The 1,153,433-nt window shown below is 41.6% G+C and overlaps 6 protein-coding genes, 7 long non-coding RNA genes, 7 pseudogenes and 9 gene segments (V, D, J or C); 6 read left to right on the forward strand and 23 right to left on the reverse strand.

The window, feature by feature from the left end:
* Positions 1-1,915: 1,915 nt before the first annotated feature.
* On the reverse strand, positions 1,916-37,336 carry ABHD4 (abhydrolase domain containing 4, N-acyl phospholipase B). Of its 9 annotated transcripts, none has more exons than XM_005666276.4 (7): positions 25,030-25,117; positions 21,728-21,816; positions 19,793-20,165; positions 19,485-19,639; positions 17,289-17,400; positions 12,328-12,514; positions 1,916-2,549 (listed from the first exon to the last, which is right to left on the reverse strand). In XM_005666276.4, exons 1-7 carry the CDS (start codon positions 25,089-25,091, stop codon positions 2,535-2,537), a joined length of 993 nt encoding a protein of 330 aa, XP_005666333.1. In that variant the 5' UTR covers positions 25,092-25,117; the 3' UTR covers positions 1,916-2,534. The 9 variants fall into 9 exon arrangements, with proteins under 9 accessions (XP_005666333.1, XP_005666334.1, XP_084825381.1 ...); XM_005666277.4 differs by lacking the exon at positions 1,916-2,549 and adding an exon at positions 7,588-8,695; XM_084969255.1 differs by lacking the exon at positions 1,916-2,549 and adding an exon at positions 7,588-8,695 and having other exon boundaries at positions 24,919-25,059.
* Positions 37,337-37,497: 161 nt separating this feature from the next.
* Positions 37,498-62,861, forward strand: DAD1 (defender against cell death 1). Its single transcript, NM_213944.1, has 3 exons — positions 37,498-37,766; positions 51,218-51,392; positions 62,626-62,861. The coding sequence occupies exons 1-2, from the start codon at positions 37,556-37,558 to the stop codon at positions 51,346-51,348; spliced, it is 342 nt and encodes a 113-aa protein (NP_999109.1). The 5' UTR covers positions 37,498-37,555; the 3' UTR covers positions 51,349-51,392; positions 62,626-62,861.
* Positions 42,473-43,276, forward strand: LOC106504476 (large ribosomal subunit protein eL32 pseudogene; annotated as a pseudogene).
* Positions 62,862-76,674: 13,813 nt separating the features above from the next.
* Positions 76,675-641,783, reverse strand: LOC102166266 (uncharacterized). The gene is given in 7 exon segments (NM_001315811.1): positions 76,675-76,781; positions 77,666-77,710; positions 79,656-79,925; positions 98,345-98,394; positions 120,983-120,988; positions 641,263-641,539; positions 641,732-641,783. Coding segments are annotated over 7 exon segments (807 nt in total).
* On the reverse strand, positions 159,818-820,257 carry LOC102160313 (T cell receptor delta constant). 23 transcript variants are annotated; one of them, XR_014810865.1, is made up of 7 exons: positions 777,374-777,497; positions 776,862-777,163; positions 176,062-176,130; positions 163,327-163,605; positions 162,693-162,758; positions 161,921-162,034; positions 159,818-160,761 (listed from the first exon to the last, which is right to left on the reverse strand). XR_014810865.1 is itself a non-coding variant. In XM_084969265.1 (7 exons), exons 1-6 carry the CDS (start codon positions 820,180-820,182, stop codon positions 161,922-161,924), a joined length of 870 nt encoding a protein of 289 aa, XP_084825391.1. In that variant the 5' UTR covers positions 820,183-820,257; the 3' UTR covers positions 159,818-160,761; position 161,921. The 23 variants fall into 23 exon arrangements, 15 of the variants coding, with proteins under 15 accessions (XP_084825391.1, XP_084825389.1, XP_084825390.1 ...); XR_014810867.1 differs by having other exon boundaries at positions 176,062-176,106; positions 776,841-777,163; XR_014810868.1 differs by lacking the exons at positions 776,862-777,163; positions 777,374-777,497 and adding exons at positions 634,773-635,083; positions 635,290-635,399 and having other exon boundaries at positions 176,062-176,106.
* Positions 189,767-265,899, forward strand: LOC146401705 (uncharacterized). The gene is made up of 3 exons (XR_014810877.1): positions 189,767-189,821; positions 211,259-211,349; positions 263,573-265,899. It is a non-coding gene; the product is annotated as an uncharacterized LOC146401705 (long non-coding RNA).
* On the forward strand, positions 242,529-247,112 carry LOC146401706 (uncharacterized). 2 transcript variants are annotated; one of them, XR_014810882.1, is made up of 3 exons: positions 242,529-242,659; positions 245,671-245,773; positions 246,113-247,112. It is a non-coding gene; the product is annotated as an uncharacterized LOC146401706 (long non-coding RNA). The 2 variants fall into 2 exon arrangements; XR_014810884.1 differs by having other exon boundaries at positions 246,237-247,112.
* On the forward strand, positions 298,447-306,152 carry LOC100626750 (ras-related protein Rap-1b-like protein pseudogene; annotated as a pseudogene).
* On the reverse strand, positions 411,137-411,882 carry LOC102164633 (T cell receptor alpha variable 38-1-like). The segment is given in 2 exon segments: positions 411,137-411,532; positions 411,771-411,882. Coding segments are annotated over 2 exon segments (357 nt in total).
* Positions 511,294-512,027, reverse strand: LOC110255269 (T cell receptor delta variable 1 pseudogene; annotated as a pseudogene). The gene is made up of 2 exons (XR_014811456.1): positions 511,911-512,027; positions 511,294-511,700 (listed from the first exon to the last, which is right to left on the reverse strand). The product of XR_014811456.1 is annotated as a T cell receptor delta variable 1 pseudogene (transcript).
* On the reverse strand, positions 553,568-555,349 carry LOC110255268 (T cell receptor delta variable 1-like). The segment is given in 2 exon segments: positions 553,568-555,029; positions 555,240-555,349. Coding segments are annotated over 2 exon segments (510 nt in total).
* LOC102162875 (T cell receptor delta variable 1 pseudogene) lies at positions 611,944-612,721 on the reverse strand (annotated as a pseudogene). Its single transcript, XR_014811457.1, has 2 exons — positions 612,612-612,721; positions 611,944-612,401 (listed from the first exon to the last, which is right to left on the reverse strand). The product of XR_014811457.1 is annotated as a T cell receptor delta variable 1 pseudogene (transcript).
* Positions 662,452-667,493, reverse strand: LOC102163917 (T cell receptor delta variable 1-like). The segment is given in 4 exon segments: positions 662,452-663,050; positions 663,261-666,290; positions 666,746-666,863; positions 667,335-667,493. Coding segments are annotated over 2 exon segments (501 nt in total).
* On the reverse strand, positions 687,122-690,297 carry LOC102165899 (uncharacterized). The gene is made up of 3 exons (XR_014810878.1): positions 690,165-690,297; positions 687,539-689,961; positions 687,122-687,420 (listed from the first exon to the last, which is right to left on the reverse strand). It is a non-coding gene; the product is annotated as an uncharacterized LOC102165899 (long non-coding RNA).
* Positions 696,725-713,298, reverse strand: LOC146401707 (T cell receptor alpha variable 18-like). The segment is given in 6 exon segments: positions 696,725-698,564; positions 706,999-707,799; positions 708,740-709,618; positions 709,748-709,963; positions 712,640-712,982; positions 713,118-713,298. Coding segments are annotated over 3 exon segments (471 nt in total).
* LOC110261595 (T cell receptor alpha variable 18) lies at positions 717,439-719,645 on the reverse strand. The gene is made up of 3 exons (XM_084969271.1): positions 719,465-719,645; positions 718,987-719,332; positions 717,439-717,597 (listed from the first exon to the last, which is right to left on the reverse strand). Exons 1-3 carry the CDS (start codon positions 719,637-719,639, stop codon positions 717,585-717,587), a joined length of 534 nt encoding a protein of 177 aa, XP_084825397.1. The 5' UTR covers positions 719,640-719,645; the 3' UTR covers positions 717,439-717,584.
* On the reverse strand, positions 729,875-742,440 carry LOC110261601 (uncharacterized). The gene is made up of 5 exons (XR_014810880.1): positions 741,829-742,440; positions 737,786-737,921; positions 731,576-735,725; positions 730,984-731,101; positions 729,875-730,546 (listed from the first exon to the last, which is right to left on the reverse strand). It is a non-coding gene; the product is annotated as an uncharacterized LOC110261601 (long non-coding RNA).
* Positions 754,737-755,364, reverse strand: LOC102157503 (T cell receptor alpha variable 8-4-like). The segment is given in 2 exon segments: positions 754,737-755,101; positions 755,230-755,364. Coding segments are annotated over 2 exon segments (411 nt in total).
* Positions 799,589-800,429, reverse strand: LOC102165261 (T cell receptor delta variable 1-like). The segment is given in 2 exon segments: positions 799,589-800,112; positions 800,323-800,429. Coding segments are annotated over 2 exon segments (558 nt in total).
* Positions 820,258-877,484: 57,227 nt separating the features above from the next.
* Positions 877,485-878,262, reverse strand: LOC146401708 (T cell receptor delta variable 1 pseudogene; annotated as a pseudogene). The gene is made up of 2 exons (XR_014811458.1): positions 878,153-878,262; positions 877,485-877,942 (listed from the first exon to the last, which is right to left on the reverse strand). The product of XR_014811458.1 is annotated as a T cell receptor delta variable 1 pseudogene (transcript).
* An 11,072-nt stretch (positions 878,263-889,334) lies between these two features.
* On the forward strand, positions 889,335-943,770 carry LOC146401709 (uncharacterized). Of its 5 annotated transcripts, XR_014810873.1 has the most exons (12): positions 889,335-889,789; positions 903,380-903,498; positions 905,064-905,206; positions 915,964-916,178; positions 925,976-926,081; positions 936,378-936,439; positions 937,955-938,169; positions 938,454-938,685; positions 938,793-938,979; positions 939,552-939,702; positions 940,644-940,786; positions 942,983-943,770. It is a non-coding gene; the product is annotated as an uncharacterized LOC146401709 (long non-coding RNA). The 5 variants fall into 5 exon arrangements; XR_014810876.1 differs by lacking the exons at positions 936,378-936,439; positions 937,955-938,169; positions 938,454-938,685; ... (2 more) ...; positions 940,644-940,786; positions 942,983-943,770 and having other exon boundaries at positions 925,973-926,081; XR_014810875.1 differs by lacking the exons at positions 925,976-926,081; positions 936,378-936,439; positions 937,955-938,169; ... (3 more) ...; positions 940,644-940,786; positions 942,983-943,770 and adding an exon at positions 917,586-921,256.
* LOC102166986 (T cell receptor delta variable 1 pseudogene) lies at positions 909,026-909,814 on the reverse strand (annotated as a pseudogene). The gene is made up of 2 exons (XR_014811459.1): positions 909,694-909,814; positions 909,026-909,483 (listed from the first exon to the last, which is right to left on the reverse strand). The product of XR_014811459.1 is annotated as a T cell receptor delta variable 1 pseudogene (transcript).
* LOC100625105 (uncharacterized) lies at positions 923,128-924,996 on the reverse strand. Its single transcript, XR_014810881.1, has 2 exons — positions 924,870-924,996; positions 923,128-924,446 (listed from the first exon to the last, which is right to left on the reverse strand). It is a non-coding gene; the product is annotated as an uncharacterized LOC100625105 (long non-coding RNA).
* A 16,121-nt stretch (positions 943,771-959,891) lies between the features above and the next one.
* On the reverse strand, positions 959,892-960,814 carry LOC102162077 (T cell receptor delta variable 1-like). The segment is given in 2 exon segments: positions 959,892-960,480; positions 960,691-960,814. Coding segments are annotated over 2 exon segments (501 nt in total).
* Positions 960,815-1,005,713: 44,899 nt separating this feature from the next.
* Positions 1,005,714-1,011,402, reverse strand: LOC102163475 (uncharacterized). Its single transcript, XM_084969270.1, has 4 exons — positions 1,011,228-1,011,402; positions 1,010,750-1,011,095; positions 1,006,858-1,007,736; positions 1,005,714-1,005,920 (listed from the first exon to the last, which is right to left on the reverse strand). The coding sequence occupies exons 1-3, from the start codon at positions 1,011,400-1,011,402 to the stop codon at positions 1,007,520-1,007,522; spliced, it is 738 nt and encodes a 245-aa protein (XP_084825396.1). The 3' UTR covers positions 1,005,714-1,005,920; positions 1,006,858-1,007,519.
* A 10,558-nt stretch (positions 1,011,403-1,021,960) lies between these two features.
* On the reverse strand, positions 1,021,961-1,023,800 carry LOC100626606 (uncharacterized). The gene is made up of 3 exons (XR_014810879.1): positions 1,023,642-1,023,800; positions 1,023,049-1,023,166; positions 1,021,961-1,022,613 (listed from the first exon to the last, which is right to left on the reverse strand). It is a non-coding gene; the product is annotated as an uncharacterized LOC100626606 (long non-coding RNA).
* A 25,966-nt stretch (positions 1,023,801-1,049,766) lies between these two features.
* LOC102159777 (T cell receptor alpha variable 8-4 pseudogene) lies at positions 1,049,767-1,050,361 on the reverse strand (annotated as a pseudogene). The gene is made up of 2 exons (XR_014811460.1): positions 1,050,260-1,050,361; positions 1,049,767-1,050,131 (listed from the first exon to the last, which is right to left on the reverse strand). The product of XR_014811460.1 is annotated as a T cell receptor alpha variable 8-4 pseudogene (transcript).
* A 26,374-nt stretch (positions 1,050,362-1,076,735) lies between these two features.
* Positions 1,076,736-1,087,528, reverse strand: LOC110261597 (T cell receptor alpha variable 14/delta variable 4-like). The segment is given in 4 exon segments: positions 1,076,736-1,079,157; positions 1,084,755-1,084,815; positions 1,086,914-1,087,225; positions 1,087,374-1,087,528. Coding segments are annotated over 4 exon segments (612 nt in total).
* A 23,861-nt stretch (positions 1,087,529-1,111,389) lies between these two features.
* Positions 1,111,390-1,112,210, reverse strand: LOC102158447 (T cell receptor alpha variable 8-3-like). The segment is given in 2 exon segments: positions 1,111,390-1,111,835; positions 1,111,962-1,112,210. Coding segments are annotated over 2 exon segments (384 nt in total).
* Between the last annotated feature and the right edge of the window lie 41,223 nt (positions 1,112,211-1,153,433).

Here is a 1,153,433-nt window from a genome sequence, read left to right on the forward strand (position 1 = left end):
TTTCTGTGGCTCTGGCTGTGGCCAGCAGCTGCAGCTCCAGTTCGACGCCTAGTCTGGGAACTTCATATGCCTCGGGTGCAGCCCTAAAAAACAAACAAACAAATTAGAATCATTCACCCGGTGTCTGGACTTACTGAAGTTCAGGATCTTCATGCCTCTGCATTGAAGGAATTCGGCGAGAGACAAAGTGATAGGCAAGAAATAGATATATTAAGAGAGGACCCTGGTGAGAGATGCAAGCTGGCAGATAAGGAGGCTCTGTCCTGAGGATTAGGTGGGTTATAGTTTTATCATCCAAGGGGAGTGGTGGGTCGGAAAAGACCACCTCTTTCTTTTTCTTGGAGTGGTAGCTCCTCCTTGGTATCTGTTAAGAGAGTATTTGACCCTATAAGGTCAAACTAGGATGGACATGGTTCTTATTCAAATCAGCAAAAGGAAGCCCTCAAACTCCTGCCCCTGGTCTGAACTTGAATGCAGGCCTCGCCCCATTCCCCACCCAATGATGCAAAGCATAGCTCTCACCTCCACTAGTCAAGCAAGCCTGCCTTGTTCTGATGACCCTCTTGAGCAATTATTAACTTACAGTGATCTCCCAAAGTCCCGTAGGTTTCCTTCTCTATCCATTGTCCCTTATTGGGATTTCTACAACTACCGGTGCCTACTCCAACCCTATCACTACGGGGCGGCCAAAACAGAAAAGAGAGAGCGAGAGCGCGCCCAAGTGTCATGGATCAGATTATGGAGAGAAGGAAGCTAGGCTGCTCTTCTTCCCTGGAGGGCACTGAGGGCCTCAGATCCTTGTCCCCTCTGGCAGAAATGTTTCCCTGAAAACATCTGGAAATCCATGACCCCTCCATTGACCTTCTTTCCTAGCCCCGGGAACTCTTTTAAACCACTGACTGGACTTAAGAGCAGCAAAAAAATTCCTCCAAATTTCCAAGTTCCTATTGGGAATCTTTGGCCAAGCTCTTCTGTTTTCAGCCTGTAGAAGTCACCTCCTTCTAGGCCTCCTCATCTTTTTTATGCTTGGTATGCTTGTCCCCTACCCTTTTTCTCCTAGGAACCTGTATCAGTGTGATGAAACAAATTATTTTATTTTATTTTATTTTATTTTATTTTATTTGACTTTTTGCCATTTCTAGGGCCGCACCTATGGCATATGGAGGTTCCCAGGCTAGGGGTCCAATCGGAGCTGTTGCCGCTGGCCTACACCAGAGACACAGCAACTCGGGATCCAAGCCGTGTCTGCAAGCTACACCACAGCTTCACGGCAACGCTGGATCCTTAACCCAATGAGCAAGGCCAGGGATCAAACCAGCAACCTCATGCTTCCTAGTCGGATTCGTTAACCACTGAGCCACGACGGGAACTCCGAAACAAATTATTTTAAAGGCAGGACAAGAAAACTTTAACCATCGTCATTTTTTTCTGCCATTTGAACCCCTGCTCCCCCATCTTTAGTGTGCATTGTGCATCTGCATTCTACATTAATTAGATCCTCTTAGAAGACACAGCAATGTCTACTCACCAAAAAAAGCCATTTCTGCAAGGTAACTCCTTAAGAGATAACATTCCTTAATCCTCTAGTGGGTCTTTGTTGGACTGTGTAAACTGTCAGTATGTTACTTTGATGTATAAGCATTTGATGGGTAACCTTTTATCTCAAAAACTTGCATTAAATATTCTTCAACCTCTACGGGCAGAAGAGGCCTCAGAGCTTTCCAAAAGACTCTCTCCCTGGTTATAATCCTTAGGTTGGCTCGAATAAAATTTTCCATTTATTTCTGAGATTGACTATTGATGAAGTTTTTTCATCATCAAGTGTTTTCACACTAGACATGCTCAGTATATATTTTCTAATTGAAAATTAGGTTCAGTGTAGCAATAGTCCTTTTAATTTTTTTTCTATCTCTCATTCTATTTTTCCATTTTTTAAGTTTTATTGAAGTATAGTTGATTTACAATGTGGTGCCATTTTCTGCTGTACAGCAAAGTACAATAGTCCTTTTTTAAAATGCAAATCATAGCTTGACTTATTTACATTTAAATAAGTTCAGCCCCTCAGATAGGAGGTTTGAAAAGAAATGGGGGAGGAAAAAGCCTGATGGCCCCAGCTTGCCCTCTGGCCTTGGTGGGAAGGTGAGGGGTGGGCGTGGTCAGAGAATGGTAATGGATTAAGATGTGGGGATGAGGACAAACAAAGACAGTTTTCCTGCTTGAAAATCACCTTAGCCGATCTGTACCTACTCCTACCTTTATGCTCATTCCATTTGCAAGGCCAAATGAGAAGTAGCTTTTCCCCTTTCCCAGAAGACAGAAAAGTAAAGATGGCCTGCCATCTGGTCCTAGAGAGCCTGTGGTTTGGGGTAGCATGTCCAAGCGGGTCCCAGCAGACATCTCTAGTCTGTGATGTGACTTCCTTCTCCTAATGTATCTGTATCCTCCCACAGGGGTGCTCCTGGCTGCAGCAGGTAGTACCTGAGGCATTCCCAGGCCTCCAAAAATGTTTGACACTGTTGTAGAATTCCCAGAAATCACCTCAGAGGACACTGTAGGAAGATAGAGAGCAGTTTTATTACGCTGGTGGTCCACAGGGAATCGCTTCCCAGTCATGGACCCTGAACAGAAAGGGGGAGATACATTTATAGTGCTTGCTTACCTGTCTAACATGCTACATTAACCTTTAGTTACATGCAGGATACAGAAAGATGTATAGCTGTACAGAAGGTCTTATATTGTTACTTTAATGACTAACCTCAAGTACAATCTAGCTATTTTGAATAACTTGAGAACAACGGGGCCGGGAGTTTCTCGAGTCTTAATGACTTTGCTTTTCTCAGAGCCCTCACATGGGTCACCTCAAGTTCACCATGATGGACGGGGGCAGCAAGATGGCTTCACTCTTGCCAGGCTCCCCATTCCCTTTTCCACAGCCCTACAACACTTGGCAGCTGTGGGGGAAATGTAATTGAAAACAAAATCTGCCAAACCCAAAAAAACCTCTCCACAAAGACAGAAGAGAGAAAACATATTTACTATTGAAGATGCTCTAAACCAGAATATGTAGAGCGACACAGGTGTGAAGTAAAATTCATATGTTATGGCAAGACAAGAAAAGTTCAAACATAAGTTCCCTGGGGGCCTATCAGTTAAGGACTTGGCGTTGTCACTGCTGTGGCTCAAGTTTGATCCCTAGCCCAGGGAACTTCTACATGCTGTGGTCATGGCCAAAAAACAACCCCAAGATCCTCCCCCACCTCAAAATTCTTCTCTGCCCTTTGGCCTCCTCTCTCTCCCCGACTGTGCACTGTATTTCTGCATTACTCATTGACCAAATCTCCCCATTAGCAGAAATTCCTGCTCAACCATAAAGAGCACTGTTCTTCTAGCATCAACAGGATGCTCCTTAAAAGATAACCATCCTTCTTGATCTTGAAAGGGGTCACATGACCCACCATGCTAACATTTAGATCTGAATTAGGTATACTGTCAATAATACATCATTTAATGTACAGCCTCTTTAAATGTAATGCACTGTCTCAAAAATCTTTTATAACTGTGCCTTGACTTCCATTGGGTGGAATAGTTCTCAGAGCTATCTGAGATGCTCTTCCCAAGTTATAATCCTCAAATTTGGTTCTAATAAAATTTTATATTTCTTAGATCAACTGATTAATTTTTTTGTTGACACAGGCAATCCTCTAAAGAGACTGCAAAGATGGAAGAAATCTCACCCTTTTATAAGACCATATACAATGGGTGGCATACATTTTGTCAAGATAAATAACTAATCCTTGAATAAGAGGACTTGACTATATATACCATTTGTCATGTGTAGTTCATCCTAACTTCACTTGGTATTGGAGGTCACCATCTGTTAGCTAACTGGCTTTATCTCATATCTTTGGGACAGAAGGTAGTTTGGGAGGGAGGCATGCATCAAACTGGGTTTCTGCCCTCATGAAGAAGTTGAGAGAGAGGGGTGTTCTCTTCCTTGATTCCACTTCAAAGAGATGGTTCCCAGGTCCTTAAGAAGGACAAACCGGGAGGGTCACAAAGCTGGCCAGAGGCCGATTTAGATTTTTTTTTTCTTTTTTGGCCACACTCTCAGCACTTGGAAATTCCTGGGCCAAGGACTGAACCCGTGCCACAGCACTCACCTGAGCTGCTGCACTGGCAAAGCTGGATCCTTCACGTGCTGAGCCACTAAATCTGTGGCTCCGTTTTAAATTTGAACTCTTGATTTAGATTTTTAAATCTAATGGTTATATATATTTAAGATTTATATACATTTATATACATATCATGAGCCTTAAGATTTATATACTTTTCAAGGAGCAGACACAGAACTTCCAAGTTTTCTAAAGTAAATGTCTAAGAAAAAGGAGAAGGGAGGGGATTCTCCCTTATTTTCCACAGAGAGAGTTAAGCTCTTGCTTTATTTGCATTTGTCCTGATATAGTCCTCTGGGAACCCACTCCTGCAATGCCTTTTGCTTCCACAAGTTTGTCGACTACAGGTAAATGTTTGCACTGGACCATTTATGAAGCAAGGTGAGCACACCTTGACTCCTGTCTGAGGGAGCTTACCCTGACGCTGACAGAAACTACCAGCCAATTCTACTCTGCAGCAGCAAACACTGTTTGTAGTTTTTTTTAAGGGTCACACCCTCGGCATATGGAAATTCCTGGGCCAGGGAATGTATCCCAGCCGCAGCTGTGACCTATACCACAGCTGTGGCAACACCAGATCCTTTAACTTTCTGTGCTGGGCCAGGGGTCGAACCTGAGCCTCAGCAGTCAGATTCTTAACCCACTGCACCATAGCAGGAACTCCAAACATTGTTAATTAAACAGTTTATACTTATAGAACATACACATTTTTATTCATCTACATGTAACTTTCGTTTTACAAAAATGGGATGGATGGACTTATGTGAATAGTCTGCAACTTAATATTTTAAAATATCTTTCTATTTAATACCTATAAAAATTTTTTTTAGGACCACACCCATGGCATATGAAGGTTTCCAGGCTAGGGGTCGAATCTGAGCTACATTTGCTGGCCTACACTACAGCCACAGCAACACAGGATCTGAGCCACATCTGCAACCTACACCACAGCTCATGGCGATGCAGGATCCTTAACCCACTGATTGAGGCCAGGGATTGAACCTGTGTCCTCATGGATGCTAGTCAGATTGGTTAACCACTGAGCCACGACAGGAACGCCTATAAAACTTTTTAGATGTCGCTTTTATAACCAGTGGGCACTGAGATTTCTAGCATTTTGTTAATGTTACTAAAACTTATTGGCATATATTCAAATTAGTACTCATGGCTTATAGTGTTTGTCCATTTTAGATTTCAGCAGATTATTTTGGTAGATTCTGTTAAATTGTCTATAAAAAAGTAGTAACTGGTGTTGCCACAACCTGCAGCATAGGTCACAGATATGGCTTGGATTCAGTGTTGCTGTGGCTCTGGCGTAGGCTGGCAGCTGCAGCTCCAATTCATCCTCTAGGCTGGTAACTTCCATGTGCCACAGGTGAGGCTGTAAAAAAAGAAAACAAACAAATAAAAAAGCATATTAATATACATTCAGTCCTCCAAGGGTTCTGCATCCACGATTGAAAGTATTTGGAAAAAAAATTACAGAAATTTCCAAAAAGCAAAACTTGAATTTGCTGTGTGGAGGCAACTATTTATATAGGATTTGCATTGTACTAGGTCTTACAAGTAATCTAGAGAGGATTTAAAGTATAAAGGAGGGTGTGTAGGCTATATACAAATATGACACCATTTCATACAGGGAACTTGAGCATCCTCAGATCTGGGTATCTGTGGGGGGTCCAGTATCCCCCACAGATACTGAGGGGTGATTGTATTTTTTAGATTCTATATTTATTGATATAGACAGAATACACATATACATACACATATATTCAAAATATTTAACATGGTTATTTCTGGGTAGTGTAGTTTTGGATGATTTTTAAAAGTCCCTTTTCTTCTTATTTTTCTATAACAAAAACATTTGTTCACGAAAAATTAAGGAAAATATGCTCAGAATTGAACTTCTGCTCAGATCAGCATTCAGTGGAACCACTGTGTTTACCTAGGAATGCAAGGAATGGGACCTAACACTGTGTTCGTTTTATTTTGGCAGCTTCATCCTTTGCTGCTTCAAATAGCTTCCTGTCTTCTAAAACCTTTATATTGGTTTAACACTGTCACATGAACTGCCCTTGCTTTACTTGTTTGGTTCTTTTTTTTTTTTTTTTTTTGTCTTTTTAGGGCCGTACCTGCAACATGTGGAGGTTCCCAGGCTAGGGGTCCAATCGGAGCTACAGCTGCTGGCCTATACCACAGCTGCTGGCCTATACTGCAGCCACAGCAATGTGGGATCCGAGTGGCATTTGGGACCTACGCCACAGCTCACCGCATTGCCAGATCTTTAAGCCACTGAGCAAGGCCAGGGATCCACCCCACATCCTCATGCATACTAGTCGGATTCATAACCTGCTGAGCCATGACTTGAACTTACTGTTTCATTTTTTAATGTAAGAGATTTGACATTTGTCCCTGTCCCTAGTTTGATTGTTTCAGAAGACAACTAGTGCAGCTATTTTCTGATTGGTAAAGGAGCTTTTCTTCCTCAGCATTTTGGAGAAAAAAAAAAAACAAAAAACTGTTGGATCTTCACATTGGAGAACTCGTTGTCCCTTTTGAGCCCCTTAGGTAAGTTTTCTTTGGAACATTTTGAAATCTGCCTTCCTGAAATCTGTAAAAGTCTATCTGACCATCTTTCTTCAACATCCAGAAAGAGACAACAAAACAGAAACAGACTCGTAGAGAACTGTTTCCAGAAGAGACAGAAGGGAATTAAGAGGTACAAATTTCCAGTTATAAAATAAATAAGTTGTGGAGTTCCTGTTGTGGTGCAACATAAACAAATCTGACTAGTATCCATGAGGATTCGGGTTTGATCCCTGGCATCCCTCAGTGGGTTAAGGACCTGGCATTGTTGTGAACTGTGGTGTAGGTTGCAAACAAGGCTTCATTCCCCAGTTGCTGTGGCTGTGGCGTGGGCCAGGGGCTACGGCTTTGATTTGACCCCTAGCCTGGGAACTTCCATATGCCACGGGTGTGGCCCTAAAAAATTTTTTTAAATAAAAATTAAATTAAATTAAATTAAAATGTCCTGAAGATGGAACATACAGCAAAGGGACTATAGTCAATAACACTGGAATAAGTGTGTATGGTGACAGATGATTACTAGGCTTGTCATGGTGGTCATTACATAATGTATAAAAATGTCATTACTTTGTACACCTGAAAGTGATAAATATTGTGTGTCAATTATAATTCAGTTTTTTTAAAAAAAACTTTCTAGTAAGTGAAACTGTCAGTAGGGCAAGAATTTCCTAGATGCTCTGCTTCCAGCAGAGGGAGACCTGGACTTGATGCCCGGATGCTGGGACCTCTGGCACCACCATCTCCTGCCTTGGGACAGTTTCACAATCTGAACTTACAAAGCATCACCTGTGTCCTCCTTTTATCTTAACACCTATTCTGTAACTCCTACCAGAGCTTTCTTTTTTTTTTCTTTTTGCTTTTTTGCTTTTTACAGCCATACCCTCAGCATATGGAGGTTCCCAGGCTAAGGGTTGAATCAGAGCTGCAGCTGACAGCCTATGTCACAGCCACAGCAATGCAGGATTGGAGCTGCATCTGCGACCTACACCACAGACCAGGGCAACGCTGGATCCTTAACCCACTGAGCGAGGCCAGAGATGGAAGTCTCATGGTTCCTGGTTGGATTCATTTCCGCTGTGCCATGACGGGAACTCCCAGATTTTAGGATTTTATTAAAATTAACTACAGAGAAAAATCCCTGAAATTGATGTGTTTGGCAGAAAGGAAATGACATTCCCTCCTACCCCAAACAGTCTTAGAATGTCAACATCTCCTTGTAAAAGAACACAGTTTAACCTTGATAGGGTTAACAAAGGACAATTTCAGAATTAAAAAACATTTGAAAAATGCTATTTCATTGCAAGCCAGAAATCCTTTGGGATGGATCAGCTCCAGCCTAGAGATCTGTGTAGGAAACCACCGCTGTGATACATGGTTTAGCATGTATCACATATATTACATTAACCGGACACTTTTCCTTTTCCGGGAAGTATATGACGCCCATTTTTTTACTTAGTTACTTTATAATTTATCAGAGGTCCATAAACTTTTTGAGCTAAGTCACTCCGATACTACATCCATTGTCAGGTATCAGCCTCGTGCCCTTTCTTTTCCAAAGTCAGACTCTTCGCTCTGAGGAGATGAAAATATCACCCATCACCCCATGTTCTCCAGAGTCTTCTTTGTCCCATGTTTCTTCTGGTTATGTAACTTGTTCCCACGTGTATGAACTGAAATATGGGACTGCCTAATCATAACAGATTCTCCATTAGGCTTCAGAACACACTGGAGGAAGGAGCCCCATTAGCAAGGCCAGGTCTGTAGTGGCTCCTCCCACCCCTTTACAGAGTCAGCAACCAAGAGAATGGGGTCTTGTCTTCCTGGGTTGGGGGAGGGCTCTGTGCATCTGTTGACATCAATGACTCCTCCTTAGTATTCTGTCTAGGAATTCATTATTCTTGCAAGTGTCAAGCTGAGATTGTCTTTCTTCTTCAACCCTAGGGAAGAGTGATGTTTGGTAGGATAAAGACAAAGTCTTTTCTAGTGTAATGATGCTGAACTTATGCTATGAAAAATGGTCAACATGAACAAGTGAAGAAATGGTTTGTTTTGAGCTATTTCACCGGGATGGGGTTGGAATTGAACCTCAAAATCTTAAGTGTTGGAGTTCCCACTGTGGCTCAGTGGTAAAGAACCCGACTAGTATCCATGAGAACACGGGTTCAATCCCGGGCCCTGCTCAGTAGGTTAACGATCCGGCATTGCTGTGGCTCAGATGCTTCGTTGCTGTGGCTGTGGTGTAGGCCGACAGCTACAGCTCTGATTCAACCCCTAGCCTGGGAACTTCCACGTGCAGCAGGTACGGCCCTAAAAAGAAAAAAAAGAATCTCAAGTGTCTCACTTGCTTCTGCCAGACAGCCCAGGATGCTGGGGGAGGGGAGAAGAGGGCAAGCAAAGAAAAAGGACACTCCAGAGCCCATCTAAGGAGGACTCAGTGTGAACTGACAGGTCACATGAGAAAAGTAATGTCTTGTACCACTGTACCGTTCACTGGACTCTGTCATCAACCAATAGAGTTATTTTCTATCTGGTCACAACCTGTAACTGCAGCTGTGGGCTCACAGTGTGACATGCCAGAATGGAGAGAGGTATGAAGATTTCATCACCCTTTGGCAATGACATCAGAGTGCATTTTTAGCACACATCTTTTGGTGTCTATCCCCAAGGAGGAAGTTATATTTAGCACATTTCCTGCTAGCCGCTGAACCGTGTAAGACCTTCTGGGTCTTGAGTTAGTCACAGCCCTTTATGTCTATCTGTGGAATCTCTCCTTGAAAACTGCTAGGTCTTTGAGGAGCCTGAGTTTACAGTGTGAACTGTTACCATAAATCCTTAGAACTCAGCAGGAAAGATGCTGATTGGGTGGTATGTTCACAGTGATTTCTTAGTCCCAGCCCTGGGATTGTTAGGAATACCCAAATCAGATGGTGTGTATGTGTGTGTGTGTGTGTGTGTGTGTGTGCGCGCGCGCGCGCACATGCGCGCGCAGATACCATGGTTAGACTTCACCCAGATATACTGAATGGACTGGGTCTAAGGTTAGATGCTGCACTAAACGGGAGGGGGAGTGGCCTGTGAGCGGGTACCTCTCAGGGCCCCCTCCTGTGACTTGGGTGTCATGGGAGCTGTTGTGAATTCAGCACCATCTTCAGCACTCTTGTCTGAGCAATATTAAATGTCACCACCACTGGCACTTTTGACTCATTTCTTTATTAATATAGAAAAGGAGCCCAAGGCAGCTGGACCAGTAGTACAAAGCACCAGGAGTTAATACTATTCTGGTGAAAGGGTTGGCTTTACAAAAGGGAAGGAGAAGGCAGGAGCTGCCCTGGTTCTGAGGCCAGGCCCAGCCTACTGCCCAGAACCTCAGAGCAGCACCTGGATCCAGCCCCTGGGAAAGAGTGACAGGTAGGTCGAGGGTGGGATGAGCTGGAGACCAGGGGGACAGGTGGCAGGGATGGAGGGCCAGGCAGTGAGGACCATCCTGTGGCTGAGGAGGACAGGAAACTGCTGGCTGGAGGCTCCCCACTGGACCCTGGGCAGAGGCTCTCGTGGGCCTCAGTTCCAGGGGCAGGTAGAAAAACCCAGCGAATATTAGAGAGGATGGGATCCAGACATGCCCAGACGTGAAGGGCCTTTCCCTTCTCTCCACCAGGGGCCACCTTTCTCAGTACTAGGGGTGGGGCTTCAGGGCCCAAGGCACAGAGGGTGGCCCAGAGGCCTCCCAGTGGGAGGAAGAGGGGGCAGGGAAGGAAGCACTTGAGTGTCCCCAGCTTAGGCAGCCAGGCCTGAGGCACAGGGCAGGAATACAGCATCCCTGTACAATGAGGCTGGAATGTGGGGCAGGGTTGGGCCTAGCCTTGGCCAGGACTGGGACCAGCCCCTTGGCAATGGTGCTTGCCTCAAACCTTAGCTAACAGGCTCTCCTGGAACAGAGCTGTCTCACCATGGACCAGCCATGCCCTGCCCTGCCCTGCTCTGTGCCTCTGTGGTTACCGAGGGCTTTGGATATGACCTCTTAGGTCATGGGAGGGAAGTCTGCAGGTCAAGGCTCTGGATGGAGCTGGCATGGGATGGGGGTCACGGGGTGATGGAGGTGGAAGATGTTCCAGCATGAAGCTTCTCCTCCTGCACACCGTAGAACTGGGGAAGGCCGCTGAGACGCAGGAGCAGCGCCCCCCTCCCTTTGGCGGGGGAGGAAGCGGGGGCAGTGGCTTGGGATGATCCCTTCATGACCACCACCTGGGTAACACTTGGCTTGGAGAGAATGGGGTGGCACTCTGCAACCCTTTATGTTCTTCCCAGAGTGGGGAGCTCAAGGCCTCTTGTGGCTTTTGCCTCCAGCCCTGTGCCTGGGGTCAGGAGTGCTTTTCTTCTGTGGCCCTGCCCTGGGGACAGCCCAAGACTCTGCCTGGCTGGCACGTGTTAGTGGGTGAGGAAAGGACAGAGGGGTGAGTAAGGAGACAGGGAGGGGAGAGCGACTCGCTGGCTTTCTCCTCGGCCTGTAGGGAGAGCAGCTCAATCAACCGAGTCGCAGATCTCCTCCACCACCGCGTTGAAGATGTGAGGCTGGTCTGCGTACACATGGTGCGAGGCACCCTCGATCTCCTGCGGGGAGAGGACCCCGCGGGGGCAGGATGGTCCTTTACTCCAGGCACTGGAAAGCTGTCACACCATTTCCTTCCCCCTTGAATTTGCTTCCTGTCGCCCTCCAGCACCTTTTTTTTAAAAACCGTTTTCTTTTTTCAGCCACACATGCAGCATATGGAAGTTCCCAGGCTAGGGGTTGAACCTGCGCTGCTGCTGGCATATGCCACAGCTACATAGGATCTGAGCGGCATCTGCGACCCATGCTGTAGCTTGTGTCAATGCTGGATCCATAACCCACTGAGTGAGGCCAGGGATCGCACCTGCATGCTCACAGAGACAACACTGGGTCCTTAACCAGCTGAGCCACAATGGGAACTCCTGAGCACTTATTTTATCTGAGACAACAGACCACCTTTCTCCCTGATCTTGGCACTTCCCTGTGGAGCCAGTGAATCCTGATATTTCATCCTACTTCCCCTCCGGCCCCTGACTGTATCTTTCCTTCCACACCCGTCCTGCCGCAGACCTGCTCAGGTCATCCACAAGCCTGGAAGACCAGGGTCCATGGGCACCAGCCTAATTAAGCACATTGATGAGCAAAGGAGGGTACAAGGGGTAAGAAAAAGGGAGGGGCAGGAGTGTGGCAGGAAGGCCTTATGCAGCCTTTAGTGCTCCCATCTCTGGTTTTAGGTGGCACTTGTAGGGGGTAGAGGGACAGCCAGATGTCTGTGCCTGACAGACAAGATTTACCTGTCTTTTAGCTGAATGGGCTATAAAGAAATAAGGACCCCTCCTGCAGTTATGATATTACAGAGAGCCAGCCCTTTCAAACCCACTGCTGTATCTCAACCTTCCCCTGGCCCGACTCCCCCATCACCTTTCACTACCCCAACTCTCAGTCATGCTGAGTCAGTCAACACGTGCTGACCCAGTGCAGAGTATTGCCACCTCAGACTTGATCCTCGGATGGCCAACTTACCAGGTCTCGGACATAGGAATCTGGCCGCTGCAGCTTCACCTTTTTTCCCGTGCTAGTGTCTATCCAGGTGTTGGCCCCATAGATCATGGTGATGGGCACATCTTTTCGAATCAAGTGAATTCGCTCTAACATGGGGCGCCGGGCCCAGCCGAAGGACTCCATCATGGCTTTGAATGCTGTCTCCCCACTGAAGAAACAAAAAAGGGTGAAGCAATGAACAGAGTAAATGTTGAAGCATAAAATGTCACCTTATGGGGGGAAGAGTTGCCGTTGTGGTGCAGCAGAAGCAAGTCTGACTAATATCCATGAAGACTTGGGTGTGAACCCTGACCCCGCTCAGTGGGTTAAGGATCTGGTGTTGTGGTGAGCTGTGGTGTAGGTCACAGACGTAGCCTCAGATCCAGCGTTGCTGTGGCTGTGGTGTAGGCTGGCAGCTGCAGCTCTGATTCGACACCTAGTCTGGGAACCTCCAGACTTCTAGTCTGGTATGGCCCCAAAAAGAAAAAAAAAAAAATGTTGCCCTGTCCATCTCTTCAGAAGCCGGGGCAGTATCTCCATCATCTTTGTGTTCCTCTCAGAGCCCAACACGGGGCTCATTAAATATTGGAAAGATTAGGAGACAGGACTGAATCTCCAGAGGCTCCTGTCACAGAAGGTTTAGGAGTCACACACTTGTAAAAACCCCATGGCACCAAGAACTGTCCAAGAGCGTAAGAGGCTACTATACTATACTCAACAAGTATTTCTGTGTCATCCCTGACCTGTGGTGACATATGAACAAGACAGTGCCTGCCCTCTTGGAGCTCACATTTTCCACATTAAATAATGAACTATATGATTAGCCATTTAACTTCAAATTTCCCACCAAGTTCTAGGAGAACACAGGCGAGGCACTTGGCCTGCTGGGGCTGGAGGAGGCCGTCAAGGGGCTCACTTGAGGTGGACTCTGAAGAGCAAACAATGCAGGCGCACAAAGGGCTCGCTGAGGAGACTGGAGTGAAATGTTTTTTCTTTTTCTTTTTTGTCTTTTAGGGCCACACCCGTGGCATATGGAGCTTCCCAGGCCAGGGGTTGAATCAGAGCTGTAGCTGCCTGCCTATGCCACAGCCACAGCAATTCTGGATCTGAGTGGCATCTGTGATCTAGACCATAGCTCATGGCAACACTGGATCCTTAACCCACTGAGCGAGGCCAGGGATCAAATCTGCATCCTCATGGATGATAATCAGATTCATTTCTGCTGAGCCACTAAGGGAACTCTGAAAGGTCAGTCTTGTAGGATCCTCAGGGAGGGGAGGGGAGCAGCAGTTTGTGAGTTTGTGAGAAGCAATAATGGCTGATCTAATCTATTTTGTTCCCTGGCCATTTCCTTAGGGAAAGCTAACTGAGGCCATACCCTGAGGGGTCTGCAAGACTGAGGTGGAAGCTGTTGTCCAGGCTGCTCTGTGGTTTTTGCAGGGAGCAGGAGAAGCTGGGGAGATTGCCGCCTAGCAGGCTCAGCCTGTTCAAGCCATTATATCCCTAGTGTCCTCTGCACCCCTGAGATGAAGAGGAGCCCAAGTTTGCACAGGTCACCAGAAAGACAATTCTTCCTTTTTTTTTTTTCTTTTTTGGCCATGCCCATGGTATGTGGAAGTTCTTGGGCTGGGAATCAAACCTGCACTACAGCAGTGACCCAAGCCATAGCAGTGACAACACCTGATCCCTAACCTGCTGAGCCACCAGGGAACTCCAGAATTCTTCCTTAAGACATTGTAGCACAGTAGAAAAATCATGGACTCTGGTGTCAGAGAGACATGAATTCAAATCCTGGTTACACTTTCCTAGCAAGTCGGGAAACCAGAACACACCTTAATTTTCTCATCTACAGACTGGAGAATTATACCCACATTATTATGAAAAATGAAAATATGTACAAAGCCCCTAAGTTTAGGTACCCCGCCCCCCAAATATTTTTCTTTGGCTGAATTATATATTTTCCAAGGGAATAATAAGAGTGACCGTGAGCTCTCATCAGGGTGAATACCTTGGATACACCCAGGGGCATATCAACTTGAGTGGTGGTGTTTGGAGGGAGGGGACCGGTTATCACTGATGTCATTTCTGCTTCCTCCAGGACCCACAGGAGTAGCGTGAACTTATATTCTTTTTTGTTCGTCTTTTTAGGGCCATACCCACGGCATATGGAAGTTCCCAGGCTAGGGGTCCAATTGGAGCTGTAGCTACTGGCCTAAGCCAGAGTCACAGCACATGGGATCCAAGCCGCATCTGAGACCTACACCATAGCTCAAAGCAATGCCAGATCCTTAACCATTGAGCGAGGCCAGGGATGGAACCCTTATCCTCATGGATACTAGTTGGGCTCATTATTTGCTCAGCCACTAAGGGAATTCCTCATGACTGTATATTCTGTGGCTTAGACTGGGAGGTCATTCATTATACAGAACTAGGTCTGGGACCGGGGAATGCTTAGAGGAAAGGGCTAGGGTTGGGTCTGCGGGGCCTCAGAGGGTGTGCGACTGGCACTGAGCCCAGTGGGGGCTGAGAGGGGTCGAGAGCAGGAAGCAGGGGCTACCTGATTTGACTGTTGAGCTGAGTTTCATACTGCTGCTAAAGCAGAGCCCTTCAATCAGCTGAACTCCTGAGGAATGTTGGATGGACAGTTCCCACGCTGCCTGAAAGCTGTCTGGTTTTTTTCTCCCCCACCCCTCATTTTTTTGGCCACAGCATGAGGAGTTCCTGGGCCAGAAATACGCTGCAGCTGTGGCAATGCCAGATCCTTAACCCATAGTGCCAGGCCGGGGATCAAACCAGTGTCCCAGTGCTCCAGAGACACTGCCAATCCCATTGGGCCACAATGGGAATTCCAGCTGTCTGGCCTTGAGGCTAATGCTCAGACAGCACTGCTGGAATGCAAAACCCCAGCTGCTATACAGCTTTGTGCTGAACAGGTCTGAAATGAGGCAGGGCAGTGCTCTGCTCCTGATGATGCCTCCCAGAAGCTTGGGGTAAGGCCCCCACAGAGGTGGTGCCTCATGGTATCAGCCACTTACATGGCACTGCCCAAGGGAACCATTACCTCCCTGACTGTGCTCTGGATGCCAGTTATCAAGACTTGTGGGGCAGATCAGCAGGCTTGTGGGGCCTACTGCCTGAGTTGTCATAGATAAAAACTTCTTGACATTCTAGTGACACCCTCCCAAATCTCCAAAAGATAGAGGAGGCATTCCTGTCCAATGGTATTTCAAGATGCACAAAATTAAATTTTAAAGTGTGTACTCTTCCCATCAGCAATTCTATGTTTAAGAATGTAATCTTGGAGTTCCTGTTGTGGCTCAGTGGTTAACGAATCCAACTAGGAACCATGAGGTTATGGGTTCCATCCCTGGCCTCGCTTAGTGGGTTAAGGATCCGGCATTGCCTTGAGCTGCGGTGTAGGTGGCAGATGCGGCTCAGCTCCCATGTTGCTGTGGCTGTGGTGGAGGCCAGCAGCTACAGCTCCGATTAGACCCCTAGCCTGAGAACCTCCATATGCCACAAGCCCTAAAAAGACAAAAAACAAAAACAAAAAAAGAATGTAGTCTAGAGGGAGTTTTTGTTGTGGCACAGCAGAAATGAATCCGACTAGTATCCATGAGGATGTGGGTTTGATCCCTGGCCTTGCTCAGTGGGTTAAGGATCCAGCGATGCCATGAGCTGTGGTGCAGGTCGAAGACGCAGCTTGGATCCCACATTGCTGTGGCTGTAGTGAAGGCCAGGAGCTATAGCTCCAATTCGATCCCTAGCCTTGGAACATTTCCATATGTTGAAGGTGCAGTCCTAAAAACCAAAAGAAAAAAAAAAAAAAGAAAGCAGTCTAGGAGTTCCCGTCGTGGCGCAGTGGTTAACGAATCCGACTAGGAACCATGAGGTTGCGGGTTCAACCCCTGCCCTTGCTCAGTGCGTTAAGGATCCAGCGTTGCCGTGAGCTGTGGTATAGGTTGCAGACCCGGCTTGGATCCCGCGTTGCTGTGGTTCTGGCGTAGGCCGGTGGCTACAGCTGTAGGCCGGTGGCTACAGCTCCGATTCGATCCCTAGCCTGGGAACCTCCATATGCCACGGGAGCGGCCCAAAGAAATAGCAAAAAGACAAAAAAAAAAAAAAAAAAAAAAAAAGAATGCAGTCTAGAGATACAGTCACATGTGTGCCAAGGAAGATATTGAAGAAGGGTCTCTGAAGCAACGTCACATGATAGCTCATACAGAAAACAAGAACATTTGGGAATAAGTGGTCTGAGACAGAAGACTTTCTTCCTTCCTCCCTCCCTCTCTTCCTTCCTTCCTACCTTTCCTCCTTCCCTCCCTCTTTCTTTCTCCCCTTTTTTCTCCCTTTCTCTCTCTCTCTTCCTAAAAATACCATGTTCAGGAGTTCCCATTGTGGTTCAGCAGAAATGAACCTGACCAGTATCCATGAAGATGCAGGTTTGATCCCTGGCTTCGCTCAGTGGGTTAAAGATCCGGCATTGCCATGAGCTGTGGTGTAGGTCACAGATGTGGCTCAGATCTGGTGGTGTTGCTGTGGCTGTGGCGTCTGGGAACTTCCATATGCCGAAGGTGCTGCCCTTTAAAAAACAAAAAACAAAACAGCAACAAAAAACCATGTTCATATCACTTTTTCAGTTGAAAAAAAAATCTTTGCAAATGTTTCCAGACACTTGCCTGTCAGGCTAAGAGCAAGGGTCTTTGTCTAGAAATGGGTGGCATGTTTAATTCATCTATTATCTTCTTCATCTCGTTGTGCCTATTCCTGGGGAAGTCTCTTGAAATAATCAAGCCTCCTAATGCCTATGTGGCCCCAGCTGGATGAGAGAGAGGAAATACATACAGCACAGAATGATGGTGGGACCGTTCTGGAGTCTGCCAGCAACTAGAGTTTTAGCTCCAAACCCATGGACACCGAGCTGGCTCCAGGAGCTGCCTCACCTGGGATTCTGTGCATTGCAGTGGTAGATATACTCCGATATAGTATCATCTTCAAAGAAGTCTGCAAACTTGCGCTTGAAGTCCGGTCGGAATCGCTGGACCAGGCCGGGCCCTGGGAGGGGACAGAACCGGGAGGGACCGGGCTGGTGGGGAGGAAAGACTCCCACCCTGTGCACGTGTGAACAACTTTAACCAAACATTATTTCTCCTGAGGTTTGTTTGCTTTGTATACTTAACATCATAGTGGCAGAAAGAGTCTGGGGAAGTTCCAGGTGGCTACAAATGAGAGTCAGTTGGTTACCAAAGAATTGAGACCGTCTAATGTCACTGAGGGACCAGATTATTTTCAGGTCAGTGAAGTCCCAAGTTCTCTTTCTCCAAGGATCACGAGCCTCATAAGAGTCCATGGTTGAGATGCTTTGCTTTTATGTCTGGGCTATGTTCTCTTTCTCCCTGAGACCCTTCGTGGCCTTTTCTTCTTCTGAAATCACCTCCCTCAAACCTCTCATTCAGGCCTGTAATGGAATACGAGTGAAGAGGTAAACCTAACACTGGCATCTCAGACTCTGTGCACAGTTTTAGAGCAATCTGTTCCCTTCATTGTTCTTTCTACAGTATACGTACAAGCGGTAAGGCACTTGAAATAGACTATAAAAATTGGGCCTACTGGTCAACTCCTGACCTGTTCCTCTCTCTGGACTGGTGTGCTCTCTCTTTGTGAGAAGCAAGGGGTAAGAGGGAGGCACAGCCAGGATGCCCTGGGCCCTGGCCCTCCTCCATGGCTGCCAGCCAACAGTCCCCGCCATACTAGCTCTGACGTTCACTCATTTCTGGACTTTCTAGAGTGGTAAGGGCAGGGCCTCTCCTTTGAAAAGGATTACAGAAGGCCTGCTGGAGTCCACAGTGCTGGGAACCCTAAGAAGGTTAGCCCTCTGTCCTTTGGTCTCTTGTCTTCAGGTCTACTGCTTTCCTTCCTTTCTTCCCAAACTCCTACCTTCTGCTCAAATGCTCCTTTTTCTCTTTTATCCAGAGCCATTCTGTTTCTCTTGAAGGCATAGAGACAACTCTTATTCATCCATTGGCAATTAATTCATAAAATTGGCTATCACTATATATACATAAGCCATCAGTACACGACAGAGGGTCACAGATCTTTTCCGTAGCAGAAATATGCTTTTCACTTTCTCAGACTAAAAAGCTTCCCTGAAAGGAAGGGTGCTGGCAGTGTGAGGTCAGAAGGCCGGGGCTCTGTTGGAGGCTCTGGCTCTGACTCTGACCTTTCCTGGCTGCAGGTGCTGGGTGAGCTGCAGAGATGGGATCCAGTGGTGGTTACCAGGCTGAAACCAATAGGCTGCCATAAACTCACACATGGAGCATAAAAACCCAGCAAAGGGAGAGCCACCTCACGGTCCCTTTCTCCCTCTCTCTCTCTCCCCGGGTCTAGCCAAGGCACAGAGCAGAAGTTCTGCTACATCTATCCCTTGCACAGGAAAGCTTTTTCCATGCAGATAAAGGAAAAAAAATGAACCTTCTGAAACTGCAAAGACATCTGGTCCAGAGTAACAGTTTTAAGTAACAGTGCTAGGCCTATTCCCATTTTGCATGAATAAGTAGGGATGGTAAGAGTCCAGATGAGTGGGGCTTCTAGAACGGGACAGTTTAGAGGAGATAGTTTTGTTAGGGGACCATTGACCCAAACTGCCCCACCTTGGCCAAGGGCAATAGCCACTTGCAAGAGCTGTTTCACAGCACGAGGCCCAGATAAGGAACATGGTGCTGCCCTGATGACTAATGGGGAGAATTTGGGAGGGGCCGATAGGAGGGAGGATACAGCCAACCTTCCAGGATCCTTGGCGTTGGACTCCATCTTGGCTGAGAGGTGCAGGTGCCACCAAGAAGGACCCTGAGCCAGACCAAGCACAGGCTGAGCAAGACGATTGGCTGGAGACAACCAGGAAACTGAGCCCATTCCCATAAAACCTGAGACAGTGAGCCACACAGAAGAGCCATTCTCCTGGGTCCCCTTACCCTGCTGCTCTCTGCCCAGGTGCCCCTTCCCAATAAAGTCTCTTGCTTTGTCAGCACGTGTGTCTCCTTGGACAATTCCTTTCCAAGTGTTAGAGAAGAGCCCATTCTCGAGCCCTGGAAGGGGGTCCCTTCTTCCTGCAACAGTTTCTCCATCTGCAGGGTACTCACCCCAGGGCCCAGCTACTCGAAGAACAGCCAGTGGATTGGAACGCCCTAGGACAGAGGCCACAGCCTTGACCCAAGTTGGGGGTGCACGGATCTCGCTGGGGTCAGTTGGTCGGAGGGGAAAGCCCCACGGGTCCACCAGAATGAGGTGTTTAACTCTGAAGGAGGAAAAAGGACCAGACAAGTTGTCTTTGCTGTAAGGTTCCATAGCCCTCAAATCGCCCAGGAAGAGGAGAACTATTAGAAACAAAACCTGGAAGTTCCCAGTAAGGCACAAGTTTGGGTTGTGAAGGAGGTGGGTGGCTCCTTACCTGTCAGGGTACTTGATTGAGTAGGAGGTGGCCAGGAATCCTCCCAGGCTGTGCCCCAGGAGGATCATACTGGGGATCCCCATGGTCTCCCGCCATGTCTCTATTGAAGTCACAAACTCGTCCTCGGCTCCCTCTGGGTCCCTCGGGAATGTTGGCCTCGAGCTTCGCCCGAAGCCCAGCAGATCGAAGGTGTGCAGCGTGCGGCGGGCACTCAGTGAATCCATGTTGAGGATCCAGAGGCCCACACCGCCCCCGAAGCCGTGCACCATCACCAGCGGGGTGCGGTCCCTGAGCTCGGGGCTCACTGTCACCGTCCAGATCTTGTTCTGGTTTGGGAGGGACACATATCGGGCCAGGAACTTGTTCTGCAGGCCTGGAGAGAGGGGGTCCAGGGCAGAGTGATAAGACTGAGTACTGACAGTATCATTCTTCTGCCTGGACTCTCTTCTCTTTGGCTCTCTCTCAGCCCCAAGCCCTTCCTGACCTCCCTTTTCTTGCCTCTTATAACTCAGACCATATAGCCTAAGAGTTCAACTCCAAGTACAATTTGTAGACAGTCTCGTCTGTAGGTGTTGAGAAGGGCCATCTTGGAGTTCCCGTCGTGGCTCAGCAGAAATGAATCTGACTAGCATCCATGAGAACGCAGATTCCATCCCTGGCCTCACTAAGTGGGTTAAGGCTGAGGCATTGCTGTGGCTGTGGTGTAGGCCAGTAGCTACAGCTCTGATCTGACCCCTAGCCTGTGAATCTCCATATGCCACAGGTCTAGCCCTAAAAAGACAGAAAAAAGAGGGGCCGGAGCTCCTGTTGTGGCTCAACGGAAATGAATCTGACTAGGAATCATGAGGTTGCGGGTTTGATCCCTGGCCTCGCTCACATCTGGTGTAGCTATGAGCTGTGGTGTAGCTTGCAGATGTGGCTTGGATCTGGCATTGCTATGGCTGTGGCTTAGGCTGGCAGCTGTAGCTCTGATTTGACCCCTAGCCTGGGAACCTCCATATGCCGCAAATGTGGCCCTAAAAAGCAAAAAAAAAAAAAAAAAAAAAAAAAAAAAAAGAAAAACAAAAAAAAAACGACAAAAAAAAAAAAGAGGGGCCATCTTATTCCCTGAGGCTGTTTGCCTGGCTCCCTTTGTGCCCAGGGAGGCAGGGACCCCACTTTCCTCACAGAGCTCCAGAATCCATCACTCGTGTACTTGTAGGTATTTGGAGCTGACTGATGGGCAGAAGTGTCCTCATGGGGGTGAGGTGGGGGGATTGAGACAGGTGGAAGGGGTAATGGACTGAACCACAGGCTCATGCCTCTTAGGGACAGACTGAGGTGGGCAGGGCTTGCTCTGCTGGGGTCAAGGCAGTCACATGAGTGTGGGACAGGGAAGACCGTCTGAGAAGTACTGGGAGATGGGGCTCAAGGGACTTGTGTGAGTCAGTGGCTGCTGATACTCCTGGGATGCCCGGCCCCAGAGCTGGTCTATCAGAATCCCCAACTCCTCTGTTAACTGACTAAGTGAGGGGGCTAATGGGGTCGAACACAAGGAATATTAAGAGAATAGAAGACTGTTGGTTCCTCGTAGGAAGGTGGTAAGTCTAAGAAGTGCTTGCCTTCTTGATGAGAGAGGGAGAAACAGAAAAGGAGAAGAATAGGAGAAGGAAGATGCAAAAGAGAGGACGTGCATGTGTGTATGTGTTGTGTGATAATAGTTGGTACAGGGTTTGCGGTGAAGTTGTGGGATGTGGCAGAAACGAGCATGGGGGATGTCAAAGAGTCAAGACCATGGAATATGTGCCCTCTGGGCAAATCTCTTCCCTGCAATCATTGACATCCTTTCCTCCCACCCCGGGCACGATTCATCAAGAATGAGTGTGCCAGGTTTTGGGAAGATCCTGTATCCTGGGCCTCCAGAGGGAGGTGGGAGAAGCTGTCGCTTCTACTTACACTGGAGGATCCTGGCTTCCACATTCTTCAGCTGAGACATAGAAGTGGGGCGCCAAGTGGGCAGCCAGCTGCTCAGCCAGCCTTGAGGCCTGGGACAAGGAGACACAGAGACACTCACTGTCCGCAATGGAAACACTGATGCTCTCAGCCTTGCTGGCTGTTACAAAAGAGTTATCAGGATGCAGGGTGTTCCCCAGGCTCAGAAGACCTGCCACTAAGGCAGTCAGCAATCCCCTGGCTGCCTGATAGGCTGTTACTCTTCTCTGGTAAATGATTATTAACAATAACATGCGCTTTGTTTCTATAGCTACTCAGAACACCGTGCACCACATTTTACAGTTTACAAAGCCCTTTCACATTTTTTTAATCTCATTTGAACTTTATAACTCCCCTTTGTTACTAGTTATTATAATGTTCAAGGAGGTGGGCAGGGGAGCCAACTTTTAACTAATGTTTCTGTTATCCTTTGCCACCCCTAGGACTGTATGTTCCTCTAGAGCAGGACAAATTCCCAAGCCACCTGTCCTTCTGGCAGGGCACCAGGGCTTGTGTATGCCCTCTTTCAAGCCCCTGGTGTACAGAGCACTGTGTCAGTGCCCAGTTGGGGTCTCAAGCAATCAATCAGTACAGCATTGAACAATGTGATGGGACTTGACAGGGAGCAGGAGGAGGGAAACCTGGGTTCAAGTTCAGCTGTGATTCCCTAACAGGATACAGGTTGCCTTTGGCCTTGTTTCCAGATTATAAGTAGAAAGCTGACCCATGTCCTCACCTCCAATGGCATGCAGTAAAACAGATAAGATAACCTATGTTGCTTTCTACTTTACTCCCAAGGGACTTTAAGTCATTGTAGGGTAAAGGTTGGGAGTGTCAGTTTTAGAATAATTTTTTTTTTAAAAAAGTGGATCTGGAGAGTTCCCTTCGTGGCTCCAAGGAAACGAATCTGACTAGTAACCATGAGGACGCAGTTTCGATACCTGGCCTCTCTCAGTGGGTTAAGGATCTGGCATTGCCGAGTGAGCTGTGGTGTAGGTTGCAGATGAGGCTTGGAACCCACGTTGCTGTGGTTGTGGTGTAGGCTGGCAGCTGTGGCTCTGATTCGACCCCTAGCCTGGGAACCTCCATATGCTGCAAGTGCAGCCCTAAAAAGACCAAAAAAAAAAAAAAAGTGGATCTTTCGTCACACTAATATCATTTATAAGCAGAATGGCTTTGGCCTGTTAAATAACCTTTGAGCATCTAGAAAGGTAAGGGGACCTCATAAGCTGCCCAGGACGAAACAGACGCTCAGTGAATGAACTTTTATTTTTCTTTTTCCTCTTTTTTTTTTTTTTTTTTTGCTTTTTTAGGGCTGAACCCTCAGCATATGGAAGTTCCCTGGCTATGGGTGGAACTGGAGCTATAGCTGCTGGCCCACATCACAGCAATGTGGGATCCAAGCCACATCTTCGACCTACACCACAGCTCACAGCAATGCCAAATCCCTACTGAGCAAGGCCAGGGATCGAACCCACATCCTCATGGTTACTAGTTGGGTTTATTACTGCCGAGCTACAACAGGAACTCCAGTTTCCTCATCTTTAAAAAGGAGGTAATAATAGTATCTATCTCATAGGGTTTTATAAAGCTCAAATGAATTAATGCACAGAATAACGCCTAGCACAAGATAAACTCCCAACAAATGTTCTTTTCCTCCAGCTAAATCAGAAGCCGTCTATATTTCCAGTGTTTTTGTAAGTAGCAAATATCAATGACTGAGGTTTGAAATATTGAGGTTGCAGCTGAAACTGGTCCGTCAATGGTTGTACCCAGATGAGCGCTGTCAGTCTCAATCATTCAGATCCTGCAGAGACACAGAACTCTTTGAATAACCCACTGGAATTCCTTGTAGGCTTGAAGCATAGGCACCGAGACCACAGAATGTTGCCAGTCTTAAGAGACAAACTCTCCATCCCACAGAGACTGTGGCAGGTCAGAGCATGTCATCTGGACCCCACATTGCCTTGTAACTGCTCAAAGCAGTACTCAGGAGATGCTGTCCCAAGGAATACACTTCAGGGAGAGGTCTACCTCTCTTCTTCAAAAATGCTACAGGTAAAGCACTAGAAATAGTGCCTAGCACACCATCTGCTCAATATCACTGGGGAGATGAGGGCTGCGGTGGGGAATTGAGGCAAGGATCAGAGCAGTCACTTAGCCATGAACTTGGTCTGGCTGGGGTGGTCTCTTCCCTCTAGAGTGCTTTTACCCTGAATATGGGTGAGGCAGAAGAGCTTCTACGCTGAGTGAGAAGCCTGTTCTGGACCTCTATGAACTTGAGGCCTCCTAACTTCTTTGGGCTGGATTCTTCATTTGTAAAATGGAGCTGAACTACCTGCATTTCCCTAAGTCACCGCAGCTGCTGCAAATTTCCTCTTGGAAGCATCATTTTAGAAAGGACCACTCTTCTGGGCAGTTCCTTCAAGCCCAGGAAGCTATTATTGTCATAAAGTTAGTTTTGCAAGCAGCTCTGAAAAGGGGGAACAGTAGGATCCAGGAAAGGCCCAGTTTCAACCACGGCTTGGCTGGAAGCTGAGTCATTCTCCAAACAACTTTTCCTTGCTCCCATCAGACTGTGAATTACTAGTCACACCACCTACAGGTGGCATCCCAAACTTGATGTCCTTGAGACAGTGGTCACACATTCCAAAAGCTCTAATTCTGAAACCGCAGCAGGAAGGATATTGTTATGAGGATTTAAAACTATCTACTAAGGATTATCAGTGGCTAAGTGTCTCGTTGGGCGAGAGCTGAAACTTGACTTGAAAGCCCACTACCCAGACCAGTCACAGCGCGGTGGAGCGCTCTCTCTCTGCTTCCCACGCCTTCTCCGTGCCGGGCTAAGCGAGGCTCTTCCCACACTCCCAACTCCCGACCGGGAGCAAATCCAGACGAGCAGACCTGGCTGCTACCCCCCGCACCCGCGTCCAACACGCTTGTTTCGGAGGAGTGGAGACATCACCACTAAATCTAATCTCAGGGTGCAGCGACTAGTGGGGAGCGAGGAATAATCGCGAAGACCAAAGTGGAAAGTCAAAACCGCTGGGCTGCAGGCAAGCTTATTTTCCATTGCTCCCCTGGCTCTGCCACCGCCTCTTCTGGGCAAAAGCAAAGCAAGCAAACGCAACGCCCGGCCCTCCCCTGAAGCCGACCTGAAAACGGAAAGGCGGGAAGGTGTCTAAAACTGTTCCTCAGCCACAAACAGTCCCAGGATCATGGCCCAGAGAGAGAGAGAAATAAAGAAAGAGACAGGATTAACTCACTGCTGCTCCAGATCATCAGCCATAGTAAACAAGCCCTGCCGGGTCGAGCCGAACCAGCCCATCCCTCCACCTGACGCCAGCACCAGCTGACCCAGAAAAGGGTCGGATAACAAAGTGGGGCGTGGCCAGCGCCCTGAGCAGGGAGGCGGGGCCCCAGGACTGGCTGGACAGCCGGGCACTAGACACGTGAGGTGTCTCTGAGACCCTCACAAAATAAGACAGTTATCCTGGTCGCATATTTGGGGGCAGTGAGAGTAGTACCGAAACTACCGAGTCCTTCACAGGAAAGCCATCCTCTGATAATTAAAGTGACAGAACTATCCCTGTAATCTTCCGCATACTTTTTGGGCTTCCCTATTTTAGTCGTCCCAGCCCCTCTAGTATTCCCCTTATTATTTTTTTCTTTTTTCCTTTTTAGGGGCCTCACCTGTGGCATATGAAGTTCCCAGCCTAGAGGTTGAATTGGAGCTGCAACTGCCCGCCTGTTACAGCAAGTCTGGATCCCTGACCCACTCACCGTGGCAGGGAATCAAACCTGCATCCTCATGATTACTAGTTGGATTCATTTCCTCTGAGCCACAACAGGAACTCTCTGTTTTGTTTTAGCCTTCCTGCTGGACTCAGGAGATTCTGAGATTTCTTCTTTCCTTACAGTGTGAAACTGATTTGATTATAAGGGCTTGAGGTTTAAGAGAATCGGCATTTAAAGAGTTTATGGGTCTAGAAATTTGCAAGGTGAGGGGTAAAGTAGTACAAATAACAGACGACCTGTCTCTTATTCATTCTTACAACAATGAATGGTCCTAGGGGTTTCCTGGTGGCCCAGTGGGTTAAGGATCTGGCAGTGTCCTACTGTGGCTCAGGTTGCTGCTGTGACACAGGTTCAATCTCCGGCCCGGAAACTTCTGCATGCCGTGGACCCAGTCAAAAAAAAAGCAGAGTGGTCCTAAACTTCAGGATGCATAGCAATCATCTAGAGAGCTTCTTAAAAATTCAGCTTTCCAAATCTCGGCCTCTGAGATTTTAAATAATTTGGTTTGGCTTGATGCTAAAAGCTGCATTTTTAGGAAGCACTTCAGATGGTAGAGTTCAATGAGACTCCTTGGAAATTAAAAGCATAATTTCTGGGTTCAGAAATCTGGGTGAAGTTCAATTTATCTTTGCCACTTATCCACTGCATGCTCGTGGGTAAGTTATTAGTGTCTCTTAATTTTATTCCTCTGTCTTGTGTCTTATAGTAAGGATTGACAAAGATAATTCAGTTATACATTTAGTACTTTTGTTTATGCTAAAAATTATTACTGGAGTTCCCACTGTGGCACAGTGGGTTAATGGTCCAGCTTGTCTCTCTAGAGGTATCAGTTTGATTGCCAGCCTGGCACAGAGGGTTTAGGATCCGGTGTTGCTACAGCTGTGGTGTTGGTTGAGGCTTCAGCTTAGATTTGATCCCTAGTCCAGGAACTTCCATACGTCTAAGGGGCAGTTGGAAAAAAAAAAGTTACTATTGTATACCTATTCAAAGCCAAGCATTATGTAAGGCACTAAGAATGCCATTATCAAAAGGAAAGAAACAGGCTGATCTAGTGGTAACACAGGCTTTCTATCTGCTGCCACCCTAGTCTGTTTGTCCCTTTGCAGAGCTGGCAACTTTGTGTTCAGAGCTCAGCTCATCCTCCTCTCTTGTGAGGCCTTTCCTGACCACAGGGTCTAAAAGGGACCCCCACCCACCCAGCCACTCTATCACATTTATTTTCTTCTTAATATGTATCACCATCTTAAATCATTGTGCATATCTATGGACTCATTTATTACGTTTTCTGCCACTAGAGCTGAAATTTCCCAGAGGACCTTGTTTGTTTTGTTCTCAACTTTTGCTGCCAGCCTCCAGGACAGAGTGTGGCAGCGTACACAATCAGACTTACTGGATAAAGAAATGAATGAAATGTCTAGTGAGGAAGTATATGTGTGAACAGTTACTCATAAAACAATGTGCTAAGTGTTATGGAAAGGGAATGTTGCCTGCCATTCCAGTGAACAAAGAATAGGAACTGCCATCAAGCCGCCACTGCAGCCACTGGTTCCCCCACTCCCCTACCCCACCATGGTGTGTGCCCTGAGGGGAATTTAGGATGGAGAAAAACAGGAAACATTCTGTGCTCTGGATACTGGCCCTAGAAAGTTAAGATGCATATCTAAGGAATAATTTCAATGAGCCCCAGACTTTTGCATCTTCACATACATAGAAAAACACTGAGGTCATTAGAGATGTCTGTTTTTTGTAATTAGTAGTGATTAAAAAAAATTTTTTTTTGATTGTGCCTGCAGCATGTGGACGTTGCCAGGCCAGGAATAAAATCTGAGACACAGCTCTAACCAGAGCCACAAGCAGTGATAACACTGGATGCTTAACCTGCTGAGCCACTAGGAAACTTCAGCAGTAATCTTTTGATGTTTGACTACGTGTTTTCTTGATTTTTTTTTTTTAGGCAAAAACTCCTATATATCCTGGCTCCTCCCTTACTCTAAGGAGCAGTTCGTCAGACCTTTCTAAGAGGCTATAGTCCTCAGTGAGTCCCCAAATAAAACTTAACTCTCGACTTTCAGGTTGTGCATTTTCCCCTGACCTACAGTGTCAGGGGTTTTGGAAGCTGTACCATACAGGAAATCCCAGGCTATGTTACTGTAAGATAAAGCAACAAAGTCTCCCACTTTTCTGAAAACCTGTAGGATGCAGAACTTTTTGAGACAAGGATGACCTGCTGGAATGGGTATTAGATCTTGCTAGACCTCATCTCCTGAGGCAGTGCAGAGAAGCACTGTATTTTTTTTTTTTTTTTCCTAAACCAGCTCTATAGGACAGGGTGGTTAGAAGAAGGAAAGCCGAACATATGAAAAATGCCTTTTATAACCAAAGTTAATAGATCCCTAAGGTGTCCCTGCTGCTGATGTAGACTTGCCTGCTGCACAGCAAAACTAATTTACTGACACTAGGCTGTGGCGAAGGAAGTTATAGTGGTTATTGCAGGGCGCAGACAGGAATACAGGTGGCTTGTGCTTGAAAGACCCAAACTCCCTGATGGCATTCAGGAAGGGCTTTTATTTTTTACTTTTATTTGCTTTTTAGGGCCGCACTCACGGCATATGGAAGCTCCCAGGCTAGGGGTTGGTTGAATTGGGGCTACAGCTGCCGGCCTACACCACAGCCACAGCAACACAGGATCCAAGTGGTGATTTCGACCTACACCACAGCTCATGGCAATGCCGGATCCTTAACCCTCTGAGTGAGGCCAGGGATCAAACACGCATCCTCATGGATCCTGGTTGGATTTGTTTCTGTGGAGCCACAATAGGAACTCTCAGGGAAGGGCTTTTAAAGGCTACATTTGAGGTGACAGTGGCCAGGGGCATGCCTTTCTTCTGATTGGTTGGTGGTGAGGTAACAGGGTGATGTTTCAGGGATCTTAATCATCAACCTTCTAGGGTCTTTGTGCTTCTGCTCAGCAGGTAGCCACCATCTTCCACCTGAGTGGCAGGTGTTAATTTCTGTAGAGCCACTCAAAGATATGCATCAGATCATCATGTATATCCATTGAGGGGGAACCAGGGCTGTTTTATCACTGAAGTATTGTTTCTTGCTGGCTTCTCCTTTGTTTCTGTGTTCCCTCATCTCCCTAATTAGTAACTGATTGAGTCTGCTCTATGGAAGTCAGGGAAGGCCTTGAAGACCAAAGCCTTTTTCTACCAACAAGAAAGTGCAGACACACAGGGGCTTTTGTACCAGGGAGGTTTCTTGCAGGGTCCTGCTTGGTTTCATCCCCAGAGCTGGGCTATCTCAGAATTAGGCTGAATCTGTTAGAATTACAGCGTGGAGAAGAGTCTCAGAGTCTGCTCGAGGCAGATCTCTGGGGAGAAATGTTAGGTACTTGTTTCTCCTTATCTTCAAGATAAGGTACACTATGTGCAACTATGAAAGAATACATCTTTCTTCTACCTCCAACATCTTGATTGTATGTTTGATTAAAGTATTAATATGGTCTTTTTTTTTTTTTTTTTTTGTCTTTTTAGGGACAGACCCTTGGCATATGGAGGTTCCCAGGCTAGGGGTCTAATTGGAGCTACAGCTGCTGGCCTACACCACAGCCACAGCAACGCCAGATCTGAGCCGTGTCTGCAAATTATGCCATAGGTCATGGCAACGCCAGATCCTTAACCCACTGAGTGAGGCCAGGGATTGAACCTGCAACCTCATCGTTCCTAGTCAGATTCGTTTCCGCTGCACCACGACGGAAACTCCTTAATATGGTCTTTGTGGATGGAAGCTAATTTTAACAAACTTCTGTGCCTATAAATCACATGAAATATGCCACAAGTAGGTGGAACTGATAACCTGATAGCTCAGGCCTGACAGGGATAGATCATTCTATCTAGTGGGTTGTCGTCTTTCGAATGATCTTTGAATAAAGTCCTTTGATTAAACAAAGGAACTGAGTGCAATTGCTCTAAAGTTGCTCTCTCCAAGATGATAGCCACTAGCCACATGTGGCTACTTAGACTTGAATTAAAAATTCTATTGGACAATGTTGCTCAAGCGGTGAAGATTTCCGCCCCAGGTTACACAGAGTGACTTTGGAAAGAACAATATGGTAAACTCTCTCTTGGGTGCCAGGGAGGGAGCAAGACTGAGGGATTCTTTTTATGGGATTCCCAAAGTCTAGGAGGGAGGGAAATCAGACAAAGCAGCCTGCAGAGTTGTTCTATTCCATCAGGGGCTGCAAAGACAGTTAGGTTAGGCTAAAGTAATATGGGCTTGTGGAAGCTATTTGCTGCTGTACTAGGGCTTAGATCAAAAACTTGACGCTTTAGAAATTTGACTTTGTGCTGTTTGCAATTACATTCCTCTTAACATTTTCTTTTTTGAAAACAGTAACATATTTAATCTGTATATCAGCAAGCAAAGTAAAAGAAAAAACAAACATTTATTTTTCTGTATTCACATCAACAACACTGCTGACACCAAATGTGGATTTTTCCATACCAGGCATTTTCCCAATTCTTTTCTTTTTTCTTCCTTTTTTGGCTGCACCTGTGGCATATGGAAGTTCCCAGGCCAGGGACTGAATCTAAGCTAAAGCTTTGACCTATGCCACAGCTGTGGCAATGACAGATCGTTAACCCACTGTGCAGGGCTGGGGCACTGGCAACACCACAGAGACAAGCAGGATCATTAATCCACTGTGCCATGGCTGGAGCTCCATTTTCCCAGTTCTTGGTGTACACCAACGGGTGTCCTATAATTTAACTCAATTCTGACATGAACTGCCCTGAGTTAGTGCAGATCCCACAGGTTAAGGCTCAGTCCCATAAGACCTTCCCCTCCCCCTACCTTACATGCCAATCTCAAGTTCAGGTTGTCACTTGTGCTTCTGATGACCAGCTACAAAGTGGAGGTTTACGAGATCCCCTCCTCAGGTTTAAAATTTGCTGGAATTGTTCATAGAAGCCAGGAAAACAGTTTACTTACTAGTGTTAAAAAAGAAATAATAGGCCCCAAATGAAGTCACTTATGCTAAGACTAAGACTCAATTCCTAATTGGTCAGTGTGGAATTTTCTGGCCGGCAACCACAAGGTGCTTTCTGTCCCCCAAAGGAAGATGTGGTAATGTGTTACGAAGACCCTTTCTTTTCTTTTCTTTTTTTTTTTAGTGGTTTTTATTTTTGCATTATAGTTGGTTTATAGTGTTCTGTCACAAAGACCCTTTTTATCTCCCATAGGTAGGTTACTTAAAGCTGAAATCTTTTTTATGATTTTCTTGTCTTGCCTTTAAAAACATTTCCCTTTCTGTAGCCCTTTGGGGCTCCTCTCTGCTTGATAATTGGGATGCTGCCTGATTCACAAATTGTTTAATAAAGCCAATTAGATCTTTAAAATTTACTCTGTTGAACTGTTGTTCTTTAACACTAGATTACTGGTTTATTATAAAAGGATAAAATTTAGAACAGTCCTAGAGAAGAGATGCATGGGTGAGATACAGGGGAAGGGACAGAGAGCTTCCATGCCCTCTTCAGGTGCATCATTTTCCCAGCATCTGGATGTGATTAACAACTCCTAAGTTCTGTGAGCCCCTTCGGTTAGTTTTTTTTTTTTTTTTTTTTTTAAACATTGTGGCCTTATTATACAGGCATAACTGATCATATAATTGGCCACTGGTGACTAAATTCAATCTCCAGCCCCTCTCCCCTCCCTAGATCTGGAAATCTCCCCACCTTGAAATCAAATGATTAGTTCACTTGGCATACAGTTCCTATCCTTAGGAGCTTTCCAAAAGTCACTTCATTAACTCCAGCGTGGCTGAAAGGGGCTTGTTACCAATAACAAAAGATGCCTGGAGATATTTTATTTATTGCTCTGGAGATATTTCAGGAAATGGGAACAAAAACAAACATTATAACAAAAGATGATCCTATTGCTCTTACCACTTAGGAAATAACCAGGGTTTAAGGAGCTCTGTGCCAAGAACAGGAGATGAAGAACAAATATATATTTCTTTCTTTCTTTCTTTCTTTTTTTTTTTTTTTTTTGTCTTTTCTAGGGCCACACCTGCGGCACATGGAGGTTCCAAGGCTAGGGGTCTAATCAGAGCTGTAGCCCCCGGACTACACCAGAGTCACAGCAACACGGGATCTGAGCTGCATCTGCGACCCACACCACAGTCACGGCAACATCAGATCCTTAACCCACTGAGCAAGGCCAGGGATTGAACCCTCAACCTAATGGTTCCTAGTCTGATTCATTAACCACTGAGCCATGACAGGAACTCCAAGAACAAATATATATATTTCTTATTATATCACACTATCATACAAGGAAAGGGGATTATGGCCATGCCAGGGCCAAAGTTTTAAAGGTGGAGCTGTCTTATGCACTAAAAGAGAAGACAGATCTGAAGGAAGAGGTGAAAAATATAAGGGAAAAGAAACTCTTCTTTCCTATGCAGGAATTTTTTTTCTTTTCCTTTTCTTTTCCTTCTTTTTTTACAGCTGCACCTGTGGCATACAGAAGTTCCTGGGCTAGAGGTTGAATCAGAGCTTCAGCTGCTGGCCTGTGCCACAGCCACAGTGATGCTTATGGCAATGCTGGATCTTTAACCCACTGAGCAAGGCCAGGGATCAAACCAGCATCTTCACAGAGACTACCTCAGGTCCTTAACCTGTTGAGCCACAACACAAATTTCTTTAGAACAGTCGTTCTCTTTGGAGGTTTTGTGTTTCTTTTGATAAAGAATATCATTTCTGGAGTTCCCGTCGTGGCGCAGTGGTTAACGAATCCGACTAGGAACCATGAGGTTGCGGGTTCGGTCCCTGCCCTTGCTCAGTGGGTTAACGATCCGGCGTTGCCGTGAGCTGTGGTGTAGGTTGCAGACGCGCTCGGATCCCGCGTTGCTGTGGCTCTGGCGTAGGCCGGTGGCTACAGCTCCGATTAGACCCCTAGCCTGGAAACCTCCATATGCCGTGGGAGCGGCCCAAGAAATAGCAACAACAACAACAACAACAACAACAAAAAAAGACAAAAAAGACAAAAAAAAAAAAAAAAAGAATATCATTTCTAACTGTAAGGAGATAATACTGTAAAATCATGGGTTTTGCTTATAAAGGCACTTTCTTGCCCTTCCACTTTCCCATTGTTTTATAATGTTGAGGGCTGAAGGGTAGCAGAATACGCCACCCTGAAATATGCCACTTTAGCATAAGGATTCTCTTGAGCTGAAGGCAACTGAGAAGAAGATACAAGAAAAGCTCTCTGTCCTCCCCCTCTTTGCCTCAGCAGGACAGAAAGGTCCTCTTTACCCAGGGAGGAGAGAAGAACTCCAGATCCACATCAGCCCAGAGGGGACACCAGAGGAATCTACCAACAGACTTTACTAACTGGCCCTTATTTTTTCATTAATTTTTCATATGTTTATCTTCTCACAACATACTGCCTTGGAAACTCAAAGTTCTCCTCTGTATTATTACTATTAAAATGTATTGCTTTGATAAGATGTATTGTTTTTTTTTTTTTTTTTTTTTTTTTTTTTTTTTTTGTTGTTGTTGTTGTTGTTGCTATTTCTTGGGCCGCTCCCGCGGCATATGGAGGTTCCCAGGCTAGGGGTTGAATCGGAGCTGTAGCCACCGGCCTACGCCAGAGCCACAGCAACGCGGGATCCGAGCCGCGTCTGCAACCTACACCACAGCTCACGGCAACGCCGGATCGTTAACCCACTGAGCAAGGGCAGGGACCGAACCCGCAACCTCATGGTTCCTAGTCGGATTCGTTAACCACTGCGCCACGATGGGAACTCCCCAGATAAGATGTATTGTTAAAAACAAGACAACAGACCCAAAATGGAGTCGCTTATGTTAACTTAATTACAGTTTTGACTTTCCTAGAAATGCAATCTTAAACCAGTCAGTCAGGGATTGCCGGATCAGTATTTGTTAGGTAATCTGCCTGCTAGGCCCCTGCCATCCCAAGGGAAAATGACCTTGCCTTAACCAATCTGCTTTTTTGTCTAGTGTAATTTCCTTGTTCCTTTTCCCTTCTGCCTATAAAAGTTTATTTTGTATAGCTCCTCAGAGCACATTTCTATCTGTTGGTTGGATGTTGCCCAACTCATGAATTGTTGAATAAAGCCAATAAGGTCTTTACATTTTACTCGAATTTCACTTTTTAACATCATACAAGCCCAAGTTCTAACTAGCCTTTTGAGTTACTCATAACTAAGTGCGCCCCTGTGCCTCTGGGAATGCACATGTTAAGAAACTTCCGTTTGTTTTTCTCTTGTTAACCTAATTAACAGGGCCTATGTTAGTCTAATTTAAGGGCCAATGAACTTAGGAGTAGAGAAGGACAGTTTTTCTCTTCCAACAGCGTTTTATTAATAAGGCTTACTCTGACTTCAGCTTCAGCTGATAAACTGGATTTACTCTCTGAGAGCCATCTGAATTGCAGTCCCTCCAGCACATGCCCTAAATATTGAGGCTCTGTGGTTTGCCCAACTTCTAATTAATTATTCAGAGAAATGGGGGAAGCAGACATAGTTAATTGCCAGGATTAACATAGTTAATAGGAGCAAATATTTACTGAATATTTATTTACTGTTTATTGAGAACTATGTTAAGCATGATTTTTTTTTTTTTTTTTTTTTTTGCCTTTTTAGGGTCGCACTCATGCATATGGAGGCTCCCAGGCTACAGGTTGAATCAGAGCTACGGCCACTGGCCTACACAACAGTTACAGCAATGAGGGATCCTAGCCATGTCTGCAACCTACACCATAGCTCATGGCAACGACAGATCCTTAACCCACTGAGCAAGGCCAGGTATCCTGAGTTCTCATGGATACTAGTTGGGTTTGTTACCACTGAGCCAGGATGGGAACTCCTTAAGTGCTAAATGTTAACATCATCTCATTTAACTCTCCACAACCTGTCAATGAAGAATGTCACTCAAGCCATCAGCTCTAAAAGGTCTAGTCATTAGCCACTGCCGCTTCTGACCTTTGACACACCCTGAAAGGAGTTCAGGCTATAGATCAGGAGTGAGGCACTCTGTGCACTGGGAAAACAGGCAGAATAGGCCTGCAGATACATATTTTCAGGAGAAAATTTTATGAACCCAATTTCTTGCATCTTCCCATACTTAGGAAAGCACTAAAATTATTAAAATAAGCACTAAGATAGCTGTGCCTCGTGACTGACAGTAACTTTCTACCAAGATGTATGCTTGATTATAGGTGCCCCTTCTCCAAAATCACATACATGCTGACCTCCTCCCTGAGCAGTTCCTCACAGCTACCTGAGAGGCTATCTCGTGGGCTATAGCTCTCAGTAAGTCCCCAAATAAAACTGAAACTCACAGCTATCACGTTGTGCATTTTTACCACAGTTAACAACCCAGGACAAAGAAAAGGAAAATGAGGTTGTCAGACTAACTTGTCCTGTATTGGATAAATTATAAACAGCAGACAGAAGGTTCAAACCCAGGACTGACTCCAGAGCCTGCACACTTATCCACTATTCTGGACATGACTATTTACATATATTAATATTCTGATTTTAAATGTTGAAATCAACACTAGTATTAGCAATTTTTCCATTGACAGATCAGTCAAAAATGTGTCAATGATTATAGAATCATAAACTGAACACAGAAGACCTCTTCTTGCTCTTTTAAGCAGTCCAGAAAGCTTTAGTTCATTATATTGGTGTTTGACTTTGCAGGTCTCAGAAAAGGATGCATTCAGTAAGTGAATTTGGTGTTTTTCAGTTCTTTTTCTTTCCCCCTTTGGGAGTTCCTGTGAAGATGCTAATGATGCTAGTTGACATGGATCAAAGGCAGACAAAACAGAAGGGAGAGACTACTGGAAGAAGCCTAGCTAACAGAATAGAACCCCCCTGAGGAATGCACTCCTAAATAATTAAAAAGCATCAGCCTAGCCTTTAAAGTGTGAAGTTGAATACCAGTGAGAAAGCTACCCTCCTATTCACTGATGAGGCAGGGAGAAAAGTTCAACTTGTCAGAGAAAATGACACTTGCTTTATGATATAGAAATAGGAACCAGCCTGGTTATCCATTCCTCTTTTTTTCCCCCTCAGCAACATAAGAGGGTTTAGACTGAACTTAAGTTCAGATAACAGTACAAATCTCAATGGGTGTGACTAGGAATATATCTTTTCAGATGGATTGTAAATCTTTCTGAGGACATGGATTATATCTCTTTTTTCTAGAATTAAGCAAGGTTTTGCTCATGACTAAGAGCCAGCACACGATTTGGTTCCAGTTTACTTTTTTTTTTTTTTTAAGGGCCACACTCACGATATATGGAGATTCCTAGGCCAGGGGTTGAATTGGAGCTACAGCTGCTGGCCTACACCACAGCCATAGCAACGCCAGATCCGAGCCACATCTGCAACCTACACCACAGCTCATGGCAACGCCGGATCGTTAACCCACTGAATAAGGCCAGGGATCGAACCTACATCCTCATGGATGCTAGTCAGATTCGTTAACCACTGAGCCACCACGGGAACTCCTGGTTCCAGTGTGAACACAAACAACAAATGAAAACTAAGGAAGGTTTACTTGCTGTTTTAGGAATTTTGCTTGAGTGGCTAGGATAGTTTAAAGTTACTAATAAGTTGAAAAAGTACCTGGTTATATGCTACTTGCAGCTGAAAGTGCGATGAGCTAGGTCTGTTAGATCAGATTCACCTAAAATAAAAGGGCAGCAGGAGTTCTCTTGTGGCACAGTGGGTTAAGGATCTGGCATTGTCACTGCAGTGGCTTGGGTTGCTGCTGTGACCTGGTTTGATCCCTGGCCAGGGTAATTTCCACAAGCCTCTGGCATGGGAAAAAAACAAAACAAAACAAAAAACGCGGCAAAAGCCAGAAACTAAGGTGGACCTTATTTTTCAAAAAGGTTAAAACACTAAATACAAGTAACTAATTCCACTTGTTAAAATACAAAACCTTAAACCTTCATTTTCTTCTGCAAAATAAATCGGAAGGGGTAGAGTTTGAACCAGGCACCAGGCAATGCTCTTTCAGGCCTTTCAGCACTGACATTCTGGGATAGTTCAACAACAGGTTCAAGATGCTAGGTTGGGAGTAGCACGCTGCTAAACTTGATCGTATACTCTATGCAATTTAATCGACTTTCTCACCCCACGCCCACCCCCAGCTCTTTTAAGACTATCAGATTCACCGAAGAATACCTACAATTGACTAACTACAATTCAAAAAATGTGGAGGAGCCCAATAAATGTCTGCTGAATGAATACCTGAGGTTTGATTCTATCGCTCTTATTAATAAGCGTCCCCAAGTCTAGATCCTAAAGCCAGTTCAGGACCGGGTAAAGTCGAGCTCCCCCACTCCGCCCCACACCTCCCACCCCCAATAACCACGTCTAAACTGGTGCCCGCTCAGACACTGATCGGGTGGTTCCAACTTTGGGGCAACCTGACTTGCTCCAATGATCTGGGACGGATCGCAGTTAGCGCCCTTAACAGAATTAGGACCGAACAAGTACTGAACCCGGAGAGCGCCAGACATTGCCCTATAGCAGATCTAAATAGTATATGTTTGAGAACGTGAGTGAACCAAAGAGACTCCAAACCTCGGAGTAGCTTCGCTATTGGCTGTAAAGCCTCTCCCGGTCTTCCTCCCGCACTATCTTGTTGCTAGAGCAACTGTGGGCGTCACCAACCTGACGGCGGAAATGGAACAAAAAGAGTACACGTCTCCAGCACAGGGAAAGATCCGTTGCGCAGGCGCACTAGCTTTCTCTGGCTGTAGTTCTCATTTTGAGGATGTATTCTGCGTCTGCGCATTGGTTGTTTCGCGCCTTGGTCGGTCTATACGCCTGCGCAAATCGGGGAGGACGGAGCTGGGCTGTACCGCTGCGCATGCGCTAAGACTACATCCGGTGTGGTCGTCTGGTACTCTAGGAGCTTGGGGTACGCCGGCCGAAGTACCAAGTTTATAGTCATGTCGGCGTCGGTGTTGTCGGTAATCTCCCGGTTCTTAGAAGAGTACTTGAGCTCCACTCCTCAGCGTCTGAAATTGTTGGATGCATATCTCTTGTATATACTGCTGACCGGGGCGCTGCAATTCGGTTACTGTCTCCTCGTGGGGACCTTCCCCTTCAACTCTTTCCTCTCCGGCTTTATCTCTTGCGTGGGGAGCTTCATTCTAGCGGGTAATGATTCAGTAATAATCTCCATAATAATGTGTTTCTTTGGTGCGCTGCTTTTATTCCCACAGTGCTCGTCTCTTTGTATCAGAACACTGCCTTGTCAAGTTATGAGAGGAGCCTGCATTGCTCTCTCTTTGTGAATGGGGAAATGGAGGGTCAGACAGGTGGCGTGCCTGTTACTGGAGAATCACCAAGGAGCTGGAATTAAATATAGAAACCACTTTCATGCTGCTGTGCAACCTGGTGATCCTCTTCACTTTGTATATATAGTCCAGGGAAAACTTCTTCCCAATTTCCACCTAGCTTTAACACAACTTTGAAGTTGGTAGACTTTTTTTTTTTATTTTTAAACTTACTATAGTTGACTTACAATGTTTTATTAATTTCTGCTGTACAGTAAAGTGATCCAGTTATACATATGTATGTGTATATGTATATATATATATATATATTCTTTTTTACGTTATCCTCCATCGTGTTCCATCACTGATGATTAGATATAGTTCCCTATGCTATACAGCAGAATCTCATTGCTTATCCACTCTAGGGTTAGGTGCTATAGTTTGCATCTACTAACCCCATACTCCCAGCCCATCCCACTCCCTCCCCTTCTCCCTGTTCTCCATGTCCATGGGTTTGTTTCTTTTCTGTAGATAGATTCATTTGTGCCATTATTCCAGATATAAGCGATATATGGTATTTGTCTTTCTTTCCTTTTTTTTTTTTTTTTTTTTTTTTGCTTTTTAGGGCCACACCCACAGCATATGGAATTTCCTAGGCTGAGAGTCGAATTGGAGTTACAGCTGCTGGCCTACACCACAGCAACGCTAGATCCAAGCTGTGTCTGTGACCTACACCACAGCTTGTGGCAACACTGGGTCCTTAATCCACTGAGCAAGGCCAGGGATCAAAGGTGAGTCCTCATGGATGCTAGTTGGATTTGTTAATGTGAGCCATAATGGACACTCCATTTTTTTTTGTTTGTTTTCTCTTTCTGACTTACTTCACTTAGTATGAGAGTCTTTGGTTCCATGCATGTTGCTGCGAATGACATTTAATTTGTTCTTTTTTTTGGCTGAGTAGTATTCCACTGTATATATACACCATGTCTTTTTTTTTTTTTTAAGGCCACCCTCAAAGCTTTGGAGATTCCCAGGCTAGGGGTCCAATTGGGGCTACAGCTTCCGGCTTACATCACAGCCACAGCAACGTGGGATCTGAGCCGAAACTGTGACCTACACCACAGCTCACGGCAACGCGAGATCCTTAGCCCACTGAGTGAGGCCAGGGATTGAACCCGCAACCTCATGGTTCCTAGTGGGATTCATTTCTGCTGTGCCATAATGGGAACTCCAACGTCTTCTTAATCCATTCATATGTTGATGGACATTTAGGTTGTTTCCGTGTCTTAGCTGTTGTGAGTTAGTGCTGCAATGAACATAAGGGTGCATATATCTTTTTCTCTTTTTTTTTGGTTTTTAGGGCCACCCCTGTGGCACATGGAGGTTCCCAGGCTAGGGATCAAATTGGAGCTACAGCTGCAGGCCTACGCCACAGTCACAGCAACATCAGATGTGAGCCACGTCTTCGACCTACACCACAGCTCATGACAATACCAGATCCTTACCCCACTGAGCGAGGCCAGGGATCAAACCCGAAACCTCATGGTTCCTAGTCAGATTCATTTCTGTTGCACCACAATGGGAACTCTGCATGTGTCTTTTTCAATGAAAGTTTTGTCTGGATAGATGCCCAGGAGTGGGATTGCTGATCATATGGTAGTTCTATATTTTGTTTTCTGAGGTACCTCCATTTTGTTTTTCGTAGTGGTTGTACCAGTTTACATTCCTACCAACAGTGTAGGAGCGTTCTCTTTTCTCCACACTCTCCAGCATTTGTTATTTGTAGGCTTGTTCATAATAGCCATTTTGACGTGTGTGAGGTGGTACTTCATTGTAGCTTTGATTTGCATTTCTCTAATAATTAGTGATGTTGAGCATGTTTTCTTTGGCTGTTGGTCATCCATATGTCTTTGGAGAAATGTCTGTTCAGGTCTTCTGCCCATTTTTCAGTTGGATTCTTTGTTTTTTTGCTGTTGAGTTGTATGAGTTGTTTGTATATTTTGGAGATTTAAGCCCTTATTGGTTGCATCATTTGAAACTATTTTCTCCCATTCCCTAGGTTGTATTTTTTTTTTTTTTAATGGTTTCCTTTGCTGTGCAAGAATTGGTAAGTTTGATTAGGTCCCACCGGTTTATTTTTATTTCTATTGCTTTAGGAGACTGACCTAAGAAAATATTTGTAGTGTTGATGTCAGAGAATGTTTTGCCTGTGTTCTCTTCTAGAAATTTTATGGTGTCTTGTTTAGGTCTTTAAACCATTTCGAGACTATTTTTTTGCATGGTGTGAGGGTGTTTTCTCTTTTCATTGATTTACATGCAGCTGTCCAGTTTTGCCAGCATCACTTGCTGAAGAGACTGTCTTTTTCCCATTTTATATTCTTGTCTCCTTTGTCAAAGATTAATTGACTGTAGATTTTGGGGTTTATTTCTGGGCTCTCTGTTCTGTTTTATTGGTCTGTATGCTTTTGTACCAGTACCACACTGTCTTGATTACTGTAGCTTTGTAATATCGTCTGGAGTCTGGGAGAGTTATGCCTCCTGCTTGTTTTTTTTTCCCTCAGGATGCTTGTTTTTTTTTCCCTCAGGATTGCTTTGGCAATTCTGGGTCTTTTCTGGTTCCACATAAATTTTTGGATTATTTGTTCTAGTTCTGTGAAAAATGTCATGGTTAATTTGATGGTGATTGCATTGAATCTGTAACTTGCTTTGGGTATTATGGGCATTTTAATGATATTAATTCTTCCATCCCAGGAGTGTGGAATATCTTTCCATATCTTTGCGTCCTCTTTAATTTCCTTGATTAATGTTTTATAGCTCTCAGCATATAAGTCACCTCCTTGGTCAGGTTTATTCCTAGGTATTTAATTTTTTTGGATGTGATTTAAAGTCAGTAGACTTTTAAAATGGAAAACCCGGAGTTCCCGTCGTGGCGCTGGGGTTAACGAATCCGACTAGGAAACATGAGGTTGCGGGTTCGATCCCTGCCCTTGCTCAGTGGGTTAACGATCTGGCGTTGCCGTGAGCTGTGGTGTAGGTTGCAGATGCGGCTCGGATACCGCATTGCTGTGGCTCTGGCATAGGCTGGCAGCTACAGCTCCGATTAGACCCCTAGCCTGGGAATCTCCATATGCTGCGGGAGCGGCCCAAGAAATGGCAAAAAGACAAAAAAAAAAAAAAAAGGAAAACCCACCTCTAAGCATCTCTCTCACCTTAGCCTAATCACTCCTAACTTCCTGTAAAACTTGTCAGTGAATAGTGTAAGGAATATAAATATACATGCCTTGCTTGTTGAATCATTCTTAGTTGACTTTGGATTAAGCTGCCCTGCCTATTTCTTGTGGATGATGCTTTTTTTTTGTTGTTTTTTGTTTTGTCTTTTTGTATTTTCTAGGGCCACACCCACAGCATATGGAAGTTCCCAGGCTAGAGGTCGAATTGGTGCTGTAGCTGCTGGCCACAGCCATAGCAACTCAGGATTTGAGCCGTGTCTGCGACCTGCACCACAGCTCATGGCAACACCGGATCCTTAATCCACTGAGCAAGGTGAGGGATTGAAACCACAACCTCATGGTAGTCCAGGTAGTGTTAGCCAGTAGAGTTTATAGGTGGCTACCACATGAGCCTTTGTAATCACTGTATTGCCTGCTCCATGACTTGGAGAACATGCCGAAATTCGTGTGTGTGTATTTTTTTTTTTTTTTCTTCCCAACATGATCATCATCAGTCAAGTTGTATATTGTATTTTGAATGTAAGACAAGGTATTATATGGTAAAAGTTTTGAGGATACATCTGGTGTATTTCTTTTGTCTTAGTGAGTCTATACAGTGTGATTGGGGCACAAAGTACAACATTGGAGACTTCATTTCCAGTGGAGATTTTTTTGGGGGGTAGGGGGGGCTGTACCCATGGCATGCAAAAATTCCTGGTCCAGGGTTTGAACCCTTGCCATAGCAGTGACTTGAGCCACAGCAGTGGCAACACTCCAGATTCTTAACCATTAGGCCTCCAGGGAACTCCTAAGTGGAGATTTAAGTACAGCTTAAAGTTACAAATCTATAGAATGCTTTTTACACATTCAGATAGCTAGTTCAGGCTCATGCCTGCCTTCTCTGTTTCTTAGATCTTAAAGTAAGCTTAAGGAATGGTGCACTAGCCTGGTCTGGAGTTGCAGAGTTAGCCTGTATTGTCTTTCGATTTTGTTTTAGGTGACTAAGACCTTGTTCTTTTTTTTTTTTTTTTTTTTTTTTTTTTTGTCTTTTTGCCTTTTCCAGGGCCGCTTCCCGAGGCATATGGAGGTTCCCAGGCTAGGGGTCGAATCAGAGCTGTAGTTTCCAGCCTACACCAGAGCCACAGCAACACGGGATCCGAGCCTCATCTGCAACCTACACCAAGCTCATGGCAATGCCAGATCCTTAACCCACTGAGCAAGGGCAGGGATCGAACCCTCAACCTCATGGTTACTAGTTGGATTTGTTAACCATTGTGCCACGACGGGAACTCCAAGACCTAGTTCTTTATAGCAGTGTTCTGACTTTGAGGAGTTTATAGGTTCCCATCATCAGATACACTACTCTGTTTGCATCACATTCCCCATAAATACTGTACAAGTGTAAGGATTTTATTAGTCAGATTGGAGAAGGAATCTTGAAAATTTTGTCTTCCAGGTTGGAAAAGTAGGAATAGGGCAGGGCCTAAAAGCTAATTAAAAAAAAAAAAAAAAAAGCCTCCTTTATGCTTAAATCACCCTGGCTTCATAAGTTTCTAGGGTTAAGAATGACTTCTCAGCTCTTCCTTGGTGCTGCCTACAAAGGTGGCAGCCATTTCCTGCCTGGCATGGTGGCTGCTCTCAGACCCTTCGTGAAGCCCAAGATCATCAGAGGACCAAGAAGTTCATCTGACACCAGTCAGACCTATGTGTCAAAATTAAGTGGAACTGGCGGAAACCCACAGGCATTGACAACAGGGTGTGTAGAAGGTTTAAGGGCCACATCTTGATGCCCAACATTGGTTGTGGGAGCAAAAAGAAAACAAAGCACATGCTGCTCAGTGGCTTCCAGAAGTTTCTGGTACACAGGAGCTTGACGTGTGCTGAGATTGCTCACAACGTCTCTTCCGAGAACTGCAAAGCCGTTGTGGAGAGAGCGGCCCAGGTGGCCATCAGGGTTATCAATCCCAATGCCAGGCTGTGCAGTGAAGAAAATAAATAGACAGGAGTTCTCATTGTGGCTCAGCAGGTTAAGAACCCAACTAGTATCCATTAGTTAAAGATCCAGTGTTGCCACAACCTGTGGCAGATGTGGCTTAGACCTCGAGTTGAAATGAATAGTGGGCTCGTATGCACATTGCATCTGTGTTAATAAAACCATGAAACTTGTTCAGTTAAAAAAAAAGAATGACTTCTCTGGGCAACATGGAAGAGGGTGGTTTGCAGAAGAGTGAGTGTGGTCTTGAGTGGAAGATTTTGGCGTGGTAAAAGCCAGAAGATTATTTTGAGCAGATAATTTTTCCTTATGCCCAGTCATACTTTTTTCCTTTTATTTTTTTGCCTTTTTGGGCTGGACCTTCGGCATATGGAAGTCCCCAGACTAGGGGTCGAATCGGAGCTACAGCTGCCAGCCTTTTACGCCAAAGCCACAGTCACGTGGGATCCGAGCTGCTGCTTCAACCTACAGCACAGCTCACCGCAATGCTGGATCCTTAACCCAATGAGGGAGGCCAGGGATTGAACCCACATCCTCATGGATCCTAGTCAGGTTCGTTAACTGCTGAGCCACGAAGGGATCTCCCACTCAGTTGTATTTTTGAAGCTCTTGTGGCTAATTTGAATTGGCAGACTCCCTTCTCTCTCAATGAGAAGTTCATGCCTTGTCATTGAAGAGAATGCCTAGTGAAGGGACTTTTGATAGCGGAGTCCTGGATTTCCCTTATGGCCCAGTGGGTTAAGGATCCAGTGTTGTCACTGCTGTAGCTCTGGTTACAGCTGTGGTATGTGTTTGATCCCTGGCCCAGGAACTTCCACATGCCATGGGTATGGCAATAATAATAATAATAATAATAATAATAATAATAACAACAGTGGAGTCCTTATGGGGGGTTGTGATTTTCATTCCTATTAGATAACAGGTAGCTGGGTCAGAGAAGTGAAAGCTGCTTCAAGAAAAGAAGGGATTCATGACAATTCATAGTTGCTGTAGAAGGGTATTACTTACATTTCTTTTGACAGCTTTGATCTTACAAATCCACTGCTGCCATTTGTTAGCCCAGATCCTCACCTGGATACTGGTTTTAATGGGAAATTTGAAATTGGGAGTTTATCCTTTGTTCTGATTTTTGAGAAGAGAATGCTTGTCCCTATTTATGATGCTAAAGTTTCTAACTTCTCCATGTTGTGTTTCCTATTGGAAGAAAAGGGAGGAGACCAGTTTGGCTGAGGAAAGGAGTTGTAGGAGATTATGTTGAAGGATTAGGAGGTGTTGGAGGCTAGAGCTTTGAGTGCCAGGCTAAGGAATTTTATCCTGTAGGTAATAGGAATATATCTAGTGATTTTTATTTTTTTATTTTTTAAGATTTATTTATTTACTTCATCTTTTTAGGACCACACCCACAGCACATGGAGGTTCCCAGGCTAGGGGTCTAATCAGAGCTGTAGCTGCTGGCCTTCGCCACAGCCACAGCAATGCCAGATCTGAGCCGCTTCCGCGACCTACACCACAGTTCACAGCAACACCAGATCCTTAACCAGCTGAACAAGGCCAGAGATCGAACCTGCAACCTCATGGTTCCTAGTCGGATTCTTTTCCCCTGCGCCACAACGGGAACTCCATGTTTTTTAAGATTTGAGTAACAGAGAGAATGGCATTAAAAATGGTGTTAGTTTGTAGGATGAATTGGCGGGAAAAGTTCTTTAGTCTGATTCCCTTAATTTCTTTTTGGCAGTTCTCTTCCATTCCTTCTGCATGTGTTATTATAGCATTTGCTCTTTGGAAATTGATCAGCACATTTTAAACCAATATAGAATGCTACATTTTTTAAAAAGCCTGGTGTTATTTGGGCCTGATGAAAATGGTCTATTTTCTTCTGTTGTCTCATGACTGAGAGACTTACCCATGGTTTCAAGAAGGAGCCAGAGGTTGAAAATTGCCATTGGGAAATCTTTTGGGGGGGGCATCAACAGTTTACAGTATAGTAGGCTGTTAAAGGACTTCAGAGGTAGAATATTTTTCTCCTTCTAGACAGATTTAAAACACTCTCAGGAGTTCCTGTCATGGTGCAGTGGAAACAAATCCGACTAGGAAACATGAGGTTGTGGGTTCAATCCCTGGCCTCGCTCAGTGGGTTAAGATTCCAGTGTTGCCGTGAGCTGTGATGTAGGTTGCAGATGAGGCTCGAATCTGGCATTGCTGTGGCTGTGGCGTAGGCTGGCGGCTACAGCTCTGATTAGATCCCTAGTCTGGCAACCTCCATATGCCTTGGGTGTGGCCCTTAAATGACAAAAGACCAAAAAAAAAAAAAAAAAAAAAAAATCCTCAGCAGTTGACTGTTGATCTTGTGGTTAGATAACTAGAAAAGGACATCTGTCCCTTTTCCGGAGTAGCATCCCAGTGTTGGCAGCCCTTCTGGTTTCCTTTTTTACCTAGCTGAAATCCCTTTTTGCTCGTTTAAAGTGCTGTTTAGGAGGGAAAAGTGGAAAACATTAAGACTGTCCTTAAAATAAGTCTTTGATCTTGAAGTCAGTTTTTAAGTCATTTCATGACTTTGCTTTATTCTATTTTCTAGTCTATATGAAATAATTTTTTAAAAAAAGTTTTTGGAGTTCTTGCTGTAGTGCAGTAGGTTAATGATCTGTCTTGTCTCTTGTTGCCTGTTCTATCCCCAGCTGGTGCCTGGATCACAGATGTGGCCTGAATTTGATCCCTGGCCTGGGAACTTCCATATTCTGGGGATGTGGCTGAAAAAGGGGGGAAAAAAATGTTGTGTGAGTTCCCTGGTGGCTCAGCAGTTTAAGGGTCTGGTATTGTCACTGGTGTGTCTTGGGTTGCTGCTTTGGTGTGGGTTTGATCCCAGGCCTTGGGAACTTATGCATGCTGAGGGCATGGCCAAAAAAAAAAAAAAAAATTCCCCTTAGTTTACAAATCCAAAAAGTTTGAATTTGAAAGGTAAGGAGGACTGATTCTGAGTATTTTCTAGTGCCTTGGAGCTTCTGGGCTGTGTGTGGACTCGGGACCAGCATTTCTTTAGGAATTATCTGTTAGATTCTGGGACTGTAACTGTTATCCAAGAGATTGGAAGTTTGCCAGCCTTATGTCTGAGGATCTTGTTTCTAAATCTTTTTCATATTCATTGCTACCTCTTCATCCTCTGTCACTCAGACTCTCAATATCTCTTATCTAGACGACTGTAATTTTTCCTTTTTGATCTCCCACCTGATCTCCCTCCCTCCAGTCCACCTTCCACTGTGTTTGCAAGCTTGATTTGATTTGCAGATCTGATTGTGCCACTCCCCACATGAAATTTGTCTCTGGTTCCCAAAGAACAATTTAAAAAAATTTTCATCATGTAGAGGCTTTGGTCTGATCCTGGCCACATGTCTAGCTTCATCTCTTGCCTCTGCCTCCTCTGTACTTTATGTTCCAGCATTTTGAGCTACCTGTTATTCCCTGAACACATGTGAGAGGCAGACAAGTAAATTGGGATATGGTGCTGTGATGGAGTATTGGCGAGAACAGGAACGCAAATAGGCACTCAGCCCTGCCCAGTGGTCCTATATTACTTCCCTAATATGTTTTCTTTTCCAAAACATACTTCATAATTTCTCTCTTCACTCTTTTCTGTGTTTCTTTTTTTCTTTTTTTCTTTTTCCTTTTTTTGTCTTTTCTAGGGCCACACCTGTGCCATATGCAGGTTCCCAGGCTAGGGGTCTAATCGGAGCGGTAGCCGCTGGCCTGTGCCAGAGCCACAGTAACTTGGGATCTGAGCCACATCTGCGACCTACACCACAACTCACGGCAACGCTGGATCCTTAACCTGCTAAGCGAGGCCAGGGATCAAACCCACAACCCCGTGGTTCCTAGACGGATTCGTTAACCAATGAGCCACCATGGGAACTCCTTTTCTGTGTTTCTTATTCTTTTTTTTTTTTTTGTCTTTTTGCCTTTTCTAGGGCTGCTCCTGTGGCACATGGAGATTCCCAGGCTAGGGGTCTAACCAGAGCTATAGCCCGCCAGCCACAGCCAAAGCATCTCGAGATCCAAGCTGCATCTGGGACCTACACCACAGCTCATGGCAACGCCAGATCCTTAACCCACTGAGCAAGGCCAGGGATTGAACCTGCAACCTCCTGGTTCCTAGTCGGATTCGTTAACCACTGAGCCATGACAGGAACTCCTGTGTTTCTTATTGTTTATTCTCAGTTGATGATCCTCTTTATTATTTTTATTATTATTTTTTTTTGGCCATGCCTGCAGCATGTGAAAAATTCCCAGGCCAGGGATTGAACCCATGTCAGAGTAGTGACCTGAGGCACAGTAGTGACAGTGCTGGATCCTTAACCCGCTGAGCCACCCTTGCTTTATTTTTTTTCACTAAAATCCTTTCATCTTCCCACCAAGGATCGTAGCAGCCCACCTACACTTGTACCCCTACTCTTTGCCCTAGTCCCTGTGATGGTGGAGAGTGTGTTCCTCTCCTGTGAAATGCAGCTCCTTGGTTTGTGCAGAGGCTCTAGTCTTCCTTGCTCAGGGACTCAGCTTCTGCAGTCAACCCTCCGTCCTGCATCATTGATTTCTCTTTATTGGATCATTCCCATCATATATGCACGCTCTAATATCATCCAGTTAAAAAGAAATCATTTGGAGTTCCCTGGTGGCTCAATGGGTTAAGTATCTGGTGTTGTCACTGCTATGATGCAGCCAAAAAAAAAAAAAAAATTATTTGACCCCAGATACCTTTCCAGCTGCCATTCCCTTTCTTTCTTCTCCATCGTCACAGAATTCCTTGAAAGGATAGTTAAGTTGCTGTTTCTGCTTTCTCACTCTCCATTCATTCTTTAACTTACCCTTGGTGGTGGTCTGTCCCCCCCACTACAGTGAAACTACTTTTGTCATCTTGCCAGATCTAATGGTCATGCCCCTCTCCTTACCTGAATGCTCAGCAGCTTTGAGCACTTCATGTAGTTGGCTGCTTCTGTGTGAGTGGAGTACTTCTCAAAGCTTTAACAACACTACATTCTCTTGCTTGCTCCTTCTCACCTCACTGGTTTTTCCTTCTTGCTGTTTGTGGTAGGTACTTCTTTGTCTAAGGGCATTTGTCTAGCCCCCTTCTCTTTGTATTTCTTTCCCATTGGTGAATTAAAATAATGCCTGTATAACTGCAACTGCCACCTTTATATTTTCAGTTTCAACCTGTTCCTTGAATTGCAGATTAGTAAATCCAGTTGCCCACTTGACATTGTCACTTGATGTCTGACACACAACTCCAAATTGAACCTTCCTGCCCAGCCATCTGTCTGTTCACCAGTCAGTACATGGTGTTAACACTGGTGAAGTTGTTGAAGCCAAAAAACTTAGGAGGCTTTCTTGATCCCTTGATTTCTCTCACATCCATTACATCAGTAAGCCCTGTCTTCTCCAAAATAGAGCCTGTATCTCTTCCCTTCCGTCCATTTTTACTGTCGTTACCCAAACTCTTAGGCTCTTACATGTAAGATGCTTCTGCTTCTTTAACTCTGCAAACTATTCTCCACTTCTACAGTCCTTAAAAAATGTAAATCATATTTTACTCATCTGCTCAAAACTTTGAAATAGGAGTTCTCGCTGTGGCACAATGGGATTGGTGGGGTCTCTGCAGTGCTAGGATGCAGGTTTAATCCCTGGCCAGGCGCAGTGGGTTAAAGGATATGGTGCTCCTGCAGCTGTGGTGTAGGTTGCAGTTGGGCTCAAATCTGATCCTTGGCCTTGGGAACTTCATAGGCTGAGAGGTGGAAAAAAAAACAAGAAAACGAACAAAAAACTTTGAAATATTTTTCCATTGCACTTAGAGCTGCATTCAGACTCTTTACTGAAGCTTTCAAAGCCCCACAGGATTTGGTGCTTGTCATTCTCTTGCCTGTGATCACTACCGTCTGGTTGGTCTGACCTGTTACGTGTAGAACATGTCAAGATTTTTCTTGCTGCCTAGAATGCTCCACCCATAGATCTTTGGTTGGCGCCTATCTTTCAAATTTTGGTCTTAAATGTGGATTGGAATAATTTTTTGGCTTTTTTTCACTTAATATGTCTTGGATACTAACCTATAGAGAATTGATCCCATCCTTTCGAATAATTGCATTGGATTTTATTGTGTGTCTGTAGTGTAATTTTATTTAAATAATCCCCTTGATGTCATTTGGACTGTTTTCACTTTTTTTTCAAACATGCTGTTAGAATGTCTTTGTTCTGTAAGATAAATTAGAAAGGTAAGAATACTTTAAATATTAATAGATGCTGCCAGAATTGCTCTCTCAGATGAATGAACCAAGGGGTACTGGCTGCAGCAGGATTTTAATTGGCTGCCCTTGCTTCAGTCAGGTGTCCTTCATAGTTTGAAGGGTCCAGGTGCCTGAAAAGATCAGTGGTTTTTCCACAGTTTTTGCATGTTTGGGCATAATGAAAACTCTTTTGCTATGGCGATAGGTTCTAGAGAGGTAGTCTGGTAGTTTTCTGACCTTTGGGTTAGATTTCAGTTCATTGTCTTTTCTTGGTTAGTGATGGAATGGATGCTAGCCTGAAGCAGATTTAGTTAAGTCGTGTAATCGTTTGTCACAGGTGTAAAGATGTTTTGGAAAAGTGTATTCCTAGAGCTTTCTTTTCACGTCAAATGGTGACTGAGGCTACTGTATCAGGTTGCAATCTTGAAGGGCGTAGAATGTGACAATGGGGAGTTCTCTATCAAAGTTATAACTTATAGCTCTTGCCTTTCCTGAGACAAGCAGCTGCTAGAGCTTTGAGATCAGTGATTATCTACAACTGGAGTCCCTGCCGTGGCTCAGTGGGTTAAGAATCCAACTGTAGTGGCCGCTCAGTCACTTCAGAGATGTGGGTTTGATCCCTGGCTTGTGCAGCAGGTTGAAGTGTTGCCACAGCTGCAGCAAAGGATGATCAGATTCAGTCCCTGGCTGCGGAACTTCCATATGCTGTAGGTGCAGCCAAAAAGTGAAAGTGAAAAAAAAAAAAGATTATCTACAACCATGAGGTCCTTACGGATAAGCATCTCTGCTATCCAATGTTGTGCTCATTCTGTTGCAAATAATTCACAATTTTATAACATTTGGTCATTCAGCCTAGCTCCTTTGTTGCTCTCTCAAATACATCTTGATCTAGGTATAATTATAAACTTAAATCAGGAGGTAAGAGAGTTCTAAAGATTTTTTGGTTTTATATATATCTAAAACTAATACATGTGTGTGTATATATGGGGGTGTGTGTGTATGTATGTGTATATATATATATATTTTAGGGCTGCATCCATAGCATATGGAAATTCCTAGGCTAGGGGTTGAATTGGAGCTACAGCTGCTGGCCTATGCCACATCCACAGCAATATGGGATCCGAGCTGCATCTTCGATCTACACCACAGCTAATGGCAGTGCTGGATTCCTAACCCACTGAGTGAGATCAGGGATGGAACCTGAGTCCTCATGGATACTAATTAGGTTTGCAACCCACAGAACCATGATGGGAACTCCATATTTATATATATGTATTCCATATGTATATATATATATTATTATTTTTTTTCTAAGTAGGCCTTTGGTTTTTAGCCTGAGAAGTCATAGTGTTCCCTTTAACAAACAGTTAGCAACGTAAAATTTAAGTGTACAACTTAATGAGTTTTAAATTCACCCTTTTAGCCATCACTAGATCAAGATATATAGAGCATTAGCAGGAATTAGGGGCCTCTCCTCTCACCTCCCCAGTCATCTGTCCTTCTGTCGAAGATGATGCTATCCTGACTTGTATTTCCATAGATTGGTTTTGGCCAATTTTAAGCCTTATGTAAATGGAATCATATAGCATGTGTTTTTTGGCTTCTGGATTGTGAGGCTCAACATTGTATTTGTGGAATTTGTCCATGTTTTGAAGTTCCTTTTGACTGCTATATAGGTTTATCTTGTGTGCATGTGCCATAAAAATTTACCCATTTTACTTTTGGTAGATATTAAATTGTTTCTACTTGAGGGCCTTGATGGGTATCGTTTGCGCATATGCCTTTTGATGGACTTAGGTGTCATTTCATTAGTCATACTTGTTTCATACTTCTTGATAATCATTTTTATGTTTTTCTTCATGTGCAGTGTGTCTGAGAATACAGATCAACCCGCAGAACAAAGCAGATTTCCAAGGCATCTCCCCAGAGCGAGCCTTTGCTGATTTTCTCTTTGCCAGCACCATCCTGCACCTCGTTGTCATGAACTTTGTTGGCTGAATCATTCCCGTTTACTTAATTGAGGAGAAGGAGACTAGAAGAAGGTAAGTGACGATCTTAGTGCTTGCCCATAATGTTGATTTTAGGACTAGAAGTTGGAAGGGGCTGGTTTTGATCTGGTTGGCAGGGTTCCCTTATTGCTGATAAGACATTTGCAGAATTTTCCATATTGGCCTGCAAAGTATGCATTAATATCGTGGTTCATGAGTGCTGCTGCTCTTGGTCATTGCCTTCTCGTCTCACTGTTCTACAGATCATTAAGATAACAGAAAATGAGAGTTTGCTTGTAGCTGATACATTAATTTCCATACCAATAACTCCATGAAAATAACTCTGAGATCTTGGAAGAGATGTAAATTGTGGTTTTGCTTTTAGATTTGCTTTATAATTTTTTTTTCTGATTGTGGTCTCAGATGACTTCAAATGCTGGGCCATTGTCCCCACGGTACCCAGTATAGTGCTTACATCTGATAAACGTCCAGTGTATGCTGAATGAATGACCATAGCTGTTTGCTAATATATGTGCTAAATTAAAAACTAATGGAAAAATTGGATTAGCTTGGGGGAACACTTTAAAATATAGGATGAGATGCTTTTTGGTTCATTTTGCCTGTTTGTCTTTCTTAGCATTGGAGCTCTTTTTTCCTAAGTAAATACATATAGAATCTCAGTATATAAAAGAGCAGTGGCGCCAGAGTTGTTTTGACTGACAAAAGTTGAAAAACCCTCTTTGCTTGGGCTCTTCACGTGTGGTAGCCCTCCCCTCCATTCCTCCCTCCTAATAAGCAGAATCCCAAGTTCTGAGAATTACTTGACTATATTGATGCTTATTTTATATGTGAAAAAAACGGAGGACCAGGACAGTCCACTGGCGAAAGTGGTTGCCGGGTAGTGCCTCAGTCTAGTGCTGCTCTTGGCTTAGTGCTCTTCCAGTATCCTGTGTCACTTACTGATGAATGAATGTGCTTTGTCCTTTGCCTGTCCACTACAAAATTAAATGTTGCTATTACTAAGGTAGAGACACGAGAACCTTAGGAAATGTTAATTTTTTTAGGGGGAAGAATACCCCAGGACCAACCTTTTTCTGTCATTACTTAGAAAGGTATCATTTTCGTACATATCAGAAATCTAACACAAGAGTTAGAGCAACAGTGGGCAAAGTGAATGCAATAGCATTGACTCGACTGTTTCTGGCCTGAATCAATCAGTTACTTAATATATTATGTAAGTTTCTTTCATTATTGATATTGCTCCCCAAACAATTCTGTTATGTTCAGGTAAGGTTTCTTTTTCTTTCTTTCTTTCTTTTTCTTTTTTTGGCAGTGTAGGTTGACAGAGATGGTGTATATCAGTAAAAAAGTTGGAGAACCACTTCTTACTATCCTAATAGAGTTGGACTTTTTGGAGACCGGATCAGGACTTGAGTTGTTCCCCCATGTGCCAGTCAGTGCCTTGATACTGGGAACACAAGGAGAAGTAAAATATGGCTCCTACCTTTAAAAAGTGAACAGTCTAGAAGGGGATAAGCCATGTAAACATAGCAGTTAGAGCCACACTAAAGACCTGAACAAGGCTCTGTGAGGGTCCAGAGCAGGGGGCTGCCGTGTCATCTGGGAGCAGAGGCAGCAGACAGGGTGTCTGGCCATTGACAGCTCCTTGAGTACAGCTAGGAAACTCACCTACCAACAGTGACCTTCATTGACCTGCGAACATCATAAGTAACCCTTGGGCTTGGATAGTAACCTTGTTGGGAAGGTCCTAAGTCTTCTGATTGCCTTACTCTGAATTTCTGAAGTTAATTTTTTTTTTTTTTTTTTTTTTTGGATGAGTCGTGGTGTGTGCTTTAAGCAGGGAACAGAGCAAACAGTTCAAGGATATTCTCTAAGATCAGGGAGTTACCAGATCATGAAAAATTACTTCCTAGGGCTGATGTGATTGGAGGAGAGCTCTGCTGCAAAGAGCTTAGTATTTCAAAATTATGACAAAAACAGAGAGAAAGCAGGCTCAGCAGAAATTGCATGCTGCAGGCCATATTAACAACCTAGGGCTACCTGTTCAGCAGGGAATTATGGGCCCAAGGTACAGCACAGTCCTCCAGTCCCAGATGACGTGTTAAATCCTTCTACAGACAGTGTATTTGTAGAGAAATTCTGTGGGGGACTCCTCAGGGGGTTTTTCATAGAGATCCTTCATTTGACATATATTGTACTGTCCTGCTCTCAGTTTTCAAATATATAACTATTTGCCTTTTTTTCCTGTGCTTCTAACTCAGTTCTGTGTGCGATGCGCTAAAACACTTTTAAACTGATTTTCAAGTGGGCTTTCAATATTTATATCAACTCAGAAGACAGAACAAAACAAATTGGATATTCTCCGTATTTGCCAAGTATGTTGAGAATACATCTATAGTGTACTGCTCTTGTGTGAATTTGGGGGTGACATTTAAAACCCAGTAGCTACTCTGAAAAAGGCAAATAAAAAGAAAATGGCATTGAGTTAAAGAAATTTACTTAAGGAGAAGTAAGGAGGTTAGCGGATAGTGAGTGTTCACGTGGGCCAGGCTGTAAGTGCTCCTCATTCTGTTTTTATTTTCAAAACAGTCTCATGAGAATAGGCTTGCTAATTCCATTTATAGATTAGAAACGGAGTTTCAAAGAGGCTTGCTGGAAATCTTTTAAGTCTGATAATCCAGTCTGATGTCAAAAAAATTTTTTTAATGTCTGTTTTTGCTTAAAGTTTCTTATTTTAAAGTATTTGACGATTGCAGTTAAATGTGTTTAAAAAGTTTCCACAGGAGTTGTTGTTGTGGCTCAGTGGTAACAAACCTGACTAGTATCCATGAGGACGTGGGTTTACTCCCTGGCATTGTTCAGTGGGTTAAGGATCCAGCATTGCCGTGAACTGTGGTGTAGGTTGCAGACGTGGCTTGGATCTGGCATTACTATGGCTGTAGTGTAGGCTAGTGGCTACAGCTCTGATTCTACACCTAGCCTGGGAACCCTTGTATGCTACAGGTGTAGCCCTAACCCCCCCACCCCCAAAAGTTACCACAATTATTTTATCACTGTCCTTTCCTTTATTATTTACTTTCTTTGCTTGTATTATGACAATTTAAAAAATATAGAAGATATGGGGAATAATATAACAAACACCACCATATGTCTGTCACCATATATCTGTCGAATGAACAGATTTTTAAAAACAATTTATTGGACTATAGTTGACTTACAAAGTTGTGTTGATTTTAGGAGTACAGCAAAGTAAATCGGTTATACATATACACATATTCATTCCTTTTCAGATTCTTTTCCCATATAGGTTATTACCCAGTATTGAGTAAATTTCTCCATGGTATACAGTAGGTCCTTGTTACCCATCTATTTTAAATATAGAGGTGTGTGTATATCAGTCCCAATCCCCTAATTTATCCCCCCTGCCATTTCCCCTTTGGTAAACATAGGTTTGACTTCAAGATCTTTGAGTCTGTTTTGTAAGTTCTAGTGTATCATTTCTTTTAGATTCCACGTATTAGAGATGCATGCTATTTATCTTTCTCTGACTTAGTTCACTTAGTATGATAATCTCTAGGTCCATCCCCGTTGCTGCAAATGGTATTATTTAATGATTTTTAACGGCTGAGTAATATTCCTGTGTGTGTGTGTGTGTGTGTGTGTGTGTGTGTGTGTGTGTGTGTGTGTACGTACACACCACATCTTCTTTATCCAGTCCTCTGTTGATGGACATTTAGGTTGTTTCCATGTCTTGGCTATTGTAAACAGTGCTGCAGTGTACATTGGGGTGCATGTATCTTTTTGGATTTTGGTTTTCTCCAGATACATGCCCAGGAGTGGGATTGCTGGATCATATAATAGTTCTAAATTTCGTTTTTTAAGGTACCTGCATACTGTTCTCTATAATGGCAGCACCAGCATACATTCCAACCAACAGTGTAGGATGGTTCCCTTTTCTCCACACCCTCTCCAGCATTTATTGTTCGTAGACTTTATGATAATGACGATTCTGACCTGTGTCAGGTGATACCTCATTGTAGTTTTGATTTGCATTTCTCTAATAATTAGTGACATTGAGCTTCTTTTCATGTGCTTTTTGGCCAACTCTCTGCCTTCTGTGAAGAAATGTCTGTTTAGATCTGACCACTTTTTAATTGGGTGCTTTTTTTTTATATAAAGCTGTATGAGATGTATATTTTGGAGATTAACCCCTTGTCAGGGTTTGTAAAGACTTTTTTCCCATTCTGTGGGTTGTCTTTTTGTTTTGTTAATTGTTTCTTTTGCTGTGCAAAAGTTTTTAAGTTTAATTTGGTCCCATTTGTTTATTTTTGTTTTTTATTTTTAATACTCTAGGAGGTGGATCCAAAAAGATACTGCTGCAATTTATGTCAAAGGGTGTTCTGCCAATGTTTTCCTCTAGGAGTTTTACAGTATCTGGTCTAATAACATTTAGATCTCTAATCCATTTTGAGTTTATTTTTGTCCATGGTGTTAGTGTTCTAATTTCATTCTTTTACATGCAGCTGTCCAGTTATCCCAGCACCACTTATTGAAGAAACTGTCTTTTCTCTGTTGTATATTCTTGCTCCCTTTGTGGAATGAATAGATTTTGAACAGGTAAAACATTGTAGATTGAGCTGATGATCCTTTGAATCCCTCCAGTCCCCATTCCTTCCCTTTGCTCTAAGACTTGAATGAACTTCTTCTTTGTTCAGCTAGGACTAGTGCAAAACCTAGATCTGTTAACACAACCTTTTCCAAACTTCAGACTTCTGTGGCCTCCTGAAAACTTGTCCAAAGATGGCAGTGGACAACTTGTGGTTAAAGTTAGCTGTTCAGTTGGCAGCACTGGTATGGGTGGCTATCCTGGTGGTCAGGAATAGACTCATGGGAGTTCCCACTCTTGTGGGGCAGTGGGTTAATGATCCAGTGTTACCATAGCTGTGGTTTAGGTCGCAGCTGCAGCTCAGAGTCAGTCTGGCCAGGGAACTTCCATGTGCCATTAGTGAGGCCAGAAAAAAAAAAAAAAAAAAAAAAGAATTAGACTCATTTTTTAGATTATCTTAAAAATGAAAATGCAGAAGTGCAAAATGCTTCTAATGGGCTTCTGAGTTGAGAGAATTCATGTACACCTCAAATGATGATCAGTGTTTGGCATTTAGGTGTCAGTAAATCTATTTTTTTTTAATTTTTTAAAAATATTTAAATTTTTTGTCTTTTTGCAATTTTTTGGGCCGCTTCCGCAGCATGTGGAGGTTCCCAGGCTAGGGGTTGAATCGGAGCTATAGCCACCGGCCTATGCCAGAGCCACAGCAACGAGGGATCCGAGCCTCATCTGCGACCTACACCACAGCTCACGGCAACGCCGGATCCTTAGCCCACTGAGCAAGGCCAGGGATCGAACCCGCAACCTCATTGTTCCTAGTTGGATTTATTAACCACTGTGCCACGATGGGCACTCCCAGTAAATCTATTTTGAATGAATGTGTGATATAGAAGTTCAGTAGATTTGAATATTTAAGTATTTATTTACACACTATCTGTAAATGTTTCCTGGTTTGTTTTTCCATGTTTCCTTGTGAAATTCTTTTCAGAAAATCCGCCTATCTCATGTTCTGAAGGGAAATGAAGGAAAGGGGGACATTGGGTCACAGTTTGGGAAGGAAAGTTCCTGTGACTTGGGCCCTGCATCAGAGGGAAAAGTGAATGGGGCTTTGATGAAGGGACAGACCTGAGCTTGGAAGTGTGCTCAGCCTGGGGGAGAGTGCTGAAACCTTGTTAGTGCTGCTTTGTTTTTATGATGGACACTGTTCTCCCACAGGTCTTTTAAAAATTCAGTGTTTAACCCTGGCTGGAGCAAGGGGGCTATAGGGCTTGGCCGAACATCATTCTAACAAACAGTACTATTTACAAACAAGCAATTGCTCTTGGCTTTTCGAATTCATCAGTAAAGTACTACAGTAATCTAGAAAATTACCTCTGGAAAAGAATCTAAATGTTATTTCCTAGACTTTACTGCCACCTAGTGGCTTGTACATTTCATTGATGAGAGAAGGTACTACAAAGCCTAAGAGAAATTGAATTTGGAGGAAAAAGCCACCCCATACCTTTGTGATAAAACTTGTTTCTTTCCTGTCACAGGAGGGCAGCAGAGATCCAAGAGGGCCTATGTATTGGGTGGGAGGGGGTGACTTTACATTCTGGCCAAAAGGGGGCGATGTCGAGTTAGGCACAAAAAGATGTGTAACCTTAAAGTAGCCCCAGGGCTTTGTTATATAGGGAAGACCAAGTGCACAGAGACCCACATGTTTACCTTTTAATATTTCCTTTTCTTACCTTGTCAGTTCAAGGGCTTCCTTTTTGGTTTATTCTAGACCTGTTTTTGTTCTCAGCTTGATCTCAAACTGGCAATAATCTTTAATTTTTCATTGGTGCGGGTGTGTGTGTGTGTGTGTGTGTGGCTTATTTTTTATTTCATTTTCTCTGTGACATTTTACCTTCTATTGAATTAGGTCTAGTCACTAAATAAGTTATCAAAAAAAGGAACTATTCTAAATTTGTAGAAAAATATTTTGAGTTGGCAGAGTATAATCTTTTTTTCAATTCATTTTTACCTGATTAGAAGATGAGATTCTTTTCCTCTTATTTTTGAAACCTTGAACCTGGAGTTCCTGTCGTGGCTCAGTGGTAATAAACCCGACTAGTATCCACAAGGACTCTGGTTTGATCCCTGGTCTTACTCAGTGGGTTAAGGATCCTGTGTTGCTATGAGTTGTAGTGTAGGTTGCACATGCGGCTCAGATCCCACATTGCTGTGGCTGTGATGTAGGCTGGCAGCTAGAGCTCTGATTGGACTCCTAGCCTGGGAACTTTCATATGCCGAGGGTATGGTCCTAAAAAAACAAAACAAAACAAAAAAACACCTTGAACCTGTTTATTTTATTTATTACAAATAAAAAAGCTAATTGATAATTCTCTAATTGGTGACTGAACTCTATTTTGTATTTGGTCCATTTATTAAAAGCTACATAAAAAAGAATATTAAGTAGATTTGTGTTTATAAAGCTCATCCCCTGCCTTATTTTCTCTGTCCTTGCAGCCCAGATGGTTCCTCCTGGAAGTCATCCTGCCCCTGAATTGCTTAGGAGCCTCCTCTTGGGGCTCTTAGGGTCCCCTGGTGTATGCCTCTAACTCTGCACTTACCATATTGTTATGAAACCATTCGTTTTCCTGTCTCTCCCACTGGACTTCTAATTTCTCTGAGGATAGGGACTTTATTAGCATAGCGTTAAGGGTCACAGTGCATGTTTGCTGAAGGAATGTGTGAATGAATAAATTATTTTCAGCTTCAAGAAAGTGTAGAATAGAATAGCTTGTATTATTAGTTACATGGATGCTAAGACACATGGCAAGTGTTGTGGAAGAAAGGAGCCAAGGAAACAATTGTTATGAGGGGCTGTGGGGTGGGGAACGAGCAGGAGGCTAGAAGTCGGGAGACCTGTGTTGTTAACTAGTTTCATGGACAAATAAGCTTATCTCTGGGCCCCAGTTTCCCTGTCTGCACAAGGAGGGGATTGGCCTGGATGGTCCTCAGAGGCTCTCGCATGCTGTTAAAGCCTCTGATGAATAGTATTCATGATAATCCCATTGTGTTTGAGGAGAACCGTGCTGTTTGTGTGGATCCTCATTTGAGCTTTGCTTTTTTCCCCTCTTCTTGCTTTTTTCTTCAGTTATTTTTTATCCATATTACCAGGTTTTCATCGTCCATCACAGGAGATGGAGAGTTAAAGTGTGACCGTCTGTAACAAAACGTGCAATATTTGTATAAGGCCTTTTATAAAATGAGACATCATTTGTCAAATGTTTTACAGTTCTCCCATTACCAGGCTTGCAGGACACACATATACACAGCAGCCCATGTGATCCTCACGGCCTCCCCTGTGATGAAGGGAGACAAATAGTAGTATTCCTGGTTTACACCTGAGGTAATTAAACCTTGGTGAAATGTAAGTTGACTTCTCCAGAGCCTGAAACTAATGTGACCAAGTGGAAACTTAATAAAAGACATTTGACTCCAAACTTTTACATTCCTTCCTCTATTATGTTTAGAGACTTTGGGATGATGAATATATACATCTCGTTGGAAGGTTTCCATTAATAGTAGTAAAGTTGCTTCTCTTTTTTTTTTTTTTTTTTTTGTCTTTTTAGCTATTTCTTGGGCCGCTCCTGCGGCATATGGAGGTTCCAGGCTAGGGGTCGAATTGGAGCTGTAGCCACCGGCCTACGCCAGAGCCATAGCAACGCGGGATCCGAGCCGCGTCTGCAACCTACACCACAGCTCACGGCAACGCCGGATCATTAACCCACTGAGCAAGGGCAGGGACCGAACCCGCGACCTCATGGTTCCTAGTCGGATTCCTTAACCACTGCGCCACGACGGGAACTCCTGCTTCTCTTTTTTAAATGAGAAAAACTTAGGAGAGGTTGATAAGAAAGGCTGAAGACAGGTTATCCGAGATGTTTCTGCAAAAGTTGGTTATCTTTAATGTGGTCCGAAAGAAATGGAGGAGAGTGCAGATTGGGAGTCCTGGCTTATCTAGCGAGGGTGACCCTGGACCAGTGCTGTTCAGTAGAACTTGGTGTTGGGGAGATGGAATTTTGTGCCAGCCACTGCAGTGCTAGCTACATGTAGTTATTGAACATTTGAAATATGGCTAAGTGACGGAGGCACTGAATTTTAAATTTTATTCATTTAGCTAAGTTTAAATGGTTACCTGTGGCTAGTGGCTGTGGTGTTGAACAGCACAGCTCTGGACAGATCAGGTGAGTTTCTTCATCTATAAATGAGAGGGTTAGACTAGCTGATCTCTAAAGCTCCTTTTATTTTTAGAAGTAGATGATCTGTGCCTCCTGAAATTATAGTGATTCACATTGAGCTCTGAACCTAGCGTTTCTGCAGAATAGTTTTCGATTTACATTTTCTCCAATTTCAGTATTAATTGGGTGACTAGGATCAGGAATGAGATGGATCTGAAGGAGAATCAGTATTTGAGTGTAATCTGCTCAGTGCTGGTGTCTGAATAGAGATGGTGCTGGGGAAGCATACAGATTCCAGATAGAAATGACCCTGTCTGGCATCATCTTTTGTGTCTCTACAGAGAGTAATTATTTTTAATGGCTCTTTGTGTTGTGCCTTGCTTTCTCTTAAGATGATGAGAACAGGCTAGTCAAACGGTGCTGTCTTTCCCCCTTGGGTGAATGGACTGAAGAAGTCATGCTAACTCTTCTCAGTAGTTGTCTTCCACCTTCATGCTGCGATATCAGGGGAGGGAATTTTATTAGTCAGTTTCCTGAAACCTTCTCCCCTATTTAACAGTTGAAATCATTCTTCTGAGCTGGTGAATAGTCTACTTTTGTTGAGCTAATATTTCAAAGAGAGAAAAAAAAAAAAAAACAACTAAATGAAAAAAGGAGTTCCTGTCATGGCTCAGTGGTTAACGAATCCGACTAGGAACCATGAGGTTGGGGGTTCAATCCCTGGCCTTGCTCAGTGGGTTAAGGATCTGGTGTTGCTGTGAGCTGTGGAGTAGGTCTCAGACACGGCTCGGATCTGGCATTGCTGTGGCTCTGGTGTAGGCCGGTGGCTACAGCTCCAATTAGACCCCTAGCCTGGGACCCTCCATATGCTGCGGGTGTGGCCCCAAAAAGACAAGGGGGAAAAAAAAAGGGAATAGAAGTATATAAATAGGAATTTTGGGAAAGCCATTGTCAGAAGGATTTACTTTCGTGAGTCGTTTTTTGCCTTTTAGACAGGCCAGGCCCAGTGAGTTAGATTTAAATGTTTCAATACCATAGGATCTCAAAGCTTGACTTTTGTACTAAATGAGGGTTTCTTTGATAATTTGAAACATTAAGGCTCTTCACTGAAATGGCCCTGTGCTCTAATTCTCTTGTACTTTGGCTGTTAGAACTCATGTGTATTAGTTCACAGCCTGTTGTCAGTTTGCTTTAAGAAATTTGGTGATGGAGTTCCTGCTGTGGCACAGTGCGTTAAGGATCTGGCATTGCCACAGCTGGCAATGAAGGTCGAAGCTGTGACTTGGAACTTCCATATGCTGTGAATGCGGACCCCCCCCAAAAAAACTGATGGAGTGAATAGGTGAGTTTGAATAGGTCTCTTTGTTCTTATTTGACACTGTCATCGATCACTTTTGCTCCTTATTCTTGCTGTTTTTTTTACATATTTCTCATAATTCCACTGAGGTAGGAGTGTCCTGCAGTTATGTAGCATTTTTCAAAATATCGTTGTAGGTGAAATAAAAGCAATTTGGCGAGAAGTGTAAGATCTTTCCTTTAAGCTCTGATGCTACAATATCAAGGTCACCTGAATCAAAACACAGAATAAGGCTGTGCCTTTTGCGAGTCATGACACGTATAGAAGACTACGGTGTTTTTATGGCACACAGCAGGAAAATGGGCTGCTTTTGGCAGGAGACACTGGGGCCCCTAGGGAGCACAGCAGGCAGGCAGCCCTCCCATAGGGAGTGGGAAAGGAAGCTTGTGTCCTCAGGGCAGGGCTAGGACCCCACTTCACAACTCACAGACCAGTCTCATCTGACTTTGGCAGCAGCATGGCCACTTCTCTTAGAGTTGTTCTCTACCTCTTTGTTGCCTAAAATAATCTTACCTTTAAGTGAAAACAAAATTACTTTTTTTGTTTTGGTCTTTTGTTAAGTCTGAGGTTAGGAATTTTTCTTTCTTTTGAATTCTTCCTTCCATCCCCCCCCAAAAAAAACACCCCCAAAAAACAAAAACGAAAAAATTTCTGGAAGTTAGTGCTTTATAAGCTTTCTAAATCCAGAAAAACTCTTTAGGCTAAGTTGCAGCCCTCTAACCTCAAAAAAGGTTTTGGATCAGAGAGGTCAGAGTGGCTTAAGTGAAGTTGTACAGCTAATTAATTGTAGAGCTGGTGTGAGAACCTGCATCTGTAGTGCCGAGTCAGTTATGCCTTGGTGTGCTTGGAATTCAGATTTGAACTCTGAATTTTTATGTATAGCTCTGTAAAATGTTCAGTGAAAAATGTTTGTTTTATTCAGGTTGTTCTAGCCTGGCTTAAGTATGGTCCAGAATTTGGGAACCCCATAATTACCTTTGTCTTTGGGGGGCTAGAATTAAATGGAAGGATTTGAGGCCCTGTCTGTAGTATCACATGATATTTTTAGAAACCTCGAACAGCTCTTCTTACCTTTCTGCTTCTTTCTTTCAGGTTCACTCTGATTTCCCCTGGACAAGAGCTCTTAAGATGGCAGTTTGCTGGACACATGGATTTTCTTCAGATTTATGCTTACTACCACTCTGATTGTACAGAGCCCAGAAAAGTCCCGCGGCTTCTGACTCAGAATAACTTTGTAACTTCGTACTGGTCATTTATTAATACAGTCTTTGCCTGCCATTAAATGTAACCTTTTTGCCTTCCAGATTAAAGAATTCCATGCCACTCCTACCCCTGCCTCTGGCTCTGTTTTTTGTTTTTATTCTTTTTTGGGGTTAAAACCCTTTTTTTCCTTCAATCCTCTGGGCAGAGCTCTTTAGGAGTTGATAACTTGCAACTTTGAATCTACCTCCACGTTTTCAATAAGTGTATTTGCGGTTAATGACAAAGGCAGTGCTGACATCCCTGGGAAACGACAGCCCTTTGTCTTTTCCCTGGAGCTGGTAATCCTTTACTAATCCTTCAATCGTTGCAGGTGGTTCCGCTCTTGTGACACAATGCATTCCTGGAACTGCATCATTAAGCACTTTGTTAGAAATTTAACTCAGTGTGTGCTTCCCCATTTATATCTGTTTCAACATGATTTAGTGGTGAAAGTGAAATATGTATCTCTTAGACTGCATAGGAAGAGTGCAGAAAGTGGGGCTTGTGTGCATGCCTTCTTACAGGATACACTGCTGTCCAAACCAACTTCACAAGTGTTCTCTCATTTTGCTCTTACTGTTACCTTGGGGGCTCCGCTTCTCATTAGATAGGTGAAGAAGAGGAAGCTCCTCTTTGTAACTTGTTTAAGATCAGAGTCCATGATGTGCTTGGGTGGAACAATAGGTCTGCTGGCTGAAGTCTAGGCCTGGTTGATATGTGTCATGGTAGCACCCCTCCTTCTATCTTGGGTGCTATATATCAAAAATATGCTGTGTTGAGAAGTCCACTCTTTGAACTGAGCTGACTGCTGAGATGGTGAGTTGTGCTCTAGAGCTTTCCCAACTTGGCTGCACTTTAGAATTGCTTGGGGGTTTTAAAAATGAAACCTCAGTGCCCAGGGCACACCACAGATCAGTTGGGGGTAGCGTCTGTACCTTATAAAGGAGATTCTCATGTGCAGCCAAATCAGAGAAGCACTGCTCTGGATTCTTGCTCCTTAAATTACAGCCCATTGACCAGCAGTATTGACCACACTGGGAGCTTATTTGAAAAGGAGTCTCTCGAGCCCCACCCTAGGCCCTACTGAAGCAGAATCTTCAACACCGTCTACATGTGATTCCTGTGCATATTATAGTTTTAGAAGCACCCATCCAGAATGATGGTTCTCAGATTTTGGTGTATGTCACAACTACCTGGGAACTTAGTAAAAATGAGCTTGGCTTTCTGTGTTCATTAGCTCTCTGTGTAACTCTGATACACGCTGAAGTTTGAGACTCACTCTAGATCAGGAGTTGGCAAGCTTTTTCTTTTTTTTCTTTTTTCTTTTTTCTTTTTTTTTGCTTTTGAGGGCCGCACCTGCGGCATATGGAGGTTCCCAGGCTAGGGGTCTAATCCGAGCTGCAGCTGCTGGCCTACACCACAGTTACAGCAAGGCCAGATCCGAGCCACGTCTGCGACCTATACCACAACTCATGGCAATGCCGGATCCTTAACCCACTGAGTGAGTCCAGGGACTGAACCCGTGACCTCATGGTTCCTAGTCAGATTTGTTTCCCCTGTGCCATGATGGGAACTCCGGCAAGCTTTTTCTTAAATGAATGGCCTGGCAGTGTGGTCCAATAAAATTTTGTTTATAAAAATCACTGTCCTTGGACCATGGCTTGCCATTCCAAGGGATACTAGTTCACTAAAATTATGACTTAATTTAATATGCCTTAAAATTTTTATGTACAGATGTACTTCCTGATAAGGAGGCTTCTGAATTATTTTAGTCTGGATTGGTAAATAGGTATTTTAAATAAGAAAAGCATCTGAACTTTATTTTTTATTATTTATTTACTTATTTATTGTCTTTTGTCTTTTTTTTTTTTTTTTAGGGCCACACCTGCAGCATATGGAAGTTCCCAGGCTAGGGGTCAAATTGGAGCTGTAGCTGCCAGCCTACACCACAGCCACAGCAATGTGGGATCCTTAACCCACTGAACGATGGTAGGGATCGCACACATGTGCTCATGGTTGCTAATCAGGTTCATTAACTACTGAGCCATGGTGGGAACTTAGCACCTGAACTTTAAGATAAATTAGTTGAAAACTGGGAATAATAGTAATTTTATCAAGGAAGACATTACAGTTTTCAGAGGGTTGTTGTTTTTTTTTTGGCTGTGCTTGGTGCATGTGGAAATTCCTGAGCCAGGAATGGAACCCACACCACAGCAGTAACAACACCAGATCCTGAGCCATAGCAGTGACATCATTGGCTCCTTAACCCACTGAGCTACTATGGAACTCCTTCAGAGCTTTTAGTACACAGATTTTGTTTAATGTCTGCCAATGATCTTGAGATACATGAGGCAGATACTAAGCTCCCACTTATTGGGTTATTAGGTGATTTGTCCAAACCAGTGACCATCATTGGAAAACATTCATCTCTGGTATGTCTTCTCATCATTTGCTATAGGCAGTTTTTGGTATCTTCAGTTTAGATTTAGTTGAAAACTCATTACAACTCGTTTTTAGGCTTCTGTTCACTTGCTCAGTGGTTCTCTGTATGCAGAAGAGTTAGCTGCAAAACCATTCGAATTTGAAAAAATGCTTTACTCCACAGCCTGCTAATTGAGTTTCTGATTCTTAGGTCTTTTTTTTTTTTTTTTAGCTGAAATTAGTTAAACTCATGGTAGATGAGGGGGTACTGAACCAGGATGGGTAATCTTTTCATGTGACGCCTCTGATGGTCTCTGGATCTCTCCTTCTACCAGCTGGGGTGTGATGGTGCCTCCATGGGCCTTACACGTGGGTGCCTAGTGCTGCATGCTGAAAGAGTGGATTATGAGTACCATGGCACAGAGTAAGCTAAATCCTAGCCTAACTGTTGCCTCTAGCTCAGTGCCTTTATGGGGTGAGTTTATTTTTATTTTCTGTGCTCTTTTGTGGGGCCGGAAGCCATTTGCCACAAGCACTGTACATGGTCTGTTCCCTGCCATTCTTTGCAGTGACGGAAGCTCGGCCCTCAGCACCTCCTGCCCACACATTTCCTGCGCCCTATCGCATGGAAAGCATCTCTTGTGTTTTCTTCTTTTAGCAGCCAATACCTTTGGCCTCTTTGATCATATCCTTTTCATCTTAGGCTTCAAAACATTTTTGTTATGATAATTGAAAATGCTTGAGGAGGTCAGAGAGGCCTGCTCTCTGGTTTTAGAGGCTCAGCAAACCAGCGCTGGTGGTTGCCAGGGGCTGGGGAGCTTGCCTACGAACTCGGTGTGACCCTGTCCTCACATCTGGACTGGCAGCTCTGAACATTTAAAATTTGAGTGCTATGTAACTTTCTGATGATATTTAATTTAAAAAAATTGAATACAAAAAATAGATTTTTCCTGCATGAGAAAACACAGAACAGGATCTCAAATGAGGGAGTAAGAAAAAAGAAGGAGGACTTTGGAGGAGCTAAAAAAAAAGTATTTTATTTGCTTAGGTTGAATTAATAAGTGGGCTCAAGCTTATGCAAAACTTGTCAGTGGGATGAAAAAAAAGGTGTATTTTCGAAAAAGTACTTTGCCGGACCTGAAGGTGTGTTTATTCAAGGACCTGCTCTGCCACTTAACTGTTGACCTGTGGGCCTCTGGTCTCTAAAAGTTAGCCAATAGTTAGGCACCCAGGCACTGAGCTACGGAGGGCTCGATGTTAAGGAAGAGAAGACACAGGCCTGTGGTCCAGGAGTGAGGAGCTACTGCTGAGTGTCTACCCTGTGTCTGACTTGGTATCATGGGTCCTGTCATTTGCCCTGTCTTCACGTCTCCTGTCACCCCAGGAGGAGGGAGGTCATGGTCTCCTTTTCTAGATGAGGAAATGGAAACTCAGACCGCAGGTGTTAGGGTTCGAGTCTTATTTCTGTCTGATTCCAAAGCATTTGGGTTAGGCTTTGAATGAGAAAAATGGTAGAATAAACATGGGGATAATAATACTTCACACTGTTGTCCCAACAAAATGGACGTGAAAGTACCTTGTTAATGGAACTGCTCTACAAATATACTGGTACCCTCAGAGCTGTTGCCAGAAACTCGGAGAACTGTCTACATGTATTGCTTTTCTCCCTCAGCTGCATGGCCAGTTTTCTTGGCTCTCAGCTAAAGGACTGTGGTGAGCACTATCAGGTCTTCCTTTTTCCCCAGAGAGAGAGAGATCCTGAGGGATCCTGAGACACCCTGGGGTCTGCTATTCAGACCTGCTCTGCCTTTTTTTTTTTTTTTTTTTTTTTTTTTTTACGTTTTACTGAAGTACAGTTTTTTATTTTATTTATTTATTTATTGTCTTTTTAGGGCCTCACCCGTGGCAAGTGGAAGTTCCCAGGCTAGGGGTCAAATCAGAGCTGTAGCTGTAGGCCTATGCCACAGCCACAGCAATGTGGGATCCGAGCCATGTCTGCAACCTACACCACAGCTCATGGCAATGCCAGATCCTTAACCCACTGAGTGAGGCCAGGGATCAAACTTGCGTCCTCATGATTGCTAGTCAGATTCGTTTTCCACAGAGCCACAACAGCAACTCTCTGTGGCTGATTTATAATGTTGTGTTAATTTCTACTGTATGGCAAAGTGAGTCAGTTATACATATACACACATCCATTCTTTTCCAGATTGCTTTCCCCATATTGATTATCAGAATATTAGGCAGAGTTCCCTGTGCTACGCAGCAATTCTAATCATTCCATGTGTCACAGCGTGCATGTGCCAGTCCCAAGCCCCCAGGCCATCCCACCCACCACCTGTCCCCTTTGGTAGCCATAAATCTGTCTTAAAATCTTTGAATCTTTCTGTTCTGCAAATAAGTTCATTGGTGTCTTTTTTTTTTTTTTTTTTAAGATTTCACATATAAGTGATCTGATGTTTGCCTTTGACTAACTTCACTTAGTATGATAATCTCTAGGTCTATCTGTGTTACTCTGTCTTTAAATTCCAGGAATGAACAACTTTGTTTTTTAACGTTTTATTGTTGAAAATTTCACACACACACATGCATGTCAGTAGAGAAACGGGCGGATACTCAATATTCAGCTTCAACAATTATCAACGTTTTACCCCAATCTAGTTACATGGTATTAATAAGAGACATCTGGTGGGGAAGTGTCTTCCTACTGCTGCATTGTTGAGCTTAAAGTTTGAGTGCCTACTCTCCCAGGTCCTAGAGGAGCAGAGGTGATCAGACAAAGTCACCTCCCTTTCTGAGCCTTTTGTTTTAGTTGGGAAGAGAGCCAAATGAGCACATAAAAAGAATTGTGTTGTTACAAGTGGGGTCAAGGAAATAAACTATGAAGTGATCGCAAGTGGGGATGGGGAGGAGGCTTCTTTTGTTTGTTTGTTTTGCTTTTTAGGGCCACACGCAAAGCATATGGAGTTCCCAGGCTAGGGGTCAAATTGGAGCTACAGCTGCCGGCCCATACCACAGCCACAGCAATGTGGGATTCGAGCCATGTCTGTGACCTACACCACAGCTCACGGCAACGTTGGAGTCCCGACCCATTGAGCGAGGCCAGGGATTGAACCTGTGTCCTCATGGATACTAGCTGGATTCGTTTCCACTGCACCACAGCGGGAACTCCGAGGGAAGGAGGCTTCTAACACACCTTGGCAGGGAAAGACCTTTCAGGGACCAGAGTGTATCTAGACATTACTTCCGTAACTCACCGCCATGTGATTGAGTAGCAGGAGTTTGCTTGTGCAGAAAGTATTGCCTCAGGCGATGACTAACATCGACAACATTTACTAAGGGAGTGTCTCCTTAAGCGGACAGGGCTCTGTTTTGCCATTTTACTCTAATCTTAAAGGGCCATCAAGGAGGGACAGAGTCACAGAAGAGGGAAGGGACATCCAAACAGAATGTAAGAAAGCAGTCTTGGGGGCTGGGGGCATTCCTGAGACCCTCATCCGTTCCTGCTCCTTCCTTTATGGTGGCTGCATCTGGGGCCACCTGGGACTTGGGAGTCCACGAGGCTTGGGGGAAAGCCTGAGTTGCCCAGTCTAGTGCTGATGAGGGCCTAGTTCACTGTGATGGCAAGTAAGCCACTTCACCTGTTTCCCCATATGTGAAAGGGGGAGAGAACCTCTGCCTCCTGCTTAGCTTTCCTGTGATTGTGTTTGCTTTGGTTTTGTACAGACATGCCAAATTCTTCATAAAGATTCCAGATAGGGATGTCGCCCCACCCATGCCTCTTGGTAAATCACTGGAATAACTTGGGTTGGCAAGGAGAAGCAAGGACGCCCTAGAGTTAGCTAAAAATAGTGTCTTGCCGTCTCCACTGGAAAGAAGTCCTTGTGCGTGTTAACCCCGTTTCCTCCCATCCAGGCTGAAAGCTTGAAGTGGAGACCACTTACTGACCACTCTCTGAACCACATCTACTTCAATGCGCTTAGGTCCTGCCAAGCTTGTCTCACGTTTATATGCTCTTCCTTTAATAGTTTCTTTTTTTTTCCTTGGCTGAATTTTGTGTGGGTGGTTCAGGGAAAGGGTAGACAAGCGCCCTTTCTGCTTTTCAGTGGGATTTTTGAAAGAATTTGAAAATGAGAGGGCTCTCTTTCCTGGATCCTATTGCTTCTGGAATGGGAGCACGCCCGCATTTCTGAAGCAAACATGAATGGGCTGCCCTCTTCCCAAAAGTGGTGAGCCCCCTGGAACCATGTCGGGTGTTCTGACCTGAGAAGCTGGCTGTCCATGGAAGCTGCCCGCAGAGGGTGGTCTGCCTTCCTGCTTTCAGACCTTGTGTTCTGCCAAGGCTCAAAGGGGGCCATTTTGAAGGCAGAGAGCCCCCCAGAGGGTAGGAAGGGAGAAAGAAAGCGCAAGTTCAGGGATGTTGCAGTGAGAGGAGTCTGGGTGGCTTGGAGTTGACTTTTGTCCGATTACAGCCTTGCCAATGTCTCCTGGTTCTGTAATTTCCCCTCCATCAAGCTCTTTCAGAAGCTGGAAGCTGTGGAGGGGCAACAAAATGCACACGATGGTGTAACCAGAAGCCCCTGACGCCATAATGAAGGGAGAAGTGGCCATTCACTATGTGCAACAGTGATGCACTGGTGGGGCCGGGACCCCTAAGCTCACCTGGGTGCTGGCCTAGTGAGGCAGCGGCCCCACTTTATCTCAGCATGTGGTCCAGCCTGACCCAGCCCCGCTGACCCGCAGGATCTCTGGTTCATCTTTCTGGGCATTCCCTTATATTTGCATTTGAGATTACTGAGCTGAAACTACGTGTGTGTTAATGGGAGCAGTATTTTATTGAGATGTAATTTACATATGCTGAAATGCACAAACTTTAGGCATGCAGTTGGACTCGTTTTGACATGTGTATACACCTGTGTCCATCACCCAAATCAAGATGCAGAACGTTTCTACCACTTGGAAGGTTCCCTCTTGCCCTTTCCAGTCAGTCCTACCCCAGAGGCATCCACTGTTCCATTTCCATCACTGGTGATTAGTTTTGCCTGTTCTTGCCCTTCATCTGTGTGGAGTCATATAGTTGTACAGCGGCTGAGTCCCTGGAGCCTGGCCTGCGTCTGATGCTTGGCATGTATGCACTGTGAGAGGAGCCTTGGATCTTAAACTACCTGGTGAGAGAGCACTGACCGCCATGGGGAAACATGCTGTGGGTAGTGAGTTGCCCCCAGGGCGCAAGATTGGGGGCAGAGTGGATTCTGGCCACCAGCCCAGGCTCCTGGATTCTGAATCCAAATCTCTCACCAGGATCCCAGGGGGCTCATGCAGCCCCTCCCTGGGGACTCCCTTCCAGGGCTATGTATGGGGGAGCCCGGTGATCCTGGACAGGTAGTGCCCCCTGCTGTCTGCGGGGCAGACCCTGCACTCTCTCCTCCTTGGGATGTGACAGGATCACGTGGGCCAGAGACCAGTGCAGTAATAGTCTAATTAAAGGTAGGGGATCGGCTTCTGGAATGAGGTCTCTTTCCTTTTATTTTCCTCTGAAAAAGGTTTTTCCAAGCGACAGGGGCTTTCCTTTCTCAAAATAAACAGATTAAGTAAGAAGAGGCCTCTTTGGTGGAGCGCTGCTGCCCCCACGTGGGTGATTGGGGACACTACCATAGAGCAGGACTCCAAAGCCCGGCGTTGTTGGGGGTCTCAGGTTCCGGTCCTCTTTCTGGGGTTCCCCATCTCCTGGCCGCCTGAATTCTGGTGTCCTTGGTATCTGAGAGGCAGCTGTCCATCAGGGCTATTACCCAGGACTTCAACCTGGACCTGGGGTGTAGTTCTTCACTGGAGAACCAGCCCCAGCAGCTGTGGATGGACAGATATGGCCCCTGGGGAGGATGGGCTGGAGCTAAGCCTCGAGGACCTGGCCTGTATTAAGCAAGAGTTTAATCAAGGGCGATCAAGATTTGATCTTAGGGCTTGCTAGGGCGGCGGGTCTGGGATGGGGGTGCGTCTCTTCAGTGGGGTGTGCAGCACCTCCCCAGCCTGCTCGTGGGTCTCCAGGGCCCCACCAGCCCCTCCCAGCTCCTCCCAGCTCGACGCCTTCCTGTCGCACCTGCGGTCTGGGTGGTGTAACGGCCCAGCCCTCTGGCCCCGGCACGTGGCCTGAGGCGATGCTATCTCTAAGTCGGTATTTTTAACTTTTTTTTCCAGAGGATGTGGCTTCTGTGGGAGAGCTTCAAAGGGTGCCCCATTTGCCCCTCGCGGCCGCCATGACGTCATGGAAATGGGAGGGGCCGTCCCAAGCCCCCAAACACCTGCACGGAAGTGGGAGACTTTTTCCACTTCCTGTCCTACTTCTGGCTACTGACTCAATGTCTGACCTGCTTATTAATTTCAAAATATAGCACTCCCAGTAATACTCAGAGGAAACCTTACTCATGTGTGTCTGGGTGAACAGAGGCCTGAATCCCAGGTGGCCTTACCCAGAGGCAGACACTGGCCGTCGCCTTGGCTACACAGTGTACTTATTAAAGAGGAGCAGCACCCAGTCTCCACGTGGCTTGCTCCCTGCCCCCAGACCCACCCCTTCAGTCCCAAGCTGTCCTTCCTACACATTGCTCCCAGAGGTAGATTGGAGGAGTTTTAAGATGGGACACGTGGGAGTTCCCTTGTGGCCAGCTGGTCAAGGATCTGGTGTTTTCACTACAGTGGCTCTGGTCGCTGCTGTGGTATGGGTTTGATCCCTGGCTTGGAAACTTCCACATGCCCCTGGGCACGGCCAAGATACCAAAGATAGGACACTTGGAGAAAGTGAGATGAACGGTAATGGGACCTTCAGCCCTGGACCTTGGTATGTTCTCTCAGTACCCAGGACATTGACTCCTGAAGCCCTGTGTGTTTTCTCAGAGTAACCATCCTCCAGCTTTTGCTCTTCCTGATGGTTCTTGACCGTTTACTCTTAGCTCTTGGCTAAATCATAAAACTGTGCTCACTGGGCCACCATGCTTATTCATCCCCACTTTCCGTTCTGTAATGTTCTCTTACTTTCTCGCCACAGATATACAGCTTGGCTGCCTCCCCAGTGCCTGATGGCACTAATCACTTATTTGTTCACTTGCCAATTAAGTGTATGTGAAGCATCAGTTGTATGGCAGGCACTCTGCTAGGTGTCAAAGACACACAGATGGACAAGATACACGTCCCATCTCAAGGAGCGCACAGCTGATTTTCTTGCCGAGATGTTACTTGATAAGGTGATAACTGTTAAAGGATTTTACGTGTGACCCCAGGGGAGTTGGACTTTATGGACAAAGGAAGAAAATAAACAATCCTTTAAGACTCAGATGGCTCCTCTCCAGTGGTGGGTCATGGCAGAGGGCTTGCTCTGTTGGAAATGAATATTCCACTTAAGTGTGTCTGAAGCACATACTGGCTTGGCCTGTCCTTCTCTTAACTGGACTGTGGGTCCAGTAGTACTCAGAGGTCAGGTCTCTGCGTGATGTGTCAGAGAGTCCTTTAGAATCTTAGGCCTGAGGTCATAAAAGGCATTTGGTCCATTCTGCCTACAGGGTTGGCTGGTGCATAAGCCTTTTGGGGCAGTAGAGTGTCTATCCAGAGAAATGGGTTTTATAGCTGGCCTTGGTGATACATTCTACCTGGGAGTGGCATGGCTTTCTGTCCTTGAGGCTGGCCCCTACTCATGGGGACTGGGGTTCTTTAGGACTGGGCCTTCTCAAGGACTTGATGACCCTGTCTCCAGTTTTCCTCAGCAGCCTGAACAATGCCTGGTCCCTCACTCCACTGAGGGGGTCTGCCGCAGTGGCCCTCGGCCCAGTGCTGACCCTCCTAGTGGGCATAGGCTCCCTTCCTCAGGCCTCTTCACGAGTCCACTTTAATTCCCTCCCACACCCCCAGCGGGGCCTGGGCCAAACCTGAGAACAGAACGACCAAATATGAGTGGACTCTGCGCCACCCCTCAGCATAACCGCTTGCTCCTTCTCTGCCCTCTGACTGGGCTCTAAATTGGCTTTAACAGCCTCAGACTTGAGAGAAGCTTCTTGCTGGGACTGAGGAAGCCCTGGTTTGGATGGAAACTTCTCAGGGGCAGTGCTGACCCCGCTTTCCAGATAGCCTCCTACTTACCTGAGGCCGTGTCACTCTCTCAGCTTGGGCTGGACCTGGAAGAAGCAGGCCTTACTCCCTCCATGGGTCTGCATGGATCCCTAGACACTCCTGCCCCATCACCTCATAAGTCCTTGGGTGGCCTTAGGGGTCCAGGGACCCTGAAGCCCTGCCATCTGAGGGCCCTGGGCTGGCACAACTCCTCAGGCTTCCAGGGCCTCCTTTAATCCTGGCATCCTCCAAGGTTCTTGGAGGGGGTCTGTCTTTGGCCCCTTCACTGCCTCCCAGGGTCCTTGCTCCCGTCCTCCGTCCTAAGCCCCGTGTTCCCTTCAGCCTCAGCATCTTTGCAGCCAACTCTCAGGAGCAGACCTGGCTCACCAGCCATCCCCACATCCCTTGCCTGGACCTTTTGTATACAGACCAAAGTGAATCGCTACTTTAGGAGGGGAAAAAAAAAGGCAAACTAATTTGCCTGAAGTTTTTAACAGTTGATAAAGACTTGCTCTATTAACCCTCCCAGGGGCATTTTCATTTAATATGGGGAGAGAATGTTTTAATTAAAAGAAATTCCCGGTGGTGGAATCTCTGGCATGTGTTACACTGATGAGGAGGCAGTTTTGAGTTCCCCGCAGGTGGTACCTGCCCTCCTGTGTGTGAGAGTGATCTGCTGTGATGGCATTTCCTCTGAGACCTTTCCCTTTAGTGATTTTTAAAGGCACTGGTATTTGGGCTGCATGTGAGGCAGCTCGGGGACAAATGGGGTTTCTGTGACTACCCTTGGAGATGCACGTGGTTGGTTCTTACTTCTATAGAAGCCATAGAATCAAAAATGCATGGAGCTGGGGGCAGCCGCCTGTCCTGTGTAACATAGGTTTTATTTATTTATTTATTTTTTTATTCATTATTATTATTTTTAGGGCTGCACCTGCAGCGTATAGAAGTTCCCAGGCTTGGGGTCAAATTGAAGCGGCAGATGCCAGTCTATACTGCAGTTTGCAGCAACACTGGATCCTTAATCCACTGAGTGAGGCCAGGGATCAAACCCATGTCCTCATGCATACTAGTCAGGTTCTTAACCTGCTGAGCCACAATGGGAACTCTGGCACAGCTTTTATAGATGGTGACCCTGGAGCTCACAGAGAGGAGGGGGATGCCCGGATCACCTATTGAGCTGGTGGCTCCAGTCCTGTGAAAAGAAGCAGGCCTGAGTTGTAGTTGGAAGGATTTGCATGTTTCTGGCTGTGTGGTCAGAGACACAGGTGGGCTAGGACCCCTCCTCCCTCTCCTGGGTATTGGCAAGCACTGGGTTTCTATCTTGACAGTGGTAATTGTGAGGTGGATGGCTGAGTGGTTTCTTCCTGGGGGAGTGGGGTTCGGGGGGGGGGGGCTGTTCCTATCAATGTCTACGAGCCCAGGAAAGGTGCTCAGGCAGCAGAAGGCTCGGGAGAACTCCAGGGCCCCAGGGGACCCCATCTCTAGTCCTCCAGTTGAAAGCCTGAGCCATCTACTCTCCTTGGCCAAGTCCCAGGGCTTGAGGGGTCAGAGCGCATCCCTTCCTTCCTCATGGTCATATCCAGGCTGATAGGAGTAGAAAGGCTGGCTCGGGTCACAATCTCCTCCCTCTTCCCCCACTCCTGGGCACTCCAAGGGGGTAGGCATTGGGTTGGGACACAGGCAGTGGAGAGGTGGGTGGTCCCCAGCCAGGAATCTGCAGGGCAAGGCACAGTTTCATTGGGAAGCCAGTCTAAAAGGAAAGGCAAAGGAAGTGTTCCTTGGCAGGAGACAGTGGGTGGCCTTTTGGGGACACTTGCTGTGTGGTCCCTGTCTGCCAAATTTCAACGACCGGTCATTACCACCCATGTGCCCATGGGTGGCCCAATGGAAGAACAGAGACCTGAGCTTTTAAGTGGGTTTGCCCGGCCCCCAGGACAGCCTTCTAAGTGGAATTTTTTAGAGGTTATTCCGGGAAGAGGTTGACTTAAGCGCTTATTGAGTTAGGCTCCCCGAACGTCACTGTGGACAAACACCTTGGTGTCTTTCTGCCCAGCCAGTGATCCACAGGGAGCTGAAGACAACCCTGACCAAACCCAGTCAAACAGGAGCACAGGCTCTGTTCTTCCAAATCGCTTTTATTGACGCCATGGCAGCAGAATATACAATGTAGCTCAGATACACAGCAGAGCAGGGCCTGGACAATGAGATAATTTCTCCCACTACTTTGGAAAAAGGAATGATAGGTATTTCTTTATGAACACTATTTTAAAAAATATAAACTCTGCACAACATTCCTCAGGGGCTAAGGCCCAAGAGAACCCCCAGGGATCATCCAGTGGGACAGCAGAGGCACTGCTGGGAAGTGGGAAGTCTCCCACGGCCCCAGAGGGGCTACAACAGCCCCTGTCATCTTTGGCGGGAGTGCCAGGCAGTGTCAAGCAGCAGTGAGGGAGCAGAAGGGGTGGCAGCAGCATTGGGAAGCTCTTCAGCATCTTGCTCATAAATATCCCAATATCCAGTAGGATCCAGTCGGTGGTATCAGTGGAGGGGCCAGACCGGTGGAGGGAGCCTTCGCTCCAGTGGGGCAGAGAGTGCAGGCACCTTGTTGCTTGGAGACCGAGGGGAGGGGCCATGAGGAGGAGCAGGGGGTGAGGGAGCGAGGGAGCGAGGGATTGGGGGGCTCTCCTGCTCTTGGTGACCTGGAATGAGGAAGAACAGAAGTCAGGCTGCATACTGAGGGGCTCCAGGACAGTTAGGGACATGATGGGGAGGCCTCTGTTTGTAGGGTTCTAGGAGCACATGGACCTGCGGTTCTTTTGGATGGTGGTGGAACAGGATGCTTCTTGTCAGTGGGGCAGCCAGGGACACGGGTGGGGCGTGAGAAGGGTACGGAGACTGTAGCCAGGATTAGGGTGTAATGTGAGTATCATATCTTCTCACCATATTGGGGTCAGAGGACCTGAGGAAAGGAATTCAGGAGCTGCCAGGAAGGGGGTTCAATAGAGGGCTCGGATATGATTGAGTCTGGGTCCCAAGTCTCTTCATTCTTCCACCCTTTAGCTGTAAGGCCCTTGATGCTACTTGGCCTCAGTTTCTTCACTTTCAAAATGAGGATAACAACTGTTCCTCATGCTTTGTAGGGGAGACATGGCTCCACCAAGGTGACTGTTGTCACCATAGCAGTGTATTCTGTTTTAGTCAAGGGTCCCAGGCCATCGCTATTAACAAGAGGAACTCCAAACAGGAGAAAAGGGGGAGTCTGGTGGACCCAGAGTGAGGATCTAAAAGCAAGAGCCTGAGCGGAGGTTCACTATCAGAGCTTGGGGACCCACCCGAAGGCCCCCCACCTCCCACTGCCTGGCTGAGACACCGCTCACCTCAGCTGGACCACAGCCGCAGTGTCATGAGCAGGTTAAACCCAACCATTTTCAGGAGGATGATGCGGAACCCCATCACTGACAGGTTTTGGAGGTTGAGGTTCATATCTGCAAAACCAAGCAGCCACAGTGGTCATGGGCATGCACCCTCAGGTCTCCATGACTCCCGTGACACTGAAAGCAGGGTGGGGATAGGGTGGGCTTCAGCACCTGGATCTGAGCACCCGTGAACATCGCCTCAGCAACATATTTGTACATATTTCCTCCAGGTCCAACAGCATTTAATTTCCAAAGGGAAACCATAGCTGGCCTGCCCCTTTATTTTATCTCTGAGCCCCTCAGCGGATGGGGATGGTGGGGGCTCAGAACTTACACAGGCATGCCCCGGGTCTGGCCCCTTAGCAAGAATCTAATGGCTGAACCACAAGAGGGATGACTCAGTAACGAGGTCTCAAATGGAAATGAATATTGATTGGGTCCAGAGTAGGTGGTATGGAGGGGTGGGGATCTTTGAGCGAGGGTCACCACCTACATGAGTTCTGCTGCTCTTCTCAAAAGAAGGCAGTGCCCCTGGCTATGGCGGGAAAACGTCCTCAGGATGACTGGGTTAGCCTAGGGCTATAGGCAAGCCAGTCAGAGATTTCACAGCTGGGCCACCCAGAAGCTCCAGACAGTGGAGCCATTGAAAGGAATTCAGAGGCCGATGAGTGAGTCATTGGTCTAGCAAAACTAGACTCGTCCGCAAAGTACTTAGAGTGGGAAAGAAAATTAGAGATGGTGAGAGGAACCTGGGGATCCAAGAAAGCCCCCTGGGCAGCTCTGAGGCGGGGGCAGGGGGCTTGAATTGCTGTTCTTTTTCCTTAAACTTCATTCCTAGACCCACACATTCCTTCCCACTATCCACCTGCTCTATCTAGTCTGGATAATTGTGGGTTCATCATCGTCCCCCCCCACCCCAAACCTGTGTGAAGCCAGATAGACCCCTCTCTTACCCGTTTCAAAGCTTTTCTCTACCAACTTGGCATCACAGGAAATTCCTGAAAAGACAAACACATTTTTCTTAGAGTCTGGGGCGTGCCAACTGTCCCACCCCAGAGTTCCTAGGATTTTGGACTGATGAATGTCTCCAGCCTTTCCATGCTTCCTCATGGAGAGATCTGGAGGAAACATGTCACATATGGGCACCTGCTGGGATGAGCCACTGACCCCTGAAGGACCCTCACCCCGGCTTCTGGGCACCATTTCATTCACATAACAAACACTGGGTATGCTAAGGACATGTTACAGGACACAAGGCTGGAAGGAGCCACCACACCCTGCCCTTGGGCAGGTTGAAGTCTACAGTCCGATAGCGAGAGGACAGACACTGTGCCAAGTGCCGCAAGGGGTACAGATGCTTCCGTGTGTTTCACAAAGTTTTGATTCCTGCACCCCAAGTTTGTTTGTTTTCTCCATCTAAGTAAGTGGCACTATCATTGACTCAGCTGCTCAGAAATAAAATCTGGCCACCTTCCTTGATCTCCTCTTCCTTCTCCTCCCAACATGGTCCTACCGCTGAATCCCAAATAGCGTTTGGGCACTCAGCTCCCTTGCCACAACCCCATGCCGGCCTCCATCATTTCCCTGCTGCAGTGGCTTCTTTTTTTCTGCCTCCACTCTTGGCTCCTACAGTGTATTTTCCACTCAGCAGTCAGAGTGATTTTTTTTTTTTTTTTTTGGCTGCACCCACAACATGTGGAAGTTCCCTAGCCAGGGACCAAAGCCATGCCACAGCAGCGACCTGAGCCACAGAAGTGACAATGCCGGATTCTTAACCCGCTGAGCCACCAGGGAACTCCCAGTGATTTTATAGTAAATTGGATGTCATTCCCTGCATGTAGCCAATCAATAGCTTCTCATTGTACCTAGAACAGTATCTCCCTCTCGTGACAGGTGTGGCCCTGTGATCTGGCCCTTGCCTGCCTCTTCTGTCTCATTTCTTCCTGCCTATCTCCTTTCTTACTGTGCTCCTGGCTCAGGCCTCCATAGCGTCCTTTTTCTGTCCTTGTCAGGGACCTTCTTAGCCTGGAAATCTCAGCTCAAATAGTGTTTCCCCAGAAAGCCCTTCTCTGGCTTTCTCATCTGAGGGGGCTGTTTCGCCCACTCCAAATTAAAGCACATTTTACAGTTTGGAATTCTCTAGATTTCTTTCTTTTCCTTCTTTCTTTCTCTCTCTCTCTTTCTTTCTCTCTCTCTCTTCCTTCCTTCCTTTTTCTTTTCTCTTCTCTTTTCTTTTCATTCCTACAGCATATGGAAGTTCCTGGGCCAGGGGTCTAATCGGAACTGCAGCTGTGACCTACACCACAGCTTGCAGCAGGCAATGACAGATCCTTAACCCACTGAGCTAGGACAGAGATATCCTCACAGAGACAATGTTGGATCCTTAACCTGCTGAGCCACAATGGGAACTCCCATGGAGTTCTCTAGACTTCTGTTTGCTAATGGGTGGTCTCTCCCAACCAGAACGGGGCTTGCTTGGGCAGAGCCCTCATCCGATGTGTATACTCCTTCACAGCAGCACCCGGCATGTTGTAAATGCACAATCAGTGATTGCTGAGTGAATGAATGAGGTTAGAAGCTGGGAAAGACCTTTGGCAGGAAGGGAGAAATAAAGAGAGAGCTCTTGGAGAAGTGCATCAGAGCTGGGCCTGGAGGAGCAGTAAGAGGCTGAGCAGAGGCAGGGAGGTGGGGGCTCAGAGCGGGTGAGCCTCAGGGCAGTGCCCTCTCCCTCTACCTCGCCCCCTCTGCCGTTTGCCCAGGACGTTCTGTGGCCTGCTGGGATGGGGCTCCCTGGTATTCAGCAACAAGAGCAGAGGGGGTTTTGCTGACAATTGATGTGGCTGAGATCACCAATCAGAGCAGCTTTTAGATACCATGGACCCGAGCCCTGGGTCCAGTAGGCCTCTTGAACTCAGCTTAGACTGGCGCCAAGGCTGCACTCACCTGAGTTAGGATAGAATTCCTGCTGGAAGGTGCTTTGACATTCAAAATCGGTGCTTTTGCTCCAAGCCACGAGCCCGTTGCTCTTGGAACCCAAGGCCCCCATGTCTAGCACAGTTGTGTTTGAGTTGAACACAGTCCTGCTCAAGCTGAACACCGCGGGCTCCGAGTCTTTTGTTGTATTCATTTGAAAATCAGTGTATAGGCATACACTGATGTTGTTAGATTTGGGGCCTTTCAGCTGGTACACGGCGGGGTCAGGGTTCTTGATATCTGTCGACCAAAAAAAGGACCTGGGTTAGGAAAAGCTCGTCTCCCTCCTTGCCCCAACCCAGGCCCAAGTCCAGATGCCAGTGAAGGGCAAGAGTGTGGCTCTTGCAGAGCTGACAAATCACATGATCAGGCTTTTGATGGGAAAGAACATTCTGGAAACTAGCTGCTTGCAATGGATGGGACTCAGAGATAGGCACATGCCACAAGTCCTGGCCAAGAGGCCAGGCTGTCGGGGAACGCGCTCTCTGCCAGGCCCTGCCTGCCATTCAAGGAAACCAGAAATGCAGGGCTGCTTACGGATATTGCCCATTCTTCTTAAAAGGAACTTCTTCAAAACTTAGCAGGGCTAGTAAGCAACAACGTGGCTCTGGCAGAACAAAGCAAGCATAGAAAAGAGGCCCAGCAAAACAAACCATACGTCTTAGAATCTGAGGTGGTCTGCTGCACCCTGGGCATACGGACCTTTCAGGGCTAGGGATCGAACCCATGCCACAGCAGTGACAATGCTAGATCCTTAACCTGCTGAAGCACCAGGGAACTCCAAAAGTTTTAGACTCTAAATAAGAATACCTGAGTCCAGGCCCTGGCTCTATCAGATACAATGCCTTACACAACTCATACCAGCTCCTTAAGTGTCAGGAATTTTATCTTTAAAGTGGGGATGTTTACTTATCTGCTTTCCTATATTTTATGTGAAGAAAATTATGTTTAGTAAACTGTGAAGTACTGAAATAATTTTAGTCATTGTAGCTCTTGATACTACCAGGTTATTGCTTATTGCCATGGCAACGTGCTACCAAGTAACACACAGCCAGTTTCTACTCTTTCTTCATGGCCAGGAAGCAGGAGTGGCCGGAGGCTTTTCTTTAGTGCTAAGAATGACTCTTTAGTATTTTTTGTAGGATTTTTCATGCAATTCTCATTGTTTATTCTTTCAGACCTCCTGCATTTGGAGGAGGAAGCAGAGGTTTGCTGGGAGGATTAACACATTGGGGCCACCCAGAGTTTACAGCAGGGTTGGGACTAGAGCTTCCTGCCCCTGTGGTTCTCTGCTCCCACAGCTCCTCACCACGCATGCAAAATTTTTCAGACCAGCACTGCCTGATGCACCCCTTTCACTGAGCCAGCCAGGGTGGCCTTGGCATTGCAGATCTCTAGCTGGGCCCCAAACCAAGGGAATCAGCCCTTGGCATGGCCTTGGGAGGCTGAGTCAAGGCAGAGCTGCCTGAGGGGGGTGGGGGCTGTCCCTGGAGCAGCAGAGCAGGAGAGGGTTCACAGTCACGTGTGAGCCACATCCGAAGCTCTGGCTTCAAAGGATTCTGCCTGCTCCCACCACCAGTCTCCATCTATCTACCTGGGGCGCTGACATCACTGTGGGTTAAGGACCTACGGCCTAAATCCCATAAATTACTGGGAGGGGAGAGACTGGAAGCCATTAGCCGACATCATACCCTAGCAGGTTTGTTAGTCATCAGGGAGAATCATGGGTGGGATCAGGGTTAGGGACATGGAAGGTGTGCAGGTGCTGAGAGAATGTGGCCTCAAGAAGGCAGAGGCAATCAAACAAAAATTCTTATCATACTGTCCATAAAGAGTGCGTATTAAACCACTACTAGCTATGATTTTCATCATCGTTCTGACATTGACCTGTCGGTATATTTTTTTCACTCTAGTGACCAGTAAACATTTAAAACAAAACACAACAAACAAACAAAAAGAAGGCAGAGGCTAAGGTGTCACCAGACACAGGTTGGCCTTAAAGGAGAAAGGGGGTTGCTGTACAAGTCCAGTGCCCAACTTGGAGTCCTGGTTAAACTCTAACTCCAGCCCTAGAGGTGGGTGTCAGGTCGGAGGAGGTACAGACCACACTGTCCAGTGCAATAGTCTTTAGCTTCACATGGCTATTGAAATTAAGACTAACCCGGAGTTCCTGTCATGGCGCAGTGGAAGCGAATACGACTAGGAACCATGAGGTTGCAGGTTCAATCCCTGGCCTTGCTCAGTGGGTTAAGGATCCAGCGCTACCATGAGCAGTGGTATAGGTCGCAGATGTGGCTCAGATCTGGTGTCGCTGTGGCTGTGACGTAGGCTGGCAGCTGTAGCTCCGGTTCAACCCCTAGCCTGGGAACTTCCATATGCCATGGGTGTGGCCCAAAAAAAGAAAAAAGAAAAAAAAAAAAAAAAGACTAACCTAAATCATGTTAAATTAAAACTTCCTTTTAAGAGGGCAATAGCCATGTGTGGCTGGTGCCTCCAGTACTGGTCAGGGCAGATGGACGAACATTTCCATAGTCCTGGAGAGTCCCATCAGACAGCACTGGTCTGGAGGGAGCAGTGCTACGGACACAGGAAAGGCACCAGCGGCTGAGTGTGAGACTCAAAAGCCATCTTGAGGTCTGTGAGGGGTGACTACCGGGGCAGGCCAGTTGTTGCTCAACTTTGCTAGCGAGAGATTAAAAAGAAATAGCAGTAAGTGAAAGTCAGAAGAACTGAGGTGACTTTTAGTCCCTCTCAAGTCTCATTTTTTTTTTTTTTTTAACCGTTGGTGCCCTTTGGGCTTCTCTGTGTGTTTCTCCCATCCCGCTTCCCTATTCCTGATTGCCTCGCTTACCCTCTTGCTGCTCCCCTAACTTCAGTCTCTTCTTTGAGGTCATCTTTCAAATGACTTGTCTAAAACATGGAGCTTGTAGGGTCACTTTTGGTTCAAAATAATTCTGGGACTCCCTGTGGCCAATGGGATGATACTCACACTTCCTGGCATGATCTGGAGAGCTTGAATTTCCTTGCTCAAGTCCTTCATGTGCCCTTTATGAGTACAGCTGTACCATGCTCTTTACTCTGGCTCCCTGGAATGTAAGCTCTGTGACAGCAAAGGCCTGTCTCTAGATTACCGCTCTGTCCCAAGTACCCGGCACATACTAGGGACTCAAGAAATAATTGTTCGATAAACATGTGGCCTAGTGACCATCAGATTTGCAAGCTTTCCGCTAATTAGACTTTTTGGTCAAAAATCTAGGTACTTATCCTTAAACCTGATTTTTTTTTAAGCCCCCTTTTAATTTTATCCCCCTTGAGTCCTTTCTCTTGCATAAAACCGTCTCCCTCTAGGCCATCTTTTCCGCCGGGACCCTATTCCTCTGAAATGCTACTGTGTCCATTGACATCATCAGTTGGTTGATACCAAAATGGCTTTCAGGTTGCTAAATTTACAATAGTTTTTATACTACCTGAGGACTGGTCAGGCATCCAGCCGAGACCTCTTGATACTCAGTCTCCCATTTTATAGAGTATGACAGGCCACATAGAAGGCATCTAAAATTATTCACTAATTATTAAAGTCAAATTTTAATATGTTTGACGTAGAGAAACACAGATTTTCAAGATCGATAGTGTTGCTTTTTCCCTTCATAGAGGCCTCTGTAAGAAAATGAGTTATAACACCCACAGTTAGACTTACATAGTAATACTGACATCCCTGGGGAAGATTGGTGACACTGGCCCAGTCAGTGGCAAATGGTGCCACCCGGGATGACTCACCAGATATTATGGACACTTGGGTTCCCTTCCCGAATATGAGTTTACCGGTCGTTGCTCCAGTATTCACACAGCAGATGACAGCATTACAGAAACTTGCTGGACCTACCTCCTACTTCGGTGGGAGAAGCACTGCCTCTCACAGGGGACAGAGGATCACACTCGTTAGAGTTAGACCTTCTGCTCTTTGGGGTTGAGACTTTGTCTCTGGTGTGTTTAATCCTTTCTCTCCTGCCCCATCCTGCTGTAGAGCCCTGGGTGGGAGGTTGTGATTTCCATAAACCAGGAATTGAGTGGAGAAAAACCCCTTGCTCAGGGCAGCAGGATCTTGGATCCTCCCCAGGATGACTTGCTCATCACCTGTCTCATGATTCTTCGGGTTCCAGCCCAAAGATTCTGAGCATTGAGCACAGAATGAGTGGATTTTTTGGGTTGGGTGGAGGGAACCATTGGGATCCTACAGAAGAAAACAGTTGGGCTCAATGTTCACCCTTGCCCCATTCTACTTACTTGGCTGGACACTCAGTCTGGTCCCTGCTCCAAAATTTAGCTTGTTACCACTGCTGAATCCCCACCAAGGGTAAAGTCTTTGCAAGAACCTTCTTGCTGTTAACCTGCTGGAACCCACCCACCAGGCACCGAGGGCACCATCCTAGAAGGCACCCTGGATCTTTGTTTCATAGATTTTCTGTTCCCAAGGAAGATATTTTCCTTTCCTTTTATAATGATGAATCTTTGGTGTAACAAAGCCTTGATGATGATATAATAATTATATAAAATAATTATTATTATTTAGAAAAGATAGCATTTATTGATTGCTTGCTATATGCCAAGCATTGTCACATATTACTATGATACAGTTATTGGCATTTTGTGGTTGAAAAAGTGGAGGCTTTATTAGCTACAGAGGGTAGGGCCAGGCCTACCCCAAGATCTGCCAGCCTCCCAAACTGTGCTATGAACCCCACACTGTCCTGACTCCATGCCTTTTCGTTTCACATGATATACTCGCCATTCAGATAGGGGATCTGGGAGTAGTTCATGGCAATAACTAAAATGTCCATCGACAGATGAATGGACTAACAAGATGTGGTACGTATACACAGTGGAATACTACTCAGCCATTTAAAAGGACAAAATAATGCCATTTGCAGCAATATGGGATGGAACAAGAGAGTCTCATACTAAATGAAATAAGTCAGAAAGAGAAAGACAGATACCACCTGGTATCATTTATATGTGGAATCTAAAAAATGGCAGGAATGATCCTATCTATGGAACAGAGACAGATCTCGACCATGAAGAGCAGACTTGTGGTTGGTGGGGGGAGAGGGGAGGGAATGGGATGGACGGGAGTTTGGGGTTGGTAGATGCAAACGGTTTCATTGGGAATGGATGGGCTATGGAGTCCTACTGTATAGCACAGGGAGCTGTGTATGACTGGGTCACTTTGCTGTGCAACAAGTTAAAGAAAGGTAAATCAATTATACTTTAATAAAAAAATACATTAAAAAAACTACTAAACTCCAGAGAGGCAGGTTCTGGGACAAGGTATCCCAACACCATGCTCATTCGGCAGTCCAGGGAATTTAGCGACCTGCTGCCATAAAAGAGAATTTGTGTTTGCCATTAACTCATCTCTCTCCCCCAAGGGCACTTAGTTAATTTCCTGAATGTTCAGATTATCTGGGGCCGATATTATCAGCTTCGCTTGAAAGCACCGAATAGCTGCAACTCTTTTTATGTTTCTGTAAATTATTCTGCTCAGATTTTCATTTACCCAGTTGGCTCTTGGCATGTCTGTCTTTAATATGAGAAATGGGAACATCTGAAGTTACCAAGAGGGCTTAAAGAAATGGAAACGAGTGTTTCACATATCCCCACTCTTGCCATAAATTACTGCCAGTTTTCTCATAGACAAGTTGTCTGCTACCTTGCCCCCATCATTTGCACCATCATACTCACGTTGGTGTATGGCCAGCCTAGTCCCGGCTCCAAAGATGAGCTTATTGTAGCCACCAGACCATACGCACACACGGAGGGTGCTTTACAAGAACTGTAACCCCTGGCAGGGTCAGCTTCCTGGGGGTAGCAGTGTCTCTTTGCCTGTTTTTCAGGCTCCTCCAGAATCACCCTTTCTCTGGCCCAAGAGAAAAGCCTGGCACGCTGAGTCCAAATTGCTGAGCTTTCGGTGTAATAGCTCATAGCCAGCCTTGAGCTGGTCAGGTCTTCCTGGAGGGTGGATGGCCATTCTGGGTTCCACGCTGAGAGTGAAGGAAGAAAATTGGAAGAGGCTGGAGGAGAGCCAGGGATTATTTGGGAAATGAATCTTGAAGGAAAATTTACAGCACTGGCAACAGTCAGAAAACCTGGGGTAGGATTTAATCACGGAAGGGAAACCTATGAAAACTCTTATTTCAGAAAGCGGTTCTGTTACTCCTTGAGGGCAGAGAAAGAGAGAGACTCTATGTATTGCCATAGGAGTAGTCACATAAAATGCACAAGGAGGGCTGCTTAAGGTTGTGAGAAGCAGGAGTGAGTTACATACTGGGCCCAAAAATCTATTTCTCTGGAGGGTTCTAAGATTAGGGTTGACATTTATATGGGGATAAAATAAATCTCTAAAGTTGAGAGTAGTTTAGACAACTCCTTCTTAATGAGAATTTCACAGAACTCTAGTCCTAAATTTCTCTGCAAAAAAGATTCCAAGCCCAAAGAAGTTTGGAAAATGCTCTATACTGTATTTCAGTCCTGAAGACTGAAAATGCTCTTAGCATCTTTTTTTTTTTTTTTTTTTGGCTTTACTCATGGCATGCGGAACTTCCTGGGCCAGGGATCAGGCCTGCACCACAGCAATGACAATGCCAGATCATTAACCCACAGGAAAACTCCCCTAATTGTCTGTTTCTATGGATGTTAACCCACTGGGAGATCCTGCATGGCACAGACTCTGTGTTTTCCTTCCTTTTTTCCCCCTCTCCCTCCCTTCCTTCCTCAATCTAGTATAGTGCTTAGGATGTAACAGTTGCTTAGTAAATATTTGTTGAATGAAAGCCCTCTAAATATTTTAATTAATTTCAAATGAAGTTCTACTCTCTCTTTTATTAAGACTATTTCATTTATGTTTTAAGTTCTGAATGGGTCCATTTGCTAAACTTAGTATTGTTTTTCTTGCATTATTTAGGCTTTAAGGTCTTCTCATATTTCTTGATTAGATATGGAGTTTTGTGCGAGCATCTCCCATGCCCAGAGTCTTTGGGAAGTTTAACTGATCACCTCTCGTGAAAACTAGATGGTAACAAAAGTAATTTTTTTGGCGTAATCAGTCATGATTTCTTCTCTGATAAAGCTCTTTTGCCTCCAAGGAATCTAGAAACAGCAAGAGCCTGTCTCTGTAATGATGCAAAGGCCAGACCCCATTGGCAAGGACTACCTTTAGAAAATAAACCGCTATTGAGCTAGTGGCTGGGAATTCAAATTTCAAAACACTCAAACCTCATGAAGAAGCATGAGAAATTAGCTCAGGAAGTGCAGACTCAACATCTAGGAAAGCAGAGTAGGGATTTTCTGCATCTGTGGCTGGAGTCTAAGGTCAGGCACTTACTTGGATGCACTTGGAGTTTTGTTCCACTCCCCCAAGTGAGTCTTCTGCCGCTTGTGTCCACACCCTGGTACAATGCAATACAAATACCTGCCCTGCCAGCCAGGGAGCTCCCTACCTCCCACCCAGTTTATAGCCTTCACTCTTGGGAATGGAGCTTTTGAACAGCCTGTTCCATGTTTCATTGGGGTTTTTTTCGGCCATGCCCATGGCATGTGGAAGTTCCCAGGCCAGGGATTGAACCCTTGCCACACCTGTGATGCCACTGATCCTTAACCCACTGAGCCACCAGGGAACTCCAGTTCCATGCTTTTGATAATTAATTTCTCTCTGTGTTACTTTATGCTCAATAATCGGTCCCCCTGGGTTTCCGCTTCCCTCCTTGCCATACCTGTACTCTGCGATTCCAATTCAATGACTCTACTGATCTCTGGACCAGGGCTGCCATGGCCGTCATGGCAAGAAGGCTTAGGATGGGCAAACCAGGGACCAGACAGGTGGCTTTTGAGGTCCGGGGTCTTCTTTCACAGAGTACAAGAGGGATGGTGGTGGCAGTGTGGTGGTACGGTTAACAATAAGGCCCTGGAGCCAAATGGGTTAGAGTTAACCTCTAGCTCTGTTATTCCTAGCTGTGTGATCTTGGGCAAGTTACTTGCCCCAAGCCTCTGTTTCCTCATCTGCAAAATGGGCGTAATACCAATTATCTGGGGTTAGGATGGATATGAGTAATGAAAAAGAAATTATACAAAGGACAGAATATGGTCACTGGTACACATCAGGCATTCAGTAAATAGTAGCTAATAATCCAATGGTTCCCAGCAATGCTTTACACTGAGGGAAGGGTTGAGACCTTCTGCAGCCAGAGAAGACCGGTCCCTGCCCCACAGCCCTCTCCAGCACTCCAGGGTGCCTCGGCATTCTGTCTGGGATGCTCTCGTGTAGGACAGATATGAATCCAAGGGGACATGGTGAGAGAGTCTCAGGCACAGAGTTAGGGGGCGAGGTAGACCCTTCAGCTGCCAAGAGGACAGATCTGCTTCAGAAACCTAACCGAGAGAGAAACCTCTTTTCTCAAACCTCAGGGATTTGTCCTCTGCAAACACAATGCAAGACCTTGTCCAGCACAGCCTCGATCATTTCATTAGAGCTGACACTATGATAAGCTACCTCCAGACAACAAAGGACCCTTTAACGACGGAGCAGACCAATCCCAGACTCCCTCATTATTGCCATAACCTTCCATCATACATCCTCTGTCTACAAAACATCCCTTGACCATTTCTATAATACTCACGTGGATGAACAAGAAGCCTGGTTCCTCTTCCAAATATAGGTCTATAGTTTCCTCCTGATATACACAGTGAAGAAAGCCTTTGCTCAAACTGTCTCATGTGATCTCTCTCTACCTATTGACCCAGTGGCGTTGGGGCAACAAGCTAGGAAAAGACTAGCCGGCCCCCCCAAATTTGCAGGAATCCCTCACAACTGTCCTGGGGCCCTGGAGCCTCAGTGCCTAGAGGCAGTGATGGGAGCCAGCGGTTAGGGCCGGGAGAGCTCTTCACCTCCTTTACCAGGAGAAAACGCACGCTCCTGGGTAGCAACTCCTGCAGCAGCATCAGCAGCACCACGGCCACCACCCTGCTTGCCCAGAGCAACAGCAGAATCTGACTCTGTTACTCTTTTGTCAGATACAAGTGCTCCCAGGATGGAGGGCAAAGGAGATTTTGTATTATATTGTTAGTGGAGAGGCTGAGAGGAAGGGAGGGTGGAAGAAACAAGGGGCACACAAAGAATGGGGACAGGGACCTTCTAAGCATGTTAGGTGGGACATTGATGAAGGATATACCCTCTCGCCTCCCATGGACATAAGACGCCGTCCAGCATCTATAGGGGTAGGAACAGCAGTGGGGGGAGGGGGCCATATGGATGCAAGGGTCCAGGCTCACTTACTTGGTGTGACCACTACTTGGGTCCCCTTCCCAAATGTGAATCTGTTGTTCCCATAGTCACACTCTGAGTAAGTGCATTACAAAAAGGTTCTGGCTTTGCCCACGCCTCGTGGCAGACGCACACGCTTCCCAGTAGCTCTAAAAGCCAGGAACCTGGAAAGACTGATCCCAGCCTTTTCCCAGGGATGGCTAGGTGCTCTGAGGACTTGAAGGGGAGCCGCTCTAGTTGCTGTAGCAGCATCTTCCCGGATGCCCCATGCCTCCATTTCCCTCACCACAGTCATCAGCAAACAGCCTCTGGCTATTTCTCCTCTGGGGAAAACAGCCTTTACAAAACTTTGTGAAAACCCTGCCTCCTTCATAGGCTGAGTGGGTGTGTGTGTTTCTAAAGATACCCAGGCAGCAGTGGGCATTTTCCCACTTCGGCTGCTGTGCCTGAGAGGAAGGCTCCCACTGTTTTGATGGGGACATAGGCAGAGATGTATTTTTCACTTTTCCAGAAAGAGTAGGAGAAAGAGCATTTCCAGCAAGCCGTGCTGGGCCACATGCTAAAAACATGCCTGGGCGTGACTCAGAGTCACCGCATCCTCTGGGGGACCGAGTGAGACCCCCGGGTGACTCACGCCTGACTCATTCCTGTTTCTACTGTTTCTATCCTCACCTCAGTCAAGGCTGCTTTCTGTCAAGCAGCTGTTTTATCAAGAAAGTCAAACATCTCAGCAGCTAACAGTCTTAAATCCTTTTCCAGAAACACGTGGGTAGAATCCTGCTTGCTCTCTGCCTGGGGATGGGGACTGTCCATTGTCACTGCTGCCCTGTCTCTGGCCAGTAGGCTCCCATGTCCTGTGTGTGACCATGCACAGCACCCTGCTAGGCACGCTTACATATAAATTGTTACTAGACTTTTAATAGATGAATATTTTGTTTTTCTGATAAGACTGGAAGTTCTTGAGAAAAAGAACCACATCTTATGCTTCTTTTCTTTGTTTCTTTTGAAACCAACTATGGCCCCTGGCTTGTTGATGATACTCGGTAATCACTGAGTTGAACTGATGTTCACTGTGCATAATTATTGGGACAAGGAGGCTGGTTTGGGGAGAGGTTAAAAGCTAAGTGTACTTTGGTAAATATAAGCTGCAAAACTTAGTGCTTAGGTGGGGAAAAACCAAGAAAGCATTTCTCAGAGAGACAATCTGGAGATAGCATAAAACCCAAAATATCATGAGGTGCATACTGACCCTCAGCAGAGAAGGGAAAACTGAGTGAACAAGTAAGGTACTTGACTCCAGAGGAAACTCAACCATTTTTTTCCTGATATCTTGACACTGATTGTCCTTAAAGGGTAAAAGAGAATAATGCGGCAGAAAAAATATATATATATTTTTTGTCTTTTTTGCCTTTTCTAGGGCTGCTTCCACGGCATATGGAGGTTCCCAGGCTAGGGGTTGAATTGGAGCTGTAGCCGCTGGCCTACGCCAGAGCCACAGCAACGCGGGATCCGAGCCGCATCTGCAACCTACACCACAGTTCACGGCAACGCCGGATCGTTAACCCACTGAGCAAGGGCAGGGATCGAACCTTCAACCTCATGGTTCCTAGTCAGATTCATTAACCTCTGTGCCATGATGGGAACTCCAGAAAAATATATTCTAAGTTAGCAGCATTGTTATGATCTATAATAACACAATAGTAGTAGAGGTAATAATAATAATGGCAATACTAGTGATCAGTCATCATATTCTATTATAAACCAGAGCAAATGTTACATGTATAGATATGAATCCAGTATTGGAAGTGGGAGAAAATGACATATTTCTGGAGATCTGACTTACTTGGTATGATAAGAAGTTGGGTGCCAGTTCCAAACACTAATTTCTGGTAACCTGTGTTCACACATTGACAAAACGCTATACAAAATCGTACCCTATAGCTGGGCTAGCTCTATACAAAATAGTACCTTGTAGCTGGGCAATAGCTTGGGATTCCTAAGTAACTAACACACAAATTAGTTACTCAGCATGATCCTGTGTCTGTGTACTTGCGCCCAAGTGGGAAGAGGCATGAATTTTACTCTTTACCTTCAGTTTGAAGTCCATTGGACGATGACAAGAAATAAGTCAGAATCCAGTAGAAGAGCCTGCTTTGTTATACAGTGGATTATGCAAAAAATACCACGAATATTCAGGGTTGAAAAAGTCATTCATGTAGTTACAGAGTTCCAGTTCTAGACAAGACCTAGGGGAGCTATATCCATCCACACTAAGTATTCACTGTGTGTTTCTTGCATGAATAAGGCTCATGGATACATATAATGCAACATTATCATTGCCAGCCTTTCTTCTTAATTTAAATGGCAGACAGAACACTTGGGGGAAAAGAATCAGTAAATACAATACAATTGTAATATAAATCAGGTTATTTCAGGGAACTTACTTGCTTCAACAAATAGTCTTGTTCCTGCCCCAAAGACAACTTTAAAGCCTCCAGTATTTCCCACAGTGACTGCTGCTGTGACAAAATGGGCCATTTCCTTTTCCTTCCATTTTTACACCACAGCTGAGGAGCAGGCCCACAGAGCTTATGGGACGGTGCTCATAATAAGGAGCACTTTTTTATACTCTTCCAGTAAAACCCATTTGGTTTCTTTCCTGCTCATGAACAATCTCCTACCTCCTACCTCCTGGAAGGGTTAGTTCACCAAACAGCAATCATAGAATAAGGCCCAGGGACCAGGATCCCCAGGTTTTAGTCCCATCTCTAGTTCTCAGTGACTTTGTAATAATGGACAATTCAACTTACCTCTCTGGGTCTTAATTTCCTTATTGAAAATAAAAAAAGAGACCTGAATCTCCCTTTCAGAGCTAAAGTTCGATGACCCAGCCATGTCTCAAGTGCCCCACACTGCCTATTTCTATAACTCACTAATGAGTCAGGCACTTGTAAGCAGGTTACACTGGAGGCTGGTCTGCCTGGGGAGAATACAAGAAATAGTGAGGGAGAGTCAGAACAAGGAAGTGGCTGCTGCCAGCTCTTCTCTGTCCTCTCTCCACTGGGGTAAATGCTCCCAGCAGCCCCTGTACTACGTGTTTCCTCATTAAAAGGGGAGAAGAATCCTATACCTTTGGGGATTTCCCAAAGCTCCATCTCTAAGTCATGGCCATATCTGAGAATGCAAAGGATAAATCCTATGTATTTCCTTACTCACTCTGATTGGCATCCTCTCTCATTTCTCAGTAAGCCCTGGCACAGGGTCTGTGTCATAATGTAGTAGAAAGAGCAGGAAGGCAGACCCTGGTTTGAATCTAGACCCTTCCACTCACTAACCATGGGATCTTGGGCAATTACTCTTCTGAGCCCCAGTTTCCTTTCCTGGATACTGCTCCTTGCTTCCTAGAGTTGTTTGGAGATACTACATGTCATGTACCTAGCAGCATATCCACACATCATAGAAACTGAGAGGTAGTGGCTATTATTTCTATGTTAAGTTAAATTATTGATTAATAGGGTTTTATTTTTGGCATCATAGCATTTGTTTATGAAATAGCCATTAAGAGTCTGTACCCTTGAGTTGTATAAACTCTAGGGTGGTGTAGGAGTAAGTCCTAGAACCACAGATGTTGAGTGCTTCAACACTCTCATCTCAGCTTGGTGGAGTCTGGGGCACAGAGAGGGGCAATGACTTGTTCACTGTCACAGCCATTTGGGGCTTGGTCAGATTTAGAACTCTAGACTGAAACCAGAAGCCCTGGGCACACTTTTTGGCACTTCACTGACTTCTTGAATAATGTTTAGTACAAAGAGACATCACCTCTGGAAAGAACTGGATATGGCTTATTTGCGGCATAGGTGAAGTGGCTTTGAAGAGCCTCTCCCTGCACACACACCCCCCACTGCCCCCAGTGAGTCTCAGAATCAATGGCAGTGGAAATAGAAAGGTTCTTTTAGATCATGGCCATGCAATTTTCTGCTCTTCTAGATTTTTCCTCTTTCTGGCTCCTTTTAGCTCCATTCTTATGCTAAAGACTAATACTGGACAGCACTTCTGTCAGCCTCACATCTTGAGAGAAGTCTTAATGGTTTGCTAAATTCTACCCTAAAGAAAATATGCTCACAGAGTCTCTGAAATTTCACTAATTTATTTGGGTGCCACAATTCTTACTACTTCAGCACTAGATTATGGTTAATCATAAATAAGATACAAATGACAAATATGACATCTCCTTTTCTCCCATTCACCATCACCAGAATACATTTTGTAGTGCAACGTACTATGTACTGTCATAATAGATTTTCACACTTACTCGGTGCCACTCGTAGCCAGGTGCCTTTCCCAAAAGTGAATTTGTTGCCTCCTCTCCATGAGTCCCACAGTGTCTGATGCTTCACAATAAACCCCCTTCTGTCTCTTCACCCCCCTTTCCTGATTTACCCTGATAAGTTAAAAACACTTGGATTTAATATAGCTATTTGACTTATTCGTATGACAAAAAAGCTCTCCCCCACCCCAAATGGAATAAATTCATGGGCTGCTGGTGCCAGGAGGCCAGAGAGGTCATTCAGACCTTCTTCATCTTTTATAGATGAGAAAACAGAGCCTCAGAGGCAAGAGATCTGCTCCAAGTTACCCTGCTGGTTGGGAGCAGAGATCAAAACATAGATTGGTTTGATTCTTAATTTAGTATTTTTCCCACTCCACCACATACTGAATGTATTGTTGTTGTGTATTGTATTCACTTCTTCCTTTTGGCCTGGGAACTTGATTTCTCTGAGTGTCTGATTTCAATTAAACAAGCACTTATCAAACACTTACTTTGTAAAAGGACCATATTAGACACTTCATGGTCTATAACAAGAGTCTCTGCTCTTGAGGATCTTTCAGTTTTAATAGGCAGATGTTCTCAGTAATGAAAGATTTCTGTAGCTGTGGGTGTCACAGATTGTCCAAGATTCCACAGCTGAATTGGGACTGTAGGGGGAAGAGGAATGGGAAGGATGGCTGGGGAGAGACGAGAGGGTCTAATCTTTAAATGGAAGCCAGGCTGTTTCTGGAGAAACCAGGTTTGTCCCAGTTATCTAGGGTATTAGTCTCTATTCTATTCTGACCTAGGAAATTGGTTCTACTAATTCTACTAATCCAACTCTTTTGTTTTGGTTATTGTTGTTTTTCAAAGTCCTCTATGAAGGCTCAACCTTAATTCACAGGTCAACCGATAATACAAGGATGATGCATTCATAAGGGTAAAACACAGTAAATACATGCAAAAACCTTAAACCAGAGAACGAGGAAACAGGAGCAGGATGGGATGGGGGAGGGGGGCGGTCAACATTTACCTGGAGAGACCAGAAGCATAGTCCCCTTTCCAAAAGTAAGTTTGCTGTATCCTGAATTCACACTGTAGCAAACCCCCACACAAAAATGGCCTGCAGTGTTGGGCCTTTCAACCTCTGACCCACTAAGGGAAAGGGAAAGAAAACCAGTATTTATGGAGAACCTCTTACATGTCAAATGGATTAACAATCTCTATATATCTATCACCTTGTCTTATTTGGGCACTATCCGTGCCATAAATTCTGCTATTATTATCCTTGTTTTACAAATGAAGAACAGGTGATGTGAAACTAAGCAGGTTGAACCAGCGCTGCTACACATCTGTATCTACCCTGGATGCATGAAACTTTTTAGCGTAGGGCAGATAAATGTTAGGGGGAGCTATGAAAGAAGAATCCTTCTCCTTGTTCCTGCAAGAGTGAGACTGAAACTGTATTGGGGTTAATTCTCTTGCTAGAACCAGACATTAGAACTCTAGTAACAACGATCCCCTCAAACTCCAGCTCATTCTCCATTACATAGCCATTTCTCGCCACAGGAAAACATTTTCATCAATCTTTCTGTTGTTCCTCTGATACTTTACTTACCAGGCCTGACCAGTAGTCTTGTCCCTCTCCCGAAGATCCATTTATAGCCTCCATCGTTCCCACAGTGTTTCTTAGTCAGCCAAAAACATCTACCAGCCCATACATCCTGCCCATACCCAAGACTGAGAGGTACACCTCTTTCACCTATGAAGGGGACTACATCTTAACTTTCTTTTTACATTGCACATAGCATACAGGCCATTTAACTCAATTATGGGCATTTATTGTGCAACACTTAAAACGAAGCCTCTCTCCACTCACAGCTCTGGGTCTATCACCATCCAACTCATGATTTTCAACTCTATTTATTCAACAGATGTATCTAGTCTTTCTGTCGCCATTACTCTTGTCAATTTTTAGATTCCTGCCATAGTGTCTCTCCTTATTTCAAATTCAATGAATCTGAAACTTCATGGAATAGCATTCAGATCGTTATAGTGACAGCTTTCTGCTCCTACAGTCAACTTATCCTGCAGACCTAGTGGCTTGCTGGTAGCCTGGTTACTTATTCCAGACCTGTTATGCACCCAAAGCCAAGCATCCCTCTGATTAAAGGGCACGCATTCTGCTTCAGGTCTGGTAGAAAATCCCACGTGTCTTCTCTTTAGTTCTTATCCTTGGCAAGTTTACTATTTACAGTTGGTGTCATGGGTGATGTCTTGGCCTGCTTTTCTCTTAAGAAAGAACACAATGTGGATGGAACAAAACTATTAGAATGTTAAGGGACAGACGAGATCCTTCTATAGGATCCTTATTTAAATTAGAAAATAGCCAGAAAAGGCCTACTATATCCCAATATGTGCTCCAAATATTACCATCTGAGAGGAGACAACACAAGTCAGGGGAAATGCTTTGGGATTTAGACTTACTTGGGGTGACTTGAAGCATTGTTCCAGTTCCAAAGGTAACCTTGAAGTTACTCCCAGAATCTACACTGCCATGCAGGCCTTTACAGAATGGCTTCCCTTCCCTGCCATTTTCCTGTGGTTGACATTTAAGTCACTGTACTTCAGTAGAAGAGAGAATGGTTTTTACCAATGTCCATGACTACAGATCCACAGAAATACAGCTCTTTTACTAAGGACCTACATATTCTCTTCATGCTGAAAGAATTATAGCTGTCCTAGCCTTTTCTTTTTGTTCCAAAATCAAATAATAACAACATTTTATATAAGTATAACATTTCCTAATTTATAAAATACTTTCATATCCATTAATTTATTTTATCTTTTAAAAAACTCATGAAGTGAGCGTAAATATTTTCATTTTACAGTCAAAGAAACATGGCCTGGATGCACTGATCCAGCCAGGTTTAGAAGGATGAAGTGTTCAGCCAAATTTTGCCTTTTTCTTTGGAATCGACTCTCCGACGCGGCTGTGTCAGTCTGTTATTTTTGGTTTATCCACATGACTATTTTTCCTCCACAGTTAGATCTTTCTATCCTCTCTGCTCAGACTTTAACATTTCTTTCTACATCAGAAGGCACTTCAGTCTGCATAAACCATTCATTTCTCGGCACTTGGGCCCTACACATACTGGAATAAGTTCAATGAGCCTCAGTCGCCACATTAAGCCTCCTACTTTAGTGACACATTGTCTACTTTACTGGGTTTTACTGATAATCTTGTCCCTCTCCCAAAGATGAATGTGTGATAGATCACAGCGCCGTGCTGCCTGACAATAATTCCTGAGCTACCTTGATAATAGATGAATGCGAAGCGCATGTATGTGTCCTCCTTCCTGGGAACTCTGGCTGGGATTTCCCCCTTTTTTCTTACTGAAATAAAGACTAAGCCTCTGAATTAAGCCTCTGAAAGCCTCTTTTCAGGACACAATAGTATTGATGGAGGGCAGAGCCTGAGACGAGTTCAAGGGATAGTTTCTAGACAACTCTGACGCATTTCCTTCAAAAAGACTCGCAAAATTTCACCAAGTCGTCTTGTCTTATCAGCAAAGGCTATCAGCTCTGATTCCCGTTTTCACTTAAGCATCAACCCCTGTACACAAGCTCATCTTACCAGCATTTAGCAAATTGCTGTATCCCTGGAGGTCATCTTTCTTTCATCATTTTAGCATATTTAAAAAAATTTGTGAGCATGGAGTGGAACAGAGGATATGGTTGGGGTATTAGGGATGGGGGGGGCAGCATCTTTTTTTTTTCATTTAGATTTAATGGCTTTCGTTAATAAATTCCAATACCCCTTGAGTTCAAGAATAAAGAGACATTTAGTCTCCTGTGCAATATAAGTCTGCTGGATAAGTATAGGCTTTATGATCAATAATAACCAGGTACTTACGGGAACTCACAGATACGGTGGTTCCTTTCCCAAAGACCAGCCTATAACCTGTCTGGTAAACACAGTGAAATAAGGCCCTGCAAATACCTTGAGTACTTGCTCACTCACACCACCCTGTATGTAACCATAAGTAGTAGATTTTTTTTTCTATCCTTGACTCTGGCAAGGAATTCTGTGAGCTTTCGTTTTTGGCTTGCACTAATCAAGCTCTGTCCCTTCATGAGAAGGAGTATAGATGGTGGTGGGTCTCTCCACTCACTCAATAACTATGAACCTTCATGCTTCAGGCTGGTGCTAGTGCTGGAGATACAGCAGCAAGCCACCAGGACACTGTCCCTGTCCTCATGGTGCTTATGGTCTAGAGGGAGGCTCGCATAAACAAATACCTAGATGACACAATGTCAAGTAACAAGAGTGCAGGAATAAAATCAGGCTGGAAAATGGAATAGAAAACCTGGTGGTTGTGTTTGGTGGCTTATTAGAAGAATTGGGCAGGAAAGGTCTCTCTGAGGAGGTGACATATGAAGTGAGATCCAAACATGGAGGAATGAATTATCACCTCCATTTACACGTAAGCAAATTGAGGGCCTGAAGGATCAAAGCCTGACTCCAAGTCACACCATGTCAGTCATGGCCTTGGATGCTTGGATCACGAGACTTCTCTCTGTGGAAGCACTAGGTCTAGTTCTACCAGGTAAATTCCTGGTTAGAAAAGACAAAATGAGACAGAGGTTCTTCCAAAGTAACTTTGGAATGTTATCAGGGTCGTGGGAAACTGTGGCACTGGCCTCTGAGGGCATCCAGTTTGTAAGAGGAGGCCAACTGGAAGAGAAGGTGTTGGCATCTCAGAATGTTTCTCTCATGGCTTTTTCTGATGGAGCTGGCCACAGAGATGGGGGAAGTTCTTCCATTCTGCTTCCCTATTAAGTGAGCAAACAGTGCCGACTGTTACCTAGCAGAATGAACTCTTACAGTTAGGATGGGGAGGAGATGGGGAGGACTCTGCTCCCTGCTAAATCTGAATAAAGCCAAGGACATATGGAAGTCTACTTTGATTTACAAAAAAAGCCTGTTACATCTCTCAGTAACTAATTGAGCTCAAATTGTATGGCAGTACTTACTAAGATTCACCTTTAACGTGGTCCCCCTTCCAAAGACCAGCTTCTGGGCACTTGAAAACCCCACAGTGATCTATTTCATCACAAAAACCAAAGTGTGCTTCATTTTCAAGCACGGAATTCTCCTAGGTTCTCCTACTTGGTTGAAACCCAGTTCAATCCTCAGCACATATTTCGGTGAACTCGAGAAAAGTCTTCAACACATACATTCTTTAGAATGGCAGGAAACCTCCGAAACCACTCACTCTAAGCTCACAAACTCATATATTTCTCTCCCAAGTGATCTCCGGTTTTGATGATCTCCAGGGACAGTCTTAGTCAAAATTCTCATGTTCTATTTTCTCATAATTGAAGAGGTTTGTTTCCTAGTCCAAATTCAACCCTTTCTCTGCCATAGCCAAAGTCCATGAAGCTTGTTCATCCTCGGGTTTACTCTCAAATGGAATTCTTCATAAAATCTAACTCTCCAAAAATTATGAATCATCTAACTGCTCATACTTTTCAAAGAGATTTCACATACATTATCTCATTTGAGTTTTACAGAATCCTTTGAGCTAGACAGGGCAGGAATCATAATCTCCATGTCAGAGAGGAACTGAGAGCTTCCTATGGGCACGTGGTTGGTGAGTGGCTAGGCCAGATTCACATGGTCTTTTGGCCCCGGGTTGAATGCCCTAATGATTTATATGTACACGTTCATGTATTGATCATATCACCTGGCTGTCAAGTATCTCTCCCTTCTTTATTCTCTTCCCTAATGAAAAACACAATATCATCAACCACAAAAACAATATTCACCCCCCTTAAAAAAAAAAAAAACTCCCTAAACAAACCTCCAGCTCAACTTTTTCTTTAATGTCCTTTTTAATCCTCACATGCTATCTGTGTGCCAGGAGATAAGAGTTAACCAATATTTCAACTGCATTAATTGGGAAAAATGAGGGCTGGAGGAGATAAATCAGAATGATGGTTATAGAGGCTGCAGCCCCGGTTACAGACAGCAATATATTGAACCTTCGAACACATGGCTCCTGGCCCTGCTATTGTGACCATGCTCAAACACTTAAGCACTCTGAATAGAGAGAATCACCCCCTTTCCACCTTCCTCTGCCTTGTGGGACCATCAGATAAAAGATGTGAAGAAATAAGGAAAGTTCCTTAATTGTTTTCCTTTTCTTAAGAAGACAGACCCTAGAAAATATCAAGATAGCACTGTCCATTACCCACACTGAGTTCATGCACACCTACGTGCTTATGCATGAGAACAGTATATATATATGAAGGCAAGTTTGAGACAGAATAATGTGGAGCAACACAGCACATTCAATTTACAGGGGACGGCCAGGCTCCTGCTTCAGTGCTAGAAACAATTGTGGTGCAAGCACCGGTACTCACTCGGCTTGACTAACACCCTGGTTCCTCCTCCAAAGGTTAGCTTGTTCCCTGCACTGATGGTCACACAGTGAATTGAGGCCCAGCAAAAACCACAGGGACCAAGGAAATCACACTCCAGAGGTGCCTGGCAAAGGCCATTTCCCACAGCCATGGCCATGTGCAGGGTAATGCTGTCTTCTAGCGCTGTGTCCACTTTGTGGAACTGGAATACTGGTCAATGGGCACATATTCAGGTCTTCCATATCTTTACTCACTTCTCTGCTTTGGCTGTTTGGACCTGGATCTCTGAGTGAGGATAATAGCTGTCAGGTAAGACTTCATTCAGGGGCCCATCTAAACATTTGTAACCCATAAAGGAACCTGAGAATAGGAAGCCCTATAAACTCTGGGAACCTTCTGGGTCAGGCTGTTCATACATCCACAGATATACATACATACACGTACATACAACAGTGCTGATGAATTCATCCATACACAGGCATGCTCCGTATTAGCATCTCTGTATTCAATTTAGTGCCAAGGGAAGACCCCAAAGAGAAGAAGGATATTTTAGTTCTGGGTCCTCTTGAGCCAGCTGAGCTGCTGTGCCCTCCTTGGGCCAAGTTTCAGACCCAGACTCCCTCTAGCTCTTCTACAGCCCATTCATTGGTGAGGATTGTACTAAGGAAGGGAGGAGGAGGCTTCTCAGGGTAAGTTTACAGAATATGATGGAGAGGTCCTTCGTGATAAGAAAGTAGTTGATGGAGTCTGGCAGAGAATCACAGCACTCCAGCAAAATAACCCTTGCAACCCCTGTACCTCAATCTGGCCCACCCAGCCTGAGGGCCATATCCTTCCCCAAGCATTGGGTGTGGGCCAAAGCGGTTGTTTTGGGATGCATCACACTCTAGTGGGGTTGCCCTTCTCCTTTGCCTGTGGTGGGGACGAACACGGTCTCTTCTCAGATTCTCAGGTTCCTGAAAGGGACCCTGATCACCCTGCCCTTCCTTCTGTTCCCCCATCCCAGTCTACCTGGGACAGAGGGAGCAGCAATACACCTGTTCCCTTAGTTTCAGGACTAAGGGAACTCATTCACCTTCCTTTTCGATTTCTTCATAGTGATGTTTCCCTGGAGTAGAAAACAACCCACTCACCAGGCCGTACAGTGAGCTGAGTTCCTCTTCCAAAGTACAGCCTCCCTAGTCTTGAGCCTCTATCAACACAGTGCTGGCCCCCTTTACACGAACCTGGTCCTCATGTTCCCCATCACTCTCTCTGCAGTCCTGGGGGACAGGTTGAAAAATTCACCCCTATCCTCTTTAAGTGGCTTTAAGTCCTTTTTTTCTTGTGGAGCCTGAGCAGGACAGTTCGATCTGAGAGGTGATCTCTCACGGGACAAATGGTCTGTGCTAACAATAGTCTCCCTACCTGCAGAGGCCCCCTCCCATCAGAAAGCAATTACACGTCCTTTTGAGAGTGTTGAAATTGGAAGGAACTTTGCTTCCCTGGCCCTATTTCCCAGTATAAAAGGCCGCTCACTTACTTGGATTGTCATTGTGTTTCGATCATTTTCCAAAGCTGAACTTGTGAAAATTTTGATAGACTAGATCTGTCCTCTGCAAAAACACCCCGTTTCCCTCATTCGACCTCTGGTCCACCCTCCAGGCATTCTCTTTTTCTCTTTTTTCTTTTTTTTATCCCTTCCTGATATTGCCCTGAATTTTCCCATTTACCGCCCTGGGAAACCACATCCCACCATCTTCTAGGTATAAAAATCCCCAATAGGTTTTAGCTCATGAATAATTCGATGACATATTTCTTTGGCTCTCAAAATAATAAAAATAGAAGAAACAAGTCTGAGCACACCTTTTCATCCTCTAGGCTGGAGTCATGAGATCTTAGCACTTAAGAGTTGAAAGAGAGCCCAGAAATGATTCAGTCTAAAATGGCATAGAAAGCCCTTCTACAACATCAGACAGACAGCCCTCAAGGACCCAGAACAGAGATCTCCAAGGAAAAGAGTCCCACATTCACAAAGCAGCCTTTCTACTGCAGGCTGGTTCTACTTGTTCAAAAAGATTCTGCATGAGCCTGAGACACATCTCCTTTCATCCACTGCTTTTGCGTTTGCCTTCTGTACTAACCCCTTCCCTTGACTAAATGGCAGTTCTTCAAATATTTGAAAAGCACTATAGCTTATCCTAATACAGCCCAGAGACATCCTCTCTTACTTATTTTAGGGACCTGAGATAATTGCAGATAGCTAGCTTGGCTTTGAGCTGATGGTGAAGCCCATGTTCTCAACACATTTATCCTTGTGAAGGTGTCCCTGAGGAGGAGATCCACTGGGGTGGAGGAGGATGTGAGGGAGACCCGTGAGGTAGACAGGTTATGTCCTAATGCAAACTGGGAAAGCTTTCTGGAACTTCCTTACTGAACGGTGGGCTTCCCCGAGGGAACGGTGTGTCACTATGCCCCCCATCTTTGTTTTCAAATTATTCTGATTTTGTCCTTCTTACTCACTTGCTCTCACAGTTACTGTGGTTCCTGCTCCAAAGGTGAACTTGTAGTCATCAAAGCCACAGTGCTACATCTTTCTACACAAACCTGGCCAAGACCATGGCTAAGAGTGGGCGGGGAACGGGCAGGCTGCCTCGAGGCCTAGATCTGCCCTGCTGTGTATGAGCTGTTTGGTAACTATTTGAACCTCTTGCTTTGTTTCTCACTTTCACACAGTTTCCTCCTCTGTGAAAGTGGGGATGATAATATCTATCCCAGAGGATTGCTTGGAGGGTTAAATGAGTTAAAGCATGAGAGGCATTTACATAGCACTGTGCACATAGCAGGTGTTCAGAAAATGGTAGTTATTAGATTGTTATCAACACTAATTCTTTTCATCTTTAACAACTACATATAAACTTCATTTGTCCTATCTTCTCTCTGAAATCCTGGACATTCATCAGTCCTTTCAATTCTATTCAAATGCTCTTTTTTTGGTCAACTGCTAAAAGCAGCAGTAGTTAAAATTTGGGAATTTTCCTTCTAGAGGATACTCTCCTGAGAGTATGGTTGGCAGTTTCAGACTGTTTACTGAATCATAGGATTTGTTTACTACATTTAATGTCTGTTGAAGAGACAGATGAGCAGGGCATGATAAGTTGTTAGGAGTGGGGACCCCAACCCCCAAATGAAAGAACTCAAAATAAATACAGACGGCTAAGAGGAATTTAGGGCACTACGTTGGTGACTTTCTCTTTGTAGACAGTTGTCACTTACTTGGCTTTACACTGAGTTGGGTCCCAGATCCGAAGTAAAGTCTGTTGGTATTGTACACCGTGTTTCCTGCCATTACAAAAAGTCTCCTGGACTTCCTCAAAAGAGGGGGTGTTATCCAGAGATGACCCAGTTAGGCCAAGACTAGCCCAACCCCACCCGTTTTTTGTTTTTTTCTATTTTCCTAGAAAATTCAAGAACTAAGGTGAGGAATGAGCCAAGAAGGCACATTCATTATCAGAGACAGGCAAGATAAGGGCATCTGATTTTCTTCAGCGGTTTCATCGATTTCTTTAGTTTTCTGCTTGGGTTCATTCTTGTGTCTCCTGTGCTCCATTTGCACAATCTTCGAAACAAGGACACTGCAAATAAATGCTCTTTACCTTTCTCTTTTCCTAATTATGAAAATTCTCCTCCGGTGGACTGGTCTGTGAGGAAAATCCTCATTGTGCCTTTAGTTCCAGGGCTGTCTGGAAGCTTCTCTCCCTGAGTTGGAGCTGGTTGTGCTCAGCAGCCTGACCTGAGCTCCCTTATAAGGGCACCCTGAACCCCACCAGCGATCGAGTGAGCTGTACTCTGTAGGTATGATCGATCAAACCAGATCACCCCATCCCCTCTGTCAAAGTGCCTACATTATAGAACCCCCGCCCAGCCCCCACAATGAAACTGTATATTTTGGCTCCCTCCCTGCCTCTGCCTGCATATTCCCTTTAGCAAGGGGGAGGAAAAAAAGAGGCCGCAGTGTTGGCTGTCATTTGCAAGTCTAGATGAAACATTATTTATGGGCAAAATATTTTGCTGACACTTTCAAGAGAAAGGAAACCTCAGTGCCAACAGTTAGACGCCCACACAGTTTAGATTTAAACAAATCTCCACAAATGAAGACAGTTAGGAGAAATAAAATAGAGGTGACTTCTGTCTAAGGCAAGTAATTATAATACTTATGCAGTTTCGGAGGGCAAGGGGCTTACTTGTTCTTACTTGCAGAAATGATAAGCAGTGTGTTACAGGAACACTTTGCTGGAAGGGCACCAGAGAGCTATAGAACTAGAGCTTCATTTAAATATCTTAAATGGGCACCTTTGTGCATAGTGACTTATATAGAAATAAGCCAGGATAAGCTAGAAATGCAGCTGGCCAACTAGACTTGATTTAACATAGTTCCTGGTAAAACCACCTTGTAGCCTGGCGTCTGGTTCCAGTGAAAATATAAATGATGAGAAAGAGAGGTTCCCTTTACGGAATCTCTTCCTATTCTTCTAGGTTAGGATAGTTTCTTCTCTACTCATTTGCATCATCTCCTGTTCCAAACTTAACAAAAAGGCTTCTCTTTCTCTTTGGTCTTTGATAAATAATGCTCTTCTTACATTACCCTTTGAAGTACGTGTCATTGATATTTCTCCCCAGCTCCAACCCCAGACCCACTACAATTATAGATTAATAATCTTTGTGAGTAGTATTTAATAGTGGTAGCCTACCAGGTACAACAGTCAGTTGGGTCCCGGATCCAAAGATCACCTGCCAGCCTGTACCAGAAGAAGCACTGTGATGTGCCCCATAGCAAAAACCAGACCAACTAGGCCAGGTTGGCAGAGCAGAGTTGAGTTGGCAATTACTTTATACATTAGACCTGTCTCATTGCCAGCCTGGGTTTGATCTGGAAAATTAGAAATTTCCCTGATAATTTGATCATTCTAAAATTATTTTATTGATATTAAACTAGTGGCCAAATTAACGGGATAACTGACACTAACTCTCTACCTCATTTAGATCCTGTAGACTAGGTCTAAGGGGGACTCAAGGATTTGGGCAGTTTCCTGGTGGCGTAACCCAGTGATGCACAGAGTGAAGGAGAAATCTTCTCTGTCCTGGTTTTTATGAGCCTTCTTAGATGAAAAAATGTGAACACTAGTTTTCCACTTCAACAATTATCTTTTTTTTTTTTTTTGGCTTTTTAGGGCTGCACCCACAACATATGGAATTCCCAGGCTAGGGGTTGAATCAGAGCTGCAACTGCCAGCCTACACCACAGCCATATAAACTCCAGATCTGAGCCATGTGTTTGATCTACACCACAGCTCGTGGCAATGCCGGATCCTTAACCCACTGAGCGAGGCCAGGGATCGAACCCGCATCCTCGTGGATACTAGTTGGGTTGGTTATGGCTGAGCAACAATGGGAACTTCAACAGAGATCAATTTTAATATTTCCTAAGGTAGCGAGGATGGTACAAAAGCCCAAGAGGCATCGGAATATGGATGGTCATATCTGAGAGAATGAGGGGGTCCACCTCCAGAATGTAAGTTCCCTGAGGGCAGCATCACATTATTTCATCCCCGAAACAGTAAAAAAAGATAATTTTAAGGGTTTTCTCTGCTCCATGAGGCTATATTGTACAAATTTTTGGTCGCAAGTCTCAGAAACAGAAAGTGTCCCAACAGTACTTATGAATAAACTTTTTTTTTTTTTTCCCCTAAAGTGATTGTTAGGGAGAGGCTAGTCGCAATTATTCTAGTCACTGATCATTATTAACAAGATTCTGTCTTTGGATTGACATCATCTTAGCCCCAAAGAGTAGTGCCTTAGCAGCTTGTTAAGACATTAGAAGCCCTTGTTGCTGATCACTGTACAAATCCAGGACTATAGACCCTACAGCCAGTATCCCAAGTAAGGAGTCACACATCACACATCAGAGCCCCACCACATACATTCTGAGAGCAATTCCCAGAGACTCCCCTGCGTGGCCCATTTTGCACCAAGATGTCAGATCTTAGCCAGGGGGGCTTTTGTCCTCCTTCTATTTGATGCTCATTCACCCTCTCTAAACATTCTTCATATAGTGTATAATTGGGTCTAAATCAGCCCTTAATCCACAGACATTGCTTAATCCAGGGACGCACATTCATACTTACTGGGCTTCACAGATAACGTGGTTCCCTGTCCGAAGATAAGCTTTCCTCCTTGGTTATAATTCACACAGTGTCACACAGCCTGTCAAAAACACATCCAATCTTCCTGAACACATTTCTAATCCCCCGCCCCCCCAAATCCACAGCCGATCTCTTCCACACGGCAGCCTGAATCACGGCTCTACCTCTTACTGTAACTTTATTTCTCATAAGAGGAATCAGGTACTTACACAGGGGAGTGATAGAGAATAATGAGAATTTCTATTTACCCCAAAATGTTTCTATTTAACACCAAACGGATCTCTCCTGTTTACTTAATGGCTCAGGATATTGCTGTTCGGGGAAAAGGCTTCCTTTCAAATATGTTTCTCACAGTCTCAGTTAGAAACACTTGGCACTCATGTTAAAAGTAAGATCAGGTGAGGCTCCAGGGAATCAGGCTTACCTGGGGTGATCACCACTTGGGTCCCTGCCCCAAAATTCAATTTCCCCCAGTCGCCAGCGTCACACTGTGACAAACGCGTCTACAAAATGCCTTCCCCCGAGAAGACAGCGGCTGAATGAAGACGAACGGCTCATGGGGAAACAATCTTGCTACAAAATAAGGGAACTGCTTGATATGAGATATAAACTCTTTCCCTCCTTCTCTCTAATTTCTCTTATTTCAAGACACCAAGGATGAGGTGTGTTAAGAGCTCTACTTCCTGGGCCGCAGGGCTAGAAAGTGGTGCCATGGGGTGGCTGGGGTTGACAAATACTGGGCTCTGCAGTGATAAAACCCCACTGCCTAGGAGTTCACCCAACCCAGGCCTCAGCACCACAGGGCTGGGTTACAGAGGGTTACTACGGGCATCTTCTCATTTCAATAACCCCCTGTCTACTGGGAAAATCCTTCCTCTCTGAGTTCTTTTCCTGTTAGAAGATGCAAACCACTGAGAGGCCTCAGTTTTTAAGTGTGTAAAACAGGCACACCTCTACTCAGATCTGATGGTTTTACTTATTGGGAGTTTGAGGGTGTGGATGGACCCTGGAGCTGGGTTGTGGGGTGGGGGTCTTGGTGGGTTTCGTCCCCTCCAGCCCTCACCCCCAGCTCCTTTAAGGACAAGGAAGATGACCAGGCATTGAGCCTTGATCCACCCAGCCCCTTTAATGACCTTCTGGCTCAAGGAGGCCCCCCATGGGAAAGAGAGCAGGTCTTCCTCTTGGAGAGAATAATATTCATTGCACAATTCAAATTGGATGCCACTTACTTGGTTTGACAAGCAGCCTTGTCCCCTTCCCAAAGACTAAGGAGAAGCCTTGTCCTGCCTCACAGTGATTATCTCAGCATCAAAAACCTGCCAGCTCAGCTTTCCCCTGACAAAGCCCTCCTGAGAAGGGAAACCTTCACTACTTCCTCCAGTGTTATTCACACAGGCCTGTGATTTTCCTCCCTGAATAAGCATCCCTCCCACTCCTTATGGTCTGCCTCCATCCCATCTTGGCAGCTCCGAGGTCACCAGTGGCCCCAGGCCTCAAACACCAGCTTGTTCTGCTCCCAGCTCTCTGTACTTACAGGGCAGCACAGACACTCTGGTTCCCCCACCGAAGGTCAAACTCTGGGCATAGCTATTCCCACAGTGCCTCTGTGCTCTACAAAAACTCCCTAGAGCTCCCCGCAACTCACACCCCATCCCACATGTCTCAACAGCACCAGTGACCTGGGACCCAGATCCTGTGTTTTGGGCTTTAGGATGAAAAAACCAGTCCGGTGGTCCTGTCCAGTCCTGAGTACAGAGCGAGTTTGGGACATGGCAAGAAGGTTCCAAAACTCAATCAAGCAACCCCCGTGTCCTGAAGGAGGTGACTCTGCGTTAATGAGTCAGGGTTTTTTTGTTTTTTGTTTTTTTCCCCCCCAGAGCAGCTGGGGGACTGGGAAGAGAATTAGAGAGGTTCTTTCATTTCTCTCCTGCCTCCAGGCAGGGCTGCACTTCAATCAGCCCTGAGAGGAGGCTGTCTGTCTCCTTTCAAAAACCTTCCAGAGAAAGCGCTCTGGCAACTCCTCCTGACAGCTCATTTTCACTCTTCACAAACCTATTAGGAAGGTTTTACCACCACTCCCTTCCTCTAGCGGTATTGGCCTGTGGTCTGAGTGCCCGTGGGGCTGGAGAAGCAGTGCCTCCAGCTTGTGTTTAATGCGTCCTTTCCTAATCAGAGATATGTGGCATGGCTCCCACCTTTCCCTCAGTCCCCTGTCTTCAACATTAACTGCCCCAATTTGCCTCTCTAGAGGGCTGATCCTCCACCCTGGGCCTGAGAGCTTCACTTAGGGGCTCTTTTAAGGCACCATGTTTCTCCCGAGCTTGACAACCCAGAGGAGCAGAAACACACCCTGGGGACAAGCAGCTCTTCCCTGTGAAGCGTCCATCTTCTCTCTGTCCCTGTCCCTCCACCTGGGGAGCCTGTGTCTTGGGGGCACTTTGGGGGCAGTCACGCTGGGGTCAGCCTGGTGAGAGGGTGGCGCGAGGTTTCATCCACGCAGCCATCCCCTGGCTGTACCATGAGCCACATCCCTGCTCTAAGGGTTTCTTGTGTAGCCTCAGGAGCTCAGGCCATGCAGCTCTCTACAGAAATCTCTCCCAGCCTCTGACACTTGGATGATTTGGTATTTAAATTAGCCAGGATTCTTTCTCTTCCCACGTAGACACTTTCTGTTCCCAGGTGAAGACTTTCATAGAACAGGCTGACATTCTCCACCCTCCCCCCATGCCAGCTCTTCTCCTGATGCATGACAGAGCCTTGACAGAAGAGCCTGAGGGGCAAAACAAAAGCTCTACTGTGTGTTGGAGATGATGTTTATCATTATTATTAATAGCTAGGGTTTAATGAGCTCTTTCTGTGTTTTGGGCACTATGCTAAATACTCTAGCTCTTATTATTTTATCTATTCCTTTCAATAACACAATAAGGCAGGGAAAGTTTCATCCTTATTTTATGGATGGGAAAACCAGGGCTCAGAGAGGTTGAGTAATTTGTCCAAGGTCACACAGCTAGTGAAATAGTGGAGCTGGGACTTGAATTTAATTTTTTTCTGTCTCCAAATCTTACTCTATACTGCCTAACCTGTAAATCGCTTGGGTTCAGAATGTCCAGAGGGGACACGTGGCATCTCAGGGATGCTGTGGAAGTAGACTTAGTGCCTCTGTAGAAATTTTTTTCTCAAACTAGATGCCCAAAGTTCCAGTGGCTACTTTCAGAGATTCAGATCTCAGTGGGTAGTGGGTAGTCAAAGTTAGATGTACGAAGGTACTTTCTGGCAGCAAGGGTCGCTAAATTTCGGAATTGATTACAGAGAGAAGCTGAGTAATTTCCTGCACTAGACCATCAGACAGAGCCAAGCGTATCCCATGTGGCCAGGGAGCATGCTGGGAAGCATGAGGGGTCATGGGGCACTGGGTCCCCTCTGGAGGCCCTTCCTGACATTCTCATTGGTTCAGTTATTGTTTATATCTCTAATTCTTTGAAAATGTTGTATATGCTTCTGAAAGTCCCTCACCATGAGCCAGAGCAAGAGTGTGTGTGTGTGTATGTGTGTGTGTGTGCACACATACACACGCACACTTCTAATTTTAAAGCAGAGAAGGAAACCAACTCTCTTTGGCCTGGGGAAAGAGCATTAATAAAGAGCCCAAGCAGATGCACAGGATTAAAGTATTTTTCAAACTAACGATTTGATTGATTGCCCCTAAAGGCACAGCCAGAGAAGAACTCAACTTACTTGGCTTCACAGTGAGCGAGGTCCCGTCCCCAAAGGTTAATTTGTCTGTACGGGTGTTACACAGTGTTCAGTGCTATTGCAATAACCTTGACTCAGGCCTCTAGGAAGACAGGTGGAGGTGGAGGAGGCAAGGAGGAAAACAAAACTCGAAATGACTGCCCATGGCCAAAACAATCTCCTTGTAATTAGGTTAGAGCATGGGATGAATACTAATAACTAGCAACCTCCCAGCCTGATTCTATTTGCCATAATTTTCTTTGAAAGAATGGGCCTTGGCACAAGCAACTCCTGGGAAATTCACTCAAAGTGGCTACTGCTTGGTCTCCTGGGATCCCATCTTTTTGTTATTCCTGCAAGCCCTTTATCTATTTTCATCCAGTTCCTACCTTCTTTTCCTCTGCTTTCCCTGGACCTTCCTCCTCATGGAGGTTCACATATTTTCTCAGGGAGAGACTACATGGATCTTAAAAGCCAAGTACAATGCCCCAGGGAATATATGCATTAATAACCTTGTTTTCCAACTGGTATCACGAATCACTCAACACAAACCAAGCAAAGCAAACACCACCTGTGTTTTGACAGCTTCTGCATGATGGAAGGCAGGCATCTTGGGAAGAATAATTAGCCAGAAAGGAGAACTTACTTGGTGTGACCAAGAGTTTGGTGCCCTTCCCAAAAGTGAGTTGGGAACTCCCGACTCCAGAGTACCCACAGGGTTTCCTTTCTTTGCAAAAACCACACAGATGCTGAGAAAATCAAAGCATTCATAGTACAGGAGCAGTGTCGAGAGGAGCTCAGGCTGTAACAATAGCCAGAGGACAGGTCAAAGAGAAGGGCTATTACAGAGGCTTGCCCTGGGGTGGACCATCCCTGAGTCCTATAGTAGTCTGGCTGGATTTCATAGGTCACCTCATCCATCCTCCTGTCTTTAGCCAAGGTGTTCTCTGCCCAAAGACCTATGTATTCTTTAAGAGCTCCTGGGAAGGTAGCTTTCCTTTGCCAGCAGCTTTGCATTCAAGCAACTGTTCCTTATATCTAATGGAAATCTGCAAACTGCAGCCTGAGTTCTCTATGTCTTGAGCTTCCTTGCTTGAAGGTAGGAGATTTGGGGTCAACATGCTCCAAAGAGAAACTCATCACAACACCCCAAATCAGTCTCAGTGGTCACTTTTGGGGAGGAAACTGATATTGAAGGAAGGGGGAATATTGGTGTTATCTGTAATCCGAACTATTTTTTTATAGTGAGACGTTTTCAGGTATTACTTAGACAAATTAAAAGGAATAACAACATTAAATAGAAGTCCATAACGTATTTAAAAGCGGCTCTTGGATCTCAGACAAGCCTTCCTATGCTCCCCAGGCTGAGGGGTCTCAGGTTCTCTATCCTAGGGTTTTGGACTCCTGGGATCAGGGGAGACACCTGGGCCAGGATGGTTGGCCATTACAAGCTGGAGTCACTGAGGCTGGGGTGAGGTATTGTGCTTGCCTGTGATTGTTTGGCTGGCTTTTGAATTACGCCAGGGTAACCTGCTCATCTTCCTGCTCAGCACTAACCTCCCAGCTCTTACCAGAACTTTCTTGGGGGTTCAAAAAACATTTATCGGTATATTGAAAAATCATTTAAGGGAAGAAGCCATTGCTGACCAAAATTAGGGATGGCCAGAGACACTTACTTGGAATCACAGAAAGTCTTGTGCCATTTCCAAAGACAAGCTGCCTGCTTCCTGAGTTCCCACAGTGATTGCCTCCCTAACAGAAACTCAGAGTGCCTGGCCCCTGTGCTTTTCTGGAGGTTTCCTTTTGTTCATCTTTGGGTGAAATCACCCAGACATCTCCCCCACTTAACCACAGTTTTTGTTTTCCCTCATCATGCTTTTGCCTCCTTTGTGATCCTCTACAAAACGGGGTACAGTTAAGATGCCCCTGACTTGAATGGTCTATACTGCTATACCTGGAGCTGTGGCCCAAGAAAGCATTTGTGAACCGCCTGCAAAATTCCAGCTTATTGTTAGCCTGTGAAAAATATTCCAAAGGAAATCCCTGTCTCTGGCCTCATAATGAACCCTTTGCTGTGCTGGAAATAAAAAGGAGTGGCTGCTTTTCCAAAATGAAGAAAAGGATTTGGAAAATGGCAAGAGTGAGAAGGCTCAACACAAGATGTTGTTCTTGGCTGACATACCATCTTTGTTGCCTCTGGCATTAAAAGAACTCTTAAAAAAGTTACCTCCCGCCCATCCATGGAACAAGGGAAGTGCAGACGCATGGAGCACCAGAGCCAGGAATCTCAGCCGAGGCCAAACAGAGAAAGTGGGTCTTTTATGAAGAGTGGAAGGATGTTTGTCATAGGTAGTCTGGAATTATTTCCAAAACCACTTTGGTTGGAGCCAGAAATCATACTGGGTTTAATGTGTCCAAACAAACTCCACTGGGGACAAGCCTGGGGGGAGATTTGAAGATGAACTCTTGACAAAGTTTCCCAATTTTTTACTCTTCATAATATATAAACAAGGAGAAAGAAAACTGATTTTTTTTTTCCTCACCTATGGCATGCAGAAGTTCCCAGGCCAGGGATCAAACCCATGCCACAGCAGTGACAATTCTGGATCCCTTAACCTGCTGAGCCACCAGGGAACTCCAAGATAGGTGATATTTAAGCAGCAAAACACTGGCAGCAACTTTCCCTGCTCTAGAGGGGAAAGCATTCAGGACCTAGAAGCTACCCACATGCTTTAGAGCCTGAGAAAAATTTCCCACCCAACACCAAAACCACTTTAACTCAATGGAAATCAGTATCTAAAAATCACATGAACAACACTTACTGGGAAGAACATGAAGCTGAGTCCCTTTTCCAAAGACAATTTTGTTAGCAGACTGTTCGCACTGTGATTGGGGCCACAACAAAAACTCCTAGTGACTCTTCAGGAAAGCTGGATGGATATTTCACCTTCATGGGACATTTTCTCCTCTACTGTAATAAACAGGTCTCATTATCTCATCAGCCATCTTTCTCTGTGTCTCCTGGCTATTTTGCTTGAGTTTTATGCTGCTTCTTGTAAATGTGCAGAGAGGAAATTGGGTGACCTCATTTGACACTGAGGGCAAAGTGTAAGAGCAACAATTAACAAACTCCTCTGATATCTAACACCATTCTGTTATGGCAGGCAAAAAAATGGCCGGGTGGACAGCCACTGTGCTAGGAATCACTCTTGAGAGCCTAAAGAAAGATGGGGGCAGCAAGGGGCCACTCAGACACACATCTGAATTTCACGTGAGGGAGCATCACAGAGCCCTCATCTCACCCTCGGCGCCCTGTTCTGAAGTGGCCATCGCACAAACCCTGAAGATCCCTTACCTTAGGCCAAGCACACATTTGCTGCACTCATTACAGCCCTCCCCAAGCTCGGGTAGTGGCGGGGGCGGTCATCCAGTTTGGCCCAGAGGGAGTCTACTCTTTCAGGAAACACTCCCTTTCACAGTCCATGGATATGGTCTCTCACCACAAAGAAATGGACACTGGATGGCATTGCGGCTGGTGCTGATTGGATCCTTGTTTGACTCATAAAGAATCAAGCTCTGGAGTTCCTGTCATGGCTCAGTGGTTAATGAATCCAACTAGGAACCATGAGGTTGCTGGTTTAATCCCTGGCCTTGCCCAGTGGGCGAAGGATCCGGCATTGCCATGAGCTATGGTGCAGGTCGCAGACCCGGCTCGGATCCCGCGTTGCTGTGGCTCTGGTGTAGGCCAGTGGCTACAGCTCTGATTGGACCCCTAGCCTGGGAACCTCCATGTGCTGCGGGAGCGGCCCCAGAAAAGGCAAAAAGACAAAAAAAAAAAAAAAAAAAAGAACCAAGCCCCACTGTTTCCTACTGTCCGCCTGCTCCCCGCCTCCCCCCCCATGCAATGTCTTTATCACAGTCATTAACAATGATTAGCATGAGTTGGTCATATTTACTAGATCTAAAGCAAACTTACAAGTCCTCTAGTTTGTTTCCTTGCCTTTGAGTATTTCCCACAGCTAAGTCATTCAAAAATAGGCTATGCTTTTTTAAAGTTCCTTAGAATGGTTGGTCTATAGTCTCAGTTATCACCTATTGTAGGTTTTAATAACACAGTCAGTCAACCTGACAACACCTGCCTTGTAATAGTTTTTTGACTGACATTTGGATTGGCCCCTTTGTCCCCAAAATGCCTTGTGGGAAAAACTGACATCCCAGGTGTGCGCCCAGGAATGCCAGGCTCCTGAATTCCTTACTTCCTCAATGAGGGATATTTAAAGTTTTTATTCTCCATGGAGGGATTGATCACTAAACGAAAATTCTGTCATCATGCCTGCCATTTTCTTTCACTCTGAATTCCCTTTCAGGTGTTAATAAGCCATCTGGGATCATCAATTCATCTCAGTTTTTTTTCTCCCATTGCATTTGAATAGTAAAGCTATGTTTTGAGTGAAATTTGACATGTATGGGACTAGATGTGGACTTTTTCCAAATGGGACAATGTTTGGGTTTTATACTGGCTCTTTTAGAATAAATACATATGCAGGCATGAGCGACAAAGAAAGTATTTTATACATATGAGTAGCATTTACAATGAGATAGATTCTCATTTATCAGTAGAACAGAAGACAAGTTATGTGGGCAAAATCATAGTAAACACACAAATCATTGCAGAACGTAGTTTAAGGGATACTGTGGCTGTAAATAACTCATGACTCCAATATCTCTTTGGAGAAAGGGGAGCTGAGCTACCATATTAAAGGCAATTTGGGATGGTCTCACTCTGTATCTATTTATCATCATTGCTTTATTCTCAACAATCATGAATGTTTCATGCATTTGCAAAAGTCATTTTTCAAAAGGCACATTTGTCTACATATTAAATTAAATGTCTACTAACTTCACAGGATTTATGTGTTTGGTCAATATAAACAGAACATGGCCACTTACTGGGCTTTACCACCACCTGGGTTCCAATTCCAAAGAAGATTCTGGCATTGTTATCCCACAGCATTTCCTGCCTTTACTGAAACCCCTAGTAAAACCCCATCTCACACAAGGTACAGTGAGGAGGGCAGTTGGACTCTCCGTGATTTTTTTTTTCTGTGTCTCTGGAAAATGGCCTTTTATGATAAGAAGTAAAACACTGGTCTGCTACATAAAGCAAATCATTTTTATTTAAAAAGGCCAAACTTAGGAGCTTTTAAGACCCCTTTGCATTGTTAGGCTTAAATCTGCCAAAGTTGAATTAAATAATTTGTTAACAACTCTTGCTCTTGTATGTATGAGCTCAGCCCTAGACAGACAGTTCTGAAAGGATGATGCATTCCTACATCCAAAGGGATGTTTTCCAGGTTCAAGGCCATCTGAATACCTACCCAGACTCTACCCAAACTCCATGGTCCTATCCCCTACCCACTGGCCAAGGGATTTCCAAACTTTCTCACTGCATAATAGTGTCTATGTGGTAGCCTAAGAGAATATCTCACCAGGGAAGAGTAACAGTCCTATCTTTTCCTAAACAGTCCTGTCTTTTCCTAAGGAAGTGCCACCATGGACTCATATGATGTTTCAGACGGACAGGGTAGGGAGTTAGGATACACTGTCTCCTACACTTTAAGAAGGTCCAGTCTTGAAGTAAATGAAAGAAATGAACATTGTCTAAAAAAGATTGTATTCTAAGGGCACACAAGAGTGCCTTTATCACACAGCTGAGCACTGGATGGGTTTTAATATACATTTTAACATATACGGATTATGGAAGAAAAGAGAGGGGTGAGCATCCAAGACAGTGATACCAGGTCTTGGATAAAAACAGCGCATAAGGAGGGGGAGGGAGTGGGATGGACAGGGAGTTTTGGGTTGGTAGATGCAAACTATTACATTTAGCATGGATAAGCAATGAGGTCTTACTGTATAGCACAGGGAACTATATATAATCCCTTGGGTTAGAACATGATGGAAGACAGTATGAGAAAAAGAATATATATATATAATAAATATATATAATAATAAATATATAAATAAATATATATATATATGGGTCACTATGTCATACAGCAGAAATTGACACAACACTGTAAATCAACTATACTCTAATAAAAAAATTTAAAAAAATAGAGCATAAGCAACAACATTTTAAACTTGAAGGAAACTTGACCTCATCCCCAACATAACTGTGACTTATTGCTCAGATTTGAAGAGCAAGTTCAATGCTGATTTTCTCTTCTCTTAGCCGGGAAGCAGGTGGGTGACCAGAACAAACCCAAAGGATGTATTCTAGGGAAAACGAAAGGGAAAACAAACGTAGGACATACTGGGAGGGTGTTACAGGGATCACTGTTTTAAAACTGAGTTAACCCACCCTAAGCCTCACCTTTGGCCTCCCCCATCCTGGGGGCAGTGTGGTCTGCCCCCTTCAGCAGTCTCTCCAGCCATGGCTCTGAGATCTCATTTGGGGGGAAAAATAAGGTGCTTGGACCAGCCGACACATAGCGTATAAACTGGTTAGCAGAGGTTATATCTACAGAGGTAAAGTTAGGACTAGAGCTGATAAATGGCCTGGAAATCAGGGCCACAGAGCAGAAAGCTGTAGCATTTAAATGGGAAGAATTTTTCTACACTAGTTTTCTTTCCTAGGATTTATCTTTTTTTTTTTTTTTTTCTTCTTCTTTTTTTTCTTTTTAGGGACTCACTTGTGGCATATGGAAGTTCCCAGGCTAGGGGTCAAATCAGAGCTGCAGCTGCTGGCCTACACCAGAGCCACAGTCACACCTACACCACAGCTCATCATAGCACTGGATCCTTAACCCACTGAGTGAGGCCAGGGATTGAACCCGCATCCTCATGGATACTAGTTGGGTTTGTAACCTGCTGAGCCACAACAGGAACTCCTAAATATTTTAAAATTATAGTTGATTTACAATGTTCTGTCAATTTCTGCTGTACAGCATAGTGACCCAGTCATATATATATATATATATATATGTACATTCTTTTTCTCATATTATATTCTATCATGTTCTATCACGAGTGATTGGATATAGTTCCTTGTGTGATCTATACAGCAGGACCTCATTGCTTATCCATTCTAAATGTAGTCATTTGTGTCTACTAATCCCAAACTCCCAGTCCATCCCACGCTGGGATTTATTTTAACATTAGCCCATATCCCCTTCCCTGGCTTGGGATGCCATCCAGGAGAATGGGAGATGTGAGAGGCTGCCGTGTTGTGGTAGCCAAGGGATAACGGGGTTGTGGGGGGTGGTAAGTCTACTTTAATCCTCCTTTCCACCAAAGAGTAGCTGTCACTTCCCATTTGCCAGGGGCACAGAATTCCACTACTCACGTACTTGGCTTGACAGAAAGCAGAGTGCCAGGCCCAAAGACGAGCTTGTTTGCTGTACTCCCATAATTCACACAGCCCTTCAGAGGCTTACAATAACCCCCAGGAAGGGGCATGGCAGGGTTAGGGGCAGGTGGGCTTGGTCTTCCCAGACTAAGAACATCTCAGTCCCATGGCTGTGAAAACTGACTTTCCAGGTATCCCTTTAGGCCCATATTCCCCTGACAAACTCTGAGGCTGCCATTTAAGTTATATCCTTGTGGGGCTCGTGCTGAGGCCCCAAACCCGAGGTGACTCACCAGGAAGTGACCGGAAACTTTGCAGGTATCTGCTCCCCATGCAGGACAGCGGCCAGAGGCAAGGATGTTGGGAAAGATGTAAGCACTGCTTTTCACCCTCTGGTCTTTTTTTTTTTTTTTCGGGGCCCCACCTGTGGCATATAGAGGTTCCCAGGCTAGGGGTCAAATTGGAGCTGCAGCTGCCGGCCTACGCCACAGCCACAGCAATGCCCCATCTGAGCCACCTCTGTGACTTAACACCACAGCTTGTGGCAACGCTGGATCCTTAACACACTGAGTGAGGCCAGGGATTGAACCTGCATCCTTAGGGATACTGTGTTGGGTTCTTAACCCACTGAGCCACGATGGGAACTCCTCACCCCCGGGCCTTTGACTGGAGCCCTTTCCATTTTCTCTGAGTTTTCTCTTTTAATGGAATGAGGCTGGGTAAATTCTTGGGGGAAGAATTCCAACCATATCAGAGGGAATTAGATACTCCTTAACAACCCAGCTCTGCTTTCTTGGAGGGCTAGTTAAGCATTATTCATTCTGGAAGCAACTAGATCAAACAAGAGAGTTGGTGGCTGACATTGCTTCTCACTAGGAGTGAAAACCCCATTTGAGTCGAGTGCATTGTCTCCAGCAGGCTGGGTGGTTCTTAAAAATATAATTTGCACGCTATGCTTCGTATATTATTCCACCCATGTCTCCTCTCCCTTACAGTCACATCTCTGAGACTTACCTGGCTTTATAATTAGCTTGGTTCCAGAGCCCCAGATCAACTGATAGCTGCTATCCACACAGAGACAAAAACCTTAACAAAAACCTTCCCTGTCCTTCTGGGAAGCCTATTAGAGATAAATCTGAGATAAAAGGCCCAGAGCCAAGCACATAAAACAATGTAGGAATATTGACTATTGAAGATTATTTGCTCATTTAATTACATCTGATTCCCTTGCCCATGATAGATTCCAGGCGCAGATGATGAACTTGAATAACTCGACATCCAAAGTCAATCTAGGTCTCTCTGTGTAGAGGGGAAGCATAATTCATAAACAGTTTTCAAACTGGAGAATCTGAACTTACTGCACCTTCTCTGATGTTTTAAATAAAAATGCAAAAGGGAGAAACAGATCATTTGTTTGGAGTCATAATGCATCTGATTCCCTACTGTCTTATTTTCACTGCTGCTACGACACTAGTCAGGACCATGGTATTCATCCACCTATAGATTAAATCAATTCGGTTTACAGAGAGTTTTCTCAGCGAGAAATGGTGTCCTTAGGCACTGGGGAGCGGGCAGCTAGAGGCAGGGAAGGCCCTACAGAGCCCAAGGTACCCTGAAGATGTGCCAAAGTAAGTTGGTTATTTATTCAATACACCTTTGCAGAACCACTCCTTGGCTTCTAGTACTTACTTGGAAAGACTTGTAATCTGGTTCCAGACCCAAAGATGAGTTTGTCATAACTGGAAAACACAGTGATACGGAGGCCTACAAAAAGCCCCTGAGCCCAGTGGGGCACTCTGCCTTTGTGCTTTTCCCATCCTTGGCCCCAATAACTACCAAGAGCAAAGAAGATCTGAGGATACATTGAAAACATCCATTCACTCATCAGTCAGTTTTTGTTTTGGTTAAGTTTCATCCTTGGCAAATTCCTATGGCCTGTGCTTATTATGTTTTCAGTTCACGAAGGTGACAGCTCCAGATGCTTTACCATGAGAAAACAGAAAATCTCAAGCTCTAATCCCAGTTCTGATGGGGCGGAGGGGTCTGACAAATTATTTAACTTGTCTGTGCTTCGGCATGTCTGTCTGTGAAATTACGTGTGATGATGTGTGACTCTGTCTACCTAATAAGGTAGACAATGTTGTGAAGACAGAAGGGCTGTTGGTAGAGCAGCGGGTACAACACAGCGATGCATTTTGAATAATGTGGGGAAAATGAGCTTGTTCAAGCCAAGATATTATTAACATGACTAGGGCAGGATATGTTAGCTTAAGTGTACTGTCAAAATAACTACCAAAAAGCTTTCTTAGGAAAAACTGAAGGAGAATATATCTGTCTTGTGTGTTTTTTCCCCAAGAAAGTTAGAGGACACAGCCACTTAATCTGCCAGAAGAGATGGGTCTGGAAAAGGTCAGCCGAATTCTGCGGTCTGAGTGCCGAGGATTAAGAAGAAGTGACTGTCCTCCCACAGCAGTGTTCCCACGATGTGCTGATTTCCCCGTGCTGTTGGAAGCATTATTGAAATCAGCCAAAGTGATTTCTGAACTCAATCAAATTAATGCTCCAATCAGCAGGGTGGCTAGATCCAGAAATTGTATCCCATCAGTGACTAGCTGGGTCATGGGGGCGTTGGGGGAGAACGCTTCTCTAGGATAAACAGACTAGCCCACGGAAACAAGAAGAGACACACTTACGTGGTCTAACAGTCACTTGAGTGCCGGACCCGAAATGCAGTACACCCCCAGAGTTTGTCCACAATGGCTGACTCCACTACAAAAACCTGTCACCTCTTCAGAGCCACACACCCTGAGCCAAGGTGGAAGCTACAGTTTCCCAAGCAGGAGGGGGCTCAGACACATATCACAAAGGCCATGGTGGGCCTCAGTCTGTGGGCAGACCTTCCTGCAGAGGCCCTTCCTCATCCTGGGCACAGTCCCAGCGCTGGTGCAGGCTTTTGGCACCACTGGTGGCCACCTCCACCTCTGGGGGCTCGGCTGGGGCCCTGCTCTTGGAGAGGAACCCCTCAGGTGCCTGAGCCTTTCAGGGATCACACAAGGAGCTAAGAAACTCCTCAGGAACATAAGGCAGGTGGCCTCTTTAGGCTGTGGAAGGGTTGATCCTGAGGTGGGCATGGTGGTCAGGAGTCACAGGAGAGAGAAAGAAGTTAGGTAGAAGAGTGGGTGATGGAAGGAAGAGCCCTGGAGTGAAGCGTCTGGCAAGAGAAGTGAGAGCCTAGACCCATAGCAACAGCTGATGTCAAAATTCGCTGTGTCCTGCTCTGTGAACACACATGAGTTCCAGGGGACAGAAATGTTTCTGGGCCCTGTCAGTTGCCCTGACCTATTTAGTAGTATTTTACCTCCTGCAGCAACCTCTCACACGTAGCTGAGAAGGCCCACACTGCCCTGGAGTGGCCCCCCTTCCTGGCTTATTTCTGCCTTGCATCTGACCAAATGTTCCATGCACAGGGGAGCGGCAGGAACAGCAGCCACCAAAAGATACTCTGAATCTGTTTCTCTCTTTCTAATTAGGCTGTCAATCTGTTTAGCTAATAAGTTGTATGAAGTGTCTTAATCTCTTCTAAGGAAAGGAGTCATATAAATGCAAAATAGCAGCAGCCATAAGTCAAAATGGCTTTCTGGGTAGCTTTACTTTGTGTGCAGAGATGCTGTTGAAGAGAAGGAAAACTTGCTGTGTGTGGAGAACAGACAGACTGGGGGGGAAAAATCCCACACAACAGCATTTGTTTTTATTAGGCTGAGTCTCTGCAGCACAAAGTAAAATGAATCTGGCAATTATTTAGGTAACGTGACAGTCAATTCAGGCCATTTTTGAGCGCAAAAAAGGCTTCTCAAGGAAATGCCTAAATATTTGGATCAGCTCCTGACATTAATCAAGTTAACTGGACAATGGTGCTGTGTAGACACAAACTAATAACTGTGCCCTGAGATGGTTCTCCCGAAGGGGTTATGCTTTATAAACCTAACATTAAAACCAACCCAATATTTATACCCAATCTCTTCATTCTGGCATTGCAATGGACGTTCCCATCTTTTTTTTTTTTTTTCCTTTTCTTTTTACAACACGACTTACATTTAGAGCTGCAGAGAGAAGGGTGACCTTCTCCTTGGAGAGTCTTATCAGGTTAATACACAGGAACTCATTTAGAAATTCATTAGGTGTCTGGGAGGTGAGAGCTGGCCATTATAGATTAAGAGCTTTTTCTCAAGTGGCAAAGGACTTACGGGGAATGATGGTGAGTCTTGTTCCCGTTCCAAAGACAAGCCGGTTTGCCCCAGTAGTTGACACAGTGTTTCTGCCCAATACAAAAACACTTCACTCTGGGACTGTCTCCTCTTCTTCCTCTGAGAAGCTCACCAGGGGTGTGCCACACACATTTGGACTCCTACTTGGTGAGAGCCTTTTATACACCCTTCTATGGAAAATCTTGTTTTCCATGTTTCTTAACCAAAAAAAATCGAAATCACCAACAGTCTCCTGTCTCTCCACCCCTCTTCTTTTTTCAAAAACAAAACCTTGTCATTTCTAGGTTATTCATTTTCGCCTTGAAAGATGCTTCTTAGAGAATCCTAGTGGCTATGGGGTGGTTCCCACTGCAGCATGCTATTATGTAAAATCACCTTTACTTTTTGTGCACCTCTCACATTTGATGTTTTTATGTCTCCCAGAAAATTACATTCTGTCAGGCTTCATCAAGAAATTCCAGACCCAACTCACTTCAAGTTCTGCAACCCCCCTTTTTTGTCACTAGCTGAAACCAAATGGGTTAGAAAAGACCATTTAAGCCAGGCTTTACACACCTCCTCCTTCCTAGTGTAAAAGAAAAATAAAACCTAAAAGTAAGAGTCTTTGGTTAGAAATTTGGCAGAGAAGATCAACCAAAGAATGAACGTGGCAGGTTATTTTGGCTCACTTGAAAACATTCAGACCTACCTGGTTTTACCTGTAACACTGTCCCCTGCCCAAAGACCAGTTTTCCTGTGTTGCTAGAGCCACACTGTAACACTCCACCTTACAAAAACTTAAAAGGAGATGGCTGTTTTTGCTTCCTCCCCTCCAGCAACCTGATCTAGTAACAACAACTAATATTTGCTGCCTCTATGCAAGGCCCTTGATAGGTATTCACTCCTAATCTAGTAACAGTGCAGTGAGCTAGGTACTGTTATCATCCCCATTTAACAGACAAGAAAAATGAGGAATAAAGAGAAGTAAAAAGATTAGAAAACCTGCCTGCAGCCACACATCTAGTAAGCAGCAGAGTTAGGGTTTGCCAGGCAGTTTTCACATTCACCTATAGTGGGCTAGACCTTCCATTAGCCTGAAACAATTCTAAGTTCTCCTTTAAAGTGCGCATCCCAGTAGCACTGATGAAATAGTTAGCTCATCAATCCTAATAAATGTTCCCTGAGCTGGTTCCCTAGAAAAGTTTTCCATTTCATAAATTTAACATTAAAACTGGTTCAGTATTTATACCCAGTCCCTTCATTTTGGCACAGCAATTGACGTTTCCCATTTTTTCTTGCAACTCATGACTTACATGTAGAGTGGCAGAGGGAAGGCTGACCTTCTCCCTGCAGAGTCTTACCAGGTTAACCCACAGAAGCTCATTCAGAAATTCATTCACACCTATATCATAGGTGTCTTTCCTGAAGCCCCTGGGCTCCACTGCATTAACCAGCTCTCCCCCTTGCCCCCCAGCTCCAGCCTGGAGCTCCAGAACTTCCCTGGGAGCTGGCCCCTGCCAAAGCCACAGCAAACCCTGCAGGAGACCCAGTCTGGTTGTACCAAGCACAGTTCTAAGCAGGGCGAGTGGTCTCTAAGATGCTCCTGAGGAGTCTTGGAGAGAAGAGCTTTTCAGGAGAGGCCAGAATTAGGATGAAACCAATTCCTTCCCTGTTCCTTCTAATAAATCCACCATAAGGCTGTAAGCCAAAGAGAACTGAGAGAGGCATAAATTAGATGGTAAGTGTGAGTCATTCTGGAGAGTTAATGGTGGGGAGATGTTCCTTAGGGAGGTCACTGGGTGGCCCTAAGTCCCAGCACTTCCCAGCAGCGCTCGGGTTATCTTTGGCTGGAGGGGAGCAGGATCTTCCAACAGCGCATGGGGAGGCTGATACAGGATGGACTAAGGAGGCTGTGATACGTGATGCGTATTTTCACCTCGTCTAACCTGAATGGCTCTTTTCGGAAGGGGCCGCCTGTTTGCTCTATAAGAAGACTGCCTCACATTCCAACTGCCTTCCGACCATGCCCTTCTGGACCCCCCTCTCTAGGTATTTTGATTGAGGGGTAGGCAGGAGCTCAGCTTGGGTGGAGAGGAGAAAAACACTGCTCATGGCTGCACGTATTAAACATGAGGGCTAAAGAAGCCGGTTCCTGAGACACTTCAAACTGCATAGACAGGTTTGAGGGAGAGAGTTAATTTGAGTACTCACTTGGATTTACTGCCAGACTTGTCCCCAATCCCCAAATCAGCTTACGGCTGTTGCCAATATTACACAGTCATAGCAAGCTTTACAGAAACCGACCAGGCCAATGTGTACCAGGAAATCCCTTTCAATCCCCAAATCCAGCCAGCGTGCTCCTCCGGCTGGGACCCTGGCCAGAGAGGCATCAGGGAAGAGTGTTTATTATCGTGGTCAATGCACAGCATGGTTGGGCCAGAAAGGCTCTTCTGAGGTTAAATAGCTTATCCCCCAACCTCCAGACGGAGCTGTCCCCTCCCCAGGCCATCGAGGAGTGGCAGAATCCTGACAAAGCTACGGTTCTCCCACTCCAGTGCTCAGCCATTCCTGAGATCAATGCAGACTTTCTGACCCAAGTGGTTAAGACAAAAAGGGCAAAGAATCTATTATTCTCCAGCTCCTCTGTTCCTATGCCAGATGATTACATATGTGCCTGTTTTCACATGTACGCATGGCACGTATATACACCGTAGAATCATTAGGATTAATGATTAGAATTAACATTAAAAAAAAAAACTGAGTGGAGAAAACAACCCCCAAATGAAGCTCAGTGCTCTGGCTTCCTTTAGAAATCAGAGCATTCATTATGGATTCAGCAGAGATACTCACCAGGTTTGACCATTAACCTTGTTCCCCCTCCAAATGTAAACGCCTTGCCTGCGTTATTATTCACACAGTGATCTTCAGCTCAGCAAAAACCTCCTAGAAACCCAACTAAGTTTTCCCTAAAGATCTTCTGGAAGAAGCGATACCGTGAGCACAGAGAATATTAAGTAATTGCACAGTAATAACCTGGCACAGAATCCTAGCACCAGCTTGGATTTTCAGGACTGTTTCCACATTGAATGAATGGAGGATATTCTTTCTAAATGTTCTAAAGAAGGAGTTTTCCTGCACAAGCCCAGAGTACTGACTGCCAAAACCCTAGTTATCCTCTGGTGTTTTAGACAATAATGCTCCAGGGGTCCTGAAGATCACATACTTGATTTGGAAAAGTAGGAACAGTTTATGCCCATGGCACCAAAGACAAAGCAGTCAGAAAGACTGTCACCACGATGGAGGAGACTGAGGGCAGCTGCCACTGCCCACCTGGCAAGAGGGGTTGGCATGTTGGGCCACCCTTCAGGGTGCTGGAGCCAGACACCTCTGACCGAGGTCCAGGCTCTGGAACATCTAAATACCTTTTCTTATTCTGCAGAACTAGAGAGAGTTGCAGGCATAGGTCAGCTCTGGAGTTCACCCCAATTCCAGCTGCAAACCTGTTCATCCCCAGCTTAGATGGTCACCAGGATAAAGATTTTCATCCTTTCTTTGTCCTAGTGGAGAGTTTTCCATTCTCACTGGCCCTTTCCCAGGAGATAACACAACTCAAGGACTAACCTGAAATCATTCTGTTACAGGAAACTTCTTCCATCCTATCTAGGTGATCCTTTTGGACATCTCTTAATTTTGAGGTAGCTTGAAGGAAAGTCTGGAAGGAAATACCATGGGCACCACTGCCGAATATACAGCATGGTCTTCTCCCTCTTCCCCAACTCTGGCCAGCTGGAGGGCCAGGCGCTTAATGACCAACAATTGGGAATGGACCACTGCAGAGGCAAAACAAGGAACATGCAGGCAATATGGCAGCCCATAAACTTCCTACTTGGATTTAGTTGGTCTTGTTTCTCCACCAGAGAATATCTTTCCATGGACCCACCCCTCCTTCCCACATCTGTTATGGAAGCATTTCCTTCCTTCCTACTTTGCTATTTGCCTGCTGGATCTCTTACCTGAGCCTCCCTAATTTTTAAAAAGGAATATAGTTTCTCAAGTTCTCCCTGTAAAGTTAAATCTGGTGACATCTGTGCTGGGTCTTGAGGCTGAGTAACAATTTGTTTCACGTATTGCTAGTCTGTCTTCAGTGCTTCGTCCACGGTGTCTGATTTATGGACACAGGTACAGGTGTGGGCATGTGTAAGCAGGCAGGAGAAGTAGGTGTCCAGTTTGCCCAGAACAGAGCATTTGAGAAAGGGAATTTGGAGAACAGAAAGGGTGCAGATTCTAGAGAGGCTCAGAAGTGGACCTGATGGTTTCTCAAAACATGCATGTCTAGATGAAGTGTTGAGTTGGACAAAGAAGTATAGGTAAAGTGAGTGAAAAATGTGGAATGAGAGTAGCACAGTTTTAAAAAAATTCCTCTGTCCAGAGGAGTCTCTCAAAGTCTTTCTTTACCTAACAAATATTTTCTCGTAACTAGTCTAATTCTTATGAAACTGGTGGTAAGTTGATCCCAGTGAACCTCCAAGCTCTCCTTCACCCCTCCTGACCAGAGCAGAGGGGCCAAGAATGGCCACCTCAGACAGCTGTGATTTTTGCTTCCATGGTTTATAGCAAGTATTTCGCTTATTTTACCTGCCCTTGCCTGTCAGACACCAATAACATTTAAAATTGTCTTGGTTGCAATACTCACTTGGTAAAACCTGTAGCCTTGTGCCTGCTCCAAAGATGTATTTGAAGCTTCCTGAGTCACAGTGCTATGTGTCTCTACATAAACTTCCATAGGGTTACCATTTCTCGGGGTAGCTTTGCTGTCAATTAGGATATTGTAGGCACTTTTGCCATCAGAAGGTTTTGACCTCGTGTTTTTCTACATGGGCTTTACTTGGGATAATAGCTCAGTTCATACTGAAAGTCTCTGTGCTTTGATGAGGTCCGGGCTTGCAAAACTTCCTCTATCTCATGCTATGTTTATCTTAAGCGTGTTTATTAAGTAAAGAGGCTGTTTGAACAAACATGTCAGGATTTAAACATCTGAATGATGGCTGAATCTTTCGAAGTCCTCCTTTTTAGGACTCTCTCTGAGAAGCAGTTAGGGGCCACGCAAACACTCTAATGACATTATTTTATGGTCACACTCCATTTTGGGGAACCAAAACAATGCCAGTAATTAGTTTGAATCCCTCTTTTATTTATAAGTCATGGCTCTGAGGGCCTTTGGATTATTCATAAAAATGAAATCTACCTTCAAAAGATAAAGCTAACGAAAAGAATGTGCCAGGCCCTCGGAGGGCAGATTCAAAAGAAGAGGTGGGCAGTAGAGAGGCTGGGGCTGCGGTGGGAGGTGGGGCGGAAGTCTGTGCCTCTTCGGGCTGAGTGGTTTGACATTTAAATGTATAAACTCCATTCGTTAACAAATCAGCCCCGTTACCTTATTGCCACACCTGGTTCAGGCACTGGGGATGGTTGACAAAATCCTACTGAGAGTGAGATTTCTGTGGTGAATTTCTGCAAAGAGTGCGCCTGCGTGGAAAGCAGCCCAGTTTCTGCAATTCTAACAACAACAACAACAAGCCAAAACCCAAACCCCCACACGCTGAACTCTGCAAGTGTGGAGATAACCTGTAAATTCTCAATATTGCTGTCTCTAATCCATCTCTCTTCCCCTCTCCCTGACACCTTCACAACTCACACATTCAGCTGTATCACAGATAATCCAGTGGCGGCAGCGGCGGGGGCGGGGGGGGGGGGGAAGGGGTCTCTAAGGTACGGGGATTCCCTGCCGCTGCTGCAGGGTTGACTCAGCCAACCTGGGTGCAGGGGAGAAGTCCCTGTGGGGAACTGCTTTGTCCCTGCAGTGAAGAGGGGGCTTCCACTGCCATGGTCCTCTCTCCAGAGAAATTTGTATTGTTCCACTTTTCTCTCTTGTAGCTCCTGCTGCCCACCCCTCACCCAAGCCCTCGGTCCATGTGCCAGATTTTCCAGTTCTACCAGGGGACACGGCCCAAACCCAACTGGGTCTACAGCACTTAATCTGTTAGGGACACGCTTCCGCGGCAACACGCAGCTGCTTTGGTAGCCTCCCTTTCCACTAGTTTGTTTCTCTGTCGCAAAGCTTTTCTGCCTCTTATCTCTGCCTCTTTCCCAAAGCTTCCACGTGCTTTGTGGACCTTCAAGAAACACTGACTACAGTATTAATACAATCTATCAAACTGCCCACAGAACTGATAACCAGATCCAGCCCCCAGGGAAACGCGTCTTCTTATCTTGCTCACACATCCGACATAGTTAACAACTGCACACTAAACGAAGCAATTAAATTCAGTTGTGTTTCAACAGGTCCCTTTGGATTTCTTTCCAGAAAGGATAATGAGTTACCCGCAAGAACTCACCGGGTGTGACCAGCAGTGTGGTGCCTTTGCCAAAGCTGAGTGCATAGCCGGTGTCTGAGTACCACAGTGCATTTTTCCTAAACCAAAACCCCCCTCAGTAGCCACTCTGCCTCTGTTCCTCACGTGATCCCCCATTCAATCTAATGTCTAAACACCCATCACACAACTGTCACACAGAGGGTGGGTCATCCACGGCTGTCTTCCATGAGAATGTTGCTGAGAAGGTCACCCATTCACCACAGCGAGATGGGTGAGCACTCCTGAGAAGTGCCATCCTGGGAAGGGAGCCCTGTGACACCCTATGAAGCCCAGTGGCTTCCTACCTCCAGCAGAGGCAATTGAGGACAGCCAGGGGCCTGGTCCAGGAGCAGCTCTATGGGCTCATGGGTGAAGGGTGGGTGGACACCACAGAGAAAGGGGTTGGTGAATTTCTGCTCCTTCACTCTGGGTTGTGCTTTAGCTGCACTCACTGATTCGTCTCTGAGACCCCCAACACTTACTTGGTTTAACGGAGACCATAGTGCCTTTTCCAAAGGTCAGCTTTCCTTGGCTGCCTCCAAAATTCACACAGTCATACAGGGCCTTACAATAATCAGTGGGTGGGAAGGATGGAGGGGGACCCCAAACAAGTGAGACCGCTTTCCCCTCTAGTGGAAGTCTCAGCACTCTGCAGCCTCAGCTCCCAGCTCCTTGGCAGGGATAAGACATTCCTCTAAAAATAACAGTCGGCTGTGCAGACAGATCGGAGCTTGATCTAAAACCACTAGTTTTGCTTCCAGAACACTGGGTTCCAATGGCTGACTCATGCCTGAGACACCTGGGACCACTGCAAGGTTAGGCAGAGACATGCCATCTAGCAGAGGGGGTCAGAGAGGAGCTATTCTGGGGACTAGGGACCATGCCACTTTCATAGTTCCTACAAATAATAACAACAACAAAACCCAATAAAAAGCCCCAACCAAAGAGCTGACAGTACTCTTGGGAAGGAGAGGGTCTTAACAAGGAAAACCTGATCTTTGAGCTGTTAGATATTTTTCCTTGGTCTTCTTACAGAATATGGCCTTGCACATTATTGTTAGCTTTTCTATATACCCAGAGCCAATGAAGAAACTGGTGAACTCTCTACTTTTTCATGACTTAATTCCTAGGATTGCCAGAATTCACCAACAAACAGACTTCCAACCAGCTCGGGTACAAAGAAACTAGGTGGATCCACCCTCTTGGGAGAGGCAGTGTCTTAAGCCCTCAGAACTGCATGGAACAGCAGTGCTGCTCAGGCCAGCCTTTCAGATTGACCCGCTCCCCTCACTTACTTGCTTTCACTGTCAGTCTGGTCCCTGCTCCAAAGCGTAGGTCGTTGTTATTGCCACAGCCATACACCCTCTAACAAAAACCTCCTGGGGAAAGCTTGCAGGCAGGCTCCCTGTGTGGCAGGCAGAAGGGGGGGAGGCACCACCTAAGACCACCACACAACAGTCCCATCCTCCTTTCCTACAGAAATGGGGCCACTTTGTCAAGCTTCTAGCCTGCAAAAGTGGATGCTTCTCAGCTCACCGAGCACAGGTTCCCAAACTGTGTATAAACTCATGCCACAAACAAATCATGCCCCAACACACTGTTTGTCTTTGGGGACCACCTGAATACAAGGTACTGCCTGGTGACATGTTCCAGAACGTTGATAATTTGCATCTTCATTAGGGGTTCAAAGTCCTCAAATTACTCATCTATATAATTTCATGTTAATTATCATGTAGTTATTTTATAATCGGGAAATAATGAAACATGGCAGTACATTGGGGGAGAGGGTTGACATCTGATTATGTTTCCAGAAGACTGAGTGTTTGTTTTACTCCACCAAGGGTCTAACCCAATGATTCCTCTCAGAGTGTTGAGGACAACACTCTGAGTTGAGTGTGTAGGACATTGAGCAAGTTTCCTGCGAGTCACTTGCAAACAGTCATTAGAAGGTCACTCTAGCTTACCTCCTCCCATCATCAAGCACACCACCCCTGAAAAGTTATCAGGAGAAGCAGAGCTCTCTCCACTCTCCATTTGAGAATCCTTTTAGTTCTGTTGCCCAGAGTGACAAAATCCTGAGGATAAATTAATTCCCAAACCTGCTGCTCCAGAGGAAACACACAGAGTAAGGAAGACGGAAGACACTTGAAGTAGGGGAAGTTTGTTTTCACGCATGGAAAGGAAAGCTTCAGGGATAGAAATGAAAAATAACACACATGCGGATTCAAGGCAGGTGCCCTCCGTGAGATCACCTCTCCTTGGAAGGAAGGCAGGACCACATCCAGCTAGGGTGTCCCCTCAGGAGCACCCCTATTCCAAGGGAACAACACAGCTATTACCTCATGGTTCCTATTACCTACCAAAGGCGACCCGAAGTCTCGTTCCAGTCCCAAAGACAGGTTTCCTACCACTGCCCGTGGCTACACTGTGAGCTGTTTCTTTACAGAAACCTGCTACTGCTGTTTCCATCTGGTCTTCGCCCTCCCCTCCTTCCTCAGAGCTCTTCCGATGGATGGGCAGCCTGGGCGAGCCCTCAGGGATCCTTTCCCATCTCCCCAACTCTGCAGCGTTAAGCCCAATGAGGGCAGCAGGGTTCTGTCCATATACTCCCTGCCTGAGGCCCTCTCTGACCTCAGCCGATCGCGGGGTGCTGGCTAGCTGAGGAGGGCTGAGGACTCCTCAAGTTCAACTCCCCAGACACTGGGAATGGAGCTCTTTGTCCTTTCCCCTTTCTGGGTGTTAATGTTAATGGATCTCTCTTGTCAGACATGATGAGTGATGGGACTCAGAAATCAGATGATTAATAAATGTCTAACTCAAGGTCCCAAAGACAGGCAGAGACCGAGGGCATGAAGACAGAAAAGGGGAAGCAGTTAAACCTCTAGCCACATAGCCATTTCCACTGCACCCATGACAGTCATTTTCACTGCAAAGGTGTTGCTAACAAAATGGTCCCTCTATGTCCATGCCTCAGCCCTAAGTGGTATCCTTTATCAGCTGGAGCTCAGAATCCCCAATAATGGCCTTGTAGTCAAATACATGCACAAAACACGCAGGAGCCCTCCAAAGCACTGACTACCCCCTCCCACATCTACATGGCTCAGAACCTCCTATGTACTTAGGACAGTGCTGATATGGCAGTGGCACCAGAGGCTCCTCAGCAGGGTCTGGAAATGTCCCCATGGGGACTGCATTTAGACCCCCATCTCCCATGCAGAACCCTTGGGAGTTCCCATTGTGGCTCAGAGGTAACAGACCCAACTAGGATCCATGAGGATATGGCTTCGAGCCCTGGCTTCACTCAGTGGGTTAAGGACCCAGTGTTGCTGTGAGCAGATGCAGCTCAGATCCCTAGTTGCTGTGGCTATGGTATAGGCCGGCAGCTACAGCTCTGATTTGACCCCTAGCTTGGGAACCTCCATATGCCACAGGTGTGGCCCTTAAACAAACAAACAAAACAAGCAAGCAAACAGACAAACAAAAATACAGAAGCACTTACAGGGCTGGATGATGAGCTGGGTCCCTTTTCCTAAGGTGAGTTTAACATCTATACTCACACCCCTAGGCAACCCTTTACATAAATCTCTCTGCCAGAGACCCAGGCCTTGAACCTTTATCCACAGCTACTTGGAAGCTCACAAATACCTGGGACAGGTTATAGCCCTTGGCTAGAGCTGCTGGTCATTTCATTCCCTCCCTTGTTGCTGTTGTAAAAGCTCAAAACACACATAAGAGAGGCAAGGGGCCTGGAGATGAGGGCTGGGAATGCCAGCACGTGGCTACCAACTGCGTCTCTGTCCACTTCTTCACGAGAGCAGACAAAGTCACAAAAACCTCCCCTGCCACGTAGAAGAAGATGAGGAGGACAGAGGCTCTTAGTCACAACGGTTTAAAGGGGCTACGGCTTGTATAGTTGGCATCTAAAACAGGACCAGGCAAACATTAGACTGGAACAAATAAGAGGGAGAGACATAAATGTTTCACTCTCCTCTCAGACTTACGGGGCCTCACTGCTAAACGCGTCCCGCTCCCAAAAGTCAACTTGTCTCCGCTGCCACTCTTCTCACTGTTGTCAGCAGCTTTACAGAAACAGGGCAGACATCTGTCACAAGTGTCACCTCCCCACCTGTCTGCTTGGCTTTCTCCTGACACTGATCCCCAAATGCCCTACAAGCCAGGCAGCATGCATCTTCCCTCACCCCGCCCCAAGTCACAGGCTCAGGATACATCTCTCAGCTCAAAACTATGGGCTAAGTTTTCCCTTTTGCAAGGCTAGCCACCCAAACAGCAAGCACTGTGGTCCTCAGAGATGCTGACATTATATATATATATATATGTTCTATTTAAAAAATTTTATTTTTGGCCACACCCAAGGCATGTGGAAATTCCTAGGCCAGGGATTGAACTTGTGCCACAACTGCTGCAGCCTAAGCTGCTGCAGCAGCAACACTGGATCTTTAACCTGCCTCACCACAAGAGAATTCCCAAGTTCTATTTTAAAGCTGTGGGTCACCAGTTAATTGGTGTATTTAACTATCTCAAAAGCAATGCATGGAAATTCTTAAGCGAATCACATGAATAAGTGCTTGTGTTGCACCTGACATTTCATTTTTTCTTTCTTTAGAATCAAGTACTTCTAAACTAGAGTCTATTCAGGAGTGCTCTTGTGTGGTGCAATGTTAAAGGTCCAGCATTGTCACTGCAGCAGCTCGGGTTTGGTCCCTGGCCCAGGAAATTCCACATGCCATAGACATGACCAAAAAGAAAAAAAAAAAAAAAAAAAAAAAACACCCAAGATAAACTGTGTCTGTTCAATTTGTAATGCAGCAGTTTGGGATTAGAATGGGCCAGAGTGTGTTTTATACTCACAAGGCTTGACTGTTAAAGTGGTTCCTGGGCCAAAGATCACCTTGTTTCCATAATTCACACAGCATCAAACTCCTCTACAAAAACTGCTTGTGCATGTGTGTGTGGTGGGGGGCGCTGTTGGGTTTGAGTGTCTTGGTCCTGGAACAGAGGACTATTCCTCTTTGCATGTAAGACCTGTGGGTGTTTGGCCAAGAAAACACAGACCTTGGAATTACAGCAGAAGCTTCTCAATGTGAAAAGTTTGAGTGGGTATGGAGCTTGGCTTGTGTTTGCACTTTGCTTCTTGGACTAGGATAAATGCTACAACTCTTCTCTAAAAGGAACTCTCCCAAGGTTCAGTGTATCTTTGCTTTCAGGACTTTCCTAGCCCTCTAGCCAGAATTTTCTTTTATCTCATTAATCCTAATCAGACTCCCTTGTTGCAAACATTTCTACTCTGCTGTGATGTCTTCCAACTTCAAAACCCATAGCAACCACCAACCAGTAAAGTTTTCTGGAAGCACAGCTTGGAGATGAACTCTTTACAGCTGGCTTCCATGTATACTTTCCAAGTATTTGGGGCTCTGAAGTGGTTTGGAGCGACTCTGCCTGTCCTCTGCTAAGTAAAGCATTCTTTTATTGAGTTGCTCTTGGTGGCAGAGAAGAGAGTGGCATTTTCACAGGGTGTGTTATGTTTTCGCCTGGGGACAGTCCCTGAACACTTCTGGCTACTGTAGCATCTGTGGCAGGGAGCAGGCTGACCATCACCAGGTCCCCACAGCTCAGCTCTGTCACTGTCTTGCTTTGTAATTCTGCGGCACTCTTGGAGTTTCCTGTCCCTGGATACAGAGTGGGGAGAGTGCACTGTCCTACCTTCTCCAGAGAGAGGAGAAAAAGGCTTTGATGCCTAAAGGTGCTGGGAGGTGCTTTATAATATAATTTTCACTATAAGAGTCTGAGCCATCCAAGTCCTCAATATTCATGCCTTTAATTTTTAATGCAGGAAAAAAAAATATTCCTTTCGGTAACTGAGTGGTTAAGACAGTTGGGAAATCCAGACTTGGAAAGTTTCCATCTATCCAGTTCTTGCTCCTCCAGCATTTGTGAGGTTATCTTTTGTTACAAAGTGAACATGTTCAGATTTTTCACAGCTTTTAATTTTAGATGCCAGAAATTTATTTGGCTCATGCTTTTAGCATTACTCTTCTCTGGGTATATATATTCAGTATCTCTCTTTTACCCTTTCTCCCTATCTAATCTATCTATCTATCTATCTATCTATCTATCTATCTATCTATCTATCTATCTATCATCTATATCTATCAACTATGTATTCTCTATATTTCTATCATCTCAGACATAGTTGTTTTTGACAGTTAATTCTGTGCCCTGTCCAAACATTCACTAAATGCAGAAGTGCTGCTACACTGGTAAAACTCCCACTGGAGGAGAAGAAAAGAACCCCCAAGTTTGAACTTTGCCCTTGGCATCCGTGCTAAGCGTCCCATTGCTCAGGCCACCCAGAGCATCAGCTCTTAGCACCTTCCCAAATACCTTTGCCATCTGCAAAGAGAGACACACACTGGACTAATTTTGTAAAATTTTTCTCCCTGGCATTCTGCCTGCCTGCCCCCTCTGGGTCTTGTGGTTTGCTTGTCTTTTTGATAGCCTACATTTCAACCATTTCTTCCGAACACTTGCAGCACTCAAAGTTCAAATTATCATACAAGATAAAAGGGAAGATGCAGTTAGTCTGTCTGAATTCTCTTCACATGGCACATTAGCACATGATGGCAGCAGTGAAAACAGAATTGTGAATCATATTTTCCAGTTTTGAATTAAATATTCAAGACTGGAGTTCCCCCAGAAAATTCAGATATTTGGCAGACACCCATCTCTACCAGTTACGAAACAGGACAGATGGAGATTCTCCTAAGCCTGCAGGATGGAGTATGACCTCCAGAATCTTACACAGGTGACCTGGAAGTGAAAGAATGAGCCATTTCCAGATCAAAGGTGGAGTACTTACTGGGTGTGACGGTGAGTCTGGTTCCTGTCCCGAAGGTTAACATGTTACCTCCATAGTTAGACACACAGTGTTCTAAGTCCTTACAAAAACCATTGCTCCAAGTTCTCCAAACTCTACTGCACTCGCCCCTACACCCCGTTACTTGTGAACCCCTCTCCTCCCGATGCTTCACCATCAAAGCCGCCAGTGACCCGCTGGACCAACTGAGAGAAGCTGAGAAAAAAGGCTATAAAGTAGGATAGACTTGACATGTGAGATCTGTTTTGATTTTTCTGCTAAATGTTTCTTCAGATCGAGGACTCGAAAGCCTATTTCTCCAGGTGCTCTCAGGGAATCCCTTGGGTCTAAATGCAGAATGGGTCTGGACCACCCTGCCCTCTTTCTCATCCTTTGGTACCATGCCCAGGTTTCAGTTTTCCCTGAAGCCACCTCTTGTCCCTTCTCTAGCCTTCTGGTCCATTTTCTCAGTTGAGACTTGTCCCTCATTCTCTGCTCCTGGGGCCTGTGCCACAAGGGGCCAAGCTTCCCTGGTCAGGGCAGGCATGGGAGGCAAGCCTGGGGGTGGGGGGGCATGGCTGCAGAGAACACGGTTTGTCTCCTCCTCCCAGGGGTTTTCAGGCAGGGAAGTCGAGACCTGTCAGGGCATAAATCATTTTTGGGGTGGAGGAGAGCGGCTCTCTGCTTGTTTCAGATAAAATTATACCTAGAAGCAGAGAAATAGAGTAGCAGACATTTGAAGATTTCCTCCTGGAATTTAAAGGCTTTGCTCAACACCCCAGTGATGGAAAATTTTCTTTGACTTACTTGGAATGACTGTCAAATGTGTCCCTCTCCCAAAATAGAAGTTCTCGTTGCTACACTGTGATAGGAAGCTCAACAAAAACCAGCCAGAAGACAGAGCTGGTGCTTCCACCTGGGGTCCCACCTGAAGGACAGACAGACAGGCAGGCAGACTATCTTTCTCCCTGAGCAGGCGCAGGAGCAGGGGCATGAGTGGAATGGAGCTTCAGGGCTCAGAGCAGTTGTGATTACGAGTGGCTGGAGAGACAGAGTCCTGCTGAGAGGGGGTTTTGGGTAAGGCTAATGTGCACACTCGCTCTCTAATTAAAGGTGTGAGCCCATTTGTTTTATGCTGGGGGATGAAAAACATTCTTTTCCTTTTAGGATTTAATTTCCCTTCTGACGATCACATGATTCTGACGTGCATTTTCATGAGGTCTCTTTATTACATCTTTTAACTCTGGGAAGGATTTTCTTTCTTTGTGAAATTTCAGAAACAATTCCTTTTTGGGGGATTAACCCTGTCCAAGGCTCTGATCCCTCTGCTCCTTTCCAACCTGTCTCATTTCCCTAACACCCTGTTATACAGTGTCTCTTGTCCATCCCCCTTGCCCCATCTGGTCCTCTGTGAGCAGTAAGGATGTGGTAGGGAGGACACAGGTTGGTAATTTGATTTTGTAAGAGCTAACCCTACATTTGCCATCCTTTGACCTTCCTTTCTGATCACAGTATCTTGATCCCCTCAGCTTTGTATCTGCAACCACCACGCCACCTGTACTGCCATTTGAGCCCCATGCTGTGACAATTAGCCCCACCACCCTCCATGGGCAGACTTACTTGGAACGACTGTTAAACTTGTCCCCTGCCCAAACATCAGCTTGTTGTAGCTGTCACACAGCCACCCAGCCCTTTGCAATAACTAACAGGTGACTGAGTCACCTTAGACCCCAGTCTTTCCTGATGCCACTTCAAAAGGCATCTCAGGTCCCCATAGGGTGGAATCTGAGAGTGAGGAACCACAGTTAGGTCAGATTCTGTAGGGGATGGTAGGAAACTTGGTAGGCAGGCTTCTCCACTTTGGTGTTATTGCAGCTACTCACACGCTGAGGGTTTTAAAAGCATCAGTGAGTTCCCTTGTCTCCTTCTCCCTTCTCTGTTACCCCCTCATCCACATAACTTCCCCATCTGCATCTCATTTCCAGCTCCAAGTCCCAGTTTGGTGACACCAGTTTGATCCTCCTTCTCTGGGACAGCATATGTTTGCTGGCTTCTGTCACTAAAGGGCTGGAAATGCCAGCCTCTCAGAGGCTGAGATCTGGGCTCCTCACTCTTTAATACCTCTTATCACTGGCGAATATGTTGTCCTCATTTGTCTGGCTAATGAAGAGCTGACCTTTCTAAGTGGATGCTTTTTTTTTTTCCTGAAATCACAACTGCCAAAGAGCTAACAACGGAGGCAGAGCTCTGAAGGTGGTGTTGGCCTTTCAGATCCCTTTGGTGTATTTTGGTCAAAGGGTTTTCAGGCTCAAATGTCAACCTCTCGGCTTTGGCTCCCACAATACCGGCTTGGAGAAACTCAACAAAAGCGATGCAATATTAGTCCAACCTGCTCCCTGCTCAGTAGACCCAGGCTCTTCTTGGAGGCATCTTGCACATTCAAGACAATCATAACAAGCCAGCATTCAACCTCTCAGCAGCACCTTCTAGCTCCACACCCACCTGGGGTGAATTGATGTTGCCCCTCATGGAGGAGATGGAGAGAGCAATATCAGAAGACCCCCCCCACCCCCCTGGGGTAGGAACTGTGCTCTCTGCCTGATGAACTGCGCCTGTGCAAAGATGCAGGACTGGCCTCGCATCCCTTTGGCGTGGGAGGACTCCACCCTTGATGGAGAGCCTAGGAAAACAGAGTGCCTGCCATACAATCAGAGTCTTGCCACCTTTCTCTTTGACACCCTCCTCCCCCTCTCAGTCTTATCTCACTGCCGAGAAAGACATATTCCTACATTTCAGTATTTCAACAGTTTCCCCTTCCTGTCTCTCATTCCTTTCATTTATGTTTCTGAGCACCATGGGGCTCAAGCCTCCTTGATCCATTTCCATTCGACTCCATAAGCCATCCTTGCAAGAAGGGGCCAAAAGGCCTAAAATACAAAAATACCTGGGGGACATTGTGAAGCTGGGTCTTTCCAGCTTCCCGGCTTCACATTAGCCGAGTCCCTTTTCTAACTCTTAGTTTCTCAGAGCTGCCACGCTTCCCCCTGCAGCAGGGAGTTTTACAGCAACTGACAGAAGGAACTTTATGAATCTTAAAAAAATAAAAAACAGAGTTTCTCTCTCTTCCCGGTGGGGCGCAGCAGCAAACACACCAAAGCCAAATCTTTCTATCTGCTCTAATTATCAGCAAGGACACAAGTCACTACTATGAGGAGAAAGGTATTAAGCCTTGTATCTGAAACTCTTTGGAATTAATTGTAATCTCTTGCCTGGTGGTTTCAGCGATAGGGATGGACACAGCAGATCTGTATTTTTTCCTATCCCCTTTTTTTTTCTTTGCTCTCTTTTTGTAGTTTTGCATCTAGAGAAGCCATAGGAGACATGCAGGAAACATAGAGTGATTTGAAATAAGACCTCAGATTCCCATTCAGTTTTCATTTTCCCCCCTCTCTGCTTTCATTTGAAACCTATTCTAAACTGAATGCCACATACTTATTCAAAATCTGCTCTCAATTATCCCTCTCTGCTGTGGATGATACCAGTGGAAATAGCCTCAGCTGCACCAAGAAGAATTTAAGATTGATGTAAGGAAGAATTTTCTGATGGGGAAAGGTGCTAACGGTTAGAATGGGTTACTCAGGGGAGTCAGTTGGAAGGGGCGACAACCTCCCCACCAAAGTTGGGCATCATCAGAGAAGCCTCTGAGAGCAGCAAAGGTTCTTTTCTGTCTTTCCAGGGTCAAGGTTGGTTTGACTCAATAGCAGAGGAATAGACCCAGTGGTTCAAGATCCAAAAATGAATCTATGATTATTGAGATTAAAGAAGAGAAAGGACCCAGCAGGTCACTGATTAACTTCCAGCAAGACCTGGTTCCTAGGTGACACACACTTCTCTTAAAACTAACACCAGGGGTGACATTTCAGAGTTTCCATATGCTGCCATGTCCTGTTATACTTACTTGGATGGATAGTCAAGATGGTGCCTTGTCCAAATGTGAGCTTTCCATAGCCAGCACCACTGGTATTAGCACTGCAGTGGAGGCCTTTACAAGAACCCCGGGGGCACCCCTCGGGCTCACAGAAAACTTCCTCTTTGATTCTGGGGAGAAGAAACTTACTCAGAGGGGTCTGAATCTGTGAGACTGAGTTTCTTCCCACCGAAGGTCAGAGAACCATTCCCATGTCTGTTTCTGGGACGCTGGCCTCCTGCATCCCCCAAGGGCCTGTTTCCTGTGTCTCTCTGCTTCCTCTGATTTCCATCCTGGGGCTTACTGATTTCTCATGTTCAGCACTTCTCTTTCTAAAGGTCTCATTTCCATTTTACAGCATCATTTTCAGGACAATTTCTCTGATCAGTTTTCAAGACGTTTCTCCCCTCCCTTCGAGGTGTCACACGTTTCTGATGACAATGAATTGATTACAAGGAGACAGGAGGAGAGTGTTCAGCTTTCTGGAGGCTGACTAGAATTCGATGAGGTTCAGCCTCCAGCCCCAGGGAACACTATCTCCCCAGCTTCCCTTACTGTCCCTGCATAAGGAATGAAAGTGATGGGCACATTTGACTAAGACTTTCTTTACACGCATGGCTTTTCTGTCAGTCTTGAATCGAATTACTGACCACTATGAGTAGTATCTCACAGAAAGTGTATATCCAAGCCTTTTTATGGGGGCTGTTTGGGGTTTAGCAAAGAAAGACTTTAGTGTTGGGAAGTCCTTTGAGTGCAGGCAAAAGAGGACAACTGGTCAATCTCTAGTCTCCCCTAGCTGAGGTGTCCGGACCTCACAAAGCAGCCCAATGGCTATACTGGTAGAGTTAACTGAGGCCTCTGTTAGAGGAACATCCTGTTAGAGGAAGGATCTTGCATGTTTACTTGGAGTTGCTATAAATTCCACCCTTTGACCAAACACAGCTTCCACTGCAGACAGTCACAACCATAGGAAACCCAGGGGTCTCCTTTGCTGTGTCTGGTGTATACCACAGATGGTGTGAGGAGCCAAATTCAGTCTCATCATTTGGCACAGTTGTGATCAAACTCTATCCCCAAAGAAGAGGAAAAACAAATATTTAATTGCATTCAGTTTTTAAACTCTTCAACAGTTTTGACTGAATTGGTGCTACTCTCTCTAGTCATCTCTTCAAGCAACCACTTATTAACAAAGCATCAATATGAAACACAAAAAGGATGAGGGAAAAAAGGCTATTATTTAGCAAAGAAGACATGACCGTCTGCTTTAAGGACAGCAGTCAGGAATTCAAATGACACTTTCCACTTCTTCCTATTCCTTAGCATCACAGTTTACTGAGTGCTCCCGACCCTACTGTAACATCAGGACATAAGCAAAATCAGATGGCCCCCCCTTAGTTGAAGCCCTCAAACAGGCAGTGCCAAAATGTTGCTGTGGCAATAATCTCTGTGTTCTTCTGATTGAAGGAAAACAGGATTTAATCATAGACCACTTGGACTCCAGCCTTGCCTTGTAGCCCTTGCAGAAGAAAAGTCCATTGTATGGAAAATCTGGGCTCCAATTACTGTCTAGAGCTCTGGAAGGGTGCTCACCCTGCACAGATAATTTTTTTTTGCATGGTCAGACTGGCCTCTTCTACATTTTACTGTCTAGGGGTTACAGCTCTCAGTCTCCTAAGAGGCTCATCCAGTCCTGAGAGCAGCTCCTGGCTTCTCTAGCATTCTGGAAAACCCACCACAGAGCTCTCCCTAGTATGCTTCTAGCAAGACACCAAAGATAAAATCTCTTGTCTGGTCCCCAGTCTTGGCTGCCCACCTCTGAAAAGTGATGTTCTTGAGTCTCCCAAGAGGTTCACATGAATCCCCTTGGAGCTTTAATTAGCTAGGACCTCGGAGACTACTGAATGCCTGGGATTCCACAATATCACATTTTCTTCACTGTTGCTGTTGTTGCAGACACATGCTGGTTTTGCCCCAGCTGAGCAAGGCATTCCTGCATGTGACAACTTCATGGCTAACCACGCTGCATGCTCTTTAGGCAGGACCTAGCCCAGAACATTCCAAGCTGGCTGCTACCAGGGCTGCAATAACTCCTTCAACTGCTGCATGCACTGCATCACTTAGTCATTTACACCCCCTGAGCCAGTCTTTCAAGAGCTTGAACTGGGCTGTGTTTTGCAACATGCCTCTCCCAGGGCTGCCTCTTTTCCTAATCACAGAAAGCAGATTTGAATAAATGAAACTCAGCAGCCAGGGCACTTATATCAAAAGGAGATGGTGGGACCTTCAGCAGGTTTTTTCCCCCCATTTCCCCTTTACCCAAATTTTATACCAAGTCAGGCTTCCCAGCATTAGTTTACAGGCATCACTCTCAGAAGCCCACCAGAAACACAGGTTCTCAAGAAACGCCAACAGCAACCACAGTTCCTTACTATTATATATGGCATTAAAAACTTTCCCAAGTACTCACGCATGTTATTACCATTACAAAAGTGTAGGTGTATCTGTGAAGGAGAGAATGTACTGCTCTATTTTCATGACTCAGGGGACAAAGGCTTTTTTCCCCACTCTCCTTGGTTAAACTCGAGTGAAATGGTGGCTTAAGCAGTAAGTTTGGTAATGGAGGGAAAAGTGGGGTTAAATGTTCTGACTTAACCAGACAGTTCCACCCACAGAGACCTCAGGTACTGGACTAGAGATGGAGAATAGTTCCTTTAAGAGAGATAAAGGAAAGGTAACAGAAGAAAAAAAAATCTGTCTGTAGAATTTCCAGCATTTGTTAATGAAATCTCAGGGTCCCATTATTTCAGGAGATAAATTTAGGGGAGTTTTAGTATCTACATCAGGAAGATTTATATTTGGTCTGCTGAATTTGCATAGTCACAATATGCCAATTTCCTCTCTATCTTTTTGGCAAACATTTCCTGGCTTTAGCTGAATCCCTCAGGATCCTGTATTCAATTTTTCTCCCTGTACCAATAATCTCGTTCAAGATGGATGATAGGAATGTTTTTGGCTGAAGGTAATTTAGTCTTTGAACAACGGAGTTCTAATCTCTCTGATGGGGACCGTATCTTCCCAATGCAAGCGTTAGATTTAGAAACTAACCTGAGGTGTATTGGGGGGGTGGGGGTGGGGGAAGACAAGTCATTTAAATCAGGAGAAAGTAGTGTTTTGAATCCCTCCCATTCCCCACCAGTCCCTTCAAACTTACTTGGATTCACAATTAAGAGAGTTCCTTTTCCAAATGTCAGCTTATAGTTGCTACCTCCACTATTCTCACAGTCAGGGGAGGCTTTACAAAAACATGAACAGGAGCTGCTCTTTGCAGAAGGGCCCTGGGGGTCCATATGGTCTGGATCCCACAACCTTTGTACTAAACTATGGGTCATTGGGCAACAGGCTCAGATGGCAGCTGCTGTGGGCGGGAGCTGGGCTTCTGGGGGGCACTGGAGCCCTGATAAATATATACACTATTTGTTAAAATTTTTAAGATTGTTTTTCTGTCTAAGCTGCCACCTTAGTTTGTGTAAACCATCTCTTTTTCTCCTTCCCTCGTTGTCTACCTCTGGTTGGCGGTCACGGTTTCTATTTTATTGGACTCTAGGGCTGACATCAACTCACTAGATTCTGGTTTACTGGAAACTGACTATAGACAGAGAGGAGAGTGAGGGGGTTGTACAGGGATTTTTCAAAGGTAGGATTTTGAGGGCCTTCTGGTCTTTCTGGGTCTGCTTCCCTGTGATGGACCAGACAGAACAAGTTTATGCCCATCCAAGAGAGCCTGCAGGATGCGGTCTAGAAGGGAAAAGGCTGTTGGGAGCCCCATGTGGCTTCACCCGTTCTTACTCACTAGGGTTGATGGTCAGCCTGGTTCCTTGCCCGAATACCAGCTTCTGGCCAGCACTCCCCAGAGTTGCACCTTGACAAAGAGCTTTACACAAACGGCAGGCCACTTTCTCCCCCTTGAGGAGGAGTCTCACCTGCTCTCAGCACCCAAGACTGCTGGGGTCAGGCCCATTCAGACAGTGGCTCGAATCTCAATTCAGAGAGGTTAGGACATTGTCTCTTTTGGGGCTGCTTTCTTCCTCCTTGGTCAAGTACCCTTCAGCAGTTGCAGATATGTACCAGATTTTTACTTTATTTGTCAGTCAGATGTTTAATGTTTTTATTTTTTTACTTCATAGAATTTTAACTTTTCTTTCTTCTTCTTTTTTAATTATTATTATTATTTTTGTCTTTTGTCTTTTTAGGGCTACACCTGCAGCATATGTGTGTTCCCAGGCTAGGGGTCTAATTAGAGTTACAGCTGCCGGCCTACACCACAGCCACAGCAACACAGGATCTGAGCCGTGTCTGTGACCTACACCACAGCTCACGGCAACACCGGATCCTTAACCTACTGAGCCAGGCCAGGGAAAGAACCTGCAACCTCATGGTTCCTAGTCAGATTCTTTAACCACTGTGCCACAATGGGAACTTCTCTCTCTTTTTTTTTAAATACCCTTTAGCCTTTACAGAGCTCTCCCTAAAAACAGCCGAATTAAAAGAATCTTTTAAAGTCAGAATACGCAAGGTCTGCTGAGTGAAGCTAAGCTAGTTCCCCTCCTTGAAAGTTCTAGTTTGAATCTTAGGGCCTGCTCGTCTGGGACCTAATCTGTCAGCCAAGACAGAAAAGATTAGAAGTCAAGGCAGAAAATCCAGGGGAAATCCTGCCCTCCGAGCCCTTCTTTTTCCTGCACACCTATTTGGACTTATTTCTGGACTTAATCCCTTCCCCTCCCAACCAGGACATTGCTAGTCTTATTACCAACAGGGAGCCCTCCTCAGAATCAGTTCCAGCAGACACCTACCCACTCGCCCTTTAGTAAGTGAAAGCAGGCATGGTTTCTTTCTTCTGCTGGGGGAAATTGATTGAAAGACGATTTTCAATTTTGCAAAAGTGAAAAGGATTAGGGGAAAATCTGTTTGCTTCTGTTCTCCTCCTCTTCCTCCCCCTTCTTCTTCAATCTTTTTAAACTATTTATAGAAACAATCCCTTTAGGGTTAGAGGGATGTGGCAAGTTTCTAATCTCTTCATCTTTTTTCCTTGCTATCTATTTACTGCAGTCCTATATTTACAATCTAAATTTACATTTCATTTCCATTTGCTGAAGCGTCTAATGCACTTTTCTATTACTACCAGAACACCATGTGTAATGATAAACGCTATTGAAATGAACCAATTCCGAAGGAGTTTTTAGGGCTAGAGGGTGACATTTCTCTCTTCCCAAGACAGGTCTGGGGTGAACAAGTTATTATTACTCTTCCAGGCAAGCCCAAGATGGGGGCAGTGCAGCCAACCAAGCAACTAGGCTTGTGGGGTTGACGTGCTTATTTCTAAATAACCATCTACTGAGAATTCCTCCTTGGGATTAATTTGAATTTTCTTTTTAATCTAATCCCCAAATGTCAGCTTCCCATCTTTTTAGCTCTTAGAATCTCTCTGACAGGCAAAGCTTAAGGTAAATCTCATAGATGTTTTTTGAATCTCAACCAATATTTCATCTCTGTACACATCACAAATAAAGGAGCCAAAAGAAGGATGAATATAACACCTTTGGGAGAAAATTTATAACGGTTCTTGGGGAGAGATGAGAATTATAAATAAAAAAGGAATAGCATGTGCTTTTTCTGATTATCATTTCTAGTATCTGGAGGACCCTAAATATCCAACCCAGTCTGGAAGCATAGCAGGTGACCAGCCTGCTTTTTGAACTCTAATTAGCAACTCAGCACATAGGTCAGCATGGAAACACTTTTTAATCTCATGCTGTCTTAGGCACAAGGGACTTCAGGAAGGTCATCTGGAACTAACATAATACTCACTAGGACATCCTGATTCTAGCCTTTCTAATGTGGATACTAATTTGGCCATGAAAGTAGAAGTTTGACCTCAAGGTGTCCATTGGGTAGTTGGTATCTTTTATGAATTATAAGCAAAACTTAAACCCCAAACAGTTGTCTGGAATGAGCATTTGTTGTAGTAAAGAGAGATGCCCTCATGGAGCAAAATTTCTGCTACATTCAAGTCAATCAGATTTGTTTTAAGAGTGGTGGTCAGCCCTCAGAATCTCCCTCTGTGTGTTGCAAGGTGGAGAGAAAGGGTGTTATTACGCTGGGTGAGGGAATCCTTGCCTCACACTTTCAAGCTTAGTTGCCCCTTTTCATCAAGGGGCACAGAAGTGAGTGGGTATCAGAAGGGGGTTCTCTGATGCAGAGCTCAGCCAAGGCAAGGATTTAAAAAATCCCAATTAGAAATGTAGTGGTTAACAGCCTCCTGGGGCAGATTTTCACAAGTTCATGATCTTTCTGACTATTTTGAATATTTGCTTTCAGTCTTACCCTTTCGCTAAATAGCAGCTTGTTATCAATGTCAGCACCAGAAAAACCTCATGTGGCTTTATCCAACGGGTGTGGCTCCAAGAATTTGAGAGTGACTGGGAATTAAGCAGTTCTTTTCCTAGTTGCACCAACATGGAGGTCTTGGGGCGACAATTAGCTCACCGGAGGGCAGTCATTCAGTTCTGTACATCAATCAGCTGCATCTCCCTGTCTCCTTTTGGATCAGGCTGCATTGCACCCCTGCTTTGCTAGGTACCTTAGTCTAATCTATCCTTTCTTCCAAAATGACTTCTGCCCCACACACTAAAACTTTAGTTCAGATTCCATTTGTTAGACACACATCTCCAACAACTACAAAAACCAGCCTAACATTTCCAAGGGCTTAAAGATGTTGAAGAAACAGCATAAAGGGGCTCCATCAGAGGCTGCCCTCACGATCATCTTTACCAGAAAGACCCACGGCACCAAGTCCCCAGAGATGCCAATAATTGGCTAATTCAGGGATCTTTCACTGAATTTCTAAGAGCGGCGGTTTATGTTTAGAAACAAGTGATCTTCAAAACATACCTGGTCTAACACTCAGAGTTGTTCCTTTTCCAAATATCAGCTTATCATCAGCTGAGGTACCACACAATGACTCAAGACTCTACAAAAACTCAATTGCCCAAACTCCCCTTACTACCTACTTAGGTATTTACTGATTGTCCAAGAGCTCCCCCTCCAACTGATAAAACTAACTCTTTATAATGATGGTCTGGTAGTAGAGTTTATGAGCCACATGGGGGCCCTCCTTTTTCCTTGCATTATTGTCACTTCATTGGAAATGTGCCAACATTCCCCCACAACATGCCTGCTCTGGTAAGCCAGGAGAAGGAACTGCCAGCCCCATTTTACAGAGGAAGAGAATACAGGCTCAGAGAGTTAACTGATTTTTTTCTTAGTCCCATGGAAAGTTCCACTAGTTATAATACAAAATTAAGCTTTCCAACAGTCTGACTCATTAGTTTCATGCTCCATTAGCACTGTCGCTCTCACCTATTACCTATTGGTAAGTGAGAGTCAATAGCAGAGTCCCACCTGAGGTAGGTACACATCAGCAGCTGTTTAAATTAGAATCCATCAAGGGAGTTGCGGTGGTTTATAAAACAAAGTGGAAAATTTAGGAACTAAGGTTCCAGCAGAAATGTGGAAGCATGAGTTGTTCAAACTTACATGGGTTTACTGTCAGTTTCGTTCCTTTTCCAAAGAAGACACCTGCAGCTCCACCCTGAGTCACACCCCCACAGACTGCTTTACAAATACTGCCAGGACCCTTCCACAGGCACTGGGAGCTGGGCCTTCTGCTCTCCCAGAGGAAGCACAAAGGCAGAAACACCAAGTTGTATGATTACATAATTGTATGGTCATTCCCAAAAAGGGATGCAAACTATTTAATCCGTCTTTACCTTAGATTATCGCCGTGAATTAATTGATTAGTTTAGTTGGTTGGCAGTTGCAATTAATCTGAAATCGCTCGGGCTTGGGGTTTCAAACCCAAGGCAAGTTCCTCAACTTGCTGCACCTCAGTTGCCCTGTCTGTACAGTGGAGTGAATGATGCTGCGTGGTGACTTGGTTGTAAGGATGAGGATATGCAAGTGTGTTGCAGTGGTCCTGTTGCTTAACCCCTGGATGCTTAGCTGAGACAACACTTCTCTAGGGATTATTTTAGCAATTTTAGAGACCAAAGCATCAATGACTTTCCCCCCAAACATTACCCGTCCCCACCCCCATAAACATTTAGCTCTGGAATCTGAGTGCTAAGAATTAAATTTCAGGCCCTCTTTCTCACTGAGTCAGTTTGAACAAGTGACTCAACCTCTCTTCATGCTTCTATAAAAATAGAAAATATAAAAATTATAAAAGCTCTCTTCTACAAAATGAGGATAATAATAGCACTTAACCCACACAGTTGGCATTAGGATTGACTGTGATGATGGATAGGAAGCATGCAGCACATTACCTAACACATAGTAAGCAGTTCATAAGTCATCATTAAAACACATGGCCAATGTCATCATTAAAACACAAGTCCAATGTCATCATTAAAGCACAAGGCCAATGTCATCATTAAAACACATGACCAACACTCCTCTTTTCACAATGATCGAAAAGAATCTCAAAGTCCTTGTGCACTTCTCTTCCTCTAACTGGTCAACCGGCAGGGCAACAGAAAACTCACCTAGCAGTTTGATAGGGGGGTTAAGTGATTTTGTAAGAATTTAGCAAAAACTTTCTAGCTGCAAGGGTGCACCTTCATGGTTGGACCATTTGGGGGATGTGGGGAGGGTATCTTTGAGCCGGGCAGGACTTGAACATGAGTAGAGATGGGTCAAGAAGCCACCTTCCCATTAATTGCTGTAAAAAGGATCTCAAGTCACATTCAAGAGGAAGGTTCAGTGCCCCCTCCACTTACCAAGATGCACTGTGAGCTGAGTCCCCTTCCCAAATGTCATTTTAGAGCCATCATTTTGCTGAACACAGTGCTGAGGGGTTTGGCAAAAACCTGTGGGGTCAGTTTAGCGAACCCAGCTCTGCAGAGCTTCCCAAGAACTCACATTTCCTTCAACTTCCAAGCTTCTAAGACAGGATGAGTGATGGTGCCTTTCTTTGCAGTAGCCCAGAGCTTCAGGGCAGAGGGGTATGGCCAGAGATATGATTGCCACTTTAAGATACCAGAAGGCTCAGCAAGCTGAGTCTGCATACACATTCTGTGGTCCAATGTAATTGCATAGCCGACGCAATCCATCATAGATATAAAATCCCACTGGGAGAGAAATTAGCTCTGTAGAATTTATAGGTAGTGTTTGATGGTCATAGTCAATTGTCTGAAAAGTCTTTTGGCTTTTTCCATTCCTGCCTCAGTCTGCAGCTGGCTGCATGCCTCCCCTAATATCTAGTTCAGCTGTTGTTCTGACTTCAGCCAGCTTTTCCCCAAAAAACATACAATAATTTTATCTCTCTTTAGAACTCTGGGCTTCTGTTTTGAGCTAAGTCTTGGATGAAGAATATTTGGGGGTGCAAATGAAGCTGTTTAGTCAAGGACATGATGTTTTCTTTCTCTTGGGCCTGGATTGGTCAGCATGATGAGCTGTCTTGGCTTTGCCCTGGACCAGCCTTAGCTATGTGACCTTGAGCAAGTTCACAAACCTCTCTGAGTTTCACTGTCCTCATATGTGAATTTAAAAAGGTGAGCGAGGTGGTCTTTAAGGACTTTTTGAGCTGATAGTTTTTGATGTGATTCTCTAGATTTAATCTTTCCAAAAATTCCGTGCAAATGTCCCCCCACCCCATAACCCCACCCACCCTCAGGGTATCTGATCCTCCTCCCCATTTCTAAACAAAACAAATAAGCAGAGAAAAGTAGGTCTGTACTTTTCTCTGTTACCTAGGGATACAGTTTTCCAATCCTACCATCTGCCTTAACATTTGATCTTTTTAGAAGTCTGAAGTCAGAATTTGGGAACCAAATCCTCAGGGAGAAGTGTTCTTTCTTTGGACCTTCCAGATAATTCAAAAACCAAACCAAAGAAACCAACCCCTTTGGTTTAAAACTATAGTACTTACTAGGTTTTACTCTCACTTGAGTCCTGGCACCGAAGGTAAATTTCCTATCTCTGTCCTTCCCACAGGAGCTGACGCCTTTACGTAAACTCCAGGCTCTTGCTTACCCACAGGAAAGGTGGTTTGATCTTTAGAGTCTTTTCTCAATGGATAAGAGAATTCATCACCTAGCCAAGGGTTCCAGCTCTCTGATTGCTAGATATTAGGTACTGAGGGGGTCTTCTAATGATAACGCTACACTGAAATGGATACTTACTCAGGCTTACAGTTAACAGAGTCCCCTGCCCAAAGGTCAGTTTCTCAGTGTTCTTCACACAGTGCCTGGGCCCTTTACCAAAAGTCCCTCTTACTGCTGGGCTGTGACTTCCTCGTCTCAGCCCATCTCTAGTGTGATTAGGGGCACAAGAGGGTGCCAGCTTCCTGAGCAAGGTCATTGAGAGTTGTCCCTGTCTTACTAAGGCAGTCCAGGATCAGGCTTTGAGGAGAGCTGGACCGACCATGTCCGGGTGGGTCTAAAGTTCTCTGGGTTCCTGGGCAGCTGAGCCCCCGGTACCCTGAACACCTCTCAGGCCATTTCTTATGGCCCACCCTGTTGTGCAGATCTTTAAGAAATATAACTGCCTGGTGGTTCACCGCTGGTTCTGACCCACAGCAGGGAAGGAGACCCCCTTGGACATCAAGTATGTGAAGGGTGCTGGTCCCCCTCGTCATTATTGTAAGGACAAAAAGTACCACTTCTTCCTTTGTTGACTGCTGGAAGCCTAATTTCAGAAATGTACGATTCTTGAAAAGCTTTTCCCCCATAGACTTCATAGATCAGCTTAAGAAAACTTATAGCTGGGAAGAGAAACCTGCCCTACAAAATAAAGAATTACATGTCAAAGCCAATCGTAAAATAACATTTTCGGTTACCCTGTGTTTTAGATTTTCCATGCTGTTTGTACATTTCTTTCCCTGAAGCTAAGCTCCTCGCTCAGGGCCACAGTTCGCCCTGTCTGGGCCTCAAAGGTAAAGATGTTGCCCTTGCTCATCCATTGACAAACCCCTTCTCCCTCAGGGCAATGGTACCCATCTCCTCAGAAACTGGCCCAGATGATCCCTGGGAAAAACGGTGGGCGCTTAATAAATATTTGTTAACTTGAATTGTATTATACATTAATCTTTTGTTCCTACTCCTCCAAGAGCACTTGAATATCTCTCTGACAATTTTCAGATGAGGAAAAAATTAAATCTGCCAGTTATTACTTACTGAGTTTCAAGATTCCTCTAGTTTTGGCTCCAAATGTCAGTTTCCTATTAACCCCCTTCCCACAGGAGTGAACACCTTTACAAAAACCAGAAGCATCAGCGCAGATGAAAGGGATGTGGCGCCAACCTTGTTCTTCCTCTTTAGACGGAGACAGCCCTCTGCCCTCCTTCTCTGTGTCAGGGCAGAGATGGGAAGGGGCAGAACAGATTTCAGGGATGAAGATGATAAATAAGATATCAAAATGTTATCACACTATGCAGAGGCTTCTTCTTTTGGGGGAGCCAAATTGATGTTTTAATCCAAAGGCTGTTTCCACACAGGGAATGATATCTAATCACTCGTGATGGAACATGATGGAGGATAATGTGAGAAAAAGAACACACACACACACACACACACACACACACACACACACACGTGTGTGTGTATGAATGACTGGGTCACTTTGCTGTACAGCAGAAATTGACACAACATTGTAAATCAGCTATAATAAAAAATAAAAATCTTAAAAAAAAAAACCCCACAAAGGCTATTTCCAGCACTTTCTCTCTCCCAGATGCAGCAATAAGTGGATTCCAAGTTGGCATCTGGGCATGACCCTTCAGGCTCTGATGAGTCACACCTATTGAATCAAGAAATGATGCTACTCTCGTGAAGAAGCATGCTCTGATGTTTCCCTTTGCTGGACAATGAGGAGTTCAAGCAACATACATAGGGGAATATAAACCCATAACCCCCTCAGGTCACATCTGCAGCTTCATACATTAGTATTCTAGAATGCAAGACTTGGGGAGGGGGGAAACACTTAGCAGCTGCTGGCACTGAGTTTAAAGATGAAGAAGCCAAATCCCTGAGGGGTGGATTTGCTCAAGGCCATGTCAACAGGTAGAGGTCAAACTGGGGCTAGAACTCAGAACACCTGAGTCCCAGTCCTGCCTTTTTCCTCCCTGTGACTCAGGGGAAGAGGAATCTTTCCTGAGTAGCCGCCATCCCTAGTGGCCCTACTGGCCAGCCCAGATCTGATGATCTCTGTCAAACAGTGGGTAAGCCACACAAGGGAGATGTTGGATTTTGGCCCAGGGTTTATGATTTTAAAGAGATGCACAGCATCTTAAGTCATTTAAAAAATAAGTTTATTCTTAGGCTGCAGGCGACAGCAATTGATAGTGGGGGAAATGGCCCATGAGATCTCAGGGAAGTCAAGGGGAAGATAGAGATTTAGAAATCTGCCCTTTACCAAAAGGATAATCCAACAGAGAGCTGGCTCTGACGAGTCTTTCTCTGCAGGACTCACTACAGGGCTGACAAGTAAAGCTGGGGTGGCAACACAAAGCAGTGTGCTGTTACCTCCTGGGTCTGCTCCTGTGGTGGATGTTGCAGATACACATATCACTCTTTTCCTCTGGCCTCACAATCCTTTTTGTTTTCTTTTTTTCTATTTAGGGCCGCACCTGCAGCATGTGTAAGTTCCCAGGCTAGGGGTCTAAGTGGAGCTGTGGCTGCTGGCCTACACCATAACCACAGCAATGCCGAATCCAAGCTGCATCTGTGACCTACATACTTGCAGCAACACCAGATCCTTAATCCATTGAGTGAGGCCAGGGATAAAACCACATCCTCATGGCTACTAGTCAGATTCTTAACCTGCTGAGCCACAACAGGAACTCCTCACAATCCTTTTTTTAAAAAAATTGAAGTATAGCTGATTTACAGTACTGTATTAGTTTCAGGTATACAGCAAAGTGATTCAGTTATATATACATAAAATATATGTATGAATATAATACATATATGAATATATGGTAATTTAGTTATATATGTAAGTGGGAGATATATATATATATATATATATATATATATATATATATATATATATGTAATTCTTTTCCATTATGGGTTATTACAAGATATTGAATCTAGTTCTCTGTGCTATACAGTAAATTCTTGTTATCTATTTTATGTATAGTTTACAATCCTTCTTAAAAGTGTGCTCCAGATAGCTACTAGAAATTGCTAATCCTTGGTAATTTAGATATAACCTGTTTGTCTTCTGTGGCTGGGGAATAATTGGAAAGAAAAGCCCACAGGTGGCTGGAGAAATCTGGTTGGGAAGGGTCAGGCCAGGCCCACACAACCCCATCACAAAAGTTGTCACTAACCTGGTTGGACCAAGAGTTTTTTCCCATAGGCTGCTCCAGAGGTGGCAACAGTAACATCAGGGAGCTCTGTTCTTCCTCTCAGCTTTCCTTCAAACACCAGCCTTGGGCAACAAACCACAGTAGCATTCTTCTGGCTCTCTCGCTTTTGCCCAAAGAGCCTTTGGCAAGATCCTTCCTTTAAACAGAGGTCCTGGGGGTGGAAGATGTGTGCTGAATCTGGCATGATTCCTCTTGTCCATCAGCCCAGGTCTGCCCCTGGGGTTCTGGAATAGAATTTGGCACAGGAAGAAAGTGATGCAGAAACCCTTTCTCTAGGCCACTCACTCCCATTACCCCACATTCAGCTGTTTCTAAGCCTTTTCTTTTAATCATATTTCTATTCTTTCCTAAAAAAGAGATATGTTTGTCCACATCCATCCAAAGACATCTCCCTGTGTCCTTTACTGTTGCATCAGGCTTTCGGTTGACAGGGACATGCCCATCGCCCTGGCAGGCTGCTTTCTCGTGTCCTTGAAGACAGAGCTTTGAGTGCACTGAGTGAGGATGGGCCCTTGGGGCCATCAGAGAAGCAGCTGCCAGTGTCAGGGTTGGGAGGAGATCGGGGAACAGAAGCAGCAACTTTGACTTAAGTTGTGAACAAACAATATTTTCCTCCTCTGACCTATTTTCTGCCAACCTCCAGTCTGACCTATTTAGGGAGATGGGCTGATAAGAGCAGCAGAGGGCGCTGTGAGGTCAAAAACAAAGCTGCCCACCTCAAAGGAAACTTGGAGAAGAGTCCCTTTCTTTGAGTGATGCTAGTGATCAATATCCAAGCCGTGGGACAAGAGGGGCTTCTTTACCATATCTCTAGGACCCCGAGGGCCTCTGTTGAGTGGGGCCCTCAACACTTGGGGAACTCACTGCCTTGGGGGAACTGCCCAGATGCAGATGTCACTAGATCTAAGGGAGATGGGGTAGGGAAGTTCCAGGGCAATACATCTGTAATAAGTCATTAAATCTTGAGATCGCTCTTCCCCCGACCTTTAGGGGTCACTCTCTTGTACACTGCAGTCTGCCATCAACAAGTCTGTTGCAACTTTGGGAAGACATGGGACAGTGGGCTGTGCTCCCAACATTCCCAGGGGTTTGGGATGAGCCCAGCTGGCTCAGGTCTCGGGGCTGACATGCTCTTTGACATGCTTGCAGCAGTGACAGCAAATCAAAGATGAGAGTCACTTTTTTTTTTTTTTTTTGGTATAACATGTCTTTTGCCAGATTTCACAACTTTACTTTTTAGATTTATTCAGCATCTTAACTCTGAACTTCTTTGATGAGGATCAAGTTCTCAGGAACTTGAGTTATCAGTCTATTTAATAAAAATGACAAAAGCAGCAGCAGTATCTAACATTCCTAGATCACCTGCTGGGTGAAATGCATGTGTTTTTTCATTTAATTTTCCAACAGTTCTGTGAAAAAGTGATTATTATTATCACCTCCATTTTATAGATGGAGAAATTGAGGCTTGGAGGAATTAGGTCACATAGCAAGTAGATACTGGAGCTAATAGGAACCCAGGCGGTCTGGCTCCAGAACCCCACTCCTTGAACTCGATAATGCACTGCTGTTCTGAGAAGTGCCCTTCTGGAAGGGATGCCTTTCAAGGAACATTGGAAGGACACCATGGTGGGAGAATCACGACTATGCCACCCCAAGGAAGTCTTGGTGTGTGAACCTTCCCTGGGAAGCATTAGGGAGAGGGCCTGTCCCTCTGTGTGTAGGTCTCTGCACCTCTCTACTGTTCTCGGGCGTGGGCTGATGTAGCTGAGGTTGGGTTGTCAGAAGAGGGGTAGTAGTTTAATTTGAAAACAATTATTGCCTTGATCAGGAAGGGAACACTCATCTGTCATAAATAGCATTCCTAGTAACACCTTTGGAATGTGGACAGACACTCAGAGACTGAGTAGGGACTGTGAGAACCCATGAAAGACCTAGAAGCTCCGTGGGGGCCTTTCTCCAACAGAGGGGCTGGTGTTTTTGAGAGGGGATCCCTGCCTGCAGGGGGCAGTGCAGGCCTGGCAGCAGCTGCTCATAAGGAGCAGCACCTTGGCTGAAACTTCTTCCACATATGGGGGCCTGGGGATGATCACACTAGGGCTTCAGCCTTCCTGGGGTGTACTTGTGATAACTGTCATGACTAGGGTTGCCAAATAAAATGCAAAACACCCAGTGAACTTGGAATTTCAGATGAACAATGAATAGCTTTTTAGAATAAATATGTTCCAAATATGGCACGTCCCAATCACTAGTAAAAATTTTTTTGTTATTCCTTTGAAATGCAAACTTAACTGGGTGTTCTGTATTTTTATTTGCTGAATCTGGCAATCTTACTATTTATAATAGCCAAGACATGGAAGCAATCTAAATGTCCATGACAGATGAATGCATAAAGAGGTGGTACACACACACACACACACACACACACACACACACACACACACACACATATACACACAGAGGAATATTACTCAGCCATAAAAAAGAATGAAATAATGCCATTTTCAGTAACATGGATGGACCTAGATTAGAGATTATCATATTACATGAAGTAAGTCAGAAGGATAAAGACAAACACCATATGATATTGCTTATACATAGAATCTCAAAAATTGACAAAAATGGACTTATTTAGGAAAGAGAAACAGACTCACAGACATAGAAAACAAACTTCTGGTTACCAAAGGGGAAAGGGGGTGGGGGAAGGATAAATTAGGAATTTGGGATTAGCAGATGCAAATTACTACATATAAAATAGATAAACAATGAAGTCTTACAGTATAGCACAGGGAACTAAATCCAATATACTATAATAAACTGTAATGGAAAGGAATATGAAAAGGTAACTGGATCACTGTGCTGAACACCAGAAACTATACAACATTGTAAACCAACTATAACTCAAAAAAAAAAAAAAATCCCGAAAACTTGCAATCATATTTATGTCAATGGTAAGGTTTTAAAAATTGTTTTAATTTTTAATTGTTTTATTGTAGTTGATTTATAATGTTCTGTCAATTTCTGCTATACAGCAAAATGACCCAGTTATACATATATATAGACTCTTTTTCTCATATTAGCTTCCATCATGTTCCATCACAAGTGACTGGACACAGCAGGACCAATGGTGAGTTGTTAAGTGGAGAAAGTTGTATTCCCTTGTTCACAAATATTTACTGTTGGTCAATCATGTGGCAGACACAGTCCCAGGGGCTGGGACAGAGGAGTGAAAAGATAAACAAGGCCCTGCCTTCACAGAGCTTACATGATGGCATAGGTGTGTACATGGGCCAGAAGGGAAAGGTAAATAAATAATAAATGCATATAAACTCTTTAATTTCAAATAGTGATGTGAGAGAAAATAAGACAGAGGTGTAACTGAGGGTGACTCTGGGTACCCAGGTAAGTGATGAATTTCCTCTCCAGGGAAAGCTTCTTTGAGCTGAGCTTTGTGAAAAACTGGAACCAGGGGTTCAGGCAGCTAGAAGAGGGAGGCAGGTAGAGAAGGAAGGCCATGGCGGCTGAAGGGGAGGGAGAGGCAGGGAAGGACGTGTAGGGAGGCTGGCAGGAGGCAGCAGCCCACCATGTGCAGTGGATTACAGGCCCAGGAAGTGCGGTCCATCTGGCATCATCAGATTTACACCCAATAAAGACCTGGAGAAGAGACTGTCTAGGGGCAAGAGCAGAAGCAAGGGGACTGGTTAGGGGGTTATTGCTGTGGTCCTGACAAGAGATGGTGGTGTTGGCGGGAGGGGGTGGGAGTGGGGGTGGAGAGAAGTGGACAGACTGGGGCTACACCTTGTGGTGGAATGGACAGGACTCCCTGATGAACCAGAGCAGTGGGGGGACCAGGGAAGCAGAGAAACTTCCCTCTTGGGGGAGCAAGTCAGTCTCCTGTTTTTTAGGGTAGTGCCTCCCAGCTGTTGCTATGTCCTGGCTTCTACATAAAACAATATTTGTATGATACATGGCTAGGAGTGGCTGGCCTTAGGGGAGTTCCAGCCACCCCCAGCTCCAGTGGCTACTCTGAGCACACTGTCTCAGCAAGCCTGTGACCCGCTCCCGGCAGTTCACCCCCTGGGAAGCTCTGCTTCTGGGGGAGAGTTTTCCAGCTGGAGCCAAGTGTGTCCTGCGGAGGGCCCACGGAGAAATGGAAATCACGCTGTGGGTAGTGCAGTGGGGCTCTCAGGATCACAGACTCCCTCCAGCATCAGAAATAGAAGAGTTCGATATTTTGTAATAACTGTAAATGGAGCATGACGTTGAAAAACTGTATAAAAAATACAATTTAAAAATAAACATAACAACAACAGCAAAAGAAATAGAAGAGTTCTAGGATTCAGGGCTGATTTTAGAAATGACCTTGTCTAACCCTCTTTCCTCTCTCTTTCGATGAAAAAGTAAGGCCAGGTGAAGGTCCTCATTCATTTATTCTGCGTACTGAGTACTACACTGTGCCAGTGCTGTGTGACAGTGCTACTCAAAACTCAATTCTGGATGGGTCCCCAGTCTCTGACCATAGATGTGGAAGTGGAGGATAAGCCACTTTTAAAGCAATTTCATATCGAAGTGTGTGATTGCTGGGCTCGCAGTATCTTTTTCTTTTCTTTTTTTTTTTTTTTTTTTTTTTAAAGTGGTCCATTTTCATTGTGTTTTACAAAAGGATCAGTTCAAGGATTGGATCAAAGTAACAATAACAATGACGTTTCCGGGGTTAGAAGCACGTGCCTCAAAGAGTTACAGATAATTCAGACACGTGACCTTCAGGTCTCCTGTCCCCCCTCACTTCCCTCCCATCTCCTCCCCCTCAGAAGCCCTGAGATGGTCTCAGAGATTTAAGGAAACTGATTTTATTCTATATCCTCCACCTGAAAGGAAAAGAAAATGATTCTTGTGGGCTTTGGCCTTTTGTTTTTCTGTAAGTACATTTGTTCTCACGTCCCACTTGTTCTACCGCCCTGATTCCCTTTTTCTGACTTTCTTAAGGCTTGGTTTCTTTTTCATTCACTTGGCTTTGCAGTGATTTTCTGCCTTTATTTTTCATCTGTGTGTCCCTCCCCTGCCTCTGCCCATTGAGTTCCCTCAGGGTGGGCTTGTGCTGGACCCCGTGCCTGTGGAGTGCAGGACTTATACCTTCCTTATTTCCTGTTTCCTTATTTCTTCTCTTCACAGACAAGGGTGTGCTGTGTAACAAAGTGACCCAGACTTCCCTGGAAGAGGTGGTGGTGAGTGGCAGTAAGGTGACACTGCCCTGCACTTTTGAAACCTCACACTCAGATCCAGACCTCTACTGGTACCGAATACGTCCAGATCGTACCTTCCAGCTTGTCTTGTACAGGGATAATACTAGGTCCTACGATGCTGATTTTGCTCGGGGTAGATTTTCTGTGCAGCACAGTCTGGCCCACAAAACCTTTCACTTGGTGATCTCCTCAGTGACAACTAAAGACACTGCCACTTACTACTGTGCCTTGGACTCCCACGGTGATGCAGGTGCCCAGGAAGTCTGCATACAAACCCCCCAGCACAGCATGGTGGAGCTGCCTCCCAGGGCAGCTCATGTCCCTGGACATGGCATCCTTCTTCTCCATTATGTTGTGGTCCAGCCTAGCCTTAGAGGGGCCCTGATGTGCCTGCTGAATAAGAAAATACCTGGTCACATCCAGGGGAGCCCTTGGCTTCTGATGGAGCAGACATCTCCTCACATCTGACTGGGAGGGGATGGCCCTTGCTGCCCGAGTGCCCATGGTAGCGAAGGGAGAGTGCATGTCTGAGGGACCCCAGTGCCCAAGGTGTGTCTGATACAGAGCAGGGCTTGACAAGGATGGGGCAGATGAAGGGCCAATCTAAGGAGAGCTCAGCAGAAGTGTCTTTAATTTAGCCTCAATCATTTATCCTTTGTCGTGAATTGGTCTGTTTTCCTTTTAAGATTCAAACTGGACACAAAGTTACTTACTTAACAAAATTACCCCAATTTACCTTTTGTCTATGTCTTCTTGTGCAGCCTCTTTATTTCTCCTGGATGCTCCTTGGCACCTCCATTTCGCTTATTTTATTTGGAGAATATTTCTTTTCTTTTTTCTTTTTTTACATTCATATTACTTTTACTTTCTTTAAAACATTTTTCATTATAGTTTATTTACAAGGTTCTTTCAATTTCTGCTGTACAGCAAAGTGACCTGGTTTTATATACATATATATTCTTTTTCTCACATTATCCTTCATCATGTTCAAGAACATTTGCCTTTGACTGAAGAACATTGAGATATTGCCAGAAAGTTGTCTGTGAATCCCAGAATCTCAGCTTCAAAGTCCCTGAGTTTGGAACTTTGTAGCATCTCCAGGGGGAGAGAATCCCCTCCAGGAAAAACCAACCATGTGATGTCCAAGTAGATAGACTCTCAGCCCTGGGGCTCCATCCCTCCTTCCTCTACATCTACTGATGTCTCTGCCTCAAAACAAGGATTAGAGTTATTAGATACAACCTGAGAAATAGTAGAAAACTTGGAAATTACTTTATAGGAAAAACAGTGAAGCCCAGAGAAGTGAGGGACATTCTCAAGGTCACTGAGCTGGTTAATGATAGAGCCAGGGGTGGGGCTGCACTTTCTAGGCGCCCTCTTGTAGCTGTGCCCAAGGAGGCTGTGTCAGTAGATGGTTTGGGCAGCAGTTGATCTGGGCTTCAAAACAGGTGGGTGAAGAGCAGTCAATATAGAGAGGAATGGCAAGGACATGGATGAAGGAGCCAAAGACTCAGGCAGATGACTCAGCCTTTTGGGGCTTCTGCCCTGCCACCTACCAAGTGTGTGTAATAATTTCCTGGAGACTCCCTTGGGGTCACTGTGGGGCTTAAATGAGATGCTACATGTGAAACTCTGGACAACTATAATCCAGAGTAGGATGGTCTCCACACCTCAAGGCAGCCACAATCCTTTCTGGCTCCTGCTTTCAACCTTTCCTGGGGTTTTTTTTGGTGGAGGAAATTCACATCCTGTGAAATGCTACGATGCCTTTTGCTGATGATCAGTGTGTGCCAGGGTATGGCTCATTCATATGCCAGGTGCAGGACAATGCTGAAGTTCAGCCAGGCTGTACTTCAACCCTTCTTCCTTGACTGGCGATGTGCTGTGCTCTTCTAGAAGGAACTTGGGGCTGGCTTTTGTGATAACTTGGTTCTGCTCCTAGCAACATCCCTGCCTCACTGAATGACTTTGTTCAAAGTATATACCCTTTCTGGGGCATATTTTTTTCCATCTGAAAAGTGAGTATGTGGTCTTTTTGTTCTTAGCAACTTCTGGGAAACATTCTAAGGTGGCCCCAGGTAATAGATGTGAATATATTTTGGAAACAGGCATTCTTGATGCACAGGAAGTGAAGTTGTGTTGACTCTTTAAATGATTTTCCCTGGTTGGACCTGGTTTATCCATCTAGATTGTTTACTCATTGATTCAGAGTGCGGCTGACTGCCTCCTTTCTTAGGTTGGGATGTGAGGACGTGACGTGGGCGTCTGCAGATGGCAAAGGCGGGGGAGTTGTGGATGGGCATTGCTCTTTCACTTGTAACCTCCTGGGCCCCCTCTTGACACCCCACATAGGTGCTGAGGAAACCACAGGACTGGGTTGCTGGGGTTCTGCTACCTGGGAAAAAGCTGACCTTGCAGAGGTGGGAGGGGCAGAGTTCAGTGGCCACACGGGGAGCAGTACTGTTGTTGCTTTTGCAGCTGCAGCAACAGCAGGAAACCCGGTGCTGGGTCCCCGAAGCAGGAGCCTGCAGGCTGAGGGCTCAGGAAGCTGCGGTGTGACCTATGAGCTCGGTCTGTTTTTTGTTTGCCTACCAATGAATTCACAGCTTGCACTTTCCCCCTTCGGTGGTCTGAAATGAGTAAAGACAGAAGCAAGGCACCCACAATGCACTTTAATCAATGCAACAGAGACAGAGAAGAATGGCAGAAAACTATCAACACCCAAGATCCAAAACCCTCAAATGCCCTGTGCACAGATGGGCAGGCAAGGGGTGGTAAAGACACTTTTTATGGGGGAAATCACAGGGTCTCATTTCTGTCCCTTCCTCCAAAAATACTTGCACAGTCAGTTGCTTTAAAGCAATTCCCATGTATTACTCATTTTTGCACCCTCAGCATGGTGCCTAAAACCTGGAGTAATCCCTGTTTGTTAAATCAATTAATAGAGAGAAGCACATTTCCTCTGCATCTTACCCTGATCTCTGCTAAGAGCTCTGAGAGTATTTAAATGAGATTTTAGAAAGCTCATGCCTGCACAGAGTATTAGGGAAGTCAAATGTAGTTCTGTCTGTGAAGTACTAGGAAAAGCAGAAGATACCTTTGTGGAAGAAAACATTAGTTTGGGGCAAATCTTGTGCTGGGTTAGCAGAGCCTTTTATGTTTAGGTGAAAGGACATCTGCCCTTCTTTCTCCAGGATCTATTTCCCTCTTGGAGAATGGAGCTGGGAATGCAATAGCTTCTATTTCTGGAGGCAAAGATGTCAAAGGAACAAAACACCATTTTCAAAGTATATCAGCCTTAGGAAGGAAAAAAAAATGAATCCTATATACCTTCATATCTCTATATCCCTTTATAAAGCAGCACATAAAGCATTTGGGACCATAGGCCCTCATTGCCCAGAACTTCTGTCTTTCCACCAGGCTGAAGGATAAGCTGGGTTTGCTGCCTTTAAAGGAAAACAGGTTTGGGTAGCAGCCATTTAAACAAGGCTGGGATGGTTCAACTTGAATCACCAAGACGTTGAAAGCCTAAGAGGAAACAGCTCTGTACGCTTTTGGTTTCTTTCAGGGAGTGTAGGCTTCTCATGCCAGTCAGCCTGCAAATGAAGGAAAATGGTCAGAGCTGTTATAGCATCACAGACCATCAGTGTTGGAAGGAATCCTAGCAGTCCTGTAGTCTGGGTATGGCCAGTGCTTGCTGTGGCTGTACCAGTGCAGACATCACTAATCTATCCCAGCACACTTCCCCTTCTAGGCATGGTGATACTTCAGCTAATCACTATCAGTTTATCAATGTTGATGCAAATCATAAAACCCATCTGCTCTTCTTTAGTCTTTGTTTTACAGATGTGATAGCCCAGACCCAGAGAGGTAAAGCAACCTGGCTAAGGTAACACAGTGAGTTAGTGACAAAGTCAGGAATAAAACTTAGCTCTTCTGATTCCTAGGGTAGTGCTCTTTTTATGCAAACATTCAGCCTGTGTCCTTGGGACTGGTGGAAAACATTCACCCACTGGGGAATGACTGGGGGTGCTTGTAGGTTAGGTTGGATCAACCTATTCTTAGATCAGGGGCTAGACTGAGGGGTATTTGGAGGTATTGGAGAAGGAGCTTCATGGGCAAACCAAGGCCCTAGTTCAATTTCATGTCTAAGATGACAAAAAGAGAGAATGCAAGAAGCAGGCAAATAATTAACATTTCCACCTCTATTTCATGTGCATCCCAAGTGGCTAGTAGTGAGCTAGCTGCTCACTGAGAGTGGAAGTGTAGGTTCATCCCCAAGATAGGCTGGTCTGTACATCGAGTTCTATGATTAAGGATTGAGAGCTAGCATCCCCTTTGTCTGGGTAAAGACAGGTTCTGCTCCTCCTGAATATTCTTCAGGTGAAGCTTTACTGATGGCCTTTCAAAACGGGACCAAAGGCCCATGGTCCTTGGCCAAATAAACAAATTAATGAAACAAGAAAATGATTTCTCCTTATTTAGCTTCATTTTTTTTTTTAAAGCTCCTGGGTGGAAGTGGGCATTATTGGCTGGTATTACATTCTACTACACGAGTTTTGAGTCTGGCTTGAAATAAAATGCTAATAGGAGATGGGGTGTTATGCTGAGTATGTGAAAGGCCCACATATATTGCATCATAATGTATCTCAATGTGCTTTTCCTTTCCCAACACTTCTCATCATTCCTAAGCTCCTTTCTCCATGTGCAGCATGGTTTAGGTGGAGGTAGGAATAAGGAACAACTAGGTCTTACCTTAAAAGAAAAATAACTTGGCAGTCAAGAGAAAATTGACGGCAACGCTCTTGGCAAACAGCATTCGGAACCCAAGCACTGTGACAGACATCATATTCACCTTCCAGGCTTGAACTGTGGTGGAATGAGAGTGAACATGGTGGCTTCAGCAAGAGATTAAATTTCCTACCAGAAACTGGGCCCATAGCACCAACACCAGTCTTCCCTGGATCACCATCATTCTTCCTGGTCTGAAGTCCAACTTGGTGCCAGACAGCCTTCACAGACTTAATTAAGGCTGCTACTTACACCCAGGAGGCAAGCTTTGGAAAATCCCATTCTTGCAGCCAGGAAAACGCTGCAGGGAACCAACTGAGCTCAGATATGTCTTTTGTTTTCTTTCTTCCTTCCTCCCTCCCTCCCTCCTCTCTCTCTCTCTCTCTCTTTTTTTCTTTTTAGGGCTGTGCCCACGGCACATGGAAAATTCTCAGGCTGGGGTTTGAATTGGAGCCGTAGCTGCCAGCCTACACCACAGCCACAGCAATGTCAGATCTGAGCCGTGTCTGCAACTTACATCACAGCTCATGGCAACACTGGATCCTTAACCCACTGAGTGAGGCCAGGGATGGAACCCTCATCCTCATGGATCCTAGTTGGGTTCATTACCACTGAGCCATGATGGGAACTGCCAGCTTTTGTTTTCTTTAGAAATAGAATGATTTGGGGCCCACCTGCCCATTACAGAATTTGCTTTAACCTCAATTCTGAAGTTGGCCCTTTGGTTTCAACTAACCTTGGGGCTCATAGCAGATCTCCGAAGTTTGCTTAACATTTTCAGATTCCTTTGGTTTTGGAGTCTCTGGAATAAACAGCATTGGTTAGGGTTACAATGACAGCCGAGAGGCTCAAGGGATTTCAGGTTTTAAAACTAGAGATGACTTTAAGTCAGCTGAGAACCAGAGGAATGACTTGGTTAAAGTCTTACAACTATTTGCACAGCTAATAGGACTGTCATGTTCTGAGATTTTTTTCCTTATACCATGAGGTCAACATCCAGGTATGCCTCTAATTTGTAGGAAGAATGAGGATAATTAACCCCAAGGTAGGTTGGGCTGCCCTTTTTTCGCCTTCATACTAGATTAGGCCACACATGAATTTTCAGCCCAAGAGTCTTTAGTATGAAGGAGACAGTGGTTGGTGAAGAGGAGAGATGGGGATGAAGTAAGAGGTGCTTTATCTTAGATTCCAGTGCAGAGATGCAGAGAATTTAATTCCCAGTCAGTGATTGGTGATGGTTGAATCTAAGTCTTTTTTCCGGCATGACGCCATATGGACAGTGATCTGTCAAGAGTTGACATCTCCAACTTCTCTTTGCCCTGACTTTTCTTCCACACAATCCCAGCCCATTGAGGCCAGATATTACCTACCTGAAGAATTTTTCTTTGGTTCGAAGTCAGCAGAGTGCAAGGTTTTTTGGTCGTGTTGAACTGAACATGTGACTGCATCTGGATCTCCATACTGACCAAGCTTGACGGCACTGTACTTCCCAGTGGGAGAGACCACGATAGCAGGGTCATATTCTGTTATTTTCTTGGATGATTCCAGACTTATTTTTATATCTTTAGGGTAGAAATCCTTCACAAGACAAGCAACATTTGTTCCATTTTTCATGACAAAAACGGATGGTTTGGAATTAGGCTGACTTCCTGCAAACATAATCAGATGTGAAATGATTATCCACATGTGGGAGTTTTAAACAACTGTGTTTACCTCAAGTCCCCTGGGGCCAAACACTATAATCCAGACTTCTCTGCATCCTGTTAGTGACTAGAGCTTATGAGCACCTCCATGAAAGGATGGCCAAGGGAAGCAGAAATAAAAGGCAAGCAGTTGGATTTCTAGTTAGGAGCTGCTAAGAGATATGGCTGGGAGCAGAGAGAAAATAGAAAATACAAAGAATTTTCTGGGTATCTGAGTTTCAGTTATCTATGTTTTATTAATCAATCCTCTGGATAATAGAGGTTAGTCTGAATATCTGTCTGAACCTATTGGTTTATTTTTATTTTATTTTATTTTAATTATTTTTGGCTATGGCTGGGGCATGTGTACGTTCCCAGGCCAGGGATCAAACCCATGCCACAGCAGTGACCTAAGCCACTGCTGGATCACACTGCTGTGACAATGCTGGATCCTTAAGCCATTGAGCCACCAGGGGATACCCCAGCTGGACTGTTTTTTTTTTTTTTTTTTTTTTTTTTTTTTTGCTATTTCTTTGGGCCGCTCCCGCGGCATATGGAGGTTCCCAGGCCAGGGGTCCAGTTGGAGCTATAGCCACCGGCCTACGCCAGAGCCACAGCAACTCGGGATCCGAGCCGCGTCTGCAACCTACACCACAGCTCACGGCAACGCCGGATCATTAACCCACTGAGCAAGGGCAGGGATCGAACCCGCAACCTCATGGTTCCTAGTCAGATTCGTTAACCACTGTGCCACGACGGGAACTCCTGGACTGTTTTAAATGTTGAGCTCTTGAAGTGAGATCAGGGCAGAGTCTGAAAAGGGCTACATTAACTGGCTCCGACACTCTGAGGATGGTGGTGCTGGCATCACTTCAGGGTGTCATCCCCAGTTTTTGGCCTGGAAGGGATCTGCTGACATTAAGTGGTCCATTTCTTTGCCTTTAAGTGAATTCTTAGTGTTTTGTGAGGGACCACCCTACAGTCTATTTAGAGTCTTTAATCAGAGAATAACAACTATAATTTTCAGGAAGTCTTCACAAACGTAAAATCAGTTTAAGCCAATTTCTTCTTGTTTTATTCTAAGTGGAGCTGTGGAATGTTGGTCCCAAATATTTTGGGTCTCCTCCTGGCCTTCATGCCTCATCTTGGACAATTATCTATCTGCTACTCTGTATATGCATCTTTTTCTTTCCTTAAAACCAGAGGGGGTTAGGGGATTTTTTAAAGGACTCTCTTGGAATCTGGAAGGAGAAAACCTTCATTACGTTGTTTCCTGGCATAGCCAAAGCCACTGATAACAGACACCGATAACCCCAGCAGTAACGGCTTGGAAACCACATGCTTGGCTCAGTCACCTCCCTTCAGAATTGTGGCATTTCTTGCTCACTCCACTGACTTTGGTGAGATGGATTCTGAGTTGCTTTTCAAGGGAGCTATGAATTATAGAGAAAGGAAACCAGTCCATTAAAAGACAACTCTATCTCCTCTGATACTTAAGAGTATGACCCAATCCTAGGCTGATTTAGTTGAATAATCAAGGCTTGCTTGGGATTTAAAAATCTAAATGAACAGGCAGTTGCTAATGATAACTTTGGGCTGGAGAGACTCGGCTGGAATAATTTGAACAATGTAACATATCCAACAAGACAGAGGTCTGAAGAAGGTCATACATTCAGGATATGAGCTCTGAATCTGTGACAGCAATTCAGATAGAGCATAATGCATTGGTTTGATAAAATATTTTTCTCAGACTTTCTTTTTCAATTAATGCCTCATCTGTTCAAAATGATTGTTTGAAAGTACAGTGTTTAGTCCAATCTTTGCCACCATGGTGACCAAAGCAAAGGCTATCTGACTGAATTGAACCCTTAATAAAAAAAGAATATATTCAATAGAGTTGCCATATGTGACCTACTCTGTTTTATATTAGAACTAAACCAAAACCTGAAGTTAAATAAAATTTGTACTACATTATAGTCTAAAATTTAAAGATTGAACTGCTTATTTTCTGAGACTTTCCAGTCTTTCTTCTTGGTCCACAAATGTAATTACATTTCAGCATGTGTTGTGAAATGTTATTTGTTTGAACAATTGTTACTTTGTTTTCAGACTTCCTCTCTTTTTATGAATACACATATAATGCTAGAGTTATGCGCTGATAAACAATACAAAAAGAAGTGTATACCTTTTCTAAACAGTCTTCTCAATTTATAAATTTACAGATTATCTCTGTTCTAGATTCACAGAGAGCGTCTTACTGCTTCCCCAAGAATTACAACATCGATAACAAACATCACTCACAATTTCAAGGATCTCTGCCAATATGGGATTAAACTTGAACACTGAAATACAAGTTTCCTCGACCTAATTATTCTGACCAGGTTAACCACCTCTCCCCTTTACCTTCCGAATTGCAGCACATTTTTCAGGTGGCCATAAAGGACACACACTAGTCAGCTTCGCCAAAGGGATGTGCAAGGGATTAAGCAACTGCCTGGAGAATTTGGGCCTCTGCTCCTCCTGCACCTGATGCTCCAACTATTAATATAATTCTTCTAGATTTATTTTTGCTTTCTGGGCTGCTCTGGAGATTTCAGAAACAATTAAAAAAAAATAGTTAACAAAGCTCCTTCAGTTCCTCAGCCTAGTATCTCCACTGTGACCATCCCATATCTGAACTACTCTGTCTCCTAGTACTCTGTTCTCTTGTAACGTAGACTGGATGGCGGCCTAGTCCCAGGAGTCAGTTTATCCCTAGAAAGGTAGGAAAAATAACAACTCACGGGGCTCCACAAAGAGTTTGGTGCCAGCTCCAAAATACATCTGTCGGGTGTCCCAGGAGCACACTGTAATGCTGCCTTACAGGTAACCTGCCCAGGGCTCGCCCTGGGAGCCTGGGCTAGAACATCTGTGTCCTGCCTCCCCAGCCTGGGTCCCCGCCTGGAGACCCCATGGCTCAGAGAACTGCAAAGCTGCTCTTGATGAGATCAGAGGCCCAGAGTTTCAGTTCCCTTTGAAGCTAATGATAGTTTAACTGCTAGATAAGGATGTAAGCATATACTCTGCAGCCAAGAAGTACTGAGACAGGGGTCAGGGCTGAGACAGAGCAAGAGAAGAGGGTGACAGGTGACCATTAGCTTCCTTCCAGATGGAACACTGAACTCCCCATTTATGGGAGGGTGTTCCAAACAGAACATACAGCTTGGGAGTAAGGATAACTTGGGAGTAGGGATGGGGCACTGACTATTGGCATTTCTTGTAATAAATGTTAGGCGGAGGAGGGTTTAGACACAGGTCTCGTTCTCATATTCTGGTTCCTTTTTCTTGGGTCACAATACTGCTTTTTGATTAGAAGCTTAATTTCTCCCCCCTCACTCAGGCTGAGCCTCACAATAACAACAAATCTACTTTCTAATTCCCTGAGTCCAGGGAAAGGCTTTCTAAGGACCTGAGGGTTGAACAAGAAATTGGTAGCTGACAGGGGAGCCCGGTGTTACTGTATGTCATGGATACAGGTCTGAGAAGCTAGCACTTGCTTTGGAAGGCTTATTTTTATTTTATAATTTCTCTTAACTCTAGATCCAGATATAAGCCTCGGGAGGACAGAGTTGTCATGGGACTTAGAACTTGTTCACTGGGGGAAAGGAAGGTGGGGAGGAAATGGGATGGACAGGGAGTTTGGGGTTAGTAGATGCAAACTGTTATATTTAGAATGGATAAGCAATGGGGTCCTACTGTACAGCACAGGGAACTATGTTCAACCTCTTGGGTTAGAACATGATGAAAGATAGTATGAAAAAAAAAAGAATGTATGTATATGTGTGCCTGGGTCCTTTTGCTGTATGGCAGAGTTTTTTTTATTTTTTAAATGATTTTAATTTTTTCCATTATAGTTGGTTAACAGCTTTCTGTCAGTTTTCTACTGGCATAGCAGAATTTGAAGGAACATTGTAAATCAACTATACTTTAATTAAAAAAATTTTTAAATAAATAAATAAAAAATAAATTTAACCCCTCCCCCCAAAATACTTCCATATAGATTACTGTTTTATCACCAGAAATCAAGAGTCTAGGGCTAGAGCTAGGCCAAAGGAAAGGATGGTTGGATAGGGTCATTATTTGCTATCAAAACGTTAAGGATAGGGGGCTTGATTTGAAATTCTCAGTCTCTCTACCTGGGCTTCATAGCATCACATTACACTCGATCACTGAAGGAGAAGAAAAGCAGAGAAGCAATTGGGATATGACTGGAGAGCTCAGGTCAGCATCCTGACAGAGGGGCTAAGCATCAGTTTCAGTGCTTTCCTCATTCCCTATGACTCCCAAAGGCACAGCCTCAGAGATTTGATTCTAACACTGCAGATAACTCTGAATTTCAAGTGGAAATGATTTAAAGGCAAAATGAAACACAATACTTTTGGCTCAGATGCAATTTGCCCACCATCAATCAGACTGCAATCAGTTACAACATGATTCTGTTTCCCTCCCTTCTTTTTCATTGCTCTAGTCTCTCTCCCTTCAAAGATAAGAAACTCACCAAATCCCACTATTTCCCAGAAGCAAGAGGCAGGCAAGAACACCTATAAGTTTTTATTATCCTCTGAGAAGCAGAGACAGTGTTGACACAACCAGCCCCTTTCAGGACTGTCAGATAGCCTCCCCTGATTCATGTACCTTTTCCCACTTCTTCATTTCCTTGGAAACAAGCAAAATCAGAATCTAACTAATTGGTGTTGGCATTTTGGAAAGCTTCTGAAAAATGGTTGTTCTCTGGACTGGTCCCAGTGACTGGCTCTTGGCAGCTACCCAAACTGCCTGAATACAGCCCCTGGATTTCCAAACACAGGAACAGGTTGCCAACAGACACAGTCTCTAGGAGAGCACCATTACTGTGCTACTGTCTTAAAGGTGGGGGCTCTATTTCTACATTGGACATAGGCTCCTGAACTCTGTGCGGAGTCCTCAGATTCAGGGTTAACAAGGCAGATGATCGCGTAACTCTTCTCAGCAGACCCAGCCGAGGATGGGACCTTGGAAATCATTTAGTGTGAGCCATGCACCATGATTTAATGCAAATTCTCAGCAAAAAGATACAAGGGCAAATTGGATTTTGTCATCTGAGGGAGAGAAGGCTCTTCTAACTCCTTCTTTAGTACTATTTTTCTTCACTCTAACCCTCCCTCTTCCTACACTGTCATCATGACTCGTTCCTCATAAGCAGTGGAAAGACTCTCCTTATCTAGTACTTGCCTTTTCCCTGACCCCAGTCCCTGACCAGGGAGGGTGCCATAAACCTGGATAAGGACTTTATTTAAGCAACTGCAGAAGACATTAATACTGATCCTCTGTACAGAGTTTCCAAGCATACCCAGAATATTTTCTTAAGAGAAACCTAATGAATTTGTCCTCAAATTTTACCCTGGCTCTTGGCCACAACAAAACCAATGGATTTCCCATGTAGCACCTTCTAATTCCCCAAGAAGCTCCATTCATTCACAGCAATGACAGGGAATAGACACACTGAAGTAAGATGCATAACTTACTAGGTTCCACCCTGAGTTGAGTCCCATTTCCAAAGATGAAATGTGCCATCAGTGTATCACTTCAGACATCATGACAAAAAAACCTTACTGCCTCTTTGCCCGTCTGCTTGGAAGGGAATGGGTGGAGCAGAGCAAGTTAGCTGGAGACACAGAACTCTGCAAGGGTTTCTGAGGTCTAAGCATCAAATTTTGGCAGCTTCTTTGATGTGTGCTATCATTTGAGTGTTGACATTTAGGGGAGTCCCTAGGTTTTCTGCTGTTATTGCCTCAACCTGTCATCTCTTATGCCCAGATCTTGCTTCATTAACACATTTTCACAGAGAGAAAGGAATTACTTTGATTTTGCTGAGAATTGTCAAAATGGCTATTGTCAGCAGAAATGTAACTGTAAGATTCAAGTCAATTACAAAGGACTATGCCTCAGTTAGAGGTGGAAGGACATGATGGTTGGAGCAAGAGCCATTGATGCAGAAGACCTGGAGTCTATTAAAAGGATCCTATAATCATAGATGACTACCAGGTAGATAAGTAGTTTACTACTTAGAGCTTCCTAAACAAACATTACTGCAGTCAACTCCATGAGGTAATATTAGATCTATCTTACTGATGAAATCACTGGAGCTAAGCATGGTTAAGATAGTGGCTGGGCTGGGCTTCAGTCTCGGGTCTCCAGACCCCAGTTTCCCTCTACTGAACCAGAGTCATAGACGACAGGCCTGAAAGGAGCCTCAGCTATCCCTTCTCAAAGCCCCTGTGGTCACAAAAGGACTAAGTAACGGATGCATAGGAGAGTTTTTACTCCTTTTTCCTGTCTTTTTTCATTAAATCACAGAATTCCACTAGGTCCTAAGACATTCACACCACTGGACTGCCTTGCTTTTCCTGTTATTTTGTCCCTTATTATCTCGATGATAATCAGGATCATAGTGTGCTACAGCTAGAAGACATCTTGGAAATCATTGAACCAGCTAGCAGGAAACAAGTTCAGTGATGTTAAGTCACAGAGCTTGCCAGTCAAAGAGAAGCCTTAGAATTCTTGGCCTAACATGCTCGCCATTGCACCTCTCATTTATGACTACCTCACATTTACTAGATGTGCCATCGTACAGGTCAGGTCACAGCCTCCATCTGTAAACGGTGAATGCATGGGTATTAAGGAAGCTGGTCCTCTAAGGCTGCCTAGTCAGGTAGAGAGAAGGTCACAAAGACTCTCCAGGAAGGAGAGTGGACCAAGAAGACTACTGCAATACATACCCACCCCAGATTTTATCAGAAACTTCATCCCTGCTCCTCAGTCCATCCTGTGCTAAATTACCTGCTGGAGGGATTTTCAACAACCTGAAATGTGTTTCCCAAGCTGATGACTTGAGAAAATACTTAACAAAGATAACTGCCAAATGCAGTGGCCAAAAGAAGAAAAAAACCCGAGTCACTTACGTGGTTCAACGTTCAGATAGGTTCCTTGGCCGAATGTCAGTGGAAGATGCACAGCTGATAAACCTAGTGTAAAAACTGCCTTGCTTTTTCCTTACCACAACACTGGCCCCCCATACCAAGTCACGTGATAGCCATTGGAGGGAATTTTCTGTCTCATCTCCCTAACCTGTTTTCTCCTCAGTCTTGGGGGCTAATCTTCATGACAAAAGAAGGAGGTGATTCCTGTATCAGATAGAAAACTGGGGTTTCGCCATGTTATACTCTGAATGAGAGAGGCTGGAAAAGGGTTTCTTAGATCAGGGGCAAAGAAGGGTCTTAAGAGTGGTGATTCTTAACCCAGGTCTAGTGGGTTATATGCCCCACTCAGAACATTTTAGGGGAATTCCATTTGATATCGGGTCAGAGTTTTGCATCATTGACAAGCACTGTGCAGCAGCCAGACTTAGTATAAAATAGAATCAGAATCTTCAGAACATTTTAAGAACATATTCATGAATATCAAGTTCACTAACATATTCATGAATATCAAGTTCAATATCATGAATATATTTGTGAATATCATGAATATCAAGCCTTAGTGACATACACTTAGAAGTGACTGTCGAATTAGCCTCTGTCATATGTAAAGATCAATCTATGATTGAAGGTTGGAAGGTTACCTGAAAGGGTGTATGTATAAAGCATTCTGTAAACTAGGGAGCCTTGGTGTAATTATTAGAATTTTTTTTTCTTTTTTTTTAGGGTTAGGCTCCAAGGAAAAAGTTTTACTTGAAGCAGGAGGATGGCATTTCACTAAGCTCAGAGCTCCCTGGGGCAGAATTATAGGGAGAGGTGGCTGAGGGAGGAGAGAATCCTGTTTTTTTGGTGTTTGGGATGAAAGGGCCCACTTCTTAGAGCTGAGGGTGAAGGCAGGAACCCAAGTTTCTGTCCCCCTTGAGCTCTTCCCGAGGTCAGGTGTGACCTCCATTCCCCTCTCTAACCTTCCCCCTCAAATCCAAAGTCCTTGCAGTTGACTTACAAGCCACACTTGCCCCATTGCCCACCTGACCTCACTTGCAAGTTCTCTCCTGGTCCCTTGCTCTCCTCCAGCCCCTGAGACCTCCTTACTGTCCTTGACTCCCCTGGCAGCTCTTGTGTTCCCTCTGCCTGCAAGTGTCCTTCCTCCGGATACCTGCATGGCCCACCCTGTCACCCCCTCGGATCTCTGCTCAAATGTCACCTTTCCACTGAGGACTTCTGTGGCTCCTCTGTTAAAAATTGTACATAAGAGTTCCCATCGTGGCTCAGCAGTTAATGAACCCAACCAGTATCCACGAGGATGTAGGTTCGATCCCCAGGCTTGCCCAGTGGGTTAAGGATCCAGCGTTACCATGAGCTGTGGTGTAGGTCACAGACATGGCTGGGATCCCGAGTTGCTGTGGCTGTGGGGTAGGCCTGTAGCTACAACTCCAATTCAACCCTTGTCCTGGGAATTTCCATATGCTGCAGATGCAGCCCTAAAAAGACCGAAAAAAAAAAAAAATTCACACAGCCTTCTCTCCCTAGTACTCTTTATTCCCCTTCTTGGCTTTATTTTCCTTTAGAGGGCCTTGGTGCCACCTAAAATACTATATAGTTTATTTAATGAATTTATGGTCTGTCGTTTATACTATGCTGTAAGCTCCCATCAGGCATGGATTTCTGTCTGTTTTGTTCATGCTGATTCCCCAGCACCTAGATGAGTTCCTGCCATATAGTGTCAGTGACTTGTCACAGATTGCAAAATTGAGATTAGGCTTGGCTCTGTAGGTGTCTAGCTTGCTTACATTTCTATTTCCTTTTGCCTTACACCCCCGCTGACTTGTTCTCACATTCATTCATTCAACAAACATTTATTTAGTGCCTTCCATGTACTCATGGAAACAGGAAGGCACAACTCAGAGCCTTTACCCTCATGGAACAAGGGAGATAGCCGCTAAGTGTGTACTCAAAAGTTTCAGGGGGAGATGAGGGCTATACAAAATGAAGCAGGGTAAGGGGACTGCAGAAGACATGGGTGGTTGAGGAAGGCCTCGATAGATGTGACATTTGAGCAAAGACCTGGAGAAAGTGAGGGAGAAACTTGGTGAGTCCCTGGGAGAAAACTGTTCCAGGCAGAGGGAATGGCAGGTCGAGGCTCTGTGCTAAGAGATGCTCATCATGAGTGGAAGATCAACGGGAAAGCAATCTCTTTAGAAACACGTGGATGAGCCCAGGATTGTGGACTCCTGTTTCTTGGGGGAAAGAGTGATGCTCTGATCATCATCTGAACCTTTCTGAGTTTAGGGACCCTCAAGCCCCGGGGGTATAAGGAGGGATGGGCCTCACCTGAAGAATGCCTCTTTGGGTAATTGGTTTCAGTTTGGGGCAGGAGCCCTGCCTTGGTGAAGACATGTGGTGGAGAGTGTAGCTGGAAGGGAAACAGCGTAACTGTTGCTTCAGATTCCATAGGCAGCTTGGAAAGGAGCTTGTTGGATGCCTGAGTGGGAGGCTGGGCCAGGCAGGAAAAACCTCCATATGTGCCCCAACAGAACTGCAGTTCTGATAGAAGAACAAAATTCCTTTTTTTTTTTTTTTTTGGCTGCACTCACAGCATATGGAAGTTCCTGGGCCAGAGATTGAGTCTGAGCCACAACTGTAACCTATGTCATAGCTGTGGCAATGCCAGGTCCTTAACCCGCTGTGCCACAGCAGGAACTCTGAGCGGAATTCTTAAGTGCCCAGATTCTTAAATCAGACATGTGATGCAAAATTTGACTTTGTTAAGCTGTGTGATCTCAGGGATTCCTTCCTGACCTGTAAAAATGCAGGTAACATTATATAATTTTGCATGACCATGTGAGAACTGAGAATAATGACATTCATTAATAAAGGGCCAAGTCCAGTGGCCTGATACCTAGTAGGCACTCAAAAAGTGGTAATTGATATGATGATATATAACAACATATATGATTCTAAGTCCATCTAGTGGTGCACTGGCATGAAAATATTCCTGATGACTATGACTCTCTCTAAGCTCCTGTCAATTTCATGGTTCCTAGCATCCCCAGGTTTTCTCCATCCAGAGGGCTAAAAACTGATGTGAATCTGGGGCTGTGGGTTTGTGTAAACCTGTCTATTAGCTTGGTGCTACCCAGGATCCCTGCAAGTCAGAACTTGAAAGAAGCTCTGAGGAAAGAGAGCATCAAAAGAAGGCAGGTTTCTGAGAAGAAAAAGGCTCTGGGTTTGCAGTGATGCCTCTTTAACCAATATTTTTTGGATAAAAAAGAAGGCATGGCACAAAGATATTCTGGATCCTGCCCTCTCTGGATGCCCCTAAATCTCTTCATTTCAAAGGATGATGGAATGCACCAGTTCAATGTTTCCTAAACTTCAATTAATCACATCTCTTTGGGGGTTTCTTTTGGTCGCACCCATCAGTCATAGATTTACTTAATAATTTGCTTTAAATCCACCACTTTTAAACTTAAAATATAATGAAGAGGAAACTTTAAATCACGTGGGCTTGACAATCTAGTTGTACTATCCTAATGTCCCTTAAAAGATAGTGCATTTAAAATTAGGGAGTTCCCGTCGTGGCGCAGTGATTAACGAATCCGACGAGGAACCATGAGGTTGCGGGTTCGGTCCCTGCCCTTGCTCAGTGGGTTAATGATCTGGCGTTGCTGTGAGCTGTGGTGTAGGTTGCAGACGCGGCTCAGATCCTGCGTTGCTGTGGCTCTGGTGTAGGCCGGTGGCTGCAGCTCCGATTTGACCCCTAGCCTGGGAACCTCCATATGCCGCGGGAGCGGCCCAAGAAATAGCAAAAAAAAAAAAAAAAAAAAAAAAAAAAAAAGACAAGAAAAAGATAGTGCATTTAAAATTAAAAGAAAGTTGGTCTCTGTCCCATCTAAAGCCATGTGCTATGCATCCCCCAGGTAGGAAAATACTGGATCAAGTCAGTCAATAAACAGTAGAACTCAAGTCATTAGCAAGAACTTGGCGAACAAAGGGAGATGAGGGAACTCAGCAACTAACTTTGTCAGAAACATGGATAAACTGTTACTTTAGTGAGGAATTTTAAAGACCATGAGGTCTAAAGGCAAGGGCTTCAGTTAGCTGAATTTTCAAAATCTTACAATGATTTAAAAAAATAGGAATTTCTCTGCTCTGACCCTGCTTGGCAGCTCTGGATCTCCATGACTTTCTGGACGCAAAGCCCCAGCCTCATTTCTCCCTTTAGTGTCTGAGGTCTGGGGATGTCCAGCCTGCACTCTGCCTTTTCCCTTCCTCTGCCCTCAATTCTATGCCCCCTTCGTTACATACACCCAGGACTGTCCTGTCCTCAGTCATTCACTGAGAGGAGCCCACCCTAGCATTCTCTTCTACCCCACCTCATTAGTCTTCTTTTACCTTAGAAAACACAAGCCGAACACTAAGGCATCAGGCCGGAAAGTGCTGCTACTTTTCCAGCAGCCACCTCAGCAGATTTGGGACCCAGTTTCCAGACTTCCCTAGAGTCTTTGAAATGGGGTGTGTGTTTGTTTATTACATTTTCTAGCTTAATACTAATATCCACTATTGAACAGGAAGCTCTTGCCTTTTTTTTTTTTTTTTTAGCAAGACATAGTTGAATTCAGATGTCACTTAAGTGACTCAAAAAGATCCTTTCTGTGTTGAGTACAATACTTTGACAATGTTAGCTTCGATCCCTTTCTAACAGTTAATTCATGAGTGGCACCGCGTCCTCTTAGTGAGGAAGATGATACCACAAGTCCTTAGGGAGCTACTGGTGGCCATGTACTGCAGGGTTTAAAGGAAGCCTTGCACATTTACTTTCTTCTGCTTAGGATCTGGTTTCAATGGGAACTAGAATGTTCCAGCTTCCTCACTAGTCACCTAGCTTCCATTTACAGCTCAAACAACTAGAAACAGATTTCTAGAACTGGTTTCCCTTTTCTGAAGAGAAGTGGAGCAACGCCAGTGCCCACTTGCCCTGGCCTCACTCTCCGTGCCTGGGGGCTGACTCAGTTCGGAGCTCTCCCAAGAGCAAGTATTTGGCCTACGGAAGGTTGGAATGATTTCTATCTGGCGCTCCCTTGATAGAATCACCCAGAATCAGCTCAACCTTTTTCCTGGTCAGTACTGACTCTTCCAGGGCAGTTGAGTCAGTGACTCTGTGGTCTCTACAGCCTGACCCAAAGCCCCTGCATTGGGCAGAACCTTCTCAATTTCCCTGAGCTGTGCGGGGTCTTTCACAGCCCCCGAAGCCTATTGTTTTTACAGACAGCCCCCCTCCCCGTTCCTACGGAGGAGAAAAACAGTAGTTCATATCTTCCCCAAAGTCACAAGATTCATGCTATTACTACCCATTTCACACTCCCCGACATCTCTGCCTCCTTAGATGCAGGATTAACCTTAAAGAACAAATAAACGAGTTACTTACGTGGTTCCACAACCAGCTGAGTCCCTTTTCCAAAGATGAGTTTATCTGTATCATCACAGTGCTTGAGGGCTTTCCAAAAACCTCGGCAGCGGTCCCACCTTTCTTCCTCCAGTGAGCTTTAGAATGGGAGGGTCTTTAAAGCTCAGCTCTTAGAAAGATGGCACCTGATGCTTTAGTGAGAAACCATCATGATGATTTAGTGCCGATAAAGGTGGGTGTGCTTTCAGGAGCTTGTTGTCCAAGGAGTAGATAGGAGCCCACTCTCCTATGGCAAACATTTCATGAAGATCTCGAAAGTGTTGCTTTCTGTTATTTTAGAGTTTTCTCACTTCCTAGACCCACATGGAACTCTCAGTCTTGGAAAACTGGCCTTGCCCAGGGGCTGGGTCTTGGATCTGTGACTATTCCAGAGTCAAGGTATTCACACATGCCAGTGCTGCTTTAAGTCAGATAATGTGTGGCATATTGACAGGTGACAGGGCCAGAGGAAGCACAAGTCCTGTACAGGGATTGACAGTAGAGTCAGTGTTAGGAAGCGTAGCTACGGCTGGGGATGGCTGAAAACAAACCCTGTCTCTAAATTCATCTTCCCAAATGGCAAAGCCAAGTGCTCAGGCAAATCTCTCCACGGATTTGGATTCAGAAATTCCACATGACTCTCTTTTGCAATAAACCAAGATGAGGATAGTTTTCAAAAAACACCCTTTTGTATTCCTCAAATATGGCGGAAATGCCAGTTTTGCTTGAGGGAAAACAGCAGCCAAGTGAGAAGCTGGCAGCTGGGGGGTGGGGACGAGGGGGTGGTCACCTTTCCTGGTTCGGACAACTTTTTGGCATCCCTTCTGAGTCATTGAGCAAGGAGGGAAAGCTACTTGCTGTGGGAATCCCCTGGGGCATGGCAGCCGGGTTAAGGGTCTCCCAGGAAAATGTCACATTTGCCTCTGCAGTTTTTGTACAGGTCTCTGTGGGCTTTGTATCACTGTGCGATACCTCCCACGGTGCTACAGGGCTTTACAAAAACCTCCCTTTGATTTTGCCCAACGTGGCCTCTGAGAACTATGGGCCGGATGTTTTCTCCAAGTCAAAGCTCCAGCAAGATCAAAGGGATTTGGCTTTACGTTGGGGCAGACTTGCCCAGGTGCTTTTTCTGAGGCGCTTCTGAACTCCTGGGGTTTGTGACTAGAATGAGTCAGGTCATGACATCTACTCTTGCTGAGCGTTCTGGCGAGTTTACTCTCAGATGGCTTCCTCAGAGGAGTCTGTCAGGTCCTAACATCACAACTGGGTCCTACAAGTGTTAGGTAGGCAGAAGATGTCTGTGGTTAATGGCATTTCTCCTTTCACCAGCCAAGCCTCGGAATCAGCTCTGCCTGCCCCACTTCACACAGGGAAGGTGTTATAGAGTCGAAGGGGCTTTCACATAAACTTAGAATTTTATCCTCTCCACTGACTCCTTGGTTGCAAAATTCAGAGTCAGTAGCCCACATGCTGCTTTGTATGACTTGGAAAAGGCAACCTGCTGGGCAAATGCAGAGGCAGCTCCTAGGGTTCAAGCTTGGCAAACAGAGGGCACCTCAGTGAGCTATATGCAAGGTTTTCCCTTTCTTACCAGGGCCTTGGCTTGGCTGGCAGAGCTCACGCTGAATTTTAGCCCCACTTGACCCCTTGGCTGAGGGCCCTTGTGCCAGACTCAGCCTATGCACATAGACACAATGGCCCTGGCCAAATTCAGTCCATGCTTTTTATTCATATTCTTGTTGGACCTCCGATTTTTATCATCGTCATACTCTTTGAAAACTTTCATCTGCTGCTTTCAAGACACTGATTGTGGTTTGCCTTTGATCTCAGTGTCTATCACTGATAAGTAAAGTGATACACTAGGGTCATCGAAAGTGACCTCATTAAATGTTAACCATTAAGGGGGAGTGTGCATTTTGTTACTGTTGTTATCAAGAGGGAACAGGATTGAAATAGGTTGATCCTCACTCTTTCCCTTAAGATCTTATCCAAATCAATGGCTTAATTTAAGCATCACAATTTCCCTTATAACACTGTGACAACCCCTTCCCACCCTCCATACAACTGCATGCCTCCCCCACGGACTCCAAGCAACTTCATCTCCATACATGGGGCCTAACACTCTTTCGCTGATTAAAAACTCAGTAGGAAAAGAGGATAAGAAGAAATATTGTCTCAGAAAAACAGGAAAATGTGGGCTTCATGGAGGGAGGACAGATGGGCATAAAGCACTGCAACTTGGACGGTTGAGCATAGCTGGTCTAGGTGCTAGTTTTGGCAAGAGATGGATGGTTACCATGTTGAATAATAAATTTAGTTTCTGATGAACTCCTCTGAGGTTCAGGGACTCCCTCCCAGCACTGGTGCACAGATTCTCCCAAATGGCCATCAGAAACTGGTTTGATTTTAATTCAAATCTCAAGTATACCAAAATTTAAACTCTGCAACCTTGTGGGTCTGGGGCTATAAATGTGACAGTCCTGTGGCTGTGGCAGAAAGTTCTGGGAGGCTGAATCCTGAGGAGAGACAGCTGCTGTGTTTCCTAGCATTTGACTCCTCCCCGTGACAGGAGGATCTTCCAGAGACTTTGCCTGGTGACCTTGCAGGGCCTCCACTACAGGTGAGTGCACATCCCAGTGCATTGATTTTGGGGCATGGACATGCGTGGATCCATGGGTTGTGGGTGGAGTGGCCGTGTGCCACCCACAGGATGAAGCTCCAAGCAGCATCACATCATGGGTTTCTGCCAGTGCTTGAGCCTTTGCGCTCTGAGGGGAGAAGATTGTGCTCAGGGTGTCACTGCTGCTTCAGCCTGGGTCCCGGAGGGAAGACAGGTAGAGCGGCCTGAATGCAACCCACCACTTGAGGCCAAGTCCAGCTGGCCTGCAGCCCAAGGACCAAAAGCAATATGTGTTTGTTGTCATAAAGAAATGGAAAATAATAGATAATCATCATGGCAGAATTAGCTGATTAATATAAATGTTAAACCTTGGAAGGACTCCATCATCCTCAGGATAAGACCATTTGGAACACAGGCTTTTGCTTGCCTTCCCAGGCCTACTTCTATTACTTTTCCAGTTGTTCTGTTTTATTATTATTATTATTATTATTTTTTAATATTTACTTCCCCAATACATTTTTTTTTCTACTGTACAGCATGGTGACCCAGTTACACATACATGTACACATTCTATTTTCACACATTATCATCCTCCATCATAAGTGACCAGACATAGTTCCCAGTGCTACACAGCAGGGTCTCATTGCCAATCCATTCCAAAGGCAATAGTTTGTATCTATTAACCCCAAGCTCCCCAACCACCCCACTCCCTCCGCCTTCCCCTTGGTAACCACAAGTCTATTCCGCAAGTCCATGATTTTCTTTTCTGTGGAAAGGTTCATTTGTGTCTTATATTAGATTCCAGATATAAGTGATATCATATGGTATTTGTCTTTCTCTTTCTGACTTACTTCACTGGTATGAGAGTCTCTAGTTCCATCCATGTTGCCCTGTTATACTCAGCTCTCTTGAACTACTTGCTTCCTGAAAGCTTCATGTTATTTTGTACTGATTTGCTTTGTCTTGTGTTGCTTTTGCCTGAAATGTCCTTTCCTTCTTTAGTTCCCCAATTTGGTCCCTTACCTACCTTCTTAGATCCTATTGTTTCACTAGCTGTTGACTTTTCTGGGAAGTCCTAAATGACTCTCCAAGACTGGACTGGGTTAGGGACCAAATTGGGGAAACTTCTTCCCCAGAACTTTCTTGGCATCCAGTGCTTATCATTATCATTGCACCCAAAATCCTTTCCTCTTGTCTCCCTTAGGTAAAGATCTTAAGAGAGAGGACTTGTCTTGTTCATCTCTGTGTCCTCTGTGCAATCACAGTGCCTCATTGGGTGAATGATCTTGGAGTGTCTTCTAAAACTACTGTAAGGATGAGATGTCTCATATGGAAAGAGGATAGCTAGGAAAGGACAGAGCCATGACCAGAACCCATATCTTCCCAATTTCTAGTCCCTTGCTCTCTCTGGTCCTGGGCTGCCTTATGGAATACTCCCTTACATTTGTTTAGCACAACACAGCACCATTTAGTTGTAAACCAATTCATTTTTAACATTAGTCTGAGTTGAGCATCATTGGGAAGATAAATTTGTTGTGATTTTCTCCACGCCATGAAATACATTCCAAAGCCAAATAGAAATGAGTTTCATGTTGTCTACATATTTGGAGTATTCAGATCACATTCTTTCCACTAACAGGAATAATCAAGGGTGAACAGTGCCTCTAGAGAAGCATCCTAGGATGTCACAGCTGGGAAAGCCTTCAAGGAACATATATTCACTCCCCCATGTGTTCAGATGAAAGGGTCTAGAAAGATCCAGAGAGGTTTCCAAACTGGCCAAGGCACCTGACTTCAAAGAAACATAAAAAAAATCACATGTCCCAATTCCTAGCTCAGCGATATTTTTTTGGTACACTAAGCAAATATCCAGTCCTCTTTAGTTCTTTATTCTGTCATTTTTCATGTGAAATTGTCTGCGTTTCCTCTCAGACCTCCAGCAGATCTCCATCCCTGGAGTGACCTTAGAATGGCCTGACAGCCTGACCACTTATTTCTCTGTGTGGCTTTTCATTGTTGTATGAGATGCTCTTCTGTGGGAAAGGAGAGGAACAGGCACAAGGTGGGTGTTTCCTGAAGTTCACCTCTTCCCGGAAGGAGACTGCTTCATTCTGATTGCCAGTCAAGGGCATTTTCAGAAGGGACGATGTGAGGGTACTGAGTTTACCATAATATTGTCCAGTCCTGGGTGGGACCAGTCCTTCTGCCTGGAGACTCAGAGCACTTGGAGAAAATTGATGGGACGTCAGGTCAAGAAATGAAAGAGGGATTGGGCAAGGGCATCCTAGAGCTTTTGATTTTGTGGCTGTGGACTTCAAAGTAGCTTCATTTATCTCCACCTTCTACTCCTGATATTGACATCTATCTTTGAGGGTTGTAGACTAACTGCAGTGTGTTCAAAGGAGAATATCAGGCTGTTGAAAAGACTTCAAGTGATAGGGAGGAACAGCTGGAAAACTTTGGAGCATATCCAAAAGGAAGGGAGGTACAAAGGTGTTTGATCATAATCTTCAGATAACCATCAGGGTAGAGCCAGCTATTAGAAGGCAGCTAAATGCAATGTCTGCTTATACCTTCTATCTATTGCAATATATTCATTTGGTGAAATATCTGATCTTACACAGATATGTTGTACAAAAACTTAGGTTAGTTGCAATGTGAAATCTGAAACCACGTTAATGGACTTTTGATTTTTTTTTCCATTAAAATTCATTGGTCTTACTTGAATTTTGGATGGAACTTTCAGTTTTGTAACATTATCCATTGGTCTTTTGGGAAATAATTGGTTCACTGAGTTGGGCACTTCCTCTTGTAGACAGATTTCATTACAGAATCTCAAAAATATTAAAGTAGTTAATATGACCACCAATATCTTTAAATCAGACAGTATTTAAATACTGGAGAGCCATTCAGTTCATGACAGATACAGGTTTCCCAAATTCTAATTTTTGCCTGAAAACTTACATTTTCTATCATTAGCATCAATGTTTCATTGTTTTTCTTGATCTGACACTCTCCTCTTATTCATTTTTATGAAAAAGGCTGACAACTATCCAAGTCAGAATAATCATGGTGTATCTGTCAGTCATTCTTTCAAGCAAAATGATGTTTTTGGAAAAAGTAGCTAGTTCAGTTTTCAGCTCAAACAATTGCTCAAATATTTTCCCTTGAGATGATGTAATTATTTGGAATGCAGCAGAAATGCCATGTAGTTCTACTTTTGTCACACAGAATACTAAAAAAGGCATATACTTGAAAGTCGAGGCTTAATAAATTAATAGTTTTACTGCTTTTTCAATGTTATGAACTGAACTGTGTCCTCTGAAAATTCATATGTTGAGGTCCTTACCCCCGGTCCCAAAGTGTGTCTGTTTTTGGAGATAGGACCTTTAAAGATAAGTTAATATGGGACCATTTGGACTGTATTAGAGTGGAGCCTAAACCAGCCTGACTGGTGTCCTTATGAGAAGAGGAAATTTGGGCACACAAAGAGGAGAGCACATGGAATACACATGTATAGAGGAAAGTCCATATGAGGGAGTAGGTGGCCCTCTCTAAGCCAAGGAGGGAGGGCTCAGGAAACCAGCTCTATGGGCAACTTGATCCTGTATTTCTAGCCTCAGAACTGTGAAAAATAAATTTGTTGTTTAAGCCACCTAGTCTGTGGTATTTGGTTATGACAGCCCTAGCCAACTAATATAGTCAATAACATTTTTAGGTGAAACCAGTTTTCACCCTCCTGGAAATATAGAAATGAAGCCTATAATGGTCACTAATACAGAACTGAGGCCACTACCTTGACTCATGCTAAGGGGCCACCAGTTTTACCCACTAATGCTTTTGCACTATCAGGGCAAATGTTGACACAAAGAAAAAGGCACATAATGTGTTGATAATTTATGAAAATAGTTTGCCCTCATGGACTTCATGAAAATGTCTCCAGACCCCTAGAGACCATGGACCATACTCTGAGAACCACTGTCCTAATCTATGTGGTTTGTGCTGCCAAAGCTGCAAGGGCAGCAGTCAATCCAACCTTTCTCTACTGCCTCACCACTCTGCTTTGCTAGTGGTTTACGGATCAATTGTATCATATGCTTTGACTGACGAATGAGTAAGCCATTGTGAGCAGTGACTTTCCTATTGTGTCCAAATGATAAAACTGACCCAGTTACTTTGGTTAGAGTCTCTAGAATCAAGGACCATGGGTCTGTATGTCACCTGCCTGGGGTTTGTTCTTCTTGGTGGTACTCAGAGTCTCATGCTGGATCCATGATGGTGATGGTGCTTTGGGGAGAGGGGAGGGGCACCAAAAAGGCCCAGAGTCTGATTGCACTATATTCAGTTCCCCATACTGTATTACCGCAGCAAAATCTGCCTTTTCATTAAAAATAATGTTTACTTGTTAAGTGACAGGTGGTTAGAATACCTCAAGTTGCAGGCAAAACCATAAAGAGAAGGAATAGATTGGTATGGTTTTCATGGTTAATCGGTCAAGTAATTTATTAGCAACTGGACAGAAAATAAAAGGGCCAAGACTGTGAATTGAGATCCATAAGAAGCCTCAAGAATGGACAAACTAGTTAGACTCCCCTCAGTCAGGGGCCTCCGGCACACTTAGGCTTTTATTAGAAGCTTCTCTTACCTTCCCTATGTTGTTCACCCTGCTGAAGGAGAAGTGAGCTTGAAAATCCACTGATTGGAGTTCATTGGTGCTGTGTAGGGGTCGAATACTGCCCCACCCCCATGCAATCAAGCGGAAGACTTGATTTTGAGCTATTGTCATTATCTCCGATCTTGAAAGGCAGTGATTTTAAATGATACCACTTATGCCTATTTATTGAGTGAGAATAATCCAAAATGCACAAGATCATCATTTGTGTTTTTCTTATTAATTTTACCTATTTAGTTAGCAATAGAGTCCATTACTGTCTTAGAAATATGTCACATGAACATACAGTTTTAATTTGTTTAAACATCTACAGATTCAGGGCTTCTTTTTTGTCTCTTTTTTCAGGGCCACACCTGCGGCATATGGAAGTTCCCAGGCTATGGGTCCAATCGGAGCTATAGCCGCTGGCCTACGCCACAGCCACAGCAACTCAGGATCTAAGCACCATCTGTAGCCTACACCACAGCTCATGGCAATGCCAGATTCTTAACCCACTGAGTGAGGCCAGAGATTGAACCCGCATCCTCATGGATGCTAGTTGGGTTCATTAACTGCTGAGCCGTGATGGGAACTCCCAGATTCAGGGTTTCTTTGAGCAGAGCACTGTCCTTAAAGAAAGCATGCTAATTTTCAAGAAACATATTGTATTTCACTCTTTCTGTGCTTATACTTGCCATGGACTTCTTGGCCATTTAGAAATGAAAACTTAAAAACATTTTATTATAAAGCTTTTGAAACATTCAAAAAGAGGTGAATAGAATCAGTATCTTGAGACTCATCATCTAAATTAAATGATTGTTAATGTTTGCCAAATTGGCTGTTTATTTCAGTCGAGTATTTAAAAATAAATTACAAGCAGTATGACAACTTCTTTCCACAAACTTCAGCATGCATTTTTAAAAAAGAAAAATGTTTCTCTATGTAGCCATAATACCACTTCCCAACTAACAAAGTTAAAGATTCTCTAAAATCTTTTGCTATCCAGTCCATGGTCAAATTTCCTAATTCTTCCCAAATGTCTTTTATAGATGGTTTTGGGAAACAAGAATCCAGTCAAAGATGATGCGTTTAATTTGGTGGCTAAATCTTTGAAGTTTCTTTAATCTGTAGCAGTTCTCCTTCCACTGCTTTCCCTCCACTGTACCCGTGTTTTCTTTTCACCACATTGATTATGAAGGGACTGGACTTGTCCTGCAGAATGTTGCACCTTCTGGATTGTCCTAGTTGTTTCTTTGTGGAGTCTTTTAACCTGTTCTTCTAGCTCCCTTGTCTCCTGGCAGAACTAAAGGTTGGATCAGGCTTATTAATTGGTTTCTGTTTGTCAGCAACACTGTGTAGGGGAGGTTGTGTCCTGAGCATCCTGTCAGGTCAGACATGATGACTGATGAGGCCAAGATTGATCCCTAGGATAAGAGGGTGACAGAAAAAAACGATCTTTTTGTAAAAGTTTCATATTCCCATTGCAACCGGCAGATAATCTGAGACTCTGCAGGGAGCTCTCTTGTGGCACAGCAGGAAAAAGATCTGGTATTGTTACTGCAGTGGCCTGGGCTGCTGCTGTGGTGGGGATTTGATCCTTGACCCAGAAACTTCTACATGTGGTGGCAGGGCCAAAAAAAGAAAACCACCAAGATTCTGCATTGTTTTAACACTTTTTTTTTTCGGCATGAGTTTTTGCTTGAAGCCACGTGTTAGTTCCATTTCTTCTTCCTATAACTGTGACTGCCTCTAGTCTGCTCTACCAGAAAGAGATGTTATAAACTCATTGCTACATGCTGAAAAATTAATATCTAAACTATACAATAAAAATTAATATTTAAAAGTTTCCTATAACAACTAAGTAACCCAAGGAAGAAGTGTTCCATTTCTGCTCTAAAAATGAGAATGTCATTAAAAGTGTTTTCTCTGTGAATTGTCTATTACACTGGTAAATGGGCTTTTCCGATTTTATTTGGATTGAGTTGATGTATTCTGTCCTTTAAATCATAAGCCCCGTTTATTTTGGACAACCTGGGAGGAAGCCTGGGTAGAGTTTTCTTCCTCCACACATTACCTTTTCTATAATAGGCTTAGAAAGAGTAATAGGATGTGGTGTTCTAACTGGTGATTGTAATCCCAGGATAAAGGGATCAATCCCTGTGCTCTAGGATCAAATACATGCAGAAACAGGAGACAAGTGAAGGAGAGCCCAGGGCTGGTCAGCTCTCACATCTGTGGTACTAACATTGATTGACCCTCTCATTGAGCAGAAATTTCTCTTAGTTCCCAGGAAATATCTTTCAGAAACACATAGAGTACGTGGGTGGCATAAGTGGTGCCTTTGGTCTGGGATGAGGAGAGAGCTTAGTGGCATTAGGTCGGAGAGAAGATTCCTTGACTCTGAAATACATTTCCAGTCGGGGTAGGTCTTGTGACATCTTCAAGGACCAGGTCAAGGTTCATCTGCCAGAGCTCTTCCCTGCTGCTAACTCTACCCAACAGAAATTTCCCTGCCACCTTCTGTTTGCTGACTTTGTGATAAGTCAGGTTGCGCTCATGAAGGGTCTGTTCTCTTTGTTGCACTGCTGGGTCATTTGTCCAGTCCACTTCCTAATGACCTTCTTTCTATCTCTACTCTTTCGTTTGACAGTTTTCTCATCAGAACAAGGCACATGAACTGTTAGGATTTGAGGATTCAGAGTCAGATTTTCACCTTGTGGATCTGTTTTTAGTTATGGACTTAAGAAATGCATTATTAAAAAAAATTGGACTCTGTGTAAGCCTGTCTATTCCAGTCAGCCGAATTCCAGTTTACAACAGGCACTTTCCAAACCCTTGTTTTGCTTTGTGCTGGTCATTGAGGTTATGAAATAAGGAAGAATTATGTAAGTTAGACAGATGTGGACTCAACTTCTTGCCTCATCATATACTAGTGTGTGACCCAGTGCACAGGCGCACAGACATTGTTAGTTCCATGCCTTTACTTCTCCATGATGTTCTCTTTTACATGCCAAGAATATATAGGTGATAAATGTTGGTAAAATGTGATGAGATTATTTATTTTGATGAGTTTGGTTATATTCATTCACATTCTAAAACTGTTGCAGTAGCCAATATGGGGTAAATCATTAAAAAAACGTGTTGGAGTAGTAAGCTCATGCATTATTTCTCCATTTTACTTACAGGATGCCTCCCAATACTGAGACATGCATAGCACAGCATAACTGGGGTTTTTGAACAAATGCTTGGTACACTTCAACCTCTGTGTCTCGTATCACAATGAAATACCGTATTACAGTAACCTTCCTCTTCCTTTTATCTTTCCCTTGGCATTTTGCCCTCACCACCCTTTGCCATATAGAAAACCTCAGAAATCTTCTTTCTCTAATGCTGTGGTTGAATTCTCTAAAATTCAGATGCAAAAACTTTACAATTACATAAAACAGTAAGAACCTAAAAAATACATGTTCAAAGGACAAATGAAGAAAGTTCCTCATTGGCTAAGAAACTTTGAAAAATGTTTTACTCCTCTAGCAATAAAAAATGTAAAGACAGAATTAACAAAGCAGCTTTTATTTTTTTTTTGTCTAGCTTTTACTTTTATTTTTAATATATATGTGTACACACACATCTGTAAGGCATTTGTTCATGTGTATAGTCTGAAATGGATTTTATTTTATTTACTTATTTATTTATTTTATTGGAGTATAGTTGATTTACAATGCTGTGTTAGTTTCTGGTGTATAGCAAGTGATTCAATTACACTCTGTTTGTCTGTCTGTCTGTCTATCTATCTATCTATCCTTTTTAAGATTCAACAAAGTAATTTAAAAAAATAGATATTTAAAGAAATGTTTTGTTAGAAAAGGTGATGTTCCAGATGCTCTGCTCACAAGATGTTAGTAACAATATAAATTGTTATATTATTGTTGGAAGTCAATTTGTTACTATCAAGGGGTTGAAAATATTCATACTAGTTTGAGCAAATATTTCCACTTTGGGGAATTTACTGTGAGAAAATAGTATATATGTGCAAATGAAAATTGAAATTTATTATCCTCAGATGAAAGAATCCTCTAATATTTGATTCTTTGCAAATTTTATAAAAAGCATTATTACAGTGCTTTCATACAATTCTTTGATTTTGTGCAGTTAAGTACAACCTAGTAAAGACATATTTGCCAGGAATTTTTTTTTTTTTTTTTTGTCTTTTGTCTTTTTAGGGCTGTACCTGTGGCATATGGAGGTTCCCAGGCTAGGGTTGAATCGGAGCTGTAGCTGCTGGCCTACACCACAGCCACAGCAAGGCGGGATCCAAGCCATGTCTGCAACCCACACCACAGCTCATGACAATGCAGGATCCTTAACCCACTGAACAAGGCCAGGGATTGAACCTGCGTCCTCATGGATACTAGTCATGTTCGTTAACCACTGAGCCATGATGGGAACTCCATATCAGGGATGATCTTCATCAAAGCTGTTTCTAGAACACTTCTGGAAATTAGCTGATGAGATCAGTGAAATTTAACAAAAATGTAGTAGCTATTTTAAAATTATGCCTGCAATACTGTTTAAATAAATCTTCTAGAGTAAATGTTTTGTTGAATATTTGTTTTCATGAATATTCACTTACAGGCTCAATGGCAAAGTAATAGTTGTAATATTTTGTGAACTAGTATTGTGGTTTAGAAATGTTTTAGTAATAACTTCATATGTGGATTCCCAATGTGTTTGACACAAATAATGTAGGTGCATGTGAGTTTGACATGCTTGGAAAAATGTTGTAAGATAAAAAAGCATCTACTGCCAATAGATACATTGGCTTGAGATACTAGTAAAGAAATTGAAGAAAAATTTATAAAACATGAGAATGTAAAAAACATCATTTCAAAATTAATAATTTCTATAATATGTGATTTAAAATATGTATTTACAAGTGCATTAACAAACATCTTAAACTAGAATTTGATAATTTTTCTACAGCCTAATATATTCAAGTTGGCAAAACCCTTTATTTTATTTTATTTTATTTTAATTTTATTTTATTTTGTTTTTTGGCTATGTCCTGGCATGTGGAAGTTCCTGGAGCAGGGATTGAACCTGAGCCACAGTGGCAAACTTAGTTGCTCCAGTGACAATGCCAGATGCTTATTCCACTGCACTACAAGGGAATTCCAAGACCCTTCATTTTAAATCTTCTAATTGAGGGAAAGTGGGGACTCACTTCAAATCATATATTTATGTAAATATATGCATACATATAAATATGTATATGTTGCTTTGAATTTATATGTAGTTTTCTTCATATATACATGTCATAATTTTAAATAATCAAACTGTTACATATGGATATATTCCCTAAAGATATTTTACAATAGAAATGTAGAAGCTGCTCAAATTCTCCATTGTTCGAGAACTAATCAAATCACAACATGTTCTAGATACAGTATTAATGTAGGTCATTAAAAATACTGATCAGTAAAACTATCTAATAACATATGGAATTGGTTTTCTAATGTAAAAAAGGATGAGATGTGGTGACACACACAGAATATGTAAGAATCCATTTAAAGAAAAAGAAAACTGGGAAGAAATATATCCAAATAGTGACTGTAGTTATTTTTGGTGTCAGTTGATTTCTTTTCGACATGGAGTACGGTAATGAATTTTGGGAGCAAAGAGATCAGGCCCTTGAGTTCTGGCTGCCAACCATGCAGACAATCTTTCCAGTGTAGCTGTCCTGAACTCATACTCTGACAAGGATGTTTCTTTCTTGGCTGAACAATGTCAACCACGCAAAGCAGCTATTAAAATTAAATCACACACAATTTAATGTAATTTTTTTTAACTGGCTCCAATGCTGGCCTCTTCCTGAACCTGGAGACTTCCTGCCTGGAGACTCCAGACCCACCTTGTCTGATCCACATTGAGTGCCAAACAAAGAAGACGTTTTCAAATTTCACTTTGGGCAGTGTCCTTAAACTTTGAAAATTCTGCCATAGTTCCTTTAGTCTTTAACTTATGGCTGTTATGTCTATTAAAATATGGTGTTCCCTCCCTCTTACCTCAACCTCAGAATACATAAAGCCTTCATTGATTTCCATTGTTCACTATTAGTATGAACTGGCTTTGGGTCATTTCTTGATACCAGATTTTGATGCAAATAGAATAAAAGCATATAAAGGATGTGATGGGTACAGAATCCATGGAAAGGGTCCTGAAAAAATGAGAATAAGGAGCCATGGAGGACCTACTTACAGTTTGCAGAGAGTTGGCAGCTGGCAGCCTCTTTTAGCTGTTGCCAAGAAGTTGGATTATTCCAGCCCTAGCAAAGTACGTTTTTTATTTTTATTTTTGGATTGAAACCATAGGATTTAAAGATTCTGCACTCCATGAATTCTCATAATTTCTTTCAGAGATGAAGAAAATACTCATCTTAATGCTGCCCTTTTTGTTTTCTGGGAAGATAAGGTAAATATCAAACAAGTGATAAATCCTCTGCGTTCACAACCATAGTTTCCCTGGTACTAAAGTCTTTGTGTCTTTCCTTAGAGTTGGGTTTTGTGCTTTCTATTTTTCTTAGCTTTCCCAAGCAGGCAGTCCACAAAGGAGCCATTTTATTGGGGGAACAAAAGCAGTGGAAGAAATCTATAGACTTAGGGAAAGCCAAGGTACAATCTCTTAGAGATAGTTGCAGTACAAGGGATCCTTACAAGGCCTGGCACAAACTAGGAATAACATTCTGATGAGCAGCCTGGAGCCCCATTGTATGCTCATAACTTTGAAAACTTGTCCAGTGTGTGATCACCACAGGGATTCAGAGAACGGAATGGGCAAGGTCACTGATTTAGGAAGGCATTCTGTCCAAGTTTGGGATAGATTCTCAGGCTTTCCTAAAGTACACATAAAGTTGTAATACCTGTTTTCCAACAATTCCCTTAACTCTCATCCTCTTAAATGTAGTTTTAAGTCAGCCTTCTCCATCCCGAACAGGAAGCAGTAAATCCCTGAGGATGCTCAGGAGAAAGCCTCCCAGTCTCTCTCTTTGGGCAGGTGGTAGAGGATTGATGGGGTCAGAAGTATGGGAATTTCTGAGAGGCTTATTCTCAGGCCCTGCCCTGGTGGGTGCTTCCTGAGTAGTTGGCGGTTGTGCCCCACATCTGTTGTGGACTGGCCCAAAGCCAGCAGCTCTTGTTCTCTGAATAGGAAAGGAACTCAAGTGTGGGGTGTTAGGGGGTACAGGAACCACAGGATGTGGACCTTCTGGGTCTCTGTTGCCTCAGAAGGAAAACATATTCGTCAGATGAGGCGGGTGGTGAGAACCCTGAATCAGCAGTGGACATGAGCAGCTTCCCAGCATCCAGTTCCCATCTATCCCACCACTTTCCTCCTCTGTCTTAGAATATGGGCTTTTCCAGGTTTATTAGCCAACCTGCATAGTCAGCTCTGACTTCTCCGTTTAGCATGATAGCATTGACTTGCTGAACAAGGATATCCTCCTCCAGAGGTGGTGAAGATCAGTTGGCTTGGGACAAAGAAGCCAAAAAACAATGGCAGAACCATCCTAATCTCTTGTGGCAAATGTTCTATCAGAGAGAAAGCCACTGTAGGAAAAAAGTTTCTCTGTTGTTTTCTCCTGAAAATAGAGATTAATAAATTTGGGTACGAAATTGTCTTCCCTCCACACATTCATGCTGCACTGATAGTTGAGTTAATTAGTGTGGGTAGGATGGAGTCTCAGTTTTCATCATTGAAATCTCTGTATGCAGAACAATATATAGGAAGTGGAATATATTGGATTGTAAGCATAGGGTGGTTGGAGACCTGCTTTATACCTGGCCCTTGGAGTTTCTGCTTTGGAGAGAGGAGAAGATTTTACTCTGGAGTCAGATTCACTTACTTTACTTTTTTTTTTAAATTTTGAGTTAAAGTATAGTTGATTTACAATATTATGTCGATTTCTGCTATACAGCAAAGTGATCCAGTCATACACATATATAAATTCTTTTTCTCATATTATCTTCAATCAAGTTCTATCTCAAGTGATTGGATATAGTTCCCTGTGCTAGATCCATTCTAAATGTACTAGTTTGCATCTACTAACTCCAAACTCCCAGTCCATCCCACTCCCTCTCCCTCCCCTTGGCAACCACAAGTCTCTTCTCCATGTCCATAAGTTTGTTTCTGTTCTGTGGATAGGTTCATTTGTACCATATTTTAGATTCCACGTATAAGTGATATATGGTAGTTGTCTTTTTTTAAATGATTTTTATTTTTTCCATTATAGTTAGTTTATAGTGTTCTGTCAGTTTTCTACTGTACAGCAAAGTGACCCAGTCACACATACATGTATACATTCTTTTTCTCACATTACCCTCATCATGCTCTATCACAAGTGACTAGATACAATCCCAGTGCCCATTGCTTATCCATTCCAAATGCAATGGTATGCATCTACTAACCCCAGATTCCCAGTCCCTCCCCATCCCCCTTGGCAACCACAAGTCTGTTCTCCAAGTCCATGAGTTTCTTTTCCAAGAAAAAGTTTATTTGTGCTGTATATTAGATTCCAGATATGTGATATCGTATTGTATTTGTCTTTCTCTTTCTGACTTACTTCACTTAGTATGAGAGTTTCTAGTTCCATCCATGTTGCTGCAAATGACATTATTTTGTTCTTCTGTATGGTCGAGTAGTATTCCATTGTGTACCACATCTTCTTAATCTATTCATCTGTCAATAGACATTTAGGTTGTTTCCATGTCTTAGCTATTGTGAATAGTACTGCAATGAACATACAGGTGAATATATATTTTTCAATGAAAATTTTGTCCAGATATATGCCCAAGAATGGGATTGCTGAGTCATATGGTAATTCTATATTTAGTTTTCTGAGGTACCTGTTTTCCGTAGTGGTTGTACCAATTTACAGTCCCACCAACAGGGTAGGAGGGTCCCCTTTTCTCCAAACCCTCTCCAAAATGTGCTATTTGTAAACTTACTAATTTTTTTTTTTTTTTTTTTGCTTTTTAGGGCCACACCCATGGTGTATGGAGGTTCCCAGGCTAGGGGTCTAATTGGAGCTGCAGCTGTTGGCCTATGCCACAGCCACAGCCACAGCCACGCCAGATCTGAGCTGCATCTGTGGCCTACACCACAGCTCACGGCAACGCTGGATCATTAACCCACTGAGCGAGGCCAGGGATCAAACCCACAACCTCATAGTTCCTAGTTGGATTCGTTTTTCCTGTGCTGTGACGGGAACTCCTGTAGACTTACTAATGATGGCCATTCTGACAGGTATGAGGTGGTACCTTATAGCAGTTTTGATTTGCATTTCTCTGATAATCAGTGATGTTGAGCATTTTTTATGTGCCTGTTGGCCATTCATATATCTTCTTTGGAGAAATGTCTATTTCATTCTTCTGCCCTCCCCCCTTTTGCTGTTGCGACATATGAGTTGTTTGTATATTTTGGAGATTAAGCCTTTTTGGTTGCATCATTTGCAACTATTTCCTCCTATTCCATAGGTTGTCTTTTCATTCTTTTTTTTTTTTTTTTTTTTTTTTTGTCTTTTTGCTATTTCTTGGGCCGCTCCCGCGGCATATGGAGGTTCCCAGGCTAGGGGTCAAATCGGAGCTGTAGCCACCGGCCTACGCCAGAGCCACAGCAACGCGGGATCCGAGCCGCGTCTGCAACCTACACCACAGCTCACGGCAATGCCGGATCGTTAACCCACTGAGCAAGGGCAGGGATCGAACCCGCAACCTCATGATTCGTTAACCACTGCGCCACGACGGGAACTCCTCTTTTTTTTTTTTTTTTTTTTTTTGTAGTTTCCTGTCCTGTTCAAAAGTTTATAAGTTTGATTAGGTCCCATTGGCTTATTTCTGCTTTTATTTCTATTGCCTTGGGAGACTGATCTAAGAAAGTATTTTACAGTTGATGTCAGAGAATGTTTTGCCTGTGTTCTCTTCTAGTATGTTTTTTGTCTTATTCACTTACTTTATTTTGAGTCTGAAGACTAACAAAGACTGTTGACTTGGTCCTTATATTTGAGTAGACTTGATCTGACACAAATACAAGGTAAAATAAAGTGTGGTATCAGAGAACGCAAGTAGACCAGAGAGTCAGAGTTGTCTAAGGTGACAATGCTTCTTTCTTCCATAGAAGACATGTGACCTGGACAGTTCCTGTTACAGTTCATAGAACTCATGCATCCAAGCCTTGACCTGGAGCTTCATACATTTGTAGATCATGTAAACCTGAGATTCCCATTCTGAGCCTTTAGAGGAGTCATATGGAAATAACCCACATTTTTTCCAGTGGCAAATTATGGTGATGAAGTATTTGGACCTGGATTTAGGCAGAAACTTCCTAGACTTTCTGAGTCAGGCCCCATCAAGTGTCATAATATTATTGGAGTTTAGGCTCAGTCCTCAAATGCTATTCTGGGAACAGATCTCTGAGAAACTTGCCCACAAATGGCCCAGTCATGCATGGGTAGGGGGGTAGGACTGAGAAGCAAAGGCCCGGAATAGAAGGGACCTGATTTGAATCATTTCCTTGTTGAGATGTAAATGGTCTGAGAGGGGTTATTGTTTGAAGATTAAATCTCAGGGTGAGGGAGGCTAGAAGGATGAACTGAAAGGTAGAAATTTTATAGGACCATCAACACTGTGAGTAAATTTCAAAGAAGAAATTATGATTTTATAAGGCAGAGGGCCAAGGGTCAAGGGTAAAGACATTGAGGAATAAGCCCTGCAGAAGACACCCAATGAGTAATTGGATTGGAAACATGACATGGAGGGGATGTTTTATGGTTGCTGTATGTCCCAAGGTAGTAAGGTTGAACTCTTTGCTCCTGGTAGATAGCTGGGATAACAGAGAAATGGAAGAGGAAATCTCTCCATAGAGTATCTAAAGAAATATTTTTTTAAAGTATCTCCATAGGGTATCTGAAGAAATTAAAAAAAAATAGCTTGTACATTGACCTTGTGATGGAAATAAGAAAGTACAGGAGATCTCTTTCGGAGTAAGATTTGGAAAGGAAACACTAGAAAATACAAATAAAATAGAGCATTTACAGCAAAAGAAGAAATTCCATGCTTAGTGAATGGTTAGATTTAACACAGTTTGGAATATATAATTTTCCATCAGACTGTTTGTAACATTTTAGTTAACTTGGCTCTGGATGTCTTGTGTGAAGTAAAAGTGGCAGCTGATATTTTGTGGGAGTTCAATCAGTGACATATGGGAAAACTAGTCTCACAGTCATGGTAACCAGGCTAAAGAATTCACAGGGAAATTCCACTTTTGCCCCTGCAATTTCTGTAGAGCTCTCTAGGGTTTTGAAGCACTGTGCCTGTATCCCACCCACAGTGATACAGTGCTTTACAAAAACTTCCCCTTGGTTTCATCCTATCTGACCTTGGAGAACCCCCATCGCAGAATTTTTCTCCAAGTCAAGCTCCAGCAAAATCAGAGTCTGGTCCTTAGGTCAGGGCAGGCTTGCCCTGTGTTTCTCTCTTTGTTTCTTCTGCCCTGCTGCATAGATCTGCTCTGTCTTTATGACTAGAATGGACTTTGAGAAATTATGACATCTTCTTCTACCTGTGATTTCTGGCCAGTCTACTCTCAGATGAGTTCCCACAGAGGAATTTGTCAGACCTAAATGTCTTGACTGGGTTCTACAAGCTGTAGGCAGGCTGAAAATGTTTGTGGTCAAAGCAATTTCTTCTTGAATACAATCAATATCTTAAACTCATCTCCTATTTCTGTTAATCATTAATGCTCACTGTATTTGCTATTTATTTTGGTCAAGTATTTAAAAATAAATTGCACACATCATGACAATTCTTTGCTGAACACTTCAGCACGCATTTTTTTAAAAAACAAAAATCTTTTGAATATAACCATAACACCATTTCCCACTTAAAGTTAACAATTCCCTAAAACCATTTAATAGCCAGTCTATTTCAAATTTCTGAATTCTTTGCAAATGTCTTTTCCAGATACATGTTTAAAAATTTTTTTTAATTTATTTTTTTATATTTTTTTGAAATTTTAATTTTTTTATTTTTTTATTATATATATATTTTATAGTTTTTGTTTAATTTTCCCACTGTACAGCAAGGGGATCAGGTTATCCTTACATGTATACATTGCAATTACATTTTTCCCCCACTCTTTCTTCTGTTGCAACATGAGTATCTAGACAAAGTTCTCAATGCTACTCAGCAGGATCTCCTTGTAAATCTATTCTAAGTTGTGTCTGATAAGCCCAAGCTCCCGATCCCTCCCACTCCCTCCCCCTCCCATCAGGCAGCCACAAGTCTCTTCTCCAAGTCCATGATTTTCTTTTCTGAGGAGATGTTCATTTGTGCTGGATATTAGATTCCAGTTATAAGTGATATCCTATGGTACCTGTCTTTGTCTTTCTGGCTCATTTCACTCAGGATGAGATTCTCTAGTTCCATCCATGTTGCTGCAAATGGCATTATGTCATTCCTTTTTATGACTGAGTAGTATTCCATTGTGTATATATACCACCTCTTCCGAATCCAATCATCTGTCGATGGACATTTGGGTTGTTTCCATGTCCTGGCTATTGTGAATAGTGCTGCAATGAACATGCGGGTGCACGTGCCTCTTTTAAGTAGAGTTTTGTCCGGATAGATGCCCAAGAGTGGGATTGCGGGGTCATATGGAAGTTCTATGTATAGATTTCTAAGGTATCTCCAGACTGTTCTCCATAGTGGCTGTACCAGTTGACATTCCCACCAACAGTGCAGGAGGGTTCCCTTTTCTCCACAGCCCCTCCAGCACTTTTTTATTTGTGGATTTATTAATGATGCCCATTCTGACTGGTGTGAGGTGGTATCTCATGGTAGTTTTGATTTGCATTTCTCTTATAATCAGCGATGTTGAGCATTTTTTTTATGTGTTTGTTGGCCATCTGTATATCTTCCTTGGAGAACAGTCTATTCAGGTCTTTTGCCCATTTTTCCATTGATTGATTGGCTTTTTTGCTGTTGGGTTGTATAAGTTGTTTATATATTCTAGAGATTAAGCCCTTGTCCGTTGCATCATTTGAAACTATTTTCTCCCATTCTGAAAGTTGTCTTTTTGTTTTCTTTTGGGTTTCCTTTGCTGTGCCAAAGCTTTTCAGTTTGATGAGGTTCCATGGGTTTATTTTTGCTCTAATTTCTATTGCTTTGGGAGACTGCCCTGAGAAAATATTCATGATGTTGATGTCAGAGAGTGTTTTGCCTATGTTTTCTTCTAGGAGTTTGATGGTGTCCTGTCGTATATTTAAGTCTTTCAGCCATTTGGAGTTTATTTTTGTGCATGGTGTGAGGGTGTGTTCTAGTTTCATTGCTTTGCATGCAGCTGTCCAGGTTTCCCAGCAATGCTTGCTGAATAGACTTTCTTTTTCCCATTTTATGTTCTTGCCTCCCTTGTCAAAGATTAATTGACCATAGGTGTCAGGGTTTATTTCCGGATTCTCTATTCTGTTCCATTGGTCTGTCTGTCTGTTTTGGTACCAGTACCACACTGTTTTGATGACTGTGGCTTTGTAGTATTTCTTGAAGTCTGGGAGAGTTATGCCTCCTGCTTGGTTTTTGTTTCTCAGGATTGCTTTGGCGATTCTGGGTCTTTTGTGGTTCCATATAAATGTTTGGATTGTTTGTTCTAGTTCTGTGAACAATGTCATGGGTAATTTGATAGGGATTGCATTGAATCTGTAGATTGCTTTGGGTAGTATGGCCATTTTTACAATATTGATTTTCCCAATCCAGGAACATGGAATATCTTTCCATTTCTTTACATCTTCTTTGATTTCTTTGATTAAAGTTTTATAGTTCTCGGCATATAGGTCCTTTACCTCTTTGGTCAGGTGTATTCGAGGTATTTGATTTTGTGAGGTACAATTTTAAAAGGTATCGTATTTTTGTATTCCTTTTCTAATGTTTCATTGCTGGTATACAGAAATGCAACTGACTTCTGAATGTTAATCTTATATCCTGCTACTTTGCTGAATTTATGAATCAGTTCAAGTGGTTTTGGGGTTGAGTCCTTAGGGTTTTCTATGTATAGTATCATGTCATCTGCATACAGTGACATTTTTATCTCTTCTCTTCCTATATGGATGCCTTTTATTTCTTTTGTTTGTCTAATTGCTTTGGCTAGGACTTCCAAAACGATGTTGAAGAGCAGTGGTGAGAGTGGGCATCCCTGTCTTGTTCCAGATTTGAGTGAGAAGGCTTTCAGTTTTTCCCCATTGAGGATTATATTTGCTGTGGGTTTATCATAAATGGCTTTGATTATATTCAGGAATGTTCCCCCTATACCCACTTTGGCAAGGGTCTTGATCATGAATGGATGTTGGACTTTGTCAAATGCTTTTTCTGCGTCTACTGAGATGATCATGTGATTTTTGACTTTTTTTTTGTTAACGTGGTGTATGATGCTGATCGATTTGCGTATGTTGAACCATCCTTGTGAACCTGGGATGAACCCAACCTGGTCATGGTGTATAATTTTTTTGGTATGTTGTTGGATTCGGTTGGCTAAGATTTTGTTGAGAATTTTTGCATCTATATTCATCAATGATATTGGGCGATAGTTTTCTTTTTTGGTGGTATCTCTGTCTGGTTTTGGAATGAGGGTGATGGTGGCATCATAGAATGTCTTTGGGAGTATTCCTTCTTCTTCAACCTTTTGAAAGAGTTTTAGGAGGATGGGCACCAATTCCTCTTTATATGTTTGATAGAATTCACCTGTGAAGCCATCTGGTCCTGGACTTTTATTTGTAGGGAGTGATTTTATGACCTCTTCAATTTCATTTCTAGTGATGGGTCTGTTCAGTTGGTCTGTTTCTACTTGATTCAGTTTTGGCAGGCTGTAATATTCTAGAAAATTGTCCATTTCTTCCAGATTGTCAAACTTGTTGCCTAAAAATTTTTTTTAATTTTAAAAATTTATTTCTTTATTCAGGCTGTTCCTATGGCATGCAGAATTTCCTGGGTCAGGGACTGAACCAGTGCTATAGCCGTGACCCAAGCCCCAGCAGTGACAATGATGCATCCTTAACCCCTTGTACCACCAGGGAACTCCTACAGATGGTCTATAAAAACAAGAGTCCAATCAAAGACTATGCATTTAATTAGGTTGCTATATCTTTGAATTTTCTTTAATCTGTAATAGTTCTCCTTCTACTGCTTTCCCTCCACTCTACCTGTGTTTTCTTTTCATCACATTGGTTACTGAAGGGACTGGACTTGTTCTGTAGAATGTTGCGCCTTCTGGATTTGTCTAGTTGTTTCTTTGTGGAATCCTTTAACTTGTTCTTCTAGCTCCCTTGTCTCATGCTATAATTAAAGGTTGGATTAGGCTTATTTATTTGTTTAGTTTTGTCAGGAACATTGTAAGGGGGGCGTTGTGTCCTGAGCATCATGTCAGTTCAGACATAATGACTGATGAGGCCAAGATCGATCCCTAGGATAAGAAGGTGACAGGAAAATCTATCTCTTGTCAACTTTCATATTCCCATTGCAACCAGCACGTAATCTGAGCCTTTGCAATGTTTTTAATACTTTTCCCTTAGCTTGGAGTAATTTTTTCTGCATGATGTTTTGCCTGAAACCAGAAGCTAGTCACATTTCTTCGTCCTGTAACTGTGAATGTCTCCACTCCACTATAACAGAAAGGGATATTATAAACTCATTAGTCTATGCTGAAACATTAATATCTAAAAGACTCTGCTCTTTTAGGAATTAAATAACCTAAGGAAGACAGGTTTCAATTCTGTTCTAAAAATGAGAATGTCATTAAAAGTGTTTTATTTGTGAATCATTTATAGTCCCTGAAAATGGGCTCCTCTGATTTTATTTTGATTGAGTTGATGTATTCCATCCTTTAAGTCATAAGCCCAGTTTTTTTGGACAAGCTGGGAGGAAGCTAGGCAGAGTTTTTCCCCTCTATGCCCTGCTTTTTCTCTTATTGACTTACAAAGGGCAATTATACGTGATGTTCTAACTGGTGACTGTAATCCCTGGATGAGGGGACCAAACCCCATGCTCTAGGATCAAACACATGCAAGAACAGGAGAAAAGTGAAAAGGAGCCCAGGGCTTGTCAGCTTTCACATCTGTGGTATTAACATTGATTGACCCTCTCATTGAGCAGAAATTTTTCTTAGTTCCCAGGAAATAGCTTTCAGAAACATGTAGAGTGGAGTTCCCATTGTGGCACAGTGGAGATGAATCCACCTAGGATCCATGAGGATGCGGGTTCAATCCCTGGCCTTGCTCAGTGGGTTAAGGATCTGGTGTTTCCTGAGCTGTCATGTAAGTCCCAGACGAGGCTGGGATCCCCCATTGCTGTGGCTGTGGCCGGCAACTGTAGCTCCGATCCAACCCTTATCCTGTGCCACAGTTGCGTCCCTAACAAAGAAAAGCCAATAAAAAAAAAAAAAAAAAAAGGAAACACATAGAGTAAGTGGGTGGAGATAAGTGATGTCTTTGGTCTGGGATGAGGAGAGAGCTTAGTGGCATTAGGTCGGAGAGAAGATTCCTTGATTCTGAAATAATATTTCCAGTTAGAGTAGGTCTTGTGACATCTTCAAGAAGATTAAGATTAAGATTCATTTCCAAGAGCTCTTCCCAGCAAACTCTACCCAACAGAAATTTCCCTGCCACCTTCTGTTTACTTACTTTGTGATAAGTCAGGTTGCACTCATGAAGGGTCTGCTCTCTTCATTGCACTGCTGGGTCATCTGTCCAGTCTACTTTATATTGACCTTCTTTCTATCTGTACTCCTTCATTTGACAGTTTTCTCATCAGAACAGGGCACACTATCTTTAGGATTTGGGGATTTAATGTCAGATTTTCACCTTTTGTATCTGCTTCTAGTTATAGCCTTTATAATACCCCTCTGGCAATAAAAAATATAAATAAAGCATTAACAACCAACTTTTAAAAACAAATATTTAAGCAATTTTATTAGAAAAGATGATGTTCCTGATGGCAAGATGTTGGTAACAATATAATTGTTATATTTTTATTGGAAGTCAATTTATTACTATCAAGAGGGTGAAAATATTCATATTAGTTTGAGCAAATATCTCCACTTTGGGGAATTCTCTGTGAGAAAATATAATATATGTTTGAATATAAAGTGAGACATTATATTCAGAGAAGGGAGAATCCCTTTATATTTGATTCTTTGCAGTAACTACCAACAGCAATATTAAAATGCTTTCATGATTTTCCACAGTTAAGTACAGTTTAGTAAAGACACGTTCACTTCTAATGATCTTGATCAATGCTAGTTCATGGATATTTTTGGAAGTTAGCTGACGAGATTAGTGAAAAAGATGAGTATCATTTAACAAAAAGTTAGTAGCTATTTTTAGGAGTATTACTTTTTTGTTTTCTTTTGTTTTTGTTTGTTTTACAATGATTTTTATTTTTTCCATTATAGCTGGTTTAGTGTTCTGTCAATTTTCTACTGTATAGCAAGGTGACCCAATCACACATACATATATACATTCTTTTTTCTTACATTATCGTGCTCCATCATAAGTGACTAGATATAGTTCCCAGTGCCATACAGCAGGAGGGAGTATTACTTTGAAATTATGTGTTCAATATTGCTTAAACAAATCTTTTAAAGTATATATTTTATTGTTTAGGTCATGTAGATTCACTTACAGGATAAATGGCAAAGCAATAGTTATTATGTTTTAGTGATAATTTCATATATGGATTCCCAGTGTGCTTGACTCAAACAATGTAGACACAGGTGAGTTTTGACACACTTGGAAAAATGTTTCAAGATAAAAAAAGTCAACTATGTTGACTGGGTGAGAGTTATTTCTGAGTGGACTTGATCTGCCATAAACACATGGTAGAATGAGGGGTGGTATCAGAGAACACAAGTGGTTCAGAGAGTTGGAGTTGTCTAAGGTGACAGTGCTTCTTTCTTCCATAGAAGACACATGATCTGGACAGTTGCCTTTATAGTCCACAGAACTCATGTGTCCAAGCCTTGCCCTGGAGCTTTGTGCATTTATAGATCGCATAAACCTAAGACTCCTGTTCTGAGTCTTTAGAGTAATGATATGCAGATAGTCCACATTTTTTCCAATGGCAAATTGGAAAATGAAGTGGTTGGACCTGGATTTAGGTAAAAACTTCTGAGTCTTTCTAAGTTACGCCCCTTCAAGTGTCATAATATCAATGGAGATTAGGCTCAGTTCCCAAATGCTGCTCTGGGAACAGATCTCTGAGAAGAATGGCCACAAATGGCCCAGTGTGTTTCTAACTTTCCAGTCCTGCATGGGTTGGGGTAGGACTGAGAAGCAAAAAGCAGGAATAGGAAGGGACCTGTTTTGTATCATTTTCCTAATGAGGTGCAAACGATCTGGGATTGTTGGCAGGTATAAAGCTCAGGGTGTGGGGGACTGGGAGGATTTCAAAGAAGAGAGTGTGAATTTTTTTTTAACATATATACATTCTTTTTCTCACATTATCCTCCATCACACTCCATCATAAGTGACTAGATATAGTTCCCAGTGCTATACAGCAGGATCTCATTGCTTATACATTCTAGAAGCAATAGTTTGCATCTATTAACCCCAAATTCCCAGTCCATTCCACTCCCTTCCCCTCCTCTTGGTAACCACAAGTATATTCTCCAAGTTCATGAGTTTATTTTCTGTGGAAGGGTTTATTTGTGTTATATATTAGATTCCAGATATAAATGACATCATATAGTATTTGTCTCTTTCTGATTTCACTTAGTCTCTAGTTCCATCCATGTTGCTGCAAATGTCATTATTTTGTTCTTTTTTATGGCTGAGTAGTATTCCAACGTGTATATATACCACATCTTCTTTTTTTTTTATTACTTTTATTTATTTATTTATTTATTTTAATTTATTTTTTCCCACTGTACAGCAAGGGGATCAAGTTATCCTTACATGTATACATTCTTTCCCCCACCCTTTGTTCTGTTGCAATATGAGTATCTAGACATAGTTCTCAATGCTACTCAGCAGGATCTCCTTGTAAATCTATTCTAAGCTGTGTCTGATAAGCCCAAGCTCCCGATCCCTCCCACTTCCTCCCTCTCCCATCAGGCAGCCACAAGTCTATTTCCCAAGTCCATGATTTTCCTTTCTGTGGAGAGTGTGAATTTTTAAAGTGGAAGCCCAAGGATCAAGAGTTTAGAAAGACATTGAGAAATAAATGCCTAGAGTGCCCTCATCTCTGAGGGTTAAGGATCTGGTGCTGTCACTGCGGTGGCCTGGCAACTTCTGCATGCTCCCCCCGCCACCGCCCAATTAATGCCACAGATGACATTAATTGAATAATTGGCTATGGAATAATGACATGGAGGACGTGTTTTGTGGTCGCTGTACTTGCCAAGGTAGTCCAAGCTTGAGGTTTTTGCTCCTGATAGATGCTTTTGATAATAGAGAAATGGAAGAGAAAAATCTCTTTGTAGATTCTGCAGAAGAAATTAAATTAAATTCTACACTTTCTATAGAAGGAATTGAAATGTTTAACTTGTACACTGATCTTGTAATGGAAAAGGGAAAGCACAGGAAAGCCCTCTGGGAGTTAGCTTCAGAAGGAAACCCTAGAAAAACAAATAAGGGAGAACATTTACAGAAAAAGGAATTTCCATGCTTAGTGAATGGTCAGATTTTAAAGAATCGTCAGGAGTTCCCGTCATGGCTCAGTGGTTAACGAATCCGACTAGGAACCATGAGGTTTCGGGTTCAATCTTTGGCCTCGCTCAGTGGGCTAAGGATCTGGCCATGAGCTGTGGTATAAGACACAGACATGGCTCAGAACCTTCATTGCTGTGGCTGTGGCATAGGCCAGCAGCTACAGCTTCGATTCAAATCCTAGCCTGGGAACCTCCATGTGCCGTGGGTGCGGCCCTAGAAAAAAAAGAAAAAGAAAAATAAATAAAAGAATGGTCAGATTTAAAATGAAATCTTATGTATAGGTGAGAGTGTATTTCTGAACTCTATTGTTTTGACTAGAGAGTTATTTTGACCAGTCTAGGTCCTCTGCCTATCCACATGAATTTTAAAGTTAGTTTATAAATTTCTTAAAGTACTAGAATTTTTATTGGGATTGCGTAGAATCTTTAGAGCAATTTGGGGGACACTGACATCCTAATAATAATGAGTCTTTCAGCCTTTGAAAATGATATAGCTCTCCTTAAGCTTGTATCCTATTCAGCTTCTCTTAGCAAAGTTTTGTAGAGTTTAAGAAATTTTTTCATATCTTTTGCCACAGTTATCCATAATTATATCATATTTTCAATATTATTATAACTTGTATTTTTTAAAAAATTAGTTTGATCATTTTTGCTACTATATAGAATATAATTGAATTTTTAATATTGATTTTGTTTCCTACAATCTTGATGAACTCATTTTTTAGGTCTACTAATTTTTTGTAGCTTATTTTGGATTCCTTACATAGACACTGATGTCATCTGTGAGTAAAGACAGTTTTTACTTCTTCCACTTCAATTTGTATGCCTTCAAAAAATACCATATTAAATGGCTAGAACTTCCTGAGGTTAAAAAAATTTTTTAAATAAAAGAATGTACATATATATGTATATAAATGAATGACTGGTTCACTCTGCTGTACAGCAGAAATTGACAGAACAGTGTAAATTCACTGTAATTAAAAAAAAAAACCCAGTTTGGAACATATAATTTTCCATCACAGTATTTATCACAACATTTCAGTAAAACTGGTTATGTCTTGAGTGGAGTGAAAATGGCATCAATAAGGAGACACAGTGGAAAATTAAAAAATCTTGAAGTCATGGTAGCCAGGCTATGGGATTCACAGGGGAATTCCACTTTGCCTCTTCAGTTTCTGTAGAGGTCTCTGTGGGCTTTGCAGCACTGTGCGTACCAACCACCACAACGCTACAGAGCTTTACAAAAACCTCCCCTTGGTTTTTCATCCTACCTGGTCTCTGAGAACCCCCCGCAGGCTTTTTCTTCAAGTCAAGCTCCAGTAAGATCATCCTACCTGGTCTCTGAGAACCCCCCCGCAGGCTTTTTCTTCAAGTCAAGCTCCAGTAAGATCAGAGTTTTGGCCTTAGATCAGGGGAGGCTTGCCTTGTGCTTCTGTCTCAGGCTCTCCTGCCCTGATGCCTGGATGGACCCTTGAGTTTGCAACTAGAGCGGACTTTCAGAAATCATGACACCTTCTCCCATCTGTGCTTTCTGGCCAGTCTAATCTCAGATGGTTTCATACAACAGAGTTTGTCAGACCTGGATGTTGCTGCTGGGTCCTACAAGTGGTAGGTAGGCAGAACATGTTTGTGGTCAATGTCATTTCTCCTTTCACCAGCCAAGCCTCAGAATCAGCTCTGCCTGCCCCACTTCACAAAGGGAAGGTGTTATAGAGTCGAAGGGGCTTTCACATAAACTTAGAATTTTATCCTCTTTCCTGACTCCCTGGTTGCTAAATCAGGATCCATAGCACATATACTGCTTTGTGTGACTTGGAAGAAGTGACCTGCTGGGCAAATGCAGAGGCAGCTCCTAGGGTTCAAGCTTGGCAAACAGAGGGAAATTCTGTGATCTTTATGCAAGATTTTTCTTTTCTGCAGCTGATGTGTCTCTACACCAGGGCCTTGGCTTGGCTGGCAGAGCTTGAGCTGAATTTTATCTTCCCTTGTCCCCTTGGGCCAAGGTCTCTTGTGTGAGGCACAGCCTGACCTAGACACTGTGGCTCTAACCAAGTTTGGTCCACACCTTTTATATTTTTGTTGGACCTCTGATTTTTAACATCATCATATCATTTTTGAAAGCTTTCACCACGTCTCTCAAAAGACCTGGTCTCGATTTGTCTTTGATCTCAGTGAGATCACTGTGAAAATAAAGTGATACACTAGGGTCATCAAAAGTGACCTCATTAAATGTTAACCATTAAGGGGGAGTGTGCATTTTGTTACTGTTGTTATCAAGAGGGAACAGGATTGAAATATGTCAATCTTCACATTTCTCCTGGAGATCTTATCCAAATCTATGGCTTAATTTAAGTATCACCATTTCCCTTATAATCCTGTGACAACCCCTTCCCACCCTCCATACACCTGCATGCCTGCCCCACGGACTCCAAGCAACTTCATCTCCCTACACAGAGTCCAACACTATTTTGCTGATTAAAAAAACACACACACACACACACACACACTGGGAGAGAGAAGAAGTAATGTTATGGTCTCAGAAACAGACAGTGCAACAGGGAGTGGATTAGAGCAGAAAAGGAAAATGTAGGTCCATGGGGGGACATCAGATGAGAATAAAACATTGCAACTTGGATGGTTGAGCATGGTGGGTTTAGGTGCTAGATTTTGAAATGGCAAGAGGTGGAGGTTAGTGGACTGAATAATTAATTAAACTTCTGATGAATCCCTATGAGGGTCACTGACAACTCCCTAGTGCTGATGCACAGACTCCCCCAAGAAGCCACCAGAAACTGGTGAATAGAACAAGCTATAGGAAACAAAAAGTTGGAAATGCAAAAGCAGTTAAAACCTCAAGTATACCTAGACTTAAATTCTGCAACCTGGTAGGTCTGGGGGTGTGAATCTGACAATCCTGCGGTTGTGGCAGAAAGTTTTGGGGAGAAGGCTGAATCCTGAGGAGAGACAGCTGCTGTGTTTCCCAGTGCTTGACTCCTCCCCATGACAGGGGGATCTTCCAGGCACTTTGCTCCATGACCTTGCAGGGTCTCCACTACAGGTGAGTGCACATCCCAGTGCATTGATTTTGGTACATGGCCATGTGTTGATCCATGGGTTGTGGGTGGAGTGGCCACGTGCCAGCTGCAGGATGTTGTTGTCGTAAAGAAATGGAAATGATGGGGGTTGTTTGTAATAGATAACCATCATGGCAGAAATAGCTGATTAATACAGATGCTAAGATGTGAGGGAACCCCAACTATGAAGTTACATGCCTAAAATTTCAGTAGCTCCCCATTATCCTTGGATAAAATGATTTGGACTTCGGCTTTTGCTTTTGTAGACCAATGTCTTGGACTTTTCTTCTTGCCCCTTTAAACTCAGCTGCCTTGAACTGCTCCCTGAAATTTCCATATTCTTTCATATCTCAGCTTTGCCATGATTGCTTTTGCCTGAAATGCCCTTTCCTTCTGCAGTTCCCCAATTTGGTTTCTAACCCATCTCTTTAGATCCTATTGATTTTCTGATCTGAGCATAGCTGTTGATGTCCCTGGAAGTCCTAAATGACTGCTCAAAACTGGCCTGGGGAGTTCCCGTCGTGGCGCAGTGGTTAACGAATCCGACTAGGAACCATGAGGTTGTGGGTTCGGTCCCTGCCCTTGCTCAGTGGGTTAAGGATCCAGCGTTGCTGTGAGCTGTGGTGTAGGTTGCAGACGAGGCTTGGATCCCACGTTGCTGTGGCTCTGGCGTAGGCCGGAGGCTACAGCTCCGATTCGACCCCTAGCCTGGGAACCTCCATATGCCACGGGAGCGGTCCAAGAAATAGCTAAAAAGACAAAAAAAAAAAAAAAAAAGAAAGAAAGAAAGAAAAAAAACTGGCCTGGGCTTGATGCACCCCTTTCCTTGAATTTTCCTGACATCCAGTTTATCTCTTTCTCATTGCACTTGAAACTATTTCCTCTTGTCTTCCTTAGGTAAAGACCCTTGAGAGAAGGGATTTGTCTTGTTCATCTCTGTGTCCTTTGTGCTAGCCCAGTGCCTCACTGAATGAATGCATAGAAAGTGTCTTCTGAAGTTACCTTAAAGATGAGGAATGTCATATTGAGAGAGGATAAGCTGGGAAGGGACAGAACCATGGCCAGAACCCACATCTGCCCAATTCCTAGTCCCTTGCTCTCTCTGGCCCTGGGATGGCTTTTGGGAATACTTTCTTAGATTTGTTTAGTGGAGCAGAGCAACATTTGTTGTAAATAATTGGATTTTAAACATGAGCCTGAGTTAAGCAGCAATGGAAACATAAATATGATATGATTTGCTCCACACCATGAAGTGTATTCCATAATTAAATAGAAATGAGTTTCATATTGTCTACATATTTGGAGTATTCAGATCACATTCTTTCCACTAACAGGAATAATCAAGGGTGAACTGTGCCTCTAGAGAAGCATCCTAGGATGCCATAGCTGGGGAAACCTTCAAGGATCATATATTCACTTCCCCATTGTTCAGATGAAAGAGTCTAGGAAGCTCCAAAGAGGGTTCACAACTGGCCAAGACACCCAAATTCAAAGAAACATTCAAGAAATCGGGTGTCCCAATCCCTAGTCCAGTGATGTTTTTTGGTACACTAAGCAAATACTTGGGTTTTGGTCTTTTAATCTAACTTTCTCATGTGAAAGTGCCTGGGTATCCTCTCAGACCTCCAGCTGATCTCTGTCCCTTAGAATGGCCTTGGCAGCCTGACCACTTATTTCTCTGTGTGTCTTTTCATTGTTATATGAGATGCTCTTCTACAGGAAAGGAGAAGAACAGGCACAGAGTATGTGTTTCCCTATAGTTCACCTCTTTCTGGAAGGAGACTGGTTCATTCTCATTGTCAGGCAAGTACATTCTCAGAAGGGACGATGTGAGAGTACTGAGTTTACCATGATATTGTCCGGTCCTGGGTGGGACCAGTCCTTCTGCCTGGAGACTCAGAGCATTTGGAGAAAATTGATGGGACATCAGGTCAAGAAATGAAAGAGGGATTGGGCAAGGGCATCCTAGAGCTTTTGATTTTGTGGCTGTGGGCTTTGAAATAGCTATATTTATCTCCACCCCTTGCTCTTGATACTGACATGTATCTTTGAGGGTTGTAGACTAACTGCAATGTATTCAAAGGAGAATACTGGACTGTTGAAAAGACTTCAAACCACAGACATGCAGGAACAGCTTGAAAACTTTGGAGAATATGGACAAAAGTAGGGAGATACTGGAGGTATTTGATCATAGTCTTTGGATAACCCTCAGGGTAGCACTAGCTTATTAGAAGACAGTCGGATTCATGTTTCCTTATGCATTATATCTATTTCAGTATATTGGTTTTGTTGAACTAAATGAGCAAAACCTGGCCTTACACAGATAGGTAGTAGAAAAAGATAGCTTAGTTGCAATGTGAAATCAGGAAAGTGTTAATGGACTTATCTTCTTTTTCATTAAAGTCCATTGGACTAGCCTGCATTTTGCGTGGAATTTTCACCCTGCATGGTTTTATAGCATTATCTGTTGGTCTTTTGGGAAATAATTGGTTCACAGAGTTAGGCAACTTCTGCATGTTGTCACATTTCATTACACAGTATCAAAGATATAAAGTAGTTAATATGACCATCAATATTTTAAAAACAGAGCAATATTTAACTACTCTTTAGTACTGGAGAACCATCCAGCTCACCGTTGCAGATACAAGTTTCCCAAATTCTAATTTTTGCCTGAAAGTTTAGTTTGTTATCATTATCAACAGTGATTTATATTTTCTCTTGATGTGGCATGCTCAGTTTATTCATTTTCAAGAAAATGTTTGACAACCACACGTCTGAATAACCATTCTTTAAGCAAAATTGTGTTTCATGGAAAAAGTGGCTAGTTCAGGTTGCAACTCAAACAATTTTACTCACATGTTTTTCCCTGAGATAACATAATAATTTCTAAATTTTTTATTTAAAAATTTTTATCATAGCTGATTTATTTATTTATTTATTTTTGGTCTTTTTACTATTTCTTGGGCTGCTCCCGTGGCATATAGAGGTTCCCAGGCTAGGGGTCGAATCGGAGCTGTAGCCTCCGGCCTACGCCAGACCCACAGCAACGAGGGATCCGAGCCGCGTCTGAGACCTACACCACAGCTAACGGCAACACCGGACCCTTAACCCACTGAGCAAGGGCAGGGACCGAACCCGCAACCTCATGGTTCCTAGTCGGATTCATTAACCACTGCGCCACGACGGGAACTCCTATCATAGCTGATTTATAATGTTCTGTCAATTTCTGCTGTACAGCAAAGTGACTCAGTTATATGTATCTATACATTCTTTCTCTCGTATTATCTTCTATCACTTCCTATCACAAGTGATTGGATATAGTTCTCTGTGCTATACAGCGAGATGGCATTACTTATCTGTCCTAAATGTAATAGTTCTCATCTACTAACCCCAAACTCCCTGTCCATCCCATTCCCTCCCCCTCCCCTTGGCAACCACAAGTCTCTTCTCCATGTCCAAGGGTTTGTTTCTATTCTGTAGATAGGTTCATTTGTGCCATATTTTAGATTTCACATATAAGTGATATCATATGGTATTTGTCCTTCTCTTTCTTATTTCACTTAGTATGAGAATCTCTAGTATCATCCATATTGCTGCAAATGGCATTATTTTGTTCTTTCTTATGGCTGAGTGGTACTCCATTGTATCTATGTACCACATCTTCTTAATCCATTCATCTCTCAATGGACATTTAAGTTCTTTCCATGTCTTGGCTGTTCTGGATAGTGCTACAATGAACATAGTGGTGCATGTATCTTTTTGAATTGTAGTTTTAACTGCATATATGGCCAGAAATGGGATTGCTGGGTCACATAGTAGTTCTATATTTAGTTTTCTGAGGTACCTGCATAGTGTTTTCCATAGTGGTTGTACCAATTTACATTCCCACCAACAGTGTGGGAGGATTCCCTTTTGTCCACACCCTCTCTAGCATTTGTTATTTGTAGATTTATTAATGATGGCCATTCTGACTGGTGTGAGATGATACCTCACTCTAGTTTTGATTTGCATTTCTCTAATAATTAGTGATGTTGAGCATTTTTCCATGTGCCTGTTGGCCATTCATATGTCATCTTTGGAGAAATGTCTATTTAAGTCTCATGCCTACTTTTTGGTTGGATTGTGTGTTTTTTTTTTTTTTTTTTGCTGTTGAATTGTATGAGTTGTTTGTTCATTTTGGGGATTATACAATTGCATCACTTGTAACTATTTTCTCCCATTCTATAGTTTGTCTTTTGGCTTTTTTTTTATAGTCTCCTTTTCTATGCAAAAGCTTGTCAGTTTGATTAGGACCTGTTGGTTTATTTTTGTTTTTCTTCCCATTTACTCAGAAGATTGACCTAAAAAAACATTTGTACAGTTGATGTCAGAGAATATTTTGCCTATGTTCTCTTCTAAGAATTTTATGGTGTCTTGTTTATGTTTAAGTATTTAAGCCATTTTGACTCTATTTTTTGTGCCTGGTGTGAGGGTGTGTTCTAGTTTCTTTGATTTACATGCGACTGTCCAGTTTTCCCAGCACTCCTTGCTGAAGATACTGTCTTTTTCCCATTTTATATTCTTGCCTCCTTTGCAAAGATTAATTGACCATATGTGTCTGGGTTTATTTCATGGTTCTGTACTTTGTGCCATTGGTCCGTATGTCTATTTTCTGTAGCAGTACTACACTGCCTTGATTCCTGTAGCTTTGTAATATTGTCTGAAGTCTGGGAGAGTTATGCCTCCTGCGTGTTTTTTTTCCTTCAGAATTGCTTTGGAAATTCTGGGTCTTTTATGATTCCATGTAAAATTTTGGATTGTTTGTTGTAGTTCTGTGAAAAATGTCAATGATAATGTAGTAATTTGGTGTGCAGCAGAAATGCTGTGTACTTCCACTTTTGCCACACAGAATACTAAAAAGACATTTGCTCAAGTGAAGATTTAATACAATTAACAGTTTCACTGCTTTTTCAGTGTTATGGACTGAATCGTGTCCTTCCTAAATCCATATGTTAAAGTGTTAATGCCCCATATCTTAGGATAATTGTGTTTTGAGATACTGCTCTTGAATAGATAGTTTAGTTAAAATGGGTCATTTGATTTCCATTACAGGGGACCTTAATCTAGTCTGACTGGTGTCCTTATGAGAAGAGGAAATTTGGGCACACAAAGAGGAGAGAACATGGGATACAGACATACAGAGGTAAGTCCATATGAGGACATAAGAAGTAGGTAGCCATCACCAGGCCAAGGAGGGGGGCTCAGGAGAAACCAGCTCTGTGGGCAACTTGATCTTGAATTTCGAGTCTCAGAACTGTGATAAAAATGAATTTTTGTTGTTTAAACTACCTATTTTGCCATGACACCCCAGCCAACTAATGTAGTCAGTAACATTTTTAAGTGAAACTGTTTTTTTTTTCCCTGCAAATACATATCAATGAAGAATAGAAGGAGCCCTGATACAGAGTTGATGCCACTGACTTGTTTATGCCAAGGGATTATCAGTTTTACCCACCATTGCTTTTGCACCAACAGAGCAAATGTTGACACAAAGAAAAAGGCACATAATGTGTTGAAAATAATTTTATGAAAATAATTTGCCCTCATGGACTCCCCAAAAAAGTCTCAGAGGCTGTAGAATCCATAGATCATACTTTGAGAACCACTGTCCTCATCTATGTGGTTTGTGTTGCCAAAGCTGCAAGGGCAACCATCAGTCCAGCCTTTCTCTACTGCCTCACCACACGCTACTTGTTTGCTAGTGATTCGCAGATCAATTGTATCATATGCTTTGACAGATGGTTGAGTAAGTGGTCAGAAGCCATTGTGAACAGTGACTTTCCAATTGTGTAAATTGCTGAAACTGACCCAATTGCTTTGGTGATGTCTCTAGAGTCAAGGACCATGGATCTGTATGTCATCTGCCTGGGGATTTTTCCTCTACTCAGTGTCTTAGATGCTGGATCCATGATGATGATGTTTTGGTGACAGAGGAGGGCCTCTGGGAAGGCCCATAATCTGGTTGCATTATGTTTAGTCCCCACACTGTATTACTGTTGCAAAACTTCAGTCTTTCTATTAAAAATTATGTTTACTTGTTAAAATACAGGTAGTTGGGATGGTGACTTGAATTTTAGGCAAAACCATAAAGGGAAGGAATGGATTGACTTGGCTTTCATGGTTAATGGGTCAAGTAATTTATTAGCAACTGGACATAAAATAAAAGGGCCAGGATTGTGAATTGAGATCCATAAGAAGCCTCAAGAATGGACAAACTAGTTAGACTCCCCTCAGTCAGGGGCCTCCGGCACACTTAGGCTTTTATTAGAAGCTTCTCTTACCTTCCCTATGTTGTTCACCCTGCTGAAGGAGAAGTGAGCTTGAAAATCCACTGATTGGAGTTCATTGGTGCTGTGTAGGGGTCGAATACTGCCCCACCCCCATGCAATCAAGTGGAAGACTTGATTTTGAGCTATTGTCATTATCTCCGATCTTGAAAGGCAGTGATTTTAAATGATACCACTTATGCCTATTTATTGAGTGAGAATAATCCAAAATGCACAAGATCATCATTTGTGTTTTTCTTATTAATTTTACCTATTTAGTTAGCAATAGAGTCCATTACTGTCTTAGAAATATGTCACATGAACATACAGTTTTAATTTGTTTAAACACCTACAGATTCACAGTTTCTTTGAGCAGAACACTGTCCTTAAAGAAAGCATGCTAATTTTCAAGAAACATATTGTATTCTTATACTTGCAATAGATATCATGACCCCTTGGAAATGAAAACCAAAAAACATTTTATTATAAAGTTTTAGAAATATTAGAAAAGAGGGGAACAGAATCAATATCTTAAGACTCATCATCTAAATTAAATGATTGTTAATGTTTGCCAAATTGGCTGTTTATTTCAGTCGAGTATTTAAAAATAAATTACAAGCAGTATGACAACTTCTTTCCACAAACTTCAGCATGCATTTTTAAAAAAGAAAAATGTTTCTCTATGTAGCCATAATACCACTTCCCAACTAACAAAGTTAAAGATTCTCTAAAATCTTTTGCTATCCAGTCCATGGTCAAATTTCCTAATTCTTCCCAAATGTCTTTTATAGATGGTTTTGGGAAACAAGAATCCAGTCAAAAATGATGCGTTTAATTTGGTGGCTAAATCTTTGAAGTTTCTTTAATCTGTAGCAGTTCTCCTTCCACTGCTTTCCCTCCACTGTACCCGTGTTTTCTTTTCACCACATTGATTATGAAGGGACTGGACTTGTCCTGCAGAATGTTGCACCTTCTGGATTGTCCTAGTTGTTTCTTTGTGGAGTCTTTTAACCTGTTCTTCTAGCTCCCTTGTCTCCTGGCAGAACTAAAGGTTGGATCAGGCTTATTAATTGGTTTCTGTTTGTCAGCAACACTGTGTAGGGGAGGTTGTGTCCTGAGCATCCTGTCAGGTCGACATGATGACTGATGAGGCCAAGATTGATCCCTAGGATAAGAGTGACAGAAAAAACGATCTTTTTGTAAAAGTTTCATATTCCCATTGCAACCGGCAGATAATGAGACTCTGCAATGTTTTAATACTTTTCCCTTAGCTTGGAGTAATTTTTTCTGCATGATGTTTTGCTTGAAGCCAGAAGCTAGTCACATTTTTATCTTCCTGTAACTGTGAATGCCTTCATTCCACTGTAACAGAAAGAGATCCTATAAACTCATTAGTCTATGCTGAAACATTAATATCTAAAAGTTTTCTCCTTTAGAAATTAAAATATGTTCTGTTTCTGGAATATATGTTCCACTTCTGCTCTAAAAATGAGAATGTCATTAAAAGTGTTTTCTCTGTGAATTGTCTATTACACTGGTAAATGGGCTTTTCCGATTTTATTCGGATTGAGTTGATGTATTCTGTCCTTTAAATCATAAGCCCCGTTTATTTTGGACAACCTGGGAGGAAGCCTGGGTAGAGTTTTCTTCCTCCACACATTACCTTTTCTATAATAGGCTTAGAAAGAGTAATAGGATGTGGTGTTCTAACTGGTGATTGTAATCCCAGGATAAAGGGATCAATCCCTGTGCTCTAGGATCAAATACATGCAGAAACAGGAGACAAGTGAAGGAGAGCCCAGGGCTGGTCAGCTCTCACATCTGTGGTACTAACATTGATTGACCCTCTCATTGAGCAGAAATTTCTCTTAGTTCCCAGGAAATATCTTTCAGAAACACATAGAGTACGTGGGTGGCATAAGTGGTGCCTTTGGTCTGGGATGAGGAGAGAGCTTAGTGGCATTAGGTCGGAGAGAAGATTCCTTGACTCTGAAATACATTTCCAGTCGGGGTAGGTCTTGTGACATCTTCAAGGACCAGGTCAAGGTTCATCTGCCAGAGCTCTTCCCTGCTGCTAACTCTACCCAACAGAAATTTCCCTGCCACCTTCTGTTTGCTGACTTTGTGATAAGTCAGGTTGCGCTCATGAAGGGTCTGTTCTCTTTGTTGCACTGCTGGGTCATTTGTCCAGTCCACTTCCTAATGACCTTCTTTCTATCTCTACTCTTTCGTTTGACAGTTTTCTCATCAGAACAAGGCACATGAACTGTTAGGATTTGAGGATTCAGAGTCAGATTTTCACCTTGTGGATCTGTTTTTAGTTATGGACTTAAGAAATGCATTATTAAAAAAAATTGGACTCTGTGTAAGCCTGTCTATTCCAGTCAGCCGAATTCCAGTTTACAACAGGCACTTTCCAAACCCTTGTTTTGCTTTGTGCTGATCATTGAGGTTATGGAATAAGGAAGAATTATGTAAGTTAGACAGAAGTGGACTCAACTTCTTGCCTCATCATATACTAGTGTGTGACCCAGTGCACAGGCGCACAGACATTGTTAGTTCCATGCCTTTACTTCTCCATGATGTTCTCTTTTACATGCCAAGAATGTATAGGTGATAAATGTTGGTAAAATATGGTGAGATTATTCATTTTGATGAGTTTAGTGGTACTCGTTCACATTCTAAAACCAAAGCAGCGAGGACAGTGTGGAGTAAATCTGTAACAAAAGGAGGTGGAGGCAAGTGGGCAGAAACTCAAATATTATTTCCGTGTGACATTCAAAGGACACCTTCTGATGCTGAGACAGAGACAGTGGATCAGACTTGAGGTTTTTGAGCAAAGGTTTAATACACTTTAACCTTTTTGGCTTATAACACAGTGGAATACCACTGTACAGTAACCATCGTTTTCCTTTTATCTTTCCCTTGGCATTTTGCCCTCACTACCCTTTGCCATCTAGAACACTTCAGAAATCTCCTTTCTCCAATACTGTTATTGTGGTTGAAGTCCCTAAAATTCAGGTGTAAAAATTATTACAATTGCATAAATCAGTAGGTAAAACATGAAGAATCTAAAAGAAAAATGGTCAAAGGATAAATGAAGAAAGTTCCTCATTGGTTAAGAAACTTATAAAAATGTACCTCTTTAGCAACAACAACAACAACAAATGTAAAGAAGAAGGTATTAACAAAGTAACTTTTAAAAAAATTTTGTAATATATATTGTATGTATACACACACACACACACATATATAAGGTATTTGTATATGTGTATAGTCTGAGATGAATTTTATTTTATTTACTTATTTATTTTATTGGAGTATAGTTGATTTACAATATGTATTAGTTTCAGGAACACAGCAAGTGATTCAGTTACACTCTATCTATCTAATCTTTTTTAGATTCAACAAAGTAACTTTTAACAATAGACATTTAAGCAATGTTTTGTTAGAAAAGGTGATGTTCCAGATGTTCTGCTCTCAATATGTTGGTGACAATAAAAATTGTTATATTTTTCTTGGAAGTTAATTTGTTACTATCAAGGGGTTGAAAATATTCATACTAGTTTGAACAAATATTTCCACTTTAGAGAATTTGCTGTAAGAAAATGCTATGGATGTTTGAATGAAAATTGAAATTTGTTCTCATCACAGAGGAAATATTCCTCTTATATTTGAATCTTTGCAAATATTACAAAAAGCAAAATTACAATGCTTTCATGAAATTCTTTGATTTTGCATAGTTAAATACAACTTAGTGAGGACCATTTACCAGACATGATCTTAATCAAGTCAATACTTCTAAAACTCTGCCGATGAGATTAGTGAAAAAGATGAATATAATTTAACAAAAATTTAGTAGGTGTATTTGGGACTGTGCTTTAAAAATTATGTGTTCACTTCCATATGACCCCGCAATCCCACTCTTGGGCATCTATCCGAACAAAACTCTACTTAAAAGAGACACATGCACCCGCATGTTCATTGCAGCACTATTCACTATAGCCAGGACATGGAAACAACCCAAATGTCCATCGACAGAGGATTGGATTCGGAAGAGGTGGTATATATACACAATGGAATACTACTCAGCCATAAAAAAGAATGACATAATGCCATTTGCAGCAACATGGATGGAACTAGAGAATCTCATACTGAGTGAAATGAGCCAGAAAGACAAAGACAAATACCATATGATATCACTTATAACTGGAATCTAATATCCAGCACAAATGAACATCTCCTCAGAAAAGAAAATCATAGACTTGGAGAAGAGACTTGTAGCTACCTGGTGGGAGGGGGAGGGAGTGGGAGGGATCGGGAGCTTGGGCTTATCAGACACAACTTAGAATAGATTTACAAGGAGATCCTGCTGAATAGCATTAAGAACTTTGTCTAGATACTCATGTTGCAACAGAACAAAGGGTGGGGGAAAAATGTAATTGTAATGTATACATGTAAGGATAACCTGACCCCCTTGCTGTACAGTGGGAAAATAAAAAAAATTATTAAAAAAAATAAACTTAAAAAAAATTATGTGTTCAGGAGTTCCTGTCGTGGCCTAGCGGTTAACGAATCTGACTAGGAACCATGAGGTTGAGGGTTTGATCCCTGGCCTCGCTCAGTGGGTTAAGGATCCAGCATTGCCATGAGCTGTGGTGTAGGTCGCAGACACGGCTCGGATCCCGTTTTGCCATGGCTCTGGCATAGGCTGGTGGCTACAGCTCCAATTGGACCCCTAGCCTGGGAATCTCCATATGCCATGGGAGCGGCCCAAAAAATGGCGAAAAGACAAAAAGAAAAAAAAATTATGTGTTCCATATTGCTTAAACAAATCTTTTAAAGTAAATATTTTGTTGTTGAGGTCATGAATGTTCACTTACAGGCTAAATGACAAAGCAATAGTTGTAATATTCGTGAACTAGTATTGTGGTTTAGAAATGTTTTAGTGATAACTTCATATATGTGCTTGACACAAACAATGTAGATGCAGGTGAGTTGACATGCTTGGAAAAATGTTCCAAGATCAAAAAGCAGCTCTACTGATAATAGATAACACTGGTTTGTGATGCTGGCAAAGAAATTGAAATAGGTTTTATGATCTTATGAGAATGGAAAAAAAGCAGAATTTCAAAATTAACAAGCTATATATGATTTAAAATATGTATGTGTAATTTAATATATTAAACATTTTAAAGTAGAATTTGATAATTTTCTATAACCTAATATATTTATATATTCAAGTTGGCAAAACCCTTCATTTTAAATCTTTTAATTGACAAAAAGTGGAGACTTACTTCAGATCATATGTATACATACATATGCATATATACACACATATATGTTATGTATCTGTACTTTTTTATACCATATATAAAGTATCCCTCATAAATATGTATCATAATTCTGTGATCAATGTGTTACATATGGATATATTCATTAAAGCTATTTTTATAGAAGTAGAAATGTAGAAGCTACCCAAATTCTCCATTGTATGAGAACTGATTAAACCATAAATGTTCCCAAGTACAGTATTAATGCAGGTCATTAAAAATACTGATGAAGGAGTTCCCTTCGTGGCTCAGCAGTTAATGAACCTGACTAGGATCCATGAAGATGTGGGTTCCATCCCTGGCCTTGCTCAGTGGATTAAGGCTATGGTGTTGCTGTGAGCTGTCATGTAGGTCGCAGATGCAGCTCAGATCCTGAGTTCCTGTGGCTGTGACTGTGGCCGGCAGCTGTAGCTCTGATTTGACCCCTAGCCTAGGAAACTCCATATGCCTTGAGTATGGCCCTGAAATAGCAAAAAACAAAAAAACAAAAAAACAAAAACAAAAAAAAAACTGAGTAGTGAAAGTATCTAATAATATATGGGATTGATTTTCTAATGTAAAAAGTGATGAAATGTGTATATGGGGTGTGATGACATACACAGAGTATGTAATAATCTATATGTTGAAAAACAAAACTGGGAAGGAATATACCTAAATAGTGACTATATTTGCTTTTTGGTGTCAGTGGAGTTTTTTTCGACATAGAATACTGCATTGAATTTTGGGAAGAAAGAGCTCAGGTCCTTGAATTCCAGCTGCCAACCGTGCGGACAATCTTCCCAGTGTAGTCATCCACCTGGACCCACTCTCTGACAAGGATGTTTGTTTCATGGCTAAATAATGTCAACCATGCAAAACTATTCCTGTTATTTATTTATTTATTTACTTATTTTTTGTCTTTTGTCCTTTTAGGGCTGCACCCACGGCATATGGAGGTTCCTAGGCTAGGGGTCTAATCAGAGCTCTAGCTGCTGGCCTACACCAGAGCCACAGCAATGCCAGATCCGAGCCATGTCTGCCACCTACACCACAGCTCAAAGCAACGCCAGATCTTTAACCCACTGAGCGAGGCCAGGGATCGAACCCTCAACCTCATGGTTCCTTTCCGCTGCACCATGGATTCGTTTTCTGCTGTACCATGATGGGAACTCCTTCTGTTATTAAATTAAATCACACACATTTAATTTAATTTTTTTATTGGCCCCATTCCTGACCTCTTCCTGAACCTGGGAAGAGAGCTTTCCACCTGGAGGTTCCAGAGCCTCCATGTCTGATCCACACTGAGCTCCAGAGAGAGAATAAATTTCCATCTTTCATTTTGGGCAGTGTCCTCAAACTTTGAAAATTCTGTCATGGTTGGTTTAGTCTTTACCTAAAGGCTATTGTCTCTATTAAATACAACGTTCCTTCCCTTACAAGCCTAACCCTAAATTCTACATTGATTTCCATTGTTCATTATTATGAAACCAGTATGAACTGGTTTCAGGTTATTTTTCTTGATATCAGGTTTTGATGGGATAGAATATAAGCATATGGGGGATGTGATGGAGAAGAGAACCACAGAAAGAATGAGAACCAGGAAGATAAGAATGAGAAGCCAAGGAGGACCTACTTAGAGTTTGCAGAGAGTTGGCAGCTGGCAGCCTCCCTGAGCTATTGGCAAGACTTTGAATCATTCAAGCCAGAGTTAAGCTTCCTTCTATTCCTCCCCCTGCTGCTGTGGAAACTGCAGGACTTGAAGATACTATACTACATGAATTCTCCTTTTTTTTTTTTTTTTTTTTTTTTTTTGCAGATGCTGATAAAGTACATATCCAAATCCTGGCCTCTATGTTCTCTAGGGGGAGATCAGGAATATCAATTCACATGATAAATACTTTGAGTCCACAACAGTATTTTCCCTGGTACTAATATTTTTGTGTCTTTCCTTGTACTTTGTCCCTGTGCTTCCTATTTTTCTTAGCTTTGCTAAGTAGGCACTGAAAACAAGGGACCATTTTCTTGGAGCAAAAAATAGCAATACAGACTCAAGGAAAGCCAAGTTACAATCTCTTAGAGACAGTTGCAGTACAAGGATATCTTTGCAAGGCCTGGCACAAGCTAGCAATAACATTCTTCTCTTCCTTCCTTTCTTTCTTCTTTCTCTTTCTTTCTTTCTTTCTTTCTTTCTTTCTTTCTTTCTTTCTTTCTTTCTTTCTTTCTTTCCTTTCTCTCTCTTTCTTTCTTTCTTTCCCTCCTTCCTCCCTCCCTCCCCCCCTTCCTTTCTTTCTTTCTTCCTTCCTTCCTTCCTTCCTTTCTTTCTTTCTTTCTTTCTTTCTTTCTTTCTTTCTTTCTTTCTTTCTTTCTTTCTTTCTTTCCTTCCTTTCTACCTTCCTTCCTTCTTTCTTTCTTTTCATGAGTGTTCTTAGCAGCTTTATTTGCAATAGCCAAAAGCTAGAAATAATTCAAAGGTCCTTCAACAGGTAAGTGGATACACACACTATGATACTTTCATATCATTCAGTATGACTTAGCAATAAAAATGAACCAGTGATCCATTCGATCACTTGGATGGATCGCAAGGTAATTATGCTGAGTGAAAAAAAGAGACAATCTCAAAAGGTTTCATTCTTTATGACTCCATTTATATATAATTCCATTTATATTAGAATAAAATTATAGAGACAGAAAACAGACTGGTGCTTTCTGTGTTAGGAATGGGAGGTGGGTATATGCTTTACAGAGGCACTGGGGAGCCCTGTGGGGATGGAACACTTCTCCTTCTTGATGGTGGTGATCACACAAATCTACATGGGTAAAAAAATTGCATGGAAATCTACACACACGTGAGTATATATGAAACGGATGAAATCAGTATGAGCTCTGTAGATTGTGCTAATGTAATTTTCCTGGTTTTGGCACTGTACTGTAGTGACGAAAGATGGTATGATTGGGAGGAACTAGATGAAGGGTACAAAGTACCTCCTTGTTAGTTGTTTGTGTGTGTGTGTGCAATTTCAGGTGAATCTAAAATTAGTTTAAAATTATAAGTTAGAAAAGCAATTTATTCAATGTTTAGGAGTTTCACATTGATTATCCTAGTCTTTGTGTTCATTTTTTAAAATTTTAAAATTTTTTTCATGTTTTTAAAAAAATTTGTTATAGTTGATTTACAGTATTGTGTCCATTTCTGCTGTATTCCTATATGTATATACATACACATTCTTTTTCATATACTATCTTCCATCATGGTCTATCCCAAGAGACTGGATATAGTTCCCTGTGCTATACAGTAGGATCTCATTGCTTATCCATTCTTTTTTTTTTTTGTCTTTTGTCTTTTCTAGGGCCGCACTCAAGGCATATGGAGGTTCCCAGGCTAGGGATCTAATCAGAGCTGTAACTGCCGGCCTATGCCACAGACACTGCAATGCCAGATCTGAGCCACATGTGTGACCCATACCACAACTCACAGCAATGCCAGATCCCTAACCCACTGAGCGAGGCCAGGGATCGAACCCACAACCTCATGGTTCCTAGTCGGATTCATTAACCTCTGAGCCATGACGGGAACTCCGGTTCATCCATTCTAAATGTAATAAGTTTGCATCTACCAACCCCAAATTCCCCATCCATCCTACTTCCTCTCTCTTCCCCCTTGGCAACCATAGTTCTCTATATCCACGAGTCTGTTTCTGTTTTGTAGATAAGTTCATTTGTGCCATATTTTGGATTATACATATAAGTGATATTATATCATGCTTGTTTTTCTCTTTCTGATTGACTTCACTTAGTATGAGAATCTCTAGTTCTAGCCATGTTGCTGCAAATGGCATTATTTTTTCTTTTTTATGACTGAGTAGTATTCCACTGTGTGTAGGTACCACATCTTCTTAATCCATTCATTTGTTGATGCAGATTTAATTTGTTTCCATGTCTTGGCTATTGTGAGTTTGTGCTGCAATGAACATAGTTGGGCATGTATCTTTTTGAATGAAAGTTTTGTCCAGATATGTGCCCAGGAGTGGCCTTGATGGGTCATGTGGTAGTTCTATATTTAGTTTTTTGAGGAACTTCCATACTGTTTTCCATAGTGATCGTATCAATTTACATCCCCGCCAACTGTAAAGGAAGGTTCCCTTTTCTCCACATCCTCTCCAGCATTGCTATTTTTAAACTCGTTAGAGATGGCCATTCTGAGTGGTATAAGGTAGCACCCCATTGTAGTTTTGATTTGTGATTTGTGTTTCTCTAATAATTAGAGATGTTGAGAATTTTTTCATGTGCCTACTGGCCATCCATAGATCCTCCTTGGAGGAATGTACATTTATGTCTTCTGCTCATTTTCTCATCAGGTTGTTTGTTTTTTTGTGTTGAGTTGTATGAGTTTGTATATTTTGGAGATTAGGGCCTTGTTGGTTGTTTATGATAAAAACTCTCCAGAAAGTCAGCATAGAGGGAGCCTACCTCAACGTAATAAAAGCCATATATGACAAACTCAGAGCTAACATCATTCTCAATGGTGAAAAACTGAAAGCATCTTTGCTAAGATCAGGGACAAGGCAAGGATGTCCACTTTCACTGCTGTTATTCAACATAGTAACATAGTTTTGGAATTCCTTGGCATGGCAATCAGAGAGGAAGAAGAAATAAAAGGAATCCAAATTGGAAAAGAAGAAGTAAAACTGTCACTGTTGGCAGATGACATGATAGTATACCTAGTAAATCCTAAAGACACTTCCAGAAAATTGTTAGAGCTCATAAGTGAATTTGGTAAAATTGTAGGATACAAAATTAATACATAGAAATAGATTGCATGTCTATATACTAACAATGAGGGTCAGAAAGAGAAATTAAAATGGGAAATTGGGAGTTCCCATCATGGCACAGCGGAAATGAATCTGACTAGGAACCATGAGCTTGTGGGTTCCATCCCTGGCCTTGGTCAGTGGGTTAAGGATCTGGCATTTCCATGAGCTGTGGTGTGGGTCACAGATGCAGCTCAGATCCTGCATTGCTGTGGCATAGGGCAGCAGCTGTAGCTCTGATTAGACCTCCACATGCCACAGGTGCAACCTTAATAAGCAAAAAAAAAAAAAAAAGAAAGAAAGAAAGAAAGAAAGAAAAAAAAGGGAAATCGTCCCATTTACCACTGCAACAAAAAGAATAAAATACCTAGGAATAAACCTATCTAAAGAGACAAAAGACCTGTACTCTGAAAAGTATAAGATGCTGATGAAAGAAATCAAAGATGACACAAACAGAAGGAAAGATTCCATGCTCTTGGACTTGAAGAATCAATATTGTCAAAGTGACTATATTGCCCAAAGCAATCTATAAGTTCAATGCAATCCCTATCAAAGTACCAAGGACATGTTTCACAGAAACAAACAAAATATTTTTAACTTTTGTTTGGAAGACCCAGAATAGCCGAAGCCATCCTCAGAAAGAAAAATGGAGCTGGAGGAATCAGCCTCCCTGACCTCAGGCTATACTACAAAGCTACAGTTATCAAAACAATATGGTACTGGCACAAAAACTGAAATAGAGATCAATGGAACAGGATATAAATCTCAGAAATAAACCCAAGCACCTATAGTTAATGAATCTATGACAAAGTAGGCAAGAACATACAGAAGAGGAAAGATAGTTTGTTCCATAAGTGGTGGGAAACCTGGATGGCTACATGTAAAAGAATGATATTAGAACATTCTCTAACACTGGACACAAAACTAAACTCAAAATGGATTAAAGACATACATGTAAGGCCAGATACTATAAAACTCCTAGAGGAAAACATAGGCAGAACACTCTTTGACATAAATCACAGCAACATCTTATTTGATCCATCTCCTAGAATAATGACAACAAAAACAAAAATAAACCAATGGGACCTAATTAAACTCAAAAGCTTTTGCACAGCAGTGGGAACCCTTTTAAAAAATGAAAAGCAATAAAATTTTGATGAGCAGCCCCAAGCCCCATTGTCCTACATATGAAGGAAGGAAAGGTCCTGCTGCTCATGGCCTTGAAAGCCTGACCAGAGTATGGTCACTATGTGGATTCAGAGAGTGAGATGGGCAAGGTCAATGATTTAGGAAAGCATTCTGTCCAAGTTTGGGATAGATTTGCAGGCTTTCCTAAAGTACATGTAAAGTTGTAATACCAGCTTTCCAATAATTCCCTTAACTCTCAGCCTCTTAAGTGTAGTTTTAAGTCAGCCTTCTCCATTCCCAGCAGGAAGCAATAAATCCCTGAGGATGCTCAGAAGAAAGCCTCCCAGTCTCTCTCTTTGGGCAGGCAGTAGAGGATTGATGGGGTCAGAAGTATGGGAATTTCTGAGAGGCTTATTATCAGGCCCTGCCCTGGTGGGTACTTCCTAGGTAGCTGGTGGTTGTGCCCCACATCTGTTGTGAACTGGCCCAAAGCCAGCAGCTCTTGTTCTCTGAATAGGAAAGGAACTCAAGTGTGGGGTATCAGGGGGTACAGAAACCACAATATGTGGACATTCTGGGTCTCTGGTGCCTCATATGGAAGACATCTGTTGGATGAGGCAGATGGTGAGGAGCCTGAGTCAGCAGGGGCATGAGCAGTTTCCCAGCATCCAGGTCCCATGAGCAGTTTCCCAGCATCCCACCACTTTCCTCCTCTGTCTTAGAACATGGGCTTTTCCAGGTTTATTAGCCAATCTGCATAGTCAGCTGACTTCTTGAGTTAGTATAATGGCATCAACTTGCTGAACATGAGCTCCTCCTCCAGATGTGATAGAGACCAGATGGCTTGGGGGGTGGAGGCCAAAAAGCAATGGCAGAGCCAACCTAATCCCTCGTGGCAAATAGTCTATCCAGAGGGAGAGCCATTGTAGGATTAAAGTTTCTCTGTTGTATTCTCCTGAAAATGGAGATGAATAAATCTGGGTACACAATTGTCTTCCCTCCACACATTTATTCTGCCCTGATAGTTGAGTTAATTGGTGTATGTAGGATGGAGTCTCAGTTTTCATCATTGAAAACTGAAACAATGTACAGGAAATAGGAGAAATATATACAAAAGTAAAAATAGGGTGGCTAGAATCCTGCCTTATACCTGGCCTCTGGAGTCTCTGCTTTGGAGAGAAGGGAAAACTTTACCCTGGAATCAGATTCACTTACTTTACTTTGAGTCTGAAGGCTAAAAAAAGACTATGTTGACTGGTGCACATTATTTTTGAGTGGACTTGATTTGCCGTAAATATATGATAGAATGAGGTGTGGTATCAGAGAACACAAATAGACCAGAGAGTTGGAGTTGTCTAAGGTGACAATGCTTCTTTCTTCCATTGCAGGGTATGACCTGAACAGCTCCCATTATAGTCCATGGAAATTGTGCCTCCATGCTTTGTCATGGAGCTTCATACATCCATATATGGTGTAAACCTGAGACTCAGTTCTGAAATTTTAGAGGAGTGATATGTAGATAGCCTACATTTTTCCAGTGGCAGATTATACTGATGAAGTAACTGAACCTGGATTTAGGTAGAAACTTCCAAGTCTGAGTCAGGCACCTTAAAGAGGTATAGTATTATGGAGTATTATTATCAGAATCAGTTCACAAATGCTGCCCTGCAAGCAGATCTCAGAAAAATGCCTGTAAATGGCCCAATGTGGTCCTTACTTTACAATCCTGCATGGATGGGGGTAGGACTAGAAGCAAAAAGCAGGAATAGGAAGGGACCTGTTTTGTATCATTTTCCTGTCGAGATGCAAATGGTTTGGGAAAGGTCGCTGTTGGAAAGTGTAAATCTCAGGGTGAGGGAGCCTGGAAGAACTGAGAGGTGTAAAGTTTGTAGACCGTCAATACTGTCGAGTAGATTTCAAAGAACAGAGTGTGGATTTCTAAAGTGGAGGGTTAAGAATCAAGATTAGAGAAGGATATCGAAGAATAAATGCTGCAGAAGACACAGTGAATAATTGGCTATGAAACATAACACAGAGGGCAAATTTTATGGTTACTGTATGTCCCTATGTAGTCAATGCTTAAGCTTTTTGTTCCCCACAGGTGCCCATGATAACTGAGAAAGGCAAGAGAAAATCTCCCTGTAGAGATGGTTGAAGAAATTTAAAAATTTAACTTGTATATTGATCTTGAAATGGGAAAGCACAGGAGAGCCCTTTGGGAGTTAGCTTTAGAAAAGAAACCATAGAAAATACAAGAAAGCTAGAACACTTATAGGAAAAGTGGAAATTCCCTGCTTGGAGAATGGTCAAATTGAAATAGTTGGAACATATAATTTTCCCTCAGAATAATGGTAACAGCATTTCAGCAAACTTGTATCTGGATTCCTTGTGTGAAATAAAAATGGCAGCTGGTATTCTGTCGGAATTCAATTAGGGAATCACGGGAAAATTTGTCTCATAGTCACGGAAGCCAGGCTGAGGATTTCAGAGGGAAATTCCACTTTTGCCTCTTCAGTTTCTGTAGAGGTCTCTGTGGGCTTTGCAGCACTGTGGCTGTACCCCCACACAGTGCTATAGAGCTTTACAAAAACCTCCCCTTGGTTTCATCCTACCTGGCCTCTGAGAACCCCCCCGCAGGCTTTTTCTTCAAGTCAAGCTCCAGCAAGATCAGAGTTTTGGCCTTAGATCAGGGCAGGCTTGCCCTGTGCTTCTGTCTCAGGCTCTCCTGCCCTGCTGCCTGGATGGACCCTGGAGTTTGCAACTAGAGCGGACTTTCAGAATCATGACACCGTCTCCCATCTGTGCTTTCTGGCCAGTCTAATATCAGATGGTTTCATACAACAGAGTTTGTCAGACCTGGATGTTGCTGCTGGGTCCTACAAGTGGTAGGTAGGCAGAACATGTTTGTGGTCAATGTCATTTCTCCTTTCACCAGCCAAGCCTCAGAATCAGCTCTGCTTGCCCCACTTCACACGGGGAGAGTGTTATAGAGGTGATGGTGTGTGTGTTCACATAAACTTAGAATTTTATCCTCTTTCCTGACTCCCTGGTTTGCGAAATTCAGAGTCAGCCCATGTGCTGCTTTGTGTGACTTGGAAAAGGTGACCTGCTGGGTGAATGCAGAGGCAGCTCCTTGGGTTTGAGCCTGATAAACAGAGGGCACCTTTGTGATCTTTATGCAAGCTTTTCCTTTTCTGCAACTGATATGTCTCCTTACCAGATCCTTGCCTTGGCTGGCAGAGCTCGAGCTGAATTTTAGCCTCCCTTGTCTCCTCGGCTGAGGGTCCTTGTGCCAGACACAACCTGTGCACCTAGACACTGAGGCTCTGACCAAATTCAGTCCATGCCTTTGATTTTTGTTTTTTGGTTGTGCCCTTGGAATTCGGAAGTTCCCGGACCAGGGATTAAACCTGTGCCATGGCAGTGACGTTTCAGATCCTCAGCTCTCAGGCCACTAGGGAAATCGAATGCTTTTTAATTTACATCCTTGTTGGACCTCTGATTTTTCACAGCATCATATCATTTTTGAAAACTTTCACCAGGTCTCTCAAAACACTGGTCTTGGTTCCTCTTTGATCTCAATTGTATGTGAACTGTGAAAATAAAGTAATAAACTAGAATCATTAGAAGTGACCTCATTAAATGTTAACAATTAGGGGAGAATATGAATTTTGTTGCTATCAAGAAGGAGCAGGATTTGACCTCATTAAATGTTAACAATTAGAGGAGAATATGAATTTTGTTGCTATCAAGAAGGAGCAGGATTGAAATATGTCGATCTTCACATTTCCCCTGGAGATCTTATTCAAATCTGTGGCTTAATTTAAGTATCACAATTTCCCTTATAATCCTGTGACAACCCCTTCCCACCCTCCATACACCTACATGCCTGCCCCACGGACTCCAAGCAACTTCACCTCCATACACAGAATCTAACACTCTTTTGCTGATTAAAAAGCCAAAAAACATATAGGGAAAGAGAAGAAGCCATGTTATGGTCTCAGGAACAGAAAATGCGACAGGGGATGGCTTGATCAGGAAAATGTGGGCCTCATTGGGAGAAAAGATGGAAATAAAGCATTGCAACTTGTATGGTTGAGCACAGCTGGTCTTGGTGCTATTTTTTTTTTTTTTTTTTTTTTTTGTCTTTTGTCTTGTTAGGACCACACCCATGGCATATGGATGTTCCCAGGATAGGGGTTGAATCAGAGCTACAGCTGCCAGCCTATGCCACAGCAACACCAGAATTGAGCCGCATCTGCAACCTACACCACAGCTCATGGCAATGCCAGATCCTTAACCCACTGAGCAAATTCAGGGATGGAACCCACAACCTCATGGTTCCTAGACAGATTCGTTTCTGCTGCGCCACGATGGGATCTCCTAGGTGCTAGTTTTTGAAATGGCAAGATGTGGGTGTTTACTGTGTTGAATAATAAATTCAGCTTCTGATGAACCCTTGTGAGGCTTGCTGATGCCCTCCCCCCCCCCGCGCCCCCTGCCAGCACTGGGGCGCGGACTCCCCCCAAGCAGCCACCAGAAGCTGGTTTGAATAGAACTCTCACAGGAAACAAAAAGGTGGGAATGAAAAAGCAATTAAAATCTCTATACCTAAACTTAAACTCTGCAACCTTGTGGGTCTGGGGGTGTGAATCTGATAATCCTGCGGTTGTGGCAGAAAGTTCTGGGAGGCTGAATCCTGAGAAGACAGCTGCTGTGTTTCCCAGCTCTTGACTCCTCCCTGTGACAGGGGATCTTCCAGAGACTTTGCCTGGTGACCTGCAGGGCCTCCACTGCAGGTGAGTGCACATCCCAGTGCATTGATTTTGGGGCATGGACATGCGTGGATCCATGGGTTGTGGGTGGAGTGGCCGTGTGCCACCCACAGGATGGAGCTCCAAGCAGCATCACATCAAGGGTTTCTGCCAGTGTGCTTGAGCCTTTGCGCTCTGAGGGGAGAAGATTGTGCTCAGGGCGTCACTGCTGCTTCAGCCTGGGTCCCGGAGGGAAGACAGGTAGAGCGGCCTGAATGCAACCCACCACTTGAGGCCAAGTCCAGCTGGCCTGCAGCCCAAGGACCAAAAGCAATATATTTGTTGTCATAAAGAAATGGAAATGTTGGGGTTGTTTGTAATAGGTAACCATCATGGCAGAAATAGCTGATTAATCCAGATGCTAAGACATGAGGGAACCCCAACGAATTACATGCCTAAAATTTCAGTAGCTCCCCATTATCCTTGGATAAAATGATTTGGACATAGGTTTTTGCTTACTTCTCTAGACCAATGTCTTGGACTTTTCTTCCTGCCCCTTTCAAACTCAGCTGCCTTGAACTGCTTCCTGAAAGCTCCATGTTCTTTCATATCTCAGCTTTGCCCTGTGGTTGCTTTTGCCTGAAATGCCCTTTCCTTCTGCAGTTCCCCAATTTTTTTTCTAACCCATCTCTTTAGATCCTATTGCTTTTCTGATATGAGCATAGCTGTTGATGTCCCTAGAGTCCTAAGTGACTGCTCAAAACTGGGTAGATTTACCTGCACCTTTTCCCCCTGGATTATGGTGGCATCCAGTTTATCTCTTTCTCATTGCACTTGAAACTATTTTCTCTTGTCTTCCTTGGGTAAATATCCTTGAGAGAAGGGATTTGTCTTGTTTATCTCTGTGTCCTTTGTAACTGTTAACACATATATACACATCCATTCTCTTTCAGATTCTTTTGCCATATAGCTTATCACAGAGTATTGAGTAGAGTTCCCCATGCTATATAGCAGTTCTCTGTTGACCATCCATTCCATATATAATAGTGCACACATGCCAATCCCAAACCTGATTTATGGAATACTACCTTACATTTGTTTAGTGGAACAAAGCACCATTAGTTGTGAATAGTTTGTTAACATCATCCTGAGTTGAGCATCATTGGGAAGATAAATTTGTTGTGATTTGCTCCACACCACGAAATACATTCTAAAGGCAAAGAGAAATGAGTTTCACATTGTCTATGTATTGGAGTAGTCACATCACATTCTTTCCACTAACAGGATTAATCAAGGATGAACTGTGGTTCTAGAAAAGCATCTTATGATGTCACAGCTGGGAAAGCCTTCAAGGAACATATATTCACTCCGCCACGTATTCAGATGAAAGAGTCTAGAAAGAACCAGAGAAGTTTCACACTTGGCCAAGGCACTTGATTTCAAAGAAATATACAAGGACTCAAGTATCCCAATTCCTATTCCAGTGACATTTTTGGTCCACTTGACAAATACATAATCTTTGGTCTTTCATTCTGGGATTTATCATTTAAACATGTCTGGGTATCCTTTCAGTCCTCCAGCTTATCTCCTTCCCTGGAATGGCCTTAGAATAACCTGGCCAGCCTGGCATTTTTCTTTCTCCAAGTGGCTTTTCATTTTTGTATAAGATGATCTTCTATGGGAAAAGGGAGGGGCAGGTACAGTGTGCTTGTTTCCTGAAGTTCATCTCTTCCTGGAAGAAGGATGGGTCATTCTCATTGCCAGGCAAGTGCATTCTCAGAAGGGATGATGTGAAGGTACTGAATTTACCATTGTACTGTCCAGTCCTGGGTTGGACCAGGCCTCCTTCCTGGTGACTCAGAACACTTGGAGAAAATTTATGTGATATCAGGAGATGAAAGGAAGTAGAGATTGGACAGAGGTAGCCTCCATTTTGAAAGACTTGGGAGTGTGGGCTTTGAACTGGCTTTACATATATCAACCTCCTTTTGATATTGACATGAACTCTTTGAGGGTTATACGTAAACTGCAATGTATTAAAAGCAGAATATCAGGCTGTTGAAATGACTTCAAACCACATACAGGGAGGAAGAGATAGAAAACACTGGGGAAAATAGACCAAAGGAAAGGAATTGATGGAGATGTTTGAGTATATTCTTTAGATACCCATCTGGGAAGTAATGGCTTATTAGAAGACAGGTAAATTCTCATGTCTGTTCATGAATTCTATTGTAATACACTGCTTTGGTTGAATGTATGAGAAAAAACTGGCCTTATGCATATATGTAATTTGAAAAGGTAGGTTAGTTGCAATATGGAATCTTAAACCATGTTAATACACTTTTCATATTTTTCTACTAAAATTTACCAGTCTAACTTGCATTTTGTATGGAACTAACACCTGTACAAGATTTCACACTATTTTCTTTCTTTTTTATTTCTTTTTTTAAATTACTCAATGAATTTATTACATTTATAGTTGTACAATGATCATCACAATCCAGTTTTATAGGATTTCCATCCCACAACCCCAGTGCATTCCCCTACCCCCCAAACTGTCTCCTTTGGAAACCACTAAATTTTTTCGAAGTCTGTGAGTCAGTATAAGTTCTGCAAAGAAATTCATTGTGTCCTTTTTTCAGATTCCACATGTCAGTGATAGTATTTGATGTTGGTGTCTCATTGTATGGCTGACTTCACTTAGCATGATAATTTCTAGGTCCATCCATGTTGCTAAAAATGCTGGTATTTTGTTCCTTTTAATGGCTGAGTAATAGTCCATTGTGTATATGTACCACATCTTCTTGATCCACTCCTCTGTCAATGGACATTTGGGTTGGTTCCATGTCTTGGCTATTGAAAATAGTGCTGCAATGAACACTGGAGTACATGTGTCTTTGTGAGTCATGGTTTTCTCTGGATAGATGCCCAGGAGTGGGATTGCTGGATCAAAAGGTAGTTCTATGTTTAGTTTTCTGAGGAATCTCCATACTGCTTTCCACAGTGGTCGCACCAATTTACAATCCCACCAACAGTGTCATAGGGTTCCTTTTTCTCCACACCCTCTCCAGCACTTATTGTTTGTAGACTTTTGGATGATGGCCATTCTGACTGGTGGAAGGTGGTACCTCAGAGTGGTTTTGATTTGCATTTCTCTAATAATGAGTGATGTTGAACATCTTTTCATGTGTTTTTTAGCCATCTGTAGGTCTTCTTTGGAGAACTGTCTGTTTAGATCTTCTGCCCATTTTTTGTCTTTTGTCTTTTTGTTGTTGTTGTTGTTGTTGTTGTTGTTGTTGCTATTTCTTGGGCCGCTCCCATGGCATATGGAGGTTCCCAGGCTAGGGGTCGAATTGGAGCTGTAGCCACCGGCCTACTCCAGAGCCACAGCAACGCGGGATCCGAGCCGTGTCTGCAACCTACACCACAGCTCACGGCAACGCCGGATCGTTAACCCACTGAGCAAGGGCAGGGACCGAACCCGCAACCTCATGGTTCCTAGTCGGATTCGTTAACCACTGCGCCACGACGGGAACTCCCCAGATCTTCTGCCCATTTTTTGATGGGGTTGTTTGTGTTTTTGGTATTGAGCAGTAGGAGGTGTTTATAAATTTTGGAGATTAATCCCTTATCAGTTGCTTCATTTGCAAAGATTTTCTCCCATTCTGTGGGTTGTCTTTTCGTTTTGTTTAGGGTTTCCTTTGCTGTGCAGAAACTTTTGAGTTTCATTAAGTCCTATTTGTTTATTTTTGTTTTTACTGTCATTACTCTAAGAGGTGGATCTGAGAAATGTTGCTGTCATTTATGTCAGAGAGTGTTTGGCCTATATTTTCCTCTAAGAGTTTTATAGTGTCTGGTCTTATATCTAGGTCTTTAATTCATTTGGAGTTTATTTTTGTGTATGGTGTTAGGGAGTGTTCTAATTTCATTCTTTTCCATGTGGCTGTTCAGTTTCACCACTTATTGAACAGGCTGTCTTTTTCTCCATTGTATATTCTTGCCTCCTTTGTCATAGATTAGTTGGCTGTAGGTGCGTGGGTTTAATTCTGGGCTTTCTATCCTGTTCCACTGATCTATATTTCTGTCTTTGTGCCAGTACAACATAGGTTTGATGGTTGTTGCTTTGTAGTATAGTCTGAAGTCTGGGAGCCTGATTCCTCAATTTTTCTTTTTCAGGATGTCTTTGGCTATTCTGGGTCTTTTGTGCTTCCAAACAAACTTTAAAATATTTTGTTCGAGTTCTGTGAAAAATGTCCTTGGTAATTTGATAAGGATTTCATTGAATCTGTAGATTGCCTTGGATAGTGTAGTCATTTTGATAATATTAACTCTTCCAATCCACGAGCATGGTATGTCTTTCCATCTACTTGAGTCATCCTCGATTTCTTTCATCAGTGTCTTATAGTTTTCAGAGTACAGGTCTTTTGTACTCTGTAGGTAGGTTTACTCCTAGGTATTTTATTCTTTTGGATGTGCTGGTAAACGGGATTGCTTCCCTAATTTCTCTTTCCGACCTTTCATTGGTAGTATATAGAAATGCCATCAATTTATGTGTATTAATTTTGTATCCTGTGATGTTGCCAAATTCGTGGATGAGTTCTAACAGTTTTCTGGTAGTCTTTAGGATTCTCTAGGTATAGTATCATGTCATCTGCAAATAGTGATAGTTTTACTTCTTCCTTTCCGATTTGGATTCCTTTTATTCCTTTTACTTCTCTGATTGCTGTGGCTAGGACTTCCAAAACTATGTTGAAGAGTAGTGGCGAGAGCAGACATCCTTGTCTTTTTCCTGATCTCAGCGGGAATTCTTTCAGCTTTTCACCATTGAGAATGATGTTCGCCATGGGTTTGTCATATATGGCCTTTATTATGTTGAAGGAGGTTACCTCTATGCCCACTTTCTGAAGGTGTTTTTTCAGAAATGGGCGTTGGATTTTGTCAAAGGCTTTTTCCACATTTATCGAGAGGATCATATGGTTTTTATTCTTCAGTTTGTTAATGTGGTGTATCACACTGATGGATTTGCGGATATTGAAGAACCCTTGCATCCCTGGGATAAATCCCACTTGATCATGATGTACAATCCTTTTAGTGTATTGTTGGATTCAGTTTGCTAGTATTTTGCTGAGGATTTTTGCATCGATGTTCATCAGTGAAATTGGCCTGTAGTTTTCTTTTTTGTGGTATCTTTGTCTGGTTTTGATATCAGGGTGATGATGGCCTCATAGAATGAGTTTGGGAGTATCCCTTCCTCTGAAATTTTTTGAAATAGTTTCAGAAGGAGAGGTATTAACTCTTCTCTAGATGTTTGATAGAATTCACCTGTGAAGGCATCTGGTCCAGGTCTTTTGTTTGTTGGAAGTTTTTTCATCACAGTTTCAATTTCAGTACTTGTGATTGGTCCATTCATCTTTTCTATTTCATCTTGGTTTAGTCTTGGAAGATTGTACTTTTCTAAGAATTTGTCCATTTCTTCTAGGTTTTCCATTTTATTGGCATATAGTTGCATATAGTAGTCTCTTAGGATCCTTTGTATTTCTGTGACGTCTGTTGTTACTTTTCCTTTTTCATTTCTAATTTTATTGATTTGAGTCCTCTCTCTTTTTTTCTTGATAAGTCTAGCTAAGTGTTTATCAATTTTTTTGATCTTTTCAAAGAACCAGCTTTTCATTTCATTGGTCTTTTCTATGGTTTTCTTCGTTTCTATTTCGTTGATTTCTGCTCTGATCTTGATGATTTCTTTCCTTCTGCTAACTTTAGGTCTTGTCTGTTCTTCTCTCTCGAGCTGCTTTAGATGTAAAGTTAGCTTGTTTATTTGAGCTTTTTCTTGTTTCCTGAGGTGGGCTTGAATTGCTATAAAGTTTCCTCTTAGAACTGCTTTTGCTGCATCCCATAGGTTTTGGAGTGTTGTATCTTCGTCGTCATTTGCTTCTAGGTATTTTTTAATTTCCTCTTTGATTTCTTCAGTGATCCATTGGTTGTTTAGTAGCATGTTGTTGAGTCTCCACGTGTTTGATTTTTTTTTGCAGTTTTTTTCTTCTTGTTGATTTCCAGTTGTATAGCATTGTGGTCAGAAAAGATGCTTGATATGATTTCAATTTTCTTAAAGTTATCGAGGTTTTATTTGGAGCCCAGGATGTGATCAATTTTAGAGAATGTTCCATGTGCACTTGGGAAGAATGTGTATTCTCTTGCTTTGGGATGGAATGTCCTATAAATATCTATTAAGCCCATCTGGTCTAATGCTTCATTCAGGGCCTGTTTCCTTATTGATTTTCTGTCTGGATGATCTGTCCATTGTAGCAAGTGGGGTGTTAAAGTCCCCCACTATGATTGTGTGATTGTTGATTTGTCCTTTTAAGGTTTTTAGCAGTTGCCTTATATATTGTGGTGAACCTAGGTTGGATATTTAAAATTGTTTTATCTTCTCCTTGGATTGATCCTTTGGTCATTACGTAGTGACCTTCCTTGTCCCTTAAAATATTGTTCATTTTAAAGTCTATTTTGTCTGATATGAGTATTGCTACTCCAGCTTTCTTTTGATTCCTGTTTGCATGGAATATTTTCTTCCATCCTCTCATTTTCGATTTGTATGTGTCCCTAAAGTGAATTGTGTCTCTTGAAGACAGCACATGTATGGGTCTTCTTTTTGTATCCACTCAGCCAGTCTATGTCTTTTGGTTGGGGCGTTTAGTCTATTAACCTTTAAGGTAATTATTGATATGTATGTTCTTATTGCCATATTATTAGTTGCTTTGGATTTGTTTTTGTTGCTCTTATTTCTCCCCTTCTTCTCTTGTTCTCTCCTCTTGTGGTTTGATGACTATCTTTAGTGTTGTTTTCAAGTTGATTTTTCTTATTTGTTTGTGTATCAATTATAGATTTTTGGTTTGCAGTTATTTTGAAGTTTTGATATAAGAGTCTCTCTCGATACACATACACACACACACACACACACACACACACACACACACACACTGGTAGGTGGAGCACATTCCTATCCCTCTGGTGGGTAGGGCTTTGTCTCTGGGTGCCATTAGAGGTGGCTGTGTGCCTGGGGGTCTTTAGTCAGCCTGTTTACTGATGGGTGGGGCTGTGATCCCACCTGGATTATTGTTTGGTCTGGGGCTTCTCAGCACTGACGGGTGGGGCCAGATTTTCCCCAAATGGCCACCTCCAGAGAAAGGCATGCTGCTGAATATTCCTGAGAGCTTTGTTTCCATTGTCCTTCACCCACAGCAAGCCACATTCACCCCTGCTTTCCCACGAGGTTCTCCAAGAACTGCAGTCAGGTTCCACCCAGATTCCCATGGCTTTGCCCTGGAACCCAGTGCACTCGAAAGTCTGTGTGCATCTTCCAAGCATGGGATCTCCACTTCCCTCAGTCCCATGGAGCTCCTGCACACAAGCCCCACTGGCCTTCAATGCCAGATGCTCTGGAGGCTCTTTCTCCCAGTGCCAGATCCCCACATGTCCCATATGTAGGGCTCAGAACTCTCACTCCTGTAGGTGAGTCTCTGTGATACAGTTACTTTCCAGTCTGTGGAGCTTCCTGTCTGGGAGTATGGGGTTGCTTATATTGTGTAATTGCCCCTCCTACCTCTTGATGTGGCCTCCTCATTTTCTTCTGGTGTAGGATATCTTTTTGAAAGTTTACGGTTCATTTGGTTGAAGATTGCTCAGCATTTGGTTGTAAATTTTGTTGTTTTTAGGAGAGAAGTTGTGCTCCAGTCCTTCTATTCCACCAACTTAATCCCATCTGTTTCTTTCAGAAACACATAGTGTAATGGGTGTGGATAAGTGGTGTCTTTGCTCTGAGATGAGGAGAGAGCTTAGTGGCATTAGGTCAGAGAGAGGATTCCTTGGCTCTGAAATAATATTTCCAGTTGGGGTAGGCCTTGTGACATCTTCAAGGACCAGGTCAAGGTTCATCTGCAAGAGCTCTTCACAGCAAACTCTACCCAACAGAAATTTCCCTGCCACTATCTGTTTACTTACTTTGTGATAAGTCAGTTGTACTCATGAAGGGTCTGTACTCTTCATTGCATCACTGGGTCATTTGTCCAGTTCTACCTAATAGTGACCTCTGTTCCCTCATTTGACTGACCATTTTCTCATCAGAACAAGACATGTGGACTGTCAGGCTTTGGGGATTTAGTATCAGAATTTCACCTCATGGATCTGCTTGTAGTTATGGAATTTATAAATGCAATATTAAAAAATAGACTCTGTATGATGGAGTTCAGTTCAACTTGTTTTGTTTTGTCCTGGGCATTGAACTCTTTAAAGGAGTAATTATTTAAATTATACGGAAATGGGCTCAACATCTTGCCTTACCATACACTAGTGTGTGACCCAGTACACAGGCTCCCCATTGTCAGTTCTACCTACCTCTTCCATGACATTCTCTTTTATTTTGCCATGAGTATATTTAATAAGTGTTGTTCAAATATGGTGGGATTACTTATTACTGATTATTTGGTGATAGTCCTTCACATCAGAAGCTACTGCAATAGACAATATTGAGTAAATCCCTAGAAAAAGGAGTCAGGGGGCAAGTGAGCGGAAGCTCAAACATTCTTTCCCCATGACACTCAGAGGACCTCTTGATGCTGAGACAGACACAGTGGATCAGAGCTGGGGTTTTTGAGCAAAGACTTAATACACTTCAACCTCTGTGGTCCACGTAGCTGTCACAGTGAAACACAGCAGTACAATAACCTTCCTGTTTCTTTTTTCCTTCCTTGGCATTTTGCCATCAGCCGCTCTCTGTCATCTAGAAAGCCTCAGAAATCATTCACTGATGCTGTTAATTGTGGTTAAATGTAATAATAAAACTCGGAGGTAAAAAATGATTACAAGCACACAAATCAATAAGTGAAATATTAAGATCTTAAAAGATAAATGAGCAAAAGAGAAGTGAAAAAACTCACTCATTGATTGCCAAACTTAAAAAATGTTTTAACCCTCTAGCAATAAAAAATGTAAATAAAGAAATAATAAACTAGTTTTTGGATAGATGTTTAAGTAATGCTTTTTTAGAAAATGTGATGTTTCCAATACTGATAAGATGTTGGTAACAATATATATTGTTGTATTTTTAATGAAAGCCAATTAATATCAAGATGGTGAAAACATTCATAATAGTTTGAGCAAATAAAAAAGAACAAATGTGATTTTAATTTTTTTTTTTTTTTTTTTTTGTCTTTTTAGGACCACACCTGTGGCAGATGGAAGTTCCCAGGCTAGGATTCAAATCGGAGCTGCAGCTGACAACCTACACTACAGCTTATGGCAATGCCAGATTCTTAACCCACTGAATGGGGCCAGGGATGGAACCTGAATCCTCATGGATACTAGTTGGGTTCATTACTGCTGAGCCACAACGGGAACTTCTGAAATGTGGTTTTAAATATGCATGTGTAACAAAGTATTTAAAGAAGAACTTGACAATTTATCTAACCCACTGAGGTTTATATAATCAAGCTGGCTAAGAACCTTTATTTTGAATCATTTATTTGAGGTAAAGTGGGACTTACATATATATGAATGAAATTATACATAGGAGAATTTTGAATAATGAAAAGTTTTATACAGATATGTTCATCACAGCAGTCTTTATAATAGAAGAAATATAGAAGCTGCCCAAATTCTGGATCATAAGAGGGCTGATTATACCATAACTTATTCTGGATACAATATTAATGTAGCTTATTAAAAATACTGTTAAGAAAAAAATGTCTAGTAACACAAAGAATTGATTTTATAATGTTCAAAAAGATACAAATGTGTGTGGAGTATAATTGCGTATACAACATGTGTAATAATTTATACATTGAAAAATAAACTGGGAAAGGCTATACCAAAATAGCAGTTGTAATTTCTTTTTGATGACAGTCCTGATTGTCTTTCAACATGGATTCTATAATGAATTCTCAGGAAGTAAAGAGCTCTGGTCACTGAGTTCCAACTCCCAACCAATGTAGACACATTTTCTAGCACATTCACACACCTGGACTCACTCTCACAGGATGTTTGTTCACTGCTATCAACCATTACAAAGGTGTTCCAGAAATTCAAACGAAACCTCTTTTTCCATATCTATATCTAATCTATATCTGGAAATCTCTATCTCTATCTACCTAGTATCTCTATTTCCCTTTTGGTTCCAATTCTACCCTCTGTTGAATATGGGTTAATATTCTCTGTCTTGCTAATCATGGGAAGAGAGCTTCCTGCCTGGAGACTCCAGAACCTCCCTGTCTGATCCACACTGGGCTCCAGAGAGAGAGAAGAAACTTCCATCTTTCACTTTGGACAGTGTCCTCAAACTAAAAATTCTGCCATGGTTGCTTTAGTCTTTAGCTTATGGCTATTATCTCTATTAAAATATGGAGTGTTCCCTCCCTCTCATCCCAACCTCAGAAAACCCAAAGCCTCCATCTATTTCTGCCATCCACTAAATGAGTATGAGTTGGTTTCAGGTCATTTCTTGATATCAGGTTTTGATGGGAATAGAATAAAAGCATATGAGGGATGTGATGGGGAGGAGGGTCCATGGAAAAGGCCCAGGAAGATGAGAATGAGGAGCCACAGAGGACCTACTTACAGTTTGCAGAGAGTTGGCAGCTGGCAGCATTCCTTAGCCACTGCCAAGACTTTGGATTATTCCAACTATAGTGAAGCACATTTTTTTGGTGGAACCTGCAAGATTTAAAGATTCTGCACTCCCTGAATGCTCATACTTTCTTTCAGAGACACTAAGAAAAAACATACCCTAATAGTGACCTTTTTATTTTCTGGGAAGATAAGGTTAATACTATTCAAGAGATAAATAATCTGAGTCCACAGCAGTATTCTCCCTGGCACTAATGTCTTTGTATCTTTCCTTGTACTTTACTCCTATGTTTCCTATTTTTCTTAGCTTTACTAAGTGGGAAGTGCACAGAAGAGACCATTTTCATGGTCTCAAAGGCAGTAAGAGAAATCTACATACTTAGGGAAAACCAAGGTGCAATCTCCTGGAGACAGTTGCAGTACAAGAGCATCCTTACAGGGCCTGGCACAAACTAGCAATAACATTCTGATGAGCAGCCCCAAGCCCTGTTGTCCTGCTCTTGGAGGAAGGAAAGTCCCTGCTGCTCATGACTTTGAAAGCTTGTCCAGTGTGTGATCATCACATGGATTCAGAGAGTGGGATGGGCAAGGTCAGTGATTTGGAAGGCATTCTGTCCAAGTTTTGGATAGATTCTCAGGCTTTCCTAAAGTACACATAAAGTTGTAATACCTGCTTTCCAATAATTCCCTTAACTCTCAGCCTCTTAAATGTAGTTTTAACTCAGTTTTCTCCATTCCCAGCAGGAAGCAGTAAATCCCTGAAGATGCTCAGGAGAAAGTCTCCCAGTTTCTCTCTTTGGGCAGGTGGTAGATGATTGATGGGGTCGGAAGTATGGGAATTTCTGAGAGGTTAATTCTCATGCCCTGCCCTGGTAGCTGGTGGTTGTGCCATGCATCCGTTGTGAGCTGGCCCAAAGCCAGCAGCTCTTATTCTCTGAATAGGAAAGGAACTCAGGTGTGAGGTGTCTGGGGGTACAGGAACCACAGGATGTGGAAATTCTGGGTCTCTGGTGCCTCATATGGAAGACACATCTGTTGGGTGAGGCAGGTGGTGAGCAGCCCGAGTCAGCAGCGGACATGAGCAGTTTCCCAGCATCTAGGTCCCATCCATCCCACTACTTTCCACCTCTGTCATAGAGTATGGGCTTTTCCAGGTTTATTAGCCAATCTGCATAATCAGCTCTGACTTCTAGAGTCGGTGTAATGGCTTCAACTTGCTGAACATGAGCTCCTCCTCCAGATGTGATAGAGACCAGATGGCTTGGGGGGTGGAGGCCAAACAGCAATGGCAGAGCCATCCTAATCCCTCGTGGCAAATAGTCTATCCAGAGGGAGAGCCATTGTAGGATTAAAGTTTCTCTGTTGTATTCTCCTGAAAATGGAGATTAATAAATCCGGGTACACAATTGTCTTCCCTCCACACATTCATTCTGCACTGATAGTTGAGTTAATTAGTGTAAGAAGGATGGAGTCTCAATTTTATCACTGAATTTTCTGTATGCAGAAACTGTACAGGAAATAGGATAAATATATTGAATTGTAAGTACAGGCTGGTTGGAGAACTGCTTTATACCTGGCCCGAATCTCTGCTTTGGAGAGAGGGGAAGATTTTACTCTGGAGTCAAATTCACTTACTTTACTTTGAGTCTGAAGACTAACAAAGACGATGTTGACTGGGCATGAGTTATTTTTGGGTGGACCTGATCTGCCATAAATACATAGTAGAATGAAGGGTGGTATCAGAGAACACAAGTGGTTCAGAGAGTCGGAGTTGTCTAAGGTGACAGTGCTTCTTTCTTCCATAGAAGACTCATGATCTGGACAGCTGCCTTTATAATCCACAGAACTCGTGTGTCCAAGCCTTTACCAGAAACTTCATCCATCCATACATCGTGTAAACCTGAGATTCAGTTCTGAGCCTTTAGGGGAGTGAGATGTAAATAGCCCACCCTTCTCTGATGGCAAATTACACTGATGAAGTAGCTGGACCTGGATTTAGGTAGAAACTTCCGAGTCTTTCTGAGTCAGGCACTTCAAGAGTCATAATATCAATGGAGTTCAGGCTCAGTTCCCAAAAGATATCTTATCCTATTTTCTCCCATCAGAACATGCAGAATGCTGCTCTGGAAACAGGTCTCAGAAAAAAATGCCCACAAATTGCGCAAGGTGGTGCTAACTTTCCAACTTGTATGGTTAGGGGTAGGACTGAGAAGGTGAAGAGGGGACGGAATAGGAAGGAACTTATTTTGCCTCATTTCCCTGTTGAGATGCAAATGGTCTGGGAAATGTTATTGTCAGAAGGTGTAAACTCGGGGTGTGAGTGACTGGGAGGAGTTAAAAGAAGAAAGTATGAATTTATAAAATGGAAGGTCAAGGATCAAGATTAGAGAAAGATTTTGAGGACTAAATGCTGCAGAAGACAAGTGACAAGTGTCATTGGCTCTGGAACAATGACATCGAAGGCATGTTTTATGGTTGCTGTATGTCCCAAGGTAGTCCAGGCTTGACCTCTTTGCTCCTGGTAGGTGCCTGGAATAATAGAAAAGTGAGAAAGGGAATCTCTCCATAGAGGTGTATGAAGAAATTTTAAAAATTAACTTGTACATTGACCTTGTGATGGAAATGAGGAAGCACAGGAAGCTCTTTGGGACTTAGCTTCAGAAAGGAAACATTAGAAAATACAAATAAGATAGAACATTTTTAGAAAAAGAGGAATTTTCATGCTTCGTGAATGATCAGATTTAACATAGTTTGGAATGTGTAGTTTTCCATCAGGGTATTGGTAATAACTTCTCAGTGAACTTGGGTCTGAATGCCTTGAGTAGAGAAAAAATGGCAGCTGCTATTTTATGTGAGTTGGATCAGGGAGAACCCAGGGGCCAATCAGTCAATCTCCTCTGATTCTGTTGTGTAGCAAAACCTCTGGCTCAGAAACTCATTGAGCTGTCTTGGGTTTTTCAGGTGCTTTGTTTCCGAATGAAATTCAAGGCTGTTATACCTGAGGACATTGCCTTTTCCACCTTGTGTATATACATGTGGGACACTCTGTACTGAGGACATAGATGACTTATTTATGAGTATTACCTAAGACCTAATTAATATCAGTACCTCAAGTAGTTTATGAGATCTGATTCTGAGGCTATAATACAGGAATTTAGACTTCCTAGTCTTTTTCTTCTGCCCCAAAATATACCCAGATATTCCTTAGTCTGATTACTTGAGGGCCAAGTTACTTTCTTGCAGAAGCACTCTTAAGAGTTCTTTTAGAAAACCTAGGAAATTCTACTACCACAGAGAAGCCACAGTCTGAAGCCCAGGCAGCTAACTTGAACACAGATGGAAGAATGTTAACAGCCAAGAAATACGAGGTCTTTGGCTCCTTTCCCAGAGCTGCCAGGCTAAGACCTTGGCAGAGAATCAACAGGAAACTGAACTCTATTTGCATATCCTTTTATACTTTGGAGATTAAAAGCTTCAACCTTGAGTGATCACAGTTTTTGAAAATCCTGATGAGGCATTAAAGAGGAGGAGGAGTGTCCCAAGGGAGGTGAGCTGGAGGCAAAGCAAGGTGGGTATGAGGAGAGCCATGACTTTCAATCTCTCTCTTTTTTTTGTCTTTTTGCCATTTCTTGGGCCGCTCCTGCGGTATATGGAAGTTCCCAGGCTAGGAGTCCAATCGGAGCTGTAGCTGCCAGCCTGTGCCAGAGCCACAGCAACACAGGATCCGAGCGGTGTCTGCGACCTACACCATAGGTCACGGCAACGCTGGATCATTAACCCACTGAGCAAGGGCAGGGATCGAACCTGCAACCTCATGGTTCCTAGTCGGATTCGTTAACCACTGCACCACGACGGGAACTCCTCAATCTCCTTTGATTAATCATGGGTGTATTTTGGTTAGTTCTTTTTTCTGATTTTATCCTTATTGGGTCGCATGAAGGAATCAACCAAGTAGGAATCTGTGTTTTGCAGTCTTGAGAGTCTGTCAGATTTGATCTCCTTTGTCTTATGGCTATTTCCTTCTCTTTCCTGCTAGGCAGAGACCTATAGTTTGTTAGTGCTAAAGGAATTCAAGAGATCATCTAATATAAACTCTTTATTGTAGAGATGAGAACCTGAGGCTCAGGGAGGTTAAGTGATTTACCTAAAACCGCACAAAAGGAAGTAAGTGCTCTGACCCCTCGTCCCCTGCCCCCATTTTTCAGTGGGCTGCTATCTCCTCTTAGCAGATGGACATTTCCTCAAATCTCAGATAGTATCTTGCCAACATGGGGTTTGGTGCTGTTACCCTTCACTGTCTTCTCCCATCAGAACACATTTCTGGCAAGAGAGCAGCTCTGATTCCTTGGCCTTTATTCTCAATTCACATTTATAATGTCTTTATTTTTATTTATTTATTTATTTTTTAACTTTTCCTTTTTAGGGCTAAACCCGCAGCATATGGAGGTACCCAGGCTAGGGGTCTAATCAGAGCTACAACTGCCAGCCTGCGCCACAGTCACAGCAATGCCAGATCCAATCCACATCTGCAACCTACACCATAGCTCATGGCAACGCCGGATCCTTAACCCCCTGAGCAAGGCCAGGGATCGAACCTGCAATCTCATGGTTCCTAGTTGGATTCGCTGAGCCACGATGGAAACTCCCTTTTTTGCTTTTTTTAATGGAAGAAGCCAAAGTACTGGAATGAGGATATTTCTCTTTGGGATTCATTTAGGGGAACTTGGTACTCTTGGCCAAGTGCTATAGTGAACTAACGTTAGGTAGAAAGCATGGGCAGCATGAAGCTGGAAAAATGTAACCCTTTGAAGGTTAGTAAGTAAATTTTTTAACAGGTTCCTTTTTAAGGATGAAAAAATAACTGTATTCCCAATAACATACATTAAGTAAATGTATCCTAAGACTGGGGAATACCCTCAAAGCTGGATATGGATGAACTTTCTGAAAATTGAGATTCCTTTGTCCAGCTCTTTTTTTTTTTTTTTCTTTTTGCTATTTCTTTGGGCCGCTCCCATGGCATATGGAGGTTCCCAGGCTAGGGGTCCAATCAGAGCTGTAGCTGCCAGCCTACGCCAGAGCCATAGCAACGCGGGATCCGAGCCGCACCTGCAAACTACACCACAGCTCACGGCAATGCCAGATCCTTAACCCACTGAGCAAGGGCAGGGACCGAACCCACAACCTCATGGTTCCTAGTCAGATTTGTTAACCACTGCGCCATGATGGGAACTCCTCTTTGTCCAGCTCTTGACCTAGACATCTGAACCAGGTCTATTGGAAAAGTTTGGCATGAAAAATTCATTCTCTGGTACTTCTGTTAAAGCTGAGACTGGCCTGGGCCATACTCATCTGGTACAGACAGAGGCCAGTGAAGACACAGTATGTTGGAGTTCCCTTCATGGCTCAGCAGTTAATGAACCTGACTAAGGTACATGAGGACGAGGGTTTGATCCCTAGCCTCAATTAGTGGGTTAAGGATCTGGTGTTGCTGTGAGCTGTGGTGTAGGTCTCAGATGTGGCTCAGATCCTGCATTGCTGTGGCTGCAGTGTAGGAGGGCAGCCATGGTTCCAATTTGACCCCTGGCCTGGGAACCTCCATATGCTGCATGTGCGGCCCTAAAATGCAAAAAAAAAAAAAAAAAAAAAAAAAGAGGAAGAAGAAGAAAGAAAAGAAAAGACACAGTATGTTATAGGGGTTCTAGACCTTCATGATGACTTTCACTATAGTCAATGCCCAGAAAGAATTTAGAGAGGTTGTGTGGAAAGAACATTCCTGATGAGTTATTTTTGCAAAAAATGTGTTGGCAGCACATTTGGATTTCTTGGTTTGGAAAAATGTTAGTGGCCATGTCAGTGTTCCCTCCCATTCTAGACCCTTTATTCTTCTCTCTTCTGGGTAAAAACCACCCTCCTTCAGACCACTAAGAGTTGAGGGGATAGAGTATTAGCATCATTGAGCACATCTGGTGTGCTAGTCACCCAGGAGTGCCATGTGTTTTGTAGCAATTATTTCATTTAATCCTTGTAGTAACTCTATGAAATAGGTCGTCTTATCTCATTTTATCTATGAGATAATAGAGGTTAAGCAACCTTGTTCAAGGTCCCACAGAAAATGAGGAGTTGTGATTCTTCCTCACTTTTGTCTGATTCCAGAACCCATGCTCTTGTTACTAAAAGAACTCACATATAAAAATATATATGCATCTTATAGACTAAAATTTTTAGACCAAAATTTTTAAACTTGTTCTTTTCAAGATAGGTAAAATGGCTTTGCCAAAATGAGGGACCATTTTCAGATTAGTGTTTTCCAGTTCAACACATTTTAATATTTTTGTAAGTCATTAAGCACATCTACTTTTGTATGTCACTTCATCTGCACTATATTGCTGCTTATTTAAGAGAGGAAAATATACCTGCTTAAACTGTGCTATGAAAGTTTTTGCTAACAAAATAAGGATGATTTCATGGATCTGCAACAGTGGTGGGAAGGATTATAGAAGGTAGTTATCTGGAACTCAGAGAAAATCCCATTCTCACTGTATTTTCCCTTTGGCATGATTACATGTTTTTGCACCTCAGTGACTACACCTCTGGAAAAGAGGAAGAACTGATAAGACTGTCCTAGAAATCAAGGGCTAAGAAAAGCAACTGTGTTGGGTGGTCAGCCCCATCTGAGAGGCAGGTATGTGTTTAACTTTCTGACCACCTAGCCATCTTTCACCACAATCCCTCTGGCCAATAGGGCTTCCAGAAGGTCACTCAGGACTGATTCCTGAGGGTCCCTATCACATTTCTCCTTACCTTTTGCCCAACCACCTCTGGATGACGTAAGTTAGAAGGTGAAAACACTGGGAAAATTCAAACGAGTGAAGTAAGACATTGTATTTCATGTGAGAATAAGAGAGTAGTCCCAAGTCCCAAGTATGATCAAGATGGAGGTGTAGATCCGGGAGGGAGAAATCCAGCTGGAGAAAGGTCACTGATCATACATGCAGGTTCTCCTTTTGGTCTGCCAATCCAGGAGATTTCAACCACCTTCAGTTTCTCTATGGTTCATGGCGGTGAAACACGAGAATGCTCAGCTGAGTCATCTGGTTTCAGTCTGTTGGATCGTAAATACAACTAATTGTTGATGTTACTCCTAGTGATAACAAATCTCCCCTCCATGGAAGATGTGTGATGCTTAACCTTCTCTAAAGGACTGCATTTGGAAACATGTTCATACAGTCTTTCTGGAGCTCAGTGATACCAGTTCACCCAAGAAGACTCAGAAGTTAAACACAGAGGCATGGCAGGTGATTGTTAGGGAATATCCAGCCCTTCTCAACAGTGAGCTGACTCAGTGACTCCACCTCTGGAAAAGAGGAAGAACTGCTAAGAACTATAAGAGACAGACATCACACTACCTCAAAAAGGATGACATTACTGCTTTACTGTAGAGGAACCACACAACTTACATAGAAGGTCCGCCCAGGCAGCTTCCATATTCTGTAGACTGAGATGGAAAAGAGCCCACACACATACCATGGAGTCTGTCAGTATCACTGGGCACCCAATGGGAAATAGTTCTGCCCTCCTTGCTCTTTTATAGAATAGAGAACTACGACTCAGGAAGAACTCTGGGAAGGTATTGGACCAACTCTTTTGCCCACAAACATGATCCGAAAGCCAGAATTTAATAAGCTCCAGAGGAAGGAGATTCTTGGGTTGCGTGGCACAGTATCTTTGGAGGCAGGCTGCCTGGGCTTGTGTCCAAGGTCAGTCACTCACCAGCAGTATGGCCTTGCATAATACTTCAACCCCGCCTTGCTTCTGTGTTTTCATCTATAAAGTAAGGGCAATAATAACAATGGTTGTTGCAAAGATTAAACAAACTAAAACGTGTAAACTACTTTGAACAGCAACATGCACATAGGAAAAGAGCCCATGACTGTAGGTCATCAATTGTTATTGTTACTAGTGCTTCTTTACCTCTGTTGATTTTCGTTTCAAGAAGATTTTCATTTTTAAATTCTTTTTGCTGAAATTTCAGGATGTTTTCTCTTTTTATCAGCTCATAGGAAATGGGGATGATGGATCATAGCATCATAGAGGGTGAGAAAGGGAAGGGACCCCAGGCTGTATCAGTGCTGGCTTCCACGCCTTGTGATTGAGCACGGGGCGGGGGCGGGGGGGGGAATGATGGGCTCAGGTTCTCAAATGGCAAAAGTAGGTTTTGAATGCATGTTCCAGTTTAGTGGGTTTCCTTTCCATTGTATAATAACTCTTCACAGGCTGCAATTCAACACTGTTTAATTTCTCCAAGACATACTCAGGTTTTCAAGAACAAGCCTGGCCAGTGACCCTGTGGGAAGAGCTGACCAGTGTTGAGAATAATAACATTGTCATTATAATCTTACAGCACCTCATTAGTTTTCTTTTTCTTAACAGCACTTTCATATTGTTGACTTGCATTTATTTCGAAAAAGAAAGGAAGGGAAATTTTATCTCTGAACAGAAGGCAGGCTCTGGCTATTAATGTGTCCACTCCTCGGCAAACAGGATCAGAGAAACTGCTTCAGGGACAAGGGGCAGGGAGGAAAGAGCAGGGTCCCTAATGAGTGGGGTTTACTTAGGTCGAGATGAGACAGTGGGAGACTAGGCTTTCTTCTTTATACTGAATACCTGCTATGCGCTTGGTATGGAGCGAGCCTCCTACAGGAATACAAAAGGACCCAGGACAAGATTTGAGTTTTCAAGGAATTTCTTTAGAAAAAGATAGAAAGCAACGGTGGAACTGTAGTGGATCCTTTGGAGTCCTTCGAGGGCTCTGTGCTCCCACAGCATCCTACGACACGAGACTTCATATTCTTCCAGTGGCAAGTGTGTGCTATAAGGGGCTCAGCTTGGCTAGGAGATTTTCCAGCTGACCAGAGGGGAGAGTAGCATAGCAGGCATGTGGACTGAAAATACATGGGTAATAGGGCAACCAGGTGTCGGGGTGTGGTGGGAGGTGCTCATGACCCGGGGTTGGGAGCTCTATTCTCTTTGGGCTTTGCCCTCAGTTGGATGTGGGCTGGAGAGAAAGTCAATTTCGCCATTCCTCAGTTTCTCCATCTTCAATGGAAGAGGATGAACCCGGCAGTGATTGAAGTTTCTCACTGTTCCAACAGTCTGTGTGTTGAGGTGGCAGGTAGAGGTAGGGTTGTGAGGCTGAGAAAGAAATCCTTCACGTGAAAAATAACAACAGTGATGGTTTGGATGCTGAGAAATGGACAAGCTGTCAACTCAGAGGTTTTTTGTTTTTTTGTTTTTGTTTTTTTTTTTTTAATGGCTGCACCTGCAGCATATGGAAGGTCCCGGGCCAGGGATCAAACCCCAAACCCCAGCAATGCCAGATCCTTTAACCTGCTGTGCTGGGCCAGGGGTCAAGCCCCAGCCTCGGCAGCAGCCCAGGCCTCTGCAGTTGGATTCTTAACCCACTGCCCACACTGGGAACTCCTGGAGATTTTTTAAGTTGATTCTTATTACAGAGGAGTGTTATTGCCACCTCTCTGATTTCAACTTGCAGTGCCAGTAATATTGGATCCTTTGTGGTTCTTTGTGTCCTTATTTATACACATGATGCATGAAACCATTCTTCTCCTCTTAAGGCAGTTGAGGTAGTTAATCTCCCATCAATCACTCATGATTATAACATGTGCTCTGCAGATACTGTTGAAGTCTTTATGCATGAGGAGGACTTTGATGTGATAGAACTTCTGACAACTCAGACTCAGGCTGGTTTTTTTTTTTGTTTGTTTGTTTTTTTTGGTCTTGCCCCTGTGGATGGATGCTGACTTTCCTTCTCAAGAAATATTGCTGGAGTTCCAGTGGTGGCGCAGTGGTTGCGCAGTGGTTAACGAATCTGACTGGGAACCATGAGGTTGCAGGTTCAATCCCTGGCCTTGCTCAGTGGGTTAACGATCCGGCGTTGCCGTGAGCTGTGGTGTAGGTCGCAGACGCGGCTCGGATCCTGCGCTGCTGTGGCTCTGGCGTAGGCCAGCGGCTATAGCTGCGATTCGACCCCTAGCCTGGGAACTTCCATATGCCGCAGGAGCGGCCCAAGAAATGGCAAAAAGACAAAAAAAAAAAAAAAAAGAAAAAGAAATATTGCTCACTTCTGTCAGGTGACAAATGAAGATGGAAACCAACTCTGGGTCCTATCTTGGGCCCCATGATCCTAGCTCACAAGAGTCCTGGAGGGAGAATTGCTAAACCTCCCCTGCTTTCTCCACATCCTTCAGGTTATCTGGGGCTGGCGCCCTGGGGATGAGGGAAAAGAAAGCCACTGAGGTTAACACATTGTATTTCAGCTTCCCTGTCTATTGGGACAGCTTTGGGGAGGCGTGTTGGGCATGTGGAGATGAGGCTGCCGTTTCTCTCCTGGGGCTGCTGGGGTAGGGTAGAGTCATCCTTGGGGCCAGTGAGAGAAATGCTTCATCCAATTTGTATGCCCTCCTTTTACAGTTGGGAAGACACACTCATTGATCCGTAGAATGTGGTCACCGAAGGAGGCAGAAAAAGCAAAAGGCTCAATGTCCCCTGCCCCGTATTCCATCTGTTAGTAATCCAGTTCTGCCATTTTCCTTTTCATGTTCTAAATTTGGACCTTTTCGGGAGTACTTCCTCCCCATTCATGCTAATTCATGGAATTCCATCAGTTGGTTTTGAAAAGTGTAAGTCTGAACTATTGCCAAAACAGCTTGCAGCAAGAGAAGAAAACAACTATTGCCTATTTCTCCAAGCTACAGAAAGTCTGGTATTATTATATGTTATAAACTGGACATGAAAATATTATTTCTAACAGAAAAGTCTCAGACGCTGAATATACTCTTCCTGCTCATCTAAGGCCTTTGCTGAAACAGGACTTTCTCCTTGTAGCCTTTCTTGACCACCTGATTTAAAATTATTACCTCCCATAGTCCCCTGATAACATATTTTCTCTCTCTGCAAGTCTTCTCATGGCAATTATCACCATCTAACACATATTTTACTTATTTTAGTCTGTATTTATTTTCACTAAAATAAACTCATGAGCTTCCATATTCCCAGTATGTCTAGAAAAGTACCTGGCACACAGTAGCTACATAGTAAATTATTATTGAATAAATAAATGAAAGTTATATTCTTTGAAAGCAGCTTTAATCTCCCCAAATCTACACTTTGGATTGGTTTTCTTTCTTAATAATTTGTGACCCTTGTAAGATATTTATACTGACATTTCTTTTTCTGAAAGTTATAAATACTCACGGGGTTTTGTTCTTATGCCAGAAAAGGATAATTGAAGCTTCCTTATTCTCTCACATGCATGCAGGCAAAAGAAAATGTATGGCTATTAGATTTCTTCTATAAACACAGAGTTCGAGAGCCTGCCTTGTTTAAATGAATAGGAGCAATTGCACGGTGGCTTGGCTTCCTTTGTCGCATCACCAGGTCCTTTTCTGACTGAGCATGTGTGCTGGGTGGCGCACTGCTTCAGGCCGACTGCACCCTGAGCATGCAGAATATGCCTTCAGAGAGTCACTCCAGTGTTTGAGCTGTGGCACTGCCACTGTACACTGTTACCATTCACGGTGTGTGTGTGTGTGTGTGTGTGTGTGTGTGTGTGTGTGTGTGTGTGAATTACTAAAAACACAAGACCCTGAACTGATCTGCATCCCTGAAGAATTCCAAAAGTATTTGGTGGTGGTGGTGGTAGGGTGAGAGGGAGTTGGGAGTTGCCCTTTTGTTTAGGAAAATGTGTCATTGTGGCTTTTGGTCATGGGAGGTGGCATGCCCCAGCAAGTATGCTTGGAGGGAAAGTTGGCAAAATTTCTTTGGGAAATAAAGCAGGAATGGTCAGCCTTTTCCCTGACTAGCAGGCCTCAGGGCCCAGGACCTTCAGATTAAGAGGAGAGAAGAGGTGGTGAAATGAATGAGAAAGCCTGCCATCCTCTCTGCCCCACCTTCCCCGTTTTATCCCTGCCATGGGGGGGTGTTCAAGAAATGTAGGAGTTTTGCTGTCCACTTTCCAAGAGTAAGTTATTTGGTGTTCTAGTGTGCTCTATGATCAACCCTTCAGAAAATCTCCTAACACACCACCGTGTTTTGTAAGCAGATTAGATGAGGCTTGGAGAGATCATCTCCAAGCAAACTTAGCACCAGCCTGGTCCTCTGTTGCCTCTGCAGCATCCAGCACAGAGCAAAGTCCTCACGCATTACCCATTTCACACCCTCATTCATTCATACACTTGCTGAGTGCCCATTTTGTGCCAGATTTACTCTAAGGGCTGGAGTTAAGGCAGTGAACAAAGCAGATAAAAATCCCTGCCATCACGGAGCTTGTGTTCCAGTGGAGAGCCAAACAAGAAATAGAGAAGCAAGTAAAACATACACGCATCAGACAGTGATAAATGCTATGGAGAAAAATTGAGCAGAGAGGAGAGATGGTATTTGCCAGAGGAAGAATAAAGCGCTCTGACCAAAAAATATTAGAGATGTATAACCCCATCATTTCAATTTATCTTTGAGGACAAGATGTTGAACTGAGGAGTAGGAAAGAAGCCTCAATTCTGGAGTTTCTTCACCTTGTTGGTATGGAGAATTTATTAGCAGGCACTTCCTGTCTGAGGCGCTGCGGGAGGCTATGACCCTACCTAGAACAAGGAAACTTTGGTTTGAGCGCAGTTCTCTTCTCTGCATGGTGGCTCCCGCACCTCAATTCACTGCTGTGCTTTCTGGTGTCAGTTTGCTCATTTTGAATGCAGAGAACTGTGGATGACAGATCTTGAGCCCTTTTGCTGCCAACATATAAGCGATAATAAGTCAGTGAAAATGGAAGAGACCAACTCGGACACTCTGTCTCACAGTGCAGTTCTATCTGGACAGTAAAGTCAGCAATTCTTGGACCTGCCAGAGACCCAGAGCCTTTCTCCAGCTCTCATCTCATTAGCCCCAGACCCCTGTGGCTGCTCTTCCAGGCAGGCCTCTGGGAAGGCAAGGAGAAGGTGGTGGATGTATTAGGACCTCAGAGACCCTAAGGGAATCCATCAAGATGCTGCCTTTGACAAGCATTGGAAGGGTAGACCATGTGGCTCCATTTGCCATGTTGTGGCCTGAGAGACAAGCTGCCAACCTAGGGGTGAGCTCAGGAGTGTAAGGGGCAGGGGGCTGGGTGGCAGCTGTCCTCTTTCAGTCATGGGACTGAAGCATCTCCAGAAAACAGCCCAGAAGCTGAAATTGCAACTGGTGTTTCAAAGGAAGGGAGGGAAAAGTGGGAGGTGGAAGGAGTTGGATACACCCGTCCCCATCCCCTTCCTCCAGACTGACCAAGGAGTCAAAGGCAACTTCTGCATCACACAGATGACTGGACTTGATGCACTTGCTTGGTTCCAGCCATTCTTTTTTTTTTTTTTTTAAGGGCCACACCCATGGCATATGGAAGTTCCCAGTCTGGGGACTGAATCAGAGCTGTAGCTGCTGGCCACCGCCACAGCCATAGCCATAGTAATACAGGATCCAAACTGAGTCTGCAACATCCACCACAGCTCATGGCAGCTCAGGTTATTAACCCACTGAATGAGGCCAAGGATCAAACCCTTGTCCTCATGGATTCTAGTTGGGTTCTTAACCCACTGAGCCACAACGGGAACTCCCCAGCCATTCTTTAACTATTGCCATAGGTGATGTGTTTCTTTACTATATTCTGCAGCCCCCAGCCCAGTGCCAGGGCCATCAGCCTCTAACTCAGACCCAGCTCCTGGCTCTGCCTCTGTAACCCTAGGCAAGGTACCCAGTCTCTCTGAGGCCCAGCATCCCCATCTGTAAAACAGAGCTGATGATAATGACCTTGCAGTGCTGTCATAAGGATTGAGTCCACACCTGCAAAGTGGTTGCTTCTTGGCACTCGATAATTTAGTTCACTTTCTTCTCAATTATTCCACTTTATAGTTTGCTCTTTCTTATGATGAGTAACATTTATGGACTAGCTGCTACGTGCAAGGCAATTTACTTACTTTCTATCATTTGCTTTTTACAACACTGTAGAAAAATGGAACTCTTATTATCTCTCAAGACGTTACTCATTGTCCCAGTTTTAAAGATGAAGCAGTTCAGATGATTTTAAAGGCAGAGGGAAGCTTGTGTCAGGATCACAAACTCTCATGTTGGAAAACATTTGAGAAGTCATCTGGGACCACTGCTGCATTGTCCCAGTTTCTTGGCAGATGGTCATGGAACATGGGTTTGAACAGTTCTTGTGGCAAGGGCACAGCCCTGTTGTTCCTTATTTCTGCTCCCCACCCCTGCCCCCGCCCCTGCACACCCTCTGAATCACATACTGTGTCCTCTAGCTCGAGCTGAAATCTGTCTCCCTCCCTTAGTAGCAGTGGTACCTTGGGCAAATGTTCTAACTTTTCTGTGCCTAGTGTCCTCATTTATAAAATGGGGAGAATAATGGAAAATGCATCATTGGATTGTTGAGAGGGTTAGATCATATAACTTATGTCAAAGGCTCAGAATAGTGCTTGGCGTATAGTAAGCACTCAACAGATGTCAATCATGATGATGGCTAATGTACAGTCATATGAATTTGTCCAAGTATTTTTCCTCCTCCTTCTCATCAAAGGCATTCTTCCCATTCTCTGTCAAAAGGATCCACTGAGTCTCTTCCTAGAAATCATCTCGCAGGTCTTATAAGACCATGGTTCCAAAACTTTGACAACATCTACACAGCTACTTCCAAACGTTGTTCTTTTTCATACACACACACACACACATATATACATATATATACATATGTGTGTGTGCGTATATATATATATAAATGTAAGATCAGACAAAATCATGAGAGATAGGAAGATTGTGAGCATCCTTGGTGGAACAGTGAAGATCCCTGACTGGAACCCCCTGTGTGTGTCTGGCAAACACTTGTCAGCCTCTTTGTGTTTCTATGCCCCTATGGAGGGGAAGGGTCTTTTTTTTTTTTTTTAAAGGCCTTACTTGTGGCACATGGAAGTTCCTGGGCTAGGGGTCGAATTGGAGCTGCAGCTTGGCCTGTACCACCCTGTAGCTTGCGGCAACACTGGATCTTTAACCCTCTGAGTGAAACCAGGGGTCGAACTCGCATCCTCATGGATACTGTGTTGGGTTCTTAACCCTCTAAGACACAATGGGAACTCCAGAGAGCAGGAGTCAATATTTGACTTATTGATATAAGACTGTTGATATTTATCAAAAAATGCCCATATTTATAGCATACAACCCGATGAATTCAGATATACTTGTACATCCATGAAACCATCACCATAATCAAGCTACTGAACATACCCATCACCACTAAAATTCCAATGAGCTCTTCAATAAGAGGAATGGTAGATTTCCTAGATGCGGCCAGAAAGCAAGCCACAGGGTTCAACCTGAGAATAGGCTGACAATCATTCACCTAAATCTGGAGAAGTACATTGTTCAAGATAAAAGTGGAGTTTAAGTTGAGCTGTCCAAAGAAGGATAAAGAAATGTCATTGTGGGGAAAAAAAACTAGTCCATGTTTTGTTTCTAGCACATAGAGAAGAAGTAAAGAAGTAGAGATGGAAAGGAGGACAAAAGTCCAGAATGGTACAGGATGCTAGAGATTGAGTCTTGCCCTCCACGTTGGGAAGATGACAGGCAGCATGTACTATCGATGCTGAAGAAAAGGAAGCGTCTTTCTACTTTCCCAACCCCCTCCTCCAGAACAGCTCGAATCCCGGTGTATCCTGTTGGGGAGAAATGGGATATCATCCATATTCCTACTTTGGAAAGGACCTCTTTATGTCATATCCTAAGTACTTTGGGATGTATAGCCGAATCTTTTATGAAGCTCCAAGAAAACTGTTAAGAGTGTTCTGTAAGGAGTTCCTATTGTGGTGCAGCGAAAATGAGTCTGACGAGGAACCATGAGGTTATGGGTTCAATCCCTAGCCTCACTCACTGGGTTAAGGATCTGGCAACACCTCCGATTAGACTCCTAGCCTGGGAACCTCCATGTGCTGTGGGTGCGGCCCTAAAAAGACAGAAAAGACCAAAAAAAAAAAAAAAAAAAAAAAAGAGTGTGCTGTAAATGCTGCAGTTTCTGACTCTGGCTCTGCCTTTTCTCCCTCCTGCCCCATGCTGGGCCATACTTCACTAGCTGGGTTGCCCATCTGAGCACCATGGGAACACACAGGCAGGCCCTGAGTGATGGAGCCTGAAGGAAAGGCAGGAATGTCAGCCTTCTCAGACCCCAATTTCTTAAATTCCATGGTTTCTGAGCTGTTCGGAAGTGAACCCACAGCAGGGTGGTAGTGGCACAGTAGTAAGATCCTTCGTCTCTCTCTGATGCCTTAAGGATCTTCAGCACAGCCTGGTTGTTTGAATAATCAGTTTCACCCTGGAAGTTGTCCCAGAAACCAGGGCCGTACATGCCCCCTTCTCGGTATACGAAAGTCAGTGTGCTCCCCAGGGTCTTCCTGTACCAGAAGTTATAGTAGTTCCTGAAGGATCCTCCTTTCATGGAGCACCTGAAGGTGACAGATTCCCCCATGAATGCATTCACTTTTTGGTCTTGGGGCACCAACATGACAGCTGACATGACTCCTGAGGGAAAAGACATGAGAGAGGCTCAGTGAGAACTGGGAAAGGGGCCAGGCAGCCCCCCTTGTTGAGTCTTGCTTGGATGATGTCGAGACTCTACCTTACCTGCCCAGCAGAAGGCGAGGTGAATGAGGTAGCAGACCCTCTGCATGGCTCCTGAGGGACAGCTCTGCCTCCCGACTCATCCTCTGCCGGCTCCCTCCTCTGAGTCAACACTTTCTCTGTGCCTGAGGAAATGAGCCCTTGTCTGCAGTTGTTCTGTTAACCAAGAGATGTTTGGCCAATCACAGGGTGCTCAAGGAGCATGCTGCCTGTTAATGGATGACAGTGCCCTTCAAGGTCAATTATGTGGTCCAGATAAATGAGGCCAACGGAGAGGAGGTTAAGCCTGCTTATTTGATTGATAACAAGGTTTCTGCTCCCCCTCCTAGAAGTTAAGTTTGATATTGTTGCTTCATCTTCACGTTAGAGGGACCTGTGGTACACTCTGTGGTGATGTTAAGAGTTAACACCAAGAAGAATTATTGACATTTACAGCAGTAATCAAAAGAACCTTCCAACGAGGAGGTCGATAGTGTGTGCACGAGGAGGACTGTGGGTGTTGTAATGATTGTTGTGTTCACTGCAAACTCCCTCCAGGCAAAGTTGGATAAGGGTGATTCACCCAAGTATAACAGAGCAGTCCAATGAAACACTATCTCCAAATTTGACCCAGAGTTCCCTGATCTTTATTGAGCTCATCCATCTTCTTTTCTGTAGGTTTCTTAGGTCGCCTATGTTGAAGTACACGAAGTAAAGTACTGTAGAAAACTTAGAAATCACCAGCGCCTCCAGTTTAGGACAGGCAAAATTTAGATGTACTTCCAAAGAGGGACATATTTGAATTCTTGGGACCTGCGCTTTGGGATTTCAAGGCCAATAGTCAATGAGAAATTGCAATTAAACAGGCAAATTGATAATGGGAACTAGAGGGTGCAGAAAAAGCTGGGGAGAGGGTCATTTGGTATATAAAGAGGCAGGAGCTAAGGTGGAATCCAGTAGCTGAGGATGGAGGCAGGACCTAAATTCCCACAATGGAGGAGAGACCCACCTGAGCTCTCTGGTTTTCCCCAGCATGACTAGGAGCAGACTGGCTCGAGGAAATTCAAATAGAAGCAAGTTCAAGTTTGTTTGAGCTCTTGGGAGTCGCTCTCCCTACTCTTGTCATCTCATTTACCCAACTGCCCACCTCATCCCCCATTCCTAGAGCACCACTAGCAAGCATTCAAGGGGGCCATAGTCTTTGATGTTATGAAAATTGTTTTGCCCTATCAGTATCCACCTGTAGGACACAATGGAGCCTGTTCTCCATAGTCCTTTGAAAGTTGCCAAGGGCAACTTCTTTGGGCTTCCATACTTGATCTTTTTAAATCAGGTTGCTTGGCTCTTGGCATAACCTATAAATCTAGTCATTTTCCCTGTGCACCAGACCTTGAGGATTCACTGATGAATGACCGATGTGGTCTCTTCTCTTGTGAAGTTTAGTTTCTAGCATGAGAGCCAGCCATCATTTAGTGATTTGCATAATGAATGTCTCCACTGCTGCAGTGTGACAAATACTCTGCAGAAGCTGGATTATGAGAGCATGTTACGGGGGCTAGGATCTGGTCTGGAGGTCAGGGAAGGCGTCCCTGAAGAAGTAACTTTGCAGCTGAGACTCAAAAACAGAAGTTAGTCAGGTGCACTGGATACCATCTGTCTGTCCCTCCAAATCACTCCATTTCCTACTCTAGGAAGCTGACCTCAAGGGATAGCATCTATCTGGTTCCCTTGCTCTCTGGCATCCTGTTAAGTTTGGACAGTGGGGGCACCATCAGGAGATTGGAGGGAAGGAGGAGGGTGAGGTGGGGTGTTAGACCCCAGGTTCCTTCCTGCCAGGTTGTGCACTCGCAGCTGCTACTTTCCTCTGCTGGAGGCTACAGCTTCGCTCCTGTAACTGCAAATTTCAGTAAAGCCTCCTGCACTGCAACCTTCAGGTCTAGGGTGGCAGCAGTTTTTCTGTTTCCAGATCCAGTGTGTTTCACCATCTTTTTTGTTTGTTTGTTTCCCATAACCCAGCTGTATTAATTTCCCGTGGCTGCCTTAACAGAGTATGACCAACTGGATGGCTTGAAACAACAGATTGACTGTCTCACATATCGGGGGGCTAGAGGTCTGAAATCAAGGTGTCAGCAGGGCCCTGTTCCCTCTGAAACCTTTAGGAGAATTCTTCCTTGCCTCTTCCTGGCAACTGGTGGTTTGCTGGCAGTCCTTGGTGTTCTTAGGCTTGGCTTGCCTTTGCTGTCACATGGTGTTCTCCCAGCAACTATGTCTTTTTTTTTTTTTTTCTTTTTAGGGCTGCACTTGTGGCATATGGAAGTTCCCGGGCTAGGGGTCTATTCTGAGCTACAGCTGCCGGCCACAGCCACAGCAACACCGGGTCCTTAGCTCAGTGAGCAAGGCCAGGGATCAACCCCGCATCCTCATGGATACTAGTCACAGAGGGAACTCTGCATCTCTGTCTTTACACGGCTTTCTTCTTACAAAGACATCAGCCATGCTGCATTAGGGGTCCACCTGACTCCGGGATTACCTCATCTTAATTAATTCCATGGATTGCAATGATCCTATTTCCAAATAAAGTCACTTTCTGAGGTACTGGGTGTTGGATTTCAACTTATCTTTTTTTTTGGGGGGGGGATGACATAATTCTGCCTGTAACACCTGTCCACACCTTTGCAGATGTCCTTTTCATTAGAGTCTCTCTAATTACCCCTTTGACAGTACCCTCTGTCTCCTGCTGGGAGTCTGCTTGATATACCAGGTATAGGGGGTGTGTTTAGGGAAAGAACATTCTATGTTAAGAAATGAGGACATATTAAAAAAAAGCCCTGAGGCAAGAAGTGCTGTAGGCTTAAAGCTGCATTAACATCAAAAGAACAGTTAGCAGAGCTCAAATCAGCCCATCTTCTTAGGTAATTATAATTCTCCCAAATTATTCAGGAAGTCATTTTGAAAAAATTCCAAGGATGTGCTTATGCTTATGATGAAGATTTCTATCTTCCACGGGTTAGAGGTAATTTTAAGAGTTTATTACTAATGGGCAAAAACAGTCTTCCTCTAGGCCTAAGAGAGAGTCAGTACAAATAATTAATCAGAGCCCAGATGAAGGACAGTAGTGGGGAGGGAACAGGTGACTGATTTGTTCTGGTGGAAGCTGGGGCAGGGTGTAGCTAGGAGACCCACTCTACCAGGTCGGGGGGAGTCAGGACCTACTGCAGAAGCCTGGCCTGGGCCTGTTGCTGGAGCAAGATGGAACTTGAACACAAACCTAGTCTATGGGGGGTGCCCAGGTGGAAGGTAGGAAAGTGTTTCCGGGCCCCGCCCTTGGGCTCCCCCTTCCTCCGACTCTGCACAGGCTGTGTTCCTTGCGCTCAGTCATTCTTTCTGTGTCCAGCAACTCAGCTACGACTTCCCAGACCCTGAGGGATGTCTGTTCCTTCATGTCACTTTGGAGGAGAGCTAATGCTGCTTTACAGTCTGTGAGGAATACATGAAATTATATTTGTAAACACTTGGCTCATTGCTGGGCTGTTTGTTAGTTTTCTGCTTCCTTGACATTTTATATAAAAATAAGGACACGTGAGACTTAAACAGATAGTAGGAGAGACAGGAGTGCTTTGAGGGGGCTTCACTCATCCTTCTCAATATCCATCAGCCTCCCATTCTTTGACACCTTTCTCGATCTTTATTTTTTTATTTTTTTATTTTTTTTGTCTTTTTAGGGCCACACCTGCGGCATATGAAATTCCCAGGCTAGGGGTTGAATCAGAGCTGTAGCTGCCAGCCTACGTCACAGCCTCAGCAATGCTAGATCCAAGCCAAGTCTATGACCTACACCACAGCTCACAGCAACGCCAGGTCCTTAACCCACTGAGCGAGGCCAGGGATCAAACCTGTGTCCTCATGGATGCTACTCAGATTTGTTTCCGCTGAGCCATGACTGGGAACTCCATCTCAGTCTTATGTGCTATGAAAATACAGCCTCAAGGGAAGTCCCTGAGGCATCTTTCAACCAGATGCAGCCCCTCCTTTGTATAAATTCTGGAGTTGCCTTTGCATCCAGTGGTTTACTGATAGGTAAGCACAGCCTCACACTTGTTTGCTCTGTCTTCATCTCCTGGCAATTCCCCCAAAGCACCTCCTGAACCTATATAGGTCCTCAAAAATGCTGATTGAAGGGAAATAATTTCCTCTGCCTATAGGATGCCTGACTTGAAAGTGAGTTTCTGTGAACAACATACCAGAAGTGGTGAGGAAGACTGGAAAGGATCTGACTCCCAAGATCCTGGTCACGGGAAGGACCCCAGGTCTTTGGGTTGTGGCTCTAAAGACAGGCTGTAGCATTACAGGGAGTTTTACTCCCTTCCGCTTCACCAGACAGAGGAGGGCTAAGAAAGGCGCTGACCTCAATACTGCCACACACACTGCCACCAGAGCTTCTTGCTCTTCCATTAGTGTATGGAGGCTAGAGATGGCTGTGAGGCTGAGGTAGTTACTATTTCATTTTCAAGGCCAGGGTGCTGCTTGGGGAGTCCCAGGCAAATCAACATGGATCACACAGCAATGGAGGAAGATCTGTTTATTGGCCTCATTGAGAACAGAAGAAAGAATGTATGATGTGAGAGTAGCGGGGACCTTCGAAAGCCTTCTCAGCCACATTTCAGTCTTCACTTCCCCATAACCTCAAGCAGAGAGCTGCTTTTCCTACTCTTCAAGGGCGCTCTTTGAACTCATACTCCATTTCTTTGAATTTGCACAGACTGTTGCCAGGAGGCAGCTGGGTGACACTACCTCAGCTCAGACAAGCCTCAGATATCCATAGGACTGGGCTGGATGGGGTCCTGGAACTCTGGAGTCCTCGTTTGTCCTTGCCTGCTCTGGTCTCAAGGGATAGCTGTTGCTGTAGTGGAGGGACCACTGGATTTAGGCTTGGGAGATTCGGATTTGCACCTGACACCACCACTTACTTGCAAGTCACGTAACTTCTCCATGGTCTCAGTTTTCTAGACAATAAAATGGGGCTGATACTGTCTCATGCAGTCTTAAATAATACATGTGGGTACATTGTGACTGATCTACAGGGAGACCAGCCCTTGGGGTCAGCTGACCACTGTGGGAGGTGGGAGGGACAGGCTTTGCTGTGACCTACGTGGAAGCAGAGGAGTGGCACCATAGATAAGGCGGCCAGTAGCAAGTCCCTCCTCTCTCACTGTGGTCTCAAGAGTCTCCAGGGAGAATTGGCCTCTATAAGTAAAGGTGTTCTGGAGACCAGGGCCACGGAAGCCTCCTTGTGGGTGTAGAAAGTTCGGGGAGCCATCTCAGTTCCTCTGACAGCAGTGTATACCTAATTATTCATTTCCCTGCCCCTGGCATTTGGCACTGCAAAATCCTGCTTCTTCTAAAAGGAATAAACGTCTCTTCTTGTTCCAACAAGACATCTGGCTTGACTCCTGAAAAGACGAAACCAAGGGAGAGGGAAGAGAGAGAAACCAAAGAGCCCTCTCAGAGCATCAGGGGACTGAGGTGGGATTACATAGCCATCTCCCGTTTCAGACTCCCCAGCACCTCTCCCAGGAGTCTTTTCATCAGGGAAGTCATTTATTCATTAACCCACTTTCTGGGCAAACATCCACCGGCTTCTAAGGTGCGCACACTGCCAGGCCGGCTTCTGTGGGAGTGACAGTGTTTCAGGCTCTCTGGGCCTCGCCTGGCCCAGGAAGTGGCAGGGTCTGGGAATGCTAGGCAGCCGAGGGGCTGGAGATCAGGCAGGCAGATGCGCTGCCTGACTTCTTCTGGGGAATGAAGTGTCTGCTCTGGGACCATTTCTGGCTCTTTCTTGCTCACCCTGGATCTCAGCCTCTCAGCTGCTGGCCTGGTTGCTCCTGGGCTTGCTTGCGGACAATGAGGAAATGAGCCTGAGTCAGCAGATGTTCTGTCCCCAGAGAAGAGCCTCACCAGTTGTACAGACACTCTGGGGACTTTCTCTTTCTGCTGCAAATGGCAGCATCTCTGTCCTAGAATGAGGCTGAGATTTTGGCAGGGCAGATGCTGCTGTTTAGCTCCAGACAGCTTTTAATCTTCGTTCCCCCTTAGTTGTGGGTGTTTCTTTTACTTTTTGTTGCAGTATATTTATTTTGGATCTTTTATTATATACCAAGTGAGCTGCTTCCTAGGAAGGGAGATAGACTTTTCCAAAATGCCCATCTTCCACAGGACAAGAGCTCATAACTCAGAATTTAACAGAAAATATTATTACCTTGGATTTAATTTTTAGGAGCAGTTAAGTGCTTCCTATAGCACTCTGCCCATATCATTTTCCCTGTAAATGGTGATGCTGGACTAAAGAAAACACAGCACAAAATAAACATAATGGGAAGATGGAGTAAGTGGAGCGGGCAATGAAAATTAAATGAGAAAAAGCAAAGTTAAAGCATGAAAAACGGTTTAATGGGGTACTGTAGAATTATCTACTGAGAGGACCAAGTAGAACACACATCATAACAAAGAGGAAATATGACAGCTAAGAGGAATGTGAAGGCAGAGAAAAGCTGGAAAGGTAGTTAGGACATTTGCAATCTCTGTTATCAATCTTGGCCTCACTTTGGGATCCCCTAGAGATTTTTTAAAAATTCTGATGCCTGGGTGCTACCACAGAGAGTCTGATTCTTTCTTTTCTTTCTTTTTTTTTTTTTTTTTGTCTTTTTAGGGCTGTGCCTGTGGCAATGACGGTTCTCAGGCTAGGGTTCAAACTGGAGTTGCAGCCCAGCAATGGAGGTTCTCAAGCTAGGGTTCAAACTGGAGCTGCAGCCATTGTCCTACACCACAGCCACAGTAACACGGGATCCAAGCCTCGTCTGTGACCTACACCACAGCTCACTGCAACCCTGGATCCCTGACCCACTGAGCAAGGCCAGGGATGGTACCCACGTCCTCAATGGTACTAGTCAGTTTCCTTAACTGCTGAGCCACAACGGGAACTCCCAAGAGTCTGATTCAATTAGTCTGAGGTGGGATCTGGGCATCGGGATTTTTCAAAAAACTCCCTAGGTAATTCTGACGTGCATCCAGGATTGATAACCTGTGTAAAAGCATCATTTAGTGAAACAAAGAATAAAGCTTTGTAGTGAAGTAAAAGCTTATTACAGTATTATCTTCAGGACACAACACAAAGCCTGTGGCCAAGCGTCACCTGGGATGGAGACAGTCTGCCAGCCTGTCCTTTTCTCCAGGACCAGTGAGGACCCTCAATAGCTCACTGCCCTGGTGCTTGCTCAATGCTGGCCCCTTATGAATGAGAGGGCCTGAGGGCCTGCTAAGGTCAGCTTCAGCCATCTCTCTGTTGCCCTGAGCTCCTGCTGCATTCTGGCCACTTAGCGGATGCTTAGGAAAAACGTGCTATGTGCTATGGTCCTTGTGGGTCCTTTTCTGCTGATTAAAAATGGACTAAGTCTGTGGGTTTTGGTTCCTCCTTTTAATCCTGCCCTGACCTTCAAGGTCCAAATTATGCCCTACTCAGCTCCCTTCGGAGAGAAAGAATTCAGGCAGGGGAGCTCGCTGGCCCTGATTCCTTAGGTTGACAGAATATTGCTGTGTGTGTGTGTGTGTGTGTGTGTGTGTGTGTGTGATGTGGAATGCAGCCCGCAGCACAACAGACCCATAGAGTAATGGGTTCTTGCTGTGTTTCAACTTGTGTTCTCTTTTCTTCTCCCCCTCCCTCTCTCTCTCTCTGTACCTCCCTCCCGGCCTTCCTCTCTTCTTTCCTTCCTTGTTTTTGGCCTGTGATTCCCAGGCTCACTGAAGAGCACAGTCATCTAAGGACACCCTCCCTAAAGTGTGAAAATGTGTGCCGTGCCCTGAGTGGCCATATGTTTTTGGAGAGACTGAATTACCTTCTGCTCTCCTGGAATCGCTGATTTCACAGTGAAGATTTGCTGCCATGGAGAGAGCGAGCTGCAGGTAGAATACAAAGTCAATACCATCTCTGAAAGTCTTCTTTGATCTCCCCTGCCTGCTGGAATCACTGTGGGGGTCCGGTGTTCCTCAAGGAGAACCTGGAGAGGCCAATAGCAGTGGTGATCACGCTGATAAGAGACTAATCTTATGCTGTTGTTGATAGAAGTCTATTTATAAAAAAGCCAGCCCCAAACAACAGTGATTTTGTACTTCCATCCAACAAGATCCCAACAGAGAGGAAAAGGCTGGAAAAACTTGGATTTGGTACAGAGGTTATTAGTTTTAAAGGACCGGAGTGGAAGCCCCTCCCCCTTTATAATATTTCTCTGCACAAAGAAAAAATACCTCCCACTCGCCCCCTCTGAAATGGGGGAAAAGATGTTGCTCAAGGTTCTTGGTTGGCAGAAGGGGGCAGGGACATTTCAGAGATAGGGAGATGATCAGTGCCAATTTTTTTGTCTTTGGTAATGGGAGCTAATGAAAATGTAGGATGTACATGCTGCTGTGCTTCTAGGGAGCTCAAATTCTGTAGCTCTGGCACCGCAGAACTGTGGAATGAAGATTTATCTTATACACCTTATATCGTCCAACCTGCCTGGTGTCCTCCAGGACAGAGGGTAATGGCAGAATTGGGCAACTCTAGGGAAATTCCCTGCCTCTTCTCCCCAAGGGAAGCAAATAAAGCCCTTTATCCTTCAATCAAAGGATAGAGGAGAGAACGGTGGGAGGCCTGCCTGAGTGTAAACTCTCCTAACTCTCCTCTAATGGGAGGGAGTAAGCCCCCCACCCCAACCATCCTCTGGGTTGGGACTGTGCTGCCAGAGGAAGGGAAATACCATGAAGGAGAGGCCACACTTTCTTTCCCTTGGGAGAGGGGTGTGGTGCCCAGCTGCCAGAACAGCCTGGCCCTCTGTGCCAGTGGCTCCCACAGCTGCCAGCAAAAGCTTGCATCATCCATGCTTTTTTTGACTGGCCATCCAGCCCAGACACAGTTCCAGAGGTTTCTCCCAGTTCTTGGCTCTAACTAACACACCTACCACTTTTGCATAGTTGTGTCACATGGTGGGAGAAAGAAAGAATGAGGCTGAAAGAATGCTAAAACATGAGATCCGCTCTAAAGATACAGAGTTAACTGAGGAGTCAATGGAACCATCTAGGGTGATTTGGGAAAGCAGCTGTGTAGATTTTTTTTAAAAAAAGTGTCCATGAGTTTCCTCCTTACGCTAGCCAGAAAGGCCATCATCAAAAAGTCCATAAACAATATAGCATTGAGAACTATGTCTAGATACTTATAATGCAACAGAACAAAGGGTGGGGAAAAAAATGTATACCTGTAAGAGTAACTTGGTCCCCATGCTGTACAGCAGGGGGGAAAAAAAGTCTATAAACAATAAATGCTAGAGAAGGTGTGGAGAAAAGGGAACCCTCTTACATTATTGATAAGAATGTAAATTTTTGTAACCACTATGGAGGACAATATGGAGCTTCCTCAAAAAACTAAATACAGAAGTACCATATGATCCAGCAATCCCACTCCTGGTCATCTATCTGGAGAAAACCATGATTCAAAAAGATACTTGTACCCCAATGTTCATTGCAGCACTGTTTACAATAGCCAAGACATAGCAACCTAAAAGTCCCTCCACAGAAAAATGGATAAAGACGATGATGTACATATATACAACGGAATATTACTCAACCATAAAAAAGAATGAAATGCTGTTTGCAGCAACATGGATGGACCTAGAGATTATCACACTAAGTGAAGTCAGAAGTAAAAGACAAACATTGTATGACATCATTTATATGTGGAATCTAAAAAAAAAAGATACAAATGAGTGAACTTATTTGCAGAACAGAAATAGACTCACAGACTTTGAAAAACTTATGGTTACCAACGAGGATAGGTTGGGGGGGTGATGGGCTAGGGGTTTGGGATTAGCATATGCACACTGAGGTATATGGAATGATTGGCCAACGGGCACCTGCCGTATATATAGCACAGAGAACTCTACCCAATATTCTGTGATAATTTACATGGGAAAAGAATCAGAAAGAGAATGGATGTGTGTATATGTATAACTGAATTACTTTGTTGTACAGCAGAAATGATCACAGCCTTGTAAATCAACTATACTTCAATAAAACTTTTTTAAAAAAGAATCGATTCTAAAAGCCTTTTTAAAAAGTGGCCATGAGGTAGCTTTGGGGGCTAGAAAAAGAGACTTACACAACCAATTAAGTGGAAAGGTAGTATCTGAGGGCTGTTGTCCTGCAGCAGTGTGGGTCACCATGACCCAGTGCCCTCGTCAGATTCCATGAACGTCACCCTCTCTGCATCTCCTGCTGCCCCTTTGTCATACCCTGTGTATCTCTGACATTCTAGTTGGTTACGTGGGGTTTGTAGAGACTCTTTGGTGGAAAGTGCGTATCGGGTGAGCAGGGGTATAGGGGCAAGGACTGGGGTAAATACCATGTTACCCATCACATTCACCATGGCTGGCTACACCGTAGTTCTGAGTCGTTGATTTATGGTCACCACGATGCTGCTATGTTAAAGCCTAGTTTATTTTTTATTTTATTTATTTTTTGTCTTTTTTTAGGGCTGCAACCACAGCATATGGAGGTTCCCAGGCTAGGGTTCAAATTGGAGCTGTAGCCACCGGCCTATACCACAGCCACAGCAATGCCAGATCCGAGTCGTATCTGTGACCTACACCACAGCTCATGGCAATGCTGGATCCTTAACCCACTGAGTGAGGCCAGGAATCGAACCTGCATCCTCAAGGATGCTAGTCAGATTCGTTTCCACTGAGCCATGATGGGAACTCCAAAGCCCAGTTTAAAATGTGGGTGCTGTTATATACATTGTGAATGTGACAAGTTAAAGTGCTGTTAACACTGAGCCGTGTAATGAACACTTAGTATGAGTGAATGAAAAGATTATTGAATAGAAGTATGAGCTATCCAGTTGGCAGGGCTTTAATTGCCAAGCAGTCTGAGAGTTTGAACTCCCGCATGACTGAGTAGTGACTGCGAACTGGGATGTTACCAAAGGAGGGTAAAGGAAGCACCATGTGCAGCAAGGCTGCCCTGAGTGATGAATGATCTTGGTTGGCATTGATCAAAGGGAAGTAATACTGTGAGTGAGATCGTGGTACATAAGGGCACACACAGTATCAATCTAAACTGACAGCAGGGTCCAGGCTGCGGGGAGAAATCAGGGATGCAGGATAACAAAAGATGCTGAGGGAAGGGCACATGCCAAGAAGATGGAGTAGAGGAGCAGAGGGAAAGAGGATTTTTGCAAGACTCAACTGACAATCATCTCTCTCTATCAGAAAACTATATATATATATATATATATATATTTAACAGCTGCACCCGAGGCATTTGGAAGTTCCTGGGCCAGGGATAGAATCTGAGCCACAGCTATGACCTACGCTGCACCTGCAGATCTTTAAGGCCCGATCCTTTAATCCACTGCACTGGGCTGGGGATCGAACTCTCACCTCCACAGCTATGGAGCTGCTGCAGTTGGATTCCTTTTTTTTTTTTTTTTTTTTTTCTTTTGCAGTAAGTTTCTTAATCCACTGCACCACAGTGGGAACTCCAGAAAACCTTATTTTTAAAAGTGTCAGCTCAAGTCCCGAATTGGGTGACCCAAAGGCTGCAGCGTGCCAGGGGGAGAACTGTTGGCTGTATTCACAGTCTGTTTGCATTGACTCCCAGCATGGTTGGGGACTCAGCTGAACAGCGTACCAGATGCCCAACAGATTCCTAAAGCCACTGTTGGTCCAGACAGCCCCTAATACATATTATAACACAAAGTATATGTTTGTCCACAGAAGTGTGATAGGGGAGGGAAACTAGCAGGAAAAGAAAATAGAGTTTGAAATGCCATGGAAGTTTTAAAAATGTTTATTTTTACTGAAGAGATGTAATCCAGACAATTTTCCTCTTATTTTGATAGCCTAAACCCTAAACTTCAAGCATGCGGAGGCCAAGGACAAATTTTTTTTAGGGCAACCAAGATGAGAAAAAGGCAGCCTCTGTGAACACACATGAAGGGGCCCTGGCATATTGGGGTTTTTTTGGGGGGGTTGTTTTGTTTTTGTTTTTTGTCTTTTTATCTTTTTCAGGGCTGCACCAGCAGCATATGGAGGTTCCCAGGCTAGGGGTCGAATTGGAGCTTTGGCCCCCAGGCTACACCACAGTCACAGCAACGCGGGGTCCAAGCCCCGTCTGCCACCTACACCACAGCTCATGGCAATGCTGGATTCTTAACCCACTGAGTGAGGCCAGGGATTGAACCCGTGTCCTCATGGACGTTAGTTGGGTACCTTAACCACTGAGCCATGACAGGAACTCTGCCCTGGCATATTGTAATTAGAATCTCTCTGTGTGGTCACCAGGGACCCCAAACCACTTAGGCAGATCATCAAGTACAGAAAAAGGCTCTTAGCGGTCCTCTAGACAATTCTTAGGATCCATCAGTCCCCTTTTCCTCTGAAGGTGTATGAGACAGCTGATTTTGCAGGATAGAAGAGGCCTTGGGAGAAGCTTGGAAAAGAACAGGATCAAAATTCAGATGAAAGACCAGAGGTAAGTTGCTGGAAGCCATTATTAGAGTAGCTGGTGAAACATCTTTCTGCGATCCAGAGAGTCCTCCACTTTTGCCCTCATCTAGGGCCCTGAATCTAAACCGAGGATTCAGCATCATGCTGTTGAAGGGCTGCTCTGGTTGGGTGGGAGAGATTTGGGCAAAGCCTTGTTGTTTTCTTTTACCTTTTCATTTCAAAGTAGGGACTGGCCCCAGGTGGGCACTATAATGACACATAGGTCGTCCATGCTGTGACGCGCCAGCACTGCCAGATGAGCGTGGAAATGGAGGCAATTTATAAAACCTCTGCAGCAGCTCCTATGACCACAAGGGATGATGTGGGCTCCATTTAGCGTCTCTAAATTTAAGTGTTCTCCTCATGTCAAAGTATGTAGCCATGTTCTCTCATCTGAGGTTGTTCATTAGGAAATACAGAAAGAAGAGGCATTACTTCTTTCCGTAAAATATTCTGTTTCATTGCCCTCTATCTCAGTGATCCCTAAAGCAGAAGTTCGGTTCAAACATTAAATTCAGTAATCATGTATTAAACACTTACTTTGCAACAAACACCCTGTGGAAACTGAAGATGAGACAGACCAAGCATCCCTGCCCTTGAGGAGCATAAAGGAGGGATCCAAACAATCACGGGAAGAGAGAGAAAACCTGAAAGGACTCAAGATTCGTTAAGTGCTAAGGTGTTTCAACTGGGAAGAGATTGTCTCCTCAGAGGGCAGTTTGGCATTGGAGATATAAATTTGGGATTCAACTCTGTGAGTGTGGATGAGATCATGTAGTGAGAGACACAGAAGGGAAAAGGGACCTGGGCAAAGGGCCTTTGGTACTCTATATTTAGAAACTAGATGATAGAAGAAGAGCCAGCAAGGGGACTGAGAAAGTAAGGTCAGTGATAACAGACACATCAGCCAAGTATAGCATCTTGGAAGCTAAGCATGGAAAGCATTTCAAGAAGCAATAGGTGGCCAGTGGTGCAATACACTGCCGAGAGGTGGTGACTTTTTCCTGTTTCCTCTAATCTTAAAGGGGGCAGGGCCCCTGTTTATTTTGCTCACACTGCATACTCACTATCTGGCACAGTACTTGGCACAGAGGAGGACTCAAGATATATTTATTGCATGAAGAAAGGAAGAATTAAAGCCAGTCTGAGGCATTTGTATGTGATTCAGGAGGCAAAGAGTAGTATCTGACTAGCATGTTCAGATTCCTAACACAGAGTTTGGTCTTAGCAAAAATGCAAACCTCCTTTTGGGGGCCTGTGTAGACCCGCTGGCCTCATGCCTACCTCCTCTCATTACTAGTGGTCCTCCAATCTGGGCACACAGAAATGAGGAAACAGCCAGAATCCATTGGGTGATTCTCCCATAATCCTTGAGGGCAGAATTAGCCACTAGAATCTTATAAGATGCTAACAGTTGTGCCATTATAGAAAGAATTCTCTGATCCTAATTCTGGGCTAAGTAGGCATTTTTACAGCAAGAGTTCTCAGAGCATGTAATATGCTAATAAAGAATTGTGAATATTAAGAGAGAGCTATTAAGCTAGAGCATTTGCCAAACTTATTTGACTGTGGAATCCATCTTAATTGCTTAATAACTGCGGATATCTTGAAGGGACAGTGACAATTTGAACAATTTGGCAAGTGTCACCTCAGAGTTTTTTTAAGAAGAAAAAATTCCTTTTTAGTTGACAAGGGGAAGAACTCTCCATGTTGGATACAAAGTATGTGAGTGGAGTCAAAGTAAGTATTTGATCCTCCACTTTATGTGAGTATCAATTCTTGCCTATTGTTTTGTCTCTTGTGGTGCCTTGTGGGAGGGGCATGAGTCTCTGTTCAGCTGATTTGGGGCATGGCCATGGAAAGGCGTAGGCCAGTGAACATGGGTGGACATGATGTATGCCATGTCTGAGCAGACATGAGCTCTAAGGAGCACCCCCACTGTCTGCCAGCAGTTCTTTAATTCGTCTTCCTCTGTCATGACAACAGCATGTCCCAAATAGTGAGTTATCTTTATAGCTGATTTACACTATTCTGTCAATTTCTGCTGTACAGCAAAGTGACCCAGTTATTTATCTATACACATATTATGGTTTCTGGAATGTGAGGATGCAGAGAGCAGAACTTAGCAGACACATTGTAGCCACCAACTTGTGGTAAAAGCAGAAGTAAAAATTAAATGTTCATTGCTGATGCTATTGAGATATTGGTGCTGGGTGTTAGCACAGCAGAGGCGACTAATTACACAGAGGGAAATATGGAAGGCCGCTCTAAATATGACAGTTATTTCTTTCTAGAGCTTCCAGAAGACAGACAACCTCAGAGGAAAAGGAGAAAACAGAATGGCTCAGTTTGTAGCTGAATCCTTTATACTTCACAGGAGAAACGTTGAACTTTGGCTCTGACTAAAAACAATCCCGTGAAATGAAAACCTCCATCAGCTTAGATAAAGATTTATGGATTTCGTGTAGACTCTAGATGCTGGCATATCTGAGAAGAAATCTCGGTATTTCAAACTGAATGAAATCAAAGGGCACACAGAAGTGGGAGTTTATAACCAATCCCCCGGCACTGCTTGCCTCCCTCCAGAGCACGTTCCTTGCTTCATAGTTTCCCCAGATTTTCTTACAGTTCCCATTAGCAGGATGGGAAAGAGGTCAGTGCCCCGAAGCACCAAATGCTGGGAAATCCCAGAGCTTTGGGAGGTCTCTTTAATAAGAACAAAAAGTTAAAGGGCGTGACCATTATCCAAGGAAATAATGGTCTCTTTCCCTCTCCCCTCCCTCTTTATTTTTCTTAATTCTTATCTCTCACCCCTTACCACTACCATTTAGCTGGTCTGTTCTAGGGGGTTTTTTTGTTTGTTTTTGTTTTTTGTTTTTTGGTTTTTTTTTTTTTTGGTCCTCTTTTGCACCCTTGGCATATGGAGGTTCCCCGGCTAGGAGTCTAATCGGAGCTGTAGCTACTTGGCCTACACCACAGCCACAGCAATGCCAGATCCTTATCCCACAGAGATTGGCCAGGGATTGAACTTGTGTCCTCATGGATGCTAGTCAGATTCGTTTCTGCTGAGCCATGACGGGAACTCCTTAGCTGGACTGTTTTATGGTGTGCACAGCAGCAGCATTTTGGGAAGATCCAAGCTTTGCTTGGCAGGGAATTTGCTACATCTGTGGTTAGAGAGCCCCCATGAAAGCTCTGATAGACATTAGCTTCCTCACAAAAAGAGACTGATTGTATCTAGTCTAGGTTCAGACTAGATATGGGTAATACTAGGTACAGTATTTTTCCATCAGTCTTCAGTTTATTTAAACTGAAGACATCCTAGCCAAAGTGTGTGTGTGTGTGTTTATTTAACTATCGAGGATTCTCATCTTCCTTCCTGGGTCATCTTCAGGAACCTCCAAGCATATTACCTCAGGGAAGCAAGTGTTTTCTCTGCTAGGAACTCACATCACTTCCTCTGGGAAGGTGTCTGTCCCAGCTCTGGGCCATTATTTCCTTCTCTATGTTCTCACAACTGCTTTAAAACATTTTTACTTTATTGAATTGAGTATAGTTGACTTACAATGTTGTGTTAATTTCTACGCTTCCCCATAGTGATTCAGTTATACATACATACTCTTTTCCATTATACTTATCACTCCTTCCTCTGTTAATGTCTCTATTTTCTCATCTGTTTCCTTGCACTAGAAAGAGCACCTTGAGGACAGGAGTTGAGCTCTGGTGGTTTTTATACGCTCAGCATGTGGCCCAGCACCAGGAATATTGTATGTGCTCAGTACATACTTGAGGGATGAGGATATGCCTCCTCATAATTATAGACTTGTGTATGTTAATAACATAGCTTCCGAAAATATCCACATGCAATCCAAAACCCAACACTCATCATAAGCCAGGCCAGGAGTCGCTGGGAACATAATCATCATATTGGCCCTTCAGATTTCTTCATAGCTGCCAGTTTCTCTGGGCGGGTTTTGCTTACCTGTCCCAGATCCCTATGTGGGAGCTGGCTGCAATCTACAGAGGCTCCTCGGACCCTCTTGGTTGTCCTGTGTGTCCCCAGATGGGCTCTTGATAGTGTCAGACAGCTAGAGAATGGGTGGAAATCACTGGTTTCTGACAACCCTTGGTCTCTAACTCAGGGTGACTTTGGTGTCTTCAAGACCACTTGAAAGTGAGAATACAGCGAGACTTGGGGACCCCTCTGCAGCCCAGAGTCAGTGATGATTGCCAAATTCTGGGAAATTCTGGAGTCTGGGAGAGTCATTCAATTATTCATAGAAATACATTTATGCAACTTGTCAGATTTAAGACAAGCAAGAGCAGAGAGAGTCCTTGGTCTCTCTGAGCTTACAGACTGATGGGAAACCAGACATTAACCAAATTAATGAAATATACTACAAACCATAATATGAAAGCATATTTATAACACCAAATCTGAACTTGCTGGGGCATCTCAAGCCAGCAAGAATTGATGTGTAAACTTTGATCCAAAAGATGAGTAGGAGTTCAAAAGATGAGGAAACAGAAGAAGTATCCCATCAGGAGGGAACAATATGTGCAAAGGCCCTGGGGTAGAGGGAACCTGGTGCGTTTAAGCAACTAGAAGAAGGCCTGTTTGACAGGAATGTGGGAACTGAGGGAGAGAGGGATGAGGGGTATTGGCAGTGGAGCTGAAAAGAGGTCAGACTGTGCAGAGTCTTAGAAGCCACTAAGGATTTTGGTCTTTTGCATATAAGCAATGGGAAGTCATTGAAGGATTTTTAATCAGGGATATGATGTGATCATAATTGTGTTTTGAAAAGATCACTTTGGGGAGTTCCCATTGTGAGGCAGCAGAAAACGAATCTAACTAGTATCCATGAGAATGTGGGTTTGATCCTTGGCCCCCATCAGTGTGTTGGGGATCTGGTATTACCACGAGCTGTGGTGTAGGTTGCAGACATGGCTTGGATCCCACGTTGCTGTGGCTGTGGTGTAGGCTGGCAGCTGTAGCTCCAATTTGACCCCTAGCCTGGAATCTTCCATGTGCCATGGGTACGGCCCCAAAGAGAAAAAGAAAAAGAAAAAAAAAAAAGGTCCCAGAGACCAGCAAGCCTATTCAAAAGGCTAATGAGATGATTCAAAGGAGAAAATGATAGTTTGGGCCAAGGTGTTAGTTGTGGAGGCTGGAGAGAAATGCATGGATTTGAGATGGTCTATGATAGGAAACCTTAGGAAATGATCCTCTTTATTTTATTTATTTATTTATTTTTGTCTTTGCTATTTCTTGGGCCGCTCCTGCGGCATATGGAGGTTCCCAGGCTAGGGGTCCAATCAGAGCTGTAGCCGCCAGCCTATGCCAGAGCCACAGCAACGCAGGATCCGAGCCGCGTCTGCAATCTACACCACAGCTCACGGCAACGCCGGATCGTTAACCCACTGAGCAAGGGCAGGGACCGAACCCGCAACCTCATGGTTCCTAGTCGGATTCACTAACCACTGCGCCACGACGGGAACTCTGGAAATGATCCTCTTTAAAAGGAAGATCTTGACTTAAGTCTTGGAGTTGAGTTGAAATAACTCTGAAGTGCCTACGTGGACATGTTCAACATGTATCGGGTGGATACGTAGATATTCATTCCTGTATTCACATTCAACTCATTTTTTTTTTCTTTTGTCTTTTCGCCATTTTCTTAGGCCGCTCCTGCGGCATGTGGAGGTTCCCAGGCTAGGAGTCGAATTGGAGTTGTAGCTGCTGGCCTATGCCAGAGCCACAGCACCTCGGTATCCGGGTCGAGTCTGCAACTTACACCAACATCCGATCCTCAACCCACTGAGCAAGGCCAGGGATCGAACCCGCAACCTCATAGTTCCTAGTCGGATACGTTAGCCAATGAGCCACGACGGTACTCCTCAACTCAGATTTATTGACTACCAGCTATATGCTTATCCTAGTATTGAGAATTGTATGGAACAGAAAAATATATTGGACCTGGATTCTTTTCTTGAAGGAGTTCAAAACTTATGAGAGAGTCATGAGAATTGATGGACAGTATTTGGTATAAAGAAATGAGGGCTTGAAGGTTGGATATGATAGTTTTCTTCAATTATTTGAATATATGAGAGTAGAATTTAGTCTGTGTTGCTCCAGAAGCACACCATATGAAATTCTAGGGAAGCAGACTTCCCTGGTATAAGAAGTGATTTTTAAATGCAAGAACTATCATTGAAAATACTTGAGGGAGTTCCTGCGGTGGCACAGTGGAAATGAATCCAACTAGGAACCGTGAGGTGGCAGGTTCGATCCCTGGCCTCGCTCAGTGGGTTTAGGATCCGGCATTGCCATGGGCTGTGGTGTAGATCACAGACACAGCTCAGATCTGGCATTGCTTTGACTCTGGGATAGGCCGTCAGCTGTAGCTCACATTGGACCCCTAGCCTGGGGGTCCATATGCCGCTCATGCAGCTCTAAAAAGCAAAGAGAAAGGAAAAGAAAAGAAAATACTTGAATCAAGATGGATGATCATTTACTTAATAATGAATGAACATGTAAATTGGATGGAGGGATTCGCTCGACCTTTAAGATCCCTTCTGGCTTTCAAACTAAATGATTCTAATTTTCTCTTTAAATTCTTAATTGTTCAGAATAAAGGTCACAGCTCAGATTTCCTTGTGTCCTTTTCCTTACTTGAACCCTTCCCATATTCTCCCCGGGCACTTTCAGGATGCTGTCACAAGTAACTTCTTCAAGGTTGGGACACATTGTGATAGAAATGACATTCTCTCCCTTGGCTGTCGGATGCAGAGGAAGATGTGTACTCTGATTCCCTTCTTTGTTCCTGCCTCTCACTCCATATACCATGTTCCGTGACGTTGAATGACTTGTTTCTAAGTGCAGCCAGACGATAACACTGTTCCTGGACACAAGGTCCATTCTAGCTCCCTTTGAACAGTCACATCTTCCACTTCTAGCCACACAGAATGCCTAGGGACTCCTCTGCTTGGGAGTCTGGCAGAAGAGGCATGCCTATTATCATGCCCTGATAATTCATCTCAAAGGCTTTTTAAGAGGATAGACCGACACTCTCTGGGACCACGCTTCACTGCTCTGAACTCTTTCAAGTAAGCCCTTTTCATGCTGGATAAAAGTCACAGAAAGCAGGACAATGAGAATGACAATAATGTGAATTTAGTCAATCCTCAATTGCCTTTACCAATGCAGTGGGAAAGAACAAGGACAGTACAAAAATATTTGCTGACATTCATGTCATTCATTTGGCCCTGGGATTTCTGCACAAACGCTTGGTCCATGTCCACATGATGCTAGAGCCTTTGGTGGCCCTATCTCCACCCAAGTCTGAGGCTTCAGGTATTATGTAAAAGACTTTCTCATCTACCTCCTGGTAAGCTCAGGGAAGTTTTCCAGGTCTTTAATTTTAATTTTTTTTTTTTTTTAGGGCTGTTCTTGTGGCATATGGAAGTTCCTGGGTTAGGGGTCAAATCAGAGCTGCCACTGCCAGCCTATGCCACAGCCACCACAGCAGATCCAAGCTGCATCTTTGACATGGGCTGCTGGACCCTTAAGTCACTGAATGAAGCAAGGGGTCAAACCCAAATCCTCACAGATACTAGTTGGATTCTTAACCCACTGAGACACAAGGAAACTCTGATTTTAATTCTTTTTTGGTTTCTTTTTTCATTGTTTTGTGCCCAGAGTCTCTCAGATTGTTTTTAGGCAATCAGGTTGCTTTCCTCCCAAATGTCCCTTTTCCTTGGCCCCAGGTTCTGTTTTTCATGCTCATCCCATGTCTTTCTCAGGTTCTGAGTGACTCCAGCCCCGCATGGGCCAGAATTTCATGCTCTCATCCATCCTGCAAGAGAAATGGACAACTAGAGACACATGTTCTCACCTCCTATCCCTCTTCTTCCTGATCAGACTTAATCAGACACTAATGATTCACGCTTCTCTTTTTTGCTTTGATCTTGAGTTGAAGGTGTGTGGCACAAAGTACTGGGTTGTGGTGGGTAAGTCAGGAAGGTCACATGGTGTGGTAGAGAGTATACTGACTCAATAAATATAAATTCGCTTCCTGATCTGCTTGTGGATGAATGAGAAATGGTCATATCTAGAATTTATGTAATACCTCCTTCCAAGGAGCATACAAGGACACGGCAGCACCTCAATGGGAATATTTATTATATTAGTAACACAAATAATCTGCAACCTGATTTGGGGATGACTGATTGCTTATTTTGAGCCTCACACCTGGCTGCACATCAGAGTCTCTTCAGGAGCTTTTTACAAATATAGATTCTTGGGTGACATTGGTGAAAACCTGATTTATATTTCTCCACTTCCATGAAATTTTTCAATAACAATGGTTCCCGAGACCTGTGGTTCTCAAACTTTAATATGCATTAAATCTTAGGGAATCTTAATAAAATGCAGGTTCTGGAAATCTTAATAAAATGCAGATTCTGATTCAGTAGATCTAGGGAGGTACATGGGATCCTGCATTTTTTTCAGGGTCTTATCTCTTATGGGTTATTACAAAATAATTGAGTATAGCTCCCTATACAGTAGGTCCTTATTTATCTATTTTATATATAGGAGGGTGTCTGTGTTAATCCTGACCTCTCAGTTTATCCTTCCTCCACCCTCTTTCCCCTTCGGTAAACATAAGTTTGTTTTTTATGTCTGTGAGTCTTTTTCTGTTTTGGAAATAAGTTCGTTCGTGTATATGTATGTGTGAGTGTGTGTCTGTGTGTATATACGTATACCTATGCATGTTAGTTTCCACATATAAGCAACATCATATGATATTTGTCTTTGTCTGGTTAACTGCATTTAGTCTGATAATCTCTAGGTCCACCCATGTTGCTGCAAATGGCCTAATGTGGAGGGAGGATTCCAGACATAGACATTGGAGCCGAAAAAACAAAGAGTCGGCTACTAAAGCCAAGAGAATGAAAGCACTCCCTCAGATGATTAGTCAGTGTTTGTGTCTTTAAGCCCTCCTGCCATCATTCAGCTCAGTGGTGCCTCAGGGCTTGGCTCCCTGAAGTCACAGACACTTTTGGCTCCCCCATTTCAACGTGGCACTTGGGGATCTATTTTTTTTTTTATTCAGTTGATTCATGACCAACTCAGAAATCCCACATTGCCGCAAGTATTTGTTTCTAAAATCTCTCTGGGCAACCGACATAAAGGAAGCCCGCGTGTATCCCTCTCTGCCATCCCCGTGGGTCCCCAGAGCGCCTCTGTCGCTAAGGGAAGATACAAAACATTCAATCCTTGAAATAGTTATAGGAGCATTTCCGAAAATGACTCCAGTCATCCCTCATCACAGACTAAGAGTGAAAGCTCTCTCAGATCACTTTGGAAATTTTGATCAGGTTGGCAATGGAAACCCATCCTTGCTTTATCTAGTTTACATACGCCAACACTTTCATGACAAAGACTCTGAAATCAATTACTGCACTTCCTGTAGGAGAAATGCTGCTCATCCCAGCCTCTCCACAATGAGAGGACCTTGTCAGTATTGAAGGCTGTTTTTTTTTGTTTGTTTGTTTTTGTGGGGTTTTTTCCCCAGTCTTTCTCAGGAGTCTGTGAGAGACAGGAGCAGGGTCTCCTTGGTCTCCCCCCACAAAAGACCTAACAGCCTTCTCTGCTGCCCTCTTTGGCTGATAAAAAGGCCCCTCTCAACCAACCTCAAAGATAAAGCCCTTGCCCCAACTCAGCTCCTGATGCTCTTATCAGATGTTACCGTTGAGATTATCAAGTGGTCTCACCTCAAGGGTGGTGCTCGTTTTGGGTGGGCTCTAGTTGGATCTGCCACTTCCCCTTTGACTGGGGGGATTTAAGGCGGTCAGAAACAGGACTGCAGCGCTGTGGGTGTCAGAAGCACAGTGGTAAGTCCCAGCGTCTTTTGTTGTTGCTTTTTCAATGTCGAGGATGTATTGACTTTTTAAGGTATCTATTTTCCCTTTGAAATGACTTCTTACATTTTCATTAGAACTATTTAGTCTGTATACTAAAGTCAGCGAGTGATCTTCATTCTTCTTATACCAGCTCCCCTGATAGTTCTTCAAGTCCCCTCCAGTTACGTTGCAACGGAAGGTGACAGGCTCCCCAAGGAGAACAGTCAGAGTTTTGGTCTCTGGTTCCAAAATGACATCCAAAGAGACCCCTGAGAGGGAAAGCCCAAAGTTAGAGAGGCCTTGGAGAGCTCCCTCCACCCCAGGAGGAGGGGGGTGTCAGAGCCGTGCTTAACAATCCTCCCCCTTACCCCTGCCCCCAAAATTTCCTACCACACATTTTCCTAAGCACAAAAGGCCCAGTGGCTTGTCTTACCTGCGCAGAAGATGGCGAGATAGATGAGACGACAGGTCCACAGCATGGCTTCACGGGGTGACTCTGTGGTGTGCTGGTCCCCTGGCCGCCACTCTGCAGATCAGCTGCTGTCTGCCCCTGGGAAGTTCTGTCCCTTATAAGGGTGGTTGGGTGTTTGTCATTTCCTCAGAGACAGCAAGGTCATAGGTTAGGCTGTTTATTCAACAAACACGTGCTAACTACCTATTTCGGGCCAGATACTCTTTGAGAGACTCAAAAGTGAACTTCTGACATAAAGATGTAACATAAAGTTCTGCTTTCGGAGAGCTCGGCTTCTGTGGGAGACAGACACAGGGCAGTTGTAAGGGGGTGTGAAGTGCTATGAAAAAACGTACATCCAAAGTGCTCTAGGAGCACTGAGCAAAGAGCTGCTTTTGCCTGAACTGAGCTGTGAGAGTGGAGGAGGGTTCTGTCTGGGGGGCATTCCCAAGAGAAAGCTTCAAGGGGTGGGGGAGAGGGGTGGGTGGATGTGCAGGGGTGAACCAACCTGCCCCTTACGGTCATTCTGCCTCCAGACCCTTGCTGTGCTGGTCCCATCTGTCCCCTCTGGCTGCTGCCACCACTGCCTCAGTCTGAGCGTTCTTCCCCTGTTGCGAGCTATTGCTATACCTAATAGGCTGTAGACCTATTGTTCCAAGAAGTCTTCCTGCTCCAGGCTACCCGCGCCCCCCTTCATCCATTCTCCATGCTGGCATCACACTGATTTTTCTTCAGACCAAAGGGGATCAGGTCACCTCTGCTGAAACTCCTGTAGTCACTCCCTTTGGCTTTTGTTGGAATGTGAAGATCTATGTCATGGTCATACAATCTGCTTATCTGCTTTCCTCTTCAGTCTCACTTTTGGCCACTTCTCCACTTGCACTTAGTACTTCAGCTGCACAAAAATACTTGCAGTTTCGTAGACATGTTATAGTCCTCATACACTCAGCTTTTGCACTGGCTACCCCTTCCTTCTTCCTGGAAGAGCCTTGCCTTCCTTTGCCCTGCCTCCCTACCTTACCCGAGGGAGGTGCCCCCCACCCCCCACCCCACCCAGGCTCCTTGAACTTGTTGAGTCATGGCACTTGTCACCTCTGTTATAACTAGGTGATAATCTGTTTGTTATTTGCATTGGACTTTAAAATTAGAACAGAGACATATCTTTGAATTTGCACTCTCAGTGACTAGTAGAGAGCATATCAATATTAGGAGCTTGGCAGATAGTTGCTGGTCCAAGAAGGATTTCTGTCTGGGGCCTCCTGACTCAAGGAGGCTGGAGGATTGCTCGCCTAGTGATGGCTGGGATTAGGGGAGAAGTTCCCAGCAACCCAAGCCCAAAGCTGGGGAAGCCAGGTCTTCTGCCCATTGTTCTAGGTGTGGGGAGAGGTGGGATCCTCTGCAGCAGCAGGATAGCCCCTGCCCAACCACAGCCTGCTTGTAATTGCTTGTGGCTACATTCTGATATCTCTGTGGCTGCTTAGGTGGGATCATTAGCTGCATTATCTATATATAAAAGGAGCACCAGCTTGGCAGGTCTTACAGCTCTGATTTTTTTTTTTTAATTTTTAAACATTTTAATTTTTTTCCTTTGAATGGCTGCACCTGTGGCATATGGAAGTTCCTGGGCTAGGGGTTGAATCTGAGCTGCAGGTGTCAGCCTATGCCACAGCTACAGCCATGCTGGATCTGTGCCACATCTGCAACCTACGCCACAGTTTGTGGCAATGCCAGATGCTTAACCCTTTGAGTGAGGTCAGGGGTCAAACCAGCATCCTCATGGACAGTACGTCAGATTCTTAACCTGCTGAGCCACAAGGGGAACTCCCAGTTCTGAGTTTTGAATCTTGTTTTGCTACTTATCAGTAGCTGAGCAAGCTACACCTCTGAGTCTTGAGTTCCTCATCGGCAAATAGGGTAACTACCTTGGGGGGATGCTGTGAGGCTGGAATGAGAGAACTCATGAGAAGCATTTATCCCTGTGCCTGGCACACACTGAGGGGGCCACCACAGATGTTGGTTTCTTTGCCTCATCTCTTCTGCTCTGTCATGGTTGGGTTAGTGACCTAGTCAGAGCTCCCACCTAAGCCACAGTCACCAGGGGAGATAGCTTGGAATTCCAAGCCTGCCACAGAAATTCCTGTGAGGGAAGGAGGTATTGGCTGAGTTATGTTAGGCTGTCCACAGGACTCTGAGAGGGTGAGTGGATGAGCTGGAAAGAGCCGGATCAGATTGAAATGGGCAGTGTCAGTAACTTCTGTTCCTTCCGGCAAAGGATTATCTCTGACAGCTAAGGATGGAAGCCTCAGATGAGCTGGAGCCCCAGTCTTCTTTGTCCAACTTGGAATAAGAAACAATAGGAGGACTTGAAGAAACAAAAAGACCCCAGGGTCAGGGTCAATTAAATCAACTCATCCTGGATATGCTGTGCCCAAGCCTAGTGGCCTCTCTCTGATGGCCTCTGCACCCCTGAATCTTTTTTTTTTTTTTTTTTTTAATGGGCGCACTTGAGGCATATGGAAGTTCCCAGACTAGGGATGAATCTGAGTTGCAGCTGTTGGCCTACTCTACAGCCATAGAAACACCAGATCCTTTAACCCACTGAGCAAGACCAGGGATCAAACACTGCATCCTCACAAACACTAGGTCGGGTTCTTAACCCACTAGCCACAGTGGGAACCCCTGCCCCTCTGAGTCTTTAGTATCAAACATCCACAGGATGACTGGAATATCAGTATGAGAGAGTGCCTGAACTTCTGATTTTTCTCTCTGATTGAAGTTTCAGGATCTACTTTGCTTTTGATTTGCAAATACGTCTACTCTTACCCCCTTTGGGTTCTTTGGATGAAAAAAAGAGACACACTTAGTGAAGGAAAGCCTTCTCCTTGCTTTTTCTCTTACTCAGGAGCCTCAAACTTCTCACATAAAGTGTTACTACCAGTGAAGGCAGCCTCAGATGTTTGCCCAGGATTTGTCTCCGTTCAGGTGTGACTGTCATCTGCTCCTTGCCCTGTTTCAAGCTGCTATCTCCGCCTCTGGATTCTCTGCTCTGGCACTGGCTGGTTGGACAAGCAGCTGAAGAACAGAATGGGGATGAAAGAAAAGAGAGAGGAGACTTCATGTCTGTGTCCCTTGCTTGGGATCTCAGCTGCCTGGTGTCCCAGGACAGCCTTCAGTCAGTAAGTGGTTCTTCTCCATCTGACAGATCCGGGCTCAGAATATTCAGATGGCTGGGATTACTTTGTTTCTCTGATTTGTTTTTCCTGAAATGTCTGGGCCCCACTGGATGTTTTAAAGCAAACAGAAGATATTTTTGGAAATGAGTGAGGAATTTCAATGGGTGTCAAGGAAAATCACAGTGTCATTTGTCTCTAAAAAAGATTTTGGCTGCCAATATTCCATCTGTGACTCACTCTCCCAGCTGTGTGGCGCTGAAAGAAGCAGCTGCGAAGCGAAACAGCGTAATGGCAAGTGGGGGCTTTTTAGAGTTGTAATTCTGCTTCTGTTGCTGACTTGGGACCTTGCGATGTAAAGAAATAAGCTTTTCTGTATTTAGTCTCAGTTCAGCTCCTTTAAGATGTTTTTCCGGCTCCCATCACCCAATGCATTGGAAATCTACAGGTCCTAATTCCAGTCTGTACCTTCCTTCCGGGACACTCCACGAACATTCCAACCAAGTGCTTCTCTTGCTTTCACTTGTGTCTGATTTGGTTCCTCTGTTAGTCTGCAAGCCCCGCTGTAGCATGAACTCCAGAAAGCTGGTGTGACTTGCCTTGGTATCCTTGGCTCTTAGGATGGCATCTGGCACGTAGTAGACAATATATATTGTCGAATTTAAAAAAGATGAGCCATGCCAAGTCTATAGTCTGAGACTTATGGATACTTGATGCAAATTTGTTCAATAGTTTTACCTTCTTGTTCACCTTTTCTTTCAGGATCACATGGGGAGATGAGAGGGCTTCCGGTCAGATGATGAAGTGGTTGGAACAGATACTCTCAAGAATGCCAACAGCTCCGTCACAGTTTTCATTTCAGTTCCTACAGGAAACCCACCCTTGGGCAGTGCTCATCTTCAAGGCACAGTTCTCTAATAACTTTCTTCTTTATCCAAACTCTTCTCTACCTTTGTTTGTTAGTAGTGGGAAAGGAAGAAAGATTATTTCTCATGCTGAGGCTGTTAGTATGGCAGAATCAGGGATCTGGGTGACAGAATCACATAGAATCTCCCATTTACCTACTGCAGCTGCCATGGCATTGGCCTTTGATCTTTGGCTCTGGGGAGGAATTACTGAACTGTTTTTTACTGGTTGAGAATACAGCAGAGTTACTACAGTGGTAAGTGTTCTTTAGAAAACAAGAGGCTTCCTCTTTATCATGCAGTGGTTCTGGAAATGTGTCACAAAGAAGCCCATGGGACCCCAAGGAGGAGAAAACCTAGAAAGAAAGTAACTCACCCACCCCATCAGGGTTAAGACTCTGATATCTAATTTCCAAAACCAGATTTTGCAAAGGGTCCCTCTCCAGTTCTTTTATCCCAAGAAAAAAGCCGCTTGTTTTGTGTGATTCTGTGCACTGGAAGGGCTGCTCTTGGGGGCACTGGTGCTGATGAGCCCATATGTTGGCTGCAACTGAGAAAGTCAGCAAGACAGCAGGGGATTAGTGTTTCCACTGATGAATAAAAGCAAGATCTGAAGCAGCAGGAGACCCAGCATCTTCGAAAAGAAAATAGCAATAACAGGCCTAATTCCAGGTCTTAGCTCAGTGGTTCATACCAAGGAGTTTCCAAGGGTGGTTCCTTGAATAAAAGGCAACCAATGTGGATGTGTCTTTGCAGAGTCTGTGCACTTCTGGAATCTTGGAAAGATCTTCACTTGACAGTTTCTTAGGAAGGCATAAGGTCAAGAGTACTTTGATTTAATTTCTCTTTTTTTTCTTTTTAGGGCTGCACCGTCGGCATATGGAAGTTCCCAGGACAGTGGTGGAATCGGAGCTATAGCTGCTGGCCTACACCACAGCCACAGCAACTCAGGATCCTAGCCGCATCTTCGACCTACAGAACAGCTCACGGCAATGCAAGATCTCTTACCCACTGAGCAAGGCCAGGGATCAAACCTGCGTCCTCATGGATCCTAGTCGGGTTTGTTAACCACTGAGCCACAGAGGGAACTCCTGATTTAATTTCTACTCTTTTCGGACACTGGAAATCTTCCAGGTCATGTGTATTATGTTGATAGAACTAATTCCTTATTTGTGACTATGTATATAAACAACCTCAATTTTATTTCTGGCTCTAGATTTATAAATTATTCCACTATCTCTTTAATGGGTAGGGCTACTGTTTTATTTTAATAGCTCCTGAAGTCTTACTTTCCTCTGATTTTATTTCTTTCTATGTAGGAAACCCATGATAATTTATTGGTATCCAGTGAAAAAAGTCCTGCAGTTCTTTTGAATTGTATTTCTGTGACTTCCCATTGATATTTAGTTCTTACTAATTATCATGGGATGCTGATGAATAAGAAAATATTTCATTGTTCAAAAGATTGATTTATTTCTTATCGAGTTCCTAAAGGCCCAAGCCAGCCCAAAGGTAGGGGCGTGGATATGCATGGTCATCAGCATTATTGCATCACCATCCAGAGCAACAGCACCTAGTGATTCCTGTGCTTCCTCTGGACCAAGGGCTGCTCTAAGTGCATTATATGCAACAGTTCACTTAATTCTTGCAACAATCCTCTAAAGTAGGTATTATTGCTATCACTATTTTTTGTTTAATTCTTTTTAGGGCCGCACTTGCAGCATATGGAAATTCCCAGGCTAGGGGTCTAATTGGAGCTGTAGCTGCCAGCCTACGTCACAGCCACAGCAATGCCAGCCCTGAGCTGCATCTGCGACCTACACTGCAACTCATGGCAATACCCAATCCTTAACCCACTGAGCGAGGCCAGGGATTGAACCTGCATCCTCATGGATACTAATCAGGTTCTTAACACACTGAGTTACTATGGGAACTCTTTGCTATCACCATTTTATAGATGAGGGAAACAAGGCAAAAAATAACTTGCCCAAGGTCATATAGCTGGTGAGTCAGTAAAGTGAAAGATCTGGGACCCCAAAAATCAAGAAGTCTGGCTTCTGACTCTGAACTTGAGCTCAATTATTGGTACTATACTATCTACTCTATGTCCACCTCTATCTATCTATTTATTATCTATATATTTAATTTATTAGTATTTTATAGATAGATATTTACTTTTGGGGGCTTTTAGAAATGTTAGGTTTTCAAGGGTCTGTGATTAAGATGTCCATTGTTGTTTTGATTTTTTTTTATGTCTGTCCAATTCATTGGTCACCCTGGGTATCAGAGACTGTACTTTCATTTGTCAGATCAAAGATTCAAGTAATTTAACAGGATTTAATTTTCACTCCTCAGGGTCTAGCAAGACAAATGTGTGGAGGTGTTACTTGCTGAATACATTTTATTATTTCAGAAGTGCTTGTTTTATAATCTGCGTGTACCCATAGCACTTAGAATATCAATTTGTAAACAATAAGCCTCCCCTTAGTTCTGAATGGATGAATTGATGGATGAGTGGGAGGAGTTCAAGATGACACTGAACACCCTCTGCTTGGTGAATGACCCTCTGAATTTTCTGTGGTGAGCTTGCTTGAGGCTTACAGCTTTTGCCCATCATGGTGCCTGAGGTGCATGGTATAAACAGCTTTGTCTCTTGGCTCTTTGTGCTTAAGGGTAAGGCACTGGAGGACAACTCTGTGTCCACAGACAATTGGTACCAACCCAATTCCAGGGTGCCTTGGAAGCCATGGCAGGTAGAAGTGAGCCTTGTTAATCTCTTCAGATAGCAGTGCACAGAGTCATAATTCCCATCAGGAATGTTATATTGGCATTGAAACTTCACATCTGTCCCAATCACTGTGGCTCTGTTTGAAATGGTATCACTTCAGTCTTTTTTTTTTTTTTTTTTTTTTTTTGTCTTTTTGCCATTTCTTGGGCCTCTCCCGCAGCATATGGAGGTTCCCAGGCTAGGGGTCGAATTGGAGCCATAGCCATTGGCCTACGCCAGAGCCATAGCAACATGGGATCTGAGCCGCGTCTGCAACCTACACCACAGCTCATGGCAACGCCAGATCCTTAACCCACTAAGCAAGGCCAGGGATCGAACCCACAACCTCATGGTTCCTAGTCGGATTCATTAACCACTGCGCCATGATGGGAACTCCTATAACTTCAGTCTTATAGGAGCCACCTGGAGAAGGGAAAAAGGATAGGAAATGAAAAATGAGAAGTGGTGGGAGATTGCACCCGTTTACCTGGGAGTCAGTTACAGAGGAAGGAAAGCACAATGCAGAGCAGCTAGTACCTGGCTTGGCTGCAGATCATAGTGCTGTTTACCTCTCAAAACCTGCTTTGCATGCACAATGCACGTGGGCCACCTTATCTGCAACAGCCATGTGGCTGCTTCATTGCTGCAGCCATAAAAGAAAGAGGTCCTCAGGGGTGGTTGGTGCTTCACTATCAAGAGACGACTCAGGTTTGTTTAAAGGCAGAAATCCAACAGGCCCCTTCAGAGGAGGCCCCGTTGCCCCTCTGCCACTACGGGTCTGTTTTTGCATATGGCGCCATTCCCTTATCAGCCCCAAGAGGGTTATTCTCTGAAAGGAAACAACCAGGGACAGAGTCTTTTGTTGAAAGACATTTGGTGGATCATGATCTCTTGGGTCCTTGTTCCTGAGTTTCAGGAAGCTAAGGTGCACAGAGGATGAGGACAGGTAGGAAGACATTTCCTGGATGCACTTTGGCTTTTGTTGCCCATCTGAAAATTTCTCATTCTGGAACTTGCTCTTCAGAAGCCAGAGAGGAAGGGAGTAGTTTGTTCATTTTTAATGAATTGACTAATCAGTCATTAAATCATTTGGCAAATATGTATTGAGTGCCAAACATATACAAAGTTTTCTGCTGACTGCTGAGCATGCAATGGAACGAAAAACCTACCAAAATTTCTGCCAATATGAAGTTTAAAGTCTGGTGATGATGTTTAACTTCAGACAAGAAAAAGGGAAAGATGATCTATGAAGCTGGGCAGGGGTGGGTAAAGGGGCTTCTGGGGTTTGCACAAACCCAGGCAGAGTTTTCTCCCAGCTGGTTGTTACCTTGTCCTGAAGGAGAACAGACTGAAACTTCCCCTGTCAACTCGTGCCCCATCCCAGAGTTAGTGGGTTCCTTTTCTGCCTACCTTCCTTTATAACCATACCCCATTCAAGAAATCATTCTGTTTGTTGACAATCTAAAGTTTTGAAGTTCCTGACTTAACACTATTTTCTTTCTATTCTTGGAGCAGTATTAGCTTGGCTGTGATTGTTCCCACTGTGAGGATAACGGTATCTTTTGAGTGATGTTTTCCTTTTCATTGTGTACACAATGACTGCAGAGCCAGGAAATTTTAATTTGGGATAAATAATAAGCTATCTTTAGGGCCAATCTTATTTTGAGAGTCAGGGCTAATGGAGGTCAAGGATTCTTTCTCTTTTATTGCTTTCCTCAAAGCCTTGACTCTCACCTCTGTGTCTACCTTCTTTCATCTCTTTTCCCCTCTTTTTTTTCCAAGACAACTCTTCTTTCTGCAAGGTACTCCCATGAAGAACTTTAAAGGGATAATAGGACAATGGACAAAGAGATAAGGAGACACCCCAGGACACCTGGACTTAGGGTTACATAGGAGTGAGCTGTGGACAGCTGTGGCCACATAGACACACATAGACATGCAGAGATGGAAGACTGGTGGCATGGCTGAGGGTGTGTCCGTGCCAGAGCAGGTGCTGTGACAGGGTGGCTAGGGGGTCCTCCATAGGTGTGGCCCCAGCAGAGTGGATAATATTTGGGGCAGTGAAGCTAACTGGGGAGATGTATGTGTGCAGTGTGGTTGCCCTAGAGAGGCTCACCAAAGACTCCTGGGGAGGAGGTATGTCCTATCCAAAGCCACTTTACTGGAAAGGGGTCCTAACTGGATGAGAAAGCCAAGAACTTATGACGGACTTTCCCTGCATCTGGGTCTCCTTATACCAACCTGAAGGGAGAGGAGAAAAGATCACAGTAATCCAGTGGTTTCAGGCACGGTAGTTGGGTGTTCCTTCACCCGCTGAATTCATAAATCAGAGGGGTGGGCAGTCAATTACATAGCGGGTTTTGAGGGTGCAGAAACCCCCCTGACTCCAAATATTCTTTATTGGTACCTGAAATTCTGTCATGTAAGAATTAATTTTTGATGGCAAAGACTTGAAGCAAGGAAACTAGAGAATCTTCCAGCAGCATACTACCAGGATGCCAGAAAGAGGCCATCCCTCTCTTCTCCTTCACCCCTCATACATCATCCCTTTGCTTTTATTAAGTGTCTTTTAAATCTGCTTCCTCTTTCCAGGTCCTTATTTTTGATCCTTCCTATGGTCCACCTCAGCTTTCACGTGAACTTTATATCTGATCCAACCCCTTTGGGTCTCAGAGCTAATCTTCCCATCCACAGTGATCTTTCTAATACCCCCCCCCTTTTTTTGTCCTTTGACGGCTGTATCCAAGGCATATGGAGGTTCCCACGCTAGGGGGTTCCGTTTGAGCTGTAGCCACTGGCCTACGCTACAGCCACAGCAAAGCGGGATCCGAGCCATGCATGTGACCTACACCACAGATCATGGCAGTGCCAGATCCTTAACCCACTGAGTGAGGCCAGGAATTGAACCTGCATCCTTATGGATGCTAGTCAGATTCGTTTCTGCCGAGTCATGATGGGAACTCCTAAAACACTTTCTAAGCAATTTCCTTTTGTGTATCTCTGATTTCTTCCCACTTCTTGTGGGACAGAATCCAAAACCTTTAGCCTGGTTTGCCAGTCTTTCCCCATCAGGCCACACCTTACCACAGTGGCCATGGCTCTGTCCCAGCCTGTGTGGACTCATTCCCACAGAATGGGTGCTGTTCTCCCGGCATAGTCCTAGCCACCTCCCTGAATTGCTTAGGCTGCTCTCCTTCTGCTGGCCATGTCCTTCTCCGGTCCCTCCACTGGTCAAAATCCTTCCTCCTTTAAGTCAGTTCAACTATCACTTCCACTGGGAGACTTTCCTGATCCTCCTGAACCAGACTAATCTCTCCCTCCTTTGAGCAGCTGTGCATTGTGCTCTAACCAGCATTTATCATGGTCTGACTTAAGAGATTAGTGCTACGACAATCTGTACGTGTCTCCTTTTAGAAAACACATCACACCCCCCCCCCTTTATTTTACAGGCTTCAGGAAGGTCTATATGCCTGAGCAAAAGGCAGACTTCCTAGGGAACTGATTTTCAAGAGACTGCCCCTGTGCTCTGGCCAAGGTAGAGCTGACATGCAGCAGTGTCCTCTGAAGCCCAGTAGGCAAGCTGCTGGTCTTTGAATGAACCCTTCCAGCTGGGTCATTTCTGGTGAAGGTATTAAAGGATTTGGCTCTGACACTGGCAACATTTGGGGCCCACAGTCCTTATCGAGGTCCTTGGTGTTCAACAAGGTAAAGTAGGGTCATCATCTTCCTGGGGAGTCAAGCAATGTGTGTGGTTTGGAGGGACTGACCAAGATTTCCTACATAGCCACAGCAGCGTGAAAGATCAAATCCATCTATTAATAACCAGGGTTGCACAGACATAGAAAACAAACTTACAGTTATCAAAGGGGAAAGGGAATGAGGGATAAATTAGAAGTTTGGGATTAGCATATACACACTGGGAGTTCCCGCTGTGGCTCGGTGGGTTAAGAACCTGACTGGTATCCATGAGAATGCGGATTTGATCCCTGCCCTTGCTCAGTGGGTTAAGGAGCTGGCATTGCCATGAGCTGCAGTGTAAGTTGCAGATGTGGCTCAGATCTGGCGTTGCTGTGGCTGTGGCATGGGCTGTCAGCTGTAGCTCTAATTCGACCCCTAGCCTGGGAACTTCCATATGCTTCAGGTGCAGCCATAAATAGAAAAAAAAAACCCATATACACACTACTATATATAGAATATATATAGATAACAAACAGGGACCTACTATATATGTCACTAGGAACTACCCTCAGTATTTTGTAATAACCTATAAGAAAAAAATGTGAAAAAGAATATGTCTATATCAATTTGCCGTAACCTGAAACCAATACAACACTGTAAATCAATTATACTTCAATAAAAAAAGAAATACATTAAAAAAAAATAACCCAGGTTGCATGGCATTGGAGTTGCCAAAAAAGAACTATAGTGGGAGTTCCCGTCATGGCTCAATGGTTAACGAATCTGACTAGGAACCATGAGGTTGCAGGTTCGATCCCTGGCCTTGCTCAGCGGGTTAAGGATCTGGTGTTGCCATGAGCTGTGGTGTAGTTCGCAGACGCAGCTCAGATCCCGCGTTGCTGTGGCTCTGGGGTAGGCTGGCGGCTATAGTTCAGATTAGACCCCTAGCCTGGGAACCTCCACATGCCACCAGAGCAGCCCCAGAAAAGACAAAAAAAAAAAAAAAAAAAAAGAACTATGGTTTCAAGGGAAACCATCTCAGACACATCTCACCTGGGACAGGTGTCAGTAGGTTGCTAACTCAGGAGAGATTTTGAGCTTTTCCACATCACAAGGTACGGAGGTCTGAGTCCCACCATCCATGTCAGACCAGGACATCAGAGCTGGTATCAGGCCTCAGGCAGTGTCCACCTACTGAAGATCTGGACCTGGAATTCGGAGTCCTGGGCATGCCTGAATTTAATATAGTGAGATAACCTTGTGGACTCTCCTTGCCTCTTGAGTCTTCAGTATTGACCGTCAATCTACTCTCATGGAAATTTCTGTTCGTTTTTTTCCGATGTAGAACAAACATGATGCCCTAGAGGCTCGTCCCTTGATCACACTGAAGGCATCTTGAAAAAGAACATAGGATGTGTCATGCTTAACATATGATCAACTTGACTCTCACAGGCGGTGTTAGAAAAATGTTATTTTAGAATGAAATTTTTTTCCTAATTGCTGTCTGCTCCCGGGAAAGTTTCCCTTGATTTATAACATTTTCATGAGAAGGATGAGGACCAATCATGTACTCTGAGGACTTAGATTTGAACTAGGGAGAAATTTAGGTTAGACTTTTTTTTGTTTTGTTTTGTCTTTTTGCCTTTTCTAGGGCCGCTCCTGTGGCATATGGAGGTTCCCAGGCTAGGGGTCTAATTGGAGCTGTAGCCACCGGCCTACACCAGAGCCACAGCAACGAGGGATCCAAGCTGCCACAGCTCATGGCAACACTGGATCCTTAATCCACTGAGCAAGGCCAGGGATCGAACCTGCAACCTCATGGTTCCTGGTCAGATTTGTTAACCACTGTGCCATGACGGGAACTCCTTAGACTTTTTTTAATGATAGTGGTATCTATTTTCCTTTTTCTTTCTTTCTTGTTCTTTAGCCCCTTAAAGACCGTTGAGGGTGTGGGGGTTCTGTTGGTAGACTGGAAATTCTAAAGGAACTTTAGAACACTCTTCTTTTGTTGAGAAAAATAGAGTAAGGTTGGGAAGGAGTTAATTCACATCTAAAACAAAAATCCTCTTGTTGTCATGGAGATTATGAAGTCAGCATAAAACGCAACACAGATGTTGTACACTGAGATGGTAAGTGTTCTGTTAAGAAAAATTAATTCGTTTCTTTCAAGTTAGACATGAAGAGCATATTTTCCCCCAAATATGAACTTAATCAGGGCTACTGGTGTCTCAAACATGGTATTTTAAGGCCTGATATCACTGTTTTTGCCTTCTTGGCCCATGAAGGCCAGTCTCCACCTGAGATGGTGGCGGATGGGTGGAGAGCTTCCTGGAGGTTGGTGGTGGGGGGGATTTTTCCCACTGTCCATCATCCCAGGGCAGGAAAGAAGTTGGCCTTGGACTCTGCACATGGAGATGTGGGGGACGCCTGCAGAATTTTCCTAGGGGCACTGACCAGTCCCTGCTATGTGGAAGTCTGTGGGGAGACAGGAAAAGGATCATGTTGGATTTGGGGTCTCAGAATGTGCACTTCTCTCTCTCTCCTCATGAACAAGCATTTCGCTGTGCTCTGATGATTAAGGAAGCAGGCTGTGTACCGACATGGGATCCATTGGCATCAGGTAGAGGGGACAGCAGCCTGTGAAGAATCTCACAGGATGACACAAGGTGGGCTGCAGAAGAGCTCAGTGTTCAGTGGAGCTGTGAGGCCCCATGGGGATCCACTGTGGGATGAAATGACCACAAATCCCCTGGAGGACAAAAGGGACACTCCATAGTCCTCGGATAGAGGCTGCAGGTTATTAGAAATTGGATATTCATGAAACAATGTATTTTGTAATCCACAGGCTGATGAGGTTGGAAGACTCTGGGTGACATAACGAAGGACTTCCTTAAAGTAAGAGATCTGAAACTCCGAAGTGGTGTTCGAAATAACACTTACACAATGACAACCACTGCTTTAATGAATAACCTAATTATCCCTAGCTATCTTCAAGACTAAGAATGCTCAGCACCTAATTGATGCCTTAAATTTTAGGTGTAATAAGACCTGGAAAACAGCAACAAAATCTGATAACGGTCAATTCTTTTTTTTAATTAAAAAAAAATTTTTTTCCCACTGTACAGCAAGGGGATCAAGTTATCCTTACATGTATACATTTTTCCCCCACCCTTTGTTCTGTTGCAATATGAGTATCTAGACAAAGTTCTCAATGCTACTCAGCAGGATCTCCTTGTAAATCTATTCTAAGTTGTGTCTGATAAGCCCAAGCTCCCGATCCCTCCCACTCCCTCCCTCTCCCATCAGGCAGCCACAAGTCTCTTCTCCAAGTCCATGATTTTCTTTTCTGAGGAGATGTTCATTTGTGCTGGGTATTAGATTCCAGTTATAAGTGATATCCTATGGTATTTGTCTTTGTCTTTCTGGCTCATTTCACTCAGTATGAGAGTCTCTAGTTCCATCCATGTTGCTGCAAATGGCATTATGTCATCCTTTTTATGGCTGAGTAGTATTCCATTGTGTATATATACCACCTCTTCCGAATCCAATCCTCTGTTGATGGACATTTGGGTTGTTTCCATGTCCTGGCTATTGTGAATAGTGCTGCAATGAATATGCGGGTGCATGTGTCTCTTTTAAGTAGAGTTTTGTCTGGATAGATGCCCAAGAGCGGGATTGTGGGGTCATATGGAAGTTCTATGTATAGACTTCTAAGGTATCTCCAGACTGTTCTCCATAGTGGCTGTACCAGTTTACATTCCCACCAGCAGTGCAGGAGGGTTCCCTTTTCTCCACACCCCCTCCACCACTTGTTATTCGTGGACTTATGAATGATGGCCATTCTGACTGGTGTGAGGTGGTATCTCATGGTAGTTTTGATTTGCATTTCTCTTATAATCAGTGATGTTGAGCATTTTTTTTTTATGTGTTTGTTGGCCATCTGTATATCTTCCTTGGAGAACAGTCTATTCAGGTCTTTTGCCCATTTTTCCATTGATTGATTGGCTTTTTTTGCCATTGAGTTGTATAAGTTGCTTATATATTCTAGAGATTAAGCCCGTGTCTGATAACGGTCAATTCTAATTTATGCATATATATACATGCATACATCCATTTATTGACAAGTACCATGTTTACTGCCAGGAATACGGAGCTTAGTAAGACATTATCCTAAAAGATCTTACATCTGAGAGGTAGGGACAGGAAGGACTCTGCATCCCCTATTCAGAGAGAGAGATGGTTCTGGGTTAATGGCATTAGGAGGCAGCTTGTCTTCTCAATCTCTTTCCCAGGATTGTATCAACCATGCAGCCAAATCTGCTTTCCAGAGAGCTGCCGTTTATTCCTATGATCCAAGGCTGGGGAGAGCTGCTGTAATAGACCTGGCTGTGTTGCTGCTTTTGGGGTGCTCCAGTGCTTCTTGGTTTGGGCTTCCAACCAGAGCCTGCATCATTCAGTGATGGGCGAGGTGGGGATAAAGATGGAACAGAGCATCCAGAGGTTTGGCCGGTCCAGCATTGCCCTCCAGTGGTCAAATGCAGGCATGTGGGGATGACGACTCCTAGAGGGAGGCTCTGAGCTGAGGGCCTGTGGCTTAACAAGGGGGCTCAGGAATGGCTCTTCCAGATGAGGTTGGGAAGGCAAGAACTGGAAGCCAGAGATGAGAAATTAAAGTGAGAATTAAGATGGATCGATGACTAGGAACCTGCAGTTGTATGTGTAGAGAGAACCAGAAACAGAGACCATGTCAATTTCCCAATTTGGATTTTGGCTGACAAGTTGACCAGGCTGCCTTGGGGTTTAGGGAGTGTGGTGGCTGGGGGGGGGGGGGGGCGTGATCACACAGAGCTGTAACCTCAGTTCTTTCAGTCCACCCTGGTCAAGGCTCTCAGATGACTGTGAGCTAGAACCAATATTTTCAGATAAATGGGCAGTCCAGGAAGGAGCACAAATCTCCTGAAATGGAACAGAAGCAGATTCACATGGAATGAACTTTTATTTATTTTTTTATTTTTTATTTTTGTCTTTTTGACTTTTTCTTTTGTCTTTTTTTTTGTTGTTGTTGTTGTTGCTATTTCTTGGGCCACTCCCGCGGCATATGGAGGTTCCCAGGCTAGGGGTTGAATCGGAGCTGTAGCCACCGGCCTACGCCAGAGCCACAGCAACGTGGGATCTGAGCCGCGTCTGCAACCTACACCACAGCTCACGGCAATGCCAGATCGTCAACCCACTGAGCAAGGGCAGGGATCGAACCCGCAACCTCATGGTTCCTAGTCGGATTCGTTAACCACTGCGCCACGACGGGAACTCCCTGAACTTTTAAATATTGTCTTTACAAAGGGGTCTAGTCCATGGGAAGGCACATCTGTTTTTGGCACACCTCCCAGGATGCAAGGAGGGCCTCAAGTGGTCTTGGTCTCTCCGCGTCTTACATGTGAGTGGTTCGGGAACTCTGATTTGGAGGGCAGTTTCTCTTAGCATCAGGAAGTCTTCCTCCCAACCCCCTTTTGGGTCAATGTCACTGGAAGATGTCCAGCACAGCAGGGCACTGTCCTTTGTCCCAGATCTATGAGTCAAGGCTGAAGTAGCCTTGGCAGCCCCTGTGCTCTTGGCAAAGTCTACAACTGGAGCAATGTTTCCTTCCTTTTTCCTGTTTCATATCCTTCGGATCAATCACAATACCCTTCAGATATAGCATCACTTACCTTCCAAGGTCATGGAAGGAAAGGAATTTCACTGTACCCTGAATCTTCTCCTGCTTTATTTCTTCTAGTTGATCTATGACTTGCCTGAAACTTCAAGCTTGAAATCTTCCCACCCCTGCCCCCGTTGCTCTCTTGCTCTGTTCCCATAAAAAGAGAGCTACATGGGTTAGAGAAACCTCCTGACCAAATCGAAAAAGCAATACAAGACTAACAATGACCAGCTCAGGAGGTAGGTAACTGTAGCATAACGCATTAGGGGTTGAATCGCTCACATTGTTGCCTATAACATGCCAGCATCCATGGCCCTACTGTAGAAGAACCCAGGCTTTACCATAAGAACAGGGTTCAAACTGTGAATGCAGGGCAGCGGTCTGAGAGTAGGATGATGAGGATGGAGGGAACAGAGTTACCTTAGTTATAGGATTCTTGGGAGACACCATAAGCCATGGGACCTCTGTGTACATGTATGTAGCTCTGTGTGCACTGGTGTGTGGTTAAAGTGAAGCTTTCAGAAGTCAAGAACTGTGCCTTCCCTGCTCTCCTTCATTGCCCCCAGTGCCCTTGGAGACAAGCGTATTGCCCCATAGTGCCATGGTTAAGAGAAGCTGCTTTGGAATCCAGCAAGCCAGAATTCAAGGTCTTTTACCTTTGTTTTTCAATCTTAGGAACAATTCCTAGCTTCTTGGAGACTTGGGCTCGTCATCTGTAAAACAGGGGTCATAATACTTGGCCCCCACTCCTCCACATGCAGAGCCTCTGTGAGGACTGGGAGAGCTGGTGCTTGTACAGCCATGGCATTGCTCGTGCTATTATTTTCATGTGGGCATGAGCACTGGGTGCATGAGATCTCTGTGGGGGCGTGTGATCTCTGTGAGTGCAGGAGACTTTTTCAGTCAAAGCCCAACTTAAATGTAAAATAAAACCAGTCTCATTCCAGAAAACCAAAGCGTGCAGGCAATGGCGCTGAGCAGATTCCCTTTGCTACCTCCTTCTATAACTGTAAAGCCTTTGCCCAAGTTTCCAGGGACCTACATCCTCTTGAACCCTGTCTAGAATGGGAGAACTGTTGGCATGGAAATAAGCTTTCAGCTGAAACAGGCATGGGGTGCCTGACCCTCCCTTCCTGCCTGAGCACTGGCTGCGCTCCGGATGTCGTGCTTGACCCAGTCTTGGGAGCTGCCAGTACGAGAGAGACTGGGAAGTCTGTATTCAATCATCATTGAAAGCTGATTAGGAGAACAAGGTACCATGCAGCCGCTCGAAAGGCTGAGTGTTTAGAATGGCCATTATAGAGGAAAATCCTTCTGCTTGGCTGACTGGGGCCAGGTCTATGGCTCTGAAGCAATTGGCGCAGATGCCCAGCGAGGGGGTGAATTCATTTTGTGCCCAATAAAACCAGTTTTATTCAGAGAGCTGAATTGTTATCCCCGCGGGAAGGGTGAAGGTATAAAAACAGGTTGTAATTCTTGGAGGATCGAATTCTTCCATAGCTGGAGACAGAAAGAAAGAGGGAGAGAGAGGAAGAGAGACAGATGAAAGGGAGCTGTGTTATCCTGGAAGTCCTAGTGTAATTACTCCCCTGAATTTCTCCTGGAGCTTCAGGATGCTGCCAGATGTGCCCAGGTCCTCTGTGCCCCGCCCCACAGAGCCAGCATCCAGAGCCCACCTCCACCCCCCTGCGGCTGCTCCTCACGTCTGGGAACACATCAAAGGAGGTTTGATATTCATAAGTGCTATGAGTCATTTTCACAGGGAGCTACAGGGAGCCGCCTGTACCACTGCAAGCTGTATTCAGCCCTTTGTCAGAGCAGCTGAGCCGAACCAATCCCCCATTATGGGAGAGAGGAGATTCCTCCTGGGAGACCTGGATTTGCCCTCAGACCCCTGTGCAGAATAAAATGGGTCTTTTTTTATTGAGAAATAGTTTTTAAAACATCCTCCGGTCTTGGCTCAGCATCTCCACCGCCCACGGGGACGACTCTGCGTGGTCCTTCCACAGAGTGTGACCACCTCCAGGCTCCCACTGTTAGTGTCAATAACATCTGAAACCTCCCTGTTTCCCTCGCTCTGGGGACAAAGGACATCCACAAGCCTCCAACCGCAACCACATTTCTTATCAACGGGTGGAGGAAATTCTGCTCACTCCTGTTGAGTTTGGCTCTTGTTGGACAAAGCATCGTGTGTGACACTTTGAGGCCTGGCAGAGACGCGCAAAATTAAAGCCACAGGATCGCGGGGCTGGAAGGGACCCTAGTCATGCTCCATTGCTAGCCCCTCAAATTACAGATGAGACAATTGAGGCTCAGAGGGGTTAAGCACCTTGTCTAAGGTCACACAGACAAGTGAGGATTTCTAGTACACAGAATCGTTTTCTTTTCTCTTTGTCTTTTTTAGGGCTGTACCTGTGGCACAAGGAAGTTCCCAGGCTAGGGATCAAATCAGAGCTGTAACTGCCAGCCTACACCACAGCCACAGCAAGGAGGGATCTGAGCTGCATCTGCAACCTACATCAGAGCTCATGGCAGTGCCGGATCCTTAAGCCACTGAGCGAGGCCAGGGATCGAAACCTTATCCTCACAGTCACTGTGTTGGTTCTTAACCTGCTGAGCCACAACAGGAACTCCAGAATCATTTTCTAAGAGAGAGGGGGGAACAGTGGCAGCGTAACTCTTGTTATTACTTGCCCACTGGAGTCTGCTTCAGAGATGCAAACCTATAGGAAAGGGAGGGAGACCAGGAGACCTGAAGCTATATCTCAGCTTTGCACCTCAGTTTCTCTGTATGAAAAATGGCTGTGTTACTTACCCTCATTTCAGGGCTGTTGTGTGGCTTCCTGAGTGACTCTGGGAAGTCCTGGGAGCTTGGACCACTCTCTTTCTGGGCCCAGGAGTGGGGCTACTTGCCGAGGCTGACTAACCTGTGCCCTGTTCCTCAGTCGCCACTGAGGCCTTGAGGAGCCACTGGCATTGGGAGGGTGGGAGAATTAGTGAGGAACGATCAGGCTGGGAGGCAGGGCCGTAGGGTGTGGGGGGTGGGAAAATGAGTGGGATATAGTAGCAAAATATAGTAATACCTGCCTGCTCCCAGCCCTGGTAATAGTTTCACAAGAGAATATGTGAGATGTCCCCTCCAGATGCCCAGATTCCCTACCTTTGCTTGGGGAGCGTGGGAAAAGTGTGCCCTTATCCATGTGAATTTAAATGCATTTTCATTACACTATATGTCTTCAGTTCTGCCAGAAAAGCCAGCATGTCTTGCTCTTTAAAATGTCTAGAGCTCCTGTTCCCATTTGGGGTTTGTGGTTGGAAGGTCGGCCTCCTGAGCTGTCTGGTGGTAATCGGGTTCTGAATAAATGAGCCCTTAGGGATTGCCAGGGAGACCAGAGAGCAGCCCACGCCCTGCCGGGACTGAGTCTGGCAGCAGAAGCCACACCGTGTGCCTTGCCAAGGTGGTTCCCGCTGGGCTGGGCTGCTCGCGCTTCCTGGCAATCCAGGCGGCATCCTGGCTTGGCGATGCCGCGAGCCCAGAGGCCCAGGTCCGTGCATCAGTGTTCGCAACAGCTTTCTCCTGTTATTACCTTGTCAACAGCAGTATTGGAGACACAAAGGACAGCTCTGCATGATGATGCAGTGAATGACTGGTTAGGTGCCTCCTGTTTAATAACCAGAGAAATATTGCTGTGCGGCATCTCTCCATATGTTGTAGCATCTGTGTCTGGCATGTAAGGGACTCATTTTCTTCGCATATCTCATTAAAGATGTAAGCAAAATGGAGGGGCTGCGAGCAGCACTCTCCCCGCACTGCCTGCAACTCCCTTTTCTTACCCTCTGCTGCCATCTAGTGGCCACTTGCCTCCTCTGCATTGTCATTTTCATAGTGGGGCTGAAGTCTTGCCCCCTGGAAACTAGAGGAGAACAGTTACACAAACCACACAATTATGGATCTTGTGAGAGTCCTTGTTGCAACAGAAAGTCAGCCTGAACCACCCTGGGACTGCCTCCTAGAGCCTGAGAGGGCCCTTTCTCCTTTGGAGAGATAATGGTCCATCAGTGTTCTTATAAACCTATCCAAGTTCCAGACTCTAAATCATGAAGACCTGGCAGGCTGGATAAATCTTGCCAAAAGCCAAGGTGAATCTTGTGACCTGGGGGCAGACAGAGTCCTGCACCTCAAGATAAAATTTCCCCTACAATCTTGAAGAATCCCCAGAGGTTGGGATGGAGAAGGCACAGAGCAGAAGGGGGAGTCCATGGGTCTTTTCAGCCTCTTGCCCACCCATCTCCACAAAATATCCTTGCAAGTGGAAGCTTGCTCCAGCCTGGGTCCCACAGCCTTAACTCAGGACCCACAAGCCCGGTTTGACATTTGCTTCGTTGCTAGTGATGGCATCAGAGGGTGTTTTCAGCCACTATTCATCAGTCTGGGACCTGGGGAATGCATGCCGGGATGTGTGCAAAGCTGTGAAATGCTCCCCACGGTGGAAGACACAGTGTAAAGTGAACCACCTCACTATGGTGACAATGCAGGAGGGCCACGAGTGAAGAGCAGACAGAGTGCAGCAGCTGCAGGGCAGGGTTTAGGCTGGGGCTGCAGGTGCCTGTGCATCACTGTGGGCCCTGACGCAAGAGGGAGGAAGGCCACCCTGCTTCTGGGCTGGGGACTGAAACACAGGGTGATTTTGTCACCCAACCCAGCAGCTAACATCTTTCTCTTGAAGCCTTGGCATGCATTCCTTAATCTCATTAACTGAGTCATTGTACATGTACTCAGCTCTAGAATATGCAGTGAAGTAGACACAAAAAGCTGCATCTGACAGTCTAAACCTTTGAGGGTCTTATCATCGAGAAGAAGTTAAGGATGAAGCATGAAGGTCAAGGCAGCGTGCATTAATTCTCCATGAGAGAAACGGCTTAACACAGAAGGCAGGGATTCTGGGAAAAGGGGAATCCTCCCCAACAGCTGGGGAGCATATTATGGAAGGAAATGCTTCAAGTTGTCCAAGGAATTCCAACTGATGGTGAAATGCCCTCTGAGATGTGTGGCCTCTCTGGTCCCCAGGGCCTAAGGACTTGGATTTGGCTGTGGGTCATGCTCCCCGGGTCAGGAGACAAAATAAGACTAAGATGTGTCTTCCAGGGCCCATTGATGTATCTGTAATAGATTCCTTTCCCTTCTTAGTATTACTGTTCATTCATTGATTAACCTGTCATTCATTTATTCATTCAGGAAATGTATACTGTTCTAGCACTGGTGCTCAGGGGATAAACCCACAAAATGTCTTAAGTTTTCACAGCAGCTTGACACTGAACCTGAGCTTCATAGAATTAGAATCACTGTCATTTTTGTCTCCATCTTCAGACCCTCCACTTTTTAAGTACCTGGTGTTTTGTTTTGTTTTGTTTTTTAGGGCTGCAGGTGCGGCATATGGGAGTTCCCAGGCTAGGGGTTGAATTGGAGCTGCAATCGCTGGCTTATGCCACAACCACAGCAATGTGGGATCTGAACTGCATCTGTGACCTCCCCTGCAGCTTGTGCCTATGCCAGATCCTTAACTCGCTGAGCGAGGCCAAGGATTGAACCTGCGTCCTCATAGATACTAGTCAGGTTCTTAACCCACTGAGCCACAATGGGAACTTTGGTACCTGTTGATTCTTTATTGCTTTATCTGTCCACATGGTCCTCACGCCTTTCCCTGCTCCGCCCAAGAATGCTTCAAACAGAGGCAGCCCCAAATGTCCTGCTGCGTCTTCTGGGGGTGACTTCTGGTTGGCAGGGATGGTCGGAGAAGACACTTTATTGGTCATGTGGAAATAGAAATGGAAAAACAAAGACAAGACCCTTTGATTTAGTCTTGATTAACAATAACATAGACTTTGAGTTTGCAACAGTGTTTGATATGCCTTGTGAGGAAGAAATCCTATTATGTCAAATTTTCAAAAGCCTGTGCCGTTAAGATAAAAATATTTACATTTCATGACCGCGGAGCTCAGTGAAAAGGGGCTGTCAAGAGACCAGACAGCTGGGGGATGGTTTTGTGTGATTTAAATGTATACAGTTTTGGCGTCTTCTTATGTTGACTGACAAGGAACAAGCAGCTTCAATATCAACTCCCCAGGAATATAACTTTTAATGGCAAAGCATTTGATCACAGAGAACTCCAAAAAATATTGTATTGCTCATTTAATCCTCAGAATATTTGTGTCAGAAATAGAATGTGTTTAGTTGAGTTTTAAGTAAACTCACAAAGCTTTGATTACTAACTCATCGCTTTCTCTTTCTTTCTCTTGGTCTTGTCTTTTCGCTTTTCCTCAGCAAACCACGGGAAATAAAGTGTTGAAGGAGACACCACCTGAGCCTTGTTTCTTTGCCAGTTCTGTGGATTGGAGTTTTATATTCTGGAAACAGAGGCTGCTAGGAAACAGGAGGTACCAGATAACAGCTGTGTTTCCATAGGTGCTGGGACCCTGGCTACATACACCGTTTACAAAAACAGCCCTCCAAACTCCATCAGATTCTGGTCTGGGATCCAACGTGGAGCTACACATCAGAGTCTCTGTACCTTGGTTTCTTCTTTTCATTTCTGAAAATGTCACAAACGGGAAAATGTGGCTGAGTTTTATGGGATTGTGAAGTGTGTCACCCCAATCTGACATAGATTTGTGGGAACCACAGCCCATGAGGTTTGTCCCATCATGTCTTCTCTGGGATTCGATGAGTTGAACCCCTAAGCTTGCAGACCAGCAAGTAGGGAAGGGAACTTCATTGTCACTGAGGGTCTATGTGAAAGCACCCACTGAGTTTTCACAGCTAGCCGAGGTGTGCTTTATATTCCCTTTTTATGAGCAAGAGGGGGCCTCAGAGGTTAAATAACTTCCCCTAAGTCTTTGTGCTAATAAGTGCCAGAGACAGAATTTGAATCAACGTCAAAGTCCTGGGATTTCCCATTGTGGTGCAGTGGAGACAAATCTGACTAGTATCCATGAGGATACGGATTCAATCCCTGGCCTTGCTCAGTGGGTTAAGGATCCAGCGTTGCCATGAGCTGTGGTGTAGTTCGGCTCGGATCCTGAGCTGCTGTGGCTGTGGTGTAGGCCAGCAGCTACAGCTCTGATTCGACCCCTAGCCTGGGAACCTCCATATGCTGTGGGTGCGGCCCTAAAAAGACAAAAAAAAAAAAAAAAAAAGAAAGAAAGAAAAAAGTCTGTTTTGGCAGTTGCCATCGACCACATGCCAAAGAGGAGAGCATAGGCTAAGTCTCTTTTCTCCTTCACCCACCTCTGGCTTTTCTTTTTTCTTTTCTTTCTTTCTTTCTTTTCTTTCTTTTTTTTTTTGTCTACCCATTAGAACACGGGTATAAACCCTGAAACAGGACCAAGGCCGCCTATGGAGCTGATCGAAGACCGTCTCTCTCGTCACCTCTCTTCTGGAAGCTGGCTGAGGTCACACTGCCTCATTTGATTTTCCCTGGGTAGAAATGTGGGGAGAATCATGAAGAAGTTTTCTCCCGGGCTCCCAAGGCCTCCAGAATCATCCTGGATGACAAATAGAGTTTAGTTATAAGTGCCCTGCGCCCAGGCTCCTTTGTGGTGACGGTGTTTGCAGTTTGGTTTTGTTTTATACGTTATGAGAGTTTGTGATTTGGTGGCAGAGGGGAGTGTCTCTTGTTAAGAACTCTCCTTTCGGAGTTCCCATCATGGCTCAGTGGTTAGTGAATCCGACTAGGAACCATGAGGTTGCAGGTTCGATCCCTGGCCTTGCTTAGTGGGTTAAGGATCCGGCGTTGCCGTGGGATGTGGTGTAGGTTGCAGATGTGGCTTGGATCCCAAGTTGCTGTGGCTGTGGTGTAGGCTGGCAGCTACAGCTCCGATTAGACCCCTAACCTGGGAACCTCCATATGCCGCGGGAGCAGCCCTAGAAAAGGCAAAAAGACAAAAAGACAAAAAAAAAAAAAAAAAAAAAAAAAAGAACTCTCCTTTAATATCATGGCTTCACAATCATCATATTGATAGGTTAGCTCCCATCCATTTAAGTGTGTTTCTTTATTGGACACCATCCTCAGGCTATTAAATGGAAATAAACGTTGCCCCGTTGAAGTTTGCAGTCTGAATCTAGAAGACGGTTCTTTTGCACAAGGCAGACAGACTTATGGACCAGTGCAAAAGCACAAAGGTTTGTTCCTCCCCACCCAGGAAGTAATCACATCATTGACATTCTGAACAAGCATCTGCGGACAGGTGAGCAAGGAATTAAGCATGGCCGTGATATGCCTTCCCCAAGTTCAGGGCTAACAGTGATGCAGGAATAGGTCTGTTGAGAGTCCTGAGCTAGAACCATCAGCCTGCTCCTCTCCCTGATGGGTGTGAATGGAGGAAAGAGAAAAAGAATCTCTCTCTCTTTTTTTTTTTTTTAATTTTTTTTTAATGCAAGCCCTTGCAATGCAATCCAAATTTATGGAACTATTGATGCTAAGGTATACAAAATTGCACTGCTTTAATTAAGGCTTTTAGTTCACATTTGGCCACCTCAAGTAGTTGTTACATTAGGATGGTCAATTTCAATACTGTGGCTCCCTGTTGGGTAGACACACAATCTTTATACCCAAACGTTAATGCATGCAAAGCAACAAGGCATTGTTAAATAAAACAGCAACAGTTACTGCAGTTTAGGTCTTGTGACCAATCACACATGATTAAAATGACTCCCCACATTCACGTCCACACTACTTGCCCACCATTTACCATCTCAACCAAAACATTACACATGCGAAACTGATAAGAATAGAGTAGGCACAGGTGGCTGTAGACGTCCCAGTAGGGAGTCATAGATAAAGAGGGAAACCTGGGAGTCGTTGGGAGACCACTGTAAGTGTAAGAAAACCATCAGGTCAGCCTTGCTTAACCAGCGGTGGTTAGAGAATTGCCTCAGCTCATTGGGTGGGGGATGGGATGAGGCCTGTATTCAGACTCAGCCCAAGGGTAAGAGTTTGAAGACCGCCCTTCAGCTGATTTGAATACGCACCTTACCGGATACTAAGGAGGAGCTACTACTCCCAGAAAGGAAGAGGCGGGCCTTTCCAATTCCCACGCCCCTTGGAAGATGAAACTGTGGCCCACCAGTCAAGCGGATCTTCCTTGCCTGCCTGCTTGCGTCTTTTGCAAGCGTCCTATCCTAATGAGTCTGTTTCTTGCCTATCACTTTGTCTCTCGCTGAATTCCTTCTATGTGGAGGCGTAAAGGACCTGAGCCTTGGTGAATCCAGACACAGGGTGAGTAACTCGAATTTAAAACCGTGGGTTCAAGTCCCAATCTAGCTTTAGTCCAGGCATGAGGGTTCAAGTACCAATTTGGGTTTGGGCTGGGTTCAAGTCCCAGCCTGTGGGTTCAAGTCCCAATCTGGGTTTTGGCTAGGTTCAGGCCGTTAGTGCTGTCAGTTTCAAAACAATCGCTAACAGGCAAAGATATTAAACCTGTATATTTGGTATTGCAAATACACTTATGTACGAGCAAGCAAGGGATTCACAGTCAGAATCTACAGCTGCTGAAGCCTGAAAATGACTTACAAAAATTGTTAAAACATTAAAAACTTGTTTGAAAATATACACTTCTTGCTGTAGATCCCCACCGTACACACAGCTATAAACATTGTTCCCTATGTAAACAAAAAGGAAATGTATAATAAGAGATTTGAAAAGTCTGGACCTTTCCTTCCCAGCAGATGTTAAGGGCAATGTCTTTAAGACATTATACTGAAAGGACTATCATTTTAAAGACAAGATCACTGTCTCCAAAGGTTTTTTTTTAAATTAAAAAATCTAGGCAGGAGTTCCCATAGTGATTCAGTGGAAATGCATCTGACTAGCATCCATGAGGATGCATGTTTGATCCCTGGCCTTGCTCAGTGGGTTAAAGATCCGACATTGCTGTGAGCTGTGGTGTAAGTTACAGAAGAGGCTCGGAACCTGTGTTGCTGTGGATGTGGTGTAGGCCGGCAGCTCCAGCTCCAGTTTGACCCCTAGCCTGGGAACCTCCATATGCCTTGGGTGCGGCCCAAAAAAGACCTAAATAAATAAATAAATAAAGTAAAATTGAATTAAAAAACTATATAGCTGTGATAATTGTACGATACAATGATAATGACCTTGAATTTCTTAAAATTACAGTAAGCTACAAGTATCAAAGAAGTGAAGTTATCTGGAGTAGTCTGTATAGGAGCTCTTTGGATTTTTTATTACCCTAAAATAATGATGCTTTTAGGGTTTACATTTCTGTACTCTCCAATACAAAGTATGGGGCGTGTTAAAGTATACAGTACACCATTTTCACACATGTACAACAGTGTTGGATGAAAAATGTCTCTTAGCACTGCTACAGGATTGTAGCCTCTGGTTTTACCAGCTGCACACTCTAGGACTATCGTATAGGTGAAAACCTCTCCCAGACTCAGGTAAAAACCTATCGTATAGGTAAAAACCTTGCCCTCATGTAAACCACCCCTGAGCGGCAGAGGCAGTAGCGGCAGGACCGCCATGGCGCTGGGAGCAGCGATCAGGAGGGACAGCGAGGCGATGCTGGCTGTGGCGACCTGGTGACAGCATGAGAGGTACGAGCTTTTACAAGTTTGCACCATGCGTGAGTCATTCTTGGCTCGAGAGGTGTTGGAAAATCTGCTCTGTGCCATTTGTTCAAGGAATTCTTGTTGCAAAATATGATCCTATGATAGAAGATTCTTATAGAAAGCAAGTTGAAGTAGGTACACAATAGCGTATGCTTGAAATCTTGCCTACTGCAGGAATGGAACAATTTTCAGCAATGAGGGACTTGTACATGAAAAATGGAGAGGTTTTTCAGTAGTTTATTCCATCGCAACTCAGGCCATGTTTAGTGATTTATAAGATCCGAGAGAACAGATTCTTCGAGTTAAAGACACTGACGATGTTCCAATGATCCTGGTTGGTAATAAGTGTGACTTGGAAGATGAAAGAGTTGTAGGAAAGGAATGAGGTCAAAATCTAGCAAGACAGTGGAACTACTGTGCCTTCTTAGAATCCTCTGCAAAATCAAAAAGAAGTGTTAATGAGATCTTTTATGACTTAGTGCAACAAATTAACAGAAAAACTCTGGTGCCTGGGAAGACCTTCAAAAAGTCATCATATCAACTGCTTTCGTATACTAAATGCATGTAGCTCTGAGCCAGGTCTGAAAAACTGTTGCCCAATTCAACAATGCCAGCATTCCAACTTTGTTAAACCTAAATCTTTTTTTTTTTTTTTTTTTTTGGTCTTTTTTACCTTTTCTGGGGCTGCTCTCACGGCATATGGAAGTTCCCAGGCTAGGGGTCTAATGGGAGCTGTAGCTGCCAGCCTACACCAGAGCCACAGCAACGCAGAATCCGAACTGCATCTGTGACCTACACCACAGCTCATGGCAACGCCGGATCCTTAACCCACTGAGCAAGGCCAGGGATCGAATCTGCAACCTCAAGATTCCTAGTCAGATTCGTTAACCAGTGAGCCACGATGGGAACTCCTAAATCTTAAGTGGGCTTTCTGTGGGGGTACCCTTCAAGAGGCAGATGAAAGTTACTCCATCAGTTTGCACTCTAATCACTTTCCAGAATCACAAGAGAAAGACTCTTTAGTAGAGAATCACTGAATAAGAATTTTACAATGAGTTCTCCATATCCCAGTTTTACATATGAGGAAATTGAGGCTCACATTGCTTAGGGGGCTTGACCAGGTCATGCATCTTGTAAGCACCAGAGATAAAGACAAAACCAGATCTTTCTGCTCTCTGCTACATACACTGCTTACACTGAATTACAAACTGAATCTGATCCATGTGGAATCCATGCTAATGATCTGCCTCTGACACGGGCAGCCGGGAGGTAGCCCTCCTCCCTGACGCCACTCTCAAAGGTTAAACTACATCCACAAACTATTTTCTGTTAATAGAATATCGAGGATCTGTCATGCATTCACTGATCCAAAATGATCTTGAATTTATTTACAATTTTGGTACCACCTTTGAGTGTTACCATTTTCCTAAATTGAACCTACATTATATAAAGCCATTCTTCATTTATTGGTACGTTGGTTTTAACCCAGACTTCTTATTTCACATCCCAGCAATGCTGGGGCATTAATAGTTGAGAAAGCCTTTATATGCTTCTTCTCTGCATAACAAATCTGTATTTTAACCTGCACCTTCAATAGCTGAACTCCAAAGGGTGACTAATGGATACATTTCAGAATCACAGCAGGTTGGTGGGGATATAATCTTTTCAGTGGGAAAATTTTATGTGTGTGTCAAATCCAACCATATAAGTGACTAAACTGTAGGTAAGGCCAGGCTTGACTTAAAATGAGGAATACTGGAAATTTGCAAATGCAAATCATGCTCAGTTTTTGATGTTAGAACATCCAGGTGGACAGGCTGTGCCATCCCTCTTTGCTGGCCATTCCCTGTGACCTCGACGAATCATCTTCCCTCCTGCCTCAGGGGGGTGGTGACCCCTGGCCATGGCCTTGCTGGCAGAGCTCAAAGTAGAACGGAATCTTGAAGGAGAATTCCCTTCTGTGGGAGATGTTCATACAGAATGAATCCTCAAAAACCTTTGCTGGGCATGACCAGATGGTTCTCTGGCATGTATTTCAGAAGGAGCCCAGGGCTTCAGGTGGACCACACGGGGGAGAGGAAGGGCCCCCCAAATACGTGAAGGTACCCTTTTCAGTGACAGCACTCAGGTCAGGCCCAGCCTCTCAGTGCGCCCCTAGCCCTCCATAAGGTCACAGCCAGTCCAGGAGGGCAGAGCTCTTTGCAGTCCGCATGGACTCTCTGTGATAGCCACTGGGAAAGTTGCAGGAAGGGTGACCCCTTCCAGGGCCCAAGTGTGGGTTCTTGTCTAACACTTGGAAAGGAATTGTCTGAGGAGATATACATGCTGACAAAGCAGAAGACTTTATTGGGAAGGGGCACCCAGGCAGAGAGCATCAGGGTGAGGGAACCCAGGAGAACTGCTCTGCTGTGTGGCTCACAGTCTCAGATTTTATGGGAATGGAGTTAGCTTCTGGGTTGTCTCTGGTCACTTGTCTTATTTGGCCCATACTTGGTCTGGCCCAGGGTCCTTCCTGGTGGCACGTGTACCTCTCAATCAAGATGGATTCCAGCACCAAGGATGCTGGGATGTTGGTTGTCTTCCTCCCTCTGACTGTTCCTTCCTCCCAAGTTCACCCACTTGGTCATCAGGACAGCACTGTGTTGCTTATCAGAGCCTCCTGCTCTGCAACAACTCATGCAAGCGGCTATTGTGGTGCGTGGCCAAGGTGGGCAGTTTCAGTCAATGGTCCCCTAACAGGGGTGAAGTGGAGAATATCATGAACTTGCATGGAGTCGAGTGTTCTTTTTGGGGACACTCATCACAGTTAGAGGGAATGTAGCTAAGAACATGCAGTCTTCAGGGGACCTGGGCTCCTGAGGAGGAAGACTTTGGAAGAGATCTTTGCTGCTGTTTTCCCTGCCCCTCTCCTCCTGCCATCACTCTCCATTCTCTCTGCTGCTCTAGTGCTTGTTGAATGACTTGACTGGGGCTCCCTGGGAGCTGTGGGCAGCTCTGGGGTGAGCCAGGGCCAGGCGTGTCAGAAGTCACATATCTGGACCTTGCCCTCTAGACGTCAGACGTAAGAACAGGTTTCTCACAGTGTCCCATGTTAGTGCTTTTCAAATTTATTTCCACCTGAGAACCACTCTGGCTGGGCAGATAACACCCTGGGCCTCCACTGCTCTGCTGTTTCTTGCTAATAGAGAGTAAGCTCATTGAAATGGAATCAGTTCCATTTGGCTCAAACCCTAATGAGAGCTTTCCATTTGCTATAGTGCAAATATTGAAGTTAAAGAGACAGCTTGGGGACCAACTAATTATTTTAAAAACCCCCGATGCTTACAGAGTAGGCAAAATTGTACTCAGAGGAGCTTTGTCCAGCACTGAGACCCTTGGGTTCCCTAAAACCAGCGTTTCCAGGTACCTCCAGGGGCCAAACAAGAGGGAGTACCTCACAGACTGAGGATGTTAGAGCTGGAAAACTTAGTCTTTTAGTCTACCCCTCATTTCACTGCAGGGAAACAGAGACCAGAGGTGCCAAGATCTCATGAAGAGCCCACAAGGGTCATGGTTAGAACCCGAGTTTGCTGCTGGCCTGTTTGGTCTTCTTACTCTCCCTCTTGCTGGAGAAAGGACAGTGATTCCTCAGTTGTCAGAGCTGGAGGTCTTTGTACAGTTTTGAGGATGATTTTATTCCCCAAAAGAGCATCTTTGTACCTGTTCGGAGTATACGGTATTTACCTACCAGTAGATTTTTTCCAGTGGTTGTTTGCTTATAGAGATGTCTTCAATTGTACCATTTTTTTTTTTCCTGAAATTATCGGTAAAGAAATTTTTTTTTTAAATTGGTCAGTTTTTAGGGGCCAGGAACCCAGGATGAATGTTTATGCATCTAAGCAGTGCTCATCTTTGAAGTCCCTTCATCCTCTTGACCTTAGAGTTTAGAGAGGTATTCACAATAATTGAGTTCAGGAGTTCCCATCGTGGTGCAGTGGTTAACGAATCCGACTAGGAACCATGAGGTTGCAGGTTCAATCCCTGGCCTTGCTCAGTGGGTTAAGGATCTGGCGTTGCTGTTGCTGTGAGCTGTGGTATGGGTCACAGACGTGGCTCGGATCCCGAGTTGCTGTGGCTCTGGCGTAGGCTGGCGGCTACAGCTCTGATTCGACCCCTAGCCTGGGAACCTCCATATGCCATGGGAGCAGCTCAAGAAAAGGCAAAAAGACCAAAAAAAAAAAAAAAAAAAAAAAAAAAAAAAGTAGAATTGAGTTCAGTTGCAATTTTTGTGGACAGTGGTCAAATAATGATTCTGTGGTCGATTTATTTTATTTTTAAATGATATATCACTTGGTGTTAATTAAAGAGTGAGAAAAATATGTTACAGCACAGTGGAATATGTTTTAAAAGGTTAACAAAATAGTGACATGTATAAAGTACAGAAGTTTAACCATATCTTCCAGGTGTAAAAACTAGAGAGAAAAATTTTGCAAGGGGTAAAGTTTTTGAATTATATTGGTTAATGTTATTTTATTGTGTGTTTCAGTTTTTAAAATTTTCAACATCATTTAGAATACCATTCTTCACTTATGACATTTGAATTCGTCTCATGGCACACATTTCCTTCTTCTATAGACATTATTACATCAAATTTCTACATCTGTGAAGTTAATGATTTGAATATTATCTTTAATACATACTTTCCATGATAATTAAATATTTAAGAATCTGTGACAAATATACTCTGTGATGGATTTTTTTTTTAACTAATTACCCATTTTTTTCTTTTGCTATTGGTCCAGGTAAGTTTGTATTTATTTATTCTTTAAATTTAACATTATTGAAGTGTAGTTGGTTTACAATGTTGTGGTAATTTTTGCTGTACAGCAAAGTGATTTAGCCAAACATCTACGTATATCCATTCTCACATAGGTCATCACTCTGTGGTTTGTTTGCTTATTTTATTTATTTATTTATTATCTTTTTAGGACCATAGCTGAGGTATATGGAAGTTCTCAGGCTAGGGATGGAATTGGAGCTGCAGCTGCTGGCCTATACCACAGTCACAGATATGCTAGATCTGAGTCACATCTGCAACTTAACAGATTCAGCTCATGGCAGTGCTGGATCCTTAACCTGCTGAGCAAGGCCAGGGATTGAGCCTGCAACCTCTTGGATACTAGTTGGGTTCATTACCACTGAGCCACAATAGGAACTTCTCTGTGGTCCATATAGACTGCTCCCTCTGTCCCCCAGTGTTAGGCAACCTCCTCCCTTTGGTCCTTTGTTTATGAACAAAACCATATCTTACCTTTGAATAAAAATGGTTCACCAGAGTATGTTTATAGCTTGTATTGTTGAAGGAAAAGAACAGAAAGCTTTACTTGAAGTTTGAAATAGTTAAATTCAGAAAAAAAAAATTAAGGCAATTCTAATTTACATAGAAGGAGTACATTTTAGGAACTCCTCACTCCAGGGATGGTGTAATGTATGTTCCAGCAAGACTTAGAAACAGTTTTTTTTTATGTTAGACAACTCACTTGAAGGGAAACTAGGGATATTTTAAAGGCATGTCACCTAGTATTTAAAAGGTGTTTGTATTAGATGATTTTTCTCACTCTATGTGTTCAGAAGGAAAAATTGTGAATTATAGATAATACAAAGAAGTAGGACATCATCACCCATGATCCTACTACCCAGAGATAATAACTATAATTTTGTTACATTTCCTTTTAGTCTTTTGTCTTAAATTTATTCTCTTATATTGTTGAAACCACATTATATATTCAGTTTTCTGTTTTTCATTTATATTAGAACAATATATTTTTCCCCATGTGACTTAAAACTCTTCAAAACGTAATTTTTGATGGTGGCACAGTATTCTACTGGCTTATTTCTCTTAATTGGCTTAATCATTTCTCTAATTTGGGTATTTAGGTTATTTCCAACTATTTGAAGTATGAGTAACATTAAATGGACATTTCAGCCTATAAAAAGTCTGCTCAGATAACTCTTTTGAAGATATATTATCAATTATTCAGACAAGAGAAATGGCCATTTAAAAAGGTCTTGATACCTAATACCATATAAGCTACCATTATATTTATTCAGTGTGTAATCATAGCAGCAATAAATGTGAGTGCCCTTAATGTGCCCAATTTCATCACCATTGAGTCGTGATTGCCTTTTAAAAAATCAATATTCTTTAATATGAATGATAGTTGTTTTCACTTGCATTTTAAAATTTTAAGTGTGGTTTGGTTTTTTCAAATATTCATTGGCAATTCATACATCATTTTTGTATCTCACTTTTGCCCATATATCCATCTGGCTAGTATTTTCCTTTTCCCTTTATATAAAGTCTTTACACATTAAGCATATTAGCATTTGATTTATGTAACTCATATACATACTTTTTTCCTTTTTTTACTAATTTTTTCTTTTTTGCTAATTTAATTAAATCATTTTGGACATTTAGAAATCTTTTAACTTTCTATACTCCAATTTATGTATTTGTATACATCCCTGATAATTTCTGCCTTTACATTAGAAATTCATTTTCTGTCCTGTTTCAGATGGAGGGGACAAAATTTGGGCATAAGAGGAATAGCTTATGTTGGGAAGATGACTTGATTTGGGGCTTGGATTGAGGGTCGGTTGTATTAGCAACTCTGATCACCAGGTGTCTCCTCACTGCTGATATGTTGCAGGAAGTCCGGGTGCAACATATGGTACTATTTTTCTTAGTGTGATAAGGCTTCTCATGTGGCTGAGACCGTAGAGAGACTGTAGGTTGACAGGGAGAGACTGAAAGTTTTTCTAATTAAATTAATGTACAAAGGGAGGAGACTCAGTTCCTCCCACTGACTGCCACAGGAGAAATGTAGGTTTCAAATTGATGCTAATGTTGTATCTCTAGGGAAATATTAATCCACAGGATAGTAGCCAGTACTGTCCAGAGAAAGGAAATATTAAAGCTATGAATGGATGTGAAATCTAATTGCCAGAGAATTGTTTTTGTTGGTAGATGGTTTCTTTACACTGTTTTTTAAAGGCTTAGGGGAAATATAATACCTCCTTCCCAAGCCACTTAACTTCCCATGTTCACAGCAAACAAATTTATTATCGATAATTTGGCTTCCAATGTATGATAATAAGCAGGAGAAGGAGTGCCTCAGATAGGGACCAAAAGAGCAAAGACACTGCCATTTGGCAATGATGGAATCTCATCCCTATTTAGACAGATTAAATTGGCCACTGATGGGCTGATCTCTGGGTTTATAAAGAATGTTCACTTTCTTAAATACAGAGATTGAGGGTCCATTACTCAACCCTGAGGTTCCTTTCACCATCAGCAAACCCTCCCACTCCCCAGAGACACCTGAAACACAAGGGTTTTATTTAATTTTTTAAACCAAGAGAAAATATGTTAATGAGTTGGGGAAAGACTGAGAGGAATTTGCTCATCCTGATGAAGATAACAAAGGGAGTAGATAGAGAAGGAAGAGTTCTGGGAGCCACCTTGCAAACCTTTATAGGGAGACGTGTAGCCAGGAAAACAAAATACAGAACATCTAATGTTGCCAAGTTATCACCTCAGCTCATTTCATCAGCAAGGACATTTCCGTGGAGGGTTATGGAGAGAAGATACTAATGACGTGTGTACTCCAGAGAGCCAGGTACAGGAGAGGGGGAGAGTAGAGTGTGTCTGGGTGTGTGTTCGTGTGCACACGCACACTTTCGTATGGATATACACACTTATACAGGGGAATGTGCAAAACAGCAGTTTGGTTAAGAGTGTGGCTCTGAGCCAGCTACCTGAGTTCAAATTCTGATTGTATCCCTTCTGGGCTAGGTGAATTAGGGCAATTTACCTAATAATCCCTTTGAGGTTTGGTTTCATCATCTGTCAAACAGGGATTAATAAAGTTGGCATCATAAAGCTAATGGTAAGTTTTAAATGTAAAGTATGTGCGAACATGTAAAATACTTAGTGATTTTTCATGGGACTGACACTGTTCTATTATAGGTGGATTTTGTTATTTGCATATGTATATAAATAATTTCTACGGGAGTAGAGAAGAAAACTTAAAAAAATTTAACCTTAGTTATTCAAGAAATATACGAGTACGTTCTTGTTATAAAAATTAAAGCATTGCAATTAAACCCAAAAAATCTCCCTCTCCCCTCCTGTGTAACTCCTCCATCCAGAGGTTGCTGTTAATAAGGAATTTGTGGTTGTACTTACAGTCCTTTTATTGTGCCATATTCAGAGTTTATATCGTGTAAGTGCTTTTACTAACATAAATGGCATCATAATCTACCTGTTGTTCCATAACTACTGCTGCCCTCGTGTATATGCTTTCTTTTACAATAAGGGTAGCACTAAGACTGGGACACACTAAGTGTTGGGTCAGAGAGTATATTCATTTCTAATATACTATTTATTTATTTATTTATTTTGGTCTTTTTAGAGCCACAGCCATGGCATATGGAAGTTCCCAGGCTAGGGATTGAATCAGAGCTGTAGCCGCCGGCCTACGCCAGAGCCACAGCAACTCGGGATCCGAGCTGCGTCTGCAACTTACACCACAGCTCATGGCAACGCCAGGTCCTTAATCCATTGAGTGAGGCCAGGGATTGAACCTGTGTCTTCATGGATACTAGTCAGATTATTTTTTGCTGAGCCATGAGGGGAACTCCCGTTTCCAATACTGATATTTACTATCATAGGCTTTGTGTTGTGGTAAGAAAGATACCTTAGCCTCTTCTATTCTTCTTAATACCAGGGTAAAATAGTACAGTAATTTCCTTTTATTATATGTTATATCCTAAATAGCTGATTTTATTATTTCTCTTCTAACATGAACGTTTATTCTTTTATGAATTTCATTTTTCTCATTTATATGGAACATGTGGAAAATGCAAAAGAGTAGAAGGAAAAACTGTAGTCACCATATTCCCATGAGCTGTGATAGTCAGTACTTATAGTGAGATACTTTCCTAGAGAACCTTAAAAATTGTAACTTGGAAACAACTAATTTTAACAATCAGGTTATATTATGCTAATTTAAAATTAAGAAGGTAATAAATTATATCTTAAATATATTAAGAACTCAGATTATTTAAATTTCCGGTTGAACGTTTAGAAAGCAGAGAATTTTCAAATTTTATATGGTGGTGACAAAAACAATATTCTACATTTTATTATTTTTGTCCTTTTTTTGAATAGTATTCTTTTCACTGAGACAAAATAATCATTCCTTTTTTTGGTGGCATGCAGAAGCTCCTGGGCCAGGAATTGACTCTGAGCCATGGCAATAATCAGTCACAGCAGTGACAATGCTGGTCCTTAACCTGCAGAGCCAGAAGGGAATTCCAAAATTATCATTGCTTTTAAGACATTTCCAAGACCTATATGGAAATTACAGTAGTTTCAAGGATTACTTCAAAATTGCTCTTAAAAAGTTATTTATATTTTGTAGTTATCATATTTGGAATGTGTGTGTCTCTGGAATATTTATGGGCCTTCGTGTTTTATTGAGAATTAAAAATATGTTTTCAACAGATTGATAGTCTAAAACATGCAGTTGGACCCCATAAAGTATGTGAAATTTAAGTGGTGTGATATAAAAATTAATAACCCATATATAAGAGCAAAATATGTAATGTTGTAGTTCTCACCAAACATAAATTAAGATTTGGATAATTTCAATTTAATGAAAAATTATAACTTGTTTTGACTACTACCACATGGTGGCACCACTTTAGTTTACAAGGGAAGTAACCAGACATTGTGTTGTATTCTACATTTTGCTTTATAAAAAAACTATAAAAGATTTTGATTTCTTTAGTGTTATTATGTTTTAAAATGGAAGTATAGTTGTTTTACAATGTTGTGTTAATTTCTGCTGTATAGCAAAGTGATTCAGTTTTTACATATACACACACACATATATATATACTTTAAAAAATATTATTTTCCATTGAATATAGTTCTCTGGGCTATACAGTAGGACCTTGTTGTTTATCTGCTCTGTGTATAATAGCTCACATATGTTAACTCCAACCTCCCCTTCCATCCCTCTCCCAAACCCGTCCCCCTTGGCAATCACAAGTCCGTTCTCCACGTCCTTGAGTCTGTTTCTGTTTCATAGATAGGTTCTTTTGTGTCATATTTTAGATTCCACATATAAGTGATATCATATGGTATTTGTCGTTTTCTTTCTGATTTACTTCACTTAGTATGATGATCTCTAGTTGCATCATGTTGCTGCAAATGGCATTATTTCATTCCTTTTTTATGGCTGAGTAGCATTCCATTGTATATATGCATGATGCTATTATTTTTAACACTTACCAAAATTTTTAAAGTTGTTTTATGTCTTTTTATATTAGCATTCATTGAGTTGGGACAAAAGCTTATGTTGAAAAATATACACACAAATACACAACTTTTAGACAGATATTAGCTATAAATTTGGTGCCATGAAGCCAAATGATGCCTTAATAGGCTTTATCACTAACTTAAAGAAGAGCAATTGATGAATATTGATGATAATACTAAGGAAATATAGAGCAGCAGCAGAACAGAAATATGTCACAAAGTTTTAGCTATATGGGTTCTGTAAACCAATTCTCCATTTTTTTTTCTCATGGGAAAATTTGCCTTGAAGTATATGCAAGATTGTAAGAAATATGTTATTTCTTATAGAATGCAACTGAATTATGTTGGGGGCTTATCTTAGTGATGAACTTATAAGCAAGACTCCAATGCCCTCTTTTGTTTTTTGTATTATTAGCACTAAATGAAGGTCAAATGATGTCAGGTACTTTGAATTAAAAATAATTGTGGGAAAACAAAATTATCCCAAGTTGGATGCTATAAGCATGTAAAACTCAATATATGATCAGTACTATATTTACCATTCGCATGGCTATACAGTATAGAGTTCATCTTTAATATAAATCATGGCTATACTGTGTAGAGTTCATCTTTTATATAAATCATTTCACTACTGTTGCTTAGCAGTAAGTATACTAATAATTATGTGATAAAGAATGTTTCATTAAAAGTTTAAGGAGTTCCCGTTGTGGTGCAGCAGAAACGAATCTGACTAGGAACCATGAGGTTGCGGGTTCGATCCTTGTCCTTGCTCATGGGCTGAGGATCCAGCATTGCCGTGAGCTGTGGTGTAGGTAGCAGATGTGGCTTGGATCTGGTGTTGCTGTGGCTGTGGTGTAGGCCAGCAGCTGTAGCTCTGATTAGACCCCTAGCCTGGGAACATCCATATGCCACAGGTGCAGCCCTAAAAAGACAAAAATAAATAAATAAATAAAAGTTTCAAACATTCCTTTAAATATTATACTGTTGGGGCATAGTAAATTTGTCAGCCCATGAAGTGACTGAATTAAAAATTCAGCATGAATTTATTTTTGAGCAAAGGAAAAACAACAATGGTGAGAATTAGAAGAATTGAGTCGATAGGTAAAACCCAAGAGCAACATATATTTTTTCTATTCAATTCAAAAGTAATGATTCGGTTTCAGCAAAATATCATATGTTGTATTAAATCAAAATCATTAAACTTTTATTGGTTTTGAATTTTTGTGCATGTTTAACTTGTGTTTTTAAATAGTTGGTATCACAGTTACAAGCACATGTTTAAATAGCAATTTATGTCTCACCATGTTAAAACAACATTATGTTAAAGTAACATAGTTAACACTGGGGTCTGTGAAACTTATTTGCCCTTTAAATGAATTGTATCTGACCCCAGTTGAGAAACATGGCTGTAGTGTTGGGAACTCTGTGTTTCCTTTTGCAGGTAGTTTTTTCCTCTGTTCTCTGGCTCCATGACTGCAGCCAGAGTCCTTGACAGGGAATGAGGTGGAGCCCAGGTCATAGAATGTAGATGCAGGAGGCAGTGGGACCCTGTGTTACTGTCGCACAGAGGTTGGCAGTGGGACTTTGAGCTGGGGAACTGTGAAATGCAAGAAGAGGAAAGCATCTTCACTGAGCTACGTTATGAGTCTTCCACTTTCTTCTCTCTCATTTGCCAAGATCCTGCCTAAATTGTTGAAAGGCTAGCACTGTCTGTGTAAAACAGTTCAGAAGCAGGTTCTCTGCATTTTAGAGTTTATGGGGCCCTGGGACTCTGTTCACTCTCCTTTGGTGTTCACCCCCATTCAGAAAGACTGGCTCAGATACAGGAAATAAGCTTTTGTTCATCATACCCTACAGTGTTTCTTTTAGTTTCACGATCTCCAAAAAGACTCCTGGTAGATCTAAGACTCAAATTTTCATCTTGGAGAGGAAAGTTCTCTGCTGGGACTGCCACCTTCAGGAATTTCCCAAATCACAAGTTGGCCGCAGTCACAAGATTACCAGTGAGCCCCCAGAAACTTCTCTACATATATTTCTGCCCCTGTTGACTTTCTTCTGACATCTGGGATAAAGAGGAGCACATTAGGAGTGCCAGCTTGTGTTGGTCAACTTTGTAAAGCAGACAACTGTGTTTCCCAGAATCCCCTCCCTTGTGAGGTTCTGCTTTAGAGATGGCCAAAGGATGAAATCACACAAGATTTGGAAGGCAGAAGAGAAGCAGTAACAATTTCTCTTGTTACTGAGTCCAAGCTTGTTACTGCCCACTGCATGACAGGCCAACCAATAAATCGAGAGAAATGCATTGTGGGCGCAAGGAATAGAGACTTTATTCAGAAAACCAGCAGTCCAAGAAGGTGGTAAACTATTGTGCCAAAGAACTGTCTTCCCAAAGTTAGGATTCAGACTTTACAAATATATATACTAAAGGGATGGTGATGGTGGTGGTGTGGTAGGTTGCTGCAAGCATCTTGGTGATGGAATCCTTTGTTCTTGCAGCTGTCCACAGAGGTCTTGTCACAATGTTCCTATAAACTTCCAGCAAGACAAACACTATTCTGTGTTCTGCAACTTATTATTTCTATATGAGTGGGAAAGCATCATACTTTTAAAAGTCAGAGCCTTGAGAATAGGCTATCCTGTATATTTCAGGCTCTAGGCAACCTTCTTAACTTGTGGCAAAAGCAATAGAATACAAATGTTAATGGAGTCAGATTGTTCTTCCCTATTTACTTCCTTAGAAGCTCTCTATGGTCAAGTAATGATGATACAGGGGTTCTGGGCAGGTCACACATTGTCCTTGTTCTCCTCCATTCTATGCCAGGTAGTCTTTCTGAATCTTAGCTCTGCCAACCAAGAGTGACCCGGGACCCATCACCATATGCCTGGCTGTGGATCCACAGAAGAGATAACATGTTTCCTTACACCTCTCAGTGAGTTCCTCTTCACAGTGCCACTTTCAGGGCTGAAAGTGCTCAGGTTCTTGGATTTTCCTTCAAGCCCCACTCGTCCCTTTGTGCTACTGCTTCAGGCAGGCAGGCTAATGACCCCTTCCCTGATCCTTTGACTCCCTCTTCCATACCTTCTCCAGCTCCTCCTGCATCTGTAAGATCTAATTCCTATAATGAACCCTTATTTCTTTATTCTCTATCATGCAAAGTGGTTCTGCAAGCCTGGCTGACTCTAAGTGGTACAATAGTTGGTTATCTGATAAATGAGAACAAGTAGAAGGTACTAGAACTGCCTCTAGATTCCAAAATAGTACATCCAAAGTAATCCTGCATTCCTGGAAAAACCATAGAGATTAGTGACTCCATTAAAGGACTTAAAAAATTCAGGGCTGGTGGTTTCCAACATATGTCCATTCAACTCATCTATTTGGCCTGAGTAGAAAATAGACGGCTCTTGGAGAATGACGGATGGTTATTGTAAACTTAATCAGTTGGTGAATACAATTGCACCTGCTATTGTAAATGTAGTTTCATTGCTGGAATAAATCTACAAATCCCTTGACATTTGAGTTGAATATTGGTATGGAAATCACTTTTTTCCCTCTATATACCTGTCGGCAGAGAAGCTATTTTATTTTATATTATTGTGTTTATTATTTTTTAAATATGGAAGGGCCAGCAATATATTTTCAATGTTTCGCCTCAGGAATATCCCGACTCTCCAACCCTTACTCTATTCCATGAAGAACTGATTGCCTCTCCATTCCACAAGATACCACATGGGTCCACCACCTTATGGTACATGAAATAGCAATGACTTTGGACACTTTGGTGAGACACATATGTGCCAAAGGGTGGGAAAGAAATCCCAGAAAAATTTAGGGGTTTACTCCTACATGAACTTCCTTGGGTTTCCATGGGTTGGAACAAATTGAAATAATATTTCTTCTAAGGTTAAGGTCAAGTTGCTACGTTGGGTCTGTCCTACCATTAAGAGTCATAATACCTAGTATGCCTTACTGATTTTGGGGGCAACATATACCTTATTTGGGTATGTTGTTATAGCCTAGACCTCTTCACTGGGCAATCTGAAAGGCTTCCAGTTTTGATAGAGCCAGGAAAAAGTGAGGGCTCTGCAACAGGTCCAGGCTGCTAGCAAGCTTCTCTGCCACTCTGGTCATATGATCCAGCCAATTTCAATGGTGCTTAACGTGTCTGTTGAGCCTTAGGAAGGCCTCTTAGATGAATTACAGAGCAGGCTTTTAGGATCAGCTCTTGGCTTTTTACTGGGTCTTAGTAGAGACTCAATATTTGGCCATGGGCCACCCAGTTACCAAGTGACCTGAAATGTCTCACATGAAGTGGGTTTTGCTTGACTCACAAAACCATAGAGTTGGGCATGCTTAGGAGTAGGAATAGTATATGTAAGATCAGGTTTGAGCATTTCTTGAAGGTACATGTAAATGGCATTAGCAAGTGGCTCAGATTCCCATGGGTCCTAGTTCTGCTACACTGTCCTATTTTTTTTTTTTTCAGCTTGTATCTATGGCCTCATCAAGGTCAGAGTCATAATTGTCATGAGCATATAAGTATTAGCATAAAGGTGGGCAGAGAAGTAAACTAAAGTTGGAGTCAGAAAGGAGTTCTCATCATGGCTCAGTGGTAACAAACCTGACTAGTATCCATGAGGCCATGGGTTCGATCCCTGGCCTCAGTCATCGGGTTAAGGATCTGGTGTTGCTGTGAGCTGTGGTGTAGGTCTCAGATGCCGCTCGGATCTGGCGTTGAAGCATTTAAAGCAAGAAGAAGAGAGTTGACTCTAGAAATTGTTATAGTATCACTGACCACACTGTGTTCTTACATTTTATTTATGAGCCTAACTTCCCAAGTAGACTGTGAACTCTTTGAAGGAAATAATTATAGTCTTTTTTTGTGCTCATATTCCTAGCAACTGTCCCAGTGCCTTGCACATAGGATGCTTAATATATGCATATTCGCATGAATGAATGAATAATTAATTTATGTAAGGGCTCTATGGCTTGACATTTCTGCTTGGTGCTTCTGTCATTTAGTGTGACATTTCACAGTACTAATTCTTTGCATCTTTTTATCTTTATTTCTTTTTTATTATACAATGAACACATATTATTGAAGGAAAATTAGAAAAAAGGAAAGCTAAAAAATTTCTTTTAATCCCACTACCAGGAGTAACTATTGTTAACATTTCATGTCTGTCCTTTTAGACCACTGATATCAATAGAAATACAAATGTGAGCTTCAAACATAATTTAAAATTTTTCAGTAGCCACATTAAAAGGAAGTATTAAGAAATATATGAAATTATTTTTAACAGTGTATTTTGTTTAACCCAATAAACCCCAAGTATAATTTCAACAGGGAGTCAATATTAAAATATTGATGAGATTTTTGACATTTTTTTTCATACTAAGTCTTTGATGTCTGGTGCATATATATGTATGTATATATATATATATTTTGTGTTTTTGTCTTTTTTTTAGGACTGCACCCGCAGCATATGGAGGTTCCCAGGCTAGGGGTCAAATCGGAGCTATACACCACAGCCGCAGAAACACATGATCCAAGCCATGTCTGCAACCTACACCACAGCTCACGACAACACTGGATCCTTAACCCACTGAGCAAGGCCAGGGATCGAACCTGCAACCTCATGGTTCCTAGTCAGATTCGTCTCCGCTGCTCCATGACAGAAACTCCATGGTGTATATTTTATACTTACAGAACATCTCAGTTTGACCTGGCCACAATCCAAGTTTTCAATAGGGTTATGTATTGGACAGCCCAGTTCAAGACTTTTTGATGTATATATAATGATTCAGCTATAAATAAAATTATAATTCTCCCTCCACAAAAATCAGGTCATATGAAATCCACAGTTTTATAGGTTTTTAAAAATACATTTTAATTTTAGAGTAGTTTGGATTTATAGAAAAATTTTGAAGATGGCAACACATAGTTTCCATACACTCCACAACCCGTTTCCCGTATTAACATCTTCCAGTGGTAACTGTGCCACAGTCAATAAACCAATACCGACATTGCTGTTAACTTAAAGTTCATACTTTATTAGATTTATTGTCCTTTTTCGGTGGCAGAATCCCACCCAGGCTGCCACATTGCATTTAGTCATCATGTCTCCTCAGATTCCTCTTGGCTGTGACAATTTGTCAGACTTTTCTTATTTTTGATGACCTGGACGGTTTTGGGGAGTCAGGTATTTTGTCAAATGTCCCTCAACTCGGATTCCTCTGATGATTTCCTCATGAGTTGTCTGGCATTATGGGTTTGGGGGGAGGAAGACCACAGAGGTAAAATGCCATTTCACATCAATGGGAATTGCTATCATCATGACTTATTTCTGTTTTTTTCCAATTTATTTTATTCAAATATAGCTGATTTACAATGTGTTAATTTCTGCTGTACAGCAAAGTGATTTAGTTATACATATGTATGTATACATTCTTTTTCATATTCTTTTCCATTATGGTTTATCATAGGATATTGACTGGAGTTCCCTGTGCTATGCAGTAGGAACTTGTTGTTTATCCATCCTGTTTATAACAGGTCGTGGCTTCTAATCCCAAACTTCCCATCCTTCCCTTCCCCACCCCCTGCTTTCCCTTGGTAACCACAAATCTGTTCCCTATACGTGATATTTCTGTTGATGCTGAGTGTGATTACCTGGCTGAGGTAGTGCTTGTCAGGTTTCCCCACTATAAAGTTACTCTTTCTTCAGCTTTTCCTTACTGTCCTCTTTGGAAGGAAGTCACGATGTGCAGTTCACACTTCAGGAGGGGGAATTATGCTCCACCTCCTGGAGTATGGAGTGTCTACATAAATTGTTTAGAATTCTTCTGCTTGGGAGATTTGTCTAGTCTCTCTCATTTATTTAATCAATAATTTATTTATAGCAGTGACTCATGGATATTTATTTTCTACTTTGGGTTACTACTTAACACTACTTTTTTTTTTTTTATTGTATTGCTCAAATTCTTCCAGCTTTGGCCATGGGGAGCTTTTTCAGTTGGCTCCTATGTCTCTCTTACATAATCACATCATTTGTTGTTGTTGTTGTATGTTGTGGGGTTTTTTTGTTTTTTGTTTTGTTTATTTGTTTGTTTTAGCATGATGAAATGCTCTAGGCTTCTCCTGCATATTCTCTGCCCCACTCCTAGACCAAGAGTCAGCTATTTCTCCAAGGAGCTCTGGTTCCTTTTATTGGAAAACAGTATTAGAAAACCAGATGTGGGATCTAGGCCTGCCCATTGCTACTGGGGCATCCTCAAGAATGCCAAAGGAGAGATGGGAAATAGTTTTTGAAAGGTGTTGAACTTCAAAGGTAGAGAAGGGGAGGAAACCTTATAGGAGAAGTAGACAGCAGGAGCAGAATTTTGGAGTTGGTGAAATCACAGTCTCACAGGAGATCCAGGCTCATTGAGCAGGCAGGATTCTATGGAGGACACTTCAGAGAGATGACTGAGCAAAGTGACCCTGAACAGGAAGAACCTGGAAGGGGAGAGAACAGTTAAATGTCCAGTGTAGTAATGCAGGTATATGTGTTAAGTTTGTCCCTTCTCCTTAGCACACTGGGCGGTGTGGGAAGAAAGAGTGGACCAACCTATCTAATGGGAAGAGTTTGAAGGGGCTCAGGGTGGCCACCCCCAAATATGCCACAATGGCATATTGATTATTTTGAATTGAAGCTGCTTGAGAAGCAGCTGATGCGAGAAGGAAATTCTGACCCTTCTCTGTCCTCATGAAAGCAGGAAATTCTTCTCCCACACAAAAGGTGTCCTTCCTACATTTGAAGGCAGGACACACTTATCACCAGAGCTAGGGAATTTGGGCGAGAAATCTGTATAAACAAACCCAAGCCCAGACTCTATTTAGATTCTTCACTAATTGAGTACCTAAAACCGAAGTTTCTTTGACCTGTCAGTTCGTCATGAATTTATTGTTTCTTTGTCTAAAAAGTATAAAAGCTGGAGTTGCCATTGTGCCTCAGTGTGTTAGGAACCCGACTAGTAGTATCCATGAGGATGAGGGTTTGATCCCTGGCCTCACCCAGTAGGTTAAGGATCTGGAGTTACTGCAAGCTGTGGTATAGGTCCCAGACATGGCTCAGATCTGGCGTTGCTGTGGCTGTGGTGTAGGTAGGCAGCTCTGGCTCCGATTCGACCCTTACCCTGGGAACTTCCATATGCTGCAGGTGGGGCCCTAAAAAGACCTTAAAAAAAATGAATGAATGAATGAATAAATAAACACAAAAATTATAAACCTGCCTGCTTTGGCCACCTTTTAGGTCCCATTTCCATGAGACTTCTGTGTACACGATTAAAATATATATCTTTTTCCGCTGTTAGTCTGTCTTGTGCCAATTTTATTCTTGGTCCAGTCACAGGAACTCAAGAGGGGTAAATGGGAAAATTTCTCCCTTCCTGACAGTATCCTTTCTGAACTGCAATAAGCCTAGAGTAATTTTAAAAGTAAGTTGAAAATATTTTGTTTGGTTAGTTCATTTTACCCACTGTTTTTATTCATGTTACGAGTTAGGACTCTTTTGGTTGCAAATGATAGAACACCCAACTTGAGATAGCTTACGAAAAAAAATTGTGTTGCACCATCATATCCCACCCTCACCCCCTTGCGCTTACAACCTCAAGCGAACACTGCTCGATTCCGAGGGGCTTTCCCTTACCGCATAGCCTGCTCGGCAGATCTCAGTGCTGGGGAGTTATCACCCTCATCCCCTGGAGCTGTCCTTGACCAAATGACACACAGGATTGGGGTATCAGCACCCTAGCTCCTTTGGCCCTCACATGGGCTAAGTGTTTTGCACTGGTTCCCAGAAGATCCTCTGGCAAGATTAAACTCCAGGTGCCCACCGGCAGCTGGCTTGACAACACACACTCTTTATTGGTTGATTTCCCTGCCTGTCACTCTCCTCAGTGTTCTGGCCATGGATCCTGGGGTCACTTCCTATCTACACCACTTGCACTTGAATCCTTGCCTGCTTCCGGTAGAACCCAAGCTAAGGTAGCTGGGCTTTGAACTGAAAATTCTAGGTATGTCTCCCCTAATCACAGCAGGGTCCAGCACCTCAAACAGTGTTCCGGAAACTCAGTTTTATCCTCTCATTTCAGGATCATGCTCTTCCCTTGTGATGGGGAGTGGGCTGCTGCCAGCTCTAAGTTTATATTGTTAAAAAACAAAATTCAGCTGAATAAATTGGAAGATCCAATTGGCTTTATTCAATGATTCGTGAATTGGGCAGCATCCCATCTATTAACTTGAAGGGCGCTCTGAAGAGCTATGTGGAGAATAGAAGGTCTTGACTGGCAGAAGAAGGAAGGGGCAAGAAGATATTAGCAAAAGGAAAAAAAAGGGTGATTTCAGGCCAGGTCATTTTCTTCTGGGCAAAGGGAAGTATAGGGCTTTTTATCATGCAGATGACCGCATTGGTGTTAACCAGGACGTTTCTGATTGACCATTTTATTTTATGTTATTTCTTTTTTTTTTCTTTCTTTTTTTTTTTTTTTTTTTTTTTTTATGGCTGCACCCACAGCATATGGAAGTTCCCAGGCTAGGGGTCGAATTGGAGCTATGGCTGCTGTCCTACACCTACAGACACTGGGTTCTTAATCCACTGAGCAAGGCCAGGGATTGAACTGGTGTCCACATGGCTACTAGTTGGGTTCATTACCGCTGAGCCACAATGGGAACTTCCTGACTGACTGTTTTAAAGTCACATTTTCTGGGAGAGGTAGAAATTGTAATTGGGTCTTGATTTGATTTTGTAGGGGGGAAAAGACTCCATTTTCGGCTTCTCATGGCTTTTTAATAATGTCCTAGCCTCTTCCATCTCCAACAGCATTCTCAATAGCTCCATATTAAATTTGGGGATGTGGGCTTGGGTCATGTTCCTATCCTTAAACCAATGGCTGTGGTCAGAGATAAACTGTACTCATGGGTCGGGAGTCCAAGGTTGGGGTTAGCCTCATCCAAACCCAGTTGTGGGGTGGGAGGCTTGTTTATCCAGGGAAAATCATGGTGCTGTCACCAAAAAGGGGGGTGGATGTTGGGCAGGCAGAAATGACAGAGGTACACCTTGGATCAGCCGTGCTTAGGTACCAGATTCAGAGATGAAAATGCTCTTGTAACCACAACTCTTTCTTTAATATCAAATGTGGGAAAATTGTTTTTAGAACATTCATTACCTTCTCTCTAGACCCCGAAGAGCCACCTACCATGCCTCTGTCTACCCTCTTCCTGTTCTGTGGGCTGTTCTCTCCTTGGCTCCTGGAGCAGGTGGCTGTCTGGTGTTGAGCCCTGGGGGTTTTTGTAAGGCACTCCCTGCCACTGCCATCACCGTGCACCTCTCTGACAGCGCAGAAATAGACGTCCGAGTCACTCAGTGTCAAGCTCGAGATGGTGAGCTTTAGAGTTTGGCTCTCTTTGTAAAACTCCACAGAATATCGCCCTTCACTGTTTCGCCTATTTTGAGAGTAAATATCAATTATGCGAGTCATTTCTCTACTGGAAGACTGTCGATACCAGTACATTATATAGTAAGCAAAGCTGACTGTGAACTTGCATTCCAAGGTCACAGATTGTCCCTCTTCCTCATACACCACATCTGTAGATATGTCGACACTCTCAATCTTGCTTGGACCTGCAGAAGAGAAGGAAAAAAATGATTTATCTGTTGGTGATGCTCATAAGAAAGCTGTCACAATAGCCAAGTTTTGACTCAGGAGATGAAGTAGAGAGAAGCACAGTACAATTCTATCCCCAAATCTCCTTCCTCTGGCCCTGGCTGCAGGGTGGGCAAGCTCCCTACCAAGGCAGATGAAGGCTGCAATTGTGCACAGGAGAGCAGGCAGTCTGGGCTGCATCTTGGGGGCTCTTCCCACTGGTGAGATTCTGGCTTTTATTCTGCCTGCCACCTGCCAGGTCCTGGCAGTGTTGCTGGAGCTGGGCAATCTTGTGGCCTTGCTGCTGCAGAGCCGGAAATGGGGTTTCTGCATATGCAAGCTTAGTCATGTCACCTGCTGTCTATATTTGCCCTCCCACCTGCCTTCCTCCAGGCTCACTACTTTCCTTTAATAAATATTTAACATGTAGTATATTTTTTATTATGAAGAAAACCTGTTCAATGTAGACAAGACCCCAAAGTATAAAGGAGACAATAAAATCCAACTATGAACTCATCACCCAGAGAGAAATACTGTTAACATTTTGTTGTATTTCTTTCAGTATTTTTAACACAAGTGTGCATATTTTAAAGGAAATGGGAACATTTTGAAGAGCATCCCTTTTTAGCTTTATGAATATACCATCATGGCATTCAATTATAGGTGAAAATGTGACTTTTACAGTTTGTGCTATTCTGTTGGGTAAGTATGCCTTAATTTTATTTTGTTTTATTATATTTGTTGTGCCTAGTTCAAATATGATTTAGTGGACATTGTAGATATAGGTCTATGCATTTCTGATTATTTATTTGTTTGTTATCCAGGTTCTTTTGAAGTTTTTTTTATTATGGAGAGGTCAAACATCTACAAAAAAAAAAAAAGAAAGAATAATTGGATAAAACAACATATACCCATTACCCAGCTATGGCAATGATCAACTGATGGCCAGTTTTATTTGTTTGCACTCCCATACCCTATGTACTGACATACCTCCCCAATCCTGATTATTTAAAGCAAATCCAAGTGTTAAGTTCTTTGCTGGGAAGACATAATGTCAGAGGGAATGAGTGTGTGTGTGTGTTTTCAGTGACTGTGATATTGTTTGGTTGGAAGTTGGCTTGCAAAAAATGCTGGCTGATATTCTAGTTATGTCATTTCTACTTCACTTGTTAACTTTCTAATATTTATGTATTTTTATTATTTTTACATATTTATATTTCTGTATATCTTTATAATAGTTCTATAAAGATACTTTTTCCTTATCAATTCTTTACTCTCTGAAGTCAAATGTATGATTCTTTTCACTTATTTATCAGTTTTCAGGATAGTATGTTGAGTCCCCTTTAGGGTGACCAGTTGTCCCTGTTTGCCTGCGACGGAGGAGTCTCCCAGGATGTGAGGCTTTCTACACTAAAGCCTGGAGACTTCCAGTCATATCCCAGGCAAACAAATCCCCAAAGGAACCGAAGGTGATTCTTTTGTGAACCCATGGATTTAAACATACTTGATGTGTTACAGTCTCTTGGATTTTCTTTTCAGGTTGGCTCCTGAGCGTTTTGACATGGACTTTGTAGTCTGATAGCTCCCTAGCATTCTGAGATGACGAGATATTCTAGCTCATTTTGTACATTTCCTTCCCGTAAAATGGAATCAACCATCCATGATGAATAATAATTTGTGTTTTTTCCTTTCTAGTCCTAATATTTTTCTTATTTTACTTCACTGTTAACACACTTAATGTAATGTAGAATTGAGAAGATAATATTGGAAATCTTTTTTCCTAACCTTTTAAGGGAATCCTTTTAACATCTCACTTTAAAAACAAATTAGGAGTTCCCGTCGTGGCGCAGTGGTTAACGAATCCGACTAGGAACCATGAGGTCGCGGGTTCGGTCCCTGCCCTTGCTCAGTGGGTTAACGATCCGGCGTTGCCGTGAGCTGTGGTGTAGGTTGCAGAGGCGGCTCGGATCCCGCGTTGCTGTGGCTCTGGCGTAGGCCGGCGGCTACAGCTCCGATTCAACCCCTAACCTGGGAACCTCCATATGCCGCGGGAGCAGCCCAAGAAATAGCAACAACAACAACAACAACAACAAAAAAAGACAAAAAAAAAAAATTAAAAATTCCTTTTGTCAGGTTAAGGGAGTTCCCTTTATTTCTTAGTTGGCTAAGAGAGTTTATAGCTAAGAGATTAAATATAAATACATGTTAAACTTGACCAAATTACTTTTTGCATTTAGTGAAATTTATAATTAGTATATTTAGATGGTATGCTGTACAAATATTAAGGCTTCCTCATACTTCTGGGTGTATTAGTATTATTTTAAATATTCAATACTAGATTGGTAATATTTTAAGAGTTATCATCACTTTTTATAAAAATGAAATAATGCCATTTGCAGCAACATGAATGGACCTAGGGATTTTCATACTAAGTGAAGTTAGTCTGACAGTGAAAGACAAACATATGATATCACTTATATGTGGAATCTTAAAAAGGATACAAATGAACTTATTCGCAGAATAGAAGGAGACGCATATACTTTGAAAACAAATTTATGGTTACCAAAGGGACAGGTGTGGGGGGTTTGGGACTGGCATATGCATACTGTGGTATATGGAATGACTGACCAATGGGGCCTGCTATAGAGCACAGGAAACTACCCAGTGTTCTGTGATTATCTATGTGGGAAAAGAATCTGAAAAAGAATGGATGTGTGTGCACGTATAACTGAATCCTTTTGTTGTACAACAGAAATTATCACAACATTGTAAATCAACTATACATCAACAAAACTTTAAAAAATGAAAAAAGAACTATCATTGCTTTTTGTAAATAATATTGGTCTGCAAGTTTTGTTTGTCATCTATCCTGTTTATTTTTGTCAGTGTGGTTCTCTTGGGCTTGAAAAATGCTTTGACTAGCTTCCTGTTTTTATTATTCTCAGCACTCAGGTAGAGTTTGTGAAAGATGGAAATTATTGGTCTTGGATTGCTATAACTTGCTTGTAAAACTGTATGTATGTACAGAGTTTTAAATTCCTTTACATGTAAATTAAAATTTTCTAATTTTCTTGTCAGTTTTGCTAGATTATACTTTTTAGAAAGTGTTATATTTTGTCCAATTTTAAATTTATTTGTATGAATTTATATCTTGCATTTTCTTGACATTATTTAATTTTGTATTATGCCTGTAGTTAAAACCTTCTTTTACACAATATTTTTGTGTCTTTTTATTCCCTTGACACATCAGAGAGTTGTCCATTATGTAATTCTTTTCAAAGAACCATTTAAAATCGATCCTTTGCACCGTTTCTTTTTCTCTATTTCATTAATTGTAGGTCTTATTCTTACCATTTCCTGCCTCCTACTTTTGTTGTTTACTCTTATACTCTTTTAAAACTTTCTGATGAATGTTTAGCTCATTATGCTCAGTTTTTTGTTTTTAATGTATTTTTAAGGCTAAAAGAATTTCTTGTGTACTGCTGTAGGTTGACCTCCCAAGTGTGTTGAAATATAGACTTTTCATTATTGTTCATTTATAAACATTTTAACAATCCCACTATTGGGGGGATTTTGGTTTATGAATCATTTAGAAGTGTCTTCTTTTTATTTGAAGTTGACTTTTTATGATCTTTGATCATTGTTGCAAAAGAACATGACCTGTGTGATACTGATTCTTTTAATACCTGTTGAGATTTGCTTTGGTCAATTAGTGGTCAAATTTTCTGATTATTTCTTTTTGAAAATTTTTTTGTCTTTTTAGGGCCTCACTCGTGGCATATGGAAGTTCCCAGGCTAAGGGTTGAAACAGAGCTGTAACTGCCGGCCCACACCATAGACACACCAAAGCCAGATCTGAGCCACCAAGTCTGTGACCTACAGCACAGCTCACAGCAATGCTGGATCCTTAACCCACTGAGCAAGGCCAGGAATTGAATCCACGTCCTTGTGGATACTAGTTTGATTCATTACTGCTGAGCCACAGTGCAACTCCCTCTGATTATTTCTTAAGGACACATTTCTGGATGTAGAATTGTTGAGTCAAATGGTTTTATATAGATTATTAAATACCCTTAGAATGAGTGTACACATTGAAATTTCTGCCACATCACTCTGAGTTTTTTTTCATGACATCCTCAGAAGCTCCAGAGAATCTAATACTTAAAAAATTATTTAACAATTTGTAAAGAAAAAAACATATTTTCTTATTATTTGTTTTTGTTTATCATGGAGGTTGAATTCTTTTCATATTTTAGTTATTTTTTTCTTAACTTGAAAATTATCTAGCTATACCCATTCTTTTTCTAAGGCACACCTTTGGCATATGGAAGTTCCTGGGCCAGGGATCAAATCTGAGCTGCAGCTGTGACCTCTGTGACCTATTTCATAGCTGCAGCAACAGTGGATCCTTAACCCACTACACCGGGCCAGGGATTGAACCTGTGCTGCTGCAGAGACAACACTGGATCCTTAACCCGCTGTGCACAGTAGGAAGTCCTCATACCCATTTTTTAAAACTGGTGTATTTTTTCTTTAATTTCTTTGTAATGACATTTTATTTTTCAACCGTTAAACAAGTTTGTTTACTAAAGATCATTGTCCCAGAGATTACTACTCTTTCTTAACCAGATAGGTATGCAGCCGAATATTTATTATGACAGTTCCTGAGCTCCTTGAACTAACCATGTTTCTGGTTAGTTTACCCCCTAGAGCTGACCATTGAGATCCAGGCTGCTGAAACTGTCATTCCAGAAGTGACAAGGATGACATGAGTACCAATAGGTACATCTAAAGGTTAGAGTGACCTGTTTAGAGAAACAAATAACTTCTAGCCAACTCATACTTCTGAGAGGGATTTGTTACAAAGGATGACTCAGTTATAAAGGGAATCCTACCCAAAGAAATGATGGTGGAATGGGAAATTTCTCAGAATGAAGAGGCTCACAAGCCTGGGATTGGGTATTAGACAGGGACTGGGAAAGTTGCACATGTAAGAGAAGGAAATAGGTGGTCAAAAATTCCTTAAAGTTCAAGAGGACTTTTGAAGAAAATGTACTGTCAGTGACCTCAATAGTGTCCAGGTTTCTAATTATCAACCCACCTTTTCTCTCCTAAATTCAGGCCTCTCGTCAGTCCCCATGTAGTGTCAGCATGATCTCAGGGTTCTCAGAATTGCATTAATGGGCAAGATTGTCCCGGAGGGCCAGGCAGAGGAGCAGCCTTTTAAAAGTGTTCCGGCCCCGTAGTTCTCAAGCCTGGCCAGACATTCGAATAAATTGGGGAGCTTAAAAAAGCACTGGTTCTGGAGTTCCCGTCGTGGCGTAGTGGTTAACGAATCCGACTAGGAACCATGAGGTTGCGGGTTCGGTCCCTGCCCTTGCTCAGTGGGTTAACAATCCGGCGTTGCCGTGAGCTGTGGTGTAGGTCGCAGATGCGGCTCAGATCCTGTGTTGCTGTGGCTCTGGCATAGGCCGGTGGCTACAGCTCCGATTCGACCCCTAGCCTGGGAACCTCCATGTGCTGCGGGAGCGGCCCAAGAAATAGCAAAAAGAAAAAAAAAAAAAAAAAAAAAAAAAAGCACTGGTTCCTGAGCCTTAGACCAATATGGGGACACATTCCAGCATCTGTTCTAAAGTTTACATTGAAATGAAAAAATAATATAGATGAAAACAAACTGCTCTTCAATAATTTATATTTTTATCTTGACTTCCATTTTATTTTTTTAATTCAATGAATTGCATTATATTTATAGTTGTACTCTGTAATAATTTAAATGTGAACAGAAGCAGAATTACTAACAGCAGGAAAGTGAATTAAAGAAGATATTGGGAGATGCGAAGAGGAGATATTTTATCCATTGGTTTCTACTCTGGGAAGGAACTAATTTTATAAAACCTAATATTAAGAGTTGAAATTTGAATGTGGAAGGTTTGGGGTAGATATTTGTGATGTTTCCATGAAGGTTCTCATTTTCATATACCTATAACTCGACTGTTAATTATTCAGGCTTGGACTCCTAATTCTCAAACCTTGGCTTTTCACTCAGCTGTTCCTGGGCTCTGATAGGGCTGAGGTCAGCAACTCCTAGCTATCAGCTAGAACCTCATCAAAGGCTTGTCATCAGTGCCAGACTAGCATTTTGAGAGTTAAACTCCTAAATCAACAATAACTAAACTTTAACTTTGAAATCATAGAATCGCAAAAACTTAGAGCTGAAGGGCCTTTGGGGGGCTACCCAGACTAACTTCCTTATTTTAAAAATATGAAAAAGTTCATCAGAGCATTAGAGCAAACAAACATAAAAGAAAGCTACCGTATTTAATATTTTCTTCTCTATTCCAACCACCTGGCTCTCTCATACTCTGAACTGATAGGGTCCAAAAACCCCATGTACACATGTAAATTTGTTCTTTAACTGTCTCTATTTAAAAAAGGCAAAGCACTGCTAGTTGTCCTGCTGACTTTCTCTAGGTGGTTTCTGGCACTTTCTATTTCTGGATATAGAAACAGGGTGGAGGTGAAATAAGTTGGTGGCCCTAGGAAGGCCCACCAGCCAGTCTCTAAATTTATAAAGTGACACTCTGGATGACTCTGGCTTCTTGGGTTAAACCTGGAAGGTTGGGAAGGACAATCTGGTAACGTTTCTTTTTTTCTTTTTGTCTTTTTGTCTTTTCTAGGGCCGCACCTGTGGCATATGGAGGTTCCCAGGCTAGGGGTCTAATTGGAGCTGTAGCAGCTGGCCTAAACCACAGCCACAGCCACACCAGATATGAGCCACGTCTGTGACCTATACCACAGCTCACGGCAATGCTGGATCCTTAACCCACTGAGCGAGGCCAGGGATTGAACCCTCAACCTCATGGTTCCTAGTGAGATTCGTTAACCACTGAGCCACGATGGGAACTCCTGGTAACGTTTTTCTAAATACAGCTCCATCTGCCTTCTAGTAAGGGGAGAGGCCTCTCAGATTCCAGTATTAGGTTGGTCTGTCAGGGTTACTTCTCAGGGTTTTTGTGGGTCTTCATGACATCTGTATTGTCCTGCGTCAGTAAGGAGGGGAAAATTGCCCTATGAATTTCTCCAACATGACTGCCTACTTCATCAAGCCCACAAAGAGCATCTTTAGAGGATGTTTTCCAGATGGAAACTGTGAGATACAAGTGTGTGTTGGTTAAGCCACAGTGGTTATTTGTGGTAATTTTTTTTTTTTTTTTTATGAGCCATAGAAAACTACCACAGATTTTGGCACTGGGAAGTGTGTGCTTCAGTTACAAAGATCCCAAAAGGCTGAAGGAATTTTGAGATGTGAGGTAGAAAAAGCCTAAATTACCTTGAACAGTCTGTTAGGAGAAATCTGGACTTCGAGGATCCTGCTGGGGAAGTTGCAGAAGGAGGCAAGGGGGAGTTCCCGTCGTGGCTCAGCGGAAACGAAACTGACTAGGAACCATGAGGTTGTGGGTTTGATCCCCGGCCTCGCTCAGTGTTGCCATGAGGGGCGGTGTAGGTCACAGATGCAGCTCAGATCCCGAGTTTCTGTGCCTGTGGCATAGGCCGGCAGCTCTAGCTCCAATTAGACCCATAGCCTGGGAACCTCCATATGCCACAGGTGCAGACCTAAAAAAAAAGGAAGCAAAGAATTGTTATGAGAAACTGAAGGAAGGGGAATCCTTATTAGGAAGTGGCAGAAAGCTTTGTGAAATTGTCTCCTGTAGTTATGTGGAAGGCTGAATTTGTTGTAGAGCTAAGGATAGTTCTAAGCAAAGGGTGAAGGTGCCACTGGATTTCTTCTTGCTGCTTCTAATGAAATACAAGAGGAGAGAGATAAATTGAGGAAAGAATTGTTTTACAAAAAGGAACCAGGATGAGATGACTCTGAAAATTCTTAGTCTAAAAAGATGCTAAAATTAAGGAGGGCACAGAGAAAAGTTTGCGAGTGTGACAACCTTTTATTAAACCATCAGAAAAGACGGAGTTCCTTTGTGGCTCAGCAGTAATGAACTCAACTGGTGTCTATGAGGACTTGGGTTCGATCCCTGGCCCTGCTCAGTGGGTTGGGGATCATCATTGCCATGAGTTGTGCTGTAGGTCGCAGATGTGGCTGGGATCTCACGTTGCTGTGGCTGTGGTGTAGGCTAGCAGCTACAGCTCCAATAGGAACCCTAGCCTCGGAACTTCCATATGCCCTAAAAACATCAGGAAAGATGAAGAGTAGGAGTATTCAGTCACATGAAAGTCTCTTTCAAGAGATTAAGGATGTGCCTCATAGATCCTCTCAGCCACACCAAAGGACCTCTGGGAAACCTGAGAGTATGGTCCCCCAGCCATCAGTACAGGAGCCAAAGATACAGGTTCTCTAGAAAAGATCTGTGAGTGTGGCTTTTTTCCTAAAAGAGTGAACTTTATTTAAATCCATGGGAGACCCACAAAATTATTTCAGCAGTAACACTGCCAGCTTGGACTGAAAGAATACAGATTAAAAGGAGGCTATCAAACCCCTAAAATTCTACTGGCAGGAAGCAAGCTGATAAAACTACTCTACTGTGAACGTGTTACTTTTCATGAAAGAGGAAGGAGGACTCAGAGAATGGAACTAAAAGCTGAGAGGGCACAGTTGAGAATTATTTCCAGGCTGTAACTCTAATCAAGTAACTCCCAACATTTTCTCAGCTGGATTTCAGTGACTCCTTTTCATCTTTCATTTCCACCCCTTTTGAACCAAAATGTTTGTAGCTAGTATCCCATGCCTTCCTGGTTGTGTCTGTTCCAACATAATATTCGGGGCATGTTGGGGGCAGATCACTGTTTCCCTTTAGTTTCAGAGGTCGATGGAGAGGAATTGCACCCCAGGAACTGTACTTAATAGATTACACCCAGGAGCTGCACTTGAATTGGACATAATTTAGATGATGAGATTTTTGCCTGAGAGCTGATGCTATATGGGATGAGACTCTTGAGCCCTTTGAAACTTTGGGATGTCTGTGAACATATTCTACAAGTAGGAGGGGTGTGAGTTACCGGGAGAAAGGTGGTAGACTGTGGGGGAGAGACACATTCCTGCCTTCTGGTGTCCACGCCCTTGTATAATCTTCTCTCCTGTGTGTGGGAGGGACCTGTGACTTGCTTCTGACCAATACAACCTGCAAAGGTGATGGGCTGTCGTTTTATTATGTTACGTTAGATAAGAGTCTTTCTTGGTAGACTGGAATGAGAGAGTCTCCTTGCTGACTTGATGGTATAAGCAGCCAGCTGAAGAGGCCTATGTGGCAGAGGAACTGCAGGAGACCTCTAGGAACTCTAGGCAGCCTTAGGAAATGAGGACAGGCTCCAGGTAACAGCTGGCAAAAGGCAGGTCCTCAGTCATACAGCTGCAAGAAAATGAATTCTGCCAACAACCCTGAATGAGATTGGCAGTGAATTCTTCTACCCTCAAGCCTTCAGATGAAAAATGCAGTCCAGCTGACACCTTGATTGTAGACTTGTGACATAGGGAGCAGAGGAATCAGTAAGCTGTTTTTAGGCTCTTGGCCCATGGAAAGTGTGAGATGATGAATATGTGTTGTTTTAAGCCACTAATGTGTGATAATTTATTACACAGCAATAGAGAGTTAGTACAGCATGTGCCACTTATTTTAAAAATCTAAGGGATCTGGGAACCTCCATATGCCGTGGGTACGGTCCTAAAAAAAAGAGAGAGAGAGAGAAAAAGACCAAAAAAAAAAAAAATCTAAGGAATCTATAACTGAGTATGTCTCATACTAACCTAAACAGGATATATTGGTTGACTTGTTAGTTCTGAGAGGTATTCCCTGGTAACTTTTTGAGATGGCTACAACAGAGATTGATGATTAGGCACCATTTAATTTTTTTTTTTTTTGTCTTTTTGTCTTTTTGTCTTTTTTAGGGTTGCATGCACAACATATAGAGGTTCCCAGGCTAGGGGTCTAATCGGAGCTGTAGCTGGCCTATGCCACAGCCGCAGTAACACGGGATCCGAGCTGCATCTGCTACCTACACCACAGCTCACAGCAACACTGGATCCTTAACCCACTGAGTGAGGCCAGGGATCAAACCCGCAACTTCATGGTTACTGGTTGGGTTTGTTAACCACTGAGCCACGATGGGAACTCCTGATCAGGCACCATTTTAAACTGCACCTTTCTAATGGGAAGGGTTTGAGTAGGGGAAGAATAGGATTAGTCATGTGAACCCAAAGATTAAGCAATAATTTTTGATAAGAAGTAGCTGTCATAGAAGAGATGAGAGTTGTTTTTTTTTGTCTTTTTGCTATTTCTTTGGGCCGCTCCTGCGGCATATGGAGGTTCCCAGGCTAGGAGTCCAGTCGGAGCTGTAGCCACTGGCCTACGCCAGAGCCACAGCAACGCAGGATCTGAGCTGCGTCTGCAACCTACACCACAGCTCACGGCAACGCCGGATCCTTAACCCACTGAGCAAGGGCAGGGACCGAACCTGCAACCTCATGGTTCCTAGTCGGATTCGTTAACCACTGCGCCATGACGGGAACTCCCGAGAGTTGTTTTTTAACTCATTTGTGGGTGAGGGACCTCTTTGAACAACTGATAGCAATTATGAATCCATTCCCACTTACGTATGTGAAAGAAGTGGCACAACATATGTGGTGAAGTGTTAGAGATGTGTTAAAGGCACGTGGTTTAGATATTAGGAGCTCCAAACTAATAGTAATAAAGAATAGTAGTTAGGTGGCTTCTATAGCGATCTTCATGGAAAGTAGTAAGAGCTGAATTAGGTTACTGATGGATGTGTGACCAGACAAGAAAATATTTACATAGAGAAGGACATTTTATGATTAAATGTGAAGATAAGGAGTTCCCATTGTGGCGCAGTGGTTAACGAATCCAACTAGGAACCATGAGGTTGCGGGTTTGGTCCCTGCCCTTGCTCAGTGGGTTAAGGATCCGGCGTTGCCGTGAGCTGTGGTGTAGGTTGCAGATGCGGCTCAGATCCCGCGTTGCTGTGGCTCTGGTGTAGGCCGGTGGCTACAGCTCCGATTCAACCCCCAGCCTGGGAACCTCCATATGCCGCAGGAGCGGCCCAAGAAATAGCAACAACAACAACAACAACAACAACAACAACAACAACAACAACAACAACAAAAAGACAGAAGACAAAAAAAAAATGTGAAGATAAGAAAGGGGGGACAGTTGATGACATGAAGGTTTCATTTTTATTTTCTGGAAAAAAACTGGTAACATAGAATCAAAGAAAGACTTGGAGAAACCAAAAGTAAATCTCTATCATTCCTAGTTCCTGGACTCAGGGATTTTTGAAAAAGTTTCTTTCCCTCTTATTTACTGGGTGCAATAATCCAAGGGCCCTGAGATTTCAATCAATAGAACTGGGAATTTGTCGTCTCTCTCTGAATGGTCTTCAGGGAGGCTTGTCTCTGGGAAGAGAACAGTCTTTCTCCATCTGCTGTGGACAGACAGGTGTCCCTTCAAAAATTCATACGTGGAAGTTCTAACCTCTAAAGTGAGGAGATGTGGTCTCTAAAGAGTGAACTAGGGGAGTTCCCGTTGTGGCTCAGTGGTTAACGAATCTGACTAGAAACCATGACGCCGTGGGTTCAATCCCTGGTCTTGCTCAGTGGGTTAAGAATCCAGCATTGCTGTGAGCTGTGGTGTAGGTCGCAGACATGGCTTGGATCCTGTGTTGCTGTGACTGTGGTGTAGTCCAGCAGCTACAGCTTCGATTTGACCCCTAGCCTGGGAATCTCCATATGCCGCGGGTGCGGCCCTATAAAGCAAAAAAAAAAAACCTGTTAACTAGGGTGAAATGAGGTCCTAGGGGACCCTAATCCCATAGAATTGGTCCTAAGAAGAGGAAGAGATGCCAGCATTGTGCCATGTGAAGATGCAGCAAGAAGACAGCAGTCTGCAAGCCAAGGAGAGAGATCTCAGGAGAAACCAAATCTGCTAACACCTTGATCTTGGCTTTTCAGCCTCTGGACCTGTGGGGGAAAAAGTTTCTGTTGTGTAAGCCACCCAGTCTGTGGTATTTGGCAGCCCAGGCTGACTTACAGATCGCCCATCCAGGGACATCCAAATTCATGTCCCTCCTTGATTTCCCAGGTTTTATGTAAGTTTCCACTTCTTCCAGAGACTCTCTGAATATAAGAGTATATCTGAGACTGAGCTCACATATGATGGGTCCTCGTCTTTGGGATTAGAGATTGCAGTGCTACCCAGAGTCTGGTAGATTTTGGATGGCATATCATTTTTTCTTGATCACCTGCTTTCTAGTGACCATATTGACTTCTAATCTAATGTATTCACTATAAAGATACAGTAAGGATAGATATCATGCACTTATTACAACTTAAGATGTTTTTAAGAGGCTTAAGTGATAACAGCCTTTGTGAACCTGTACATTATTTTATGGTGGAAGGGCATTTTTCTTCTCATCCCACAGTGAGGATGTACTAGAAGACCAACTGCCTCAGGGGTGGAGGAGGTGTTGCTGATAGATCCTAAATAAACAAGGCAGCCCCTTTTCTGTGCTCCTATAATGCCCCACCCATATCTTATTCCTGACACATTTTGTTATGATTTTTTGTGCCTGGCATGTCAAGAAGGTTGTGAGTTCCTTGAGGGATGAAATGATGTCTCATCCAAGTTCCTAATACTGGCACTTACCGTAGTGTTTGTCCCATGGTAGATGTTCAATAAAGGTGTTTTGAATAAATATTAAACGTTTCCTTCAAGTTACCATAATCTCCTGTCCTCAAAGGTGGCTCCAATCCACAGGAATTCCCATCTGAGGTTCCTATTAGAGATTGCCGGCTATGTTTCCAAAAGAGTGGTCTCTGAGGTGGCTGTGGGAATTTTGCTAAGAAAGTATTGATGACAAGAGCTGTTAGAAAATGGTATTTTTCCTAGGAGCTATTCCTGCCCTTAGTGACACTCTTTCATCCTGGGGTTCTCTCTTTTCTGGAATAGTCCTCACACACTGGATCCACATTGCAGTCCACTTGTCCCTGGTGATCAACCTTTACTGGGCATCCAAAGACAGAGCTGTTTGGGCTGGAATGTGGGGTCACACAGGTTTCCAAAGCATTTCCTAAAAGTTTGATAAGTTGTGTAAGAAAAACAAGGTTGTTAACTTCATATGATGTCACACTCCATTACTTGCTGCTCCTAGATTGTACTTCCATCCTGGAAAAATTAGAGAAAATGCCCTGGGATTTTCATATTTACACTCTCAAGGTCCATAGGTGTTTCCCCCCAAAAGTGGCAATTCTGGATGTTTTCCTTGACGGTGGAGTTCTCACTCCAGAAACACTACAATGAGCTGCTGAGCTGAATAGAAATTTAGAACCTGGTTGGTCATGAGAGGTTCAGTTGCTAACTAAACATCCTCTCATATGTATTCTGAGCTCTGGTCAGTTAGCACAGGTCTCTAGAGTATCATTGTAAGGAAAACCTTGGTGTTGGTGAAAATCATCTTTATTCTGCTGTGATAATTTTTCTAGGCAAACACGGTGCAAAAGCATACCATCCTACCTCAGGGAGAGTGAAACAGGAGGTGTGGCGGGTTGATGCAAAACCAGATTACAGTCCCTGTGGAGTAGTTTCAGCAAGGTGTGCAGAGCCACCTTTTGTGGCCATGGAGGTGTTTATAGCCCTTCGTTGGGTGAAACTTCCCAGTTTCCAAGTAGCAGAATGTTCATTAGGGTGACATTTCTGACTTTTCTCTGCTCCCTCACTTACTTCTCCCAGAGGAGGGAAGAGCATTTCCTAATCATGCCATTTAAATTGCACCCTTCATTCTCTCTCTCAGCCTCCTGTTTATTGCTTTCATAACACTCATCTTAATTTGCATATATATTGTTTATGTATCTGTTTATCCTATCTTTCCCACTAGACAGACAATAAGGAAGCTGTTGGGTCTATTTTTTCCTCAGCATTGTATCTTTGGCATCTTACCGGTGTCTGGGACCCATCCACAAATAAATGAAATCTAAAACAACAGGATTGCTATAAGACTTTATTTTTATTATTAATTAATTAATTTTAAGGGGAATACAGTTAATTTACATTATTGGTTTAGTTTAAGGTATATAGCACAGTGATTCACATACATAATTAATTATATTACTTAATTTTAATGGAGGTATAGTTCCATTAATTAATTTTAATTAATGGAATTTATTAAAATTAATTAATTATAACGGAAGTATAGTTAATTTACATTATTGTGTTAGTTTCAGGTATACAGCACAGTGATTCAGTTATATATATATGCATATATATAATTTTTTCAGATTATTTTCCATTATAGGTTATTATAAGATATTGAATATTGTTCCCTGTGCTATATAGTAAATCCTTATTGCTTATCTTTTTTCTACATATAGTAGTGTGTTAATCCCATATTCCCTCCCCTTCCCTTTCCCCTTTGGTAACTCTAAATTTGTTTTCTACATCTGTGATTCTGTTTCTGTTTTGTAACTAGATTCATTTGTTTATTTGCATTATTTTTTTAGATTCCACATTCAAGTGCTATCAAATAATATGTCTTTCTCTGCTATCAGGTTTTAGAGTTGACAAGGGTGAGGGAAATTGACGCAGATAGGCATGAATCCGGGGTAGGATTTCTGTACTAAAAATGAGGAGTAGAGCATCTTCAAGGCACATGAAGTGGCCTGAGCAAGAGTGTGAAGCAGGGAAGCCCACTGTGTTTCCAGGGAAAGTGTGGTTTCAAGAGGAATCTGGGAAGTTTTCCAGGGGGAGGGAGAGGGATGGAGATGGTCAGGAAAGATGGGCTGGCCACCTTGGGCTGGATGGGTCAGAGTAGGCAGGCAGAGGCTAAGGGTGCGTGTGTGAGGTGTCTGGGGGACTGTGGTAAAATCAGCTGAGGGAAAAGCTGTCTTTAACTGCTGGTCCTCCCCGCCCTCTTCAGGAAGGGATGAAGTCCATCTGAGACGGGTACCAAGTGTGTACTGCCAGAGGAGTTGGCTTGGCTTCTAGATCTGCAGGGAGACAAAGCTCTGGCAACAAGCTATTGTAAAAACGATTCACTTTGTTTTGAGCAAATACTATTTTTATCTGCTGTCTGATGACTTCAGGCGCTGGACTCAAGGAGGAGAATGCTTCTGAGAAAGAGGTCTGAATATCATTTCTCTATTCTCAGAGCCCAGGGGTGGGAATGTTTTTCCAAAAATAATCAGCAGTTTCCTCCCCAGACCCCAGAGGATCACTCACAATTCCTGTTTCCCAGGGTCTTCCTGAGTGTGTGTGGTGTCCCCAGGCTTCTACAGCTTCGGGTATTTGGGGCTAGCTCCTAGGTTTTTGTTTTTGTTTTTCTTTTCTTTTCTTTCTTTTTTTTTTTTTTTTTGACATGACTCTGCTGTCTGTGCCTTGAGAGCACAATGATACAGATCCCTAACTGTAACTGTGAGCTGATGATCTTGTTAACTTAGCCTCTTCTTGGAAGGTCACCGAATACCATCCATTTGTTGAATAATCATTCCAATTGCACAGAAGAATAAGGTGGGAGAAGTTAACTCTGTGTTGACCATGAGCACAGAGACCCCAGACTGGTTAGAACCTTAAGGTGGAGGACTGGATTCCCTAAAATATTACCCGTTATCTCACCACCAACCAACCAGAAGAATTGTGCAGGAGCCGATCACACACTTAAAAAACTCACTCTTCCTCACACTGTCTTAAAAAAAAAAAAAAAAAAAAAAAAAAAAAAAGTCTTTCTTGGAAGCCTTTGGGGAATTTATGTCTTTTGAGCACAAGCTGCACAGTCTCCTTGCTTGTCATCCTGCAATAAATGCTGTACTTTCCTTCACCACAATCAGATTGGCTTTGCTGTGTGTTGGGTGAGCAGACTCAGGTTTGGTTTTATAACGCCATAAATAAGAGAAGCATGTCACTGATCTCACACAGCTCAGATCTGGTACGGTTGGTAGAGAGTCATGTGAGAGCATCTCCCCCAGGAAAGGTTTCCAGAGGAAATGATATCTAAGTTAGGACCTGCTGGGGTGCTCCTGTTGTGACTCAGCAGGTTAAGAATCCAACTAGGATCCATGAGGATGTAGGTTTGATCTCTGGCTTTGCTCAGTGGGTTAAGGATCCAGTATTGCTGTGAGCTGTGTTGTAGGTCAAAGACAGGGCTCAGATCTGGTATTGCTGTGACTATGGCGTAGGTCTCAGCTGCAGCTCTGATTTGACCCCTAACCTGGGAACTTCCATATGCTGCAGGTGTGGCCCTAAAAAGAAAAACAACAAACAAATCCCAAAAAGTTAGAACCTGCTAGAGGATTATGATAAACAGTGTGTGTGTGTGTGTGTGTGTGTGTGTGTTTGGTGGGGAAGGGGGCGGGCAGCAGGATGCTGCTTAAAGAGAAAAAGTACCATCAGAGGAAACAAAGGTGAGAAGAGTCAGGAGTCACCTGGGGGCCCCTGGACTTAACTGCCTTGTTGAGCTGCCCAAGCACAGGCTCTGTCAACACCCTGGATGTCTGCTCCTTTCCAACAGGGCTCTTCCTAGAGGAGGCCTTTGAGGTTGCGATCTGGCTTTTTCCTTAAAGGCTGACTTAGGGCCACTCTGTTTCTAATGGGCTCATTCCACCATCCTTCACTGAACTTCAGCACCCTGGCTCTGAGCCTGCACTTACTTTGACTTAATTCTTTACCTAAATAAACTCTTCTTCTTCAGGCCAGGAAGGCTTTCAGAAGGATAACTATAGAGCACACAAGTACACCCACTGCCTTGCAGTGCTATTATTTGTATCGTAAATAGCACCCCTGTTTCATTTAGTAAGTCTCTCAATTGAAAACCATTTTCTTGTTGGCCAGATTACTTCCTTATCATTTCCTTTGTGTTTTATTTCATCGACAAAAATATAAGCTTAGTATGGCCTGCAACCCTTGTTCTATACTCCCATTTCTTCACTTTTCAAAAACAAGAATAGACAATCATTAAGAGTGTTTAGAAAATGTTTCTTCGGAGTTCCCGTCGTGGCTCAGTGGTTAACGAATCCGACTAGCAACCATGAGGTTTCGGGTTTGATCCCTGGCCTTGCTCAGTGGGTTAAGGATCTGGTATTGCTGTGAGCTGTGGTGTAGGTTGCAGACACGGCTAAGATCCCGAGTTGCTGTGTCTCTGGAAGAGGCCGGCAGCTACAGTTCTGATTAGACCTCTAGCCTGGGAACCTCCATATGCTGCAGGAGCAGCCCAAGAAATGGCAAAAAGACAAAGAAAAGAAAAGAAAAGAAAATGTTTCTTGGAGTTCCTGTTGTGGCGCAGCAGAAACGAATCCAACTAGGAATGATGAGGTTGCGGGTCTGATCCCTGGCCTCGCTCAGTGGGTTGAGGATCCAGCTTAAAAAAAATGTTTCTTGAATATGGAATTTTTTACTGCATTGCAAATGAAAGTGAGAGCAGGTAAACCAGGCAGGAATAGACTATTTCACATCTCCTTTCTCCCCACTTCATACCTAACTAACTGTCACCCTTCTTATTTCGCTAAGAAGACCGAAGCAATCAGGATCCAGCTTCTTCATCTTCGCACTCTAAATCTGCAGCCTTAATTCCTCTGATGCTGTGCTCTATGCCCGTCCTGCCATTTAATGGATGCACCCTTCCTGCCTATGTTAAAGCCAACTCCTCCATTCATGAATGGGACCCCATCACCTTTGCCAACTCAAGGCCTTTGTAATTTTTTTTTTTTTTTTTTTTTTGCTTTTTAGGGCTGCATTTGCGGCATATGGAGGTTCCCAGGCTAGGGGTCCAATCAGAGCTACAGCTGCTGGCCTACGCCAGAGCCACAGCAACACCAAATATGAGCCGTATCTGCGACCTATACCACAGCTCCCGGCAACACCGGATCCTTAACCCACTGAGCGAGGCCAGGGATTGAACACGCAACCTCATGGTTCCTAGTCAGATTCATTTCTTCTGCGCCATGACGGGAACTCCAGGACTTTGTAATGTTAAATCCTTTCCTCTGTATTATCAATTTTGGTCTCTGCTGGATCATTTCAGTCAGTACATATACATATTCTTTGCCATCCTGTCTGTTGTCTCACTCCTGATATAATGTCTTTTGCTGGACAGTTTTTAATCACTGTCATGGAGCAGTAAGGAAGTATGTGTTGTGTAATTGTTTTTTGTTTTGTATTTTCTCACTGATTTCTCTGCTATGTGCCTCTTCTCTCTCTCTCCCAGGATTCCTTAAAAATATTTATAGTATGTTTAAAATTCTAATTTCAAGGGAACGCATATACATTACATATAATGGGAAAACACAGAGGAAATATGAAGAAGAAAATAAAGATCACCTTGTAAATCAAGCATGCAGAGATAAGCTTTGTCAACAGCTTAGCGTTTTTGCTTTATATATGAACTTATACAAAACTGTAATAATGTGGTATATTCAGTTTTATTCATTATATTTTTCTCTTAACAGCAAGAGTATTTCCAGATCATTAATATAGTTTTAATGGCTGCATTTGTAAAGAAATTGCCATGATTCATTTAGCCATCCTACCACTAGTGGACATTTATATTTCCCCCAATTTTTGACCTAATAAGAAGTGTTACAACAAAATGCTGTACTTCTCTGTAATTATTTATGCACATTTATGATTGTTTCCCATGAATTAAATTCATAGGAATAGAATTAATGGGATAAGCACATATACTCTCTCTTTGTCTTATTACTCTCTCCCCAATTCCCTGCGGTAGCAAAACTCAGAAACCAAAATACATGTTTTTTGCGTCACTGGACCTTGGGTCATCAATCAGAAGCCTTTGGGTACTCCAAAGCAGTCCTTAACTCTTTACTCAGGCATTGCCTTTATAATTTTTCTTAGAAAGCTGTATCTCTAAATTGTAAAATTGTTCATGCTGGCTTTTACCATAATGCAACATAGAGATGGGTAAAGGAAAAAGTCATTCTCTTCTGCTTCTCATGTCTTGGTCTTTTATTTCCGTAGGGGTGCGTGTGCAGGGGAAACTTTTGTTCTGGGTATTAAAGTCAACATTTTTTCTTCCATGTGCTTTAGCTGCATGACTTGTCTTCTATTGCCTCTGAAAAACAACTCAGTATCTGGTTAGAAACAGGATAGGACCAGTTTGAACTGGTTTCAGGGTTACCATACTCTGAGGATTGTAGAGTTACTTGTTGAAGATGTGATAAATATGAAAAGACTTGTGAAAAACATCCTTGATATAACGATTGAAAATGAAGAAAGACATCCTTCCTTTCTTAGGGATTTTCAAGTGCTTTTGAAGTTGAGAAAATACTGAATAAATCTGAAAGTAACTTGAATGCCATCAGACAGACGATATTATCATTTAAATAGAGATATTGCATTGTGATTTCAGGTAAATCTATTAGAATCATCTCTTTTTTTTTTTTTTTTGGTCTTTTTGCCTTTTCTAGGGCTGCTCCCGCGGCATATGGAGGTTCCCAGGCTAGGGGTTGAATTGGAGCTGTAGCCACCGGCCTATGCCACAGCCACAGCAACGTGGGGATACGAGCCACCTCTGCAACCTGCACCACAGCTCACGGCAACGCCAGATCCTTAACCCACTGAGCAAGGCCAGGGATCGAACCCATAGCCTCATGGTTCCTAGTCAGATTCGTTAACCACTGAGCCACAACGGGAACTCCCAGCATCATCTCATTTTTTTAAAATTCATTTTTACAACAAAGAATGCCTTTAGCTATGTTCCCAAGTTTAGGAGAATCTGCACAGTCCTTTTATATTGATTGAATAAATTTAGACCTAAATCAACAATGCTCCATTTAGCTGTTTACTAATCACAAGGTAGGTGAGCTCCTGTGATAAATACAGTTCACAATTACAATAGTCAGTGTTCTTTTGAAACCACGGAACACATTTCAGGACTCAGTGGAGCGTAGGTTCTCCTGTATTGGAGCAGAAAGAATTTAGTAAGAGGCAGAGTGAGAGGTAAGAAACAAGTGTATTAGTGTGGGACACCTGTGAGATTCATAAGCAGGCAGACAAGAGGGTGCCACCCCAAGAACTTGGTGGCTACTGTTTCAAAGGAAAAGTGGGGAGGGGGAGAAGACCACCTTCTTCCTCCTTCTTGAGTAGATGTCTAGCTTCCATCATCAGTTCCTCCCCCACATTGGGTAGGGAGGTTTTCTTGTCCCTACATGGTCAAACTGAGACTTTCATGGTACAATGGAAATGAGAAAAAAGGCAGTAACATATACTAAAATATGGACAAAAATATGGCAAATCATCTCAGGTTTCAGTATAATATCTATGGCTGCACCTGCAGCATATGGAATTTCCAGGTGAGGGATTGAATCCAAGCTGCAGCTGTGACCTACACTGTACCTGTGGCAACACCAGATCTTTTAACTTATTGTGTTGAATTGGGAATTGAATTTGAGACTCCACAGTGATCCAAGCCATGGCAGTCATGTTCTTAACCCCTTGCACCGCAGAGGGAACTCCTTTATATTTGTGTTTTTAGTGTGCACAGAGGAGCATTGTCCTAGGAGTCATTAACTTACTGACCTCACTGGGCAGGATGTGGGTCTCATTCTACCACTATTTTATTGTTTTGGGGAATGTCTCATGCTCCTGTTGTATGGTTTTTGCTAAGCAAGTGTGCTTGGTTTTGTTGTTAAGCAAACTAGCTTTCTTGAGTGATCATTAACTTACAGGGCTCTCTCAAACTTTTTTCTTTACTTACAATTCCCTATTGGATTAACTATTTAATCACCTACTTTGTCCCTTTACTCTGTTCCCACCACTTTAACAAACATCCAACAAATGAAGTTTCTGTAACCAATGTTCCTAGTTAACAGTTTTTGGAACCATTAGGATACTATTTTCAATGTTATAAGGAAGCTCCTTGGTCTTTTTTAAAATTAAATTTTATTTTATTTTATTTTTTTTATGGCCGCACCCACAGCATATGGAAGTTCTTGGGCCAAGGGTCAAATTGGAGCTATAGCTGCAGCTTATGCCACAGCTATGGCAACCCTGGATCCAAGCCACCTCTGTGACCTATGCTGCAGTTGCCAGATCCTTAACCCACTGAGCGAGGCCAGGGATAGAACCCACATCCTTCATAGAGACAATGTCAGGTCCTTAATCGCTGCGCCACAGTGGGAATTGTGCTCCTTGCTCTTTTTAGGTAACAGAAGTAAGGAGAAAACTTTATATAATTATAAGCTACAAAACATGAATTTAGCTTATTTTTGTAGTCACTGGCCTGTAACTATGCAGTAACTGCTTCTCTTATCAACTTATTAGCTATATGTAGCTAATAAAAAGCATTAGTTGAAGGCTTATTATGTGTCAGGCACTGGCATCTCTATGAGGTACCTATTATTTACTATCCCAATTTTTCAAAAAGACTGAAGAGTGGAGAAATGAAGTAATTTATTCAAAGTCACAGAGCTAAAATCTGAAGGATCTGCATGTAAACCGTCCTTACCTAGAACCTGTGTTTTTATCTCTGTCCTGTCCTCTTAATTTGTTTCACCAAACAGAGTCTTATTGTTAATCCAGGGTTTTCCTGTCTCAAAAGTCCTTGTATCAATAACTTCTTAAAATTTCTTTAACAATTAATGGTACTTAGCGTCAACTTGACTTGTCCTCAGGGCCGAATCATGGTTATTTGGCGCTTAGAAAAATTAATTTCCACAAAGAGCTGCAGGGAGAAAGCATACATCTGTTCACGGAGCCATTATTTCAAAACTTCAAGAATATGTGCAGGCTGGGTCTTTTCAACACTTCACAAAAACATAACTCAGTGTGGTGAGATCAACAAGCAACTTACATTTTAGCAGGCGACAATAGGGAATAAGAAAAGGCTCCATTTCTCTATTTTTTTAAGCCGTTCTGTGCTTGTGCTTGCTGACACCTGCTGATTGATGACCTCGTGCTGGCGCAGCCTATTCAGTGAGAGAATCGACACAGATGTATACAAACAATGTGGGGAAGGGGGCGCCCATTCTCCTTTTGAAGTGATGCACTTTGGGGCTGAGATTTATGATGGTTTTTATTGGCAGCAGTGACTCCTATGAGGTTTCTGAGAAGGAGGAGAATGAATGTTTGTTAGGGCTTGAATGTCAATTGTTCAGAAATTCTAAAACATATGCTGGTCAATGGGTTTGCTGTCAAAACAGAAAAGATTGATAGAGAGGAGGACATTTCTTTAGAGAACAGCCCGCAATCCTCTGCCTTTGAGTGTCTTTAAGGGAGACCAATTTGCAAGGCTGGTATTTACTCTTTCGTTTAGCTTAGTTGTGGCATTTACATAGTAATGTTTTCAGTTTAACTTGGGAATGTTATTTTAAATCCTATAGATGCTGCATATAAAAGTGTCCAAATGAATTATCTTATGTGTTTACTGTTTCTCAGTGTTTGTTTATGTGCCTATTTGAAACTACCGTTTGCCAATCCCTGCTGCCTTCACTCTAATTTACTGTCAGCAGGGCCCCCTAACAGGGAATATGTGATCTCCTGGTGCCCCTAGCAATGAATTCCTGTATTTCATGATGACACCAAATTCCACACTAACCCAAGCTAGTCCTTTTAGTAAGTATCCAGGTTAGTGGTTTTCAACTGTGGTGTTTTGGTTTCCCGGTCTTAGATACAATGCATGATGCTTGGTTGGACTGAGGGAGTGTGTAATACATGTGAAAGTCATTTGTTGTTTGTGTAGGAGCAGAAAACACATTGACTATAGCTGATGCGGTGTCTAGAGATGTAGTGGATAAACGTTTTAGAATTTATGAAGATATATAAACCATAACAGCTTTATTTTCTGTAACAACTTAATTCCTAATTCCAGTAACCATTTTGCCTGGTATCAGAAAAATTGCTTTCAGCAAATAGAGTGTTTTCTTGGTTAAATAATAATTTAAAAAGTCAATTTAGGATTTTCTCCACCAGTTCAGGTTCCCCTTCTCCCTCCTTAGGATGATTTCTAGGTTCTAGAGAGCTTAACACACAGGGTCCTATGTTGGTTGGGCGCACCTGGCCCATGCTGGCACCTGCTGGATGCAGTGTTTTGGCTCTGGTCTGTAGCATTATTGTTTCTGTATATCCAGATGTCTGGGTCCCTGTAGGTTACTGGTTATTGATGTACATGTTCTGTGTCGTTTTTATCATAAAATTGGAACCCCTCCAGATTCACTAAGGCCCTGTTGGTTAATTTTCCATGCTTTTTGTGTGCATGCAAAAATACATCTGCTCCAACATCAGTTCGGCAGAATGGGGCTGTCTTGAGCTCTCTCGGCCCATTGTCACTATAGCACAGCTATCTCTTCCCTGGTGGAAACTTCCAAGGATACTGTCATCTAAGCTTTTTGATAGGAATCAAGTGATCTCTTCTCAGAGTCCTACAAGCCTCTTTGGGGCTCCATATTGACTCTCCCACTCTACTGGTATGAGGGGGATGGATAAACATAGGGCATGGAGATCTTCATCGATGTCTTAACTGTCTTGCTTTTGTCTCCAGCACCCCTAGGAATTCATGCAGACCTAAAACTTTGTATTAAATACAAAGTTGGTTTTGCTTTTGTGGTGTTTTTTTTTTTTTTTTTTTTTTTTTTTTTGTCTTTTTAGGACCACACCCATGGCATATGGAGGTTCCCAGGCTAGGAGTCCAATCAGAGCTGCAGTTGCTGGCCTACACCACAGCCACAGCAGCTCGGGATCTGAGCCATGTCTGTGACCCACACCACAGCTCATAGCAACACCGCATCCTTAACCCACTATAAAGTTTTTATCCATCTATGTTCTGAGACCTTTTTTAACACATCTTTCTCCCCCTAAATTCAAGGGTTCTAACCCAAACTCAAAACTCTTCTTTCATTCTCTTTTTTTCTTGAGAAGGTTTCCAAATTTTACTCTGAGGCTTGTCAACAGAGAATTAATTTATTCTTTTTGTGTTCATTGTGCCCTCTCTCCTCCAGTATAAGAAGTTAGGACTTACTGCCTAATGTGAGAAGGATCACAGGGCAAAATAAAATACATATTTGCTCATATGAAGACATTACTTTGTCACAGAGATGATTAGAATTGGGGATTAAGACAACCAGCTTACTAACACCTTTCTATGAGATCAGAGAAAATACAAGTGATTACCTTCTGAGATGTGATGTGGGGCACTGGTTAAGAACATGAATTATGGAGTTAGATGATTTGAATTCAAATCCTGGGAGTCTGTGTCCTACAGTAAGTTATCTAACCTCTTTGTGCTTTGGTTTCTATATTTTTTTTTTGTCTTTTTTGTCTTTTGTTGTTGTTGTTGTTGTTGTTGCTATTTCTTGGGCCGCTCCCGCGGCATATGGAGGTTCCCAGGCTAGGGGTTGAATCGGAGCTGTAGCCACCAGCCTACGCCAGAGCCACAGCAACGCGGGATCCGAGCCGCGTCTGCAACCTACACCACAGCTCACGGCAATGCCGAATTGTTAACCCACTGAGCAAGGGCAGGGACCGAACCCGCAACCTCGTGGTTCCTAGTCGGATTCGTTAACCACTGCGCCACGACGGGAACTCCATGTGCTTTGGTTTCTATAAACTGGGCTAATGACTGCAGTGGTTATGAGAATTAAATGAGTTGATATATGTAGAAACCTCAGAACAGAAACTGTTCAACAGTAAGCACTTAACAAAAATGATTATTATTATTATTAGATGTTGCCAGCTCATGCACTGAAAACATTTAAAAGTGATTATCTCACATACAAAGTGATCTAAGCAATACATAGAGCCATAAAAATTTAGACATACTGAGACATTTATTTGCTCTTCTAGTTGTCTTGCCCATGTTATCTACTTTTAACTTTTTTTCACTCATATTATTAATTGTTTAGGCATCACACAGATATAACTTATTTTATCCATGTGGAATTGCTCAATACAAAATGTAGCTACCTAGAACTGGTCAAACTGTGAGCGTTAAGGGCATAGCCAAATCTACCCAAAACTTCTGACCCCATTTGCAAGGAATTAGGAGCCAAAGACAAAGTTAAAGGGAAGAATCTACACAACACTATCTTTATTTCTGGATTTAGGAGTTTCCCCAAATCACTCTTAGGTTCCATAATTCACTTGAAAGAGTCCCAGAACTCTTTGAAACCTATTATACTCATGGTTAATTTTATTACAGGAAAAGAATACCTTAACATCAGCCAAAGTAAGAGAAGCATGGAACAGTCTGGGAGGATTCCATACTTGGAGCTCCCTTTGGATGGGTTACCTTCTCAGCATCAGTGTGTGACAATTCAGAGTACTGTCAACTCAGGAAGCTCACCCAAGCTTTGGTGTCCAGAGTTTTTAGTATGTAGACAAGATTGATTGATTGTCCACATGGTTGAACTTAGTCTCAGGGTTGAGTGATACTGTGTAACCCAAAGCCTCCACCATAATTACGGTTGGTCTTCCTGGTATGGCCAAACCCCCACCCTAAGACTATTGGGTGAGGGTAGCCTCAAGCTGAGTCAATTGTTAGCAGAAACTGCCAGGTGTGATTCAAGGGCCCACCATGTATAACAAAGACACTCTTATGATTCAGGAAATTCCAAGGATTTAGAGAGTCCCTTCGGGAGCTGGGATAAAGGCCTATCTTTGGGCAAGGTTAAACTCCTTATCATACATTAATAGAGGCGTAAGCAAATTTCATTGTCAGTAACCCAAATTTTCCTGTTGTCCCTCAGGGTCTGGCTCACTGCAATCTCTCACCTAAACCTGGTTCAAGTTTGGAGATGATTAGTCTAAATTTGTTTCTGTGTCAACTCTGCATACAAATAAACCCTCTGCAGTTTTCCATGGTAACTCTTACCTTTCTGTGATTTCTCTGTAAGGTCTTTTTTTTTTTTTTTTAAATCTCCACTTATATTGAGCTATAAACTCACTCCCAGAGGTGCTGCTTCACATGCTTCTAATCCCCTTCGATCAGTATTTGAGATAATGCATGTGTCAGTGGGAGCATCCACACTTAAGGAGTAGTCCAGTGCAGACAAAGATACCTGATGGCTCAGATTCATTCACTTACCAATTATTCATCACATTTGGGGGTGAGAGTGGGTTGTCAGGCATTATTCTCAACACAGAATATTCACCAAATCTTAGAGGTTAATGGGAAAGGCAGACATTTATTGTGCAGGTAATCACATAGAAATATACAGAAATTATGATAAGACCTACAAAGCAAAACCTGTTTTACTGTTTCAAAAAAAACCCCACAGGGTTCTTTGAAACAATAAAACAGAGGGAACAAATTTAGATTGGGGAGCAGGAAAGTGCTCATAGAGGAAATGACATTTAATTCAAGATTAAAGAATGGGTAAGCATTAGCCAAATGACTGGAAACTCTGATTTGATATAAATTGGTAAGAATGGCATTGATGTAAGCTCTAAATTCAGTCTTTGTTCAGCCTCCCCACTCCCACTAAATAAGGAAAATGACCTTTAGTTAAACCTGAAATTCAAAGGCTCTTTGTATCTAAGGGCCTTACTGCCTCTGGGGTCAAAAAGAAATTCTAGTGAAGATATTTTGTGAAGTTGTGAAAACATTCCAAGAGGAGACGGCTTTGGAAAGTTTTCAGTTTGTCTCACGGCTGTATCTGTAACAGTCAAAAGCTTTTTAAAAAATCTTTCAGGAGGTTATGCTTATGGAATCTGGCTTATGTGATCTAGGGGCTTTCATCCTATGATATGTCTTGGGCCAGTCATCAAAATAGACTGTTCTTTTTCATAGGCACTGTTTTGCCAGGCCAAGGAACCAGACATCATTGTAAAACATCACAAATATCCCTTGTTAAGATGAGCCAAGGGTGCTGCAATGAAAAGGTTAAGCAACACTCATCCCAACTTAAAGTGTATTGAAATGAAAGCCAGGGTGGGCTTCAGACTAAACACTCTGAAATGTCTGTGTGATACATGACAAGAAAGAAAGAGTAATCGGTTTTACATAGTCTAAGCAGATAGGGATTTTGGAAGGGGTGTTAGATGGCTTGCAGAATCATTAGGCAGGCTGGAGAAACAGAACCTGGGCCTGATTTCTTCTTCTTCTTTTTTTTTTGTTTTTTTGTATTTTGTATTTTTAGGGCCACACCCATGGCTTATAGAAGTTCCTAGACTAGGGGTTGAATCAGAGCTGCAATTGCCAGCCTATGCCGTTGCCATGGCAAAGCCAGATCTGAGCTGCATCTGTGACCTGTGCTATAGCTTGGGGCAATGCCAGATCCTTAACCCACTGAGTGAGGCCAGGGATTGAACCTGCATCCTCATGGACACTAGTCAGATTCTTAACCTTCCGAGCCACAACGGGAACTCTGGGCTGACTTCTAAGAGCAACAACCATAGCCACTGATACAAATGGCCTGGGAAGGAGGTCACCATCCCTATTCCAGTTACAGGACAACTTAGATGGTGGTGCTGAATGTCCTAGACAGGGAGCTGCCTCCAGTGCCACCAGCCACAGAATATACAGACAAACTGGCCCACCCAGGATGTTATTGCTGCTTGCCCAGTGAAGACAATGCAATTGCTGCCAACCCCAGAACCAAGCATCCTTTATTGCCTCCCACCAAAAAGAGGATGGGATGTCCCTGCCTAGACTATTCTTTGTGTGGCTCATCTCCCAACTAAAGGCTCAAGTCTTCACTCTAGCTGCAAAGGAGCCTGGGAACTAAAATTAAAAATTTTTTTTTTCTACCTTGGGAAGGCAGGATTCATAGCATGTGGAACTATCAAGTAGAAATCATGTTTGAATCCTTCCCAGAAGCATTTTAGATGATTGTTCTTTCAAGTAAAAAGAATGCCCAGAGAGATATAACAACAAGGATGATTACAGGGATAACAGGAAGATTCCAAAGAATGAGAGATCCTTATTCTAAGAAGATGAAGAATGAGAGGAAAAGTATTTAGTAATTTAATGATGTCACAAGAGATAGTGTAATGAACTCAATCATTAAAAACTGAGTAAAACTGAGGTTTGAGGTTGATTTAAGAGCTTTACATCATACAAAGCCACATTCTTACAACAAGTGTCAGCATTGGCTTGAATATATCTCAACTTGACATTATGTGTAAATGTATTCAAGGGTGAGAGATAAAAAGTATTTTTAAAGGAAATCGTATTATCGATATCAGAAAAAATATTAGGTTTACCAGTAACTGTTTGCCAGTGCCATAGATGGGTGACAATTATTTTTGCCTTTACTATTTATCTCAATCAGACAAGGTTGTTTTTTAGATATTTATATGAATTATTTTTTGTTTGTTTGTTGGAAAATGACCAACATGCATTAGTGACTAGAGCCAGAAAACATGAAATGCATGAAATTATTAACTAAAGAATTAAGAAATATATGATCAAGCATTAAATGCCGTCCCAAATCCTAGGTATAGTTGAAGAGGGACTATTCTCTCTAATCCTTTTGGATGGTTCTTTCTACAGCTCGCGGTACTTCCACAGGTCTGAGACATGCTCAGCCAAACACTCCAGGGCCTTCTCTGCAGATCTCCAGGGCTCTCTTTCTGTGTTCCTCTCTTTGTCTGGTATTCTATCTTATGAACTCTAGCTCTTCTAATCTCAGCTCTGTCTCCTTGACTCAGGAAAGCCACTGGATTTTCACTCAATTTTCTCTCCCTGTGCCATGGTCTGGAAACTCTCCCAAGGCAATAATCTGGGGCAATGTTAGGGCTCCCCTCACTGGTTTCCCATCTCTTAGGGATAGCTGTCATTCATTGCCTGGGTACAGTGTCTTGAAAACTGTTGTTTTATGTAATTTGAGGAAATTTTTTTTTTTTTTTTTTTTTTTTTTAGTGTTTTAGATGGAAGGGTAAGTAATTCTGGTCTCCATTTTTCTGTCTTAGCTGGAAGCAGAAATCCAGATAATATGATTTTTAATGGTTGTATGCATTATGCAGATGAGCAGAAAAATTATAAATCAGTTTTTCTGTTGATGGACATTCAAGCTTCGCCTTCTTCTACAGTCTTTTGAATAAAGTTCTCATGAACATTTTAAAAACATAAATCTTTGTACATATTTGATTGTTTGCATAAGAAAACAAAGGGAATTTCTAGAAATGGAATATCTAATAATGAAATTCCATGGTCAGAGGGCATGGATTCTTTGGTATATATTAATTTTCAGGCCCTATGAAGTAGCTTTCTGCTTGATGTAACACTCCATAGCAGAGGTGAACCCTGGAGCGAGGCTTTGCTACTAATGGGATCCGAGGGTGTACATCTTTCAGTGACCCCGTGGTTTACTTGCTTCTAGGTCCTTGTCTGCCAAGTTAGTGTATATTAGTGGACCCTGATCTCTAAATGTCTCTAAAGGCCTTTCTCTACTTGATGGAACTGGCCGCCCCATGATACTGGTGCTTGACTCTGACAGGACTTTCTGAGGAGTCTTATGGAACATGTCCCAGACTTTTTCATCTGTTAGGAGTGGGAGTGAGGTGAAGGTGAAACTATTTACCTATTGTTTTCCCCCCTTGTTCAAAAGTGGTCCCAAGAGTAGTCATCCCTCCACACTTCCGGGTTGGGTAATGAGTGCCCAGCAGTGTCCTGAGGTGTCCCATACCTTGATGTCTGAGAAGCCCCAGTCACAAAACAAGAGGTGCACCTGTCTGGCCTGATGAAGAGAGGCACTGACAGCTTATGCATATGTCCCACTGGAAGAAGCCTGCAGAAAGCTGGTTGTCACAAGAGTGATGACAGGAAAAGTGGGGCTGATGGGCTGTGAAGTGATAAACAACAGGCATCTGATAGAAGCCACTTGACACTTGCTATCTTTTTCCCTCTTTCCAAAGTAGATGCTCCTATTTGGCCCCAAATCATGGGTCTTAGCTGTTACTTATTTTCCTGTAGTTTAGGTGAAGGACCATTTTTGACACAGCAAAATAACCAAAGCGACAGCTTCATCTTTAGCTCCAACTCAAGTCTGAGCCAGGATTTTCTACCCACCAAGACATCATTGGCTAAATCATACTGATTCTGCTTTTTATCTTTTCAACTGTCAATAAAATGAAAGGTATTCCACAATTTTGTTTATATTTTCTGAAATTTCAACATTGTTTCCCCATCAGGAAATGGGGGCTTGTAAATGAGAACTGACTTGATAAGGCTTTGGAAATGGAACCATGTCTGAGGTTAGCAGAGGTTGTTAGGTTTTTAGAGAATGCTGTTGGGTCTCAAGTACAAGCAGAATAGAAGGAAAGAGAGACAAGAGGAAAGGAGAGAGAAAAAGTTATTGGAGGGTGGTAGTGGATGGTCATCGGCCTTGAATGGATTCTTCCAGGCCACCACCACTGACCCTTTGGCTCTCATTGGGATCCTATTTTGGAAGTCACCTCCTCGTTTAGAGCTGATCCTCTTTCGTGTCTTTCCCCCAGTTGGAATCCATGGAGCATGGTCTCAGGGCCAGATTTGTGTTTACTATCTTGTGTCCAAATAACTTAGTATAAAGTTGCCTCTTCCTCAGCAGAAATCTGCCTAAGATTCATTAACCTAAGCCTTCACTGAAGAGAGGTAAGCTCTTTATTGATAGTTGAAGTGGTGGAAGATTTAAACCATTGAAATGAAAATTAATGAATGACTGTTAAGGGTCTGTCTTTGACATGGAAATAGGGTGTAGAAGTGAGTCCTGCTTCTTTCTTTAACTGGAGAAGACAGCAATGTTTCAGGACTCAAGAAGACATGGCAAGTTTGAAAAGGAAAGGGGGAGTCAACTAGCATCATGTAATGTGCCAGGGCAGAATAACATAATAGCTAAAACTTTTCCTGTAAGCCAGAATATGGTGCCTAGAAGCCATATGGCCTCTCTAAGGGTATGCAAGGCAGAATAAGAACTTTGGAAATGAGCATCCAGCCTTGTTCCCATTGACCACCCTGCATCCATGGATTGTATTGTTCTGCAGTCAACGGACTTTAACCTACAGTTCCTCTAGCTTCCGATCCCTTGGAATATAAAGGTTTCATGTTTTCACAATTAAGTTCAGAGCAGCCAAGGGAGAATCAGGGTCATCCAAAGTCATACAGTTCTTAGGCCTCCTGGATGGGAGGGTCTACCGGTCGGTCCTTCTGGGCTTTGCTGACTGCCCCTTTCCAACCTCATTGATTCATATGCTCCTCGGATAGATCAATTTGGTTAATAAGGTCTTCGCAAAGAAAGGAAACTATAACTAAGAAAATATATATTGTCCTCTGTAGTAGCAGAAAATGACTGTGATCCCCAGGCTGATAGTATGAAATAGTGTCCTTGACTTTTTTCCAATATCCTAAACCTCTTTGGAAGATGCCTTTATTTACTCCCTAACAGGACCCATTTATCTAAAGAGTAGTTTGAATAAATGGAGTTGTAACATGTGTTCATTCTTTTTCTTTGTTTCCTGACTGTAGATCTTGAACAAATAATATTTTCTTTTAGGGAATCATGCTATCTATATGTTTTCACCATTTCCACAATCTTCCTTGCCAAAATGAAAAGCATTGCTTTGAGTTTTATTCCAAGTTTGGTGGCCACAGAATCCTTGATTTATTTTTAAGTGTTTAACACTGGAGGCCAAATAGGGGAGATCTCACAGACTGGGAGAAGCTTTTGGGATCATGAAGAATTTTCCTCCATTTACAGACTGTACTGTTGGGTATATGTGTAATGTAGGAAGTCTCTGACTCACGACTAACAGACAAATTTAAGTCATGCTGTCCATTCCGTAGCTTCCAATCAGTGCTATTTCTAAACTTTATAATGATAAGACATTCTCATATGTGAGTTTTATATCCTTTCTATATAAGAGCAGTTGTGACTTCCAGGAGAAAGACAAAACAAAGATACTTTGTTTATAAAGTCTATTTCCTGATCTGAACCTTTAAAAAAACTGGAATAGAGCCGGAATTTGTCATTCAAATGTTATTGACTCTTACACACACATATACACACACTTCATGTCAGCACAAAGCTCTCTTTTTATAAAATGAGCATCTGAAGTTCCCATTGTGGCTCAATGGCTTAAGAACTCATTGCTGTCTCTGTGATGATGTGGCTACAGGACTTCCTGTTGTGGCTCGGTGGTAACAAACCCAACTAGTATCCATGAGGATGTGAGTTCAATCCCTGGCCTCTCTTGTGGGTTAAGGATCTGGCATTGCCACGAGATGCTGAGTAGGTCACAGGTGCAGCTAGAATCTGGTGATGCATAAGCCAGATGTAGCTCCAAATTAGACCCTTAGCCTGGGAACTTCCATATGCTGTGGGTGTAGCCCTAAAAAGAAAAAAAAAAAAGATGTGGGTTCAATCTCTGGCCTTGCTCAATGGTTTAAAGATCTGGTGTTGCTGTAAGCTGTAGTGAAGTTTGCAGATGAGGCTCAGACTGGTGTTACTGTGGCTGTAGGCCTGCAGTTGCAGATCTGATTTGACCCCTAGCCCAGGAACTTCCATATGCCATAGGTATGGCAGTAAAAAAGACAAAAATAAAAAATAAAGTAAGTGTCTGATTTAACAGCAGTGAATCCAAATCTGGACGGGAGTCATTGGGAAGGAAAACATCAATTGCGATCAGTGAGTACACACCAGTGCTAAGGATTTTAAAGGTCTTTTTTAGGATTGTGGGCTATATTCTTAGGGTAAACGGAACCTGGCTGACTTGGCCTTTGTGTTGCAACTTTCTAGGAGTTGCCATCACACAGAATAAAACATGAGTGGTGCCATGGGGAGGTACTGCTGACAGGATCTGCTGACTCTGGGGTTCTTATCTCACCTGTGTGACAGATCCTGGGGGAGAAATGATTGCTTGGTTTGTGATTCCTTTACAGATTTTTCCTTCTCACTGCAGTGACTTCAAAAAGGGCAAATATAATTCTGAAGCACTCCCTTGAATTTATTTAGAAAAAGAGAGGACTTTCATGAGATTAATGGAAAATGATTGAAAATTACTCCTTTCTTCTCAGAACTTCATGACACAATATTAGTCTTCCTAGAGTCCTCATTAATGTTTCATACATGTGTTACCCTACTGGAGACATAGATACTTCCTTAATAAGGTATGTAACCAGGACATATGCTAATTCAACTAAAAAAATTTAAACCTAAGTTACTCAAACCTTAAGGCTGATGCAGAAAAATACATTTAAATTAAAAGAATGTTAGGCAATCCCCCTGAGGTCACTTTTCTGCCAGTGAATCATCTGCATCTATTTAGTGATTCAGTTTTATCTGAATATCTTTAGTTTTATAGGTTAGATGTGAGTTTCTATCAATAGTTAACAATAAAGTAGCACCTTAAAATAGTTTTCTGTTCTGAAACCTACTCTGTTTTCTATTGTTTTGCAAACCAACCAACCAACAGAATAACGAATTGATCCCTCGCCTCTGTTTCCTTCTCAGCTATCGCTCCTTTTCTCTGCTTCCTTTCCCAACAAAATTTCTCAGGTGAACTATTTTTTTCTGCTTCTATTTCTTCACTTCCCATTAGCTCCTGAGTCAATTTCTTTTTTTTTTTTTGCTTTTTTTTTTATTTTCCCACTGTACAGCAAGGGGGTCAGGTCATCCTTAGATGTATACATTGCAGTTACAGTTTTTTCCCCCACCCTTTCTTCTGTTGCGACATGAGTATCTAGACATAGTTCTCAATGCTATTCAGCAGGATCTCCTTATAAATCTATTCTAGGTTGTGTTCCTGAGTCAATTTCAATGCGGCTTCCATTCCTACCACCCCCAAAACGGTTCTTGTCACATGTACTAGAACCTCCTGGCTCAACCCCTTGGCAGACCCATCCCCTCTCTCGGTCTTAGAGTCCCCTCTCTTTGCTCTTCTGGTTTTCCTTTGCCTCAGGGCCACACCCTTTCAGTCCCCTTTGCTGTCCTTTTCCTCTTTTCTGCTCACTTTCTTCATGCTGTAGTGAGAGATGGGACCCTAGTTCCAAATCTGTCCCATGTGGTCCTCTGTTCACTCACTCTAATTATTCCCAGAATATCTATCTCTCTGTGCCTCTTGACTTCAAATGCCATCTGCTTGTCAATGACACCTGAAGTTTTAACTCTGTCCCTGACCTCTTCATCAAACTCCAAAGCCTATTTATTTAATATTCTCGAAGACATCCTTACTTAGCTTTCTAATGGGTATCAAAAAACCCAGCATGCCTAAAACACAAATCTTGATTTCTCTTTGAACTTGTTGCAGTCTTACCTATGTCAGAAAGTCACATCAAGATGTATCCAATTGGGAGTTCCTATCTTGGCTCAGAGGAAACAAATCTGACTAGTATGCATAAGGTTTGATCCCTGGCCTCGCTCAGTGGGTTCAGGATCCCAAGTTGCTGTGAGCTATGGTGCAGGTCTCAGATGCAGCTCAGATCTGGCATTGCTGTGGCTGTGGCGTAGGCCAGGGGCTACAGCTCCCATTCGACCCCTAGCCTGGGAACCTCCATATGCCGCAGGCAAGGCCCTAAACAGACCCCCCCACCCCCCAAAAGAGATGTACCCAATTGCTTAGGCCACACATTTCAAAAAATCATTAAACCATAAGTAAATTCTGTTAATTTCACTGTCAAATGTATCTAATATCTGCATATTTCTCTTATTTTTTTATTTTTTTGTGTCTTTTTGCCTTTTCTAGGGCTGCTCCAGCAGCATATGGAGGTTCCCAGGCTAGGGATCGAATTGGAGCTGTAGCCGCCAGCCTATGCCACAGCCACAGTAACGCGGGATCCAAGCCACGTCTGCAACCTATACCACAGCTCACAGCAACGCTGGATCCTTAACCCACTGAGCAAGGCCAGGGATCGAACCTGCAGCCTCATGGTTCCTAGTCAGATTCATTAACCACTGCGCCATAAAGGGAACTCCCTGCATATTTCTCTTTATCTCCTCTGTTTCCATCCTAGTTCAAACCATTATCACTTTTGCAGGATAATTTCAACATTCCAACAGCCTGTTAAGTGTTCTTCTTTTTTTTTTTTTTTTTTTTTTCCTTTTGCCTCTCCTTCTCTCTCCTTATCTACTTTCCATACGGGAGCCAAGTAATGTCAAAAAATAAATCAAACCATCTCACTGGCTTATTTATAATTCTCTAGTAGCTTTTCATTATACTTAGTAGAAACCCCCGATCCAACTCACCATTGCTCTTGTAAGGCACCTGACACCTTTCAGGTATCATCTTGCACTGAGTTCTGTCTCATTCACTTTGCTCATCTCATTCCTATTCCTGGAAAATCCCATGATTTTCCCCATTTTAAAGCTTTTGTATTTGCTTTCTCTATGCCTGAAGTGCTTTCTTCCTATATCTTTGCAGGACCTGTTCCTTCTTTCCATTTGAGTTTCAGTCTAAATATCATCTCGGAGAAGTTATTCTCTGACCACTCAATGAGAGTATTCTCTACTTTCACTCTGTCCTATCACTCTCTTTTATTTTCCTCTAAACATTTAAAATACCTGGTTTACCTTGTTCGTTTATTCACTAGAACATTAATTCCGAGGGAGTAGATATTTTTGTTTATTTTGTTCACTACTGTATCTTCTAGATTTAGAACATACCTGGTAAATAATAGGTGCTCAGTAAATATGGTTGAATGATTGAACTTATTTATTCCTGCATTTTTAATGTTTTTGTCCACACTGTACTGATAAAAGCTTCATGATTGGAGAGACTTTTTCTTGTTCCTTGTTGTGTACCCATTGTCTAGCATAGTGCCTGGTCCATAATAGTCCCTTGATAAATATTTATAAAATAAACAAATGAGGAGTTCCTGTCATGGCGCAGTGGTTAACGAATCCAACTAGGAACCATGAGGTTGCGGGTACGATCCCTGCCCTTGCTCAGTGGGTTAACGATCCGGCGTTGCTGTGAGCTGTGGTGTGGGTTGCAGACGCTGCTCGGATCCCGTGTTGCTGTGGCTCTGGCGTAGGCTGGCAGCTACAGCTCCCATTTGACCCCTAGCCTGGGAACCTCCACATGCCGTGGGAGCGGCCCAAGAAATGGCAAAAGGACAAAATAAATAAATAAATAAATAAACAAATGAATAAAATAGTATGATGATTAATGTACCAAGTATTTATGAAAAAAAGTAAGTTCTTAATCCCCTTCTGGAAAAGATGATTCCACATCATTTTTCTTGGCTTTTTAATGAAGAGGACACTCTTTCAATGCTGAGGAAAAATTTTACTCCTATCTTCTCAATTTCTCACCAAGTGATAGGCTCAGAACAGCAAGCTGTGCCTGCCCACTTCCCTGGGCAACAGTCTTATCCAGGGCAAGAAATGTGGATGCATATGAAGTGAACAATCTACAGGATGAGCAGGAAGTCTACTGTGTCTCAGGCAGAATTTATCCATGAAAGTGGAAGTGCTTTCCACCTAGTTGCTTACATATTTACTGAATGGAAATAGAATCCTAAACCTGTCCAGAAGGAATGAAAAGATCATAAAAGAGAATGATTCAAAATGGCATCACCCTGCTTAACAGCAACTCTGGAGATGAAGAACTAGTGGAATGATATCTTCAAAATATCGAGGGAGGAATCATAAGTGCGCTGCACCCTTCTTCTCATTAAAAAACAATGAAGGGGAGTTCCCATAGTGGCTCAGTGCTTAACGAACCCAACTAGCATCCAGGAGGACGTGGGTTCAATCCCTGGCCTTGCTCAGTGGGTTAAGGATCCAGCGTTGCTGTGAACTGTGGTGTAGGTCAGAGACACAGCACGGATTCTGTGTTGCTGTGGCTGTGGCCAGCAGCTACAGCTCCCATTAGACCCCTAGCCTGGGAACTTCCATATGCCACAGTGTGGCCCTAAAAACCAAAAAAAAAAAAAAAAAAAAAAAAAAGTCAATGACAATAGTTTTTCTTCCAAAATACTGGAAATACTGAGGGAATTTCAACTTATAATTTTATATTCATTCAAAATATCAATCAAGTATGAAGGCAGAATAATGATATTTTCAGACATGCAAAGACTGATGGGAAAAAAAATCCCATGCAGCTTTTATTGTAGAGGTTTTAGAGAATGCATTTTAGCAAAAAGAAGTTTGAAAGCAAGAAATGAAGATATTTGAGACTCAAGACAGCCAATATGGTGATCAAGCTAAAGAGTCCAAGAACAACATTTGTGCAGCAAGCTCAAGTTCACACACGGCAAAGGATAAAGGTCAAGTGACAGGGAGTCTTGAGGGAAAAAAGAAAAAATCGATACTCAATGGCTTGATGCCTTTGGATGAAATTATTAACAAATATTTTAAAAAATCTGTTGAACTCAGAAAAAATAGGAAATTGATATAAAAAAATGAAAAAAATGAGGCAGTTATTAACTAAACACAAGTTGTGCTAGAAAGGAAATGTAATCATAGTACTCATTTTGACTGGACAGTGACAATATTTACATGTGGTCATTATCATATATGTCCTGACCATATTGTGGTATAACCTTGAAAGGAAGGTGATAGTGGTGGTGTGTTACCATAAAAGGAAGTCAGTAGGTAAAGTCAAATAACGGTAAATCAAGGGTTAAGCACATAACTTAGAAATTGCTAAAATGGAGTTGGCTTAATGATGGAAGTAAAACATGATATTGCTTTTTTGCAGAGGGAATGGGAGAACAGACTTTTGTAATACTACTGACTTTTTAGATATGTGCAGATGGTACTTTGACTTAAAAGAACTTTGATTTTAAAAGAAAAAGGCTTAGCTATAAGTTAATTGTGCAATTAATTTTATTGAGGAATAAGAACAATGATAACGATATTTACGAATTCCAGTGGGGTGGGGAATAACATATGGAATCCTTGGTGGGGAACCAATAATTTGGACCCACTGGGTTCGATATTTTGGTTCATGGATTTTCATAAATGCAATTTTCCTTTAGGAATTCCCATGCGAGAGACTTAGAATCTGTGTTTTTTTCCAAAGAATCTGCTGAGTTTCCCAGGGCCAGATTAATGAGTCTTTCATCTCCATACACAAACTGAACCATAAAGTTGTCCTTCTACCAGGTTTTCTAAGGCCATTTGATGTTTTCCCTAATATGACTGAAAAAGGCCAATAACTGCCGAGCATCATTAGAAAAGAATTTGGAAGTTGAAATTATGATTAGGTGTTTGTTAGGAATTTACCTCGCATTCATTTCTCCAAAGATTTGAGGTGTTAACACATCAGTGAGTAGCAGATTCATGGTGCATCTAAACCTAATACTATTAAGAGCTCCCACTTATATAATATTAACTTTGGGTTGGGGAAGTTTTCAAGCACAATGCATGTGTTATCACATGTAATCCCCAAAATAGGCATTAGGTACTATGATTAACAGTCCCCGTCCCCCACCCTCCGGCAATAGTTGACTAAAAACCGAGGCACATAGAAAGAATAAGTTGGTCAAGATCATCCAGTTAGGAAGAGGTAGAACCAGTATTTTTATACCCTCAACTTTGCTCTAGAGTCTGGATATTCTACTTCCCATATAATAGACTTTGTATTGTCCTGGTTAACATTCATGGTGATGGGTTGGGGACTGGCATATGCATACCAAGGTATATGGAATGACTGGCCAGTGGGGACCTGCTTTATAGCACAGGGAGCTCTACCTGATATTCTGTGATGATCTATATGGGAAAAGAATCAGGAAAAGAATGACATGTGTATATGTATAAATGAATCACTTTGTCGTACAGCAGGAATGATCACAACCTTGTAAATCAACTATACTTCAAAAATACTTTTAAAAAGGTGAAAAAGTACTTGGTGATGATGCTTTAGAGATTTAGAGATGGTCTAGAGTGGGGAAAATCTTAAATTTAAAAAAAATGTTAAAAGTGTACATCATCTGTCTGATGAGAGAGACAAATGAGTCTGGAAAGACAAGAATGAGAAAAATAAAGATGCATTTTAGCTTTAGAGTTTGTGTACAGGCTCCAGATGCTCAGGAAGCACTGTGTCTCCACAGCACAGAGGTAGACGGCAGAGTCTCTGGGCTGGGCTGCTGTGATGTGCAGGGAGCTCTGAAGTACCTCTCTGTTTACTGTGGCACTTAGTCTTCCTTTCTTCTTCATATTCAGGCTCAGTATAAACAAGGAGACAATGCCTCCTTCAGGTTTCTGTTGCAACCACTGTAAGGTGGTCATTCTTTCTGAGTAACTGCAGTTGATTGTGACAAAGTCTCCTTCCTGGGCACTCAGGTACTGGCGACTCTGCTCAGCTCCATTTTTGCCAGTTACCCCTGTTCTCAAGGATATTGTCAAACAGAGAAAGTGATCATTAGTGCAACATTTCCACAAAGTTCTTTCCTTTACACATTTCCCAGAAGGCACTCCAGATTAGTTCCTTGGAGTTCCTTATATCCCCTCCCTCGGAATTTTGGAAAAAAAAAAAAATCCATTTGGTCTTCCTCTTCCCATATCCAGAAGCTCCTCAACTTACAGCGTAACTGAAGCCACAGAATAGCCAACAAAACTTGCTGGGTCTTTACCATGTTTACTGCAGGTCTCTGTTATAGGATTTGGAATATATGTTAGTAGATCAAAGGAATCTATTATTATTATAAGTTCTCCACGTTTACTTTAGAAATCAAACGGGATTCCCAGCCTATCAAAGGCAGCACAAATGCACATGTTTGCACTATTTGTGAGCTACCTGCACAGTGAACCATCCATGGTCTTTTAAATAAAATGCCCACATTGCCACCTAGTGACAACACACACAGCTGAATGTTATGTAGGTCAAATACTCTGGTGAAAAAAATGAAGACAAAACTGGATGCAGAGTTAGCATCAGCACTAGGAGCTCCAGGAGTTGGGGTAAATTGGGGAACTGAGGTCCAGTGATTCCTTGGCTTTAGCCGGTTGTATTACACTAAGTGGAGCAGGAGATAGCCAGGGCCTTTCACATGGTATCTTTCTGAAAACCCAAGGATAGCTGTGTTCTGTGTGTTTTGTTTTGTTTTGTTTTGTTTAAATTAAGGACATTCCTCATAAATATCTCTGGTTTCTTCACATGTCATCCCTGTTTCTTCACATGATATTATGTCAGTCTTCCCAATCTGATCTTTCTTTTTTGGTCTTGCTGCAGTTTGTCCATGTCTCTTCAACTGTATTTCAAATATCTCTTTATTTAGAGTTCCTGTTGTGGCTCAGCAGTTTAAGAACCTGACATAGTGTCTGTGAGGACTCCGGGTTCAATCCCTGGCCTCACTCAGTGGGTTCAGGATCTGTGTTGCTACAAGCTGCGGTATAGGTTTCAGATGTGGCTTGGATCCCATGTGGCTGTGGCTGTAGGCCTCAGCTGTAGCTCCGATTGCAACCCCTAGCTTGGGAACTTCCATTTGCTGCAGAGTTTCTTTATTCATGTGATTTCCAGCTCTTCTGTGATTGTTATCTATCATTGTTTCAATGTTTGTTTGTTTTTGAATCACATGGTTGAATTTTTTAGGCTTGTAGTAGTCATTTTCCCTTTTGGAACTACTTTCCAGCCCATTAGAAGTGCCCTTGAGGTGAATTTAGAGTCATGTTTGAACCAAGTGACCTTTCCCTGACTATAATTTATTAGGCCTGGGTAAATCCTGGGCTTATTAATTCAGAATAGTAGTTAGGGTATAAAAATAGTAGCTATGTACTTTTTGTTACTAGAGATATATAACCCTGTGGAATTCCAACCAGAGTCATCTCTTGGCAAATGAAACCTGGATAGGTTCAAATTTAGGTTATTGTGGAGTAGAAACTAACAGGCGTACAATGGAATCTGCTCTCCCAAGAAGAGAACTGATTATGCATTCAGACAAGTTGGTGTAGAAAGAATAGGAGGAGTTCCCGTCGTGGCGCAGTGGTTAACGAATCCGACTAGGAACCATGAGGTTGCGGGTTTGATCCCTGGCCTTGCTCAGTGGGTTAAGGATCCGGTGTTGCCGTGAGCTGTGGTGTAAATCGAAGGTGTGGCTCGGATCTGGCATTGTTGTGGCTCTGGTGTAGGCCGGTGGCTACAGCTCTGTGATTAGATCCCTAGCCTGGGAAGCTCCATATGCAGTGGGAGCAGCCCAAGAAATGGCAAAAAGACAAAAAAAAGAAAAAAAGAAAAAAAAAGAAAGAATAGGCAATTGATGATTTTTTTCTTCCTGTGAGGCCCAACTGTAATATTTTGCAAATGAATTTTATGAGATTCACTTGCATCCTTTTAGACACTCTGTTTCCTTGAGCAAGTTTGAATGGGTTATACAACCAGATCATTTTCACAAAAATTACTATAAATCCAGGATCCCTTGTTCTATATATCACAATCTATTTTTATAAAAATGCATGCAGAGATACATAGTTATCTCCATTAAATTTTATTTGGGCTGTTTCAATCCATTTAGTATGATCATACATATTAGCTATACCTAACTCAGCACTGCTATTTGCACATATGATGGGAAATCTTACATGAATTCATATAAGATGACTATTAACGGGACAGGATGAAGGATAAAATCATGGGATACACAAGACAGACAATTCTGTATGCGGAATCTTTACACACAGCCATTCTTTCAGTAGAGGATCCCTGGACTGCATCGTTATGCAGAAGAGCAAAGTGAAAAGCGAATGTGATTTGGAGGCAAATAAACTTAAGTTTGAGTCTTAGCCCTGCCACTTACCAGATTGGGTTTTGAGAAGTTACCACAATACTTCAGCTCAGTTTCCTGTAAAATGAGGATAATCATACCCAACTGTGGTTTTGTGGTGAGAATTATAGATAACATTGGGAGTTACCAAAGTGTAGCGGTTAAGAATTCAGGCTCTGGGGGACTCTACCTGTGCTTGTAAGCCAGCTCTCCTCTTACTGTTTTTAGGCAAGTTGGTTAACGTCTTTGTGCCTCAGTTCCCTTGGGGCTAATAATACCTACTCCATGGAGCTGTCATAAAGATCAACTAAATTAATGTATGTGATGCACCTAGAACAGTCCTTCATACATATTAAGCCCTTGACCGATGTTAGCTATTATTATTATTACTGGTAGTCTAATAAGACCTGTGATAAATACACCAATCAGCAAATGATATATGATATTATCATCTTACTATTTTCCTAATGATATAATGAAAAACAAAATAGTCAAAATATCTTGCAAACATTCAAGACAATTGAAATCTATAGGAGTGCCTTGAATTTAGCAAACTTGTTTAAAAAAATATCTGCAGAGAATTCATTCCAGCTCATACTGATCACTGCATTATTTGCTAAGAGCATAGACAGTAGCTCTAAAATTCTGCTGGGTATCAATCAATTTCTTCTGTGTTTATGGGTTTAGGATTTCCTTCATTCCTCTTAGTTTTTTTTTTTTCTTTCTTTCTTTCTTTCTTTTTTGTGGTTTTAGGGCCACACCCATGGCATATGGCGGTTCCCAGGCTAGGGGTCCAATTGGAACTGTAGCCACTGGCCTACATCACAGCCACAGCAATGCAGGATCTGAGCCATGTCTTCGACCTACACCATAGCTCATGGCAACACCCTATCCTTAACCCACTGAGTAAGGCCAGGGATCGAACCTGCATCCTGAAGGATGCCAGTCATGTTAGTTTCCACTGAGCTACAATGGGAACTCCAGTTCTTTTTCTTTTCTAGTTTGAAAATTATTTTTCTTGATGGAGAATAAAGAATGAAGTTAGGAGCTGAGACGCTCTACTTTTTCTGTTTTCTACCTTTTCTCTATTAACTGTCAACATTATTCTATTCTCCTTAATATGTGACTTGTACTTCGCCCCTGGCCCAGCCTCCTCTTTTCTCCAAACTTCTACAGTGCCCTTTGTGTTGCACTTTATATTTTCTTCAAGTTGTATTTTTCACTTTTTAACACTTTCCTTAAAAGTCCTTGCTATTCCCTTTTATCCATGTGTAGATAGTCCATATTTTTGTAATTTTTAGTTAGACTCTGAGTTAGTGTATGCTATAAGTTTTATTAGGTGACTCCATCTTTAATATTCTTACTAAAATAATTTATAATGGAGTAGTAAGGATTTGATTTATTTTAGAGTTTCTCATTTCATTTTATTCAACTACAATCATTTAGATTTTATGAAGGTAAGTTTATAAAACATAAAATTCAGCATTGTAACTGTTTGAAGGTGTATAATTCATTAGCTTTCAGCACATTTATCATACTGCGCTGCCATCACCACTATCCAATTCCAGAACACTCCATCATCCCACAGAGATTAATCCCATATTATTAAGCAATCACTGCCCATTCCTTCCTCTTCCAAGCCCCTGGCAACCATTTATCTGCTTTCTGACTCCATGGACTTGGACTCTGGGAATTTTATATAAATAGAATATGCAACAAGGACATTTTGTGTTTGGCTTCTTTCACTTAGCATAGAGTTTCAAGGTTCATCCGTGTTGTAATGAATCAGGACTTCATTCCTTTTTACAGTTGAGTCATATTTCATTGAATGGATATATTACATTTTGTTTATCCATTTGGATTGTTTGCCCTTTTTGGCTATTCCAAACAGTCCTGTACAAGTTTTATGTATTTTGGGTAGATACACAGGACTGGGATTCTGGGTCATATGATAAACCTACATGTAACATTTTGAGGTGCTGCCAAACTGCTGTCCAAAGTGGCAGCACCATTTCATATTCCTACCAGCAACTATGACGGTTTTTTTTTTTTTTGGTCTTTTTGCTCTGTTGTTGTTGTTGTTGTTGTTGCTATTTCTTGGGCTGCTCCCGCGGCATATGGAGGTTCCCAGGCTAGGGGGTCCAATCGAAGCTATAGCCACCGGCCTATGCCAGAGCCACAGCAACGCGGGATCCGAGCCGCGTCTGCAACCTACACCACAGCTCACGGCAACACCGGATCGTTAACCCACTGAGCAAGGGCAGGGACCGAACCCGCAACCTCATGGTTCCTAGTCGATTCGTTAACCACTGCGCCACGACGGGAACTCCATATGACGGTTTTAATTTTTCCACACCCTTGATAATACTTGCTATTTTTTATTGTCTTTTATTTTTATATTATTTATTTTTAATGTTCTCTTTTTAAAATTATAGCATTCTAGTGGGTGTGAAGTAATGTTTCACTGTAATTTTAATTTGCATTTGTTTAATGATCAATGATGTTTTTCATGCTAATTAGCCATTCATATGACTTTTTTGGAGAAATGTCTACTCAAATCCTTTACTCTTTGTTTAATCAGGCTAATTGTGTTTTTATTATCAAGTTGTAAGAGTTCTTTATATATTCTAGTTACACATCCCTTAGCATATATATGACATGTATGATTTGCAAATGTTTTCTCCCATTCTGTGGGTTGGCTTTTCATTTGCTTGGCGGTGTTTTTTTTTTTTTTTTTTTTTTGTAAGCACACATGATTTTATTTTTGCTGAAGTTGATTTATCAATATTCTATTTTATTGTATAATAAAAATAAAACTGCAATGTAGTAATTTGATATGCATATTCATATTGAAATGATTACTACAGTCAAGCTAATTAGCATATCACATCCTCACAGTTACCATTTTTTGAATGTGTGATGAATGTACTTGAGATCTACTCTCTCAGCACATTTCCAAGTATTTAATACAGTATTAGATTAATTATAATCATCATGCCTGTACACTGATGTCTAGACTTTTTAATCCTATACAACTGCAACTTTGTACCCACTGAGAAGCCTGGTAAGTGTTTTCTCAAGCAGATATGATACATTTTTTTGTTTCTGCTGTATTTTATTGAAGTGGAGTTGATTAATACATCTTTTCTTTTCTTTTCTTTTCTTTGTTTTTGCTTTTTAGGGCTGCACCCACAGCATATGAATGTTCTCAGGCTAGGGGTAGAATCAGATATACAGCAGCTGGCCTACACCACAGCCACAGCAATGCAGAATCCAAGCCACATCTGTGACCTACAGCACACAGGCAGTGCTGGATCCTTAAGTGCACTGAATGAGGCCAGGGGTCAAACCCACATCCTCATGGATACTATTTGGGTTTGTAACCCGTTGAGCCACAACAGAAAGTCCAACATCTTTATTTTCTAATCTTCCTAGCAAAGTGTATGTTCTGGCCAAATCCCTCACTTGTCAGCTGATCAATGAAAGTTTGGAGAATGACTACTAAATAGCTTATGTTAAATCTTTTAATATTTAACAGGGAGTTCCCATTGTGGCTCAGAGGAAATGAACCCAACTAGTACCCATGAGGATGTGGGTTTGATCTCTGTCCCCGATCAGTGGGTTAAGGATCAGGGCTTCCCGTGAGCTGTGGTGTAGGTCACAGACACATCTTAGATCTGGTGTTGCTGTGGCTCTGGCATAGGCTGGTAGCTGTAGCTCTGATTCTACCCCTAACCTGGGAACTTCCGTATGCCGAGGATGTGGCCCTAAAAAGGAAGAAAAAATATCGTACAAGGGCATTTCTTATTATTCTTGTAATTTTATCTCCATGTGCTGATGGAAGAAAAGAAAAACAGCCTGTATTTGAGAGAACTTAGAATATTGATATTTATGTTGCTTTGAATAAGAAAGGTGAACACCATACTGAACATTTTGATTCCAATTGTATTAATTTGACTGTATAAATCAGGGATAAGTTCACAAAAATTAGTGACATCAGGTCATAAATATTGTAATTTCTATGAACTACCAAATTCTCCCATTTTAAGGAAGAGAGGAATATTTCATTATCTACCTGTCTGTCAGTCTGTCTGTCTATCTATCTATCGTCATTGCTTCACTCAGTTTTTCAGTTAGGTCCTTAAGAGAGAGAAGATGACTCATTAATCAAAAGAGTGGAGGTTGAGATGGGGGGTGTGATAAGCTGGGGAGTTGACAAGCCCTGTTAGGATGCTCAAAACTAGCAGAGGGATTGCTTTCAGAGGGCAGAATTGCTATGGTGGGACTTGCTGGTTCCACGATGCTTTGATCTGTTCTTTTTAACCTATCTTTTCTCACTTCCTTCCTGTGTTATATTGCGTGATTATTTTTATTTCTACTTTATAGATGAAAAATCTAAAGCTCTGAGACACCAATTAACGTGGCCAAATTTGCATAGCTAATAAGCAATAGAGCCACGACTGACATTCAAGTCATCAGAACCTAATTCCTAAACTTCCTGCAAGGAAGCCTTTAGGACAGAGGAGAGCTGACCTAATTGAAACCAGGCACATTATCTGAGACCTTTCCCCCTCACTCCATTTTCAGTCAAAGGACCTCTGTACCCCTAGAATTACAGGCAATTAAGCTGATTTTGTTTTTCCCTGTCTTCTAATTTCTTGCAGCAGACTATCAGAGAGAACAGGGCTCCTCAATTTGCAGCTCCAGCCTCCCTGCACATCTCACCTGGGCCCTGGAGGTTTTTGCACAGCTCTGCCTGTGCCCCTGGCACTGTGTCTTTCAGAAGACAGTAGTACCCAGCCCAGTTGATAACTTCACAGAGTGTTTCACAATAGGGGAGTTTTGGTCTTTAAGGTTTCTGGCTCCAAAGTTTTTGCTGTTTTTCATTATTTCTTCCTGAAGAAACTGCAGAACTTTGTTGGGGTATTGGACACACCAGAAAAGAATAGGGTACCCTGTGGATGTGGATGTGCAGTTCGTGGTCACTGATGCTCCTTCCAAGATAGTGACTGTGGCTTGTCTGTTGGACTGAATTGCCCCTGGTTCCTCTTGGGGTGGGGGGGTGAAGTGCATATTTCATGAGTTTGACCGGAGTTGTATCTTGTGGAGAATGTTTTCATTATTCTGAAATAATAATAATAAAAAAAACCATTTAAGTAAAATGTACTTACCCAACATGAAGATCAGAATTAGAGAGTCCAGGGAGGAGTTCACGGGTAATGTCTCTGGTCTGTTGGAAGGAAGGGTCACTGTTCAAGTGGAGATACAAAGGGATCACAGTTGTACTTAGAAAACATGCATAACTTATGACCGTGTTGGCAAATGACACCCCCTTGTGACAATTTAATGAACAGGTTATAGAATAGTCCTCTCCCTCCCAAAAATCTGCCTTGTGTCCTCACTACTGTCCTCATTCTTTTAAGGGACACATTGGGTGTAAGTTGTCCTTTTGTTCAAAGGGGAGTTACTACATCCTAATAAGCCTATTGTCTCTAGGACACACATTCCAAGGAAGAGTAACTTCCAATAGAACTTAGACATCACCACCATGTCAGGATTTAATTAAATTAATTAATTAATTTATTACTTTTATTTTTTTGCTTTTTTAGGGCCACACCTGCAGCACAGGGAAGTTCCCCAGCTAGGGGTGGAATCAGAGCTGCAGCCACCAGCCTACGCTACAGCCACAGCAACTCAGGGTCCAAGCCACATCGATGACCTACACCACAGCTCACAGCAATGCTCATTTCACTTGAACTTGTTACTGAAAGTGGGATCTAGCTGCCGCCACTCGAAAGCCGATAAAGAGGCAGGTTGGTGGAAAGGAGTCTGTTTTATTTTGGAGGCTGTTAACTGGGAATGGGGAGGGCCAACTCCTGTCAAAGGCCAATTCCCTTATGGCAATGAGTGGACAAGAGATTTTAAAGGGGAGCATTGTCGTGTATAGGAATCAAAGGGAGGGGGCTATACCAAGAACCCGCACAGTCAGCTTTGATAGTCATCTTGAAATTGGTCATGAGGTGGTCTGATCAGCATCTTGATTGTTTTAAGTGTGGCTAATCTTCAGTTCTAGGATTGGTTTGTTCCCATTTCTTTGAGGCCTGTTCTCAGAATTCTGGCAGCTTATGTCATGGCAACAACTTGGTCATCTTGTCGTTAATTTCTTCCACCTGATGTGGTTTCAGTAACTATAAGACAGCTCAAGGGTATGGCTCAGAATACTGTCTATAGCCCTTAAGAAGGAGCTAAAAGTCCTTGACTTTGCTTACTGACTACACTATTATTATTTGGTTTTGTTTAACTGTTTTCCTTTGCGTCTGCATTTTCTCACTTCTCTTATTAAACTTATACTTTGGCTAAAGTTTTTCTATAGACAAAAGGCTGGTGGAGGACAGAGGGAGAAGGACCACAGGGTCTTGTTCTATTTCAGACTTGAAAATTTAGTCAGTGATGACGGTGCGGTTTCACTGAAGTCATCCTTCCTGCAACTTGGAGTTTTGTACTCAACATTGTTCTAGTTTCCTTGAATCCTTGTTTTCTCGAATCCTTGTTTTTCTCCTTTTCTTTCCTTCCCCAGCCCTGGCATCATTTTATCTAGTTTCCCAGAACTGAAAGTGTTGCTCTTCAAGTATATAAACTCACGCTGAGACTAGGTGTGGTTGGGCTTAAGAGTTGAGTATTTGCAGTGTTTATTTCTGGTTGGATAACGAGTGACTCAAGACTAGCGGTGCCTGTTGGGGAAAGGCTTGGGTAGGGAGGGGAGATCCTTGGAATAACAGAGAAGTAATTCCATGGTTGTGTGTGTATGTGTGTGTGTCTGCAAACTTCACTATTTTAGTAGGTAGAAAAATGAACCACATTGTTATTTTTTATATTTCTTTGCTAAAGACTGTGTTTTTCTCTTTATAACTTGGCTGCCTATTTGTACTTGTTTTTGTGAATTGCCCATTTTCCCTCCAGGGATATTCATGTTTTTATTATTGATTTATAGAAGACATTTTAATTACAAGGGTATTATCAGAAAACCACATGGTACATATTTTAAAATAACTGATGGCAAAGAACATTCCTTTACTGCATTACTGGGCTCATAGATTCGATCAATGAGCTATTAGAGGACAATTTGTTCCCTGCCTGGTACAGGCAGGGTTTTGATGAATCTTTCATTTTTCCATTTCCAAGATGCAGTCTCACAATTCTTCTTAACCTTAGAATAGCAAATCATGAAGTTTGTCTTCCCAGAAATTCCCCACACTACAGAGTTCTGTCCCAAGAGGAGAAAGAAACTGCTCACACTCAACCCCTCCTGTGCTGTACTCAGCTTCTCCTTTAGTCTCTCTAACTGTGTCACTAGAAACACTAAAGTAAACCATTGTGCCTGGTGCTTGGATGGAGGGCTTCCGCACCTGGTAGAAGGTTTTATCCTTAACCTGATGGGCCTGAAAAACCGCTGTGATCTTTCTCTTCATTTTTCCTGATGCTTCAGAGAGAAGGCACTTTAAAGCCTCTTTGGGATATTGGACATACAGAAAGAGGAAGGGTGACCCGTGTTCCATCTGTGCAGTTCAGTGTCAGATGCAATCCTTAAGAGAGGGTCTCATGGGCCTCTGTCTGGGTCACCGAGTCTCCCACAGGTCTTCCTGAAAAACGAAGGTTTTTGTTATAATGAATATAAAGAGCACTGAATTCAATTAATGCAATGGGAGGTAAGAGAAATGACAAAACCAGTCAGAATTTTAAACGATCACTTTGCTCATCAGGAGGAACAATATCGCAGGCATCAAGGTGAAAGAGAGATCACAGCTGCTCCAGGCCTGGGGACCTTGGTGAGCTGCGCTTTGTTTCAGTTTGGATACGTGAGGGCAGAGGCTGGTGGTTTGGACCAGTGGTTGCACGTCCTCCGTTTTGGCTTGGGGCAGTTGTGTTTTTCAGTTGTGGTTTCTCTTTCAGATACGATACTCCTATATCACTAAACTTACTGGGCCCTTAGTGGCACATACAAACACAGTGATTCCGTATGGAAATCTTTCTTATCTTAGGGATGCCAAGACACACAAATGCTTCTGCACTGGAGGAAGAAACAAAACAAAATAAAACACAGGGGCACTCTCCCTTGGGCTAGGGAGTGAACTTTGAGCATTTCCCATAATTTTTGCTGAATTAGTGACTAGAAGAGAGGGAAGGTCTGGTTTTCAAGACACATGCTGCCTTTTCTGTATCTAGTTAGACCAATAGGAATGAATAATAGTGATGACAGTGATGATCAGTGATGTTCACTGAGGTGTACAAAGTGCCGGCATTGCAACATTTTAAACAGAGGCTTTGCAAACATTAATCCATCTGACAATAACAAGTGGCATTTAATAATATTACTGTTCCCATTTCACAGATGAGGGAACTGGGGATCAGAGAGACTAACTGCTCCAAAGTGGTAAAGCCAGGATTCAGCACCAGATGTGTCTCTCTATTACCTTAGTCCCTGGTTTATTCAGTAAATACTCACTTGGCTCCAGACACTACCAAGTCTGTCAAATAACAGGAGTTCAGTATGTGTTGAATAAATGAATGAATTTATTTAAGAGCCTAGGAATGTAACTAGAACATAAGCCCTTCTAAGGGTCACTTCTTTACTTCTTTGTTCCTGGCCTTGGAAGAGAAGACAACCAAGGCTCTCAGCAAAAAGCCCCAGGTGGCTTTGCTAAATGATTTTTAATGATGTTGCAGCCTCTCCTATGAGGGGAGGCTTCTGAAATGTTATCAAGAGAGATAGCACTGGGATCCTGCTGTTGGTTCACACACTGGCCACCATGCATGGAGGATAAGGAGGGGCCTAAAAGGTGAAACATCTAGACTGATAGGTGGCAGTTTTAATAAGCAAAGGAACTTACTTGCAAGCTTGTCCTGAGCAGCTGTGAGGAAATCTCTGCACCCACCTCAAGAATCTTAGAAGTTTATAAAGTGACCTTAACTGGGTTTAGTTAGGTCGAGGTCGTTTCAACACAACATAGCTTTCTCAAGGCTGCATCCTTGCAAATGTCTCCTAGTGTGGGAATGGTGGGCAGAATGTACATTCCAAGGTCAGGGGAGGGGATGAGGAGCCTCTGATTGCCCAGGTCCATCTCACTGCTCAACCAGCAGTTACATCCTCTCCATGACCTCCAACACCTGAAAGGCAACAAATGCTTCTCCTGAAGTTGTAAAAGAGCTCATGGTAAAACTCAGTCTCTTGTTTGGTTTGCTTAACAACTTCTTATTATATTTATTTCCTTCAAAGGTAGATTTCTCCCAGTACTTGGAACTCTGCCACTGCTGATGTCATGGTTAAAGGGTTTATATTCAGTCTTCAGATGCCAAGAGAGCAGGGTAGGTGTGGAGAGGTGACCTGTAACACAAAAGGGCACAGTTAATTTGCCCTCACTCTCTACTCCACCGTGTTAAATTATTATCAGATTAATGCAAGGTCTTTCTCATGCTCCTGTCTGAACATCTATATCTGCACAATTTGTTTTAATGATGGCCATTCAAGTTAAAGACCAGAGCCAGCTTAGTGGGTGTAAATTCTATGCATAAGCCCTCATGCTCAGAAGACCTCTTGCTTAGGTCTGGTGCTCTGCTGTTGCTATCTTGAAATTCTCAGTAAATTTTGAATAAGAGGCACTACATTTTCATTTGCAGTGGGTTCTGCAAAGGCCTATATTTTCTGGAAGCTCAGTACTGAGCATTCTTCTCCATTTGTTGATCACTCAACCCCTCGACCCTGTTTTGTTTTTTCTCTTTAAATGACTTTTATATTTTCCATTGTGGTTGGTTTACAGTGTTCTGTCGATTTCTACTGTACAGCAAAATGACCCACACATACATATATACATTCTTTTTCTCACATTATCCTCCATCATGCTCCATCGTAAGTGACTAGATACAGTTTCCAGTGCTATGCAGCAGGATCTCATTGCTTATCCATTCCAAAGAACCCTGTTTAGAATAATGACAGAGCAGAGATTCTTATCACATAGCCATCCACTGAGGTGTGTTGGATTTTCATTTTTCCTGTGCTCTAAGTTTCACATTACCCTCATCACCACAGGGCCATTTTCGGGGGGCCACATCTGTGGTAAGCAAAAATTCCCAGACCAGGGATCACACCTGCACCACAGCAGCAATCCAAGGCTCAGCACTGACAATGCAGGATCCTTAACCCACTGTGCCACCAGGGAATTCTAGGACTCAAGTCTCTGACATGCCTAACTTTGAGTAGGGATCTTACACACAGAAGGGAGTTCCAGTGTTTGTCCCTGGGGAGATGCCTTCCCAGAAAACCTTCATGTACCTGCAGTTGAGGCTCCTTTCTATCATTTTACCCTAAACTCACAGATCAGCTGAAGTCAGAGGATTCCCAGCAAAGCCATCCAATGTGTCTCCATCTCTTCATTAGAAGTAGAGACAACAGCAGCTCCTGAATGGGCTTTTTTCTGTGGAAGAAGGCTCCGACCCTAGAGGACATCAGATGCCACTGATTCTCATTTTAGAAAATTTTGTTAAAAATTTTTTATTTATAGTCACTATGCTATGCATTACACCCCCAAAACTTGTTAATCTTTCAACTGGAAACTGGTACCTTTTGGACAACTTTTTGTTTCCAATCTTAACACAACAATCTTCCCTGCTTTTGTCTTGACCACTGGTAGTCTATTCTCAACACAGCAGCCAGAGGGAGATTTTATTTTATTTTATTTTTTGGTCTTTTGTCATTTTAGGGCTACACCCATGGCATATGGAGGTTCCCAGGCTATGGGTCTAATCAGAGCTGTAGCCTCTGGCCTACACCAGAGTCACAGCAACGCCAGATCCAAGCCATGTCTGCAACCTACACCGCAGTTCACGGCAATGCTGGATCCTTAACCCACTGAGTGAGGTCAGGGATCAAACCCACAACCTCATGGTTCCTAGTCAGATTTGTTTCTGCTGCGCCATGATGGGAACTCCAAGAGGGAGATTTTAAATGGAAGTCAGTCAGATTATACCATTTCTTTTCCAAGATTGTCCTTTGGCTCTTCATTTCACTCAGTTCTTGAACATGTTGGGAAGTTCCTAACTTAGGACTGGACTCTTTCTCTGCCTGAAAAGTTCTTGCCCCAGAATCCTCAAGGCTCGCTCCCTCATCTTCTTTAAGTGTTTGCTCAGATGCTATCCTTTCAGTGAGGCTACTCTGACCACCTTACCTAAAATTGAAGGGGAACTGCTTTCCTGTGGCCCCACCCAGCACTCCTATCACCTTTATCCTGCTTGATTCTCATCTCCATAGATATATCTTCTAATATACTCTATAAAATACTTAACTATGTTTAATGCTTCCATTAGAATGGAATCTCCATAAAATCTGATATCTTTGCATGTTTTAAAGATATCTCAAGTACCTAGAAGAGAGTTTAGCAACGAGGAGACACTCAATAGCAATACAGATAGATGGACCTAGAAATGATCATACTAAGTGAAATAAGTCAGTCAGAGAAAGACAAATATCATGAGATCACTAATATACAGAATCTATTAAAAATGATACAAGAGAACTTCACAAAACAGAAACAAACTCAAAGTTTTTGAAACCAAATTTATGGTTACCAAGGAGGATATGTTGGGGGGAGGGACGGATTGGGAGGTTGGGATTGACATATACACACTACTATGTACAAAATCCATTGGTAACAAGGATCTATCATATAACTAGGGGAAAACTATTCAATATTGTGTGATAGCCTATATGAGGAAAGAATTTGAAAGAGAATGGATATATATATATACATATATATATATATATATATATAAAATACATGGCTGATTCATTTTGCTGTGCACCTGAAACTAACACAACATTGTAAGTCACCTAGGTACCAATAAAATTTATTTAAAAATTTTTAAAAAAGAAAAAAGACATGTTGAATGCATTACCTAATTTGAGAACAGATAAACTTTCTGGATTATGAAGGGACTGGACACCTTGCCCCAGTGGCCACACACATTCATTCTACATTTACATCAACCTGTGTGCCAGGCACTGTGCCTGTGGACTTGACAGGCTAGGAAGTAGAGACCACTGATACCCTGCAGGTTGTCCTTCCAGAGAGGGAGCTGGCTTTATATAGAGCCTCAGTCTAGTGATTACTCCCTCTATTTTGGAAGAGTATTGAGGTGACCGATCAGGACTAGAAACCTCAGTTTTCACTTCATATCACTATAATCACATAGTTTGGAGCCCAGCCCTGTGCTGGGGTGAGGCTTGGTGCTTCGCAACAATGCGGCTTAAAATCTCCATGGCTCAAGACTAGGATCTCTTTTTTTAGGGTCTGACATTGGCCCTGCCAGATGGCTGTGTGGCAATCCAGAATGTGGGATGTGTATGGCTCTGTGAAAATCATACACCTGCTCCTTCTCTTGTCTTTGGGAGTTTTCTCCAATAAACATTGTTCTAGGAGTTCTGGTGTTCATGCTGTTTACCTGACATATATTCTATTTATTTTTAATGTCATAAAACATTGGCAAGTGGTTATTATTTTTATACATTTTTTCATGAGAAAAATGAGGTTTAGGTATATTATGTAACTTGCCTAGGGGCATTGAGCTCATAGTACAAGAGTTTGAATACCAAGGAATTCCTTTTGACACCAAGACTGGCATCCATGCTGTTGTATTATTAGAATTTCCAATTCTATATACAGTGGGGTAATAGTTTCAAATATCATCTGACATGTTTTCCTTCTTTAAAATTAATTTCCCTCCCTAAAACTCTCTTGCTGTAAGTTCTGGGGATGAATCTTATTGAGTGGGGAAAGAGAGATGGAAAAGAATCCGGTGAGACCCAATACACAAAGTTTCAAAATTTTGACTTTGTGTATTGAAAGAGACCTAAAAGTTCTTAAGAGGAGATGTTATTTCCAAAATGAAAGCATTTTTGTGTTTCAAGAGCCAGGCACCTAATGGTTTTCCCTTTAGAAAATTTGCATATCAAGAGCAAATTTCAGGACAATTTTTATCATTAATCCTGATCTAAAATCCTGAGCTGGTAATGCTAATGATTAAAAAACATAAGATAGGTTGGCTGTCTAATGAAAAGGGAAATTTTGTCTGTTTCCTGTCTGGAACTCTGAAAAGGATCCAGATTTGCAAAATAATATTCTCCAACATATTTTAGCCACTGTGGTCTATTTAAATACTGTTTTCCAAAAATATCTGAAAGTATTTTGCTGTCTGAGGGAGTTAATGAAAGATAGCTGGAAATTGAGAACTGTGCCAGTCAAGGGAATCTCATTAAGAAAGGGACATGGTGCATGGACCAAGGACATGCTTGCATCTCAGAGGGTCAACAATTCCAACAAGAAAGGAATTGGGAGTCAACATAGCTGGCAGAGCAAGAGCTTACATGCCGAGTCTCAGAGAAATTCCTCAAAGCTGCCACGTAACGTCTATACTTACATTTCATTGACCAGAACTTAGTTCATGGCCACACCTAGTGGCAAGAAAGTCTGGACAACAGAGATTTTATTCTGAGGCAGAGGAAAGGAGGGAAAGGGAGCAGAATGGATATTGAGGGAAAAAATGGCAGGCTGCACCATAGAAGAGGAAGAAGAAATAAATGGGTTTCTGGAGATTATGCTAAAAAGACAGATTTTATGGAGAAATAAATATGTCACAAATAATATTCACCAAAATACTGAAGCTAAATAAATGAAACAGGAGCAATTACAAGAAGAACTTGATAAAAATAAATGGAAGATTTCAACTGTCCTCTTTTGGAATGCAACAGCTTTAATAAAAAACAAAACAATGACGTAGCAGAACTTGATAATTTGAATACCCAGATACACGCACATATATAAATTCATAGCTTCCAAATAAAGTTAATAATGATTATGTCCGGAGTTTCCATTGTGGCTCAGTGGTAACAAACCTGATTAGCATTTGTGAAGACACAGGTTTGATCACCAGCCTCACCCAGTGGGTGAAGGATATGGTATTGCCGTGAGCTGTGGTGTAGGTCGCAGATGCGTCTCAGATCTGGTATTGCTGTGGCATAGGCCGGCAGCTATAGCTCCAATTCGACCCTTAGTTTGGGAACTTCCATATGCCTTAGTGCAGCCCTGAAAAGACAAAAAAAAAAAAAAAAAAAAAAAAAGATTATATCCATGATCCCAAAGTAAATCTCAATTTTTTTTGAAAAGGAAAGATTTTGTAGGCATATTCTCTGATCATAACCTAATTAATATAAAAATATAAACATGAAAAATGTAAACTCTTTTGAGATGAAGAAATGGATTTCCAGATAAACTTTGGAGCAGAGACAAAATTAAAAGAAAAAGTAACAAAGGACACCAAAGGAAAAGAATAGTTCACACCCAAACCTGTGGGACAGAACGGAAGGTATATGCAGAGGGGAATTATTAGTCTTAAATGCTTTTCTGGGACAGAAATAGCACAATTGAGAATAGTCTCTTATAATTCTTACAGTAAGTGGACTTGGTAATTGGTGCTATCAGTATCAGGATGAAGCTCTGAGTGTTTTCTGAAACTTGTCAGTAGAAGCCCTGGTCGGAGTTCCCGTCATGGCGCAGTGGCTAATGGATCCAACTAGGAACCATGAAGTTACGGGTTCAATCCCTGGCCTCGCTCAGTGGGTTAAGGATCTCGCGTTGCTGTGAGCTTTGGTGTAGGTTGCAGACGCGGCTTGGATCCTGGCAAAGGCTGGCGGCTACAGCTCCATATGTCGAGGGAGCAGCCCTAAAAAATGCAAAAAGACCCCCCCCCCCCAAAAAAAAAGCTCTGGTCACAGGCAGCAAGTACTGGACACAGGAATAAGCATCACTGGAAACCTTCATGGAAGTCCCACCAGGGTGAACGTTCTTGGCTTATGTGCTGGATATTGTCACCTCAGATATTTTCTTATTATAATCATCACCCCTTTAAAACCAACCGATTCAGTTTTGAACGCCTGGCTTATATCTTTTAGGAAAATGTGTAATGATACATTTTCAGTGAAAGTATGTGATTCTGGGAAAATAAAATGAAAATCTTTGTATTCACAAATTGGGAAGGAGTCAGTAAGGAAAGGAAGAGGAACTTGATTTTTTATGCTTTAAATTTCAAATTAATGAATTTCTTTGAAGTCTGGGTCAGTCATCTCTTTTGGAGTTTATATTCTTGACCTTAAGAAGATACAAAACTTATCTTCAGAATCTGGGTCCTCTAGACCAAAGAAGAGATTGGGGATTCTAGTGGCTATTTGTTCCTTCAATAAATTCTATTGGATTGAACAATGATTTTTTTTCCCCTGTCATGAATGATTTCCTTGTGAAACTATTTTCAACATTGAAATCAATATGTGGCAACATGATGTTCAATGCTACAAAAAGGTCATAGGAAATCTGATAGAAGTCTGACACAGAGATCAAGTTCCTAAATGCAAAATAAAAATTGCCTGACAAGGAGTCCTTAACAAGAAGCTTGCTTTGGTAACAATTCAGGGAACTCAAAATTCAAGATCCATTATGAATATATGTAAACACAAGGTCAGAGTTCTTTTGACCCAATCTATAAGAGTGTAGGCTCTGTATGAATTAAAGGAAGATAGAACTAAGTCAGTTTTTCATGTGAAATTTCATTTTGTCTGAACATGGAAGTTGTAGAGTTGTAGTCAGTGCTGTAGGCTCTGAAAGGTGTCAGGAGCTTTTGGTCTGTGCACTGCTGCTGCCTTTACCTGCCAGCAGTTCACTGTGGATGTTGATTATCCTGAAGATTCCAGGGCAATTTGGAGAAATAGATTTTTTTTTTTTTTTTGCTTTTTTAGGGCTGCACTCGCGGCATATGGAAGTTCCCAGGCTAGGGGTGGAATTGGAGCTAGAGCTGCTAGCCTACACCACAGACACAGCAAGGTGGAATCTGAGCCATATTTTCAACTTACACCACAGTTCACGGCAATGCTGGATCCTTAACCCACTGAGTGAGGCTAGGGACTGAACCCTCATCCTCATGGATCCTAGTCAGGTTCGTTAACCACTAAGTCATGAAGGGAACTCCCGAAACAGACTATTTTTTTTAAGATGCCGTTGGCTAGGCGAGTCCGAATATTGAAATGCCAAGGGCAGCTTTTACATTGTATTGTAATTTCTGGAATATATTTGCTTAAAGGCCTTCTCGAATCAAGATTATTATTTTGTCTAGTAAGTCTGGGAGTTACATCTGATGGAGCTGGTGTCTGAGGGTACTGTTCAGGGCTTGCCCAGCTCACTGGTAGCACAGGAAAACTTGTTTTCAATTATTTTTATATAAAACTCAATTTTGTATTTCTTGTAAGGTCATTTTCCCGACAGTGAAATGTGTTCTGATCTGGTCTGCAAAGGACAAAGTGTAACTCAGTTTCACAGCTTAGCAAAATAAAAACAAACAGAAAAGGAGAGAGAGGAAGAGGGAGCTGGCACAGAATGTAGAGAAAATATTATATCCTTTTGACTGGCACAAAGTCTTGGGGTAATAGCTAAAGATGAAAATTTTCTGAGGATCTTTAGGAGGTGTGCCTACGTAGTAAGGAGCTTGAGACTCTGTGCAAAGGGTGCTGAGTCGCATTTGCTAGTGATTGAGTGGAGAAGAGACAGCCACATTTAAATAGATTTTTTTAAAGTATAGTTTTGTTGACTAATAGCTTCATCTTATTTTTGCACAATCATTCCTTGAGAAAGCTGCTCAATGATTGACGCCATCCTATGAAAGTGGAAACAGTGGAGGAGAAAAAACAATAAACTCCACGTTCAAAGACAGTTACTGCTGGAGTTTACGTAGACCTTCTCCTTCTTCAGCTTCAGCTGGGCGGAGGTGGGACAGTCCATGCTCAGAGCTCTTAGATGCCTTCTATTTTCCTTTCTCCCCCCAAATTTAAAACTGGGGAAAATTCATCAAACATCTGATTTGCTATACTAAGAGAAGATTCATTATGGTCCTCTTAGTCAATTCCTTCCTTTAAAAGATTACCAGATTAGGAGTTCCCCTTGTGGCTCGGTGGTTAACGAATCCAACTAGGAACCATGAGGTTGCGGGTTCAATCCCTGGCCTTGCTCAATGGGTTAAGGATCTGGCATTGCCGTGAGCTGTGGTGTAGGTTGCAGATGCAGCTCGGATCCCAAGTTGCTGTGGCTCTGGCGTAGGCTGGCAGCAACAGCTCTGATTAGACCCCTAGCCTGGGAGCCTCCATATGCCACAGGAGCGGCCCTAGAAAAGACAAAAAAAAAAAAAAAAAAAAGAAAAAAAAATTACCAAATTAGCTATCAGGGTTCTCTCCTGCCTTGGTTTTACAAGTCTCTTTAAAATGCTGCTTGAGTAATTTTGGCAGATAACAGTGTCCTTTCTGTTTCCTGTTGGGTGTTCAACTCTTGCTCTGACAGATACTGTAAAACACGTGGGATAATAATTTGTGCATCAATCTTGAACTTTAGGAAGTTCCCTGTGGCATAGCAGGTTAAGGATCCCATGTTGCTGCAGCTATGGCATGGGTTGCAATTGCAGCATGGGTTCAATCCCTGGCCCAGGAACTTCACATGCCATGGGTGTGGCCCTCCCAAATCTTGCACTTTATTTCTTTTCCCATGGTATCTAGAAGATTCTTGAGCTATGTCTCTGCAGCTCCCAGCACAGTTGATGTCGCTGTGTCATTTAGGGGTTTCACTTTATGAATTTGGGATGAGAAGGGGATTTCTAGTCAGAAGTTCCTTCTCTTATAGTGTATTTTCTCCATTTATCCGTTCGAAAGCTGAGTCTACCACTCTGCGTTGGTCAACCAGGTGTGTCCTGTCATTCACATGTAAAAAATCATGTTCTTTTGCTGTGAGGATCAAATGAGAAAATATAAGGAAGAACAGAATGGTGGTAATACTGATGTCTTTGGACAAAGTAGCCCTGCTGAGTTGGATCTTTATCTTAAAATTGTTATCTAGGGAGTTCCCATCATGGCTCAGTGCAAACAAATCTGACTAGCACCCATGAGGATGCAGTTCGATCCCTGGCTTTGCTCAGTGGTTTCAGGGTCCGGCATTGCCATGAGCTGTGGTGTAGGTTGCAGATGTGGCTTGGATCCCCTGTTGCTATGGCTGTGGTGTAGGCCAACAGCCACAGCTCTGATTTGACCTCTAGCCTGGGAACCTCCATATGCTGCGGGTGTGGCCCTCAAAAGACAAAAAAATAAAATAAAATAAAATAAAATAAAGAATAAAAGTTATCTAAGGATTGTAATTTCAAATTAAATGTACAATATAAATAAATCTGTATTTTTCTTGTATGTAGCCACATGTTGCTCTTTATACATTCCTGAGTGATGAAAATATGGATTATGGGTCATGGGTACCAACACTACTGCATGAGCCATGGCCAAGAAGTAAAATCCCTGATCTTTCATGGTCTGTGGGGATGTTCACAAACGCATCCCGGGATCTGTGATTCTGCATCACGGAGGGATCTGATTTAAGCTTGGATGTCAATTAGTATCTAACCCAGTTCACTGATAAGCATTACCACACAGAGAAGAGAGGAGCAGAACAGACCACCAGACCCAGGATATAGCCCTGCTGGCAGAAAAAGGAGCAGAACAGTGGAAGAGTGCCACTGTCCCTGCGTAGCCAGAAATGCTAGTGTCGACTTTTTTGCGGAGTAATTATAGGGAAGCAAAGCCTCTAAAACAATAAAGAATTGATATGTCTTTGAGAAAGTGTGTAAGTAAACACCAGAAACATTCTGGAGTTTCACAAGGGTCCTCGATGCCCAGGAAACCAGGGAAAGATGCCCATTGCAAACTGTGAATGACTCTTATTGCAAACTGTTTTTTTGTTTTTGTTTTTTGCTTTTCTTTAGGGCCACACCTGAGGCATATGGAGGTTCCCAGGCTAGGGGCTGAATTGGAGCTGCAGTTGCTGGCCTACACCACAGCCATAAGCGACATCAGATCCAAGCCACGTCTGTGACCTACACCACAGCTTATAGCAATGCTGGATCCTTAATCCACTGATCAAGGCCAGAGATCGAACCTGCAATCTCATGGTTCCTAGTCAGATTAGTTTCCATTGTGCCATGGCGGGAATTCCTCGTTGCAAACTGTTTTGAGGCAAAGATATTACAGGACAAGTAGAGGTGCAGCAGGACTTAGGTTATATCAGAGTAGATACTACTTTCTTTGCCATTAAACTGCCTTTTCATTAATGAATTGCCCAGGGGGTAGAACTTAACGTGCAGTTTTATTTTGCTGGATTAAATTGTTTCACAAAAGGATATATCAGGGTGCCTATGAGTGGTAATGTTTGGGTTAGTTCTAATTAGTAAAATAATCCCAGAAAAACCACTGTACATTCACTGAGGCAAGTAGCCTTTAGAAAAGGAAGTACTGACACTGTGGAATCATTATGGGTGGCCTTGCTTAGTAAACTGACTTAAGTCACCTTGGGGAGTTTCATTTGGGGGATAAATTACCCTTGAGTCACAGAAGGTAGCCTTAGTTAGAGAAAGGCTGCAGGATCATCAGAGGTTACTAAGAGTATCTTCCCTTAAGAGGGTCCATGCAGGAGTTCCCGTGGTGGCTCAGTGGTTAACGAATCTGACTAGGAACCATGAGGTTGAAGGTTCTATCCCTGGCCTTGCTCAATGGGTTAAGTATCCCGAGTTGCTGTGAGCTGTGATGTAGGTCACAGATGTGGCTCGGATCCTGTGTTGCTGTGGCTTTGGCGTAGGCCGGCGGCTACAGCTCCAACTAGACCCCTAGCCTGGGAACCTCCATATGCTGCAGGAGCGGCCCTAGAAAAGGCAAAAAGACATACACACACACACACACACATACACAAAGAGGGTCCATGCATAACACTAGTGTCATTGAAGAGAAAGTGAGTGTAATCAGACGCTTGGGTCTGAGACATACAAAACAAAAGATATTATCACTTCGGTATGGATCCCAGAAGATGAGAAAGGGCGCAATACGAATACCAGCGCCACGCTGAACACAGCATCCTTTGGTTTCCTGGGGCTTGAGTGATGGCTGTGTGTCTACGAAGAGTATGACACAGAATTCTGCAACCTTGGGAACCTAGGGCTGAGGCACCCTTGACCAAGCTGACCCTGGAGTGGGGTCACTCTTCAGGGGCTGGATCAGTGGTGGTCCAGCATTCCCTCTCAGACCATTGCAGAGACTGGGCATCAGCAAGAATGTACAAGGCAGGAGTCACCTGGGAGGTCCCCTGACTTTGTGTGGAAACTGGACAAACTCTTTCCAAACTGCCTAAGTCTTAACAGAGTCGTTAACAGATTCTTAACAAGTCAGGAGTGAGGGTGGGGAACTTCCCCCCTGCTCCCCAAGAGAGAATGAACTTCCTGCTTATTTAGCAGGTAGTTGCTCTAACAATTAGTTGGAAAAATAAATGAGACATGAGAGTATTTGTATGTATCCTGGGTTTGTAGACCAGATATTTGTACAATGTTTTCATTTAGGTTTTTTCAATTAGACTTTTAATTTTATTTTTAAGGTCCTACAATAAGAATCTTTACACCTATTGTGATGAATAGATATCTAGATCACATGGGTGTTATCTGACCACTGCAGTCAGTATTTCAGCAGGAAAAACTAGGTAAGGAAACTCTCATAGAATATTCTGTTATAAAGCATTTATTCTCTTCTCCCCTCCATTGGTAAATGCTCTATGTTCCATTCGCATAGAAAACAAATAATGGTTCCATACTTCACAGGAATTATTTGTGACAGCTGCACTAAATGTAAAATTGTTCTGTAATGGAAAACTCATGGATTTTGACTATAAGGCAGTAAAGGATGAGACGTCGTATTCTCAGAAAAGACGTGTAGGCTGTTTTCTTTTTTTTTTAAACCCAAGAATCCATTTTTCTTTTAAGAAAATTTCCACAATAAAGAAAGTAAAAGTTAAAACACCATTTTTTTTTCTCATTCATCTCAGAATTTTTCTTGCAGGAAGAGAGGCAGAGACAGTGAACGAAGCCTCATCACTGGGGCGGGCTAGAGTCACAGCTGCAGGTTTGGGTACAGACTGAAGGCGTTGGGGGAGCACTGTGCATTCGCCACACAGAGGTAGGTGGCAGAGAGGCCAGGCTGGCATGCTGTGATGTGCAGGGTGCTGCAATGGGCTTTGGTATCCAGAGTGGCTGTTAAGTGTCTCTCCTGCTTTACTACTCCATTTGACACCAGTGAAAACAGAGATGCCAGGCTTTTCCCTGGATGCTGTCTGTACCAGTGCAGGTGGTCTGAAGCAGTGCCTGAATGCTTACAGTAGATGGTACCATTTGCTCCCTCTTGGATGCTCACGGATGGAGGTTTTTGCTCCACTTTCACCTCTGCGTTTAACCTTGTTCAAAGAGAACAGTTCACAAGACGGAGTTCACTGGTTATTCCTATAATCCAGTTCCTCTCCAGGGACCCTCAAATGAGTCATATTGAACCTTGTCTCCACCACTGTCCTGAACACTGTATGACAATCCTTGACCCCATAATTCAATTTCAATGAACCCTCAACTCACAGTCTTGTTGAAGCCACAGAATTCGTTGCTAGTAACTTCTTCTCTCTCTTTTCTTTTCTTTTCTTTCTTTCTTTTTCTTACTGCAAATTCACTGGAGACTCAGATTTAAATGCCTTGAAAGCTGATCAGGGATCTCTAAATAAGGTAGTTTTTTCTTTCTCTATAGAAACACCATTTCAACAGATGTTCCAACCAGTTAGAATCACCTAATGTAATTCATTCAGTTCCTCCCTTTTGTATAAAAAAAAAAAAAAATGCTTTGAACGCAAGTTGTTTGTGGTGGGGTTTTTCCTTTTTTGCGAATGGGAATAGTGCCACCTTCAGGCTATTTAGAGAAATTACTGAGAAAGTAACCCGTCGAATTGTGTAAATAAGTAGAATTGGCTTTTTGTAAGCAGCAAGGTATTTCCAAAAATTTCTCAGCAAATTTACCCTCGAAAATCTCATTTACTTAGGACATCTGTCAAGTGACGGAAATGTAATGCAAGTAAGCTTAGGCAAGAAGGGAAATGCATTGGCTCCTATAATCTAAGCAAATACAGAATGTGTGTATGAATGTATATGGCCTTCAGGGTGTTAGGGAACTGAATCCTTCAAGGATTCTGCTTTCATTCCACTTCTCTCTGTACATCATCTTTATTCACAAATTAGGAGACTTGGATGCAAACATTTTCCAGCTGGAGTTCATCTCATGGTTGTAGCCACCAAAGAAGACCAAGAAGCACTCTTTTCCATCCCAAATTTTATAATTCCGGGATAGGACTTTGCTCACCTTAGTCTGAGTTAAGTTTTCCTCCAAGGGGTCAGTTTGTGACCGCAGCAGGATGTATGTGATATGATTGTCTCAACTGGGTCTGGTGTCCACTTGCGGGTCATTCTGGAAGTCTAAGGTGGTGGCTATGTAAGACAGATGGCAGCCTCCATTCAGACACGTGGTCAGAGTTTACCTTTTACCAGAGGGCCTTGTTCTGAGTGGACAAAATTGCAGATGCCCGTTACAATCAGGTTGTCTCAACTGTGTGGACTGTTGGTAGGGGGAGGTGGGGAGGATGGGAGGGCTTTCATTTCTTTAGGTCTCCCCTAAACATGAGTAGCTGCTTCTAATGAACTGGGCTAATTTATAAATCATCTTACCTTCCGACATGCAGTGTACCTTTTCCTGTGACACGTTAACTCCTGAAGAATACCATCACAGTTTCTTTAGGTTCTCAAATACCTCTTACACAGGGTTGTGAAAAAAAAAGAACAAGATGTGACAATGAGAACGAATATGTATAGAGCTTCACTGTTAAACAAACACTGTGTTAAGTGAATAAATAATCTCATTTAATCCTCAGGACATCTATATTTTACAGAAGAGGAAACTGGGGCTTATAGGGGTTAAATAATGTGCTTAAGGTCATGCAGCTTATACGGAATGAAGGTGGATTCAACCCAACTGTCTAACCACTGGACTAATGCTAGTTCTGTGCTTTTCTGTGTGTGTGTGTGTGTGTGTGTGTGTGTGTGTGTGAGAGAGAGAGAGAGAGAGAGAGAGAGAGAGAGAGAGAGAGAGAGAGAGAGAGCGCGAGAGAGAGACAGAGACAGAGATACGGGCTTCCCAGGGCGTACAGAAGTTCCCAGGTTAGGGGTCAAATTGGAGCTGTAGCTGCCAACATACACCACAGCCACAGCATCATGGGATCCAAGCCACATTTGTGACGTACACCACAGCTCACGGCAACATTGGATCCTTAACCCACTGAGTGAGGGTGGATACTAGTTGGGTTCGTTACCGCTGAGCCATGATGAGAACTCCCAGATTTGGGCTTCTATTTAGAATTTAGGGGCAGTCATTTTTCACCCATCACATTTACTATAGTCAATATCAGACAGCTTTATACACATAATTTCTCTATCTTCAAAAGCCCTAAACTCAATCCTCATCTCAAGCAATGTCGACTGAAATTCCCTTTTCCTGCATGAACTCTCCATAACTTATGGAAACATTCAACACTGACTTTTCTCCTTGAAGAGAGTACTTGGGGAGAAAATAAGACATTGTGCTCAAAAGTACATACCAAGCACCCACTAAGTATCAAGTCATGTGATAAACAATAGGATGGGGGTATTAGATAATTTCACAAGCTCTAGTCTTGGTATTAATGGAGCTATAAGTTAGAGCAAGTTAATAGTGAAAGCAGTGCATTTTGGGAGTTGGGGTATAAGCTTTATCTAATTCAGAAGAGAGAGGGAGATTACAGAGAGCTGTAGGAACTCAGTGCAGCCCCTTTGGAAGACCTGAGGGATACATAATATTTAGACGGAGAGGAAACACAGGGAGGTATAGGAGTGAGGATAATGTGTTGGTGAGAAAGTGTTAAAATGGTTTGACTAACATAGAAAATGTTGGTGGAGAAATAGCCTCTGGGAATGAGAGTGGATGGGTAAAAGGAGAAGCAAATTATAGAGGTCACTGAATGCTGGTCAAAGGGGCTTGTCTCTTGTCAAAAATAGAAACTATGATGGGGTTTTGAATAGTGGATTTTAGAAAGAAATGTAGCAGGTCTTTTTCAATGGTTGGGAGTTGGTGGGATAGGGGAGAAACGCAAAAGAGATACTTTAATAGTGGAGAGCAGGGAGAACATGCCTTTCAACTTGGTGAGAGGGACCGTAAGACTTCAGTGAGGCTGTAGACATGGGAATGCTAATAAAGGATGACTCTGAAGCACTTTAAATAAAAAAGTGGCAAGAATTGCAGCCCGACTATAAAGCCTGAATAAAGGAAGAATACAATACCTTTATAGAACCTGGGAAATAGGGAGAGGGCTCTGAATTGAGGATGTGTTTTGAGACTGAGATAATCATGGTATGTTAAGTGAACATGGCCAAGTGACAGCTGGAGATAAAGGACAAAATTTTAGATAAATGGAAAGTTTTTTTTTTTTTTTTTGTCTTTTGTCTTTTGTTGTTGTTGTTGTTGCTGCTATTTCTTGGGCCGCTCCCGCGGCATATGGAGGTTCCCAGGCTAGGGGTCGAATCGGAGCTGTAGCCACCGGCCTACGCCAGAGCCACAGCAACGCGGGATCCGAGCCGCGTCTGCAACCTACACCACAGCTCACGGCAACGCCGGATCGTTAACCCACTGCGCAAGGGCAGGGATCGAACCCGCAACCTCATGGTTCCTAGTCGGATTCGCTAACCACTGCGCCATGACGGGAACTCCAATGGAAAGTTTTTGATGCAGAGCAGGAACTCAATAAGTGACAGATATTCGTGTGCACTGTCATATGTGGCACGTAGAATTCTTGTCAGTGGGTACGTGTGTTTAGCCTGCTGGATTGTGAACTTCCTGAAAGCAGGGACTCTTTCTTAGTCGGTCTTCATTTCCCAGGGTCTAGCAAAGTGATTGACAGACAGTCAGTGTATTTGTTTGTTAAAAGTAAAGGTAAAAAGTAGGGCTTCTGTAACACAGACTGGGTGTGTTAACATAGAAATTTATTTCTCCCAATTCTGGAGGCCCCAAAGTCCAAGATCAAAATGTTTGATTTCTGCTACAGCCTTTTTCCTTGGCTGGAGGATGGCTGCCTTCCCATTGTGTATTTACGTGGTCCTTCCTCTGTGTTTGAGCAGCCCTCCTGCCCCTCTGTGTCCCCATCACCTCTTTTTATTGGCGATTCAACTTTTTATTAGTCTGACTGGATTAAGGCTTACCTTAATGGCCTCATTTTAATTTAATCACTGTTTTGAAGGCCTTCTCTTCTGCACAACATCACTAAGTATTAGAAAAATGCAAATCAAAACTACAGTGAGGTACTACTTCACACCAGTCAGATTGACCACCATTAAAAACTCTACAAATAGCAAATGCTGGAGACAGTGTGGAGAAAAGGGAACCCTCCTACACTCTTGGTGTGAATGTAAGTTAGTGTAAGCACTATGGAAAACAGTATGGAGGTTCTTCAGAAAACTAAAAATAGAATTACCATATGATCCAGCAATCCCACCCCTGGGCATATATCCAGACAAAACAATGATTCAGAGGGATACATGCACCCCTATGTTCATAGCAGCACTATTCACAACAGTGAAGACTTGGAAATAACTTAAATGTCCATTAACAGATGAATGGATTAAGAGGATGTGGTACTACTCAGCCATAAAAATGAAAACAATGCCATTTGCAGGAACATTACTGCAACTAAAGATTCTCATACTAAGTCAGAAAGAAAAAGAGAATTACCACATGATACCACTTTTATGTGGAATATGAAGTATGGCACAAAATATAGAATATAAAATATCTACAACACAGAAACAGACTCAGGCATAGACCCATAGGCATAGAGAACTGATTTGTGTTGCCAAAGTGGGGAAGGGGGAGAGGGATGCACCGGGAGTTCGGGGTTAGTAGATGCAAACTAATGCATATAGAATGGATAGACAATGCAGTCCTACTGTATAGCACAGAAAATTATATCCAGTCTCTAAGGATAAACCAAAATGGAAAGGAATATAAAAAGAATGTATGTATGTGTATAAGTCACTTTGCTGTACAGCGGAAATTAGCACAACACTGGAAATCAACTCTACTTTCATTAAAAATACATACACACATTTAAAGGCTCTGTCTTCAAAGGCAGTCACTTTCTGTGGTATGACCGGGGTGGGCTAGGGTTTCATTTGGGAGACATATTTCAGCCCATAATAGTAGGAATAAAAAATTCCTTAGAGATGGAAACCCAGGAGAGTTGAGACATGGTACTTGGTGTAGGTGTAGTATGTTTGGGCTGGATATAGGGGAACAGCGGCAAAGGCAGAATGCAGGATTTTTTTCCCTTGTGATTTGATACAGACTTTGGAATTATAAAATTATATAAATTTTTGCAAACTTGGGAAGTCAAAGTGAAAAGATTATTTCTTAAATTCACCCATTTCATGAAGCTCTAATTGATCTTCATGATGATCATCGCTAAGTACTCACTGATGATTTGATTCCTTCCTTAGAAAGGATCACATCACCTTTTTTAAAATATATATATATATATATATTTGTGTTTTCTTTCTCATTCTTGATGTGTATTTGTGTTTTTTCTTTTTTCTTCACATATTTCCCAGAACTCCCTTTGCTTTATTTATAAATTCTAACTTTTGTTTTGCTATTAAATTAACTCCTACTTTTATTATTAGACTTTCTCTTTTAGTTTATTTTGCTCATTATTATTATTTTTTATTTCTTGAACTGAAAGCTTGGCTCCCTTATTTGATTCTTTATTAATAAATATCTTTAAGGCAATACATTTTCTTGTGAGTGGTATTTTGAACAAGTCCATAGATTTTTATATGTAGTGCTGTCATTAGCATTAATTTTTAATGACTTGCAATTCTAACTTTTAGTTCTTTGACCTGGAAATAATTTAGAATATCATAAGTGGTTAATCCTCTTTCAACTCATTTATTGGTTATTGTTTAATTATTAATTTCGAGCTTTATTACATTGTGTTCAGAGAATGTGGCTTTTATGAATCTTTCCTATTTCTTCTTTCAGTCAAAATACATGCTCCTGTTTTGGTAAATGTTCCAAAAATGTATATGATTCAAAATTAGTTTTCATCTCCATCTTTCTCTCTCTGAAAAATAGATATTAAAGTATATCATAATTAATATATGGTTAGATTATTCTTATATTTCCAACAAATTTTGCTTTATGTTTTTTCTGAGGCAATAGTTTTCAAATAAAAGCAGTCTCAGTCATTCATTCACTCCTCTTTTTTTTCTTTTTTTTCTTTTTCTTTCTTTTTTTTTAGGGCTACACCCGAGGCATATGGAAGTTCCTAGGCTAGGGGTAGAATCGGAGCTGTAGCTGATGACTTATGCCACAGCATCACCAGATCTGAGCTGCATTTGTGACCTACACTGCAGCTCGCAGCAGTGCCGGATCCTTAACCCACTGGGCAAGGCCAAGGTTCAAACCCACACCCTCATGAATACTAGTCAAGTTCGTTACCGCTGAGCCACAACTGAAACTCCTCAATCATCTTTTTATGAATTCAACAAATAACTACTGATAATCCACTGTGTTCCAGATGCCAGGTTGAGCTCTTAGGCCATGGCTATGGTAAGACATGCTCAGTCAATGATGTTGTGGAATGCACAGCCCATCAGAAAAGGTGATATTAACACCCTCTCAGCTATTGCCACTAAGTGTGGCAGATGTGAGGGGAGAGTACAGGATGCTGTAGGAGGTTTAGCAGGCGGTTATACCTGAATAAGGGGGCTAGGAAAATCCTCCCTGAAGAAGTAGCATTAAAGTCAAAATAGGCACATTTTATGATATCTCAAAGCAGACAGTATCAGTCAGTATTCTAGCAGGAAATCTTGTACAGAAAAATTGTCAAATTTGGGGAGAATTTAATGTGGCACTAGTTACAAAGTATAAGCAGGGAGAAGGGAACAGATAGGGGATAGTGTTATATTCTGGGACTAGCATCACTCTGAACCTTAAATGGAAGGGACAGAGTGATTATTGGAACCTGGAGATAGAGGGTCTGCTTGGAGAGGCTGACTTAAAGAGCTGACCATGTGAAAAAGGGTCATTGTCAGCTTCTATCAATCCCACAGGAAGGGGGCATACCCTGAGCTTATGCTCCTCCTTTCCTCCTGATCTCTGCAGGTGCTCCCCTTGGGCCAAAACCAACTAAAAACCAGAAGGCAAGAGAGTCCATTGACGTGGTCCCTACAGGTCAGCCACCTCGGGCCCACAACAGGGTGCAGAAGAATGGAAGTAGGACCTGGAAGGGCAAACAGGAGATGGTAAGCCCACAGCCCAATATGGGTGAAAATGAGAGATGGGATATGAAGCTTGAGGAATAAGTCAGAGCAAGGAAGGTTTTGTGAACCTTAGCGATGATTTTGGATTTTGTCCCATGGAAATGGGTAGTCATTGATTAATTTTAAGCAAGAGAGTGAAATAATTACATTTTCATTTTAAAATGATAACTCTGGTTATCATAAGGAAAATACTTTGGGTGGGATGTAAGAAGGGAACACTAGAGAAGGATGACCTATAGAGTGGTGAGTTAATGAGCTCAATATGGGGCATATTGAGGTAGAAGCATATAGTTGGAGTTGTACCAAGAAGGATCTTGGCTAGAGATACAAATGTGTCATGATAGAACAGTTAACTGGTATTTGAGGTTCAGGATTGATGAGATGGTCTAGAATCTGGGTGTAATATAGAAGAGGGATTAGGAACACCAGAATTCAATAAATTCATAGAGAAGGTACAGCCTTTAAAGAAAGTAGAACGGCTAGGAAGCATTAAAAAAAAACCATGCTTTTAGTTATTTAATGAAAAATACACTCCTGGCATACTCTAGATGCGTCAGGATGGGCTTTTGTAGCCAGGATATCAACATAAGATTAATGAGATCATTTCAAGTAAGAGAACTTGTGCTGACACCTGATGAACTTTATCCCTAGGAGTACCTCTGGCTGAGAAAGGAAGAGATGAATTAGATGAATCAGGGAAGCATTTAATTAAAGCATTTAGATCTGACCCCAGTCATTTTATTAAGACACATTTCCAAAACCCGTTTGCCTTTTACATTAAAAACTTTTTAAGATAAAAAATTTCTTTCTTGCAAGTCTTCATGTCTATTTTTGTGAAGCTGGTGTTCAAAGCCAGAATGTGCAGTGTAGTTGTAGGGAAAGGCATGCAATCCATGGGATTTGACACTCTTACTATAAAAAGAATCACCTACTTTTGTTTGCCTTCAGGGCTAAATTTAGACTATTGAAAAATAACCGGGCAAGTTTCAAGACATTTGGTCCAGTAGGTTTCCTTTGACAAGAAAAATCTTGGAGTTCCCTTCGTGGCGCAGTGGTTAACGAATCTGACTAGGAACCATAAGGTTGCGGGTTCAATCCCTGGCCTTGCTCAGTGGGTTAATGATCCGGCTACAGCTGATTAGACCCCTAGCTTGGGAACCTCCATATGCCCCTGGAGCAGGCCTAGAAAAGACAAAAAAAAAAAAAAAAAAAAAAAAAAAAAAAAAATTAAATTTCAGGATTTCAATTAAGTTAGAAAGGGCCAGCTACCTTTCTCTTCAACCTAGGTGTACCTGAAATGATGCTTGTAAGAAAAATATATAAATGTACAGATAGCAAAATAAAGTACTGGTATAGTTCATACAATTTGGGGTTAATTTTTCTTCTAGGCTGTGAACTCATGACAACTTTTCTATTTCTATGAGTTAACCTTCAACACACAGGAATGTAAACCTTTTCTCATACGGATGTATAGATTGCTAGAAAAGTAAGCCATGATTACAAAGTTGCCTTCTTTTAAGAGTGTCCCATACGTGCCTACTAGAAAATGCTCTTGCTTGATAGAGAAAAAAGATATAGCAATGGTCATCCCCCCACTCCACACCTCCCTCAAGATTAGAACAACTTTCTCTTTACGATGTTACTAATAAATGACCATGGCATTTAAAATAGCCTTTTCCATGATAAAGACACCTGGGTAAACCACTTGTGTGCAAACAACTTTGTATAATGCAAGAGCTCAGTCTCTATTGTGTTCTAATTCGTCAGTGGCTATGCCTCCAAGCCTGAAATGTCAAACAGGGTTTAGGAAAATTTTCAGGTTTATTGAAACTTAAGACTGTCCTCTGGATTGCCTGCTTGTTTTCCTCATACCTGGTTACTGAAAGAAGACTGGCTGAGAATGAATCAGTAACATTCGGAGCAGTCTAATGCAGTCATCTTCAAACGAGAGAACAGACAGGTATTTTAAGGGAGTTAATTTCTAGATCCTCACCTTCTCTATGTATCTTTTTTTTTTTTTAAAATGATCTGTCTGAGAACCTGACTATGGTTCTCATTTCCTAGCTTTCATTTCACAACTATCCTTCTTCAGCTTTACACAGAGGAAATCTCTGCAGAATTGCTCTTATGTTTAAAAACCTCTAGGGCATTAAAGAAATGAATATTTCTTTTTGTTGGTGTCAGGGAAGCATTTAATTAAAGCATTTAGATCTGCCCTCAGTCATTTTATTAAGACACACTTCCAAAACCCTTTTGCCTTTTATGTTAAAAATTTTTTAAGAATTTTAATGTATTTAAGTTGTTTTCATCAAATGTGCATTATTAGCAATTGTACTTACAGCTCAATTCCCTCCCCCCACCCCAAATTTTAACAGTTAGAACAATATAATCAGGGGAAATAAAAAGTAACTTCAATGTCATATATGCTTTTGTTGCAGACATTTTTTGGTGATCAGTAAGAGACATTTAAAGAAAAATGTATTAAATTCTGCAGGAGAAGTTGAATTGGAAATGTGGTTCTAAGAAGAAAAAGTAGTGATGTGAAATCTTCAATTGTTAATGAAGAGTTTGTTCATGAATTTTAATTGGACATTGATGAATATCAAATTACTTTGGTATTAAGATTTTATTGCATATAGTTACAAGCTATTGTATGAATTTTATTTGAAAATGTCAATATTTATAATACTGTGGAATTTATAACCTTTACAGCTACTTAAACATTTAAAGTAAAGATAAAATATTGCAGAAATTATTTTGAAAACGCATGAAGGTTTTATAGTTTTCCAAAGTCTGACTAACATTAATCTAATGTGCTGGTTGGCTTATAACCGTGAACATGCTTGGATGACAATGCAGAATTACTGGCAATGGGAGTTCCCGTCGTGGCGCAGTGGTTAACGAATCCGACTAGGAACCATGAGGTTGCGGGTTCGGTCCCTGCCCTTGCTCAGTGGGTTAACGATCCGGCGTTGCCGTGAGCTGTGGTGTAGGTTGCAGACGCGGCTCGGATCCCGCGTTGCTCCAATTGGACCCCTAGCCTGGGAACCTCCATATGCCGTGGGAGCGGCCCAAGAAATAGCAACAACAACAACAAAAAAAGACAAAAGACAAAAAAAAAAAAAAAAAAAAAAAAGAATTACTGGCAATGTATGCTTATGGTTGATCCTTTAATCATTCTTTAAATTCGTGCCTTCTACAGACTGGTGGAAAATACTAGTCATTGAAATTCATGTGAGTTCTCCAATGTTTCCCCTTAAATTTGAATCTGAATGAAGCAAGACAGAATAAAAGACTTTCAGATCTGACATCATTCACCTTTCTGAAATTACAAATGTTCTGTGCAAGAAATTATCAAACAGTATAATTCTGAGCTACTGTAGGGAAGGTTATCTGCATTAGCCTCTTCATTAAGCAGAAAAATGTTTCCTTCCACCAAGAAGTTTAAACTTCTGTTGTAGTCAGTGGAAAGTGCAGATTCCTACAGTAGCAGAGAGAATGGTAGCAAAGATAAGTGAGACAAAGAACTCAAGTTAAGAGAGAAAGGGCATTAAAGCTCCATGCTGCTGTTTTGTAAAACCCAAAGCAGACTACTAGTGTTAGCAATGCGTATTAGGAAGAAGCAAAATAGCCATAGGGATTAACCAAGTTCTTAAGCAAAAACTAAGATTAATATAAGTACATGCGATGTTTTGATTTATGAGAAATTCTCTTGGTCTTCATTCCATTTCTGGTACAGAGCGTCTAAAAACTCTTGGAATTTCCTGTGACAAGAGCCTGAAAACTGTTTTATATCGATGAGATGACTTTTGGATAGCTCTTAGGATGGGGGCTGGTTGCCAGGGGAGCCAATCACGTGATAAAAGTGTTGGAGCTTTTAGTCCCACAGCCTGATCTCCAGGGAGGGGAGAAGGGCATTGAATCAATCACCAATGGTCATTGATTTAACCAGTCATGCACAAGCAATGAAGTCTCTGTAAAAATCCTTGAGGCCAGGGTTCAGAGGGTTTCTGAGTTGAACAGTAGAGATTCTGGGAGAGTTGTATGTTCAGGAAGGGCATGGAAGCTCCCTGCCCCTTTTCCTATACCTTGCCCTGTGCATGTCTTCCACCTGGCTGCTTATAATAAACTGGTGATCTAGTGAGTAAATACATTTCTGTAGTTCTGTGGGCCACCCTAACAAATGAATACAACCCAAGGAGGGAGTAGTTAGAATGTCTGATTTAGAGCGGGTAGGTCAGAAGTACTGGTAACAACCTGGACTTGGGATTGGCATCTGAAGTTGGGGGGGAGGGGCAGTCTTATAGGACTGGGCCCTTAACCTCTAGGATACAGGATGTGATCGACCTTTATGATATGACCTACCTATAGGCTATGGTCTACCTATAGCTAAGTAGGTCATGTCAGAATTGAGTTGAATTGCAGGACACTCAGTTGGTGACCAGAGAATTACTAATGTTGTGAGAACACCCCCTCTACCTTACCATATTGGAAAGTGTGGTTTAGACCATTCATAAATGCACAGGAGCAGGATTGGATATTATAGCCCAGAGAGTGGGTAGAAAAATAATTTGGGGTAAGATTAAGGATCAGATTAGCTCACACCTTCTTTGCTTATCTGTCAGATTTTGTTTTGTGAATATGCCCAGATGTAAAAAAAATTTTAAATCTTTTCTTGTTTCTTCATTAGCCTACATCAGCTCTGTCTTACCAAGTAGGCTATTTGTTATAGTATGGTATTTGTTGTGTTTCCCTCTAGGTAGGGATAATATTAAAAACTTTTAACCCAGTATTTAATAACCAGTTTGTTGTTTGTTATGGATATCAGAACAGGCACAGGTTGTGGGGAGAAAGTCATAGTGTTAAAACAAAATCCTGGTGGGGATCCCCAGCTATGCCAAGCACTTACTCTTTTGTTGCTGTGTCATGGATTAAGTTTGGGAGGGGAGCCAAGAGAGCCAACCCAGTGGAGTTGAAAGTGAGCTTGTAAGGGGCTATTGGGAAATGACTACTTGCCAGCTAGCATGGTAGTATTTCAATTTTTAACAACTAATACGGGTTTTATAGTGTGCAATCAGGGAATGTTAGCTCTGTATCTAGTAGTCGACTTCGCCTAAAATTAATGTAAAGTATCATCAAGTGGGGTAGAGCCCTAGTAGATTCATTGTTCCAAGGGCATATAATATACCTTTCCATTCATTATTTTAAGAATAGAATGACTTGCTTAAACAGCTTTTAAATTACATAACCATCTTTTTCTTTCCTTTTTTTTAATGGAAGTTCCTGGGTTAGGGGTGGAATTGGAGCTGAATCTGTGGCCCACACCACAGCCACAGTAACACAGGATTCTAGCCGCATCTGTAACCTATGCCCCATAGCTTCTGTCAACACCAGACCCTTAATCCATGGAATGAGGCCAGGGGTCAAACCTGCATTCTCACAGAGACAGTGTTGGATCTTTAACCCCCTGAGGCACAGTGGGAACTCTTGTATAAACATCTTAACCAACTTTTTTTTTTAAAAAGATGAACTTCTGTAGAATGGGATTAATCAAACTTTTTACCACGTTAGGGAGTTCCTCGTTGTGGCTCAGCAGAAACAAGGAATCTGACTAGTATGCATGAGGATGTCAGTTCAATCCTTGGCCTCACTCCATCTGTTGTGGGTTAAGGATCTGGTGTTGCCCTGAGCTGTGGTGTAGGTCACAGACGCAGCTGAGATCGTGCATTGCTGTGGCTGTGGTGTAGGCCAGCAGCCTTAGCTCTGATTTGACCCCCAAGCCTGGGAACTTCCATATGCCCTCGGTATGGCCCTTAAAAGACGAAACAAACAAAAAACTTCTTATCACTTTAACATACTTTGTGGTTATGAAACACTCCTGCAGTAACAATGTAACTATGGCAGTTCTCAAGGTTGGAGGGTAGTCTTAAACCCCAGGTGATGCTTACTGTGCTGCTAAAATCATTCATCTAGAATAGTAGAAAGAAAAATTACAGAAGTACAATTTATAACATTTAGCACTAATTCTTGTACTGTTGGTGTCAATTCCCTTTTCCATTAGGACTTTTAAAAGAAAAAAAATCCTTGGCTAATCTGTCTTCCCTTATTTTTCATGGAACCCTATGAACTGGATAACAGTAAACTGCTTGGTTTAACTTGCTTTTCATGTCCCTCAGCATAGGTTCCCTTATAGCCACACATGTATTTTACTTTATTTATTTTATTTTTAATCAGGTATTTGGCGTGAATCCCCAAAGAGGTCCTCCCTGCCTGCATAAGGTAAGAAAGAAGTAGACTATCGCATCCATGCATCTTTTCATTTGGTGGAGGTAAGTGGACTCTGTAATCTTTATTATTTTCTTTATTATTTCAAATAAGGATTAGTATTACTATTATTATGTGAGTTCTTACACTATTTAAAAAAAGTAAAATTCTCCCTCTCTTTTCCCATCCCCCCGTAGAAATTTATATTTATTTATTTTTCCATTAGGTATTATTTCAGTCAATCATAGGAGTTGTAAGTATATAACCCTCCTTAGCCCTGGCAGTTTTTCTAGCCTGACTTAAATCTTAGCAATAGGAATCTACCTATTTGATTTCTCAGAAAATTTGTATCCTTTAATCACAAACATTTAAAACACAAAATAGAATCTTTAAAAAAGATTTTAACATGGAGTTTGGAAATGGCTTCTTCATCATTTCTCACAGTGTTCCTTACAGAAACTGGATACATACAAAGTTGCTAAAAAATGGAGATTATTAGTTTGAGAACACCAGGAAGTCAAGAGTGAAGACCCAATTTTACAGTTCATGTGCTGTGTAACCAATTGGAGGAATTGCAAAACATGTTACAAATTATAAAAAGCACATAAATGTGATTATTCAAATGTTAAATTTAATGGGATTTTTAGACCTCTGAAGGCAGGATTGTCATGAAAACTTTCCCTATTCTCTGATTTGGAGAAAAGACATATGCCAGCATTTCTGACCTTTCTGCCTATGAAGACTTTTTGGAATTTAGAATAATATCGCTCCTTTTCATTCAGCAAGCGATACCCCTTACTCAATAGAGACAATAATAACTGTTTCACTGGGAATTTCTTTCTGCAAAAACATTAAAAGACATAGGCTTAGTCAGTGTAGAATATTTTGTTCAGACAAAAATCAAACTATACCTAGAATTGTGCAATTTCACCTTTCATTACCTATACTCTTACTCAGACTCTTTATAGCTTCAGTATCAACAGCAAGTAATATTTAAGGGTTTAAAGGCCAAATACTCTGGAAAGTACTAATGCAAGGCACTCAAGGGAAGTAAAAGCAGTGATCCGTGTTCTCTGTTCAGTCTAGTGACCTTATCTAGTTGGAATTTAAAGAACCTAAATATGCAATGCAGGAGAACATGTAATGAGGATAGCCTGTAGGTCAAAGGAAATTTTGACATGATTTCCAATGATTAAGAGGAAAGACTGTAGAGAAGAGGTGACACGTGTCTTGGCCTTGAAGAGTGTTCAAGATTTGGATGAGCAGAGAAAAAGGAGGAAAGAAGTTTCAAGTAGGAAGGATATCCTCATTCTCTGCCTTCTATTATTATTATTATTTTTCGGTTCTTTTTAAGGGCCATACCTGAGGCATATGGAGTTCCCAGACTAGGGATAGAATCGGAGCTGCAGCTGCCAGCCTACACCACAGCCACAGCAACATAGGATCTGAGCTATGTCTGCGACCTACACCACAGCTCAAGGCAACGCCAGATCCTTAACCTACTGAGCAAGGCCAGGGATCGAACCCTTGTCCTCATGGATACTGGCTGGGTTTGTTACCACTGAGCCATGATGGGAACTCTGGAGTAAAGTTTTATAAAATATATACAGTCTGAGCCACCATGGGAACTCCTGTCTTCTATTTTTGACCCTTGCAATGTCCACACTGAAGTGATGTCTGATTAACCACCCTTCCATAGGAGGTCATCTTTTTAAAATAGAGTTTACTGTTTCAGATAATTCATAAATTAAGTGGCTTAAGCAAATTATTTTGTAGTTTTTAAGGATGATATCAAATGGAAAAGTACATTACGCACCCTCAGTTAATCTCATATGGGAACAACAAATCAAATATCCGATGACGAGTACACATGAATTCTAGGCAAAGTAACTGCTACTCACACAGTTGATATACTATGATCATGTACTATGAGACCCAGACTGGCTGTTAAACATAGGAACATGCCCACATTAGCTGGCAATTTGTCACCTCTGAGGCTATGCTCCTCCAGGATCTACCATACGGGTTATCCAGTTTCCTCCCTGCGATTTATCCAGGATTCAGCAACTTAAGAGTTAATGCTTGGTCTAGCAGAGGGTACCCACCAGTGTTCCTTCTGGAAATCTGACCTTCCCCTGTCTGTTATGGTCCACCTATGCCCATACCAAATGGGTGATTCAATATTAGGCTGTTTTGAATATCCCAGACCACAGAGAGCCTTTTATTCTTCTTTAGTAACCACGGAAAGTACTTAGAATCTCCCAGAGTCCCTGACCTGAGGCACCTGCTCCCCCTTCACCTGCCCTCTACCCTCTTTGTACCCCCACTGGGAAAGAACCACTAACACCAGTGGACACTGGGCCCTACACCTGCTTCCTCAATTCAGCTGTGAAACCACAATGTTTGCATCAGCCCTCACAGTAAAACCGTGCCTAGAACATCCATGCAGTCTCATATTTCCTCATCATAGTTCTTTCTTTTTCCTGGGCCTCTCACTCCAATCCATCTGGATGGTGTTTTCCTGATTGGGTGTTGTTTTTGTTTCATCAACATAGTGCATTTGCATACATTCCAAGCACCAGCCATTCTGGGGTTCTATCACTGAGCACTGTGACAAGAGGGGTGACTCAGAACTCCCATTTTCTCTGTCTTCCCTCTCAAAACATAGTCATGATAAAGACACTGAGTGTCTACATTTTATGGTAGTGTTTTTACTAGGACATTTCTTTATTCAGCCTTACTTAGATATAATGGACATACAAAATTCTAAGATGTTTAAGATGTACATGGTGGAGATTTGAAATAGGTATATATCCTGAAAGAATTCACCTTAGCTAGTTAATTAACACCTTCATGACCTCACATAGTTATGTCCTTTTTTTGCTGAAAACATTTAAGTTCTACTTTCTTAACACATTTCAAATATACAATAAATGCTGTCGTCTATAGTCACCATGCTTTACATTAAATTTTCAGACCTTATTTATTTCATAGCTGAAATTTTGTACCCTTTACCAAGCTCTCCGTATTTCCCCCACGACTCAGCCCTGGTAACTATTTTCCTACGCTCTGTTCTGTATTTTTTTTTTCCCCCTTTAGGTTCCACATGTAAGTGATACCATGCAGTATTTGTCATTGTTTGGCTTATTTTGCTTCGAAAATGCCCTCCAGGACCATCCATGTGGTTGCAAATGGCAGGATTGCTTTCTTTCTTATGGCTGAATCACATTCCATTATACATATATTCAACTTTTCCTTTATCCATTTAACTACCGATGGACATTTAGGTTGCTTCTATATCTTAGCTATTGGGAATAACACTACAATAAATATGGGAGTTCAGATATCTCCTTGATCCTGTTTTCATTTTGTTTGGATAAATACCCAGACAGGGGGCTCCTGGAACAGATAGTAGTTCTGTTTTTATTTTTATGTTTGAAAAGCCTCCACTCTGTTTTCCACAGTGGGTGCACCAATTTACATTCCCGCCAAAAGTGCATAAGGGGTTTCCTTTTTTCCACATTCTTGCCAACACTTTTGTCTTTTTGATGACAGCCATTCTAACAGATACGCGGTGATGTCCCACTGTGATTTTGATTTGCATATCCCTGATGAGCCATGGTATTGAGCGCCTTTTCATGTACCTGTTGGCTACTGTATGTCTTCTTCAGAAACATGTCTATTCAACTCCTCTGTCCATTTTTAATTGGGTTGTTTGTTTTTGGTTGCTTTCAAGTTTTAGCAAATGAGAAAACAACTTCTATAAACGTTTGTGTGCAGGTTTTTGTGTAAATGTAATGTTCAGCTCATTTGGATAAATACCAAGGAGCTCTGCTGCTGAATCATATGATAAAATTATGTTTAGTTTGGGGATTTCTCTTGTGGCAGCACCGCGCACACACACAATCAGATGGCCTGGAGGTAGAGGCCTTCTAATTCTCCAAACTCAGAAATAGAAGATTTTTTATTGTTTGTCTGAATCCTGAGCAAAGCTGAGGAGGGAAGAATAAAACAAGATTTGTGGGAGGATAAGAAAGTCAGTATTGGATATGTTGTCTCTGATGTAATTGTAGGACACGCAGGTAGAGAACATGAGAGTCCCTGGATGGCAGTGACCTTTTCTACATCACACACAGGGTTGTGAGAGTTAAATAAATACATGTGAATGTACTTTACAAAACTATAAAGCATTGTGTACCTCCATTATTTTTATTACGTTTTGAGAATTCCAGCTTATAGACATCTGTTCTGTGTTTCCTACAGCCAGATAGAAGAGTATTTTCTTTTTCCTCCAGAGAAGTCAATGATTTTCTATGTTCCTCTTACCTTGACTACTCCCGCCCCCCTCCCACCTGACCTCTGCACAGATGCTGAGGTCTGAGGTTTCTGTAAGCCTCTCCTCGTTGCTCATCTCACTGTGGAGCACTGTAAGCGCAGAAATACACTCCAGCATCCTCAAGCTGGGAGGCTGAGATCCTGAGCCCAAAGGATTTGGCTGCTTTCTGGAAGTTCACAGAGTAGCGATTGTTTGTTGCATTCTGTTGCTTATAAGCCTCTTGGCGAATAATGAAAATCATCTCCCCGTTGGGAAGCTGTTTGTACCAGAACAAATAATAATCACTCTCACTAGTAGTATATGTACAGTCCAGGGTCACTGTCTCTGCTTCCTGCCCAGGCACTTCCCATTGAGGCTGAGTGACTGTCTGGGCCAGGCTGGATCCTGTGGGAAAGAGGGGAGAAAGGATGGCAGTGGGTGTCAGAGGAGAGAGAGAAGCAGGCTGACTCCCAGGCTGGTTTCCCTCCCCACCCACCTTTCTTTTGCTTGATCCAAACTCCAGGTAAAATCCATCAGCTTTCTTGTCCCCAGTAGCTGGGACCCATGAGGAGGTAAGACCCCTGTGTTATTAATCTTTCTTCCTATTTCTCAGTGCTATCTGATGTTAGTAAAAGCAAGTGCATGTACCTTCCTTACCAAGATAGGTGGTGACCACGACTGTCCACAGCAAACTGGGGCCTGCCATGCTAGCAGTTCTCTCCTGCAAGGTGACAGAGACCTCTTGTTCCCATCTGAACCTCAGCTATTAGCTGTACTAAGTGACATTGCTGCTTCAGAACTGAAACAGGTGTGTCTAGAGGGCCTTGGATTACGTAACTGTTGTCAACCATGCAAACAGTGCCCTCTTCGGGTTGCAGAGATAATTACTGAGGCAATTCCTAAAATCCATTCCACTAACAGAAAGAGATTTAGTCAAGAAATCTGTTCTGTTAAAAAAAACAAAATGTTTATATGATTTTCAGATTCCTATTTACACTCAATGAAGATATATAAAATAGAACCTATTCCTCCCTTTATGGCTGCTTTTAAAAATCCTACCTTTTTTTCATACCTTCTCCAAAGAAATATTCTGACTATGTTAGAACATATTGATTTTTCCCCTTAATATTCTTTTATGACTATGTGATGATTACAAAATAAATTTTAAGCACAATATTTGGGCTCTATCTGGCACTTATGTGCCCAATACTATGCCAAAAGATTGAGGAATTCTGAGGTGTACAAAGCAAAGTTCTGTCCCTGTGATGCCTTTGGGGGAGGAAGGATTGGAGCCTGGAAACAGTAGTAAATGCTTTAATAAGGTAAGTCGCTATGAGTCCGGCTTTCTGTTTCACGTTCAGCACTGTGTGACATTAGCAGAGAAGGGATTCAAGATTCATTATTAGAAAAGAACCCTTGGAGGAGATAAAGCTTTAAGGTGTGCTGATGGAACTAATATGATTTGACCAGCCTGACATACACATAAAAGGGAAATAGGGGTGAGTGAAACAACCAAAAGAGAAGCTCAAGAGCTTGAGGTGCTTATGGGTCAGTAAGGAGAAGAGCCTGACTAGAATAGAGGTATGTTTGGGGGAAAAAGTGGGAATGAGGTTTAAATAATCGAAGATGAGCAGACTGAGGGATGAGGATAAGGGTAAAAGCTTAGACTTGGTGAGTAAGGACATAATCATACATTTGCAGAGACTGGAGTTTCATAAATGTGATCTGTGTCACCATCTTCTGAAAAAATAAGGTGACATCTTCTATTTTTGCAATTCTGTAGTCACTCAAGTATCCACCTGCTCTTGTTAGCAATCAGCCCAGTAAAGTTCCCCTTGAACTTTCTGCTGTTCTTTGTCTATTAAATTTCTAAAGAATCTCTGTTTTAATTTTGTTTTACCCCCAAAACAGAGCCTGGAGTAAGGACTCCGGTCAAGGTAGTTTGTTTGGGAAAAGCTGTTAGGAACCAGGAATGAGAAAGCAGGTAGCACAAGACTGGGGCTTGATTCTGCCAGAATCTCTGAGAAGCATGCAGGATGCTTCCCAGGACTGTCTGCTGGGAGGCATGAAGCCAATGTGTTCATCTGTACCTTTCCCCTCTGTCTAGTGCTTGCTGGCAGGGGTGGCAATTGCCCTGTACTTATAGGCTATGCTTGCCCGTAGGCTGAAAGAGCTCCTGAGGAGTCAGAGAAGGCCCTGGGATAGGAAGTAAAAATAATGCACAATGCATGCTTAATGTTGGATGTTATCAACTTGAGATGAATCTGAGTGTCCACAGAATTGTCTGCCATTGTCTACCCTTATTGACAAAATTGAAGCTAGGCATTTGGACATGGCAACAAGGCACACGAGATGTTTGTTACAGTGCTCTCTTTGTTTTACTCAGAGTTGTACTTGTCTTATGTTATTTTCACTGTATTTCTGAGTCTTAAAAGTTGTGGCTGGCTGAAATCCATCTAAAACACTTAATACAGGAGGTTGTGTGACCTGAGCTTAAGGACCCTTTAATTTGTACCAAGTCTTGTACCAACTGATGCTCAACTTCTCCCTCCCCCTCTATACTCTCCAGATTTCCTTATGTTGGATAGCACTGTATGGAGCCTAGATTCTTGTCTGGTCGGGTGAGCCAGACCTTTGTGACTAAGAAGTCTCTGTTCTTAGTCACTGTGTCCTTTCTAGGCCTTGTTGCCAGGGTTGCCACTTGCTGTTTTTATAGGCCATGGAACTACCTCACGTAGGGCGTGTGAAACACTTATATTCCAGACATAAGCCTTCTTGCTCTCATTGTGCAATGACAGTCCAATACTCCATGATAATTAGGCTCAATTACCCCTCCATCTAATAACTCCTTCCTTTGCCTGCTGGATCATTGGCACAAGGAATTCAGAGTGGCCTAGGTGGAAGTCATAGCTGCAGGTGCCCTGAAATCCTTAACTGGATTCCCTGGTAGAAAACTTCTTCCTCTGGGAACTGGGACCTTTAATCCAGCAGAGCCTAGGACTATGGGAAAAGGAAACACAAATTCTGAAGGTGGGTCACAGGCAGTGAGAACAGAAGAATCTGTTTTACTTCCATTTCTTGGTTTCTAAACTTGTGTATTTTAGCTAGAGAGCCACAGCACCATAGATCCGACACTGATGTAATGATTATTCCTGCTTCCTATAATAGCATTCCAACCACTGCTGGTGTTGCCCCTGAGCTGGCTTCGTGGCTGAGACTTTAACAGGAAATTCCATCTTCCAGGTCATCTGATCTAGTACTATCAACCTCAGTTATTTCTGAAGTCCCTGGTATGACCAGTGGGTTCGTTCCCTGGCTATGTCCTCATTGTCACAACTGTCATGTTCTAAAATGGGTACCTTGTTCTCAGGAGATTCAGAACAAGGACATGATGGAAAATTAAAAGAACAAGCACCAATGAACAAAAATGGAAAAGGTTAAGATTCTTGGTGTAGAAGTTCCCGCTGTGGCTCAGAGGTTAACGAACCCTACTAGTATCCATGAGGCTGTGGGTTCGATCCCTAGCCTCGCTCAGTGGGTTGGGGATCTGGCATTGCCGTGAGCTGTCGTGTAGGTTGCAGATGTGGCTTGGATCTTGCATTGCTGTGGCTGGGGTGTAGGCCGGCAACTGTAGCTCCAATTCGACCCCTAGCCTGGGAACCTCCATATGCTGCCGGTACAGCCCTGAAAAGACTAAATTAATTAATTAATAATAAAAAATAATAAAAATAAAAAAAAATTCTTGGAGTAAAAGCTCCTAGGAAAATTATAAAGCTTTGCTGGACAGAGGAAATACTTCAGAAGTCTGACCTGTCACATAGACTATTGCATGAAGCTATGAAGTTTATGGGTGATAGTGCCTATGGAGACAGCTTATAAAACTGGAAAGCACAACACATGTCATTATTTCTACTGTTAACTGAAGGACTACAAGTCACAGACATTCATCTCTCTCTCTTTCTTATATTCAGATGAAGAAGCTTTTATTCCCAGGAAAAGTCAGTGATTTTCCATGTTCCTCTTACCCCAACCACTTCCTCTGATGTCTGCACAGATGCTGAGGTCTGAGGTTTCTGTAAGGCTCTCCCTGTTGCTCATTTCACTGTGGAGCACTGTAAGCGCAGAAATACACTCCAGCATCCTCAAGCTGGGAGGCTGAGATCCTGAGCCCAAAGGATTTGGCTGCTTTCTGGAAGTTGACAGAGTAGCGATTGTTTGTTGCATTCTGTTGCTTATAAGCCTCTTGGCGAATAATGAAAATCATCTCCCCGTTGGGAAGCTGTTTGTACCAGAACAAATAATAATCACTCTCACTAGTAGTATATGTACAGTCCAGGGTCACTGTCTCTGCTTCCTGCCCAGGCACTTCCCATTGAGGCTGAGTGACTGTCTGGGCCAGGCTGGATCCTGTGGGAAAGAGGGGAGAAAGGATGGCAGTGGGTGTCAGAGGAGAGAGAGAAGCAGGCTGACTCCCAGGCTGGTTCCCCTCCCCACCCCCCTTTCTTCTGCTTGCTCCAAATTCCAAGCAGAACATAACAGCTTTCAGAACATAACCTGCAAGGCAATGCAGTTCCTGTGCTATTCACCTTTCTTGTTTCAAAGCCCCATTAGATAACATTATAAATAAAGACCTAACCTTTCTTACCCATACAGGTGGAGACCAGGACGGCCCAGAGCCAGCTAACAAGTGTCATGCTGACAGCTCTCCCCTGCAGGCTAGGAAGCCTCTTGCTCTATCTTGGTTCCCCTCTGTGCTCACTGACACATGCGCTTCAGAGCAGGAAATGGTATGACAGGTGGGGGATGATGGTCTGTCTCACTGAGGAACGTTTTCCCAATACTTCTTGGTCTCACTTCTGAAAATAGGGCACTGCTTATAATTTCAAATGAAAGTGAAAACTATTTTCTGAACTTTTCTTTTTTTTTAAATTCTAGGTTGAAAATAAAAATAAGAGGGAGCTGGCAAATTTATTCTGCTAAGACCTAATCTTGGAGAGAAGAATGGGGACCCGGAACAGTGGGTAGAAGTGGCAGGGTTTTATTTGCAACAGTGGCAAACTCTCTAATTTTTCTCCCATTACTTTCATTCCATTTTGAGAAAATATTGTGAGCAAGGAAATTTTTAAAAAGTGTGCTTTGATTCATTCATTTCCAGGGGGAAAGTGACAGGGGTATTTATGTAATTTCAGAGTTGAAGTGCCCAAGCCAGGAGTATGAATGGGGCTCTGCTACATTCTGGGTGCTGCCTGAGATCACAGGTTCTCTCTAACACAGAGGGAGGTGGCTGAGTCTTTCCACTCAGATGCTCAGGGAATTCTAAGAGTTGGGACCAGCTCTGAATGAGGCTGCTAAAATCTCTTGAGCCCCCAAACCCAATTTGATTGAAATGGAAGAAGGGACAACCAGAATTTCTTCTAGGTCATCTCCATCCGTGTCCCACGATTTGAATTCCTGAATCTCGATTTTGTATTCTCCAAAGCCAGCTCCAGTACAAAGATATGTGTTTAAGTAGTTTATATGCAGGTGATTCTAGGAAATATTAGTGGGAAGTGAATTGGGGAAGGGAAGAAGGCCAATATTGTCATCAAGCCAGTTGCTGCTCTGGACAATTGGATCTTAATCCAGCTAGGTGACTCTGGGAGACGATATAGCACTACCCTTTGGAGTGACCCCAGATGGAGGCATAAAGGAGCTGGAGTAATCTCTAAACTCTTATCCATGGCTGATTAAGAACTACTTTGGAGGCATTAACTCTCTGGTGCCTCTGAACTTGCTCTGCACATCAGCCACATGTGCTCCCATGGTCAGAACTCTAGTTCTCAGAGTTGCTGGGGTTTTTAGTGTGTAGAGGTGAGTGTCAGAGGATGTGAACAGACCACTAACAGCATCTGTACAGCTCATCCCATGCACTGCTGCGACCCACTTATGTTCTGTGTGGATCACTCAGATCACTATTTCTTAAAAAAAAATCAGATCACTATTTCTTAAAAAAAAAAAAAAATCAGATCACTATTTCTTTAAAAAAAAAAAAATCAGGAGTTCCCATCGTGGCTTAGTGTTTAACGAATCCGACTAGGAACCATGAGGTTGCGGGTTCGACCCCTGGCCTTGCTCAGTGGGTTAAGGATCCGACATTGCCGTGAGCTGTGGCATAGGTTTCAGATGAGGCTCGGATCCCACATTGCTGTGGCTCTGGCATAGGCCAGCGGCTACAGCTCCGATTGGACCCCTAGCCTGGGAACCTCCATATGCCGTGGGAGCAGCCCAAGAAATGGCAAAAAGACAAAAAAAAAAAAAAAAAAATAGAGAACAAGCATGCAGGTGGGAACAGCTGAATACAGAACGTCAGGTCTAGAATTATTCATTCATTCTAGAATCAAAAAAAAAATCAGCATGCTGTAACTCATATTTATTATCTTCCTCCATCTACCTCCTATACCACTTATTCTTGATTCTCCTCATCTTTGACTAATATTTCTACTGGTCTAGATTTCTGTCCCAGGTAACTTAGACCTTCATCCCTGAGGGGCCCGAGCCCCTGGTTATTCTCCCCTTGTCAGGTCATAGTTGCTACAATTCTGTTTAATTTCAGTCAAGAAATTGCTAAAAGTCATCCTGGTTTTAGCTCTATTCTTTCATCTCCCAATAGGTAGCAACAGCCCTAAATCCTCATGATAATCAAGATGGATTGTTCCCGACAGTGTAGTAACTCCTTTCTTGGCTTTCAGGTCTTCTGACATAATGACCGTCTCCAAATGACCAGATGGTATATGCAATATTAGGTTTGGTGAAAACCTCTCTGTTTCCCTAATATAAGTATCCTCCTCTTTCCCCTTCAAAGGGAAATAGAACCTCTAGTCCAGATGAACCTAAAGTTATAAGAACAGGAAGTACCCAATATCCAAATGAATCACTGGAAGTGGGAGTTGATGGAGTGAAAGTCCTACTTCAACGCTCTGGCTCCCAGGTCCAGGCATTTTCTCTAAAAGGAACACAGCGCCATCCTGAAGCACAGCTCTCTGACCGCTCAGAGCACTACCTCTAAGCTGGTGCTTACGTATTCATTGCAATCTTCTATTAGGCTAGTGGTTTGTGGATAATGCTCTTTGTAGCAGATCGGCATATCAATGGCCACATGCCCATGGTCCCAACTTTTTGCTATAAACTGGGTCTGTTGAGGCAAAGAGATGTGAAATCCCTTGATAAGCAATTGGATACTCCGAGCCCGCAATTCATGCTGCTGTGTATGTGGCACTTGCGGAAGGAAAGGCAAATTTCCTCCCAGAATATATATTAACCCCCATAAGAAAAGATTTCCGCCACCTCCAGTTTGGAAGGATTCCAGTGTAATCGACTTGGCAACGAGTGGCTGGTTGGTCTTCTTTTTTATAATTATAATAATTATTATTATTTTTTGGTCTTTTTGTCTTTTTAGGGCCACACCCGAGGCATATAGAGATTTTCAGGCTAGGGGTCCCATTGGAGCTGTAGCCGCCAGCCTATGCCACAGCCACAGCAATGCAGGATTCAAGCTGCGTCTGCAACCTACACCACAGTTCATGGCAACGCCGGATCCCTAACCCACTGAGTGAGGCCAGGGATCGAACCGGCATCCTCATGGATGCTAGTTGGGTTTGCTAACTGCTGAGCCACTATGGGAACTCCATTCTTTTTTATAATTATTTTTAAAAAATTAAATTTTAGTTGATTTACAGTGTTGTGCCAATTTCTGCTGTACAGCAGAGTGACCCAATTCACACACACACACACACACACACATATACACATTCTTTTTCTCACATTATTTTCCATCAAGTTCTATCCCAAGAGATTGGATATAGTTCCCTGTGCTCTACAGTAGGATCTCATTGCTTACTCATTCTAAATGTAGTAGTTTGCATCTACTAACCCCCTGTCTGTCCCACTCCCTCCCCCACCCCTTGGCAACCACAAGTCTGTTCTCCACGTCTGTGAGTCTGTTTCTGTTTTATAGATAGGTTCATTTGTGCCATTTTTTTTTTTTCTTTTTAGGGCTGCACTCGTGACATATGGAGGTTCCCAGGCTAGGGGTTAATTTGGAGCTATAGCTGCTGGCCTACACCACAACCACAGCAGCAAAGGATCCAAGCTGCGTCTGCGACCTACACCACAGCTCACGGCAATGCCAGGTCCTTAACCCACTGAGCGAGGCCAGGGATTGGACCTGCAACCTCATGGTTCCTAGTCAGGATTCATTTCTGCTCCGTCAAGACAGGAACTCCTGTGCCATATTTTAGGTTCCACATATAAGTGATATTTTCCTGTCGGGTGATCCCACATTGAAGTCTCCGTGTTTTATCTGTGGCTGACAGGTTGGGTATTTGGCAGCCGAAGTAGCTAAGTCTGACTTGGTGAGAGGAAACCCATGCTTCCATGTTCGTGGAGAATCTCTATTCTGTTGGCTTGGCTAATTTGTTCACAGGTTTACTGTTCAGGCACTGAAGTAGATGGGGACAGAGGCTGGTGACATCCTCTGGTTGGACCATCATGTCACACAATTCTTTGGTGCTTCCTTGTAGTGGACGCTCTCTGGGGGCCATGGATGAGAGATGTAGTGATGCAAACACTTTGTGCCTCCCTAGAAGCTCTTTCAGTTCATGGTCACTCCTAAACATGACTCTCCCTCCTCCCAGCCCACCTGGAGGGTGGAGCAGGATGCTTTTAAAAGACTCATTGCTTCTGATCTCTAGTGACACCCCTTTGACCCTCTCCAGCCAGCTGGTTAAACTTTTATTCTTTTTTAAGGAGAAACAAGGTTTGCCATTGCATTGTGTTTTCTGTTCACTCTACCCTTTATTTTATTTTATTTTATTTTTTTGGTCTTTTTTTTTTGTCTTTTTGTTGTTGCTATTTCTTGGGCCGCTCCCGCGGCATATGGAGGTTCCCTGGCTAGGGGTTGAATCGGAGCTGTAGCCACCGGCCTACGCCAGAGGCACAGCAACGCCGGCTCCGAGCCGCGTCTGCAACCTACACCACAGCTCACGGCAATGCCGGATCGTTAACCCACCGAGCAAGGGCAGGGACCGAACCCGCGACCTCATGGTTCCTAGTCGGATTCGTTAACCACTGCGCCACGACGGGAACTCCTCACTCTACCCTTTATAAACTTTACACCATTTTCCCTCAGGTTTTGGAACTTGACCTTCTAGGCCAGTCTTTTTGGAATGTCAGAATACATTTTCTTTCCCTGCCTAATTTCATGGTCACGTCTTTTAAGATTTTGTACACTCGCTATATTTGCAAAAGTCTACAAAGGAGCTCAAAGGCAGGAATTTTACTCTGTTTTCTCTAGTGCTTTAGTGCTCTCTTCTTTTTGAAATTGCACTTCAGGATTTTGAACAGAGTAAGGACTTCACACTGAAAAACATGAGATGGTCTTTGAAAATACTATCCTTCTGCACATGATCTTCAGACAAAATATTTGACACTGTTACACAAAGCTCCTCAGGTTTCCCTTTGCTCAGAGCACAGAGTCAGTGCTTTGGAACCCTCTGAGCAGGAGGTGCAGGTGTAGCAGGGTTTAGGTGCAGGACCCAGGGGTCTGAGAGGCACCGTGCACCTGTCATGCACAAGAATGTGGTTGCATCGTGGAGCTGGAAATCCGTCACGTGCAGGGAAAGCTGCTTGTCCTTTCTGTTAAGCCTGGCTGTGAATCTTCCCCTGTTCTCTTCCTCACTTGAAAACAACTGTATCAGCAAGCGGGGGCCTTCCCCGTGATCCTGCCTAAACCATTGGAAGAAGTCAGCAGCTCTGTCTCTGTAACTGCAGTTCACTGGTGAAGTTTTCGCCCTCCTTGACCTTCTGTTCCACCAGTGGTTGTCCGTTTGACCCTGTTCAGAGGAGTGAAAAGATTTTCATACATAAGAATCTGTTTTTGTTTTTGTTATGCAACAAAGAACTTCCCTTATTTGTTTCACATTCCTTAGAATACACTCCACGTAGTCCCTGGGACCCCCCTTTCCCCCCCCCGCCCCAAATTCCTTACCAGAGTTGCCCCATTGTCCTTGCTTCCCCCCCATCCCATCCTTTTTACTCACAGGTTAGCTGCACACACAGGAGCATCAGTGAAGCTTGCAGGTGAGTCTCTATTCCTGCTTCTTCCTGGAGTCTCCGAGGATTCAGTTAAGAGGCCTGAAACTGACCATGTTCAGTTGTTTTAGTTCCTTGTTCTGGATTCTTCCGCTTCTCTTCTTTTGTTTGGCAGCCCCAGTGATCTTCAGTCTGTTTCCTTAACCAATCAAAATCTCATTTGTCACAAACACCTCATTGAATGTACTTATTCTTGCAGATCCCATTCACACAGTTCTAGTTTCCAGCCAGTCACTTCTGTCCATGGAAGTACTGCCCCCATGTGGTTTGAACTTCTTTATTAAATTTTTTTTTCTATTTCCCTTGATACAAAGTAATTCCTTATGTTAAATTAAAGGAAGATAGGAGTTCCCGTCGTGGCGCAGTGGTTAACGAATCCGACTAGGAACCATGAGGTCGCGGGTTCGGTCCCTGCCCTTGCTCAGTGGGTTAACGATCCGGTGTTGCCGTGAGCTGTGGTGTAGGTTGCAGACGCGGCTCGGATCCTGCGTTGCTGTGCCTCTGGCGTAGGCCGGTGGCTACAGCTCCAATTCAACCCCTAGCCTGGGAACCTCCATATGCCGCGGGAGCGGCCCAAGAAATAGCAAAAACAACAACAACAACAACAACAAAAGACAAAAAAAAAAAAAAAAAAAAATTAAAGGAAGATAGAACATACAGAGAGGTGAAGAGTGCGCACTACGAAAAAGGAAACAAGGAGTTCCGGTTGTGGCTCAGATGTAATAAACTGACTAGCATCCATGAGGATGTGGGTTTGATCTGGCCTGGCTTCACTCAGTGGGTTAAGGATCCGGCTTTACTGCGAACTGTGGTGTGGGTCGCAGACACAGCTCTGATTCAACCCCTAGCCTGGGAACTTCCATATGCTGCGGGTGCAGCCCGACTGTCTTAATATCCTTAGTACCAAGAGCAGGGTCTTTTCCTGTATGACTCTGTACTATGTTGGAGCATAAATAAAAGGGTAAGAGAGGGTCTCCTCTGCTTTTGTTAGATCTCTTGCTCCGAACAATTTAAAATTTGTTAAGAGAGTTGGACCTTTTTAAATTCTCTATAAAAAGTATAAAGGAGGGAACTCCAGTATCTTTCTTTCTTTCTTTCTTTTTTTTTTTCTTTTTTTTTTTTTTTTTTTGTCTTTTCTAGGGCTACACCTGCAGCATATGGAGGTTCCCAGGCTAGGGGTCTAATTGGAGCTGTAGTCACTGGCCTACGCCAGAGCCACAGCAATGCGGGATCCGAGCCGTGTCTGAGACCTACACCACAGCTCACAGCAATGCCGGATCCTTAACCCACTGAGCAAGGCCAGGGACCTAACCCGCAACCTCATGGTTCTTAGTCGGATTCGTTAACCGCTGAGCCACGACGGGAACTCCCCAGTATCTTTCTTTTAATACGCTCTCAGATGTGAAATAGTCATGTGGTATCTGGCTGCCTCTGAAGATGGTAGTACTTTTACAATGTGTTTCCTATATGTAGCTCTGGGCACCTGTGCAAACTATGCTCATTTCTCTCTTTTACATCTTAGTTATCCGAAACCCTGTTTGGTGATCTTCTGTGTGGCAGTCAGAATTAGGGACTAAAAAAGAGGAGAGGTCAAGGAAGAGGGTTTGCTTCTTCTCTTTGCATTCAGTCCTTACCCTGCTGATTCTAGGTGCTCCTGCTTCCCTACATTTTCTCAGCTGCCTTCCCTGGCTAAAGCCCTGGCCCTGGCAATCTGTGCTCATTCTTCCTTTCCTTTATTTCTTCTTGTGGGCCCGAGGTAAGTGGTTGAGAGTCTGTGATGTGTAAAGAGATGTGATCTTCTTTGGTGTTAATTGTGGCTATTAATCTTCCTCATGTATGAAATTTGGTGAAATACGCAGATTGCTTCTTCTAGCATTTTCCTGCAGTGTCATTGTACCTCAGCTTGGAGTTAGTTCCCTCTTGGAGCTGTAGGATCTGAGGGGAACAGTGCTCTACCTTCCCCAGTCCTCTCATTGCTGCTGGAGAAGAAGCCAGCAGACATAGGGTGTCACTGAAGTGTCTGGCTGTTTGCAAATTGATACATTTTCCTGAGAACATGATTGCTCTTTTTCTGAATCAGAGCATTACAAAATCATATTGTCTGGAACCACAAATATGTTAGCAGAATTTCGAAATGCCTTAAGATTTTCTCTTACTGATGAGGACACCTACCAAGAATATTCCCAAGGAAGGGAATTTTAGTCTGGGAAGAAGAGAAGGAGTTGTTATCATTGTTTGGAAGAAGTAACATTTACTTGAGAGTTTTAGGAGTTCCCTTTGTGGTGCAGCAGAAAGGAATCCAACCAATATCCATGAAGATTTGTTCCCTGGCCTCGCTCAGTGGGTGGGGCATCTGATGCTGCTGTGAGCTGTGGTATATGTTGGATCTCAAGTTTCTGTGGCTGTGATGTAGGCCGGCAGCTGTAGCTCAGATTCGACCCCTAGCCTGGGAACTTCCATGTGCTAAAAAGCAAAAAAACAAAACAAACACACAAAAAACATCTGCATGAGAGTTTTCCATTTACATGGAATTTTCTCTTTCCTGTCTCAGGGATGGTGATCTCAACATTCTGGGTCAGAACCAGCAGGAATGTATCCAGTTAAAGGGGATTAGCCATTTCCCCCAGCAATGATAAGCAGGGGTTATACTGTGGCAGTCAGCTGTAAATGGTGAGTGTTTGCTACCTCAAGTTCATTCAGCTTTATCCTTTGGGATGCTCGATAAAAAATAGAGGAGTTCCCGTCGTGGCACAGTGGTTAACGAATAAGGAACCACGAGGTTGCGGGTTCGGTCCCTGGCCTTGCTCAGTGGGTTAAGGATCTGGCGTTGCCGTGAGCTGTGGTGTAGGCCACAGACACGACTCGGATCCCACGTTGCTGTGGCTCTGGCATAGGCCCGTGGCTATAGCTCAAGTTAGACCCCTAGCCTGGGAAACTCCATATGCCGCAGGAGTGGCCCAAGAAATGGCAAAAAGACAAAAAAAAAAAAAAAAAAAGTACAAAATAGAATCTATTATGCTATCCCAAAACCTAGAAAAACACCTATAAAGTTAACTAACTGTAGGGGGCAGTGTGTGATAGGCATCAGCACTTATAATACGTTCAAAGTATAGGAGAAGTTTTTTAGCTAGGAGTAAGCAGCTTAATAACTGGTGTAAGTGCTAAGAAGAAAAATCGTATGATCATTTCCAGTGATGCAGAAAAGGTATGTAACAAGATACTCGTTCATGTTAAAAAAAAAAACCTTAAAAACGGAACTAATAACAAATTCCTTAACATTAAAAAAATACACATGCTGTCACCTCAAAACAGCACCTACTTCTGGGGAAATGTCAGAAGCTTCCTTGTTCATGTTAGGAGAAAGACAAAGATGTCCACTACTTTACTATGGTTTAACATTGTGTTGGAGCTACTAGATAATGCAGCTGGCTGAGAGAAAAACAATTAGAAGCACAAGAATTGGAAAGAAAGAGGTAAAATATCATCTGTATATTTACAGATGAAATAATTAGAAAATATAAAAGAGAAGGAAAACCACGACCCAAAGACAGGTTGTACATAAACAACAATTTAAAAACAGTTTTTATATCATTCATATTTCAAAACAAAAAACAACTAAAGAAATGTGGAAGAGCACGTTTTGTATTTCATGAAAGTAAAAAGAAAGAGAAAGGAAGGAACATTCTTTTTTTGGAAAGAACATTCTTAAGTGCAAATTAAGGCTAGGCAGATAGGTTAATGAAATGATGGAATGGCAAATAATAATTAGGCCTAATTGCATGTAGAAATTTAGTATATGATAAGGACAGCATCTCAAATCAGTGGGGAGGACTGGTTTCTCAGTATGTTGTGTCAAGTGTGATTGTGATAGAATCCCATTTTAAACCAGCAGCCTTTGAGCTGGGGTTCCGGGACTCCTGGAGTTATATGAAGATTTGCCAAGAGTTATGCATGCACAGATAGTTCTAATGGAATCCAATTACACACACACACACACACATGCATACATATAAAGTTAGAAAAGTTCTTTTGTATTACAACCTCAATATAAGATTCCTTGCATCTGTCTGTCTGTCTATCATCTATCTATCATCTATCTATCTATCTATCATCTATCTATGTTAGAACTAGATTTCAGAAGTGAATTGGTTGTAACTAGAATCTATACTGTAACATCTTTATTTGATTTGAAAAATGATGTCAGACTTTTTCTTAAAGAAAATAAATCTTGGAGTTCCCATCGTGGCTCAGTGGCTAACGAATCCGACTAGGAACCATGAGGTTGCAGGTTCAATCCCTGGCATTGCTCATTGGGTTAAGGATCGGCGTTGCCATGAGCTGTGGTGTAGGTTGCAGACGCGGCTTAGATCCCACGTTGCTGTGGCTCTGGCACAGGCCGGTGGCTACAGCTTCGATTGGACCCCTATCCTGGGAACCTCCATGTGCCGCAGGAGTGGCGCAAAAAATGGCAAAAAGACAAAAACAAAACAAAAAAATAAAAATAAGAAAATAAATCTTATGTGACTGGTTTGTTTGACAATGTAGGGAGTGGGAGAAAGAGAAGAAAGAGACTTCCAAGAGTTTTGGCTCTAGTAAGGCAAATTATATTGCTTTTTTTTTTTTTTTTTTTTTTTTTGAGATGGAAAAAAAGTGAGGGAAGAACCTATGGAAGAAAATCAGGCATAATGCTTTGGGTATGGGAAATATTAGATGCCAATTGTGTACCCAGTGTAGACGTTATATAAATTATAGCATATATGAGCCTGGCAACAGAGAGGGTTGGGATGGAAATATAAATTTGTGTGTCATCAATGTATAAACAGTAATTAAAGCCACATTCCTAGATTAAATTGTAGGGGAGATGAAGATTTACCTCTTCTCTTTTAGGTTCTCTGGCTGGACTTGAGAAGTAAGTGGACATAAAACAGGTTAAGGGAAGAAAAGCATACGGATTTGATTTAATAATTTTTACATGTCCATGGGGACCCTTGTAGAAAAATGAAGGCCCAAAGTAGCTGAGCTTAAGTGCTTGTGTACTAGGCTGAACAAAGTGTGGCAACCAAAGCATATGGGTAGATGAAAGGAGGATAAGAGTTACTTTAAGATCTCTTTGCACAGGCTTCTTTTAGCCTCAATTCCTGTCTCTGGGGATAAGAGTGTTTCTTTCAGTATAAGGAAGCCATCTATACTGGGAAGTTTTTATTTCCCAGAAGGGGAGGGATCAGAGCACTTTTTTTGCACCTGCTATTTTTCTTTCTTCCTTCAGCTCAACTTAGCCAGTATGCCCAAGTGGCACATTTTGGGGTGGTGTGCCCTGAACCCCTTCAAGATTATTTGAAGAGAATGAATCTCTGAGCTCTGAGATGACACAACATGTAGACTCCATCAAGAGGAGGAAGATGTAGAAAAGGGGACGGAGCAGGAGTGGTTTGTGAGGCAAAAGGCAAACCAAGAAAATGTAGAGACCCAGAGTTAGGCAGAGATGGTGTTTCAAGGAGAGAGTAGCCCTCAAGCCCCATTCTTATGAGAGTGGTACCATTCCTTTTAAGGAATGGTAATGCATCTTTGGATTTGTTGATATGACACTCATTGGTGACCTTAGCAAGAGTGATTTCCATGGGACAATGGGGATAAAAATCTGACTGTAGTGGATTCAAGTATGAAAGGGTTAGGGAGTAGAAATAATACATTTGGAATACCTTTTAAAGGAGTTTTGTTATTAAGAGAGACAAGGAATGAAAAGACTATGAACTATTTTTACCCACTGAAGCATTAATTCCCGTTGTAGGATGCTGTCGTAATAAAATGATGAGAAATTCAAATTTAAAATTTTAGTTAAAAGGGTATACCATAATGCTATTTAAAATGATTAAAAATTATAAATGAATAATCAAAATATCCCCAAATAGGAAAATTACAAAGCTAAATGTGGTATATCTATGGTATAGAATACTAGATAATAATTTCAAACTATGAATAGAAGGTATTTTTAATGAAAAAAATAGGACTGTTAATGAAAAGGACATAAAATTGTTTCTATAATATGATGTAACAAGGTGAAAAATTGTGAACAGTTAGAAATAAGTAAAAATAATGAGTGCTTGTCTATGTGGCAGATGTGGCAGAGCTGTAGATGTTTTGAAATTTTTCCAGATTTTTCCAATAAGAAATTCATAAAACATATATGGGATTAACATGGTTTGTATTCACTACCTTCAGTGAAGTTTGAGCAGTGATTTTTCGTCTTTACATAGCTATCTATGCACCATCAATTCAGCTCATAAAATTGTACAAAGCCAAAAACTCTCCCCACCTTTGTCTATATTAATTTATGGATCTATTCGTTGTGAAGACAAAATCTCATCTTAGACTGGCTTCTTCCCAATAGAGAGTATTTTGACTTTTGCAGCTCCAGGCAGAGCTGGATATGTAGGCTCAGATTTTCCTTCATATCTCTGCATTGTCTTTCTCTGTATCTTAAGCTAAGGTGTGGATGGTGCTCCTTAAAGTGGTTCTGTGATAAATTTGCACAACTCACAATGATTTGGCAGCTGTACTACACCGAGGAAAACAAGAAAACCACAGACATCCACTTAAATGTATTTGTCTGCAAAGTATTCATTGCTTGCATCTCTCTGCCTACCCTCTTTTCCACAAGGGTTTCTAGTTTTGAGATGTTGTGAACCTATTCTAATAACTCTTTCAAATTTCAATGGTAAAGATAGATTAAAGCAAATCTCTTTTTTCTTTTTTTTGCTTTTTTTTTTTTTTTTTTTTTTTTTTTAAGGACTGCACTCATGGCATACATCAGTTCCCAGGCTAAGCATTGAATCAAAGCTACATCTGCTGGCCTACACCACAGCATAGGCTCCGAGTCACATCTGCAACTTATGTGCAGCTTGCAGCACTGCTGGATCCTTAACCCACTGAGCAAGGCCAGGGATTTAACCCACATGCTCATGGATACTAGTTGGGTTCTTTACCACTGAGCCACAATGGGAACTCCAGATTAAAATCTTGAATAGTTTCGTTTGGACAAATCTTCTCTGTCTGTGGTCCACTTGTGTCCCCTCCCTTTCTCTTAAATTGTTCTCTGTGTCTTCTACCATTTGAGACCCCCACATGAGTATTTGGCCTTACCCAACATTCTGCATCAAGAAAACATTTCCGGAGTTCCCATCGTGGCCCAGTGTTTAACGAATCCGACTAGGAACCATGAGGTTGCTGGTTCGATCCCTAGCCTTGCTCAGGGGGTTAAGGATCAGGTGTTGCCGTGAGCTGTGGTGTAGGTCACAGATGCGGCTCGGATCTGGCGTTGCTGTGGCTCTGGCATAGGCTGGCGGCTACAGCTCTGATTGGACTCCTAGCCTGGGAACCTCCATATGCCGCAGGAGTGGCCTAAGAAATAGCAAAAGGACACACACACACACACACAAAAAAAAAAAAAAAAAAGAAAGAAAGAAAGAAAAGAAAAAGAAAACATTTCCTTGACAGAAACAATGGTGAGTGGGTTTAGTCAAATTTGCTAATTGATTGCTTTTCTAGGGTGGACCATAGATGTTTGGTGAAAGTAAAAGGTCAAACTTTGACTGGAAGTTTCCACATCTTTCACTTCATTGATCACTGAATGTTACAGAAAGTCTTTTATTCAATAAAATTGATCTCTTCCTAATTCTTCTTAGTTTCTACTTTTGAAGAAAGTCTTTCTCTCTCTCTTTTTTCTTTCTTTCACAGCTGCACCTGCAGCATATGGAATTTCCTGGGCTGGGGTCAGATTGGAGCTGCAGCTGCTGGCCTAAGCCACAGCCACGGCAGCCCCAGATCTGAGCCACCTCTGTGACCTATGCTGCAGCTCGTGGCAACGCTGGATTCTTAACCCACTGAGTGAGGCCAGGGATCGAACCTGAATCCTCATGGAGACTATGTCAGGTCCTTAACCTGCTGAGCCAGAAAAGGACCTCTGTCTTTCTCTTTCTGAATGATGTGGAAATAAAATTAAATCACCAAAGGGCGAAATAACCATTTTAGTTTTACTACAGTGTTGATTTTTTATGTGCTTACTCGATTCTCAAAACCTGTACCATTTCATAGACAAATGGAGCTATGAGACTCCTAAAATTTTAGTGTATTGCTGCCTGAAGAAACAACTTTTTTTAGGTACACCAAACCATGCTTTTCTAAGAGTGAACCGAATTAGACAACAAACATGTTTGTGATGATAAAAGGCACAGTGGGAGTAAATTAGAAATTAGCCCTAATGTCAGCCTGTCTGATCTGGCTTATCCTTATGGCAACTCAATGCCCTGAAAAGCAGGGAGGTAGATGGGAACATATGTAAACTACGCCAGTACAAATTCTGAGAAGCGTAACATCGCACATGAATTCAGGAGGTATTTTCAGTGAAAATCATGAGAGGGTTTTTGCAGTCAGATGAGGAAGAAAACAAAGTGCACAGCAAAGCAAAATGTAGTTATGTTTCATTTATTTGCTTGCTCTGTATTCCTCGACTTAAAAGTTTGTCCTTTACAAGGTTAATGAATGCAGAGAAGCTATTAGTTTCCTCCTTCGCCCAACAAACATGCCAGAAAGCAATCGTAAAATTGTGACACGTTGAGAAAGTGTTCAGATTTTCCCTTTCCTGCAGTATGGCTCTGAGCTGGTGGTAAAATTGCTCAGGGAAAAGGAAATTTATGTGTTCCCCGGATCAACTGTTACAGTAATCCAGTTTTTCTATACATTAAAAATGTGCTTGTAAAAGTAAATCTTTGGTATTAGTTAGCAGTTTAAATTTATTTATTTATTTATTTATTTTTGCTTTTTAGAGCTACACCCGAGGCATAATGCAGTTCCCAGGCTAGGGGTCCAATCAGAGCTACAGCTGCCAGCCTACGCCACAGCCATGCAGGATCTGAGCTGCATTTGTGACCTACACCGCAGCTCATGGCAACGCTGGATCCTTAACCCACTGAGCGAGGCCAGGGATCGAACCCACAAACTCATGGTTCCTAGTTGGATTCGTTCCCATTGCACCACAAGGGGAATTCCAGCAGTTTAAATTTAGATTAATAGTTCATTCTAAAGAACAATTTCAAGATATTCCTTAATGTTTTTTATGATAAAGATGGATAAACTCGTGGTATGTTTTCTCTTTATCTGGAAAGAGACTCTGTTCTGGGCTGTGTGTGACCCTCTTGGACTATTGGCTGAGGCGAACATTTTATATTTTCTCACAGTACCACCCAACAAAAACTCCTCCTTTCAGTAATAGTAAGAACATTTAATTTCCTAAGCTCTTCTTGCTTATTATTTTTTGATCTTTGCCATTAATAAATTTACCCTGCCTGGAATATGTGTTCCCCTACTGTTGCATTCATTTAAATTCCTACACATGCTTCAAGTATATTCAAAATCAAATTTCTGTGAATCTGGAAGTGATTTTTTTCCCCCTCTTTTAATGATTTTTATTTTTTTCCATTATAGCTGGTTGAGAGTGTTCTGTCAATTTTCTACTCTACAGCAAGGTTGGAAGTGATTTTTTAAATCTGTTGAATTTTACTAACTCTTTGGTTGTCCAGTTTTTATGGTATTTTCCCTCATTTAAGACTTAAAATTCTGAGAGTTCTCATTGTGACTCAGGGGGTTAAGGACTGACATATTGTCCATGAGGATGTGGATTCGATCCCTGGCATTGCTCCGTGGGTTAAGGATCCAGCATTGCCTCAAGCTGCGGTGTTGGTCACAGATGTGGCTCGGATCCAGTGTGGCTATGGCTGTGGTGTAGGCTGGCAGCTGCAGCTCTCACTTAACCCCAAGCCTGGGAACTTCCATATGCTGCAGGAGCAGCCTTAAAAAGAAATAAGAACAAAAGAAAAAAACTTAAAATTCTTAGTTTGGCACAGAAACTTTCTGCAAATGACTGGAAAATGGACATGCCACTTTTCTTTGACTATTTCCTCTAATGAGGAATACTTTATACTTCAAAGCAGTCTGTTTTGTTTTTGAAAAACCTCTAACTGCTAATTCTTCCTTACAGTAACCTAAAATTTGTCTTCCTATCAGTTTTAACCACTGGCTGTAAATTTGCCTTTATTCAACCATTGTTCAGTGAGTACTTTTATTGGTAAGAAAAAAATTGATGTCTTTATAAAACTTAAATCTAATGAGAGAGATATTCCCATGGCTGGTAGATATTAAACTCTTTGTGTATAATCATCATGCCTAAAGTATTTTTATATTATTGCCTAACAGAATGTGTAGAGATGGGGAAACCAAAAAGCCTCAGAATTCTGAGAAACATTATTTTGTGCAGAAGTGAGTGCCCGCTTTTGTGGGATTGTGAACGGACGGAAGGTGCCAAAGTCCCCATGATTACAGGGCAGAAGTTGGTAGCTGAGTCTATGACCTACAGTAGTCCTCTTTTTTTTTTTTTTTTTTTTTTTTTTGTCTTTTGTCTTTTGTTGTTGTTGTTGTTGTTGCTATTTCTTGGGCCGCTCCCGCGGCATATGGAGGTTCCCAGGCTAGGGGTCGAATCGGAGCTGTAGCCACTGGCCTACACCAGAGCCACAGCAACGCGGGATCCGAGCCGCGTCTGCAACCTACACCACAGCTCACGGCAACACCGGATCGTTAACCCACTGAGCAAGGGCAGGGACCGAACCCGCAACCTCATGGTTCCTAGTCGGATTCGTTAACCACTGCGCCACGACGGAACTCCAGTAGTCTTCTTGATACCGGAAAGATGATACCGGAATCCGGGTTCTTGTTCACAGCAGTCGAAGAATGAACTCTGCAAAACAAGGCAGGCAGCAAAATCTTTATTAAAGGAAAGCAGATAGCTCCCAGGGCTGCTGGAAGGGGGGAGAATAGCTGTCTTTATCTATTGTCCTATAGGGGTTTTCATCTCTTAAAGGTGGGGAGGGTACCAACATGGGGTCCAGACAGAAAAATGTGTTTTTTTTTCTCCCATTGGCCTTGTTCAATTACTTATATCAGTCCTTGTCCAATAGGGTCTTAGGGATGGAAATGTCCTGTAAATCTCATAGTGTCTTTGTCCTTTTCTTCCCTTAATCTGAGTCACAGGGGGTTAGGGATTAATGTCCCTCTGGGCATAGGTACACTCACTATAGTAAACAAGGCCTGTGGGGATGTTACTCCCGGGAGCCCTTAAGCCACAAATCTTAATCAATGGCCATATCAAAGAATGCATCGAAACTCATGCTCCTACACTGACTACCTGAGTTAATATTCTGCCTTGTTCTTAGAGGTTGGGCCTCTCACTCTTGTTCTCTGCTAGATCTCTGAAACAATGAAAACTACAAGGACAAAGTCTTTTCTAGCATCGCCTCTGAAACATAAAAATGCATAGTCTTGCATAACTGCATTTGAAAATAGAAACCTTTCCTTCCTGGCACTGTGAACTGAGCAGGCATTCTGCTCCACTTCCTGTTGGCTCTCTTCCCTGTTCATAGAAAGAAAGAGACACAAAAGACCAGACACCAATTCTTAACTTATTCAATGATTTGTCAATTTAAAACAATTGTACAACCTGAAAGTTGAGAGTTAAGTGTTACTTGGGCAAAATTAAGACTTAAGCCCAGGAGACAGCATCTCAGGTACCCCTGAGAAAATGGCTCTAAGGAGATGGGGTTGGCTGGGAGGGAGTTAGGATATATATGCAGGTAGCAGGAACAAAAGATTACAGAAAACCAGGTATCTCAAGTTAAGGAATTCAGAGCATTTCTATGGGAAGATACAAAGTTCTGGGCTTACCAGAATGACTCTTTTGATATACACCTCAGTTATGGGGCCAGTATTCTTTGTTTCCTTCTTGGGTTCCCTCAAGGCTCACAAATGACTTGCAAATGACTGTGACATCTTTCTGTGTTTTTGTTTGTTTGTTTGTTTAAAGAGGAAAGAGGGAATATCAGCATATATGTGACAAAGGTGAAGAGGGGGGGCATGCAGCCATGCAGACATTTCACAGTTTACCGAAGGTGAGAAGGTTGCTACTAGTCACAGACATCAGTCGTCATGAAGGATTTTAGTGCTTATCTAGATATAAGGAGACACAGGAATTGGGCTCATAAAATCTTTTTCTTAAAAAATCCAGCTATCTGAAGATCTGTTCTTCCATTTTTCCAAGAGCACAGAGTGCCTCACTCCTAATTTCCACCCTGAGCTCTGCTCAAGGGGTGCTGTGGGTCAGGCAGCTGCAGTGGCTCATAATTTAACCTATGTAGATAGAGGCTGATGGCAAGTGCCAAACTTCAGTTCCCAGATTCATTTCATTTTTTCCAACTTTTCTGGAAATGAGCAAGCAAAATTTACTTTTAAAGGATTAAAACAAGACCCGAATAAATGAACAGTCACATAAGAGGCACATAATGTGTAGGAAAACATAATGTCCTAAAATGTCAAATTTCCCAAAGTGGTTCCAAACAGAATCCCATTTGTTTGAATTAAAGTGAACAGGTGAGAACAAATATCTTGGATTGGTCAACTATATTTTGAAAAAGAATATTAAGATTGGACTTTCATTCTTAATCTAAACACAAAAATACTATGTAGATCCAGGATTAAGCCAGTAAGTGGAACATAGTAGAATCCAGAAGGGAAGCAAACATTCCTGGTTTATAGGAGGGTTTCAAGTCATGGGGATAAATATGAATGGTTTTAATTTTTTTCAGTATTTGCTAATGCTCTTCTTTATTCACCCCCTCTTTCCATTGGGAAACAGGTTGTCTTTTTTGTTTTGTTATTAATAGAGTCTTGTTTCAACAATTTATGTATTCATTGTGAACCGTAATTATCACTTTATAGTCAAAACTTGGCCCTCCACCTCCACCAATGGGAAGGTTCCAGGGTCTCCAGGGATGGGGGACTGTGTTCTTTCACAGGTCACTCCTCAGAGGTTGAGCAGAGAGGTGGGAGAGAATAAAGCTCACCTTTCACACTTTCATGGGCTGAGTAGCCTTGTCTCCTCCATTGCTCAGACTGCTCTTCCTGTATGTGAACTGCCGGAGAAGTCCCTGCCCCTTACTGTTCATTTTTAATCTCTTCTCTTATCTGTCTAAATCACAGATATTGTCTCTGTGGGTAGATTTCCAAATGTTTGCTTTCTCATGGTGGTGTGTTAGTGGTTTCTTCAGGGGCTACAGAGCCCTCCTGCACTCCCTGCAGAACTCCACCTGCAGTTTCCTGGAAAGAGTGATCAGCCTCAGGTGCAAACTCTTCCTCCTCACCAAGCCCTCTCTTGGACCAAGAACACAGCCTCCAGATGCTACATACCCCCTACCATGTGGAAGCTCTTTAGGGGCAGGATCAGGTTCAGGCAAGTGGGTTCAGAACTTAGATTTATTAAACTCACAGAAAAGTCATGGAAAATTGCTTTAATAAAAGGCGGGAATGTAGGCAGAGTATTCTGTCTTCTAGTTCTGCTTTCTTTCTCCTGCATTTTATCTTATTTTTCCACAAGAACCTGAATGCTCTGCCAGTTCAGAAGCTCAGAGCTCATATTCCAGATATGTGACTATAGCCAGACTTCAACTTAGTAGAGAAGGGCGGGCTGGAATAGGTGCCTCCAGTTGTGTAGGAAGGAGATAGATGGGGTAAATTCCTTTCTCCCCTCTGTACAAGGTTTACATTTCCCCAGAAGACCACTTCTTGAAGCTCTCAGTCCCTCCTCCACTATCTCTTTTGTGAACACCAGGCAAGCAGGTTTGGCCTCTCTCACCTCAGTAGAATTGCCAAGAATTTCTCCTTTCAAGTTGGCACTGAATCATTTAGTGACTGTTCTCACCCGCACCCAATTCTGCAGTGTTTCTTACACTGTTCTGTAACGTTTGAAAGCAGGTAAAATTTTTAATAAAGACTTATACTCTTTGGTTACACATACAGGAACATAAAATATGATGAAGACATGGCAATAGTGGGAAGATAGAGTGCAAGTGTAAAAAAAATTTCCAGGAGTTCCCGTCGTGGCGCAGTGGTTGACGAATCCGACTAGGAACCATGAGGTTGCGGGTTCGGTCCCTGCCCTTGCTCAGTGGGTTAAGGACCCGGTGTTGCCGTGAGCTGTGGTGTAGGTTGCAGACGCGGCTCGGATCCCGCGTTGCTCTGGCTCTGGCGTAGGCCGGTGGCTACAGCTCCGATTCAACCCCTAGCCTGGGAACCTCCATATGCCGCGGGAGCGGCCCAAGAAATAGCAACAACAACAACAACAACAACAAAAAGACAAAAGACAAAAAAAATAAAAATAAAAAAAAAATAAAAACAATTTCCAGATGGCTGGAATATGTTATTGTAAAAAAAAAAAAAAAAAGGTGATACAACTATTGGCTACAAATCTAGAATATTTCTATGTATTTGGATGGGAGATATCCTTAGGTAAGGTGGAAATCCAGAAGCTATAACGAGGAAAGACATATTCAGCTATATAAAATTTATATATTTCAAAGACAAAGGATACCATGCCACATACTGTTTAAAAAGTCCAAAAACAAACAATAGACTGAGGAAATGACAGATAATTTTGACACTCCTAGCATATATTTGTTAATGAGAAATCAATGAAGTGATTCACAGCGGAGACAATCCAATTGGCCCTAAACTTTTGATCTCACTAGGAGTCGGAGAAATGAAAATTAGAGCATCAGTGAGTTACTTTTTGGCCTATCATATTTGTGAAAATGAAACAATTTATATATCCTCAACTAATGAGAATAAAAAGAAAAAGAAATTTACACCAGCTGCTGGTAGAAGTGTGAAATGCAACAACTGTCTTTGAAGGTAATCCAAAAATGTCTGTTAAAAATATAGGTAGAGCTATCCTTTGAATTAATAATTATTTCTAATAATTAATAAGATATAAACTGTGTAGATATAGTTATTTATCACAGCAGTAGTGCTAAACTGACAAAAGTGGGTATCTATCAGTGGAGAAATGCTTGAATAAATTATGGTACATCAATACTGTGGAAAGGAGACATAAGTTAAATAAGTTAGAACAATGTCTTCTGACCTGTAGCATGCCTATGATTATACTATGTGAAAAATAAAACATTTACTTTATATATACATATATATCAATAAAGACAAACCAACAAAGCAATAAGCATATAAACCGACCCACCAACTACTATATATATATAGCTATATGTTGTCTCTGTTTATATGGACAGGGAGAATGGTGGAAAAGACTCTCACCAGGTTATCAAAATTGTTTACCTCATAGGGATGAGAGAGAGGTGTGAGTAAGGATTAAATTTTCTTTATATATTTTTGTATTGCTTCATTTACTATAATAAGCAGCATTATTTTCGTAATTTGAATTTTATTAAAAGTTTAAAGAAAAAAGATTGGGCATAGAACATGATGGTAGATGATATGAGAAAAAGAATGTATATATATGTATATATAACTGGGTCACTATGTATACAGCAGAAATTGACACTGGAAATCAGCTATACTCTAATAAAAAATCTAATTCATTTAAAAAAGTTTAAAGTAAAAAGAAGAATAATGAGATTAAAAGAAAATGCTGGCTTTTTTTTTTTTTCCTCTAATCTGCTAAAATTTGAATGTGAGAATCGATTTTAGAATTGGAGATTGAAAACACTCAGTGAATGCAGTCCGAGATGGTTTTTCCTGTAACACAATTATCCATTTCCTTTCCATACTTCATTTATGCTCCCCACAGTTTCTAATCTTCTTTTCAGTTTAGGGTCTGTGGGTCTCCCCCAACCCCTGCAGCAGGTGAATCTGGGGTACAAATTCTGAGGTTTTGTTCTTATAGTTTTTGTTGTTCCTCTTACTATGGACATCTTGAGCACACATCTTGAGCAGTGGACCTTTGAGTCTCCTGGCCTCACAGTTGAGATGGTGAGAATGGACAGTGTTGGCTGCTTTCTGCAAGTTCATAAAAAACGGTCCATCCTGGAGGCTGCTGAAATTTGAAAAATCACTTGCAATGTCTCCCCACTGGGATGCCTCCTAAATCCAGAAAGAAAATAATCAGATTACTTGCAAAGTATTTGTAGTTCAGAGCCACAAACTCCCCTTCTTGTGTAAAGATCTTGGGCTGAGATTGAACGACTCTTTGGGTGCTCCCGAATTTGGCAGAAGTGACAACAGAGAACAAGGTGGGTTGAATCTGTGACTCACAGTGAGATGGTTCTGAACAGCCTGTTTAGAACCCCCTGAACCCTCTGTGACTGAAGGAGGTTGCTGAAGAAATCACAGCCTTATATCTATTACTTCTTTTCTCTCTGGCCCAAAGCATCTCTAGATGTTCCCACTTCAGGGACATTAGTCCCTACCGAGGAAGATGGAGCCGCAGTCGTCCTGGGCAGGCTGGTGAGCACATGCAGGCAGTCTTCAGCTCTCCCTGAGTAAACTGTCTTGTCCTGCCAAGCCCAGGGCTCCCCTCTGTGCTGTGTGCCTGACCAGCCTCACGTAGAGCCCTGGGACCCTGAAGCTGCAGAGCTGGAAGCTGGGTGTCCAGTACAATATGCTGATGCTCCATCACGTCATGGCTTCCCACAGTTATCCACTGTCTGTTTTGTTCCCCAGTAGATGCAAATATCAGGCTTGATTGCCTGTTGTGGAATATTTTGAATAGAGATAGGCTTCTTTGGTTGGAAGTGAGGGAAATCGGAGCGAGTGGGAAAAAATGGCAGCATCAACCACAGTGTAGCATTATTGGAAAGCTTACAAATATGGCGAAGAGGGGCTTTGTTGTCTATTTTGCCTAATAGTCACAGGCAATGCCAAATGAGAAGCAATTTATATAAGGAGCCATCTATTCAGATTTGCTTGGGAGATTTGGTTTCTGTGAAGAAAGCCTTCCTCCCGGTCCTTATGGTGTTGGAAATGAGAAACAAGATAAACATAGATTAGGGTTAGAAGAACCTTCTAAGAGTCAGAAGACTTGATTTATGTTCCATTCTGCCACTTACTGGTCATGTGATGTTGGTAAGTTAATCTTTCTGAGCCTTGGTTCTCTACCTTACAGAGAAATAATATCATTACTGCTGGTATTAGTAAATAAACAATAGGCTATTGATACAATGATTTACCTTGTATGAATTAAAAGGGGATAAAATAGTCTCTGTCTATCAACATGGTTAGGCTTCAAGTTCACTTTGTTGAGTAAGATAAAAGGAAATTTCTGATTAGAACATTAATCTGTTAACGTTTATGTAAAAATACCACAGGATAATAGTATATATTTTCCATGAGTACATGCATACATATATGTCCATATTAATTATGATAAGGAATCTAAACATATATTACAAACCCCAAGTAGCATTTACCTCTGGGAAAAGAAACCAGATGAAGATATGGACAGAGAGGACGTATGCTTTACCTGTGATGTTCTAATGTGTTTTGTTTTGTTTTGTTTTGTCTTTTGTTGTTGTTGTTATTGTTGTTACTATTTCTTGGACCGCTCCCGCGGCATTATTGTTGTTGTTGTTGCTATTTCTTGGGCGCTCCCGCGGCATATGGAGGTTCCCAGGCTAGGGGTTGAATCGGAGCTGTAGCCACCAGCCTACGCCAGAGCCACAGCAACGCGGGATCCAAGCCGCGTCTGCAACCTACACCACAGCTCACGGCACACACCACCACAGCTCACGGCAACGCCGGATCGTTAACCCACTGAGCAAGGGCAGGGACCGAACCCGCAACCTCATGGTTCCTAGACGGATTCGTTAACCACTGCGCCATGACGGGAACTCCCCAATGTTTTAAAAAAGAGAAGCTATTCATCTCCCTGCCAGGTACAACTTAAATATATAACTAATTTCAAACAATTGTAAGACAAAACTAATTGTGAGGATTATAGCTTTACCTACTCTTCCCTCTTTGAAACCAGAAATGGTTTCCCATGAACGGTCGATGGAGATTTCTGCTACCATATATTCAATCTTCCACCAACTGGGTCTACTACAGATAGCTGATGGTAGCTTTTTCTTACTTGTCCATCTCGAAGATGAGTTGGAGACACACAGGGCATTCCAGTGGAGGCTCTGTCAGTGAGTCTGAGAGAACAAAGGAAGAGAAGTTAGGGGGGCGGTAGCCAGAAACCTGGTGTCTAAGGATTAAGGGAGAAGGAAGGGCAAGGGGGCAGGGGGCTGATCTGGGACAGAGAAAAGTCCTCAGGTATTTAACACCAGCTACAAAGTTTGGAGCCAAGAGTCTTCTGAAAATGTTATCTATGTAGGAGTTCCCGTCGTGGCGCAGTGGTTAACAAATCCGATTAGGAACCATGAGGTTGCGGGTTTGGTCCCTGCCCTTGCTTAGTGGGTTAGAATCCGGCGTTGCCATGAGCTGTGGTGTAGGTTGCAGACGTGGCTCGGATCCTGAGTTGCTGTGGCTCTGGCGTAGGCCAGTGGCTACAGCTCCGATTGGACCCCTAGCCTGGGAACCTCCATATGCAGTGGGAGCGGCCCAAAGAAATAGCAAAAAGACAAAAAAAAAAAAAAAAAAAAATTATCTATGTAGAAACAAGTCCATAATTTTTGCCTAAAGAAGTAAAAATTAAAATGCTGAGAAATGCAATGCCATAAATAGATTCCTATTTTCATTTTTGCATCACACCTTCCAGCTTTTGTCTATGTGATTCAATTGTATAACATTAGTGTTAAGCATGGCATAGTTACAAATACATACTCTATTTTCCTTAACTGTATGGCAAGAGCATATCCATGTTGTTATAGTTTTATTAATTACCTCACTAAATCGTTGTACAGCTTTCACTCAAATTTCTCTAAATGGTTAAAAAATTTTACTAGTGCGTTTTTTTTTTTTTTTTTTTTTTTGCCTAGCAGTTTTTTCTCTACTTAAGATTGGTCCTAAATGTAAATTCCGAGAAATGAGTTAAAGATGCAAACCATTTAGGGAGTTCCCATCGTGGCTCGGGCGGTTAACGAATTTGACTAGGAACCATGAGGTTGAAGGTTTGATCCCTGGCCTTGCTCAGTGGGTTAAGGATCTGGCGTTGCTGTGAGCTGTGGTGTAGGTCACAGACGCGGCTCGGATCCCACATTGCTGTGGCTGTGGCATAGGCCGGTGGCTACAGCTTTAATTAGACCCTAGCCTGGGAACCTTCATATGCCGCAGGAGTGGCCCCAGAAAAGGCAAAAAGACAAAAAAAAAAAAAAAAAAAAAAAAAAAGATGCAAACCATTTAAATGAATCTTGGGATCCCTTTCCAAGTTGCTCACTATGTAAAGACATACCAATACGTTGTATTGTCACCAACAGAGTACACTAAGAACAATTTTCCACAAGCTGAAGTGAAGAGGGCTTACTCTCCTTAAATTCTTTTACACCTTCTTGAGCAATAGTCTCAGAGCTCAGTTTTTTAAAGAAGATAGCTTTAAGCAGATCTCTACAAATTATTTTCTAACCACAGAATTTCTTAACCTTTTAAAACTCAAGCTTCTTTTTGTAAAAGGAAACATTAAAACAAACAAACAACCCCCCCCCCAAAAAAAAACCTGGGGAATTCCCATTGGGGCACAGTGGAAACGAATCTGACTAGGAACCACGAAGTTGCAGGTTTGATTCCTGGCCTCACTCGTTGGGTTAAGGATCCATTGTTGCCGTGGTATGGTGTGGTGCTGCACTGTGGTGTAGGTTGCAGACCGGCTGGGATCCTGCATTGCTGTGGCTGTGTCGGGGGCCAACAGCTGTAACTCTGATTAGACCCCTAGCCTGGGAACTTCCATATGCCTTCAGTGCAGCCCTAAAAAGCAAAAAATAAATAAATAAATAAATAAATAAATAAATCTGATTCGCTCTCTTATTTCCAAGTCCTTCTTCATGGCTAATGGCTAGTGCACTTATCCAGCCTCAGTGGGGCTGATATAAGCTTCACCATGAAGTGCAGGAGCTCAAGGTTTGCAGCCTTCAGCTTTCAGGCTGCCAGGGCAGACACACTGTATACTGAATAAGGCTCTAAATCTTCCTTTGTCTTTTCCATCCCAACCAACACCTGTGCAAACAAAAACTCTAGGCTTTGCCCAGAGAAGGATTGGATGGTAGTAGTCAGTTAGAAGTGTGGTTTGAACCATCATAGCAGGTGCAGGTGCCCTCAGGCTCAAGCATCCTGTGCGAGGATTCCACTCACTCACATGGCCTCCCGTCTCCACCTGGAAAAGTAAGAGCTGACACAATAGCCTGGTGATGGCCACTCAAGCAGTGTCTTCCTCCTCATCCACCACCTAATGCCAAACCTCCTCCTCCTCTTCCCTTTGGTCTTGTGAGGAACTAGCTCCTGTTCCTGTTCACAGCTTGAGAAATACCGAACTGCCCGTGGCCATGAGCTCAGGGATGCGTGTCAGGCCCCTTTTGTTCTGTAAGGGTTGGACTTGCTAACTGTGTACATCCATGCCTGGCGTGTTTACACGGGACCCCTGGGAAAGAAGCCGCCTCTGGGTGCTGGAGCTGTGTTTTCAGGGTTTTAATTTTTTATTATTACTATTTTTCTTGCCAGTGTGGCATAAAAAAGAGATATTGATAGAAAGATCCTATGAGGCCAAATAGTTACTGAGAAAAAGACAAAAAGTCCATTTGCTGAGCACCCAGGAGATGCCAGGCACTTAACCCAAGGGTTCAAGACCATGCCTCATAGCTTAAATTATTAGCTCTATTGTAGGGAAATGAGAATTCCAAAAGCTTAAGCTATGTGCCTACAACTAAACAGCAGAATTTTCCTGGTTCAAGATCTCTAAGTGCCCATGATGTCTTGCAGAAGAAAACAGTTCAGTGTGGTTTTGTGTGCTGCCTTCTGCTTCCTCCTGTGTGCTGCTGTTCTTGTACGGCAGCCCTATGCAGTCGCCTCTCTGTGCCTCCTCAGAGCGCAGTGATACAGGGCAGCATCTGCAGGCACCACCTTCCTGATGTACAAGATTGTTGTATTTGCTGTGTTCTCTGAATAAAACTTTTCCGTGGCAAAACTGGCAAATCCTTTTCCAGAGTGTCGCCACCCTCTGTAGAGAATATATTCTAGTGCCTGATTTGGATACTGTCGATACCAAAAGAGATCAATATAGCCCGTAGATGAAGTGTAATATTTACAAAGGAGGCTCACAGTCTTTCCCTCCATTCCAGATACTCTAGTCTCCTGGGGTCTGATCCAGTCTGCTTTCACACGCCCTGCAACATAAAACACACATCAACAAGGGTCATGCTAGCAGCCTCATCCAGATGTGCAACTCAAGAGCAGGACGAGACTCAATTACCTGGAAGGGCAAGTGCTAGAAGTGGAATGAAAATACACTTAATACTCATCATTTCTTCTGGAGTCCTCATTAATGAGTTTACCTTATTCAGCGGCTGCTTCAAAATGATTGTGTCTCATAATCATTCACTGGGAGAGGATTTCTGGAGGGTTCTTGCTGTGACTCAGAAGTCAGAAATGGGAGGAGCTCAACCTATATAAGGAAGTTGTTTTTTTTTTAATTTTTATTTTTAAGGAACGGAAATATCTCCTTTTGCAGACTTTGAGAAACACCTGTTCTTTGAAGTAATGTGAACTCCCACATCTCTCTAGACTTATTTTTTTCATGTTTGCAAACACAGGCGAAAAGAAAAATATAAACGCTCAACACTTAACAGTAGTAATTTCTGTAGGTTGAGGTTATAGATGTTGCTTTAATTCAATTTTTTTCTTCTACAGCAAATGAATATGAATCTTGTAACTAGCATTAAGAGCATTTATTTTGATGAGAATTTTATCCTTTGAGATGTAAATTCTGTTGGTTCTTGTTACAGCAGGAAACAGAAAAGTGAAAGAGAAACTGTCCCCATTCCAGGGGCATTACTCCCCCCAGGACAGTTGAGTCTCTGCTGCCAACCTTGTCAGCTCTTCATAGCCCTGAGCCAGTGACCAGCTGTGAGAGGTCTTACTGTGTTTTTTGTGTCTCATGGCTCTTCTTGAAAAAGCAAACAGAAAAACCAGCAAACAAAAAAACCTTTCACCAATATTTTCTTTTGAAAGTATAGATTCATTAAAGTGAAAAAAGAGAGAGAGAGAGAATGGAAAGAAAAAAAGGAAAGGCAGTCATGATTTAGAATAGTAAAGTCACTACCTTTAGTCCAGAAAAGAGAGGGGTGCACTTGGTTCAGCTGTGGGTGGGAGGATCCGCTGGTCTTGGAGACCTGTGTTTTAAGTGGCACCAATGCCTGGAATGGCATCTGTGGAAAGTGCCCATTAGATACAATATAGTTATTGTAATAAATCTAGCTGATCCTAAGTGCCATTTATTGAATACCTGCTATGTGCAGGAAGGCTGGAAATGGGTCTCAGGAATTTTCATTTTGGGATAGCCACCTGGGAGTCTTGGCCAGAATCTCTCTATGGCAGCTCAGGAATTGTCTTATCCCTCGGAACTAGAACTAGGCGGTATTTGGGATTCGTAAATGCTCCCACCTTGTGCAGCTCTGAACTAGTGCAAGGAAAGATTGCTCCAATTCACTAAAACAGGTTTTGGTCATGAGAGATGTCTTTCTATCAAGGTGCTGGATGAATGTATTTTGAGATATAAACTCAGCATCTCGAGAACTTATAAAAATGTGCACTTTTGTGTAAATCTCCTGAGGACTTTCTGATGATACTATCAAGAGGTGGGATGTGCTGGATCCAGGTGAGTCAGGCAAGGACAAAAGGAGGACGATGGTGAGGGGAACCTTAAAAACTGTTGGGGAGTTCCCCGTCACGGCTCAGCAGAAATGAATCTGACTCCCATCCATGATGATGCTGGTTTGATCCCTGGCTTTGCTCAGTGGGTTAAGGATTTGGCATTGCCGTGAGCAGTAGTGTACTCGGCTTGGATCTGGCGTTGCTGTGATTGGACACCTAGCCTGGGAACCTCCATATGCTGTGGGTGTGGCCCTAAAAATAAAGACAAAAAAATTTTTTTTTTAACTCTGTTGGATAAGAAACATAGCTTTTAAGGCAGATGCTTAAAGAAAAAAACATAGTTAATTTAGTGGGAATTAGACTAGGAATACTTGAGGAACAAGGGAATGGCACTGTTCAGTTTCTTTACCTTAAAAAATATATTCTCCTATAAACACTTTAAATATCACTTTATAGTCTTTATATTTTAGAGTATTTTTTAAACATACTCTAACAAGTCGATGGCTCCATCCTATGGCTGAAAAGTTAAATTATTTGAAAAGATTTGAGTGAGATACCTCAAGTCTCATGTTTTTTTTTTTTGTTTGTTTTGTTTTTGTTTGTTTGTTTTTCTCTTAATGACTTTTCTCTTTAGGAAGATTCATGGACTCATCACTATTTACATAAATATCTGCTAAGGATGAAAATGATGCTTGGTCAGGTAAAAGCCATGTCCCAGCTTGTCACAGATGGGCATTGCATTCAGCCTCTATATGGGAAGTCTCCTAAGATCCCCTCCCTACCTCTCAGGAAAGAAATATATAAAATTATGAACTATTTTAAACAGATTGATAAGCAGATCAAATAATATAATCGACTTCCTTTACCCACTGCACACATTTAATAAATGTTAAAAATGTGTCATAATTTACAAAAATCCATAAGGGAAGCATTTATATATGACTGTATATAGCACATCAGAGACTAAGTGTCTAACAGGTATCCTGTATGGGAAAATGTAACGACATGTGGACTGTAAATTGCTGAGGGTAGGATGATTTTTATAGTGAATGACAAGAGTTGGTGCTGCTATTTTTATTTTTCATATTTTGGCCACATCTTGAAGATTACAAGTAGGGGAGGGTGACAAGATAAAAATCTAGTTTACAACTTTTGAGGAACACACCTCCTGCATGAAGCACCCTTGGCATATGGAAGTTCCCAGGCTAGGGGTCTAATCAGAGCTACAGCTGCTGGCCTACACCACAGCTCACAGTAAGGAGGGATTCTTAACTCACTGAACAAGGTGGGAACTCCTTGGTGTTGTTTTATCCACATGTTATCATGAACTAGTTATTTTATTCATATGTCAAATTGTTATACTGGTGTTTTGTGGACTTTTCTGATATATAATTGTGATCATAATTTGCATACTTTTTTTTCACCTGTTATATTTAACAGGGGCATATAATAGAGAAAACATAGGCTTTGGAGTTGGATAGACTTGATTTTAAATTCTACTAATTCTTTTTCTGGGGAGGGGGGAGACCTTAATCTTTCTGAATTTGCATTTTTCTGGTCTGTTAACTGAGAATAGAAACAGTGATTCATCAGAGTTATTTTGAAAATTCAGTGAAATAACACTTGCAAAGTATAAGACACATAGTATTTATTCTCCATAAACAGTTACTTCCATTGCATCTCTTTGAAAATACAATATGCAATTATATAATCTTTCATTGAAAGAATATACTATAACTTAACTAAGCTAAGCTTATGTTAGTTTTGCATAACTTTGTTTAGTTAACCTCTTTCTTTTGGGAGACATTAAGAAACTAAGTGTTCAAAATCATGTGTAACATCTTGAGAAAATTCTACTACATCGCTTCCATGAAGCACCTACTTCATGAAACAACAACCCCAAAATGAAGAGGATAAGTAAGGATACTTCAAGTGGGGAAGAAAAACTTTTCTTTGAATCAAACAATCATGCTTTCTGATTCCTACTCTGTTCTTTGCTAAAATGTCCAGCTGGAAAAAAAAAAAAGTTTCAGGCAGAACTCGACCTGTGAATATGTCCATTCTAGATAGAAATATAAAAGCAAAAAGAAACTGCACTTTTCCTTTATCTAAGCTGTCAGGCAGAGCCCATGATGGGTGTTACACATACTAGTTACTTATGCAATCCTCATAAAAGGGCTTTCTTTTTACTACAGGGCATAATAGTGTGGTAATGGAGTTGGTAGTATATGAGTGACCCTCCACAAATGTGAGGTATGCTGAATCCCACAGAAAAGCACAGAGAAGAGAGTCAATACAGTGATGTGACTCAGTCTGAGTTGGGACTCAGGTTGCATGAGAAATTATCAACATGAGCACTAGGACCTTGACAAACAGTTGCTTTTCTTTACAGTTTATTTCTGAGGGCCTACTTGATTAAGCAAGCAACTCATCTAACAGTTGCAAGAGCCTCAGCCATAGCGTTTGGGAAGAGGCTGCAGGTGACAAGAAAGCACTGTGCCTCCACTGCACAGAGGTAGGTAGCTGAGTCTCCAGTCTCGGTGGCTGTGATGTGAAAGATACTAAGTTCTTTCCCATCTAATGTACCTCTGTGTCTTCCTGACTTCTTCTCAGTCCCAGTTGCAATTAGCAGAAACAGAAATGTGAGAGCTTTCTCTTCCTGCTTATACCAGTGCAGGCTTTGAAAGTTAGTCACTTTGTAAGTGCAGTTGAAAGTTGCATTTGTTCCCTCATGGACAACCAGAGATGCCAGGCTCTGTATCACCTCGTCATCACTGCTCACCCCTGTTTAGAAAAGAGCAACAGATAAGTCAGCCAGAGAAAAAGCGATGTCAGATCAAACATTCTCAGAGACCATAATTATTCTCCCTTAATACCACAGATGCTTCCAGATAAGTGAGAATGAATTCCACTCCCCACCCTTAGTTTTCTGAAGGTGAATCCTCAGGTTTTCCTGGTTATCTTTCACCCTTTGTAGTGATGTTACTCACAGCTCAGTTGGAGCCAAAAGATCACTAGTAAAGCTTGTGGCCACTTCTTCATCTTTCACTTCTTGGATTTTTTATTCCTGTGCAGAACGTCGTGATTCACAGCCTCGAGCTTTTTCTTTTCCGTTTTTGAACCAACACCCTCTTCTCCACACCCTCCACCCCCACACCCACCCTGAAAGGGAAATAGCGATTTCAGCCCAGCAGGAAAATAAGTATCTCTTAGCTCTAAGTCAAATTCAAATCCTTGCCACCAATCTCTCAGGGGAGTCACTCAAAATAGAGCGCTGACATCTTGTGAGCTCATGCAGAATAGCTGTAAACTTGAATCCACATGCTTTACCAGTGACGACAGATTCTTCCAAAACTGTGTCACCACTGAAGGACAGACTATCCAAAGCCACCCACAGCTCTGCGAGTGGTTCTGTGGCTCTGGGACTATAGAAGGGAGTAGCACACCAGGAAATCAGAAATGCTGTTCATTCCTGGTAGGAATCCACACTCTGAGGTGAAGGACTGAAACTCTCTGTGGAGAGTTGGAATAGAGGGAGAGGTGGCAAGAGAGGCAAAAGGTCTTGATGAAAACTCTTTTGAAGGCTCATTATTGATCTCATTATTCCTGGAAGTATATGAATGCTAGTAAAAAGCAAAACAAAAGCAAACAACCGATTTATACTCCCAGGGTCTTCAAACATGGAAATTATTAAATACAAAATATCTATGTATGCAACTTTGCAAAAATACAGGAAATCAAGAATGAGCAAGGAGGAGTTCCCATCATGGCTCAGTGGTTAATGAACCCAACCAGTATCCATGAGGATGCCTTGCTCAGTGGGTTAAGTATCTGGCATTGCTGTGAGCTATGGTGTAGGTTGCAGATGTGGCTTGGATCCTGCATTGCTGTGGCTGTGGCGTAAGCTGGCAGCTACAGCTCTGATTCCACCCCTAGCCTGGGAAGCTCCATATACTGAGGGTGTGGCCCTAGAAAGACAAAAGAAAAAAAAAAAAAAAAAAAAAAAGGAGCAAGGAACCGGGACTTAAAAAAATTGGCCAGGCAGATGTGATTAAGAACCAAATACAACTTTCATAAGTGAGATAATATAATTGTTGAATATAATATTTCAGTGGATGGGCCAAATAGCCAATTAAACAAGAGTTGAGGAGATAATTAGTGAGTTGAAAGACAGATGTGAATTATTGTGAATTCAATATAGTATAGACTCTCCAGGGGAGGGATCTGAGGATCTACATTTTTAAACCAGCAATTCAGGTTATTTGTTTAAACAACCACGTTCTAGAAATATTGTCAAGTCAAAGAGAAGATCTCAAAAGCCGTCAGAAAGAAAAAAAGAGGTAAAAGTAAAAAAAGAGGTAAAGAGGTAAAAGTAAAAAGAAAGTGCCTGGTGACTTTAAACCACTAGAGGGGGAAATTGAATAAGAAAATAGAGCAATGATACTAATTGAATTGCCTTCCCCACACACACAAAAGGGAAAGAAAGCAGAAAACAAATATAAAGTACGTGTTAGTGTAGTGGAATCAAGTCCTAATTTACAAAAAATTATGAGCAATGTAAATGGAACAAATTCACCAATTAAAAAGCAGAGGCTGTAAGACTGATACAAGTCCAGAGTCCAGGCACAGGCTTTTTTGAAGAGACTAACTTAAAACCCAAGAACTGAGAGAGTTTGAAAATAAAAGAATAAAAAAAAGTGATAGGAAAATATTAACCAAAATAAACTCAGGAATCTGTATTACAACTGAAAAAAAAGAGAGACTTTAAAACAGGAAACACCTTAAGGGATTAAAAAAGGGTCTTTAATCATAATAAAAGGTTTAATTAATTCCAGCACAACATAATAATTCTGAACTTCCATGCATTTAATAACATTAAATACATAAAGCAAAAATTGATAGAATTATAGAGAGAAATTAAAAAATTCACGCATGCCCTGAGATTTCCACACATCTCTGTCAATTACTCACAGACCAAGGAAAGAAAATATCACTTTTTTTTTTTTTTGGTCTTTTTTGCCTTTTCTAGGGCCGCTCCCTCACTCCCTCGGCATATGGAGGTTCTCAGGCTAGGGGTCTAATCGGAGCTGCAGCTGCTGGCCTCCACCAGAGCCACAGCAACGCGGGATCCGAGCCACGTCTCTGATCTACACCACAGCTCACAGCAAGGCCGGATCCTTAACCCACTGAGCGAGGCCAGGGATTGAACCCGCAACCTCATGGTTCCTAGTTGGGTTCATTAACCACTGAGCCATGAGGGGAACGCCACAAAATATCACTTAATATATAGAAGATACAAATAAATTTGATTTAATTGACATATACAGAACTCTGCATCAAAAATGAGAGGCTATTTCCTTTTAAGCATACATGAGTAATAAAAAAGTTAGCCCATTATTGGGCCATAAAGTACATTTGCGTAAATCTCAAAGAATCAGTATAAACAAGATGCTATTCTTAGGGAGTTCCCGTTGTCGTGGCTCAGTGGTTAAGGAATCTGGCTAGGAACCATGAGGTTGTGGGTTCAGTCCCTGGCCTTGCTCAGTGGGTTAAGAATCCGAGTTGCCGTGAGCTGTGGTGTAGGTTGCAGACTTGGCTGGGATCCCGCGTTGCTGTGGCTCTGGTGGAGGCTGGAGGCTACAGCTCCGATTCAACCCCTAACTTGGGAACCTCCATATGCTGCGGCAGCAGCCCTAGCAAAGGCAAAAAGACAAAAAAAAAAAAAAAAAAAAAAAAGAAAGATGCTATTCTTGGACAAATAATCTCGCTACATATTTTAGGTGTGATCATGTGATTCTGCTTCTGTTAAAAATATGACCTTATACTAGAGATGTATTTTGAGTTATTTATGGATGGAATGATATGTTTAGGCTTAGCTTTAAAATAAGTCAGCTGCGTGAGGGTGAGAGAGGAGGAGTATGGATGAAGAAAGATTGGTCATGCAGTGATAATTGACAATTGTTGAAATTGGGTGATGAGTGCTAATTTATAATATTATGCTTCCTCCTTCTGTGCATATTTTAAAATGTCCATAATAAAACATTAATTTAAAAATATTATTTACCGAGATGCTCTCATCATTTTTTTCTTTTAATTTGTTTAATTTTGGAACACAGGAATAGACCTTTCTAATGTTAAGCCTTCACATTTCTTAGATAAACTCTAATTACCCACATTATTTCATGTTATGTATTCATTACTAGTTTAGATTTGCTAATATTTTTAATTTGTATATTTTTAGTAATTTTCATGAAATTTCCCTTTACTAAGCTGTTTTAATTATTTTGTTTGTTTGTTTGTTTTTGTCTTTTCTGGGTCTGCACCCGCGGCATATGGAGGTTCCAAGGCTAGGGGTCTAATCGGAGCTGTAGCCTCCAGCCTCCGCCAGAGCCATAGCCACAGCAACACGGGATCCGAGCCACACGCTGGATCCTTAACCCACTGAGCAAGGCCAGGGATCGAACGTGCAACCTCATGATTCCTAGTCGGATTCGTTAACCACTGAACCACAATGGGAACTCCTTAATTGTTTTTGTTTTCTTTTTTAAGTCAAAGTTGTAATAGCATCACAAAATGAATTGGGAAGGTTTTTCTTTTTTTTGCTTTCCAAAATCATGTTTAAATAATGCTAATGATCTTTTAATATATATTTTCATAAAACTGGACCTGGGGTTGGTGTGTGTGTGTGTGTGTGTGTGTTTATATAAATATTTAGCTTTTGATTCAATTCTTTGTTTCTGCTAGGTGTGTTCAGATTTTTTCCTGAATCAGTATTGGAAAATTTTTTTCTTTTGGAAATCACCTATTTAATCTACATTTCAATTTGGTGGGATGAATTGTTGTTATTATTATTATTATTATTTTGTCTTTTTAGGGCCTCACTGGTGGCATACGGAGGCTCCCAGGCTAAGGGTCAAATCCAAGCTACAGCTGCCAGCCTACACCACAGCCACAGCAACTTGGGATCCAAGCCGAGTCTTCGACCTACACCACAGCTCAGGGCAATGCCGGATCCTTAACCCACTGAGCAAGGCCAGGGATCGAACCTGCAACCTCAGGGTTCCTAGTTGGATTCATTTATTCTGAGCCAGGTCAGGAACTCCTGGGATGAATTGTTATTGTTTCGCTCTTATAAATCTACTGTATCTTCAATGATATTCTCTCCCTTCCTCCCTTTCCTAATGTTTCTTTGTACCATCTGCTTGTTCTTTTACCAGTTTAGTCAGAGATTTATCAACGTCAGTCATTTAAACGTTTTGTTTTTGCTCTATTTTTCATTAAATTTCATATGTATCATTTTCTTTGGGATTTATTTGTTGCCCTTTTCCTACCTTAGGTTGACTGCTCAGTTCATTGATATCCTAGCTTTGTTCTTTCTAATACATACACTTAAAGTTAGAAATACCGTTTTAGGTATTGTTTTAGTTGTATCTCACAAGTTTAATAGGTGGTGTTTTCATTGTCATTAAAATAAAATATTTTCGGTTCTACCATAATATTTTCTTAAACCTATGAATTATTTAATAGTGTATTTTTAAGTATCCAAATATATAGGGAATCTAGGTTATGTTTTTATGGTTTCTTTCTAATTCTGTTATATTCTGTCCAGAGACCACCATTTTTATGATTTTGGTCCTTTGGTTTTATTTTCTTTTCAGCCAAGTACAGGATTAAATTTTCTAAATGTCTTGTGAGTATTTGAAAAGAATTTCTAGGAGTTCCCATCATGGCACAACAGAAACATCCTACTGGGAACCATGAAGTTGCAGGTTTGATCCCTCACCTTGCTCAGTGGGTTAAGGATCTGGCGTTGCCATGAGCTGTGGTGTAGGTCACAGACGTGGCTTGGATCCTGCGTTGCTGTGGCTGTGGTGTAGGCTGGCAGCTGTAGCTCTGATTAGACCCCTAGCCTGGTAAACTCCATATGCAGTGAGTATGGCCCTAAAAAGAAAAAAAGAAAAAAAAAAAAAGAAAAGACTTTCTAATTGGTGAGTTGAGTATAGGATTTGACATAATCCTAATATGGATATAATGACAATGCCACATTTTGTATGTCTCTTCATTAGGAGATAGACACTTGGGTTGTTTCAAACCTTTGGCTAATAGGAATCATGTTGCTATGAACATTTGTATATAAGCTGTTGCAAACATGTTTTTAATCCTTAGGTAGACATCCGGGAGTATAATTACTATATCAAATGACAACTCTATATTTAACCATTTGAAGAACTGCCAAACTGTCTTCCAAAGTGGTTACATCATGTAACATTACTACCAGTAGCGTATGAAGGTTCTGATTTCTACAGATTCTCACCAACACATATCATTTTCCATTTTTAAAAATTATGGCCATTCTAGTCAGTGTGATGTGGTATCTCACTGTGATTTTGATTTGCATTTCCATAATGAATAACGATGTTGAGTATGTGTGTGTGTGTGTGTGTGTGCTCATTGGCCATTTGTAGCTCTTCTTTGGAAAAGGTCTACTCGAATCCTTTGGCTGTTTTTAAATTGGTATTTGTCTTTTCATTATTGAGTTGTAAGTTATTTTTTATATATTCTCAATACTATATCTTCATCAGATATATGCTTTGTGAATATATTCTTCCATCCGGTGGGTTGCCTTTTAACTTTCATTTTGAAAAACTTCGTGATCTTTGATGCACACAAGTTTTAATTTTTTAAAAATTAAAAAAAATTTTAAAATTCCTTTTTATGGCCCCACCTGCAGCATATGCAAGTTCCCGGGTTAGGGGTTGAATTGGAGCTGCAGCTGCTGGCCTACATACACCACAGCCATGGTATACCAGATCTGAGACACATCTGGGACCTACACTGCAGTGTTGTAGCAATGCTGGATCCTTAATCCACTGAACGAGGCTGGGGATATCGAACCCATATCCTCACAGAGAAAGTGTCAGGTCCTTAATCCACTACGGTACAATGGAACTCCAAGTTTTAAAGTTTGATGAAGTCCAGTTTATCTATTATTTCTTTGGTTGCTTTGCTCTTGGAGTCATATCTAAGAAAAGTTTGCATAGTCCCAGGTCACCAAATTTCAGCTACATTTTCTTCTAAGAGCTTCTAGCTTTAGCTCTTTACATTTAGGTCTTTGAGATAATTTTTATATATGTGAGTATTCTTTTGCAAATGGCTATCCAGTTGTTCCTGTACCGTTTTCCCCACTGAATGGCCTTGGCACCCATGTTGAAAATAAATTGGCCATAAATGTATTTATTCCTGAGCTCTCAATTCTATTTCACTGATAGCTGTCCATTGTTTGTTTTATTTTAGATTTTTATTTGTATTTAATTGAATAAATTGGATGTGTAACATGGTATAACTTTAAGATTTGCAACGTGTTACTTTGATACATTTATATAGTATCATAATATGAGCGCCAATGTACTGTAGTTACCACATTACATAATTATAGTACACCATTGTTTTCTACATCATTATTCTGTGCTTTAGCTCTCTATGGCTTATTTCTTACTCAGTACAGTGATGTCTATCCATTTTTAAGAGAAATATGTTAAATCTACTGTGATTGTGTAGTGATCATTTCTCTTTATATCCTGACCAAAAAAGTAAGTAAATCTATTATGTACATGAAAAAGGAGTTGCGTTCATTAAGCCAAAAGCACAATCTTTAGAAGATAAAGCATTGAATACTGTAGTAATGGAAGGACAGGGGACATGGGTTGTGTGCATAATCACATTTTATGCCCAGAGGAGCAGGAGCTGGAGGCAGCAGAGACTGGAGTCCCAGTCGCAAGTTTGGGTACAGGCTGGGGAGCATTGTGCTGCCAGCACAGAAGTAGGTGCCTGCATCTTTAGGCTCAGAGGTTGAGATGTTCAGTAGGCTCTCCTTTCTTGTACTTCCAAACTGAGCAGTCAGTTTGCCATTTCTGGTCAATTCAGCAGCCTTATATAAGGTTATCAGGAGGACAAGGCCTTTCCCAGCAAGGTTTGCAGTTGATGGAGACTGCATCTCCTTCCTGGATGCACATAAACTGAGGACTCTGATTCAACTGTTGGCCTCACATGCCTGTTTAGAAAAACAAAAGAAGGTATTCCAAATCACTTTTATTTTTATTTATTTATTTATTTATTTTTATTTTTTATCTTTCTGGCATATGGAAGTTCCCAGGCTAGGGGTCTAATCGGAGCTGTAGCCGCCGGCCTACGCCACAGCCACAGCAACTTGGGATCCGAGCCGCGTCTGTGACCCACACTACAGCTCATGGCAACGCCGGATCCTTAACCCACTGAACAAACAAGGCCAGGGATTGAACCCGAAACCTCATGGTTCCTAGTCGGATTCGTTAATCACTGCGCCATAACGGGAACTCCCCCAAATCACTTTTAGATCACCTTCCTTAGAGCTCTGAGGGACATTCTACTCCCTAACTCTCCAGCCTTTCCTCTAGGCTTTTCTCTTTCCTCTTTCCCTCTCTAGATTTTCTGTTTCCTTCTTTTCATAGGCCTGGTTAAAACCTATACCTCCTTCCCTCACAGAATTTCCACCCCTTTAGAATTCCCTGTGCAAAGAAACCCCAAGTACTCACGTGTCAGCTGCATCCATAGGATTATTAACAAACCTTCAGGGAATATCCCCATCATAAGTCTTTCAGCAAAGAATTACTTCCCAAAAAGGTTTTTGCTTCCAGAAACTCCTCTGGGCTTAGAGAAGCACTGTAAATACCATCATGATGTTAAAATACCTGTTCAGTGTATCAGCCAATCTGATCTCTAACTGGAGGTTTCTCTGAATTTTGTGCTAATCTTGGTTACTAGGAATGGAGGCACTGCCCCCTTGTGGCTAGTCACTAGATTGCTGTCCTTTCAGGTCACTGTTTCATGGTTTTTTTAACAAGAATTCTATTTCTCCCATTCATTTGATGAGCAATTATTGAGCACTTATTCTTTGCTACAGAAGTATAGAGACATGAGCAAGACAGACAGGAACTCTGCTCCCGGGGCACCTTATAAATCTTTTTCGACAATCAGTGAAAGTTGGATTTATGATAAAACATGGTAAATGAATAGTTTTTCTCTATTCCTTTCTGCAAACTCACTGGAATGAGAGTAAAAAAAAAAAGTTTTTTTTTTTTTTTAATTATGAACTCCAAAGGACTTATAGACCAGGTAACTGGCTTAGCCAACTGAAAGAGTTTGGATCCTAAGGCTCACAGAGGGAAATGCTTTTTAAAAAATTACAGGTGTCCTAAAACTCTAAAGTTTATTTTTATGAAGATGAATATAGGGTCATACGAGTCTGGGATGCCAGTCTTGGTGGAATGAAGTGAGACAAATACTTAAAAAGAACCAGAGGTATCTTCCTTTGCTCAATTCCCCAATTTATATCCCACACAGTAGGAAGGAGCATCTGGGGTCACTAGACATTTGAAAAAAAAATCATCTTAACCTGAAAGACAAATACCAAAAAAAAAAAAAAAGCGAGAGAGAGTAAAAAAAGGATCCTTGGAGATATAATGCAGGAAGAAGACAGTTAAACATTGCTTATTAACACAGTGATGTGAAAAATCTACATTTTTTTAAAGAAGAAAATAACAAAACCTCATTTTCACAAAGTAGAATTTTAGACAAGAAGCTTTGGTTAAGAAAAAAAATTGATCCCACATCTTGGAGTTTCAAAAGCCTAGGATCTAGACTTGATACCTGAGGAAGTCCTGATTTAGGTAAATGAGCTTCCACCATGTACTGACCACATGTTTGTTTTAGAGCCCACCGTGATTCTCAGACTTAGGAGAGCAGGGAATCTACCAAGTAAAAATATTGGTAACCTTACACTTTCTTAATTTCTTTCTTTCTTTCTTTCTTTCTGTCCGTCCTTCCTTCCTTCCAGGCCTCGCCTGGGGCATATGGAAGTTCCCAGGCTAGAGGTAGAATTGGAACTACAGCTGCCGGCCTACGCCACAGCCACAGCAACACAGGATCCGAGCCAAGTCAGCGAGGCTACGGATTGACCCCACATCCTCGAGGCTACGGATTGACCCCACATCCTCGTGGATACTAGTCAAGTTCGTTACTGCTGAGCCACGATGGGAACTCTTTCTTTTTTTTTAATGACTGCATTTCTTAAATTGGGGAAATGCATTTTAAAAGAGAAGAAAACAGGATAAACAAAAACCAGAAACATCTTCATCTAGATAAAAACAAAATTGCATTAATCTGATACTGTCTTAACGGAATGTAGGGGCTCAGAGATGACAGGATGAAAAGTTTTTCACTAGCTCTATAGCCCCCTGGGATCAGCATGGTTGCTGTTGCAGTCTCAGCAGTGAGGAGCTATTGTTCAGGCCTCCATGAGACTCACTGCCTTTGCCTTGAGAGCATGCCCATTTCCTTGAGAATTCTGGCAATATTTTTCTCTCCCCTAAGGGAGGATAGGTCAGCTAGCGGTGTACAAGGCAGACATTAAGCACTGGGATAAACATGGTTTGCAATTCTGGATCATCAGTTTAAAGCAGTCTTTGGTATATTGAGACAAATAAGGATATATTACAGAATAGAATGTAACACATGAATTTTATGAACATGAGATTTCAAAGAAATTTCATATGTATACATAGGGGACCATGTCTCTCCCAACTTTAGAATACAGCCTAACTCTCCTAGATTTTTAGCAGTAATTTGTAGGGGCATTAAAAAAAAAAATACTCAGGTTACCATGATATTTGCCATATATGTCTCAAGTGTGCAAACTACAACAACCTGACAAATACTGTTGCTGTGTATTTTCTAATTTATTTGTTCAGATGATTTTCTAATTGGAATTGCTAAGCCAGAAAACCAAGGGTAGCAAATGGCTGTAGTGAGTTTGTTCAGAAAGAAAATACGGCAGTAAAAGAATGGCTTATTTTTTTTTCTTTGTACTATTGCGCAAGTGGCATAAGGAAGTTCCCAGTCAAATTGGAGCTACAGCTGCCAGCCTATGCCTCAGCCACAGCAACTCTAGATCTGAGCCACCTCTGCAACCTATACCACAGTTTGCAGCAATGCTGAATCCTTAACCCACTGAGTGAGGCCAGGGATCGAACCCACATCCTCACAGAGACAATTTTTGGGTCCTTAACCCATTGAGCCACAACAGGAACTCCAGAATGGCTTATTTCTATTTCAGGTTGTAAAACAAGAAAGATACCAGTCAGGAACCCCAGTAAAACAAGATGAAGTAACTTGAGGGGCATCACTTTTTTTTTTTTTTTTTTTTTTTTTGGCTGCCTCCAGGATATATGAAAGTTCCTGGGCCAGAGATCAAATTCTAGTCAGAGCTGCAACCTAGGCCGTAGCTGCAGCAATACTGAATCCTTAACCTTCTGAGCTGGGGATCAGACCAGCACCTTCACAGGGAAAAGCTGGATCATTCACCCACTGCACCACAGCAGGAACTCCAAGGAGACACCACTCTTCAGTGCAGGAAATTGATAGCTCCAGGGCTGCACCCATTGTTCCATGGGAGAGATTTTGGAATCAAAAGAAGTCTGGCTCAGTTACCTTGTAGGAACAGGAACAGCATGACCCAGAGTCCACCATTTTCTGATATGCAGTGTGGGGAATGAGGGCAAAGCATGATTGGTCTCCAGGTTCCAGGTCAGAGGGCAATGACCATGAGGAAATTTGTTCAGTGGCACCTAATCAAAGGAAGTGGGCAGAAGTGAGGACTGGCTCTGTGACAGGTGAGTGGCCCCTATGTCTTAGAGTGGCCATGGCCTCCACTGTGCTTTCCCAGAATTCAAGTTCTTGAAAACATTCCTCTCTCAGAAGTTTTCTGACTCTCAATTTTCTCATCAACAAGACAAAGATGATATTATCTCCACTGGATGTCTCTTACTGTATTAAATCTGAATGAATATGGTTCTTTAAATGAGCATTGTACATAGTTATTGCAATGATTGTTATGTAAATGATATATATCTTAGATCACAGATGCTGCAAATTACTATGTGTAGTGTTAAGCAATAGAATCTTTATCTTTTTTCCTTTTTGAATTTTATTATCCATCTGAACAAATTTGAATGAAATGTATTTTTAAAAAATACCCACACTGTGGTGCTGACACTCTTACTCCTGGAAACTGCCATACATGCAGGCAGATGGTTTATACTATGGTTTGAAGTGTGGGAAACTGTTTCACCATGAAACATCCTTCCTATGCAACTGTCACAGTAACTGCAAATGCACGATTTGAGATGACTTCTTTTCAATCTCTTTAACACTCCCTTCTTCAAATGCAAACATTCTGGGATGAGCTCATCTAGCATGTTGCATTGAAATGTAATTGAGGGTATAAACCACTCCATTTTAGAGACTGACTTGGGAATTAGATATTGACTCTATAAAATGAGAGAAGATTTTGGAAAGCAACTCAGTGACTAGAAACATTAGGCTTTGGGTGGGCAAAAGGCTCACAGGGTACATGAGGCTTTGGGTAAAAAGCAGGAGCAGAGATGGGTAGGAAGTAGATAAGGCACAGAGACGGTGAAAGACTAAAGACGAAATATTTATGTGTCCCAGTTCCATTCCATCTGCGCTAAGTTCAGGAAGATAAGTGAACAAAAATCTGCAAGGTGAGCTCTGCCACAGGACTGAATCTGACTCGTTCCTTTGTGAAGGTACATCAAGGGTGAGGAGCCAACTGGGTGTGACTGCAGCTGGTGGGCAGTGAGAATAGGTGAGGCCATGTTGCTGGAGAAGTGAAGGCCAGTCTGAGACTGGATTAAGTATCCGTCTATGTCTCTCCCTACCCTACCTCTCATCTATCTATCTATCCATCCATTTGCCCATCTCTATGTTTATAATATAAACTTAGAAAAATGTATTGCCCCTGATTCTTCCCAGTGTGAAAATATTGCTGTTCCAATGCTCATGGTATAGTCTTATATGCCACAAGGAACCCAATGAATGACTCAGAATTCTATTCTATTAACAAGGTGCGTGAGTAACAGAAGGGAAAAAGTTTCCTCGGGATAATAAAGGCACAAGATTTGTGCACAGTTATTGCAGCAGTCACTGGTATTCATGCCATTCTCACCCTGGTTTGAGGTTCTACCTACTAAAAAGTAGCAGTTACCAGGAGAAAAAGTCAAATTAAATTTGGCGATGAAAGTATAGCTTCCTCGGCTCTCACTCCCCTCACCTTTTTTTTTTTTTTTTTTTTGGCCATGAGATAATTGCATCTTCCTTAGCCTACTCATCTTGGCAAGTGTCCCAGCCATCCCTCAGAGAGCATCTGTGGTCTAGCTTCTTGTCTGGGGACAGCCTGTAGAGATCTGGAGATCATTATGTGTCCCCTCTACAGAGGTAGATGCCTGAGAGCCTAGGCTGGGAGGCTGTGATGTGCAGGAGACTCTGTTGCTTTTTCTCATCCCACTTGGTAGTTACTTTTTGATGACTCTTTTCTTCTCCACTTTGCCATACCATGATGATGGAGATCAACCCTTCACTATGCCTTATACCAGTATAAGGCATATGAAATCTTTGATGGAATGCAGTTTTTGGTGAAATCTTCTCCTTCCTGGATGATCAGGGACCATGTATGATCTGTGCTCCAGTTCTTAGCTACAGAGACCTATTCAAAAATATAAAGTAGGAGTTCCTGCTGTGGTACAACAGGATTGGCGGCATCTCTGCTGCACCAGGACACAAGTTCAATCCCTGGACTTGCACGGTAGATTAAAGGATCCGATGTTGCCACAGTTATGGCATAGGTTGTGGCTGTGGCTTGGATCTGATCTGTGGCCTGGGAACTCCGTATGCCTTGGGGCGGCAAAAAAGGAAAAAAAAAGTAAAGAAAATTCAGGAGACTCAGGGTTAACAGATGTAAACTATTGCCTTTGAAATGGATAAGCAATGGGTTCCTGCTCTGTAGCACTGGGAACTATGTATGGTCACTTGTGATGGAGCATGATAATGTGAGAAAAAGAATGTGTGTATATATATATATATATATAAACACGTATGTGTGACTGGGTTACCTTGCAGTATAGTAGAATTGATAGAATGCTGTAAACCAGCTATAATGCAAAAACTAAAAATCATTATAAGTGTAAAAAAAAAAAAAAAAACCAGAATGGGAGAAAATAGTTTCAAATGATGCAACAGACAAGGGCTTAATCTCTAGAATACATAAGCAACTTATACAACCCAATGGCAAAAAAGCCAATCAATCAATGGAAAAATGGGCAAAAGACCTGAATAGACTGTTCTCCAAGGAAGACATACAGATGGCCAGCAAACACATGAGAAAATGCTCAACATCGCTGATCACAAGAGAAATGCAAATCAAAAAAACTATGAGATACCACCTCACACCAGTCAGAATGGCCAGCATTAATAAGTCCACAAATAACAAGTGCTGGAGGGGGTGTGGAGAAAAGGGAACCCTCCTGCACTGTTGGTGGGAATGTAAACTGGTACAGCCACTATGGAGAACAGTTTGGAGATACCTTAGAAATCTATACATAGAACTTCCATATAACCCCACAATCCCACTCTTGGGCATATATCCGGACAAAACTCTACTTAAAGGAGACGCATGCACCCGCATGTTCATTGCAGCACAATTCACAATAGCCAGGACATGGAAACAACCCAAATGTCCATCAACAGATGATTGGATTTGGAAGATGTGGTATATATACACAATGGAATACTACTCAGCCATAAAAAAGGATGACATAATGCCATTTGCAGCAACATGGATGGAACTAGAGACTCTGATACTGAATGAAATGAGCCAGAAAGACAAAGACAAGTACCATATGATATCACTTATAACTGGAATCTAATATCCAGCACAAATGAAAATCTCCTCAGAAAAGAAAATCATGGACTTGGAAAATAGACTTGTGGCTGCCTGATGGGAGAGGGAGGGAGTGGGAGGGATCGGGAGCTTGGGCTTATCAGACACAATTTAGAATAGATTTACAGGAGTTCCCGTCGTGGCACAGTGGTTAACAAATCCGACTAGGAACCATGAGGTTGCGGGTTCGGTCCCTGCCTTTGTTCAGTGGGTTAAGGATCTGGCGTTGCCGTGAGCTGTGGTGTACGCTGCAGACGCGGCTCGGATCCCGAGTTGCTATGGCTCTGGCGTAGGCCAGTGGCTACAGCTCCAATTCGACCCCTAGCCTGGGAACCTCCATATGCCGCGGGAGTGGCCCAAAGAAATAGCAAAAAGACAAAAAAAAAAAAAAAAAAAAAAGAATAGATTTACAAGGAGATCCTGCTGAGTAGCATTGAGAACTATATCTAGATACTCATGTTGCAACAGAACAAAGGGTGGGGAAAAAAATGTAATGTATACATGTAAGAATAACCTGACCCCCTTGCTGTACAGTGGGAAAATTAAAAAAAAAAAATTGACAGGACATTGTAAATCAACTATAACAGAAAAAAAACAATAATACCAGTAAAAGTAGTGGTAGTGATTTTTTTTAAAGAAAATTCAGAAGATTCATGTAAGAGTTTCATGTACACAGTGGGAATGGTTTTTCTCTCTCCCACCCCACTCCCCCTAGGCAGAAATATTATCACATCAACATAGAAGACTATTTTTTTCAACTGGTATCTGGTTCTCAAAAGGGCCTTCCAAGGACAGAAGATGACTCAGTTCCTGCCCTCATGAAGTTATCGTCATCTCCTGACTCTCCTGGATATAACCACACACTCACAGGCTGCCTGCAACTCCAGTGTCAGTATGATTACTTGCAATATCACTAAGCATCTCCATCCCTTGATTCCTCAGAAAACACAGCTGAGTCAGGTTTTCTTGAATGCACTTCCCCAGGAGAGGTTCCTTTAGCTCAGTGGCAGGAGACAGGCTGAGTTTCTAGTTGTCCAGCACTGTACAAACCTAACTCAAATACTGAAGAATGTTGAACAAAAACTGACTTTTCTAGAATTAATTTATATATAGAATGCATATTTTGATTTATATTTTGTGATAGGAGTAATTAAAATAAAATACAATCTCAGCAATTTTTAAAGCATACAGTACAATATTGTTAACTATAGGCATTATGCAGTACAGTAGACCTCCAAGGTTTATTCATCTTGCATAACTGAAACTTTGTACCCTTTGAGGTAGGCCTTCTAGCGATGGATTTTCCCGATCTGAGTTTATATGGAAATGACTTTTTTACCTTCTGAAGGGAACATTGTCCTAAGCAGCATCTAGTTAATGAGAACAAAATATATGTGTCACTTAGAGAGAGGAACATTAAAGCACTGAGATGTGGATGGGCCCCATGGCTGAGGGATGGGGAAGCAAGAGGGGGTCCTGTCTCACATCTCACCCAGCTGGGAAGAATTTGAACAGTATGAGCTTGGTAGGGCTACTGGAACAAAGGACCACAAACTAGGTGGCTTGCAAAATAGAAATTAATTATCTCATGGTCCTGGAGGCTAGAAGTCTAAAAGTAAGGTATCAGCAGGATTATTTTTTTCCTGAGGGCTTTGAGGAAAGGATCTGTTCCAGGCCTCTCTCCTGGGCTTGTAGATCTCTGCCTTCATGTTCACATAGAGTTCTTCCCGCATATCTGTCTGTCTCCAATTTTCTGCCTTTGTAAGGATACAAGTCTTATTGGATTAGGGCCCACTATAATAACCTGATTTTAATTTGATTATCTCTGTAGAGACCCCATCTCCAAATACATTCTGAAGTACTGGGGGTCAGGACTGCAACATATGAAGCATAGAAATGTGTGTGTGTGTGTGTGTGTGTGTGTGTGTGTGTAGAGGGGTGGGGTGACACAATTCAACCCATAATAAATAATACAGTTTTTTGGTTGTTGTTTCAGTGAGTCTCTTACTCTTTTATTTTTTTTTTTAAGTTTTATTTTATTTTTTGTTTTGTTTTGTTTTTTTGCCATTTCTTGGGCTGCTCCTGTGGCATATGGAGGTTCCCAGGCTAGGGGTCCAATCGGAGCTGTAGCCACCGGCCTACACCAGAGCCAGAGCAACGCAGGATCCGAGCTGTGTCTGCAACCTACACCACAGCTCACGGCAGCGCTGGATCGTTAACCCACTGAGCAAGGGCAGAGATCGAACCTCATAGTTCCTAGTCGGATTCGTTAACCACTGCGCCACAACGGGAACTCCTCTTACTCTTTTATTTTAAAATTTGAATTGCACAGCATCCATTCTATGGGTAAAAAAATTGTTTTGATCAAGAGTCCTATCTCCCCTTGTCAAATCTCTAAACTCTAGCACAGCTCCCAAGTTCTTCCCTCAGACTGAATGAATGTCTCTGACTAGAAGAAAATACAAGAATTTAGATTTTTCCGCTTAGAACTGGGAAAGTCTCCCCTAGAAGGTTTATATTTCACAATATAAAAATAAAATATACTTGATAACAGTTGAATAAACACATTTAAAAGATATGCTGCATTTGGAGAAAGTATATACAATACATATTCATATTATATGTAATATTCATATTATTAAAAGAACTTTTACAAAAAAACAAGAAAAGGGCAATTTGTTAAAGTGCCAACATGTGGTGCAAGTTGCTCAACTGCACTAGTAATCAGGAAAATGCCACTTCTCCCCCAAATCATCTATATTCCAAGTGTGTTCACCACAGATAAGCAACAAAGGAATTTTCCAATTTTTCTCAAAGGTAAATGAACCAGTTTCTAAAATACATTTTTTTTTTGAGTGGTTAGAAGGAGTAATATGATGCAATACTCAAAGCCTAGGCACTTTCCTGGGTCCAAAGTTAGGAATCTTTGGGACAACCAAAAAGTTGTTCTCATCTACGGGTGACATCTACCTAGAAAGCAGCATCTGATTATAAAACAAAAAGCCAGGGCAAGTTCTCATCTCCTTTCCCTTTTGTTACAATTGTGATTATTAGTTTCTTTCTTTCTTTTCTTTTTTTTTTTTTTTTTTTTTTTTGATAGGCAAGAAGTAGATTTATTAAGACAGGACACTTGTGAGAGGGGCAAGCGGGAAAGGCACAGAAGCTCTGCCCTGAGGATTGGGTGGCGTGATTCTTAGTTTCTTTGCCAGCATTTTAGTCCCTTCAATAATATAAGCTCTTCTTTCTTATCCTCTTTGTTCCTTTCATCCTTTCCTTTTTAAAGGCCTCACTATCTTCTCTTCACTTGCTTTTTTTTTCTCCTTTACTTTTCCTCTTCTTTTGTGGGGCTTCTGCTCCTTTTTGTGCAGTGGCCTCTTTAGTTGGCTGCTGCTGCTTCCCTCCCCCACTAAGGACATGTTGTACAGGTGCAGCCCCATCTGTCCCACTGTGGGTCTCTCAGGATGCAGTAGTACACAGCAGTGTCTCTCAGCATAACATGGGGCAGGACCAAGGTGCTGGACTTTCTGTCTATTTCGATGTTCAGAGAGGCCATCTTATTGTTCACATTGCCTTTCAGACCATGAATCATGTATTCCGGACCCTGGTGGGGCAGCTGTCGATACCAGTATATGAACTCGCTTCCACTGATGGTGGAGTGGTTACAGCGCAAGTGCACAGCATCTTCTTCGGTGCTCTCCACTGAAACTGGCTGTGTGGTCTTAGCATCTCCCACAATTCCTGGGGGTGGGGGTTGAGAAATAAGAGATCAGCTCTGGATCGTCAAATATGGGTGCATCCAAAGGGCAGGTTCATGAACACCCCTGGAACTCCCCTCTCCCACTTTACCCCAGACCTGAGGCTTTTCATGTACAGGACAAGAGAAATATTACTGGTATTTATTACTGATCTATCCCAAGTCACAAGGCCAAAGGTAAATTGCTGTCTTCCACAACTCTTGGGTTCAATGAAGCCCCAAACTCTTTGTAACCTGAGAGCTGTGAGACCCAGGGGAACTTCTGGGAGTACTGGATGTGAGATCCTCTCACAACGATGCTCAGACTCTCTAGAGAAACACACAGACACATAGAAACACACCAATCAAAACTTTCTAGCAGTTTGAGAAAGCACAAAGGGAAAACTGAAAGCAGCAGACACCTGTCCTTTGTCCTTAGCCATGAGAGTCATTCTTTCTTAGGGCTGGATCACTTACCTAAAGTGAGGAGAAGAGTTATTCCTGTCACCAATCTCATAATTCAAGTCCCAGGTCTCTGAGCTCAGGAGCTGTGTCTGAGCCTAGTCAGGGGAGGTCCCATGTACAAAAACAGCAGCCACTCACAGGGCCCCATACCGGGTAGCTTTCATTTGGGGTGTTTCCAGCCAAGCTCCAGCTCAAGTCAGAGCAGTCTGTTGGTTGGGTCTACTCCCACCCTCAGGATTAAACATAAATCTAAAAAGAGGGTAAGGTTCAAACTCAATAAGGCTATATCTGAGTGGATCTGATGAGTAAAATCATCCAAAAGGAGATTATCTATCCCTCATTTGTGGGACAAGGGAAAACCCACTGCTCTTGGTGGTTTGACGCTCCATTGAGCTGGTATGAAACATCATTTTATCCAAGAAATCTATATTGAGCCCTGGACTGTATGGGGAAGAAGAGAATTCCTGTTAATAGTTACAACAAGGGCAAATAAGTCTCAGAAGAGCAAGATAAAATTTAACTTCAAAAGTTAGAAACTTCCTACTGGTCTAATAAAAAAAAGTATAGGGAGCTCAGTTAAAATTCAAGTGCTACTGTGGAAACAAATAGTTGCAACCTATATGACAGAAAGAACTTCATGTGTATATGATATCACTGGGCTCAGTATGACAGGAAAAGACAAAATTAGAATCCAGTCTAAAAGCCAAGTCAGCTGGTAATCAGGTCTCCCTCATTTGCTCCTGGAATGATGTTTTAAGCATCTTCTAGGTGGACGTTATCAGCTGTTACTGGTCTTGATACAGGAACCAATGACTTGAATGGTACTTATTCCTATTCCACATGAGTTCTATTCAACACATAATTTCTCATCCTTGCCTACACCCACGGGTGGCATGAATTGAGGATACTAAGGAGAAAAGAAGAGGAGGAAGAAATGGGAAAAGAAGATTTGCAAAGGAAAATGAAGCCGTTTTATAAGAGAGATGGAAATAAATATAAAGCAATTTCTCTGGATATTCTCGAAAGTGGTTATCATTAAAGAAATGGGACAGAATAAAATCAAACATCCTTCTCTGCTTTGATAACTAAGCTTATTCTTCCACTACAGAAACCAATATTTGGCCATTTAAAATTACACTATTAATTATCCCTTGCTTTTTTCCCATGAGAGGTCAACTCTTTGCTCTGCATCTGGGTGGGGTCTTACCCATGTCCTTGAAGCTGTGCACACACTCAATGTGAGATGATGAAATACAGGTGACAAAGGGGATGAAAGTGAATTATTTGCACTACTCAGTGATAACCTCTTCTTCATCCTGGAAGGAGCTTCTGGTTACACCAGTAACAGCCCCCTCTTGTGACTGTATATATTAACTCCTCTCCTTAGGAACCCAGTCAATCAGCAACCTTTCAAGCTTTGTGTTTCAGCTCTAAGAAGTATTCCACAGGTGTTCCCTCTTGCCCTCTAGTGGCAAGATTCAGTGAAAAGCTTCCTCCAGGATACTGTAAAGACTGAATTATTTTCAGGCACTTGGGAAATTTAGAACACATTTCTGAGATATTTTCCTTTCTAAATCTCCCTCAATTGAATCCTCTTTAATTTCCTTATTATCTTGTACTTCTCATGTTGGAAGTCAGTTTCCAAAGCCCACATTATTCATCATTTAGCATAGGATTTGGAACAGACTATGCACTTAATACTGATTTGTTGAGTGAATGTATTAATTACAAACAAATCTTCTAATTTTATTGAAAAGTAATTGAACAAAAGTATCCAGCAGTGAAGATAAATGTAACAGTAGACCTTTGGGCAAAATTCAAATAGACAGCCCACCAGCTCTTACTTCCCACTCTCCAAAAAGGAAAATTCACAAATTTAGGAAAAGGAAAGCCTGGTTATTAGAATATGGTATTCTGGGAGTTCCCGTCGTGGCGCACTGGTTAACGAATCCGACTAGGAACCATGAGGTTGCGGGTTCGGTCCCTGCCTTTGCTCAGTGGGTTAACGATCCGGTGTTGCCGTGGGCTGTGGTGTGGGTTGCAGACGCGGCTCGGATCCCGAGTTGCTGTGGCTCTGGTGTAGGCCGGTGGCTACAGCTCCAATTGGACCCCTAGCCTGGGAATCTCCACATGCGGTGGGAGTGGCCCAAGAAATAGCAAAAAGACCAAAAAAAAAAAAAAAGAGTATGGTATTCTATGGGATGGAGGTCCTGTAGTCAAGTTAATTTAATAAATATTCAGGGTGCATCTACTATGTGCCAGGTTTTAAAGTAACAATAGTAATTCAAGGCTGGTATAAATATATAAATGAAAGAAATATTGGGATTGCTAAAAGAAATATGAAATGATGAAAGGTAAGAGTCATCATGTCATATATTACATAGCACAAAAGTCAGGCCAACATTAGAACTTTTTTTTTTTTGTCTTTTTGTCTTTTTAGGGCCACACTCAAGGTTTCCAGGCTGGGGGTCAAATCGTAGCTGTAGTAGCCAGCCTACACCACGGCCACAGCAACGTGGGATCCAAGCTGCGTCTACAATCTATACCACAGCTCAAGGCAATGCCAGATCCTTAACCCACTGAGTGAGGCCAGGGATCAAACCTGAGTCCTTATGGATAGTAGTCTGGTTTGTTAACCGCTGAGCCACGACAGGAACTCCAGGCCAATATTAGAACTTTTTATCTAGTGTTCATCACTGCAGTGTTCAGATGGTATTAAAACTGAGTAGTACCTGTAGGGTCGTCCCAGGTACAAAAGCCTCTTTGAGCCCCCTCCCACCCCCTCCATTTTCTTGTTTGTAGAAAAAGGTTTTAGTCTCCTAGGTCTTCTGTGAGTTTCAAAGAGCAGATTTAAGAAGTAACTAATTAGGGAAGTAAGAGAACAGAGAAACAAAGGAAAAGCAAGATTAAATGGAAAGGAAGAAAAGCCAGGAGGCCTAGGTAGTCTCTAAAGATAACAGCGGAGGCCAACTGGGAATTGAAATTCTATTTTTTTTTTTTTTTGGCCACACCCACGTCTTGTGGAAATTCCTGGGCAAGGGGTCAAACCACCAGTAGTAACCAGAGCCATGGCAGTGACAATGTTGGATCCTTAACCCGCTGAGCCACCAGGGAACTCTGGGAATCAAAATTCATAACCCATTATATAGGCTCTAAGTAAATAATAAAATGCCTCAGCCATTGCTTCTGCTCTTTCCTGGAAAGAAGCTAAGGGATCACAAGATTTACTTGTTTGCTCTATAGGAACCTGTAGGTCAATCACAGTTGCCAATGACACATCAAGTCATGAGATAGTGGCCAGGAAATCTGCGACTGAGATCTTATCAGGCAGCTAGGATCACAAAGTCTCCCCTCTACTCCTGCCTTTTTTGCCTTTAAAAACTCTTCCTTAAAATCCATCTAGTAGGGAGTTCCCTTTGTGGCTCGTTAACGAACCCAACTAGGATCCATGAGGATGTGGGTTTGATCCCTGGCCTTGCTCATTGGGTTAAGGATCTGGCGTTGCTGTGAGCTGTGGTGTAGGTCACAGACCCGGCTCAGATCCTGCATTGCTGTGGCTGTGGTGTAGGCCGGCAGCTGTAGCTCTGACTGGACCCCTAGCCTGGGAACCTCCATAAGCCTCGGATGTGGCCTTGAAAAAAAAATTCTTCCTTCAGGTTTCAGTCTGGGGATTATGATGTCCTTGTAAAATGTTTCCTCTTTTTTTTCTGTATTTATAATTCTGGGGCACCAGTCATGTTATAATAGGTTATGCTGTCAAAATGATCAACTCTAAAACCTCAGTGGTTTGAGGAAAAAGTTGTTTATTTACATATACATCATTTATTTTGAATCCAGGTGATTCTCCAGGTCAGCTATATTACATGCTGTGATCTTTGAACTTCAGTTAATTGTGTCAATATACAACTTAACAATCACTGTAGTTGAGGAAGCAGAGATTGAAAGTTGAGCTAGACAGTTAAATGTCCCTATAATGAAGTGACACATGTCGTTTCTACTCACACTTCTTTGGCCAAAGCAAGTCTTGTGGCCACGTCGATCTTCAGGAGGCAGGCAGCTCCCCTGGGTGTCTGGAAGGAGAGGGACCTGGGTATTGATGATCAGCTGCTGTGTGCTCAGCAGTCAGCCTTGGGACTTGTAACCTGAAACTCATGTCCTCTCTTCTCCCCATGCAGGAGACAGGCACTGCTTCTTCAGGGGAGAGGACTTGGAACCCCTTTTTAGTCACTCCTTCTGATTAAGACCAGGGTTTCTGGTTGATATTGTTTAGTCTTTATCAGGTTTTTTGTTTTTTTTTTTTTTTTTTGTCTTTTTGGCATTTCTTGGGCCGCTCCCGTGGCATATGGAGGTTCCCAGGCTAGGGGTTGAATTGGAGCCATAGCCACTGGCCTACACCAGAGCCACAGCAATGCCAGATCTGATCTGCGTCTGTGACCTACACCACAGCTCACGGCAACGCTGGATCCTTAACCCACTGAGCAAGGCCAGGGATCGAACCCGCAACCTCATGGTTCCTAGTCGGATTCACTAACCACTGAGCCACGACGGGAACTCCTCTTTCTCAGGTCTTAATCTAGCTCTTCTTGGTGGAAGATCTACAAAGAAACAAATAAGCAGAAAACAAACAAAACCAAAATACTGAACATCATAACTACATGGGGCCTACATCATAACTCCATGGCATTTTTACTGCTATATGGCTCTGGTTTGATCCCTGGCCCTGGAACTTGCACATGTGGCAGGTGTGACCAATCAAGCAAAAAAAATTGAGGGTCTACTCCACACACTCAGAATTCAACTATGGAACAGTTATAGGATTGTACCATACAAGGTTCTCTTGGAAAAGAGAAAGAAGACGGACACATGGTGTTGGTCTGAAGCAAGTCTGCAATCCCAGGAGGCATTGCTTGTGGGACTTCTTACCCTCTTTTGATGAGACCCTGACTGCTTTATGTGGAGAATGCTCTTGATCATTGCTTTTCATATTCTCTGGCTCAGCCCTCAGAGATACTCTTCTTCCATTATCTTCTTTGGCCACTTGTTAAGGACTGTACCTTCTCTGGGAGATAAATAGATTTCTCAGCCCATTTTCTGCCTGGGTTTGGTAAGAGAAGAATTAAAGTTGACCCTTGAGCCATGCAGGGGTTAGGGGCCCAAATATCCTTGTAACTGAAAATCTGCTATAATATACAGTCGGTCCTCTGAATCTGTGGTTCCTTCATATTTGCAGGGCTGCCTGAGCCATTCAACCAGCCGTAGATTGTATAGTACTGTAGTATTTACCACTGGAAAAAATCTCCATATAAGTGGACCCATGCAGTTCAAACCCTTGCTGTTCAAAAGTCAACTGTATTTTGAATCTTTTTTTTTTTTTTTTTTTTTTTGTCTTTTTGCCATTTCTTGGGCTGCTCCTGCAGCATATGGGAGGTTCCCAGGCTAGGGGTCTAATTGGAGCGGTAGCCGCCAGCCTACGCCAGAGCCACAGCAACTCGGGATCCGAGCCGCGTCTGCAACCTACACCACAGCTCACGGCAACTCCGGATCGTTAACCCACTGAGCAAGGGCAGGGACCGAACCCGCAACCTCATGGTTCCTAGTCGGATTCGTTAACCACTGTGCCACGACGGGAACTCCCTGAATCTTTAATAATCAGAGTTTGTTTTGGTCAAAACTGCTTTTGGCCATACAGCTCTGTCAAATGATTAGTTCCTTTCTTATCTCTTTGATTCTATTTAGAAGCACATATTTATATATTTAAAAATACCTAAAATGCACTTATGCATTTATAAAATCAGTTTCATAAAATTTACATATATAAAAATATATTCATAAAATGCATTCTTATATTTGTAAGTCCTATTAAAATCAACATGATCTGGGAAGATAAAATGAATGTAACTGTAGTTTCAGATCTGAGAATCCAACAATTGGAGAATTAGAAAACTACTTCTAATTTTCCTGAAATAAATGAGTTCATTCAATCTAACTATTTAGGAACAATTTGAAAAACTCTTTATGACTTATTTTAACACATGATACTGGAATCTCAGGGAATAATGCTCTTTCATACACTAAGTTCGAATATGGAGACATTTTTACAGAAGGAAAATTTACATGAGAAGGTCTCAGCTGAGCTACCACAGTGCCTGCCTTCTTCCTGTCTGTGGTTCATGAGATTTTCCTAAGCCTTGGAGCAGGTGGTTGCCTTTATGGAGCTCTAAGGTTTTTGATTATCTTCTTCTGTCATTTCTATTACTGTGGTAGTCCCAGAAAGCACAGAAGTACCGTGCTGAGTCGGCCAGTTGTAAGGAAGAGATTGTGAAGCTGATAGATTTTTTTTCCTTTTGAAAGTTCACAGAGAAGCGATCCTCCCTTGCATTTGGCTCATTATCGTCCTGATAAATAAGGAAAGTTATTCCTCCACTGGGAGGCTGTTTGAACCAGTACAAAGTATAAGCCGTACTTGAGGTTTCATACGTGCAGTCCATGGTCACAGCCTTTCCTTCCTGCGCTGTGATTGTGGTCTGAGCTTGGGTTACTTCTGCAGCCATGTTGGGTCCTTTGGAAAAAGAAGACAGGGTTGGTTCTCTGAAATGTCTCGTGGGTCACAAGGGCTAGATTAATTTACGACACATGTTCAAAGAAAGGGATCATACCGTGTTTCATTCCCCACCCCCCAACCCTCAGTGAGCCAGCCTCGAGTTTTAAAGGGAAGATGAGGCTGGTGTTTAGGGCCACACATACTGAAGCCAAAGGCAGCCATCCATGCCCACAGCAGGCCGGCACAGAGCATGATGGAAATTCTTCTCGGGTTGAAATTTCTCTTGCTCTTGCTCCAGCAGAGATCAGCCCTTCTCTGATGAGTACCTGAGGGCAGAGTTCCTGGGGCTTTTAGATGTTTCTGCCCCCAAACAGGAAGTAATGTTCATAAGGAGGGTGTTTCATGTTTCAGAGACTGAAACATTTACTCCTCCCCAAACTGCTCTTTTGTTTTGATGTTTTTCTGGAGAGATACCTTTGAAAAATGGCCATTGTATTTAGCAAAGTAGAGGATGAAGTTTAATTATCTTTTTGTTATTGAATTCTTGCTTAATACCATTGTGATCAGAGACTAAGTTATGAATGATTTAAATCCTCTGACAGTAAGCCTGGCTTGAAGACCCAGAATATAGTCAACTGTGATAACTATTCCATGTGCATTTGAAACTAATCTGCATTCTGCTGTTTTGGGGAAAAGTGTTCTACGTATCTAAGTCAGGCGAAGAATGTAATTATGTGTTATAAATAGAGATTATTTTCTCTGTGTTTCTACCAAGAGATATATGTTAGTGCCTACCGCTAGTGTTGTATATTTGCTTATTGATTTAAAAAAATCAACAAATTCTACTAGTTTAATTTTACTGATTACCTCTACTGATTTATGTTTGCTATATTTCAAAGTTATGCTCTTCAGCATGTATAAAATAGAATTGTTCTATCTTCCTGGTAGAGTATGCATTTAATCATTTCGGAGTGTTGCTCTGTGTTCCTAGTAACAATTTCCAATTTAATGTCCACTTTATCTGATATTGGTACACCTACTCAGATTTCTTTTGGTTAGGGACTCTAAATGTCTTGTTATCCATATGCGAAAGAATTAAGTTGTGTCTATACCTCCTGCCATATTAAAAAATTAATCTGAAGTGGAGTTCCCTTCATGGTTCAGTGGTTAATGAACCCCACTAGGATCCATGAGGATGCAGATTGGTTGGATCCCTGGCCTTGCTCAGTGGGTTAAGGATCCGGCGTTGCTAAGAGCTTTGGTGTAGGTCGCAGACACAGCTCAGATCCGGGGTTGCTGTGACTGTGGCATACGCTGGCAGCTGTAGCTCTGATTTGACCCCTAGCGTGGGAACTTCTATATGCCGCAGTGTGGCTCTAACCACCCCCCAAAAGCAAATAAAAAAAACCCACCTGAAATGGATCAATGACTTCAATGTACAAGCTGAAACTATGAAACCCTTAGAAGAAATCATAGATGTAAATCTTTGTAATCTTGGATTAAGCAATTGTTTTAAAATATGACATCAGAGCACAAGTAATTAAAGAAAAACAGATAAATTAAACTTCATCAAAATTAAAAATTCTGTTTCAAAAGACTATCAAGAAAGTGAAAAAGACAATCCACAGAATGGGAGAAACTATTTGCAAATCATATATCTGTTAAGGGTTGAATATTCAGAGTATATAAAGAACTCTTACAAGGCAATAATAAAAAGACAAATAACCCAAGGAAAAAATGAATTTTAATAGTGTTTTTACTAGGCTGCTGGGAATAGTGGGGATGTGGGTGTGAAGTAATGTTATTTTTCTATATACATTATGTATACTTTCACTATATATCCTTCTGTATAATTTAAAATTTTCTACCATATGCATTTATTACCTATTCAAAAATCCAAGAATAATTTGTGTTAAAAATATTTTTACTACCAACCAATTAGATGGTTGGAACTTTCTCCCCTCTTCTCCCAGGGGAGGGGAGAGGGCCTCGAGTTTGAACTGATGGCTAATGGCCAATGATGCAATCAATGACTATATAATGAAGCCTTCCTAAAACTCCCCAAAAATTGGGTTTGGAGGTGTTCTGGGTTGGTGAACACATGGAGGTACTGTGAGAGTAGCTCCCTGGAGTGGGCATGAAAGCTTCACAGTCTTTCCCACACACCTCACCCTATGCCTCCCTTCCATCTGGTTGTTCCCGAGTAATATCCTTTTAATGATAAAATGGAAACCTAGTAAATAAAATCTTTCTCTGAGTTCTGTGAGCTGCTCCTCCAATTTAATTGATATTGAGAAGGAGGTCGCGGGAACGTCTGAGCTATAGGAAGTCAGACAGAAGTACAGGTAATAACCCAGGCTTGTGCTTGGCATCTTGAGTTGAAGTTGTTGGAAACTTGTTGGGATTGGCGTCTGAAGTGAGGGAAGGGGTGGTGGAGGCAGCCTTGTAGGACTGAGCCCTCACCTGTGGGATATGATGCCATCTCCAGGTAGATAATAGCAGAGTTGAGTTGAAGGGAAGGACACAGCTGGTGTCCAGAGGACTGCTTGGTGTTGTATGAGAAGCTTTCTGCCCATGTACATGTTGGAGTTGGGTCCAGGAACCCAAAAGGACTGTCCTCTCCAAGAGATTTGAGTTGATCAGCTGTAACAGCTGGAATAATCATGTATAATTCCAAATACTGCCCTTCATATGTTGGTTTTTTTATGGCATACTGTGTGGGAAAAAATAGAAACGTGATCATATCTGAGGAGTGTGGCTTTTACACGTGGTCCGTGGAGGTCTCAGCGAGCCATGAGGGAGTTCTTCCTAGAACGAATTCAACAACTTCCTTTCTAGATCTTATCTTACACATTTTATCCACCAGCTGTTAAAAAAAAAAAAATTGGGTAAGGTTTGTAAGTTTTCCCTGAGAATATGGGTGGGAAGAGGCAATTGCCTCAATTGCCTCTTTATAAAAAGAGTTTTGGGCTTTTTATAAAGTTATTCATTATATATATATATATATATGAAGAACTTTATATATATATATATATATATAATACTTAATAGTGGGCTCTCTGAGACAACAGAAGTATGTTGCAGGTCTTCTAGCTGTGATGGTGATATGATGAGCCTGATTGTTTTTGTTACTTTCTGGAATTTGTTACTTTCAAAAAATTTTGATTCTCTTGCCTTGGTTTCTGCATTGTGTGCTGAGTAACGAGGAATGGTATCTCCCCACTGGGAGGACTTTTATACCAATACAATACAACCCTCTACAACCCTGGTGCCATATGAATGGTCCTAGTCCCACGATCTCGCGCTCCTGCCTCGATATTGTTGGTTAGAACTGCATGAACTGGAGTTCCCGTCGTGGTGCAGTGGTTAACGAATCCGACTAGGAACCATGAGGTTGCGGGTTCGGTCCCTGCCCTTGCTCAGTGGGTTAACGATCCGGCGTTGCCGTGAGCTGTGGTGTAGGTTGCAGACGCGGCTCGGATCTTGCGTTGCTGTCGCCCTGGAGTAGGCCGGCAGCTACAGCTCCGATTCGACCCTTAGCCTGGGAACCTCCATATGCTGCTGGAGCGGCCCAAGAAATGGCAAAAAGACAAAAAGACAAAAAAAAAAAAAAAAAAGAACTGCATGAACTGGGACATATTGGATCCTGTAAGACAGAAGAAATAATCTTGATTCCCCTGAGCTGACTGGTAAGAAAGTTGCCAAGAATATCTAGGGCAGGGGTTCAATCTTCATTCAAGGCAGGAGTCAAATTCTGATTCGTTTCCCCTTTCTTCTTATTTTCCTGGAGTGTTTTGTCATAGTTGGCCATTTTCATCCCCTCTGCCCCTTCCCACTTTCTCCTCCCCATCCAAAACTGTCATCAGCCTCACTATGAACAACTGTCCCTACCAAGGAAGACAGAGGCCATCGGTGCCCATCATATGCTGAGAAGACTCATGCTGGCACCTCTGGCTCTAGGAAACTACTTCCTGTTCTGAGCCTGCTCAGTCTATTTGGTTCCGTGTAAAGCTCCACCTAGAGTTGTTGGAGGTGAACAAGGCAGCTGTCTCAGAACAAAACTGGTCCTGGTGGGGAAGGGGTAGGATGATTTGCCAGATCATATCCTGTTCATACTTGGATAGACTAAGTTGAGCCACTAGATGTGTCTAAGATAGCCCCTTTCCTCCTGAAAGAGTTGTTCATTTATTCTCCAGAAATTTGGAGACCATGTAAATTTATCCTCAAGTTTAGACTGACATTAAGAAAATACAATACCTTATACAATAAATTTTCTTTCCCAAATGAAGAAACCACATTTTAAATTAAAATGCAGATACAGCTTTGTATCTTTGTAAGGGATGGGTATATATTATTACACACAAAATTCCATGGTAGAAATTTCAAAACCCATTCATTCTTTTCTGTGTCTCCTGTCTGTTCATGTTTTCAAACACTTTACTTTAACGTATGCCCACTTTTCTGATTATCTTAGGCTTTTGGTTGTGATCTAAGTAACTATATTTCATTTGGACAAAGGGAAGTTTCCATTCTATTCAATGTTATTTGTCCTGGGCTCAGATATAAGGGAAGAGCACTTCTCTGACGACATATTATTTCCCATGATTCAAGGTCACTAGCCAGTCTGTGAGATGAGGAGGAAAATTATCTTTTTTTTCTCTATTCTCACTTCCAGCCCCTCATGCTGCCCAACTAAAAGGAAAAATCCCATTTGGGCAAACTGGTGAGAGGTGACACATTGATAGTTCAGAGTACCCTAGGCAAAGCTGAAAATCAACCAGAATAAAACACAGTGAGAAGAGAAGTGGAGATCTGTCTAAAAATGGAAGCTCTTCTCAATGACATTTCCCCCAAATCTGATCATGCCATTTCCTGGCTTAAAGCTCTTTTAAACATTTATTTATTTATTCACCATCCTTATAATGAGACGGGATATCCAGCAGAGGAAAAAAAAAGTGTTCCTTTTCATTTTCACACAGGAATGGAGAGACAAAAGTAGTTCACATACATAGCTCAGGTCATATGGCAATTCACTCTGGCTTTTGAACCTGAAATTTATGTGCTTCTCTCTTTCATCTACAATACCTACCATACCTTACATAATTACCTACCCAGCAATTACATACTTATCACGAAAATAATGTTAAATTAGATACGGTCTTAAGAGCATGGCCCCCCTTTTGCATTTTATGTTGCAGCCATTGAATTTCCCTCGGGTTCTCTTTTTTTCCTGGGTGAGTCTTCTGCTTAGTGCCCTGTGGGATCCCTGGTTGGGACAGCATCTGTGGCTCCTTCAGGTTTAAGCTCAGCCTATAGAGGTCTGGGTATCACTGTGTCCATGTGAATGGGCTGGGAGGCAGTGATGTATAAGGGGTTTTGCTGCCTTCTCTCATTAAACACGGCAGCAATTTTGCCATGAGTCTTCCCTAACATCAAGAAGATGGGATGGACCTTCACCCTGCCTCTGCCTGTACCAGTGTAAGGAATATGATGTCACAGAGGAATTGCAGTTGATGGTGACGTCTCCCGCCTCTCAGATGACTCTGCTCCACCTCTTGTCTTCTCATGCCTGATCAGAAAGGACAGTTGAAGGACATAGAAAATCTTCATGAGATCTCCACCTCATAAAAAGAAAGATTTTTCATCCCTCCTTTCTTACTCAAAACACAGATATCATCACATAATTGCAGAATATTTTTCACATTTTTTCTTATGTCTGATTCTCAAAAGAGCTCTCCTCGGACAGAAAGGTGACTCGATTCCTGCCCTCAGGGCACTGTCACCATTTTTAGCCTCTTCTAGACTGAACCTCATACTGACAGGCCAACTTCCACAGCAGGGGGCCCAAAAGCCCTGTCGTCATCCTTGATTCCCCAGCAAACCCAATAGACCAAGTCAGCTTCTGAATGGGCTTCCTCAGCATGAGGTACTTTGAGCTCAGAGTGAGTGAGGCCTGTTGCAGTAGTTTCCAAATTATGGTAACTTTGCGGGCAACAAATCAAGGACTTTACAACACTTTCACCATTTACACTGAACTATATACATCTGTCTAAGATACTTGAAACAGTGCCTTCCTGTGGCCAGACTGAGAAATGTTCATTAAAATGTACATTTTGGGAGTTCCTGTCGTGGCGCAGTGGTTAACGAATCCGACTAGGAACCATGAGGTTGCGGGTTCGGTCCCTGCCCTTGCTCAGTGGGTTAAGGATCTGGCTTTGCCGTGAGCTGTGGTGTAGGTTGCAGACGCGGCTCGGATCCCACATTGCTGTGGCTCTGGCGTAGGCTGGTGGCTACAGCTCGGATTCAACCCCTAGCCTGGGAACCTCCATATGCCGCGGGAGCGGCCCAAGAAATAGCAACAACAACAACAACAAAAGACAAAAAAAAAAAAAAAAAATGTACATTTTGGCTTTTCTTGAATAAGTTTATTTCCAAGATATGTCTTATTTGTTTTTGTTTTTTGGGGTCTTTTTTGACATAAAGAAGGGGGTCTATCAATATACTGTATTAGAGAGCGAATTACTCCGATATTAAGAGAAAAAGAAAAAATCAAGAGAAAATATATACAATTATATATGCATATATGAAAATAATATTTCAAATATGTAACATTTCAGTATACCGTTTGCTTCTTCAGAGCCCTTTCAGTGCTCATCAATGCCTTCAAGATAATGTACAAGCATCTTGGAGTTCCTGTCATGGCTCAGTGGTTAACAAATCTGACTAGGAACCATGAGGTTGCAGGTTTGATCCCTGGTCTTGCTCAGTGGGTTAAGGATCTAGCATTGCCATGAGCTGTGGTGTAGGTTGCAGACGCAGATCGGATCTGGTATTGCTGTGGCTCTTGTGTAGGCCAGTGGCTATAACTCCGATTGGACCCCTAGCCTGGGAACCTCCATATGCCGTGGATGCGGCCCTGGAAAAGGCAAAAAGACAGAAAAAAAAAAAAAAAAGATAATGGACAAGCATCTTATAATGCCTTATAATGATTTTCATAAAGTGGTTTCTGCGTATTGCTTTAGTTTCATATTTATTGTTGCCCATTTGGATTGTGTGCTCCAGCCGTTCTGAGTGAGTTTATTGTCAACCTCCAAAACAAAATCTTGACTTTACTTTTGCACATTCTATTTCTCTTTTTCTGTATACTCTTCCCTTGACTTCATTTTTGACTCTTTTATAAGTCTTTTTTTTTCAAATTGAGACATAACCTTTCTTAGGTAGCCTTACCCCGTTCCTCCATATCTTGTTTCCCATTTACATGCCTGTTAGGTGGTCATATTTAACTTTTTGCCTGTGGTAACCTTGATTACAGTATTTTGCAATACACTCTAATATTATATTACATGCTTCCCAATGGTAGATACAAAATCTATCTCTCTCCTGTATTGGAATCTAGGACAAATGAATAAATTATTAGGAGAATCTCTAGAAAATAAAGAACACATTTGGTAGCTTCACAAAGACTTGGCTTCCCCATCTAGGATGTGTCTTTCCCCCAGAATATAGGGGGAACAGGATATTCTCATCCCAGGAGCTAGTGGGAACAGGAAAACATCAGAGACTGGTGTTTTAGCTAAACCAGAAACCTCTCTTGGAAGGTAAAAAGGAGGATGGTTGGACTCCTGGACACCCTAAAGCCCAGGGAACGTTTGTAACTCATTTGTAGGACTTGCCAAGTATTGGTCTTCCTTGAAGCTCAGCTGCCTCACCCACTTGAGAGCACACCTTGTCATTCTGCCATGTGTAAAGGAACACACGTGTGTGTGCCTCTCAGTCTGGACCCAGGAGCAGGGTTTGCTTGGACACAGTTGCAGGTTTGGGTGCAGACTGTGGGTGCCTGGAGATCACTGTGCTGGGCTGAGCAGAGGTACGAGGCTGAGTCTCCAGAGTGGGAGGAGGAGATGTGCAGAGAGAGGTGTTTGGCACTTTTGTTGTGGAAGACCGTGAATCTTCCATCCTTATTTTTCTCCAAAGCTGAACGTATTGATATGAGGAATATGGGACTTTTCGCTGGGTATTTTTTGTACCATTGGAAGACTCAAACGTAGTATCATAGTCACAGTTCAGAATGAAAATCCCTCCTTCTTGCACACTCAGGGATGGAGGGTTTTATCTAATCTGCTGGTTGCCATTCTTCTGTTGACTCTTCACCCCTGTTTGGAAAGAGAGTAACAGATTTAAAATTTTATTTTTCAAGTCCCCATGGTAAACCATTATGAGCCAGAAAACATAACAAAATAATACACCCCTCCCTCAATTATCCTATCTCCCAGCTTTGTAGTGTTCCTTGGAGATCTTCTACTCTGAGGATATTCAAACCCCTCGCCCATAACTCACAGTCAGGCTGCAGCCACATAATCAACAATGATGCTCCCAGGAGCTTGCCCATTTCTCCTGCAAAGCCTCAGATTGTTCTCTCTCCTGTCTAAGCAAACATAAATCTGACCGCAACTGCCTACATGTCATTCATTTCCCTCCACAGGGCCTTCTATTTCATAGGAACAACCCTCTTTTTAACCAAAGTTATCCTTTGGTATCCTTTTAACCAAAGTTATGAAAGGAAGGTAGCACTGCCCCCTTTTCGTCCAAATGTAGGAAATTTCTGAAAATGCATTTCCATATTTCCTGAAGATCAGTTTGCAAACCTTCCCCATAAAAAGTTAAAATTAGAGATTGTAAGAGAAAGAAAGGTTTTCAGAGATTCCATAATTTCTCTATATATGTACATATATATTTTGCAAGTGGAGATGATAACTGAGGATATAAAGAATTATATAAGGACAAACGGGTGGCACTTTGTCACCTGGCATACTTAGACACCTTATTTAAAATATTAAGGAGTTCCCGTCATGGTGCAGTGGAAACGGATCTGACTAGGAGCCATGAGGTTGCGGGTTCGATCCCTGGCCTCACTCAGTGGGTTAAGGATCCAGCGTTGCCATGGGCTGTGGAGTAGGTTGGAGACTCGGCTTGGATCTGGCGTTGCTGTGGCCCTGGCATTGGCCGGTGGCAACAGCTCTGATTCTACCTCCTAGCCTGGGAATCTCCATGTGCTGCGGGTGCGGCCCTAAAAAATACAAAAGGCAATATATATTGTCTTTTGTATTTATATATATTTTTTTGTATATATGTATATATTAAGGAGTTCCTGCTGTGGCGCAACAGGATCTTTGGCATCTCTGGAGAACTGGGTCGCAGGTTCAATCCCTGGTCCTGCACAGTGGGTTAAGAATCCAGTGTTGCCATAGGGCATAAGTCACAACTGTGGCTTGGATTTGATCCCTGGCCTGGGAACTCAATATGCTGCAGGGCAGCCAAAAAAGGAAAAAAAAAATTTAGAATCGGTATCTTAGGGGACACATAAGGGTATGATATATATATATTTTAATACAAACCGTTCCAAATTTAGAACACAGGTAGTTTGGAATCCTTGCCTTTAATGTCATTGCATCCCCACGTGGTCTTCAGAGGTGCCATTTTTGCCCTGGTTAAATAAATGCCACAAGAAATTAAATCTGAAGTAAATTCTGTCATTTCTCCTAAAAACATAAACTAGCACAGCAAAATCTATCCTCTGTATTCAATCACCCTCTAAATGGAATCATCTCTCTTATAACTTGGATAAGATCATTTAGTGTGTTCTGTATCCTCAAGTGAGAAAAAAATTACATAATCCTGTAAAGTTTATAGGCAGAATGAGGCCATCTTATGGAAAGGTACTAGACGATGCCAAAAAGGCAGAATATTTGTTTTCCTTTACTCTGGGTCCACATCTAGCTTGTCTCCACATTTTGATCCAAATTAAGAAGCAAGAAGAATCTACTGTGCTTTCAATGCCAAGTCAGGCAATTAATGATGAAAGCTAAGGATAAATCCCCAAATAATATTTTAATTGGATGCTATAGGATGCAGGTAATAACATGCAGAAGCTTTAAATTATTTTGTCTCCCTCTAAAAAAGATTAGCTTTCTTAAATTATCACTTAGATTCTGTTGAGGCTTTAATCTCTGTTAGGGCAGGGTTTTTTTGTATTTGTTTGATTTTGTTTTTCAATTTCCTTTTGTAGTTGGAGTTAGCCCTTACTCCTAACATGCAGTCCTTATTCTGGTGACTCAATTGAAAGTCCAAGGTGTTTACCAAAATTCTTCACTCCGGAAAGGCCAGAGCTCCAATGTCTTCCCCAACACAGTGCAGCCTCTGAAATCTCCTTGAAGTTTTCAGACCCTCAGGAGCTGTTTCCTTTTTTCTAACTCTGTGAATTTTTATCACGTTTATAGTTGTACAATGATCATTACAATCCTATTTTATAGCATTTCCATCCCAAACTCCCAACCTATTCCCCCTCCCCCCCACCTCCCAACCTGTAGGAGCTGTTTTCTGCTAGGCTTCCCAGTGTCTCTGTGCATGTGCGTCTTACATCTAGGTTCAGAAAACCCCCTCTACAGATTTTAGGGTCCTTTTACACAAGGCTCACTTCTCTCCAATACCCTTTTCCTCAAATTTCAGTGATATTAGCAGTGCTAATTCTGATCTCTGTTTCCTCCCCCCAGCAAGCTGCCACTCTCTGCTGGGGCTCCAAGTCCCTGTGCTGGGGTTTAGAAAATACTTCTAAGACATGCTAAGTGAATGTGGGAGTCATTTTGCAGGTTTGCTTTCTCCCATGGACTGAAACCTTTCACTGTCTTCATGCCTTGAAAACACTTGTTTCAGATGTTTTTCCTGTTGTAGAGTCGTTAACAGAAGATTATTTCACTATCAGCTCTACTACAAGAACCAGAAAATCTGCTTTCCTCTTAAGATAATATTTTGGTATATGTTTTCTCTCTTTTATTTTTTCCTTCCAGTTTTAATGAGATATACTTGACACACAGCCCTATAGCAGTTTAAGGTGTACAGCATAATGATTTGACTTCCATATGTCATGAATTAATTATCACAATAAGTTTCATGAACAACCATCATCTCATAAAATTACAGAAATAAAAAAATATTTTTTCCTTTTGATGAGCACTCTTAGGATTTACTCTCCTAGCAACTCGTAACAAAAATCCATGTTAATTATATTTCTCACATTTTACACTGCATCCCTAGTACTTACTTACAACTGGAAGTTTGTACCTTTTGGCCACTTTCTCCCAGTTCCCTCTCCCGTGACCTCCTGCCTCTGGTAACTACAGATTTGCTCTCTCTTTCTGAGTTTGTTTGTTTGTTTTTGAAATATAATTGACCTTTCATGCAATGTTAATTCCTTTTATACAAGACAGGGATTTGTCATTTCAAAATAATCACCACAATAAGTCTAGTTATCATCTTTCACCATACAAAGACATTGCATTGACAATATTCCCCACACCGTACCTTTCATGTTTGAGACTCTTTTATTTTGCAGCTGGAAGTTTGTACTTCTTAATCTTCCTCACTTATTTCTTTCCTCCCCCGCCCCTCTCCCTCCTGGCAACCATGTGTTTGTTCTCTGTATTCATAATTCTGTTTCTTTTTAGGTATGTATGTTCATTTCTTTTTTTTGTTGTTGTTGTTTTTTTGGTTTTTTTTTTTTTTTTAGGGCTGCACCCGTGGCATATGGAGGTTCTCAGGCTAGGGGTCTAATCGGAGCTGTTGCTGCTGGCCTTCACCATAGTCACAGCATCACCAGATTCGAGCTGCGTCTGCGACCTACACCACAACTCACGGCAACGTGTTTTTTATTTTTATTTTATTTTATTTTATTTATTTTATTTTATTTTTTCGCTTTTTAGGGCTGCTCCCAAGGCATATGGAAGTTCCCAGGCTAGGGGTCCAATTGGAGTTGGAGTTGCTGGCCTACATCACAGCTCACGGCAATGCCAGATCCTTAACCCACTGAGTGAGGCCAGGGATTGAACCCACCACCTCATGGTTCCCCGTCAGATTTGTTTCTGCTGCAGCAACAACGAGAACTCCTGTTTTGTTTTTTAGACTTCACAGATAAGTTAAATCATACAGTCTTTGTCTTTCTATTTCCTCTCTCTTAAAGGCAACTGTCATTTTTATTCAATAGTCAGAATGTATCATGTGTATGTAACATATTTATCATATTTGTGCAGCTTATTTAAAAATGCTCTCTGCATTTAAAAGGAGGAGCAGAGTCGCTGGAGAACTAATAATTCTTATCATTAATTAGTTTCACAATTCTTTTCATTGGCCTTAATGCAGTTATCCTTGTCTGCTCTCTGTGAGAATGTGGGTGTGCTTCAAGATTTTTGTTCCCCATATCCTTCACCCTACCATATTATAATATAAAGATTACTTGCTTCAGGGACTATTATGCTTTATTTTAAGTCTCTTGTAACTTGAGACTCATCCATGTAGTGTTTTATCACTTGCAAATTGTATTTTAGGTCTTAAATTAGCCATGATCTGACTTGCTTCACACCCACCTATGCTTTTCCTCAAATGGGGATATTTTCCCTCCAACCTCCTTTGCCCGGTAGCCTAGTTAACTTCTGTTAAACTATTAGGTTTCAAGCTGAGGCACCACATAATATAGGAATCTATCTGACTGATATCTATTTGTTTTTATAATACCCTTTGCTCTCTCAATGTAGTTCTTTCTCATGTTATAGGAACTGTGTGACAAAATTGTGTTTGCCCTGGACTATATAGATGACAAGTGATGGAACTCTTTGCTTACTGAAGCTCCCTATCCAGTACCTAACACATATTCAGTGCATGTTTGTTGAATGATTGAATGTCTGAACCTTGTGCGTAATAGTTTGTGGGCAGTATTGTCCTCACTTTACAGATGAGGATTTTAGGGGAGGTACAAAGAAGGTGATTCACTTGCTCAAGGTGATATTGCATCCTCATGACTGGAAATTAGTTTTTCCAGTGGCCTTTCTAAAATATAACAAAGAGGAAAATGATATAAATGATACAAGTACATATTATTGAATATGAACAAAATTAGCAGTTTGTACTGTAAGATGTTGGACAAAAAAATAAGTGAAGGATGAAAGCATTGCTCTTTCTTTGTCACTTTAAAGTTTGACCTTATGACTTCCCTTCATGCATGACCATAATATAGGTTAAGAATAAACAGCATTCTGGATGAAAATACCCATTTTAACACAGAGCCTTATAGCTGGGTTTGAGGGATTTTCTAACTGGAATTACTGATTCACTGATTCTCTAATTCAGAGATTAAGATGTTATGACTAGTTCTGTTCAGGAAAGAGATGATAGTTACTAGATTGAATATTCATCAGCATTTCCAATTTTTTTGAAAGTGAAACTGCTTTTTTTTTTTCCCAGGGTACAATTCCCAATACCATGTTGGAAGTGGGTAAAGACATTCAGACATCTCTACCTCGTTGTTGGGTTTGGGGACTGCAACCACACCCCTGGGCTCAGGTGCCTGGGAAGCTCTGTCTTCTCAGCACGAGGAAGATGATTGAGTCTCTGGTCTGATGTGCGGAAAGCTCTGCCCATCCTTCACACTAATAGGGGTCCTTTGTTTTTGCTCCTCCTTTCTTTTCCATTTAAATGTATTTTAAAAAGGAACATGAAGGGGAGTTCTCTTGTGGCGCAGAGGGTTAAGGATCTGGTATTGTTGCTGCAGTGGCTTGGGTCACTGCTGCTGTGTGGGTTTGATCCCTGGCGCAGGAACTTCCATATGTTGTGAGTGGGCCCCCCACCCCCACAAAAAGGAACATAGAGTTTCCCCAGGGTTCTATCTGTACCAACTTAAGCTATAAAATGAGGCAAAAGAGAAAGTATAGGTGAGGCTGCTGCTTTCTTGCTCTTAGAAATGGAAGGATGGAGGATTCTGCTCTACATTGAGCTGGCTGCTCACTCCTTTTCCAGACAGACAGAATCAGATATGAAAGGGTAAATCAATCTATAGATTTTGCCTAGTAACATCATCTCCACAGAGATCTCCAGATGAACCATGTGTGTGCCTACACTGTATGGTCAAGTTGTAGCTCTACAGAGGTGCTTTCTACAGAAATCAGGAGATGCAAGGCAATGGAAATGCAATTCTAATTATATGGGACGCCTGCTCCAATGCTGAGGGTTGGGTTAAGTCTTCAGCTATGGTTTTATGTACAGGCTGCAGGTGTCTGGAGAGCACTGTGCCTCCACAGCACAGAAGTAAGTGGCTGAGTCCCCAGGCTGAGCGTCTCTGATGTAGAGGTGACTATACCGTTCCCTGGTACTGACTGTGGATTTTAGTCTTCCTTTTTGCTGTATTCCTGAAGCTATGTACAACAAGGATGTGATGTGTCCTCCCGGATTTTGCTGGAACCATTGCACGCTGGTCATGGAGACAGAAAAATTGCAGGTCAGAGAGGAGTTTTTCCCCTCTTGCAGCATCAGAATCCCAGGACTCTGCTCTACCTTCATCTGCACCCTTAGCCCTGAGAAAGAGAGAAAAATAAGCACAGGTGAGGGTCACTGAAAAATAGCTGTGGCTCTTTCCAAGTGTAGGACATTTTTCTCCAGTTTCCATCCCCCTGGTGGAGGACACAGCGCAAGAGACTCAGGCTCTATCCCTCCCTCCATCTTCCCTTTCCTCCCTTGGCCCTTTCCGAATTCAGCTATGCTCTTCCTCCAGGCTCCCTCTGGGATATTCTTAACTCACAGCAAATCTGTATCCACAGGATGCCCAACAAGACTCCTATTTGTGTCTTCATGACTCTACTCTTTTGCTACAGGGACACACCTTGATGTCAAGTTTCTTTAAATATTGATATGCATCATATCTTGAACAAGGAATTGATTTTGTTCCTGTGACTGATTGGTTTTGTGAAGTAGATTCACCAGCAAGCCAATCCTACACATTGTCACCCAGCCATGTAGTGGGAGCTCCACCTGCCTGTGACTTAGTCCTTTCACACGCTGTGGGGTGTGTGTGTGTGTGTGTGCGTGTGTGTGTGTTGGGGGTTGTGTGGAAGAGGTGTTTTTATGATTTTGAGAATCTTTTTTTTCTGGAAATTTTGAATATATGTAGAATAATCTGTATGAAGAATGGGGAGACAGTACCTTGGAGAGGAAAAAAAGAAACAGTTTATATATGCATAAAGAGCCATAGGTAAGAGATACTGACCAAGCTAAAACCTAGACATGATCAGATTGAGAAACTTTTCTGAGTTTTCAATTTATACACACACACACACACACACACACATATATGTAAAATACTAGTATGTATTATTACATACATTTTATATAATACAAATATATATGAATAACACAAATATGCATGTAACCAATCTCCATTTTTCACACTCCATGTATTTTACTTGTTGAATATATTAAAGTCAAATTATGTAATAATAGTCCAGGATATATAGCCACTTGGAAATAAGGAATATGTCATAATAGTAGAAAGAAGAATATTACTTCCTTGATCTTTTTCACTTATATATGTAGAACTGGAAAAAAATAGTGTGTATGTATATGTAGTCCAGAAAGAATCAAATATGAAAGAGTTTATCAATCTACAGATTTTGCTTAATAAAATCTAGTGTGTGTGTGTGTGTGTGTGTGTGTGTGTGTGTATACATATGGCGTATGTATCATAACATATATTTTACATAGATGTTATTTCATATTACATACAGTATATAATGTATATAACATATATTATTTCATATTATATATATTAAAATGACTTGGGAAGTGAATGTTAATTGATCCATATGTTAAAATGATAGAATAGAAGTTTTAGGATATATAGATGTATAAAAATATGAAATAACTATATGAAATACCTATCTCTGTTTATCTATTATCTATCAATCTTCTAAAAGTTCCTATTCTATCAATATAACATGTAGACCATTGGTTTCCAAGCAGGAGCTATTGCCCCCCCAGAGGACATTTGGCAGTGTCTGAAGACATTTTTAATTGTTACAACTAGGAAAAGAATGGGGTGCTACTGGCATCTTAGTGAGTAGAGGCCAGGGATTCTGCTAAATTCACAGGAAAGCTCCTTCCCACAAAAAATTACCTGGCCCCAAGTGTCAATAGTGCCGCTATGGAGAAACTGACATAGACAATGATTTCCAGTTCAGACAATGCTCTGTCATTTTCTTTTACTTCTTATTTTTCTACCCTCTTCTTCCCATGGATACTTTACCATTTCTCTATTTGCCCCTTTCTTTTCTTTTCTTTCCTTTTTTTTTTTTTTTTTCTTTTCTTTTCTTTCCTTTCCTTTCCTTTTCTTTTTTTTTTCTTTTCATTCCTTGAGTTTTATATGGGGTATCAGCATGATTTAGAGAATAATAACAATCATGGAGTGCAAAGAATTTCTGGACAAATAAGTAAAAGCTGATATTGTTCTCTGATACTAAGAAATATGGATTCATGGAACTACAAAATTACAGAAATATGAAACAAATTGCCCTCTTTTAATTTCAAGCTTCATTTTGATTCTCGGAAACAAGAAAAGAGAATTGACAGTAAGAAAGCAGGGTCAACATGCTATTTATAATTTTCTGGTCTGCAAATTCTCTTTCTCCCCTTCCTCTGCCCTGGCCAAATTATTAACCCTCTTCCTGTTTTGGAGATTTTCATTCTTCAATTCAGTAATTAATCCTGAAAGCCTAGCCAACTTTTTCTCAAATTAGAATGCCTCCTTCTGGACTAAACCTAGAGCTGACACCACTTCATATGCAGAAATACATCCTCCCAAACAAGGCTTTTTTAAAAAAATTTTTTATTACTCAAATGAATTTATCGCATCTGTAGTTGTATAATGATCATAACAATCCAATTTCACAGGATTTCCATCCCACAGCCCAGGCACATCCCCCACCCCCCAAACTGTTTCCTCCGGAGACCATAAGTTTCTCAATGTCTGTGAGTCAGCATCTGTTCTGCAAAGAAGTTTCGTCTGTCCTTTTTTCAGATTCCACATGTCAGTGAAAGCATTTGATGTTGGTGTCTCATTGTATGGCTGACTTCACTTAGCATGATAGTTTCTAGGTCCATCCACGTTGCTAAAAATGCTGGTATTTCGTTCATTTTAATGGCTGAGTAATCCAAACCAGGCTTTTTGAGTGTGGTCTTCAGCATCAACTCTGTGTTTTCAGGAAGGCACAGAGTGCCTCAGGGGCATGGAGAGTGCCCAAGTTGCTCTTTAAAAAAAATTTTTTTTATTAAAGTATAGTTGATTTATAATGTTGTGTCAATTTCTGCTGTCCAGCAACCAAGTCACTCTTAAAATGTACTGCTCTGAATGGCAGTTCTAGGTCAGGGGAGTCAAGTTGTGGGCCTTGGAGACCAATGGCCATGAGATACTAGTTGCCTGTCTTCCATTCCAGCAAGAGTGAGTTCCCCGAAAGAGGGAGTTGGGTCCTTTTCATGTGTATATATGACTTTTCACAGAATATATAGCAGCACTTGGATGAAGTTTTGCGTGTGTATAATGAAGCTGAGGTTCCCACTTTCAAGTTTTTAATTTTTGGATCCACTGTGTTAGGCAATTCACAAAACATTGTTAATCCTCACAATAACAGTGTAAAGACTGCAGTTGCTTCCAAAGTGCTTATGAGGAAATTGATGCTCACAGAGTTAGTATAAATGCTGCATAGCCAGTAAGTGGCAGAACCATAAACATTCCATGCTTTTCTCACAGTGTCATGTAGCTTTTTAAGGAGAGAGATGTGTAAGGACAGTGATTATGGAAAGACAGGGTCCATCTTCTTGGGAAAATAAAAACAAAATCTGTGGCCAACACGAACACTTCTTCACAAGGAAAAAAAGAAAAAAGAAAGAAAGAAAACAGTTTTGTTATTGAATACATTTTAAAACCAGACTGTAATGTGCTTCACGGGCAATCCGTTCAAGAGACTGCAAAGACGGGAAGAAATTTTACCCTTTTATGTAGTCAAGCAAACGCAACCCATTATACGCATTTCTCAAGATAAACAATAACTAGTCCTCGCGTAAGAGGAGTTGATGGCATAATTTATCCGATTTCTTCCTCACTTTTTCCTGGTCATTGGGGTAGCCACCTGTGCTTGCTAATTGCCTTGATCTGAAGGAAAAAATCACTCATATCCTTGTGACAGGAGGAAAGTGTGCAACTTAGAGCAAGGCGCCAGCTGAGGTTAGGCTCTTGACCTCCCACAGACCATGTGGGGTGGGGCTCTGTCCTCCTTGACATACCAGAGATGGCTCCCAGGTGCTTGGCAAATATTCCTGGATTGGAGTTCCCATTGTGGCTCAGCGGTTAACGAATCTGACTAGCATCCACGGGGATGCAGTTTCAATCCCTGCCCTTGCTCAGTGGGTTAAGGATCCAGCGTTGCCATGGGCTGTGGTGTAGGTCAGCTGTGGCTCAGATCTTGCATTGCTGTGGCTCTGGCATAGCCCGGCAGCTATGGCTCTGATTGGACCCCTAGCTTGGGAACCTCCATTTGCTGAGGGTGTGGCCCTAAAAGGCAAGGGGGAAAAATATATATACATATATATATATATTCCTGGATTGTGAAACTGGCAAGAGGCTTTAGCTTCTTAAAAGATTTACATACATCTCAATGAGATGGAGAAATAACTCATAAGTTTTCTAAAGTAAATACTCAAAACAGGAGGGAGAAAGATCTTTCTCATTTTATTTTTTCTTATTTTATAACAACTAAAATTAAAATGTATTTTTCTAATTTTTAATTTATATTTGCCCTTACCACTTTCAAAACAAAGGCCTTTTCAGTAGGTTACTGGGGTAACATGAAGTTATAAAACAAGAAAAATAACCTTTGGACTTTAAGAATGAGAAAAAGTAAGACTACAGGTATTAACCATTTGTGTGGAGATTGATATCATCTATGACTTATGATGAAAAACTGAATTTTCTCCCATGAGTGTAAGGGATTGATAGAAATTTTAACATGAGTTCCCTAAGCGAAAGATAATTTTTTCTTAATAAAAAATTATAGGAACATCAATACTTTAAGAAGATACACATGATCAATATAAATGCAGGTCCCCTCTGTAAAAACACAGTACTTATTCATTTTGTACTTTCTTTTTGCACCTACACATGGAAACAAAATGACAAAGCCCTTTTATATCAATCCTACTATAGTTAGGATTGCATTTAGGTGCAAGTAACAAAAAACTCAACCACAGAATAATTTGTTAAAATTTTTCACGTAAAAATAAATCTGGGCAAAGGATTTGACTTGGCATTTAAAGGGTGATCAGGCATGGGACTGGCGAGGGAGGTTATGCCTATGGTTCCCTTTATGGTAAAGTTATCGCTTCCATGTTTCAGGAAGAAAAACATTGAAAGAGGGACAGGAAGATGTGGTACCTGTACCAGGAGAGCAAACACATTACAGGGAATCTCTAGCAGGCTTCTGATGATGTCTCATTGGTCAGAACTGTGCAATATATAACCCCTGATTATAAGAAAGGATGTGAAATGTAATTATTTTTCTAAAGCTGGGGATGTAGTTGTCCAAATCAAAATTGAGAGTCCTGTTAAAAAGGAAGCAGAAGAAAGTAGTGATTAGGCAGGCAACTCACAGGGTCTGTCTCCCTGACTACTAAGGTGAGTATTCCGAATACTTGGCAGAGATTAGCTCATTCCTCCTTGAGGAGTCAGTGAAAATTTCACAGGAGGGATAACATGTATTTAGAGGCAGTAATAATATTATTTACAGGGGTGTTTGTTAAGTATATAGGTTGTACCTGAGATTTCATATAATTTAAAAATTTCCCTCTCATTTAATTTGTAGCAACTCAGCAAGGCAGGTATTCTTACTAATTTGTATTTATCAGGAAGCTTAGATGAAGATGAATAATTGCCCGAGGATCCAGAGCTAGAAAATTGCAAAGACAGGATTTAAAGACCAAGTTCAAACCTGGGTTCTTATGACGTCAAAATGCATGTGTTGTGTTCTAACATCTTGCTTTAGAGAACAAACAGGAATGCTTCAAATAGAAAAATGGGCTAATGGAGGGCTTGTCAGGTGGAGGAAATGGTTAACTTCTAGCTTTTTCAGCCTTGAAAACTTGAGGCTATTTGTGTCATTCAAAGTCTAATCCCCAAGAAAACCCTGTGCAAATACAGGCTGTTGTAGTTAATGAAAGTTTAAGTGGTTTCAGAACCACCTCCTGGCAATGTTGCTTTTGTGTGTGTGTGTGTGTGTGTATGTGTGTGTGGTTTTTCTTTTTAGGGCCGCACTTGCGGCCTATGGAGGTTCACATGCCAGAGGTCCATGTGAGAGCAATGTGGGATCTGAGCTGTGTCTGCAACCTACACCACGGCTCACAGCAATGCCGGACCCCTAACCCACTGAGCAAGGCCAGGGATCGAACCAGAGCCCTCATGGGTTCTCGTCGGGTTTGTTAACTGCTGAGCCACGATGTGAATGCCTGATGATGTTGCTTTGGAATCACAGCTGGATGTCACTGGAATACACCTTGGGCATCTTTCTATCAAAAACAGTAGGAACTTTCTTCAAATTATTTTCTACTAGACTTCTGCCCTTTACTCCAGTTTAATAGACTGGAGGTACTGCACTTTCATCAACCCAAGGGTACTACAATAAAGCTGTGAAATCATTCATTTCTATCCCCTTGTACTAACCATTCCTGGCTGTGGCCTTTGGGATGCACTCTGGGATCCTCCGTATTGATTCTCTTCTTTCTCCACTGCCTATCTTGGGGGAGCTGTGAACCCATATTTTCACTAGTTCAAATAGTGAAATACATTTACAGAAGTTTGCCTTATAGCAGATAAATCCTGCCCTCCAGTGTAGGCTGAGAATGTTCTGGAAAGGCAGCAGAAGTGATTCTTCTGCATGCCAAGAGATTTGTGAGGTGAACCTGGAGCAATGAAGCAGTTGTGTGACTGGGGACCTGCAGCAGGGTTTGGGTGCAGGCAGCAGGTGTGCCAAGGGCACTGTGCCCCTGCGCAGAGGTAGGTGCCTGCATCCCCAGGCTGGGCTGCAGTGATGAGCAGAAAGCTGTCCTTTCTTTCCTCACCAAATTGACCCTTCAGTCTCTCCTGCTCCTTCCTATCTCCAGCCTTAGTTAACATCATCAGGAAGACAGGCCCTTCCCCAGGCTTCTGCCTATACCATTGAAAGTTGGTGAAGATGCTTGAGGAGTTGCAGTACATGGTGGAATTCTCCCCCTCCTGGATGCTTAGAAATGGAGGATGCTGCTCCAGCTGCTGGGTGCTCTCCCCTGTCAGGAACAAAGCAGAAAGCACTTAGAACTCTTTCTCAATCTGAAATGATTTTTTTCTCCCTTCTCCCTATCTTGCTTTCTCCCTTTCTTCTTTCCTCCCTTAAGACTTCCTTTCGCTTTTATTTTTTCTTTCTAGGGTCATGCCTACAGCATATGGAAGTTCTCAGGTTAGGGATCTAATCAGAGCTGCAGCTGCCGGTCTACACCACGGTCACAGCAACTCAGGATCCGAGCCGCGTCTGCGACCTACACCACAGCTCATGGCAACACTGGATCCATGAGCCACTGAGCAAGGCCAGGGATAGAACCCACACCCCTAGTAGAGTTCATTACCACTGAGCCACAACTGGGACTCCCCCTCCTTTTGCTCTTTACCATAAAATAACCTGCTCTCAAAAATTTTCCATTTACAGACAATTTTTTCTATTCAAGTAATCGAGAACTTCTCAAACTTACATGCCAGTTGAATCCAAAGGACCCACGCCGAGAATTTTAGAAGCATCTTTTCTTCTTATCATATGGTGACCACAGTCACTCGCTTTAGTTGCCCTTGAAAGATTCCCTCCTGAAAGAGGCTTTTTGGGGCTAGAGTAACACTTGCCGCCCACTTTAATCACAGTGAAAAGGCTGCCCCTGTGTGGCAGCTAGTTGAATCATTCACCCTCTACCCTCCCTTCCCCTCCCTCCAATCTCAAACTCTGCTTTGATTTTGGGAAGGATTTTGCCTTTTGAAATACTACCCTCCTGTGGAGAGACAGAAAAGTGACTTATTTTCAATGATGCTTTTGTTTCGTCCAATTTCATTTGGGATGCACCAGCATCAACATTAAGAGAGTCTGGTGACCTTATCAGAAATGGAAAATATGACCTTTAAAAATTTATCATTTTCAGCTAGAATAACAGAAGATAAAAACATATCATCTTTTCATTTCTGGTATCCTAACAAGCTTGCTTAAAAGGCTTGTCAAAAACTGTATTTGTAGGTAGGTGTGTGTGTGTTGTGTTGTGTTGTGTTTGAAACTATATTTTCTGGATCATATGAAATGGTAAGTATCCTATCATAAACCTGTTTTTATAGGAGTTCCCATCATGGCTCAGCAGAAACAAATCTTACTAGCATCCCTGAAGACACAGGTTCAATACCTGGCCTAGCTCAGTGGGTTAAGGATCCAGTGTTGCCATGAGCTGTGGTATAGGTTGCAGATGAAGCTCGGATGCTGTGTTGCTGTGGCTGTGGTGTAGGCCAGCGGCTACAGCTCCAATTGGACCCCTAGCCTGGGAACCTCCATATGTCGGGGAAGCAGCCATAAAAAGACAGAAAACCCCCAAACCACATATTTTTTATAAAATTAAAGATTAATCGCCTCATTGTATGTTATTTAGTTTACAATGACTTTCTGATATCCTATGGTATTACTCTGCCACTGGGTCTCTGATTCATGACTATCAAAGTCCACAACATACTGTATTATTTTCACAGAGGCAAGAGAAATTTATATCATTTAGTAGAATCTGTGAGGAATGGCAGAGATGAAGAGAATTTTGTGTTGGCGTGAACTGAAGTTTCACAGGAAGAGCTTAAGGAAAACTTGGGGACCTATTTCATCAATAATGACAGGAAAAAGAAGTAAAGAAAGGAAGGAAAGGAGAGATGGCAGGGGGAAGAAAAGAAGAAAGGAAAATAAGACGGGGAGAATTAATGATTGCATGAATAAATGAGGATTTGGGGATATGTCCCTGTTTTCATTATGAGATCCATATGATGTTCGTGGCCTCTTTCTTTTATTTTAATGGATGATCTAACTCATGCACCCCATATTTATTATATTCCTAGCATTTTCAGTAAATTTCAAATTATGAATATTTATTGATTCAATAAATATTTATTGAGCACTAGCTATTTGTCAGGCACCGTGCTAGATACTGAAGATATTTCAGGAAATTGCACAGACAGAAAATGTGTTTCAGATCTTTGTGTCTTCAAATATAGGGCTGTGGATGATGACCTTATGATGAAAGAGAAGTGAGTTCACAAGTTGTCACGAAGAGGACATAAGTGACAAAGTGACCAGAGGGATCCAGAAGGAGATACACTGATCTTTGGAAACTGCTACAACACCTCCCACTGTGCTTTCCAAGATGTGAGGACAAATCTCTCTTCTCTCATTTTTCACTCATGGAACCAAAGCAGTTTATAAAGTATAACAACCACAGCAATTTACATTTACATACACATCCTATATAACAGGACAAATTTATCAGTCTTTGCAAAGATCCAAGAACATGATGTGAATGAAAGGACTGGACATCGCTCTCCTATTTTCTCTGCCTTTTGCTCTAATTTCTTCTATATCCTCGCTTCTTGGGAAAATGTACTTCTAGCACATAGCTAAGGATGCTTTAGAATCTCTCTACCATCAGCAATACATGTTTCTACCACAATGTGAATATTTAGGGGGCTATCAGGTATCTTTTCGGATTAGGGATCATTGCTTTTCTCAAGTCATAATGCATGATTTTTACTCTAATGTTTTACTCTAACATCTTAACATTTTTCTCTAAAATGTGTATCACTTTCTTCAGTGGGTTCTATGATCCATTCCACTGACTTTCCATTTGATTCATTATTTGGGTTTTTCTTTTCTTTTCTTTCTTTCTTTCTTTCTTTTTTTCTTTTTTAGGGCCACACCAGCTGCATATGGAGGTTCCCAGGCTAGGGGTCTAATCAGAGCTATAGCTGCTGGCCTACACCACAGCCACAGCAACGCCAGATCCGAGCTGTGTCTGAGACCTACACCACAGCTCACGGCAACGCTGGATCCTTAACCCACTGAGTGAGGCCAGGGATCGAACTCGCAACCTAGGCAGATTCATCACCACTGAGCCACAATGGGGACTTCCATTATTTGGGATTTTCTTTTTATTCTTGCTTCAAGTAAGGCAAGATTGAACAACATATGCTCAGATTTTGTAGTTTAATAATCTCAGATTTAAAAATAAATAAAAAGTTGCTGCTGACACTTATTAGGACTGTGACTATTGACAAGTTTTTAAATGTTTTTGAGGCTTAGTTTTCTAATATTTAGCATAGATTTCAGAATAACTCTTCAGCAAAGTGTAAAGAAGACTAAAAGATATAATATATTTAATGTATTTAGGGCTTTCCTTTACATTTGTATTAAAAAAGAATAAATTCTTTTTTATATACATAATGATTTTTATTTCTTCCATTATAGCTGGTTTACAGTGTTCTGTCAATTTTCTACTGTACAGCATGGTGACCCAGTTACACATACATGTATAGATTTTTTTTCTCACATTATCATGCTCCATTGTAAGTGACTAGATATATTTCCCAGCGCTATACAGCAGGATCTCATTGCTAATCCATTCTAAAGGCAATAGTCTGCATCTGTTAACCCCAAGCTCCCAATCCATCCCACTCCCTCCCTCTTGGCAACCACAAGTCTATTCTCCAAGTCCACGATTTTTTTTTTCCCTGTGGAAAGATTCATTTCTGCCATGTATTAGATTCCAGATATGTGATATCATATGGTATTTGTCTTTCTCTTTATAACTTACTTCACTCAGTATGACAGTCTCTAGATCCATCCAAGTTGCTGCAAATGGCATTATTTTGTTCTGTTTTATGGCTGAGTAGTATTCCATTGTGTATATATACCACATCTTCCTAATCCATCCATCTGTCAATGGACATTTGGGTTGTTTCCATGTCTTGGCTATTGTGAACAGTGCTGCAATGAACACGCAGGTGCATGTTCATTTTCAAGGAAAGTTTTGTTTGGATATATGCCCAAGAGTGGGATTTCTGGGTCATATGGTAGTTCTATGTATGGTTTTCTAAGGTACCTCCATACTGTTCTCCATAGTGATTGCACCAGCTTACATTCCCACCAACAGTGCAGGAGGGTGCAAAAAAGGAATAAATTCTTGATAGACTTTACAATGTAAGAATTAAAGAGAACCACATTAAAATATAAACAAAATAAAAGATGGTACAATTAGAATAAAATATGCAAACAAATATAAAAGCAAAATATCTAAAAATATAGAAATAATTTCTGCAAATAAAAATAAAAAGAATCATTTAGAAAAATCATCAAAAGTTAGAAATAAGGAGTTCCTGTTGTGGCTCAGCAGGTTAAGAACCCAATGTAGTACCATGAGGATGCAGGTTTGATCCCTGTCCTTGCTCAGTGGGTTAAGGATGTGGCATTGATGCAAGCTATGGCACGGGTGGCAGATGTGGCTCAGATCTGGTGTTGCTGTGGCTCTAGTGTAGACCTCAGCTGCAGCTCTGATTAGACCCCTAGCCTGGAAATTTCCATATGCTGCAGTTATGGCTATTAAAAAAAATAAGTATCAGCATGTGACCAAGTTGAATGACAGAGTACCAATATATGAATAAAAACTTGCTTAAAAGAGCTATGATTGGGAAATGCGTACAAATAGAGTACATTTGGATTGTTAAAATAAAAATACTACTAATTCTGAATTTATCTAGGATGTGAAATGTACCCTTGCACTCACTGTTGATTGGGATATGATTGTTTACACCATATGCAGAGCAAGTTGACACTTTCTCCAAAAATTTTAAATGTGCCTTTCCTTTTTCATAACAATTCCAATTTCATAAATCTCATTAAATTAGACTCCAACATACCAAAAATAATGTATGTACAAAGATGTATAAGACAATCTTCTGACAGTAAAGAAACAGAAACACATCTGCATCTATTTGAAAGAAATTAATTAAATTACGGAATGTTTCAAAGTAGTAAATAGGCATCAAAAGGAATAAAGTGGAGCTTTGTACATTTTTCTGCTGCAGAAAGATCTCCAGGACACTTTATGAGACAAAAATCAAAAGACAAGTTGCAAAAAAATCAAGTAACTCCAATTCGCACAGAAAATTGTGTGTATATGTGTATGTATATAAATGAGCATGTAATTGCATGAAATTTCATACAAAGATATATATAATTGGGAGAACCAGGCTGGCATTATACTATTAGAATTGATTTCCTCTGAGGACGGTGGGAGATAGTGTGGAATGAAGGAGATATAGCCATGGGCTTTCACTTTTGCTCTGTCTGAGTCATTAATGATGAGATAGATCTTTATGTTGCTTAGGAAACATCAAAAAGGATGACAATTCTTTATAGAGGCAGGACTCCTAGATATATAAAAAAATCATGTTCACTTAATTTTTGTTTCTTTCCAAAAAAATTCTTCATCACAAATATGCATATTCCAGACTAGCAACAGAAACATTTCAAATTTTTCTTAGAGGAAAAGTAATTCATTTCTGGTAAATGGAACAATTATTTTTAAAAAGGGGCATTTCAGGAGTTCCCGTCATGGCGCAATGGTTAGCAAATCCAACTAGGAAGCACGAGGTTTCGGGTTTGATTCCTGGCCTCGCTCAGTGGGTTAAGGATCTGGCGTTGCCCTGAGCTGTGGTGTAGTTTGCAGACGTGGCTCAGATCCCATGTTGCTGTGGCTCTGGCGTAGGCTGGTGGCTACAGCTCCAATTAGACCCCTAGCCTGGGAACCTCCATATGCCGTGGGAGCGGCCCAAGAAATGGTAAAAAGACAAAAAAGGGGGGGGGGCATTTCAGAGTCTGGACTTACCCTGGTACAAACGAAAGAAGCGTGTGGGACAAATTAGATTACTTGTATTTTTCTCAATGTTTATGTTGAGACAAACACACTAAAACCAGTATTTTATTGACATGAGGGGAGCCATGATAAATTACTACCTCTTCACTTTATTGTTGTGTTAAAATTGTGATTCTTAGACTCCTCATAATTCTCAGCCATGTCAGGCAGCAAAGTTCCTTGTCCTCTCTCTCTTCATGCTGCCTTTCTTCCTTTCTTTATCCACAGTGTCTCTTTCCTTTATTGTCCTCATTAATTTTTGCTCTTTGACTCTCCTTCTGGATGGCTCTAGATTTGCTCTTGGTGACTGCTTTCCATCTCCCCACCCCAACTCTCCTCCTTGTCACTGGAGAGATACTGCACAGGTGCAGCCCCATTTGTCTCACTGTGGGTCTCAGGGCGCAGTAGTACACAGCTGTGTCTCTCAGGGTAAGCTTGGGTAGGACCAAGGTGCTGGACTTTCTGTCTGAAGCTATGGTCAGAGAGCCCATGCTGTTGGTCACCGTGTTTTGTAAGCCATGAATGATATACTGTGGACTCTGATTGGGATTTTGCCGATACCAAAGTATATAGTCACTTCCACTGACGGTAGAGTGGTTACAAGACAGCTTTACATCTTCTCCTTCAGCACAGTCCATGGAGCTAAGTTGAGTGGTCTTAGCATCAACCACAATTCCTAAGGGGTCAAGAAAATGCCATTAGCTCCTGATCACAAATCAGTGTGATTCTATTGATCAAGGACATAACCCCCCCTTAACTCTCTGCCTATAGCCCCTACTTGTGTTTTTATTTATGTCCTGCAAAAATGTCATTGCTGTTCATTATAGCAGCCAAAGATACATGGCAAGGATTAGAGACTCCAGAGGCTCTATTCCATGGGTCCTTGACTCAATACACCCAGAGATTTCTTTGAACATGGATACTGCTAAGAGCTCCTCTGGGATCATGGATGATTTAACCTGTATGTAGAAGTTTGCGCTCCCTATAAAATCCATAGATGAGTTCTTAATTCCATCTGTACAATGTTGAATAAAGTGCAGGGAGGGAAATAGAGAATTTGACCCTTCATGGTCCCTTCATCTCAAAGTGGCAAGAACACTCACCCAAGGTCAGAAACACAGTTACTCCAGTCACCAGCCTCATACTTCAAGGATGAACCAGGATCATGGGCTCAGAGCTCAGTCTTTGTGTTTCATCTTAGGCTTATAGGGGTTCCAGAGAATAGAAGCAACAGCTGCTACTAAGGACTTAGAACCAGCACAGCTACCACTGTGTTGTTGCCAGGACCTTCTCAGCCAATGACAGTGCAGTTCCTTTCTGGGTCCTCCTCCCCTATTTTAGTCATGTCCCCCAAAGAAGATGAGACATTCCCATCTCACAGGGTGCCCACTGCCATCATTTGTGAAGTTTAAACTCAGAATCTGGATAAGGAACTCCAGTCACAATGATATGTCTGTCCAGAACTACTGTTCCATCATTTGTTCCTTGAAGAAACTGGCTGATGATTCATGAAGATTTTGGAAAGTGCTGAGTATTTCTGGAAAACTTCGCTGAGTTCTGTGTTGTAAGGAGAGGAAAATTCCCATCCGTGTTCCAGAAAATGTATGTGAGATTCCAAAATAAGCAATAACGTCTTCAGGGGGTACAGGAAAAATCAATAGCATTGGGAATAAAAGCTACATGTCCTGAGCTCAGGGTTCATGTAAAGGTCCTTGGACTCACGCATCTACGACCATCTAGCTGGACATTTCTTAACGCACCTGTTCTTGATAACTGATGACATGGACAGTGTTCACCTCATCTTTCTTCAACAGTGGTCCTTAATCCTCATGTCTCTATGCCCACACTTGTAGGTACTGTGCACCAAGGATGCTGAGGCAGAGAGAAAACAGAAGGGAAAGCAAAGCAGGTGAGATGAGGGGTGGTGGGTGGGTGTTATAGAAAAAGTTAGGGGAGGGAAGTAAAAAAGAGCGTCAGGAATAGCGAAGGTAAGGGATAATCTGGGGAGGGAAAGAAAGAAAGCAATGTTTAGGGAGGTACCTGGAGAGGGCCAGACTACTGGGCTAAAGGCCTCTGAATCCTTGACCGCACACCCTCAACAAGGGATTATAAAGTACAAGTTTTCTAAAGAGGAAGAAAGTATGTCATTTTTTTCCTTTTCAGTGGACTGTCAATGGAAAACATAAGCTTCTCTTCCTGGAGAAAAGACTCTTTCCAGTTGAAGTAGCTCCCTCTTGTGACTGAATAAATGAACTGCAGAGCTAAACCCAGGTCAAAAGTCAGTCAGCAATCTTTTGAAAGACCTTTCAGATGAATATCTTGGTTGTAATAACTCTTTACTTATCTGAGTTTTCTTGATCCTATAACACTTCACAGAAGGTTGTAATTATTTTTGATTGCTTTATTTCAGTCAAATGATTCTCAGTTGTTGGTTTCTCTTTAATTTTTATTCTCTCACTAACCTTCCCATATTTAAAGTTTACTTCAAAAGTCTGTGTTCAAAAGTCAATGTTTAAAAGAGAAGTTGGGATTTCATGTTGTGGCGCATTGGAAACAGAATCCTACTAGTAACCATCAGGTTGCGGGTTCAATTCCTGGCCTCGCTCAGTGGGTTACAGATCTGGGGTTGCCGTGAGCTGCGGTGTAGGTTGCAAACGAGGCTGGGATGCTGTGTTGCTGTGGCTGTGGTGTAGGCCTTTGGCTACAGCTCTGATTCAACCCCTAGCCTGGGAACCTCCAAATGACACAGGTGTGGTCCTAAAAAGAAAAAAAAAAAAAAAAGAGAGAGAGAGAGAGAAGCTGATCCAGACTATGGTCACATTTATCTGTTTCATTTATTAATAATTGTCATTGTTCATGAATTTATCAACAGAAGATATGCTGAGTAACTCTTTAAATTGTTCTAGATACACTCTTACAATTATATCAAAAACTTGTTAAACAAAAGACTCCAACAGGATAAATACAGGATTATATTTCAGGGCAAAATTCAGCAATAGACAATAAACATCCTAAGCTCAGGATGGGGAAAATAATACTCTGAATATATGTGTGAAAAATGCCATAGTAATCTTCTTTCTTTCATATAACAAATATTCATTGAGAGCCTGTTTGTTCTTTGGCAAATATCTCTCTCTCACATACACACACACACAAACGCACAAACCAACAAGCACTGCTGCTGAAAATATAAGAAAAAATAAACACTGAAAGTTGTAGAAATATATTATTATATTAGAAAAGGCAGAAGAGGTAGTTCCCGTAGTGGCTCAGTGGTTAACAAACCTGAGTAGCATCCATGAGGATGCAGGTTCGATCCCTGGCCTCCTTCAATGGGTTAAGGATCTGGCATTGTCCTGAGCTGTGGTGTAGGTTGCAGACGCAGCTCAGATCCCGTGTTGCTGTGGCTCTGGCGTAGGCCATTTGGCCCCTAGCCTGGGAACCTCCATATGCCGCTGCTGGGGAAGCTTTAAAAAAAAAGACAAAAAGAAAAGAAAAGGCAGAAGAAAAGTAAGAAGTAACAACTTTAATGAACAACTTTTGTGTTTGTTGGTTTGCCTTTATTTTTAGAAGACAATAGAGGCCATTATAATGTGTCATTCTAAATTATACTGAAACAAAAAACACTGATTGCCCCTGGAAAATCTTAAAATATGCTTGTCCAGTGTATTGGCTCTTTTCAGAGTCTTGACTTTAGGAGACCCTATTATCTCTAGGACCATCTGAAGTGAGGGTATCCTCCTTCATTTGGTGAAAACCAAAATAATGTATATAACTTACTTTTATAACAGTGAGAGAATCTGATGAAAGCCCAACACCATTGCATGATGAATACTTTCAAAAATCCAGAAATAGAAGAGAAATTCTTGGATCTTGTACAGGGTACCCATGAAAATAGCCAAATTCAGTGTTGTTCCCTCTAAGGTCATGAGTAAGACAGCTACACTATCACTACTTCTACTCACTGTTGTACTGGAAGTTCTGGTATCAAGTCAGGAAAAGGAAATAAAATGTATTAAGTTTGAAAAAGGAGAAGTAAACCACTTTTACTTAAAAGTGATATATATGTGTATGGAGAAAATACAAAGGAATCTATAAACAAACTACAAGAGCTAGAGCTAAGAGGTGAATTCACAAAGTCACTGAACACAAAAACCAATTTTATTTCTAGATCCTAGTCAAGCACATTGGAAAATGAAATTAAAATGCTATTTACAAAAAACCTAGGAGTTAATTTAGTACAAAGTATGCAAGACATCTAGAATAAAAATTTTAACATTAATAAAAGAGGTTATAGGGAATCGACATAGATGAAGAGGAGAGCATATGAATCAGAAGACTGCATGTGTTATGATGTCAGTTGTACCCAATGGGTTTGTACATTCATCACAATCCCAATCAAATTATTAGCAGCCTTTTGTAGTAGAAGTTGAGAATTTGTTTCCATACCTCTTTGGAGGTACAAAGATTTAGAAAAAAACCACGAAAAAAAGAAAGTTTAACTTGAATTTCCAGCTTTGAGAACCTATATGAAGCCTCAGTAATTTAGACTGAGTAGTCTATTGGTGTGAGGACAAAATAATCAATCAATAGAATCAAATCCAAAAAAAGACCCATAGACATATGGTGTCAATTGATTTTTCTCCAAAGGTGCCTATGCAATTCCTTGGGGGAAAAGATGGTTTTTCTAGGATAGGAATTAGAGCAATTGGTTATGTGTATTTTTTTAAGTACGTTGATCTCTCTCTCCTTCATACCATGCCAAAAAATTAATTCAAGACGGATAAGAGACCTAAATGTGACAGGTAAAACTATAAAGCTTTTTAAGAGGATACATAAGGAGTTCCCTTTGTGGCACAGCAGAAATGAATCTGACTAGGAACCATGATGTTGCTGGTTTGATCCCTGGCTTTGCTCAATGGGTTAAGGATCTGGCATTGCCATGAGCTGTGGTGTAGTTCAAAGACTCAGCTCGGATCCTGCGTTGCTGTGGCTGTGGTGTAGGCTGGCAGCTGTAGCTCCGATTGGACCCTAGCCTGGGAATCTCCATATGCTGCTGGTGCGTCCCTAAAAAGCAAATAAGTGAATAAAAATTTTAAAAAGAGGAAACATAAGAGAGTTTATGACCTTGGGAGTGGGCATGGATTTCTTCAAAAGTATACCAAAAGTACTTGCCATTAAAGAAAAAGTAATAAATTGCACTTTTTACAAAATACATCTAATTACTGAGAGGGTAGAAGAAAAGTACTGACTGGGATCAAATATTTTTGCTGCGTATTTCTGACAAACAGCCTGAATACAAAGTACATAAACATTCCTATACAAGTTATCTACAACCTAAGAAATGTGCAAATGATGGGAAGTGACACTTCTCAACAGAAATTATCTAACTGGCCAATAAGCTTAGGGAAATGTGTTCACATCATTACTCATCAACAGAATGTAGTAAACCCATAGTGTGATACCACTGTACACACACTAGAATGGGTGAAATTTCAAAAAGAAAGACAAAAACTAGAGTATAGTTGAACAAAACAAAAAACCCCACAAAAAAAAAAAACACATTTCACAGATTAAAAAAAAAAGACAAGGAGTTCTCATTGTTGTTCAGCAGAAACAAATCTGACTGGGAACCATGAAGTTGCAGGTTCGATCCCTGGCCTCGCTCAGTGGGTTAAGGATCCAGTGTTGCTGTGAGCTGTGGTGTAGGTCACAGATGGGTCTCGGTTCTGGCGTTGCTGTGGTTGTGGCGTAGGCCGGCAGCTGTAGGTTGTACCCCTAGCCTGGGAACCTCCATATGCTGCGGGTGCAGCCCTGAAAAGACAAAAGACAAGGTAAAAAAAAAAAAAAAAAAAAGCAGCAAGGATGGAGTTGTCAAAATTTTTATTTCAGCCATTCTGGTAGGTAAGTAGTGATATCTATCTCATTGTGGTTTTAATTTGCATTTCTCTAATGATTAATGATGTTATATTTCTATGTGTTTATTTAACATTTCTATGTGTTTATTTAACATCTATACATCTTCTTTAGCAAAATATCTCTTTGCCCCTGGTCTAAGAGGAAGCTTGTTTTATTTACTGTTTAGTTTTGAGAGTTTTTTTTTTTTTTGTCTTTTTGCTATTTCTTTGGGCCGCTCCTGTGGCATATGGAGGTTCCCAGGCTAGGGGTCTAATCGGAGCTGTAGCCACCGGCCTACACCAGAGCCACAGCAACGCGGGATCCGAGCCGCGTCTGCAACCTACACCACAGCTCACGGCAACGCCGGATCGTTAACACACTGAGCAAGGGCAGGGACCGAACCCGCAACCTCATGGTTCCTAGTCGGATTCGTTAACCACTGCGCCACGACGGGAACTCCGAGAGTTCTTTACATATTCTAGATATCAGTCTTCATGGGACATGTCGTTTGCAAATACTTTTTTACAGTGGGTAACTTGGCTTTTCATCCTCTTAAGAAAGTCTTTTGTGGGGCAAAAAATAACAATTTTGAAGTCTAATTTATCATAAAAACACAAACTTCTGTGGATTGTGTTCTTGGTTTCAAGTCTAAGAACATTTGGCCTAGACTTATATATCAAAAACTTTGTCCTACTTTTTTTCCTAAAAGTTTTATGGTTTAACATTTTACATTTAAGCCTGGGATCCATTTTAAATTAATTTTTGTACAAAGCGTGAGACTTAAAGTTCATTTTTCTTGCCTAGATGTCCACTTGCTTCAACACCATATATTGAAAAGATTATCTTTCTTCCATTCAATTTCTTTGGCATTTTGCAAAAAAAAAAAGAAAAAAAAAAAGAAAGAAAGGAAAGAAAAGAAAAGCTGGGCATATTTGTGTGGATCTATAACGGGTCTCTGTTATTTTTACATTGATCTTTAGCTCTATCCATACACCAATACCTTATGATCGTGAAGACTGTAGTTTGAAATCAGATAGATTGATTGCTCTCACTTTCTTCTTCTTTTTCAAGATTATTTTAGCTATGCTAGTATTGCTGCTTTTCATAAAAGTGTTAGAATACTCTTGCCTGGATTTATAAAAAACATCCTTCATGAAGCTTAGCAAGAACTTTCTAAAATGTGGAGTTCCCGTCGTGGTGCAGTGGTTAAGGAATCCGACTAGGAACCATGAGGTTGCGGGTTCTGTCCCTGCCCTTGCTCACAGTGGGTTAACCATCCGGCGTTGCCGTGAGCTGTGGTGTAGGTTGCAGACGCGGCTCGGATCCCATGTTGCTGTGGCTCTGGCGTAGGCCGGTGGCTACATCTCCGATTCAACCCCTAGCCTGGGAACCTCCATATGCCGCGGGAGCGGCCCAAGAAATAGCAACAGCAACAATAACAACAACAAAAAAGACAAAAAAAAAAAAAAGAACTTTCTAAAATGTATATATCAGCATGGAGAGAAATGACATGTTTACTAATCTGAGCCTCCCATTTTGCAAACACAGGATGTCTCTTCCTTTGTCTTCATTGATTTCTTTTGTCAGAGTTTTTGTAGTTTTCAGTATGAAAGGTCTATATTTGGTTTGTTACATTTACACCTAAGGATTTGGGGTCTTTTCTGAGCCATTGTAAATGGTATTATATTTTTAATTTGTGTCCACATGTTCACTGCTTGCATATAGAAATACATTTGTGTGTGTGTGTGTGTGTGTGTATGTGTGCATTTACCTTTTATCCTGCAACCTTGCTGAACCCACTTAATAGTTCTTGGAGGGGTTTTTAAAATATATTCCTTGGGATTTTCTAAGTGGACAATTTTGTCATCTGTAAATAGCAGCAGTTTTATCTTCTCTTTTCTGGTTTATATGGTTGTTTCTACCTTACATGGCTTTGTTGCCCTGGCTGGGTGTCTAGCACTATGTTGAACGAGAGTGATGAGACTGAATATTTTTATTTTGTTCCAATCTTAGGGAAACGTAGGAAGTGCTTCACAAGTAAACATACTATTAGCTGTTGAGAAAATTCCACACTATTCCTCTGTTTCTCAGAGTTTTCACCATAGGTGACTGTTGAATTTTGGCAAATGCTTTTTCTGGAAAGATTAATATATCACGTGATTCTTTTTAGTCTGATAATATGGTGGATTCTATCAACTGATTTTCAAACATTGAGGTAGTCTTGCACTCCTGAAAAAATCCACTTGTGTTTTGTATATTATTATTTTTATGTAATGATTGAATTCTACTTGCTAATATTTTATTAAGAAATTTTCATCCATATTAACGAGAAATGTTTCTCTGGAGTTTTCTCTCTTTTTATGATCTTTTTATGATTTTAGTACCAAGGTAATACTAGCTTCGTAAAATGAGTGAGGAATTATTTTCTTTTCTCTATCTTCTAGAAGAAATTTGTAGAATTCATGTTAGTTCTTCTTCAATCTTTGGTAAAATCCTCTAAGACTACCTGAGCCTGCGGATTTTTTAATATAAAAGTTCAGTTTCTTCATAGACATTGTGACTTCAGCTTCCTCTGGCTCCTGCTCTGAGGAGAGATGAGGAGGAGCTGCACCTGGGGTCCACAGTGAGGTTTGGGGACAGGCAGCAGGTGCTCCCAGAGCACTGTGCCTCCATGCAGAAGTAGGTTCCTGCATCTGCAGACTGGGCGGCCGTGATGTGCAGGGAGCTGTCCTTTTTAGTGTCTCCAAACCAAGCAGTCAATCTGTTCAGCTTCTTCACTTCTCCTGGCTTAGTCAACAACATCAAGAAGACGGGACTCCCCCCAGGCCTCTGCTTATACCACTGAAATCTGTTTAAAGTGCTTGAGGAATTGCAGTATGTGGTGAAGTTCTCTCCTTCTTGTAGGAGCGAGAATTTAGGAATTTGGTTTATCTGCTGTCCGTCCACTTCTGTTGAGAGAAACAGTGGGAGGCATCAGAGAAAGTCCGCTTAGATGTCTATCCTCTCAGCTACTATGGTCTCTCTCATTTTTCTTGTGTATGTCCCCCTTCTTTCCTTGTCTCCCTCCCCAACACCCTTTTTAGTTTTTTTATTCCCCAAATTCTTTGCCATCAACCAGACAATCTCATTCCTACAGTTGCCTGCAAATGATATTCCACTGTGTTGAGGTGTCTGGAAGTAATCAGGGAAACCCCAGACTCACGGGATCTTATGTGTTGCATCCATAAGATCAACACAGGTATTATGAGTAGCATCTTCCTCTTCTTTTTCAGAAAAGAGTTGCTGAAACTGACTTCGTGTCTAGTGGATTTCCTTTGTATAAACTTCTTCTAGACTCAGAGAAACCCTTGTGGTCTAACACTGCTTTTTGGAAAGAAATGCGAAAGGAGTGACTGCAATTTAAGGCAGCCAATCAGACTCACCACTCTTTCACTCACCCATCTTCAAAAGGGCGGGGAAGGTGTCTATGTTTGCAGGTGCTGCCCCCCCGTGGCTGGATCAAAAATTGCTGCTGATTTTATAACCAATTCCTTATACACTGTTTTTTTTTTGTTTTTTTTGTTTTTTTTTTTTTTTTGTCTTTTTGTCTTTTTGTTGATGTTGTTTGTTGTTGCTATCTCTTGGGCCGCTTCCGCGGCATATGGAGGTTCCCAGGCTAGGGGTTGAATCGGAGATGTAGCCACCGGCCTACGCCAGAGCCACAGCAACGCGGGATCCGAGCCGCGTCTGCAACCTACACCACAGCTCACGGCAACGCCGGATCGTTAACACACTGAGCAAGGGCAGGGACCGAACCCGCAACCTCATGGTTCCTAGTCGGATTCGTTAACCACTGCGCCACGACAGGAACTCCTATACACTGTTTTTGAGTTCAAGTTGTTCAGTGTGTTTTGTCAAGGCTTGGAAAGAAAGAGTCTACTCATGCTAATGTTTTTTGGGGGAAGGAAAAATTTGACTTTTAAAATGGATTCTTGGATTTTTAAAACTAGGGCATCATAAAGAAATACAAATTTCCATTGTCATTCCAATTTATTCAATTCGTGTAGTGTATGTGTCTCTGCATGTACTAACGGAATGTACTAGGTCACAGACATTTTAGTAAACATGGAAGAGGCTCATAATTTATTGTTAGATGACCTATGATCTCAAAATGAAAGACAAAATGTCCTATTTCTCTGCTGTCATTCAGATTATCCAGGTTGTAAATTGTTCAATTTTGAGCTCATATTTACTGTCTCACTATGTTACTTTTCCACATAGTAGGGATTTTTAAAAATCAACATAATTTGACAGAAAGTCTTATTTATCAGGTGCGTTTCTCTAAGACTTCCTTAAACAAAACTCTTGGATGGAATACTTTGGTGTGACTCCACAGGATTTCAGAAGTTCTCATTTATCAGAGCACTTAGCCTAAGAATGACCCACTAACTGTGGGGGCTGGCCTCATGTACCTTGAGGGTAGGTACTGTATCATCTTCAAGAACTGAGCTGTCCTGTGTGATGGCTTCTAACTACATGAGTCTACTTAAAATTAATTAAAATAAATTCAAATAGAATTTTAGTTTCTCAGTCATACTAACCACATTTCAAGTGGTCAGTATTCTCATCTGTCTAGTAGTTATTGGACATGCAAATATAGAATATTTCCACCATTTCAGAAAGTTCTATTGGACAATGATGCTTCAGAATGTAGGATCTATGAAAATAAGGAATACTGTCTGTTTGGTATCACGATTAAAGTCTAAGATATGTGGTATGCCCTCAACAAGTACATGTCTATTCTTCAGCAGGTTCTTGGAAAATACTTGGATACCTGGTAAATTATGGATACTCAAACATTTGCTGATTGATTTAAAAAATGCATATGTTTGCATGCATGAATATTCCAGAATATTCCAAAATAAAGACCAATCTAAAAGTATACTTCCGTAAATATAAACAATCCGAGGTTGCTTGTAGGGGAATTTCCACTGTGGCACAGCAGAAATGAACCCGACTAGTATCCACGAGGATGTGGGTTCAATCCCTGGCCTCACCCAATGGGTCGGGGATCCAGTGTTGCCATGAGCTATGGTGTAGGTTGCAGATGTGGCCCGGATCCTGCATTGAGGTGACTGTGGTGTAGGCCAGCAGCTGTAGCTCTGATTTGGCTCCTAGCCTGGGAATTTCCATTTGCTGCGGGTGCAGCCCTAAAAAGACTAAAGTAAAATAAGATAAAACACAGGGTGAGGGGGGGGGTTGTCAGGTGCCTGATCAACTTGTGGACACTCTTTTGATTGGTGAGTGGTGAGGTTGTCAAGAGTCAACATCACCAACCTTCTGGTTCCAAGCAGTCTGGGGTCAACATGCTTGTGGGCAGCATATGGTTAACATATGTTTAACCTGGTGGGGGTTTCAGCACCTGCAGAACAAATCAAGGGAACTGGCTCAGAAAATCATCTATAGCTCTTGAGGAAGAACTAAAAATCCTTGACTTTATTTAATGGCTAAACTATTATTATTTCATCTTGCTTGACTGTTTTCCTTTCTCTCTACATTTTCTCACTTTTCTGATTGCATTTATTTTGGGGACTCAGGGAAGCCTAGGAAGCTCAAGTTTTTCTACACATAAGAGGCAGACAGAGGACAATGGGGGGGGGGGGTGTCTGTTCTCTGAAGACCCCATAGGTTCTACTTATATATACCTTGACTGGGCCTCCTGTGTGCTAAGCATTGTTCAGTCATGGAGGATGCAGTACTGAAGAGGATAAAAAAAGGCCAACAGTGCACTAGAGGGGGGAATTAAATACACAGGTTGTTTGTTTGTTTGTTTTGTCTTTTGTCTTTTTAGGGCTGTACCCACAGCATATGGAGGTTCCCAGGCTAGGGGGTCCAATCAGAGTACAGCCACTGGCCTATACCACAGCCACAGCAATGTGGGATCTGAGCCACGTCTATGACTTATACCAAGGCTCATGGCAATCCCAGATCCTTAACCCATGTTTTTTTTTTGTTTTTTTTTTTCTAAAAAAAGATAATTTTAAATAGTGATAAGCATTTTAAGACAATACAGTATTGTGTTGAGCTGGAGAGTTATTCCTGAGGTGAGGAAAGGCATCAGCTCTAAATAGGCTATGGAGGGAAGGCTACTTACTCAGGCAAGGGTACTGAGTCTCTTTCATGTCCAGTTTCCTTTCTCTAAGTAGCCAGGATCTTTCTGCTGGGTGCTGGGCTCAGTATTGGCATTCATCATCTCATTCACTTCTCATAAGAACCCTGCCTGACAGATACAACCAATATCCACAGTGTAGATATGAAGAAACTGAAGCCTAAAAGCTATTAAGGAGAATGGACCTAACCTTGAAGGATTCCAGTAAGGAATGAGTGAGAAAAGACATGCAAATCACCTACCACAAAACCTTCCCTAGCTTAGGCTCTCAATCATCAGCAGCAGTGTATAAAGTCTTGGCAGGGGTGTCAAGGGAGTGTTGGGAGACAGAATCTAAATTTCCAGAGGAATCTGTCCACAAAATAAAGCTCAATATTTTTCTGAGGTGCATTTAGCAGTTTATATAGCAGATTTCATGTATTATCATAAGTATTCAAGGTCTATCTTGTTAATGGGAAGTCGGTTAATTAAGGTGTTATATTGAGAGATTAAGTGGCATATCAAAATATGGACTGAGTATACCAAGCAGCATTTGCTATGAATGTTTACTTTTTTCCCATTAGTGACTCTTGCTTAGGATATTTCTACACTACCAGAAAGGATAGATTTGGAGTTCCCGTTGTGACTCAGTGGAAACAAACCCAGCTAGTATCCATGAGGATGTAGGTTTGATCCCTGGATTAGCTCAGTGGGTTAAGGATCCGGTGTTGCTGCGACTGGTGGTGTAGGTTGCAGACATGGCTTGGATCTGGCATTGCTATGGCTGTGCTGTAGGCTAGCAGCTGTAGCTCTGCCACAGGTGTGGCCCTGAAAAAAAAAAAGAAAAAGAAAGAAAGAAAGAAAAGAAAGGACAGAACAGTAAACACAATTTTACTTACCAGAAAAAACTCCCATCTTGTGCAAGGATTATTAGCTTTCTGTCCAAGGTAGCCTATTACCCTCCAGCTAAAGTCATCCTGTGTATTATATTTGCCATTTGAAGTCAATCAGTTTCACATCTGGCAGGCAAAAGATGGGGAAAAAAAAAAAGCCAGTCCTCCTGAATCCTCTCTCTCATGACCCTGCATTGGGAAGTTTAACGACTGGTTCAGCAATGGTACCTCCTATTGTGACTAGGCTTCACCTTTAATCCATGATCACCAGAGGGATGTCAGCGTAAGCCTCCCAAAATACTTTAGCAGGACATTAGGTGGCAGTGTCTCAGCTTTCATTCACACTGCAGGCAATGTAGAGCCTGATTCTCAAGGAGGGAAAATAGAAAGATTTAGATAAAGCATTCAGAATGGGGTGACATTTGAGTAAAGACAAAGGAATTCAGAGGTTCGCCATGTAGATATTTGGGGGAATAGCATTACAGTAGAGAGTGCAAAGACCAAGGGCACAGGTCTTGATGTTGATATTGAAACATTCTTGGAGAGTTTAAGGAATGATATCTCATCTTTCCCTGTAGCGACTTATTTTTCCCAGCACACTATTGTGTAAGAAACTAACTAAAGCATTCAACTGTGTTAACTGGTTAGCAGATGATTTCCTCGTTTTACTAATCCTGGAGTAATTTGTGCCTAGGATTGGCATCTTCTTTTCTAGTTTCCTTTAGGTTCCAGTTTAAGCAAGTAACGTCACCATCACCGAGACATCCAGCCACCCTGTTCTGGGGCCAATTCTTTCTTCATAGTCCGAACATTGCTCTTTTTTTTTTTTTTTTTTTGTCTTTTTGTCTTTTGTTGTTGTTGCTATCTCTTGGGCCGCTTCCACGGCACATGGAGGTTCCCAGGCTAGGGGTTGAATCGGAGATGTAGCCACCGGCCTACGCCAGAGCCACAGCAACGCGGGATCCAAGCCGCATCTGCAACCTACACCACAGCTCACGGCAACGCCGGATCGTTAACCCACTGTGAGCAAGGGCAGGGACCGAACCCGCAACCTCATGGTTCCTAGTCGGATTCGTTAACCACTGCGCCACGACGGGAACTCCCGAACATTGCTCTTAAGGAGACCCCTAATATGATACCCTTTGACTGGCAATAAAATTTAGAAATGCTTTTCAGAGCTAGGAAATTTATCTCCTTTCCTGAAGATTAAAAAAAAAAAAAAATTGGAACAGAGAGCTCCCATTGTGACTAGGAACCATGAGGTTGCGGGTTCGGTCCCTGGCCTTCCTCAGTGGGTTAAGGATCCGGTGTTGCCGTGAGCTGTGGTGTAGGTCGCAGACGCGGCTCGGATCCCGCGTTGCTGTGGCTCTGGTGTAGGCCAGTAGCTACAGCTCTGATTAACCCCTAGCCTGGGAACCTCCATATGCCGCAGGAGTGGCCCTAGAAAAGGCAAAAAGACAACAACAAAAAAAGGAACAATAAAACCTATGTTACAGGGCTTGTGATATTTAAATTAGATGATGAATCTGAAATGCATACTACAGTGCCTGACATATAGAAAGCTCAATAAATACCAACAGTTATTTATTTATTTATTTATAAAAGCTACCTTTCCTTCAATGTCTAGGTCTGTGACTTGTTACTGCTTTTTCTTTTCTCCACATCAGGTCAATGGTGAAAACGTCTAGGAAATTTACCTCATCACTTATTTTCATGGGGACAGTCATTATTTTCCTTTATCCTCTTGGGATCCTAGTTTCCTAGTACACTGATACACTCAGGGTGCTGAAAGACATCAATGGAACACTCAGATGAGGCTTTTATTTTCATTTATCTAATGAATAATAATATTAAGAATTTTGGGGAGTTCCCATTGTGGCTCAGCAGGTTATGAAACCATTAATATCCATGAGGCTGTGGGTTCTATCCCTGGCCTTGCTTAGTGGGTTCGGGATCCTGCATTGCTACGGTTGTGGTGTAGGCCAGCAGCTGCACCTCTGATTTGACCCCTAGCCTGGGAACTTCCATATGCCACAATCGTGGCCCTCAAAAGCAAAAAAAAAAAAAAAAAAGAGTTTTTGTGCATTTATTATTGGATGTCATATATCTGAGTTGGATCTCTAAGATTTTGCTGTTCTTATTAATTTTTTCTTATTGATTTATATGACCTTTTTATATATTCTGGATTTGAATATATTTTTCAGAAGTACACAATGCAAATATAATTTGCCAGTCTGTGCTTTGACTTTCCAACCTCTTAGCACTGATTTCTAACAATTAAAAAAATATACTTTCATATTCATAAGATGCTAGCCTGAAGATTTTACTTGTTTCCTATTACAACTGTAAAAACGCTTTCCATTGGTGACCCTATTGCTTCCGATGTGAAGTCAAGTATTATTCTTAATGATGTTTCCCAGGATAGAATATATCTATGTTATTGGCATTGGCAAAATTATTTCCAATTAAATACAACCTTGAATTTGCCTTTAATGCCTTGCAAATTTCTGCCAAAAACACAGTAGTATGTGTACTTACAGAATTCCTTATTCAACTTCATGGCATTTCACATAGATTTTTCCTGAATTAGGAGCTTGTTTTACACAAAGTCAAGTATAGCAGTGAGTGGAAGTGCTTGCGATGAGCAAAGAGGTCGTGGAATGGATAACAAAAGAGGTAGTTATAAATATCAGCTATAATCACATGGCCATTTGTAGAAACAAGAACTAGAATAGCTTAAAATTTCTTTTTCACATTGATATAAATATATTTATATACACATTGACCAATTTTAACTCCCCTCTCCTGTTTGCCAGGCTGTAGTTAACATAAGATATGCTAATATAAGTCAATCATATATCTCATTGTATCTCAGTAGTGAAGATACAGGATTCACTGGGAGAGTGTGACTTAGCTAGAAGAGGAAAGGACTTCACCCCAAAATGGTTAAATCAACTTGGTATACTCTTTGCTGGAGAGAGCTAGCTTGTGTGGTGGAATAACACATTGTTGCATCATATTAGCAGGAAGCTTAGTTTTGCTGTTGTCTTTATTTGAAAACTGTTGTGAAAAGAGGCACTGATCGATGCCTTGCTAACAAGGAGGATACTATAGTAGTTTGCTACTTGTACTGTCCCAATTTAAATCTGAAAATATCTTTCCCAGAATTAGCTTACCTGTCTTGTTCTGGTATAGGGCTGACCACAAAAGAGATTTGTGAAGATTTGGAAAGTTAGCCATATTTTTTATGTTCCGCTGGTTGGTGAAGGCACTGAGGCAATTTACACATTTTCTGGCTATCAGCTAACTCATCTTATTGTTAACCCACAATTCCTCTACTTCCTACCAGATCTCTTCCTCATCTTCTCTTTGTCTTGGATCAAGTATGCATGTAGCATGATGGCAAATGACATCCACTTTTCCTGAAGATCACCCACTACTGTGAGACTGAAGGAGGTGAGAAAGAGACAAGTATTATTATGTTTTTGTGGGTTTCAATTATTCTCATGGTTCTGGTAGGTCCTACTTTTGTCCACATCCAGCTTTCCCTCACAAATGCTATTCTAGTTGATTTACAGTAAATTCAGGCACAATACCAGAAGAAAGATAATATCTTTGATTAGATTCCTCTACCAGCTCTAGCCATTGCATGAGTTCTAATCCTTATAACTAAATTCTTCTACATTTCTTGCAGTTCTGCTTCTCTGATTGTAATCTAACTGACACAAAGTTTAGAGGAAAGGACTAAGAAAATGATTTTCATGACAATTTCTGATAACTAGGTCCAAATTTGAATTGTGAGCATATTTGAGTCAAACTGTCCCTTTAAATTATTAAGGGGCAAGGTTTCAACTTTGGATAAGTTTATATTTGTTCTGAATGATTTATTTAAAGTGGAGAATTCAAGACTGAGAATGTATTAGTAGAAAGTTACTCAGGACACCTGCTTCCAAATGACAGAGAAGGAACTTTTATTTAGAATGAAATCTTCTCATTCAGACCACAGATGAAGCAGCCACAGCACAACCATTTCTTGTCTAGGGTTTGCAGGTGTGCATTTCAGCTTGGGTCCTGCAGCAGGGGGGGCTCTCTCCTATCAAGCTCTGGGGTTTTTGTTCAGCCTTTCCTATTGTTTCAGGCACTGTGAGCTCCCGGAGAGCACAGAAGTACGTTGCAGAATCTTGCAGCTGTAAGGCTGAAATGGTGAGGCTGAGGGATTTTTCTTCTTTCTGGAAGTTTATAAAATAGCGGCCATCTTTTGCATTTCGGCTAGCAGAATACTGATAAATAAGGAAAATCATCTCTCCACTGGGAGGCTGTTTATACCAAAAAATAGTGTATTCATTCCAACTTGTTTCATAGCGACAGTTTAAGGTGCCTTCCTCTCCAACTTGCCTAGATACAACTGGCTGGTCTTGAGTAACTTTCTGGGCCACACCGGATCCTACAGGAAAAATCAGAAAACAGAGAAAAACAGTGAATAAAATAATGGAGGAATTAGACTACCTTGGGACCCAAAGACAAGCCCAGTTGAAATCATAATATGCCTGCTTTCCGGCCATCCCCCTTCCTCCCCGAGTCCATGTGAAGCACCCGGGCCTGTGTGCAGTCCTTTCCCCCTGAACCTTCCCACCATGTGTGGGACCATCCCTACCAGAGAAGACGGAGGCCAGGAAGAGCCAGAGCAGGCTGGAGAGCGGCATGTGGCACGGATTCCCCTGCACAAGTGTGTTTCGTTGTGCCTCAGGCTGAGCGTTCAGTGTCTTGGAGTGCCTGGCAGCTCATATACACAGTCCCTGGGTTCCTGTGTGACTCCCCCAGACAGGAAGCAGGGCTTGTTATGTTCATAGACCACGTGTTCTATGCACAGATGAGAAAAAGTCTGGCTCCCCACAAACCTTTACTTTGTCTACTTGTCTTTCCCAGGTCATTATGTTAGGCAGGTCCTGAAAAGGGGCATGGGAAAAGCACTTGGTATTAGTGATTTGAGCTGAGAGAAACTGAAGACTAAACAAGCTGACATACCTTGATAATTACTCAGCAGAAAAAATTTGCTAGCTTTTTATTTTTTTCCTGCTTTTTAGGGCTGCACCAGTGGCATATGGAAGTTCCCAGGCTAGGGGTTGAATTGGAGCTGCAGTTGCCGGCCTATGCCACAGCCACAGCAACGCCAGATCCAAGCCACGTCTGTGACCTATAGCACAGCTCAAGGCAATGCCAGATCCCCGACCCACTGAGTGAGGCCAGGGATGTAACCTGCATCCTCATGGATACTGGTTGGATTCGTTTCCTCTGTACCACAAATGGAACTCCCTGGCTTTTGAAAACAGATTAAATATAGACTATAAACTCTCTTTGTAATCTACTTACTGATTATTCATTTAACCTGTACTTACTTTTTTCTATCCAGAATCTAATGACTCTTTGTTAAAACTTACAGATGTTCAGCTTTCTTGGTGAAAGGCAATCTTATTCAAAATAATTAATGTATCTCTCTCTTTTTTTTCTTTTCTAGGGCTATACTTAGGTTTGTCAATAAATTAAGTTATTTTATCTTTAAAAATCAGTCCTTCTGACTTTCAGAATCTATTCAGTTGCTTGTGCTTTTATTAAATTATTACAGGAATAAAATATTTTTCTTATGAAATCTGACACTTTGAAGGGGATCAGTATATTCGGTCCAGTTGCCTCTACAAGTAGAATTGCACTTATTAGATCATGTGTCTTAGAATTGTCCTCATGTCAATTTTCTATCCCTTTGGTCCAAAGTATTCAGTATCACTTGTTAGTGGTTCATTATTTTTCTCTTTGAAAATAACGTCAAGACGAGGAGGCCAGATCTTTGTGTGACACAGTGCCACAGTGCACTCCTACAAAACATGATACCTATAGGCTGCAAACTCTCAATACGTGTCAACACACAGAAATTCAGAACTGAAGTTTTGTAGACTGATACACGATCATGTGGGTTGTAGCTGTCAATCTTCCATTTTCTTTCTCTTTTTTTTTGTCTTTTTAGGGCTGCACCCTTGGCATATGGAGGTTCCCAGGCTGGTGATTGAATTGGAGCTGTAGCCTCTGGCCTACACCACAGCCACAGCAACGCCAAATCCAAGCCTTGTCTTTTACCTACACCACAGCTCATGGCAACCCTGAATCCTTCACCCACTGAACGAACCCAGAGATCTAACCTGCATCTTCATAAATACTAATCAGATTCATTTCCCCTGAGCCATGACGGGAACTCCTGATTTCATTGTTTTAATGGATGAATTAATGTAAAAGAACGAGGCAAATAGACAACTGGAAAAGAAAGTATAGACCAGGTCCCTAAAACAGCCAGTCCTTTGATTTTAAGGTCAAAATGACTCACTAATGAGTGATGCAGAGAGGAAAGTTGATATTTTGTTGAAATATTTCCTCTGTCCCATTTCACCTCTGAGTGCTAACAAATGCCTTGGTTTGCAATTCTTTGTAATTAAGCAGAGGAGACCATGAATGCCCACAGCAGCCTGGGGAGCATCCTGGAGAACAGCATGATGGTAACGTTTTACCCTTGTTGAAAGGACCCTGCTCTGAGTTCCTGAGAGTCAGGCTGCAATGACTCTCAGCTGCATTATAACAGCATCTCTGAAATGCATTTTCTGGCTGAATTGAGCCTGAGTTTGTTATGACACACAGGTTGGGAAATTTGGCCTGTCCTAAACAGTGTTTTTCCTTTCCTTGTGACATAATGATAAGTGACTATGTCTGGTAAAGGACAAGGCAGAGCTTAATATTAAAGGAACCTGTGAGAAGGAGATTCATTACTTAAAATTTCCAAATTTAGTAAACTAATCTGTGATAAAATCTGAGGGGCTTATCTGGAACAAAGTCATTAGGAATCATGCTGTGATTGCAAATATTCATTCATGCTCTGATTGTCCTCTTACCTCCCATTTCCATTCTAAGGTGAAATATGCTGTTTCTTGGCTTCCCTGCCAAAGCCAAACAAAAAGCTATCACCTCTCTTCCTTCCTACTTACCCACCAGAGCATGGGAACTGGTAGCTTCACAACAGCAAATATCGCTCAGGCAAATGCTAACAAAATAGGCTTCTGAATTCTGTAATCTCTCCAGTTGTGTATTGCAACACCACATGGTAATGGCAGTGAAGTCATATTCATTTACGATGTCACTCTACCCTTAACTTATTAGCAGTTGTAGGAAGCAAGAATCCGTGGGACTTTTCGTCAGACATTTGGCCATGTTGTTGTCATGAGTGCATGTATATTACTTGGTGAAACTTTACAATTCTTATTTTAGTGACAAACCCCTCCTAACCTGCTCTTTAATCAGTGAAAACATTAAAAAGAATTAACAGTATAAATGTTTTCCAAAATAAAAACATTTCGTATTCTTGACATGAAGGAATGAAGAGTCTTCGATTATATCCTGAAATTTCACCTAATGAAGTCCTTTATGTCAAATTATCAAATTTTAAGCATTTTCTTTTTGTTTGAGCACCTCATAAAGAAACCCAAATTGGGAATTCCCATCGTGGCGCAGTGGTTAACGAATCCGACTAGGAACCATGAGGTTGCGGGTTCGATCCCTGCCCTTGCTCAGTGGGTTAACGATCCAGCATTGCCGTGAGCTGTAGGCTGGCAGCTGCAGCTCCAATTAGACCCCTAGCCTGGAAACCTCCATATGCCGCAGGAGCAGCCCAAGAAAAATGGCAAAAAGACAAAAAAAAAAAAAAAAAAGAAAAGAAAGAAAGAAAGAAACCTAAATTGGAGTTCCCTTCGTGGCTCAATGGTTAACAACTAGTGGAATCTGACTAAGATCCATGAAGTTGTGGGTTCGATCCCTGGCTTCCCTCAGTAGATTAAGAATCTGGCATTGCCGTGAGCTGTGGTGTAGGTCAGATCCCACATTGCTGTGGCTGTGGTGTCAGCCGGCTGCTGCAGCTCTGATTCAACCCCTAGCCTGGGAACCTCCATATACCCGGGTGTAGCCCTAAAAACCAAAAAACAAAACAAACAAAACCCCTAAAACCCAAATGAGAATAATTAAGTTATTCTACAGTAGATAGTCCTCAGACTCTCCTTGGTTCCTTGATGGAAATCCCCAAACTCACATGTCATAGGAGGCAAAGAATCACTATTGAGGTTCCTGGGTCTTCTCTATCGTCCCTCCCTCTTACATCCTTGATGACTGTTTTCTAAAGATGCTGACCATGCATTCCAATCTGGGCACTATATCCTATTTTAATATCGTCTATTTCATTCCAATGAAATCTACTCTAATCAGATATACATTCTCTTCCAAATTTGTTATTAAACTGTTCAAACTACTAGGGAAAAAAAAAAAAAAGGAAAACCAACTCCAAGAGCGAGGAGAGTTCACATAGTGACTCATTTGAAAAAAATTTTTTAAACTATAGTCATCATGCTGTACCTTGCAACTCCAGAACTTATTACCTTACAACTGGAAGTTTGTACACTTTGAACCCATTCACGCATCCCCACCACCCTGACAATCACCAATCTGTATCTATGAGTTCTTGTGTATGTGTGTGTATGTATGTGTGTGCGTGCAGGTGCGTTCACTCTTGTGTTTTAGATGCCACATTTAAGTGATTTCAAAGTATTTTATTTTGTCTCTCTGACTTACTTCACTTGGCATTATGCCCTCAAAGTTCATCCATGCTGGTAAGTGGCAAGATTTATTTCTTTTTCACCACTGTTTCTTTATCCATCCATCTGTCAATGGACACTTAGGTTGTTTCCAAGTATTGGCTATTGTAGATGAGAAGCAATGAACGTGGGGGTACAGATATCTTTTTAAGATAGTGATTTTATTTCCTTCAGATATATACCCAGAGGTAGAAATGCTGGATCGTATAGTCATTCTAGTTTTAATTTTTTGAGAAACCTCCATACTGTTTACCTAGAGGTGGCACCAACTTACATTTCCACCAACAGCACAGGGTTCCCTTTTTTTCCTACATTCTTGCCAATATTTTTTATTTCTTATCTTTTTGATAATAGCCATTCTGACAGATATAAGCTCACTTTGGTTTTCATTTGCATTTTTCTGATGATTAGTGATGCTGAGCATCTTCTAATTCACCTGTTGGCCATTTGTATGTCTTCTCTGGAAAAATGTTTCTTCAGATCCCCTGTCTGTTTTTTAATCAGATTGTTTCTTCTATTGGTTATATTACTTCTTTATATATTTTGGATATTAACACATTATCAGATATAAATTTTCTCCCATTCTGTAGGTTTCCTTTTTGTTTTGTTGATGTTTTCTTTTGCTGCACAGAAACTTTTTAGCTTGATATAATTTCACTTTATTTTTACTTTTGTTGCCACTGCTTTTGGTGTTAAATGCAAAACATTATTGCCAAAAATGATGTCAATAAACTTATCCCCTGTTTTTTTCTAGGAGTTTTACTGCTTTAGGACTTACATTCAAGTCTCCAATCCATTTTTTTTTTTTTCCCCAAGATCCGTACCTGTGGCACACGAAGTTTCCTGGCTAGGAGTAAAATCGGAGCTGTAGCTGCTGGCTTACGCCACAGCAACAGCAACACCAGATCCAAGCCACGTCTATGACCTACACCACAGTTCAGGGCAATGCCAGATCCTTAACCCAATGAGCAAGGCCAGGGATTGAACCCACATCCTCATGGATACTAGTCAATTTCGTTTTCCACTGAGTTACAACAGGAACTCTGTGATTATTTTCTTAATATCTCCTTCTGATAGTTTGTGTATTTTTGTATATTAATTGATTTTTGTATATTAATTTTGTATCTTGCAACTTTAGTGAGTTTGTGTGTTAGTTCTAAAATACACGGACATCTCGTGAACACATCTCCCACTGCTAAGCCAAATGATCTGATTTCTTTGCACGTTCTCTTTTTATGTATGAAAAAGTGTACATTATGAACTAGGGTAGCAAGTCACTGTGATGTTTATTTTAGGTTGAACACACAGCACCCTTATAAATATGTATTACAAAATAATATATCATGTTTGCATTTTGAGATTTCTCATAAGTAGTATTATGCAGCATATATCGTTCTGATGTTTTTTATATTTAGCATTTTATTTTTGTAAGAGTTACCTAAGAAAATACATATACAACAATTTCTTTCCTTGTAAAAGCCCGTGGCATTTCCCCCTCATGAGTAATCCACTATTTGTCCATTCCACTATTGATTGGTTATACTTCTCCTTGCAGCATTGAAGTGACTATGCTTGTAAAATTCTTCTTGCTCACATGTTAGAATTACTTTAATGTAGATATCAGGAATTGGAATTGCTGCATCTTCTTCCTTATTAAACATTTGGGCAGATTGTTATATTAAGTGGTTGAATAAATTATTCTCTGTGTGGTTGTTTTTCTCCAACCGGAAAAGTTTGATAGTCTTCCTCTCCTTATATTCATGTCGAAACATAATGCTAACATATTTTAACATTTCTGTTGATCTGCCAGAAATGAAATAGCAATTTGTTTTAGTATAATTTCCTCTGGATACTATAGGAGTCAATGTTTTATATGTTCCGTGGCCTTGTCTGTTTTTTCTTCTTTAGAGGGCTTTTATTTAAATTACCTTTATCATCTGTCTTCATTTTGAGTGCTTGCCTTATTTATCTGTAGGAACTTCTTACGTTAAACTTAATTTCTAACATTTTCTTGGCTACATGATTTACTAATACATCCTACTATACGTCTGATTTTTCATTTTGTAGTGGAGCCCACGTTCAGATTAAAAACTCCCCTTCTATTATGAAAGCTCTATGAATTTTTATTTCTAATTATCAAATTATTTTAGTGATTATAATTTTTTTAGCTTTTCTATTTCTTCTTGGGCTATTTTTGGTAATAAATATATCTTTTCAGTGCATCAATCAGGACACTGAAATAATTGCCAAATCTTCTTGTGTCAATGATTTCTTCCCACAGAAGGAGATTTTTTTCCTTTGTTGAGGTTACCTGTGAAATCTTTGCTACTCTGTATTGAGGTGTGTCTCATGTGGATCTGGAAGCCTTGGGTGGAATGCTGGACCCAAAAAGTTTCCTGAAATACTCATGGTAGTGCCTCACTTGCCCTAGGGCCCCTTCAGTGAAAGAAATTGGTCCTCAGGCTGAGTCACTGCATGGGGTTTCTTCCTCCCATAAGATCAACCTCAGATCAGGGTGATCCCTTCTTGTCTTTAAATAGATTCTAAATCAGACAACTATTCTACATCATTGCCAACACTTGATATAGTTGTTTTTTGCACCGTAAAGGAGATCATTAACGCAAAAAAAGGCAACCTACTGAATGGGAGAAGATATTTGCAAGTGATTAGTCAATGGGGTCGATGTCAAAAATATATTAAGAATTTTAAATGCATGGAGTTCCCGTCGTGGCGCAGTGGTTAACGAATCTGACTAGGAACCATGAGGTTGCGGGTTCGGTCCCTGCCCTTGCTCAGTGGGTTAACGATCCGGCGTTGCCGTGAGCTGTGGTGTAGGTTGCAGACGCGGCTCGGATCCTGCGTTGCTGTGGCTCTGGAGTAGGCCGGTGGCTACAGCTCCGATTCAACCCCTAGCCTGGGAACCTCCATATGCCGCGGGAGCGGCCCAAGAAATAGCAACAACAACAACAAAAAGACAAAAAAAAAAAAAAAGAATTTTAAATGCAACATTAAAACCACAACAAATCTGATTAAAAAAGACAGGGCCCTGAACAGGTATCTTTCCAAAGAAATGTACAGATGGACCACAGATAGAGGAAAGGATGCTTACTATTTCTAATCTTCAGGAATGTGCAGATCAAAACCACAATGAGATATTACCTCACACCTATCAGAACAGTATTATCACGAGAGAGAGAGAGAAATAATGAGTGTTGTCAAGTAATGGAGAAAAGGAGAAAAGGGAATATTTGTGCCCTAGTGCTGGGAAAATAAACTGGTGCAGCTAATAGTTAAAACAGTATGGGATTTCCCATTGTGTCTCAGTGGTAATGAATCCAACTAGTATCAATGACGGTGTGCGCTGAGCATTGATCCCTGGCCTCTCTCAGTGGGTTAAGTTTCTACTCCTAGTCTGGGAACTTCCATATGACACAGGTGTGTTGCTAAAAAACAAACAAACAAAAACCCACGAAAAACCAGTATGAAGAGTCCTCAAAAATTTTAAAATATAACTACTATATGATCTAGCAATTCCATTCCTGGGTATCTATCAGAAGAAAACGAAAAACTAACTCAAAAATATATATGCACATTAATGTTCATGGCAGCCTTATTTCCAATAGCAAAGATATGGAAGCAACCTCAGTATTCAGTCATAGGAATGGATAGAGAATACATAAACATAAAAAGAAATATTACATGGCCATAAAAAAGAAAGAAATCTTGCCATTTGGGAAAACAGGGTAGACCTGAGGAGTATTACACTTAGCAAAATAAATTGGACAAATACTGTATGTTTTTACTCATTTATGAAATCTATAAAGCAAAACAAATGAACAAATATAATAAAACACAAAAAAAGACTCAGAGATACAGGGGAAAAACTCCTGGTTACTAGAAGAGAAAGCAGTGGGAGATGGGTGAAATAAGGGGATTAAGAGATACAAACTTCCAATTACACAATAAGTAAATTATTATTTATTAATTATTTATTAAGGACAAAGAAATAATCAATCCTGCCAAGCTTTTGACTGTAGCCGGTGAAACTGATCTCAAACTCCTTGCACCCAGTATTATAAGAAAAGAAATTTGTTTGGTGACCAGTTTCATATATAAACATTGAGCACATATTTTTGTTTGCTTTGCACTAGGAGGATGGGACGTGAATATTTGTAACCGCCTGTTAGGACACAGTGTGGTGACATCGAACTGAACATTCTTGGCACTCAGCTAAGCTGGATAACACCTTTATTGGAGTGATTTTTCTCTTCTTTTAGTTCCTTTCACTTTTTACCATTTTGGAACCTAGCACACTGTGGTTACATATTTATTTATTTTTGTCCTCTTATCAGCTACCCCCTCCTAGCTAAGAGAGGAGCTAGAGGAGAAAGCGATGTAGATTGAGAAGGAAGCAGTGCAAATGCCCTTTGGTGGAGCCCTGGCTGACTGTGGCTGGAGGAGGGGCTGAGCCCCGAGGAGGGTTCCTGTACAGGCTGTAGGTGCTTGGGGGGCGCTGTGCTCCACAGCACAGAAGTACGTGGCTGAGTCTGTGATCTGGGCAAAGGAAATGTATAGTGAGCTGCGGCCTTCTGTAGTGACTGTCGTGGCGTTTAATCTTCCATCTGCTTAGTCCCTGTAGGAATGTAAAATAGTTCGATGAGACGGCCCCCTGGGTTCTGACGATACCGAAGCACATTCAGTACGGAGGCAGAAGAATTGCACCAGATCGTGTCGCTGATTCCCTCTGTGAGACTCAGGACTGGGGGACGCTGCCCCACATCCACCCCTCTCACACCTGTTGAGAAACAGAGAGACTAGTGAGGGTCCCTGTAACTCCTACAAAACCCTGAAAGGACCCCCTGGGTGATGAGAAGGATAGAAAGTGTGCAGGACTTGTCAGCTTCCCCCCAAACCCCTAAACAGTACAGCAGCTGCTCAGTCCTTGAGATCCCCCTGTGGGGCAGCCCCAACTCACAGCAAACCTGGGCCAACAGAAGCCCCAGCATGGGGACCTCTAGCCTCTTCATTATTCTCTTCTTGTTGCTGGGAAATGTTCACCTTCAGATACATAGCTGAACCCCTGGGGGGGTAAGTGTCATGACTTGTTCTGGACATGTTCCAGTTCCTGTGACCAATCAGCTCACCCTGCAAACTCTATTCAGGTGACACTCTGTGACACAAAGCCCCACCCTCCAGCCACAAAACCTCTGAGAATAATGAACTTAAGAAAACAAGTATCTTTCCTTTGCAAAAGGAAAAAATGAAGAAAAAGAAAAAAAGGCCAAGATGTCCTTAGGAAAGAAATGCTTCCAGGATTCCATATTCTCTATACTGTTTGCCTTCACAGAAGATGCCAATTTCTTGAAAAAGACACAGGCTGAGACCCTGAGTCTTTTAAGCTGCAAAGTCTCAGGAGGGTTGTGTTCTGGTCCCCTACAGTGTCAGTCACTGTGTCACTCAGAACACAGAAGTACTTGGCCAAGTAACTCCAACAGGCTGATATTTTTCTCAGGTTGAAGGAAGTTTCTCTCTTCCTTAATTCAGCCTCAAAACTTCTGATACCGGAAATAAGGCTGTTTCCAGATGTGTACTTCAGGAAAAGCTGGAGTCCTTGGTTGGGGTACTGCATGTACCAGAAGAGAAAATGTGGAAAAGATGAGTAGTTGCACCTCAGCTCCCGAGAGTCTCCTTCAGGGACAGTGATGTGGCTGTCAAGCTGAGTCACTGACTGGGCTCTGGTTCCTCCTGAAAAATCAATGCTGCATCAATGAACTTGGCTAAATCAAAAGTCTCTATTCAAAGGCAAACCAGAGCAATGTTCCATGCGTGGACAAGGGAGTACAATGGAACAGGAGCAGCTCAAACATTAAGGTGAACACTAAGATCATGGCGGGGCAGCGAAGAGACAACGAGTCCCTTTCTAGGGCATTCCTGACAAACAAAAGTCTGATGATGGGGCTCTCTGAACCCAGGTGCTCTGAAGTTGAGGAATAGCAGGGAATTTAGATTTCTTCTTCCAATGGACGTTGTAGGGGCCATTAGAAAGAGAGGCTGCCTTAACAAAACTGCCTGCCTCTGGTGTCTGGGATGTTTTACCTGTCATTGTGTAAAAAATGTTCTCAGAATATCTCTAAACTGTAGGGAATACAGTTTATACTGATCTTTTACAGAAAAGCCATTTTCAATTTAGATATCAGCGCCCTCTAGGGGCCAGATAGAGAACTAAGGAGCAGTTCACATTTTTTTTTTTTTTGATCTTCTTCACCTCTTTCCTACACTTTTATGTAGGGTTAAATTTCAAAGCATTATAATTATGTACAGAAGAGGATTTATGTCTGCAGCCCCTGAAAATTACAAAGTTGGCCTTTTTAGAAGGACACAAAATTGTGTATAAAAAATTGGATACAAAATAATTTTCAGAATGAGAAATAAAACCACAACAAATTACAAATTTTAGAGAACAAATACCACAAACAGCATAAATCTAGAAACTTACATAAAATTTTAGTACTTATTTCCCTGATACATTTCTATAATACTTTTGGTTGCTATTTTTGGGGGCTCCATACTTCTTAATTGTTTCTTCATATGACAAAAATTTATAATAACGCCTATGGAGGGGAAAAAAAGACAGTTTGGTATTTCTAGTATGATTCATCAAAATTTGTTTTTGTTTTTTTAAATTTATTTATTTATTTTTTAAAAATGACTTTTTTCCCCCATTATAGCTGGTTTACAGTGTTATTTTTTTTTTAATTAAAAAAAAAATCTTATTGACCACACCACAGCATGTGGAAGTTCCTGGGTCAGGGATTAAATCTGAGCCTCAGCTGAGACCTATGCCACAGCTGCAAAAATGCTGGATCCTTAACCCACAGCTCCAGGTCAGCAATTGTACCTGTGCCTCTGCAGTGACCCAAGCATTTACAGTCAGTTTCTTAACCACAGTGGAAATTCCCCAAAATTGCTTTTTTTAAAAAAAAATAAATTTACAGTGGTAATGCACGAAAATTTTTAGAATTATAGTCAAATTTGGGGAAACATTTATCGAGTTATGTGCTTCAAGATTTCATTACATTCCAAATTGTCTTATTGCTATAACCACATCTTAAGTACTATGAACTGATGACATTCATTGGCCAGTTTGTTATGTCTATATTAGTTTCCTATTGCTATGTAACAAATTACCATGAACTTTGTGACTCAGATGAACATCCATTTATCTCACAATTTCTATGGGTCAGAAGTCAGGGCACGGCTAAGCTGGATCTCACAAGGTTACAATCAAGGAATCAACTAAGACTGCAGTCTTTTCTGAGGCATGGTGGTCCTCTTCCAAACTCATGTGGTTGTTGGCAGAATTCATTTCCTTGAAGCTGTAGCTAATCAAATTATTGTTGAATGATTCAAAAAAATGTGTATGTTTGAATGCATTAGAATCTAAAAATACTCCAAAGATCAATCTATAGGTAGCGTCCCATGCATATAAACAATCAAGGGTTGGTTGTAGCTATTTAGAAATATTACTTGTGGGAAACAGTGCCAGAATCCTAGTTCTACCATAATAAATGATCACGAATAATGGCTCAAAACAACAAAATTGGTTCCCCTACAATCGGGCATACACAGGTCTGAGATCAAGGTGTCAGCAGGAACTTGCTCCCTCTGCATATTGTAGGTCAGGATTCTTCCTTGCCTCCTCAAGCTTCTGGTGGCTCCAGCTACTCCTTGGACTCTGACTGCATAACTCCAATCCCCACCTCCATGGAGAAGACCTCACAGGGTCTTCTCATCTGAATGTCTTTTACAAGGACACTTGTCACTGGATTTAGGCCCCACCTGGATAATCCAGTATGATCTTATCTTGATATCCTTAGCTTAATTACATTTACAAATTCTCTGTCTAAATAAGAGCACACTCATGGTCCATGGATTAAGATGTGACTTAAGTTTGGGGGCCACACCCTCCAATGCACTATAGGAACTTTAATGTCTTTGAAGTGTTGCCAAGTGAAATATAAATGGTAGGGATCTCAACACTTCTTTTAGAGTCAAAAGTGAATCTAAATCTGAATTACTGCTTAATATAGGAATAGCAGGTTTAAGATGTGCTGGACAATGAAAATCCCACGAATTAACATGAAACTTTTTGAAATACACACCATGGGGATAACTTTTCTTCCCAGGGATGTTGGATTTGGACACCAAAATGAAGACAAAACTAGCATGGCAATCCCCATCTCAAAAGAGCAAGGAGTCTGGAGGAGGAGCACCTGGGGAGGATCTTCATGCAGATGCAGCCCTGCTGCACTTTGCATAGAGGGATAAAAACCAGGGCAGAAAAGTCATGCACTGGAGAAGTTTGCCTTTTCCCAACTCACCCCATGGTCTCTGTTGTAATCTGAGTCTTGCGGTGTGAAGTAGAATTTGGCCAAATGAAGAGAAAGGGACCTGGCCCTGTCTGGGTTTACAGCCTAAAGGGAATCTCTGCATTCCTAGTAGGAAACTATTGGACTGAATATCAATATAAGATGGCTCTCAGAGGCAATTATTCCTGTCAAAACAATCATAAGAGTGGTCCTGATCGAAGAATATCCTAATAAAATGGTCTAAGTGTTAGCCTATGAGATTTCAGGTAATGTGCCTAAACTGGGCCACTTGTGTGCATTATATACAGGTTCATGGGAAAAATTCATTCTGGCCAAAGAGAACAGCATCTGCAAAGGCTCAGATTTGGGAAAGAGCTTAATATGTATATAAATGGTTAGAATTTTAAAGTGGCTGATGTGCCCCTGGAGTATGTGGTAGAAAAGAGTGAATAATGAAAGTAGAAGATAACTTAGAGGAAAAGTGTAAATCGCCTTGTATTTCTTTTTTTTTTTTTCTTTCTTTTTTTTTTTTTTTTTGTCTTTTTGCTGTTTCTTGGGCTGCTCCCATGGCACATGGAGATTCCCAGGCTAGGGGTCTAATTGGAGCTATAGCCACCAGCCTATGCCAGAGCCACAGCAATGCGGGATCCGAGCCGCATCTGCGACCTACACCACAGCTCACGGCAACGCCGGATTGTTATACCCACTGAGCAAGGGCAGGGACCGAACCCGCAACCTCATGGTTCCTAGTCGGATTCGTTAACCACTGCGCCATGACGGGAACTTCCTCTTTTTTTTTTTTTTTGGCCTTGTATTTCTTAAGATAGAATTGATTGTTATGACCTCTAATGGTCCTTCAACACCCAAAGATGAGCAGGAAGTGATCTGATCACATATATGTTCTATAACAACTCTGGTGTTCGTGTAGATGTTAGATTCAAGGAGCTGAGAGCAGAGGTAGGAAGCTACTTCGAGGTCCTCATAATCATCCTAGAGGGAGGTACTGAATGTCTGAATTAGGAGAACAGCAAGAGTACAGAAATAAGGAAATAGGTGTGAGTGCTATTTGGAAGGTCAACTGACTTAACCTTGATGATCACTGAAGGTGTATGGGCTCTTCATTAGCACCCTGGTACCCATCATCATAGGGAATGTGTTTATTTTATCAGCTCATGTGGAAAATAGTGGCCAAAATTGCCCCCAGTGACCCCTGCTTCCTGATATTCATTTGCTTGAGTAGTCCCTGTGCAGTTAAGCTGAGTTGGTTCCATGACTCACTGAATTAAACAGATGAGCAGAAGTAACATCATGGTGGTTCTGAGACTAGACATGAAGACTTCTTGGCAGCTCATGCTTCTGTGCTTTTGGAAGCCCTGAGGCACCTGGTACAATGCACAGCTTCCCAAGAGACCATGAAGAGAAACCACAGGCAATGGCCTTGGTCACCCCTGAGAGTGTCTGCAGTGAGAGATGAGCCCTGCCCTGTTGGTTGCAGCTAAGTCCCGGCTTCCACGTGTTCCCACTAAGGCCCAGACACAATGAGTCAGCAATTTGACAGGTTCCAGTGCAGTCAAGCCCCCAGGCATCCCATGGAGCAGGGGTATCATGAGATAATGAAACCAGGACTGTTTCAAGCCACTGAGTTTTGGGATTTTTTGTTAAGCTGTCAAACGCAATAGCTTGGGAAGGAGCCTTGCTGGGGACTTGTGAGGAATTGTCAGGAATAAAAGTGTGTTTCTCCTCTCTCTGATTTCCCGTGGTCTCTAAAAGCTGGACCGGAAACATCTGTCTATTTCACCAAACTTCATTTCACATATGGCTATAGTGTTCCTGCCCTGGAACAGAAGAGAAGTTGGCAGCACTCAGATATGATGGGAGCCTGGGGCCCCACAGCACAGGAGCAGGTGGCTGGTTCCTCAGGTTGGGGCCCTACAGTAAACAGGAAGATGTAAGCTTTTCTTGTCCAATGTGATTTTTATATTTTCCTCATTCTTCTTGTTCCATGTGACAAAACTGTAAAAAAAAGGGGGGGGGGATATTTACAATGTCATGTCTGTATATGTATAAATAATCAAAATTCAAAAGACTATTTTCAATTTGAGATCAGCGTGAGAATCCAAAAAAAGCGGGAATTTTGGTCCAAATTTCCTTAGTTAAACATGACTTTCATAAAGATATAGATATTTCTTGAAAGATCTCTCCTCTCCAGATTTACATTTTTCCCACTTTTATAACAGTAGATATTCCAAATTAAGTCCCACTGCATCCAGGAATTGAGTACTTGTGTGGGGAGAACTTTTTCCCATCACCTCCTAAGGTGAGCAGGGGGCACAGGGAGCTTGAAGTCATGGGTATGTTTCAAGCAGCATTCTGCTTTGAAGTGCTATATGAATGAAATCAATTCTATATGTTCTATGATATAAAAATGCAAAATAGAAAAAGTCACACAATAGATATATTATTATTTGCAACTTAGAAACAAGAAATCTGAAGCTCAAACAGATTGAGTAATTAACTTGAGATCAAATATATGGTAAGGGCCTTAGTAAGAATTAGAATACATATCAGGAGTTCCCTTCATGGCTTGGCGGTTAACCAAACGGACTATGATCCATGAGGACTCGGGTTTGATCCCTGGCCTTGCTCAGTGGGTTAAGGATCCGGCATTGCCATGAGCTGTGGTGTAGGTTGCAGATGTGGCGTGGATCCTGCCTTGCTGTGGCTGTGGTGTAGGCCAGTAGCTACAGCTCTGATTCAACCTCTAGACTGGGAACTTCCATGTGCTGTGGGCACAGCAAGAGTTAGAACACATCTTTCTTGCATGGAATCTATGGAGTTTGTAATATGACATGCCACCTACACCTGGGATGTTCAGTAAATGTTTTATGTGCTTAGAGAAGATATGTTCTAAAAATAATCAGAGTCTACTTTTTTGATTTCCTCTCTAATAGTCCAAAAATGGGAACAACCTAAATGTTCAGCAGCTGGTAAATGAATAAATAAACTTGGTATAACTATCAGTGGACAACTGTTTAGCAATAAAAAGTGTTTAATAAGAATCTATGCTACAACATAAGTGAATGCTAAAAACACTACATTAAGAAAAGAAATCAGGAGTTCCTATCATGGTGCAGAGGAAATGAGTCTGACTAGGAACCATGAGGTTGCAGGTTTGATCCCTGGCCTTGCTCTGTGGGTTAAGGATCTGGCATTGCTATGAGCTGTGGTATAGGCCAGCAGCTGCAGTTCCAATTATACCCCTAGCCTGGGAACCTCCATATGCCACGAGTGCGGCCTTAAAAAGACGAAAGACAAAAAAATAAAAAAAGAAAAGAATAAGAAATCAGACCAAAGAGACCCCATAGTGAATGATTTCATTCATCTTAAATCTTCAGAAGAGGAACCCATAGAGATGTAAAGCAGATCACTGTTGCCTGGGGCCAGATGTGGGAATAGGGATTATTGTAATGGGCACCAAGGATTTTTTGTGGTGATGAAAATGTTTAAAACTAGATTATGGGAATGGCTTCATAACTCCACTAAAAATCATTCAACTATAAATTCAAAATGGATGAATTTTATGGAAAGTCAATTATATATCAATAGAGTTGTTAAAATAAAAATTGTGTTCTATCTTGCCTGTGTCAGAGTCCAGGAATGATGCTAGTTTAATTCAGCATGCACATATTTGTTTAAAGAGTGACTTTGTGTCCAGAATTTCCCTAGGACTTTGAACATTATAAAAGCAATATTTTATGTTTCCTATGAGCTCAAAATACAGTTAGGAAAAAAGATGTCCAGGGAAAACTTAATAGTAGAAATGAGCATTATTTTAAATTGTTCAGAATTTAAATCTAATTCTAGGAAACTTGTAGTATAAATTGACTACATAAACTTCTTCCCAGTGAACAACTGAAATAAAGGCAACAGCATGGGATAGGTGCCAAAATCAGGGATCAGTGCCTTCCACGTAAACAAACTTAAACTGTGTTCTAAAAAGTGGACAGAATGGGAAGGCATCTCAATGGCTAACCTCTATCCTTCCTTCCCAAGAAAAGAGAGGCAGCTATGGTTAATAGGGCAAATCCTGAAAAGCCTCATTCATGTCTCCTAATTTAGAGGTACAGAGGCTGAGGTTAGCGATGGGTTGTTAGACAAACAAACTGCTACAAGCCAAGTTCCTTTTTTTCTTTTTTTTTTTTCTTCCAGATCTGACTCCTATTGGAAGAACAGGAGAGGAGTGAGGGCATGACCACTTCAGAAAGCTCACTTGCTGTGAAGCTGGTTTTTAATTCAAGTACTAATCCCATTGAAAAATTCTTATGCATATTGCAGGTGCCATGTCCAGGTCAAGCGGGACTACCTCCAACAACCTTGGCATTCCTGCATCTAGTAAGGTAGAATCCTGTAATCTATAGCAACCACTTTACCTAAAATAGAGGCGAGCCAGTGGACCATCAGATATATTGCATAATTAAATCTTACGTGAAATGACTTGCAGGATGTAAATCTTGAAAACTGTAGATAAACAATATAAAGTGTGGTCCAGCTAAATCTTTTATATTAGTGTTTGAATAGCATGGACTTTAGAAATATTTTTATTTTTTGTACATTTATTCTGCAAATATATATATGTACTTATTTGTTCAACAAATATATAAAAATATATACATATATCTATTCAACAAATAAATGGATTGGGCCTTCTATGTGTTAAGTGTAGTTCAGGCACGGAGGATGCAGCAGTAAGGTGGATATAAAAGACCTAGATTGCAGGGGAAGGAAAAAATACATAATGAATTTTTTAAATAAAGATAATTAAAAATAGTGATAACCACTTCAAAACCATACAATACTGTATTGAGATGAAGAATTACTCTTGAGGTGAGAACAGGCATCTGCTCTCAATAGGCTACGGAGGGAGGGCTCCACTCTGACCCTTACTCTGCAACACCAGGCAAGGTACTGAACCTCTCTTAGGTCCAGTTTCCTTTCTCTAAGTAGCCAGGATCTTTCTGCTGGGTGCTGGGCTCAGCATTGGCATTCATCATCTCATTCACTTCTGATAAGAACCCTGCCTGGCAGATACAACCAATATCCACGGTGAAGAAACCGAAGGCTAAAAACTATTAAGTCATTTTCCCGAGAGGACTCAACAAATGAGTGGTAGATCTAGAAGCACAACCCAAGTCTTTGATCTCAAGCACTTTGCTACACCGCCTCCCTAAAGGAGGATGGGCCCAACCTTGAAGGGTGCCAATAAGAACTGAGTGAAAACAAATGACTTATCACAACACCTTCCCAGCTGCAGGTGAGGTACAAAATCTTGGGGGGGGGGTTGAAAGACACTGTTTAAACCTGCAGAGGAGTTTTTCTGAGGTATATTTAGCAGTTTACATAGTAGATTTCATGTATTATCATAAGTATCCATGGTCTGTCATGTTTCTTACTGTTAATAGGAAATCAGTTCATTAAGGTGTTGTACTGAGAGATCGGATGGAATACAAATATGGAAAGAGTATACCAAGCAGTGTTTGCTGCAACTGCTTTTTTTTCCCCTCAGTCATGGAGTCTTGCTCTCACATCTCAGGATATTTCTACACTAGGTTAAAGGACAGAGCAGTAGACCCAATTTCACTTACCAGAGAAAAACCCCCACTTTGTGCAAGAATTCTGAGTTGTCTTTCAAAGGTATCCTATTACCTTCCTGCCTGGATTATCCTATGCTTTGTACTTGAGTTTGTCTTTTTTTTTTTTTTAAAGTCTTTTACTTTTGAATCTAGCAGGCAGAAAATTAAACACCAGTCAGTTCTGGAGTTCCTGTTGTGGCTCAGAGGGTAATAAACCCAACTAGTATCCATGAGGATGCAGGTTATATTCCTGACTTCACTCAGTGGTTTAAAGATGTGGCATTGATTTGGGCAAAGTCAATTCTGATTCGTCTCTCACACAATTTACGCAATGGGCAGATGATTCACTGTGGTCAGTAAAGGTAGCTCCTACCTTGTCTAAGTTTCACCACCTCTTAACCAGTGAACACTAGAGGGAAAACTGGGAGGTCAGTGTAAGCATCACAAAATATTTTAGCAGGACACCAGGTGGCAGTGCCTCAGCTTTCATTCTTGCTGCAGGCAAAGTGCTAGAACCTGAATATCAAGGTAGGAAAATAGATTTAGATAAAGGATTCACAAAGGAATAACACTGAGGAAAGACATGAAGGAATTCAGAGGTTTACCATGTAGACATTTGGGGGACAGCATTACAAAGAGGGGGCACAGGTCTCGATATGGAACATGCTTGGAGAGCTTAAGGAATAATACTTCCTCTTTTTCGGTGCAGCTTCTTATTCTCCCCAGCACGTTATTACCTAAGAAACTAACTAAAGCATTCAGCACTGTTAACTGGTTAGTGGATGATTATCTCATCTGCTGACCCTGGGGCCATCTGTACCTAGGATTGGCATCTTCTTTTCTAGGTCCCTTTAGGTTCCAGTTTAAACCAGTAATGTCAGCACCACTGAGACATCCAGCCACCCTGTTCTGGGGCCAAGTGCTTCTCCAAATCCAAGTCGTTCACTTTGGGAGACCTCTAATGTGTTACACTTTGGCTGACAATAAAAGTTTGAGGTGGTTTCATAGTTAGGAGAGTTACGTTTCATTTCTCAAAGGTTAAAAAAAAAAGGGGGGGAAGAATAAAACCTACCTTAGAGGGTTTGTGATATTTAAATTAGATAATGAATCTGAAGTGCATACAACAGTGCCTGATGTACAGTAAGCTCAATAAATATCAACTTTCTATTTTCTAGTAACAATGTTTTTTCCTGCGATGTCCAGGTCTGTGATCTGTTACTGCTTTTTCTTTCTTTCTTTCTTTTTTTCTGTCTTTTGTCTTTTCAGGGCCACACCCACGGCATATGGAGGTTCCCAGGCTAGGGGTCCAATCAGAGCTACAGCTGCTGGCCTATGCCAGAGCCACAGCAACGCCAGATCTGAACCATGTCTGTGACCTACCACCACAGCTCTTGGCAATGCCGGATCTGCAACCCACTGAGCAAGGCCAGGGATCGAACCCGAAACCTCCTGGTTCCTAGTCAGATTCGTTTCTGATGCACCACAACGGGAACTCCTGTTACTGCTTTTTCTTTTCTCTATATCAGTTCAGTGCTGGAAGCTTCTAGAAAATTTGCTTAATCATTTATTTTCCTGGAGACAGTCACTATTTCCCCCTATCCTCTTAAGGTCCTATTCTTCTAGTACATTGATACAATTAAGGTGCTGTAGGACACAGATGGAATGCTCAGATGAGGATTTATTTTCGTTTTCCTAATGAATAATAGCTTTCTTTGAACATTTATTAGCTATCAAATATCATATTTCTTAAGTGACTTTTCAAGATTTCGCCATTCTTGGAGTTCCTGTCATGGCTCGTCGGAAACGAAGCTGACTAGCATCCATGAGGACACAAGTTCCATCCCTAGCCTTGCTCAGTGGGTTAAGGATCTCACATTGCTGTGAGCTGTGGTGTAGTTCACAGATGCTGCTCAGATCCTGTGTTGCTGTGGCTGTGTCATAGCTCAGCAGCTACAGCTCCTGTTTGACCCCTAACCTGGGAACCTCCATATGCTGTGGGTGCAGCCCTAAAAAGACAAAAAAAAAAAAAAAAAAAAAAAAAAAAAGATTTTGCCATTCTTATTAACTTTTTTTTTTCTTGTTGGTTTATATGAACTCCCCCCCCCCCACATTTGAGTCTTTTTTAGCAGTATGCATTGCTAATATAGTTTACCTGCCTGGGCATTGACTTTCCATCCTCTTAGCAGTAATTTTTAACAAGGACAATTTAAAAATATGCTTTCATGTTTATAGGAGGCTAGCTTGAAAGTTTTGTTTTTCTTTAAGCACTCTAGAAATGCTTTCCCCTGGTGATTTCGACTTCTGAAAAGAACTCAGTAAGATTCTTAATGATGTTTCCCAGAATAAAATATATCATTGTATAGCATTGGCAAAATTATTTCCACTAAATAGGACTTTGGATTTGCCTTCAATGCCTTACAAATTTCTGCCAAAACCACAGTAGTGTACTTGCAGAATCCCTTATTCAACTTCATGGCATTTCTCACAGTATTATTCTTGTATAAGCAGCTTGTTTTACAGAAAGTCAAGTATAGCCGTGAGTAGAGGTGCTTGTTATGAGCAAAGTGGTTATGGAAGGACTAGTGGAAGAGGAAGTTATAAATACCAGCTACAAACATTTGGTCACTTACAAAAGCAAGATCTATAATGGTTAGAATATTTCTTTTTTCATTTTGATATGGATATATTTATATACTTATGTATCCATAGCAAAACCATTTTTATCTCTCCTCTCCCATTTGCCTGCATGTAGTAACATAAGAAGCGCTAATATAGGTTAATCTTAAAATTTGATACATCTCAATATTTATGATACAGGATTTTGGGGAGAATGTGACTAGATAGCAGAAACAACATCACCCCAAAATGGTTAAATCAACTGGGTTTACTCTTTGCCGGAGAGAGTTATCTTGTTTTGGGCTTAATGAGAAAAATTATATCATATTAGTAGGAAGCATAGTTTTGCTGTTGTCTTTATTTAAATTGTGTTGTTAAAAGGGGTATAGATAGATACTCAGCTAATAGGGAGGCAAGTAAACTAGTTAACAAGCTACTGTGGTAGCTTTATATTGTCTCAACAAAACTGTTTTGGAAATGTATTTCCCAGAATTTGCTTCCCTGTATTATTCTGAGTTACGGTTATCCATGAAAGAGATTTGTGCAAGATTCGGAAAGTGGATGTAATGAAGCCACCATATATATCTCTCTCTCTGTGTATGTATATATATTTTGTCTTTCTCAGGGTGCACCCAGGGCATGTGGAAGTTCCTAGGTTAGGGGTCGAATCAGAGTTGCAGATGCCAGCCTATGTCACAGCCACAAGCAACACCAGATTCAAGCCCCATCTGTGACCTACACCACAGCTCATGGCAACACCGGATCCTTAACCTACTGAGAAAGTCCAGGGATCAAACCCAGGTCCTCATGGATACTAGTTGGGTTCTTTACCACTGTGCCACCAGAGGAACTACAAGCCACCATATTTTTGTTTGTTCTGCTGGTCTGTGCAGGGCTGCATGGACTATAGTGACTCATACATGTTGTTGCTGATCAGCTAGTTCATCTTATCGATGAGTCAACTACTCCACTTCCCAGCAGATCTCTCCCTTATCTTCTATCTTGGACCAAGTATGCGTGTAGCATGATGGCAAATGCCGCTGACTTCTGAAAATCACCCATTACTGTGTGACTGAAGGAGGTGAAATTCAGACAAGATTTAATGTGTCTTTGTGGGTTTCAATTGTCTTCATGGTCCTAGTATGTCCCGATGAGTCACAGTTTGTCCATGTTTTTGTTCACATCCAACTTCCCTTTACATAGGTTACCCTAGTTGACTTACAGTAAATTCAGGATGCATACCAGATAGAAAGATAACATCTCTGCTTGGCTCCTCCACAAGCTCTAGCATTTACATGAGTTCTGTTCCTCATGGTGTCTCTTATTCTATATCACATGTGGTTCTGCTTCTCTAACTGTACCCTAAGGGACACAAAGTCTCTGAAGAAAGACCCAAGGAAATGATTTTCATGACAATTCTAGATAACTAGTCCAGATTAGTGATGTCAACATCTGTAGGTGAAATTTCCACTTTAAATTATTTTGGGGCAAGCTTTCAAATTTAGACAACTTTATACATGTTCTATATTATTTAAAAATAAAAATTCAAGATGTGAATGTAATAGTGGGAAGTTACTCTAACACCTGCTTCCAAAGGAAATGGAAGGAACTTTTATTTAGAAAGTAATCTTGTCCAGACCACAGATGAAGCAACCACAGGACAACCACTTCTTGTCTGGGGTCTGCAGGTGTGCATTTCAGCTTGGGTCCTGCAGCAGGGGGCCTCTCTTGTATTGAGCTCTGGGGTTTTTGTTCAGCCTCTCCTATTGCTTCAGGCACTGTGAGCTCCCGGAGAGCACAGAAGTACTTAGCAGAATCTTGCAGCTGTAAGGCTGAAATGGTGAGGCTGATGAAATTTTGTGCTTTCTGGAAGTTTGTGGAGTAGCGGCCATCCTTTGTGTTCAAGCCTTTGGATTCCTGACGAATAAGGAAAGTCATCTCTCCACTGGGAGGCTGTTTATACCAAAAAAGAATGTATTCATTCCAACTTGTTTCATAGCGACAGTTTAAGGTGACTTCCTCTCCAACTTGCCTAGATACAACTGGCTGGTCTTGAGTAACTTTCTGGGTCACACCGGATCCTACAGGAAAAATCAGAAAACAGAGAAAAACAGTGAATAAAATAATGGAGGAATTAGACTACCTTAGGACCCAAAGACAAGCCCAGTTGAAATCATAATATGCCTGCTTTCCGGCCATCCCCCTTCCTCCCCGAGTCCATGTGAAGCACCCGGGCCTGTGTGCAGTCCTTTCCCCCTGAACCTTCCCACCATGTGTGGGACCATCCCTACCAGAGAAGACGGAGGCCAGGAAGAGCCAGAGCAGGCTGGAGAGCGGCATGTGGCACGGATTCCACTGCACAAGAGTGTTTTGTTGTGCCTCAGGCTGAGCGTTCAGTGTCTTGGAGTGCCTGGCAGCTCATATACATAGTCCCTGGGTTCCTGTGTGACTCCCCCAGACAGGAAGCAGGGCTTGTTATGTTCATAGACCACGTGTTCTATGCACAGATGAGAAAAAGTCTGGCTCCCCACAAACTTTTACTTTGTCTACTTGTCTTTCCCAGGTCATTATGTTAGACAGATCCTAAAAAAGGAATTGGAAAAAGCAATGGTTTGAGCCAAGGGGAGCTGAAGACTAAACAAGATGGCATACATTGGTAATTATTCCGCAGAAAAATTTTACTAACTTATTGAAAAAATAGGCTATGTATACTTCTTTTAATCTAGTTAATCATCATCATTTAACCTATACTTACTTTTCTCCATTTAGCATCTAATGACTCTTTTTGGTGGTGATTTATTTAAAATTAAAGCATAGTTGATTTACAATGTTTCTTCAATTTTTGTTGTACAGCAAAGTGACCCTTTATTAAAACCCACAGATGTTCAGCTTTCTTGGTGAAAGGCAGTCTTATCCAAAATAATTAATGTATCTCTTTTTTTCTAGGGCTGTACTAAGGTTTGTCAATAAAGTTATCTTACTTAAAAAAATCAGTCCTTCTGACTTTCAGAATCTATTTAGTTGTTTGTGTTTTTATGAAATTATTACAGGAATAAAATATGATTCTTATGAAATGTGACATTGAGCTTTATTTACTGGCCTTTGAAGAGGATCAGGATATTCAGTCCAGTTGCCTCTACAAGTAGAATTGTATTTATTAGATCATGTGCCTTAGAATTGTCCTTATGTCACATTTTCTATCCCTTTGGTCCAAAGTGTTCAGTATCACTTGTGGGCAGTTCATTATTTTTCTCTTTGAAAATAAGGTCAAGATGAGCAGGCCAGGTCTTTCTGTGACACAGTGCTACAGTGCACTCCTGCAAAACATGATATTGAAAGGCTACAAACACTGAGTACATGTCAATACAGAAGTTGGTGACTGAAGTTTTGTAATCTGATACACGTCATGTGGAAAGCAGCTGTCAGTCTTCCATCTGGCTTCACTGTTTTCATGGATGAATTAATATAAAAGAACCAAGGCAAATAGACCACTAGAAAAGAAACTTCAGACCAGGTCTCTAAAATAGCCAATCTTTTGATTTTTGGGGTCAAAAGAACTCATTAATGATTGATGCAGGAGGAGAGCTGATATATAGTTGAGACATCTCCTCCTCTGTCCCATTTCACCTCTGAGAGCTGACAGGCAGCCGACACCCTGGTTTGCAATTATTTGTAACTAAGCAGAGGAAACTGTGAATGCCCACAGCAGCCTGGAGACCAGCATGATGGCAGGATTTTGACCTTGTTGAAATGGACCTGTTTTGAGTTCCTGACAAGTAGGGTGCAATGTCCCTTAGCTGCATTATAGCAGCTGCTTCTGTGCAATTTCTGACTGGATCGAGTCGGAATGTGTTATTATGACATGCAGCTTGGGAGATTTGTCCTGTCCTAAACAACGTTTTTCCTTTCCTCTTGATGTAATGATAAATGATTATGTCTGGTAAAGGACAAGGCAAAGCTTAATACTGAATGTGAGAAGGAGGTCGCATTCTATTACTTAAACTATCCAAATTTAGAAATTAATCTGTGATGAAATATGCATGGCTTATCTGGAGCAAAGTCGTTATGAATCATGCTGTGTTTGCAAATATTCATTCATATTCTGATTGTTCTCTTGCCTCCATTTTTTTCCCCCTTTGGTCTTTTTAGGGCTGCACCTGCGGCATATGGAGGTTCTTAGGCTAGGGGTCTAATCGGAGCTGTAGCCACCAGCCTATGCCAGAGCCACAGTAACGTGGGATCCAAGCCATGTGTGTGACCTACACCCCATCTCATGGCAATGCCGAATCCTTAACCCACTGAGCCAGGCTCAGGGATCAAAGCCACAACCTCATGGTTCCTAGTCAGATTAGTTAAACACTGAGTCAACATGGGAACTCCACCTTGCCTCCAATTTTGATTCTAAATTGCAATATGCTCTCAGATCCTTGGCTTCCCTGCAAAAGCCAAACAAGTAGCCTCCCTTCCCTCCTATTTACCCACCAGAGCATGGGAACTGGTAGCTTCACAACAGCAAATATCGCTCAGACAAATGGCTAACAAAATAGCTTCTGAGTTCTGAAATCTCTCCAGTTGTGTATTGCAACACCAAATGGTAATGGCAGTGAAATCATATTCATTTATGATGTCACTCTACTCTTAACTTATTAGCCGTTGTAGGAAGCAAGAATCCATGGGTCCTTTCATCAGATATTTGGCCATGATTGTTGTCATGAGAGCATGTATACTGTTTGGTGAAATTCTACAGTTCTCATTTTAGTTGTCATGAAGCCAAACCTCTCCTAACATGCTCTTTAATCAATGAAAACATTAAAAACAGTTAACAGTATGCATGATTTCCAAAATAAAAATATTTCTCTTCCTTGACATTGAAGGAATAAATATTCTTTTCCATTCTGTCCTGAAATTTCACCTAATGAAGTCATTTATGTCAAATTATCAAATTTCAAGCATTTTCTTTTCGTTTGAACACCTCACAAAGAAACGTAATGAGAACAACTGAGTTATTCTATTTAGATTGTCCTCAGACTCTCCTTGGTTCCTTTATAGAATCCCCAAACTCACATGCCATAGGAGGCACAGAATCACTATTGAGGTTCCAGGGTCTTCCCTATTGTCGCCGCCACTTACTCCTTGATGACTGTTTTTCTAAAGATGCTGACCACACATTCCATTCTGGGCACTGTAACCTATTTTAATCTTGTCATTTCATTCCAGTGAAATCTGCTCTAATCGTATATATATTCTCCTCCAACTTTTTTTTTTTATTAAACTGTTCAAACTATTAGAAAAAAAGGAAAACCAATTTTGAGAGCCAGGAGGGTTTACATAGTGACACATATATATATTTTAAATTGTTAAACTTTAGTCATCATCATGCTGTACATTACATCTCCAGGGCTTATTTTATCTTAGAACTGAAAGTTTATACATTCTGAACACCTTCACTCATTCCTACTCCCATCCCCACCACTTCTGACAATCACCAATCTGTTCTCTATATCTATGAGTTCTTGTGTATGTGTGAGTGCATGTGTGTGTCTGTCTGTCCACACACTTATGTTTTAGATTCCACATATAAAATGATTTCAAAGTATTTGATTTTGTCTCTCTGACTTACCTCACTTGGCATTATGCCCTCAAAGTTCATCCATGCTGGTAAATGGCAAGATTTCTTTCTTTTTCACCAGTTTCTTTATCCATCCATCAATGGACACTAGGTTGTTTCCAAGCCTTGGCTATTGTCAAAGAGCTACAGTGAACATGAAGCTACAAATATCTTTTTTAAATAGTGATTTTATTTCCTTCAGATATATACCCAGAGGTGGAAATGCTGGATCACATAGTAGTTGTATTTTCAGTTTTTGAGAAACCTCCATATTGGCTTCCTCCATAGAGGCTGCACCAATTCTTAGTTCCACCAACATTGCACAGCGTTCCCTTTTACGACAACTTTTTAAAATTTCTTGTCTTTTTGATAATAGCCATACTGACAGATGTAAGGTGATACCTCACTTGCTTTCTACTTGCATTTCCCTGATGATTAGTGATGTTGAGCATCTTCTAATTCACGTATTGGCCATTTGTATGTTTTCTTTGGAAACTGTTTATTCAGATCATTTGCCTATTTTTAAATCAGATTGCCTTTTCTATTGATTCTATGAGTTTTTTACATTTTGGATATTAACACCTTATTAGATATAATTTTCTCCCATTCTGTACATTGCCTTTTCATTTTGTTGATGGTTTCCTTTGCTACACAGAAACTTCTTAGTTTGATGTAGTCCCACTTGTTTATTTTTACCTTTTATTGCCCTTTTTTTGGTGTCAAATCCAAAACATTATTGCCAAGACTGATGTCAAGAACTTAATGCCTATGCTTTCTTCTAGGAGTTTTATTGCTTCAGGACTTATGTTCAAGTCTCTAATCCATTTTGAGTTGGTTTTTGTGTTTGGTGTAAGATAAAGATCCAATTTTATTCTTTTGCATATGGCTTTCCATTTTTCTGAATATCATCTATAGAAGAGAATTTCCCTCCCCAAGTACATACCCCTGGGTTCTTTTTTGTGAATTAATTGACTATGTACTCATGAGTTTATTTGTGGGCTCTCTGTTCTGCTCCATTGATTTATGTGTCTGTTTTCATGCCAATATCTCTCTGTTTTGATTACTCATCTTTTTATAATATAGTTTGAAATAACAAATTGTGATGCCCTCAGTGTTGCACTTCTTTCTCTAGATTGCTTTGGCTATTTGTGGTCTATCATGGCCCCATACAAACTGTAGGATTTGTACGTTCTATTTCTGTCATGGCCTTTTAAACAGGTATTTCATTGAATCTATAGTTTTCTTTGTGTAGTATGGGTATTTTAACTGTTTAAATTTTCCAGTCCATGAGAATAAAATATCTTTCCTTTTAAATTTGTCTTCTTCAGTTTCTTTAATCAATGTCATATATTTCAATGCACAGGTCTTTCACTCCCTCGGTTCAATTTTTTTAAGGTATTTTCTTTTTGATGCAGTTGTAAATAGTTACAATGCAAACAATGGTTAGTTTGTTATTAGTGTGCAAAAACACAACTGATTTTTGGGTATTGATTTGTAACCTGCAACTTCATTGACTATATGTGTTAGTTCTACAATACATGATGTCTTGTGGGTACATTTCCCGCTGTTAAGCCAAATGATTTGATTTTCTTTACACTTTTTCTGTATTGAAAAAGTGTACATTATGAACTGGGGTAGGACGTCTCTATGATGTTTATTTTAAGTTGAACACATGTTAGTCTATAAGAAAGTAAAAGATTTTCCCAATGGAATTTTTCTTGGCAATTATGTGACCTATTAAGAGTACGCCTGTCAAAGTCGTAGGTAATAAGTGTTCTCTTCTTCTTTCTATAAACTCTTTGATCTTGTCAGTTTTTGTTTCCTTTGCCAGCATTAGTAGGATTGGAGGTGAGTATCTGCAATCACCTGTTGGAACACCACCTGGTGAGGCAGCCCTGAACATTCTTGACACACCCAACTAAGCTGGATAACACCTTTATTGGAGTGATTTTTCTCTTCTTTTCGTTCCTTTCACTTTTTACCTTTTCGAGTCCAGTTCACTGTGGTTACTTATTTATTTTATTTCTATCTTCTTACTAGCTACCCTCCTAGCTAAAAGAGATTCTAGAGCAGAAGGAGATACAGATTGAGAAGGGAAGATAAAGAGAAAAGTCCCAAATCTGTAGGGCCAAAAAGTGTCTGTATTTAAAAGGGTACCAGTGTAGGTGAGGAATAATAAGCAATGTGAATGCCCTGTGGTGGCCTCGTGGTGTGACTGTGGCTGGAGGTGGGGCTGAGCCCCACGGAGGGTTCCTGTACAGGCTGCAGGTGCCTGGGGAGCGCTGTGCTCCCCAGCACAGAGGTACGTGGCTGAGTCTGTGGTCTGGGCAGAGGAAATGTACAATGAGCTGCGGCGTTCTGTAGCGACTGTTGTTGCATTTAATCTTCCATTCTTCTTTGTCCCTGAAGGAATGGAAAACAAGTGGACTAGTCGGCCCCCTCGGCTCTGTTGATACCAATGTACATACTGTGTGGCTTTGGAAAAATTGCACCAGAGCGTGGAGCTGGCTCCTTCTTGGAGACTCAGGACTGGGGGACGCTGCTCCACATCCATCCCTCTCACACCTGTTGAGAAACAGAGAGACAGTCACAGGTGAGGGTCCCTGTAACTTCTACAAACCCTGAAAATGTCCCCAAGATGATGAGAAGGATAGAAAGTGTGCAGGACTTGTCATCCTCCCCCCAACCCCCTCAAGAGTACAGCAGCTGCTCAGTCCTTGAGATCCCCCTGTGGGGCAGCCCCAACTCACAGCAAACCTGGGCCAACAGAAGCCCCAGCACAGGGCGCACCAGTCCCTTCATGCCTCTGCCTTGTTTCTGGGAAATTGTCTCCTTCAGATACACAGCTGAACCCCTGCAGGTTGGGTGTCAGGATTGTTCTGGACAGGTTCCAGTTCCCGCGACCAATCAGCTCACCCTGCAAACTCTGCTCACTGAGGTCACACTCTGTGACACAAAGCCCCACCCTCCAGCCACAAAACCTCTGAGAACACTGAACTTAAGAAAACAAGTATCTTTCCTTTGTAAAATGAAAAAGAGAAAAAAGAAATAAGAAAAAGAAAATAACTAAGATATTCATAGAAATGATCCCTTCAAGATTCTACATTCCCAGAGTTCCCAACTAGTATCCATGAGGCCACAGGTTTGATCCCTGGCCTTGCTCAGTGGTTTAAGGATCCAGCGTTGCCATGAGCTGTGGTGTAGGTTGCAGACGCAGCTCAGATCCCATGTTGCTGTGGCTGTGGTGTATGCTGGTGTTTACAGCTTGGATTTGACCTCTAGCCTGAGAACCTCCATATGCCAAGGATGCAGCCCTAAAAAAAGACAAAAGACAATAAATAAATAAATATTTTACATTCTCTTTACTGTTGTCTTTCACAGAACATGCCAAATCCTTGAAAATAACACAAGCTGACCCCTGGATCTTTTTTTTTTTTTTTTTTTGTCTTTTGTCTTTTTGTCTTTTTGTTGTTGTTGCTATTTCTTGGGCCGCTCCCACGGCATATGGAAGTTCCCAGGCTAGGGGTTGAATCGGAGCTGTAGCCACTGGCCTACGCCAGAGCCACAGCAACGCGGGATCCAAGCCGCTTCTGCGACCTACACCACAGCTCACGGCAACGCCGGATCGTCAACCCACTGAGCAAGGGCAGGGACCCAACCCGCAACCTCAAGGTTCCTAGTCGGATTCGTCAACCACTGCGCCACGACGGGAACTCCTGGATCTTTTAAGTTTCAGTGACTCAGGAGGGTTGTGTTTAGTTCCCACTGCAGACCTAGGTACTGTGTCACCCATAACACAGAAGTACTTGGCCGAGTCACTCCAGTGGACGGATGTGTTCCTTGGGCTGAAGGAGATTGCACTGCTATGAAATTCAGCCTCAAAACCTCTGACACCTGAAACAAGGCTGTTTCTAGATGTGCACTTCCAGAGAAGCTGGAGTTCTTGGTTAGTCTGTTGCTCACACTGGAAGAGAAAAGGTGGGACAGAAGATGAGTAGTTGCCCCTCAGCTCCAGAGGGTCTCCTTCAGGGACAGTCATGGGGCTGTCAGCCTGGGTCACTGAATGGGCTCTCGTGTGTCCTGAATGAAACTCAATGCTGATTCAGTGAACTCAGCCAAAACAGAAAGTCCCTATTCAAAGTTAAACTAGAGCTTTATTCCATGTGTAGACAAGGGAGTACCATGGAACAGTGCTCAGTCAAGAACAGAAGCATCAAGGTGAACACCAAGGTCATGGTGGGGCAGTGAAAGTGGCAGTGAGCTCTTTCTGGAGGATTCCCAACAATCAATAGTCTGAGTACCTGAGGATCTGAACCCAGATTGCTCTGAAGTTGAGGAATGGCAGGGAATTTAGATTTTTTCTTCCAATGGACGTTGTAGGGACCATTAGAGAGAAAGTGTGTCTTGACAAAACTGCCTGCCTCTGGTGTCTGAGATGCTTTACCTGTTGTGTAAAAGATGCTCTCAAAATATCTCTAAACTGTAGGGAAGGAAGGTGTTTGTTAGCTTATATTGATCTTTTACAGAAAAACTATTTTCAATTTAGATAGCAGCGCGCCCTCTAAGGGCCAGATCAAGAACTAAGGAGCAGTTCACAATTTTTTTTTTTTTGATCTTCTTCACCTCTTTCCTACACTTGTATGTAGGGTTGAATTTCAAAGCATTATAATTCTGTACAGAAAATTATTTACGTTTTTAGCCCCTGAAACTTATAAAGTTGGTCTTTTTAAAAGGACACAAAATTATGTATAAAAAATTGGATACAAAATAATTTTCAGAATGAGAAGTAAAACCATAACAAATTACAAATTTTAGAAAACAAATACCACAAATAACGTATATCTAGAAACTATAAAATTTTAGTGCTTGTTTCTATGACATATCATACTTTTGATTTCTATTGTTTGGGTTCCATGCTTTTCAATTGTTTCTTTATATGACAAATAGTTTATAATAGTTCCTATGTAGAGATAAGAAAGACAGTTTGGTTTTTACTCCTAGTATGGTTGATCAAAAATTTTTTTTAAATTTTATTTTTGGCTGCACCCACATCATATGGATATTCCTGGGTCAGGGATGGAATCTCCCTGCAGCTTTGACCTACACCGCATCTGCAACAGTTCCAGACCCTTAACCCACTGCACCAGGTCTGGGATTGAACCTCAGCTCTGCAGTGACCCAAACCAATGCAATTGAATTTTTAACCCACTATGCCACAGAAGAACCCCTTCCCCAATTTTTTTTAAATTCACCGTTCATTTTGGTTATGCATGAAAATTTTTAGATTATAGTCAAATTTTGGGAAATGTCCATCAAGTTACCACGTGCTTCAAGATTTCATTAGATTCCAAATTATCTTATGCGATAATCAATCCTGAATACTATGAACTGATGACACTCATTAACCAGTTAATGGAGCCTGTATCAGTTTCCTATTGCTGTATAACAAATTACCATGAACTTTGTGACTTAGGAGAATATTCATTTATCTCACAGTTTCTGTAGGTCAAAAGTCAGGGCACAGTTAAGCTGGATCTCATGAGGTTGCAACGAAGTATTCAACTAAGGTTGCAGTCTTGTCTGAGGCCTGACAGTCCTCTTTCCAATTTGTGTGGTTGTTGGCAGAAGTCATTTCCTTGCAGGTATAGCTAATCAATTTTTTTTTTTGAGTGATAAAAATAATGTGTATATTGGGAGTTCCTGTTGTAGCTCAGTGGTAACGAAACCGACTAGTATCCATGAGGACACGGATTAGATCCCTGATCCCTCTCAGTGGGTTAAGGGTCCGGCATTGCTGTGAGCTTGGGTGTAGGTTGCAAACGCCACTCAGATCTGGCATTGCTGTGGCTGTGGTGTAGGCCAGGAGCTGTAGCTCTGATTTGACCCCAAGCCCAAGATCGTCCATATGCCACAAGTTGGCCCTGGAAAAAAAAATAAAAGTATATGTTTGAATGTGTGAGAGTTTAAAAATAATCCAAATATCAACTTAAAAGTACCCTTCCATGAACATAAACAATCAAATTTGGTTGTAGCTATTTAGAAATATTACTTTTGGAAAACTGTGTTAGAACCCTAGTTCTACCATAACAAATGATCACAAGATGATGGCTTAAAGTAACAAAGTTGGTTCCCCCGAATCTGAAGGACAGAGATCTGAAATTGAGGTGTTAGCAGGAAACATGCTCCCTCTGAATGTTCTAGGGCAGGATCCCTCCTTGCCTCTTCCAGCTTCTGTGGCTCTGATTGGGATGGAGTAAGCACAGGTAGTTGTAGAAGTCCCAGTAAAGGGACCATAGATAAAGAGGGAAACTTAGGGGACTTTGGGAGATCACTTGTAAGTTAATAAATTGCTCAAGAAAGCCATCAGCACAAGGAAGGCTTGTTTGACTAGTGAAGGGAGGAGAATTGCCTCAGGTCATTGGGTGGGGGATGGGATGAGGCCTGCATTCAGATTCAGACCAAGGACAGGAGTTTGAGGACCACCCTTCTGCTGATTTGAATACTGGATCCCAAGGAGGAGCTACTCCCAGAAAGGAAGAGGTGGTCTTTTCCAACCCCCACTCCCCCTTGGATGATAAAACTGTGGCCCACCGTATCCTTGGGGCAGAGACTCCTTGCCTGCTCACAAGCGTCCTATCTTAATAAATCTATTTCTTGCCTATCACTTTGTCTCTCGCTGAATTCCTCCTGCGTGGAGGCATGAAGAACCTGAACCTCAGTGAGTCCAGATGCTGGGTGAGTGATTCTAATTTAAAACCATGGGTTCAAGTCGCAATCTGGCTTTAGGCTAGGTTCGAGTCCTGGCACGTGGGTTCAAGTCCCAATCTGTGTTCTGGATAGGTTCAGGACATTAGTGCTGTCAATTTCAGCTCGAGGTGTTCCTTGGCCTCTGACTGCATAACTCCAATCCAATCCCCACCTCCATCAAGAAGTCCTCACTAGGCCTTCTCACCTGTGTGTCTCTTATAAGGACACTTGTCACTGCATTTAGGCTCCACCTGGATAATCCAGGATGATCTTATCTTGAATATCCTTAACTTAATTACACTTGCAAATTCTTTTTGTCCCAATAAAGTCCTATTCACAGTCCATGGATTAAGATGAGACATAAATTTTCAGGTCCCACCCTCCAATCCACTATAGGAACTTTAATGTCTTTGAAGTGTTGCCATGTGAAGTATATATGTTAGGAATCTCAATACTTCTTTTAGAGTCAAAAGTGAATCTGGGAGTTCCCATTGTGGCTCAGTGGTGATGAACCTCACAAGTATCCGTTAGGACGCAGGTTCAATCCCTGGCCTTTCTCAGAGGGTTAAGGATCTGGTGTTGCCACAAGCTGTGGTGTAGATAGCACATCCAGCTCAGTTCTGACATTGCTGTGCCTGTGCGTAGGCTGGAAGCTGTAGCTCAGATTAGACCTCTAGCCTGGGAACCTCTGTATTCTCGGGTGCCTCTCTAAAGAGATGAAAAAAAAAAAAAAAAAAAGAACCTGAATCTGAATCACTGCTTAATATGGGAATAGCAGGTTTAGGATGTGCTGGAAAATGAAAATCCTATGAATTAACATGAAGTTCTTTGAAATACACACTATTCAGATAACTTTTTTTTTTTTTTTTTTTTTTCCTTTTTGCAATTGTCAGATAACTTTTGCTTCTCTGGCATGTTGGATTTGGACATCAGAATTGTAGCTAAGTAGGGCCCTGTGGAACTCCTATGCAAAAAAGCCTTTCTGTGTCCCCCATTTCTTTTTAGGAAATAGGTCTCATTCAGCCTCCTTGACCTTACTCAAGTTCCCAAGGACATGTTCAAACAGTTGCAGGGAGGGGATGCAAAGACCAAGGAGAAGCAGTCAAGAGATAATAGTGCACTCTTGGAGTAGGGTCCTGGTTCCTCCTCAAGGAATATAGATAATAATATCTTTGAGTTGTTCCCCAGAACTAAAACCCCCAACAAATGGAAGATGTTAATGAAGCATTCTTCATTCCATGCAGAAGGATCACCAGCTTTGAAAAACAGTGAAAGCTTGCGTCCATCCTAATCCTTACCTGTGGCCCTATTTTTCACTCCCAAATTATAAAACCACCACCCAATCTCTCCCAAGGGGATCACAGTCTTTAAGGCATTAGCCTGCTGTGGATTCTTTGGTGTGGCAAAGCAGTAATGCTGTTTTTTTCTCCTTCACCCAAAACTCTGTCTCCACATTTCTATTTGGCACCGTTGGACAGAGGCCAAGTTTCAGCAACAGAATGGAGAGGAAACTAGAATGGCAATCCTCCATAGTGAAGTCTCCATCCCCGTCTCAAAAGAGCAAGGAGTCTGGAGGAGGAGCACCTGGGGGTGATCTTCATGCAGATCAGGAGCCCTTCTGCACTTTCCATAGAGGGATAAAAACCAGGACAGAGAACTTGCCTTTTCCCAGCTCATCCCATTGTTCTCTGTTGTAATCTATCTCTGAGTCTTGCGGTGTGAAGTAGAATTTGGCTAAATGAAAAGAAAGGGACCTGGCCCTGCCTGGATTTACAGACTAAAAGGAATCTCTGCATTCCTAGAAGGAAACTATTGGACTGAATATCAATATAAGATGGCTCTCAGTGGCTATTATTTCTGTTAGAACAATCATAAGAGTGGTCCTGATCCAAGAACATTTATAATAAAATGTACAAGTATTATCCTGTGAGATTTCAGGCAAGAAATAAATAATGCACCTGAACTGGGCCATGAAGTGTGGTGGTTTGCACACACGGGCCAGAAAAGAATGTTCAGACTTGTATTGGGAGGAAAAGAAGGAAGAGTTTGGAGTTCCCGTAGTGGCGCAGTGGTTAACGAATCCGACTAGGAACCTTGAGGTTGCGGGTTCGGTCCCTGCCCTTGCTCAGTGGGTTAACGATCCGGCGTTGCCGTGAGCTGTGGTGTAGGTTGCAGACATGGCTCGGATCCTGCGTTGCTGTGCCTCTGGCATAGGCTGGTGGCTACAGCTCCGATGAGACCCCTAGCCTGGGAACCTCCATATGCCGTGGGAGCGGCCCAAGAAATGCCAAAAAAAAAAAAAGACAAAAAAAAAAAAAAAGAAGGAAGAGTTTATTGAGCAAGGTGGTGAGGAAGTAGATTTTATTGAGGTAAGAGACACTTCATGCACAGCAGGATGACTTCTTGATAATCAAAGAAGGCGGGCAAGGAGTACAGGATCCTGACTGTTTTTATAACCCAGGGAGAAGAGAGGTCTCATGATAACCCTGCTGACCTGCTGATTGTTTGGGGAAAGAGAGATCTTATGATACACTTGCTGGTTGGTTGGACTTGTATGGGTCCTCCATAGAGGCCTGAGGAGTGGATCACATACCTTTCCTAGTAGGGGGCAGGAAGGAGTAGGACTGGTTGCTCAAGGTAGGGGAAGGGCATTACAATGAGATGGGTGGGGCAGTGATAAGGTTGTGATAATTCTTGTCTTGCCTAGAGGCTTTGAATTCAGTGTCCATGAAGGGACCTTAAAGTCCCACTTAAAGAATGAGTACAATTGTGTGCATTTTACCCAAGTACATGGGAAAAATTCATTCTGCCTAAAGAGAACAGCCTCTGTAAAGGCCCAGATTTGGGAAAGAGCTTAATATGTACACAAGTGGTTAGAATTTCATAGTAGCCGATGTACCCCTGGAATATGTGGTAGAAAAGAGTGAATAACGAAAGTTAAAAAAACTTAGGGGAAATGTGTAAATTGCCTTGTATTTTTTAACATAGAATTTGATCTTTGCAACTTCTAACATTTTTTCATTACCCAAGATGAGCAGGAAGTGATCTGATCACATATATGTTTTATAATAACTCTCTCATGTCCTGTTGCCTTTTTCTTTTTATTTATTTATTTATTTTTAATTTTCCCCCTGTTCAGCAAGGGGATCAAGTTATACTTACGTGTATACATTACAATTACATTTTTTTCCCCACCCTTTGTTCTATTGCAACATGAGTATCTAGACATAGTTCTCAATGCTACTCAGCAGGATCTCCTTGTAAATCTATTCTAAGTTGTATCTGATAAGCCCAAGCTCCCTATCCCTCCCACTCCCTCCCCCTCCCATCCGGCAGCCACAAGTCTCTTCTCCAAGTCCATGATTTTCTTTTCTGAGGAGATGTTCATTTGTGCTGGATATTAGATTCCAGTTATAGGTGATATCCTATGGTATTTGTCTTTGTCTTTCTGGCTCATTTCACTCAGGATGAGATTCTCTAGTTCCATCCATGTTGCTGCAAATGGCATTATGTCATCCTAGACAAAGTTCTTAATGCTATTTAGCAGGATCTCCTGGTACATCTATTCTAAGTTGTGTCTGATAAGTCCAAGCTCCCGATCCCTCCCACTCCCTCCTCCTCTCATCAGGCAGCCACAAGTCTATTTTCCAAGTCCATGATTTTCTTTTCTGAGGAGATGTTCATTTGTGCTGGATATTAGATTCCAGTTATAAGTGATATCATATGGTACTTGTCTTTGTCTTTCTGGCTCATTTCACTCAGTATCAGAGTCTCTAGTTCCATTCATGTTGCTTCAAATGGCATTATGTCATTCTTTTTTATGGCTGAGTAGTATTCCATTGTGTATATATACCACCTCTTCCGAATCCAATCATCTGTCGATGGACATTTGGGTTGTTTCCATGTCCTGGCTATTGTGAATAGTGCTGCAATGAACATGCGGGTGCATGTGTCTCTTTTAAGTAGAGTTTTGTCTGGATAGATGCCCAAGAGTGGGATTGCAGGGTCATATGGAAGTTCTATGTATAGATTTCTAAGGTATCTCCAAACTGTTCTCCATAGTGGCTGTACCAGTTTGTATTCCCACCAACAGTGCAGGAGGGTTCCCTTTTCTCCACAGCCCCTCTAGCACTTATTATTTGTGGACTTATGAATGATGGCCATTCTGACTGGTGTGAGGTGGTATCTCATGGTAGTTTTGATTTGCATTTCTCTTATAATCAGCGATGTGGAGCATTTTTTCATGTGTTTGTTGGCCATCTGTATATCTTCCTTGGAGAAATGTCTATTCAGGTCTTTTGCCCATTTTTCCATTGGTTGATTGGCTTTTTTGCTGTTGGGCTGTATAAGTTGTTTATATATTCTAGAGATTAAGCCCTTGTCTGTTGTATCATTTGAAACTATTTTCTCCCATTCTGAAAGTTGTCTTTTTGTTTTCTTTTTTTTTTTTTTTGTCTTTTTGCTATTTCTTTGGGCCGCTCCCACGGCATATGGAGGTTCCCAGGCTAGGGGTCGAATCAGAGCTGTAGCCACTGGCCTACGCCAGAGCCACAGCAACGCGGGATCCGAGCCGCGTCTGCAACCTACACCACAGCTCACGGCAACGCCGGATCGTTAACCCACTGAGCAAGGGCAGGGACCGAACCCGCAACCTCATGGTTCCTAGTCGGATTCATTAACCACTGCGCCACGACGGGAACTCCTCTTTTTGTTTTCTTTTTGATTTCCTTTGCTGTGCAAAAGCTTATCAGTTTGATGAGGTCCCATGGGTTTATTTTTGCTCTAACTTCTACTGCTTTGGGAGACTGACCTGAGAAAATATTCATGATGTTGATGTCAGAGAGTGTTTTGCCTATGTCTGTTGCCTTTTTCTAAGTAGCCAGTATCTTTCTGTTGGGCACTAGGCTCAGCACTGACGTTCATCACCTCATTCACTTCTCATGAGAGCCCTGTCTGGGAGAAAATATCAATATCCACATTGCAGATATGGAAAAAAACTGAAGCCTAAAAACTATTAAGTTGTTTTTCCAAAGTCACACTCAACAAATGAGTGGTAGATCTAGAAATACAACCTAAGTCTTCAATCTTGAGAACTCCGCTTCACTTTCTCCTTAAAGGAGGATGGACCCAACAGTGAAGGGTTCCAATAAGAATTGAGTGAGAACAGGAGTTCTTGTCGTGGCTCAGTGGAAACAAAACTGACTAGTATCCATGAGGATGCAGTTCGATCCCTGGCCTTGCTCAGTGGGTTAAGGACCCAGCATTGCCATGAGCTGTGGTGTAGGCTGCGGGCGAGGCTTGGATCCTGAGTTGCTGTGGCTGTGGCATAGGCCAGCAGCTATAGCTCCTATTCTACCCCTAGCCTGGGAACATCCATATGCTGTGGGTGCTGCCCGAAAGAAAGAAAGAAAGAAAGAGAAAGAAAGAAAGAGAAATGAGTGAGAACGCACATGCAAATCACCTATTACAACACTTTCTCTAGCTTAGGCTCACAACCAACTACAGGCCATGTACAGCATCTTGGGGAGATGGGAGACACTGTTCATAATTTCAGAGTTTTTCCAAAAGATAAATCTCTGTACTTTCCTGAGGCATCTTTGGCAGTTTACATTCACAGGTTTCATGTATTATCTTAAGAACTATCTATCATTTTTTTCCTATGGTTAAGGAAATCGGTCCATTAAGGTGTTATATTGAGAGATTAGATGGAATATAAATATGGAAAGAGTATACCAAGCAGTGTTTGCTACAACTGCTTATTTGTTTCCTCTGTTATTGAGTCTTGCTCCCACGTCTCAGGATATTTCTACACTACATTAAAGGACAGAGCAGTAGATACAATTTCACTTACCAGAGAAAAAACTCCCAATTTGTGCAATAATTCCAAGCTTTTTTCCCAAGATAGTCTATCACTCTCCTGCCCAGATCATCCCATGCATTGTATTTTTTTTCAGTCTTTTATTTTAACATCTAGCAAGTAGAAGATTAAAAACCATTCAGTTCTGCTGATTCTTCCCATTTATTCAATGGGCAGATGATTCACTGTGGTCAGTAAAGGTAGCTCCTACCTTGTCTAAGTTTCACCACCTCTTAACCAGTGAACACTAGAGGGAAAACTGGGAGGTCAGTGTAAGCATCACAAAATATTTTAGCAGGACACCAGGTGGCAGTGCCTCAGCTTTCATTCTTGCTGCAGGCAAAGTGCTAGAACCTGAATATCAAGGTAGGAAAGTAGATTTAGATAAAGGATTCACAAAGGAATAACACTGAGGAGAGACATGAAGGAATTCAGAGGTTTACCATGTAGACATTTGGGGGACAGCATTACAAAGAGGGGGCACAGGTCTCGATATGGAACATGCTTGGAGAGCTTAAGGAATAATACTTCCTCTTTTTCAGTGTAGCTTCTTATTCTCCCCAGCACGTTTTTACCTAAGAAACTAACTAAAGCATTCAGCACTGTTAACTGGTTAGTGGATGATTATCTCATCTCCTGACCCTGGGGCCATCTGTACCTAGGATTGGCATCTTCTTTTCTAGGTCCCTTTAGGTTCCAGTTTAAACCAGTAATGTCAGCACCACTGAGACATCCAGCCACCCTGTTCTGGGGCCAAGTGCTTCTCCAAATCCAAGTCATTCACTTTGGGAGACCTCTAATGTGTTACACTTTGGCTGACAATAAAAGTTCGAGGTGCTTTCATAGTTAGGAGAGTTACGTTTCATTTCTCAAAGGTTAAAAAAAAAAAGGGAAGAATAAAACCTGCCTTAGAGGGTTTGTGATATTTAAATTAGATAATGAATCTGAAGTGCATACAACAGTGCCTGATGTACAGTAAGCTCAATAAATATCAACTTTCTATTTTCTAGTAACAATGTTTTTTCCTGCGATGTCCAGGTCTGTGATCTATTACTGCTTTTTCTTTTCTCTATATCAGTTCAATGCTGAAAGCTTCTAGAAAATTTACTTAATCACTTATTTTCCTGGAGACAGTCACTATTTCCCCCAATCCTCTTGATGTCCTATTCTCCTAGTACATAGATACACTTAGGGTGCTGCAGGACACAGATGGAATGCTCAGATGAGGATTTATTTTCATTTTCCTAATGAATAATAGCTTTCTTTGAACATTTATTAGCTATTGAATATCATATTTTTCAAGAGAATCTTCAAGTTTTTTTTCCCTACATTTGAGTCCTTTTCAGCAGTATGCATTGCAAATATAGTTTACCTATCTGGGCATTGACTTTCCATCCTCTTAGCAGAAATTTATATCAAGAACAATTTTAAAATATACTTTCATGTTCTTAAGAATCTAGCTTGAAAGTATGGCCTTAGCATTTCTAACACTCTAAAAATGCTTTCCCTGGTAACTTCTATTGCTTGCTTTGGAGAAGTCCATATCAATCCTACTGATGTTCCCCAGAATACCATATAGAAATTTTCCTAGCCTAGGTACAATTATTTCTAATTAAATGGGACTTTGGTTTTGCCTTCAATGCCTTAGAAATTTCTGCCAAAACCACAGTAGTGTACTTGCAGAGTTCCTTATTCAACTTTATGGAATTTCCCATAACATTATTCTTTTTTTAAAAACATTTTTATATGATTTTTATTTTTACTGTACAGCAAAGTGACCTAGTCACACACATATATACATCCTTTTTCTGACATTATCCTCCATCGTGCTCCATCACAAGTGACTAGATATATTTCCCAGTGCTATACCGAAGGATGTCATTGCCCGTCCACTACAAATGCAATAGTTTGCATCTATTAACCCCAGATTCCCCATCCATCCCACTCCCCCTACCTCCTCCTTGGCAACCACAAGTCTGTTTCCAAGTTCATGAGTGTCTTTCCTGTGGAAAGCCTCATTTTGCCATACATTAGATTCCAGATATGTGATATCATATGGTATTTGACTTTCTCTTTCTGACTTACTTCACTTAGTATGAGAGTCTCTAGTTCCATCCATGTAGCTGCAAATTGCATTATTTTGTTCCTTTCTATGGCTGAGTAGTATTCCATTGTGTATATATACCACGTCTTAATCCATTCATCTGTCAATGGACATTTAGGTTGTTTCCATGTCTTGGCTATTGCGAATAGTGCCGCAATGAACATACAGGTGCATGTATCTTTTTCGAGGAAAGTTTTGTTGGATATATGCCCAAGAGTGGTATTGCATTATTCTTATATAAGCAGCTTGTTTTACAGCAAGTCAAGTACAGCAGTGCGTAGAGGTGCTTGATATGAGCAAAGAGGGTATGGAATGAGTAATGGAAGAGGAAGTTATAAACACCAGCTGCAATAATGTGGTCACTTGCAAAACCAGGAACTATAATAGTTATGAATATTAATTTTTCATTTCCATATAGATATATTTATATACATAAGTATCCATAAATACATCCATGTCAGAATCATTTATAATTCTCTCCCACTTGCCTGCAGATAGTAACCTAAGATGTGCTAATATAAGTTAGTCTTAAATCTTGTTACATCACAATATTTAAGACAGAAGATTTTGGAGAGCGTGTGACTCATGTAGAAGAAAAACATCACCCCAAAATGGATAAATCAACTTGCTTTACTCTTTGCAGGAGAGGGTTAGCTTGTTTTGGGTTGAATGAGGAATAATTGTTATCACATTAGCAGGAAGCACAGTTTTGCCGTTGTCTTTATTTGTGTTGTTAAAAGAGGTACAGATGGATACATAGTTAACAAGGAGGCAAGTAAACTAGTTAACAAGAAACTGTAATAGCTTTATATTGTTTCAACTTAACTATGTGGGAATATATTTCTCAGAATTTGCTTCTCTGAATTATTCTAACTTAGAGTTGTCCATGAAAGAAATTTGTGCAAGATTTTGAAGGTGGTTATAATGAAGCTGCCATACTTTTTATGTTCTGCTGCTCTGTGCAGGGCTGCATGGACTGTAGCAGCTCATACATGTGGCTGCTGATCAGCTAGCTCATCCTACTGATGAGTCAACTACTCCACTTCCCAGCAGATCTCTCCCTTATCTTCTATCTTGGACCAAGTATGCGTGTAGCGTGATGGCAAATGCCACTGACTTCCCCCAAAGATCACCCACTACTGTATGACTGAAGGAGTTGAGAGACAGACAAGTTTTAGCATGTCTTTGCGAGTTTCAATTGTCTTCATGGTTCTAGTATGTCCTGATGAGTCACAGTTTGTCCATGTTTTTGTTCACATCCAATTTTCCTCTACAAATGTTACCCCAGCTGGCTGATAGTAAATTTAGGCTTACTACCAGATAGAAAGAGAGCAGCTTTGCATAGGCTCCTACACCAGATCTAGCATTTACATGAGTTCTGTTCCTCATGGTGTCTCTTATTCTATATCACATGTGGTTCTGCTTCTCTAATTGTACCCTAAGGGACACAAAGTCTCTGAAGAAAGACCTAAGGAAATTATTTTCATGACAATTCTAGATAACTAGTCCAGGTTGGTGATGTGAGCATCTGTAGGTGAAAATGCCACTTTAAATGGTTTCGGGGCAAACTTTCAATTTTAGACACCTTTACATGTATTCTGTATGATAGTTTTAAAATAAAAAATTCAAGAAGAGATTGCAATAGTGGAAAGTTACCCTGAACACCTATTTCAAAATGAGATAGAAAGAGATTTTACTTAGAATTAAATGTTTGATCCAAACCACAGATGAAGCAACCACAACATGACTATTTCTTGTTTGGGGTCTGCAGGTGTGGAGTTCAGCTTGAGTCCTATAGCAGAGGGGCTCTCTATTATTGAGCTCTGGGGTTTTTGTTCAGCCTCTCCTATTGCTTCAGGCACTGTGAGCTCCCAGAGAGCACAGAAGTACATTGCAGAATCATTCAGCTGTAAGGCTGAAATGGTGAGACTACTGGATTTTTGTGCTTTCTGGAAGTTTATGGAGTAGTGGCCATCCTTTGTATTTTGTCTAGAAGAATCCCAAAGATTAAGGTAAATCATCTCTCCACTGGGAGGCTGTTTATACCAAAAAAGGTAGTAAGCGCTCTGAGATGTTTCACACTGACAGTTTAAGGTGACTGACTCCCCAACTTGACTGGGTACAACTGGCTGGTCTTGAATAACTTTCTGGGTCACACTGGATCCTACAGGAAAAATCAGAAAACAGAGATCAGTAGCGAATAAAATAATGGAGGAATTAGACTACCTTGGGACCCAAAGACAAGCCCAGTTGAAATCATAATATGCCTGCTTTCCTGCCATCCCCCTTCCTCCCCAAGTCCACGTGAAGCACCCGGGCCTGTGTGCAGTCCTTTCCCCCTGAACCTTCCCACCATGTGTGGGACCATCCCTACCAGAGAAGACGGAGGCCAGGAAGAGCCAGAGCAGGCTGGAGAGCGGCATGTGGCACGGATTCCCCTGCACAAGTGTGTTTTGTTGTGCCTCAGGCTGAGCGTTCAGTGTCTTGGAGTGTCTGGCAGCTCATATACATAGTCCCTGGGTTCCTGTGTGACTCCCCCAGACAGGAAGCAGGGCCTGTTATGTTCATAGACCACATGGCATATGCACAGATGAGAAAAAGCCTGGCTTCCCACAAACCTTTACTTTGTCTACTTGTCTTTCCCAGGTCGTTATGTTAGGCAGGTCCTAAAAAAGGAAGTGGAAAAAGCAACTAGTATTAATCATTTGAGCCAAGGGGAGCTGAAGACTAAACAAGATGGCATACATTGGTAAATATTCCACAGAAAAATTTTACTAATTTATTGAAAAAGAATTAACTACAGGCTATGGACCCTTCTTGTAATCTACTTATTCACCATTCATTTAACCCATACTTACCTTTCTCCATTTAGCATCTAATGACTCTTATTGGTGGTAATTTATTTAAAATTAAAGTGTAGTTGATGTATAATGTTTCTTCAATTTCTGTTGTACAGCAAAGTGACCCTTTATTAAAACTCACAGATGTTCAACTTTCTTGGTGAAAGGCAATCTTATCCAAAATAATTAATGTATCTCCTTTTTTTTCTAGGGCTGTACTAAGGTTTGTCAATAAAGTTATCTTATTTAAAAAAATCAGTCCTTCTGACTTTCAGAATCTATTTAGTTGTTTGTGTTTTTATGAAATTATTACAGGAATAAAATATGATTCTTACGAAATGTGACATTGAGTTTTATTTACTGGCCTTTGAAGAGGATCAGGATATTCAGTCCAGTTTCCCCCACAAGTGGAATTGTATTTATTAAATCATGTGTCTTAGAATTGTCCTTATGTCAAATTTTTCGATCACATTGGTCCAAAGTGTTCAGTATCATTTGTTAGTGGTCCGTTATTTTTCGCTTTGAAATAAAAGTCAAAATGGGTATGCCAGTGCTACAGTGCAGTCCTGCAAAACATGATATCTAAAGGCCACAAACGCTGAGTGCATGTCCAAACCACGGACATTTGTAAATGAAGTTTTGTAAACGGATACACCATCACGTGGGCTGTAGCTTTCAATCTTCCATTTGGATTCACAGTTTTCATGGATGAATTAATATAAAAGAACCAAGGCAAATAGACCACTGGACAAGAACTTCAGACCAGGTCTCTAAAATAGCCAGTCCTTTGATTTTAAGGTCAAAAGAACTCATTAATTAATGAGTGATGTAAGGAGGAGAGTTGATATACAGTTGAGATATCACCTCCTCTGTCCAAATTCACCTCTGAGAGCTGACAGGCAGCCTGGCTTGCAATTATTGGTAGTTAAGCAGAGGAAACCATGAAAGCTCACAGCAGCCTGGAGAGCAGCATGATGGCAGGATTTTGACCTTGCCGAAATGGCCCTGCTCTGTGCTCCTGACGAGTAGGGTGCAATGTCCCTTAGCTGCGTTATAGCAGCTGCCTCTAAAATGCAATTTCTGGCTGCTTCAAGCCTGTATGTGTTAGGAACACAGGTTGGGAGGTTTGGCCTGTCTTAAACAGTGTTCTTTTCATTGTGATGTAATGATAAATGACTACGTCTGGTAAAGGACAAGGCAGAGCTTAATATTGAAGGACCTGTGAGAAGGCGTTTCATTACTTAAAATTTCCAAATTAAGTAAATTAATCTGTGATAAAATCTGCATGGTTTATCTGGAACAAAGTCATGAATCATGCTCTGTTTGCAAATATTCATTCATGTTCTGATTGTTTTCTTGCCACCAATTTTGATTTTATGGTGCAATATGTTCTCAGATCCTTGGCTTCACTGCAAAAGCCAAACAAGAAGCTCTTACCTGTCTTCCCTCTTAGTTACCCACCAGCCCATGGGAACTGGTAACTTCGCAACAGCAAATATCGCTCAGACAAATGCTAACAAAATAGCTTCTGACTTTTGTAATCTCTCCAGTTGTGTACTGCAACACCAAATGGTAATGGCAGTGAAATCATATTCATTTATGATGTAACTCTACTCTTAACTCATTAGCAGTTGTAGGAAGCAAGAATCCATGGGTCCTTTCACCAGATATTTGGCTATGTTGTTGTCATGAGTGCATGTGAAATTCTACAGTTCTTATTTATTTAGCTTTTTAGGGCCACTTTATGTGGCATATGGAATTTCCCAGGCTAGTGGAGAAATTGGAACTATAGCTGCAGACCTACACCACAGTCACAGTGACAGCCAGAACCAAACCGTGTCTGCGACTTACATCAGAGCTCACAGCAATGCCAGATCCTTAACCCACTGAGCAAGGCCAGGGATCAAACTGGAATCTTCATGGATACTAGTCAGATTCATTACCACTGCGCCACAATGAGAACTCCAAATTCTACAATTCTTATTTTAGTTGTCATGAAGACAAACCTTTCCTAACATGTTTTTAATCAATGAAAACATTAAAAACCTTTAACAGTATACATGATTTCCAAAATAAAAATATTTCCATTTCTTAACATTGAAGGAATAAAAATTCTTTTCCAATTTATCCTTAAATTTCACTCAATGGGAGTTCCCATTGTGGCTCAGTGGTTAACAAATCCGACTAGGACCCATGAGGTTATGGGTTCGATCCCTGACCTTGCTCAGTGGGTTAAGGATCCTGTGTTGCCATGAGCTGTGGTGTAGGTCGCAGACGTGGCTTGGATCCTGCGTTGCTGTGGCTGTGGTTTAGGACAGGGCTACAGCTCCGATTAGACCCCTAGCCTGGGAACCTCCATATGCCACAGGAGCGGCCTGAGAAATGGCAAAAAAGACGAAAAAAAAAAATTCACTCAATGACATCATTTCTGTCAAATTACTAAATTTCTAGCATTTTCTTATGAGGTGTTTCAGCACTTTGTAACAAAACCCAAATAAGAGCAAATGAGTTATTATATGGTAGAATTTCCACTGACTCTTCTTGGTTACTTTATAGAAATCCCCAAACTTACATGTCATATGAGACACAGAATCACTACTGTGGTTCCTGGTCTTCCCTATTGTCCCCGCCACTTACATTCTTGATGACTGTTTTCTGAAAATGCCAACCATGAATTCCTATTTGGGCACTATGTCTTATTTTAATCTTATATATTTCATTGCAATGAAACCTATTCTACTCAGATATGCATTCTCCTCCAAATTAGCTATTAAGCTGCTCAAACTAGTAGGAAAAAAAAATAAGCAAAACAAATTTTGAGAGCCAGGAGAGTTTACGAAGTGACATGTATAAATATTTTTTTTAGTTTAAACTTTAGTCATCATGTTGCACATTTTATCTCCAGGACTTATTTATCTTATAACTGGAAGTTTGTACCTTTTGAACACCTTCACTCATTCCTACTCCCATCATAACCACCTCTGACAATCACCAATCTGTGCTCTGTATCTATGAGTTTGTGTATGTGTGTATCTCTCTGTCTGCGCTCTTGTGTTTTAGGGGCCACATATGAATGATTTTATTCAGTATTTCACTTTGTCTCTCTGATTTACCTCACTTGGCATTATGCCCTCAAAGTTCATCCATGCTGGTAAATGGCAAGATTTCTTTTCTTTTCTTTTTTTTTTTTCACCGCAGTATCTTTATCCATCTGTCGATGGGCACTAGGTGGTTTCCAAGTCTCAGCTATTGTACATGAGCTGCAATGAGCATGGGGCTACAGATATCTTTTTTAAACAGTGATTTTATTTCCTTCAGATGTATACCCAGAGGTGGAAATTCTGGATCACATAGTAGTTCTAGCTTTAAGTTTTGAGAAACCTCCATATTGGCTTCCTCCATAGAGGCTGCACCAATTCTTAGTTCCACCAACATTGCACAGCATTCCTTTTTTCTACAATTTTTTTCTTGTCTTTTTGATAATAGCCATACTGACAGATGTAAGGTGATACCTCACTTGCTTTCTACTTGCATTTCCCTGATTAGTGATGTTGCACATCTTCTAATTCACGTATTGGCCATTTGTATGTTTTCTTTGGAAAATGTTTATTCAGATCATTTGCCTATTTTTAAATCAGATTGCCTTTTCTATTGATTCTATGAGTTTTTTATATATTTTGGGTATTAACACCTTATTAGATTAAATTTTCTCCCATTCTATACATTTCCTTTTTGTTTTGTTGATGGTTTCTTTTGCTACACAGTAACTTTTTAGTTTGATGTAGTACCACTTGTTTATTTTCACCTTTTATTGCCCCTTGTTTTGGAGTCATATACAAAACATTATTGCCAAGACTGATGTCAAGAAACTTAATGCCTATGCTTTCTTCTAGGAGTTTTATTGCTTCAGGACTTATGTTCAAGTCTCTAATCCATTTTGAGTTGGTTTTTGTGTTTGGTGTAAGATAAAGATCCAATTTTATTCTTTTGCATTTGGCTTTCCATTTTTCTGAATATCATCTATAGAAGAGACTTTCCCTCCCCAAGTACATACCCCTGGGTTCTTTTTTGTGAATTAATTGACTATGTACTCATGAGTTTATTTGTGGGCTCTCTGTTCTGCTCCATTGATCTATGTGTCTGTTTTCATGCCAATATCTCTCTGTTTTGATTACTCATCTTTTTATAGTACAGTTTGAAATAACAAATTGTGATGCCCTCAGTGTTGTACTTCTTTCTCTAGGTTGCTTTGGCTATTCGTGGTTTATTGTGGCCCTATACAAATTGTAGGATTTGTTTGTTCTATTTCTGTGAAAAATGCGATGACCTTTTAAACAGGGATTTCATTGAATCTGTAGTCTTCTTTGTGTAATAAGATTTTTTTTTTTCCTTTTCTATTGCCACTCCCTCGGCACATGGAGGTTCCCAGGCTAGGGTTCTAATCGGAGCTGTAGCCGCCAGCCTACACCAGAGCCACAGCAATGCAGGATCCAAGCCGCATTTGTGACCTACACCACAGCTCATGGCAACGCCGGATCCTTAACCCACTGAGCAAGGCCAGGGATTGAACCTGCAACCTCATGGTTCCTGGTCGGATTCGTTAACCACTGAGCCACGAAGGGAACTCCTGTGTAACACGGATATTTTAACAGATTATTTTTCCAGTCCATGAGAACAAAATATCTTTCCATTTATAGTTGTCTTTTTCAGTTTCTTTAATCAATGTTTTGTATATTTCAATGGACAGGCGTTTCACTTCCTTGATTCAATTTTTCTCAGGTATTTTCTTTTTGATGCAGTTGTAAATCGGAGTGTTTTCTTTTTTTTTTTTTTTTCTTTTTGTCTTGTCTCTGAGAGAGTTAAAAGATTCTCCTAATGGAATTTTTGTTGGCATTTATATGGCCTCTTAAGAATACGCCTCTCAAAGTCATAAGTAATAAGTGTTCTCTTCTTCATTCTATAAACTCTTTGAGCTAGTCAAAACTGTGGTTGCTGTTATCCAATTTTTAATATTATTTAAAAATCATTAAATACTTTACTCACATGTGAAAGTGGAGAAAGTTATGTAGCAGATAACTTTGTCCTTAGCAATGATAATAAACAGGTATTTCATTGTCCTATATTGTCAGTCTTTCTTCAGGTTGCGATGTCAGAAAGTTGAAATACCTAGCAGTTTTTAATGAAATCCTTTTTTGTTTTTCTAAATAGAAAGTAAGTGCCTCCCAAGAGTGAATAGTGGAGGTTTTGGATAGGAAGTCTGAGAAGAGTGAGAAGATTTAATACAGTCACAGCAGGAATTGACAATGAGAGAGGATTTCAGAGAAAATGACTGCTTTTGGGCATTCTAGTTAGTGAGTCTAGTTAGTGTTGAAGATGACAACAGGTTTCAGTGACCCCAATTTTGCACATTTGCATGGTATTCTTGAACTCTGCTTGCCAAATATGCATTATAAGAAGATAGATATTGATCATTATAAGAAGATAGATATTGAATAATTGGGAATTAATAAGATAATTGGTATTACCCAGAACTGGGTCAAAACAATGAGACTAGGTGCTAAAGACTGAAGGAGGGCCATGGAGTTCAGATGCTATAGATAAGAAAATAAAAGTTAGGAAGCCTCTGAGAAATAAGATGATATTTCTTACTTGGCACATCGTGCAATTGTTTTCCAGTTTTTATTGTAATATTGTTTCAGTATTAATTTTATCAAAAATTTTATTTTGCCACCCATCTCCATCTGCTCATCTTATTCTTCTCCATTTCAGCTTTTCATGCTTTTAGATTGTTTTCTTGATGTTTTACAAACACTGCTTATTTACTGCACATAGGATGATGTTTTCTAAATTTTTGTTCTAATTATTAAAATGAAAAATTTTCAGAAGCTTTCTTCTCCTCTTTGTGCTCAGGATATTTTCTTTCCTATTTGCTTTATGTGTGTATACTTGGTATTTGTTTCATACAACATTCTTATTTCTTACTACTTCAAGTGGCAGGTTAATTTGAAAATCACTTAGTATGTTGCCCATTTCATGCAATTCTGGTGGGACAAATCAGATATTCTTCTAACTTTATATTTGATCTCTCAGATACTCTTAACAGAGTTTATGAAACATCTAAATCGTCAGTCAATATGTACTGCTAACAGTCTCTTCCTGGCTGAATCTATATTATCTGTGGGAAGTAGAAGTCAAAAGACAAACTGTGCCAGTGGAGCTCAGAGTTATTAACTCCTGTTATTTTTCATGTGAGATCACCTACTAATGATAACTTTTAATGGTAGAACTAATGACAGTACTGTTAAAAATACTCATTTATTCTGTAATTTAGGAAGATAAACTTAGGAGAATATTTTGGTTTTTTTTAATTTCTATTTTTAGTCTTTTTTTAGGGGTGCACCCTGGGCATATGGAGGTTCCCAAGCTAGGGGTCCAATCAGAGCTGTAGCCGCTGGCCTACGCCACAGCTACAGCAACACTAGATCTGAGCTGCATCTGTGAACTACACCTCAGCTCATGGCAACGTCAGATCCTTAACCCATTGAGCAAGGCCAGGGATTGAACTGTGTCCTTATGGATGCTAGTCAGATTCCTTTCCACTGAGCCAGGATGGAAACTCCAGGATCTGCATGTTTATTACTGGTATGTAGAAATACATTTGATTTTGCATGTTTATCTTATATCCTGTGACCATATAGAACCCACTTAATATTTCTAGGAGTTTTTGGGGTGTATTCTTTGGGATTGTCATCATAGATAATCACGTCATCTAGAAATAGTGGCAGTTAGATTTCTTTCCTGGCCTATAAGATGTGTTTACATTTATTTGCTTTAGTGCCCCAGCAAAAACATCTAGCACAATGCTGAAGGAGAGTGATGAGAGTGGATACTCTTGTTTTGTCCCCAATCTTAGGGAAAAGTATATAGTGTTTTACCAGTAAACATACTATTAGCTGCTGAAGAAATTCCCCACTATTCCTTTTTCAGAGTTTTCTCGAGGGTTGACCATTGAATTTTGGCAAGTGTTACTTCTGCATAGAGTAATATGATCTTGTGATTCTCTCTTTTTTATTTTTTACTCTGTTACTTCGATGAATTCCATCAATTGATTATCAAACATTGAAGAAAGTCTTGCATCCCTGAAAAAAAATCCATTTGTGCTTAATGAATTATTCTCTTATATGCTGATGAGTTCTACTTGTTAATATTTATCAAACTTGTTAACCAACTTTGTGTCTATATTAATGAGGAATATTTCTCTGGAGTTTTCTTTGGCATTGTCTTTGTGTGATTTGCTATCAGGGTAATACTAGCTTCATAAAATGAATGAGGAATTGTTTTCTTTCTATTTTCTAGAAGAAATTGTGTAGAATTTATGCTAAGTTTTGTTCAAATGTTTGGTAAAATCCTCTAATAACGCTACCTGAGCCTGTGGATTTTTTAATTTAAAAGTTCAGTTTCTTCATAGACATTGTGACTTCAGCTTCCTCTGGCTCCTGCTCTGAGGAGAGATGAGGAGGAGCTGCACCTGGGGCCCACAGTGAGGTTTGGGGACAGGCAGCAGATGCTCCCAGAGCACTGTGCCTCCGCGCAGAAGTAGGTTCCTGCATCTGCAGACTGGGCGGCCGTGATGTGCAGGGAGCTGTCCTTTCCAGTGTCTCCAAACCGAGCTGTCAATCTGTTCGGCTTCTTCACTTCTCCTGGCTTAGTCAACAACATCAAGAAGACGGGACTCCCCCCAGGCCTCTGCTTATACCACTGAAAGCTGTATAAAGTGCTTGAGGAATTGCAGTATGTGGTGAAGTTCTCTCCTTCTTGTAGGAGCGAGAATTTAGGAATTTGGTTTATCTGCTGTCCGTCCACTTCTGTTGAGAGAAACAGTGGGAGGCATCAGAGAAAGTCCGCTTAGATGTCTATCCTCTCAGCTACTATGGTCTCTCTCATTCTTCTTGTGTATGTTCCTCTTCTCTCCTTGACTCCCTCCCCAACACCCTCTACCTTCCTACTTTTTAGTTTTTGTGTTTTTCTCAACATCTTTACTCTCAATCAGAAAATCTCCTTCCTACAGTTGCCTGCAGATAGATGAGGTGTTTGGAAGCAATCAGGGAAACCCCAGACTCACGGGATCTTATGTGTTGCATCCATAAGATCAACACAGGTATTATGAGTACCATCTTCCTCTTCTTCTCCAGAAAAGAGTTGCTGAATCTGACTGTGTGTCTAATGGATTTTCTTTGTATAAGCTTCTTCTAGACTCAGAGAAACCTTGTGGTATACCACTGCCGTTTGGAAGGAAAGGGGAAAGGAGTGACTGCAATTTGAGTCAGCCAATCAGACTTACCACTGTTTCACCCATCTTCAGAAGGGGGGCAGGGGTCTATGTTTGCAGGTGCTGCCCCCCTGTGGTTGGATCAAAAACTGCTGATTTTAGGAAGAGTTCCTTACACAGTGCTTTCTAATTCAAGTGGTACAATTGTTTGTCAAGGCTTGGAAAGGAGTTAATACACACTGATATTGTTTGACGAGGAACAATTTGCCTTTTAAAAATGGATTCTTGGATTTTTAAAACTAGAGCATCAGAAGGAAATGAAATTTTTCTTTTGCCATTTCCAATTTAATCAGAATTGTGTAGTATATGTGTCTCTGCATGTGCTAATGGAATGTATTAGGTCACAGGCATTTTAATAAATGTGGAATAGCCCATAATTTATCTTTAGATGGCCTGTGATCTCGAAATGGAAGATAAAGCATACCTGTTTCTCTGTTGTCATACAGATTATCGTGGTTGTAAATTGTTCAATTTTGAGCTCATATTTATTTACTGTCTCACTACATTACATTTACACATAATAGGGATTTTTACAAAATAACATAATTTGACATATCAAATTATCAGATATGAATTTCTATCAGATATGAATTTCTCTAAAAAGACTTCTTTAAACAAAACTCTTGGATGGGTGTTCTCATCGTGGCGCAGCAGAAACCAATCTGACCAGAACCATGGGGTTGTGGGTTCAATCCCTGGCTTCGCTCAGTGGGTGAAGTGTCTGGCATTGCCGTGAGCTGTGGTGTAGGTCACAGATGCTGCTTGGATCCTTTGTTGCTGTGGCTGTGGTGTAGACTGGCAGTTGTAGCTCTGATTTGACCCCTAACCTGGGCACTTCCATATGCCACAGATGTGCCCTCTTGGATGGGATACTGGTATGACTCCATGGAACTTCAGAAACTCTCACTTAACAGCATTTGTCAACCTATATTAGCATGACCTGCTAACTGTGGGAACTGTCTTCATGTATCTTGAGGGTATGTACTGTGTCATCTTCAAGAACTGAGCTGTCCTATGTAGTAGCTTCTACTTTAACTCTAGCACATGAGGCTACTTAAATTAAAATTAAATGTAATTACAGTTTTAGTTTCTAAACCATACCAGTCACATTTCAAGTGCTCAGTAATGACAATAGGCTAGTGGTTATTGATTAACGCAGATATAGAACATTTCTACCATATCAGAAAGTTCTATTGGTCAGTGAGCTCTAGAATATAGAATCTGTGGAAATAAGGCTTTTGTTTTCTGTTTTGTATCACAAAGTCCCAGATGTGAGGGAGTTCCCACTGTGGCACAGTGGGTTAGGAAGCCAACATAGTGCTTGTGAGGATGTGGGTTCAATCCCTGGCCTTGCTCAGTGGGTTAAAGATCCAGCATTGCACCCAGCTGCAGCTTAGGTCAGAGATGCAGCTCAGATCTGGCATTGCCATAGCTGTGGCACAGGCTGGCAGCTGATCTCTGTTTTGACCCCTAGGTCCGCCCCCACCCCAAAATTCCCAAATCAGACAACGTAACACACATCAACAGAATGAAGGATAAAAGCTACATGATCATCTCAATAGATGTAGGAAAAGATTTTGACAAAATTAAATATCCACTCATGATAAAAACTTTCAACATACTTGGTATAAAGGGAATATAATGCAAAATAATAAAGGCAATCTATGACAAACCCAGACCTGTCATCGTGTTCAATAGTAAAACTCTCAAAGCTTTTTCTATAAGATTAGGAACAAGAGAAGGATGCCTCCTCTTGATACTCTACTTAACACACTACTTGAAGTCCTTACCACAATAATTAGAAATCAAAAAGAGGGAGTTGCCGTCGTGGCGCAGTGGTTAACGAATCCAACTAGGAACCATGAGGTTGCGGGTTTGATCTCTGACCTTGCTCAGTGGGTTAACAATCCGGCATGGCCGTGAGCTGTGGCGTAGGTCGAAGATGCGGCTCGGATCCTGCTTTGATGTGGCTCTGGCGGAGGCTGGCGGCTACAGCTCCGATTAGACCCCTAGCCTGGGAACCTCCATATGCCACAGGAGTGGCCAAAGAAATGCCAAAAAGACAAAAAAAAAAAAATCCAATTTCCAATTGAATCAAAAAGAAACTTATACCTAGGACTAAATTTAACCAAGGAGCTGAAAGACCTGTGCTCTGAAACTATAAGACACTGATAAAGGAAATGCAAGACAGTACAAATACTGGAAGATATTCGATGTTCTTGGGCTGGAAGAATGAACACTGTTAAAGTGTCCTTACCTACCAAAGCAATCTACAGATTCAACACGATCCCTCTCACAAGACAGCGTTTTTCACAGAACTAGAACAAATCATCCTAAAATTTGTAGGACCCCCAAAAGCCAAGGCAATTTTGGAAAAAGGAAAAAGGACAAAGTTGGAGATATCACACTCCCCAGTATCAAAATACCCTACAAATTTCAGTAGTCTAACATGTTAAGGTGCTGGCACAAAAGCTGAGATTCAGCCGATGGAACTGAATAGAGAGCCCAGAATCAACGCCTGGTACATATGAGCAATCTGTGACAGAAGAGGCAAGAATGAGCAACAGGGAAAACACGGTTTCTTCAAAAACTGGTATTGAGCAAAACTGGACAAGTACATAGTTAAGAAGAAAACGAGAACATTCTCTCACAACATGTTCAACACAAAACTCAGAATGGATTAAACTGCAACGTGAGACCTGAGCTCATAAACTCCTTAAAGAAAATACAGGCAGTATGCTTGCTGACATTCATCTTTGCACTATTCTTTTTCCATTGGTCTTCCCAGGCAAGAACATAAAAAGACCCCGAATCTGAAAAATGGGACCTAATTAAACAGAAATATTTTGCAGAGTGAAGGAGATCATTAACACAAAAAAAGGCAGCCTATAGAATGGGAGAAGATGTTTGCAAGTGGTTAGTCAATAGGGGTTATGTCCAAAGTATATAGAGAACTACTACATGCACAGTTAAAACTACACAGAGTTTGAAAGATACACAGAGGACCTGAAGAGGCATTTTCCAAAGAACCATGCAGGTGGCCCGCAGACAAGGGAAAGGTACTCATCATCTCTGATCATCAGGAAGATGCAAGTCAAAACCACAAGGATATGTCACCTCACATCTATACGAATACTATCGTCAAAAAAAGAACAAGAAAAAGAAAAAGAGAAATAATGAGTTTTTCGAAGATATGAGGAAAAGGGAACCTTTGTGTCTTCGTGCTGGGAAAATAAACTGGCACAGCACTATTTAAAACCACATGCAGATGCCTCAAAAATGTGAAAGTATGAGTTCTATATAATCCAGCAATTCCATTCCTGGGTGTCTATCAGAAGAAAATAGAACACGGGTCCAAAAATATATATGTACCTTAAGGTTCACAGCAGCCTTATTTCCAAAAGCCAAGATATGGAAACAACCTCAGTATTCATCCATTGTACACTTATATACAAACACATATACAAAGCAATATTACATAGCCATGAAAAAGAATGGAATCTTGTCCTTTGGGACAACATGATAGACCTGGTGAGTTTTACGACCTAGTGAAGTAAGTCAGGCAGAGAAGGAAAATGCTTCACTTCCATATGACATCTGTAGTGCAGAACAACAGAAACCGACTTAGAGATACAGGGGACAAACTCCTGGTTATTAGAGGAGAAAGGAGGGAGAGGGGGTGAAAGAGGTGAAGGGGATTAAGAGGTACAAACTTACACTGACACCATAAAGACATTATAAGTGTGTAATGTCCAGCCAAAGGAAGGAATGGATCCTGCCAAGGCTTTGACTGTAGCCAGTGAAACTGATCTCAGACTTCTTGCGTCCAGAGCTACAAGAGAAGAAATTTGTTTGAAGTGACCAGGTTCACGTATAAACACTGAGCACATATTTTTGGTGTGCTTGGCAGCACCAGCAGGATGGGATGGGAGGCTTTGCAATTGCCTGTGGGGACGCAGTGCAGTGAGGCAGCCCTGAACATTCTTGAGACAGCCAGCTAAGCTGGAAAACATCTTCATTGGAGTGATCTTTCTGTTCTTTTCGTTCCTTGCACTCGTACCATTTTGGAATCCGGCACACTGTGGCTACATAATTATCTTAACTCTGTCCTCTTACCAGGGACCCTCTAGCTACTAGAGGTTCTAGTGCAGAAGGAGATACAGATTGAGAAGGGAAGACAGAGGCCGAAGTCCCAAATCTGTGGGCCAAAAAGTGTCAGTGGTTAAATGTGTACCAGTGTAGGTGAGGAACAAAAAGCCATGTGAATGCCCTGTGGGGGCCTCGTGGTGGGGCGGTGGCTGGAGGAGGGGCTGAGCCCCTCGGAGGGTTCCTGTACAGGCTGCAGGTGCCTGGGGAGCGCTGTGCTCCCCAGCACAGAGGTACGTGGCTGAGTCTGTGGTCTGGGCAGAGGAAATGTACAGTGAGCTGCGGCGTTCTGTAGCGACTGTCGTGGCGTTTAATCTGCCATTCTTCTGGGTCCCTGCAGGAATGGTAAACAGGTGGCTGAGGTGGCCTCCTGGGGCCAGACGATACCACTGCACACTCCGCGTGGAAGAGGAAAAATTGCACCAGAGCGTGGAGCTGACTCCCTCCTGGAGACTCAGGGCTGGGGGGCTCTGGTCCACATCCATCCCTCTCACACCTGATGAGAAACAGAGCGACAGTCACAGATGAAGGTCATTGTAACCCCCACAGAACCTTGAATGTCCCTCTGGATGAGGAGAAGGATAGAAAGTGTGCAGGACTTGTCATCCTACCCCCAACCCCCTCAACAGTACAGCAGCTGCTCAGTCCTTGAGATCCCCCTGTGGGGCAGCCCCAACTCACAGCAAACCTGGGCCAACAGAAGCCCCAGCACAGGGCGCACCAGCCCCTTCATGACTCTGCCTTGTTTCTGGGAAATTGTCTCCTTCAGATACACAGCTGAACCCCTGCAGGTTGGGTGTCAGGATTGTTCTGGACAGGTTCCAGTTTCTGTAGCCAATCAGCTCACCCAACAAACCCTGCTCAGGTGAGCCTCAGTGACATGAAGCCCCACCCTGCAGCCCCACCCTGCTGTGAACACTGAACTTAAAAAGTTAGTCTTTCCTTTTCAAAATGAAAAAAGAAAGAGAAAGGGAGAGAAAAAGAAAGAGAAAGAGAGAGAAAGAAAGAGCGAGAGAATGAGAGAGATCAAGAACGAAAGAAAAAGAAAGAAAGAAAGAAGAGAAAAGAAAAGAAAAGAAAGAGATGATGGAAGGAAGGAAGGAAGAACAGACGGTAAGGGAAGTGGAATCTAGGATGTTTTTAGGAATCAACGATGTCTAGGATTCTGTCTTCTCTGTACTGTTTGCCTTCACGGAACGTGCCAACTGCTTTAAAAAGAAGCTCAAGCTGAGACCCCGAGTCTTTTAAGCTGCAATGTGCCAGTACATTTGTGTTCCCCTCCCCCTGCAGACTCGGTCACCGTGTCACTCAAAACACAGAATATTTGTCTGAATTGCTCCAATGGGTGGATGTTTTCCTCCAGTGGAAGGAGGTTTCACCCTTCCTGAATTCAGCCTCAAAGTCTTTGATGCCTAAAACAAGGCTGTTTCCACATATGTACTTCAGGAGAAGCTGGAGTCCTTGGTGGGGGTGGTGCATGTACCAGAAGAGAAAAGGTGGAACAAAGATGAGAAGTTGCACCTCAGCCCCAGAGGGTCTCCTTCAGGGACAGTGATGCGGTCGTCAGGCCGGGTCACTGACTGGGCTCCGGCTTCTCCTGAAACATCAGTGCTGAATCAATGAACCTGGCTAAAAGGAAAAGTCCCAGTTCAAAGGCAAACCAGAGCAAGGTCCCATGTGTGGCCAAGGGAGTACAATGGAACGGTACTCACTCAGGAGGAACAGGAGCAGCTCAAGCATCAGGGTGAACACTGAGATCGTGGTGGGGCAGCAAAGAGACAACGAGCTCCTTTCTGGGCGACTCCCCACGAGCAAAAGTCTGATGACCAGGGAACTTGAACCCAGGTTGCTTTGAGGGTGAGGAATGACAAGGTATGTACCTTTCTTCTTCCAAGGGACATTATGCTGACCCTTAGAAAGAGAGGCTGCCTTAACAAAATTACCTGCCTGTGGATTCTGAGATGCTTCCCATGTCATTGAGCAAGAAATGTTGTCAGAATATCTCTTTACACTGCAGGGCGGGAAAGTGTTTGTGAGCCTGTTCTGACCTTTTACAGAAAAGGCATTTTCAGTTTACACACCAGCGCCCCCTAGGTGCAGATCCAAGGAGAAATTCACTTTTTTTTTTTTTTTTGTGGAAACTTGCTCACCTTCTTCCTGCACTGTGTGTAGGTTGAATTTCAAAGCATTACAAATATGTCCAGAGGAGGATTTAAGTTTGTAGCCCCTGAAACTTATAAGATTGGCCTTTTAAAAAAACATACAATTATGGATTAAAAAATTGGAGAGCGTATACTTTTCAGAAATAAAAGCATTACACATTTCAGGAAAGGAATACCACCAACAGCATAAATCTACAAAGTTACATGATATGTTACTACTTATTTCCCAAACCCATTTCTGTAATTTTTTTTTTTTTGCTTTTTATTTTTAGGGCTGCACGTGAGGCATATGGAAGTTCCCAGGCAAGGGAACAAATCAGAGCTACAGCTGCCAGCCTACAGCACCTTTCATAGCAACACTGGATCCTAGCTGTGGACGACCTACACCACAGTCCATGGCAATGCCGGCTCCTTAACCCACTGAGTAAGGCCAGGGACTGAAGCCGAATCCTCATTGATACCAGTTGGATTTGTTTCCACGGCACCTTGACATTTTCTTCAGTGGCTAAGCTATCATTATTTTGTCTTGACTGACTGTCTTCTTTGTGCATTTTTTTTCACTTTTCTGATTAAATTTATTTTTTAGACTCAGGGAAGGAGTCTACGAGGCACATGTTTTTCTCCACACAAGGGTCAGGCAGAGGGCATGGAGGTGGGTTCTGTTCTGTGAAGGCCCCATAGGATCCTGTTCGTGTGTGTGTGTGTGTGTGCGTGTGCGTGCATGTGTGTGCGTGTAGACTGGGACTCCTTTGTGCTAAGCCTTGTTAGGCAAGAGGAGGCAGCAGTGAAGAGCATATCAAAGGCAGCCGATGCAGTGGGAAGACAAAAAAGCACATAAGTGGATTTTTAAAGACAATTTTAATTTGCAATAAGCACCATGAAGACAATAGAGTACTCTGTTGAGATGGACAGTTACTGCTGAGGTGAGGAAAGGCATCAGCTCTCAAGAGGCTATGGAGGGAGGGCTCCACCCTGACACTTAACTCTGCAACCCCAGGCAAGGTACTGAACCTCTCGCATGTCCTTTTCTCTAAGTGGCCGGGATCTTTCTGCTGGGCGCTGGGCTCAGCACTAGCGTTCATCATCACTCACTCTCATAAGAACGCTGCCTGGCAGACACAACCAAATTCCACACTGTAGATATGAAGAAACCAAAGCCTAAACCCCACTGAGTGCTTTAGCTGAGATCACTCAAGGGATGAGTGGTAGATCTAGAAATACAGCCCAAGTCTTTGATCTCAAGCACTTTGCTTCACTGCCTCCCTAAAGGAGGATGGAGGGACCCTAGCATGAAGGGTTCCAGTAAGAACTGAGTGAGAACACAATCAATCACCTAGGATAGGAGTTTCCACTGGAGTTTCCAGTGGTTAAGAGTCCAACGGCAGTGGCTTGGATTGCTGTAGAGGTGCAGGTTCAAACCGCAGCTGGTGCAGTGGGTTAAAGGATCTGGCATTGCTTCAGCTGCAGAGTAGGTCACAGGCTGTGGCTCGGATTCAAACCTTGGCCAAGGACCTTCCATATGCCATGGGTGCGGCCATACTTTTTTTTTTTTTTTTTTAAGTAACTACCTTGGATAATACCCTCCCTGCCATATTCACTCAATACGCTGCAGCAATGCAGAAAAGCTTGGTGAGTTTGGGAGACGCTGCCTGAAATTGCCAAGAATTCGATCCACAAGATAAAGCATGATATTTTTAGGAGGTGCACTTAGCATGTTTCACAGCAGATTTGAATATTATCATCTGTGTCCATGGTCTATCATGTTTGTAACTGTTAGTGGGAAATCAGCTCATTAGGGCAGCATATTGAGAGACTGGGTGGCATATGATAATATGGAAAGAGTATTCTATGCAGCATTTGCTACAACTCCTTATTTCTTCTTTCATCCTTGAGTCTTGCTACCACTTCTCAGCCTATTTCTATACTACAAGAGAGGCCGGAGCAGTCAACACCATTTCGCTTGCCAGAGGAAACATGTCCCATCTTCTGTAATCACTTTGAGCTGTCTTTTCAAGGTAGCCTATTAGTCTCCAGCCAGTATCATCTCCTGTCTTTTATTGGTCATTTGAAGTCAATCAGCTTCACATCTGGCAGGCAAAAGACAAAAGGAAAAAGAAAGAAAGAAAGAAAAAACCAGCCAGGCCTCCTGCATCATCTCTTATGATTCCTGCCTCAGGAAGTTGACTGCCTGGATCTGCTGCCAATGGTAGTTCCTGCTATGACCAGGCTTCCCCACAATGTCATCCGTGAACACCAGAGGGCAGCAGGGAGGTGCGCTGAAGCATCACAAAATACTTCATTCAGCAGGACACCAGATGCCAATGCCCCAGCTTTCCTTCTTGCTACAGGCAGTGAGTGTAGAGCCTGATTCTCAAGGAAGGAAAATATTAAGATGTAGGTCAAGGGCCCACCCTGGGGTGACTTTTGAGAAAATACATGAAGGAATTCAGAGGTGCGCCATGTAGATGTTTGGCGGGGGTGGGGGGGTGCGGAATAGCATTACAGTAGAGAGGGCCAAGGCCAGGGGCACAGGTCCTGATAGGGAAATGTGCTTGAAGTGTTTAAGGACTAACATCCCGTCTTTCACTGTAGCCCTTTTTCCCCCAGCACACTATTCTATGAGAGTCTTGCTAAAGCATTCAGCACTGTTAACTGGTTAGGGGGTGATTTCCTCATCTAGTGATTCTGGGGCAATTTATACCTAGGAGTGGCATCTTCTTTTCTCGTTCCCTTTAGGTTCCAGTTTAAACCAGTCATGTCACCATCACTGAACCATCCATTCAGTCTGCTCTGGGGCAAGGGCGTCTTCGTAGTCCGCATATTTTCCATTAGGAGTCCCCTAAAATGCTACTTGCTGGTTGAAAGTAGAAGTTAGAGATGCTTTTCAACTTAGGAAAGTTATGTCTTATTTCCCAAATTAACAAGAACAACAGCAACAACAAACCCTAGGAACAATAACATCTCTCTCATAGGGTTTGTGACATTTAAATGAGATGACGCAGCTGAAGTGCCTACTACAGTGCCTGAAATATGGTAAGATTAATAAACACCAACCTTCTGTTTTCTAGTACAATCTGCCTTTCTTTCATTGTCCACATCCGTGACCTGCTAGTGCTTGCTGTTTTCTCCACATCAGTTCAATGCTGGAAGCGCCTAGGAAATTTACTTAATCAATTCCTTTCCTGGAGACAGTCGCTCTTTCCCCTGTCCCTACACGGTCCTATTCTAGTACACGGATACCTACTCAGGGTGCTGAGAGGACACAGATGGAACACTCGGATGAGGTTTTACCTTCTTTTCTCCAAGAAGAATAATATCAAGGTCTGTGTGTATTTATTAGGTATTGGATATGATGTTTCTGAGTTGCATCTCCAAGACTTTGCCATTCTCTTTAACTGTCTTCTTACCGATTTGTATAAGCCTTTACTCTATTGTGCTCTTGAGTCCTTTTTCGGAAATAAGCATTGCACATATAGTGCACCGGTCTGCCTTCACTTTCTATCCTCTTAGCAGTGATTTTAAACAAAGACCATTTAAAAATAGGTTCCTGTTCCTAAGAAGCTGGATGGAAAGTCTTATTTGTTTATTTTCACTTAACACTTGAACAATGCTTTTCCTTGGTGAATCCCATTGCTTCTGATGTGAAGTCAGTATCCTGCTGACTGATGTTTCCCAGAACACAGTATATCAGTTTTCCTAGGTATTGGCAAAATCGCTTCCAATTAAATAGTCCCTTGGTTTTGCCTTCGATGCCAGGCAAACGTCTGTCCAAACCACACTCGCGGACTTGCTGAATCCCTTATTCATCTTTATGGCATTCCACAAGGCATTACTCGTCAATGAGGAGCTTGTTTAATAGAAAGTCAAGTAGAGCAGTGAGGGGAGGTGCTTCCTGTGAACAAAAAGATTATGGAATGGGTAATGGGGCAGGTAGTTATTAATACCAGTTACAATAATGTGGTCATTTACAGAAACAGGAAGTATAATAGTTACGAAAATTTTTTCCATTTTGATATGAATATAATTATGCACATATCAACCAGCTTTAACTCCCCTCTCCTGCTTTCCTGAATGTAATAACCCAAGATGGGCTAATATGAGCCAATCTGTAGTTCTTCGTTATTTCTCAGTCATTAGGATACAGGAGTCAATGGGAGCATATGACTCATCAGAAAAGAAAAGAACATCACCCCAAAACGGATAAATGAACTTGGTGTACTCTTTGCAGGAGAGGTTAGCTTGTTTCTGATTGAATGAGGAATTATTGCATCATACTTGAAGGAAGCACAGTTTTGCTTTTGTCTTTATTTGAAAGTTGTTCGAAGAAGTACAGATGGAGGCCAAGTTAGCAAGGAGGATACTGACGTTTACACTGCCTCAAATGAACTACTTGGAAATACATATCCTAGAATGTGTTTCCCTGTGTAGTTCTGGGACAGGTTTGGACACACAAGACATTTGCGGAAGATTTGGATGGTACGTGTGATCTGGCTCAACTGCAGATACAAAGATGATAGCTTTTCATAGACTCTTCCCCCAGCTCAAGCCATTGCATGGATTCCTATCCTTATAACTAATTACTTATCCTGTGTCACCTTTGATTCTGCTTCTCTGACTGTACCCTAGTTGATGCAAGGCATAAGCGGAAAAGACTACGGAAGTGATTTTCCTGACGATGCCAGAGAACTAGATCAAATGTGTGATGTGAGCATATTTAAGTGAAACTGCCATTTAAGTTGTTATATGAGGCAAGCTTTCAACTTTAGACAAGTGTGCACGTGTTCTGTACAATCGCTTTAAAGTCAAAAAGTCAAGACTGAGAACGTATTAGTAGAAAGTTACTCAGGACACCTGCTCCACATGACATGGTAGGAGCTGTAATTTAGAATGAAACCTTCTCATCCAGACCACAGATGAAGTAACCACGGGACAACCACTTCTTGTCTGGGGTCTGCAGGTGTGCATATAGGCTTGGGTCCTATAGCAGGGGGGCTCTCTCGTGTTGAGCTCTGGGGTTTTTGTTCAGCTTTTCCTATTGTTTCAAGCACTGTGAGTTCCCAGAGAGCACAGAAGTATGTTGCAGAGTCTTTCATCTGTAAGGCTGAAATGGTGAGGCTGATGGATTTTTGTGCTTTCTGGAAGTTTATGGAGTAGCGGTCTTCCTTTGCATTCCAGCCAGTAGAATACTGACGAATAAGGAAAGTCATCTCTCCACTGGGAGGCTGTTTATACCACAAAAGGTAGTAATCCCTCTGCGATGTTTCATACCGACAGTTCAAGGTGCCTTCCTCTCCAACTTGCCTAGACACAACTGGCTGGTCTTGAGTAACTTTCTGTGACACACCGGATCCTGTGGGAAAAATCAGAAAACAGAGATAAGCAGTGAATAAAATAATGGAGGAATTAGACTACCTTGGGACCCAAAGACAAGCCCAGTTGAAATCATAATATGCCTGCTTTCCGGCCATCCCCCTTCCTCCCCGAGTCCATGTGAAGCACCCGGGCCTGTGTGCAGTCCTTTCCCCCTGAACCTTCCCACCATGTGTGGGACCATCCCTACCAGAGAAGACGGAGGCCAGGAAGAGCCAGAGCAGGCTGGAGAGCGGCATGTGGCACGGATTCCCCTGCACAAGAGTGTTTTGTTGTGCCTCAGGCTGAGCGTTCAGTGTCTTGGAGTGTCTGGCAGCTCATATACATAGTCCCTGGGTTCCTGTGTGACTCCCCCAGACAGGAAGTAGGGCTTGTTATGTTCACAGCCCACGTGTCATATGCACAGATGAGAAAAAGTCTGGCTCCGCACAAACCTTCACTTGGTCTACCTGTCTTTCCCTGGTCCTTAAGTTAGTTAGGCAGAGCCTGACAAGGGGCTTGGAAAAAGCAACTAGTGCTAAAGGTTTGCGCTGAGGGGAACTGAGGACCAAACAAGCTGACATACTTTGATAATTACTCCGCAGAAAAGTGTTGCTCGCTGATTGAAAAGAGATTAATATAGGCTCTGAACACTTCTTGTAATCAACTTACTGGTCATTCATTCAGCCTGTATGTACTTTTCGACATCCAGAATCTAATGACTCTTAAAAACTCATAGACGTTTTATCACCTGTATAGGTTCCCCATCACTAAAGTCATGGTACAGGGTTACTTGACCTGTCTGTATTCCTCCTTTGCACACCTTCCCCACCCCTGCAACCTTGATAACCCCTGGCAACTACTCATTCCCTTTGCATCTCTTTCAGTTTTTCCTCCTGAAAATGTTGTATAACTAGAATCATACATTATGTATGGAGTAATAATAATGCATTGACGTAATCATACACCAGTTTGCCTTCTGTGATTGACTTTTTTACTCAGCATGACATCCTTGATATCCAGCTACACTATCACATGTATGAACGGTCTTTTCCTTTTAATCACTACAGACTGTTCTCAACTTATGTTGGATCAACTTAGCATTAAAAAATATTACGACCACACTTGCTGCATGTGGCAGTTCCCGGGCCAGGGATTGAATCTGAGCTTCAACTGAGGCAATATTGGATTCTTTTACCCACTGTGCCAGGCCAGGAATCAAACCTGCACCTCCACAGTGACCCGAACCACTGCAGTGGGTCTTAGCCCACTGCATCAAGGTGGGAGCTCCCAACTTAAAACGTTTGACTTTACATTGGCGAGAGAGCCACATGCCTTCAGGAAACCATGTTTCAGTGTTTGAAATGTGATCTTTTGCAGAGCTAGCAGCAAGGGGGTAAGATACTCCCTGATGATGCTGGGTAGCAACAGCCAGCTGACCCCAACCAGCCTCAGGATAATAAGGGCAAACAACTTGTGCACTTACAATCATTCGGTGCAGACACAGCCATTTCGATTTTCACTTTCAGTACCATACTCAAGAAATTCCATGAGATTTTTAACACTTTGTTTATTTATTCATTTAATTGAATGATTTTTATTTTTTCCATGGTAGCTGGTTTACTGTGTTCTGTTGATTTTCTACTGTACAGCAAGGTGACCCAGTCACCCATACATGTATACATTCCTTTTTCTCACATTATCACACTCAATCATATGTGACTATATATAGTTCCCAGTACTATACAGCAGGATCTTATTGCTTATCCATTCCAAAGGCAACAGTTTGTATCTATTAACCCCAATTTCCCAGTCCATCCCATTCCCTTCCCCTCCCCCTTGGCAACCACAGGTCTGTTCTCCATGTCCATGATTTTCTTTTCAACATTTTATTTTAAAATTGACTTTGTGTTAGATGATTTTGCCCAACTGTAGGCAGCAGGTTAGGTATAGTAAGCACATTTTTGACTCAGGGTATTTTCAACCTAAAATGGTTTATTGTGATATAAGCCTCCTGCAAGTTGAGAAAGGTGGATAAGCAATATCTCATTGTGTGGATATACTCCTGCATATTTATCTATTCACCCAATAAAGAACACTTGACTGGTTTCTAGTTTGGGGCCATTGCAAATATAGGTGCCATAAATTTTTATGTACAGACTTTTGTGTGAACATAAGTTTTTCATTTCTGAAGCATAAATTACAAGAGTGTGATTGCTGGACTATAACACAAGTGACTATTTAAGTTTATGTGAAACTGCTGAATGAGTTCCTAGAATGACTATACCATTCATCCATTAGCAATGTATGAGAGATTCATTTCTCTGCATCCTTGTCAGAACTTGGTGTTGTCTGTATTTTTTATTTTAGACCTTATAAGTAATGTGAGGTGTCTTGTGGCTATAATTTGTATTTCCCTAATGGCTAATGATATTGAACCTCTGTTTATATGCTTATTTCCTAACCACATAGCCCTTTGGTGAACTGCATGAATTTTTTTGTCCAGTTTTCAGTTGCATTTTTCCTTTTCTTCCTGCTGAGTTGAGAGAGTCCATTGTGTTATGAATATCAGTCTTTTGATGAAAATATATTTTGCAAATATTTCCTGCCATTCTGAGGTTTGTCTTTTTCATTCTCTTAGTAGTGTCTTTCCCACAGTAAACATTTTTAGTTTTGATAAAATGTAAATTATTTACTTTTTTACGGTTTGTGCTTTTGGTGTCATGTCAGAAATGTTGTTTTCTTTTCTTTTTTTTTGGTCTTTTTCTGGCTGCACCCATGATATATGGAGGTTCCCAGGCTAGGGGTTGAATTGGAGCTACAGCCGCTGGCCTACACCACAGCCACTACAGCCACAGCAACGCAGGATATGAGCCAAGTCTGCGACCTACACCACAGCTCACAGCAACGCCCAGATCCTTAACTCACTGAGCAAGGCCAGGAATCAAACCTGCATCCTCATGAATGCTAGTCAGATTTGTTTCCACTGAGCCACGACAGGAACTCCAAAAATCTTTTTTTCTAACCCTAGTTCATAAAGATATTCTCTTATTTTTTTTCTAAAACATTTATAGTTCTATATTTTACACTTGAATGTGTGGTCCATTTTGAGACTGTCCTCAAACATTTTGTATAAGGGATGGGATTTAGGCCAATTTTCAATTATTCCCCAAGAATATGTAATTGTCCCAACATCATAAACTAAGACTATATTACCTCCCTTGAACTGTCTTTGCACCTTTGTCAAAAAAAATCAGTTTTCCCAATTTATGTGGGTCTACTTCTGTACACTTACTCAGTGGCTTGAACTTATTAAGTGTATTCATTCTTTTATTACCCTTTCAACATTGTAAAGCCTGTAGAATGGTTTTCTTTTTGATTCCTTATATTTATGGTTGGGTTTCTTTTTCTTTTTTCCCTTCATAATTCTACCCAAGAATATTCTAATTTTATTAATCATTTTAACAAAACTAGTTTTTTATTTCATGGTTATCTCTAGGTTTTTTTTTTTTTTTTTGCATTTCACTGATTAAACATTTTATTATTTCCTTCTTTCAGCTATGTTGGGTTTAATTTACTTTTGTTTTTCTATCATCTTTTGCTGAAAGACCAGATAATTATTTTTCAAACTTTTTTCTTTAGCAGTATAAGTATTTGAAAAGATAAATTTCCTTTTATATACTATGTTAACTGCATCTCATACATATTTATACTTATATATTTTCACTATACTTTCTTTTTTCTTTTTTTTTTTTTTTTTGCTTTTTTAGGGCCACACTCGCGGCATATGGAGGTTCCCAGGCTAGGGGTCTAATCGGAGCTACAGCTTCTGGCCTATGCCACAGCCACAGCAACGCCAGATCCTTAACCCACTGAGCGAGGCCAGGGATCAAACCTTCAACCTCATGGTTCCCAGTCAGATTCGTTTCTGCTGAGACCTGATGAGAACTCCCTCCCTATATTTTCTTTCAAAATATTTTCTAATAGCCATTGTAATTGCTTATTAAACCTAAGGTTATTTTAAAATTTAGTGCATAAATTTCAAATATTTGGAAGTTTCTAGAGACTTTGTTTTGTGTTTGATTTTCTATAGCAATTGCATTCTGATGAAAGAATAAATTTTGCATTATTTCAGTTTTCTTAAATAGATTGTGTGTGTGTTTGTGTGTATGTGTGACTATTTCATCTACACAGCAGGGTTTGGCTGGAGCCTCAGCTGCAGGTTTGGGTACAGGCTGCAGGTGCCTGCACTGTGCACTTGCTGCACAGAAGTAGGTGGCTGAGTCTCCAGGCTGGGAAGCCTTGATGTGCAAGGACACATGTTTGGCACTTTGACTGGGGGAAACTCTCAATCTTCCATCTTCCTTTTCATTTACACCTGACCTCATGGAGATCAATAATGCAGGTCCTTTGCCAGGATGTTGCTGGTACCATGGGAAGTAGTTGAAGGCACTGTTCTCATAAGTACAGTTCAGAATTGAAATGTCTCCTTCCTGGACTGTCAAAGGTTGAGAGCTCTGTTTCACCTGCTGCTGGTTCCTTTTTTCCTTCTGTTGGCCGCTCACCCCTGTTTAAAGAGGTAAAATATCATCAGGTCCCCACATTGATATTTCCTTTTTAAAGTTTCTACTTGCATGAATTTTTCTTATTCTTTCCAATTGATGATATATTCTAAGGGTTCGTCTCTACAACTCACAGCCTAGTTGAAGCCACAGAACCAAAAATGATGCTCCCAGAATCTTGTCCATTGTTCCTGGCACCAAGGCTCAGTGACAGCTCAGGTGATCGTCTAGTCTTCTCAGCCAGCTTGAACTCTGACTTTAAGTTCACATCTGCTATAATTCTTTCAACAGGCCCCACCCTCTCACAAGTCATTTCACCTAAAGCTATTTTTCACAAAGCAAGCACTTCCCCATATGCCCTAACAAAGAATTGCTGAAAATCGTTTTCATAGAAAATCAGGGAGTTCCCGTTGTGGAGCTTCGGAAACAACCGACTAGGAACCATGAGGTTGCAGGTTCAATGCCTGGCCTCGCTCAGTGGGTTAAGGATCTGGTGTTGCTATGAGCTGTGGTGTAAGTCCGTCTCAGATCTGGTGTTGCTGTGGCTGTGGTGTAGGCCGGCAGCTGTAGCTCCGATTAGACCCCTAGCCTGGGAACCACCATATGCTGCAGGTGCAGCCCTAAAAAAGACAAAAAGACCAAAAAAAAAAAAAAAAAAAGAAAGAGCGAGAGAAAGGAAAATCAGAAACTCCCTCCTTACATGTTAATAAAGAGCAATCTAGAATTTCTCTCCCACTACCACCTCTTCCTTTTCCTGACACCTCCGAGAATGTTAAAAATCATATATCAAGACCTCTTGATGTGCTAATAGGCATAATATTTTATAATGAGGAAGAAAATGACTCCCATGAAGTCACAAGTTTAGCATATAAAGGGGCATTTCTTTTATATTGCAAATACTAATCTAAAGTCTACTGAAGACACAAAAGGGGCATGATATACCATTATAAGCTAAGGTCATGAGTCAGAACAGAGAAAATATATACTGCTTTTGTCCTCATGGAACTCAAATTTTAACACAAATTTTCAGATGTGCTCACATTTTACATGACCCTAAGAAATGATAGATGATAATTAAACCAATTTCAAATTACATCTCTTCTAAAATATAACCAGACAAGTGAAATATTTCTATGAATATATATGGGAAAATACCTTGAAAAGTACTGTAATTATCTGCTGTGGAGGAGCTCTGATCTCCAAATGGATGAGAGAAACTAGAAAAATTCTGCAGACTTCAGAAGACATCAGACCATGACCATTCAGAAATGCAACATTTTTGGGAGTTCTCATCCTTAGTTTGAACAAGCATTTAACATTGTCTTCACACCTTATCTTCGTACATAAAACACAAAAATATTAAGAATCCATTTACCTTTGGATGTCAACACAGCAGGGTATAGAGACAGAAATTGAGAGTAAATTCCAAAGCAGCCCTAAAAACAGTGCAGATCTGCATTATAAATAATAGAAGTTAAAAGAAATAAGGAGCCCATTTTTTTTTAAAGCACAGAGAACATTTTTGTAGTCTCTGTATTTGATGTCATCTCAGATTCTATCAAAGAAAACATCATCACAGTCCAGTAGGAAACAATGACAAGTGTTCCCATTCCTTAGTCTAACCCCATTCTATCCCAGCATAGATTCTAAGGGGATTTTTAAAATTTTTGTTGAATTGTTTATGTGTTTTCTTTTTTATTTATTTTTTTTTATTAATTTACACCTTCAATATATATCTACTAATGCTACTAAGTGCCTACTGAAATGTCCACCCTGGGGTCTCATTAATGAAAGAGATATAGTTCCACTCTTTGGTCAGTTGAGTCTCAGTATTCAAGTACGTCAGATAAAACCTGCTAAAGAGAAAGGTGCATCTATATCACGTGCCGAAAAATAATAATCATGAATTCTGCTTCTGGGCCCAATCAGAGAAATAGTTCTGATGGAGGACATGCTTGAACTGGGACTTAAACCTACCAGATTTCCCAGTAAAGACTGGGGTCAGGGAATTCCAGACACAGGTTAACTCAGTTCGGTTGGAAGCCCGACTGTGTCTGGGTGAAAACATTATAAATTTATATCATAGAGGCTAATGTGCCCCTGATCTTGAAGGACAACACATATTATTCATAGAATTGTTGATTTCCAAAGCCATATTTTTCAAACTGTTAGACTAGAATAACACAGATACTATTTAGTCACATGAATGGATAGGTAGCTAGATAGACACCTACATGCATCTAAGAATGATAGATGTAAATTGAAGCAAAGTAGGAGATAATAAGTTAACAGATTTTAAAAGGATCCTTTCTGGCTACTTAAAGAATATGTACGTGTTGGAGGTTGGGGTGGGGGGGGGACAAGAGTTAATCTTTGAAGCAGCATTGCCCCTCTGTGGCCGTATGGAGACATTACTTTGAACAATTTTACACAGCTTCTTTAAAGTTCTGTTCAACAACACTCAGTCAGAGCCCTGAGACATGTGAGAGAGTCTTCTCAGGCCAGTGATTTCTTCAGACCGAAGATTTGCCTTTGCCAGGGTCTCCTATGAAAGCTTCGCTGCTCCCTACTGAGGTATGTTTTAGTTGGATCTGGATGCCTTGATTGGGAACCTGGACTTAACAGGCTAAAACAGGGCTCCTGAAATATTTACAAGTAGGGCCTCATCTGCCCTAGGGTCCCTTCAAGGACAGGAATGTGTCCTCGGGCTGAGTCACTGCACGGGGCTGTCTTTCATCCCATAAGATCAACATCAAATCAAGGAGAGCCCTTCACACTAAAGAGAACATGTATTTAAATAGATTCTAAATCAGACAATTGTTAGATGGATTTGGTTCACGGGCCATATTTTGTTGCTTCCTGATATAGAATATCCTTTAAAGTGATTATTGGTCATTCATATGTGTTTTTAAAAGGACCTAATCAAATACTTTGCCCTTTTTTAAGCTGGAAAACTTGTCTTTTTTAATTGAAATTTTTAAAATAAATAGCATATTTTTGATGCGGTAAACATTCTCACTATCAGGTGGACACAATCACCCTAAAATAACACAAAACCGCTTTGAAAAAGCTGACTTTGGAACCAGTGAATTAGAAGAATACAGAATTAGAAGAAAACATCACTATTCTGATGGGACTGAGCTGCAAAGAGAAATTTATTTCCCTGTAATCATTAATGATGATTTTGTATGTTCCCATATCACATCAAATACTTTGCTAATACTGAGTTTCAAACAAGTACAGATGCCATTGATATTAGGTTGTGAGTGTAGAAGAAAAATAATTTTAAAAGTTACCAAAGTCCTAATATCCCATAAGAAAATATACACTGACAGCTGTCAAAGGATGAGCCCTCTACCCAATATACGAGATAAAAAGATAAAGCTGAAATTTCCTTGCAATAGATAAGCAAGTCAGACAATCCTTGCTAAGCACCACAAATGGCTGATTTAGATAGGATTTGGGAGAAACATAGAATTCAGGGTTTGGCAAGCTTTCAGAGGTATAATGTGTTGACATCATCTGTAGAAGCATGGTCACTACAGTGAATCTGTTGTTGATTGGTTGGCACGTAGGGGTGTGTCCATTGGAGTGAGTCCTCCCTTCATTAGCGACTTTCAGAAGCCAGGAGCTGACACTGATTGGTTAGTTTGTAAAAACCTGTTCTCCGGGATGAGCTGTTGATCACCTGAACAGGTATAAAATGTAATCTGTGATTGCTTTTTACCATGGTTAGGGAAAAACACAGTGTTGCAGAAGATACTTTCAAAAATTATCCAGATATTTCCCATACTTGATTTTCGTCTGCAAAGTGTTTTGGCCGGTGGAGATGTGATTTTTGGTTTGCCTACTGATAAACATGTCTCTATCTGATTTTTCTGTCTCTGGATTATTTGTTGAATCCATCATCGAGACTATGATTGTACAGGAATATTTAAGACCCCAACAGAACCATGCAATAAACAAGTAAACTAAAAGTATTCTAAAATGACACTTTGCAATCATGAACCAAGATTTCCCAGCCCTGGTTAAGAAAGCAAGTCCAAATGATTTTCTGAGTCTATTTTGAATAACTAGACTCCTTCTATCTATCATCTATCTATCTATCTATCTATCTATCTATCTATCTATCTATCATCCATCTATTTTTGCTTAAATTGTTTGAACTCCTTTGCAGTATTAATGCAGAGTCAATGTGAATTATTAGTAATGGCAAGATTCCTCTGAAAGGTGTAAATAAATTATGAGATTATTATAATACACACAAGCATTTTGTTTAAGGAATTTTCACTCTGTGTGTGTGTGTGTGTGTGTGTGTGTGTGTGTGCGTGCGCGCGCGCGCGTGGGTGCCTACAGAGCTTTGGCTATATTATTTAATCTGTCAGCTAATATGAGGAAAACTTTTTCAATGACCACTTCAAGTTGTATAACGATTGATTATAAATAGTTTCATTACTCTGAGGAGTATTTCTTGAGGAAAATTTCCATCCGCTTAGACTCTTTGTAAGGAAAAATAGTGCATGTGGAATGTTTGGGAGTCATGTCCTTGGAATGGCCTAATAGTCCTATTAACTAATTAAACAAATAACCCTAGTTCTGGATTGGCAGTGAAGAAACTGATTTCCGCTTAGGAAATCGTATCCAGTAGCTGTAAGTATACCGTCTCTGGGTATTCCTTTGAGAAATAATTGCTGTTGTATATTACATGTTTTTCAATGTAAAGATTTTTTTCACTTAGGAATTGCCTGCAAAGAGTATCATATTGACAATGCTAGTGTAACATACATTTGACCATTTTCCAAATTGGTTATAATAACATTATATTTAGAGGAATGAATAAATTGAGTATTATCTCCAATAAAGGCAATAATTAGGAAAATTACTACTAATAATAAGAGGAACTGGATAGACTATGTCAGAGTTATAATCTTAAATTAGAAAATATATGAATAAACAAGAGTATGCAAAAGAAAATGAGTCATGAAGAAATCTTATGTTCCAGTGGTCCTGGGCAGAAGCTATGTATTTTGTGTAGTATCTAAATCCATCTTGTCCTGGGGTTTTGAGTTAGCAACTTCTGAGAACAATCTGATTGTGGAAATTCTCTACAGAAGCTCAGCTGAGGATGCCTAATGGGTCTCACTTTCCAGTAGTGTTGAAAATCCATTTTACTCTTTCAGAGTACTAGGAATAAAGATAAAGAGATTTTTGAGAAAAGTTTAAAGCATTCTTATTTCCAAATAATTGGTCATATTAAAGTCCCTATATACCATTGGGTTTAAATGAGAAGATAGAAAATACAAAAGCTAATTTTTTTTCTGCCATCGTGAGTGCTGTGATTTGCAACAGGGACTCTTTCAACTCACACACAAAAATAAACCTAACATTACTCGTAATATACCTAATACATAGAGAGAAGCAATTTTATAAAATCCATCTAGGAAGAGCGGCTGATTTGGGTTGTCAAATATGTAAGAACTCATTAAGACCCCCAAATGTAGATTACTATTTAGGAGAAAGTAGGAAAACGACCCTGAAGAACTGATTACACTGCTTAATTATGGACTGATAGTGCTTTATGTAGCTCAACAGATATTTCTAAACTAATAATTATTATCTAAGAGCTGTTTTATAATCCAGGTTTTATCTTATTTAATCTTAGAAAGGGATTCCAAACTTTTCCTGTATAAAATTAGGTGATTGAATAAAATGGTATATTAAACTATTAGTTCTACATTTTTTAACTTGGTAGCTACAGTGGCCAAAAACAGCCTTCAAAATATAATCTATTAATTCTAACCTGTCTGAACCATGATCTACTGAGAGAGAGACTCCATTCTTATTCAGTAGGTATTGGTGTCACTGTAATTTGAAATTGTCAACTTCAGAAAATTAACTGTTTATTTTTTATTTTTATCTTTTATTTATTTATTTTTGCTTTCTAGGGCCACATGTATGACATGTGGAAGCTCCCAGGCTAAGCGTCAAATGGGAGCTGTAGCTGCAAGCCTGCAACACATCCACAGCCACGTAAGATCTGAGCTTTGCCTGCAAACTACACCACAGCTCATGGCAACACTGGATCCCTGACCCACTGAGCGAGGCCAGGGATTGAACCCACATCCTCATGGATACGAGTCAGATTCATCTCCACTGCACCACAATGGGAACTCCCAGAAAATTATCTGTTTAAATGGTCTCCATATTCTTTAATATATATCCAGAAACCTTTTTTTTGATAGTGTCTAATTCTTGGTGTTAACTGTACATACTCAGTTATTACAAGGATAAAAAAATATTTTAACATGCCAACTTAAACCAAATAAGTTAAATCTATAAATAAACACATAGATGATAAACAGATAAACAGAGATAGATAGATAGATAGATAGATAGATAGATAGATAGATAGATAGATAGATAGATAGATAATAGACAGGTGTGGGCCCTCCGATATCCGTCACTATTTCATTGCCTGTTTTTTCCATAGAGTTAGTGCCCTCTAAAGTATTTTATTTATTTGTACAGAATATTACCTGTTTCCCCCACTATAGGTTATTGGGATGTAAAATCACCACAGTCAAATATTTTTGCCTTCTTAGTGCTAATATATTTCTGGAACTAATATAATGATTCAAAAATTCTAGCCTCTTAATATATATTTGTAAAATAGTGATGAACAGAGTCAAGGGTATGGGTAGAATCATCCAGAATTGTAACCTTTTAATTGTATTAGAATCTGCTTTAATAGAAAAGGGTTTCAGTTAGTATGATGCAAACTCCTTTTTATTTCAAGTTCTCATTAAATTGAAGGCTAATCACAGCTTTCTTTCTTTTAATATGTTGTCTTAGACTTCTTTCCCAGTAGAAACTTATGAAAATCATTGTTCCTAGAGTTAGTCCTAAACTGTATGCAAGCGATGAGAGGAAAGGAGAGACGTAAAGGATGAGAGAAGAGCATGAATGATCTGTGAGCATCCACCTCATCTAGCAGAGGACAGCTTAACGCACCATCCCACATAGTCCTAGGCTTGATGGGTTTGAATGAGAAATTAAGCTGCCCGATAGATGGGATGAACTAACTGGGTAGTCCTACCAAGCCCTTGAAATAAGGGCTGCACAAGGGCAGAAGGGATGGTCTGCCTTTCCACAAGTCCTCTGGGGATAGAGTCACTCTTTGTAGCCCAGGACTGCAGCTGAAAATGCAGCCTCTGTACACCGACACCAATTAGGTCTAGGAGACAGAGCTTTGAGGAAGAGAAAGAACAGCTTTATTGCTTTGCCAGGCAAAGGAGGACACAGTAGACTAATGCCTCAAAGCTATGTTCTGCCTCGATAGGGGATAGCAAGGGGTTTTATAGGTTTAGCTCAGAAAACAGGGTTATTGATTACGGTGTCTATATTATTCTTCATCTGTAGATCATTTCAGAGTCATCAAATCCGGCATCAGTAGGTTCAGTGATGGTTCCTGGTTGTCTTTGGTGCTGGTGTTCCTTGACCTTCTCTCTGGAATGACAATTGCTTAGAGGGAAGGGGTGTTAGGAAGTGTTTCAATTACAAAAGAAACCACGAGGTGCAATGTAACTCTAACTGGAATGTAACCATTAGTAATAAGTTAGTGGGCCAAGGCAGGGTATAACATGATGGAGACTGTTTTTTTGTTTGTTTGTTTGGGTTTTTTTTTTTTTTTTTTTGGTCTTTTTGTCTTTTTAGGGTCACACCCATGGCATATGGAAGTTTCCAGGCTAGGGGTCTAATCGGAGCTGTAGCCACCAATGTATACCACAGCCACAGCAATGCAGGATCCAAGTCAAGTCTGAGACCTAGGCCACAGCTCACAGCAACACTGGATCCTTAACCCACTGAATGAGGCCAGGAACAGAACCTGTGTCCTCATGGATGCTAGTCAGGTTCACTAACCACTGAGCCACGACAGGAACTTCGATGGAGATTGTTTTAACTAGTGTTTAGCTGTAACAATATTTCCTAATCACTAAGTCTTGAGCCAGCCTTTTGAGACTGAGGGGAAACCTGGGAGGTTAAAGGAAAGACCTTTTATTTCAAAACACAAGATTTAGGGTCTGGCACCTGGTTTCAGGACCACTCCGCATTAGCAGAGCTTTTCTAAGATTCTCAGCCTCTTCACGCACTTCCTCATTCTGGCACATTTTCTCTTCATCCCTGCTTTATTGCAGCCAAACAAAAAGTACTGTCAGCCAGAGCAGTCATGCATTCTTTCCCAAACGTCTCTTCTTCTAGGCTCTGCTCATCACATATTTGAGGCTGTGACACCAAGTCATAAATTAGGATAGGTGATCGTGGATACAAAACTAACATTCAGGTTGCTCCAAATCCTTCTGATGAGACTTGGAGTCTAAAAAAAGTAAGTTTTAACTTATAAATCTGTACAGATTTGAGACACATGCCTAGTCTGTCACTTCCTTCACGCGCAACAGTAACACAGATGTCCCTCGTCCTGATGTCATTAAAATCACATCACCATGTCTCCTGATTTCATCTGAGAGAGAATAAAACAACCCATAGCCTCTGGATGGTGAATATGATTCTGGAACATGAGCGAATAAGAAAAGCAATATCTAGCAATATCAATATCTCCTACCAAAGAGTAGGAGAATTGAAGGAAAGCTCAGGATGAGAAGTTGGGTCAGGAGGGAACCCTGGAGATGAGAGTAAAAAAATGTCCTTTTGGAATTCCCATTGTGGTGCAGTGGAAACAAATCCAACTAGTATTCATGAGGATGTGGGTTTGATCCTTGGCTACGATCCGTGGATTGGGGATTCACATTGCCATGAGCTGTGGTATAGGTTTCAGTCGTGGCTTGGATCCTGCGTTGCTGTGGCTGTGGCGTAGGTCAGCAGCTGCAGCTCTGATTTGACCCTTGGCCTGGGAACCTCCATATGCCACAGGTGCAGCCCTAAAAAGACAAAAAAAAATGTGCTTTTTTATGCAGGGAGCAGAGAAGTGTGAGGATTAAAAAGGATAGTGCTGGAGGAAGATGTGTGTGACTATGGTTAGAAAAGGTGAGAATTGGTTGAAGAGGCAAAGAATTTTCAAAGGCAAACGTGAACACTGCAGAATTTGACTTGAATAATAGCAAAAGCAGGGAAACTTTAGGACTGTTTCAAGAAATAAAAATTACAGTGGCTGTATTAGGCATTGTTTGTACCTTGTTCAAATTCTCTCGAAAACCTCATTGGTGCTCATTCCCCACCTTCTGTGCGCTTTCCTGGAAGCAGCTTAGGTAATAGCTGACTTCTGTGGGTATCCTAAGACCAGCTCCCCTTTCTCCAAGTGGGATATACTGTAGTAAGATTTATGCTCAAGAGCTTCCCAGGCTGACAGGATGTCAGAAACATCTGCAATCTGCCCCTTGTTTGGTCTTTCCCCCTCCCCTCTTCAGGTGCAGGAATCCTCATCTCAAGGTCTGAGTCTGGGGAACAGGACCTAAATAGTTGTCCATTATTTTCATTGGTGAAAAAACTGTGGAACTGCTCATAATTATGCTATCTACGATAGACATGATAGTGTTAGACATTATAAAAGTTAACACTAATAATGTTTTCAGTTAGAGTCAGAATTTAGAATACCTAAGATTTAATCTTCATTTACTATGGATAATAGCACTAAGAACAGGAGTTCCCGTTGTGGCGCAGCAGAAACGAATCCGACTAGGAACCTTGAGGTTTTGGGTTCAATCCCTGGCCTCACTCAGTGGGTTAAGGATCCGGCATTGCCGTGAGCTGTGGTGTAGGTCACAGACACAGCTCAGATCTGGCATTGCTGTGGCTGTGGCTGTGGCTGTGGTGGGCTCTGATTAGACCTACAGCTCTGATTAGACCCCTAGCCTGGGAACCTCCATATACCATGGGTGCGGCCCTAAAAAGGACAAAAGACTATATGTATATCACTAAGAACAGCTAGAGTTTGAGTTAAGAAAAAGATGGTATTTCTGTTTTTCATTATTAACACATTGGAACAACTAGGTTTTTTAAATCATGGTAATGCATGATGTGTTTGATTAACTGTATTTGTGTATTAACAAGTTTAGGCTGAAGACAAGAAGATAGCTTTCTTTGTCAATGGAAAAAGAAAATGAATCTCCAAAGAAAATTAAACTTTTGATTATCTTCTCTCTAAGCCCATTCTATTTGGGCTAATATTGTGACTAGGAGGTTGTAAGCTCCAGAATGATATTGTGAGTAGATTCATGGATACTCTTCCAACAAAACAATAATAACTAGTGAAGAGTACTTTAAAAAATAAAGTCTCTGGACTCAGTCTCAAGGTTATATAGCTTAAAAAGGGTATACAGAGAAATTTTTATTTAGGAGAATCTGTCTCCATTATAACAGAAAGATCTGTGGCAATGGAGGTTGATGGAAGCTCTACTCTGTGCAACCAAGAACACAGGGCTCCCCCACCCCGGGTCCCCCAGTTCCCAATATAGGGCTATAGTATCTCCCAGGGAGGGGCTGACTGCCAATATTTCTCACCTCCCCCAGCTTTGTGTTACTGAAGCTCTACTGCAAGCAAGAGAAGCTCAGAGGTCAAGGGCTTCTTTTCACCTCACTCCAGGCATGGTGGACTGAGAATACTGAGCCCTTTTGCTCTCATCCCAGCTCACTCATGGGGTTCTGGTTCCATGCTGGGAAAGCTGAGAAGACCAGAGGCTACTGCTCCCACCCCCTCACACTGATCAAAAAGCAGGAATTTCATCTGAGACAAGCAAGCCGCTGTCCCTTATCATAGGTCCAGAGCAGTGGCACGGGAGAGAAGCATCTATAAGAAAAAGAGCTCTTGTTCTGAGGAGACTTTATTTGGAACAGAACATTGACAACTTCAAGTTTAAGGGTGTTGTTGAAAATAATGGAGATTTTGATAGCAAGCAATTAAGAGGAAGCTGGTAGCACAACGAGAGCAACACATTAAATCATAGAAAACTACCTAAAATCTTTTTTTTTTTTTTTTGCTGTTTTGGGCCCTGCCTGCAGCATATGGAATTTCCCAGGCTAGGGGTCTAATGGGAGCTACAGCTGCCAGCCTACACCACAGCCACAGCAACATGGGTTCCGAGCCACGTCTGTGACCTGCATCACATCTCACAGCAATGCCAAATACTTAACCCACTGAGAGAAGCCAGGGATGGACCCACATCCTCATGGTTACTGGTTGGAATCATTTCCACTGAGGCATGATGGGAACTCCTATACCTAAAATCTTAACAGGAAAAAAACAGCAAAAAAGACAGCTAGGAAGAGTCTTTCCTCAGAGCTCCTGTCGTGGCACAGTGGAAACAAATCCGACTTGGAACCATGAGGTTGTGGGTTCGATCCCTGGCCTCGATCAGTGGGTTAAGGATCTGGCATTGCCCTGAGCTGTGGCGTAGGTCGCAGAGGTGGCTTGGTTCTGGCGTTGCTGTGGCTGTGGTGTAGGCCAGCAGCTGTACCTCTGTTAGACACCTAGCCTGGGAACCTCCATATGCCTTGGGTGTGGTCCTAAAAAAAAAAAAAAAAAAAGGAAGAGTCCTCCCTGGTCAGACAACCTCAAAGGTAAGCTTCAAAGACATCTCTGCAAATGGGCTAGAATTTAATCAGATGAGACCTTGGAACAATTTATGCATGCCCTCATTGCACAGTTGAAAACAAAAGAATCATCAGCCAGCACTTAGTGGAGGCTGTGGCTATTGGCTAGTGATAGTAGCAGAGGTAGATAGCTTAACACAGATATCAAGGAAAAAGACTGTCAAAGAGAAACTTGGTGAAACCAATGTCACACCAGAATGTTTGAGCACATCCCCAAGACTGTGTCCTTTGAAGTACAATATCACAGGTGGCACATTGTGGGGAAATGGACTTATGAAATAATCAAGTCATTAAACAAATAAATAAGCAAACAACAACAGGCCTCAGAGAGCATGGAAAATGGATATCCAGTGTTGCTACATGGTAGCCTAAATAATGGCCTTCAATGATTTCCAGGTTCTATAGCCTGGAAACTAGAAAGGTGACTTTTAAAAAAAAAATGGATAAATTCCTGGACACATATAATTTTCCAAGACCAAATCAGGCAGAAAAAGAAAATCTAAACAGATCAATTATTAGTAATAAAATTGAATCGGCAATTAAAAAATTTGCAAGAAACTAAAGTTCAAGGCCATATTGCTTCAAAGGGGAATTCAACCAAATATTTAAAGAACTTAATACCCTGCTTCTCAAATTACTCCAAAAAAATTGAAGATGAGGGAATACTCCCAAACTCATTCTATGAGGGTAGAATTTCTCCAATGCCAAAATCCAACAAAGATACTACAAAAAAAAAAAAGAAAGAAAATTAAAGCCAATATTCCTGATGAACATAGATGCAAAAACCCTCAACAAGATATTAGCAAACTGAACTCAACAATACATAAAAGAATCACGCATCATGGTCAAGTAGGATTTATTCCTTGGGTCACTCTTTTTTTGTTGTTTTTAATTTTATAGCCACATCTATGAATTATGGAAGTTCCTGGGCCAGGAACTGAATCTGAGGCACTGCTGCACCCTACACCACAGCCATGGCAACATTGGATCCTTTTAACCCACAGCACAGGGCTAGGGATTGAACCTGCACCTCCACAGTGAGACCAGCTGCCCCAGTCAGACCCTTAACCCACTGTACCATGGCAGGAACTGAAGGATGGCTCAACATTTCTAATGATTAGAAAAGAGCAAATAAAAACCACATTGAGACATTATTTCACACCTGTCAGAATGGCTATTGTCAAAAGAAATAACAAGTGTGGTGAGGATGCAGAGAAAAGGGAAACTTGGTGTACTGCTGGCGGGTTGGAAATTGGAGAAGCTACTGTGGAAACCACTGTGAAGATTCCTCAAAAAATTAAAAATATAACTACCATAAGACCTGGCAGTTCCACTCCTGAGTATTTATCTGAAGAAACCAAAAACTATTTCAAAAATTTATATGCACCCGATATTCCTAGCAGCATTTTTATAATATCCAAGATATGGAACCAAGCCAACTGTTCATTCGTACATATATGAATGGAGAGAGAATCATCTATCTATCTATCTATCTATCTATCTATCTATCTATCTATCTATCATCTATGTATTTATGTATCTATCTACCTATCTATCTGCCTACACACATGCACACACACAAATGTACACACACCACACTGGAGTAGTAGTCAACCACTGAAAAAAAAAAGGAATCTTGCCACTTGGGACAACATGGATAGATTTGGAGGGTATTATACTTAGAGAAATAAGTCAGGGAAAGACAAATACTGTGTGTTTTAACATGTATATGAGTTCTGAGAAACAACAAAAAAAAAAGGAATACAATAGAGCAAAATCAGAATCACAGACACAAAGAACAAATGATAGACTGTCAGATATTTCTCTAGGAAAGATGAGTTTATTTGGGATCATCAAAGGATTGCAATCCAGTCTGCAACCATGATGAGCCATGTGCCGGTCCCTGCACCACAAGGGAAGGAAAATGTTTTTACAGGGAGGAAAGGGAAGTTGGGAGGGCTACAGTAAACAGGTAGGCCAGGGCTTTTCACTGGCTCAGTCTTTGCCAGGAAAAAAGAGTCTTTTGTCTGCCCTTTGAGCTCTGCTGCCTTCACAGGATGTGAGAGCTCCTGCTTGTCTCCCAGTTCTTTTTCACTGAGGTTTCTGTTTATTAATATTTTATGCCTTATAAGTCAGAGGCAAAAGAATATTTGTCTCCAGAAGAGGAAGGAGCTGTGGTGATGGAAGCAAGAGGTTGGAGTGATTCAAGAAGGCATCATGAGCCAAGAAATCCATGTGGCTTCCAGAAGTGAGAAAAAGTAAGGAAATGGATTCTCCCTTAGAACTTTTGGAAGGAACCAACCCCGCCAAAACCTTGGCTGTGGCCAGTGAATCTGATTTCATATTTCTTGTATTCAGAACAGTAAGAGAATAAATTTGCTGTAAGTGATCAAGTTCATATTAAACATTGAGTAAGGTTTATTTATTTATTCATTAAAATTTTTTTTTTATTTTAATTTTTTGGCCATGCCTGAACCATGTGGAAGTTCCTGGGCCAGGGACCAAACCTGTGCCACAGCAGTGACCCACGCCACTGCAGTGACAATGCTGGATGACTAAGGTTTTTTAAGTTGTTGTTTGCTTTGCAGCACTAGCAGGTAGGGATGTGAGCATTTGCATTTTCCTGTTGGGACACAGTGTCGTGGAGCAGAATTAATATTCCTGAGACACCCAACTAAACGGGATAACATCTTTATTGGAGTGATTTTCTCCAATTTTATTTCACGTTTCACCATTTTGGAGTCCAGCACACTGTGATTACATATTTAGCAACGTCCTCTTATCAGCTACTCTGCTAGTTATAAGTATAAAAATTTCTAGTGCAGAAAGAGATCTAAATTGAGAAGGACGACAAGGTCCAAAATCCCAAAACTGTATGCCAAAAAGTGTCTGTGGTTAAAACTGTACCAGTGTAGCTAAAGAGTAAGCAATGTGAATGCCCTGTGGTGGCCTCGTGGTGTGACTGTGGCTGGAGGAGGGGCTGAGCCCCGCGGAGAGTTCCTGTTCAGGCTGCAGGTGCCTGGGGAGCGCTGTGCTCCACAGTGCAGAAGTACGTGGCTGAGTCTGTGATCTGGGCAGAGGAAATGTGCAATGAGCTGCGGCGTTCTGTAGTGACTGTCGTGGCATTTAATCTTCCATTCCGCTTGGTCCCTGAAGGAATGGAAAACAAGTGGTCGAGATGGCCCCCGTTCTTCTGACGATACCAGTACACATTCTGTGTGGAGATGGAAAAATTGCACCAGAGCGTGGAGCTGGCTTCTTCCTGGAGACTCAGGGCTGGGGGACTCTGCTCCACATCCACTCCTCTCACATCTGATGACAAACAGAGAGACAGTCACAGGTGAGGGTCCCTGTAACTCTTACAAAACCCTGAAAGTGCCCCTCTGGATGAAGAGAAGGATAGAAAGTGTGCAGGACTTGTCAGCCTCACCCCAACCCCCTCAAGAGCACAGCAGCTGCCCAGTCCTTGAGATCTCCCTGTGGGGCCTCCCCAACTCACAGCAAACCTGGGCCAACAGAAGCCCCAGCACAGGGCCCACTAGTGGCTTCATGATGTTTCCACTTCTTGCTGGGACATTTTCACTGTAAAATACTAAATAAACCCTAGGCAATGAGTGTCATGACTTGATCTGGAGATGTTCCTGCTCCTGCAACCAATCATTTCACCCAACAAACCCTCCTGGAGCCCACACTTGGTGACAGGAAGCCCCACCCTCCTGCCTCTACCCACTTAGAATGGGCTGGGGCAGTGTGGAGTAAGAGTAGGAAAAAAGAAAAGTCATTATTTGATGACTTGAGTGATATTTTCTGGGAACATTTCAGAGAAGGCAGACTCTGATTTGGAATTTGGGAGAACTTAAGCAAAAACAAAAATTAATTATCCTGCTTCACCTTCCCTCTCAGATGGCATGGATGAAGTAGATTCTTACAGGATGAAATACTGTTTCCCAGGATTGCTAACGATCCATGTTACTGCTTCTCTTATGTACACCTCTGTAGCTCTGAAGGATGCTCATGAATCAGCGCAGTATCAGCAGTTGCTCTTGCTGACTGAAACACTCTGCAGTCTTGTACAGTATTACTTTTAAATTATATGTATCTATTCTAGACTCTACCTGCATAAAGAGCAGTATTATTTATTTTAGCCACTAGATGAACATTGCAACTAGAATTGTAAATAGTTTTATTTTTATTAAAACATATGTAATTTTAAAATAATATTTAAATATAACTTCAATTTTAAATACATTCTTAAACTGTTGATTACTCTTATTTGTATTCTGCTTTTTAACTTCAGTAGTTTATTTTTAAAAAAATAAGTGTTTTTGAAACCATATAAAAATAATGTTAGGAGTTCTTATTATGGTTCAGTGGTTAAGCTTCCAGCATTTTCTCTGTGGCAGCATAGGTTCAAACCCTGGCCTGGTACAGTGGGTTAAAAATCTGGTGTTGCCACAGCTGTGGCATAGGTCACAGCTGTGGCTTGGATTTGAAACCTGGCCTGGGAACCTCCTTATGACATGGATGCTGCCATAAAAAATGAATAATACTGATTTTAGTTTGTGCTCTTATTTTTTATTATTTTATAATGATTTTTATTTTTTCCATCATAGCTGGTTTACAGTGTTCTGTCAATTTTCTACTATACAGCAAGGTGACCCAGTTACACATACATGTATACATTCTTTTTTCTCATGTGCTTTTATTTTGGAATCTATAAATAATAATCCCTGTAGATGGATTTGGAGGTAAAAGGGATGGAAAATGAGAATCTGTATATTTTCACTGATGTCAGAAGTGATATGCAGACACCAAAGATCAGATGGGCAGTTGAAGAATGTTGCAAATGTTTACTAAAGGCGCTGTAAGAAATAGTGTAAAAAGTAAATAAAGATGACTAGAAATCAGTCATTATTATTGGGCACAGAGTGGGTATTACAGATATTGAATTAGAAGAGAGAAAAGAGGAGAGAGGTAACTTGGGTGGGTCACTCAGAACCACCAAACCCATGATTCCAACCTGGAACTTTGGCATGATGTTCTGTTTAACTCAGAATGCCTGTTACAGGGGACCACTAGATAGAGAAAGCCTTTTTCCCTTCATACTTCATTTTCTGGACATACCAGAAGAGATAAGGATGTTCTCTAGGCAGGAATAGTTGCATCTCAGCTCCAGAAGGTGCTCCTTCAGGGACAGCGATATGGCCCCTCAGGCCGGGTCACTGACTGGGCTCCAGTGCCTCCTTCAAGATCAGTGATGAATCAGAGCAGATCAGACCTACAGTAATGAGACAGTGTCTCCTGAGATTCCAACCAGAACAATGTTCTTTCTATAGAGGCAGGAGCACAGCTATCACTCATTCCCTGTGAAGAGTATTGGGAACAGCAGTAGGGTGATTTGAGGACATGCCCACGCACAGAGGTAGATCTTAGAGGAGCAAGAAAACATGTTCCAGAGAATGCTGCGTCCTCGTTGCTGAGAAAATCTGATATTCAAAACATCTCTGTCTAGGCACGTTCTCGAGATTGTTCGTAAAGGATGCTTCCTTGACAATGACTGCTCCTGGTGTTGAGCCTGTTCAGAATGTGTACCTCAGTGAACTGTGAGCTAAAGAAGCTCATAGGAGGGAGGTAGAACTTTAATTTAGTAGAGGTGACATTTCCAGATTGTGCAACATCGCCCTCTAGAGGTTAACAATAGGAACAAATTTAGTCTTAAGGCTTTTGTGCCCCATGGTCCTCCTGGTCCTATTTAGGCTTGAATTTCTTAGCATTGTAATCTGACGAGACTGTTTCAGGGGGTGCTTATTAAGAGGCTCTTTTACTACTACAAATTAAGTAGTGTTATTTAAAACTATGAAGTAAATCATCCTCATTTTTTACATGAGGGAACTAAAGCAAGGACGAATGGATGAAATTTGTAGAAGGTCACAGTAAGAGACAACTGGAATTTGCCCACTGGTATGATTCAAGAATCTGTGTAGGAGTTCCCACTGTGGTGCAGCAGAAACAAATCTGACTAGTATCTATGGAGATGCGGGTTTGATCCCTGGCCTTGCTCAGTGGGTTGGAGATCTGGCATTACCCTGAGCTGTGGAGTAGGTCGAATACATGGCTCAGATCCTGCATTGCTGTGGCTGTAGTGCAGGCCGGCAACTGCAGCTCTGATTTGACCCCTAGCCTAGGAACTTCCATATGCCCCAGGTGTAGCTCTAAAAAGCAGAAAAAAAAAAAAAAAAAAAAAAGAATCTGTGTCCCTGACCACTTAAAATTGAGCACTGTGAACTTTAGATATTATGCTCCCCTATTAGAAGGGAAGTGAATTCTTTTGTTGTTATTGTTGTTGTTGTTGTTGTTGTTGCTATTTCTTGGGCCGCTCCTGCAGCATATGGAGGTTCCCAGGCTAGGGGTCGAATTGGAGCTGCAGCCACCGGCCTACGCCAGAGCCACAGCAACGCGGGATCCGAGCCGCCAGAGCCACAGCAACGCGGGATCCGAGCCGCGTCTGCAACCTACACCACAGCTCACCCAACGCCGGATCGTTAACCCACTGAGCAAGGGCAGGGATCGTACCCGCAACCTCATGGTTCCTAGTCGGATTCGTTAACCACTGCGCCACGACGGGAACTCCCTTTTTTTTTTTCTTTTTGTGAATTCTTTTTGAAGTTAAATGATTTGTCCAAGGACACATGAGGATTAGAACTTTTTTTTTTTTTTTTTTTTTTTTTTGTCTTTTGTCCTTTTCAGGGCCACACCCGTGGCATATGAAGGTTCCCAGCCTAGGGGTCCAATCGGAGCTGTTGCTGCCAGCCACAGCCACAGCCACAGCAATGCCAGATCCGAGCCGAGTCTACACCACAGCTCAAGGCAACGCCAGATTCTTAGCCCACTGAGTGAGTCCAGGTATCGAACCCAAAACCTCGTGGTACCTAGTCAGATTCGTTTCCACTGCGCCCTGACGGGAACTCCAAGAACTTAATTCTGTTAGACTTTAACCCCAGTTCCTACCACTATGGTATATATGAAACAGTACTATTTGAGAATAGATGTCATTTCACCAAGACACATACCCAGAGCAAAAATTCAGAAGAGAATAAAAACTAAAGAAAATCCCTAAGGAGACAAACACTGATGGGATGGGCAGTTAAAAAAAAAAAAAAAAGGAAAAGTGGATCAGAAAAACCTCAAAGTGTAGTCCAGAGTGTATATGGCAAATCAGAAATGACTGGTATTCTAAAATAGAAGGAAAGAGGAGTTTCAAGAAGGAAGGAATGTCCAACAGAGCAATTGCTGAAGAAATGTTATCCAGTGAGATGATGACTAAAGGTGTCTACCAATTTTTAGCAGCATAAAGATCATGATTTGAGTCTTCCAGCAGAAGCTCAACTGCAGTAGAGATAAGACAAAGGAGAAGAAAATTTGATTACAGAAATCTCTTTCCAGAGGTTGTATTGTGAAGGGAAAGAAAGAGACACTGTATTGACTAGACAAAGATTTGAGGTGCTAATAGTAGGGTTTTTAAAGACTGGGATATATTTACATGTTTTGGAAAAGATCTATAAGTAATGGATCAAAGTTCTGAAGAGACAGGTAGAATGGAATATGAAACTCAGGCAGGAGGACTAAGTTTTGGTAAGAGGAGAAATAGTTCTTTCCAATTTCATTAGAATGAAGGGAAAAAGAATTGGTTTGGATTTGTCTTATTTCAAGGTGTGATGGCAGAAAGGCGAAACATCTATTAGTTTCTAGTGGAATCACTTTTTTGTTTGTTTTTAATCAATAGAAATTAAGTGCTTCCCAAGAAAGTGAATAGCAGAGGTCCTGGCTTAGGAAGTCCTTGCAGTGTGAGAAGATTTGATATAGTCACTGTAGGACTTGACAACTGCAGAGAAAAAGACTACTTTCCTGGCAACACCATCAGTCTAGTTAGTGTTGAAGATGACAATGGGTTTCAATGTCCACAATTTTGTATCTGTGTGATATTCTCGAACTCTGCTTATCAAATATACATTGTAAGAATGCAAGTATTGATCTATGATTGGGAATTAATAAGATCACAGATTTGACACAGAAATGGGGCAAGAGCAATGAGGTTAACAACTAAAGACTCATTGAAGGGGGGCCAGGTTTTGGATATTGTAGATAAGGAAACAAAAGGTAGGAAGCCTCTGAGAAATAAGATGACAGTAAAGGGATCAGGGGACTACATAATCATGAACAGTCGAAGAGCAAGTGCAGTACAAGTAACTGAGTATAAGAACGTGAGGATGCAAGGATTTAGAGAGGAGGTAAGTTGTCAGAGGTGGAGAAGCAGCTAACTGGAGACTTGTCATCAGATCTTTCTAGCATGTGGCTGTGGGAGTTAATGACTGAAGGGGATTCTAATTAATAGTCTTCAAGGATAACCTTTTTGGCCAATCCATGGCATGTGTAAGTTCCCAGGCCAGGGATGGAACCCTCACCACAGCAGTAAATAAAGCCGCATAAGTAACAACACCGGATCCTGAACCTGTTTGAGCCAAGGAATTCCCCATGTGGACATTAAGGTCATGTGTATTTTAGGTTACAGGAGAATCTTCTCTGTTAACATCCTCAATATATAAGGAAGAGTGCTTGATGTTTATAAAAATGAGATTGAAAAAAGGAATAAGGAACAGTAGGGGTGAAAGGCAAAGCCTCAAGGGAGCAAAGACCAAGAGTCTGGGTGTTCTTAGGGGGCAATAGTGAAGAGAATGCTGCTCCTAGCTCAAAATCGGATGTGTTTTAGATGAGATAGAATGAGGAACAGCCCCAAGAGAAAGGAACTGTATCCCAAACAGTCAGATTTCGGTTAAGGTATGAGGAACTAATTTTCACAGCGTTATTGAAAGTTTGTTTCCAGTAGACTGGGGATTTAGGAGCCAAAGTGAAAGCGTTTCATGCAAGAGCACGAGGCAGTTGGGTAGCATAGAAAATGAAACAGGGTCATCCTCCTTGGTGAATCATTCCTCTCTGGAAGGAGTCAATCACAGGTACAACTGAATGTGCTTTCAAGGGTCCTAGTGCAGAGGAACATGGCCAGAATCAACTCATCAGACCAGCCAGTGCTCAAGTCACTCAGCAGATGTCATAAATCAGTAAATGGTGGCTATCCAGATGGCTTCAGCTCCCATATGCTATATGACATGACACACACTACTGCAAAATCTATGTGTGTGTCTATTTATAGATGGAAGCACTAGAGAAAAACGATCTCTACCTCACATTCCGAGGGCACACCTGGAGAACAATCCCCAAAGTCCTGCTATCACTGCACTCACTGCTTATAAATAATGGCCCAGGTCTCTGCAATGAAGGCTGTAATGTGCTGGAAGACTTTGGAATATTTATCGAGGTTGACTGTGACTCCTCTTCCTTGGTTTCCTATCTACTGATAACTGAAGTCTCTGACCCCTCTTTCTTTCTTTCTGAACATTGTCTCTCGTCCCTCTCTTCTCTTGCCTCCTTGTCTAATAGGGAGTCTAAAGACAATCATCCCCAAGCTCTTTTAAAAATGCCGTCAGTCAACAACTTCCTCACCCTCTTCCATTTCACCTGCCTGCCAAATCCAAAGATGGGATGAACTCCCTTGTCTGCTATTACAGCCACCTGGAACCCTGGACTAGACTGTGGGATAGTGAATGATGGCAAAGCTGTTGGCTAATCTTATTGATCATATAACACACTGCAGTGCTATGGAAAGCCCTTTAATGTTTAAGGCTATGGAAAGTACTATCTATTGACTACAAATAGATTTACTTCTTTATCCTTATTAACAGAATCCCGATATTCTTTTAGTTAGCAATGTTCCTAGACAAAAAATATACACCTCCCCCAGACTTTCACAGCTTGGGTCCACCATGTACTCTGTCATGATTAACAGGGTGTACGTATCCTGAGCAATTTATCGTTTTTTCCTAATCAATAGAATTTTCCACTTTTTCTAATAATCCAAACTGTCAACATCTTGGTGCCTTGATTCTACATACTAAAGGTCAAAAGTTCTTTGTATGCCAAATAGAGGGAAAAGACCATTACCATATTTCCATATGGCATATGGAAGTTCCTGGGCCAGGGGGTCGAATCAGAGCAGCAGCTGCTGGTCTATGCCGCTTCCAGAGCAACACTGATCAGAGCCACATCTGCAAACTACACCACAGCTTGTGGCAATGCCAATCCTTGAGCCACTGAGCAAGGCCAAGGATCCAACTGGCATCCTCACAGAGACTATGTCAGGTTCTTAACCCACTGAGCTACAATGGGAACTCTGATGCTTGTTTAATTTTTGTGATCTTACCCATACATTTCAGGGCCAAAAAAGGAAAACTAGGATGAAAACAGCTGAAATTTTAGCTTTAGTTCCTATATCACCTTATAATTAATAGGAGCCATTTTATCATTTGAGTTTTTATTCAAATATAATACCCATATAAGAAAATGTGATATATTCTAAGGGTACAGGCTGAAAAATTTTCACCAAATTGACACCCTTATAACCAGCATCCAGAAGAAGAAACAACTTTACCAACACTTAAGAGCTCCTTTTATGATATTGTCCCATGCTTAATAATATTCTGACTTTTACAAGAGTAAATTAGTTATGTCCGTTTATGTACCTTATAAGAATGACGTGTTTATTGGCCATTTGAATAACTTCTTTGTAAAATGCCTCTGAAAGACTTCTGCTTTTTCTATCAGTTTGCTTGTTTTCTTGTTGATTAGAAGATGCTATTAAATCAAAATGAGTCCTTTTTGATTAATATATACTGCAAATATCTCCTACTCACTGGCCATCTTTTTAATTACTGAAATAATTCAATTTTAATGACAATTTTAATAAAGTCCAGTTTTGCTGTTTAGACATTTTTTCGTCTTGTTTAAGAAATGTGTATCTAACACAAAATATTGAATACGTTCTGTACTTTTTCTACAAGCTGTATATGTTATTCTTACATTCAGATCTGCCCTCTATCTGACTGCTATTTATATACAATCTTAAGACCATGACACATTTTTCCATTTGACAAATTATTGGATGCCACTTACTGAAAGAAATTCTTTATCCTTGACATGTAATGCAAATGTTTTCCCATTTTTATTGCAGTAACTTTTTAGTATTTTTTTATCACAAAATTTTATTTTGGAGTTCCCATCGTGGTGCGGTGGAAATGAATCCCACTAAGAACCATGAGGTCGTGGGTTCGATCCCTGGCCTTGTTCAGTGGGTTAAGGATCTGGCGTTGCCATGAGCTGTGGTTTAGCTCGCAGATGTGGCTCGGATCTGGTGTTGCTGTGGCTGTGGCGTAGGCCAGCCGTTGTAGCTCCGATCGGACCCCTAGCCTGGGAACCCTCTCCATGTGCCACAGGTGTGGCCCTAAAAAGCAACAAAAGAAAACAAAACAACAACAAAAAAATTTTATTTTGCCTCTCATCTCCACTGCTCATATCATTCTCCTTCATTTCAGTTTTCCCTCTGCTTTACAATTTTTTCTTTATGTTTTACTGTCACCAGTTACTTATTACATTGAGGATGCTGTTCTCTAAATTTTGTTCCAATTACTAAAATGTATTCTTTTCAGAAGTTTTCTTCTCTTTGTGCTCAGGATTTTTTCCCATTTTGTTTGTTTCTTACAACATTATTACATCTTATCTACTTCAGGTGGCAAGTTAATTTGAAAACTCTCTTAGTATGTTGCCCATTTCATGCAATGCTGGTGGAACAAATTAGATATTCTTCTAACTTTAGATTCAAACTCTGAGATCCACTTAAAACATAGAATTTGTGAAACATTAGACTCCTCAGTGTGCACCGCTAACAGTTTCTTGAATTTCTCAGACAAGGACAATGGGAGCGAGGGTGAAATGAAGGAGATACAGGCTGGGCATTCAACTTTGCTCTCCCTGAGTCTTCTATGATGAGAAGATGTGAGTTTTGCTTAGAAAAAAGCAAAAAGGAAAAATTCATTATAGACACAGGATTTCTATGCAATTAAAAATAAGTTAATATTTACTTGATTGTTGTTTCTTTCCCAAAACAGCAAAAACAAAACAAAACAAAACAAAACCCATTTCATCAAAAATATACATATTCTGGCTAGCAAGAAAAACAAATCAGGTTGTTCTCAGAGAAAGAGTAATTTGTTCCTGGTAAGTGGAACAACAGGAATCATACGCCATTCAGAGTCTGCACTTGCTGTGGGCCCAGATAAAAGAAGCTTTTGGGCCAAGGAGAATTAATTGGATTTTCCTCAATTTTTATGTTGAGACAAACACACTGAAACCAGCACTTTATTGACTTGAGGAGGAGCCATAAAAACCTATTTATACATCTTCACTTTCTTGCTATGTTAAAATTATGATTCTTATTCTCCAGATCATTCTCTCAGCCACATCAACCAATGAAGCACTGATTCCTTGTCCTCTCTTTCTTTTCTTTATCCATATTCTCGCCCTTTCCTTCTCCTGTTTTTCCCTCTTTTCTTCTTGCTCTCTGACTCTCACTCTAGATGGCTCTAGATTTGCTCTCAGTGATTCTGCCCCCCTCCACTCCCATCTTGTCACCAGAGAGATACTGTACAGGTACAGCCCCATCTGTCCCACTGTGGGTCTCTTAGGATGCAGTAGTACACAGCGGTGTCTCTCAGTGTCACCCGGGGCAGGATCAAGGTGCTGGACTTTCTGTCTGAAGCTATGGTCAGAGAAGCCATGCTGTTGGTCACATTGCTTTGTAAGCCATGAATGATGTACTGTGGACTCTGATTGGGATTTTGCCGATACCAATGTATATAGTCAGCTCCACTGATGGTAGAGTGGTTACAAGGCAGCTTTACATCTTCTCCTTCAGCACAGTCCTTGGAGTTTGGCTGGGTGGTCTGAGCATCAATCATAGTCCCTATGTCAAAAAAAAATGCAAATTAACTCCTGACCACAAATCATTGTAATTCTACGAGTCCGTGACATAATGCTCCCATAACTCTCTGGCAGCTACCCACTGCTTTAGTGTTTTTATTTATGTTCTCCAAAAAATGTAATTGGCATTCATTACAGAGACCAAAGACATATGCCAAGAATGGCTCTGTAACATGGCTCCTTGGCTCAATATATGCAGAGACTTCTTCCAACATGGATACTGCTAAGGACTCTGCTGAGATCAGGGCTATGAGTTCACCTGTCATTTAGAACTTCGTCCTCCCTAGAAAATCCCTAGATCAGGTCTCACTTCCATCCCTAGCATGCTGAATAAAGCACAGGGAGAACAAATGACCCTTCATGGTCCCTTGGATTCAAAGCCTTCCCTTGTAGACACAGAACACTCACCCAGGGTCAGAAACACAGTTACTCCAGTCACCAGCCTCATACTTCAAGGACAAGCCAAGACTGTGGGCTCAGAGCTAGTCTTGGTGTCTGATGCTAGGCTTCGAGTTTCCAGAGAACAGAAGCAACAGCTGCTACTAAGGACTTAGACCACCAGGGCAGCTGCCACTGTGTTGTGGCCAAGACCTTCTCAGCCAATGACAGTGCAGTTCCTTGTCTGGGTCCTCCTCCCCTGTCTTAGTCATGTCCCCAGAAGAAGACAAGAATATCAAATAGCCATTCCCATCTCACAGGGTGCCCACTGCCGTCATCTGTGAAGTTTAAAGTCTGGCTCTGGTTGGGGAACTCCAAGCACAATGATATGTTCATCCAGATATATTTTTGAGCTATTTGTTCCTTAAAGAAATGGGCTGATGCTCCATGGAGCTTGTGGAAAGCATTGATTAACCTCATAAAATTGCACTGAGCTCTGTGTTATAAGGAGATGAACACTCCCATTCCCATTCCAGAAAATGAACGTGTGATTCCAAAGTAGTCAGTGACAGGCTTGACAGGGGTGGGGGCAGGAAATTAATAACATTAAGACTAAAAGCTACACATCCCGGAGCTCCAGGTTCTTATAAAGTTCCCTGGAATCACGCATCCACAACATCTAGATAGACATTTCTCTGTGTATCTGTTCTTGATACAGTAACTGATGACGTGGAGAGTGTTCACCTCATCCTCCTCGAAGACTGATCCTTCATCCTCATGTCTCCATGTCCATGCTTGCAGGTGCTGTGCACCAAGGATGCTGAGGCAGAGAGAAAAGACAGGAGGGAAAGAAAACAAAGCAGGGAGGGAGGAGGTGGGAGGGGGTGATAGAAAAAGTTAGCCGAGGGAAGAAAAAAGAGCACAAGGAATAGGGAAGGTAAGGGATAATCAGGGTAGGGAAAGAGAAAGCAGTGTTTATGGAGGTACCTGGAAAGGGTTTAACTACTGGGCTAAAGGCCCTGAGTTCTTTTTGTTTGTTTGTTTTGTTTCGTTTTTTGTCTTTTTATGGCCATACCCGTGGCATAGGGAGATTCCTGGGCTAGGGGTCAAATCGGAGCTACCGACGCTGGCCTACACCACGGCCACAGCAACATGGGATCCGAGCCGCATCTGAGACCTACATCACACGCCAGATCCTTCACCCCACTGAGCAAGGCCAGGGATCAAACCCGCGTTCTCATGGATACAAGTTGGGTGCGTTAACTGCTGAGCCACAACGGGAACTCCAGAGCCCCTGAATCCTTGACCACACACACTCAATGAGGGATTATAAAGTACAAGTTGTCTAAAGAGGAAGAAAGTATGTCATCTTTCCTTTTTCTTGGAATATCCATAGAAAACATAACCTTTCTTTCTCCCAGAAGAGAATGCTGTTTCCAGATGAAGCAGCCCCCTCTTGTGACTGAATAAATGAACTGCAGCGCTAAACCCAGGGCAAAAGTCAGTCAGCAATCTTTTCAAGGACTCTTCAGATTTGAAGGTAAACATCTTACTTGTAATACCTTTTTACTCGTCTGTGTTTTCTTGTTCCTATAACACCGCACAGAAGGTTTTAATTGTTTTTATTGCTTTATTTCAGTCAAGTGATTCTCAGTTGTTGGCTTCTCTTTCAATTTTCCCTTTCTAACTTCCCATATTTAAAGGTTACTTTCAAAGCCCAAGAATTACCTGTTCCTGAAGGAGTACCTCAGTTATTTATGAATTTAGTGAAAGAATTTATGCTGAGCATCTCTTTAAATAATTCTAAAAACAATCTCCCAGGTTTATGGAAGATATACGAAATAAATGACACCAACAGGACAAATATAGGGTTGTATTTGTGGACAAAATGCAAGAGCAGACAACAAACTTCCCGCCTAGGATGGAGGAAAATTAGATTGAATTAGACATTTACAGGAGTAAATGTCATGGTAATCATGCTTTATTCATTTAATAAGTATTCGTAAATATTCACCGGGAGCCTGTTCTGTGGAAACACACACACAGATAAGCCAACAAGTACTACTGCTGAAAGTATTTAAACAGGTAAGAATGTATAATATTATTATATTAGCAAAAAGCAGAAAAAAAGTAATTAACAGTAACTTTTTTGATTACTGATTTCTTTCCCTTATTTTTTAGAGGATGCTCAAAACCAGAAAAAAGTGTCATTTTAAATAACAACTGAAAGACAAAAATACTCTTTATGAAGAATCTAAACCATGCTTGTCTAGTCTATTGGCTCTTTTCAGAGCTTTGAATTTTAGAGGGTCATATCTCTAAAACTATGTGAAATGAGGTTTTCTTTCTTTGCTTGATGAAAACTAAAATAACGTACATAAACCTCTCAGAAAATTGAGAGAATCTGACAAAATGCTAACACCTCTGCATGATGGATACTCTCAAAAATCCAGAAATAGAAGAGAAATTCCTGGATCTGATAAAGGCTATCAATGAAGAAGATATTACAAGTCCTTCTCTATAGGGTCACAAACAAGACAGGTAAACTATCACTACTCCATGTCACTGTCCTACCAGAGGGCCTGGCATCAAATGAGGAGAAAACATAAAATGAATTAAGTTTGAAGACTGAGAAGTAAACCATTTTTATCCAGAGATATTAACATTTGCAGAAAATAAAAAAGTACCTCTAAACAAACCAAAAGAACTAGTACTAATAGATGAATTAAAAAGGTCACTAAACATAGAAATCAATTTTATTTCTATATTCTAGTCAAAAGCATTAGAAAGTACAATCAAAATGCCATTTATCAAATGCTTGGGGACTAATTTAATACAAGGCATGCAAGTCCTCTACAAAAATTTTAACCTTAATAAAAGAAATTAGAGAGGACGTATGTTAAAAAAAGAGAATATCACATGAATCTAAAGACTGTGTGTTAAGATACCTATTGTCTTAAATGAATCCATAAATTCAACACAATCCCAATCAAATCACTAGCAACCTTTTTTGTGTTAGAAGCTAATTCTCTAACTCACATGAATGTGCAAAGACCTCGCGTAAGCCTTGAATAATAAGAAGAAAGCATGACTTGCATTTCCAGATTTCAAAAATATATGAAGCTTACACATCTGTGATTTTGAAGCTCCGAGGAGAGACCACGTGCAGGGGCCATGATCATCCCTGAGTACGGCTGCAATGAGAGATGAGCCTGGCCCTCTGTGGTTGCAGCGGAGCCCTTGACACGTGAGTCAGTGATTTGAGGGGTTCCAGGGCTGTGGGGTCCCCAGAAGTCACATGAAGTGGACGGACCATGAGATAATGAAATAGTAGCTGTTTGAAGCCACTGAGTTTTGGGGTGCTTTGTGATGCTGCAAAACCCAATGCCTCTGAAGTCCTGTAAAGGAGTCTTGCTGAGGACTTGAGAGAAACTGGCAAGAATAAAACTGCTTTTCTCCTCTCTCTGATTTCTGATTATCTCTGATATCTGGACCTGGAACATCTGTCTGTCTCACTAGACTTCATTTCACAGATGGCTGATATGGCCATAGCACTCCTGCCCTGGCACAGAAGAGGAGCTGGTGGTGCTCAGATGTGATGGGAGCCTGGGGCCCCCACGGCGCAGGAGCCGGTGGCTGGATGCTCAGGTTGGGGCCCTCCGTAAAACAGGGAGATGTAAGCTTTTCTTGTCCAATGTGCTTTGTATATTTCACCCATTCTTCTCACTCCATGTGACAAAACTCTAAAAAATGAGGGGCTATTTAAAAGGTCATGCCTGTGTCTCTATGAATAATCAAAATTTAACAGACTATTTTCAATTTCAGATCCATTTGAGAAGCCAAGAAAATTTCCTTAGTTATGCATGACTTTAATTTTCTGGTAAGGACTCTCCACTCCAAATGAACATCCCCCTCATGTTTATAAGAGTAGATTTTCCAAATTATGTGCCACTGCATCCAGGAATTGGATTATGTGTGTGGGAAGAGCTTTATTCCATCACCTCAAAGGCAAGCAAGAGGCCCAGGGAACTTGCAGTCATGAATCCGTTTGAAGCAGCACTCTACATGATGGGCTGTGTAAACATCATCGGTTTCTATATGTTCAATGTTGTGCAAAGGCTGGGAAGCATTGTGTGGCAGCAATGCCCAGATGAGCCATATTTCATCCTTGCTGTTTTTCTCTGCCTTTTGTTTCTACCAATCCAGAGGTAGCTAAAGCCAGAGATCATTACTGATAGTATTAAAAAATCTCCTTCCTCGGTCTTTCTGTCAATAATGTAGGATACTCAGCTTGGAAGTTGACCAGCACCTCTTCTTTGGTGTTGTTTCACACCATTGACCTTAGTGTACAGGGAACTACAGGTTCTCCTCACTCAGTCCCGTGCTATACCTTCCGCTTCTACACACCGTCACAACCACTCCCCGTCTGATGATAAGTAGATCCATTGCATCCTTGTAAATAACCTTCAAAAAATAAATCTGTATCTCTTAAACGGTTTCAGTCTGAGGGATTTGTGTGCCATCCAAAGTTGTTTTTATGCTATGTATTATTTCTTCCGAAATGTTAGGTAGTGGTAGTAGTAATGTTAAAAACAACAAACCTACAAAAAAAGAGATCAGTGGGGGAGGGGAGAACACAATGGCAACATGATTTAAGAAGCTGGACAGGAGCTGGATAACTAGTTACTAATGTAGATGTTGGGAGAAAACTGAAACTGAAGCTATTAGATGAAGATGACCTGAAGCAAGTTAATTCATGTAGACAAAACTCAGAAAGGCTCCAGAATTAGAGGCTTTTAGAGTACTAATGGGGTATTAAACTGGTGGGGTATCTGGAAACCTACAAAATGAGCACAGCACCAGATATTCAACTAACCATAGACCTGGAAATTAGGAAGCAAGAGACTTAGATCCTAGAATTTGGTTGCTCATCCAACATCACAATCCCAGTAAAAATGGAGGATAGACCAAGTTTAGTATGAACTTCCCCAGCCAATCGGATATCAAAAGTGATGTGCAAAGGGCCCCATAGGAGAAGAAATGAAATACAGATGTCCATGTACCGGGAAGATTGAACTAAAGCAAAAGCAAAATCCCCAATGAGTTAAATGAGGCAGAATTGAGTGTTATGGTATGAAATATGCAGATTTCCATGCCAGGTGAGTGAGAAGGTACTGCACATGTTCTTGTGCTGCCTTCATGCATGCAAAGAAATACGACTGAAGAATGAGCTCTTAGGATGTAGCAACAGTGAAGAGTCAGTATTACCCCAGTTTAACCAGATTGTTTTAGGTAGTTTGAGTTCATCTGATAGGTTCATTTAGTTCACTTGGGATCATGGCAAAAGAGGAAGCCAGGAATCTGACTTGATGATGTGGCCAGTATACTGGTGGGAGTCAAGGTTAGTGATGTTCAGTAACCGTCCCACTGTTGAGGGAGCTACAGTGACTGGAATGCCTGTTTGCCTATGTCTGCAATTCCTGTGATTATGAACACCTTTATTTTTTTTTTTTTTTTGCTTTTTAGAGCCACACCTGTGGCATAGGAGGTTCCCAGGCTAGGGGTTGACTCAGAGCTGAAACTGCTGGCCTACACCACAGCCACAGCAATGCTGGATCCAAGCTGCATCTGCGATCTACACCACAGCTCACAGCAATGCCAGATAATTAACCCTCTGAGCGAGGCCAGGGATCAAACCAATGTCCTCATGGATATTGGTCGGATTTATTTCAGCTGTGCCCTAACGGGAACTTCTGATTATTGAAGACATTTTGATGCATGGAATCTGCTTTTCCACCCCACACATGGCTCTGCATCAGCTGGCACCAGAGCAGCTCCAGGCAGGGGTCTGGGTGGGGCTGCAGGTGCCTGGGAAGCCCTGAGTGGAGGCATAAAGGTCAATGGCTGAGTCTTCAGGCTGGGATCCTGTGATGCACATGCAGCTGTAACACTCCTTTGTATTCAGACAGACTCAGGCTCATCTTTCCTCCTTCCCACCCCCATTTAAAGTCATTACAAAGAGGTTCTTGGGGCTTTGAGCAGGTCCCCCTCTGTACCAGTGTAAAACACAGAAAGAGCTGGAAGGGAAATTGCATGTGAAATTGGTGCTCTCTCCTTCCTGAGCCTGCAGAGATGGAGGACCAGGTTCCACACTCCAGGGGCTGCTCAGTCCTGTTCAGGAAGACAGGGTCACACATAGAAACTGATCTCTGTACAGAGTGTTCATTCTCTCCACACATCCCCAGACAGAACCTTGAGGTGCCTGACTGCATCCTCTTCCTTCCCCAGACTGTTCACAGTTGCTTTGGCAGTGCCTGGACTCATGGCCAAGATGAAGCCAGAGGATTAGCAAAGATGCTGACAAAGGATTCCTTTCCATTTATCCTGACTAAATATCCTCAGTAAAAGAACACTCTGGAGCCTAGACCTGTGCATATTTTGCTCCAGAAAACAAGTCTCTGCATCTGGTTTAAGCCAATCAGAGACAAGACCACATAAACATCCTAGAAAGACTCAAAGCCTAAGATGAAAGAACTAGGGAAATGATTTTTTATGATGATTCCAGATAACTAGACCTAGGTTTGTAATGTGAGCATATTTAAGTGATACTGCCACTTTAAATTATCTTGGGGCAAGCTTTCAAATTTAGACAAGTTTACATGTGTTCTGTATAATTGACTTAAAGTCAAAAATTCAAGACTGAGAATGTATTAGTAGAAAGTTACTCAGGACACCTGCTTCACATGACATAGAAGGAATTTTTATTTAAAAAGAAATCTTCTTATCCAGACCACAGATGAAGCAACCACAGGACAACCACTTCTTGTCTGGGGTCTGCAGGTGTGCATTTCAGCTTGGGTCCTGCAGCAGGGGGGCTCTCTCTTATTGAGCTCTGGGGTTTTTGTTCACCTTTTCCTATTACTTCAAGCACCGTGAGATCTCGGAGAGCACAGAAGTACGTAGCAGAATCATCCAGCTGTAAGGCTGAAATGGTGAGGCTGATGAAATTTTGTGCTTTCTGGAAGTTTACGGAGTAGCGGCCATCCCTTGCATTTGAGCTATCAGAATACTGATGAATAAGGAAAGTCATCTCTCCACTGGGAGGCTGTTTATACCAAAAAAGATTGTAGTAGATCCAGGTCCAACCTATTTCATAGCGACAGTTTAGGGTGACTGCCTCTCCCACTTGACTGAACACAGCTGGCTGGTCTTGAGTAACTTCCTGGGTCACACCGGATCCTGTGGGAAAAATCAGAAAACTGAGATCAGTAGTGAATAAAATAATGGAGGAATTAGACTACATTAGGACCCAAAGACAAGCCCAGTTGAAATCATAATATGCCTGCTTTCCTGCCATCCCCCTTCCTCCCCGAGTCCATGTGAAGCACCCGGGCCTGTGTGCAGTCCTTTCCCCCTGAACCTTCCCACCATGTGTGGGACCATCCCTACCAGAGAAGACGGAGGCCAGGAAGAGCCAGAGCAGGCTGGAGAGCGGCATGTGGCACGGATTCCCCTGTACAAGTGTGCTTTGTTGTGCCTCAGGCTGAGCGTTCAGTGTCTTGGAGTGTCTGGCAGCTCATATACATAGTCCCTGGGTTCCTGTGTGACTCCCCCAGACAGGAAGCAGGGCTTGTTATGTTCATAGACCACGTGTTCTATGCACAGATGAGAAAAAGTCTGGCTCCCCACAAACCTTTACTTTGTCTACTTGTCTTTCCCAGGTCGTTATGTTAGGCAGGTCCTAAAAAAGGAAGTGGAAAAAGCAAGTAGGATTAATGATTTGAATCAAGGGGAGCTGAAGACTAAACAAGATGATATACATTGGTAATTACTCCACAGAAAAATTTTACTAACTTATTGAAAATAGATTAGTATAAACTATGAACCCTTCCGGTGATCTACGTACTGGTCCTTCATTGAGTCTGTATTTACTTTTCTTCATCTGGAATCTAATGACAATTTTAGAAACTCACAGACTTTGGCTTTCTTGGTGAAAGACAGTCTTACCCAAATAAATAAATGTATCTCTTTTTTACTGGTTTCTAGGGCTCTCCTTCAGTCTTTCTACAAATAAGTTCCTTCAATATCAAATGATAAAAAATCATTCCTTCTAATTTTCAGAATCTATTCAGTTTATGTTTATATGAAATTATTACAGGAATAAAATATTATTCTTTGGACATCTGACACTGAGTCTTATTTATTAGATTCTGAAGACAATCAGGATAGTCAGTCCAGTTGCCTCCACAAGTAGAATTGTACTTATTAGTTCATATTTCCTAGAATTGTCCTGATGTCTCATTTTCTATCCCATTGGCCCAAACATTGAGTCTCACTTGTTATTGGCTTGTTATTTTTCTCTTTGTAAAATAAAGTCAAGAGGAGCATGCCAGATCTTTGTGTGACACAGAGCTACAATGCACTCCTACAAAACATGATATCTATAGGCTACAAACATGTCAACACCACATCCGGTGGTGACTGGCATTTTGTAAACTGTTACATAATTGGGTGGAATATAGCTGTCAATCTTCTATTTGGTTTCATTGTTTTAATGGATGAATTACTATTAAAAAAAAAACCAAAGGCAAAGGAACAACTGGAAATGATATAACAGACAAGGTCTCTAAAACAGCCAGTCCCTTGATTTTAAGGCCAAAATAACTCACTAATGAGTGGTGCAGGGAGGAGTGTTGATATTTAGTGAGACACCTCTTCCTCTGTTCCATTTCACCCCTGAGAGCTTAGGGCAGCAGATGTTTGCCATTACATGTAACTAAGCAGAGGAGACCATAAATGGCATCCTAGGCAACAGCATATTATAAAATATATATGTGAATATAATAATTATATATACACATACATAAGGAAATTGATAGTCATGAAATTTTTTTGAATAGAGAATTTACTGTGATTCACCAGTTTTTATAAGTTCCTGGGCTAGGGGCTGAATCAGAACTACAGCTGGAGCCTACACCAGAGTCACAGCCAGCAATGGATCTAAGCCCCATCTGCAATCTTCACCACAGTCTATGAAAGCTCTGGATACTTAACCCACTGAAGAAGACTGGGATTCTATACCCTCATGGACACTATGTCAGGTTCCTAAACCACTAAGCTAAAGTGGTAACTCCTATGCACTCTTTTTTTGATGCATAATTCTATCAGATTTTGTCACATGTAGAGGCTCTTGTAACTGCCACTGAAATCAAGAGGCAGAACAGTTCCATCATCCTCAAAAAACACCCTTTGCACACCTTCCCCACCTATGCAATTTCCGATAACCCTTGGCAACTACTGCTCTCCTTTTCATCTCTAGATCTCGTCCTATTGAGAATGTTGTGTAAGTAGAATCATACATTATGAATGGGATCATGATCATCCAATATGTGTAATCATGCACTATGGAGCCTTCTAAGATTGACTTTTTTTCCACTGTGAGCACGTCCCTGAGATCCATCCAGCTTATTGCATGTATCAGTAGTTTGCTTCCTTTTGATCACTACAGACTGTTCCCAACTAATGATGGTCCCACATGATTATTGACCTTACGGTGGCAAGAAAGTTCTATGCATTCAGTTGAAATCATGCTTTGAATTTTGATCTTTCTTTGCCTTTGAACTGATATCAAAAAATAAGTTTCCTCAACTTATGTGACTTGATTCTATGATCTTACTCAGTGGCATACAATTGTTAATGATGTTCTTTTCTTACCCCCTTATCCTTGTAGTATCTACACAAGGTTTTCTTTTCTATTCCTTGTATGTATAATTTGTGTTTCCCCCCTTTTATTCCATTGATAACTCCTTGAATGATTCTAGCTAGGCATATATCAATTTTATTAATCATTTTAAGAAAATTAACTTTGTATTTCCTGATTATCTCTATTTGTGTTTTCTTAAAGATTTGCCAATTTGAATTTTTAATTTTTCCTTCTTTTAGGTTATGTTGGGTTTTATCTGTTCTTTTTCTATCTTCTTCTGGTAAAAGATGTAGATAATTGTCAACCTTTTTCCTTTGGTAATAGGAGTACATAAAACATAAATTTCCTTCCATGTATTATTTTAGCTGTGTCACATCCTTATTTGTATGTATATGTTTGCAACACATTTTCTTTCAAATATATTCTAATAGCCATTGTAATTGCTTCCTTAACCTATGAGTTATTTTAAAACTTAGTGTCTAAATTCCAAATATTTGGGAGTTTCTAGAAATATCATTTGGCAATTGATTTTCTAAATCAGTTCCACTTTTGGAAAACTTCTGCATAATTTCAGTTTTTTAAAAAATTGTATTGTGGGAGTTCCCTTCGTGGCTCAGCAATTAATGAACCCGAATAGGATCCATGAGGATGAGGGTTTGATCCTTGGCCTTGTTCAGTGGGTTAAAGATCCAGCGTTGACGTGACCTATGCTGTAGGTCACAGACTCGGATCCTGCATTGCTGTGGCTGTGGTGTAGCCCAGCAGCTGTAACTCTGACTTGACTCCTAGCCTGGGAACCTCCAAATGCCGTGCGTGTGGCTCTAAAATAGCAAAGAAAAAAATGTATTGTGAGTTCTTTATGACCAAATGGTGTGTATGTCTGTGTGGGTGGTTGTGTGTGTGACTGTTTCATCTTCACAGCAGGGTTTGGCTGGAGCCTCAGCTGCAGGTTTGGGTACAGGCTGCAGGTGCCTGGAGAGCACTGTGCACGTGCTGCACAGAAGTAGGTGGCTGAGTCTCCAGGCTGGGAAGCCTTGATGTGCAAGGACACATGTTTGGCACTTTGACTGAGGGAAACTCTCAATCTTCCATCTTCCTTTGCATTTACACCTGACCTCATGGCGATCAATAATGCAGGTCCTTTGCCAGGATATTGCTGGTATCATGGGAAGCAGTCAAAGGCACTGTTTTCATAAGTACAGTTCAGAATTGAAATGTCTCCTTCCTGGACTGTCAAAGGTTGAGAGCTCTGTTTCACCTGCTGCTGGTCCCTTTTTTCCTTCTGTTGGCCGCTCACCCCTGTTTAAAGAGATAAAATATCATCAGGTCCCCACATTGATATTTCCTTTTTAAAATTTCTACTTGCATGAATTTTTCTTATTCTCCCCAATTGACAACATATCCTAGGGTTTCTTCTTTGCAGCTCACAGCCTAGTTGAAGCCACAGAACCAAAAATGATGCTCCCAGAATCGTGTCCATTTTTCCTGGCACCAAAGCTCAGTGACAGCTCAGGTGATCGTCTAGTCTTCTCAGCCAGCTTGAACTCTGACTTTAAGTTCACATCTGCTATAATTCTTTCAACAGGCCCCACCCTCTCACAAGTCATTTCACCTAAAGCTATTTTTCACAAAGCAAGCACTTCCCCAGTTTGCTCTTAGAATTGCTGAAAATTATTTTCATTGAAAATCAGAAATCCCCTCCTTACACATGGATAATGATCAATTTAGAGGTTCTCTTTCTCATTCCTCATCTTCTTTTTCCTAACCTCCTAGAAGGTTAAAAATCATATATCATGACAGCTTGATTGATTTTATTTATTTATTTTTTTTTGCTTTTTAGAGGTGCACCCTAAAAAGTTAAGTTCCATGAAGGCAAAAGCAACACATCCTCCCTCTGATCTGACCCATGTTCTTAGCTTCTCATGGTATATTCTGCCAATTTTGCGACCTCAATAGACTTTCGTTACTCTTTGTAACCAAAAAAAACCCAAAACCAAAAACCAAAAAACAAAAACACCTCCTCTCCATGCTAATCTTGCAGCTTCATGGGAGTTCCTCTCTTCCCCATTGTAAAATAATATTTTCCCTATTAAGACATCAAACCATTCTTGGGAGTTCCCAGACTAGGGATCAAATCAGACCTACAGGTACCAGTTTATGCCAGAGCCACGGCAACTTGAGATCCCCTACCCACTAAGGAAGGCCAGGATTGAACCCGCATCCTCATGGATACTGAGGGGATCCACGAAGGGAACTCCCTCACAATGGATATCATCCAAAAACAAGAAAGAACAAGGGTTGATGAGGATGTGGAGAAAAGGGACCCTTTGGACACTCTTGGTGGTAATGGAAGTTGGTGCAGCTTCCGTAGAAAACAATATGGAGATTCTCCCCAAACTGAAAAAAGCATGACTTCTCCAGCCTCAAGTCCTGTCTTCCCTCAACTGCCTGGAAAGGGGGTAGCACCTTTTGCAGGAAAGCAGAGAGGGAATGTGGATCCTACTTGGTTTTGACGGTAGAAGTGGGGAAAATAACAGTACAGAACAGATAATGTTTTTTCAAAGGAATTAAAAATAGAATGACCAGCAGCAATCTACTCCTGAGTACTTATTTAAAGAAAACAAAAGAACTATTTTACAAAATTATATGCACTCCAATGTTCATAGAAGCAACATTTACATGGCCAAAATATTGAAGACATCTCAGTGTTCATTAATAACATATATATATCATCTTACATGTATCATATATATATGTATATATAAAACTCAGACATCAAAAAGAATGAAATCTTGCCATTTGGGACAACATGGATTGACTTGGAGAGTATTATACTTATTGAAATAAATTAGTAAGAAAGACAAATATGTTATATACTGTATGTTTTAATACATACATGGACTCTTCAAAGTAACACAAATAAATATAACAAAATAGAAACAAACTCACAAACGTAGTGAAAGTACTGGTGGTTACTGGATGGGAAAAGAGTGGGTATAAGGGAGAAATAGGTGAAGGGAATTAAGAGGTACCAACTTCCAGTTATAAAACAAATAAATTTGAATTTTGTAATGTATAGCACAGGGAATGTGATCAGTGTTTATAATAATCTGGCATGGTGTCTAATTTATAAAAATATCAAATTGTTATGCTATGCATCTGACACTAACATAGCAATATGTCAATTATACTTTACTTTTAAAGGTTTTTTTTGCTTTTTTTTTTTTTTTTGTCTTTTCTAGAGCCACTCCCGTGGCATATGGATGTTCCCAGGCTAGGGGTCTAATTGGAGCTGTAGCCGCCAGCCTACACCACAGCCACAGCAACACCGGATCCTTTAACCCACTGAACAAGGCCAAGGACCTAACCTGCAACCTCATGGTTCCTAGTCGGATTCGTTAACCACTGCGCCACAATGGGAACTCCTTTAATTTTAAAGGTTTTAATTAGATAAAGTTAAAATGTGACTTTGTGTGGCAAAAGGGATTGTAGTTATGTGATAATTTGAAGGGTATCGATATGAATTAGGCTGTATTCTCTGGGTAGGCCTTAACTTTAATCCCAAGTGTCCTTTGCTGACCCGAGACAAAAAGACAGTTAGATATTTCTCTAGGAAAGATGCATGTGTTTGGGATCAGCAAAGGACTGCAATTTGGGGTCTGCAACCATAACTAGTGACTTGCAAGTCCCCACATGGCAAGGGGAGGAAAATGCTTGAATAGAGAGGAAAAGGAGGCTGGGAGGGCTGGAGTAAGCAGAGTCCAAGGGCTGAGTCCATGGCTGAGTCTTTGCCAGGAAAGAAAGGGAGTCTTTCATCTTCCCTCTGAGCTCTGCAATCTTCACAGGGTGTGAGACTCCCCCTTGTCTCCTCTTTTTAACAGAGGTTTCTGCTTATTTATTCATTTATTTTACATCTTCTGAGACAGAGCAGAAGGATATTTGATTCCAGAAGAGGAAGGAACTGTGGTGGAAGGAAGAGTGATTCAAGAAGGGGTCAGCAGCCAAGGAATCCAGGTGGCCTCCAGAAGCTAGAAAAGGCCAGGAAATGGATTCTCCCTTAGGGCCTCTGGAAGGAATCAGGCCTGCCAAGACCTTGCCTGGAGCCAGTGAAACTGGTGTCAGATTTCTTGCATCCAGAACAGTAAGAGAAAGAATTTGTTTTAACTGACCAGGTTCATATACAAACATTGAGCCTATATTTTTTGTTTGCTTTGCAGCACTAGCAGGATGGGATGGGAGGATTTGCAGTTGCCTTTTGGGACACAGCGTGGTGAGGCAGCCCTGAACATTCTTGAGACACCCAACTAAGCTGGATAACATCTTACTTAGTGTTATTATTCTTTCTCTTTCTTTTCCCGCTTTTTATGATTTTGCAGTTCAGTACACCGTGGTTAAATATTCACTTTACTTCTGTATTTTTACCAGATTCAAGTTAGAAGTTTCTAGAGCAGAAGGAGATACAGATTGGGAAGGAAGTAAAAGACCAAAGTCCCAAATCTGTAGGGCCAAAAAGTGCTTGTAGTTAAAACGGTACCAGTGTAGGTGAGGAATAATGAGAAATGTGAATGCCCTGTGGTGGGACCGTGGCTGGAGGAGGGGCTGAGCCCCGCTGAGGGTTCCTGTACAGGCTGCAGGTGCTTGGGGAGCGCTGTGCTCCACAGCACAGAGGTACGTGGCTGAGTCTGTGATCTGGGCAGAGGAAATGTGCAATGAGCTGCGGCGTTCTGTAGTGACTGTCGTGGCATTTAATCTTCCATTCTGCTTGGTCCCTGAAGAAATGAAAAACAAGTGGACCAGGCTGCCATTTCGGTACTGACGATACCACTGCACGTTGTTCACAGTGGTGGAAAAACTGCACCAGAGCGTGGAGCTGTCTCCCTCCTGGAGACTCAGGGCTGGGGGACTCTGCTTCACATCCACTCCTTTCACACCTGATGGGAAACAGAGAGACAGTCACAGGTGAGGGTCCCTGTAACTCCTACAAAACCCTGAAAGTGCCCCCCTGGATCATGAGAAGGATAGAAAGTGTGCAGGACTTGTCATCCTCCTCCAACCCCCTCAACAGCACAGCAGCTGCTCAGTCCTTGAGATCTCCCTGTGGGGCCTCCCCAACTCACAGCAAACCTGGGCCAACAGAAGCCCCAGCACAGTGCCTGCTAGCCGCTTCATGATGCTTCCACTTCTTGCTGGGACATTTTCACCATAAGGTATTACTTAGCTAAATAAACCCTGGGCAGTGAGTGTCATGACTTGTTCTGGAGACGTTCCTGATTCTGCAGCCAATCGTTTTCCCCAACAAACCCTCCTTGAGCCCACACTTGGTGACAGGAAGCCCCACCCTCCTGCCTCAACCCACTTAGAATGGGCTGGGGAGGTGTGGGGGGTAAGAGTAGGAAAAAAGAAAAATCATTATTTGATGACTTGAGGGGCATTTTCTAAGAACATTTCAGAGAAGTGCAGTCTCTGATTTGGAATTTGGGAGGACTTAAGAGAAGTGAAAACAAAAATTACTTATCCTGCTCCATCTTTCCTCTCAGATGGCATGGATGAAGTAGATTCTCACATAATGAAATTCCATTTCCCAGGACTGCAGAGGATCCATGTTACTGCTTCTCATATGTACACCTCTGTGGCTCTGAAGGTGCTCATGAACCAGCACAGTATCAGCAGTTGCTCCTGTTGACTGGAAAACTCTGTCTTTAACAATATTTCTTTCAAATTATATGTATTCTAAACTTGATCTGCATAAAGAGCGATATTGTTTATTTTAGCCAGTAGATGGATTTTGAAACTAGAATTGTAAACAGTTTTATTTTTCTTAAAACATCTGTAATTTAAAAATAAATTTTAACTAAAATTTCACTTTTGAATACATTTTAATTACACTTCATTGCATTCTACTTTTAAACAGTAGTTTATTTTAAAAGAAAAATAATTGTTTTTGAAATCATATGAAAAAAAATGTAGTTTGTACTCCTATCACAGACTCTATACATAAAAATCTTCCTCTGTAGATAGATTTGGAAGCAAAAGGGATAGAAAATGAGGATGTGCATATTTTCACTGAAGGTAACAGTACAGTGAAGTGCAGATACTGAAGATCAGATGAGCAGTTCAAGAATGCTGCAAATATTCACTAAAGGCACTATGAGAAATAATGTAGAAAAACAAAGATGATGAGTAATCAATAATTATTATTGGTCACACAGTAGGTATTAGAGAACTGGAATTAGAATAGAGAAAAGAGGAGAGACATAACCTGGGTGGGTCACTTAGAACCACAAACCCAAGATTCCACTTGAAACTTTGTCAAGACGTTGTGTTTGAGTTAGAATGCCTGTTACAGGGGACCACTGGATAAAGAAAGCTGTTTTTCCTTTTTACTATATTGTCTGGACATAGCAGAAGAGATAAGGAAGTCCCACTATAGGTTGGAATCGTTGCACTTCAGCTCCAGGGGGGCAACTTCATAGACAGTGATGTGGCCATCGGGCTCGGTCACTGACTGAGCTCCAGTTCCTCTTGAAAAAAATCAATGATGAATCACTGAAAGTAGGTCAGACCTACTGTAATGAGACCGGGTCTCTATTCAGATTCCAACCAGGACATTGTTTCTTCTACAGAGACAGGAGCACGGACTACAATGTTACTTTACTTCCTATGAAGAGTATTGGGAGCAGCAGGGAGGTGATTGAGGAGGTGGCTGTGCAGGGAAGAAGCTGAAAGCCATATGCGGGAAAGTCTTCCTGGAGGATCAGGAAGGAATGTGCCCCAGTGGGCTGAGTCCTTGTAACTGGGAAAACCTGAGATTCAAGGCATCCCTGCCTAGGTAGGTTCTAGACTGTTAATAAGATAGGCTTCCTTGACAATGCCTGCTCCTAGTGTTGAGCCTGTTCAGAATGTCCCCCACAGTGAGCTGTGAGCCAAGAAGCTCATAGGAAGGAGGTAGAACTTTTCTGAGAGGTGACATTTCCAGTTTATGCAACATCACCCTCTGGAGGCAACGAAAGGAAAAAATTGAGCCTTGAGGCTTTTATGCCCCATCTCCTTCCTGCTTCTATCTAGGCTTGAATTACTTGGCATTCTAATGTGATGACAGTATTTCAGGTGTTTGCTTGTTAAGAGGCTCTTTTAATACTATGAATTAAGTACCACTATTTAATCCTATGAAGTAAATCCCCCTCATTTTTTACATGAGGAAAGCAAAGCAAGGAAGAATGTGTGTAATTTGTTGAAAGTCAAACAGTAAGTGAAAACTGCAATTTTTGCCATTGGTATGATTCAAGAATCTGTGTCATTGACCACTGATAATTTAACACAATGGCCTTTAGTGTAGATACTCTGCTCCCCTATTGGAAGGAAGATAAATTTCTTTTGAAAGTAAATGATTTGTCATACGACACACGAGTATTAGAACCTAATTCTGTTAGACTAAGCCCAGTTCCTTACCTACTACATTATTTATGATGCAGCACTACTCTTTGAGAATGGAGATAATTTCACCAAGATATAACTGGAGCAAAATTCCGAAGAGACCAGATATGCAGGGAAATGTCCAAGGAAACCAAAAGCTGATTTGAGAAATTATCAGAAAAGCCTCAGAGGGTAGTCCAGAGAATGTATGGCAAATCAGAAATGACTGGTGCTGTGAAAGAGTCTGGAAGAGGAATTTCAAGAAGGAAGAAATCCCAACAGAACAATTGCAGAAGAAATGTCTGTCCAGTGAGATGATTACTGAAAGGCGTCTATTGATTTTTAGCAGCACAAAGATCATGATTTTCAGCAGAAGCTCAACTGTAGTAGAGATGAGACAAAGGAGAAGAAAATTTGAATATAAAACCTCTTCCCAGGAATTCCTGTCATGGTTCAGAGGTTAACGAATCTGGCTAGGAACCATGAGGTTTCGGGTTTGATCCCTGGCCTCGCTCAGTGGGTTAAGGATCCAGTGTTGCTGTGGCTCTGGTGTAGGCCAGCAGCTGTAGCTCTGATTAGACCCCTAGCCTGGGAACCTCCTTATACTGCAGGTGTGGCCCTAAAAAGACAAAAACATAAATAAATAAAATAAAATAAAATAAAATCTCTTCCCAGAGGCTGAACCTTGAAGGGGAGGAAAGTGACATGGCAACAACTTAGAATCACCAATATGCATGGCTAACAGTCTTTTCCTGACTCAATCTATATTGTCTGTAGGAAGTAGAAGTCAAAAGACAAAATGTACCAGTGATGCTCAGTCTTATTAACTCCTGTTATTTTCTTGTGAAATCATCTACTAATGGCAAATTTCTACTGGAACATCTAGAGGTAGGATTAACAACAGTTCTGTAAACAAACAAACAAAAAACCTCTCTAAGTCTGTAATTTATGAAGATAAATTTAGGAGAATATTTTAAAGCAGAAAACGTTGAATACAAGGATAGCACATGATTTTTTTTTATTTGTTTGGTAGAGGATTATTTCTGAACATGATGAAAAAGAAAGGAATATACGAAAAGGATCGAACACATCTGTTCACTACTTTAGGGTTGACAAGCACAGTTTCTTGTGGGCACAGCATTGCTGAATCATCCTATGTACTTTTTATACTTTCATGGGTTTATTTTTATGGACATGGGTTGACTGGGAGCACTAAATGATGTCTAAATGATTATTTTTTTGTTGTTATTCTTTTTTGTAAACTTAAGAGTATTCTTTGCCTCTTTACAGCAGATTCTAGCTAAATGCAACTGTAATCTGTCAAAATGTCTGGTGTCAACCACCTTATGACAAACACAATATATTAAGAATTAGGGGAGGAGAAATTTACACCACTTAGCATGACCTATGAAGAATGTTAGGGAGAAAGAGAATTTTGAATTGGAATGAACTGAAGTTTTGGAGCAAGAGCTTAACAAAATACCCGTAGAGATATGTCACTGATGATGATAAGAAGAAGGAGTGAAGAAAGAAAGGAAGGAAAAGTGAGAGAGTGGGAGGTAGGAAAGAAGAAAGGAAAATAGGAAGGAAGGAACTAGAGAGTCCATGAATAAATCAGGATTTGGGAGTATATCTGTGTCTTCATTATGAAATCCATGTAATGTTTTCTGACTTTCTTATATTTTATAGAGGATCTCATGCCCTCAATATTTTATTGCATCCTTAGCAATGGTCAGTAAAATTTTCAGTCATGGGTGTTCATTTATTCAATAAATATTGAGCATTTACTATTTGTCAGATTCTGTGCTAATTACTGAAGATATATCAATAAACAAAACACAAAAATATGTGTTGCAGAAAAAGGGAAGTGAGGACAAGGGAAAATGAGCTCAAGGCTGTGAAGAAAGGGAAATGAGTGGAAAGTGACTGGGGGGGATCCTGAAGGAGACATGCTGATCTTTGGAAACTGCTACAGCAGCTCCCACTGTACTTTCCAAGACTGGAGTACACATACGTTTCCTTATGTTTCACTCACAGAATCAAAGCAGGTTCCAAGTGTGATAAACTAGCAGTTTACATTTATCGGATACACCAGGACAACCTCTGTCCTCTTGAAGGTCCAAGGATATGATGCGAATGATGCCGTACACATCCAGGACCAGAATGCCTCTCTCCTGTGTTATCTGTCTTGTGCCCTGGTTTCGTCTATTTCTTTTCCTCTTTCCTACTAAAGAGCTAAGGATGATTTAGAATCTCTCTACAATCAACAACTTATATTTACTCCCATTTGAATATCTGGGGACTAGCGTGTCTCTTTATGGAATTAGGGACGATTGCTTTGCTTTTCTCAAGTCATGGGGCGTGATTTCTACTCTAACATCTTGACATTTTGCTCTGAAATGTGTATCACTTTCTGCAGTGGGTTCTATGATCCCCTCCACTGACTCTCCATTTGAATCATTTTGGGGGGATTTTCTTCTTACTACTGCTCCCAGTAAAGCGAGATTGAACAACGTATGCTCAGTTTTTGAAGCTTGACAATTTCAAGTTTAAAAATAAATTTAAAAGTTGGTGCTAACACTTATGAAGACTGTGAATATTGCTAAGTTTTTAAATCCCTTTGAAGCTTAGTTTTCTAATATGTAGCATAAGCCTTAAAATAACTCTTCACCAAATGGTAATGAAGATTAAAAGATATATTTAGGCTTTCCTAAATAGACACTGACTTTTGAAGGAAAAAAGAAATAAATGCTTGCTAGATTTGAGAATTTAAGAACTAAAAGCTACGTCATTTTTTTTTAAAAGGGTAACACGTTAGAACAAAATACACAAGCAAAAATAAAAGCAAAACACTCTCTAAACAGTTGGTAGAAATAAATCCTACAAAGAAAAAGAAAATGAAGGATAACCTAATAGAAAAATGGTCACAAGGTAGGAATAAGCACATGACCAAGGTCGAAAGAGAGAGTGCCAATATAGAAAGGAAAAACTACTCCAAAGCACAAGGAATTGGAATACCTGCTGGTTGAAGTATGATTGTTTATACCATATAGAGGGTCAGCTGTCACTTTATCCAAAATTTTAAACATGCCTTTTTTGAATATAGAAATTCCAATCTCAGATATCTAATTAAGAATCTCATACTGAGTGAAATGAGCCAGAAAGACAAAGCCAAATACCATATGATATCACTTATAACTGGAATCTAATATCCAGCACAAATGAACATCTCCTCAGAAAAGAAAATCATGGACTTGGAGAAGAGACTTGTGGCTGCCTGATGGGAGGGGGAGGGAGTGGGAGGGATCGGGAGCTTGGGCTTATCAGACACAACCTAGAATAGATTTACAAGGAGATCCTGCTGAATAGCATTGAGAACTATGTCTTGATACTCATGTCGCAACAGAAGAAAGGGTGGCGGAAAAAATTGTAACTGCAATGTGTACATCTAAGGATAACCTGACCCCCTTGCTGTACAGTGGGAAAATTAAAAAAAAAGAAAAATCATATTATTGAAAAAAAAAAAAAAAGATCTACTTTCCTACCAACTTTCAAATATATAATATAGTGTTATTAAAAAAAAATTTCACACACATACAAAAGTGTCTCTATGAATATGTGTAAAGGCAACAATCTTTATGACAGCAAAGAAATAGAAACAAATATTCATTAATAGGAAAGAAATTCGTTTAATGATGAAATGTTTCAAAGTACTGAACAGGCATCCAAAAGAGGTAAATGGCCTCTCTACTTTTTGCAACAGTAGAAAGATCTCCAGGAAACTATTTAAGTGAAAATCAAAAGGCCGGTTGTAAAAAGTCGAAATAACCCAATTTATATGGCAAATTGTTTTTGTATTTGTTGTGTGTGTTTGTATATGTGCATGGAGTTACACAAAATGATGTGCAAATATGTATATAATTGAAACAAAATAGGCTGGCATTATATGACAAACTATCAGAACTGCTTTCCTCAGAGAAGGATGATGGGAGGTAGGGTGGAATGAGATAGAGCCATGGGCTTTTGCTTTTGCTCTGCCCGAGTCTTTTATGATGAGAGGATCTATGTGTTGCTTAGGGAATATTAAAAAATAAAAATTCATCATAGAGACAAGACTTCTAGACAATTAAACATAGTTACTTAGTTTTTGTTTCTTTCCAAAAAAGCTTCATCACATATATGCATGTTCTAGACTAGCAACAAAAACGTTTCAGAGAAAGACTAGTTTGCTTTTGGTAAATGGAACAGCTGGACTTATACGCCCTCTGGGTCTGTACCTGCCCTGGGTCTAATGAAGGAAGCCTGTGGGAAAGGAGAATTACTTGGATTTTCCTCAATTTTTATGTTGAGACAAACACACTGAAACCAGCACTTTATTGACTTGAGGAGGAGCCATAAAAACCTATTTATACATCTTCACTTTCTTGCTATGTTAAAATTATGATTCTTATTCTCCAGATCATTCTCTCAGCCACATCAACCAATGAAGCACTGATTCCTTGTCCTCTCTTTCTTCTTTTCTTTATCCATATTCTCGCCCTTTCCTTCTCCTGTTTTTCCCTCTTTTCTTCTTGCTCTCTGACTCTCACTCTAGATGGCTCTAGATTTGCTCTCAGTGATTCTGCCCCCCTCCACTCCCATCCTTGTCACCAGAGAGATACTGTACAGGTACAGCCCCATCTGTCCCACTGTGGGTCTCTTAGGATGCAGTAGTACACAGCGGTGTCTCTCAGTGTCACCCGGGGCAGGATCAAGGTGCTGGACTTTCTGTCTGAAGCTATGGTCAGAGAAGCCATGCTGTTGGTCACATTGCTTTGTAAGCCATGAATGATGTGCTGTGGACTCTGATTGGGATTTTGCCGATACCAATGTATATAGTCAGCTCCACTGATGGTAGAGTGGTTACAAGGCAGCTTTACATCTTCCCCTTCAGCACAGTCCTTGGAGTTTGGCTGGGTGGTCTGAGCATCAATCATAGTCCCTATGTCAAAAAAAATGCAAATTAACTCCTGACCACAAATCAATGTAATTCTACGAGTCCGTGACATAATGCTCCCATAACTCTCTGGCAACTACCCACTACTTCAGTGTTTTTATTTATGTTCTCCAAAAATGTAATTGGCGTTCATTACAGAGACCAAAGACCTATGCCAAGAATGGCTCTGTAACATGGCAGTGATATGTTTGTGGGGGACAGGGAATTAGCAACATTAAAATTAAAAGCTGCACATTCTGGAGCTCCAGCTTCCTATAATGGTTCCAAGAATCATGCATCTACCACTATCTATGTAGTCATTTCTCCATGCACCTGTTCTTCACATAGTAACTCATGACATGGACAGTGTTCACCTTATCCTCCTTGAACAGTGGTCCTTAATCCTCATGTCTCTATGCACTTTGCTTTGCACAAAGGATGCTGAGGCAGAGAGAAAAGACAGAAGGGAAAGCAAAGCAGGTGAGGTGAAGGGCAGTGGGTGGGGATGATAGAAAAAGTTAGCCGAGGGAAGAAAAAAAGAGCACAAGGAATAGGGAAGGTAAGGGATAATCAGAGGAGGGAAAGAGAATGCAGTGATTAGGGAGATACCTGGAGAGGGCTTAGGCTACTGGGCTAAATCCCCTGAATCCTTGACCACACACCCTCAACAAGGGATTGTAAAGTACAAGTTGTCTAAAGAGGAAGAAAGTATGTCATTTTTCCTTTTTCCTGGAACATCCATAGAAAACATAACCTTTCTTTCTCCCAGAAGAGAATGCTGTTTCCAGATGAAGCAGCCCCCTCTTGTTACTGAATAAATGAACTGCAGCGCTAAACCCAGGGCAAAAGTCAGTCAGCAATCTTTTCAAAGACTCTTCAGATTTGAAGGTAAACATCTTACTTGTAATACCTTTTTACTCATCTGTGTTTTCTTGTTCCTATAACACCTCACAGAAGGTTTTGTTTTTATTGCTTTATTTCAGTCAAATGATTCTCAGTTGTTGGCTTCTCCTTTAATACTCCTTTTGTCTCCAATCTTCCCATATTTAAAGGTTACTTTCAAAGCCCATATTATTTAGTGTTTACAAGAAAGGTTGGTACATCCCAGACACTCAAGAATTACCTGTTTCCTGAATGAGTACTTGTTATTCATTAATCTAGTGAAAGAATTTATGCTGAGCATCTCTTTGAATAATTCTAAAAACAGTCTCCAAGTTTTATGGAAGACAGGTAAAATAAAACACTCCAACAGCATAAATAGAGGGTTATATTTGTGGACAAAATGCAAGAACAGACAACAAACTTCCCACCTAGGATGGAGGAAAATTAGACTAAATTAGACATTTATGGTAATAGATGTCATGGTAATCATGCTTTATTCATTTAACAAACATTCATAAATATTCACTGGGAACCTGTTCTGTGGCAAACACACACACAAACACACACAGACAAGTCAAATAGTACTACTACTGAAAATATTTAAATGGGTAGGAATGAACAATATTATTATATTAGTAAAAAGCAGAAGAAAAGTAATAATACCTTTTTACTTTTATTTTTTGCTTTTTAGGGCTGCATGTACAGCATGTGAAAGTTCTTACGCTAGGGGTCGAATCAGAGCTACAGCTGCTGGCATACACCCCAGCCACAGCAACCCAGGAACCCAGCTGCATCTGTGACCTGCACCACAGCAAAGCCAGATCCTCAACCAACTGAATGAAGCCAGGGATCAAACCAGCATCCTCATGGATACTAGTCAGGTTCCTTTCCACTGAGCCATAATGGGAACACTCAACAATAACTTTTCAACTTTTTTTGATTTCTTCCTCTTTATTTTTTAGAAAATCCTAGAAACCACTACAAAGTGTCATCTTAAATAATAACTGAAAAACGAAAATACTCTTTATGACTATGAAGAATTAAAACCAAGTTTGTCTAGTCTATTGGCTTTTTTTTTCAGAGCTTTGAATTTTAGAGGGTCATATCTCTAAAACTATGTGAAGTGAGGTTTCCTTCCTTTACTTGATGAAAGCCAAAATAATGTACATAAACTGACTTTCAGAAAATCAAGAGACTCTGATAAAACACTAACACCTCTGCGTGATGGATACTCTCAAAAATCCAGAAATAGGAGAGAAATTCCTGAATCTGATAAAGGCTATCAATGAAGACGATATTAAAAGTCCTTCTCTATAGGGTCACAAACAAGTCATGTAGACTACTACTACTCCAAGTCACTGTCCTACTGGAGGCCTGGCATCAAATCAGGAAAAACTATAAAATGAATTAAGTTTGAAGACTGAGAAGTAAACCATTTTAATCCAGAGATATTACATTTGTAGAAAATAAAACTGTATCTCTAAACAAACTATAAGAACTAGTACTAATAGATGAATTAACAAGATCACTAAACACAAAAATAATCACTTTTATTTCTACATTCTAGCCAAAAGCATTAGAAAATGCAATTAAAATACCATTTATTAGGCATTTGGGAACTAATTTAATATAGGGTATGCAAGTCCTTTCCAAAATTACTCCATGAATACCAGAAATTAGAGAGGACCTATGTTTAAAAAAAAAAAAAGGAGTTCCTGTTGTGGCGCAGTGGTTAACGAATCCGACTAGGAACCATGAGGTTGCGGGTTCGATCCCTGCCCTTGCTCAGTGGGTTAACGATCCGGTGTTGCCGTGAGCTGTGGTGTAGGTTGCAGACGCGGCTCGGATCCCGCGTTGCTGTGGCTCTGGCGTAGGCCGGTGGTTACAGCTCCGATTAGACCCCTAGCCTGGGAACCTCCATATGCCGCAGGAGCGGCCCAAGAAATAGCAACAACAACAACAAAAGACAAAAAAAGACCAAAAAAAAAAAAAAAAAAAAAGAGGATATCGCATGAATCTAAAGACTGTGTGTTAAGATACCAATTGTCCTAAATGAATCCATAAGTTAACACAATCCCAATCAAATCACTAGCAACCTTTTGTGTTAGAAGCTAATTCTCTAACTTATGTGAAAGTGCCAACACCTAGCATAAGCCTTGAATAAAACGAAGAAAGCATGACTTGCAACTTTGGATTTAAAATGTGTTTGAAGCTTACACTGCTGAGATTTTGGAAGCTCTGAGGAGAGACCATGTGCAGGGGTCATGGTCATCCCTGAGACTGTCTACAGTGAGAGATGAGCCCAGCCCTCTTTCGGATTGCCACTGAGCCCCGTGACACTTGAGTCAGCAATTTGAGGAATTCCACAGTTGTCGGGTCCCCAGGTGTCACATGGAGCAAAGGTATCATGAGATAATGAAACAGTAGCTGTTTGAAGAGGTTGAGGTTTGGGGTGGTTTGTGATGTTACAAAACACAATGCCTCTGAAGTCCTGTAAAGGAGCCTTGTTGAGGACCTGAGAGAAATTGGCAAGAATAAAAGTGTTTTTTTCCTCTCTCAGATTTCAGTTTATCTCTAGTAGCTGGGCCTGGAATTACTGTTAATTTTATTTCATATATGGCTATAGTACTCCTGCCCTCACACAGAAGAGGAACTGGTGATGCTCAGATGTGATGGGAGCTTTGGGCCCCTATGACACAGGACCCAGTGGCTGGTTGCTTATATTGGGGCCCTACAATAAACAGGGAGATGTAAGCTTTTCTTATCTGATATGATTTTTATATTTCACTCATTCTTCTCATTCCATGTGACTAACTCTAAAAAAAAAAAAATGAGGGGCTATTTAAAAAATCATGCTTGGAGTTCCTATCCTGGCGCAGCAGAAATGAATCCAACTAGGAACCAATAGGTGGAGGGTTTGATCCCTGGCCTTGATCAGTGGGTTAAGGATCCGGCATTGCCATGAGCTGTGGTGTAGGTCGCAGATGCAGCTTGGATCCTGCATTGCTGTGGCTCTGGGGTAGGCCAACAGCTACAGCTCCTATTGGACCCCTAGCCTGGGAACCATATGCTGCAGGTGAGGCCCTAAAAAGACAAAATAAAATAAAATAAATAAAATAAAATAAAAAGTCATGCTTGTATCTCTATGAATAATCAAAATTTAGTAGACTATTTTCAATTTCAGATCCACTTGAGAAGCCAACAAAACTGAGACTATTGTTTCATATTCCCTTAGTGACACATGACTTTAATTTTCTGGTAAGGACTCTCCACTCCAAATTAACATTTTCCTCCATGTTTATAACAGTAGATTGTCTAAATTTTGTGCCGCTGCATCCAGGAACTGATTACATGTGGGGGAAGAACTTTATCCCATCACCTCTAATGCAAACAAGGGGCCCAAGGAACTTACAGGCATGAGTCGGTTTGAAGCAGCATTCTACATGATGGGCTGTGTAAACATAATCAATTTCTATATGTTCTATGTCGTGAACAGGCTGTGAAGCATTATGTTGCATCAATGCCAGATGAGCCCTACTTTGCCCTTGCTTTATTTATTCATTTATTTATTTATTTTTATTTTTTATTTTTTTTGTCTTTTCCCTTTTTAGGGCCACACCCACACCATATGGAGGTTCCCAGGCTAGGGGTCTAATCCAAGCTGTAGCCGTCGGTCTACACCACAGCCACTGCAACGCCAGATCCAAGCCTCACCTGTGACGTACACCACAGCTCACCACAGCTCACGGCAACGCTGGATCCTTAACACACTGAGTGGGGCCAGGGATCGAACCTGCAACCTCATGGTTCCTAGTCGGATTCATTTCTGCTGCACCACGATGGAAACTCCTTTTTAAATATTTTTTAGTGTGCATTTTATTTCTACCAATTCAGAGTTAGCTAAAACCTCAAGATCATTACCATGAATATTAAGAAATTTCTTCCCTTGATCTTTATATTAATAATGTTGGATACCCAGCTTGGAAGTTGACCAGCAGCTCTTCTTTTGTGTTGTTTTACTCCACTAACCCTAGTGTACAAGGAACTGCATGTTCTCCTTGCTCCATCCTGTGCTATGACTTCCACGTCTACACACCTTCACATAGCAAAATGGATTCAACCACTCCTAGTCTAATGGTCAAATAGAGTCCTTGAAGCCTTGTGAATGATCTTTGAAAATAAATCTTTTTTTAAGTTTCTTAAATGGTTTCAGTCTGAGGCATTTGTGTGCAATCCAATGAAATTTTTTTTAGACTTTTTTTTTTTTTTTTTTTTTTTTTTGCCTTTTCCAGGGCTACACATGTGGCATATGGAGGTTCCCAGGCTAGGGGTCTAATCGGTGCTGTAGCCACCGACCTATACCACAGCCACAGCAACGCAGGATCCGAACCGCATCTGTGACTTACACCACAGCTCATGGCAATGCCAGATCCTTAACCCACTGATCAAGGCCAGGGATGGAACCCGCAACCTCATGGTTCCCAGTCAGATTGGGTAACCACTGCGCCACAACGGGAGCTCCGCAATGAAGTTTTTATAGCAGGCGTTATTTTATCCTATAAGTGAGATGATGATAGTAATAATATTTTTAAAAAAATGAATCAACAAAAAAGAGATTGATGTGCTGGTGTGGAGAGAACACAATGGCAACATAATTTAGGAAGCTGGATAGAATCTGGAAACTACTTACTAATGTAGATGTTGGGAGAAAACGGAAACTTAAGCTATTAGATAAAGACCAAAAGCAAGTTAATTCATGTAGACAAAACTCAGAAATTCTCTAGAATTAGAGGCCTCAGGAGTAACAGTGGGGTATAAAACTTATGGGTTACCTGGAAATCTACAAAAAGTGTGCCCAGATATTCGACCCGACTCATCACCTGGAAATTATAAACAAAGAAACTTAGATCCTAGAGTTCAGTTGCTTCAACATCACAATCACAAAACTGAAGGAGGGACCAAGTTTGTAGTGAACTTCCCCAATTAATCAGATATCAAAAGTGATATTTAAAAATGCAAAGAGTCACATATAAGAAGAAATGAAATGCAGATCCATGTACTGGGAAGATTGAACTAAACCAAAACCCAAATCCGCAATGAGTTGAATGAGGCAGAATCAATTATTCTGGTATGAAACTTGCAGATTTCCATGCCAGGTGCATGAGAGGGTATAGCACATGTTCTTGTGAAGACACGCTATTGAAGAACTAGCTCTTAGGATGTAGAAGCAATGAGGTTTAACTATTATCCTAGTAACCAGATACTTTTAGGTCGGTTTGAGTAACCTAACCATTAAGTAACTTGGAATCATGGCAAAGGAGGAAGCCAGGAATCTGACTCAGTGATGTAGCCAGTATACTGATGGGAGTCAAGGTTAGTGACCTTTAGTAACATCCAGTTAGTTGAGGGAACTACAGTGACTGGAATGCCTGTTTGTCTATGTCTGCATTTCCCCTGATTATGGAAAACACTGAGATGCATTGAATTTTTTCCCTCCCACCACACACATGGTTCTGCATCAGCTGGCACCAGAGCAGCTCCAGGCAGGGGTCTGGGTGGGGCTGCAGGTGCCTGGGGAGCCCTGAGTGGAGGCATAAAGGTCAATGGCTGAGTCTTCAGGCTGGGATCCTGTGATGCACATGCAGCTGTGACCCTCCTTTGTATTCAGACAGACTCAGGCTCATCTTTCCTCCTTCCCACCCCCATTTAAAGTCATTACAAAGAGGTTCTTGGGGCTTTGAGCAGGTCCCCCTCTGTACCAGTGTAGAGCATAGAAAGAGCTTAAAGGGAAATTGCATGTGAAATTGGTGCTCTCTCCTTCCTGAGCATGCAGAGACGGCGGACCAGGTTCCACACTCCAGGGGCTGCTCAGTCCTGTTCAGGAAGACAGGGTCACACATAGAAACTGATCTCTGTACAGAGTGTTCATTCTCTCCACACATCCCCAGACAGAACCTCGAGGTGCCTGACTGCATCCTCCTCCTTTCTCATCACCACCCAGACTGTTCAGTCAGAATTGCTTCAGCAGCCCTTGGACCTATGGGCAAGCTGAAACCACAGGATCAGCAATGATATTCACAAAAGATTCATCACCATTTATCCTGCCCGAGTGTCTTCAGTAGAGGAACATTCTATAGCCTAGATCTATGGAATATTCTGCTCCAGAAAACAGGCTTCTGCATCTGGTTGCCCAGCCAGAGACAAGACCACACAGTAAATGTCCTAGAAAGACACAAAGCCTAAGAAGAAAGGACTAAGGAAATGATTTTTATGATGAATCCAGATAACTAGATGCAGGTTTCTGATGTGAGCATATCTAAGTGACATTGCCACTTTAAATTATTTTGGGGCAAGCTTTCAACTTTAGACACATTTACATATGTCCTGTATAATTGATTTAAAGTCAGAAATTCAGGACTGAAAATGTAATAGCAAGTTGTCTAGACATCTGCTCCCAAATGACATAGAAGGAGCTTTTATTTAGAAAGAAATCCTCTCATCCAGACCACAGATGAAGCAACCACAGGACGCCCCCTTCTTGTCTGGGGTCTGCAGGTGTGCATTTCAGCTTGGGTCCTGTAGCAGGGGGGCTCTCTCTTATTGAGCTCTGGGGTTTTTGTTCAGCTTTTCCTATTACTTCAAACACCGTGAGATCTCGGAGAGCACAGAAGTATGTAGCAGAATCTTTCAGCTGTAAGGCTGAAATGGTGAGGCTGAGGGATTTCTCTCCTCTACGGGAGTTTACAGAGTAGCGACCATCCTTTGCATTTGTTTTAGAAGTGTCCTGATGAATAAGGAAAGTCATCTCTCCACTGGGAGGCTGTTTATACCAAAAAAGGTAGTTAGTGTTCCAAGGTGCTTCATACCGACAGTTTAAAGTGACTTCCTCTCCCACTTGACTGGATACAGTTGGCTGGTCTTGAGTAACTTTCTGGGCCATACTGGATCCTTTGGGAAAAATCAGAAGACATAAGCTATGAATAAAACAATGTAGGAATTAGACTACTTTAGGACCCAAAGACAAACCCAGTTGAAATCATAATATGCCTGCTTTCCTGCCATCCCCCTTCCTCCCCAAGTCCATGTGAAGCACCCGGGCCTGTGTGCAGTCCTTTCCCCCTGAACCTTCCCACCATGTGTGGGACCATCCCTACCAGAGAAGACGGAGGCCAGGAAGAGCCAGAGCAGGCTGGAGAGCGGCATGTGGCACGGATTCCCCTGCACAAGTGTGTTTTGTTGTGCCTCAGGCTGAGCGTTCAGTGTCTTGGAGTGTCTGGCAGCTCATATACATAGTCCCTGGGTTCCTGTGTGACTCCCCCAGACAGGAAGTAGGGCTTGTTATGTTCATAGACCACGTGTCATATGCACAGATGAGAAAAAGTCTGGTTCCCCACAAACCTTTACTTTGTCCACTTGTCTTTCCCAGATAAGTTATGTCTTTCCCATTAAGTTATGCAGATCCTGACAAGGCGCTTGACTAAAGCAACTAGTACTAAAGGTTTGAGCTGAGGAGAACTGGAGACAAGGTGACATACACTGATAATTTCTCACAGAATAATTTTCCTAGCTTATTGAAAAGTGATTAGTATACGCTATCAACCCTTCCTGTAATCTAGTACTGACTGTTCATTTAGTCTATATTTACTTTTCACCATTTGGAGTTTAATGACATTTTTAGAAACTCACAGACCTTTGGCTTTCTTTGTGAAAGACAGTCTTACCCAAATGATAAATGTATCCCTTTTTCACTGGTTTCTAGGGCTCTCCTTCAGTCTTTCTACAAATAAGTTCCTTCAATATCAAATGATAAAAAAATCATTTGTTCTGATTTTCAGAATCTGTTCAGTTTATGTTTATATGAAATTATTACAGGAATAAAACGTTATTCTTTGGACATCTGACACTGAGTTTTATTTATTAGATTCTGAAGACGATCAGGATAGTCAGTCCAGTTGCCTCCACAAGTAGAATTGTACTTATTAGATCATATTTCCTAGAATTGTTCCTGATGTCTCATTTTCTATCCCATTGGCCCAAACATTGAGTCTCACTTATTATTGGCTTGTTATTTTTCTCTTTGTAAAATAAAGTCAAGAGGAGCATGCCAGATCTTTGTGTGACACAGAGCTACAATGCACTCCTACAAAACATGATATCTATAGGCTGCAAACACACAGTACATGTCGACACCACATCCGATGGTGACTGGCATTTTGTAAACTGTTACATAATTGGGTGGAATATAGCTGTCAATCTTCTATTTGGTTTCATTGTTTTAATGGATGAATTAATATTAAAAAGACCAAAGGCAACTAGAAAATTGGAAAGAATATAACAGACAAGGTCTCTACAATATCGCAGTCCTTGGAGGTCAAAATAACTCACTAATGAGTGATGGAGGGTGGACAATTGATATTAAGTTGAAACATGTCCTCTTTTCTCCCATTTCACCTCTGAGTGCTGACAGGTAGCAGATGCCCTGGTTTGCAATTATTAGTAAATAAGTCAAGGAGACCATGAATGCCCACAGCCTCCTAGGCAACAGCATATGATAAAAAATGTATATGAGTCTAATAATTACATACATACACCAGGAGATTCATAGAGATGAACTGTTATTAAAATACAGAATTTACTTGAATTCACCAGTTTTTATATGCACTCTTTTTTCTTTTCTTTTTTTTTTTCCTGGCTGATGCTGTGGTATGTAGAGAAGTTCCCAGGCTGGTGGTCAAATCAGAGCCACAGCAACACTGTATCCGAGCCCCATCTGAAACCTACACCACAACTTGTGGCAATGAAGGATACATAACCCACTGAGCGAGGCCAGGGATCTAAACTGCATCCTTACAGACACCATGTTGTGTTCTTAACCCAATGAGCCACCATGGGAACTCCTATGCATTCTTTTTTTGATACAAAATTCTATCAGATTTTGTCACATGTAGAGGCTCTTGTAACTGCCACTGAAATCAAGAGGCAGAACAGTTCCATCATCCTCAAAAAACCCTTTGCACACCTTCCCCACCTCTGCAATTTCCGATAACCCTTGGCAACTACTGATCTCCTTTTCATCTCTAGATCTCGTCCTTTTGAGAATGTTGTATAAGTAGAATCTTACATTATGAATGGGATCATAATCATCCAATAAGTGTAATCATGCACTGTGGAGCCTTCTAAGATTGACTTTTTTTCCACTCTGAGAATGTCCCTGAGATCCATCCAGTTTATTGCATATATCAGTAGTTTGCTTCCTTTTAATTACTACAGACCGTTCCCAACTAATGATGGTCCCACATGATTACTGACCTTACGGTAGCAAGAAAGTTCTATGCATTCAGTTGAAATCATGCTTTGAATTTTGAATTTTGACCTTTCTTTGGGCTAGCCACACTGGGCATAGACACTGCTGATGCTGGGCAGTGGCAGCAAGCTGAGCTCCCCGCCAGCCCCAGGATCATGAGGGTAAACAACGTATACACTTACAACCATTCTGTACCCATACAACCATTCTGTTTTTCACTTTCAGCACAGCACTGCACAAATTACATGAGATTTTCAATACACAGCACTTTTTAAACATCTAACATCTAGTGTTAGATGACTTTTCCTAAGTGTAGGCTCATGTAAGTGTTGAGATGTTGAAGCTAAACTAGGCTAAGCTAAGATTGATTTCAGTAGGTTAGATGTATTAAACTCATTTTGACTTATTACATTATTTTCAACTTACAATGACTTATTGGGACCTAACTCCGCCATAAGCTGAGGAATATCTACAAATAATATGTCATTGTGTAGATGTATTACAGCATATCTGGTTATCAATTCACCTGATTAAGACCTTTGGGTGGCTTCCAATTGGAGGCCATAGCAAATAGAACTACCTTTAATATTCATGTACAGATTTTTGTGTGAACATGTTTTTCATTTTTCAAGTATAAATACCAAGAGAGTGATTCCTGGGTTGTAAGGTAGGTGGATATTTAAGTTTATGTAAAACTACCAAACTGATTTCCAGAGTGACTGTACTTTTCACCCACCAGCAATGTATGAGTGATGCATTTCTCTGCATCATTGCCAGAATGTGGTAGTGTCAGTATTTTTAATGTTAGCTGTTCTGATAGATGTGGAGTGCTAGCTCACTGTGGCTTTAATTTGCATTTTGCTAGTGGCAAATGATGATGAACACCTGTTTATATGCTTATTTATATGCTTATTTCTCTATTATGTATCCTCTTTGGTAAACTATCCATGTGAATCCTTTTTTAATATAATGATCTTTGTTTTTTCCATTATAGCTGGTTTATGATGTTCTGTCAATTTTCTGCTGTACAGCAAGGTGACCTAGTTACACATACAGGTATACATTCTTTTTTCTCACATTATAATACTCCATCATCCGTGACTAGATATAGTTCCCAGTGCTATACAGCAGGATCTCATTGCTAATCCATTCCAAAGGCAATAGTTTGCATCTATTAACCCCAAATTCCCAATCCATCCCACTCCCTCCACCTCCCCCTTGGCAACCACAAGTCTGTTCTCCATGTCTATGATTTTCTTTATTGTGGAAAGGTGTATTTGTGACATATATTAGATTCCAAATATAAGTGATATCATGTGGCATTTGTCTTTCTGTTTCTGACTTACTTCACTTAGTATGAGAGTCTCTAGTTCCATCCATGTTGGTGCACATGGCATTATTTTGTTCTTTTTATGGCTGAGTAGTATTCCATTGTGCATATGCACCGCATCTTCCTAATCCAATCATCTGTCAATGGACATTTAGGTTGCTTCCATGCCTTGGCTATTTGTTTATATGGATTGTGTTTTGGTGTCACATCAAAAATCTTTTTTGGGAGTTCCCGTCGTGGTGCAGTGGTTAACGAATCTGACTAGGAACCATGACGTTGCGGGTTCGGTCCCTGCCCCTGCTCAGTGGGTTAACGATCCGGCGTTGCCGTGAGCTGTGGTGTAGGTTGCAGACGCGGCTCGGATCCCGCGTTGCTATGGCTCTGGCGTAGGCTGGTGGCTACAGCTCCGATTCGACCCCTAGCCTGGGAACCTCCATATGCCGCGGGAGTGGCCCAAGAAATAGCAAAAAGACAAAAAAAAAAAAAATCTTTTTTGTATAATACTGGGTTATGTAGATTTTCTGTCATGTTTTCTTCTAAAAGATTTACAGGTTGACATTTAACATTTGAATGCAAAATCCATCTGGGGACTATCCTCAGATTTTTGTATAAGGTGTGAGATTTAGGACTAGTTTCAATCATTTGTCTTTTGTCCATTTGCTAAGAAGATATTCCTCCATTAAACTGCCTTTGAACTGATGTCAAAAATCAGTTTTCTCAACTTAGGTGAGTTAATTCTATGCTCTTACTCAGTGGCATACCCTTGCTAATGATGTTCTTTTCTTACCCTCTTAACCTTGTAGAATCTGTGTAAGGCTTTCTTTTACATTCCTTATATGTTTAATTTGAGTTTACCCTCTTTTATTCCATTGATAATTCTCTTGATAATCCTAGGTAGGAATATATCAATTTTATTAATCATTTTGAGAAAACTAACCTTGTATTTCATGATTATCTCTATTTGTGTTTTCTTTAAGATTTGCCAATTTGAATTTTTAGTTTTTCCTTCTTTTAGGTTATATTGGGTTCTATTTGTTCTTCTTCTATGTTCTTTTGCTGAAAGATGTAGACAATTGTTTTTCAACCTTTTTTCTTTGGTAATAGGAGGATTTAAAATATAAATTTCCTTCCATGTATTATTTTAGCTATGTCACATCCTTATTTGTATGTATATGTTCTCACTGCATTTTCTTTCAAACATATTCAAATAGCCATTGTAATTGCTTCTTTAACTTATGAGTTATTTTAAAACTTAGTGCCTAAATTCCAAATATTTGAGAAGGAAAGGGAAGGAAAATGCTTGAATAGAGAGGAAAAGGAGGCTGGGAGGGCTGGAGTAAGCAGAGTCCAAGGGCTGAGTCCATGGCTGAGTCTTTGCCAGGAAAGAAAGGGAGTCTTTCATCTTCCCTCTGAGCTCTGCTATCTTCACAGGGTGTGAGACTCCCCCTTGTCTCCTCTTTTTAACAGAGGTTTCTGCTTATTTATTCATTTATTTTACATCTTCTGAGACAGAGCAGAAGGATATTTGATTCCAGAAGAGGAAGGAGCTGTGGTGGAAGGAAGAGTGATTCAAGAAGGGGTCAGGAGCCAAGGAATCCAGGTGGCCTCCAGAAGCTAGAAAAGGCCAGGAGGAGTTCCCATCGTGGCACAGTGGTTAACGAATCCGACTAGGAACCATGAGGTTGCGGGTTTGATCCCTGCCCTTGCTCAGTGGGTTAACGATCCGGCATTGTCGTGAGCTATGGTGCAGCTCGGATCCTGCGCTGCTGTGGCTCTGGCATAGGCTGGCAGCTACAGCTCCGATTAGACCCCTAGCCTGGGAACCTCTGAATGCTGCAGAAGCGGTCCAAGAAATGGCAGAAAGACAAAAAAAAAAAAAACAAAAAAGCCAGGAAATGGATTCTCCCTTAGGGCCTCTGGAAGGAATCAGGCCTGCCAAGACCTTGCCTGGAGCCAGTGAAACTGGTGTCAGATTTCTTGCATCCAGAACAGTAAGAGAAAGAATTTGTTTTAAATGACCAGGTTCATATACAAACATTGAGCCTATATTTTTTGTTTTCTTTGCAGCACTAGCAGGATGGGATGGGAGGATTTGCAATTGCCTTTTGGGGCACAGCGTGGTGAGGCAGCCCTGAACATTCTTGAGTGTTATTATTCAAGATAACATCTTACTTAGTGTTATTATTCTTTCTCTTTCTTTTCCCGCTTTTTATGATTTTGTAGTTCAGTACACCGTGGTTAAATATTCACTTTACTTCTGTATTTTTAGCAGGTACTCTGGAAGTTTCAAGTAAGAAGTTTCTAGAGCAGAAGGAGATGCAGATTGGGAAGGGAGTAAAAGACCAAAGTCCCAAATCTGTAGTCCAAGAAGTGTCAGTGTTAAAACTGTACCAGTGTAGGTGAGGAATAATGAGCAATGTGAATGCCCTGTGGTGGGACTGTGGCTGGAGGGTTTCCGTACAGGCTGCAGGTGCCTGGGCAGCGCTGTGCTCCCCAGCACAGAGGTACGTGGCTGAGTCTGTGATCTGGGCAAAGGAAATGTACAGCGAGCTGCGGCGTTCTTTAGCAACTGTCGTGGCATTTAATCTTCCATTCTGCTTGGTCCCTGAAGGAATGAAGAACAAGTGGTCGAGGTGGCCCCCACTCTTCTGACGATACCACTGCACATTGCTCACCAGAGTGGTGGGAAAATTGCACCAGAATGTGGAGCTGGCTCCCTCCTGGAGACTCAGGGCTGGGGGACTCTGCTCCACATCTACCCCTCTCACACCTGATGGGAAACAGAGAGACAGTGACAGGTGAGGGTCATTGTAACTTCTTCAAAACCTTGAATGTGTCCCCCCACCCCCACTGATGAGTATGAGAGAAAGTGTGCAGGACTTGTCATCCTTCCCCCAACATCCTCAACAGTACAGCGGCTGCTCAGTCCTTGAGATTTCCCTGTGGGGCAAGCCCAACTCACAGCAAATCTGGGCCAACAGAAGTCCCAGCACAGGGTCCACTAGGCGCTTCATAATGCTTCTACTTCTTTCTGGGATATTTTCACCATAAAATACTGTCACCCTGGGCAGTGAGGTGTCATGACTTGATCTGGAGATGTTCCTGTTTCTGCAACCAATCATTTCACCCAACAAACTCTCCTCAAGCCCACACTTGGTGACAGAAAACCCCACCCTCCTGCCTCAACCCACTTAGAATGGGCTGGGGCAGTATGGGGTAAGAGTAGGAAAAAAGGAAAGTCATTATTTGATGACTTGAGGGACATTTTCTAAGAACATTTCAGAGAAGGCAGACTCTGATTTGGAATTTGGGAGGATTTTGGAGACACAGAAGTAAATATTAATTATCCTGCTCCATCTTTCCTCTCAGATGGCATGGATGAAGTAGATTCTTACATAATGAAATTCCATTTCCCAGGACTGCAGAGGATCCATGTTACTGCTTCTCATATGTACACCTCTGTGGCTCTGAAGGTGCTCATGAACCAGCACAGTATCAGCAGTTGTTCCTGTTCATTGGTACACTGTGTTGTTAATAGTATTTCTTTTAAATTATTTGTATTTATTCCTAACTTGATCTGCATAAAGAGCAATATTGTTTATTTTAGCCATTAGACGTATTTTGAAACTAGAATTGTAAATAGTTTTATTTTTCTTAAAACATCTGTAATATAAAAATAAACTTTAATTAAAATTTCACTTTCAAATACATTTAAAACACTGTTGATTAGTCTTCATTGCATTCTACTTTTTAACATTAGTAGTTTATTTTAAAAGAAAAATAATCGTTTTTGAAATCATATAAAAATGTAGTTTGTGCTCCTATCACAGACTCTATACATAAAAATCCTCCTCTGTAGATAGATTTGGAAGCAAAAGGGATTGAAAATGAGGATCTGCATATTTTTACTGAAGTTGAAAGTAAAATGAACTGCAGATACTGAAGATCAGATGGGTAGTTCAAGAATGATGCAAATATTTACTAAAGGCACTATGAGGAATAGTGTAGAAAAATGAAGATGTGAGTAATAAATAACTATTATTGGGCACACAGTACATGTTAGATAACTAAAAATAGAGGAGAGAAAAGAGGAGTGACCTAACATGGGTGAGCCACTCAAACCCACCAACCCCAAGATTCTACTTGGAACTTTGGCAAGACGTTGTGTTTGAGTTAGAATGCCTGTTACATGGGTCCACTGGATAAAGAAAGCCTTTTTCCCTTCTTATTATATTGTCTGGACATAGCAGAAGAGATAAGGAAGTCCCACTATAGGTAGGAATAATTGCACCTAAGCTCCAGGTGTTCTCCATCAGATAGAGTGATGCAGCCATCAGTCTGGGTCACTGACTGGGCTACAGTGCCTCCTGCAACATCAGAGAGACCAGGTCAGACTCAGGTATAATGAGATTGTGTCTTTATTCAGATTCTAACCAGAGCAATATTCCTTCTATAAAGGAAGGAGCATGGAATACAATGTTACTTTACTGCCTGTGAAGAGCACTGGAAGCAGCGATAGGGTTGTTGAGCACCAGGGAGAAAGCCGAGACTTATATTATGGAAGATCTTCCCTGAAGAGCGGGGAGGAATATGCACCAGTGTGGTGAGTCCTTGTAACTGGGAAAATCTGAGATTCAAGATATCCATGCCCAGGCAGTTCTAGAGACTGCTAGTAAGACATGCTTCCTTGGCAACGCCTGCTCCTGGTGTTGAGCCTGTCGGGATTTACTTCTCTGTGGTCTGTGAGCTAAAGAAGCTCACTGGAGAGAGAGGAATTTAATTTATTGTAAGTGACATTTCCGGTTAGTACAACATCGCCCTCTAGAGGTCAACGAAGGAGCAAATTGAGTCTTAAGGCTTTTGTGCCCCATCTCCTTCCTGTTCCTAGCTAGGCTTGAATTTCTTAGCATTCTAATCTGACAGTATTTCAGGGGTTGTTTACTAAGAGACTCTTTTAATACTATGAATTAAGTAGCATTAGTTAATCCTATGAAGTGAATCATCCTCATTTTGTACATGAGGAAACAGAAGAAAGGAAGAACAGATGTAATTTGTTGAAGGCTACACAGCAAGTGACAACTAGAGTTTGTTTCATTGGTAAGATTCAAGAATCTGTGTTATTTACCACTGATAATTTTGCTCTCTATTCCTTAGAGGGGATATTATCTTCTCTTATTATAAGGGAAATAAAGTCCTTTTGCAAGTAAATGTTTTGTCCAAGGACCGATGAGGATTACAGCCTAATTCTATTACACGGCAAAGCCATTTCCTTACTCACTATGTTGTCTATGATTCAGTACTACTCTTTGAGAATAGATGTAATTTCACCAAGGACATATATCTAGATCAAAATTCAGAGGAGACTCAAAACTAAAGAAAATGCCCAAGGAACCCTAAAACTTCTGTGAAAATGTATCAGAGAAACCTCGAAGGGTAGTCCAGAGTATATATGGCAAATCAGAAATGACTGGTGTTCTGAAAGAGAAGGAAAGAGGAGTTTCAAGAAAGAAGGAATGCTCAACAGAGCAATTGCTGAAGAAATGTCTATCCAGTGAGATGATGGCTAAAGCTGTCTACCAGTTTTTAGCAGCACAAAGATCATGATCTGAGTCTTTGAGGAGAAGCTCAGCTGTAGTAAAGATGAGACAAGGGAGAAGAAAATTTGAATATAAAATCTCTTTCTAGAAGCTGAATTGTGAAGGGGAGGAAAGAGACAGGTAAAATGCACTTAGAATTCTCAATATGCACTGCTAACAGTCTCTTCCCGATTCAATCTATATGTCTGTAGAAAGTAGAAGTCAAAAGACAAAATGTGCCAGTGGAGCTCAGAGTTATTAACTCGTGTGATTTTCTCGTGATATCATCTACTATTGGCAGATCTCTTGTGGAAGAACTAGAGGTAAAACTAATGACAGTTCCATTAAAAAATACCCATCAATTCTGTATTTTATGAAGATAAATTTAGGAGAATATTTTAAAGCAGAAAACATTGAGTGTGAGGATAACACATGATGTCTTTTGATTGGTGGAGGATTATTTTTGAACAGGGATGAAGATATAGAAATATAAGAAAAGGATCTTAAAAATCTGTGTGCTACTTTAGGGTTGGCAAGCACTGTTTTCCAGGGGTACAGCATTGCTGAATCATCATGTGTACCTTTTACACTTTCATTGGTTTTTAGTTATGGAAATGGGTTGACTGTGTGTACTAACTGATATCTAAATGACTAATTTTGGGTGTTTTTTTTTTTTGTAAACTTAGAAGAGAATTCCCTGTTTCTTTGCAGGAGATTTTAGCTAAATGCAATTGTAATCTTTCAAAATATCTGGTATCAACCCCCTTATGACAAACACAATGTGTTGATTTTAATGGTGTGAGGAGAAATGTGTAGCATTTAGCATGATCTATGAAGAATGTCAGAGAGAAGGAGAATTGTATAGGGGAATGAACTGAACAAATGAACTTAACAAATTACTTGGGGAACTATTTCACTAATAATGGTGAGAAGAAGGAGTAGAGAAAGGAAGGAAAGAAAAGAGAGAGGGTAGGAAGTAGGGAAGTAGAAAGGAAAATAGTAAGGAAGGAATTAGTCCATGAATAAATAAGGATTTTGGATTGTTTGTGTGTCTTCATTATGAGACCCATGTGATGTTCTTTGGCTCTTTCTTCTATTTTTATAGAAGCTGTAACTCATACCCTCAGTATTTTATTATATCCCTAGCAATTGTCAGCAAAGTTTTTAGTCATGAGTGTTTATTTGTTCAACAAACGTTTATTGAGCACCTATTATTTGTCAGATACTGTGCTAATTACTGAAGATACTTCAATAAACAAAACACACAGAAAGATATGTTTCAGAAAAAGTGAAGTGTGGAAAAAGGAAAGTGAGCTTAAAGTCTGTGAAGAAGAGGAAATGAGTGGAAAGCTGACTGGAGGGATCCTGAAGGAGACACGCTGATCTTTGGAAACTGCTACAGCAGCTCCCACTGTATTTTCCAAGACTGAGTACAAGTATGTTTCACTCCCAGAATCAAAGCAAGTTCCAAAGGATGGGAAATTAACGATTTACATTTATGTACACATCTTGCGCACTAGGACAAATTTCTCAGTCTTTATGAAGATCCAAGAATATGATGTGAGTGATACCACTCACATCACGGACTGAAACGCCTCTCTCCTATTTTTCTCTGACTTGTGCCCTTATTTCGTGTATATCATTTCTTGGGAAGATGTATGGCTACTTAGATGCTTCAGAATCTCTCTACAATCAACGACTTATATTTACTGCTATTTGAATATTTGGGGACTAGCGTGTCTCTGTATAGAATTAGGGACTATTGCTTTTTTCAAGGCACAACCCATGATTTCTACTCTAACATCTTCATATTTTGTTCTGAAATGTGTATCACTTCCTGCAGTGGGTTCTAGGATCCATTCCACTGACCTTCCATTTGATTGTTTGGGGAGTTTCTTCTTACTACTGCTCCCAGTAAAGCAAGATTGAACAATGTATGTTCAGTTGTCGAAGCTTGATGATTTTGGTTTAAAAATAAATGAAAAAGTTGGTGCTACATTTCAACAGAAAGAACCTTGAGAAGACAAAAGATTCTTTTACTGCAAATGTGAAAATCAGCATTCACAATCAGCCATGACTTAAACAGGTAAGGGGGAAGTTTAGAAAATAGCTATACACTAGTTAACTATAATTTTTACCTTAAGCTTATTTCTCTTCTCATTATAAATTGTTCATAAATCTGTTTGCTGAAAATAACATAGATCATTCCCGCATTGTTGAGAGCTTTGTTTTAATGTTTGCAAGGATTTTAGATTCATAACATTTACATAATTTCTTCTTTTTATAGAAAAACTATACTTGTTCCCCTAAAGTGGTAAACTCTTTGCCATCCATTATTGACCTTTTTTGCTAATTTGATTATTAACCTACTTTCCATGGCCTCACCAATCAAGTTTTAGTTATTAACATAACAGGCTGCACAGACTTTTAGAATTATGAACATTGCAAAAGACATTTCCTTTGTGAAAGTTATAAGCAAAAAAGTGAATAAATAAGCAACCCCACAGATTTTTTAAAAAAAGTTGTTGCTAACACTTATGAATATTCACTTGTGAATATTAGCAAGTTTTTAAATCTCTTTGAGGTGTAGTTCTTTAATATGTAGCATATGTCTTAGAATAACTCTTCACCAAGTGGTGAAATATGGGTAATTCCCAGTTTGTAGAGGATGCAAAATGCACCTTCTCACTCCCTGCTGGTTGATGTGTGATTGGTTATACCTTATAGCGGGCGAGCTGTCCCTTTCTCTAAAATGTTTACATATGACTTTTTTGGGATATAGTTATTCTAATTTCAGCTAGATACTAATTTCATGTAGGTACGAAAGTGACTCTACAAAGACGTGTAAGACAGCAATCTATGATGGCAATGAAATGGAAACAAATATTCATTAATATGAAAGAAATTAATTTAATGATGAAATGCTTCAAAGTACTCAATAGGCTTCAAAAAGAATGAAGTAGCCTCTCTACTTTTATAAATTGTTCATATATCTTTTTGAAAGATCTCCAGGAAAATACGAAATGAAAATCTATAATTCAAAAAAGATTCATGCACCCCTATGCTCATTGCAGCACTATTCACAATAGGCAAGACATGGAAACAACTTAAATGTCCATCCACAGATGAATGGATTAGAAGATGTGGCACCTACATATAATGGAATACTATTCAGCCATAAAAAAAAACAAAATAATGGGGTTTGCCGCAACATGGATGAAAATCGAGATTCTCATACTAAGTGAAATGAGTCAGAAAGAGAAAGACACATACCATATTATATCACTTGTATGTGGAATCTAAAATACAGCACAAATGAACCTATCTACAAGATGGAAATAGACTCAGACTTAAAAAACAGACTTGTGGTTGCCAAGGGGGAAGGGGACAGTGTGGGATAGATGGAGAGATTGGGGTTGGTAACTGAAAAGTATTTTATTTAGAGTGGATAAGCAATGAGGTCCTACTGTATAACACAGTGAACTATATCCAGTCTTTTGGGATAGAACATGACGGAAGATAGTATGAGAAAAAGCATGTATACATATAGAGGGGTGTATGACTGGGTCACTTGGCTGTACAGCAGAAATCAAAGGAACATTCAATCAACTCTACTTCAATACAAAAATTTTAAAAATTAATTTATTAATTTAAAGAAAGAAAATAAAAAGGAAGTTGTAAAAAATTTAAATAAATCCAATTTAAATGGTAAATGGTTTTATGTGTGTGTATGTGTGTCTGTGTAAATGTGCATGTAGTTATATAAAATGATGTGCAAAGATGTATATAATTGAAACAAAATAGGCTGGCATTATATAACCAACTATCAGAATTGCTTTTCTCAGAGAAGTTTGATAGGAAGTAGGGTAGAATGAGATACAGACATGGGCTTTCACTTCTGCTCTTCCTGAGTCTTTTATGATGAGAGGATCTATACATGTTGCTTAGGGAATATCAAAAAGTAGAAATTCATTATAGAGGCAAGACTTCTAGCAATTAAAAACAAATTGATATTTACATCCCCCCCCAAAAAAAAACTCATTACAAATATGCATGTTCTAGACTGGCAATGAAAACATTTCAGATTGTTCTCAGAAAATGAGTGATTTGTTCCTAGTAAGTGAAACAACTGGAGTATATGCAGTTCTGGGTCTATTCTTGCCCTGGGTCCAAATGAAAAAAGCCTGTGGGACAAGTAGAATTACTTGGATTTTTCCTCACCTCCTATGACAAACACACTGAAACCAGCATTTTATTGACTTGAGGAGGAGCCATAAAAACCTATTTATACATCTTCACTTTCTTTCAATGTTAAAATTATGAATCTTAGTTCCCCCATAATTTTTCTCAGCCACATCAACCAATGAAGCGCCAATTCATCGTCCTCTCTTTATTCTTTTCTTTATCCATAGTCTCACCCTTTCCTCCTCCTCCTTTTCCTCTTTTCTTCTTGGACTCTCACTCTAGATGGCTCTAGATATGCTCTCATTGATGCTGCCCTCCTCCACCCCCATCCTTGTCACCAGAGAGATATTGCACAGGTGCAGCCCCATCTGTCCCACTGTGCCTTTCTCAGGATGCAGTAGTACACAGCAGTGTCTCTCATTGTAACCCGGGGCAGGATCAAGGTGCTGGACCTTCTGTCTGTAGCTATGGTCAAAGAGGCCATACTGTTGTTCACAGTGCTTTGCAAGCCATGAATGATGTACTGTGGACTCTGATTGGGATTTTGCCGATACCAATGTATATAGTCATTTCCACTGATGGTAGAGTGGTTACAAGGCAGCTTTACATCTTCTCCTTCAGCACAGTCCGTGGAATATGGCTGGGTGGTCTGAGCGTCAATCATAGACCCTAATGAGTCAAGAAAATCAAATTAAATTTTTGACCACAAATAAGTGTAATTCTGCAGATCCAGAACATGATGCTCCCATAACTCCCTGGCACTACCCACTACTCTGGTGTTTTTATTTATATCCTGTAAAAATGTAACTGGTGTTCGTTATTGAGACCAAAGACATATGCCAAGAACCAGACTCTGTAAACTCTATTCCATGGATCCTTGGCTCAATTAATCCAGGTATTTCTTACAACACTGATACTGCTAAGGGCTCTTGGGAATCATGGATGATTTCACCTGTCATGTAGATGTCCGTGCTCCCTAGAAAATCCATAAATCAGTTTTTAGTTCCATCCCAAGCACACTGAATAAAGCACATGGAGAGGAGGAGAGAACAAATGACCCTTCATGGTCCTTGGCCTCAAAGTCATCCCTTGCAGACACAGAACACTTACCCAAAGTCAGAAACACCATTACTCCAGTCACCAGCCTCATACTTCATGGACAAACCAGGATCATGGGCCCAGAGCTCAGTCTTTGTGTCTGTTCTTAGACTTATAATGTTTAGAGAGAAGACAAGCAACAGCTGCTACTAAAGACTTACAATGAGTGCAGCTACCACTGTGTTGCCAGGACCTTCTCAGCCAATGATAGAGCAGTTCCTTGTCTGGGTCTTCCTCCCCTCTTTTAGTCATGTCCCCAGAAGAAGACAAGATACCAGCATTTACAGGATGCCCTTGCCATCATTCGTGAAATTTAAATTCTCTGTCTGTATAAGGACAACAACCACAATGATGTGTCTATCCAGAACTGTTGTTCCATCATTCATTCTTTGAAGAAACTGGCCAAATCTCCATGAAGCTTGTGGAAACATTGATTAATCCCAGGAAATTGTACTGAGCTCTGTGTTATAAGGAGATGAAAATTCCCATCCACATTTTGAAAATGTATGTGAGATTCCAAAGTAGGTGGTAATGTGCTTGCAGGAAATTTAATAACATTGAGACAAAAAGCTACATGTCCTAGAAGTTAGGGTTCCCATAAAGGTCCTTGGAATCATGCATCTACCATCATCTAGGTAGTCATTTCTCCATGTACCTGTTCTTGATATAGTAACTGATGACATGGACAGTGTTCACCTCATCCTCCTTCAGCAGCTGCCCTTAATCCTCATGTTTCCATGCCCGTGTTTGTAGGTGCTGTGCATCAAGGATGCTGAGGCAGAGGGAAAAGACAGAAGGAAAAGAAAAAAAGGCAGGGAGGGTTTGGGAAGGGATGGTAGAAAAAGTTATGGGAGGGAAGAAAAAAGAACATAAGCAATATGGACAATAAGGGATAATCAGGGGAGGGAAAGAGAAAGCAGCGTTTAAGTGGGTAACTGGAAAGGGCTTAAGCTATTGAGCTAAATGCCCATGAATCCTTGACCACACACACTCATCAGGGAGTTATAAAGTATAAGTTCTGTAAAGAGGAAGAAAGTATGTCATTTTTCCTTTCAGTGGAACATTAATGGAAAACATAATCTTTCCTGCCCCCCCCCCCCAAAAAAATGTTGTTTCAGGAAGAAGTAGCCCCCTCTGGTGACTGAATAAATGAACTGCAGCACTGAACCCAGGTCAAAAAGTCAGCCAGGAGCCTTTGCCTTTGTGGTGCTGGGGAAACGAATCTGACTGGTACCCACGAGGATGCTGGTTTGATCCCTGGCCTCTCTCAGTGGGTTGGAGATCTGGCATTACCATGAGCTGTGGTGTAGGCTGGGAAGCTATAGCTCTGATTGGACCCCTGGCCTGGGAACTTACATATGCCACAGGTGTGGCACACCCCCTCCAAAAGTCCGTCAGCAATCTTTTGAAAGACTCCTCAGGTTTGAAGATAAATATCCTTTTTGTAATGTCTCTTTACTCATCTGTGTTTTCTTGGTCCTATAACACTGCACAGAAGGTTTTAATTATCTTTATTGCTTTATTTCAGTCAAATGATTCTCTGTTGTTAGCTTCTCTTTCAATTTTCCCTTTCTGTCTAAACTTCCCATATTTAAAGCTTATTTTAAAAGCCCATACTATTCAGTGTTTATAAGAGGTTGCTACAGATGAGGCACTCAAGAATTTTACCTGTTTCCTTAATTTATAGAAGAGCTGTTATTCATAAATTTAGTGAAATAATTTCTGCTGAGCAACTCTTTAAATTATTCTGAAACCATCTCCCAGTTTTATGGAAGACGTGAAATAAAAGACTCCAGGAGGATAAACGGAGGGTTATATTAGTGAACAAAATTCAAGAACAAGCAACAATTCTTCTGCCTAGGATGGAGGAAAATTAGACTGCATTAGACATTTATGGGAGTAAATGTCATGGTAATCATGCTTCATTCATTTAGCAAACATTCGTAAATATTCACTGGGAGGCTGTTCTGTGGCAAACACTCACACACACACAGACGCAGATGTCAACAAATACTACTACTGAAAATATAAGAACAAACACAAACTGAAAGGATTTAAAGTAGGTAGGAATATATTTTTATATTAGCAAAAAGCAGAAGAAAATTAATTAACAATAACTTTTTTGATTACTGGTTTCTTTTCCTTTATTTTTTAGAAGACCCTAGAAATCACTACAAAGTGTCATTTTAAATAACTGAAAAACAAAAACACCTTATATAACTATAGAGAATCTAAAACCAAGTTTGCCTAGTCAATTGGCTCTTTTCATAGCTTTTAATTTTAGAGAATCAAGTCTCTAAGACAATCTTCCTTTGCTTGATGAAAACCAAAATAATGTGCCTAAACTGACATTCAGAAAATCAAGAGAATTTGATAAAATGCTAACACCTCTGCATGATGGCTACTTTCAACAATCCAGAAATAGAAGAGAAGTTCCTGGATCTGATAAAGAGTTTCAATGAAGAAGTTATCAAAAGTCATTCCCTATAGGGTCACAAACAAGACAGGTAGACTATCACTACTCCAAGTCACTGTCCCACTGGAGGCCTGGCAGCAAATCAGGAAAAAATGTAAGATGAATTAAGTTTGAAGACTGAGAGGTAAACCATGTTTATTCAGAGGTCAGACATATGTAGAAAATTTAAAGGATCTTTAAACAAACCGTAAGAACTAAAACTAACAAGAATTAACAAGGCCGCTAGACACAAAACCTTAATTTTATTTTTATGTTCTAGACAAAAGCATTAGAAATTCAATTAAAATTCCATTTATCAGATGCTTGGGGCCTAATTTAATGCAAGGTATGTCAGTCCTCTACAAAAAAATTTAGCATTAACAAAAGAAATTAGAGTGAACCTACATAAAGAAAGAGGATAGCACATGGATCTAAAGACTGTATATGTTAAGATGTAGGTTGTACCAAATGAATCCATAAATTCCACACAATCCCTATCAAATCACTAGCAATCTTTTGTGGTGGAAGCTAATTCTCTAACTTATGAGAAAGTGCTAAGACCTAGAATAAGCCTCGAATAATAAGAAGGAACCATGACCTACAGTTCCAGATTTCAAAATGTATTTGAAGCTTACATTTCTATGATTTTGGAAGCCCTGAAGAGATGCAGTGAGAGCTGAGCCCCGGCTTCCAGGCAGTCTCACTAAGGTTCAGGCATGCAAGTGAGCAATTTGACAGGTTCCAGTGCAGTCGAGCTCCCAGGCATCTCATGGAGCAGAGGTATGATGAGATGGTAAAGCAGTAGCTGTTTGAAGCCGCTGGGTTTTGGGGTGGTTGTTGATGCTGCAAGACACAATGGCTCCGAAGTCCTGTGAAGGAGGCTTGTTGAAAACTTGAGAGGAACTGGCAAGAATAAAGGTGTTTTTCTCCTCTCTCGGATATCAAATTATGTCTAATATCTGGACCTGGAACATCTGTCTAATTCACCAAACTTCATTTCACATATGGCCATAGCACTCCTTTCCTGACAGAAGGGGAGCTGGTGATGCTAAGATGCGATGGGAGCCTGCCCCCCGCCTCCTTTCATGGCACAGAAGTAGGTGGCTGGTTGCCTACATTGGGGCCCTACAGTAAATGGGGAGATATAAGATTTTCGTGTCTGATGTGATTTTCATAGTTCACTCATTCTTCTCACTTCATGTGATTAACTCTTAAAAAAATGGGGGACTATTTAAAAGGTCATGCCTCTATCTCTATGAATAGTCAAAATTTAACTATTTTCTTTTCTAAATATTTATATTTTTATTAAAGTATAGTTGATTTACAATGCTGTGTCAATTTCTGCTGTACAGCAAAGTGACCCAGTCATACATCTATATACATTCCTTTTCCTATATTTTCTTCCATCATGGTCTATTCCAGGAGATCGAATAGAGTTCCTTGTGCTATACACTAGGACCTCATTGCTAATCCATTATAAACGGAATAGTTTGCATCTAATAACTCCAACCTCTCAGTCCATCCCACTCTTGGCAACCCAGGTCTGTTCTCTATGTAGATAGGTTCATTTGTGCTGTATTTTAGATTCCACATGTGAGAGGTATTATGTGGTATTTGTCTTTCTCTTTTTGACTTGACTTAGTGTGATGGCTGCATCTGTGCTGCTGCAGATGCATAGGCAGAAGACCTAAAGAAGCATCTCTCCAAAGAATACATATGGATGCCCAGTAGGCACATGAAAAAAATGCTCAGTATCACTAATTCTTAGAGAAATACAAATTGAAACTGCAGTGAGGTACCAGTCAGGATGGCCATCTTTAACAAACCTATAAATAACAAGAACTAGAGAAGGTGTGGAGAAAAGGGAACCCTCCTACACTGTTGGTACCACTGTACATTGGTACAACCACTATGGAAACCAGTATGGGGATTCCTCAGAAAACTAAATGTAGAACTACCACATGATTTAAGACTGTTTTTCAATTTCAGATCCATTTGAAAACCCCAAAATTGAGACTGTTTGTTCATATTTCCTTAGTTACACATGACTTTAATTTTATTGTTTAAGGACTCACTATTCCAAATTTATTGTCCTCACATTTATAACAGTAGATTTTCCAAATTATGTGCCACAGGAGTTGACTCCATTTGTGGAAAGATCCTTATCCCCTTTTCTCCTAGCAAGGGGCTCAAGGAACTTGGGGTCACAGGTCAGTTTCAAGCAGCATTCTACATTGAACTGCTACATAAACATAGTCTATTTCTCTGTGTTCTATGGTGTGAAAAGGCTGTGAAGCACTGTGTTGCAGCAATGCTCAGATGAGCCTTACTTCACCCTTGATTTTTTTCTGTTCCTTTTATTTCTACCAATTCAGTGTTAGCTAAAGGCATGGGATCATTACTGATAATATTAGTCATGTCTTCCCTTCATCTTTATGCCAGTAATGTTGGCCACTCAATTTAGGAAGATGACCAGCAGCTCTTCTCCATCGACACTAGTGTTCAATGAACTACAGGTTCTCCTCATTCAGTCTTGTGCTAGAACTTCCACTTCTATACATGTTCACATGGCACAACAGATTCAACCACTCCCAGCCTGATGGTCAAATAGATTCATTACTGCCTTCTGAATGATCATTGAAAATACTCTTTTCACGGGTATGTCTCTTGAACGGTTTCAGTCTGAGGGATTTGTGTACAATCCAATATTGTTTTTATAATATTTATCATTTTTTCCTAAAAGCGAGATAATGACAGTAATACTTTAAGAAAGATTGACCTACAAAAAAGAGATGGATGGGAGGGAGAACACAATGGCAACAAAATTTAAAAAGCCGGACAGAAACTGGATAACCAGCTGCTAATGTAGATGGGGGAGAAAACTGAAACTTAAGGAGGCCCAGAAGCAAGTTAATTCTTTTTTGGGAAAAAAAATGCCAAAAGACTCCAGAATTAGAGGCCTCTAGAATACGGATAGGATCTTAAACTGGTGGAGTATTTAGAAAACTGAAAAATCAGCACAGCACCAATACTCGGACCAGCCTCATGTACCTGGAAATTACTAATGAAGAAACTCGGATTCGAGATTCAGTTACTTATTCAATATCACAGTACAAGCTGGAGGAGAGACCAAGTTTAGTAGCAAATTTTCCCCCAATCAATCAGATATCAAAACTGATGTTCCAAAATGCAAAAAGCCACATATGAGAAGAAATGAAATACAGATGTCCATGGACTGGGAAGATTGAACTAAAGCAAAACCCAAATCCACAATGAGTTAAATGAGGCAGAATTGACTGTTTGGTATGAAACATGCAGATTTCCATGCCTGGAGAATGAGAAGAAGGTACAGGCCCATGTTATATTCACACAAGTGAAGAAATACCATGGAAAGACTGCTCTCAGGAGGTAGCAACGATGAGGAGTAATACTACCCTAGTTTAACCAGATACTTTTAGGTCGGTTTGAGTAACCATTAAGTTCACTTGGAATGATGGCAAAAGAGAAAGCCAGGAATCTGACTCAGTGATGTAGCCAGAATACTGATGGGAGTCAAGGTTAGTGACCTTTAGTAACATCCAGTTAGTTGAGGGAACTACAGTGACTGGAATGCCTGTTTGTCTATGTCTGCATTTCCCCTGATTATGGAAAACACTGAGATGCATTGAATTTTTTCCCTCCCACCACACACATGGCTCTGCATCAGCTGGCACCAGAGCAGCTCCAGGTAGGGGTCTGGGTGGGGCTGCAGGTGCCTGGGGAGCCCTGAGTGGAGGCACAGAGGTCAGTGGCTGAGTCTTCAGGCTGGGATCCTGTGATGCACATGCAGCTGTAACCCTCCTTTGTATTCTGACAGACTCAGGCTCATCTTTCCTCCTTCCCGCCCCCATTTAAAGTCATTACAAAGAGGTTCTTGGGGCTTTGAGCAGGTCCCCCTCTGTACCAGTGTAAAACACAGAAAGAGCTGGAAGGGAAATTGCATGTGAAATTGGTGCTCTCTCCTTCCTGAGCCTGCAGAGATGGAGGACCAGGTTCCACGCTCCAGAGGCTGCTCAGTCCTGTTCAGGAAGACAGGGTCACACATAGAAACTGATCTCTGTACAGAGTGTTCATTCTCTCCACACATCCCCAGACAGAACCTCGAGGTGCCTGGCTGCATCCTCCTCCTTCCTCATCACCACCCAGACTGTTCAGTCAGAATTGCTTCAGCAGCCCTTGGACCTATGGGCAAGCTGAAACCACAGGATCAGCAATGATATTCACAAAAGATTCATCACCATTTATCCTGCCTGAGTGTCTTCAGTAGAGGAACATTCTATAGCCTAGATCTATGGAATATTCTGCTCCAGAAAACAGGCTTCTGCATCTGGTTGCCCAGCCAGTCAGAGACAAGACTACATAAATGTATTAGAAACACACCAACCATTTCTGCCCTAGAGTCAGTTTGCTCTGGTTCAAAAGGAAGGATCAAACACTGCTGTTTTGAGACCAACTTCACAATCACTGAGGAAATTTCACATGAGTTTACAACACAAAGAAAACACTCTACCTTTCAGAATTGGGCTAATTGTGGACTGCTACTAATCAGCTTGAGAATGATTGGGATGGCAATAGGTGGCAGGAAATGCATTTTGGTTATGAAGCTTTCCTATGAATTTTCAACACCATTTTTAAAGGTTTCAAATTCTCAAAATTATAATTTTGCACAGATATTACACGCTGAATTGTCTGTTGCTTTCTGTACCTTATTCTAATACCACAGTCACGCAATAGAGTTACTATTGTTTCCACTTCACAAACAAGATAACCAAAGCTGAAAGAGATTGAGCAATTAATTCAAGCACACACATCAGTAAGTGGCATATTTAACACATCTGTCTGGCATGGAGTCTATGATGTTTGGAATCTGCCGTGCCATCTACATTTGTGCTACTTAGTAAATGCTTCAAATGTTAAAAAAATATGTCCTAAAAGTAATAGGAAAAAGTATGTATGTATATGTATGACTGGGTCAATATGCTGTACAGTAGAAATTGACAGAACACTGTAAATCAACTACAATTTTAAAAAATTTAAAAACTAAAAAAAATGAAGTTAAAAAATAATTAAAAAATCAAAATAATAGGAGCCTACTTTGGGGGTTTCTTTCTAATAGCCAAGAAAGAAGAACAACCTAAATCTTCAGCAGCTGGTAAATGGATAAACAAAATTGGTTTGTCTATCAATGGACTACTATTCAGCAATAAAAAGATGTTAAACACTAATATAGTCTACAACATCCATTACTTTCTCTCTCTTTTTTTTTTCTTTTTTTTTTGTCTTTTTGCCATTTCTTTCCCACGGCATGTGGAGGTTCCCAGGCTAGGGGTCCAGTCGGAGCTGTAGCCACCAGCCTACACCAGAGCCACAGCAACACGGGATCCGAGCTGCATCTGCGACCTATACCACAGCTCACGGCAATGCCGGGTCCTTAACCCACTGAGCAAGGCCAGGGATCAAACCTGCAACCTCATGGTTCCTAGTCAGATTCGTTAACAACTGCACCACAACGGGAACTCTGAACATCCATTACTTTCAAAAACATGATATTAAGGAAAAGAAACCAAACACAAGACATGACATATTGAATGAATTTGTATATATTAATTGTTTGGAAGAGGAATCCATAGAGATGGAAACAGATCAGTGGTTGCCTGGGGATTAATTGTAATTGGGCAGGAAGGACCTTTTTGTGATGATGAAAATGTCTAAAACTGAATTATGATAATGGTTTCATAAATCAGCTAATGTACCAAAAATCATCAAGCTGTCAATTAAAAGTGAATGAATTTTGTGGAATGTAAATTATACCTCGAATAGACTTGTTTAAAAGTGAATAAAATCGGAGTTCCCGTCGTGGCGCAGTGGTTAACGAATCCGACTAGGAACCATGAGGTTGCGGGTTCGGTCCCTGCCCTTGCTCAGTGGGTTAACGATCTGGCATTGCCGTCAGCTGTGGTGTAGGTTGCAGACACGGCTCGGATCCCACGTTGCTGTGGCTCTGGCGTAGGCCGGTGGCTACAGCTCCGATTGGACCCCTAGCCGGGGAATCTCCATATGCCGCGGGAGCGGCCCAAGAAATAGCAAAAAGACAAAAAAAAAAAAAAAAGAAAATGAATAAAATTGTGTTCTATCTTGCCTGTCATCATCCAGAAATAAATGCTAGTTTGGTTCAACATGCTTTTGTTTAAACAGTGATTTTGTGCCTAGAATTTCCCTAGGAGATCTGAAAATTAAAATAATTAAAGCAGCATTCTCTATTTCCTGTGAGCTCAAAGTGTCATTGAGAAAAAAAGACATCAAGGGCAATTTTAATAATGCAAGATAGCATTGACTAAGATTGTTCAGAATCTAAATCTACTGAAAAGTTGGTAGTTTAAATTGACTATAAAATATCCCATGGTCTAGCATTTACTTCCAGTTAATAGGAAATCCATTCATTCGGGTATTACACTGAGAAATCAAGTGGCGTATAATAATATGGAAGGGGTATACCAAGCAGTATTTGCTACGATTGTTCATTTTTTCCCATTATTGACTCTTGCCCAGGATATAAGAAGGACAGAGCAGTAGACACAATTTCATCGACCAGAGAGAAATCTCCCAACTTCTGCAAGCTTTCCTTTTACTCTCAAAGTATCCTGTTACTCTCCAGTCCAAATTATCCCACATACTGTATTTTTTTTAAATCTTTCATTTTCACACCTGCCAGGCAAAAGAAAAAACCTAACGAGTTCTCCTGAATCCTCTCTCTCATGGTGTCTGCCCTGGGAAATTTACTGACTGGTTGAGCGTCCCACTGGGACTAGGCTTCCCCACAATTTAATCCATGAACACCAGAGGGCAGCAGGGAGGGAGGTCACTGTAAGCATCACAAAATACTTGAGCAGGACCCCAGGTGGCAGGACCTCAGCTTCCATTCATGCTACAGGCAGTGTGCTAGAACCTGATTCTCAATGAAGGAAAATATTAAGATTTAGACAAAGGATTCACAAAGGGATGACATTTGAGAAAAGTCATGAAGGAATTCAGAGGTTCACCATGTAGATATTTGGGGGGATAGCATTACAGTAGAGAGGGTACAGGTCTTGATATAGAAACATGTGTAAGGAATAATATCTCCTTTTCTTCTGCAATCCAGCACATTTTTACATCAATAAACGAAAGCATTCAGCGCTTTCAACTGATTAGTGCATGGTTACCTCATCTCCTGACCCTGGGGCAATTTCTACCTACGAATGGCATCTTCTTTCTAGTTCCCTTTAGGATCCAGCTTAAACCAGTAATGTCACTATCACTGAGACATCCAGCATTCTGTTCTGGGGCCAAGGCCTTCTCCATATCTAAATCTTTCACTTTAGGAGCCTTCTAATGTGTTACACGCTGGCTGACAATAAAAGTTAGAGGTGCTTTTCAGAGTTAGGAAAGTTATGTCTCATTTGCCAAAAATAGAAAAAGAAAAGGGACCAATGCAACCTATCTCATAGGATTTGTGGTATTTAAATTAGACCGTGCATCCGAAATGCATACAAGAGTGCCTGACATATACTAAGCTCAATAAATATCAGCTTTCTATTTTCTAGTAAAACCTGCCCTTCCATCACTGCCCGGGTCTGTGAACTGTTACTGCTTGTTCTTTTCTTCACATCAGTTCGATGCTGGAAGCTTCTCAGAGATTCACTTAATCATGTATTTTCCTAGAGACAGTCACTATTTCCACTATCCTCCTGAGGTCCCTATTCTCCTAGCACATTGATACACTCAGGGTGCTAAAAGGACACAGATGGAACGCTCGGATGAGGTTTTATTTTCAATTCCCTGATGAATAATAATAATAAGAGTTTTGTGTATTTATTAGCTGTTGGACATCATATTTCTGAATTGGAGCTCCAAGATTTTGTCATTCTTATGAACTGTTTCTATTTTATTTATATGAGCTCTAATATAGTCTGCAATTGAGTCCTTTTTCAGAAATGTGAGTTGCAAATATAGTTTACTAGTCTGCATTGACTTTCTATACTCTTAGAAGTCTTTTTTTTTTTTTTTTTTTTTTTGCTTTTTAGGGTTACACTCATGGCATATGGAGGTTCCCAGGCTAGGGGTCCAATTGGAGCTGCAGCTGCTGGCCTACGCCACAGCCACACCCATACCAGATCTGAGCCGCATCTGCAACCTACACCACAGCTCATGGCAACACCAGACCCTTAACCCACTGAGCGAGGCCAGGGTTCGAACCTGCATCCTCATGGATGCTAGTCAGATTCGTCAACTCCTGAGACACTACAGGAACTCCAGCAGTCATTTTTTAACAAAGACAATTTTAAAATATACTTTCATGTTCATAAGAAGCTAGCTTGAGTTTTGTTTAAGAGATGAACAATGCTTTCTCTTGGTGACTTCCATTGCTTCTGATGTGAAGTCAGTATCACTCTTAGTGATGTTTCGAGAAAAAAAATACATCAATTTTCCCTGGGTATTAGCACGGTTATTTCCAATTAAGTAGTGCCTTGGATTTGCCCTCAATGCCTTGCAAATACAGTGGTGAACTTGCAGAATTCCTTATTTGTCTTTACGGCATTCCACACAGCATTGCTCTTCAAAAAGGAGCTTGTTTTATAGGAAGTCAAGTATAGCAGTGAGTGGAGGTGCTTGCTCTGAACAAAAAGGTTAGGGAATGGTTAATGGAACAGGTAGTTATAAATGCCAGCTATAAATAGGTGGTCACTTGAAGAAAAAAATAACTATAATAGTAATGCAAATTTATTTTTCATTTCGATATGATTATACTTATGTATACATTAACCATTTTCAACACACCTCTCCTGTTTGTCAACATGTAGTAACATAAACTGTACTAGTATAAGCTAATCTTACATCTCTTTTATCTCAGTAGTTAAGACACAGGATTCAATAGGAGAGTGTGACTCTGCTGAAGAGGAAAAAACATGATTCCAAAATGGAAAAAATGAACTTGGTATACTCTTGGCAGGAGAGGGTTAATTTGTTTTTGATTGAATGGGAAATAATTGCATCATACTAGAAGGAAGTATTGTTTTTTTGCTGTCTTTACCTGAAAGCTGAATTGTTAAAAGAGGTACAAATGGATGGATGGATAGTAAGTTGACAAGGAGGATACTGTGGTAGCTTTTTTTTTTTTTTTTTTTTTGACTGCTCCTGCTGCATGTAGTATTTCCCGGACGAGGGACTGAACCACACCAAAGCAGTAACCAAGCCACGGCAGTGACCACACCAGATCCTTAACCTGTTGCATCACCAGGGAATTCAGACAGTGTCCTAAATTAAGTATATAGAAATCTATTGCCCCAAATGTCCTTGCCTGTATTGTTCTGGGTAAGGGTTGACCACAAAAAAAAAAAAAAAAAATGTGTATGGAGTTCCCGTCGTGGCACAGTGGTTAACGAATCCAACTAGGAACCATGAGGTTGCAGGTTCAGTCCCTGGCCTTGCTCAGTGGGTTAAGGATCTGGCGTTGCTGTGAGCTGTGGTGTAGGTCGCAGACGCAGCTCGGATGCTGCGTTGCTGTGGCTCTGGCGTAGGCCTACCGCTACAGCTCCGATTAGACCCCTAGCCTGGAAACCTCCATATGCCACGGGACTGACCCAAGAAATGGGAAAAAGACAAAAAAAAAAAAAAAGATGTGTGCAAGATTTGGAACGTACTTGTGATGAAGTAGCCATACTTTTTATGTTCTGCTTGTTGGTGCAGGGCTCCAGGCACCATTGCAACTCACACACTTTACTGTTGATCTGCTAGCTCACCCTGTTGTTGACTCACAACTCCTCTACTTCCGACCAGATCTCCTTCTCATTTTCTCTCTGTCTGGTCAAGCATGCACGTAGCATGATGACAGATGACACTGACTTCTCCTGAAGGTCAACCCACTACTATGAGACTGAAGAAGGTGAAAAACAGACAACTTTTATTGTGTCCTTGTGGGTTCCAATTGTCCTTATGGTTCTAGTATGTCTTTATGAGTCAGTTTGTCCATGCTTTTTCCACATCCAACTTTTCTTCTCAAATGATACTCTAGTTGACTTATGGTGAACTGTGGCTCAATACCAGATACACAGATAACAACTTTGTATAGACTCACCCTCCAGCTCAAGCAGTTGCATGAGTTCTAATTCTTATAATTAACCTATTATTCTACACCACTGCTTCTCTGATTATACCCCAGCTGACAAGAAGCCTAAGAGGAAAGTTATAAGGAAATGATTTTCATGTTGCTTCCGGAAAACTAGATCCAGGTTGTGATGTGAGCGACCTTAGGTGACACTGCCACCGCAATTTATAATGGGGCAAGTATTCAACTCTATACTTTGACAAGTTTATGCAAGTTTTATATGATGGATTTAAAGCAAAAAATTCAAGATGGAGAATGTATTAGTAGAAAGATACTTGGGAAACCTGCTTCCAAATGACCTAAAAGGAGCTTTTATTTAGAAAGAAATCTTCTCATCCAGACCACAGATGAAGCAACCACAGGACAACCACTTCTTGTCTGGGGTCTGCAGGTGTGCATATCAGCTTGGGTCCTGCAGCAGGGGGGCTCTCTCTTATTGAGCTCTGGGGTTTTTGTTCAGCTTTTCCTATTACTTCAAGCACCGTGAGATCTCGGAGAGCACAGAAGTACATTGCAGAATCTTCTAGTTGTAAGACTGAAACGGTGAGACTGATGAAATTTTGTGCTTTCTGGAAGTTTACGGAGTAGCGGCCATCCCTTTTATTCTGTTTACTGGAATACTGATGAATAAGGAAATTCATCTCTCCACTGGGAGGCTGTTTATACCAAAAAAGGTAGTAAGCACTCTGAGATGTTTCATACCAACAGTTTAGGGTGACTGCCTCCCCCATTCTCCTAGACACAGCTGACTGGTCCTGAGTAACTTTCTGGGCCATGCCGGATCCTGGGGGATAAATCAGAAAACAGAGATAAGCAGTGAAGAAAATAATGGAGGAATTAGACTACCTTAGGACCCAAAGACAAGCCCAGTTGAAATCATAATATGCCTGCTTTCCTGCCATCCCCCGTCCTTCCCAAGTCCACGTGAAGCACCCGGGCCTGTGTGCAGTCCTTTCCCCCTGAACCTTCCCACCATGTGTGGGACCATCCCTACCAGAGAAGACGGAGGCCAGGAAGAGCCAGAGCAGGCTGGAGAGCGGCATGTGGCACAGATTCCCCTGCACAAGTGTGTTTCGTTGTGCCTCAGGCTGAGCGTTCAGTGTCTTGGAGTGTCTGGCGGCTCATATACATAGTCCCTGGGTTCCTGTGTGACTCCCCCAGACAGGAAGCAGGGCTTGTTATGTTCATAGCCCACGTGTCATATGCAAAGATGAGAAAAAGTCTGGCTCCCCACAAACCTTTAGGTGGTCTACTTGTCTTTCCCTGGTCATGAATTACCTGGTCACTAGTGACCTACCCAATATATAAAAAGAAGCGTGGAAAAGGCGGTTAGTTCTTATTAAAGTTTAAGCTGAAGAGAATTGAAGATTAAAGTTTACATACATTGGCAATCATTCAGCAGAAGAATTTTGCAAGTCCATTTATTTATTTGTTTTCGGTCTTTTTGTCTTTTAGGGACACACTTGCAGCATATGGAGGTTCCCAGGCTAGGGGTCCAGTCGGAACTGTAGCCACCGGCCTATGTTAGAGCCACAGCAACATGGGATCCGAGCCACATCTGTGACCTACACCACACCTCATGGAAACGCTGGATCCTTAACCCCTGAGCGAGGCCAGGGATCGAACCCGCGTCCTCATGGATGCTAGTCGGGTTTGCTAAACACTGAGCCACAATGGGAACTCCTGAAAGCTCATTTAAAAAAGAATTAAGTATAGGCTGTGAGCTCTTCTTAGAATCTACTTATTGGTCATTCAATTAACCTATACTTAACTTTTCTCCACCCAGAGTCTAATGACTCTTTAGAAACTCACAGCCCTTCAGTTTTCTTGGTGAAAAGCAATTTCACCTAAGTAATTAATATTTCTCTTTTTTACTGGGTTCTAGGGCTCAGTAAAAAAGAGGTTTTTCTATAACTAGGTTACTTCATCAGTGATAAAAAAAATCAGTCCTTCTGACTTTCAGAATCTAATCAGTTATGTTTTTGTGAAATTATAATAGGATTAAAATATTATTCTTTTGAAATCTGACATTGAGTCATACTTATTAGACTTTGAAGAGCATCAGGATATTCTGAGAAGTTGCCTCCACAAGTACAATTGTACTTACTAGATCATATGTCCTGGAACTGTCCTCATCTCACATTTTCTATCCCATTGGCCCAACTTGTTAGTCTCACTTGTTGGTGGCTCATTATTTCTCTCTTTTGAAATAAAATCAAAATAAGCATGTCGGATCTTTCCGTGACGCAGTGCTACAATGCACTCCTACAAAATGTGGTATCTACAGGCTTCAAACACTCAGCACATGTCAACACCACACAAGTTGGTGACTAAAATTTTGTAAACTGTTACATGATCCTGTGGAATGTAGCTGTCAATCTTCCATTTGGTTTCATTGTTTTAATGAATGAATTATTTAAAAAGACCAAAAACAAATAGACAACAGGAAAGGAAAGTACAGACCAGGTCCCTAAAACAGCCAGTCCTTTGATTTTAAGGTCAAAAGAACTCACTAATGAGTGATGCAGGAGGAGAGTTGATATTTGGTTGAGACATCCCCTCCTCTGTCCTGTTTCACCTCTGAGAGCTGACAGGCAGCAGATGTCCTAGTATGCAATTTTTTGTCACTAAGCAGAGGAGACTTTGAATGCCCACAGCCTGGAGAGTAGCATAATAATACACATATATATAGCAGGAAATTGATATTGATAAAATTTTGTTAAGATACTGAACTTACTCTGATTCAACAGTTTTTATATGTGATTTTTTTATTCATAGCTCTATGAAATTTATCACATGTTTAAGTTCTTGCAACTTCCACTGACATCAAGATACAGAACTCCTCCATCACTCTGAAAAACTCCCTTTGCACATCCTTCCTACCCCTGCAGTCCCTGGGAGCCCCTGGCAATGACTGATCTCCTTTACATGTCTATATTTTGTCCTTTTGAGAATGTTGAATAAGCAGAATTGTCTATTATATATGGAATCATATTCCATATATACATACATACTATGTAGCCTTCTGAGACTGGTGTTTTTTTCACTCAGCACAACATCCTTGTGATCCATCTAGTTTATTGTATGTATCAGTAGTCTTTTCCTTTTAATCATTATAGAATGTCCCCAACTAATGGTAGTCCAATTTAAGATCACTGACTCTATAGTGGTGAGAAAGCTATATGCATTCAGTTGAAACCATACTTTTAATTTTGAATTTTGATCTCTTCCAGGGCCAGCAGCAGGCAGTATATCTTCTGGTGCTGCTGAGCAGCAGCAGAGAACTGAACTCCTGGACATCCCCAGGATCATGAGAGTAAACAACCATTCTGTGCCCACACAACTGTTCTGATTTTCACTTTCAGCACAGCACTCAGTAAATTACATCAGATTTTCAACACTTTACGTTATTGTAAAATGGACCTTGTGTTAAATAATTTTTCTCAACTGTAAGTTCATGTATGCGTGGAGCATGTTTATGCTAAGCTAGGCTAGGCTATGATGTAGGCTAGATGTATTAAATGCATTTTTGATTTATTATGGTATTTTCAATTTAGTATGCTTTATTGGGATCCAGTTGCATCATAAGTTTAAGAAGTTCTGTAAATAACAGGTCATGGCACCACAAAACTCCTAGAAGAAAACATAGGCAAAAAATTTTCTGACATAAAATGTACAAATGTTTTCTTAATAGATGGAAAGATATACCATGCTCATGGATTGGAAGAGTTAATATTATCAAAATGACTATACTACCTAAGGCAATCTACAGATTCAATGCAATCCCTATCAAATTACCAAGGACATTTTTCACAGAACTCACTTCAGAAGGACCACAGGCATAAATGCCATGATAGAAACAAGACATTAGGTTACGCAGTCCTGGCCATGTCCAGAATCCAGAGTTTCTCAAAGCACGGATCTCAAGTCCAGAAGTGGGATGATTATTGAGTGTTCTGTAAGAGCTGCCGTGATGACAGGAAGACGCTGGAGCTAGGGGCACTTCCAAGAAATTCTGTGCCATCTGGAGGAAAGAGGCTGGGCTGAGAAGAAAGGCATTTCTGAAACGAGCTCTTAGGTTCCTCTTAAACTGCCCTGGCCTAGATTCCTCTCTGACCAGCAATCCAAGAATTCCAAGGATCCTGGCTCTGAGCATCAGAGCTGGAAGTACCCTGAGGATGCCTCCAGCATGCAAGAGCAGAGACAGAGAAGAACCCACCCTTCCCAGGGCAGCCCACAGCCAGTCCCCACCTGTGCCCTCTGGGTTTGTGCTCAGCTCCCCCTGCAGCCCCTCTCACTGTGTCACTCAGGGCGCAGTAGTACACAGCCGAGTCTGATGTTTGCACTGAGCGTTTCTGCAGGTGGAAGGTCTTGTCACTCTTAACCAGAGTGGCCTGGAAACCTTGCTCCTCTGCCCTCGGGTTTGCAGTTGACCCCTTCAGGAGGAGTTGAGGAGCTCTGTTGGGATACTGGACGTACCAGAAAAGATAGGGAGCTGAATCAAGGGTCTCATAAGCGCAGTTCAGAGTCATAGGTGCCTCCTCTGGAAGAACCACTGGGACTTCTGTCTGGTTCACTGAGTCTCCGTTGGTCCCTCCTAGAAAAGAATCAGTTCGTTACATTAGACGTGTACAGAAGGAGAGGGTTCAGGAAGACAGGACAACGTGAAAGTAACCAGGATTACAGGAAAATGCAAAACCATGAGCATTTAGGATCAACTTGTTACTTACTGATGACTAAGAAGATCACAAGAACGGGGTGAGTGGCAGAAAGCATGTTAGCAAAAGAAACTAGGCCTTGCTCTCTGGAATACACCGAAACTAACAGGGCTAAAATCCAGCTAGAACTTGTACAAACTCCTCACTCTGAGGATGTGAGCCCATCCTGCCCAGGAGCAGGCATCTGCTCAAAAACAAAGAAACAAACAAACACAACAACAAAAAACACAGCTAAAGACTCTCTATATTTGCAATGTAAGAGGGCCAGTCTTCAGCTTGATAGATGTTAAAAGTCACCCCCAAACCACGGAATAGAACATCTTTGACAATTCTGAATTAATGTTACTCACTCAATATCAATAAGATCACAAGTCCTGAGCAAGATGTAGACAGCATGGCCGGCAGAGAAGCTTCAGGTTTCTTTTAGGGGGAGACACCAAAGCTGAGAGAACTATTCGTCTAGGTACTTGATCCTTTGGTGGAATCTTCAAGAAAATCTTGGCTCTTGTGTCTGCCAAATCCTGCCACAGGCTGTAAAAATGACAGATGTGCTCAGAAATGAAAGAGGACTTTGCATCATACCCCGGATGGAAGGGAGCAGCGCCCTCTGTGGTTCACCCTCTGTCCCTGCAGTCTGCTTTATGTCTTTGATTTTGATTTTTACCCCTGGAGTGAAGCTTAAGTTGGATGTTGTAGATGTAGAAGGGAAATAGGTATCTGCGGTGAGGGAGGGGCTCCAGGATGGAAGCACCTAGTAATTTCTGCAGACTGCACAATGGTGCCTGAGGCTGATACAGTGGGCAATTCCTCTGCCTTTAAAATGAAGCAAAGTATATTTCCCTTAAAGCTTTTGAGATTAAGCATCTAATGTCTGTTCACACTGAGAATTAAGGTCATTTTAGGGAACTGTGGGTATAGGAGAGTGTAAGAAAAGCATGATCTGAGATCTCTTCTTGTCCTATTCCCTTGCTCATCCCCTGGAACCAGGGGGTGAGCCTCCTCTGCTTAAAATGTTCTCCCTCTGCCCCTACCTTTGCCTAGGTAACTTCTATTCATTCTTCAAGAACCAATTTACATGCCATCTCCTTGTGAAAGAACGCATCCAGTATTTTGGGCTGAATTAGTTCTCACCTCTTTTCCCACCATACCTTGTATACAGATCTATCCCTGCCATTTCCACATCATACTGGAATCATTTGCGTATTGTCTTGCAAACTAGGCTCAATAGTCCTGAGATCAGAAACTTAATCCTATTAGTCTCTGTAGCCAGTTTCTCAAAATACCCATCAGGCAGGTGCTCAAAACCTCTCTGAAAAATGAGTGAATTAAGTGGATGAGGGGGTGTGTCTGGGGTGTTACAATGACCTTTTTATGAAGTATAGCCTCTAGAGAACATAGGTCTTAGGCCCCTGGTGTGACAGCTTCTCCAGAAGCAGATCCAAGATCTGAACAATTAAAACTTTAATGTGAGGAGTGATCTTATGCTGAAGAGTTGGTGTAGGCTCATTACAGAAAAGCTGTAGATATATGTCATTCAATAACTCAGTCGATTGAAATAATCGGGAGCTTAGGGAGTTCTCTGATGGCCTATCAGGTTAAGGCTCCTGCGTTTTCGCCACTGTGGCTCTGGTTACTGCAGTGGCACAGGATCCAATCCCTTGCCCAGGAACTCCACATGCTGTTGGTGTAGCAAAAACGAAAGAGAAAGAGAGAGAACCTGAAGTAAATGTTGCAACTCTCATTAAAAAAAAAAAAAAGGAAGAAATGATTTGGAGCTTAATGTACAGTGTCTGACTTACTGTGATTGGTGATTTCTAGGAATTTTTTTGTGGCCACACCTGTGGCATATGGAAGTTCCCAGGCCATAGCTGTATCAATGCCAGATCTTGAACCCACTGCACTGAGTTAGGGATTGAACCTGCACTTTGGCAGTGACCAGAGCCACTGCAGTTATTTGCAGATGCAAATAGAAGCATCGCAGTTGTTGAAATGGATAAAAGTGTCCAGAAGATTTTGGTTCTATACGGCACACAGACAGGCTAAACTCCAAAGAACCTATGCCACCAGAGATACTACAGGCTTCCGTTGGAGGAGGTTGTATTACTAACATTCATTGTTTGCATATATCAACATGCAATTCAATACATGTAAGAGAGCAGCAGTAATTGCACAATATTTTTTTTTAGTGCTGAGTTTTTTGGTGCTTTATTATTAAATAATGCAGTTATATAATGCTGACTTAAATGGATATTTTTGAATAAGAGAAGTCAAAATCCTAGAAGTCACTGGAGTTCCTGCTTGGCACAGTGTGTTAAGAATCCATTTAAACAAGTGTGATGCTTCTATTTGTAAAGTGCCATCATTCCACTTGTCTTTAAGTTGATATACATAACAAAAAGAACACAAAAGCCTTAAAACCAAAGGGAGTATTCTAAGTTGGGTACAGATGATGGGACATATGCCTTTATTATTTTATTTTGTTGTCATCAAACAAAAAACTCCAAATCTAAAAATTCTCATGTAATTCCTACACCCCAGAGGTTGGAACATATTTTTCTATAAATGGTCAAATACTAAAGAGTTTAGGATTTGAAGTCATATGGTCTCTGTCACAACTATTCAACTATGCTGGTAAAGCACAAAGCCTTCATAGCCAATAAATAAATAGATGGGCATGGCTGTTTTCCAGTAAAACTTTATTTACAAACAGGTGGCAGGTGGCTTTGCCCAATGGGCCATACTTTACCAACCACTGCTCTACCCCAAGAATTTATCCATAAATCTCCAAAGGTTTCTTTTTTTCACTGAATATTATCGAAGCTTTTTGAAGAAGCTTAACATTAAGAAATAGAATATGTTAATGGATAGAAAGAAAGAAGGAGGCAATTGAATGATCCTAATGTCTAAGATACTTTGGTGGTGAGGGCTCATGGATGAGAAACATAGATACAGACCCTGTCATTAAAGATCTCACAGATCAGAGCAGAAATCAATGAAAAAGAAACAAAGAAAACCATAGAAAAGATCAATGAAACGAAAAGCTGGTTCTTCGAGAAGATCAACAAAATTGATAAACCCCTAGCCAGACTTATCAAGCAAATAAGAGAGAAGACTCAAATCAATAAAATTAGAAATGAAAAAGGAGAAGTAACAACGGACATCACAGAAATACAAAGGATCATAAGAGACTACTATATGCAACTATATGCCAATAAAATGGAAAACCTAGAAGAAATGGACAAATTCTTAGAAAAGTACAATCTTCCAAGACTAAACCAAGGTGAAATAGAAATGATGAATGGACCCATCACAAGAACTGAAATTGAAACTGTGATTAAAAAACTTCCAAGAAACAAAAGTCCAGGACCGGATGGCTTCACAGGTGAATTCTATCAAACATTTAGAGAAGAGCTAACACCTCTCCTTCTGAAACTATTTCAAAAAATTGCAGAGGAAGGGATACTCCCAAACTCATTCTATGAGGCCACCATCACCCTGGTACCAAAACCAGACAAAGATTCTTCAAAAAAAGAAAACTACAGGCCAATTTCACTGATGAACATCGATGCAAAAATCCTCAACAAAATACTAGCAAACCGCATCCAACAATCCATTAAAAGGATTGTAAATCATGATCAAGTGGGATTTATCCCAGGGATGCAAGGGCTCTTCAATATCTGCAAATCCATCAGTGTGATACACCCCATTAACAAACTGAAGAATAAAAACCATATGATCCTCTCAATAGACGTGGAAGAAGCCTTTGACAAAATCCAACACCCATTTCTGATAAAAACCCTTCAGAAAGTGGGCATAACGGGAACCTACCTCAACATGATAAAGGCCAGATATGACAAACCCATAGTGAACATCACTCTCAATGGTAAAAAGCTGAAAGAATTCCCGCTGAGATCAGGAACAAGACAAGGATGTCCGCTCTCGCCACTATTCTTCAACATAGTTCTGGAAGTCCTAGCCAGAGCAATCAGAGAAGTAAAAGAAATGAAAGGAATCCAAATTGGAAAGGAAGAAGTAAAACTATCCCTATTTGCAGATGACATGATACTATACCTAGAGAATCCTAAAGACTCTACCAGAAAACTGTTAGGGCTGATCCACGAATTTGGCAAAGTCGCAGGATACAAAATCAATACACAGAAATCAACGGCATTTCTATATACTAACAATGAAAGAGCAGAAAAGGAAATTAGGGAAGCAATCCCATTTACCATCATATCCAAAAGAATAAAATACTTAGGAGTAAACCTACCTAATGAGACAAAAGACCTGTACTCTGAAAACTATAAGACACTGATGAAAGAAATCAAAGATGACAGAAATAGATGGAAAGATACACCATGCTCGTGGATTGGAAGAGTTAATATTATCAAAATGACTATACTACCTAAGGCAATCTACAGATTCAATGCAATCCCTATCAAATGACCAAGGACATTTTTCACAGAACTCGAACAAAATATTTTAAAGTTTGTTTGGAAGCACAAAAGACCCAGAATAACCAAAGACATCCTGAAAACGAAAAATGGAGCTGGAGGAATCAGGCTCCTGGGCTTCAGACTATACTACAAAGCAACAGTCATCAAAACTGCATGGTACTGGCACAAAGACAGACATATACATCAGTGGAAGAGGATAGAAAGCCCAGAATTCAACCCATGCACCTACAGCCAACTCATCTATGACAAAGGAAGCAAGACTATACAATGGAGAAAGGACAGCTAGTTCAATAAGTGGTGCTGGGAAAACTGGACAGCCACATGGAAAAGAATGAAATGAGAACACTCCCTAACACCCTACTCAAAAATAAACTCCAAATGGATTAAAGACCTAGATAGAAGACCAGACACTATCAAACTCCTAGAGGAAAACATAGGCCAAACACTCTCTGACATAAATGACAGCAACATCTTCTCAGATCCAGCTATCAGAGTATTGACAATAAAAAGAAAAATAAACACATGGGACCCACTCAAACTTCAAAGTTTCTGCACAGCAAAGGAAACCCTAAACAACACAAAAAGACAACCCACAGAATGGGAGAAAAGCTTTGCAAGTGAATCGACTGACAAGGGATTAATCTCCAAAATTTATAAACACCTTCTGCAGCTCCATACCAAAAAAACAAACAACCCCATCCAAAAATGGGCAGAAGATCTAAACAGACAGTTCTCCAAAGAAGACATACAGATGGCCGAGAAACACATGAAAAGATGTTCAACGTCACTCATCATTAGAGAAATGCAAATCAAAACCACGATGAGGTACCACCTTACACCAGCCAGAATGGCCATCATCCAAAAGTCTACAAACAAGAAGTGCTAGAGAGGGTGTGGAGCAAAAGGAACCCTAGTACACTGTTGGTGGCATTGTAAATTGGTGCAACCACTGTGGAAAGCAGTATGGAGATTCCTCAGAAAACTAAACATAGAACTACCATTTGATCCAGCAATCCCACTCCTGGGCATCTATCCAGCGAAAACCCCGACTCGCAAAGACACATGTACTCCAATGTTCATTGCAGCACTATTTACAATAGCCAAGACATGGAAACAACCTAAATGTCCATCGACAGAGGAGTGGATCAAGAAGATGAGGTACATATACACAATGGAATATTACTCAGCCGTTAAAAAGAATGAAATACCAGCATTTTTAGCAACATGGATGGACCTAGAAACTATCATGCTAAGCGAAGTCAGCCATACAATGTGACACCAACATCAAATGTTTTCATTGACATGTGGAATCTGAAAAAAGGACAGACTGAATTTCTTTGCAGAACAGATGCTGACTCACAGACATTGAAAAACTTATGGTCTCCAGAGGAGACAGTTTGGGGGCGGGGGGTGGGAGGATGTGCCTGGGCTGTGGGATGGAAATCCTGTGAAATCAGATTGTTATGATCATTATGCAACTATTGATGTGATAAATTCATTGAGTAATAAAAAAAATTTAAAAATATTTTCTTAGGTCTGTCTCCCAAAGCAATAGAAATAAAAACAAAAATAAACAAATGAGACTTAATCAAACTTATAAAATTTTGCACAGCAAAGGAAGCCATAAAAAAATGAAAAGGCAACATACAGAATGGGAGAAAATACTTGCAAACAATGGAACCTACAAGGGACTAATCTCCCTAATGTATAAACAACTCATAGAACTCAACAGCAAAAAACCAAACAACCCAATCAAAAAATGGACAGAAGGTCTGAATAGACATACTCCAAAGAAGACATATGGATGGCCAGTAGGCACATGAAAAAATTCTCAACATCACTAATTATTAGAGAAATGCAAATCAAAACTACAATGAGGTATCACTTCACAGTGGTCAGAATGGCCATCATTAAGTCTATAAATAACAAATACTGGAGAGGGTGTGGAGAAAAGGGAACACTCTCACACTGTTGGTGGGAATATAAGTTGGTACAACCACTATGGAAAACATTATGGAGGTACCTCAGAAAATAAATATAGAAATACCATATGATCCAGTAATCCCACTCCTGGGAACATATCTGGACAAAACTTTCATTCAAAAAGAAGAATGCACCCCTATTTTATTGCAGCGCTATTCACAATAGCCAAGACATGGAAACCAACAACAGATGAGTAGATTAAGAAGATGTGGTATATATACAATAGAATACTATTCAGCCATAAAAAAGAATGTGATAATGCTATTTGCTTCAACATGGATGCAAATGGAGATTCTTATACTAAGTGAGGTAAATCAGAAAGAGGCCAGGTACATATGATATCACTTATATGTGGAATCTAAAATATGGCACAAATGATCCATGATCCTATCTACAAGACAGAAACAGATCACAGACACGGAAAAAAGACTTGTGGTTGCTGCCATGGGGCTGGGGGAAGGGGAGGAAATAGGATGGATTGGGAGTTTGAGGTTAGTAGATGCAAACTATTACATTTAGAATGGATAAGCAATGAGGTCCTGCTGCACAGCACAGGGAACTATATCCAATTACTTGTGATAGATCATGATGGAAGATAATATGAGAAAAATAATGTATTTATATATATGACTGGGTCACCTTGCTGTACAGGAGAAATTGACAGAACATTGTAAATCAACTATAATTTAATTAAAATTTTTTAAAAAGAAAAGGAATGTATATATAAAAAATGATAATACGTCATTGTATGGATTACTACAGTACATTTATTTATTTATTTATTTTGTCTTTTTTGTCTTTTTGCTTTTTCTAGGGCCACTCCCGCAGCACATGGAGGTTCCCATGCTAGGGGTCTAATTGGAGCTGTAGCCGCCGGCCTACACCAGAGCTACAGCAATGCAGGATCCGAGCTGTGTCTGCAACCTACACCACAGCTCACGGCAACACCAGATCCTCAACCCACTGAGCAAGGCCAGGGACCGAACCCACAACCTCATGGTTGCTAGTCGGATTCGTTAACCGCTGCACCACAATGGGATTTATTTATTTATTGATTCACCCAATGAATACATTTGGGTAGTTTCCAGATTTGGCTGGCAGAGATATAGCCACTATGAATATTTATGTAGAGATTTTTGAGTGAACATAAATTTTTCATTTCTCAAGCATAAATACCCAAGAGTCACACAAGAGTGTGACTGCTGCTTGTAAGGTAGGTGGATATTTAAGTTTATATAAAACTACTGAACTGATTTCCAGAGTGACTGTACTCTTCATGGATGAGCAATGTATGGGTGATCCACTTCCTCTGCATCGTTGCCAGAATGTGGAAGTGTCAGTATTTTTAATGTCAGCCATTCTGATAGATGTGGAATGCTATCTCATTTAATTTGCATTTTGCTAATGGCTAATGAAGATGAACATCTTTTTATATGCTTATTTATATGTTTATTTCTCTGCTATACATGCTCTTTGGTAAAGTGTCTGTGTGAATCTTTTGCTCATTTTTCAACTGGCTTGTTCGTTTTCTTCCTGCTGGGTTTAGGAGTTCATTGCATTCTGAATACCAGTCTTTGATGAAAAGATATTTTGCAAATATTTCCTGCCATTCTGTTATCTTTTTCATTCTCTTAATAGTGTTTTCCACAGGAAAAAATTTGATGAACTCCAAGTTATGTAGTTCCTATTGTGGCACAGAGGAAATGAATCTGACTAATATCCATGAGGATCAGGGTTTGATCCTTGACCTCACTCAGTGGGTTGGGGATCCAGTGTTTCTGTGAGCTGTGGTGTAGGTCACAGACATGGCTGTGATGCAGGCCAGCAGCTGTAGCTCCAACTAATCCCCTAGCCTGGGCATCTCCATGTGCCACAGGTGTGGCCCTAAAAAGCAAACAAAACAAAACAAAACAAACAAACAAAAAAAATTGGGGGAAAAAAAATCCAAGTTGTTTATTTTTTATGGATATCATGTCAAAATCTTTTTTGTAAAACCTTAAGTTATATATGGATTTTCTTATGTTTTCTTCTAAAAAGATTTGTAGGTTTACATCTTACACTTGAATGTATAATCCATTTCAAGACTATCCTCAGATTTTTGTATAAGGTATGAGATTTGGGCCATCTTTCAATCATTTGCCTATGAATATCCAATTGTGTCAAAATCATTTGCTGATAAGACATTTCCTCCGATGAATTCTCCTTGCACTTTGTCAAAAATAAGTTTCTCCATTTGTGTGGGTCTACTTCTATACTCTTACTCAGTGGCATAAACTTGTTAATGATGTTCTTTTGTTACTTTTTCAGCATTGCAGAATCTATGTATGGTTTTCTTTTACATTCTTCATCTTTATAATTTGTGTTTACCTTCTTTTAGAATGTTGGTAATTCTCTTGATAATTCTAGCTAGGAACAGATCAATTGTATTAATCATTTTAAGAAAATTAACCACATATTTCATGGTTATCTCTATTAATGTTTTCCTTAATCTTTGGCAATTTTAATTTTTAATTTTTCCTTCCTTTAGATTATGTTGAGTTTTATTTTCTTCTTTTTCTATCTTCTTTTGTTGAAAATTTGGATAATTGTTTTTCAACTTTTTTCCTTTGGTAATAGAAATATTTAAAAAGATAAATTCCTTTTCCTGTATTCTTTTAGCTGTGCCTCATACATATTTATATGTATGTGTTCTCACTATAATTTCTTTCAAAATATTTTCTAATAGCCATTGTCATTGCTTTTTTTACCCTATGACTTATTTTAAAACTTAGGGCCTAAATTCCAAATCTTAAGATTTTCTAGAGATATCATGTTGTGTTTTTTCCAAATCAATTCCCCTTTTGGTCAAGTAATAAATTCTGCATAATTTTAGTTTTCTTAAATTTACTAAGACTTTTTACAGCCAAATGGAGTGTGTGTGTGTGTGTGTGTGTGAGAGAGAGAGAGAGAGAGAGAGAGAGAGAGAAACTGTTTCATCTACACAGCAGGGTTTGGCTGGAGCCTCAGCTGCAGGTTTGGGTACAGGCTGCAGGTGCCTGGAGAGCATTTGCACTTGCTGCACAGAAGTAGGTGGCTGAGTCTCCAGGCTGGGAAGCCTTGATGTGCAAGGACACATGTTTGGCACTTTGACTGAGGAAAACTCTCAATCTTCCATCTTCCTTTGCAATTGAACCAGAACGTATGGCGATCAATAATTCAGGTCCTTTGCCAGGATGTTGCCGGTACCATGGGAAGTAGTCAAAGGCACTGTTCTCATAAGTACAGTTCAGAATTGAAATGTCTCCTTCCTGGACTGTCAAAGGTTGAGAGCTCTGTTTCACCTGCTGCTGGTCCCTTTTTTCCTTCTGTTGGCCGCTCACCCCTGTTTAAAGAGATAAAATATCATCAGGTCCCCACATTGATATTTCCTTTTTAAAGTTTCTACTTGCATGGATTTTTCTTATTCTCCCCAATTGACAACATATCCTAGGGTTTCTTCTTTGCAACTCACAGCCTAGTTGAAGCCACAGAACCAAAAATGATGCTCCCAGAATCTTGTCCATTGTTCCTGGCACCAAAGCTCAGTGACAGCTCAGGTGATCGTCTAGTCTTCTCAGCCAGCTTGACCTCTGACTTTAAGTTCACATCTGCTATAATTCCTTCAACAGGCCCCACCCTCTCACAAGTCATTTCACCTAAAGCTATTTCTCAAAAGCAAGCATTTCCCCCTTTTGCCCTAACATAGAACTTGGTGAAAATCATTTTCGCCGAAAATCAGAAATCTTCTGCTTACACATGAATAAAGAGCAGTTTAGAATTTCTCTCCCATTCCCACCTCTTCCTTTTCCTGACACCCCCTAGAAGGTTAAAAATCATGTATCAGGACCTCCTCTTGAAGTGTTAATAGGGATAACATTATTTCATTATGAGGAAGACAATTCCCATGAAGTTTTATAAAAGTTAATCCCAAAATTAACTTATAAAGCATCACTGCTTTTATATTACAAATACTAATTAAAGTCTATTGAAGACATGCAATGGGCGTAATACACTGTTACAAGCTATTGTGGATCAGAACAGAGAGAATGTATATGCCTTTTGCCCTCATAGAACTTGAATTTTAACATGATCTTTCAGATATGTCCATAGTTTACATGGCCCTAAGAAATGATAGAAGGTTATTAAAACAATGTTAATGTCTTTGTGTTTCTGCTAAAATGTAAATCCGTCAAATGAAATATTTCTAAGAACATACATGAGGAAAATTAATTAAGAAGTACTGAAATTATCTGTTCTGTAGGAGCTTTAATTTCTAAATGGATAAGAGAGCCTAGAAAAAGTTTTCAGAGTTCAGTATATGGAACCATGACTGTTCAGGAATGCAATGTTTTTGGTAGTTCTCTTCCTGAGTTTGAACATTTAACATTTTCTTCACAGTTTATCTTCATAGGTAAAATAAAAAACATAAAGAATAAATTTGGCTTTCGATGCTAACACAGCAGGATATAGAGTCAGAAATGCAGGATAAATTCCAAGGCAGCCTGAAAAATAGTAGTGATCTACATTATAAATAATAGAAGCTAAAAGAAATAAGGAGCTCATTTTTTTGAAACACGGAGAGAAATTTTTTGTTTCTGTATTTGGTGTCATCTTAAATCCAATCAAAGAAAAACTCTGAGCTCTTGTCATGGCTCAGTTGTTAACCAACCTGACTAGTATCCATGAGGATGCAGGTTTGATCCCCAGCCTTGCTCAGTGGGTTAAGGACCCGACATTGCTGTGAGCTATGGTGTGGATTGCAGACACGGCTTGGATCCTGCATTGCTGTGGCTGTGATGTAAGTCAGCCACTACAGTTCTGATTCAACTCCTACCCTGGGAACCTCCATATGCCACTGGTGCAGCCCAAAAAAGCCAAAAAAGAAAGATAGAAAGAAAGAAAGAAAGAAAGAAAGAAAGAAAGAAAGAAAGAAAGAAAGAAAAGAAAGAAAGAAAGAAAGAAAGAAAGAAAGAAAGAAAGAAAGGGAAAGAAAGAAAAGAAAGAAAGAAAAGAAAGAAAGAAAGAAAGAAAGAAAGAAAGAAAGAAAGAAAGAAAAAAAAGAAAGACTCCATATGCCACTGGTGCAGCCCAAAAAAGACAAAAAGAAAGAAAGAAAGAAAGAAAGAAAGAAAGAAAGGAAAGAAGGAAAGAAAAGAAAAGCCCTTCATCATCCACCCTGACACAATGATAAGACAATGATAAGATATAATCCTATCTACTCCAGTACTCTAAGGGGATTTTTTTAATTGTTAAACTTTTGATATGTTTTCTTTTTCACTTATTAATTTTTTAATTTAAATTTTAATATTTTTCTTTTTATGGCCACAGCTGCAGCATATAGAAGTTCCCAGGATAGGAGCTGCATTGGAGCTGCAGGTACAGGCCTATGCCACAGCCACGGCAACACCAGATCCGAGCTGCCTCTGGGACTTACACCACATCTTGCAGCAATGCCAGATCTTTAATCCACTGAGAGAGGCTAAGGATCGAATCCCCATCCTCATGGATACTAGTCAGGTTCTTAACCCACTGAGCCATAATGGGAACTCTTCACTTATTCATTCATTAATGCATTTTTTCAATATATTTTTAATGAATGTTGCTGCCTGCCTACTAATAGGTCAATACTTGGGTCTCATTAATGAAAGAGACAGAGTCCCAATCTTCAGCCAACTGGGTCCCAGTACTCAAGTACAGTCAGATAAAAGCTACAAAGAGAAATGTGCATTTCTGTGATGTGACAAAGAAAACAGTAAACAACCGTACTTCTGGGCCCAGAATGGTTCTGATGGAGAAGATGCTTGAAGATTAGGCTATGTCTGGGTGACAGTATCATAAATTTATATTATAGAAGCAAAATGTGGCCGTGACTGTGAGGACAATATGTATTATTCAAAGAAGCATTGATTTTCAAAGCCTTATTTTTCAAACCATTAGATTAGAAAGTATACAGATACTACTTAGGTAGATGTTTGGATAGATGCATACATATCTAGCCACCCACATACATATTTGACAGAGATTTAAATTAAAGGAAAGTAGGAGATAATAATCTATTAGATTGTAAAGGATAATTTCTTGAAGATGTGTATGTGGGACGAATGTTAATTTTCTTTGAAGCAGCATCGCCCCCCTGTGGCCATATAGAGAAGTCACTCTGTAAAATTATGCACAACATCTTAAAAATTCATGTTCAACAACCATGCATCAATCAAAGCACTGAAATAAGTAAGTGGGTCTTATTATTATCTTGATCCAATGATTTCTTCAGACAGAAGGAAAGTTTTCCCTTGTTGAGATACTGGCCCTCAGACTGAGTCCCTGTAAGGAGTTGTCTTTCGTACCATAACATAACATCAAATGAAGAAGAGCCCTTCTCACTGAAGAGAACATGTCTTTAAAGAGATTCTACATTAGAAAGTTGTTCTACATTTTTGCTAACACTTGATATAGTTGTCTTTTTATTTTTAGCCAACATAATGGGTGTATAGTGATCTCATTACGGTATTAAACTTGCATTTTCATGATCACTAAGGATGTAGAAGAAGGGCTTACAAACTTTTACCTCCATATGCCACAAGTGCAGCCCTAAAAAGACAAAAAAATAAACAAAAAATAAAATCCTTGTAATGAAAAATTCATGTGGAATGTTTGGGACTCATGTCCTTGAAATGGTTAATAGTCTTGTTACCTAATAAAATAGTCAATGTTGGTTCTAGGTTGGCCATGAAGAGACAAATTTCTCCTTAGGAATAGAAGCCAGTAGCTATATGTACACTGTGTCTGGGTATCATTTTGAAAAATAATCACTGTAGTATGTTATATTTTTAATGTAAGGATTTTTCTTCATTTATGTATTGCCTACAAAGAATATGATATAGGCAGTGTTAATATAACAAACTTTTGTATCATTTTCCAAATTGACTATAATAACATTATCTTTAGAGGACTGAATGAAATAAGGCAATTATTATCTCAAGTAAAGACTATACCTGGGCAGTTTACTATTTTTTTAATGAAACAGCTTGTTTATGATAATAAAGCAATATAACAAATGTTCATTTTTCCCATGAGTTGTAAAATTCCATAAAAAATAATTTGAGAAGGAACTACTACTCCCCTATACCACCTAACTACTGTTAAATAACTGAATTATACATGCACTAAATATTTGTACATTCACTCACCATTCCTTAATCTGTGTAATACCAAGAAAATGCACATAGAAAAATTTATTAAGTACTAAACTTAGAAGGTACATTTTTGTCATTGATATCTTGCTGTTATCTAAGCCATGGAAATACCACCCATCCAGAGCAGAGCTTAAACATTCTGGGTAAATATCATTTGACCATTGTATGAATTTTTCTTCATGTATGTTTATGAGTAAAATTATTTCATAATTTTTTGTTGTTATTTGTTGTTCAAGGGCTACTCTACATCCAGTTTTATTATCAGAATTATGTTTGTCTTTTAGTATGAATGAACAGCTCTTCTACAGGACTTTCTTTTCCTTCAGGGGTAGCTTATAATATTATCTTGTTCTACATGTTTTAAAAGTAAATAAAAATAATGATTTTTCCAATTGGCTGTTTTTTAACTCTCAAACTTTAATAATTTAAGATAATGTTTTCCTAGAAAATAAACTATATGTTCAGTATTTAAAAATTGCATCTAATGCAGTTTGTATATTTACGTGACCTTTAAGAATTCCTCTAGAGCTCTCAGAATGTCAGCAACATCAATGGAAATCGGCCCCTTGTTTGGCCTTTTCCCCTTTTCCTTTTTAAGTGCAGGAATCCCTATCTCAAGGTCTGAGCCTGGGGAACAGGATCTGAGGTAGTATTTAAATAACTTGTCCATTATTTTCATTTGTGAGAAAATTGTAGTACTTCTCATAATTATAATATCTTCAATAGACATGACAGTATTAAACATTGTAAAAATTAACACTAATAATGTTTTCAGTTAAGGAATTAGTATATATGAGTTTTAGTCTGCCTTTGCTATGGATAATAGCTCTAAGCACAGCTAGTGTTTGACTTAAGAAAAGATATGATGTTTCTGTTTTTCATTATTAACACTCTCAGAATACAAGGGTTTGTAAATTAAAAAAATTTTTTTGGAGTCTTTTTTTGTCTTTTCTAAGGCAGCACCTGCAGCATATGGGAGGTTCCCAGGCTGGGGATCTATTCAGAGCTGTAGCCACTGGCCTACACCACAGCCACAGCAACGCAGGACCCAAGCCACATCTGTGACCTACATCACAGCTGCAACCTACACCAAAGCTCACAGCAATTCTGGATCCTTAACCCACTGAACGAGGCCAGGGATCAAACCTGCAACCTCGTGGTTCCTAGTCGGACTCGTTAACCACTGAACCATGACAGGAACTCCCCTAAAAATTTTTAATTTATTTCATTATTTACTTTATTTTTTGCTCTTTAGGGCCGCATCCATGACACATGAAGTTCCCAGGCTAGGGGTCAAATCTGAGCTGCAGCAGCAGGTCTGCATTTCACAGCCACAGCAACACAGGGGAGAGCTGCATCTGCACCATATACCACAGCTCATGGCAACACCAGATCCTTAACCCACTAGGCAGAGTTGGGGCTCGAACCCGCATCCTCATGGATACTAGTTGGGTTCTTTTCTACTGAGCCACAATGGGAACTCCACAACGGTTTTGCTTTTTTGGTTTTTGTTTTTTTTTTTTTCCGTTTTATTTTTTATTTATTTTTAAACTTTTTTTATATTACTCAAATGAATTTATCACATCTGTAGTTGTATAATGATCATAACAAACTGATTTCACAGGATTTCCATCCCACAGCCCAGGCACATCCCCCCACCCCCAAAACTGTCTCCTCCGGAGACCATAAGTTTTTCAATGTCTGTGAGTCAGCATCTGTTCCTCAAAAAAGTTCAGTCTGTCCTTTTTTCAGATTCCACATGTCAGTGAAAGCTTTTGATGTTGGTGTCTCATTGTATGGCTGACTTCACTTAGCATGATAGTTTCTAGGTCCATCCCGTTTTTTGTTTTTTAATAATGGAAGTATATGATGTGTTTGAGGATATTTGACTCCAGAAGTGGAAGGAGCTGTGGTGGTGGAAACAAGAGGTAGGAGTGACTCAAGAAGGGGTCATGAGCCAAGGAATCCAGGCGGTCTCCAGAAGCTAGAAAAGGCCAGGAGATGGATTCTCCCTTGGAGCCTCTGGAAGCAATCAGGCCTGCCAAGACCTTGCCTGGAGCCAGTGAGCCTGATTTCAGATTTCTTGTATCCAGAACAGTAAGAGAAAGAATTTGTTTTAAGTGACCAAGTTCATATTAAACACTGAGCACATACTTCTTGTTTGCTTTGCAACACTAGCAGGATGGGATGTATTTGCAATTGCCCCTTGGGACACATGTGGTGAGGCAGAACTGAACGTTCCTGACACCCAGCTAAGCTGGATAGCATCTTTACTGAAGTGAATTTTCTTTTCTTTTCTTTTCTCTTTCACTTTTTACCATTTTGGAGTCCAGCATATTGTGGTTAAATATTCACTTTCGTTCTGTTCTCTTTCCAGCTACTCAGCTAGTTCCAAGTTAGAAGTTTCTAGAGCAGAAGGAGATTCAGATTGAAAAGGAAGTAAAAGACCAAAGTCCCAAATCCGTAGGGCTAAGTGTCAGTGGCTAAAACTGTACCAGTGTAGGTGAGGAATAATGAGCAATGTGAATGCCCTGTGGTGGCCCCGCGGTGTGACTGTGGCTGGAGGAGGGGCTGAGCCCCGCGGAGGGTTCCTGTACAGGCTGCAGGTGCCTGGGGAGCGCTGTGCTCCCCAGCACAGAAGTACGTGGCTGAGTCTGTGATCTGGGCAGAGGAAATGTACAGCGAGCTGCGGCGTTCTTTAGTGACTGTCGTGGCGTTTAATCTTCCATTCCACTTGGTCCCCGAAGAAATGAAAAACAAGTGGACCAGGCTGCCATTTCGGTACTGACGATACCACTGCACGTTGTTCACAGTGGTGGAAAAATTGCACCAGAGCGTGGAGCTGGCCCCCTCCTGGAGACTCAGGGCTGGGGGACTCTGCTTCACATCCACTCCTCTCACACCTGATGAGAAACAGAGCGACAGTCACAGATGAAGGTCATTGTAACTCTTACAAAACCCTGAAAGTGCCCCCCTGGAAGATGAGAAGGATGTGCAGGACTTGTCATCCTTCCCCCAACCTCCTCAACAGTACAGCAGCTGCTCAGTCCTTGAGATCCCCCTGTGGGGCAGCCCCAACTCACAGCAAACCTGCGCCAACAGAAGCCCCAGCACAGGGCCCACTAGCCTCTTCATGACTCCTCCTTATTACCAGGAAATATTCACCTTCAGATTAACAGCTGAACCCCTGGGTTGGGAGTGGCATGACGTGTTCTGGAAATGTTCCAGTTCCTGCAGCCAATCAGCTCATCTAACAAACCCTGCTCAGGTGACACTCTGACATGAAGCCCCACCCTCTGGCTCAATTGAACTGAGAATGGGCTGGAGGAAGGTGGAATGGGAGTAGGGGTTAAAAAAAAGAGGTAATTCTCAATGGTTTAGATGTAATTTTGAACATGTGACATGGAAGTTCATATTTTTCCCCTGCTATATAAATCCTAGGCAATAAAAATAAATAAAAATCAGAAAAATCTCATGTTTATACTTCGAACTTCTTCATCTTCCCTTTTGTTTATGACTCCCCGCTTATCCAGGAGTCTTTTCTGAGAGATATGGATAAAGATATAATAACATGAATAAAGATAATAATAACAACATAAATGTAGATAATGCATCCCAGCCATAAACTTGAATCAAGGAATAAGGCAAAGTTATTAACTGAAAGGAATATTCAGCTAGGAACATGTTTTCCATGTGCTGATATGATTAAGTTTTTCTCCGCACACAATTATTCTCCCCTCTTTTGCTATTCTTAGCCCCATTTGTTCACCCAGGATTTCTCAAATACTTTGTTGAAAAAGAAATTTCAAATGAGTAATCTGAAGATTGAATTGGCTTTATTAGGCAATTCATGAATCAAGCAGCATCCATCTCATCCCACCTAGCACAGAAGGGTGCTCTGAGGGATTGTACGAAATGGAAGGTCTTTCTAGGAAAAAGGATGGTACAAGGGATCTATTAGGAAACAAAAAGATTATTTTTAAGCCAGGACGTCTTCTTTTGTCATGCACCTTTATTGCCTCCTCTTCCTCTGGAGGATGGAGAAAGGAAGGTCAAAACTGCAACTGGTCTAAGTGTTAAATGTAGGAAAGGCATCACAGGCTTTTAGCACAAGTGATGCCACTTGGGGCCCTTGTTTTTCATGTTAACACTTTCAACAGCTATTCTCAACAAGGTCTCTCAGGATAAGCCCTGGGTTTAAGTCCTATATTGCCTTCAGTGGGCTAAAACCTTAAGAAAAGAATACTCCTGGAGTTCCCATTGTGGCTCAGCGAGTTAAGGACCCAACTTTGTCTCTGTAAGGATGTGGGTTCCATCTTTGGCTTCGCTCAGTGGGTTAAGAATCTGGCATTGCTACAAGCTGCGGTGTAGGCCGCAGATGTGGCTCAGATTTGGTGTTGCCATGGCTCTGGTGTAGGCCTCAGCTGCAGCTCCAGTACCATCCCTAGCCTGGGAACTTCCATATGCCTGTTTTTTCAAATTTATTTTTATTGAAGTATAGTTGATTTGCAATATCGTGTTAATTACTACTGTACAGGATAGTGATTCAGTTATTGTTCACACATTACTTTTCATTCTTTTCCATTATAACAGGATATTGAATCTAGTTCCCTGTGCTATTCAGTAGGACCTTGTTGTTTGCCAAAACTGTATATAATAGTTTATAACTGTTAATCCCAAACTCCCAATCCATGCCTTTCCCCACCCCCTCCCCCTTGGCAATTACAAGTCTGTTTTCCATGTGTGTGAGTTTGTTTCTGTTACATAGATAAGTTCATTTGTGTCATATTTTAGATTCCACATATAAGTGGTATGCATGATATCTGTCTTTCTCTTTCTAACTCACTTCACTTAGTATGAAGACCTCTACTAGGTCCATCCATGTCACTGCAAATAGCATTATTTCATTCTTTATTATGACTGAGTAGCTTTCCATTGCATTTATGTACTGCATCTTCTTTATCCATTCATCTGTAGATGAACATTTAGGTTGTTTCCGTGTCTTGGCTGTTGTAAATGGTGTTCCGATGAACATTTGGGTGTATATGTGTTTTCAAATTATGGGTTTGTCTGGATATACGGCCAGGAATGGGATTGCAGGATCACATGGCAACTCTATTTTTAATTTTTGAGGAGCCTCTATACTATTTTCCATAACTGGCTGCACCAATTTCTATGTTTACTAAAGGCATTGTGATGGAGGGTGGGGGGATGCACTGGGGATTTGGGATGGAAATGCTATAAAATTGGGTTATGAAGACTGTTGTACACCTATGAATGTAATAAAATTCATTTATAAAAAGGTACTGTGGGAAATAATGTAGAAAAATAAGTAAAGATGATTAAAGGAGTTCCCGTTGTGGTGCAGCAGAAACAAATCCCACTAGGAACCATGAGGTTGTGGGTTCAATCCCTGGCCTTGCTCAGTGGGTTAAGGATCCGGCATTGCCATGAGCTGTGGTGTAGGTTGCAGACTTGGCTCGGATCCTGTGTTGCTATGGCTCTGGCATAGGCTGGCAGCTACAGCTCTGATTAGACCCCTAGCCTGGGAACCTCCATATGCCACAGGTGCGGCCCTCAAAAGACAAAAGACAAAAAAAAAAAAAAAAAAAAAAAAGATGATTAAGGAATCACTAACTATTATTGGTCCCACAGTGGGGATTAAAGAAATTGAATTAGAAGGGAGGAAAGGGGGACAGAGGAGCCTGGCTGAGTCTGATAAAGAAAGGGTGGGACACTGAGAACCACCAACCCTAAGATTCCAAGTGGAACTCTCACATGACACTGTGTTTAACTTACTGGGTTAATGAGCTAACTTACTGTTACTGGGGACCAGTAGGTAAAGAAGACCTTTTCCCTTGTCAATCTGACTATATTGTCTTTGGAAAAGTTACCCTATGTACATCCTTAAGTGCCAGCTCTAATTAAGTGCACCAGTCCCAAATGCTTTAGTCAAAGAACTGAAGTCCTTTAAGGAAAGGAGCCTCTCGGGATACTAATAAAATAGTCTGGAGATAAAGCAGTTAGAAATAAGCAATTATCCTGGGTTTTCTGATGCTTGAGAGATGAGATGAATACTGGAAAGGAAATTCACCGACTGCCTTACAGCAACCCACATGGCCAATCTCAAGTTACCCCAGCCCATCTCTATTTCAAATGACATGGGAGCATGTAACTTCCTCCAGCTTGTTGAAAATCCCTTAGTCTCATTCCCTCTAGAATGCTGACTCTTGAGGATAAAAATGCCAAACTTAAAAAAAAAAACAAAAAAACAAAAACAGTCTTCATTTGCAAGATGAAAAAAAGAAAGGAAAAGAATATGATACCCATAGGAGCAAAACACCTCCAGAACTCTGTATTGTTTGTACTGTTTGCCATCAAACAACACACTAACTTCCTGAAAATAACGCAGGCTGAGATGCTGGGTCTTTTAAGTTGCTGTGTCTCAGTGTGTTTGTGTTCAGCTCCCCCTGCAGTCTCAGTCACTGTGTCACTCAGAGCGCAGAAGTACTTGGCTGAGTCACTCAAATGGACTGATGTTTTCCTCAGGTGGAAAGAGGTTTCATTCTTCCTGAATTCAGCCCCAAAGCCTCTGATGCCTGAAACAAAGCTATTTCCAGACGTGTACTTCAGGAGAAGCTGGAGTCCTTGGTTGGGGTACTGCACGTACCAGAAGAGATAGGGTGGGACAGAAGAGGAGTACTTGCACCTCAGCTCCACAGCGTCTCCTTCAGGGACAGTGATGAGGCTGTCAGGCTGGGTCACTGACTGGGCTCCGGTTCCTCCTGAAACATCAACGCTGAATCAGTGAACTCGGCTAAAATGAAAAGTCTCTATTCAAAGTCAAACTGGAGGAGCAATGTTCCCTGTGTGGACAGGGGAGTACAATGGAATGGTACTCACTCAGGAACAGGAACACCTCAAGCATCAAGGTGAACACCAAGATCATGGTGTGGCAGTGAAGAGGCAGCAAGCTTCTTTCTGGGAGATTCCTCACAAACAAAAATCTGGTGACCCAGGGACTTGAACCCAGGTTGCTCTGAGGTTGAGGAGAAATGACAGGGGATTTAGATTTCTTCTGCTGATGGGTGTTGTAATGACTGTTAGGAAGAGAGGCTGCCTTAACAAAACTGCCTGCCTCTGGCAACTGAGTGTTTTACTTGTCACTGTGCCAAAAAAAAAAAAAAAAGTGTGAGAATATCTCAGATCTCTTTAAACTCTATGGAAGGAAGGTGTTTGTGAGCTTATTCTGATCTTTTACAGAAAAGCCATTTCCAAATTTAGACAGCAGCGCTCTCCAGGGGCCAAAATTGAGAGCAGAGAAAAGGTTCGCAATTTTTGTGAGGATTTGCCTCCTCTTTTCTGCCCTTTTACGGTTGAATTTCAAAGTATTATGACTATGTACAGAAAAGGATTTGTGTTTTGTAGGTCCTGAAAGTATTAAATTGGGCTTTTTAAAAGAACACAACATTGTGAATAAAAAATTTGTATACAAAATAATTTTTAGAATGAAGAGATAAAAATCACAACAAATTATAGTGTTTTTTTTTTTCTTTTGGCTTCCAGATTTAACTATGAAGCCAGAGGAAATAACCCAATATCTTTCCACTTCAAGACAGCCTTCAATCCAGATTCATACACACATGAAATTATCCTTCAGGAATAAAGGGAAAATTGAGACATTCTCAGATGAAGGGAAACTAGGAAAATTTGTCACCAGCAGACCTATCCTAAAAGAATGTCTAAGGAAAACTCTCTAAACAGAAATAAAATCATAAAGGAAGGAATCTTGAAATAATGGAAAGAGAGAAAGAACACAATAAGCCAAAATATGGATTAAAAAATAGGCTTTTCTTTTCCCCTTGAATTTCCTAAATTATGTTTGGTTTATCAGGAAAAAAATATATAGTACTACATAGTACTACATAATGAGGTTCTAAACATACATGGAAGAAATAGTAAAGAACATTATTTTACAAATGGGGATAATAAATCATTCAAATAGGTTGAATAATATTACTAATAGACTGTTTTGTGTATATGTAATGTAATACATAAAGAAACCATTTTTTTAAAGCTATGTAATGAGACACATCTAAAACACTATAGGTAATTTAAAAAATATTTCTAGAATATGTCCAATAACTCACAGGAAGTCAGAGGGAAAAATACAGGGAACAGGGGTTCCCGTTGTGGCTCAGCAGGTTAAGAACCCAACATAGTGGTTGTAAGAATGTGAGTCTTATCCCTGGTCCTGCTCAGTGGTTTAAGGATCCAGTGTTGCTGCAAATTGTGGTGTAGGTCACAGATGCAGCTTGGATCTGGTGTTGCTGTGGTTGTGACATAGGCCAGAAACTGCAACTCTGATTCGAGCTGTAGCCCAGGAACTTCCATATGCTATCGATGTGGCCTTAAAAAAGAAACAAAACAGGAGTTCCCGTCATGGTTCAGTGGTTAATGAACCCGACTAGCATACATGAGCACACAAGTGGTTGCCAACATTGTAAATACACTAGATGCCACTTAATAATGCTCTTTAAAAGAGTGAACTGTGTGGGAGTTCCCATTGTGGCCCATCAGAATAGAATTCGACTAATATCCATGAGGACGCAGGTTCAATCCCTGGCCTGGCTCAGTGGGTCAGGGAACTCGGGTTGCTGTGGCTGTGGCTAGACCAGCAGGTGTAGGTCCAATTGGACCCCCTAGCCTGGGACCCTCCACATGCCATGGGTGTGGCCCTAAATAGTTAAAGGAAGGAAGGAAGAAAGGAAGAAAGAAAGAGAGCGAACTGTGTGGAATATTAACATCGATACAACTATGGTTTAAATTGAAGTTGATAAAAATCTAAAGATCACAGAATTCATTTAATTTCAGATCATTTTCCCAGATGTTGTATAGTTAATTGCCTCTATCTGGAGGGAGAGTCAATGCAGAAAACCCCTTAATGGAAAAAGTTTCCTCAGCATCAAAATAGGGCGGTTAGAGTCCCAGATGCAGTGTTTGGGTACTGGTGACAGGTGTCTGTCATGCACTGTGCCTCACAGCACAGAAGTAGGTGGCAGAGTCGCTGGGCTGAGATGCTGCAATGTAGAAAACACTGTTTCTTGACGATTTATCCAATGAGGCTTTAATTCTTCCACTTATTTGTTCTCCCTGGTTCGCTTGAATTAACAGCAGAGAAGTAAGCCCTTTCCCAGGATACTGCCTAAACCACTGAAGGAAGTAAATAGCGCTATCGGTGTAACTGCAGTTGAGAACCAAGCCGTCTCCCTCTCGGACGCTCAGGGCTTCGTGGCTCTGATTCACATGCTGTTTACTGCTCACCCCTGTTCAGAAAGAGAGCACAGAGAGGGACTCGTGAGCGGCCGATTGTTCTTTAGAAATGAATTTTAAGATTCCTTTTCCACTCTTCACAGGAACTCCCAGAAGACCATGCAGGTACAACTCCCTATTCTTCTTTCTCTTTTCTGGGGAGAAATATCAGGGAATCTACCCATTCTCTGCCCATTTCCGGATCCCTCTAACTCACAGTCTAGTTGTAAGCAAAGGATGAACAAATGCAGGGATTTGTGCATCCTCTCCGTCACTTGGATTCACTGAGAACTGAATTCTTGCATCTGTAATACTGACAAAGTCTCACACAGTAAAAGATCTCTTTTGCTGCCTCTTCTGTTCAAACATTTCTACAGGAAACCAGAGAACAGCTCAACCAATCAGAGATAAGGGAGGAGCCTGGACCAACTCCTTCCCTCACAGCCCCCAAAGGGAATCAGTCCTGCTGAGACCTTGATTTCAGACTTCTGGCCTCCAGAACTTGTGGCAATACACTTTTGTTAAGTCATCTGGTCCATGGTACTTGTTATGTCAGCCCTAGCAAACTAGTATCCTGGATATGATGCAACTGCAACTCACACTGAGGATGTGACTTCCTTGTAAAGTATGCAGGTGTTATCTGAACTCTTGCTCTAAGCAGCTGACGGAGGACAGTGAAACAAATGGAAGCAATAGATCCCTCTTCCATTGCTTTGGTCTCAAATACTTTCCTTTCTTAGGCTCAAAAACACTCACTCAGGGCCAGGAGCACAGTCACCCCATCACCAGCCTCATGCTTGAAGCAGACACTAGACTCCAGGACCCCTAGCTGAGCCTCTGTGTCTGAACCTGGGCTGTGGGAACCACAGAGGAGGCACATCAGCTGAGTCGTTGGAGCCCAGCCCTTCACTTTGTGGCTGTCACTCCCAGGTCTGGAGTCAGCTATTGAGATAGTAATTCCTTCGTTAACACATCCCCACCCCAAGTTTAGTCATGTCACTAAAACTAGGATAAAACTATGAAATAGGCATCCACTCTCAACCCAGGGGTTCCCTTGAGAGCACTTTTAAGTTTTAAACTCAAAGAGACTGATTCTCAAAGAGGAAAATAAAAATTGTAAGGATAGGAGGATCCACCCAGAACACTTTTCATGTTGATTTTTCACAACCCAAGAAAGAATCGATCTTATTGGTGAACTGACGCTCTGAGGAGCTCAAAGCATTTTTCTTTAAATTCAGGAAAATCACCAAGACTTCTACAGCTTTGAGAGGATGGAGAAAGTCTACCTAAATGACAAGAAAGAGTAAATGAGACTCAGATGTAGAGGATGATATGCTCAAAGTGATTGAGGAGGTTAAGGTCAGAACCTAATCTAGAAGCCAAGTTGCCCTATTCTCTGGTCTCTTAAAATTCCTCTGGGATGGGAGTTTGTGGTTAATAGATGCAAACTATTACATTTACAATGGATAAACAATAAGGTCCTACTTATAGCACGGGAACTACATCCAATCTCCTGGGATAGACCATGATGGAAAATAATATTTTAAAAAGAATATATATATATTCTTACATATATTATAGAATATATATTAATATATAATATATGAAATATATATTCTCATATATATTATAGAATATATATTCTTATATATATCATATATGTGTGTGTATATATACATACACACACACATGGCTGAGTCACTTGCTGTGCAGCAGAAATTGGAACATTGTAAATCAACTATATTTAATTTTTTTAAAAATGCCTCAAGGGATCATATGTTTCTAGGAGGGCATTTATAGACAGCACACCCTGCTATAAAGGGAACAGGAGACCTAGAAATGCACCCATCCTTAGACTCCACAAACCCTGTTCATAACTGGCCTTTCCTCATTCTCTCTGTGTGCCCAGTGGTCCCACACAAAGTGGACCACAGATGAGAGAAAGGAGGGAAATCTGAAACTATAAAAAAGAAGGAGGGAGTAGCCTTGAAAATGTTTTCTTGTTATCTTCCAAATATAAGAGAACTGAAAGAGATTAACATATAGAAAGATTTAATTATTTCATTAAAAATAAAGGAACAAATAGCTACAAAAAATTTTGATTCAACAGTATTCACCATCATGATAATAGCTTTTGTCATTAAATTGGGACTTTCCCCTTTTCACCTTTTTTTTTTTTTTTTTTTTGTCTTTTTGCCTTTTCTAGGGCCGCTCCTGCAGCATATGGAGGTTCCCAGGCTAGGGGTCTAATCGGAGCTGTAGCCACTGGCCTACGCCAGAGCCACAGCAATGCGGGATCCGAGCCGCGTCTGCAACCTACACCACAGCTCACGGCAACGCCGGATCCCTAACCCACTGAGCAAGGCCAGGGATCGAACCTGCAACCTCATGGTTCCTAGTCAGATTTGTTAACCACTGCACCATGACTGGAACTCCCCCTTTCACTTTTGAATACCCAGAGTTACATAAAGCATTCCACTAACAACAGGTCTAACTCTGTTAACATGGCAAAAACTGGCACCTGTTTTATACCAAATTTCACCATTCATTAAATCATGGATAAATTTATTGTCATTGTTGGTGAAAAGTCATTACCTTCATCATTAAAAAAGAGACGTTGTACTTCATCCAAAGAGGACATTGTTTAATCAGAATAAGATGTTCTGAGGTCCTCTAACCACCTCTTACTTGAGTTAATACACAGTACATGTGTGTTGTCCAACTTTCTGAAAAGCAGTGATCTCCCAGTTAGAGCATTTTTTCTATGCAAGATCTCCCAGTCACTTGAACCAAAATCATCAGGTAACTCACTAAAAAAAGCAGAATCCCAACTTCATGTCAGACCTATGGAATTAGAATCTGTAGCTCAGAATCAGATGTATTTTTTCTTCATATGATTCTTAAATATATAGCAAAATTTAGGAATTTAAGAAACACTGTCCAATTGCTTAACCCCTGAGTTTGTTTGTTTTCTTTTTAGGGCCACCCCTGAGGCATATGTAAATTCCCAGGCAAGGGTTCGAATCGGACTTGCATCTGTGACCTATGCCACAGCTTGCTGCAAGCCGGATCCTTAACCCACTGAGCAGGGCCAGGGATGGAACCCACATCTTTGCAGAGACTACATCAGGTCCTTAACCCATTGAGCCACAATGGGAACTCTGAGTTTTTATTTTCTTAATCTCATTTTATATTGCCTGCAGCATTTTCTTTATCTCAGAAAGCCCTTCATCTTTAAAGATACTTAAGCCTCAGTTTCCTCACCTAAGGATGCATGAATATTACTCCATGGTTTTTGGATTATTAAATGAATAGGTAAAGTGCTGAGTAATGGCCCTGGCATTTGGTAAGGGTTCAATAAATGATAGTGAAGATAATGATGGTGACGATGAAAATGATGAAATGAGTCAAGTGGAAACAAGAATCCCATGATACTTTTTTGATCTCTTCTCCTGAATACATTGGGAAGACTGCAAAGCTATAAGCCCATAAGGTTAAAACTGACAAAACCAGATACTGTGGTTATAGGACTACTACCTCTGTCTCTCTCTCCCTAAATCAGGAAGCTTCTACTTCTGCTTCCCCCTTTGCAGACCTTTTCCCTCTTCCCCTCCCTGCAAGGGAGGGGTGAGGAGGGCTGATTCTGTCATCCAGAGTCAATTTATCTGTAGGAGATTAGTCCTTAGTCTAACTTAAAATGTGGGGCTCCAGACTCCACTCATTCTACTCATATCCCTTGCATTTTTAAGTCTTTGACTACCTGTGATAATAAGCATTTCTAAAGAAAGCTAATTTTTTCCCCTGTGATTGGTTACCTTTCTCTCCATTTCACCCAGGATGCCTGAAAAGTCATCCTTTGGCCAACTTGAGGCATGGTCTACATTTGGCCAACTTAAGGTATGGTCTACCTCTCCTACTTATCCTTATAGGAATTCTGAGCTTGCTTTTCTGGATTCAGAAGGATGTAGGAAACTGCACTTGGGTCTGAACTTCAACCCAACTTTCCACTGTGGAAGTAATAAGATGCTGAGTCAGCTAAAAGTCTTTCCTCACTTTCCATTTGTATTGAGCTAAAACCTGTAGCATCCTCAGGAATCTTCCTAGTGGGGGGCAGGACAGGATTTGGACATTCTTGGGTGTCTGGCAATATTATCATATGACATAAAATTCCCAATTCAAGTGGAAATTAGCAAATACTTTAGCTGAATAATAACAACTATGTGATATACCAGATGTGGAATACAGCAAAAGCAGTACAGATCCCTGACTTAGAGTTTTCTGACTGTATAATGGTATGAAACTGACATGCATTCAGTAAAAAATTCAGGAGTTCCTGTCATGGCTCAGTGATAATGAACCCAACTAGTATCCATGAGGATGTAGGTTCAATCCCTGGCCATGCTTAGTGGGTAAAGGATCCACCATTGCTGTGAGCTGTGGTGTAGTTTGCAGATGTGACTCAGGTCTGGTGTTGCTATGGCTGTGTCAACCCCTAACCTGGGAACTTCCATATGCCATAGGTGCAGCCCTAAAAAGACAACAACAACAATGAAACACACTCATATTTTGAAACTTGATCTTTGGGCCAGTGAAATGCAGTATGATGCACTCATGATACTGGACAGCAGCAGCAGCCACAGCTGCAGTCAGCCACACAATCACAGGGTAAACAACCGACACACCTGCAACAATTATGTATCCAGACAACCACTCTGTTTTTCACTTTAAGTACAGTGTTCAATAAATTACATGAGATAGTCAGCACTTTGTTATAAAATAGACTTTGTATTAGATGACTTTGTCCAACTTTAGGCTAATGTAATGTTCTGAGCACTTTTAAGGTAGGCTAGGCTAAGCTATAATGTTCAGTAGGCTAGGTATATTAACTGCACTTCTGATTTAAGATATTTTCAACTTACCATGGGTTTATCAGGATGTAAGCCTGTCATAAGTTGAGGTAGATTTTTAATTAGAGGCAAATTTATGGACTTAAATACACTTGTTAGGAAAGAAGAAATGTTGAGAATCGATGGTCAAATTTTCAAGACAAGAACTAGAAAAAGTAATGAGCTAAGAGAAAGTAAAGGTAGCAAATAATAAGACACGAGCAGATAAAAAACATATTTTACCAGCTTTCACAAGAGATAAATACATGAACCCCTTAACTGAAACCGTAATTTAATAATTATTAAGTTTCTCCCATAAGTGAAACTCTCTGCTTGGATGGCTTTACCTGTGAACTTTCTGAAAACTAAAATAAATAAAATAAAATAAAATAAAATAAAATAAAATAAAAACATTAAAAACTCTACACAAATTCCTCCATAGATAAAAGGAGCCATGAATTGCAACTTATCTAATGAACCATTGCAAACTTGATGCCAAAATCTGACATAAACTTTGAAAAGAAAGAGTTGAATACCTGTATCACTCAGAAAAATGGAAACAAAATTCCTCACCAAAATAATAGCATAGCGATGCTGTAATATACGAAAAGGATAATACAACATTCCTGGTGCATTTTATTCTAGAAAGTTGATTGAACATTTGGAAACCAATTTAATTTGCAGCACTAATGATTATCATCCCAACTTAGAGGGAAAGAGATTTTGATGGGTTGATGTAATTCATTATACATTCATGAAAACAACTCTCAACAAATTAGAAATCTGAAGGAACTTCCTCAATAATTAGATTAGACAAAAATATTTATCAAAAACCCTGCTGAAATGAATAGTTGTGGTGAAATAGGGAATGCTTTTCCCTTGGGTTTGGGAATAAGAAGAATTCTATTCAACATTTTATAGGTGATCTTGGCCAGTGAAGTAGGATTTACGACATCATTTGTGGGGCTCAATGCAAAGTGAAAGCGCAGAACCTCAATTGGGATGGGGAGGTCAGTCTCCCCTTCCCCCAGGTCCACTGCCCAGACTTACAGAGGACCAGTGAGAGGGATCTGAGAGCTTCTGGGCTGATGAACACATACAGGTGCTGGGAAAATGGTCCTTGGAGAGGACATGGGAGCTCAGCATTTCTTGCTACACACCACTCCCTACACACATCTTCCACGCAGGATTTGTCTGTATCCTCTATTATATCCTTTGGTAATAAACAGGTAAAAGTAAGTAAAATGTTTCTCTGAGGTCTGCGAGCCACTCCAGCAAGTTACTTTAAACCCAGGGTTTAGTTTGGTTCTGTTTTTTCAGTCTGTTGGTCAGAAGCAAGGTCACCACCTGGCTTGTGACTGAAAATAGAAATGGGGTGGGGGGGGGAGGTGAAGTCTCATGGGACTGAGGCCTGTGGTATCTGATGCTTTTCTGGGTAGAAAGGGTCAGAATTGACTTAAATGGTAGGACACCCTGCTGGGGTTGCAGGGAACTGTTTGGTACTGGGAAAAACCTCCACAGATTGGGTGACCAGAAGTCTCAGAAGTGTGAGTATTTTGGGTGAGTAGGAAAGGAGACTCACAGAAAAGAAAGAGAGTGGGGAAGAACTCGGGTTTTCCATACATAAAAAGAAAAAAATATTTTTATGATACACAGTTTTTTCATAATGGCACCAAACTGTAAACAATCCAAACAAACCCAGATGTCTATTTCAAAGAGAATGGATAAATAAATTGCTAGATATTCATACCGAGGAAGCCTACACATCAATAAAAAGAACAAACAAGGGGAACACAAAGCAACACTAATGAACTGCAAAGATACTGTTTCAAATGAAGAAAACCAGATATGAGAATATATACTCTGCATATAGACATTAACAAGTGTGAAATTTCATTGAGCTTTAAGTTTTTATTATATGCACTTCACTTCAGTTACAGAGAGAGAGAGAGAGAGAGAGAGAGAGAGAGAGAGAGGAGTTCCCGTCGTGGCGCAGTGGTTGATGAATCCGACTAGGAACCATGAGGTTTCGGGTTCGATCCCTGGCCTTGCTCACTGGGTTAAGGATCAGGTGTTGCCGTGAGGTTGCAGGCGAGTAGGTCGCAGATGAGGCTCAGAACCCGAGTTGCTGTGGCTCTGGTATAGGCCAGCAGCTACAACTCCGATTAGACCCCTAGCCTGGGAACTTCCATGTGTCACGGCAAGTGGCCCTAGAAAAGGCAAAAAGACAAAAAAAGAGAGAAGAAACAGTGAAGACTCAGAAATTTGGAATATTTAATATTTTAAATATTAAGGTAAGAGTACCAGCAGGGAGTGCTCTTGTGGCACAGCAGGGAGTGCTCTTGTGTTGTCACTGCTGTAGTTTTGGTCACTACTGTGATGCAGTTTGATCCCTGGTCCAGGAACTGCTGCATGCCATGGTTGAAGCCAAGGAAAAAAAAAAAATTAGTCCAAGCCATCACCTGAGAATGAGAAGCGGTTCTATTGGGGAGGCAGGACTGGAATGCGTGGAGGAAGGAAACAAAAAGCAAGTGCTACTTGATTTTGTAAATATATGAAAGTATTATTTTGATAAAAAGAAAATTTATTTTTAAAAAGAAGAGAAGAGAAAGTGCTGAGAATCTCAGACAAGGTGGTGCTGAAAGATAAACTTTGGCTTTATCACTAATAAAGCCACTGGAGCTAAGTGAGCGCTTTTCTTGGAATGATGCTCACAGAGGCCAGGTTCAAGGAGGGGAGAAGAAGGAGGTGGTAAGTATAGACAGTCAGCTAATGTGATTGTTAGGAACAAGAGAAATGTATAAATGGGCACTGGTGGAGATGTGAGCTTCAAGAACACGGTATTAAAATGGGAAAGATTCACTTACAGACATGGAACCAGACTATTATAAGAGAACGCAAAAACAAAACAAAACAAAACAAAACAAAACTTATTTCAGGAGTTCCCTGGTGGTACAGTAGGTTAAGGATCTGGCCTTGTTACTGCTGTGGCTTTGGTCGCAGCTGTGGTGCGGGTTCAATCCCTGGCTCCAGAACTTCCACATGCCATGGGCAAGGCCAAAAACAAACAAACAAAAAAACTTATTTCAGAGAAGCATGTGCATTCCTGTGCAATCTCTTTTCAACTGGCACAAGACTGGAAACCAAGGCTCTCCATACCACAGCTATCCCTTCTGAATCTCCGTGAGGAAATCTCTGGACTGTGATAATGAGCAGACTGATCCATAGACACGCAAAGCAGACTGTGTCTAGGATCCGGGACAAAATGAACAGTAATCTCTGCCTCCTGGCTAAGTCACAAGACTTCATTCTCCGTAGGACCCCTTGGAAAGAGGTTCTGGATGCTAATTAAATACTTCTTTGAGGAGGACAAACAACAGCGATGCCCTTATGGCAGAAGCCCAGCTGCAGGCTTTGGGTACAGGCTGCAGGTGCCTGGGGGCCACTGCGTCTCCACAGGACAGAGGTAAATGGCTGAGTCTTCAAGATTAGGGGCTGCGATGCGCAGAGAACTTCCCTCCTTTGACAATGTGGCTCCGAGTCTTTCTGTTTTTTATCCCCAACTGAGTACAGGATGAAGAGGAGTTCAGGGCCCTTCCCAGGATCCTGTCTATACCACTGCTGCCCTCTAAAACTGCTAATGGTGTAGCTGCAGTTGAGGCTGAGGCGGTCTCCCTCCTGGATTTTCAGGGCCTGAGGACTCTGCTTCACCTGGTCTTCTCCACTCAACCCTGCTCGGGAAAACGGAATCAGAAATGATATTCAGCTTTTAGTTCAGCAGTTTGTGAAAATTCCAACAAGAAACCACGGCTGAGCTGAGACTAAACCCCTCTCCCTTCTGCACTTAGGATCTCATCTCTTGACCTCCAACTTACAGCCAAGTTAACGTGACAAGACTGTGAATGCACATCCCAGCCTGTTCTCCATCCTGGTATCTCACTCTTGATACAACTTGTAATGATTCCAGACCTTCTCCTCTGAGGAGATATTCCTGTGTCTTTGCTCTTATTTTCTAATGCACAAGAGAGCCTTTTTGTTGATGCCTCAGCCAAACAAGAGCAAATCCCCTAGTGTCATGCTTTTGACATTTAAGGCACTCCAAGAGGGAGAGAAATGGAACCGCTGCCACCTGGTGGTCATAAACATTATCTCACCGGGCCTGCTCCACACCACCTGCAAAGACAAAGACTGAGGGAAGGATGTCTTTTATATTGGCCGGCATTGTGCATGTGAGGTGTAAAGTAGTAATGAGGAAAGCCTTCTCTGTTTGCACTTTTAATTATTTCATTGTTTCTTGGATGTCCTTTAAAGCTAAACTGCTACCAGAGGTTATAAGAACTGAACCCAAGCATAGGTGTAATGGATTATATTTCTCTTTATAATACAGAAGAATCTCAGCAAGTGAGACCTTAAAAGGACTAGAGTGCTGAAAAAAGTCAGGTAAAATGGTTGTGGATCTGCCTGGAACTCTCTTTGACGGAGAATTGGGAGCATAAGTTAAGACATATCTCTTTAAATAATTTTATACCTGGCTACAGGGACCAAGTGTGACTAAAACTCAGGATCACAGACTTGACAAGTCTTAGGAGGGAAGCACATGGAAGAGGGTAAAAAGAACGGTCTCCGTTCTAGACCTCAGAGGATCGGAAAGTCACAAGGTAGAGGGGGTGGGGCAGGAATAACCAGGGCAAAGCTAGTACTGCTGAATTTGTTTGATACTATGACACTCCACTGGCTTTTGTCATTGAACATTTGTTTACGCTGTAGAGTTGACCACTATTTATGTCCTATCTTGGGACTCATTGAACAGCACGCCCTGTCCCCTATTAGCCACAACCCAGAAAGAACATCAGTTTTTTTGCTTGTTTGTTTGAATTTTTTTAGGGCTGCACCTGCGGCATATGGAGGTTCCCAGGCTAGGGGTTGAATCAGAGCTACAGCTGCTGGCCACAGCCACAGCCACAGCAACACAGGATCCGAGCTGCATCTGCAACCTACACCACAGCTCAGAGCAACACTGGATCCTTAAGCCACTGAGTGAGGCCTGGGATTGAACCCACATCCTCATGGATCCTAGTTGTGTTCGTTAACCACTGAGCCATGAAGGGAACTCCCAAGCACCGGCTTTTAGATGCACTGCTTTAATGTCACTCCATTCCTCACCCACTCAGTAACAAGAAAAAAATAAGTTGCACAGAACTTACCATAGTAAGTGTAAGTAAGTGGTTTGTTGTTCTTTGACTTTGAAAATGTGATAAGTTCTCAGTGATCTAAAAATGCTTACACGAAGCTGTGTCCGTTTCAGCATCTGCTGATTTGATTTATTCCAGCCACACTTAGCAAACTCTCTTACACATCAGATTTGAGACAGTTTTTCTCTGTTTTTGAATGTGTGTCTCGGAAAGAAGTAGAAAAAGGTAAGTGCAAGATGTATTCAGGAGCCCTTCGCAGGGTAGGTGCTAAAAAAACCCAGGAGCTGAATGTGTGATGTGTAACCGAGCCCAAGGGGATGATTGACAGCTGTGAGAATTATGAAAAATGGGTGGAATTTAAAAAAATATTTTTAATTTGAAGTAATTGTAGATTCATGGAAGTTTCAGAAAACATAACAGGGAAGTGCTGTGTACTTTTTACCTGGTCTCCTCCAGGGGCATCTAAACCAGGAAATGAACATTGGTACAACCCACAGGGCTTATCTAGAAGTTCCCAGTTTTGCATGTAGTCATTGTGTGTGTGTGTGTGTGTGTGTGTGTGTGTGTAGTTCTATGCAATTTTACACATGTTTAGATTCATGCCTGCATGTACACCACACACATAGGTTCACCACCACAATCAAGAGCCACAAATGTTTCACCACCACAAGGTCTCCTCACGCCAGCCCTCTGTAACCACACCCATTCCCCCCAATCGGTTAACCCCTGACAATCTATTCTTCAACACTACAATTTCATTATTTTAATAATGTTCTATAAATGGCATTATATAGAAGTAACATTGAGTTTTTTTCACTCAGTATAAGTAATGAAAGCATGAGATCTATCCAAGTTTTGGAGTGTAGTCAACCTGCTTTTTTGTTTGTTTTATTTCTGAATAGTTTTCTGTATGATATGCCACAGATTGCTTAACCCATGACTCACCAAGGGACCTTTGGGTTGTTTTCATATTTTGGCTGCTATGAAAAAAAAAAAAAGGTGTCATGAATATTCAGATACAGGTTTTTATGTGAATATAATCAAACTGCCAAACTATTTTTCAGAGTGCCTGTATCATTTTGTGAGTGATCCAGTTTCCCCATGTTTGCCAGAATTTGGTGTTATCGTTATTTTTTATTTTATCCCCGCTAAGAGTTGGGTACTGATATTTCAGTGTGGTTTTTATTTGCATTTCTCTGACAGCTAATGATGCTGAACATCTTTTCATGTGCTGATTTGCATTGATTTTCTTTGCTTTTTAGGATTTTCTTTGCCTTTTAGGGCCGGACCCATGGATATGGAGGTTTCCAGGCTAGGGGTCAAACTAGAGCTACAGCTGCCGGCCTACCACAGCTCACGGCAATGCCAGATCCTTAACCCACTGAGCAAAGCCAGGGCTTGAACTTGCATCCTCACAGATACTACGTTGTGTCCTTAACAGCTGACCCACAAAAGGAACTTCAGAAATGCATATTTTAAAAGGTTTATAATTAAAATGTATAATTAAAAATATAATGTATATTTTTAAAGATTTGTAATTTTAAAGAATTATAATGTATAAAGATTTCTTTAAAAAGAGGAATGTGTCATTATTTTTGTCATAAACTTTACCTATTTGCAATTATCAAATAAATAGCTCAAAGCAGCATAACTATCATTTAGGCAGAGGACTTCTCTTAGCCGAGTGAGAAAACCTTTTATACTTTGAGCCCGTGAGTTTCCCTTTTTCTACTTACTGTGATTTCTCTACATAAAAGTAAAGTTCAAAATATAATACCCAAACCAAACCCCTTCCCAACTTATCAGCCTCTGAAATCCACTGTCATGTATTACAAGGCAACGTTTTCTAGAATCAATCTGGAAAATGGTTACATCTATCATATGATCAAGGGTAACTGTAACCTTTCCTAACATTCACATTCTTTTAAACTTTAAAATTCTCTGAGAAAAATGCCTATCCATCTTTAAGTCAACAAACTGAAATAAAAGATTCTCCTTCCTTGTCCATAACTTCTTTCCTATAATTGAGCATGTGTTTCTTACAGAAGAGGCTATTCTCTACAAATTGTCCCAAGAATGAAAATTACCTCTTTTTGTTCTTACTTATTGCTAAAATTGCATGCTTCCATCTACCTTTTTTTCAGTCACCGTTCCAAGGTCAACTAGTTCACTTCCCCAAGGATGTAGTTCATTTCCTTCCTACTCTCCCCAGGGCAGAGTCTTGATTCTGCTCTCATGGGAGGATTCTGGAAAAATCAACATTACAATTGAGGAGAATACTTGCTGAAAGTTTTCTTAAGGACTGAGAATCCAGGAGCTTAAAAGGGTTCATGATTGGTATACTTCAGCCCTTGAGACCAAAATCAGGAAATAGGCAAAACAGGTTCATTTTTCTTGCCTTAGGCTAGGACTCCCCATGGTAGGAGTCCTACCCCAAATCTAGGTCACTAGACTTGAAAGAAACAAAGATGCCAAGAAACAGAGCAAGTCATGGCAACAGAAAAGATAAATGGTAGCAGATATTCGATACCTTCTGATTGGATCATGGGTGACATTTACGGTATGGGGAACACCTACAGTACAGAGGTCATTTCCCTTGCACCCCAGAAACTAGGATGGAAAGGAAAAGTACCAGGACTCAAAGAGAGCTAAATTAATTGTGATTTTCTTTCTGCCTGGACCTCTTCCCCACTCCCTGCCCATGACCACCCTTAGCTTGAAAGGACTCATCTCTCTAGCCACAGCAAGTAAATACTTGAGCTTGAAATTCTAAAATAAAAACTCTAGAGATGAAATCAGAAAAGAGATAATACAGGGTGGAATGAAGAATCACCAGTAAGAGGGACTTCCAAATCCACGAGAAAATGAATGAGATATACACCTTCCTGTAGACTCACCCAGGTGAAGAAGATGGCTCTGTCTATGCCAACAGGAGGAGACATCTCCATCCAATTGCAAACATGGAAATAGTGCCATATGGGAAATCTGTACAAACAGAAAGGGGATTTATGGCACACGCAAACAGAAGAATTCTCACAGTGGTAAGAAATGGACAAATACAAGAAGTGACTGATAAATAATCATCCAACAGCAACCATAGGATAAAAGCTCTGTATCTTTTGATGGTATTGATTCATTTATTCTTCATCCATCAGCAAATAATGTTCAACCACGATGGGCTATGAAGTCCATGATATACAATAACACAAACATTTCCTGGCCCTGTGGAGTTCATAGTTACAAACATAACAGGGATTTTTAAAGTCTATATATAAGTATAGACATCAATGTAGGATATTAAAAGCATATTGATCACAAAATTTCCTTTTGTCTTGGACTTTGAAGAGAGCCTTCAGTGTATGAGAACACATGGAGAGAGCCCACCATACATGCTTGGGGACACATGCAAAATATGTATGAAGCCCATTTTTTTTTTTTTTACTTTCCTTAGCCTATTAGCCACAGTAATGATATGTGAGAAAAATGATGATTCATTAAAGAGTTAGAATTGAAGTGAAGCTGTAGTGGTGTGGCTTTTTCAATCCTCCTCAAGACAACTTACAAGAGATTCAAAAGATTGGCTCAAGAGTTTGAAATGAATCCTTTGAAGCTTGGAGGATTTAGAGGGTCACACCAGGTTGCAATGGCAATTTCTCTCCCTTTACTATGTTTATGCTCAGAATTCTGATTATTCTATTATTTTTATCTCTGTATATACATGACAGAAACGTGACTCGTACTCTTTAAATTGAGCAAAAGGCTAGAAAAAGTGATGGTGAGGCCTGGTACAGAGGCATACAGCATGAGTAAAATGTGTGTGTGTGAGAGAGAGAGACAGAGAGAGAAAGGGGGGGGGGGAGAGAAACACAAGGAGAAGAGATAGCCTAGGGCTAAACCTTGCAGATTTTAACAGTTAATGATTGGAAGGGAGATGAAAGTGTTTGCAAGACTCAAAGAGGAAACAGCCCAAGAAGTAGGTACAAATCTCAGAGAGTTTTGTCAGAGAATCCTAAGGAAGTGAGGGTTTAAAGCAAAATAGTCTCAATTCATGTGTCAAAACTTTCTGAAGGTCAGCTCTGATCAGAACAGCATATTTCTGTTGACTTACAACACAGAGGTCATTAGCACTCTTGGAGGGTTGAGCTAGTGGAGGAACTAAAGCCAGATATAAGCATACCCTTTAATTCAGAAATTCTAACATATATTCCCAATAGCAGTGTGTAAATCTGTTCACCAAAGAATATTCATAATAATGCCATTGACTGGAAAAAATCCAAGGAACCATTTAAGCTTATGGCTAAATAAACTGGGATATATTCACACAGCAATAACACTAGGGAAACTAAATGGTACACAACATACATGAGTTGAAATATGATGTTAAGAGAAGAATCCAGACAGAAAAAAATCCAAACCATATTATTCTAGCTGTGTAATGTTCAAAAACAAGACAAAACCAATCTGTCTGTGGGACTGTGGTTTCCTTGGAAGGATGGTAGTGGCCAGAAGGGGATAGAAGGGGCATCTAGAGAGCAAAACCACAAGCAAGAAAAAACAGCAGACCCAGCTCCCACGTCTGGGAGTTCCTACATCTTTCAAATGAAGCTTCTCAAAGTCCCTTATTCAATACCAGGAAAGATGTGAGGTGCAGTGACAAGCATCAACTGTAGCAATACAGGTTGCAACAGGAAGTCATTTAAGTTTGAGGTCTTTTAGGTTTTATAACTTTGCTAATCACGTACCTAGAGATACTACATTTATTGACTTCCATTTCCAATCGGATGTATCCTGTGTCCATAAATTCTGGTTTATTTGCAATGAATAATCTAGAAATACCCTGGATGTCCTGCTAAGGTCAATTTGGATAAGAACTTAGTACAGAATAACACCTAAAAACTCCTCTGTAGGAGTTCCTGTCTTGTGGCTCAGTGGTAATGAACCCGACTAATATGCATGAGGATTCAGGTTCCATCCCTGGCCTCACTCGATGGGTTAAGGATCTGGCTTTGCTGTGATCTGTGGCGTAGGTTGCAGACACTCAATTCTGCTTTGCTGCAGTTGTGGGTAGGCCGGCAGCTGCAGCTCCAATTTGACCCCTAGCCTGGGAACTTCTATATGTGCGGCCCTAAAGGGCAAAAAAATAAAAGTAAAAAACCTCCTTATCTTTGAAGCATAAATGTAAGTACTGAAACCACAAAGAGGTCAGGTCAGGTGACCTCAAAGGAGGCAGAAAATCAGTTACAGGCACACTGTGAAGGCATTCTTTCCCAGATGGCATTCATTCACTTGTTGGCAAAATAATCTGATGGAGATATTAGAAGAATTAGAGTTGTGAGACAATCGAGAACTTTTTGAATAAGTGTTACGATAAGATAACTCATTGGTTAAGGAAACAGGGTATCATTTGGTGATATCAGGGATTAAGTAGAGATTAGAGACCAAGATTTTACAGTGGCTTCAGTTGGAGCTCTTATGCAATCTTCTCCAAAATGTCCTAGAAGAGTCCTCACTTTAAAAGCACAAATAAATTGAAATAATTTTTGAACAAGATAGGCCATTGAATATTTTGGGTCTGGTATTTTATATTTTTTTCCAAATAAAGTTAGGAAGATTCTTTTGACTATTTCTCACCAATACTTTCTCCTGCACCAGATCCTAGGCTGCATTTTTCTTGTGTCAAATCCTTGATTTATTCCCTTATATACTACTTGTACCTATGTTCTTCATTAAAAGTTGTTTCTGGAGGACTTTACTTACTATCCTCCACAATACTTTACAAAATTATCTGTTTTACTAGTTAATTACTTGATAACTGGCTACGTAATTTTATTGTTTCTCTCTCTCTCTCATATGCACACACATCCACACACACACACTTATACTTTCTTTTCTGAAAAGTTGTTCTGTATTGGGATATTGCTACTTGTACAATGGGGAAAGAAAATCCTTACACAAGGTAGATGTCTTTCTTTTGGGAATTCCAGATAAAAACAAGTTCACGAGGTTAATTTTCACCTGATATAATCCAACAATAGCACAGAGACATTCCCTTTTTTGGATGTTATAATGACAGCTAGTCTGCACATCTGTGGTGTAGAATTGCCTGAAACTGAAGCCATCTGGAGTCATTAGGAGCTAAAGTATAGAGAAAAGCCTTCATATAAGAGAACTTTGTGGATCAGGGCAAATATGAGTGTTTAGTAGTTGCAAAGTGAAAATGTGCTCTGCTCCAGGGTCCCAGAGATGATCAGGGGGCCCATACCTGAAAGGCTTAAAGGGAAACTCCTATTCAACTCCTGGGGGTTATCAAGGCAATCATCAAACACATGTGTGTTCATGTCAGCATTGTTACCTGTGAGTAAAACAATCTAAAAAGCTAGTGAGATGGGAGTTCCCATTGTAGCTCAGTGATTAGGAACCCGACTACTGTCCATGAGGATGTGGGTTTGATCCTTGGCCTCGCTCAGTGGGTTAAGGATCTGGAGTTGCCACGAGCTGTAGTGTAGATCGCAGATGCGGCTTGGATCCCCCTTTACTGTGGCTGTGGTGTAGGCTAGCAGCTGCAGCTCCGATTCGACCCCCGGCCCAGGAACTTCTATATGCCATAGGTGCAGCCCTAAAAAGAAAATAAATAAAAATGTAGTAAGATGGAATTCACCCAAAAAGTATTATAAAATCATACATTGGAATATTACCACTAGAATGTGTGATGTTGATCTGTAAATAATGTTGTGACAATAGTTACTTCGTGTCCCATTGGGTAAAAATACAGAATATAAGACATCCTATAAGATATGATTCTATAAGAGAGTTTTTCCTGACTGGTAGAATTTTTGAGTTGTTTTGTTTTAGCATTCCTTCTTTGGCTAGTCACTTTTTTCTACCTTAAACATGCATAATTTTGTCATTACATATAAAGAATGTGATCAGGTGGTGAGGTTAGTTCTGAGCAAACTAAAGAGCTTCATTTTACCTTAGTGTCAAGACTTGTGGTGACACTGATTCTCTGTACATCATTCCTAGTCATTCATGAGGATCCAAGAAGAGCCATTTCAGAGATATTTCAGTGGTCAGACTTAGAAATGAATAAAATATCTGTGAGGTGAACTTAAAAGTCTAACAATTCAGGTGCAGATTTGGCTAAGTATTACTGAATTTTTTTTAAAGCCAAGTCTCTTACATTAAGATGTAATCACCACAACATTTTAAAGATTATCTTGCTGCATGATCTACTTCAAGGAAAAGAACTGCAGCTAAAGATGCTTCAGATGAATAACACTGTTAGCTAAGTTCTCTGAGCCAGAAAGAGGGCATTTCCCTTAGAGTGAAATTTCCACTTCTCATCCTCCTTCCCCAGCTGACAGAGCCCCTGCCTTCTGTCCTCACGGAGATTCTCCACCAGGTGTTCATAGCTGGGGAGTCAGGTTGAGATCTGAGGTTTCTATTGAGCTCCCACAGGCACCCGCATCACTGTGGTCTCTCAGAGCACAGAAATATACTGCTGAGTCCTCGAGTTGTGAGGCTGTGATGGTGAGGCTGATGGAACTGGCTTTCTTCCGGAAGTTCAAAAAATATCGACCTTCTGTTTTATTTAGCTCATTGTAAGACTCCTGATGAAGTAGGAAAATCATTTCCCCACTTGGTGGTTGTTTGTACCAGAATAAATAATAACTATAACTACTACCCTCGTATGCACAGTCCAAAGTTACAGCCTCCTTCTCCAGCACAGACATTTCTGGCTGATCTTGAGTCACGTCCTGGGCCTTGATGGATCCTAGAAGACAGAGAGTGAGAGAGAGAGAGAGAGAGAGAGAAATAATGAATTAGGCTGATTCTCCTGGTGGTACCCAAAGGCTGCAAGAGCTGCAAGGAGTAAATGCCCGACTAAAGAGTTCCGATTCCCCTGCCCATTAACCCTCCTAAACCCACCAGACTATAATAACCTGCTCTACCCCCAAACATGGGGCTGAGCGGAGCTGAAGCTGTTTGTGACCATCTTTACCAGCCTTACCGAGGCAGGCAGAGGCTATGAAAACTCTCAGCAGCAGGTCAGGGAGCTGCATGTTGACAGCTCTTCCTCTGAGTGAAATGTGCTGTGCTCTGTCTCAAATTCAGGTCTAAGTGTCTGCCCTGTGTCTGACGGAACACATATCCAATTACTGCACAGTGAAATGCTTCTGCACCAGAACAGGAAATGGAACTTGGTGACAACAGGTTGCCTGTGTCATGTCATGGCTCGGTGACTTGGTTGGTGATTCTAACCTGCCTTTTGAGACTTGTAATTAAATGAACAGTTGTATCAGGGCTGCAACCATTTGCCACATTGGACTTAAAAAGTTTCATGATGAATACTATTTATTATGATTATAGCGACCTCTGAGAACAAATTGTCATCCACGTTTTTGTCTGGTATTTTTTTTTTTTCGGTCTGCAGCCAAAATCTATAGTAAAATAAGCTCACAGATTTTTCTTCCAGACAGGAAGATAAAACAATTCACTCTCAATCATCATAATTTTCTTCCTACACTCCAAGGCATTGGTTCCTGGGGAAATTTATAGCAGATAAAGTTCTTTGTCTGCTTAATGCTATCACAGCAAGTTTCCTGATGGACAAAATGGGTCCAGCTGTACATGTCTGACAGCAATCAATAATCTAGCTAGAAAAATCTTGCTTTCAAATATTGAATCTAGAGCCCAAAAGAGTACAAACTCACCAGACTGTGCATTCTTATTCCCTTAGGTCAAAAATACAGCAATTCAAATTTTTCAAATGCCTTTTCGTCCCACTGTGGTAGAAACTCTGGCTCAAAGGCTTTCACTGAGACCAGTACCTCAATGGCTTTATGTCTCGGCCACATGGAAGTCGGTATCTGATTTGCTTGGCCTCCATGTGCTGGTTTATGATTGTGATTTATCTCATGCAGTTGTTTATCACCTATTTCTTTTCTCTCCCCTAAATGAGTATATTAATTTCATGATATATAACGTCCAGGTTACATTTGGAGACAACAGAATTTGATAAAAGTCAGTCTGGAAAAGAGAGGAGTCCTTCTGGTGGAACATGGGCACTGCCGGGAATCAGAGCTTGGGTTTTCTTGAAGATGCGACCTGCAGAGCAACTGCCAACCACCTAGGTTCCTAGGAATTAGCCCTGAGTTTTGGTTCATTTTCCAGAAAAACTCTAAAGTCAACCCTGCCCAAGAAGCAAATGTAATTCTCACTCCTGAGGCTGCTAACTTCAGCCCTTCTTCTCCCCTTGGGTTTGTGCTCGGCTCCCCCTGCAGCCCTTCTCACTGTGTCCCTCAGGGCACAGTAGTACACAGCCGAGTCTGATGTTTGCACTGAGCGTTTCTGCAGGTGGAAGGTCCTGTCACTCTTAACAACAGTGGCCTGAAAACCTTGATGCTCTCCCCTCAGGTTTGCAGTTGACCCCTTCAGGAGGAACTGAGGAGCTTGGTTGAGATACTGAATGTACCAGAAAACATAGAAATCTGAATAGGTGGTCTGGTAAGTGCAGTTCAGGATCATAGTAGCCTCCTCCGAAAGAATCACTGGGACTTCTGTCTGGTTCACTGAGTCTCCGCTGGTCTCTCCTAGAAAGGAATCACTTTGTTACGTTAGAAATGTACAGAAGGAGAGGTTTCAACCATAGAGGACAACTAAAATTTAACTATTACAGAAAAGTAAAAAATCATTAATATTTAGGATAAAATATTACTTACTGAATACTAAGAAGATCATAAGAAACGAGTGAGTGACAGAAAGCATGTTGGCAAAAGTAAATGATACTTTCTCCCCAGAATACACCATGTCTAATAAGTATAGTCTCCTTGTGGATATTGTAGAAAATCCTCACTCAGAAACTAAGAGCTCCTTTTTGCACAGCCACAGCAAACTCTTCTTGTGCCTGCAAAGTAGGCAAGTCAAACCAGCAGCACCTAAAGAAAAACGGGAACCACATCTGAAGGAAGCCCTGCCCCCTGTTGGCCATTTTACAAATTGCACCACACCCATATCTGCCCTACTCCTCCCTGTAATAGCCTGAGAAATAAAAGAGAATGAGACAGACTCTTAAGAAGAGAGTCCTAAAAACAAGTATGCTTAGTGAAACATTCAGTTACTACTTCTATCATTTTATGCATCGTTCAGGTATCTATGGGTTTCCAAATAATCCCAGACACAACTTTCAGTGGAAGAGTCAGAGGTCTTCCCTGCCAATGTCGCCATGATTCCCATGGGTCAGTGAAGGATCCCTCTGCATAGAAAATGCTCCCTACTTTCCTCCAGTCCTTTACCTGAATTATCTCTATTCAACCCTCAATTAACATTATGTAATTGGATTCTCAAATAATTTGGGGATGAATGATAAGATTTCCCTCCCCCCATTACATGGAATGATCTATCTGTAAAGCACAATAAAAATAAGTTATTGTGACTTCTGCTTCACTGATAAAGGTAGACTTGACCTTCCAACTAGAAAACTGGACAAGATAAATGGAACAATTTTTGGACATTGGACTAACAAAGCACGAGAGAAGGAAACAGATGAGATGAGCCAGAACATTGTCCAATTTACATCGTGGAGGCAGATTCTAGGCACCAGTGCAGGAAGGATTTCCCAAAAAGAGCCCAGTTGTCTCACTGTGAGATTGAGACAAGGTAGGTGTTTGGGGGTCATGAAGAAAATTTGTGGACCAGGGGACCAGAGAGGAGGGGTAAATACAGAGAGAAGGAAAGAGAGAGGAGAGCCTGGGGTTACTTTGAGTGTTTACCTGAGGATTTATCTGCAACAAAAAAGGGGAAACTCACTGAGTTTGATGAGATGCCTTGAAAGGGTCTCTTTTGGGATCCCTGGACCACACCTGGATGACAGCAGCCTTACACATCTAGCCTTACGAAGGATAGGTAACCTTATTAGGCAACTAGGTCTAGAAAACCAACTATTTACTTCTCATAGCTTGTTTCTATTCAACTAAGTATTTTCTTTTAGAAAGTCAGGTTTAGATGCTTAAAAGTATTAGCCAGGATCTCTTCATTCCAGGGGCATGTGCATGGTATTTATCTGTCCCTTGTTTATTTGTCTTATGAGGGAATTCAGGAATTTCTAAGGCAACCACTGTTTGCTCCATGTCTGTTAGCTTGTTTGTCTAGTTTCCTGTGTAATTATTTATACAAATGAAACAAAGAGAAGATTCAACAGGGTCATTTTCATAGCTTGTTATTTCTCTAGATTAAGTTTACTTTACGCAAAGTCCTGTTGTATTAAAATAAGAAATCAAAACATTCTTCCTTGCTCGGAGTTCTCTTGTGGTGTAGCAGGGTAAGGATCCAGCATTATCAGTGTAGTGGCTTGGGTCATTGCTATGGCACGGGATCCACCCCTGGTCTGGGAACTTCGACAAGCTGCAGGCCAAAGAACAAACAAACAAACAAAAGTTGTTCTTTGCTTCAATTATTTTAAGGCTTCAGGCTTGGTTGCTGCAGAGAGCTGTGATGTTGCCTTACACAGGCTCTCAGGGAAGTACTGGCAATTGAAGAACAATGGCAATTGAAGAACAGTTGAACATAAGAAGCATCTTTGTCAAATGATGAATCTTCACCTACCTAGATTTTTCACCAGTTAAAATGAACTTTGTTTTAGTTCTAACATGAGGGTCTTAGGTAGGGTTGTCATGCTGGCAAGATTCTCAGGCTAAGCAGATCTACTTGTTGCTCTTAAACTAGATAGATAGATAGATAGATAGATAGATAGATAGATAGATAGATAGATAGAGAGCTTTTGTTTAGGGCTACACCTGCAGCATATGGAAGTTCCCATATGCAGGGTTTGAATCAGAGCTGCTCCTGCAGGTGTACACCAACAGCCACAGCAATGTAGGATCCAAGCCATGTCTGAGACCTACACCACAGCTCAAGGCAATGAGGATCCTGAACCCATTGAGTGAGTCCAGGGGTCGAGCCCACATCCTCGTGAATACTAATCAGATTCACTACCCCTAAGCCACAACGTGAGCTCCCAATACTCCTAAACCATTGTGCAAGATCAGGAATCCCTAAGCTCAAGCATTCACTTGGGATTTACAGAGTTAGCCACAATGTGGAACCTCTGGAAGAAACATATATCAAAAGCAGACAGGATTCCTATCTCGAATTGCTTTCAGTGAAGTGAGGAGCAGGTAAATAAAACAGATCCTATGCTCTGGCTGGTGAAACTCGGCCAAACACCCAATCCTGGTCTGAACTGTAAAATACAAGCACTAGCTTCAAGGTCACACACATTTGTCCATGAACTATGTGCCATGGGCATTTTCCTTAACAGCTTGTGGAATATTTCAGCACGTATGTCATGGAACAGAGCTGGTGTCACTTCCTTGGAATTCTGTGCCATCTGGAGGAAAGAGGCTGGGCTGAGAAGAAAGGCATTTCTGAGACAAGCTCTTAGGTTCCTCTTAAACTGCTCTGGCTTAGATTCCTCTCTGACCAGCAATCCAAGAATTCCAAGGATCCTGGCTCTGAGCATCAGAGCTGGAAGTACCCTGAGGATACCTCCAGCATGCCAGAGCAGAGACAGAGAAGAACCCCCCCTCCCAGGGCAGCCCACAACCAGTCCCCACCTGTGCCCTCTGGGTTTGTGCTCAGCTCCCCCTGCAGCCCCTCTCACTGTGTCACTCAGGGCGCAGTAGTACACAGCCGAGTCTGATGTTTGCACTGAGCGTTTCTGCAGGTGGAAGGTCTTGTCACTCTTAACCAGAGTGGCCTGGAAACCTTGCTCCTTGGGCCTCGGGTTTGCAGTTGACCCCTTCAGGAGGAGTTGAGGAGCTTTGTTGAGATACTGGACGTACCAGAAAAGATAGTCCGAATAAGTGGTCTGGTAAGTGCAGTTCAGAGTCATAGGTGCCTCCTCTGGAAGAACCACTGGGACTTCTGTCTGGTTCACTGAGTCTCCGTTGGTCCCTCCTAGAAAAGAAACACTTTGTTACATTAGTCATGTACAGAAGGAGAGGGTTCAGGAAGAGAGGATAACTAGAAATTAACCATGATTAATACAGGAAAATACAAAATCATGAGCATTTAGGATAAATTGTTACTTACCGATGATTAAGAAGATCACGAGAACTGAGTGAGTGGCAGGAAGCATGTTAACAAAAGAAAATGGTCCTTGCTCTCCGGAATATACGGAATCTAACAAGGCTAAAATCCAGCGAGAGCTTCTACAAACAAACTCCTACCTCAGAAACGGAGACCCCTCCTGCACAGGAGCAGGCATCTATCTGCCTTGTGGCTGCCAAGCAACCTCTGAGTACAAACCTGAACCACATCTGAAGGAAGCCCTGCCCTCTGGTGGCCATTCTGCAAGGTGCACCACACCCAGGCCTCACCTATTCCTCCCCATGTGACAGCTTAAGAAGTGAAGAACAGGGAGTTCCCGTCGTAGCGCAGTGGTTAACGAATCCGACAAGGAACCATGAGGTTATGGGTTCGGTCCCTGCCCTTGCTCAGTGAGTTAAGGATCTGGCGTTGCAGAGAGTTGTGGTGTAGGTTGCAGACGGGGCTCAGATCCCGCGTTCCTATGGCTCTGGCGTAGGCCAGTGGCTACAGCTCCGATTAGACCCCTAGCCTGGGAACCTCCATATGCCGTGGGAACGGCCCAAAGAAATAGCAAAAAGGTAAAGAAGTGAAGAACAGGACAGGACTCTAAGCAGAGAGTGCTAACAAGTATGTTACATTAATGAATGAGCTCACATCACGCCTCCTAAATTATAAAACCTGTCAAGAATGTGAAATGTTCAGGTAGTAGCAGGGGAAGAAAAAATACATATATATATGTGCAGACATTATACCTGTGTGTAAACAAAAATAAATTCAGAAAATTCTACTCAGTGCCTAAATAAAAGAATTTTTGTGAAAACTCAATATATGCATTTCTCAAATACCCCCTCAACTTCCAAAGCACATGCTTTAAGTATGGTGGAAATTGGATTAGAGAAAAATCCTAAAAATATAAAACTGTGGAGCCAAAGCAGTATCAAAACAAGAGAAGTGCTATTGAAAGTACCAGCAGAGTTCAATCTTCAGTGGCATTTGTCCTTTGCATCATAGTCATCAAATTCTTTGCAGCCTTAAATAATGGGACTTAGGGTCACTGCTCTAGATAGAGGTCCGTGAGAACAAGTAATTTCCAAAAGAGGAGTTGCATCTAATTTTATTTTAGTTTATTATTTATTTTATTTTATTTTATTTTTTGTTGGGCTGCACTTGCAGCATATGGAAGTTTCTGGGCTGGGGTGGAACAAGAGCTACAGCTGCCAGCCTACACCACAAACACAACAGTGCAGGATCCAAGCGGCTTCTGCGACCTACACCACAGCTCATGGCAACACCAGATGCTTAACCCGCTGAGTGAAGCCAAGATCAAACCCTCCTTCTTAGGGATACTACTCAAGTTCTTAAACCACTGAGCCACAACGGGAACTCCTCATCAAATTTTAAATGTAAATGTTCGTCATAAATCGGTATGTTTAACCCTAGATTTGAGGATAGACTCACATTCCTTTTAGCCTCTCTCTCTGCTTTACCAGGTAATTTTAACTTGAAAACCTGAGATATGTTGAAGCCACTAAAATCAATTCTGCTGAGATTAGATTTAAGGCCTTTTTTATTGTGAGAAAATTGCCTCTGGTAGTTTTTTCTTTGGCACAAATTATTAATGTGCTCAGAAAAAGCACAGAGAACCAATGAAATGTCCCCATCATACAACATCATACCTGCATTTGCTAATTGTGGGAAAAAGGGCCTGTTTCCCTGAGACATACACTGTAGCAGAACAGAAAATGCTGTGTCCTATGCCCTCAGTGAGGAGACACATTTGCCACATCAAGTAGTTTTGTTTCTCTTGGAAAAACACAGTCCCTGTTTCCATGGCAAATACCTGTCTGTCTCCTGAAAACAGCCAGGGAGGCTCAGCCATGGCCCCTAGAATAGCCAGGCAGTTCAAGCAGAGAGTGTGTGAGAGACTTTATGTCTCAGGAACTTAAAAGAGAGGGACCGCCTTTTTTGGCTGCAACATATATACTCCTGTGATGGGCAGCTGAGGAAAGTACAGCTTGGATTATTGCATTACATTCTTTTTCATCAAGTGAAAACTTCCCAATCATGAAATCTTAGAACGTGAGCATCTTCTGGGGAAGAGCAGACACATTTCTTGACGGGTCTACCCCCCAGTTGTTCAGAGTACTAGTCATGCATCCGCTTTAGGTCCTAGCCCCAGCTCTGCTCCTCACTGGCTATGTGCCATCGATGAGGTTACTTAGCATCTCTAGACCTCAGGTTTGCCATCTGTGGAGTGGGAGTGTGATCCTGTCTCCCAGGAGAGGTGTGTGTGTGGGGGAAATGAAATGCTTTTCCCATTATCCATAAAACGGTCAGGGCCACAAATATTTGGGAACAAATACCGTTCGGTGGGTGAATAAGGTGATCGTGAAAGAAGCATTATTTTCAGATGTTTGTGTTACTTGGATGCACTGTGTTCTAAGATCCTAAAGCAGAGGACACTGTCACGTAAACTATAGTCCCAGCATTTCTTCAAATGACTAAAAAATACAAGTAAGTGCTCCAAAGGTTTTCTTGAATCAACATAGGTGCATCTCAGGCCTTTGTATGTTGGTATAAATCATCGTTTATAATATTTTTTCATGTATTTACTCATTTTATACCCATAAGGAAATGCTGGTATCAAAGAAAATGAAGCAAAGCAAAACAAAACAAACAAAAAGCCGACAGGTCTAACATAAAATGTATTAGAGTTTAGGAGTTCCCATTGTGGCGCTGTGGGTTAACAATTCAACTGCAGCAGCTTGGGTCACTGCAAAGGCCCGGGTTCCATTCCTGGCCCGGTGCAGTGCATTAAAGGATCTGGCATTGCCACAGCTGCAGCATAGGTCACAGCTGTGGCTCCCTTTCAGTCTCTGGCCTGGGAACTTCCTTATGCCCATGGGAGTGACCATAAAAATATATATATGTGCCACATCAAGTATTTTTGTTTCTATCGGAAAAATACAGTCCCCATTTCCAGGGCAAATACCTGTCTGTCTCCTGAAAACAACCACAGAGGCTCAGCCATGGCTATACATACTTATATAATGAGAGTTATATATATATTAGAATTTAGAGTAACAGAGCATTTGCACATGGATGCTCATAACGGCATTGTTCATAATATCTAAAAAGTGGAAACAACTGAATGAATGGCCAACAGGTGAAGAATAGATAAAGAAATGTGGGGTTTTCAGACAGTGGACTGTTAGGCTGCCACCAGAAGTAGTGAAGTACTGTTACCTGGACAGACCTTGGAAAGATTCTACTGTGGGAAAGAAGCCAGGCCCAAAAGGCCAGACACTATATGACACTCTTTCCATGAAATGCCCAGAACAGACAAATCCATAGAGACAGGAAGTGGCTTAGTGGATGCCAGTAGCTGAGGGAAAGGGGGTCTGGGTGATGGCTCAGGGGCTCGGTGTTCTGGAGCCAGACAGTAAGGACAATTGCATGCTCTGTGAACACGCTAAAAACCACTCAGTTACACGCTTACAAAGATGACGTTTATGATCCGTGAATTCTCTTAAGCAATGCTGTGATTTTAAAAGGGGTAAAATGTTTTAAGAAATAGAAATTAAAGAACGAAAACTAATAGAGGTGAAAATACTCAAATTAATAAGAGGTGAAGGGAGTTCCCACTGTGGGTTGGTGGGTTAAGGATCTGGCATTGCTTCAAGTGCTGCCCATGTTCTGGCCCATGTTCAATTTCTGTCTGGGAACCATCATATGCTGTGGTGGTAGCCAAAAAGTAAAAAAAAAAAAAAAAAAAAAAAAAAAAAAAAAAAAAAAAATTAAATGCTGGGTGGAAAGAGGCCTATGTGTAAAAAACCTGAAAATATCAAGACAAAAATAAGACAAATATATTTCACTTTTTAAAAATGTTTTGAATGAGTTTTATTTTTCCCATTATATTTGGTTTACAGTGGTCTGTCAGTTTCCTACACAGCAAGGTGACCCAGTCACACACATAATATACACATTCTTTTCTCACATTATCCTCCATCATGCTCCATCACAAGTGACTACATATAGTTCCCAGTGCTATACAGCAGGATCTCATTGCTTATCCACTCCAAATGCAATAGTTTGCATGTATTAACCTCAGATTCCCAGTCCATCCCACTCCCTCCCCCTCCCCCTTGGCAACCACAAGTCTATTCTCCAAGTCCAGGAGTTTCTTTTCTGTGGAAATGTTCATTTGTGCCATATATTAGATTCCAGATATGTGGTATTATATGGTGTTTGTCTTTCTCTTTCTTATCCACTTCATTTAGTATGAGAGTCTCTTGTTCCATCCATGTTGTTGCAAATGGCATTATTTTGTTCTTTTTTATGATATGTCTCAGTCTTGAAGAAGAAGGTGACCTTTATAAGACCACAGGGGCTGAGTTAACATGGATCAACACAGGCTTGTATTTCAGGACCACTTATTATCCTGGGACTCAGAAATGTGTATTTCTAATTTTAATTTCTTTTGCTGGAAAAAGAAAATTCTGAAATCAAAGAAGCTTCAGGCCCTGCAAAACCTGCACCCAGACCTGTCAAGCCCAGAGAATCATGCAAGATGGAGAAAGGACAGAGGACGTGCAGGGATCTCCAGGGTGTTAGGACAAGCGTCTCTTGCTGAGCCACGTCCCCTAAGGGTTTCCGTGAGAGGCACACATTTCTCTGGTTTGTGTTCCTTTGGTGGAGAAACTAGGGACTATTGTAAGCCCATGGGGTCCCAGTGAACAAGAGTCCATGTGTGTCCTCGTCTCTGCCTAAACAAACACATGAGTGTTTCGTTGGCCACTGAATCGGACTCACTTCAGAAGGACCACAGGCATAAATGCCATGATAGAAACAAGATGTTAGGTTACACGGTCCTGGCCATGTCCAGAATCCAGAGTTTCTCAAAGCACAGATCTCAAGTCCAGAAGTGGGATGATTATTGAGTGTTCTGTAAGAGCTGCCGTGATGACAGGAAGACGGTGGATGTATGAGAGCACAGTTAAGACATACATGAGTGCAGTGTTTACTGACTAGGCTGATCTGATCCCCATTGACCTTGAGAGAAGGAATATGTTCTCAGGAAGCTCGCCTCGTGGAACTTACTTAGCAGCAGCATTTCTGGAGCAACCACAAAGGAATGAAAGGTCAAGGCAAGAGAGGAGTTCCTGTTGTGGCTCAGTGGAAATGAACCCAACTAGTATCCGTGAGGATGTGGGTTCCATCCCTGGCCTTGCTCAGAGTGTTAAGGATCCAGCATTGGCATGAGCTGAGGTGCAGGTCGCAGAAGAGGCTCGGAACCCACGTGACTATGGCTGTAGTATGGGCTGGCAGCTACAGTTCTGATTCAACCCCTCACCTGGGAACTTCCATATGCTGCATGTTCGGTCCTAAAATAAAAAAAAATTAAGAATTCAAGGAAAGAGAGAACAAATTTCTGAGTTGCTAGAGAGAGATGCAGTGTCTGCTAGTAAAACTCAGCCAAACACCCAATCCTGGTCTGAACTGTAAAATACAAGCACTAGCTTCAAGGTCACACGCATTTGTCCATGAACTATGTGCCATGGGCATTTTCCTTAACAGCTTGTGGAATATTTCAGCATGTATGTCATGGAACAGAGCTGGTGTCACTTCCTTGGAATTCTGTGCCATCTGGAGGAAAGAGGCTGGGCTGAGAAGAAAGGCATTTCTGAGACGAGCTCTTAGGTTCCTCTTAAACTGCCCTGGCCTAGATTCCTCTCTGACCAGCAATCCAAGAATTCCAAGGATCCTGGCTCTGAGCATCAGAGCTGGAAATACCCTGAGGATGCCTCCAGCATGCAAGAGCAGAGACAGAGAAGAACCCCCCCTCCCAGGGCAGCCCACAGCCAGTCCCCACCTGTGCCCTCTGGGTTTGTGCTCAGCTCCCCCTGCAGCCCCTCTCACTGTGTCACTCACGGCACAGTAATACACAGCCGAGTCTGATGTTTGCACTGAGCGTTTCTGCAGATGGAAGGTCTTGTCACTCTTAACCAGAGTGGCCTGGAAACCTTGCTCCTTGGGCCTCGGGTTTGCAGTTGACCCCTTCAGGAGGAGTTGAGGAGCTTTGTTGAGATACTGGACGTACCAGAAAAGACCAGAAACTGAATAAGTGGTCTGGTAAGTGCAGTTCAGAGTCATAGGTGCCTCCTCTGGAAGAACCACTGGGACTTCTGTCTGGTTCACTGAGTCTCCGTTGGTCCCTCCTAGAAAAGAAAGACTGTGTTACATTAGTCATGTACAGAAGGAGAGGGTTCAGGAAGGGAGGACAACTAAAAAGGAATGATTGCTACAGGAAAATACAAAATCATGAGCATTTAGGATAAATTGTTACTTACCGATGATTAAGAAGATCACGAGAACTGGGTGAGTGGCAGAAAGCATGTTAGCAAAAGAAAATGGTCCTTGCTCTCCTGAATACCCCGAATCTGAGAAGGCTAAAATCCAGAGAGAGCTTCTACAAACAAACTCCTCCCTCAGAAACGGAGACCCCTCCTGCACAGGAGCAGGCATCTATCTGCCTTGTGGTTGCCAAGCAGCCTCTGAGTATAAACCTGAACCTCATGTGAAGGAAACCCTGCCCTCTGGTGGCCATTCTGCAAGGTGCACCACACCCAGGCCTCACCTATTCCTCCCCAAGTGACAGCTTGAGAAATGAAGGAGAATAGGGCAGGACTCCAAGCAGAGAGAACTAAATGCCACACGTGCGCAGGGGGCATAGCAATTATTACTCCCATCATTTTCAGCACCGTTCAGGTATCTCTTACTTCCCAAATATTCCCAGACACAACTTTTAGCGGAATAGTCAGAGGTCTCTTCCTTGCTTATGTCTCCATGACTCCGAAGGGTCAGAGAAAGATGCCTCTGCATAGGAAGGGGTCCCTACTCTCCTGCAGCCCTTTGCCTGCATTAACTCTTTTCATCCCTCGGTTCACATGCCATGGAGGAAACATTATGTAACGTGATTCTCAAAAAATCTGAGGTTAGATGATGAGCTTCCCCCTCCCGTTGTTAGAGAAGGACACATTTGTAAAGTACAATAAAACTAATTGCTGTGACTTCTTGTTCACTGATAACGGTACAACTGGCCTTCCAACTGGAAAGCTGGACAGGATAAATGGAATGATTTTTGGACATTGGACTACAGGTAGCATGAGAGAAGGAAATAAATGAGATGAATCAGGCCATTGTCCAATTTAAATCATGGAGGCCGGTTGGAGGCACCTGTGCAGGAAGGATTTCCCAAAAAAGAGCCCAGTTATCTCACTGTGAGATTGAGAGGTGTAGGAGTTTGGGGGTCACGAAGCACCTGGAACTTCTGGACTTAGGTACCAGAGAGAGAGATGTGTACAGAGAGGGAGAGAACTGCAGGGGCGGGGGTGATCTGGCTCCTTAGCCGAGCGCTTCTCTGCAGCAAAAGAGGGGAAAACACCGAGTTGGGAAACCTCCCTGAGATCATCTCCTTTGAGGTCCCTGGACCAATCCTGGAAGACAGCAGCCTTCCACCTGTAGATTTAGGAGCGATGGGTCAACTTACACAGGCAACTTGGTGCTGGAAACACCATCTCTTCCTCCTTGACCCATTCCTGTTTTAGTCCACCTAAGGAGTTTCTTTTGAAAAGTCAGGATTAGATGCTTAATAGTATTAGCCAGGCTCATTCAGTCCATGGGCATGTGCTGGTATTTAGGTGTCACCTATTTATTTGTTTTATTAGAAATTCAAGACTCTCCATGGAAAGTACTGTTGGCTCCGTGTCTGTCAGCTTGTTTGTCTAGGTTCCTGTGTAATAATGTATGCCAATGCAACAGGCAGGAGCTTCAACGGGGTCATTCTCATTGTTTGCCATTTCTCTGGGATTAGGTGTACTTTGTGAAAAGATTTGTTTTATTTTCTTAATGAAAAAGAAATCAAAACATTCTTCCTTTCTCAGCATTCTCTTCTAATGTAGCAAGGTAAGGATCTGGCATTGTCCCTGCAGTGTCTTAGGTCATTGCTGTGGAAAGGGTTCAGTCCCTGGCCTAGAACCTTCCACATGCTGGTTGCATGGCAAACCGAACAACCAACCAACCAACTAAACTGAGGTGAATTTAGGTTCTCTTGCCCAACCCCACCTGTGCTGACACAGGCCTGCCTCTTCCGGGCTCTGACAGTCTATTTCTCCAGGGCAACTATCTCATGCCCAGGAGTTTGTGGGGCTTCCACAGGCCCCCACACGCCCCCAGAGCCCCGTGGGGTTCCTCAGAGCACAGAAATACACTGCTGAGTCCCTGAGCTCTGAGGCTGTGACCGTGAGGCTGATGGCCCTGGTGGCTTTCTGGAAGTTCAAAGAATACCGACCCTCTGTTGAGTTCTGCTCATCATAAGACAACTCCTGACGAAGAAGGAACATCCCTCTCCTGCTTGGCGGTGTTGGTACCAGAAGAAACGGCAACAGTAAGTACCAGCTTCATATACACAGTCCAAGGTTGCCACCTCCTCCTCCACCACAGAAATTGCAGACCAGGCTTGGGCTACATTCTGGGTGGTGCTGGATCCTGCAGGAAAGAGGAAAGAAGGAGACCGAGCCCTTATGTGTAACCATGAGGGGAGAAGGGATGTAGAGTCCCAGGACCCAAAGCCCCGATTCCTCTGCCCATTATCTCTCCCTTCGTAGCCTCATCTACCCCTTCCCATGACCTTGGAACTGAAGGTGTTGGGGAAACTGCAGAAACCGTGGCAGTGGAAGGAGACAAACAGCACTCGGAGATATGGAAAAGCAAGGTTTATTCAGCACCGGTGCGGGCTCAGAGGAGTCACCTCCAGAGTCTGAGCACCAGGTCTTTGTTTTTAGTAACTTTTATACACTACAAGGTCTTGAATTTCCCATGTAAGCATCCCGGACCTCCCCCATCCCCAAGCAGACAATCTTCCTCCCTACGAAACTGAGCGGGCAAGGTTACAGAAGCGGAACTGATAAGCAATGTTGGGTACCTGATTAGCAGGGTTGCTGGCTTGGATACAAGGTACACAGTTGTTACATTATTACAAGAAGGGTGGTATAGTGATGAGCATAGCTGGAAAGGCTTGCAGCTGCCTTCTTAGCCAAGGGGCGGGGGTGTCGTTCTTTAGTTAAAACTCTATTTCAAAGGGAGCGTGAGTCCTGTGCGTGTGGCCATCCTTACCAAGACAGGCAGAGGCCAAGATGCCCTCAGCACGCTGGCAATCAGCATATTGGGAGCTCTTCCCCAGGGGGAAATGTCCTCTGTCCTAACTCAAGGGCAGGTCTTAATTCCGTCCCCTGTGCTCAGAGGTGCAGACCAAGTTACTGGGCTGGGTGAGGCTTGTGCCCCCACCCAGGAAACTGAGTCAGCAGATACAGGGCACGTTTGTCTGTGTCATGACGCACGCTCCCTTCCTCCCAGGGAGGAAACGCTAGGCTTTTGCACAGCAATTTGTCTAATGATAACTCTCAGGTTGGAAATAAACATGGCAGATTGAACCCTCTTCCGTCAGTTCCTCTTGGATCAGGAAGTAAAGGAGAACAGTATATGGGGTTTTGACTTGCCAGCAGAAAAGCAAAAGACGTGTTCTGACCTTGCATGGAATCCAGTAAGTGTTCCCTGAGCATCATGTTGTTGCTAATGAATGATTTCACATCACACCTCTTGAGTCACAAAATCTGTCAAACCTGTGCTATGTTCACACAGCAGCAGGGGGAAAAGACACGCATATGTACACTCATGAGGTGTGTAGAACCCAAATAAATTAAGAAAATTTTACTCAGTGCCTGAAGACAAGAATCCTGGTGGAAACTCAACAGGTATTTCTGAATCTCTACAACTCTCCCAAACCACCTACATGAAGAACGGTGTAAACTGGGCTAGATAAAATCCTACAAACAGACAACGTTGGAGCCAAGGCATTGTCAAGAACAACAGAAGCCTTCTTGTCCAATGTCAAGGGTTCAGTCTCCAGGGGCATTTGAGCTTTGCATCAGATTCAGAAAACTCTTTGCAGCCTCACAAGGATGGGACTTTGGGCTCACTGCTCTCGTGAGAGGTCCATGTGAACATTTCCCAAAACCCCAGGCTTCTCAAATTTTAAATGTTACTCTCTTCACAAACTATGTGTTTAGCCTCAGACACGAGGATAGCCTGGAATACCTCTTATCCTCATGCTCAGCTTTGCTAGGTAACTTGAACTTGAAACCCCTAGAAATTCGTGAAGCCACCAAAACCGATTCTGCTAACACCAGCGCTGAGGCTTCTTTATTGTGAGAAAATTGCCTCTGACAGTTTTTCTTTGGGCACAAACTCTTTATGTGCTTAGAAAAATACCAAGAATCAATGAAACGTCCCCATCATGTTGCCATCATTCCTGTATGTAGAATTGGGTAAACAAATCAATTTTCATGAGATATATCCTGTAGCAGAAAGAAAATGCTGTGTCCTACACGCTCAATGAGGATTTTTTGGGTGTATTTCTGTTTGTATTGGGAGTAATTTTAGCTTGTTTTTGAAAACTATAGTTCCCATTTCCATGGCAAGTACACGTTTGTCTCCAGATAACAGCCCCAGAGGCTCAGCCATGGCCCCGAGAATAGCCAGACTGTTCCATCAGAGAGCATCTGAGCTACTTTGTGTTTCAAGAACATAAAAATTGGTGACTTCCTCTTCTGGCTTCAACATGCAGGTATCTACATAGACTCCAGTGATTGGCAGTTGGGTAAAGTATTGCTTTGATTGTTGCCTTAACTGCCTTTTCATCAAATGAACACTTCAAAAATGATGCGATCTAAGAATTCCAGCCTATTTGGAGTGAAGAGAAGAAAGATGTCTTGATGGCTCCATCAACTGCTTGTGGAGAGTATTAGTCATGCATCAGACAGATTTAGGTCCGAGCCCAAGCTCTGCTCCTCCGTGGAGATGCAAACTTGAGGAAGTTGCTTGATGCACCTGCAACTTCATCATCTGTCAACTGGGACTGTGACAGTATTGACCTAGAGAGGTGGGGAGTGGTACAAAATGCTTTGCCCTTTGCCTATAGAACGGTAGTGCCACAAATACAGCTTAGTGAGTGAATCAGGTAATCTGCGAAAGAAGCATTGTTTTCCGACGCATGTCATTTAATGCACTGCGTTCTAAAGTCTTAAAGCTGCAGACTCTCTGTCGTGTAAACTCTAGTTCCAGCCTTTCTGCAAGTGACTGAAACATATGAGTAGCTGATCCAAAAGATTTCTTAAATGAATGCAGGTATAACTTGGAATGGTAATATCTCCCATTGGTGTAAAGCATTCTTTTAAAAGAGTTTCTCCTCAGGCATTTACTCATTTTATATCAAGAGAGAAATGTTGGTACTATATAACACAAACAAAACTAAAGAAAACAAAACATAAGAGACAACAAAGCAAAAAGCCAAAACTCATAATTCAAAGTTTATTAGAGTTTAGAGTGACAGAGCTAGTGTACATGAATGTTCATTGCAGCCTTGTTCGTAACATCTAAAAAGTGGAAACATTGACTGAATGGCCAAGGGATGAATGAATAAAGAAACTGGGGTTTTCAGACGGTGGACTGTTACGCCACCACAAGAAGTAGGGAAGTACTGTTAACTGGACAGACCTTGAGAAGATTCTGCTCTGTGAAAGACGGTCACCAAGGGCCAGACACCATATGATTCTATTCCTGTGGGTACTAGAACCTGTGGGTACTAGAAATATCAGGACAAAATGAGACAATTAGGAAGCTGGGTCTTAAAGAAGACGGTGATCTTTATGGGATCCCAGAGGCTGAGTTCCCATGGGTCAAAATAGACCTATGATCCTAGGGCCCAGAAACATGTATTTGTAGTTCTAGGTTCTATTTCTTAGGGAGAGCCTCAGGAATCAAAGAACCTTCAGGCCCCGAAAACTGCATGCAGACCCATCAGGCCCAGTGAATCATGCAAGACGGACAAAGGACAGAGGACATGCAGGGATCTCCAGGGTGTTAGGACAAGCGTCTCTTGCTGAGCCACATCCCCGGAGGGTTTCCATGAGAGGCACACATTTCTCTGGTTTGTGTTCCTTTGGTGGAGAAACTAGGGACTACTGTAAGCCCTTGGGGGTCCCAGTGAACAAGAGTCCATGTGTGTCCTCGTCTCTGCATAAACAAACACATGAGTGTTTCCTTGGCCACTGAATCGGACTCACTTCAGAAGGACCACAGGCATAAATGCCATGATAGAATCAAGACATTAGGTTATGCAGTCCTGGCCATGTCCAGAATCCAGAGTTTCTCAAAGCACAGATCTCAAGTCCAGAAGTGGGATGATTATTGAGTGTTCTGTAAGAGCTGCCGTGATGACAGGAAGACGCTGGAGCTAGTGTCACTTCCAAGAAATTCTGTGCCATCTGGAGGAAAGAGGCTGGGCTGAGAAGAAAGGCATTTCTGAGACGAGCTCTTAGGTTCCTCTTAAACTGCCCTGGCCTAGATTCCTCTCTGTCCAGCAATCCAAGAATTCCAAGGATCCTGGCTCTGAGCATCAGAGCTGGAAATACCCTGAGGATGCCTCCAGCATGCCAGAGCAGAGACAGAGAAGAACCCCCGCCTCCCAGGGCAGCCCACAGCCAGTCCCCACCTGTGCCCTCTGGGTTTGTGCTCGGCTCCCCCTGCAGCCCCTCTCACTGTGTCACTCACGGCACAGTAATACACAGCCGAGTCTGATGTTTGCACTGAGCGTTTCTGCAGGTGGAAGGTCTTGTCACTCTTAACCAGAGTGGCCTGGAAACCTTGCTCCTTGGGCCTCGGGTTTGCAGTTGACCCCTTCAGGAGGAGTTGAGGAGCTTTGTTGAGATACTGGACGTACCAGAAAAGATAGGGATCTGAAGAAATGGTCTGGTAAGTGCAGCTCAGTGTCAAAGGTGCCTCCTCTTGAAGAACCACTGAGGCTTCTGTCTGGTTCACTGAGTCTCCGTTGGTCCCTCCTAGAAAAGAATCAGTTTGTTACATTAGTCGTGTACAGAAGGAGAGTGTTTAGGAAGAGAGGACAACGTGAAAGTAACCAGGATTACAGGAAAATGCAAAACCATGAGCATTTAGGATCAACTTGTTACTTACTGATGACTAAGAAGATCACAAGAACGGGGTGAGTGGCAGAAAGCATGTTAGCAAAAGAAACTAGGCCTTGCTCTCTGGAATACACCGAAACTAACAGGGCTAAAATCCAGCGAGAACTTGTGCAAACGTAGAGCCCCTCCTGCCCAGGAGCAGGCAAATGCCTTGTGGCTGCCAAGCAGCAGCCCCTGCATCCAAACCTGCACCGCATCTGAAGGAAGCCCTGCCCTCTGGTGGCCATTCTGCAAACTGCACCACACCCGCTTCTGACCTATTCGTTCTGATGTTAACAGCCTGAGCAATCAAGGAGAACAGGGCAGGACTCTAAGCAGAAATTGCTAACAAACATATTGCTCTTATTGAATGAGTTCACATCATGCCTCCTCAGTCACAAAACCTGTCAAGAGTGTGAAATGTTCAGGTAGCAGCAGCAGAAAACAACAACAACAACAATATATACAAATATACATGTGTGGAAACAAAAACAAATTCAGAAAATTCTACTCAGTACCTAAATACAAGAATTCCTGTGAAAACTCAATACATGTATTTCTGAAATACCCCCTCAACTTCCAAACCACATGCATTAAGTATGCAGGAAGTTGGGATAGTGAAAAATCCTAAAAATAGAAAACTGTGGGGCCAAAGCATTACCAAAAACAATAGAAGTGCTATTGAAAATACCAGTAGAGTTCAATCTTCAGTGGCATTTATCCCTTGCATCCTACTCAGCAAATTCTTTGCATCCCTTAATAGTGGGACTTGTGGCTCACTGCTCTAGGTAGAGGTCCATGACAACAAGTAATTTCCAAAAGAGGCGTTACATCAAATTTTCTTTTCTTTCTTCCTTTTCTTTCTTGTTTCTTCCTTCCTTCCTTCCTTTCTTTCTTTCTTTCTTTCTTTCTTTCTTTCTTTCTTTCTTTCTTTCTTTCTCTCTCTCTCTCTTTCTTTCTTTCCTATGGTCACACACACAGCATACCCAGGTTGTCAGGCTAGGGGTGGAATCAGAGCTATAGCTGCCAGCCTACAGCACAGCCACAGCAATGCAGGATCCAAGCTGCATTTGCCACCTACACCACAGCTCATGGCAACGCCAGATCCTTTTCCCACTCAGCAAAGCGAGGGATCAAACCTGCAACCTCATGGATGCTAGTCAGGTTCATAACCTGCTGAGCCACAGGGGGAATTTTTCATCAAATTTTAAATGTAATTGGTCATCGCAAATCAATATGTCAAAAAAAAATCAATATGTTTAACCCTAGATGTGAGGATAGCCTCACATTCTTTTTAGCCTCACTTTCAGCTTTACCAGGTAACTTTAACTTGAAAATCTGAGATATGCTTGAAGCCACTAAAATGAATTCTGCTGAGACTAGACTTAAGGCTTTTTTTTATCATGAGAAAATTGCCTCTGGTAGTTTTTTCTTTGGCACAAATTATCAATGTGCTTAGAAAAATCACAGGGAGGAGTTCCCATCTTGGCTCAGTGGTTGATGAACCAGACTAGTACCCATGAAGATGCAGGTTTGATCCCTGGCCTTGCTTAGTGGATTAAGGATCTGGCGTTCCCATGAGCTGTGGTGTAGGTCACAGGTGCAGCTTGGGTCCCACATTGCTGACGCTGTGTTGTAGGCCAGCAGCTACAACTCCTATTCCACACCTAGCCCGGGAACTTCTGTATGCCGCAGTGTGGCCTTAAAAAAAGACAAAAGACAAAAAAAAAAAAAAAAAAAAAAAAAAAAAAAAAAAAGAAGGAAAAATCACAGAGATCAACGAAACTTCCCTGTGATATTGACATCATACCTGCATTTGCTAATTGTGGGAAAAAGGGCCTGTTTCTCTGAGACATACACTGTAGCAGAACAGAAAATGCTGTGTCCTACGCCCTCAGTGAGGAGACACATTTGCCACATCAAGTAGTTTTGTTTCTCTTGGAAAAACACAGTCCCTGTTTCCATGGCAAATACCTGTCTGTCTCCTGAAAACAGCCAGGGAGGCTCAGCCATGGCCCCTAGAATAGCCAGGCGGTTCAAGCAGAGAGTGTGTGAGCGACTTTATGTCTCAGGAACATAAAAGAGAGGGACCGCCTTTTTTGGCTGCAACATATATACTCCTGTGATGGGCAGCTGAGGAAAGTACAGCTTGGATTATTGCATTACATTCTTTTTCATCAAGTGAAAACTTCCCAATCATGAAATCTTAGAACGTGAGCATGTTCTGGGGAAGAGCAGACACATTTCTTGACGGGTCTACCCCCTGGTTGTTCAGAGTACTGGTCATGCATCCGCTTTAGGTCCTAGCCCCAGCTCTCCTCCTCACTGGCTATGTGCCCTCGATGAGGTTACTTAGCATCTCTAGACCTCAGGTTTGCCATCTGCGGAGTGGGAGTGTGATCCTGTCTCCCAGGAGAGGAGTGTGTGTGGGGGAAATGAAATGCTTTTCCCATTATCCATAAAACAGTCAGGGCTACAAATATTTGGGAACAAATACCGTTCGGTGGGTGAATAAGGTGATCGTGAAAGAAGCATTATTTTCAGATGTTTGTGTTACTTGGATGCACTGTGTTCTGAGATCCTAAAGCAGGGGACACTTTCATGTAAACTACAGTCCGAGCATGACTTCAAATGACTGGAAAATATGGGAAGGTGCTGCAAGTTTTTTCTTAAATGAAAGCAGGTATAACTTAGAGTGATATTCTTATACATTAGAGCAAATCTTATTTTAAAAGAGTTTTATCTCATTTTATTATTCACTTTTAGAATTTCACTTTTGTTATTCACTCATTTTATATCAAGGAGAAATGTTAGTATCATAGAAAACAAACAAAAAAAACCCAAAGAAGAAAAAAACCAAGAGAAAACAAAGCAGAAAGTCAAAACTTGTAATTCAAAACACCTTAGAGTTTAGATTGACGTAGCTAGTGTACATGAATGTTCATTAAACCATGGTTCATAGTATCTAAAATGTGGAATCAACTGAATGAATGGCCAACAGGTGAAGAATAGATAAAGAAATCTGGGGTTTTCAGACAGTGGACTGTTAGGCTGCCACCAGAAGTAGTGAAGTACTGTTACCTGGACAGACCTTGGAAAGATTCTACTGTGCGAAAGAAGCCAGGCACAATAGGCCAGACACTATATGACACTCTTTCCATGAAATGCCCAGAACAGACAAATCCATAGAGACAGGAAGTGGCTTAGTGGATGCCAGTAGCTGAGGGAAAGGGGGTCTGGGTGATGGCTCAGGGGCTCGGTGTTCTGGAACCAGACAGTAAGGACAATTGCATGCTCTGTGAACACGCTAAAAACCACTCAGTTACACGCTTACAAAGATGACGTTTATGATCCGTGAATTCTCTTAAGCAATGCTGTGATTTTAAAAGGGGTAAAATGTTTTAAGAAATAGAAATTAAAGAACGAAAACTAATAGAGGTGAAAATACTCAAATTAATAATAGGTGAAGGGAGTTCCCACTGTGGCTTGGTGGGTTAAGGATCTGGCATTGCTTCAAGTGCTGCCCATGTTCTGGCCCATGTTCAATTTCTGCCTGGGACCATCATATGCTGTGGTGGTAGACAAAAAATAAAAAAAAAAAAAAAAAAGACTACATGCTGGGTGGAAAGAGACCTATGTATAAGGAACCTACAAATGTCAGGACAAAATAAGACAAGTATGTTTCGGTCTTAAAAAAGAAGGTGACTTTTATTAGATCACAGAGGCCGAGTTAACGTGGATCAAATTAGGCTTGTATTTCAGGACCACTTATTATCCTGGGACTCAGAAATGTGTATTTCTTATTTTAAGTTCTTTTGCTAAAACAATTCTTCTGAAATCAAAGAAGTTGTAGGCCCTGCAAAACCTGTCAGGCCCAGTGAATCATGCAAGACGGATAAAGGAGAGAGTGGCTCAGAGATCTCCAGAATGTTAGGACAAGCGTCTCTTGCTGAGCCACATCCCCGGAGGGTTTCCATGAGAGGCACACATTTCTCTGGTTTGTGTTCTTTTGGTGGAGAAACTAGGGACTACTGTAAGCCCTTGGGGGTCCCAGTGAACAAGAGTCCATGTGTGTCCTCGTCTCTGCATAAACAAACACATGAGTGTTTCCTTGGCCACTGAATCGGACTCACTTCAGAAGGACCACAGGCATAAATGCCATGATAGAAACAAGACGTTAGGTTACGCAGTCCTGGCCATGTCCAGAATCCAGAGTTTCTCAAAGCACAGATCTCAAGTCCAGAGGTGGGATGATTATTGAGTGTTCTGTAAGAGCTGCCGTGATGACAGGAAGACGCTGGAGCTAGTGTCACTTCCAAGAAATTCTGTGCCATCTGGAGGAAAGAGGCTGGGCTGAGAAGAAAGGCATTTCTGAGACGAGCTCTTAGGTTCCTCTTAAACTGCCCTGGCCTAGATTCCTCTCTGTCCAGCAATCCAAGAATTCCAAGGATCCTGGCTCTGAGCATCAGAGCTGGAAATATCCTGAGGATGCCTCCAGCATGCCAGAGCAGAGACAGAGAAGAACCCCCCCCCTCCCAGGGCAGCCCACAGCCAGTCCCCACCTGTGCCCTCTGGGTTTGTGCTCGGCTCCCCCTGCAGCCCCTCTCACTGTGTCACTCAGGGCGCAGTAGTACACAGCCGAGTCTGATGTTTGCACTGAGCGTTTCTGCAGGTGGAAGGTCTTGTCACTCTTAACCAGAGTGGCCTGGAAACCTTGCTCCTTGGGCCTCGGGTTTGCAGTTGACCCCTTCAGGAGGAGTTGAGGAGCTCTGTTGGGATACTGGACGTACCAGAAAAGATAGGGAGCTGAATCAAGGGTCTCATAAGCGCAGTTCAGAGTCATAGGTGCCTCCTCTGGAAGAACCACTGGGACTTCTGTCTGGTTCACTGAGTCTCCGTTGGTCCCTCCTAGAAAAGAATCAGTTTGTTACATTAGTCGTGTACAGAAGGAGAGTGTTTAGGAAGAGAGGACAACGTGAAAGTAACCAGGATTACAGGAAAATGCAAAACCATGAGCATTTAGGATCAACTTGTTACTTACTGATGACTAAGAAGATCACAAGAACGGGGTGAGTGGCAGAAAGCATGTTAGCAAAAGAAACTAGGCCTTGCTCTCTGGAATACACCGAAACTAACAGGGCTAAAATCCAGCGAGAGCTTGTACAAACTCCTCACTCTGAAAATGTGAGCCCATCCTGCCCAGGAGCAGGCATCTGCTCAAAAACAAAGAAACAAACAAACAAACACAACAACAAAAAACACAGCTAAAGACTCTCTATATTTGCAATAAAGAGGGCCAGTCTTCAGCTTGATAGATGTTAAAAGTCACCCCCAAACCACGGAATAGAACATCTTTGACAATTCTGAATTAATGTTACTCACTCAATATCAATAAGATCACAAGTCCTGAGCAAGATTTAAACAGCATAGCTTCAGGTTTCTTTTAGGGGGAGACACCAAAGCTGAGAGAACTATTCGTCTAGGTACTTGATCCTTTGGTGGAATCTTCAAGAAAATCTTGGCTCTTGTGTCTGCCAAATCCTGCCACAGGCTGTAAAAATGACAGATGTGCTCAGAAATGAAAGAGGACTTTGCATCATACCCCGGATAGAAGGGAGCAGCGCCCTCTGTGGTTCACCCTCTGTCCCTGCAGTCTGCTTTATGTCTTTGATTTTGATTTTGACCCCTGGAGTGAAGCTTAAGTTGGACGTTGTAGATGTAGAAGGGAAATAGGTATCTAGGGTGAGGGAGGGGCTCCAGGATGGAAGCACCTAATAATTCCTGCAGACTGCACAATGGTGCCTAAGGCTGAGACAGTGGGCAATTCCTCTGCCTTTAAAATGAAGCAAAGTATATTTCCCTTAAAGCTTTTGAGACTCAGCGTCTAATGTCTGTTCACACTGAGAATTGAGGTCATTTTAGGGAACTGTGGGTATAGGAGAGTGTAAGAAAAGCATGATCTGAGATCTCTTCTTGTCCTATTCCCTTGCTCATCCCCTGGAACCAGGGAGTGAGCCTCCTCTGCTTAAAATGTTCTTCCTCTGCCCCTACCTTTGCCTAGGTAACTTCTATTCATTCTTCAAGAACAAATTTACATGCCATCTCCTTGTGAAAGAACTCATCCAGTATTTTGGGCTGAATTAGTTCTCACCTCTTTTCCCGCCTTACCTTGTATACAGATCTATCCCTGCCATTTCCACATCATATTGGAATCATTTGCATATTGTCTTGCAAACTAGGCTCAATAGTCCTGAGATCAGAAACATAATCCTATTAGTCTCAGTAGCCAGTTTCTCAAAATACCCATCAGGCAGGTGCTCAAAAACTCTCTGAAAAATGAGTGAATTAAGTGGATGAGGGGGTGTGTCTGGGGTGTTACAATGACCTTTTTATGAAGTATAGCCTCTAGAGAACATAGGTCTTAGGCCCCTGGTGTGACAGCTTCTTCCAGAAGCAGATCCAAGATCTGAACAATTAAAACTTTAATGTGAGGAGTGATCTTATGCTGAAGAGTTGGTGTAGGCTCATTAGAGGAAATCTGTAGATATATGTCATTCAATAACTCAGTCGATTGAAATAATCGGGAGCTTAGGGAGTTCTCTGATGGCCTATCAGGTTAAGGCTACTGCGTTTTCGCCACTGTGGCTCTGGTTACTGCTGTGGCACAGGATCCAACCCCTTGCCCAGAAACTCCACATGCTGTTGGTGTAGCCAAAACAAAAGAGAGAGAGAGAGAACCTGAAGTAAATGTTGCAACTCTCATTAAAAAAAAAAAAAAAAAAAAAAAAGGAAGGAATGATTTGGAGCTTAATGTACAGTGTCTGAATTACTGTGATTAGTGATTTCTAGGAATTTTTTTATGGCCGCACCTATGGCATATGGAAGTTCTCAGGCCATAGCTGTGTCAATGCCAGATCCTGAACCCACTGCACTGTGTTAGGGGTTGAACCTGCACCTCTGTGGTGACCAGAGCCGCTGCGGTTATTTGCAGTTATTTGCAGATGCAAATAGAAGGATCGCAGTTGTTGAAATGGATAAAAGTGTCCAGAAGATTTTGGTTCTATATGGCACACAGACAGGCTAAACTCCAAAGAACCTATGCCACCAGAGATACTGCAGGCTTCCGTTGGAGGAGGTTGTATTACTAACATTCATTGTTTGAATATATCAACATGCAATTCAATACATGTAAGAGAGCAGCAGTAATTGCACAATATTTTTTTTTAGTGCTGAGTTTTTTGGTGCTTTATTATTAAATAATGCAGTTATATAATGCTGACTTAAATGGATATTTTTGAATAAGAGAAGTCAAAATCCTAGAAGTCACTGGAGTTCCTGCTTGGCACAGTGTGTTAAGAATCCATTTAAACAAGTGTGATGCTTCTATTTGTAAAGTGCCATCATTCCACTTGTCTTTAAGTTGATATACATAACAAAAAGAACACAAAAGCCTTAAAACCAAAGGGAGTATTCTAAGTTGGGTACAGATGATGGGACATATGCCTTTATTATTTTATTTTGTTGTCATCGAACAAAAAACTCCAAATCTAAAAATTCTCATGTAATTCCTACACCCCAGAGGTTGGAACATTTTTTTCTATAAATGGTCAAATACTAAAGAGTTTAGGATTTGAAGTCATATGGTCTCTGTCACAACTATTCAACTACGCTGGTAAAGCACAAAGCCTCCATAGCCAATAAACAAATAAATGGGCATGGCTGTTTTCCAATAAAACTTTATTTACAAACACAGGTGGCAGGTGGCTTTGCCCAGTGGGCCATACTTTTACCAACCACTGCTCTACCCCAAGAATTTATCCATAAACCTCCAAAGGTTTCTTTTTTTCACTGAATATTATCAAAGCTTTTTGAGGAGGCTTAACATAAAGAAATAGAATATGTTAATGGATAGAAAGAAAGAAGGAGGCAATTGAATGATCCTAAAGCCTAAGATACTTTGGTGGTGAGGGCTCATGGATGAGAAACATAGATACGGACCCTGTCATTAAAGAGCTCACAGAGCATTGGTGAAAATAGACATTATTTCTATATTATTTCTATGTTATTTCATTATTCCTAAGCTAATAAATAAAGGAGAAACTTCAAATTTGAAAAGACAGAAATCTATGATTCTAAAAGTGTCCACATGGAGTTCCCATGGTGGCATAGTAGGTTAAGGATCTGGCGTTGCCACAGCTGTGGTGTAGGCTGCAGCTGCAGCTTGGACTCAATCCCTGTCCTGGGAACTTCCATATGCTGAAGATGGGGCCAAATTTCTTTTAAAAATGAAAAAAAAATAAAATAAAATGACCACTGAGCTTCCTTCATCTACTGACTCTTGACAAACATACAAGAATAAGTAAGCATCTGCTGCTTTTTACTCTTGAAGGAAGGGAAGAAATTTTAGGAAAAGGAAAAAGAAGAAGAAAATCACCTAAAATTCCTATGAAGGAGTCACATAAGAGGGAAAAGGTGTCTTTAAGAAATGTAAGTCATACCCTTGTGCTTGAAATAGAGAGGGAAAAGACAGAAAGAAAGAGTTTAGGAACACATTGTGAAACGAGGCTGGAAAGGGAGAACATCCTAAATATGCAAAGTTTTCTAGGCCGTATTAAGAAGTTTTTTCTTTATTCTAAGAGCAAATGGGGATTCAGGTGACCGACATCATCAAATTTACACTCTGACAAGATCACACTCACTGTAGTACAAAGGACTACAATGAAGAGGGATGGGGTGAGTCGACTGTGCTGGGGAGCAAAGGATTAAGGTGTGTTTTTAATTAGGATAGTGGAGATAAAATTGGATTGTGGGGGTTGTGACATCTTCCGGAAGACTTTTAGCGGCAAACTCAACTGGACCAGGAGAGAGATTGGACATAGCATTTCAAAAATGAATAAATATGAATTTAAAAAAAACATATGAGTAATAATACACTCTAGACTGAGGGTATGGCAGAAACTTCTACTTGCCTATAAAATGCCCCTTCTTGGAGTTCCCATCTTGACTCAGTGGAAACGAATCTGACTAGTATCCATGAGGACACAGGTTTAATCCCTGGCCTCACTCAGTGGGTTAAGGATCCAGCGTTGCCATGAGTGGTGGTGTAGGTTACAGATGCAGCTCAGATCTGGCATTGTTGTGGCTTTGGTTGGGCTGGCAGCTACAGCTCTGATTCAACCCCTAGCCTGGAACCTCCATATGCCAAGAGTATGACCCTAAAAGAAAAAAAAAGCAGTAAAATAAAATGCCCATTCTGTCCTAGTTCTTACTAACAAAACCACAATTTTGATGTGGGTGGCAATATGTTGAAGTCAAAAAAAAAAAAAAAAATTCCTGACATCCATCCCAGCCCCCTTGCATTGGGAGAGGGGTGGGGACATTGATAACATTCTGGTAAATGAAATGTAAGTAGAAGCTGTTGGGTGGAGTTTCTAGAAATGATTGACTCAGCCAGCATGTATCCATTTGCTCCTTGACTTTCTCTTTCCTTCTTCCAGGAAGGCATATAAAGTGGATGGATCTCTAGCAGTTTCTGCAAAGTATAAAAATAAAAGAGACACTATAAGGACAAGATATAGCGAGCTAGAAAGAAGCTCTTGACTCCTCATAACAGGGTGAAGCTAGCATACCAGCCCTGGACGGCATATGGCATATATGATAGAGTTTTGTTTTGTTTTTTTTTTTTAAAGGGCCACACCCATGGCATGTGGAGGTTCCCAGGCTAGGGGTCGAATTGGAGCTGCAGCTGCTGGCCTACACCACAGCCACAGCAACGTGGGTTCCGAGCCATGTCTGTGACCTACACCACAGCTCACAGCAATGCTGGATCCTTAACCCACTGAGCGAGGCCAGGGATTGAACTCCCAACCTCATGGTTCCTATTAAGATTTGTTTCCATCATACCATGATGGGAACTCGTATGCTAGGGCTTTTTTATGTGAGAGAAAAATAAACTTCACCTTGTTAAAAATATTATTATTTGAACTTTTTGCAATGAAGCTGAATCAACCTCTAACTGATACAGATGATGATCATCAAAAACATAATTCATCACTGCATCAGAGTCTTATTGAGTTAATGGGAGTGGATCTTAATAACCCGGGTCTTCACAGGAGCTCTGGGTGATTCTGATACAGGTGATGATGGTGGTTCAAGGTCTGGCACTGGGAACCATAGTCCTGTTCAACCTTTCCCTGCCTTCCCCCTGCCTTACTATGTGCCAAAAATAACCACATGGTATATATCAGCATCACATAAATACAAATGCCCTAACTTTCTCCACAAACACATTTTCAGCCATACTAAAACTCTATCTGGAAAACTATTCTTACCAGGAGCAAGAATAAATGGGTAGAAAATTGTTATGTATTATATAATAGAAGTATCCATTTTACAACACACAACATTTCAGGACTTGGCAGCAGAGAACGGAGATCTCTCACTTGTATGAGGAAAAATTATGACTTTTGGATAAATTCTCATCTCATTGAAGGAGAAATTGAAGATGGAAAATCACACAATTAGAAAATGGCAAAATCATATTCAGATAGTGTGTCTATTATTATACGAGGTTTTCACCCCTCAGCTTTAAAATGAAGAGTTTGGTTGAAAGAGTCCTAAGATCCTTTTTAATTCTAATGTCTGGTGAACCTACTGTTTCCTATACAGGGTTTAGAGAAATATAAAAATCATTGCATGCATGTCCAAGTCCCACCTAGATCAGGAGGGGGCTGCACAACCAATAGGTGAGATCTAATATTGAGAAGTCCTCCCTCATCCTCCACAAAGGACCTGGTAAAATGAAAGCTTGAAGGGTCTTTGGGCTCGTCAGTCCAAGTCCTTCATTTAGAGTGAGGGGACTTAAGGCTTCTATACCGATGATGTGTCTAAGGACACAGAGCCAGGATCTGCAGAGCTGAACCTGGCATTCCAGTTTTCAGCTCTAAATCCCAGGCCCTTTACCCTTGTCCTAGGTGCTGCCAGAATGGCAGGTATTTGAGGGGTCCTCCCTTTCATGTTGCCAGCTATTTGTAGACTCTCCTTGATGGGAAGACATAACCACCATTTCTACATACTCTTGGGGCTTCAAAGAGGCAGCTCTGGCAGGGTTTGTGTGGGGGACCCAAATGCCTGGTGAGCACTGTGCATCTGTGGCACAGAAGTAAACACCAGTGTGTGCAGCCTGGGAAGCCGTGATGAACAGGGAGCTGCTTTTGATGGAGTTGTCGAGTGTGACTCGGAGCCTTGCACTAAGTTTCTCTCCCTCATTTGAACGTATTAAAATCAGATGGGCAAAGTCTCTTCCTGAGTCCTGTTTATACCACTGCAAAATGGTTATAGTAGTTTTAATTTTATTTTTTTTTTGATTTTTGTTGTTGTTGTTGTTGTTGTTTCTATTTCTTGGGCCGCTCCCGCGGCATATGGAGGTTCCCAGGCTAGGGGTCGAATCGGAGCTGTAGCCACCGGCCTACGCCAGAGCCACAGCAACGCGGGATCCAAGCCGCGTCTGCAACCTACACCACAGCTCACGGCAACGCTGGATCGTTAACCCACTGAGCAAGGGCAGGGACCGAACCCGCAACCTCATGGTACCTAGTCGGATTCGTTCACCACTGCGCCACGACGGGAACTCCTATAGTAGTTTTATAACTGCAGTTCATGGTGGAATTTTCACCCTCCTGGATGCTCAGGGTCTGAAGATTCTGTTCTCCTTGTTGGCCATTCATCCCTAGGCAGAAACACAAGGCCAGAGGCTAGGAGTTAGTCACAGCATTTTCACTCTCTACTGTTTGCATTTTCTTCCATAATTTGGGGGTAAATTCCCCAGTTAACAAGGAGACTTTAACCCTAGCTCTTGTGGGCTCTGAATTTTGGCCACCCTCTCCCTGTCACCAAGAACCCCAACTCACTGGCCAGTTGAAGCCATAGAATCACCAAAGACATGGCCAGGAGTTTCTTCATGCTTCTTCCTTATTGGGCTCACTGAAGACTCCCCTTGGGGCCTGAAATGTAGCCAGATTCCTCAGTCTAGCTCTTTTTTCTGAATATATATCTAGTCCCTCTGGATCCCAGAGAGAGTCTCAGGTTTCTTACCTAGCCAATCAGAGAAAGCTCAGTCCTTTGCTTTCAATGTAACATGTTGATTCAAACCAAGAGAGTCTAAGGAGAGAGAGGCACTGCTACTTTGTGGTGCCAACATCCTCAGCTAACAGAATCAGCTGAGGAAAATGAAGCATCTTCAGAGCTGATTCAGAAGAAATGACAAAGCCATCCCATTCTCTGCCTTTACTGAACCCCAATTGCAGCCTAGAATAAGAACAGATACAGTTCAATTCATGTAATAAGTCAATTAAGAAAGAACCTTGGTGACCAGGATTTACAGAGTACCTCTGAGAAGCACTGTTAGGTTTCTTTTTTTTTTTTTTTTTTTTTTTTTTTTTTTTTTTTTTTTTTTTTTTTTTTGGTCTTTTGTCTTTTTTTTTTTTTTTTTGTTGTTGTTGCTATTTCTTGGGCCGCTCCCGCGGCATATGGAGGTTCCCAGGCTAGGGGTTGAATCGGAGCTGTAGCCACCGGCCTACGCCAGAGCCACAGCAACGCAAGATCCGAGCCGCGTCTGCAACCTACACCACAGCTCACGGCAACGCCGGATCGTTAACCCACTGAGCAAGGGCAGGGACCGAACCCGCAACCTCATGGTTCCTAGTCGGATTCGTTAACCACTGCACCACGACGGGAACTCCAAGGTTTCTTAAAATTGCTTCTGACACTGTGTCTCTGAGCTTCCTTCCCCAAGCCCCTCCCTAATTTGCCTGATGCTGGAATGGATTGTATATAAGTCAGAGTTCTTAGTGACAAGTAAGAGAAACTGACCCTGCCTGAATTAGGTAGAAAATGAATATGTTAATTAATATTGGGTTTGCCTCAGAATATCCAATAGGTTTAAAGAACTGGACTTAAAAGTTATTGAACCAGTCTACCAAATATTTAAGAAAGAGTTAACCCTGATCCTTCTCAAACTATTTCAAAAAATTGCAGAGGAATGAACACTTCAGTGCAATCTGCTTCATCACTTTTGTCTTGTGATCCAGTAGATCCAAAAATGATACTTGAAGTTTCCATGGCAAATAGAATGAAGAGTTTAGGAAACATCAATAGGAGAATTGCAGCATAGTTCTCTGGTATGGGGGGAGAACATATATTCTTTTCATTGAATAATTATTCTCCTTTTGAGAAAAAGCTTCTGACTTGCTAATTTACCTTGGCAAAGTCTGAATATCTAACTTGGGAAAAACAAGTGACCATGCAGCCTGAACTTCCACCATTTACCAGGTGTTGTCTGACCGACTTAAACACAATGATGATCATGGCCAGCAGCAATCTAGCATCAAGTGGAAAAGGTATGTAAGAGACTGAGCTCAGGCAGACCCAGAAGGTCCAGGTTAGCTGTATGAGTAAGTGCCCCAGGTTCCTCTGATACACACTTTTCTTATATGGTCTATCCTCCCTTAACCATGCCTATAACCTCTTGGAGAGTTCTTTACGATCAGGAACTGAGGAAGAAGAAAATCAAGCTTATTTTTATATGGATTTGCACATTATGCTGGCACCACACAAAACTAGCACTGTAGCTCCACTCAAGGATGAAGGTGAAGGACAATCCTTCCCAACCATCAGGTGGTACGTTTTGGTTTTTCATGTTATCTAGAGTAAGGGATGGCCAGAAGTACTGATCCACAGTGATTCTTGTACTGCTGATAATGATTTTTCTGGATGATAAAAGACTTGGGAGTAACAGCATTGGAAGATTAGTGACAAGGAAATCTAAGGAAGAAGTATCTGGATGGACCTCTTAGAATCGGCACAGACTATCAAGACAATTATGTTCTCTGTGAATACTGACCAAGTGCAAATGACTACAGTGGGAGCTCTTAATAATGGACAAAATGATGCATTCTATGGATGTGTCACCATCTTTTCCCAGCCACTACAATGCTTGGCCAACAATCCCATAGACAAAGTGGCCTTGTTAGCAGGGTGGTAAGTTATGCATAAGCTCAAAAACATCTATGTCCCCTTACCAAGTTTGACCTGGCTAATGCTATTGTTCAGTTCCTAATCTGTTAACCACAGAGACTAGTTCTGATCCCCTGATATAGTCTTTCCCCAATGAGACTGCCCAGATACCTGATGACAGGTTGATTGCATGACATCTTCCAAGATGGAGATGGCTGAAATTTGTTCTCAAATACTACTAACTCAAAAAGATACATGCACCCCATGTTCACAGCAGCACTATTCACAACAGCCAAGACATGGAATAGTCAACAACCTAAGATGTCTATTGACAGAGGAATGGATAAAGAAGATGTAGTACATATATACAATGGAATATTACTCAACTATAAAAAAGAATGAAATAACGCCATTTGCAGCAACATGGATGGACCTAGAGATTATCATACTAAGTAGAATAAGTCAGAGAAAGACAAATGTCACATGATGTCAATTATACGTGGGATCTTAAAAAATGACATAAAAGAATTTACTTACACAAACAGAAATAGACCCACAGACATCGAGAACAAACTTAAGGTTGCCAAAGAGTAAGGCGAGGAATTTTGTATTAACAAACACACTATTACATATAATGTAGATAAACAACAAGGACCTACTGCATAGCACAGGGAACTATATTCAGTATTTTTAATAACCTATAATGGAAAAGAATCTGAAAAAGAATGCATATGTATAACTGAATCACTTTGCTACCCAACTGAAACATTGTAAAACAACTATACTTCAATAAAAAAATTGAGAAATAAATAAAGAAAAGAAAAAGTGGTTTTTCTACTGACTGGAGTAATTGATACCAATTACCAAGTAGGAATTGGCTTGCTGCTACATAACAGATATAAAGAGGACTATGTTTGGAATCCAGGAGATTTTCTAGGGGAATCTCTTGGCACTTTCATGTCCAATACTAAAGATTAATGGAAAATTACATCAACAAATAAAAAGGCCAGATCATTGAGTACTTAGATCCTTTGAGAGTGATTTGGGTCACACCACTATAACCCAAAGCAGTGATGGTACAGCTGAGGGCAGGGAAAATACAAAATATGTAATTTTAGAAGAAGCTATCTATGTCAATTGCAGTGTTGTGACCAAATCTAGAATCAAGGAATGCAGGAGATTTACATATTTTCTTTTTGCTCTTTATATGTGTGTATTCTTTTGTATACATTGCCATTTTCTTCTTTCTCCTCACCATAATTATTTTACATACAAATTGCCAGAGGTTAACTTTATAATTTAGTCTGTACGAAACTGTAACTGCATTTTCAGTGGAATTATCTCTGAATTTTAGAAGTGATTATGCAGCCAGTGATCTGTAATTACTGTTGAGACTATAGGTCTCCTTACTTGGGGGAAAGGATGAGAACTTCTTCAGTTGTTCAAAGGACAGCTTTAGTTTGTTAGATGGAAATTTCATTGTTTGGAAGTTCAAATGTGTGTGGAGGAGTATGTGCGAAAGATGAGGAACCAGGAGGATGGGGTGTACTAGTTAATAATTTATTGCCTTTTGGTTACAAATCTACCCTTCATGGACTCAGAGGGTGGTTCTGGACGTGTACCTTGTAAACACTTCTTCGCCAGCTGGTGTGATGTGATGTTTGTCAACAGAGGGAAGGATACTGTGAGGAGAAATGGCTCTTCTTTCAGGTCCTGGCATGTTTTCCACATTTCCTGCTTCTGCAGGGCTTTGCCATCCTGTAGGTTAGTGATGCTCACCTCCAGCAATGTCCAGTGACAGCCCCCCAGGTGGCTTCTTAGCAAGTTTCCCCAGCACCCCAGCGAGCTCAGCAGCACTCCTTTGCCAGCTTCCTGTAAATTGTGTTGGAACCCTGGGAGGTGTTCCCCAGCTTCTTTGCCTTCTCTTCTGGCACCTCAGCAAACCTCCCCACTCAGCCGACTACAGCCATACACTTTCCAGGGAGGTCTGAGCCATGGCCTTGTTAGGAAAAAGGGCTACTGTTGTACAATGTGTTACTTTTCTCAGAACTCTGATTTAGTCCTGGAGATAACAGCAGCACTCTACATATGCTATATTTATGTTCTTTTGAGTCCTTTTTTATCTGTTAGTAACTAATGCTCTGTTATTATTTAATCATTCTTTATATTAAAATTCCCTTGTTCACATTGCTGCTTTTTCTTTTCTCCTGGTTGGACCCTGATTTGGCTACTGTGAGTCCATAAAGTGCAGAGGGGAAAGTCATTAGCTGCAGAAAGGTCAGCAACCACATGTCACAAAATAGAATCCTACTCTTAAGGTATTGTTGCCTTGGTGATGAACACATGGGGGTGGTGGGGTGGCAGAGGAGTTGGAGAGATGCGACTGCATCCCTTAAACCTGGGGAGCCCTTCTAGGCAAAGCAAAGCAATTTTATGCTGTTGTTATATAGTTTTATTTCAGAAGTATTTTTCCAGGTACAAATGTATAGAACAAATACACTTAACTATTTTAAAATTTAATTTAGGCTGAGTAAGTAATGAGAATGTTCTTGAGCAAATTTTTGAGCTTAATTTATAGCTACTAGAGAACTGAAGACAGTGTATCTGAGAGGTAAACTCTACGTCAGTCTCAAGAAAGAAAATGCCCCACTGTGGCCAAACAAGGTACTTAGAAACATTTTCTGTAACTCTTGAGAGGTTTGTGCTCTGCTTCCCTTGTAAAACCAGTTACTGTGTCACTCAGAGCACAATAATAGATGGCTGAGTCTTCCTCTTGAGCTGATGGCTTCTTCAGATGGAAGGATGCCTCTTTCTTGTCGAGGTGAGCTGTGAAACCTCTGATGCTCTCTCTTGAGATGTGTTTCAGGAGTAACTGGAGGTGTTGTTTGGGGTACTGGACATACCAGAAGAGCACAGGACTCCCAGAATATGAGTAGTTGCACTTCACCTGCACTGGAGACCTTTCAAAGACAGAGATGTGGTCCTCGGGCTGAGTCACTGTCTGGGCTCTTGTTCCACCTGAAATACCAGTCCTGGATCAGGGATTGGCTTGTAGGGAGAGGAGAATTTTTTTTTCTTTTTTTCTTTTTGCCTTTTCTAGGGCCGCTTCCTGCAGCATGTGGAGGTTCCCAGGCTAGGGGTCCAACTGGAGCTTTAGCTACCGGCCTAGACCATAGCCACAGCAATGCGGGATCCAAGCCACATCTGTGACCTACACCACAGCTCACGGCAACGCCGGATCCTTAACCCACTGAGCAAGGCCAGGAATTGAACCACAACTTCATGGTTCTTAGTCAGATTCATTAACCACTGCACCACAACGGGAACTCCGAGAGGAGAATATTTTTGTTAAACTAATTCTAAATCAGAATACCAAAGAAAGAATAAAAAGAGACTTTACTCACAGAGTGTAAATATCATCACCAGCACTGAGATGAGGGTGGGCTTCATGTCTGAGCTGTGAGGAAATAGGAGGCTCCTTTCTGCAGATTTTTCCTGGAAACAGTTCAGCCACATGGACACCCTGCCAGATAAGTGAGTGTGTTTACAAGACATGCAGAGTAAAAACTCTTCCTCAAGGGGCTGGTTGCTCTCTGGTTTCAAACCAAGTTCAAGATGTGCAGCATCATCTTCTAGAGGCCAAATCTGATACTGCAGATAATCTTGGGCTTTAGGAAACCTTCAGTTCAGAAACAGAATGGAGATGGATTTTCTCCACAGTTGGTAAGACAAAGTGTAATGCTATATTAAGTGAAGAAGCATGTTGCTGGGTCCAGATAGAGAGATCAGTGGAACATAATAGAAAATCCAGGAAGGGCTTCTGTGGCACAGCGAGTTCTCCTGTGGTGCAGTGAGTTAAGGATCTGGCATGGACACTGCAGTGGCTTGGGTCACTGCTGTGGCACAGGTTCAATCCCTCGCCTGGGAACTTCCACATGCTGCAGATATGGTAAAAAAAAAAAAAGTATGGTAAATATTACCATATGAGACATGTATGGTGAAAACACCAGCCATGGCCATATGCTGTGGGCGAGGCCAAAAAAAAAAAAAAAGGAAGTCCAAACATACAAATTATTTATGGAAATTTTGTTACTATATACGTGAGGATGTAGATTCAATCCCTGGCCTTGTTCAGTGGGTTAAGGATCCAGTGTTGCTGTGATCTGTGGCATAGGTCACAGATACAGCTCAGATCCTGCATGGCTGTGGCTGCAGCATAGCCCAGCAGCTGTAGTTCCAATTCGACTCCTAACTTTGGAACTTCGGTATGCCACAGGCATGGCCCTAAAAAGAAGGAAAAAAAAAAGCGAGGAGGCAAAAGATGGTATATTCGATAAAATGTGCCTTCATGGATGGAGAGTCATCAAGAGATTAACAAATAAATTTGGATGCCTACTTTAGCATCTGTCATGCAATAACATCCAAATAGAGATCACTAATATTTTAAATAAAATTTTAAAAAGCTATATTTTTATCAATTCAGGATTAGCGTGAATTTTCTAAGCACGAGAAAGAATAAGGGGAAATATTGACAGAAATTTAAACTTCTGTACACGTATGTTACTGAAATATTAGTTATTTTCCATTTATCATCATTGATTCTGATCTTCCCCAGACCAGGAGTGGAACTTTAGAATTTTAGTTCTACAGGTTTAAAAAAAAAATAAGCCATTAAAAAAGTGACAATAATTTGACCTAAGAAGAAGGCAGTTCTAGAAAGATGGTAGATTAAAAATGTCCCTGATCCCCTGTGCTTAGCCAAGGAGCTTCTGTGGAATCCAGCCAGGCTGTGCCAGGAGAACCAAAAATGAGATATCCCAGTGAGGCTCCTATGTATATTTGGGGTCAGTTGCAGGGAGTTTGGCATGCAGAGATCACTCAGTGGACCTCTATGAAGGAAACTAGTTCTCCTGGAAAAGTCTCTCCTCTAACACCCAAAGAGCTGAGAAGAATGTAACAGATAGGCTGGGTCCCACCTGTCCTTAATGAAGAGGAGTACAGGGAGGTGGGAGAGCAACGAGATTTCCTTCTAGTTTTTCCGCAAGAGGCTAGCATTGCTGCTGAGACCAGTGCCCAGCCGTGTGCTACATTGCTGATCACAGGTACAGGTACGGAATTACCTGTGCTCTAGACTCCTCACCCTCACAGGTGTCCCAGTAAACAGACATGTCAGGATGGAATAAAGAAAGGGAAAGAATACCTCAGACAGAAATAAGGACCTCATCTGGGGAAAATATTGTCTGAAAAAATTATCAGGATCAGTGACCCCATTTCCTTAGCCCCAAATCAGGACACATAATTGACAGTGATCTAGAATTCATTTACAAGGAAGCTATCACAAAGAAAGACTATCTCATTAAATGCATTGTTTACTTATTGAATTTTCTTGAAGGACTAAATAAAACTAAGTGAAATTGGAGAATTCCGTAAATGTTAGACATACGGGCATCCTGTACAAACACAGTGACTGCCAAAAGACTTTGGTTGATGGAAAGATAAATAGGACATGCATATAATGGCTTCCAGACCACATTTCCATCCACCTTCTTCTCCTGTCCAGCACCTTTCCCATTCACCTTGCACATACACCAGGCTGATTCAGCTCTGTAACTACGAAGCATCCAGCACAATTCAAGTAACTGTGTCCTGTGTCTTTCTCTCCAAGCTCTCTTTTCTTCTCTTTATTTACATATGTTCCTTATTTTTCTCACATTTCATCTTTTCATTTCCTGTTTTTCCAGGGCGGTGGGGGGATGGCTCTGAGACAAACAGAGGTATAGTAGAGGGTAGAAATCACGGAATAATTTTGAAGTGAGAGTAAAGTCTCATATCTTAGAATTTTCAGTCATGAAAATAAAAACTGTAGATAGGAAAGGCAGAGTTTCCCCCAAGAGCTTCTAGGTAGCTTTACCATGGCCCAATCTGATGTTCAGTGTTTCTGGGGAATAACCTCTTTACGCCCATCAAAGCGGCAGACCTTTGCAGATGAGTAAATGGAAATGCCCCTGTTCTTATACTATATGACTGGTTCCGATGCCAGGAGCCCTCATTCTAATTTTCACTAAGATTCAACTATTTCAGAACTCAAAAAAAAAAAAAAAAAAAAAAAAATCCTTATTTAGAATAGCCTAGAGTGCCTCCTAGTGGTCTAAAACTGTTAGGTCAATTAGCTCATCAGCAGTCACCAGAACCTCAGAGCCTTATTCCATTCTCATTTGAGGAGCATCTACAGATTATCAGGAATAAAAGAACTAAGAGGTTGGACGGGGATTTTTTAACTAACTGATTTCTTCTTCAAATATGATTTAATTGAGGTTACTATCTTATTTTATCAAGTGGCATCGTCAGGGTTTTTCCAATCTATTTCAAAATAAGTCCACAGCAATTTATTGAAGGTCTTCTACAAGCTAAATCTGGTGCTAGGTCTTAAGAAATTTAAAAATTAATGAAGAATCGTCTTTATTCACGACACTGCAGTATATTAGGAAAGACAAATATGTGCCTGTGTTTTAAATACAAAGTGGAACACCAAACAATACAATATGAATCGAGAAATTAGGAGACATTTCTTACAACAGAGGATAAATAGACAAAGATTTAATGCGAACGTGATCACTTTACCTTTTTCGAGAAAAGATAGAAAGGAATGCTATCAAGAGATTAAGTAGAGATTTTAGGTTAGGAGTGAGACTTCCTAGATGAAGATAAAAGAGTTGCAGAGAGACAGGGATATGGAAAGAAGTTGGGGGAGGGGCTTCCTGTTGCAGCTCAGCGGTATCGAACCCAACTAGCATCCATGAGGACACAGGTTTGATCCCTGGCCTCATTCAGTGGATTAAGGATCTGGCCTTGCCATGATCTGTAGTGTAGTTTGTAGATGCAGCTCAGATCTGGCATTGCTGTGGCTGTGCAGTAGGCCAGCAGCTGCAGCTCCAATTCGACCCCCTAGCCTGGGAATTGCTATATGCCACAGGTGCAGCCACCCCCCAAAAAAAGACAAAAGAAAAAAAAAAGCCATTTAACTACCACAACCTATATCTGAAACCCAGATGACTCCTTTGATTTCTGGACTTGTATATTAAATGATCTCTCTGACATATCCATTCGAGCATCTCTTTCTTGGTATATCTCAAGATGATCTCCTGATTTCCACTGAGCTCTCCTTAGGTCCCACATGCCTCTTGTGAATTCTTCCTCATTTAAGCAAAAGGAAACCCCAAATACCAGTTTCTTCTTCCACTTGGCCAAACATCTTTAAGTTTCCCTCATCTTCCCAATTTTTCTCATACCCCCATTTGATATGTTAGAAAAGACAATCAGCACTTTCTTCAAAGCATACCTAGAATTGACCGGTTTTCACTACCTGTGCAGCTCCCACCTGATCCAAGCCATGCTCATCTCTTGCCTGGTTGGTGGCAATGATGACCCTTTTAAGTCTGGTCTCCACCCAGCAGAGTGTTCTTTTGAAAACATAATGTAGATCATGTGGCTTCAGTACTTACAAACCTCTGCTGGTTTTCCATCTCACTCAGATAAAAACAAGTTCTTTGCTACAACCTCTAAAGCTATACTCCATTCCATACTCAGCTCAGATCTGGCATTGCTGTGGCTGTGGTGTAGGCCTGCAGCTACAGCTCCGATTCGATCCCTAACCCAGGAAATTCCATAGGCAACAGGTGAGGTCCTAAAGAGCAAACAAACAAACAAACAAACAAACAAACAAAAAACAAACAAAAAAACACCCATGGAAACCTGAAATGAAATAATGAAGGAATCTCAGGTGAGATGAAAATCTGGACAGTTGGGGTCCTTTTCACAACATCAGAATAACCTACTTCTTTGTGAGTATTCTGTTGACTTGTACCAGCTTAAAAATCTGTTCTTCCTTGAGCCTCTGATTTACTGCTCAAGCCTGTCGCTAGATATGCTTGCACATATGAGACTGAATCATACAGTCCGTTTGAAATTTTCAATGTTGCTGGCATGTGCTTCTGATGCAAAGTATCTGAGCAAGCATATGTACTCTCCTTCCTTCCCTCCAAACTTCCCAATGAGAAACAATTTGCACACATAAACAAGATGAGCCTACATCCCTAAGGTGAAAATGATAAAAAGATATCAACAATTCCCATAAGACAGAAAGCAGATGCGACCCTGTCGATGAGTGAGACAGAGAAAGGAAAGCACGGCCCAGAATGAACTATGAAGAAATGTCAATGGAGATTCAAGTGAAGCAATCTTGCTCCTTTGGAACCTGTACTGGTTCTGGATTGAGAAAGAGAAAAGATGTGATGGAGAGCAGGGGAGGCCAGAACACAGGTCAAACTCAAGGTTAATATGTAGAATAGCTATGCCAGTTTCCCTCTGTACTCTCCGTTGCGCTACTGTACTTATGTGAGAGAAGCATAGTGAGCCAGTCCGCACATGAGCATTTAATCTTTACTAAAATTGAAATGAAGCACCCAAATGAAATGCTAGAGTATTTCCTGTTAGTAGTTGACAGGGTTAAACCAAATTTCAACTAGGATTAGGTGCAGAAGAAGGGGATGAACAACTTAATAACCAGTTCCCTGCTGATTCATCCTAATGAGAAGCCGGCCAATTGACATGGGAAGTCCACATCCCCAGAGCACTGGCCAAAACTCCCATTCAGGAAGAAACCTTATACACAGTATGGACACAATGCCCTAAGAATCCATTCCGCTACCCAGCACTTCCTTCTTATTTATAAACCAAGAACAAAAATCATTGGTCATTTATAAGTATAGATGGCTTCTCTTGCCAATTGTCTTTCCACACCTGGAAGCCCAGAGTCATCCTCTGTGAATCCTCAGAGTCATTTATGTCTGGACCCAAAGCGATGGCCGAATGTCATGCTCTGTGGTCTCGTATGGCAATGGAGTATTTTGAGAATGACCAAAGGAACTAAGAGAATAATATACTGGTTCCTTCGTCACTACTCTCAAAACATTTTGTGTCTTGGCTTTGAATAATAATTCTTCATGTTTATTTAGATTTTTTTCCTCCAAACAAGTGCTCAGCCTAGGTTATGTAAATTCTTTGATGTTGGTAAGACCAGCTTGATAAACCTCCTTAAATGGAGAGATAAATTAAATTTTTCAATCCAAAAATTATAAACTCTATCATGTGATGGATACAGACCATGTGACAAGGGTGTACCATGTTTGGAGTAGACACTGTTGGTGCCCAGCCTACATCCACTTTCCCAGCCCAGTGTACCCAAGCCCCAGCTCTTGCACCATTGACTCGTCTTGGCTCACAGTTGCCCCCTGCCCCAGGAAACGGATCGATGCCAGTGAAGGTCCTCATTCTCCAGTAGGGTATACCCATTCCCCAGGGTCTGCCTTATTCTGGGTAGAAAAAGGTCAGCTGTCTGGCCCCCTTTGTTCAAGGTGGAGGAAATCAAATGTGTGGTGCATTTCATGCTCTAGAGATGCCCACAAGTTCAGGCTGGATCAAGAGTCCAGCTGGACCACATGCATTCTCAACCTTTTCCCTTCCACCTTAACCTGCTTTTCTCAAAAAAATCATGGATGTGTCACAGTGGGTTAAGGATCTGGTGTTGCTACAACTGAGGCATAGGTCATAACTGCAGCTTGGATCTGATGCCTGGCCCGGGAATTCCATGTACCGCAGGCGGCCAAAAAACCTAAGGACTCAAGACCCCCAATCTCGGATTCGCTTTTAAGCAACCCAGCCTAAGACAATGTACTACCTCATTTAATCCTAAACCAACCTGAAATATGTGTAGTAGTAGAGCATAAAATCAAAAGGCTCTTTTGTGGAGTTCCCAACATGGCTCAGTGGTTAATGCATCCGAGTAGGAACAATGAGGTTGCGGGTTCCTGGCCTTGCTCAGTGGGTTAAGGATCCGGCTGAGGTGTGGCATAGGTCGCAGACACGGCTCGGATCCCACGTTGCTGTGGCTCTGGTGTAGGCTGGCGGACACAGTTCCGATTAGACCCCTAGCCTGGGAACCTCCATATGCCATGGGAGTGGCCCTAGAAAAGGCAAAAAGACAAAAAAACAAAAAACAACACCAAAAGGCTTTTTTTGCAACGTGAAAGATACGCAAAATAAAAAGTATGAAGTATGTGCTATGCAACAGAATAAATATAATTAACACTGCTGAATATTACATATGAAACATAGGAGAGTCAATTCTAACAGTTCCAATCACAAGTTTTTGTTCTATTTCTTTAACTTTGAAAGTAATATCTCATGTAGTTCTTTGTATCTATACGAGATGATAGATGTTCATCAACTTTGCGATAATCACTTCCTGGTGTATGTAAATTGAATCATCCTGTATATCTAAAACTCTTACACTACTGTATGTCAATTGTACTCAATAATACAAGACAAAACACAACAAGTCATTCAAGCAGGCACCACAAACCAGGTTCTTTCCTGCAGTCCTGACTCCAGAAGGCACACAGGAAATGTGGAACTGGAATTCGAGCATCTGCACTCCATCACAACTTCCTGCCCTTCCTCATGGCCTTTCAAATATGTGTTCCATGATGTGGAAAGATGTGCGTAGTCATGAATCTGCAAACCGAGATTCTGAAGGACATGCTGACTGGATGGCATCCTTTTCGTCAGTGATTGTGTGAACAGAACTGAACAGAAATCTGAATTCCTCATTTCCAAGTTCTACCACTCTGGACTACAGAAACAATACCATGTCTACTGACCCCAACTTCAGCTTTGCAGTGAGCACAACTTCTCACTTGTCCCCTGTAATGCAACTTCACATCTGGTATAAGGATGTGTTTCCATCAGGACACAAACATTCTTCCTGGGCTTGAGCATCAGTCATGGGACCATTCCACAGGGCCAGTGAGTTGGGGAGGGGCATATTCACATGCTCTTGGAGTTCCCAGCTCCCCTCACCAACACTCTTAATTAAAACACCCTTGATACCATGTGGTCCTTGATAATGGATCCATGTAGGTCTCTGGTCGCCACACCAAAGCCTCTTGAGGTCTCAATTTCTTTATTCCAGATACTTCCTCAGAGAGCCTTCCCAGGACCGCTGAAGTCACTCTGTGCACTCAGGCCCTGCTGCAGGTATTGGACATCGGATGGCCATTGCTAATGCTCCCTACTGACTCCAGCCACACTCAAGCACCCAGGAATCCACATACTTTCTACAACATTCAAGCCAAGAACTTTGAGTTCTCCTCAGCCTTTACCCAGAGACGGTAACATAGACCTTCTCAGATCTGGAATCCCTGCAACAATCCAGGCTTTTTGTTCCAACCAATTCTCACCCTCTGACACTGGTCTTTCCATCCACCCCTCAGATGTAGCTTAATCGAATCGACCAGTGGGTTACAATTGAGGCTGGAGATGGGGTGGGGGATCTGTAACTACAATAAGGCATGACTTCAAACGTTTCCAAACTAGTTGCTTCTGACTCCTTTCTTTTGAGTTTCTGTTTGTCCATCACTTTCCCAAGCAATGAATATCAGACACCTTGAGTCTCTAAGTCCATGGGGAAAGAGCAAGGTGGACTAGGAACGGTGAGGGACTGTCTCAGTTATCACATTGTTAAAATATTTTTGTCACATGAGAAAGTGTCATAAAAGTAACCGCATGGAATCCAGCTGGGGCAGAAGCCTAGAAAACAAAGAGAAGAATGGATAGGATTTCCTTTGTTTTCTCTCTCTCTTTTTTTTCCTTCAATCTTTGAGGGCTCCTCCTGTGGCATATGGAGGTTCCCAGGCTAGGGGTTGAATAGGAACTGTAGCTGCTGGCCTCCACCTCAGCCACAGCAATGTGGGATCTGAGCCGCATCTGTGACCTACACCACAGTTCATGGCAAACCGATCCTTAACCCACTGAGCAAGGCCAGGGATCATTCCCACAACCTAATGGTACCTAGTTGGATTTGTCAACAACTGAGCCATGATGGGAACTCCTGGAAAGTATTTCAAAGAGTCATTCAGACCAGTATTGTGTCCTTAATAACCTTTCAGGGCCACTTGTTTTCAGAAGTATGAAAGTGCTTCCCTAATCAGCCAAACCTTCCATAGGGTTACTCTTAATTCTCATGTGCATCCAGAGAGCCAACAGAGCTGCTCTGCTCTACAGCCTAAGCTCTCTATCAGGCATCGCTGGGGCCTTAGCAGGTTTTGGTACAGGCTGCAGCTGTGGTGGGTGCACTGTGTGCTCACTGCACACAGGTAGGTGGCTGAGTCGCTGGGCTGGGAGTCTCTGATGAGCAGAGAGACATGCTTGCTGGTTTTATTGACCTGCATGGTAAATCTTCCATCCTCTTTGGGCTCATAAGAGGCCATGTACAGTAGCAACTCAGGGGCTTTCCCAGGTTACTGCCTGTACCACATGAAATAATCGGAGGCACTGTCACTATAGTTGCAGTTGAGAGAGGCATTGGCTCCCTCTGGAATAGGCAGAGATGCAGGACTCTGCTCCACTCCCTTCTGCTGGCTCTTCGTCCCTGTGCAAACAGACAACAAATGGTCAGTCCAAGAACTTTGGTTGGGTAGTGCATGCTTACTCTCCAGAATCTAAGTTATCTTTTCCCGGCCTTCCCACCTCTACTCTCCCTTATTCAAGGGAAATAACATTCATGTTTCCATCCATGGGCCTAGAAAACACAGTAACTCCACATGCTGCCTGTTAATTTCCCACAGAAATGCCCCAAACTCACAGGGTAACTGAAGCCACAGGATCACTAGTAAAACTCTTGAAGATTTCATCATTCGTTATTTCTTGGTTCACTGAGGATTCAATTTTTAAGCCCCCCCCCCCCAAAAAAAATAGAGTCAAGCTCAGATATTTCTGATTTTTCTGCCTTAGAAATTATGAAAAGAACATGGTCTACAAATGGAAGAACAGACTCTTTTCACCGCCCCTGCTACATAACTGAGCTCCTCCTATCATCTCTCACACAAATACACACACACACACACACACACACACACACACACACACACACACACACACAGAAATACTTGAGAGCTTTCCTCAGAGTCCCTGTAAAAACACTGCCATCTTGTGGCTTCAAGCCAGTGATTAAAGATACATTCAGAATACAGATCCTCATCAGTGAACTGATGAAATTAAAAACCTGACATTTCAGCAAATGAGAAATTCCAGAAGAGTATGGTCTAAGCCAGTGTGTGTGAGGAGAGGATGATGTATCTATGTATGTGTTTTCCATCAGATGATAACACCATCTACACAAAAGCAGTTTTGCAATGGCCACTCTCCCACACCGAGAAGTCCGTCCTCAAGCATTCCACGGGAAAAGTCTAGGACAGGCTCCTGTGATGCATGGAGAAACGAGATTGTGTAGCTCTTCTCCACATCAGGCTAGACACCTCCTCTCACATTCCCCTACTTCCAATTTTGACAGAAATCCATTCCAACTCAGAACAATCCTCTCCAAACACAGTGGCCTTAAATCTGACTGAACAAGCATGTTTCCAGCTCACAACCCGAGCATATGTTCTTCATCAGGTCAGGGACCAGAGGCGCTCAAGATTCTTCACTCCATTTTACACCCACAACACATCTGTATTGCAACAGTGCTGCCTTTGGTTGCTGGTAGTCCTGGTGCTAATACTAGTAGCAGTGGTGGTGCGATAGAGATGGACCTGCACCCCCTTCGGTACCTAGACTGTCAAGAAACCCCAATGCACCTGGCCCTGGGCCTAGTTCCTCTTAGTCCCTCTTCTTGTACACAGCCCTGGCATCTAGGGGTTAATCTCCAAAAGTTAGGGGTCTGGTATCACGCTCTCTGTCTTTCCATCCTACCCTCCCCAGCAAACCAGATTTATCAGAGGACTATATATGCAAGAAGCTTATATTGGAAATAACTGCAGCACTGTTTCCAAAACAGTTACAAGTGGGTGGTTTTTGTATGTTTATATTTTCAATCCTCCATTAAGATCCAGATTCAATTTACTCATTGCTTTTATGTAATACAAAATTGGAACTCTGGGTATTTTGACAGCTGATTAAAATAAGCCTGTATCACACAATGACACATTATGTATGTGCTGGAAGGTAAGCTTCAAATTTTGGTTGAGAATCTACACAACACTCATTGAGAACACATGCTGTACAAGTTGACCTATTTGTGAATTTACATCCTGTCCATTAATACTCTAACCGAGTACTTCAGTTTTCCACACATTGTGCAGTACCCGAGGCTCTGCTCATTATCAGAGTGAGTGCTAGAAGCGATTTTTTTTAAAAAGTAAAAGTCCCTTTTCACTACACCTCTTTGGCTTCCAGACTCTGAGACTTTCTGCAGTCTTTTCTTGAATGTGAGAGAGGGGTGGGGAGTGGGTGGGAGCAGCCCTCTGGAGAAGTTCATTAGAAGACCTCCATCCCATAGAACGTCTATCTGAATGTGGCACAGCATTGATGTTGAAGCACCTACTCCAGAGACAAGCATTCCCCAGGGCCCAGCCCATCCCGCCCTATTTGCCTTCAAAGAAAAAAAGTACCCTTTTGAAAGCTCTCTCTCGAGTCACAAGAAGTCCCACAGTCTCAGAGATTTGTGTTCAGCTCCCCCTGCAGTCTCGGTCACTGTGTCACTCAGAGCACAGAAGTACTTGGCCGAGTCACTCAAATGGGCTGATGTTTTCCTCAGGGGGAAGGAGGTTTCATTCTTCCTAAATTCAGCCCCAAAGCCTCTGATGCCTGAAACAAAGCTATTTCCAGACGTGTACTTCAGGAGAAGCTGGAGTCCTTGGTTGGGGTACTGCACGTACCAGAAGAGATAGGGTGGGACAGAAGAGGAATACTTGCACCTCAGCTCCACAGGGTCTCCTTCAGGGACAGCGGTGTCCATGTGGCCGTCAGCCTGGGTCACTGACTGGGCTCCAACTCCTCCTGAAACATCAGTGCTGTATAAGTACAAGCGGTGCGGGCTTGACTATGAAGAAAAGGTCTCTATTCACATTCCAATTAGGACACGGTCACTTTTGGGAAAGTGGGAAAGGGAATGGGGTGTTACTTACTCAGGCCAAAAGCCATCTCAAGCACTGGGATGAGCAGCAGGAGCATGGCTGAGCCGTGGGAATGCTGCAGGCTCCCGAGCAGGTAAGACCACAGCCCTGTCACTGAGCCTTCAGAGCCTTAAGAATGGGAAGGGGGCCCTGGACAGGACCCTTGCTTTAACAAGAACTTTTAGAAAGAGTCTTTCTCTTCATGAGTTTGTATCCTGTTTGGCCTCAGAGTCTTCTCACAGGTTCCTATCCAGACATCAGTGAGGACCCAGCAGCCAGCTGCAGGAGGAGGGGCTCAGCAGACAGGGATGATTTGCAGCAACAACAAATGTCTCTTTTGGGCAGCATCGCCCTCTGGAGGCCAGAGGCAGAACCAATGATCTCTGGGAGCTGACTCTTTCACTTCAAAGATGTGATCACCAAAATTTCAGCCAAACAAAAAGGCCTGAGTAGACATTTTTCCAAGGGAGGTGTGCAGATGGCCAACAAGCACAGGAAAAAATGCTCAGCATCACTGATTATTAGAGAAACGCCATCAGAACTACCATGAGCTACCACCTCACACCAGTCAGAATGGCCATCATTCATAAGTCCCCAAATAACAAGTGCTGGAGGGGGTGTGGATAAAAGCAAACCCTCCTGCACTGTGGGTGGGAACATCAGCTGGTATAACCACTATGGAGAACAGTATGGAGGTACCTTAGAAATCTATGCATGGAACTACCCGATGATCCAACAATCCCACTCTTGGGCATATATCCAGACAAAACTACCCTGAAAAAAGACACATGCACCTGCATGTTCACTGCAGCACTATTCACAATAGCCAAGACATGGAGGCAACCCAAATGTCCATTACAGATGATCGGATTAGGAAGATGGGGTATATATACACAGTGGAATACTACTCAGCCATAAAAAAGAACGAAATTATGCCATTTGCAGCAACATGGATGGTACAAGAGGCTCTCTTACTGAGTGAAGTTAAGTCAGAAAGAGAAAGATAAATACCATATGATATCACTTATATCTGTAATCTAATATATGGCACAAATGAACCTTTCCATAGAAAAGGAAATCATGGACTTGGAGAATATAGACTTGTGGTTGCCAAGGGGGAGGGGGAAGGAGTGGGGTGGATTGGGAGCTTGGGTTAATAGATGCAAACTATTGCCTTTGGGGTTGATTACAAATGAGATCCTGCTGTGTAGCACTGGGAACAGTCTATTCACTTATGATGGAGCATGATAATGTGCAAAAACAGAATGTGTACATGTATGTGTAAATGGGTCACCATGCTGTACGGTAGAAAAAAGAAAAAAGTTGTATTGGGGAAATAACAATTAAAAAAAAAGAAAAAGAAAAAACCTCAGCCAAACAGCCTTCTCCCTTCGCAAATCTGCGATGATGTCATCTTCTGTAGTAGGTGGTATTAATCCTAAAGTAAATGAGAAAAGAGGGTTATGTAAACAGAGAAGATTTATTTACTTCATTGAGAAATTAGTCACAGACACAACATTCTAGTCTTTGGAATACTGTTGAAAGACCATTGTTTTTGTTTGTTTGTTTGTTTTGCCCTTTTGCCATTTCTTGGGTTGCTCCTGCAGCATATGGAGGTTCCCAGGCTAGGGGTCGAATAGGAGCTGCAGCCACCAGCCTACACCAGAGCCACAGCAACGCGGGACCCGAGCCGTGTCTGCAACCCACACCACAGCTCACGGCAGCGCCAGATCCTTAACCCACTGAGGAAGGCCAGGGATCGAACCCACAACCTCATGGTTCCTAGTCAGATTCGTTACCACTGCACCACGATGGGAACTCCCGAAAGACCATTGTTTTTTAAAGCCATTCATCAGGCAGAAAGAATAAGATCAGTTGCCTCAGATGAGCTGAGTTTCACATGGCCTTATGGATATGTGTATCAGATACAGATATGTGAAAAGGAAAATACATCACTCCTTTATTTGGGTCTAAAAGGAAACAAAGTAAATAAGATCAAAGACTTATACTTAAAATCAGCCTGTTACACACAACATTCATTTTTCAATCCACATGGACCAATAACAGCAGTAATTTATTCACCAACTAGAAAGTTTTGTTTGTTTTTTTCTCTTCATGACCACACCTGCAGCAGCAAGCAGGAAGTTTGAAGAAGGCGCATCGGTGTCACGTGAGCAATTTTGCTATCTCTTCAAGCCACAAGTGAATACCGTAGACACCACATGTTTAAGTGGAGAAAGAGTCCTGTTCCAGTGGTCAATTATGGACACTTTACGCAAAGAAGAATGTTGGCAGAGGAACATCTTCAGAGAAACTTGAGCAGAATTATAACGGTAAGGAAAATATGGCATATAAATAAGTGATTCCTGTCGGAATGGTGAGAAAAGGAAAAGTAAACCTATGTGCACTCAAGAAAGTTGGAAGTAGTGCAACCAGAAGACCCAAAATGAACAGAATTTCTCAGGAATGCAGAGGATGTGGGAGTAGATTGACAGTGGCAATTTCCTGCAGGTAGAGATATGGCCTGGCAAACAAGGGACATTCTCTCTGTGGTCTAATGGTAAGATGAAACTGAAGGCAAAAGACATCCCAACTCAACTTACTTTAGCATAAGACTACTGAAACCTGGAGTTCTCATAATGGCTCAGATTCTCAAAATGAATCTGACTAGTATCCAGGAGGATGCAGGTTCCATCCCTGGCCTTGCTCAGTGGGTTAAGGAAACAATATTGTCATGAGCTGTGGTATAGGTTCCATGCTTGGCTCGGATCTGGTGTTGCTGTGGCTGTGGTGTAGGCCTGCAGCTACAGCTCCGATTCGATCCCTAACCCAGGAAATTCCATAGGCAACAGGTGAGGTCCTAAAGAGCAAACAAACAAACAAACAAACAAAAAACACCCACGGAAACCTGAAATGAAATAATGAAGGAAGCTCAGGTGAGATGAAAATCTGGACAGTTGGGGTCCTTTTCACAACATCAGAATAACCTACTTCTTTGTGAGTATTCTGTTGACTTGTACCAGCTTAAAAATCTGTTCTTCCTTGAGCCTCTGATTTACTGCTCAAGCCTGTCGCTAGATATGCTTGCACATATGAGACTGAATCATACAGTCCGTTTGAAATTTTCAATGTTGCTGGCATGTGCTTCTGATGCAAAGTATCTGAGCAAGCATATGTACTCTCCTTCCTTCCCTCCAAACTTCCCAATGAGAAACAATTTGCACACATAAACAAGATGAGCCTACATCCCTAAGGTGAAAATGATAAAAAGATATCAACAATTCCCATAAGACAGAAAGCAGATGCGACCCTGTCGATGAGTGAGACAGAGAAAGGAAAGCACGGCCCAGAATGAACTATGAAGAAATGTCAATGGAGATTCAAGTGAAGCAATCTTGCTCCTTTGGAACCTGTACTGGTTCTGGATTGAGAAAGAGAAAAGATGTGATGGAGAGCAGGGGAGGCCAGAACACAGGTCAAACTCAAGGTTAATATGTAGAATAGCTATGCCAGTTTCCCTCTGTACTCTCCGTTGCGCTACTGTACTTATGTGAGAGAAGCATAGTGAGCCAGTCCGCACATGAGCATTTAATCTTTACTAAAATTGAAATGAAGCACCCAAATGAAATGCTAGAGTATTTCCTGTTAGTAGTTGACAGGGTTAAACCAAATTTCAACTAGGATTAGGTGCAGAAGAAGGGGATGAACAACTTAATAACCAGTTCCCTGCTGATTCATCCTAATGAGAAGCCGGCCAATTGACATGGGAAGTCCACATCCCCAGAGCACTGGCCAAAACTCCCATTCAGGAAGAAACCTTATACACAGTATGGACACAATGCCCTAAGAATCCATTCCGCTACCCAGCACTTCCTTCTTATTTATAAACCAAGAACAAAAATCATTGGTCATTTATAAGTATAGATGGCTTCTCTTGCCAATTGTCTTTCCACACCTGGAAGCCCAGAGTCATCCTCTGTGAATCCTCAGAGTCATTTATGTCTGGACCCAAAGCGATGGCCGAATGTCATGCTCTGTGGTCTCGTATGGCAATGGAGTATTTTGAGAATGACCAAAGGAACTAAGAGAATAATATACTGGTTCCTTCGTCACTACTCTCAAAACATTTTGTGTCTTGGCTTTGAATAATAATTCTTCATGTTTATTTAGATTTTTTTCCTCCAAACAAGTGCTCAGCCTAGGTTATGTAAATTCTTTGATGTTGGTAAGACCAGCTTGATAAACCTCCTTAAATGGAGAGATAAATTAAATTTTTCAATCCAAAAATTATAAACTCTATCATGTGATGGATACAGACCATGTGACAAGGGTGTACCATGTTTGGAGTAGACACTGTTGGTGCCCAGCCTACATCCACTTTCCCAGCCCAGTGTACCCAAGCCCCAGCTCTTGCACCATTGACTCGTCTTGGCTCACAGTTGCCCCCTGCCCCAGGAAACGGATCGATGCCAGTGAAGGTCCTCATTCTCCAGTAGGGTATACCCATTCCCCAGGGTCTGCCTTATTCTGGGTAGAAAAAGGTCAGCTGTCTGGCCCCCTTTGTTCAAGGTGGAGGAAATCAAATGTGTGGTGCATTTCATGCTCTAGAGATGCCCACAAGTTCAGGCTGGATCAAGAGTCCAGCTGGACCACATGCATTCTCAACCTTTTCCCTTCCACCTTAACCTGCTTTTCTCAAAAAAATCATGGATGTGTCACAGTGGGTTAAGGATCTGGTGTTGCTACAACTGAGGCATAGGTCATAACTGCAGCTTGGATCTGATGCCTGGCCCGGGAATTCCATGTACCGCAGGCGGCCAAAAAACCTAAGGACTCAAGACCCCCAATCTCGGATTCGCTTTTAAGCAACCCAGCCTAAGACAATGTACTACCTCATTTAATCCTAAACCAACCTGAAATATGTGTAGTAGTAGAGCATAAAATCAAAAGGCTCTTTTGTGGAGTTCCCAACATGGCTCAGTGGTTAATGCATCCGAGTAGGAACAATGAGGTTGCGGGTTCCTGGCCTTGCTCAGTGGGTTAAGGATCCGGCTGAGGTGTGGCATAGGTCGCAGACACGGCTCGGATCCCACGTTGCTGTGGCTCTGGTGTAGGCTGGCGGACACAGTTCCGATTAGACCCCTAGCCTGGGAACCTCCATATGCCATGGGAGTGGCCCTAGAAAAGGCAAAAAGACAAAAAAACAAAAAACAACACCAAAAGGCTTTTTTTGCAACGTGAAAGATACGCAAAATAAAAAGTATGAAGTATGTGCTATGCAACAGAATAAATATAATTAACACTGCTGAATATTACATATGAAACATAGGAGAGTCAATTCTAACAGTTCCAATCACAAGTTTTTGTTCTATTTCTTTAACTTTGAAAGTAATATCTCATGTAGTTCTTTGTATCTATACGAGATGATAGATGTTCATCAACTTTGCGATAATCACTTCCTGGTGTATGTAAATTGAATCATCCTGTATATCTAAAACTCTTACACTACTGTATGTCAATTGTACTCAATAATACAAGACAAAACACAACAAGTCATTCAAGCAGGCACCACAAACCAGGTTCTTTCCTGCAGTCCTGACTCCAGAAGGCACACAGGAAATGTGGAACTGGAATTCGAGCATCTGCACTCCATCACAACTTCCTGCCCTTCCTCATGGCCTTTCAAATATGTGTTCCATGATGTGGAAAGATGTGCGTAGTCATGAATCTGCAAACCGAGATTCTGAAGGACATGCTGACTGGATGGCATCCTTTTCGTCAGTGATTGTGTGAACAGAACTGAACAGAAATCTGAATTCCTCATTTCCAAGTTCTACCACTCTGGACTACAGAAACAATACCATGTCTACTGACCCCAACTTCAGCTTTGCAGTGAGCACAACTTCTCACTTGTCCCCTGTAATGCAACTTCACATCTGGTATAAGGATGTGTTTCCATCAGGACACAAACATTCTTCCTGGGCTTGAGCATCAGTCATGGGACCATTCCACAGGGCCAGTGAGTTGGGGAGGGGCATATTCACATGCTCTTGGTGTTCCCAGCTCCCCTCACCAACACTCTTAATTAAAACATCCTTGATACCATGTGGTCCTTGATAATGGATCCATGTAGGTCTCTGGTCGCCACACCAAAGCCTCTTGAGGTCTCAATTTCTTTATTCCAGATACTTCCTCAGAGAGCCTTCCCAGGACCGCTGAAGTCACTCTGTGCACTCAGGCCCTGCTGCAGGTATTGGACATTGGATGGCTGTAGCTAATGCTCCCTACTGACTCCAGCCACACTCAAGCACCCAGGAATCCACATACTTTCTACAACATTCAAGCCAAGAACTTTGAGTTCTCCTCAGCCTTTACCCAGAGATGGTAACATAGACCTTCTCAGATCTGGAATCCCTGCAACAATCCAGGCTTTTTGTTCCAACCAGTTCTCACCCTCTGACTCTGGTCTTTCCATCCACCCCTCAGATGTAGCTTAATCGAATCGACCAGTGGGTTACAATTGAGGCTGGAGATGGGGTGGGGGATCTGTAACTACAATAAGGCATGACTTCAAACGTTTCCAAACTAGTTGCTTCTGACTCCTTTCTTTTGAGTTTCTGTTTGTCCATCACTTTCCCAAGCAATGAATATCAGACACCTTGAGTCTCTAAGTCCATGGGGAAAGAGCAAGGTGGACTAGGAACGGTGAGGGACTGTCTCAGTTATCACATTGTTAAAATATTTTTGTCACATGAGAAAGTGTCATAAAAGTAACCGCATGGAATCCAGCTGGGGCAGAAGCCTAGAAAACAAAGAGAAGAATGGATAAGATTTCCTTTTCTCTCTCGCTCTCTCTCTCTCTCTTTTTTTTTTTTTTTTTTTTTTTTTTTTTTGCCTCTTCTAGGGCTCCTCCTGTGCCATCTGGAGGTTCCCAGGCTAGGGGTTGAATAGGAGCTGTAGCCGCTGGCCTCCACCACAGCCACTGCAATGGGGGATCTGAGCCGCATCTGTGACCTACACCACAGTTCATGGCAAACCGATCCTTAACCCACTGAGCAAGGCCAGGGATCATACCCACAATCTAATGATTCCTAGTCGGATTCGTTAACAACTGAGCCACGATGGGAACTCCTGGAAAGTATTTCAAAGAGTCATTCAGACCAGTATTGTGTCCTTAATAACCTTTCAGGGCCACTTGTTTTCAGAAGTATGAAAGTGCTTCCCTAATCAGCCAAACCTTCCATAGGGTTACTCTTAATTCTCATGTGCATCCAGAGAGCCAACAGAGCTGCTCTGCTCTACAGCCTAAGCTCTCTATCAGGCATCGCTGGGGCCTTAGCAGGTTTTGGTACAGGCTGCAGCTGTGGTGGGTGCACTGTGTGCTCACTGCACACAGGTAGGTGGCTGAGTCGCTGGGCTGGGAGTCTCTGATGAGCAGAGAGACATGCTTGCTGGTTTTATTGACCTGCATGGTAAATCTTCCATCCTCTTTGGGCTCATAAGAGGCCATGTACAGTAGCAACTCAGGGCCTTTCCCAGGATAGTGCCTGTACCATGTGAAGTACCGAGAAGCACTGTCACTATAGGTACAGTTGAGAGAGGCATTGGCTCCCTCTGGAATAGGCAGAGATGCAGGACTCTGCTCCACTCCCTTCTGCTGGCTCCTCGTCCCTGTGCAAACAGACAACAAATGGTCAGTCCAAGAACTTTGGTTGGGTAGTGCATGCTTACTCTCCAGAATCTAAGTTATCTTTTCCCAGCCTTCCCACATCTACTCTCCCTTATTCAAGGGAAAGAACATTCATGTTTCCATCCATGGGCCTAGAAAACACAGTAAGTCCACATACTGCCTGTTAATTTCCCACAGAAATGCCCCAAACTCACAGGGTAACTGAAGCCACAGGATCACTAGTAAAACTCTCGAAGCTTTCATCATTCTTCCTCCCTTGGTTCACTGAGGGTTCAATTTTTAAAGCCCCGGGAAAAAGAGTCAAGCTCAGACATTTCTGATCCTTCTGCCTTAGAAATCAGGAAAGGAATATGTTCTACCAATGGAAAAAAAGACTGTCTTCACCACCCCTGCTACACCATGAGCTCCTCCTCTCATCTCTTATACACACACACAGAGAGAGAGAGAGAGAGAGAGAGAGAGAGAGAGAGTAACAGAGAGAGAGAGAGAGTAACAGAGAGAGAGAGAGAGGGAAATACTTGAGAGGTTTCCTCAGAGTCCCTGTAAAAACACTGCCATCTTGTGGCTTCAAGACAGTGATCAAAAAAAAAAAAAAAAAAAAAAAAAAAAAAAATTCAGAACAGAGAATCTCATCAGATGAACCGATGAAATTAAAAACCTGACATTTCAGCAAATGAGAAATTCCAGAAGAGTATGGTCTAAGCCAGTGTGTGTGAGGAGAGGATGATGTATCTATGTATGTGTTTTCCATCAGATGATAACACCATCTACACAAAAGCAGTTTTGCAATGGCCACTCTCCCACACCGAGAAGTCCGTCCTCAAGCATTCCACGGGAAAAGTCTAGGACAGGCTCCTGTGATGCATGGAGAAACGAGATTGTGTAGCTCTTCTCCACATCAGGCTAGACACCTCCTCTCACATTCCCCTACTTCCAATTTTGACAGAAATCCATTCCAACTCAGAACAATCCTCTCCAAACACAGTGGCCTTAAATCTGACTGAACAAGCATGTTTCCAGCTCACAACCCGAGCATATGTTCTTCATCAGGTCAGGGACCAGAGGCGCTCAAGATTCTTCACTCCATTTTACACCCACAACACATCTGTATTGCAACAGTGCTGCCTTTGGTTGCTGGTAGTCCTGGTGCTAATACTAGTAGCAGTGGTGGTGCGATAGAGATGGACCTGCACCCCCTTCGGTACCTAGACTGTCAAGAAACCCCAATGCACCTGGCCCTGGGCCTAGTTCCTCTTAGTCCCTCTTCTTGTACACAGCCCTGGCATCTAGGGGTTAATCTCCAAAAGTTAGGGGTCTGGTATCACGCTCTCTGTCTTTCCATCCTACCCTCCCCAGCAAACCAGATTTATCAGAGGACTATATATGCAAGAAGCTTATATTGGAAATAACTGCAGCACTGTTTCCAAAACAGTTACAAGTGGGTGGTTTTTGTATGTTTATATTTTCAATCCTCCATTAAGATCCAGATTCAATTTACTCATTGCTTTTATGTAATACAAAATTGGAACTCTGGGTATTTTGACAGCTGATTAAAATAAGCCTGTATCACACAATGACACATTATGTATGTGCTGGAAGGTAAGCTTCAAATTTTGGTTGAGAATCTACACAACACTCATTGAGAACACATGCTGTACAAGTTGACCTATTTGTGAATTTACATCCTGTCCATTAATACTCTAACCGAGTACTTCAGTTTTCCACACATTGTGCAGTACCCGAGGCTCTGCTCATTATCAGAGTGAGTGCTAGAAGCGATTTTTTTTAAAAAGTAAAAGTCCCTTTTCACTACACCTCTTTGGCTTCCAGACTCTGAGACTTTCTGCAGTCTTTTCTTGAATGTGAGAGAGGGGTGGGGAGTGGGTGGGAGCAGCCCTCTGGAGAAGTTCATTAGAAGACCTCCATCCCATAGAACGTCTATCTGAATGTGGCACAGCATTGATGTTGAAGCACCTACTCCAGAGACAAGCATTCCCCAGGGCCCAGCCCATCCCGCCCTATTTGCCTTCAAAGAAAAAAAGTACCCTTTTGAAAGCTCTCTCTCGAGTCACAAGAAGTCCCACAGTCTCAGAGATTTGTGTTCAGCTCCCCCTGCAGTCTCGGTCACTGTGTCACTCAGAGCACAGAAGTACTTGGCCGAGTCACTCAAATGGGCTGATGTTTTCCTCAGGGGGAAGGAGGTTTCATTCTTCCTAAATTCAGCCCCAAAGCCTCTAAATTCAGCCCCAAAGTCTAAGAGGAAAGCTTGTTTTATTTACTGTTTAGTTTTGAGAGTTCTTTACATATTCTAGATATCAGTCTTCATGGGACATGTCGTTTGCAAATACTTTTTTACAGTGGGTAACTTGGCTTCTCATCCTCTTAAAGTCTTTTGCAGGGCGAAAGATAACAATTTTGAAGTCTAATTTATCATAAAAACATAAACTTCTATGGATTGTGTTCTTGGTTTCAAGTCTAAGAACATTTGGCCTAGACTTATATATCAAAACCTTTGTCCTACTTTTTTTCCTAAAAGTTTTATGGTTCAACATTTTACATTTAAGCCTGGGATCCATTTTAAATTAATTTTTGTACAAAGCGTGAAACTTAAAGTTCATTTTTCTTGCCTAGATGTCCACTTTCTTCAACACCATATATTGAAAAGATTATCTTTCTCCCATTCAATTTCTTTGGCATTTTGCAAAAAAAAAAAAAAAAAAAAAAAAAAAGAAAAGAAAAGAAAAGCAAAGAAAAGCTGGGCATATTTGTGTGGATCTATAATGGGTCTCTGTTATTTTTACATTGATCTTTAGCTCTATCCATACACCAATACCTTATGATCGTGAAGACTGTAGTTTGAAATCAGATAGATTGATTGCTCTCACTTTCTTCTTTTTTTCAAGATTATTTTAGCTATGCTAGTATTGCTGCTTTTCATGAAAGTGTTAGAATACTCTTGCCTGGGAGTTCCCGTCGTGGCGCAGTGGTTAACGAATCTGACTAGGAACCATGAGGTTGCGGGTTCGGTCCCTGCCCTTGCTCAGTGGGTTAACGATCCGGCATTGCCGTTGCCATGAGCTGTGGTATAGGTTGCAGACGCGGCTCGGATCCTGCGTTGCTGTGGCTCTGGCGTAGGCCGGTGGCTACAGCTCCGATTCAACCCCTAGCCTGGGAACCTCCATATGCCTCGGGAGCGGCCCAAGAAATAGCAACAACAACAACAACAACAACAACAAAAAAGACAGAAAAAAAAGAATACTCTTGCCTGGATTTATAAAAAAAATCCTTCATGAAGCTTAGCAGGAACTTTCTAAAATGTATATATCAGCATGGAGAGAACTGACATGTTTACTATTCTGAGCCTCCCATTTTGCAAACACAGGATGTCTCTTCCTTTGTCTTCATTGATTTCTTTTGTCAGTGTTTTTGTAGTTTTCAGTATGAAAGTTCTATATTTGGTTTGTTACATTTACACCTAAAGATTTGGGGTCTTTTCTGAGCCATTGTAAATGGTATTATATTTTTAATTTAAGTGTCCACATGTTCACTGCTTGCATATAGAAATACATTTGTGTGTGTGTGTATATGTGTGTATTTACCTTTTATCCTGCAACCTTGCTGAACCCACTTAATAATTCTTGGAGGGGTTTTTAAAATATATTCCTTGGGATTTTCTAAGTGGACAATTTTGTCATCTGTAAATAGCAGCAGTTTTATCTTCTCTTTTCTGGTTTATATGGTTGTTTCTACCTTACCTGGCTTTGTTGCACTGGCTGGATGTCTAGAACTATGTTGAATGAGAGTGATGAGACTGAATATTTTTATTTTGTTCCAATCTTAGGGAAACGTGGGAAGTGCTTCACAAGTAAACATACTATTAGCTGTTGAGAAAATTCCACACTATTCCTCTGTTTCTCAGAGTTTTCACTATAGGTGACTGTTGAATTTTGGCAAATGCTTTTTCTGGAAAGATTAATATATCACATGATTCTTTTTAGTCTGATAATATGGTGGATTCTGTCAATTGATTTTCAAACTTTGAGGTAGTCTTGCACCCCTGAAAAAATCCACTTGTGTTTTGTATATTGTTATTTTTATGTAATGATTGAATTCTACTTGCTAATATTTTGTTAAGAAATTTTCATCCATATTAACGAGGAATATTTCTCTGGAGTTTTCTCTCTTTTTATGATCTTTTTATGATTTTAGTACCAAGGTAATACTAGCTTCATAAAATGAGTGAGGAATTATTTTATTTTCTCTATCTTCTAGAAGAAATTTGTAGAATTCATGTTAGTTCTTCTTCAATCTTTGGTAAAATCCTCTAAGACTACCTGAGCCTGCGGATTTTTTAATTTAAAAGTTCAGTTTCTTCATAGACATTGTGACTTCAGCTTCCTCTGGCTCCTGCTCTGAGGAGAGATGAGGAGGAGCTGCACCTGGGGCCCACAGCGAGGTTTGGGGACAGGCAGCAGGTGCTCCCAGAGCACTGTGCCTCCGTGCAGAAGTAGGTTCCTGCATCTGCAGACTGGGCGGCCGTGATGTGCAGGGAGCTGTCCTTTCTAGTGTCTCCAAACCAAGCAGTCAATCTGTTCAGCTTCTTCACTTCTCCTGGCTTAGTCAACAACATCAAGAAGACGGGACTCCCCCCAGGCCTCTGCTTATACCACTGAAATCTGTTTAAAGTGCTTGAGGAATTGCAGTATGTGGTGAAGTTCTCTCCTTCTTGTAGGAGCGAGAATTTAGGAATTTGGCTTATCTGCTGTCCGTCCACTTCTGTTGAGAGAAACAGTGGGAGGCATCAGAGAAAGTCCGCTTAGATGTCTATCCTCTCAGCTACTATGGTCTCTCTCATTTTTCTAGTGTATGTCCCCCTTCTTTCCTTGTCTCCCTCCCCAACACCCTTTTTAGTTTTTTTATTCCCCAAATTCTTTGCCATCAACCAGAAAATCTCATTCCTACAGTTGCCTGCAAATGATATTCCACTGTGTTGAGGTGTCTGGAAGTAATCAGGGAAACCCCAGACTCACGGGATCTTATGTGTTGCATCCATAAGATCAACACAGGTACTATGAGTAGCATCTTCCTCTTCTTTTTCAGAAAAGAGTTGCTGAAACTGACTTCGTGTCTAGTGGATTTCCTTTGTATAAACTTCTTCTAGACTCAGAGAAACCCTTGTGGTCTAACACTGCTTTTTGGAAAGAAATGCGAAAGGAGTGACTGCGATTTAAGGCAGCCAATCAGACTCACCACTCTTTCACTCACCCATCTTCAAAAGGGCGGGGAAGGTGTCTATGTTTGTAGGTGCTGCACCCCCCCCCCCACCCCCGTGGCTGGATCAAAAATTGCTGCTGATTTTGTAACCAATTCCTTACACACTGTTTTTGAGTTTAAGTTTTTCAGTGTGTTTTGTCAAGGCTTGGAAAGAAAGAGTCTACTCATGCTAATGTTTTTTGGGGGAAGGAAAAATTTGACTTTTAAAATGGATTCTTGGATTTTTAAAACTAGGGCATCATAAAGAAATACAAATTTCCATTGTCATTCCAATTTATTCAATTTGTGTAATGTATGTGTCTCTGCATGTACTAATGGAATGTACTAGGTCACAGACATTTTAGTAAACATGGAAGAGGCTCATAATTTATTGTTAGATGACCTATGATCTCAAAATGAAAGACAAAATGACCTATATCTCTGCTGTCATTCAGATTATCCGGGTTGTAAATTGTTCAATTTTGAGCTCATATCTACTGTCTCACTATGTTACTTTTCCACATAGTAGGGATTTTTAAAAATCAACGTAATTTGACAGAAAGTCTTATCTATCAGATGCGTTTCTCTAAGACTTCCTTAAACAAAACTCTTGGATGGAATACTTTGGTGTGACTCCACAGGATTTCAGAAGTTCTCATTTATCAGAGCCCTTATCAGCCTAAGAATGACCCACTAACTGTGGGGTCTGGCCTCATGTACCTTGAGGGTAGGTACTGTATCATCTTCAAGAACTGAACTGTCCTGTGTGGTGGCTTCTAACTACATGAGTCTACTTAAAATTAATTTAAATAGGAGTTCCTGTTGTGGCAGTGGTTGACGAATCCGACTAGGAACCATGAGGTTGCGGGTTCGGTCCCTGCCCTTGCTCAGTGGGTTAACGATCCGGCGTGGCCGTGAGCTGTGGTGTAGGTTGCAGATGCGGCTCGGATCCTGCGTTGCTGTGGCTCTGGCGTAGGCCGGTGGCTGCGGCTCTGATTAGACCCCTAGCCTGGGAACCTCCATATGCTGCGGGAGCGGCCCAAGAAATAGCAAAAAGACAAAAAAAAAAAAAATTAATTAAAATAAATTCAAATAGAATTTTAGTTTTTCGGTCATACTAACCACATTTCAAGTGGTCAGTATTCTTATGTGTCTAGTAGCTATTGGACATGCAAATATAGAATATTTCCACCATTTCAGAAAGTTCTATTGGACAATGATGCTTCAGAATGTAGGATCTATGAAAATAAGGAATACTGTCTGTTTGGTATCACGATTAAAGTCTAAGATATGTGGTATGCCCTCAACAAGTACATGTATATTCTTCAGCAGGTTCTTGGAAAATACTTGGATACCTGGTAAATTATGGATACTCAAACATTTGCTGATTGATTTAAAAAATGCATATGTTTGCATGCATGAATATTCCAGAATATTCCAAAATAAAGACCAATCTAAAAGTACACTTCCGTAAATATAAACAATCCGAGGTTGCTTGTAGGGGAATTTCCACTGTGGCACAGCAGAAATGAACCCGACTAGTATCCACGAGGATGTGGGTTCAATCCCTGGCCTCACCCAATGGGTCGGGGATCCAGTGTTGCCATGAGCTATGGTGTAGGTTGCAGATGTAGCCTGGATCCTGCATTGCGGTGACTGTGGTGTAGGCCAGCAGCTGTAGCTCTGATTTGACTCCTAGCCTGGGAAATTCCTTATGCTGTGGGTGCAGCCCTAGAAAGACTAAAGTAAAATAAGATAAAACACAGGGTGAGGGAGGGAGGGTTGTCAGGTGCCTGATCAACTTGTGGACACTCTTTTGATTGGTGAGTGGTGAGGTTGTCAAGAGTCAACATCACCAACCTTCTGGTTCCAAGCAGTCTGGGGTCAACATGCTTGTGGGCAGCATATGGTTAACATATGTTTAACCTGGTGGGGGTTTCAGCACCTGCAGAACAAATCAAGGGAACTGGCTCAGAAAATTATCTATAGCTCTTGAGGAAGAACTAAAAATCCTTGACTTTATTTAATGGCTAAACTATTATTATTTCATCTTGCTTGACTGTTTTCCTTTCTCTCTACATTTTCTCACTTTTCTGATTGCATTTATTTTTGGGACTCAGGGAAGCCTAGGAAGCTCAAGTTTTTCTACACATAAGAGGCAGACAGAGGACAATGGGGGGGGTGTCTGTTCTCTGAAGACTCCATAGGTTCTACTTATATATACCTTTATTGGGCCTCCTGTGTGCTAAGCATTGTTCAGGCATGGAGGATGCAGCACTGAAGAGGATTAAAAAAGGCCAACAGTGCACTAGAGGGGGGAATTAAATACACAGGTTTTTTGTTTGTTTGTTTGTTTGTTTTGTCTTTTGTCTTTTTAGGGCTGTACCCACAGCATATGGAGGTTCCCAGACTAGGGGGTCCAATCAGAGTACAGCCACTGGCCTATACCACAGCCACAGCAATGTGGGATCTGAGCCACGTCTATGACTTATACCACAGCTCATGGCAATCCCAGATCCTTAACGCATGTTTTTTTTTTTTCCTAAAAAAAGATAATTTTAAATAGTGATAAGCACTTTAAGACAATACAGTATTGTGTTGAGCTGGAGAGTTATTCTGAGGTGAGGAAAGGCATCAGCTCTAAATAGGCTATGGAGGGAGGGCTACTTACTCAGGCAAGGTACTGAGTCTCTTTCATGTCCAGTTTCCTTTCTCTAAGTAGCCAGGATCTTTCTGCTGGGTGCTGGGCTCAGTATTGGCATTCATCATCTCATTCACTTCTCATAACCCTACCTGGTAGATGCAACCAATATCCACAGTGTAGATATGAAGAAACTGAAGCCTAAAAGCTATTAAGGAGGATGGACCTAACCTTGAAGGATTCCAGTAAGGAATGAGTGAGAAAAGACATGCAAATCACCTACCACAAAACCTTCCCTAGCTTAGGCTCTCAGTCATCAGCAGCAGTGTATAAAGTCTTGGCAGGGGTGTCAAGGGAGTGTTGGGAGACAGAATCTAAATTTCCAGAGGAATCTGTCCACAAAATAAAGCTCAATATTTTTCTGAGGTGCATTTAGCAGTTTATATAGCAGATTTCATGTATTACCGTAAATATTCAAGGTCTATCGTGTTAATGGGAAGTCGGTTAATTAAGGTGTTATATTGAGAGATTAAGTGGCATATCAAAATATGGACTGAGTATACCAAGCAGCATTTGCTATGAATGTTTACTTTTTTCCCATTAGTGACCCTTGCTTAGGATATTTCTACACTACCAGAAAGGATAGATTTGGAGTTCCCATTGTGACTCAGTGGAAACAAACCCAACTAGTATCCATGAGAATGTGGGTTTGATCCCTGGATTAGCTCAGTGGGTTAAGGATCCAGTGTTGCTGCGACTTGTGGTGTAGGTTGCAGACATGGCTTGGATCTGGCATTGCTGTGGCTGTGCTGTAGGCTAGCAGCTATAGCTCTGCCACAGGTATGGCCCTGAAAAAAAAAAAGAAAGAAAGAAAGAAAGAAAGAAAGAAAGAAAGAAAGAAAGAAAGAAAGAAAGAAAGAAAGAAAGAAAGAAAGAAAGAAAGAAAGGAAGGAAGGAAGAAAGAAAGAAAGAAAGAAAGAAAGAAAGAAAGAAAGAAAGAAAGAAAGAAAGAAAGAAAGAGAAAAAGAAAGAAAGAAAAGAAAGGACAGAGCAGTAAACACAATTTTACCTACCAGAAAAAGACTCCCATCTTGTGCAAGGATTATTAGCTTTCTGTCCAAGGTAGCCTATTACTCTCCAGCTAAAGTCATCCTGTGTGTTATATTTGTCATTTGAAGTCAATCAGTTTCACATCTGGCAGGCAAAAGATGAAAAAAAAAGCCAGTCCTCCTGAATCCTCTCTCTCATGACCCTGCATTGGGAAGTTTAATGACTGGTTCAGCAATGGTACCTCCTATTGCGACTAGGCTTCGCCTTTGTTTTTTTTTTTTCCCATTTTTTTTTTATTACTCAAATGAATTTATCACATCTGTAGTTGTATAATGATCATAACAATCTGATTTCACAGGATTTCCATCCCACAGCCCAGGCACATCCCCCCACCCCCCCAAACTGTCTCCTCCGGAGACCATAAGTTTTTCAATGTCTGTGAGTCAGCATCTGTTCCTCAAAGAAGTTCAGTCTGTCCTTTTTTCAGATTCCACATGTCAGTGAAAGCATTTGATGTTGCTGTCTCATTGTATGGCTGACTTCACTTAGCATGATAGTTTCTAGGTCCATCCATGTTGCTAAAAATGATGGTATTTCGTTCCTTTTAATGGCTGAGTAATATTCCATAGTGTATATGTACCACATCTTCTGGATCCACTCCTCTGTCGATGGACATTTAGGTTGTTTCCATGTCTTGGCTATTGTAAATAGTGCTGCAACGAACATTGGAGTACATGTGTCTTTGCGAGTCGGGGTTTTCTCTGGATAGATGCCCAGGAGTGGGATTCCTGGATCAAATGGTAGTTCTATGTTTAGTTTTCTGAGGAATCTCCATACTGCTTTCCACAGTGGTTGCACCAATTTACAATGCCACCAACAGTGTACTAGGGTTCCTTTTTCTCCACACCCTCTCTAGCACTTCTTGTTTCTAGACTTTTGGATGATGGCCATTCTGGCTGGTGTAAGGTGGTACCTCATCGTGGTTTTGATTTGCATTTCTCTAATGCTGAGTGACGTTGAACATCTTTTCATGTGTTTCTCAGCCATCTGTATGTCTTCTTTGGAGAACTGTCTGTTTAGATCTTCTGCCCATTTTTGGATGGGGTTGTTTGTTTTTTTGGTATGGAGCTGCAGAAGGTGTTTATAAATTTTGGAGATTAATCTCTTGTCAGTCGATTCATTTGCAAAGCTTTTCTCCCATTCTGTGGGTTGACTTTTATCAAACTCCTAGAGGAAAACATAGGCCAAACACTCTCTGACATAAACAACAGCAACATCTTCTCAGATCCACCTATCAGAGTATTGACAATAAAAAGAAAAATAAACAAATGGGACCTACTCAAACTTCGAAGTTTCTGCACAGCATTGGAAACCCTAAACAACACAAATAGCCTTCGCCTTTAATCCATGATCACCAGAGGGATGTCAGTGTAAGACTCCCAAGATACTTTAGCAGGACATTAGGTGGCAGTGTCTCAGCTTTCATTCACACAGCAGGCAATGTAGAGCCTGATTCTCAAGGAGGGAAAACAGATTTAGATAAAGGATTCAGAATGGGGTGACATTTGAGTAAAGACATAAAGGAATTCAGAGGTTCACCATGTAGATATTTGGGGAAATAGCATTACAGTAGAGAGTGCAAAGGCCAGGGGCACAGGTCTTGATGTTGATGTTGAAACATTCTTGGAGAGTTTAAGGAATAATATCTCATCTTTCCCTGTAGCTACTTATTTTTCCCAGCACACTATTGTGTAAGAAACTAACTAAAACATTCAACTGTGTTAACTGGCTAGCAGATGATTTCCTTGTCTACTAATCCTGGAGTAATTTGTGCCTAGGATTGGCATCTTCTTTTCTAGTTTCCTTTAGGTTCCAGTTTAAGCCAGTAACGTCACCATCACCGAGACATCCAGCCACCCTGTTCTGGGGCCAATTGTTTCTTCATCGTCCAAACATTGCTCTTAAGGGGACCCCTAAAATGCTACCCTTTGACTGGCAATAAAATTTAGAGATGCTTTTCAGAGCTAGGAAATGTATCTCTTTTCCTGAAGATTAAAAAAAAAAAAAATGGGAACAGGGAGTTCCCATTGTGGCTCCGTTGTTAACGAATCTGACTAGGAACCATGAGGTTGTGGGTTCGATCTTTGGCCTTGCTCAGTGGGTTAAGGATCCGGTGTTGCCGTGAGCTGTGGTGTAGGTCGCAGACGTGGCTCGGATCCCGCGTTGCTGTGGCTCTGGTGTAGGCCAGTAGCTACAGCTCCGATTAACCCCTAGCCTGGGAACCTCCATATGCCACAGGAGTGGCCCTAGAAAAGGCAAAAAGACAACAACAAAAAAAGGAACAATAAAACCTATGTTACAGGGCTTGTGATATTTAAATTAGATGATGAATCTGAAATGCATACTACAGTGCCTGACATATAGAAAGCTCAATAAATACCAACAGTTATTTATTTATTTATTTATAAAAGCTACCTTTCCTTCAGCGTCTAGGTCTGTGACTTGTTACTGCTTTTTCTTTTCTCCACATCAGGTCAATGGTGAAAACTTCTAGGAAATTTACCTCATCACTTATTTTCATGGGGACAGTCATTATTTTCCTTTATCCTCTTGGGGTCCTAGTTTCCTAGTACACTGATACACTCAGGGTGCTGAAAGACATCAATGGAACACTCAGATGAGGCTTTTATTTTCATTTATCTAACAAATAATAATATTAAGAATTTTGGGGAGTTCCCATTGTGGCTCAGCAGGTTATGAAACCATTAATATCCATGAGGCTGTGGGTTCTATCCCTGGCCTTGCTTAGTGGGTTTGGGATCCCGCATTGCTGCGGTTGTGGTGTAGGCCAGCAGCTGCACCTCTGATTTGACCCCTAGCATGGGAACTTCCATATGCCACATCGTGGCCCTCAAAAGCAAAAAAAAAAAAAAAAAAAAAAGAGTTTTTGTGTATTTATTATTGGATGTCATATATCTGAGTTGGATCTCTAAGATTTTGCTGTTCTTATTAATTTTTTCTTATTGATTTATATGACCTTTTTATATATTCTGGATTTGAATATATTTTTCAGAAGTACACAATGCAAATATAATTTGCCAGTCTGTGCTTTGACTTTCCAACCTCTTAGCACTGATTTCTAACAATTAAAAAAATATACTTTCATATTCATAAGATGCTAGCCTGAAGATTTTACTTGTTTCCTATTACAACTGTAAAAACGCTTTCCATTGGTGACCCTATTGCTTCCGATGTGAAGTCAAGTATTATTCTTAATGATGTTTCCCAGGATAGAATATATCTATGTTATTGGCATTGGCAAAATTATTTCCAATTAAATACAACCTTGAATTTGCCTTTAATGCCTTGCAAATTTCTGCCAAAAACACAGTAGTATGTGTACTTACAGAATTCCTTATTCAACTTCATGGCATTTCACATAGATTTTTCCTGAATTAGGAGCTTGTTTTACACAAAGTCAAGTATAGCAGTGAGTGGAAGTGCTTGCGATGAGCAAAGAGGTCGTGGAATGGATAACAAAAGAGGTAGTTATAAATATCAGCTATAATCACATGGCCATTTGTAGAAACAAGAACTAGAATAGCTTAAAATTTCTTTTTCACATTGATATAAATATATTTATATACACATTGACCAATTTTAACTCCCCCCTCCTGTTTGCCAGGCTGTGGTTAACATAAGATATGCTAATATGAGTCAATCATATATCTCATTGTATCTCAGTAGTGAAGATACAGGATTCACTGGGAGAGTGTGACTTAGCTAGAAGAGGAAAGGACTTCACCCCAAAATGGTTAAATCAACTTGGTATACTCTTTGCTGGAGAGAGCTAGCTTGTGTGGTGGAATAACACATTGTTGCATCATATTAGCAGGAAGCTTAGTTTTGCTGTTGTCTTTATTTGAAAACTGTTGTGAAAAGAGGTACTGATCGATGCCTTGCTAACAAGGAGGATACTATAGTAGTTTGCTACTTGTACTGTCCCAATTTAAATCTGAAAATATCTTTCCCAGAATTTGCTTACCTGTCTGGTTCTGGTATAGGGTTGACCACAAAAGAGATTTGTGAAGATTTGGAAAGTTAGCCATATTTTTTATGTTCCGCTGGTTGGTGAAGGCACTGAGGCAATTTACACATTTTCTGGCTATCAGCTAACTCATCTTATTGTTAACCCACAATTCCTCTACTTCCTACCAGATCTCTTCCTCATCTTCTCTTTGTCTTGGATCAAGTATGCATGTAGCATGATGGCAAATGACATCCACTTTTCCTGAAGATCACCCACTACTGTGAGACTGAGGAGGTGAGAAACAGACAAGTATTATTATGTTTTGTGGGTTTCAATTGTTCTCATGGTTCCAGTAGGTCATACTTTTGTCCACATCCAGCATTCCCTCACAAATGCTATTCTAGTTGATTTACAGTAAATTCAGGCACAATACCAGAAGAAAGATAATATATTTGATTAGATTCCTCTACCAGTTCTAGCCATTGCATGAGTTCTAATCCTTATAACTAAATTCTTGTACATTTCTTGCAGTTCTGCTTCTCTGATTGTAATCTAACTGACACAAAGCTTAGAGGAAAGAACTAAGAAAATGATTTTCATGACAATTTCTGATAACTAGGTCCAAATTTGAATTGTGAGCATATTTGAGTCAAACTGTCCCTTTAAATTATTAAGGGGCAAGGTTTCAACTTTGGACAAGTTTACATTTGTTCTGAATGATTTATTTAAAGTGGAGAATTCAAGACTGAGAATGTATTAGTAGAAAGTTACTCAGGACACCTGCTTCCAAATGACAGAGAAGGAACTTTTATTTAGAATGAAATCTTCTCATCCAGACCACAGATGAAGCAGCCACAGCACAACCATTTCTTGTCTAGGGTTTGCAGGTGTGCATTTCAGCTTGGGTCCTGCAGCAGGGGGGGGCTCTCTCCTATCAAGCTCTGGGGTTTTTGTTCAGCCTTTCCTATTGTTTCAGGCACTGTGTGTTCCCAGAGAGCACAGAAGTATGTTGCGGAATCTTGCAGCTGTAAGGCTGAAATGGTAAGGCTGAGGGATTTTTGTGCTTTCTGGAAGTTTATAAAATAGCGGCCATCTTTTGCATTTCGGCTAGCAGAATACTGATAAATAAGGAAAGTCATCTCTCCACTGGGAGGCTGTTTATACCAAAAAATAGTGTATTCATTCCAACTTGTTTCATAGCGACAGTTTAAGGTGACTGCCTCTCCAACTTGCCTAGATACAACTGGCTGGTCTTGAGTAACTTTCTGGGCCATACTGGATCCTTTGGGAAAAATCAGAAAACAGAGATTAGTAGCGAATAAAATAATGGAGGAATTAGACTACCTTAGGACCCAAAGACAAGCCCAGATGAAATCATAATAAGCCTGCTTTCCTGCCATCCCCCTTCCTCCCCAAGTCCACGTGAAGCACCCGGGCCTGTGTGCAGTCCTTTCCCCCTGAACCTTCCCACCATGTGTGGGACCATCCCTACCAGAGAAGACGGAGGCCAGGAAGAGCCAGAGCAGGCTGGAGAGCGGCATGTGGCACGGATTCCCCTGCACAAGTGTGTTTCGTTGTGCCTCAGGCTGAGCGTTCAGTGTCTTGGAGTGTCTGGCAGCTCATATACATAGTCCCTGGGTTCCTGTGTGACTCCCCCAGACAGGAAGCAGGGCTTGTTATGTTCATAGACCACGTGTCATATGCACAGATGAGAAAAAAGTCTGGCTCCCCACAAACCTTTAGGTGGTCTATTTGTCTTTCCCAGGTCGTTATGTTAGGCAGGTCCTGAAAAGGGGCATGGGAAAAGCACTTGGTATTAGTGATTTGAGCTGAGAGAAACTGAAGACTAAACAAGCTGACATACCTTGATAATTACTCAGCAGAAAAAATTTGCTAGCTTTTTATTTTTTTTTTTCCTGCTTTTTAGGGTTGCACCAGTGGCATATGGAAGTTCCCAGGCTAGGGGTTGAATTGGAGCTGCAGTTGCCGGCCTATGCCACAGCCACAGCAACGCCAGATCCAAGCCACGTCTGTGACCTATAGCACAGCTCAAGGCAATGCCAGATCCCCGACCCACTGAGTGAGGCCAGGGATCTAACCCGCATCCTCATGGATACTGGTTGGATTCGTTTCCTCTGTACCACAAAGGGAACTCCCTAGCTTTTGAAAACAGATTAAATATAGACTATAAACTCTCTTTGTAATCTACTTACTGATTATTCATTTAACCTGTACTTACTTTTTTCTATCCAGAATTTAATGACTCTTTGTTAAAACTTACAGATGTTCAGCTTTCTTGGTGAAAGGCAATCTTATTCAAAGTAATTAATGTATCTCTCTCTTTTTTTTCTTTTCTAGGTCTATACTTAGGTTTGTCAATAAATTATTTTATTTTTAAAAATCAGTCCTTCTGACTTTCAGAATCTATTCAGTTGCTTGTGCTTTTATTAAATTATTACAGGAATAAAATATTTTTCTTATGAAATCTGACACTTTGAAGGGGATCAGTATATTCGGTCCAGTTGCCTCTACAAGTAGAATTGCACTTATTAGATCATGTGTCTTAGAATTGTCCTCATGTCAATTTTCTATCCCTTTGGTCCAAAGTATTCAGTATCACTTGTTAGTGGTTCATTATTTTTCTCTTTGAAAATAACGTCAAGATGAGGAGGCCAGATCTTTGTGCGACACAGTGCCACAGTGCACTCCTACAAAACATGATACCTATAGGCTGCAAACTCTCAATACGTGTCAACACACAGAAATTCAGAACTGAAGTTTTGTAGACTGATACACGATCATGTGGGTTTTAGCTGTCAATCTTCCATTTTCTTTCTTTTTTTTTTTTTTGTCTTTTTAGGGCTGCACCCTTGGCATATGGAGGTTCCCAGGCTGGTGATTGAATTGGAGCTGTAGCCTCTGGCCTACACCACAGCCACAGCAACGCCAAATCCAAGCCTTGTCTTTTACCTACACCACAGCTCATGGCAACCCTGAATCCTTCACCCACTGAACGAACCCAGAGATCTAACCTGCATCTTCATAAATACTAATCAGATTCATTTCCCCTGAGCCATGACGGGAACTCCTGATTTCATTGTTTTAATGGATGAATTAATGTAAAAGAACGAGGCAAATAGACAACTGGAAAAGAAAGAATAGACCAGGTCCCTAAAACAGCCAGTCCTTTGATTTTAAGGTCAAAATGACTCACTAATGAGTGATGCAGAGAGGAAAGTTGATATTTTGTTGAAATATCTCCTCTGTCCCATTTCACCTCTGAGTGCTGACAAATGCCTTGGTTTGCAATTCTTTGTAGTTAAGCAGAGGAGGCCATGAATGCCCACAGCAGCCTGGGGAGCATCCTGGAGAACAGCGTGATGGTAGCGTTTCACCCTTGTTGAAAGGACCCTGCTCTGAGTTCCTGAGAGTCGGGCTGCAATGACTCTCAGCTGCATTATAGCAGCATCTCTGAAATGCATTTTCTGGCTGAATTGAGCCTGAGTTTGTTATGACACACAGGTTGGGAAATTTGGCCTGTCCTAAACAGTGTTTTTCCTTTCCTTGTGACATAATGATAAGTGACTATGTCTGGTAAAGGACAAGGCAGAGCTTAATATTAAAGGAACCTGTGAGAAGGAGATTCATTACTTAAAATTTCCAAATTTAGTAAACTAATCTGTGATAAAATCGGAGGGGCTTATCTGGAACAAAGTCATTAGGAATCATGCTGTGATTGCAAATATTCATTCATGCTCTGATTGTCCTCTTACCTCCCATTTCCATTCTAAGGTGAAATATGCTGTTTCTTGGCTTCCCTGCCAAAGCCAAACAAAAAGCTATCACCTCTCTTCCTTCCTACTTACCCACCAGAGCATGGGAACTGGTAGCTTCACAACAGCAAATATCGCTCAGACAAATGCTAACAAAATAGGCTTCTGAATTCTGTAATCTCTCCAGTTGTGTATTGCAACACCACATGGTAATGGCAGTGAAGTCATATTCATTTACGATGTCACTCTACCCTTAACTTATTAGCAGTTGTAGGAAGCAAGAATCCGTGGGACTTTTCGTCAGACATTTGGCCATGTTGTTGTCATGAGTGCATGTATATTACTTGGTGAAACTTTACAATTCTTATTTTAGTGACAAACCCCTCCTAACCTGCTCTTTAATCAGTGAAAACATTAAAAAGAATTAACAGTATAAATGTTTTCCAAAATAAAAACTTTTCGTATTCTTGACATGAAGGAATGAAGAGTCTTCGATTATATCCTGAAATTTCACCTAATGAAGTCCTTTATGTCAAATTATCAAATTTTAAGCATTTTCTTTTTGTTTGAGCACCTCATAAAGAAACCCAAATTGGGAGTTCCCGTCGTGGCGCAGTGGTTAACGAATCCGACTAGGAACCATGAGGTTGCGGGTTCGATCCCTGCCCTTGCTCAGTGGGTTAACAATCCGATGTTGCCGTGAGCTGTAGGCTGGCAGCTGCAGCTCCAATTAAACCCCTAGCCTGGGGACCTCCATATGCCGCAGGAGCGGCCCAAGAAAAATGGCAAAGAGACAAAAAAAAAAAAAAAGAAAGAAAGAAAGAAACCTAAATTGGAGTTCCCTTCGTGGCTCAATGGTTAACAACTAGTGGAATCTGAATAAGATCCATGAAGTTGTGGGTTCGATCCCTGGCTTCCCTCAGTAGATTAAGAATCCGGCATTGCCGTGAGCTATGGTGTAGGTCAGATCCCACATTGCTGTGGCTGTGGTGTCAGCCGGCCGCTGCAGCTCTGATTCAACCCCTAGCCTGGGAACCTCCATATACCCGGGTGTGGCCCTAAAAAGCAAAAAACAAAACAAACAAAACCCCCAAAACCCAAATGAGAATAATTAAGTTATTCTACAGTAGATAGTCCTCAGACTCTCCTTGGTTCCTTGATGGAAATCCCCAAACTCACTTGTCGTATGAGGCAAAGAATCACTATTGAGGTTCCTGGGTCTTCTCTATCGTCCCTCCCTCTTACATCCTTGATGACTGTTTTCTAAAGATGCTGACCATGCATTCCAATCTGGGCACTATATCCTATTTTAATATTGTCTATTTCATTCCAATGAAATCTACTCTAATCAGATATACATTCTCTTCCAAATTTGTTATTAAACTGTTCAAACTACTAGGGAAAAAAAAAAAAAGGAAAACCAACTCTAAGAGCGAGGAGAGTTCACATAGTGACTTATTTGAAAAAAATTTTTTAAACTATAGTCATCATGCTGTACCTTGCAACTCCAGAACTTATTACCTTACAACTGGAAGTTTGTACACTTTGAACCCATTCACGCATCCCCACCACCCTGACAATCACCAATCTGTATCTATGAGTTCTTGTGTATGTGTGTGTGTGTATGTGTGTGCGTGCAGGTGAGCCCGCATTCACTCTTGTGTTTTAGATGCCACATTTAAGTGATTTCAAAGTATTTGATTTTGTCTCTCTGACTTACCTCACTTGGCATTATGCCCTCAAAGTTCATCCATGCTGGTAAGTGGCAAGATTTCTTTCTTTTTCACCACTGTTTCTTTATCCATCCATCTGTCAATGGACACTTAGGTTGTTTCCAAGTCTTGGCTCTTGTAGATGAGAAGCAATGAATGTGGGGGTACAGATATCTTTTTAAGATAGTGATTTTATTTCCTTCAGATATATACCCAGAGGTAGAAATGCTGGATCGTATAGTCATTCTAGTTTTAATTTTTTAAGAAACCTCCATACTGTTTACCTAGAGGTGGCACCAACTTACATTTCCACCAACAGCACAGGGTTCCCTTTTTTTCCTACATTCTTGCCAATATTTTTTATTTCTTATCTTTTTGATAATAGCCATTCTGACAGATATAAGCTCACTTTGGTTTTCATTTGCATTTTTCTGATGATTAGTGATGCTGAGCATCTTCTAATTCACCTGTTGGCCATTTGTATGTCTTCTCTGGAAAAATGTTTCTTCAGATCCCCTGTCTGTTTTTTAATCAGATTGTTTCTTCTATTGGTTATATTACTTCTTTATATATTTTGGATATTAACACATTATCAGATATAAATTTTCTCCCATTCTCTAGGTTTCCTTTTTGTTTTGTTGATGTTTTCTTTTGCTGCACAGAAACTTTTTAGCTTGATATAATTTCACTTTATTTTTACTTTTGTTGCCACTGCTTTTGGTGTTAAATGAAAAACATTATTGCCAAAAATGATGTCAATAAACTTATCCCCTGTTTTTTTCTAGGAGTTTTACTGCTTTAGGACTTACATTCAAGTCTCCAATCCATTTTTTTTTTCCCCCAAGATCCGGACCTGTGGCACACGGAAGCTTCCTGGCTAGGAGTAAAATCGGAGCTGTAGCTGCTGGCTTACGCCACAGCAACAGCAACACCAGATCCAAGCCGCGTCTATGACCTACACCACAGTTCAGGGCAATGCCAGATCCTTAACCCAATGAGCAAGGCCAGGGATTGAACCCACATCCTCATGGATACTAGTCAATTTCGTTTTCCACTGAGTTACAGCAGGAACTCTGTGATTATTTTCTTAATATCTCCTTCTGATAGTTTGTGTATTTTTGTATATTAATTGATTTTTGTATATTAATTTTGTATCTTGCAACTTTAGTGAGTTTGTGTGTTAGTTCTAAAATACACGGACATCTCGTGAACACATCTCCCACTGCTAAGCCAAATGATCTGATTTCTTTGCACGTTCTCTTTTTATGTATGAAAAAGTGTACATTATGAACTAGGGTAGCAAGTCACTGTGATGTTTATTTTAGGTTGAACACACAGCACCCTTATAGATATGTATTACAAAATAATATATCATGTTTGCATTTTGAGATTTCTCATAAGTAGTATTATGCAGCTTATATCGTTCTGATGTTTTTTATATTTAGCATTTTATTTTTGTAAGAGTTACCTAAGAAAACACATATACAACGATTTCTTTCCTTGTAAAAGCCCGTGGCATTTCCCCCTCATGAGGAATCCACTATTTGTCCATTCCACTATTGATTGGTTATACTTCTCCTTGCAGCATTGAAGTGACTATGCTTGTAAAATTCTTCTTGCTCACATGTTAGAATTACTTTAATGTAGATATCAGGAATTGGAATTGCTGCATCTTCTTCCTTATTAAACATTTGGGCAGATTGTTATATTAAGTGGTTGAATAAATTATTCTCTGTGTGGTTGTTTTTCTCCAACCGGAAAAGTTTGATAGTCTTCCTCTCCTTATATTCATGTCGAAACATAATGCTAACATGTTTTAACATTTCTGTTGATCTGCCAGAAATGAAATAGCAATTTGTTTTAGTATAATTTCCTCTGGATACTATAGGAGTCAATGTTTTATATGTTCCCTGGCCTTGTCTGTTTTTTCTTCTTTAGAGGGCTTTTATTTAAATTACCTTTATCATCTGTCTTCATTTTGAGTGCTTGCCTTATTTATCTGTAGGAACTTCTTACGTTAAACTTAATTTCTAACATTTTCTTGGCTACATGATTTACTAATACATCCTACTATACGTCTGATTTTTCATTTTGTAGTGGAGCCCACGTGCAGATTAAAAACTCCCCTTCTATTATGAAAGCTCTATGAATTTTTATTTCTAATTATCAAATTATTTTAGTGATTGTAATTTTTTAAGCTTTTGTATTTATTCTTGGGCTATTTTTGGTAATAAATATATCTTTTCAGTGCATCAATCAGGACGCTGAAATAATTGCCAAATCTTCTTGTGTCAATGATTTCTTCCCACAGAAGGAGATTTTTTTCCTTTGTTGAGGTTACCTGTGAAATCTTTGCTACTCTGTGTTGAGGTGTGTCTCATGTGGATCTGGAAGCCTTGGGTGGAATGCTGGACCCAAAAAGTTTCCTGAAATACTCATGGTAGTGCCTCACTTGCCCTAGGGCCCCTTCAGTGAAAGAAATTGGTCCTCAGGCTGAGTCACTGCATGGGGTTTCTTCCTCCCATAAGATCAACCTCAGATCAGGGTGATCCCTTCTTGTCTTTAAATAGATTCTAAATCAGACAACTATTCTACATCATTGCCAACACTTGATATAGTTGTTTTTTGCACCGTAAAGGAGATCATTAACGCAAAAAAAGGCAACCTACTGAATGGGAGAAGATATTTGCAAGTGATTAGTCAATGGGGTCGATGTCAAAAATATATTAAGAATTTTAAATGCATGGAGTTCCCGTCGTGGCGCAGTGGTTAACGAATCCGACTAGGAACCATGAGGTTGCGGGTTCGGTCCCTGCCCTTGCTCAGTGGGTTAACGATCCGGCATTGCCATGAGCTGTGGTGTAGGTTGCAGACGCGGCTCGGATCCTGCGTTGCTGTGGCTCTGGAGTAGGCCGGTGGCTACAGCTCCGATTCAACCCCTAGCCTGGGAACCTCCATATGCCGCGGGAGCGGCCCAAGAAATAGCAGCAACAACAACAACAAAAAGACAAAAAAAAAAAAAAAAAGAATTTTAAATGCAACATTAAAACCACAACAAATCTGATTAAAAAAGACAGGGCCCTGAACAAGTATCTTTCCAAAGAAATGTACAGATGGACCACAGACAGAGGAAAGGATGCTTACTATCTCTAATCTTCAGGAATGTGCAGATCAAAACCACAATGAGATATTACCTCACACCTATCAGAACAGTATTATCACGAGAGAGAGAGAGAGAAATAATGAGTGTTGTCAAGTAATGGAGAAAAGGAGAAAAGGGAATATTTGTGCCCTAGTGCTGGGAAAATAAACTGGTGCAGCTAATAGTTAAAACAGTATGGGATTTCCCATTGTGTCTCAGTGGTAATGAATCCAACTAGTATCAATGACGGTGTGCGCTGAGCATTGATCCCTGGCCTCTCTCAGTGGGTTAAGTTTCTACTCCTAGTCTGGGAACTTCCATATGACACAGGTGTGTTGCTAAAAAACAAACAAACAAAAACCCACGAAAAACCAGTATGAAGAGTCCTCAAAAATTTTAAAATATAACTACTATATGATCTAGCAATTCCATTCCTGGGTATCTATCAGAAGAAAACGAAAAACCAACTCAAAAATATATATGCACATTAATGTTCATGGCAGCCTTATTTCCAATAGCAAAGATATGGAAGCAACCTCAGTATTCAGTCATAGGAATGGATAGAGAATACATAAACATAAAAAGAAATATTACATGGCCATAAAAAAGAAAGAAATTTTGCCATTTGGGAAAACAGGGTAGACCTGAGGAGTATTACACTTAGCAAAATAAATTGGACAAATACTGTATGTTTTTACTCATTTATGAAATCTATAAAGCAAAACAAATGAACAAATATAATAAAACACAAAAAAAGACTCAGAGATACAGGGGAAAAACTCCTGGTTACTAGAACAGAAAGCAGTGGGAGATGGGTGAAATAAGGGGATTAAGAGATACAAACTTCCACTTACACAATAAGTAAATTATTATTTATTAATTATTTATTAAGGACAAAGAAATAATCAATCCTGCCAAGCTTTTGACTGTAGCCGGTGAAACTGATCTCAAACTCCTTGCACCCAGTATTATAAGAAAAGAAATTTGTTTGGTGACCAGTTTCATATGTAAACATTGAGCACATATTTTTGTTTGCTTTGCACTAGGAGGATGGGACGTGAATATTTGTAACCGCCTGTTAGAACACAGTGTGGTGACATCGAACTGAACATTCTTGGCACTCAGCTAAGCTGGATAACACCTTTATTGGAGTGATTTTTCTCTTCTTTTAGTTCCTTTCACTTTTTACCATTTTGGAGCCTAGCACACTGTGGTTACATATTTATTTATTTTTGTCCTCTTATCAGCTACCCCCTCCTAGCTAAGAGAGGAGCTAGAGGAGAAAGCGATGTAGATTGAGAAGGAAGCAGTGCAAATGCCCTTTGGTGGAGCCCTGGCTGACTGTGGCTGGAGGAGGGGCTGAGCCCCGAGGAGGGTTCCTGTACAGGCTGTAGGTGCTTGGGGGGCGCTGTGCTCCACAGCACAGAAGTACGTGGCTGAGTCTGTGATCTGGGCAAAGGAAATGTACAGTGAGCTGCGGCCTTCTGTAGTGACTGTCGTGGCGTTTAATCTTCCATCTGCTTAGTCCCTGTAGGAATGTAAAATAGTTCGATGAGGCGGCCCCCTGGGTTCTGACGATACCAAAGCACATTCAGTACGGAGGCAGAAGAATTGCACCAGATCGTGTCGCTGATTCCCTCTGTGAGACTCAGGACTGGGGGACGCTGCCCCACATCCACCCCTCTCACACCTGTTGAGAAACAGAGAGACTAGTGAGGGTCCCTGTAACTCCTACAAAACCCTGAAAGGACCCCCTGGGTGATGAGAAGGATAGAAAGTGTGCAGGACTTGTCAGCTTCCCCCCAAACCCCTAAACAGTACAGCAGCTGCTCAGTCCTTGAGATCCCCCTGTGGGGCAGCCCCAACTCACAGCAAACCTGGGCCAACAGAAGCCCCAGCATGGGGACCTCTAGCCTCTTCATTATTCTCTTCTTGTTGCTGGGAAATGTTCACCTTCAGATACATAGCTGAACCCCTGGGGGGGTAAGTGTCATGACTTGTTCTGGACATGTTCCAGTTCCTGTGACCAATCAGCTCACCCTGCAAACTCTATTCAGGTGACACTCTGTGACACAAAGCCCCACCCTCCAGCCACAAAACCTCTGAGAATAATGAACTTAAGAAAACAAGTATCTTTCCTTTGCAAAAGGAAAAAATGAAGAAAAAGAAAAAAAGGCCAAGATGTCCTTAGGAAAGAAATGCTTCCAGGATTCCATATTCTCTATACTGTTTGCCTTCACAGAAGATGCCAATTTCTTGAAAAAGACACAGGCTGAGACCCTGAGTCTTTTAAGCTGCAAAGTCTCAGGAGGGTTGTGTTCTGGTCCCCTACAGTGTCAGTCACTGTGTCACTCAGAACACAGAAGTACTTGGCCAAGTAACTCCAACAGGCTGATATTTTTCTCAGGTTGAAGGAAGTTTCTCTCTTCCTTAATTCAGCCTCAAAACTTCTGATACCGGAAATAAGGCTGTTTCCAGATGTGTACTTCAGGAAAAGCTGGAGTCCTTGGTTGGGGTACTGCATGTACCAGAAGAGAAAATGTGGAAAAGATGAGTAGTTGCACCTCAGCTCCCGAGAGTCTCCTTCAGGGACAGTGATGTGGCTGTCAAGCTGAGTCACTGACTGGGCTCTGGTTCCTCCTGAAAAATCAATGCTGCATCAATGAACTTGGCTAAATCAAAAGTCTCTATTCAAAGGCAAACCAGAGCAATGTTCCATGCGTGGACAAGGGAGTACAATGGAACAGGAGCAGCTCAAGCATTAAGGTGAACACTAAGATCATGGCGGGGCAGCGAAGAGACAACGAGTCCCTTTCTAGGGCATTCCTGACAAACAAAAGTCTGATGATGGGGCTCTTTGGACCCAGGTGCTCTGAAGTTGAGGAATAGCAGGGAATTTAGATTTCTTCTTCCAATGGACGTTGTAGGGGCCATTAGAAAGAGAGGCTGCCTTAACAAAACTGCCTGCCTCTGGTGTCTGGGATGTTTTACCTGTCATTGTGTAAAAAATGTTCTCAGAATATCTCTAAACTGTAGGGAATACAGTTTATACTGATCTTTTACAGAAAAGCCATTTTCAATTTAGATATCAGCGCCCTCTAGGGGCCAGATAGAGAACTAAGGAGCAGTTCACATTTTTTTTTTTTTTTGATCTTCTTCACCTCTTTCCTACACTTGTATGTACGGTTAAATTTCAAAGCATTATAATTATGTACAGAAGAGGATTTATGTCTGCAGCCCCTGAAAATTACAAAGTTGGCCTTTTTAGAAGGACACAAAATTGTGTATAAAAAATTGGATACAAAATAATTTTCAGAATGAGAAATAAAACCACAACAAATTACAAATTTTAGAGAACAAATACCACAAACAGCATAAATCTAGAAACTTACATAAAATTTTAGTACTTATTTCCCTGATACATTTCTATAATACTTTTGGTTTCTATTTTTGGGGGCTCCATACTTCTTAATTGTTTCTTCATATGACAAAAATTTATAATAACGCCTATGGAGGGGAAAAAAAGACAGTTTGGTATTTCTAGTATGATTCATCAAAATTTGTTTTTGTTTTTTAAAATTTATTTATTTATTTTTTAAAAATGACTTTTTTCCCCCATTATAGCTGGTTTACAGTGTTATTTTTTTTTAATTAAAAAAAAAATCTTATTGACCACACCACAGCATGTGGAAGTTCCTGGGTCAGGGATTAAATCTGAGCCTCAGCTGAGACCTATGCCACAGCTGCAAAAATGCTGGATCCTTAACCCACAGCTCCAGGTCAGCAATTGTACCTGTGCCTCTGCAGTGACCCAAGCATTTACAGTCAGTTTCTTAACCACAGTGGAAATTCCCCAAAATTGCTTTTTTTAAAAAAAAATAAATTTACAGTGGTAATGCACGAAAATTTTTAGAATTATAGTCAAATTTGGGGAAACATTTATCGAGTTATGTGCTTCAAGATTTCATTACATTCCAAATTGTCTTATTGCTATAACCACATCTTAAGTACTATGAACTGATGACATTCATTGGCCAGTTTGTTATGTCTATATTAGTTTCCTATTGCTATGTAACAAATTACCATGAACTTTGTGACTCAGATGAACATCCATTTATCTCACAATTTCTATGGGTCAGAAGTCAGGGCACGGCTAAGCTGGATCTCACAAGGTTACAATCAAGGAATCAACTAAGACTGCAGTCTTTTCTGAGGCATGGTGGTCCTCTTCCAAACTCATGTGGTTGTTGGCAGAATTCATTTCCTTGAAGCTGTAGCTAATCAAATTATTGTTGAATGATTCAAAAAAATGTGTATGTTTGAATGCATTAGAATCTAAAAATACTCCAAAGATCAATCTATAGGTAGCGTCCCATGCATATAAACAATCAAGGGTTGGTTGTAGCTATTTAGAAATATTACTTGTGGGAAACAGTGCCAGAATCCTAGTTCTACCATAATAAATGATCACGAATAATGGCTCAAAGCAACAAAATTGGTTCCCCTACAATCGGGCATACACAGGTCTGAGATCAAGGTGTCAGCAGGAACTTGCTCCCTCTGCATATTGTAGGTTAGGATTCTTCCTTGCCTCCTCAAGCTTCTGGTGGCTCCAGCTACTCCTTGGACTCTGACTGCATAACTCCAATCCCCACCTCCATGGAGAAGACCTCACAGGGTCTTCTCATCTGAATGTCTTTTACAAGGACACTTGTCACTGGATTTAGGCCCCACCTGGATAATCCAGTATGATCTTATCTTGATATCCTTAGCTTAATTACATTTACAAATTCTCTGTCTAAATAAGAGCACACTCATGGTCCATGGATTAAGATGTGACTTAAGTTTGGGGGCCACACCCTCCAATGCACTATAGGAACTTTAATGTCTTTGAAGTGTTGCCAAGTGAAATATAAATGGTAGGGATCTCAACACTTCTTTTAGAGTCAAAAGTGAATCTAAATCTGAATTACTGCTTAATATAGGAATAGCAGGTTTAAGATGTGCTGGACAATGAAAATCCCATGAATTAACATGAAACTTTTTGAAATACACACCATGGGGATAACTTTTCTTCCCAGGGATGTTGGATTTGGACACCAAAATGAAGACAAAACTAGCATGGCAATCCCCATCTCAAAAGAGCAAGGAGTCTGGAGGAGGAGCACCTGGGGAGGATCTTCATGCAGATGCAGCCCTGCTGCACTTTGCATAGAGGGATAAAAACCAGGGCAGAAAAGTCATGCACTGGAGAAGTTTGCCTTTTCCCAACTCACCCCATGGTCTCTGTTGTAATCTGAGTCTTGCGGTGTGAAGTAGAATTTGGCCAAATGAAGAGAAAGGGACCTGGCCCTGCCTGGGTTTACAGCCTAAAGGGAATCTCTGCATTCCTAGTAGGAAACTATTGGACTGAATATCAATATAAGATGGCTCTCAGAGGCAATTATTCCTGTCAGAACAATCATAAGAGTGGTCCTGATCCAAGAATATCCTAATAAAATGGTCTAAGTGTTAGCCTATGAGATTTCAGGTAATGTGCCTAAACTGGGCCACTTGTGTGCATTATATACAGGTTCATGGGAAAAATTCATTCTGGCCAAAGAGAACAGCATCTGCAAAGGCTCAGATTTGGGAAAGAGCTTAATATGTATATAAATGGTTAGAATTTTAAAGTGGCTGATGTGCCCTTGGAGTATGTGGTAGAAAAGAGTGAATAATGAAAGTAGAAGATAACTTAGAGGAAAAGTGTAAATCGCCTTGTATTTCTTTTTTTTTTTTTCCTTTCCTTTTCTTTTCTTTTTTTTTTTTTTTTTTTTTTGTCTTTTTGCTGTTTCTTGGGCTGCTCCCATGGCACATGGAGATTCCCAGGCTAGGGGTCTAATTGGAGCGGTAGCCACCAGCCTATGCCAGAGCCACAGCAATGCGGGATCCGAGCCACATCTGCAACCTACACCACAGCTCACGGCAACGCCGCATTGTTATACCCACTGAGCAAGGGCAGGGACCGAACCCGCAACCTCATGGTTCCTAGTCGGATTCGTTAACCACTGCGCCATGACGGGAACTTCCTCTTTTTTTTTTTTTTTTTGGCCTTGTATTTCTTAAGATAGAATTGATTGTTATGACCTCTAATGGTCCTTCAACACCCAAAGATGAGCAGGAAGTGATCTGATCACATATATGTTCTATAACAACTCTGGTGTTCGTGTAGATGTTAGATTCAAGGAGCTGAGAGCAGAGGTAGGAAGCTACTTAGAGGTCCTCATAATCATCCTAGAGGGAGGTACTGAATGTCTGAATTAGAGCAGCAAGAGTACAGAAATAAGGAAATAGGTGTGCGTGCTATTTGGAAGGTCAACTGACTTAACCTTGATGATCACTGAAGGTGTATGGGCTCTTCATTAGCACCCTGGTACCCATCATCATAGGGAATGTGTTTATTTTATCAGCTCATGTGGAAAATAGTGGCCAAAATTGCCCCCAGTGACCCCTGCTTCCTGATATTCATTTGCTTGAGTAGTCCCTGTGCAGTTAAGCTGAGTTGGTTCCATGACTCACTGAATTAAACAGATGAGCAGAAGTAACATCATGGTGGTTCTGAGACTAGACATGAAGACTTCTTGGCAGCTCATGCTTCTGTGCTTTTGGAAGCCCTGAGGCACCTGGTACAATGCACAGCTTCCCAAGAGACCATGAAGAGAAACCACAGGCAATGGCCTTGGTCACCCCTGAGAGTGTCTGCAGTGAGAGATGAGCCCTGCCCTGTTGGTTGCAGCTAAGTCCCGGCTTCCACGTGTTCCCACTAAGGCCCAGACACAATGAGTCAGCAATTTGACAGGTTCCAGTGCAGTCAAGCCCCCAGGCATCCCATGGAGCAGGGGTATCATGAGATAATGAAACCAGGACTGTTTCAAGCCACTGAGTTTTGGGATTTTTTGTTAAGCTGTCAAACGCAATGGCTTGGGAAGGAGCCTTGCTGGGGACTTGTGAGGAATTGTCGGGAATAAAAGTGTGTTTCTCCTCTCTCTGATTTCCCGTGGTCTCTAAAAGCTGGACCGGAAACATCTGTCTATTTCACCAAACTTCATTTCACATATGGCTATAGTGTTCCTGCCCTGGAACAGAAGAGAAGTTGGCAGCACTCAGATATGATGGGAGCCTGGGGCCCCCCAGCACAGGAGCAGGTGGCTGGTTCCTCAGGTTGGGGCCCTACAGTAAACAGGAAGATGTAAGCTTTTCTTGTCCAATGTGATTTTTATATTTTCCTCATTCTTCTTGTTCCATGTGACAAAACTGTAAAAAAAAAGGGGGGGATATTTACAATGTCATGTCTGTATATGTATAAATAATCAAAATTCAAAAGACTATTTTCAATTTGAGATCAGCGTGAGAATCCAAAAAAAGCGGGAATTTTGGTCCAAATTTCCTTAGTTAAACATGACTTTCATAAAGATATAGATATTTCTTGAAAGATCTCTCCTCTCCAGATTTACATTTTTCCCACTTTTATAACAGTAGATTTTCCAAATTAAGTCCCACTGCATCCAGGAATTGAGTACTTGTGTGGGGAGAACTTTTTCCCATCACCTCCTAAGGTGAGCAGGGGGCACAGGGAGCTTGAAGTCATGGGTATGTTTCAAGCAGCATTCTACTTTGAAGTGCTATATGAATGAAATCAATTCTATATGTTCTATGATATAAAAATGCAAAATAGAAAAAGTCACACAATAGATATATTATTATTTGCAACTTAGAAACAAGAAATCTGAAGCTCAAACAGATTGAGTAATTAACTTGAGATCAAATATATGGTAAGGGCCTTAGTAAGAATTAGAATACATATCAGGAGTTCCCTTCATGGCTTGGTGGTTAACCAACCGGACTATGATCCATGAGGACTCGGGTTTGATCCCTGGCCTTGCTCAGTGGGTTAAGGATCCGGCATTGCCATGAGCTGTGGTGTAGGTTGCAGATGTGGCGTGGATCCTGCCTTGCTGTGGCTGTGGTGTAGGCCAGTAGCTACAGCTCTGATTCAACCTCTAGACTGGGAACTTCCATGTGCTGTGGGCACAGCAAGAGTTAGAACACATCTTTCTTGCATGGAATCTATGGAGTTTGTAATATGACATGCCACCTACACCTGGGATGTTCAGTAAATGTTTTATGTGCTTAGAGAAGATATGCTCTAAAAATAATCAGAGTCTACTTTTTTGATTTCCTCTCTAATAGTCCAAAAATGGGAACAACCTAAATGTTCAGCAGCTGGTAAATGAATAAATAAACTTGGTATAACTATCAGTGGACAACTGTTTAGCAATAAAAAGTGTTTAATAAGAATCTATGCTACAACATAAGTGAATGCTAAAAACACTACATTAAGAAAAGAAATCAGGAGTTCCTATCATGGTGCAGAGGAAATGAGTCTGACTAGGAACCATGAGGTTTCGGGTTTGATCCCTGGCCTTGCTCTGTGGGTTAAGGATCTGGCATTGCTATGAGCTGTGGTATAGGCCAGCAGCTGCAGTTCCAATTATACCCCTAGCCTGGGAACCTCCATATGCCACGAGTGCGGCCTTAAAAAGACGAAAGACAAAAAAATAAAAAAAGAAAAGAATAAGAAATCAGACCAAAGAGACCCCATAGTGAATGATTTCATTCATCTTAAATCTTCAGAAGAGGAACCCATAGAGATGTAAAGCAGATCACTGTTGCCTGGGGCCAGATGTGGGAATAGGGATTATTGTAATGGGCACCAAGGATTTTTTGTGGTGATGAAAATGTTTAAAACTAGATTATGGGAATGGCTTCATAACTCCACTAAAAATCATTCAACTATAAATTCAAAATGGATGAATTTTATGGAAAGTCAATTATATATCAATAGAGTTGTTAAAATAAAAATTGTGTTCTATCTTGCCTGTGTCAGAGTCCAGGAATGATGCTAGTTTAATTCAGCATGCACATATTTGTTTAAAAAGTGACTTTGTGTCCAGAATTTCCCTAGGAGCTTGAACATTATAAAAGCAATATTTTATGTTTCCTATGAGCTCAAAATACAGTTAGGAAAAAAGATGTCCAGGGAAAACTTAATAGTAGAAATGAGCATTATTTTAAATTGTTCAGAATTTAAATCTAATTCTAGGAAACTTGTAGTATAAATTGACTACATAAACTTCTTCCCAGTGAACAACTGAAATAAAGGCAACAGCATGGGATAGGTGCCAAAATCAGGGATCAGTGCCTTCGACGTAAACAAACTTAAACTGTGTTCTAAAAAGTGGACAGAATGGGAAGGCATCTCAATGGCTAACCTCTATCCTTCCTTCCCAAGAAAAGAGAGGCAGCTATGGTTAATAGGGCAAATCCTGAAAAGCCTCATTCATGTCTCCTAATTTAGAGGTACAGAGGCTGAGGTTAGCGATGGGTTGTTAGACAAACAAACTGCTACAAGCCAAGTTCCTTTTTTTCTTTTTTTTTTTTCTTCCAGATCTGACTCCTATTGGAAGAACAGGAGAGGAGTGAGGGCATGACCACTTCAGAAAGCTCACTTGCTGTGAAGCTGGTTTTTAATTCAAGTACTAATCCCATTGAAAAATTCTTATGCATATTGCAGGTGCCATGTCCAGGTCAAGCGGGACTACCTCCAACAACCTTGGCATTCCTGCATCTAGTAAGGTAGAATCCTGTAATCTATAGCAACCACTTTACCTAAAATAGAGGCGAGCCAGTGGACCATCAGATACATTGCATAATTAAATCTTACGTGAAATGACTTGCAGGATGTAAATCTTGAAAACTGTAGATAAACAATATAAAGTGTGGTCCAGCTAAATCTTTTATATTAGTGTTTGACTAGCATGGACTTTAGAAATATTTTTATTTTTTGTACATTTATTCTGCAAATATATATATGTACTTATTTGTTCAACAAATATATAAAAATATATACATATATCTATTCAACAAATAAATGGATTGGGCCTTCTATGTGTTAAGCGTAGTTCAGGCACGGAGGATGCAGCAGTAAGGTGGATATAAAAGACCTAGATTGCAGGGGAAGGAAAAAATACATAATGAATTTTTTAAATAAAGATAATTAAAAATAGTGATAACCACTTCAAAACCATACAATACTGTATTGAGATGAAGAATTACTCTTGAGGTGAGAACAGGCATCTGCTCTCAATAGGCTACGGAGGGAGGGCTCCACTCTGACCCTTACTCTGCAACACCAGGCAAGGTACTGAACCTCTCTTAGGTCCAGTTTCCTTTCTCTAAGTAGCCAGGATCTTTCTGCTGGGTGCTGGGCTCAGCATTGGCATTCATCATCTCATTCACTTCTGATAAGAACCCTGCCTGGCAGATACAACCAATATCCACGGTGAAGAAACCGAAGGCTAAAAACTATTAAGTCATTTTCCCGAGAGAACTCAACAAATGAGTGGTAGATCTAGAAGCACAACCCAAGTCTTTGATCTCAAGCACTTTGCTACACCGCCTCCCTAAAGGAGGATGGGCCCAACCTTGAAGGGTGCCAATAAGAACTGAGTGAAAACAAATGACTTATCACAACACCTTCCCAGCTGCAGGTGAGGTACAAAATCTTGGGGGGGGGGGTTGAAAGACACTGTTTAAACCTGCAGAGGAGTTTTTCTGAGGTATATTTAGCAGTTTACATAGTAGATTTCATGTATTATCATAAGTATCCATGGTCTGTCATGTTTCTTACTGTTAATAGGAAATCAGTTCATTAAGGTGTTGTACTGAGAGATCGGATGGAATACAAATATGGAAAGAGTATACCAAGCAGTGTTTGCTGCAACTGCTTTTTTTTCCCCTCAGTCATGGAGTCTTGCTCTCACATCTCAGGATATTTCTACACTAGGTTAAAGGACAGAGCAGTAGACCCAATTTCACTTACCAGAGAAAAACCCCCACTTTGTGCAAGAATTCTGAGTTGTCTTTCAAAGGTATCCTATTACCTTCCTGCCTGGATTATCCTATGCTTTGTACTTGAGTTTGTCTTTTTTTTTTTTTTTAAAGTCTTTTACTTTTGAATCTAGCAGGCAGAAAATTAAACACCAGTCAGTTCTGGAGTTCCTGTTGTGGCTCAGAGGGTAATAAACCCAACTAGTATCCATGAGGATGCAGGTTATATTCCTGACTTCACTCAGTGGTTTAAAGATGTGGCATTGATTTGGGCAAAGTCAATTCTGATTCGTCTCTCACACAATTTACGCAATGGGCAGATGATTCACTGTGGTCAGTAAAGGTAGCTCCTACCTTGTCTAAGTTTCACCACCTCTTAACCAGTGAACACTAGAGGGAAAACTGGGAGGTCAGTGTAAGCATCACAAAATATTTTAGCAGGACACCAGGTGGCAGTGCCTCAGCTTTCATTCTTGCTGCAGGCAAAGTGCTAGAACCTGAATATCAAGGTAGGAAAATAGATTTAGATAAAGGATTCACAAAGGAATAACACTGAGGAAAGACATGAAGGAATTCAGAGGTTTACCATGTAGACATTTGGGGGACAGCATTACAAAGAGGGGGCACAGGTCTCGATATGGAACATGCTTGGAGAGCTTAAGGAATAATACTTCCTCTTTTTCGGTGCAGCTTCTTATTCTCCCCAGCACGTTATTACCTAAGAAACTAACTAAAGCATTCAGCACTGTTAACTGGTTAGTGGATGATTATCTCATCTGCTGACCCTGGGGCCATCTGTACCTAGGATTGGCATCTTCTTTTCTAGGTCCCTTTAGGTTCCAGTTTAAACCAGTAATGTCAGCACCACTGAGACATCCAGCCACCCTGTTCTGGGGCCAAGTGCTTCTCCAAATCCAAGTCGTTCACTTTGGGAGACCTCTAATGTGTTACACTTTGGCTGACAATAAAAGTTTGAGGTGGTTTCATAGTTAGGAGAGTTACGTTTCATTTCTCAAAGGTTAAAAAAAAAAGGGGGGGAAGAATAAAACCTACCTTAGAGGGTTTGTGATATTTAAATTAGATAATGAATCTGAAGTGCATACAACAGTGCCTGATGTACAGTAAGCTCAATAAATATCAACTTTCTATTTTCTAGTAACAATGTTTTTTCCTGCGATGTCCAGGTCTGTGATCTGTTACTGCTTTTTCTTTCTTTCTTTCTTTTTTTCTGTCTTTTGTCTTTTCAGGGCCACACCCACGGCATATGGAGGTTCCCAGGCTAGGGGTCCAATCAGAGCTACAGCTGCTGGCCTATGCCAGAGCCACAGCAACGCCAGATCTGAACCATGTCTGTGACCTACCACCACAGCTCTTGGCAATGCCGGATCTGCAACCCACTGAGCAAGGCCAGGGATCGAACCCGAAACCTCCTGGTTCCTAGTCAGATTCGTTTCTGATGCACCACAACGGGAACTCCTGTTACTGCTTTTTCTTTTCTCTATATCAGTTCAGTGCTGGAAGCTTCTAGAAAATTTGCTTAATCATTTATTTTCCTGGAGACAGTCACTATTTCCCCCTATCCTCTTAAGGTCCTATTCTTCTAGTACATTGATACAATTAAGGTGCTGTAGGACACAGATGGAATGCTCAGATGAGGATTTATTTTCGTTTTCCTAATGAATAATAGCTTTCTTTGAACATTTATTAGCTATCAAATATCATATTTCTTAAGTGACTTTTCAAGATTTCGCCATTCTTGGAGTTCCTGTCATGGCTCGTCGGAAACGAAGCTGACTAGCATCCATGAGGACACAAGTTCCATCCCTAGCCTTGCTCAGTGGGTTAAGGATCTCACATTGCTGTGAGCTGTGGTGTAGTTCACAGATGCTGCTCAGATCCTGTGTTGCTGTGGCTGTGTCATAGCTCAGCAGCTACAGCTCCTGTTTGACCCCTAACCTGGGAACCTCCATATGCTGTGGGTGCAGCCCTAAAAAGACAAAAAAAAAAAAAAAAAAAAAAAAAAAGATTTTGCCATTCTTATTAACTTTTTTTTTTCTTGTTGGTTTATATGAACTCCCCCCCCCCACATTTGAGTCTTTTTTAGCAGTATGCATTGCTAATATAGTTTACCTGCCTGGGCATTGACTTTCCATCCTCTTAGCAGTAATTTTTAACAAGGACAATTTAAAAATATGCTTTCATGTTTATAGGAGGCTAGCTTGAAAGTTTTGTTTTTCTTTAAGCACTCTAGAAATGCTTTCCCCTGGTGATTTCGACTTCTGAAAAGAACTCAGTAAGATTCTTAATGATGTTTCCCAGAATAAAATATATCATTGTATAGCATTGGCAAAATTATTTCCACTAAATAGGACTTTGGATTTGCCTTCAATGCCTTACAAATTTCTGCCAAAACCACAGTAGTGTACTTGCAGAATCCCTTATTCAACTTCATGGCATTTCTCACAGTATTATTCTTGTATAAGCAGCTTGTTTTACAGAAAGTCAAGTATAGCCGTGAGTAGAGGTGCTTGTTATGAGCAAAGTGGTTATGGAAGGACTAGTGGAAGAGGAAGTTATAAATACCAGCTACAAACATTTGGTCACTTACAAAAGCAAGATCTATAATGGTTAGAATATTTCTTTTTTCATTTTGATATGGATATATTTATATACTTATGTATCCATAGCAAAACCATTTTTATCTCTCCTCTCCCATTTGCCTGCATGTAGTAACATAAGAAGCGCTAATATAGGTTAATCTTAAAATTTGATACATCTCAATATTTATGATACAGGATTTTGGGGAGAATGTGACTAGATAGCAGAAACAACATCACCCCAAAATGGTTAAATCAACTGGGTTTACTCTTTGCCGGAGAGAGTTATCTTGTTTTGGGCTTAATGAGAAAAATTATATCATATTAGTAGGAAGCATAGTTTTGCTGTTGTCTTTATTTAAATTGTGTTGTTAAAAGGGGTATAGATAGATACTCAGCTAATAGGGAGGCAAGTAAACTAGTTAACAAGCTACTGTGGTAGCTTTATATTGTCTCAACAAAACTGTTTTGGAAATGTATTTCCCAGAATTTGCTTCCCTGTATTATTCTGAGTTACGGTTATCCATGAAAGAGATTTGTGCAAGATTCGGAAAGTGGATGTAATGAAGCCACCATATATATCTCTCTCTCTGTGTATGTATATATATTTTGTCTTTCTCAGGGTGCACCCAGGGCATGTGGAAGTTCCTAGGTTAGGGGTCGAATCAGAGTTGCAGATGCCAGCCTATGTCACAGCCACAAGCAACACCAGATTCAAGCCCCATCTGTGACCTACACCACAGCTCATGGCAACACCGGATCCTTAACCTACTGAGAAAGTCCAGGGATCAAACCCAGGTCCTCATGGATACTAGTTGGGTTCTTTACCACTGTGCCACCAGAGGAACTACAAGCCACCATATTTTTGTTTGTTCTGCTGGTCTGTGCAGGGCTGCATGGACTATAGTGACTCATACATGTTGTTGCTGATCAGCTAGTTCATCTTATCGATGAGTCAACTACTCCACTTCCCAGCAGATCTCTCCCTTATCTTCTATCTTGGACCAAGTATGCGTGTAGCATGATGGCAAATGCCGCTGACTTCTGAAAATCACCCATTACTGTGTGACTGAAGGAGGTGAAATTCAGACAAGATTTAATGTGTCTTTGTGGGTTTCAATTGTCTTCATGGTCCTAGTATGTCCCGATGAGTCACAGTTTGTCCATGTTTTTGTTCACATCCAACTTCCCTTTACATAGGTTACCCTAGTTGACTTACAGTAAATTCAGGATGCATACCAGATAGAAAGATAACATCTCTGCTTGGCTCCTCCACAAGCTCTAGCATTTACATGAGTTCTGTTCCTCATGGTGTCTCTTATTCTATATCACATGTGGTTCTGCTTCTCTAACTGTACCCTAAGGGACACAAAGTCTCTGAAGAAAGACCCAAGGAAATGATTTTCATGACAATTCTAGATAACTAGTCCAGATTAGTGATGTCAACATCTGTAGGTGAAATTTCCACTTTAAATTATTTTGGGGCAAGCTTTCAAATTTAGACAACTTTATACATGTTCTATATTATTTAAAAATAAAAATTCAAGATGTGAATGTAATAGTGGGAAGTTACTCTAACACCTGCTTCCAAAGGAAATGGAAGGAACTTTTATTTAGAAAGTAATCTTGTCCAGACCACAGATGAAGCAACCACAGGACAACCACTTCTTGTCTGGGGTCTGCAGGTGTGCATTTCAGCTTGGGTCCTGCAGCAGGGGGCCTCTCTTGTATTGAGCTCTGGGGTTTTTGTTCAGCCTCTCCTATTGCTTCAGGCACTGTGAGCTCCCGGAGAGCACAGAAGTACTTAGCAGAATCTTGCAGCTGTAAGGCTGAAATGGTGAGGCTGATGAAATTTTGTGCTTTCTGGAAGTTTGTGGAGTAGCGGCCATCCTTTGTGTTCAAGCCTTTGGATTCCTGACGAATAAGGAAAGTCATCTCTCCACTGGGAGGCTGTTTATACCAAAAAAGAATGTATTCATTCCAACTTGTTTCATAGCGACAGTTTAAGGTGACTTCCTCTCCAACTTGCCTAGATACAACTGGCTGGTCTTGAGTAACTTTCTGGGTCACACCGGATCCTACAGGAAAAATCAGAAAACAGAGAAAAACAGTGAATAAAATAATGGAGGAATTAGACTACCTTAGGACCCAAAGACAAGCCCAGTTGAAATCATAATATGCCTGCTTTCCGGCCATCCCCCTTCCTCCCCGAGTCCATGTGAAGCACCCGGGCCTGTGTGCAGTCCTTTCCCCCTGAACCTTCCCACCATGTGTGGGACCATCCCTACCAGAGAAGACGGAGGCCAGGAAGAGCCAGAGCAGGCTGGAGAGCGGCATGTGGCACGGATTCCCCTGCACAAGAGTGTTTTGTTGTGCCTCAGGCTGAGCGTTCAGTGTCTTGGAGTGCCTGGCAGCTCATATACATAGTCCCTGGGTTCCTGTGTGACTCCCCCAGACAGGAAGCAGGGCTTGTTATGTTCATAGACCACGTGTTCTATGCACAGATGAGAAAAAGTCTGGCTCCCCACAAACTTTTACTTTGTCTACTTGTCTTTCCCAGGTCATTATGTTAGACAGATCCTAAAAAAGGAATTGGAAAAAGCAATGGTTTGAGCCAAGGGGAGCTGAAGACTAAACAAGATGGCATACATTGGTAATTATTCCGCAGAAAAATTTTACTAACTTATTGAAAAAATAGGCTATGTATACTTCTTTTAATCTAGTTAATCATCATCATTTAACCTATACTTACTTTTCTCCATTTAGCATCTAATGACTCTTTTTGGTGGTGATTTATTTAAAATTAAAGCATAGTTGATTTACAATGTTTCTTCAATTTTTGTTGTACAGCAAAGTGACCCTTTATTAAAACCCACAGATGTTCAGCTTTCTTGGTGAAAGGCAGTCTTATCCAAAATAATTAATGTATCTCTTTTTTTCTAGGGCTGTACTAAGGTTTGTCAATAAAGTTATCTTACTTAAAAAAATCAGTCCTTCTGACTTTCAGAATCTATTTAGTTGTTTGTGTTTTTATGAAATTATTACAGGAATAAAATATGATTCTTATGAAATGTGACATTGAGCTTTATTTACTGGCCTTTGAAGAGGATCAGGATATTCAGTCCAGTTGCCTCTACAAGTAGAATTGTATTTATTAGATCATGTGCCTTAGAATTGTCCTTATGTCACATTTTCTATCCCTTTGGTCCAAAGTGTTCAGTATCACTTGTGGGCAGTTCATTATTTTTCTCTTTGAAAATAAGGTCAAGATGAGCAGGCCAGGTCTTTCTGTGACACAGTGCTACAGTGCACTCCTGCAAAACATGATATTGAAAGGCTACAAACACTGAGTACATGTCAATACAGAAGTTGGTGACTGAAGTTTTGTAATCTGATACACGTCATGTGGAAAGCAGCTGTCAGTCTTCCATCTGGCTTCACTGTTTTCATGGATGAATTAATATAAAAGAACCAAGGCAAATAGACCACTAGAAAAGAAACTTCAGACCAGGTCTCTAAAATAGCCAATCTTTTGATTTTTGGGGTCAAAAGAACTCATTAATGATTGATGCAGGAGGAGAGCTGATATATAGTTGAGACATCTCCTCCTCTGTCCCATTTCACCTCTGAGAGCTGACAGGCAGCCGACACCCTGGTTTGCAATTATTTGTAACTAAGCAGAGGAAACTGTGAATGCCCACAGCAGCCTGGAGACCAGCATGATGGCAGGATTTTGACCTTGTTGAAATGGACCTGTTTTGAGTTCCTGACAAGTAGGGTGCAATGTCCCTTAGCTGCATTATAGCAGCTGCTTCTGTGCAATTTCTGACTGGATCGAGTCGGAATGTGTTATTATGACATGCAGCTTGGGAGATTTGTCCTGTCCTAAACAACGTTTTTCCTTTCCTCTTGATGTAATGATAAATGATTATGTCTGGTAAAGGACAAGGCAAAGCTTAATACTGAATGTGAGAAGAAGGTCGCATTCTATTACTTAAACTATCCAAATTTAGAAATTAATCTGTGATGAAATATGCATGGCTTATCTGGAGCAAAGTCGTTATGAATCATGCTGTGTTTGCAAATATTCATTCATATTCTGATTGTTCTCTTGCCTCCATTTTTTTCCCCCTTTGGTCTTTTTAGGGCTGCACCTGCGGCATATGGAGGTTCTTAGGCTAGGGGTCTAATCGGAGCTGTAGCCACCAGCCTATGCCAGAGCCACAGTAACGTGGGATCCAAGCCATGTGTGTGACCTACACCCCATCTCATGGCAATGCCGAATCCTTAACCCACTGAGCCAGGCTCAGGGATCAAAGCCACAACCTCATGGTTCCTAGTCAGATTAGTTAAACACTGAGTCAACACGGGAACTCCACCTTGCCTCCAATTTTGATTCTAAATTGCAATATGCTCTCAGATCCTTGGCTTCCCTGCAAAAGCCAAACAAGTAGCCTCCCTTCCCTCCTATTTACCCACCAGAGCATGGGAACTGGTAGCTTCACAACAGCAAATATCGCTCAGACAAATGGCTAACAAAATAGCTTCTGAGTTCTGAAATCTCTCCAGTTGTGTATTGCAACACCAAATGGTAATGGCAGTGAAATCATATTCATTTATGATGTCACTCTACTCTTAACTTATTAGCCGTTGTAGGAAGCAAGAATCCATGGGTCCTTTCATCAGATATTTGGCCATGATTGTTGTCATGAGAGCATGTATACTGTTTGGTGAAATTCTACAGTTCTCATTTTAGTTGTCATGAAGCCAAACCTCTCCTAACATGCTCTTTAATCAATGAAAACATTAAAAACAGTTAACAGTATACATGATTTCCAAAATAAAAATATTTCTCTTCCTTGACATTGAAGGAATAAATATTCTTTTCCATTCTGTCCTGAAATTTCACCTAATGAAGTCATTTATGTCAAATTATCAAATTTCAAGCATTTTCTTTTCGTTTGAACACCTCACAAAGAAACGTAATGAGAACAACTGAGTTATTCTATTTAGATTGTCCTCAGACTCTCCTTGGTTCCTTTATAGAATCCCCAAACTCACATGCCATAGGAGGCACAGAATCACTATTGAGGTTCCAGGGTCTTCCCTATTGTCGCCGCCACTTACTCCTTGATGACTGTTTTTCTAAAGATGCTGACCACACATTCCATTCTGGGCACTGTAACCTATTTTAATCTTGTCATTTCATTCCAGTGAAATCTGCTCTAATCGTATATATATTCTCCTCCAACTTTTTTTTTTTATTAAACTGTTCAAACTATTAGAAAAAAAGGAAAACCAATTTTGAGAGCCAGGAGGGTTTACATAGTGACACATATATATATTTTAAATTGTTAAACTTTAGTCATCATCATGCTGTACATTACATCTCCAGGGCTTATTTTATCTTAGAACTGAAAGTTTATACATTCTGAACACCTTCACTCATTCCTACTCCCATCCCCACCACTTCTGACAATCACCAATCTGTTCTCTATATCTATGAGTTCTTGTGTATGTGTGAGTGCGTGTGTGTGTCTGTCTGTCCACACACTTATGTTTTAGATTCCACATATAAAATGATTTCAAAGTATTTGATTTTGTTTCTCTGACTTACCTCACTTGGCATTATGCCCTCAAAGTTCATCCATGCTGGTAAATGGCAAGATTTCTTTCTTTTTCACCAGTTTCTTTATCCATCCATCAATGGACTCTAGGTTGTTTCCAAGCCTTGGCTATTGTCGAAGAGCTACAGTGAACATGAAGCTACAAATATCTTTTTTAAATAGTGATTTTATTTCCTTCAGATATATACCCAGAGGTGGAAATGCTGGATCGTACAGTAGTTCTATTTTCAGTTTTTGAGAAACCTCCATATTGGCTTCCTCCATAGAGGCTGCACCAATTCTTAGTTCCATCAACATTGCACAGCGTTCCCTTTTACTACAACTTTTTAAAATTTCTTTTCTTTTTGATAATAGCCATACTGACAGATGTAAGGTGATACCTCACTTGCTTTCCATTTGCATTTCCCTGATGATTAGTGATGTTGAGCATCTTCTAATTCACGTATTGGCCATTTGTATGTTTTCTTTGGAAAATGTTTATTCAGATCACTTGCCTATTTTTAAATCAGATTGCCTTTTCTATTGATTATATGAGTTTTTTATATATTTTGGATATTAACACCTTATTAGATATAATTTTCTCCCATTCTGTACATTGCCTTTTCATTTTGTTGATGGTTTCCTTTGCTACACAGAAACTTTTTAGTTTGATGTAGTCCCACTTGTTTATTTTTACCTTTTATTGCCCTTCTTTTGGTGTCAAATCCAAAACATTATTGCCAAGACTGATGTCAAGAAACTTAATGCCTATGCTTTCTTCTAGGAGTTTGATTGCTTCAGGACTTATGTTCAAGTCTCTAATCCATTTTGAGTTGGTTTTTGTGTTTGGTGTAAGATAAAGATCCAATTTTATTCTTTTGCATATGGCTTTCCATTTTTCTGAATATCATCTATAGAAGAGACTTTCCCTCCCCAAGTACATACCCCTGGGTTCTTTTTTGTGAATTAATTGACTATGTACTCATGAGTTTATTTGTGGGCTCTCTATTCTGCTCCATTGATTTATGTGTCTGTTTTCATGCCAATATCTCTGTTTTGATTACTCATCTTTTTATAATATAGTTTGAAATAACGAATTGTGATGCCCTCAGTGTTGCACTTCTTTCTCTAGATTGCTTTGGCTATTTGTGGTCTATCATGGCCCCATACAAACTGTAGGATTTGTACGTTCTATTTCTGTCATGGCCTTTTAAACAGGTATTTCATTGAATCTATAGTTTTCTTTGTGTAGTATGGGTATTTTAACTGTTTAAATTTTCCAGTCCATGAGAATAAAATATCTTTCCTTTTAAATTTGTCTTCTTCAGTTTCTTTAATCAATGTCATATATTTCAATGCACAGGTCTTTCACTCCCTTGGTTCAATTTTTTTAAGGTATTTTCTTTTTGATGCAGTTGTAAATAGTTACAATGCAAACAATGGTTAGTTTGTTATTAGTGTGCAAAAACACAACTGATTTTTGGGTATTGATTTGTAACCTGCAACTTCATTGACTGTATGTGTTAGTTCTACAATACATGACATCTTGTGGGTACATTTCCCGCTGTTAAGCCAAATGATTTGATTTTCTTTACACTTTTTCTGTATTGAAAAAGTGTACATTATGAACTGGGGTAGGATGTCTCTATGATGTTTATTTTAAGTTGAACACATGTTAGTCTATAAGAAAGTAAAAGATTTTCCCAATGGAATTTTTCTTGGCAATTATGTGATCTATTAAGAGTACGCCTGTCAAAGTCGTAGGTAAGAAGTGTTCTCTTCTTCTTTCTATAAACTCTTTGATCTTGTCAGTTTTTGTTTCCTTTGCCAGCATTAGTAGGATTGGAGGTGAGTATCTGCAATCACCTGTTGGAACACCACCTGGTGAGGCAGCCCTGAACATTCTTGACACACCCAACTAAGCTGGATAACACCTTTATTGGAGTGATTTTTCTCTTCTTTTCGTTCCTTTCACTTTTTACCTTTTCGAGTCCAGTTCACTGTGGTTACTTATTTATTTTATTTCTATCTTCTTACTAGCTACCCTCCTAGCTAAAAGAGATTCTAGAGCAGAAGGAGATACAGATTGAGAAGGGAAGATAAAGAGAAAAGTCCCAAATCTGTAGGGCCAAAAAGTGTCTGTATTTAAACCTGTACCAGTGTAGGTGAGGAATAATAAGCAATGTGAATGCCCTGTGGTGGCCTCGTGGTGTGACTGTGGCTGGAGGTGGGGCTGAGCCCCACGGAGGGTTCCTGTACAGGCTGCAGGTGCCTGGGGAGCGCTGTGCTCCCCAGCACAGAGGTATGTGGCTGAGTCTGTGGTCTGGGCAGAGGAAATGTACAATGAGCTGCGGCGTTCTGTAGCGACTGTTGTTGCATTTAATCTTCCATTCTTCTTTGTCCCTGAAGGAATGGAAAACAAGTGGACTAGTCGGCCCCCTTGGCTCTGTTGATACCAATGTACATACTGTGTGCCTTTGGAAAAATTGCACCAGAGCGTGGAGCTGGCTCCTTCTTGGAGACTCAGGACTGGGGGACGCTGCTCCACATCCATCCCTCTCACACCTGTTGAGAAACAGAGAGACAGTCACAGGTGAGGGTCCCTGTAACTTCTACAAACCCTGAAAATGTCCCCAAGATGATGAGAAGGATAGAAAGTGTGCAGGACTTGTCATCCTCCCCCCAACCCCCTCAAGAGTACAGCAGCTGCTCAGTCCTTGAGATCCCCCTGTGGGGCAGCCCCAACTCACAGCAAACCTGGGCCAACAGAAGCCCCAGCACAGGGCGCACCAGTCCCTTCATGCCTCTGCCTTGTTTCTGGGAAATTGTCTCCTTCAGATACACAGCTGAACCCCTACAGGTTGGGTGTCAGGATTGTTCTGGACAGGTTCCAGTTTCTGCGACCAATCAGCTCACCCTGCAAACTCTGCTCACTGAGGTCACACTCTGTGACACAAAGCCCCACCCTCCAGCCACAAAACCTTTGAGAACACTGAACTTAAGAAAACAAGTATCTTTCCTTTGTAAAATGAAAAAGAGAAAAAAGAAATAAGAAAAAGAAAATAACTAAGATATTCATAGAAATGATCCCTTCAAGATTCTACATTCCCAGAGTTCCCAACTAGTATCCATGAGGCCACAGGTTCGATCCCTGGCCTTGCTCAGTGGTTTAAGGATCCAGCGTTGCCATGAGCTGTGGTGTAGGTTGCAGACGCAGCTCAGATCCCATGTTGCTGTGGCTGTGGTGTATGCTGGTGTTTACAGCTTGGATTTGACCTCTAGCCTGAGAACCTCCATATGCCAAGGATGCAGCCCTAAAAAAAGACAAAAGACAATAAATAAATAAATATTTTACATTCTCTTTACTGTTGTCTTTCACAGAACATGCCAAATCCTTGAAAATAACACAAGCTGACCCCTGGATCTTTTAAGTTTCAGTGACTCAGGAGGGTTGTGTTTAGTTCCCACTGCAGACCTAGGTACTGTGTCACCCATAACACAGAAGTACTTGGCCGAGTCACTCCAGTGGACGGATGTGTTCCTTGGGCTGAAGGAGATTGCACTGCTATGAAATTCAGCCTCAAAACCTCTGACACCTGAAACAAGGCTGTTTCTAGATGTGCACTTCCAGAGAAGCTGGAGTTCTTGGTTAGTCTGTTGCTCACACTGGAAGAGAAAAGGTGGGACAGAAGATGAGTAGTTGCCCCTCAGCTCCAGAGGGTCTCCTTCAGGGACAGTCATGGGGCTGTCAGCCTGGGTCACTGAATGGGCTCTCGTGTGTCCTGAATGAAACTCAATGCTGATTCAGTGAACTCAGCCAAAACAGAAAGTCCCTATTCAAAGTTAAACTAGAGCTTTATTCCATGTGTAGACAAGGGAGTACCATGGAACAGTGCTCAGTCAAGAACAGAAGCATCAAGGGGAACACCAAGGTCATGGTGGGGCAGTAAAAGTGGCAGTGAGCTCTTTCTGGAGGATTCCCAACTATCAATAGTCTGAATACCTGAGGATCTGAACCCAGATTGCTCTGAAGTTGAGGAATGGCAGGGAATTTAGATTTCTTCTTCCAATGGACGTTGTAGGGACCATTAGAGAGAAAGTGTGTCTTAACAAAACTGCCTGCCTCTAGTGTCTGAGATGTTTTACCTGTCATTGTGTAAAAGATGCTCTCAAAATATCTCTAAACTGTAGGGAAGGAAGGTGTTTGTTAGCTTGTATTGATCTTTTACAGAAAAACTATTCTCAATTTAGATAGCAGCGCCCTCTAAGGGCCAGATCAAGAACTAAGGAGCAGTTCACAATTTTTTTTTTTTTTGATCTTCTTCACCTCTTTCCTACACTTGTATGTAGGGTTGAATTTCAAAGCATTATAATTCTGTACAGAAATTATTTACGTTTTTAGCCCCTGAAACTTATAAAGTTGGTCTTTTTAAAAGGACACAAAATTATGTACAAAAAATTGGATACAAAATAATTTTCAGAATGAGAAGTAAAACCATAACAAATTACAAATTTTAGAAAACAAATACCACAAATAACGTATATCTAGAAACTATAAAATTTTAGTGCTTGTTTCTATGACATATCATACTTTTGATTTCTATTGTTTGGGTTCCATGCTTTTCAATTGTTTCTTTATATGACAAATAGTTTATAATAGTTCCTATGTAGAGATAAGAAAGACAGTTTGGTTTTTACTTCTAGTATGGTTGATCAAAAAATTTTTTTAAATTTTATTTTTGGCTGCACCCACATCATATGGATATTCCTGGGTCAGGGATGGAATCTCCCTGCAGCTTTGACCTACACCGCATCTGCAACAGTTCCAGACCCTTAACCCACTGCACCAGGCCTGGGATTGAACCTCAGCTCTGCAGTGACCCAAGCCAATGCAATTGAATTTTTAACCCACTATGCCACAGAAGAACCCCCTCCCCAATTTTTTTTAAATTCACCGTTCATTTTGGTTATGCATGAAAATTTTTAGATTATAGTCAAATTTTGGGAAATGTCCACCAAGTTACCACATGCTTCAAGATTTCATTAGATTCCAAATTTTCTTATGTGATAATCAATCCTGAATACTATGAACTGATGACACTCATTAACCAGTTAATGAAGCCTGTATCAGTTTCCTATTGCTGTATAACAAATTACCATGAACTTTGTGACTTAGGAGAACATTCATTTATCTCACAGTTTCTGTAGGTCAAAAGTCAGGGCACAGTTAAGCTGGATCTCATGAGGTTGCAATGAAGTATTCAACTAAGGTTGCAGTCTTGTCTGAGGCCTGACAGTCCTCTTTCCAATTCGTGTGGTTGTTGGCAGAAGTCATTTCCTTGCAGGTATAGCTAATCAATTTTTTTTTGAGTGATAAAAATAATGTGTATATTGGGAGTTCCTGTTGTAGCTCAGTGGTAACGAAACCGACTAGTATCCATGAGGACACGGATTAGATCCCTGATCCCTCTCAGTGGGTTAAGGGTCGGGCATTGCTGTGAGCTTGGGTGTAGGTTGCAAATGCCACTCAGATCTGGCATTGCTGTGGCTGTGGTGTAGGCCAGGAGCTGTAGCTCTGATTTGACCCCAAGCCCAAGATCGTCCATATGCCACAAGTTGGCCCTGGAAAAAAAAATAAAAGTATATGTTTGAATGTGTGAGAGTTTAAAAATAATCCAAATATCAACTTAAAAGTACCCTTCCATGAACATAAACAATCAAATTTGGTTGTAGCTATTTAGAAATATTACTTTTGGAAAACTGTGTTAGAACCCTAGTTCTACCATAACAAATGATCACAAGATGATGGCTTAAAGTAACAAAGTTGGTTCCCCCGAATCTGAAGGACAGAGATCTGAAATTGAGGTGTTATCAGGAAACATGCTCCCTCTGAATGTTCTAGGGCAGGATCCCTCCTTGCCTCTTCCAGCTTCTGTGGCTCTGATTGGGATGGAGTAAGCACAGGTAGTTGTAGAAGTCCCAGTAAAGGGACCATAGATAAAGAGGGAAACTTAGGGGACTTTGGGAGATCACTTGTAAGTTAATAAATTGCTCAAGAAAGCCATCAGCACAAGGAAGCCTTGTTTGACTAGTGAAGGGAGGAGAATTGCCTCAGGTCATTGGGTGGGGGATGGGATGAGGCCTGCATTCAGATTCAGACCAAGGACAGGAGTTTGAGGACCACCCTTCTGCTGATTTGAATACTGGATCCCAAGGAGGAGCTACTCCCAGAAAGGAAGAGGTGGTCTTTTCCAACCCCCACTCCCCCTTGGATGATAAAACTGTGGCCCACCGTATCCTTGGGGCAGAGACTCCTTGCCTGCTCACAAGCGTCCTATCTTAATAAATCTATTTCTTGCCTATCACTTTGTCTCTCGCTGAATTCCTCCTGCGTGGAGGCATGAAGAACCTGAACCTCAGTGAGTCCAGATGCTGGGTGAGTGATTCTAATTTAAAACCATGGGTTCAAGTCGCAATCTGGCTTTAGGCTAGGTTCGAGTCCTGGCACGTGGGTTCAAGTCCCAATCTGTGTTCTGGATAGGTTCAGGACATTAGTGCTGTCAATTTCAGCTCGAGGTGTTCCTTGGCCTCTGACTGCATAACTCCAATCCAATCCCCACCTCCATCAAGAAGTCCTCACTAGGCCTTCTCACCTGTGTGTCTCTTATAAGGACACTTGTCACTGCATTTAGGCTCCACCTGGATAATCCAGGATGATCTTATCTTGAATATCCTTAACTTAATTACACTTGCAAATTCTTTTTGTCCCAATAAAGTCCTATTCACAGTCCATGGATTAAGATGAGACATAAATTTTCAGGTCCCACCCTCCAATCCACTATAGGAACTTTAATGTCTTTGAAGTGTTGCCATGTGAAGTATATATGTTAGGAATCTCAATACTTCTTTTAGAGTCAAAAGTGAATCTGGGAGTTCCCATTGTGGCTCAGTGGTGATGAACCTCACAAGTATCCGTTAGGACGCAGGTTCAATCCCTGGCCTTTCTCAGAGGGTTAAGGATCTGGTGTTGCCACAAGCTGTGGTGTAGATAGCACATCCAGCTCAGTTCTGACATTGCTGTGCCTGTGCGTAGGCTGGAAGCTGTAGCTCAGATTAGACCTCTAGCCTGGGAACCTCTGTATTCTCGGGTGCCTCTCTAAAGAGATGAAAAAAAAAAAAAAAAAAAGAACCTGAATCTGAATCACTGCTTAATATGGGAATAGCAGGTTTAGGATGTGCTGGAAAATGAAAATCCTATGAATTAACATGAAGTTCTTTGAAATACACACTATTCAGATAACTTTTTTTTTTTTTTTTTTTTTTTCCTTTTTGCAATTGTCAGATAACTTTTGCTTCTCTGGCATGTTGGATTTGGACATCAGAATTGTAGCTAAGTAGGGCCCTGTGGAACTCCTATGCAAAAAAGCCTTTCTGTGTCCCCCATTTCTTTTTAGGAAATAGGTCTCATTCAGCCTCCTTGACCTTACTCAAGTTCCCAAGGACATGTTCAAACAGTTGCAGGGAGGGGATGCAAAGACCAAGGAGAAGCAGTCAAGAGATAATAGTGCACTCTTGGAGTAGGGTCCTGGTTCCTCCTCAAGGAATATAGATAATAATATCTTTGAGTTGTTCCCCAGAACTAAAACCCCCAACAAATGGAAGATGTTAATGAAGCATTCTTCATTCCATGCAGAAGGATCACCAGCTTTGAAAAACAGTGAAAGCTTGCGTCCATCCTAATCCTTACCTGTGGCCCTATTTTTCACTCCCAAATTATAAAACCACCACCCAATCTCTCCCAAGGGGATCACAGTCTTTAAGGCATTAGCCTGCTGTGGATTCTTTGGTGTGGCAAAGCAGTAATGCTGTTTTTTTCTCCTTCACCCAAAACTCTGTCTCCACATTTCTATTTGGCACCGTTGGACAGAGGCCAAGTTTCAGCAACAGAATGGAGAGGAAACTAGAATGGCAATCCTCCATAGTGAAGTCTCCATCCCCGTCTCAAAAGAGCAAGGAGTCTGGAGGAGGAGCACCTGGGGGTGATCTTCATGCAGATCAGGAGCCCTTCTGCACTTTCCATAGAGGGATAAAAACCAGGACAGAGAACTTGCCTTTTCCCAGCTCATCCCATTGTTCTCTGTTGTAATCTATCTCTGAGTCTTGCGGTGTGAAGTAGAATTTGGCTAAATGAAAAGAAAGGGACCTGGCCCTGCCTGGATTTACAGACTAAAAGGAATCTCTGCATTCCTAGAAGGAAACTATTGGACTGAATATCAATATAAGATGGCTCTCAGTGGCTATTATTTCTGTTAGAACAATCATAAGAGTGGTCCTGATCCAAGAACATTTATAATAAAATGTACAAGTATTATCCTGTGAGATTTCAGGCAAGAAATAAATAATGCACCTGAACTGGGCCATGAAGTGTGGTGGTTTGCACACACGGGCCAGAAAAGAATGTTCAGACTTGTATTGGGAGAAAAAGAAGGAAGAGTTTGGAGTTCCCGTCGTGGCGCAGTGGTTAACGAATCCGACTAGGAACCATGAGGTTGCAGGTTCGGTCCCTGCCCTTGCTCAGTGGGTTAACGATCCGGCGTTGCCGTGAGCTGTGGTGTAGGTTGCAGACGCGGCTCGGATCCCGCGTTGCTGTGGCTCTGGCGTAGGCCGGTGGCTACAGCTCCAATTCGACCCCTAGCCTGGGAACCTCCATATGCCGTGGGAGCGGCCCAAGAAATAGCAACAACAACAACAACAAAAGACAAAAAAAAAAAAAAAAGAAGGAAGAGTTTATTGAGCAAGGTGGTGAGGAAGTAGATTTTATTGAGGTAAGAGACACTTCCTGCACAGCAGGATGACTTCTTGATAATCAAAGAAGGCAGGCAAGGAGTACAGGATCCTGACTGTTTTTATAACCCAGGGAGAAGAGAGGTCTCATGATAACCCTGCTGACCTGCTGATTGTTTGGGGAAAGAGAGATCTTATGATACACTTGCTGGTTGGTTGGACTTGTATGGGTCCCCCATAGAGGCCTGAGGAGTGGATCACATACCTTTCCTAGTAGGGGGCAGGAAGGAGTAGGACTGGTTGCTCAAGGTAGGGGAAGGGCATTACAATGAGATGGGTGGGGCAGTGATAAGGTTGTGATAATTCTTGTCTTGCCTAGAGGCTTTGAATTCAGTGTCCATGAAGGGACCTTAAAGTCCCACTTAAAGAATGAGTACAATTGTGTGCATTTTACCCAAGTACATGGGAAAAATTCATTCTGCCTAAAGAGAACAGCCTCTGTAAAGGCCCAGATTTGGGAAAGAGCTTAATATGTACACAAGTGGTTAGAATTTCATAGTAGCCGATGTACCCCTGGAATATGTGGTAGAAAAGAGTGAATAACGAAAGTTAAAAAAACTTAGGGGAAATGTGTAAATTGCCTTGTATTTTTTAACATAGAATTTGATCTTTGCAACTTCTAACATTTTTTCATTACCCAAGATGAGCAGGAAGTGATCTGATCACATATATGTTTTATAATAACTCTCTCATGTCCTGTTGCCTTTTTCTTTTTATTTATTTATTTATTTTTAATTTTCCCCCTGTTCAGCAAGGGGATCAAGTTATACTTACGTGTATACATTACAATTACATTTTTTTCCCCACCCTTTGTTCTATTGCAACATGAGTATCTAGACATAGTTCTCAATGCTACTCAGCAGGATCTCCTTGTAAATCTATTCTAAATTGTGTCTGATAAGCCCAAGCTCCCTATCCCTCCCACTCCCTCCTCCTCTCATCAGGCAGCCACAAGTCTATTTTCCAAGTCCATGATTTTCTTTTCTGAGGAGATGTTCATTTGTGCTGGATATTAGATTCCAGTTATAAGTGATATCATATGGTACTTGTCTTTGTCTTTCTGGCTCATTTCACTCAGTATCAGAGTCTCTAGTTCCATTCATGTTGCTGCAAATGGCATTATGGCATTCTTTTTTATGGCTGAGTAGTATTCCATTGTGTATATATACCACCTCTTCCGAATCCAATCCTCTGTCGATGGACATTTGGGTTGTTTCCATGTCCTGGCTATTGTGAATAGTGCTGCAATGAACATGCGGGTGCATGTGTCTCTTTTAAGTAGAGTTTTGTCCGGATAGATGCCCAAGAGTGGGATTGCAGGGTCATATGGAAGTTCTATGTATATATTTCTAAGGTATCTCCAAACTGTTCTCCATAGTGGCTGTACCAGTTTGTATTCCCACCAACAGTGCAGGAGGGTTCCCTTTTCTCCACAGCCCCTCTAGCACTTATTATTTGTGGACTTATGAATGATGGCCATTCTGACTGGTGTGAGGTGGTATCTCATGGTAGTTTTGATTTGCATTTCTCTTATAATCAGCGATGTTGAGCATTTTTTCATGTGTTTGTTGGCCATCTGTATATCTTCCTTGGAGAAATGTCTATTCAGGTCTTTTGCCCATTTTTCCATTGGTTGATTGGCTTTTTTGCTGTTGGGTTGTATAAGTTGTTTATATATTCTAGAGATTAAGCCCTTGTCTGTTGCATCATTTGAAACTATTTTCTCCCATTCTGAAAGTTGTCTTTTTGTTTTCTTTTTTTTTTTTTTTTGTCTTTTTGCTATTTCTTTGGGCCGCTCCCACGGCATATGGAGGTTCCCAGGGTAGGGGTCGAATCAGAGCTGTAGCCACCGGCCTACGCCAGAGCCACAGCAACGCGGGATCCGAGCCGCGTCTGCAACCTACACCACAGCTCACGGCAACGCCGGATCGTTAACCCACTGAGCAAGGACAGGGACCGAACCCGCAACCTCATGGTTCCTAGTCGGATTCGTTAACCACTGCGCCAGGACGGGAACTCCTCTTTTTGTTTTCTTTTTGATTTCCTTTGCTGTGCAAAAGCTTATCAGTTTGATGAGGTCCCATGGGTTTATTTTTGCTCTAACTTCTATTGCTTTGGGAGACTGACCTGAGAAAATATTCATGATGTTGATGTCAGAGAGTGTTTTGCCTATGTCTGTTGCCTTTTTCTAAGTTTCCAGTATCTTTCTGTTGGGCACTAGGCTCAGCACTGACGTTCATCACCTCATTCACTTCTCATGAGAGCCCTGTCTGGGAGAAAATATCAATATCCACATTGCAGATATGGAAAAAAACTGAAGCCTAAAAACTATTAAGTTGTTTTTCCAAAGTCACACTCAACAAATGAGTGGTAGATCTAGAAATACAACCTAAGTCTTCAATCTTGAGAACTCCACTTCACTTTCTCCCTAAAGGAGGATGGACCCAACAGTGAAGGGTTCCAATAAGAATTGAGTGAGAACAGGAGTTCTTGTCGTGGCTCAGTGGAAACAAAACTGACTAGTATCCATGAGGATGCAGTTCGATCCCTGGCCTTGCTCAGTGGGTTAAGGACCCAGCATTGCCATGAGCTGTGGTGTAGGCTGTGGGCGAGGCTTGGATCCTGAGTTGCTGTGGCTGTGGCATAGGCCAGCAGCTATAGCTCCTATTCTACCCCTAGCCTGGGAACATCCATATGCTGTGGGTGCAGCCTGAAAGAAAGAAAGAAAGAAAGAGAAAGAAAGAAAGAGAAATGAGTGAGAACGCACATGCAAATCACCTATTACAACACTTTCTCTAGTTTAGGCTCACAACCAACTACAGGCCATGTACAGCATCTTGGGGAGATGGGAGACACTGTTCATAATTTCAGAGTTTTTCCAAAAGATAAATCTCTGTACTTTCCTGAGGCATATTTGGCAGTTTACATTCACAGGTTTCATGTATTATCTTAAGAACTATCTATCATTTTTTTCCTATGGAAATCGGTCCATTAAGGTGTTATATTGAGAGATTAGATGGAATATAAATATGGAAAGAGTATACCAAGCAGTGTTTGCTACAACTGCTTATTTGTTTCCTCTGTTATTGAGTCTTGCTCCCACGTCTCAGGATATTTCTACACTACATTAAAGGACAGAGCAGTAGATACAATTTCACTTACCAGAGAAAAAACTCCCAATTTGTGCAATAATTCCAAGCTTTTTTCCCAAGATAGTCTATCACTCTCCTGCCCAGATCATCCCATGCATTGTATTTTTTTTCAGTCTTTTATTTTAACATCTAGCAAGTAGAAGATTAAAAACCATTCAGTTCTGCTGATTCTTCCCATTTATTCAATGGGCAGATGATTCACTGTGGTCAGTAAAGGTAGCTCCTACCTTGTCTAAGTTTCACCACCTCTTAACCAGTGAACACTAGAGGGAAAACTGGGAGGTCAGTGTAAGCATCACAAAATATTTTAGCAGGACACCAGGTGGCAGTGCCTCAGCTTTCATTCTTGCTGCAGGCAAAGTGCTAGAACCTGAATATCAAGGTAGGAAAATAGATTTAGATAAAGGATTCACAAAGGAATAACACTGAGGAAAGACATGAAGGAATTCAGAGGTTTACCATGTAGACATTTGGGGGACAGCATTACAAAGAGGGGGCACAGGTCTCGATATGGAACATGCTTGGAGAGCTTAAGGAATAATACTTCCTCTTTTTCAGTGTAGCTTCTTATTCTCCCCAGCACGTTTTTACCTAAGAAACTAACTAAAGCATTCAGCACTGTTAACTGGTTAGTGGATGATTATCTCATCTGCTGACCCTGGGGCCATCTGTACCTAGGATTGGCATCTTCTTTTCTAGTTCCCTTTAGGTTCCAGTTTAAACCAGTAATGTCAGCACCACTGAGACATCCAGCCACCCTGTTCTGGGGCCAAGTGCTTCTCCAAATCCAAGTCATTCACTTTGGGAGACCTCTAATGTGTTACACTTTGGCTGACAATAAAAGTTTGAGGTGCTTTCATAGTTAGGAGAGTTACGTTTCATTTCTCAAAGGTTAAAAAAAAAAGGGGGGGAAGAATAAAACCTGCCTTAGAGGGTTTGTGATATTTAAATTAGATAATGAATCTGAAGTGCATACAACAGTGCCTGATGTACAGTAAGCTCAATAAATATCAACTTTCTATTTTCTAGTAACAATGTTTTTTCCTGCGATGTCCAGGTCTGTGATCTATTACTGCTTTTTCTTTTCTCTATATCAGTTCAATGCTGAAAGCTTCTAGAAAATTTACTTAATCACTTATTTTCCTGGAGACAGTCACTATTTCCCCCAATCCTCTTGATGTCCTATTCTCCTAGTACATAGATACACTTAGGGTGCTGCAGGACACAGATGGAATGCTCAGATGAGGATTTATTTTCATTTTCCTAATGAATAATAGCTTTCTTTGAACATTTATTAGCTATTGAATATCATATTTTTCAAGAGAATCTTCAAGTTTTTTTTCCCTACATTTGAGTCCTTTTCAGCAGTATGCATTGCAAATATAGTTTACCTATCTGGGCATTGACTTTCCATCCTCTTAGCAGAAATTTATATCAAGAACAATTTTAAAATATACTTTCATGTTCTTAAGAATCTAGCTTGAAAGTATGGCCTTAGCATTTCTAACACTCTAAAAATGCTTTCCCTGGTAACTTCTATTGCTTGCTTTGGAGAAGTCAATATCAATCCTACTGATGTTCCCCAGAATACCATATAGAAATTTTCCTAGCCTAGGTACAATTATTTCTAATTAAATGGGACTTTGGTTTTGCCTTCAATGCCTTAGAAATTTCTGCCAAAACCACAGTAGTGTACTTGCAGAGTTCCTTATTCAACTTTATGGAATTTCCCATAACATTATTCTTTTTTTAAAAACATTTTTATATGATTTTTATTTTTACTGTACAGCAAAGTGACCTAGTCACACACATATATACATCCTTTTTCTGACATTATCCTCCATCGTGCTCCATCACAAGTGACTAGATATATTTCCCAGTGCTATACCGAAGGATGTCATTGCCCGTCCACTACAAATGCAATAGTTTGCATCTATTAACCCCAGATTCCCCATCCATCCCACTCCCCCTACCTCCTCCTTGGCAACCACAAGTCTGTTTCCAAGTTCATGAGTGTCTTTCCTGTGGAAAGCCTCATTTTGCCATACATTAGATTCCAGATATGTGATATCATATGGTATTTGACTTTCTCTTTCTGACTTACTTCACTTAGTATGAGAGTCTCTAGTTCCATCCATGTAGCTGCAAATTGCATTATTTTGTTCCTTTCTATGGCTGAGTAGTATTCCATTGTGTATATATACCACGTCTTAATCTATTCATCTGTCAATGGACATTTAGGTTGTTTCCATGTCTTGGCTATTGCGAATAGTGCCGCAATGAACATACAGGTGCATGTATCTTTTTCGAGGAAAGTTTTGTTGGATATATGCCCAAGAGTGGTATTGCATTATTCTTATATAAGCAGCTTGTTTTACAGCAAGTCAAGTACAGCAGTGCGTAGAGGTGCTTGATATGAGCAAAGAGGGTACGGAATGAGTAATGAAAGAGGAAGTTATAAACACCAGCTGCAATAATGTGGTCACTTGCAAAACCAGGAACTATAATAGTTATGAATATTAATTTTTCATTTCCATATAGATATATTTATATACATAAGTATCCATAAATACATCCATGTCAGAATCATTTATAATTCTCTCCCACTTGCCTGCAGATAGTAACCTAAGATGTGCTAATATAAGTTAGTCTTAAATCTTGTTACATCACAATATTTAAGACAGAAGATTTTGGAGAGCGTGTGACTCATGTAGAAGAAAAACATCACCCCAAAATGGATAAATCAACTTGCTTTACTCTTTGCAGGAGAGGGTTAGCTTGTTTTGGGTTGAATGAGGAATAATTGTTATCACATTAGCAGGAAGCACAGTTTTGCCATTGTCTTTATTTGTGTTGTTAAAAGAGGTACAGATGGATACATAGTTAACAAGGAGGCAAGTAAACTAGTTAACAAGAAACTGTAATAGCTTTATATTGTTTCAACTTAACTATGTGGGAATATATTTCTCAGAATTTGCTTCTCTGAATTATTCTAACTTAAAGTTGTCCATGAAAGAAATTTGTGCAAGATTTTGAAGGTGGTTATAATGAAGCTGCCATACTTTTTATGTTCTGCTGCTCTGTGCAGGGCTGCATGGACTATAGCAGCTCATACATGTTGCTGCTGATCAGCTAGCTCATCCTACTGATGAGTCAACTACCCCACTTCCCAGCAAATCTCTCCCTTATCTTCTATCTTGGACCAAGTATGCATGTAGCATGATGGCAAATGCCACTGACTTCCCCCGAAGATCACCCACTACTGTATGACTGAAGGAGTTGAGAGACAGACAAGTTTTAGCATGTCTTTGTGAGTTTCAATTGTCTTCATGGTTCTAGTATGTCCTGATGAGTCACAGTTTGTCCATGTTTTTGTTCACATCCAATTTTCCTCTACAAATGTTACCCCAGCTGGCTGATAGTAAATTTAGGCTTACTACCAGATAGAAAGAGAGCAGCTTTGCATAGGCTCCTACACCAGCTCTAGCATTTACATGAGTTCTGTTCCTCATGGTGTCTCTTATTCTATATCACATGTGGTTCTGCTTCTCTAATTGTACCCTAAGGGACACAAAGTCTCTGAAGAAAGACCTAAGGAAATGATTTTCATGACAATTCTAGATAACTAGTCCAGGTTGGTGATGTGAGCATCTTTAGGTGAAAATGCCACTTTAAATTGTTTCGAGGCAAACTTTCAATTTTAGACACCTTTACATGTATTCTGTATGATAGTTTTAAAATAAAAAATTCAAGAAGAGATTGTAATAGTGGAAAGTTACCCTGAACACCTATTTCAAAATGAGATAGAAAGAGATTTTACTTAGAATTAAATGTTTGATCCAAACCACAGATGAAGCAACCACAACATGACTATTTCTTGTTTGGGGTCTGCAGGTGTGGAGTTCAGCTTGAGTCCTATAGCAGAGGGGCTCTCTATTATTGAGTTCTGGGGTTTTTGTTCAGCCTCTCCTATTGCTTCAGGCACTGTGAGCTCCCAGAGAGCACAGAAGTACGTTGCAGAATCGTTCAGCTGTAAGGCTGAAATGGTGAGACTGCTGGATTTTTGTGCTTTCTGGAAGTTTATGGAGTAGTGGCCATCCTTTGTATTTTGTCTAGAAGAATCCCAAAGATTAAGGTAAATCATCTCTCCACTGGGAGGCTGTTTATACCAAAAAAGGTAGTAATCCCTCTGCGATGTTTCACACTGACAGTTTAAGGTGACTGACTCCCCAACTTGACTGGGTACAACTGGCTGGTCTTGAATAACTTTCTGGGTCACACTGGATCCTGTGGGAAAAATCAGAAAACAGAGATCAGTAGCGAATAAAATAATGTAGGAATTAGACTACCTTAGGACCCAAAGACAAGCCCAGTTGAAATCATAATATGCCTGCTTTCCTGCCATCCCCCTTCCTCCCCAAGTCCACGTGAAGCACCCGGGCCTGTGTGCAGTCCTTTCCCCCTGAACCTTCCCACCATGTGTGGGACCATCCCTACCAGAGAAGACGGAGGCCAGGAAGAGCCAGAGCAGGCTGGAGAGCGGCATGTGGCACGGATTCCCCTGCACAAGTGTGTTTCGTTGTGCCTCAGGCTGAGCGTTCAGTGTCTTGGAGTGTCTGGCAGCTCATATACATAGTCCCTGGGTTCCTGTGTGACTCCCCCAGACAGGAAGCAGGGCCTGTTATGTTCATAGACCACATGGCATATGCACAGATGAGAAAAGGCCTGGCTTCCCACAAACCTTTACTTTGTCTACTTGTCTTTCCCAGGTCGTTATGTTAGGCAGGTCCTAAAAAAGGAAGTGGAAAAAGCAACTAGTATTAATCATTTGAGCCAAGGGGAGCTGAAGACTAAACAAGATGGCATACATTGGTAATTATTCCACAGAAAAATTTTACTAATTTATTGAAAAAGAATTAACTACAGGCTATGGACCCTTCTTGTAATCTACTTATTCACCATTCATTTAACCCATACTTACCTTTCTCCATTTAGCATCTAATGACTCTTATTGGTGGTAATTTATTTAAAATTAAAGTATAGTTGATGTATAATGTTTCTTCAATTTCTGTTGTACAGCAAAGTGACCCTTTATTAAAACTCACAGATGTTCAACTTTCTTGGTGAAAGGCAATCTTATCCAAAATAATTAATGTATCTCCTTTTTTTTCTAGGGCTGTACTAAGGTTTGTCAATAAAGTTATCTTATTTAAAAAAATCAGTCCTTCTGACTTTCAGAATCTATTTAGTTGTTTGTGTTTTTATGAAATTATTACAGGAATAAAATATGATTCTTACGAAATGTGACATTGAGTTTTATTTACTGGCCTTTGAAGAGGATCAGGATATTCAGTCCAGTTTCCCCCACAAGTGGAATTGTATTTATTAAATCATGTGTCTTAGAATTGTCCTTATGTCAAATTTTTCGATCACATTGGTCCAAAGTGTTCAGTATCACTTGTTAGTGGTCCGTTATTTTTCGCTTTGAAATAAAAGTCAAAATGGGTATGCCAGTGCTACAGTGCAGTCCTGCAAAACATGATATCTAAAGGCCACAAACGCTGAGTGCATGTCCAAACCACGGACATTTGTAAATGAAGTTTTGTAAACGGATACACCATCACGTGGGCTGTAGCTTTCAATCTTCCATTTGTATTCACAGTTTTCATGGATGAATTAATATAAAAGAACCAAGGCAAATAGACCACTGGACAAGAACTTCAGACCAGGTCTCTAAAATAGCCAGTCCTTTGATTTTAAGGTCAAAAGAACTCATTAATTAATGAGTGATGTAAGGAGGAGAGTTGATATACAGTTGAGATATCACCTCCTCTGTCCAAATTCACCTCTGAGAGCTGACAGGCAGCCTGGCTTGCAATTATTGGTAGTTAAGCAGAGGAAACCATGAAAGCTCACAGCAGCCTGGAGAGCAGCATGATGGCAGGATTTTGACCTTGCCGAAATGGCCCTGCTCTGTGCTCCTGACGAGTAGGGTGCAATGTCCCTTAGCTGCGTTATAGCAGCTGCCTCTAAAATGCAATTTCTGGCTGCTTCAAGCCTGTATGTGTTAGGAACACAGGTTGGGAGGTTTGGCCTGTCTTAAACAGTGTTCTTTTCATTGTGATGTAATGATAAATGACTACGTCTGGTAAAGGACAAGGCAGAGCTTAATATTGAAGGACCTGTGAGAAGGTGTTTCATTACTTAAAATTTCCAAATTAAGTAAATTAATCTGTGATAAAATCTGCATGGTTTATCTGGAACAAAGTCATGAATCATGCTCTGTTTGCAAATATTCATTCATGTTCTGATTGTTTTCTTGCCACCAATTTTGATTTTATGTTGCAATATGTTCTCAGATCCTTGGCTTCACTGCAAAAGCCAAACAAGAAGCTCTTACCTGTCTTCCCTCTTAGTTACCCACCAGCCCATGGGAACTGGTAACTTCGCAACAGCAAATATCGCTCAGACAAATGCTAACAAAATAGCTTCTGACTTTTGTAATCTCTCCAGTTGTGTACTGCAACACCAAATGGTAATGGCAGTGAAATCATATTCATTTATGATGTAACTCTACTCTTAACTCATTAGCAGTTGTAGGAAGCAAGAATCCATGGGTCCTTTCACCAGATATTTGGCTATGTTGTTGTCATGAGTGCATGTGAAATTCTACAGTTCTTATTTATTTAGCTTTTTAGGGCCACTTTATGTGGCATATGGAATTTCCCAGGCTAGTGGAGAAATTGGAGCTATAGCTGCAGACCTACACCACAGTCACAGTGACAGCCAGAACCAAACCGTGTCTGCGACTTACATCAGAGCTCACAGCAATGCCAGATCCTTAACCCACTGAGCAAGGCCAGGGATCAAACTGGAATCTTCATGGATACTAGTCAGATTCATTACCACTGCGCCACAATGAGAACTCCAAATTCTACAATTCTTATTTTAGCTGTCATGAAGACAAACCTTTCCTAACATGTTTTTAATCAATGAAAACATTAAAAACCTTTAACAGTATACATGATTTCCAAAATAAAAATATTTCCATTTCTTAACATTGAAGGAATAAAAATTCTTTTCCAATTTATCCTTAAATTTCACTCAATGGGAGTTCCCATTGTGGCTCAGTGGTTAACAAATCCGACTAGGACCCATGAGGTTATGGGTTCGATCCCTGACCTTGCTCAGTGGGTTAAGGATCCTGTGTTGCCATGAGCTGTGGTGTAGGTCGCAGACGTGGCTTGGATCCTGCGTTGCTGTGGCTGTGGTTTAGGACAGGGCTACAGCTCCGATTAGACCCCTAGCCTGGGAACCTCCATATGCCACAGGAGCGGCCTGAGAAATGGCAAAAAAGACGAAAAAAAAAAAATTCACTCAATGACATCATTTCTGTCAAATTACTAAATTTCTAGCATTTTCTTATGAGGTGTTTCAGCACTTTGTAACAAAACCCAAATAAGAGCAAATGAGTTATTATATGGTAGAATTTCCACTGACTCTTCTTGGTTACTTTATAGAAATCCCCAAACTTACATGTCATATGAGACACAGAATCACTACTGTGGTTCCTGGTCTTCCCTATTGTCCCCGCCACTTACATTCTTGATGACTGTTTTCTGAAAATGCCAACCATGAATTCCTATTTGGGCACTATGTCTTATTTTAATCTTATATATTTCATTGCAATGAAACCTATTCTACTCAGATATGCATTCTCCTCCAAATTAGCTATTAAGCTGCTCAAACTAGTAGGAAAAAAAAATAAGCAAAACAAATTTTGAGAGCCAGGAGAGTTTACGAAGTGACATGTATAAATATTTTTTTTAGTTTAAACTTTAGTCATCATGTTGCACATTTTATCTCCAGGACTTATTTATCTTATAACTGGAAGTTTGTACCTTTTGAACACCTTCACTCATTCCTACTCCCATCATAACCACCTCTGACAATCACCAATCTGTGCTCTGTATCTATGAGTTTGTGTATGTGTGTATCTCTCTGTCTGCGCTCTTGTGTTTTAGGGGCCACATATGAATGATTTTATTCAGTATTTCACTTTGTCTCTCTGATTTACCTCACTTGGCATTATGCCCTCAAAGTTCATCCATGCTGGTAAATGGCAAGATTTCTTTTCTTTTCTTTTTTTTTTTTCACCGCAGTATCTTTATCCATCTGTCGATGGGCACTAGGTGGTTTCCAAGTCTCAGCTATTGTACATGAGCTGCAATGAGCATGGGGCTACAGATATCTTTTTTAAACAGTGATTTTATTTCCTTCAGATGTATACCCAGAGGTGGAAATTCTGGATCACATAGTAGTTCTAGCTTTAAGTTTTGAGAAACCTCCATATTGGCTTCCTCCATAGAGGCTGCACCAATTCTTAGTTCCACCAACATTGCACAGCATTCCTTTTTTCTACAATTTTTTTCTTGTCTTTTTGATAATAGCCATACTGACAGATGTAAGGTGATACCTCACTTGCTTTCTACTTGCATTTCCCTGATTAGTGATGTTGCACATCTTCTAATTCACGTATTGGCCATTTGTATGTTTTCTTTGGAAAATGTTTATTCAGATCATTTGCCTATTTTTAAATCAGATTGCCTTTTCTATTGATTCTATGAGTTTTTTATATATTTTGGGTATTAACACCTTATTAGATTAAATTTTCTCCCATTCTATACATTTCCTTTTTGTTTTGTTGATGGTTTCTTTTGCTACACAGTAACTTTTTAGTTTGATGTAGTACCACTTGTTTATTTTCACCTTTTATTGCCCCTTGTTTTGGAGTCATATACAAAACATTATTGCCAAGACTGATGTCAAGAAACTTAATGCCTATGCTTTCTTCTAGGAGTTTTATTGCTTCAGGACTTATGTTCAAGTCTCTAATCCATTTTGAGTTGGTTTTTGTGTTTGGTGTAAGATAAAGATCCAATTTTATTCTTTTGCATTTGGCTTTCCATTTTTCTGAATATCATCTATAGAAGAGACTTTCCCTCCCCAAGTACATACCCCTGGGTTCTTTTTTGTGAATTAATTGACTATGTACTCATGAGTTTATTTGTGGGCTCTCTGTTCTGCTCCATTGATCTATGTGTCTGTTTTCATGCCAATATCTCTCTGTTTTGATTACTCATCTTTTTATAGTACAGTTTGAAATAACAAATTGTGATGCCCTCAGTGTTGTACTTCTTTCTCTAGGTTGCTTTGGCTATTCGTGGTTTATTGTGGCCCTATACAAATTGTAGGATTTGTTTGTTCTATTTCTGTGAAAAATGCGATGACCTTTTAAACAGGGATTTCATTGAATCTGTAGTCTTCTTTGTGTAATAAGATTTTTTTTTTTTTTCCTTTTCTATTGCCACTCCCTCGGCACATGGAGGTTCCCAGGCTAGGGTTCTAATCGGAGCTGTACCCGCCAGCCTACACCAGAGCCACAGCAATGCAGGATCCAAGCCGCATTTGTGACCTACACCACAGCTCATGGCAACGCCGGATCCTTAACCCACTGAGCAAGGCCAGGGTTTGAACCTGCAACCTCATGGTTCCTGGTCGGATTCGTTAACCACTGAGCCACGAAGGGAACTCCTGTGTAACACGGATATTTTAACAGATTATTTTTCCAGTCCATGAGAACAAAATATCTTTCCATTTATAGTTGTCTTTTTCAGTTTCTTTAATCAATGTTTTGTATATTTCAATGGACAGGCGTTTCACTTCCTTGATTCAATTTTTCTCAGGTATTTTCTTTTTGATGCAGTTGTAAATCGGAGTGTTTTCTTTTTTTTTTTTTTTCTTTTTGTCTTGTCTCTGAGAGAGTTAAAAGATTCTCCTAATGGAATTTTTGTTGGCATTTATATGGCCTCTTAAGAATACGCCTCTCAAAGTCATAAGTAATAAGTGTTCTCTTCTTCATTCTATAAACTCTTTGAGCTAGTCAAAACTGTGGTTGCTGTTATCCAATTTTTAATATTATTTAAAAACCATTAAATACTTTACTCACATGTGAAAGTGGAGAAAGTTATGTAGCAGATAACTTTGTCCTTAGCAATGATAATAAACAGGTATTTCATTGTCCTATATTGTCAGTCTTTCTTCAGGTTGCGATGGCAGAAAGTTGAAATACCTAGCAGTTTTTAATGAAATCCTTTTTTGTTTTTCTAAATAGAAAGTAAGTGCCTCCCAAGAGTGAATAGTGGAGGTTTTGGATAGGAAGTCTGAGAAGAGTGAGAAGATTTAATACAGTCACAGCAGGAATTGACAATGAGAGAGGATTTCAGAGAAAATGACTGCTTTTGGGCATTCTAGTTAGTGAGTCTAGTTAGTGTTGAAGATGACAACAGGTTTCAGTGACCCCAATTTTGCACATTTGCATGGTATTCTTGAACTCTGCTTGCCAAATATGCATTATAAGAAGATAGATATTGATCATTATAAGAAGATAGATATTGAATAATTGGGAATTAATAAGATAATTGGTATTACCCAGAACTGGGTCAAAACAATGAGACTAGGTGCTAAAGACTGAAGGAGGGCCATGGAGTTCAGATGCTATAGATAAGAAAATAAAAGTTAGGAAGCCTCTGAGAAATAAGATGATATTTCTTACTTGGCACATCGTGCAATTGTTTTCCAGTTTTTATTGTAATATTGTTTCAGTATTAATTTTATCAAAAATTTTATTTTGCCACCCATCTCCATCTGCTCATCTTATTCTTCTCCATTTCAGCTTTTCATGCTTTTAGATTGTTTTCTTGATGTTTTACAAACACTGCTTATTTACTGCACATAGGATGATGTTTTCTAAATTTTTGTTCTAATTATTAAAATGAAAAATTTTCAGAAGCTTTCTTCTCCTCTTTGTGCTCAGGATATTTTCTTTCCTATTTGCTTTATGTGTGTATACTTGGTATTTGTTTCATACAACATTCTTACTTCTTACTACTTCAAGTGGCAGGTTAATTTGAAAATCACTTAGTATGTTGCCCATTTCATGCAATTCTGGTGGGACAAATCAGATATTCTTCTAACTTTATATTTGATCTCTCAGATACTCTTAACAGAGTTTATGAAACATCTAAATCGTCAGTCAATATGTACTGCTAACAGTCTCTTCCTGGCTGAATCTATATTATCTGTGGGAAGTAGAAGTCAAAAGACAAACTGTGCCAGTGGAGCTCAGAGTTATTAACTCCTGTTATTTTTCATGTGAGATCACCTACTAATGATAACTTTTAATGGTAGAACTAATGACAGTACTGTTAAAAATACTCATTTATTCTGTAATTTAGGAAGATAAACTTAGGAGAATATTTTGGGTTTTTTTTATTTCTATTTTTAGTCTTTTTTTAGGGGTGCACCCTGGGCATATGGAGGTTCCCAAGCTAGGGGTCCAATCAGAGCTGTAGCCGCTGGCCTACGCCACAGCTACAGCAACACTAGATCTGAGCTGCATCTGTGAACTACACCTCATCTCATGGCAACGTCAGATCCTTAACCCATTGAGCAAGGCCAGGGATTGAACTGTGTCCTTATGGATGCTAGTCAGATTCCTTTCCACTGAGCCAGGATGGAAACTCCAGGATCTGCATGTTTATTACTGGTATGTAGAAATACATTTGATTTTGCATGTTTATCTTATATCCTGTGACCATATAGAACCCACTTAATATTTCTAGGAGTTTTTGGGGTGTATTCTTTGGGATTGTCATCATAGATAATCAAGTCATCTAGAAATAGTGGCAGTTAGATTTCTTTCCTGGCCTATAAGATGTGTTTACATTTATTTGCTTTAGTGCCCCAGCAAAAACATCTAGCACAATGCTGAAGGAGAGTGATGAGAGTGGATACTCTTGTTTTGTCCCCAATCTTAGGGAAAAGTATATAGTGTTTTACCAGTAAACATACTATTAGCTGCTGAAGAAATTCCCCACTATTCCTTTTTCAGAGTTTTCTCGAGGGTTGACCATTGAATTTTGGCAAGTGTTACTTCCGCATAGAGTAATATGATCTTGTGATTCTCTCTCTTTTTTATTTTTTACTCTGTTACTTCGATGAATTCCATCAATTGATTATCAAACATTGAAGAAAGTCTTGCATCCCTGAAAAAAAATCCATTTGTGCTTAATGAATTATTCTCTTATATGCTGATGAGTTCTACTTGTTAATATTTATCAAACTTGTTAACCAACTTTGTGTCTATATTAATGAGGAATATTTCTCTGGAGTTTTCTTTGGCATTGTCTTTGTGTGATTTGCTATCAGGGTAATACTAGCTTCATAAAATGAATGAGGAATTGTTTTCTTTCTATTTTCTAGAAGAAATTGTGTAGAATTTATGCTAAGTTTTGTTCAAATGTTTGGTAAAATCCTCTAATAACGCTACCTGAGCCTGTGGATTTTTTAATTTAAAAGTTCAGTTTCTTCATAGACATTGTGACTTCAGCTTCCTCTGGCTCCTGCTCTGAGGAGAGATGAGGAGGAGCTGCACCTGGGGCCCACAGTGAGGTTTGGGGACAGGCAGCAGATGCTCCCAGAGCACTGTGCCTCCGCGCAGAAGTAGGTTCCTGCATCTGCAGACTGGGCGGCCGTGATGTGCAGGGAGCTGTCCTTTCCAGTGTCTCCAAACCGAGCTGTCAATCTGTTCGGCTTCTTCACTTCTCCTGGCTTAGTCAACAACATCAAGAAGACGGGACTCCCCCCAGGCCTCTGCTTATACCACTGAAAGCTGTATAAAGTGCTTGAGGAATTGCAGTATGTGGTGAAGTTCTCTCCTTCTTGTAGGAGCGAGAATTTAGGAATTTGGTTTATCTGCTGTCCGTCCACTTCTGTTGAGAGAAACAGTGGGAGGCATCAGAGAAAGTCCGCTTAGATGTCTATCCTCTCAGCTACTATGGTCTCTCTCATTCTTCTTGTGTATGTTCCTCTTCTCTCCTTGACTCCCTCCCCAACACCCTCTACCTTCCTACTTTTTAGTTTTTGTGTTTTTCTCAACATCTTTACTCTCAATCAGAAAATCTCCTTCCTACAGTTGCCTGCAGATAGATGAGGTGTTTGGAAGCAATCAGGGAAACCCCAGACTCACGGGATCTTATGTGTTGCATCCATAAGATCAACACAGGTATTATGAGTACCATCTTCTTCTTCTTCTCCAGAAAAGAGTTGCTGAATCTGACTGTGTGTCTAATGGATTTTCTTTGTATAAGCTTCTTCTAGACTCAGAGAAACCTTGTGGTATACCACTGCCGTTTGGAAGGAAAGGGGAAAGGAGTGACTGCAATTTGAGTCAGCCAATCAGACTTACCACTGTTTCACCCATCTTCAGAAGGGGGGCAGGGGTCTATGTTTTCAGGTGCTGCCCCCCTGTGGTTGGATCAAAAACTGCTGATTTTAGGAAGAGTTCCTTACACAGTGCTTTCTAATTCAAGTGGTACAATTGTTTGTCAAGGCTTGGAAAGGAGTTAATACACACTGATATTGTTTGACGAGGAACAATTTGCCATTTAAAAATGGATTCTTGGATTTTTAAAACTAGAGCATCAGAAGGAAATAAAATTTTTCTTTTGCCATTTCCAATTTAATCAGAATTGTGTAGTATATGTGTCTCTGCATGTGCTAATGGAATGTATTAGGTCACAGGCATTTTAATAAATGTGGAAAAGCCCATAATTTATCTTTAGATGGCCTGTGATCTCGAAATGGAAGATAAAGCATACCTGTTTCTCTGTTGTCATACAGATTATCGTGGTTGTAAATTGTTCAATTTTGAGCTCATATTTATTTACTGTCTCACTACATTACATTTACACATAATAGGGATTTTTACAAAATAACATAATTTGACATATCAAATTATCAGATATGAATTTCTATCAGATATGAATTTCTCTAAAAAGACTTCTTTAAACAAAACTCTTGGATGGGTGTTCTCATCGTGGCGCAGCAGAAACCAATCTGACCAGAACCATGGGGTTGTGGGTTCAATCCCTGGCTTCGCTCAGTGGGTGAAGTGTCTGGCATTGCCGTGAGCTGTGGTGTAGGTCACAGATGCTGCTTGGATCCTTTGTTGCTGTGGCTGTGGTGTAGACTGGCAGTTGTAGCTCTGATTTGACCCCTAGCCTGGGCACTTCCATATGCCACAGATGTGCCCTCTTGGATGGGATACTGGTATGACTCCATGGAACTTCAGAAACTCTCACTTAACAGCATTTGTCAACCTATATTAGCATGACCTGCTAACTGTGGGAACTGTCTTCATGTATCTTGAGGGTATGTACTGTGTCATCTTCAAGAACTGAGCTGTCCTATGTAGTAGCTTCTACTTTAACTCTAGCACATGAAGCTACTTAAATTAAAATTAAATGTAATTACAGTTTTAGTTTCTAAACCATACCAGTCACATTTCAAGTGCTCAGTAATGACAATAGGCTAGTGGTTATTGATTAACGCAGATATAGAACATTTCTACCATATCAGAAAGTTCTATTGGTCAGTGAGCTCTAGAATATAGAATCTGTGGAAATAAGGATTTTGTTTTCTGTTTTGTATCACAAAGTCCCAGATGTGAGGGAGTTCCCACTGTGGCACAGTGGGTTAGGAAGCCAACATAGTGCTTGTGAGGATGTGGGTTCAATCCCTGGCCTTGCTCAGTGGGTTAAAGACCCAGCATTGCACCCAGCTGCAGCTTAGGTCAGAGATGCAGCTCAGATCTGGCATTGCCATAGCTGTGGCACAGGCTGGCAGCTGATCTCTGTTTTGACCCCTAGGTCCGCCCCCACCCCAAAATTCCCAAATCAGACAACGTAACACACATCAACAGAATGAAGGATAAAAGCTACATGATCATCTCAATAGATGTAGGAAAAGATTTTGACAAAATTAAATATCCACTCATGATAAAAACTTTCAACATACTTGGTATAAAGGGAATATAATGCAAAATAATAAAGGCAATCTATGACAAACCCAGACCTGTCATCGTGTTCAATAGTAAAACTCTCAAAGCTTTTTCTATAAGATTAGGAACAAGAGAAGGATGCCTCCTCTTGATACTCTACTTAACACACTACTTGAAGTCCTTACCACAATAATTAGAAATCAAAAAGAGGGAGTTGCCGTCGTGGCGCAGTGGTTAACGAATCCAACTAGGAACCATGAGGTTGCGGGTTTGATCCCTGACCTTGCTCAGTGGGTTAACAATCCGGCATGGCCGTGAGCTGTGGCGTAGGTCGAAGATGCGGCTCGGATCCTGCTTTGATGTGGCTCTGGCGGAGGCTGGCGGCTACAGCTCCGATTAGACCCCTAGCCTGGGAACCTCCATATGCCACAGGAGTGGCCAAAGAAATGCCAAAAAGACAAAAAAAAAAAAAATCCAATTTCCAATTGAATCAAAAAGAAACTTATACCTAGGACTAAATTTAACCAAGGAGCTGAAAGACCTGTGCTCTGAAACTATAAGACACTGATAAAGGAAATGCAAGACAGTACAAATACTGGAAGATATTCGATGTTCTTGGGCTGGAAGAATGAACACTGTTAAAGTGTCCTTACCTACCAAAGCAATCTACAGATTCAACACGATCCCTCTCACAAGACAGCGTTTTTCACAGAACTAGAACAAATCATCCTAAAATTTGTAGGACCCCCAAAAGCCAAGGCAATTTTGGAAAAAGGAAAAAGAACAAAGTTGGAGATATCACACTCCCCAGTATCAAAATACCCTACAAATTTCAGTAGTCTAACATGTTAAGGTGCTGGCACAAAAGCTGAGATTCAGCCGATGGAACTGAATAGAGAGCCCAGAATCAGCGCCTGGTACATATGAGCAATCTGTGACAGAAGAGGCAAGAATGAGCAACAGGGAAAACACGGTTTCTTCAAAAACTGGTATTGAGCAAAACTGGACAAGTACATAGTTAAGAAGAAAACGAGAACATTCTCTCACAACATGTTCAACACAAAACTCAGAATGGATTAAACTGCAACGTGAGACCTGAGCTCATAAACTCCTTAAAGAAAATACAGGCAGTATGCTTGCTGACATTCATCTTTGCACTATTCTTTTTCCATTGGTCTTCCCAGGCAAGAACATAAAAAGACCCCGAATCTGAAAAATGGGACCTAATTAAACAGAAATATTTTGCAGAGTGAAGGAGATCATTAACACAAAAAAAGGCAGCCTATAGAATGGGAGAAGATGTTCGCAAGTGGTTAGTCAATAGGGGTTATGTCCAAAGTATATAGAGAACTACTACATGCACAGTTAAAACTACACAGAGTTTGAAAGATACACAGAGGACCTGAAGAGGCATTTTCCAAAGAACCATGCAGGTGGCCCGCAGACAAGGGAAAGGTACTCATCATCTCTGATCATCAGGAAGATGCAAGTCAAAACCACAAGGATATGTCACCTCACATCTATACGAATACTATCGTCAAAAAAAGAACAAGAAAAAGAAAAAGAGAAATAATGAGTTTTTCGAAGATATGAGGAAAAGGGAACCTTTGTGTCTTCGTGCTGGGAAAATAAACTGGCACAGCACTATTTAAAACCACATGCAGATGCCTCAAAAATGTGAAAGTATGAGTTCTATATAATCCAGCAATTCCATTCCTGGGTGTCTATCAGAAGAAAATAGAACACGGGTCCAAAAATATATATGTACCTTAAGGTTCACAGCAGCCTTATTTCCAAAAGCCAAGATATGGAAACAACCTCAGTATTCATCCATTGTACACTTATATACAAACACATATACAAAGCAATATTACATAGCCATGAAAAAGAATGGAATCTTGTCCTTTGGGACAACATGATAGACCTGGTGAGTTTTACGACCTAGTGAAGTAAGTCAGGCAGAGAAGGAAAATGCTTCACTTCCATATGACATCTGTAGTGCAGAACAACAGAAACCGACTTAGAGATACAGGGGACAAACTCCTGGTTATTAGAGGAGAAAGGAGGGAGAGGGGGTGAAAGAGGTGAAGGGGATTAAGAGGTACAAACTTACACTGACACCATAAAGACATTATAAGTGTGTAATGTCCAGCCAAAGGAAGGAATGGATCCTGCCAAGGCTTTGACTGTAGCCAGTGAAACTGATCTCAGACTTCTTGCGTCCAGAGCTACAAGAGAAGAAATTTGTTTGAAGTGACCAGGTTCACGTATAAACACTGAGCACATATTTTTGGTGTGCTTGGCAGCACCAGCAGGATGGGATGGGAGGCTTTGCAATTGCCTGTGGGGACGCAGTGCAGTGAGGCAGCCCTGAACATTCTTGAGACAGCCAGCTAAGCTGGAAAACATCTTCATTGGAGTGATCTTTCTGTTCTTTTCGTTCCTTGCACTCGTACCATTTTGGAATCCGGCACACTGTGGCTACATAATTATCTTAACTCTGTCCTCTTACCAGGGACCCTCTAGCTACTAGAGGTTCTAGTGCAGAAGGAGATACAGATTGAGAAGGGAAGACAGAGGCCGAAGTCCCAAATCTGTGGGCCAAAAAGTGTCAGTGGTTAAATGTGTACCAGTGTAGGTGAGGAACAAAAAGCCATGTGAATGCCCTGTGGGGGCCTCGTGGTGGGGCGGTGGCTGGAGGAGGGGCTGAGCCCCTCGGAGGGTTCCTGTACAGGCTGCAGGTGCCTGGGGAGCGCTGTGCTCCCCAGCACAGAGGTACGTGGCTGAGTCTGTGGTCTGGGCAGAGGAAATGTACAGTGAGCTGCGGCGTTCTGTAGCGACTGTCGTGGCGTTTAATCTGCCATTCTTCTGGGTCCCTGCAGGAATGGTAAACAGGTGGCTGAGGTGGCCTCCTGGGGCCAGACGATACCACTGCACACTCCGCGTGGAAGAGGAAAAATTGCACCAGAGCGTGGAGCTGACTCCCTCCTGGAGACTCAGGGCTGGGGGGCTCTGGTCCACATCCATCCCTCTCACACCTGATGAGAAACAGAGCGACAGTCACAGATGAAGGTCATTGTAACCCCCACAGAACCTTGAATGTCCCTCTGGATGAGGAGAAGGATAGAAAGTGTGCAGGACTTGTCATCCTCCCCCCAACCCCCTCAACAGTACAGCAGCTGCTCAGTCCTTGAGATCCCCCTGTGGGGCAGCCCCAACTCACAGCAAACCTGGGCCAACAGAAGCCCCAGCACAGGGCGCACCAGCCCCTTCATGACTCTGCCTTGTTTCTGGGAAATTGTCTCCTTCAGATACACAGCTGAACCCCTGCAGGTTGGGTGTCAGGATTGTTCTGGACAGGTTCCAGTTTCTGTAGCCAATCAGCTCACCCAACAAACCCTGCTCAGGTGAGCCTCAGTGACATGAAGCCCCACCCTTCAGCCCCACCCTGCTGTGAACACTGAACTTAAAAAGTTAGTCTTTCCTTTTCAAAATGAAAAAAGAAAGAGAAAGGGAGAGAAAAAGAAAGAGAAAGAGAGAGAAAGAAAGAGCGAGAGAATGAGAGAGATCAAGAACGAAAGAAAAAGAAAGAAAGAAAAAAAGAAAGAAAAAGAAAGAAAGAAAGAAGAGAAAAGAAAAGAAAAGAAAGAGATGATGGAAGGAAGGAAGGAAGAACAGACGGTAAGGGAAGTGGAATCTAGGATGTTCTTAGGAATCAACGATGTCTAGGATTCTGTCTTCTCTGTACTGTTTGCCTTCACGGAACGTGCCAACTGCTTTAAAAAGAAGCTCAAGCTGAGACCCCGAGTCTTTTAAGCTGCAATGTGCCAGTACATTTGTGTTCCCCTCCCCCTGCAGACTCGGTCACCGTGTCACTCAAAACACAGAATATTTGTCTGAATTGCTCCAATGGGTGGATGTTTTCCTCCAGTGGAAGGAGGTTTCACCCTTCCTGAATTCAGCCTCAAAGTCTTTGATGCCTAAAACAAGGCTGTTTCCACATATGTACTTCAGGAGAAGCTGGAGTCCTTGGTGGGGGTGGTGCATGTACCAGAAGAGAAAAGGTGGAACAAAGATGAGAAGTTGCACCTCAGCCCCAGAGGGTCTCCTTCAGGGACAGTGATGCGGTCGTCAGGCCGGGTCACTGACTGGGCTCCGGCTTCTCCTGAAACATCAGTGCTGAATCAATGAACCTGGCTAAAAGGAAAAGTCCCAGTTCAAAGGCAAACCAGAGCAATGTCCCATGTGTGGCCAAGGGAGTACAATGGCACGGTACTCACTCAGGAGGAACAGGAGCAGCTCAAGCATCAGGGTGAACACTGAGATCGTGGTGGGGCAGCAAAGAGACAACGAGCTCCTTCCTGGGCGACTCCCCACGAGCAAAAGTCTGATGACCAGGGAACTTGAACCCAGGTTGCTTTGAGGGTGAGGAATGACAAGGTATGTACCTTTCTTCTTCCAAGGGACATTATGCTGACCCTTAGAAAGAGAGGCTGCCTTAACAAAATTACCTGCCTGTGGATTCTGAGATGCTTCCCATGTCATTGAGCAAGAAATGTTGTCAGAATATCTCTTTACACTGCAGGGCGGGAAAGTGTTTGTGAGCCTGTTCTGACCTTTTACAGAAAAGGCATTTTCAGTTTACACACCAGCGCCCCCTAGGTGCAGATCCAAGGAGAAATTCACTTTTTTTTTTTTTTTTTTTTTTTTTTTTTTGTGGAAACTTGCTCACCTTCTTCCTGCACTGTGTGTAGGTTGAATTTCAAAGCATTACAAATATGTCCAGAGGAGGATTTAAGTTTGTAGCCCCTGAAACTTATAAGATTGGCCTTTTAAAAAAACATACAATTATGGATTAAAAAATTGGAGAGCGTATACTTTTCAGAAATAAAAGCATTACACATTTCAGGAAAGGAATACCACCAACAGCATAAATCTACAAAGTTACATGATATGTTACTACTTATTTCCCAAACCCATTTCTGTAATTTTTTTTTTTTTGCTTTTTATTTTTAGGGCTGCACGTGAGGCATATGGAAGTTCCCAGGCAAGGGAACAAATCAGAGCTACAGCTGCCAGCCTACAGCACCTTTCATAGCAACACTGGATCCTAGCTGTGGACGACCTACACCACAGTCCATGGCAATGCCGGCTCCTTAACCCACTGAGTGAGGCCAGGGACTGAAGCCGAATCCTCATTGATACCAGTTGGATTTGTTTCCACGGCACCTTGACATTTTCTTCAGTGGCTAAGCTATCATTATTTTGTCTTGACTGACTGTCTTCTTTGTGCATTTTTTTTCACTTTTCTGATTAAATTTATTTTTTAGACTCAGGGAAGGAGTCTAGGAGGCACATGTTTTTCTCCACACAAGGGTCAGGCAGAGGGCATGGAGGTGGGTTCTGTTCTGTGAAGGCCCCATAGGATCCTGTTCGTGTGTGTGTGTGTGTGTGCGTGTGCGTGCATGTGTGTGCGTGTAGACTGGGACTCCTTTGTGCTAAGCCTTGTTAGGCAAGAGGAGGCAGCAGTGAAGAGCATATCAAAGGCACCCGATGCAGTGGGAAGACAAAAAAGCACATAAGTGGATTTTTAAAGACAATTTTAATTTGCAATAAGCACCATGAAGACAATAGAGTACTCTGTTGAGATGGACAGTTACTGCTGAGGTGAGGAAAGGCATCAGCTCTCAAGAGGCTATGGAGGGAGGGCTCCACCCTGACACTTAACTCTGCAACCCCAGGCAAGGTACTGAACCTCTCGCATGTCCTTTTCTCTAAGTGGCCGGGATCTTTCTGCTGGGCGCTGGGCTCAGCACTAGCGTTCATCATCACTCACTCTCATAAGAACGCTGCCTGGCAGACACAACCAAATTCCACACTGTAGATATGAAGAAACCAAAGCCTAAACCCCACTGAGTGCTTTAGCTGAGATCACTCAAGGGATGAGTGGTAGATCTAGAAATACAGCCCAAGTCTTTGATCTCAAGCACTTTGCTTCACTGCCTCCCTAAAGGAGGATGGAGGGACCCTAGCATGAAGGGTTCCAGTAAGAACTGAGTGAGAACACAATCAATCACCTAGGATAGGAGTTTCCACTGGAGTTTCCAGTGGTTAAGAGTCCAACGGCAGTGGCTTGGATTGCTGTAGAGGTGCAGGTTCAAACCGCAGCTGGTGCAGTGGGTTAAAGGATCTGGCATTGCTTCAGCTGCAGAGTAGGTCACAGGCTGTGGCTCGGATTCAAACCTTGGCCAAGGACCTTCCATATGCCATGGGTGCGGCCATACGTTTTTTTTTTTTTTTTAAGTAACTACCTTGGATAATACCCTCCCTGCCATATTCACTCAATACGCTGCAGCAATGCAGAAAAGCTTGGTGAGTTTGGGAGACGCTGCCTGAAATTGCCAAGAATTCGATCCACAAGATAAAGCATGATATTTTTAGGAGGTGCACTTAGCATGTTTCACAGCAGATTTGAATATTATCATCTGTGTCCATGGTCTATCATGTTTGTAACTGTTAGTGGGAAATCAGCTCATTAGGGCAGCATATTGAGAGACTGGGTGGCATATGATAATATGGAAAGAGTATTCTATGCAGCATTTGCTACAACTCCTTATTTCTTCTTTCATCCTTGAGTCTTGCTACCACTTCTCAGCCTATTTCTATACTACAAGAGAGGCCGGAGCAGTCAACACCATTTCGCTTGCCAGAGGAAACATGTCCCATCTTCTGTAATCACTTTGAGCTGTCTTTTCAAGGTAGCCTATTAGTCTCCAGCCAGTATCATCTCCTGTCTTTTATTGGTCATTTGAAGTCAATCAGCTTCACATATGGCAAGCAAAAGACAAAAGGAAAAAGAAAGAAAGAAAGAAAAAACCAGCCAGGCCTCCTGCATCATCTCTTATGATTCCTGCCTCAGGAAGTTGACTGCCTGGATCTGCTGCCAATGGTAGTTCCTGCTATGACCAGGCTTCCCCACAATGTCATCCGTGAACACCAGAGGGCAGCAGGGAGGTGCGCTGAAGCATCACAAAATACTTCATTCAGCAGAACACCAGATGCCAATGCCCCAGCTTTCCTTCTTGCTACAGGCAGTGAGTGTAGAGCCTGATTCTCAAGGAAGGAAAATATTAAGATGTAGGTCAAGGGCCCACCCTGGGGTGACTTTTGAGAAAATACATGAAGGAATTCAGAGGTGCGCCATGTAGATGTTTGGCGGGGGGGGGGGGGGGGGTGCGGAATAGCATTACAGTAGAGAGGGCCAAGGCCAGGGGCACAGGTCCTGATAGGGAAATGTGCTTGAAGTGTTTAAGGACTAACATCCCGTCTTTCACTGTAGCCCTTTTTCCCCCAGCACACTATTCTATGAGAGTCTTGCTAAAGCATTCAGCACTGTTAACTGGTTAGGGGGTGATTTCCTCATCTAGTGATTCTGGGGCAATTTATACCTAGGAGTGGCATCTTCTTTTCTCGTTCCCTTTAGGTTCCAGTTTAAACCAGTCATGTCACCATCACTGAACCATCCATTCAGTCTGCTCTGGGGCAAGGGCGTCTTCGTAGTCCGCATATTTTCCATTAGGAGTCCCCTAAAATGCTACTTGCTGGTTGAAAGTAGAAGTTAGAGATGCTTTTCAACTTAGGAAAGTTATGTCTTATTTCCCAAATTAACAAGAACAACAGCAACAACAAACCCTAGGAACAATAACATCTCTCTCATAGGGTTTGTGACATTTAAATGAGATGACGCAGCTGAAGTGCCTACTACAGTGCCTGAAATATGGTAAGATTAATAAACACCAACCTTCTGTTTTCTAGTACAATCTGCCTTTCTTTCATTGTCCACATCCGTGACCTGCTAGTGCTTGCTGTTTTCTCCACATCAGTTCAATGCTGGAAGCGCCTAGGAAATTTACTTAATCACTTCCTTTCCTGGAGACAGTCGCTCTTTCCCCTGTCCCTACACGGTCCTATTCTAGTACACGGATACCTACTCAGGGTGCTGAGAGGACACAGATGGAACACTCGGATGAGGTTTTACCTTCTTTTCTCCAAGAAGAATAATATCAAGGTCTGTGTGTATTTATTAGGTATTGGATATGATGTTTCTGAGTTGCATCTCCAAGACTTTGCCATTCTCTTTAACTGTCTTCTTACCGATTTGTATAAGCCTTTACTCTATTGTGCTCTTGAGTCCTTTTTCGGAAATAAGCATTGCACATATAGTGCACCGGTCTGCCTTCACTTTCTATCCTCTTAGCAGTGATTTTAAACAAAGACCATTTAAAAATAGGTTCCTGTTCCTAAGAAGCTGGATGGAAAGTCTTATTTGTTTATTTTCACTTAACACTTGAACAATGCTTTTCCTTGGTGAATCCCATTGCTTCTGATGTGAAGTCAGTATCCTGCTGACTGATGTTTCCCAGAACACAGTATATCAGTTTTCCTAGGTATTGGCAAAATCGCTTCCAATTAAATAGTCCCTTGGTTTTGCCTTCGATGCCAGGCAAACGTCTGTCCAAACCGCACTCGCGGACTTGCTGAATCCCTTATTCATCTTTATGGCATTCCACAAGGCATTACTCGTCAATGAGGAGCTTGTTTAATAGAAAGTCAAGTAGAGCAGTGAGGGGAGGTGCTTCCTGTGAACAAAAAGATTATGGAATGGGTAATGGGGCAGGTAGTTATTAATACCAGTTACAATAATGTGGTCATTTACAGAAACAGGAAGTATAATAGTTACGAAAATTTTTTCCATTTTGATATGAATATAATTATGCACATATCAACCAGCTTTAACTCCCCTCTCCTGCTTTCCTGAATGTAATAACCCAAGACGGGCTAATATGAGCCAATCTGTAGTTCTTCGTTATTTCTCAGTCATTAGGATACAGGAGTCAATGGGAGCATATGACTCATCAGAAAAGAAAAGAACATCACCCCAAAACGGATAAATGAACTTGGTGTACTCTTTGCAGGAGAGGTTAGCTTGTTTCTGATTGAATGAGGAATTATTGCATCATACTTGAAGGAAGCACAGTTTTGCTTTTGTCTTTATTTGAAAGTTGTTCGAAGAAGTACAGATGGAGGCCAAGTTAGCAAGGAGGATACTGACGTTTACACTGCCTCAAATGAACTACTTGGAAATACATATCCTAGAATGTGTTTCCCTGTGTAGTTCTGGGACAGGTTTGGACACACAAGACATTTGCGGAAGATTTGGATGGTACGTGTGATCTGGCTCAACTGCAGATACAAAGATGATAGCTTTTCATAGACTCTTCCCCCAGCTCAAGCCATTGCATGGATTCCTATCCTTATAACTAATTACTTATCCTGTGTCACCTTTGATTCTGCTTCTCTGACTGTACCCTAGTTGATGCAAGGCATAAGCGGAAAAGACTACGGAAGTGATTTTCCTGACGATGCCAGAGAACTAGATCAAATGTGTGATGTGAGCATATTTAAGTGAAACTGCCATTTAAGTTGTTATATGAGGCAAGCTTTCAACTTTAGACAAGTGTGCACGTGTTCTGTACAATCGCTTTAAAGTCAAAAAGTCAAGACTGAGAACGTATTAGTAGAAAGTTACTCAGGACACCTGCTCCACATGACATGGTAGGAGCTGTAATTTAGAATGAAACCTTCTCATCCAGACCACAGATGAAGTAACCACAGGACAACCACTTCTTGTCTGGGGTCTGCAGGTGTGCATATAGGCTTGGGTCCTATAGCAGGGGGGCTCTCTCGTGTTGAGCTCTGGGGTTTTTGTTCAGCTTTTCCTATTGTTTCAAGCACTGTGAGTTCCCAGAGAGCACAGAAGTATGTTGCAGAGTCTTTCATCTGTAAGGCTGAAATGGTGAGGCTGATGGATTTTTGTGCTTTCTGGAAGTTTATGGAGTAGCGGTCTTCCTTTGCATTCCAGCCAGTAGAATACTGACGAATAAGGAAAGTCATCTCTCCACTGGGAGGCTGTTTATACCACAAAAGGTAGTAATCCCTCTGCGATGTTTCATACCGACAGTTCAAGGTGCCTTCCTCTCCAACTTGCCTAGACACAACTGGCTGGTCTTGAGTAACTTTCTGGGACACACCGGATCCTGTGGGAAAAATCAGAAAACAGAGATAAGCAGTGAATAAAATAATGGAGGAATTAGACTACCTTGGGACCCAAAGACAAGCCCAGTTGAAATCATAATATGCCTGCTTTCCTGCCATCCCCCTTCCTCCCCGAGTCCATGTGAAGCACCCGGGCCTGTGTGCAGTCCTTTCCCCCTGAACCTTCCCACCATGTGTGGGACCATCCCTACCAGAGAAGACGGAGGCCAGGAAGAGCCAGAGCAGGCTGGAGAGCGGCATGTGGCACAGATTCCCCTGCACAAGTATGTTTTGTTGTGCCTCAGGCTGAGCGTTCAGTGTCTTGGAGTGTCTGGCAGCTCATATACATAGTCCCTGGGTTCCTGTGTGACTCCCCCAGACAGGAAGTAGGGCTTGTTATGTTCACAGCCCACGTGTCATATGCACAGATGAGAAAAAGTCTGGCTCCGCACAAACCTTCACTTGGTCTACCTGTCTTTCCCTGGTCCTTAAGTTAGTTAGGCAGAGCCTGACAAGGGGCTTGGAAAAAGCAACTAGTGCTAAAGGTTTGCGCTGAGGGGAACTGAGGACCAAACAAGCTGACATACTTTGATAATTACTCCGCAGAAAAGTGTTGCTCGCTGATTGAAAAGAGATTAATATAGGCTCTGAACACTTCTTGTAATCAACTTACTGGTCATTCATTCAGCCTGTATGTACTTTTCGACATCCAGAATCTAATGACTCTTAAAAACTCATAGACGTTTTATCACCTGTATAGGTTCCCCATCACTAAAGTCATGGTACAGGGTTACTTGACCTGTCTGTATTCCTCCTTTGCACACCTTCCCCACCCCTGCAACCTTGATAACCCCTGGCAACTACTCATTCCCTTTGCATCTCTTTCAGTTTTTCCTCCTGAAAATGTTGTATAACTAGAATCATACATTATGTATGGAGTAATAATAATGCATTGACGTAATCATACACCAGTTTGCCTTCTGTGATTGACTTTTTTACTCAGCATGACATCCTTGATATCCAGCTACACTATCACATGTATGAACGGTCTTTTCCTTTTAATCACTACAGACTGTTCTCAACTTATGTTGGATCAACTTAGCATTAAAAAATATTACGACCACACTTGCTGCATGTGGCAGTTCCCGGGCCAGGGATTGAATCTGAGCTTCAACTGAGGCAATATTGGATTCTTTTACCCACTGTGCCAGGCCAGGAATCAAACCTGCACCTCCACAGTGATCCGAACCACTGCAGTGGGTCTTAGCCCACTGCATCAAGGTGGGAGCTCCCAACTTAAAACGTTTGACTTTACATTGGCGAGAGAGCCACATGCCTTCAGGAAACCATGTTTCAGTGTTTGAAATGTGATCTTTTGCAGAGCTAGCAGCAAGGGGGTAAGATACTCCCTGATGATGCTGGGTAGCAACAGCCAGCTGACCCCAACCAGCCTCAGGATAATAAGGGCAAACAACTTGTGCACTTACAATCATTCGGTGCAGACACAGCCATTTCGATTTTCACTTTCAGTACCATACTCAAGAAATTCCATGAGATTTTTAACACTTTGTTTATTTATTCATTTAATTGAATGATTTTTATTTTTTCCATGGTAGCTGGTTTACTGTGTTCTGTTGATTTTCTACTGTACAGCAAGGTGACCCAGTCACCCATACATGTATACATTCCTTTTTCTCACATTATCACACTCAATCATATGTGACTATATATAGTTCCCAGTACTATACAGCAGGATCTTATTGCTTATCCATTCCAAAGGCAACAGTTTGTATCTATTAACCCCAATTTCCCAGTCCATCCCATTCCCTTCCCCTCCCCCTTGGCAACCACAGGTCTGTTCTCCATGTCCATGATTTTCTTTTCAACATTTTATTTTAAAATTGACTTTGTGTTAGATGATTTTGCCCAACTGTAGGCAGCAGGTTAGGTATAGTAAGCACATTTTTGACTCAGGATATTTTCAACCTAAAATGGTTTATTGTGGTATAAGCCTCCTGCAAGTTGAGAAAGGTGGATAAGCAATATCTCATTGTGAGGATATACTCCTGCATATTTATCTATTCACCCAATAAAGAACACTTGACTGGTTTCTAGTTTGGGGCCATTGCAAATATAGGTGCCATAAATTTTTATGTACAGACTTTTGTGTGAACATAAGTTTTTCATTTCTGAAGCATAAATTCCAAGAGTGTGATTGCTGGACTATAACATAAGTGACTATTTAAGTTTATGTGAAACTGCTGAATGAGTTCCTAGAATGACTATACCATTCATCCATTAGCAATGTATGAGAGATTCATTTCTCTGCATCCTTGTCAGAACTTGGTGTTGTCTGTATTTTTTATTTTAGACCTTATAAGTAATGTGAGGTGTCTTGTGGCTATAATTTGTATTTCCCTAATGGCTAATGATATTGAACCTCTGTTTATATGCTTATTTCCTAACCACATAGCCCTTTGGTGAACTGCATGAATTTTTTTGTCCAGTTTTCAGTTGCATTTTTCCTTTTCTTCCTGCTGAGTTGAGAGAGTCCATTGTGTTATGAATATCAGTCTTTTGATGAAAATATATTTTGCAAATATTTCCTGCCATTCTGAGGTTTGTCTTTTTCATTCTCTTAGTAGTGTCTTTCCCACAGTAAACATTTTTAATTTTGATAAAATGTAAATTATTTACTTTTTTACGGTTTGTGCCTTTGGTGTCATGTCAGAAATGTTGTTTTCTTTTCTTTTTTTTTGGTCTTTTTCTGGCTGCACCCATGATATATGGAGGTTCCCAGGCTAGGGGTTGAATTGGAGCTACAGCCGCTGGCCTACACCACAGCCACTACAGCCACAGCAACGCAGGATATGAGCCAAGTCTGCGACCTACACCACAGCTCACAGCAACGCCCAGATCCTTAACTCACTGAGCAAGGCCAGGAATCAAACCTGCATCCTCATGAATGCTAGTCAGATTTGTTTCCACTGAGCCACGACAGGAACTCCAAAAATCTTTTTTTCTAACCCTAGTTCATAAAGATATTCTCTTATTTTTTTTCTAAAACATTTATAGTTCTATATTTTACACTTGAATGTGTGGTCCATTTTGAGACTGTCCTCAAACATTTTGTATAAGGGATGGGATTTAGGCCAATTTTCAATTATTCCCCAAGAATATGTAATTGTCCCAACATCATAAACTAAGACTATATTACCTCCCTTGAACTGTCTTTGCACCTTTGTCAAAAAAAATCAGTTTTCCCAATTTATGTGGGTCTACTTCTGTACACTTACTCAGTGGCTTGAACTTATTAAGTGTATTCATTCTTTTATTACCCTTTCAACATTGTAAAGCCTGTAGAATGGTTTTCTTTTTGATTCCTTATATTTATGGTTGGGTTTCTTTTTCTTTTTTCCCTTCATAATTCTACCCAAGAATATTCTAATTTTATTAATCATTTTAACAAAACTAGTTTTTTATTTCATGGTTATCTCTAGGTTTTTTTTTTTTTTTTGCATTTCACTGATTAAACATTTTATTATTTCCTTCTTTCGGCTATGTTGGGTTTAATTTACTTTTGTTTTTCTATCATCTTTTGCTGAAAGACCAGATAATTATTTTTCAAACTTTTTTCTTTAGCAGTATAAGTATTTGAAAAGATAAATTTCCTTTTATATACTATGTTAACTGCATCTCATACATATTTATACTTATATATTTTCACTATACTTTCTTTTTTCTTTTTTTTTTTTTTTTGCTTTTTTAGGGCCACACTCGCGGCATATGGAGGTTCCCAGGCTAGGGGTCTAATCGGAGCTACAGCTTCTGGCCTATGCCACAGCCACAGCAACGCCAGATCCTTCACCCACTGAGCGAGGCCAGGGATCAAACCTTCAACCTCATGGTTCCCAGTCAGATTCGTTTCTGCTGAGACCTGATGAGAACTCCCTCACTATATTTTCTTTCAAAATATTTTCTAATAGCCATTGTAATTGCTTATTAAACCTAAGGTTATTTTAAAATTTAGTGCATAAATTTCAAATATTTGGAAGTTTCTAGAGACTTTGTTTTGTGTTTGATTTTCTATAGCAATTGCATTCTGATGAAAGAATAAATTTTGCATTATTTCAGTTTTCTTAAATAGATTGTGTGTGTGTTTGTGTGTATGTGTGACTATTTCATCTACACAGCAGGGTTTGGCTGGAGCCTCAGCTGCAGGTTTGGGTACAGGCTGCAGGTGCCTGCACTGTGCACTTGCTGCACAGAAGTAGGTGGCTGAGTCTCCAGGCTGGGAAGCCTTGATGTGCAAGGACACATGTTTGGCACTTTGACTGGGGGAAACTCTCAATCTTCCATCTTCCTTTTCATTTACACCTGACCTCATGGAGATCAATAATGCAGGTCCTTTGCCAGGATGTTGCTGGTACCATGGGAAGTAGTTGAAGGCACTGTTCTCATAAGTACAGTTCAGAATTGAAATGTCTCCTTCCTGGACTGTCAAAGGTTGAGAGCTCTGTTTCACCTGCTGCTGGTTCCTTTTTTCCTTCTGTTGGCCGCTCACCCCTGTTTAAAGAGATAAAATATCATCAGGTCCCCACATTGATATTTCCTTTTTAAAGTTTCTACTTGCATGAATTTTTCTTATTCTTTCCAATTGATGATATATTCTAAGGGTTCGTCTCTACAACTCACAGCCTAGTTGAAGCCACAGAACCAAAAATGATGCTCCCAGAATCTTGTCCATTGTTCCTGGCACCAAGGCTCAGTGACAGCTCAGGTGATCGTCTAGTCTTCTCAGCCAGCTTGAACTCTGACTTTAAGTTCACATCTGCTATAATTCTTTCAACAGGCCCCACCCTCTCACAAGTCATTTCACCTAAAGCTATTTTTCACAAAGCAAGCACTTCCCCATATGCCCTAACAAAGAATTGCTGAAAATCGTTTTCATAGAAAATCAGGGAGTTCCCGTTGTGGAGCTTCGGAAACAATCGACTAGGAACCATGAGGTTGCAGGTTCAATGCCTGGCCTCGCTCAGTGGGTTAAGGATCTGGTGTTGCTATGAGCTGTGGTGTAAGTCCGTCTCAGATCTGGTGTTGCTGTGGCTGTGGTGTAGGCCGGCAGCTGTAGCTCCGATTAGACCCCTAGCCTGGGAACCACCATATGCTGCAGGTGCAGCCCTAAAAAAGACAAAAAGACCAAAAAAAAAAAAAAAAAAAAAAAAAAAAAAAAAAAAAAAAAAGAAAGAGCGAGAGAAAGGAAAATCAGAAACTCCCTCCTTACATGTTAATAAAGAGCAATCTAGAATTTCTCTCCCACTACCACCTCTTCCTTTTCCTGACACCTCCGAGAATGTTAAAAATCATATATCAAGACCTCTTGATGTGCTAATAGGCATAATATTTTATAATGAGGAAGAAAATGACTCCCATGATGTCACAAGTTTAGCATATAAAGGGGCATTTCTTTTATATTGCAAATACTAATCTAAAGTCTATTGAAGACACAAAAGGGGCATGATATACCATTATAAGCTAAGGTCATGAGTCAGAACAGAGAAAATATATACTGCTTTTGTCCTCATGGAACTCAAATTTTAACACAAATTTTCAGATGTGCTCACATTTTACATGACCCTAAGAAATGATAGATGATAATTAAACCAATTTCAAATTACATCTCTTCTAAAATATAACCAGGCAAGTGAAATATTTCTATGAATATATATGGGAAAATACATTGAAAAGTACTGTAATTATCTGCTGTGGAGGAGCTCTGATCTCCAAATGGATGAGAGAAACTAGAAAAATTCTGCAGACTTCAGAAGACATCAGACCATGACCATTCAGAAATGCAACATTTTTGGGAGTTCTCATCCTTAGTTTGAACAAGCATTTAACATTGTCTTCACACCTTATCTTCGTACATAAAACACAAAAATATTAAGAATCCATTTACCTTTGGATGTCAACACAGCAGGGTATAGAGACAGAAATTGAGAGTAAATTCCAAAGCAGCCCTAAAAACAGTGCAGATCTGCATTATAAATAATAGAAGTTAAAAGAAATAAGGAGCCCATTTTTTTTTAAAGCACAGAGAACATTTTTGTAGTCTCTGTATTTGATGTCATCTCAGATTCTATCAAAGAAAACATCATCACAGTCCAGTAGGAAACAATGACAAGTGTTCCCATTCCTTAGTCTAACCCCATTCTATCCCAGCATAGATTCTAAGGGGATTTTTAAAATTTTTGTTGAATTGTTTATGTGTTTTCTTTTTTATTTATTTTTTTATTAATGTACACCTTCAATATATATCTACTAATGCTACTAAGTGCCTACTGAAATGTCCACCCTGGGGTCTCATTAATGAAAGAGATATAGTTCCACTCTTTGGTCAGTCGAGTCTCAGTATTCAAGTACGTCAGATAAAACCTGCTAAAGAGAAAGGTGCATCTATATCACGTGCCGAAAAATAATAATCATGAATTCTGCTTCTGGGCCCAATCAGAGAAATAGTTCTGATGGAGGACATGCTTGAACTGGGACTTAAACCTACCAGATTTCCCAGTAAAGACTGGGGTCAGGGAATTCCAGACACAGGTTAACTCAGTTCGGTTGGAAGCCCGACTGTGTCTGGGTGAAAACATTATAAATTTATATCATAGAGGCTAATGTGCCCCTGATCTTGAAGGACAACACATATTATTCATAGAATTGTTGATTTCCAAAGCCATATTTTTCAAACTGTTAGACTAGAATAACACAGATACTATTTAGTCACATGAATGGATAGGTAGCTAGATAGACACCTACATGCATCTAAGAATGATAGATGTAAATTGAAGCAAAGTAGGAGATAATAAGTTAACAGATTTTAAAAGGATCCTTTCTGGCTACTTAAAGAATATGTACGTGTTGGAGGTTGGGGTGGGGGGGGGGGGGACAAGAGTTAATCTTTGAAGCAGCATTGCCCCTCTGTGGCCGTATGGAGACATTACTTTGAACAATTTTACACAGCTTCTTTAAAGTTCTGTTCAACAACACTCAGTCAGAGCCCTGAGACATGTGAGAGAGTCTTCTCAGGCCAGTGATTTCTTCAGACCGAAGATTTGCCTTTGCCAGGGTCTCCTATGAAAGCTTCGCTGCTCCCTACTGAGGTATGTTTTAGTTGGATCTGGATGCCTTGATTGGGAACCTGGACTTAACAGGCTAAAACAGGGCTCCTGAAATATTTACAAGTAGGGCCTCATCTGCCCTAGGGTCCCTTCAAGGACAGGAATGTGTCCTCGGGCTGAGTCACTGCACGGGGCTGTCTTTCATCCCATAAGATCAACATCAAATCAAGGAGAGCCCTTCACACTAAAGAGAACATGTATTTAAATAGATTCTAAATCAGACAATTGTTAGATGGATTTGGTTCACGGGCCATATTTTGTTGCTTCCTGATGTAGAATATCCTTTAAAGTGATTATTGGTCATTCATATGTGTTTTTAAAAGGACCTAATCAAATACTTTGCCCTTTTTTAAGCTGGAAAACTTGTCTTTTTTAATTGAAAATTTTAAAATAAATAGCATATTTTTGATGCGGTAAACATTCTCACTATCAGGTGGACACAATCACCCTAAAATAACACAAAACCGCTTTGAAAAAGCTGACTTTGGAACCAGTGAATTAGAAGAATACAGAATTAGAAGAAAACATCACTATTCTGATGGGACTGACCTGCAAAGAGAAATTTATTTCCCTGTAATCATTAATGATGATTTTGTATGTTCCCATATCACATCAAATACTTTGCTAATACTGAGTTTCAAACAAGTACAGATGCCATTGATATTAGGTTGTGAGTGTAGAAGAAAAATAATTTTAAAAGTTACCAAAGTCCTAATATCCCATAAGAAAATATACACTGACAGCTGTCAAAGGATGAGCCCTCTACCCAATATACGAGATAAAAAGATAAAGCTGAAATTTCCTTGCAATAGATAAGCAAGTCAGACAATCCTTGCTAAGCACCACAAATGGCTGATTTAGATAGGATTTGGGAGAAACATAGAATTCAGGGTTTGGCAAGCTTTCAGAGGTATAATGTGTTGACATCATCTGTAGAAGCATGGTCACTACAGTGAATCTGTTGTTGATTGGTTGGCACGTAGGGGTGTGTCCATTGGAGTGAGTCCTCCCTTCATTAGCGACTTTCAGAAGCCAGGAGCTGACACTGATTGGTTAGTTTGTAAAAACCTGTTCTCCGGGATGAGCTGTTGATCACCTGAACAGGTATAAAATGTAATCTGTGATTGCTTTTTACCATGGTTAGGGAAAAACACAGTGTTGCAGAAGATACTTTCAAAAATTATCCAGATATTTCCCATACTTGATTTTCGTCTGCAAAGTGTTTTGGCCGGTGGAGATGTGATTTTTGGTTTGCCTACTGATAAACATGTGTCTATCTGATTTTTCTGTCTCTGGATTATTTGTTGAATCCATCATCGAGACTATGATTGTACAGGAATATTTAAGACCCCAACAGAACCATGCAATAAACAAGTAAACTAAAAGTATTCTAAAATGACACTTTGCAATCATGAACCAAGATTTCCCAGCCCTGGTTAAGAAAGCAAGTCCAAATGATTTTCTGAGTCTATTTTGAATAACTAGACTCCTTCTATCTATCATCTATCTATCTATCTATCTATCTATCTATCTATCTATCATCCATCTATTTTTGCTTAAATTGTTTGAACTCCTTTGCAGTATTAATGCAGAGTCAATGTGAATTATTAGTAATGGCAAGATTCCTCTGAAAGGTGTAAATAAATTATGAGATTATTATAATACACACAAGCATTTTGTTTAAGGAATTTTCACTGTGCGTGTGTGTGTGTGTGTGTGTTTGTGTGTGTGTGTGTGTGCGCGCGCGCGTGGGTGCCTACAGAGCTTTGGCTGTATTATTTAATCTGTCAGCTAATATGAGGAAAACTTTTTCAATGACCACTTCAAGTTGTCTAATGATTAATTATAAATAGTTTCATTACTCTGAGGAGTATTTCTTGAGGAAAATTTCCATCCGCTTAGACTCTTTGTAAGGAAAAATAGTGCATGTGGAATGTTTGGGAGTCATGTCCTTGGAATGGCCTAATAGTCCTATTAACTAATTAAACAAATAACCCTAGTTCTGGATTGGCAGTGAAGAAACTGATTTCCGCTTAGGAAATCGTATCCAGTAGCTGTAAGTATACCGTCTCTGGGTATTCCTTTGAGAAATAATTGCTGTTGTATATTACATGTTTTTCAATGTAAAGATTTTTTTCACTTAGGAATTGCCTGCAAAGAGTATCATATTGACAATGCTAGTGTAACATACATTTGACCATTTTCCAAATTGGTTATAATAACATTATATTTAGAGGAATGAATAAATTGAGTATTATCTCCAATAAAGGCAATAATTAGGAAAATTACTACTAATAATAAGAGGAACTGGATAGACTATGTCAGAGTTATAATCTTAAATTAGAAAATATATGAATAAACAAGAGTATGCAAAAGAAAATGAGTCATGAAGAAATCTTACATTCCAGTGGTCCTGGGCAGAAGCTATGTATTTTGTGTAGTATCTAAATCCATCTTGTCCTGGGGTTTTGAGTTAGCAACTTCTGAGAACAATCTGATTGTGGAAATTCTCTACAGAAGCTCAGCTGAGGATGCCTAATGGGTCTCACTTTCCAGTAGTGTTGAAAATCCATTTTACTCTTTCAGAGTACTAGGAATAAAGATAAAGAGATTTTTGAGAAAAGTTTAAAGCATTCTTATTTCCAAATAATTGGTCATATTAAAGTCCCTATATACCATTGGGTTTAAATGAGAAGATAGAAAATACAAAAGCTAATTTTTTTTCTGCCATCGTGAGTGCTGTGATTTGCAACAGGGACTCTTTCAACTCACACACAAAAATAAACCTAACATTACTCGTAATATACCTAATACATAGAGAGAAGCAATTTTATAAAATCCATCTAGGAAGAGCGGCTGATTTGGGTTGTCAAATATGTAAGAACTCATTAAGACCCCCAAATGTAGATTACTATTTAGGAGAAAGTAGGAAAACGACCCTGAAGAACTGATTACACTGCTTAATTATGGACTGATAGTGCTTTATGTAGCTCAACAGATATTTCTAAACTAATAATTATTATCTAAGAGCCGTTTTATAATCCAGGTTTTATCTTATTTAATCTTAGAAAGGGATTCCAAACTTTTCCTGTATAAAATTAGGTGATTGAATAAAATGGTATATTAAACTATTAGTTCTACATTTTTTAACTTGGTAGCTACAGTGGCCAAAAACAGCCTTCAAAATATAATCTATTAATTCTAACCTGTCTGAACCATGATCTACTGAGAGAGAGACTCCATTCTTATTCAGTAGGTATTGGTGTCACTGTAATTTGAAATTGTCAACTTCAGAAAATTAACTGTTTATTTTTTATTTTTATTTTTTATTTATTTATTTTTGCTTTCTAGGGCCACATGTATGACATGTGGAAGCTCCCAGGCTAAGCGTCAAATGGGAGCTGTAGCTGCAAGCCTGCAACACATCCACAGCCACGTAAGATCTGAGCTTTGCCTGCAAACTACACCACAGCTCATGGCAACACTGGATCCCTGATCCACTGAGCGAGGCCAGGGATTGAACCCACATCCTCATGGATACGAGTCAGATTCATCTCCACTGCACCACAATGGGAACTCCCAGAAAATTATCTGTTTAAATGGTCTCCATATTCTTTAATATATATCCAGAAACCTTTTTTTTGATAGTGTCTAATTCTTGGTGTTAACTGTACATACTCAGTTATTACAAGGATAAAAAAATATTTTAACATGCCAACTTAAACCAAATAAGTTAAATCTATAAATAAACACATAGATGATAAACAGATAAACAGAGATAGATAGATAGATAGATAGATAGATAGATAGATAGATAGATAGATAGATAGATAATAGACAGGTGTGGGCCCTCCGATATCCGTCACTATTTCATTGCCTGTTTTTTCCATAGAGTTAGTGCCCTCCAAAGTATTTTATTTATTTGTACAGAATATTACCTGTTTCCCCCACTATAGGTTATTGGGATGTAAAATCACCACAGTCAAATATTTTTGCCTTCTTAGTGCTAATATATTTCTGGAACTAATATAATGATTCAAAAATTCTAGCCTCTTAATATATATTTGTAAAATAGTGATGAACAGAGTCAAGGGTATGGGTAGAATCATCCAGAATTGTAACCTTTTAATTGTATTAGAATCTGCTTTAATAGAAAAGGGTTTCAGTTAGTATGATGCAAACTCCTTTTTATTTCAAGTTCTCATTAAATTGAAAGCTAATCACAGCTTTCTTTCTTTTAATATGTTGTCTTAGACTTCTTTCCCAGTAGAAACTTATGAAAATCATTGTTCCTAGAGTTAGTCCTAAACTGTATGCAAGCGATGAGAGGAAAGGAGAGACGTAAAGGATGAGAGAAGAGCATGAATGATCTGTGAGCATCCACCTCATCTAGCAGAGGACAGCTTAACGCACCATCCCACATAGTCCTAGGCTTGATGGGTTTGAATGAGAAATTAAGCTGCCCGATAGATGGGATGAACTAACTGGGTAGTCCTACCAAGCCCTTGAAATAAGGGCTGCACAAGGGCAGAAGGGATGGTCTGCCTTTCCACAAGTCCTCTGGGGATAGAGTCACTCTTTGTAGCCCAGGACTGCAGCTGAAAATGCAGCCTCTGTACACCGACACCAATTAGGTCTAGGAGACAGAGCTTTGAGGAAGAGAAAGAACAGCTTTATTGCTTTGCCAGGCAAAGGAGGACACAGTAGACTAATGCCTCAAAGCTATGTTCTGCCTCGATAGGGGATAGCAAGGGGTTTTATAGGTTTAGCTCAGAAAACAGGGTTATTGATTACGGTGTCTATATTATTCTTCATCTGTAGATCATTTCAGAGTCATCAAATCCGGCATCAGTAGGTTCAGTGATGGTTCCTGGTTGTCTTTGGTGCTGGTGTTCCTTGACCTTCTCTCTGGAATGACAATTGCTTAGAGGGAAGGGGTGTTAGGAAGTGTTTCAATTACAAAAGAAACCACGAGGTGCAATGTAACTCTAACTGGAATGTAACCATTAGTAATAAGTTAGTGGGCCAAGGCAGGGTATAACATGATGGAGACTGTTTTTTTGTTTGTTTGTTTGGGTTTTTTTTTTTTTTTTTTTTTGGTCTTTTTGTCTTTTTAGGGTCACACCCATGGCATATGGAAGTTTCCAGGCTAGGGGTCTAATCGGAGCTGTAGCCACCAATGTATACCACAGCCACAGCAATGCAGGATCCAAGTCAAGTCTGAGACCTAGGCCACAGCTCACAGCAACAGTGGATCCTTAACCCACTGAATGAGGCCAGGAACAGAACCTGTGTCCTCATGGATGCTAGTCAGGTTCACTAACCACTGAGCCACGACAGGAACTTCGATGGAGATTGTTTTAACTAGTGTTTAGCTGTAACAATATTTCCTAATCACTAAGTCTTGAGCCAGCCTTTTGAGACTGAGGGGAAACCTGGGAGGTTAAAGGAAAGACCTTTTATTTCAAAACACAAGATTTAGGGTCTGGCACCTGGTTTCAGGACCACTCCGCATTAGCAGAGCTTTTCTAAGATTCTCAGCCTCTTCACGCACTTCCTCATTCTGGCACATTTTCTCTTCATCCCTGCTTTATTGCAGCCAAACAAAAAGTACTGTCAGCCAGAGCAGTCATGCATTCTTTCCCAAACGTCTCTTCTTCTAGGCTCTGCTCATCACATATTTGAGGCTGTGACACCAAGTCATAAATTAGGATAGGTGATCGTGGATACAAAACTAACATTCAGGTTGCTCCAAATCCTTCTGATGAGACTTGGAGTCTAAAAAAAGTAAGTTTTAACTTATAAATCTGTACAGATTTGAGACACATGCCTAGTCTGTCACTTCCTTCACGCGCAACAGTAACACAGATGTCCCTCGTCCTGATGTCATTAAAATCACATCACCATGTCTCCTGATTTCATCTGAGAGAGAATAAAACAACCCATAGCCTCTGGATGGTGAATATGATTCTGGAACATGAGCGAATAAGAAAAGCAATATCTAGCAATATCAATATCTCCTACCAAAGAGTAGGAGAATTGAAGGAAAGCTCAGGATGAGAAGTTGGGTCAGGAGGGAACCCTGGAGATGAGAGTAAAAAAATGTCCTTTTGGAATTCCCATTGTGGTGCAGTGGAAACAAATCCAACTAGTATTCATGAGGATGTGGGTTTGATCCTTGGCTACGATCCGTGGATTGGGGATTCACATTGCCATGAGCTGTGGTATAGGTTTCAGTCGTGGCTTGGATCCTGCGTTGCTGTGGCTGTGGCGTAGGTCAGCAGCTGCAGCTCTGATTTGACCCTTGGCCTGGGAACCTCCATATGCCACAGGTGCAGCCCTAAAAAGACAAAAAAAAATGTGCTTTTTTATGCAGGGAGCAGAGAAGTGTGAGGATTAAAAAGGATAGTGCTGGAGGAAGATGTGTGTGACTATGGTTAGAAAAGGTGAGAATTGGTTGAAGAGGCAAAGAATTTTCAAAGGCAAACGTGAACACTGCAGAATTTGACTTGAATAATAGCAAAAGCAGGGAAACTTTAGGACTGTTTCAAGAAATAAAAATTACAGTGGCTGTATTAGGCATTGTTTGTACCTTGTTCAAATTCTCTCGAAAACCTCATTGGTGCTCATTCCCCACCTTCTGTGCGCTTTCCTGGAAGCAGCTTAGGTAATAGCTGACTTCTGTGGGTATCCTAAGACCAGCTCCCCTTTCTCCAAGTGGGATATACTGTAGTAAGATTTATGCTCAAGAGCTTCCCAGGCTGACAGGATGTCAGAAACATCTGCAATCTGCCCCTTGTTTGGTCTTTCCCCCTCCCCTCTTCAGGTGCAGGAATCCTCATCTCAAGGTCTGAGTCTGGGGAACAGGACCTAAATAGTTGTCCATTATTTTCATTGGTGAAAAAACTGTGGAACTGCTCATAATTATGCTATCTACGATAGACATGATAGTGTTAGACATTATAAAAGTTAACACTAATAATGTTTTCAGTTAGAGTCAGAATTTAGAATACCTAAGATTTAATCTTCATTTACTATGGATAATAGCACTAAGAACAGGAGTTCCCGTTGTGGCGCAGCAGAAACGAATCCGACTAGGAACCTTGAGGTTTTGGGTTCAATCCCTGGCCTCACTCAGTGGGTTAAGGATCCGGCATTGCCGTGAGCTGTGGTGTAGGTCACAGACACAGCTCAGATCTGGCATTGCTGTGGCTGTGGCTGTGGCTGTGGTGGGCTCTGATTAGACCTACAGCTCTGATTAGACCCCTAGCCTGGGAACCTCCATATACCATGGGTGCGGCCCTAAAAAGGACAAAAGACTATATGTATATCACTAAGAACAGCTAGAGTTTGAGTTAAGAAAAAGATGGTATTTCTGTTTTTCATTATTAACACATTGGAACAACTAGGTTTTTTAAATCATGGTAATGCATGATGTGTTTGATTAACTGTATTTGTGTATTAACAAGTTTAGGCTGAAGACAAGAAGATAGCTTTCTTTGTCAATGGAAAAAGAAAATGAATCTCCAAAGAAAATTAAACTTTTGATTATCTTCTCTCTAAGCCCATTCTATTTGGGCTAATATTGTGACTAGGAGGTTGTAAGCTCCAGAATGATATTGTGAGTAGATTCATGGATACTCTTCCAACAAAACAATAATAACTAGTGAAGAGTACTTTAAAAAATAAAGTCTCTGGACTCAGTCTCAAGGTTATATAGCTTAAAAAGGGTATACAGAGAAATTTTTATTTAGGAGAATCTGTCTCCATTATAACAGAAAGATCTGTGGCAATGGAGGTTGATGGAAGCTCTACTCTGTGCAACCAAGAACACAGGGCTCCCCCACCCCGGGTCCCCCAGTTCCCAATATAGGGCTATAGTATCTCCCAGGGAGGGGCTGACTGCCAATATTTCTCACCTCCCCCAGCTTTGTGTTACTGAAGCTCTACTGCAAGCAAGAGAAGCTCAGAGGTCAAGGGCTTCTTTTCACCTCACTCCAGGCATGGTGGACTGAGAATACTGAGCCCTTTTGCTCTCATCCCAGCTCACTCATGGGGTTCTGGTTCCATGCTGGGAAAGCTGAGAAGACCAGAGGCTACTGCTCCCACCCCCTCACACTGATCAAAAAGCAGGAATTTCATCTGAGACAAGCAAGCCGCTGTCCCTTATCATAGGTCCAGAGCAGTGGCACGGGAGAGAAGCATCTATAAGAAAAAGAGCTCTTGTTCTGAGGAGACTTTATTTGGAACAGAACATTGACAACTTCAAGTTTAAGGGTGTTGTTGAAAATAATGGAGATTCTGAAAGTAAGCAATTAAGAGGAAGCTGGTAGCACAACGAGAGCAACACATTAAATCATAGAGAACTACCTAAAATCTTTTTTTTTTTTTTTTTTTTTTTTTTTTTTTGCTGTTTTGGGCCCTGCCTGCAGCATATGGAATTTCCCAGGCTAGGGGTCTAATGGGAGCTACAGCTGCCAGCCTACACCACAGCCACAGCAACATGGGTTCCGAGCCACGTCTGTAACCTGCATCACATCTCACAGCAATGCCAAATACTTAACCCACTGAGAGAGGCCAGGGATGGACCCACATCCTCATGGTTACTGGTTGGATTCATTTCCACTGAGGCATGATGGGAACTCCTATACCTAAAATCTTAACAGGAAAAAAAACAGCAAAAGAGACAGCTGGGAAGAGTCTTCCCTCAGAGTTCCTGTCCCGAAAGGAACAAATCACAGTGGAAACAAATCTGACTTGGAAGCATGAGGTTGTGGGTTCAATCCCTGGCCTCAATCAGTGGGTTAAGGATCTGGCATTGCCCTGAGCTGTGGCGTAGGTCGCAGAGGTGGCTTGGTTCTGGCATTGCTGTGGCTGTGGTATAGGCCAGCAGCTGTACCTCTGATTAGACCCCTAGCCTGGGAACCTCCATATGCCTTGGGTGTGGTCCTAAAAAAAAAAAGGAAGAGTCTTCCCTGGTCAGACAACCTCAAAGGTAAGCTTCAAAGACATCTCTGCAAATGGGCTAGAATTTAATTGGATGAGACCTTGGAACAATTTATGCATGCCCTCATTGCACAGTTGAAAACAAAAGAATCATCAGCCAGCACTTAGTGGAGGCTGTGGCTATTGGCTAGTGATAGTAACAGAGGTAGATAGCTTAACACAGGTATCAAGGAAAAAGACTGTCAAAGAGAAACTTGGTGAAACTAATGTCACACCAGAATGTTTGAGCACAACCCCAAGACTGTGTCCTTTGAAGTACAATATCACAGGTGGCACATTGTGGGGAAATGGACTTATGAAATAATCAAGTCATTAAACAAATAAATAAGCAAACAACAACAGGCCTCAGAGAGCATGGAAAATGGATATCCAGTGTTGCTACATGTTAGCCTAAATAATGGCCTTCAATGATTTCCAGGTTCTATAGCCTGGAAACTAGAAAGGTGACTTTTTTTAAAAAAATGGATAAATTCCTGGACACATATAATTTTCCAAGACCAAATCAGGCAGAAAAAGAAAATCTAAACAGATCAATTTTAGTAATAAAATTGAATCAGCAATTTAAAAATTTGCAAGAAACTAAAGTTCAAGGCCATATTGCTTCAAAGGGGAATTCAACCAAATATTTAAAGAACTTAATACCCTGCTCAAATTATTCCAAAAAAATTGAAGATGAGGGAATACTCTCAAACTCATTCTATGAGGGTAGAATTTCTCCAATGCCAAAATCCAACAAAGATACTACCAAAAAAAAAGAAAGAAAATTAAAGCCAATATTCCTGATGAACATAGATGCAAAAACCCTCAACAAGATATTAGCAAACTGAACTCAACAATACATAAAAGAATCACGCATCATGGTCAAGCAGGATTTATTCCTTGGGTCATTCTTTTTTTTGTTGTTTTTAATTTTATAGCCACATCTATGAATTATGGAAGTTCCTGGGCCAGGAACTGAATCTGAGGCACTGCTGCACCCTACACCACAGCCATGGCAACATTGGATCCTTTTAACCCACAGCACAGGGCTAGGGATTGAACCTGCACCTCCACAGTGAGACCAGCTGCCCCAGTCAGACCCTTAATCCACTGTACCATGGCAGGAACTGAAGGATGGCTCAACATTTCTAACGATTAGAAAAGAGCAAATAAAAACCACATTGAGACATTATTTCACACCTGTCAGAATGGCTATTGTCAAAAGAAATAACAAGTGTGGTGAGGATGCAGAGAAAAGGGAAACTTGGTGTACTGCTGGCGGGTTGGAAATTGGAGAAGCTACTGTGGAAACCACTGTGAAGATTCCTCAAAAAATTAAAAATATAACTACCATAAGACCTGGCAGTTCCACTCCTGAGTATTTATCTGAAGAAACCAAAAACTATTTCAAAAATTTATATGCACCCAATATTCCTAGCAGCATTTTTATAATATCCAAGATATGGAACCAAGCCAACTGTTCATTCGTACATATATGAATGGAGAGAGAATCATCTATCTATCTATCTATCTATCTATCTATCTATCTATCTATCATCTATGTATTTATGTATCTATCTACCTATCTATCTGCCTACACACATGCACACACACAAATATACACACACCACACTGGAGTAGTATTCAACCACTGAAAAAAAAAGGAATCTTGCCACTTGGGACAACATGGATAGATTTGGAGGGTATTATACTTAGAGAAATAAGTCAGGGAAAGACAAATACTGTGTGTTTTAACATATATATGAGTTCTTTGAAACAAAAAAACAAAAGGAATACAATAGAGCAAAATCAGAATCACAGACACAAAGAACAAATGATAGACTGTCAGATATTTCTCTAGGAAAGATGAGTTTATTTGGGATCATCAAAGGATTGCAATCCAGTCTGCAACCATGATGAGCCATGTGCCGGTCCCTGCACCACAAGGGAAGGAAAATGTTTTTACAGGGAGGAAAGGGAAGTTGGGAGGGCTACAGTAAACAGGTAGGCCAGGGCTTTTCACTGGCTCAGTCTTTGCCAGGAAAAAAGAGTCTTTTGTCTGCCCTTTGAGCTCTGCTACCTTCACAGGATGTGAGAGCTCCTGCTTGTCTCCCAGTTCTTTTTCACTGGGTTTCTGTTTATTAATATTTTATGCCTTATAAGTCAGAGGCAAAAGAATATTTGTCTCCAGAAGAGGAAGGAGCTGTGGTGATGGAAGCAAGAGGTTGGAGTGATTCAAGAAGGCATCATGAGCCAAGAAATCCATGTGGCTTCCAGAAGTGAGAAAAAGTAAGGAAATGGATTCTCCCTTAGAACTTTTGGAAGGAACCAACCCCGCCAAAACCTTGGCTGTAGCCAGTGAATCTGATTTCAGATTTCTTGTATTCAGAACAGTAAGAGAATAAATTTGCTGTAAGTGATCAAGTTCATATTAAACATTGAGTAAGGTTTATTTATTTATTCATTAAAAAAAATTTTTTTTTAATTTTAATTTTTTGGCCATGCCTGAACCATGTGGAAGTTCCTGGGCCAGGGACCAAACCTGTGCCACAGCAGTGACCCACGCCACTGCAGTGACAATGCTGGATGACTAAGGTTTTTTTAAATTGTTGTTTGCTTAGCAGCACTAGTAGGATGGGATGTGAGCATTTGCATTTTCCTGTTGGGACACAGTGTCGTGGAGCAGAATTAATATTCCTGAGACACCCAACTAAACGGGATAACATCTTTATTGGAGTGATTTTCTCCAATTTTATTTCACGTTTCACCATTTTGGAGTCCAGCACACTGTGATTACATATTTAGCTCCGTCCTCTTATCAGCTACTTTGCTAGTTACAAGTATAAAAATTTCTAGCGCAGAAAGAGATCTAAATTGAGAAGGACGACAAGGTCCAAAAGTCCCAAAACTGTATGCCAAAAAGTGTCTGTGGTTAAAATTGTACCAGTGTAGCTAAATAGTAAGCAATGTGAATGCCCTGTGGTGGCCTCGTGGTGTGACTGTGGCTGGAGGAGGGGCTGAGCCCCGCGGAGAGTTCCTGTACAGGCTGCAGGTGCCTGTGGAGCGCTGTGCTCCACAGCGCAGAAGTATGTGGCTGAGTCTGTGATCTGGGCAGAGGAAATGTACAGCGAGCTGCAGCGATCTTTAGCAACTGTCGTGGCGTTTAATCTTCCATTCCGCTTGGTCCCTGAAGGAATGGAAAACAAGTGGTCGAGACGGCCCCCGTTCGTCTGACGATACCAGTACACACTCTGTGTGGAGATGGAAAAATTGCACCAGAGCGTGGAGCTGGCTCCCTCCTGGAGACTCAGGGCTGGGGGACTCTGCTCCACATCCACTCCTCTCACACCTGATGGGAAACAGAGAAACAGTCACAGGTGAGGGTCCCTGTAACTCCTACAAAACCCTGAAAGTGCCCCTCTGGATGAGGAGAAGGATAGAAAGTGTGCAGGACTTGTCATCCTTCCCCCAACCCCCTCAACAGTACAGCAGCTGCCCAGTCCTTGAGATCTCCCTGTGGGGCCTCCCCAACTCACAGCAAACATGGGCCAACAGAAGCCCCAGCACAGGGCCCACTAGTGGCTTCATGATGTTTCCACTTCTTGCTGGGACATTTTCACTGTAAAACAGTAAATACACCCTGGGCAGTGAGTGTCATGACTTGATCTGGAGATGTTCCTGCTCCTGCAACCAATCATTTCACCCAACAAACCCTCCTGGAGCCCACACTTGGTGACAGGAAGCCCCACCCTCCTGCCTCTACCCACTTAGAATGGGCTAGGGCAGTGTGGAGTAAGAGTAGGAAAAAAGAAAAGTCATTATTTGATGACTTGAGTGATATTTTCTGGGTACATTTCAGAGAAGGCAGACTCTGATTTGGAATTTGGGAGAACTTAAGCAAAAACAAAAATTAATTATCCTGCTTCACCTTCCCTCTCAGATGGCATGGATGAAGTAGATTCTTACAGGATGAAATACTATTTCCCAGGATTGCTAACGATCCATGTTACTGCTTCTCTTATGTACACCTCTGTGGCTCTGAAGGATGCTCATGAATCAGCACAGTATCAGCAGTTGCTCCTGCTGACTGAAACACTCTGCAGTCTTGCACAGTATTACTTTTAAATTGTATGTATCTATTCTAGACTCTACCTGCATAAAGAGCAGTATTATTTTAGCCACTAGATGAACATTGCAACTAGAATTGTAAATAGTTTTATTTTTATTAAAACATATGTAATTTTAAAATAATATTTAAATATAACTTCAATTTTAAATACATTCTTAAACTGTTGATTACTCTTATTTGTATTCTGCTTTTTAACTTCAGTAGTTTATTTTAAAAAAAAATAAGTGTTTTTGAAACCATATAAAAATAATGTTAGGAGTTCTTTTTTTTTTTTTTTCTTGTTGTTGTTGTTGTTGCTATTTCTTGGGCCGCTCCCGCGGCATATGGAGGTTCCCAGGCTAGGGGTTGAATCGGAGCTGCAGCCACCGGCCTACGCCAGAGCCACAGCAACGCGGGATCCGAGCCACGTCTGCAACCTACACCACAGCTCACGGCAACGCCGGATCGTTAACCCACTGAGCAAGGGCAGGGACCGAACCCGCAACCTCATGGTTCCTAGTCGGATTCGTTAACCACTGCGCCACGACGGGAACTCCAGGAGTTCTTATTATGGTTCAGTGGTTAAGCTTCCAGCATTTTCTCTGTGGCAGCATAGGTTCAAACCCTGGCCTGGTACAGTGGGTTAAAAATCTGGTGTTGCCACAGCTGTGGCATAGGTCACAGCTGTGGCTTGGATTTGAAACCTGGCCTGGGAACCTCCTTATGACATGGATGCTGCCATAAAAAATGAATAATACTGATTTTAGTTTGTGCTCTTATTTTTTATTATTTTATAATGATTTTTATTTTTTCCATCATAGCTGGTTTACAGTGTTCTGTCAATTTTCTACTATACAGCAAGGTGACCCAGTTACACATACATGTATACATTCTTTTTTCTCATGTGCTTTTATTTTGGAATCTATAAATAATAATCCCTGTAGATGGATTTGGAGGTAAAAGGGATGGAAAATGAGAATCTGTATATTTTCACTGATGTCAGAAGTGATATGCAGACACCAAAGATCAGATGGGCAGTTGAAGAATGTTGCAAATGTTTACTAAAGGCACTGTAAGAAATAGTGTAAAAAGTAAATAAAGATGACTAGAAATCAGTCATTATTATTGAGCACAGAGTGGGTATTACAGATATTGAATTAGAAGAGAGAAAAGAGGAGAGAGGTAACTTGGGTGGGTCACTCAGAACCACCAAACCCATGATTCCAACCTGGAACTTTGGCATGATGTTCTGTTTAACTCAGAATGCCTGTTACAGGGGACCACTAGATAGAGAAAGCCTTTTTCCCTTCATACTTCATTTTCTGGACATACCAGAAGAGATAAGGATGTTCTCTAGGCAGGAATAGTTGCATCTCAGCTCCAGAAGGTGCTCCTTCAGGGACAGCGATATGGCCCCTCAGGCCGGGTCACTGACTGGGCTCCAGTGCCTCCTTCAAGATCAGTGATGAATCAGAGCAGATCAGACCTACAGTAATGAGACAGTGTCTCCTGAGATTCCAACCAGAACAATGTTCTTTCTATAGAGGCAGGAGCACAGCTATCACTCATTCCCTGTGAAGAGTATTGGGAACAGCAGTAGGGTGATTGAGGACATGCCCACGCACAGAGGTACATCTTAGAGGAGCAAGAAAACATGTTCCAGAGAATGCTGCGTCCTCGTTGCTGAGAAAATCTGATATTCAAGACATCTCTGTCTAGGCACGTTCTCGAGATTGTTCGTAAAGGATGCTTCCTTGACAATGACTGCTCCTGGTGTTGAGCCTGTTCAGAATGTGTACCTCAGTGAACTGTGAGCTAAAGAAGCTCATAGGAGGGAGGTAGAACTTTAATTTAGTAGAGGTGACATTTCCAGATTGTGCAACATCGCCCTCTAGAGGTTAAGAATAGGAACAAATTTAGTCTTAAGGCTTTTGTGCCCCATGGTCCTCCTGGTCCTATTTAGGCTTGAATTTCTTAGCATTGTAATCTGACGAGACTGTTTCAGGGGGTGCTTATTAAGAGGCTCTTTTACTACTACAAATTAAGTAGTGTTATTTAAAACTATGAAGTAAATCATCCTCATTTTTTACATGAGGGAACTAAAGCAAGGACGAATGGATGAAATTTGTAGAAGGTCACAGTAAGAGACAACTGGAATTTGCCCACTGGTATGATTCAAGAATCTGTGTAGGAGTTCCCACTGTGGTGCAGCAGAAACAAATCTGACTAGTATCTATGGAGATGCGGGTTGGATCCCTGGCCTTGCTCAGTGGGTTGGAGATCTGGCATTACCCTGAGCTGTGGAGTAGGTCGAATACATGGCTCAGATCCTGCATTGCTGTGGCTGTAGTGCAGGCCGGCAACTGCAGCTCTGATTTGACCCCTAGCCTAGGAACTTCCATATGCCCCAGGTGTAGCTCTAAAAAGCAGAAAAAAAAAAAAAAAAAAAAAGAATCTGTGTCCCTGACCACTTAAAATTGAGCACTGTGAACTTTATATATTATGCTCCCCTATTAGAAGGGAAGTGAATTCTTTTGTTGTTATTGTTGTTGTTGTTGTTGTTGTTGCTATTTCTTGGGCCGCTCCTGCAGCATATGGAGGTTCCCAGGCTAGGGGTCGAATTGGAGCTGCAGCCACCGGCCTACGCCAGAGCCACAGCAACGCGGGATCCGAGCCGCCAGAGCCACAGCAACGCGGGAGCCGAGCCGCGTCTGCAACCTACACCACAGCTCACCCAACGCCGGATCGTTAACCCACTGAGCAAGGGCAGGGACCGAACCCGCAACCTCATGGTTCCTAGTCGGATTCGTTAACCACTGCGCCACGACGGGAACTCCCTTTTTTTTTTCTTTTTGTGAATTCTTTTTGAAGTTAAATGATTTGTCCAAGGACACATGAGGATTAGAACTTTTTTTTTTTTTTTTTTTTTTTTTTTGTCTTTTGTCCTTTTCAGGGCCACACCCGTGGCATATGAAGGTTCCCAGCCTAGGGGTCCAATCGGAGCTGTTGCTGCCAGCCACAGCCACAGCCACAGCAATGCCAGATCCGAGCCGAGTCTACACCACAGCTCAAGGCAACGCCAGATCCTTAGCCCACTGAGTGAGTCCAGGTATCGAACCCAAAACCTCGTGGTACCTAGTCAGATTCGTTTCCACTGCGCCCTGACGGGAACTCCAAGAACTTAATTCTGTTAGACTTTAACCCCAGTTCCTACCACTATGGTATATATGAAACAGTACTATTTGAGAATAGATGTCATTTCACCAAGACACATACCCAGAGCAAAAATTCAGAAGAGAATAAAAACTAAAGAAAATCCCTAAGGAGACAAACACTGATGGGATGGGCAGTTAAAAAAAAAAAAAAAAAAAGGAAAAGTGGATCAGAAAAACCTCAAAGTGTAGTCCAGAGTGTATATGGCAAATCAGAAATGACTGGTATTCTAAAATAGAAGGAAAGAGGAGTTTCAAGAAGGAAGGAATGTCCAACAGAGCAATTGCTGAAGAAATGTTATCCAGTGAGATGATGACTAAAGGTGTCTACCAATTTTTAGCAGCATAAAGATCATGATTTGAGTCTTCCAGCAGAAGCTCAACTGCAGTAGAGATAAGACAAAGGAGAAGAAAATTTGAGTACAGAAATCTCTTTCCAGAGGTTGTATTGTGAAGGGAAAGAAAGAGACACTGTATTGACTAGACAAAGATTTGAGGTGCTAATAGTAGGGTTTTTAAAGACTGGGATATATTTACATGTTTTGGAAAAGATCTATAAGTAATGGATCAAAGTTCTGAAGAGACAGGTAGAATGGAATATGAAACTCAGGTAGGAGGACTAAGTTTTGGTAAGAGGAGAAATAGTTCTTTCCAATTTCATTAGAATGAAGGGAAAAAGAATTGGTTTGGATTTGTCTTATTTCAAGGTGTGATGGCAGAAAGGCGAAACATCTATTAGTTTCTAGTGGAATCACTTTTTTGTTTGTTTTTAATCAATAGAAATTAAGTGCTTCCCAAGAAAGTGAATAGCAGAGGTCCTGGCTTAGGAAGTCCTTGCAGTGTGAGAAGATTTGATATAGTCACTGTAGGACTTGACAACTGCAGAGAAAAAGACTACTTTCCTGGCAACACCATCAGTCTAGTTAGTGTTGAAGATGACAATGGGTTTCAATGTCCACAATTTTGTATCTGTGTGATATTCTCGAACTCTGCTTATCAAATATACATTGTAAGAATGCAAGTATTGATCTATGATTGGGAATTAATAAGATCACAGATTTGACACAGAAATGGGGCAAGAGCAATGAGGTTAACAACTAAAGACTCATTGAAGGGGGGCCAGGTTTTGGATATTGTAGATGAGGAAACAAAAGGTAGGAAGCCTCTGAGAAATAAGATGACAGTAAAGGGATCAGGGGACTACATAATCATGAACAGTCGAAGAGCAAGTGCAGTACAAGTAACTGAGTATAAGAACGTGAGGATGCAAGGATTTAGAGAGGAGGTAAGTTGTCAGAGGTGGAGAAGCAGCTAACTGGAGACTTGTCATCAGATCTTTCTAGCATGTGGCTGTGGGAGTTAATGACTGAAGGGGATTCTAATTAATAGTCTTCAAGGATAACCTTTTTGGCCAATCCATGGCATGTGTAAGTTCCCAGGCCAGGGATGGAACCCTCACCACAGCAGTAAATAAAGCCGCATAAGTAACAACACCGGATCCTGAACCTGTTTGAGCCAAGGAATTCCCCATGTGGACATTAAGGTCATGTGTATTTTAGGTTACAGGAGAATCTTCTCTGTTAACATCCTCAATATATAAGGAAGAGTGCTTGATGTTTATAAAAATGAGATTGAAAAAAGGAATAAGGAACAGTAGGGGTGAAAGGCAAAGCCTCAAGGGAGCAAAGACCAAGAGTCTGGGTGTTCTTAGGGGGCAATAGTGAAGAGAATGCTGCTCCTAGCTCAAAATCGGATGTGTTTTAGATGAGATAGAATGAGGAACAGCCCCAAGAGAAAGGAACTGTATCCCAAACAGTCAGATTTCGGTTAAGGTATGAGGAACTAATTTTCACAGCGTTATTGAAAGTTTGTTTCCAGTAGACTGGGGATTTAGGAGCCAAAGTGAAAGCGTTTCATGCAAGAGCACGAGGCAGTTGGGTAGCATAGAAAATGAAACAGGGTCATCATCCTTGGTGAATCATTCCTCTCTGGAAGGAGTCAATCACAGGTACAACTGAATGTGCTTTCAAGGGTCCTAGTGCAGAGGAACATGGCCAGAATCAACTCATCAGACCAGCCAGTGCTCAAGTCACTTAGCAGATGTCATAAATCAGTAAATGGTGGCTATCCAGATGGCTTCAGCTCCCATATGCTATATGACATGACACACACTACTGCAAAATCTATGTGTGTGTCTATTTATAGATGGAAGCACTAGAGAAAAACGATCTCTACCTCACATTCCGAGGGCACACCTGGAGAACAATCCCCAAAGTCCTGCTATCACTGCACTCACTGCTTATAAATAATGGCCCAGGTCTCTGCAATGAAGGCTGTAATGTGCTGGAAGACTTTGGAATATTTATCGAGGTTGACTGTGACTCCTCTTCCTTGGTTTCCTATCTACTGATAACTGAAGTCTCTGACCCCTCTTTCTTTCTTTCTGAACATTGTCCCTCGTCCCTCTCTTCTCTTGCCTCCTTGTCTAATAGGGAATCTAAAGACAATCATCCCCAAGCTCTTTTAAAAATGCCATCAGTCAACAACTTCCTCACTCTCTTCCATTTCACCTGCCTGCCAAATCCAAAGATGGGATGAACTCCCTTGTCTGCTATTACAGCCACCTGGAACCCTGGACTAGACTGTGGGATAGTGAATGATGGCAAAGCTGTTGGCTAATCTTATTGATCACTTAACACACTGCAGTGCTATGGAAAGCCCTTTAATGTTTAAGGCTATGGAAAGTACTATCTATTGACTACAAATAGACTTACTTCTTTATCCTTATTAACAGAATCCCGATATTCTTTTAGTTAGCAATGTTCCTAGACAAAAAATATACACCTCCCCCAGACTTTCACAGCTTGGGTCCACCATGTACTCTGTCATGATTAACAGGGTGTAAGTATCCTGAGCGATTTATCGTTTTTTCCTAATCAATAGAATTTTCCACTTTTTCTAATAATCCAAACTGTCAACATCTTGGTGCCTTGATTCTACATACTAAAGGTCAAAAGTTCTTTGTATGCCAAATAGAGGGAAAAGACCATTACCATATTTCCATATGGCATATGGAAGTTCCTGGGCCAGGGGGTCGAATCAGAGCAGCAGCTGCTGGCCTATGCCGCTTCCAGAGCAACACTGATCAGAGCCACACCTGCAAACTACACCACAGCTTGTGGCAATGCCAAGCCTTGACCCCCTGAGCAAGGCCAAGGATCCAACTGGCATCCTCACAGAGACTATGTCAGGTTCTTAACCCACTGAGCTACAATGGGAACTCTGATGCTTGTTTAATTTTTGTGATCTTACCCATACATTTCAGGGCCAAAAAAGGAAAACTAGGATGAAAACAGCTGAAATTTTAGCTTTAGTTCCTATATCACTTTATAATTAATAGGAGCCATTTTATCATTTGAGTTTTTATTCAAATATAATACCCATATAAGAAAATGTGATATATTCTAAGGGTACAGGCTGAAAATTTTTCACCAAATTGACACCCTTATAACCAGCATCCAGAAGAAGAAACAACTTTACCAACACTTAAGAGCTCCTTTTATGATATTGTCCCATGCTTAATAATATTCTGACTTTTACAAGAGTAAATTAGTTATGTCCGTTTATGTACCTTATAAGAATGACGTGTTTATTGGCCATTTGAATAACTTCTTTGTAAAATGCCTCTGAAAGACTTCTGCTTTTTCTATCAGTTTGCTTGTTTTCTTGTTGATTAGAAGATGCTATTAAATCAAAATGAGTCCTTTTTGATTAATATCTACTGCAAATATCTCCTACTCACTGGCCATCTTTTTAATTACTGAAATAATTCAATTTTAATGACAATTTTAATAAAGTCCAGTTTTGCTGTTTAGACATATTTTCGTCTTGTTTAAGAAATGTGTATCTAACACAGAATATTGAATACATTCTGTACTTTTTCTACAAGCTGTATATGTTATTCTTACATTCAGATCTGCCCTCTATCTGACTGCTATTTATATACAATCTTAAGACCATGACACATTTTTCCATATGACAAATTATTGGATGCCACTTACTGAAAGAAATTCTTTATCCTTGACATGTAATGCAAATGTTTCCCCATTTTTATTGCAGTAACTTTTTAGTATTTTTTTATCACAAAATTTTATTTTGGAGTTCCCATCGTGGCGCGGTGTAAATGAATCACACTAAGAACCATGAGGTCGTGGGTTCGATCCCTGGCCTTGTTCAGTGGGTTAAGGATCTGGCGTTGCCATGAGCTGTGGTTTAGTTCGCAGATGTGGCTCGGATCTGGCGTTGCTGTGGCTGTGGCGTAGGCCAGCCGTTGTAGCTCCGATCGGACCCCTAGGCTGGGAACCCCCTCCATGTGCCACAGGTGTGGCCCTAAAAAGCAACAAAAGAAAACAAAACAACAAAAAAAAATTTTATTTTGCCTCTCATCTCCACTGCTTGTATCATTCTCCTTCATTTCAGTTTTCCCTCTGCTTTACAATTTTTTCTTTGTTTTACTGTCACCAGTTACTTATTACATTGAGGATGCTGTTCTCTAAATTTTGTTCCAATTACTAAAATGTATTCTTTTCAGAAGTTTTCTTCTCTTTGTGCTCAGGATTTTTTCCCATTTTGTTTGTTTCTTACAACATTATTACATCTTATCTACTTCAGGTGGCAAGTTAATTTGAAAACTCTCTTAGTATGTTGCCCATTTCATGCAATGCTGGTGGAACAAATTAGATATTCTTCTAACTTTAGATTCAAACTCTGAGATCTGCTTAAAACATAGAATTTGTGAAACATTAGACTCCTCAGTGTGCACCGCTAACAGTTTCTTGAATTTCTCAGACAAGGACAATGGGAGCGAGGGTGAAATGAAGGAGATACAGCCTGGGCATTCAACTTTGCTCTCCCTGAGTCTTCTATGATGAGAAGATGTGAGTTTTGCTTAGAAAAAAGCAAAAAGGAAAAATTCATTATAGACACAGGATTTCTATGCAATTAAAAATAAGTTAATATTTACTTGATTTTTGTTTCTTTCCCAAAACAGCAAAAAAAAAAAAAAAAAAAAAACCCATTTCATCAAAAATATACATATTCTGGCTAGCAAGAAAAACAAATCAGGTTATTCTCAGAGAAAGAGTAATTTGTTCCTGGTAAGTGGAACAACAGGAATCATACGCCATTCAGAGTCTGCACTTGCTGTGGGCCCAGATAAAAGAAGCTTTTGGGCCAAGGAGAATTAATTGGATTTTCCTCAATTTTTATGTTGAGACAAACACACTGAAACCAGCACTTTATTGACTTGAGGAGGAGCCATAAAAACCTATTTATACATCTTCACTTTCTTGCTATGTTAAAATTATGATTCTTATTCTCCAGATAATTCTCTCAGCCACATCAACCAATGAAGCACTGATTCCTTGTCCTCTCTTTCTTCTTTTCTTTATCCATATTCTCGCCCTTTCCTTCTCCTGTTTTTCCCTCTTTTCTTCTTGCTCTCTGACTCTCACTCTAGATGGCTCTAGATTTGCTCTCAGTGATTCTGCCCCCCTCCACTCCCATCCTTGTCACCAGAGAGATACTGTACAGGTACAGCCCCATCTGTCCCACTGTGGGTCTCTTAGGATGCAGTAGTACACAGCGGTGTCTCTCAGTGTCACCCGGGGTAGGACCAAAGTGCTGGACTTTCTGTCTGAAGCTATGGTCAGAGAAGCCATGCTGTTGGTCACATTGCTTTGTAAGCCATGAATGATGTACTGTGGACTCTGATTGGGATTTTGCCGATTCCAATGTATATAGTCAGCTCCACTGATGGTAGAGTGGTTACAAGGCAGCTTTACATCTTCCCCTTCAGCACAGTCCTTGGAGTTTGGCTGGGTGGTCTGAGCATCAATCATAGTCCCTATGTAAAAAAAAAAATTCAAATTAACTCCTGACCACAAATCAATGTAATTCTACGAGTCCGTGACATAATGCTCCCATAACTCTCTGGCAACTACCCACTACTTCAGTGTTTTTATTTATGTTCTCCAAGAATGTAATTGGCGTTCATTACAGAGACCAAGGACATATGCCAAGAATGGCTCTGTAACATGGCTCCTTGGCTCAATATATGCAGAGACTTCTTCCAACATGGATACTGCTAAGGACTCTGCTGAGATCAGGGCTATGAGTTCACCTGTCATTTAGAATTTCATCCTCCCTAGAAAATCCCTAGATCAGGTCTCACTGCCATCCCTAGCATGCTGAATAAAGCACAGGGAGAACAAATGACCCTTCATGGTCCCTTGGATTCAAAGCCTTCCCTTGTAGACACAGAACACTCACCCAGGGTCAGAAACACAGTTACTCCAGTCACCAGCCTCATACTTCAAGGACAAGCCAAGACCGTGGGCTCAGAGCTAGTCTTGGTGTCTGATGCTAGGCTTCGAGTTTCCAGAGAACAGAAGCAACAGCTGCTACTAAGGACTTAGACCACCAGGGCAGCTGCCACTGTGTTGTGGCCAAGACCTTCTCAGCCAATGACAGTGCAGTTCCTTGTCTGGGTCCTCCTCCCCTGTCTTAGTCATGTCCCCAGAAGAAGACAAGAATATCAAATAGCCATTCCCATCTCACAGGGTGCCCACTGCCGTCATCTGTGAAGTTTAAAGTCTGGCTCTTGTTGGGGAACTCCAAGCACAATGATATGTTCATCCAGATATATTTTTGAGCTATTTGTTCCTTAAAGAAATGGGCTGATGCTCCATGGAGCTTGTGGAAAGCATTGATTAACCTCATAAAATTGCACTGAGCTCTGTGTTATAAGGAGATGAGCATTCCCATTCCCATTCCAGAAAATGAACATGTGATTCCAAAGTAGTCAGTGACAGGCTTGACAGGGGTGGGGGCAGGAAATTAATAACATTAAGACTAAAAGCTACACATCCCGGAGCTCCAGGTTCTTATAAAGGTCCCTGGAATCACTCATCCACAACATCTAGATAGCCATTTCTCTGTGTACCTGTTTTGATACAGTAACTGATGACATGGAGAGTCTTCACCTCATCCTCCTCGAAGACTGATCCTTCATCCTCATGTCTCCATGTCCATGCTTGCAGGTGCTGTGCACCAAGGATGCTGAGGCAGAGAGAAAAGACAGGAGGGAAAGAAAACAAAGCAGGGAGGGAGGAGGTGGGAGGGGGTGATAGAAAAATTTAGGGGACTGAAGAAAAAAGACCAAAAGAATAGGGAAGGTAAGGGATAATCAGGGTAGGGAAAGAGTAAGCAGTGTTTATGGAGGTACCTGGAAAGGGTTTAACTACTGGGCTAAAGGCCCTGAGTTCTTTTTGTTTGTTTGTTTTGTTTTGTTTTTTGTCTTTTTATGGCCATACCCGTGGCATAAGGAGATTCCTGGGCTAGGGGTCAAATCGGAGCCACTGACGCTGGCCTACACCACGGCCACAGCAACGTGGGATCCGAGCCGCATCTGAGACCTACATCACACGCCAGATCCTTCACCCCACTGAGCAAGGCCAGGGATCAAACCCACCTTCTCATGGATACAAGTTGGGTGCGTTAACTGCTGAGCCACAACGGGAACTCCAGAGCCCCTGAATCCTTGACCACACACACTCAATGAGGGGTTATAAAGTACAAGTTGTCTAAAGAGGAAGAAAGTATGTCATCTTTCCTTTTTCTTGGAATATCCATAGAAAACATAACCTTTCTTTCTCCCAGAAGAGAATGCTGTTTCCAGATGAAGCAGCCCCCTCTTGTGACTGAATAAATGAACTGCAGCGCTAAACCCAGGGCAAAAGTCAGCCCGCAATCTTTTCAAGGACTCTTCAGATTTGAAGGTAAACATCTTACTTGTAACACCTTTTTACTCATCTGTGTTTTCTTGTTCCTATAACACCGCACAGAAGGTTTTAATTGTTTTTATTGCTTTATTTCAGTCAAATGATTCTCAGTTGTTGGCTTCTCTTTCAATTTTCCCTTTCTAACTTCCCATATTTAAAGGTTACTTTCAAAGCCCAAGAATTACCTGTTCCTGAAGGAGTACCTCAGTTATTTATGAATTTAGTGACAGAATTTATGCTGAGCATCTCTTTAAATAATTCTAAAAACAATCTCCCAGGTTTATGGAAGATATATGAAATAAATGACACCAACAGGACAAATATAGGGTTGTATTTGTGGACAAAATGCAAGAGCAGACAACAAACTTCCCGCCTAAGATGGAGGAAAATTAGATTGAATTAGACATTTACAGGAGTAAATGTCATGGTAATCATGCTTTATTCATTTAATAAGTATTCGTAAATATTCACCGGGAGCCTGTTCTGTGGAAACACACACACAGATAAGCCAACAAGTACTACTGCTGAAAGTATTTAAACAGGTAAGAATGTATAATATTATTATATTAGCAAAAAGCAGAAAAAAAGTAATTAACAGTAACTTTTTTGATTACTGATTTCTTTCCCTTATTTTTTAGAGGATGCTCGAAACCACTACAAAGTGTCATTTTAAATAACAACTGAAAGACAAAAATACTCTTTATGAAGACTCTAAACCATGCTTGTCTAGTCTATTGGCTCTTTTCAGAGCTTTGAATTTTAGAGGGTCATATCTCTAAAACTATGTGAAATGAGGTTATCTTTCTTTGCTTGATGAAAACTAAAATAACGTACATAAACCTCTCAGAAAATTGAGAGAATCTGACAAAATGCTAACACCTCTGCATGATGGATACTCTCAAAAATCCAGAAATAGAAGAGAAATTCCTGGATCTGATAAAGGCTATCAATGAAGAAGATATTACAAGTCCTTCTCTATAGGGTCACAAACAAGACAGGTAAACCATCACTACTCCATGTCACTGTCCTACCAGAGGGCCTGGCATCAAATGAGGAGAAAACATAAAATGAACTAAGTTTGAAGACTGAGAAGTAAACCATTTTTATCCAGAGATATTAACATTTGCAGAAAATAAAAAAGTACCTCTAAACAAACCAAAAGAACTAGTACTAATAGATGAATTAACAAGGTCGCTAAACATAGAAATCAATTTTATTTCTACATTCTAGTCAAAAGCATTAGAAAGTATAATCAAAATGCCATTTATCAAATGCTTGGGGACTAATTTAATACAAGGCATGCAAGTCCTCTACAAAAATTTTAACCTTAATAAAAGAAATTAGAGAGGACGTATGTTAAAAAAAAGAGAGTATCACATGAATCTAAAGACTTTGTGTGTTAAGATACCTATTGTCTTAAATGAATCCATAAATTCAACACAATCCCAATCAAATCACTAGCAACCTTTTCTGTGTTAGAAGCTAATTCTCTAACTCACATGAATGTGCAAAGACCTCGCGTAAGCCTTGAATAATAAGAAGAAAGCATGACTTGCATTTCCAGATTTCAAAAATATATGAAGCTTACACATCTGTGATTTTGAAGCTCCGAGGAGAGACCACGTGCAGGGGCCATGATCATCCCTGAGTACGGCTGCAGTGAGAGATGAGCCTGGCCCTCTGTGGTTGCAGCGGAGCCCTTGACACGTGAGTCAGTGATTTGAGGGGTTCCAGGGCTGTGGGGTCCCCAGAAGTCACATGAAGCGGACGGACCATGAGATAATGAAACAGTAGCTGTTTGAAGCCACTGAGTTTTGGGGTGCTTTGTGATGCTGCAAAACCCAATGCCTCTGAAGTCCTGTAAAGGAGTCTTGCTGAGGACTTGAGAGAAACTGGCAAGAATAAAACCGCTTTTCTCCTCTCTCTGATTTCTGATTATCTCTGATATCTGGACCTGGAACATCTGTCTGTCTCACTAGACTTCATTTCACAGATGGCTGATATGGCCATAGCACTCCTGCCCTGGCACAGAAGAGGAGCTGGTGGTGCTCAGATGTGATGGGAGCCTGGGGCCCCCACGGCACAGGAGCCGGTGGCTGGATGCTCAGGTTGGGGCCCTACAGAAAACAGGGAGATGTAAGCTTTTCTTGTCCAATGTGATTTGTATATTTCACCCATTCTTCTCACTCCATGTGACAAAACTCTAAAAAATGAGGGGCTATTTAAAAGGTCATGCCTGTGTCTCTATGAATAATCAAAATTTAACAGACTATTTTCAATTTCAGATCCATTTGAGAAGCCAAGAAAATTTCCTTAGTTATGCATGACTTTAATTTTCTGGTAAGGACTCTCCACTCCAAATGAACATCCCCCTCATGTTTATAACAGTAGATTTTCCAAATTATGTGCCACTGCATCCAGGAATTGGATTATGTGTGTGGGAAGAGCTTTATCCCATCACCTCGAAGGCAAGCATGAGGCCCAGGGAACTTGCCATCATGAATCCGTTTGAAGCAGCACTCTACATGATGGGCTGTGTAAACATCATCGGTTTCTATACGTTCAGTGTTGTGAAAAGGCTGTGAAGCATTGTGTGGCAGCAATGCCCAGATGAGCCATATTTCATCCTTGCTGTTTTTCTCTGCCTTTTGTTTCTACCAATCCAGAGGTAGCTAAAGCCAGAGATCATTACTGATAGTATTAAGAAATCTCCTTCCTCGGTCTTTCTGTCAATAATGTAGGATACTCAGCTTGGAAGTTGACCAGCACCTCTTCTTTGGTGTTGTTCTACACCATTGACCTTAGTGTGCAGGGAACTACAGGTTCTCCTCACTCAGTCCCGTGCTATACCTTCTGCTTCTACACACCGTCACAACCACTCCCCGTCTGATGATAAGTAGATCCATTGCATCCTTGTAAATAACCTTTGAAAAATAAATCTGTATCTCTTAAACGGTTTCAGTCTGAGGGGTTTGTGTGCCATCCAAAGTTGTTTTTATACTATGTATTATTTTTACCGAAATGTTAGGTAGTGGTAGTAGTAATATTAAAAACAACAAACCTACAAAAAAAGAGATCATGGAGTTCCCATTGTGGCACAGTGGCTAACGAATCCGACTAGAAACCATGAAGTTGCATGTTCGATCCCTGGCCTTGCTCAGTGGGTTAAGGATCCGGAGTTGCCATGATCTGTGGTGTAGGTTGCAGACGCGGCTCGGATCCCGCATTGCTGTGGCTCTGGTGTAGGCCAGTGGCTACAACTCCGATTCGACCCCTAGCCTGGGAACCTCCATATGCTGCAGGTGCGGCCCTAGAAAAGGCAAAAAGACAAAAAAAAAAAAAAAAAAAAAAGAGAGAGAGAGAGATCAGTGGGGGAGGGGAGAACACAATGGCAACATGATTTAAGAAGCTGGACAGGAGCTGGATAACTAGTTATTAATGTAGATGTTGGGAGAAAACTGAAACTGAAGCTATTAGATGAAGATGACCTAAAGCAAGTTAATTCATGTAGACAAAACTCAGAAAGGCTCCAGAATTAGAGACTTTTAGAGTACTAATGGAGGATTAAACTGGTGGGGTATCTGGAAACCTACAAAGTGAGTGCAGCACCAGATATTCAACTGGACCATAGACCTGGAAATTAGGAAGCAAGAGACTTAGATCCTAGAATTCGGTTGCTCATCCAACATCACAATCCCAGTAAAAATGGAGGATAGACCAAGTTTAGTATGAACTTCCCCAGCCAATCGGATATCAAAAGTGATGTGCAAAGGGCCCCATAGGAGAAGAAATGAAATACAGATGTCCATGTACCGGGAAGATTGAACTAAAGCAAAAGCAAAATTCCCAATGAGTTAAATGAGGCAGAATTGAGTGTTATGGTATGAAATATGCAGATTTCCATGCCAGGTGAGTGAGAAGGTACTACACATGTTCTTGTGCTGCCTTCATGCATGCAAAGAAATACGACTGAAGAATGAGCTCTTAGGATGTAGCAACAGTGAAGAGTCAATATTACCCCAGTTTAACCAGATTGTTTTAGGTAGTTTGAGTTCATCTGATAGGTTCATTTAGTTCACTTGGGATCATGGCAAAAGAGGAAGCCAGGAATCTGACTCAATGATGTGGCCAGTATACTGGTGGGAGTCAAGGTTAGTGATGTTCAGTAACCGTCCCACTGTTGAGGGAGCTACAGTGACTGGAATGCCTGTTTGCCTATGTCTGCAATTCCTCTGATTATGAACACCTTTTTTTTTTTTTTTTTTGCTTTTTAGAGCCACGCCTGTGGCATAGGAGGTTCCCAGGCTAGGGGTTGACTCAGAGCTGAAACTGCTGGCCTACACCACAGCCAAGCAATGCTGGATCCAAGCTGCATCTGCGATCTACACCACAGCTCACAGCAATGCCAGTAATTAACCCTCTGAGCGAGGCCAGGGATCAAACCCATGTCCTCATGGATATTGGTCGGATTTATTTCAGCTGTGCCCCAACGGGAAATTCTGATTATTGAAAACATTTTGATGCATGGAATCTGCTTTTCCACCCCACACATGGCTCTTCATCAGCTGGCACCAGAGCAGCTCCAGGCAGGGGTCTGGGTGGGGCTGCAGGTGCCTGGGAAGCCCTGAGTGGAGGCATAAAGGTCAGTGGCTGAGTCTTCAGGCCGGGATCCTGTGATGCACATGCAGCTGTAACCCTCCTTTGTATTCTGACAGACTCAGGCTCATCTTTCCTCCTTCCCACCCCCATTTAAAGTCATTACAAAGAGGTTCTTGGGGCTTTGAGCAGGTCCCCCTCTGTTCCAGTGTAAAGCATAGAAAGAGCTGGAAGGGAAATTGCATGTGAAATTGGTGCTCTCTCCTTCCTGAGCATGCAGAGATGGAGGACCAGGTTCCACGCTCCAGAGGCTGCTCAGTCCTGTTCAGAAAGACAGGGTCACACATAGAAACTGATCTCTGTACAGAGTGTTCATTCTCTCCACACATCCCCAGACAGAACCTCGAGGTGCCTGACTGCATCCTCTTCCTTCCCCAGACTGTTCACAGTTGCTTTGGCAGTGCCTGGACTCATGGCCAAGATGAAGCCAGAGGATTAGCAAAGATGCTGACAAAGGATTCCTCTCCATTTATTCTGACTAAATATCCTCAGTAAAAGAACACTCTATAGCCTAGATCTGTGGAATATTCTGCTCCAGAAAACAAGTTTCTGCATCTGATTTAAGCCAATCAGAGACAAGACCACATAAACATCCTAGAAAGACTCAAAGCCTAAGATGAAAGAACTAGGGAAATGATTTTTATGATGATTCCAGATAACTAGACCTAGGTTTGTAATGTGAGCATATTTAAGTGATACTGCCACTTTAAATTATCTTGGGGCAAGCTTTCAAATTTAGACAAGTTTACATGTGTTCGGTATAATTGACTTAAAGTCAAAAATTGAAGACTGAGAATGCATTAGTAGAAAGTTACTCAGGACACCTGCTCCACATGACATAGAAGGAATTTTTATTTAAAAAGAAATCTTCTTATCCAGACCACAGATGAAGCAACCACAGGACAACCACTTCTTGTCTGGGGTCTGCAGGTGTGCATATCAGCTTGGGTCCTGCAGCAGGGGGGCTCTCTCTTATTGAGCTCTGGGGTTTTTGTTCAGCTTTTCCTATTACTTCAAGCACCGTGAGATCTCGGAGAGCACAGAAGTATGTAGCAGAATCTTTCAGCTGTAAGGCTGAAATGGTGAGGCTGATGGATTTTTGTGCTTTCTGGAAATTTACGGAGTAGCGGCCATCCCTTGCATTTGAGCTATCAGAATACTGACGAATAAGGAAAGTCATCTCTCCACTGGGAGGCTGTTTATACCACAAAAGATTGTAGTAGATCCAGTTCCAACCTATTTCGTAGCGACAGTTTAGGGTGACTGCCTCCCCCACTTGACTGAACACATCTGGCTGGTCTTGAGTAACTTCCTGGGCCACACTGGATCCTGCAGGAAAAATCAGAAAACAGAGATAAGCAGTGAATAAAATAATGGAGGAATTAGACTACCTTGGGACCCAAAGACAAGCCCAGTTGAAATCATAATATGCCTGCTTTCCTGCCATCCCCCTTCCTCCCCAAGTCCACGTGAAGCACCCGGGCCTGTGTGCAGTCCTTTCCCCCTGAACCTTCCCACCATGTGTGGGACCATCCCTACCAGAGAAGACGGAGGCCAGGAAGAGCCAGAGCAGGCTGGAGAGCGGCATGTGGCACGGATTCCCCTGCACAAGTGTGTTTTGTTGTGCCTCAGGCTGAGCGTTCAGTGTCTTGGAGTGTCTGGCAGCTCATATACATAGTCCCTGGGTTCCTGTGTGACTCCCCCAGACAGGAAGCAGGGCTTGTTATGTTCACAGCCCACGTGTCATATGCACAGATGAGAAAAAGTCTGGCTCCCCACAAACCTTTAGGTGGTCTACTTGTCTTTCCCAGGTCGTTATGTTAGGCAGGTCCTAAAAAAGGAAGTGGAAAAAGCAAGTAGTATTAATGATTTGAACCAAGGGGAGCTGAAGACTAAACAAGATGATATATATTGATAATTACTCCACAGAAAAATTTTACTAACTTATTGAAAATAGATTAGTATAAACTATGAACCCTTCTGGTGTTCTACGTACTGGTCCTTCATTTAGTCTGTATTTACTTTTCTCTATCTGGAGTCAAATGACAATTTTAGAAACTCACAGACTTTGGCTTTCTTGGTGAAAGGCAATCTTATCCAAATAAATAAATGTATCTCTTTTTTACTGGTTTCTAGGGCTCTCCTTAGGTCTTTCTATAAAAAGTTCCTTCAATATCAAATGATAAAAAATCATTCCTTCTAATTTTCAGAATCTATTCAGTTTATATTTATATGAAATTATTACAGGAATAAAATATTATTCTTTGGACATCTGACACTGAGTCATTTATTAGATTCTGAAGAGGATCAGGATAGTCAGTCCAGTTGCCTCCACAAGTTGAATTGTACTTATTAGATCATATTTCCTAGAATTGTTCCTGATGTCTCATTTTCTATCCCATTGGCCCAAAACATCCAGTCTCACTTGTTATTGGCTTGTTATTTTTCTCTTTGTAAAATAAAGTCAAGAGGAGCATGCCAGATCTTTGTGTGACACAGAGCTACAATGCACTCCTACAAAACATGATATCTATAGGCTGCAAACACACAGTACATGTCGACACCACATCCGATGGTGACTGGCATTTTGTAAACTGTCACATAATTGGGTGGAATATAGCTGTCAATCTTCTATTTGGTTTCATTGTTTTAATGGATGAATTACTATTTAAAAAAAAACCAAAGGCAAAGGAACAACTGGAAATGTTATAACAGACAAGGTCTCTAAAACAGCCAGTTCCTTGATTTTAAGGTCAAAATAGCTCACTAATGAGTGGTGCAGGGAGGAGAGTTGATATTTAGTGAGACACCTCTTCCTCTGTTCCACTTCACTCCGAGAGCTTAAGGCAGCAGATGTTTGCAATTATATGTGACTAAGCAGAGGAGACCATGAATGGCCACGGCATCCTAGGCAACAGCATATTATAAAATATATATGTGACTATAATAATTATATATACATATACATCAGGAAATTGATAGTCATGAAATTTTTTTGAATAGAGAATTTACTGTGATTCACCAGTTTTTATAAGTTCCTGGGCTAAGGGCTGAATCAGAACTACAGCTGAGCCTACACCAGAGTCACAGCCAGCAATGGATCTAAGCCCCATCTGCAATCTTTACCACAGTCTATGAAAACACTGGATACTTAACCCACTGAAGAAGGCTGGGGATCGAGCCTATACCCTCATGGACACTATGTCAGGTTCCTAAACCACTAAGCTACAGTGGTAACTCATATGCACTCTTTTTTTTGATGCAAAATTCTATGAAATTTCATCACATGTAGAGGCTCTTGTAACTGCCACCGAAATCAAGAGGCAGGACAGTTCCATCATCCTCAAAAAACACCCTTTGCACACCTTCCCCACCTCTGCAATTTCCGATAACCCTTGGCAACTACTGATCTCCTTTTCATCTCTAGATCTCGTCCTATTGAGAATGTTGTGTAAGTAGAATCATACATTATGAATGGGATCATGATCATCCAATATGTGTAATCATGCACTATGGAGCCTTCTAAGATTGACTTTTTTTCCACTGTGAGCACGTCCCTGAGATCCATCCAGCTTATTGCATGTATCAGTAGTTTGCTTCCTTTTGATCACTACAGACTGTTCCCAACCAGTGATTGTCCCACATGATTATTGACCTTACGGTGGCAAGAAAGTTCTATGCATTCAGTTGAAATCATGCTTTGAATTTTGATCTTTCTTTGCCTTTGAATTGATATCAAAAAATAAGTTTCCTTAACTTATGTGACTTGATTCTATGATCTTACTCAGTGGCATACACTTGTTAACGATGTTCTTTTCTTACCCTTTTATCCTTGTAGTATCTACACAAGGTTTTCTTTTATATTCCTCATATGTATAATTTGTGTTTTCCCCCTTTTATTCCACTGATAACTCCTTGAATAATTATAGCTAGGCATATATCAATTTTATTAATCATTTTAAGAAAATTAACTTTGTATTTCCTGACTATCTCTATTTGTGTTTTCTTAAAGATTTGCCAATTTGAATTTTTAATTTTTCCTTCTTTTAGGTTATGTTGGGTTTTATCTGTTCTTTTTCTATCTTCTTTTGTTAAAAGACGTAGATAATTGTTTGTCAACCTTTTTTCTTTGGTAATAGGAGTACTTAAAACATAAATTTCCTTCCATGTATTATTTTAGCTATGTCACATCCTTATTTGTATTTATATGTTCTCACTGCATTTTCTTTCAAATATACTCAAATAGCCATTGTAATTGCTTCTTTAACCTATGAGTTATTTTAAAACTTAGTGTCTAAATTCCAAATATTTGGGAGTTTCTAGAGATATCATTTTGCAATTGATTTTCTAAATCAGTTCCAATTTTGGTCAAGGAAAACTTCTGCATAATTTCAGTTTTTTAAAAAATTGTATTGTGGGAGTTCCCTTCATGGCTCAGCAATTAATGAACCCAAATAGGATCCGTGAGGATGAGGGTTTGATCCTTGGCCTTGCTCAGTGGGTTAAAGATCCAGCGTTGCCATGACCTGTGGTGTAGGTCACAGACTCGGATCCTGCGTTGCTGTGGCTGTGGTATAGCCCAGCAGATGTAACTCTGACTCGACTCCTAGCCTGGGAACCTCCAAATGCCATGAGTGTGGCTCTAAAATAGCAAAGAAAAAAATGTACTGTGAGTTCTTTATGACCAAATGGTGTGTATGTCTGTGCGGGTGGTTGTGTGTGTGACTGTTTCATCTACACAGCAGGGTTTGGCTGGAGCCTCAGCTGCAGGATGGGTATAGGCTGCAGGTGCCTGGAGAGCATTTGCACTTGCTGCACGGAAGTAGGTGGCTGAGTCTCCAGGCTGGGAAGCGTTGATGTGCAAGGACACATGTTTGGCACTTTGACTGAGGGAAACTCTCAATCTTCCATCTTCCTTTGCAATTGAACTAGAACGTGCTGCGATCAATAATTCAGGTCCTTTGCCAGGATGTTGCCGGTACCATGGGAAGTAGTCAAAGGCACTGTTCTCATAAGTACAGTTCAGAATTGAAATGTCTCCTTCCTGGACTGTCAAAGGTTGAGAGCTCTGTTTCACCTGCTGCTGGTCCCTTTTTTCCTTCTGTTGGCCGCTCACCCCTGTTTAAAGAGATAAAATATCATCAGGTCCCCACATTGATATTTCCTTTTTAAAGTTTCTACTTGCATGAATTTTTCTTATTCTCTCCAACTGATGACATATTCTAAGGGTTCGTCTCCACAACTCACAGCCTAGTTGAAGCCACAGAACCAAAAATGATGCTCCCCAACTCTTGTCCATTGTTCCTGGCACCAAAGCTCAGTGAAACTTCTGGTCTTCTGTGACACCTCAGGTCAACTTCTGGTCTTCTCAGTGAGTTTGAGCTCTGACTTAAATTCACATCTGCTATAATTCTTTCAACAGGCCCCACCCTCTCACAAGTCATTTCACCTAAAGCTATTTTTCACAAAGCAAGCACTTCCCCAGTTTGCTCTTAGAATTGCTGAAAATTATTTTCATTGAAAATTAGAAATCCCCTCCTTACACATGGATAATGATCAATTTAGAGGTTCTCTTTCTCATTCCTCATCTTCTTTTTCCTAACCTCCTAGAACGTTAAAAATCATATATCATGACAGCTTGATTGATTTTATTTATTTATTTATTTATTTTTTGCTTTTTAGAGTTGCACCCTAAAATGTTAAGTTCCATGAAGGCAAAAGCAACACATCCTCCCTCTTATCTGACCCATGTTCTTAGCTTCTCATGGTATATTCTGCCAATTTTGTGACCTTAATAGACTTTTGCTACTTTTTGTTACCAAAAAAAAAAACAAAAACAAAAATCCAAAAAACAAAAACACCTCCTCTCCATGCTAATCTTGCAGCTTCATGGGAGTTCCTCTCTTCCCCATTGTAAAATAATATTTTCCCTATTAAGACATCAAGCCATCCTTGGGAGTTCCCAGACTAGGGATCAAATCAGAGCTACAGGTACCAGTTTATGCCAGAGCCACAGCAACTTGAGATCCCCTACCCACAAAGGAAGGCCAGGATTGAACCCGCATCCTCATGGATACTGAGGGGATCCACGAAGGGAACTCCCTCACAATGGATATCATCCAAAACCAAGAAAGAACAAGTGTTGATGAGGATGTGGAGAAAAGGGACCCTTTGGACACTCTTGGTGGTAATGGAAGTTGGTGCAGCTCCTGTAGAAAACAATATGGAGATTCTCCCCAAACTGAAAAAAGCATGACTTCTCCAGCCTCAAGTCCTGTCTTCCCTCAACTGCCTGGAAAGGGGGTAGCACCTTTTGCAGGAAAGCAGAGAGGGAATGTGGATCCTACTTGGTTTTGATGGTAGAAGTGGGGAAAATAACAGTACAGAACAATGTTTTTTCAAAGGAATTAAAAATAGAATGACCAGCAGCAATCCACTCCCGAGTACTTATTTAAAGAAAACAAAAGAACTATTTTAAAAAATTATATGCACTCCAATGTTCATAGAAGCAACATTTACATGGCCAAAATATTGAAGACATCTCAGTGTTCATTAATAACATCTATATATCACCTTACATGTATCATATATATATGTATATATAAAACTCAGACATCAAAAAGAATGAAATCTTGCCATTTGGGACAACATGGATTGACTTGGAGAGTATTATACTTATTGAAATAAATTAGTAAGAAAGACAAATATGGTATATACTATACGTTTTAATACATACATGGACTCTTCAAAGTAACACAAATAAATATAACAAAATAGAAACAAACTCACAAACATAGTGAAAGTACTGGTGGTTACTGGATGGGAAAAGAGTGGGTATAAGGGAGAAATAGGTGAAGGGAATTAAGAGGTACCAACTTCCAGTTATAAAACAAATAAATTTGAATTTTGTAATGTATAGCACAGGGAATGTGATCAGTGTTTATAATAATCTGGCATGGTGTCTAATTTATAAAAATATAAAATTGTTGTGCTATGCATCTGGCAGTAACATAGCAATATAAGTCAATTGTACTTTAATTTTAAAGGTTTTTTTTTTTTTTTTTGGTCTTTTCTAGGGCCGCTCCCATGGCATACGGAGGTTCCCAGGCTAGAGGTCTAATTGGAGCTGTAGCCACCGGCCTACACCGGAGCCACAGCAACGTGGGATCTGAGCCGCGACTGCAACCCACACCACAGCTCATGGCAATGATGGATCCTTTAACCCAATGAGCAAGGCCAGGGACTGAACCCGGACCTCATGGTTCCTAGTCAGATTCGTTAACCACTGCGCCACAATGGGAACTCCTTTAATTTTAAAGGTTTTAATTAGATAAAGTTAAAATGTGACTTTGTGTGGCAAAAGGGATTGTAGTTATGTGATAATTTGAAGGGTATCGATATGAATTAGGCTGTATTCTCTGGGTAGGCCTTAACTTTAATCACAAGTGTCCTTCACTGACCTGGGACAAAAAGACAGTTAGATATTTCTCTAGGAAAGATGCATGTGTTTGGGATCAGCAAAGGACTGCAATTTGGGGTCTGCAACCATGACTAGTGACTTGCAAGTCCCCACATGGCAAGGGAAGGAAAATGCTTGAATAGAGAGGAAAAGGAGGCTGGGAGGGCTGGAGTAAGCAGAGTCCAAGGGCTGAGTCCATGGCTGAGTCTTTGCCAGGAAAGAAGGGGAGTCTTTCATCTTCCCTCTGAGCTCTGCTATCTTCACAGGGTGTGAGACTCCCCCTTGTCTCCTCTTTTTAACAGAGGTTTCTGCTTATTTATTCATTTATTTTACATCTTCTGAGACAGAGCAGAAGGATATTTGATTCCAGAAGAGGAAGGAGCTGTGGTGGAAGGAAGAGTGATTCAAGAAGGGGTCAGCAGCCAAGGAATCCAGGTGGCCTCCAGAAGCTAGAAAAGGCCAGGAAATGGATTCTCCCTTAGGGCCTCTGGAAGGAATCAGGCCTGCCAAGACCTTGCCTGGAGCCAGTGAAACTGGTGTCAGATTTCCTGCATCCAGAACAGTAAGAGAAAGAATTTGTTTTAAATGACCAGGTTCATATACAAACATTGAGCCTATATTTTTTGTTTGCTTTGCAGCACTAGCAGGATGGGATGGGAGGATTTGCAATTGCCTTTTGGGACACAGCATGGTGAGGCAGCCCTGAACATTCTTGAGACACTCAACTAAGCTGGATAACATCTTTCTTAGAGTGATTTTTCTTTCTCTTTCTTTTCCTACATTTTATGATGTTGTAGTTCTGTACACCGTGGTTAAATATTCACTTTACTTCTGTATTTTTACCAGATTCAAGTAAGAAGTTTCTAGAGCAGAAGGAGATACAGATTGGGAAGGAAGTAAAAGACCAAAGTCCCAAATCTGTAGGGCCAAAAAGTGCTTGTAGTTAAAAGGGTACCAGTGTAGGTGAGGAATAATGAGAAATGTGAATGCCCTGTGGTGGCCCCGGGGTGTGACTTTGGCTGGAGGAGGGGCTGAGCCCCGCGGAGGGTTTCTGTACAGGCTGCAGGTGCCTGGGGAGCGCTGTGCTCCCCAGCACAGAGGTACGTGGCTGAGTCTGTGATCTGGGCAGAGGAAATGTGCAATGAGCTGCGGCGTTCTGTAGTGACTGTCGTGGCATTTAATCTTCCATTCTGCTTGGTCCCTGAAGAAATGAAAAACAAGTGGACCAGGCTGCCATTTCGGTACTGACGATACCACTGCACGTTGTTCACAGTGGTGGAAAAATTGCACCAGAGCGTGGAGCTGGCCCCCTCCTGGAGACTTAGGGCTGGGGGACTCTGCTTCACATCCACTCCTTTCACACCTGATGGGAAACAGAGAGACAGTCACAGGTGAGGGTCCCTGTAACTCCTACAAAACCCTGAAAGTGCCCCCCTGGATCATGAGAAGGATAGAAAGTGTGCAGGACTTGTCATCCTCCTCCAACCCCCTCAACAGTACAGCAGCTGCTCTGTCCTTGAGATCTCCCTGTGGGGCCTCCCCAACTCACAGCAAACCTGGGCCAACAGAAGCCCCAGCACAGTGCCTGCTAGCCGCTTCATGATGCTTCCACTTCTTGCTGGGACATTTTCACCATAAGGTATTACTTAGCTAAATAAACCCTGGGCAGTGAGTGTCATGACTTGTTCTGGAGACGTTCCTGATTCTGCAGCCAATCGTTTTCCCCAACAAACCCTCCTTGAGCCCACACTTGGTGACAGGAAGCCCCACCCTCCTGCCTCAACCCACTTAGAATGGGCTGGGGAGGTGTGGGGGGTAAGAGTAGGAAAAAAGAAAAATCATTATTTGATGACTTGAGGGGCATTTTCTAAGAACATTTCAGAGAAGTGCAGTCTCTGATTTGGAATTTGGGAGGACTTAAGAGAAGTGAAAACAAAAATTACTTATCCTGCTCCATCTTTCCTCTCAGATGGCATGGATGAAGTAGATTCTCACATAATGAAATTCCATTTCCCAGGACTGCAGAGGATCCATGTTACTGCTTCTCATATGTACACCTCTGTGGCTCTGAAGGTGCTCATGAACCAGCACAGTATCAGCAGTTGCTCCTGTTGACTGGAAAACTCTGTCTTTAACAATATTTCTTTCAAATTATATGTATTCTAAACTTGATCTGCATAAAGAGCGATATTGTTTATTTTAGCCAGTAGATGGATTTTGAAACTAGAATTGTAAACAGTTTTATTTTTCTTAAAACATCTGTAATTTAAAAATAAATTTTAACTAAAATTTCACTTTCAAATACATTTTAATTACACTTCATTGCATTCTACTTTTAAACAGTAGTTTATTTTAAAAGAAAAATAATTGTTTTTGAAATCATATGAAAAAAAATGTAGTTTGTACTCCTATCACAGACTCTATACATAAAAATCTTCCTCTGTAGATAGATTTGGAAGCAAAAGGGATGGAAAATGAGGATGTGCATATTTTCACTGAAGGTAACAGTACAGTGAAGTGCAGATACTGAAGATCAGATGAGCAGTTCAAGAATGCTGCAAATATTCACTAAAGGCACTATGAGAAATAATGTAGAAAAACAAAGATGATGAGTAATCAATAATTATTATTGGTCACACAGTAGGTATTAGAGAACTGGAATTAGAATAGAGAAAAGAGGAGAGACATAACCTGGGTGGGTCACTTAGAACCACAAACCCAAGATTCCACTTGAAACTTTGTCAAGACGTTGTGTTTGAGTTAGAATGCCTGTTACAGGGGACCCCTGGATAAAGAAAGCTGTTTTTCCTTTTTACTATATTGTCTGGACATAGCAGAAGAGATAAGGAAGTCCCACTATAGGTTGGAATCGTTGCACTTCAGCTCCAGGGGGGCAACTTCATAGACAGTGATGTGGCCATCGGGCTCGGTCACTGACTGAGCTCCAGTTCCTCTTGAAAAAAATCAATGATGAATCACTGAAAGTAGGTCAGACCTACTGTAATGAGACCGGGTCTCTATTCAGATTCCAACCAGGACATTGTTTCTTCTACAGAGACAGGAGCACGGACTACAATGTTACTTTACTTCCTATGAAGAGTATTGGGAGCAGCAGGGAGGTGATTGAGGAGGTGGCTGTGCAGGGAAGAAGCTGAAAGCCATATGCGGGAAAGTCTTCCTGGAGGATCAGGAAGGAATGTGCCCCAGTGGGCTGAGTCCTTGTAACTGGGAAAACCTGAGATTCAAGGCATCCCTGCCTAGGTAGGTTCTAGACTGTTAATAAGATAGGCTTCCTTGACAATGCCTGCTCCTAGTGTTGAGCCTGTTCAGAATGTCCCCCACAGTGAGCTGTGAGCCAAGAAGCTCATAGGAAGGAGGTGGAACTTTTCTGAGAGGTGACATTTCCAGTTTATGCAACATCACCCTCTGGAGGCAACGAAAGGAAAAAATTGAGCCTTGAGGCTTTTATGCCCCATCTCCTTCCTGCTTCTATCTAGGCTTGAATTACTTGGCATTCTAATGTGATGACAGTATTTCAGGTGTTTGCTTATTAAGAGGCTCTTTTAATACTATGAATTAAGTACCACTATTTAATCCTATGAAGTAAATCCCCCTCATTTTTTACATGAGGAAAGCAAAGCAAGGAAGAATGTGTGTAATTTGTTGAAAGTCAAACAGTAAGTGAAAACTGCAATTTTTGCCATTGGTATGATTCAAGAATCTGTGTCATTGACCACTGATAATTTAACACAATGGCCTTTAGTGTAGATACTCTGCTCCCCTATTGGAAGGAAGATAAATTTCTTTTGAAAGTAAATGATTTGTCATACGACACACGAGTATTAGAACCTAATTCTGTTAGACTAAGCCCAGTTCCTTACCTACTACATTATTTATGATGCAGCACTACTCTTTGAGAATGGAGATAATTTCACCAAGATATAACTGGAGCAAAATTCCGAAGAGACCAGATATGCAGGGAAATGTCCAAGGAAACCAAAAGCTGATTTGAGAAATTATCAGAAAAGCCTCAGAGGGTAGTCCAGAGAATGTATGGCAAATCAGAAATGACTGGTGTTGTGAAAGAGTCTGGAAGAGGAATTTCAAGAAGGAAGAAATCCCAACAGAACAATTGCAGAAGAAATGTCTGTCCAGTGAGATGATGACTGAAAGGCGTCTATTGATTTTTAGCAGCACAAAGATCATGATTTTCAGCAGAAGCTCAACTGTAGTAGAGATGAGACAAAGGAGAAGAAAATTTGAATATAAAACCTCTTCCCAGGAATTCCTGTCATGGCTCAGAGGTTAACGAATCTGGCTAGGAACCATGAGGTTTCGGGTTTGATCCCTGGCCTCGCTCAGTGGGTTAAGGATCCAGTGTTGCTGTGGCTCTGGTGTAGGCCAGCAGCTGTAGCTCTGATTAGACCCCTAGCCTGGGAACCTCCTTATACTGCAGGTGTGGCCCTAAAAAGACAAAAACTTAAATAAAATAAAATAAAATAAAATCTCTTCCCAGAGGCTGAACCTTGAAGGGGAGGAAAGTGACATGGCAACAACTTAGAATCACCAATATGCATGGCTAACAGTCTTTTCCTGACTCAATCTATATTGTCTGTAGGAAGTAGAAGTCAAAAGACAAAATGTACCAGTGGTGCTCAGTCTTATTAACTCCTGTTATTTTCTTGTGAAATCATCTACTAATGGCAAATTTCTACTGGAACATCTAGAGGTAGGATTAACAACAGTTCTGTAAACAAACAAACAAAAAACCTCTCTAAGTCTGTAATTTATGAAGATAAATTTAGGAGAATATTGTAAAGCAGAAAACGTTGAATACAAGGATAGCACATGATTTTTTTTTATTTGTTTGGTAGAGGATTATTTCTGAACATGATGAAAAAGAAAGGAATATACGAAAAGGATCTAACACATCTGTTCACTACTTTAGGGTTGACAAGCACAGTTTCTTGTGGGCACAGCATTGCTGAATCATCCTATGTACTTTTTATACTTTCATGGGTTTATTTTTATGGACATGGGTTGACTGGGAGCACTAAATGATGTCTAAATGATTATTTTTTTGTTGTTATTCTTTTTTGTAAACTTAAGAGTATTCTTTGCCTCTTTACAGCAGATTCTAGCTAAATGCAACTGTAATCTGTCAAAATGTCTGGTGTCAACCACCTTATGACAAACACAATATATTAAGAATTAGGGGAGGAGAAATTTACACCACTTAGCATGACCTATGAAGAATGTTAGGGAGAGAGAGGACAAGATGGCGGAGGAGTAGGGGGACACGCTCGCCCTCTCCCACAAACACAACAAAAAAAGCACATCTACAGAAGAAATGACTCGCACAGAACAACAACCAATCGCTGGCAGAGGAACCTAATCTCCAATAACGGCAAGAAATTCGTGACATTATTGGGCAGAACGGGAGAAAAGAGGAGAGTGAGAGAAGGTGAATCCGAGCGGGACGGGCGCTCCCGAAAGGGAACTGCGGAGGGGAAAGGGATCCCGCACCCTGGAAAGTCACCTACCGGGCGAAAGATCAAACGAACCGGAGGAATCTCCAGATGCAGAGAAGAGTGTAGCAGTAAGTTGGAGTACGGAAAAACGATCAAGAACCCAACGGACCATCTGAACTACGGGCACAGTCACCAAAAATTGAGACGCCTGGGTGGGGACTGGGCACCGAATCCTCGGCTCCAGAGGTTAGTCCCCGGGAAAGGGCCGGGGGACGCCTGGGTGGGGGCTGGGCACCGAGACCTCAGCTCTGAAGGTTGGTCCCCGAGAGGGGGCCGGGGACGCCTGGGTTGGGGCTGGGCACCGAGACCTCGCCTCCGAAGGTTAGTCCCCAAGAAAGGGCCGGGGGACGCCTGGGGGGGGGCTGGGCACCGAGACCTCGGCTCCAGAGATTAGTCCCCGGGCTAGGGGGGCGGGGAAGAGCGGAAACTGCTTGGGAGGTCTCTAAACCATTTGACGGGGCAGAGACTGCCTGGGAGACTAGAAAACAAAGCTGTCGCAGAGGAAGGGAGCAATACTCTAGGGGCGGGGAAGTGGAAAGCCGCCTCAGAGGGAACCTGGGAGAAGAGCCTGGTCTGCGCCAGTGCTGAGGAGGGGAGAGAAGAAGGGGTGGGTCCCCATAGAATACCCCCCACGCCACAACAAGCTTACAGGCCCGCTAGCTAGCAGAAAGCTGTGCTTCCCAGTGCATTCCCTCCCCCCACCCCCACCACCCCCTACGCTCTCGCCGAACCTGGGGCTGCCTGCCATCCAGGAGGGCTGGCCTCAACAATTGCCTGAAGCCTACCACCGCAGGGGCTCTCCCTGCACAGGCCTGCTTGCCCTTTGGAGGGGCTACACTTCCACAGAGCAGCACCAAACACCACCAGCCCCCTAAAAAAGGCCTGCAGCCCAGAAAAGCTAGAACAAGCCTAGCCAGGCCGTGAATAGATCGACCTAATTCTCTGACGGTTTTTCTGAGACGGGCTCCCCCGGGGAGGAGCCTCTTGAGTCTCCAAGGGCCTTGCTACACGCCCAAGACCCTAGGGGGTGCTAAGACCTAGTGGACCAGCTGCATAGGACTGCCAGCTCCAGGCAGGACCCCCTGCAGCCCAGAAAAGCTGCAACAAGCCTGGCCGAATCGGGAAAAGATCTCAGACGGTCTTTCGGAGTCGGGCTGTCCTGGGGAGGAGCCTCTTGAGTCTCCAAGGGCCCTGCTACCCGCCCAAGACCCCAAGGGGTGCTGAGACCTAGTGGACCAGCTGCATAGGACTGCCAGCTCCAGGCAGGACCCCCTGCAGCCCAGAAAAGCTGCAACAAGCCTGGCCGAATCGGGAAAAGATCTCAGACGGTCTTTCTGAGTCGGGCTGTCCTGGGGAGGAGCCTCTTGAGCCTCCAAGGGCCCTGCTACCCGCCCAAGACCCCAGGGGGTGCTGAGACCTAGTGGACCAGCTGCATAGGACTGCCAGCTCCAGGCAGGACTCCCTGCAGCCCAGAAAAGCTGCAACAAGCCTGGCCGAATCGGGAAAAGATCTCAGACGGTCTTTCTGAGTCGGGCTGTCCTGGGGAGGAGCCTCTTGAGCCTCCAAAGGCCCTGCTACCCGCCCAAGACCCCAGGGGGTGCTGAGACCTAGTGGACCAGCTGCATAGGACTGCCAGCTCCAGGCAGGACCCCCTGCAGCCCAGAAAAGCTGCAACAAGCCTGGCCGAATCGGGAAAAGATCTCAGACGGTCTTTCTGAGTCGGGCTGTCCTGGGGAGGAGCCTCTTGAGCCTCCAAGGGCCCTGCTACCCGCCCAAGACCCCAGGGGGTGCTGAGACCTAGTGGACCAGCTGCATAGGACTGCCAGCTCCAGGCAGGACCCCCTGCAGCCCAGAAAAGCTGCAACAAGCCTGGCCGAATCGGGAAAAGATCCCAGACGGTCTTTCTGAGTTGGGCTGTCCTGGGGAGGAGCCTCTTGAGCCTCCAAGGGCCCTGCTACCCGCCCAAGACCCCAGGGGGTGCTGAGACCTAGTGGACCAGCTGCATAGGACTGCCAGCTCCAGGCAGGACCCCCTGCAGCCCAGAAAAGCTGCAACAAGCCTGGCCGACTTGGGAAAAGATCCCAGACGGTCTTTCTGAGTCGGGCTGTCCTGGGGAGGAGCCTCTTGAGTCTCCAAGGGCCCTGCTACCCGCCCAAGACCCCAGGGGGTGCTGAGACCTAGTGGACCAGCTGCATAGGACTGCCAGCTCCAGGCAGGACCCCCTGCAGCCCAGAAAAGCTGCAACAAGCCTGGCCGACTTGGGAAAAGATCTCAGACGGTCTTTCTGAGTCGGGCTGTTCTGGGGAGGAGCCTCTTGAGTCTCCAAAGGCCCTGCTACCCGCCCAAGACCCCAAGGGGTGCTGAGACCTAGTGGACCAGCTGCATAGGACTGCCAGCTCCAGGCAGGACCCCCTGCAGCCCAGAAAAGCTGCAACAAGCCTGGCGGAATCGGGAAAAGATCTCAGACGGTCTTTCTGAGTCGGGCTGCCCTGGGGAGGAACCTCTTGAGTCTCCAAGGGCCCTGCTACCCGCCCAAGACCCCAGGGGGTGCTGAGAACCAAGTGAAATCTGCTACCATCGTGGGGTGGACCTCCCAGTCCTGTCTGCCCTCAGGAAGTCCTCCTTTGCTTCAAAGAAACACTGTTAGTCCCATCAACACTCCAGAAAAGCCACACTGCCTCAAAAAAAGATTGACCAACAACGACAGCCCTCAGGAAATATTCCAGGGCAGTGACAAGGCAAACACTACCCGATAACAGAGAGTACAACTCCCTCAGGAGAAAGAAGACAACAAGCAAGATGAAGAAGCTGAGAAACCACCCCCAGTCAAACCAACAGGAGAACTCACCTAAAACAGTCAACAATGAAACTGATCTCTGCAGTCTGACAGACCTGGAGTTCAAAAGAGAAATAGTGAAAATACTGAAGGAATTAAGAGAAGATATGAACAGCAATGCAGATACCCTCAGAAAGGAGCTAGAAAATATAAGGAGGAGCCAAGAAAAACTAGAACATTCATTTGCAGAGATGCAAACTGAACTAGGGGCAGTAAAAACCAGAATGAATAATGCAGAAGAACGAATCAGTGATATGGAAGATAGAATAATGGAAATCACTCAATCTGGTCAACAGACAGAAAACCGAATCAAAAAACTGGAAAGCAATATAAGAGACCTATGGGATAATATAAAACGGGCCAATCTACGCATAATAGGAATTCCAGAAGGAGTAGAAAAAGATAAAGGAATGGAAAATATATTTGAAGAAATTATCGCTGGAAACTTCCCAAATCTAAAGGATACTGGATTCAAGATACAAGAAGCACAGAGGGCCCCAAACAAACTGAACCCAAACAGACCCACACCAAGACACATCATAATAAAAATGGCAAAAGTTAGTGATAAAGAGAGGATCCTAAAGGCAGCAAGAGAAAAACAGAATGTTACCTACAAGGGAACCCCCATAAGAATATCAGCTGATTTCTCTACAGAAACACTACAGGCCAGGAGGGAATGGCAAGAGATATTTAAAGTGCTCAAAGGAAAAAATATGCAACCTAGAATACTTTATCCAGCAAGAATATCATTTAAAATAGAAGGGGAAATAAAAATTTTTCCCAACAAACAAAAACTTAAAGAATACAGCAACACAAAACCCAGGTTAAAGGAAATATTGAAAGGGCTTCTCTAAACCAAAAAGAAAGGAAGGAAAGGGAAGAAAAAAGAAAAGAAAAAAAAAAAAAAAAAAGAAGAAGAAGAAGAAGAGGAAGAACTAGGTCTGAGGAAGATACAATCAGAGAGCAGTCACTCAAATAAGCCAGCATACAGATTTAATCATGAACATGCTTCAAACAAAATAAAATTAAAAAGAAAAAAATAAAAGAGTCATCAAAACCATAAAATGTGGGCAAGGGATGTTAGGAGGTAAATAATCCTTTTTGTTTGTATGTATGTCTCTCTTCTTAATTTTAATATAATAATGAAGTGTTTGAACTTACAGGACCATCAGGCTAAAACACACAATTATGGGAAGGGGTTAGCATACTTAAAAAACAGGGCAACCACAAGCCAAAACCAAATATTGCATTTGCAAAAAATGAAAAAAAAAAATACACTCAAGCAGATAATAACAGGAGACCATCCAACCAAAAAAAAAAAAAAAAAAAAGAAGAATGGAGAACCATAGAATCAACTGGAACACGAGGATCAAATGGCAATAAATAATCATCTATCAATTATCACCTTAAATGTCAATGGACTGAATGCCCCAATCAAAAGACACAGAATGGCTGAGTGGATAAAACGGCAAAAACCTTCAATATGCTGCCTACAAGAAACTCACCTTAGGACAAAAGATACATATAGATTGAAAGTGAAAGGCTGGGGAAAAGTATTTCATGCCAATAGACATGACAGAAAAGCAGGAGTTGCAACGCTCATATCAGACAAAATAGACTTTAAAACAAAAGACATAAAGAAAGACAAAGAAGGACACTATTTAATGATTAAGGGATCCATCCAAGGAGAGGATGTTACTATCATCAACATATATGCCCCAAACATAGGAGCACCCAGATACATACAACAAATATTAACAGACATAAAGGGAGATATTGATGAGAATACAATCATAGTAGGAGACCTAAATACCCCCCTCACATCAATGGACAGATCCTCTAGACAGAAAACCAATAAAGCAACAGAGATCCTAAAGGAAACAATAGAAAAATTAGACTTAATTGATATCTTCAGGACACTACATCCAAAAAAATCAGAATACACATTCTTCTCAAATGCTCATGGAACATTCTCAAGAATCGACCACATATTGGGACATAAAGCGAATCTCAATAAATTTAGGAGCATAGAAATTATCTCAAGTATCTTCTCTGACCACAATGCCATGAAATTAGAAATCAACCATGGGAAAAGGAAAGAGAAAAAACCTACTCCATGGAGACTAAACAACATGCTACTAAAAAACCAATGGGTCAATGAGGAAATCAAGAAGGAAATTAAAAACTATCTTGAAACAAATGATAATGAAGACATAACCTCTCAAAATCTATGGGATGCTGCGAAAGCAGTGCTCAGAGGGAAATTTATAGCAATCCAGGCCTTTCTCAAAAAAGAAGAAAGATCCCAAATGGACAACTTAACCCTCCACCTAAATGAATTAGAAAAAGAAGAACAAAGAAGTCCTAAAGTCAGCAGAAGGAAGGAAATTGTAAAGATCAAAGAAGAAATCAATAAAATAGAGACTCAAAAAACAATAGAGAAAATTAATAAAACCAAGAGCTGGTTCTTTGAAAAGGTGAACAAAATTGATAAACCCCTGGCCAGACTCACTAAAAAGAGGAGAGAAAGAACCCAAATCACCAAAATTATAAATGAAAAAGGAGAAATCACAACGGATACAGCAGAAATACAAAAAACCATAAGAGAATACTATGAACAACTATATGGCAATAAGTTTGACAATCTGGAAGAAATGGACAATTTTCTAGAATCTTACAGCCTGCCAAAACTGAATCAAGCAGAAACAGACCAACTGAACAGACCAATCACTAGAAATGAAATTGAAGAGGTCATAAAATCACTCCCTACAAATAAAAGCCCAGGACCAGATGGCTTCACAGGTGAATTCTATCAAACATATAAAGAGGAATTGGTGCCCATCCTCCTTAAACTCTTTCAAAAGGTTGAAGAAGAAGGAATACTCCCAAAGACATTCTATGAGGCCACCATCACCCTCATTCCAAAACCAGGCAGAGATACCACCAAAAAAGAAAACTATCGCCCAATATCATTGATGAATATAGATGCAAAACTTCTCAACAAAATCTTAGCCAACCGAATCCAACAACATATCAAAAAAATTATACACCATGACCAGGTTGGGTTCATCCCAGGTTCACAAGGATGGTTCAACATACGCAAATCAATCAACATCATACACCACATTAACAAAAAAAAAGTCAAAAATCATATGATCATCTCAATAGATGCAGAAAAAGCATTTGACAAAGTTCAACATCCATTCATGATCAAGACCCTCGCCAAAGTGGGTATAGAGGGAACATTCCTGAATATAATCAAAGCCATTTATGATAAACCCACAGCAAATATAATCCTCAATGGGGAAAAACTGAAAGCCTTCTCACTCAAATCTGGAACAAGACAGGGATGCCCACTCTCACCACTGCTCTTCAACATAGTTTTGGAAGTCTTAGCCACAGCAATTAGACAAACAAAAGAAATCAAAGGCATCCATATAGGAAGAGAAGAGATCAAACTGTCACTGTATGCAGATGACATGATTCTATACCTAGAAAACCCTAAGGACTCAACCCCAAAACTCCTTGAACTGATTAATAAATTCAGCAAAGTGGCAGGATATAAGATTAACATTCAGAAGTCAGTTGCATTTCTGTATACCAGCAATGAAGCATTAGAAAAGGAATACAAAAATACGATACCTTTTAAAATTGTACCTCACAAAATCAAATACCTCGGAATACACCTAACCAAAGAGGTAAAGGACCTATATGCCGAGAACTATAAAACCTTAATCAAAGAAATCAAAGAAGATGTAAAAAAATGGAAAGATATTCCATGTTCCTGGATTGGAAAAATCAATATTGTGAAAATGGCCATCCTACCCAAAGCAATCTACAGATTCAATGCAATCCCTATCAAATTACCCATGACATTTTTCACAGAACTAGAACAAACAATCCAAACATTTATATGGAACAACAAAAGACCCAGAATCGCCAAAGCAATCCTGAGAAACAAAAACCAAGCAGGAGGCATAACTCTCCCAGACTTCAAGAAATACTACAAAGCCACAGTCATCAAAACAGTGTGGTACTGGTATCAAAACAGACAGACAGACCAATGGAACAGAATAGAGAATCTGGAAATTAACCCTGACACCTATGGTCAATTAATCTTTGACAAGGGAGGCAAGAACATAAAATGGGAAAAGGAAAGTCTATTCAGCAAGCATTGCTGGGAAACCTGGACAGCTGTATGCAAAGCAATGAAACTAGAACACACCCTCACACCATGCACAAAAATAAACTCCAAATGGCTGAAAGACTTAAATATACGACAGGACACCATCAAACTCCTAGAAGAAAACATAGGCAAAACACTCTCTGACATCAACATCATGAATATTTTCTCAGGTCAGTCTCCCAAAGCAATAGAAACTAGAGCAAAAATAAACCCATGGGACCTCATCAAACTGAAAAGCTTTTGCACAGCAAAGGAAACCCAAAAGAAAACAAAAAGACAACTTACAGAATGGGAGAAAATAGTTTCAAATGATGCAACTGACAAGGGCTTAATCTCTAGAATATACAAGCAACTTATACAACTCAACAGCAAAAAAACCAATCAATCAATGGAAAAATGGGCAAAAGACCTGAATAGACATTTCTCCAAAGAAGATATACAGATGGCCAACAAACACATGAAAAAATGCTCAACATCGCTGATTATAAGAGAAATGCAAATCAAAACTACCATGAGATACCACCTCACACCAGTCAGAATGGCCATCATTAATAAATCCACAAATAACAAGTGCTGGAGGGGCTGTGGAGAAAAGGGAACCCTCCTGCACTGTTGGTGGGAATGTAAACTGGTACAGCCACTATGGAGAACAGTTTGGAGATACCTTAGAAATCTATACATAGAACTTCCATATGACCCTGCAATCCCACTCTTGGGCATCTATCCGGACAAAGCTCTACTTAAAAGAGACACATGCACCCGCATGTTCATTGCAGCACTATTCACAATAGCCAGGACATGGAAACAATCCAAATGTCCATCGACAGAGGATTGGATTCGGAAGATGTGGTATATATACACGATGGAATACTACTCAGCCATTAAAAAGGATGACATCATGCCATTTGCAGCAACATGGATGGAACTAGAGAATCTCATACTGAGTGAAATGAGCCAGAAAGACAAAGACAAATACCATATGACATCACTTATAACTGGAATCTAATATCCAGCACAAATGAACATCTCCTCAGAAAAGAAAATCAATCATGGACTTGGAGAAGAGACTTGTGGTTGCCTGATGGGAGGGGGAGGGAGTGGGAGGGATCGGGAGCTTGGGCTTATCAGTCACAACGTAGAATAGATTTACAAGGAGATCCCGCTGAATAGCATTGAGAACTATGTCTAGATACTCATGTTGCAACAGAAGAAATGGTGGGGGGAAAAACTGTAATTGTAATGTATACATGTAAGGATAACCTGACCCCCTTGCTGTACAGTGGGAAAATAAAATAAAATTTAATATAAAAAAAAAAAAAAAAAAAAAAAAAAAAAAAAAAAAAAAAAAAAAAAAAAAAAAAAGAATGTTAGGGAGAAAGAGAATTTTGAATTGGAATGAACTGAAGTTTTGGAGCAAGAGCTTAACAAAATACCCGTAGAGATATGTCACTGATGATGATAAGAAGAAGGAGTGAAGAAAGAAAGGAAGGAAAAGTGAGAGAGTGGGAGGTAGGAAAGAAGAAAGGAAAATAGGAAGGAAGGAACTAGAGAGTCCATGAATATATCAGGATTTGGGAGTATATCTGTGTCTTCATTATGAAATCCATATAATGTTTTCTGACTTTCTTATATTTTATAGAGGATCTCATGCCCTCAATATTTTATTGCATCCTTAGCAATGGTCAGTAAAATTTTCAGTCATGGGTGTTCATTTATTCAATAAATATTGAGCATTTACTATTTGTCAGATTCTGTGCTAATTACTGAAGATATATCAATAAACAAAACACAAAAATATGTGTTGCAGAAAAAGGGAAGTGAGGACAAGGGAAAATGAGCTCAAGGCTGTGAAGAAAGGGAAATGAGTGGAAAGTGACTGGGGGGGATCCTGAAGGAGACATGCTGATCTTTGGAAACTGCTACAGCAGCTCCCACTGTACTTTCCAAGACTGGAGTACACATACGTTTCCTTATGTTTCACTCACAGAATCAAAGCAGGTTCCAAGTGTGATAAACTAGCAGTTTACATTTATCGGATACACCAGGACAACCTCTGTCCTCTTGAAGGTCCAAGGATATGATGCGAATGATGCCGTACACATCCAGGACCAGAATGCCTCTCTCCTGTGTTATCTGTCTTGTGCCCTGGTTTCGTCTATTTCTTTTCCTCTTTCCTACTAAAGAGCTAAGGATGATTTAGAATCTCTCTACAATCAACAACTTATATTTACTCCCATTTGAATATCTGGGGACTAGCGTGTCTCTTTATGGAATTAGGGACGATTGCTTTGCTTTTCTCAAGTCATGGGGCGTGATTTCTACTCTAACATCTTGACATTTTGCTCTGAAATGTGTATCACTTTCTGCAGTGGGTTCTATGATCCCCTCCACTGACTCTCCATTTGAATCATTTTGGGGGGATTTTCTTCTTACTACTGCTCCCAGTAAAGCGAGATTGAACAACGTATGCTCAGTTTTTGAAGCTTGACAATTTCAAGTTTAAAAATAAATTTAAAAGTTGGTGCTAACACTTATGAAGACTGTGAATATTGCTAAGTTTTTAAATCCCTTTGAAGCTTAGTTTTCTAATATGTAGCATAAGCCTTAAAATAACTCTTCACCAAATGGTAATGAAGATTAAAAGATATATTTAGGCTTTCCTAAATAGACACTGACTTTTGAAGGAAAAAAGAAATAAATGTTTGCTAGATTTGAGAATTTAAGAACTAAAAGCTACGTCATTTTTTTTAAAAGGGTAACACGTTAGAACAAAATACACAAGCAAAAATAAAAGCAAAACACTCTCTAAACAGTTGGTAGAAATAAATCCTACAAAGAAAAAGAAAATGAAGGATAACCTAATAGAAAAATGGTCACAAGGTAGGAATAAGCACATGACCAAGGTCGAAAGAGAGAGTGCCAATATAGAAAGGAAAAACTACTCCAAAGCACAAGGAATTGGAATACCTGCTGGTTGAAGTATGATTGTTTATACCATATAGAGGGTCAGCTGTCACTTTATGCAAAATTTTAAACATGCCTTTTTTGAATATAGAAATTCCAATCTCAGATATCTAATTAAGAATCTCATACTGAGTGAAATGAGCCAGAAAGACAAAGCCAAATACCATATGATATCACTTATAACTGGAATCTAATATCCAGCACAAATGAACATCTCCTCAGAAAAGAAAATCATGGACTTGGAGAAGAGACTTGTGGCTGCCTGATGGGAGGGGGAGGGAGTGGGAGGGATCGGGAGCTTGGGCTTATCAGACACAACCTAGAATAGATTTACAAGGAGATCCTGCTGAATAGCATTGAGAACTATGTCTTGATACTCATGTCGCAACAGAAGAAAGGGTGGCGGAAAAAATTGTAACTGCAATGTGTACATCTAAGGATAACCTGACCCCCTTGCTGTACAGTGGGAAAATTAAAAAAAAAGAAAAATCATATTATTGAAAAAAAAAAAAGATCTACTTTCCTACCAACTTTCAAATATATAATATAGTGTTATTAAAAAAAAAATTTCACACACATACAAAAGTGTCTCTATGAATATGTGTAAAGGCAACAATCTTTATGACAGCAAAGAAATAGAAACAAATATTCATTAATAGGAAAGAAATTAGTTTAATGATGAAATGTTTCAAAGTACTGAACAGGCATCCAAAAGAGGTAAATGGCCTCTCTACTTTTTGCAACAGTAGAAAGATCTCCAGGAAACTATTTAAATGAAAATCAAAAGGCCGGTTGTAAAAAGTCGAAATAACCCAATTTATATGGCAAATTGTTTTTGTATTTGTTGTGTGTGTTTGTATATGTGCATGGAGTTACACAAAATGATGTGCAAATATGTATATAATTGAAACAAAATAGGCTGGCATTATATGACAAACTATCAGAACTGCTTTCCTCAGAGAAGGATGATGGGAGGTAGGGTGGAATGAGATAGAGCCATGGGCTTTTGCTTTTGCTCTGCCCGAGTCTTTTATGATGAGAGGATCTATGTGTTGCTTAGGGAATATTAAAAAATAAAAATTCATCATAGAGACAAGACTTCTAGACAATTAAACATAGTTACTTAGTTTTTGTTTCTTTCCAAAAAAGCTTCATCACAAATATGCATGTTCTAGACTAGCAACAAAAACGTTTCAGATTGCTCTCAGGGAAAGAGTAGTTTGCTTTTGGTAAATGGAACAGCTGGACTTATACGCCCTCTGGGTCTGTACCTGCCCTGGGTCCAATGAAGGAAGCCCGTGGGAAAGGAGAATTACTTGGATTTTCCTCACCTACTATGTTGAGACAAACACACTGAAACCAGCATTTTATTGACTTGAGGAGGAGCCATAAAAACCTATTTATACATCTTCACTTTCTTGCTATGTTAAAATTATGATTCTTATTCTCCAGATAATTCTCTCAGCCACATCAACCAATGAAGCACTGATTCCTTGTCCTCTCTTTCTTCTTTTCTTTATCCATATTCTCGCCCTTTCCTTCTCCTGTTTTTCCCTCTTTTCTTCTTGCTCTCTGACTCTCACTCTAGATGGCTCTAGATTTGCTCTCAGTGATTCTGCCCCCCTCCACTCCCATCCTTGTCACCAGAGAGATACTGTACAGGTACAGCCCCATCTGTCCCACTGTGGGTCTCTTAGGATGCAGTAGTACACAGCGGTGTCTCTCAGTGTCACCCGGGGCAGGATCAAGGTGCTGGACTTTCTGTCTGAAGCTATGGTCAGAGAAGCCATGCTGTTGGTCACATTGCTTTGTAAGCCATGAATGATGTGCTGTGGACTCTGATTGGGATTTTGCCGATACCAATGTATATAGTCAGCTCCACTGATGGTAGAGTGGTTACAAGGCAGCTTTACATCTTCCCCTTCAGCACAGTCCTTGGAGTTTGGCTGGGTGGTCTGAGCATCAATCATAGTCCCTATGTCAAAAAAAAAATGCAAATTAACTCCTGACCACAAATCAATGTAATTCTACGAGTCCGTGACATAATGCTCCCATAACTCTCTGGCAACTACCCACTACTTCAGTGTTTTTATTTATGTTCTCCAAAAATATAATTGGCGTTCATTACAGAGACCAAAGACCTATGCCAAGAATGGCTCTGTAACATGGCTCCTTGGCTCAATATATGCAGAGACTTCTTCCAACATGGATACTGCTAAGGACTCCGCTGAGATCAGGGCTATGAGTTCACCTGTCATTTAGAATTTCATCCTCCCTAGAAAATCCCTAGATCAGGTCTCACTGCCATCCCTAGCATGCTGAATAAAGCACAGGGAGAACAAATGACCCTTCATGATCCCTTGGATTCAAAGCCTTCCCTTGTAGACACAGAACACTCACCCAGGGTCAGAAACACAGTTACTCCAGTCACCAGCCTCATACTTCAAGGACAAACCAAGACCGTGGGCTCAGAGCTAGTCTTGGTGTCTGATGCTAGGCTTCGAGCTTCCAGAGAACAGAAGCAACAGCTGCTACTAAGGACTTAGACGACCAGGACAGCTGCCACTGTGTTGTGGCCAAGACCTTCTCAGCCAATGACAGTGCAGTTCCTTGTCTGGGTCCTCCTCCCCTGTCTTAGTCATGTCCCCAGAAGAAGACAAGAATATCAAATAGCCATTCCCATCTCACAGGGTGCCCACTGCCGTCAACTGTGAAGTTTAAAGTCTGGCTCTGGTTGGGGAACTCCAAGCACAATGATATGTTCATCCAGATATATATTTGAGCTCTTTGTTCCTTAAAGAAATGGGCTGATGCTCCATGGAGCTTGTGGAAAGCATTGATTAACCTCATAAAATTGCACTGAGCTCTGTGTTATAAGGAGATGAAAATTCCCATTCCCATTCCAGAAAATGAACGTGTCATTCCAAAGTAGTCAGTGACAGGCTTGACAGGGGTGGGGGCAGGAAATTAATAACATTAAGACTAAAAACTACACATCCCGGAGCTCCAGGTTCTTATAAAGGTCCCTGGAATCACGCATCCACAACATCTAGATAGACATTTCTCTGTGTACCTGTTTTGATACAGTAACTGATGACATGGAGAGTCTTCACCTCATCCTCCTCGAAGACTGATCCTTCATCCTCATGTCTCCATGTCCATGCTTGCAGGTGCTGTGCACCAAGGATGCTGAGGCAGAGAGAAAAGACAGGAGGGAAAGAAAACAAAGCAGGGAGGGAGGAGGTGGGAGGGGGTGATAGAAAAATTTAGGGGACTGAAGAAAAAAGACCATAAGGAATAGGGAAGGTAAGGGATAATCAGGGTAGGGAAAGAGAAAGCAGTGTTTATGGAGGTACCTGGAAAGGGTTTAACTACTGGGCTAAAGGCCCTGAGTTCTTTTTGTTTGTTTATTTTGTTTTGTTTTTTGTCTTTTTATGGCCATACCCGTGGCATAGGGAGATTCCTGGGCTAGGGGTCAAATCGGAGCTACCGACGCTGGCCTACACCACGGCCACAGCAACGTGGGATCCGAGCCGCATCTGAGACCTACATCACACGCCAGATCCTTCACCCCACTGAGCAAGGCCAGGGATCAAACCCGCGTTCTCATGGATACAAGTTGGGTGCGTTAACTGCTGAGCCACAACGGGAACTCCAGAGCCCCTGAATCCTTGACCACACACACTCAATGAGGGGTTATAAAGTACAAGTTGTCTAAAGAGGAAGAAAGTATGTCATCTTTCCTTTTTCTTGGAATATCCATAGAAAACATAACCTTTCTTTCTCCCAGAAGAGAATGCTGTTTCCAGATGAAGCAGCCCCCTCTTGTGACTGAATAAATGAACTGCAGCGCTAAACCCAAGGCAAAAGTCAGTCAGCAATCTTTTCAAGGACTCTTCAGATTTGAAGGTAAACATCTTACTTGTAATACCTTTTTACTCATCTGTGTTTTCTTGTTCCTATAACACCGCACAGAAGGTTTTAATTGTTTTTATTGCTTTATTTCAGTCAAATGATTCTCAGTTGTTGGCTTCTCTTTCAATTTTCCCTTTCTAACTTCCCATATTTAAAGGTTATTTTCAAAGCCCAAGAATTACCTGTTCCTGAAGGAGTACCTCAGTTATTTATGAATTTAGTGACAGAATTTATGCTGAGCATCTCTTTAAATAATTCTAAAAACAATCTCCCAGGTTTATGGAAGATATATGAAATAAATGACACCAACAGGACAAATACAGGGTTGTATTTGTGGACAAAATGCAAGAACAGACAACAAACTTCCCGCCTAGGATGGAGGAAAATTAGATTGAATTAGACATTTACAGGAGTAAATGTCATGGCAATCATGCTTTATTCATTTAATAAGTATTTGTAAATATTCACTGGGAGCCTGTTCTGTGGAAACACACACACAGATAAGCCAACAAGTACTACTGCTGAAAGTATTTAAACAGGTAAGAATGTATAATATTATTATATTAGCAAAAAGCAGAAAAAAGTAATTAACAGTAACTTTTTTGATTACTGATTTCTTTCCCTTATTTTTTAGAGGATGCTCGAAACCACTACAAAGTGTCATTTTAAATAACAACTGAAAGACAAAAATACTCTTTATGAAGACTCTAAACCATGCTTGTCTAGTCTATTGGCTCTTTTCAGAGCTTTGAATTTTAGAGGGTCATATCTCTAAAACTATGTGAAATGAGGTTATCTTTCTTTGCTTGATGAAAACTAAAATAACGTACATAAACCTCTCAGAAAATTGAGAGAATCTGACAAAATGCTAACACCTCTGCATGATGGATACTCTCAAAAATCCAGAAATAGAAGAGAAATTCCTGGATCTGATAAAGGCTATCAATGAAGAAGACATTACAAGTCCTTCTCTATAGGGTCACAAACAAGACAGGTAGACTATCACTACTCCATGTCACTGTCCTACCAGAGGGCCTGGCATCAAATGAGGAGAAAACATAAAATGAACTAAGTTTGAAGACTGAGAAGTAAACCATTTTTATCCAGAGATATTAACATTTGCAGAAAATAAAAAAGTACCTCTAAACAAACCAAAAGAACTAGTACTAATAGATGAATTAACAAGGTCGCTAAACATAGAAATCAATTTTATTTCTACATTCTAGTCAAAAGCATTAGAAAGTATAATCAAAATGCCATTTATCAAATGCTTGGGGACTAATTTAATACAAGGCATGCAAGTCCTCTACAAAAATTTTAACCTTAATAAAAGAAATTAGAGAGGACTTATGTTAAAAAAAGAGAATATCACATGAATCTAAAGACTTTGTGTGTTAAGATACCTATTGTCTTAAATGAATCCATAAATTCAACACAATCCCAATCAAATCACTAGCAACCTTTTTTGTGTTAGAAGCTAATTCTCTAACTCACATGAATGTGCAAAGACCTCGCATAAGCCTTGAATAATAAGAAGAAAGCATGACTTGCATTTCCAGATTTCAAAAATATATGAAGCTTACACATCTGTGATTTTGAAGCTCCGAGGAGAGACCACGTGCAGGGGCCATGATCATCCCTGAGTACGGCTGCAATGAGAGATGAGCCTGGCCCTCTGTGGTTGCAGCGGAGCCCTTGACACGTGAGTCAGTGATTTGAGGGGTTCCGGGGCTGTGGGGTCCCCAGAAGTCACATGAAGCGGACGGACCATGAGATAATGAAACAGTAGCTGTTTGAAGCCACTGAGTTTTGGGGTGCTTTGTGATGCTGCAAAACCCAATGCCTCTGAAGTCCTGTAAAGGAGTCTTGCTGAGGACTTGAGAGAAACTGGCAAGAATAAAACTGCTTTTCTCCTCTCTCTGATTTCTGATTATCTCTGATATCTGGACCTGGAACATCTGTCTGTCTCACTAGACTTCATTTCACAGATGGCTGATATGGCCATAGCACTCCTGCCCTGGCACAGAAGAGGAGCTGGTGGTGCTCAGATGTGATGGGAGCCTGGGGCCCCCACGGCACAGGAGCCGGTGGCTGGATGCTCAGGTTGGGGCCCTACAGAAAACAGGGAGATGTAAGCTTTTCTTGTCCAATGTGATTTGTATATTTCACCCATTCTTCTCACTCCATGTGACAAAACTCTAAAAAATGAGGGGCTATTTAAAAGGTCATGCCTGTGTCTCTATGAATAATCAAAATTTAACAGACTATTTTCAATTTCAGATCCATTTGAGAAGCCAAGAAAATTTCCTTAGTTATGCATGACTTTAATTTTCTGGTAAGGACTCTCCACTCCAAATGAACATCCCCCTCATGTTTATAACAGTAGATTTTCCAAATTATGTGCCACTGCATCCAGGAATTGGATTATGTGTGTGGGAAGAGCTTTATCCCATCACCTCGAAGGCAAGCATGAGGCCCAGGGAACTTGCCATCATGAATCCGTTTGAAGCAGCACTCTACATGATGGGCTGTGTAAACATCATCGGTTTCTATATGTTCAATGTTGTGCAAAGGCTGTGAAGCATTGTGTGGCAGCAATGCCCAGATGAGCCATATTTCATCCTTGCTGTTTTTCTCTGCCTTTTGTTTCTACCAATCCAGAGGTAGCTAAAGCCAGAGATCATTACTGATAGTATTAAGAAATCTCCTTCCTCGGTCTTTCTGTCAATAATGTAGGATACTCAGCTTGGAAGTTGACCAGCACCTCTTCTTTGGTGTTGTTCTACACCATTGACCTTAGTGTACAGGGAACTACAGGTTCTCCTCACTCAGTCCCGTGCTATACCTTCCGCTTCTACACACCGTCACAACCACTCCCCGTCTGATGATAAGTAGATCCATTGCATCCTTGTAAATAACCTTTGAAAAATAAATCTGTATCTCTTAAACGGTTTCAGTCTGAGGGGTTTGTGTGCCATCCAAAGTTGTTTTTATACTATGTATTATTTTTACCGAAATGTTAGGTAGTGGTAGTAGTAATATTAAAAACAACAAACCTACAAAAAAAGAGATCATGGAGTTCCCATTGTGGCACAGTGGCTAACGAATCCGACTAGAAACCATGAAGTTGCATGTTCGATCCCTGGCCTTGCTCAGTGGGTTAAGGATCCGGAGTTGCCATGATCTGTGGTGTAGGTTGCAGACGCGGCTCGGATCCCGCATTGCTGTGGCTCTGGCGTAGGCCAGTGGCTACAACTCCGATTCGACCCCTAGCCTGGGAACCTCCATATGCTGCAGGTGCGGCCCTAGAAAAGGCAAAAAGACAAAAAAAAAAAAAAAAAAAAAAGAGAGAGAGAGAGATCAGTGGGGGAGGGGAGAACACAATGGCAACATGATTTAAGAAGCTGGACAGGAGCTGGATAACTAGTTACTAATGTAGATGTTGGGAGAAAACTGAAACTGAAGCTATTAGATGAAGATGACCTGAAGCAAGTTAATTCATGTAGACAAAACTCAGAAAGGCTCCAGAATTAGAGGCTTTTAGAGTACTAATGGGGTATTAAACTGGTGGGGTATCTGGAAACCTACAAAATGAGCACAGCACCAGATATTCAACTAACCATAGACCTGGAAATTAGGAAGCAAGAGACTTAGATCCTAGAATTTGGTTGCTCATCCAACATCACAATCCCAGTAAAAATGGAGGATAGACCAAGTTTAGTATGAACTTCCCCAGCCAATCGGATATCAAAAGTGATGTGCAAAGGGCCCCATAGGAGAAGAAATGAAATACAGATGTCCATGTACCGGGAAGATTGAACTAAAGCAAAAGCAAAATCCCCAATGAGTTAAATGAGGCAGAATTGAGTGTTATGGTATGAAATATGCAGATTTCCATGCCAGGTGAGTGAGAAGGTACTGCACATGTTCTTGTGCTGCCTTCATGCATGCAAAGAAATACGACTGAAGAATGAGCTCTTAGGATGTAGCAACAGTGAAGAATCAATATTACCCCAGTTTAACCAGATTGTTTTAGGTAGTTTGAGTTCATCTGATAGGTTCATTTAGTTCACTTGGGATCATGGCAAAAGAGGAAGCCAGGAATCTGACTCAATGATGTGGCCAGTATACTGGTGGGAGTCAAGGTTAGTGATGTTCAGTAACCGTCCCACTGTTGAGGGAGCTACAGTGACTGGAATGCCTGTTTGCCTATGTCTGCAATTCCTCTGATTATGAACACCTTTTTTTTTTTTTTTTTTGCTTTTTAGAGCCACGCCTGTGGCATAGGAGGTTCCCAGGCTAGGGGTTGACTCAGAGCTGAAACTGCTGGCCTACACCACAGCCAAGCAATGCTGGATCCAAGCTGCATCTGCGATCTACACCACAGCTCACAGCAATGCCAGTAATTAACCCTCTGAGCGAGGCCAGGGATCAAACCCATGTCCTCATGGATATTGGTCGGATTTATTTCAGCTGTGCCCCAACGGGAAATTCTGATTATTGAAAACATTTTGATGCATGGAATCTGCTTTTCCACCCCACACATGGCTCTTCATCAGCTGGCACCAGAGCAGCTCCAGGCAGGGGTCTGGGTGGGGCTGCAGGTGCCTGGGAAGCCCTGAGTGGAGGCATAAAGGTCAGTGGCTGAGTCTTCAGGCCGGGATCCTGTGATGCACATGCAGCTGTAACCCTCCTTTGTATTCTGACAGACTCAGGCTCATCTTTCCTCCTTCCCACCCCCATTTAAAGTCATTACAAAGAGGTTCTTGGGGCTTTGAGCAGGTCCCCCTCTGTTCCAGTGTAAAGCATAGAAAGAGCTGGAAGGGAAATTGCATGTGAAATTGGTGCTCTCTCCTTCCTGAGCATGCAGAGATGGAGGACCAGGTTCCACGCTCCAGAGGCTGCTCAGTCCTGTTCAGAAAGACAGGGTCACACATAGAAACTGATCTCTGTACAGAGTGTTCATTCTCTCCACACATCCCCAGACAGAACCTCGAGGTGCCTGACTGCATCCTCTTCCTTCCCCAGACTGTTCACAGTTGCTTTGGCAGTGCCTGGACTCATGGCCAAGATGAAGCCAGAGGATTAGCAAAGATGCTGACAAAGGATTCCTCTCCATTTATTCTGACTAAATATCCTCAGTAAAAGAACACTCTATAGCCTAGATCTGTGGAATATTCTGCTCCAGAAAACAAGTTTCTGCATCTGATTTAAGCCAATCAGAGACAAGACCACATAAACATCCTAGAAAGACTCAAAGCCTAAGATGAAAGAACTAGGGAAATGATTTTTATGATGATTCCAGATAACTAGACCTAGGTTTGTAATGTGAGCATATTTAAGTGATACTGCCACTTTAAATTATCTTGGGGCAAGCTTTCAAATTTAGACAAGTTTACATGTGTTCGGTATAATTGACTTAAAGTCAAAAATTGAAGACTGAGAATGCATTAGTAGAAAGTTACTCAGGACACCTGCTCCACATGACATAGAAGGAATTTTTATTTAAAAAGAAATCTTCTTATCCAGACCACAGATGAAGCAACCACAGGACAACCACTTCTTGTCTGGGGTCTGCAGGTGTGCATATCAGCTTGGGTCCTGCAGCAGGGGGGCTCTCTCTTATTGAGCTCTGGGGTTTTTGTTCAGCTTTTCCTATTACTTCAAGCACCGTGAGATCTCGGAGAGCACAGAAGTATGTAGCAGAATCTTCCAGCTGTAAGGCTGAAATGGTGAGGCTGATGGATTTTTGTGCTTTCTGGAAATTTACGGAGTAGCGGCCATCCCTTGCATTTGAGCTATCAGAATACTGACGAATAAGGAAAGTCATCTCTCCACTGGGAGGCTGTTTATACCACAAAAGATTGTAGTAGATCCAGTTCCAACCTATTTCGTAGCGACAGTTTAGGGTGACTGCCTCCCCCACTTGACTGAACACATCTGGCTGGTCTTGAGTAACTTCCTGGGCCACACTGGATCCTGCAGGAAAAATCAGAAAACAGAGATAAGCAGTGAATAAAATAATGGAGGAATTAGACTACTTTAGGACCCAAAGACAAGCCCAGTTGAAATCATAATATGCCTGCTTTCCGGCCATCCCCCTTCCTCCCCAAGTCCACGTGAAGCACCCGGGCCTGTGTGCAGTCCTTTCCCCCTGAACCTTCCCACCATGTGTGGGACCATCCCTACCAGAGAAGACGGAGGCCAGGAAGAGCCAGAGCAGGCTGGAGAGCGGCATGTGGCACGGATTCCCCTGCACAAGTGTGTTTTGTTGTGCCTCAGGCTGAGCGTTCAGTGTCTTGGAGTGTCTGGCAGCTCATATACATAGTCCCTGGGTTCCTGTGTGACTCCCCCAGACAGGAAGCAGGGCTTGTTATGTTCATAGCCCACGTGTCATATGCACAGATGAGAAAAAGTCTGGCTCCCCACAAACCTTTAGGTGGTCTACTTGTCTTTCCCAGGTCGTTATGTTAGGCAGGTCCTAAAAAAGGAAGTGGAAAAAGCAAGTAGTATTAATGATTTGAACCAAGGGGAGCTGAAGACTAAACAAGATGATATATATTGATAATTACTCCACAGAAAAATTTTACTAACTTATTGAAAATAGATTAGTATAAGCTATGAACCCTTCTGGTGTTCTACGTACTGGTCCTTCATTTAGTCTGTATTTACTTTTCTCTATCTGGAGTCAAATGACAATTTTAGAAACTCACAGACTTTGGCTTTCTTGGTGAAAGGCAATCTTATCCAAATAAATAAATGTATCTCTTTTTTACTGGTTTCTAGGGCTCTCCTTAGGTCTTTCTATAAAAAGTTCCTTCAATATCAAATGATAAAAAATCATTCCTTCTAATTTTCAGAATCTATTCAGTTTATGTTTATATGAAATTATTACAGGAATAAAATATTATTCTTTGGACATCTGACACTGAGTCTTATTTATTAGATTCTGAAGAGGATCAGGATAGTCAGTCCAGTTGCCTCCACAAGTTGAATTGTACTTATTAGATCATATTTCCTAGAATTGTTCCTGATGTCTCATTTTCTATCCCATTGGCCCAAAACATCCAGTCTCACTTGTTATTGGCTTGTTATTTTTCTCTTTGTAAAATAAAGTCAAGAGGAGCATGCCAGATCTTTGTGTGACACAGAGCTACAATGCACTCCTACAAAACATGATATCTATAGGCTGCAAACACACAGTACATGTCGACACCACATCCGATGGTGACTGGCATTTTGTAAACTGTCACATAATTGGGTGGAATATAGCTGTCAATCTTCTATTTGGTTTCATTGTTTTAATGGATGAATTACTATTTAAAAAAAAACCAAAGGCAAAGGAACAACTGGAAATGTTATAACAGACAAGGTCTCTAAAACAGCCAGTTCCTTGATTTTAAGGTCAAAATAACTCACTAATGAGTGGTGCAGGGAGGAGAGTTGATATTTAGTGAGACACCTCTTCCTCTGTTCCATTTCACTCCGAGAGCTTAAGGCAGCAGATGTTTGCAATTATATGTGACTAAGCAGAGGAGACCATGAATGGCCACGGCATCCTAGGCAACAGCATATTATAAAATATATATGTGACTATAATAATTATATATACATATACATCAGGAAATTGATAGTCATGAAATTTTTTTGAATAGAGAATTTACTGTGATTCACCAGTTTTTATAAGTTCCTGGGCTAAGGGCTGAATCAGAACTACAGCTGAGCCTACACCAGAGTCACAGCCAGCAATGGATCTAAGCCCCATCTGCAATCTTTACCACAGTCTATGAAAACACTGGATACTTAACCCACTGAAGAAGGCTGGGGATCGAGCCTATACCCTCATGGACACTATGTCAGGTTCCTAAACCACTAAGCTACAGTGGTAACTCATATGCACTCTTTTTTTTGATGCAAAATTCTATGAAATTTCATCACATGTAGAGGCTCTTGTAACTGCCACCGAAATCAAGAGGCAGGACAGTTCCATCATCCTCAAAAAACACCCTTTGCACACCTTCCCCACCTCTGCAATTTCCGATAACCCTTGGCAACTACTGATCTCCTTTTCATCTCTAGATCTCGTCCTATTGAGAATGTTGTGTAAGTAGAATCATACATTATGAATGGGATCATGATCATCCAATATGTGTAATCATGCACTATGGAGCCTTCTAAGATTGACTTTTTTTCCACTGTGAGCACGTCCCTGAGATCCATCCAGCTTATTGCATGTATCAGTAGTTTGCTTCCTTTTGATCACTACAGACTGTTCCCAACCAGTGATTGTCCCACATGATTATTGACCTTACGGTGGCAAGAAAGTTCTATGCATTCAGTTGAAATCATGCTTTGAATTTTGATCTTTCTTTGCCTTTGAATTGATATCAAAAAATAAGTTTCCTTAACTTATGTGACTTGATTCTATGATCTTACTCAGTGGCATACACTTGTTAACGATGTTCTTTTCTTACCCTTTTATCCTTGTAGTATCTACACAAGGTTTTCTTTTATATTCCTCATATGTATAATTTGTGTTTTCCCCCTTTTATTCCACTGATAACTCCTTGAATAATTATAGCTAGGCATATATCAATTTTATTAATCATTTTAAGAAAATTAACTTTGTATTTCCTGACTATCTCTATTTGTGTTTTCTTAAAGATTTGCCAATTTGAATTTTTAATTTTTCCTTCTTTTAGGTTATGTTGGGTTTTATCTGTTCTTTTTCTATCTTCTTTTGTTAAAAGACGTAGATAATTGTTTGTCAACCTTTTTTCTTTGGTAATAGGAGTACTTAAAACATAAATTTCCTTCCATGTATTATTTTAGCTATGTCACATCCTTATTTGTATTTATATGTTCTCACTGCATTTTCTTTCAAATATACTCAAATAGCCATTGTAATTGCTTCTTTAACCTATGAGTTATTTTAAAACTTAGTGTCTAAATTCCAAATATTTGGGAGTTTCTAGAGATATCATTTTGCAATTGATTTTCTAAATCAGTTCCAATTTTGGTCAAGGAAAACTTCTGCATAATTTCAGTTTTTTAAAAAATTGTATTGTGGGAGTTCCCTTCATGGCTCAGCAATTAATGAACCCAAATAGGATCCGTGAGGATGAGGGTTTGATCCTTGGCCTTGCTCAGTGGGTTAAAGATCCAGCGTTGCCATGACCTGTGGTGTAGGTCACAGACTCGGATCCTGCGTTGCTGTGGCTGTGGTATAGCCCAGCAGATGTAACTCTGACTCGACTCCTAGCCTGGGAACCTCCAAATGCCATGAGTGTGGCTCTAAAATAGCAAAGAAAAAAATGTACTGTGAGTTCTTTATGACCAAATGGTGTGTATGTCTGTGCGGGTGGTTGTGTGTGTGACTGTTTCATCTACACAGCAGGGTTTGGCTGGAGCCTCAGCTGCAGGATGGGTATAGGCTGCAGGTGCCTGGAGAGCATTTGCACTTGCTGCACGGAAGTAGGTGGCTGAGTCTCCAGGCTGGGAAGCGTTGATGTGCAAGGACACATGTTTGGCACTTTGACTGAGGGAAACTCTCAATCTTCCATCTTCCTTTGCAATTGAACTAGAACGTGCTGCGATCAATAATTCAGGTCCTTTGCCAGGATGTTGCCGGTACCATGGGAAGTAGTCAAAGGCACTGTTCTCATAAGTACAGTTCAGAATTGAAATGTCTCCTTCCTGGACTGTCAAAGGTTGAGAGCTCTGTTTCACCTGCTGCTGGTCCCTTTTTTCCTTCTGTTGGCCGCTCACCCCTGTTTAAAGAGATAAAATATCATCAGGTCCCCACATTGATATTTCCTTTTTAAAGTTTCTACTTGCATGAATTTTTCTTATTCTCTCCAACTGATGACATATTCTAAGGGTTCGTCTCCACAACTCACAGCCTAGTTGAAGCCACAGAACCAAAAATGATGCTCCCCAACTCTTGTCCATTGTTCCTGGCACCAAAGCTCAGTGAAACTTCTGGTCTTCTGTGACACCTCAGGTCAACTTCTGGTCTTCTCAGTGAGTTTGAGCTCTGACTTAAATTCACATCTGCTATAATTCTTTCAACAGGCCCCACCCTCTCACAAGTCATTTCACCTAAAGCTATTTTTCACAAAGCAAGCACTTCCCCAGTTTGCTCTTAGAATTGCTGAAAATTATTTTCATTGAAAATTAGAAATCCCCTCCTTACACATGGATAATGATCAATTTAGAGGTTCTCTTTCTCATTCCTCATCTTCTTTTTCCTAACCTCCTAGAACGTTAAAAATCATATATCATGACAGCTTGATTGATTTTATTTATTTATTTATTTTTTTTTGCTTTTTAGAGGTGCACCCTAAAATGTTAAGTTCCATGAAGGCAAAAGCAACACATCCTCCCTCTTATCTGACCCATGTTCTTAGCTTCTCATGGTATATTCTGCCAATTTTGTGACCTTAATAGACTTTTGCTACTTTTTGTTACCAAAAAAAAAAAAAAAAAAACAAAAATCCAAAAAACAAAAACACCTCCTCTCCATGCTAATCTTGCAGCTTCATGGGAGTTCCTCTCTTCCCCATTGTAAAATAATATTTTCCCTATTAAGACATCAAGCCATCCTTGGGAGTTCCCAGACTAGGGATCAAATCAGAGCTACAGGTACCAGTTTATGCCAGAGCCACAGCAACTTGAGATCCCCTACCCACAAAGGAAGGCCAGGATTGAACCCGCATCCTCATGGATACTGAGGGGATCCACGAAGGGAACTCCCTCACAATGGATATCATCCAAAACCAAGAAAGAACAAGTGTTGATGAGGATGTGGAGAAAAGGGACCCTTTGGACACTCTTGGTGGTAATGGAAGTTGGTGCAGCTCCTGTAGAAAACAATATGGAGATTCTCCCCAAACTGAAAAAAGCATGACTTCTCCAGCCTCAAGTCCTGTCTTCCCTCAACTGCCTGGAAAGGGGGTAGCACCTTTTGCAGGAAAGCAGAGAGGGAATGTGGATCCTACTTGGTTTTGATGGTAGAAGTGGGGAAAATAACAGTACAGAACAATGTTTTTTCAAAGGAATTAAAAATAGAATGACCAGCAGCAATCCACTCCCGAGTACTTATTTAAAGAAAACAAAAGAACTATTTTAAAAAATTATATGCACTCCAATGTTCATAGAAGCAACATTTACATGGCCAAAATATTGAAGACATCTCAGTGTTCATTAATAACATCTATATATCACCTTACATGTATCATATATATATGTATATATAAAACTCAGACATCAAAAAGAATGAAATCTTGCCATTTGGGACAACATGGATTGACTTGGAGAGTATTATACTTATTGAAATAAATTAGTAAGAAAGACAAATATGGTATATACTATACGTTTTAATACATACATGGACTCTTCAAAGTAACACAAATAAATATAACAAAATAGAAACAAACTCACAAACATAGTGAAAGTACTGGTGGTTACTGGATGGGAAAAGAGTGGGTATAAGGGAGAAATAGGTGAAGGGAATTAAGAGGTACCAACTTCCAGTTATAAAACAAATAAATTTGAATTTTGTAATGTATAGCACAGGGAATGTGATCAGTGTTTATAATAATCTGGCATGGTGTCTAATTTATAAAAATATAAAATTGTTGTGCTATGCATCTGGCAGTAACATAGCAATATAAGTCAATTGTACTTTAATTTTAAAGGTTTTTTTTTTTTTTTTTGGTCTTTTCTAGGGCCGCTCCCATGGCATACAGAGGTTCCCAGGCTAGAGGTCTAATTGGAGCTGTAGCCACCGGCCTACACCGGAGCCACAGCAACGTGGGATCTGAGCCGCGACTGCAACCCACACCACAGCTCATGGCAATGATGGATCCTTTAACCCAATGAGCAAGGCCAGGGACTGAACCCGGACCTCATGGTTCCTAGTCAGATTCGTTAACCACTGCGCCACAATGGGAACTCCTTTAATTTTAAAGGTTTTAATTAGATAAAGTTAAAATGTGACTTTGTGTGGCAAAAGGGATTGTAGTTATGTGATAATTTGAAGGGTATCGATATGAATTAGGCTGTATTCTCTGGGTAGGCCTTAACTTTAATCACAAGTGTCCTTCACTGACCTGGGACAAAAAGACAGTTAGATATTTCTCTAGGAAAGATGCATGTGTTTGGGATCAGCAAAGGACTGCAATTTGGGGTCTGCAACCATGACTAGTGACTTGCAAGTCCCCACATGGCAAGGGAAGGAAAATGCTTGAATAGAGAGGAAAAGGAGGCTGGGAGGGCTGGAGTAAGCAGAGTCCAAGGGCTGAGTCCATGGCTGAGTCTTTGCCAGGAAAGAAGGGGAGTCTTTCATCTTCCCTCTGAGCTCTGCTATCTTCACAGGGTGTGAGACTCCCCCTTGTCTCCTCTTTTTAACAGAGGTTTCTGCTTATTTATTCATTTATTTTACATCTTCTGAGACAGAGCAGAAGGATATTTGATTCCAGAAGAGGAAGGAGCTGTGGTGGAAGGAAGAGTGATTCAAGAAGGGGTCAGCAGCCAAGGAATCCAGGTGGCCTCCAGAAGCTAGAAAAGGCCAGGAAATGGATTCTCCCTTAGGGCCTCTGGAAGGAATCAGGCCTGCCAAGACCTTGCCTGGAGCCAGTGAAACTGGTGTCAGATTTCCTGCATCCAGAACAGTAAGAGAAAGAATTTGTTTTAAATGACCAGGTTCATATACAAACATTGAGCCTATATTTTTTGTTTGCTTTGCAGCACTAGCAGGATGGGATGGGAGGATTTGCAATTGCCTTTTGGGACACAGCATGGTGAGGCAGCCCTGAACATTCTTGAGACACTCAACTAAGCTGGATAACATCTTTCTTAGAGTGATTTTTCTTTCTCTTTCTTTTCCTACATTTTATGATGTTGTAGTTCTGTACACCGTGGTTAAATATTCACTTTACTTCTGTATTTTTACCAGATTCAAGTAAGAAGTTTCTAGAGCAGAAGGAGATACAGATTGGGAAGGAAGTAAAAGACCAAAGTCCCAAATCTGTAGGGCCAAAAAGTGCTTGTAGTTAAAAGGGTACCAGTGTAGGTGAGGAATAATGAGAAATGTGAATGCCCTGTGGTGGCCCCGGGGTGTGACTTTGGCTGGAGGAGGGGCTGAGCCCCGCGGAGGGTTTCTGTACAGGCTGCAGGTGCCTGGGGAGCGCTGTGCTCCCCAGCACAGAGGTACGTGGCTGAGTCTGTGATCTGGGCAGAGGAAATGTGCAATGAGCTGCGGCGTTCTGTAGTGACTGTCGTGGCATTTAATCTTCCATTCTGCTTGGTCCCTGAAGAAATGAAAAACAAGTGGACCAGGCTGCCATTTCGGTACTGACGATACCACTGCACGTTGTTCACAGTGGTGGAAAAATTGCACCAGAGCGTGGAGCTGGCCCCCTCCTGGAGACTTAGGGCTGGGGGACTCTGCTTCACATCCACTCCTTTCACACCTGATGGGAAACAGAGAGACAGTCACAGGTGAGGGTCCCTGTAACTCCTACAAAACCCTGAAAGTGCCCCCCTGGATCATGAGAAGGATAGAAAGTGTGCAGGACTTGTCATCCTCCTCCAACCCCCTCAACAGTACAGCAGCTGCTCTGTCCTTGAGATCTCCCTGTGGGGCCTCCCCAACTCACAGCAAACCTGGGCCAACAGAAGCCCCAGCACAGTGCCTGCTAGCCGCTTCATGATGCTTCCACTTCTTGCTGGGACATTTTCACCATAAGGTATTACTTAGCTAAATAAACCCTGGGCAGTGAGTGTCATGACTTGTTCTGGAGACGTTCCTGATTCTGCAGCCAATCGTTTTCCCCAACAAACCCTCCTTGAGCCCACACTTGGTGACAGGAAGCCCCACCCTCCTGCCTCAACCCACTTAGAATGGGCTGGGGAGGTGTGGGGGGTAAGAGTAGGAAAAAAGAAAAATCATTATTTGATGACTTGAGGGGCATTTTCTAAGAACATTTCAGAGAAGTGCAGTCTCTGATTTGGAATTTGGGAGGACTTAAGAGAAGTGAAAACAAAAATTACTTATCCTGCTCCATCTTTCCTCTCAGATGGCATGGATGAAGTAGATTCTCACATAATGAAATTCCATTTCCCAGGACTGCAGAGGATCCATGTTACTGCTTCTCATATGTACACCTCTGTGGCTCTGAAGGTGCTCATGAACCAGCACAGTATCAGCAGTTGCTCCTGTTGACTGGAAAACTCTGTCTTTAACAATATTTCTTTCAAATTATATGTATTCTAAACTTGATCTGCATAAAGAGCGATATTGTTTATTTTAGCCAGTAGATGGATTTTGAAACTAGAATTGTAAACAGTTTTATTTTTCTTAAAACATCTGTAATTTAAAAATAAATTTTAACTAAAATTTCACTTTCAAATACATTTTAATTACACTTCATTGCATTCTACTTTTAAACAGTAGTTTATTTTAAAAGAAAAATAATTGTTTTTGAAATCATATGAAAAAAAATGTAGTTTGTACTCCTATCACAGACTCTATACATAAAAATCTTCCTCTGTAGATAGATTTGGAAGCAAAAGGGATGGAAAATGAGGATGTGCATATTTTCACTGAAGGTAACAGTACAGTGAAGTGCAGATACTGAAGATCAGATGAGCAGTTCAAGAATGCTGCAAATATTCACTAAAGGCACTATGAGAAATAATGTAGAAAAACAAAGATGATGAGTAATCAATAATTATTATTGGTCACACAGTAGGTATTAGAGAACTGGAATTAGAATAGAGAAAAGAGGAGAGACATAACCTGGGTGGGTCACTTAGAACCACAAACCCAAGATTCCACTTGAAACTTTGTCAAGACGTTGTGTTTGAGTTAGAATGCCTGTTACAGGGGACCACTGGATAAAGAAAGCTGTTTTTCCTTTTTACTATATTGTCTGGACATAGCAGAAGAGATAAGGAAGTCCCACTATAGGTTGGAATCGTTGCACTTCAGCTCCAGGGGGGCAACTTCATAGACAGTGATGTGGCCATCGGGCTCGGTCACTGACTGAGCTCCAGTTCCTCTTGAAAAAAATCAATGATGAATCACTGAAAGTAGGTCAGACCTACTGTAATGAGACCGGGTCTCTATTCAGATTCCAACCAGGACATTGTTTCTTCTACAGAGACAGGAGCACGGACTACAATGTTACTTTACTTCCTATGAAGAGTATTGGGAGCAGCAGGGAGGTGATTGAGGAGGTGGCTGTGCAGGGAAGAAGCTGAAAGCCATATGCGGGAAAGTCTTCCTGGAGGATCAGGAAGGAATGTGCCCCAGTGGGCTGAGTCCTTGTAACTGGGAAAACCTGAGATTCAAGGCATCCCTGCCTAGGTAGGTTCTAGACTGTTAATAAGATAGGCTTCCTTGACAATGCCTGCTCCTAGTGTTGAGCCTGTTCAGAATGTCCCCCACAGTGAGCTGTGAGCCAAGAAGCTCATAGGAAGGAGGTAGAACTTTTCTGAGAGGTGACATTTCCAGTTTATGCAACATCACCCTCTGGAGGCAACGAAAGGAAAAAATTGAGCCTTGAGGCTTTTATGCCCCATCTCCTTCCTGCTTCTATCTAGGCTTGAATTACTTGGCATTCTAATGTGATGACAGTATTTCAGGTGTTTGCTTATTAAGAGGCTCTTTTAATACTATGAATTAAGTACCACTATTTAATCCTATGAAGTAAATCCCCCTCATTTTTTACATGAGGAAAGCAAAGCAAGGAAGAATGTGTGTAATTTGTTGAAAGTCAAACAGTAAGTGAAAACTGCAATTTTTGCCATTGGTATGATTCAAGAATCTGTGTCATTGACCACTGATAATTTAACACAATGGCCTTTAGTGTAGATACTCTGCTCCCCTATTGGAAGGAAGATAAATTTCTTTTGAAAGTAAATGATTTGTCATACGACACACGAGTATTAGAACCTAATTCTGTTAGACTAAGCCCAGTTCCTTACCTACTACATTATTTATGATGCAGCACTACTCTTTGAGAATGGAGATAATTTCACCAAGATATAACTGGAGCAAAATTCCGAAGAGACCAGATATGCAGGGAAATGTCCAAGGAAACCAAAAGCTGATTTGAGAAATTATCAGAAAAGCCTCAGAGGGTAGTCCAGAGAATGTATGGCAAATCAGAAATGACTGGTGTTGTGAAAGAGTCTGGAAGAGGAATTTCAAGAAGGAAGAAATCCCAACAGAACAATTGCAGAAGAAATGTCTGTCCAGTGAGATGATGACTGAAAGGCGTCTATTGATTTTTAGCAGCACAAAGATCATGATTTTCAGCAGAAGCTCAACTGTAGTAGAGATGAGACAAAGGAGAAGAAAATTTGAATATAAAACCTCTTCCCAGGAATTCCTGTCATGGCTCAGAGGTTAACGAATCTGGCTAGGAACCATGAGGTTTCGGGTTTGATCCCTGGCCTCGCTCAGTGGGTTAAGGATCCAGTGTTGCTGTGGCTCTGGTGTAGGCCAGCAGCTGTAGCTCTGATTAGACCCCTAGCCTGGGAACCTCCTTATACTGCAGGTGTGGCCCTAAAAAGACAAAAACTTAAATAAAATAAAATAAAATAAAATCTCTTCCCAGAGGCTGAACCTTGAAGGGGAGGAAAGTGACATGGCAACAACTTAGAATCACCAATATGCATGGCTAACAGTCTTTTCCTGACTCAATCTATATTGTCTGTAGGAAGTAGAAGTCAAAAGACAAAATGTACCAGTGGTGCTCAGTCTTATTAACTCCTGTTATTTTCTTGTGAAATCATCTACTAATGGCAAATTTCTACTGGAACATCTAGAGGTAGGATTAACAACAGTTCTGTAAACAAACAAACAAAAAACCTCTCTAAGTCTGTAATTTATGAAGATAAATTTAGGAGAATATTGTAAAGCAGAAAACGTTGAATACAAGGATAGCACATGATTTTTTTTTATTTGTTTGGTAGAGGATTATTTCTGAACATGATGAAAAAGAAAGGAATATACGAAAAGGATCTAACACATCTGTTCACTACTTTAGGGTTGACAAGCACAGTTTCTTGTGGGCACAGCATTGCTGAATCATCCTATGTACTTTTTATACTTTCATGGGTTTATTTTTATGGACATGGGTTGACTGGGAGCACTAAATGATGTCTAAATGATTATTTTTTTGTTGTTATTCTTTTTTGTAAACTTAAGAGTATTCTTTGCCTCTTTACAGCAGATTCTAGCTAAATGCAACTGTAATCTGTCAAAATGTCTGGTGTCAACCACCTTATGACAAACACAATATATTAAGAATTAGGGGAGGAGAAATTTACACCACTTAGCATGACCTATGAAGAATGTTAGGGAGAAAGAGAATTTTGAATTGGAATGAACTGAAGTTTTGGAGCAAGAGCTTAACAAAATACCCGTAGAGATATGTCACTGATGATGATAAGAAGAAGGAGTGAAGAAAGAAAGGAAGGAAAAGTGAGAGAGTGGGAGGTAGGAAAGAAGAAAGGAAAATAGGAAGGAAGGAACTAGAGAGTCCATGAATATATCAGGATTTGGGAGTATATCTGTGTCTTCATTATGAAATCCATGTAATGTTTTCTGACTTTCTTATATTTTATAGAGGATCTCATGCCCTCAATATTTTATTGCATCCTTAGCAATGGTCAGTAAAATTTTCAGTCATGTGTGTTCATTTATTCAATAAATATTGAGCATTTACTATTTGTCAGATTCTGTGCTAATTACTGAAGATATATCAATAAACAAAACACAAAAATATGTGTTGCAGAAAAAGGGAAGTGAGGACAAGGGAAAATGAGCTCAAGGCTGTGAAGAAAGGGAAATGAGTGGAAAGTGACTGGGGGGGATCCTGAAGGAGACATGCTGATCTTTGGAAACTGCTACAGCAGCTCCCACTGTACTTTCCAAGACTGGAGTACACATACGTTTCCTTATGTTTCACTCACAGAATCAAAGCAGGTTCCAAGTGTGATAAACTAGCAGTTTACATTTATCGGATACACCAGGACAACCTCTGTCCTCTTGAAGGTCCAAGGATATGATGCGAATGATGCCGTACACATCCAGGACCAGAATGCCTCTCTCCTGTGTTATCTGTCTTGTGCCCTGGTTTCGTCTATTTCTTTTCCTCTTTCCTACTAAAGAGCTAAGGATGATTTAGAATCTCTCTACAATCAACAACTTATATTTACTCCCATTTGAATATCTGGGGACTAGCGTGTCTCTTTATGGAATTAGGGACGATTGCTTTGCTTTTCTCAAGTCATGGGGCGTGATTTCTACTCTAACATCTTGACATTTTGCTCTGAAATGTGTATCACTTTCTGCAGTGGGTTCTATGATCCCCTCCACTGACTCTCCATTTGAATCATTTTGGGGGGATTTTCTTCTTACTACTGCTCCCAGTAAAGCGAGATTGAACAACGTATGCTCAGTTTTTGAAGCTTGACAATTTCAAGTTTAAAAATAAATTTAAAAGTTGGTGCTAACACTTATGAAGACTGTGAATATTGCTAAGTTTTTAAATCCCTTTGAAGCTTAGTTTTCTAATATGTAGCATAAGCCTTAAAATAACTCTTCACCAAATGGTAATGAAGATTAAAAGATATATTTAGGCTTTCCTAAATAGACACTGACTTTTGAAGGAAAAAAGAAATAAATGTTTGCTAGATTTGAGAATTTAAGAACTAAAAGCTACGTCATTTTTTTTAAAAGGGTAACACGTTAGAACAAAATACACAAGCAAAAATAAAAGCAAAACACTCTCTAAACAGTTGGTAGAAATAAATCCTACAAAGAAAAAGAAAATGAAGGATAACCTAATAGAAAAATGGTCACAAGGTAGGAATAAGCACATGACCAAGGTCGAAAGAGAGAGTGCCAATATAGAAAGGAAAAACTACTCCAAAGCACAAGGAATTGGAATACCTGCTGGTTGAAGTATGATTGTTTATACCATATAGAGGGTCAGCTGTCACTTTATCCAAAATTTTAAACATGCCTTTTTTGAATATAGAAATTCCAATCTCAGATATCTAATTAAGAATCTCATACTGAGTGAAATGAGCCAGAAAGACAAAGCCAAATACCATATGATATCACTTATAACTGGAATCTAATATCCAGCACAAATGAACATCTCCTCAGAAAAGAAAATCATGGACTTGGAGAAGAGACTTGTGGCTGCCTGATGGGAGGGGGAGGGAGTGGGAGGGATCGGGAGCTTGGGCTTATCAGACACAACCTAGAATAGATTTACAAGGAGATCCTGCTGAATAGCATTGAGAACTATGTCTTGATACTCATGTCGCAACAGAAGAAAGGGTGGCGGAAAAAATTGTAACTGCAATGTGTACATCTAAGGATAACCTGACCCCCTTGCTGTACAGTGGGAAAATTAAAAAAAAAGAAAAATCATATTATTGAAAAAAAAAAAAGATCTACTTTCCTACCAACTTTCAAATATATAATATAGTGTTATTAAAAAAAAAATTTCACACACATACAAAAGTGTCTCTATGAATATGTGTAAAGGCAACAATCTTTATGACAGCAAAGAAATAGAAACAAATATTCATTAATAGGAAAGAAATTAGTTTAATGATGAAATGTTTCAAAGTACTGAACAGGCATCCAAAAGAGGTAAATGGCCTCTCTACTTTTTGCAACAGTAGAAAGATCTCCAGGAAACTATTTAAATGAAAATCAAAAGGCCGGTTGTAAAAAGTCGAAATAACCCAATTTATATGGCAAATTGTTTTTGTATTTGTTGTGTGTGTTTGTATATGTGCATGGAGTTACACAAAATGATGTGCAAATATGTATATAATTGAAACAAAATAGGCTGGCATTATATGACAAACTATCAGAACTGCTTTCCTCAGAGAAGGATGATGGGAGGTAGGGTGGAATGAGATAGAGCCATGGGCTTTTGCTTTTGCTCTGCCCGAGTCTTTTATGATGAGAGGATCTATGTGTTGCTTAGGGAATATTAAAAAATAAAAATTCATCATAGAGACAAGACTTCTAGACAATTAAACATAGTTACTTAGTTTTTGTTTCTTTCCAAAAAAGCTTCATCACAAATATGCATGTTCTAGACTAGCAACAAAAACGTTTCAGATTGCTCTCAGGGAAAGAGTAGTTTGCTTTTGGTAAATGGAACAGCTGGACTTATACGCCCTCTGGGTCTGTACCTGCCCTGGGTCCAATGAAGGAAGCCCGTGGGAAAGGAGAATTACTTGGATTTTCCTCACCTACTATGTTGAGACAAACACACTGAAACCAGCATTTTATTGACTTGAGGAGGAGCCATAAAAACCTATTTATACATCTTCACTTTCTTGCTATGTTAAAATTATGATTCTTATTCTCCAGATAATTCTCTCAGCCACATCAACCAATGAAGCACTGATTCCTTGTCCTCTCTTTCTTCTTTTCTTTATCCATATTCTCGCCCTTTCCTTCTCCTGTTTTTCCCTCTTTTCTTCTTGCTCTCTGACTCTCACTCTAGATGGCTCTAGATTTGCTCTCAGTGATTCTGCCCCCCTCCACTCCCATCCTTGTCACCAGAGAGATACTGTACAGGTACAGCCCCATCTGTCCCACTGTGGGTCTCTTAGGATGCAGTAGTACACAGCGGTGTCTCTCAGTGTCACCCGGGGCAGGATCAAGGTGCTGGACTTTCTGTCTGAAGCTATGGTCAGAGAAGCCATGCTGTTGGTCACATTGCTTTGTAAGCCATGAATGATGTGCTGTGGACTCTGATTGGGATTTTGCCGATACCAATGTATATAGTCAGCTCCACTGATGGTAGAGTGGTTACAAGGCAGCTTTACATCTTCCCCTTCAGCACAGTCCTTGGAGTTTGGCTGGGTGGTCTGAGCATCAATCATAGTCCCTATGCCAAAAAAAATTCAAATTAACTCCTGACCACAAATCAATGTAATTCTACGAGTCCGTGACATAATGCTCCCATAACTCTCTGGCAACTACCCACTGCTTCAGTGTTTTTATTTATGTTCTCCAAAAATGTAATTGGTGTTCATTACAGAGACCAAGGACATATGCCAAGAATGGCTCTGTAACATGGCTCCTTGGCTCAATATATGCAGAGACTTCTTCCAACATGGATACTGCTAAGGACTCTGCTGAGATCAGGGCTATGAGTTCACCTGTCATTTAGAATTTCGTCCTCCCTAGAAAATCCCTAGATCAGGTCTCACTTCCATCCCTAGCATGCTGAATAAAGCACAGGGAGAACAAATGACCCTTCATGGTCCCTTGGATTCAAAGCCTTCCCTTGTAGACACAGAACACTCACCCAGGGTCAGAAACACAGTTACTCCAGTCACCAGCCTCATACTTCAAGGACAAGCCAAGACCGTGGGCTCAGAGCTAGTCTTGGTGTCTGATGCTAGGCTTCGAGTTTCCAGAGAACAGAAGCAACAGCTGCTACTAAGGACTTAGACCACCAGGGCAGCTACCACTGTGTTGTTGCCAAGATCTTCTCAGCCAATGACAGCGCAGTTCCTTGTCTGGGTCCTCCTCCCCTGTCTTAGTCATGTCCCCAGAAGAAGACAAGAATATCAAATAGCCATTCCTATCTCACAGGGTGCCCACTGCCGTCATCTGTGAAGTTTAAAGTCTGGCTCTGGTTGGGGAACTCCAAGCACAATGATATGTTCATCCAGATATATTTTTGAGCTATTTGTTCCTTAAAGAAATGGGCTGATGCTCCATGGAGCTTGTGGAAAGCATTGATTAACCTCATAAAATTGCACTGAGCTCTGTGTTATAAGGAGATGAAAATTCCCATTCCCATTCCAGAAGATGAATGTGAAATTTCAAAGTAGGTAGTGATGTGTTTGTGGGGGACAGGGAATTAATAACATTAAAATTAAAAGCTGCACATTCTGGAGCTCCAGCTTCCTATAATGGTTCCAAGAATCATGCATCTACCACTATCTATGTAGTCATTTCTCCATGCACCTGTTCTTCATATAGTAACTCATGACATGGACAGTGTTCACCTTATCCTCTTTGAACAGTGGTCCCTAATCCTCATGTCTCTATGCACTTTGCTGTGCACCAAGGATGCTGAGGCAGAGAGAAAAGACAGAAGGGAAGGCAAAGCAGGTGAGGTGAGGGGCAGTGGGTGGGGGTGATAGAAAAAGTTAGCCGAGGGAAGAAAAAAGAGCACAAGGAATAGGGACGGTAAGGGATAATCAGAGGAGAGAAAGAGAATGCAGTGATTAGGGAGATACCTGGAGAGGGCTTAGGCTACTGGTCTAAATCCCCTGAATCCTTGACCACACACCCTCAACAAAGGATTGTAAAGTACAAGTTGTCTAAAGAGGAAGAAAGTATGTCATCTTTCCTTTTTCTTGGAACATCCATAGAAAACATTACCGTTCTTTCTCTCAGAAGAGAATGCTGTTTCCAGATGAAGCAGCCCCCTCCTGTGACTGAATAAATGAACTGCAGCGCTAAACCCAGGGCAAAAGTCAGTCAGCAAGACTCTTCAGATTTGAAGGTAAATATCTTACTTGTAATACCTTTTTACTCATCTGTGTTTTCTTGTTCCTCTTACACCGCAGAGAAGGTTTTGTTTTTATTGCTTTATTTCAGTCAAATGATTCTCAGTTGTTGGCTTCTCCTTTAATACTCCTTTTGTCTCCAATCTTCCCATATTTAAAGGTTACTTTCAAAGCCCATATTATTCAGTGTTTATAAGAAAGGTTGGTACATCCCAGACACTCAAGAATTACCTGTTTCCTGAATAAGTACTTGTTATTCATGAATTTAGTGAAAGAATTTATGCTGAGCATCTCTTTAAATAATTCTAAAAACAATCTCCAAGTTTTATGGAAGACAGGTAAAATAAAACACTCCAACAGCATAAATAGAGGGTTATATTTGTGGACAAAATGCAAGAACAGACAACAAACTTCCCGCCTAGGATGGAGGAAAATTAGACTAAATTAGACATTTATGGTAATAGATGTCATGGTAATCATGCTTTATTCATTTAACAAACATTCATAAATATTCACTGGGAACCTGTTCTGTGGCAAACACACACACAAACACACACAGACAAGTCAAATAGTACTACTACTGAAAATATTTAAATGGGTAGGAATGAACAATATTATTATATTAGTAAAAAGCAGAAGAAAAGTAATAATACCTTTTTATTTTTATTTTTTGCTGTTTAGGGCTGCATGTACAGCATGTGGAAGTTCTTACGCTAGGGGTCGAATCAGAGCTACAGCTGCTGGCATACACCCCAGCCACAGCAACCCAGGAACCCAGCTGCATCTGTGACCTGCACCACAGCAAAGCCAGATCCTCAACCAACTGAATGAAGCCAGGGATCAAACCAGCATCCTCATGGATACTAGTCAGGTTCCTTTCCACTGAGCCATAATGGGAACACTCAACAATAACTTTTCAACTTTTTTTGATTTCTTCCTCTTTATTTTTTAGAAAATCCTAGAAACCACTACAAAGTGTCATCTTAAATAATAACTGAAAAACGAAAATACTCTTTATGACTATGAAGAATTAAAACCAAGTTTGTCTAGTCTATTGGCTTTTTTTTTTCCAGAGCTTTGAATTTTAGAGGGTCATATCTCTAAAACTATGTGAAGTGAGGTTTCCTTCCTTTACTTGATGAAAGCCAAAATAATGTACATAAACTGACTTTCAGAAAATCAAGAGACTCTGATAAAACACTAACACCTCTGCGTGATGGATACTCTCAAAAATCCAGAAATAGGAGAGAAATTCCTGAATCTGATAAAGGCTATCAATGAAGAAGATATTAAAAGTCCTTCTCTATAGGGTCACAAACAAGACATGTAGACTACTACTACTCCAAGTCACTGTCCTACTGGAGGCCTGGCATCAAATCAGGAAAAACTATAAAATGAATTAAGTTTGAAGACTGAGAAGTAAACCATTTTAATCCAGAGATATTACATTTGTAGAAAATAAAACTGTATCTCTAAACAAACTATAAGAACTAGTACTAATAGATGAATTAACAAGATCACTAAACACAAAAATAATCACTTTTATTTCTACATTCTAGCCAAAAGCATTAGAAAATGCAATTAAAATACCATTTATTAGGCATTTGGGAACTAATTTAATATAGGGTATGCAAGTCCTTTCCAAAATTACTCCATGAATACCAGAAATTAGAGAGGACCTATGTTTAAAAAAAAAAAAAAGGAGTTCCTGTTGTGGCGCAGTGGTTAACGAATCCGACTAGGAACCATGAGGTTGTGGGTTCGGTCCCTGCCCTTGCTCAGTGGGTTAACGATCCGGCGTGGCCGTGAGCTGTGGTGTAGGTTGCAGACGCGGCTCGGATCCCGCGTTGCTGTGGCTCTGGCGTAGGCCGGTGGCTACAGCTCTGATTCAACCCCTAGCCTGGGAACCTCCATATGCCACGGGAGCGGCCCAAGAAATAGCAACAACAACAAAAGACAAAAAAAGACCAAAAAAAAAAAAACAAAAAAGAGGATATCGCATGAATCTAAAGACTGTGTGTTAAGATACCAATTGTCCTAAATGAATCCATAAGTTAACACAATCCCAATCAAATCACTAGCAACCTTTTGTGTTAGAAGCTAATTCTCTAACTTATGTGAAAGTGCCAAGACCTAGCATAAGCCCTGAATAAAATGAAGAAAGCATGACTTGCAACTTTGGATTTAAAATGTGTTTGAAGCTTACACTGCTGAGATTTTGGAAGTTCTGAGGAGAGACCATGTGCAGGGGTCATGGTCATCCCTGAGAATGTCTACAGTGCGAGAGGAGCCCAGCCCTCTTTCGGGTTGCCACTGAGCCCCGTAACACTTGAGTCAGCAATTTGAGGAATTCCACAGTTGTCGGGTCCCCAGGTGTCACATGGAGCAAAGGTATCATGAGATAATGAAACAGTAGCTGTTTGAAGAGGTTGAGGTTTGGGGTGGTTTGTGATGTTACAAAACACAATGCCTCTGAAGTCCTGTAAAGGAGCCTTGTTGAGGACCTGAGAGAAATTGGCAAGAATAAAAATGTTTTTTTCCTCTCTCAGATTTCAGTTTATCTCTAGTAGCTGGGCCTGGAATTACTGTTAATTTTATTTCATATATGGCTATAGTACTCCTGCCCTCACACAGAAGAGGAACTGGTGATGCTCAGATGTGATGGGAGCTTTGGGCCCCTATGACACAGGACCCAGTGGCTGGTTGCTTATATTGGGGCCCTACAATAAACAGGGAGATGTAAGCTTTTCTTATCTGATATGATTTTTATATTTCACTCATTCTTCTCATTCCATGTGACTAACTCTAAAAAAAAAAAAAAATGAGGGGCTATTTAAAAAATCATGCTTGTAGTTCCTATCCTGGCGCAGCAGAAATGAATCCAACTAGGAACCAAGAGGTGGAGGGTTTGATCCCTGGCCTTGATCAGTGGGTTAAGGATCCGGCATTGCCATGAGCTGTGGTGTAGGTTGCAGATGAGCTTGGATCCTGCATTGCTGTGGCTCTGGGGTAGGCCAACAGCTACAGCTCCTATTGGACCCCTAGCCTGGGAACCTCCATATGCTGCAGGTGCGGCCCTAAAAAGACAAAATAAAATAAAATAAAAAATCATGCTTGTATCTCTATGAATAATCAAAATTTAGTAGACTATTTTCAATTTCAGATCCATTTGAGAAGCCAACAAAACTGAGACTATTGTTTCATATTCCCTTAGTTACACATGACTTTAATTTTCTGGTAAGGACTCTCCACTCCAAATTAACATTTTCCTCCATGTTTATAACAGTAGATTGTCTAAATTTTGTGCCGCTGCATCCAGGAACTGATTACATGTGGGGGAAGAACTTTATCCCATCACCTCTAATGCAAACAAGGGGCCCAAGGAACTTACAGGCATGAGTCGGTTTGAAGCAGCATTCTACATGATGGGCTGTGTAAACATAATCAATTTCTATATGTTCTATGTCGTGAACAGGCTGTGAAGCATTATGTTGCATCAATGCCAGATGAGCCCTACTTTGCCCTTGCTTTATTTATTCATTTATTTATTTATTTTTATTTTTTATTTTTTTTGTCTTTTCCCTTTTTAGGGCCACACCCACACCATATGGAGGTTCCCAGGCTAGGGGTCTAATCCAAGCTGTAGCCGTCGGTCTACACCACAGCCACTGCAACGCCAGATCCAAGCCTCACCTGTGACGTACACCACAGCTCACCACAGCTCACGGCAAAGCTGGATCCTTAACACACTGAGTGGGGCCAGGGATCGAACCTGCAACCTCATTGTTCCTAGTCGGATTCATTTCTGCTGCACCACAATGGAAACTCCTTTTTAAATTTTTTTTAGCGTGCATTTTATTTCTACCAATTCAGAGTTAGCTAAAACCGCAAGATCATTACCATGAATATTAAGAAATTTCTTCCCTTGATCTTTATATTAATAATGTTGGATACCCAGCTTGGAAGTTGACCAGCAGCTCTTCTTTTGTGTTGTTTTACTCCACTGACCCTAGTGTACAAGGAACTGCATGTATTCCTCGCTCCATCCTGTGCTATGACTTCCACGTCTACACACCTTCACATAGCAAAATGGATTCAATCACTCCTAGTCTGATGGTCAAATAGAGTCCTTGAAGCCTTGTGAATGATCTTTGAAAATAAATCTTTTTTTAAGTTTCTTAAATGGTTTCAGTCTGAGGCATTTGTGTGCAATCCAATGAAATTTTTTTTTTTTAGACTTTTTTTTTTTTTTCCAGGGCTACACATGTGGCATATGGAGGTTCCCAGGCTAGGAGTCTAATCGGTGCTGTAGCCACCGACCTATACCACAGCCACAGCAACGCAGGATCCGAACCGCATCTGTGACTTACACCACAGCTCATGGCAATGCCAGATCCTTAACCCACTGAGTGAGGCCAGGGATCGAACCTGCAACCTCATGGTTCCCAGTCAGATTGGTTAACCACTGCGCCACAACGGGAGCTCTGCAATGAAGTTTTTATAGCAGGCGTTATTTTATCCTATAAGTGAGATGATGATAGTAATAATATTTTAAAAAAATGAATCAACAAAAAAGAGATTGATGTGCTGGTGTGGAGAGAACACAATGGCAACATAATTTAGGAAGCTGGATAGAATCTGGAAACTACTTACTAATGTAGATGTTGGGAGAAAATGGAAACTTAAGCTATTAGATAAAGACCAAAAGCAAGTTAATTCATGTAGACAAAACTCAGAAATTCTCTAGAATTAGAGGCCTCAGGAGTAACAGTGGGGTATAAAACTTATGGGTTACCTGGAAATCTACAAAAAGTGTGCCCAGATATTCGACCCGACTCATCACCTGGAAATTATAAACAAAGAAACTTAGATCCTAGAGTTCAGTTGCTTCAACATCACAATCACAAAACTGAAGGAGGGACCAAGTTTGTAGTGAACTTCCCCAATTAATCAGATATCAAAAGTGATATTTAAAAATGCAAAGAGTAACATATAAGAAGAAATGAAATGCAGATCCATGTACTGGGAAGATTGAACTAAACCAAAACCCAAATCCACAATGAGTTGAATGAGGCAGAATCAATTATTCTGGTATGAAACTTGCAGATTTCCATGCCAGGTGCATGAGAGGGTATAGCACATGTTCTTGTGAAGACACGCTATTGAAGAACTAGCTCTTAGGATGTAGAAGCAATGAGGTTTAACTATTATCCTAGTGTAACCAGATACTTTTAGGTCGGTTTGAGTAACCATTAAGTTCACTTGGAATGATGGCAAAAGAGAAAGCCAGGAATCTGACTCAGTGATGTAGCCAGAATACTGATGGGAGTTAAGGTTAGTGACCTTTAGTAACATCCATTTAGTTGAGGGAACTACAGTGACTGGAATGCCTGTTTGTCTATGTCTGCATTTCCCCTGATTATGGAAAACACTGAGATGCATTGAATTTCTTCCCTCCCACCACACACATGGCTCTGCATCAGCTGGCACCAGAGCAGCTCCAGGCAGGGGTCTGGGTGGGGCTGCAGGTGCCTGGGGAGCCCTGAGTGGAGGCACAGAAGTCAGTGGCTGAGTCTTCAGGCCTGGATCCTGTGATGCACATGCAGCTGTAACCCTCCTTTGTATTCTGACAGACTCAGGTTCATCTTTCCTCCTTCCCGCCTCCATTTAAAGTCATTACAAAGAAGTTCTTGGGGCTTTGAGGAGGTCCCCCTCTGGACCAGTGTAAAACACAGAAAGAGCTGGAAGGGAAATTGCATGTGAAATTGGTGCTCTCTCCTTCCTGAGCCTGCAGAGATGGAGGACCAGGTTCCACACTCCAGGGGCTGCTCAGTCCTGTTCAGGAAGACAGGGTCACACATAGAAACTGATCTCTGTACAGAGTGTTCATTCTCTCCACACATCCCCAGACAGAACCTCGAGGTGCCTGGCTGCATCCTCCTCCTTCCTCATCACCACCCAGACTGTTCAGTCAGAATTGCTTCAGCAGCCCTTGGACCTATGGGCAAGCTGAAACCACAGGATCAGCAATGATATTCACAAAAGATTCATCACCATTTATCCTGCCCGAGTGTCTTCAGTAGAGGAACATTCTATAGCCTAGATCTGTGGAATATTCTGCTCCAGAAAACAGGCTTCTGCATCTGGTTGCCCAGCCAGAGACAAGATCACACAGTAAATGTCCTAGAAAGACACAAAGCCTAAGAAGAAAGGACTAAGGAAATGATTTTTATGAGGAATCCAGATAACTAGATGCAGGTTTCTGATGTGAGCATATCTAAGTGACATTGCCACTTTAAATTATTTTGGGGCAAGCTTTCAACTTTAGACACATTTACATATGTCCCATATAATTGATTTAAAGTCAGAAATTCAGGACTAAAAATGTAATAGCAAGTTGTCTAGACATCTGCTCCCAAATGACATAGAAGGAGCTTTTATTTAGAAAGAAATCCTCTCATCCAGACCACAGATGAAGCAACCACAGGACGCCCCCTTCTTGTCTGGGGTCTGCAGGTGTGCATTTCAGCTTGGGTCCTGTAGCAGAGGGCTCTCTCTTATTGAGCTCTGGGGTTTTTGTTCAGCTTTTCCTATTACTTCAAGCACCGTGAGATCTTGGAGAGCACAGAAGTACATAGCAGAATCTTCCAGCTGTAAGGCTGAAATGGTGAGGCTGAGGGATTTCTCTCCTCTACGGGAGTTTACAGAGTAGCGACCATCCTTTGCATTTGTTTTAGCGGTGTCCTGACGAATAAGGAAAGTCATCTCTCCATTGGGCAGCTGTTTATACCAAAAAAGAATGTGTACAACCCAACTTGATTCATAGTGACAGTTTAAGGTGACTGCCTCTCCAACTTGCCTAGATACAACTGGCTGGTCTTGAGTAACTTTCTGGGCCACACCGGATCCTGTGGGAAAAATCAGAAAACTGAGATCAGTAGTGAATAAAATAATGTAGGAATTAGACTACCTTGGGACCCAAAGACAAGCCCAGTTGAAATCATAATATGGCTGCTTTCCTGCCATCCCCCTTCCTCCCCGAGTCCATGTGAAGCACCCGGGCCTGTGTGCAGTCCTTTCCCCCTGAACCTTCCCACCATGTGTGGGACCATCCCTACCAGAGAAGACGGAGGCCAGGAAGAGCCAGAGCAGGCTGGAGAGCGGCATGTGGCACGGATTCCCCTGCACAAGAGCGTTTCGTTGTGCCTCAGGCTGAGCGTTCAGTGTCTTGGAGTGTCTGGCAGCTCATATACATAGTCCCTGGGTTCCTGTGTGACTCCCCCAGACAGGAAGCAGGGCTTGTTATGTTCACAGCCCACGTGTCATATGCACAGATGAGAAAAAGTCTGGCTCCCCACAAACCTTTACTTTGTCCACTTGTCTTTCCCAGATAAGTTATGTCTTTCCCATTAAGTTATGCAGATCCTGACAAGGCGGTTGACTAAAGCAACTAGTACTAAAAGTTTGAGCTGAGGAGAACTGGAGACAAGTTGACATACACTGATAATTACTCACAGAATAATTTTGCTAGGTTATTGAAAAGTGATTAGTATACACTATGAACCCTTCCTGTAATCTAGTACTGACTGTTCATTTAGTCTATATTTACTTTTCACCATTTGGAGTTTAATGATATTTTTAGAAACTCACAGACCTTTGGCTTTCTTTGTGAAAGACAGTCTTACCCAAATGAAAAATGTATCCCTTTTTCACTGGTTTCTAGGGCTCTCCTTCAGTCTTTCTACAAATAAGTTCCTTCAATATCAAATGATAAAAAAAATCATTTGTTCTGATTTTCAGAATCTATTCAGTTTATGTTTATATGAAATTATTACAGGAATAAAATATTATTCTTTGGACATCTGACACTGAGTCTTATTTATTAGATTCTGAAGACGATCAGGATAGTCAGTCCAGTTGCCTCCACAAGTAGAATTGTACTTATTAGATCATATTTCCTAGAATTGTTCCTGATGTCTCATTTTCTATCCCATTGGCCCAAAACATCGAGTCTCACTTGTTATTATATTGGCTTGCTATTTTTCTCTTTGTAAAATAAAGTCAAGAGGAGCATGCCAGATCTTTGTGTGACACAGAGCTACAATGCACTCCTACAAAATATGATATCTATAGGCTGCAAACACACAGTACATGTCAACACCACATCAGGTGGTGACTGGCATTTTGTAAACTGTCACATAATTGGGTGGAATATAGCTGTCAATCTTCTATTTGGTTTCATTGTTTTAATGGATGAATTAATATTAAAAAGACCAAAGGCAACTAGAAAATTGGAAAGAATATAACAGACAAGGTCTCTACAATATCACAGTCCTTGGAGGTCAAAATAACTCACTAATGAGTGATGGAGGGTGGACAATTGATATTAAGTTGAGACATGTCCTCTTTTCTCCCATTTCACCTCTGAGTGCTGACAGGTAGCAGATGCCCTGGTTTGCAATTATTAGTAAATAAGTCAAGGAGACCATGAGTGCCCACAGCCTCCTAGGCAACAGCATATTATAAAAAATGTATATGAGTCTAATAATTACATACATACACCAGGAGATTCATAGAGATGAACTGTTATTAAAATACAGAATTTACTTGAATTCACCAGTTTTTATATGCACTCTTTTTTCTTTTTTTTTTTTCCTGGCTGATGCTGTGGTATGTGGAGAAGTTCCCAGGCTGGTGGTCAAATCAGAGCTACAGCTGGAGCCTCCACCACAGCCACAGCAACACTGTATCTGAGCCCCATCTGAAACCTACACCACAACTTGTGGCAATGAAGGATACATAACCCACTGAGCGAGGCCAGGGATCTAAACTGCATCCTTACAGACACCATGTTGTGTTCTTAACCCAATGAGCCACCATGGGAACTCCTATGCATTCTTTTTTTGATACAAAATTCTATCAGATTTTGTCACATGTAGAGGCTCTTGTAACTGCCACTGAAATCAAGAGGCAGAACAGTTCCATCATCCTCAAAAAACACCCTTTGCACACCTTCCCCACCTCTGCAATTTCCGATAACCCTTGGCAACTACTGCTCTCCTTTTCATCTCTAGATCTCGTCCTTTTGAGAATGTTGTATAAGTAGAATCTTACATTATGAATGGGATCATAATTATCCAATAACTGTAATCATGCACTGTGGAGCCTTCTAAGATTGACTTTTTTTCCACTCTGAGAATGTCCCTGAGATCCATCCAGTTTATTGCATTTATCAGTAGTTTGCTTCCTTTTAATTACTACAGACTGTTCCCAGCTAATGATGGTCCCACATGATTACTGACCTTACGGTGGCAAGAAATTTCTATGCATTCAGTTGAAATCATGCTTTGAATTTTGAATTTTGACCTTTCTTTGGGCTAGCCACACTGGGCATAGACACTGCTGATGCTGGGCAGTGGCAGCAAGCTGAGCTCCCCGCCAGCCCCAGGATCATGAGGGTAAACAACGTATACACTTACAACCATTCTGTACCCATACAACCATTCTGTTTCTCACTTTCAGCACAGCACTCCACAAATTACATGAGATTTTCAATACACAGCACTTTTTAAACATCTAACATCTAGTGTTAGATGACTTTTCCTAAGTGTAGGCTCATGTAAGTGTTGAGATGTTGAAGCTAAACTAGGCTAAGCTAAGATTGATTTCAGTAGGTTAGATGTATTAAACTCATTTTGACTTATTACATTATTTTCCACTTACAATGACTTATTGGGACCTAACTCCGCCATAAGCTGAGGAATATCTACAAATAAATGTCATTGTGTAGATGTATTACAGCATATCTGGTTATCAATTCACCTGATTAAGACCTTTGGGTGGCTTCCAATTGGAGGCCGTAGCAAATAGAACTACCTTTAATATTCATGTACAGATTTTTGTGTGAACATAAGTTTTTCATTTTTCAAGTATAAATACCAAGAGAGTGATTCCTGGGTTGTAAGGTATGTGGATATTTAAGTTTATGTAAAACTACCAAACTGATTTCCAGAGTGACTGTACTATTCACCCACCAGCAATGTATGAGTGATGCATTTCTCTGCATCATTGCCAGAATGTGGTAGTATCAGTATTTTTAATGTTAGCTGTTCTGATAGATGTGGAGTGCTAGCTCACTGTGGCTTTGATTTGCATTTTGCTAGTGGCAAATGATGATGAACATCTGTTTATATGCTTATTTATATGCTTATTTCTCTATTATGTATCCTCTTTGGTAAACTATCCATGTGAATCCTTTTTTAATATAATGATCTTTGTTTTTTCCATTATAGCTGGTTTATGATGTTCTGTCAATTTTCTGCTGTACAGCAAGGTGACCTAGTTACACATACAGGTATACATTCTTTTTTCTCACATTATCATGCTCCATCATCCGTGACTAGATATAGTTCCCAGTGCTATACAGCAGGATCTCATTGCTAATCCATTCCAAAGGCAATAGTTTGCATCTATTAACCCCAAATTCCCAATCCATCCCACTCCCTCCACCTCCCCCTTGGCAACCACAAGTCTGTTCTCCATGTCTATGATTTTCTTTATTGTGGAAAGGTGTATTTGTGACATATATTAGATTTCAAATATAAGTGATATCATGTGGCATTTGTCTTTCTGTTTCTGACTTACTTCACTTAGTATGAGAGTCTCTAGTTCCATCCATGTTGGTGCACATGGCATTATTGTGTTCTTTTTATGGCTGAGTAGTATTCCATTGTGCATATACACCACATCTTCCTAATCCAATCATCTGTCAATGGACATTTAGGTTGTTTCCATGCCTTGGCTATTTGTTTATATGGATTGTGTTTTGGTGTAGCATCAAAAATCTTTTTTGTATAATACTGGGTTATGTAGATTTTTCTGTCATGTTTTCTTCTAAAAGATTTACAGGTTGACATTTAACATTTGAATGCAAAATCCATTTGGGGCCTATCCTCAGATTTTTGTATAAGGTGTGAGATTTAGGCCTAGTTTCGATCATTTGTCTTTTGTCCATTTGCTAAGAAGATATTCCTCCATTAAACTGCCTTTGAACTGATGTCAAAAATCAGTTTTCTCAACTTAGGTGAGTTGATTCTATGCTCTTACTCAGTGGCATACCCTTGTTAATGATGTTCTTTTCTTACCCTCTTAACCTTGTAGAATCTGTGTAAGGCTTTCTTTTACATTCCTTATATGTTTAATTTGTGTTTACCCTCTTTTATTCCATTGATAATTCTCTTGATAATCCTAGGTAGGAATATATCAATTTTATGTATCATTTTGAGAAAACTAACCTTGTATTTCATGATTATCTCTATTTGTGTTTTCTTTAAGATTTGCCAATTTGAATTTTTAGTTTTTCCTTCTTTTAGGTTATATTGGGTTCTATTTGTTCCTTTTCTATCTTCTTTTGCTGAAAGATGTAGACAATTGTTTTTCAACCTTTTTTCTTTGGTAATAGGAGGATTTAAAATATAAATTTCCTTCCATGTATTATTTTAGCTATGTCACATCCTTATTTGTATGTATATGTTCTCACTGCATTTTCTTTCAAACATATTCAAATAGCCATTGTAATTGCTTCTTTAACTTATGAGTTATTTTAAAACTTAGTGCCTAAATTCCAAATATTTGAGAAGGAAAGGGAAGGAAAATGCTTGAATAGAGAGGAAAAGGAGGCTGGGAGGGCTGGAGTAAGCAGAGTCCAAGGGCTGAGTCCATGGCTGAGTCTTTGCCAGGAAAGAAGGGGAGTCTTTCATCTTCCCTCTGAGCTCTGCTATCTTCACAGGGTGTGAGACTCCCCCTTGTCTCCTCTTTTTAACAGAGGTTTCTGCTTATTTATTCATTTATTTTACATCTTCTGAGACAGAGCAGAAGGATATTTGATTCCAGAAGAGGAAGGAGCTGTGGTGGAAGGAAGAGTGATTCAAGAAGGGGTCAGCAGCCAAGGAATCCAGGTGGCCTCCAGAAGCTAGAAAAGGCCAGGAAATGGATTCTCCCTTAGGGCCTCTGGAAGGAATCAGGCCTGCCAAGACCTTGCCTGGAGCCAGTGAAACTGGTGTCAGATTTCTTGCATCCAGAACAGTAAGAGAAAGAATTTGTTTTAAATGACCAGGTTCATATACAAACATTGAGCCTATATTTTTTGTTTGCTTTGCAGCACTAGCAGGATGGGATGGGAGGATTTGCAATTGCCTTTTGGGACACAGCGTGGTGAGGCAGCCCTGAACATTCTTGAGGCACCCAACTAAGCTGGACAACATCTTACTTAGTGTTATTATTCTTTCTCTTTCTTTTCCCGCTTTTTATGATTTTGTAGTTCAGTACACCGTGGTTAAATATTCACTTTACTTCTGTATTTTTATCAGGTACTCTGGAAGTTCCAAGTAAGAAGTTTCTAGAGCAGAAGGAGATACAGATTGGGAAGGGAGTAAAAGACCAAAGTCCCAAATCTGTAGTCCAAGAATTGTCAGTGTTAAAACTGTACCAGCGTAGGTGAGGAATAATGAGCAATGTGAATGCCCTGTGGTGGGACTGTGGCTGGAGGGTTCCTGTGCAGGCTGCAGGTGCCTGTGGAGCGCTGTGCTCCCCAGCACAGAGGTACGTGGCTGAGTCTGTGATCTGGGCAGAGGAAATGTACAGCGAGATGCGGCGTTCTTTAACAACTGTCGTGGCGTTTAATCTTCCATTCTGCTTGGTCCCTGAAGGAATGAAGAACAAGTGGTCGAGGCGGCCCCCACTCTTCTGACGATACCACTGCACATTGCTCACCAGAGTGGTGGAAAAATTGCACCAGAGTGTGGAGCTGGCTCCCTCCTGGAGACTCTGGGCTGGGGGACTCTGCTCCACATCTACCCCTCTCACACCTGATGGGAAACAGAGAGACAGTGACAGGTGAGGGTCATTGTAACTTCTTCAAAACCTTGAATGTGCCCCCCCCACCCCCACTGATGAGTATGAGAGAAAGTGTGCAGGACTTGTCATCCTTCCCCCAACATCCTCAACAGTACAGCAGCTGCTCAGTCCTTGAGATTTCCCTGTGGGGCAACCCCAACTCACAGCAAATCTGGGCCAACAGAAGTCCCAGCACAGGGTCCACTAGGCGCTTCATAATGCTTCTACTTCTTTCTGGGATATTTTCACCATAAAATACTGTCACCCTGGGCAGTGAGGTGTCATGACTTGATCTGGAGATGTTCCTGTTTCTGCAACCAATCATTTCACCCAACAAACCCTCCTCAAGCCCACACTTGGTGACAGAAAACCCCACCCTCCTGCCTCAACCCACTTAGAATGGGCTGGGGCAGTATGGGGTAAGAGTAGGAAAAAAGGAAAGTCATTATTTGATGACTTGAGGGACATTTTCTAAGAACATTTCAGAGAAGGCAGACTCTGATTTGGAATTTGGGAGGATTTTGGAGACACAGAAGTAAATATTAATTATCCTGCTCCATCTTTCCTCTCAGATGGCATGGATGAAGTAGATTCTTACATAATGAAATTCCATTTCCCAGGACTGCGGAGGCTCCATGTTACTGGTCCTCATATGTACACCTCTGTGGCTCTCGGAAGGTGCTCATGAACCAGCACAGTATCAGCAGTTGCTCCTGTTCATTGGTACACTGTGTTGTTAATAGTATTTCTTTTAAATTATTTGTATTTATTCCTAACTTGATCTGCTTAAAGAGCAATATTGTTTATTTTAGTCATTTAGATGGATTTTGCAACTAGAATTGTAAATAGTTTTATTTTTCTTAAAACATCTGTAATATAAAAATAAATTTTAATTAAAATTTCACTTTCAAATACATTTTAAACACTGTTGATTAGTCTTCATTGCATTCTACTTTTTAACATTAGTAGTTTATTTTAAAAGAAAAATAATCGTTTTTGAAATCATATAAAAAATGTAGTTTGTGCTCCTATCACAGACTCTATACATAAAAATCCTCCTCTGTAGATAGATTTGGAAGCAAAAGGGATGGAAAATGAGGATCTGCATATTTTTACTGAAGTTGAAGTAAAATGAACTGCATATACTGAAGATCAGATGGGTAGTTCAAGAATGATGCAAATATTTACTAAAGGCACTATGAGGAATAGTGTAGAAAAATGAAGATGTGAGTAATAAATAACTATTATTGGGCACACAGTACATGTTAGATAACTAAAAATAGAGAAGAGAAAAGAGGAGTGACCTAACATGGGTGAGCCACTCAAACCCACTAACCCCAAGATTCTACTTGGAACTTTGGCAAGACGTTGTGTTTGAGTTAGAATGCCTGTTACATGGGTCCACTGGATAAAGAAAGCCTTTTTCCCTTCTTATTATATTGTCTGGACATAGCAGAAGAGATAAGGAAGTCCCACTATAGGTAGGAATAATTGCACCTAAGCTCCAGGTGTTCTCCATCAGATAGAGTGATGCAGCCATCAGTCTGGGTCACTGACTGGGCTACAGTGCCTCCTGCAACATCAGAGAGACCAGGTCAGACTCAGGTATAATGAGATTGTGTCTTTATTCAGATTCTAACCAGAGCAATATTCCTTCCATAAAGGAAGAAGCATGGAATACAATGTTACTTTACTGCCTGTGAAGAGCACTGGGAGCAGCGATAGGGTTGTTGAGCACCAGGGAGAAAGCTGAGACTTATTATGGAAGATCTTCCCTGAAGAGCGGGGAGGAATATGCACCAGTGTGGTGAGTCCTTGTAACTGGGAAAATCTGAGATTCAAGATATCCATGCCCAGGCAGTTCTAGAGACTGCTAGTAAGACATGTTTCCTTGGCAACGCCTGCTCCTGGTGTTGAGCCTGTCGGGATGTACTTCTCTGTGGTCTGTGAGCTAAAGAAGCTCACTGGAGAGAGAGGAATTTAATTTATTGTAAGTGACATTTCCGGTTAATACAACATCGCCCTCTAGAGGTCAACGAAGGAGCAAATTGAGTCTTAAGGCTTTTGTGCCCCATCTCCTTCCTGTTCCTAGCTAGGCTTGAATTTCTTAGCATTCTAATCTGACAGTATTTCAGGGGTTGTTTACTAAGAGGCTCTTTTAATACTATGAATTAAGTAGCATTAGTTAATCCTATGAAGTGAATCATCCTCATTTTGTACATGAGGAAACAGAAGAAAGGAAGAACAGATGTAATTTGTTGAAGGCTACACAGCAAGTGACAACTAGAGTTTGTTTCATTGGTAAGATTCAAGAATCTGTGTTATTTACCACTGATAATTTTGCTCTCTATTCCTTAGAGGGGATATTATCTTCTCTTATTATAAGGGAAATAAAGTCCTTCTGCAAGTAAATGCTTTGTCCAAGGACCGATGAGGATTACAACCTAATTCTATTACACGGCAAAGCCATTTCCTTACTCACTATGTTGTCTATGATTCAGTACTACTCTTTGAGAATAGATGTAATTTCACCAAGGACATATATCTAGATCAAAATTCAGAGGAGACTCAAAACTAAAGAAAATGCCCAAGGAACCCTAAAACTTCTGTGAAAATGTATCAGAGAAACCTCGAAGGGTAGTCCAGAGTATATATGGCAAATCAGAAATGACTGGTGTTCTGAAAGAGAAGGAAAGAGGAGTTTCAAGAAGGAAGGAATGCTCAACAGAGCAATTGCTGAAGAAATGTCTATCCAGTGAGATGATGGCTAAAGGTGTCTACCAATTTTTAGCAGCACAAAGATCATGATCTGAGTCTTTGAGGAGAAGCTCAGCTGTAGTAAAGATGAGACAAGGGAGAAGAACATTTGAATATAAATTCTCTTTCTAGAAGCTGAATTGTGAAGGGGAGGAAAGAGACAGGTAAAATGCACTTAGAATTCTCAATATGCACTGCTAACAGACTCTTCCCGATTCAATCTATATGTCTGTAGAAAGTAGAAGTCAAAAGACAAAATGTGCCAGTGGAGCTCAGAGTTATTAACTCTTGTGATTTTCTCGTGATATCATCTACTATTGGCAGATCTCTTGTGGAAGAACTAGAGGTAAAACTAATGACAGTTCCATTAAAAAATACCCATCAATTCTGTATTTTATGAAGATAAATTTAGGAGAATATTTTAAAGCAGAAAACATTGAGTGTGAGGATAACACATGATGTCTTTTGATTGATGGAGGATTATTTTTGAACAGGGATGAAAATATAGAAATATAAGAAAAGGATCTTAAAAATCTGTGCGCTACTTTAGGGTTGGCAAGCACTGTTTTCCGGGGGTACAGCATTGCTGAATCATCATGTGTACCTTTTACACTTTCATTGGTTTTTAGTTATGGAAATGGGTTGACTGTGTGTACTAACTGATATCTAAATGACTAATTTTGGGTGTTTTTTTTTTTTTGTAAACTTAGAAGAGAATACCCTGTCTCTTTGCAGGAGATTTTAGCTAAATGCAATTGTAATCTTTCAAAATATCTGGTATCAACCCCCTTATGACAAACACAATGTGTTGATTTTAATGGTGTGAGGAGAAATGTGTAGCATTTAGCATGATCTATGAAGAATGTCAGAGAGAAGGAGAATTGTATAGGGGAATGAACTGAACAAATGAACTTAACAAATTACTTGGGGAACTATTTCACTAATAATGGTGAGAAGAAGGAGTAGAGAAAGGAAGGAAAGAAAAGAGAGAGGGTAGGAAGTAGGGAAGTAGAAAGGAAAATAGTAAGGAAGGAATTAGTCCATGAATAAATAAGGATTTTGGATTGTTTGTGTGTCTTCATTATGAGATCCATGTGATGTTCTTTGGCTCTTTCTTCTATTTTTATAGAAGCTGTAACTCATACCCTCAGTATTTTATTATATCCCTAGCAATTGTCAGCAAAGTTTTTAGTCATGAGTGTTTATTTGTTCAACAAACGTTTATTGAGCACCTATTATTTGTCAGATACTGTGCTAATTACTGAAGATACTTCAATAAACAAAACACACAGAAAGATATGTTTCAGAAAAAGTGAAGTGTGGAAAAAGGAAAATGAGCTTAAAGTCTGTGAAGAAGAGGAAATGAGTGGAAAGCTGACTGGAGGGATCCTGAAGGAGACATGCTGATCTTTGGAAACTGCTACAGCAGCTCCCACTGTATTTTCCAAGACTGAGTACAAGTATGTTTCACTCCCAGAATCAAAGCAAGTTCCAAAGGATGGGAAATTAACGATTTACATTTATGTACACATCTTACGCACTAGGACAAATTTCTCAGTCTTTATGAAGATCCAAGAATATGATGTGAGTGGTACCACTCACATCATGGACTGAAACGCCTCTCTCCTATTTTTCTCTGACTTGTGCCCTTATTTCGTGTATATCATTTCTTGGGAAGATGTATGGCTACTTAGATGCTTCAGAATCTCTCTACAATCAACGACTTATATTTACTGCTATTTGAATATTTGGGGACTAGCGTGTCTCTGTATAGAATTAGGGACTATTGCTTTTTTCAAGGCACAACTCATGATTTCTACTCTAACATCTTCACATTTTGCTCTGAAATGTGTATCACTTCCTGCAGTGGGTTCTATGATCCATTCCACTGACCTTCCATTTGATTGTTTGGGGAGTTTCTTCTTACTACTGCTCCCAGTAAAGCAAGATTGAACAATGTATGTTCAGTTGTCGAAGCTTGACGATTTTGGTTTAAAAATAAATTAAAAAGTTGGTGCTACATTTCAACAGAAAGAACCTTGAGAAGACAAAAGATTCTTTTACTGCAAATGTGAAAATCAGCATTCACAATCAGCCATGACTTAAACAGGTAAGGGGGAAGTTTAGAAAATAGCTATACACTAGTTAACTATAATTTTTACCTTAAGCTTATTTCTCTTCTCATTATAAATTGTTCATAAATCTGTTTGCTGAAAATAACATAGATCATTCCCGCATTGTTGAGAGCTTTGTTTTAATGTTTGCAAGGATTTTAGATTCATAACATTTACATAATTTCTTCTTTTTATAGAAAAACTATACTTGTTCCCCTAAAGTGGTAAACTCTTTGCCATCCATTATTGACCTTATTTGCTAATTTGATTATTAACCTACTTTCCATGGCCTCACCAATCAAGTTTTAGTTATTAACATAACAGGCTGCACAGACTTTTAGAATTATGAACATTGCAAAAGACATTTCCTTTGTGAAAGTTATAAGCAAAAAAGTGAATAAATAAGCAACCCCACAGATTTTTTTTAAAAAGTTGTTGCTAACACTTATGAATATTCACTTGTGAATATTAGCAAGTTTTTAAATCTCTTTGAGGTTTAGTTCTTTAATATGTAGCATATGTCTTAGAATAACTCTTCACCAAGTGGTGAAATATGGGTAATTCCCAGTTTGTAGAGGATGCAAAATGCACCTTCTCACTCCCTGCTGGTTGATGTGTGATTGGTTATACCTTATAGAGGGCGAGCTGTCCCTTTCTCTAAAATGTTTACATATGACTTTTTTGGGATATAGTTATTCTAATTTCAGCTAGATACTAATTTCATGTAGATACAAAAGTGACTCTACAAAGACGTGTAAGACAGCAATCTATGATGGCAATGAAATGGAAACAAATATTCATTAATATGAAAGAAATTAATGATGAAATGCTTCAAAGTACTCAATAGGCTTCAAAAAGAATGAAGTAGCCTCTCTACTTTTATAAATTGTTCATATATCTTTTTGAAAGATCTCCAGGAAAAGACGAAATGAAAATCTATAATTCAAAAAAGATTCATGCACCCCTATGCTCATTGCAGCACTATTCACAATAGGCAAGACATGGAAACAACTTAAATGTCCATCCACAGATGAATGGATTAGAAGATGTGGCACCTACACATAATGGAATACTATTCAGCCATAAAAAAAAACAAAATAATGGGGTTTGCAGCAACATGGATGAAAATCGAGATTCTCATACTAAGTGAAATGAGTCAGAAAGAGAAAGACACATACCATATTATATCACTTGTATGTGGAATCTAAAATACAGCACAAATGAACCTATCTACAAGATGGAAATAGACTCAGACATAAAAAACAGACTTGTGGTTGCCAAGGGGGAAGGGGACAGAGTGGGATAGATGGAGAGATTGGGGTTGGTAACTGAAAAGTATTTTATTTAGAGTGGATAAGCAATGAGGTCCTACTGTATAACACAGTGAACTATATCCAGTCTTTTGGGATAGAACATGACGGAAGATAGTATGAGAAAAAGCATGTATACATATAGAGGGGTGTATGACTGGGTCACTTGGCTGTACAGCAGAACTCAAAGGAACATTCAATCAACTCTACTTCAATACAAAAATTTTAAAAATTAATTTATTAATTTAAAGAAAGAAAATAAAAAGGAAGTTGTAAAAAATTTAAATAAATCCAATTTAAATGGTAAATGGTTTTATGTGTGTGTATGTGTGTCTGTGTAAATGTGCATGTAGTTATATAAAATGATGTGCAAAGATGTATATAGTTGAAACAAAATAGACTGGCATTATATAACCAACTATCAGAATTGCTTTTCTCAGAGAAGTTTGATAGGAAGTAGGGTAGAATGAGATACAGACATGGGCTTTCACTTCTGCTCTTCCTGAGTCTTTTATGATGAGAGGATCTATACATGTTGCTTAGGGAATATCAAAAAGTAGAAATTCATTATAGAGGCAAGACTTCTAGCAATTAAAAACAAATTGATATTTACAGCCCCCCCCCCCAAAAAAAAAACTCATTACAAATATGCATGTTCTAGACTGGCAACGAAAACATTTCAGATTGTTCTCAGAAAATGAGTGATTTGTTCCTAGTAAGTGAAACAACTGGAGTATATGCAGTTCTGGGTCTATTCTTGCCCTGGGTCCAAATGAAAAAAGCCTGTGGGACAAGTAGAATTACTTGGATTTTCCTCACCTCCTATGACAAACACACTGAAACCAGCATTTTATTGACCTGAGGAGGATCTGTGAAAATTTATTAATACCTCGTCACTTTGTTGCTATGTTAAAATTATGAATCTTAGTTCCCCCATAATTTTTCTCAGCCACATCAACCAATGAAGCGCCAATTCATCGTCCTCTCTTTATTCTTTTCTTTATCCATAGTCTCACCCTTTCCTCCTCCTCCTTTTCCTCTTTTCTTCTTGGACTCTCACTCTAGATGGCTCTAGATATGCTCTCATTGATGCTGCCCTCCTCCACCCCCATCCTTGTCACCAGAGAGATATCGCACAGGTGCAGCCCCATCTGTCCCACTGTGCCTTTCTCAGGATGCAGTAGTACACAGCAGTGTCTCTCATTGTAACCCGGGGCAGGATCAAGGTGCTGGACCTTCTGTCTGTAGCTATGGTCAAAGAGGCCATACTGTTGTTCACAGTGCTTTGCAAGCCATGAATGATGTACTGTGGACTCTGATTGGGATTTTGCCGATACCAATGTATATAGTCAGCTCCACTGATGGTAGAGTGGTTACAAGGCAGCTTTACATCTTCTCCTTCAGTACAGTCCGTGGAATATGGCTGGGTGGTCTGAGCATCAATCATAGACCCTAATGAGTCAAGAAAATCAAGTTAAATTTTTGACCACAAATAAGTGTAATTCTGCAGATCCAGAACATGATGCTCCCATAACTCCCTGGCACTACCCACTACTCTGGTGTTTTTATTTATATCCTGTAAAAATGTAAGTGGTGTTCGTTATTGAGACCAAAGACATATGCCAAGAACCAGACTCTGTAAACTCTATTCCATGGATCCTTGGCTCAATTAATCCAGGTATTTCTTACAACACTGATACTGCTAAGGGCTCTTGGGAATCATGGATGATTTCACCTGTCATGTAGATGTCCGTGCTCCCTAGAACATCCATAAATCAGTTTTTAGTTCCATCCCAAGCACACTGAATAAAGCACATGGAGAGGAGGAGAGAACAAATGACCCTTCATGGTCCTTGGCCTCAAAGTCATCCCTTGCAGACACAGAACACTTACCCAAAGTCAGAAACACCATTACTCCAGTCACCAGCCTCATACTTCATGGACAAACCAGGATCATGGGCCCAGAGCTCAGTCTTTGTGTCTGTTCTTAGGCTTATAATGTTTAGAGAGAAGACAAGCAACAGCTGCTACTAAAGACTTACAATGAGTGCAGCTACCACTGTGTTGCCAGGACCTTCTCAGCCAATGATAGAGCAGTTCCTTGTCTGGGTCTTCCTCCCCTCTTTTAGTCATGTCCCCAGAAGAAGACAAGATACCAGCATTTACAGGATGCCCTTGCCATCATTCGTGAAATTTAAATTCTCTGTCTGTATAAGGACAACAACCACAATGATGTGTCTATCCAGAACTGTTGTTCCATCATTCATTCTTTGAAGAAACTGGCCGAATCTCCATGAAGCTTGTGGAAACATTGATTAATCCCAGGAAATTGTACTGAGCTCTGTGTTATAAGGAGATGAAAATTCCCATCCACATTTTGAAAATGTATGTGAGATTCCAAGTAGGTGGTAATGTGCTTGCAGGAAATTTAATAACATTGAGACAAAAAGCTACATGTCTTAGAAGTTAGGGTTCCCATAAAGGTCCTTGGAATCATGCATCTACCATCATCTAGGTAGTCATTTCTCCATGTACCTGTTCTTGATATAGTAACTGATGACATGGACAGTGTTCACCTCATCCTCCTTCAGCAGCTGCCCTTAATCCTCATGTTTCTATGCCCGTGTTTGTAGGTGCTGTGCATCAAGGATGCTGAGGCAGAGGGAAAAGACAGAAGGAAAAGAAAAAAAGGCAGGGAAGGTTTGGGAAGGGATGGTAGAAAAAGTTATGGGAGGGAAGAAAAAAGAACATAAGGAATATGGACAATAAGGGATAATCAGGGGAGGGAAAGAGAAAGCAGCGTTTAAGTGGGTAACTGGAAAGGGCTTAAGCTATTGAGCTAAATGCCCATGAATCCTTGACCACACACACTCATCAGGGAGTTATAAAGTATAAGTTCTGTAAAGAGGAAGAAAGTATGTCATTTTTCCTTTCAGTGGAACATTAATGGAAAACATAATCTTTCCTGCCCTTCTCCCTGCCCCCACCAAAAATGTTGTTTCAGGAAGAAGTAGCCCCCTCTGGTGACTGAATGAATGAACTGCAGCACTGAACCCAGGTCAAAAAGTCAGCCAGGAGCCTTTGCCTTTGTGGTGCTGGGGAAACGAATCTGACTGGTACCCACGAGGATGCTGGTTTGATCCCTGGCCTCTCTCAGTGGGTTGGAGATCTGGCATTACCATGAGCTGTGGTGTAGGCTGGGCAGCTATAGCTCTGATTGGACCCCTGGCCTGGGAACTTACATATGCCACAGGTGTGGCACACCCCCTCCAAAAGTCCGTCAGCAATCTTTTGAAAGACTCCTCAGGTTTGAAGATAAATATCCTTTTTGTAATGTCTCTTTACTCATCTGTGTTTTCTTGGTCCTATAACACTGCACAGAAGGTTTTAATTATCTTTATTGCTTTATTTCAGTCAAATGATTCTCTGTTGTTGGCTTCTCTTTTAATGTTCCCTTTCTGTCTAAACTTCCCATATTTAAAGCTTATTTTAAAAGCCCATATTATTCAGTGTTTATAAGAGGTTGCTACAGATGAGGCACTCAAGAATTTTACCTGTTTCCTTAATTTGTAGAAGAGTTGTTATTCATAAATTTAGTGAAAGAATTTATGCTGAGCAACTCTTTCAATTATTCTGAAACCATCTCCCAGTTTTATGGAAGACGTGAAATAAAAGACTCCAGGAGGATAAACGGAGGGTTATATTAGTGAACAAAATTCAAGAACAAGCAACAATTCTTCTGCCTAGGATGGAGGAAAATTAGACTGCATTAGACATTTATGGGAGTAAATGTCATGGTAATCATGCTTCATTCATTTAACAAACATTCGTAAATATTCACTGGGAGGCTGTTCTGTGGCAAACACACACACACAGACGCATATGTCAACAAATACTACTACTGAAAATAGAAGAACAAACACAAACTGAAAGGATTTAAAGTAGGTAGGAATATATTTTTATATTAGCAAAAAGCAGAAGAAAATTAATTAACAATAACTTTTTTGATTACTGGTTTCTTTTCCTTTATTTTTTAGAAGACCCTAGAAATCACTACAAAGTGTCATTTTAAATAACTGAAAAACAAAAACACCTTATATAACTATAGAGAATCTAAAACCAAGTTTGCCTAGTCAATTGGCTCTTTTCATAGCTTTTAATTTTAGAGAATCAAGTCTCTAAGACAATCTTCCTTTGCTTGATGAAAACCAAAATAATGTGCCTAAACTGACATTCAGAAAACCAAGAGAATTTGATAAAATGCTAACACCTCTGCATGATGGCTACTTTCAACAATCCAGAAATAGAAGAGAAGTTCCTGGATCTGATAAAGAGTTTCAATGAAGAAGTTATCAAAAGTCATTCCCTATAGGGTCACAAACAAGACAGGTAGACTATCACTACTCCAAGTCACTGTCCCACTGGAGGCCTGGCAGCAAATCAGGAAAAAATGTAAGATAAATTAAGTTTGAAGACTGAGAGGTAAACCATGTTTATTCAGAGGTCAGACATATGTAGAAAATTTAAAGGATCTTTAAACAAACCGTAAGAACTAAAACTAACAAGAATTAACAAAGCCGCTAGACACAAAACCTTAATTTTATTTTTATGTTCTAGACAAAAGCATTAGAAATTCAATTAAAATTCCATTTATCAGATGCTTGGGGCCTAATTTAATGCAAGGTATGTCAGTCCTCTACAAAAAAATTTAGCATTAACAAAAGAAATTAGAGTGAACCTACATAAAGAAAGAGGATAGCACATGGATCTAAAGACTGTATATGTTAAGATGTAGGCTGTACCAAATGAATCCATAAATTCCACACAATCCCTATCAAATCACTAGCAATCTTTTGTGGTGGAAGCTAATTCTCTAACTTATGAGAAAGTGCTAAGACCTAGAATAAGCCTCGAATAATAAGAAGGAACCATGACCTACAGTTCCAGATTTCAAAATGTATTTGAAGCTTACATTTCTATGATTTTGGAAGCCCCGAAGAGATGCAGTGAGAGCTGAGCCCCGGCTTCCAGGCCGTCTCACTGGAAGGTTCAGGTATGCAAGTGAGCAATTTGACAGGTTCCAGTGCAGTCGAGCTCCCAGGCATCTCATGGAGCAGAGGTATAATGAGATGGTAAAGCAGTAGCTGTTTGAAGCCGCTGAGTTTTGGGGTGGTTGTTGATGCTGCAAGACACAATGGCTCCGAAGTCCTGTGAAGGAGGCTTGTTGAAAACTTGAGAGGAACTGGCAAGAATAAAGGTGTTTTTCTCCTCTCTCGGATATCAAATTATGTCTAATATCTGGACCTGGAACATCTGTCTAATTCACCAAACTTCATTTCACATATGGCCATAGCACTCCTTTCCTGACAGAAGGGGAGCTGGTAATGCTAAGATGCAATGGGAGCCTGCCCCCTGCCTCCTTTCATGGCACAGGAGTAGGTGGCTGGTTGCTTATATTGGGGCCCTACAGTAAATGGGTAGATATAAGATTTTCGTGTCTGATGTGATTTTCATAGTTCGCTCATTCTTCTCACTTCATGTGATTAACTCTTAAAAAAATGGGGGACTATTTAAAAGGTCATGCCTCTATCTCTATGAATAGTCAAAATTTAACTATTTTCTTTTCTAAATATTTATATTTTTATTAAAGTATAGTTGATTTACAATGCTGTGTCAATTTCTGCTGTACAGCAAAGTGACCCAGTCATACATCTATATACATTCCTTTTCCTATATTTTCTTCCATCATGGTCTATCCCAGGAGATCAAATAGAGTTCCTTGTGCTATACACTAGGACCTCATTGCTAATCCATTATAAACGGAATAGTTTGCATCTAATAACCCCAACCTCTCAGTCCATCCCACTCCTTGGCAACCCAGGTCTGTTCTCTATGTAGATAGGTTCATTTGTGCTGTATTTTAGATTCCACATGTAAGAGGTGTTATGTGGTATTTGTCTTTCTCTTTTTGACTTGACTTAGTGTGATGGCTGCATCCATGCATCCATGCTTCTTTAGGTCTTCTTCATAGGCAGAAGACCTAAAGAAGCATCTCTCCAAAGAATACATATGGATGCCCAGTAAGCACATGAAAAAAACGCTCAGTATCACTAATTATTAGAGAAATACAAATCGAAACTGTAGTGAGGTACCAGTCAGGATGGCCATCTTTAACAAACCTATAAATAACAAGAACTAGAGAAGGTATGGAGAAAAGGGAACCCTCCTACACTGTTGGTAGCACTGTACATTGGTACAACCACTATGGAAACCAGTATGGAGATTCCTCAGAAAACTAAATGTAGAACTACCACATGATTTAACAGACTGTTTTTCAATTTCAGATCCATTTGAAAACCCCAAAATTGAGACTGTTTGTTCATATTTCCTTAGTTACACATGACTTTAGTTTTATTGTAAGGACTCCCTATTCCAAATTTATTGTCCTCACATTTATAACAGTAGATTTTCCAAATTATGTGCCACAGGAGTTGACTCCATTTGTGGAAAGATCCTTATCCCCTTTTCTCCTATTGCTAGCAAGGGGCCCAAGGAACTTGGGGTCACAGGTCAGTTTCAAGCAGCATTCTACATTGAACTGCTACATAAACATAGTCTATTTCTCTGTGTTCCATGGTGTGAAAAGGCTGTGAAGCACTGTGTCGCAGCAATGCTCAGATGAGCCCTACTTCACCCTTGATTTTTTTCTGTTCCTTTTATTTCTACCATTCAGCGTTAGCTAAAGGCATGGGATCATTACTGATAATATTAGTCATGTCTTCCCTTCATCTTTATGCCAGTAATGTTGGCCACTCAATTTAGGAAGATGACCAGCAGCTCTTCTCCATCGACACTAGTGTTCAATGAACTACAGATTCTCCTCATTCAGTCCTGTGCTAGAACTTCCACTTCTATACATGTTCACATGGCACAACAGATTCAACCACTCCCAGTCTGATGGTCAAATAGATTCATTACTGCCTTCTGAATGATCATTGAAAATACTCTTTTCACGGGTATGTCTCTTGAACGGTTTCAGTCTGAGGGATTTGTGTACAATCCAATATTGTTTTTATAATATTTATCATTTTTTCCTAAAAGCGAGATAACGACAGTAATACTTTAAGAAAGATTGACCTACAAAAAAAGAGATGGATGGGAGGGAGAACACAATGGCAACAAAATTTAAAAAGCTGGACAGAAGCTGGATAAGCAGCTGCTAATGTAGATGGGGGAGAACACTGAAACTTAAGGAGGCCCAGAAGCAAGTTAATTCTTTTTTGGGAAAAAAAATGCCAAAAGACTCCAGAATCAGAGGCTTCTAGAGTACGGATAGGATCTTAAACTGGTGGAGTATTTAGAAAACTGAAAAATCAGCACAGCACCAATACTCGGACCAGCCTCATGTACCTGGAAATTACTAATGAAGAAACTCGGATTCGAGATTCAGTTACTTATTCAATATCACAGTACAAGCTGGAGGAGAGACCAAGTTTAGTAGCAAATTTTCCCCCAATCAATCAGATATCAAAACTGATGTTCCAAAATGCAAAAAGCCACATATGAGAAGAAATGAAATACAGATGTCCATGGACTGGGAAGATTGAACTAAAGCAAAACTCAAATCCACAATGAGTTAAATGAGGCAGAATTGACTGTTTGGTATGAAACATGCAGATTTCCATGCCTGGAGAATGAGAAGAAGGTACAGGCCCATGTTATATTCACACAAGTGAAGAAATACCATGGAAAGACTGCTCTCAGGAGGTAGCAACGATGAGGAGTAATACTACCCTAGTTTAACCAGATTATTTTAGGTCGGTTTGAGTAACCATTAAGTTCACTTGGAATGATGGCAAAAGAGAAAGCCAGGAATCTGACTCAGTGATGTAGCCAGAATACTGATGGGAGTCAAGGTTAGTGACCTTTAGTAACATCCAGTTAGTTGAGGGAGCTACAGTGACTGGAATGCCTGTTTGTCTATGTCTGCATTTCCTCTGATTATGGAAAACACTGAGATGCATTGAATTTTTTCCCTCCCACCACACACATGGCTCTGCATCAGCTGGCACCAGAGCAGCTCCAGGCAGGAGTCTGGGTGGGGCTGCAGGTGCTTGGGGAGCCCTGAGTGGAGGCACAGAGGTCAGTGGCTGAGTCTTCAGGCTGGGATCCTGTGATGCACATGCAGCTGTAACCCTCCTTTGTATTCTGACAGACTCAGGCTCATCTTTCCTCCTTCCCACCCCCATTTAAAGTCATTACAAAGAGGTTCTTGGGGCTTTGAGCAGGTCCCCCTCTGTTCCAGTGTAAAGCATAGAAAGAGCTGGAAGGGAAATTGCATGTGAAATTGGTGCTCTCTCCTTCCTGAGCCTGCAGAGATGGAGGACCAGGTTCCACGCTCCAGAGGCTGCTCAGTCCTGTTCAGGAAGACAGGGTCACACATAGAAACTGATCTCTGTACAGAGTGTTCATTCTCTCCACACATCCCCAGACAGAACCTCGAGGTGCCTGGCTGCATCCTCCTCCTTCCTCATCACCACCCAGACTGTTCAGTCAGAATTGCTTCAGCAGCCCTTGGACCTATGGGCAAGCTGAAACCACAGGATCAGCAATGATATTCACAAAAGATTCATCACCATTTATCCTGCCCGAGTGTCTTCAGTAGAGGAACATTCTATAGCCTAGATCTATGGAATATTCTGCTCCAGAAAACAGGCTTCTGCATCTGGTTGCCCAGCCAGTCAGAGACAAGACTACATAAATGTATTAGAAACACACCAACCATTTCTGCCCTAGAGTCAGTATGCTCTGGTTCAAAAGGAAGGATCAAACACTGCTGTTTTGAGACCAACCTCACAATTGTTGAGGAAATTTCCCATGAGTATACAACACAAAGAAAACACTCTACCTATCAGAATTGGGCTAATTGTGGACTGCTACTAAGCAGCTTGAGAATGATTGGGATGGCAATAGGTGGCAGGAAATGCATTTTGGTTATGAAGCTTTCCTATGAATTTTCAACACCATTTTTAAAGATTTCAAATTCTCAAAATTATAATTTTGCACAGATATTACACGCTGAATTGTCTGTTGCTTTCTGTACCTTATTCTAATACCACAGTCACGCAATAGAGTTACTATTGTTTCCACTTCACAAACAAGATAACCAAAGCTGAAAGAGATTGAGCAATTAATTCAAGGACACACATCAGTAAGTGGCATATTTAACACTTATCTGTCTGGCATGGAGTCTATGATGTTTGGAATCTGCCGTGCCATCTACATTTGTGCTACATAGTAAATGCTTCAAATGTTAAAAAAATATGTCCTAAAAGTAATAGGAAAAAGTATGTATGTATATGTATGACTGGGTCAATATGCTGTACAGTAGAAATTGACAGAACACTGTAAATCAACTACAATTTTAAAAAATTTAAAAACTAAAAAAAATGAAGTTAAAAAATAATTTAAAAATCAAAATAATAGGAGCCTACTTTGGGGGTTTCTTTCTAATAGCCAAGAAAGGGGAACAACCTAAATCTTCAGCAGCTGGTAAATGGATAAACAAAATTGGTTTGTCTATCAATGGACTACTATTCAGCAATAAAAAGATGTTAAACACTAATATAGTCTACAACATCCATTACTTTCTCTTTTTTTTTTTTTTTTTTTTTGTCTTTTTGCCATTTCTTTCCCACGGCACGTGGAGGTTCCCAGGCTAGGGGTCCAATCGGAGCTGTAGCCACCGGCCTACACCAGAGCCACAGCAACACGGGATCCGAGCTGCATCTTCGACCTATACCACAGCTCATGGCAATGCCAGGTTCTTAACCCACTGAGCAAGGCCAGGGATCAAACCTGCAACCTCATGGTTCCTAGTCAGATTCGTTAACCACTGCACCACAACGGGAACTCTGAACATCCATTACTTTCAAAAACATGATATTAAGGAAAAGAAACCAAACACAAGACATGACATATTGAATGAATTTGTATATATTATTGTTTGGAAGAGGAATCCATAGAGATGGAAACAGATCAGTGGTTGCCTGGGGATTAATTGTAATTGGGCAGGAAGGACCTTTTTGTGATGATGAAAATGTCTAAAACTGAATTATGATAATGGTTTCATAAATCAGCTAATGTACCAAAAATCATCAAGCTGTCAATTAAAAATGAATGAATTTTGTGGAATGTAAATTATACCTCGAATAGACTTGTTTAAAAGTGAATAAAATCGGAGTTCCCGTCGTGGCGCCGTGGTTAACGAATCCGACTAGGAACCATGAGGTTGCGGGTTCGGTCCCTGCGCTTGCTCAGTGGGTTAACAATCTGGCGTTGCCGTGAGCTGTGGTGTACGCTGCAGACACGGCTCGGATCCCACGTTGCTGTGGCTCTGGCGTAGGCCGGTGGTTACAGCTCCGATTGGACCCCTAGCCGGGGAATCTCCATATGCCGCGGGAGCGGCCCAAGAAATAGCAAAAAGACAAAAAAAAAAAAGAAAATGAATAAAATTGTGTTCTATCTTGCCTGTCATCATCCAGAAATAAATGCTAGTTTGGTTCAACATGCATATTTGTTTAAACAGTGATTTTGTGCCTAGAATTTCCCTAGGAGATCTGAAAATTAAAATAATTAAAGCAGCATTCTCTATTTCCTGTGAGCTCAAAATGTCATTGAGAAAAAGAGACATCAAGGGCAATTTTAATAATGCAAGATAGCATTGACTAAGATTGTTCAGAATCTAAATCTACTGAAAAATTGGTAGTTTAAATTGACTATAAAATATCCCATGGTCTAGCATTTACTTCCAGTTAATAGGAAATCCATTCATTCGGGTATTACACTGAGAAATCAAGAGGCATATAATAATATGGAAGGGGTATACCAAGCAGTATTTGCTACGATTGTTCATTTTTTCCCATTATTGACTCTTGCCCAGGATATAAGAAGGACAGAGCAGTAGACACAATTTCATCGACCAGAGAGAAATCTCCCGACTTCTGCAAGCTTTCCTTTTACTCTCAAAGTATCCTGTTACTCTCCAGTCCAAATTATCCCACATACTGTATTTTTTTTAAATCTTTCATTTTCACACCTGCCAGGCAAAAGAAAAAACCTAACGAGTTCTCCTGAATCCTCTCTCTCATGGTGTCTGCCCTGGGAAATTTACTGACTGGTTGAGCGTCCCACTGGGACTAGGCTTCCCCACAATTTAATCCATGAACACCAGAGGGCAGCAGGGAGGGAGGTCACTGTAAGCATCACAAAATACTTGAGCAGGACCCCAGGTGGCAGGACCTCAGCTTCCATTCATGCTACAGGCAGTGTGCTAGAACCTGATTCTCAATGAAGGAAAATATTAAGATTTAGACAAAGGATTCACAAAGGGATGACATTTGAGAAAAGTCATGAAGGAATTCAGAGGTTCACCATGTAGATATTTGGGGGGATAGCATTATAGTAGAGAGGGTACAGGTCTTGATATAGAAACATGTGTAAGGAATAATATCTCCTTTTCTTCTGCAATCCAGCACATTTTTACATCAATAAACTAAAGCATTCAGCGCTTTCAACTGATTAGTGCATGGTTACCTCATCTCCTGACCCTGGGGCAATTTCTACCTACGAATGGCATCTTCTTTCTAGTTCCCTTTAGGATCCAGCTTAAACCAGTAATGTCACTATCACTGAGACATCCAGCATTCTGTTCTGGGGCCAAGGGCTTCTCCATATCTAAATCTTTCACTTTAGGAGCCTTCTAATGTGTTACACGCTGGCTGACAATAAAAGTTAGAGGTGCTTTTCAGAGTTAGGAAAGTTATGTCTCATTTGCCAAAAATAGAAAAAGAAAAGGGACCAATGCAACCTATCTCATAGGATTTGTGGTATTTAAATTAGACCGTGCATCCGAAATGCATACAAGAGTGCCTGACATATACTAAGCTCAATAAATATCAGCTTTCTATTTTCTAGTAAAACCTGCCCTTCCATCACTGCCCGGGTCTGTGAACTGTTACTGCTTGTTCTTTTCTTCACATCAGTTCGATGCTGGAAGCTTCTCAGAGATTCACTTAATCATGTATTTTCCTAGAGACAGTCACTATTTCCACTATCCTCCTGAGGTCCCTATTCTCCTAGCACATTGATACACTCAGGGTGCTAAAAGGACACAGATGGAACGCTCGGATGAGGTTTTATTTTCAATTCCCTGATGAATAATAATAATAAGAGTTTTGTGTATTTATTAGCTGTTGGACATCATATTTCTGAATTGGAGCTCTAGATTTTGTCATTCTTATGAACTGTTTCTATTTTATTTATATGAGCTCTAATATAGTCTGCAATTGAGTCCTTTTTCAGAAATGTGAGTTGCAAATATAGTTTACTAGTCTGCATTGACTTTCTATACTCTTAGAAGTCTTTTTTTTTTTTTTTTTTTTTTTGCTTTTTGGGGCTACACTCATGGCATATGGAGGTTCCCAGGCTAGGGGTCCAATTGGAGCTGCAGCTGCTGGCCTACGCCACAGCCACACCCATACCAGATCTGAGCCGCATCTGCAACCTACACCACAGCTCATGGCAACACCAGACCCTTAACCCACTGAGCGAGGCCAGGGTTCGAACCTGCATCCTCATGGATGCTAGTCAGATTCGTCAACTCCTGAGACACTACAGGAACTCCAGCAGTCATTTTTTAACAAAGACAATTTTAAAATATACTTTCATGTTCATAAGAAGCTAGCTTGAGTTTTGTTTAAGAGATGAACAATGCTTTCTCTTGGTGACTTCCATTGCTTCTGATGTGAAGTCAGTATCACTCTTAGTGATGTTTCGAGAAAAAAAATACATCAATTTTCCCTGGGTATTAGCACGGTTATTTCCAATTAAGTAGTGCCTTGGATTTGCCCTCAATGCCTTGCAAATACAGTGGTGAACTTGCAGAATTCCTTATTTGTCTTTACGGCATTCCACACAGCATTGCTCTTCAAAAAGGAGCTTGTTTTATAGGAAGTCAAGTATAGCAGTGAGTGGAGGTGCTTGCTCTGAACAAAAAGGTTAGGGAATGGTTAATGGAACAGGTAGTTATAAATGCCAGCTATAAATAGGTGGTCACTTGAAGAAAAAAATAACTATAATAGTAATGCAAATTTATTTTTCATTTCGATATGATTATACTTATGTATACATTAACCATTTTCAACACACCTCTCCTGTTTGTCAACATGTAGTAACATAAACTGTACTAGTATAAGCTAATCTTACATCTCTTTTATCTCAGTAGTTAAGACACAGGATTCAATAGGAGAGTGTGACTCTGCTGAAGAGGAAAAAACATGATTCCAAAATGGAAAAAATGAACTTGGTATACTCTTGGCAGGAGAGGGTTAATTTGTTTTTGATTGAATGGGAAATAATTGCATCATACTAGAAGGAAGTATTGTTTTTTTGCTGTCTTTACCTGAAAGCTGAATTGTTAAAAGAGGTACAAATGGATGGATGGATAGTAAGTTGACAAGGAGGATACTGTGGTAGCTTTTTTTTTTTTTTTTTTTTTTGACTGCTCCTGCTGCATGTAGTATTTCCCGGACGAGGGACTGAACCACACCAAAGCAGTAACCAAGCCACGGCAGTGACCACACCAGATCCTTAACCTGTTGCATCACCAGGGAATTCAGACAGTGTCCTAAATTAAGTATATAGAAATCTATTGCCCCAAATGTCCTTGCCTGTATTGTTCTGGGTAAGGGTTGACCACAAAAAAAAAAAAAAAATGTGTATGGAGTTCCCGTCGTGGCACAGTGGTTAACGAATCCAACTAGGAACCATGAGGTTGCAGGTTCAGTCCCTGGCCTTGCTCAGTGGGTTAAGGATCTGGCGTTGCTGTGAGCTGTGGTGTAGGTCGCAGACGCAGCTCGGATGCTGCGTTGCTGTGGCTCTGGCGTAGGCCTACCGCTACAGCTCCGATTAGACCCCTAGCCTGGAAACCTCCATATGCCACGGGACTGACCCAAGAAATGGGAAAAAGACAAAAAAAAAAAAAAAAGATGTGTGCAAGATTTGGAACGTACTTGTGATGAAGTAGCCATACTTTTTATGTTCTGCTTGTTGGTGCAGGGCTCCAGGCACCATTGCAACTCACACACTTTACTGTTGATCTGCTAGCTCACCCTGTTGTTGACTCACAACTCCTCTACTTCCGACCAGATCTCCTTCTCATTTTCTCTCTGTCTGGTCAAGCATGCACGTAGCATGATGACAGATGACACTGACTTCTCCTGAAGGTCAACCCACTACTATGAGACTGAAGAAGGTGAAAAACAGACAACTTTTATTGTGTCCTTGTGGGTTCCAATTGTCCTTATGGTTCTAGTATGTCTTTATGAGTCAGTTTGTCCATGCTTTTTCCACATCCAACTTTTCTTCTCAAATGATACTCTAGTTGACTTATGGTGAACTGTGGCTCAATACCAGATACACAGATAACAACTTCGTATAGACTCACCCTCCAGCTCAAGCAGTTGCATGAGTTCTAATTCTTATAATTAACCTATTATTCTACACCACTGCTTCTCTGATTATACCCCAGCTGACAAGAAGCCTAAGAGGAAAGTTATAAGGAAATGATTTTCATGTTGCTTCCGGAAAACTAGATCCAGGTTGTGATGTGAGCGACCTTAGGTGACACTGCCACCGCAATTTATAATGGGGCAAGTATTCAACTCTATACTTTGACAAGTTTATGCAAGTTTTATATGATGGATTTAAAGCAAAAAATTCAAGATGGAGAATGTATTAGTAGAAAGATACTTGGGAAACCTGCTTCCAAATGACCTAAAAGGAGCTTTTATTTAGAAAGAAATCTTCTCATCCAGACCACAGATGAAGCAACCACAGGACAACCACTTCTTGTCTGGGGTCTGCAGGTGTGCATATCAGCTTGGGTCCTGCAGCAGGGGGGCTCTCTCTTATTGAGCTCTGGGGTTTTTGTTCAGCTTTTCCTATTACTTCAAGCACCGTGAGATCTCGGAGAGCACAGAAGTACATTGCAGAATCTTCTAGTTGTAAGACTGAAACGGTGAGACTGATGAAATTTTGTGCTTTCTGGAAGTTTACGGAGTAGCGGCCATCCCTTTTATTCTGTTTACTGGAATACTGATGAATAAGGAAATTCATCTCTCCACTGGGAGGCTGTTTATACCAAAAAAGGTAGTAAGCACTCTGAGATGTTTCATACCAACAGTTTAGGGTGACTGCCTCCCCCATTCTCCTAGACACAGCTGACTGGTCCTGAGTAACTTTCTGGGCCATGCCGGATCCTGTGGGAAAAATCAGAAAACAGAGATAAGCAGTGAAGAAAATAATGGAGGAATTAGACTACCTTAGGACCCAAAGACAAGCCCAGTTGAAATCATAATATGCCTGCTTTCCTGCCATCCCCCGTCCTTCCCAAGTCCACGTGAAGCACCCGGGCCTGTGTGCAGTCCTTTCCCCCTGAACCTTCCCACCATGTGTGGGACCATCCCTACCAGAGAAGACGGAGGCCAGGAAGAGCCAGAGCAGGCTGGAGAGCGGCATGTGGCACAGATTCCCCTGCACAAGTGTGTTTCGTTGTGCCTCAGGCTGAGCGTTCAGTGTCTTGGAGTGTCTGGCGGCTCATATACATAGTCCCTGGGTTCCTGTGTGACTCCCCCAGACAGGAAGCAGGGCTTGTTATGTTCATAGCCCACGTGTCATATGCAAAGATGAGAAAAAGTCTGGCTCCCCACAAACCTTTAGGTGGTCTACTTGTCTTTCCCTGGTCATGAATTACCTGGTCACTAGTGACCTACCCAATATATAAAAAGAAGCGTGGAAAAGGCGGTTAGTTCTTATTAAAGTTTAAGCTGAAGAGAATTGAAGATTAAAGTTTACATACATTGGCAATCATTCAGCAGAAGAATTTTGCAAGTCCATTTATTTATTTGTTTTCGGTCTTTTTGTCTTTTAGGGACACACTTGCAGCATATGGAGGTTCCCAGGCTAGGGGTCCAGTCGGAACTGTAGCCACCGGCCTATGTTAGAGCCACAGCAACATGGGATCCGAGCCACATCTGTGACCTACACCACACCTCATGGAAACGCTGGATCCTTAACCCCTGAGCGAGGCCAGGGATCGAACCCGCGTCCTCATGGATGCTAGTCGGGTTTGCTAAACACTGAGCCACAATGGGAACTCCTGAAAGCTCATTTAAAAAAGAATTAAGTATAGGCTGTGAGCTCTTCTTAGAATCTACTTATTGGTCATTCAATTAACCTATACTTAACTTTTCTCCACCCAGAGTCTAATGACTCTTTAGAAACTCACAGCCCTTCAGTTTTCTTGGTGAAAAGCAATTTCACCTAAGTAATTAATATTTCTCTTTTTTACTGGGTTCTAGGGCTCAGTAAAAAAGAGGTTTTTCTATAACTAGGTTACTTCATCAGTGATAAAAAAAATCAGTCCTTCTGACTTTCAGAATCTAATCAGTTATGTTTTTGTGAAATTATAATAGGATTAAAATATTATTCTTTTGAAATCTGACATTGAGTCATACTTATTAGACTTTGAAGAGCATCAGGATATTCTGAGAAGTTGCCTCCACAAGTACAATTGTACTTACTAGATCATATGTCCTGGAACTGTCCTCATCTCACATTTTCTATCCCATTGGCCCAACTTGTTAGTCTCACTTGTTGGTGGCTCATTATTTCTCTCTTTTGAAATAAAATCAAAATAAGCATGTCGGATCTTTCCGTGACGCAGTGCTACAATGCACTCCTACAAAATGTGGTATCTACAGGCTTCAAACACTCAGCACATGTCAACACCACACAAGTTGGTGACTAAAATTTTGTAAACTGTTACATGATCCTGTGGAATGTAGCTGTCAATCTTCCATTTGGTTTCATTGTTTTAATGAATGAATTATTTAAAAAGACCAAAAACAAATAGACAACAGGAAAGGAAAGTACAGACCAGGTCCCTAAAACAGCCAGTCCTTTGATTTTAAGGTCAAAAGAACTCACTAATGAGTGATGCAGGAGGAGAGTTGATATTTGGTTGAGACATCCCCTCCTCTGTCCTGTTTCACCTCTGAGAGCTGACAGGCAGCAGATGTCCTAGTATGCAATTTTTTGTCACTAAGCAGAGGAGACTTTGAATGCCCACAGCCTGGAGAGTAGCATAATAATACACATATATATAGCAGGAAATTGATATTGATAAAATTTTGTTAAGATACTGAACTTACTCTGATTCAACAGTTTTTATATGTGTTTTTTTATTCATAGCTCTATGAAATTTATCACATGTTTAAGTTCTTGCAACTTCCACTGACATCAAGATACAGAACTCCTCCATCACTCTGAAAAACTCCCTTTGCACATCCTTCCTACCCCTGCAGTCCCTGGGAGCCCCTGGCAATGACTGATCTCCTTTACATGTCTATATTTTGTCCTTTTGAGAATGTTGAATAAGCAGAATTGTCTATTATATATGGAATCATATTCCATATATACATACATACTATGTAGCCTTCTGAGACTGGTGTTTTTTTCACTCAGCACAACATCCTTGTGATCCATCTAGTTTATTGTATGTATCAGTAGTCTTTTCCTTTTAATCATTATAGAATGTCCCCAACTAATGGTAGTCCAATTTAAGATCACTGACTCTATAGTGGTGAGAAAGCTATATGCATTCAGTTGAAACCATACTTTTAATTTTGAATTTTGATCTCTTCCAGGGCCAGCAGCAGGCAGTATATCTTCTGGTGCTGCTGAGCAGCAGCAGAGAACTGAACTCCTGGACATCCCCAGGATCATGAGAGTAAACAACCATTCTGTGCCCACACAACTGTTCTGATTTTCACTTTCAGCACAGCACTCAGTAAATTACATCAGATTTTCAACACTTTACGTTATTGTAAAATGGACCTTGTGTTAAATAATTTTTCTCAACTGTAAGTTCATGTATGCGTGGAGCGTGTTTATGCTAAGCTAGGCTAGGCTATAATGTAGGCTAGATGTATTAAATGCATTTTTGATTTATTATGGTATTTTCAATTTAGTATGGTTTATTGGGATCCAGTTGCATCATAAGTTTAAGAAGTTCTGTAAATAACAGGTCATGGCACCACAAAACTCCTAGAAGAAAACATAGGCAAAAAATTTTCTGACATAAAATGTACAAATGTTTTCTTAATAGATGGAAAGATATACCATGCTCATGGATTGGAAGAGTTAATATTATCAAAATGACTATACTACCTAAGGCAAGCTACAGATTCAATGCAATCCCTATCAAATTACCAAGGACATTTTTCACAGAACTCACTTCAGAAGGACCACAGGCATAAATGCCATGATAGAAACAAGACATTAGGTTACGCAGTCCTGGCCATGTCCAGAATCCAGAGTTTCTCAAAGCACGGATCTCAAGTCCAGAAGTGGGATGATTATTGAGTGTTCTGTAAGAGCTGCTGTGATGACAGGAAGACGCTGGAGCTAGGGGCACTTCCAAGAAATTCTGTGCCATCTGGAGGAAAGAGGCTGGGCTGAGAAGAAAGGCATTTCTGAGACGAGCTCTTAGGTTCCTCTTAAACTGCCCTGGCCTAGATTCCTCTCTGACCAGCAATCCAAGAATTCCAAGGATCCTGGCTCTGAGCATCAGAGCTGGAAGTACCCTGAGGATGCCTCCAGCATGCAAGAGCAGAGACAGAGAAGAACCCACCCTTCCCAGGGCAGCCCACAGCCAGTCCCCACCTGTGCCCTCTGGGTTTGTGCTCAGCTCCCCCTGCAGCCCCTCTCACTGTGTCACTCAGGGTGCAGTAGTACACAGCCGAGTCTGATGTTTGCACTGAGCGTTTCTGCAGGTGGAAGGTCTTGTCACTCTTAACCAGAGTGGCCTGGAAACCTTGCTCCTCTGCCCTCGGGTTTGCAGTTGACCCCTTCAGGAGGAGTTGAGGAGCTCTGTTGGGATACTGGACGTACCAGAAAAGATAGGGAGCTGAATCAAGGGTCTCATAAGCGCAGCCCAGAGTCATAGGTGCCTCCTCTGGAAGAACCACTGGGACTTCTGTCTGGTTCACTGAGTCTCCGTTGGTCCCTCCTAGAAAAGAATCAGTTCGTTACATTAGACGTGTACAGAAGGAGAGGGTTCAGGAAGACAGGACAACGTGAAAGTAACCAGGATTACAGGAAAATGCAAAACCATGAGCATTTAGGATCAACTTGTTACTTACTGATGACTAAGAAGATCACAAGAACGGGGTGAGTGGCAGAAAGCATGTTAGCAAAAGAAACTAGGCCTTGCTCTCTGGAATACACCGAAACTAACAGGGCTAAAATCCAGCTAGAACTTGTACAAACTCCTCACTCTGAGGATGTGAGCCCATCCTGCCCAGGAGCAGGCATCTGCTCAAAAACAAAGAAACAAACAAACACAACAACAAAAAACACAGCTAAAGACTCTCTATATTTGCAATGTAAGAGGGCCAGTCTTCAGCTTGATAGATGTTAAAAGTCACCCCCAAACCACGGAATAGAACATCTTTGACAATTCTGAATTAATGTTACTCACTCAATATCAATAAGATCACAAGTCCTGAGCAAGATGTAGACAGCATGGCTGGCAGAGAAGCTTCAGGTTTCTTTTAGGGGGAGACACCAAAGCTGAGAGAACTATTCGTCTAGGTACTTGATCCTTTGGTGGAATCTTCAAGAAAATCTTGGCTCTTGTGTCTGCCAAATCCTGCCACAGGCTGTAAAAATGACAGATGTGCTCAGAAATGAAAGAGGACTTTGCATCATACCCCGGATGGAAGGGAGCAGCGCCCTCTGTGGTTCACCCTCTGTCCCTGCAGTCTGCTTTATGTCTGATTTTGATTTTGACCCCTGGAGTGAAGCTTAAGTTGGATGTTGTAGATGTAGAAGGGAAATAGGTATCTGGGGTGAGGGAGGGGCTCCAGGATGGAAGCACCTAATAATTTCTGCAGACTGCACAATGGTGCCTGAGGCTGATACAGTGGGCAATTCCTCTGCCTTTAAAATGAAGCAAAGTATATTTCCCTTAAAGCTTTTGAGACTCAGCGTCTAATGTCTGTTCACACTGAGAATTAAGGTCATTTTAGGGAACTGTGGGTATAGGAGAGTGTAAGAAAAGCATGATCTGAGATCTCTTCTTGTCCTATTCCCTTGCTCATCCCCTGGAACCAGGGGGTGAGCCTCCTCTGCTTAAAATGTTCTCCCTCTGCCCCTACCTTTGCCTAGGTAACTTCTATTCATTCTTCAAGAACCAATTTACATGCCATCTCCTTGTGAAAGAACGCATCCAGTATTTTGGGCTGAATTAGTTCTCACCTCTTTTCCCACCATACCTTGTATACAGATCTATCCCTGCCATTTCCACATCATACTGGAATCATTTGCGTATTGTCTTGCAAACTAGGCTCAATAGTCCTGAGATCAGAAACTTAATCCTATTAGTCTCTGTAGCCAGTTTCTCAAAATACCCATCAGGCAGGTGCTCAAAAACTCTGAAAAATGAGTGAATTAAGTGGATGAGGGGGTGTGTCTGGGGTGTTACAATGACCTTTTTATGAAGTATAGCCTCTAGAGAACATAGGTCTTAGGCCCCTGGTGTGACAGCTTCTCCAGAAGCAGATCCAAGATCTGAACAATTAAAACTTTAATGTGAGGAGTGATCTTATGCTGAAGAGTTGGTGTAGGCTCATTAGAGGAAATCTGTAGATATATGTCATTCAATAACTCACTCGATTGAAATAATCGGGAGCTTAGGGAGTTCTCTGATGGCCTATCAGGTTAAGGCTCCTGCGTTTTCGCCACTGTGGCTCTGGTTACTGCAGTGGCACAGGATCCAATCCCTTGCCCAGGAACTCCACATGCTGTTGGTGTAGCAAAAACGAAAGAGAAAGAGAGAGAACCTGAAGTAAATGTTGCAACTCTCGTTTAAAAGAAAAGAAAGAAAGAATTGATTTGGAGCTTAATGTACAGTGTCTGAATTACTGTGATTAGTGATTTCTAGGAATTTTTTTGTGGCCGCACCTGTGGCATATGGAAGTTCCCAGGCCATAGCTGTGTCAATGCCAGATCTTGAACCCATTGCACTGAGTTAGGGATTGAACCTGCAATTTGGCAGTGACCAGAGCCACTGCAGTTATTTGCAGATGCAAATAGAAGCATCGCAGTTGTTGAAATGGATAAAAGTGTCCAGAAGATTTTGGTTCTATACGGCACACAGACAGGCTAAACTCCAAAGAACCTATGCCACCAGAGATACTGCAGGCTTCCGTTGGAGGAGGTTGTATTACTAACATTCATTGTTTGAATATATCAACATGCAATTCAATACATGTAAGAGAGCAGCAGTAATTGCACAATATTTTTTTTTAGTGCTGAGTTTTTTGGTGCTTTATTATTAAATAATGCAGTTATATAATGCTGACTTAAATGGATATTTTTGAATAAGAGAAGTCAAAATCCTAGAAGTCACTGGAGTTCCTGCTTGGCACAGTGTGTTAAGAATCCATTTAAACAAGTGTGATGCTTCTATTTGTAAAGTGCCATTATTCCACTTGTCTTTAAGTTGATATACATAACAAAAAGAACACAAAAGCCTTAAAACCAAAGGGAGTATTCTAAGTTGGGTACAGATGATGGGACATATGCCTTTATTATTTTATTTTGTTGTCATCAAACAAAAAACTCCAAATCTAAAAATTCTCATGTAATTCCTACACCCCAGAGGTTGGAACATATTTTTCTATAAATGGTCAAATACTAAAGAGTTTAGGATTTGAAGTTGTATGGTCTCTGTCACAACTATTCAACTATGCTGGTAAAGCACAAAGCCTTCATAGCCAATAAATAAATAGATGGGCATGGCTGTTTTCCAGTAAAACTTTATTTACAAACAGGTGGCAGGTGGCTTTGTCCAATGGGCCATACTTTACCAACCACTGCTCTACCCCAAGAATTTATCCATAAATCTCCAAAGGTTTCTTTTTTTCACTGAATATTATCGAAGCTTTTTGAAGAAGCTTAACATTAAGAAATAGAATATGTTAATGGATAGAAAGAAAGAAGGAGGCAATTGAATGATCCTAATGTCTAAGATACTTTGGTGGTGAGGGCTCATGGATGAGAAACATAGATACAGACCCTGTCATTAAAGATCTCACAGATCAGAGCAGAAATCAATGAAAAAGAAACAAAGAAAACCATAGAAAAGATCAATGAAACGAAAAGCTGGTTCTTCGAGAAGATCAAAAAAATTGATAAACCCCTAGCCAGACTTATCAAGCAAATAAGAGAGAAGACTCAAATCAATAAAATTAGAAATGAAAAAGGAGAAGTAACAACGGACATCACAGAAATACAAAGGATCATAAGAGACTACTATATGCAACTATATGCCAATAAAATGGAAAACCTAGAAGAAATGGACAAATTCTTAGAAAAGTACAATCTTCCAAGACTAAACCAAGGTGAAATAGAAAAGATGAATGGACCCATCACAAGAACTGAAATTGAAACTGTGATTAAAAAACTTCCAAGAAACAAAAGTCCAGGACCGGATGGCTTCACAGGTGAATTCTATCAAACATTTAGAGAAGAGCTAACACCTCTCCTTCTGAAACTATTTCAAAAAATTGCAGAGGAAGGGATACTCCCAAACTCATTCTATGAGGCCACCATCACCCTGGTACCAAAACCAGACAAAGATTCTTCAAAAAAAGAAAACTACAGGCCAATTTCACTGATGAACATCGATGCAAAAATCCTCAACAAAATACTAGCAAACCGCATCCAACAATCCATTAAAAGGATTGTAAATCATGATCAAGTGGGATTTATCCCAGGGATGCAAGGGCTCTTCAATATCTGCAAATCCATCAGTGTGATACACCCCATTAACAAACTGAAGAATAAAAACCATATGATCCTCTCAATAGACGCGGAAAAAGCCTTTGACAAAATCCAACACCCATTTCTGATAAAAACCCTTCAGAAAGTGGGCATAACGGGAACCTACCTCAACATGATAAAGGCCAGATATGACAAACCCATAGTGAACATCACTCTCAATGGTAAAAAGCTGAAAGAATTCCCGCTGAGATCAGGAACAAGACAAGGATGTCCGCTCTCGCCACTATTCTTCAACATAGTTCTGGAAGTCCTAGCCAGAGCAATCAGAGAAGTAAAAGAAATAAAAGGAATCCAAATTGGAAAGGAAGAAGTAAAACTATCCCTATTTGCAGATGACATGATACTATACCTAGAGAATCCTAAAGACTCTACCAGAAAACTGTTAGGGCTGATCCACGAATTTGGCAAAGTCGCAGGATACAAAATCAATACACAGAAATCAACGGCATTTCTATATACTAACAATGAAAGAGCAGAAAAGGAAATTAGGGAAGCAATCCCATTTACCATCATATCCAAAAGAATAAAATACTTAGGAGTAAACCTACCTAATGAGACAAAAGACCTGTACTCTGAAAACTATAAGACACTGATGAAAGAAATCAAAGATGACAGAAATAGATGGAAAGATACACCATGCTCGTGGATTGGAAGAGTTAATATTATCAAAATGACTATACTACCTAAGGCAATCTACAGATTCAATGCAATCCCTATCAAATGACCAAGGACATTTTTCACAGAACTCGAACAAAATATTTTAAAGTTTGTTTGGAAGCACAAAAGACCCAGAATAGCCAAAGACATCCTGAAAACAAAAAATGGAGCTGGAGGAATCAGGCTCCCGGGCTTCAGACTATACTACAAAGCAACAGTCATCAAAACTGCATGGTACTGGCACAAAGACAGACATATACATCAGTGGAAGAGGATAGAAAGCCCAGAATTCAACCCATGCACCTACAGCCAACTCATCTATGACAAAGGAAGCAAGACTATACAATGGAGAAAGGACAGCTAGTTCAATAAGTGGTGCTGGGAAAACTGGACAGCCACATGGAAAAGAATGAAATGAGAACACTCCCTAACACCCTACTCAAAAATAAACTCCAAATGGATTAAAGACCTAGATAGAAGACCAGACACTATCAAACTCCTAGAGGAAAACATAGGCCAAACACTCTCTGACATAAATGACAGCAACATCTTCTCAGATCCAGCTATCAGAGTATTGACAATAAAAAGAAAAATAAACACATGGGACCCACTCAAACTTCAAAGTTTCTGCACAGCAAAGGAAACCCTAAACAACACAAAAAGACAACCCACAGAATGGGAGAAAAGCTTTGCAAGTGAATCGACTGACAAGGGATTAATCTCCAAAATTTAGAAACACCTTCTGCAGCTCCATACCAAAAAAACAAACAACCCCATCCAAAAATGGGCAGAAGATCTAAACAGACAGTTCTCCAAAGAAGACATACAGATGGCCGAGAAACACATGAAAAGATGTTCAACGTCACTCATCATTAGAGAAATGCAAATCAAAACCACGATGAGGTACCACCTTACACCAGCCAGAATGGCCATCATCCAAAAGTCTACAAACAAGAAGTGCTAGAGAGGGTGTGGAGCAAAAGGAACCCTAGTACACTGTTGGTGGCATTGTAAATTGGTGCAACCACTGTGGAAAGCAGTATGGAGATTCCTCAGAAAACTAAACATAGAACTACCATTTGATCCAGCAATCCCACTCCTGGGCATCTATCCAGCGAAAACCCCGACTCGCAAAGACACATGTACTTCAATGTTCATTGCAGCACTATTTACAATAGCCAAGACATGGAAACAACCTAAATGTCCATCGACAGAGGAGTGGATCAAGAAGATGAGGTACATATACACAATGGAATATTACTCAGCCGTTAAAAAGAATGAAATACCAGCATTTTTAGCAACACGGATGGACCTAGAAACTATCATGCTAAGCGAAGTCAGCCATACAATGTGACACCAACATCAAATGTTTTCATTGACATGTGGAATCTGAAAAAAGGACAGACTGAATTTCTTTGCAGAACAGATGCTGACTCACAGACATTGAAAAACTTATGGTCTCCAGAGGAGACAGTTTGGGGGCGGGGGGTGGGAGGATGTGCCTGGGCTGTGGGATGGAAATCCTGTGAAATCAGATTGTTATGATCATTATGCAACTATTGATGTGATAAATTCATTGAGTAATAAAAAAAATTTAAAAATATTTTCTTAGGTCTGTCTCCCAAAGCAATAGAAATAAAAACAAAAATAAACAAATGAGACTTAATCAAACTTATAAAATTTTGCACAGCAAAGGAAGCCATAGAAAAATGAAAAGGCAACATATAGAATGGGAGAAAATACTTGCAAACAATGGAACCTACAAGGGACTAATCTCCCTAATGTATAAACAACTCATAGAACTCAACAGCAAAAAACCAAACAACCCAATCAAAAAATGGACAGAAGGTCTGAATAGACATACTCCAAAGAAGACATATGGATGGCCAGTAGGCACATGAAAAAATTCTCAACATCACTAATTATTAGAGAAATGCAAATCAAAACTACAATGAGGTATCACTTCACAGTGGTCAGAATGGCCATCATTAAGTCTATAAATAACAAATACTGGAGAGGGTGTGGAGAAAAGGGAACACTCTCACACTGTTGGTGGGACTATAAGTTGGTACAACCACTATGGAAAACATTATGGAGGTACCTCAGAAAATAAATATAGAAATACCATATGATCCAGTAATCCCACTCCTGGGAACATATCTGGACAAAACTTTCATTCAAAAAGAAGAATGCACCCCTATTTTATTGCAGCGCTATTCACAATAGCCAAGACATGGAAACCAACAACAGATGAGTAGATTAAGAAGATGTGGTATATATACAATAGAATACTATTCAACCATAAAAAAGAATGTGATAATGCTATTTGCTTCAACATGGATGCAAATGGAGATTCTTATACTAAGTGAGGTAAATCAGAAAGAGGCCAGGTACATATGATATCACTTATATGTGGAATCTAAAATATGGCACAAATGATCCATGATCCTATCTACAAGACAGAAACAGATCACAGACACGGAAAAAAGACTTGTGGTTGCTGCCATGGGGCTGGGGGAAGGGGAGGAAATAGGATGGATTGGGAGTTTGAGGTTAGTAGATGCAAACTATTACATTTAGAATGGATAAGCAATGAGGTCCTGCTGCACAGCACAGGGAACTATATCCAATTACTTGTGATAGATCATGATGGAAGATAATATGAGAAAAATAATGTATTTATATATATGACTGGGTCACCTTGCTGTACAGGAGAAATTGACAGAACATTGTAAATCAACTATAATTTAATTAAAATTTTTTAAAAAGAAAAGGAATGTATATATAAAAAATGATAATACGTCATTGTATGGATTACTACAGTACATTTATTTATTTATTTATTTTGTCTTTTTTGTCTTTTTGCTTTTTCTAGGGCCACTCCCGCAGCACATGGAGGTTCCCATGCTAGGGGTCTAATTGGAGCTGTAGCCGCCGGCCTACACCAGAGCTACAGCAATGCAGGATCCGAGCTGTGTCTGCAACCTACACCACAGCTCACGGCAACACCAGATCCTCAACCCACTGAGCAAGGCCAGGGACCGAACCCACAACCTCATGGTTGCTAGTCGGATTCGTTAACCGCTGCACCACAATGGGATTTATTTATTTATTGATTCACCCAATGAATACATTTGGGTAGTTTCCAGATTTGGCTGGCAGAGATATAGCCACTATGAATATTTATGTAGAGATTTTTGAGTGAACATAAATTTTTCATTTCTCAAGCATAAATACCCAAGAGTCACACAAGAGTGTGACTGCTGCTTGTAAGGTAGGTGGATATTTAAGTTTATATAAAACTACTGAACTGATTTCCAGAGTGACTGTACTCTTCATGGATGAGCAATGTATGGGTGATCCACTTCCTCTGCATCGTTGCCAGAATGTGGAAGTGTCAGTATTTTTAATGTCAGCCATTCTGATAGATGTGGAATGCTATCTCATTTAATTTGCATTTTGCTAATGGCTAATGAAGATGAACATCTTTTTATATGCTTATTTATATGTTTATTTCTCTGCTATACATGCTCTTTGGTAAAGTGTCTGTGTGAATCTTTTGCTCATTTTTCAACTGGCTTGTTCGTTTTCTTCCTGCTGGGTTTAGGAGTTCATTGCATTCTGAATACGAGTCTTTGATGAAAAGATATTTTGCAAATATTTCCTGCCATTCTGTTATCTTTTTCATTCTCTTAATAGTGTTTTCCACAGGAAAAAATTTGATGAACTCCAAGTTATGTAGTTCCTATTGTGGCACAGAGGAAATGAATCTGACTAATATCCATGAGGATCAGGGTTTGATCCTTGACCTCACTCAGTGGGTTGGGGATCCAGTGTTTCTGTGAGCTGTGGTGTAGGTCACAGACATGGCTGTGATGCAGGCCAGCAGCTGTAGCTCCAACTAATCCCCTAGCCTGGGCATCTCCATGTGCCACAGGTGTGGCCCTAAAAAGCAAACAAAACAAAACAAACAAACAAAAAAAATTGGGGGAAAAAAAATCCAAGTTGTTTATTTTTTATGGATATCATGTCAAAATCTTTTTTGTAAAACCTTAAGTTATATACGGATTTTCTTATGTTTTCTTCTAAAAAGATTTGTAGGTTTACATCTTACACTTGAATGTATAATCCATTTTGAGACTATCCTCAGATTTTTGTATAAGGTATGAGATTTGGGCCATCTTTCAATCATTTGCCTATGAATATCCAATTGTGTCAAAATCATTTGCTGATAAGACATTTCCTCCGTTGAATTCTCCTTGCACTTTGTCAAAAATAAGTTTCTCCATTTGTGTGGGTCTACTTCTATACTCTTACTCAGTGGCATAAACTTGTTAATGATGTTCTTTTGTTACTCTTTAAGCATTGCAGAATCTATGTATGGTTTTCTTTTACATTCTTCATCTTTATAATTTGTGTTTACCTTCTTTTAGAATGTTGGTAATTCTCTTGATAATTCTAGCTAGGAACAGATCAATTGTATTAATCATTTTAAGAAAATTAACCACATATTTCATGGTTATCTCTATTAATGTTTTCCTTAAGCTTTGGCAATTTTAATTTTTAATTTTTCCTTCCTTTAGATTATGTTGAGTTTTATTTTCTTCTTTTTCTATCTTCTCTTGTTGAAAATTTGGATAATTGTCTTTCAACTTTTTTCCTTTGGTAATAGAAATATTTAAAAAGATAAATTCCTTTTCCTGTATTCTTTTAGCTGTGCCTCACACATATTTATATGTATGTGTTCTCACTATAATTTCTTTCAAAATATTTTCTAATGGCCATTGTCATTGCTTTTTTTACCCTATGACTTATTTTAAAACTTAGGGCCTAAATTCCAAATCTTAAGATTTTCTAGAGATATCATGTTGTGTTTTTTCCAAATCAATTCCCCTTTTGGTCAAGTAATAAATTCTGCATAATTTTAGTTTTCTTAAATTTACTAAGACTTTTTACAGCCAAATGGAGTGTGTGTGTGAGAGAGAGAGAGAGAGAGAGAGAAACTGTTTCATCTACACAGCAGGGTTTGGCTGGAGCCTCAGCTGCAGGTTTGGGTACAGGCTGCAGGTGCCTGGAGAGCACTGTGCACTTGCTGCACAGAAGTAGGTGGCTGAGTCTCCAGGCTGGGAAGCGTTGATGTGCAAGGACACATGTTTGGCACTTTGACTGAGGGAAACTCTCAATCTTCCATCTTCCTCTGTAATTGAACTAGAACGTGCTGCGATCAATAATTCAGGTCCTTTGCCAGGATGTTGCCGGTACCATGGGAAGTAGTCAAAGGCACTGTTCTCATAAGTACAGTTCAAAATTGAAATGTCTCCTTCCTGGACTGTCAAAGGTTGAGAGCTCTGTTTCACCTGCTGCTGGTCCCTTTTTTCCTTCTGTTGGCCACTCACCCCTGTTTAAAGAGATAAAATATCATCAGGTCCCCACATTGATATTTCCTTTTTAAAGTTTCTACTTGCATGGATTTTTCTTATTCTCCCCAATTGACAACATATCCTAGGGTTTCTTCTTTGCAACTCACAGCCTAGTTGAAGCCACAGAACCAAAAATGATGCTCCCAGAATCTTGTCCATTGTTCCTGGCACCAAAGCTCAGTGACAGCTCAGGTGATCGTCTAGTCTTCTCAGCCAGCTTGAACTCTGACTTTAAGTTCACATCTGCTATAATTCCTTCAACAGGCCCCACCCTCTCACAAGTCATTTCACCTAAAGCTATTTCTCAAAAGCAAGCATTTCCCCCTTTTGCCCTAACATAGAATTTGGTGAAAATCATTTTCGCCGAAAATCAGAAATCTTCTGCTTACACATGAATAAAGAGCAGTTTAGAATTTCTCTCCCATTCCCACCTCTTCCTTTTCCTGACACCCCCTAGAAGGTTAAAAATCATGTATCAGGACCTCCTCTTGAAGTGTTAATAGGGATAACATTATTTCATTATGAGGAAGACAATTCCCATGAAGTTTTATAAAAGTTAATCCCAAAATTAACTTATAAAGCATCACTGCTTTTATATTACAAATACTAATTAAAGTCTATTGAAGACATGCAATGGGCGTAATACACTGTTACAAGCTATTGTGGATCAGAACAGAGAGACTGTATATGCCTTTTGCCCTCATAGAACTTGAATTTTAACATGATCTTTCAGATATGTCCATAGTTTACATGGCCCTAAGAAATGATAGAAGGTTATTAAAACAATGTTAATGTCTTTGTGTTTCTGCTAAAATGTAAATCCGTCAAATGAAATATTTCTAAGAACATACATGAGGAAAATTAATTAAGAAGTACTGAAATTATCTGTTCTGTAGGAGCTTTAATTTCTAAATGGATAAGAGAGCCTAGAAAAAGTTTTCAGAGTTCAGTATATGGAACCATGACTGTTCAGGAATGCAATGTTTTTGGTAGTTCTCTTCCTGAGTTTGAACATTTAACATTTTCTTCACAGTTTATCTTCATAGGTAAAATAAAAAACATAAAGAATAAATTTGGCTTTCGATGCTAACACAGCAGGATATAGAGTCAGAAATGCAGGATAAATTCCAAGGCAGCCCGAAAAATAGTAGTGATCTACATTATAAATAATAGAAGCTAAAAGAAATAAGGAGCTCATTTTTTTGAAACACGGAAAGAAATTTTTTGTTTCTGTATTTGGTGTCATCTTAAATCCAATCAAAGAAAAACTCTGAGCTCTTGTCATGGCTCAGTTGTTAACCAACCTGACTAGTATCCATGAGGATGCAGGTTTGATCCCCAGCCTTGCTCAGTGGGTTAAGGACCCGGCATTGCTGTGAGTTATGGTGTGGGTTGCAGACACAGCTTGGATCCTGCATTGCTGTGGCTGTGATGTAAGTCAGCCACTACAGTTCTGATTCAACTCCTATCCTGGGAACCTCCATATGCCACTGGTGCAGCCCGAAAAAGCCAAAAAAGAAAGAAAGAAAGAAAGAAAGAAAGAAAGAAAGAAAGAAAGAAAGAAAGAAAGAGAGGGAAAGAAAGAAAGAAAGAGAAAGAAAGAAAAGAAAGGAAGAAAGAAAGGAAGAAAAAAGAAAGAAAGAAAGAAAGAAAGAAAGAAAGAAAGAAAGAAAGAAAGAAAGAAAGAAAGAAAGAAAGAAAGAAAGAAAAAAGAAAAAAAGAAAGACTCCATATGCCACTGGTGCAGCCCGAAAAAGCCAAAAAAGAAAGAAAGAAAGAAAGAAAGAAAGAAAGAAAGAAAGAAAGAAAGAAAGAGAGGGAAAGAAAGAAAGAAAGAGAAAGAAAGAAAAGAAAGGAAGAAAGAAAGGAAGAAAAAAGAAAGAAAGAAAGAAAGAAAGAAAGAAAGAAAGAAAGAAAGAAAGAAAGAAAGAAAAAAGAAAAAAAGAAAGACTCCATATGCCACTGGTGCAGCCCAAAAAAGACAAAAAGAAAGAAAGAAAGAAAGAAAGAAAGAAAGAAAGAAAGAAAGAAAGAAAGAAAGAAAGAAAGAAAGAAAAGAAGGAAAGAAAAGAAAAGCCCTTCATCATCCACCCTGACACAATGACAAGACAATGATAAGATATAATCCTATCTACTCCAGTACTCTAAGGGGATTTTTTTAATTGTTAAACTTTTGATATGTTTTCTTTTTCACTTATTAAGTTTTTAATTTAAATTTTACTATTTTTGTTTTTATGGCCACAGCTGCAGCATATGGAAGCTCCCAGGATAGGAGCTGCATTGGAGCTGCAGGTACAGGCCTATGCCACAGCCACGGCAACACCAGATCCGAGCTGCCTCTGGGACTTACACCACAGCTTGCAGCAATGCCAGATCTTTAATCCACTGAGAGAGGCTAAGGATCGAATCCCCATCCTCACGGATACTAGTCAGGTTCTTAACCCACTGAGCCATAATGGGAACTCTTCACTTATTCATTCATTAATGCATTTTTTCAATATATTTTTAATGAATGTTGCTGCCTGCCTACTAATAGGTCAATACTTGGGTCTCATTAATGAAAGAGACAGAGTCCCAATCTTCAGCCAACTGGGTCCCAGTACTCAAGTACAGTCAGATAAAAGCTACCAAAGAGAAATGTGCATTTCTGTGATGTGACAAAGAAAACAGTAAACAACTGTACTTCTGGGCCCAGAATGGTTCTGATGGAGAAGATGCTTGAAGATTAGGCTATGTCTGGGTGACAATATCATAAATTTATATTATAGAAGCAAAATGTGGCCATGACTGTGAGGACAATATGTATTATTCAAAGAAGCATTGATTTTCAAAGCCATATTTTTCAAACCATTAGATTAGAAAGTATACAGATACTACTTAGGTAGATGTTTGGATAGATGCATACATATCTAGCCACCCACATACATATTTGACAGAGATTTAAATTAAAGGAAAGTAGGAGATAATAATCTATTAGATTGTAAAGGATAATTTCTTGAAGATGTGTATGTGGGACGAATGTTAATTTTCTTTGAAGCAGCATCGCCCCCCTGTGGCCATATAGAGAAGTCACTCTGTAAAATTATGCACAACATCTTAAAAATTCATGTTCAACAACCATGCATCAATCAAAGCACTGAAATAAGTAAGTGGGTCTTATTATTATCTTGATCCAATGATTTCTTCAGACAGAAGGAAAGTTTTCCCTTGTTGAGATACTGGCCCTCAGACTGAGTCCCTGTAAGGAGTTGTCTTTCGTACCATAACATAACATCAAATGAAGAAGAGCCCTTCTCACTGAAGAGAACATGTCTTTAAAGAGATTCTACATTAGAAAGTTGTTCTACATTTTTGCTAACACTTGATATAGTTGTCTTTTTATTTTTAGTCAACATAATGGGTGTATAGCGATCTCATTACATTATTAAACTTGCATTTTCATGATCACTAAGGATGTAGAAGAAGGGCTTACAAACTCCATATGCCACAAGTGCAGCCCTAAAAAGACAAAAAAATAAACAAAAAATAAAATCCTTGTAATGAAAAATTCATGTGGAATGTTTGGGACTCATGTCCTTGAAATGGTTAATAGTCTTGTTACCTAATAAAATAGTCAATGTTGGTTCTAGGTTGGCCATGAAGAGACAAATTTCTCCTTAGGAAATAGAAGCCAGTAGCTATAGGTACACTGTGTCTGGGTATCATTTTGAAAAATAATCACTGTAGTATGTTATATTTTTAATGTAAGGATTTTTTTTCATTTATGTATTGCCTACAAAGAATATGATATAGGCAGTGTTAATATAACAAACTTTTGTATCATTTTCCAAATTGACTATAATAACATTATCTTTAGAGGACTGAATGAAATAAGGCAATTATTATCTCAAGTAAAGACTATCCCTGGGCAGTTTACTATTTTTTTAATGAAACAGCTTGTTTATGATAATAAAGCAATACAACAAATGTTCATTTTTCCCATGAGTTGTAAAATTCCATAAAAAATAATTTGAGAAGGAACTACTACTCCCCTATACCACCTAACTACTGTTAAATAACTGAATTATACATGCACTAAATATTTGTACATTCACTCACCATTCCTTAATCTGTGTAATACCAAGAAAATGCACATAGAAAAATTTATTAAGTACTAAACTTAGAAGGTACATTTTTGTCATTGATATCTTGCTGTTATCTAAGCCATGGAAATACCACCCATCCAGAGCAGAGCTTAAACATTCTGGGTAAATATCATTTGACCATTGTATGAATTTTTCTTCATGTATGTTTATGAGTAAAATTATTTCATAATTTTTTGTTGTTATTTGTTGTTCAAGGGCTACTCTACATCCAGTTTTATTATCAGAATTATGTTTGTCTTTTAGTATGAATGAACAGCTCTTCTACAGGACTTTCTTTTCCTTCAGGGGTAGCTTATAATATTATCTTGTTCTACATGTTTTAAAAGTAAATAAAAATAATGATTTTTCCAATTGGCTGTTTTTTAACTCTCAAACTTTAATAATTTAAGATAATGTTTTCCTAGAAAATAAACTATATGTTCAGTATTTAAAAATTGCATCTAATGCAGTTTGTATATTTACGTGACCTTTAAGAATTCCTCTAGAGCTCTCAGAATGTCAGCAACATCAATGGAAATCGGCCCCTTGTTTGGCCTTTTCCCCTTTTCCTTTTTAAGTGCAGGAATCCCTATCTCAAGGTCTGAGCCTGGGGAACAGGATCTGAGGTAGTATTTAAATAACTTGTCCATTATTTTCATTTGTGAGAAAATTGTAGTACTTCTCATAATTATAATATCTTCAATAGACATGACAGTATTAAACATTGTAAAAATTAACACTAATAATGTTTTCAGTTAAGGAATTAGTATATATGAGTTTTAGTCTTCCTTTACTATGGATAATAGCTCTAAGCACAGCTAGTGTTTGACTTAAGAAAAGATATGATGTTTCTGTTTTTCATTATTAACACTCTCAGAATACAAGGGTTTGTAAATTAAAAAAATTTTTTTTGGATCTTTTTTTGTCTTTTCTAAGGCAGCACCTGCAGCATATGGGAGGTTCCCAGGCTGGGGATCTATTCGGAGCTGTAGCCACTGGCCTACACCACAGCCACAGCAACGCAGGACCCAAGCAACATCTGTGACCTACATCGCAGCTGCAACCTACACCAAAGCTCACAGCAATGCCAGATCCTTAACCCACTGAACGAGGCCAGGGATCAAACCCGCAACCTCGTGGTTCCTAGTCGGACTCGTTAACCACTGAACCATGACAGGAACTCCCCTAAAAATTTTTTTAATTTATTTAACTATTTACTTTATTTTTTGCTTTTTAGGGCTGCATCCATGACACATGAAGTTCCCAGGCTAGGGGTCAAATCTGAGCTGCAGCTGCAGGTCTGCATTTCACAGCCACAGCAACACAGGGGAGAGCTGCATCTGTACCATATACCACAGCTCATGGCAACACCGGATCCTTAACCCACTAGGCAGAGTTGGGGCTCGAATCCGCATCCTCATGGATACTAGTTGGGTTCGTTTCTGCCGAGCCACAATGGGAACTCCGCAAGGGTTTTGTTTTTTGGTTTTTGGGTTTTTTTTTTTCCGTTTTATTTTTTATTTATTTTTAAACTTTTTTTATATTACTCAAATGAATTTATCACATCTGTAGTTGTATAATGATCATAACAATCTGATTTCACAGGATTTCCATCCCACAGCCCAGGCACATCCCCCCCACCCCCAAAACTGTCTCCTCCGGAGACCATAAGTTTTTCAATGTCTGTGAGTCAGCATCTGTTCCTCAAAGAAGTTCAGTCTGTCCTTTTTTCAGATTCCACATGTCAGTGAAAGCATTTGATGTTGGTGTCTCATTGTCTGACTGACTTCACTTAGCATGATAGTTTCTAGGTCCATCCCATTTTTTGTTTTTTAATAATGGAAGTATATGATGTGTTTGAGGATATTTGACTCCAGAAGAGGAAGGAGCTGTGGTGGTGGAAACAAGAGGTAGGAGTGACTCAAGAAGGGGTCATGAGCCAAGGAATCCAGGCGGTCTCCAGGAGCTAGAAAAGGCCAGGAGATGGATTCTCCCTTGGAGCCTCTGGAAGCAATCAAGCCTACCAAGACATTGCCTGGAGCCAATGAGCCTGATTTCAGATTTCTTGTATCCAGAACAGTAAGAGGAAGAATTTGTTTTAAGTGACCAAGTTCATATTAAACACTGAGCACATACTTCTTGTTTGCTTTGCAGCACTAGCAGGATGGGATGTATTTGCAATTGCCCCTTGGGACACATGTGGTGAGGCAGAACTGAACGTTCCTGACACCCAGCTAAGCTGGATAGCATCTTTACTGAAGTGAATTTTCTTTTCTTTTCTTTTCTCTTTCACTTTTTACCATTTTGGAGTCCAGCATATTGTGGTTAAATATTCACTTTCGTTCTGTTCTCTTTCCAGCTACTCTGCTAGTTCCAAGTTAGAAGTTTCTAGAGCAGAAGGAGATTCAGATTGAGAAGGAAGTAAAAGACCAAAGTCCCAAATCCGTAGGGCTAAGTGTCAGTGGCTAAAACTGTACCAGTGTAGGTGAGGAATAATGAGCAATGTGAATGCCCTGTGGTGGCCCCGGGGTGTGACTTTGGCTGGAGGAGGGGCTGAGCCCCGCGGAGGGTTCCTGTACAGGCTGCAGGTGCCTGGGGAGCGCTGTGCTCCCCAGCACAGAAGTACGTGGCTGAGTCTGTGATCTGGGCAGAGGAAATGTACAGCAAGCTGCGGCGTTCTTTAGCAACTGTCGTGGCATTTAATCTTCCATTCCGCTTGGTCCCCGAAGGAATGAAGAATAAGTGGACCAGGCTGCCACCTCGGTACTGAAGATACCACTGCACGCTGTTCACATTCTTGGAAAAATTGCACCAGAGCGTGGGGCTGGCTCCCTCCTGGACACTCAGGGCTGAGGGGCTCTGCATCACATCCACTCCTCTCACACCTGATGAGAAACAGAGCGACAGTCACAGATGAAGGTCATTGTAACTCTTACAAAACCCTGAAAGTGCCCCCCTGGAAGATGAGAAGGATGTGCAGGACTTGTCATCCTTCCCCCAACCTCCTCAACAGTACAGCAGCTGCTCAGTCCTTGAGATCCCCCTGTGGGGCAGCCCCAACTCACAGCAAACCTGCGCCAACAGAAGCCCCAGCACAGGGCCCACTAGCCTCTTCATGACTCCTCCTATTGCCAGGAAATATTCACCTTCAGATTAACAGCTGAACCCCTGGGTTGGGAGTGGCATGACGTGTTCTGGAGATATTCCAGTTCCTGCAGCCAATCAGCTCATCTAACAAACCCTGCTCAGGTGACACTCTGACATGAAGCCCCACCCTCTGGCTCAATTGAACTGAGAATGGGCTGGAGGAAGGTGGAATGGGAGTAGGGGTTAAAAAAAGAGGTAATTCTCAATGGTTTAGACATAATTTTGAACATGTGACATGGAAGTTCATATTTTTCCCCTGCTATATAAATCCTAGGCAATAAAAATAAATAAAAATCAGAAAAATCTCATGTTTATACTTCGAACTTCTTCATCTTCCCTTTTGTTTATGACTCCCCGCTTATCCAGGAGTCTTTTCTGAGAGATATGGATAAAGATATAATAACATGAATAAAGATAATAATAACAACATAAATGTAGATAATGCATCCCAGCCATAAACTTGAATCAAGGAATAAGGCAAAGTTATTAACTGAAAGGAATATTCAGCTAGGAACATGTTTTCCACGTGCTGATATGATTAAGTTTTTCTCCGCACACAATTATTCTCCCCTCTTTTGCTATTCTTAGCCCCATTTGTTCACCCAGGATTTCTCAAATACTTTGTTGAAAAAGAAATTTCAAATGAGTAATCTGAAGATCGAATTGGCTTTACTAGGCAATTCATGAATCAAGCAGCATCCATCTCATCCCACCTAGCATAGAAGGGTGCTCTGAGGGATTGTACGAAATGGAAGGTCTTTCTAGGAAAAAGGATGGTACAAGGGATCTATTAGGAAACAAAAAGATTTTTTTTTTTTTTTGTCTTTTGTCTTGTTGTTGTTGTTATTGTTGCTATTTCTTGGGCCGCACCCGCGGCATATGGAGGTTCCCAGGCTAGGGGTCCAATCGGAGCTGTAGCCACCGGCCTACACCAGAGCCACAGCAACGCGGGATCCGAGCGGCATCTGCAACCTACACCACAGCTCACGGCAACGCCGGATCGTTAACCCACTGAGCAAGGGCAGGGACCGAACCCGCAACCTCATGGTTCCTAGTCGGATTCGTTAACCACTGCGCCACGACGGGAACTCCCAAAAAGATTATTTTTAAGCCAGGACGTCTTCTTTTGATGGGGAAGGGAAGGGCAAGGCTTTGTCATGCACATTTATTGCCTTCTCTTCCTCTGGAGGATGGAGAAAGGAAGGTCAAAACTGCAACTGGTCTAAGTGTTAAATGTAGGAAAGGCATCACAGGCTTTTAGCACAAGTGATGCCACTTGGGGCCCTTGTTTTTCATGTTAACATTTTCAACAGCTTTCTCAACAAGGTCTCTCAGGATAAGCCCTGGGTTTAAGTCCTATACTGCCTTCAGTGGGCTAAAACCTTAAGAAAAGAATACTTCTGGAGTTCCCATTGTGGCTCAGCGAGTTAAGGACCCAACTTTGTCTCTGTAAGGATGTGGGTTCCATCTTTGGCTTCGCTCAGTGGGTTAAGAATCTGGCATTGCTACAAGCTGCGGTGTAGGCCGCAGATGTGGCTCAGATTTGGTGTTGCCATGGCTCTGGTGTAGGCCTCAGCTGCAGCTCCAGTACCATCCCTAGCCTGGGAACTTCCATATGCCTGTTTTTTCAAATTTATTTTTATTGAAGTATAGTTGATTTGCAATATCGTGTTAATTACTACTGTACAGGATAGTGATTCAGTTATTGTTCACACATTACTTTTCATTCTTTTCCATTATAACAGGATATTGAATCTAGTTCCCTGTGCTATTCAGTAGGACCTTGTTGTTTGCCAAAACTGTATATAATAGTTTATAACTGTTAATCCCAAACTCCCAATCCATGCCTTTCCCCACCCCCTCCCCCTTGGCAATTACAAGTCTGTTTTCCATGTGTGTGAGTTTGTTTCTGTTACATAGATAAGTTCATTTGTGTCATATTTTAGATTCCACATATAAGTGGTATACATGATATCTGTCTTTCTAACTCACTTCACTTAGTATGAAGACCTCTACTAGGTCCATCCATGTCACTGCAAATAGCATTATTTCATTCTTTATTATGACTGAGTAGCTTCCCATTGCATTTATGTACTGCATCTTCTTTATCCATTCATCTGTAGATGAACATTTAGGTTGTTTCCGTGTCTAGGCTGTTGTAAATGGTGTTCCGATGAACATTTGGGTGTATATGTGTTTTCAAATTATGGGTTTGTCTGGATATATGGCCAGGAATGGGATTGCAGGATCACATGGCAACTCTATTTTTAATTTTTGAGGAGCCTCTATACTATTTTCCATAACTGGCTGCACCAATTTCTATGTTTACTAAAGGCATTGTGATGGAGGGTGGGGGGATGCACTGGGGATTTGGGATGGAAATGCTATAAAATTGGGTTATGAAGACTGTTGTACACCTATGAATGTAATAAAATTCACTTATAAAAAGGTACTGTGAGAAATAATGTAGAAAAATAAGTAAAGATGATTAAAGGAGTTCCCGTTGTGGCGAAGCAGAAACAAATCCCACTAGGAACCATGAGGTTGTGGGATCAATCCCTGGCCTTGCTCAGTGGGTTAAGGATCCGGCGTTGCCATGAGCTGTGGTGTAGGTCGCAGACTTGGCTCGGATCCTGTGTTGCTATGGCTCTGGCATAGGCTGGCAGCTACAGCTCTGATTAGACCCCTAGCCTGGGAACCTCCATATGCCGCAGGTGCGGCCCTCAAAAGACAAAAGCCAAAAAAAAAAAAAAAAGATGATTAAGGAATCACTAACTATTATTGGTCCCACAGTGGGTATTAAAGAAATTGAATTAGAAGGGAGGAAAGGGGGACAGAGGAGCCTGGCTGAGTCTGATAAAGAAAGGGTGGGACACTGAGAACCACCAACCCTAAGATTCCAAGTGGAACTCTCACATGACACTGTGTTTAACTTACTGGGTTAATGAGCTAACTTACTGTTACTGGGGACCAGTAGGTAAAGAAGACCTTTTCCCTTGTCAATCTGACTATATTGTCTTTGGAAAAGTTACCCTATGTACATCCTTAAGTGCCAGCTCTAATTAAGTGCACCAGTCCCAAATGCTTTAGTCAAAGAACTGAAGTCCTTTAAGGAAAGGAGCCTCTCGGGATACTAATAAAATAGTCTGGAGATAAAGCAGTTAGAAATAAGCAATTATCCTGGGTTTTCTGATGCTTGAGAGATGAGATGAATACTGGAAAGGAAATTCACCGACTGCCTTACAGCAACCCACATGGCCAATCTCAAGTTACCCCAGCCCATCTCTATTTCAAATGACATGGGAGCATGTAACTTCCTCCAGCTTGTTGAAAATCCCTTAGTCTCATTCCCTTTAGAATGCTGACTCTCGAGGATAAAAATGCCAAACTTAAAAAAAAAAAAACAAAAAAAAACAAAAACAGTCTTCATTTGCAAGATGAAAAAAAGAAAGGAAAAGAATATGATACCCATAGGAGCAAAACACCTCCAGAACTCTGTATTGTTTGTACTGTTTGCCATCAAACAACACACTAACTTCCTGAAAATAACGCAGGCTGAGATGCTGGGTCTTTTAAGCTGCTGTGTCTCAGTGTGTTTGTGTTCAGCTCCCCCTGCAGTCTCAGTCACTGTGTCACTCAGAGCACAGAAGTACTTGGCTGAGTCACTCAAATGGACTGATGTTTTCCTCAGGTGGAAGGAGGTTTCATTCTTCCTGAATTCAGCCCCAAAGCCTCTGATGCCTGAAACAAAGCTATTTCCAGACGTGTACTTCAGGAGAAGCTGGAGTCCTTGGTTGGGGTACTGCACGTACCAGAAGAGATAGGGTGCGACAGAAGAGGAGTACTTGCACCTCAGCTCCACAGCGTCTCCTTCAGGGACAGTGATGAGGCTGTCAGGCTGGGTCACTGACTGGGCTCCGGTTCCTCCTGAAACATCAATGCTGAATCAGTGAACTCGGCTAAAACGAAAAGTCTCTATTCAAAGTCAAACTGGAGGAGCAATGTTCCCTATGTGGACAAGGGAGTACAATGGAATGGTACTCACTCAGGAACAGGAACACCTCAAGCATCAAGGTGAACACCAAGATCATGGTGTGGCAGTGAAGAGGCAGCAAGCTTCTTTCTGGGAGATTCCTCACAAACAAAAATCTGATGACCCAGGGACTTGAACCCAGGTTGCTCTGAGGTTGAGGAGAAATGACAGGGGATTTAGATTTCTTCTGCTGATGGGTGTTGTAATGACTGTTAGGAAGAGAGGCTGCCTTAACAAAACTGCCTGCCTCTGGCAACTGAGTGTTTTACTTGTCACTGTGCCAAAAAAAAAAAAAAAGTGTGAGACTATCTCAGATCTCTTTAAACTCTATGGAAGGAAGGTGTTTGTGAGCTTATTCTGATCTTTTACAGAAAAGCCATTTCCAAATTTAGACAGCAGCGCTCTCCAGGGGCCAAAATTGAGAGCAGAGAAAAGGTTCGCAATTTTTGTGAGGCTTCGCTTCCTCTTTTCTGCCCTTTTACGGTTGAATTTCAAAGCATTATGACTATGTACAGAAAAGGATCTGTGTTTTGTAGGTCCTGAAATGTATTAAATTGGGCTTTTTAAAAGAACACAACATTGTGAATAAAAAATTTGTATACAAAATAATTTTTAGAATGAAGAGATAAAAATCACAACAAATTATAGTGTTGTTTTTTTTTTTTTTTTTGGCTTCCAGATTTAACTATGAAGCCAGAGGAAATAACCCAATATCTTTCCACTTCAAGACAGCCTTCAATCCAGATTCATACACACATGAAATTATCCTTCAGGAATAAAGGGAAAATTGAGACATTCTCAGATGAAGGGAAACTAAGAAAATTTGTCACCAGCAGACCTATCCTAAAAGAATGTCTAAGGAAAACTCTCTAAACAGAAATAAAATCATAAAGGAAGGAATCTTGAAATAGTGGAAAGAGAGAAAGAACACAATAAGCCAAAATATGGATTAAAAAATAGGCTTTTCTTTTCCCCTTGAATTTCCTAAATTATGTTTGGTTTATCAGGAAAAAAATATATAGTACTACATAGTACTACATAATGAGGTTCTAAACATACATGGAAGAAATAGTAAAGAACATTATTTTACAAATGGGGATAATAAATCATTCAAATAGGTTGAATAATATTACTAATGGACTGTTTTGTGTATATGTAATGTAATACATAAAGAAACCATTTTTTTAAAGCTATGTAATGAGACACATCTAAAACACTATAGGTAATTTAAAAAATATTTCTAGAATATGTCCAATAACTCACAGGAAGTCAGAGGGAAAAATACAGGGAACAGGGGTTCCCGTTGTGGCTCAGCAGGTTAAGAACCCAACATAGTGGTTGTAAGAATGTGAGTCTTATCCCTGGTCCTGCTCAGTGGTTTAAGGATCCAGTGTTGCTGCAAATTGTGGTGTAGGTCACAGATGCAGCTTGGATCTGGTGTTGCTGTGGTTGTGACATAGGCCAGAAACTGCAACTCTGATTAGAGCTGTAGCCCAGGAACTTCCATATGCTATCGATGTGGCCTTAAAAAAGAAACAAAACAGGAGTTCCCGTCATGGTTCAGTGGTTAATGAACCCGACTAGCATACATGAGCACACAAGTGGTTGCCAACATTGTAAATACACTAGATGCCACTTAATAATGCTCTTTAAAAGAGTGAACTGTGTGGGAGTTCCCATTGTGGCCCATCAGAATAGAATTCGACTAATATCCATGAGGACGCAGGTTCAATCCCTGGCCTGGCTCAGTGGGTCAGGGAACTCGGGTTGCTGTGGCTGTGGCTAGACCAGCAGGTGTAGGTCCAATTGGACCCCCTAGCCTGGGACCCTCCACATGCCATGGGTGTGGCCCTAAATAGTTAAAGGAAGGAAGGAAGAAAGGAAGAAAGAAAGAGAGCGAACTGTGTGGAATATTAACATCGATACAACTATGGTTTAAATTGAAGTTGATAAAAATCTAAAGATCACAGAATTCATTTAATTTCAGATCATTTTCCCAGATGTTGTATAGTTAATTGCCTCTATCTGGAGGGAGAGTCAATGCAGAAAACCCCTTAATGGAAAAAGTTTCCTCAGCATCAAAATAGGGTGGTTAGAGTCCCAGATGCAGTGTTTGGGTACTGGTGACAGGTGTCTGTCATGCACTGTGCCTCACAGCACAGAAGTAGGTGGCAGAGTCGCTGGGCTGAGATGCTGCAATGTAGAAAACACTGTTTCTTGACGATTTATCCAATGAGGCTTTAATTCTTCCACTTATTTGTTCTCCCTGGTTCGCTTGAATTAACAGCAGAGAAGTAAGCCCTTTCCCAGGATACTGCCTAAACCACTGAAGGAAGTAAATAGCGCTATCGGTGTAACTGCAGTTGAGAACCAAGCCGTCTCCCTCTCGGACGCTCAGGGCTTCGTGGCTCTGATTCACATGCTGTTTACTGCTCACCCCTGTTCAGAAAGAGAGCACAGAGAGGGACTCGTGAGCGGCCGATTGTTCTTTAGAAATGAATTTTAAGATTCCTTTTCCACTCTCCACAGGAACTCCCAGAAGACCATGCAGGTACAACTCCCTATTCTTCTTTCTCTTTTCTGGGGAGAAATATCAGGGAATCTACCCATTCTCTGCCCATTTCCGGATCCCTCTAACTCACAGTCTAGTTGTAAGCAAAGGATGAACAAATGCAGGGATTTGTCCATCCTCTCCGTCACTTGGATTCACTGAGAACTGAATTCTTGCATCTGTAATACTGACAGTCTCACACAGTAAAAGATCTCTTTTGCTGCCTCTTCTGTTCAAACATTTCTACAGGAAACCAGAGAACAGCTCAACCAATCAGAGATAAGGGAGGAGCCTGGACCAACTCCTTCCCTCACAGCCCCCAAAGGGAATCAGTCCTGCTGAGACCTTGATTTCAGACTTCTGGCCTCCAGAACTTGTGGCAATACACTTTTGTTAAGTCATCTGGTCCATGTACTTGTTATGTCAGCCCTAGCAAACCAGTATCCTCGATATGATGCAACTGCAACTCACACTGAGGATGTGACTTCCTTGTAAAGTATGCAGGTGTTATCTGAACTCTTGCTCTAAGCAGCTGACGGAGGACAGTGAAACAAATGGAAGCAATAGATCCCTCTTCCATTGCTTTGGTCTCAAATACTTTCCTTTCTTAGGCTCAAAAACACTCACTCAGGGCCAGGAGCACAGTCACCCCATCACCAGCCTCATGCTTGAAGCAGACACTAGACTCCAGGACCCCTAGCTGAGCCTCTGTGTCTGAACCTGGGCTGTGGGAACTCACAGAGGAGGCACATCAGCTGAGTCGTTGGAGCCCAGCCCTTCACTTTGTGGCTGTCACTCCCAGGTCCGGAGTCAGCTATTGAGATAGTAATTCCTTCGTTAACACATCCCCACCCCAAGTTTAGTCATGTCACTAAAACTAGGATAAAACTATGAAATAGGCATCCACTCTCAACCCAGGGGTTCCCTTGAGAGCACTTTTAAGTTTTAAACTCAAAGAGGCTGATTCTCAAAGAGGAAAATAAAAATTGTAAGGATAGGATCCACCCAGAACACTTTTCATGTTGATTTTTCACAACCCAAGAGAAAGAATCGATCTTATTGGTGAACTGACGCTCTGAGGAGCTCAAAGCATTTTTCTTTAAATTCAGGAAAATCACCAAGACTTCTACAGCTTTGAGAGGATGGAGAAAGTCTACCTAAATGACAAGAAAGAGTAAATGAGACTCAGATGTAGAGGATGATATGCTCAAAGTGATTGAGGAGGTTAAGGTCAGAACCTAATCTAGAAGCCAAGTTGCCCTATTCTCTGGTCTCTTAAAATTCCTCTGGGGTGGGAGTTTGTGGTTAATAGATGCAAACTATTACATTTACAATGGATAAAAAATAAGGTCCTACTTATAGCACGGGAACTACATCCAATCTCCTGGGATAGACCATGATGGAAAATAATATTTTTAAAAGAGATATATATATATTCTTACATATATTATAGAATATATATTAATATATAATATATAAAATATATATTCTCATATATATTATAGAATATATATTCTTATATATATCATATATGTGTGTGTATATATACATACACACACACATGGCTGAGTCACTTGCTGTGCAGCAGAAATTGGAACATTGTAAATCAACTATATTTAATTTTTTTAAAAATGCCTCAAGGGATCATATGTTTCTAGGAGGGCATTTATAGACAGCACACCCTGCTATAAAGGGAACAGGAGACCTAGAAATGCACCCATCCTTAGACTCCACAAACCCTGTTCATAACTGGCCTTTCCTCATTCTCTCTGTGTGCCCAGTGGTCCCACACAAAGTGGACCACAGATGAGAGAAAGGAGGGAAATCTGAAACTATAAAAAAGAAGGAGGGAGTAGCCTTGAAAGTGTTTTCTTGTTATCTTCCAAATTTAAGAGAACTGAAAGAGATTAACATATAGAAATTAATTTCTTCATTAAAAATAAAGGAACAAATAGCTACAAAAAATTTTGATTCAACAGTATTCACCATCATGACAATAGCTTTGTCATTAAATTGGGACTTTCCCCTTTTCACTTTTTTTTTTTTTTTTTTGTCTTTTTGCCTTTTCTAGGGCCGCTCCTGCAGCATATGGAGGTTCCCAGGCTAGGGGTCGAATCGGAGCTGTAGCCACTGGCCTACGCCAGAGCCACAGCAATTCGGGATCCGAGCCGCGTCTACAACCTACACCACAGCTCACGGCAACGCCGGATCCCTAACCCACTGAGCAAGGCCAGGGATCGAACCTGCAACCTCATGGTTCCTAGTCAGATTTGTTAACCACTGCGCCACGACGGGAACTCCCCCTTTCACTTTTGAATACCCAAAGTTACATAAAGCATTCCACTAACAGCAGGTCTAACTCTGTTAACATGGCAAAAACTGGCACCTGTTTTATACCAAATTTCACCATTCATTAAATCATGGATAAATTTATTGTCATTGTTGGTGAAAAGTCATTACCTTCATCATTAAAAAAGAGACGTTGTACTTAATCCAAAGAGGACATTGTTTAATCAGAATAAGATGTTCTGAGGTCCTCTAACCACCTCTTACTTGAGTTAATACACAATACATGTGTGTTGTCCAACTTTCTGAAAAGCAGTGATCTCCCAGTTAGAGCATTTTTTCTATGCAAGAGCTCCCAGTCACTTGAACCAAAATCATCAGGTAACTCACTAAAAAAAGCAGAATCCCAACTTCATGTCAGACCTATGGAATTAGAATCTGTAGCTCAGAATCAGACGTATTTTTTCTTCATATGATTCTTAAATATACAGCAAAATTTAGGAATTTAAGAAACACTGTCCAATTGCTTAACCCCTGAGTTTGTTTGTTTTCTTTTTAGGGCCACCCCTGAGGCATATGTAAATTCCCAGGCAAGGGTTCGAATCGGACTTGCATCTGTGACCTATGCCACAGCTTGCTGTAAGCAGGATCCTTAACCCACTGAGCAGGGCCAGGGATGGAACCCACATCTTTGCAGAGACTACATCAGGTCCTTAACCCATTGAGCCACAATGGGAACTCTGAGTTTTTATTTTCTTAATCTCATTTTATATTGCCTGCAGCATTTTCTTTATCTCAGAAAGCCCTTCATCTTTAAAGATACTTAAGCCTCAGTTTCCTCACCTAAGGATGCATGAATATTACTCCATGGTTTTTGGATTATTAAATGAATAGGTAAAGTGCTGAGTAATGGCCCTGGCATTTGGTAAGGGTTCAATAAATGATAGTGAAGATAATGATGGTGACGATGAAAATGATGAAATGAGTCAAGTGGAAACAAGAATCCCATGATACTTTTTTGATCTCTTCTCCTGAATACATTGGGAAGACTGCAAAGCTATAAGCCCATAAGGTTAAAACTGACAAAACCAGATACTGTGGTTATAGGACTACTACCTCTGTCTCTCTCTCCCTAAATCAGGAAGCTTCTACTTCTGCTTCCCCCTTTGCAGACCTTTTCCCTCTTCCCCTTCCTGCAAGGGAGGGGTGAGGAGGGCTGATTCTGTCATCCAGAGTCAATTTATCTGTAGGAGATTAGTCCTTAGTCTAACTTAAAATGTGGGGCTCCAGACTCCACTCATTCTACTCATATCCCTTGCATTTTTAAGTCTTTGTCTACCTGTGATAATAAGCATTTCTAAAGAGAGCTAATTTTTTCCCCTGTGATTGGTTACCTTTCTCTCCATTTCACCCAGGATGCCTGAAAAGTCATCCTTTGGCCAACTTGAGGCATGGTCTACATTTGGCCAACTTGAGATATGGTCTACCTCTCCTACTTATCCTTATAGGAATTCTGAGCTTGCTTTTCTGGATTCAGAAGGATGTAGGAAACTGTACTTGGGTCTGATCTTCAACCCAACTTTCCACTGTGGAAGTAATAAGATGCTGAGTCAGCTAAAAGTCTTTCCTCACTTTCCATTTGTATTGAGCTAAAACCTGTAGCATCCTCAGGAATCTTCCTAGTGGGGGGCAGGACAGGATTTGGACATTCTTGGGTGTCTGGCAATATTATCATATGACATAAAATTCCCAATTCAAGTGGAAATTAGCAAATACTTTAGCTGAATAATAACAACTATGTGATATACCAGATGTGGAATACAGCAAAAGCAGTACAGATCCCTGACTTAGAGTTTTCTGACTGTATAATGGTATGAAACTGACATGCATTCAGTAAAAAATTCAGGAGTTCCTGTCATGGCTCAGTGATAATGAACCCAACTAGTATCCATGAGGATGTAGGTTCAATCCCTGGCCATGCTTAGTGGGTAAAGGATCCACCATTGCTGTGAGCTGTGGTGTAGTTTGCAGATGTGACTCAGGTCTGGTGTTGCTATGGCTGTGTCAACCCCTAACCTGGGAACTTCCATATGCCATAGGTGCAGCCCTAAAAAGACAACAACAACAATGAAACACACTCATATTTTGAAACTTGATCTTTTCCTGGGCCAGTGAAATGCAGTATGATGCACTCATGATACTGGACAGCAGCAGCAGCCACAGCTGCAGTCAGCCACACAATCACAGGGTAAACAACCGACACACCTGCAACAATTATGTATCCAGACAACCACTCTGTTTTTCACTTTAAGTACAGTGTTCAATAAATTACATGAGATAGTCAGCACTTTGTTATAAAATAGACTTTGTATTAGATGACTTTGTCCAACTTTAGGCTAATGTAATGTTCTGAGCACTTTTAAGGTAGGCTAGGCTAAGCTATAATGTTCAGTAGGCTAGGTATATTAACTGCACTTCTGATTTAAGATATTTTCAACTTACCATGGGTTTATTAGGATGTAAGCCTGTCATAAGTTGAGGTAGATTTTTAATTAGAGGCAAATTTATGGACTTAAATACACTTGTTAGGAAAGAAGAAATGTTGAGAATCGATGGTCAAATTTTCAAGACAAGAACTAGAAAAAGTAATGAGCTAAGAGAAAGTAAAGGTAGCAAATAATAAGACACGAGCAGATAAAAAACATATTTTACCAGCTTTCACAAGAGATAAATACATGAACCCCTTAACTGAAACTGTAATTTAATAATTATTAAGTTTCTCCCATAAGTGAAACTCTCTGCTTGGATGGCTTTACCTGTGAACTTTCTGAAAACTAAAATAAATAAAATAAAATAAAATAAAATAAAAACACTAAAAACTCTACACAAATTCCTGCATAGATAAAAGGAGTCATGAACTGCAACTTATCTAATGAACCATTGCAAACTTGATGCCAAAATCTGACATAAACTTTGAAAAGAAAGAGTTGAATACCTGTATCACTCAGAAAAATGGAAACAAAATTCCTCACCAAAATAATAGCATAGCGATGCTGTAATATACGAAAAGGATAATACAACATTCCTGGTGCATTTTATTCTAGAAAGTTGATTGAACATTTGGAAACCAATTTAATTTGCAGCACTAATGATTATCATCCCAACTTATAGGGAAAGAGATTTTGATGGGTTCATGTAATTCATTATACATTCATGAAAACAACTCTCAACAAATTAGAAATCTGAAGGAACTTCCTCAATAATTAGATTAGACAAAAATATTTATCAAAAACCCTGCTGAAATGAATAGTTGTGGTGAAATAGGGAATGCTTTTCCCTTGGGTTTGGGAATAAGAAGAATTCTCTTCAACATTTTGTAGGTGATCTTGGCCAGTGAAGTAGGATTTACGACATCATTTGTGGGGCTCAATGCAAAGTGAAAGCGCAGAACCTCAATTGGGATGGGGAGGTCAGTCTCCCCTTCCCCCAGGTGCACTGCCCAGACTTACAGAGGACCAGTGAGAGGGATCTGAGAGCTTCTGGGCTGATGAACACATACAGGTGCTGGGAAAATGGTCCTTGGAGAGGACATGGGAGCTCAGCATTTCTTGCTACACACCACTCCCTACACACATCTTCCACTCAGGATTTGTCTGTATCCTCTATTATATCCTTTGGTAATAAACAGGTAAAAGTAAGTAAAATGTTTCTCTGAGGTCTGCGAGCCACTCCAGCAAGTTACTTTAAACCCAGGGTTTAGTTTGGTTCTGTTTTTTCAGTCTGTTGGTCAGAAGCAAGGTCACCACCTGGCTTGCGACTGAAAATAGAAATGGGGTGGGGGGGGTGAAGTCTCATGGGACTGAGGCCTGTGGTATCTGATGCTTTTCTGGGTAGAAAGGGTCAGAATTGACTTAAATGGTAGGACACCCTGCTGGGGTTGCAGGGAACTGTTTGGTGCTGGGAAAAACCTCCACAGATTGGGTGACCAGAAGTCTCAGAAGTGTGAGTATTTTGGGTGAGTAGGAAAGGAGACTCACAGAAAAGAAAGAGAGTGGGGAAGAACTCGGATTTTCCATACATAAAAAGAAAAAAATATTTTTATGATACACAGCTTTTTTCATAATGGCACCAAACTGTAAACAATCCAAACAAACCCAGATGTCTATTTCAAAGAGAATGGATAAATAAATTGCTAGATATTCATACCAAGGAAGCCTACACATCAATAAAAAGAACAAACAAGGGGAACACAAAGCAACACTAATGAACTGCAAAGATACTGTTTCAAATGAAGAAAACCAGATATGAGAATATATACTCTGCATATAGACATTAACAAGTGTGAAATTTCATTGAGCTTTAAGTTTTTATTATATGCACTTCACTTCAGTTACAGAGAGAGAGAGAGAGAGAGAGAGAGAGAGAGAGAGAGAGGAGTTCCCGTCGTGGCGCAGTGGTTGATGAATCCGACTAGGAACCATGAGGTTTCGGGTTCGATCCCTGGCCTTGCTCACTGGGTTAAGGATCAGGTGTTGCCGTGAGGTTGCAGGCGAGTAGGTCGCAGATGAGGCTCAGAACCCGAGTTGCTGTGGCTCTGGTATAGGCCAGCAGCTACAGCTCCGATTAGACCCCTAGCCTGGGAACTTCCATGTGTCACGGCAAGTGGCCCTAGAAAAGGCAAAAAGACAAAAAAAGAGAGAAGAAACAGTGAAGACTCAGAAATTTGGAATATTTAATATTTTAAATATTAAGGTAAGAGTACCAGCAGGGAGTGCTCTTGTGGCACAGCAGGGAGTGCTCTTGTGTTGTCACTGCTGTAGTTTTGGTCACTACTGTGATGCAGTTTGATCCCTGGTCCAGGAACTGCTGCATGCCATGGTTGAAGCCAAGGAAAAAAAAAAAAATTAGTCCAAGCCATCACCTGAGAATGAGAAGCGGTTCTATTGGGGAGGCAGGACTGGAATGCGTGGAGGAAGGAAACAAAAAGCAAGTGCTATTTGATTTTGTAAATATATGAAAGTATTATTTTGATAAAAAGAAAATTTATTTTTAAAAAGAAGAGAAGAGAAAGTGCTGAGAATCTCAGACAAGGTGGTGCTGAAAGATAAACTTTGGCTTTATCACTAATAAAGCCACTGGAGCTAAGTGAGCGCTTTTCTTGGAATGATGCTCACAGAGGCCAGGTTCAAGGAGGGGAGAAGAAGGAGGTGGTAAGTATAGACAGTCAGCTAATGTGATTATTAGGAACAAGAGAAATGTATAAATGGGCACTGGTGGAGATGTGAGCTTCAAGAACACGGTATTAAAATGGGAAAGATTCACTTACAGACATGGAACCAGACTATTATAAGAGAACGCAAAAACAAAACAAAACAAAACAAAACAAAACTTATTTCAGGAGTTCCCTGGTGGTACAGTAGGTTAAGGATCTGGCCTTGTTACTGCTGTGGCTTTGGTCGCAGCTGTGGTGCGGGTTCAATCCCTGGCTCCAGAACTTCCACATGCCATGGGCAAGGCCAAAAACAAACAAACAAAAAAACTTATTTCAGAGAAGCATGTGCATTCCTGTGCAATCTCTTTTCAACTGGCACAAGACTGGAAACCAAGGCTCTCCATACCACAGCTATCCCTTCTGAATCTCCGTGAGGAAATCTCTGGACTGTGATAATGAGCAGACTGATCGATAGACACGCAAAGCAGACTGTGTCTAGGATCCGGGACAAAACGAACAGTAATCTCTGCCTCCTGGCTAAGTCACAAGACTTCATTCTCCGTAGGACCCCTTGGAAAGAGGTTCTGGATGCTAATTAAATACTTCTTTGAGGAGGACAAACAACAGCGATGCCCTTATGGCAGAAGCCCAGCTGCAGGCTTTGGGTACAGGCTGCAGGTGCCTGGGGGCCACTGTGTCTCCACAGGACAGAGGTAAATGGCTGAGTCTTCAAGATTAGGGGCTGCGATGAGCAGAGACTTCCCTCCTTTGACAATGTGGCTCCGAGTCTTTCTGTTTTTTATGCCCAACTGAGTACAGGATGAAGAGGAGTTCAGGGCCCTTCCCAGGATCCTGTCTATACCACTGCTGCCCTCTAAAACTGCTAATGGTGTAGCTGCAGTTGAGGCTGAGGCGGTCTCCCTCCTGGATTTTCAGGGCCTGAGGACTCTGCTTCACCTGGTCTTCTCCACTCAACCCTGCTCGGGAAAACGGAATCAGAAATGATATTCAGCTTTTAGTTCAGCAGTTTGTGAAAATTCCAACAAGAGACCACGGCTGAGCTGAGACTAAACCCCTCTCCCTTCTGCACTTAGGATCTCATCTCTTGACCTCCAACTTACAGCCAAGTTAACGTGACAAGACTGTGAATGCACATCCCAGCCTGTTCTCCATCCTGGTATCTCAGTCTTGATACAACTTGTAATGATTCCAGACCTTCTCCTCTGAGGAGATATTCCCGTGTCTTTGCTCTTATTTTCTAATGCACAAGAGAGCCTTTTTGTTGATGCCTCAGCCAAGCAAGAGCAAATCCCCTAGTGTCATGCTTTTGACATTTAAGGCACTCCAAGAGGGAGAGAAATGGAACCGCTGCCACCTGGTGGTCATAAACACTATCTCACCGGGCCTGCTCCACACCACCTGCAAAGACAAAGACTGAGGGAAGGATGTCTTTTATATTGGCCGGCATTGTGCATGTGAGGTGTAAAGTAGTAATGAGGAAAGCCTTCTCTGTTTGCACTTTTAATTATTTCATTGTTTCTTGGATGTCCTTTAAAGCTAAACTGCTACCAGAGGTTATAAGAACTGAACCCAAGCATAGGTGTAATAGATTATATTTCTCTTTATAATACAGAAGAATCTCAGCAAGTGAGACCTTAAAAGGACTAGAGTGCTGAAAAAAGTCAGGTAGAATGGTTGTGGATCTGCCTGGAACTCTCTTTGACGGAGAATTGGGAGCATAAGTTAAGACCTATATCTCTTTAAATAATTTTATACCTGGCTACAGGGACCAAGTGTGACTAAAACTCAGGATCACAGACTTGACAAGTCTTAGGAGGGAAGCACATGGAAGAGGGTAAAAAGAACGGTCTCCGTTCTAGACCTCAGAGGATTCGGAAAGTCACAAGGTAGAGGGGGTGGGGCAGGAATAACCAGGGCAAAGCTAGTACTGCTGAATTTGTTTGATACTATGACACTCCACTGGCTTTTGTCATTGAACATTTGTTTACGCTGTAGCGTTGACCACTATTTATGTCCTATCTTGGGACTCATTGAACAGCACGCCCTGTCCCCTATTAGCCACAACCCAGAAAGAACATCAGTTTTTTTGCTTGTTTGTTTGAATTTTTTTAGGGCTGCACCTGCGGCATATGGAGGTTCCCAGGCTAGGGGTTGAATCAGAGCTACAGCTTCTGGCCACAGCCACAGCCACAGCAACACAGGATCCGAGCTGCATCTGCAACCTACACCACAGCTCAGAGCAACACTGGATCCTTAAGCCACTGAGTGAGGCCTGGGATTGAACCCACATCCTCATGGATCCTAGTTGTGTTCGTTAACCACTGAGCCATGAAGGGAACTCCCAAGCACCGGCTTTTAGATGCACTGCTTTAATGTCACTCCATTCCTCACCCACTCAGTAACAAGAAAAAAATAAGTTGCACAGAACTTACCATAGTAAGTGTAAGTAAGTGGTTTGTTGTTCTTTGACTTTGAAAATGTGATAAGTTCTCAGTGATCTAAAAATGCTTACACGAAGCTGTGTCCGTTTCAGCATCTGCTGATTTGATTTATTCCAGCCACACTTAGCAAACTCTCTTACACATCAGATTTGAGACAGTTTTTCTCTGTTTTTGAATGTGTGTCTCAGAAAGAAGTAGAAAAAGGTAAGTGCAAGATGTATTCAGGAGCCCTTCGCAGGGTAGGTGCTAAAAAAACCCAGGAGCTGAATGTGTGATGTGTAACCGAGCCCAAGGGGATGATTGACAGCTGTGAGAATTATGAAAATCGGGTGGAATTTAAAAAAATATTTTTAATTTGAAGTAATTGTAGATTCATGGAAGTTTCAGAAAACATAACAGGGAAGTGCTGTGTACTTTTTACCTGGTCTCCTCCAGGGGCATCTAAACCAGGAAATGAACATTGGTACAACCCACAGGGCTTATCTAGAAGTTCCCAGTTTTGCATGTAGTCATTGTGTGTGTGTGTGTGTGTGTGTGTGTGTGTGTAGTTCTATGCAATTTTACACATGTTTAGATTCATGCCTGCATGTACACCACACACATAGGTTCACCACCACAATCAAGAGCCACAAATGTTTCACCACCACAAGGTCTCCTCACGCCAGCCCTCTGTAACCACACCCATTCCCCCCAATCGGTTAACCCCTGACAATCTATTCTTCAACACTACAATTTCATTATTTTAATAATGTTCTATAAATGGCATTATATAGAAGTAACATTGAGTTTTTTTTAATCAGTATAAGTAATGAAAGCATGAGATCTATCCAAGTTTTGGAGTGTAGCCAACTTGCTTTTTTGTTTGTTTTATTTCTGAATAGTTTTCTGTGGTATGATATGCCACAGATTGCTTAACCCATGCCTCACCAAGGGACCTTTGGGTTGTTTTCATATTTTGGCTGCTATGAAAAAAAAAAAAAGGTGTCATGAATATTCAGATACAGGTTTTTATGTGAATATAATCAAACTGCCAAACTATTTTTCAGAGTGCCTGTATCATTTTGTGAGTGATCCAGTTTCCCCATGTTTGCCAGAATTTGGTGTTATCGTTATTTTTTATTTTATCCCCGCTAAGAGTTGGGTACTGATATTTCAGTGTGGTTTTTATTTGCATTTCTCTGACAGCTAAGAGTTGGGTACTGATATTTCAGTGTGGTTTTTATTTGCATTTCTCTGACAGCTAAGAGTTGGGTACTGATATTTCAGTGTGGTTTTTATTTGCATTTCTCTGACAGCTAATGATGCTGAACATCTTTTCATGTGCTGATTTGCATTGATTTTCTTTGCTTTTTAGGATTTTCTTTGCCTTTTAGGGCCGGACCCATGGATATGGAGGTTCCCAGGTTAGGGGTCAAACTAGAGCTACAGCTGCCGGCCTACCACAGCTCACGGCAATGCCAGATCCTTAACCCACTGAGCAAAGCCAGGGCTTGAACTTGCATCCTCACAGATACTACGTTGTGTCCTTAACAGCTGACCCACAAAAGGAACTTCAGAAATTCATATTTTAAAAGGTTTATAATTAAAATGTATAATTAAAAATATAATGTATATTTTTAAAGACTTGTAATTTTAAAGAATTATAATGTATAAAGATTTCTTTAAAAAGAGGAATGTGTCATTATTTTTGTCATAAACTTTACCTATTTGCAATTATCAAATAAATAGCTCAAAGCAGCATAACTATCATGTAGGCAGAGGACTTCTCATAGCCGAGTGAGAAAACCTTTTATACTTTGAGCCCGTGAGTTTCCCTTTTTCTACTTACTGTGATTTCTCTACATAAAAGTAAAGTTCAAAATATAATACCCAAACCAAACCCCTTCCCAACTTCTCAGCCTCTGAAATCCACTGTCATGTATTACAAGGCAACGTTTTCTAGAATCAATCTGGAAAATGGTTACATCTATCATATGATCAAGGGTAACTGTAACCTTTCCTAACATTCATATTCTTTTAAACTTTAAAATTCTCTGAGAAAAATGCCTATCCATCTTTAAGTCAACAAACTGAAATAAAAGATTCTCCTTCCTTGTCCATAACTTCTTTCCTATAATTGAGCATGTGTTTCTTACAGAAGAGGCTATTCTCTACAAATTGTCCCAAGAATGAAAATTACCTCTTTTTGTTCTTACTTATTGCTAAAATTGCATGCTTCCATCTACCTTTTTTTCAGTCACCGTTCCAAGGTCAACTAGTTCACTTCCCCAAGGATGTAGTTCATTTCCTTCCTACTCTCCCCAGGGCAGAGTCTTGATTCTGCTCTCATGGGAGGATTCTGGAAAAATCAACATTACAATTGAGGAGAATACTTGCTGAAAGTTTTCTTAAGGACTGAGAATCCAGGAGCTTAAAAGGGTTCATGATTGGTATACTTCAGCCCTTGCGACCAAAATCAGGAAATAGGCAAAACAGGTTCATTTTTCTTGCCTTAGGCTAGGACTCCCCATGGTAGGAGTCCTACCCCAAATCTAGGTCACTAGACTTGAAAGAAACAAAGATGCCAAGAAACAGAGCAAGTCATGGCAACAGAAAAGATAAATGGTAGCAGATATTCGATAACTTCTGATTGGATCATGGGTGACATTTACAGTATGGGGAACACCTACAGTACAGAGGTCATTTCCCTTGCACCCCAGAAACTAGGATGGAAAGGAAAAGTACCAGGACTCAAAGAGAGCTAAATTAATTGTGACTTTCTTTCTGCCTGGACCTCTTCCCCACTCCCTGCCCATGACCACCCTTAGCTTGAAAGGACTCATCTCTCTAGCCACAGCAAGTAAATACTTGAGCTTGAAATTCTAAAATAAAAACTCTAGAGATGAAATCAGAAAAGAGATAATACAGGGTGGAATGAAGAATCACCAGTAAGAGGGACTTCCAAATCCACAAGAAAATGAATGAGATATATACCTTCCTGTAGACTCACCCAGGTGAAGAAGCTGGCTCTGTCTATGCCAACAGGAGGAGACATCTCCATCCAATTGCAAACATGGAAATAGTGCCATATGGGAAATCTGTACAAACAGAAAGGGGATTTATGGCACACGCAAACAGAAGAATTCTCACAGTGGTGAGAAATGGACAAATACAAGAAGTGACTGATAAATAATCATCCAACAGCAACCATAGGGTAAAAGCTCTGTATCTTTTGATGGTATTGATTCATTTATTCTTCATCCATCAGCAAATAATGTTCCACCACGATGGGCTATGAAGTCCATGGTATACAATAACACAAACACTTCCTGGCCCTGTGGAGTTCATAGTTACAAACATAACAGGGATTTTTAAAGTCTATATATAAGTATAGACATCAATGTAGGATATTAAAAGCATATTGATCACAAAATTTCCTTTTGTCTTGGACTTTGAAGAGAGCCTTCAGTGTATGAGAACACATGGAGAGAGCCCACCATACATGCTTGGGGACACACGCAAAGTATGTATGAAGCCCATTTTTTTTTTTTTTTTTTTTTACTTTCCTTAGCCTATTAGCCACAGTAATGATATGTGAGAAAAATGATGATTCATTAAAGAGTGAGAATTGAAGTGAAGCTGTAGTGGGGTGGCTTTTTCAATCCTCAAGACAACTTACAAGAGATTCAAAAGATTGGCTCAAGAGTTTGAAATGAGTCCTTTGAAGCTTGGAGGATTTAGAGGGTCACACTAGGTTGCAATGGCAATTTCTCTCCCTTTACTATGTTTATGCTCAGAATTCTGATTATTCTGTTATTTTTATCTCTGTATATACACAACAGAAAAGTGACTCATACTCTTTAAATTGAGCAAAAGGCTAGAAAAAGTGATGGTGAGGCCTGGTACAGAGGCATACAGCATGAGTAAAATGTGTGTGTGTGAGAGAGAGAGACAGAGAGAGAAAGGTGGGGGGAGAGAAACACAAGGAGAAGAAATAGCCTAAGGCTAAACCTTGCAGATTTCTAACAGTTAATGATTGGAAGGGAGATGAAAGTGTTTGCAAGACTCAAAGAGGAAACAGCCCAAGAAGTAGGTACAAATCTCAGAGAGTTTTGTCAGAGAATCCTAAGGAAGTGAGGGTTTAAAGCAAAATAGTCTCAATTCATGTGTCAAAACTTTCTGAAGGTCAGCTCTGATCAGAACAGCAAATTTCTGTTGACTTACAACACAGAGGTCATTAGCATTCTTGGAGGGTTTAACTAGTGGAGGAACTAAAGCCAGATATAAGCATACCCTTTAATTCAGAAATTCTAACATATATTCCCAATAGCAGTGTGTAAATCTGTTCACCAAAGAATATTCATAATAATGCTATTGACTGGAAAAAATCCAAGGAACCATTTAAGCTTATGGCTAAATAAACTGGGATATATTCACACAGCAATAACACTAGGGAAACTAAACGGTACACAACATACATGAGTTGAAATATGATGTTAAGAGAAGAATCCAGACAGAAAAAAATCCAAACCATATTATTCTAGCTGTGTAATGTTCAAACACAAGACAAAACCAATCTGTCTGTGGGATTGTGGTTTCTTTGGAAGGATGGTAGTGGCCAGAAGGGGATAGAAGGGGCATCTAGAGAGCAAAACCACAGGCAAGAAAAAACAGCAGACCCAGCTCCCACATCTGGGAGTTCCTACATCTTTCAAATGAAGCTTCTCAAAGTCCCTTATTCAATACCAGGAAAGATGTGAGGTGCAGTGACAAGCATCAACTGTAGCAATACAGGTTGCAACAGGAAGTCGTTTAAGTTTGAGGTCTTTTAGGTTTTATAACTTTGCTAATCACGTACCTAGAGATACTACATTTATTGACTTCCATTTCCAATCGGATGTATCCTGTGTCCATAAATTCTGGTTTATTTGCAATGAATAATCTAGAAATACCCTGGATGTCCTGCTAAGGTCAATTTGGATAAGAACTTAGTACAGAATAACACCTAAAAACTCCTCTGTAGGAGTTCCTGTCTTGTGGCTCAGTGGTAATGAACCCGACTAATATGCATGAGGATTCAGGTTCCATCCCTGGCCTCACTCGATGGGTTAAGGATCTGGCTTTGCTGTGATCTGTGGCGTAGGTTGCAGACACACTCAATTCTGCTTTGCTGCAGTTGTGGGTAGGCCGGCAGCTACAGCTCCAATTTGACCCCTAGCCTGGGAACTTCCATATGTGCGACCCTAAAGGGCAAAAAAATAAAAGTAAAAAACCTCCTTATCTTTGAAGCATAAATGTAAGTACTGAAACCACAAAGAGGTCAGGTCAGGTGACCTCAAAGGAGGCAGAAAATCAGTTACAGGCACACTGTGAAGGCATTCTTTCCCAGATGGCATTCATTCACTTGTTGGCAAAATAATCTGATGGAGATATTAGAAGAATTAGAGTTGTGAGACAATCGAGAACTTTTTGAATAAGTGTTACGATAAGAGAACTCATTGGTTAAGGAAACAGGGTATGATTTGGTGATATCAGGGATTAAGTAGAGATTAGAGACCGAGATTTTACAGTGGCTTCAGTTGGAGCTCTTATGCGATCTTCTCCAAAATGTCCTAGAAGAGTCCTCACACTTTAAAAGCACAAATAAATTGAAATACTTTTTGAACAAGGTAGGCCATTGAATATTTTGGGTCTGGTATTTTATATTTTTTTCCAAATAAAGTTAGGAAGATTCTTTTGACTATTTCTCACCAATACTTTCTCCTGCACCAGATTCTAGGCTGCATTTTTCTTGTGTCAAATCCTTGATTTATTCCCTTATATACTACTTATACCTATGTTCATTAAAAGTTGTTTCTGGAGGACTTTACTTACTATCTTCCACAATACTTTACAAAATTATCTGTTTTACTAGTTAATTACTTGATAACTGGCTACGTAATTTTATTGTTTCTCTCTCTCTCTCATATGCACACACATCCACACACACACACACTTATACTTTCTTTTCTGGAAAGTTGTTCTGTATTGGGATATTGCTACTTGTACAATGGGGAAAGAAAATCCTTATACAAGGTAGATGTCTTTCTTTTGGGAATTCGTAGATGTCTTTCTTTTGGGAATTCCAGATAAAAACAAGTTCACGAGGTTAATTTTCACCTGATATGATCCAACAATAGCACAGAGACATTCCCTTTTTTGGATGTTATAATGACAGCTAGTCTGCACATCTGTGGTGTAGAATTGCCTGAAACTGAAGCCATCTGGAGTCATTAGGAGCTAAAGTATAGAGAAAAGCCTTCATATAAGAGAACTTTGTGGATCAGGGCAAATATGAGTGTTTAGTAGTTGCAAAGTGAAAATGTGCTCTGCTCCAGGGTCCCAGAGATGATCAGGGGGCCCATACCTGAAAGGCTTAAAGGGAAACTCCTATTCAACTCCTGGGGGTTATCAAGGCAATCATCAAACACATGTGTGTTCATGTCAGCATTGTTACCTGTGAGTAAAACAATCTAAAAAGCTAGTGAGATGGGAGTTCCCATTGTAGCTCAGTGATAAGGAACCCGACTACTGTCCATGAGGATGTGGGTTTGATCCTTGGCCTCGCTCAGTGGGTTAAGGATCTGGAGTTGCCACGGGCTGTGGTGTAGGTCACAGATGCGGCTTGGATCCCTCTTTACTGTGGCTGTGGTGTAGGCTAGCAGCTGCAGCTCCGATTCGACCCCCGGCCCAGGAACTTCTATATGCCATAGGTGCAGCCCTAAAAAGAAAATAAATAAAAATTTAGTAAGATGGAATTCACCCAAAAAGTATTATAAAATCATACATTGGAATATTACCATTAGAATGTGTGATGTTGATCTGTAAATAATGTTGTGACAATAGTTACTTCGTGTCCCATTGGGTAAAAATACAGAATATAAGACATCCTATAAGATATGATTCTATAAGAGAGTTTTTCCTGACTGGTAGAATTTTTGAGTTGTTTTGTTTTAGCATTCCTTCTTTGGCTGGTCACTTTTTTCTACCTTAAACATGCATAATTTTGTCATTACATATAGAGAATGTGATCAGGTGGTGCGGTTAGTTCTGAGCAAACTAAAGAGCTTCATTTTACCTTAGTGTCAAGACTTGTGGTGACACTGATTCTCTGTACATCATTCCTAGTCATTCATGAGGATCCAAGAAGAGCCATTTCAGAGATATTTCAGTGGTCAGACTTAGAAATGAATAAAATATCTGTGCGGTGAACTTAAAAGTCTAACACTTCAGGTGCAGATTTGGCTAAGTATTACTGAATTTTTTTTAAAGCCAAGTCTCTTACATTAAGATGTAATCACCACAACATTTTAAAGATTATCTTGCTGCATGATCTACTTCAAGGAAAAGAACTGCAGCTAAAGATGCTTCAGATGAATAACACTGTTAGCTAAGTTCTCTGAGCCAGAAAGAGGGCATTTCCCTTAGAGTGAAATTTCCACTTCTCATCCTCCTTCCCCAGCTGACAGAGCCCCTGCCTTCTGTCCTCACGGAGATTCTCCACCAGGTGTTCATAGCTGGGGAGTCAGGTTGAGATCTGAGGTTTCTATTGAGCTCCCACAGGCACCCGCATCACTGTGGTCTCTCAGAGCACAGAAATATACTGCTGAGTCCTCGAGTTGTGAGGCTGTGATGGTGAGGCTGATGGAACTGGCTTTCTTCCGGAAGTTCAAAAAATATCGACCTTCTGTTTTATTTAGCTCATTGTAAGACTCCTGATGAAGTAGGAAAATCATTTCCCCACTTGGTGGTGGTTTGTACCAGAATAAATAATAACTATAACTACTACTCTCGTATGCACAGTCCAAAGTTACAGCCTCCTTCTCCAGCACAGACATTTCTGGCTGATCTTGAGTCACGTTCTGGGCCTTGATGGATCCTAGAAGACAGAGAGTGAGAGAGAGAGAGAGAGAGAAATAATGAATTAGGCTGATTCTCCTGGTGGTACCCAAAGGCTGCAAGAGCTGCAAGGAGTAAATGCCCGACTAAAGAGTTCCGATTCCCCTGCCCATTAACCCTCCTAAACCCACCAGACTATAATAACCTGCTCTACCCCCAAACATGGGGCTGAGCGGAGCTGAAGCTGTTTGTGACCATCTTTACCAGCCTTACCGAGGCAGGCAGAGGCTATGAAAACTCTCAGCAGCAGGTCAGGGAGCTGCATGTTGACAGCTCTTCCTCTGAGTGAAATGTGCTGTGCTCTGTCTCAAATTCAGGTCTAAGTGTCTGCCCTGTGTCTGACGGAACACATATCCAATTACTGCACAGTGAAATGCTTCTGCACCAGAACAGGAAATGGAACTTGGTGACAACAGGTTGCCTGTGTCATGTCATGGCTCGGTGACTTGGTTGGTGATTCTAACCTGCCTTTTGAGACTTGTAATTAAATGAACAGTTGTATCAGGGCTGCAACCATTTGCCATATTGGACTTAAAAAGTTTCATGATGAATACTATTTATTATGATTATAGCGACCTCTTAGAACATATTGTCATCCACGTTTTTGTCTGTTTTTTTTTTTTTTTTCGGTCTGCAGCCAAAATCTATAGTAAAATAAGCTCACAGATTTTTCTTCCAGACAGGAAGATAAAACAATTCACTCTCAATCATCATAATTTTCTTCCTGCACTCCAAGGCATTGGTTCCTGGGGAAATTTATAGCAGATAAAGTTCTTTGTCTGCTTAATGCTATCACAGCAAGTTTCCTGATGGACAAAATGGGTCCAGCTGTACATGTCTGACAGCAATCAATAATCTAGCTAGAAAAATCTTGCTTTCAAATATTGAATCTAGAGCCCAAAAGAGTACAAACTCACCAGACTGTGCGTTCTTATTCCCTTAGGTCAAAAATACAGCAATTCAAATTTTTCAAATGCCTTTTCGTCCCACTGTGGTAGAAGCTCTGGCTCAAAGGCTTTAACTGAGACCAGTACCTCAGTGGCTTTATGTCTCGGCCACATGGAAGTCGGTATCTGATTTGCTTGGCCTCCATGTGCTGGTTTATGATTGTGATTTATCTCATGCAGTTGTTTATCACCTATTTCTTTTCTCTCCCCTAAATGAGTATATTAATTTCATGACATCTAACGTCCAGGTTACATTTGGAGACAACAGAATTTGATAAAAGTCAGTCTGGAAAAGAGAGGAGTCCTTCTGGTGGAACATGGGCACTGCTGGGAATCAGAGCTTGGGTTTTCTTGAAGATGCGACCTGCAGAGCAACTGCCAACCACCTAGGTTCCCAGGAATTAGCCCTGAGTTTTGGTTCATTTTCCAGAAAAACTCTAAAGTCAACCCTGCCCAAGAAGCAAATGTAATTCTCACTCCTGGGGCTGCTAACTTCAGCCCTTCTTCTCCCCTTGGGTTTGTGCTCGGCTCCCCCTGCAGCCCTTCTCACTGTGTCCCTCAGGGCACAGTAGTACACAGCCGAGTCTGATGTTTGCACTGAGAGTTTCTGCAGGTGGAAGGTCCTGTCACTCTTAACAACAGTGGCCTGAAAACCTTGATGCTCTCCCCTCAGGTTTGCGCTTGACCCCTTCAGGAGGAACTGAGGAGCTTGGTTGAGATACTGAATGTACCAGAAAACATAGAAATCTGAATAGGTGGTCTGGTAAGTGCAGTTCAGGATCATAGTAGCCTCCTCCGAAAGAATCACTGGGACTTCTGTCTGGTTCACTGAGTCTCCGCTGGTCTCTCCTAGAAAGGAATCACTTTGTTATGTTAGAAATGTACAGAAGGAGAGGTTTCAACCATAGAGGACAACTAAAATTTAACTATGATTATAGAAAAGTAAAAAATCATTAATATTTAGGATAAAATATTACTTACTGAATACTAAGAAGATCATAAGAAACGAGTGAGTGACAGAAAGCATGTTGGCAAAAGTAAATGATACTTTCTCCCCAGAATACACCATGTCTAATAAGTATAGTCTCCTTGTGGATATTGTAGAAAATCCTCACTCAGAAACTAAGAGCTCCTTTTTGCACAGCCACAGCAAACTCTTCTTGTGCCTGCAAAGTAGGCAAGTCAAAGCAGCAGCACCTAAAGAAAAACGGGAACCACATCTGAAGGAAGCCCTGCCCCCTGTTGGCCATTTTACAAATTGCACCACACCCATATCTGCCCTACTCCTCCCTGTAATAATAGCCTGAGAAATAAAAGAGAATGAGACAGACTCTTAAGAAGAGAGTCCTAAAAACAAGTATGCTTAGTGAAACATTCAGTTACTACTTCTATCATTTTATGCATCGTTCAGGTATCTATGGGTTTCCAAATAATCCCAGACACAACTTTCAGTGGAAGAGTCAGAGGTCTTCCCTGCCAATGTCGCCATGATTCCCATGGGTCAGTGAAGGATCCCTCTGCATAGAAAATGCTCCCTACTTTCCTCCAGTCCTTTACCTGAATTATCTCTATTCATCCCTCAATTAACATTATGTAATTGGATTCTCAAATAATTTGGGGATGAATGATAAGATTTCCCTCCCCCCATTACATGGAATGATCTATCTGTAAAGCACAATAAAAATAAGTTATTGTGACTTCTGCTTCACTGATAAAGGTAGACTTGATCTTCCAACTAGAAAACTGGACAAGATAAATGGAACAATTTTTGGACATTGGACTAACAAAGCACGAGAGAAGGAAACAGATGAGATGAGCCAGAACACTGTCCAATTTACATCGTGGAGGCAGATTCTAGGCACCAGTGCAGGAAGGATTTCCCAAAAAGAGCCCAGTTGTCTCACTGTGAGATTGAGACAAGGTAGGTGTTTGGGGGTCATGAAGAAAATTTGTGGACCAGGGGACCAGAGAGGAGGGGTAAATACAGAGAGAAGGAAAGAGAGAGGAGAGCTTGGGGTTACTTTGAGTGTTTACCTGAGGATTTATCTGCAACAAAAAAGGGGAAACTCACTGACTTTGATGAGATGCCTTGAAAGGGTCTCTTTTGGGATCCCTGGACCACACCTGGATGACAGCAGCCTTACACATCTAGTCTTATGAAGGATAGGTAACCTTATTAGGCAACTAGGTCTAGAAAACCAACTATTTACTTCTCATAGCTTGTTTCTACTCAACTAAGTATTTTCTTTTAGAAAGTCAGGTTTAGATGCTTAAAAGTATTAGCCAGGATCTCTTCATTCCAGGGGCATGTGCATGGTATTTATCTGTCCCTTGTTTATTTGTCTTATGAGGGAATTCAGGAATTTCTAAGGCAAGCACTGTTTGCTCCATGTCTGTTAGCTTGTTTGTCTAGTTTCCTGTGTAATTATTTATGCAAATGAAACAAAGAGAAGATTCAACAGGGTCATTTTCACAGCTTGTTATTTCTCTAGATTAAGTTTACTTTACGCAAAGTCCTGTTGTATTAAAATAAGAAATCAAAACATTCTTCCTTGCTCGGAGTTCTCTTGTGGTGTAGCAGGGTAAGGATCCAGCATTATCAGTGTAGTGGCTTGGGTCATTGCTATGGCACGGGATCCACCCCTGGTCTGGGAACTTCGACAAGCTGCGGGAATGGCCAAAGAACAAACAAACAAACAAAAGTTGTTCTTTGCTTCAGTTATTTTAAGGCTTCAGGCTTGGTTGCTGCAGAGAGCTGTGATGTTGCCTTACACAGGCTCTCAGGGCAGTACTGGCAATTGAAGAACAATGGCAATTGAAGAACAGTTGAACATAAGAAGCATCTTTGTCAAATGATGAATCTTCACCTACCTAGATTTTTCACCAGTTAAAATGAACTTTGTTTTAGTTCTAACATGAGGGTCTTAGGTAGGGTTGTCATGCTGGCAAGATTCTCAGGCTAAGCAGATCTACTCATTGCTCTTAAACTAGATAGATAGATAGATAGATAGATAGGGAGCGAGCTTTTGTTTAGGGCTACACCTGCAGCATATGGAAGTTCCCATATGCAGGGTTTGAATCAGAGCTGCTCCTGCAGGTGTACACCAACAGCCACAGCAATGTAGGATCCGAGCCATGTCTGAGACCTACACCACAGCTCAAGGCAATGAGGATCCTGAACCCATTGAGTGAGTCCACGGGTCGAGCCAACATCCTCGTGGATACTAATCAGATTCACTACCCCTAAGCCACAACGTGAGCTCCCAATACTCCTAAACCATTGTGCAAGATCAGGAATCCCTAAGCTCAAGCATTCACTTGGGATTTACAGAGTTAGCCACAATGTGGTACCTCTGGAAGAAACATATATCAAAAGCAGACAGGATTCCTATCTCGAATTTCTTTCAGTGAAGTGAGGAGCAGGTAAATGAAACAGATCCTATGCTCTGGCTGGTGAAACTCGGCCAAACACCCAATCCTGGTCTGAACTGTAAAATACAAGCACTAGCTTCAAGGTCACACACATTTGTCCATGAACTATGTGCCATGGGCATTTTCCTTAACAGCTTGTGGAATATTTCAGCATGTATGTCATGGAACAGAGCTGGTGTCACTTCCTTGGAATTCTGTGCCATCTGGAGGAAAGAGGCTGGGCTGAGAAGAAAGGCATTTCTGAGACAAGCTCTTAGGTTCCTCTTAAACTGCCCCAGCCTAGATTCCTCTCTGACCAGCAATCCAAGAATTCCAAGGATCCTGGCTCTGAGCATCAGAGCTGGAAGTACCCTGAGGATGCCTCCAGCATGCAAGAGCAGAGACAGAGAAGAAACCCCCCCTCCCAGGGCAGCCCACAGCCAGTCCCCACCTGTGCCCTCTGGGTTTGTGCTCAGCTCCCCCTGCAGCCCCTCTCACTGTGTCACTCATGGCGCAGTAGTACACAGCCGAGTCTGATGTTTGCACTGAGCGTTTCTGCAGGTGGAAGGTCTTGTCACTCTTAACCAGAGTGGCCTGGAAACCTTGCTCCTCTGCCCTCGGGTTTGCAGTTGACCCCTTCAGGAGGAGTTGAGGAGCTCTGTTGGGATAGTGGACGTACCAGAAAAGATAGGAATCCAAATAAGTGGTCTGGTAAGTGCATCTCAGTGTCAAAGGTGCCTCCTCTGGAAGAACCACTGGGACTTCTGTCTGGTTCACTGAGTCTCCGTTGGTCCCTCCTAGAAAAGAAACACTTTGTTACATTAGTCGTGTACAGAAGGAGAGGGTTCAGGAAGAGAGGACAACTAAAAAGGAATCATTACTACAGGAAAATACAAAATCATGAGCATTTAGGATAAATTGTTACTTACTGATGATTAAGAAGATCACAAGAACTGAGTGAGTGGCAGGAAGCATGTTAACAAAAGAAAATGGTCCTTGCTCTCTGGAATACACCGAATCTAACAAGGCTAAAATCCAGTGAGAACTTCTACAAACAAACTCCTCCCTCAGAAACGGAGACCCCTCCTGCACAGCAGCAGGCATCTATCTGCCTTGTGGCTATCAAGCAACCTCTGAGTATAAACCTGAACCTCATGTGAAGGAAACCCTGCCCTCTGGTGGCCATTCTGCAAGGTGCACCACACCCAGGCCTCACCTATTCCTCCCCAAGTGACAGCTTGAGAAATGAAGGGGAATAGGGCAGGACTCCAAGCAGAGAGAACTAAATGCCACACGTGCGCAGGGGGCATAGAAATTATTACTCCCATCACATTCAGCACCGTTCAGGTATCTCTTACTTCCCAAATATTCCCAGACACAACTTTTAGCGGAATAGTCAGAGGTCTCTTCCTTGCTTATGTCTCCATGACTCCGAAGGGTCAGAGAAAGATCCCTCTGCATAGGAAGGGGTCCCTACTCTCCTGCAGCCCTTTGCCTGCATTAACTCTTTTCATCCCTCAGCTCACATGCCATGGAGGAAACATTATGTAACGTGATTCTCAAAAAATCTGAGGTTAGATGATGAGCTTCCCCCTCCCGTTGTTAGAGAAGGACACATTTGTAAAGTACAATAAAACTAATTGCTGTGACTTCTTGTTCACTGATAACAGTACAGCTGGCCTTCCAACTGGAAAGCTGGACAGGATAAATGGAATGATTTTTGGACATTGGACTACAGGTAGCATGAGAGAAGGAATTAAGTGAGATGAATCAGGCCATTGTCCAATTTAAATCATGGAGGCCGGTTGGAGGCACCTGTGCAGGAAGGATTTCCCAAAAAAGAGCCCAGTTGTCTCACTGTGAGATTGAGAGGTGTAGGAGTTTGGGGGTCACGAAGCACCTGGAACTTCTGGACTTAGGTACCAGAGAGGAGAGATGTGTACAGAGAGGGAGAGAACAGCAGGGGCGGGGGTGATCTGGCTCCTTAGCCGAGCGCTTCTCTGCAGCAAAAGAGGGGAAAACACCGAGTTGGGAAACCTCCCTGAGATCATCTCCTTTGAGGTCCCTGGACCAATCCTGGAAGACAGCAGCCTTCCACCTGTAGATTTAGGAGCGATAGGTCAATTTACACAGGCAACTTGGTGCTGGAAACACCATCTCTTCCTCCTTGACCCATTCCTGTTTTAGTCCACCTAAGGAGTTTCTTTTGAAAAGTCAGGATTAGATGCTTAATAGTATTAGCCAGGCTCATTCAGTCCATGGGCATGTGCTGGTATTTAGGTGTCGCCTGTTTATTTGTTTTATTAGAAATTCAAGACTCTCCATGGAAAGTACTGTTGGCTCCGTGTCTGTCAGCTTGTTTGTCTAGGTTCCTGTGTAATAATTTATGCCAACAAGCAGGAGCTTCAACGGGGTCATTCTCATCGCTTGCCATTTCTCTGGGATTAGGTGTACTTTGTGAAAAGAACTTGTTTTATTTTCTTAATGAAAAAGAAATCAATACATTCTTCCTGGGAGTTCCCATCGTGGCGCATTGGTTAACGAATCTGACTAGGATCCATGAGGTTGCAGGTTCAATCCCTAGCCTTGCTCAGTGGGTTGGAGATCCTGCGTTGCTGTGAGCTGTGGTGTAGGTTGCAGATGCGGCTTGGATCCCTCATTGCTGTGGCTCTGGCGTAAGCTGGCAGCTGTAGTTCTGATTAGACCCCTAGCTTGAAAACCTCCATATGCCATGGGAGTGGCCCTAGAAAAGGCAAAAAGACAGAAGAAAAAAAAAAAACATTCTTCCTTTCTCAGCATTCTCTTCTAATGTAGCAAGGTAAGCATCTGGCACTGTCCCTGCAGTGTCTTAGGTCATTGCTGTGGAAAGGGTTCAGTCCCTGGCCTAGAACCTTCCACATGCTGGTTGCATGGCAAACCAAACAACCAACCAACCAACCAAACTGAGGTGAATTTAGGTTCTCTTGCCCAACCCCACCTGTGCTGACACAGGCCTGCCTCTTCCGGGCTCTGACAGTCTATTTCTCCAGGGCAACTATCTCATGCCCAGGAGTTTGTGGGGCTCCCACAGGCCCCCCAGGCCCCCAGAGCCCCATGGGGTTTCTCAGAGCACAGAAATACACTGCTGAGTCCCTGAGCTCTGAGGCTGTGACCGTGAGGCTGATGGCCCTGGCGGCTTTCTGGAAGTTCAAAGAATACCGACCCTCTGTTGAGTTCTGCTCATCATAAGACAACTCCTGACGAAGAAGGAACATCCCTCTCCCGCTTGGTGGTGTTGGTACCAGAAGAAACGGTAACTGTAAGTACCAGCATCATATACACAGTCCAAGGTTGCCACCTCCTCCTCCACCACAGAAATTGCAGGCCAGGCTTGGGCTACATTCTGGGTGGTGCTGGATCCTGCAGGAAAGAGGAAAGAAGGAGACCGAGCCCTTATGTGTAACCATGAGGGGAGAAGGGATGTAGTGTCCCAGGACCCAAAGCCCCGATTCCTCTGCCCATTATCTCTCCCTTCGTAGCCTCTTCTACCCCTTCCCATGACCTTGGAACTGAAGGTGTTGTGGAAACTGCAGAAACCGTGGCAGTGGAAGGAGACAAACAGCACTCGGAGATATGGAAAAGCAAGGTTTATTCAGCACCGGTGCGGGCTCAGAGGAGTCACCTCCAGAGTCTGAGCACCAGGTCTTTGTTTTTAGTAACTTTTATACACTACGAGGTCTTGATTTTCCCATGTAAGCATCCCGGACCTCCCCCACCCCCAAGCAGACAATCTTCCTCCCTACGAAACTGAGCGGGCAAAGTTACAGAAGCGGAACTGATAAGCAATGTTGGGTACCTGATTAGCAGGGTTGCTGGCTTGGATACAGGGTACACAGTTGTTACATTATTACAAGAAGGGTGGTATAGTGATGAGCATAGCTGGAAAGGCTTGCAGCTGCCTTCTTAGCCAAGGGGCGGGGGGGTGTCGTTCTTTAGTTAAAACTCTATTTCAAAGGGGGCGTGAGTCCTGTGCGTGTGGCCATCCTTACCAAGACAGGCAGAGGCCAAGATGCCCTCAGCACGCTGGCAATCAGCATATTGGGAGCTCTTCCCCAGGGGGAAATGTCCTCTGTCCTAACTCAAGGGCAGGTCTTAATTCCGTCCCCTGTGCTCAGAGGTGCAGACCAAGTTACTGGGCTGGGTGAGGCTTGTGCCCCCACCCAGGAAACTGAGTCAGCAGATACAGGGCACGTTTGTCTGTGTCGTGATGCACGCTCCCTTCCTCCCAGGGAGGAAACGCTAGGCTTTTGCACAGCAATTTGTCTAATGATAACTCTCAGGTTGGAAATGAACATGGCAGATTGAACCCTCTTCCGTCAGTTCCTCTTGGATCAGGAAGTAAAGGAGAACAGTATATGGGGTTTTGACTTGCCAGCAGAAAAGCAAAAGACGTGTTCTGACTTTGCATGGAATCCAGTAAGTGTTCCCTGAGCATCATGTTGTTGCTAATGAATGATTTCACATCACACCTCTTGAGTCACAAAATCTGTCAAACCTGTGCTATGTTCACACAGCAGCAGGGGGAAAAGACACATGTATGTACACTCATGAGGTGTGTAGAACCCAAATAAATTAAGAAAATTTTACTCAGTGCCTGAAGACAAGAATCCTGGTGGAAACTCAACGGGTGTTTCTGAATCTCTACAACTCTCCCAAACCACCTACATGAAGAACTGTGCAAACTGGGCCAGAGAAAACCCTACAAATAGACAACGTTGGAGCCAAGGCATTGTCAAGAACAACAGAAGCCTTCTTGTCCAATGTCAAGGGTTCAGTCTCCAGGGGCATTTGAGCTTTGCATCAGATTCAGAAAACTCTTTGCAGCCTCACAAGGGTGGGACTTGGGGCTCACTGCTCTAGCGAGAGGTCCATGTGAACATTTCCCAAAACCCCAGGCTTGTCAAAATTTTAAATGTTACTCTCTTCACAGACTAATGTGTTTAACATTAGACACGAGGATAGACTGGAATTCCTCTTATCCTCGTGCTCAGCTTTGCCAGGTAACTTGAACTTGAAACCCCTAGAAATTCGTGAAGCCACCGAAACCGATTCTGCTAACACCAGCGCTGAGGCTTCTTTATTGTGAGAAAATTGCCTCTGACAGTTTTTCTTTGGGCACAAACTCTTTATGTGCTTAGAAAAATACCAAGAATCAATGAAACGTCCCCATCATGTTGCCATCATTCCTGTATGTAGAATTGGATAAACAAATCAATTTTCATGAGATATATCCTGTAGCAGAAAGAAAATGCTGTGTCCTACACGCTCAGTGAGGATTTTTTGGGTGTATTTCTGTTTGTATTGGGAGTAATTTTAGCTTGTTTTTGAAAACTATAGTTCCCATTTCCATGGCAAGTACACGTTTGTCTCCAGATAACAGCCCCGGAGGCTCAGCCATGGCCCCGAGAATAGCCAGACTGTTCCATCAGAGAGCATCTGAGCTACTTTGTGTTTCAAGAACATAAAAACTGGTGACTTCCTCTTCTGGCTTCAACATGCAGGTATCTACATAGACTCCAGTGATTGGCAGTTGGGTAAAGTATTGCTTTGATTGTTGCCTTAACTGCCTTTTCATCAAATGAACACTTCAAAAATGATGCGATCTAAGAATTCCAGCCTATTTGGAGTGAAGAGAAGAAAGATGTCTTGATGGCTCCATCAACTGCTTGTGGAGAGCATTAGTCATGCATCAGACAGATTTAGGTCCGAGCCCAAGCTCTGCTCCTCCGTGGAGATGCAAACTTGAGGGAGTTGCTTGATGCACCTGCAACTTCATCATCTGTCAACTGGGACTGTGACAGTATTGACCTAGAGAGGTGGGGAGTGGTACAAAATGCTTTGCCCTTTGCCTATAGAACAGTAGTGCCACAAATACAGCTTAGTGAGTGAATCAGCTAATCTGCGAAAGAAGCATTGTTTTCCGACGCATGTGTCATTTAATGCACTGCGTTCTAAAGTCTTAAAGCTGCAGACTCTCTGTCGTGTAAACTCTAGTTCCAGCCTTTCTGCAAGTGACTGGAACATATGAGTAGCTGATCCAAAAGATTTCTTAAATGAATGCAGGTATAACTCGGAATGGTAATATCTCTCATTGGTGTAAAGCATTCTTTTAAAAGAGTTTCTCCTCAGGCATTTACTCATTTTATATCAAGAGAGAAATGTTGGTACCACATAACGCAAACAAAACTAAAGAAAACAAAACATAAGAGAAAACAAAGCAAAAAGCCAAAACTCATAATTCAAAGTTTATTACAGTTTAGAGTGACAGAGCTGGCGTACATGAATGTTCATTGCAGCTTTGTTCGTAACATCTAAAAAGTGGAAACATCGACTGAATGGCCAAGGGATGAATGAATAAAGAAACTGGGGTTTTCAGACGGTGGACTGTTACGCCACCACGAGATGTAGGGAAGTACTGTTAACTGGACAGACCTTGAGAAGACTCTGCTCTGTGAAAGCCAGTCACCAAGGGCCAGACACCATATGATTCTATTCCTGTGGGTACTAGAAATATCAGGACAGAATGAGACAATTAGGAAGCTGGGTCTTAAAGAAGACGGTGATCTTTATGGGATCCCAGAGGCTGAGTTCCCATGGGTCAAAATAGACCTATGATCCTGGGGCCCAGAAACATGTATTTGTAATTCTAGGTTCTGTTTCTTAGGGAGAGCCTCAGGAATCAAAGAACCTTCAGGCCCCGAAAACTGCATGCAGACCCATCAGGCCCAGTGAATCATGCAAGACGGACAAAGGACAGAGGACATGCAGGGATCTCCAGGGTGTTAGGACAAGCGTCTCTTGCTGAGCCACGTTCCCTGAGGGTTTCCATGAGAGGCACACATTTCTCTGGTTTGTGTTCCTTTGGTGGAGAAACTAGGGACTACTGTAAGCCCTTGGGGTCCCAGTGAACAAGAGTCCATGTGTGTCCTTGTCTCTGCATAAACAAACACCTGAGTGTTTCCTTGGCCACTGAATCAGACTCACTTCAGAAGGACCACAGGCATAAATGCCATGATAGAAACAAGACGTTAGGTTACGCGGTCCTGGCCATGTCCAGAATCCAGAATTTCTCAAAGCACGGATCTCAAGTCCAGAGGTGGGATGATTATTGAGTGTTCTGTAAGAGCTGCCGTGATGACAGGAAGATGGTGGAGCTAGTGTCATTTCCAAGAAATTCTGTGCCATCTGGAGGAAAGAGGCTGGGCTGAGAAGAAACGCATTTCGGAGACGAGCTCTTAGGTTCCTCTTAAACTGCTCTGGCCTAGATTCCTCTCTGTCCAGCAATCCAAGAATTCCAAGGATCCTGGCTCTGAGCATCAGAGCTGGAAGTACCCTGAGGATGCCTCCAGCATGCCAGAGCAGAGACAGAGAAGAACCCGCCCCTCCCAGGGCAGCCCACAGCCAGTCCCCACCTGTGCCCTCTGGGTTTGTGCTCAGCTCCCCCTGCAGCCCTTCTCACTGTGTCACTCAGGGCGCAGTAGTACACAGCCGAGTCTGATGTTTGCACTGAGCGTTTCTGCAGGTGGAAGGTCTTGTCACTCTTAACCAGAGTGGCCTGGAAACCTTGCTCCTCTGCCCTCGGGTTTGCAGTTGACCCCTTCAGGAGGAGTTGAGGAGCTCTGTTGAGATACTGGACGTACCAGAAAAGATAGGGAGCTGAATCAAGGGTCTCATAAGCGCAGCTCAGAGTCATAGGTGCCTCCTCTGGAAGAACCACTGGGACTTCTGTCTGGTTCACTGAGTCTCCGTTGGTCCCTCCTAGAAAAGAATCACTTTGTTACATTAGTCGTGTACAGAAGGAGAGTGTTTAGGAAGAGAGGACAACGTGAAAGTAACCAGGATTACAGGAAAATGCAAAACCATGAGCATTTAGGATCACCTTGTTACTTACTGATGATTAAGAAGATCACAAGAACGGGGTGAGTGGCAGAAAGCATGTTAGCAAAAGAAACTAGGCCTTGCTCTCTGGAATACACCGAAACTAACAGGGCTAAAATCCAGCGAGAGCTTGTGCAAACGGAGAGCCCCTCCTGCCCAGGAGCAGGCAATGCCTTGTGGCTGCCAAGCAGCAGTCTCTGAGTACAACCTGAACCACATCTGAAGGAAGCCCTGCCCTCTGGTGGCCATTCTGCAAACTGCACCACACCCGCGTCTGACCAATTCGTTCTGATGTTAACAGCCTGAGCAATCAAGGAGAACAGGGCAGGACTCTAAGCAGAAATTGCTGACAAACATATTGCTCTTATTGAATGAGTTCACATCATGCCTCCTCAGTCACAAAACCTGTCAAGAGTGTGAAATGTTCAGGTAGCAGCAGCAGAAAACAACAACAACAACAATATATACAAATATCATACACGTGTGGAAACAAAAGCAAATTCAGAAAATTCTACTCAGTACCTAAATACAAGAATTCCTGTGAAAACTCAATACATGTATTTCTGAAATACCCCCTCAACTTCCAAACCACATGCATTAAGTATGCTGGAAATTGGGATAGTGAAAAATCCTAAAAATAGAAAACTGTGGGGCCAAAGCATTATCAAAAACAGTAGAAGTGCTATTGAAAATACCAGTAGAGTTCAATCTTCTGTGGCATTTGTCCTTTGAATCCTACTCAGCAAATTCTTTGCATCCCTTAATAGTGGGACTTGTGGCTCACTGCTCTAGGTAGAGGTCCATGACAAGTAATTTCCAAAAGAGGCGTTACATCAAATTTTCTTTTCTTTCTTCCTTTTCTTTCTTGTTTCTTCCTTCCTTTCTTTCTTTCTTTCTTGTTTCTTTCTTTCTTTCTTTCTTTCTTTCTTTCTTTCTTTCTTTCTTTCTTTCTTTCTTCCTTTCTTGTTTCTTTCTATCTTTCTTTCTTCCTTTCTTTCTTTCTTTCTCTCTCTCTCTCTCTCTTTCTTTCTTTCCTATGGTCACACACACAGCATACCCAGGTTGTCAGGCTAGGGGTGGAATCAGAGCTATAGCTGCCAGCCTACAGCACAGCCACAGCAATGCAGGATCCAAGCTGCATTTGCCACCTACACCACAGCTCATGGCAACGCCAGATCCTTTTCCCACTCAGCGAAGAGAGGGATCGAACCTGCAACCTCATGGATGCTAGTCAGGTTCATAACCTGCTGAGCCACAGGGGGAATTTTTCATCAAATTTTAAATGTAATTGGTCATCGCAAATCAATATGTCAAAAAAAATCAATATGTTTAACCCTAGATGTGAGGATAGCCTCACATTCTTTTTAGCCTCACTTTCAGCTTTACCAGGTAATTTTAACTTGAAAATCTGAGATATGCTTGAAGTCACTAAAATGAATTCTGCTGAGACTAGACTTAAGGCTTTTTTTATCATGAGAAAATTGCCTCTGGCAGTTTTTTCTTTGGCACAAATTATCAATGTGCTTAGAAAAATCACAGGGAGGAGTTCCCATCTTGGCTCAGTGGTTGATGAACCCGACTAGTACCCATGAAGATGCAGGTTTGATCCCTGGCCAAGCTTAGTGGATTAAGGATCTGGCGTTCCCATGAGCTGTGGTGTAGGTCACAGGTGCAGCTTGGGTCCCACATTGCTGACGCTGTGTTGTAGGCCAGCAGCTACAACTCCTATTCCACACCTAGCCCGGGAACTTCTGTATGCTGCAGTGTAACCTTAAAAAAAGACAAAAGACAAAAAAAAAAAAAAAAGAAGGAAAAATCACAGAGAGAGATCAACGAATCTTCCCTGTGATATTGACATCATACCTGCATTTGCTAATTGTGGGAAAAAGGGCCTGTTTCCCTGAGACATACACTGTAGCAGAACAGAAAATGCTGTGTCCTATGCCCTCAGTGAGGAGACACATTTGCCACATGAAGTATTTTTGTTTCTCTTGGAAAAACACAGTCCCTGTTTCCATGGCAAATACCTGTCTGTCTCCTGAAAACAGCCAGGGAGGCTCAGCCATGGCCCCTAGAATAGCCAGGCGGTTCAAGCAGAGAGTGTGTGAGCGACTTTATGTCTCAGGAACATAAAAGAGAGGGACTGCCTTTTTTGGCTGCAACATATATACTCCTGTGATGGGCAGCTGAGGAAAGTACAGCTTGGATTATTGCATTACATTCTTTTTCATCAAGTGAAAACTTCCCAATCATGACATCTTAGAACGTGAGCATGTTCTGGGGAAGAGCAGACACATTTCTTGACGGGTCTACCCCCTGGTTGTTCAGAGTACTGGTCATGCATCCGCTTTAGGTCCTAGCCCCAGCTCTGCTCCTCACTGGCTATGTGCCTTCGATGAGGTTACTTAGCATCTCTAGACCTCAGGTTTGCCATCTGAGGAGTGGGAGTGTGATCCTGTCTCCCAGGAGAGGTGTGTGTGTGGGGGAAATGAAATGCTTTTCCCATTATCCATAAAACGGTCAGGGCTACAAATATTTGGGAACAAATACCGTTCGGTGGGTGAATAAGGTGATCGTGAAAGAAGCATTATTTTCAGATGTTTGTGTTACTTGGATGCACTGTGTTCTGAGATCCTAAAGCAGGGGACACTTTCATGTAAACTACAGTCCGAGCATGACTTCAAATGATTGGAAAATATGGGAAGGTGCTGCAAATTTTTTCTTAAATGAAAGCAGGTATAACTTAGAGTGATATTCTTATACATTAGAGCAAATCTTATTTTAAAAGAGTTTTATCTCATTTTATTATTCACCTTTAGAATTTCACTTTTGTTATTCACTCATTTTATATCAAGGAAGAAATGTTAGTATCATAGAAAACAAACAAACAAAAAAACCCAAAGAAGAAAAAAGCCAAGAGAAAACAAAGCAGAAAGTCAAAACTTGTAATTCAAAACATCTTAGAGTTTAGACTGACAGAGCTAGTGTACATGAATGTTCATTAAAGCATGGTTCATAATATCTAAAATGTGGAAACAACTGAATGAATGGCCAACAGGTGAAGAATACATAAAGAAATGTGGGGTTTTCAGACAGTGGACTGTTAGGCTGCCACCAGAAGTAGTGAAGTACTGTTACCTGGACAGACCTTGGAAAGATTCTACTGTGGGAAAGAAGCCAGGCACAAAAGGCCAGATACTATATGACACTCTTTCCATGAAATGCCCAGAACAGACAAATCCATAGAGACAGAAAGTGGCTTAGTGGATGCCAGTAGCTGAGGGAAAGGGGGTCTGGGTGATGGCTCAGGGGCTCGGTGTTCTGGAGCCAGACAGTAAGGACAATTGCATGCTCTGTGAACACGCTAAAAACCACTCAGTTACAAGCTTACAAAGATGACGTTTATGATCCGTGAATTCTCTTAAGCAATGCTGTGATTTTAAAAGGGGTAAAATGTTTTAAGAAATAGAAATTAAAGAACGAAAACTAATAGAGGTGAAAATACTCAAATTAATAAGAGGTGAAGGGAGTTCCCACTGTGGCTTGGTGGGTTAGGGATCTGGCATTGCTTCAAGTGCTGCAGATCACAGCTCCCGCCCATGTTCAATTTCTGCCTGGGAACCATCATGTGCTGTGGTCATAGCCAAAAAGTAAAAAAAAAAAAAAAAAAAAAATTAAATGCTGTGTGGAAAGAGGCCTATGTGTAAAGAACCTACAAATGTCAGGACAAAATATGACAAGTATGTTTCGGTCTTAAAAAAGAAGGTGACTTTTATTAGATCACAGAGGTTGAGTTAACGTGGATCAAATTAGGTTTGTATTTCAGGACCACTTATTATCCTGGGATTCAGAAATGTGTATTTCTAATTTTAAGTTCTTTTGCTAAAACAATGCTTCTGAAATCAAAGAAGTTGTAGGCCCTGCAAAACCTGTCAGGCCCAGTGAATCATGCAAGACGGATAAAGGAGAGAGTGGTTCAGAGATCTCCAGAATGTTAGGACAAGCGTCTCTGAGGGTTTCCATGAGAGGCACACATTTCTCTGGTTTGTGTTCCTTTGGTGGAGAAACTAGGGACTATTGTAAGCCCTTGGGGTCCCAGTGAACAAGGGTCCATGTGTGTCCTCGTCTCTGCATAAACAAACACATGAGTGTTTCCTTGGCCACTGAATCGGACTCACTTCAGAAGGACCACAGGCATAAATGCCATGACAGAAACAAGACATTAGGTTTTGCAGTCCTGGCCATGTCCAGAATCCTGAGTTTCTCAAAGCACAGATCTCAAGTCCAGAAGTGGATTGATTATTGAGTGTTCTGTAAGAGCTGCCGTGATGACAGGAAGACGCTGGAGCTAGTGTCACTTCCAAGAAATTCTGTGCCATCTGGAGGAAAGAGGCTGGGCTGAGAAGAAAGGCATTTCTGAGACAAGCTCTTAGGTTCCTCTTAAACTGCCCCAGCCTAGATTCCTCTCTGACCAGCAATCCAAGAATTCCAAGGATCCTGGCTCTGAGCATCAGAGCTGGAAGTACCCTGAGGATACCTCCAGCATGCCAGAGCAGAGACAGAGAAGAACCCCCCCTCCCAGGGCAGCCCACAGCCAGTCCCCACCTGTGCCCTCTGGGTTTGTGCTCAGCTCCCCCTGCAGCCCCTCTCACTGTGTCACTCAGGGCGCAGTAGTACACAGCCGAGTCTGATGTTTGCACTGAGCGTTTCTGCAGGTGGAAGGTCTTGTCACTCTTAACCAGAGTGGCCTGGAAACCTTGCTCCTTGGGCCTCGGGTTTGCAGTTGACCCCTTCAGGAGGAGTTGAGGAGCTCTGTTGGGATAGTGGACGTACCAGAAAAGATAGGGATCCGGATAAGTGGTCTGGTAAGTGCAGCTCAGTGTCAAAGGTGCCTCCTCTTGAAGAACCACTGAGGCTTCTGTCTGGTTCACTGAGTCTCCGTTGGTCCCTCCTAGAAAAGAATCACTTTGTTACATTAGTCGTGTACAGAAGGAGAGTGTTTAGGAAGAGAGGACAACGTGAAAGTAACCAGGATTACAGGAAAATGCAAAATCAGGAGCATTTAGGATCACCTTGTTACTTACTGATGACTAAGAAGATCACAAGAACAGGGTGAGTGGCAGAAAGCATGTTAGCAAAAGAAACTAGGCCTTGCTCTCTGGAATACACCGAAACTAACAGGGCTAAAATCCAGCGAGAGCTTGTACAAACTCCTCACTCTGAAAATGTAAGCCCATCCTGTCCAGGAGCAGGCATCTGCTCAAAAACAAAGAAACAAACAAACAAACACAACAACAAAAAACACAGCTAAAGACTCTCTATATTTGCAATGTAAGAGGGCCAGTCTTCAGCTTGATAGATGTTAAAAGTCACCCCCAAACCACGGAATAGAACATCTTTGACAATTCTGAATTAATGTTACTCACTCAATATCAATAAGATCACAAGTCCTGAGCAAGATGTAAACAGCATAGCTGGCGGAGAAGCTTCAGGTCTCTTTTAGGGGGAGACACCAAAGCTGAGAGAACTATTCGTCTAGGTACTTGATCCTTTGGTGGAATCTTCAAGAAAATCTTGGCTCTTGTGTCTGCCAAATCCTGCCACAGGCTGTAAAAATGACAGATGTGCTCAGAAATGAAAGAGGACTTTGCATCATACCCCGGATAGAAGGGAGCAGCGCCCTCTGTGGTTCACCCTCTGTCCCTGCAGTCTGCTTTATGTCTTTGATTTTGATTTTGACCCCTGGAGTGAAGCTTAAGTTGGATGTTGTAGATGTAGAAGGGAAATAGGTATCTGGGGTGAGGGAGGGGCTCCAGGATGGAAGCACCTAATAATTTCTGCAGACTGCACAATGGTGCCTGAGGCTGAGACAGTGGGCAATTCCTCTGCCTTTAAAATGAAGCAAAGTATATTTCCCTTAAAGCTTTTGAGACTCAGCATCTAATGTCTGTTCACACTGAGAATTAAGGTCATTTTAGGGAACTGTGGGTATAGGAGAGTGTAAGAAAAGCATGATCTGAGATCTCTTCTTGTCCTATTCCCTTGCTCATCCCCTGGAACCAGGGGGTGAGCCTCCTCTGCTTAAAATGTTCTCCCTCTGCCCCTACCTTTGCCTAGGTAACTTCTATTCATTCTTCAAGAACCAATTTACATGCCATCTCCTTGTGAAAGAACTCATCCAGTATTTTGGGCTGAATTAGTTCTCACCTCTTTTCCCACCATACCTTGTATACAGATCTATCCCTGCCATTTCCACATCATACTGGAATCATTTGCGTATTGTCTTGCAAACTAGGCTCAATAGTCCTGAGATCAGAAACTTAATCCTATTAGTCTCTGTAGCCAGTTTCTCAAAATACCCATCAGGCAGGTGCTCAAAAACTCTCTGAAAAATGAGTGAATTAAGTGGATGAGGGGGTGTGTCTGGGGTGTTACAATGACCTTTTTATGAAGTATAGCCTCTAGAAACATAGGTCTTAGGCCCCTGGTGTGAGAGCTTCTTCCAGAAGCAGATCCAAGATCTGAACAATTAAAACTTTAATGTGAGGAGTGATCTTATGCTGAAGAGTTGGTGTAGGCTCATTACAGAAAAGCTGTAGATATATGTCATTCAATAACTCAGTCGATTGAAATAATCGGGAGCTTAGGGAGTTCTCTGATGGCCTATCAGGTTAAGGCTCCTGCGTTTTCGCCACTGTGGCTGTGGTTACTCCTGTGGCACAGGATCCAATCCCTTGCCCAGGAACTCCACATGCTGTTGGTGTAGCAAAAACGAAAGAGAAAGAGAGAGAACCTGAAGTAAATGTTGCAACTCTCGTTTAAAAGAAAAGAAAGAAAGAATTGATTTGGAGCTTAATGTACAGTGTCTGAATTACTGTGATTAGTGATTTCTAGAAATTTTTTTGTGGCCGCACCTATGGCATATGGAAGTTCCCAGGCCATAGCTGTGTCAATGCCAGATCTTGAACCCATTGCACTGAGTTAGGGATTGAACGTGCACTTCTGCAGTGACCAGAGCCACTGCAGTTATTTGCAGATGCAAATAGAAGGATCGCAGTTGTTGAAATAGATAAAAGTGTCCAGAAGATTTTGGTTCTATATGGCACACAGACAGGCTAAACTCCAAAGAACCTATGCCACCAGAGATACTGCAGGCTTCCGTTGGAGGAGGTTGTATTACTAACATTCATTGTTTGAATATATCAACATGCAATTCAATACATGTAAGAGAGCAGCAGTAATTGCACAATATTTTTTTTGAGTGCTGAGTTTTTTGGTGCTTTATTATTAAATAATGCAGTTATATAATGCTGACTTAAATGGATATTTTTGAATAAGAGAAGTCAAAATCCTAGAAGTCACTGGAGTTCCTGCTTGGCACAGTGTGTTAAGAACCCATTTAAACAAGTGTGATGCTTCTATTTGTAAAGTGCCATCATTCCACTTGTCTTTAAGTTGATATACATAACAAAAAGAACACAAAAGCCTTAAAACCAAAGGGAGTATTCTAAGTTGGGTACAGATGATGGGACATATGCCTTTATTATTTTATCTTGTTGTCATCAAACAAAAAACTCCAAATCTAAAAATTCTCATGTAATTCCTACACCCCAGAGGTTGGAACATATTTTTCTATAAATGGTCAAATACTAAAGAGTTTAGGATTTGAAGTTGTATGGTCTCTGTCACAACTATTCAACTATGCTGGTAAAGCACAAAGCCTTCATAGCCAATAAATAAATAGATGGGCATGGCTGTTTTCCAGTAAAACTTTATTTACAAACAGGTGGCAGGTGGCTTTGCCAAATGGGCCATACTTTACCAACCACTGCTCTACCCCAAGAATTTATCCATAAATCTCCAAAGGTTTCTTTTTTTCACTGAATATTATCGAAGCTTTTTGAAGAAGCTTAACATAAAGAAATAGAATATGTTAATGGATAGAAAGAAAGAAGGAGGCAATTGAATGATCCTAATGTCTAAGATACTTTGGTGGTGAGGGCTCATGGATGAGAAACATAGGTACGGACCCTGTCATTAAAGATCTCACAGATCAGAGCAGAAATCAATGAAAAAGAAACAAAGAAAACCATAGAAAGATCAATGAAATGAAAAGCTGGTTCTTCGAGAAGATCAACAAAATTGATAAACCCCTAGCCAGACTTATCAAGCAAAAAAGAGAGAGGACCCAAATCAATAAAATTAGAAATGAAAAAGGAGAAGTAACAACGGACATCACAGAAATACAAAGGATCATAAGAGACTACTATATGCAACTATATGCCAATAAAATGGAAAACCTAGAAGAAATGGACAAATTCTTAGAAAAGTACAATCTTCCAAGACTAAACCAAGATGAAATAGAAAAGATGAATGGACCCATCACAAGAACTGAAATTGAAACTGTGATTAAAAAACTTCCAAGAAACAAAAGTCCAGGACCGGATGGCTTCACAGGTGAATTCTATCAAACATTTAGAGAAGAGCTAACACCTCTCCTTCTGAAACTATTTCAAAAAATTGCAGAGGAAAGGATACACCCAAACTCATTCTATGAGGCCACCATCCCTGGTACCAAAACCAGACAAAGATTCCACAAAAAAAGAAAACTACAGGCCAATTTCACTGATGAACATCGATGCAAAAATCCTCAACAAAATACTAGCAAACCGCATCCAACAATCCATTAAAAGGATTGTAAATCATGATCAAGTGGGATTTATCCCAGGGATGCAAGGGCTCTTCAATATCTGCAAATCCATCAGTGTGATACACCCCATTAACAAACTGAAGAATAAAAACCATATGATCCTCTCAATAGACGCGGAAAAAGCCTTTGACAAAATCCAACACCCATTTCTGATAAAAACCCTTCAGAAAGTGGGCATAACGGGAACCTACCTCAACATGATAAAGGCCAGATACGACAAACCCTCATAGCGAACATCACTCTCAATGGTAAAAAGCTGAAAGAATTCCCGCTGAGATCAGGAACAAGACAAGGATGTCCGCTCTCGCCACTATTCTTCAACATAGTTCTGGAAGTCCTAGCCAGAGCAATCAGAGAAGTAAAAGAAATGAAAGGAATCCAAATTGGAAAGGAAGAAGTAAAACTATCCCTATTTGCAGATGACATGATACTATACCTAGAGAATCCTAAAGACTCTACCAGAAAACTGTTAGAGCTCATCCACAAATTTGGCAAAGTCGCACGATACAAAATCAATGCACAGAAATCGACGGCATTTCTATATACTAACAATGAAAGAGCAGAAAAGGAAATTAGGGAAGCAATCCCATTTACCATCATATCCAAAAGAATAAAATACCTGGGAGTAAACCTACCTAATGAGACAAAAGACCTGTACTCTGAAAACTATAAGACACTGATGAAAGAAATCAAAGATGACAGAAATAGATGGAAAGATACACCATGCTCGTGGATTGGAAGAGTTAATATTATCAAAATGACTATACTACCTAAGCCAATCTACAGATTCAATGCAATCCCTATCAAATGACCAAGGACATTTTTCACAGAACTCGAACAAAATATTTTAAAGTTTGTTTGGAAGCACAAAAGACCCAGAATAGCCAAAGACATCCTGAAAACGAAAAATGGAGCTGGAGGAATCAGGCTCCCGGACTTCAGACTATACTACAAAGCAACAGTCCTCAAAACTGCATGGTACTGGCACAAAGACAGACATATACATCAGTGGAAGAGGATAGAAAGCCCAGAATTCAACCCATGCACCTACAGCTAACTAATCTATGACAAAGGAAGCAAGACTATACAATGGAGAAAGGACAGCTAGTTCAATAAGTGGTGCTGGGAAAACTGGACAGCCACATGGAAAAGAATGAACTTAGAACACTCCCTAACACCCTACTCAAAAATAAACTCCAAATGGATTAAAGACCTAGATAGAAGACCAGACACTATCAAACTCCTAGAGGAAAACATAGGCCAAACACTCTCTGACATAAACGACAGCAACATCTTCTCAGATCCAGCTATCAGAGTATTGACAATAAAAAGAAAAATAAGCACATGGGACCTACTCAAACTTCAAAGTTTCTGCACAGCAAAGGAAACCCTAAATAACACAAAAAGATAACTCACAGAATGGGAGAAAAGCTTTGCAAGTGAATCGACTGACAAGGGATTAATCTCCAAAATTTATAAACACCTTCTGCAGCTCCATACCAAAAAAACAAACAACCCCATCCAAAAATGGGCAGAAGATCTAAACAGACAGTTCTCCAAAGAAGACATACAGATGGCTGAGAAACACATGAAAAGATGTTCAACGTCACTCAGCATTAGAGAAATGCAAATCAAAACCACGATGAGGTACCACCTTACACCAGCCAGAATGGCCATCAGCCAAAAGTCTAGAAACAAGAAGTGCTAGAGAGGGTGTGGAGAAAAAGGAACCCTAGTACACTGTTGGTGGCATTGTAAATTGGTGCAACCACTGTGGAAAGCAGTATGGAGATTCCTCGGAAAACTAAACATAGAACTACCATTTGATCCAGCAATCCCACTCCTGGGCATCTACCCAGAGAAAACCCCGACTCGCAAAGACACATGTACTCCAGTGTTCGTTGCAGCACTATTTACAATAGCCAAGACATGGAAACAACCTAAATGTCCATCGACAGAGGAGTGGATCCAGAAGATGTGGTACATATACACTATGGAATATTACTCAGCCATTAAAAGGAACGAAATACCATCATTTTTTGCAACATGGATGGATGTAGAAACTATCATGCTAAGTGAAGTCAGCCATACAATGAGACAGCAACATCAAATGCTTTCACTGACATGTGGAATCTGAAAAAAGGACAGACGGAACAAGAATAAGTAAGCATCTGCTGCTTTTTACTCTTGAAGAAAAGGAAGAAATTTTAGGAAAACAAAAAGAAGAAGAAAATCACCTAAAATTCCTATGAAGGAGTCACATAAGAGGGAAAAGGTGCTTTTAAGAAATGTAAGTCATACCCGTGTGATTGAAAGAGAGAGAGAAAAGACAGAAAGAAAGAGTTTAGGAGTACATTGTACAATGAGGCTGGAAAGGGAGAACATCCTAAATATGCAAGGTTTTCTAGGTCGTATAATGAAGTTTTTTATTCTAAGAGCAAATGGGGATTCAGGTGACTGACATCAAATTTACACTCTGACAAGATCACACTCACTGTAGTACAAAGGACTACAATGAAGAGGGATGGGGTGAGTTGACTGTGCTGGGGAGCAAAGGATTAAGGTGTGTTTTCAATTAGGATAGTGGAGATAAATTTGGGTTGTGGATATGATTGGATTAGGAAGATGTGGTATATATACACAATGGAATACTACTCAGCCATAAAAAAGTATGGCATAATGCCATTGGCAGCAACATGGATGGAACTAGAGATTCTCATACTGAGTGAAATGAGTCTGAAAGACAAAGACAAATACCATATGATATCACTTATAATTGGAATCTAATATCCAGCATAAATGAACACCTCCACAGAAAAGAAAATCATGGACTTGGAAAATAGACTTTTGGCTGCCCAATGGGAGAGGGGGGGAGTGGGAGGGATCGGGAGCTTGGGGTTATCAGACACAACTTAGAATAGATTTACAAGGAGATCCTGCTGAATAGCATTGAGAACTATGTCTAGATACTCATATTGCAACAGAACAAAGGGTGGGGAAAAAAATGTATACATATAAGGATAACTTGATCCCCTTGCTGTACAGTGGGAAAAAATAAAAAAAATAAAATAAAATAGGAGTTCCCATCGTGGTGCAGTGGTTAACGAATCCGACTAGGAACCATGAGGTTGCGGGTTCGGTCCCTGCCCTTGCTCAGTGGGTTAAAGATCCGGCGTTGCCGTGAGCTGTGGTGTAGGTTGCAGACGCGGCTCGGATCCTGCATTGCTGTGGCTCTGGCATAGGCCGGTGGCTACAGCTCCGATTCAATCCCTAGCCTGGGAACCTCCATATGCCGCAGGAGTGGCCCAAGAAATAGCAAAAAAAGACAAAAAAATAAATAAATAAAATAAATAAAAAAAGAAAAATTTGTTGATATCAACAACAAAAAACAAACAAACAAACAAAAAAATTGGGTTGTGGAGGTTGTGACATCTTCCGGAAGACTTTTAGCAGCAAACTCAACAGGACCAGGAGATAGATTGGACATAGCATTTCAAAAATGAATAAATATGAATTTAAAAAAAACCTATGAGTAATAATACACTCTAGACGGAGGGTACGGCAGAAACTTCTACTTGCCTATAAGATGCCCCTTCTTGGAGTTCCCGTCGTGGCTCAGTGGAAATGAATCTGACTAGTATCCATGACGACACAGGTTTAATCCCTGGCCTCACTCAGTGGGTTAAGGATCCAGCATTGCCATGAGTGGTTGTGTAGGTTACAGATGCAGCTCAGATCTGACATTGCTGTGGCTTTGGTTGGGCTGGCGGCTACAGCCCTGATTCAACCCCTAGCCTGGGAACTTCTATAGGCCAAGTGTGTGACCCTAAAAGAAAAAAAAAAGTCAATAAAATAAAATGCCCATTCTGTCCTAGTTCTTACTAACAAAACCACAGTTTTGATGTGGGTGGCAATATGTTGAAGTAAAAAAAAAAAAAAAAATTCCTGACATCCATCCCAGCCTCCTTGCATTGGGAGAGGGGTGGGGACATTAGCCAGCATGTATCCATTTCCTCCTTGACTTTCTCTTTCCTTCTTCCTGGAAGGCATATAAAGTGGATGGATCTCTAGCAGCTTCTGCAAAGTATAAAAATAAAAGAGACACTATAAGGACAAGATATGAGCTAGAAAGAAGCTCTTGACTCCTCATAACAGGGTGAAGCTAGCATACCAGCTCTGGATGGCATATGGCATATATGATAGAACTTTTTTTTTTTTAAGGGCCACACCCATGGCATGTGGAGGTTCCCAGGCTAGGGGTCGAATTGGAGCTGCAGCTGCTGGCCTACACCACAGCCACAGCAACGTGGGTTCCGAGCCATGTCTGTGACCTACACCACAGCTCACAGCAATGCTGGATCCTTAACCCACTGAGCGAGGCCAGGGATTGAACTCCCAACCTCATGGTTCCTATTAAGATTTGTTTCCATCATACCATGACGGGAACTCATATGCTAGGGCTTTTTTATGTGAGAGAAAAATAAACTTCACCTTGTTAAAAATATTATTATTCGAACTTTTTGTAATGAAGCTGAATCGACCTCTAACTGATATGATGATGATCATCAAAAACATAATTCATCACTGCATCAGAGTCTTATTGAGTTAATGGGAGTGGATCTTAATAACCCAGGTCTTCACAGGAGCTCTGGGTGATTCTGATACAGGTGATGATGGTGGTTCAAGGTCTGGCACTGGGAACCATAGTCCTGTTCAACCTTTCCCTGCCTTCCCCCTGCCTTACTATGTGCCAAATATAACCACATGGTATATATCAGCATCACATAAATACAAATGCCCTAACTTTCTCCACAAACACATTTTCAGCCATACCAAAACTCTATCTGGAAAACTATTCTTACCAGGAGCAAGAATAAATGGGTAGAAAATTGTTATGTATTTGATAATAGAAGTATCCATTTTACAACACACAACATTTTAGGACTTGGCAGCAGAGAACGGAGATCTCTCACTTGTATGAGGAAAAATTAGGATTTTGGATAAATTCTCATCTCATTGAAGGAGAAATTGAAGATGGAAAATCACACAATTAGAAAATGGCAAAATCATATTCAGATAGTGTGTCTATTATTATACGAGGTTTTCACCCCTCAGCTTTAAAATGAAGAGTTTGGTTGAAAGAGTCCTAAGATCCTTTTTAATTCTAATGTCTGGTGAACCTACTGTTTCCTATACAGGGTTTAGAGAAATATAAAAATCATTGCATGCATGTCCAAGTCCCACCTAGATCAGGAGGGGGCTGCACAACCAATAGGTGAGATCTAATATTGAGAAGTCCTCCCTCATCCTCCACAAAGGACCTGGTAAAATGAAAGCTTGAAGGGTCTTTGGGCTCGTCAGTCCAAGTCCTTCATTTAGAGTGAGGGGACTTAAGGCTTCTATACCGATGATGTGTCTAAGGACACAGAGCCAGGATCTGCAGAGCTGAACCTGGCATTCCAGTTTTCAGCTCTAAATCCCAGGCCCTTTACCCTTGTCCTAGGTGCTGCCAGAATGGCAGGTATTTGAGGGGTCCTCCCTTTCATGTTGCCAGCTATTTGTAGACTCTCCTTGATGGGAAGACATAACCACCATTTCTACATACTCTTGGGGCTTCAAAGAGGCAGCTCTGGCAGGGTTTGTGTGGGGGACCCAAATGCCTGGTGAGCACTGTGCATCTGTAGCACAGAAGTAAACACCAGTGTGTGCAGCCTGGGAAGCCGTGATGAACAGGGAGCTGCTTTTGATGGAGTTGTCGAGTGTGACTCGGAGCCTTGCACTAAGTTTCTCTCCCTCATTTGAACGTATTAAAATCAGATGGGCAAAGTCTCTTCCTGAGTCCTGTTTATACCACTGCAAAATGGTTATAGTAGTTTTAATTTTATTTTTTTTTTGATTTTTGTTGTTGTTGTTGTTGTTGTTTCTATTTCTTGGGCCGCTCCCGCGGCATATGGAGGTTCCCAGGCTAGGGGTCGAATCGGAGCTGTAGCCACCGGCCTACGCCAGAGCCACAGCAACGCGGGATCCAAGCCGCGTCTGCAACCTACACCACAGCTCACGGCAACGCTGGATCGTTAACCCACTGAGCAAGGGCAGGGACCGAACCCGCAACCTCATGGTACCTAGTCGGATTCGTTCACCACTGCGCCACGACGGGAACTCCTATAGTAGTTTTATAACTGCAGTTCATGGTGGAATTTTCACCCTCCTGGATGCTCAGGGTCTGAAGATTCTGTTCTCCTGTTGGCCATTCATCCCTAGGCAGAAACACAAGGCCAGAGGCTAGGAGTTAGTCACAGCATTTTCACTCTCTACTGTTTGCATTTTCTTCCATAATTTGGGGGTAAATTCCCCAGTTAACAAGGAGACTTTAACCCTAGCTCTTGTGGGCTCTGAATTTTGGCCACCCTCTCCCTGTCACAAGAACCCCAACTCACTGGCCAGTTGAAGCCATAGAATCACCAAAGACATGGCCAGGAGTTTCTTCATGCTTCTTTCTTATTGGGCTCACTGAAGACTCTCCTTGGGGCCTGAAATGTAGCCAGATTCCTCAGTCTAGCTCTTTTTTCTGAATATATATCTAGTCCCTCTGGATCCCAGAGAGAGTCTCAGGTTTCTTACCTAGCCAATCAGAGAAAGCTCAGTCCTTTGCTTTCAATGTAAACATGTTGATTCAAACCAAGAGAGTCTAAGGAGAGAGAGGCACTGCTACTTTGTGGTGCCAACATCCTCAGCTAACAGAATCAGCTGAGGAAAATGAAGCATCTTCAGAGCTGATTCAGAAGAAATGACAAAGCCATCCCATTCTCTGCCTTTACTGAACCCCAATTGCAGCCTAGAATAAGAACAGATACAGTTCAATTCATGTAATAAGTCAATTAAGAAAGAACCTTGGTGACCAGGATTTACAGAGTACCTCTGAGAAGCACTGTTAGGTTTCTTACAATTGCTTCTGACACTGTGTCTCTGAGCTTCCTTCCCCAAGCCCCTCCCTAATTTGCCTGATGCTGGAATGGATTGTATATAAGTCAGAGTTCTTAGTGACAAGTAAGAGAAACTGACCCTGCCTGAATTAGGTAGAAAATGAATACGTTAATTAATATTGGGTTTGCCTCATAATATCCAATAGGTTTAAAGAACTGGACTTAAAAGTTATTGAACCAGTCTACCAAATATTTAAGGAAGAGTTAACCCTGATCCTTCTCAAACTATTTCAAAAAATTGCAGAGGAATGAACACTTCAGTGCAATCTGCTTCATCACTTTTGTCTTGTGATCCAGTAGATCCAAAAATGATACTTGAAGTTTCCATGGCAAATAGAATGAAGAGTTTAGGAAACATCAATAGGAGAATTGCAGCATAGTTCTCTGGTATGGGGGGAGAACATATATCCTTTTCTTTGAATAATTATTCTCCTTTTGAGAAAAAGCTTCTGACTTGCTAATTTACCTTGGCAAAGTCTGAATATCTAACTTGGGAAAAACAAGTGACCATGCAGCCTGAACTTCCACCATTTACCAGGTGTTGTCTGACCGACTTAAACACAATGATGATCATGGCCAGCAGCAATCTAGCATCAATTGGAAAAGGTATGTAAGAGACTGAGCTCAGGCAGACCCAGAAGGTCCAGGTTAGCTGTATGAGTAAGTGCCCCAGGTTCCTCTGATACACACTTTTCTTATATGGTCTATCCTCCCTTAACCATGCCTATAACCTCTTGGAGAGTTCTTTACGATCAGGAACTGAGGAAGAAGAAAATCAAGCTTATTTTTATATGGATTTGCACATTATGCTGGCACCACACAAAACTAGCACTGTAGCTCCACTCAAGGATGAAGGTGAAGGACAATCCTTCCCAACCATCAGGTGGTACGTTTTGGTTTTTCATGTTATCTAGAGTAAGGGATGGCCAGAAGTACTGATCCACAGTGATTCTTGTACTGCTGATAATGATTTTTCTGGATGATAAAAGACTTGGGAGTAACAGCATTGGAAGATTAGTGACAAGGAAATCTAAGGAAGAAGTATCTGGATGGACCTCTTAGAATCGGCACAGACTATCAAAACAATTATGTTCTCTGTGAATACTGACCAAGTGAAAATGACTACAGTGGGAGCTCTTAATAATGGACAAAATGATGCATTCTATGGATGTGTCACCATCTTTTCCCAGCCACTACAATGCTTGGCCAACAATCCCATAGACAAAGTGGCCTTGTTAGCAGGGTGGTAAGTTATGCATAAGCTCAAAAACATCTATGTCCCCTTACCAAGTTTGACCTGGCTAATGCTATTGTTCAGTTCCTAATCTGTTAACCACAGAGACTAGTTCTGATCCCCTGATATAGTCTTTCCCCAATGAGACTGCCCAGATACCTGATGACAGGTTGATTGCATGACATCTTCCAAGATGGAGATGGCTGAAATTTGTTCTCAAATACTACTAACTCAAAAAGATACATGCACCCCATGTTCACAGCAGCACTATTCACAACAGCCAAGACATGGAATAGTCAACAACCTAAGATGTCTATTGACAGAGGAATGGATAAAGAAGATGTAGTACATATATACAATGGAATATTACTCAACTATAAAAAAGAATGAAATAACGCCATTTGCAGCAACATGGATGGACCTAGAGATTATCATACTAAGTAGAGTAAGTCAGAGAAAGACAAATGTCACATGATGTCAATTATACGTGGGATCTTAAAAAATGACATAAAAGAATTTACTTACACAAACAGAAATAGACCCACAGACATAGAGAGCAAACTTAAGGTTGCCAAAGAGTAAGGCGAGGAGGGATAAATTAGGAATTTTGTATTAACAAACACACTATTACATATAATGTAGATAAACAACAAGGACCTACTGCATAGCACAGGGAACTATATTCAGTATTTTTAATAAACTATAATGGAAAAGAATCTGAAAAAGAATGCATATGTATAACTGAATCACTTTGCTACCCAACTGAAACATTGTAAAACAACTATACTTCAATAAAAAAATCGAGAAATAAATAAAGAAAAGAAAAAGTGGTTTTTCTACTGACTGGAGTAATTGATACCAATTACCAAGTAGGAATTGGCTTGCTGCTACATAACAGATATAAAGAGGACTATGTTTGGAATCCAGGAGATTTTCTAGGGGAATCTCTTGGCACTTTCATGTCCAATACTAAAGATTAATGGAAAATTACATCAACAAATAAAAAGGCCAGATCATTGAGTACTTAGATCCTTTGAGAGTGATTTGGGTCACACCACTATAACCCAAAGCAGTGATGGTACAGCTGAGGGCAGGGAAAATACAAAATATGTAATTTTAGAAGAAGCTATCTATGTCAATTGCAGTGTTGTGACCAAATCTAGAATCAAGGAATGCAGGAGATTTACATATTTTCTTTTTGCTCTTTATATGTGTGTATTCTTTTGTATACATTGCCATTTTCTTCTTTCTCCTCACCATAATTATTTTACATACAAATTGCCAGAGGTTAACTTTATAATTTAGTCTGTACGAAACTGTAACTGCATTTTCAGTGGAATTACCTCTGAATTTTAGAAGTGATTATGCAGCCAGTGATCTGTAATTACTGTTGGGACAATAGGTCTCCTTACTTGGGGGAAAGGATGAGAACTTCTTCAGTTGTTCAAAGGACAGCTTTAGTTTGTTAGATGGAAATTTCATTGTTTGGAAGTTCAAATGTGTGTGGAGGAGTATGTGCGAAAGATGAGGAACCAGGAGGATAGGGTGTACTAGTTAATAATTTATTGCCTTTTGGTTACAAATCTACCCTTCATGGACTCAGAGGGTGGTTCTGGACGTGTACCTTGTAAACACTTCTTCGCCAGCTGGTGTGATGTGATGTTTGTCAACAGAGGGAAGGATACTGTGAGGAGAAATGGCTCTTCTTTCAGGTCCTGGCATGTTTTCCACATTTCCTGCTTCTGCAGGGCTTTGCCATCCTGTAGGTTAGTGATGCTCACCTCCAGCAATGTCCAGTGACAGCCCCCCAGGTGGCTTCTTAGCAAGTTTCCCCAGCACCCCAGCGAGCTCAGCAGCACTCCTTTGCCAGCTTCCTGTAAATTGTGTTGGAACCCTGGAAGGTGTTCCCCAGCTTCTTTGCCTTCTCTTCTGGCACCTCAGCAAACCTCCCCACTCAGCCGACTACAGCCATACACTTTCCAGGGAGGTCTGAGCCATGGCCTTGGTAGGAAAAAGGGCTACTGTTGTACAATGTGTTACTTTTCTCAGAACTCTGATTTAGTCCTGGAGATAACAGCAGCACTCTACATATGCTATATTTATGTTCTTTTGAGTCCTTTTTTATCTGTTAGTAACTAATGCTCTGTTATTATTTAATCATTCTTTATATTAAAATTCCCTTGTTCACATTGCTGCTTTTTTTTTTCTTTTCTCCTGGTTGGACCCTGATTTGGCTACTGTGAGTCCATAAAGTGCAGAGGGGAAAGTCATTAGCTGCAGAAAGGTCAGCAACCACATGTCACAAAATAGAATCCTACTCTTAAGGTATTGTTGCCTTGGTGATGAACACATGGGGGTGGTGGGGTGGCAGAGGAGTTGGAGAGATGCGACTGCACCCCTTAAACCTGGGGAGCCCTTCTAGGCAAAGCAAAGCAATTTTATGCTGTTGTTATATAGTTTTATTTCAGAAGTATTTTTCCAGGTACAAATGTATAGAAAAAATACACTTAACTATTGTAAAATTTAATTTAGGCTGAGTAAGTAATGAGAATGTTCTTGAGCAAATTTTTGAGCTTAATTTATAGCTACTAGAGAACTGATGACAGTGTATCTGAGAGGTAAACTCTACGTCAGTCTCAAGAAAGAAAATGCCCCACTGTGGCCAAACAAGGTACTTAGAAACATTTTCTGTAACTCTTGAGAGGTTTGCGCTCTGCTTCCCTTGTAAAACCAGTTACTGTGTCACTCAGAGCACAATAATAGACGGCTGAGTCTTCCTCTTGAGCTGATGGCTTCTTCAGATGGAAGGATGCCTCTTTCTTGTCGAGGTGAGCTGTGAAACCTCTGATGCTCTCTCTTGAGATGTGTTTCAGGAGTAACTGGAGGTGTTGTTTGGGGTACTGGACATACCAGAAGAGCACAGGACTCCCAGAATATGAGTAGTTGCACTTCACCTGCACTGGAGACCTTTCAAAGACAGAGATGTGGTCCTCGGGCTGAGTCACTGTCTGGGCTCTTGTTCCACCTGAAATACCAGTCCTGGATCAGGGATTGGCTTGTAGGGAGAGGAGAATTTTTTTTTCTTTTTTTCTTTTTGCCTTTTCTAGGGCCGCTTCCTGCAGCATGTGGAGGTTCCCAGGCTAGGGGTCCAACTGGAGCTGTAGCTACCGGCCTAGACCACAGCCACAGCAATGCGGGATCCAAGCCACGTCTGTGACCTACACCACAGCTCACGGCAACGCCGGATCCTTAACCCACTGAGCAAGGCCAGGAATTGAACCACAACCTCATGGTTCTTAGTCAGATTCGTTAACCACTGCACCACAACGGGAACTCCGAGAGGAGAATATTTTTGTTAAACTAATTCTAAATCAGAATACCAAAGAAAGAATAAAAAGAGACTTTACTCACAGAGTGTAAATATCATCACCAGCACTGAGATGAGGGTGGGCTTCATGTCTGAGCTGTGAGGAAATAGGAGGCTCCTTTCTGCAGATTTTTCCTGGAAACAATTCAGCCACATGGACACCCTGCCAGATAAGTGAGTGTGTTTACAAGACATGCAGAGTAAAAACTCTTCCTCAAGGGGCTGGTTGCTCTCTGGTTTCAAACCAAGTTCAAGATGTGCAGCATCTTCTTCTAGAGGCCAAATCTGATACTGCAGATAATCTTGGGCTTTAGGAAACCTTCAGTTCAGAAACAGAATGGAGATAGATTTTCTCCACAGTTGGTAAGACAAAGTGTAATGCTATATTAAGTGAAGAAGCATGTTGCTGGGTCCAGATAGAGAGATCAGTGGAACATAATAGAAAATCCAGGAAGGGCTTCTGTGGCACAGCGAGTTCTCCTGTGGTGCAGTGAGTTAAGGATCTGGCATGGACACTGCAGTGGCTTGGGTCACTGCTGTGGCACAGGTTCAATCCCTCGCCTGGGAACTTCCACATGCTGCAGATATGGTAAAAAAAAAAAAAAAGTATGGTAAATATTACCATATGAGACATGTATGGTGAAAACACCAGCCATGGCCATATGCTGTGGGCGAGGCCAAAAAAAAAAAAAAAGAAGTCAAAACATACAAATTATTTATGGAAATTTTGTTACTATATACGTGAGGATGTAGATTCAATCCCTGGCCTTGTTCAGTGGGTTAAGGATCCAGTGTTGCTGTGATCTGTGGCATAGGTCACAGATACAGCTCAGATCCTGCATGGCTGTGGCTGCATTATAGCCCAGCAGCTGTAGTTCCAATTCGACTCCTAACTTTGGAACTTCGGTATGCCACAGGCATGGCCCTAAAAAGAAGGAAAAAAAAAGTGAGGAGGCAAAAGATGGTATATTCGATAAAATGTGTCTTCATGGATGGAGAGTCATCAAGAGATTAACAAATAAATTTGGATGCCTACTTTAGCATCTGTTATGCAATAACATCCAAATAGAGATCATTAATATTTTAAATAAAATTTTAAAGAGCTATATTTTTATCAATTCAGGATTAGCGTGAACTTTCTAAGCACGAGAAAGAATAAGGGGAAATATTGATAGATCAGACCTCACAGAAATTTAAACTTCTGTACACGTATGTTACTGAAATATTAGTTATTTTCCATTTATCATCATTGATTCTGATCTTCCCCAGACCAGGAGTGGAACTTTAGAATTTTAGTTCTACAGGTTTAAAAAAAAATAAGCCATTAAAAAAGTGACAATAATTTGACCTAAGAAGAAGGCAGTTCTAGAAAGATGGTAGATTAAAAATGTCCCTGATCCCCTGTGCTTAGCCAAGGAGCTTCTGTGGAATCCAGCCAGGCTGTGCCAGGAGAACCAAAAATGAGATATCCCAGTGAGGCTCCTATGTATATTTGGGGTCAGTTGCAGGGAGTTTGGCATGCAGAGATCACTCAGTGGACCTCTATGAAGGAAACTAGTTCTCCTGAAAAAGTCTCTCCTCTAACACCCAAAGAGCTGAGAAGAATGTAACAGATAGGCTGGGTCCCACCTGTCCTTAATGAAGAGGAGTACAAGGAGGTGGGAGAGCAACGAGATTTCCTTCTAGTTTTTCCGCAAGAGGCTAGCATTGCTGCTGAGACCAGTGCCCAGCCGTGTGCTACATTGCTGATCACAGGTACAGGTACAGAATTACCTGTGCTCTAGACTCCTCACCCTCACAGGTGTCCCAGTAAACAGACATGTCAGGATGGAATAAAGAAAGGGAAAGAATACCTCAGAGAGAAATAAGGACCTCATCTGGGGAAAATATTGTCTGAAAAAATTATCAGGATCAGTGACCCCATTTCCTTAGCCCCAAATCAGGACACATAATTGACAGTGATCTAGAATTCATTTACAAGGAAGCTATCACAAAGAAAGACTATCTCATTAAATGCATTGTTTACTTATTGAATTTTCTTGAAGGACTAAATAAAACTAAGTGAAATTGGAGAATTCCGTAAATGTTAGACATACGGGCATCCTGAACAAACACAGTGACTGCCAAAAGACTTTGGTTGATGGAAAGATAAATAGGACATGCATATAATGGCTTCCAGACCACATTTCCATCCACCTTCTTCTCCTGTCCAGCACCTTTCCCATTCACCTTGCACATACACCAGGCTGATTCAGCTCTGTAACTATGAAGCATCCAGCACAATTCAAGTAACTGTGTCCTGTGTCTTTCTCTCCAAGCTCTCTTTTCTTCTCTTTATTTACATATGTTCCTTATTTTTCTCACATTTCATCTTTTCATTTCCTGTTTTTCCAGGGCAGTGGGGGGATGGCTCTGAGACAAACAGAGGTATAGTAGAGGGTAGAAATCACGGAATAATTTTGAAGTGAGAGTAAAGTCTCATATCTTAGAATTTTCAGTCATGAAAATAAAAACTGTAGATAGGAAAGGCAGAGTTTCCCCCAAGAGCTTCTAGGTAGCTTTACCATGGCCCAATCTGATGTTCAGTGTTTCTGGGGAATAACCTCTTTACACCCATCAAAGCGGCAGACCTTTGCAGATGAGTAAATGGAAATGCCCCTGTTCTTATACTATATGACTGGTTCCGATGCCAGGAGCCCTCATTCTAATTTTCACTAAGATTCAACTATTTCAGAACTCAAAAAAAAAAAAAAAAAAAAAAAAATTCCTTATTTAGAATAGCCTAGAGTGCCTCCTAGTGGTCTAAAACTGTTAGGTCAATTAGCTCATCAGCAGTCACCAGAACCTCAGAGCCTTATTCCATTCTCATTTGAGGAGCATCTACAGGTTATCAGGAATAAAAGAACTAAGAGGTTGGACGGGGATTTTTTAACTAACTGATTTCTTCTTCAAATATGATTTAATTGAGGTTACTATCTTATTTTATCAAGTGGCATCGTCAGGGTTTTTCCAATCTATTTCAAAATAAGTCCACAGCAATTTATTGAAGGTCTTCTACAAGCTAAATCTGGTGCTAGGTCTTAAGAAATTTAAAAATTAATGAAGAATCGTCTTTATTCACGACACTGCAGTATATTAGGAAAGACAAATATGTGCCTGTGTTTTAAATACAAAGTGGAACACCAAACAATACAATATGAATCGAGAAATTAGGAGACATTTCTTACAACAGAGGATAAATAGACAAAGATTTAATGCGAACGTGATCACTTTACCTTTTTCGAGAAAAGATAGAAAGGAATGCTATCAAGAGATTAAGTAGAGATTTTAGGTTAGGAGTGAGACTTCCTAGATGAAGATAAAAGAGTTGCAGAGAGACAGGGATATGGAAAGAAGTTGGGGGAGGGGCTTCCTGTTGCAGCTCAGCGGTATCGAACCCAACTAGCATCCATGAGGACACAGGTTTGATCCCTGGCCTCATTCAGTGGATTAAGGATCTGGCCTTGCCATGAGCTGTAGTGTAGTTTGTAGATGCAGCTCAGATCTGGCATTGCTGTGGCTGTGCAGTAGGCCAGCAGCTGCAGCTCCAATTCGACCCCCTAGCCTGGGAATTGCTATATGCCACAGGTGCAGCCACCCCCCAAAAAAAGACAAAAGAAAGAAAGAAGGGGAGGGAGGGAGGAAGGAAGGAAGGAAGAAAAAGAAAGTGGCCCTAAAAAGACAAAAGACAAAAAAAGTAAAAAAAAATAAAAATAAAAAAAAAAAAGCCATTCAACTACCACAACCTATATCTGAAACCCAGATGACTCCTTTGATTTCTGGACTTGTATATTAAATGATCTCTCTGACATCCATTCGAGCATCTCCTTCTTGGTATATCTCAAGATGATTTCCACTGAGCTCTCCTTAGGTCCCACATGCCTCTTGTGAATTATTCCTCATTTAAGCAAAAGGAAACCCCAAATACCAGTTTCTTCTTCCACTTGGCCAAACATCTTTAAGTTTCCCTCATCTTCCCAATTTTTCTCATACCCCCATTTGATATGTTAGAAAAGACAATCAGCACTTTCTTCAAAGCATACCTAGAATTGACCGGTTTTCACTACCTATGCAGCTCCCACCTGATCCAAGCCATGCTCATCTCTTGCCTGGTTGGTGGCAATGATGACCCTTTTAAGTCTGGTCTCCACCCAGCAGAGTGTTCTTTTGAAAACATAATGTAGATCATGTGGCTTCAGTACTCACAACCCTCTGCTGCTTTTCCATCTCACTCAGATAAAAATAAGTTCTCTGCTACAACCTCTAAAGCTATACTCCATTCCATACTCAGCTCAGATCTGGCATTGCTGTGGCTGTGGTGTAGGCCTGCAGCTACAGCTCCGATTCGATCCCTAGCCCAGGAAACTCCATAGGCAACAGGTGCGGTCCTAAAGAGCAAACAAACAAACAAACAAACAAAAAACACCCACGGAAACCTGAAATGAAATAATGAAGGAAGCTCAGGTGAAATGAAAATCTGGACAGTTGGGATCCTTCTCACAACATCAGAATAACCTACTTCTTTGTGAGTATTCTGTTGACTTGTACCAGCTTAAAAATCTGTTCTTCCTTGAGCCTCTGATTTACTGCTCAAGCCTGTCACTAGATATGCTTTGACATATGAGACTGAATCATACAGTCCGTTTGAAATTTTCAATGTTGCTGGCATGTGCTTCTGATGCAAAGTATCTGAGCAAGCATATGTACTCTCCTTCCTTCCCTCCAAACTTCCCAATGAGAAACAATTTGCACACATAAACAAGATGAGCCTACATCCCTAAGGTGAAAATGATAAAAAGATATCAACAATTCCCATAAGACAGAAAGCAGATGCGACCCTGTCGATGAGTGAGACGGAGAAAGGAAAGCACGGCCCAGAATGAACTATGAAGAAATGTCAATGGAGATTCAAGTGAAGCAATCTTGCTCCTTTGGAACCTGTACTGGTTCTGGATTGAGAAAGAGAAAAGATGTGATGGAGAGCAGGGGAGGCCAGAACACAGGTCAAACTCAAGGTTAATATGTAGAATAGCTATGCCAGTTTCCCTCTGTACTCTCCGTTGCGCTACTGTACTTATGTGAGAGAAGCATAGTGAGCCAGTCTGCACATGAGCATTTAATCTTTACTAAAATTGAAATGAAGCACCCAAATGAAATGCTAGAGTATTTCCTGTTAGTAGTTGACAGGGTTAAGCCAAATTTCAACTAGGATTAGGTGCAGAAGAAGGGGATGAACAACTTAATAACCAGTTCCCTGCTGATTCATCCTAATGAGAAGCCGGCCAATTGACATGGGAAGTCCACATCCCCAGAGCACTGGCCAAAACTCCCATTCAGGAAGAAACTTTATACACAGTATGGACACAATGCCCTAAGAATCCATTCTGCTACCCAGCCCTTCCTTCTTATTTATAAACCAAGAACAAAAATCATTGGTCATTTATAAGTATAGATGGCTTCTCTTGCCAATTGTCTTTCCACACCTGGAGGCCCAGAGTCATCCACTGTGAATCCTCAGAGTCATTTATGTCTGGACCCAAAGCGATGGCCGAATGTCATGCTCTGTGATCTCCTACGGCAATGGAGTATTTTGAGAATGACCAAAGGAACTAAGAGAATAATATACTGGTTCCTTCGTCACTACTCTCAAAACATTTTGTGTCTTGGCTTTGAATAATAATTCTTTATGTTTATTTAGATTTTTTTCTCCAAACAAGTGCTTCAGCCTAGGTTATGTAAATTCTTTGATGTTGGTAAGACCAGCTTGATACACCTCCTTAAATGGAGAGATAAATTAAATTTTTCAATCCAAAAATTATAAACTCTATCATGTGATGGATACACACCATGTGACAAGGGTGTACCATGTTTGGAGTAGACACTGTTGGTGCCCAGCCTACATCCACTTTCCCAGCCCAGTGTACCCAAGCCCCAGCTCTTGCACCATTGACTCGTCTTGGCTCACAGAAGCCCTCTGCCCCAGGAAACGGATCGATGCCAGTGAAGGTCCTCATTCTCCAGTAGGGTATACCCATTCCCCAGGGTCTGCCTTATTCTGGGTAGAAAAAGGTCAGCTGTCTGGCCCCCTTTGTTCAAGGTGGAGGAAATCAAATGTGTGGTGCATTTCATGCTCTAGAGATGCCCACAAGTTCAGGCTGGATCAAGAGTCCAGCTGGACCACATGCCTTCTCAACCTTTTCCCTTCCACCTTAACCTGCTTTTCTCAAAAAAAATCATGGATGTGTCACAGTGGGTTAAGGACCTGGTGTTGCTACTACTGAGGCATAGGTCATAACTGCAGCTTGGATCTGATGCCTGGCCCGGGAATTCCATGTACCGCAGGCGGCCAAAAAACCTAAGGACTCAAGACCCCCAATCTCGGATTCGTTTTTAAGCAACTAAGCCTAAGACAATGTACTACCTCACTTAATCCTAAACCAATCCTGAAATATGTGTAGTAGTAGAGCATAAAATCAAAAGGCTCTTTTGTGGAGTTCCCAACACGGCTCTCAGTGGTGAATGCATCCGACTAGGAACAATGAGGTTGCGGGTTCCTGGCCTTGCTCAGTGGGTTAAGGATCCGGCTGAGGTGTGGCATAGGTCGCAGACACGGCTCGGATCCCACGTTGCTGTGGCTCTGGTGTAGGCTGGCGGACACAGTTCCGATTAGACCCCTAGCCTGGGAACCTCCATATGCCATGGGAGTGGCCCTAGAAAAGGCAAAAAGACAAAAAAAACAAAAAACAAAACCAAAAGGCTTTTTTGTAACATGAAAGATATGCAAAATAAAAAGTATGAAGTATGTGATATGCGACAGAATAAATATAATTAACACTGCTGAATATTACATATGAAACATAGGAGAGTCAATTCTAACAGTTCCAATCACAAGTTTTTGTTCTATTTCTTTAACTTTGAAACTATTATCTCATATAGATCTTTGTATCTATACGAGATGATAGATGTTCACCAACTTTGCGATAATCACTTCCTGGTGTATGTAAATTGAATCATGCTGTATGCCTAAAACTCTTACACTACTGTATGTCAATTATACTCAATAATACAAGACAAAACACAACAAGTCATTCAAGCAGGCACCACAAACCAGGTTCTTTCCTGCAGTCCTGACTCCAGAAGGCACACAGGAAATGTGGAACTGGAATTCGAGCATCTGCACTCCATCACAACTTCCTGCACTTCCTCATGGCCTTTCAAATATGTGTTCCATGATGTGGAAAGATGTGCGTAGTCATGAATCTGCAAACCGAGATTCTGAAGGACATGCTGACTGGATGGCATCCTTTTCGTCAGTGACTGTGTGAACAGAACTGAACAGAAATCTGAACTCCTCATTTCCAAGTTCTACCACTCTGGACTACAGAAACAATACCATGTCTACAGACCCCAACTTCAGCTTTGCAGTGAGCACAACTTTTCACTTGTCCCCTGTAATGCAACTTCACATCTGGTATAAGGATGTGTTTCCATCAGGACACAAACATTCTTCTTGGGCTTGAGCATCAGTCATGGGACCATTCCACAGGGCCAGTGAGTCGGGGAGGGGCATATTCACATGCTCTTGGAGTTCCCAGCTCCCCTCACCAACACTCTTAATTAAAACATCCTTGATACCATGTGGTCCTTGATAATGGATCCATGTAGGTCTCTGGTCGCCACACCAAAGCCTCTTGAGGTCTCAATTTCTTTATTCCAGATACTTCCTCAGAGAGCCTTCCCAGAACCACTGAAGTCACTCTGTGCACTCAGGCCCTGCTGCAGGTATTGGACATCGGATGGCCATTGCTAATGCTCCCTACCGACTCCAGCCACACTCAAGCACCCAGGAATCCACATACTTTCTACAACATTCAAGCCAAGAACTTTGAGTTCTCCTCAGCCTTTACCCAGAGACGGTAACATAGACCTTCTCGGATCTGGAATCCCTGCAACAATCCAGGCTTTTTGTTCCAACCAGTTCTCACCCTCTGACACTGGTCTTTCCATCCACCCCTCAGATGTAGCTTAATCGAATCCAGTAGTGGGGTTACAATTGAGGCTGGAGATGGGGTGGGGGATCTGTAACTACAATAATGCATGACTTCAAACGTTTCCAAACTAGTTGCTTCTGACTCTTTTCTTTTGTGTTTCTGTTTGTCCATCACTTTCCCAAGCAATGAATATCAGACACCTTGAGTCTCTAAGTCCATGGGGAAAGAGCAAGGTGGACTAGGAACGGTGAGGGACTGTCTCAGTTATCACATTGTTAAAATATTTTTGTCACATAGGAAAGTATTATAAAAGTAACCACATGGAATCCATTTGGGGTAGAAGCCTAGAAAACATAGAGAAGAATGGATAGGATTTCCTTTGTTTTCTCTCTCTCTTTTTTTTCCTTCAATCTTTGAGGGCTCCTCCTGTGGCATATGGAGGTTCCCAGGCTAGGGGTTGAATAGGAACTGTAGCTGCTGGCCTCCACCACAGCCACAGCAATGTGGGATCTGAGCCGCGTCTGTGACCTACACCACAGTTCATGGCAAACCGATCCTTAACCCACTGAGCAAGGCCAGGGATCATACCCACAACCTAATGGTACCTAGTTGGATTCGTCAACAACTGAGCCATGATGGGAACTCCTGGAAAGTATTTCAAAGAGTCATTCAGACCAGTATTGTGTCCTTAGTAACCTTTCAGGGCCACTTGTTTTCAGAAGTATGAAAGTGCTTCCCTAATCAGCCAAACCTTCCATAGGGTTACTCTTAATTCTCATGTGCATCTAGAGAGCCAACAGAGCTGCTCTGCTTTACAGCCTAAGCTCTCTATCAGGCATCGCTGGGGCCTTAGCAGGTTTTGGTACAGGCTGCAGCTGTGGTGGGTGTACTGTGTGCTCACTGCACACAGGTAGGTGGCTGAGTCACTGGGTTGGGAGTCTCTGATGAGCAGGGAGACATGCTTGCTGGTTTTATTGACCTGCATGGTAAATCTTCCATCCTCTTTGGGCTCATAAGAGGCCATGTACAGTAGCAACTCAGGGCCTTTCCCAGGATACTGCCTGTACCACGTGAAGTACCGAGATGCACTGTCACTATAGTTGCAGTTGAGAGAGGCATTGGCTCCCTCTGGAATAGGCAGAGATGCAAGACTCTGCTCCACTCCCTTCTGCTGGCTCTTCGTCCCTGTGCAAACAGACAACAAATGGTCAGTCCAAGAACTTTGGTTGGGTAGTGCATGCTTACTCTCCAGAATCGTAGTTATCTTTTCCCGGCCTTCCCACCTCTACTCTCCCTTATTCAAGGGAAATAACATTCATGTTTCCATCCATGGGCCTAGAAAACACAGTAACTCCACATACTGCCTGTTAATTTCCCACAGAAATGCCCCAAACTCACAGGGTAACTGAAGCCACAGGATCACTAGTAAAACTCGTGAAGATTTCATCATTCGTTATTTCTTGGTTCACTGAGGATTCAATTTTTAAGCCCAAAAAAAAAAAAAAATAGAGTCAAGCTCAGATATTTCTGATTTTTCTGCCTTAGAAATTATGAAAAGAACATGATCTACAAATGGAAGAAAAGACTCTTTTCACCGCCCCTGCTACATAACTGAGCTCCTCCTATCATCTCTCACACAAATACACACACACACACACACGCGCGCGCGCGCACACACACACACACACACACACAGAAATACTTGAGAGCTTTCCTCAGAGTCCCTGAGGAAACACTGACATCTTGTGGCTTCAAGCCAGTGATCAAAGATACATTCAGAATACAGATCCTCATCAGTGAACTGATGAAATTAAAAACCTGACATTTCAGCAAATGAGAAATTCCAGAAGAGTATGGTCTAAGCCAGTGTATGTGAGGAGAGGATGATGTATCTATGTATGTGTTTTCCATCAGATGATAACACCATCTACACAAAAGCAGTTTTGCAATGGCCACTCTCGCACACCGAGATGTCCGTCCTCAAGCATTCTTCGGGAAAATCTAGGACAGGCTCTTGTGATGCGTGGAGAAACGAGATTGTGTAGCTCTTCTCCACATCAGGCTAGACACCTCCTCTCACATTCCCCTACTTCCAATTTTGACAGAAATCCGTTCCAACTCAGAACAATCCTCTCCAAACACAGTGGCCTAAAATCTGACTGAACAAGCATGTTTCCAGCTCACAACCTGGGCATATGTTCTTCATCAGGTCAGGGACCAGAGGCGCTCAAGATTCTTCACTCCATTTTATACCCACGACACATCTGTATTGCAACAGTGCTGCCTTTGGCTGCTGGTAGTCCTAGTGCTAATACTAGTAGCAGTGGTGGTGCGATAGAGATGGACCTGCACCCCCTTCAGTACCTAGACTGTCAAGAAACCCCAATGCACCTGGCCCTGGGTCTACTTCCTCTTAGTCCCTCTTCTTGTACACAGCCCTGGCATCTAGGGGTTGATCTCCAAAAGTTAGGGGTGTGGTATCACGCTCTCTGTCTTTCCATCCTACCCTCCCCAGCAAACCAGATTTATCAGAGAACTATCTATGCAAGAAGCTTATATTGGAAATAACTGCAGCACTGTTTCCAAAACAGTTACAAGTGGGTGGTTTTTGTATGTTTATATTTTCAATCCTCCATTAAGATCCAGGTTCGATTTACTCATTGCTTTTATGTAATACAAAATTGGAACTCTGGGTATTTTGACAGCTGATTAAAATAAGCCTGTATCACACAATGACACATTATGTATGTGCTGGAAGGTAAGCTTCAAATTTTGGTTGAGAATCTACACAACACTCATTGAGAACACATGCTGTACAAGTTGACCTATTCGTGAATTTACATCCTGTCCATTAATACTCTAACCGAGTACTTCAGTTTTCCACACATTGTGCAGTACCCGAGGCTCTGCTCATTATCAGAGTGAGTGCTAGAAGTGATTTTTTTTAAAAAGTAAAAGTCCCTTTTCACTACACCTCTTTGGCTTCCAGACTCTGAGACTTTCTGCAGTCTTTTCTTGAATGTGAGAGAGGGGTGGGGAGTGGGTGGGAGCAGCCCTCTGGAGAAGTTCATTAGAAGACCTCCATCCCATAGAACGTCTATCTGAATGTGGCACAGCATTGATGTCGAAGCACCTACTCCAGAGACAAGCATTCCCCAGGGCCCAGCCCATCCTGCCCTATTTGCCTTCAAAGAAAAAAAATACCCTTTTGAAAGCTCTCTCTCGAGTCACAAGAAGTCCCACAGTCTCAGAGATTTGTGTTCAGCTCCCCCTGCAGTCTCGGTCACTGTGTCACTCAGAGCACAGAAGTACTTGGCCGAGTCACTCAAATGGGCTGATGTTTTCCTCAGGGGGAAGGAGGTTTCATTCTTCCTAAATTCAGCCCCAAAGCCTCTGATGCCTGAAACAAAGCTATTTCCAGACGTGTACTTCAGGAGAAGCTGGAGTCCTTGGTTGGGGTACTGCACGTACCAGAAGAGATAGGGTGGGACAGAAGAGGAATACTTGCACCTCAGCTCCACAGGGTCTCCTTCAGGGACAGCGGTGTCCGTGTGGCCATCAGCCTGGGTCACTGACTGGGCTCCAACTCCTCCTGAAACATCAGTGCTGTATAAGTACAAGCAGTGCGGGCTTGACTATGAAGAAAAGGTCTCTATTCACATTCCAATTAGGACACGGTCACTTTTGGGAAAGTGGGAAAGGGAATGGGGTGTTACTTACTCAGGCCAAAAGCCATCTCAAGCACTGGGATGAGCAGCAGGAGCATGGCTGAGCCGTGGGAATGCTGCAGGCTCCCGAGCAGGTAAGACCGCAGCCCTGTCACTGAGCCTTCAGAGCCTTAAGAATGGGAAGGGGGCCCTGGACAGGACCCTTGCTTTAACAAGAACTGTTAGAAAGAGTCTTTCTCTTCATGAGTTTGTATCCTGTTTGGCCTCAGAGTCTTCTCACAGGTTCCTATCCAGACATCAGTGAGGACCCAGCAGCCAGCTGCAGGAGATGATTTGCAGGGATGATTTGCAGCAACAACAAATGTCTCTTTTGGGCAGCATCGCCCTCTGGAGGCCAGAGGCAGAACCAATGATCTCTGGGAGCTGACTCTTTCACTTCAAAGATGTGATCACCAAAATTTCAGCCAAACAAAAAGGCCTGAGTAGACATTTTTCCAAGGGAGGTGTGCAGATGGCCAACAAGCACAGGAAAAAATGCTCAGCATCACTGATTATTAGAGAAACGCCATCAGAACTACCATGAGCTACCACCTCACACCAGTCAGAATGGCCATCATTCATAAGTCCCCAAATAACAAGTGCTGGAGGGGGTGTGGATAAAAGCGAACCCTCCTGCACTGTGGGTGGGAACATCAGCTGGTATAACCACTATGGAGAACAGTATGGAGGTACCTTAGAAATCTATGCATGGAACTACCCGATGATCCAACAATCCCACTCTTGGGCATATATCCAGACAAAACTACCCTGAAAAAAGACACATGCACCTGCATGTTCACTGCAGCACTATTCACAATAGCCAAGACATGGAGGCAACCCAAATGTCCATTACAGATGATCGGATTAGGAAGATGGGGTATATACACACAATGGAATACTACTCAGCCATAAAAAAGAACGAAATTATGCCATTTGCAGCACATGGATGGTACAAGAGGCTCTCTTACTGAGTGAAGTTAAGTCAGAAAGAGAAAGATAAATACCATATGATATCACTTATATCTGTAATCTAATATATGGCACAAATGAACCTTTCCATAGAAAAGGAAATCATGGACTTGGAGAATATAGACTTGTGGTTGCCAAGAGGGAGGGGGAAGGAGTGGGGTGGATTGGGAGCTTGGGTTAATAGATGCAAACTATTGCCTTTGGGGTTGATTACAAATGAGATCCTGCTGTGTAGCACTGGGAACAGTCTATTCACTTATGATGGAGCATGATAATGTGCAAAAACGGAATGTGTACATGTATGTGTAAATGGGTCACCATGCTGTACGGTAGAAAAAAGAAAAAAGTTGTATTGGGGAAATAACAATTAAAAAAAAAGAAAAAGAAAAAACCTCAGCCAAACAGCCTTCTCCCTTCGCAAATCTGCGATGATGTCATCTTCTGTAGTAGGTGGTATTAATCCTAAAGTAAATGAGAAAAGAGGGTTATGTAAACAGAGAAGATTTATTTACTTCATTGAGAAATTAGTCACAGACACAACATTCTAGTCTTTGGAATACTGTTGAAAGACCATTGTTTTTGTTTGTTTGTTTGTTTTGCCCTTTTGCCATTTCTTGGGTTGCTCCTGCAGCATATGGAGGTTCCCAGGCTAGGGGTCGAATAGGAGCTGCAGCCACCAGCCTACACCAGAGCCACAGCAACGCGGGACCCGAGCCGTGTCTGCAACCCACACCACAGCTCACGGCAGCGCCAGATCCTTAACCCACTGAGGAAGGCCAGGGATCGAACCCACAACCTCATGGTTCCTAGTCAGATTCGTTAACCACTGCACCACGATGGGAACTCCCGAAAGACCATTGTTTTTTAAAGCCATTCATCAGGCAGAAAGAATAAGATCAGTTGCCTCAGATGAACTGAGTTTCACATGGCCTTATGGATATGTGTATCAGATACAGATATGTGAAAAGGAAAATACATCACTCCTTTATTTGGGTCTAAAAGGAAACAAAGTAAATAAGATCAAAGACTTATACTTAAAATCAGCCTGTTACACACAACATTCATTTTTCAATCCACATGGACCAATAACAGCAGTAATTTATTCACCAACTAGAAAGTTTTGTTTGTTTTTTTCTCTTCATGACCACACCTGCAGCAGCAAGCAGGAAGTTTGAAGAAGGCGCATCGGTGTCACGTGAGCAATTTTGCTATCTCTTCAAGCCACAAGTGAATACCGTAGACACCACATGTTTAAGTGGAGAAAGAGTCCTGTTCCAGTGGTCAATTATGGACACTTTACGCAAAGAAGAATGTTGGCAGAGGAACATCTTCAGAGAAACTTGAGCAGAATTATAACGGTAAGGAAAATATGGCATATAAATAAGTGATTCCTGTCGGAATGGTGAGAAAAGGAAAAGTAAACCTATGTGCACTCAAGAAAGTTGGAAGTAGTGCAACCAGCAGACCCAAAATGAACAGAATTTCTCAGGAGTGCAGAGGATGTGGGAGTAGATTGACAGTGGCAATTTCCTGCAGGTAGAGATATGGCCTGGCAAACAAGGGACATTCTCTCTGTGGTCTAATGGTAAGATGAAACTGAAGGCAAAAGACATCCCAACTCAACTTACTTTAGCATAAGACTACTGAAACCTGGAGTTCTCATAATGGCTCAGATTCTCAAAATGAATCTGACTAGTATCCATGAGGATGCAGGTTCCATCCCTGGCCTTGCTCAGTGGGTTAAGGAAACAATATTGTCATGAGCTGTGGTATAGGTTCCATGCTTGGCTCGGATCTGGTGTTGCTGTAGCTGTGGTGTAGGCCTGCAGCTACAGCTCCGATTCGATCCCTAGCCCAGGAAACTCCATAGGCAACAGGTGCGGTCCTAAAGAGCAAACAAACAAACAAACAAACAAAAAACACCCACGGAAACCTGAAATGAAATAATGAAGGAAGCTCAGGTGAAATGAAAATCTGGACAGTTGGGATCCTTCTCACAACATCAGAATAACCTACTTCTTTGTGAGTATTCTGTTGACTTGTACCAGCTTAAAAATCTGTTCTTCCTTGAGCCTCTGATTTACTGCTCAAGCCTGTCACTAGATATGCTTTGACATATGAGACTGAATCATACAGTCCGTTTGAAATTTTCAATGTTGCTGGCATGTGCTTCTGATGCAAAGTATCTGAGCAAGCATATGTACTCTCCTTCCTTCCCTCCAAACTTCCCAATGAGAAACAATTTGCACACATAAACAAGATGAGCCTACATCCCTAAGGTGAAAATGATAAAAAGATATCAACAATTCCCATAAGACAGAAAGCAGATGCGACCCTGTCGATGAGTGAGACGGAGAAAGGAAAGCACGGCCCAGAATGAACTATGAAGAAATGTCAATGGAGATTCAAGTGAAGCAATCTTGCTCCTTTGGAACCTGTACTGGTTCTGGATTGAGAAAGAGAAAAGATGTGATGGAGAGCAGGGGAGGCCAGAACACAGGTCAAACTCAAGGTTAATATGTAGAATAGCTATGCCAGTTTCCCTCTGTACTCTCCGTTGCGCTACTGTACTTATGTGAGAGAAGCATAGTGAGCCAGTCTGCACATGAGCATTTAATCTTTACTAAAATTGAAATGAAGCACCCAAATGAAATGCTAGAGTATTTCCTGTTAGTAGTTGACAGGGTTAAGCCAAATTTCAACTAGGATTAGGTGCAGAAGAAGGGGATGAACAACTTAATAACCAGTTCCCTGCTGATTCATCCTAATGAGAAGCCGGCCAATTGACATGGGAAGTCCACATCCCCAGAGCACTGGCCAAAACTCCCATTCAGGAAGAAACTTTATACACAGTATGGACACAATGCCCTAAGAATCCATTCTGCTACCCAGCCCTTCCTTCTTATTTATAAACCAAGAACAAAAATCATTGGTCATTTATAAGTATAGATGGCTTCTCTTGCCAATTGTCTTTCCACACCTGGAGGCCCAGAGTCATCCACTGTGAATCCTCAGAGTCATTTATGTCTGGACCCAAAGCGATGGCCGAATGTCATGCTCTGTGATCTCCTACGGCAATGGAGTATTTTGAGAATGACCAAAGGAACTAAGAGAATAATATACTGGTTCCTTCGTCACTACTCTCAAAACATTTTGTGTCTTGGCTTTGAATAATAATTCTTTATGTTTATTTAGATTTTTTTCTCCAAACAAGTGCTTCAGCCTAGGTTATGTAAATTCTTTGATGTTGGTAAGACCAGCTTGATACACCTCCTTAAATGGAGAGATAAATTAAATTTTTCAATCCAAAAATTATAAACTCTATCATGTGATGGATACACACCATGTGACAAGGGTGTACCATGTTTGGAGTAGACACTGTTGGTGCCCAGCCTACATCCACTTTCCCAGCCCAGTGTACCCAAGCCCCAGCTCTTGCACCATTGACTCGTCTTGGCTCACAGAAGCCCTCTGCCCCAGGAAACGGATCGATGCCAGTGAAGGTCCTCATTCTCCAGTAGGGTATACCCATTCCCCAGGGTCTGCCTTATTCTGGGTAGAAAAAGGTCAGCTGTCTGGCCCCCTTTGTTCAAGGTGGAGGAAATCAAATGTGTGGTGCATTTCATGCTCTAGAGATGCCCACAAGTTCAGGCTGGATCAAGAGTCCAGCTGGACCACATGCCTTCTCAACCTTTTCCCTTCCACCTTAACCTGCTTTTCTCAAAAAAAATCATGGATGTGTCACAGTGGGTTAAGGACCTGGTGTTGCTACTACTGAGGCATAGGTCATAACTGCAGCTTGGATCTGATGCCTGGCCCGGGAATTCCATGTACCGCAGGCGGCCAAAAAACCTAAGGACTCAAGACCCCCAATCTCGGATTCGTTTTTAAGCAACTAAGCCTAAGACAATGTACTACCTCACTTAATCCTAAACCAATCCTGAAATATGTGTAGTAGTAGAGCATAAAATCAAAAGGCTCTTTTGTGGAGTTCCCAACACGGCTCTCAGTGGTGAATGCATCCGACTAGGAACAATGAGGTTGCGGGTTCCTGGCCTTGCTCAGTGGGTTAAGGATCCGGCTGAGGTGTGGCATAGGTCGCAGACACGGCTCGGATCCCACGTTGCTGTGGCTCTGGTGTAGGCTGGCGGACACAGTTCCGATTAGACCCCTAGCCTGGGAACCTCCATATGCCATGGGAGTGGCCCTAGAAAAGGCAAAAAGACAAAAAAAACAAAAAACAAAACCAAAAGGCTTTTTTGTAACATGAAAGATATGCAAAATAAAAAGTATGAAGTATGTGATATGCGACAGAATAAATATAATTAACACTGCTGAATATTACATATGAAACATAGGAGAGTCAATTCTAACAGTTCCAATCACAAGTTTTTGTTCTATTTCTTTAACTTTGAAACTATTATCTCATATAGATCTTTGTATCTATACGAGATGATAGATGTTCACCAACTTTGCGATAATCACTTCCTGGTGTATGTAAATTGAATCATGCTGTATGCCTAAAACTCTTACACTACTGTATGTCAATTATACTCAATAATACAAGACAAAACACAACAAGTCATTCAAGCAGGCACCACAAACCAGGTTCTTTCCTGCAGTCCTGACTCCAGAAGGCACACAGGAAATGTGGAACTGGAATTCGAGCATCTGCACTCCATCACAACTTCCTGCACTTCCTCATGGCCTTTCAAATATGTGTTCCATGATGTGGAAAGATGTGCGTAGTCATGAATCTGCAAACCGAGATTCTGAAGGACATGCTGACTGGATGGCATCCTTTTTGTCACTGACTGTGTGAACAGAACTGAACAGAAATCTGAATTCCTCATTTCCAAGTTCTACCACTCTGGTCTACAGAAACAATACCATGTCTACAGACCCCAACTTCAGTTTTGCAGTGAGCACAACTTTTCACTTGTCCCCTGTAATGCAACTTCACATCTGGTATAAGGATGTGTTTCCATCAGGACACAAACATTTTTCCTGGGCTTGAGCATCAGTCATGGGACCACTCCACAGGGCCAGTGAGTTGGGGAGGGGCATATTCACATGCTCGTTGGAGTTCCCAGCTCCCCTCACCAACACTCTTAATTAAAACACCCTTGATACCATGTGGTCCTTGATAGTGGATCCATGTAGGTCTCTGGTCGCCACACCAAAGCCTCTTGAGGTCTCGATTTCTTTTTTTTTTTTTTTTTTTGGTCTTTTGTCTTTTGTTGTTGTTGCTATTTCTTGGGCCGCTCCCGTGGCATATGGAGCTTCCCAGGCTAGGGGTTAAATCGAGCTGTAGCCACCGGCCTACGCCAGAGCCACAGCAACGTGGGATCCAAGCCGCGTCTGCAACCTACACCACAGCTCACGGCAACGCCAGATCCTTCACCCACTGAGCAAGGGCAGGGACCGAACCCGCAACCTCATGGTTCCTAGTTGGATTCGTTAACCACTGCGCCACGACGGGAACTCCTCGATTTCTTTATTCCAGATACTTCCTCAGAGAGTCTTCCCAGGACCGCTGAAGTCACTCTGTGCACTCAGGCCCTGCTGTAGGTATTGGACATTGGATGGCCATTGCTAATGCTCCCTACCGACTCCAGCCACACTCAAGCACCCAGGAATCCACATACTTTCTACAACATTCAAGCCAAGAACTTTGAGTTCTCCTCAGCCTTTACCCAGAGACAGTGACATAGACCTTCTCAGATCTGGAATCCCTGCAACAATCCAGGCTTTTTGTTCCAACCAATTCTCACCCTCTGACTCTGGTCTTTCCATCCAACCCTCAGCTCAGATGTAGCTTAATCTAATCCACTAGTGGGGTTGCAATTGAGGCTGGAGATGGGGTGGGGGATCTGTAACTACAATAATGCATGACTTTAAACGTTTCCAAACTAGTTGCTTCTGACTCTTTTCTTTTGCGTTTCTGTTCTGTCCGTCACTTTTTCCAAGCAATGAATAGCAGACACCTTGAGTCTCTAAATCCATGGGGAAAAGACAAGGTGGACTAGGAATGGTGAGGGACTGTCTCAGTTATCACATTGTTAAAATATTTTTGTCACATAGGAAAGTATCATACAAGTAACCACATGGAATCCAGCTGGGGCAGAAGCCTAGAAAACAAAGAGAAGACTGGAAAGGATTTCAAAGAGTCATTCAAACCAGTATTGTGTCCTTAATTTCCTTTCAGGGCCACTTGTTTTCAGATGTATGAAAATACTTCCCTAATCAGCCAAACCTTCCATAGGGTTACTCTTAATTCTCATGTGCATCCAGAGAGCCAACAGAGCTCCTCTGCTCTACAGCGTAAGCTCTGTATCAGGCATTGCTGGGGCCCCAGCAGGTTTCGGTACAGGCTGCAGCTGTGGTGGGAGCACTGTGTTCTCACTGCACACAGGTAGGTGGCTGAGTCACTGGGCTGGGAGTCTCTGATGAGCAGGGAGACATGCTTGCTGGTTTTATTGACCTGCATGGCAAATCTTCCATCCGCTTTGGGCTCATTGGAGGCCGTGTACAGCAACAGCTCAGGGCCTTTTCCGGGATACTGTCTGTACCACAGGAAATAATTGGAGGCACTGTCACTATAGTTGCAGTTGAGAGAGGCATTGGCTCCCTCTGAAATAGGCGGAGATGCAGGACTCTGCTCCACTCCCTTCTGCTGGCTCTTCGTCCCTGTGTAAACAGACAACAAAAGGTCAGTCCAAGAATTTTGGTTGGGTAGTGCATGCTTACTCTCCAGAATCGTAGTTATCTTTTCCCGGCGTTCCCACATCTACTCTCCCTTATTCAAGGGAAATAACATTCCATCCATGGGCCTAGAATACACAGTAAGTCCACATACTGCCTATTAATTTCCCACAGAAATGCCCCAAACTCACAGGGTAACTGAAGCCACAGGATCACTAGTAAAACTCTTGAAGACTTCATCATTTTTTCCTCCCCTGGTTCACTGAGGATTCAATTTTTAAACTCTAAAAAGAATTTTCAAAAAATAGTTGACCTCAGGCCCTTTTAATCTTTCTGCTTTAGAAATCATGCGCAAAATCGTTTCTACCAATGAAAAAAAAAGAGACTGTTTTCACCACCCCTGCTACATAATCCAGCTCCTCCTCTCATTTCTCCCTCTCTCTCACAAACACACACACACACACACACACACACACACACACACACACACACACACAGAAATACTTGAGAGCTTTCCTCAGAGTCCCTGAGGAAACACTGACATCTTGTGGCTTCAAGCCAGTGATCAAAAACAAAACAAAACAAACAAACAAAAAACATTCAGAATATAGATCTTCATTAGGTGAACTAATGAAATTAAAAACCTGCCATTTCAGCAAATGAGAAATTCCAGAAGAGTATGGTCTAAGCCAGTGTGTGTGAGGAGAGGATGATGTATCTATGTATATGTTTTCCATCAGATGATAACACCATCTGCACAAAAGCTGTTTTGCAATAGCCACTCTCCCACACCGAGAAGTCCGTCCTCAAGCATTCTTCGGGAAAATCTAGGACAGGCTCTTGTGATGTGTGGAGAATCGAGATTGTGTAGCTCTTCTCCACATCAGGCTAGACACCTCCTCTCACATTTCCCTACTTCCAATTTTGACAGAAATCTATTCCAACTCAGAACAATCCTCTCCAAACACAGTGGCCTTAAATCTGACTGAACAAGCATGTTTCCAGCTCACAACCTGGGCATATGTTCTTCATCAGGTCAGGGACTAGACGAGCTCAAGATTCTTCACTCCATTTTATACCCACGACACATCTGTATTGCAACAGTGCTGCCTTTGGCTGCTGGTAGTCCTAGTGCTAATACTAGTAGCAGTGGTGGTGCGATAGAGATGGACCTGCACCCCCTTCGGTACCTAGACTGTCAAGAAACCCCAGTGCACCTGGCCCTGGGTCTACTTCCTCTTAGTCCCTCTTCTTGTACACAGCCCTGGCATCTAGGGGTTGATCTCCAAAAGTTAGGGGTGTGGTATCACGCTCTCTGCCTTTCCATCCTACCCTCCCCAGCAAACCAGATTTATCAGAGGACTATCTGTGCAAGAAGCTTAATTTGGTCTACAGAGAAGTAGCACAGATAACCTCTGTCCTCCTTGTTCCACCAACTGCCTCACATCCTTGTAGAATCTGGAGGCTAGACACCAGCAGTTCAGCAGGTCTGCTTCCTACTCCAGAGCCAGGTAAATCCACCAGAGATGTACTCATCCAGTCCTTCCTATTCCCAGTGACAAGTGTGTAGGAAGTGGAATGGGGGAGAATGCTCCTAATGAAAACCTTTTCTTAAGAGAATATTGGTTTTGACAGAAATCACATTTCTCAGTAAATGCAAAAACCATAGGAGGAGATGTGACAGTACCATGAGACGATAACCATCAGAGTCTTAGAAAATGCATTTAAACCCAGTATAAAGACTTTAAAATAGGGAGTTCCCATTGTGGCTCAGTGGTTAATGAATCTGACTAGGAACCATGAGGTTGCAGGTTCAAACCCTGGCCTTGCTCAGTGGGTTAAGGATCTGGTGTTGCTGTGAGCTGTGGTGTAGGTCGCAGATACGGCTTGGATCTGGTGTTGCTGTGGCTCTGGTGTAGGCCAGTGGCTACAGCTGCAATTCAACCCCTAGTCTGGGGACCTCCATATGCTGCAGGTGCGGCCCTAGAAAAAAAAAAAGACTTAAAAATAGACCCGAAGTACAATCTTTATGAGAATCAACTCCTCTTAGAAGAGTTGTAACAGAACTTAACATATATGGATTAAGAGATATAATACTGTAGTGGATCCAAAACCATCTTGGTGTTGGCAAAAGGACAGAATTCATACAGAGGCAAAGTTTTCCTGCCTCCAAAAATCTTCTGTGCCTAATGACATCTAAGGAAAACATGAAACTCCTTCAGATGACCAAAGGACAGTTTTAGGGCATTAAATGTGAAAGAAAACTATAGTCCCCTCCTCTGTTTGATTCTGGGAGTCTTCATTTTCCACAACAGTAAATCATTTTGTTATGTCTTGGGAACCTCAAAGTACCACACAGCAAGCTCCCCTTCAAAACTAATTCATCTTAAGATACTGTAAGTGCTACTGATTTGATGTCCATTGGAAATATATGAGTCGTATTATTAAAAACAACAACAATGGAGATATTTACACATGTGGAAACATACACTTTTTTTTTGCTCATTTTGTTTCCATCAACATAGCTTTATACTATTTTATGCCTTTATTTCTTAAATCATAGAGGAAAAAAGAGATACAAAGTATTCAGGAACAAATACAAAAATGCTAGCTTTATATTTATCGATATAACTTCACCAGTACTCATTATTTTTTGTAGGACTCCAAGTTATGGCTGATGCCATTTCATTTCCTCCTGAATGACTGATTCCCTTTAGAATTTCTTATATGGCAGACCTACAAGAGATGAAAACCCTCTGCTTTAAAAAAAAAATCTGGGAGTGCCATAATTTTTCCTTTGTTTTTGAAAGATAGTTTTGCCAGATATAGAATTGTGGGGTGACAGTTTTTTCCTTTCAGCACATTAAATATATCATCCCACTGCCTTCTGTCTTCCATGCTTTTGATAAGAAATTGACTTTGATCTTTCCCTCGTAGATAATTCATCCTTTCTCTGTTAAATCTTTCAATATCCTCAATTTGTCTTTTTCTTTTGACAGTTTAATTATTATTACCTCAGTAGGAATTTCTTTGCCCTTATCCTACTGGGTGGTTGTTGAACTTCTTGGATGTGTAGTTTCATGTTTCATCAAATTTGGGAAGCTTGGGTCATTATTTCTTGAAGTATTCTTCCTGCTCCTCTCTCTCTCCTCCTCTTCTGGGAATTCTATTATATGTTCAAGGGTAAATTTGCCAATGTCCCTCCCGCAGGTCTCTTACACTCTGTTCATTTTTCTTCATCCTTTTTTCCTTCTGCCCTCTGGATAATTTCAATTCACCTGTCTTCAAGTTCTTTTTCCTGCTGTTCAAATCTAGTTTTGAATCCCTTTAGTGATTTTTTTTTCCCTTAGAAAATGTTCTCAGTGTAGCCACTTCTCTGCCCTGACAGTGTTCTGAGTGTTGTGAAATATAGACAAGCCCTTTACATAAAAAGTCTTTCAGGAAGCCACCCAACATGTCAAAGCAGTCAAGCTCTATTCTTTGCTGACAAATCTGCTCTGCTTCCTCCACCGTCAGGAAGCCACCCTGGTCAGCCATCTAAAAACAGCCATGGAGGCAGTGATGAGAAGGTGGAGCAAGGATAAATTAAAATACCACAAAGCTTTCCTGCTGTGTTTCAGTTACATTTTTCTTAAGTGTGTACTTGGTTGCTGTACACCTTTCTATAGTATTTGACCAGAGTGAACTGATTAATGTTTCAAAGTTTTGTCTTTCTAGTCTGTTCTTTTCCTGGCCCTTAGCTAGAGAGAGAAGGCTTCTTGTAGACTTTTTTGTTTGCACTTGTTGACATTTCCATTTTACCAGCTTCTCCGGGACTCACTGGGGTTATTGAGGCCAAAGAAAACTTAGAGAACTCACTGCTCTATTATTCTTTATTCCCTAACTTCCTTAGCTCATCTGAATTCTTCTTTCCAAATTCTTATATTTTGCTTTTTCCTGTGGTCCAGAATTTTTTAGTAGAACTTAACAGGATGGGTAGAAAAAAATACACCTACTCCAACTTTCCATAAGTGGAAAGTATGATGATTTCCTTCCCTGAAGTGCAACCTCAGACCAGCTTGATTGGTATACCTTCCAACAATAAGCTTGGAAGGTAGCAGCGCTGTCAAAATGGTATTAAAATTTAGTTCTTATTCAGGCATCAACATTCTCTTATTGGATAAATGTGGTCCAAATTATGAAGATAACTAATATTTATTTGAAAACACTGCCCTAAGAATTCCCTTACACTAGCCCAGTTGGCCCAAGATGGTGAAGATAATTTGTCTCTTAAATGGCCTGAAAATTCTCTTCATTCTTCTATACAAAAGTTTTGAATGTGACTGGGAAATTATTAGAAAAAATGACAAAGTTACAGCCACTAGAATGGTCATTCCAATTTTATGGTGGTGGAGAAAGAGCAATAACCCTGTTACCAGGAAAGAGAAAAACTTAGATTCTGGAATGTGTGTGTGTGTGTGTGTGTGTGTGTGTGTGTGTGTGTGTGTGTGGTGTGGGCAAGAGGGTTGGGTTTAATGCTCTCCCTGTATGCTAGAACCAGCACTGCAGCCTAGTAGAACAATCGTATGTTCTGTGAACACAGAAAAACTCATACAATATGGGCTATCCTGGACTATTCTGCTGTGCCTGACACCATCAATGGAAGCTTCTCCACATGGATTCCCATCCTTATCTGTTTACAAACCCATAAATCAGCACAACCTTGTTTCACTATGACTTGTACAAATGTATATGCTTTTGATGTCTGACCAACTTAAATTATGCCTCAGGAATGACTGTAGAGATTTCAAATGCTTGCTAACACTGCTCAAACAGCTTCACCAAAGTGATATAGTGATGATTCTTATCAAGTTTAACACTAAATTCAAAATCAGATTTAACCTGTCTTCTTTCGAGTTGTATGTTTATGTCTGGGAAGAAAATGCATCTTTCCCTTGGGAAGGATGGGTGCTTTTTGGTCCCTTTTTGGCAATTAGACCACAGATCAGTGTGTTGAATTCCTGTGCATGGATCATAATGAATATTACACTATGTCTTACCTGTCTATATCTTGGTACTTATTCACAGTTGACTGAATCTGGGATCCTAGGAGACATAATCGAGTTTTATGATGCAAATTGGTTTCATCTCCCCATGAAGAGTTCTGCAAATAGTAGCTTAAATTAAATGTTGTTTAAGACAAGTCAGATGGATTTAGTCTCAGTCTCTGTCAGTCAGATTAATCAGAAGAGCTGATGGAGTGGCATACTCATGAGAAAATTTTCTAGAAACCAGCAGAATATGAGATCTTGGAGCAGATATCATTGAAACACAGTCTACCGTCAGTCTTTTATACTTCTACATGACTTGCTGGGTGTGCCAATATTATAGGGCATGACCACTCAACCTGAACCATTTCCCAGGGTTGTACTTGCAGCAGGTACCCTTGAGGAATGAAGTAATGTCTTCTCAAAGACAAAGCAAACTTCCTCACTGCTTGCTAAAAATAGCAGTGAATCCCCTAAGCTCCATGTTCCTCAGCTATGACCCAATCCCATCACTTGCACAACATCCATCTGAACCCATTACATCACCCTGTGAGACTTAAGGACAAAGGCAACTGAACCAATGTTCATGCCGCTTGCTACGCTTTAAGAAATAAAATTCTTTGTTTCTGACCCAGGAGTCTTGTGTCTTTACTGACAGCATCAAAGAAACAACAAACAGCTTATAAGAAGAGTAAGATGAAGACCTGGCAAAGCCTCTCTCTGCCACCTTTATAGATACTCTAGAAAATACTTGAGTTACTTTTGAGAAAAATAAGTTTTCCCAAATTGGCCTTTTTTTAAAAAAATGGTGTACTATACAGTCCCATATGAGACAACTATCACTTCTGATAAAATGCTTGAATAATTTTCTTGTATATACTAATGAACTAAAGATTCCTTCTAGGAAATTAACATTACACACTCAAATGACTATTAATCATGTGAGGAAACTAATAGCCAGTACACCATTGGTGCAGAGCAGAACCTGAGATTCTGCTCAAGTTCCAACATTGCTGGTCCACATTTTGAGTATCAAAACTGTGGGTAATACAGTGCCATAAGAGAAAAGAGACCAATTGGAAGCTAACTTGGATCAGAACAGTGTTTTTCAAATTTTGTTGAAAGTATCTTATTTTTTGAGAGGATATTAGTTCTTATGTTGTGTGATGTACTCTGATGTTTTCTAATCTTATTTTATTTTTCTTTTAATGACAAAATGTGTAATGATGAAATCTTACAAGTTAAAATAAGAGAAAATTCAAACACTGTGAAAATTTTCACTTAATAAATTGGAAACTACTTTAAAATAATAATATCCATTCTTGGTATAGTACTGGAAAATCAGCAGCTTCGTATGCTGCTGTTGAAGCTAAAGCTTGGTGAAAATTTTCCTCATGGAAACTGGGCAGTGTTCCATTCAGTGTTATGCATTTTCCCTTATGCAAACAATTTCATTTCCATTGAAACCACAGTGATGTTCGTAAAAATATTGTCTATAATACTGGATTACTGGAAAAATACAAAAAAGTAATTAATTTTTAAAGTACATCTAAATAATGGAAAACTAAGTGATTATTTAAAATTGTGCCCTCAGAGAAAGCTGGGGAAATGTCTGCAAGAGGAGTTTCCTAGTAGCAGGAGCAAGAAGGAGACAGGGTCAAGGGCTGAGGTGGGATCTGTCTGGCCCCACCCAAAATACTGGTGCAGGGACTAGTGCCAGAGCCCATGAGCAAAGGAGAGAGCAGTATGGGTGGTTTAGGGTGGTGAGATGACTCACTAGAGGCTTCAGAGGCTGTTACAAAGACTTTGGTTTGGGTTTTGAATGAAGTGGGAAGGCTTTGGAGGGTTCTGAGTTCTGAATTTAAAAAAGTATTTTCATTAAATAAATAAATAAATAATGTCCTCAAAATATGTTTCCCAGAGTAAAATACCTACAATACAATGTTGAGAAAAACCAAATATGTTAATAAATATCAAGTAAATAATAAATCCTTTCATAGAAAAATATAGCTTCGACATGCGCCCACCTCAATTTGAAAACTGGTAATAGTCATCATTTTTAAGTCATGAAATTATAGTGTGTTCTATTTTTTATTTATATTTTCTAATTTATTTAAAATTGATATGTATCACTGAGTAATAAAATTTTAATTTAATTTAAATTTAAAATACATAACTCCTACTAAGTGAAGTAAGTCAAAAAGAGAAAGGCAAATACCATATGATATCACATGTCTGGAATCTAATGTAGAGCACAAATAAAACTTTCCATGGACTTGGAGAACAGGCTCATGGTTGCAAAGGGGGAGGGGGAGGGAGTGGGGTGGACTTGGACTCTGAGGTTAATACATGCAAACTATTGCCCTTGGAATAAGCAATGAGATCCTGCTCTATAGCACTGGGAACTATATCTAGTCACTTATGATGGAGCATGATGGAGGATAATGTGAGAAAAAGAATGTATATAAGTATGTGTGACTGGGTCAATTTGCTGTATAGTAGAAAACTGACAGAACACTGTAAGCCAACTGTAATGGAAAAAATTAAAATCATTTTAAAAAATCAAATCAAATCAAATAAAAAATACACAACTCCTTCCTTCAAAGCCTGGATCCTATTTGATATGTTCAGTGGAAGAAGCAACTGACAAGAGGTCAGGGTGTCTGGGTTCTACTCCCAGCTTACAATTTGCTAAAAGTCATGCTTTCAGTAGGCCATTCAAATCCTGTAGATGCTAATTCTTTTATCTATTAAATGAATGGCATGGGCTTAATCAGTGTTTCCTAAAATGTGATTGATGTAGGAGGTGATGTTAGGCAGTACACAGATGAAAATTCTATTGCTACAAAAAGGTGTTATTTTAATGTGTAAGAGAAAAAACACATCTGCACATAAAATATATGGTTTCACATAAAATAGCCATTAAAACAGGGATAATTTTTGGCATCTTCATTTTTAAAGTCTATATAATATAAAAGCCAATTTAATATTAAAATAGTGAATAATGGTATGTGGTACACAAATATTGAAAATATCCTGAAGATTGTGAACCAGTGAGTTCAACACTACTGATGAGGGTACAACTTGTTTTGACTGGGAACTGACCCTTCAGATCAGAGGGCAGAGAGTGGAAGGGAATCCAGGCAAACAGGCCCAAAAGGAGGACGATCTGCATTGAGGAATGAGCAAAAGGAAATTTAATTCAGTATAAAATCAGATTCATCACATATGGGAGCAGTATATTATTCTCAACTTCTGCTTAGAGACAGAGATTTTAAGAAAATTCCCTCTATAGACCAAGAAACACCTTCACGCCCACCCACAAGGCTAGACCCCCATCAGGAGGCCCAGTTGCTGGTTTGGGGACAGGCTGCAGGTGCTGGGAGAGCACTGTGCCGCAAAGCACAAAAGTAGGTGGCTGAGTCCCCAAGGCGGGAGGCTGAGTTATGCCAAACACTATAAAACTTCTCTTCTCCAAGCAGCTCTTTAAAATCTTTGTCTGCCTACTCCTTCCAGCTCAATTGAATTAAAGTCAAAGATGTAAGTCCTTTCCCAGGATCCTGCCTGAACCAATGGAAGCTGTAAAATGTTTTCTTTTGATAGGTACAATTAAGAACGGCATGTGCTCCCTCCTGGATACTCAGGAATGAAGGACTCTGGCCCAGTGTATCTGAGGTTCTCACGCCTGTTTAAACAGAACACAGACAGAGGAGATTTATTAAGGGCTCATTATTTTTTGAAAGAATAAATTTCCTTTCAATAATCCCCCAGGGGATTCTAGTAACTCTAACGACCCTTCTATAACTTTCAGATTTATGGTTACTAGAATCTACCCCTCTCATTCATTTCTCTAAAGCCCACCAACTCAGAGTACAGCTGCCAAAACAGAACCACGCAGAAAACTCCCAAGGACTTTTCCATTTCTTCATTCATCAGATTCATGGGGACTCAAGTTGGAGTTTGAGAGCCCTAAGGCTCCAAACGTCTTGTTTTTTCTGAGCACATATTCCTGTTTCTGTTGTCACAGGAAGCTCAGAGGCTCCTCAGCCAATCAGAAATTAGATCCATGCCCAAGTGCGCAGACTCACACAGCTATTCCTGATCTCTGAAGTAACAACGGAAAGAGAGCCAGGTGCAGGATTTTGGAGAGCTGCATCAACTGTTTACCCCTACTGTTCTCTTTCCTTTTTACGTCTACAAATTTCTTGAGTACCTACTATGTACAATTTTTAAAAATTGAATAATTAAAAAGTATCCCTCCCCACAAAAAAATCTAGAAATGTTTTTTTACTCTCCTCTCAATGCAAAAGTCTGCTAAATGAGTTCCTGTGTATGAATCTAGTTCTTGACACTAGCTCAGTATATTCGCCTTATATCTGAGCCCTGCCTCATAAAGCTTGTGTGGATTCTTCTTACAATTTACATCCAATTATACAAGAAGCAAGATACTGTCTTTTTTCTGTGCATAACACCTATAAGATAAAGAAAACAAACAAGAAAGACATTAGAGTTCTTTCAAATAATTAGATGGCATAGGCAAATGTGGAATAAAGGAAAACTCCCAGCCATTACAACAAAGTAACATAATCAATAGATGGACAGTGGAAAGTTAAGGCTTAATTCATACTTGAAATTTTCTTGCTTTTTTTTTGGTGTTGATTATCTCCACTGCTTCATCTCAGCTATATCCAAGAATAACCACTAATTCGTTGAAACATTATTTTCTACTAATGTTTCAATCTTTCATTAATTAATCCTTACAACCATATGATGAGGTATATGTTTTTTATAGATGATAAAACATAGGTGCTCTAAGTTTAAGTAATTGTGTCCAAAGTCACACCATTTAGAAAGTTAGTTGTTTTAAACTCCAGGTCTGATAATTCCAACGTCATATCATGTTTGGTTGATGTTTGCTCTTTCTCTTCATATTCTTGGTTTTTTTTTCCTTTTGGTGTACTTGTGATTCTTTCTTGGTGGCCCAGACATGATGTACTGGGTGGAAGGAACTGCTGAAATAGGTTTTTAGTAATCTGGTGGTGAGGTGTGGGAGGAGGGGAACTGTTCTATGGCCCTGTGATCATATCTCAGTCTTTCATTGAGACTTTGCTGCTGGACCGTGAACTTCACAAGTGTTTCTCTGTGGTTTTCCTCCTTCATCCCCTCCCCAGTAAAAGATACAAGATGGCTAGCACTGACTGGAGTTGGGTATTCCCCCCTTCACCCCAGGTCAGTTAGGCTCCAATAATAGCCCAGCAGGTTAGGTTGTGGTTAACTAGTTTCCCCTATAGGGAAGGCCTTGTTAAGAAGAACAGTGTTCTGGTGCATTTCAAAATAGTCCTGCACCCCGACCCTGCCCTCAGAAACATTAGGAGCTTTTTCTCTAGTATTTACCATGGGTACCTGGTTGGTAAATCTGACAATATTGTAGGGTCCCTTTAAGACTGTTTCTTAACTCTTAGACTTGTCCACACTGAGCCTCCAGCAATTTATCAATTACAGTTCAGGATTTTCTACTTCTTCACTGGTTCCCGCTGCAGTTTCTGCTCTGAGTCCCTGCTCTGGTAAGCTGCTTCTCTCAGAGTTTGCTGTCTGTGTCTCCAGTCTTGGGGGTAGCAGTTCATCCTTTGTCTTCCCCTCTATAGATCCTAGGACAGTTTAGATTTTTCAATCTGTTCCACTTAGAAAATTAGAAATACAAACAAGGAAAGATATAAAAATAAAAATACCACGTTTTGGAGTTCCCATCGTGGCACAGTGGTTAACGAATCTGACTAGGAACCATGAGGTTGCAGGTTTGGTCCCTGGCCTTGCTCAGTGGGTTAAACGATCGGGCATTACCGTGAGCTGTGGTATAGGTTGCAGATGTGGCTCGGATCCTGCATTGCTATTGCTCTGGCATAGGCCAGTGGCTACAGCTCTGATTAGACCCTTAGCCTGGGAACCTCCATATGCCACAGGAGCAGCCCAAGAAACAGCAAAAAGACAAAACAAAAAACAAAAAACCACATTTCTACTGACTGACTATTTTAGTAGTACCTTAGTATATATCCTTTCTGTTTTTCTCAGTCGATATACGCCTTTCCTATAAATATTTATCTCATCTAATTCTCAAACCATTCTTAAATGTCTCAAAGTTCTCACTGTGGCCCGATAGATCTGTGGCATCTTGGGAGTGCTGGGTCTCTTGGGTTTGATCTCTACCCCAGGACAGTGGGTTAAGGGTCCAGCATTGCCACAGCTGTGGCTTAGGTCATGACTACAGCTCAGATCTTATCCCTGGCCTGGGAACTCCATATGTTGCGGGGTGGTCAAAAATGAAAAAAAAAAAATTTTTTTTTAAAAATGTCTCTAATTGTCCCCAATAAGAGCAACAATAATTTGTCAACCTAGGACCACACATAGCAAGTTAGGCATTCTGTCCCTTATGTCTCTTTTCTAGAATACCAACATTTGAAGAACCTGGAACAGCTGTCCAGCTTCCTCAGAATGACTGTAACTTCCAGTATCATACTAACATAATAGTCTGAGCAAGGATGTTCTCCAAAAAGGAGTAGTTGTAGGAAACAATAAAAGACTTGATATAGTATCTGAAAAGTTGACTTATGTGGAGCACAGGTAAATCAGTAAGGCAGGTATTTTCTGAGAACTCGAGTAGCCATTAAATGAGGGCTAAAAAGCTGTCAGGTGAAAGGAACCTTGTCAAATATTGTTGTCAGCCTCAATGACTTTTTCCTTTTACACTTATCCCACATTCTACCAGTAGCAAGACCCCATACTGAGCTGATCTCTCCCTTTCAACCAAAATTATCATCGACTTCAGTGGCAGTGATGCAACATGATGGTCTTACCCTTGGGAATAGCCAAATATTAAAATAACAGTTATTTTTCTGTGTCGAGTGAGGATATGTATATGCTAATAGACATCTAGGTTCAAGTTCAAACTCAGTTGTGTCACAAGTGCTAGCTCACTTGTGAAATTACATACTTTTCTTTAATGCTCCTGCTCCACCTCACAAGCTTTCTTGACAACCTCCAGGTGCAGGTTTGCACACTAGCTTCAAATGCCTGAGGAGCACAGTGCACCCACCACACAGATGTAGGTGGCTGGAACGCTGAGCCAGGCTGCTGTGATGTGAAGGGTGCTGTGCATGGTGGTTGCATCCAGAGTCGCTGTGTACCTTCCATTTGACTTTTTGCTCTCACTGAAAGTCATGATTATCAGGGAAATAAGACCCCTCTCAGTGTCCTGTTTGTACCACCTTAAGTTATTAAAGGGGCTCACTGTATAATTGCAGTGAATCGTGCAATTCTCTCCCTCCAGGATGGTCAGGGACAGAGGACGCTGTTCCACTTGGTTTTTGCCATTCACCCCTATTAAAAAAAGAGAGAGATCTGAGAGATAAACCACCATTCTTAATGTTTTCAAATTTGTATCCCTTCCTCCTCATCAAAATGAATCCCAGATGAAACATAAAAAGGCCCCATATTCTTCCCTCCTCCTACCCCAATGCAATTCACCTTTGCTGAAAACCCCAAAAAAATGCTCCCTGAATTTCCTGTGTCAACCTGGCTAATCCTCTTTATTTACTTACAATAAAAAAGAAGCCACAAAACTACTAAGGAGGTACTCAGATGCATCTCCATTCTTCTTCTGCACAGAATTGTCTTGCAGAACTGACTTATCCAGTCAACATAATTTCTTTTTTTTTTTTTTTACACTTAACAAAGGGATTTTCAGGGTGTATGCTCAGCCAATTAGAGACTACATGTCTAGTCAAAAACCAGATTGTGTTCCAAGAAGCACAAGTATACCTACAGGCAGGGCCAATGCAAACACTGCCATCTTGAGGTCAGAGCTACAGTTGCTCAAAATCTCGGATTAGTCTTACTGCTAGATTTCCTCGTCACTATTTTCAACATGATACTTTAAATACAGTAGTTTAGTGTATAAAGCATATGTTTGAAAACCTTACTATGAATTCTGGCTGTATTGACTAGGAGAGTTAAGCCTCAGCTTTTTCATCTGAAAATAGATGTAGTAACAACACCTGACGGTTTTTGAAAGATTTAAAAGGCATGATGCAGGCCATCAGCAAGATGGCAGGGTAGGAAGCCCTAGCTCTCTTTCCTACACAGGCATGGATTTAACAATGGTATTAGAACCAAAATACCCTGAAAAGAAATTCAGAAATTCAGCTAAAAGTGAAAGCACTCAAGGAAGCACAAACAGAATGGTCACATTTACAGGAGCAATTTCACTTTACTAAATCAGTCCCTCGGCCAAATCAAGTCATCTCAGTACCAAGAAGATAGCTTATGTCCATAATTTCCCCCATGGGGAGGGGAGTGAGATTGGAGCATGTGCCTGATCTTGTATCCTCTCAGGGCACTCTCTGTGGGTCACTTTTCTATTTTACCTAACACAAAGTGCTGAATGACAGGCAGAGAACAATCCTTTGGGATGGTGAGAAACTATGGAAAATGGAGGATGTCTGCTCTGTGGGATTGGAAGAGCAGAACTGAAGTTTTTCCTCCACGGGGAGAAAAGAAAGCCACTACAGGGGAGGGGAAGGAGATGGCCTTATTCCTAGCATTTCAGAATGTTCCTGTAGAGCTGGTTTCTATTTTCCCACATTCAGCATCTGCTCTCCAAGTTTGCAGAATTGTTTTATCTCAAGGAAGGGAAGGAAGTGAAGGGAGCCTTAGGCCTCATAATTCAAAGCATTCTCCACGGAGCCAGATTCTACGTCACATCATACTTAGCACTGAATGAATGGCAGAGCTTGGTCCCTGGGACAGCTAGCAGAAAAGGAAAAGGAATGGCATGGCATTAGAGCTAGTACTGCACTACAAGGTAGGGAAAAGCACAGAACTGAAATATATCCTCCAAAAGGAAGAACAGAACACCAAGGGGTCCTTATCCAAACTTACAGAGCCCTACCAAGGGGGCTGGTCTCTATCTTGCCTCATATTTAGTACTGCTGACCAATGAAAGTATCTTCTAATCAAAACCAGACCATAAATACTGGCAGAGATATTTGCTTCTTCAAATGCTCAAACAACAAAGCAAGACTACAAGGTGCATAAAAAAATCAAGAAAACATGATACTCTCAGAGGCAGGAAATAAATCTCCAGTAACCAGTTGAAAGAAATGGAAATCTGTGAATTTACTTACAAATAATTCAAAGTAATCATCTTAAAGAAGCTCAATAACTTACAAAAGAACACAGACAGACAAAAAAAAACCAGGAAAACAATGCATGAACAAAGTGAGAAATTCAACAGACATAGAAAACATATAAAGGAACCAAATAGAAATACTGAAGCTGAAGAATGCAATGCTGAACTGAAAAGCTCATTCGAGGGGTTAAAATCAGACTTGATCGAGTAGAAGAAAGAATCAAAAGAATCAGTGAATTTGAAGAAAAGTCACTAGTCAGAGGAATAAAAGAACAAAAAAGAGTAAAGAAAGTCTTAAAGAACTTATGAGACTTCTTAATATCATAAAAGACTACTATGAACAATTATATGCCAACACACTGGATAACTTAGGAGAAACAGACAAATTCCTAGAAACAAACAACCTACCAAGGTTGAATCATGAAGAAATCAATAATTTGAACAAAACAATAACAAGTAGGGAGATTGATTTAATAATAAAAAACCTCCAAAAAAAAAAGAAAGAAAGAAAGAAAAAGAAAAAACCAAGACAAGATGGCTTCACTGGTAAATTCCACTGAATATTTAAAGAAGAATTATGGAATTGTCTTGTGCCTCAGCAGGTTAAGGATCTGCCATTGTCACTGCAGCAGCTTGGATTGCTGCTGTGGCATGAGTTCCATCCCTGGCCCAGGTACTTCCACATGCTGCAGATACAGAAGAAGAAAAAAAAAAGGAAAAAGGATTGAAGAAGAATTACCACCCATTCTCAAACTCTTCCCAAAAATTGAAGAGGAGGGAAAAGCATTTCCAAACTCATTTTAAGAGTTCAGCATCATCCTGACTCCAAAACAAAATAAAGACACCACAAGAAAGAAAATTACTGGCCATCTCTAACGTATATGGATGCAAAAATCCTCAGCAAAATAATGTTCAAACTGAATACCGAAACACATTAAAGGGATCACACGCTATGCTCAAGTGGGATTTAACCCTGGGATGAAATGATGGTTGAAAATTCACAAATTAATAGATATATATGATACACTACATTAAAAAAATGAAGGACAAAAAATATATGATCATGCAGGAAATCATTTGATGAAAATAATCTTTCATGATAGAGACTTTCAACAAATTAGGTGTAGAGGGAATGCACCTCAACATGATAAAGGCCATATACTACAAGCCCGCATATAACATTCCACTAAATGATGAAAAGCTGGATGCTCTTCATCTAAGATTAGGAACAAGATAAGGATGCCCATGCTCAACATTACTATTCAACATAGTACTGGAAGTCCTAACCAGAGAAATCAGTTAAGAAAAAAAATAAAATAAAGAGCAACCAAATAGGAAAAAAAGAGTAAACTTGTCTCTATTTGCAGATGACATGATCTTATATATATAAAATCCTAAAGACTCAACCAAAAATCTGTCTGAAATAATGAATGAACTCCATAAATCTGCAAGATGCAAATTAACATACAAAAATCAGTTGTGTTTCTATACATTGATAATGGAAGGCAGCTATGTTCACCACCATACCACCAACACCATACACCGATAATAAACTATCAGAAAAAGAAATCAATAAAACATTCTCATTTAAACTAGCATCCAAAACACTGAAATATATAGTATAAATTTAACCAAAGATGTGAAACATCTGTGTACTAAAAACATTAATGATACATTAATGAAAATTAAATTTCCTACTTTAAAAGTAAAGTAAAACATTAATGAAAGAAATTCAAGAAGACACAAACAAATGGAATGATATCCTGTGTTATTAGATTGGAAAGAATAATATTGTTAAAAATGTTCCTCTACCTAATCCAATCTACAGATTCAATGCAATCCCTATTAAAGTTCCAATGACATTTTTCGCAAAAATAGAAAAAAATCCTAAAATTCATATGAAATCACAAAAGACCTCAAAAAGCCAAAGTAACCTTGAGCAAGAACAAAGCTGGAGGCATGTTACTTCTTGATTTCAAAATATACTACAAATCTATTGTAATTGAAAGAGTATAGTAATGACATAAAAACAGACATGTGGACCAATGGAGCAGAATAGAGTGCAGAAATAAATCCATGCATTTATGTATCAACTGATCTTTGATACAATGAGAAAAGATAATTCCTATTTCCAATGGAGAAAAGATAGTCTCTTCAATAAGTGGTGATGAGAAAACTAAATATTCCCATATATAAGAATGAAATTCAAACCTTATCTAAAACCTTATACTAAAATCAACTCAAAATGGATTAAAGACTTCAACCTAAGATCAGAAAAAGTGAAGCTAATAGAAGAAAACACAAAGAAAGAGCTTCTTGACATTGGTTTGAGCAATAATTTTTTTGATATGACACAAAAGTAAATTAGTTGTATTGCATCAAACTAAAATATATATATTAAGTCCTGGAGGCAGAAAAAACTCTGCTTCCAGACTGCCTTTAGATGTGAACTACAAAATGAACTCTTCCCTTGTCTCCAGCTTGCCTGCCTGCCCTGCAGAATTTAGACCTGCCAGCCCCCACAAACACATGAGCCAATCTCTGTCTCCATCTGTGTCTACGCATGCGCGCGCGCACACACACACACACACCACAGAGAGAGAGAGATTCTGTTGATCCTATTGATTTTGTTTCTCTGGAGAATCCTAATACTGAGAGGTTTTTTTTTAATTCATAAAGAAATTTCATATACCAAAAAAATCACAGTCTGACATTTCCATGTACATAAATATACAGAATGATTGTAGGTTTTATATATTTTTGTAAACATTTGTTATATTTCACAGCCCAATAATTTTTAAGTGTTGATGGTGTAAAGAAATGGTTGATCTCTCAGGGACACACTTCATCAGGGAAGGACAAAAGCAGGATCAGTCCAGTAAAGTCAAGAGCAAAAAAGCTGAGAGAAGACATGAAAGGAGAGAGGGATTGAGAAAGAAAGAGGGATAAAAAGAGAACCTCACACATCAGAACTGTCCAAACCCCTTCTGCTTAAATTAGGGGCAAGATGTTTGAAATATAATCAACTTTCAACAACACCCTCAAGAGAAGCAATGACAGTTACTACAATGGGTTTTTACAGATGAGAAGTGTAAATGTGAACATGAACACAACCTGAGCTTTGAATAAATTGTCTATACAAAAATTTTGTATTAAATTTAAAAAAGTGCGTTTTTACAAACGTCATCAGCAAGCTATGTAATAACAGAAAAACAAATTCAAAAATTTCCTCAAAATTAATGACACTGTCTAAAATACTGAGGCAGTGGCAGATTTCAAGTCATTTCAAACAGATAGGATTCTTCTAAGCTCTAAATCCAAGTCTCAATTATTTAAATTCTTGTCTTCAAGGACACTGGTGATAGAAAATTGTCCTTGTTCTCCAATGTTGGGTATGTTGGATTGTCTACTTTCCATCTTTGTGAAGACTAATTGTGAGCTTGCTATCAGCTACTTAGTCTCGGTCTTAATCCAAACCAACTGACGGAGCTGGGAACACAGGCAGATAGATAATTTCCATTGCCTGATGTGACACCTCATACACATCTTGTGAGGCACTGGGGTAGATTTATCTCTCTCTCCTCCTCCAGTAGCATCTCTCACATTCACATCATTTTCTCTGCATTTATTAGTACCACTGGAATGAAGCTGCCTGGTATATTCTTTACATATCCAGTAAGCTATTGGCATAAAGCACTGCTAATATTGAGCTATAAATACTGGATAAAAAAATGCCTTTAAACTCCTGGAAGAGAACACAGGCAAAACATTCTCTGATATCAACCTTATGAATATTTTCTCAGGTCAGTCTCCCAAAGCAACAGAAATAAAAATAAAAATAAACCAATGGGACCTAATCAAACTGACAAACTTTTGTACAGCAAAGGAAACCAAAAAGACAACTTACAGAATGGGAGAAAATATCAAACAATGCAACTGACAAGGGCTTAATCTCTAGAATATACAAGCAACTTATACAACTCAACAGCAAAAAATCCAAGAACCCAATGGAAAAACGGGCAAAAGACCTGGATAGACATTTTTCCAAGAAAAATGTACAGATGGCCAACAAGCACATGAAAAAAATGCTCAACATCACTATTATTAGAGAAATGCAAATCAAAACTGCCATGAGATACCACCTCACACCAGTCAGAATGGCCATCATTTATAAGTCCACAAACAACAAATGCTGGAGGGGGTGTGGAGAAAAGGGAACCCTCCTGCACTGTTGGTGGGAATGTAAGCTGGTACAACCACTATGGAGAACAGTATGGAGCTACCTTAGAAATCTATACATAGAACTACCATATGACCCAGAAATCCCACTCTTGGGCATATATCCAAACAAAACTTTCCTTAAAAAAGATACATGCACCTGTATGTTCATTGCAGCATTATTCACAATAGCCAAAACATGGATACAACCCAAATGTCCATCAACAGATGATTGGATTAGGAAGGTGGTGTATATATACACAATGGAATACTACTCGGCCATAAAAAAGAATGAAATAATGCTATTTGCAGCAACATGGATGGAGCTAGAGACTCTCTTACTGAGTGAAGTAAGTTAGAAAGAGAAAGACAAATACCAAATGATATCACATATCTAGAATTTAATACATGGCACAAATGAACCTTTCCACAGAAAAGAAAATCATGGACTTGGAGAATAGACTTGTGCTTGCCAAGGGGGAGGAGGAGGGAGTGGTGTGGATGGAGAGCTTGGGGTTAATAGATGCAGACTATTGCCTTTGGAATGGATTAGCCATGAGATTCTGCTGTGTAGCACTGGGAACTATGTCTAGTCACTTATGATGGAGCATGATAATGTGAGAAAATAGAATGTGTACATGTATGTGTAACTGGGTCACCATGCTGTACAGGAGAAAAAAATAGCATTGGGGAAATAACAATTAAAAATAAAGAAAAAAAAGAAAAAAAGAATGCCTTGGAGTTCTCTTGTGGCTCAGCTCGTTAAGGATCCAGTACTGTTACTGCTGCAGCTCAGGTCACTGCTGTGGCGCGGGTTCAATCCATGGCCCAAAAACTTCCACATGCTGCAGGTGCAGCCTAAAAGATAAAAAATGCCTTGGTTGAAAATCATAATAAGGAAAAATGAAAAAGATAGGAAAAAAGACAAATACAAAGTTTAAAATCAATGAAGAAAAATGAGTTATTGAAGATGCTGAGCCTGGGTAGCTGTCTCAAAATAAACAAAATCTAAGGAAAATGAAATGTTTAAAAAATGAGATAAAATTGTATCATTTTAGAGTGCTACAGGTTTTTAAGCATAAAATATAGCTCAGAATCCATAAAAGAAATTTTTGATAAATTTATTATATACTATTTTAAAAATTCTACGTGGCAAACAAACAAGATCATAAAGTCAGATAGACTATATTAAACTTTTTTTTTTTTTTGTCTTTTTTGTCTTTTGTCTTTTGTTGTTGTTGTTATTGTTGCTATTTCTTGGGCCGCTCCCGCGGCATATGGAGGTTCCCTGGCTAGGGGTTGAATCAGAGCTGTAGCCACCGGCCTACACTAGAGCCACAGCAATGCGGGATCCGAGCCGCGTCTGCAACCTACACCACAGCTCACGGCAACGCCGGATCGTTAACCCACTGAGCAAGGGCAGGGATCGAACCCGCAACCTCATGGTTCCTAGTCGGATTCGTTAACCACTGCGCCACCACGGGAACTCCCATATTAAACTTTTTTAAATGACACATATATATGACAGCTTTATGATGACTTTCTTAACACAGAGAATGTTCTTTAAAATCTACACTCAAATGACTATAACAGTGGGGAATGGGCAGATATATGAATGGACAAATTATACAAAAGCATATAAATAACTTTTAAATGGAATGAAGTTCCATCTTAATAATGTAAAGCTACTAAAAATAAAAAAAAAGCCTAATTGATAAGCAAAAGTCCAAAACCTTAGTAATAACATTTGGGGAAAATAGGTATTCTGCCTAATCACCAATTGGTAGTACAACTTAGCTAGAAGAAAATTTGTTGAATCGTACAGACTACCATAAGTATGTTACTTTCTTGAATAATATTTTATTTCCCTGAAGTGAACAGTTAATTATCATCTTTTAAATTTTTAATTATTTTGGCTTTCTTACTTTATATGTGCTGTTGCTCAATTCATAATGGCTAACTTCCAACTTTCTACTGGGTGAGGGAAGAAACCGTTGCTTCTTATGCAGGAACTGGTAGGGAACATGGGTTGTCTGCTGCTTGTATGTTTTCAGTCCTCCTATTTTGAACCTCCACTCCCTGAATGCCCTCAAAACACACAAACACATACACACAGCACCATCCACCCTAATTATTCAAGTGTAATTGGTGCTTCTAGTTTCTAAGCTCCTCCACAAGGGTACGGCATACAAGCAAGGGCTTCTTGTTGCTTCTCACCTGAGACCCAGGTTTCATTGTTTATGTGGTTTTACCTTGAAATTACTTTGGCCCTGGATGAGGAAATATTTGTGTCAGTTTTCAGCTTCACTAAGGGAAAGTTGGGTATGTGGAATATTCATTTTTTGTTCTTATGCTCTAGCCGTTGGTATGATTTTTTTATCAACCAGAGTCCGAGAGACAAACCAGCACAGACTGTGCTGGAACCAGAATGGATCAAAAAGTCAGAGACATTCAGCATCCAGGCCCCTGGTGCTGCTCAGAGTGTGTGCTCAACTCCCCCTGCAGTTCCTGCCACTGTGTCATTCAGAGCAGAGTAGTACACAACCGAATCTGAGTCTTGGACTGAGGCTTTCTCCAAGTTGAAGGATTTTGATTATTTGTGGTGTGTGGCTTCGAAACCTTTGTTGCTTCACTTATTGTTGGGCTTCGTGGCTCTCAGAAGGAGCTGTAGATGTTCTCCAGGATATTGAACATACCAGAAAAGAAGGAGGTAACCTATGGCTGAATAAGTACAGTTCACAGTCAGGGTAGCCGTTTCTGAAAGGGTCACTTGACCATCCTGGATTACTGAGTCTCCACAGGTTTGTCCTAGGAAAAAATAAAAAGAGTTCTGTATCACCTTGAACAGAAACCTTTGTGATAAAATTATGGTTAAATGTTTTGTTGACATAACAGAACAAAGAATTCAAATTTTTCGAGGTATTTCACTTACCAAGAATTAAGATTATCACAGTCACTAAGCCTGGAGATAAGCTCATCTCTAAAGTGTCACCTGAGTAATGTTCTTGATTCTTAACATGAAGAAATGTTGAAGTTAAAGTGACAGAGTGAAGCCTAGTTTCAGACAGGAAATGTGTTTGTTTTAGGAAGCTGCACCCCCTGGTGGTCAGGGACAGAAATGGGATGCATGTTTCCTGGTTTCCCCAAATCAGAAAAATGTTATTTTTGACTTTATCTAGGAGGCACATGTCTGTCTTCAGGTGGCCCTTGGAAATCTGTTCAACAGCTGTCATAAACTCTCAGGTCTGTTTTGTTCTTAAAATACTACCTGACATGGAACTTCTTCAGCAGAGTAGCTCAGGTGTCTCTTTCTTTCTTTCTCTCTTTCTTTTTCTTTCTTCCAGCCACTCCCACAGCATGTAGACATTCCAGGGGCAGGGACTGAACCCCTGGCACAGCAGCGACCCAAGTCGCTGCAGAGACAAGGCCAGATCCCTAACTCACTGAGCCATAAGTGAACTACCCAAGTATCTCTACAGCTAAGAAGATATCAGTTTTCTTAAGCACTTTAATACAGTATTTTATCTTCTCACGTAGCGATCGTGGATCAGCGTATATAACCCACTGAATGTCAGGAAAGGGTTTAAGGCTGATTGCAGAGTAAGTAATGAGAAGTCAAGTCAGTATCAAATGAATCTGTGTTTTTCAGCATTGTACCTCAGTTTATAGAACAACAGTGACTGACATTTATTACATGCTCTCTGAATATTTGCTATACGAGACAAAAATAATAAATAAAGGGTCTTTGGTTGAGGATCACTGCTACTTGAAATAAAATATTTTCTTGGTCCTAAAATAATATCATTTGTAAAAAATGCTATCTTCTTAATAAATTTTTTCAGGGGGAAAAAATCACACTATCTCATCAATAATCAATATCAGATTTACTAAAATGTGAAAACAACAAAATAAATATCATAATTAAAGTTATCAAATCTTTATAGAATGGTCTGAGATCAATGCCTTATCCCCAAATATGAAAGATGGATGTATGTGTACAACTGATTCACTTTGCTGTACACCTGAAACTAACACAACATTGTAAGTCAACTATATTCCAATACATTTCTTTAAAAATACTTTATTCTCCCACTATTTCCTTGTTTCCAAGATAAAATGGCTAGTCTATGTGAATCAGACAAGAACTAATCCTATACTCCTAGTGAACATCTAACCTTAAGGATGCTTTCTATTCCCATCCATCTGCCGCGTTTTGTGGCCAAACTTTAATCAGACAATTTTCCTCCTCTAGTTTGGGAACCCTAATGATGTGGATTTGCATCAAAACAAACATGTTGCATTTGCATCAACAAACACGTTGCCTGGAACATGAATTAGAACTCTTTTCTCCCCAGCTGTTCAAATTATTAAAGACAGAGCTGATATTAATACAACATCTAATGACAGAGTCAATATGTGAGTGATTTAAAATTACAGATTCTGGGATCCCACCACTAACTTCATGAATCATATTTGCCAGGATTGAGATCCATGAATGTATAATTTTTAAAAGCTCTCAGATGGTTTTGTTGAGCCGGTCCAACACCAGTTTATAAGATTTCACTTGTGATCAGTCTTCTAGACCAAGATGGTCCTCAAAGAGTAGGGAGAAAGCTCTGCGATCAGTGTGGGAAAATGTCCCCACGACTACACAATTTTTTTTAAACTGGTCTTTTGCTGTGAAGTACCAGCAGCAAAAACAAGCACTGCTTCAGCTCCCTTTTCATGGCCAATCATAAAATAAACCAGAAAATCCTGAGGGCTATCAGGATGAAATTCTGGAGAGGGATGACTCTACAGGACTCTTCTGTAAAGCCCTGCAACCATAAACCCCTAGGCACATAGATGGAAGCTTAGTTCAGTCTGTTCCCAGAAGTTCACTCTCCATAGGTTCAGATCAAGGAGTTTCATGAATCCAAAGACAACATGTGAATACTTTCCCAGATCCAGATTTAAGTAACAAAGTAAGGTTAGATAATGTTTGGTTTCACATATCCCTTTCCTTCTCCTTCACCTTTCTAATCATATTGTCAGAATTTACCTTAAAACTATGCTCAGAAGGAATTCTGGGGAAAAAACAGCTACAAAATTCTGTTTTGACACACTAGAGAGAAAGCAAAAATAGCTTGGGGTGATGTTGAATTGAAAATAAACATATAACACATAAGTGCAAAAAACTGTTATCCACACTTAAAAAAAAAACACACTCCCGGTGGGAATGTAAACTGGTACAGCCACTATGGAGAACAGTCTGGAGATACCTTAGAAATCTATACATAGAACTTCCATATGACCCTGCAATCCCACTCTTGGGCATCTATCCGGACAAAGCTCTACTTAAAAGAGACACATGCACCCGCATGTTCATTGCAGCCCTATTCACAATAGCCAGGACATGGAAACAAGCCAAATGTCCATCGACAGATGATTGGATTTGGAAGAGGTGGTATATATACACAATGGAATACTACTCAGCCATAAAAAAGGATGACATAATGCCATTTGCAGCAACATGGATGGAACTAGAGACTCTCATACTGAGTGAAATGAGCCAGAAAGACAAAGACAAATACCATATGATATCACTTATAACTGGAATCTAATATCCAGCACAAATGAACATCTCCTCAGAAAAGAAAATCATGGACTTGGAGAAGAGACTTGTGGCTGCCTGATGGGAGGGGGAGGGAGTGGGAGGGATCGGGAGCTTGGGCTTATCAGACACAACCTAGAATAGATTTATAAGGAGATCCTGCTGAATAGCATTGAGAACTATGTCTAGATACTCATGTCGCAACAGAAGAAAGGGTGGGGGAAAAAACTGTAACTGCAATGTATACATCTAAGGATGACCTGACCCCCTTGCTGTACAGTGGGAAAATTAAAAAAAAAAAAACACACACAACATAGTTTAAGTCCAATGAGAACATAGAGAAGAAATATTTGCATTTGGGGTCACACTAGAAGACACTGAAGAAAGATATTTATTACTGTCAACCTAATGTTGACTTAGGTTGTTGTTGTTATTGTTTGTTTCTTGTTTTTGTCTCTTTAGGGATGCACCCATGGCATATGGAAGTTCCCAGGCTAGGAGTCTAATTGTAGCTGTAGCCATCAGCTTATGCCACAGCCACAGCAGCTCAGGATCCGAGCCGCATCTGCAACCTACACCACAGCTCATGGCAACGCTGGATCCTTAAGCCACTGAGGCCAGGAATCATACCTGCATTCTCATGGATACTAGTCAGGTTCATTAATGGCTGAGCCACAGTGCGAACTCCCTGACTTAGGTTTTTAATGGTTTTATTAACATACAGCTTTCATTAAAAAATTAGTTATTTTAAGTAAAAATTTAATAAATTTGACATATGTACACATTCATGAAGCCATAACCACAATCAAGATAATGAACAATGCATCAACCTAAAGGTTTCCTCACCTCTCTTTGCAGTCCTTCTCTCAACTCTCTCCCCATCTCCTACTCTCATTTTTATGCACCACTCTGTCATGAATTAGTTTGCATATTTTATGTGATATAAATGGAATTGCATGTACTCTTTTGTCTAGCTTTTTTCACTCAGTGTAATTATTTTAAGATTCTTTCATGGTTATAAGTATCAATGGTTCCTTCCTTCATGATGTCCAGTAGTATTCCATTATACAAATATAAAACAATTGGTTTATCTATTCACCTGTTGACAAACATTTCTAGTTTAGGCTGTTACAAATAAAGCTGCTTTGTGGAGCTCCCGTCATGGCTCAGAGGAAATGAATCTGACTAGCATCCATGAGAATGAAGGTTCGATCCCTGGCCTTGCTCAGTGGGCTAAGGATCTGGCATTGCTGTGGCTGTGGTGTAGGCCAGTGGCTACAGCTGCAATTAGACCCCTAGCCTGGGAACCTCCATATGCCATGGGTGCAGCCCTAAAAAAAATAAAAAATAAATAAAGTTGCTTTGAACTTTTGAGTAGCAGACTTTTTTAAAATAGACATATGCATTTCTCTTGGGTCAATACCTGGAAGTGAAATGGTTGAAGCATATGGTAGATGTATATTTGACTTTATCAAACATACTTATTTGTTCTAGTAGATTTCCTTGGATTTTTCTATTCAGACAGGTTTGCTTTTGCCTTTCCAAACTGTATGTCTTTTGTTTGTTTTGCTTGCCTTATTGCACTGGATATAATCCCTAGTAAAATATAAAATCAAAGTGACAAGAGACAAAATCTTCCCCTAGTCCTGAAATTAGGGAGAAAGCATTCATTCTTTCACCAAGTATGATATTTGATGTGGTTTCTGCCGAGGTTCTTTAGTAGGTTGAGGAAATTCCCTTTAAGTCCTAATTCACTGAGTTTCTAATCAGGAATAGATGCTAGATTTTGTCAAGTTATTTTTTTCTGGATCTATTGAGGTTACCCTTATTAATTAATCATTGGCTATTTGTCAGTCTCTGTAGCTACATCACTGATAAATTTTCAATATAAAATATCAAATACATCACTCTCTCATTTTATATAATAATGAAATAAAGCTCACACAAGAGTTCATGGTAACAAAGTTCATGAAACAAAGTTCATGGTAAGGCTAATAGTTCTGAACACAAATCTCTTCGATTGCAAAATCTATTTCTTGTTTTTTTCTGCAATAGATTATTTTCAGAGAAAACTGGAGAGACTAGAGGCTGGCAGAATTAATTCTCCTTAAGCATTTGAAAAACTTTAAGATAGTCTGTTACCTTTATTTATTTATTCTGTTCTTTATTTATTCATATTGAACTAATAAAAATGATTAAATAATTGCAGATTTGGCTCTTTCACCAAAAGAAGAAACATATTATAAAGGATACCCAATATGCAATTCAGGAGCTGACCACTCGGTGGAGCCTTGACTGTACCAATTATTAGGCACCTAAGGAACAAGGCACTGTAGCGGGCTGACAAACTCTTCTAGGTTTAAGTGAACCACCAGGGTACTGAAACTTCATTCATGGCTAGTGATCACTCACTTTCTGTATTGCTTGAAAGTGGCTTGTGATAAAGCAGTCTAGAGCGCAGATGTTCAAATTAACCAGTATAAACATTTCTTAAATTTAAAAATAGAATTGCCACAAGATCCAGCAGACCCACTTCTAATTACATACTTTAAAAATTTGAAAGAATGTGCATGTGCGCCCCAAAATATTGAGTTATTTATATATCCATGTTTCCACCAAAAGGTGAAAGCAACCCAAAATATCTATCAACGGATGAATAGATAGACAAAATATGGTGTATACATACAGTGGAATATTACTCAACCTTAAAAAGGAAAGAAATTCTAACACATGCTACAACGTGGATGACAGTTGAATACATTATGTTAAATGAAATGTCTCAGAATGACCAACATTGCATGATTCTACTTACATGGGCTGTCTAAAGTAGTCAAACTCATCAAAAGAGAAAGTAGAATGGTTGTGGCCAGGGGCTGGAGAGACAGAGGAAGGGGGAGTTACTGTTTTTATGAGTGTAAATTTTCAGATTTTCTAGAGATGGCTGGTAGTGCTGATTGAACAACAATGTAAATGCACTTAATATTACTGGATTGTACACTTTAAAATTGTTAATATGAAAAAATATGTTAAATCTGTAAAATTTTTGTTAAAAGAAAAGTTTAAAACTCTTCTTTTAAGATTTCTACCCTATAAGAGTTCCTGCAGTGGCACAGTGGGTTAATGATCCGACATGTCTCTGTGGAGGTGCCAGTTTAATCCCCAGCCCCACACAGTGGGTTAAGGATCTGATGTTGCTGCAGCTATGATGTAGGTCACGGCTCCAGCTCGGATTCTGTCCCTTGCCAGGGAACTTCTCTATGCCGCAGGGACAGCCAAAAAAGAAAGAAAAAGATTTCTATCCCACGCAACTGCTTTCCAAATGCAAATATAATAGACAGTTACAATACAAAAATATTTATCAGTCATCCACTACCATTCAAATTTTAAGGTACTGAAAAAAGTGGGGTTAGAGGTAGAACGAAAAAATTAGAGAGAAGGGGTATTTGGGATTGTGGAACCACTGATTGAAAAAAGGCCTGGAGATAGGCAAAATGTGCCACATGATAGCAAAAATGCTTTTCAAGGAGTGGTGCAGTGAAAGGCAAGAGCAGAGAAAGAAGATAATCCAGTGTATGCTCCTTCACTAAGTATTAAGAGCCATCAATTTATTGATCATTTTGTGGATAAGACTGGTGGAGGCAGGAAACTTACATTATGGAACCTGTGCTCTTCCCATGCTAGAGGTGTTAATAAGATGGAGTTAGTATAGCACGAAGTTTGTGACATATTAGGCACATTAGAGAGAAAATAAGAGTACATTAACTCAACTAACAAAACTAAATGAATTTAGGAGTTTCCATTGTGGCTCAGCGGTAATGAACCTGACTGGTATACATGAGAATGCAGGTTCAATCCCTGGCCTTGCTCAGTGAGCTAAGGACCCAGTGTTGCTGTGAGCTGTGGTATAAGTCGCAGACATGGCTTAGATCTGGAGTTGCTGTGGCTCTGCAGGCGGGCAGCTGTAGCTCTGATTTAACCCCTAGCCTGGCAACTTCCCTATTCCATGGGTTTGGCCTTAAAAAGACCAAAAAATAGGAGTTCCCGTCTCAATGGAGGCGAATCCGACTAGGAACCATGAAGTTGCAAGTTTGATCCCTGGCCTCGCTCAGTGGGTTAAGGACCTGGTGGTGCCATGAGCTGTGGTGTCGGTTGCAGACACGGCTCAGATCTGGCGTTGCTGTGGCTCTGGCGTAGGCCGGCAGCTATAGCTCCGATTAGACCCCTAGCCTGGGAACTTCCATATGCTGCAAATGTGGCCCTAAAAAGACAAAAGACCAAAAAATAATAGTGATAGTTTTAAAAATAAAATAATGTATTAAATAGTGTAAAGCAGCATGATATTCAAAAGAGGAAAACTAGAGAGATTACACAACCTTCCTCATTCAAAACAATGCCTTTAATTTAATATATATTCAATAATATAATATATATTCAATTCAAAATCAATGAACAAATTGAAATGAAGTTTCAAATCATACATATTTTTACTGATTTTCGAGTCAGATGTTTCTGAATTTCCTTGGTCAATCCTTGTAGCTTATGTTAATTTTAAATGGCAAAGATTTTATGTGCCTATTTTTCTGTCTTCAATAAACAATTTAAACCTGGAGTTTCTGCTGTGGCACAGCAGATTAAGGATCTGGCATTGCCACAGCTAGGACAATAGGGTCGCGGCTGCAGCTTGGATTCAATCCCTGGCCCAGGGACTTTCATATGCTGCAGGTGTGGGGGAAAAAATTAAACCCAAATTTTCAGGGATAAGGATTTTTTGATGAAGCATAGCTCCAGATGTAGTCCATGAACCTAAAGAAGTATTTTCTTAGAATGGGTATTTTCCCTCTAACCCTACACCTGTGCTGCCACAGCCCTAACCACTTCCTGTCTGTGATGGCAACTCTCAGCCCTGGACCCAACAGCAGGTGGATGTATCAAGGAGAACTGTGGGTTTTGGTACACCTCCCTCCAACACACCTCTCACTGTGGGCTCACTCAGTGCACAGAAGTAGACTGCAGAGTCCTCCACCTGTGCGTCTGAGATGACAAGTTGGATGGATTTGTTTGCCTTCTGGAAATTCAGTGAATAGCGATCTTCTGTGGCATTTTCCTGGCTATAAGAGTCCTGATGAATAAGGAGAATCACTGCCCCACTGCTGGGCTGCTTGTACCAGAAGAGACTATAACTGAAACTACTGGTTTCATATGTACAGTTCAAAGTCACAGTGTCCTTTTCTGGCATTTTGACTGGTAGTTGATCTTGAGTTACACTTTGGGCCATACTGAATCCTGAAGGAAAAAACAGAATAAGAGTTTTAGGAATAAGAGTTGTGGACAAAGAAATTCTGTTTTACACCCAGCTACCCTTCTCTTCCAGGGTACCCATAAGACTGCCTGCTCCCCCAGTCTTTAGGTCATAGAGAAAGCACAACCCCACCTGGGCCATCCCTACCGAGCCACAGTGAAGCCGCAACCACCTTCAGAAGGCTGGAGAGAAGCATGTTTGAATTCTTCCACTAGAAGGAAAATACCTTCTTCCTCAATTTCAAGGCTCTGCAAGGTGAGGCGAGCCTGACCGCGTGAGGCTGGAACTGTTGGTTTATGTGCTGCTGCTGCCCCAGAACAGGAAACAGGGCTTCCTGGTATAGCAAGTTCATGTGGGTTATGTCAAAACTTCTCTGTGGACTAGGTGACAGGCTCACTCAACCCCAACTTCCTTTTGTATTAACCAGTGCCTCAATCAATAGCAACTACATCTGAAAATAAATGAGTTAAATTTTATATTGAAAGGGAGACTGAAGATTTGATTAACTGCTGTGTTCAGTCATTGCATCTATGATGGAAGTTAAAAAAACGACATGGAAACAATATAAGACGTAATTATCATGTGTCCTCACAGCTCTGTAAGTTGTTCTTTCACTTAAGGTAAAAACAAATCACAATAATAAGAAGGCAAAGCTATTTGGACTAATTACTGCAGCTTTTTCAACCTCTATATTAATATAGCAATCACTACTTCATCACCAACATCTGTTAAGTTATCTTGGGACCAAAGAGCAGGAGAAAAGATAATTTTCTCTTTGCAGAAGACAAGATTGAAGCCCCAAGAGATGGAGTCCTGTCACAGAGGCCCTCTTCTCTACTCGTTTTGACAGCCTAGTTCTGTTCAGAAAGGCCAGAACAGATGCCAGAGTTTTGTCATTAGGTTATTAGACTTTTGAATGTATATTTTTCTCATTAACTTGATTGGGACCCTAAAAGAGCCACAAGAAACCTCCTTATTCTGTGTGCCCAACTCTAAAGGGACTATATCGCAGGTGACCTCATTCACCTCTGTAAGATAGCTAATTGTAAGATCACCACTGATTGTAGTAAACTGTTCTTTGTGTATGAATATAAGAGAAAAGCCATACCTAAGGATGTTACTCTATCCCATGGCAAACAACAAAGGCTCATTGCCTATCACAGCCTATCTCTTAATATAGTTAAACAAAATTTACCCTCCGTGTCTCAAAGTAATTACAGCCTCAGCTAAATTCATTGAAACATTTTTAGATCTTGTTCTGGAATCTCCATTAGACCTGATGGTACCAAATATAGTCAAAATTTTCCTCCAATCTAAAACACCCAAACTTTGTCTACCAATTAGTTGACTAATTATAAGATATGAATTCTCCTCATATTATTCAATAAAGATCTCATGACTGTACTTCTGTTATTCAAAATGCCTTCAGGTCCAGAACAGATCTTTGGGACACCCTTGTACCAAATTCTGAATTAACACGTTTTAAAATAATCTTATCTTAAATATTGAAAAGAAACAATACCAGGCTAGTTATGCAATGACTACTCTAAACTCCCTTTTAAACCAATCATTAGCATAAGTAAAATTAACTCAAGTAACAACATGTGGATCTCTCTTGAACATATTAAATTACAAAGACACTGCTGTGGCTTGGGTTCAGCCCCTGGCCCAGGAATTTCCACATGACATGGATGCAACCAAAAAAAAAATAATAATAATAAATGAAATAAGATAGAGAATATAAAAAAAAAGAATTGTTGGATATCTCATTCAGTGCCAATTCCTAGAAAAGCTAAATGGTAATTATACTGCTCGAATAAAATCTTCATCAGTAAAATTAGCCTTAAAACATTATAAAAAATATCTGTTGATAAAAATTTAGGATAGAGTTTTTGCAAGTAAACCTGTATACAAAACATGACTCAGCCTGAATGTATGATGTGGTCTGACCTTCAGCACTATCTCATAATTATCAATTGCCATAGAGTTTTTTGTAGAACTATAAATCAATAATGCACTGGAGTTCAAACACTTGGAATGATGAACTCTTCCTGTAAAAATAACTTTTTGTTGTTGTTGTTGTCTCTTTAGGACTGCACCCAGAGCATATGGAGGTTCCCAGGCTTGGGGTCTAATCAGAATTGTTGCCCCGGCCTTTGCCAGAGCCACAGCAACACCAGATCCGAGCCATGTCTGCAACCTACACCACAGCTCACGGCAATGTTTGATCCTTAACCCACAGAGCGAGGCCAGGGATCGAACCCGAAACCTCATGGTTCCTAGTCAGATTCGTTTCCGCTGCGCCACCATGGGAACTCCTAAAAATAACTTTAAGTTTCAAAACATCAGGGGTAGAAAACACAGCGTGGTGACAGGTATGGAGACCATTTATGTACCCAGTGGCATGTGCTTCATCTAACCAAGATTCAGACATCTCAAGAGGTTATGTATTGTATGGTTCTATTCAGCTCCAATTCAGCCTCTGGCCTGGGAACCTCCATATGCTGAGGGTGTGGCACTAAAAGAAAAAAAAGGAAGAACTAGCCCACCCTTGACCAGATGTGGGTGAATTAGAGAGTTAATTATACATGTATATTTTCCAATCCATTGGTTTATATACAACACTAATGTAATTTTTAAAGGAGAAATTTGTGGTTAGTAATGTTTAATCCAGTCAAAGCATGAAGATGAGGGAGGGAGATTTGTAGCAAATTATCACTAACCTAACTGTTAGTCCAAAAGACTTTTGTCAATCTACTAATAATACAAGGAGAGTGAGAAAACATTTTAAAAATTTCCCATATTCCTCAGAAAGAAATATTTCAATTATAATGGTAACAGAACATTACAAACCTAGGAATAAATTTATTTTAAACAACAGTGCTTTACTGAGATTAAAAGATATTCATAAATGAAAACAAATAATATGTTCTTAATCAAAGTATCCAATATGCACATTAAGTTTTGTCCTTCACACACTAATTTATAAGTTAATTCAAAGTTAAAATTGTAATTATGAATAAATACCAAATTTTCCTTTTTTTTTTCTTTAATAAACATCTACTGATTTGGCATTACTCTTATACTTGAAGGTTTGTGCCAAAGGAAGGGAGCTGCCCTGGTCACAGGAATGAGTACAGGGAGAAGGTGCCTCAGAAGCAGTGTGCACTTGCTGCACAGAAGTAGACAGCTGAGTCTTCAGGCTGGGTGACTGCGATGTGCAGGGAGAAATGCTTGGCTGTCTTATTCAATGAGACAGTGAGTCTTTCTTCTTCCTGCTTGACCCCATTTGCTCGAATGTATGTTAGGAACTGGAGACCTTTTCCAGGTTCTTGCTTATACCAAGGGAAGTAGTCTGAGGTACTGTCTGTATAAGAGCAGGTGATAACAGAGCTGTTTCCCTCCTGGACACTCAGGGTAGGACTCTGCTCCACCTTCTCTCCAAGGCTGACCCCTAGGCAGAAAGAAGAAGTCAGAGAAAGGAGAAGGGTTGTTAGGTCATTACACTCCTGAATTTACCTTTCCTTTTCCACAGTAACTAGAGGAAACCAGTATAAAGCCAGTCTCCTTCTTGGACTTTCAAACAATATCCACTGATATACTCTGTTTCCCATAAGCCCTCAACTCACAGTCCAGCTGCAGCCCCAAGAACAGGATTGAAGCTCCAATGGAGGTCTTCATTGCTCTCCCCATCTAGGATCAATTATGGACCTGCTGTATTCAGCCAAGAGAGCTACACTGATTATCAAGTGATCCCTACTTTTCTCCAACAGCCATAGTGGGTTCTCACATTGTCTACCCAGCCAATAAGAAAAGGGCCCTGCTTCTGCCCTGAGCCTATTCATGCAGAATCCACTGAAATGAACCCTCCACACATCCTGCATCAGCAGAGGTGCACCACCATCTGGTGGTCACATCTCAAAACTACTGAAAATTCTGATAAATGTTCTCTCACCCTGTGCCTAAGAGGGACTCAGATGCATAAAAGCAGCAAGACGTCAAACAAATTTAGTTGTAAGTCAGAGATTAAATGCACGGTAATAGTATACATTACATTTACATCTCTTCACAGGCCTGAGTTATTGTTAATAAACTGGAAAGAGGTAGATGCTGTTGTTGTTTATGCAGTAATGTGCCTGGTATTCAGGTTTGAAATCAGGAAAACACCATGATTCACTCCCTAAAATAAAGAAAATGTAAAATCTTCTTTTTCAGCCAAATCTAACATCCTCATTTGTCTGTTATAGAGAAAAAAAGTCTTTCTAAAAGGAACACGGTCGAGGGAAGAACTTCTCATCCTTTCCTCAAGATGAGATCTCCAGTTGCAATAGTGCCTCCCTAATTATATTAATAACTCCTCAAATTCAGTCAAAGTTCTCTCTGAAAATCCTATTACCTATAGACTAAACTGTAAAGTTAATTTCCAACTAAACTGCATGGAAAATAAAAATGGAGAATGGATAAGCAATGATGTCCTACTGTATAGCACAAGGAACTATATCCAATCTTTTGGGATAGACCATGATGGAAGATAATATAGGAAAAGGAGTGTGTGTGTGTGTGTGTGTGTGTGTGTGTGTGTGTGTGTGTGTGTGTGAGAGAGAGAGACAAGGTGACTTTACTGTACAGCAGAGGTCGTTACAACATTATAAATCAATTATACTTTAATAAAAAATAAATTTAAAAAAAGAAAATACAATTGGAAAGGAGAGAAGAAAATGTTCAGCATATACAAATAAGCACATACATATAAAACAAGCAAATAGAAATGATGCTAAAGTACTACTTTTTTTAGTATAATTGGTCACAGGTCTGTAATTTTATGTATGATTTCCCTCATCTATCCCTATTCCATATTTCTCCTGCCATCAGCCAAAATCTTACCTGGCCTGTGTTGTTTGCCTGGTCAAGTGACCTAAACCTTTATTTCAGAAAGAGCTGAATTTTCTTTTTTTTTTTTTAATTTTCCCAATGTACAGCAAGGGGGTCAGGTTATCCTTACATGTATACATTGCAATTACAGTTTTTCCCCCACCCTTTCTTCTGTTGCAACATGAGTATCTAGACAAAGTTCTCAATGCTATTCAGCAGGATCTCCTTGTAAATCTATTCTACGTTGTGTCTGATAAGCCCAAGCTCCCGATCCCTCCCACTCCCTCCCCCTCCCATCAGGCAGCCACAAGTCTCTTCTCCAAGTCCATGATTTTCTTTTCTGAGGAGATGTTCATTTGTGCTGGATATTAGATACCAGTTATAAGTGATATCATATGGTATTTGCCTTTGTCTTTCTGGCTCATTTCACTCAGTATGAGATTCTCTAGTTCCATCCATGTTGCTGCAAATGGCATTATGTCATTCTTTTTTATGGCTGAGTAGTATTCCATTGTGTATATATACCACCTCTTCCGAATCCAATCATCTGTCGATGGACATTTGGCTTGTTTCCATGTCCTGGCTATTGTGAATAGTGCTGCAATGAACATGCGGGTGCAAGTGTCTCTTTTAAGTAGAGCTTTGTCCGGATAGATGCCCAAGAGTGGGATTGCGGGGTCATATGGAAGTTCTATGTATAGATTTCTAAGGTATCTCCAAACTGTTCTCCATAGTGGCTGTACCAGTTGACATTCCCACCAGCAGTGCAGGAGGGTTCCTTTTTCTCCACAGCCCCTCCAGCACTTGTTATTTGTGGATTTATTAATGATGGCCATTCTGACTGGTGTGAGGTGGTATCTCATGGTAGTTTTGATTTGCATTTCTCTTATAATCAGCGATGTTGAGCATTTTTTCATGTGTTTGTTGGCCATCTGTATATCTAGAAAGAGCTGAATTTTCAATTGTTCTGTTTTAGCTTTGGTTGCTGAAGTTTTCCATTAAGCCTTACCACTGGGCATGAAAGTACTAAGAGGCTCCAACGCAATATTCCTTGCTTCCATTGTATAAAAGCAACCCAATATGCACTTGTTAATCAGGATCAATCACTCCAGCCAATAGATTTTTTTCTTCCATGTTGGTTTGATGGCTACAGAGCCCAAAATGTCCAGGAGATAGTCTAATTGTCCACTGACTGGAGCCTTTCCCCACCTGCCTCCAGTGGAAGAATTCTTCCCTTAGGAATTAAGATCTCCAGATCAACACAGCCCAAAGTTGCCAGGATGGGAGTCTAAAAGTCTGTTGATGAGTTATTAGGTGTAGTAGGGAGAGGGGCCACTCCCATATCTACCTTTTAATTCCAGGACCTACATATTCTGGCTATGTGGGAGGCAGTGACATATAATGGCCTCTGATTCAAAGCACACGCTGAATCCTATTACACCCAGCCCCGTCCTGTCAGGATGTTGTCTTCCGTCTGGCACTGTAAGCTATTCCACCCTTCAATTAGGCCAGCTCCTTCTGAGTTGTGGGAGTATGTGGTAAGACCAGTTAATTACACTAAAAGTCAAAATTATTAATTTCATAGATAAAATACCTCAGGATTTCCACTTTATTCCTAATATAATTCTTTATTATAGTTTCTCAAAAAATCATATAATATAAATCATAATAAATTATTACTAAAAAGAAAGAAGGAAGGGAGGGGCAGGGGAAGAGAGGGAGGGACAGAGAGATATGATCTCCCAGCTCCTTGGGGTCCTTCGTGTAGAAACTGTTTTTCTTCAAACTCAGCCTGACTGAGTTCAGACTCAAAAGAAACTTCTCCTTCTCATACATAAAGTGCCCACCATAGTACCTTTGGGCAATGTCGTTGAACCAATGACAGTTAGTCGCCTGGAAATAGAGGGAGGAGAGAGTGTGGTCCAACAATAGGAAGGAAGGGAGGGAGGAAGAGAGATGTTAAATGGGCATACAGTCCTTATTCACAGTTTCATGTCTCTTAACTTCCCATTTACTTTCCTTAGGCCCATCCAGCAACCACTTAAACACATTCATTACGTATAACCTATCAGTACGTCCTAAAATTACTGTTATCTTCTGACTGACTGTTTCACTAAGATGTACCACTGGTCACAATCTACTCATTCTCCTTTTATATTTAAGAGTTCCTAGGTACCTATCTTTTTATACACTATAGTGTAAGCCAAACAGCAGCTAGAAAACTTCTTTTTCCTTTTCCTCTTTCTCCAGAGTATTTTTTATGTTCCTTGAAGAACACAAGGACTATAAAAGCTTCTTTCTTCTACAGTTCTTTCCATCCTAAGCAAAAAGTTTATATGAGATCACAAATTTATACTGGTTCCAATAACCTTCTAGTATTCACTACAATTTTTATCAATATTTCTAGCAGAGTTTGGCATTGCTAATTTTATTATGTGATTCATTATGACAATGTTAACATATAAGAACCAATTTCTGGAGTTCCTGTCATGGCTCAGTGGTAACAAACCTGACTAGTATCCATGAGGACATGGGTTTGATCCCTGGCCTCGCTCAGTGGGTTAAAGATCTGGCGTTGCTGTGAGCTGCGGTGCAGGTCAAAGAAGTGGCTAGGATCCCACATTGCTGTGGCTATGGCATAGGCCAGCAGCTGCAGCTCTGATTCGACCCCTAGCCTGGAAACTTCCATATACCGCAGGTGCAGCCCTAAAAAGAAAAAAAAAAAAAGAATCCAAAGAATCCATTTCTAATTTTTCAGAATCTCTCCTAAATGAGATGCTTAAACTCAGAGGAAATATTCTAACACACTGTGACCAGCACAGTGAGATCTAAGGGGAAAAATTTCAAGAAAATTGTCTGTGAATGACCAAGTAGACATAAATGCAAATTTTCAGGGAGAAAACATGAGGAGATCATCTTTCATTGTCTGTGTTGGGTGAGACATGAAATGATAAATGAAAACCCATGTAGTCATCTCCTTCAGCAGTCAATCTAAAGGCAAGTCCTTAGGCATATGATTATTATATAAGAATGTAATTCTAGAATTTTGTGGTTTCTACAAAAAAGCAAAAAGTTTCTGAAATAAAATTTACCAGACATGGAATTATAGGCTTATATATAAGTACTTAGGTCTGCTCAGCTCTCTGCCTCATTTGCCACCATATAGCAAGAGACTTTTTAAAATACAAGAAGAGATCTTGAGTCTCCAAAAACTCCACTACCATGAGTAGTTTGTGTTCAGCTCCTCCTACAATACCTGGCACTGTGTCACTCACAGCACAGAAGTACCCAGCTGAGTCACTCCAATGGGCTGAGGGTTTCTTCAGGTTGAAGGAAGATTCACTCTTCTTAAATTCAGCCTGAAAGCCTTTAATGCCTCGAACAAAGGTATCCCCTGAAAAGTACTTGAGGAGAAGCTGGAGTCCTTGGCTGGGGTACTGGACATACCAGAAGAGATATGGGGTTGCACCATAGGAATAGTTGCACCTCAGCTCCAGGGATTTTCCCTCAGAAACCAAAACGTGGTCATCAGGCTGGGTCACTGTCTGGGCTCTGGCATCTCCTGCAAAAATAAATGTGATATCAATGAAAGCAATGCAGACATCACTATGAAAAGTAAGCATTTGTGGTACGAGTCTGTCGAACTCTAGACCACTATGAAATTTTACTCACTCAGGGCAAATATCATCGCAAGTATTGAGAAGAACAACAGGAGCATGGCTGCACAGTGGAAACGCTGTCTGGTCTTTTCTGGAAAATCTCCCTCAAGCAGACAGGAAAGTGGCAGGAAATAAGAAGTGTGGGGAAGGTTGGGATGACAAGTTCCTTGCTTAGATAAAAATGCAAAAGCTGCAAAGATGAGCCTGGAGCTTTCTGATGTCTAGGTCTTCTCTCTCACTTCTGCAAAGAACTCAGCCAGCTGCAGGGAAAAGGACCTGAGCAGATGATGCTCAACAAGAATCTCCAGTTTGTGCAGCATCGCCCTCTGGAGGTCAGGTGCAGAACCAAAGGTCTCAAAGCCCAAGAGAGAACTAATTATTAGTTCCTTGTATTTCCTGAGCTATATCAAAAATTCCATCTTCCCAATATGTTTTTACCTTCCCAAATCTATGACGGTATATTAGTCCTACCATCCATAGAAATTAGATGTCATATAAAAGTAGAGTAACAAGTAACTACACTGAGAAATCAGGTTTTTTTAAGGTATCTCAGACTTAGAATTTGAGTCCATGACAGTCTTTGGAATCAACCTAATTGCCTCAGACTAAGTTTTGGATGGCCCAGTGCTACAGTGATGGAGGATGTCAGATATAGTTTCCCTGGCTGATGCTCATGAAGCTACATGATCCTTGTGAAATCTTTTAGACATAAAGACAAGGCATATAACTCTAAGATATTGATGAAGGAAATTGAAGAAGACACAGATAAATGGAAAGATACACTGTTCTCAAAGATTGGAAGAATTAATATTGTTAAAATATCCATACTACCCAAAGCAATCTATAGAGTCAATGCAATTCCTATCAAAATGCCAATGGCATTTTTCACAGAAATAGAAAAATAATCCTAAAATTAAAACTAAAAATGATCCTGAATATACAAAGCAATCTCGAGAAAGAAGAGCAGAGCTGAATACATCACACTTCCTGATTTCAAACTATACTACAAACACTAGCACTGAAAACAGTATGTCTGGAGTTCCTGTCATGGCTCAGCAATAACAACCTAACTAATATCCATGGGGTCACAGTTTGATCCCTGGGCTCACTCAGTGGGCTAAGCATCCGGTGTTGCCGAGGGCTGCTATATAGTTCTCAGACTCACCTCAGATCCTGCGTTGCTGTGGCTGTGGTGGAGGCCAGCAGCAACAGCTCTGATTTGACCCCTAGCCTGGGAAATTTCATATGCAGTGGGTGCTGCCCTACAAAGCAAAAAAAAAAAAAGATGGAGGACCTGAAAAGAAATTTTTCCTAAGAAGACATACAGATGGCCAATAGGTACGTGAAAAGGAGCTCAACATCACTAATCATCAGGGAAATGCAAATCAAAACCACAGTGAGATATCACCTCAACCTAGTTGAAATGGTGATTATCCAAAAGACAAGAAATAACAAGTGTTGGAGAAGTTAGAGAAAAGGGAACCCTTGTGCTCTGTCGATGGAAATGTAAATTGGAGTAGCTTTTCTCTGGGAAACAGAATGGAGGTTTTTCAAAACATTAAAAATAGCAGTACCATATGATCCTCTTCTGAGTATCAGTCCAAAGAAAACAAAGTCATCATACTGAAAAGACATCTGCACCCTCATGTTTTTTGTAGCATTATTTATAATAGCCAGGATATGGAAAAAAACCAAGTATCCATCAACAGACAAATGGCAAATGGAAAACAAAATGCTATACACACACACACATACCTGTCTTTGTGTGTGTGTATATACACACACACACACACACACACACACACACTATAAAAAAGAAGAAACTGGAGTTCCCGTCGTGGCGCAGTGGTTAGCGAATCCGACTAGGAACCATGAGGTTGCGGGTTCGGTCCCTGCCCTTGCTCAGTGGGTTAATGATCCGACGTTGCCGTGAGCTGTGGTGTAGGTTGCAGACGCGGTTCGGATCCCGCGTTGCTGTGGCTGTGGCGTAGGCTGGTGGCTACAGCTCCAATTCGACCCCTAGTCTGGGAACCTCCATATGCCGCGGGAGCGGCCCAAGAAATAGCAACAACAACAACAACAACAACTACAACAACAACAACAAAAAGACAAAAAAAAATTAAAAAAAAAAAGAAGAAACTCCTGTTATTTGCAGTAATGTATATAGATCATAAGGGCTTTAAACTAAGTGAAATATGTCAGAGAGATATATAGAAATACTGTATGATAAGGAGTTCCCCTTTGTGGCTCAGCCAGGTAGGAACCCGACTAATATTCATAAAGACGCATGTTCAATTCCTGGCCTCGCTCAGTGGGTTAAAGAATCTGGCACTGCTGCAGGCTGCAGCATAGGTCAAAGACATGACTCCATTCTGGTGTTGCTGTGGCTGTGGCACAGCTATGGTTCCAACTGGACCCTAGCCTGGGAACTTCCATATGCCAGGTACAGCCAAGAAAGAAAGAAAGAAAGAAAGAAAGAAAGAAAGAAAGAAAGAAAGAAAGAAAGAAAGAAAGAAAGAAAGAAAGAAAGAAAGAAAGAAAGAAAGAGAGGAAGGGAGGGAGGGAGGGAGGAAGGAAGGAAGGAAGGAAGGAAGGAAGGAAGGAAGAAAGACTGTATGATGTCACTTATACATGAAACCTTAAAAAAAAAAAAAACTTATAGAGAACAGATTGGTGGTTCCCAGAAATAGGGGTTGGAAGAGGTGGGAAAAATAAATGAAGGAGGAAGGAAAAAAAAAAAGGCACAGCCTGTATGATGAGAGTAATGCTGCTATGAGAAAGAAGTAGCTCTGGATGAGAAGGCTTTGTCCTAAGGGCTAAAGGAAAGACCATTACCGAAGCCTCTGTGGCTAAAGGAAATACAACCAGACCAAGAGAGCAATCTCTTAAAAACTTGGGATTGGAGAAAATCTGTACTTTCTCTGTGGTCAATGGAACCCTCTGACAAAAGTCAGAATACTTCTATTCTTTGATTCCAGGAGCATAAGCCCAGCCCACGCCTTGGGTTCTTCATTCACTTATTTCCTCCTGTTATGATTGCCTTTTACATAGAATATTTAGTAGTGCTGTCAGTTTGTGGATCTATAGTCTATGAGTGTGGCCTTCTAGTTTCTGAAGCTATACACTTCCCTCCCATCTCTTCCAATTTTCCTCATAACTAAAAGAATAGAAATGTGACAGAGAATAAACCAAAACTCATAAGAGTAAAAAAAAAAAAAAAATAGGGATCATCTGGAGATGAGAGATTTACACATTTCCAGAATACACAAAATGGATGGGATGATATTAAGGATTAAAGTTAGGACAGAAAGAAACAGTATCCTTATTTCAAAAATAAGCTACTAGGAGGAATTCCTGCTGGCTTTCAGGTAGACAGTCATTCTAACTCCTCTCAGCATTTGTGGGTAGTGGCAAAGCCCAGCATGGACAATGTCAAAGTCCACAGGATTAGGAGTTCACTTGTGGCTCAGAGGGTTAAGGATCTTGCATTGTCTCTGTAGCAGCTCAGGTTGCTACTGTGGCTCAGGTTCAATCCCCAGCCTGGGAATGTCCATAAGCCATGGGCATGGCCACAAAAAAGCAAAACAAAACAAAAAACAAAGTCTACAGGTTTGTTGACCCCTCAAAACAGTGCTCTTTTCTCTGCACTGGAAGAATGCAAAAAAATTTTCCTGTTGTCTATAGTAAAGCAACATTTGAGAATTGAAAAATAATAAGACAAGAAATGGAATATTCTCCTATAAAGATGTTGACAGGACTCTAAGAAATGTATTACTTGCTAGAAAGATTAAAGAGTCTTCACAGACAGCCCATAACACCAAAAACAATGGTCCATTAAAGGCAAGAAAAAATTAAGACATTAAAAAAAAATAAAGGAAGAAGAAATTGTAAACAAAATAGCTCTGTTTTAGGTACTGAAAAGATAGTCTTTCAACAGCTGCACCATGCCTTAGAATAATCTTGGGAATTGATGCAGAATTCAGAAGTTCTAGATTTTAGGAAAAAAATTGTAGTACTTAATACATGAGAAAAAACAAGCAATATCCTCACTTTCCAACACCAGAGAGAAAATTTCATTAATTTGGAGAATGAGAGATAAAAGACCCAGAAAATCAGACCTTATAATCAGATGATCAAATAATCATGATAGAAAAACAAATTTGAAAATATAAAAACTAGAGGAGATCAACTCAAAGAAAATAATAAAAAATAATAGTAGGGGGAAATATCAAATAGCCATTCTTGCTGAGAGTTTTGGAAAACCAGAAGTTAATGCAGGAACTTGGTAGAATAGGAGATAGTTTTAAGATACCTAGGCTTCATCTCTTCCACAGATTACAAGTAAAAACCAAACAAAATATGAAAGATAATGACCTATGGACTCTAAAAATTATACAAAAGCAGATTTTGTGTAGAGGATTCAAGAATTGGAAACACCCTCCCACAAGGGTGAATTTCACATTTTCTCTTTTCCTCTTTTGGCTTTACTCTGATCCTAGGTCTCCAATGGCAGAGTGGCAATGACCCAAGAAGCTAAAACTGAAAGAAACACCATCTTTCTGGCCCTGTGGGCCAAGGAAGGAGATAGAGCTTAAGTCTCAGGCTAATCCCAAAGCACTGTATGCACTGGGCTTCTCCAAACCAGAATAGCAAACCTTGGGTACCTGAACTGAGAGTTGAACCAAACCTAGTGACATACATGCAGGGCAGACTCAAACCAACACAGCAGCGATTTCAGGAACTGACCTGAGATTTGAGCCACTCCAACAGGTTTCAAACTAATTCCTAAGCTACACAGGGCTTGGAAGGACCCATATCAACATATCAAAGAGTAAAGAACTGAACCAAGATGTGAGCCACCACTTACAAAAGGAGAGAGAAAACTTACTAAATCAACCAACATAGGTCAATTTCCTGCTGAAACATTCTTCGAAGATCATTTTTTTAAGTTTACACAACATAATATTTAGAATGTGTAAGAGCATTCCCAAAATACCCAGCATACAAAGGACTGAGGAAAATGACTAAATAAAAGATAATCAACAGGAGTTCCCTTGCGACACAATAGATTAAGGATCTGGCTCAGGTTGCTACTGTGGCACAGGTTCAGTCCCTAGACCAGGAACTCCTGTATGCCACCTCTGCAGCTATTAAAAGAAAAAAGGGAAAAAAAGAAACTGAGTTTGAGTGTTGGCTCTGCTCAAACTACCTATGTGAGCACGGATAAGTGACTTAAATGCTTTGTGCCTCAATATCCTCATATACAATGGACATAGTAATATAGAGCAGATTTTGGAGAGAATCAAATGATCTGAGCACAGCAAAGACTTAGAATGGCAGCAACACTGAGTAAGCTCTATAAGAAAATTAGTTCTATTAAGGGCAGCAGATTTTGTCTGTTTTGTGTACTGTCTCTTAGATTATGATCAGACACTGAGTATGCACAAATAATTCTTTATTGAATACATTTGTGTAATGAAAAAATTACTAGCTTTTTTGTGGAAACAATAATGGGTTTTCCTATTCATTTATTCATTTAACAAATACCTGAAGAGACTTTACTATGATGCAGGCACTATTCTAATTAAAGTGAATATAACAATTTTACTTTAAAAGCACATGGAGAACACCAATCCATGTCTGACATGTAACTTCCCCCAAAATAACTGTAAGAAATGTTCCATCTTGGAGTTCCTGTCATAGCGCTGAGGAAATAAATCCAACTAGAAACCATGAGGCTGCGGGTTCAATCCCTGGCCTCGCTCAGAAGGTTAAGGATCCAGCAGTGCCGTGAACTATGGTGTAGGTCACAGACGTGGCTCGGATCTGGAGTTGCTGTGGCTGTGGCATAGGCCGGCAGCTGAGCTCCAATTTGACCCCTAGCCTGGGAACCTCCATGTGCCACGAGTGCAGCTCTAAAAAGCAAAAAAAAAAAAAAGAAAAGAAAAGAAAAGAAAGAAGGAAGGAAGGAAGGAAAGAAAGAGAGAGAGAGAGAGGAAGGAAGGAAGGAAGAAAGAAAGAAAGGAAGGAAGGAAAGAAAGAAGGAAGGAAGGAAGGAAGGAAGGAAAGAAAGAAAGAGAAAGAAAGGAAGGAAGGAAGGAAGAAAGGAAGAGAAAGAAAGGAAGGAAGGAAGGAAGGAAGAAAGAAAGAGAAAGAAAGAAAGAAAGAAAGAAAGAAAGAAAGAAAGAAAGAAAGAAAGAAAGAAAGAAAGAAAGAAAGGAAGGAAGGAAGGAAGGAAGAAAGGAAGAGGAAGGAAGGAAGGAAGGAAGAAAGAAAGAAAAAGAAAGAAAGAAAGGAAGGAAGGAAGGAAGGAAGGAAGAGTTCTATCTTTACTTTCTGTATGAGTGATCATGCACAGGACTCTCTCCTCCTCCTTTCTTACATTTCTTTCTTCCTTTAAGAATCTATTGTTTGTTGGGCTGAAGCTTCTCTAGAAATCATCCTTTCTTGCCCAGCTTGTCACTGAAACATTGAGTATTTACATCCTCATCTATTACAGGTGTATGTTTAAATATACTATTTCCCTGGATGACCTAGGACATGGTCGGGGGCTAGAATTATATGCAAGGATGAACACATAGACCATTTCATCCACTGGAGATTTTATACTTTTTTTTTTTAATGGCAGTGCCCGTGGCATATGAAAGTTCCTGGGCCAGGGATTGAATCAGGGCCACAGCTGCAATCTACATGGCAGCTATGGCAAGACTGGGTCCTTTAAACCACTGTGCCAGGTCAGGGATTGAACCTGCACCTCTGTGGCAACCCAAGTCACTGCAGTCAGATTCTTAACCTGCTGCACCACTGCCGGAACTCTGAGATTTTATATTTTTAAAATCACAAATTTAGGGAGTTCACATCATGGCTCAGTGGAAAGGAATCCTATTAGAATCCATAAGGATGAGAGTTCGATCCCTGGCCTCGCACAGTGGGTTAAGGATCTGGCGTTGCCATGAGCTGAGGTGTAGGTCGCAGAGGTGGATTGGATCCCATGTTTTTGTGGCTGTGGTGTAGGCTGGTAGCCATAGCTCTGATTCGACCCCTAGCCTGGAAACTACCATATGCCACGGTACGGCCCTAAAAAGAAAAAAAAAAATTCACAAATTTCATCCCTGATAAAGAAACTATGGTAATAGATTGTTTTTTTCACTCTCATCATTAAACTGTCTTATATGAGACATGTTTGTTTGTTTGTTTTTCTGCTGTGTCTTTAGAGTGGAATTCTTTTACACCAGCAAGAGTGCCTGGGGTGGGTGTGGGTGATAAAACAGTAGCCTAGTTCCTGGTTCCTAAATCAGAATGGATCATGAGGTCAGACACTCAGCGGCCAGTGCCCAGAGTCGGCTCCCCCTGCACTTCCTGTCACTGTGTCCTCCAGGGCACAGTAGTACAGAGCTGAGTCTGAGTCTTGGACTAGGGCTTTCTTCAAGTGGAAGGAGGTGTTTTCTTGATTGTATGTGGCTTCAAAACCTTTGTTACTTCTCTTATCATTGACCTTCGAGGCTCTCAGCAGAAGCTGTGGACCTTCTTCAGGATACTGGACATACCAGAAAAGGGCAGGATACTGTGTGGTTTCATAAGAACAGTTCACAGTCAGGGAATCCCCTTCTATGAGGGTCATTTGACCTTCTATCTGGGTCACAGAGTCTCCATTGCTTCCTCCTGAAAATAATAATAACAATAATAATGGTTGTTTACCTTGGCATGATGTGGGCTCCTTCATGAAAACTGCGGTTAAAGGTTATACCACCATGGCATTCCCTTGTGGTGAAGAGGGTTAAGGATCTGGTGATATCACCGCAGCAGCTCAGGTTGCTGCCGTGGTGGGAATTCGATCCCTGGCCCAGGAACTTCCACATGCTGCAGGTATAGCCAAAAGAAAAAAATGACACTCCCATAATGAAACAAAAGCCTCTAAGCTCTATGTGCCATTTCACTTACCAAACATTAAGAACAGCACAATCACTGATCCAGGAGAAGAGTTCATTCTAAAAGTCTCTGTTGTCCTTGAGTTGTGCTTGCTCAGTGTGAAAAAATGTTAAGGTCACAGTAAATGGATAAAGGTGAACACAGAATTTAAACAGGAAATGCGTATATCTTAGGAAGAGGCACCCCCTTGTGGGTGAGATGCTACACTCAGATGCTGCTAACATGTTCTCCTCTCAACAGTCAGTCCTATATCTTAGTCTCTAGCTTTACTTTTATGATGAATGTTAGCTTTCAAGATGATCTTTGTAAATCTAAAGAATAGTTGGATGCAATGGAATGTTACTTGGCCATAAAAAAAGAGTGAAACAATGCCATTTTTGGCAACATGGATGGACCTAGAAATTATCATACTAAGTGAAGTAAGCCAGAAAGAAAGACAAATATCATATGATATCACTTATACATGGAATCTATTTTAAAATGATACAAATGAACTTTATAAAACAGAAAAAAACTCACAGATTACAAAATCAAATATATGGTTACCACAGGGGGAACCATGGGGGGTAGGGATAAATTAGGAAGGTGGGAATAACATATAGATACCACTGTTTTGTTTTTTGGGTTTGTTTGAGTTTTTTTGTTTTGTTTTGTTTTGTTTTGTTTTTTAAGGGCTGCACCTGAGGAATGTGGAGGTTCCCAGGCTAGTGGTCAAATCAGAGCTACAGCTGCTGGCCTACACCACAGCCACAGCAATGGCAGATCCGAGCTGTGTCTGCGACCTACACCACAGCTTATGGCAATGCCAGATCCTTAACCCACTGAGCAAGGCCAGGGATCGAACTCACAACCTCATGGTTCCTACTCGGATTCGTTTCCACTGCGCCACAATGGGAACTCCAAGATTCACTGTTTAAAATAGATAATTAATAAGAACCTACTTATAGCACAAGGAAATCTATTCAATAGTTGTAATAGCCTATGTAGTTAAAGAATGGATATTTGTATATGTATAAATGATTCATTTTACTATACACCTGAGACTAATACAATACTCTAAGTCAACTATTCTCCAATAATTTTTTTTTAAATAGCTGATATTTTCCATAAGCCTTTGTTTCCCCCAGCACACAATCTGACATGGGAGCCCCACCCATATCATGCCATTTCTGAGAAGCATTCAATTTTACTTTTTCTTATTTAGCCATTGTTTGCCTATTTCATGAGCCCCTAAAACATTATATAAGCAATTTTTATGGTAAAATCAGAGAAACACCACATTTAGTCATTAGTTGATTTTGAACAGCAGAGATTAAACTTTTTTTCACTACTTTATTCCTACACATAAACCACCTAGCAAGTAGTCTGCAAATACTTTTAAGTGCATAAATGAGTGACTACGTGAATTATCAGTGATTGAAAATTTGCTGCTACTTGAAATACCCTACTGCTTCACATCAAAAAGTAAAAAATACATGACTTTTAGCACTGAAGAAATACAGTCACTAAAATAATTGAATCCCTATAAAAATATCTGACAAAACCTTCTTCTCCCTTAGGATTTTAGTGATTCTCAGATAATCTGATTGACCTATGCACATCAGGCAAAATGTTGTGAGACTAAACTTTTAATGGAAATTTTTCCTCAAGTATGCTCTCTACATAAATTTTTCTGTCAAAATTATTGACTAATATAGTTCAGAAAAATTGTGACATGATAAGATACTCAGATGATATGGATTTGCCTCAAAAGACAAAAAAAATGAGCTCCATCTCAGCTTCTAGAATTGGTAAAGACATGTCTGCTGAGGTACAGAAATGTTTTATAGCAAGGGTGGAACTTCTTTTTGTATATAAGTGTTAACTGGTCATCAACTTAAAAATACAGATTTAAAGATCTCTATACTTAAAAAATCATAATCTCTAGACTTGAAGTCTGAGAAGTTAAAAAATCTCTGGTGGTTTGTGATGTAGCCAATGTTACACAAATTTACAAAACAACTTTCAGGAACCCTGAACTAAAAGGCCAAAAAACAAAAAACAAACAAGCAAAAAACTAGAGTTCTTAATTGTGGTGCAATGGGTTCAAATCTGACAGCAGGAAACAAACCCAACTAGTATCCATGAGGATGTGTGTTCAGTCCCTTGCCCCACTCAGTGAATTAAGGATCCAGTGTTGCCACAAGCTGCAGTATAGGTCACAGTTGCGGCTTGAATCTGGCATTGCTGTGGCTGTGGCGGAGGCCAGCAACTGCAGTTCCCATTCGACTCCTAGCCCAGGAATTTCCATATGCCATGGGTGCAGCCATAAAAAAAAAAAAAATAACAAATTTTAAAAAAAGAATCTGACTGCAGCGGCCAGCCCACCTGCTTATGTTGAAGCTGTGGCTCAGATTCAATCCCTGGCTGGGGAATTTCCATGTGCCATGGATGCTACCATTAAAAAAGAAAAAGGAAAAGGGGAAAAAAAAGGAGGACAATCAAAGTTTCAGTGATCACTTCTGGGGACAGCATGGGAAAAATGCCTCCAATCCTCAGAGAGATTTTTAAAGCCATTCTCTTTATGTGGTAGTGCTGAAGTCGCAGTAGCAAAATCAAATGCTACTTAGTCTCTCTATTCTTTCCCATTGAACTTAAAACACTCTGACTGTTCACAGGACAAACCTAGGCGAGAGGATGCCTTTTACCTATCAAGCCTTACTAACATGTATCAGAGTGTGGAAGCCTTTTTCCATGTGTCTCCTGGAAAACTCACTCTCCATGAATTTGGAAAAGCCAGCTACATGGTCCTGCATCAAGGATTTAAATAGTAACAAGTTTCAGCCTTGGGTAGAAAATTTAACTCTAGATATCATTTGTGTTCATAAGCAATTCTCTCTCTCCCTTTTCCCTTCCATCCAGTGTCAAATCTCTGAACAAGCAGAGTCTTCTTCCTTTTCACCTGGTTCTTTTGGCACATGCCTCTAATCTAACTCTACCTGAAGTCAAAGTAGAAATAAACAGAGTGAACAGTCTTTCTTCCATATTTCCATTACTTTTTCAAGTCAGCGTTGTCCCTTTGTGATGTAACAACCCTCCATTCCTAACATGCACATCATGAGTTCAAAAGTACAATAGGTGAGTATTGTTGAGGAATTGTACCAAAAGATTTGGTGAAAGGTATGGGGACAGTGATCAATAACAAAAATCGCTTAACAAAAATCGCTTAAGCTAATGACCAGCTAATAGCAGATTTTATTCAGATGCCCCGACTTCAAGAACTCAGAGCTCTGCTGAAGGGATTTAGATATACCCAGAGGGATTGGGCAAAAGTCAGTCAGGTAAACAGAGACAGGTCCAAATATTTTTAAGTAGAAAGAAATTCAGTACAGGGAATTAGACATTCAGATGTAGGAAGAGTTTATAAAGCAAAGAAGATTAATTACAAGGAATTCTGGAGTGTAATGAATTCAGCAGCCTGCATCTCCAAAGTGAGTAATTCTTTTTTTCTTTTTAGGGCCGCATCTGCAGCATATGGAAATTCCCAGGCTAGGAGTTGAATCAGAGCTTCAGCTGCCTGCCTACACCACAGCCACAGCAATGCCAGATCCAAGCTTTGTCTGTGACCTACACCACAGCTCACAGCAACACCAGATCCTTAACCCACTGAGCGAGGCCAGGGTTTGAACCTGCAACCTCACGGTTCCTAGTTGGATTCGTTTCTGCTGCACCACGACAGGAACTCGCAGCTTGCAGCAACGTCAGATCCTTAACCTACCAAGCAAGGCTAAGGGTCGAACCTGCATCTTCATGGATGCTAATAGTCAGATTCTCCCACTGAGTAATTCCCACTGAATCTAGGGAAAGAAAATTTGAGGAATATCTGTATTGGGAGAGTATGATACTCAAGAGGTTAAGATTTTCTTTCTGTTCATAGTGGTTTTATGCATTTCATACTGGGTTATTCTATAGCCAATTTGGTTGTGTAATAAATACATTTCCCAAAATTCTTTTTATGGTTCTGAGTACAAAAGTGAATTTTCACAAGGTGTGGGAGACTGACAGTAAGCAGCAGCCATTATCTTCTGAAGATCACTGGATTAAAGACGGTGAAAGACGAACAGTGGTGCTGGCTGACTTTAACCCTTCCCTGCTGAAACCTAACAACTAACCAACTCCACAGTACACAAATTTGCCATTACCACAATACCTCTCAAATACTAAAGTCATCACATAAGCTACTGCAAAAACTTATACCTGAATCCCTTGCCAGTTCCCCACAAGTAATTAGTACTTGTGATGCTGCAGCCTGTCAGGACTTATCACCACCCCCACTTACCTTGAATAATGGGATCCTTGTTGCCCCCTGACCATGAATAATTTAATTCCAGAATCTCATTTTGTATATTTTCTTTGTTGTTTGTTTGTTTCTTTGTTTTGGTTTTGGTGGGCTTTTGTTGTAGTTGTTGTTGTTGTTGTGGCCCTATCCACAGCTTGAAGAAGTTCCCAGGCCAGGGATCAAACTCATGCCACAGCAGCAACCTGAGCCACTGAACTGACAATGCAAGATCCTTAAGCCACTTAACTCGCTTAACCAGGGAACTCCTGTTCTGTATATTTTCTTGCTAGGACCATTCATTCATGTACCCAAACTCCTCCAGAAGCCAACCCTGAAGTCAACCTTGAAAAAATTTTTGTGTGCCAGAAGTTTATTTGGGAAATATAAGAAACACAGGGAGGAGAGGGGGAATGTGATTCAGGGACTATTAAGACTTTGATATGAGGAAATAGGAGGTTTTATGTTGCCGTTGTGAGTAAAAGTTGGTAAGAATGTTTTGGAGAGCAATTTGGCAATAGCAAGTAAATTTTAGGAATGCAAATTATATGACCCAGCAATGCCACTTCTAGGTATGTAACATAGAAATTCTAACCTATATGCAATGAAATATTTTAATTTATATATAAGAAAACATAGGAGTTCCTATCGTGGCTCAGTGGTTAATGAATCCGACTAAGAACCATGAGGTTGTGGGTTCGATCCCTGGCCTTGGTCAGTGGGTTAAGGATCCGGAGTTGCCGTGAGCTGTGGTGTAGGTCAAAGATGCGGCTCAGATCCTGAGTTGCTGTGGCTGTGGAGTAGGCCGGCAGCTCTAGCTCCAATTCAACCCCTACCTAGCCTGGGAACCTCCATATGCTGTGGAAGCGGCCCAAGAAATGGCAAAAAGACAAAAAAAAAAAAAAAAAAAAAAGAAGGAAAGAAAGAAAGAAAAAGAAAACATATTCTTTGTAGAATTGCTATAATAATAAAAAATTAGAAACACCTCTTGAGTAAAGGATTAGCAAAACTCTTCTTCTTTCTGCATGAAAAATTAGGTTAACTTTATACCTCTGTTCCTTTGAAAACCTGATAAAGGTGAGACGTCAGTTGTATTATTAGATAACATTGCTTGTGAAAAAATGATCCCTGACTGGAGCTCCCCGGTGGCTCAGTGAGTTAAGGATCCAGCATTGTCACTGCTGCAGCTCAGGTTGCTGCTGAGTTGCAGGAACTTCTGCATGTAAATGAACTGTGACTACTTGGTAGGAAGCAATGGTTTTGAGGCAATGATTTTTGAAATTTTTACTAGAGATTTTGGTTCCTATTTGGGACACAGGGCTTCTAAGTCTGGGTAGGCTATTTCGTCATGTTCCTTCATATTGGAGCCCTTGATGTGGGAGGAGGAGAAGGGGGGAGTTGCAAAAAAAATAGTCCCTGAGCTCCTATGTAGACAGCTGAGGGGACTCACCTTAAAAACATTCCTGGCATGAAAGAAGTCAATACCTCTGTGGTCCACTGAGCTTTGTAAATCAGAATGTCTACTTTAGACTAAGACAATCATTGGTGGTTTTGCCCAATACAAATATCCATCAAAAAGAGATATATGGTATAGTCATAAAGTGGGAGACTACATACCAGTTAAAAGTAATGAAATATAACTCTATGTATAAATTTTTCTGTATCTCAGAAATATTTTAATGAAAAACCGAGTTTCACAATTATACAAACAATGCAATAGCATTCATGTAAATCTAAAAACACAAAATACATCACCACATATTATTTAGAGATAAACATATGTATATTAGAAATACTAAAAACATGGATGTGAGAAACAAAATTCATTATAAGTTTGTCTTGGGAAAAGCAAGAAGATTGAGGAGAAAAATAAAAGAGATGGCAATTTTACTTGTAATGTTCTATTTTTAAAAATCAAAACATTACATTTGATAACTGTTTCAAAGAGGTTCACAACTAAAAAATCCTACCCTCCTTCACATCCTCCCCTTTACTTTCTTTTAAAGTTGCTATCGATTTTCAAGGCTTCAGGTACTTAAGAATACAGTTAGATGTCTTATAGAGATTTTCATCCTAACCAGGGGACAGTCATATCTTTCTCATGCCCTTTGACTTTTTTAATTTTTGTGGCAACTCTTTATTTGGGGGGGGGGGGGCGGGGGTTCTCTTTAGGCCCGCACTCACGGCATACGGAGGTTCCCAGGCTAGGGGTCGAACCAGAGCTACAGCTGCCAGCCTACGCAACAGCCACAACAACACCAGATCTGAATCGAGTCTGTGACCTACACCACAGCTTATGGCAAGGCCAGATCCTTTAACCCACTGATGGGGGACAGGGATCAAACCCACATCCTCATGGATCCTAATCGGGTTCATTACCGCTGAGCCATGATGGGAACTCCTTGTGGCAACTCTTAATCATATATCTTCGGGGGCCAGACATTGCTAAACCCTGTGCACCATTATAGCAGTGTCAAACAGATGAGAACCAGTTTCTAACATTCCCACAGTGAGACCATATTAAAACAGAATAAAAGTAAAAAAGAATACACTAACAGTATTTGTGAGAAATTGCCAAAAGTTGCCATCCCACCAATTCTAAAATTTTCCTATAATAAGTGGCTTTGCAGAATGTCCAAGGAATAGGAATCTATTGTTATAACTGGAAAAAATTAAGTGAGCTTTACTTTAAAAAAAAAAAGCATCTATATTTATCATCTCCTCTCACCTAAATAGATATTAAAATTTTTGAGTTATTCAGTCTACTTTCTTTAATATTCCTAATAAATTACTAAAATCTACATAAAAATACCATATTCTAAGCTATTCACAATCCCAGTCATTTTGTCCCTCCTAGATTGGACACCTAAAAAAAATGAGCAAAAATAACCAGCACAGAGTGGAACTGGAAGGAAAGATTCCAAGAAAACCAGCTTGAAATTACCAAATTGGGAAGTAGTAAGTTTGAAAGGAGTTAAGTTATCAAAAGGAGTTCACATTTGCTTTGGATTATTGGAAGATAAAATGATGAATGAAAAGTAAAACCCGGAGTTCCTGTCGTGGCTCAGTGGTTAACGAATCCGACTAGGAACCACGAGGTTTCGGGTTTGATCCCTGGCATTGCTCAGTGGGTTAAGGATCCGGTGTTGCCATGAGCTGTGGTGTAGGTCGCAGACCCGGCTTGGATCTGGCATTGCTGTGGCTGCGGCGTGGGCCGGTGGCTACAGCTTTGATTAGATCCCTAGCCTGGGAACCTCTATATGCTGCGGTTGTGGCCCTAGAAAAGACAAAAAGACAAAAAAAAGAAAAGAAAAACCCTCTTGTTCCATGTCCCACTCATATATCCAACCACTTTACATTCCTCTGCCCCACACCAGCTCAGCAAGGCTTTGAGCTTCCATACATTGGGTCATAAAAACACCAAGATTTCTACTCTGTCAAAATCCAAAACCTTTCAGGTGCACTTATCCTCCCTAGCATCTCAGAGTTTGTGTTCAGCTCCCCCTGCAGACTTGGGCACTGTGTCACCCAAAACACAGAAGTACTTGGCCGAGTCACTCCAAAGGGCTGACGTTTTCCTCAGGTAGAAGGAGGTTTCATCCTTCTTAAATTCAGCCTTGAAACCTTTGATGCCTTCAACCAGGGGGGGGCCTGATAAGTACTTCAGGAGCAGCTGGAGGCCTTGGCTGGGGTACTGGACATACCAGAAGAGATAAGGAGTTCCACTATAGGAATAGTTGCACTTTAGCTCCAGCAAGCCTTCTTCAGAGATGGTAACCTGTTTATCAGGCTGAGTCACTGACTGGGCTCTGGCATCCCCTGCAAAATAAACGTTATATCAGTAAGAGCAGTGCAGATTTCACTATGAAAAGCATTTCTACTAAAATCTGAGTAAGAGAACACTTACTCCTGTGGACTTAGTGACTATAATAGACTATTACTCACTCAGAGAAAAAGGCAGCCCCAGTACTGGGATGAGCAACAGGAACATGGCCGAGCAGTGGAAACGCTGCCGACTTCTTTCTGGAAGATCTCAAGTAGGCCGGAAGCAGTTGCAGAACCTAGTTCTTGAAAATAGGAGGTGTGAGTAAGGTTGGGCTGGACAAGCCCCTCGTTGAGGTGAAAATACAAAAACTGATGAGATGATCTTGAGTGCTTTCTGATTTGTGATTCTCCTCATCTGTCCCTATCTTCAAAGAACTCGAAAGGATGCCTCTGCCCTCATAGCTGCAGGAAGGAGGGGCTTAGGGAAAAAGGCCCATCTCCAAGGGAAACAGGGATCTCTAGTTTGTGCAACATCGCCCTCTGGAGGCCACACATAGGACCAAGGATCCAGACTCTCCCACAGGAAGCTAACGTGTGCTTTCCTTCTACTTAGAGACGCATGAAAAAGTTCCACTGAAGGAGTTCCCGTCGTAATACAGTGGTTGGTGAATCGGACTAGGAACCATAAAGTTGCGGGTTCAATCCCTGGCCTTGCTCAGTAGGTTAAAGATCCAGGGTTGCTGTGGCTCTGGTGTAGGCCGGTGCCTACAGCTCCGATTATACTGCTAGCCTGGGACCCTCCATATGCCGTGAGTGCGGCCCTAGAAAAAACCGAAAGACAAAAAAAAAAAAAAAAATTTCCACTGAACATGCTTCTTTCTTCCCAAATATGTGATATATCACTCTCCGTATGTTTTATCAATCCTCGCCTCAATGAAAAATGGAGCTGTAAAATAGAGAAGGGATTTACTATATAGAGATGCTGATTAACAAGCAGTCTACCAAAAGTTGCAGTAATATATTAGAGTCTTTATGTAAAAGAGCTGGAACCATTGTTCAAGATAATCAGATCAACTTCCCTAGGCTGAGCTTTGGATGGCCTTGCTGGCAGTCAGCATCAGATTGAGGGGAGAACACAGTGGGATGTGGAGATAATTGCCATGTCTGGTGAAATTAAAAATCAGATCAGACGGGGAGTTCCCTTGTGGCTCAGCAGGTTAAGGTTCCAGTGTTGTCACTGCAGTGGCTCAGGTTACAGCTGTGATATGGGTTCATTCCCTGCCCAAGGAACTTCCATATGTCCCAGGCATGGCCAAAACAAAAAACAAACAAACAAACAGCTTAGCACACAGGTCCACACCATGAAAATGAAGTAGATTCTCTTTGTCTACTTCAAACAGAATTATGAAGATTCAGTGGTTTTAGAGCAACAACAATAATGATATAATATTCAGATAAAAAAGTAAAATCCCACTGCTATCCATGTAGAACATGACTGAAATATAACACCTATTTATGGGTGCTACATCATCGAAAGAATATTGATGGGTTTGAATATCTACAGATGAAATTGAGCACAGGCACACCTTGGAGATATTGCAGCTTCAGTTCCAGACCACATCAATAAAGCCAATATTGCAATAAAGCAAGTCACGCAAATTTTTTATAAAAGTTATATTTACACTATACACTAGTCTATTTAGTATGCAATGGCATTATGTCTAAATATATATATAATGCATATATATTTAGACATAATACTTAAATTTTAAAATACTGCCTTGTTGGAGTTCCTGCTGTGGCACAACAGGATTGCGGCTCGTATCCACTGTTGTGGCTGTGGCATAGGCTGGCAGCTGCAGCTTCAATTCAACCCCTACCCTGGATAGTTTCAGATGCTGTAGGTGCAGCCCTAAAAATTAAAAAAAAAAAACCTATCTAAGAATAAGCAATATTCCAAAGAGGCATATGTTGGGGTGGTGTATTTTGTACCCTTTCAGGAGAAATTTTAGTGCAATGCAATGTAAAGAAAAAAAGAGAAGTCTTCAACTCAGAACCTATGCCTAGCAAAGGAAGGTGCAAGGTCCCTCTTTTTAAAAGAGTTGTATATAGAAACAATCACTGATCCTGATAAGAATAGAGTAGGATAATTACACAGGTAGTTGTACATGTCCAGTAGGGGACCATAGTTGAGAGGGAAACCTAGGGAACTTTGGGAGACCACTGTAAATTAGAGAAAGTGATTTACTTTATAGAGATGCTGCCGTCAGAATGAGGCAGGCTTACTTAACTTATAAAACCATAAATAAAAGCATGAGATATGCCTCAGGTCATTAATTGAAAGGTAAAATGAGGCCTGCATTCAAGTTCAGCAAGATGATAATCCTTAGGACCAAAGACAGGCATTTAAGGGAAAGACGATATTCCAAAGTAGGAGACCCTCTCATGGAAACCTGAGATGATTCAAAGTATTTTCTCATATGTTACCTTCCTTCTGCTGATTTGAAATAGCACCACGACAGTCCTAGTTTGACTGTGGTAAGGGCCCTCCCAGAACAAAGGGAAGGCAATGTGGCATAACCAGCATCTGTGTGTGCATGCGTAACTGCGGCAGCAGAGCATAATCAGTATCCATATTCAACTCTGTAACATAGACCATCCAACCAGAATTTACAGAATGTATCTTGTCTTACAAGGGGGACAAAGGGAACAAAATGTAAAAGGGAAAATAAAGGAGGATATATCAGACAATGCCCCCCTGCTTTTGGGGCTCAGCCTTTGGATATGAATCCGCTGAGCCAGTGCAGGCATGAATAAAGGCTGCTTCCTGGCAAAAAGCCTCAGTGTCCTGTCTCTCTATGAGAATCCTGCAACATGACCTCAAAGGGAAGAAGTTAGTGATATAAGCCTAATGTCTACTCAAAGAATGAGGAAGAAGTGGTCTTTCTCCCTCCTCCACTTGCCTTGAATTATAAAAATGTATCCCAATTAATCCTCTGGGCAGAGCCTCCTTGCCTGCTCACTTTTATCCCTCACAAAGGTCCTATCTTAATAAATCTATTTCTTGCCTATCACTTTGCCTCTCACTGAATTGCTTCTTCACTGAGACACAAAGAACACAAATCTCAGTAAGTTCAGACACCATGTGAGTGATTCTAATTAAAAAACAGTGGATTTGGAGTTCCCATCACAGCACAGCCGAAATAAATCCCACTAGGAACCATGAGGTTGCAGGTTTGATTCCTGGCTTCGATCAGTGAGTTAAGGATCTGGCATTGCCGTGAGCTGTGGTGTAGGTTGCAGATGTGGCTCAGGTCTGGCCTTGCTGTGGCTGTGGCATAGGCTGGCAGCTGCAGCTCTGATTGGACCCCTAGCTTGGGAATCTTCATATGCCGTGGGTGCAGCCCTAAAAAGACAAACACAACAACAACAACAACAACAACAACAGTGGATTCAAGTTCCAATCGGGGTTTCAGCTGTGTTCAAGTCAGAAGTGTTTTGGTTTCAATACCACACGCATAGTAAACATTAAGACTCTAAATTGAGCTTTGTGATGTTTGTGACTGTGGGATGCTGCCCAATATATCATGACCATCTGTTCACAAAATGAGTAAAAACCCAAGATACAGGTCAATTTGTTATTATCATCATTGTTGTCAAAACTCAGCCACCGTCCACCAGTGCCAAATAGAAATGAAGAGCTTTGGGTGAAGGAGAAAAAAATAGCTTTATTGCTTTATCAGGCAAAAGAGGCCACCACAGGCTAATCCCTTAAAGGCTGTGCCCCCCTTTGGGAGAAAATAAGAGGTGGTCTTCTAGTTTGGGGAGTGGAAAATACGGCCACAGTAAGGATCAGGTTAGACACAAGCTTGCATTCTTCTTCAAAGCTGGTGTTTAGTGACCCAGGATGGATTCTGGAGGTCCTTCTTTCTGGAATGAAGAATGCTTCATCAAGTAGTTAACACTTTTCATATATTGGGGTTTTATTTCTTCAGAAGAACTCAAAGGTGTTGTTATGTATATTCCTTGAGGAGGTACAGGACTTTGCTCCGAGGCGAGGCTACACTATTGTTTCTTGACTGTTCCTCCCTGGTCCCTGCACCCCTCCCTACCCTGATGAGCAACTGTTTGAACCTGCCCTTTGGAACTCAGAGAAGGTCATGGAGGCTGAATGAGCCCTATTTCCTAAAAACAAGAAATTGTGTCCAGGAGCCTCACAAGGTCCTACTCAGTTTCACCAGCAGCGGCATCATTGAGAAATAAAATATTCCCTGTCACATCAGAAAAGAATGTATGTCATAGTCTTCAGGGATTGCAGTACCTCCAAGGGTGAGCCGGTGAGCCCTGAGGGAACTCAGGATATGAAAACACTGAATACTGCCCCCTAACAGCTACAAAGCACATCAAAGGAATGATTTTGAGGCAGGAGATAGATGTGCTCAGGATAGACATTTGCAACTAGTCCCTTATTTACATTTCCTGAGGTGGGAGATAGGTGTGCTCTGGGATTAACATTTTACAGCCAGCCACCTATCTATACTACAAGACAGAAATAACAACAGGCACAAGGCAAATAACTGGTACTTGTCTTATGAACTGGTAATGACAGGATCAAAAGAGGGGCTGAGCCCTGCTTGGACAAAAGACCAAGAGGTCATATACTCCCCATCCTCAGAGTCAGGGAGATCTCAACTATGCAGGTGCAGAGAGACCTCTCTGAGCCAGAAAGGGAGGGGGTGTCAGGCCATAAGTCCAGATAACCTTTCTGCCATGTTTTGCTTTAGAATCCATCTTGGCCAAAATGTGCACAAGCAGATCAGTGAAGGGCCCTGGATCTGGTCAGGTGTGAAAAGTAAAACAAGATAATGGGCTAATGGATTACAAAGACCTGGAAAAATGGCCCCATATAAGTGGCTTAAATCAACTCTCTGGCATGCTCCTCATTCAGGAGAGTGCACCCCCCACTTCTTTGGGTGTGCATTACTGCTTTACTTCTGCCTTAGATAAATAGACTATTCTCTGTGTGCTCTCCCACATGTTATACTGTGGGTTTTTTTTTTTTTTTTTTTTTTTTTTTTTTTTTGGTTTTTAGGGCTGCAACTGTGGCACACAGAGGTTCCCAGGCTAGGGGTCCAATCGGAGCTGTTGCTGCTGGCCACAGCCACTGCCGTGCCAGATCTGAGCCACATCTGCAACCTACACCACAGCTCACAGCAACGCCAGATCCTTAACCCACTGAGTGAGGCCAGGGATCAAACCACAACCTCATGGCTCCTAGTTGCATTCGTTTCCACTGCGTCACGATGGGATCTCCTGTTGTACTGTGTTTCTAACAATAAACTTTATACCCATTTTCATAGTCTTTGCCTCTTTGAAACACTCTTGCTTTCAACAGGGTGCACGAATCAGGGCAATTCTGCTATCTAGTGACTAGGATTTCAGGTTTTCATTCAGGCTGCCCAGGTTCAATAACTGAGCAGAGAATTAAGGTCTCACTCCAAGCCTTCACTCACTGCTATCTCTCTGAAATCAATTTCAGTGAGTCCAGACCTGTTCTTTGTTGCAGAATTCCTATATATCCTCATTCTCCCTTCACCTTCTTGGAGATGTTTTCTCAGGGTTACTTGAGATGCTGCTTCTAGGGCTTAAATCTTCAGGTTGTCCACTGAATAAAACATAATTCTCAACTTTAAGGTTGTGCATATATATTTTTAGTCAACATCATTTTTGCCATCATCATCTTTTATTGTGATCCTTTGTCTTTTTAGGGCCGCACCCACAGATATGGAAGTCCCCAGGCCAGGGGTCTAATCGGAGCTACAGCTTCTGGCCTACAGTACAGCTGATACTGGAAAGATGATACCAGAATCTGGGTTCTTGTTCACAGCAGTCAAAGAATGAACTCCGTGAACACACAGGCAGCAAGCAAGCAAAATCTTTATTAAAGAAAAGCAAATAGCTCCCAGGACAGCTGGGAGGGGGGAGAAGAGCCCCCCTTTTTCTATTGTCCTATAAGGGTTTTTATTCCTTAAAGATGGGGGGCACTAATGGGGGGGTCCAGAAAGATGTGGTTTTTCTCCCATTGGCTTTGCTCAATTACTTATATCAGTCCTTGTCCAATAGGGGTTTTAGAGTTGGAAATGTCCTGTAAGTTTCATGGTTCCTTTGTCCTTTTCTGTCCTTAGATTAAGTCACCATTCCTCTCATTTCTTTTTATCAGTTGAGGAGTGGGCTAGAGATTCATATTTCCTATAGTAAACAATACCTCTGGGGAATGCGCATTTCCTATAATAAAACAAGACCTGTGGAGGTATTACTCCCTGGAGCCCTTAAGCCACAAGTGTTAATCAATATCCATATCAAAAGACTGCATCAGAGCCCATGTTCCTACACTGACTACCTGAGTTAGTATTCTGTCTCACAGCCACAGCAACGCAGGATCTGAGCCAAGTCTTCGACCTACACCTCAGCTCACAGCAACGCTGAATCTTTAACCCACTGAACAAGGCCAGGAATCAAACCCTCACCCTCATGGATACTAGTCAAATTCATTAACCACTGAGCCACGACAGGAACACCCGTCATCTTTTATCTTGTGTTCAGTTTAGAAGTGTTCAAATTTTTCACTATTTTTATATCTAATATAATTCTTAAGTTCAAGAGGAATGAATTCAATTCAGTGTATTTCTCATGTTATTCTGGCCTAGTCACAATAACCAGACAGAATTAACTGCCTTAAAAACAAAGAAACAAACAAAATGAAAAACATCTTCAAGTTCTCAAGCATTCTTTAAGGCATATTTGTTTCATTTTCTGAAAAATTAGACTGTTTGAAATTTGGGACTAAGACAAGCTTGAGAAATCATGTATTTCAGTCTATAGGGAAACAAAATTTGCCACCACAAAATGTGTCTTTTTGGCATGAGGATTATTTTGAACTAATTGTTTTTAAAAAACAAAAGTCTCATCTCAGGAAATCTTTTTTTTTAAACCTCCACCTTAACTGCCTAAACAAATTTAGATTGTCAGAAATTGAGAAAATTCCCTCTACACTTCTAGCTTCTTCTGGCTGGTCTAAGAATTAAATTGACATGAGACAGATTAACAGGAAAAAAATCAAACAAAACTTTCATAACATACACACGTCAGGGGACCATTGACTGAAACTGCCCACTGGCTGGGCACAGAAATAACCACTTACATGAGCTGTCACAAGACAGGCGTCCTTGATAAGGAACATGGTGCTGCCCTGAAGACTAACCGGTAGGATTTGGAAGTGGCCGATAGTGATGCTGGAAAGATGTTACCAAAATCCAGGTTCTTATTCATGCAGTGGAAGAATGAACTCTCTGAACACACAGGCAGCAAGCCAGCGAAGTCATTATTACAGGAAAGCAAATAGCTCTCAGGGCTGCTGGGAGAGGGGAGAAGGCCCCTGATCTCAATTGTCCTATAGGGGTTTTTATCCCTTAAAGATGGGGGGCACCAATGTGGGGTCCCAAAATATGTGGTTTTCTCCCATTGGCCTTGTCCAGTTACCTACGTCAGTCCTTGTCCAGCAGGGGTCTTAGGGGTAGAAATGTCCTGTTAGTCTCCTGATTTCTTTGCCCTTTTCTTCCTGTAAACTGAGTCACAGGGGTTAGGGATTAATGCCCATCTGGGTATAGGTACACTCCCTATAGTAAACAAGGCCTGTGGGGATGTTAGTTCCTATAATAAACAAGGCCTGTGGGGAATTACTCCCTGGAGCCCTCAAACCACAAATGTTAATCAATAGCCATATCAAAGAATGCATTGAAGCCCATGCTCCTACACTGACTACCTGAGTTAGTATTCTGTTCCAATAAGAGGAAGGAGACCACCAACCTCCCCGGATCCTTGGTGCTGGAATCCATCTTGGCTGAGAGGTGCATGTGCCACCAAGAAGGACCCAGGGCCAGATCAAATATGGGCTGAGCAAGACGATCGGCCAGAGACAACCTGTAAACTAACTCCATTCCCATAAATCCAGAGACAATGGGCCACATGGCTGAACAGTTTTCCTAGGTCTCCTTACCCTGCTGCTCTCTGCCTAGGCACTCCTTCCCAATAAAAAACTGTTTTTTTTTTTTGGTCTTTTTGCCTTTTCTAGGGCCACACCCACGGCATATGGAGGTTCCTAGGCTAGGGGTCAAATTGGAGCTGTAGCCACTGGCCTATGCCACAGCCACAACAACACCAGATCCAAGCCACGTCTGCCACCTACACCACAGCTTGCAGCAATGCCAGATCCTTAACCCACTGAGCAAGGCCAGGGATTGAACCCGCAACCTCATGGTTCCTAGTCGGATTCATTAGCCACTGAGCCACGACAGGAACTCCGACTTTTGTTTTTTAAAGTCCCAATGAAGTCTCTTGCTTTGCCAGCACGTGTGTTTCCTCAGATAATTCATTTTCCAAGTGTTAGACAAGAGCCCATTCTTGTGTCCCCCTTCCTACAATACACAGAAGAGAGCAGGAGAAGTTAGTAACTCACCCAAATGGCTGAAACTCTCACCTTAAATATGGTCTTCAGTTAAAAACAAAAGAGGATGTTGGAAGTGGTGTTTTGGGACTACAAAAGAGAGGAAAGAAATTCACAGGGAGAAGGAAAAACATGGGCCTTGCAGAGACAACGGGACACAGAGAGGAATTTTAACAGACTTTGCTAAGTTCCTCCCTGTCTACATCCCTAGTTCCTACTAGAGATAACTATGGTGATGGCTCCCTTCCTGGAATAGGTCCTCTATTTACCTTTTAGGAAATAGGAAGTTGGGGGGAAGGTCAGTGGTTCTTCCTGAGTCTTTTGGACCTTAAAAATAATCAGCCTAAATTAATCCTCATGCCAAAGAGACATATTTTAGGATAGCAAATTTTGCCCCCCTACTGGATGTAAAGTCCAGAAAGAGCACTATTGAATCAGAAGAGAAGGTGGCAGGGCACAATCTTTAAAAGAATGACATAGCCATTGTTGTAATGAGATCGGTGGCATCTCTGTACCGCCTAGGCACAGCTTCCATCCCCAACTCAGCACAGAGTGTTAAAAGGATATGGTGTTGCCACAGCTGTGGTGTAGGTCAAAACTGGGGCTCAGATCTGATCCCTGGCCCAGAAATTCCATATGCCACAAGATGGCCAAAAAAGGGGGGGGGGGGAACAAAACAAAACAGAATGACGTAGCCATTGAGGATATGCTAAAAACTGGTTAGAACCAGCTAGGGTCAAGATGGTGGAAGGATCCACTTCCAGTAGACCTGAAGTTTCATTAGGTTCATTATAATACATCAGCTAAATGGCACACTCACAGGCATCATAACAGTTCCAAGACCAACCATAAAAGGCCAAAAAATTGGGTGGTGGCCCAATTTCCAGAAATCCCCACCCCTTCCCTGAAATAGTTGGAATAATCCTCCCACTAATTAGCCTATGAAATTATTCAATGCATAAAAACTAACCACTACATATTTCAGGGCCTGATCTCTCACTTGAGATGGACTGCATTCTGTTGATGGAACTTTGTGAGATGGCCCACATTCTATGTCTCTCAATAAATCCACTTTTTTTCTTTTCTTTTTTTTTCTTTTTAGGGCCACACCCACAGTATATGGAAGTTCCCAGGCTAAGGGTCAAATGGGAGCTTCAGCTGCTAGCCTACACCACAGCCACAGTCACAGCATCGTGGGATCCAACCTGTGACTGCGACCTATACCATAGCTCACAGCAACACCGGATCCTTAACCTACTGAACAGGGCCAGGGATTGAAACTGCATCCTCATGGATACCAGTCAGGTTTGTTATGGCTGAGCCACAATGCAAACTTCCTTTTTTTTCCCATCATTTTTAGTTGAGGAAACTAAGACCTACAAAGCTCATGAGTTGCTCAGAGTCGTATAGTCAGTATCAGTAGAACTAAGACTAGCTCTCAATCCAGGCTCTGACTCACACCATTTACCCCTTCAAATAATCTCCATTTTATTTTGCCAGGAGCTTGGTCAGCCTTTGTGGGATGGCGTAGCCAGCAGCTCTGTTGACTGTGAGTGATTTGCAGGGTTTGGGTGCAGGCAGTGGGTGGCAGGGCCCTACTGTGTGTCTGCAGCACAGAAGTAGGTGGCTGAGTCTGCAGGCTGGGAGGCTGCAATATGAAAGGCAGTCTGTTTGACTCTGGTGTCAAAGGTGGTGCTCAGTCTTCCTGTCTGTTTCTCATGCTCATTTTCACGTATTAGGAGCAAGAAGAGCAGGCCTCTTCCTGGGTCTTGTCGGTACCACTGTATAAATGCTGGAGAATAATTTGTATAGTTACAAATCAGCATGGCTTTTCCACCTTCTTGAATGCTGAGAGATGGGGGATTCTGTTCCATCTTTTGGCTGCTCACCCCTGGACAAAAATGCAAGGCCAGAAACAGGAGGTTTAGTCACTACACTGACATTTTTAAGAGTCATATTTTCTTCCCACAAGCCCCAGTATAACCAAAAATGAAGCAGAGTGGATCTTAGCCCTCTCCTCTCCATCCTGTGTGCTGTGTCCCCGAATCACTTTATCACCAGGATGCCTCCAACTCACAATCTACTGGGATCCACAAAATCATTAAAACAACTCTCAGGAACAGTTCCATTCTTCTCCCCAACTGTGGCCTGAAATGTGGACTCAGCCTCCTCAGTCAAAAAGATGCTCTTTTTTATTTGGTGGGTACCACTGAGGCTCTTCTTTGGAGGAAGTCTCCACCTCCTATCCAGCCAATGAGAGACAAGTCTCTTCAGTCCTTTAATACACACAGGGGCCTATCTAATGCTAAAGTGAGTTTTATTTCAAATCTGAGAAACACGAAGAAATAGGAGACACTGCCATCTTGTGTTCAGATGGTTGTTTACACCGATGAAATGTGCTTCTCACACTTACTTAACCACCTAGGGATTTTGCTAAGAAGCAGATTCTGCTTCACTGGGTCTGGTGTGGCTGGATAATGTATATTCCTAACAAGCTTATTAGGTGATGTTGGTGCTGCTGGTTCTCAGAGGACACTTTAAGTAGCAAGTCTAGAAGAGAGCTTGTTGAGTCTTGGGAAATAAAATATTGCCTGCCAATCAGAAAACAAAGATGTCACAATCAGCAACTGCAGCTTCAAGGTGAGTCCTGAGGGAACTCAGGAAGTTAACAAAGAATACCTGCCATCTAGTAGCCATCAGACTGCAGCCACGGCAGGTGATGAGCCCTGAGGAAACTCAGGATGTGAAAACACAGGATACTGGCCCCAGAGAGCTAAGGTGCCTATCAAAGGAATGATTTCATTGTCCCTGCTCTGTAGGGATGTTTCAGAAAACATCTGGTCCAAACAATTGATAAACATCATTGGTGAAAAAATTCCTCCCATCAATTTAGAACTCTTTTGTTTTTGTTTTGTTTATTTTTTATTAAATTATAGTTGATTTACAGGGTTGTGCCAATTTCTACTATACAGCAAAGTGACCTAGCCACACATATACATTCATTTCATTTCTTATATTATCTTCCATCATATTCTATCCCAACAGATTGGATATAGTTCCCTGTGCTATATAGTAGGACCTCACTGATTATCCACTCTAAATGCAATAATTTGCATCTACTAACCCCAAATTCCCAATCCCCTTCCCCCTTGGCAACCACGAGTTTGTTCTCCATGTCCATGAGTTTGTTTCTTTTCTGTAGGTAGGTTCATTTGTGCCATATATTGGATTCCAGATATGTGATATCATACGGTATTTGTCTTTTTCTTCCTGACTTACTTCATTTAGTATGAGAGTCTCTAGTTCCATCCATGTTACTGCAAATGGCATTATTTCATTCTTTTTTATGACTATTTGTGTATAGGTACTACATCTTCTTAATCCATTCATATGTTGATGGACATTTAGGTTGTTTCCATGTCTTGGCTATTGTGAACAGTGTTGCTATGAACATACAGGTGCATGTATACTTTCAAATTATGGTTTTGTCCAGATATATGCCCAGGAGTGGGGTTGCTAGATCACATGGTAGTCCTATATTTAGTTTTCTGAGGAATTTCCATACTGTTTTCCATAGTGGTTGTACCAATTTACACTCCCACTAACAGTGTAGGAGAGTCCTCTTTCCTCATCCCCTCCAGCATTTGTAATTTGTAGGCTTGTTAATGATGGCTATTCTGACGATTGTGAGGTGGTACCTCATTATAGTTTTGATTTGCATTTCTCTAATAATCAGTGATGTTGAGCATTTTTTCATGTGCTTGTTGTCCATCTGTAGGTCTTCTTTGGAGAAATGTCTGTTTAGGTCTTCTGCCCATTTTTTGATTAGGTTGTTTATTTTTTTGCCATTGAGTTGTACAGGTTGTTTGTGTATTTTGGAGATTAAGCCCTCATTGGTTGCATCATTTTCTCCCATTCCGTACGTTGTCTTTTCATTTTATTTTTTTATGGTTTCCTTTGCTGTGCAAAAGATTGTAAGTTTGATTAGGACCCATCTGTTTATTTTTGTTAGAATGCCTCTTTTGTTTTCTTGAGATTCTTTTATTTTCAAGTCCATTCCTTGCTTTTTTTTTTACTGTCTTTCTATTGGATATTTTTATCTTATTTATAGTTTTTACTATTATCATTATTGTTATTATTGGCTACCACATTTGCAAAACTATACATTTAAAAGATAACATCTGAGTTCAGAAAAATATTACCTTTTACCACGAATGGAAATGGATGATTTAAGAAGGAAAAAAATGGTGAAATAAAATCACTCATGGAATCATTACAAATTAGGTCTTATAAGATTTGACAAATGTGAAATATTCAGGTTAGGATATATTATTAAGTGGAAGTAAGTCAAAATATCAGTCTGTGTGCTTCTCATTTTTAAAAAGGTTTTATTTAAGAAGGTATACCAAGTGTTAGCCATGATTTATCTGGATGATAGGATTACATTTAAATTTTCTATTTTGTATTCTTGGGGTGTTTTTTCTATATCATGCAGTTAATATTTTTTAAATCAGGAAAAGTTAATAAATATTTTATCAAAAGATGAGACTCTTTCCATCAAAAAGCATATTTTCTGACATTGACATCAAGATGTTCTTGGTAGGAAGGAACTCTGAATGGTACCCATAAAGTCAATCCTAAAGCCCAGATATCTAAGAAATCATTAACTCCTCTTAAGCATTCATTCAAAATATTCTATCATTTATTGGGTCATTTCAAAGCTGACTTTTTTGAGGGATGTGTAAAATTTCTATATATTTAAAATGCAATAGTAAAGAAAAATTCCTGACTTGACCATCTGTGACAAAGAAGGAAGACTGGGACTTCAGCCCAGTCTCAGGTTTGGGTACAGGATCCAGGTGCCTATGGACCACTGTGTTCCTGTTGCGCAGAAGTAGGTTGCTGAGTCCCCAGGTTGGGCTGCTGTGATGTTCAGGAAGAGATGTTTTTCCTTCTTATCCAATAAGACAGTGAGTCTTTGTTCTTGTTTCTTGGCCTCACTTGAAAAACTATGTATCAGCAACTGCAGACCTTTTCCAGGTTCTTGTTTGTACCAATAGAAGTCAGTGGAGGCACTGTCTGTGTAAGTACAGTTGATGACCCAGGTGTCTCCCTCCCAGGTTCTCAGAAAAGAAGGATGCTGCTCCACATTTTCTCCTCTCATACCTGTACCCCCACAAAAAAAGAAAGAAAGAAAAGCTAGACAAGATTGTCATCACCATTTTTCCAGAGTTCCCTTTTTTTTCCTCAGTAATTTCAGGCAGTCTGGAAAAGGCAAGTCTTCTCCTCAGACTTCTGATAAATATTTACTAAAACACCCTGTCCCAAAAGCTCTCCCTCCACTCACAGTACAGCTGCAGCCACAAGAACAGGAATAAAGGTCCAATGGATGTCTTCATTCTTCTCCCAATTAGGACCTGCAATCTCCAGCCAGGAGAGCTACTTCTGTTACCAGGTTATCTCTTCCTTTCCTCCAAAGCACAGTGGTTTCTTAAACTTTCTACACAGGCTTTAGCCTAAGCTTACAGTCGGCCAAAAGGAACCTTTCACATATTCCACATCAGCAAAGATGCTCTGCCACCTTGTGGTCAGATCTCCAACTGCTAAACTAGCTTGTCAAATCCTCTTGTGTCCTGTATCTGTGGGAGACTCTGACACATAAAAGAGCAATGGGTCAAATAAATTAAGTTCCAAGTGTGTCTCCAATCAGAAATCATGTGGATTATCAGAAAGCATAGAGGGAAATGGAGAGTTCAAATTCCATCTAGAAGTTCCTGTTGTGGCTCAGCGGAAATGAGCCCAACTATAATACATGAAGACATGGGTTCAATCCTTGGCCTTGCTCAATGGGTTAAGGATCCGGTGTTGCCATGACCTGGGTGTAGGTTGCAGATGCAGCTAGGATCTGGCATTGCTATGGCTGTGGTGTAGGCCAGCAGCTGCGGCTCTAATTCAACCCTTAGCCTGGGAACTTCCATATGCCACAGGTACGGCCCTAAAAAGAAAAAAAAAATTTGATCTTATATCTTCTCAGCACACCATTGAGTCATTTTGAATAAACTGGAAGAAGTCAGATGTTTCCAACATTTTTCCATGACAGGTTTAGTCTACTTGAAATCAGGAAAATGCCATGAGTGACTTTGCTAAGCAATTGAGGAGTAAAATATTTCCTCCTTATCTTCTCCAACATTTTTAATTGGCTAATTAATGAACCAAATTACCCACCGTGGTTCAGCTCTCACAAAGGAAAACCCTTTCTAAAAGCAACATTTAAGCACAAAGATTAGAGTAAACAATAACAAACAAGTACATAGACAAATACATAAAATACGTCAAATGCATGCTATTGCAGTCTCTGCTACCCCAAATCTGGCCTTACCCCTGATCTCCTCCTCCCTAAGGAATGGACAGTTCCATAAGTCAAAACATGAATGTTTCTTTAGTAAAATTGGATAAACTGTAGATTAAGGGATAAGAAGAGGGAGAAACACTTCCATGAGTTAATATTAGTCCAACCACAGGGAAGAGTTTGGCTTGTAAGCTGTGGTGAGAAATCTGACATTCACTGTGAAATCTTTTCCTCTGGAAGAACAGATCATTTGAGATTAGGGATAACCCTAGTATAACTATTCCCTGGACAAATTCTCAGCTGTACAATTTTTTAACTAAATTTTGTGTTACTATCAAAACCATGGAAGAGATTCTGGAACAACATGGCAACATAGAAGCCTCCAGAACTTACCTTCTCCCACAGATACATCAAATCTACAACTACATACAGAGCAGTTTTGCCTCAAAGAAATCCTAATGTGTGACTCCAACACATTAGGTGAATGAGGGGAAAATATATCGAAAATGGGTTAGGGAGGCAGAAAACAATCTCACCATAACACATGATTGGGAGGGAACTCACAACTCCCACATTCTTCCTTAGGTGTGAAGGGTTTAGACCCAACATCTAGCACCCCAGTTCATAAGACTTCCGCATAAGAGACAGCTCCACAAAACACCCACCTCTGAAAATCAGTGGCACTTGAATCCTTGAAACCTACAAGACTATAATAAACAAAGGAACAGTTTTTGATGGGCTCACAAGGACTCAGTGTGTCTGTTCCCCCAGAGCTCAGTGCAGAGGGAGCAAATGGTCACAACCATTTCCCAGTCTTTCCCTGAAAGGGGTTTATTTGCATAGTTTGAAAGCAATTGCCTAGAGTTCCCTGGTGACACAGTGGGTTAAGGATCTGGCATTGTCGTCATAGTGCCTTGGGTCGATGCTATGGCACGGATTCGATCTCTGAGCTGGGGAACTCCCACATGCCTTGGGCTTGTCCAAAAAAAAGGAAAAGGAAACCAACATAACAGGAGAAAACATTTGTGAATTATACATCTGATAAAGGGTTAATATCCAAAATAGATAAAGAACTCATAAAACTCGGTAGCATGACAAACAAATAATTTTTAATGGGTAACGATCTTCTTAATAGACAAAGAATCCGAATAGACGTTTATCAGAAGAAGCTATACAAATGGCCAAAAGGTATATGAAAAAGTGCTCAAATCAGTAATCATCAGGGAAATGCAAATCAAAACCATAATGATATATCACCTCTAACCTGTTAGAATGACTATTATCAAAAAACAGAGAGGGGATGGATAGTGTCTCTGAAGCAGCAGGGATGAAGGTTCTATCCCTGGCCCACTGCAGTGGGTTAAGGATCAGGCGCTGCTACAGTTGCAGCTCCAGCTTGGATTCAAACTCTGGCCCAGGAACTCTATATGCTGTGGGGTGGCCAAAAAAAAAAAAAAGAAAGAAAGAAAGAAAGAAAAAAAGACCAGAGATAGTAAGTGTTGGTGAAGTTATGGAGAAAAAGAGAACATGTGCACTCTGTTGGTAGGAATGTAAATTGGTGCAGAGACTACAGAAAACCATATGGCATTTCCACAACAAATTAAAATTGAACTACCATATGATCCAGCAATTCCACTTCTGGGTATATATCCAGAGGAAATGAAGGCATTTCCATTGTGGTGCAGCAAAAACAACTAGTATCCATGAGGATGTAGGTCGGATCCCTGGCCTCTCTCAGTGGGTCAGGATCTGACCCATGAGCTGTGGTGTAGGTCACAGACAAGCACAGCCACAGCAACTGTGATCCAAACCTTGTCTGCGACCTACACTGCAGCTCAGGGCAATGCAGGGTCCTTAACCCACTGATTGAGGCCAGGGATGGATTCTAGTTAGATTCATTGCCACTGAGCCATGATGGAAACTCTAAGGTATCTTCATTTTATAGTCTGAGTTGTTATTGTAGATGCAAAGGCTGTTGATAACTGAAAGTAAATTTCATGTCCTGGTACTTTAATAAATTCTCTTCATATCTTGGGAAAAAAAAATTCCACTTGTGAAGAAACTTGTCTATACTGTAGAATAAAGTATCTTCAACCACTACACCAGCACCTGTCAGAGTATACAACCAAATAAATATTTGTTGAATGAATGTATGCTTGAACAAACTCCAAACAAAATAATTTTGGCTACTTCTCTAGCAGAGAGAAAAAAGCAGATCCCCAGGGGCCTGGTAGGGCCTGAGTCTGGGTTGAATCATGAGATGCCTCTGGCCTCATGTGTCTCCTGGCCACTGCTGCTTGGGTCAATGAGACCTGCTAGAGGTGGCAGTGGGTGGTTCTACAGAACTGAAGACAATAGGTCCGTCAAACCAGCTTTGACTTAGAAGTCACTCATTAGAAATGGTCAAAATGTGTTTCTTTGTTGACTCTCATGAAAATTTTCTGCATATGTATCATGATTAAAGTTTGACTTATAGATGTCTAAGAAGGTGGTAAGGGTTAATACTGTGGCATCTGAAGTCAGATTGCTTCTCTTCTAATACTGGTCTGCCATTTAGTAACTTGGCCTTAAGTCTTTCAGCTTTTTACTTTTTAAGGTTTTCTCTCCTGTCATTAAAAAAATGAGGACAACACAATATCTGTATCATAGGGTAATAAGGAGATTGAATACTAAAGAGATTCATACAGCACTTGTTGCATGTAAGGGCTACAGGAAGATTAGGTATTTCGCTATTATATTTGTTATTCAGGACCTCCAGGCACTAAAATTATGAATACAAGATGGTCAAGGATGTCAAAGCTCTTTTTTCTTTCCTTAAAAGCGGACCCGTGTGTTAACATTAACATATTACCACCAGTGCATGAACATTTCTAGGTTTCTCCCCATACGAGCCTATTTAGTGTCTGTTCCTTGAGGTCCCAAATTTGACTTTGATTTGGACCTTTCCACTGTTTACTTAAACATGGATTTGGATCTTGCCTTTTTTTTTTTTTTTTTTTTTTAGAATCTCCAGGTTAGCATTTGATGTTGTATAATTAGAGAGAAAATTTAAATACTGACAAAATGGATGAGGAAAGCAAAGGCTATGGAAAGTGCTGCTGTGCAAGTCTTCCCAGAGCAGAAACTGTGGGTACAGGCTCAGCTGCACTTTGGGTAGAGGCTGCAGCCCACCTGGGAGCACTGTGCTTCCACCCCACAGAGGTAGGTGGCTGAGTCTTCCAGGTGGGAGGCCGTGATCTGGAAGGTGCTGTATCGTTCCTTAGAATTCACTGTGGAGCTTAACCTTCCGTTCTGCTTTGTCCCCAAAGCTATGAAAAACAGATTGATGAGGCCGCCCCCAGGATTCTGTCGGAACCACTGCACCCAGTCCACTGGGGCAGAAAAATTGCACTTCAGAGTAGAGTTTGTTCCCTCCTGGAGGCTCAGGGATGAAGGAGTCTGCTCCACCTTGACCCCTCTCACCCCTGTATAGAAAGAGAAAGACAAACACATATAATGTCACTGGGGAGTCACTGATGCAGTTTCCAGACCCGTAAAATATCCCAGGAAACACCCATGAGGATGTAGAACCATCTAGAAGCTCTGGGTCAGCTCTCTTTCCCTCCCTCCCACTGTCACCTGTGAGACACTCCCCTGTCCCCTCTAGGGCAACCCCAACTCACAGAAAATCTGGACCCACAGAAGCCCCAGCAGGGCTCCCCAAGGTCTCTGCATGACTTCTTGCCCAGTGGCTGGGGTGCCTTCACTCCTGCTCTGGAGAGTTTAGAGTCTTGGTTCCAGACAAATTTTGTTTTTACTGTCAATATGTTCCACCAGAACCACTGAGCACCCATCACACACCTGTTTCATCATTTCTCTTCTTAACAGGAAACTCCACCAGTGATGGCCCAGCCCAGGCTGAGCATGTAATGTCTTTCAAGTGTGTGGTTGTATTGGGGGTAGGGGAACCCAAGCTGGTGGGGGTGAGAGAAGCAATAAAGGGAAATATCCAATAGTCCCCATCTTCTTTTTTTTCTTCAAAACTGTTTTAAGTAGGAAAGAAAGGAAGTGTGGATGGAGGGTAAGAAAAGTAAAAAGACAAATCAGAGGTAAATAGGGATCTGGTTCAACACATCCTGGAAGATGACAGTTTCAGTGAGAGTGATTTCTAAGCAAGAATTAAGACATGGAGTTTGACTGAATATTTGATAATTTATTCATATGGAATGTCTAGCGGAGGAATACTGCTTTATGGTGCATAACATCTTGTTAAACCCTTTTGTTAGAAAAGTAAATTCTAATAAAAGAAATTAGGATAGTTTTATAAATCTAAAAATTTAGACTTAACACTTATATAGTAACACAGTAGATGTATACGGTAAGACTTTGGTAGAAAAAGAAAGCGAACCTGTATAGGATCAGTAGATGTAAACGGTGAGACCTCGGTAGAAAAAGCGAACTTGTATAGGATATTCACCTTGATCTCATTCCCACCTCCTCGCTTCTCCCATCCAACCCTTTCTCCTGACATCCTGCACATGACGTGGCTGATTCTGCTCTGTGAACACAAGATGAAGCCCATGGTCTTTAGTTCAGACAAAATATTTTTCTTTTCTCCTCTAGTCTTTCCTTACACCACCCCTCCTTTCTCCTCTCTTTACTTTCAGTCCTCATTTCCCTCATTTCTTTGTCTTTTTTTCTCAGAGGAGATACAGGATAAGAAATTTCATGAGGGGTATTAGTAATTTCTAATTCAGTGGAGTAGAAGGCCATTTTAAGAATTTTTATTTATAAAAATCAGGGGGAAAGGAAACAGATAATATTTTCCACTGGAGCCTCCAGCTCCACGTGGATCTAACAAATTCCTATTCTCAGCCCTGCTCTGGTAGTCATCTTTGTCAAATTATCATAGCCCAGGCCCTCCTCAGACTGATTTAGTGATGGATTTAGTATGATCTGAGCTCCATGTTTTTGAGATTATGTTAAAATGGGATAGTTAAGTTCAGTAAATGTTCTCCCAGTATCCTTAGTGATTTTTTTTTTTTTTGGCTGTACCCACAGGATGTGGAAGTTCCCAGGCCAGGGATCAAACACATGCCACAACAGGGACCCAAGCCACTGCAGTGACAATGTCGGACTCTTAATCCAATAGGCTACAAGAGAACTCCAGTGATTTTTATTTTACCACATTTTTCTCAGTCCCTTCTCTAACTCTGGTTAAACATCTCCCCACTCAGTTTTTCAAATATTCACACACAGGTGGGTTATCTAGGACATTAGGAAGTGATCTTAGGTTAGAGTGAAGGTAATGGATTAAAGCCATCTGTGTAGACTGTCACAGTACTCTCCTATGTCTAATCCCAGGTCATATGGCAATCCCCACACAAAAGCAGATGCTGCCACTACCCCGTTTAAAGTGGTCCTCTAGGGAGTTCCCGTCATGGCACAGTGGTTAACAAATCCGACTAGGAATCATGAGATTTCGGGTTCGATCCCTGGCCTTGCTGAGTGGGTTAAGGATCTGGCGTTGCCGCTCCTCACTGCAGCTGTGGCTGCACACCTCTGTAGGTTGCAGATGCGGCTCAGATCCCATGTTGCTGTGGTTCTGGTGTAGGCCAGTGACTACAGCTCCGATTCGACCCCTAGCCTGGGAACCTCCATATGCCATGGGAGCAGCCCTAGAAAAGACAAAAAATAAAAAAATAAAGTGGTCCTCTATGAGTTCCCGTTGTGGCTCAGCAGGTTATGAACCCTAATAGTATCCATGAGGATGCAGGTTCAATCCCTGGCCTCACTCAGTGGGTTAGGGATCTGGCGCTACCAGTAGCTGTGGTGTAGATCACAGGCATGGCTCGGACCCCATGTGGCTGTGGCTGCAGCCTAAGCTGGCAGTTGCTGCTCCAATTCGACCCCAACTCTGGGAACTTCCATAAGCCAGGTAAGACCCTAAAAAGCAAATAAATAAATAATGAAGTGGTCCTCTAAACAAGTTCCAGTCTCTAGTCTGTTGGAGACATTGTGTTTTTCACATGAATTGTCTTTCCTCATGAATCCTGACTCTGAAGATTAAGTAAAGACCTTGTCTGCACAAGAGCAAACAAGTTGAGTCCCCTCTGCCCTACTTGTCTTTATAGAACACAAGCTTTTACTAAAAATGCCCCAAGTTGATCTCTTGAGTCACTGAAAGCCTCACATTCACTGGAAGCTATTGTTCAGCTCCTCTACAGTCCCAGACACTGTGTCACTCAGAACACAGACGTACTTGGCTGAGTCACTCCAATGGGATGATGTTTTCCTCAGGTGGAAGGAGGTTTCATTCTTCTTAAATTCAGCCTCAAAACCTTTGATTCCTGAAACAAGGCTCTTTCCAGACATGTACTTCAAGAGAAGCTGAAGTCCTTGGTTGGGGTACTGCATGTACCAGAAGAGATAGGTTGAAAAAGAAGATGAGTAGTTGCACCTCAGCTCCGGAGGGTCTCCTTCAGGGACAGTGATGTGGCTGTCAGGCTGGGTCACTGACTGGGCTTGCACTTCTCCTGAAATATCAATTCTGTGTCAGTGAGATCAGACAGACTTACCTATTAAGAAAAGGTGACTTTATTTAGAGTCCAGTCCCAATATTATACTTCGAGGATGAGAAAGAATTTCACTCACTCAGGGCAAATAGTGTCATACACACTAATGCAGAAACCAAGTTCATGGCTAAGCAATGAAGAGCTGTGGGATACTTTTTTGAAGATCTTCCCTGAGCAAGAAGGAATATGTCTGAGGAAATAGCACTCTTGAAACAAGGAAGAATGAGTACAGATCTATAATCTTGCCTAAGCATGTTCCAGAGACATTTGGTTGTTTTCTGACTTCTAAATGCTCCTCACTGCAGCTGTGGCTACACACCTCTGTCGGCTCTGTAAAGGAGGAGCTAAAGAAATCAATACTGTCTTTATAATTCTAGTTTGTGTAACATTGCCCTCTGGAGGCCAAAGAGAGATAGTTCTTCTAGTACCCTTGCCATATCCCTTGCTGTTTCAGGGGCTATCATCAGAGAGGGACTCAGAAAGGAAACAGGCAAATTTCTAGTATCAGATAACTCAGGAACATTTCTTCCTTTCTGTTGAAACCATTATAGCCATAATTCCCAGGGATGCACAGTTTTTCTCGTCTTTATGATTTCAGAGGCATGATGTGATTTGTGGTTGTTTTGACATTTCCTGCTTCCCTAATCTATGAGTTCATGACCCTCTTGTGATCTACATTGTTCATCTCAGGTATGGAGACACATAAGATGAGAGAAATTAAGAGACTTTACACAGAAAAATTGATCGGACAAATACAATAGTCTTCTGAGTCTTTGTCCATGATTGATTACATAGAAAGCATCAGAATAATCCTTAGGGCAAGGAAACCAGATAGACTGACCCAGGCTCAGTTTTGGTTATGAAGTGGCCAACAGGTCAAATAAGGGTATCATGACATTATAACACACACACACAAACACATGCAATTTAGCTGTTACTAGAAAAAAAGAAAGAAAAATGCCAATCACTCCCCTAGAACATTTCACAAAATCATCAATTCAAAAAAGTCAAGGCCAGAAGTTTCCCGACAGCTTAGCAGTTAAAGATCTGTGTTGTCACTACTGTGGTTTGATCCCTAGCCTGGAAACTTCTGCATGCTGTGAGCATGGCCAAAAACAAACCCAAAAAACAAAAAAAAAAAAAAAAAAAAGGATTTTCCGTCTTGGAGCAGTGGAAACGAATCTGACTAGGAACCATGAGGTTGCCAGTTTGATCCTTGGCCTCACTCGGTGGGTTAAGGATCCAGCATTGCCGTGAGCTGTGGTGTAGGTTCGCAGACGCAGCTCAGATCTGGTGTTGTTGTGGCTCTGGTGTAGGCCAACAGCTACAGCTCAGATTAGACCTGGGAACCTCCATATACCATGGGTGTGGCTCTAAAAAGGACAAAAGAAAAAAGAAAAAAGAATCCAACTGTAGCCTGCTGGGTCACTGTGAAGGTTCAACCCCTGGCCCAGCACAGTGGAATAAAAGATCCAGCATTGCCCCATCTATGGCATAGATCACAGCTGCAGCTTGGATTCATTCCTGGCCTGGGATCTTCCATATGCTCCAGATGTGATCATAAAAAAAAGAGAGAGAGAAAATGATGAAAGTATATTTCTTCCAAAGAAGTAAAAGTGAAGATTAGAAACTGCCAGAGGGGAAAACACATATAAGAAAGGGGTAAAATAAATGTAAAACTATTTTTAAAAAGTTAGGGAATTTAGGAGTTCCCGTCGTGGCGCAGTGGTTAACGAATCCGACTAGGAACCATGAGGTTGCGGGTTCGATCCCTGGCCTTGCTCAGTGGGTTAACGATCTGGCGTTGCCATGAGCTGTGGTGTAGGTTGCAGACGCGGCTCCGATCCCGCGTTGCTGTGGCTCTGGCGTAGGCCGGTGGCTACAGCTCCGATTCAACCCCCAGCCTGGGAACCTCCATATGCCGCGGGAGCGGCCCAAGATATAGCAACAATAACAACAACAACAACAACAAAAAGACAAAAGACAAAAAAAAAAAAAAAGGGGAATTTAGGAAAAGAAAGACCAACTGATGATGCTAGTAACAATTTTCTTTGGCTATGACAATGGCTTTTTAGAGTAGGAAATAGTCACTCCACATTGCCTTGTATGGGGTGAATAAAATAACAGTAATATAATGTCATTTGTTGTATCTTAATTTTATAAACCAACATCCAGACCAAAGAATGAATAAAAATATTAATATATCTACAAAAAATTAATACCAGAGTGTGTGTGGAGAAAAGGGAACTCTCTTACACTGTTGGTGGGAATGTACATTGGTACAGCCACTATGGAAAAGAGTACTGAGATTCCTTAAAAACTAAAACTAAAGTTTCTGTGTGATCCAACAAACACATTCCTGGGCATATATCTGAACAAAACTGTAATTCAAAAAAGATACTTTTTTTTTAATTACGCCAATGTTCATAGTAGCACTATTTACAATAGCCAGGACATGATGAACCTAAATGTTCATCAACAGATGAACAAATAAAGAAGATGTAGTATAGATATATAACGGAATACTACTTGGCCATAAGAAAGAATTAAATAATGCCATTTATAGCAGCATGGATGGACCAACCTAGAGATCATACTAAATGAAGTTAATCAGACAAAGACAAATACCACATGATACCACTTACATGTGGAATCTAAAAACTGATGCCAATGAACTGATTTACAAAACAGAATCAGACTCGCAGACATAGAAAAGAAACATTGTTACCAAAAGGGAAAGGAGAATGAGGTGGAATAAATTAGGAGTTTGGGATTAGCACATACAAACTACTATATGTAAAATAGGTTAAACAAAAAAAAATGAGGACCAACAAGGGCCTTACAGTATAGCACAGAGAACTATATTCAGTATCTTATAATAATCTATAATGGAAAAGAAACTGAAAAAGGATCTATATATACTGAATGTGTGTACATATATATACACACATATATGTATATGTGTATATCTACATATGTGTGTATATATATATATAAATCACTTTGCCATACACCTGAAACTAACATGACATTGTAAATAAACTATACTTCAATAATAATTTTTTAAAAAGACTATTGACAATTGAAAGGACATAAAGATACCAATGTAGTGGACAGTATATGGGACAGAGGAGAGAGAGAGCAGGAAGGTCTGAGTGGGGTCTTTCACAGCTTCATCTCACAGAGGAGAATGAACACACTGACTAATATGATGGACCAGCAGATAGAGGTATAAGCTTATTTTTTAAAAAGGAAGAAAATAGTAATATAATGGTCTAATATACATATAAATGAGCTGCAAAATCTGCTTTTATTGTGGGGAATGAATGAATGAATATTGACTAAATTTACTTAAATGATGAGGCGTTTGCCTGTTTTTAATCATTTCTACTAAGACTGAGGACAATATGGATAAGTTTTTCTAAAATCTAGGTTGAGACATTAGACACATCCAACAGGACTTGGCAAGAGTGATAAATTTGTTCTGAACACCTAAGCATGTCACCTGTCTCCAGTCTGTGAGAGAAGTTGAGATATGTAGAAAAAGAATATTCTTTGAAAATTATTCAGAGACATGTCTCTGTGGAATTTCCTCTGTCTTCCTCCTAGGAAAGGGAATATTGACCCCTCCTTCAAACTAAATTAAGGCAGCATCTAAACTCCTCAGAAACCTGGGAAGTAATTTTCAAAAGGTGAGACTGAGACGTATTTCCCCTCAGATGAATATTTGTTGCAGTGCAGAAACTTTGCAGGAGTGGTCTGTTCTGCCTGCAAACAGAAGAGAGCCCAAAAGAGTGTCTGGGAGGATCTGATATATGTCCTCTGGAGTTTAAGAGGACAGAGACTGGTTTCTGACTCTTGCCTGGAAATATCTTGGGAAGAAATCTGCTGAGAGCACCCCCGTTGGCATAGTGAGGAGAGAGAGTGGCAGTGAGACTGTTCCATACTTGACATGCTGAGGAAAGAACACTGGAGAGGGAAGCTAGGCTAGAGAAGCTGGAGGTTTTTTCCAACAGAGTTCCAGTCTGTGGTCTTAGGAGTGCAAGGTGAAAAACTTACATGGCCTGTCTACAATCTTTGATCAGAAAATGTATACTTCTATTTCTTTATTTATTAATAAGTTGGTTTATAAAATAAATTAGACTCAATGGCAAAAAAGCAGGACACAGGTTAATTTTCTTAATTACTGCCTATCTAATTTTCTTCTCACTTCCTGCTTAATGTCGGGGTGTATCTTATACTTTTACTGTCAGTTTCAAACAGCCTAGTATTAGGACAGTATAATATTTATGTATTAAAAGCCTCATGCTATTTTTTGCTTGCTATTCCCCTTTAATTTTTTTCTAGCTTCAATCTATTTTAAGTTGATTTTTGTGTATGGTTCAAGTTAATGGTCCAGTTTCATTCTTTTGCATGTGGCCACCTTGTTTTCCAAATACCACTTATTGAAGAGACAATCCTTTCTCCATTGAGTATTATTTTTGGGTTCTAGATTCTTTTCCATTGGTTATGTGTCTATTTTTATTCCAGTTCCATACTGTTTTGATTACTGTAGGTTTGTGATGCCTCCAGCTTTGTTCTTTCTCAGTATTGCTTCAGCTACTTGGAGTCTTTTATTGTTCCATACAAATTGTGAGATTGTTTTTATATTTCTTTGAAAAATGCCATTGAAATTTTGATGGAGATTGCATTGAATTTGTAGATGGCTTTGGAACTTTTTTTTTTTTTTTTGGCTTTTTTTGTCTTTTCAGGGCTGCACCCATGGCATATGGAGGTTCCCAGGCTAGGGGTCCAATTGGAGCTGTAGCTGCTGGCCTACACTACAGCCACAGCAACACAGGATCAGAGCCACGTCTGCAACCTATACCACAGCTCATGGCAATGCCAGCTCCTTAATCCACTGAGCAAGGCCAGGGATCAAACCCGCAACCTTATGGTTCCTAGTTGGATTTGTTTCTGCTGCGCCATGACAGGAACTCCCTGGAACATTTTAACAATGTTAATTCTTCCATTCCATGAACATGGGATATCTTTACATTTATTTGTGTTTTCCACAATTACTTTCATCATTGCCTTATAATTTTCAATGTTCTGATCTTTCACCTCCTGGGTTAAATTTATTCTAACTATTTTAGTTTGTTTTCCTTTTACAGCCACACCTTTTTTAAAGTATTATTGAAGTATAGTTGATTTACAAGGTTGTAATAATTTCTGCTGCACAAAACAAAGTGATTTAGTTATACATATACACAGATTCTTTTTCAGATTCTTTTCCACATAGATCATCACAGAATAATAGGTAGAGTTCTCTGTGCTATACAGCAGGTCCCCATTGGCCAATCATTCCATATATATTAGTGTGCAAAAAATTTAAAAATAGTAAACTAATACATGGATTTGCTAATAGCTTCTGAAGATAATAGTGAAAATAAACACTTTAGAAAGTACTACTTTGGGAGTTCCCATCGCGCGCGGCTCAGTGGTTAACGAATCCAACTAGGAACCATGAGGTTGCGGGTTCGATCCCTGGCCTTGCTCAGTGGGTAAAGGATCCGGCGTTGCTGTGGTGTAGGTTGCAGACTCAGCTTGGATCCCACGTTGCTGCGGCTCTGGCATAGGCCGGTGGCTACAGCTCCAATTCAACCCCTAGCCTGGGAACCTCCACATACCACGGGAGCGGCCCAAGAAATGGCAAAAAAAGAAAAGAAAGAAAGAAAGTACTACTTTGGGGCTTTCCCTGTGATGTGACTCCCACCCCACAAGGAGATACTGCACAGGTGTGCAGCCCCATCTGTCTCACTGTGCACACCCAGGATGCAGTAGTACACAGCAGTGTCTTTCAGGGTGGCCCAGGGCAGGATCAGGGTGCTGGACTTCCTGTCAGCAGGAATGATCAGAGATGCCACTTCATTTGCCACATTTGTCTTATATCCTTGAATGACAAATTGTGGTCCCTGGTTGGGGAACTGTCGATACCAGAAGATATACTCATTGGTAGTAATGTTGGTGTGGCTACAGGATATGTTCACTTCTTGTCCTTCATATGAATCAACGAAGATGGGCTGGATGGTCTTAGCAAGGCTCAAAGTACCTGTGGAGATAAAAACAGGACACTAGCTGCTCCTATCCTGAAACCAAACTGAAGGTCCAACTCAGTATCCTCCAGGTTCTTTCTCAAGAAAATCACCCCCACCTACTTCCCCACCATATACAGACACATACGATGTACTTCTCACTTGTGTTTCAGGATGATTTTTTTTTTTTTTTATGTACCCGAGGAATCCTGGAGACACATGAATGGAAGTGGCAAGTCTCATTTCTCCCTCCCATGGGTGGACCAGAGCTTAGTAACCCAGAATATCTTTAATTGCTCTTGCTCCCTCCCCCACATAAATGTTAAGAAACTACCTGGAGAAGAATAGGACCCCAAAGCCACTTCTCAACATCCCTGATCAAGAGCCATGGCAGCAGGCAAGTTTGCAGATCCCAATCCAGACCCAGATCCCAATTCCTCTTAATCCCAAAATAACTCACCCAAGATCAGGAGCACTATTACTCTTGTCATCAGCCTCATGTTCTAGTGTAAACCAGGCCCCAGGGTCTAGGCTCTGTTGCTGAGTCAGCCTGGACCAAGGGAAAGAGGCACAGGAAAGAGGCACAGCAGCAGCTGCCAGAGCTCACACTAGCAGCTCTCACCCAGGGCTGAACCCAGAAGCAAGCCAATAGTGGGGCGACAGCTCCTCAGAATGGGCTTCCCCTCAAGGTTCATCTAAGCACTCAGGAAGAAGGATGGGGGTGAAAACTTCCAGCACTACAGCATAGAAGCCTGGATTTCCTTTGAGATTTCTTCTAAGGTCTAATCCCTTACAGATTTGGTCTGACTGAACCAAATATATTAGAGGGTAGATTCCACTGGGCTCCTTATTCTCCATGAATTTTCCACAGTCCTGGAAGAAGGTCATCTACTATAATTAGTCCTATGCTCATGGAGCTCTGAGAATAACCCATCTGACCTGGTAGTCCATGCCCAGAAATCTCCCACTGATTCCTATGTAAGATGAAATGGAATCTTTTTTTTTTCTTTTTTGACCACAACCCCAGCACATGGAAGTTCCTGGACCAGGGATCAGTCTGATCCACTGCGATCTACACCACAGCTGCTCCAAAGCCAGATGCTTAATCCACTTAACTCACAGCAAGAACTCCTTGGAATCTTATTTCCACAAAAGAGAAAATGAGACCATCTGAACTAGACCTTTCATCTCCTGACACCCTGATGTCCTTTTATAATTGCACTAAGTCCACATCTTACATCTGCTACTTAATCTCACTTAACAGATGTTAAACAGAGGAGCGGACTCCTCACAAATCCCTACTGACCTGCTAGGATACGACATTTGATATGGAATCTGTCACCTAACCAGAGAGGAAGTGAAGTGAAGAACAAAAGGCACAAGTTCAGAGTCAGACAAACCTAAATCCAAATGCAGTTCTGCCACTTTGTGACTTTAGATAACTCATTCCTCTGAGCCTCAGTTTCTTCATCTGTAAAATAGGGACAATAATACCTACTTCAGAGTCAACCTATGGCATATAGGCAACAGTAAATTGTAATTCTTTCCATTTCCTTTCCTTCTCATCCAAACCATATGTCAAGGACCATGACAAGTAAAAGAAGCGTAGGATTATATATGTGATTTTTTTAAAAATACAAATATATATGTGTGTGTATATACATATAAAATTCACCCTTCCTTCAAGAAATACTCAATATGAACTCAATAACAGTAACACAAAAATTAAAAACAAAAACAAAACATTCACTCAGGAAAAGATTGGATTTAATCCAATAGATACTATAATGCTAATCAGCCAATTTCAATAATCAAAGTATGTTAGATACATTAATGTGGGAAATATAGTGGTGTGCTGAGTTCTTTGTTCATAAGATATGAGAAAGGAAAATCACTAGAAAATATTTGAGGAGTGCCTCTTCTAGGTTTAGAACTGCCTAATGTATTCTGAGTGAGCAAATTTTCCTTTTTCTCATAGAAAAGATTGGTGAGTGTTGATGCTTCTACTAATATTTTGACCAAGTAGATATCACAAGGCATGGAATAAACAACCAACCAGCTTGCCCTCAGTATCCGGTGAAGGTGAAAGAAGTAGAAAGAAGTATTTATGAGGGAGCTAGGGATGCCAGGACACCTTGGGCAGAAAAGAAACATAAAATGTTACACTTTAGAATCATCTCAGTTACAACAGTGCCCCCGTGTGGTAAATACACTAGGACAGAAGAAATGTTTCACAGAAGTCAATAGGTCTCAGACGCAAGCAATTTATGGAATCTCCATCATATTTCTTTGATAAATGCAGTAGCCAGTAGTTTGGTTGGATCACACAGATCATGGAGTCTATTATATGCAATGGAAAAAACTCTGAATGAGGATCTAGACAAAGTAGTTGTAAGCAATTCTCTGGACTTGATATCTGTGCAGTTTTGTGCAAATAACTGACTCTCTAAGAGGCAGTTTCTTCATCACTATAAAAGAGATTATAGAAATTAAATGTACAATAATAAAGTTCTGTCTAAACTGCAGAATTATATATGAATACAAACTAATTTTAATGTTTAATATTAATATGTTAATATTATTTTATTAATATTATGTTATAATATTAACACACTAATATATAATAATATTAATGTGTTTTATATTAAATTATGTTTAATATTAACATCCTATTAATATTAATAGGAAATATCATAAGACCAAAATGATCTTACTTCTTCAGGCCAACGAATGGAACTTGATGTTTCTGTGTTGCCATCTGTTAACTCAGGAGATTACCACTAGATATCAAGCAACTAAACCAAGAAATACTAGAACTTTTACTTTGTTACAGCCCTTGGAATGAAAGTAATCATTAATGGTTGCATTGTGTTATGGGTTGGATTTTGTCCCTCCCCACTTCCCTTGCCAAAAAAAAAAAAAAAAAGATATGCTGGACTCCTAGTCCCTGGTACCTCCAAACATGACCTTATTTAGAAATGGGTCTTTACAGAAGTAACCAAGTTAAAATGAGGTTATTTGGGTGGACTTTAATTCAGTGTGATTGGTGTCCTTGTAAAAGAGGGAGATCTTCTTTTATAGAGACACAGGGAGAAGATGGCCATCTACAAGCCAAGTAGAGTCCTGAAACAGATTGTTCCCTCATAGATCTCAGAAAGAACCAGCCCTGGAAGTTCCCGTTGCGGTGCAGCGGAAACGAATCCAAACAGGAACGATGAGGTTGCAAGTTCGATCCCTGGCCTCTCTCAGTGGGTTAAGGATCCAACCGTGAGCTGTGGTGTATGTCGCAGACTCGGCTTGGATCCTGCATTGCTGTGGCTGTGGTGTAGGCTGGCAGCTGAAGCTCTGATTTGAACCCTAGCCTGGGAACCTCCATATGCCTCAGTTGCAGCCCTAAAAAAAAATAAAAAGCAAAAAAAATAATAATAAAGGAATAAAGAAGGAACCAGCCCTCTGACATCTTGATCTTGAACCTCGAACCTCCAGAACTGTGAGACAATGAATGTCTCTGGTTTAAGCCACCCAGTTAACTAAACAGATATATGGTGCTAATAATCGTGTTCTACATCATACATACTCCTTCGAAAAACATTTTTTGTGTTCAAAAGATCTGGGTCAACACAGAAGAATGTATATGTATTAACATTCTTTGTTTTATATATATATTATAATAAATAACTAAAACTCTCATTAAAGCAAATTTTAGAAAGTTCCTAAGATTAAGAAAACAGTGCCCTATACCAAGAGCCACCAACCAGAGATATTTTAAATTTTTAAAAAGTATTTTCCCCTGGTTATTAAAATAATGAATTCTAAAATATAGAATTTGGAAAATATGGAAAAGAATAAAAAATGAAAATCATGTGTAGAGCCATATTCCAGAAATAATATTGACAATATTTGGGTATATTTCTTTTCAGTCCTTTGTCTATGCATAAATATTTTTAACAAAATTGGATTGCATGTGCAAATACACACAAGCCCACACAAACACACACATTTTGGTACCTTGGGGTTTTTATTTTTTTAATGTAACTTCCCAAATATGTTTGCCTGTCAATAAATGTACTTAGAATCTCAATTCTAATTGAGAATATTTTTCAAAATATCTCATGATAGAGACGTACTATAATTTACCAATTTTCCCAGTATTAAATATTTGAATTTTATTTTGGTCTTTTTGTCTTTTTTAGGGCCACACCCATGGCATATGGAGGTTCCCAGGCTAGGGGTCAAATCGGAGCTACAGCTGCCAGCCTACACCACAGCCACAGCAACACCAGATCCTTAACCCACTGAGCAAGGCCAGGGATCGAACCCACCTCTTCATGGATGCTAGTCGGGTTCTCTAACCAGAAAGAATACTATGATAAACACCTCTGTGCTTAAATATCTTTTGTCTAAATTCCTTTTTTTTTTTTTTTTTTTTTTTTTTCCTTTCAAGGGCCACACCTGCAGCATATGGAAGTTCCCAGGCAAGGGGTTGAATCAGAGCTGCTGCAACTGCCAGCCTACTTCACAGCCACAGCAATTCTGGATCTGAGCTGCATCTGCATGCTACACCACAGCTCACGGGCAATGCCAGATTCCCAACTGAGTGAGGCCAGGGATCGAACCCACCTCCTCATGGATGCTACTAGGATTTGTTTCCACTATGCCCCAACAGGAACTCCCCCAATCATTTCTTTAGACTATCTAGTACAAAGGGGATTGTCTGGATTAAAGAGTAAAAATATTTCAAAATTCCTGGTATTATTTTACTCAAAAAATATTTGGAGTCCCTACTGAGTCAGGCACTGAGCTAGACACTGGACATTCAATGGTGAGAAAGACCCAGTGGTCCCATGAGAAGGAAGAGAATTTTTAATAATAACCGTTGTGATAGGGAAAGTACAGTATTATACAGGTAGTGAAACTACTTTGATTGTGGGGTTCCAGGCACACTTCCCAGCCAGAGTGACCCCTGAACTAACATGTAAGAGAAGAAGAGGGACATAAGTAAAGACTAGGTCAAGCGGGAAGAGGAAGAAGGAACAGCATCTGGGCAGACCTGGAAGTGCATGTGGAAGCACAAGTAGATGGCACTTGGGTCGTTGGTGTATGATATAGGAAAGAAACAACAAGGAGTTTCTCTTTTTTGTTTCTGTTGTTTGGGGAAGCAGAGAGGAGGAAGGGCTAAGCATCGCACCACTTAATTTTAATGCTCCTGGATTTTTGCAGAAAACACCCAGTAAAACTTGTTATACAATCAGAAAAAAAAAAATAAAAGGATAAAGGCCTTAATGGAGCACAAGCAGACTTCATGGAGAGTGGGTCCTCCTGGGGAGAGATGCCTCTGCCCAGCATCCAGACAAAGGCAAGTTCTCACATGGATGAAGGTGGCTGTTTACATCTAGAGTTCTCAGGAAAACCAGCACAATTTTTCTGCCCCCCAAAATGTATCTCTACCCCTATCTCCTCTAACATGGTTAAAATTCTACTTCAGGGAAAATGCTGTGATTCCACAAGTAATAAAAGAATGTTGTTGGAATTCAATTTAACCACAATGTAATTAGATAATATTAGCTCCTTCCCTAATAGCAGGTTTTCAGATGTCAAAGGTCCAAGCGATGGGACCAAGGCCAAAGTAAAATAACTTAAGATAGAAGTGTATTTCCTTCTTTTGTTACAGTCCACATGTAAACAGTTCAGGGCAGATATAGGAGTTTCTTAGTGTTGGTGGTGGTGGTCTTAGTCCATGTGGGCTGCTCTAACAAAAATACCATAAACCGATGGCTTAAACAGCAAACAGTTACTAATCACAGTTCTGAAGGTTAGGAAGTCCAGGATCGAGGTGCCAGTGGCTTGAATGGCTGATGAGTACTCACTTGTTGCTACATAAATCAGCATCTCCCTGCTATTTTACCATAAGGATGCAGGGGTAAGGGAGTTGTATGAAGAAGTTGCAAAGATAGAGGTTTTCCCACATAAAGAAGTTACTTAAACAGACTTCAGGAGTTACCACTGTGGCTCAGCCGGTTAAGGACATAACACAGTCTCTGTGAGGACATGGATTCAATCCCTGGCCTTGCTCAGTGGATTAACAATCTGGTGTTGCTGCAATCTGTGGCATAGGTCACAGAGGAGGCGCGGATCTGGTATTGCCATGGCTATGGCATATGCCGCAGCTGTGGCCTCAATTTGATCCCTAGCTTGGGAACTTCCATATTGCCACAGGTGAGGCCATAAAAAGGAAAACAAAAAAAAACAAAAAAAAACCAGACTACAGATGAAGGGAATATTGAGTAAAAATTGATGGTTAACTAAGCTTGAGGTATCATGATGGTGACAAAGGGCTCATTTTAAGGGGAGGACAGACTCAAGTTTTTTACCCAAAAAATGCCATAATAACTGCAAAATGATTATTCAAAAGATTTGAATTGAAATAAGGAAGTATCAATAGAAAGACTTTTTTTTCTCTGATTTGCCTTATTTTTCCTTTAAATAATATCTAAATAAACCACACATTTTGGAAAAAGGGTAGAAAAAAAATCATCTCTTCACTTTGAATCAGGCCAAAAAATGTGGAACATAGCCATTTCTGAAAGCTTTTCTGAGGAACTCACCCTTTTTTTTTTTTTTTTTTGGCCGCACCTGCAGTTTATAAAAGTTCTCAGGCCAGGGATTGAATCTGAGCCCCAGCTGTGACTTATGTCACAGCTGCAGCAATGCTGGATCAGAAAATTGTCCTGGTTTTCCTGAGAACTCTAGGTGTAGACAGCCACTTGCTGCATCCCTGGGAGAACTTGTCTTTGCCTGGATGCTGGGGGGTCAGGGGAGGACCTCTCCCCAGTAGGACCCACTCTCCATGGAGTCAGCCTGTGCTCCATTCAGTCCTCCCCTTTGGTAACCATAGGTTTGTTTTCAAAATCTGTGAGTCTGGAGTTTCCGTCATGGCTCAGCAGAAACAAATCTGACTAGCATCCATGAGGACACAGGTTCAACACCTGGCCTCGCTCAGCAGGTTAAGGATCCGGTTTTGCTGTGAGCTGTGGTGTAGGTCGCAGACACGGCTCAGGCCTGGCATTGCTGCAGCTGTGGCTGTGGCTGTGGCTGTGGCCAGCAGCTACACCTCCGATTCAAATGTGCCACAGGTTCGACCCTAAACAAAAAAGCAAACAAATTCTGTGAGTCTGATTCTTTCTGCAAATAATTTCATTTGTATACCTTTTTTAGATTCCACATACAAGTGATATCATGGGATATTTGCCTTTAACCTCACTTAGTGTGATAATCTCTAGGTCCATCCATGTTGCTGCAAATGGCATTATTTCATTCTTTTCTATGGCTGAGTAATATTCCATTGTATAGATACACCACGTTTTCTTTATCCATTCCTCTGTTGATGGACATTTAGGCCCTACAACCAATACTTTTTTATGACAGGGACCATTTGGGGGTTTAGGGCTACTCCACTGCTGAAACCACAGTCTTACACCTCATGGAGCCTATATAGGCTAATGGGGAAGTAGAGCAATTAGACCACACACCTGAAAGGTGACTGCCTGGGTTTCACTTTACTGTTTAACAGTTTGTAACTTAAATGAGATACTTAAGTTCTTTGAGTCTTAGGTCCTTCATCTGCAAAATGAAGTTCATGATAATACTTGTGAGAATTCATGGGTTCATAAATGTTTGGGACCACACTTGGCACCCAGAAATGAGGCATAGCTTCTTTCACTTCTTTATAGTCAGTGCTCAGCACAGTACCTGGCACACAGGGATTCAATAAATACTTTGTGAATGAACGTATTCTGTGGTTTGAAATTGTCATTCGAAGGCAGATCAAGATGGCGGAGGAGTAAGACTTCGAGCTCAGCTTCTCCCACAAACACATCAAAAAAACGCATCTACGTGTAAAACGACTTGCACGGAACATCTACTGAATGCTGGCAGAAGAACTTAAACCTCCAAAAAAGGGCAAGAAACCCTTGACATAATGGGGTAGAACGAGAGAGGGAAAAGGAATCAGGACAGGACTGGCATTCCTGAGAGGAAGCTGTGAAGGAGAAAGGAACCCACACCCTGGGAAGCCACCTAACCTACTGGGAGACCAGCCGAGACAGAGGGACCTCAAAGTCGTGGAGAAAAGCACAGCAGCTGCACTGAGGACAAAGTAGAGTGAGAGCTGCACAGATCATCTGCACCACCGCCCGGACACCACAGCCTGAGACGCTCCAGAGGTCAGTCCCGGGGAAAGGACTAGGGTTGGCTGTGTGGGGACTGCATGAGGGGCTAAGGAACCGTGCGCCACGGGCGGGGGAACAGTGTGCTACGGGCTGGGGAGTGGACCGCCATGGTAAAGGGAACCCAGGAGAAAGTCTGGTCGTGCAGAGGAAACAAGGCGCCATTGTTGGGGAGGGTGGGAGGAGGAGGAGGAGGAGGGGGCAGGCCGCCATAGGAATCTCCCTGCGCATGCGCTGGCGGGCTCTCAGAGGGTGGCGCCTCTGGCACAGGCTGTGGGTGGCCAGAAGCTACTTGCTCTGGCTACAGGAGACAGGGCACTTCTTGTGCAGGCCACAGGTGGCCGGGAACCTCTTGTGTGGGCTAAGGGCAGCACAAGGGTTAGCAGGATGTGGTGCCTCTTGCGTGATCTGCAGGCAGCAGGAACGGACCACGGTGGTCGTCTTGGAGGCCAGAGGGAGATATGGCGTGCCACCACTGGGGGCCTGTGAGTGGGCTCCACCTGCAGTCCCAATCACCTCAGGGGTCAGCAAAAAAAAAAAAAGAAAAGAAAAAAAGAGGGCACCGGAACCAAACACCACACATTGTTGCTCTCACCCTCCTGGGAACACACCCGCCCTGCGGCTGCCACTGCCAAAGGCTCTGGGCAGCGCCTGAATGCTTGATCACTGTCCTCTCCTAAGACCCTAAAACTAGGAGCAGCTGGTGCAGCACCTCCTGCGTGGGCTAAGCAGGACGGGGTGCTTCTTGCGTGGTTTGCAGGTGGTGAATGCAAACCACCACAGTTATTTCCAACTCCAGAGGTGGGCATGACCTGCAACCACTAGGGGTCCATGAACAGGCACCACTTGCAGCCCCAATCACATCAAGGGTACCACAGAGGAGGATATTGTGACCAAACACCACCTGTTGTTGCCCTCGCACCCCTGGGAGCACACCCGTCCTGCTGCTGCCACTGCCAAATTCTCTGGGCAGTGCCCAGACACTTGATCACTGTTCCTTCCCAGGAACCTTCAACTAGGAGCAGCTTATGTAGCACCTCCTGTGTGGGCTAAGTGAGATGGGGTGCTTCTTGAGTGGTCTGCAGGTGGCGGGGGCAAACCACCACAGTTATCTCTGACTCCAGAGGTGGGCGTGGTCTGCCACCACTAGGGGTCTATAAATAGGCACCACTTGCAGGCCCAGTCACATCAAAGGTACCACAGAGGAGGGCATTGTGACTGAATACCACCTGCTGTTGCTCTCGCATCCCTGGGAGCTCACCAGCCCTGTTGTTGCCACTGCCTAACACTCCAGGTAGTGTCCACACACTTGATCTCTGTCACTTCCCAGGATCCTGCAACTAGGAGCAGCTGGTGCAGCACCTCCTGCGTGGGCTAAGCGGGACAGGGTGCTTCTTGCATGGTCTGCAGGTGGGGGGGCAAACCACAGTTATCACTGACTCCAGAGGTAGGCGTGGCCCGTCACCACTAGGGGTCCATGAACAGGCACAACTTGTGGCCCCAACCACATCAAAGGTACAACAGAGGAGGGGCATTGTGACCAAACACCACCAGTTGTTGCTCTCACACCCCTGGGAGCACACTGGCCCTGTTGCTGTCACTGCCAAATGCTCTGGGCAGTACCCACATGCTTGATCTCTGTCACTTCCCAGGATCCTGCAACTAGGAGCAGCCTGTACAGCACCTTCTGTGGGGGCTGAGTGAGACAGGCTGCTTCTTGAATGGTCTGCAGGTGGCAGGGGCAAACCACTGCAGTCATCACTGACTCCAGAGGTGGGCATGTCCTGCTACCACTAAGAGTCCCTGAACAGGCACCACTTGTGGCTCCAATCACCTCAGAGGAGGGCACTGCAATCGAATACTACCTGTTGTGGCTCTCGCTCCCCTGGGAACCCACACATCCTGCTGCTGCCACTGCCACATGCTCTGGGCACCTTGTAAATCTTCCTAGGCTCATTACCACTTCCCAGGGCCCTGCAACTAGGAGTATACTGCACCACCTTCCTGAAGGTCCTTGCTGCTGTTAAGAGCCCAGCAACCAGGCACTCACTACTAGCCCTACCCATTGCCTCCTTCTCCCTGGAAACACACTCAGCACCCTGGGGATAACAGCATGCTCACACCAAAGAAAGAAACAGCAAATATTCAAACACCTATGTCAAGACTAAATAGTAACCTCCCCCACAAAATACAAAGGGGTGCTCTTGCATAGAAGTAGCCCTCCAAGACTATAGTTTGGCTTCCCTAAACTCACAGAAAAAGAAAGCCATAAGCAAGATGAAGCTCGGGAACCATTCCCAGATAAAAGAACAGAACTCACATGAAGCAGCAAACAATGAAACAGACCTCTACAGTCTGACAGACACTGAGTTCAAAAGGGAGGTAATGAGAATACTGAAGGAATTAAGGCTGAATATCAAGGAATTAGGAGCAGATATGACCAGTAATGCAGATCCCTTTAGAAAGGAACTAATGAATATAAGGAGGAATATATAAAAATTAGAAAATTCATTTGCGGAGATGCAAATTGAGCTAAAGGCACAAAATAGCAGAATGAATAAGGCAGAGGAATGAATTAGTGGCTTGGAAGATAGAATAATGGAAATCATCCAATCAGGACAGCAGACAGAAAACCAAATGAACAAACACAAAAGCAATATAAGAGATCTATGGGATAATATAAAGTGGGCCAATCTACACAGAAGGAGAAGAAAAAGAAAAGGGGATTGAAAATATATTTGAAGAAATTATGGCTGAAAACTTTCCAAATCTAAAGGAAACTGATATCAAGATACAGGAAGCACAGAGGGCCCCAAACAAATTGAACCCAAATAGGACCACACCAAGACATATTATAATAAAAATGGCAAAAGTTAAAGATAAAGAGAGGATTCTAAAGGCAGCAAGAGAAAAGCAAAGCATTAACTATAAGCCCATTAGGCTATCAGCTGATTTCTCTATAGAAACACTACAGGCCAGAAGGGAGTGGCAAGATATATTTAAAGTGCTGAAAGGAAAAAAATTGCAACCTAGAATACTCTATCCAGCAAGAATATCATTTAAAATAGAAAGGGAAATAAAGAATTTCTCCAACAAACAAAAGTTAAAAGAATACAGCAATACTAAACCCATTCTAAAAGAAATACTGAAAGGGCTTCTCTAAATAAAAAAAAAAAAAGAAGAAGAAGAAGTAAGAAAAAGTAGGATGGAGGAAACCACAATTGGAAAGCAATCACTTAAATAAGCCAGCATATAGATCTAAACATGAAGATGTTAAAAAAAAAAAACTTCAAAATCATAGAATACGTGGAAGGAAAGTAAGATAATATGGATTCTTTTGTTTATTTTAATAATGTGTTTAAGCCTATATGACTATCATGCTAAAGCAAGCAGATACAGGAAGGGGTTAACATACCTAAAAAACAGGGAAACCACAAATCAAAACCAAACATTACATTCACAAAAACTAAAAGGAAAAGTACTCAAGCATAAAATAGATGGAAATCACCCAACCAAAAAAAGAAAGGAAGAAAAGAGAAACATAGAATCAACTGGAAAACAAGATTTAAAATGGAAATAAATACATAGCTATCAATAGTTACCTTAAATGTCAATGAACTGAATTCTCTAATCAAAAGACACAGAGTGGCAGATTGGATAAAAAAAGCAAAAACCTACAATCTGCTGTCTACAAGAGACTCATCTTAAGGCAAAGGACACATATAGATTGAAAGTGAAGGGATGAGAAAAGATATTTCATGCCAATGGACAAGACAGGAAAGCAGGAGTTGCAATACTCATAACAAACAAAACAGACTTTAAAACGAAGGCCATAAAGAAAGACAAAGAAGGACACTACATAATGGTTAAAGGATCCATTCAAGAAGAGGATATTACAATCATCAATATATATGTCCCTAATATAGGAGCACCCAGATACCTACAACAAATACTCACAGACATAAAGGGAGAAATAAATGGGAATACAATCAAAGTAGGATACTTTCACACCCTACACACATCAATGGACAGATCCTCTAGGTAGAAAATCAATAAGGCAGCAGAGATCCTAAATGACACAATAGAAAAGTTAGGCTTCAGAGTTCCCATCGTGGCACAGTTGAAATGAATCCAACTAGGAACAATGAGGTTGTGGGTTTGATCTCTGGCCTTGCTCAGTGGGTTAAGGATCCAGCATTGCCGTGAGCTGTGGTGTAGGTCACAGACACAGCTTGGGATCTGGCATTGCTGTGGCTCTGGCATAGGCTGGCAGCTGTAGCTCCTATTAGACCTCTAACCTGGGAACCTCCATATTCTGTGGGTGCGGCCCTAAAAAGACCAAAAAAAGAAAAGAAAAGCTGGACTTAATTGACATTTTCAGGACATTACATCCCAAAAAATCAGAGTGTACATTCTTCTCAAGTGTACATGGAACATTCTCAAACATACTGGGGCACAAAGCTAACCTCAACAAATTCAAGAGTATAGAAATTATTTCAATTATATTCTCCTGACCATGACCACAATGGCATGAAACTAGAAATCAACCACAGGAAATGAGAAAAAACTAACTGCATGGAGACTAAACAACATGTTACTAAAAAACCAATGGGACAATGAGGAAATCAAGAAGGAAATTAAAAAATACCTCAAGGCAAATGATAATGAAGACACAACCACTCAAAATCTATGGGATGCCACAAAAGCAGTGCTCAGAGGGAAATTATAGCAATACAGGCCTTACTCAAAAAAAGAAGAAAAATCTCAAATAGACAACCTAACCCAACACCTAAATGAATTAGAAAAAGAAGAACAAACAAAACCTAAAGTCAGCAGAAGGAAGGAAATCATAAAGATCAGAGAGGAAATCAATAAACTAGAGATTCAAAAAACAATAGAAAAAATCAATAAAACCAAGAGCTGGTTTTTTGAAAAGGTGAACAAAATCGACAAACCTCTGGCCAGACTCACCAAGAAGAGGAGAGAAAAAACCCAATAAACAAAGTAAGAAATGAAAAAGGAGAAATCACAATGAATACTGCAGAAATACAAACAAACAAACAATAAGGGAATACTATGAACAACTGTATGCCAACAAATTTAACAACCTAGAAGTTGTCTTCTCAGACAACTTTCTAGAGACTTACAACCTGCCAAAACTGAATCAAGAAGAAATAGATCAACTGAACAGACCAATCACTAGAAATGAAATTGAATATGTCATAAAAACACTCTCTACAAATAAAAGTCCAAGACCAGATGACTTCACAGGCAAATTCTACCAAACATACAAAGAGGAACTTATACCCATCCTCCTTAAACTTTTCCAAAAGGCTGAAGAAGAAGGAACACTCCCAAAGACATCCTAGGATGCCGCTATCACCCTAACACTAAAACCAGACAAAGATACTACCAAAAAAAGAAAACTACAGGCCAAAATCTCTGATGGATATAGACACAAAAATTCTCAACAAAATTTTAGCCAACTGAATTCAACAACATATAAAAAAGATCATATACCACACCAAGTGGGATTCATCCCATGTGTATAAGGATGGTTCAACATACACAAATCAATCAACGTTCTATACCACACTAACAAAAAGAAAGTCAGGGAGTTCCCGTCGTGGCGCAGTGGTTAACGAATCCGACTAGGAACCATGAGGTTGCGGGTTCGGTCCCTGCCCTTGCTCAGTGGGTTAACGATCTGGCGTTGCCGTGAGCTGTGGTGTAGGTTGCAGACGCGGCTCGGATCCTGCGTTGCTGTGCCTCTGGCGTAGGCCGGTGGCTACAGCTCCGATTCAACCCCTAGCCTGGGAACCTCCATATGCCGCGGGAGCGGCCCAAGAAATAGCAACAACAACAACAACAACAACAACAACAACAACAACAAAAGACCAAAAGACAAAAAAAAAAAAAAGTCAGAAACCACATGATCATGTCAACA

This window comes from Sus scrofa, chromosome 7 (assembly GCF_054392235.1).
Source record: "Sus scrofa isolate SSC_HxYL_T2T_F1_AM1 chromosome 7, Sscrofa_HxYL_maternal_Yorkshire_Landrace_v2.0, whole genome shotgun sequence".
Lineage (NCBI taxonomy): Eukaryota > Metazoa > Chordata > Mammalia > Artiodactyla > Suidae > Sus > Sus scrofa.

What these genes read in the sequence shown, in the direction of transcription:
- DAD1 (NM_213944.1), top strand. Translation starts at nt 37,556, where the DNA reads ATGTCGGCGTCGGTGTTGTCGGTAATCTCCCGGTTCTTAGAAGAGTAC. An exon ending in GGGGAGCTTCATTCTAGCGG is followed by an intron (nt 37,767 to 51,217) that starts GTAATGATTCAG and finishes CTTCATGTGCAG; the next exon opens with TGTGTCTGAGAATACAGATC.
- ABHD4 (XM_084969252.1), bottom strand. Translation starts at nt 25,091, where the DNA reads ATGGGCTGGTTCGGCTCGACCCGGCAGGGCTTGTTTACTATGGCTGAT. An exon ending in GGAAGCCAGGATCCTCCAGT is followed by an intron (nt 20,166 to 21,727) that starts GTAAGTAGAAGC and finishes CCCTCTCTCCAG; the next exon opens with GCCTGCAGAACAAGTTCCTG. An exon ending in TGCAATGCACAGAATCCCAG is followed by an intron (nt 12,515 to 17,288) that starts GTGAGGCAGCTC and finishes TTGTTTCTTCAG; the next exon opens with TGGGGAGACAGCATTCAAAG.
- LOC102160313 (XM_084969256.1), bottom strand. Translation starts at nt 575,951, where the DNA reads ATGCCGCTCTCCAGCCTGCTCTGGCTCTTCCTGGCCTCCGTCTTCTCT. An exon ending in CCTGGCCTCCGTCTTCTCTG is followed by an intron (nt 575,693 to 575,902) that starts GTAGGGATGGTC and finishes TTTTTCCCACAG; the next exon opens with GATCCGGTGTGTCACAGAAA. An exon ending in ACCAAAGAAAAATTCTTCAG is followed by an intron (nt 162,759 to 163,326) that starts GTAGGTAATATC and finishes TGTTTATTCCAG; the next exon opens with AGACTCCAAAACCAAAGGAA.
- LOC110261595 (XM_084969271.1), bottom strand. Translation starts at nt 719,639, where the DNA reads ATGCCTGCTCCTGTGCAGGAGGGGTCTCCGTTTCTGAGGGAGGAGTTT. An exon ending in CGTGATCTTCTTAATCATCG is followed by an intron (nt 719,333 to 719,464) that starts GTAAGTAACAAT and finishes TTTCTTTTCTAG; the next exon opens with GAGGGACCAACGGAGACTCA.
- LOC102163475 (XM_084969270.1), bottom strand. Translation starts at nt 1,011,402, where the DNA reads ATGCCTGCTGCTGTGCAGGAGGGGTCTCCGTTTCTGAGGGAGGAGTTT. An exon ending in TGTGATCTTCTTAATCATCA is followed by an intron (nt 1,011,096 to 1,011,227) that starts GTAAGTAACAAT and finishes TTTCTTTTCTAG; the next exon opens with GAGGGACCAACGGAGACTCA. An exon ending in CACAAACCCAGAGGGCACAG is followed by an intron (nt 1,007,737 to 1,010,749) that starts GTGGGGACTGGC and finishes ATTCCTTTCTAG; the next exon opens with GAGAGACCAGCGGAGACTCA.